At 40.3% G+C, this 1,153,433-nt stretch overlaps 1 protein-coding gene across 1 annotated transcript; it reads right to left on the minus strand.

Moving 5' to 3' along the window:
* Positions 1 to 233,327: 233,327 nt before the first annotated feature.
* Positions 233,328 to 849,585, minus strand: LOC122563724 (CUB and sushi domain-containing protein 2). Its single transcript, XM_087976898.1, has 66 exons — positions 849,478 to 849,585; positions 799,897 to 799,971; positions 792,366 to 792,453; positions 768,576 to 768,700; positions 764,389 to 764,510; positions 712,892 to 712,995; positions 710,629 to 710,741; positions 679,685 to 679,867; positions 676,427 to 676,753; positions 658,008 to 658,202; positions 650,006 to 650,144; positions 638,386 to 638,573; positions 631,069 to 631,257; positions 629,585 to 629,701; positions 621,533 to 621,748; positions 620,639 to 620,827; positions 600,135 to 600,304; positions 593,064 to 593,220; positions 588,984 to 589,175; positions 584,503 to 584,629; positions 552,775 to 552,977; positions 540,975 to 541,166; positions 519,436 to 519,574; positions 514,842 to 515,029; positions 507,308 to 507,502; positions 504,384 to 504,500; positions 503,724 to 503,837; positions 492,208 to 492,303; positions 475,505 to 475,708; positions 465,034 to 465,158; positions 457,759 to 457,855; positions 453,597 to 453,701; positions 447,407 to 447,525; positions 441,703 to 441,772; positions 426,279 to 426,395; positions 412,273 to 412,482; positions 399,002 to 399,190; positions 396,898 to 397,075; positions 395,067 to 395,212; positions 385,868 to 385,948; positions 384,245 to 384,358; positions 371,024 to 371,212; positions 368,530 to 368,676; positions 356,373 to 356,561; positions 353,939 to 354,124; positions 351,065 to 351,259; positions 345,555 to 345,728; positions 344,812 to 344,985; positions 341,635 to 341,808; positions 341,354 to 341,542; positions 337,781 to 337,954; positions 325,380 to 325,562; positions 298,290 to 298,466; positions 294,323 to 294,502; positions 291,945 to 292,118; positions 285,249 to 285,422; positions 284,147 to 284,220; positions 279,491 to 279,602; positions 277,236 to 277,415; positions 271,912 to 271,977; positions 271,649 to 271,810; positions 269,060 to 269,172; positions 264,088 to 264,175; positions 257,038 to 257,176; positions 249,339 to 249,522; positions 233,328 to 245,242 (listed from the first exon to the last, which is right to left on the minus strand). Exons 1-65 carry the CDS (start codon positions 849,578 to 849,580, stop codon positions 249,363 to 249,365), a joined length of 9,891 nt encoding a protein of 3,296 aa, XP_087833024.1. The 5' UTR covers positions 849,581 to 849,585; the 3' UTR covers positions 233,328 to 245,242; positions 249,339 to 249,362.
* Between the last annotated feature and the right edge of the window lie 303,848 nt (positions 849,586 to 1,153,433).

The raw sequence follows: 1,153,433 nt of genomic DNA on the forward strand, positions 1-1,153,433 counted from the left end.
AATGTGGTTGGGTTTATCACAGGTTTACTGTGGTTTAAGTGAAAGACCATTGGAAAAATGCCAGTGACTGTGATGGTAACTGTGATGATAAATTATTATTGGTCTGATTCCTTCCAGGATGGGGCTGGAGATATTTGTAACATCTCAGTCTGCCAGAAGATGTTGCCCAAGAGATCGCACTGAAGCCAGTTATGTTTCAACTTCTCTTATCAGAAAGAAGTACCTTGAGTTGCCATTCAACTTCACAAGGACTGCAGGCTTCCTTGTGGTGCTGAGCACCATGGATTGTACATACATTGTATTGTAGAGCATCCAACCACTGCATGACTGTGCAGCAAACCATTGCCTGATGTTCTGGGTACAGTTTTGATGTGACAGCCTGTCTGTTTATTGGATGAGAAGGCTGATGACACGACTGATGATCCTGGTATACAGCCCAAGTACATGTGACCAGCAAATATACAATGGACATCAGGGTGGCATGGTGGCTCAGTGGCTCAGTGGTTAGCACTGCTGCCTCACAGCGCCAGGCACCAGGTTCGATTCTAGCCTTGGGAACTGTGTGGAGTTTGCACTTACTTCCTGTGTGTGCGTGGGTTTCCTCCCATAATCCAAAGATGTGCAGGTTTGGTGAATTGGCCATGTTAAATTGTCTGTAGCGTTCAGGGATGTGTAAGTTAGGTGCATTAGTTAACGGTGAATATAGGATAATAGGGTCGGGGAATGGGTCTGGGTGGGTTACTCTTCGAAGGATCAGTGTGGACTTATTGGGCCGAAGGGCCTGTTTCCACATTGTAGGGATTCTATGATTCTAGGAAAGCAAGCTACCAAATGAAAAGCAATTGAGTAGACACTGATGAACTGCGAAGTGGCTTCCACTTCTGAGCCCTGGTAGCTATTTAAGGTCTACTCCATTTAAAATTCCAGGCAGCCACTGGATCTCTTGGATACATTGTAAAAACTCTGGGGAAGACAATAGATAAACAATAAACCTGGTGAATATCTCATACTGGTTTGACTTGTCTTGTATAATACAAAATGGAGACCCAATTTGACTTTTATTTTAATTTTCAAGTATTACATTTTTTTCTCCTTTTTTTCTTCCTTCCGGGTTTTTACTTCTTTGCAATGAGCAGGAGGTATCCACTCAGGTAAAAACTTAGGATCTCAGAGCATTGCTGGGCTGCAGCTCAACTGTTTCAGGCAAGGCCTTCCAGGTACAGAATTACCTAAACCAAAGACAACAATTGCTGGAGAAACCCAGCACGTTTCCGTGGAGTGAAACCAGAGTTAATGTTTCGAGTCTTGTGACCCTTCTTCAGAATTGTCAGATGCTGCCAGATCTGCTGAGTTTCTCCAGCCATTTATTTTAATCGTTTCAGATCTTCAGAGTGCTCAGTTCTTTGTTTTATGACAGAATGAGCTATACCTGCAGCTCTAAAAGGAGTCATCATACCAGTTTGAGAAGCCCTCTCCAAGATGAAATGCTGATTTTCGCCTGCATTTCAGAATGCATTTCTGTCCCTATTAGATATCAGCTCTATTGGGAGAAAAAATGCAATGGTTTTGCTTCTGAGACTCTGGACCTCTCCCACCACCACCCCCCACCCCGACTCCTCGTCGTCCCACTCAGCTATGCAACCATTACGTTGAGGGAAATATGTGCAAATGCTACTGAGGCTTATTCATTGCTTTGACTTAAACATTGTACGTGAGCAAAACAAAATATCCAACACAATCAGTTTGTCCCTTTAGGTGGTGCTGTGTCGCTGTTTTCTCTTCATATGTTGTGAGGACATCAATGCTTTTTCTCTCTGTGTTGATTTCTAACATAGAATGTTTTTTGCATCCTAAATGGAAACACGGAGGAGAAAGACTATTACTGGGATCTTCCACTGATACATTATTCAAACAAGCCACAGTTCAGACTGAGGGCTTTGAATGGTCAACTGTGAGATTTATTGCTAGATTTAAAATCCATGCAATATATATATTTGAAGTGTAGTAAAAAAGTTTAATTTCGTTACAATTCTAAACACAGTGCAAATAACCAAACAACATAAAAAAATTCGAAATGGAAATTTTTCAGAATTTGAGCTAAAAATAGGCATTAAATTAAAACAGAAATTTACTTCGCAGCTGATGTATGCTTTGCAATTGCCTTCCTCCTAAAATTATACTTGTAACGATTATTTCTCATCCCTATCTAACTTTGAGGGGGTGACACTGAGCTCTTTTTGAATTGCTGCAGTCCTTGAGGTATAGAGATACCCACTGTGTGGTTGAGGAAGGGAGTTCGAGAATTTTGACCCAGCAACACTGAAGGAACAGCTGTACATATTTGCAAGTCGGGATTATGCATAGCTTGGGAAGGAACTTGCAGGTGGAGGTGTTCCCATATATCTGCTGCCCATGTCTTTCTAAGTGGTAGAGGTCACATGTTCGGAAGGTGCTGTCAAAGGGGCCATGATGAGATTTGATATGAAGTCCTTCGACACAAATGCATTGAGATTAACATCCTCTGGATTTATTTGAGTACTGAAGCAGCCTAATTGCAAAAATCAGTTGAAAAACTGTGAAAATTAAAACTCCTAGGATGTGGGGTCTCAGTGGCAAAGGGCAATGATTGGAGGATGAGCACTGCATCAGCTTATCTGCAGTGTGCAGTCTGTTTTCACATAGTTTGAAGTTACACGGTTATTGTTCTTCTGATGTGAGCGGAAGGTTCCTAATTTGTTTACCGTTATCCTGCAATGTGCCTGATGTCCTACTCTCTGGGATCACAGCTGCAGGTAGTATTGGTTTGCAGATTGAGAGATATCATAGTCATGTTGATGGTAATTAACCAGAACAAAACTCTGATGTAAGATAAATAATGAACATGTTTCCTGGTGAAATGAAGGATATCCCTGGAATTAGCTGCGCAGTTGTCTAGTGGACTTTCTTTCGTAGTGGCAAGGGGCACATGGCCATGACGTTCCTCATGGAGAGAGCCTTAAGCAATCAGTCCCACTGCCACTCCCACTCTTGGAGAGATAGTATCATCTGAATCCACCTTACACTCACCTATTCAGTACTCACACTAGTAGCATGGTATAAATTATTGTTGCAGCAGACTATACAGACCCAATCAGCTCTTACTAGTCTTGTGACATTGTCCATCAGAAAGTATATGTCAGTGCCCTGGGTTCATTCCACCCTTGCTTTACCTACTGGTTTCTACATTGTGTCACTGAGGATATGGTCCGTTGTTTATCTCCAAATAATGGCCTGCATGATCATCATTAGAGACAAAAAAATCTGCAGATGCTGGAATCCAAAGTAGACAGGCAGGAGGCTGAAAGAACACAGCAAACCAGGCAGCATCAGGAGGTGGAGAGTCCTGAAGAACAGTTACACCGAAATGTTGACTTCTCCACCTCCTGATGCTGCCTGGATTGCTGTGTACTTCCAGCGTCCTTGCTGTCTGCATGATCATCATGTCACAGGAATGTGATATGGTCCACACCAGCACCATGTACAGCAACAACACTGCCTCATAACTAAATACCCTGTTCATGGCCACAATGGAGACGGAGTGACCCTTCCACATTTTTACCATGACTACACACTCCTTCCAGTGTTTAGTGCATGTTCCAGACCCTTCCCCTTATGTCGTCAGCAGCTTCAGGTCGTCTGACCTGACAACGGAGAGGACATAGAGTTAGTCCACACCATTTCAAAGGGCATGGCCTTGCTTTCACCATGAATTACAATGGCTCATGAGTTGCAGTTGCAAATGCTCATCAATCTGAACAGTTTATGTGCAATTACATCAAGTAATTGGTACACAAATGTCAGATTTGACAATACGTAAAGTTCCTACATATGCCTGGTATTATAATGGATGGATCTGGTGACACTACCTTTGGAACATTCTATTCAGTGGGACCCAGACATCTCTCATGGAAAAGTTAATGTGGATAAATGCCTTCAACAATGGTTGTCCCCAGCAGGATAATTCTCCTGATGAAGCCACATTAATGTTTTCTTCCATAACATAGGAAACTGGGCATGAATAGTGTAGTGTGGAAGAATGCAACAAATATATATCACAACGAACTAAGAATTATAAACTTTACATTCCTCAGGCAAGTAACTGCTTGAACTTGTATCACTCTATCAGGTTACAAAAACAGCTTGCATCTCACAGAATATCATACTTCAAGTGAACCAACGTAAAACAGAGAATGTGATCTTTATACCTTCAGATCACTTGCGGTGAGACCGTGATGGTTTCATGAATATTTCTTTTCAAGACATACTGACATACTGACTATAAGACATAACACAATACCCCCTTTATCAAATATTTAAAAAAAACTATTTCAAACCGATATATAGGCTACAACATAAGCATTATTAATTTAATCATTATATCCAAACAGATTTAACTGAGAGTAATATTACAAATGTTTATGTAACAGTTTGGAGGTTTGAGTTGTCTGAAGAGGTAAACATAATATTCAGTTGCATTTATTTAATAACTTGGTCATCTTGCTGCTGGTTGCCATCACCCAATGTCATTATACTATCATGGTCATTCGACTTTTCTTCCTCAATCTATTGAAGTGCTGTACATTGTTCTGAGTTGAACTCTGTTCCTTTGCAATGCAGCATCATGATCATAGAAACATAACAAAATAGGAGCAAGAGTAGGTTCTTCAATCCTTCAAGTCTTCTCCACCATTCAGTATGTTTGTGGTTGATCATTCCAATGAGTACCCTGTTCCCGCTTTCTCTCCGTACCCTTTGACCCTTTTGCTTTGAGAATGATATCTAACTTCTTCTTGTAAACAGACTTTGCAAAGACTTTGTGTGACTGAACTGATTGCATATTCTAGAAACCTTTGCTTGTATTCAAACATTTGTATTTCTTATTCACATGCTTTAACCAATATATTTTTGTGGTAGTTCCCAACTTACTCTTTCAATATGCATGTGTTTCATTTTCTTCTGTCTTTAAAAAAAAAAGTCCTGATTCTTGGAATGACTAAATACATTTTGCTGGTCATAGTTGCTTCCTAAGCATCAGTTGTGCTGGGAATGGTAATTCCTTCTCTATTAGTGTTGCATTAAAATGCAATAGTGCAATGTAAAATGTTGCTTTGTTGCTTGATAATTGGTTTAATAGATATACTCTATGTTTGTTAGACTATTTGAGTATGGATAGTAGGATGATGATGTGATATGATGTGATAGAATTCTCTGTTTCCAATGTTGCTGTCCAGTTGGTCTTCAATTATGTTTCCAAATATCTGTCACCAAAATATTGAATCATTTTATAGATGACCACCACTTCTACCATGGTGTGCATTTATCTCCAACATTGTGTTTTACTGATCTGACTCTACTTACGTTATCACCTCTAACATAAGACAAGCGTATCTTAGTCATGTCTGGTCTAGGAGGAAATAAGTATTTTACCCTATAGTGGTGCTATGACTTGGAACTCTGTGAAGGTGAACAATGACTTATGAGTATTTATTTTGCTCCACTCACTGATAATTTCTCCTGCTAGAATGGAGACCCAATACGTTGATTCAAACCTTGGACTTGGGACTCAGATTCCATTCAGAGGCCATATAACCCACAGGAAGTTTAATTAGTGCATCAGACCTGGGTGAAACTTTTGTCTGCTACGGCACAGGAGCTGTGTGGGACCTGAATGTACTGGTGAACCCAACTAGGACCTGGGATGTATCAGTGAACTTCGAGTGGGATCAGAAGTTCAAAAACCCAAGCAAATTCAGGAAGCTTGGTTTCACAAATACACAAAGTTTGAAGAGTCTTTAAGGGAAGGATGGGCAGTTTAAGAAAAAAAAATGCAGACAAAAAAGATACATTTTTGTTTCAAATTGGCAGTGCTGTTCAACTACTCTAATTATTTCACCATACGTTGAATGTTAAAGTGAGTTACTTGCTAATGGTCAGCTGGATGAAGATTTATCTAAACCGACAACAAAATAATTTGCAAGAAAATAAAAACTGTTAAAACAGAACACAAGTGCCCCAGCCAGGGATACATCTTGTGTGACAATCACAACAAGTAATTTAATCGCTGTAAGGAGTGATATCTCATGGATGAACCAAATTTCTGTTTTAACTCAACTTACAGCATAATAAAAGACACAATGTTGGGAAGTTAGAATTTTAACTGTAGCATAAAGTCTAAGATTGTCAATATGTTGCCAATCTTGTCAGCTTCATTAAAGGAATACAGTATGCTCAAGGACTGATAGCAAACTTTGTATTAGAATTGATTTAATTGACTTTAAACAATTTGTAGAAATTAACATTTTTTCTGGTCTTCTGTGTTAAGATATATAAAGAACATAAACTGCACAGAGGAATCAAACCAGAGAAAGACAAACTGTTAATGAAAAAAATGTCTGATTTGATTGGAACTTCACCAATTATACTAAGATTGAGACATGAATTCTAAACATCAATCACTGAGGTCAGATTACACTGATAACCTTTCTCCCTTTAACAAAGGAGCAAAGAATATTTACCTGAACCAAGTCACAATAACAAACTTAATGAAGAAGATGGATCTGTTGATAATTGACAACTTAAGGAGTTCTGCTCCTCGGATGCTGCCTGGCCTGCTGTGTTTTTCCAGCACCACATTTTTCAACTCTGGTCTCCAGCATCTGCAGTCCTCACTTTCTCCAACTTAAGGAATCAGTCAAGAGACAGTGGGAGGTGATTGCATCCAATGTCTATCACCCACAAGTCACGTTTAGCTTAGGTCAATCACAATGTAATTATGCAATTGGTCAGGTTGTGGGTTATGGCTTGGAAAGAATGAATAAACAATGGGTTTCAGTGATTAAGATGCACCTAGTGAGAAATGTTAATGTCATATCACTGGAGAACCCTCAATGTATTACACTGTAATTGGCCTAGCCATGCATTTACCAAGGACCAACAGGGGAAAGAAGACAGTGAAGGTTTACTGGTAAAAAACAAAGTAGTGTTGGCAGTTTCTAACAATTATTAATATGATTAGATAATATAATCATGTGTATTTAAATGTTAATGGATAATATTGTCATGTATATCAATGAGATATGTGCATTATGCAAAAATGACTGGGCAAAGATAGGAGTGAGAAAAGTGTAACATTTTGATTGGAAAGTATTATTTGTAGGATAAGTTGTTTGCAACTTGCTGTCTGTAAACTTGATATAACAAGATATAACTTGACATAACTTTTGTTCTTGTGATAGAAAAATGAGCTTTATTGCCATTTTTGGATATGTACACCTCCCATGCACGCACAAGTAAATGTTTAAATACCTGTAAATACTTTTGAAAAACAACCAATTGGAGTATTGTTGGATTTTCCTCAGGAAATTTGCCATTCTGTCCCACAGCATTACATTTGGTAGCCCCCTCCATCTTCCTCACCCTCACAATACCTTTTGGTGGCATCATCTGACATCAGGTAAGTCACATATCTCATACCCCTGAAAGTACCCAGCTCTACACTTCCACGGTCATTCTAGGTTCCTCTACCACCTCTGTTAACAGATTATTTGTCTGATATTCAGTCCTGGGTGATCTGCATTAGAAGCAGTTAAATACTGAGAAGACAAAAGCTAGCATTCTTGGTGTCACCATGAACTCGATATGTTTGCACTCACTACATCCCCATTCACAACCATAGTCTAAGATTGAAGGAAACAGTTCAAAATCTCAATGTTTTATTGAAAGCTCAGCTGGGTGCCAAATTCAATATATTCTTCACAACATTTCCGCCTCTGCCCTAACTTAGCCAACCTGTCTTCAGAAGCCCCATGCTTTTGTCACCTTAAAGTTTGAAATTTCCAATTTTTATATGGTCTTTTATCATCCTCTCTCCTAAATTATCAGCTCATCCAAAAATCTGCAAATACTCTGCTAATTGCTCAATAGCTTAGTAGCTCACTGACATAAATAAAAACAGAGAATGGTGGAAATACTCAGCAAGTCAGGCAGGATCTTTCAAAGAGCTTTCACTTTCTTCTCTTACTCCCTGACTTCAATATTATTATAGTTTTTCTATTTGGTCACTGGCTTAGATTGTGCCCGAAAACTTCAGATTCATAATTCTTATCTTTGTGTTCAAATTTATTGTTGATCTTGCACTTTCTCATGTAACCTTTGCCGACTTTCCCAATCTCAAGGACTCTGTGTGGCTCAAACTCTGATGTTTTGTATAATCTGACAATTCCTGACCTTGTGATTTAGGGTTTGGGCCACTCCTGATGGCAGCCTTTCAAATTAACCATTTTCCTAGACTCCTTCCCTCAGACCACGCTTTGGTTATCCATCTTTTGGGGAGGGAGGACATTTGGTCCTAATGGCAGTACCCACCAAATGCTACTTAAATTTCATCCTGCAGAAATAAGCTTTTCTTGTCTCTCCATAGTTATCAAAACCTCTTGTGGTCTGACAAATAGAAGCTGAGCCCGGGAAAATATAAATTACTTAAAACCAAAGTGCCGAAACACTTAAGTGACTCAAGCACAGGCTGCAACCTTTACTGAAAATGTGACGAAGCATATAATCTGGGTAAGAAGAAAACCCTTAAAAAATGTGTAAAGTTGCAATTATTGAGTTAACGGACCTCAGTAACATGGATCAGGACAGAAAATGTGCTTCAGCTTTCAATTGGCATTCATGTAACAGAATAATTCACTTGTCAAGTAGCCACTGAAGTGGAACTGAACTGTGATATGAATGTGTGAAGTTGCTGTCGCTCTGATCAACTTGAAGTGCCTGCACTCAGTCACAACAAAATTTTATTAAATGGACATGAATGCTGTCACCTCCAGTTCTCATTCAGGCACTTCTTACTTCTCATCATTCACAAGTTCCTCTCAACAATTATCAAGTTACTTATTTTAAATTTCAAACATGATTTTAAGAAGAGATTACTCATGTTCCCTATTATTTCAGGCTTCATGATTCCTGCATTTACATTTGAGTCTAAACACTTCCGAAAACAATATTTGAAAATATATCTGCCATCAGATAAATTTTGATTTTTACCTGTACTTTCTGTTGAGTCAGAGTGTGCTACAAAGATAAAGCAAAATCAACGGAGTTATGACATTATAAACCATTTTAGGTTTGTAAGACTTCAACAGGACCAGCAACAGCAAGAGCAAGACTGGCAACAGTAGAGATTGCCTTCACCTCACCAACAATCCTTTCATACAGCAGAAGGATGGACAGAGAGATCTGGATTGAAGGAGGCAAGACCCATCCCCAGTTATGGCATTAGAGCAACTCCCACTACTCTGTTAATACCAGTGTTTCCAAGGCTCAGGTTTTCAAAGCAAGTGACATCTGCAGCTCTCTGGACAAAATCTCTTTCCCAATGGACTGGGGAGCACACATTCCTATTGACTGTCAAATGTGTCATTTTCCCTGAAGCATTTTCCCTTTTCTGTCCAGATCTCTGGCTCTTCTTGAGGTTATATGCTCTCTTCCACAAGGAGAGAAAGCAGAGAGTGGTGAATCTTAGAAATAACTTCTGTGGATAGATATGTAAGGTAATAAACTTAGCGTGAGCGTCAGTATTGTTGAGTCAGATATGGTGGCTGGAGAGAGAAGAATGAATAGAGTTGTAAGGCATGTTATTGTAAGGAGTGCTGTGCTCAAGAGTGCTGGGAACATCAGTGTGTGGAACTTGCCATTCACTATGTCATTCACTCTTACCGAAGCCCTGAAACTGTTGATGCCCCATCTCCATGCTGGAACAACCACATTTCTGCTGCCAACTTCCGAGGTCATTTCCATTTATAGTTGCCTGTTTGAAGAGGTGGTATGTTCCTCTGGTCCTAATACATACTCATTTCACTATCATCCCTTAAACCTAGCAGCAGGAACTCCAGATAAAAGGTCTGGGAAGTAGCTTTCTCAGGTCTTCTTCCTGTGGATGCTGCAGACTCAAAGGTTGTTGAAGCTTTGATTAAGAATCTTTCTTAGGACAGATTAAACACGCCATCCCACCTGCCCTCTCTGATTAGCTAGTGTACTACAGAAACCATTAAAGACCCGATGTTCTGGTTATGTTTTCTCAAATGGACCATGAACTAAGTATTTGTAAAACCTTGGTGTTAGCCCACTCATAATTATCATATGTTTCAATATAGCCAGCACTAAAACCCGAAGGTAAAAAATGTACATGTGGTTCAAAATAAGAATAAAAATTTTCATCCAAAAGAGATGAAAATTAAATCAGTCAATTGTATTTGAATTCCTTGTATTGATCTTCCTGTCACTAGTTCAACAGATGAGTTTTCTTACCTTTGGCGGGTTCAGTGTAAGGTCCTGGAATCCTGGACTTATTTAATGACCTTTGATGATTGATTCCTGAAACAACACAGTGTGATTTTCTACATATTGGCTGCAGTTTGATTCCACAGGGAAAGTCATGTGTCTTTCTGAAGTTACTTGGACAGGGAGCCATTTAAGACACCTTAGGTAGAAACTTCTGGTCCCGAAGATGTTATGAAACTTGAAAGGGTTCAGAAAAGATTTACAAGGATGTTGCCAGGGTTGGAGGATCTGAGCTACAGGGAGAGGCCGAACTGGCTGGGGCTGTTTTCCCTGGAGCTTCGGAGGCTGAGGGTGACCTTATAGAGGTTTACAAAATTATGAGGGGCATGGATAGGATAAATAGACAAAGTCTTTTCCCTGGGGTCGGGGAGTCCTGAACTAGAGGGCATAGGTATAGGGTGAGAGGGGAAAAGATATAAAAAAGACCTAAGGGGCAACTTTTTCATGCAGAGGGTGGTACGTGTATGGAATGAGCTGCCAGAGGATGTGGTGGAGGCTGGTACAATTGCAACATTTAAGAGGCATTTGGATGGGTATATGAATAGGAAGGGTTTGGAGGGATATGGGCCGGGTGTTGGCAGGTGTGACTAGATTGGGTTGGGATATCTGGTCGGCATGGACGGGTTGGACTGAAGGGTCTGTTTCCATGCTGTACATCTCTATGACTCTATGACTCAATATCAGATCTAGAGGTAGTAAGGCAACCTAATGGAGAAGGGTTGTGGTGTGCCAGAAACACACCTTCACCGGCAAAACTAAAATGGTTTATATTATCTTTCTGCCCTGTTGGAACTTGGGACCATTAAAGAACAAAGAACAGTTTGGCACAGCAGCAGGCCCTTCAGTCCACATTTTGCCTCTACATGGTCTGTATCCCTCTATTCCCTGCCTATTCATATATCTGTCAAGATGTTTCTTAAACGATGCTATTGTCACTGCCTCCCTTACTTCTTCTGGCAGTGCATTCTATACACTTACCACTGTCTGTCTAAAAAACATGCCTCTCGCATTTTCTTTAAAATTAACCCTTTTTTCCTTAAATCCATGTGACTGACATTTCTACCCTGGGAAAAAGACTCTGACTATTAATTTTACCATGCCTCTCATAATTTTGTAAACTTCTACTAGCTGCCCCTCATCCTTCGACATTCAAGTGAAAACAGACCAGGTTTGTCCAATCTCTCCTCATAGCTTACACCCTCCAAACCAGACAACATTCTGGTAAACTGTTTCTGTACCCTCTCCAAAGCCTCCACATTCTTCTTGTAGTGTGACTATCTGAAGTGTACTCAATTTTCCAAATGTGGCCTAACTAGAGTTATATACAGCTGAAAAATAACCTGTCAGTTTTATATTCTATTCACCAATTGATGAAGGCAAGCATGCCATATGCCTTCTTTATCACCATATTACTTGTGATTGCCACTTTCAGGGAAGTGTGTACCTGCACACCTGGATTTCTCTGTCTGTTTATGCTACTAAGGGTTCTGCCATTTACTGTGTACTTCCTGCCTGTTATCGACCTTCCAAACTGCAGCATGTCACATTTGTCTGGGTTAAATTCAATCCACCATTTCTCTGCCCAAGTCTCCAATCTATCTTTGTCTTGCTGTTTCCTCTGACAATCTTCCTCACTATCTTGAGCTGTCCCATTCTTTGTGTCACCTGCAAGTTTACTAATCAGGCCATCTATATTCTCCTCCTAATCATTCATATATATATATATATCACAAACAACAGGGGTCGCAGCACTGATCCCTATGGAGCAACACTGGGTCACAGATCGCCAGTTGATAAAACGCCCTTCCACCATTACTCACTATTTTCCATGACTAAGCCAGTTCTGTATCCATCTTACTAGTTCACTATGGATCCCATGCATCGGCCTGCCACGAGGGATCTTGTCAAAGGCCTGGCTAAAGTCCACATCAATGTGCCGCCCTATCCTCATCAATTAGTTACATTTTGAGAAATTTGTGAGATCCTTGACAAAAACTGAAGATTCTACACTTTGTTTCAATTTTAAAGACAGGACTAGCTTTCTTAACAAGATATATAATATCGTAAGTAAACAATCTTGACAGCAATGGCCAAGTGCACTCCTTCAAAATGTCTTTACCCATCCCACAGCCAGTCATTTTGGCAGGATCTAAATGTTTTCAATCGTACCCTATAATACTCATGCAAGAACTGATCTCATTGCTCAACCATGCAGGCAGCCAACACTGAGATATTCTGGGCATCTTTAATTGGTCTTTAAGGAGAAGAAATCTATGAAAATCTCTGCGCTAGATGAATGAACAGACACTGCCGGCCACAAAACAAAACAATAAATAAATCATTACACTTCACAAAATTCCTTTCTCAAAGTTGCAATTAAGTATGTTTTTAATTATATGGAACTTGTTTTGGAGCAAGCACTCAAAAAACCAGCAACGTTTACTTTCAGAAGCCACACGTTTTTCTCCAAAATGTCTTTCTTCACCTCCATATGGAAATACTAAAAGAAGTTAATATCTGGTTGATTGATTCAGGTCACCTACAGTTGATTTGTTAACCTTGATAACCTGAACTCCCCATATGAGTTGACTCATCAGTGGCAGAGAACACATGAATTGAAACACTGACTGCAGTCTTAATACCCTGACAATAAGTATCTGTTTTGATTCAGGATATAGTTTTGTGAACGATCATCTTGTATTTGAACTTAATTTAGTGAGTTATCTAATTTCATAAAGAGACTATCTACCAACTTGTATACTCTTATGAAGGAATTGATTAGGGTATGAAAATTAGGATCTTGTCTCTGTAGTCTTGCTCTATTACAGTATGTGCCCAACATTTCTACTCTACTATGTTTGGTGTTGGAAAGATCTAATATGTTATTTTCCATTTTGTCATAAAATTAGTAGAAACCAGTAACCACTTTTTAAAATAGACATATGAAATCTGATTTTTTTCACAAAAATAATGAAGACACAATGCTGTATAATGTAAAACAGAAATAGTTTCAATGTACAAGAGTCAACAAAAAAAATACAGAATACTATCTATCCTGTACTCTAACATTCAGAATTAATAAGATTAATAAGATTAATTAAACTTTAATTAATAGGCAAATTGTAGTCAGATATCAATTGCAAATTGCACACTGAATGCCAGGTAGTGCTAATGTCAATCCTACAAATTGGTTGAGTAGTTTGCTTACATTTTGTCAATTACAGTCAGTCATAACATCTTTCAAAACTATGGTTTCCTCAGAAGGAATTTCAACTCCTTTCTTCTCAGAGATAATTGATGTCCAGTCAACAGCAGCATCCCAAGTACCATAGCAGAGGCTTCACTATAAATGTCACACATCTGCAGAACCTGCTCAACTCAGTCTGGAATTAGCAAAGCCCCCATTGTTACTGCCAAGTAACAAAAACATTTGCAGCAACCAATTCTCAGTTTTTAGTTTTATCCTCTGTCCCATCACCATTGAGTGTATCAACTTCTACTGTCCATCTTGGACTGACAGAAACATCGGAACAGGAGGAGGCCTTTCAGGCCCTCAAACTTTTTCCATCATTCAATGAGATCATGGCTGACCTGCAGCATTTGGTGCATTCCCCTTAATACTTCTGCTTAATAAAACAAACTATCTCAGGTTTAAAATGACCAACTGATCCAGCATTCATAGCCATTTATGGAAGAAATTTAAATATATCTACAACCCTTTGTGCACATTTCATTCTTGTAATCTGTGTTTTTAAAATATCATTTAACATAGATCCTTTTACTGAATGTTTTAGATTAAATTGAATTGAATTGAATTTATTGTCACGTGTGCCAGGCACAGTGAAAAGCTTTGTCTTGTGGGCAATACAGGCAGATCACAGAGTAAGTGGCATCGATAGTAAATAATAGGTAAACAGCGGCAAAAACAAAAACACAGGCACAGGCGAATGTTAAGAGTTTGTGAGTCCATTCAGTATTCCAAAACCTGTTCGTTCTTGTTTCCTCATAAGCTGGGTGAGTCAGTTTCTTTTCTACATTTACTTACACTGTTTCAATTTCTGTCCCCTGTTCTGTTCAGTTTCTGTTTTATTTGAGGTCTACTTCATAGAATGCAAACCAACCTTAAAGACCCAGATTCTCACTGAGTAAATAGTGCTAATAAATATCTGCTGCCTTCAGTCAGACATACAAAAATGTTTTCATGCATTCAAATTTAATTATGATAGAGAATTTTGCCTCCGGAATGAAATACTTTCAGTATTACATCAAAAGTAATACCAAAGTAAATCTTTAATCAAAGTGCAGCTTTCAATGCTTCTACAATACTACTTTTAAAATCATGTCCGCTTCCTTCCAGTGACACATATCAAAATCTTAAGATGTTGTACAGAATGGATTGTGCATCTCATAACTATTTATACTTAGGTCTTATTGGTAGAGATTCATTAATTTGTACTCTTTTCTGCAAATAGTTCAAAGACAATCACTGTTCTGCACGAGATGCTGCTGGAAATTCTTGGCTTCCTCCTACAACACTGAAAGAACTTATAGTTGCAATAAAATAGCTCAAGTATCAAGACTAATTTTCTTTCTTTATTATTAGCTGATAGGTGATAAAGACTATACCAGAAAAATAATTATATTTCAAATAAGTAGACATTAAAATTCTCATCTTTTTAACCCCCTCCTCCATTTACGAGTTAATCTAACTTTCCAATAAATGTGTTTTTAAAATAACTCAGAGAAAATCTTTAAATTTACTTTACAGTGTGGAGCTTTCCATGGCTATTTCCTTTTGATGTGAATCCAGTGACTGCCTGAAGGAAACTGCCTGAATATCTTTAATAGGCAGGGAACAGCTTGTAAACTTGGAAATGTGGGCCATCTGAAAGGGCCATAGCAGAGCTCAAGTTGGAAGGAGACAGGGGAAGTTGCGGGTCGGGGAAGAAGGATAGGTAATTTTGACATGAGGCTGCAGAAACATTGACATCAAGCCCCATTATCCCAAAATATCAGCTGCACACCGATTCACCAATTTGTTTCGGAGTGTCAAATAGTGTTACAAATTATTGGTTATGTTGCTTAAAACCAAGAACCAATTGCTGCAGCATGTCTTGTGTATACTTTTGAGTTGTACTACAAAATTACTCTGCAGGCACATTAATACAGTCGGACCTTGGTTTTTGCGGAAATAGAGCTGCTAATCCATTTCCATGGACTTTTACGCTATTCAATTCAAGGCCATAGTTAAACGACACTGGCCCAGATACCAAGAGAAACAATGCAGCTAACACCACTCTGCCATTTTGATCATGTTATAATTTTCTATCTCCACTGTAGAGGAGATGAAAATCTGCCAGAATAATCCCCAGTACCCATTTTGAAGAGGTGATTCCAAACATCCCAATCACAATGGAAATTGTGGAGTAGGTGGACTGTCAATCACACCTGATGATCATAAAGCAATGTCAATATTTACTTTGAAATTCATTTGCAGTAAGAATGGATTTCCCATGTCAAACTGGGATAAGCTAAAACCATTTGCAACAAGATGGATGATCCAAAGGTGCAAATAGATGTAAATAGTTATGAACTAATTGTCTTTACAAAAGCATGTCTAGAGAGTAGCCAGAACTGAGAACTGAATATTTAACTCAATATTTAAAAAGGAAAAACAAGAAGAAAAAGGAGGTCGAGTTGTGTTGATAATACAAGATGGAATCAGACATTAGTGAGAGAGATCTCAGATTAGAATTGCAATGTGCAGAATTTGTGGGGATGGAACGAAGAGAAAGCGAGAGGCAGCAAACATTGCTTGGAGATATTTATGGCAAGCAAATAGTAATGAGAGTGTGAGACATGGTATTTATCTGGAGATGAGAAAAGTTTGTAGTGTTTGCAACACAGTTAATCATCGGTGATGTCAATCGATATATAGACTAGGTCAACCAATTGTGCACTAAAGCTGTGGAATAAAATGATTGGACATAGTCAGAATGGATTCGTGAAAACAAAAGCATTTTTGATAAGCTTGCTTTAATTTTTTGAGGGTATTACAAACAAAATTGGTAAAAGGTATACATGTGGCATTATTGGATTTTCAGAAAGCTTTTAATAAAGGTCCCACGGGAAGTTGGTTAGCAAAATTGAAGAAGCTGGTAAAGGAGTTAATATACTGGGATGGATTAAGGATTGGCTATCAGACTGAAAACAGAGGAGGAATAAATGGGTCATTCTCATATTAGCAGATTGTGATGAGTGGATTACCACAAGGGCGCAACTGTTTACAATATATATCAATGTTATGGACTAAGTATAATATTTCCGACACTGCACATTATACAAAACTTAGCAGGAATGTGCATTTTGAAGAAGATATAAAACATTTTCAGGACGGTTTAATGATTGGACGAGAACATAATAGATGAAATATAATGTGGAAAAATAAGTGATTGTCTATTTTAGTACAAATAGTAAATGCGCTGAGCATTTCTTAAATTGTGAGAGATTGAAATGTATAGAAAAGCAAAGGGACCCAGGTGTCCTTGTCAATAAGTTATTGAAGGCTAACAGGCAGGTACAGAAAGACATTGGAAAGCTTACTAGAATATTAACTTTTATTGCAAGAGGATCTGAGTAGAGGAGAAATGAAGCCTTGCTTCAATTATATAGGAGCTTGGTTAGACTGCACCTGGAATACTATGTGCACTTCTGGTCTCCAGAAAATATAGTGTTGCCAGAGATGGAGTGCAATGATGATTTACCAGAATTGCTCCCGGGATGGCAGGACTAGGCTAGTTTGGCCTGAATTCTCTAGAGTTTGAAGAATGAGAGGCGATCTCATTGAAACCTACAAATTACTTAAATGGACAGACAACATAAATGCAGGAAAGTCGAGAACCAGTGAGCACTATTTAAAAATAGGCAGGATGCCATTTGAGACTGAGATGAGGGAAATTGTTTTACACAGAGGGTGGCGAATCTGTGGAAGCCCAGTTTTTGAATGTATTTAGAAAGCGATACATTTTGATAATCAATTATACACAGGGTTTTAGAGATTATGTGGGTAGGGGTGGCATTGATGTGTTTGCTCAGCTATGATTTTATTAAATGGTGAAGCAAGGTTGACAAGCTGACAGCCTGTTCCTGTTCCTATGTTCCTAGAAATGTACTCATCAGTGGGTCTCAGAACCAGAGACATTCCCCAGTCGGTAATGGTAGCAAGTAAATAATACTTGTCATTCATAATTGCTTAAATAAGCGCACTCACTTATGGTGCACACTTATTGCTCAAAGACTATATTCCAGACAAATTAATGAAGTACATTAAATTGCACAGTGACTGTATTTTTCTAAATTGCACAATATAAAAACCTGCTGTTGCCACTAGGGATTGTTTTACAATTAATCTGTTACAAAGAATTATTATTCATTCTTTTATTACTCAACTATTCTTTGATTAAACTGCAACATGAGTTATTCAGTCTATATGCTCAGCAGAACAAATGGAAATGCCATGGGGTATGGACAGAATAGCTGTAAGCAACAGATAGTTTGACAGACAGCGGTGTAGGTAAAGAGGACTAACATACTGGGCAGCGAGATACCTGAAACACACCAGAAAGAATTGAGCTGATTCTTCTTCAGAAGAAGAATTTGCAAAACCAGTGAGGTCAATTCTTGAAGCATGCTTTCACAAAATAAAGATGGCTGTAATTGCACTGAGGTTTTCCATTAGGCATGAGTAGATCTTTGTTTATCACTTTGTGTGCACTCAAGTTAGAGCAAGACTCGGAACACAACAGCATATCAGTGAGAGAAAGTTCCACATCCCTTTGAAGATAGCAGAGATGCACAGCAAAGTATGGAAGCTGTAGATTAGCTGTTGGCATTGTGGATAATTTAATGGTCCTCAATCGTATCATTTTACATCAGTAAAACAACGTTACATTCCTGTGACAGCGGTGCTTGGATGTCTGTTGATCCAGAGTTGGTCAAATGCTTAGCATATCATACAGAACAAGTAGCACAGAGGATGCAATCTAATTATTCTTTGATTCAGAGTTTCCAAATTCACATACCACGAAAGATATTTCATGGTGTAGGATTTCATACTGAATCAAAAAGAATTTAATTCGTAGGAAGCATTCAGCTTTCTGGTTTTCTGTACAATGCCAATGACAGGCTATTATCAGTCACATTTGTTGCCATTATGCACAGTTACATCTGAATAATTTGAATGAAACAACAGTAAATTGCAAATTTCACCACATGCTACAGCAACTCATCCAAATCTTACAGCACAGAGGCAGCTATTTGTGTGCTTGTGCCAGATCTTTGCAAGAGCTATTTAATTTGTCTCACTCCCATACCTCTTCCCTACAGTACTAATTTTGCTTTTCATAATTTAATTGCTATGGTTCTGTTCACCGAGTTGGGAATTTGTGTTGCAGACATTTCGTCCCCTGTCTAGGTGACATTCTCAGTGCTTGGGAGCCTCCTGTGAAGCGCTTCTGTGAACTTTCCTCTGGCATTTATAGTCGTTTGAATCTGCCGCTTCCGGTTGTCAGTTCCAGCTGTCCGCTGCAGTGGTCGGTATATTGGGTCCAGGTCGATGTGCTTATTGATTGAATCTGTGGATGAGTGCCATGGCTCTAGGAATTCCCTGGCTGTTCTCTGCTTGGCTTGTAGTGTTGTCCCAGTCAAACTCATGTTGTTTGTCATCTGCGTGTGTGAAAAAACAGCACTAAAAGAAAAAATGGCCAAACTAACACACAACAGAGAGGACACCACAACACACACCTGGGTTAGAAACTTCTCCCACAGACAGCTCAAACACACATGCAGATGACAAGCAACATGAGTTCGACTGGGACAACAATACTATTATAGGACAAGCCAAACAGAGAACAGCCAGGGAATTCCTAGAGCCATGGCACTCATCCACAGATCCAATCAATAAGCACATCGACCTGGACCCAATATACTGACCACTGCAATGGACAGCTGGAACTGACAACCGGAAGCGGCAGATTCAAACCACTACAAATGCCGGAGGAAAGATCACAGAAGCGCTTCACAGGAGGCTCCCAAGCACTGAGGATGTCACCTAGACAGGGGACGAAACGTCTGCAACACAAATTCCCAACTCGGCGACCAGAACCACAACAACGAGCACCCAAGCTACAAATCTTCTCACAAACTTTGAATAATTTAATTGCCTTTGAAAGTTACTATTGAATGCTAGTCCACTACCCTTTCCGACGATGCATTCTGGATGTTAACAAATAACTGTGCAAAATGCTTAATCTCATCTCCTTTCCTGACCTTTTGCCAATTGTCTTATGTCTGTCCCTCTAGATAATGACCATCGTCTCAGTGGAATCAATTCCTGTTGTCAAATATTTCAGTACTAATTGGACATTTGATATTTGTTTAGAGTCAGAACATTAGTCTGAATTTTAAAAGAAATTGGCTATCTGTCAATTTCAGGGGTTTTCATGGCGAGTTTCTCTCCATGGGCTCTAGCATATTTGTTCACACTACTCTCCACTGCCCACTCATTGGCTATGGACTGTGACAACTTAGCCCCTGGATTGCACTACCTTATACTTTAGTGAGACCTCTTCTGGAGTTCTGTGTCTGGTTCTGGTTGCCTTATCATTGAAAGGATATTGTTAAGCTGGAGATGAATCAGAAGAGATTGACCAGGATGTTGCCAGTTGTGGAAGGTTTGAGTTATAAAGGAAAGCTGGATAGGCTGGGACTTTTTTCACTGGACCATAGGAGGTTGAGAGGTAACCTTACAGAGAATTATGAAATCATGAGGGGTATAGACAGGGTTAATGATAGGTGTCTTTCCCCTAGGATGGAGATCTCAAGACTTGGGGGCCTATTTTTAAGGTGAGAGGAGAGAGATTTTAAAAAAGACATGAAGGCAATTTCTTTTTACTCAGAGGGGGTTTGCATGTGGAATGAATTTCCTGAGGAATTGGTGGAGGTGTGCTCAGTCACACATGTAAAAGACATTTGCATAAGTACTTGAGTAGGAAATGTTTTGAGGGATAAGGGCCAGGAGCAGGCAGATGGGACTAGTTTAGTTTGGGATTATGTTTGACATGGACTGTTTGGACCAAAGGGTCTGTTTCTGTGCTGTATGACTCTATGACTCTTTAAATACTTGCCACTGCTCCTTGAATTCCTGATGGCAGCATCATTTTAAAATGTAGCTGTGCACCAAATCAAGTTTTATCAGTACAGAGCTGCTGTTCATGGTTCCCATAATTGAAGGATTGCCCTAGAAATGGTTCAGGAAGGCAGTTAGCATCGCACTTTGCCAACAGGGGGCCTGGAGGTCCTAGTGATGCAGACAAGAGCTATTCTCTTTCATCAGGATTGTCACACTACTGACCCATGCCAGCCTGATTCAAAGTTACCAAAAGGGTGGGTGTGGTGTCTATGGTCTAGAGAAACACTCAGCAATATCATTGGGGATAAATGCCATCATTTTTTCTCTGCCACCTCATGCCTCACTCTAACTCTGTGACTGCATCCACCTCCCACTAAGATTCCTGGTGTATCACTCTCATTACTTAGTGCAACATCTCTCTTAACTTGATCTGACCCATCCTAATGCCCCTAGACTACCCACCCAATACGCCCTGTGCTCACTTACTCATTCACTAGGGGGAGCATCAGCACTTTTCCCCTGCATGGGCCAGCGCCAACAGCTGTGAAAGCCACTTTCATCTCCCTCAATCTTTTGCTTTGTCTCATGCCAGGAGAAAATGGCCCAAGATGGCTCATGAACTTCTCACTATCTGACTTCTTAACCCCTACGAGGTGAGGATCCTTGCTCTAACAGGTGACGATAGAGAATTCTCGTGTACTGATGTTGAAATATCCATGTCCTAGCAACCCAATAAAAGTCATTGTCAAGTGCTGTGCTGCAGTCCCATTACTGTCACTGTGAAGGTATTGTCAACATAGCTCCAATTTAGAAACTCATTCTCTTTTTAGTCTTCCTCAGATACCAGTGGCAACTGAATAATCTCTGCCTGAAAAAGAGCAGCATTACAAGACATGACTTCAATCCCCGCCTCTGAGGAAAACACCATAGATCCTTCAGCGGCCAAACTGCACCCGCCACCAATTCAGATCCTGACACTTAGTGGGCATGCCAGTCAGACTGAAGTCAAGAACAGATTTTGGTGACCAACCACTGTCATTGTCCTGAAGAAGGGTTATACCCGAAACGTTGTCTTCTCACTTCCTGGTGCTGCCTGGCTTACTGTGTTCTTCTAGCCTCCTGCTTGTCTACTTTGGATTCCAACATCTGCAGTTCTTTTGTCTATATCTCCATAGCTGGCTGAGGTGGAAATGCCCCAGGCCACTGGCACTCAGAGGACAACTGGAGATTGGCCACTCTCTCAGCCCCAAGTAGGAGAGGATCCACTGTGAGTAGGTGGCATTGCAGAAAGGAGATATCCTCTAGAAGGACAAGGGAAGCAAGTGGAATCCTGAAGTTTTCTCCCGAAGGGCATTGTCGGTCAATTCAAGCAAGTGGATTGCAGCAGTTCAGCAAGGCAACTCACCACCACCTTCTCCAAGGCAGTTAGGGATGGGCAATGAGTGCTGGCCCAGCCAACATTGTACATCCCACAAATAAATAAATAATGGCATGCCTGTTTTATGGTCTAAGGTGTGAACTCAGCAACTCCTGCACCTGCTGTAACTATATGATCTCGGAAGATGAAATAACTGCATAGAGGCTTGTATCCGTTACCAGGTCCTTACAATACTTGGACTCTGATCAGTTAGCATAGTGCCAGTCCCTGAAGTAAGGAGACTCTCTGACATTCCTGTTTATATCTGCCAGCCAGGGCTCCCTGGTTGGCTCAGGCTAACAACCCCAATCAGGAATCTCATACGCAACAAGATCCATTTGGCCAACCCCTTTTCAATCACTACAGAAGGTGATTGCTACTTTGACAATGAGGGTCAACCTTTCCAGCTGCAAGACATTGCTTGTGCCTCACAGCCACTAGTAGGATGGTTACTGGGATAGCAATGATGTGTGATGTAGTCAAGAGTGCTTGCAGCCAGGATTTTTAGCTGAAGAAACAGGTCACGCTATCTGAGGTCCACACATAGCATTTTGTGATGACTGATGTCTTTCACCCACATTATATCGGATTCTGTTTAATGCTACTGTTCTTTTATACCTCACGTCACACAAAAGTGTTCCCTTGGAGAATGAAACATTAACTCCACTGACTCCAAGGTGTGATGGCAGCTATTTTCAATTTCATTGTGCAAATATTTTGCTCAATGTCAAAATTTCATGTCTTTCAATCTTGTCATATTTTCCCAATTGACTCACTCATGAGCTGGGAAGATTTCACACATTGGATAAATTTTGTGTTTCAGGCATATATTAGGTAGGCAGTAAGCCAGATGAATGCTTGTTGTCAAGTCTCATTCATCAGGATTAAACATGCTTCTTGTAGATAGACCTTAATTTTTTACAACTTAGTAATGGGATGGGCAATTCTGGCATAATAAGTACTTATTATCCATCCCTAGTTGTTGCTCTTGAGAAGGTGTTGACTTGTTATTCAATACATGTGCCACATAAAACACTATTGCTGAGATAAAACCCACTTCTCTGCACCTGTGTGTCTGTATGTGTTCTGAAGTTGGCAGTTGTGCCGAGGATATTAGCTGGAGAATTGCGACATTCAGGGAGGGTGTTCCAATATTAGTTGCATTGGATTCTGCCTCGTAATTAGGGCAGGACTCCGGGATCATCTTCAAAGGCTACTAAAAACAGTTCAAGAGTCGGTGAAGAGGAGAATTCAGGGAGCAGTCAGTTTTAGTCAGGAGCAGGGAAAGAGATTTCATGCAGATAATGTGGTGCTGTTAACTGACTCCATGTTAATGGGTAGCTGGTTTTTTGGAAGCTCTGGGGTATTTATTAGTTCATGGAACTGAAAGGAAGCTGGCTCAGGGAAAAGATAGCAGCTCAGCACAGCTGAGAGTCAGGGTGGGGGGGGGGGGGGGAGGGGGGGAGGCAAACAAAAATCACAAGCTATATCTGATTGGTGCAGCTGAGAAAGACAGGAGATTCAAGAAACCTGAGGATAGTGCCAGCCTAGATAAGCTGTTTATTTTTGTCTGCTCTGTGTAACTGGGGTGTATCCTGGTGAATCCAGTGGAACACAGTCTCAGGATTGGTGGTGTGCAATCTCTGAAGTTTTTGAAGTTTGTGTCCTGTTGTCAGGCAACTACTTGCAGGTAGAAAGAAGCAGGAAGGCCCTCAGGCTGAAGTAGAAATGATACTGAGGTATTTCTAAGACTAGATCTTTACCAGTTAAGAATTGGAAACTTTTGTGAAACAGGCAGTGTCGCTAACATCTGGATTGGTTGCTGTGGCAACTGTAGGATTTGTCTCTACTGTATTTACCATTTGATATTCGACCACACTTTGTCTGTTAATCCACATTTACCTCATGTTACTTATTGATGTTAGAGTAAATATATGAGTAATTGTTTTCATTTTCCAAATGCCAAAGTGAAATTTAATTTACTTGTTTAAAATCTGTGGAATCTTGTGGCTCTATTAATAAATACTCAGGATTTCAAACTTTGTGCACTTTAAACAAGAATTGTTATTGGTCTTTTACTGGATATAAATGTATAATTTAGGGCAAGACTAAGCCCTTTGAGCCTGTTCTACCATTCAATAAGATCATGTCTGACCTGATTTTAGGCTCAATTTACTAATTCCTAAATACTTGCTGCAGCTGCATACTAAAGTTTTAAAATTTGTGCATTTGGACAGGCAGATTCATCTACATCTCAAAACTCTATAATCTCAACCATTTAGATAACAGGTTTCATTTTTATTCTTGCTGCTTAAATGGCCAATTTACCATTTTTCTCATATCGTACTTCATTTGTTGAATCTTTGCCTACCCATCTAACCTATCTATATCATTTTATTGACTCCTTAAGTCCTCTTCACGACTTATTTTCCTATCAGATCATAACAAAAATTCATCTGCCACAGCAAATTGCAACACAACACAAGGTAAGATCTCATGCTGTTGGAATCATATATCAGCATGGAGATAGAATTGGTGGCTAACAAACAGGAAATAGAAAGTTGGGAATAAATGGATCACCTTCAAGTTGGTAAATTGTAACTAGTGACATGTCACAGGGATCAGTACTATGACTTTATCAATTTTATGATCTTTGTAATGGCTTGGCTGGAGGGACTAATTGTACTGTTAATGCATTTGGTAGTGATAAAAATGTACATAGCAAAGTAAGTTGTGAGGAAGTCAATGCGTTAACAAAGGGGCCAGTTAGATTAAATGAGTGGGCAAATAGTTGGCAGCTGGAGATGATATGGAACAATTTGTGGTTCTTCACTTTGACAGGAAGATTGGAAAATAGTGAGAGACTACAGAAATCTTGTTACAATTATACAGGACAATGGTGAGATCACACTTAATTCATCTGCTGTCCTTATTTAAGGATGGGATTATTTGCATTGGAAGCAATTCTGCAAAACAAAATCATCAGTTTTATTCCTGGGATGAAGGTTCATTTTCTGAAGAAAACCAGCATAGCTTGGGCCATACTCATCAGAGTTGAGCAGAACGAGAAGTGATGTCATTGAAACGTAAGATTCTGGGAGTACTTGACAGGATAGATGCTTAGGACTGCTTCATTATGTGGTGGAATGTAAAAGTAGATGGCACAGTTTAAAAATGCACAGTCATCCATTTAAGTTAGACGTGGGAGGATTTTTTACATCTCCAAGTCCTTAGAATTTGGAGTTCTTTTCACTGGAAGAGCAGTTGAGGCTGAGTTACTAACTATATTCAAGGGTATGTCAGACATATTCTTGATCAACAAGAACGTCAAAGGGTATAAAGGTCTGGTAACAACATGGATTTCGACCACATTATGATCAACCATGATTTTATTAAAGGCTTGATAGGCAATTCAGCCTATATCTTACGTGATGAAATTCTTGAGCTCATATAGAATAGGTGCAACCACATTTTTGTTAGGAATGGAGTTACAGGACTTTGAACTAGTAATGGTAAGAGAATTCTGCTAAGTTTCCAAATCACAATGGTTTGTGACTTGGAAGGAAACTGGAAAGTAACACTGTTCCCATGCACATCCTCTCTTTGTCCTGCCAGATGTAGAGATTGGAGATTTGGGAGATTCCATGGAAGAAAACTCGGTTAATTGATGCAATATATTTTATAAATGATATATACATGACAGTCATTGTGTCCTGGTGGTGAATACTTAATGATGTGGTATGTAATGCTGATAAAGAGGTTTGCATTGTCCTGGATGATATGGAGTTTCAAAAGTATTGTGTGATCCAGTGAAGTGGACAGCATTCTATCACACTCCTGACTTGTGCCTTTTAGACAATGGAAGGGCTTTGAAGATTCAATGAGTTACTCACCACAGAATTTCCAGCCTCTTGCATGCTCATTTAGCCATAGTATGTCTAAGGCTGTTTCAGGTATTTTTTTTCAGTCAAAAGTAACCCATTGGTTATTCATGAAGGGGATTCGGGAGTGGTCAGCTTCTCTTATATTTGGGCGGCATGGTGGCTCAGTGGTTAGCACTGCTGCCTCACAGCGCCAGGGTCCCAGGTTCGATTCCAGCCTTGGGCGACTGTCTGTGTGGAGTTTGCACATTCTCCCCATGTCTGTGTGGGTTTCATCTGGGTGCTCCGGTTTCCTCCCACATTCCAAAGATGTGCAGGTCAGGCTATGTTAAATTGTCCATAGTTGTTAGGTGTATAGTCGGGGGAGGGGGGATGGGTTGCTCTTCGGAGGGTTGGTGTGGACTTGTTGGGCCGAAGGGCCTGTTTCCACACTGTAGGGAATCTAATCTAAAAGTAACTATTGTGTGGTGCATATGTAATGAGTCAGTTACCAGCCCCAGCTTAACAGTTGCTGAGGCCTTTTTGGCATGCATAAATGGACAACTTCAGAATTTTAGGAGTCATATCATACTAACCATTCTGCAGTTATCAGCAACCTACTTCTAACCTAATAATGCATGGGAGGTTATTTACAAAGCAGGTGGAGGTAAGTCTAACAAATTTCCATGAGGAATGCCTGTTATAATGTTCTGGGGATAAGATAACTCGCCTCTAATAACCAGAACCATCTTCTTTTGTACTCAGTATGACTCTGACAAGTGGAGACCTCTCCCTTCTCCTTACCATAGACTTCAAGTTTTGCAAGGATGAAATCTGGTTTGAATATACAGGCTATCACTCTCACCTCACCTTTGGAATTCAGTTCTTTTCAGTTTGGCTCAAGGTTATAACAAGGTCAGGAGCCTAATGGTTAGCAGTACTCAACATAAACATTAATCAGTAGATTATTGGCAAGTGAGTACTGCTTGATAGAACTGTCAAAAACTTCTTCCATCACTTTGCTAAATGATTAAAAATAAACTGTTGGGACAGGAATTGGTCAGATTGGATTTGATGTGCTTTTTGTGAGTAAAATAGCCATGGATAATTTTCTACTTCATCAGGAAGATATCAGCACCATCATTGTAGTGGGGCAGCTTGGCTTGAGGTGCAATTAGTTTCGGAGCACCAATTGTTAATACTATAGCCAGGAGTTTGTCAATGGGCCATATTGGTTGTTCTTTGCAGTGCTCTGAGCTGTTTCTTCCGATCACCTGGAGTAGGTAAAATTGACTGAAGGCTATGATGGGGGTGAGTACCTTAGGAGCAGGCCAAAGTTGGCATCCACTTGACAATTCTAACTGAAAATGGTTACAAATTCTTTGAAAGCCTTAACTTATGCGTTCATGCTGGCTTTCCTTGTCATTGAAGATGATAATATTCATGAATTCTTCTCCGCCCATTGATTGTTAGTCCACTACTCGTCATGATGGGGCATGGCAAGACTATAGAGCTTTGAACAGATGCTTTGATTATGGGATTCTTTAGAGTATAGTGTTTGGGAATAATATATGTATCCTATCCATGAATTTGGAAGCCAGACAAAAACAATTAAAAAAATCATTCTCTGATCAGTATCTCTGACAGACAGCCTACCTGCTCCTCTACCAGTTATCCTAAACTAATGTTGTAATTATAGGTGTGTTCTGTCAGTGAATAATGCTTAGTGCTTGGAGTCAGCCATTAGAATACAATCTCTTCAGTAACATGTTTTTGTTGACACATAAACCTACCACACATGGTCTACGCACAGACGCCAATTCAAATGATCAACACTTAGGAAGCCATTGCACATGTTACATTGCGTGAGATTTATACACCAAGAGCCATCATGTTTTCTCCACAGGTAAACACGTAATATATCCATAGGCACCTAAATGAACATCTATATGCCCACTGGCACTATACATATTCTATACTGGTTATCATACATAATCTATACATAGATAGCAAATGTTTATGTTATTTTATAGATGCTCAGCACACATTTTACGGTGCATTTTCCCAACATGCATTATCTATAAATATACCCATCCTTTACATGTTGCTTTCAATTCATTTATTCTGTACACACAGATTCACAAAAGACTCATTTCTGTTGGATCTGGATGGCTTCAAACTGATTGCTTATTATTTGAAAATTAGTTGGGTATTTTATCTTCAGTGATATTCATGCAACATCCATCTGTCATTGCTGGCACTCAATTTTAGTTAGATCTTCTCACTGCATGCTTCCATATTACTGTGGGTCCACCCTTATCACAATCATGCAGCATGAGGGAATAAAATTTTCAATATCTCTCAGTATTCTAATGAATCCTAAACACAATTTTATTATCCTTTACCTTGGATGTTGTAATTTGTGCATGGTGGTGATAAGCAAGAACTGGGCTTTTGTTAAATCTGAAGGTCACCATTATCACACAACTACATTGTTTCTTCACTTCCATTAATTTCTCCTATGATTACAATTTTCTGGGTTTTGGGCAGATATAATAACCAATGTGCATGAATATGAATCAAAGATAAGAAGAAACAGTTTCCCAGTATTGTTACCACTTACAGGTGTTGGATTGAATGCCACTTCATAATATTAAAAAAGAGACTTCCAATTGAATTCCTTTTAAATAAGGTTTTGCAGTCAGACTTTTACATTCAGAATCCCTTTTAAGAATAAGTCCTCCTGATCAATGTCAACTTAGGCAAATGGCTTAGTATTGGGATGAAAATAGCAGAGAAATGATGTATGAAACAATCAAGTATTTAGCTAAAACCACTGACAGCAATTTGTTGGTTAAACATTTCGAAAACTGTTTAAGTATTTTTGTTAGAAGTAAGCTGTATGGAATTGTTTTGAGTAGTAAATATTTATTTGAATAACTTTTAGCATTTAATGTCCCTCTTCCTTCACACAGTGATTGTTGCTGAAAGGCACACAGTTTACTCAAATTGAATTACCTTGTTCATATCCATTGAGAGATATTCATAACTTGTCATATAGTTTGACCTTCTCAAACTGATGGGGAATCTCCTCCAGCTTTTGCTGCCATCTTCACCAAATGAGAGAAAACAATCTTATTTTTATCAGAAAAAAACCCACATGATTATTGTTACAATTAAGGATTCTTCATTCAGTTTGTGTCTTCAGGAGTGGTTCATAAGAATGACTGCACAGAATGTTGTGCTAAGGATTTCGTTTTGTGGCAGCATTGTTTGCAATTCCTCTTTGAACTGTATTTGAGAGTGTCAAGTTTATGTATTATTTAAAGGGTCCTGTCAGCAGATTTCAGAGTTTGAACATTGTTTGGATGCTGAATTTAACAGGACATGTTTCTCTTAGCATGAGTCAGCCTGCTTTTCATTTGAGTAAATAAAAACCAATAAGGCTACAGAAAAGCCCTTGAAATGTGATTATTTTAACAAATCCTTCTGGATTAACAGAGAAATTAAACTGGAACGAATCCAGAGGAAAGCACTTTGCTTTCCCTCGAAAACATACAGCTCTTGTAAGTGGTGAATTAGATTTACAAATCCACCAGATGGTGCTGATTTAATTCAGACTGCTGTGGTTGTCTCTCCATTACATCTCTGCTGGCAATATTCTAAACCTTTCCAGCATGATCATTGCCTCTCACGCAACATAAGTATGCTTGGAATTGCTACATTTTGGTTTATCCTCTTTCCTTTTCCTGTTTATGTTCCCTAATGTCTCACATTCCACCACCTCCAAGTTATTCAGACCAAGTTTAGCATTCCCAGGTTTAAAATGTATTAAATTTTTAGAGGGTTTAATGGCATTGTTGGCAAGAAATTGTTGCTATGACTGAATGAATGAACCAGAACAAGGAGTCATATTCTCAGCAGAAGGAGTTGAATATTTAAGACCAAGATGAGAAGAAGCTTCAAAGGCTTGTGAAACTGATTAATGAAACATGAATGGACATACTCTTGTATAGTTATGGGTAAATAATGATTGGAAAATGCTGATTTCGATGGGAATCAATATCTATTGACTTTGATAGACACATCAGGGACACCACTAACTCTTTCCTTCTTAACTGGACATTTCTAAATTTAAATCGAAAAGTGTGGTGCTGCAAATGCACGGCAGGTCAAGCAGCATTCGAGAAACAGGAGAATCGATGTTTTGGGCATATGCCCTTCATCAGGAATGTAGGGGTGAAGGGAGCTGGGAGATAAATAGGAAGGTGGACGTGGGGCTGGGCGGAAGGTAGCTGGGAAGGTGATAGGTGGATGGAACTGGGGAATGATGGTGATAGATCAGAGGGGAGAGTGGAGCAGATAGGTTGGAAGAAAGATGGACAGGTGGGACAGTTCAAGAGGGCAGTACCAATTTGGATCTGGGATGAGGTGGGGGGAGGGGAAATAAGGAAACTGGTGAAACCAATGTTAATGCTATATGGTTAGAGAGTCTCAAGGTGGAAGTCCCACCCGTCCATCTTCTTTCTTTTCTATCCACTCCACCCTCCTCTCCAACCTATCACTATCACCACCCCCACCTCCATCTCCCTATCACCTTCCCAGCTACCTTCTCCCCAACCCCACCCCTACCCTTCTATTTATCTGTCAGCCCCCTTCCGTCCCACTTTCCTGATGAAGGGTTTATGCCTGAAACGTCGACTCTCCTGCTCCTTGGATGCTGCCTGACCTGCTGTGCTTTTCCAGTGCCACAGTTTTCAACTCTGATTTCCAACGTCGGCAGTCCTCACTTTCTCTGACTTATAATCTTAGACCTAATGAGGTTTGATTGGTGAAGTTAAGCTGCACAAAAAACTGATCTCTTTGTCCCTACAAAATTCAACAGAGGATAGCCACTTGCTCTTTTTACAGTAGCCTAACTGTTTAGAAGAGGTAGGTTACAACAAGATGAGGCACAAAAGCAGCAGATATATAGAATAAAGAACTGAAGTTGTTAAAAAAAAAACGAAAGCACTGCAGATGCTGGAAATCTGAAGCAAACACAGATATTGCTGAAAAATCTCAGCAGGTCTGGCAGCATTTGCGGAGAGAAGTTAGAGTTAATATTTTGGGTTCAGTGGTCTTTCTCCAGAATTGAAGTTGTAAGTTTTACAGAGGTGTTAGGTTAAATCAATGGAAAAATCTTGCAATAATATCGGGCCTTTAAAGCTCTCAAAACATCTCAAGGCACTTTAATGTTCTGGCCTCATGGTATTATCACTGGGTTGTTAATCCAGTGTCCCAGGTAATGTTCTGTGGACCCGGGTTTAAATCCCTTCAAGATTAGAATTCAACAAAAATCTGGAATTAAAAGGCTAGATGAGAGCCATAAATCCATTGTCAATTGTCAGAAAACCTATTTGGTTCACTAATGTCTTTTAGGGAAGGAAACTGCTATCCTTACCTGATCTGGCCCAAGTTTGACTGCAAACACACTGTAATATACTTGACTCTTAACTGTCCTCTGCGTGGTAACGGTTGGGCAATAAATGCTGGGGTAGCTCATGACCATGAATGGACAACAGAAGACATAAATATACTTTTGAGATAAGGTAAGAAACACAATGGCTGATTTACACAGAGCAATATTCCACAAATGGCAAAATTAATACTTGTAAGTACTTGCAAGTGGTGCAAGAACTCAAACAATTGAAACATCCAGTGGTAAATGTACAATTGCTGTCATACATCGAGACCAGGTGGAGCTGTTGCAGCTTTGGTTGGAATGAAATAATGCATTAGTGTCTGCTGGTGATAAATAATTTAAATACTCTGTCAGTTTTATAATGGCTACTTAAATTCTTAATATCGTTAACTGTGTAAAAGTAAGTGCAATGTAATTCTGACAATAAACTCGCTGCTAATCAAGTAGCCATCTTAAAATTAACATTTAATGAAATGCTGACTATAATGGAAGCTCTAACGAAATGTCACCTTTAGGTCAATGCTTTATTATTTGAATTTGTTAAAAAGTGTCAATGTAGATGTGAATTCAAAATAGAATGTGAATAACTCTGACTCGACATTTTTAGCTGTGACCATATACAATTGATTAATTTTTCTTGTTCTGTACTGTGATTTTTCTTGAATTGGATAGCTAATGAGCCAAATTTCACTGAAATTGGGTATCTGATGGCATGTGGTACTGGCTAAACTTTATTCCATATCCCACAATGCAAAGCAATTTTAGGAGCAAACTTTGTTGGATCTGTGAGCTGGTATTGTCATTGTGAGATCAACTGGGAATTGAGGTTTTTTAGTGAATAGTAGGATCTGCGGTGTGTGATTTTTTTTTGGACGAGAGGGTGGAGAAAGGCAAGAAATGGGTACTGTCCCAATGAGACATGTCTGTGCTTGAAACTCATTTTTTTTAAAGTGCACAATTTTGGTCCTATTTGCAAATTTATTCGTCCATAGAATATGGCATCACTGGATGGGCCAAAAATTATTTCCCAAAATTAGTTGCTCCTGAGAAAATGGTGATGAGCTGCCTTCTTGATTCATTGCAGTTCATTTGGTATAGGTACACTTACATTACTGTTAGGGAGGGAATTCCAGGATTTTAACCCAGTGACACTGAAGGAATAGCAACACAATTCCAAGTCAGGGTGGTAATTTGCTTGAAGAGTTACTTGCAAATGGTGTTCGCATAGAGTCATAGAGATGTACAACATGAAAACAAACCCTTTGGTGCACCTTGTCCATGCCAGCCAGATATCCTAAATTAATCTAGTCCCATTTGCCAGTATTTGGCCCATATCCGTCTAAATCCTTTGTGTTCATGTATCCATCCAGATGTCTTATAAATGTTGCAATCGTACCAGCACTTGTATCTGCTGCCTTTGTTTTTCTAGATGGGAGTATTTATGGGTTTGGAAGGTGATGTCTAAGGATCCTTGCAGGATATATGCAGTGCATCTTTTAATGGTACACACCCTTGCCATTGTGCAATCAGCGGTAGAGGGAGTGAATGGTTGTGGATGTGGTGTCAACAAAGTGGGCTGTTTTGTCCTGGGTGGTGTCGAGGTGCCTGAGAGTTGTTGGAGTTGTCCCCATCCAGGCAAGTGGGCAAAATTCCATCACACTCCTGACTTGTGCCTTAAAGATGGCTGACAAGAGTTTGCGAGTCACGAAGTGAACTACCTGATGCATAATTCTTTGCCTTTGAGCAGAAGATTTGAATGGAGCTGTTTTTGTAAGGTGTGTTCAGGAGGGTTTCCTAACTCAGTATGTTGACAGGCCGACGAGGGGAGAGGCCATTCTAGACTTGGTGCTCGGAAACGAGCTGGGGCATGTATCAGGTCTTGTGGTGGGAGAGCATTATGGTGATAGTGACCACAACTGCCTCACATTCTACATAGCTATGGAGGAGGAAAGAAGCAGGCACAATGAGAGGATATTTAATTGGGGAAGAGGAAACTATGATGCGATTAGACATGAGTTAGGAAGCATGGATTGGGAGCAATTGTTCCATGGTAAAGGCACTATAGACATTTGGAGACTGTTTAAGGAACAGTTGTTGCAAGTGATGAATAAATATGTCCCTCTGAGACAGGCAACAAGTGGTAAGATAAAGGAATCTTGGATGACGAAAGCGGTGGATCTTATCATCAAAAAGAAAAAGCTAGCTTACATAAGGTGGAGGAAGCTAGGGTCAAGCTCAGCTCAAGAGGATTACAGGCAGGCGAGGAAGGAGCTCAAAAATGGTCTGAGGAGAGCCAGGAGGGGGCACGTGAAAGGCTTGGCAGAACTGATTAGGGAGAACACAAAGGCACTTTACACTTATGTGAGGAATAAGAGAATGATCAAAGAAAGAGTAGGCCCGATCAGGGATAGCATAGGGAATTTGTGTGTGGAGCTGGAGGAGGTAGGGGAAGCCCTAAATGAGTTTTTTGCTTCTGTCTTTACAAAAAAAATGAACTTTGTAGTGAATGAAACCTTTGAAGAGCAGGTGTGCATGCTGGAATGGATAGAGATAGAGGAAGCTGATGTGCTGAAAATTTTGTCAAACATTAAGATTGACATGTCGCCAGGCCCGGACCAGATTTGTCCTCGGCTGCTTTGGGAAACGAGAAATGCGATTGCTTCACCACTTGTGAAGATCTTTGCATCCTCGCTCTCCACTGGAGTCGTACCTGAGGACTGGAGAGAGGCAAATGTAATTCCTCTCTTCAAAAAAGGAAATAGGGAAACCCCTGGCAATTACAGACCAGTAAGTCTCACGTCTGTCGTCTGCAAGGTGTGAGAAAGGATTCTGAGGGATAGGATGTATGACCATCTGGAAGAGCATGGCTTGATTAAATGCAGTCAACACGGCTTTCTGAGGGGCAGGTTATGCCTCACAAACCTTATCGAGTTCTTTGAGGATGTGACTAGAAAAGTTGATGAGGGTCGAGCTGTGGATGTGGTGTATATGGACTTCAGCAAGGCATTTGATAAGGTTCCCCATGGTAGGCTCATTCAGAAGGTCAGGAGGGATGGGATACAGGGAACTTAGCTGTCTGGATATAGAATTGGCTGGCCAACAGAAGACAGCGAGTGGTAGTAGAAGGAAAATATTCTGCCTGGAAGTCTGTGGTGAGTGGTGTTCCACAGGGCTCTGTCCTTGGGCCTCTGCTGTTTGTAATGTTTATTAATGACTTGGATGAGGGGATTGAAGGATAGGTCAGCAAGTTTGCAGACGACACAAAGGTTGGAGGTGTCATTGACAGTATAGAGGGCTGTTGTAGGCTGCAGCGGGACATTGACAGGATGCAGAGATGGGCTGAGAGGTGGCAGATGGAATTCAACCTGGATAAATGCGAGGTGGTGCTTTTTGGAAGGTCGAATTTGAAAGCTGAGTACAGGATTAAGGATAGGATTCTTGGCAGTGTGGAGGAACAGAGGGATCTTGGTATGCAGGTACATAGATCCCTTAAAATGGCCACCCAAGTGGACAGGGTTGTTAAGAAAGCATATGGTGTTTTGGCTTTCATTAACAGGGGGACTGAGTTTAAGAGTCGTGAGATCTTGTTGCAGCTCTATAAAACTTTGGTTAGACCACACTTGGAATACTGCATCCAGTTCTGGTTGCCCTATTATAGGAAAGATGTGACTGCTTTGGAGAGGGTTCAGAGGAGGTTTACCAGGATGCTGCCTGGACTGGAGGGCTTATCTTATGAAGAGAGGTTGACTGGGCTCGGACGTTTTTCATTGGAGAAAAGGAGGAGGAGAGGGGACCTAATTGAGTTATACAAGATAATGACAGGCATAGATAGAGTCGATAGTCAGAAACTATTCCCAGGGCAGAAATGACTAACACGAGGGGTCATAGTTTTAAGCTAGTTGGAGGAAAGTATAGAGGGGATGTCAGAGGTGGGTTCTTTACACAGAGAGTTGTGAGAGCATGGAATGCGTTGCCAGCAGCAGTTGTGGATGCAAGGTCATTGGGGACATTTAAGAGTCTACTAGACATGCATATGGTCACAGAAATTTGAGGGTGCATACATGAGGATCAGTGGTCGGCACAACATTGTGGGCTGAAGGGCCTGTTCTGTGCTGTACTGTTCTATGTTCTATGTTCTGTGATCTGCTATTCTAGCCATTGTATTTACACGCCGAATATAGTTCAGTTTATGGTAAATAGGAATCCCCAGGATGTTGATAGTCGGGGAATTAAACAATGGCAATGCTATCAAATGTCAAAATCCTCCCTTGTTAGACATGTTCATTACCGGGCACAAATGTCACTTGTCACTTGTCAGCTTGGATATTTCCAGGTCTTGCTGTGTTTGGACATGAATGACTTCAGTATCTAAAGTCATAAATGGCACTGAACATTGGAAATTCATCAGCAAACATTGCCATTTTGACCATATGATGGTGGGAAGGCCACTGATGTAACAGTTGAAGACAGTTGTCCTAGGACACTACAATTAAGAACTCTTACAGTGATGCCATGGAGCTGAGTTGACTGATATCTAACAACAACCAACTTCTTTTGATCTAGGTATGACTTCAGTCAATGGGGAGAACTGCCTCATTTCTCTCCCCCACCCCTCCAATTCTGACTGATTGTAGTTTTTTCAGACCTCCTTGAGGCTACATTTGGTAAAGTGTGGCCTTGGTATTATGGGCAGTCAATCTCACCTCACCTTTGGGGTTCAGCTCTTTTGTCCATGGTTGAATCAAAGAAATGATTGTTATAATTTGAATTTGCCTGGAGATGCTGAAACAGACACCTCAATCACATACGTGCAGCTTTTGTTAAGCAGTATATGTGAGTTCACTCATCCACTTCCAATGAAGATGTGATATGCTCTGACTGACACATAGTGACAGGTTTCACAGCGATATTGTTTTTGATCATTTGATACTGACACTCACTACCATTGCCAAATTTTGGATAGTTTCCTCACTAATAGGGAATGTGAGGCTGGGATTAGATCATTTTGAGACAAATCAGTTTTACCCTACAGATAATTGCGTTGTTGCAATGATAACCTTCTCAGTACCAAATAAAAATCATAGATTCAGACATTTGATCTACTTCAAAGTTTGTGAGAAGATTTGTAGCTCGGGTGCTTGTTGCTGTGGTTCTGTTCGCTGAGCTGGAAGTTTTTGTTGCAAACGTTTCGTCCCCTGTCTAGGTGACATCCTCAGTGCTTGGGAGCCTCCTGTGAAGCGCTTCTGTGGTGTTTCCTCCGGCATTTATAGTGGCCTGTCCCTGCCGCTTCCGGTTGTCAGTTTCAGCTGTCCGCTGTAGTGGCCGGTATATTGGGTCCAGGTCGATGTGTTTGTTGATGGAGTTTGTGGATGAGTGCCATGCTTCTAGGAATTCCCTGGCTGTTCTTTGTTGGCTTGCCCTATAATGGTAGTGTTGTCCCAGTCAAATTCATGTTGCTTGTCGTCTGCGTGTGTGGCTACTAGGGATAGCTGGTCGTGATAGCAGACACAACAGACAACTGGACATTGAACCGATCAACAAAGACGGCATACTTAAACTACTGGACTTGTGCCTCACAACACACTTCACATTCAACAACCAGATATACGAACAAATCAACGGAACACCCATGGGCTCACCGATCTCTGGACTCATAGCAGAAGCAGTAATGCAAAGGTTAGAACAAACAGTCTTACCACAAATTCAACCCAAACTCTGGGTCAGATACGTTGATGACACCTTTGTAATCATTAAAAACACGGAAATAGAGAAAACACACCGGATCATCAACTCCACACTCACAGGAATCCGATTCACGAGAGAGGAAGAAAAGGATAACCAACTCCCATTCCTAGACATGATGGTACAGAGAACACCAAACGGAGAATTCACCACAAAGGTATACAGGAAAGCCATACACACAGACCAAGTCCTGAACTATGAAAGCAACCACCCCAATACACACAAACGAAGTTGCATCAAGACACTATTCAAAAGGGCCACAACACACTGCAGCACACCAGAACTGCAAAAAGAGGAAGAGGAACACCTATACAAGGCATTCGCCAAAAACGAATATCCTTGCAATTTCATCAACAGATACCTAAGGGAAAGACAACGGAACGAGGACATGCCACAACCCAAAGGACTAGCCACACTACCATACATCAAGAACATCTCTGAAATGACAGCCAGACTACTGCAACCACTAGGACTTATAACTGCACACAAACCAACAGCCACACTCAGACAACAACTCACCAGAACGAAGGACCCGATACCCAGCATGAGCAAAACTAATGTAGTGTACAAAATCCCATGCAAGGACTGCACAAAACACTATATAGGACAAACAGGAAGACAGCTAACAATCCGCATCCACGAACATCAACTAGCCACGAAATGACACGACCAGCTATCCCTAGTAGCCACACATGCAGACGACAAGCAACATGAATTCGACTGGGACAACACTACCATTATAGGGCAAGCCAAACAAAGAACAGCCAGGGAATTCCTAGAAGCATGGCACTCATCCACAAACTCCATCAACAAACACATCGACCTGGACCCAATATACCGGCCACTACAGCGGACAGCTGAAACTGACAACCGGAAGCGGCAGGGACAGGCCACTATAAATGCCGGAGGAAACACCACAGAAGCGCTTCACAGGAGGCTCCCAAGCACTGAGGATGTCACCTAGACAGGGGACGAAACGTTTGCAACAAAAACTTCCAGCTCGGCGAACAGAACCACAGCATTTGATCTACTTGCTTGGCTGTGAGGCGAGAAATGCAAAGATTCCATCAGTGGATTATGACTGAACACCTCAAAAGCAGAATCCCAAAACTCTCAGACTTGCAGTTTATATCACCATAATAAATGAAATGTCTTTCTCCATCCTTAAGTAAGACATATTCGAAGAGAACACTAAAGAAGTCAAAATCAGAAAGAGGGGGAAGAAAGATAAAGAAAATTTTTGTAAGAGAAACAAAGAGATAGAAAGCAAGAATAGAAGAAATATAAAAATATTCAAGCTGACAAATTTAAAATGTCAAACAACCATTGAATTCTTGCAGGAATTAGATTGAACCATTTCAACTGTTCCCTTTTCGGCCTTTCAGAGGTGAATTATCATTACATTCTGTTGTTAAAATGGCACTTACACTGTTACTTATCATACAACTTTGTGACATGGTTAATGGACAGTCATTGTGTAAATTCAGCAAGTACTGACACTAAATGAGTAATCCAGAAGCCCTGCAAACTGATGTTCAGGGAAATAGGTTCAAATCCCAGCATTACAGATGATGAAATTTGAATGAGATGAGATGCTCAGTTCCAGTGAAATTAGGAATGGGCAATAAATGCCAACTTAACCATTGATGTCCACATCCTATGAATAAATACAAACAAGTGCTGTTGTTTAGATTACTTACAGTGTGGAAACAGGCCCTTCGGCCCAATAAGTCCACACCGACCCGCTGAAGCGCAACCCACCCAGACCCATTCCCCTACACCTAACACTACGGGCAATTTAGCATGGCCAATTCACCTAACCTGCACATTTTTGGATTGGGGGAGGAAACCCACGCAGACACGGGGAGAATGTGCAAGCTCCACACAGAGAATCGCACTGAGGCGGGAATTGAACCTGGGTCTCTGGCACTGTGAGGCAACAGTGCTAACCACTGTGCCACCGTGTCACCGTGCTTACCCCCTGTACACATCATATCTCCTCTGCAAAGGCAGCCAAGTACAAAAGAATCTCCAACAATCATAAGTTGCTACTCAAAAGCCCAGAAAAAGTCTATGGGAAGATTTATGTCTAATGAATGGTGAACATTACTCCTTTATTGCTGACTACAAATTCTGAAATATATATATGGGATGCATTCTACTGTTGAAGTACATATTCCTACTATGTAGCATATCATTTTATGTGGAAGTTGCTACTTGATAATTTCTCACAGAATCATGCATAGAGTAAGAAGAAAAATACATCACATTGTGCATATAACGAAACTCTTCACATCCAATGCTATAATGCAAGAAAACACAACTGACACTTTAAGCATATCAAGTCATTCACAGACAGCAATGAGATTATTGATAATATATACTTCTAGAGGGATGTTGACTGAGGGATTAATGTTGATAATGTCACCATAATTACTTTCAGACACACTCAGGCAGAAAAAATATGAAGATGCAGACATTGGTATGCCCTCCTTGAGGTGGCAGGAAAGGAAAAGGATTATGGGAATTGGTCCTGGAGAGATACCTCTCACCACCTCAATAATTAAGTGTTGGGTAAGAAGGTCCATGGGCGATTTCTCAATGCCACCAATTCAGGGAGAGAGAGGTGATTTCTGAAGGTTGTTTGAATCACAGGATTAAAACTTCACTTAAAATAAAACAACTAAAATGTTTTAACAGGCAAGCATTAGATTAAAATTTTGAAAGAATTAAATTAAAATCAATTCAATTATTGAACTTATTCAGTGATCTTGAGCCCATAAACTTGAAGAATGTCTACGCAACTCAATGGCTAAGAGTGAGGTGGAATTTCAGCTTTGCAGCATCATCTGAACCTAGGAACAATATGAAGTAATGGATAAGTCAGAAAGTTTTTAACCCTTCAGGGAGTTATGGACCCCAGCCATTGACACCTAATGAATGGATCAACACAAGCTGCAATGGTGACTTCTTGCATGTGCAGAGGGACTTTCAGAACAATCGCACCCCATAAGTGTTAGAATTTAATGAGTAGACCCATTGTTACAGAATTGCAAATTCCTCAGCAAATTTTACTGATGTCAAAGTGTGAACAATTAGTTTAGAGTGTGAATACATTCAGTTTGAAATGCCTGTCTTTTCAGCAATTCAAGAATTTCATATTTTCATTTTTTATCCTAGATCTCAATCTATTGAGTCCCATTAGGCTGCAGCACTGACAGTTTTCTGAGTTCCTTCTCACTCTCTTCCATATATCAATCATATTGAGATAGTTACAGCCTTTTCCTCAGAGGACCTATGAAGGGTTTGATTGTGTGAGGGCAGGTAAGTGACATTGAAGCTGTAGCAAGCCAATAGACTAGTTTCATAAAATACTCCTTCCTCAGTGAAGCAGAACCCTGTAAAATATCAGCTGTAGAATAGCAGCATGGTTAGTAAGTATGTGGACGACACCAAAATAGGTGGTATAGTGGACAGTGGAGAAGATTATCTAAGGTTATAAGAGATCTTGATCAATTGGCTGAGGATATGGTATTTAAATGAATAAATGCACGGTATTACATTTTGGTAAAAAAAATAAGGGCAGGACTAATGTAATTAATGGTCGGGCCCTGGGTTGTGTCACAGTTTGACAGGGTGGCTAAGAAGGCATTTAGCATGCTTGCCTCCATTGCTCAGACTTTTAGGTATGGGAATTGGGACATCATGTTGAGATTTTACAGGACATTGATGAGGCCTCTTCTGGAGTACTGTGTACAGTTCTTGATGCCCCGTTAAAGGAAGAAGATTTTTTAATTGGAAAAGATTAACTAGGATGTTAATGGGAATGGATGCTTTGAGACATTAAAATAGGCTGGATAGGCTGGGACTTCTTTCACTGGCGCATAGGAGGTTGAGGGGTGACTTTATAGAGGTTTATAAAATCATGAGAGGCATTGATAAGGTGAATAGCAAAGATCTTTTCCATGGGGTAGGAGAGTTCAAAAATAGAGGGTATATTTTTAAGGTGAGAGGAGAAAGTTTTAAAAATGACATGAGGGTTAACATTTTTACACAGGGAGTGGTTCATCTGTGGAATGAACTGCCAGAGGAAGTGGTGGATGCAGGTACAGTTACAACATTGAAAAGACACTTGGAGAAATGCATGAACAGGAATAGTTTAGAGAGATATGGGCCAAATGCAGGTAAGTGGAACTAGAGTCATAGAGATGTACAGCATGGAAACAGACCCTTCGGTCCAACCTGTCCATGCCGACCAGATATCCCAACCCAATCTAGTCCCACCTGCCAGCACCTGGACCATATCCCTCCAAACCCTTCCTCTTCATATACCCATCCAAATGCCTCTTAAATGTTGCAATTGTACCAGCCTGCACCACATCCTCTGGCAGCTCATTCCATACATGTATCACCCTCTGCGTGAAAAAGTTGCCTCTTAGGTCTCTTTTATATCTTTCCCCTCTCACCCTAAACCTATGCCCTCTAGTTCTGGACTCCCCGATCCCAGGGAGAAGACTTTGTCTATTTATCCTACCCATGCCCCTCATAATTTTGTAAACCTCTATAAGGTCACCCCTCAGCCTCCGACGCTCCAGGGAAAAGAGCCCCAGCCTGTTCAGCCTCTCCCTGTAGCTCAGATCCTCCAACCCTGGCAACATCCTTGTAAATCTTTTCTAAACCCTTTCAAGTTTCACAATGTCTTTCCGATAGGAAGGAGACCAGAATTGCATGCAATATTCCAACAGTGGCCAAACCAATGTCCTGTACAGCTGCAACATGACCTCCCAACTCCTGTACTCAATACTCTGACCAATAAAGGAAAGCATACCAAACGCCTTCTTCACTATCCTATTGTTTTAAAAAATTCTCAAGGCTCGCAGGAAAGTAGTCTGACACAGAACAAACAGCCAAGAGGCGAGTCTGCTAGAATATAAGTGTTTTATTCCCCGCAGTGTCACCACAACCAGTCTCGTACTTACAACGGGTCTGGCTTATACTCACTCTACATGTTACCAAAACTGGGAGCCGTCAGTTCTCGTAGAGCGGTTGCCAACAACCCACGCTCGGCGGTTAAACGTAACCCCGGAGCAGACTCACCGAACTGGAGACTTTTCCAGCTGATATACTCCCTTCCAGATATAAACATTCATGTGAACAGCAGAGCAAGGCTAAAAAACACATTCCATTCTGGTTACATACAGATAAGAAGATTCACACGGGACTAAGCAACACCTCCATTCCGGTTAGATTCACACATGTATTGGGACATAATTTTTAACCGTTTCACCACATTCCACTGCTTGGAATTTTACACCACACCTATCGACCTGCGACTCCACTTTCAAGGAGCTATGAACCTGCACTCCAAGGTCTCTTTGTTCAGCAACATTCCCTAGGACCTTACCATTAAATGTATATGTCCTGCTAAGATTTGCTTTCCCAAAATGTAGTACCTCGCATTTATCTGAATTAAACTTCATCTGCCACTTCCCAGCCCATTGGCCCATCTGGTCAAGATCCTGTGTAATCTGAGGTAACCCTCTTCACTGTCTACTACACCTCCAATTTTGGTGTCATCTGCAAACTTACTAACTGTACCTCTTATGCTCGCATCCAAATCATTTATGTAAATGACAAAAAGTAGAGGACCCAGCATCGATCCTTGTAGCACTCCACTGGTCACAGGCCTCCAGTCTGAAAAACAACCCTCCACCACCATCCTCTGTCTTCTACCTTTGAACCAGTTCTGTATCCAAATGGCTAGTTCTCCCTGTATTCCATGAGATCTAACCTTGCCAGTCAGTCTCCTATGGGAAACCTTGTTGAATGCCTTACTGATGTCCATATAGATCATGTCTACTGCTCTTCCCTCATCAATCTTCTTTGTTACTTCAAAAAACTCAATCAAGTTTGTGAGACATGATTTCCCACGCACAAAGCCATGTTGACTATTCCTAATCAGTCCTTGCCTTTCCAAATACTTGTACATCCTGTCACTCAGGATTCCCTCCAACAACTTGCCCACCACTGAGGTCAGGCTCACCGATCTATAGTTCCCTGGCTTGTCTTTACCGCCCTTCTTAAACAGTGGCACCACGTTTGCCAACCTCCAGTCTTCCGGCACCTCACCTGTGACTATCGATGATACAAATATCTCAGCAACAGGCCCAACAATCACTCCTCTAGCTTCCCACAGAGTTCTCGGGTACACCTGATCAGGTCCTGGGGATTTATCCACCTTTAACCATTTCAAGACATCCGGCACTTTCTCCTCAGTAATCTGAATATTTTGCAAGATGTCATCATCTATTTCCCAGAGTCTATATCTTCCATATCCTTTTCCGTAGTAAATGCTAATGCAAAATATTCATTTAGTATCTCCCCATTTTCTGTGGCTCCCAACAAAGGCCGCCTTGATGATCTTTGAGGGGCCCTATTGTTTCCACGCTGCATGACTCTATGACTTTATGACTCTTTAGAGCTTTAGAGAAAACAAAAGTATGCTGCAAATCTCAAAGTTATATAACCAATCAATTGAACATCCTAGCCTTTGGAATGAGATACTTACTTGAGAGTTTGATGTCCCACAGACTGGTTGTATTTTTCCTACTCTGACACTCATTGGTGCTTTAGCTCTCAATATTTCCTGCTTCTGAGCAATAGTCATAGACAAGACCTTTCTAGACCTTCTATTGTTTAACTGTGGATGGGGGTGGTTAGTTGGATAACTGGCTTGCAATGCAGAGTAACACCAACAGCATGGGTTCATTTCCCATACCAGCTGAATTTTAGAATCCCTACAGTGTGGAAACAGGCCCTTCTGCCCAACAAGTCCACACCAACCCTCCTGAGAGTCACCCACCCAGACCCATTCCCTTGCCCTATTATTCCACATTTACCCCTGACTAATGCACCTAACCAACACATCCCAAAACACCATGGGCAATTTCGCATGGCCAATTCACCTAACTTGCACATTTTTGGACAGTGGGAGAAAACCCATGCAGACATAGGGAAAATGTGCAAGCTTCACACAGTCACCCAAGGCTGGAATAAAACCTGGGTCCCTGGCACTGTGAGGCAGCAATGCTAACCACTGAGGTCACTATGAAGGTCCCAACTTCACAACCTTGCTTATTGTCTCAGGTATGCTGGCCCTTGGGTAAATTTCATCGCCAGTTGTCTTTCTCCAGTGACCTGCTAGGACTAAGACAACTTTATTCATCCAATGATTATGATCTAAATATCAAAGGGAAAGGAAGCTACATTAAAGAAAAGGCAAAACACAAACCCCAGCTGATCATTATCAGTGCCTTGTGCCTCTGTCAAATGTGAGACATTGATGAAAGGCCATTGATGTGAGGAGTCAAAGAGTGTGGTGCTAGAAACGCCTGGCCAGTCAGGCAGCATCCGAGGAACAGGAGAGTCAACGTTTCCAGCATAAGCTGTTCATGAAGACCTGATGCTTGAAACATCAACTCTCCTGCTCCTCGGGTGTGCCTGACTGGTTGTACTTTTCCAGCACCATACTCTTTGACTCTGATCTCCAGCATCTGCAGTCGTCACTTTCACTGACGGGAGAAGTTAATGCTCTTTGTTGATGCTGCCTGACCCCTTCCAGCTTTTATGGTTTTTACTTTAAAAATCCAGCATTTGCAGTATTTTGCTTTGGATGAAAAATCATTGGGTCTTCAAAAAAAGCTTCTTTTGAACACTGTTCATTTATCTATTATTGAAAAAATTGCAGCGGTGAAAACAACTTGTTAATAATTCTGACAAAGGGTCACATGACTATAAACACCAACTGAAATAAAACAAAGCACCATAGTTGCTGGAAATTTGAAACAAGAACATAAATTCCTGGAGAAATGCAGCAGGTCTGACAGCATCTGTGAACAGAAAACAGTTAACATTGAGTCCAGGGACCCTTCTTCGGGCAAGTTATATGAATCACCTCCTCTGTGCAATATTCATAGACAAGACCTTACTCATAAAATTCCATATTTATGATTTCAGGTGGGGTTCCATGCCATTCCAAGTGCCAGAGTTGGCACTTAAGCCCTTGGGTGGGACACTGCTGGAGGTGAAGATCACAAGATATTGGACAATGACATAAAAAAAGTTACAGTTTCATCACAATTTTGTCCATCATGAACAGAGCAGCAGGATTACTTCATATGCTAAAATAATTGTGAAGTTACTTTAGGAGCATGTCTCTTTAAAATGAATCTCCTATGCAAACCTTAGCATACTGATTCAAAAGTCACCTGCTACCTGATGGGCAGACCAGCTAAAAGTACAGTGATGGTATAAGACCAGATGAATTGCCATCCTCTTATACCTGAACCAACTGATGGGATGGATTGAGATAGGTATTGAACTTGTGAAGAGAGAGCTTTGTTCTGCATTCAGCATTTGTTATTCCTAATCTGAGAGCATTTGATTTGTGGGTGGCACGGTGGCACAGTGATTAGCACTGCTGCCTCACAGCACCAGAGACCTGGGTTCAATTCCCACCTTGGGTGACTGTCTGTGTGGAGTTTGTACATTCTACCTGTGGGTTTCCTCCCACAGTCCAAAAGATGTGCAGGTTAGGTGAATTGGCCATGCTAAATTGATTTGTGGGCGGCACGGTGGCACAGTGGTTAGCACTGCTGCCTCACAGCGCCTGAGACCCGGGTTCAATTCCCGCCTCAGGCGACTGACTGTGTGGAGTTTGCACATTCTCCCCGTGTCTGCGTGGGTTTCCTCCGGGTGCTCCGGTTTCCTCCCACAGTCCAAAAGATGTGCAGGGTCAGGTGAATTGGCCATGCTAAATTGCCCGTAGTGTTAGGTAAGGGGTAAATGTAGGGGTATGGGTGGGTTTCGCTTCGGCGGGTCGGTGTGGACTTGTTGGGCCGAAGGGCCTGTTTCCACACTGTAATGTAATCTAATCTAATGTAATCTAATCTAAATTGCCCATAGTGTTAGGTGTAGGGGAATGGGTCTGGGTGGGTTGCTCTTTGGAGGGTCGGTGTGGACTTGTTGGGCTGAAGGGCCTGTTCCCACACTGTAAGTAATCGAATCTAACAGTGAATACTTTCCTTGAAAAAAAAAGTCCATTCTTGGCATTTGAAATTTTTCACTTTAATGAGTACAAAATAATTAATCCAAAATTGCATGATTTAAAGTCTGTCAGTTGACTTGAGCAAGTAGATTATTTGTTTGGGCCTATGGTGTGCTGTTAAATTATTAAGAGCCATGTTACTCATTAAACTCTATGTAAACATTCTGTACTCATTCCTGTTAACTGAACAATTTTAGCTATTTGCTACTGTTTAGTGAATACTTTTCACTCAGATTAAATGGTGCTGTGTTCAGAGCCCCAGGTTATACACAGGCACTTTTTACATGAATCTGCCAAGTGGTGACAAGTAGCATGTAATAATTTCAGGAAACATTTCAGATTTAGGATAATCTTTTCATGCAATTAAAAGCAGTAACAAAATAATTTTGAGGAGTACAACTGGATAATCCTTTGTCGATAATAAAAGAAAAGAAGCAACAGCAGCAGAATTGTATTCCAACTGAGTTTGTGACCTTGTGACTCAGCATATTAATATTCTAGCATGACCTTCAAGCCAGGGCAGCAATGCAGGTTCAGTGAGGCATATAGAAAAGCATGCTGGGAGTAGCATGAAATGTACCTTGAAGTGATGAGCTAACCTGATGAAACTACAAACACAGGACTCTGTGCATGCTAAACTATCCCACAACCAATGGCTCACAAAGCTCGACAGTTCATGATGCATCTAGTTGTGAACAACTGAACAATTAACAGGAGAGCAAGCATATCCATAAACATAATCATTCTTCAAGATTATGGGGTCCAGCAATAAGCGCCAAAGAGAAAGAAATATTTTCAACCATCTTCAGCCTGGACTGTACAGTAGATAATCCAGTTTGGCCTCCTTCATGACACAAAGTAGTCTTAGCCATTTTTCAGATCATGTGGAGTGAATCAGATTGGTTTTCTGGCATCATAAATCACAAAGGTGACAACCTCAGGCAATATTTCAGCTGGAGCTGACCATGTACGCTCCTGAAGCAGCTGCTATGCCTTCAGTCAAACTGTATGATTACAGTACTGGTACTACTCAACAAGATGAAAGAGAAAACAGGAACAGTCCAGCTGATCAGTTACTAAACGACAGTCTATTCTCAATCATCAAATCAGCGGAAGGTGTCATTAGTAATCAAGCTGCACTTGTGTAGCAATAACTGTCTTGTTGAAACTCAGTTTGACTTCTACCGAGGCTAATCAGGGCCAAACATGATTACATCCTAGGTTCAAACATGGACAGAAGAACTGAATCCTACATGTGATTGATCTTGACATCAAGAAACATTTAGCCAAGCGCTACTACATCATCAACCCAAATAACACTCAAGTCAAAGGCATCTCCACATTTGTTGGAGTGATATCCAATACAAAGGAAGATGGTTTTGGTTGGTAGAAGTCAATCATCTCAATTACAGGACACTACTAAAGGAGTTCCTCAGCGTAAATATTTTCTTATGAACCTATTCAGTGATTACAGTTATTATGTAGGTAGGGACACCATCACTGTATCACGAGGGTTATCAGGATAAAGATATTTTCTAATCAACCTGTTCAGAGATTTTATTACACAGCTCCGGACCAGATGGGTCCTGAATCTGGTCCTCCTAGTCCAGGGGTACGGACACTACCACTGCACACAAGAGGTGGCTTATCTCAGGATAAAGTCCTCGGCCAAACTATCTCCTCCTGCTTCAGTGTTATTCCTTTCATTTATCAGAAATCCATGTGTTTACCAATGATTGCATAGGTCCATTCAAAATTCCTTTATTAACAAAGCTCCTTTGGAGAGTATTCTGGAAAAATGGCCAGGCTGGCATTGGTAGGTATCAAGTAACTATAGAACATAGAACATTACAGTGCAGTACAGATCCTTCAGCCCTTGATGTTGTGCCGCCCTATGAAACCAATCTGAAGCTGATCTAACCTACACTGTTCCATTCTCATCCATATGCCTATCCAATGAGCATTTAAATGCTTGTAAAGTTGGTGAGTCTACAACTGTTGCAGGCAGTGCGTTCCATAGCCCTACTACTCTCTGAGTAAAGAAACTGCTTTTAATAAATATCCTATATCTATCATGCCTCACTTTGAAGCTATGCCCCCTCGTGCTAGCATTCTCATAACTCAAGTGCTAGATTTTGACTGCTCCAATAAAAGACAGTGAAACACCTCCTCTTGACTACAGCAGCAATACCATTTAGGAATGCCTACTCCATTGGCAACTTGGAGATCACCTTTGACAACAGACTTCACTGAAACAGACACATAAATACAGTCGCTACCAGAGAGAGCAAGTGAGGGACAGTTTATCAAGTTGTGTCACTCAGGTGACTCCTCAGGGCCTTACCACTAACTACAGGGCTCAAATTAAGAATCTGATGGAATACTCTCTACTTGTCCAGATGAATGCCTCTGCAGGAACACTCGAGAAGCTTTAACCACATCCATGACAAAGCAGTTTTCTAGATTGGCACCATATTCACCGTCTTTAACCTTCACTCCCTCAACCTTCAGCACATCACCTAATTGGTGGTAGGTGGGAATGTGAAATTTGAAACACAAACAGATCAACTGTGATCTCATTGACTGGCAGAGCAGACTCAAGAGACCAAATGGCTTCCTCTTGTTCATATGTAACTCACCAGAAACATACAGATAATGAAAGCCACGTCTAATACAAATTAAAAAATGTTAATGATCTCAACTAAAAGACAATGAATTGGATCTGTACCTGAGGCCTAGGCCAGCCCAACACCTAATATTGCAGCATGGTATAACAATTTTTGTTCATCAACCTTTTTAAGTTTTAATTTAGATGAGAAAGGCTGTGAGCAATTATTTTGTGCAAATGACCTCAGCAATAATATTGAAGCACTCCAGAAAGAGGGTTCTCAGACAAAGGGAACATTAGGAGAAAGGCTTACAGATTTCAACTGCTGTTAAGCCAAACAAGTCCAGGCAATCTGCAAGTATCCAAACCACAGAAATAACAAGGAACAGGAAACCTCTGTCTCTGTCTCTATTTCCCAAATTCTGCTTATCTACTGAGTCCACCTCTAAAATCAAATACCAATTATTCAACCACCGAAGTTGCTAAATTGGAGCTCAAGTTCACCCCCACTTCACTTCAGAACAAGCAACATGTCTGCAATGATCTTAGGTACTGATCTTACTTTCATCTTCTCTTAATGAAAAAGATTTTTATTTTCTACAAAATTATACAAGTACAATTTAGTGGCCCGGGGGCCCCAGGGAGAGGAAGCCTGAATAAATGAATAAATAAATATGGGTATATTAGTTGATGCTCTAGTTGGCGGGAGCCTCAGTAGGGGAGCGTCGAGTGATGCCAACTAAATTAAGTTAAATTATTCTCATCTTTAGGAGTATATTTTATCCTTACCTACTTTTAATGTTTGTTATGCATCTTTTGGTAACAACATAGCTTTTACCAGGGTAACTACAGAAACAGTTTTGCAACAAAAATAATCTTTATCTTGTTTAAAATTAAAGCTTTGTTGGTGGTTCTTTTTCTAAAAAAAATCAATCCCTTAACTTCAGAGACGGCTACAAACAAGTTAGATGCATGGACCAATTTGAGGACATGCCTGGTTTTGACAATGCATCTACAGGTAGCTTAATATCACCTTCTCAATAGCAACTAAGGGTGGCAATAAATCCTGATCATGCCAGTGACATTCATGCTATGATTAAATAAAATCAAAAATGCATCTGTTCAATGCAATTGCCATGTATTGACATTCACAGGAAGGAGACAGTAAATAATTGCTCACTGCTTTCCATTCTTAAAAGTGGAACAACCAAACAAAATTGAACTTAACATCTCCACTTCTCTCAAGATACACTTGGCAGTTTGAATAGATCCACGCTTGGCCATGATAATACAGTGTACACACTTTTGCATCATTATCCAAGTGTGGGTCAGAGGCGACAATTCTGCAGCTAGTAAATTACCTCCTGACTCCTCAAAGCCTATCAATCATTTCCAAGGCAGAAGTCAAGAATGTAATGGAATATTCTTCACTTTCCTGGATGTATTCAGCTCCACCAACATCATGTATGATAAAGAAGATTGTTTAATTGGCACCCCCATCTGACACTAGCAATGTACATTCACTTTAATTCAAATGCACTGTAGCAGCAACGTGTACCATTAACAAGAACACTGCAACAACTCATCAAAGCTCATTACACAGTGTCTTCCAAACCCACAACCTTTACGAGCAAGAAGTTCAAGAATAACAGATACATGGGAACATCCCCACATGAAAGTTACCCCCCATATCCTACAGCATACCAATTTGGAACAATATTAACTACCACTGTGTCAAAATCTATTAATATTTGCCTAAATACAACATGGACTGCAATAGTTCAAAAAAAGGGCAGCTTCGTCACTGACTTCTAAAGGGCAAATAGAATGGGAATAAGTTATGGTCTAACCAGCGATACCTGATTCCTATGAATGAACAAAAAAAATACAAAATGTTCCATGGAACTTTGCAATGAGAGACTGATAAACAATGATAGTATGTAGGTGGATTAGAGAGGTGGCCAAAGGCAGAGAGAAGTCAGCTTTAAGGAGGCTTTTGTGGGTGGATAGAGATGTTATGAGGTAACTGGATTTAGAAATACAATTCCAGAGTGCTGGTGACTAATGATGCAGTACAGAAAAGGGGACTGAATCAAAATCATGAAGGAATTTCAAAGAATTTTAATATTGATGTACTGGGGAATAAGAAGCCAATGAGTATTGCTGAGAGAGGATTTTGGAGGTGGACTAAAAATATTTCAACATTTCAGCCTGGCTGATCATTTTAGAAGAGTTAAACTTTGGTTTGCTTGCAGAAAATAACCCAAATTGGCTGAAAATGTATCAAGGAAGGGCCAATTTGGTATATCGATTCCAGCCTCGGGCGACTGTCTGTGTGGAGTTAGCACATTCTCCCCATGTCTGCGTGGGTTTCCTCCGGGTGCTCCGGTTTCCCCCCACAGTCCAAAGATGTGCAGGTCAGGTGAATTGGCCATGCTAAATTGCCCATAGGTTAGGTGCGTTAGTCAGAGGGAAATGGGTCTGAGTGGGTTACCCGTCGGAGGGTCAGTGTGGACTTGATGGGCCGAAGGGCCTGTTTCCACACTGTAGGGAATCTAATCTAATAAAAATCATTTAGGATGATCTTAATATGCAAATGCTAACTGTGTCATGTTTTTGCAACATGTTGGCTCTCCTTGGGTTAGTCAAAGTGTGTTAGAATAGATGTTTTTCTGATGTTTTATTTTAACATTTTTATTTCAATTTGCAGCTACAATTGAATGAGAGTTTTTAAATACAAAAATAGCATTGTTTCAATATTGTCTCGGAAGGATTTAAAGTATTTTTTGAACAACTAAGACTCTCTGTCAACCAAAAAGCTGCATCTGCTGAAGACTGAAAATTTAAAACTGAAGATCGATAGATCTTTTTTAAGCAAGGATATTAAAGTGCTACCAAAGGAAACAAGGTGGATAGATGGAGTGAAGATATTTGTCATGAATGATCAAATTAAATGGTAGATCAGGCTTGAGGATGTTAATGGCACTTTCCTGTTCCATTGAAGAAATTATTTACTAGTAAGCAATAGATTCCATGATGGATCTTCAGTCAACTGCATGCAAAGTATCTTGTTTAAAAGGTTCAGTGTTAGAGTGTGAAAAATTATTCTGTTACATTAATTAATGTAATCTAGTCTTCAGCTATACTGTTATTCATTAATCTCAAGACTGTTAAGTAATTCTAACAGTTTATAGTGCAAACTGTAACCTGACAGATGCCTGTAATTTCTTCCAGTCTTACATGTAATGTGTTACAAAATGCTAACGAGAATAAGAAAAAGGCCTTTTCCATATGGTTTCCAGTAGTTATCAGCAGAAGCATGCTGCTAACCAGAAAACCTCAGAAAAACATTCCACTGCACTGTGTTCATTCATTCACTTTTGCTGAGGAAATTACATCACAGAAAGTGAAGTGGAATTACATTGTATGACTCCTGAAGTCACTAAGTGTTGGACAAGTAATGGCACAATCATAGCGAGTTAATGCTCACTTAAAGGATTAATATCGAACATCTAATGGGTTTTATGTAATAAAGCCAGATCAGTTCTAGGATGCTGAACTAGATGTCTAAAGGGTAAAGCTCAAAATTCTAATAGAGCAAGGAATACGTAGTTCTGAATGAGTTAATATTTGTCTATGTTAGTAACCTGACAACTTGGTTGGTGAAATGAAACCATGGTTGTGGTCTTTTTGCTGTTGAATAGAAGGTAGTTCTGAGATGTCCAGTCTTGATGTCAGATAGGCAATTGTAGTATTGTGAGAGCAAACACACAAGCCAAATGATCATTGGAATAAAATAGATGCTGACACCATGTTTGCAGGTGACATTGGCAAGAGCTCCCCAATACTGAACAATGGCCCTCTAAGACAGTACTTCAGTATTGATTAAGTCCAACTTCAATGCAGTAATATATATTGACTTGCATTCGTATTACAAAAGGTGTGAAGTGCATGGGCTTTTCCACAGTCGCACATTGCAGGATGACTTTGGGATGAAAGGAGAGTGCACGCAGCTTTTCAAATATTGGAGCTCCTGGGAGAGGAGATCCAGAGGTGGAAGGATAGTTTGTGTATGCAAGTGCGAAAGGGCTTCAGTACTCTGCAGAAATCCAACAATAAGTCCATGGATCAGCTTCCCACTGAAATCAATACTACAGTGTGGGTTGATTTGGTTGTATGGAAAGCAGATAGGTTAAAGATAGGAGATCATTAGAGTTTGAAGAACAATCGCACCAATGTATATCTCAGATGACCACATATGGCTATATATGGTTGACATGCAATAAATAGAGTTCTACAAAAGCCTAAGCTTGAAGACAATTCTTGACCTTGCCTTGTCTTTGCCTGATTTCATTTCAAACTCTCAAGTGTGGCCCAAACTTCACACAAGAGAGACAGCACTTTGCCTTCCTCCCTCTTTTGACCCTTTCTTTTGCCATAACTGGTGTTGCTCTAGTTGGCCTCATGTCTTTCTCCCATCTATCAGCTAACAAAAAAGAACTCCGAGAATTCATCATCATACATTGCCTTCTGCAAGACTCTTGATTTTGTCGAAAAGTTATGGCTCAATTATCGGTAGCACACACCATTGGATAACATTCCAATAACTATGGCAGATCATCACTACATTAAGCACTAATACATATCCACAATGACATCAGTTACTTAGAAATCCCATGACTTATGGTCCACCTCAGGCAGCTAGCTCATCAATAAATCTCTAAGTGTGTCTTTGGAGTGGGTGAATACGTTTTCTTCACAGCGACAACAAGTTTGTTTCAAAGTCTTTCTTCCTACCTCTTTATTACTATGACTCTGCTATATATATATATATATAAATTTTTGGCCCACATACTTGTCTTTTTTATATTATAAATCGCTATGCTGTTTAAAGTTGAATTCTCTCTTGGCTGGAAGCACAAGATTGCACTTGAACAAGCACAGGCAGCTGTCTGGGGATATTATTTCTAACACCCTTATTTTTCAATGCTGGAATGGAGGAGGAATTTGTATGGTCACCCACAATGAGCCTCTTTTCTCTCCAAGCTTCAGCACAGTTTAAAAATCAATTTGTGGAATCTAGCTGTACTTTGCAAGGCTGAGTCCTGACCAAATTTTCATAGCCCTGTTCGATCAACCAGGATAGATGATACAGCAGTATTTCTGTCATATTTTTCCAATTGTTCCACAATGCTTATCAGGTAGACTCTTACAATTTGGTCTCCTTTTAGCTCAGGGTCCTGCTTGATAGCGACAAAAGTCATTTGGCTTCCTCTGAAGGGGATTACTTCAAGAGAAACAAAATCCAAATTATTCGTGAATGCTGTACCCGTGATAAATATTGTGGCTGTGTTGTTGGCTAAATTTCCTTTCTTCCTTGATTTAATTCAATTTTCTCAAGACTTGTAATACAGTTTCCAGCCCATCAACCCCTCTGTGGCCCAACGCTTTGTCCAGTATTTCTCCCATCACTCAAATTTCCTACACTACCTTCCTTGTCTCAAACCAACAATGGAGTTCTGCAGTCATGGTACCATTTTTCCTTCAGTGTTCCATTCCACCATCATAAGATAAACAGAACACATGACTCTTACACAACCAACTTACATTAATTAATATGAAACAAAGAAATAATTACATGATTCAAAGTGATCAATACAATACAAAGGTAGATAATGCATTGGATGACAGCATTCAAGTGTATGATTCCAATAAGAGTTCTGTAGAACACACACACAGACACACACAGACACACACAGAGACACACACACACAGACACACTTGCTTGCCTTATTCTGTTCAACAGCAGGACTTGTCTACAAATTACCTCTGCTAACTGATCATTTCCCTGCCACAAACGTTTTGACTACCCAACTATAGTATGTTCTGCCATATCTTTGTCTTTGAGATCTTCTGGTAACTTACACTTTCTTCTGACCATTCCTGCTAGGTGTTCAATAAGGAAGCATAATCATGAAGCTGAAAGGTAAACCAAATGGGTTCTTAGGTAAAATATTGACTTTGACCGTGTGTGGTGCAAGACATCATCTTGATAAAGGGGTTGGAGACACCACAAGGAATAGTTGCGTGGAGGCTTATTAAGTACCTAAGCACCTTGTACACTACCTATTCAATATCTAATTACTATTTATATTGCCTGTTAGCACTCATCAAAAAACTGCACAGCACAAGGCAATGATGTCAATTTCAATGGTTAAAGTGACAGTCATCATTTCATGGTAATATTACTGTTGGCTTTGCAATGAGAATTGTGAAGTTGTATGCTAGCACTGCCAAAATACTGCAAATGTTAGTGTCTATCAGAACCATTTGAATATAGGTTTGCTCACTGAGCTGGAAGGTTTGTTTTCCGATGTTTCGTCACCATACTAGGTAACATCTTCAGTGAGCCTTCGAATGAAGCACTGGTGGTGCAACCCACTTTCTATTTTTATGTTTGAGTTTCCTTGGGTTAGTGATGTCTTTTCATGTGGTGACATCATTTCCTATGGCAATGTCATTTCCTGTTCTTTTTCTCAGTGGGTGGTAAATGGAATCCAAGTCAATGAGTTTGTTGATAGAGTTCCAGTTGGAATGCCATGCTTCTAGGAATTCTCATGGGTATCTCTGTTTGGTTTGTCCTAAGATGGATGTGTTGTCCCAGTCGAACTGGTGTCCTTCCTCATCCATATGTGAGGATACTAGTGAGAGTGGGTCATGTTGTTTTGGCTAGTTGATGTCCATGTATCCTGGTGGCCTGTTTGTTCAATGTAGTGTTTGTTACAGTTCTTGCAAGGTATTTTGTAAATGACATTAGTTTTGCTTGTTGTTTGTATAGGATCTTTCAAGTTCATTAGCTGCTGTTTTAGTATGTTGGTGGGTTTTTGTGGTAGCCCACAGATTCTGGAAGTTCTCTGTTACCAAACAAGAGCGCAAGGTCCCAGTAGCAGTTAATTAAGAGAAAGGGCTCTGGCAAGATTGTTCAGGTTTTGATAAGGTAGCACATATAACGCTAGTAAGAGCCCATGGTGCTGCAGGCTTTTAAAAAAGCAAAGTCACCATAATCCTACCAGAAGGCTGCTGTCTTATTAGAGATAGATGACTGGTGTAGGTCTAATATGAGGGCCACCACACCTTAGGTGTGAGGAAGAGGTTGAGAAAGCATGTCCTCCATGATATCCTCAGCCAGTGGAAGTACTGTGCCCATGCTGTTTATGTCACTCTGCAGTGCAAAGCACCAATTGAACAGATAGTATGTTAGCATAAATAGAATTTTAGCTAATAGACAATAGACAGTGGGGGCTCTTGTGATGCAATGGTAGTTTCTCTACCTTTGATCCAGGAGTCCATCTTCAAGGTCCACCTGCTCTAGAGGTGTGTTGTGAACAGGTTGATGTAGAAAATATCCAAAAGACAGTGTTGGGATGAGGGGACCATTTTGAGATGTCAACCTGGTGTACCACATGGATCAGTTCTGGAGCCACGATTACTTACAACATTTTTTAATGACTTTGAAGAGGAAAGTGATGTACTGTAGCAAAATTTGAAGATGACACAAAAATAGATGGGAAAGTAAGTGGTGAGAGATGGCAAACATTGCAGGGTGGGGGGGCAGACAATTAAGTATGTGGGCAAAACATAGCAGATGGAATATAATCTGAGGTTTTGCACTTTGGCAGGAAGAATAGAGGAGTTGAATATTATTTAGGAGGAGAAAGTCTGAAGGAGGATTCAGGATAAAAGGATTTGAGAATCCTGGTCCATGATTTACAAAAAGCTGGCATCCAAGTTAAGAAGGTAGTAGAGAAGGCAAATGGACTATTGGCCTTTACTTCAAAGAGAATGGAATATAAAAATGGGGAGGTTTTGCTGATATTATACAATAAAACTACTTAGTTGGATCACAGTGAGATTTGGCAGGTCTGTCTAATGAGGAGTAGTTGAGTGGATTGGGCCTGTATTCATTGGAATATAGAAGAATGAGAAGCTGCCTTATTGACAGGGTAGATGGGGAACGATTATTTCCACTTGTGGGAGTATTTAAGACCAGAAAGCATATTCTCAGAATAAGGGATCACACATTTAAGACATAGACAATTAGAAATTTCTTCTCTGAGAGTTATGAGTCTGTGGAATTGTTTAGCACAGAGAGTTTTAAGACTGCAGCATTAAATGTATTCAAGGCAGAGTAGATCAATGTTTAATCAGTAAGGGAATTGAGGGTATTGAAATTGAAGATTATCAGATCAACCATGGTGTAATTGAATGTTGGAGCAGACTCGATAGGATGAATATCCTACTCCTGCTGCCATGTCTTAGGTGGGTGGACCTGAATAACCACTGGAGTCAAAACCAAGAAATTATGCCAATTGCTGATGGAAAAATAAAGGCAGTGTAATTCCACCCAGTACCTCTGTAATTACCTGACAAATCACACATGGAGCTGAAAGTTTATGCCCAAACCTTTGCAGCAATTCACTAACATTCCATCTTGTTTATTAAGAGGCAGGTCAGTTACATGGGAAGCTATTAACTGGCCAGATGCAAATTATGCTGTTATTTCTAATGGCCAAACATTTTGCAGTGTAAACAAATACAGATTGTATTTGCAAGGTGTGTTTAACACAGTGAAATGCCCCAAGGTATTTCACAGGAGCATTAACAAGCAAAAATTGACATTTTAAATCAAAAGTTAACATTAAAATAAAATTAAAAAGAAAATAAATGAAATTTTCTGCAGAGGTTTGAAAATAATTAGATTGTGTTCCTATATGTATTTGGAATTTATTAGAAACAATTATTTTTTGAGTCAGTGTTCGGATGTAGTTCATTATTTCAGAGTGCTTTTTGATGCAAAATAAACTGCATTGATCTATCATTTAAAACATAAATTAATGAACAATACAGTAAATATGACGTTAGTTTTGTTAAAAGTTTATTATGTAGTAATTTTTCAAATGCCTTTTGAAGCTGAATATTTTGAAGATTAATTGCACAGTCTTCATCAATAGTCTTCATTGTTTCAATGACTGTCAATTTCTAACCCATATTATTCCAAGTGATAATTGTATCTCTTGCGCCAAGACATTCATTACAGTATCTGAAAAACTTGGAGCCCCCTTCCTCTCATTTTATGCCAGCTGTTTCCAGATAAGAGTCATTAATCCAGCACTCATTCCAGATGTGATGCACCCCCTCTGTAAGGCTCGTTTTAACTGGTGTTGTACCTTCAAACTACGGTGGTATGTAAAGGAGCAGATTATACAAAGTTGTCATGCTGTTTGCTTTAAAGTCAATTGGCATGTGTATTAATCTTGCCCTGTAATCACAAAGTCACAGAAATATACGGCACAGAAACAGACCCTTTGGCCCAACTTTTCTATGCCGACCAGATATCCTAAACTGACGTAGTCTCATTTGTCAGCATTTGGCCTATATCCCTTTAAACCTGTCCTATTCATGTACCAACCCAGATGGCCTTTAAACCACCTCCACCATCTCCTCTGGCAGCTTATTCCATACATGCACCACTTTCTGTGTGAAAACATTGCCCCGCTCAGCTTAAACCTGTGCCCACTAGTTTTCAACTCCCCTACCCTGGGAAAAAGATCTTAGCTCTTCACCCTATCCATATCCCTCATGATTTTGTAAATCTCTATAAGGTCACCTCTCAGCCTCTCCCGATAGCTCAAACACTCCAATTCCAGCAACATCCTTGCAAATCTTTTCTGAACCCTTTCAAGTCTAATAATATCTTTTCTATAGCAGGGAGACTAGAATTGAATGCAATATTTCAAAGTGGCCTTACCAATGTCCCATACAGCCACAACATGATCTCCCAATTCCTGTACTCACTGCAATGACCACTGAAGGCAAGCATACCAAATGTCTTCTTCACCACACTGTCGGCCTGCAATTCCACTTTCAAGGAACTATGTACCTGCACCCCTTTGTCTCTTTGTTCAGCATCACTCTCCAGGATCCAACTTTAACTGTATAAGTCCTGCCTGAATTTGCCTTACCAAAATGATACACCTCACATTTATCTAACTTAAACTCCATCTGCCATTCCTCAGCCCATTGGCCTATCTGATCAAAGTCCCTTCTTCGCTGTCCATTAGACCATTAATTTGGTGTCATTTGTAAAGTTACTAATCATGTCTCCTATATCCACATTGATATAAATGACTAAAAACGGTGGACTTAGAACCGATCCTTGTGACAAACCACTGGTTACAAGTCTCCAGTCTGAAAAACAATCCTCCACCACCATCCTCTGTCTCCTATCTTCAAGCCAATTTTGTATCTAATTGACTAGCTCTCCTGTATTACACATAATCTAACATTGATAACCAGTCAACCATGCAGAACCTTGTCAAATGCCTTGCTAAAGGCCATAACAATAACATCTACTGCTCCGTCTTCATCAATTTTCTTTGTCGCTTCTTCAAAAAATTCAATCAACTCAAACAAAAATGCATCTATTTTTGGGAGCTACTGAAGTTAGCTCGCTTTGATTTCTACAACAAGGCAATTTAATTTTATTCACCTTCTATAAAATCCACAGTTAAAAATTTACAGCAAGAAGCAAGAAAAATTTACATTCAGGATTGAGACTCGGCATTTTAGGACTCTAGAACAATAAAGTGAAACCTAACTGGATCAAACATGGTTGATTTTAACTGTGTTGTAGTTGACCACCGCAGATAGTTCATCTTGAGAAGATGGTTGCCCACTCTCCTAGGTTGTCCCCCTGTAAGTAACCAGGACCAAAGTTCAAAACAACCAGAACATTTAAAGAAAAAGGTCAAACCCCCCCATTTTCAATTAACAGAACTTGCTTATTTGTCATGAAATATTGGTAATGAGGAAAGAAAGAATTGTTTGACTGGGTGGAATAGTTGTGTATGGGCAGACATATGTAACACAGTCAATAAGCCTTACCAAACTTGGGTACCATATGTGGGGTTATTTTGAGATCATTGCTTCATACGTATGGAATAACAATCAGCCTGCTGCAACAAGTTGGATTTATATCGATTCAATATTGGGCAGCTTCCTAACTAGGACTGCAGGCAGAGTAAAAATTCTGCAGAATTTCAAATAAATGTTGAAATTTAGAATTATCTCTGCATTAGTATGAGATATACAGTCATTCAATCACTGCAAAACACCTTAGAAAGTGATAAAGTCCTGATAAAGGGTCCTGGCTTAAAATATCAACTTTCCTGCCCCTCCGATGCTGCCTGACCTGCTATGCCTTTCCAGCTCCACTTTTTATCGACTCTGACGTCCAGCATCTCCAGTCCTTACTATTCCCTTTATATTTCAAGAAAGGTTGTTGCATTGCATTCAGCTGAATTACCTTACATGAGTTGAACTATTAAAGCAAAATATGAACACATATTTATTTCTCAACATTCAAGCTAAACAATATCATTTCAGCATGTGTTTACTTTATTTTCTCTTTGAACTGATTTCAAAAGTGAATTCAACGGTCCCAAGGAGGGGATGCTGCATACAACAGGGACACTGAGCAAATACACAATGTCCCATTTCATTAGCTGTCCCAAATAGATTTTATAGTGTAAATTAAGTTAGAAAGATTTTTTGAAAATGGTAGTGAAACACTGCAAAGCAACAAACACAGCAAAATTTCTCCCCTGATAACCTTTTTGTATGTTACTGAGAGCATAAAATGTGCAATTGTAGCTCATCAAAGACGGTGCTGAGAGTTAGGTGCTGTATTGCAATTTCTATAATTGTAATGTTTTCTGTATTTTGAAAGCAATCTCTGTAGACAAAAGCTGGCCCCATTCAAAAAGTGCATAAACACAGTCATTACAAAAACTAGCAGCAGCTTTATGTATTCATTTGTAAACTGGACAAGGATTGCATTGAGCTGGTTACAAATGCTGTTGCTGTTTGGCCAATTGGGCTGTTACATTTAAACTGGTCTGACTGATTTCTGAGAATTACTAAGAGCTGGTATTAGGTTTTCATCTTGAACGTCTATCAGTGGTTTTTCAAGGGGATTGAATTCCAACAGTGTCCTTGAGGTCGAGAATTGGTGGTTTCAAGAGGAAAGTGTTTTTAGCCTCTCAATCCAGGAAACTGCCTGATGAACCTCCATAATTGGGAACAAGACAATAGCCTTCTGCATCCATATCAAACCATTAGGTCCCACCTGCAGCTTGATGGAATCCTCACTGCACACCAATCACCATAAATAACCAGACCAACTCTTGGCTGAAACATCCACTCCCCACCTTCCCTAGATCCACATAACCCAAGCCTCCAATTCCCACTGTCTGGACCAGCGATTCCAACCACGATAAGGACACCCACCTCTCTCTATTCAGTAAGTTTCCTGATCTTCTCCCAAGAACAACAGGCAAACCTGATCTGATCCATATATCCATCTCTGAACCAATATCCCTCTTTCCAACCATCTCCTCCTCTTTGATCAACCCTGACCCCCTTCCCATCTTCCCTATCAAAAACTTTAATACCTGGATCAGGCTGTTGAGGATGTACAAAAATTGTAACCGAATACTATACATTTTCAATGTTCATTATTCACTCAGAAATTTAAATCAATCAGTTAATCTTTAATAAAAAAAATTATGTTAAACAGAAACTATTAATTTCCCAAATGTGACCTCATTGTGCTTCTTAGCAGGAGAGACTGAACAGTCAAAAAAAAACTAAGAACTTGCTTAGTGGAAATTTTAGGCATGGTTAGAGGTGATTATTTTAGTTTCCTAACCCACTCTGAGAAGCAGTCTGTCATAAAATCATTGGAAACCTCATGCCATTGAGTCTAAACCATTTATGGCTTGCTAGTGACCTTGCTTTGCATGAGTGGGAATATGGTGATGATACCTTTGACATGTAGACATGTTTGCCTGATTGAAAAACCCAATAGTGGGAAGAGAACAACCATTGACAACCCTCCTGTCCTCAACTCTGATGTCCTTTCCAACTTCCTGCCATCCCCTCCATCACATTGTGATCCCTATCCCTTCCCTCCCTTATCTTTGGACTGGAGTTGACAGCATTGAGGAGTTGCTGGGTTCTAATCGGCTAGCAGTTCTCAGGAGGGACAACCACCACTGCTGGAACCCTTAATTCCATAGACTTCTGTTGCATCTTAATGTCATCAGGCCTTCCATATGATATCCCTCAGTATTTCTCTGTTTGGTGGATGAGACTCAGTCAGAGTAACAAAATTAAGCTCAGCTTTGGTGCTTGGTTCCCCACTTGGACACCAATCTGAAAGACAGGCTGCAATTGCAGGTACGTCCAAGATCAACCAACCCTCTGATCCACACCCACTGTGATCAACATCTCCTGAAATCCCAAAAAAGAAGTGGCCTTGACGTATGGATGCGTGAAACCCTAGCTACTCTCCCCTACATCAAAGACATCTCGGAAATGACTACCAGACTATGCAGACCTCTTGACATCATGGTAGCCCACAAACCCACCAACACACTAAAAAGCAGCTGATGAACTTAAAAGATCCTATATAGACAACAAGCAAAACTAATGTCATCTACTGGGACCTTACACTCTTTTTTGGTAACAGAGAACTTCCAGAATCTGTGGGCTACCACAAAAACCCACCAATACACTAAAACAGCAGCTAATGAACTTTAAAGATCCTATACAGACAACAAGCAAAACTAATGTCATTTACAAAATACCTTGCAAGAACTGTAACAAACAATACATTGGACAAACAGGCAGAAATCTAGCCACCAGGATACATGAACATCAACTAGCCACAAAACAACATGACCCACTCTCACTAGTATCCTTACATATGGATGAGGAAGGACAGCACTTTGACTGGGACAACACATCCATCCTAGGACAAACCAAACAGAGACACGCATGAGAATTTCTAGAAGCATGGCATTCCAACTGGAACTCTATCAACAAACACATTGACTTGGATCCCATTTACCACCCACTGAGAAAAAGAACAGGAAATGATATCACCATGGAAAATGACGTCACCAACCCAAGCAAACATAAACATATAAATAGAAAGTGGGCCAAAACACCAGTGCTTCATCCAGAGGCTCACTGATAATGTTACCAAGTATGGTGTTGAAACGTCTGTAAATGAACTTTCCAGCTCAGCAAGCAAACCTACATTCAGAACGTTTCAAAGTTGTTTTGAGTGGCTGAATGCTGACCGCTGCTGTGGTTCAGTTGGTGTCTGTTAATCATCCAATTTTTCTTGTTCTTATTACTACCTTAGAATGTTATGGGTGCAACTCTCACTCCAGAGACATGGAGGCAAATGTCTAGTCCAGCGGAGTTGCTGCTGAGTTGGACAGACTGACTTTATTAAACTGAAATCTAGTGTGGTTCCTCAAGTGGATATAAAAGTTTCCACAACACGATTTGGAAGAGGATCAAGAAAATTAATCAAATGCCCTGAATGTCATTTATCCTTCGAGTAGTTTCACAGAAAGAGCTTTTTGGAGCTTATTAGACTACTATTGAATTACTCATTGTGAGTTGACTATGTTGTTCTGTATGCTAATACTTTAAAGAGAAACACATTGCTGAAACTTTACAGTCTGCATTCATCAGACTAAATATAAGAATGCCAAATTTCAAAAGACCAGAACAATTTGTGTTATAGAAGGAAAGTGTGCTGTTTGGTTGTTCAATTATCTGAGGAGTTATAGAGTCATAGAGATGTACAGCATGGAAACAGACCCTTCGGTCCAACTCATCCATGCCAACCAGATATCCCAACCCAATCTAGTCCCACCTACCAGCACCTAGCCCATATCCTATTCATATACCCATCCAGATGCCTATTAAATGTTGCAGTTGTACTTGCCTCCATCACTTCCTCTGACAGCTTATTCCATACACGTACCACCCTCTGCGTGAAAAAGTTGCCCCTTAGGTCTCTTTTATATCTTTCCCCTCTCACACTAAACCTATGCCCTCTAGTGCTGGACTGTCCCATCCAGGGAAGAGACTTTGTCTATTTACCCTATCCATGCCTCTCAAAATTTTATAAACCTTTATAAGGTCATCCCTCAGCCTCCGACTCTCCAGGGAAAACAGCCCTAGCCTAATCAACTTCTCCCTGTAGCTCAAATCCTCCAACCCTGGCAACATCCTTGTGAGTCTTTTCTGAACCCTTTCAAGTTTCACAACATCCTTCCCATAGGAATGAGACCAGAATTGCATGCAATATTCCAAACGTGGCCTAACCAATGTCCTGTACAGCTGCAATATGACCTCCCAACTCCAGTACTGAATGCTCTGACCAATAAAGAATACATGTGAAATGCCTTCTTCACTATCCTACCTTCATGCGATGCTGCTTTCAAGGAGCTATGAACCTGCACTCCAAGGTCTCTCTGTTTAGCAACACTTCCTGGGACCTTACCATTAAGTGTATAAGTCCCGCTAAGATTTGTTTTTCCAAAATGCAGCACCTCACATTTATCTAATCGCCGCAGAAAAAGCAATGAAGAAGATTCCTCAAGCTTCTGGTCATTCAAAAAAGGCATAAATCTTGAACATGTTCCTTTTATTTGCAGAGAACAAGTCCCTCGATATGGATCTATGTTGCCTCTAGTAAACATAAATAAAATGTTATAAGTGTGACTGATAATGTTAAATTGGTTCTTAGTGTATCTATTAACACACTCATTGTTATTCAGTAAATAGTGCCCAATCCCAGAATCAGATCCAACAGTAGATGTTTTCTTTCAATTTTTGGATTATTTGGGCTTATTCCAAAAACAGTTTCTACTCTGAATTAAACAGCATACTTCTTCATGAGAGGCAATCAACAAATCAATGCAATTTGTAGCCATTGTATCTGGCTTCATTCCAGCACTGAAATTCACATAAAATGTTGCATCATTATGTGTCAAACTAATCAGCGTTGGCTTATAAACAATCAGCAATGTTTTCTCCTGTTGTATAAACTATTGTGGTCATTTGAAAATTTCTATTTATCTTGCTGGGTGCCCAATAAATCACAGATAATATGTCTCTCTTTTTTTCAACAATAAGTAAGTTCTGTTGTACAAAGTGATTGCTGCCTACATTCCAACAGTGGCTATGTTTCAAAAGTACTGCCTCGGCTGGAAAGTGCTTTGGAACATCCTGTGGTCATGAAATCATTATGTCTTCCTTTATGATTTTCTTATTATGTGTGTCCAAGATTGTTTAGTTCTGCTTGGTGAATTCTAACAAAAGAGAAGAATTCATTGGTGGCGCCAACATGTTCAATCACTTGATAGCATCAGTCTGCTTTCAGCCTGCTATAAGCAACTTAAGCTTCTTCAGAATCCAGTCTCAGATATGAGTTAATAATGAGCATACATATACAGTAGAGTATAAAATTACTGGCAGCGTCAGATAATGCTCTACATGCTGTATGTAGGATTTACAAATAATGTTTCTGCTTTATTTCCTGTAATGAAGACCAGTATTGACTCAACAAAGTCGAACAACACCTTCAGAAACGTAAAATACTTCGGGATAGATTTTTAGCCTTGGGTGCAATTAGCAATTCTAGTACAAATTGCATCCCAAATTGTGCCCGTTTTGAAAAATATTTTTCCCCTTCTTGCTGAAATCCATTTATCTATCAACGAATATAGAATCTATAATGTGTACCCGACAGTGGCCTGGCAATGTCTTAAAACATAAATTTATTTTAAGAAATGGTAATTTGCTTAAAAAATACTCTGACATATGTAAGAGTAGTAATATGGTAAAGTTTTTTTAACATGACTAAAATTATATTAATTATTAAATAAGCATTTTGAATCTCACTGTCTACCATCTTTGAGTAATGCCATTTTATGTTATTTAAAATAAGTTTTAAAAGAAAGATATATGTAAGAAAATAATTTTCGCGCCAAATAGAGCTACAACAGTCAGTTAGAACAGAATATAATTTATTGTCACATGCACTGAAATGAGTGCAGTGATAAGTTTGCAATAGCACCTCTCAGTGCCTTCTTAAGGACAGAGTACCCAGAGACTAAGTGTTGTCACAGAGTGACAAAAAAGGTTATCATGGGAACATAGTTTAAGAAGTCCAGAATAATAATAGAAAGTGACCATAAAGTAGAATCTCTTTTAACACAGACCCCTCAGTTGGTGTGTTGTCAAAGGATCCAGATTAATTTTCAAAGCCTTGTGAATGGCCTCCGAATGAGCACAATTAGTGCCAACTCTCAGTTGTGATTTACCCTGGGTGCAGGCCCAATTTTGTGGACAAGGCCAGCTTCTTGTGTAACACTTTAAAAGCATTGCAGATGAACGAACAAACTTGAGTTGCACTGAATGCAATTAGTACTTAAAAGTCTGCAACTAGTCCAGGGGGTAATGCTGATATTCAGTGAATTATACCAAAGAAACCAATGCAATCAAGTCGAAACTTCTGGCTTTGTCTCTGTCCAGATTAATAGTTGAAACCAATCTCCTGCACAGCTAGACATTTCAAGAAATAATAGTCTTCTTACTTCCTGAGAAATGGCATTAAACCTCCCCAGTGGCCATAGGTAGAGACATATTTTACCTTTACAGTTTCCCTTTCATTCAGCAGTCTTTTAACTGCAGTTTAAATGCAACCCCCTTTTTTCCAAAGGTGAAATATGAAGCTATGTGAATTAGCAATAGAAAACCACATACTGTCTGGAATTTCATATTCCTTTAGTATTTCATTGGAGCTCTCAGCACACGTTGGAAATGTAAAACAAAAACCAAGCCTTTTAAAAAACTATATTTCATAACAGATTCCTAGAAACTCGCATGGAACTAAATGCGAGCTGGAATTTGTGATAATTTGCTGCATTGCATTGTTACATTTACCAGATAGGCAATTATTCTAGTGCAGAAACAGGAGGAAATTTGGAATGTGTTACTTATGGCATTACTTCACCATTATTTCCTGCAACTGAATGTCCTGCTTCACAGCATATCTTGTTGAAACAAGTTGAACTGCTAATTAGCATCTCCACTCCCTCAATTATATCAATGGTCAGGTGGAGTTCGCTGAATTAATGCCACTGTGATCTCCACAGTCACTTAGACCATTAGAGAATGGTTCTGGAGGGCTCAAAATCAATCAAGCTACTTTCCAGGATGCCTGAGGGGAACATTTTTATTGACTTGTCCCTCGGAACTTAATTGAAATCTTAAAGCTCAATCAAATAATGACACAGATGTTTTGACAACCAGCCGAGTACTGATTTTGACCTGACTAATATTATTTTTATATCAATGTTTATTGATCTTGTGCACAAACTATGAACTGCAGCCAGTAATGAAATATGCTCAGGGATTTCATGTGGTTCAGGAAAGAACCGTGTGCATATATATTATTTATATACTAATTTAATGATTTTGCAACAACCTCATCAATCAAATTAAACACTCTACCCATATAGACTGCAACTCATCGTCATTTTATTGGTTTGGAAGCACTGCTGCTAAATGTGCTATTGTAGAACAATCTGTTGTTCTATCCTGTAAGCGACCTCATTGCACACAGACTCATCAACAGCAAGAGAAAAGTCGCTCAGCCCAATGTGTTCGTACTGGTCAACAATGATCTAACTACACTAATCCCATTTTGCATGTCTTTGACCATAGTCCGGGAGCATATAACAACACAGGTAAATATCTAAAGTCTGCTTAAATGTTACAAGAGATTCTGACTCAACCACCCTTTCAAGCCATAATTTTCAGATTTCTACCAGACTCTGAGTGAAATACAATTCTCTTTAACTGTCCTTTTAGCTTCCTATGTCCTACCATAAATTAATGTCCCTTGTTAGTGACCCCTCAACTAATTGGAAAAGAGTCTTCCTATTCCCCTATCTATCCCCCACATAATTTTGTACAGCTCTTTTAAGTTGCCTCTCAACCTTTTCTGCTCCAGGAAAGCAAATCATCCTGCCCAAGCTTTCTTCAAGTCCTTTAACCGAGGCAACATCTTCTGCCTTGTGAATCTCCTCTGCACCTTCTCTCACACAATCACATCCCACTTTTAACTGCACACAGTACTCTAGACATGGCTGAACCAGTATTTTATACACTTCCAGCATAATTTCTGAGTTCTTGTATTCTACGTCTCAGCCAAATGTTCTTAACCACTTTAACTAGCTTCTCTTCAAGAATCTGTGGATATGCACACCAAGGTCCTAACGGTGTACCAGGCTGAATTCCATTTGCCACTGTTCTGTCCCATCTTTCCAATCTGTTGATAGCCTCCTGTAGTTTATGGCTAGCCACCTTCTTATTTGACAACCTATAAATTTTCATGTTATCTGTGAACTTCTTGGTTACATGTTATGCATTGCAATATACATCTTTAATATACACCACAAACAGCACTGAGCCCTGCAGAAAACAGGTTTATGGTCACAGAATCATTTCCATTACACTCTGCTTTCTGTCACTTGGTAAATTTGAATCCAATGTATCGGTTTGCGGTAGATCCCCTGGCTGTTACTTTCTTGACCAATCTGACTTAAGGAATCTGATTTTAAAAGAAGTGTTGTTTACATCGATACGGATCACATCAAATGCATCACCCTTGTTAAGATTCCTGATTACCTCCTAAAAAAAGTTAATAAAATTTGCCAAACATGACCTTCCCTGAATAAATCTATGCTGACTATCCCTAAATAATCTGTGTCTCTCCAAGTGCTAATATATTCTGTCCCCCAGAATTATTTCTAATAATTTCCTTGCCATGAGGTCAGACTGGCTAGCCTGCAATTTTCTAGTCTAACCCTTCTTCACTCTTTTAATAATGGGACCATGTTAGCAATCCTCCAGTCTATCTTAGGTGGATAACAGGAATCGGGCACATTCCTCTCTTGAATGCTCACTATGGTTTATTCTCATTGCCCTATCAATAACCTGTGGCTCAAATTTGCCATTCAAGGTTTAAGGAACACAATGGCCTAACATTTTGATCTTCAATATCAATATTGGCATTGTAGTGAATTCTGAGCCAATTATACGTGTTATGGGTATTTCATTTAACAGGATACAGTTCCTTAATTCCGTAAAATTTTTCTGAAGTTGACCTGTGATCACATTGTGCAAACTGACTGTCAGAAAATTTGAGGAAATATAGCTTCAAAGTCTTATTGGCTCCATGATCCAGTCCTGAATATGCAGAATATATGACTGCTGGAGATAAATGTTTATTGAAGGGAAGGATATCAAGGTTTATAAAGGATCTTCTTGCAAATCTTTTCATAAAAGCTTTGGCTGTATTTGTGCAAGGTAAAGTTATAGCTGGGGCATGGAAACGCCTCATTTTCACACAAAGAATTTAGCCGTAATCATAGACATGGAGTTTGAGGAACATCATTCCACATGAAGTGTGAGGCAAAATAACATGTCATACCTTCATTAACTACCATAACCAAATGACCCCATGCCATGATATTAATCTGCACCACATTCATGTCAAGTACCCAAGTGAACTATCATTGCCATTACCACCTCCTCTTGACCATCATCACCACCGGCACGATATAAAGCTCTTGGGGCAGGTTTGAAAAGAGGCTAACATCTCTCTTTCTTTCCTTAAGCACTATGCCTGAAGCTGAACTCACATGAGCGTCTTCAACTGAGCCTATGCTTAAATCCCATGTCTGACATTAATAAGACTCATAACTTCTCCGTGCGAGACTGACATCTTCTTTTATTTCAAATATATATATTTTATCCATAGAAATCAACTGTAAGTCCAGTCAAAGGTCCTAAATCAGTTTTGTACATTATTTGCAGAGAAAAGAGAAACAAAGTATTGGAATTCTGACTTCTCTCAGAGCTTCTCTACAGTTGTAAAAAATAAAAGCATTTTCTACTTACGCAGGTACCGTATATACTCGTGTGAAAATGAAATTTTTTTAGACTACATTTTAATGGTAAATTTATAGGGTTGACTGTTACATGATACTACTTTTGAGGGGCTGAAATTCATGCTACAGTCCAAAATATCATTAGCGTTATTAGCAAAAGCCCAATTGATCTCTAAACGAATAAAGAAAAGAAAAACACAGTGAATTACAGTAATATGACAGTATTCCACAAGCACTACAGGGAACTGAGCTCAGCTGAGTTGCACACGAAGGGAGGTTGTCACCTGACTCTGACCTGATGCAGCTTAAACTTTCGCACTACAGTGGTGTGTATCGGACATCAAACACATAAAAGCATGAAAAGAAAACTCATTTCCTCACCAGGATAATACCTTGACTCAAAAATGTTGATTGGTTATCTGTGAAGAATTAGCGTTGACGTTTACATGAGATATGTGGAAAATTCCAGATTTTTTGACCAAAAATATGGGTCGACTTTTACATGAGATCGACTTTTACTCAAGTATATACAGAAAGTATTTATATTCATTTTGAAGCACCAAAAGGGTCTGACAACTGAATGGATCCTTACTATACTTTGGCAGAATGTCCCAAGATACTGATCTTTCTCCACTACCTTCATGGTAACGGTATCCCTCAGTACATGTCATTCTGGACTTTGTAACGTGATAGTCTACAGCACTGATATCAAATGCTGACTTTAAGAATAATCGTAGAATCCCTACAGTGTGGAAACAGGCCACTCTGACCACTGAGTCTATACCAAACCTCTGAAAAGTATCCCAGCCAGTCACATAATCCCACATTGACTATTACCACTCGACCGAAACTGCACATCTTTGGACTGTGATGTGGAGGTGTCAGTGTTGGACTGGGGTGGACAAATTCAGAAGTCATGTGACACCAGGTTATGGTCCAACAGGTTTATTTGAAAATACAAGCTTTCAGAGCGCTGCTTCTTCATCAAGTAGCTTGTCGGGCAGGGTACATAAGAGCACAGAACTTATAAGAAAAAGACCAACTGCGGGAGGAAATGGGAGTTCCCGGTGAAAACCCACACAAACATGGGGAGACCATGCAAACTCCATATAGACAGTTACCAAAGGTTGTGGATTGAACCTGGGTCCCTAGTGCTGTGAGGCAGCAGCGCTAACCACTGTGCCATTGCACAGTAAGTTGATGTTTACCCCATAAATTTATACTTAACGTGAACCAGAGTTTCCAGTCCAGTCTCAGTGGTAAAGTACATCTTTTTAATTAGTCATGTCACTTTGTTGCTCAAAATCTTCTATTCTTATAAACCAAATAAGAAACAACAGAGCTGTGATAATACAAATAACTAGATATGTCCACTTAAAGACATCAAACAAATTTTAAGCTGCAGACATTGATGTTGCCATGGGAATTGTTCAGGACATAAAGAATACATGATCAATTACAAAGTAGTTTTATTACTTAGTGGCAAAGTTTGGAATAAGTTAGCCACAGGCGTATGTTTTAAAGGGCACTTGCTATTTAGGTTAGAGGCAGATACTTCATCCCATTAGCATCAAGTGTCTGCGAGGCAAGAAAACATTTCACCAGAGAGCTCATGTTAAAAAGTGAGAAATATTTCCATTTTGGTAGAGAATATTGATCATCAGCAGAGTACAGAAGAGCTGCAACAGGTCATAAAAAAAATCCGACATGGCTAAGCAATAAAAAAAAGTGATGTGTGTCGCATACAAATGTAAATACAAGCACTCACATTTTGTTTTACACTGTCCAAAAATGCCCAGTAAAATTGCAATGTCTTCAAAATTCCACTTATGCTGAACAAGGAGTTTGAGCCGGTTCATAGTTCATTTGCAACATAGTTGCAATTATGATATTTATAAGATTGTTATTCTTTGGAACTTTATCTTTAATTTATGTAAATAAAGAGAGTTATATTCTAAAGTCTGCCTAATAGCAAACCTTGTTTAGAGACAAAAACCTGCAGATGCTGGAATAAAAGTAGACAGGCAGGAGGGTGGAAGAATATAGCAAGGCAGGCAGCATCAGGAGGTAGAGATGTCAACGTTTCAGGTGAAACATTTTTCAGAACTGGGGGTGGGTCTAGTGGGAGTTGCAGATAAAGGAGGTGATGGGGGCAGGGTGGGAAAGTGGGAATAGGTGAAAACAAATAGAGGGTATGATCTGGTTGGTCAATGGGAGGAATGAATCCGGCTGGTGGCAGGGAGGAGTTGAAAGGAGACAGAGGAGCTGGGAAGGGAGTTGGGAAGTGGAAAGGGAGGTTATTTGAAATTGGAGAACTCAATGTTGAGCCCTCCGGGCTGCAGGCTGCCCAGGTGGAAGATGAGTTGTTGTTCCTCCAGTTTACGGTTTGGCTCGTTGGGACAATGGAGGAGGCCAAGGATGGTCATGTCAGAAAGGGAGCGGGAAGGGGAATTTAAATGGGTGGTGACTGGGAGGTCCAGTTGGCCCCTGCAGGCCCAGCTGAGATGCTTAGTGAACTGTTCTCTAAGTTTACGCTTGGTCTCCCCAGTGTAGAGAAGACCACATTGCGAACACTAGATGCAGTAAACTGGGTTGGAAGGACTGTTTGGGGCCCTGGGTGGAGGTGAGGGGGGTGTTGGGGTACTGGTAAGTTTTGCATCTTTTCCAGTTGCAGGGTAAGGTACCTGGGCATTCGGGGTAGGGGGTTGGTGGGGAGAGTGGTGCAAACCAAGGACTGTCAAAGGGAATAGTCCTTGCGGAAGGGAAAGAGAGGTAGGGAGGGGAAGATGTTCTTTGTGGTGGGTCTAGTTGGAGTTGGCGGAAGTGTTTAAGGATGATGCAGAGATTGGTGGGATGGTAGGTGAGGACAAGGGGAACTCTGTCTTTATTGTGTTTGGATGGGGGGGCGGGGTTTAGAGCAGTTGAACAGGGAATGGAGGGATGTTTAAATTAGGTGGACATCTGGGTGCTTGAGAGTGGAATGTCTCCTTATCCGAGCAGATGCGGCAAAGGTGGAGGAATTGGGAGAACAGGATGGAGGTCATGCAGGGTACTGGATGGGAGGAGGTGGAGTCCAGGTACTTATGGGAATCTGTGGATTTGCAGTAAACATCTATCTGGACACTATTGCCCTGGTGGTCTGTCAGATTAAAGGGAAAGCAGATTATTTTACTGGAAGAGGATGCAAGATGTTAGCTGTTGAAACTATGATAACATCCTGTGAAAGAGAGGATGGTTGCCAAAGCCTCTGAGAAGGAATGAGCCTATTGTGTTTTAAGGTATCTATTTACTCCCAAGATAAAAGAAGTTGAGGACTCAAGTATAAGTAAACAGTATTTCTACTTGGATGTGAGGCCTATGTGATTCATGTTGCCATGGTGATGAGATTTGAATTGGGAAGTGTACAGATGACACCATTGTGATGTTTAGGCTTTCCCAAGATATCTCTGAAATTCATAGACAACTTAGTTGGTTTGGGAGACAGAGCAACTGGAGGTCATATGCTTCCACAGTTCACCACACAGGTGGGGACCAATGCTTAGTTTGGAAAAGTCCTATTTGTAAAGAGTTGAAATGAGGCTGGAAGATCTGGTTAGCTTTAGGTAGAGGGAAACATCTCCATGAAAACCCACTGCATCTAAAACAGTTCAGAAGTTAAACATTTGCAGGCTGACAGAGGAAGCCCTTGGGAGCTAAGAATTATTCTGGAATGCTTCTGGTAGAATTAAATATTTACTTAGAGGACAGTTTAATGCACATCTAATATAAATGGATCACACTTGGACTCACTTATCATTTTGCACTCATCAGACTTTGGAATGTCACCAATTCAAGGGGCAACCAACAGACTGGTGTTGTTTTCCTTCGAGCAGAAGAGATTAATGTGTTGGGGGGGGAGCGGGTCATGATTGAGATATATAAAATCATAATAGGTGCGATAGGGTAGACAGGAAGAAACTCTTCCTCTGATGAAGGCTTCAATGGCCACGTAAGGGGCACCTCTTCTGTGGCCAGAGAAACATTGACAATTTTTACAGGTTCCCCAAATATTTCCTCAGTAGGTTTGGCAGCATCTGCGGAGAGAAATCAGAGTTAATGTTTCGGGATTAGTGATCCTTCCTCAGAACTCACAGATCCTCATGGCTTGAGGTCTCCCATGTCCTTACCACAACCCCCACAACCAGTCCTTGTTATCACGTAGGAGAAAGTGAGCACTGCAGATACTGGAGATCGGAGTCAAAGAGTGTGGTGCTGGAAAAGCACAGCCAGTCAGGCAGCAGCCAGGGAGCAGGAGAATCAACGCTTCAAGCATAAGCCCTTCATCAGGAATCTCATAATCTGCTATCACACACCAACCATTGTTAGCCACTAACAGTCCCCATTATTAGCTATTCATCCTCCAAGCCAGATCATTATCCACTTCTTTGTCTGTCCATCTGCTCTTCTCTCTCTTTGGCTCTATCCCCATGTATTGTTTACTCCTTACTCCCTTCCTCCACCCTATATTCTGTACATAAACCAACATTTTCCTAGCTACCAGTTCTAAGGAAGGGTCACTCAATCTGAAACACCAACTCTGACTTTTCTCCACAGATGCTGCCAGACCTGCTGAGCTTTTCCAGCAATTTCTGTTTGTGCTTTTGATTTACATCATCCACAGTTTTTTTGGTTTTTAGTTATTTTTTCCTCTCTTGCCTCACTCAACAATGTGGGATCCATTTCATCCAGCCTTGGATTTATCTACTTTTAAGCCTGTCAGACCACTCAGAACCTCCTTTCTATCTATGCTGATTTATTTAATTGAATCATAGTCTTTCTCCCTAATTTTTATACCCACAGCATCCCTCTCACTAATGAATGTTGACATAAAGTATTAATTTAGAACCCTACCTGCATCCTCTAGACCTTAATGTGGTCCTTAATGGTCTTTCCCTTGTTATCCTTTTACCCTTAATGTACCTGTAAGGAAACTTAGGATTGTCCTTTATTATACTTCATAATTCCATTTAGCTCTCCTATTTTCTCTTTTAAAGTTGACTCTTGCACATTTTATTATTCTCGAGGGTTTCTGCAGTTTTGGTATCTGCAAGCAGTTTCCAATCTTTCTCAAAGCCTTTGTACAAAATTATTTACCATTTTGCTTTTGATAAAGATTCAACTTCTGCCTGAACTATTTTAAATTATTAACACTTACGTTATTGTGTTATTTTAGCACTTCATATTCTGCAATAATTGGATTAATTCCTTAACAGCCTCCATGAACATCTGAGCATTTCCACCAGAGCTTGAACACCATTAAAACAAACACAGCATTATCAAACAACTAGGTCAATGCTTTCAGCAAAAGGAGAAAGGGAATGTTAATTGGCAGAAAAAAGCTTACAGTTTAATCTTGTCATGAAGTCTTGCCACATCCTACACATTCATTTTCCAAGATAATATAGCCCACAATGTTATACATTTACATAAGAACAAAAAAAAAGTGAATGAATAGATTATTTTCCCCTTCAATAAACTCGGAGCTGGTTTTCAACCTCAATTCTCCATTCCTGTATTTTCTCCATAACTCTTGATTCTCCTAGTGCACATAAATTTAACAATTTTGTGTCTTCCGTATACTCAATAACTAAACATCCGCAGCCCTCTAGGTTAGAGAATTACAAAGATTCATAACCATGAAGAATTTTCTTTTCATCTTAATCCCAAATGGCCAGTTCTTTATTCTGTGAATTCAGCCTCAATTTATTCACCCCAGGCAGGGAAAACTCACTCTTTGCATCAATCCTGTCAAAGTCCTTCCAGTTTGATACAGTTCCAATGAGGTTCATCTCAAATCTTCCTAACATCTAGAGGAAATATTCCTCTACTCTCCTCAATCTCTCTTCATAGGACATTTCTCTCATCAGCCATTAGGGATCAGTCTCGTGAATATTTGTTGTATTTCCTTTATGACAAAGACATCCTTCTTTAGGTAAAGGGTTAACACCAGACACAGAGCTCCAGATCTTGATTCCGCAATGCCCCATTTTTTACAGAAAAACATCTTTAATCTTTTGGACCATGATTAAGCCTTGGCTGCTGCCAATCTGGACAAACATAGCTGCCTACAAGAATGTTTCTTGTGCAGTATGAAACTTAAGAAAGTACCCCTTCAGGAAAGCCATGTGTTGCATATCTTCAATGTTGAGACCTTACCAATCAGTTAATCTACTAGGGTTTTATAAGATGTGCAAGTAGAAATTAGGTGATTTGCTGTCAGGTCTGTTTCGAAACTTACGATGTGTTTTATTGATTTAAGTGATTTAACCGATGGAGTCAACAAGAAATTGATTATTAGTGCATTATCATTAACGTGACATAGGTAATAGTATTGTAAAAGATCATACCGATGAGGCCTGCCATATTTGAAGAGTCAGGAAACAGATAGAACATATCATTAACAGTATTAAATCTTGCTGAAGTATATGAGACAACCTTTTGTATCATTACTGTGTTTTACAATGCTGAGAAAAAACTTTCTGGCAAACAGACAAATCCTTATCAAGAGGCCAGTTAGCATGGTTTGTTCTAAATCAATAGCAAGCAAAGAAGTTCAAAAGCACATTTTCTGAACATCTGCTAAATCCCCTACTTCAAATTGGGGCACAGCAGACTTCTTAACAAGATTCAAAATGTTTATACGGCATTCAGAGTTAATCAATCACTGACAAGTATTTCATTATTAGACTATTTTCTTTAAGATAGCAGTAGGAAAACAAACTTTTGAAGTATCTTCAAATAAACCTGTTGGACTATGACCTGGTGTCGTTTACCTTCTGACTTTATCCACCTTATCCCAACACTGGCATCTCCATATCACTTCTTCAATATGGTAATGAGTTCTTACACTGTCAGAAACTACATACCAAAAGACTACATGGCAAGAATGATCATTTCTGAACAGGGAACAATTCTAAACAGGATTGGATGTATTAACATGAAATGTGCCATAAATTCCACAAGTTTCAAACAGTAAAAAATTGCAAATAAATATACTTTGCTTTATTAAATCCTGTTCTTAAGTGCTTTCATAATTGCTTTCAACAGTGTGATTTAATCTGTTCTGATCACCTTTAATTCACTGAGATGAATAAAATTGCTTTGATTGCAGCAAGTGTCAGGTCACCTCCACAACAACCATTAGTGTGTGAGAACATTTCATGTTTAGGTGCATTTATTGTTTACTATATAGTTAGTTTAAAATATAGTTTAGACACAGCTTGATTCTGGCCAGTGTTAGTCAGTAGTTCATGAAGATCTACTGGAGAGTACAGCTATGCTTGAAGAAGTCTTTGTTTGGACATTTGTATTTTTTCAGATTTGAATTTTAAGAATATTTCTTGGATTGCAGTAAATCTTGATGAAGCATGCAACTACTTCTTTGACTGATATTTTAAAATTACACAGCTTTTTTCCTGAATGGCAAAAATGGACAAACTTGTTACAGCTTTACAACATATTTTATGTCAAATCTCAATAATGTGTACTCTTTACTTAAATATTTAAAAATTATTTGGATTCTACTCCTGAAAACAATCACTCTTCTCTCACATAATGAATAAAAATAAGTGATGTGCGAACTTGCCCCTTGTGTTGAAATTTCCCATAGATTCACATCACCCTCCATCCAATTCCTGTAACCAAGTTCCACATCCCTGTGAAATTTGTGCACTCCTGATTTCCTTTGTTCCATCACTTATGGTGAATTTTTTTCAGTTCGGGTCCAAGCTCTCAAAGACCCTTCCCAAACCATTTTGTCTTTCAACCACCTCTTAAAACGTGTTGCCTGGGATCCAAGATGGCAGCACCCTGGTAGGATTGCATTTGCTGGGCTCCACGACCCAACGGAGGCAGATCCCATCCAAAACACTTTACTGTGTATAAAATCACAGTAAAGGAGCTGGAAACCTGAAAAATCTCAGTTACCTTTGTTTTTGCAGCTGGAGAATGCCGAAGAAAGGAGGAAGCTCACATGTGGCCAGAGCCACGGCCCAGCCCTCTGAAGCATTGGGCTTGCTTACTCACTAGACCCTGGTTGAGGAGCTGGTCAAATCTCATGAGGTCCTGGGGAGGAAAATCCAGGAAAAAATTGAAGAGAATCTGACTCTTGTATCTGCTATGCTGCAAGACCTGGGAAAAAGGACCGATGAACTTGAGCGCCAGGCTGCAGGGTAGAGGCAGAGTCAAACTCCTCCAAGAGGCAGATTGAAGCCCTGGAAACACAGGTCTGTGGTCTGTTGGATCTGGTGGATGATCTCAAAAATAGGGGTAGAAGAAAGAGCCTGCATGTTGTTGGCATACCAGAGGGGCCAGAAGGTGAGCAACCGGTGGCGTTTTTCGAGAAGTGGTTCCCATAATTTTTTGGTTTAGAGGCTGAGAAGGGAAGGATAACAGTTGAGAGAGCCCACTGGATCACAGCACGAAAGCTAGGTTACCCATGCCCTGTTCTAGTAAGGTTCCATCATTACAAGGACAAGTAGAGGGTCATGGAAGTCTCTAGAACCCAGGGGAGGGACCCGAAGGTGTTGGTATGTGGCGACTCCGGGGTCATGTTTTTTTCAAGACTTCTCAGCAGCAGTGGTCCGGAAAAGGAAGTCCTACAATGGCGTCAAGAGAAGATTAAGAGAGCTTGGGATCCAGTTTTGTTGAAGATGTTCACCGGTGCTTTAGATCAATCATAATGGATCTATACATTTGTACGATTCATCAGAGAAAGCAAAGAACTTTGTGGACACGCTGACTTATGGCGAACGGCCAAATAGACGTAAAGGACAGAACTGTTCAGGTTTGTTCTTCCTTAAAAAGGATTTGGTGGATTATCCTTTCTGGTAATAAGTTGCGTGAAATGATGTCCGGGATGGATAGAGTATTTATTTCTCATCTCTAAGTTATGTTAAGAGATGGGTGACATATTTATTTTTAGTTTACTTGTCAAATTGCTCTTGGGGTTTCTTTTCCCCTACCGGGTGGTTGGTGTATGTGGCGTGACCCGAGTTGGTAGGCATTGAGAAGGCAGTTGGGATGGTTAGTATGGTTGTTTGAATGGGGGGGGGGTAAATTCCTCCAATCAGTGCAATTGACGATTTTTTGTTTTTCTGTTTTTGCTGTGTATAGTTTTTTTTATAAGTTTTGTAGATCTGTTTGATGTATTTATTTTAGTTTGTGCAATTTTTGGGTTTTGTGGATTCTTTTGCATTAAAGTTCAGCGATCTGTAGTTTGGGTTCCTCGTCTCTGGAGTCTAGATGCCGCTGTGGAAGATTATGGTGAAGGATGTGTTAAAGTGGTGCACCTGGAATATTAAGTGGGGGTTAGTCATCTTCAAAAGGAAGAAGATACTTTCTAGTCTTAAAAGGGAGAAGGTGGATGTTGCCTTATTACAAGAAACACACTTGGCTGATGCAGAGCATTTGAATCTGCAACAGAATGGCTATGACCGGGTTTATTTTTCATCTTTCAATACAAGGAGTAGAGGGGTGGTCATTTTAGTTAGAAAGAATCTCCCATTTAAGTTATTAGTGCATTAAAGACATGCACGGGAGATTTGTAATCTTTCAAGCTTTGATACTGGGGAAGAATACAGGATCTTAAATGTTTACTGTTCCCTGGCCCACCCCCTTAAATTCTTGACAGGTGCACTTTCTGGAGTGGTTAACCTTGCATCACCACATATTATCATAGGAGGGGATTTCAATTGTCTAATAGACCCTATGGTAGACAGATTGCTGAAAGGCCTACCGAAATCTTTGTGATCTAAACAATTAAGGGGATTTGTATGCTGATTTGGGGTCGGTAGATGTTTGGAGACACCTTCACCCTACCGGCAGGGACTTCACGTCCTTCTCGAAACCTCATAAATGCCATACCAGGATTGATCTTCTTCTGATCCCCACAGCACATCTGGGCTCAGTGGTGTCATGTACAATTGGCATAATCACTATTTCCGATCATGCCCCAATGTATTTAATGGTTCAGAGTAACGGTACAGTGATAGGCTCGAGGCACTGGCAACTGGACCCCTTCATCCTCAAGGATAGCAAGTTTATTGAATCCTTTTCTACTCAGTTCAGGGCTTTTTTAGATATTAGTTCAGGCTTGGCCAGTAGTCCACCCATTCTTTTGGAAACAGCTAAAGCCTGTCCCGTGGGTTGATTATTTCCTATTCAGCCAATAGGAAGCGACAGATGGATGAGCAGCAACACTTGCTCGAGATGCATCTGAAAGTAGCTGAAAAGGCTAACTTTGACAGGCCCTCGCTGGTTAGACCGCAGTGGATCACAGCGCTCCAGTCTACTCTGAACTCCATGCTCACACGGGCAGCCAAAAGGGAGCTTACACTTGCAAGTCAAAGGTTGTTTGAACATGGGGATAAACCGGGCAAGTACCTAGCATACCTGGTCAGGAAAAGGAGGGTTCCCCAAGCCATCATCTCGATCAGCGAGGACACTGGAACTTACGATTCTAAAAGGATTAATGCAGCATTCCAGAAATCTTACTCTGAACCATACCAATCTGAAAACTATGACGGTGGGCGGGTTAGGATGGAGTCCTTTTTTAAGAATTTGGGCCTTCCAGCAGTGACCCCTGAACAAGAGTCTTTCCTCAATACCCTGTTATCAGCGCAGGAGGCTGTGAGGCCGCTCCAGAATGGGAAGGCGCCAGATCCTGTCAGACTTCCCAGTGAGTTTAAAAGGAATTTGTAAGTATATTGACAGGTCTGATGTTTAGTATGTTAAATGACTCACATAGTGGTGGGGTCCTCCCACCAGCTCTAAGAGCGGTGAACATCTCTCTCATTCTTATAAAAGGGAAGGTCCCAGAGGACTCTGCTTCCTATAGGCCCACTTCACTCCTGATTGTCAACTTCAAAATTCTATCCAAGACTTTGGCAGTAAGGCTAGAAACTGTACTGCCCTCCATCATTAAGGACAACCAGACGGGGTTCATAAAAGATCATAGATCGATGGATAATGTCAGGAGATTACTTAACATGATCCAAGTATGTCAACAGCCACCGGTACAGGGATTAATTCCTTAGATGTGGAAAATGCATTTGACAGGGTCGAGTGACCATATCTTTTTCATACTTTGAAGCAGTTTGGCCTGGGAAAGACCTTCATCAGGTGGTGGAGGTTTTGGAAAGAGATCCTCTTGCTGCAGTCCTCACCAATGGCGTACAATCAAACAATTTCAAAATCTATAGGGGCAGTTGACGGGGCTATCCCTTGTCACCATCACTTTTCACACTGGTGATCGAACTGCTGGTGGAGACAATATGCAGGGATCCCAATATAACCGCACCTGAGGGGATCATGTTACATGAGATCGCACTGTATGCGGATAACATTCTAGTCTTCTTATCAAACCTAACAGTGTTGGGGCCACGCCTGATGCAATGCATCAATCTGTTTGGGGGCTTCTCGGGTTATAAGATCAACTTTACAAAATCAGAGACCATGTCCATGGGTTGTCTTCCGGGAGTGCCTGATCCTGAGGGCGGATCTTAGTTCCCCTTTAGATGGTCGCGGGAGAGTTTCTCTATTTAGTTATATATGTTACTCCCATTTTTGATTGGCTATTTGAAGCCAATTTTGACCATTTATTCAACAGAATCAAGCAGGACCATCTTAAATGGTAGGCACTTCCCATCTCCAAGGAGCAGGAGAATCGACGTTTTGGGCATGAGCCCTTCTTCAGGAAATCTTCCCACCTCTTGGTTATTTCAGATAGCCCTCATTAAAATGAACATTCTACCACATCTGTTCTATCCTATGTGAGTACTTCCTCTGCTTTTTACTGAGCAAATATTTGGAAGACTGAACAGCTGGGTTAGTTCTTTTGTCTAGCATTACAAGTGGCCCATAATTAAATTGACTAAATTGCAGTTACCTTACAGACTGGGACAAGTGGGCCTCCCAGACATCAAAGACTATCAGTTAAGCTTGTTGCTATCTTACATGAATGATTGGGCCCAGGGAGACCCTCACTTACTTTGGTTGGACATCGATGCATCTCAGGCAAGATGCCCCCTTATTAGCCTACTGTTTTTAGAAAACTTTAGAACAGTTAAGGAATATTGCTATAGCCCAATTGTCAACAATATTGTCAAGGTGGGAAGGCAATGCGTCAGAGTGAGGGCAATATTGCCAAAACATCATTTTGGACACCCATAATTGGTATGCCGGGCTTTCAGCCAGGGATAATGGACTCGGGGTTAAACTATGGGCAGCTAAGGGTGTGTCTTGTCTGGGTGATTTATTCGGAGGGCACATACTGATGTCTTTTGATCAGTTGGCTCGGAAATATGAATTGCCCGGTAGGGACCTCTTTTGTTTCTTTCAAAGTAGAAGCTTCATACAAAAAGAGACCATACTTCTAACTGATTATTATAGGTCCGACATGGAGAAGAGGGTGTTGAGTGCTGAGGGTACATTATCTGTTAGCAATACTTATCATCTATTGGGAGAGTGTCACTCAGACATGGCCGAATGCCTTTATAGGATATGGGAGAGGGAGTTGGATGCTGAGATCTCTTCTGAGGTATGGGAGGATATCTGGGAAAATGCAAGAAGGATCTCGATTTGCAACAGGACTCACCCCTGCAATTAAAGATTCCCCACAGGGTCCATCTGGCCCCAGACCGCATCGATAAATTAAAGCAGAAGCATCTCCAATGTGTCCTAAATGTAAAGTGAGTGTGGGTACGCTTACTCATTGTCTTTGGTCCTGCCACAGACAGCGGGCACACTGGAGCGCTGTGGTAGGTGAAATACAGAAGGCCTTGGGGACGGAGGTGGAGATGGACCCGGTATCTCTTCTTCTTGGCTTTGTTAATTCACGTTCATTGTATGCACACAAAAAAGCCTTTTCAGTACCCTCATTTTTTGTGCCAGAAAGAACATTTTATTAGGGTGGATGTCAGACAATCCCAGGGCTGGGAGGCTGATGTAAGCTAGTTATGGAGCACATCCCCTTGGACCTTCTCACGAGTATGGTGCACCAATAAACTGAGAATTTCTATAAGATGTGGCAGCCCTTTTTGGACTCCCTGAGTACAGATTTGTCCACCATATTAATAACAGCCTTTATATAGCCACAGGTGTTCTAGGTAATGGGTTTGCTATCCAGAGGGGAGGAACTATGAACATATGAATATGCATAAACTTTTGCGCTCAAGGATCAAGGGTTCTTGCTTTGTTTTGCTGAGCTGTGTTACAGTTATTATTATTGTTAAAATTTTCGTTTTATAGCTTAGTAATTAGTTAGCACTTATTTAAGTGTAATTAGCGGTTTTGTTTTTTTAATATTGTTTTGAAGTGCTTGGTTTTGTATTTGTTGTAATGTTCAAAAGAAAAAAAAAATTCTTTTTAATAAAAATATACTTAAAAAAACTTGTTGTCTTAATCAATTTGCCACAATGTGTCTAATGTGCCTCAATGTTAATTTTTTTTCTGGTATTGATATTTGAAGTACTTTGGGGCAGTTAAGAAAAGTATCTTCAGGTCTTTTGGTTCTTTCTTCCATTCACTTAACTCTCCTAATTACCAGCCTGATGTCAACAAAGAGGACAACATTTGGCCTTTGCATTTTAATTGGCTGCAACAAACAATTATGAATCTATTCTGAGCATAACATAAAATCCCTGGAACCTAACACTTGCTGAAGACCAGAACATTGATATTTATGCATGATCTCCATGAGTATTATTTGTTTTTTAGAAACTTTTGATGGATTTAAATTGAGTAAATTTTAAAGGGCTGAATCCTTTCTCAGTGATCCATGCAGGTCCACTCTTGAAAAGGAGTAAAGAGTATCTGGCTTTGGAAGACGTCAGTGGAGTCAGTGGTTGAGAGAAACTCCTCAGGGTTACTCCATGCCAAGATTCTTCGTTAGTTTGAGATGTCACGAAGACTGAGCTACCAAGACAAAACAAGAAAGAAATAAGTAGCTGTTCTTGTACGTAAGCCATTGTGCTTGATACTTGCCACTTGTCACACTTGTATGTGTGTTATATTCCATCTTAAACTAGGATTCAACTCAACACACCCACCAAAAACTTGGTAAAAGGAATTTAATGTAGGAAAGATTGAGGTAGGAAAATCAAAAGGCAGACTATTACTTGACTGCAAAGAAAATCAAAAAAGGTGCCACAGAGTGGGATACAGGTATTCCTGTGCATGAAATGTAAAACATTGGTTTGCAAGTGCAGCAAGTAATTAAGACAGCACGTGCAGGCTTGGCTTTTGGTGCAAAGAGGTTAGAGTTTAAAAATAGGGAAGTCTTGTTACAACTGTATCTGGTATTGGTGAGCTCTCACCTGGAGACCACTGGGTACAGTTTTGGGTTGCATATTTAAGTAATGTTGCACTGGCTTTGGAGGCAGATCAAAGAGACTTATCAGGCTGATTCCCAAAATGAAGGCTAAACAGGTTAGGTCTTTATTTATTAGAGTTTAGAAGAATGAAGAATATTGAAACATTCAAGATACTGAGGGGCTTTGCCAGATTAGGTATTGAGAAGGTGTGTTCATTAATAGGGGATACTCGATCATTGCCATGACTACAAGTGCAGGTCAGGCTGGGATTCCTGCAGCAAGTAACTCAACTCCTGACTCCACAAAAATCTGTCCACTATCTACAAGACCCAAGTCAGGAGTGTGATAGAATGCTCCCCCCTTTGTCTGGAGGAATACAGCTCAACATCAGAAGCTCGACAGCATCCACAACAAGGCAGTCCACTTGAATGGTCTCACTTCCATAAATATTCACTCCCTCCACCACCGATACAATGTAGCAGTATGTACCATCTGCAAGATGCACTGCAGAAGTTCTCCAAGCACCATCTAGAAGGACAAGGGCAGTAAATACATGGGAACAGCACCACCTGCTATTTCTTCTTCAAGCCACTCACAAACCTAACTTGGAAATACATCAGTGTTCCTTCAGTTTTGTTGGGTTAAAATCCTGAATTCTTCAGTGTATCTTGCAGATGGTACACACTGTTACGTTGTATTGATGAGGGAAGAAGTGAATGTTTATGGGATTGGGACCATTCAAGTGGACTGCCTTGTTGTGGATGCTGTCAAGCTTCTGATGTTGAGCTTCATTCCTCCAGACAAGTGGGGAATATTCTATCACACTCCTGACTTGTGTCTTGTAGATAGTTGACAGGCTTTTGTGCAGTCAGGAGTTGGGTTAGCTGTTGCAGGATTCCCAGCCTGTGATCCTGAACTTGTAGTCATGGCATTAATGTTCAGTATCTGATCAATGGTAGCCCCCAGGTTATTGAAAATGGCTGGTTCAGCCATGATAATGCCATTGAATGTCAGGGACAGATGGTTAGATTCTTTTTTTGTTGGAGATGGTCATTGTTTAGCACTTGCGTGGCATTAATGTTGCTTACCACTTGTCAGTCCAATCCTGAATGTTGCCCAATTTTGTTCTTTTGAATGTGACTGCTTCAGTGTTAGAGATGTCACAATGGTACTGAACATTGTGCAATCATCTGTGAACATCTCGACATGGAGGTTCGGTCACTAATATAGCAGCAGAAAATGATTTGTCTCGGACACTACTCTGAGAAACTCTTGCAGAAATATCCTGAAGCTGACATGACAAACTTCCAACAAGTATGACCACCTTGACCATGTATGATTCCAACCAGTGGAGCTTCTCCAGATTCCCATTGACTCTAGTTTTGCTTGGGCTCCTTGATGCCACACACAGTCCAATATGGGTTTGATGTCAAAGGTATTCACTGTTACCTCACCCCTGGCATTCAACTCTTTTGTCCTTTTTGAACCAAGGATCTGATAGAGACAGGACCTGAGTGGCCTTGGAGGATCTTAAACTGAGCATAAGGAGCAGGTTACTGTTAGGCAAGGGCTGCTTGACAAAACCATTGATGACACCTACAGATGGGGTGGCACGGTGGCACAGTGGCACAGTGGTTAGCACTGCTGCCTCACAGCACCAGAGACCTGGGTTCAATTCCAGCCTCAAGCAACTGCCTGTGTGGAGGTTGCACATTCCCCCCGTGTCTGTGTGGGTTTCCTCCGGGTGCTCCGGTTTCCTCCCACTGTCCAAACATGTGCAGGTCAGGTGAATTGGCCATGCTAAATTGCCCATAGTGTTAGGTGAAGGGGTAAATGTAGGGGAATAGGTCTGAGTGGGTCGCTCTTCAGAGGGTTGGTGTGGACTTGTTGGGACGAAGGGTTTGTTTCCACACTGTAAGGAATCTAATCTAATCTAAAAAAATGATCGAGTGTAGACTGATGGGATGATAATTGGCTGACTTGGATTTGTCCTGCTTCTTGTGTACAGGATAGATCTGGGTAATGTTTCACATTGCCAAGTGGATGCTAGTATTGTAGTTCTACTGGAACACTTAGCTAGTAGTGTGTGAAAACTTCTAGAACACAAATCTTAGTGTTATTTGCCAGAATGTTGTCTTTGCCCTATCCAGTGCCTTCAGCTGCTTCTCGATACCAGGTGGCATGAGTCTAATTGGCAACTGTGATGCTGGGGACCACCAGATAAGGTGGAGATGGATTGGACACTTGACTCTTCTTGCCGAAGATTCTCATAAATGTTTTAGTGTTATCTTTTGCACTGGTGTATTGGGCTCCCCTATCCTTGAGGATGGTGGCATTTGCAAAACCTCCTCCTTCAGTGAGTTGTTCAATTGTCCATCATCATTCACAATTGGATGTGGCAGAACTTTAGAGTTTAGATCTGATCTGAATCACTTGCAGCATATGCATTTTTGCATGCAAGTTGCCCTGTGTTGTCATTTCAACCCGATTATCACCTCATTTTTCAGTACACCAGGTGCTGCCCCTGATAGATGATCCAGCTTTCTTCATTGAGGGTAAGAGGCACAGTAGAGATCAGAGCTGAAAATGTGTTGCTGGAAAAGCGCAGCAGGTCAGGCAGCATCCAAGGAGCAGGAGAATCGACGTTTTGGGCATGAGCCCTTCTTCAGGAATCAAGAAAAATATTCAGAAAAAAAAACATTTTCAGCTCTGATCTCCAGCATCTGCAGTCCTCACTTTCTCCACAGTACAGATCAGCATCAATCAGAAATGCTCAATTTTCTCGAGATAAATGTGGTGTGTTTCCTATCTTACTTTTAAATACTATTGCTCTGTCAATCCATTTCATTGCCTGAGTATAGACACTTTAAACAAAGCAAATTATTATCTTACTCATGAATAAAAATTTGAGAATTTAGATTAAGAGAGATATATTTGCTATTTAATTTGAAAAAGGTACATGTTATGGTTTTATTTAAGCATTGTATTCAGTGTTATCCAATTTTAAAGATCATGAGGTGTCATACCAAATACAGGTAATATTTGGGATATTCTAGATTACACAAATCATAACAATTAATGTTTAAGTAAAAAAAAACATTAAAATAGGTTAAAAAAAAGAAATAATTTGTGTTCAGTGCCAGTCACTCAGAAGAACCAGACACTACCAAGATAAAGAAAAGGCCAGGCAGTCACAAGGTACACAGGAGTTAAAAGAATGAATGAACTGAGAGATCAAGAGGACCTTTAGACAGGACAGACAGAACAAAGGTTATCAGAGAAGAGAAAGTTGCCAGGTAAAAAAAAATTGTCAACTAAAGACCGAATGCCCTGGATTCCCCAAGAATTTTGTCAAATGCTGCTGTGTGAATCAATAGCAATGGATATCATTCTGAAGGGAGTTTGAGATTTTTGTCAGTTCTTTTTTCCCACTGACTGACAACTGATGGAAGCAGCCAAACTATTGTAAACGAGTTATAATGGTGAGAAGCAACTTTGGCATGACCTTCTGTCTAACACTTGAATTTTCATGTACTTCAAGACTATAGGCCACAATATCTTCTACACCAGATGTTTCCGAAACAATAACTGAAATGAAAGCAGTTTGATAAGAAGTCAATGTTGGGTCAATCAAGCTAATCTCCAAGGAAGGTGAGAGCTTCTATTTTAATACATTTTCAGTCTGTCATTGATAAATCACTTGGCAATGGAATACTTAAACAACATTTGACAAACATTAAATATGTGTCACATAAAGTATAAAAACCAGATGGCATGATATCACCGATTGGTAAAATGTGGATTAGATACATTTCAGGTGTAGATTTGGTCAGACATTTAATGGAGAGTTCTCGTGAATCCTAATTTTTAAAAATAAAACTAAATATTAGCAAGGATAGGAAAGAACCAGTTGTCAAAATAAATTGAACATCTGGTGAACTAAATGACGGAATTTATCAGAAGTGAAAAATTAAAACCTGAAAACACCTCACCACCAAATAGCCATGAGTGAGTGCCTTGGGTAGGAATTTATAGACTATAAAAATGAAGCAGGGCAATGTATCTCCCTTCACTGGTTATGTGCAAGAACCTGTGAAAAGTATTATTATAATCTCTGACTTCTGCTCTACTAAATACAAGAGAAAAAAAATTGCCCTCAATTTTAAGAGGTCATTTTTGTGACAACCACCTTGCAAAACAGCTTTCAGCCTTTTCAAGGTCAGAGCATGTCTGAACAATTTTGATCATCTGGCTGCCACTAGACTGCCTTCTTTCTAAAGATAGATTGGCAGAAATGGGAACAAGAGGGTGTCAGATCTGACAGTGCGAGAGTTTCACAGTGATGTGGTTGACTTCCCATTTCTGACAGGGCTAACAGATATCATACTCATCAGTTGTGAAGACGTGACTGTTATTTTTAAAGAAGATTATGGTAAATCTGTCATTGGGAAAATTATTTTCTGATGTATCAAGTGATGAAAAAGCTCAATTGGGAATGAAGAAAAATTCTCTCCCAGAAACCAAAGCCAGAATCGCTTTTTGATAATCAACTGATTTTTAAAAAGTATTTTCAATAAACAACTTCTTTAGAATGCAGAATGTTCCAAAACCAACAGATAAAGTCTTAGACCATTTATGAAAGAGATGTGGGAAATATTCTTCACTCGAATAAGAACATAAGAACTAAGAGCAGGAGTAGGCCGTCTGGCCCTTCAAGGCTGCTCTCCATTCAATAAGGTCATGGCTGATATTTTCGTGGCCTCAGCTCCACTAATCTGCCCTTTCACTATAACCCTTAATTCCTTTACTGTTTAAACATTATCTACCTTAGCTTTCAAAACATTTACTGAGAAAGCCTCAACCACTTCACTGGGCAGGGAATTGCACAGATTCACAACCCTCCGGTGAAGAAGTTCCTTGTCAATTCAGTCCTAAATCTGCTCCCCCTAAGTTTGAGGCTATGCCCTCTTGTCCTAGTTTCATGCACCAGTGGAAACATCCTCTCTACTTTTCTCTTCTATTCCTATCATAATTTTATATGTTTCAATGAGATCCCTCCCCCCACCCCCCAATCTTCTAAATTCCAATGAATATAATCCCAGTCTATCAGTCTCTCCTCATAAGCCAACCCCCTCAACTCCAGAATCAACCTAGTGAACCTCCCTGGTGTCAGTGCATCCTTTCTCAAATAAGAAGACAAAATCTGCACACAGTACTCCAAGTGTGGCCTCACCAGCACCCAATACAGCTGCTACATTACCTCTCTGCTTTTAAATTTAATCCCTTTAGGAATAAAGGACACAATTCCATTTGTCTTCCTGTTGCGCCTGCAGACTGACCTTCTGTGATTCATGTACAAGGACACCCAGGTCCCTCTGCACAGCAGCATGCTATAATTTCTTATCATTCAAGTAATAGTCCTTTTTACTGTTATTCCTACCAAAATGAATGACTTCACATTTATTAATATTGTACTCCGTCTGCCAGACCTTTGCCCACTCAGTTAAACTATCTATGTCCCTTTGCAGTTTCACTGTCCTCTGTACACTTTGCATTTCCACTCATCTTAGTGTCATCCCCAAACCTTGACACACTACATGTAGTCCCCAAATCATCGATGTTAATTATGAATCCCGACACTGATCCCTGAGGCACACCACTTGTCACTGATTGCCAACCAGAAAAGCACTCATTTATCCCACTCTATGTTTCTTGTTGGTTAACCAATCCTCTATTCATGCTAAAGTATTGCCCGTAACACCATGCATCCTTATGTTATGCAACAGCCTTTTGTGTGGCATCTTGTCAAATGCCTTTTGGAAATCTAGATATACCACGTTTACTGGGTCCCTGTTGTCCACAGTGTTTGGAATGTCTTTATAGAGTTCCAAAAGATTAGTTCAGCATGACGTGCCCCTCATGAACCCAGGGTGCATGTGCCCAACCGGACAATTTCTAGCCAGATGTCTTGTTATTTCTTCCTTGATAATAGACTCAAGCATTTTCCCCACTACAGAAATTAAGCTAACCAGTCTATAATTCCCCATCTTTTGTCTACCTCCCTTTGAATCAGTGGCATCACATTTGCTGTTTTCCAATCTGCTGGAACTGCTCCAGAGTCCAGTGAATTTTGGAAAATTACCATAAGTGTATTTGTTTTTTCCTCCCTTCATCTCTTTTAGTACCCTGGGATGCATTTCATCATGACTAGGAGACTTGTCTACCCTTAGCTCCATTAGCTTGCCCAACACTACCTCTTTCTTTATAATGATTGTTTCCAGGTCATCACCTACCTTCGTCTCCTTTTTTAGATTAGATTAGATTACATTACATTACACTGTGGAAACAGGCCCTTCGGTCCAACAAGTCCACACCGACCCGCTGAAGTGCAACCCACCCATACCCCTACCCCTACATTTTAGCTGATTTTTTTCCCTTGCTTCAGAAAAGAGAAATGAGTAGCAATTAGTGGGAAGGGAATGGAGAGATTTCTAAGTGAATTTCTCTTTAACCGTTAGTTAGTGGAGGGTATAGGTCAGTGGGATAACAGAAAATATTGAAGAAGGTGGTGAAGTTGGTGTTATGTGGATTACCATCCTGGATTGCAATCCAGGATGTAGAATTGAGTTCTTTTTCAATAATTCAGAATTTCGATTTGATCAAACAAGTGAGGAATTAAAATATATTCTGTTTAATCACAGTTAGTTGTTAAAGTGTTTCCGTTAGAAGAAAGTTATTTGACAGGTCAAAAATAAGATTCATTGCTTTATGGTTCAGGCTAATGTAAACTTTGGGTTTCAAAGTTTATATTCAAAGATGAAGCTTACATTTCAAAATGATTGAGTTTATAACAAGGCTTGTAACAGGCCTGTATGTGTGCATTAACCATTGCAATTAGTGTCCTCAGTGAGTCTTGAACTTGTTTTGATCATTTTAGATGTATCACTTGGAACGATGGTTAATCAGTGGAAGATGATACTACATACTATAAGCCACAAACCATTGCTGTTCTGGTGCCATCTCATTTTATTAGAAATCTATTAAATAGGTAAACTAGAGGAATGAGTTGTCATAAAATAAAGTTGATCTTACAAACATATGAATGGATGAATCAAGAGATGATAAGAAGTGATGTCAGTAAATGAACTTTGCTTTTAAAGAAACAAATCAGAAATTGAGCATAGACTAATCAGCTCATCCAGATTTGACCATGAAGTGTTCACATGCTGTGCCTTCATTATCAAGTCAATCTTGCAGCACCTCGACCTATCAGAATGCGCAGAGCTAAGAACATGGCAATTTTATTCATGCAAGGAGTCAAAGCAACCTGCTAGAAGCTCTTGTGTCATGTGATCTTTGTAATGTAGACTGCTTTACTGATCCCATATATACAATAGTCCATCCAGGGTATTGGGTAGGTGTCATGTCTGATCACTGCATTCTCTTCTGTAGTCAACTTGAGCATAAGAGGCTTGGTCATGAGCACAACTGGGAAGCTCCAGCTCCTACTGCTGGTCTCTATTAGTTAGTGCATCAGCATGTAGTTGTTAATCTGCTCCTGATCTTGTGTGAGCTTTTCTGGGCCCAGTGATGGGGATGTTGCTTTAATGGAGGCCTTTCTCTCACATCTGTTTCATGAAGAGTTAGGCTGGTGCAGCCTGGTTTGTCTCTGCATAAACCCTTAAGTACAGTTTTGATAGCTCAATGCCTCATTGAGTCTCCTCACTATCTTGCAACTCGGTGGGTGAATAATGAGTCTTGTTTGAAATATTTCTGCATCGGTTAGCTGGTTAGTAGAGGATTCAATATGGGCCTCATCCATGTCTCCTTCTGCTTTATTCCCATTGCTGTCATCATCCACTATCTCCTCCTCAGTGGTGGTACTGCTTTACTATGTTGGCATGGCACAGCCTTTTGGGGGAATAAAAAACAAGCAGATTTCTCAATTGGTTTCAACAGAGTTTCTCAGATTATTCAGCTCCTCAAACCTTTTGGCTATACTGTACAGGCCACTGCACCATATGTTTTATATGGTTCACGCACTCTTGTTCGGAGCACTACTACATTTTCTCCTGGCTGAAAGATTCAGTAATTAGCACGTTTGCTAGCTTTATCACCACTGCCCGCAAGGTTAAGACGAATCATTCAATTGGAGTTTGCATCTTTAACACAACGATCCAAAAATCACCCAAATTGCCAAGAAATCAGACCTAACTTGCAAATGCCCTGTTGAGGACTTAAAGAAACTGGTTGAAATTGAAACTATAATACTGGCTGTGGCTAGAATAGTAAATGCGTGGGTGAGTGTTTTTCTTGTTTTATATCCATTGTAATGAAATAAGAATGGCTCTCATTTCATTGGGCTGTGTAGTGGAAGTGTCATGATGATGAATGACCTACGTGCATATTGACCTTTTAATTACAACATACACTTCTAAAGGATGACAGGCCTTACAGTATTCACATATCCTTCAAGGTTCTGTTCCAAGGCGTGAATGTACATGCCAGATTGGGAACAACATGATTTGTTTCTTGTGCCTCTGTTGCTAGAATGAGTCAGTCAAAGGCTGGATGTTTTGTCTTTACTGATGTACAGTTTTGGAACTACGAGATACTAAACTAATATTCTGCTCAGGCCAGATCATCATAAGATATAGGAGCAGAATTAGACCATTCAGCCCATCAAGTCTCTCTGAAATTTGATATGGCTGATACATTTCTCAACCCCATTCTCCTGCCATCTCCCTGTAACCCTTGATCCCTTTACTAATCAAGAGCCCACCTATCTCTGTCTTAAATTCACTCAGTGACTTAGCCTCCACAGGCCTCTACGGAAAGATTCACCACCCTCCGGCTAAAGAACTTCCTCCTCATCTCATTTCTAAAGGGTCGCACCTTCACTCTGAGGCTTTTCCCTTGGTCTTAGTCTCTCCTGCTAGTAGAAACATCTTCTCCATGTCCACTCTATCCAGGCCGCTCAGTATTCTCTAAGTTTCAGTGAGATTTCTCCTCATCCTTCTAAACTCCATTGAGTACAGACCCAGAGTCCTCAACTGCTTCTCATATGACAAACCCTTCATCACCAGGATCATTCTTGTAAAGCTCCTATCAATGCCCTTCAATGCTTTAATACATTCTTCCTTAGATACAGGGTCCAAAACTGCTCACAATATTCTAAACGTGGCCTGACCAGAGGCTTAAACAACCTCTGCGATACATCTCTGCTCCTGTATTCTAGCCCTCTTGAAATGAATGCTAACATTACATTTGAATTCCTAACTGCCAAATGAGTCTAATGTTAACTTTAAGTGAATCCTGAAATAGAATCCCAAAGTCCCTTTATGCTTCAGATTTCCGAAACCTTTCTCAATTTAGAAAATAATCTTTGACTCTATTCTCCCTACCAAAGTCCACCACCTCACATTTGTCCATATTGTATTCCATCTGCCACTTCTCTGCCCACTCTCCTAGACTGTCCAAGTCTTTCTGCAGCCTTGCAACTTTCTCAAAACTACTTGTCTCTCTATCTAACTTTGTGTCATCTGCAAACTTGGCAACAATGCCCCCAATTCCTTCAAAGTTGAAACTTTATTGCTGGAACAGCACAGCAGGTCAGGCAGCATCCAGGGAACAGGAGATTCGACGTTTCGGGCACAGGCCCTTCTTCAGGAAGAAGGGCCTGTGCCCGAAACGTCGAATCTTCTGTTCCCTGGATGCTGCCTGACCTGCTGTGCTGTTCCAGCAATAAAGTTTCAACTTTGATCTCCAGCATCTGCAGACCTCACTTTCTCCCCAATTCCTTCATCCCCCCATTATCATATGACATGAGTAGTTGTGGCCCGAACACTGCGGACCTCCGTTAATCACCAGTTGGCATCTTCAAAAAGACCCATTTATCCCTACTCGCTGCCTTCTGCCAGTTAGCCACTCCTCTATCCTTGTACTTTGCCCCTAACACCATAGGCTCTTAGCTTATTTAGTTGCCTCCTGTTCACACCTTGTCAGAGATCTTCTGGAAATCCGAATACAGAGGAACCTCGATTATCCAAATGACACGGGTGGGGAGTATTTTGTTCAGGTAATCGAATGTTCAGATAATTGAATGCCGGAAAACACAGTTTAGCCAAGTATCAGGACCTTGCGATCTTGTTGAGATAATCCAAAATTCAGGTAAATCAAATGCCGGATAATCGAGGTTTCTCTGCAGATCGTGCCCACTGGTTATCTTTTGTCAAGTTTGCTTGTTACCTCCTCAAAGAATCCTGGCAGATTTGTTAGACATGGCCTCCCCTTGACGAAGCTGTGGTAACTCAACTCTTTTTCCACGCACTTTTAAATACCCTGTTATCTCATCCTTAATAATCGACTCTAAACTCTTACTAATGATTAAGGTCGGGTTTACTGGCCTGTAGTTTCCCTCCCTTCTTAAACAGGAGTGTTACATTAGCCATTTTTTAGTCCTCTGGGACCCTCCTTGACTCCAGGGATTCTTGATAAATCATCACCAATGCCTCCACCATCTCCTCAATTGTCTCCTTCAAAACTTTGAGGTGTAGTCTATTTGCTCTGACTGATTTATCCACCTTCAGACCTTTTAGCTACCCCAGCACCGTCTCCTTAGTAATGGCTACTACATTCACCTTTATCTCCTGACTCTCTTGAAATTCTGTTGTGCTGCTGATACCTTCCACTGGTAAGACTAATGCATGTTCCCCTGCCATTTCTTTGTTCCCCAGTACGCCTTGCCCAACCTCATTTTCCTGCAGTCCAGTATCCATTCTTGCCTCTCTCTAATCTTTCATTTATCAACAATAAATGCTTTCAGTCTTTTATATTACTGGCTAGCTTACTCATATTTGTTCTTCTCCACTCATATCGCTTTTTCAGTTACCCCCTGCTAGTTTTTAAAGGCTTCCCAATCCTCTGGCTTCCATATTTTATGCTTTTTCAGCACCATATTTTATGTTTTTTCTTTTGCTTTAATGTTGTCAGCCCTGGTTATCTCATTCTTCCCCATATGTATTTCTTCTTCCTTGGGATGAATTTTTGCTGTGTCTCCCAAATTAAACTCCTGCCATTGTTGCTCCACCGTCTTTCCTGCTTGGATCCCCTTCCAATCAACTCTGGCCATCTCCTCCCTCATGTCTTCATAGTTACCTTTACTCAATTCTAATACCATCACATCTGGCTCCAGCTTCTCCCACTCAAACTGCAGGCTGAATTCTGTCATACTATTCTGTTACCGAGAGCTTCTTTCACCTTTCACTCCTTAATCAAGTCTGCCACATTAGACATCACTGAATCCAGACTTGCTTGTTTAGATTAGATTAGATTAGATTAGATTAGATTAGCTTAGATTAGATTAGATTAGATTACTTACAGTGTGGAAACAGGCCCTTCGGCCCAACAAGTCCACACCGCCCCGCCGAAGCGCAACCCACCCATACCCCTACATGTACCCCTACCTAACACTACGGGCAATTTAGCATGGCCAATTCACCTGACCTGCACATCTTTGGATTGTGGGAGGAAACCGGAGCACCCGGAGGAAACCCACGCAGACACGGGGAGAACGTGCAAACTCCACACAGTCAGTCTGTGGCGGGAATTGAACCCGGGTCTCTGGCGCTGTGAGACAGCAGTGCTAACCACTGTGCCACCGTGCCGCCCACACTCCACACAGTCAGTCGCCTGAGGCGGGAATTGAACCCGGGTCTCTGGCGCTGTGAGGCATCTTCATGGCATCTATCACAAACTGATCCAAAAAGAAATCTTATGGGCATCCCACAAATTTTTTTCTGTGGGATCCGCTACCAATCTGATTTTTCAAGTCCATCTGCGCATTAAAGTCCCCTGGGATTTTTTTAAGAGTGCCTTTCTGAAATGCCTTTTGTATTCATAGAGCCATAGAGTCATAGAGATGTACAGCATGGAAATAGACACTTTGGTCCAACTCGTCCATGCCTACCAGATATCCAAACCTAATCTAATCCCATTTGCCAAAGGGCCATATCCCTTTGAACCCTTCCTATTCATATACCCAATTCAGATGCTTTTTAAATGTTGTAATTGCACCAGCCTCTATCATTTCCTCTGGCAGCTCATTCCATACAGGCACCACCCTCTGTGTGAAAAAAGTACCAAAGAGGATTGATGAGGTCAGAGCGGTAGACGAGATCAAAACGGCTTTCAGTAAGATGTTCAACAATACTCCTCATGGGAGACTGGTTAGCAAGGTTAGATCTCATGGAATACAGGGAGAACTCATCATTTGGATGCAGAGGGTGCATCAAAGGTAGAAGACAGAGGGTGGTGGTAGTGGGTTGCTTTTCAGACTGGAGACCTGTGACCAGTGGTGTGCCACAAGGATCGGTGCTGGGTCTACTGCTTTTCATCATTTATATAAATGATTTAGATGTGAACTTAGGAGGTATAGTTAGTAAGTTTACAAATGATACCAAAATTGGAAGTGTAGTGGACAGTGAAGAAGGTTACCTCAGAGTACAATGGGATCTTGATCAGATGGGCCAATGGACTGAGAAGTGGTAGATGGAATTTACTTTAGATAAATGCGAGGTGCTGAATTTTGGAAAAGCAAATCTTAACTGGACTTACTTACTTATTGGTAAGGTCCTAGGGAGTGCTGCTGAACAAAGAGACTTTGGAGTGCAGGTTCATAGTTCCTTGAAAGTAGAGTCTAGGTAGATAGTATACTGAAGAAGGCGTTTGGTATGCTTTCCTTTATTCATCAGGGAATTTGAGTACAGGAGTCAGGAGGTCATGTTGCAGCTGTACAGGACATTGTTTAGATCACTTTTGGAATATTGTGTGCAATTCTGGTCTCCTTCCTATCAGAAGAATGTTGTGAAACCTGAAAAGGTTCAGTAAAGATTTACAAGGATGTTGCCAGAGTTGGAGCTTTTAGGAGAGATTGAGGCCCAACAAGTCCACACCGACCCTCTGAAGAGCAACCCACCCAGACCCGTTTCTCTACATTTACCCTTTCACCTAACACTACGGGCAATTTAGTATGGCCAATTCACCTAACCTGCACTGTGGGAGGAAACCGGAGCACCCGGAGGAAACCCACGCAGACATTGGGAGAATGTGCAAACTCCACACAGATAGTTACCAGAGGCGGGAATTGAACCCAGGTCTCTGGCGCTGTGAGGCAGCAGTGCTAACCACTGTGCCACCATGACGCTAGGAGGCCTGAACCTGGCTCCCATCAGGGATTTCATTCTTTTGTCGTTCCTCACCTCTACCCACACAGATTATATGCTTTCCAACTCTATATCTCTTTTTGCCATCAATTTGATTTCATTTCTCACTAACAAGGTAACCACATCTTCACTGCCCATCTGCCTGTCCTATCCATAGGACTGTCTCCTTGGATATTTAGTTCCCATCCCTGATTCCCTTGCAGTCATGTCTCTGTAATACCCACAACTTCATACCCTCTAATTTCAACCAATGCTACAAGCTCATTTACCTCTTCTCGTATACTGGATGCATATAAGAACCAGTCCTGTGTCGACTGTCTCCCTTCTCATGTTTGTCCCATTATCTGCTCTGACTGAAATGGGATTCCTGAGCATACTCTCTGTCTTATCCTTGTTCTGGAAACTTTAATAACCTCTGCTGAGGCCTCGCCCTTTACCTTTTGTCACAATTTTCCATGCAACTGAACCCACCCCGTTAGGATTTTGTGTCGATATTGTCACATCTATCTCTTGTTCAGATGTGTGGGCTATCTTCTGTTTGATATGTGCCTTTTGAAATGTGTAACCTAATGTGCTTTTGATGTTGTACAGAATATGCTGACTTCTTCTACATTTAATTTGATATCCAGTTCAGAGGCTGTTTGAAAGTAGATAAATTGTGTTTTTCACATCTTAACTAAAGATCTACCAAATGGACCTGAAAACTTAAACTCTTGTGATGGAAAGATTGAATTAAGTGAATCATGTTACATTGCTTGCTTGTTGATAAACATTGGTGATTATTTTCTTGATGTAGAAGAATATTGTTAGGATTTCTAAATCCTTGGGTGATAGTCATTATGTTTTCTTGTGGCATTCTTAATTGTTTGAAGTTGTTGCTGCATCTTTGTTGTTATGAAGATTGTGGTTCTAAACCTGAAAGGACAAGACAAGCTAAAAGCTTCAACTTCAAATTTATTCTACTGTACATAGTCTAAATACTGGTGTACATGGTAAACATATGCACAACTGGTTCTGATCTTATTGTTAGGTAAGGGTTAAACTATATTTGTAATCACAGCTCTGTGTTATCATCGTGACTTTCTTATCAGTGAGTTTCAAGATGGTGGCAGAGAAACAGGGCTGCATGTGGGCTCACGCCTGGGTTCATTCGGTCTTACATGCTTTTTTTCATTTTTTCCTTCCTTTTTACTTCTGTTCTCTTTCTTTCCATTTCTTTCTTTCGGTTTTCTTTTCTTTGGAGCCTTTTGTGGTGGGTTTGGCTGCGTGACAGCTACAATGGGCCCTGTGGGCAATGGCAGCTCCTCACAGCGATTGGAGGTGGTGTCAGAGGCAGTGGCAGCAGCGGGGATGTCCTCCCGGCATTCAGCGGGGATGGCAGCAGCGGCAAAGCTCTTCCTGCCAGAAAAAACTGGGCCAAATGAAATTAAACAGCAGCTATCAACAACAGAGGACTGTGAAAACCAAAATCAAAGAGGTTATAAGGGGAACCAGTGACAACCTATCTGAGGGAGACATGTCGGTCAGACTTTCTGGCATCTTGACTGCCTGAGTATGTGCACTTTACACCTCCGAGCATGGCAACAGTGAAGGGTGTTGGCATCAACCCATTGGATAATTTAAACCCAACTCATGACCTCATTGGTCAAAGTCCACAGAATATTTTGAAAGGTCTGGGGTGGGATTTGGAGACAAAAAAAAACACACAGCTGCTAGCCACCCATCAGTGAAGACTCAAGGAAGACTCGCAGTGAAGACTCACACCAACAGTCACAGTAGAAAACCGTGCGGCAACCCAAATAGACCCAGGAGAAATCTGCCCTGACCCACAAGATCCAGCTTTGTAGAAGAGATCCAGGCAGATGTCAGAGAGGAAAGAGGTTCCAACAGCCCATGTCAAACACATGGATCATTTCACAAATGGGTAGAGCTAGATAGAGGGTAAATATTCTGGGAATTAGAGAAATGCTCACATGATGTTTGAATAAGGAATATTTTCCGAATAAGAAGGAGTTGAATTGTGTGTGCCTTTATCTGCCTCACTGACAAGAGCTAGGAGAAAGTGAGGACTGCAAATGCTGGGGAGTCAGAGTCGAAAAGTGTGGCGCTGGCAAAGGCACAGCAGGTGAGGCAGCATCCAAGGAGCAGAAAAGCACAGTCATACAATATTTCCCTCCCCATCCCTATTTGTGTTCCCTCCATTACTCCCTTGTTAGGCCCACAACCATCACCAACCCACCTTCCACACCCTGCACATTCCCTTACCGCCGCAAGAGGTATAAAACCTGTAACCACGTCTTCCCCCTCACCTCCATTCACGAGCCCACAGGATTTTTTCACATCTGGCAAAGATTTTCCTCACATTTACTGACCTCTTCTACTGTGTCTGTTGCTCTTGATGTGGTCTCCTCTATATTGGGGAGACAGCTTGCCAACTCATGGAACATTTCAGGAAACATCTCTGGGACACATGCACCAAATAACCCCATCCCCCTATGGCCGACCACTTCAACGCCCCTCCCACTCCCCAAGGACTTGCAAGTCCTGAGCCTCCTCCACTGCCAAATCCAAGCCATTTGATACCTGGAAGAAGAACATCTGCTGCCTTGGGACCCTTCAACCACATGGCATCAACATCGACTTCACCAGTTTCCAAATCGCCCCTTCCCCCACCTAATCTCAGATCCAACTCACCAACTTGACCTGTCCTACCTGTTCATCTTCCTTTCCACCTATTCGCTTTACCCTCCCCAATGACCTAACACTACAACCCACAACCAGCATCCACCTATTGCCTTCCCAGTAACCTTCTCCCCCCAGCCCCACCCCCACCCTCCTATTTATCTCTCAGCCTCCTTCCCCCTTCACATTCCTGATGAAGGGCTAATGCCCAAAATGTCAACTCTTCTGCTCCTTGGGTACTGCCTGACCTGCTGTGCTTTTCCAGCGCCACAATTTTCGTCACTGGCTAGAGCACTTGCATAAAGGGTTTTAATCATAAATTGGTCAAATTGTCCAAAGTATGAATAATAAGAACAACAGTGGCAGTCAGTAAACTGAGGAAAGTTATCAGTACAGTGGTAGATTTAATGCATTAAGTACATTTTGGTGGCAACAATGTCACAATTATAAATAAATTATAAAGAAGATATAGAGAAGATTATAAATCCTAAAGAAGATTCATACCACATTTGAAATGTTACCTCTGTTTCTCTCTTCATAGATGCTGCCAGACCTGCTGAGTTTCTCCAGTATTCTCTGTGTTTATTGGAAATAATCTTGCACTTTTATAAATATATCTTCAGTTGTACTTTTAGAATTTCTGCTCTTGTATCAGTTTTGTTGTTGGACCTGGTTAAATTGCACTCATGAAAGATGAGCAGATTCTTCAGTCATCCCAAGTGATAAAAGAATTTGTATTCACCAAGCATTGCTCATCTCTCACAAGCAAACAACCGCTTGATTGCAGATAGCTTCAGGCATCAAGGATCCTTAACCGTGGCATTGATGACTGCCAAGATGCCAAGATGTTGCACTTTAATGTGGACAACAATGAGGCTAAAGATAGTGTAGAGGGATTATGCTTGGATCTGGGCTGGCCTGAATATAACATTTATGCTTCCACCCACCTTGTGAGTGAGAGCACGCTCTCAGTGATGATTCCACGTGTCTCTGCAGGGGAAGGTTCATTCAAGTGAGCTTTTCAAGGGAGCCAACTACCATTCAAGACTGGGAGACCTATAATGGGTAATCCTAATGCCCGCTCCACTTTGTATTGCAGAGGTCTGCCAAAAACAACTGAACCCTCTTGCAGGTTCAATTCCAACTTATAGGATGTTTCAGCATTTCAGGGCAACTTAGCAGTCCATGCCCAGTTTGAAAAATTGCAGAGTTACTGATGCTGGAAAGGTCATAAAGAGATTCTCACTCTGTTGACGATCATAAGAAAGTCACATTACAACATTTGAATATGACATCTTAATAGCAGCCTTAAGCACTACCTAAACTTAGAATCATGTGATAATAGTTCCTCCTCTCACTGAAAGCTGTTTTTTCTTTAATGGTCAGTAAGACATGTAGCGTACTTTAAAATGGAATCACCCCAAGATTTCAAGCATACAATCAGATGGATAACTGGACATTTATTCAGCAATAGAAATGCCAAATAACTGCAAAAATAATGGGAGCCACATGTCCTTTGTGCTCAACAGGGTCTCTTTGTCACATTATCTATTGAATCACAAACAATTAAAGGAAGTCCAAATGCAGCTCATTATCCTGAAAGAATGTTTCAATGAGGTTCTCACCAACTTTGTAATCATTGATGCATTATATTTCTCTGTTATTATGCCTTGAATGGATCTCCTCCTAAATGTCCTGATTCTTTATACTCCAAAGAGTATCGTCGAAGCCACGTTTCCTCTTTGTCCAGAATTTTCTCCTTTCACAGCTCCAGTTGTGAATTTTCCAGTGTGTAAAAGTCACAGAATCTGCTTTTATTGGATCATGCTCCAAAATTTGGCACTGCCAGTCACATATAATTTTGGACATTGACAGATTGGAAGCCTTTTCTGTTGATGAACTCTGCAGTTGGTAATAGAGCAAACGATGCACCCTATACCTGGGGGAAGCCAGCGATGGTGGAGAATCCCATTGTGTGATTGTTGCTTATCAGAGGGGGTTGAGAGGTGTGGATCAGTGCGATCAGCTGTGAGCTGGAAAAAATGAAATTAGTGCATTTATGGGTGGAAGAGGATTGGAAAATGCCACACAAGTCCTCATTGCTGTTTTAATGTGGCATGAAAACTCAGGACATCTTTGACCCTGGTAGGGTCTAGGATTATATAGGCTTCCAAACATAAGCCTTGGTGACTATGTCAGAGTTTGGAGTAGGTGGAGTGGGATCTCCTTAGTCTTTACCTGCACAGTTTTTCTGAGGATTGAAAAAAATAATAGTGAGGCCTGTACCTGTGGGGACTCATCATTCTCATCCACCTCCTTGGTGGATTGTCAGCTGCTGTTTCTTCTGGATGCTGTTTTGCAGTTGCTGGAGTTTGCTGTTCTCACTGCGTTTGTGGACAATGTCATCATTTCTGTCTCCTGCAGTGCTCTCTTTGGATTTGAACCAAGACCTCAATGACTCTAGTTACTGTGATGTTTGTGTGCGCTAATAATCTGTTAGAAAGAATTATGGAATCCCTATAGTATGGAAGCAGGTCATTCAGCCATTCATGGGCACACCAACCCTCTAAAGAGCATCCCATCCAGATCCATCCCCTCCCCTATCCCTGTAACCTTGTATTTCCTATGGCTAATCCACTTAGATACTATGGGCAATTTAGCATGGCCAATCCACCTCACCTGCAGAAGGAAACCAAAGCACCTGAAGGAAACCCACGCAGACATGGGGAGAATGTGCAAACTGCACATGGACAGTCACCCACGGGTGGAATTGAACCCAGCTCCCCGATGCTATGAGGCAGCAGCACTAACCACTGAGCCACCATGCTACCCAGAAGAAGATCAGAAAGATACCAGAATTTTATTGAACGAAATCCTCAGCCTTCATATCCATCACAATGAAGTCTCATATTATGTCTGGCATTTAGTCTTCTGAAGGAAGTCATTGTCATATCTCCTTAAATACATCAAATTATTGAAATGTACATTACACAACAAAAGTTTCATTTTATATTAGGGAGTAGAGTTCTGCATTCTAGGCTATCTTTGCTCATCTGAATTCTTCAGTCTATATGTAGGCTAAAATATTCGATGTTTATACCCATGCCTTTTTGAATAACTCCTGTCATTTCTTCCTTTACCATCCTACCATGTGATTACCATTAGGGACACTGCACATGATTCGCAAAAGTAACTTCTTACATTTATAATTTCTCATCTCTATCCAAACCATTTATACATCTGGTTTCTTGAGCTTAGGTCATCTCTCTGTCTTGTACTGGGATCATCAGAAACTGACAAAGCCATTCCTGCACCTTTCCCTGTCTCCTTCTTAAATATTCAGTTGCGTGATATTTCAGAAGGCAGTCAATGCTAACCTGCAGCCATGTCTCTGTAAAGCCATCATACTGTACTTAGTTATTTCTGTTTGTGTTCTCAGTTTATCTGTTTTGTTTTGAATGCTGCATGCATTCAGATGCAAAATCTTTATTTTTGTATTTTTATTCATTTTGTAATATCTGGTCACATCTGTTGATTTACTCCTAAATTTTTACACTCAATCTCTTCCTGCAATGCTCTGTTTATTATCTTACTGTATTAATTCCTTTCAGTTTTTCCATGCTTCTATTCTTTCATTCATGACTCCTTCCAAATTTGATCTCTTGCCGTCACTATTTACTTTTAAATCCTCTCTACTTTCCTAGTTGTACTGCACTCAAGAATATTGGTCCAAATATGGTTCAGTTGGAGACTGCCCCATTGGTACAGATCCCATTTTCCCCATACCGGTGGCAGTGTTCCACAAACTGGAAGCCACTTCTCCCACACAAGTCTGTAAACCACATATCCCTACCTTGAATTGGACTTACCCTCTGCCAATTTGTACACGTCTTAGGTAATAATCTAGAGATTGCAACCTGTTTCTGAATTTGATGTGTAGCTCCTCATACTAAGTCTGGAGAACCTCCTTTTTTGCCTTTGTGACTTGGCTGAGGGGTGGCCTTATAGAGCTTTATAAAATCACGAGGAGCAGGAATACGGTAAATAGACAAGGTCTTTTCCCTGGGTGGAGGGGGAGTTGGCAGGGGGGAGAGTCCATAACTAGAGGGCAGAGGTTTAGGGTGAGAGGGGAAAAATGTAAAAGGGACCTAAAGGGCAACTTTTTCACACAGAGTGTGGTGTGCATTTGGAATGAACTTCCAGAGGAATTGATAGAGGCCAGTACAATTACAACATTTAAGAGGCATCTGGATGGGTGTATGAACAGGAAGGGTTGAGAGGGATATGAACTTAAGAGGGATTACAGGGATATAAGTGCTGGCAAATACATCTATATTTGGTTCGGATATCTAATCTCTTCATATATGTGGTCAGCATAAAATGAGTTGGACTGAAGGGTCTGTTTCCATGCTGTATATCTCTATGACTCTATAACTCTAGTACAACAATAAAATCCTTCTACTCCAATAGCTGGTTCCTCCAGCCCTGAGCATATATTGTTATAGAGATATACAGCATGGAAACACACTCTCAGTCTAATTCATCCATACCAAGCAGATAGCCTAAATTAATCTAATCCTATTTGCCAGTGTTTGGCCCATATTCATCTGAACCCTTCCTGTTCAAATAGTCATCCAGATGCCTTTCAAATGTTGTAATTGTACCAGCCTCCACCACCTCCCTGGCAGCCCATCCCATACATCCTCTACCCCTTAGGTCCCTTTTAAACCTTTCTGCTCTCACCTTAAAACTGTGACCTCCAGATTTGGGTTCCCCTACCCTTATACCTGGCAGATAACAAGCCATATGGATTCATGCAGCTTTCAGCAGAGCAGGGTGTTAATCCCTCTAATATCACTACATTTCTTTCTGCTTCTCCCACTTGAATAAACATTAGCATAGAGTAAGCCTAACCAGTGACTTACCAATTATGAAATAACTTGTTTCTTCTCCTTTAGCACAGTGAGAGACAATTCTTCGAGGCCAAAGAAAATAAATAAATGCAATGGACAATCTCTTTACACTTCTGTCGTGACTCCCTGAATCATAAACTTCCAGATTCTAGTGTGGATTGTGTTTATGGATATTTATAAGCAATCTGTTATGGAGCAGGGAGGACCTGATACTGGGCTTTTCCAAGAGTTGTCCTGACTTTATTAATGTGTTCCTTATTTCTAATCAACCTGTTCAAAGATGATATTACACTCCTCTCCAATGCATGAGACTTGAATTCAGGCCTCTGAGCCCAGAGGTAGGGACTCGCTTACATGTTCCTCAGAGCAGCCAGTTTCAGCAGCATCCTTCATTAAGTAAGCCAAAGTTCTCTTCCAATGGATACCACGGTTAAGACTTGAAGATTCAGAATTTGAATTATTAATTTCACCCAAATGCTAACTAATGTTAAGTACAAAAAAAATTAAATTTCTACACAAAAATATGAAAACTGTATTATCCACGAATCTCAGTCCCAACCCTCGGACTCAGCACCGTCTTCTTGACCTGCAATCTTCTTCCCAACCTCTCCGCCCCCACCCCCTCTCCGGCCTATCACCGTCACCTTAACCTCCTTCCACCTATCGCATTCCCAATGCCCTTTCCCCAAGTCCCTCCTCCCTACCTTTTATCTTAGCCTGCTTGGCACACCTTCCTCATTCCTGAAGAAGGGCTTATGCCCGAAACGTCGATTCTCCTGCTTCTTGGATGCTGTCTGACCTGCTGTGCTTTTCCAGCAACACATTTTTCAGCTCTTATCCACGAATCTCCAGCATTCAGTCAAGGTACCTGATAAGATCAGCACAAACAAATTGAATAAAGAAACAGCTTTGAGGTGTTGTACAGTTTACTTAAATTTCAGTGATGAGTTTCTAAGGGCATTTTTGACTAAGGCATTATATAGGGTCAAGATGCAGACAATTACCATACCTATAAAGAGAAAGCCCAGATTAACTCCTTGACCTTCAGTTGTTCCACGATTGCAGAGTCTTTCAGTAGCAAGAACCCAAGGAGATATGAGCATTACCCAGGAGTTAAACTGGACCAAATACTTTTGCACTGTGGTAGGCAAAGCAAATCAAAGGCTGCATGCACTGCAATACGTGGCCCATTTCCAGACACTTGGAAACCTCTCTACCACTATCTTCTCAGGAAAGGTAGTGATTAGCAATAAATTTGCCAACTGTGATGAGAACATGAGTTCAACAGCAGAAAAGCACATTTTATTCTGAAGTTATCAAACCTGTGCAGAGCAATTTGTTGTGATAAGTGGAATAATTTTCCTTTCTTAATTTTAAAGCATGATGCAAGCAGTGTAGCCTTTAGCAACATAATGGTCTGAACAAATTATTATCCTATATAAAATTAGTTTCAAAGTACTTTTCTACTTTTTCCTGAAGTATACAAGAAAATCTCTAAGAAGGCTCAGCAAGTATTTATTAGAGTTAACTCTATGAGACCTATTTCTCTTTCCGACTGTCAAAGGTATTTTCCAATTGCAAAGGACAAATTTGGAAAGCAGCTAATTTCCTAAAACAATAAGGGCAAGCCATTATAGAGTCATGCAGTCATACAGAAATACAGGAGAGAAACAGACCCTTCAATCCAACTAGTCCACACCGATCGTATTCCCAAATCGAGCTGGTCCCACTTGCCTGTTTCTGTCCCATATCCCTCTAAATCTTTCCTATTCATGTACGTATTCAAATGTCTTTTAAAGGCTGTAAATGTACCTGCATCCATCACTTCCTCTAGCAGTTCGTTCCAGTTACGAATCAGTCTCAGTGTAAAAAGTTGCCCCTCATGTCGTTTTTTATACTTTTCTCCTCCTACCTTAAAAATAGGCCCCCTTGTTTTGAATTCCACCACCCTGGGGAAAAGACCCATCTTATTCACACAATTTATAGCAGCTCCTTCAATCATGTCAGTCTCAACAATGTACCCAGGAGTAAGAGTGAGACTTCAAGTCACAACCTTCTGACTCAGAGGCAGGGAATGTTGTATATTCTGGAACATTTAAAGAAAGGCGACTAAATACATTCAGTAAATTTATTCCCTGCAGTGACAGGGGATGGATTTTCACTGGGACTTTTCTTCAGTAGTTATATCTTTTCTTTTGATGTTCCATCAATTGTTCAGCAATTATCAACCATGATTTTAATATGGAATTAAGTCACTTTAGTAATAAAAAAGAACATAATAACAGATTATTAGCAGACAATGCAGTCTTAATAGTTAGATTTAAGAAATAGGAAAGGATTTATGCATTACCAAAAGTTAGAGGTTACCCTCCATCCCAATCATAGTCTGTAGTAGCAGTAGTTTGTTTTAAAAACTTAGAAATTAGAGAAGTGTATAACAAAGGTAGAATGGTTTTACAGCAGACCATGTAGTTTGGGGTAAACAGAAAAACAAATGTCAGGAAGGGAGCAAATATCCTGAGTGTGTCTCTGATCGTTTCTCTGACAGTAGGAAAGAGAAGTAGGTCTCATAGAGTTAACTCTAATAAATACTTACCGAGCCTTCTTAGAGATTTTCTTGTATACTTCAGGAAAAAGTAGAAAAGTACTTTGAAAATAATTTTATGTAGGATAATAATTGTTCAGACCATTATGTTGCTAAAGGCTACACTGCTTGCATCATGCTTTAAAGTTAAGGGATATGGGCCAGAAACAGGCAGAAACCTTGTACAATTATGTTCAGAAAAAAAAGTGATTACTTTTTTTGGATTACATTCCGAATGATTACTCTGTGCCAGCATCTTTTGATGAGGAAGATGTCAGCATGCACTGTCTGTCAGTGAAATAATTCCACCAGTTGGTGGTTTGTTGTTCTTGTCATTCCCTATTAGAAACTGGGCTTCCTCCGTGGTTTGAATATTCTTTGAGGTTTCATGAATCACTCATTCCTATTGAAGGAGTAAACTCGGGGTACAGATATAAACTGCTCACACCAATAATGGTGCCATCGAGGGCAAGAGTAAAGGGCCCAGGCAGGCTTTCTGTTCCTTAATCCTAATCAGAAATGACTCAGTGAAAATATGGAGCCTTGCAGTGCATTGCCAAGCATTGCTAAATATTCAGCAGCTTCTTCCAATTTTGTTTTCGTCACTTCTCTACTTTGTTTTTCTTTATTCATTAAATTGTGTGAGCCAACAGTCAAAGTTTCCATTGATTCTCCACTCCATTTTGAGCCCATGACCTTCTGTTGATTTCCTCTTTAGTTCCTAACTGGTTTAAATCTGTACTTCCAACTTTGGGTTCATACTGAATTGTAGGATATGTTTTTGTCAGATTTTCAGCTCATGAAAACTTTGCGCTCAATATAAGACGTTGCATCAGTTTGAATGATGTTTGCAGGACATTAGATCTCAGTTGCTTATATTACCAAAAAGCCAGTTTTACCAAATGCCACCAATGGATTAACAGAGAAGAAAAGAGTAAATAAAGCTGAAAATAGCAGAAATCTGAAATAAAACCACCTTTTTAATTATGAAAGCATTAAACGTTTATTAAAATTTTTGTCATGAATGTGAAATGTTAACCCCGACTGGAGATTCTCTCCCCAGATGCTGTCTGTCCTGATGAGTGCTCTGAACATTTTCGAGAGCAGCAGAATATCAAGGCAGGTTTTGTGTTTTGTGTACTTATTGCAAGCACTGTCTTTTCTCATTCGCATTTGAAGCGCATGAAAGTATTTCAGTGAAGCATCTGTGAGTAGTTATATTCAAAGAAATGACATTGCTATCAATCATCCAGATTCTCTATTTCACACTGTATTCACTGTGGAAAAAACTGACTGCATCATGTCCCAGAACAATAACATATGGGATTCATTGGATTAATTTCTGTCATCTGCTGCAAAAATAACCAGCATTTTGTCCATTCAAGATTGATTAAAGGAAAGGAATTAGGGCAAAGTCAATAATTATAGAGTTAACAAAATCCAATTTTAACAGCTAGTGAGTGTCAGGCTCGCTGTTGTGAGTCCTGGGCTATTTGATCATTTCTAGTAGTGTCTACTTCAACTCAGCTGGTGCTGAAATCCTCATGTCTGCTTTGTTTACTTCTACATATCTATTACAACAAAGTGGAGAAAGTGAGGACTGCAATTGCTGGAGATCAGAGTCGAAAAGTGTGATGCTGGAAAAGCACAGCAGGTCAGGCAGCATCTGCCAAGCAGGAGAATCGATGTTTCGGGCATGAGTCCTTCATCAGGAATGTGGGGCAGAGAGGGGGTGGTGTGGGAGAGGTGTGGGGAAGAGGGCTGGGAAAGCAATAGAGAGGTGCAGGTGATGTTGATAGGTTGAAGTGGAGGGTGGAGTGGATAGTTGGGAAGGAAGATGGACAGGTAGGACAGTTCAAAAGGGTGGTGCCAAGTTGGAGGGTTGTATCTGGGATGAGGTGGGGGAAGGGGAGTTGAGGAAACTGGTGAAATCGAAGTTGATGCCATGTGGTTGGAGGATCCCAAGGTGGAAGATGAGGCATCCTTTCTCCAGGCGTCGGGTGGCTAGGGTTTGGCAGTGGAGGAGGCCCAGGCCTTGCATGTCCGACAATGTCCTGGTCAGCCTCCCAACTTGCACTCCCTATAAACTAAAGCTCATTCATCCATCTCCTCTGTGGTAGCTTACTTACATTGGCTTTCAGTGGAGTAATGTTTGACTTAAAATTCTCATTCTTGTTTTTAAATCTTTTCATGGTTTCACCTCCACCTCCCCCACATCTCTGCAATTTCCTCAGCTTTGCAACCCTTCAAGATATCTGTGCTCCTCCAATTCCAGCCTCTGGCCCAATCCCAAATTTAACTATTGCAATATTGATGGCCATGCCTTCAGGTGAAAAGATCTTAAACTGTCAACCTCTAGAACTCCAGTCTCCAAAACTTTCCATCCTGCTTGAAGATCCTATGTTAATGGAAACCTTTAGGCAAGCCTTTGGGTGCTGCTCCAAGTACCTCCTGATGTGAGTCATGAATGCTGAAGCATTTGTGAAGTTCCTGAGGCCATTTTGCAACATTAAAGCAAATGCAATTATTGTTTTATTCCTCTGCCAAGACTCCTTAAAATGCAACAGCAGTGATTCCCATCTGAACACGCTGTCAATGACGTGAGGTCTGGTGACAGAAACAGTCTCTGGAAATATTATTCCACTTCTCCAGACCTATTAGGAAGCAAGTAAAAAATGTAACTGATCTGGCTTTATGGTCCACTGCTCATCAGTCCCAGGTTTTCTTGGTGATTCTACCATGCAATGACAACAGTGCTGCTATTTAAGCAGCCCTTGAGAAGTACATTGTCAGCTCCTTGCATTTTTTAGACTGTTTCACGGAGGATGGGTGTCACTGGGTATCACAGTTATTTGTTGCCCAATCATAATTGCCCTTGAATTGAATGGCTTGTTGAACAATTACAGAGAGCATTTAAGAGCCACAAGATCAGAGACTGGCTCTTGTTCATAGAATTATAGAATTGTACACTTCAGAAGAGCCCTTCGGTCCATCAAGTCTGTTCCCTCACAAGTCCCACTTTACTGCACTAGGTTCAGGACCTTGACTGTTATGACACTATAAAGTGACCATCCAAATACTTTTAAAAAGTTGCGAGTGTCCCATCTCTCAAACAGTGCATTCCAGATTCCCACCACACTTTGGATAAAAAAGCATTTTTCTCAAATCTCCTCTCTACCTCCTGTCTTTCACTTTAAAATTATGCCCCCTTGCAACTGACCCTTGGACTAAGGGGAACAGGTGTTTTCTATTCATCCTGTCCATGCCTCTCATAATTTTATACATCTCTATCCCCCCTAAATCTCCTCTGCTCCAAAGAAAACAACCCGTGTTTATCCAGCCTCTCCTCATTCCTGAAATGCACTATCCCAGGCAATATCTTGGTGAATTTCCTTTGAACCTGCCTCAGTGCATTTACATCCTTCTTCTCGTGTGGTGACCAGAACTGCACACAGTCCTCCATCTGTGGCCTAACCAAAGTTCTGTACAGCTCCAGCAAACTCCCATCAGGAAGGGAACATTCTTATTAAACAGATCTGTATTATACATTGCAGCTCAGTCACAACCACCAAATATGGGTATCATTTTTTGCTGTACTAGGATGTTGCCTGGCAACTAGTAAGACTACACAGAGCCAGTCTTTTCAGTCTGTTTCCACAAAGAATTGTGGCAATATGCTAAATTAAGTGGTATGGTGGCTTAGTGGTTAGCACTGCTGCCTCACAGCACCAGAGTCCCAGGTTCGAATCCAGCTCAGGTCACTGTCTGTTTGGAGTTTGCACATTCTGCCAGTGCCTTTGTGGGTTTCCTCCCACAGTCCAAAGATGTGCAGGTCAGGTGAATTGGCCATGGTAAATTGCCCATAATGTTAGCTGCATTAGTCAGAGAAGAATGGGTCTGGGTGAGTTTCTCTTTGTTGGGCCGAAGGGCCTGTTTCCACACTGTAGGGAATCTAATAGACTGCTCTTTTTTGGCTCTAAGAATTGGAAGATACACAGAGTTCTTTAATGTTTGAAATATGATTCCAGCTCCATCAGCTGGAACAAAATTTCTTCTCTGGAGTGTGAAATTAACTTGTGTATTCACAGTGAGCAAAAGCACAGAGTTAAAACCCTTCCGTAATTCACAGCATTATATATCTGGTGATGAAGTTTGCCTCATTGGATGTGGCTTAGGACTGGGAGGAATACTAATTTGCATGTCTCCCAATAAATATCCTCCATACTTCGTCATAAGTCCCATGTCAGCTAAAGAAGTGGCTTGCCTATTGTGAGGATTAAAGATGGTGAGTATCTGCAGCCAAGTAAATAAATCATTGAGGTTTGCATTCCGCCTGTCTGGCAGCACCGTAATACGATAATATTTAAGTCCGGTTGGTAGAAGGAGTACTTTAAGTTGAAGACTTTCTTCTTTTCACATGCCTTCTACTGTACCAGTTGAAAGTTACTTCTGGAAAATCAGCACAAGGTGTAACCCTGAGGTAAATGGTTATCTTTTGCCCCCAATGACTGGAAACATCATCTCCCAAGGTTCATCAAACAGTTATATTAAAAGGCATCTTCTGAAGAAAATATGAATTCACAAAAGGCTTGTTGCCTGTCTGCTCCAAAGATTAATAGCTGGAAGATAATTTTATGTCTTCAGTCACTGGGTGACTGAACTGTGAAATTGGAGCAATAGATGGAGTAAAAGAAAAGTTCAAGTCACTCAAATTATAACTTAATAAAACATTCTGCCAATGTTTCCAGTGGCTTACTCAACAGAAATGAAATGTTTTTAGTGTCTTCACTTGAGGAGAGGGGATGGTCATCATGTTGAGTCATGATAACAGATCATGACCTAGATGTAAATCAGGAAAGCTATTCATCCAACTAATCTCACCTTCCTTGGAGAGAAAACCGTCATTGAACCCTCCCCTGACATTTGTAAATGAATTTGAAGTTTTGGTTCAATTTAACTATTGAAAAATTGATTTGAAGTGTTGATTATTGTTTTCATGAAGAACAATTGTCTTTGTCAATTTGAAACAGTGTCTTTCATACGCACAGTTAGAATTTAACTGAATTAGTGAAATATATTTATCTTTTTATCTTTAATGTGCCCTCAATACTTTTTATCTTTTTCAAACCTGAAGAACTCCAAATTCTCCAATGCTTCCTCATGACTCACTCCTCCTGTCTTCTTGGAAGAGGAGAACATCACCATGAAGGAAATGGTTGTACAAAAGAATAGATAAATTAAAATAACATTTAAAGTGGAGGTACTTAAAAGGTTGACATTATTCAAAGTAAAAAAAAGTCATCAGGTTCAGATGGTTTCAATCCTGCATTGCTAAGAGAATTAAAATTTAAAATTGAAGAAGTTTCACCCGCAAGCTTCCAATGATCACAGGTAGGGGAAAGATGTCGCTTGGCTGTAGGATTGAAAACGTTAAATACTTAGTCAAGAAAGAGGAGAGGCATAACCCTCAGAATGGTAGGCAAGTCAGCCTGATTGCAATTGTTGGAAGCAATCTTGAATTAGTAATCCTGAGAAAATCTAGTTAGCATTTGGGAAATCAAGACTAATTCATTAAAGCCAGTTCTTATTTACTAATGGCTATTTTGTTAAAATGTGTAATGATTGTGTTCTATGATGAAGAAATGCAAAGGATTAAGGAGGCAAGTGGAGTTCATATTGTGGATGTGGACTTTTAAAAGGTGTTTAATAACTAAATCTCTCGCATAACCTCTACCATTGGGGAGAAGGTACAGAAGCCTGAACACATGCACCTGCCGGTTTCACAACAGTTTCTACCCTACTGTTGTTAGAATACTGAATGGACTCACAAACTCTTAACATTCACCTTTACCTGTGTTTTTGCTTTTGTCGCTGTTTACCTATTATTTACTAGCTATGCTACTTAACTGTGATCTGCCTGTATTGTTCGCATGACAAAGCTTTTCACATGACAATAAATTCAATTCGATTCAATTCAATTCAATTCACAGGAGAAATCAAGACCTCCCAAACCCCCACCCTGGCATTCAATAGCATTACCATCACTGAATCCTCCATCATAAACATCCTGGAGGGAGAGGTTGTCATTGACTAGAAATGTAGTTGAACCAGCCATATAAATGCTTTGCCTTCAAAAGCAGGGTAGAGGGGATAAATTCTACCGTGACTAACTTAGCTTCTGTGTGGCCAAATCCTGTTCACTATTTCGAAGACACAAGAATATGATCAAATACTCTGCACTTGCTGGATGAGTATAGCTTTAACAACACTCAAGAAATTTGCTACCAGTCAAAATGAAACAACTCATCATTAGTCTATTCATCACCTTAAATATTCACCTCATCTATTACCACCATAGAGTAGCTCAGTATGAACCAACTACAAGATGCATTATGCTAACTGACCATGGCTCATTTGACAGCACCTATTCCTGTAATCTTTACAATCTAAAAACACAAGGGCAGTGGATGTATGGAAATACTGTAAGTTCCACTCAAAGATAAAGAACATCTTGATTTTGTTACGAAATGGAGGCAGGCAGCTGAACCAAATCATTCTTTCTACCTTGGTATTTGAAGCAAACATTCACAAATAGACACCCCAATGGTTCCTAACCACATTTTTGAATACACAATCCCAGACTTCGCGAATAATTAATTTCCAGATACTGGTTTTATGTCTTAAACAAAAGACTTAACTATTTATTAACTACACAATAACTTTAGCAGAGAGAAAATAAACAACATGGTAAGCTGTGTTTTAGTGTCAATGCTTTAAACTTGAAACATTTGTTTTCTGTCCCCATTCACAGAAAAGACAAACAGACAAACAAACACAGCTAAGGGATAAATGAAAGAACATAGCAATGCTGACCAGATTGCTTAAATGGCTTTCATGATGTGTTATTTCACAGGTATAGATGTAGACTCCTTGGCTGTTCTTCTGAAATGTTGATCAGAATCACTTTCTCAGTTCACCCAGACAAAGGCAGCAATACTTTTGGATCAGCTTTTTGCTCTTTGTACTTCCAGAGATTAGTGCATCAGATTAGGCAGGTTGATTTCAAATCCTCATTTTATCTCTCAGATAGTTCTGGGCTGCCCTGATATAGTGATCAACTCTTCCTGAGGCTCCAATTATCATTCAACTACTGCCATCTGTTTGAACAGCAGATCAGTTCCACACTTGCCAGAACCAAATCCTAGCTACTGACATCAATACTAGCCAAATTTTGCTATCTGGTTAATTATAATGGTCTACCTAAGATTGAAGTGTCTGTTAGAACATTTTTAACTAAAGCTTAACCTATAATTACCTCGAAGCCTCACAAGCTTGTCTGTTCTTTTCCTTTTACCATCAGCTCTCCCAAATTCCGTAAGTCATTTACAGCTCACAATTAAAAATTGGGAAAAGAATAAATATAAAAATATTGAAAAATCAGCGAGTGTTCTAACAACTTGGAGATATATTGTTGTTCCTTCACTGAGTCAAATGCATAGAACTTAGCCAGAATTTTGAGTATACCTATGTACAGTAACACTTCAAGAAGGGCCAGTTTAGAATGGGATATAAATGTTAGCCTCTTCAGTGATTCTCATGTCTCATGAATAAATTAAAAAAAAACCTCATAGCAATGTTGAAGCCTGTGAGATTAAAAGGGTAGAGATAATATGGATACAATATTGACTATTGACAGGAAGAAGAGAACAGTACAGAATAGTTGTTTTATTCAAATTTTAGGGAGGCGTACAGCCCTGTATGTTGATTTTGCATTTTCATGGATAATTGAATAACCTCACAGTTCCCCATATTACTGTCAAACCTGCAATTTGAAAATGCCCCAGTTAACCTCATTCTCTGATTCTTGTTAATTAATCCTCTGTCCTTGCTAATATATCACCCAATTCCATGAGACCTGACTTTGTGTTTTCAACTTTTGTGTGGCACCTAATTGAATACCTTACATAAATCCAAGCACACTCAATCTACTTATCTTCTTTTACCATCAAAATTAGTTACATCCACAGCAATTCGAGTAAATTTATAAAATAGGTTGATTTGTCTGAAACAAACTGTATTTTTAAAGTATGCTGTCAAGACTTCCTCAGTGATAATGTTCAATACTTTCCCAATGACTAACATTAACTGATGTACGGTTTCCTGTTTTCTTCAGTAGCAATGTTACTTTGCTAATTTGAAATGTTCAACGTTTCTTTGGAAAATTATAGCCAGAAAATTCACTACCTCTGCAGACATCTCTTTCAGAACCCTTAGATGTAGACTCCAAGATGGAGGGATTTCTCATCCATTAGTCTTCTCTTGTCTCATTATCACTTCATCTGGCTTTGCAGACCAATATTTATATCATGTTAGCACCCATTTGACCTTTATTTCCAAATTTCCCCTTTTAATTCATTAAAATTAATTACCTTTATCCTTTCACATATCTGATAAAAGGCAAGAGACATGAGAAATTAATTTTATTTGTCCCTTCACAGATGGTACCTGACCTGCTCTGTATTGCCAGCATTTTGTTTTTTACTTTCAAATTCCTGTTCAGCTTCTTTATGAGACCTCCTTCATCAAAGTATTTTGAATATCTGCTACAGCCTTTCGGTGACAAAAATAGAGCAATTGCAGGCTAATTAATGATGATTTCAGTTTCCCGTTTGTTGTCCAATGTTTATGCAATGTAGCAAAGAAGCAAATATCTTTATTCCATATATTGCACTCTGCCAATATTTTTGAGAAATATAATAATAGCTCACTGAAAAAAAAGACCAGTTCCTTAAACTAGGTCAAGATTCATATTTGGATTGATGCTTTGCACATTATTTTACCACTAGGTGGAAACATTCACTTAAAAATAGAATGAGTGCCAGGTATGGACGCTAAGGGCCATGTTTTCAATTCTGGATTGGAAACCTGTTCTCCTGTCCACTTTCAAGTCCGAATACCACCTTGCACCCACATCACTGACTGTAAACAGTTTTCAATTGTGAATAACCTCATTGGCATAGTAATGAATTTGACAGCTAAGCAGTGGTGCAGAATGAGACACAAGGTGGGACACAGACACTGGCTACCCTTTGAAAAATCCACATGGCAGCAGTTACAATATTTGTTGGTAGAATGTTGCAGGCAAAGGCTTTTTCTACTGCTGGAGAAAAATATATCTCTGAATCTCGTTCTTAAATGTATTACCCCTTATTTTTAAACAGATCCCAGGAGAGGAAATGTCCTTTCCGTATCTATCAAGCTTCCTCAACATTTGGTATGTTTCAGACCTTACACACCTTTCTCTTCTAAAGTCCAGGGAATCCAAACTTAGCATGTTTATCACTTTCTCCTCAAACATCTCACATATCCAGGTGTTAGTCCAGTAGGCTTCTCTGAGCTGCTTTCAACACATTTACATCCTTTCTTAAATAAAGAAACTAATATTGTATACTGTACTCGAAGTGTGGTCTCACCAGTGTCCTACAAAAATGAAACATAACTTACCCACTTTTGTAATAATTTTGCCTTACAATAAGCAGTAAAATTCTATTAGCTTTCCTCATTAATAGCTGTGCCTGTATTGTAGCCTTTTGCAATTAATGTACTAGGACACCCTTTGCATCACAGAATTTTTCAATCTATCAGAATTCATGGAACATACTTCTCTTTTATTGTTGCTGTCAAAATGGACAATTTGCCCACATTATATTATGTTTGACAGATTTTTGCCACTCACTTAACCTACACACACACACACACAAATTGAGGCTCCAGCACAGATCCATGTGACACATTATATCTAATAGGATGGGCAGGTTGCATATGTTTCCATTGGAGTTTAGCAGAGTGAGGGGTGACTTAACTGATGCGGATTAGACCCTGAACAGTCTACACAAGATGAGCATTGAAAGGATGTTTCACTTTGCAAGTACCTTTTTTTTAAGATTAGGTTCCCTACAGTATGGAAACAGGCCCTTCGGCCCAACAAGTCCACACCGACCCTCTGAAGAGTAACCCACCTGGACTGATTCCCCTACATTACCCCTGACTCATGTACCTAACACCTAATTGGCATGGCCAATCCACCTGACCTGCACAGCTTTGGACTGCGGGAGGAAACCGGAGCACCCATAGGAAACCCGCGCAGACACAGGGAAAACCTGAAAAATCCACACAGACAGTTGCCCGAGGCTGTAATCGAACCCGGGTCCCTGGCATTGCGAGATGGCAGTGTTAACCACTGAGCCACCATGCTGATAAATCAAATCCGCTCGTGTCTCGTCCCTTCTTCCAGAGTAATCCGGGGCCTTGGCGCAGTGTCCCCCATGTCTTTCTCCATGGCAACATGTCAGTTGATCAGCATGGCGCTCCTGTGCCCATCAGCACCCCCTCTTGGCTGCTGTGTAAATTGTTGCAATCGTCTGAAGTTTGGCATTCTTGTGTGTGTGTCCTGGTGAGTGGGCGAGGGGAACAGGATGAATCTCCTTGTTCCCTGCCCACTCTAGACCTAAGGGATTTAGTTTTAGGATACAGTTGAGGAGATCTTTTCTCTCAGATAGTTGTGGAACTCTGCCTCACAATGTGGAGACAAGGTCATGAAATATATTTTTAAGGTACATCTGATACTTTCTCATTAGCAGATTATCAAAATAAGATTATCAGGGTCAACATAAGTATACAATCCAAAGCACACAGATTAGCCATGATTTGATTGATTGCAGACATGGAGGAGGCTAGAAGAACACAGCAAGCCAGGCACCAGGAGATGGAGAAGTCAACATTTTGGGTGTAACCCTTCTTCAGGACGCACCCAAAAAATTGACTTCTCTACCTCCTGATGCTGCCTGGCTTGCTGTGTTCTTCCAGCCTCCTGATGCTGCCTGGCTTGCTGTGTTGTTCTAGCCTCCTGGTACTGCCTGGCTTGCTGTGTTGTTCCAGCCTCCTAATGCTGCCTGGCTTGCTGTGTTGTTCCAGCCTCCTGATGCTGCCTGGCTTGCTGTGTTCTTCCAGCCTCCTGCTTGTCTACTTTGGATTGCTGCATCTGCAGTTTTTTTGGCTCTTACCATGATTTGATTGAATGGCAAAGAGGATAAAGACATTGAATAGTTTACTTCTGCTCTTAAATCTGTAGCTCATGTGTAGTTAACCATGGATAGTGAGTCTTCCCATTGGTATTTGTCTTCCTCATTGGACTATGCCTATACTGTGTTTTCCTTAAATTTCTGCAACTGTAAATTTATCCCTGCACCTAATTTACCATTTCACCTTAGCTAGATCTACTTTCATGCCCTTATAATTACAGTATTTAAGTTTAAATACAAATTGTAAACCCACTCCTCTCTCCCTCAATTCGAACGTGAAATCAGGGCATTGTGGCACAGTGGTTAACATTGCTGTTTCATAGAGCCAGGACTTGAGATTGATTCCACCCGAGGGTGGCAGTCTGTGTGGAGTTTGCACATGTCCCTGTGTCTGTGTGGGTGCCTGTCGATTGCTCCAACTTCCTCTCATAGTCTAAGGGTGTGCAAGTTAGGTGGATTAGCCATGCTAAATTGCCCCCCAGTGACCAGGAATGTGCAGGCTAGGTGGATAAGCTGTGTAAATGCGATCTTATCGAGATAGAGTGGGACGATCTTCAAAGAGTTGGTGAAGGCATAATGGGCCAAATGACATCTTTCTGCGCTGTAAGGATTCTATGATTCAATCTTAATGTAATGCTGTGTCCTGGACAACCCTTCACTCGGAAGGGCCTATCTCATTGTACAATACCAGATTGAAGACATTGTGCTCTCTAGTTAATCCAAACATACTGTTTGAAGAAACAATCCTGGAAACATTCTACCAATTCCTCTTCTAGGGTGTGTTTGCGTATCTGATTTTTCCTGTTTCTGTGTCAATTGAAATCCCCCAAGGTTATTGGTGTACTTTACTCATAAACTCCCATTATTTCTTCCATCCTATTCTGTGCTACTGTTACTGTTAAAGGTAACTTCTTGCCTTTATCATTTGTCAGCTTGATCCAAGTTGCTTTGCATTGGCTTCTTAAACTTAGGTCAGCTCTACTGTACTATTACCACTTTTCACTTTTTCCCAGCTTCCTGACTTTCCTAAGTGTCCTATACCCTTCAACATTCATGTCAAAATCTATGCCACCCTGTAGCTATGTCCCCAAAAATGCATCTCGTCTTGATTGTTGATCTATCCCTTGATTTTTTTCATTACTGCCCTTCCTGCCTTTGTCTGATACTCAATTCTCATATTAGTGTTAGGGTTATATTCCTCTTTATTTCATATTTACTCTTATATATCCCAAAGCTCTCCAACTTTGATTGCTTTGGCTTTTTATTATTTTTGCAATCTCTTGTTGATCTGTTGCTTTTCTCTTAGATATGTACTCTGTATCCATTCCTATCATGGTCTGATTATCATTTACTATATTAATATCTTTCTCCCTTACCTAGTCTCTACACTTTGATTTACACCATTTTTCCAAATTTCATTCCTTCTCTCCACCATTTAGGTAAAAGCCCTCTCTACTTCCCCAGTAATACACCATGCTAGAACACCAGGTCCCACCACAGTTCAGGTGTGGACCACTCCTACAATCCCACTTTTCCCAGTATTGGTGTCCAACCCAAACAAACCAGAATCTATCTTGCCCAAGCGTTCATTTGTCTAATCTTATTTGCCATATGACAATTCACTTCCGTCTTAGGTAATAAAAAAATCTTTAAGATTTTGCTTTTTAATTAGTCACTTTGGTCTTAATACTGGCCTTACGGATCACTTTCATTGTCCTGTCTATGTTGCTGGTACCTGCATACACCAGACGGAATACATGTTCTCCATCCTAATACAATTTTCCCTCATGTTTGAATTGAGGTGATTGTCTTCCAACATACACTATTATCCTTTGTCGAAGGTATAATTCTAGCCAGTATTGGAATTTCCATATAATTTTCAATGACTCTAAAGTCGGTGGAGCAATTGGAGCTGTTTGATGCAATATGTGATCAAGTGTTGCCTTGATATCAGAAATACAGCTGTTTTATTATCGTATGAACCAGGGTTTTAATAAGATCTGGAGCTCCGTGGTCCTGACAGAACCTAAACTGAGCACCAGGGAGTGAGTTGATGTGTTGTGTAAGTGCTGCTTGATACCATTTTCCAACAATCCGTCAATGTTTGAGAGTAGCTGTTGGTTGATAAGAAATCTACCTCTCCCTTAAAGGTATTTAAATATACTGCATCCATTATTTTTTGAGGAAAGGACTCAAAGACTCACAACCCTCTGTGAAAATTGTTTTCCAATCTGTTTTAAATGGATGCCTCCTTATTTTTAAACATGACACCTAGTCCTAGAGTCTCCCACAAAAGGAAACATCCTCTCAACATCCACCCAGTCAAGACCACTCATGGGTTTTCATACTCAAAGTTGGCATCAGAAAACTCCTAAACTAAATTACCACCTTTTGGTCTGAGGTTTCATTGCCAAGTGAGGGAAACATCAATGTCCACAGAGATGACTCAGGGGAAACTGCCTGGATATTTTAATTTTCATTCCAGGAGCAGTTAACAGGAGTTAGGCCTGCTTACTCCACTAATAGTCCAAGGCAGTCACAGGGGCTATCAGATATGGAGGTGGTTGTCTGAAGGCAAACCTCGGTGTTCTGAGACTTGCAAGGAAAAGAATAGAACAAAACATAGCTCTCTGAACCTCACTATTCATACCTCTTGTGTCCTATTTACGCCAGCCTCAAACTGCAAGGCAAGCTATATTGATCTATGCACCTCCATGATCCCTCATTCCTTCGATGCCAGCTTCTGTCATTGCACCCACCACCCTGATTCTCCTTGAGGAAAAATATACCCTTTTATCCATTCCACATTACCCTTTATAGCACCTATGCCACTCTATCCATCACCCATAGACTTTTCTAATCCTCGTGGAAACATGATGCTACACACTACCTTTTGCCATTGCACCATCCGTGCCAACTGATGTGATACCCATGTTGGGTCGATCTCAATACCCATGCTGAGGTGAAACAATCTGTGTTGCTGAATTCACTACCAAAAAAAGAAACACTGTCATTGATTAAAAATTAATTCAATACATTTAATTTCCTTCAACTAATTGTTCCTTTTTGAAAACAAATATTCATATTCATTATCCTACATCAAAGACTTCGTACGAGTTACCCTTGGCAAGCAGAAATTATCGGTCTGCATTCAAAGGTATGACTTCATGAACTGGGGCTCTGCCTCAGCCAGAGACTATCTGAATCATTGCAATAGTGTAGTTCCCTGACTCAAAACTAGCTGCCCTTTTTCCTGCATAATGGAATGCCAAATGCCATAGTTAAACATTTGCTGCATACAGTATATTTTTGAACTGAACACTGTGGCATAATAATTGTTGTGAGGGGTAACTAATGAGTTCATTAAAAAGCAGTGTTTACTAACAAGCATGTCACAGTTTAAGAAATGTATCCATTATTATACGTTACTGTTTGTACAATTATGAACGCATTCAGAGGAAAGAAATAGAGTCTTGTATTTCAACAGTGTTTTTTGCCAGCATCAGGATATGAGTAAGTCCATTACAGCCAATGATAGCAGTTTTTGAAATCCAGTCACTTTTGAAATGTTGGAATGATTGTGCTCTATTGCATTTGCATCTTTTCCATTTTGGGATTTGTTCTAGCAACCAAGCTAGACTGAAGTGGCATTGATGTGAGATCGGTGTTAAACATAAGTTAACAATTCAGCTGCAAAGAATCCGCAAAATAATTTTATATCTGATCTACATATGTTGAATGATGAATCTTAGAGACTTCTCCATGTCCAGTGACTCATGAGGCATACCATACATGTGCTTATATTTATTAATTTGGCTAGTCTTTCATGGGACGGGTCACCAGTCTATCACTAGAGGTTATTGCTTAAAGACAATGTCACATCAAGCATGACACATTCCTGCTGCTATCTTAGCCATTTGTCTATTGGAAGGAGTTTGTGGTTGGTAATCAACCTATTTGCCCATGTTATGAAAGCACCTTTTATTACCATCCTACCTTGCAGCATACTGAAATCCAGAGCTTAAGGCAGAAACATGACCACTGAGTTAAAAGACTGCCTGCTGAATCATGAGTAGAAAGAAGCAATTACAAATGTTTAACCAAGCAGGTTATGGATGTATGAGTGGAATGGAAAGTCAGATTTTACACTGCACTTATAAAATCATTACTCCTTTACAGACATATACTGGCAATTTTAATTTGTCTTATGGAGGTCTTGCTATACTGTCCATTTTCACCACAACCAATTAAAAGATATTTGAGGTCTGCAGTCAGTATATATACTTATGTACTGGCAACTTTAAAACAGGAATTATTTTTCTACTGGTTCCCAGGGTGATGTTGCACCTGCCCCACAGCGTGTTTGAACTCTTATATCTAGCAAAAGAACTGTGAGTTGATTCTTAACAACAGCAAAACAATATTATTTGTTTATTTGGCGCAATTAATATTAGAACAACAAATACACTATGAACTAATGATAAACACTAAAAATCTATCTTTTGCTGTAACTTAATTTTGATGATCATGTACCACCACACTAGAACTTGGCCAGGCTCCACATGGTGATATTATTTGGTCTTCTTCCCATGGTTTCAGAGATCTCTTGTCTTTTGGTGGTTACCGCTCGAGTTAACGCTCGAGTTACCACCCCTGAGGGTGATGTTACATCGAGTCTTATACTCCAAAATCTTTGCAACCTTTTGGAAGATCTTGAGTGGCCTTCAATAGATTAATCAGGCTTGATTGCCCTGATCGATCACACCTATCCAGATGTTGGCTGTTCATGGCAGAATGGTCCTTAGGCCTTCATTACTGGAGGTGCTGGGTTGATTGTAGCCTTCTCCAAATAAGGGTACGAGGTGCCTCTGTGTCTGGTACAAACGTCAATATTGCTGATTGTTCTGAGGATGACATTCCATTATCTCTATTCAAACCCAAATTTGGATGTGTATCGTAGGGTCTGCAGCTACCAGGTTTGTTTGCAAACTATCTGTCGGTAGCTGCAGTCTGTCTGGTTTCTGCAGCATATTAATTGACCCAGTTACTTTGGTCAAGGCTGGCTTCCATTTCCCAGCATGCTTGAGTCCTTGTCCACTTCATTAAACTCATTATAAATTTATCATTTTGAGCAGCCTGTCTGGCCACAGTGATGAGAAGGATTGATGATCCTCATCAATAAATGGAGCATGTATCGATTTTTGTAGATTTTTTAAAGATCTACACGTAAGGATTTTGTTTTCTTTTCACTTCTGTGCTTCATGGTAGTATGACAGCTGAAATTTAATAAATACTATGCATTGGATTTCTGCTGTTTTATCAGTAATATTCTTCATTATGGAAAAATAACAGTTTGGGATTTTGTCCAAATTAAAGTCAATGTTGGTAACATTAAACTGAGTACAATAGGGAGTTGAAGGTTTACCTCAGACATGTAAGTAAAGACTTCTACTGCATCATGCCTCACCAAAATCCCTTTTAATATCAATTATTGAGTAAGAGGGTCTTAATAGCAACAGTCAGATGGGGGTGGATGAACATGTAAATGTTTATTGCTGCCTGTCCCCAAAGTTTCCCTTTTAGACTCTGCTGCAGTTGAAACCACCACTGTTTATAATGTGGTATTAACAGTATAGTGATACTTTGCTGTAGATATGGCACTGAGCAGGCAATTTATATCAGAGCTGAAAGTTGTATTACCCTGTAGCAGTACCCTGTGTAAAATTAATAGTCTACTACTTAGTCAGGCATGGAGATTATGTCAGTACTTCACTCTGTACATCTTGTCAGCTCTCAGAAAGCCCAGTTGTGCATTGGATTTGCCAATGGCAACTCTTTCATTTTCATGTTTTGAAGAAGTGACTGACGATTATTTGAAAAAATGCCCAATTGGAGAACAATAAAATGAGGGTCACAGAAAACATCGGCTTCAAACATGTAATTAGGTTTACAGTCTGAGAATTCCTTTATTAGTTTATTGCCACTAGAATGTCAAGGAATCCTTATAGTGCAGAAAGAGGCCATTTAGCTCATTGTGTCTGTACTGACCCTCCAAAGAGCATTCTACCCAGACCCATCCCATCCTCAGAATCCTGCATGGCATTCTTTACATGGCTAACCCATACATCCCTGGACACTATGAGACAATTTTGCATGGCTAGTTCACCTAATCTGAACATCTTTGGATTGTGAGAGGAAACCAGAGCACCCAGGAGGAAACCCATTTGGACACAGGGAGAATGTGTAAACTCAACACAGACAGTTACCCAAAGCTAGAATCAAACCTGGTCCCTGGCGCTGTGAGGCGGCAGTGCTAACCACTGAGTCACTGCTGCCGATCAGAAAAATTTTTCTATGAAGAGAGGTTGAGCAGGTTGGACCAGTACTCAATTGAAGTTAGAAGGAGAGAAGATATTATGGAAACAGACAAGACCCTCAGGTATCTTGACAGGATAAATGCTGAGAGCTTGTTTCCCCTTATGGGAGAGTCTAGGGACAAAGGACATAATCTCAGTGTAAGGAGTTGCCTAATTAAAGCACAGGTGCTGAGAAGTTTTTCTCTCAGTGGGTGGTCAGTCTGTAGAATTCTTTACCACAGAGGGCTGCCAAGGCTTGTCAATAAGGACATTCAAGAGTGAGATAGAAAGATATATGAACAGTATGGGGATCAAGGGTTATGGGGTAATGGTAGGAAAGTGGAACTGAGCATTATCAGATCAGCCATAATATAACTGAAAGGGCAGACTTGATGGACTGAATGACCTTGTTCTGCTCCTGTGGCTTACAGAATGGAATAGTAATTTATTGCAATTTGTATTTTTACAAGAAATGCTGTGATAAGTGTTTAAGTTGCCATACTCTGGTGCCTATGTTAATAACAGAAATCATGCATGAAAATAATTAAACAAAGTCCACCACTGTTCAATTCACGGTTCATGGATTCCCAAGATCGAGAAAAAGACAGCAGCCACATTCTCCACTGCCACAGAAAGCCAACATTGAAACCACCGAATCTCGGGCCATTGGAGTCCTGGGCAGGAGCACCATGCTGCCAAAGATGCCGCAGAAGTTGCCTCAAGTACCTACATCATCGCTGAAGCTGCTGTAGAAGTAGACCAGCACACTGGGCCATTGGAATCCCTGACCACGGGGCACTGCAGAAGATGCCTTAAAGAATCCAGGGCCAAATGCTTCTCAATGCCAAAGATGCAAAAACATTGTGTATCATCAGTCAAATCGTAACGGTGTTGAATGTGTTTGCCACTGATTTCATCCAGGCGGTATCCAGGGATCAGCTAGTCACTGCAGCATAAAGAAGTAGGAATATTTGCTTCATTTCAGTCCATTTCCTTCTAAATTAAATCACATAAACAAGCTATCCAATACTACAGACTGGCAGATCTCCTACAGGTTAAAGGTGTAATTAAAGTTTGTGGCTCTGAAATCTCACACGTGCCAAATGCCCATCATGAGTTTAATTTGATTAACACATATTAAATGCTAAATGGGTTACCTTGCATTCCAGAAAGTTGTCACGGTACTTCTTTCATGCATCAATCCACACAAACAACCTTATGACTCAAAGTCATATAACTGGCTCATTGATTTATGATCAAGGGTGTCTCCTGGTAGCATAATTTAGCACTCCAAGAAGACTTCTGCAAACAGAGTGGGAGAACAGATATAATGAGTCCCGTGGGTGTGACAAGAATTGTTCCACAGACTGTAGGCATTTTGCATTCTCATTTTACGTGTCTGGGCAAATACAGAGTCTCCAGAATCAACATAGCTTGCAGCATTCTGCATACTATCACAATGTAGAAAGGTTTGCTGCTTCCAAACGCTGAAGGGGGTGAGAATGAAGATGCAAGAGGAGCTTTATCCTTGCTGCATGATATTGGAGAATGTAAAGAAGAGTTGTCATATGTGTGTGAAGTGGCCCAAAATGGTTGATACCATAAGTATAGGCACCATCCACCACGATGGTGTCAAGTGGATTTATGAGCAGAAGAGCTTACAGTTTTGAGAAACTTAGTCATTCAAAGGAATGGCAGGATTCCTTTTTACCATTAAAGGCTAATTATGCACCACCAATGAAATTAAGATGAACTCCATGGGGAGTTTGACATCACTAGATTCCAGGCTGTTGGGAAGAGAAGCAAAATCAGTGATCTTCAATCCAGCAAGCCATTTGTCTTCTAAATCTGCAGAAAAAGCATTCTGGGAGATTTGTGTGAATACCAGGTAGCAGTAAATACAATTCTAATGAAATGAGACATTTGGAAGAACCCTATGAGAAGGTAAATACTGAGGAGCAGCGAAACACTGTCCACTATGATGACGTCTTTTGGACATGTTATAGGAACGAGGTGGAAGCATTGGACAAGGTGCAGAGGCAATTTACCAGGATGTATGGAGGGATGGTCTTTTGATGAAAGGCTGAGTGATTAAGGCTGTTTTCATTAGACAGAAGAAGGTTAAGAGGTGGCTTCATAGAGGCATACAAGATGATCAGAGAATTAGATAGGGTGGACAGTAAGAGCCTTTTTCCTCAGAGGGTGGTGGCTTGCATGAGGGGACATAGCTTTAAATTGAGGGGTGATGGACATAGGACAGATGTCAGATGTACTTTACTCAGAATAGTAAGGGTGTGGAATGCCCTGCCTGCAACAGCAGTGGACTCATTAACATTGAGGATTTTTAAATTAATTGGTTTCACAGGTTGGCACAACATTGAGGGCCAAAGGGCCTGTACTGTGCTATGATGCTCTATGTGTGGGGAGATCAGTTCATAATCAGTAAGAATTGATAGTCTTTATAACAATGTCTGTCATATCAATATAACCTTCAACTAGTTGCTAACATGTAATTAGCTTTAACATTGTTGAAACTTTATTGCTGGAACAGCACAGCAGGTCAGGCAGCATCCAGGGAACAGGAGATTCGACGTTTCGGGCACAGGCCCTTCTTCAGGAATGGCCTGTGCCCGAAACGTCGAATCTCCTGTTCCCTGGATGCTGCCTGACCTGCTGTGCTGTTCCAGCAATAAAGTTTCAACTTTGATCTCCAGCATCTGCAGACCTCACTTTCTCCTCCCATTAGCTTTAACATGTTAACTACAAGAGACAATTCTTGTTAGTCGACAAAGTGTTTTTATTTTGTCGAGACCCCGACATTAGACCAAGCAGGCCCTGAGGTTTCCTACACTTAAGGAGGATGGTAATAGCAACCTCCAACATGAGCAGCAGCTTACAGGGAGCTAGCAAGTCCATGCACAAACATAATGTAGACAGGATGACCACTGGCCAGAGAGTGAAAGTAACAACTTACAATTCAGCACTTTCAATGTAAAGAAGTTGACATAGAGTCATAGAATCATAGTCATGCCTCACAAACCTTATCAAGTTCTTTGAGGATGTGACTAGAAAAGTTGATAAGGGTCGAGCTGTGGATGTGGTGTATATGGACTTCAGCAAGGCATTTGATAAGGTTCCCCATGGTAGGCTCATTCAGGAGGAATGGGATACAGGGGAACTTAGCTGTCTGGATACAGAATTGGCTGGCCAACAGAAGACAGCGAGTGGTAGGAGAAGGAAAATATTCTGCCTGGAAGTCTGTGGTGAGTAGTGTTCCACAGGGCTCTGTCCTTGGGCCTCTACTGTTTGTAATGTTTATTAATGACTTGGATGAGGGGATTGAAGGATAGGTCAGCAAGTTTGCAGACGACACAAAGGTTGGAGGTGTTGTTGACAGTATAGAGGGCTGTTGTAGGCTGCAGCGGGACATTGACAGGATGCAGAGATGGGCCGAGAGGTGGCAGATGGAGTTCAACCTGGATAAATGCAAGGTGATGCATTTTGGAAGGTTGAATTTGAAAGCTGAGTACAGGATTAAGGGTAGGATTCTTGGCCAGTGTGGAGGAACAGAGGGAGCTTGGTGTGCAGGTACATAGATCCCTTAAAATGGCCACCCAAGTGGACAGGGTTGTTAAGAAAGCATATGGTGTTTTGGCTTTCATTAACAGGGGGATTGAGTTTAAGAGTTGTGAGACTTTGTTGCAGCTCTATAAAACTTTGGTTAGACCGCACTTTGAATACTGCGTCCAGTTCTGGTTGCCCTATTATAGGAAAGATGTGGATGCTTTGGAGGGGGTTCAGAGGAGGTTTACCAGGATGCTGCCTGGACTGGAGGGCTTACCTTATGAAGTGAGGGTGACTGAGTTCGGACTTTTTTCATTGGAGAAAAAGAGGAGGAGAGGGGACCTAATTGAGGTATACAAGATAATGAGAAGCATAGTTAGAGTCGATAGCCAAAGACTATTTCCCAGGGCAGAAATGACTAACACGAGGGGTCATAGTTTTAAGCTGGTTGAAGGAAAGTATAGAGAGGATGTCTGAGGTGGGTTCTTTACACAGAGAGTTGTAAGAGCATGGAATGCATTGCCAGCAGCAGTTGTGGAAGCAAGGTCATTGGGGACTTTAAGTGTCTACTGGACATGCATATGGTAACAGAAATTTGAGGGTGCATACATGAGGATCAGTGGTCGGCACAACATCGTGGGCTGAAGGGCCTGTTCTGTGCTGTACTGTTCTATGTTCTATGTTCTATGTTCTAGATGTACAGCATGCAAACAGACCCTTTGGTGCAACCCGTCCATGCCGACCAGGTATCCCAACCCAATCTAGTCCCACCTGCCAGCACCTGGCCCATATCCCTCCAAACCCTTCCTATTCATATACCCATCCAAATGCCTCTTAAATGTTGCAATTATACCAGCCTCCACCACATCCTCTGGCAGCTCATTCCATACATGTATCACCCTCTGTGTGAAAAAGTTGCCCCTTAGGTCTCTTTTATATCTTTCCCTCTCACCCTAAACCTATGCCCTCTAGTTCTGGACTCCCTGAAAAGACTTTGCCTATTTATCCTATCCATGCCTCTCATAATTTTGTAAACCTCTATAAGGTCACCCTTCAGCCTCCGACGCTCCAGGGAAAATAACCCCAGCCTGTTCAGCCTCTCCCTGTAGCTCAGATCCTCCAATCCTGGCAACATCCTTGTATATCTTTTCTGAACCCTTTCAAGTTTTACAACATCTTTCCAATAGGAAGGAGACCAGAATTGCACACAATATTCCAACAGTGGCCTAACCAATGTCCTGTACAACCGCAACATGACCTCCCAACTCCTGTACTCAATACTCTGACCAATAAAGGAAAGCATACCAAATGTCTTCTTCACTATCCTATCTACCTGCGACTCCACTTTCAAGGAACTATGAACCTGCACTCGAAGGTCTCTTTGTTCAGCAACACTCCCTAGGACCTTACCATTAAGCGTATAAGTCCTGCTAAGATTTGCTTTCCCAAAATGCAGCACCTCGCATTTTTCTGAATTAAACTCCATCTGCCACTTCTCAGCCCATTGGCCCATCTGGTCAAGATCCTGTTGTAATCTGAGGTAACCCTCTTCGCTGTCCACTACACCTCCACTTTTGGTGTCACCTGCAAACTTACTAACTGTACCTCTTATGCTCACATCCACATGCCAAATAAAGAGATGTCTCACATACCTAGTACTCCCCTGACTAATTTTGAGTGATCCACTATCAAAGCTTTCTGCCCAGATCCTTCATCAAAGGGAAATGTAAATTTTCTCAGCCTTCATCCAATCCAAAAAACTTGCAGGCACATAAACAAATTTATTCTGAACTCTGGGTAATCAAGTTATGGTGACCTTTCAAGACAGCATTCACCAAATGTAGCAAAAACAGAAATTGTGGGAAAAACTCAGCAACTGACCCAATCTGAGGAAGGGTCACTCAACCCGAGAAGTTAACTTTGATTTCTCTCCACAGATGCTGCCAGACCTGCTGAGCTTTTCCAGCAAATTTAGTTTTTGTTTCTAATTTACAACAACCGCAGTTCTTTCAATTGTTATTCACCAACTGTAGCCCAAAAGATCTATATAATACTTTTAATGAGCATGTCCAACTAAATTACTTGGTTTGGCTTCTTGTCTGCTTCATCAAGGAAATGTTCCCTGAAGTTGATAGAGTTGAGTATTGAGTGACTGGGGACAGAGTTCAGCCAGAGACTGCTTTGTTCAATCAGTACTGGTTGTAGAGGTCAGGAGTCAATAGCATGGCAACAACTCTTTGGTTGGTTCCTGGGTATGTGTACAATACAAAGGCAAAGGTCTCCCGAATGCAACAGACAGTCATCCCTCTTTTTCCCCCTCTCTGGATTAACTGAGATAATACCATTAAGTCATCACCAAAAAGTTTAAAATTTTCAAAGTAGGGATGATCCTGTACTTGTGAATGGATGCAAACAATCCACCCTCAACCAATCCAGGCTGAGAATAAGAAAGAATCCTATGGCTACCCTCGAGACTGATGCCAGAAGTAATGTGTATGTACAATGCCCCTGGGGATTGATTTTAATCACGCACATCCTTTCTGAACATTTTGACAGGAATATTCTTTCACACAATGACCTTTTCTTTGCAAAAATCAAAGGACATCTGGACCACAACATGTGGCTTAGATGAGCTTTCTTTTCTTTTTAATAGTTCTCATCTTTATGAGTGGCATGTTGGTACAGTGGTTAGCACTGCTGTGTCACAGCGCCAGAGACCTGGTTCAATTCCCGCCTCTGGCGACTCTCTGTGTGGAGTTTGCATATTCTCCCCGTGTCTGCGTGGGTTTCTTCTGGATGCTCTGGTTTCCTCCCACAATCCAAAAATGTGTAGGTTAGGTGAATTGGCCATGCTAAATTGCCCATAGTGTTAGGTGAAGGGGTAAATGTAGGGGAATGGGTCTGGGTGGGTTGCACTTTGGCGGGTCGGTGTGGACTTGTTGGGCCGAAGGAGCTGTTTCCACACTGTAAGTAATCTAATCTCATAAGTTTTTTGTTTCTTCAAATGACATTTGTTCCATCCAAATTGCCTTCAGTATTTAACAGCATCATCCTCACTTTCTTTTGCAATGCTTTCTTTATATGTTATAATAAAGGTCTCATCTGTGGAAGGTGCCTGCACAGATTAACTTACTTCAGCTTTTGATCAGAAACACTGGGTGCCTGTAATGTCTAATAGTGAAACATTTCTGCAAGGTCTGTGGAACATTTTGTGAGAACAAAATATCAATAATGATTCCCTGATACTGCCAGCAATTGTAATGGATGTTTAATAACTATTCAACTTGAAAAATGCAACCATGGTAACCTCACGTTAATCCCCATTAGAAATCTGAGTAATCGCTTAATTATGGGTGTCTGATTCATTTTGACATCTTCTCAAAAATTAGCCTTATGGATGTGTGTATAATGTCAAAAATTCATGAAATAGAATAAAAAGGTAACTGTTATTGAAGTAGCATTAGCATTTAGTGAGCAGCAAACTGCCTGAAAACATTAAATCTCCAACTGAACTAAACAATCAGTCGTGTTAATTGTGAGCAAGCCTTATAATAAATCAATAAATTTCAAGAGACTGTCTCCATGCCCAATAAAGCAGTTTTTACTCATTTGTTATGTGATGCTTTTGTTTTGTAAGGCTCCACGCTGGAGTCTTCTGGAGAAATGTAGCTCCTTGAAACCTGTCTTGTCTCTCATAGACACTGCCAACATGGTGTCTATGGTGCAGACACACACACACACACACAGTGTGGGCTGAACCTGATTGATTCTTTTGAGGACTTTAGCATATTGTCAGGAATCATCCACTGGAAGTATGCAGAGTCAGTAGATTGCAGCTTTACTCAGCACGGAATGCTAAGTTGACGTCACTCAATAATCCAACTAACACCCACTTGTTCCTTGCACAGCTGAACTTGCATTCAGTAGCAGGATGGACCCCTATCAATACTATTTGAAGAGATCATTAACCACTTGCAGGTTAGCTGATGATTAATTTTCACTAGTTGTTGCTGCAATTGTCAAATATTTTGGTGCTATCTATGGTTATTCAAATGCTAATGTCTACAGAGGGAGCCGCAGCATTTGTGAATGGATTTCATGATTTTGTTCTCTTGATCCTCTACTGCTCCCTGACATGAGGCCAGTAGTATGTATGTCCTTTGGATTACAGCATAAAATGGAGAATACCAGTATCTTGTGAATAAATAAAGGAGACTATAATGGGATGAGGGATGACTTAGATAAGGTAAAGTGGGAGCAAAGAATATGTGGGGGAATAATTGAGTGGAAGACTTTCAAAGCAATTTTTCACAGTGCTTAACAAAAGTATATCCCAGTGTAGGAAACAGGATAATCATCCCAGAATAACTAAGGAAGTAAAGGAGGGTACAAAATTGAAAGCTACTGCATACAAAGTGGCAAAGATCAACACAAATCCACAAAAAAAGTGGTAAAGAAAGCTAAGATAGATTATGAGAGTAAGCTCGTTCAGAATATAAAAACAGATAGCAAACGTTTCTGCAAATATCTTAATGGAAAGAGTGGTTAAGGTCCTTTATAGGTGGTACAGTGGCTCAGTGGTTAGCACTGCTGCCTCACAGCAGCAGGGTCCTAGGTTCGATTCCAGCCTCGGGTGACTGTCTGTGTGGCGTTTGCACGTTCTCTCTTGTCTGCGTGGGTTTCTCCCACAGGTCAGGTGAATTGGCCATGCTAAATTGCCCATAGTGCTAGGTGCATTAGTCAGAGGGAAATGGATCTGGGTGGGTTACTCTTCGGAGGGTCGGTGTGGACTGGTTGGGCTGAAGAGCTTGTTTCTATACTGTATGGAATCTAATAATCTTAAAGGACAAGTGGTGTTTTATTAACGGGAAATGAGGAAATGGCTGAAGCATTGAACAGGTGTTTTGTCTTGGTCTTCACAATGGAATACACAAATAACATGCCAATAATTTATGACAAGGATGCTATGGTAGGTGAGGACTTAGAGATGATCATTATCATTAAAGAAGTAGTGTTGGCCAAGTTATTTGGGCTAGAGGTAGACAAGTCTCCTGGACCTGATGGAATGCATCCTAGGGAGCTAAATAGATAGTGGGCAAATAGCAAAGGCATTTGTGGTAATTTACCAAATTCCCTGAACTCTGGGGCAGTTCTGGCAGATTGGAAAACAGTGTGACACCACTGTTTAAAAAAGGAGGTAGACAAAAGTCGGGTAACTATCAGCCTGTTAGCTTAACTTCTGTAATGGGGAAAATGCTTGAATCTATCATCAAGGAAGAAATAGTGAGACATTTGGATAAACATTGTCCCATTGGGCAGACACAGCATGGTTTCATGAAAGGTAAGTCATGTCTAACTAATTTACTGAAATTCTTTGAGAACACTATGAGTATGGTGGACAATGCGGAACCAGAGGAAATGGTGTATTTAGATTTCCAGAAGGCATTCAACAAAGTGCTGCACAAAAAGCTGCTGAATGATAAAAATGCATGTAACTAATAAGCAAAGAGCGGGGACAAATGGGTGTTTTTCTGGTTGGTGATCGGTGGCTAGTAATGTGCCTCAGGGTTCAGTGTTGGGACCGCAATTATTTACAATTTACATTGATAATTTGGAGCGTGGTGTGTCAAAGATGACACTAAGATGAGTGGCCTGGCAAAGTGTGCAGAGAGCATTGGAAGTCAGCAGAAAAATACAGATAGATTAAATCAGTGGACAAGTGTCTTGTAGATGGAGCACAATGTTGGTAAATGTGAGGCATTTTGTTAGGAATAACAGCAAAATGGACTATAATTTGAATGGTGAAAAATTGCAGCATGCTGCTGAGCAGAGGGACCTGGGTGACCTTGGGCATGAATCACAAGAGGTTAGTTTGTAGCAGCAGGTAATTAAGAAGACAAATAGAATATTGTCCTTCGTTGCGAGAGGGATGGAGTTTAAAAACAAAGGGAGGTTATGCTGCAGCTGTATAGGGTGATGATGAGGCCACACCTGGATTACGCTGCACAGTTTTAGTTAGAGAAAGATGTTATGGCACTGGAGGGAGTGCAGAGAAGATTCAGTAGATTCAACTTGGAGTTGAGATGGCTGGCTAATGAGGAGAGATTGAGTAGACTGGGATTATATTCACTGGAATTTAGAAGAATGAGGGGGATCTTATAAAAGCAGATAATAGTATGACGGAATAGATAAGAAAGAAGCAGGGAGGTTGTTTCCACTGGTGGGTGAAATTAGAACTATGGTGCATAGCCTCAAAATAAGGGGGAGCGGGACTGAATCGAGGAGAAAATTCTTCACCCAGAAGGTTGTGACTCCATGGAATTCCCTGACCATTGAAGCAGGTGAGGCTACCTCATTGAATGTCTTTAAGGCAAAGGTAGATTTTTGAACAGAAAAGGAATTAAAGGTCATGGTGAGCAAATGGGTAAGGTGAGATGAGCCCATGAAAAGATCAGCCATGATCTTATTGAATGGTAGACCAGGCTCAATGGGCCAGATGGCCCACTCCTGCTCCTAGTTCTTATCTTCTGAATGAGCAGGCACCACTCAGCTGAATACACTGCTACATGAGGGAGGAGGGTGACAAGAACACTCATCAGGATGCCATCAATCCCAGCGCATTCAGGAAGAATTGCTGCTATCTGAACCTCAGTGAGACTTGTCAGTTATTTGCTTCATTAAGTGCATCATCGCTGAGGCTGTGCCATAACTGCAAAATCATCAACAGCAATAAAGGTGACCATGGTCAGAATCCTTCATGTGTCTGGCTCCTTCCAGGTTGGGGCAAGCAAAATTTGCAACATTTTGCACGTTACCATCCACTATTGCAAAAAGGAAGAGACCAATCCAAAGGAGGAGAGCATGTTTCTTTCTGTCTTGCTAGAGAGCAGCAGCTTGAGAAGAGAATTCCAGTCTTCCTCTGTTACAAGGGTGTCATTCTCTAACAAGAAACATGGAAGTGTATCTGTGCGTGTTGTGCAAAAGATTTCTGTCTTGTGGTTGTCATGGTTGAATACAAATCAGAATTCTGGTCCTACATTCCTGACAGCACTGTGAGAGTAGAATCACAGCACAGTTTGCAACAATTCAGGGAGATGACTCATCACCACCTTCTCAAGGGAAATTTGGCATAGGCAGTACATGCTGACATTTCCAGCAATGCTCACATCACCTGAATGAATAAAAAAAAGTTGGGGGCAAGCTGTGGGAAAAGTCATTAGAAGATACATTCAGTGTTTGATGATTCTGCTTGAGTTATTGCTTCCAGGTCCTCAGGGTTAGAGTCCTGGCTTTGAACGCCAGAGCTATCTGGTCCCACTACCTTCACAAAGTTTATCTCGAGGGCCTCCTGATCACTCTGTGTACAGATGACAACTCTCCTCTGCACATCCTGTACTTAGACCTCCAGTGAAGGGATGGATAATCTTTGTTCTTGTTTCCAGCCATATTTTGCCACGATGGAGTGATCCTCACTTCGAAATCACTTTTAGCTTGATCTCAGCACCTGTCCCAGCTAAAATGTACCACCCCTTTAAGACCTGAAGCCCAGTTTTATACAGATTATAACCACCTCAGAATCTTGTACCGCCATTTCAAGCATTATAACCACTCATAGAACCACCCTGCACTGGCTGCATATGACAAGCATTTAAGTTAGCAGACAGCACAAAGTTCACATGCTGCCTGTGTTGGAGCCAATGGATGTAATTGTCACAGCTTGTGTTCCTGAGCTCTGTGCAATTCCAAAACATTTTGGATAAACACAGCTCCCAGCTGGTCTTACCTGGCACTATTTCAAAAAAGATCATCATTTGGCCTTCACCCAATAATTGTGGTGACCAGCCCAATGTAGATCTCAATGTATTACTGCCTTAACTCAGTGAGCAGTAATAATCAGAAAGGGCTTTAGCAACAGACATGATTGTCCAGGCAGCAGTGATAAGATTCACTTCATATTTTTATTTAAAAGAATCATTCATCGGACATTGACGCTGTTGACTAGATTTAATGGCCAAATGGCAGTTAGGGGGAATCACATTGCTGTGGACTTGAGGCTACATGTAAACCAGGCAGATAAGTTTCATTCCATAAAGGGCAAGATGACTCAGTGGTTAGCATTGTTGTCTCACAGCGCCAGTGACCTGGGTTCAATTCCAGCTTGGGCAACTGTCTGTGTGGAGCTTTCTTGTTCTCACATTTTTTGCTGGGTGCTCTAGTTTCCTCCACAGTCTACAGGTGGATTGGCCATGCTAAATTGCCCATAGTGTCCAATGATATGTAGGTTAGGTGGATTAGCCACGGAATGCAGCAGGGATAGAATAGGGGGATTGAGTCTATATGGGATGCTCTTTAGTGGGTTGATGTTGATTTATTGAGCCAAATGGCCTGTTTCCACACTGTGAGGATTCTATAATAAATGAGTTGAACCAAATGGATTTTTATAATGATTGACAATGGATACATTCAGTCAGCATTTTATTACAGAATTTAATTGGAATAACATTTCAGCATCTGTTGTGGTGCCGTTTGAACGGATGTCTCCTGTACATTATCCTGTGCTTCTGGATACTAGTACAGTAACATTAACTTCAGGAATAGCATCTGTTTTTGTATATTTAAAAATTCAGGACTGAAATGAAAAATAATTGTTGACGTTCAGATTGCTGACAATCTGAGGAAGTGCACTGATGCAGCTTTCATTGGCAACAAGAAGTTGAATGACCTGTGGACTAGTGATGATTATCAATGAGAGGGACTTTCTGCTCATTAACAGTTGTGTGATTATCTTTTGGATGGCTGAGCAGCTTGAAGCTGGAAACAAGTTACAGAGACATAGGGAGAGAGGAAGAGAAAGAGAAAGGGAGAGAGGGGAGTGGGGGTAGGAGGGGTGGGGGGCACCTGATAAAGGTACGAAAGGGTAATGACAATGTGGCCATTCACTTACTCAACTTTGATGCCAGTGCTGCCATTTTAGAAATCAAATGTAGAAGACTGAGGGGTAACCTTACAGAGGTTCATAAAATCGTGAGGGTGTAGATAAGGTGAATAGCCAAGGTCTTTTCCCCAGTCCATAACGAGAGGCCGTAGGTTTGAGATGAAGAGAGAAAGGGTTAAAAAGAACCTGAGGAGCTACTTTTTAACATCAAGGGTGGTCTGTACGTGGAACAGCCAGAGGAAGTGGTAGAGGCAGCTACAATTACAATATTTAGAAGACATTTGAACAGTTTTGTGGAAAGGAAATGTTTAGAAGGATATGGGCTAGACAGTCCAATGACAAATAAGATTAGTTCAGTTTAGGAAATCTGGTCGGCATGGATGAGTTGGACCAAAGGACCAGCTTCCGTGGTGTATAATCCTATGACTCTATGACTCCAATAGCCTCTCTTAGCCCCACACAGGTGAACATCTCTACCATGTTTTGAGCAACTGAGGAGTGGTGAATCAGGTCTTTTTAAACTCCTCGGCTCACTGCAACAAAGATTTATGCTCCTTTTATCATGATCAAGATGCTAGCCATAGGATTGTTTTGAGTGAAAGACCAAACAATTTTATTTTATGATTCCTTGTGAGCTGGAGGAGTAAGACTGCAGCATTGAACCAAGAAAGCCTCAAGTCTTCCATGTACTGGGATAACCCCTTCCTAAATATTAACAAATCCTCCCTCATAACTCAACTGCTGACTTTGGGCAAGCTCTTCTCTTCATTTCTGATCTCAGCCAATAATTAACAAGGCCCTGACTGAATAGCTTTCAATTTGGTCCTGTACTGCTGTCAGATACATACACATACCCACAGCCATATAAGAATCTTTTTGTCTTTTGGGTGGGATCCATTGGAGGTTTATTGAAGCAGTGGCAGAACCCCCAGTGGACTGCAATGATTCAAAATGGCAACTCACCATCACTGTGTCAAGGGCAACTAGGAAGAGGCAATAAATGCTGGCTAGCCTGTAACATCCATGAAGTCCCAATCTTTGTTGGATGCAACACACATTCAACTGGTATCCAATGCACCCACCCAACTGTCTCATGTGAAATCCAAGATCTGTATTGCTGTGAGCTCAGATAAACACAGAAAATTCTCTCTCCTTCTCTCCAGTCATCTTCATCTTTCCAAATCATCCCGCATTCCCAAATATTGAACTGATTCTCTGGAATGACACCATAATCTCGCTGACAACATTATTTGTTTTCATTGCAGGTGTTTCCAATTCCAGCAATTTATTCCAACTGCTTTGAACATTCACAGAAAACAACTTAATTGTTATTATTTAACCTTTTTATGTTTATGTTCTTCGCCTGAATTTATTCCCTATTTTCTTATTGTTTCCTTCTCTTTGCAACTAAATCATGTCCACAAGCAATGCCTGATTCACATGCTCAATCCAAATGAAGTATAAAAGAACCATAATAATTTTTGGACATCTACAGTATGCTTCCTGAGGCAACCTCTGGCAGATTCAGATTAATAATGAATTTAGGACTATTGTGTGAATGATTAGGTTATAAATCTGACCTGCCATTCCAATTCATCAATGACAGGAGTTTACAAATCACCATCCGAAGGAGGCCTGAACACAGTGTACGTAGAACAGACTCTCTAATACCCCAGCTGGCCACAGCAGTGAGCAGCTGAGTCATAAAAAAAGACCTCAGTTTTGATCGCTGATTTGTGAATAAGTAGGTAAATTGAATCTGGGCACTAAACTTAGGTGGTCTTATTCTGTATTAAAGAGGAAAAAATGACTATTCTAGGTCAATATACGGACTTCAATTGTTTGCTGTTCACATATATGTCTAAGGAGCCTAAAGGCATGCTCCATCAGAAAAAAAAATCAGATGCTTGTATTAAATTTTTGCATTACATTAAAATTCTGCATTTTGCTTTGCTTTTCAATACTTTTTACATCATGATTGATTGAATATGGTAAAATGGATAAAGAATATAAATGATTTTTGGCTTGATCTACATTTAACATACCAACCAGGCCATTATTTGTTTTCTGTTAACAAAGCAATCTCTCTCTGTCTAAGCTACTCCATTACACTAACAAAGACTTTCCCTACTCCATCAATATCTCAGATCACAGAGACACCATACTGCCGACATGCTCTTCCTGCTGCTCCTGACTGTAGCTCCGACTGCTTCATTCATTCACAGTGGGCTGTTCTGGGAAATGATTATTATAATAAATATAGTCTGGCAAGAATAGAATTCCACTTTTGTGCAGGCCAGGAGAATGAAGAATTGTGTGTAATGTTCCCCCAATCCCACAGTTTCATACTGAGTGCAGGAATGAGTCACTTTGGAAGTTGTGAGCAGACCTTAAACACACACACACGCGCGTGCGCGCGCACACAGGTTAGAAACTCGTATTGCACATGGACAAACAGGATACAACATAGCAATTTGGACATGTATAATAAGGCTCCTCTACAGGAAAATTAGCCAGTGAGAAATATGCAAACCATGAGTATACAAATAAACATAAGAACAAGGGGCGGAAGCAGGCCATTCTGCCCTTCAAACCTGCTCTGCCATTTGATAAGATCATGGTTAATCATGTCAAATCCACATCAAACCTGTGCCTACACAACTGAACCATAACTTTCCTACTTTTCTATTCAATTCCCCTCAGAATAACATATAACATTCTATCAGCTTTCCTAATATTGGGTTGTGTCATATGCCAGCCATTTACAATTTATGCCATGGGGCACCATATCCCTCTGCATCCTAGAGTTCTCTGCAATCTCTGACCATGTAGGTAATCTATTTTTTTCTTAATATCCCTGTTAAAATGGACCAGTTCACATTTGCAATGCATTAAACTTATTTTGCAAGATCCTTGCACACTCTATTAAACTTTTGTAGCCTCCTTATGTCCTCTTCACAACTACTTTTCTATCTATCTTTGTGTTATCAGCAAATTTAACAACCATACTTTCCACCCTTCATCCAAGTCATTTATATAAATTGTAAACGGGTAAGGCACCAGCACTGAGCCTTGTGGCATACTACCCACTACATCTTGCCAACCTTATGTTTCCAGTTAGCCAGCCAATCATCTATCCATGTCATAAGTCAATCTCCACACTATGAGCTTCTATTTTCCACAAAAAAAAATCTTTGGTGTGGCACTTAATTGAATGCTTTCTCAAAACCTAACTGCAGCACATCCCTTTATCCACAGCCTGTGTAACTTTATCAATGAATTCCAATAAATTAGTTAAACATGGCTCCCCTTTCACATATTGATTCTATTTGATTACTTTGATTTATTTAAGTGCCCTTCTGTAATCTTTCTGATAACCAGCTTCAAACATTTCTCATAGATGGCTGGGTTGGCTCCGGGCCAGTTTCTAGCCCCGTGCTGAATGAAATGGTATGGTGGGCTATGATTACAGTTTGGTTCTGCATCATTTGGTTTCAAGGACAAAGGCTTCTTCACTTCCAATTTATGAATGTTACTCAATGTTCTTCGCTAGGAATACATGTGAAGTAAGAGCAAGTTCATTGATGAATTAGATGCTCGCTTTGTTGCCAAGGCGGAAGCAAGGTCTTTTGAGGTTGCTAGAAATACCAGAAAATAATTAGTGCATGCCGAAGGTATTGAAGTGAATCAAATGACCCAGAATAAAAAATGATTTAGTTTAAACTGCAGTGAAGTCTGATGAAAGACAGCTAGCTTTTTTCTAAATATGATTTATCAGGAATTGTGTTGATAAACAGGTTTTTTGTTTTATTTGTTATGAAGAGGGATCAGATTCTGCTTTTAGAAACTATTACTGAATTGCACAGATAAATGAGAGCCAACTGATTTCAATTGTGAAATATCATGGCAAAGAATATTCCAGATAACCTGAGGTAACCTGTAGTTTCACATGAAAAAAAGTATTCTGGTAAAGAAAATACATTAAAATTTGGGTTTTAGTTAAACAGAAAGAAGTCACAAAGTGCTTCTGACAACAATTATGCCAAATTGCATCTGTTGATCTTGAGGGGTTTATGGTTGCAATTACCTTAGGCAAGCAGTTGTCCATTTGTAACAATTTTTAGAAAATTTAGTCAGTTTGGTAAGAAGCAGCAGTTCATGTACTTTGACAAAGAAACTTCGCAATCGCAACAGTTACAGTTGCTTCACTGATGTCAGAGAACCAACAGGCTGTTGACACAGAGTGTGTCAGTCTTGTTAAAGTTGTGAAGGCAGCACCCTCCTCTCCAACTGAGATGGTATAGTATTTTGGGTTTCCCTTCTCCTCTGGTCTGTCTTCCATTTGGAGAAGACACTGTCTGAAAAGGGCTGCTGCCTCTAAGGCATGAGGATCACACTCTGCCCATGAGCATTTGATGATATACTTTATATCTAGGAACAGGTAACTTATGTTGTGTCAATCTTTTAGACCAGTGACGGTGGTACAGCTATATATGATGTTGGATGACCATTCCCCCTTACCATTTGAAGGTTTGAAACAAAAACAGAAATTTGCTGGAGAATCTCATCAGGTCTGGCAACATCCATGGACAGAAAGCAAAGTTAATGTTTTGAGTCAAGTGACCCTTCTTCAGAACTGGCAACAGTTAAGTCGTTAGTTTTTATTTCTTCTAAGATCAAAGTTCCTTATTTTCCAAAACACTGCATTCATAACATGGTAGTGTGGCATCTGATAAATCTTTTGTTTACATTTCTTTAATGAACTTGTTCAGACTTGCTATGCCATACTTCCAGAACAGGAGAGACTTGAACCCACTGTTTTAAAATCTTTTAGTTTAGATTTCCACAGTATGGAAACAGGCCCTTCGGCCCCTCAAGTCCATATCAACCCTCCAAAGAGTAACCTAGCCAGACACAATCCCCGATCCTATATTTATCTCTGACTAATGATTCTAACACTGTGGGCAATTTAGCATGGCCAATTCACCTGACCTGCACATCTTTTGGATTGTGGGAGGAAACCAAAGTACCTGGAGGAAACCCACACAGACACGGGGAGAATGTGCAAACTCCACACAGACAGTTGCCTAAGGTGGGAATTGAACCCAGGTCCCTGGTGCTGTGAGGCAGCAGTGCTAACCACTGAGCCACCATACCGCCCACTGAAGAGTAAACCACCTAGACCCATTCCCCTGACTAATTTACCTAATGCTATGGGCAACTTAACATGGCCAATTCACCTGATCTGCGCATCTTTGGAGTGTGGGAGGAAACTGGAGCACCCAGAGGAAACCCACGCAGACACAGCTTATGCTTTTAAAAGGTTACTTCCTACTGTAACATAATTACATAAGGTCTCATGCTATATAGAAAATACTAAATATAGAATACAAGAAGCACACAGCTTGAAAGGGGACCCCAATTTCCAAGCCATCTCTCTACAAACACTAGTGGTCCCTCGCAGAACACTTAGGCATTTCAATAGTATTTGTTAAAATCAAATAAGAAAATTTGAGGACTGCAGATGCTGGAGATCAGAGTTGAGAGTGAGGTGCTGGAAAAACACAGCAGGTCAGGCAGCATCTGAGGAGCAGGAGAATCGATGTTTCGGGTATAAGCCCTTCATCTATTGGGGCAGCCATAGTCAGGTCATAAATCCCCCTCTCGTCTGGGTCATGTCCCAGGGCCATTGCAGGCTGTTAAAGTATTTGCCTACTGCCAGGCAGGGGGCCTCGATCACAGTGGTCAGTGATCTGGTCAGTAATTTACTGGGGGGGGGGGGGGCTATCTGTTTCTCAGTGAGGGGGCGGTGCAGAGCAGACAGTCCTTGGGATCCGTACAGTGAGTGATAAGGAGGGGAAAGGGGACGTTAGGAGGGAAAGGGTGCTCTATAATGATGGGTGTTGTGGACAATCAAAGCTGTAGGGAAGCAGTAGCATATGTTGAGGTGAAGACAAGTTCAGTGATGGGGAGGATGTCAAGGTTGGGGTGGTAAGCAGGACAGAATGGGAAGGCATGAAAGTTATGGATTGGAGGGATGTGGTTTCTCTGCTTATCAGCCTAGGGGTGGGGTTGCCTCTGCCATATATTGCAGACAGACAATGCTGTATCATCCTAGCGTATTGTGCTCTGTTTGATCGGAGCAGGCAATGAGGCGATATATTGCTCGCTGAGGAACTGGGAGAACAGCAGCAGTCTTCCGAGAAGGGAATAGGGACATTGAGGATTCACAAAGCCCTCCTTGTGAATGGCAGGATCCAGCAACATCAAGCCAGAACAGAATTTGACTGACACTTCCAGTAGATGAGAGCTGGGTACAGCACATAGTTACAGACTGTAACATTGTTGCTGGTGATCAGGCCAGCATTTTTGTTTTGCACTGTGGAGGCAGACTGCAGTTACTAATTTCTGGATTAGTGGTGCTGGAAGAGCACAGCAGTTCGGCCAGCATCCGAGGAGCAGTAAAATCGATGTTTTGGGCAAAAGCCCTTCATCAGGAATAAAGGCAGAGAGCCTGAAGCGTGGAGAGATAAGCTAGAGGAGGGTGGAGGTGGGGAGAAAGTAGCATAGAGTCAGTGGGAAAGGGACTCCCTGAGATTCTTGTAGAGAGAGGAGGAAAACTTCTTCAAGGAGGGCATCCTTGCAAGAGGATTCGCAGCAGGGTTAAAATCAACTAGGTAAAAACAATGACTGCAGATGCTGGAAACCAGATTCTGGATTAGTGGTGCTGGAAGAGTACAGCAGTTCAGGCAGCATCTGAGGAGCAGCAAAATCGACGTTTCGGGCAAAAGCCCTTCATCAGTAATAAAGGCAGAGAGCCTGAAGCGTGGAGAGATAAACGAGAGTTACTAATTGTTTTGTTTGTGCTGTAAATAAAACCTCATTTTCAGAGTTGTCCCAATTATTGGTTCTGATGGTCACCCACTGGACAATGAAGAGGTGCTGCTCTGCACTGGGGTACAGATAGCAGTGATTTAGAGAGGGCGGTAGAACGGGATATGGCTAAGGATAAGTAAGCTGTGTCGCCCAGTGGTTGGACAATGACTGGAACAAGAAAATGGAGCAACATGTATGAGAAATTGTCAGCCATGTCAGTGAGGTACCACGAATAGCGTGTGCTTACGGTTGTTGTGCTGGGGAACGACAAAAGTCAAGAATGTTAGGTATTCAGCTGGTGTTTAATAATTGTGTGGGAGGCAGAAATCTGGTCCACTAAAGTGGCGTATTCTTTTGGGTACAGTAAGTGGCGTATTCTTTTGGGTACAGTGAAAGGGGCTAGAATCAGGAAGAGGGGCACCATCGTAGTGTAGTAGGCAGCTAATGAGAAAGGTTCAGGACAATACGGCATGAAATGTGATGGGCCTCAGGGAGAGAAGCCCTCCCTGAAACTTAACAAAATTGACACGTAGACAAACACGATAAAATTCAGCCCAAGTACTGTTGCTCAGTACTTTTGAAGTGCAATTCATAGAATCCCTACACGGTGGAAACAGGCCCTTCAGCCCAACAAGTCCACAGCAACTCTCCAAAGAGTATCCCACCCAGATCCATTCCCTTATATTTACCCCTGACTAATGCTGAAAATGTGTTGCTGGAAAAGCGCAGCAGGTCAGGCAGCATCCAAGGAGCAGGAGAATCGATGTTTCGGGCATGAGCCTTTCTTCAGGAAAGAAGGGCTCATGCCCGAAACGTCGATTCTCCTGCTCCTTGGATGCTGCCTGACCTGCTGCACTTTTCTAGCAACATGTTTTCAGCTCTGATCTCCAGCATCTGCAGTCCGCACTTTCTCCCTGACTAATGCGCCTAACCTACACATCCCTGAACACTATGGGCAATTTAGCCTGGCCAATTCACCCAATTGCATGTCATTGGATTGTGAGAGGCACCCCACGCAGACATGGGGAGAATGTGCAAACTCCATACAGACAGGCACCCAAAGCTAGAATTCAGGTCCCTGGTGCTGTGAAGCAGCAATGCTAACCACTGAGACACCGTGTTGCCCCAGCGTGCACTAGGAATCTCAGTAGCTAAATGCAGCGCAGTTCAACAAGGAGGAATGAGTTTAATTTCTTCTCATGCTGCTGGCTGAGGGATTAAAATGTCAGAGAGAACTGCCCTTGTCTTAGAGATAGAAGACAGTGGGGCCTCAGCTTAATATTTCATCCAAAATATGGCAGCTTATTCAGTCAGACACTGGACTGTCACTCCAGAATATGTACACAAGCCTCAAACCCACAACAATCAAACTCAGAAGTTGGGAGCACTACCTGAGTCAAGGCTGACGCTGCCAATAATATTCAATAATTAACCACGAGCTGCTTCTTGTGATCACATTGCTTGAGGAGGCAAAGTTCTTTGATCATCCCTTTCAAACTGCATTGAAATCTGCACAGAATCACATAATCATTCATTCTCCCACTGATAGAAATTTGTTTTTGGAATTCACAAGGAAGTCAGAACATGTTTTGCTCAAGAACTTTAACTTGCGATGAAAGTGAGAATGTGCGACTGAATTTGCTTTTGTAGTAAGAACATTGATTTCTATTCCAGTGACTGACAGAAAAGGAATGTTATCTCAGTTGCAGCAACTTATTGTATGTTTAGTGGCATGTTCATAAGTGACAACAGTTAGTAATGGTCATTCCTAACAGAACAGGCAAAAATTAACTATAAGATTCACTGCTTGGGTGAAGATTTTAGGTTGTTGTTGTACAGTCACAGAAAGTCTTTCACTGATGTAAAATGGTGTTAGAGGTTACTCTAAAATTAATCATAAAAGGTGATTTTTAAATGCATATTCCAGCAGGAATCTTTATTTGATCACCAGTCACGTATATTTGAAGTCAGCACACAGGTCCATTTGCCATTGATAATGGATGGAAAATCACTGTATCTGAAAAGACAGCATTATAACAAGATCAAGCAGTCATGATCAAAAATAAAATGGCCATCAAATCCAGCAATTGTGCAATTCCACACAAAGGTTTCAGATTGAAAGGGCCATGATCTAATTCAGCATATAGAAATTGAGAAATTATGGAAAATTACTGATTCTCAACAATTGGGTCTGTTTTTAATGAGGATCCTTACCAGAGTGAGTCATGGAGATTCAGTTGCAACTGATTATCCAGACTTCTGCCTTCACAAGTGCATCAGATCCATTGCATACTTAAGCAGGGTTTGCATCAAAGGAAAAATAAAAGAGGTCCCAAGGAAGTTATAGGCATAAATGTTAGATTAAGGAGCAGAGGAAGGTCATTAAGTCTGCTCTGCAATTGAATGACTGATCTGGTAAACTTCAACTCCTTATCCTATAATCCTTGATTCCCTTATACTAAAGACGAACTACTGTGGGAGCTGGAAATCTGAATCAAACACAGAGAAAGCTGAAGAAACTCAACAGGTCTAGCAGCATCTATGGAGAGAGAATTTAAGCTAACATTTCAAAACTAGCGTGATGCATTTTTAGAAATGAAAGGTGTTGGAAAACACTTTTTAAAATATATTCTTTTGAGAGAGAATAGCCCAGTGCAAAAGACAGAAGAATTAATGATGGTGAGAGAAAAAAATAGAAGGTGAATGAATGAATGAATGAATAAGAAAAGAGTAAACAAGACATAAATCCATCAATTGTGGGGTCATTGGAGGGCAGAATGCAACAAAGATGGAGAGCAGTCATCATGCACTTAGTTTCGGAAGTTATTGGATTAAGTGTTGAAACCCCAAAGCTATAAAGTGCCTAAGCAAAAATTGAGCTGTTGTTCCTAGAGCTTGCGTTGTGATTCATTGGAACATGGCTGCAGACTCAGGACAGAAATGTTAGCATGAGAGCAAGGCAGTTATTGAAATGGCAAGCATTTCCCTTCATTCCCTTACTGATTAAAAATCTGTCTATTTCAGCCATGACTATATTTAATGACCCAACTTCCACAGCTGCTATCATAAAGAATTTCACAAATTCACTAACATGTGAATTCTCCTGATCTCTGCCTTAAACAGGTGACCCCTTACTCTGAGTTGATGTCTAGACTTTCCCACAAGGGGAAGCAACCTCACTGCTTCTACCATGTGTAGTTGCCTAAGGAACTTACATGTTTCAATAAATTATCTTATTTTTCTAACTGTCAATAAATAAAAGCCTAGCCTACTCAATATTTCTGCTCACATAAGAAAATCCCTCCATACCCTGGATCAGTTGGATGCAAAGTTGTTCAACCTGTTCCAGACATGTTCACTGTGCGTCACCTTTGTGTCCAATAGCTCCGTTGTGCTGCAGCTGAGACACACCTCCTGTTCACAATCCCTGACATAGATTATACAAGTTATTAATTAAATAACTCTGGTATCCTTACGATTTATACTTTAAAGATCTTCATTCTTAAAGCTTTATTGTAATTTGTTTTGAAGCACATGCATCTTACATTTAGCAAGCTATTTTTAAGAATAAGAGAAAAATCGATTAGAAATCTGAACACAAATAAAGTCTTCACTTTTACGTAAAAGACTAGAAAAAAAATTCATTTTACTCACCCATCAGCTGCTTTGTTAAGGTAAAAGCAATTGAGCTGCATCATCTTTCCTCCACTAAACTCCTTGAGAGGTTCAACTCTGACACTTTATTGTATTAAAAATCTGGAATTCCCTCTCTAGCATCATTGTGAGTGTACCTACACAAAATGAACTGTGGCTATTCAAGGAAGCTCACCACCTTATCAAGGGCAACTGGGGATGGTGGACCAACCAGTGGTTTGATTTAATTTAATTTGATTTATTATTGTCACATGTACCTCGGAACAGTGAAAAGTGTTGTTTTACATGCAGTACAGGCAGATTATACTATACAAAGTACATAGAACAGAATGAAGAGAAAGTGCACAGATGGCAGAATCAACAGTTAAGTTAAAATTTTAGATTTCCATTCAGAAGTCTGGTAACAGCAATGAAGAAGCTGTTCTTGAATCTAATCAGATGTGTATTCAAACTTTTAATTCTTCTGCCCATCAGAAGTGGGTGGAAGAGAGTATAGCCAGAGTGGAAGGAATCTTTGATTATGTTGGTTGCTTTCCCAAGGCAGTGGGAAGTACAGATAGAGCAAATGGATGGAAGGCTGGTTTGTGTGATGGACAGGGCTGTGTTCGCTACTCTCCGTAGTTTCTTGCCGTCTTGGGAAAAGAACATTTACCAAACCACACTATGATGCATCCAGATAGAATGTTTTTTATGGTGCACCTATCAACATTGGTAAGAGTCCTTGTGGACATGCTGAATTTCCTTAGTCTCCTGAGGAAATAGAGACATTGTTGTGCTTTCTTGACCATTGCTTTGACATAGGTGGTCTAGGACAGATTGTTGGTGATCATCACTTCCAGGAACTTGACACTCTCAACCATCTCCATTGATGCAGCTAGGGCCATGCCCTCCACTCTGCTTCCTGAAGTCAGTGACTAGTCTGACATTTTGTTGACATTGATAGACAGATTGTTTTCTTTACACCATGCCGCTAAGCACTCAATCACTTTCCTATATTTTGTCACATTGTTTGAGTTCTGCCCGAGGGCTAGAGGGGTGGGTCTGGGTGGAATGCTCTTGGGTTGGTGTTGACTCAATGGGTCAAAAGGCCTTCTTCCATACTGTATAGATTCAGTTCTAAAACCAAGGTGACATCAGCAAACTGGGTGGAATTTGGCCACACTGTTGTGAGTGTATAAGTAGTATAACAGAAGGTTGAGTATACAGTCTTGCGAGCTAATGATGTTGAGGATTATTGTGGAGGAGGTGTTATAACTATTCTTACTGATTGTAATCGAAAGATCAGTAAGTCTAGGATCCAATGACAGAGGGGAGAGTTTATGGATGAGTTTGTTTGGAATTGTAGTGTTGAAAGTGGAACTGTAATCAATAAGTAGGTGCCTAATGTAGGTATCCTTGTTATCCAGATATTCCCAGGGATGAGTAGAAGGCCAAGGAGATTGGGTCTGCCGTGGATGTATTGTGATGATAGGTAAATTGCAAAGGATCAAGGCAATCTGGGAGGCTGAAGTTGATTTGAATCTTTAGAAGCAGTTCATAATTATGAAATTCAGAGCCACTGGGCAGTAGTCATTCAGGCACACTGCATGGTTTTTCTTGGCACAGGGATGATAGTGGTTTTGTGTGAAATTCTGGTCTCCTTCCTAACAGAAAGATGTTGTGAAACTTGAAATGGTTTAGAAAAGATTTACAAGGATGTTGCCAGGGTTGGAGGATTTGAGCTATAGGGAGAGGCTGAACAGGCTGGGGCTGTTTTCCCTGGAGTGTCAGAGGTTGAGGGGTGACCTAATAGAGATTTACAAAATTATGAGGGGCATGGATACGATAAATAGACAAAGTCTTTTCCCTGGGGTGGGGAAGTCCAGAACTAGAGGGCATAGGTTTAGGGTGAGAGGGGAAAGATATAAAAGGGACCTAAGGGGCAACCTTTCCACGCAGAAGGTGGTACATGTATGGAATAAGCTGCCAGAGGAAGTGGTGGAGGCTGGTACAATTGCAACATTTAAAAGGCATTTGGATGGGTATATGAATAGGAAGGGTTTGGAGGGATATGGGCCGGGTGCTGGCAGGTGGGACGAGATTGGATTGGGATATGTGGTCGGCATGGATGGGTTGGACCGAAGGGTCTGTTTCCACGCTGTACATATGATTCTATGGTCTTCTTGAAGCAGGTGAAGATTTCAGATTGCAGCATGGAGAGGTTGAAGATGTGAAGATTTACTCCTGCCTGCAGGTACGAACATGATCTGAGTACATGGCCAGTCTACATTCAGGACAGTCACTTTCCATAAGTTCATTCTCAAGAAGTCCAATCAGTGATGACCGTAAGAGGTCAAGAAGGCCATTCAGCTCATATAACCTGCTCTGGCATTCAACTCGATCATACTTTTCCTGCTCTCATTCCTGAACGAATTTTAAAAATACTACAAGTTGCCCTGTAGCAATTCTCAAAGACCACTTTGATGCCATCTTGGAACTGTTCTGTACAGTTACTGAATCAAGATTGGGGTGTCTATCCACAACTGCATGGTAAATTTACCTTCACTTCATTGGTTGCGGCATTTCAAGGCAGTAGCTCCCTACCACCTGTTCAAGGAAAATTAGAGATTATTGCCAGATACCACATCTCATGAACGATTAAGGATAATTCTCTTTGTAATAGGGATTATTCACAATGGGTCCAAGATAGAATAATTCCAAGTGGCTGAATGGTCCACATCTATTCCAATGTTCTAAAGGCTGACTAACAAGGTAAAACGTTTCAGAGACCTGTGAGCTTGGATTGCAGGAATGGGTTGATGTTGTCTTTCTGAATTGTTATTCATGAGCCCGGTTATATTCTTCTAATTAGCTTGATCGCACTTCAACAATACAAGTCATTCAGAAAACAAGACTTTCCCTGCACAATTATTATCATAAGTCTTTATTATTATTCATAGCATCATTTTATGCTTGAAATGTGTTTCTAACTTGCAACACTTAGTGCTATGATGCATTAATTTTTAATTTTGATTCAAAGGTTACTACACTTTCAGGCTTAATGTAGCAACTGTCTCTCTTCGTATTCTTAACAACATTGTAAGAACTCCTAGTACCCAGTGGTTTTGCTGCAATTACTCTGGAATTTCTGAGTTGGTAAGTTACAATTCTCATGCTGCAAACTCAGAAGTGCCAGTGACCTGTTCTAAATGCGCAATGTACCTTTGTCTGGGAATTTCTCGCTGAGCTTTCCTACGTGCTGTCCTCACAGAGTGTGAACTACACTATTACCCCAAACCAGTGACCTGCTTACTGGATTTAGCATATCCTTATTTGACATGACTAAACATATCTTAAAGTGTCTGAATTACCAGATCTACAGCTTTATAGACCAGCATATCTAATTTATTTACATATAACTAAATAATTTGATGGTCTAACACTTGGCAAATACTAAAATATTACATGCACACTTATTATCACAAATGTGAGTAATTGGTCAATTGTGCTTCTTAATATATCTATGGAAAGAATAATTGCACTCTCTTTGTTCCTTATCTCTAGCCAGCTTGGTTCTGTTCTTGAACCATGTGGGATGTTCTCTTTCTTCAGAACTGCAATGTCTCCTTTACCAATAATGCCACCTATTCTTCTTTCCTTCTTTTTCTATCTTTTCTGAACACCCGTACCAGAAATATTTAACATTGAGTCCCACCTGTTCTTGTGCCATTACACCATATTTCCACATGGCAACCTACTTCTGTAACTCCTCAATCTTATTGACTACATTCCTTGTATTCATACCCTGATTTAGACTTTACTATTTTCTCCAACTTTACCTATTGACCTACTGTTCTCAATACAAGTGCTACCCATCTCTCCAAATGATTTGTGCATTTTGGTACTTTAATATTCTCACTTGGTTACCACATCCCATTCAAGTTAATTTAAAGTCTGACCAGCAGCACCAGCAAAATGCACTGCAAGAACTTGGGGTTCTGATTTCTGGTTAGGTACTGCCCTCCAGGTGTCATATTTCTCAGAGCCTATCCCAGTGTCCTGATGACTTACGGGCCTCACTTTTGCACTATCTTTCCAACTATGGAAAAATCTGCTATATTCATCAGCTTTATTCTATTACTTCTGTACTCACTTACACATGGCACTGGGAGTAATTTGGAGATTATTACATTTGATTATTACATCCTGCTTGCTACTTTTTTTACCTAGCTCCTTAAACTCTGATTGCAGAACCATATCCCCCCATCCTACCCAAGTCATTGGTACAAATGTGGATCATGATCACTGGCTGTTACCCCAAGAAGACTGTCCTACAAACTCTCTGTCACCATTCTGGAACCAGGTCTACAAATACAGAAAGGCCTGTCTGTTCCCCTAAATAAAGAATCCTGTACAGCTGAGTCAGTCATTATGCCACTAACTTGGCTCTGACCACACTCCCTTGAGGAAACAGCTTCCCAAGCAGAAAACCAATTTGTGAGCATGACCCCAGAACAGTCACTCCTGATAACAGGTAAGGTAATGGGCATTAAGTTTCTGGATATTCAGGATTAGGTGAAGGCCAGGTCAAAACTAAGCTCCTTGTTGGTTTCAAATTTTAATTTAATTTTAAAGTACAAACTACAAGTTACATTGATATCTAAAGATAATGTGAATGCTACAAATAGGGTGAATATTTACTATTGTGCTGTAACAGAGCAGACAAACAATGTGACGGTACACTGTCGCATATTATAAACATTCCCGGCAGAATGCCAGGAATCATTGCCACAGTTGAGTAAAGACACCAGATCATGTAAGCTGATTGTTACATATAGTTCTAAACCTGAATATATTGCGATCAGAAAGTATTTTTCGAGTTAGATATTGTAGGACAAAAGAAGTACAGCTAACCAATCTGCACTGGAAAGAGGACTCGTTTTGAAAGTGGACTTACTTTGTACAGGTCAAACAAAGGCCAATATTGGTTTATTTCAGAACTTGATTTCGGAATTCTACACAAAGATAAGCAAAACTGCACAGTTCAGATTTTGCTGAGGAATGCTTCAAATTTAACGGGAAATCATGTCATGATCTTGCTCACCTTCTGTGTTATGGATAGATATTAAGCTGCAGTTAGGCATGATAAAAATTATTTTACATTGAAACCAGAATCTTACCATTGACCTCTTCTTATAGGCTGTAATCAGACATTGCCAGGTCACTACTTTGAACAGAAATGTACAAGGCTTTGGGGCAAATTTAAGAATAATATATTTAATTTCATTAAGTATGAAGACATTTGTCTATGCAATCTTAATAGAAAATGATGATTTGTCAGGATGAAAATGTAATGCATTGATACTATTTATGAAATAACAGAAGAAGCTCTTTACTTTAATACTTATGGATCATTTAAAATAAATTATCATCATGGAATCACCAAGATCCCAAAATTACTCCATTTCAAGAAGAGACTGATCATTGCCACCCGAGTACAACCAGGGATAGGGACCATGTACGGTCTCATCATTGTGATTCTTCACATGTGTAAGTGCTGGTACTGTGTAAGTGCTGGTACTGGACTGGGGTGGACAAAGACAGAAGTCACATGTCACCAGGTTATAGTCCAACAGGTTTATTTGCAATCACAAGCTTTTGGAGCACCGCTCCTTAGTCAGGTGAAGTGACTGATGAAGGACCAGCGCTTCAAAAACTTGTGATTTGAAACAATCCTGTGGACTATAACCAGGTACCGTGTTATACCTGACTTCATATCCCAAGACCAACTTAGGTAAGTATGAGAAGTATCCAATTTCCTTCTTAATAATATCAAGAAGAAAACACCTCAGATTTTGCAAGGACTCACCTTATTATAAGAATGCTTCAAGTACTTCACGTTCACTTTGTTTTTGTCTTGAAATGCCGGCTTAAGGTTTCATTCAAATATGATATCTTGAACAGTATTGTACTCCCTCAGTAATGGAGTATTACACTAGATGGTAAGAATAAACAAGTTTAGTACCATTCTGTTCTTCAGAAATCAAAACATTCTCCACAATCAATGACTTACTTTTTGAAGTGCAGCCATATTAGTTATTTAAGCTACACAGGCAGCCAAGATCAAGTGCCCACAAGTAACAAATGATAGGTCAAGCTGTTAACTGACAGTTGAGTGCTGGACGACACACTAGGAAAATACCCTGCTGTATTTTGTTCAGTGCCATTAAGTCTTCTGCATCCACTTGTAATAATCTTGTCTTAATAGTGAAGCAGGATTCTTTTTGATTTTTTGTCTGACCTATTGTGTTATATTCTATGTTTGCTTTCATTGAGGGGAGCTCTGAATTAAATGTTATTTCAATCAGGAATTGATGCCTGAGCCATGTAAGAATTGTTTTCAGGTGACATCTATTGTATGTAGGACTCTCAGAGCAGAATCTTCTGGATATTAGGAATATTTTTGCTTCCCAACCTCAATGCTGTTCAAGTCCCACCTAGTTTGACAGAACTCCATGGTAACTATACTATGGACTGTTGCAGCTATTATATGTAGATTGTGCTCCTTCCACAGGCTCAAACCTGTGTAATGTTTTCCGTACGACTCTATGGTTTCATGGTTCTCTTGGGTGTTGGATTGTTACTGCACTGCGAGAGAGTTCACGCACTGGTAAATTGCTTCTGCCCTGAATTATGTCCTTAACTTAGCGAAAATCTCTGTCAGTCAAAGTAATCCTGTGAGCTCTTTATTTACATTATGATATATATCATACAGCTCTCTGGTACAGTGTTCTACAAGAATCATGACATATTTTTATCTTTCTATTCTACCATTTTCTGCTGACATCAGAGTCACTATATCATTTATATCATCATCGATAACAGCTCTACTTCCTATTTTATTTCCTCTATTTCCTTCACCATCTTTCCTCTGGCAGCCAGCTAACAGATCAGTTCTGTGTTCAACATCCAATTGGGATAATGAATGTGTGCTGGAAGGAGAGCCAGTTGCAGTACCTGAGATATACATAATTGCCAATTATCCCTACCAGGGGAGATGGTGATAGCTTTACAAAGCATCTCAAATTGTAAAATTACATTTGGGTTTAGCTGTGAGGCCATGGTTAAGGAAAGACATAGGAAATAGATCATTTAAAAAAAGAGGTTGAAGGGCCCACTGATTTCCTACCAGTGGCACAGTGGCACAATGGCACTGCTATCTCACAGTTCTTCAGAGGGTCAATGCAGTCTCCACGACCTGCCTGAAAAGGTTTTTGAGCTCTGTTACCTCAAGATCCATTTCCACTGAAGCAGGAAGATACTAACTTCAAAGCACTATTAGGTAAAATCCGAGTTACAAAGTTTAATCCCAATTTATTCCTTTTTATATCATCATGAGGGTATTGTGTTCCCTTGAAAGGTCATGCTGTACATATAAATAAGGACTTGATTAACCTGCTTTGCACTTCCAGCATTTTTTGTCTTTAATTCAGACTGTCACTGTTCATTTCTCTTTTATGTACCTGTCATTGAATATTGTAGTATCTACAAGTGCAAAACATGTTTATCATAATGGATCCAACTATAGACACAAACTACTGGTGCCTGAGGGTGGACTATGACAGAGCACGAAAAATAGCACAGCATGAAGAACAGAGGGAAAGTTTTGCCGTGCAATCCATTTTCACATCCTTATCATGATTGTGTGTTTGTTTGTTTTTTGCCAAAAGGCAGGAAGTATTACATTCCAATTAGACTTAGTTCTTCATGAATAATCTCACCTGGGGTCACACAAACTTTTCAGTTGGGTTTACTACTTGTTTTCAAAACAAATATTTTTGATATTTGATTCACGTTTTATTGGCATTTCTCTCGTTTTGGCAGTGCTAATTAGAATGCTTCATACAGAAATTGTGTTCAGCTCTGATTTTCAGCGCACAAGACATTATTTGTTTCCATGTCACAAAACCTCTGGATTGCCATTGAACTCCATTGTCAGCACCCATCAAGCCATCAAGAAGAATAGAATCACAGCATAGTCATCACTTCAGGGTTCACTTCAGATGAGTGAAGGTGTGTGAAGAACACTCAAGCCCAGCAAAGAGCATAATTCCCTAAACTCTCCACAAAATGATGAAAAACCTTAAAGTCTTGTCACTTATATTAGTATCAGAGTGGTAAATGGAAAAAGAAGGGAAGGCATCCTGAAGCAATTATCTTCACAATCCACTTCATCTAGAAGTAAGGGAACACATCTCTCAGTCGTCCATTTTTATTTGATTCCAATGGAAAGCATTGAACCAGAAAGTATTATTGTTATGTGGACATTGCTGGATTCAGTTAAGTGTAAGTTGTAAACTGTCGAAGACTCTTTTATTTCAAAACAAGGAGATGTTCCTGTTGCATTCATTCAATGCAAGAATATTTATTAATTAACCTTTACAGTGGAGAAACATAGAAATGCTTGATGCTTTATACAAGAGAAGCACATTATCTTGTTTCTTTTTCAATGTGGATAAGGATGTATTATGTCTTATGGTCAGTATACGTTTAAGAAATAGTCTCATGATATCATCACTGCATTATAGCCTGTGACCTGAAGGTTTGTCTCATATTCCATCCTACCTCAGATCATTTGAAGCATGGCATAATACTGTATTTAGTAGTCTAGTCACCTTTTCGTCTGAGGAATGTAATGGTTGTACCTTTTGATTAGTTGTGTTGCATATAGAGTCAGACAGTCACAGAGATGTACAGCACGGAAACAGCCCCTTCAGTCCAACTTGTCTATGCTGACCAGATACCCTAAATTAATCTAGTCCCATTTGTCAGCTCTTGGCCCATATCACTCTAAACACTTCCTATTCATATACCCATCCAGATGCCTTTTAAATGTTGCAATTGTACCAGCCTCCACCACTTCCCTCTGGTAGCTCATTCCATACATGCACCACCATCTGTATGAAAAAGTTGCCCTTTTGGTCCCTTTTAAATTTTTCCCCTCTCACCCTAAACCTATGCCCTCCAGTTTTGAACTTTGCCACACCAGAAAAAAGACCTTGTCTATTTATCCTATCCATGTCCCTCATGATTTTATGAACCTCTCTAAAGTTACCCTACAGCCTCCCATGCTCCAGGCAAAACAACCCCAGTCTGCTCAGCCTCTCCCTATAGCTCATATCCTCCAACCCTGGCAATATTCTTGCAAATCTTTTCTGAACCCTTTCAAGTTTCACAACCTCTTTCCGATAGGAAGGAGGCCAGAATTGCACACAATATTCCAAAAGTGGCCTAACTAATGTCCTGTACAGCCACAACATGACCTCCCAAATCATATACTCAATACTCTGACCAATAAAGGAAAGCATACCAAATGCCTTCTTAGCTATCCTATCTATCTGAGACTCCACCTTCAAGGAACCATGAACCTGCACTCCAAGGTCTCTTTGTTCAGCAACACTCCCCAGGGCCTTACCATTAAGTGTAGAAGTCCTGCTCTGATTTGCCTTTCCAAAATGCAGCACCTCACATTTATCTATATTAAACTCCATCTGCCACTCCTCAGTCCATTGGCTCATCTGATCAAAATCTCATTGTACTCTGAGATAACCTTCTTCACTATCCACCAACCTCCAATTTTGGTGACATCTGCAAACTTACTAACACCTTCTGTGTTCACATCCAAATCATTTATATAATGATGAAAAGCAAAGATGAATTTTTCAATATCACTAAGTACGTGCCCCAGTTTCTTATGTTAAGGAGTATGATATAAGCATTACATCAAAAAACTAAATATCCTATTGCATGTAAACTCACACCATGGTCGCTGCAATGATCACGAAGGAAAGAATCCAATATCTTGATGGTAGATAGCTAGAAAACTAATTGAACTCCAATGTGACAAAATCTTTGGACAACAAACAAATCCAGTCAAAGAGGAGTTTCTCATCATTAAGTAGTATCAGTTTCTGTGAGTTAGACAGTTGCACACATCTGCAGATAGAACATTAACCATCAATCAATAAAGCTAACTTATTTTTGATTAGGATATAAGATCTTTTAAGAACAATAAAATTTCTAAGATTGCCTTAATTATGAAGGGCTTCTACAGTACAGAAACCTGCAAGTCTTGAATGCTGTCTTTCTGGTAGTCGACTATAAGTAAAACTATCTCACAGCCAAAGCTGCAAAGTTTTTGTTCTTAAAGAAGGAGCAGTTTGAATTTACACTGACTCAAAATATAATAGTGTCATCAAAAACCAGGGTTTTATGCTTAAATTAGGGAAACTATAATGGGATGAAGAAGTGAATGACTAAATTAGACAGGGAACACAAGTTACATGGTTGGAACAGATGAGGAACAGTGAAGGACTTTCAAAGAGATTTTTCAAAGTACTCAAGGAAAGTATATTTTGGTCAAAATCAAGGATAGCAAGGGTAGAAATCAAGGAAATAAAGGAATGCATCCAATTAAAAGCTCAGGTTTACAAAGTATCCAAGAATATTGAGAAACAGGAAGATTGGGAGAAAATTGAAAAGCAACAAAGAACCACAAAGCAAGCAATAAAGCAAGGAAAGATAGGTTATGAATGCAAATTAGAACAGAATATAAAAACATGTAGATGGAGTTTAATATAGATAAATGTGAGGTGCTGCATTTTATAAATATATAAAATGGAAAATTGTGGCTAAAGTGGACATAGGTCTATTGCAGAATGAGAAAAGGGAATTAAGATTCATTAATGCTGAAATGGCCGAGGCCTTGAATAACTATTTTGTGTCAGTCTTCACAATGGTGTGTCGAACTTGCCAAAGAATGATGTTAAGGATGCAATGGGAGATGAGGACCTCAATCCAATTGCTATCAATAAAAGGGTAATGTTGAGCAAACTTGAGAGCCTAAAGGTAGATAAGTCCCCTGCTCCTGATGGAATACATCCCCAGGTATTGAAAGAAATGGCGGAAGTGATAGTAGATGCATTAGTGGTAATTTACCAAAAATCACTGAACTCTGGGCAGGTCCCTGGTGGATTGGAAGACAGCAAAGGTCATGCCACTGTTTAGAAAAGGGTGTAGGCAAAGGCAGGTAACCATAGGTCAGTTAGCTTAACATCTGTAGTCGGGAAAATGCTGGAGGCTATCATTAAAGAAGAAATAATGAAATATCTGGATGGAAAGGGTTCCATCAGGTAGACGTAGCATGGATTCAGGAAGGGAAGGTAGTGTTTGACAAATTTACTGGCATTCGTTGAGGATGTAACAAGCACAGTAAATGTAGGGGAACAGGTGAATGTTGTATACATGGATTTCCAGAATGCATTCGATAAGGTACCGCATAAACTATTCATCCCCATAAGATAAGAATGCATGAAGTTGCAGGGTACGTACTAGCATGGATATCCTACACTGGATAGTGAGGACAGCTGAGCAGATCATCGGGGTCTCTCTTTCCTCCATTACAGACATTTACACCACATGCTGCATCCGAAAGGCTAAGCAGTGTGGAAGACCCCACACACTCCTCACTCAAACTGTTCTCCCTCCTGCCATCTAGCAGAAGATACCAGAGCAGTTGGTCTCTTACGGCCAGACTGTGCAACAGTTTCTTCCCCCAAGCCATCAGGCTCCTTAACATGATTGGACTCTTTCCCATCTGAAATTCTTTGCATGACTTTGACTTGATTAGATTAGATTAGATTATTTACAGGGTGGAAACAAGCCCTTCGGCTCAATTAGTCCACACCAACCCTCCGAAGAGCAACCCACCCAGACCATTCCCCTAAATTTACCCCTTCACCTAACACTGCGGGCAATTTAGCATGGCCAATTCACCTAACCTGCACATCTTTGGACTATGGGAGGAAAACAGAGCACCCGGAGGAAACCTACGCAGACACGGGGAGAATATGCAAACTCCACACAGACAGTTGCCTGAAGTGGGAATTGAACCCAGGTCCCTGGTGCTGTGAGGCAGCAGTTGCTACTGGAAAAAATGTCTATTATTTATCATTCTTCTATCACACTGTAACTTGCATGTTTTGCACTTCTTATGCACTTTATGCTGTGTATGATTGTGTAGTTTGTGCTGTCCATGCAGCACCCTCGGTCCTGGAGGAACTCGGTCTCGTTTTTAATGTATCAGTTCTATATGGTAGAAATGACAAATAACAAAAGCTTCTCAAATCCAGAGGACTGGTTAACCAATAGAAAGCAGAGAGTTGGGATAAATGGGTATTTTTCTGGTTGGAAATTGGTGGTGAGCAGCATGCCACAGGGGTTGGTGTTGGGACCGCATCTGTTCATGATATATATATATAAATGATTTGGAAGAGGAGACCGAGTGTAATGTCCCCAGGTTTGCTGATGACACTAAATTGAGTGGAATGGCAAACTATGCAAAGGATGTGCAGGGTCTCCAGAGAGGTTTAAATAGGTTAAGTGAGTGGACAAATGTCTGGCAGATGGAGTACAATGTTGGTAAATGTGAGGTTATCCAATTTGGAAGTAAAAATAGTAGGTCAGTGTATTATTTAAATGGTGGATGATCGCAGCATACTGTTGTGCAGAGGGACATAGGAGTGCTCATACATAAATTGCTAACTGGTAATCAGGAAGGCAAAGGGAACATTGGCTTTCATTGCTAGACGGATTGAATTTAAGAACAGGAAGGTTCTGCTGCAATTGATCAAGGTGTTAGAGAGACAACATCTGGAGTAATATGTGCAGTTCTGGTCTCCTTACCTGAGGAAGGATATACTGGTTTTGGAAGTAGTGCAGAGGAGGTTCATCAGGTTGATTCTGGAGATAAGAAGATGTTGAGCTGCATGGGACTGTACTCACTAGAATTTAGAAGAATGAAAGGGATCTTATAGAAAGATATACAATTTTGAAAGGGATAGATAAGATAGAGGCAGGAAAGTTGGTTCCACTGGTGGATGAGACTAGAACTAGGGGACATAGCCTCAAGATTAGGGGGTGTAGATTTAGGACAGAATGAGGAGGAACTGCTTTTCCCAGAGAGTAGTGAATCTATGAAATTCTCTGCCCAAGGAAGCAGTAGAGACAGCTTCATTAAATATATTCAAGACTCAGTTGGATGAGTTTTTGCATGGCAAGGGAATTACGGATTATAGGGATAATTCAGGTAGGAGGAACTGAGATGATGGATAGATCAGCCACGATCTTAATGAATGGAGGAGCAGGCCCAATGGGCCAAATGGCCTACTCCTGCATCTATTATGATTTCTGGGGCTCAATGGTGTCAGATGCCACAGTGTAAAGGTGATAAAATGGAATCATTGATAGTAGAAACATATTTATGGGTTAGGCATCCAATGACATACTTACTGAATTACAACTATTCAACCAACATATGTTGTTCTACTTTATAGACCTGGCAAATGATGATCCCAACAAAGAAAGCTCTAAACACCTTGCTTGATATTGGCAAGAATGGACTTCACAGAATCTGATCTTTCCATGGCAATCAACAAAATATGGAAGGTTTTGAAGACCAGCTCATGGTAGCAATTAACTTCAGGGTTAGCAGACTCCAACGAATGTCAAGCAGATAGCAATCCCAAGGATTTATTGACTAATTTATCAGAAGATGCAGCAACATGAGAGTGACATTCCTGAGAGGAATAGTCAGATCTGCTCACTGAGTTTTAGTCACCTCGTCTACAACAAATGGAGCCTTTAGGATTGATCTTTAGAAAAAGTGCCATACAATTGATTCATTACATGAGGATGAACAGAAATATGAAGCCATAATGCCAGATAACAACCATTACATGTTTTAGGTACAGGAATACTGTTGCTATGGGCAGGAGAGCACACTAAATCAACAAAATTTATAACAGATATGGTTTGGCACATGCACCTAAATACTGTTCAGCTTTTTTTGATATAGGTAAGGCATGCAGTAATAGGGAACTTTAGGCATATGTACAGGACACAGGTGAGTCAGCATGATAGTACAACACCACAATGCCAGCAGGAAGGGAAGTATTAGGAAGGTGCCAACACAGACTCATCCTTGAGGTTCAGAGTCACCAAAGCAAGAGGCAATTCTGAGGAGATGACCAAGCTTTGCATGGAAACATAGAAGAAACACAAGCAGGCCATTCAAAAATTCGATGAGTATTTGGGAAGGCAAATGGACCATTGACCTTTATTTTAAATGGAAGGGAGTACAGAAATAGGTAGATCTTGCTAAAATTATAAAAGGCATTTGGCTGACTGCACCTGGAACAATAAGAACAGGTTTGGTGCCCTTATCTAAGGAGTGATATACTGGCATTAGAGGCAAGCAAGAAAAGGCCCGCTTTGTTAATTTTGGGTATGGAGGCTGTTCTTAGAAGAAGAGGCTGAGTAGGTTGGCCTTGTACATGTTGGAATTTAGGAAAATGAGAGATCATCTTTTTGAAATAAATAAGATTCATAAGGGGTTCAAGAGGGCGAATGCAGAGAGGTTGTTTCCCCTTGTGGAAGAAGGCATGATCTCAGAGTAAGGCATTGCCCATTTAAGTTGGAGATGAGGAGGATTTTTTCCTCTCAGATAGCAGTCAATATATAGAATTCTTCACTGCAGAAGGTTGTTAAGACTGGGTTATTAGGTATTCAAGGCTGAGAGAGACAGATTTTTATGCAGTAAAGGAATGAAGAGTTTTGAGGAAAAAACAGAAAAGTGGACTTGAGGACTATCAAACCAGCCATGATCTCACTGAATGGCAGAGCAGACCCAATGGGCCAAATGACCTACTTCTGCTTCTACATCTTATGGTTCACAAAGTCTCACGGAACAGGAGTACAAAATGTAAATACTTAGAAACCAGCAAAGGTTTCTAAAATACGCAAAGAACCCTGATTACACAAAGATATTTCTGGTCATGGTGCGACATTGTGAAGGACCAGAAGCTGGCTCAGACCAATGCACAACATACCAATCGCGCATGAAGAGAGTGTGGAAAAATAGTGTAATGATGAAGATTGTGCAGTGATGCTGAATGGCAGCAACCAGCAGCAAGACAAACAATAGAGAACAATGTCTCATGCTCTACATCATTAAAAGATCAGCAAATCAGGATGAATTGTTAAATTTCCAAAGCATTAAATGAACAATCGAAATTTAAAAATCACACAACACCAGGTTATAGTCCAACAGAACTGATGAAGAAGCGGTGCTCTGAAAGCTAGTGCTTCCAATTAAACCTGTTGGACTATAATCTGGTGTTGTGTGATTTTTAACTTTGTACACCCCAGTCCAATACCGGCATCTCCAAATCATGACAACAATTGAAATGTTTGTCTTGTAAATTCTATGTTACCCATTTATATAATTATTAAATTGGCAATAGGGACAGAGGTACAACCACATTTATTTGTATGGAATATGTTTTTATCTTTGTAAAAAGGGGGATTGTGTGTTATATCTCAGTGTCACTGTGTCATTTTACCTTTAAGGCACATACTCATGATTAATGCATTGTAGGATGTTAACCACACGCATGAACTGCATTCTCCTGATTTGTGTAGCATCAATACAATAATTCTTTCATCCACTCTTTACTTTCTGGACAATGAGCTTTTGTGTCCTATTGCCACACACTCCTATTGTATTGTATGAAGACTTAATGCATGAAAATGTAATTTATTAATTTTAAGCATTCATGTCCTCTGGATGAAGTTGAGTTAATAATTTTGTCATGGGATAATCAATATCTTGATTCCATGCTCTTGCCATTTGATTCAGTGACTGCTACAAAAATAACATGATAATGTTTGCAATCTTCTCAGTTGTGTAGCTTTATGATCACATGTGATTTTGGGTTCAAGACAGATTAGTCAAGGAGAATACAAAATCAAGAACTATCTTTGAGTTTAAGCTTCTTCATGACATGCCTTAGGGCAGCACAGTGGCTCAGTGCTGCCCCACAGTGCCAGAGACCTGGGTTCAATTCCCACCTCAGGCAACTGTTTGTGTGGAGTTTGCACATTCTCCCTGCGTCTGCATGGGTTTCCTCCCAGTGCTCCAGTTTCCTCCCACAGTCCAAAGATGTGCAGGTTAGGTCATCTAAATTGCCTGTAGTGTTAGGTGGATTAGTCAGCGGTAAATGTAGGGGGGGAGGGCGGGTTGCGCTTCGGAGGGTTGTTGGGCTGAAGGGCCTGTTCCCACAGTACAGGGAATCTAATTTAAACATACAAAGACTAAATACAACACATGCATTCATATGTAATATGACAGGCTCTGACCTTACTGTCATATTATTGAAAGATTATTTCATGAACTCTACCACCTAATGTTAGTCAATCTCCTCTACAGATGTTTCTAGCATTCAAATGGCTAGATTTCAGGCTTCTACCAAGCTGTGACTTTCTCTCCTTGCTCCATCCACATTATACTATTTATGTCCAATGAGGAGCCACTGTGACAGCATTGCAAGTTAGCTTCAGGGTCATAAGGCACTTGCACAACCGTTCTAACTCATTTGTAAGGAACGAGAATCATCAAAGATCATGTTTTGCAAAAAATAACAGTTAAAATAGAAGCACTCAAAAAGAAAATTTTAAATGACACTCAGAGAGATGAGAGTACACAATTTACACTTCAGTCCTGGGACTATACAATTTTTCATGTGAAATAATATTTGGCTATAGTAATGGCTTGCTTAACAAAATTTGGGTTCAACTTTGGTACACAGGTTTATTTCAATTTCAAGTCAAATACTATGGATACGAGTAGATGTGCAAAATTATACTACTGCACCATATGATCTGGATGTGCCTACCATCCAGTTTGAAAACGGAACCTTGCTGAACGGAGGTAAGTCACACTCTTGAAAGATAGACAGAAAGCCACAAAGTGAACGTTGGCACTATTGTTTCAGTCCAGTCAGAATGAATCAGGAGCAGGGCTGACTGAAGAATTCACAGGTCTGTTTTCTTATTACACAAAGTCTATTTATTCAACACACAACCAAATATTAAAAAAATCTTTAATGCTTTCAACCAAATAGATCTCATGCCTGAAACTGCAGCAAAATCTCTCAATACAGTCATCTTTAATTTCAGTGAGTGGAGGATCATTATATCACTCAAATGCATGTACATAAAATTCAGTTCCAGACACTCACAACAACATGGTTTCCAAGAATGAGTCATGGGTGAATTGTACAATTATCTTCATTCAGGCTTGGAATAGTGGTGTTACTATTTGTAGTCAAAACAAAAATGGTTACTTCATTCATGATGCCTTTGTCTCATTCCAGCGGACAATAGTTTAGAATGTCATCAGTGAAGACTGAGTTTTGCAATGCCTGTTCTCGTTCTAGGTCCATGGGCAGACATAGGAAACCAAAAAGGGGGAAGCTGTAAGACATCTAAAGAAACAACACTTTTTTTGTTGACAAAAATAGAAATTGCTGGAAAAGCTCAGCAGGTCTGGCAGCATCTGTGGAGAGAATTGGAGTTAACATTTCCTCTGAATTTTTTTTTGTTGGATTATTTTATTAATTTCAGTTGATGATTTGCATGACCACTGTAAATCAACAGTGAAAAGAGTTTTCACTGGGGCCATACAATTTGATTATAATCAATGCTGGATGAGTTCAACCAACAGCCAAAAGAAGCAGACAGCTGTTGTGAGTGGAAATAAACACTGTTCAACCTTGTTCATTTTTTCAGTTGCATTAGGGTGATAGAAAATTAAATTTGTCAGAATATAGGGATGTTGTTGATTGTTTTTGCATTAACACTGAGGACTATGTAGGTCACATAGTCTGATGAATATGCACTATGCATTTACCAAATGAATGTGTCTCTTGAGCCTTTCAGACATTTCAGACTGAGCATCTTCTTGAAATTAATTCATGATGTTTTGTTCAGAATAGGTTCTGCAAAATAAAGTTCTTTGCATGCCAGGCAAGAGAAATTAACAACCAATCCATTCATTCTTAAGCAGGTAAACTGCAAGTGCAGTGTTAATGCAGAGAAAATAAGCTCTGTATTTCTTTCTCTTGTGTTCTGTGACATCAGGACTCCAATCAACATTCTTTTGCTTTAGATTTTTACCTAAGCAGACTGAAGATGACTTGCTGTTTGATTTTCCCTCGAGTATCGGCTATTCACTTCCACTTGGCACCACCTCACAAGAATATGGTTCTGAGATTGTCAGCTCAATGGAATGGCAAAATAAAACCAGCAAGCAAAATAGCATTCCATAATACATTAATATTGAAATGTTAATTATGGCTCAGTTGATAGCACTCTTGACTCAGTTTCAGAGGGTTGCATGCTCTAGATCCATTCCAGGGATCTTGAGCCAGCTGTCCAGTCCAACTTAACACTGAGGGCGTGATGTGCTATTAAAGGTACCATTATTCAGATGAACCATTATATTGAGAATGAGTGACCACCTGAGATAATGGCCACTCTACACTATGGTTTTGTCCCTGTTGAACTGTTTATCATCTTGCTGTATCAACATTCTGCTGGTTTGTAGCTTATTAACTGCTGAAAGTTGATTGAATCGATTTGGAGGATGTTCCTGTTTTGATTTCCATTTCATTCCCGACAGTACTCAGTATTGCTGGCTCATCGTTACAGGCAATGTACCTTTCATTACCTCAGCTGGTTTACCTTTCTTCACTTGTGATCATTAAGCAGTGGCAGATTGTTTAATCTGAGATATCAGCAAGGCACAAGGAGTATAGTTGGTGAGGGGATTGACAGAATTATCTCTTACTGTCTTGGGGGAACAATTTTGCAAGGGGGAATGCAGACTGCTCTGAATGTTAGCATTAGTTAATACATTTGTTCGGTTGCCTCTTATAATAGACATGGGAAAGGTCTCTTTGATCATTTGTCTCAGATATGCCTGAGCCAATTGCATAGAAAGAATTGGGGAAATTAAAATGTTGAGTGATAAATCACCTGAAGATAATTATTCATCTCATTATCTGAATGAAAAACAGCTCTAAATGATTTGTGGGTGAAGTAACTTTGGCTTCACTTTCAGCCAGGAAGACCAAAGTTGATGCCAGGAGATAAATAGATTAATTTTAAAATGGGGTAAGTCACTTGTGTTGAGCACATTGAGAAACCCATGCTCTTTTATGCCATAGGTACATCAACTAAAATAAATATGATCGACACATTTAAAGTCTTTTACTAAAACATAGAAGAATTATTCAAACACGTGACCCAACTGAACTTGTTCATCAGATACAGTAAGGAATGGAATAGAATTTAATGCTTCATTTACTTTGAAAATTCACTTGCATAATGGCTGCTTTAATGATGCAGACAGCTTGAAGACACTGTCATTCATCTCCAGAGATCTAAGGGCTGCATTAAAATAAAAGAGAAATATATCAAAATCAAAATTTTTATCAGAACACGCATGGATCACTGTCAGATGACACATTAAACAAACATGCATGATGGTTGTAAAAATCTGTGCATTCCATTTTGAGAATCAAACTTGTTGGTTGAAGATTTTGAGGACAAAAGACTTCGGCTTGATGGATGTTATAGGACTTAATTTGGGAACATTCCAAACTAAGTAATCACTGAACAGAGAATGTCAATGCTGAGAATATGTAAAATGGAATTGAGATGAGGTGGAGAGATTACAAAGAATGTTGCTGCTAATCATGTCATTGATGTGAGACACTGCATTTTTAATGGGCAGATTATAACAATCTTTACTTCCCATATTTGGGATATTCCTTGTTCAGTTTTTGTCAAAATTAATTTCCATAACAAAGCAAGGGAGTTCAGTTATCTTCCTGCAGAAATGTGAGAACCACAATCACAAATGCTTTGACTTTTGTGGAAGATTTCACCATCAATAAAAATTTGAAACCAGTCAGTACCTTAAGCAAGCAAATCTTGTCCTTGGATTCTTAATTGTGGGCGTGGTTTAAATTTGGGTGTTTTCAGGTAATATAATGATTCTTTGAAAGCTTTACTTGGCCAATAAAGAATGTGTCAATCACCTTTTTCAAAAGAAATTCTTTATGGGATGTGGTGTCACTAGCAAGGCGAGCAGTTTTTGTCCATCCCTAATTCCCTTGAATTGAGTTGCTTGCTAGGCCATGACAAAGGGCAAACAGTAGCTGTGGATCTGGAAACACATGTAGCTCAGAACTCAAAATATATTATATTTTATATATGTAGGAAGATTAATGGTCGAAATAACAGGGGAAAGTGAATCACAGGTCAACCAATCAAGAAAATGTTGCCAGCCCCAAAACATGGAACTGAAAAATTTTGAACATTGCTGCTTCTTCAACAAGGCTGGTACAACAAATGTCTCTCAGGTGAGGCAATAATTTGACAGCTAGAAAGGGGAGGGGAGGAAAGTAAGTGGCTGCAAAGGTAGAGAGTGGGAGAGAAACCAGTGACTGCAAAGAGGGTGGGACTGAGAAGGCCAAGGTACCTAGAAAAGTGGGAGCCAGGAAAATTTGAAGTCACAGGCAATAAATCTTTTTACAAATAAGTGTACTTTTAATCACATGTGCATCAGTTTTTGTAAAATTTACTTTTGTTGCCATCTTATACCTGTTGCCTTGTCCAAATTCAGTACTGTCATGCTTAAGAAATGTAAGCTGTCCTTCTGTGTTGCACGTTAATTATTTAGGATTTTGATGAATTCTTCTAATTCTGCTCTGAGTCCAGAAGCGCAGATATGTAAAGACATATATAGAAGATAATATTACTTTCTGACTGCACATCTTCAAATCAAAGACTTTGTGAGAAGGGAATAAGAGACCCTATAAATGAAAAAGCAGCCATCCAGAACTCTCCAAAAGAGCACGCCAAAAATATTTACTTTGACCTTTGATCTCGACCAGGCAGTAAGAATGATAGATTTTACTTGCTGAATGACATTAGTGAGCCACATGGATAGTTACAATAGACAGTGCCAGTGTCATTGTCATCATTGTTGAGACTAATTTTAATTCCATTGTATTGTCTTGACTTATCTTTATTACAAGTATTATATAGTTCATGCTTGTGATTGTGAGCAATTTGCAGTGAGCAAGTCTGTTCACACACAAATGGGACCATCCCAGTCAGAAACCACCTATTGAAAACTTCTGAATATGCCTGAGGTAAGAATGCTGCTTAACTGCAGATGATGTCTCATTCCATGAAATAATAACAGTTCACAGGTTTGTAACTGAAAATGGTGATGCTTTATTTAAAAGGAAGTTATCAATGCTAGTTTTTATCTTAATCTTCTCCACCACAAAACTGGGCTCAGCAGTATGTATCAATTGATTTCATTCCATTTGATTCTGTGTTGACACATTTCATTTTCATTTTATGTGTTTTTAAGAGAATTTATCTGCAATTCTGCAAAGTACAAGCAACCTATCAAGGTTGCAGTCTATAGAAGCTATTACTTTAAAATGCCAAACCCATTCTTGAGGAATAAAAAAGCTAAAATTCAATTGTTGGAAATCAAATCAAAACAACATACTAGAAATATTCAGTATCTGTGCAAAGAACAGATCAGTTAATAATTTCAGACTTAGACACATTTGTCAGATTTGGAAAGATTTGGAAAGATGACTCATGCACAAATAGCAACAGAACAATAGGAAAAGGATAGCAGAAAGCACCTAGAAAAATAAGAGAGAGACTGAAAACACACTGAGAAGAAAAATGGAACATTGCTGATTGGTTGAATGTTAGATGGTGGAATTGAATAATAAAGCAAAAATTAAAAATGCATTCCTGAAGGTTTGATAATGCGACAAGGGAGTTTGAGTTATCTGGGCAGCTGATGGCTGTTTGAGTGAATAAAATTTGAAATGGAGGAGCTTGATATTGTTGCTGTCACAGTACAGTTAGAGATTAAACACTCAACTTATTTCAACACATGGGAAAAACATACTCGCAATGAGTCCAAGGGATACTAGAACTGAAATGTGCTACAAAGTGACTTGCAGCCAACCTTATTCTTTAGCACAACACTGTCAGTGGCCATGATGGTCACAATTGTTCTTAGCATCTATATAAATCTAGATAATTTACCATCAGTCGCATGACAATGTAATCTTTTGCTATAAATTCTGTGTCTTATGATCCTGCTCCATAACTACCTGATGAAGGAGCAGTACTCTGAAAGTTAGTATTTCCGAATAAACCTGGAGAAAGTGAGATCTGAAGATGCTGGAGATCAGAGTCGAAGAGTGTGGTGCTGGAAAAGCACAGCCTGTCAGGCAGCATCCGAGGAGCAGGAGAATCGACATTTCGAGCAAAAGCCCTTCGTCAGGAATGAAAGGCTTATGCCCAAAATGTCAATTCTCCTGCTTCTTGCATGCTGCCTGACTGGCTGTGCTTTTCCAAATAAACCTGGTGGACTATAACCTGGTGTTGTGTGATTTTTAATTTTGCCCACTGCAGTCCAACACTGGCACCTCCTTGAAAATGGAGTTGCAGGTAGATAGGATAGTGCAGATGGCGTTTGGTATGCTTTCCTCTATTAGTTGGAGTATTGAGTACAGGAGTTGGGAGGTCATGTTGCGGCTGTTGGAATATTGCATGCAATTCTGGTCTCCTTCCTATTGGAAAGATGTTGTGAAACTTGAAAGGGTTCAGAAAAGATTTACAAGGATGTTGCCAGGGTTGGAGGATTTGAGCTATAGGGAGAGGCTGAACAAGCTGGGGTTGTTTTCCCTGGAGCGTCGGAGCCTGAGGGGTGACCTTATAGAGGTTTACAAAATTATGAGGAGCATGGATAGGATAAATATGCAAAGTATTTTCCCTGGGGTGGTGGAGTCCAGAACTAGAGGGCACAGGTTTAGGGTGAGAGGGGAAAGAAATAAAAGAGACCTCAGGGGCAACTTTTTCACGCAGAGGGTGGTACGTGTATGGAATGAGCTGCCAGAGGAAGTGGTGGAGACTGGTACAATTGCAACATTTAAAAGGCATTTGGATGGGTATATGAATAGGAAGGGTTTGGAGGGATATGGGCCGGGTGCTGGCAGGTGAGACTAGATTGGGTTGGGATATCTGGTCGGCATGGATGGGTTGGACCGAAGGGTCTGTTTCCATGCTGTACATCTCTATGACTCTATGACCTCCACATCAGTTATATAACATTAATTTCTTGGAAACTAGTGTAAGAAAGGTTTATTTTTATTTATTCATTCATGGGATGTGGGTGGCATTGGCCAAGCTAGAAAGTACTGCCCATTTCTAATTGCCATACTAGTTTGCTACCCCTACAATTTAGCCTTCATATTCATTGATAAGGAGACCCAGGTCCCTTTGCTCATATGCATTTTCCAGCCTCTCAGCATTTAAGAAATACTCCATACATCTGTCTTTGTCAACCAAGGGTTTCTCTGCCTCACGTTTTTTTCATGTTATCTTTCAACTGCCATGTTCTTGCCCAATCACTAAACCTAACCAAGTTATCCTGAAAGTGATTGACATTCTAAAAAAAACTGATTCACAAGATGTGGGCATCGCTGGCATTCATTGCTCCATCCCTAATTGTCCAGAGGGCAGTTGAGAGTTAATCACATACCTGTGGGTCTTGTGTTGCCAGAGCAGGTAAGGATGGAAGTTTCCTTCCCTAAAAGACACTACTGAACCAGATGGGTTTTTCCTGATAATCAACAATTGTCTCATGGTCATCAGCAGATGATGATCATCTAATTAATCAAAAGTCATTAGACTTTAAATTCCAGATTTTTATTAAATTCAAATTCCACCATGGCAGGATATGAACCCAGGTCTCAGTTCATAATTATCTGGGTCACCAGACAAATAGACTAACGATAATACCACTATACCATCACTTCCCTTTGAATTGTTTACACACCATACATTCTGGCTTAGGTTTGTATCACTGACAAATTTGGAAATATTACTTTTGGTTTCCTTTGTGGCATACTACTAGCCACAGCTTGTAAATTGGAGAATGAACCATTTGTTCTGACTCTCTATTGTCTTACTGTTAGCCAATCCTTAACTCATGCCAGTACATTACTTTCTATATCATGTGGTTGGGAGGGAGGGTTATTATCAAAAGCTGAGAACCTAAACAAACCACATCCATCAACTTCTATTTATTGATTTTGATTATGACATACTCATAAAAACTCCAAACGATTTGTCAAACATGACTTTCCATTTGTGAATGCATGTTGTCCATGTCAAATCAGCTAATTTTTACCAAGTATCCATTTTATCTTGTCCTCTGTGACAGATTCTAAAATTTTACCTACTATTGATGTAATGGTCTGACATTCCCTAATTTTTCTATCCTTGCTCCTTTCTTAAACAATGGCGTGATATTTGCAAGCTTTCCAACTGCAGAAATCAACCCAGAATCTATGAAATTTTGGAAAATGCTTACCAACACATTTCTACAGCCACATTCTTCAACACTCTAATATGAAGACTATCACATCCCAGGGACTTGTCAACTTACAGCCAGTATAACCTTCTTACTAATATCAAACCTTCAAATTCTCATTCTCTCTAGTTACTTGGACTTCTCATTCTGGGAGATTCCTTGTATTTTTGTCAGTGAAAGCAAACGCAATGTAATCACTAAATTTTCTGCTATTTCTCTAAGCCCCATTGGAAAATTTCTTGACAGCTTTTAAAGGACCAACACACAAGTTAATCAAATGTTTCCTTTTCACATACCCATAGAATCTTTTACAGTACATTTTTAAAGCTTTTTTTGCTAAATTGCACTCATATTCTATTCTTTTCCTTATCAGATTTTTGATTATCTTTTGCTGTTTTTTTAACAGTTCTGAATCCGATAATTTCTGGCCGCTTTATAAGCTTTCTGTTTTAATCTTGAATGATTGAACCTTGAAAGAACATTGCAAACCATGTAAATTTTGTCAAACACTATACGTTGCCAATGTGCAGTAATGTCCCAATCTCACTCAGCTAACTTGAGCTTCATGCTGTCATATGTTCCCTATTTAACACCCTTGTTCCAAATTGAACTACCTCACTTTCAAACATAATGTAAAATTTGATCATATTTTAGCCACTTTTACAGCAAGCTTATTCATTCCTAATTAATTTATCATTACATAATGCAAGATCCAACTTGGCCTGCCCTCTCGTCAGCTCTTCAACATGCTGCTCTAGAAAACCATTCCCTAAGACAAATTAGGGCTCAGATGAAGAGTCATCTAGACTCGAAATGTTGCATTGCTCTCTCTCCATGGAGAGAGAGCAATGTGACCCACTGTGATCTCTAGCATTTGTTGTTTTCAGTATAGAATCTCAGCTTTTACAGTTTCAACACTTAATTATTTTATCCAGTCTCCATGCAGGTTGAAGTTACCCATGACAATTGTATTGGAAATGTTACAAATATCTTTGAATTATATCATATCCCACACCATCATTACAATTTGGTGACCTATAACTAACTCTAAACATTGTCTATTGCCCTTTGACTTTTCTTAGTTCACCCGAACAGATTCCATACATTGTTCTTCTAATTTGAGATCCTCCCTTACTATGTTAGCTTCATCTTGCATCATCAGCCCAGCTCCACCATCTTTTCTCCTTGTCCATCCTTCCTAAATATCAAACATTCACTTCCCAGTCCTGGTCAACATACAGCCACGTTTCTGTCCTGGCAATTATACCATAACTGTTTACCTGAATTTGTGCCTTTCGGTCACCTATTTTGTTATATACATTCGGATTTAGATAACTCTATCTTTTTGACACCATTCTGAAAATGAGGCATACTCAGTGCTTAGCTTTGTTTCTGCTGTTGCATAGTCTCCCTTGCAGTTTTTTCCATTTTCTGTTACCACTTAGCTCCCTTCCAATTTGGGCTAATGGTAGGTTTCCCATCCTGCTGACAAGTTAGTTTAAACTAACCCTAACAGCACAAGCAAATCTCACTTCAAGGAATATCTGTCTCAGTCCTGTATCAGTCCTGTATGTGGATGTCATGATGTGTGTGTGTATGTCATGACGTGTATGTGTGTATATAAAAAAGCCAAGAAAATCCAATTGTCTTCCTTTGAGTCACTGGTAAAGGCTGAGAAAATGAGCCACGTCAAAACATTTCTTTCACCAAGCAACTTGAACTTCAGCTTCAAGTTTTAATGATAAAATACAGTGTCATCCTTCACAAAAAATGAAAATATCAAGCTTTCTTAAAACTGAAAATTATTTTTAATATTGGTATTAATCTGATGTAAATTGCAACCTTCAAGCTAATGAAAGCCAATATATTCACAATGTAAATGTACAAGGTTAGATTTTTGTGCTAAAATAATGGTGAGGCTAATTGCACTGTGTTATATATGAAGAAATGATGAACTAACATTAGACAATTGGTAGTTGTATAATGAAACATGATTATCCAAAATTGTTTGTTTCAGCTGTATCACTCCATCATTAGCTTCATGATCAAGACAACCTGCAATTTGATTCATCATGGCAGTGCATTGAGCAGCATAGAGTGATAGACTGAATTAAACTCCATGTAAAAAGTTAACATTTGTTATTCAAATATAAGTACTCACTTCATGTGAAAAGTGTTTGTGACAGTGTGGTATTATCACTACACTAGCAATTTAAAACTCCAGGTTAATGCTCTGAGAATTATGGCTTTGAATCCCTCCAAGTGTAAACTCAATTTGAAAAAAAGGGATGAAAATCTAGAAATTGATCATTGTCATTTAAAACCTATCACTGATGTCCTTTGGCAAAGGAAACTGTCTGCTGTCCTCAATTGGCCTAACCTCCATTTGATTCCAAACTCAGTGTTGCGGTTGAGTCTTAAGTGCGCTCTGTAATGGGCATTTAAATATTGGTCTAGCCAGTGACACTCGCATTCTGTGAATGAATATATTAAAAGACATTAATGTCTGAAAGTTAACTAAGATAATGGAGAATCTCATTCTATCTTGTACACATTGTTGCAGATTTTTTAAAAAATGTTAACATGTGCCAAAAATTTTCATTTATTTTTGCTATTTTCACTTACTGATTTTTTTCGTAATCTGATTTATTTTTCTCAATTGTTTTCATGTGCCTGATTTGAAAATGAATTAATTCACTCTCATTTGCTTGCTTTTCCCTAGATGCACTTGTAGTTTCACGACCCATCAAACTGATTGACTAAAAAAAACACATTGTAGTTCACTCTGTTCTCTTAGGTTCCAGACGTTCTGTTTATCTTGCTACCATTCTCAGCTCACATATTCAGCAAGATACCATGCAAAGAAAAATATAAATATCACTCACATTAGATTCTGTACACAGTTAAATCTGGCCCATAACTGATGTGCAATATTGACAACTTTAGTATAAGCAATGTCAACTAAGGTATACCTTTAATAAGAACACAATCGCAAACAAAACTTTGAAACAAAATTGAGCAATAAATTGCTGAGCTTCAATCATGCAAAAGAAAACCAACAGATCTGATTCTCAATTAAGTAATGATGCTGGAGCTTTAAGTTAGATGCCTTATATGGGACATCTTTTCAATAAGGGGATGCTGTCACACATCAGCAGAGACACAGTTCATGACAGAATGTCGATTCAGTTCCAGTGAAAATGGAACTTCCCTTGTGGATCTCCCTATTGTGCAGCCTTCATCTGCCATTTCAGTTATTGATATTGCATGAATATTTTCTGTCTGGTCCCTCACCTCTGACCTTACCATCATGGATAGCCTTGCGAGGAATCGAAAACTCCTCACAGCATCACTCTAAAGCTCAAGCCTCTCCTCTGAGGCAAAGTGGCAATGCACAGGAAGGATGGGAGCATTGTTCTCAGGGATTGCAATGCTGGGGCTTTACTTCCCCTCAGATGTTGATGATGAGACATTCAGCAATATTAATAGGAGGTGCTCAGACTGTCTCCTCAAAGATCGTTATTGCTTGGATCATTGTGCCTCTGGAAGTATATACAGAAAGAATTACGTTTACAGGATGCCTTGTTAGATTAAATTCTCTATAGTATGGAATTTGGCCCAACATGTCCACACTGACCCTCCAAATAGTAACCCACCCAGACCCATTCCCCGACCCTATATTTACCCCGACTCATGCACCTAATACTATGGGCAATTTAGCATGGCCAATTCACCTAAACTGTACATCCTTGAACTGTGGGAGGAAACCGGAGCACCCAGGGGAAACCCACGCAGACGTGGGGAGAATGTGCAAACTCTACACAGACAGTCGCTCAAGGCAGGAATCATATCTGGGTCCCTGGCACTGTGAGGCAGCAGTGCTAACCAGTGAGCCATGCCACCCCATTGGCTGTATGATCTCGTTTCAATTAGATCCCAGGCTCACAAGTAGTGAAAAGGCCTCAAGGAGTGAAGGTGATTAAAAGAACTCAAGTACATTTCCAGAGATCTTGTGAAAAGAAGTTGTTTTAAATAACACTCCCAGACACAGTCAACAACAAGCTTGGGATATGTTCCCATCTTTTGTTAGTCTGACATAATGAGTGCTTAACTGATATGATTTCAATGAAGGACAAACACAATTCCCTAGCTCAGTGCAAAATACAAAACATAATTGATCATAGCTTCAACCAAGCAGGGAAGAAATATATCAAAACTGCTGAAGGAGAGCAGTGGGATATCTATACAGTTGTAATTCATGAGCAGACAACTGAACTTTCATGAGAATACAGCTGAGGATTTTTTTTTCCATTTCCTATCACACCTAGATTAATACTTGGGAAATGATACAGAATAAATGTGGGAATACCATGGATATTATCATTACTGGTGATTCTTTGAGTCATCAGCTTTGCTTCACATCTAAATGAGCACTAGCGTGTAAAAGCATGATTGATGGTTATGACTTTATTATTGCCAACAGATCCCTTTATACACACCACATAAAATTGAATTTATAAACCGTTTTAAATCTGCAGTGACTAATAGGACAGTTTTACAATGTGGGTTGCTTTTCTGCAAAACAGTTTGATTTTGGAGTGATGCAAAGTGTGCATTATCACCGCAGCTAATCTCTAATTAAAATTTAAACTGGGAGAAATGAAAACAGATGAGCAAGGTGTGTTAGCTGTTGTAGTGGTTGTGTTACAATATTACTTTGTACCCAATGGGAGTGGTGCAAGCAGCATGCTAACCTTCTCCTTTTCATAATCGGGGAATGTAGCCCTTGTTACCCAAAGCGCCAAAGCATAATCCACAAAGGTCCCAGGTCTTTATGAGATCAATACCAAAGGAATAGTTTCAGTTCTTAAAGCCAGCCTGCACCTCTTCTCAGGGATGTGTGGTCTGGTTGATACAGGCACTGAAAGCAGCTGGAAAAGCCAATGTAAGCAGGAACAAACCATAGAAGCAACGAGGCCAGAGAGAAAGACTCCAGGGTTCTCTAACACAGGATTGGGCTCCATTGTGGAGAGGATAGAAACGATGAGGTAGGGTATCTTTCTTTATTGATTGGGGGGTGTCAGACAGACACACATTGTGAGGGCAGTCAGATCATATAGCTGTGAAGGTAAAATCCAGATGTCTGGCATCAGAGACTGACACAGTATCAAAAAAAGCTCAATGGTCTCTCTTGAGAGATCAAGTGAATACATTTTGAATTACTTCCTCTGAATTGAGTTATTAACCCCAGACTATCTTTAATTCAGCACACCCTCATCATTTGCCCATCACTAATCTCTAGCAATCCAGACTCAAATTCAATATCGACATTGTCCATGTCATTGTACATGCTGAAACTGTGTTGCTGGAAAAGTGCAGCAGGTCAGGCAGCATCCAAGGAGCAGGAGAATCGACGTTTCGGGCATAAGTCCTTCTTCAGGAATGAGGAAAGTGTGTCCAGCAGGCTAAGATAAAAAGTAGGGAGGAGGGATTTGGGGGATGGGCGTTGGAGATGCGATAGGTGGAAGGAGGTCAAGGTGAGGGTGATAGGCCGGAGTGGGGTGGGGGCAGAGAGGTCAGGAAGAAGATTGCAGGTTAGGAAGGCGGTGCTGAGTTTGAGGGATTTGACTGAGACAAGGTGGGGGGAGGGGAAATGAGGAAACTGGAGAAATCTGAATTCATCCCTTGTGGTTGGAGGGTTCCTAGGCAGAAGATGAGGCGCTCTTCCTCCAACCGTCGTGTTGCTATGGTCTGGCGATGGAGGAGGCCAAGGACCTGCATGTCCTTGGTGGAGTGGGAGGGGGAGTTGAAGTGTTGAGCCACCGGGTGGTTGGGTTGGTTGGTCCGGGTGTCCCAGAGGTGTTCTCTGAAATGTTCCGCAAGTAGGCGGCCGGTCTCCCCAAGATAGAGGAGGCCACATCGGGTGCAGCAGATGCAATAAATGATGTGTGTGGAGGTGCAGGTGAATTTGTGGCGGATATGGAAGTAAGGGGGGAGGTGTGGGCGCAAGTTTTGCATTTCTTGCGGTTGCAGGGGAAGGTGCCGGGATTGGAGGTTGGGTTGGTGGGGGGTGTGGACCTGACGAGGGAGTCACGGAGGGAGTGGTCTTTTCGGAACGCTGATAGGGGAGGGGAGGGAAATATATCCCTGGTGGTGAGGTCCGTTTGGAGGTGGCAGAAATGACGGCGGATGATACGCTGTATATGGAGGTTGGTGGGGTGGTAGGTGAGGACCAGTGGGGTTCTGTCCTGGTGGCGGTTGGAGGGGCGGGGCTCAAGGGCAGAGGAGCAGGAAGTGGAGGAGATGCGGTGGAGGGCATCATCGATCACGTCTGGGGGGAAATTGCGGTCTTTGAAGAAGGAGGCCATCTGGGTTGTACGGTATTGGAACTGGTCCTCCTGGGAGCAGATGCGGCGGAGACAAAGGAATTGGGAATATGGGATGGCATTTTTACAGGGGGCAGGGTGGGAGGAGGTGTAGTCTAGGTAGCTGTGGGAGTCGGTCAGTTTATAGTAAACCATGTAGCCAAGTCATTGTACATGGTTACATTGCTGGAATCTTCATATCTCCATTTCTAGCTTCCACACACATTCAACTATTACAAACACTAACGATTTTGAACACACTGACAAGTACTGGGAAGGCTGACGGAAAGATTGGCATCATTGTGAACAAAAAGGAAGTTCCAACTTCAACGCAAAGGCTAAAGCCCATCACTTTCAGCATAGAAGGGGTGGTCATCTCCATTAGAACATGTGTAGACTCAGCCTTGATGCAGCATCTAATGGCCAATGTCTCAGCTTTCATTGTGACACAGTCAGAGGCAACATAACACAAAGCCAGCCAGGTGAAAAGGATCAAAGGGTATGGGACAAAAGTATGAGCAGGGTCCTGAGTTGGATGATCAGTCATGATCACATTGTATGCAGCACAGCAGGCTCCAAGGGCTACTTGAATAGTCTATGCATGTTACTAATTTCACAGTTTCTACAAGGCACCAGATGAAGTGCATCCAAAAATATTGAGGGAAGTGAGAATGAAATTTGCCAAGATCCTGACAATTATCTTTCAATCATACCTCGATTTTAGGGGGTTCTGGTGCAGGACTGGAAAAATACAAATAGCTTGTTCAAAAAATGTTATAGAACAGGCTGGCACAGTGGCTTACTGGTTAACACTGCTGCCTCATAGTATCAGGGATCTCGGTTTGGTTCTACCCTCTGATGACTATGGGGAGTTTGCAAATTCTCCCCATGTCTGTGTTGGTTTCCCCCTACAGTCCAAAGATGTGCAGGCTAGATGAATTAGTCATGGGAAATGCAGAGTTCCAGGAATGGGTTGGGTCTGGGTGGGATGCTGCTCAGAGGGTCAGTGTGGACTCAAATGGCCAGTTTCCACACTGTAGGGATCCTATGATTCTGGGAATATAAGGGACAGCCATGTAGTTGGAAAAGTAGTGAGATTTAGTTACAGTTAATGGGATTTTTTGGACCAGAGGAAGGTTTGTAATGGAGATCCCCTTGGGGTTGGTATGGGGACCCTCAGTGTTGCTGACAGATTTAGTTGATTTAGACCTTGGTTGGACATTTAACCTTTTGGAGTCTTCAAGAAAATGAACATGACCATTAGTCTTGCACCTCTTGCATTGCCACCCTGACCTGAGGCTTCAGGTTTGAAGCAAGGAGATGACAGACTGCTGTTATCACATCATTGATGAAGGACAACTGCTGAGCACACTGCTCCTGGATGAGGTTCTGGCCAGCAAAATGCTTTTTGAAGATCTAAGGTAGACACAGCATGTACAAGGGAGCTCATGGATCTCTGCCTCCATCCTCTGCAATCATTCTTTTTGCCTCAGTTCAATTTTCAAGATTGCTGTGCCATTAGAAACCACAACCACAGTTCCCCATGACTGGAAGCACTGATCAACTCAGAGACCTTTTAAAAGTTCTTAAATTCCAGTCATGATCTGCAGAGGACCTGATGAAGGAGCACCACTCCGAAAACTAGTGCTTCCAAATAAACCTGTTGGACTATAACCTAGTTTTGTGTGATTTTTAACTATCCTTGATGATAATGGCATCCTCCCGCTAGCACACACAGTATCTTTTATATCAGCTCATTTGTATCTTCAAAAACATTACATACCTTGGTTACAAACTTACAGGCCGGGAACTCCCTTTGCATCTGATTGAAGATGGGCCATGTTGACTGATTTAAGGAGAAGTCTCGTACAAATGGCTTAAACAAATGCTGCTGGTTCAGACACTTTCAAACCAACCATTCACTACTATATTTACATAAATCTTCTTTCCTGGAAGGTTGAGCCTGATGAACAACAAAGCTCCTCCCTGTATTCTGTTATCGCCCTTACACCTTTCTCTGTAAACACTGAAACTTTAGACAGCTGCGGTAGCCCTGCTATATAGTGAGGCAAATCTACTTATTATTTCGTCCAGTAAAGTTACAGTAAAATAAAACTTCAGCAATTAAGCTGAGCGACTTACAGTATCATCTAGTAAAGCTGCAATAAAATAAAAATTCAACAATTAAGCTGCGCAAGGCAGTCATTGACCCTAACCATGGTTGAAAAGATAATTGTAAATAAGCTATTCCCTGTTGGACTCATAGCAATGTGTCATTAGATATACTGCTGGTGCAGTTTTGATCAATTACAAAATAATTTTCACAGATCGAAAGTAAGGAAAATGCTGAATAGGAAAAAAATGAGGTTAAAAATACCTCAAAGCTCCTCCAACTAAAACATTGTGGTGAGAGCTAAAGAATTTAAATTCAACAATCACCAGGGACAAACTTTGGAATTCATGCAGAAACTTTGAAGGTCAGCAGTAGAGTGATATTTAGATTGAAAATTAAACATTGATGTGGCAGTTTACTGTCATCTCCATATTGTTCACAGCTTAAAGAATTCTTCACATCAAAACCCTTTTTTAACGAGCTTGTTTTCCCATCAATTTAAACCGGCAAGGAATTGTTTGGGTCTTTTTCAGTCTTGTTCTATTTACACAGTGAGTACCAATGGAATTACTGAACTCAGCATTAACAGACAGCTAATTAACATCAGCAGAGATGCACTGAGTGGGATGCATGGATTGTGCTAATGGCATCAGCCTCAGCACTGATCGACTGGCTCCCAGAAGGTATTATCCCCACTTACTACTTAAATAAAATAATTTAAAGACCGATTAGCTGTCATTTCTTTTTATTTCAGCTCTTGAAGGCAACAGTTTGCATTGATCTCCTTGGTAGCACCTCTTTCATCACCTTGACTGGTCATTGGAGCAAGTATTACAGCCAAGGCAGTGAGTCTCAACCAGAAATTTAAAACAACAAAGTTCGATCTTGTTTTCACCTGATGATCTGTTATACCATGTGTCTCCAGTAGGTGTCAGTAAATTGGTGTCAGCTGAAGGATTTTGTTCTTTGTTTCCCTCCCCCCTCCAACCCAAAATTACAAGATTCCTTCTGGCATTGCTATGGCTACCTGATCTGACAACAATTAACACAAGCTTGGGGTTACAGCATTTACAGCTGAATCCTATGTTTTCTTGGCTGAGTGTCAGTTTTGTTGAATTTCATGAAAGTTTCTCTTTCTGAGACCTCTCGAGACTTCTCTCCACATCTTATCAAAACTACCTAATAAACTACCTCTATGGCACCCCCTCACTCGATGTAGCCCCATTTTACCACCTGACATTTCCCAAAAGCATCACAGGTACCTGTGCCATCTGTGCTGTGTACCAGAGAAACGTTAGCAATTTGGCCATCCCCCTCACTAATAATGTGGTGGCACAATAGCCACAAAGACACACTGCTCATGCCACACAACCAACATAGTTGACAATCCCTTGTGTGTACTACCCCTATCCCTCACCCAAAATGCTGTATAACCACTGGGTCATCCGCTCTAAACGCCCACCCTGTTCTCATTCTCCTTTGTAGATCTGCGTCTTTTCATGTTCAGTAGTGGAAACATCACATACAGGCAACTACATGAATAATTCCAGAGATCAGCTTTTTTTAAAAATCAGCAAAAGTGAATACAACAAAAAACAGTTGAAGCTGCACTTCACTTCCATAACACAAACCAAATGTTGGCATAATGATCAATGATTATTTTACATTCCGTGATTGTCTGCTGACCTAGCTCTCATCTACTGGAACTGGTTATCATTCAGGTTCTGTCTGACTTGCAGCACCAGATGCAGCTGAGCTTTGCCATTCACAGGGAGATATTCCGCCAGCTCAATTTCCTCATCCTTCTCTTCGGGAGACAACCTGAATTCCTCCCATTTCTCAACATCCAGTACATTGCTGCATTGTATTATAGACAGCACCGCATGTCAGGACAGTATCTGGACTATACTTGAGGGCACGTCCTCAATCTGAAGAAGGGCCTGTGCCCGAAACGTCGAATCTCCTGTTCCCTGGATGCTGCCTGACCTGCTGTGCTGTTCCAGCAATAAAGTTTCAACTTTTATCTCCAGCATCTGCAGACCTCACTTTCTCCTCTTTTGTCCCCAATCTGGTCAAAGCAGCAGAACTGTATTTTCAGCAGCCCTATTGTCTGCTCCATTACAGTCCATGTCCAGTGGACAGAAGCGGTGGCAGAAAACATTGTTTGTGGTGAACAAACCACCTGGTCATCAGGAAGCACCCCAGTCTCCATGGCCCATTGTATCATCCGTTGCCTGGACACCCCATTTTCACCCACCTCTCTATCTTGAACTTCACCTTTAGCTTTCCTCTCTTCCCCTTAAGCTTCAATATTACATCTTACTGATCCTCACTGGTCCCCAGAGAAGGTCAGGGCAGTAGTCACAGTCAAAAATACTCTAAAACTGCCAAGAAGCCTACTGTAGCCTTGGATACAGTTCTGCATACTCACCTTGTATCTTGAGTCCCACCGATTATCATCCTTATATCCAACTCACCTGCTTTCTGGATCACCCAGTCTTCTCTGCATCCCCCTCCCCACTTTTGGGTAATAGGGCACCCTTTGTCTCTTCAGTTCCCTCCTTGCATTCTCCACAATAATCATTGCACAGTCCCCTAGGACTGTATTCACCCCAGACGTCTGGTGGACAAGGAGAGGATCCTGAGTGTGACTGCCCTGAGTAGACACCTGACAACACCCAAGTCTTTGGATTGATATTGGAAGATGCCCTTGACTTACTCTAGTGAGAGCCACAAGATTTATCTCCACATCTTATCAAGACTACCGAATAAACTACCTCTATGGCACCCTCTCACCTGATGTAGCCTCATTTTGTCACCTGACATTTCCCAAAAGTATCATCTGTGCTGTGTACCAGAAAAATGTTAGCAATTTCTCCTGCAGGGTGTCTGCCTTGATTTCACTCAGGATACTCCTCTTAGACTTTGAAACATGATCATTTGTCTGAACCACTTTCTGTGTGTTGGCCATGTAAGCTGCTGGCACATGGTGCAGGTATGACATTGATGAAGGATGGTATTGCATAGCAAGATGACCACCCCCTTGACTGATCACCAGCTACCATGTCAAGCTGCCTGGCTTTGTATATGCACTGGAAGAGAAAGTGTGACATGAGTTATTGTGAGCCTGCTAGCTCTGGCTGAGAGACAAAGCACAAAAAGGCAAGAAAAGGCAGAAACATCATGATCATCCAAAAAGGCTTAAAGTGAGCGAACACTAAAAGAGCAGGTGAGGTTCCTTGACCCAATGTGTCTGATCCATAGTTTGATTGGGGATAGTCAGCATGGCTCTGTGAGGGGCAGTTCATGCCTCACAAGCCTTATTGAATTATTTGAGGATGTGACAAAACACATTGATAAAGATTGAGCAGTGGATGTGGTGTACATGGATTTTAGCAAGTCAATTGATAACGTTCCCCATCTTATGCTCATTCAGAAAGTAAGCAGGAATGGGATATGGGGAAATTTGATTGTCTGGATACAGAATTGGCTGGCCCATAGAAGACAGAGGGTGGTGGTAGATGGAAAGTATTCAGCCTGGAGCTTGCTGACCAGTCGTTCTGTTCTAGGACCTCTGGTCTTTGTGATTTTATAAGTGATTTGGATGAGGAAGTAGCAAGGAAGGTTAATTAGTTTGCCAATGACATGAAGGTTGGTGGAATGGTGGATAGTGTGGACGGCTGTTGTAGATTGCAAAGGGACATTGATAGGATACAGAATTGGGCTGATAAGTGGCAGATGGAGTTCAACCTGGAAAAGTGTGAAGTAATTCATTTTGGAAGGTCGAAATTGATAGCAGAATATAAGGTTAAAGGCAGGATTCTTGGCAGTGTGAGGAACAGAGGGATCTTGGTTTCCACGCTCATAGATCCTTCAAAGTTGCCACCCAGGTTGATAGCTGAAAAATGTGTTGCTGGAAAAGCGCAGCAGGTCAGGCAGCATCCAAGGAGCAGAAGAGTCAACGTTTTGGGCATAAAGAAGGTGCATGAAGTGTTGGTTTTCTTTAGCAGGGGAATTGAGTTTAAGAGCTGTGAGGTTATGCTGCAGTTCTATAGAGCCCTGGTTAGACTAGTTATTGTGTTCAGTTCTGGTCACCTAATTATAGGAAGCTTGTGGAAGCTTTAGAGATGGTGCAAGAGGAGATTTACCAGGATGCTGCCTGGAGTGGAGGGCATGTCTTATGAAGAAAGGTTGAAGGAGCTAAGGCTTTTCTCATTGGAGTGACTTGAAGAGTGAGAGGAGTATTGATAGAGATGTACAAGATGATGAGAGGCATAGATAGAGTGAATAATCAGAGACTTTTTCCCAGGGCAGAATTGGCTATCACAAGGGGCATAATTTTAAGGTGATTGGAGGAAGGTTTAGGGGAGATGTCAGAGGTGGTGGGTGCGTGGAATGCACTGTCAGTGGTGGTAGTAGAGTTAGATACGTTTAGGTATCTTGGATTTAAGTGACTCTTGGATAGGCACGTGGATGATAGTAAAATGAAGGGTATGTAGGTTAGTTTGATCTTAGAGTAGGATAAATGGTTGGTATAATATTGAGGGCCGAAGGGCCTATACTGTTCTATATTCTATGTTCCATGTTTTATGTCTGATGCCAGTCTCTGAGAGCAAAGTGTTCTGGCAGCTGCATTAGAATGAAAGGTGCCAGTGTGCTGTAAAATGTATTGTTAAAGTGTAGAACTTACCATAAGCTTACTGGAAATGTGCCATGAGCATGTGATAAAGTTGGTACATGTCTGATGCCAATCTCTGAAGATGGGTGGGGGATGCATGCGGCCAATGGCCATTAAGTGTGGCCTGAGATGTTGGTTCTTGGGGTCTAAGATGGAAGTCAGGAGCAATCTATGAGTTGGACCATTCTGACTTTTAGATTGGCAATTCTGCACATCTAGTTTCTATCTAACTAGTGGAAGAATGGGAAACTACATATCAATATTAAGCAATAATAAGGGTGCTAATGAGTACCATTCCATGCAAGTAGGCATCTTGCTGCTCACTAGTAAGAACCTCTTCTTCTCTGACAATTCTTGGTTGGAAAATGGGAATTTTATTCTGTCGACATTATCAAGGTCCTTGCTGAACATCTCACCCAGTTGTCTCGACTTTCTCATCATAGCCCATATTGTTCAGACTCCACAACTAGCCCATCTGCATAAGACAAAAGTTTGCTATTCGGATATTAAACAGTGGCTGTCAGATTCAATTCAACTCCCAATTACAGAACATGGAGGGGCAGCTAGCAGACCCATGTACGGGTTCACTCTGGCAATGATAAAGAACATTATGACAACTCTATACTGGTTTCAAGTCTCCTTCACCTCTTAAAAAAATGCGACTTATTTTGACATAGTCTCATCTGTAAAATGAATGAATAATCATGTTTTTTACTCAGGCTTTGCTCATAAATCTCCCTCCTGTCATCTCTCTCATTCTGATTGCTATGCTACAGCCCTCATGTAAACAAAACCATTGAACTCAGATTTGTATTCCTATTGATGAGATGTGGTAAGACACTGCTGACTGATTTCCATAGCTAACTGAATCTGCCTCATATTTAAACAAAATTGTCTCTGTATTACACAAATTTTATAAGTATCATTTGAGTTTCTTTTAAAATAGGTGAAGTGATAAAGCGTTTTATTACAATTTTTTAAATTAAATATGTGCAGATTGCTTGACTTTTCAATTCCGAAGTGTGTCTCAGAGGACAATGTCAATTAATATGTAAGTCCCATTAAGTATCATCACTGGACCTAACCACTATACCACTTGATGAAGAGTCACTGGACATGAAACATTAACTGTGCTTTTGCCCCACGGATACTGCCAGACTTGCAGATTTTTGCAAGCAGTTTCTGTTTTTGTTTCACTATAATACCATACCTGCGTGCCAATAACATTTGTAGTCTCAAAAGGTTTGGAAGAATCTGTCAAGCAGAGAGCATCATGGTGGCTCAATGGTTAGCACTGCTGTTTCACAGCACCAGGGACCTGGGTTCAACCCCAGCTTTCTGTGTGAAGTTTGCATATTGTCTATGTGGGTTTCCTTCAGATGATCTGGCTTCCTCCCACAGTCCAAAGATGTGCAGGTTAGTGGATTGGCCGTGCTAAATTGACCAATGTGTCCAAGATGTGCAGGTTAGGTGAGTTAGCCATGGCGAATGGAGGGATGGGTGGGTCTGGGTGGGATGCTTTTGAGAGGGTCAGTATGGATTTGGTGGCCTGCTTCCACACTGCAGGATTCTATGTCTCTATAAAAGAGTTAATGCATCCAGTTCAAGCAGACTGATAAGTTATTCATTTGAAATTCTAACTCTGTTTCACTTCCCAAATGCTGCCTGGTCTGCTGAGAGTTTGCAGGATTTTCTGTTTTTATTTCAGATTTGCAGCATCTGCACTAGTCCCCCATTGCCTTTGGGGAGCTTGCTACTCAAATATCTGATCTCATCAGATTTGCTTCTTCCTTAATTCACTAAGTGATTGCTGGACAGAGTTGGATAAACAAACAGAAGCCTGCTGAGTGACAGGAAGGCAGAGTATCAATCAATACCAAGCAGTTACTTGCCACGCTGAAATGAAATTAGACACTCAACGATTAGATCGGTTACTGCAGGTTGTCATCGAGTAAATCCAACTATGAATTCCATCAAAGCAAGGCGACTTCAATCTCATCTTTCATTACTGCTCTAATAGCTACACATTTGACCAAAGGTATGACAGTAAAGACATACTGGGCAAAAGTGAATGACCTGCAGGCTGGTGATCAGTGTATCCAGTGCCTATTTTATGCCACGCTATTCCTCCACAAGCTATTCCATGATAAGGCTGAAATATCTTGTACTACATTTTACCCTGGTCTTAAAGCGCATTATGCAAGCTGATAAGAAAGGTTTTCCGTCTGAGTGAATTGTAAGTGGTTCAGGAATCATCCAATCTGCATTTCCTTCAAAATTGATCAGCTCCTTACCTGTAAGGGTCATGCAATCAACACATACAGTGGCTGCAAGATTCTGCACCTCAATGAGAACACTTGAATAGTCAATGTAAAAAGATAAATATCATCATGATTGTTTATGAGGGGCTTTTTGAAAAAAAAAATGGGCAGAAACACAATAACGTTTGGAGTTCTGAGCGTAATACATTTGATCAGTCAGGTGCAAATCACTTTAGACCATAGATCTGTTAATGAAGCAGCTAACGCAATTTTATCTGACTCCATCTGTGCCTGAAAGGTTAAACTCCGTCAGCTCCAGTAGGTAAAGGGCAATTTGATGCACGCAGGAGGAACCAGAACAACAAGAAATCTGGGTCACTATAATTGAAAATATAAATGTATGTTAAAATGGAAGATGGGTGCATTGGACCAGAGGCAGTTTTGAATGTTAATAAAGCTGCTTCTCCTTCTGATCTTCTTGCTGAAGAAAAGATATCATTCATTATTTAATATTTTGATCCATCTGCTACAGGGAAGAACAGAGTATCTCAGACTCTCAGGCTACAAAAAAAAATCTCTGGGCACCTTCTCTGTGAAACATCTCTCTTCCATATTTATACTGGTACTGAAGAAATTGCAGAACCTTTTATATTGCTATATGTTTTTAAAACTATTTCAAAATGTATTGTTTTAAGCAGTTGCATTGCTGAAAGGCACTAGCCAAGAATTATTGGCATTGCTATTAACTGATGAAACCGATGACCATTCTAGTTTAAATTTTAATAGATACATCCCTACCCTGTTCATCAAAATTAGTATTAGTGACAATAAACCTAACTCTAATTGAGTTAATATTATGTTCAAGTAATGGATAAAGGAATGCCTCGTGAAAATGCTAATTCTTTGCACACTAGAATCTAGTTTGAACTTTGCAGGCCCATCATGCAACAGCACCAAGTCCTTATGTTGATTACCACAGCCAGTTTATTGAAGATGTTGGTGAAAATGGAGGAAAAGAAGGAATCTTTTCATTTTATGTTGGATTTCAAGTTTCTTCAGATCTTTGTATTGAGACCATGGTTGATCATTAACAATTGAGAGGAAAACTGAAGCGGAAACATGTTTCAATTCACAGCTGACACAAAAATGCGTGTGGTCAACAATCAATAAATTGCAAGTAATTTGAGTCAAAAATCACACAACACCAGGTTATAGTCCAACTTGTTTATTTGGAAGAACTAGTTTTCTGAGCACTGCTCCTTCATCAGGTGGTTGCCTGATGAAGGAGCAGTGCTCTGAAAGTTAGTGCCTCCAAATAAACCAGTTGGACTTTAACTTGGCTTTGCTTGATTTTTAACTTTGTACACCCCAGTTCAACACCAGTGTCTCCAAATCATGACTACCATCGACACCACAAATTACTGAAGTTAATTGAGATAATCTGGGGTACTACCATGTCATGTATAATGTGCTGAGGTATCAGTTGATGTTAGCAGATCAAGCACTGTAAAGTATAAAGTATAAGGAACTACTTTTAACCTTATAAGTGTGCATATATTCATACATAAGGTATTAAAAAAACCTGTGAAAAAATATGATCAGATTTATTAGAAATTTTAGAGCACTCTTGTGAGAGAGGGCTTCAACAATTAGGAATAGTTGCTTTGGAAAGATTCAAGGTGACCATACATATAGTTACCAGTTCAACCAGATACATTATTTAAAATGGTTAGTGATGCTAGAAATGAAGGCACACACAAAAGGCAGAGTAAGGTTAGATACCAGGAAATAACTTGTTCAAGAAAAATTATGCCATTGGAGCGAACTGCTAAAACGCATTGCAGACAATTGAAAGAGATCAGAATAAATACTTGAGAAAGAAGGACATTAAGTGGACCTAATAAATGATAATTTAAGATGGTGTGATAAGAGAAAATAAGGGGTAAAATAAAAGTAATATAGCACAGCTGCTGGAAATCTGAGACAAACACAAAAGATACTGGCGAAACACAGCAAGTCTGGCAGCACCTGCGATGAGAGAAACCAAGTTAACGTTTTGAGTCCGATTGGATTGAGATCGATCTGCTTCTCTCTCCATAGATGCTACCAGATATGTTGAGTTTCTCCAGCATTCTCTGTGCTTGTAGGGAGCAAAATGCTCTGGATCCAAATTGATTGAAACCACAGATACTGAAAGAGACCTGCAATAGCAAAGGCACCAGTATCAATCCATGGAAACACACAAGGAAAAGGAATTGTGCCAAAAGACTGGTGATTAGTAAATAAAATCCTTATCTTCAAAAAGTATGAACGAATTAATTCAGGTACCTGCAGACCAGTTAGCTTAATGCCAATGGTTACAGAGATGCCAGAGGTTTTGCATAAGGATGAGATAACAAAAGATCTGGAGATGAAGAATGTAAAACAATAATCATTGATTTCTAAAAGAGATGTAATGGGTTGAATTTCCCTGCATTTTAATGATGTTATTTTCAGAGATTTTCATACGGGGCTTCCTCACACGGCATTCTCATCTTCCTTTAGCCAAAGTGTGTTTTCTTTCAAAAAATCCAGTCTTTGCAGAAAAGTTTGTTTCTTTCTCTGCGTGTGGGTGTGATTAATAGATTCTTTTACTATTTAAAGCATGATATAGATAGGATATCTATTTGACCATTTTGGCAACTGCAGAAATGTTTTCAATTCATGTCATGACCTCAGCTGGATCAGAACCTCAGTAACAAGCAGCAAGGACTTGGCTTCCATGTATTTGCATCTCATTATAAGCAAATCTCACTGATTTATATGCATTGCATGATTCTCCCAGGCATTGTTGAGAAACTAGGCCACATTAATTTCCGACTTGGAAGTCAGAGCAGTTAGCTGGAGGATACAGTTCACTGGTTGCTTCTCCCGTTCATCTGCATTCACCAACATCACATGGCACACTCTGTGGGCAGTATCCACCTCCAACATTCATCCAGGAGGACAGCATCATCAGTACAACATCAGTCTCACCACCTCATTATGTTCAATCTTGGTCTCACTCATAAGACCCCTTTGCATTTAACAACTGTCCTCTGCAATGCCATTGCAATGCCCCTAACCAGGTTGTTCTGTGCACAGGCACATGCACCCTTCTTATTCATTTGCATAAGAAGCAAGTATGGGTTCATAACTTGTTTCCTTAGTGCTCATTGACTTTGCGCTTTCTTAGACAGTCAAAGCATCTCTGCTTTGCCTTAAAGTGCTTTGCTGCTTCATGCAGAACTGACAGGATGTGAAGCCCATCAATGGGCTACTTTAATCCTGGATGGTGACAAGCTTCTTCAGTAGTGTTGGAGCTGAGCTAATTTAATCTAGCAAGGAGCATTCTGTAGATAACAAGTAGGGTTTGGGGAGCCAAGAGATGAGTCACTCCCTGAAAGATACTCTGCTTCAGACATGCTCTTGTAGTCACTGTATTTACATGATCAATCCAGTTCAGTTTCTGGCTAATAGTAATCTTCAGGATGTTGAGAGAGAAAGATTCAGTGGTGATAACGGTATTGAATATCAAGGGCAAAAGTGAGATTCTGTCATTGCTTGGCACTTGTGTATTGTGAATATTAATTGCCATTTGTCAACATTAACTTGGATACTGTCCAGAGCTTGTTGCATTTGGACATAGGGTGCATCAGTGCCTGTGGTGTCATGCATAATATAGAAAATTGTCTAATAATGAGCAGACTGACCTTATAACAGAATGGAGGAGAAAGTGAGGTCTGCAGATGCTGGAGATCAGAGCTGAAAATGTGTTGCTGGAAAAGCGCAGCAGGTCAGGCAGCATTCCTGAAGAAGGGCTTATGCCCGAAACGTCGATTCTCCTGTTCCCTGGATGCTGCCTGACCTGCTGCGCTTTTCCAGCAACACATTTTCAGCTTATAACAGAATGGAGGTCATTGATGAAACAGTTGAAGATAATTGGGCTGAAGACAGTAATCTGAGGAGCTCTTGCAGAGATAGCCTGGAGGTAGTCTTGATATCATCTCTGGAATTCAGTGCTTTTGTCCATGTTTGAACTAAGGCTGTAATAAAGGGGTATCACCTGTCCTTTGTAGAGAAATTTGTGAACAAAAACACCTTTGACCACATGTCCATCAGGAGATGGTCAGCATGCACCATCCTTGAGACCCTCTGAGAAAAGGAGAGGGTGGACCCTGTCACGTGGTTCCCTGAGCAGACTGTCAAAGTCATTTGGCAGAATGCCTCATCACCAGAACTTTCCAACAAGTACCAAGACATTGCTTGGTTGGTGATGAGAAGGGCACTACTTGTCAGATCCTCTATGTATGCCCCGTCAGTCTGTGCCACTGCATGCCACCCTCGAAGCAGCTGCAAGGAGGGTTAGAGACTGTCACACACCTCCTGATGGAATGTGTCTTTGCAAAGGAAGTCTGGAGAAAGCTGCAGTGGTTTTTGTTGAAGTTCTGCCCTATCAGCCCCATGAAGTGGTCTGTGCTCTAAGGTCTGTTGCCTGGGATGTACACCAAAACAAATATCAACTGGGACCATCAATTCAATGAGACACGCTTTAGTCTGCCTAAAACTTGTTGGCTTTCCAGAACAAGGAGTTGACCCTGACCGAGTGTAGTAGACTGGCACATTCGAAGGTCCAAGACTACGTGCTGTGGGACGCACTAAAGATCAGGGCAGCTGCAGCCAAGGCACAGTGGGGAAAAACCACTGTCTGAGATCTTCGTGCTGAAGGTATATGGGGTTTCGTTTAGTTATCGGACCTTCCCAATGTCTCAAATATGTGTAAAAGTTAGTATTTCTTGTATAAAAGAGATCTTTGAGGAGAAAGTGAGGTCTGCAGATGCTGGAGATCAGAGCTGAAAATGTGTTGCTGGAAAAGCGCAGCAGGTCAGGCAGCATCCAGGGAACAGGAGAAGGGCTTATGCCCGAAACGTCGATTCTCCTGTTCCCTGGATGCTGCCTGACCTGCTGCGCTTTTCCAGCAACACATTTTCAGCTCTGTATAAAAGAGATCTTTGGTTTTGTGGATAGAGTAAAAGTCCAAAACTTTTTGTTTGTTAACTTGATATACAAATGTACAGAACCAAACTACATGTATGATAATGTACATATACAAGGAGACGTTTTATGAAAAGCGTATATTTTTGAAACAAAAAAAAGCAAGATTTGAGTGACCCGGTCAGAACTCAAACTGGGCAACAGTGAGCAGGTTATTACTGCATGAGTGCACTTTGATGACCCATTCCATTCTTTTACTGATGATCAAGACTTATATTGATGGGGTTGTAATTGGCTGGGTTGGATCTGGCCTGCATTTTGTGTATACCTGGGTAATTTTCCACATTATTAGGTAGATGTCAGCGCTCTAATTGTACTGGAACAACTTGGTGAGGGAGTGCAGCAAATTCTGAGCGCAAATCTCCCAGTATAATTGCTAGAATGTTGTCAGGTCTTGCAGCATCCAGGTCTTCAATCATTTCTTGAAATCTAGTGGAGTTAATCAAGTTGACTGAATTGTATGGCATCTGAGATGCTGGGGACCTTGGGAGGATACTGAGTTAGATCACCCACTCAGCACTTCTAGCGAAAAGTTGGCCTGATTGCTTCAACCTAATTGCTCACTGGTGTGCTGGGCTCATTAAGAATGGAAATATTTGTGGAGCTTCCTCCTCCAGTGAGTTGTATAATTTTCCACCACTACTTATGACTGGATGTAACAGAACTGTAAAGTTTAGATCTGATTAGTTTGTTGTAGAACTGCTTAGTTCTTTCACTTGCTGTTTGACATACAATTCTTCTGTTTTGCTGCTTCACCAGGTTGACACCTCACTTTTTTTAGTTATACCTAGCGTTGCTCCTGGCATGCCCTCCTGAACTCTTCTTTGAACCAGGGTTAATTCTATGGCTTGAAGATAAAGGTAGAGTGCGAATATGACATGCCATGAGATTGTGCAGATTGTGTTGGTGTACAATTCCCCTACTGCTGATGATCCACAAAACCTCGTAGATACACAGGTTTGAGATGCTGGATTTGTTTGAAGTCAATGCCATTCAGCACAGTAATAAGGCCACACAACATGATGGAAGGTATTCTCAATGTGAAGATTGGATTTCATCTCCAGAAGAACTGTACTGTGGTTACTCTAGCCAATAACATTGTGGGCAATTGCATCTGTGGCAGATGGGTTGGTGACAATGCTTTTCGACCTTCTTGGTTTCATCATCACCTCTTGCAGACTTAATCCAGAAGCTATATCCTATAGGACTCAGTAGTCTTGGTCAGTAGTGATGCTGCTGAGCTATTCAGTGCTGGACACTTAAGCCCTTCATCCAGAGTATGTTTTGCACTCATGCCATGCTCAGTTGTTTCTCCTCATTTTGTTCAACAACATGTTGAGATAGCTGAGAAAGTTGAGATAGGAAGCATGAGAAGACTTAGTTCATGATCGTCAATTATGCACGTAAATGATTTGAACTCTGAAAAGAGAAGTTTGAGTTTTAAAGTTTACAAGTTTGCCCAATTTATGCTATTGCTAATAATGCAGGAGACTATCCCAAAAAGCAATAAGCTTTTTTCAAGATTTTCAGAGTAGGTGAATAAATGACAAACAATATTTCATATAACAAATAAAAGATGGTTCATTTTGGTTGGAGAGATAAGAAGATCACTTTAAATCAAATTAAATGGACTCAAGGAGATTTGAGAACAAAATACACAAATAGCTAAAAGTAGCAAGGAGCTGATAAGGCCATAAAGTGTACAAACTGTTGAGTTTCATGACCAGAGGAATAGAATATAAAAGCAGGGAAGTAATGTGAAATTTATGGTTAGGCAATAATTGAAGTACAGCATGCAATTCTGATCTTCAGACTACAAAAGGATATTAAAGGGAGTTCAGAAGAGATTTATAAAGGTATTACTGGAATTGAGAGGCTGCAACTTTCAGAAATGTTTGCATGGATTAGGACACTTTTCTCCAAGAAAAAATAGGGGGCAGAGTTGAAAACATTGATTACTTGAACATGGTGATTGTGGAAATATTGTTTCTACTGGTTGGTGATTTCAGAGCACCAGGGTGGGGTGAGGGGAGGTGGGCTTGAGGGATTGGAATGGGAGATGTGTGGGGTTGGGGCGGGGGGAGTTTAAAATAAAGGTGGGAATGGATTAGAATTTTTTTTTTTGCACAGAGCATGATGAGAAGTGAACCCCATAGACCCATGGAATGGCTGAAGCAGATATTATTAATCTATTTAAGGAGAAGGTTGCTCTAAACATCAGAATAAAGGGAATAAAGAAGTACACATTGGATTGGGAAGAGGTAACTGGAAAAGAGAGCTTAAACACTGGCATGGATCATTAAGAATGGGCTTACGTAGGACATTAGGGCTGATGTTTCCCTTATTTTGGCTGTATCAATCTCATCAAAAGTTTCACACCATGAATCTCGGCAGCTTTGCTCACACAATTTTCCACTGCTTAAGTATGAATCATGCCTCCATAGTACCAGTCCCATCAAATCCTGCATTCAACAGCAGCAGAGGTACTTGTCAATGTCAGGGTCTGATGAAGTTCATGGCGTGGGCACCATATTTAAACCATGGGTACAATGGCACTGTGGTTAGCACTGCTGCCTCACAGAGCCAGGAACACAGGTTCACTTCCACCCTCAGGCTAAGTGAAAGTTTGCATATTCTCTCCATGTCTGTGTGGGTTTGCTCCAGGTGCTCTGGTTTCCTCCCATAGTACAAAGAATGTGCAGATTAGGTGGACTGGTCATATTAAATTGCTCACAGTGTTCAGGAATGTGTAGACTAGGTGAGTTAGCAGGGATAGGCTATGGGGGTTGGGTTCTGGGTGGGATGCTGTATGAGGGTCAGTGTGGTCTTGATGGGCCAAATGGCCTGCTTCCACACTGTAGAGATTCTATGGAATATTGTACTCTCAGTATCAAGAAAAATATTTCACTTTTTGGCTTGTGATTTAAAAAGTGACTTCAAAATTTCACTGTTGAGCAGTGACACTCTTATCACCATGCATTTATAGCTTATTATTAGCACAAGGTCTCCCTCCTGCCAATTCAATTTTTCCTGTCTTCCCCAAGAAACAAGATAGCACAAAATCTTGACTTGTGGCTGCAACTCAGCTCTGCCTTTATTCAACCCTCTCCTCCCCACAATGTCCCTGCCTGCTCCTTGGACATCATTCCCTTCCACTTTTCATCCACACAAGTTGGCATGCACAAGCCTCCTGACTCATTGCCTGCTGTCAGTCCAACTCTTACACCACTTCAATTCTTCAAGACTTGATTTAGGAGCTTGGGAACACCACAACTTGCATTCTTCTGCCAGATCACTTTGTGTGTAAGGACATGCATCTACACCAAATGCATCTGTACTCTCACTTGGCACTTACTTGGAGGCTACCAGCCTTTGGCTTAATTTCTTTTTAATGAAGAGCATGAGGCAGACAGCTTGTCATGATTGGGAGTATTGGACTGTCAATGGGGTAAACATGGGCTGTATCAAAGTCCTTGTGTGAAGGTCAAAAAAGAAAGTCCTTAATGGGATCAAGGGGAACTACAGTCAGTCAGGAGATACTACCAGTCAAGGAGCTCACCCAATTCCAATCGATGGGATGGGCAATGGTCAGTCAGGTGCTTGGTCCTAACAGAGTCTGGGATTCTATGCCCTTACAGTCTAGTGATGGGACAATGATCAATCCTCTAGGTCAAGTGCAACCAGTACAGCCAGCTGGGTACTGTGGAGATATCAATCAAGAGAATCAGGCAATTTTTCTGTAAAGGGGATAGATTGAATATGATTGAATACGATAGAAGTGGCTGGAAGAACAGCTCCTGGTGATGCAGGAGTAGGAGAGGTGGTGAGGTACATCCAGTGAATGAATAGGAATGGCAGAGGCCAGGAAGGGTTCATAGTTTGGGAGGTTGAGGTAGGTGAGAAACAGTGAGTGGACATGACACATGCAATAATGAGATTTGTAGTCTTTGAGCTTTAGTGAAATTCATGGCAGAGTAATTGGAAGTGGTGGCTGTATCAGTGTGAGGTAGCTGAGAGAAGGTGGTTGCACAGCCGCCATTAGACTAATTCCAGATTTCCTTATAATTAGAGGGCACTTGGGATCAATGGAATCACACATCAGCATAAATCATTAACTTCAGCATAAATCATTAACTTCAGAATTTGAAGGAAGATGCTTGCCTTTTACTTATTCATAAGCTATTTTCGTCCCGCAACAATATCAAAATGATGCTAATAGCAATTTGACGTGGTGTCAAAATTACACTGAACTAAAGACATTGAGAAGCTACAGGGGTTTCAAAACAGCAGAAGATAACCCTGTCATATAATTCCCAAGAGGTCATAATAAAGGAATTACCCACCAGAATGGGACACTTGGTGTCTCATCTACTTAAATGACTTACATGGGTTCAAATATTGATTCGATCTGTCTTTTCAATCATCCCAAGTCCTTGTGGACTGTCATCAATCATCTTCTCCTCCACCATTCGTTACTTCAGTTGTCTCCTGGCAATTGAAGCAGGCGATTCCAACAAAATGACTTTTTTTAAAAAACTGTCAATCAAACTGTCTTTACTTAGCAAGTCATTTTCTGAGTAACAGCAAGTTATCCTCTGCAGCTTTCGATCTTCTCTACATCATAGCATCAGGAAGGTGGTAGGGAATGATAAGCGGACACTAATGGAATTTCCCAAATGTCTGGTTAATAATCAAACACTTATGTACCAGAATAAAAATGAATCTATACCAAAGAGACAACTTTGTTCTATATTAATGTCAATTTTGTTTTTTGAAAAGTAGATGACAGTGCTGCCATTTTGCATGTTTCTCTCAATTATGTGTTTTTACAACAATGTTGATTAAATTTGTGTCTACAGAGCCAATCTAGTGTTTACTAAATTAAATTTGGTGCGCTCAACTGGTGGAGCAAATTATAGATATGGAACATAGAGAATATAACAGTACAACACAGGAACGCACCCTTTGGCTCACCATGTCTATGCTGACCATGATGCCATTCTAAACTAATCTAGGAGCCTGCAGTTCTTCTATTCAATTCATTTCACCTTTTTTCTTCTTTCTATGCTTTTTTTTAATGTTTCCATTAATTCTGGTCTCTTATCTTCTTTTAATAACTTCGTCAAATAGTGTTGTCGCCCGGCCCAGACTGTATGACAAGGTGTTTTCCAACAGCCCGGATTGGTGGTATAGGCCTCCTGCCTGGTGGGCAGTCTCCCAGGTTGGGGCCTCCCAGTGTGGGGGTCTCCCAGCGTGGGGGTCTCCCAGTGGGGCAGTCTCCCAGCGTGGAGGTCTCCCAGCGTGGGGGTCTCCCAGGACCTACCATCCTCTGTGTAAAAAAACTCACCTTGCCCATCTCCTTTATACTTTTCCCCTCTCGCCTTATACTTATGCTCCCTAGTCGTTGAGAGATTTCCACTTTGGGGAAAAGACACCAACAATTCACCCTATCCATGCTTCTCATAGTCTTATATATTTTTATCAGATGCTCCTCAGCCTCCAACACTGCAGCGAAAGCAATCCAAATTTGTCCAATCTCATTTTATAGCTAATACACTCCAATCCAGGAAACATCCTTGTAAACCTCTTTTGCACCCTATCCAAAACCTCCACATCCTTCCTATAGTGTGGTGACCCGAACTGCACACAATACTCCAAATGTGGTCTAATACAGATGCAACACAGGTTTTATGCTTCTTTTCCCACCTTATCCATTTATGTTGTTACATTCAATCCCTCTGTATATCAGTGCTCCAAAGGGTCCTGCCCATTTACTGTATACTTTCCTCTTGCATTTGACCTCTCAAAATACATCACCTCACACTTATCCAGATTAAACTCCATTTGCTATTTCACCACCAACTTTCCAATTATATCCTGCTGTATCCTTTGATAACTTTTCACATTATCCATAACTCCACCAATTTTTATGTCATCCACCAATTTAACAATCAGTCCACCTACTTTTTAACCAAATCATTTACATATGTATATATATCTATATATTGAAAATAACAGAAGTCCCAGCACTGATCTTTGTGGAACACCATTGGCCCCAGACCTCCAGTCAGAAAAACATCCCCCCAAAATTACCCAATGACCAAACCAATTTTGTATCCAACATACCAACTCACTGTGGATCCCATGTGACTGAATCATTTGGACAAGCCTAATATGAAGGATCTTATCAAATGCTTTAGTAAAGTCCATGTAGACGACATCCACCGACCCATCCTTATCAATCAACTTCATCACTTTCTCAAAAAAATTCAATCAGATTTGTAAGATAAGATCACCTCTACACAAATCCATGCTGACTATCCTTAATAAGGCCATTTACTTCCAAATGTAAGTTCTGTCCCTAAATATCTTCGCTAATATTTCCTTACCACTAATGTAAAGCTCACTGGCCTATAGTTTCCTAGATTATCCCTGTTCCTCTAGTTAAACAAAAGAACAAATCAAGCAATTTTCCAGTCTTCTGGGACTTTGTCTGTGTCTAAAGACAATATGATGATCTCTGTCACAACCCCTACAATATCCTCCCTTGCTTCCCTCAGAATTCTGGTATAGGTCTTATCAGGTACTGGGGACTTATCAACCTTAATATTTTTTCAAACACCCAACATCTCTTTCTTAATATCGACATGCCCTAGAATATCCACATCCCCCTCCTTAATTTTACTTTCATCCATGACCTTCTCCTTGGTGAATGGCAATATGAACTGTTTATTAAATACCTCATTGGTTCCACACATAAGTTTATCATTTGTTCTTGTGTAGACCTACCCTTCTCCTAGCAGCTCTGCTGCTTCTAATAAACATATGATATGTCAAGGGATTCTCCTTCATCCTACCTGCCAAGGACTTTTCATGGCCACTTTTAGCCCTCCTAATTCCTTGATTATGTTCTTTCCTGCTTCCTTTATTTTCTTCAAGAGTCATGTCTGATTTCAGTTTTCTAAATGTTATATATACTTTATTTTTCTTCTCAACAAAACTTTCAATGTTTCTTGTCAACTCAGACTGCTGAATCTTGCCGTGCTTATCTTTGATTCTTGCAGGAACTTCTTGGGCCTGAACTCTGATCAACTGGCCTTTAAAAGACTCCCACATGGCAAATGTGGATTTACCCTCAAACAGTCACTCATAAGCTGATTTTTTCAGTTTCTGCCTAATACTGTCATAATTAGCCTTCCATCAATTTAGCATTTTCACCTGAGGACCAGTCTTATCCTTATCTACACCAGTTTAAAAACTTATGGAATTATGATCACTATTTTCAAAATGCTCCCTACTGAAACGTCAATCACTTGGCCAGGCTCAATCCGCAATAAGCCCTTCCTGAAGAAGGGCTTATGCCCGAAACGTCGATTCTTCTGTTCCCTGGATGCTGCCTGACCTGCTGCGCTTCTCCAGCAACACATTTTCAGCTCTGATCTCCAGCATCTGCAGACCTCACTTTCTCCTCAATCCACAATACCAGGTCCAGTAATCCCCTTTCCTATTTGAATTATCTACATGTTATTTCAAGAAACCCTCCTGGATGTACCTAACAAATTTTGTCCCATCTAAGCCCCGGCACGAAGCAATTCCCAGTCAATATCGGGGAAGTAAAATACACCCACTACAAAACTCTGTTATTGTTACATCTTACCATGATCTGCCTACATTTCTGTTCCTCTACTTCCCACTGATTGTTAAGAGGCCTACCATATAACCTCATCATAGTGATTGCACCTTTCTTATTCTTGAGTTCTACCCAAATAGCCTCGCTGGATAGTGCCACAGGAGATTACCTCTACCTATCCGATAGCCTCTGCGCTTGTTGTGGGAGTGCCCGGCCCAATTCAAAAAGTTTCCAAACACAGTGATCGGAAAAGTTCAATGTCCAGGGCACCTTCTCCTGGATTAAACTTAAGGTGTCAAAAAAAGACTCTGTGCTTGCAGAGTAAGGATGTTATGCTGCAGTTATAGGGAGCATTGGTGCAACCACATCTTGAAAACTGCATGCAGTTTTGCTCTTCTTACTTAGGGAAATTTGTAAAACTTTGGAAGCAGTTCAGAGGAGGGTTAATTGATTGAAAACTGGAATGAGTGAATTGACTTATAAGGAGAGATGGGGTAGGCTTGGCGTATTTCTACCGAAGTTCAGAAGAGTGAGGGCTGACTTGATTTAAGATCCTGAATGGTCTGAATAAGGTGAAAATGGAAAGATTGCTTCCTGTTGTGGGATTGTGCAGAACTAGGGGGCACAGTGTTAGCATTAGAACAGAGATGAGGAAAACTTACTTTCTCTCAGAGGACAGTTCGACTTTGTTACACATTGCTTCAAAAGACAGCTATTAAATATTTTCCCTGTCAGAGAGAAGTAAATTCCTGTAGACAAGAGAACCAAAGTTTATTCGGAGTGGTTGGGAAATGTAAAATATAGAACATAAACAGATTAATCATAACCTGATTGAATGGAAAAAAGGCTTGAAGGGTTGAGTAGTCTACTTTTGCTCCAGTTTTGGAGTATGTGACATGAGAGCAGAAATTCAGCTCTGTGTCTATCTGATCTTCACTTTCACATTCCCAAACACCAACCTCTCTCCAAATTCATGGAGATCCTTTAGCTAATTTTAATTGTTGATGTGAAGAATAGATTGAGATATGGTTTTAAATAAAGAAAATACTCAACAGGTTAAAAAAAAAGCCTTTTCCACATCAATGCAAAAAGGCCACCCTCTTTATCACATTCTATTTTGACGTTGTCAAGTTGAAACAAGAGATGGTGGACTTTCATAATCCATCACAACTGATTCCACTTTCCTTCAGTAAATGACTAAAATACAAACTACAATAGAAACTAGCAAATATTTCTTCATCTATGGGTCATGCAGTGGCTATGATATTGAACCTCAATCCTTGAAGTCCTGAGTTGAAATGCTACAATGGTAAATTTAAAATTTAATTCAAGATAAATGTGGTCATTTGTGGATAAGCAAGTCAATGGTAGAGGGTGGTTTTTGTTCTTTGACCATATGTATGGTCATGTTGTAAAACTCATATATTATGTTCTTTTATGTAAAGACACTCTTGTTTCCACCCAGGGCACGCATCTGTGCATTGTGTACATCTCGATGCATTAAATGAAATCGATTCTGCACATGGATGGAAAATATAGTAGGAACATTAATCAAGAAAGCACAGGTTAGAATTGTCATCATCCTGTGTTATACTCTTGTGGCTCAGTGTCTTGTCTCTGAACACAAAGCTATGGGTTCATGTTCCAGGCCAGGACTTGGTGACCCAAGAAAGTTACGTTTATAACCTGGTCAAGCAAGTTCGGTATCAACCTGTAAATCTTTCCAATATATTCCACTGGCAGGCAGTAAGATCAGGCGTAGCCTGATACGATGGAATGAATATTGGATCCTCTTTGGCCCATTAGTATTTCTGTATCATCATTACCTCTGGGACTACAACATGCATGTAAAAGTGCATGTTGCCATAGCAACTTGGACTCTATGGGAGTTGATCAGTTTATTTAGCTGGATGGCTGGTATGAATCAAATCAGTGCCAATGGCATAAGTTATGGTACCCATTCTGGCTGAGGTGGATCCAGATCCCCTTCCTCATCCTACCTGATGCTGTGGTTGCAGTGCTATCGATTAGATCTGCCTCTAGGCAGAGATCTGAAGAATCACTATAGCATCCATTCACCTCAGGTTAAGTACACGTATTTAGAATTTGTTTTCTCTCAACATCATTGAAGTCTCTAGTGAGAGATTTCATTTTGATTAATTATTTTAATTTATTTTGTCCCTTCAGCTATTACCAAGACTTTGCACATTCCATTGCCTAGAAACTGGGCTAGCAAACCCATTTATCAATGGGTGAATATTTAGCACTGCAATTTTAGGACTGGTATGCTTTACTTCAACTTCTATATTCACAATAGTTTTAGGAGAATAGATAATATTCCACATTGTATTACTTTCAAAAGATACAACATACCATGGATGGGAGACAGCACAGGAGAGAATAAATGTTTGTGATGTACAACTGGTCAGCATGAATGAGGGACAGAAAAAACATGCACTCAATTATATAACAAATTCAGACTCAACAGTGATTATTTGGAATTGTTACTGAATAGTCACGTGATAGGTTTTGAAACAGGATACAAGATAGGTTCTGCAATTATTCTGCTTGTTTCCCTTAACAAGTACTCAAAATTTATAACATGCATTTGATCAAAAATATGTTAAATCGTGAGTTGATGTGCTCAGCATCTGTGTTTCTATTTTTGCACTAATTGCCATCATTGAGCATTCAGAGAAACTCAAGGCAAAATTCAACATGCTTGGCAGATTTTTAAATGCTAAATGCACAAGTTCATTGAGAATAAGACAACTTTTATTATTTTTAAAAGTAAACATGGGTTCTGGGAATTCTGCTAGGTATGAATGCCTGAGTGCAACCTCTGGAAGGCGATGGTGGTAGAAGAAATCTGACACCTCCAGTGGTTCAGTGGAAAAGTACAGATTGCGATCAGGTACCACTCTACAACAGACCAGCTGAGTTCAGGTTCATGAATATGGTATTCACGAAAGCTGCACAGATTCACAGATGCAGAGATCTTCAATGCAGAGCCGAGCTGTTTGATGTTTTCTTTTAGATCTGTTGAGTACTTCAGCAGTCTCTCCTCCCTTCTGTTTATGTGATCAGCAGATGGGTCCAATTCAAAGTGGGGCTTTATGTCCATAATGTAATTACTATCTATTTTTGCCTAAATATATACTCAGCAATATACATGAATCATATTTCTGTCTTTTGAAAATCCAAAAATGAAAATAAGAAGATCAGAAGTGGCAGATGCTGTTATACACGATCAGTGTTTGAAGTCATTTGAAACAGCTTATATTGAAGAAAGAACTAATTCATTTATTGGAGCTTGGTAATAATAAAGAATCTTCAAAGATTTAACAATTCCTCAATTTGACGTCAGGAGAGAATATGGCATTAAATTCAATTGCGAAATGACTAAAATATTCCAAGCACTCCGAAAATTAACGAAATTTCAACCATAAGTAACGACATGATTAGAAAGGAAGGAAATGTTAGAGCAAAAGAAAAAGCTAGTGAGTACTGTAGAAACAGATAGTATGAGTTTCTATAGATATTTAAAAGGAAGACAGTCTGTTCTGAAGAAGTGTCACTGCAACTGAAACATTAACTCTCCTTTCTCTCCACAGATGCTGCTAGACCTGCTGAGTTTCTCCAGGAATATCTGATTTTGTGTCAGATTTTCAACAGTTCTTTGTTTTGGTTTAGTGTTGAACTCACTGCTTCATCTCTTTAACGTATGCCCATCCTAAAGAAGTTCTGTTCCTCTCTCTAACAGGATTTCCATTCTAATCTTTCTCCTTGTGCACTGTCCGTTTTAACAAAGGGTCACTGGACCCTAACCGTTAACTCAGATTCTCTCCACAGATGCTGCTAGACCTTCTGAGATTTCAAGCAATTTTTGATTTTGCTTTATATCAATGAAGTGAACATTGGTTTTACAGAAAGTTTGTCTGTAGACATAGTGATGAAAAATAAGATGAACCAAATGGGTATTTTGCATTGATCTTTACTGTGGACAAAACAAACATCATCCTAGAAATTGATGCAATTCAAGAATTGGATAGGAGGAAGGAACTAAAAACAATTACAGCCACCAGGGAAGTGGTACTGAACAAATAGGAGTTAAGGCAGCTGAGTACCCGGGACCTGATGGACTGAATCCCAGGATCTTAGATGAAGTGGCTCGTGAGATAATTGATGAGTGGATCTAATTTTTGGAAATGTCCTTGATCTAGTGAAGGCTTCATTTAATTTAAATGTAGTGAAGGTAATTCTATTTTTCAAAAATAAAGGGAGAAAGAAAAATAGGAAATGAACGGTCAGTTAGTTTAACATCTGTCATAGGGAAAATGTTAAAAGCTCTTATTAAATAACTTATATCAGAGCACTTAGAAAAGTTCAAGTTAATCAGGAATGGCCAATATGATTTTGCAAAGCAATTTCTTGGAGTTCTTTGAAGAAGTATCATGTGCTGTGGCTAATGGGTAATATATTTCATTGAATAAAAGATTGGCCTGATAGTAGAAAACATAGAACAGACATAAATACATCTTAATAAAAACTGAAATAACTGTGGATGCTGTAAATCAGGAATGAAAACAGAAATTGCTGGAAAAATGCAACAGGTCTGGCATCATCTTGGAGAGAAATCAGAGTTAGCGTTTTGCTAACGCTACTTCTGATTTCTCTTCACAGATGTTGCCAGACCTGCTGCACCATTCCAGAAATTTGTTCCTGCTTCACAGATCGATCCTTTCTGGTTGGCAAGATGTAACAAGTAGTGTGTGACAAGAATTGGTGCTGGGGCCTCAACTTTTCAAAATTTACACAAGTGACTTGTGTGAAGTTACTGAAGGATAAGTTGCTAGATCTGGTGATATCAAAAAGATAGTTAGGAAAATAAGTTATAAAGAGGTAAACCTGAGCTAAATGAGTGGGCAAAGATCTGGCAAATGGAGCATGATGTGAGAAATATAAAACCTCCATTTTGTCAGGAAGAATAAAATGAAGCATGCTATCTACATGGTGACAGATTACAGAACTCTGGGATGCATGAGATGCATGAGTGCATGAATTTAAAAAACTATTAGGAAGGTACATCCAGTAATTAGGAAAGCTAATAGAATGATGTCATCTATTGTGAGGAATTGAATTGAATACTAAAGTAGGGAATCATGCAGGCCATTGTTGAGACCACAACTGGTTTACTGTGTGCAGTATTAGACTCTTCATTTTAAAAAAAAGATGTGAATGCATTAGTTCAGAGACAGCTTACCACACTAATTCCTGAAATGAGCATGTTATATAATAAGGAAAAATTGGAAAGACTCAGCTTGCACCTGCTGGAAAATAATATGTGTCTTATGATCCTTCTCCACAGCTACCTGATGAGGAGTAGAGCTGTGAAAAGTAGTGCTTCCAAATAAACCTGTTGGACTATAACCCCTGATGTTGTGTGATTTTTAACTCTGTCCACTCCAGTCCAACACTGGCACCTCCACATAATTGTTGGAGTATAGAAGAGGAAGAGGCAACTTGACTGATTAGATTAGATTACTTACAGTGTGGAAACAGGCCCTTTGGCCCAACAAATCCATCCGACCCTCCGAAGAGCAACCCACACAAACCCATTTCCCTACATTTACCCCTTCACCTAACACTACGGGCAATTTAGCATGGCCAATTCACATAACCTGCACATCTTTGGACTGTGGGAGGAAACCGGAGCACCTGGAGGAAGCCGACGCAGACACAGGGAGAATGTCCACACAGACAGTTGCCCGAGGCAGGAATTGAACCTGGATCTCTGGCGCTGTGAGGCAGCAGTGCCAACCACTGTGCTACCCAAACTTGACTGAAATATAAAAGATCCCTTGATCAAGCTTGACAAGATGGACGTGGAAAGGATGTTTCCCTCTTCTCGAACTAAGTGTCACAATTTAAAAAATAAGGGATAACCCATCTTAGACAGAGTTTAAGAGCATTTCTTTTCCCTCTGATGGGACTTTGAGCCTTTGGAAATCACTTTCTCAAAAGGCAGTGAAAGCAATGTCTTTGAATATTTTGAATTGGATGGATTCTTGGTAAGCAAAGAGGGAAGGGTTTTGGGGAAAAGTGGCAATGTGGTGCTTAGGCTGGTGAGACATGAGCAGGCTTGACATGACATATCACGTGGCCAACCCCTGCTCCCAACTTGTACTTTCAGGTACATGTTCATGCAAACATCAATAATAAGCTGGACAAAACACTAGGGTTTATTAATCATATGAAGATGTGACCAAGTTAAGGTTCAAATTCATGAGAGACAGAGAGGGAGAGGATGATAGAGATTCAGCTAGAAATCCAGGATGGTAATGAAGAATGACTGTTGGTAAAGAAGATGCTGAGTACAGACACTTCATTCAAGAGGAGGGAATATTCAAATGCATCTCAATCCTCATTCTGTACAATATGTTTGTGAAGTAATGTACAGGGAATTGTGAACACAGCCCAAACCATCACGCAAGCTATCCATTGTTCCCGCTGCCTTGGGAAAGCATCCAACATAATCAAAGACCCCTCCCTCCCCGATTCCAATCTCTTCCACCCTCTTCTATTAGGCAGAAGATATAAAAGTTTGCATACATGTATAAATAGATCCAAGAACAGCTGTTATTATTCTGAATGGACGTCTCAAATTTTAAATTTAATGACGATCTCACTCTCTGCAGCCATAACATTGTATTCCCTGCTCAGTTCCATTACTCCAATCCACTCTGTATGGTGTGAGAAAGAGATTTGTGCATTTGCAAAATGGCATGAATTCCCTTCAACTGTAAGTGCCTAAAGACTGGCCTATCCAGTGACGTCCACTTCCCACTTACATCTATTATAAAAATCCTTCATACGCGGGACTACCTAACTCAGTTCAATGATGCCCTCAATGACAATAGGACAAAAATAAATCAAATCAAATCAGGAAAGGTATAATTTTCACATATCTCCAACATAAACTTCTGTACTAGCACAGCCCTGAAGCCTGATAGAAGACAGACATTCAATCTCCTGAAGTAGGGCAAGAAAAAGCTGGAAAGAAATTGTAAGAAATTTCAACCTCAGTGAAAGAAGTGTTGGGTGATAGAATAGGATTTAAAAAGGTTAAAAAATAACTCAAGTCATGGTGTTTCTCGATAAAAAAATATTAGCTTGAACTCATGTCAAGAGACTTAACAAGATGGAACTTGGATGATTGATCACAGAAATGATCAGTGAGATCTGATCTACCATGTGCCAAGACCACAGAACCTGTTTTATTTTTGAGTGTGAAGACTTCAGATGAAGTGAAGGATTGGAAATAAATGAGTGCTGTCCAGTGGGATTTAAAGGCTCTTTTCACCTGTCATTTATTTCTGTTTCTTTGACCAGCATAACAACTCTTGAATTGTGATCATTCTTGATGTCACGAGATGCGCTGTAAGTAATTGTGGTTGAGGTGTTGTCGGTGTCTCAAGCTCAGATTTCACAGAAACATGTTGAAAAATAGTTTAGTGGGCAGAATAATGGGGGATGATGTTTCACTTGGATAAATATTCCACAAAGGAATGAAAAAGGACACAAACACATGAAACACGTAAATGGATGAAACAGATGCAGACAAAAATATCCAAGGAAAGAAAGTTGAAATAAACTTTAAAAATAATTGCAAAGTGAATTTTCAAGTAAGTAAGATTAAAGTGCTCTAAAATATGAGATGATTCACAAAGAGACACAGAGGTCACAGGAGCAGTTATTGATTTGGCTGAGCTCATTGTTTTGGATGTGGCAGCACATAATCTTCATTCTCATTCAAATTATTGTTGCATGGCCAGTTCTATGGACACTACTGAATGGCAGCACATCTGAGCAGAGCATGTATAATCTTAGCAGACAGCAGGAGTTCACAGAGCTGTCCAAGTCTGATAGCTGCTAGACTCGATCTGAGGTGATAGTGAGACAATCAACAAAAGAGAAAAATCCATTTGACCTCATCCTCAACTCTGCCAGATGCATCTAGTCTTAACAGCATTGGTGGGAGTGATCACCACACAGTTACTGCATAGGCAGAGTCCTCCCTTCAATTGAGGAGACCTTCATTCTGTTGTGTGATAGCACCATCATGCTGAATGGGGCAGATATTGAACAGAGTTCGGGAGTCAAACCTAGGCAGAGTTGAAGCCTGTGGGCCAACAGCAGCAGCAGAATATGTTCAATGACAATCTGTAACCTCATGGCCTGGCAAATTTTGCACTGTACCAGCAGGCTGGAAGATCAGTAATGATTCAATGAAGGTTGTAAGTGAGCATGGCAGAAGCAGTGCCAGGCATACCTAAAAATGAAGTGTCAGCCTGGTGAAGTGACAACACTTACTCTCAAAACAGCATAACCATCATGCAATAGACAGAACTGAGCAATCCTTGGGAATTTGTAAGAATGAGAAAAATTTTAAATAGTTGTAAGAAAAATAACTAAAAAGCAATAAGGGGATAGAAGATGAAACGAGAGTAAGGTAGTTAGCAATATAAAAAAAGAAGATTGCAAGGTTATTTTTAGATATCTGAAAGGTAAAATAGCGGTAAAGTGGACATTAGGCCATTGGAAAATGAATCTGTTAATTAGAGGCTTGATATACGAGGAGTGGTCAAGGACTCTATGTCAGTACTTGATGGAGTTTAGAAGGATGACGGGGGATTTGATTGAAACTTACAGAATACTGAGAGGCCTGGACAGAGTGGATGTGGAAAATATGGTTCCACTAGCAGGAAAGTCTGGACCTGAGAACACACCCTCAGAGTGAAGACACAACTGTTTAGAACTTAGATGAGGAAGAATTTCTTTAACCAGAGGGTGGTTAATCTGTGGAAATCATTGCCCCAAAAAGCTGTGAAGGCCAAATTATTGAGTGCACTTAAGACTGAGATAGATAGTCTTAATTGGTATGGGGAGCAAGAGATACAGGGACAAGGCAGGCGATTGGAGTTATCCAATATTAGTCATGATTGAATGGTGAAGCAGACACAATGGGTCAAATGGCCGAATTCTACTCCTACGTCTTATGGTCTTATGGTTGCCATTGTGCAATATTTCAAACAGTGAGCACAGTGGGTTAATGAGCTATTCACAAAATACATATATTCACGATTTAGATGATGGAACTACATATAATATTTCCAAGTTTGCAATGACACAAAGCTGGGATAGGAGGGTTTACTGTGCAGAGGATGCAGAGATGCTTCAGTGTGATTTGGGCCAGTTGAGTGTGTGGGCAAATGATGGCAGACAAAGTATAATGTGGATAAGTGGGAGTTTCTGTAGTTTGGTTGTAAAAAGTAAATGGTGGATTATTATTGGAATAGCAATAAACTGGGAAAGAGGGAGGTGCATCAATTCCTGGGTATCCTGGTAATCAGTCACTGAAATTAAGCATGCAGGTGGAATAGGTAGTGAAGAAGCTAAGTGGTATATTGATCTTTGCAGTGAAAGGAATTGAGCGTAGGAGCAGAGCTATCTTGCAGTATTTGCACACTGCCTTGACAAGACTTCATCTGGATGATTGTGAGCAGTTTTGGTTTACTTATTATCCAAGGAAGATGTTTTGGTGATGGAGGGAGTGCAACAGAGGTTAAGTACTGATTCCTGAGATGGCAGGATGAAGAAAGATTCAATCAGTGTAGACTATAATCATTGGAGTTTAGAAAAATGAGAGGGGATCTCATAGAAACCTTCAAATTCTAACAGGACTAACAGGATAAAGGCAGGAAGGATAATCTGATGATGGGGGAGTCCAGAACCAGGGGTCACAGTCTAAGGATGCACGTGGGCAATTTAGGACTGAGATGAGGAGAAATTTCTTCACCCAGAGAGTGGGTGAGCCTGTGTAATTCTCTGTCACTGTAACTGGTTGAGGCCAAAGCATTGAATGCTTTCAAGATAGATGTAGTTCTTAGGGCTAAAGAAATCAAAGGGTATGGGGTGAAAGTGGGAATGGGGTGCTAAATTGGATGATCAACCATGATTAAAATGAAAGGTGAAGCAGAGGCAAATGGCCTTCTCCTGCTCCTATTGTCTATGTTTCTGTATTTCTAGTGTAGAATGTCATTGGCTAGACTATCTAAGTTGTCCATCACTGTCATAGCATTGCTCCATTGGAATCTATTCCCTGTTTTCTTTCATATTGTTGATTCATTATTCAACTGAAAACGTTGTCCTTGCTTCTGAGCTTCTATTTTAGTTATAAGTCTTCAGTGAAATGCTTATATTATGAAAATATCATTGCCCTTCTGATGTTTTCTTTCTGTTATACTTACTGAATTTCACAGACACAATCCCTGAAAAAAATCATGCTTTCCAATACACTTCGGTACTAGAAACTATCGGAGGGAATCACTCTGGCTATTGATATGACATTATTATATATTGGAGCTGAATCTCTCCAAGTATAGACTGAAATGTTAGATTGCTGCAAAATCAATATTGAGGCTGTGATATGCTGTCACGGCATTGTAAAAGCCCTGCTGGAGTCAGGCAGAACCTCATTTTCATTTTGATAATTCTCTATGCATTAAAAATTTGTTGGTGATCTTGATGTGACTGTCATTACCAATTCTGAGAGAGAGAAAAGAAGAGAGAAGGCTCCATCTTAAACTGCTTTGATTTTAAAGAGGTACTGACTTCAAAGAAAAAAGTGCTTGATGAAACTTCCTTATATCGTAGAATCGTAGAATCCCTACAGTGTGGAAAGAGAACATTCAGCCTGTTGAATATGTCTATACCAGAACAGATTCATTCTTTGTGGTGATGTAAAAATGAAAAGAACTGCAGGTGTTGTAAATCAGAAACAAAACCAGAAATTGCTGGAAAAGCTCAGCAGGTCTAGCAGCATCTGTTGAGACAAATCAGAGTTTTGCGTCGAGTGACACTTTCTCAGAATGTGATAATGTGTTGCTTACAAGTGATACATGTCTCCTCTATCTTAGTACATCAAACAAACATATTTCAAAAGAGGTAGTTATGTAAGCCAAATCTATTCAAATATTAGTTACAGATTGACTAATAAAGACTGAATAATCATCACGTTACAAACGCATGCACCGATCAGGGACAGCATTTAATAGGTAGTGAGGACTTGAAGAAATAACAATGAATAATGCTGAAAATATTCAGGTCAGGCAGGATCTGTGTGGAGAAATAATGTTTTAGGTTGAGATGGAAATTGAATTGAAGAAAGGTGGAGACGTAACAGGTCTGAGAGAGGATGGAAGGCAGGAGAGATTAAATAATAAAAAAATTCCTGGTGCTCAAGAGGATGGTAAAGAAACAGAAGAATCTAAATGAAGCATGAATTGCAATATAGCAATCACCACAATGCAACATGGAGGGGTAATGAAAGAGCTAGATTGAACAAGCCAAACAAATCATATAAACTCAGGTAGAGGCTGAATTATGATCTCAATTGTTGAGCAAGTGCATTATGACTCGGTTTTAATATCTGATGTATTAATCTGTCCAGTGCAAACACTTTTTACATTTTTGACCAATGAAAACACACGTTCAACAAAGAGTACAATAAAGTCAGAACTCACACGACACCAGGTTATAGTCTAACAGGTTTATTTGAAATTACAAGCTTTTGGAGCACTGATTCTTCATCGCCTGATGAGTATGATGCTTTATATCAAAGCAGTCATTATGTTTCTGCAAACAAGAGAGAGCTTGTAACATCTCTATACATGTTAAGTATCCAAACTTGCAACTAACGAAATTAGTTAAGAGTGATTCTCAAACGTTATAGAACATTTCCATGCAAATTTTACTTCCAGTTGGTTGGTCCACATTAAGGAAGGATGTTCTTACTATGCAGGGAGTGCAGCAAAGTTTTACAAGACCGATTTCTGGCATGACAGGATTGACATATGAGAAGAGGTTGAATCAGTTAGCATTATATTCACTGGAGGTCAGAAGAATGGGGTTGCGGGTGGATGACAGTGGGATCTCATAGAAACCGATAAAATGCTAACAGTGCTAGTCCGGGATGATGCAGGAATGATGCTCCCAAGCGGGGGAGTCCAGAGCCAGGGATTACAGTCACAGATCACCAGAGGAAAATCATTTAGGAATGAAACAGGGAGAAATTTCTTCACCCCTACAGTGGAATTCACAACCAGAAAAAGTAGTTGATGACAAAACATTGTATGATTTCAAGAACAAGTTGGAGAGAGAACTTGGGGCTAAAGGCATCTAAGGATAGTGGGGAAAAGTGGGAACAGGTGGATGATCAGCCATGACCATAAGGAATGGGCGTACAGGCTGGAAGTGCTGAATGACCTACTCCTGCTCTCATGCGGTATGTTTTTATGATTCTAATTCGTGTTCATTAAACAGTGACAAATCACTGCGAAACAATTGGACAGAATATTGGTCAAATAAGGAAGAACTGGTGGAAAATGACGAATGATGTGAGGAAGCAATTAATCATGAATGAGTAGTCAGCAAAATGTACAAGTAAAATGAAACAGTAAAATGACTCAAAATACCTTTCAAAATAAAGTTAAAATTCACACAACACCAGGTTATAGTCCAACAGATATATTTGAAAGTACAACTTTCGGAGCACTGCCCCTTCATCAGGTAGCTAGTGGAGTAGGTCACAGAACTCAGAATTTATAGTAAAAGATCAGAGTTAACAATTTTGATCTTTTTCCTTTGGAATGATTAAAATATACAATTACAATGTCAAATGTTATATAAGGAAAAATAAAAATATGATGTAAAAGCAATTTTAACTTCATTAAAGACTTGCCCAATTTCTGTTAAAAATGTTTATTAGATTTTGTCTAAAAGGATTTGGGCTTGAGTAATATGGCTGTCTATGTAACACTGCTACCAATTTCTACATCTCTGTGATGCCGAACAACAACTTGAAAGCCAACTATTATTTCATAAATAAGAATCAGTGTTTATCATGGATAAAGATATGGAAGCTCGAGAATTGGGGAAATAAATAGTGATGTCTTGAAAAATGTCATATTACTCAGGAGCAAATGCTGGTCGTTTTAAAATACATAAAAGTGGATAAATCCTCAGGACCTGATCAGGTGTATCCTAGAACTCTGTGAGAATCTAGGGAGGTGATTGCTGGACCCCTTGCTGAGATATTTGTATCATCAGTAGTCACAGGTGAGGTGCTGGAAGACTGGAGGTTAGCTAACGTGGTGCCATTATTTAAGAAAAGTATTAAGCAAAAGCCAAGGAACAATAGGCCAGTGAGCCTGATTTCAGTGGTGGTAAATTGTTGGAGGGAATTCAGAAGGATGGGATTTATGTGTATTTGGAAAGGCAAGGACTGATTAAGAGTAGCTAACATGACCTTGTGCATTCAAAATCATGTCTCACTAACTTGACTGTGTTTCTTAAAGAAGTGGCAAAGAGGATTGATGAAGATGGAGTGGTGGACGTTGTCAACATGGACTTCAATAAGATGTTCGACAAGGTTCCGCATAGCAGATTGGTTAGCAAGGTTAGATCACATGCAATACAGGGAGAACTACCTATTGGCTCGACAGTCGGAGACAGAGGGTGGTGGTAAAGGGTTGCTTTTCAGACTTGAGGCCTGTGACCAGTGGTGTGCCACAAGGGTCAGTGCTGAGTTCACATCTTTGTGTTATTTATATAAATAATTTGGATGTGAATATAGGAGATATAGTTCATAAGTTTGTAGATGACACTGAAATAGCTGGTCTGTAGACAGCTAAAAGGTTACTTCAGAGTACAACAGGATCTTGATCAGATGGGCAAATGAGCTGTAGAGTTAAATTGTGTGAAATGTGAGTGCTGCGCTTTGGGAGGGCAAATCAGGCAGGAATTATAGATTTAATGGTAAGGTCCTGGGGAGTATTGCTGAATAAAAATACATTGGGGTGGAGGCGGCGTCAAAGGAACTCTTGGTCTTTATTGGGCAGTGCATTGAGTATAGGGGTTGGGAGGTCATGTTGCAGCTCTACAGACATTGGTTGGGCCACTTTTGGAATATTGTGTGCAATTCTCGTCTCCCTGCTATCGGAAAAATGTTGTGAAACTTGAAACAGATCAGAAAAGATTTACAAGGGTATTGCCGAGGTTAGGTTAGAGGGAGAGAGTGAATAGGTTAAGCCTAAGGGGTGACCTTATAAAAGTTTATAAGATTATGAGGGGCATACATGGGTAAAATAGACAAGGTGTTTTTGCCAGGATAGGGGGGTACAAAACTAGATGGCATAAGTTAAGGGTGAGAGGGGAGAGATTTTAAAGAGACCTAAAGGACAATGTTTACATGCAGAGGGTGTTGCCTGTATGGAATGAGCTGCTGGAGGAAGTGGTGGAGGCTGGTACAATTACAGCATCTGGATGAATGTATGAATAGAAAGGGTTTAGAGGATATGGGCTGAGTGCTGGCAAATGAGACTAGATTAATTTAGGATATCTGATTGGCACAAGTGAGTTGGACCAAAGGGTTTGTTTCTATGCTGTACATTGCTATGACTCTATGACTCTTAATACCTTATTGCCTTCCTCCCTCCCAACACTATCCACAGTGGTTCTTGGATGTATAAAGTCATGCTTCTAAAAGAGTTAATGGTAGATAATGCATAAAAATCCTTGAGTTTCCCCCAAATCTGGTGGTGACGGCTTCAGAAGGGGATGGGTCTAGAGTATAAGTGATTTGGGGGAGTTTAATCGGGTTTGTATGAGTGAAGTATGGAATCAGATGAATAATTGTTCAAGGATTAGTCTTTTCCTGACTTACTATTTATTTAACTTCAGCAGAACAATCTGCATTTTTCCCGTTAAATGGAGACTTTTGGAGGGTCCAGGGTAGAGGAACTTCCCAGCTGAATCTTCAATTTCCTAGAGCAATTTCTTCAGAATCTGATATGATGCAAATTCTGCAAGGTCCACAACTCCATCCCGACTGGAATAACAACAGTCTAATCATCGGAAATTCCAGACCAATGGATTTTTATTTGTTCAAATTACCATTATTTGACCTTTATAGGTAACATTGAGCTTGTGAAGCCTTATTTTTAAGGATAATCAAAATTAATTTAATTCTCTTATTTTAAGCGGTAAATCTTAAAGTTTGATCCTGCGTGTTGCTCACAGTTTCATCACGTGAAAGAGCCTTCTGATTCCAGATTACAACTGAAGAGGATTACGTTCAACAGCCCCAAGATTATTCAAACCACTTTCGTTTAGTGCATCTACTTGACGTTTCTAATTAGGCCAGTGCTGCTTCAAGTGGATGTTCTCCTTTGCCTGTTAATCATAAAAAGCTTTTAACATCTTATTTTGTCAAGATAGTTGTCACTGGCAGAGCCTGCTTTCCATTGTGCAGTTCTCAGCTGGTTTATTCACCCAGTTATTAACCGGAGGGTGAGCCAGTAAAGTTTCTAATGAACATAATGTGGTAAGAGGTACTAAAAGACAAAGTAACATGATTTGACAGTGTGATTATGCTGCAGTATACTTATAATGTTCAGCTATTAAAAGTTTTTAATAGGTGCACTGCCATTCCTTTTCTTCTTGGTACTTTTAAACTGTTTTCCACTTCAGACGTATTGCAATTTAATAACAAAATACAAAACTAATGGATTAGGGCATTGCTGAGGATAATTCAGATGATACACATTGGACTTGAAGTGTACAAAGTGAACTCGAATATATCAGGAAATTATTTCAGACTCACCTGACTCAAATGTGAGTTAAGGACCGAACAACTATTGAAGGCAAACCCACACGGTGTTAAACGGTTTGTTTTCATTTTGGATCAAGCAAGCTGAGCCATTTAGTCAAGACATTGCCCTCAACAATTAATGAGACAACCAGGAAAAAAAGTTGGCACCTAACAGTCGCTCATCATTAACTAGTGCATTTTCAATGGCAGCACCTCAACCAAAATCCACTTACCAACCAATCAGCACTCTCCTCTCATACAGTACAACTGATTTTTCCTTTATTTCAATCAATCTTGCCAATTGTCCTGATGACTGCAACACAAAAATCTTCAACAAAACTTCCTTCTTCAGACACAGAAATGGATCTGCTTTTTTTTTGGATTGGGGTGGGTAATACATTACTTCTAAGACCAATAGATAACCGATTTGTGCTCAAGAAATTATACACAATTACTAAATTCATTCTTTTAGATGTTACAATTCTTAAGTCAATTTCAAAACCTCAATTGCTGTAGTCTTAAAGTTGATCAGCTCATTAATAATGTTATCAGGAATACAAAGATAGAATCACCATTGATGAATCCAGTCTGGATTTAGGTTTCTGTTTGGCTAAGATTCCTTCACCCATATCCTCCACTGATATATTTATCTCATTATTTTTATCAAGTTCTTGTTCTGATAAGTTCTGTTCATGCAAAAGATTTAACTTGCATTGACATAGCTCCCAATTTCTCAAGCTTATATTGTCTGTGTGTCACTCAGTCGCAATATATGTTGTGCAAAACTTGTATTTTTTCTTGAAGACCTCTCTTTGCATCAGAGCCCTCTTTTCACAGTGTCATGAACCCATCTGAACTGACTGCATCACTTGGTTTAAATAGCTGTCCAAACTGCGTGCATTATCTGAACTGATTGCATTACTCAGCTTTACCTTCTTTATAGGGAATGAGATTAATATAACACAACTTAGCAAAGTAAAAACAATGACTGCAGATGCTGGAAACCAGATTCTGGATTAGTGGTGCTGGAAGAGCGCAGCAGTTCAGGCAGCATCCAAGGAGCAGCGAAATCGACGTTTCGGGCGAGAGAGGAGGAAAACTTCTTCAAGGCAGGCAGAGAGAGGAACTTAGCAGCTGAGTGAATTTTTCCAGAAAATATTTCCATCATCAACGTTGGATTCTTCTTGAAAAATGTTTTTGAAAAACAATTGGCTATATTGAGCAACTTTGAAATCTTTGAAAGCCTGTCAGTCTGGCAAAGTATTTTAATTTCCCCAAGTGTTGATGTTAATATATATCTTCCTGTGGTATCCTCCAGAAACATTAAGTCCCACTTGTATGATGACATCCAAATTCTACCACACTGCCACCTCTCCCAAATCTCCACTGTTGATTTGTCACATTGCCAATCTAACAGCAAATGACAAAATGACATGTTCAGCTAGTACAATATTAGGACTAAGTCATTTGTTTTGGTCCCAACCCCAATCACTGTTCCCTCGCCGTCAATTCTATCCCATTCCGTGAACAATTTGTGAAGCTGAAGCATGCAACCTTAACATATACTTGGATCCTGATAAGGTTTACTGAACCATATCACTACTTTTATAAAACTCATTTATGCAATGTGGGCTGGGTCTCCATTTAATACCCATTCCTAATTGCCCTTGAGAAGGTGGTGAGTTGCCATCTTAAACCAAATCTTAAGTCATAAGAGCAGAATAGGCTCTTCAGCCCATCTGCTCACCTTTCAGTAGGAAGATCGAGGCTGATCTGACAATCCTCAACTCCACTTCCTACCTTCTCACCATAACCATTTGATTTCCTTTCTGAAGAAAAATCTCTACATCTCAGCTTTGAATAAACCAAGCTGCCCAGACTTGATAGCCTTCTGTGGTAGAGAATTCCATCGATACATTCTCATCTGAAATAAGAAATTCCTTCTTGTCTCGACCTAACTCCATCCTCTAAAATTGTGACACCTGTCCTAGAGACTCCAAGGAGGGGAAACAGCTTCTTTGAATCTTAAATGTTTCAATAAGATTGCTTCTAATTCTTCGAAACTTCAATGAATACAAACCCAACCTACGTAACCTCTCATTATAAGAAAACCCCTCCATACCTGGGATCACCCTAATGAACCTTTGCTGGACTCCCTCCAATGCCAGTATATCTCTGCTTAGATAAGAGGACCAACTAATATGTTCATTCATACAACTCACTTAGTCCCTGCAATTAAATGTGAATTAATATCCTCAGGTATAATGTCCTACTTGTCAGTGAAACTTTCAAACTCATTGTGAACATAATTAATACTTGGTTTCCTAAGGCCCTTTACTTCTCTGCTGCCACTCTGAAAGTCTGTTCAGAGTTTATTTCTCAGCAATTGTCCAGTTGTTAATTGGGAACTTTGGAATATACTCTTTATTTTGATGTCATGTTTATGGTGAGCTAGGCACGAAAGATGCCAGAGTTACTGGAATTGTTCCACTTTGGCACTGTTTTTTCTCTGCATACAGTGTTCCTGCTGCTGCACAGAAACATTGCACATGTCGACTCAGCATCCCCATTGTCTACTGACAGTTAGGATGTCGCTTACACATGCTCTCTGCCTCCCAAGATCTCACTGCTTCCATTCGCCACCTCTGCCCAACCATTTGCCAGCCTAATTGCTGCCCCACTCTCTCCTGATCCCCATGACAGTCCTGCTTGCCATCCTTCTATTGACTCTTGTTACTCTGCCTGATTTGCATTAAATTTAGCTACCAATGCTGAGGCTCTCAGCAGTTTCCAACCAAAAGGTGAGATCCCCATGGCCTCAATTAAACTCTGTCCGAGGAATGGGCAAACTTAAAATGTCTTATTTCCTGCTGGAACCTAACATACCGAGTTTTATGGAAGGGGGAAGGGTTGGGAGCGGAGATGAAAATGTTTTCCATTACTTCATTAGCTTTCAAGATTCTAATGAAAGGATAAATTTAATGTAATGCCAAAAATAAGGAAAGTGGTGAAATCAAATAATTATTCGTGGAAAGCACAGAGTTAGAATCCTGTGCTAGACACTGTTATAGAGTCATAGATGTCACAGAAGTCCACAGCATGGAAACAGACCCTTTAGCCCAACCTGCCCGTGCCGCCCAGTTTTCACAATTAAACTGGTCTCACTTGCCTGGGTTTAGTCTGTATTTCTCCATAGCTCTCCCATACATGCCACTGCCTCATGTTTCTTCAATGACGAAATTGTATTGCTTCTACCATTACTTCTGGCAGCCCGTTCCAGACACTCATCAAATTGCTCCTCTGAACTATTTTGCGTCTCTCCTCTCTTAACTGCGGTGGAGACAAAATCCATGAATGATTTTAAAAGTGAATTTCATATGGATAAAGAAAAATGTTAAAGCAATGAGAAACAGGCAAGTAAAATAGTCAATGGAATTCACCTCATTAGCTCATTTGGAGGAGAACACTCACATAAATACATTGATTGATCACCCTGATCTGTGCTGTAACCTTTGTTGATTCAAGTCTTCAGACTGCTTACAGGTTATATTTTCTAAGGTTATTCTTATTTTGTTCTGCGTTTGTGTCAAGAGAAAGTAGGAAACATACAACAACCAAGCAAAGAAATGGAAGATGAACATCAGAATTGAATTTTGATTAAAAAAACATTTTAGGTGTTTCAAGTGTAATTTTTGCAATAACACTGTAATACTTATTTATTGAGAAACATTCACTGTGCTATGTGTTAACATTCAAATGTCTATTCTTCTATTTTGTAGGGAAAAAAACAGTTAGTTAGCTCTGACTGATAATAAGTGCAATCAAATTAACAACAACAATAGAGTGCATTAAATGCAGCCTGTTACTATACATAGTAATTAAATTGGAGGTTCAGTTGGAGTCACAATCTCAATGTGAATTTATCTCAGTAACCCAGCCAGGCTGACAATCCCATAGGATCAAAGAAAGGCAGAAGAACAAGCGAGGATGTAATCTGCCTGTACCTTTGAGTAATTCATAGACTGACGAGTCCCATTTTTCCAACTCATGTCTGTCCAACCTATCACATATCATAGAAAAGAGAAAAGCATTTTCCCTCTCCTCTTCGAGTAAAGGAATCATTCATCTCTGTTGAGAAGTAATGGTACAGAAGTCAAGCTGTTTGTTAACACTATTTCTTACTTGATAAATTGCTCTTGGAACAAGACCCAGCAAGGATTCTGATAAAAAAAAGTACACTCTGCCTTCCCAATGGTGATATTTTTCCTAAAGGTTGTACCTTTATAGACAGCTCAATTCAAAAGAGCATCTCCAAAGTTGTTTCTGCTAAACAGAATCATAGCGATATACAGCATGGAAACAGACCCTTCAGCCCAATGTGCCTATACTGACCAGAAATTCTATGTAATTCTGGTCCCATTTGCTAGCGTTTGGCCCATATCCCTCTAAACCCCTCCTATTTATGTACCCATCCAGATGTCTTTTGGATGTTGTAATTGGACCAGCCCTCACCACTTCCTCTGGCAGCTCACTCCACACAGGCACTACCCGCTGCATGAAAAAGTTGCCCCTTAGGTCCTTTTTAAATTTTTCTCCTCTCACCCTAAACCTGTGCCCTCTAGTTTTGGACTCTCTCAACCCTGGGCAAAGATCTTGTCTATTTACCCTATCCATGCCTCTCATGATTTTGTAAACTTCTATAAGATCACCCCTCAGCCTCTGATGCTCAAGGAATTATGAACCTGCACTCCAAGGTCTCTTTGTTCAGTAACATACCTCAGGTCCTTATTATTAAGTATATAAATCCTGCCCTGGTTTGGCTTTCCAAAATGCAGCACCTCACATTTATCTAAATTAAACTCCATCTGCCACTCCTCAGCCCATTGGCGAATCTGGTCGAGATCCCATTGTACACTGAGGTAACCTTCTTCGCTGTCCACTACACCTTTAATTTTGGTATCATCTGCAAAATTACTAACTATATCTCCTATGTTTACATCCAAATCATTTATATAAATGATGAAAAGCAGTGGACCCAGCACCGATCCTTGCGGCACACCACTGGTCACAAGCCTGCAGTCTGAAAAGCAACCCTCCACCACTATCCTCTGTCTTCTACTTTTGAGCCAGTTCTGTATCGAAATGGCTAGTTTTCCCTCTATTCCATGTGACCTAACCTTGCTAACCAGTCTACCATGTCGAATACCTTATTGAAGAGCATATAGATCACGTCCACTGCTCTGCCCTCATCAATCCTTTTCATGACTTCTTCAAAAAACTCAACCAAGTTTGTGAGACATGATTTCCCTTGCGATGTTGACTATCCCTAATCAGTCCTTACCTATCCAAATACATGAAAATCCTATCCCTCTGGATTCCCTCCAACAACTTACCCACCACCGATGTCAGGTTCACCAGTCTATGGTTCCCTGGCTTTTCCTTACCACCTTTCTTAAATAGTGACACCACTTTAGCCAGCTTCCAGTCTTCCAGCACCTCACCTGTGACTATCAATGATACAAATATTTCAGCAAGGGGCTCAGAAATCACTTTCCTCGCTTCCCATGGAGTTCTAGGGTACGCCTGATCAGGTCCTGGGCACTTATCCACGCTTAAGCATTTTAAAATACCTGCACCTCCTCCTCTGTAATATGAACATTTTAAAAGATGCTGGCATCTATTTCCCCACATTCTGTATTTTCCATGCCTTTCTCCACATTTATCTAAATTAAACTCTATCTCCTTGGCCTGTTGGCCCATTTGAGGTACTCTGAGGTAATCTTCTTCACTGTCTACCACACCTCCAATTTTGGTGTCATTTGCAAACTTGCTAAACATATATCTTATGTTCACATCCAGACCATTTACGCAAATGACAAAAAAGCAGTGGACCCAGCACTAATCCTTATGGCACACTGCTGGTCAAAGGCCTCCAATCTGACAAGAACCCTCTGCCACCACCATCTGTTTTCTACCCTCGAGCGAGTTCTGTATCCAAATGGCTAGGTCTTCCTGTATCTCATGTGATCTAACTTTGCCAACCAGTCTACCATGAGGAACCATATTGAATGCCTTACTGAAGTCCATATAGATCACGTCCATCCTTCTGCCATCATTAATCCTCTTTGTCACTTCTTCAAAAAACTCAGTCAAGTTCATGAGACATGATATCCCATGTTGACTATCCCTAATCAGTCCTTGCCTTTCCAAATACATGTAAATCCTGTCCCTCAGGATTTCCTCCAACAACTTACCCACCACAGATGTCAGGCTCACCAGTCTATAGTTCCCTGGTTTTTCTGTACCACCTTTCTTAAATAGTGGAACCACATGGGCCAACCTCTAATCTTGAAGCACCTCACCTGTGCTTATTGATGATACAGATATCTCAGCAAAGGGTCCAACAATCACTTCCCTAGCTTTCCATGGAGTTCTAGGATACACCTGATCAGGTCCCATGGATGTATCCACTTTTATGCATTTTAAGAGATCCAGTACCTTCTCCTCTGTGATATGGACATTTTCAAGATGTCAGCATTTATTTCCACATATTCAATATCGTCCATGTCCTTCTCCACAGTAAACACTGATGCAAAATACTCATTTAGTGTCACCCCTATCTCCTGTGGTTCCATACAGAGGTAGCCTTGCTGATCTTTAAGGGGGCCTATTCTCTCTCTTGTTACCCATGTGTCCTTAATATATTTGTAGAATCCTTTTGGATTTTCCTTTGCCCCATTTGTCAAGCTATCACATGTCCCCTTTTTTCCCTCCTGATTTCCTTCTTAAGTATACTTCGATGGGTCTTTATGCTCTTTTAGGGATTCACTTGATCCCTGCTGTCTATACCTGGCAATATGCTTCTATCTTATTCTTGATCAACTTCTCTAATCACCCAGCATTCCCTAAACCTACCAGTTTTGCCCTTTGCTCTAACAGGAACATACCTGTTACCTGCTTCAGAATGTTAGTTGTCACAATGCAAATGAACTCTTTGGGGATTTGATTTAACAAACTGACAGGATGAATTAGCAAACATTTTGTGAAAGTCTGATCAAGGATTAATGCATAGTATTTAATCAATGACTAGGTAAAAACAATGACTGCAGATGCTGGAAACCAGATTTTGGATTAGTGGTGCTGGAAGAGCACAGCAGTCCAGACAGCATCCGAGGAGCAGCAAAATCGATGTTTCGGGCAAAAGGGCTTTTGCCTGAAACATCGATTTTGCTGCTCCTCGGATGGTGCCTGAACTGCTGTGCTTTTCCAGCACCACTAATCCAAAAGTTAATCAATGACTGTTATACTTTGATGAGTAAGGAACTTGATGATGCCACTCATTTAACAAGGTTACGTTGTCCTTGGTTTTTTATTGAAGGGCTCGTAAATGCATAGATTCCAGAGTGTCTGGGTTTATGTACTTGAAGAAGCTTTTCAGTTTTTAAACAAACCCTTGTACAATGAAAAGGGAGTGGCCAGTTCTCCCAGCTCAGCTTTTCTCTGATTTGGTTTTAGCAAGCAGCCTGTCTATTTTTTGAGGCTGCTGGTCAAAGAAACAACTACAGGGAAGAAGGTATTTCATACTGAATCTCTCTGTGACACCTCTCCTGTAAGACCCTGTGTTTGATCTTACCTTTTATTTGTCAAGTGGTGTTTGTGGGGAGTGTAGCAGGAACTTGGGATAGTCTGTTCAGTTTCGGATAGATTATGTTATTTGATATTCTGTTCTCTTTTGTTTGTGCTACATCCTGTACTATGTAAATAAATTCTATTTTTTTTTTAAATGGGGAAGTTTTGATTAGATTTTCCTACAGTGTGGAAACAGGCCTTTTGGCCCAACATGTCCACACCGACCCTCTGAAGAGTAACCCACCCACACTCATTTCCTTCTGACCAGTGCACCTAACACTGTGGGCAATTTAACCTGACCTGCAAATCTTTGGACTGTGGGAGCACCAGGAGGAAACCCACGTAGACACGAGGAGAATGTGCAAACTCCACACAGACAGTCGCCCAAGGCTGGAATTGAACCTGGGTCCCTGGTGCTGTGAGGCAGCAGTGCTAACCACTGAGCCACCGTGCCACCCGACTGTATCACTCCTGGAATATCCACTATGTACCTGCTCAAAACATCTAGAAAAGTTAGGGTCTGGGCTACTTTCTGGAAATGTTTTGCAGATCTCTGGCCTGGTTCATAACAGGAATCAGTTGCCAAAGTCAAGATCAAAAACTACAGTGCAATGTTATAAATCATTATTTCTATATAGGACCAATTTAAAATATTTTTAAAATTGTGTTTTCAGCTCTTATTAATGTTGCATGAATCCGATGCAAAGCCAGCTAGTGCTCTTCAATGCCTAACCAAACTGTCCATTATTCATGCATGCGGTTCGATAGAGCAGTTAGGATGGCAACGATGGCAGAATAGTAGCATTCTGGCTTCTGCATGTCCGCTAATTTCTTTTGTTCATTTCTCTTTTTATTCACTTTCCTTGTTTTCTTTATTTTCTTTACAGTTCTCTCTTAACTTTTGCCCTTGGAGAGCTCACCTATAGCATTGGCGATGGCAGTGAGTGTGCACCCAGCGGTGAGAGGTGACATCAGAGCATGGCGACTTTAACATTGGTGAGCTCAGCACAGGACTTGGGGCAGCAGCATTGATGGTGGCTCTGATGTCAGCGTTGGTTCAAAGGGTTAAACTCCTGTATTTGTTCAGGAAAATTGTGGAATTTGATACTTGAACTGATTCCAAGATGGCGCCAGAGCTTGGCAACTTTGACGTTGGTGAGTCTGGCACTGACGGCAGTGAGATGCAGGATTCAAGGCAGTGGGATCAGCAGCAGCACTGCGGCATTAGAGAGTCCAGTGCAAACAGTGTTGGTGAACTTGGCTTAAGACCCATGGCAGCGGCAGTGACGAGGGTGGTTTGGACATTTTCTTTTCATTTTGTTTCTGTTACTTTAACTTTCTCACTTGCTTTTAATTCGAACTATTGAATTCATGGGTGGCATTGGAGAGTGACAACTCTGTGGTTTCACTGTATTCTTGTGCTTGGGCACACAAGACCATAAAATCTGAATGAATGAAAGGGAAAAGGACTTGCAGCTCTTAGCAAGCTTTCATGACTATTGGATGTCCCAATGTGCTTTACAGCCAATCAAGCATTTTTGAAGTCTCATCACTCTTGTAATGTCAGAAATCACAGAATCTCCACAGTGTGGAAACAGGCCCTTCAGCCCAAGTCCACACCGACCCTGCAAAGAGTATCCCACCCAGAACCATCCCCCTACTCTTTCCCTGTAATCCTGCATTGCCCATGGCTAACCCACTTAACCTGCATCTCTTTGGAATGTGGCGGGAAACCAGAGCACTCAGAGGAAACCTACACAGACACGTTGAGAATGTGCGAACTCCACATAAACATTCACACAAGGGTGGAATCAAATCTGGGTCCCTGGTGCTGTGAGGCAGCAGTGCGAACTACTGAGCCACTGTGCTATCCAATTTCCAAAAAAGTAACAAGGTGATAATGTTCTGATTAGTGGCAAACTTCAACACTGCTGTGACTCACATCAAGAATCAAAATCTAGGGTGAACTCTCTTCAAACCTCATTATGCTTTGTAATCAGGGAACAAAAGATGAGGTCTGCAAACTTTGCTACCAGAAAGTGAAATAGAGTGTGATCTACATTCTGTTCAGACAATGATCTTACAAATGTCAGGGAACAAGCTGTTCCATTTTCAGACAGCAAGATAAAATGATTTAATTGTATGCATTAGCTTCAACTTATTATGAATTTCCATTAACTTCTGTCATTCCATTGCCTGGTTAAAATTTATGTTTTGTTGGTTGTTTTTCATATTTAGTCAAAGTCGATGCACCATAATTAAACCAGTCCATCTGTTATGAACAAATATCTGAAGTATTGCTTCTTTCATTAATGTTCACAGCAGAGCAGTTTCAATGTAATTTGAAATTAGGATATTCAGACTAATGAATGAAGAATACTCTTGTCCCCTTTAGATCTCAGGGTATCAGCAATGGAAATGCACAAATGATGCCGTTTCCTGAAAGTTCAGCTCAACACATGCTGGATTTTCCTAACTCCATGGAGATGAGGTTATGGGAATCATTGGGAAGAAAATAAGCTAAACTTACACAACTCCCCAGTACATCACTGTTGCTGGGGAAAATTCCTAGTATGCAGTCATTAAAGGATCATTGTCTGCCCCACAGAAGCTGATTGCAATTAGGATAGTTATTACCTCTGTTACAGGCAAATTTACAGCCACGTTGGACATATCCCACTGACAGAGAAGTCCCTCTGCTGTATACAGAGACCATCAGCTCAGAAGTCCCTCTGCTGTATACAGAGACCATCGCAGACTGAGAGCCTATCACAATCAATACTTCTATGCCCCAAGGACAGTATTGTGTGAATGAAAGGTAGCAAACTATGGCCACAGTCACTCCTGTAGAGGGCATTCTCTTCCAGCCCAAACAAAAGATTAGAACCAAACAGACCATTTGACAGCCAAAACAACAATGCAAACTCAGTCCTGTCATCCTGACAAACCAACTTTGTATCCTTACCAACTTCGTAGGTGCTGACTGGCTGATTGATTCAGCACATCCATCTTCCTCAATAGGATGGTGGGATTAAAACAGCACCTCATGGAAGTTTGTGCCACAGGTCTTGCTACTAGCAGGTGTAGGCTTGGAATATCCATTTGGTCCTGATGTCAGGGTCTTGAAGATCACAGGGAAATCCATCAAAAGTGACAGATTACTTCTTAGAGACATAGAGTCATAGAGATGTATAGCATGGAAACAGACCCTTCAGTTCAACTCATCCATGCTGACTAGATATCCTAAATTAATCTAGTCCCATTTGCCAGCACTTGGCCCATATCCCTCTAAACCCTTCCTATTCATGTACCCATCCAGCTGCCTTTTAAATACTACATTTGAACCAGACTCCACCACTTCCTCTGGCCGCTCATTCCATACATGCACCACCAGCTGCATGGAAAAGTTGCCCCATATGTCCCTTATAAATCTTTCCCCTCTCTACTTAAACCTATGACCTCTAGTTCTGGACTCCTTCAACCTAAGGAAAAGACGTCATCTATTTATTTTATCCATACCTCATGATTTTATAAACCTCTATAAGGTCACCCCTCAGCCTCTGATGTTCCAGGGAAAACAGCCCTAGCCTATTCAGCCTCTCTCTATAAATCAAACCCTTCAACTGTGGCAACATCCTTGTAAATCCTTTTTGAACCCTTTCAAGTTTCACAACATCCTTCCTGTAGGAGGGAGACCAGAATTGCGCAAAATATACCAAAAATGGCTGGACCAATGTCCAGTACAGCTGCAACATGACCCCCCAACTCCTATACTCAGTGCTCTGATCAATAAAGAAAAACAAACTAAACACTTTCCTCACTATCTTATCTACCTGCGACTCCACTTTCAAGGAGCTATGAACCTGCACTCCAAAGTCTCTTTGTTCAGCAACACTCCCTAAGACCTTACCATTAAGTGTATAAGTCCTGCCCTGATCTGCCTTTCCAAAAATGCAGCACCTCATGTTTATCTAAATTAAACCTGATCTGCCACTCCTTAGCTCATTGGCCCATCTGATCAAGATTCTGTTGTACTCTGAGGTAACCTTCTTCGCTGTCCACAGCACTAATTTTGGTGTCATCTGCAAACCCGTACTAACTATACCTCTTATGCTCACATCCAAATCATTCATATAAATGGTGAAAAGTTGTGAACTCAGCACCGATCCTTGAGGCACACCACTGGTCACAGGCCTCAAATCTGAAAAGCAAGCCTCCACCACCACACTCTGTCTTCAACCTTCGAGCCAGTTCTGTATCCAAATGGCTAGTTCTCCTTTTATTCTATGTGATCTAACCTTGCTAACCAGTCTACCATGAGAAATCTTGTTGAACGCATTACTGAAGTCCATGTAGATCATGTCCACCGCTCTGCCCTCATCAATCCTTTTCGTTACTTCTTCAAAAAACTCAATCAAGTTTGTGACACATGATTTCCCATCCACAAAGCCATGTTGACTATCCCTAATTAGTCCTTACCTATCCAAATACATTTAAATCCTATGCCTCAGGATTTTCCTCCAACAACTTGCCCACCACCGATGTCAGGCTCATCAGTCTATAATTCCCTGGCTTTTCCTTACTACCTTTCTTAAATCGTGGCACCACGTTTGCCAACCTCCAGTTTTCCAGCAACTCACCTGTGACTATCAATGTTACAAATATCTCAGCAAAGGACCCAGCAATCACTTCCCTAACTTCCCACAGAGTTCTAGTATATACCTGACCAGGTCCTGGGGATTTATCTATCTTTATACATTTTAAAACATCCAGCACCTCCTCCTCTGTAATATGAACATTTTTAAAGATGTCGGCATCTATTTTCCCACATTCTATATCTTCCATATCCTTTTCCACAGTAAACACTGATACAAAATATTTCTTTAGTATCTCCCCCTTCTCCTGCAATTCCATGTATAGGCTGCCTTGTTGATCTTTGAGGGGCCCTATTCTTTGTCCTTAATGAATTATAAAATTCCCTTGGATTCTCCTTACCTCTATTTACCAAAGCTATTTCATGCCTCCTTTTTGATTTTCCTCTTAAGTGTATGCCTACTGCCTTTATACTCTTCTGAGGATTCACTCAATGTCTGCTGTCTACATCTGACCTATGCTTCCGCTTTCCTCTTGACCAAAATCTCAATTTCTTTAGTCATCCAGTGTTCCCTACACCTACCAGCCTTGCCTTTCAGCCTAACAGGAGCATACTGTCTCTGGACTCCCGTTATCTCATTTTTGAAGGCTTCCCATTTTCTAGCCCTTCCTTTACCTGAGAACATCTGCCCCCAATCAACTTTTGAAAGTCCTTTCTTAATACTGTCAAAATTGGCCTTCCTCCAATTTAGAACATTAACTTTTAGATCCTGCCTATTCTTTTCAATCACTATTTTAAAACTAACAGAATTTTGGTCACTAGCCCTAAAGTGCTCCCCCACTGATCACTCAGTCACTCGCCCTGCCGTATTTCCCAAAAGGAGGTCATGTTTTGCACCTTGTCCAGTAGGTACATCCACATCCTGAATCAGAAAAATTTCTTGTACACACTTAACAAATTCTTCTCCATATAAACCCTTAACACTGGCAGTCCCAGTCCATGTTTGGAAAGTTAAAATTCCCGACCATTACCACCCTATTATTTTTACAGATAACTGAGATCTCATTATAAGTTTATTTCTCAATTTCCCACTGACTATTTGGGGGTCTGCTGTACAATCCTAAAAAGGTAATCATCCCTTTCTTATTTCTCAGTTCCACTCAAATAATGTATTCCTTGGAATATCCTCCTTAAGTACAGCTGTAATGCTATTACCTATCAAAAGCGCCGCTCCCCCTCCTCTCTTGCCTCCCTTTCTATCCTTCTTGTAGCATTTGTATCCTGGAACATTAAACTGCCAGTCCTGTCCATCTCTGAGCCATGTCTATATAATTGCTACGATATCCCAGCCTCATGTTTCTAATCATGCCCTGAGCTCATCTGCCTTCCCTATTTGGCCTCTTGCATTGAAATAAATGCAGTTTTAATTTACCCCGTTTTCTGCTTTGTTTCTCTCTGCCCTGACTGGTTGACTCGCTTCTTTTCCCAACTGTACCAGTCTCAAGCAGATGTCTTGCTTCACTATCTCCCTGGGTCCGAGCCTCCCACCTCACTAGCTTAAATCCTCCCAAGCAGCTCTAGGAAATCTCCCTGCCAGTATATGAGTCCACTTCCAATTCAGGTGCAATCGGTCCTTCTTATATAAGTCACTGCTGTCTCACAACAGATTCCAAAGATCCCAAAATGTGAACCCTTCTCCACTGCATAATTTCCTCAGCCATGCATTCATCGACTCTACCCTCCTACCCTCACTAGCTCGTAGCACTGTGGGTAATCCAAATATTACTACTGTCAGCGACCTTCTTGTCACCTGAAAAATGAATACTGAAGAGAATCTCTTTTGCAACTCATTAACCTCACTTACCTTGTGTTTATATATTATAGGATTTCCCCTACAACAATGCAAAGAACTGCAAATGCCAGAGATTTGAAGTAAAAATAGAAACTGCTGGTGAAACTCAGCCAGCAGAGCCCGGAGAAAGAGAGAGAAAGTGATAGAGATTTGAAAGGAGTAGATGAACAAGGAGATTATGGAAAGTAGGCCGAGACAAAAGAAAAGGTGAGTGAATGATAAGAAAAACTGAGATTAGAAGAGAATGGGTGATCTGCAATGAAAGGGACCCATATAAAATGATATAGGCCTGGGATTAGGTGAGAATGGATGACTATGCGAAAAATCAAGCCATGTCATAACATGACCCGACATGAGCTGGGTAAAAACCATACAAGTTATTGAACTCGATGTTGAGTTCTAGAGATGTGGGAACATGGTTGTGTATTGAAGTAGCAGACAACTGGAAGCTTGAGGTCACTTTTATGACCAGAATGTGTATTCTGCAAAGCAGTCACCTAGTCTGCATTTTGTCTCCCCAACGCAGAGTAGACCACATTGTGAACAGCGAGTATATGAGGATATGCTTTTCTTCTGCTCTGGCCTGTTATCCATAAACTACTTGTTTACTTACCCCTTTAATATCGCTGTCTCTGGGGTCCATCTCGTCCCTTCTCCTGCCTTCCCCAACTACATCTCCAAAATAAATTCTACTTTTTTTTAGCTACTAACAATTCTGATGAAGAGTCACAGGATTCGAAATGTTAACTCTGCTTTCTTCCTGCAGATTGTGCCAGGCTTGCTGGTTTCACCATTACATTACATTACATTACACGGTGGCACAGTGGCACAGTGGTTAGCACTGCTGCCTCACAGCGCCTGAGACCCAGGTTCAATTCCCGCCTCAGGCGACTAACTGTGTGGAGTCTGCACGTTCTCCCCGTGTCTGCGTGGGTTTCCTCCGGGTGCTCTGGTTTCCTCCCACAGTCCAAAGATGTGCAGGTCAGGTGAATTGGCCATGCTAAATTGCCCATAGTGTTAGGTAAGGGGTAAATGTAAGGGTATGGGTGGGTTGCGCTTCGGCGGTTCGGTGTGGACTTGTTGGGCCGAAGGGCCTGTTTCCACACTGTAATGTAATCTAATCTAATCACCAGCAATTTCTGTTTTTGTTTCGGAGTTCCCCTATAATAGCTTAATTACTGTTTCATCAGCTGTTGGTGAGAGTTTTTTTTAATGATAAATGTGAATTTGAAATCTTGTCAGAGCAAGAATGAATAAATAAAACAAAATTGGAATTTATCTTAAGTCTTGTTGAATACTCGACCACATGTTCACTGATGCATCTGGCATCAATTAAGGATGCATTGTCATGGTTGCACTTAATTTAAATATATAGCTAATGCCAAAACAACAAGCAAGGTCAAGGTAACGGTTCAATTTGAATGCATTTAATACTAATTCTGACCTGTTTTTCCCAAATACTATTATGAAACTAAGCATGCACAGTGACATTCCCAAATTGTAATATTCCAAGTTCCACTTAACAGTTCTGAATAAGAGAATTTTATAAAATAACGTGATCTCCTTGCATAACGGGTAAGGAGTTTCCCAATAATTGCAACATGAAACCTGTAGTAAGTTTTCCTGTGAAAATCACAAACTTTTACCATCTGTCTGACTATTTGAAGTCTTTATTTAATCATTTTACATAATAATAGTCACACTCAGGAAATCCTTCAATGAATCTTGTCACAAATTCTTGCAGGCAATACCTACATGTTTTTAACGAGAAAAATTATGTGTTCCAAGCAATAAATCTCAACACTGTTTATTAATTTAAGGCAGTTCAGAAATCCTTTGCACCACTACTTAATTTGCTATGGAACAGTTTGTAAAAGCATTCATTCAAAGTTTTCAACTTCTTTGGGAAGTCCAGAAAACTAATTTTCCCAATTACGTATCTGAAACGTACAGACAAATCTCATGCAGCCTCTAATAATTCATATTTGTGCTGTGTTTCAGAGTTCTGATACCTACTTGCTACTGAGATGTGACAGTTTAATGAAGAACATTGTGGTTTTAATTGACATCTCACTGAGCATTAGTCAAGTCTGCAATAGTCCAAGTGGTTCAACTGCATCCAGTGTAATTAATTGCTGGATTGATCTATGTAGTGTCTGATTTGGTGATTGACACCCATGGCATGGAAATACAAAAATTGCATTTTCTTCCCCAGTATTAGCTAACAATTTCTCTAAATCATTTCAGGCATGGTTTGGAGAGGCCGGTGTTGGACTGGGGTGTACAAAGTTAAAAATCACACAACACCAGGTTATAGTCCAACAGGTTTAATTGGAAGCTAGTGTGCTTCCAATTAAACCTGTTGGACTATAACCTGGTGTTGTGTGATTTTTAATTTCAGGCATGAATAGAGATAACCTGTCTATGTTATGCTGCTAGCCATGTTTTAAGAGTTCATTGGAACGTAACTGGATATTGATGTTTAGGAAAATATGACCAGCAAAAATGCCAATAAAAACGAGATATCAGTTGTATCCTTTGTAGAGAAGTGGATGAAAAAGATCCTGCAGCATTTTCCTTCCACAATCCAAAGATGTGCAGATTGGGTGGATTGGCCATGTTAAATTTCCTGTCATGTCTAGGGGTGTGTAGGCTAGGTAGATTAGCCAGAGTAAATGTTGGGTCATGGAAAGAAGGTGGCAGGCTTGGTCTGATAGGGATGCTTTTTGGAGGGTTGGTGCGGACTCCAAGAGCCGCATGTCCTCTTTCCACACAATTGGGATTCTATATTTCTAAGAGTAATGGGATCATCTTCAGTGCCCTGGCCAATATCTATCCTTTAATTAGTATCACAGAAACTGCTTATCTTGGCATGATCACAATGCTGCTTGTGGGAGCTTCCTGTATTCAAATTGGCTGTCATGTTTCCTGTAACAGCAAGCACAATTCAAAAAAAAATTCCTTTGTTACAAATGTTTCAAGATGCCTTGTGATCAGGAAAGACATTAAATAAATTTCAGTCTTTAGTTATTTTCCTTTTTGACGGCTGTTAACAGATTGGCCAAATTTCACTCATAATTAAGCATAAAACAAACATTATGATGTTATTTGTAACTGACTTCGAACTGGTGTTGATGAAGTTTTCTATTCAATAAAGATACACAGGAGCAGGCACAGAAGTTCATTGTCAAAACTTTTATTCAAAAAGTTAAAATAGTTTTCAAATTCAGGAAAGTATACTAAGATGAAACACAATGCAAAGCATCATATACAGACAGATAAAGTACATATATATAATATTTATATAGCAGAGTGGTCATAAAGACAAGTTGACACAGTGGTATAATACATATTTACACATCTCTACAGAAACAGTATATCTTACAATTTTTATACTACTTTTTTTTATAAAAGCCAATTTCAACACTCATTCACTACAATAATGAAAAACATTTAGATCTTGTCCTTGATTTTTCTGTACAAATTTTTTTTTGCATAAAAATATATCTCTGTACAAAAAAAAAGGTTCGTTCCACGCAATGCAAATTTGATGCATGTGATTCAGTGGAAGAAAGGGTTTCTTGCAGAAGAAATCTGATATAAATAAATATCCTGTGTTGAAGCAAGTCAAAGTATACCTATGTATATTTTTGAGGAGAAGCTACTGTAAACTGCTCAATAAATGAAAGGTCATCATCAGTCATTTGTCTCGTTAGCAGCATGTCTAGACTGTCTGAGATCTGGTGCCATTTTACACGATGATGCTATTTTTACAAGAAAGTAATTTTTGAATGGTTTCAAGTTGTCTCTATGAAAGCTATTGTGAAAAAGCCGCTTCATTTATTTTTGAAAAGAAAATGGTGGTAGACTCACATTGTAGCCACGGTTCTAGGTTCTCCATAGTTACCTATATTTCCCTTCTTGTAGTTAATTGTTAGACTGCTGTTAATAAACTGAGTTGAGCGAAGATGTTCAGCTAATTGAAGCCTGGCACTGACTCAGAGGTTGAGTCACTCCCCTAATACATCCCATAAAACGCTAAACTTTCTTCAACCAACCAAATGTAAGAGATTGTGGAAGTTCATAGTACCCCAGTTCATTAAGTCTCATCTCACACTGCATTGCACAAACACTGAAAATCTCACGATGATAATGTTGACAGCTTTCCATTTGGCAACACACCGAAAAGAGGGAAAGATAATTTAAAAATCAAAGATTTTGCCAAACTTACACTCAATGATACATGTTTAAACTGCCACCTATGACAATTGTTAAATGTTCCGAAACATATTTTGATTGCACAAGTCCAGTAGCCTACCTGGTCAGAACTAATCACAACAACTCAATCCGGAACTGAAAAATGTTTAACACTTTATGATTTAAAGTGGAGTGGCAGGTAGCAGTCATGTTTACTCACAGTGTTTCGACTTACTCCATGACAATTTAAGCTTACCCTACTACCATGCTTGCTGCAAACTGCCTTCCAGAGGGGGAAGGAAAGCTTTTTATTCCACAACACAGAGTATATGCACTTTAAAATTATGACGTCTACTAGATTGTATGGAATCCTTTTAATTTGCTCCCAGCTCTTTATCCCTCTAGTTTGGAAATGTTACCTGCGGAACTGTGATGTGACAAACTTTGGTGAAATTGATGATCCTAATGCCTGTTGGCTGGATTACTTTCTCAGGTGTTGAACTGACAAGAAGTCAATTCCAACATAGAGTCATAGAGATGTACAGCACGGATACAGACCCTTCGGTCCAACCTGTCCATGCTAACCAGATATCCCAACCCAATCTAGTCCCACCTGCCAGCACCCGGCCCATATCCCTCCAAACCCTTCCTATTCATATACTCATCCAAATGCCTCTTAAATGTTGCAATTGTACCAGCCTCCACCACTTCCTCTGGCAGCTCGTTCCATACACCTACCACCCGCTGTGTGAAAAAGTTGTCCCATAGGTCTCTTTTATATCTTTCCCCTCTCACCCTAAACCTATGACCTCTAGTTCTGGACTCCCCGATCCCAGGGGAAAGACTTTGCCTATTTACCCTATCCATGCCCCTCATAATTTTGTAAACCTCTATAAGGTCACCCCTCAGCCTCCGACGCTCCAGGGAAAACTGCCCCAGCCTGTTCAGCCTCTCCCTATAGCTCAAATCCTCCAACTCTGGCAACATGCTCGTAAATCTTTTCTGAACCCTTTCAAGTTTCTCAACATCTCACACTACACAATGCAATACAGTCTCTGGGACACCTAAGTATATTGAAAGGAAACAGTCTGAAACAATGTTAACTATTAGCACTGACTCTCATCAGTTGACTAAATTTAAATATGCATAATTAATTGCATGACCACTGTAAATTGAAACATACATAGATCTGCCACATTTCCAAACTGTACTTTTGTTGCAGATCTTCGAAACAATAATGTATCTCAAATTCTGAAATTAGTTCTGTTTGCATGTCCTTAAACTTTTGTCCTGGAATTTGCCCCATGACTTCTACATGTTTTGGTTGAAGACAGGCTGTTGTTCGATTAAATTAACTGTTACAAACCTACTTTTTGCTTACATTGTAAAATTATTAAGTAGCACAAAATCTATTTTAACAAATGATCAAGTGAGATGATTGACTGTGAGTGTAATGAGCTGTGATAAACAGCCTCCATTTCTTCACTTGGCTTTTCCCATGTGATGAATCAAACATGGCCATGGGATCAGGTGACATGGCCCCTAGATTCTACGATGTCTTTTCTGAACAGGTTGCTGGGATTTACAAGATGGCTTTACCACTTCCTTTCCCTCATCCTCTTGTGGAGGTATGATCTCATAGTCAACACCTTCCCAGCACTATAATTGTTATTAGAAACTCAAAGGGATTTGGTCATGGTCATTGAACTTCAGCATCTTAAGCAATGAACAGCCAACTTCAATACTTTCTTTGCATAAAGAGAAATATTTTAGGTGAATTTCTTTCTGAAACTGGTTTAATTTTATGTGAAAATGTCTTATAAAATCCAAATCACAAGTATGTTATGTCTGTCCAGAACTATGCATCTTAATCATCATATTACTTTGATTTAACTTTGGATGATATTTCCCCATGAAATAAGACATTTATTGTTCTACCTTTGTAACTGAATAAAATACAATATCATTTGATGCAAACATAGAAAATGCTGGAAAATCTCAACAGGTCTAGCAGCATTTGTGGAGAGACAAAGAGTTAACATTTTGAGTCTGAGATAGATTTATTTTTGTTAAGCAAAGGTATTAAGGAGGTATAAGCAGGTACACAAAGTGAGGCCACGGAGGAGCTGAATGGCCTACTTTATGTTCAAATGTAAACTGAAGCAGAGTCATACTGGACTCAAAATATTAACTCTGTTTCATTCTCCACATACGCTGCCAGACCTATTTTTGTTTCAGATTTCCAGCATCTGCAGTACTTTGCCTTTATTTGAATATTGTTTGATGTTTTTCAAACATGCAGATAAAATGTTTCTGCTGTGCTTTTCTCCTTTTCTAAAATTATCAGTAATGTGGAAGATATTGATTTTCTCTTTTCTAAAATCATCCACCTGTCCATTTTTCTCTAACCTGGAAGCATCACAGAAATCTGCATTGCACAATGTTCCATGCCTTAACGTGTCATCTACAAATGCAACTTCTGCAATCTACACAAGAGAAAAAGGAAAAGACAGCATCAGAGAGAATAGAGAAAGAGTCATAGAAATAAAATTTCAACCAAAGTGTGGCACAAACCTACAAAATTGTGGAAATGATCTATAGATTTTTGCTAGATCCATGGATGTAGATGTATAGGAAAAATAAAGGACTAGAACAGAGATTAGAGTTATTTTTACACTTGACCACAATATTTAAAAGACACTTGACCACAAGGTTTAAATAATGCAGTAACATTTCTGAATTAATTTATGTCTCAGGTTTTCTGTATCTGTTCTTGTTGGTTCTCCAATCCTTCTCAGTAAAGTAAATGGCGGAGGAACTGTGACTGACAAACTCAGTAGCAGAAATCTGGTACTGCGTCTCATCAATTAAATGTATGGAGACTGTAGAAAGAACAGAAGAATATCGTTCTCCAATCAATGTCCTTCAGAGAAGGAAATCTGTTGTCTTTACCTGGTCTGACCTACATGTGACTACAGACCTGCAGCAATATGGCTGACTCCTAATTGTCCTCTGGGCTATTGGAGATGGGCCATTAATACTGGCCAAGCCAGCAATGTCCACTTGCTGTGAATGAATTTTTTAAAAACTCCTTCGCACTTTTCACCAATATTCACAGCTCGCTACTCAACTGATCATAAATTAATTAAATCTTATTTTGTAGGGTCATAGAGTCATGCAGCACAGAAACAGACCCTTCAGTCCAACCAGTCCATGTAGAACATAATCTCAAACTGAACTAGTCCCACCTGCCTGCTCCTGGCCCATATCCCTCCTATTCACATGCTTACCTAAGTGTCTTTTAAATATTGTAACTGCACCCACAGCCACAGGATTTCATTCCACACATGAACCACTCTATGTAGAAAACATTTGCCATTCATATCTTTTTAAATCTCTCTCCTCTCACCTTAAAAATATGCCCCCAGTCATGAAATGAACCATCCGAGGGAAAAGATGCCTATCATTAATCCTATATATACCCCTCATGACTTTATAAGATCACCTCACAATCTCCTATGCTCCAGTGGAAAAACATCCTAGCCTATTGAGCCTTTCTTTATAACTCAAACCTTCATAGCTGGCTTCATCCTGGTAAATCTCTTCTGAACTCTCTCCAACTTAATAATATCCTTCCAATAATAGGGCGACCAGAACCGGACATAGTATTCCAGAGGATGCTTTACCAATGTCCTGTACAACCTCAATGTAACTTCCCAACACTTACGCTCAAAGGACTAAGCAATGAAGGCAAGTATGCTAAATGTCTTCTTAATCACTCTGTCAAACTTCAAAGAATTATACATCTGATGAAGTTAAGAACCTGAAAGATTCCTACAACAAAGTGAACTGAAAAAAGTCTATAAGAAATAAACTTTGATAACTGCCATGTTATTAATACAAAATATTTCAGGATCAGTGCTGCTGTGATCAGCATTGAAATGTTTTGAAATTTTTTGATAAAAAGGAATATAAACAGATTTTTGAAGATAAAAATTTTTCATGAAAAGGGGAGTCAAGTAAATTACAAGGGCTTTGCAACAAAGCACGACTAATACAAATTGAATTGTAGATTATTTAAATTACATTTAATGGGTCAAAGAGCAAATCACTGATCCTTGATGAATGACAATAAAGGAAGAAATATTTCAAAATAAGAGAACATTACCAGAATCCATCCTGTCTTCATGAACTGAACCGACAAAATGTTGCATTTGCCTCTTTCAGTGTAGATTTTAAGTTTTGATACACTGGAGGAAATGGAAACTAGCTCTGCTAGTTTTGAGTTCTAAAATGGTGACGGGGCTCTTTCTCTAATCAAAGCTGAGTGGCTTTATATTAATTTAAAATGTTGGGGCTTATCTGTTTCATCTGGTCAAGCTGCCAGCAGCTTCAAAAGCACCTCACATGCCCACAGCATGAACTGAAGGTAGCACGGCAGCAGCCAGGTACGTGTTAATAGATCAAGATACAATTATAACCACAGTAGTTCTATAGGGTCACTTGTGCTGCTATTTTGCTGGCATCCACATGAGACATGTGGGTTTGGTGACTGTTCCATTCAGGAAAACTTCCAAAAGATATCCTACTTTGTGCATTAGATCACACGCAAAGGATCTAAGACCTGTTTTACATGGTTGGTCTAGATGCCGGTAAAATGAACTGACCAAATATAGGGGCTCATATATTTCTAGCACACAGGCTTGATCCATAACCTGACTCCAATACGCGTGTTTTACACTCATAAAGCTATATCACGAATTCCAGTTTCTAAGCTACTGAGATTAGGTCAATTAAAATGTTTTTCAATGAAGAAGTCAACATAAATTTTGTTTGTTACAGCTTATGATCCCATTATTGGAAGTATTTTGTGAAGTAATTTTCTGATGACATTTTTTTCAGTTTTCAGTTTTCCTTCATGTTAAGAAGTCTCCATACCACCGACTCTCAGATCTTTTCCACGGACTAAAAATGTTATAGCAAGAGAAAACCCTGACCTTGCTTTGAGAATTATTAGATTTACATAATTCTTAAAAGATTCTTCACATCATCTCTGTGTATCCTCTACTACACTAGAAGTATATGGTAATTAAGGGAGATTTGAGTAAACATTTTGGAATTGGTTTCTACTTCCCAACACAGAATATAAATACAAATGCTGTAGATCAATGTGACTCTTTCCTCAGTGGCATAGTCCAGTGAAATCTACTTTTAGCAAAATGAATTGACCAAGCAAATAAAACCTTGCCTATAATCATACCACAACAGGGATATCAGTTAGCTCGTCTCTCTCTGTATAGACATTGCATGTCATAGTCTTCCATGATGATAAGTAATAAGGCCCATATCCATTTTTTCATATAAACTAAATACATTTAAATAAAAAATGAGACAACATATTGTCACTTTGTGATATGAATGAGAAATGCAGAAAGATGTCGAATAATAAACTACTGAATCTGTTAGTCCTCAAAAACGAGCTTTTCCTTCCAATTGTCTGTATAGCAACTGCCAGCACATTTGTCCATTTGTATACAGATTATGCCATCAATAGATTTTCGGGATTGCTAAATTTTTCACAGAATTATCTGGCTCCTGTCTTGCTTGTGCATTCTAGTTTCTCACATGCTCTTAGTCAATAGCAAAGCTTTTAGAAAGTTAACTGTGACATGATTCTACAATGGTGCAATCACAATGCCATCAAGGCAGTTCAATATTTATGAGCTGAACCAGACAAGATGTAGAACAAAATTACCTACTTTTGAAAAAGTGCATCTTGAATCTCTAGTATTACAATTATCAGGAATGACAATAACTGACACATTGTTGATGAATGAAACCGTATTCTTTTAGCTGCCTCAACAACCTGGTAGATTTGTAACAGAAAAACATCTTTGATCGTGCACAGAGATTTATGATCCACTAACATGTTATGCAGGGGAGACTACATTTAAGTTCAATAATGTTTTCAAATACTTTAAAATTGTAGCACCCAAGGGTACTTTTTCTTGGTTTCTCCAACACATTCATTAGAAATGGGAGCTCAATTTTCCAATATTTATAGGTATTGTGAAATAATGACATCCTTTACTTACAGATTGCAATCAATAATAGACTGTGAAATAAGTTCTCTAGTACCAGGGGCAAACTCTCCTACATATCACTGACTTGAGGTCTCAGATTTGGTTCAGTTGTATCCATTTTGTCTCTGACTCAGAAGGTTGTAGGTTTAAGCTCCAATTCAATGGGATTTGAGCATGTAATATTGACTGACTCTCAAATATGATGTATTTTAGATTAGATTTATGTCTCTGCCTCAAACTGACCTTCCAGGTGGAGATGAAATATCCCATCACATTATTTTTGAAGAAGGATTGACACATTCTCCTGGACAATGTTCATTTTTCAGGAACACCTGAAGCAGATTATCTGGTCATTGCTTTTCAGTATGTAGTTTGATTACAGCATTTTTAAAATATATACAACAGTGATAATGCTTCAAAAGGTGCCACGTGTCCATAGAGATTTTGTTTCCTGACACCGCTGCAAGGTTCACATCATGCCTGTGGGAAATTCTGCGCATACACACTTTTGGAAGTCTCAGCCAGTAAAAATATACATCGTGGTGCCCAAATAAGCACAATTAATAGAAGTGAATGTGATAGAATGACATCACTGGAAATGCTGGCAGGGGCACTGCGAATACAGTGTGGAGACAATGATCTAGTGGTTTCGTTGGACCGTTAATCCAGCAACTAGGTAAGGTTCCTGGGTCCCAAGTTTGAATCCTACCACGGAAGATGGTGGAATTTGAATTCAATAAAGAAAAATCAGGAAATAAAAGTCTGATGATGACCATTGTTGGAAAAAAACCATCTGGTTCACCAGTGCCCCTACCTGGTCTGGAGTCTGCATGTGACTCCAGACGTGTAGCAATGTGGTTGACTCTTAACTACTGTCTGGGTAATTACGGATGGCAATAAATGCTGGCCTAGACAGCAAATAATAAAAAAAAGCCTTTTGCACATGCGTTCAAGAGCTTTTTGAAGTTGTCTTCAGACATTATCTTCTATAAACAGGATGTTATGAATTCTGCCAGAAAAATAAAGTTCCTGCTTGAATTTCATGTATGTATCCTGTTCTGTATTGTGTTACACACTGCTAAAGGGAAGTAGGGAACATAAGTATATCTTATTATCCCTTCTAGTACATTCACAGTGGATAATTTTTCTAAGAAAAACAGCAGTCACATTGCTTACACCTTCTTACTGTTATAGCTGGGGTAGCGATCTGGCTAGGTAAATATTCACTGAAAAGGGTTGTGAAATTTCACAAGGAAGTCATATCATGTACCAATCAAGTTTCCACAATCTTTGACTCCAGTTGGAAAAAAAATCAAATGTTAATCCAGACTTAACCATGTTAATTACCATTCATTTCTGTTTCTGCCTCTTCAAGGAAACACTTGAGAAAGTAATGGCTTTTTTTTGGATTCATGGACAGTTGCAGCTACATTATCAAAGTTCTAAGTATTTTAAAACATTGAACTTATGAAAGAACTGACTGGTATACGCCAATGAAACTGGCATAAGCTTGGGTACTTTTTAAAAAGTGGCTTTTACTTAAAATTGCGTCTTTGACAGTGGGTGCACCAGACATTGCTTAAAATGCTTACTTTTGTTATAAACCCATTTTCCAATGTAATAATAAAACCGCACCTCTCTGGTTACAAGTTGTACTTAACCACTGAATACTTTTAATGCAAGGGTGGAAGAGAAAAAACATTTTAAAAAACGGTAGATTGCATTGGTTCATAAAAGGTATTTCTGTGTTATGGAAATAAATTTCAATGTAAACTTGAACCATAACTTCACTTCAGAAAACTAGCACAGTTTTCAGGACATACTGTGGCCAAATTGTCAATTGCTCCCTCAGCAAAGACCCCACCATACTCTCTTCTGTCAGTTTTATTTTCTGCCTCCTGATTTATTTCCTTCTAACTGTTTTGATTTTTCATTTATTTATGTGCTTGCAGCCTCACTTTGTCCAATTTCAGATTGGCTTGACACCATGCGGTGATGCTGTAACAACTATCAAATCACATCTCCAGATGGACCAGACATCTGAGTAATGAAGGGACTTCCACATTGACAGAAACACTGAAATACCAGAAGGCAATATTGGCAGGATGACCGCACAATTAAAAACTGACCTTTGCTGTAAAATACAACTGAATTATTTCAGAAAACTCATAAAAATGACATGCAAGTATACATCCCACATTCTTTATATTCTGAGTCTATGAGACAGCCATGGTTATCCACAGAGTAACTTTTTGTTAATGCATCTTAGACATAGACTCAGTCAATGCAAATGAAAAAAAGACAGTGCTGGAGAAACTCAGACAGTATCTGTCTGACAGAAACAGAGTTAACGTTTCAAGTCTGGTATGAATCTACTTCAGAGCAGACTTCCTGCTACATCTGCCATAAGCACTTTGCATTTTTATTTCAGCTTTCCAATATCTGCAGTGTATATTATTTTTCTGTAATAAACTACATTCCGTACAAAGTATGATATGATTTAAATGTTCTTAACTAGCACCAGGGGCAGAATTTACCACCCTACCGTGCAGTGAGTTGGTGTTGAGAGGGCATTTGTTTGTGAGAGAGGCTGGAAAGTGGGGGTGACCCTTTTGACTACTGATCTCCGTTGCTGATTAAGTCCATGGTGAAAGGCTTGTGGACAGCCTTCATCCCCAATGGTCAGTTGAAGCTCTTAAGTGGACAATTCAGGATCTTATCCCTCTGTCACTAACTTAGAGGGTGACTCACCATTTGGGGACCATGACAAGCAAATCGGTGGAAGGTTGCTTGTAGGCTCCTCTGTCCTTGTTCAAAAGTGTTTAGGGATCTAGCATCAGGAATGAGGGGACCTGTTGAGAGCTAGTTCTCTGGTCTTTCTGCCTAGTTTTCTCACCCCACCCATTTGTCCACCGTCCCCATAAACCTCCACTCACTATCACTCACCTATGACATGGAATCTAGACATGATCATCAGCCTCAGGTGGAGGTCATCCAGGCAGCAGCCTGTTGGTTGGCAGATCTTGGCAGGCAGGACTTCTGTCCCAGAGTTGCTGATCCCAGGGAAGGAAAACTATTGTTTAGATCATTGTCTAAGTACTTCATTAGTCAGTGGGATTTTCCTCAATTAGACGGGATTTAGCCTGCTCTCCAGTCAGTGGGTAGCAGCCTGTTGTCTCCTATAAAGTACACTAATATTGTACCAAGATAACAGGGTCTGAAATATTCATTAACTTCAAAAAGGACCCTATCTGAAGCTTCATACAACTTTAAATACTTTGAGATCTTAACACTCGCCAATTCTGGCACCTAGCACATCTCTAGGTTTAATTGCTGCACCTTTAATTTTTCGGTTGACAGCTGATCACAGCTTGAACTTCCCTGTCTAAACTACTCTGCCTCTCCATCTTCTTCTTGTAAGATGTTCTTTGAAACCTACAGTGCTGACTAACCTTTTCTTCACTCGACTTATCTCCCCTTTCAGCATCAATCACTGCTTGATAATTATCCTTCGGGTGCCTTGGAGTGTTTTAAAAATCACACCTTTTCAGAAATCTTTACTATGTTAAAAGTGCTAGATTGATGAACTTTGTTACTGTTGATATCTGCCATATCTATCTGCTCCAACAATGATCCCGGTCATTTCTGAATTTTTCATCAACATGAACTCCAATACGTTCTCACCGGAATGGACCCTTAATGTACTGCATTCCCATGGGAATGGGATTCCCTACATCTTTCATGATAGATTTATCTTACAGAAGCTACTGTACTCTGTTTTGACACCTTAACAGCTTTGCTCTTGGGGTATAACTGCCACTGAATTCTGGGCTGTTAGGTGTCAATAATAAGGCTACTATTTTACTTTGCTGTCTACTACAGGAAAATTAAAGTGCTCTTTGGAGAGAGGAATGTCAGAGATTCCATAACAAGAATTGAACTTATAACCAATCTGCTAGAACCGGGTTCAAATTTAAGCCATCTACTACCATTGCAATATTGTCATGAGTGTCCAAACATGAGTAAATAATTGATAAAGTGTCACAATATGATGCATAACAGTAATCAAAGTTATGTTAAATGTGCAAAACCACAGAATTAAGGCTGTAATGAACATGCCTTGAAACTTTAAAATCATGCATACCTTTAGTACAATTTTCTGGAGATTGTAATGAATCCTGTAGAGTTTAAAGTATGACAACTGAAGATTAAAAGGATCGCTAAATTTAGATACTGATGTCTCTATTCACATTCGTGAATATAACTCAACAATGTGAAGTCACTGAAGGAAAGGTAATTGGCTCATGGCCTGGTGAAGACCAGAAATAGCAACAAGGGACAACCAATGGTACATTTTACCCCTTTCAGAACCAACAATTCACTTAAAAGCTTACAACCACATGTTTTTTTTCTTGTTGGTTATTGTGTATGATTATGCCTTGTTATTTAAATAGATTCTTGTGAGAATCAAGTCAAAAATGTAGATCCTTGCTAGAGGGTGGGCTTTATTGTTTGACTTGTCCTTTGCCAAAACATCATCCAGAATGGAGATATTTATTTGGAGTCATTGGATTTTGAGGGCTAGAACTCAATAATGTGTTTCGTTCATTATCCCCAATGTACAGTGTGGACTACAACAGTAAGAAAATGGTTTCTAACTGGTGATTTCTGACAAAGTATTTTGGCATCCCCGACTAGCTGACTCTTCATAATAGAAGTAATGTAAAGGGCAGCATTCTTAGTAGCTTCTCCACAGTCACTACATCTTTGAAGAAAAGCAGTCAAGTAGAATCTGATGAAGTGATTCTGGACTTCAGCATTCTGTAAAGAGAGAGAAAAAACACAGATATTTGGGCAGATGTAAATCAATCAAAGAAACTTTTAACAGTTGTCATTCAATTCTGGATGATTGAGAATTGGAAATAAGGCTCGCATTTATTAATGGTGCCAGATCTGCCGAAATAAAGTCAGGTGATTCATGGAACAAATACAGAGAATGCAGAAGAAGTTGAGCAGGCTCTTTAGAAGAAGTCATACTCGACTCAAAACATTAACTCTGTTTCTCTCTGCAGCTGCTGGCCAGACTTGCTGAGTTTCTTTAGTGCTTTCTGTGTTTATTTCAGATTTCAAACAACCACAGTACTTTGATTTTAATTTTTTTTTTATTTTATGGAAGTCAGTTGAACTCCTTGTACCCAGATTAAACTAATCCCAAACTTCTATATTCTTCAGGAAGGCAAACATGAAAGTGTTGACATCAGCCAAAAAAAAATAGTAAAACGGTTTTCATAAACTTTCTTTCATGCGCACATTACACATTATGATCTAATATGTCTAAATATTTTAGTCTTTTTTACACCATAATGAAACTTTCCAAATTCTTCGGGAGTATAACTCACCGATTTTACCAGTGAGTGTTATTCAAAACCCAAATTTCACAGATTTCCTTGCTCTAAGTTGCATACAGAGGAATTATAAAGTAATGGAGCAGGTGATGATTAATTGTGAAATGCTCTAAATGTGGGGGTGACTGATCTTCAAGGCATGCTTCTTTGGCTGTGAGTCAATACAAGTATTCACCATGTTTTGCATGCTTTAAAATCAATTTGTTGAAAATGATATTGAAATAAGAAATAAAAAGTTTCCTTAGAATGTTCCAATCCCTATTCAGACTTAATTTCCAGGAGGGGATTTGCAGCAGAAACTTTGGGAGATTGTCAAGTGTAGGGTTTCCCTGACTGAACCATGAGCAACAGTGCCTTCTGCCACGAAAACCATCACATTTGGATCAAATGGAAAGAGTTTATTTCAGAGTCTGGTCTAATAAACTAAAGAAGTCCAATCCTCAAACATCTTTTCATCAGAGGTTTTATTCGATAACTATGGTTTGACCATAGTTTGTTCCAATTTTAATTACCAATGGATAGCTGTTGTTGAAAATACCTGCTCTTACAGCAGATATGACACAGTTATAAAATGTTTATTTCCAACTCCCAATCGTGTAGATTTCATATTTGCTTTACTTAAGATTATAGTTATCTTAAAATTAAACATTAAAATTTGATCAAAAGTGATTCATGCCATCATTATAATTCTTGTTATTCTGTAATACCCGAGAATGCTGCATTCTATATTATTGGTTATTTTGTTTTCCGGATTTGTTAAACTCTATGCAAAGATAAAAATCGTGCAACATTGGGATGCATTTTTGCTGTACTGAGAAAGCACAATGTGTTGAATTTGAATGACTCAGAGATAAGACAGGAAACCCAATTTACTTGACAAGTGATTCATAACAAAAAAAAATGCATAAAGCGGCAATAAAAATTAACGAGTTGTAGAAAATAATTTAAAAATTCTGAAAGCACTGCTTATTCTTTAAACTCTAGCATTTTACTGGGGTGCCAAGCAATTTGGTAAGTTGGCATGAGGTAAACTAAATTTTAATAGAGGATTCTCTTTTGGATTTCACACAAAAGTATTGTCAATTTGTTTCATTGTTTTCTCAAAAGAAAGTTGCAATTTGTGAATGTTAAGGTAAAGCTTATTAGTGTTGGAGTGTGCAACAGAATGCTTTTCTGTTTTTGTTAATTGTTAATCAATTACGCATAGGCCACATTCAAATGTAGATAATAATCTTGTATTCAACACTTTATCATTGTCAATCACTTATTAGTGAGTATGTTATTGGTATGTCATGGGTTCTGTGTCTAGAGTTGGATACACTTGTCATTGCTTTGATAATAAAGACATCCTTTCGGCTTCAGGATCATTTGCTGAGCAGAAGAGTCCCATTGGGGTTGCAATTCCTGACTCCTTCCTTTCCAATGGTTCCTTTTCAGAATTGAGCATCCTTTCCAATCCTGGCATTGAAGTGCCCAAGGAGGATAACTTTATCTTCCTTAGAGATGTGGATGTGTATGGCTGAGGTTCAGGGTGGAGTAGAAGCCTTCTTTGGACTCAGCGTTAAGGAATAGGCATTCATGACCATTGCCTGCCGGTTTGTGGCAAGTTGTAGACGGACAATCATGACGTGATTATTGATGCCAAGAGGGAGCTCAGAGAGTCGGACGACAAATTCACTCTTGGTAGTGAATTCCAGTTCCACGTGTTCTCAGGTTTTCCTCCAGACAGAAGTGTAAACATCCTTTCTTCTCTCAGTTGTCCTTTGCCTGCCGTTTCTGTGGGTTGTTGTGGCAGAGGTGCTGGGGTGCTCCATTAATCCGAACAGTGATGCTGTAAGGAGTTCTCCACACCTGACAGGGCCACGCTGATGGTCAGGTCAGAGGGGAAGAACCAGACAAAGCACCATCTAAAACAAGATTCAAAGCCAATCCAGGCATAAGATACTTACATGAATCAATGCTGCAACCTCGCTCTTTGCGCACCTTCTTCTCAGCCAGAACATTGTATTCTTCGCTCTGACTTATTACCCTAATGTACTTTGTATGGTATGATCTGCCTGTACTGCATGCAAAACAATATTCTTCACTGTACCTAGGTAATTGTGACAATAATAACTCAAATCAAAAAACTCAATGTTCAAGGTTCCCTTGCAACTTCTGTCAAAGATCCCCATGTATTTGCTGATGCACAATAGCATTCCTATGTTAAAAGATGTCCTGCACAAAGCATCTACCCCGAGGAATTCAACCTTCCACACACATTACAAGCCCTATGGTGATTGACGGTTGGCATAGGGACAGGGTTATAACATTTGGAGGTCCCTGGCTTCAGACTGTCACATAAATGGATGGAGTTTGACTCTGCTGTTTCATTTTTGGAATTGGAACAGCTTTGGCAGCTTTCTTCATGACTGAGCAGCTGTCTTTGGGATCCACCTTTCTCACCCCACGCAGAGAAGGGGCTAGAAAAGCTGCCCTAAAAATAGTCTGTCCAAACAGCACCCTGCTTAGAAAACTACATCCAGTGGCTTAGCTACTTGCATCTGAAAACCCATTGGAACCCTTATGAGTAATCAGCAAAACAATCATCCAGAATAAATACCTGCCCTTGAAACCCTGAACTCATTCAATTAAATGATTTATCTAAACTTACGTCTCAGATGGTCACTTTTTCATTTTATTATAATGAATTCTACATGCTGTGTCGAGGCTGTTATCATGAAAACTATTTGAGAAAGCTTGTTTGTACCCAAGAACAAATAGAGGGTGAGACTTTGAACTTGCTTGGATCTGAATACTGGTTTCAAAGGCGTCATTTTGTTTTAATAAGCGAACTTCAAAACAAAACTTGCATATTTCTTTCTCTTTGCCTGGGTCAGTCCTGACAACTATACCCAAGCCTACTTTTCACTTGATTACTTTAAGTTATATTAGATTACATTACATTACAGTGTGGAAACAGGCCCTTCGGCCCAACAAGTCCACACCGACCCGCCGAAGCATAACCCACCCATACTCCTACATTTACCCCTTACCAATTCACCTCACCTGCACATCTTTGGACTGTGGGAGGAAACGGAGCACACCGGAGCACCCGGAGGAAACCCACGCAGACACAGGGAGAACGTGCAAACTCCACACAGTCAGTCGCCTGAGGCGGGAATTGAACCCGGTTCTCTGGCGCTGTGAGGCAGCAGTGCTAACCACTGTGTCACCATGCCACCCACAAAGCTAACCTAAAATCAAGAACTCATCATCTGAGTAATTGTGGACACAAGTCTCCCACATTCTGGTACCCTGAAACCCAATCAGTTGCAACAGTGCAATCTGCATAGCTGAAATACTTGTGAATGGGAAATCCTTTGGCTCACTATGTTGCATAACTCTCAACAGATAGGTCTCTATAAAGACAGTGGAGAACACCTACCAGAAATCAGTGAAATTACAAAAGGCAGGGAATTCATTATTTTAAAACAATTTAACAGTGTATCATATTCACCTCCACTACTTACCAATGGTTTGTTCAAAAGTAAGTGCTATACTGCCGTGCATACAGTGCTCACTGTCACTTCAATCTCATTGGCCACAATGTCAGAGGATTGAACATTTCGATCGTACATGGGATTTTCAAAAGTTGCTCGACCATTTGTATTTTCATGGCCTGCAAAACCGTTGAATGGTACTTTTGGCCTTTTCCTGAAAGAAATACAGAACACAGTCAATCCCAATCCTTTTACAGGATCGAAGCCAACTCCTCAGCTTTGTACCAAGAATTCTAGCTACAAACACTTCTGATATACAAAACTCCAACAGATACAGAAAGCATCGCATCCGTGGACTGAGCAGGAATTTACCTGAAGATGGGCTTATGCCCGAAACGTCGATTCTCCTGTTCCCTGGATGCTGCCTGACCTGCTGCGCTGTTCCAGCAATACATTTTCAGCTCTGATCTCCAGCATCTGCAGACCTCACTTTCTCCTCGAAGATTATAGCCTCATATTAGCAGATGTATCAGACCAGGTAAGGTTAGCAGACAGCCTTCCGCAAACAACTTATGTGAACCGGATGGGGTTTTATAACAAGTGACAATGGTTTTGTCAAACTTTTCATTTCAGATTAATTAATCAAATTTATATTAAATGTAATGTTAATTAAATTTAAATTCTATTAAGGCCATTCTGGTGAGATGTGGACCTGTATCTCCAGAGCCTCTGGTTTATTAGTCCACTTACACGACCAATCTACCCTCACCTGCCCTAAACCTACCAGTTTGATCCTGTTTGACAGTGCCAAAATCCTGCTATTTCTCACACAAAAATATAAAGGCAGAAGTGGATAAGGTGGTCAAGAAGGCATATGGCATGTTTGCCTTCACCTCTTGGGGCACAATTTATGAAAATTAGCAAGTCATGCTGCAGCTGAATGGAATTTTAATTTGGCCATGTTTGGAGTACTGTGTACAGTTCAAGTTCCACACTACCAGAATGACGTGGAGGTTTTGAAGAGGGTACAGAAATGGTTTACCAGAATGTTGCCTGGTTTGGAAGGTATTAGCGATTGGAGAAAGAATTGGACAAATTTGGTTTGTTTTCACTTGAACATAAAAGGATGAGGGCCAACCTATAGAAATTTACAAAATTATGAGAGTCGTGGATAAGATGGATAGTCAGACTCTTTCTTCTCAGGTATAAGTGTAAATTATTTGGGTATATATGTTGAAGGCAGACAGGGCTAAATTGAAAGTATATTGAGAGGCAAGTTTTTTACACAAAGGGTATAACATGCCCAGAATACTTTGCCAGAGTGGGCGGTGGAGATAGATACCATAGGAATGTTTAAAAGGCATCTTGACAGATTATGAATAGGCAGGGAATAAAGGGTTATGGACCACATAGAGACAAAAGATTTTAGTTTACAAAGGCATAGTGTATCAGCATGGTGGGTCAAAGGGGCTGTTCCCATACTGTAATATTCTCTGATCACAAGCGAAAAAACACATTTCAGAAAAGCTTACCAAATCTGTCAGGACGTTCGAAGAAGAATACAATGTTTGAAAACGTGTGATGTTAACTACAAAGCACCTACCAGAGGTAGATTTGGCTGTCAATTTCTTTCATGTCTACTCACATCTAAAATGATCTTGAATAAGAAAATGAATCATAGGGTTAACTGGTTCGGTGGGCCAAAGCTGGCAGATAAACTAATTGTGCATTGAAATGCAGCCATTTTACGCAGCATAGCTCATGCAGATGTTAAATTTTGTGCATGCTGTTATAATTGCTACCAGAAGTGAAGAGCATTACCTCATTTCAATGTACAAACAGCATGTGATAGCGCTTCTGTCTGTAAATGACCATTGGAAGGGTAGCTCCAACATTCAACTAAAAATACCTGCTCAGACTGATATTGCAGCAGCGAAAGGAACAGGAAAGCACCTGAACACAACCAACATTTGGGACAGTAGGGAGTGTAATATGCAAACTAAATAAAATCCAATGCTGTCTTGGTGGGAAAGTACCCTTCATGCTGGGAGCATCTCTAGTGGGTGATCAGTGCTGCATTGCCATGGCTATGTCATTTTTTAAAATTTGTGGTGCTATTTTTAGCAACTGCCAACTTCAAATCTCAGCCTTGCCCAGGAAAACACACAGGAACACAGAATTTAAGAGTAGGAGGCCATTTGGCCCATTGAGCCTGTTCTGCAATTCAATAAAACCATGCCTAATCCAAGTGTAGCCCCTACACCTGGTCCCATAACTCCTGTCTCCCTTATCTATCAATAAATTCACTCTCAGAGCCATGAATAAAATCAATGACCCAGCTCCTGTGCTTTCTGGGGAAAGAGAGATCTCCATCTTAAAAGGGAGACCTTTTATGTTGACATTGTGTCTCCTAGTTCCCCCGCAAGAGAAAACATTTACCCAGTATCCGTCACACCAAGTCACCTCAAGGTTTTCTATAGTCCAATAAGGTCAGCTCTCATTCTTCTGAAATAGATCTAAGTTCAATCTGTTCAACCTTGTACCATAAAATAAATCTAATAAATACAATAGACCAGGGGCAAGGAAATTTCCAGAGTCAACAGAGCATAGGAGATGGAGGGGGAATCCTAAAGAAGAGTATAAGATCAAGAGAAGTGTGGATAGGGTAAGTGCGCTCAGTCTTTTTCCCAGGGTTGGAGAATCAAGGACTAGAGGGCATCAGTTGAAGTTAAAGAGGAAAGAATAAAAGAGAACCTGAAGGGCAACTTTGTGTACCTAGAGGGTGATATGCATATGGAATGAGCTGCCAGTGGCAGTGGTCGAGGTGGGTACATTTAAACATTTAAAAGGCATTTGGACAAATACCTGGATAGGTAAGGTTTAGAAGGATATGGGTCAAGTGCAGGGAAATGGGGTTATTGTGGATGGACATTTTGGTCAGCACAGACCAGTTTGGGCCAAAGGGCCCATCTCTGTGCTATAGGACGCTGTAACTCTATAACAGAGAGTATGACAAGGTGTTAGAAAAAGTAGAGAAGGAGGAGGGGACAAAGAGCTCTCAACAGGAAGTCGTATCCATCTGGGGGGTTCAGGGAGCAATTCTCCCACCTGAACCTCAGTGATTGACAAAGTGTCTGAGTTCTGTGCTTCAGTAATGAGGATCGCAATGAAATCTGTCACTTGTAGCAGCTATAAATTAGGTGGATTGGCCATGCTAAATTGCTCATAGTGTCCAGGGATGTGCAGGAATTTCAGAGTTACAGAGAAAAGGTAGGGGAGTAGATCTGGGAGAGAAGCTCTTTGGAGAGTAGGTGTGGACTTGATGGGCCAAATGGCCTGCTTCCACAGTGTAGGGATTCTATGATTCTATAATACGAGCCAATCCTCGCAATAAAGCAAGGATGGCATTGCCTGTGGCTTTGAGCATGATTATTGTGATGAACCTGCAGGATGGAGTTGGAGATATTTGCACCATCTCACACCCTATTGTCAACTTAGGCTCTCAATTCAAAGACAGCTAACCAAACAACGAACAATACAGCAGGGAATCAGGCCTTTTGGCCAACCAAGCCTGCACCAACACATGATGCTTATTGAAATTTAAAAGCCTTTTGCCTCGACACAGTTTGTATCCCTCGTTCTCTGCCCACTCATGTATCTGTCTGGATGCTCCTTAAATGTTCCAACTTGTATAGCAATCAGCCGCCCCTTGTGTGACAAAACCTGAGCTTCCACACTGTAGACACTGTCATTAAGATACTTCAGCTTGTGCTGTAATGGAAACTGAGATAATGGTTGTCAGATGTCACGTCATAGCCAAGTGGATAATGTTGGTAATGGGGTGGCCACCAGTCTATGCAAGAAAAGATGGGCTCCAAGCTCTATACAAATGTCAGTGTAAGGTTGGTGCAGGATTCCTCTATGCTGAGAAGACGATCCAGCAAACACCTGAAGAATTTTTATTGTAAGTCTCCACTAGCCTTCTGTTATAGCCTGTTTTATTGAAGTTCTTGGAGTCCTCTAAAGCAGAATGCAAACACATAGCCTTGCCTGGCTCTGCACTGGCACCCATACTGCTGTTGTTCCCTGGCCTGTCTGCAGATCACTAATACCTAGTGTATCACTCTATGATCTCTAACTTCCAAATTGTCATCAAATTATACACTGTATGACAAGCTGAGCTGGTGGCTGCAAGATTTTGAGTGACTTTACTCTCGCACTTCCATCACAGTCTTACCAGGTTGCTCCTCTTGGCTATTGTTACTATTAAAGTGAAAGCTGTCAAATTCAACTTTCATCATTTAATTTTAATGCCCAAAACATTCATCAACTCGAAAAGGCTTTAAAAATGATATGATTGACCGAAATGGCAGCAGTGATCAGTTGACAAGCCCAAGTTGTGGCACACCATGCCTGTTTGACAGTGTAATTGTGTCAGAGAGTTATGCAGCACGGAAACAGACCATATATTCCAACTCATTTGCACTAACCAGACATCCCAATCCCATCCTGTTTGCCAGCATTTGGCTCATATCCCTCTAAATCCTTCCTATTTGTATACACATCCAGATGCCTTTTAAATGTTGTAATTGCACCAGCCTCCACCACTTCCTGTGGTAACCTGTTCTATACATGCACCACACTCTTTGTGAAAAAGTAACCCTCAGGTCCTTTTTAAATCTTTCCCCTCTCACCTGAAACTGTGTCCTCTAATTTTTTTCCATGGACCTACAAATAACTTGCCTCGCACATCTTTAAACTTTCCACCTTTCACCTTAAACCTATACCCCCTAATATTTGGCATTTCCACCACGGGAAAAATACCTTGATTATCCATATCTCTCATAATTTTATATACTCATGGCACAAACATTTTGGGTGATGTGGCTGTCATGATTGAACAGCTATTAATATGGGCAAACTGCAAACTGTAAAGTGTGAAGCTTGTAGCAACGCTCAGCATGTATAGCTAAGGAAAAGATATTATTCTTTAGTATGAGTCCTGATACACAGAGACTGTTGGTGAGTGAGTGATAGGGATACGGTGCATTGAGCATCATGTTCAGTTGTTGGTCTAACTGGTGGGATGTAGCATTTGATGTTGTGTTTGCTGACCTCGATCATTTGTAGGAGATCACTGAACTATTTGTGTCACTGTATTCAGTGAAATCAGGGCTTCAGAGCTTAACTCCAGACACTGGTCCTATGCATTCTGAAACTTTGTCTGGGTTAAGGGGTAGGGGAAAGGGTAGATTTGTCTCTCTACAGATAGGACATGTCTCCTCTTACTCACAGCTCTCCAGCGTCAGAAGGTGTTGGAGTCAGCTCTCCACCATTGTGCTGGACATTCTGAGAAATGGCAATCACATGCCTTTTCACTTTTTTATTGTAATGATAGAGCACTGCATTCGAGACCAGAGATTTCAATTCGGGCTCTTTCAGAAATGCATGACACAATGTTATTGTGACAGCTCCTTTACATTGCAGAACAGTCAGGAGAATGGAAACACGCTCTTTCTCACACAGTCAGTTCCTATATTCTGTGACGTGAAGGTCCAGCATTACAGAAAGCCACTTTGACAGATTCTGTGAAAGGATAAGTACTTAAGGAGTCTGTTGAAGTCTGCGTGCTGGGATGGAAGGGTGCCAGGCCACAAATTGGAAAAAGAATAAGGGAAGTGACAAAGTATTTAGGGTAGGTCCAAGCAGGCGAGGGTGGCTGTCGAGAACTGGGGGAAGGGTGGGTTGGGAGCTGCAGAGTTGGTGGTGAGGGAGGGTCAAGTTTGCCACGAGGGGATGGAAGATCAGGTCTTAGTGGGAGAGGGGAAAGGGGAATGTCAGGCCAGGGAGGGACGGGTCAGTGTGTATGTGCGTGTGTGTATGCATGTGCATTGTCTTGTGTTGTATTGTGTGTGCTAAGTTGGGATGTCAATTCAATAGTTACTCAGGAGTTAAACTAGTTATTTAATATTCTAACTTTTCCTGAGTAATTTGTAATTGTTGCAAAACCTTCAGAATTCTCTGAAATGAATGGCTGTTTTCAGAGGGTTCTGGGAATAACACAGCGGAATCTTCAATTTCCCAGGCAATTCCCTCAGAGTTGCCATTTTGCAATTTACATAGGGCCCCCATGCACAGCTCCCATCAACGCTACAGAAATGATTAGCCAGCTATCGGAAAATCCCGGCGAGTCAGAATCAATGGCAGATTGACTTCCAGCTCCTGTTCCAGCCACAATGCACCTTCCGTTTAAGAGGTGTCTGACGGTTTCAAAGAGGGGAGGCTATCTACCACTGCTGCAAGACTTGCATGATTTTGAAGTTGCTTTGAAACTGTCGCCAGTCGACAGTGCAATCAGCATGCTCAGTGGCACACAGAAGGAATCTGATGTGCTGTGTGCATTGGGAATAAGATGCACAAATTAGCCAGCTCTGTGACCTCTCCCCATCCCCTCCGCTTCCTGGGAGGGAGTGGGAGGCGCGGTGGGGACATGCTATTAAATGTCACCCCTGCTATGCAATTCTTTAAATAAAATAGATGACCTGACATTTCAAATGCTTTTGCTGATGAGAACTGGTGCTGAAATAAACATCTGTCAACATCCTTTTTGCAAGTTAGCTCGGGTCAAATCCAGCATGTTCACATCCATACTCTAGCACCTTGTTCTCCTCAACCTCAGATTACATTTTAAAAATTCTTTCAGGGGCTGCAAGATCAAAACACGTGTGGCCTATCATTCACTGCAACAGTGTCGCACTGTTTCCTACATCTGTCACCCTCATTTCCCCAAACAGGATAATGTCAGAAACAGTGACAACTTGCAGTTCTTTTCCTGAGACATTGGAACTCCAGGCATTTGAAACAGGTACCACAAAATCAAAGAGTTCCTTCTGTGTGGAAGTAGGCCATTTGACCCATCGAGTCCACACAGCTCTTCCATTTCCCTGGCTAATCCACCCTGGACACTATGGGCAATTTAGCATGGACAATCCACCTAACCTGCACATCTTTGGATTGTGGGAGGAAACTGGAGCACCTGGAGGAAACCCACACAGACAAGGGGAGAATGTGCAAACTCCACACAGACAGTTGCCTGAGGCTGGAATCAAACCCAGGCGTTCTGAGGCAGCAGTGCTAACCACTGAGCCACCGTGCCACGTAAGCTGTTGGTCTCTATTTTACAAGAAAAGCTGGTGGCAATTTCTCTTCAAGGCTGAGTGCATTTGCCCATGAAAGAAACATCTGATGTGGAAAGAATTTGTTAACTGACTTATAATAACAACTTATAATAATGGCACTCATAATAACAATAGTACTGGGAGACACTCAGGATATCATCTATGTATATCTCAAAGAAACCTGTATGAAGAGACCTGAAGAAGGGCAAAAATATATTTAAGTGGCATTAGCAAGGTCAAAAAATGAAGAAAGTGATACGTATTATCATTCTGTAGAATATAAAGTCGAATAACTGGGCTGAACACACTTTAAGGATTACAGTAGAGATCAGCAGTTCTTCAATACTGCCTCAGGGATTCAGTGCTGAGGAAACAACTCCATTAATGCTTCACAGTAAAATATCACGTGACAGGAAACACAAACAGGCATCGATATTATAGCTCCCCCAAGTTAACAAGTCTAAAAGCTTACATGGTTAGAACGAAAATCAGGGCAAACTTGGTCAAACTGGAGCGCTTGGCTGACTTGCCCCTGCCAGTGCAGGACTCACCTGTGTTTGTAGAGATACAATATAAATCCTGCTGTTATCAGGGCAAAGAAAGGCACGAGGATGGCAACAGCCACTGAGCTGCTGCTAGTGCTAAAGTGGTGCCCTATTGAGTCAGTGCCAGCTTCCAGCATGTGCAGATCTGAATGAGATAGAAAACAATTGACATATTCAAGAATGGAGCTTAAAATACAACTGCAGAAAGAAACCATGAACTCGATGAGGGCACTTTCACTCAGCAAACCCAGGCTTGTATGAACAGCAACTTAACTTTGCTTACTGATCTCTACTGATATTTTTTGAAGCTTACTGGAGTAATATAATAATAATATAATGATAAACTCCCCATAAATACAACAGAACTGCATAATTGACAAATCCCCTTATTACTGCTTAAACGCATATTCCATAATAACCTGATAAATCTCCAGACCTCAAACACAAAGTAACAGCTTCCTGCGGAGCCTCAAAAGGTCAGGTCACAAGCTGCTTACTTTCCTCTCTATTTCTGACAAGTGCAGTGGTATTCATTCAGCCCTGTTTGCTACCATCATGCATATTGTAGGAGAAGATTTTGTGATCAGCAACTGCTGATCAAAATTGCTGAAAGCTGCAAAGTAAAAATTGTAGACAATTTGTTGCAGTACATTTTCTGCATTTTTCACTTGACTTTTAAAAACATGGCAAAGCAAATGGCACTCTGTTTTTTTCTGTGCAAACTGTAGAATTTCAGGCAAATGACAAGGTGCTGTCATGTGTGAATATCTATAAATTGCTCACTGGGTTGTCTTGTTCCATATCTCATTCTCAGCCTCTCTGTTTTTAAAGGAACTTGATGCATTTCCACATTAAATTCACCACGGAAAGTTAAGGCATGCCATTAGAAGTCTCAGCATTCATTTTAGTCTTGTAATAAGAGTTAATGGTGTAAATCAATCTTGTGAGCACAGAACATGATTCATTAGAAATGTAGAGTCCCAATTCTTAAGATTTTATTTCTTGTTGGGAGATTTCCAAAGCGAGAAAATAAATTTTTCTTCTCCTTTTTGTCTCAAAGTCCGATCACCCATTTCCTCTTTTTAAATAGGATTTAATGTTAACTAACTACATCATGGTAATGACACAGACATAAACTACTCAGTCCAACCCCATCTGTCCCCTTTCTCTCTGATATACTTTTCGAGCTTCCCTTTAAATGCGTTGGTACTACTGGTTTAAACTACTGATATGAGAGCGAGTTCTGAACTCTCTCAGGGTAACAAAGTTTCTTCTGAACACCCTCTCCCATTTCTTGGTTACACTGATGGCCTCTGCCTCTTTCCTGTAAAAGGAAGGATTGGGGTGGGAAAGGTCGGGTCAAACCCATGGACATTGACACCAGTACTGGGGAAGAAGGGAGGTGTTCCAATGGGATGCTTTCTACTTGCATCATGCTCGGACCACAGTCCTGATGAATCACATAACTAGGGCTGTAGACAGGGCTTTAAAAAGACATTAGACAAGAACCCTGCGAAGACTAAAGCCCAGCTCAGATTTGGAGACAGATTTGGCAGACAATAGGTGCCATCTTTAACTCCTTCCCTTAAGAAGTGGTTGGGATTAGAGGTCAACAGTGTGGTCACAGGCCATCCTATTTTCCTTTTTTAATGATGGTCAAACCGTTTATCCCTGTTTTTAAATTGCCAAATTACATTGGGGAGAGAATGGTCCATGTGGGAGACTGGTTAAGAAAGGATTTAAGGCAATTTAACAATTTGGATCCAAAATTGGCTTAGTGGCAAGAGGTGATGGTCAAAGATTGTTTTTCTGACTGGAAGGCTGTGTCCAGGAGTGTACCACAAAGATTAGTGCTGTGTCCCTTGCTGTATGTTGTGCTAATTAATAATCCAGGTATGAATATAGGAGGTTTATTCAATAAGTTCAAGAATGACACAAAAATTATTGGAGTAAACATAGTGAGGACGAAAGCTTTAGACTACACGATGATACCAACAGGTTGGTCAGTGGGATAGGCCAATAGCAAATTGAATTTAACGTTGAAATAAGTGAGGATTTTCAGAGACAAGGGAGTACACATTGCATGGTAGGGCCTTCGGAAGTAGAAAGGAGATTCAATTTGGTTTTAAAAATATTTGACATTGTGAGGATTAATTTTGTTAAAGGGGAAAGACATGGCAGGCGTGCTCCAATTCTTAGATTGCTCCTCTGGTTCAATGTGGCACCATGATTGTGTGTGTTGCAGTTGGAGGGACAAATCGGCATAGACGTGCTGTAGTTAAAGGGGATTCAATTGGAAGGGGAATACACAGGCATTTTTGTGGCGGCAAACAATAGTCCAGGATGGTGTGCTGCCTCCCTGTGCTAGGGTCCAGGCTGTCTTGGAGCAGTTGTAGGACATTCGGATAGGGAGGGTGAACAGCCAGTGTTTGAAGTATATATTGGTCCTAATGAGATCGGGAAAAAAAGAAGATGCCGTCCCAAAAGCAGATTGTAGAGAATTAAAAAGAAAGTTGAAATGTAGGATTACTATCAGTGCCATGAGGTAGTCAGAGTAGAAACAGCAAGATATGTAGGATAACCATGTGGCGGAAAAGATGGTGTGAGGGGGAGGGTTTCAGACTCGTGGGGCATTGGGAACTGTTCTGGGAAAGGTGGGACTCATACAAGCTGGACGAGTTATACCTGGGCAGGATCAGGACTGATGTCCTTGGGGGAGTAATTGGTAGAGTTGTTAGGGAGGATTTAAATGAGTGAGGCAGGGGAGATGGGAACCAGAGGAGTAGGGCAGTAGATACAGAAACTAAGGGAGAAGTAGAAATCAAGGCAAATGCTACTAAGAACAAGAACAGGCTGGGAAATGTTGCCAAGAAGAACAAAGAGGATGTCTGAAATGCAGTTGCTTCAATGCAAGGTAATGGGCAAGGTAGATGAATTTAGAGCTTTGCTTAGTACTTGGAAAGGTGATATTATTGCGATTCCAGAGACTTGGCTGAAAGAGGCACAGGACTGGCAGCTGAATGTGCAAGGATTTTGATGTTTCAGGTGTGAAAGAAGGGGATGTAAAAGGGGTGGGGGGGGGGTTTGCATTACTGATAATGGAGTACCTCATACCTGTACTGAGGGAGGCTACATCAGAGGACTTGTGCAGTGGGACAATATGGGCAGAACTCAGGAATAGAAAAGGTGAAATCACAATGCTGAGGATCTACACCAGGCCTCCCAACAGTCAGCAGGAAATGGAGGAGAGAATATGTTGACAGCTTTTGGAAAGATGCAAAAACAGCAGGGTTGTTACGGTAGGTGATTTTAATTTCCCCTATATTGACTGGGACTCACTTTATGCTCGAGGTTTGGATGGGGCAGAATCTATACCGACCATTTGGGAAGGTTTCTTGACACAGTATGTAAACAGTTCAACCAGGGAAAGGGTGAAACTGGACCTGGTTTTGGGAAAAGACTCCAGCCAGGTGAACGAAGTTTCAGTGGGCAGCATTTTGGGAGTATTGACCATAATACTGAGAGTTTTAAGATACTCATGAGGGTAAATCTACATCAGACATGTGGGGGTTTTTCAAACGGCAGTTGATAAGAGTTCAAGAATAGCACATTCCTGTGAGAATGAAGGATAGCTTGGGTGAATTCAACGTCAAAACAGCTCAGGAAGAGAAAGAAAGGAAACAAATTGAAACTAAAAGGATAGAAAAGTGAGGCAGAAGGTAAGTAAGAACAAAAAGGACAATTTGTAATGTCAGTGAAAAGCAAGGAATGAGAGTCCATGTTTTTAACTTCACTTTTGGGGACCCAAGTGGTTGACAGGCAGTCATAAGCATTGCTAAAAAGATTACGTGTGGGATATTTAGTTCAAATCTACTGCAGAAATATAACAATTTCATGCGATTTGGTGCATTTGAGTAATGATGCAAATGGTGAAATGCCATTTTTCATAGGTTATGGTGGATCAATTCAACTCAGACAGGAGTTGATAGTTACAGAAAAGGATGTATCTGATCTCCTTTCAAGTTGTGGTATAGTTTATGCATAAGAGACAATGAGGGGCCATTCATTAAACCATTATATTCACAGCAAATTCTGGTCTAATATTATCAGGTGCAATGTTTAAGCGTGAGAATGCTAAATGTTAAATAGAAATTAGTCGCAAGAATTTTCCAAATAGAAAAGGCAGATTTGTCAGGGAGCACTTTTAAGAGGGAATAAAGGTGTCTTGGAGGCTAGTGCAAAACAGGTGATAGAGATTTAACAGTCTGCTTGCACTGCCCTGAAACAGTCATAGAGTCATAGAGATGTACAGCACAGAATCAGACCCTTTGGTCCAACTCATCCATGCTGACCAGATATCCTAGCGCAAACTAATCCCATTTGCCAGCACTTGGCCCATATCCCTCTAAACCCTTCCTATTCATATAACCATCCAGATGCCTTTTAAATCCTCTGCCATTCCATATATGCACCACCCTCTGTGTGAAAACGTTGCTCCTTCGGTCCCTTTTATATCTCTCCCCTCTCACTCTAATCCTATGTCCTCGAGTTCTGGACTCCCCAGCCCAGGGAAAAGACTTTGCCTATTTATCATATCCATGCTCCTCATGATTTTATCAAGTAAATTGAGCAGAATGCAAAAATAAAACAAAGAACTGCAGACACTAGAGGTTGGAAACAAACAAAACAAAATTGCTGGAGAAACTCAGCAGGTCTGGCAGCATCAGTGGACAGAATACAGAGTTAAATATTCCAGTGACCTTTCTTCAGAACAAGCATTGTGTAAAACTGGCCACTCATCCATTGCCACAAATGTAAAATCTGCATCATATTTTGTAAAAAGGTCATCAACATGAAATATTCACTCTTTAATTGTCCACAAATGTTGCCTGATTGCTGCGATTTTCCAGTATTTTATTATTTCAGATTGACAGCCTTCTGTTTCATGTGAATAAAGACAATTCTTTTATACCCCAAAGCTTATATTTCCAATATGGAAAATATTTGCTGTGTATTTCTCTGGGGTTGTGATATATTATATAATCTTCACAGAGGAAAATGAAAATCACCCATTTCTAGTCTCGCTCCATGATGGATTTTCAAGGTTACATCTTACATTGAAAAAACTTTGAATTAGGACCTTTTATGACAACTGGCTATTCCAAAGTACTTTTTGGACGATGATACACATTTCAAGTGTTGTCACTGTTGTAATGTGGCAACTAATGTCTGCCTAGTAAACTCCCATAGACAGCAATGTGATAAGGAAAAACTACACCGCTTTATTGTTGCTCATGTAAGACCAACACGTATTGGCCAAGACACCAGGGATAATACCCTTAATCTTCTCCAAATAATGCCATGCCAGCTTTGACATTCAGCTGGGATGTCAGAAGAAAGTCTTGGTGAACATCTCATCTAAAAAGTGACATGACTGACAGTGCAGCATTTAACTGTCAGGCCTCAATTTCTATGAAGATGAAGGGAGCCTTCAGCTTCTGGAATTAGTTTTGCTGAGATAGAGATGATGTGCATATTGCTTCCAGAAGAGTGTCTTTACCTGATGTGGCAGTTCCTTGCAATACAAGAGACTCAGAAGTAGGCAAAGTGCTCCTTAAAGATCCAATCCATATTTATTTCAGCTCAGTAATATATATAAAAATTACATTTACAGGCACATCTTTGTCTGGGCCAATATCAAGCTGTTACGTACAAAGAGTAGCTTGCTTCCATCGATATGTCAGCCCGAGCTAAGATGAAGTCTGATATCTTTATACCCTCAGGTCACATGCTATAATAGTGATGAAAATGACTTTTAATGTATCCTGACATACTAACTGTTAGCCAATCCTGAACAGGAGACAGCTTCTGTCTTAGATAAAATGGTGTTGATGATCTGAATCTACAAGTACTGCCCCTGTTCTTGGTCCTGTCATTTTTGAAGGCAAGTGGATGACTCCCATTACACCCCATTCTTGAGTCATAGGTTGGAATACCCAGGGCACTTTTCTTGGATCAGGTTTGAGGAGCTGGGATCAAAGGTTCAGGCCTCAGTTTAGATTGATGCTTAAAGAAATTGGACTTAAACTAACAATCTTGACTTAGGTGATAGTGCTACCAATTGAACTGTGGCTGACACAAATGAAGCCAATTTACTCCATAAAATCCTGCATGTAGAAGGTGATGAAAAAAAACAGTCAGCTTAACTTGCTGTGGCTAATTTTATTGCCAAGAATCCTTCAGCACTCTCATCTCCAGGGATCTCTTAGACCACTCTTTTGTGAAACATTCTTGAGTGTCAGATTTCCTCACTAGGCTTCCTTAACTTGAAAATGGATTTCTTTTGATTATGTTTAAAGATGGTTATTCGCAAAAATACAAGTTAATCCTATCGGTTTTGAAATGGGTATTGTGGATTACAGCAGCATATTGTGGGACACTATCTGTTTCAAAGTCGACAGAAGCAGTTGACAGGACAGATCACACAACCTCCAAATTCCCATTGAAGAGATGTATTATTATGGTTGTCAGTTCTTCTGCTCATAGCTATCTATCAAGTCCCATTTAAGTAAACACTATTAAGGCACTGTTTTTTCCTACTTTGAGTTCTTGGCTGGGAGCAGTGCTTTTTGAGAGCATGGATCAAGGGTTTGGGCATACATTGCGAGTGACTTTTCTAACCATTTAAAACTAATGGTTGGAGCATCATTTGTGCATGTCTCGTATTTCTGACAAACTCCTGGTGATCAAGGATCCCTGTCAGAATGAGAAGCCAGAATATAACCCATTCCAGCCTCAAATCCCCAGATACTCTTGTGATTTGCTGTTGTGCCTTTAGTATGGCACATGGAACAGCATTCAGGACTGAAACAGACAGTGAGACAGTTCCTCCTGCTGAATTTAAGCTGGAAGAATTGAAACTACTATTAAGTTTAAGATCCAATGAAATCACGTCCAGGAGAAAAAATAATCTTCATGACAGCTGGCATTGGTAAGTCCTTTAGCAGAATGATCCAGAATGATGAAATCTATTAGTTGAGAAGAAAGAAGCTTTACCTATTCTTTGGAGACCAAACTGTCCGAAGTCTTTGCCTTGTACAAATCCTTGGTACACGAATGTGCTGCCTGAAGCCTCTGCTGAAACCTGTGTGATAATTAATGAGGTCAGCAATCTTGCAAATATCTATTACACGCAGGATAATTAGGGAAGGTGGCCATGAATTTATTTTCTGTAATTAGTCCTCACTGTAACAGGATTTCCATTTGTCCATCATTTGCACCCTGAATCCAGGCCTACTTCCCACGGTTGCAAACATTTACCTATGTCACAGATGTTGCTGTGTTGACCTGTGGCCAATGATAAATAGACCAACGGTGTCACTCAACGAATCAAAATTAATTCTTTCATGCATGTCAATTGAAGTGAGAATTTATATTCTTGAAGATTATGAATTTCACATGTACAGTTTGATTTTTTAAAATTTGTTCTTGGGATGTGGGTGTGACTAGTTGGGTCAGCACTTATTGCCTATCCATAATTGCCATTTGATCTGAGTGACTTACTGGATCAGTTTTCAGAAGGCAGTTATGAATCATCCATATTGCTGTAAGTCTGCAATCAGTATTAATGGTTGAACCTAAAATACCCTGTTCATTCCTGGACCACATGTACAGACAGAATAAGTATTCTTTGGAGCACTTGGGATTAATTAGGAATGGCTGATAAATGCTGGTCTTCCTTGCAATGATCACATACCAGGGACAGTAATATAAAAAAACCCTCAAACTGTTAATAAGTCTTGACTGGTGGAAGCATTAAACTGAGAACACTCTGTGTCCCATGAAAAGGTAACTATATTTCTAGTCCTGACTGTTTCTCTATGATTCCATTAGGTTGTGCTGTTTATCTGAGACCAACCAAACTAGTACAAAAAAATTACTCATTTGAAGTACACAAATCAAAATTTTGTTGTGTTGATTTAAAAGGCATCACGTTGGAATCTATAGTATTCCTAGTATTGTTGTTATGCTAATATGGAGCATCTATAGAGTCCACTGAGGTAACTTTGTTGGAAAACACCTTCGTACTGGGGGTTACATCTTCTCATCGAGTTGAATGAGGACTGATATCATGTGACATCACGTCACTTCCTGTAATGATGTGTACAGTCTGATTAACCCCTTATACTATAAAGGCTGAACAGCATTCTTTAGATCAATCAGCATGGTATGTTTTGCTAATTGTTGTCCCTTTACTAGTATCTAAGAGCTTATTTTTGTTGTAAACATATGTACACTAATAGGCACATTTACATTTTGTAGAATGTAATTTTCATAAATCGCAGAAGCGTTACAGTGCAGGAGGACATCATTCAGCCTATTGTACCTTCACTAGCTCTTCAAATGGGCATCATCACCTAGTGTCAATCTCCTGCTTTCTCCCCTATACCTTTGCACAATATTTCTATCCATATAATCTTCCAATGATCTCTTTAATGCTTCAATTAAACCTGTTTCCACCACAGCACATTCCATACCCTAACTACTCACTATGTGAAAAGATGTTTTTCTCACATCATCCCTTTTTTTTCACTCATCATTTTACATCTATGCCTTCTGGTTCTTGTTCCCTTCTGAGTGAAAACAACTTTGCCTCTCTACTCTATTGAGCCTGCTCATGATTTTAAAAAGCCTCTCTCAAATCTCATCTGAGCCTCCTTCTCTCCAAGGTGCACAGTACCAACTTGTCAAATCTATCATCATAACTGAAGTTTCTCATTCCTGGAACCATGCTTCTCAATCGTTTCTGCACTCACTCCAGTGCATTCACATCTTTCCTATAATGTGGGCACCTAAAACTGCATACATTACTCCAGCTGTGGTCTAACAATTGTCTTACATAATTTCAGCATCACCTCCTAAATCTTGTATTCTATGCAGCAATTGAAAACGCTGAGGGCACTGTATGTTTTATTTAGTACTCTCTACTTGTCCTGGCATTTTCAATGAACTGTGTGCCTTTATACCCATGTCTCTCTGCTCCTGCACCCCCTTTAGAATAGTACGCCTTTTTTTTAATATTGTCTTTCATGTTCTTCCTTCCAAAGTACATCACCTCTTACTTCTCTGCATTGAAACTCATCTGCCACTTGTCTGCGCACTCCACCAACTTGTCTATATCTTTCTAGAGTTCTACACTGACTTTCTCACAGTTTAGAATTCTTCTAAGTTTCAGTGTCATCCACAAAATTTGCAATTGTCCCTAGCTCCAGATACTTAATATAAATCATGAAAAGCAATAGCTCTAGTACAGACACCTGGGAGCCCTACTGCAAAACTTCCTCCAGCACAAAAAATAGCCATTGGCCATTACACTGTTTTCTTTCACTTAGACAATCTTGCATCTACATTGCTCCTGTGCCTTTTACACCATGATCAGTAACTTTTGACACAGTTTGTTGAGTGGAACTGTATCAAACACCTTCTGTAAATCCATGCAAAGCAAATCAACATGGTTACCCTTAGAGCCTTTCTGTTACCTTTTCAAAAAAAAACTCTAGCAAGTCTTTTAGAGACAAATACCCTTTTAGAAATCCATATTGACTTCACCTAAATGTACCAATCTACAGAATCACAGGTGAGTGGCACAAAGCGTACAGTAAACCCTAGTGACAGGACAGTGTTACAAGGAAACCATGAGACCAGCCCAGCAATCCAGAAGAGGGGAAATATCTTAAGAGAAGCTCAGTTGTGACAAGGAGCAGTAAGTGACAGACTTCAAGTCCTACCTAGACACCAAACAGAAGGGAAAGCCTGCAAGAAAGCTCAAAAAAGGTGTGAGGATATACACGATTTGGGAAGTGGCACAAACCAAAAAACAATCAGTCGGCTACAGTGAGTAAACCATTCCAGTAAATTAAAGTATTTATGGAAGTAGGGAAGAAGTGGGCACTCAAAAACTTCATCAGTAGAAAATGTGTAAAATAATTGAGAGCAGTTGATGCTGTTAAGGAACCCCGCTGGTAGCTTCTCAGTAGGGGATTATAAGTGCAAAGACAGAGATCATGTTACAGCTGTCAGCAGCTGCACAGAAAATTAAACATAGACATAGCAAACTGTAGGTGTCCTAGCAACAGGAGTCATGGAGGGGCAGGAAATCCTCTTCCTGGGGAATGCAGCATACCCATGGCAGCACTTCAACTCATTTGATTGCCAGACATGCAAGATGAATTCTGATATGTGGATATTGCAGTCAATGATAAGAACATCGATTTTAAATTGGATAAAGGGAAGTGTGCACTGATATTTGTGGAGGTACATGATACGGTTAAGGAAACAAAAACTTAGATCATCCTCCATTCAGCTTTGGGATTGAATTAAAGGGAAGATGCAAGCTACACTTCACTGCCATGGAGGAAATCACAGAAGCTCAGTATGTTATTCCTAAGCAGAACACTTATTTGGTAGGCAGAGTTGTGTGTGGCTCTTTACATATTGCTGCATTAGTAGATGTCATTGTGATGCCAAACCACATTAACAGAGCCTGCTTCTCTAAGTATTCCACAGAATCTCCTATATTTAATAAAACATATGAACATTTTCTCTTGAGTGTAGAATTCATGTAACTACATAGAAAGGACACCGGTTTAAAATCTCACCAGAAAGATGGGACACCAACAATGCAAACACTGCCTCAGCACTATATTGGATTGAGAGCTCTGGACTGGGACTTGAAACTAAAACCTCCGGACCAAGAGGTGAATGCTATCCACTGAGCTCCTGCTGACAGTGGGATTAAAGGGTTCTGCCATGTTTTTTTTAAAGTAAGTCACAATTGAGACAGAGAATAAATTATTATTTGAAAGTGACAAATAAACATTTGCAAAGGGAAAAAATAAAAGACTCCCATAAGGACATAGAGATAAGTTGGGAAACTGGATTAAAGTACAAAGTTAAAAATCACACAACACCAGGACTATAACCTGGTGTTGTGTGATTTTTAACTTTGCACACCCCAGTCCAACATCGGCATCTCCGAATCATGGATTAAAGTAGATAGCTCTAGTTGAAATTGGAGTATTTGCCCAGATATGATGGAATATAGGATTATAAATTCTAGGATCCAATGCATATAACTTTTTTTAAGATGTTGAACGTTTGCTTCCCAGGAGTAGCATAGCAAGAAAAAGCCATATTCTTTCACATATGCCAACTGAAAAGATCATTTTTATTTTTGAAGGATGTGACTTTCACCAGATGTTCAGTTTGAGTCTCCTTTTTTGATTCATGTAATGCAGGCATCGCAGGCTGGATCAGCATTTATTGCCCCCATCTTTAACTGTCCATTGATCTGAGTGTCTTCTTAAGAGTCAACCACAGTGCTTTTTATCTGGGATCTGGTGTCAGTGCAGAAAACTCTGTTCTTTACTGTAACATATGCAGATAGAATATAAGTATGGTATATATTCTAAACCATAATTAAAACCATGGGGATTTGGAGAACTATGGCCCTCATGATTTTATACAGCATGTATTCCTTTGGAACCCATTGTATCATTCCAATAATTGCTGATATTCTCTTAAACATGTGGATCAATTTGACACTAAGCTGCAACACTAAAGCTGTCTGAAATATCTCAAGAGAATTTTGTCCAAAGTATTTTCTAATCATATCATCATGAAGTGGCAGAAGCACAGATTTACCTGATTGATATTATCAGTATAAACACACTGTAATGTTCTTTATTGATACATTGGATGTCCTACTGAATGGCTCGATAAGAACTTCTACTAAGGTACCAAGTAGATAAAAATGCATTTACATTTTGGGCCTTAATTATGTATAGTAACACTGTTATATTCTATGTGTTCAATTCCTCTAGACCATAAGTGTTCCATGGTGCTGACACATAGCACCATTAATTTTCTAAGTGAATGACACTTTGCTATTTTCTGTCCAACATGTCTCAAGTACTTAGCTGTAATATTTAACTGTGACATTTGGAGACTGACACCCATCACTACTTACATAGCCATCCAGAGCCAGGTTGTCATTCTTAAACTTGTGCACAAACATTTCAACAGGACCATGGATTGTATATAGTTCAAGAAGAAGGTGATGTTCTTCCTTTTTGTAGAAACCTGACAGATATAAACACATCTGCAATTAGATGAGAGTCATTTAATAATTCACTTTATTTTTATTAGGTTTCCATCAAGTAAACATGCAGTGGGATTAGTCACACATGCTGGATTTTATACTTAAAAAATAAAGGAAAATGTCTTGGCCCACTGTGCAAGATGGGACTAGGCTTGGAAACAGACGGGGGTTCTTTGTGAAGCAAATGATGAAGTAGTTCAAATTCAGAATGCAAAGCCCCAAGATTATAGAATTGAAACGCTAAGGCTGTAACGTACTTCTACAATTTTGCGAGTGTGAGAAAAATTCAGCTGAAGTTGAAGTAAGAATGATTGTACAGAAGATTTTGGACTTTCTGAATCAATGTATATTTTGTGATTCACTTCTCTCTGTTGGAAGTGGTGGTGGTGGCCATATATCTCATGTTGTCAGCCACTGGATTACCAGGGATTAATCTCAATGAATGAAACTTCATTTCCAGGCTTGCTTTTCAGGTGGATAGTGAAGCGAAATGGTTCTTTGTTGGCAACAAAACACAGGCATAGCCAATTTTCTACATTAATTGACATGTAGTCTATATGGCTATTAGTATTTTTTAGGCATTAATTGAATCAATGCGCATATTCAATCACATTCACATTGTATCTGTCAACAAAGAAAAGCTAAAGTTGCAAATGGATACATTTGACACATTTACCCTGAGGATAGGTTATGAAAAAAAAACAGTAAACAGCATTATATTTTTCGCTACATCTCCTGAACTTAACATTTTATTGTACTAATTTTTTATGCATTGAAGGGAAACATTTCATCATTGAGATTGTAAACATCAACCCACTCACTCACATGTTTCTGCTCGAGCTAAGTACTGGGGAATAGACAAGGCCATCTCTGGTGCATAACTGACGTAGATCACCATTCCTTCTACGGATTACCATTTAGATATGGAGTCTATAAATATTAGTTCAACTTAGTGAAAATACGTTGTAAAAAAATTGTACCTGAGTATGAACATCAATTCTGAACAAATTAAAAACTGCCATTATTCACTTTGAAATTAAAGGTTTTTTTCAACTTGTACCGGAAATGATTGAGATTTCATGAGAAAGAAAGCTCAGGTAGTTATGATGAGTTACGCTGGGAGGGATAATGGGTTTTGGTTTGGGACCTTAACATCAATATCATATGGTGGAAGGTGGGGGTGGTCAGAATCTCAAACTGGGTGGGAACCAATCACCTTGTGGGTGGCACGGTGGCACTGTGGTTAGCACTGCGCCAGAGACCTAGGTTCAATTCCTGCCTCAGACAACTCTCTGTGTGGAGTTTGCACATTCTCCCCGTGACTGCGTGGGTTTCCTCTGGGTGCTCCAGTTTCCTCCCACAGTTCAAAAATGTGCAGATTAGGTGAATTGGCCATGCTAAATTGCCCCTAGTGTTAGGTGAAGGGGTAAATGTAGGGGAATGGGTCTGGGTGGGTTGTGCTTCGGCGGGTTGGTGTGGACTTGTTGGGCCGAAGGGCTTGTTTCCACACTGTAAGTAATCTAATCTAATCTAAAACCTGATAGTGATTATCCTCAAAGTGGGCAAGTAGTAGCTAAAAGGCTGGATCTCTGTCCAATTAAAGGACACTGATTGGTCATTGACTGCTTAATTCCAGAGATAAGATGAAGCCTTTGAGCCATCCTTGATTTGGTTAATCAATTCAATGCTCTCCAGCTCAGGAAAAGCTGCAACTTACTATTATGGATGTGAGAGAGAGCAAACAAGAGATAGAGAAGAGAGTGCCTTATGATGGAAGCACCATGTCTCAAATGTTTCAATCACTAAATAAGAAATTGACTCAGCCAGTGGCCACCATAACAGCCACTTCCCAAGGTAGCTGCAGCTGAAACAAAAACAGGAATTGCTGGAAAAACTCAACAGGTCTGGCAGCATCTGCAGAGAGAAAACTGTTAAAATTTCAAGTTCAGACCTGCTGCATTTTCTCAGCAATTTGTTTTTGCTTCAGATTTCCAGCAGTTTATTTATTTTATTTTAACTGTAGCTGAAGCCATAAAACAGGGAAAGGTCTCAATGCAGTCTGTGTGCTCCCCTGGTCTGACACTTCCAGGCAACTGGCTGCTTCCTTTGCACTGCAAGGGCATGCAGGCTGACGGAAAAATTCCAGTGGGTCTCTGATAATGATCCTGGGATGGGATTAACAACCTGTAATTTGGCTATCCATCACTTATGGGTGGGAAGCTCCGCCACAAAATCCTGTCTCGGGGAAATGATGTGCTGCAGAATGGCACTGGGAAAGTTATCAAGGGCTAAAAACCCTGTACATTATTTGTTGCATTAAAGATGCCTTGTGATGTTACCTGTGCTTATAAAGAACGGACACACAACTTTGTTACACAAACAAGTCGGCTTGTAAACATTATTTACTACAACATAAAAACTTTGCTGGACAACTCTCAGCAGTTTTACATTACTTACCCTTCAATCTAAGCTCTACTCCACTCTGGTCGAGAAGAGTTGCCTTAACTTGACTGGTTGATAGATTAAAACTATTAATTGTTAACATCACTGGCTGCCTCTTCCCAAGATACTCATAAGAGCCTTTCCAGAGGGAATTCTGAGCAAAGACATTAGGTGGAACTGAAACAACGATAAAAATAGGATTAGAAGCAGTCTTTCACTAAAGAACAAGGTCTTTGAAGGCTTTAACATTCTAGTTTGTATTCCTGTTGTGAACCCACCTGAAAGTTTGGTACTTGGAATTTCCTTGACTGTTCCAATTGGTCTCCCACTTGGCCTGGTATCTGCTAAACAAATCCAAGAGAACAAGTTATGTTTGTTAACAACAAAATAACCTAGGTGAAAGTAAAATAAGTCAGCCCCCGATGAGTCTACCAATGAATAATTCAGTGCAAAGCTTATATCATAAACTTCAAGGCCCTTATTGCTCCACAGAAAGAATTTTGACAGAAAATTGCCGCAGGCTGCTCTCTGGTGTACTGCTGATGGCATCAAAAAGATAGTATTGGAGATTAAAGAGGATGATATCACAAAGATGCAGTTGTTTAAGCCACATGTAAGATCAAAAACTTTACCACCTTAATATCCAAGAACAAATCACTTGGACCTTTATTAATGAAGGCAATTTAGTATCCACTGGCATTTAACCATGGACAGTGATGTGCTCATCAAAAATCACTGACAAGCTACATTAGACTGAAAAATAATCGTGTGCTTGTGAAGGAGTTGACAAAAATACAAAGATGAGATGCCGACCCAGTTGCACATTGTAATGCCTTACCTACAACGAGCAGAAGATAATAGTTTCCAAAAAAAACCCCCAGATATGAAGAACATTCGATCACGAGGGCTTCATTAAAATGAGTTTATTGGCACTGATTTGCAATTGGTCAATTGTTCCATGCAGTGTGCAGCACTTTAAAATGTGGTTGGACCACAGGTTGCAGTCAAGCTGCTCGATTTACTCATAGCCTGTAACCTTGCAACTATATTATTAATGTTACACATTATCAGGTCACAGAGAACAATGACCATTTCTAACATTAAAATTAGACTCTTCCATGGGTGGTGTGATTTGTTGTCCATCCCTAAATGCTCTTGAGCAGAAAGCAGTGGCTGACCCTTTGAATGACTGTCATTCATGTGGTATAAGTACAACTGCAGTGCTATTAGGAAGAGAAATCATGGATTTTCATGCAACATGGAGAAGTAACAGCAATTTACCTCGAAGGCTGGATCATGTGCAGTTTGCACTAGATAGCTAGAACTAAGTGTCAGACATCACAACTTATGATTAGATTAGATTAGATTACTTACAATGTGGAAACAGGCCCTTCGGCTCAACAAGTCCACACCGACCCGCCACCCACCCAGACCCATTCCCCTACTTTACCCCTTCACCTAACACAATGGTCAATTTAGCCTGGCCAATTCACCTAACCTGCACATTTTTGGATTGTGGGAGGAAACCCACGCAGACACGGGGAGAATGTGCAAACTCCACACAGAGAGGCGGGAATTGAACCTGGGTCTCTGGCGCTGTGAGGCAGCAGTGCTAACCACTGTGCCACCGTGCCACCCACAACTTATAGCACTTCAGGTTAAAAAAGAAATTCACAGCCTTGTGTTAGGGGGATGGGGCACAGCTCCTTGACCCCATCCTGTCATGCAGATGTTTCCAAAGATAGGTCAGAAATTCAGATCAACTGCCTACTCAACAAAGTGGACAGAAATGAAATTACACAGGCCCCAGTTAAGGGCAACTCTGTGCCATATACAGCAGCTACCATCTAAAGAGAGATGCCCTCTCTTTGGTATTATGAGACAATCCAAACAAGAGGGTCCACCCATCAAAGAGGAGAGACTGCACCAACAAAGGCCACATCTGTTGGCCAACACTGGACTGATCACACAATGTTTGCTGGGCCGCTTTGAAATTTCATTTCTATCTGAGTAAACTAGCCCCCTTGCACATCACTGATGATAGAACCTTCATTTTGAGTTTTCCCCCAGCTGTCTTTGCAGCTTTTATTCCAGCTGCCAAGGTTCTACAGCCTCTGATTCTGTGTTTGGGCTGACAGCGAGGTTGGATGCCACCAGAAGGAGGCCTATGAGAAAATATATCCCTTGGTTTGGCTCTCAGGAGGTATGGATTCAGGATTCCCAGTGGGTTCTTGATATTGAGACTTTGAGATACATAAGAAAATCCTGTCCCTTCTATCAATTGGTGACATTGTTACATATATGGAGAAAGTGGATTTCTGCCTGCGCTCATCAAGATCAGGATAGGACACTTGGTTGTCAAAAGCAAATATTTATATAACACAATTTGTTTCAGTAAGGGGCCAGGCTAACCTAGACTGGAAGGTAAAACAATTGGGAAATTCATGGATGCTTAGAACCTATCAGATTATAGAGCAATTGCAATAATATTTTATGTCAAGTTGGAAAGCATAAAATCTCAGTCAGCTCTCTGTATTTGCCCGTCAGCAAACTGTGACTTTATTTTCTCCTGCCAAAGCCAGATTGCTGATTCTACAACTGACAAGGTATCAATGTCTTCAAATCACAAACTCTCCAGGAGTAACACAGGGGAAAATATAAATAAAAATGACATGCCACAGTTGGTTCACATTTTTTAAGCAAGGATTGATATGAGCCAGCACACCTACATATTATGCCAATATTAACTCTTCACCTGTTGGTCCTCCCAAACATAATACTAGACACCATGGGTTATGAATGGATGTCAATTCTTCATTTATGTTAACCACACATTTCTATATTAATCTCTGATGCAAAAATCTAAGGACATTAACTGTATAGGTCCTGCCCTTGTTGCATGTGTGAAATGAACTGCCAGAGTAAATGGTCGAGGTGAGTAAAATTACAACATTTAAAAGACATCTGGATGGGAATATGAATAGGAAGGGTTTAGAGGGATATGGGTCAAGTACTGGCAAATGGGACTAGGTCAGATTTGGATGTCTGGTCTTTGCGGATGAATTGGATCAAAGGGTCTGATACCGTGCTGTGTGATTTTATGATTTTATGACATTACAGCCCCAATTTTATGTAGATCATCTCTTTGAATAACCTCAATTAAATATTAAAATTAAATTGGTTCCAATGATAAGTATTCCATCTTTGAAGGACTTAGAGATGCCATTGTTCGACTGTGGTGGACAAAGATAAAAATCACACAACACCAGTTTGTAGTCCAACAGGTTTAGTTGGAAGCACTATCTTTCAGAACACTGCTCCTTCATCAGATGGTTCTCCACAACCACCTAATGAAGGAGCAGCGCTCTGAAAGCTGGTGCTTCCAAATAAACCTGCTGGACTATAACCTGGTGTTGTGAGATTTTTATCTTTGAGTGAGATTCAGTCAATTTACTGGCCTTGGTGTCACATTTTATTCCATGTCAATTAGTTTAATTGGGTAGTTGCCCATTTTGTATTTTCGCAGTCTTATGACTGGGTATTCCTTTACTGGTTATGAACACACTAAACAATTAAGACAAGAAAAGTTAATTTCAGGGGACTGGGGAGACAAATGCATGTGCAATGTATTATGTGACCTTCTGTTGCCATATACCTTTGCACAGCCATGTCCCATGTCCTTACATTGAGAAAAATGATTACCACCATCACTTTACAAAATAAGCTTAGTGTTGTAAAGGTGAGGACTTCTTTGTTTGGTTTAATGGTTGCACTTTTGCTTTTGAAGCAGGTGAATGTAGATTTGAGTCCCACTGCGGAGGCATTATTACTGTGTGCCACTGTAATAGTACAGTGCCAGAGTGCTACATAATTAGACATAGCAAACAATGAGTGGAATGCAAAACTGAGTCCTGTAAGAACTTTCAAATGGAAAGAATACTACCTGTGGCACTGCATTCATCCTTCAAAGAAGGATCACCAGACCCAATACATTAACTCTGATCTCTCTTCACAGATGCTGCCAGAACTGATAATCTTTTCCAGCAACTTCTGTTTCTGTTTCCAATTTACAGCATCTGCAGTTCTTTTGGTTTTTATTCAATAACCCATATATCTGGTCATTTATTTCACTGCCATATTTGAAGACTTGCTCTGCACAAATCAATCGCTCAGTTTGCCGACATTATTTCAATAACTAAACTTTGGGATGACTACATTGACTGCAAAGGATTTTGCTCTTGAGATAATTAAATATATAAATATGCGTTACTTCTTTTACCACAATATTAAGCTTTCAATCCACCTTATTCAGATATATTTGCAGTTTGTCAATAAGTTCCAATATTTTCCTGTTGATAGAATGCGCAGATTACACCAAGTCACAGTGTGTCTAGGTGACAATGTCACAATTGAAGCCCTGAGAATTGGAAATTGAAGTTCCAATTTTCATCCTGTGGCAACAAAAGATTTGAGGGAATTTTTGTTTTTAAATGAGGGGTTGAAGACAGCGATCTAGAGGAGCAAATGCAGTCACCTTTGGAGGGGCAAGTGTTAACGTCGCTATTTTGATCTAGGCAGTTGAATACATGGAAGTTGGCCAGAATATAATTTGGAGAGGAGGCGATAGGTCTTAGAAATGTAGAGAGGGACTTCGGAATATTCTGTGGTGTAAGGCTGAGGAGTAAGAGGCAGTGGAATTGGGTAGAAGTGAAGAAGTAAACCCCAGTCTTGAGGAATAAATCTATCCAGTAGAGTTTCTCCTTGCTTTGCAGAAGTAATACAAAGAGGAAAATTGAACAGACATTATAAATACACAGCACAGATTCTGCAGATCATTCACTGAACTTTCTTAAAATAAAGATCAAGTTTTAATGATATCCTTGATGATTTTTGTGGTTAATAGTTAGTAGTTAATCTCATTAAGCTATAAATAAAGGGGGCATCTTTTCTTCAATACTATTCAATAAAAAACAAATATTTATTTAAAAATATTAAAAATGTCTTCTTTCCTTTCAATATATTTGTTTCAGTAACAAACACAGATCATGCTATTCAGACAAACTGATTTTGTGGAATGAATTATCTTTTGAAGGAGACAACAATGAACATAGCAGTGCAAAATGTATTCAGGAGCCTATCTGGCTAGAGTAAAGTGGAACAAGATGCTCCCTCTCCCAGTAAGAGAGTTAGGTCCTCTGTGTGGATTTAGGCTACTGTTACAAAATTCTGGTAGCATCAAGACAAAAGCAAACTACTTTGAGCTAACACCTGTTTCAGTGTAAGTGCACCTGAGACGTCAGACGGAATGGAATTAACATACAATACTGCAACAGAATGCATCGCTAAATCTCAGCAGTTAACTTTTCACCAACCTCTGATTATCATATCAATACTTCAGACAAAACACTCTCCCTACTGAAATTAATATTCATGTAAAGGAAATATTTAAAAATGGAAATAAATGCCAATGTATGGCAATCATAATTCTTCACTCGATGAAGTGAAACAGCCAATAGTGAGGTTACTTCTTTGACATACTGTACTCTGCCTATATTCATGTGCAAGCTATAGATAGAGCAAACAGGCCTTGCAAAGGGTTTACCATAACAGAGAGGCTGTTTTCCTGTCCAGCTTCCATCAGGCCTGCAGGTTCGATGCTCCGACCCTCCAGTAAGGTAGAAGCCAGGCTGACATGTGTAAATCATAGTGTATCCCAGTGAAGGCAGGTCGATCGATTCCACATTAACATGAGGAGGAGTCTCAGGCTGTCTGCAGTGGTGTGCTGAAAAACAAACATAGGTAATTGATGATTCTTAAAGTCCACGATAGAAAATAATAGCACATGAATTGGACATTATTAGATTCAGTTTCAGTTAGTAACTTAATCAAAACTTCAGAATTTTATAACACATTCCAATAAGTTGTTGAAGCTGCCTGTACATCAACGATCAAGCAGAGTACAAAACAGTCACAGCCTCCTGGAATTGTCTACAGGCACAAGATTTCATCAGTAATGATACACCAAACACATTTAACTTGTTGATCATTGGTAGATCTCAGCATCTCTGAAAATACAGGACAACAAAATCTGACTTCTGTTAAGAAGAAATTGGGTATTATTCACAATGATTTTTGTTATGTATTCTAGTTGGTGTATGTTATGTTGGGAAAGTGTCCCTTTAGAAGGTAAATCACATAAATCACACTGGTGAGTCATCAGCCAGGTTCAAAGGCTTGTTCAAACTGATATTGAACTTGTATTGAAAGCACAGTTACAAAATAAACTTTCCTGTTGGGTTGCTGCTGAAGTCAAGTTTTTTGTTCTTTAGTTCTGACTGGAGTCCAGTAAATGTCTAGTACAGAATCATTTTCATCTGGCTATTAGACACATAAACATGAATTGTATTCCTGAAAATGACCTGTACCTATGTTTCTAGGTTCAGAACTTTTAAATATCTCAGTCAAACTTCAATGTAAGCTAACCTCACCCCAATTTGAATCCAGAGATTGGAAGTAGGGGAGGAAATTCATCTGCTCCACTTCAGGAATGGGCATGGATTTTTTTTTGTCCTGTCCAATAATAGCATCACAATGAGTTGAACAAAAAACATGGTGTCTGGCAAATGGAAGAAAATATGAATCGTTTGGTTCCATTCCCCCTTTCTGCAGCTTGTTCCTTCTGAAACTCTTTCAGCAGAACCATGTTCAACAGAACTATCCTTGGCTTTAGATTGATTGAAATTGTCAGAGGAAAATACGCATTAGATCACTTTTGTGTTAATTTCACTAGATGGGCTCCCTTGCTAAAGAAAAATGCTCCACGTGCACCTGAGAAAAAATATCTCAGCCAAAAACATAAAAGAACATCATCTTGAACTCTCACTTATTCATTCGCTCACGTGCACAGCATGGGCGTTGGCGAAGGTGAATCGGGCCAGAGGTCAATAATGGCACCTGAGGATTGGCAACTTTGATATTAATTGGGTATGGTGAGGTAGTGGTTTTTCTGAGCTGGCTCAGAACTTGTATGTAGATGTACTTCTCCTTAAACTATAATTTTTTATTTACTCTTATTCTTAAATTATCAAAACGGCACTGGATGATGGCAACAAAGGAGCGCTTTTCACTGCATTTTATTGCATTTCACTGCAAAATAAACATGATGATAAATCATTCATTCATTCATTCTTACATTTACAGTGTGTCACTCTTTTAAGAGAAGATGTCAGAACTTCTGGTGGAGAACTTTTCCCGTACCATCATACCAAACTGGCAGGAAAGTACGTGCCCAAGCCCAGCAGCAGCACAAGAGAAAAGCATAGGCACATTATATAAAAGCAAATTACTGCGGATGCTGGTTTTGGTTTAAGCATAGGCACATTCCTTGGTGGAGGCTGTGGAGCACGTTCGGTCATGAGAAAGCTCACACTTGGAAATGTCAACCTATTTTCTTCATGTCATACTGTGCACCAGCAACCACAGAGGTTAATTTCACAAGACACATGCATACATTACTATTGTTTACAGCTAGAAATGAGGTGCTTTCTTACAGTGAGAGGATTATCAAAATGCGGTCCCTTTTCACTGCCACTCAAGAAAAAAAATGGGTGGACTCCTGAATTCTTGGGCTGATAATTTGGCTGCAATCACAAATGTTATCTGCTAAGTGGAAGGAACTGTTCATGTTTTCAGACACTCCAGCATCAGCTGATGATACCCTGCATGTACAAGTAGTATGCATCAACTAATTGATCTCTCATTCACTGACAGTAAATTATTACTTCAAGTGGGTGTGAACTTAGAACAAGTCCACTGAATGCTGAGACTTAACCAGGACCCCGCAAAAAATAGACTTACAAATGCATTCTGGCTGAGTACCACTCCAGGTAAGATTGGTAAGACACGTGCGTGTGGTCGATCCAAGAAGAAGATAACCTTTCTGGCACTTGAACCCCACTGTACCTCCAACCTGTCTCAGAATGAACAAATTTATGTTAATAAACTAGATGACGCATGGATGTTTCAAAATTCTGTCTGATTTAGAAATGTACATTTTTAATGGCATAATTGAACATTTTGCATCCTTATTATTTCAATCTCCAGGAATAGTGAAAGCCTTCAAATACCAAGGCTCTATTGCATCCTAAACCAATGGAATACTTTGAGTTCTTTAATCCTAAATTTTTGCTTACAATTAAACTGTTCTTAAAGGGCATCATCACTGTAGGGAAGTTATTAGCATTTCTTTCCATGCCTGTTACACTTAGATTTGGTGTAACCACGATAAAACTATTGCAAAGATCAACTCCCAAGAAAGTACAAGTAAGTTTCCTTAATAAAGATCACATGCACAGGAAGTCTTCCATCCCTGGTGAGCACCTTAACATGATTTAAATGTGCTGCTTTCATGCAGCTCTAATTGCCATCTGTTCGGAGTACAAGATATGGTAAAATCACTTCCACTAGCCTTTTGCAAAACATGTCAACAGATATGTGGAATAAAAATAAAATTCATTTTCACTTAGTGATGCGAGTGGCAGATATGTCGTAAAATCATGGGATGTCACGAATCTTACATCTGGGCTAGGAATGGTGTACCAGTTCACTTGCACTGATGTTGCATAATTTATGGAATATAATGTTCAAAATTACTGCACACCAGGAAGTGGTGGACATCAAACAGGAGAATATAAAATTTGCCAGCACTGTGGGCAAGTGGTTAGCATTGTTGCCTCACGGCGCCAGGTGCCCAAGTTTGATTCCACCCTCGACTGACTGTGTGGAGTTTGCACCTTCTCCCTGTATCTATGTGGTTTTCCTCTGGGTGCTCTGGTTTCCCTCCACAGTCCAAGAATGTGCAGGTTATGTGGATTAGCCATGCTAAATTCCCTGTATTGTTCGGGAATGGACAGGCTAGGTGGATTAGCAATGGGAAATGCAGCTTTACAGGAATAGGGTAAGGGGGTGGGTCTGCTCTTCAAGGGTTGGTGTGGAATTAATGGATCGAATGACCTGCTTCCACTATTAAGAGATTTTGAGATCCTATGAAAATATATATGTGATATCAGTATGGGGTAGGGGTGAAAGCACATCACAAATCCTGGATAGGTACTCAGGATGAATTTGAAAACAGAAAGACAGGGAATGTTTCTTGTTGCACTGTGGCAGAGTTCCTATTTCTGAGGTAGAAGCCCAGGGTTCAAATCCTACCTACCTCAGATGTGCGCCTTAGGATATCTGAACAGGTGAACGAAAGTGACTAAAAGCAGGAAGGGAGATACTGGGGCAAAATTATGTAGAGTAAGGATTTCTGCGGGCATGACCATAATGACAGGACAATTTGCTACCATTGGTGAGGCTGAGGAGTTAGGGAACAGTATTCTAAGTGGGAGGACAGCAGGATTGGCAAAGAGGTATAATTGCAGATGATTACTCAAATAGCATCCAGTGAAGGCCTGAGCTGGTGTGAAGTGTAAGTCAGCACTGTGACCTTGTGGAACCTAGCCAGTAGCTTTGTATCACATTGTGGTTTGAGACCATCACTGGCAAGGTCAGAATAGTTACCAATTCCTAAGTGCTCAAGAAGGTGATGGTGATCTGACATTTCTGACCCCATATAGAACATCATAGTAGATCTACAGTGCTGTTAGGAGAAAGTGTCAGGTTTCAGTCCCAGCAAAGGCAAAGGGATGGCAATATTGTTCCAAGCCAGGATGATATGTGGCTTGGAAGGGAGCCTGCAGATGGTGATATGCCCCATGCATCTGCTACTCTTGCTCTTGAAGATGGCAGAGGTCATAGATTTGGAAGATGCTGTCAAAGGTGTCTTGGTAACTTGCTGCATCTTGTGTGTAGCACTCACTGCTGCCACTGTGAGCTGGTGGTGGACAAAGTAAATGTTGAAGCTTGTTGGTGGGGTCCTAATCAAGTGGGCTGCTTTACTTGCATTGTTGATGCTGCAAATATCCAGTGGTGAACAGGTATGAAATAGGTTAGTTCAACAATCATAGCAACTGATGGAACTGAAGTTTGAAAGATGTAGGTGAAAATAAAGTATGCAGTTGATGGGGTTTGGAAGAAACTTGGAAGAAGTGAAAGAGAGGAGTTTCGATTTCAGTCTTAGGTTTGGCTATGGGGAGGCACTGGAGACTTTGAAAAGATTTTATAAAACTGTTAAGAGGAGATTTTTTTCAGAGACAGAGTGAGTGAGGATTGGGAAAATTGAAGGAATTAGGAATAATTATTCATCAGTATTTCATGTGATGAGAATCTATCAGCCAAACAGGCAGGGCTGGACCATGTTCCAGAACACTAGGTTAATGAGCAAAAAAATGAAAATTTACATCCAACAGCTTGAGAATTTCAATTTGGTCGAAAAAAATTTGGATGCTAAAAAGCTGGCAGTTACTATGGAAACACTGAATGGTTAAAAAAAACACAATTGATTCACTCATGTACTTTATGAATGGTAGCACACCATTGGTAGCCGGTTAAAGCTTGTTAGCCAAGGCAATATTTACTTTCATCTTATATTGACAATTTCAAATCATGAAATTGTTCTTTTCTTTCATATCAATAAATGTCAGCTAGGAAGCTTTTTTTTCATGGTGGTGGCATGGAACATGAAAGGTGAAACTCTAGCCTGATTGAAGAATCATAGGTTTGAGAACAGGAAGGCTGGCTGGGAAATTCATTCAAAACACAGATTTATTAAAGTCTGCAAAATGATCTTAAATAGTTTGGAGTTCAGAGAGAACTGTGCCTCCATTATTTGGATGACCATAAAGATGCCTCCTTTATTCAGCATCAAAGATAGATGAGGGTGTTTGAGACAAGAAGCTCAGATTATTCAGGTATGACCTTGAAATTGGGGCCTGGAGTTTACAACTTTGAATAGGACAGAGATATAATGAAATGGGTCAAAAAAACATCTATTTTATATGACACATAGACACAACAAGAAAGAGACGTAAAAAAAGATATCAGAAACAAATTGCTACAATAGCTACAACAGTTTGCAGTTTGCTCTTGTGCTTAGACAGCTCTAGCTGGATTGGTCACCTAAGATAGACTCTAACTTGCAGGACTTCCAAGCATTGTTGGTGCATTCTGTTGTTTGATAGTTTAATAAATGTGTACAATATTAAGTGGAATATCATCCAGATTGTTGTGTGCCATTGCTATTTGGGCTAGACCTGGTTTGACTCCAGCAGTCCAGTGCTGGAATCACAACCCCTCCAGTAAGGGGTTGTGACTCCAGCACTAATTCAACTTGGTAGACTTGAAATTGCCTTCTGAAGTGAAACAGTATTAAACCACTACAAAGAAAGCAGCTTCACCACATGCACTGCAGTAGCTAAAGAAGGTGGTTCTACCATTATCATCTCAAGGACAACTAGGGGAGGCAATTAAATACTACTTTTGTGGATCATGCACAGAGAAAGAATAAGAAATGTAATGTCCTAGCATAGTACTAGACAGTGAAATAAAAACTGAATATTCTAGCAATCCATAGCAGTCTTGTCTGCAAATAAAGGACAAAATAACTGACGCTTTAGCTGTAAAATATTCATCATTTTAAAACCCTGTTTGATTAAATACCTCACAGACTACCTTAAGAAAATAGGGGGAAAAAAATTGTTCTTGAAGTGCCTCCCTCCAAGTGATGTTATTTGACTACCTCAATTTTGTGTGGGCAGACAGAGCCATGCAATGCTGACCTTGTGTGATGTGCAGAGCATTCTTCAATGATATCAATGAGCAAAGCCTTAATGCTATTGGTTACTGTTTGCCATGATGAGGTATGTGTGTCTGCTCAACACCACTGAAGCAGTGCTCTGCAAACAACATCTTCCCATCACTCCCTCAATCACCAACACACAATCCATGACCTCTTCCACCTTATATCTAATATGACTATGGGAGCACCATCACTTGCAAGTCAATTGCCATCCTGTCTTGGAATTATACTGCCATTTCTTGACTGTCACGAGGTCAAAATCCTGGCCCAAAGAACTTTATGCATGCCCAAACTACTCAGATTGCAGTGGTTGAAGGAACATCGCCTTCTCAAAGGCAATCAGGGGTTGACATGGATACTCAGATTCCACTAATGAACAAAAACAAAATCCTTGGTATATTTATGTTAAAGATGAAATAAAAACACATTGTGCTGTTCTGCATCGTACCAAGTACTCTTTATCATTTTAACTCTTTATCACAAATTCAAACAGCATAACACCAACAATGCAGGCCAGCCAATATATGGAGTCCCAAATTAAGTCTATCAGTGAATAGAAAGTTTGCAGAGAAACACTTAGTATCAATTATTTGTACAGGTTGATTCTACTCCAGACTTTATGTTATTCTCTTTCTGAATAGCACAACCATAATTCTCCATCTTTGTACGCTGTCACCAAACCAGGAAGTAATAGTGAAGTCAACCATCTAAGCTGGCATTGGTAAATACTGGATGACATTCGTTTGGTGTAAGTGTAACACAGTACCACACACCTGGTAACCTTCAGAATTGTTCTGTATTCCAAAAGTGGGCACCCCTGGGTCAACGCAAGTGGTATGTGTTGAATCTTGAGAGAAACAGACATTGTGATTAATATGCGATTTGAAGTTTAAATAAATAAGCAATATAAAAACAAAACACAATAGTTTTTCATTATTATGCTAGAAGCTGATAAATTTGGAATTTGCAAGGAAATTGAAGTGAATTACAACTGTAAAGTCTCAGCAGAGCAGTGGGTTAAGGGATCACTGTCTTACAACATTGTCTCTTGGAATAGTGGTCATTGGTATATACCTCATATAATTAGCATTGGTATATTGAGGGTAGCAGGGTGAATGGAGCAGGGCAGGAGTGAGGAACCTGAAGAATCAAACAACATGTCTCCTTGTACTGTTCCTGCCTATTGAATCAATGACCATCAGACATGATTGAGAGAAGACAATGAGGCTTGAGATGGATTACTTACAGTGTGGAAACAGGCCCTTCGGCCCAACAAGTCCACACCGCCCCGCTGAAGCGCAACCCTTCCATACCCCTACATTTACCCCTTACCTAACACTACGGGCAATTTAGCATGGTCAATTCACCTGACCTGCACATCTTTGGACTGTGGGAGGAAACCGGAGCACCCGGAGGAAACCCATGCAGACACAGGGAGAACGTGCAAACTCCACACAGTCAGTCGCCTGAGGCGGGAATTGAACCCGGGTCCCTAGCGCTGTGAGGCAGCAGTGCTAACCACTGCACCACCGTGCCGCCCAGTGGAATTGGGGAGTGGGCAAGCAAGTCGTAAAAGATGATCACATGAGCAAGGTTGCTTCAGGAACTCAACATTAGAAAACACAGGTACTTGTTTCCTAAACACCTTTTTGGCAATAACGGACTTACAGGTAAGAGGCACTAAAAAAGCAAATGAATAGGATTCATATCAACATCCAATGTTTAATTATTATAGAATATTATTGGTGATTGCATTGGACAATCTGTCCCTGCAGATTCCATAGTTTTAACAACATAGTCCAGGCAATGTTTGGTCTCCCAGATGAGTCTTTGACTGAAATGAATGTGGACAGACATATACTTTTTGTCATTTACCCAAACAGGTTGGTTGTGTTCCACTCCAGGTGCCATCAGATTGGCAAAACCTCCTAGACGATCCCACAAGTATCAGTGGTGGGTTGCAAGTGAAGAAAACAGCAGATTTGTATGTAAACCCTCGATCTTCTCGCCTTCCTTGTGCTGGGATTCCTGGGTCTCCACAAAACACAGCTGGAACAGTCAAATGACAGATGAAGACAAAAATCAATACTCAAAATATCCATGTTGATCTTTAAAATTATACACAAGAATACTATTAGGCGATAGCTGGGAAAGAAATATGTTGTTCCATCAGTCTTAAACGTGCATGTTGAGCTCAATAAAGGGAGCAGACAATCAAGCAGTAGGTGACATGTATTTAAGAGGGGACTAATCCTAACATGGAACTTTTGCTGGAGTGCACATTTGCAATTTAAACTAATTGTTTTGTAAGGAACTAATAATCTGTGATCACATGCTTCATTGCCTCACATCAAGGCCATAATAGGCATCCTTAATAATGTTAAGGGTTGCACTGTGGCATTATTAGATTGCAAGCTCGAAGCAGATAGGAACTTAACATACTACGGCTCCCCCATTCTGAAAACCTTCAGCTTTCCTTCAGGCAACCAAATGGTTTTAAATTGTTTATACATTATTGATTTACTGCATTAATCAGGGGCCCATTCTGTCAGCTGATCACTATGTGTGTGAAGTTCCTGGTTAAAATTCAAAGTTTGATTCTGCCAGTTTGAGATGATCCTATTTAATCTAACATTTTAGCTTAACATAACTAAGTTTTCTGATTTATCTTCTACTCATGCCAGTGAGATCTCCTTGGGTCACTTTTTCATACATTAATTCATATACTTTGGCTTTCACAAGTTATGTTGCTTCCACACGTGTCTTAGCTCCCAATGGTCTCCTAAATATTCATTAGCTAAGATCTAAACATCTTTCAGAATGTGAGCCTAGGATAATAAAGCAAGGACTTCCTTGCATGTTTCTTTGGCTACCATGTGTTACCCTTGAAGATAAATTCTGTCTTTGGCTTAAAAGCACAGTACACATCAACAACCAAATAAATGAAAGTACAGGTCAATAGGTGCAACAATAATATGATATACATATATACTTACAATAATTTATACTAATCATATTCTGACAATAAAACAATAAACACAACCATTGAGCTATGGTAAGGACACAGTTATTATTTTCCTCTATGTTGGAACAATGGAGGCTAACTGGTGTGGGTCATCTCCTTGAAAACTGTCAATTCAGTTCTTGAATTGGATAGTTTGACCTGTACAAATAGGTGTCATATGACTTATTGAAGCTTGTTACATTCAAACGATTGCCAGCTCAGTTCAGCTGGAACATATAACTCATTGCACAGCATGTTTAGATTTCAAATATGTGCCTACATCCCTCTCTTGAGCAAATTTACTCAGGGACAATTGAACAAAAAAGAAAATTACAATAATTTTTAGGATAAATTGAACAACATTAATTTAATTATGGTTTTGATTGTAGCTGTAAGTTTTTAAGTATGGGGATAAATGGGTTACACCAAATCAAAGCAAATAAAATGTTTTCATTTTGTCACACTTCTAACTCGGTCATCTTCTCCCAAGGCTCAATGACCCTCCAGGGAAATCGGTTTTCTACTCATCAGAATCCTACCATGAAGGCTTTCTGCATTATCTTTTCAAACTGATGACTGTCTTAAAACATTCTGTAAATCCACTCCATTGCTCCATTCATGAACCACTCATTTATTGGTCCCGATCTCATTCCGATGCTTGGAATTAGTTCCATATGATGTTAATTCGAGGTCCAAATCTGGGGATGGCAGTTGAGTGGGGGAAACTGCATGTTGAAAAATGGGGCTGTTGGTTTAGCAAAATAAACAAAGCTCTTTTGTAAAAATGACCAGGTGGAAACACTGGAATTATTATTGGCTATCTGCACTCTTCCTTCGAAAACATTTGTGGCTTTGTGTCTCTTATGTTTCTAAAATCCTTCATGCAGGTAACATTACTACAGGGGAGCTAGATTCATGTGGAAGAATTTTGCTCCTGAACTTAATTAACATGAAATGAAATCAATAAGCAACACTTAACCAACAAAACTAAATTGCTGTAGGCAACCTTTAACCTTTAGATCAGTAAATGCGAGACACCTATGACTGATTTCTGCCCAGTATTTTTTAAGGTATGTTTCATGTTGTCATCTAACATTCCCATGTACACAGGCTAGCAGATATGTACTTGATCCAAAAGTAATTCTCTTTCACTCACCAGCATTGGTACCTGCTTTGAGAATCCACAATAACATTGAAACTGCATCTGGAGTATTGCGCACAATTTTGGTCCCCTTACTTGAGAAGAGTTGCAGTTTCATTGGAAGCAATTCAGAGGAAGTTCAAAGAATTGATTCCAGAGATGAGGGTTTTGTCTTATAAAGAGAGATTGTGCAGTCTGGGCCTATACTCTCAGGAGTTTGAAAGAATAAGTGGAGATGTAATTGAGGTATATAAAGGGGATTGGTAAAATATCCGTAGAAAGGATGTTTCCTATTGTGGGGCAACCTGGAATGAGAGGTCACAGTCGTAGGACAAGGGGTAGCAGATTTAAAACTGAGAGGAGGAGAAATCACTTCTCTCAAACAGTTGTGAATCTGTGGAATTCATGACCCCAGAAAATTGTGGATACTGAGATGATAAGTAAATTTAAGGAGGAGATAGAAAGACTTTTAATTAATAATGGCTTGAAGGATTGTGAAGACTGGGCAGGGAAGTGGAGTTGAGGCTGAGTCGGGCTTTTGCCCGAAACATTGACTCTCCTGCTCTTTGGACGCTGCCTGACCTGCTGTGCTTTTCCAGTGCCATACTTTTCGACTCTGATCTCCAGCATCTGCAGTCCTCACTTACTCCGAGTTTCTGAGTTGAGATCAGCCATGATCATATCAAATGGTGGAGCAGGTTCAAGGGGTGGAATTGCCTGCTCAAGCTCCTAGTTCTTAAGCTATGTTCTACATCTTGGTGGTGGCACAGGGGATGGGGAGGAGGTGGATGGCTCAGTGTCATTCCCACCAAGAAAGGTGGCAACATGAGATTAAGTGTTGTCAGCTGGTTCACGTTCACACACACACACACACACACACACACACACACACCTCAATTGGACCAAGAACCTCCAGTAGACATTCAAAAGTTAGGAATGCTGTCTTGCTGGCACTCCTTTTTCTCATTGCACCTTTTACTGCAATGAGAAAAACTACACAAATATCCCAAATAGTCAGAAATGAATGAGGGCCAAAAGGAAAGCAATAAGCTTCGGTGACTGGACCATTTCTCTTTTGGGCCTTGGCTTACTTAATCATCAACTATCCTGAGTAAGTTGTGGCCACAGTGAAGTGTACAGATATTTTGGCACATGCTCCTAAAAATCACTTAGTTTTATTTGACTACAATATTTCTCTATATTGTAGTTGTTCCTGATCGTGACATGAATCGGTTATTTTGGGGTGCAGCTATGCGAATGTTACTCTCGGGATATGTTAAAAATCACACAACACTAGGTTATAGTCGAACAGGTTTATTTGGAAGCACTAGCTTTTGAGGCGCTGCCTCTTCGTCAGTTGGTTGTGGAGAAGGACCAGAAGACAGAATTGATAGGAAAAAAGTTACAGTGTCATGGAGTTATAATGATATATTAAACAAACCTAGACTAAATTTTGCATCTTTTAGGGTGGGATATGCTGGTTTCGGTTCTTTAATATGTAAATTTGAGAACTCCTTTTAAGTTACCTTCTCAAGGTGGTTTCAGTTTATCTAAAAATAGGTGTTAGCTCAGACAATGTATTAAAGGTGTGAACGTCTGTCCCAATGTTGAGTCAGTTTTATTTCTAAAGTGGAACTTTCAGAATCCTGCATGGATTTAGGCAGTTTTTGAGCAAAGGAATACGTGGCAAAAGTTGAACCCTTAAAATAAAGAGGTGATAGCCTGTCTCATGTCCTTTCCCAATCTGGCCAGCTTTTAACCTTGGTAAGTATAAGAAGGGTAAATGTTATTTGGGGTGTAAATTTTTGAAGAATCATGTGACATTGTATATAACTACTCAAGTGCAGTTAACATACAGCAGCAGTCTTGGAATCTGCTTCGGCCCTGAGCTTGTTATCATGCAAGGTAACAATTGCCTTCATGGGCAAAATAAGAACACACTGAATAGGTTGGCACAGAGTGAACAATGAAAGGTTTTACAGCTGCAAAGCAAAGCTGGTGCAATTACATAATTTAGTCAGATGCTGTTCCCAGAAGATAGCAGAGAACAAAAGGTCATCATTACAAGGAGCAATTCCTTCTCTGAAAAGATTGTGCATCCGTGAAATTCACTACTCGAGAGTGTGGAGGATGCTGGGAAACTGAGTAAATTTAAGGAGGAGCTGTACAGATTTTCAGTTGTTCGTGAGTTGAGGGGTTGTAGAGGGTGGGCAGGACAAACATGACAAACCTAAATTTATATGGTGGTCTTTCATGACCTCTGGGCATCTCAAAGCAGGTTAAAGGCAATAGCATACTTTTGAAGTAGGGTAACTGCTGTTATGTAGGAAACAAGGCAGTAAGTTGTACACAGGCAGCTCCCTTATAAACTATAGGAATCTTGCCTGATTCACACAATGTCATTTTGGTACAATATTATCTCAGTGAAACCTATCCTTTCAAACGTCCTCTTCCAATCTGGCCAGCTTTTAACCTTGGTTAGTACAAAAAGGGTACATGTTATGTAAACATTAACTGTATGGTTGAATCATAGAAAATTACAAATTTTCGGTACTAAAATTAACAATCAGGTATGCAAAGCCCAAAAACCAAATTCATCATCTTTCAGTGCATTCCCCTTGAAATCTGGCAGGAGGACTGAAAATTAAACAGAGGTTAGACATCCGGCCCTATTTCAGGAAGCAGCCTCCATCAATCCCGAACATGGTTTGGTCAGAGGTGGATGGTCAGCAGTAGGGGAGGGCAGGAGTGAAAAGTTCACATCAGAAGTCTGGGAAATCACTCACTAAATTTGCATTACAGCTCATGGCAAAGAAACTAAAAGGAGTCAGGCAGGTAGAAGTTTAAAGGGTTGAGCTCAGGATTGACGTACTTCAGACTTGAGTCTCTGTGATAGATGGTGGAGAAAGTGAGGACTGCAGATGCTGGAGATCAGAGCTGAAAATGTGTTGCTGGAAAAGCGCAGCAGGTCAGGCAGCATCCAGGGAACAGGAGAATCGACGTTCCGGGCATAAGCCCTTCTTCAGGAACTTTCCTCATTCCTGAAGAAGGGCTTATGCCCGAAACGTCGATTCTCCTGTTCCCTGGATGTTTCTGTGATAGATGGTGTCAGCTAACAAGTGGAAACTTAGCTGTGCTTTAAAATCATTTTAATTTTCTTCTATATATAGAAAGCCTTTTTGTAAATTAATCTTGTGAAACAAACTTCTGTTCTGTTGTTAAATAAAACCTGCAGCCTCATGAATATATTTCAGTGACTAACCGCTACATTAATTATTTACAAACATACATATCTCCCAAAACTGCCTTCTTTTTGGAATCTGACTTGTCCAGTTGTGCAATCAGCTGGTACTATATCAAAGCTAAGACTGTGGATGAACAATGGGGCAAGTAGAAAATATTTGCAGTTTCTACCCAATTCTTAATGGTTCCGGTTCATTGCTCAGTTTTGCATCAATTAGAATGAATTTGAAGTTTTGTTTAGAAAGTCACATGTAAGTTGAAATGTTGCAGTGCTGTAGTAAGGATTGATATCTTGAGGCTGTGATTAATGTATATTATTCATTTGGCATAAAGCAAACTTTTTTTGCTTTAACTCATGCACTATGTGGCTCAGTGGTAATACTGAGTTGAATGTTCAACAGTCATGACACATATCAATCAAGGTCGATACAAAGCAGTACTAAGACCCCACTACTCTGTTGGATATGTCACCCTTTTAATGACAATTTAAACCAAGGCTGGGTGTCCTCAACTTAATATTCCACGTCATTATTCACAAAAAAAAGTGGGGTGATCTGCTGGCCAATAATCCATCTGTCAATCTCACAAAAGTACATCTTTTGGTCATTTGACTAAATTATTGTTAATAGGACGTAACTATGTTCATGTTGGCCACTGTGTTTCTGACAGTGACTATATTTCCAAAGCATTTCATTCATTGTAAACTGCTTTGGAACATTCTGATATCGTGAAAGATTTTTCTATAAGAGCAAGTTCTTTATTTTCAGACTTGACTTTGGTTTAAAAAAAGAGGATTAAACACAGTTGTCTGATTTCTTTTAAAAAAAAAAGAAAAATTGTATCGGACTCAAAATTTTAAGTCTATTTCTATCTCCACCCATGCTGCCAGACCTGCTAAACTTCTTCAGCACTCATTCCTTTTTATTTCAGATCAACAGCACCCACAGTACTTTGCTTTCCTTGTCTGTGTGAGACTGAAGATGGTGTCAGGTGATAGACACTCTGGCAGCCAAACCTGCTAGGAACTCACACACTGGTTTACATGAAGGCACATCACAATTAGTTGCAATTATAACATCTGTAACATTTTCTTTATCAGGTTCTGCCATATATTTACATATCCAAGTTTAATACATTGTCTGATATTGCTGGGAAGTGCAGCTCTGTCATGTGATACACTTACGAAAGCACTGTGGGATCTCCCCAGTCCAAGTCCCATTTCCTTCGCAGGTAAGTACAGCAGGTAATGACAGCTGGTATCCCTCAGTACATGTGTAGCTGATGCTGGCCCCCCAACTGAAGTCTGTTCCCACTACAATTCCATTGAGGATTCTCGGAGGAGGTTGGCAAGTGATTGCTGCAAAAGAGCAGTGATCATGAGAGACTCCAACTGCTTCAGTTAGGTAACATTTGTACTCCATATCATTCAGCCATTAGTAACACAATATCATTTAAAGTGACAGTCACTGAGGGAACACTGTCCCTTTGGATAAGATTCTACCCCACCACTGAAGGTGAAGCTCATGCCCTTAAAACAAAATTTAGGGAGAATTAGACAAGGACTTTCAAAATCAAACCTATCGTAGGATATGAGAAAAGGCAGCAAAAAAAGGGTTTAGAATAGATAGCTTGGGTTTATAAGTTAGCATAAGCCAAACAACCTTCTTCAATATTAAAATTCCTTCCATTCAATGATCCTAATTACAACCTCTAAATCCCGGAATCATCTCAGCCAATCATCACGAAATCCTCTTTAATGTATCAATTTCCTTTTGAAGATAACTTTATTGAAACTGCACATAATCAAGCCTTATTTACAGAACATTAGCTAACTTGACTTATAGCCATATGCATTTGTGAGCTATCATTGGCATTGTGCCGAATAACTTCAGATTAACTGAATGTTTACCACAAAGCTCACCACTTACATCCAACTGTTTTACTTTTTGAATTCTGCAATCTAAGATATACAAAAATGAAACTCTCACTATTTGTTTATTTCATTCAGGTCATGTTTAACATTCTCAATCACTCTCTAATTATATTACCAAGCCTATCAGCATTTCATTGGATTCATTTGCAAATTTTTAAATCTTCCTGCTAATATAATTGCATTGTAAACAGTATAGGGGACCGTGAACAAATCTCAGCAGAAGCTCATCAGCAAACACAGATTCCTTTGCACAAATAATCAGAGAATAAAGAAAATTTACTCTTGGAAATGCCTATGTACTGTAGTCACTAAATAGGGGTACCTGGACAGTTTTTTTCCAGTGAAACTGCTTCATAAACACTGCAAATGGGCAGAGGCTCTGCAAGGAGCACAACAGATGCTGATCATAAAACTGCCAAAGGCAAAATTATTTGATGCAGCATTCCCTGATGAAATGAATATACAAAAATGCAAATTTCATCTGTCTCCAGCACAGACTCCACAATAATTTAAAAAATGCAAAATACTTCATTGCAATTTGGAAAGTCAAAAAAAAACAATTTTGGAAGTTATTAATTACCCGTTTCCAGTTCATGTTGATAGTCTTCAACAATATGACATAGTGCTATTAATGTCGCAAAAAGTTCCAATATGCTCTTCACAGCATTGTCAAATAAAATTTGGCATCAAGCCACACAAAGAGATAGCCAAAAACTGGGTCAACAACGTAGGTTTTAAGAAACATGTTAAAAAGAGGAGACAGAGGTCACAAGGTTTAGGGAGGATATTCCAAAGGCTCGGGCTTGACAGCTAAAGGAAGTACAAGGCAGGACTGGAAAACCGAGCAAAACGACCCATGAGAGAAAACCCACATATTTTAGGAGTGGACAACCAGACAATCACTAACAAAGTCATTTAAAATGATAAGCGTTGGGCAATTCTATTTTTTCTCTGAAAGCATGGAAAATAAAGTGGGAATTATAGTGAAGCTCTGAAGCATCAGATAACCTCCATTATAGCTATAAAGTGTGAGAAAACCTCCATTACAATCATAAATTATACAAAAAGCCATGCAATACTGCAGCAAGGTGTCGATAGACTAATATCTCAGAATGAAAATCTTTAAGGATGCTAAAATATCTGACCAGATTAGGAACATACATCTTCAGAAATAGTAGAGTGAGGAAGATTTAATTTGAAAAATAGAACATATATAGAAAACAAAACTGGCCATCCTAAAAAAGATCATTCTTGAGGTATAGAGTTATTTCTAAATTGTATAACGATACAGATGCTGAACAAATAAATACCCTGTATTCTTTTGTATACAACCGAAAACCGATGATGTTTTTACTAGCCAAGGGTAAAATAAACATCAGACAAATTTGAAAAGATACTGTAGCCTCTGACAATTATTTTGACCACAGAACTAAGACAATTCTTTCAACAACAAGTTTTAACAAAGTGCCAGATCCAGGTTAAATCAATAATCATTTCCTTGTTTTATTAAAAATAAGAATGTTAGATCTGGAAGCAAAAGTGTGATCTTATTAAAATATGGAATTAAAATCACAAGTCAATTGACATTCCTGTCTAGTTTGTCCATCATCATAAATTGATTGACTTACATCTGCAGGTTGGCCTGGTTCCATTCCAAGTTCTGTCCCTGGTGCAGATGAGAGAAGAATATCTCAAAGGATCCATTGTGTAGCCTGGCATGCACTGGAAAACTACTGTCTTGTTATAGGTGAAGTCAGAGCCCAGTCTGATTCCATTTGCTGGTAATCCAGGGTCACCACAATTTATCACTGTAAGAAACAAGACAGCTGAGTACCAAAAATACAATGCACTTTCATTTTACCTATATCCAGGTTGAGATATAGTGCACTATAACTGCATTGCTTTTGTGACATAACCTTCCAGAATATTTCTTGGCTAGTACAAAGTAAATTTCAAAAGCCAGTCATGCTGTCCTAGAAAGACACACCTTTATGTGTATTTGTGCTCTCGATAGTCAGTTCATACTCAGTCACTGGAAGAAAAGGGGAGCATGCGAGTGCATACTCTCAGCTTAGATTTCCTGGAAAACCAGAGGAAGCTTAAGGAGCATGGAAAATATTTTTAAAATTTATTTCAATGCTCCTCTTCTATCCTATATGATCTAAAAGAGTATAAATTAAATGTGAATTCTGGAATTATGAGGCACTGGAACTAAGTTAGAAAGAAGAACCTCGAAGCTAACAATCTCTGGGCTAGTATCTGAGCTACAGATAAATAGGCACAGGATAAGTCAGATTAAAGAGCTGAATACATGTCTCCAATATTGGTTTGGAAGAAATGGGATTGAATAAATGGATAACTGGCACTTGTTCGGGGCAAAGTGGAAGTTGTGCCATTGGGACGGGTTTCATCTGAACCACGCTAGGACCTACATTCATATGAATTGTACTACTAGGGTGATAAATAGGGCATTAAACTAAATACGAGGGAAGGGATCATGTGAGAGGAGATGTGCTAAATCAAAGTGCAGCACATTAATTTGGTTAATGATAACTGGAGTGTGGCAGGTGGGAACAGTAGGTACAAATGTAAGAATGAACCACCAGTCAAAAAGGGTCAAAACACAGACTTTGAAGTTATGCATCTGAATGCAGGTAGCATTCATAACAAAATGGACAAATTGTTAACAAAGATAGGAATAAATATGTGATGTAATGGCCATTCCTAAAGGTCCTACCTTCAGTAACATCAAGGCAACTTCACAAAATATCAACTCATAGATTAAGGGGGAACATATTTGCATGGCTAAGCAAACAGTCAGTTAACGAGAAGCAGAGAATTGGGATAAATCTTCTTCAGGTTCATCAGATGTAAGGAGTGGAGCGCCACAAGGGTCAATGTTGGGACCTCAAATAATTACAATCTATACCAATATCTCAGTTATGGGGACTGGATGTATGGTATTTGCTAATGATACCAAGACAGATAATCCAGTAAGTTGTTAAGGAAAAAAAAAGCCAGTAAGTTGTTAGACCAAGTAGAAAGTCCGCAAAAGGATAAAGAATAACTAAGTCAGTGGGCAAAAAAAATTGGCACATGGAGTTTAATGCAAGAAAAAATATGGAATTGGCAACTTTGACAGGAAGATAGAAATGTAATACCCTAACTTAAATAGAGAAAGAGAGAAAGACACTGCAGAATGCTGGATTAGAAAGAGATCCTAGAGTCCTGGTTTTCACAAAAGAAGCTAGTTTGCAGGTGCAACACATAATTAGGAAGGTAATTTAAATGTTGATGTTTATTGCAAGGAAAATGTAAAATCAAAGTCTGAAAACTTTACTCCAGCTGTTTAGGGTCTTTATAAGACAACATCTGGAGGACATTGTGAAAAAAAGGCCTTCTTATTTAATAAAATAGTATAGCATTGCATTTGGACCAGTTCACAGAACATTCAGCTCACTCCAATAAAGAAACATTGAAGGGTTGGATCTTTTATCCATTGGAAATTTAATAAACTGATGGGTGATCTTGTTGAAAAATATAAGATCCTAAAGAGACTGGATAGGGTGGATCCTGAGATGACACTTCCCCTTGTAGGAGGTACCAGTACTAGGGCACACAGTTTAGGAATAAAAGTCCTCACTTTTAAGAGAAGTTTTCTTTCTTTCAAAAAGATTTCTTCACCATAAAACAGTAGAGGCAAGAACACTGACCTGACTGAAGACCAAGAGAAGATTTACAAGGCTGCTGCCAGGGCTGGAGGATTTGAGCTATACAGAGAGACTGAATAGGCTGGGGCTGTTTTCACTCAGAGGCTGAGGGGTGATCTTATAGATGTTAATAAAATCATGATTCAAAAACCACATACATTCATGTAGAACTCTGAGCTCAAAAACAGCATGAATTTATGTAAAACTCTGTTATCTCACTTTTTAGATTGGAATCAATCTAAACATCAGGTCATAGACAGAGAACACAGGGGGCTAACTCCTTCAACATATTGTCTCGCTATCACCATTGTTAACAGCTAACCCGAGAATGCAACTTTTAAAAAAAGGGTTTTGTGATTTACACATGAAAGAAGTGAAACTATCAATGTATTCTAACAGATGAAAGGCTTAACAGACAATCAATTCTTCAATGTATAATTTCAGTTACACATTGCAAATGTTTTGCTATAAATTCTGTGTTACGATCGAGCCCTCCACAATCACCTGACGAAGGAGCGTCGCTCCGAAAGCTAGTGTGCTTCCAATTAAACCTGTTGGACTATAACCTGGTGTTGTGTGATTTTTAACTTAATAAAATCATGAGTGGCTTGGATAGGGCGAATAGGCAAGGTCTTTTCCCTGGGGTGGAGGAGTCCTGAACAAGAGGGCATAAGTCTAGGGTGACAGGGGTAAGATTTAAAAGGGACCAAGGGATAACTTTTTCATTCAAAGGGTGGTGTGTGAATGGTATAAGCTACCAGAGAAAGTGGAAGAAGCTGGTACAATTACAGCATTTAAAAGGCATCTGGATGGGTAGATGAATAGGAAGGGTTTAGAGTGATATGGGCCAAGTGTTGGCAAATGGGACTAGATTAAGTTGGGATATCTGAGCTGAAAATGTGTTGCTGGAAAAGCGCAGCAGGTCAGGCAGCATCCAAGGAGCAGGAGAATCGATGTTTTGGGCATGAATCTGAAGAAGGGCTCATGCCCGAAACGTCGATTCTCCTACTTCTTGGATGCTGTCTGACCTGTTGCGCTTTTCCAGCAACACATTTTCAGCTCTGATCTCCAGCATCTGCAGTCCTCACTTTCTCCTAGGTTGGGATATCTGGTTGGCATGGATGAGTTGGACCGAAGGGTCCGTTTCTGTGCTGTATATCTCTATGACTCTATGACTGTAAGTCAGATACATTGTTTTAAAACAAGAGAGACAAGTGTTGTGGGGGCAGACAAGAAGTGGAGTTGAGACCCCCAACTAGATGAGCTATGATATTATTGAATGGCACAGCAACCTTGAAGGGTCAGATGAACTCATCCTGCTCCTAAACCGTATGTCCCTCTCTTCTTTTAGGGAAATTAAGAACAAGAGAAGTTTTCAAGGCCTACACAAAGTAGATAAGGTTTGTTGGAATAAATTGGACTGAAAGTTGTGATGGGCTTGATTGCAAAACTCAATGAAAACTGTAGCAAAGGACAAAAATCAGTTTACAAATAACAATTTACCATCCTGTGCACATAATTTGAAACAAGTATTTTTGATCCAATATTTCATTTTCCTCCCTCCTCAGTGTCACTTTCACAGCATATTATTGGGGTAATCCAATTAGTGCTACATCATTTATGAATCATACTAATTTCCTTTCCCAATACACAATAAGAATTTTTGGTTCAGATCGCCAAGGTTTTGCCTGCAGGAAAACATATTGCAATTGTTGGATATGATTCCCAGGCTTTGTTCTCCCTTTTTACTTGAAGAAAAGAGGGTCTAAAACGTACCATGTTACACATGTAAAATGAAATGGCTCTATGTGTTTGCAGCTTGACAATATTAGGTTCAACTTTGATATGTGCCACACAAAAGAGATAATGGAAATACAAAACTGACCTGTGCATTGCGGAGGAACACTGGTCCACGTTCCATTCACAGTACAGTGTCTAGTTAGCAAGCCAGTTGAATAGTAGCCTTCCCTACATGCGTAGGTAATGGAACTTGAGAAGACCAGTTTGTTGCTGTACACTATCCTCGCATTACGTGGTGTTCCAGGATTTCCACAGGACACAGCTGTCAATCATGAAAGAAAATAGTATTACATTAAATAACAGTATTACGGTAGAGAAAGGACATTTGAGGACTCGTCCACTGAAGTAGTATGGGTTGGGGTTAGAAACAGGAAAGGAGAGGTTACCCTGTTGGGAGTTTTCTACAGGCTTTCGAATGGTTCCAGAGATGTAGACAGGGTAGTTGTTATGGAGGACTTTAACTTTCCAAATATTGACTGGGAATACTATAGATTGAGTACTTTAGATAGGTCAGATTTTGTTCAATGTGTGCAGGATGGCTTCCTAACACAGTATGTAACAAGCCAACAATGGGTGAGGCCACATTGGATTTGTTACTAGGTAATGAACCTGGGCAGTTGTTAGATTTGGAGGTAGGTGAGCATGATGGTGATAGTCACCACAATTTGGTTACGTTTACTTTAGCGATGGGAAGGGATAGGTATATAACGCAGGGCAAAGGTTATTGCTGGGGGAAAGTAATTATGATACAATTAGGCAAGATTTAGGATGCATAGGATGGGGAAGGAAACTGCAGGGGTTGGGCACAATGAAATGTGGAGCTCATTCAAGGAACAGCTATTGCATGTACTTGATAATTATGCGCTGGAAATGTGTTGCTGGAAAAGCGCAGCAGGTCAGGCAGCATCCAGGGAACAGGAGAATCGACGTTTCGGGCATAAGCCCTTCTTCAGGAATGGGGAAAGTTTGTCCAGCAGGCTAAGATAAAAGGTAGGGAGGAGGGACTAGGGGGAGGTGCGTCAGAAATGTGATAGGTGGAAAGAGGTCAAGGTGAGGGTGATAGGTCAGACTGGGGTGGGGGCGGAGAGGTCGGGAAGAAGATTGCAGGTTAGGAAGGCGGTGCTGAATTCGATGGATTTGACTGAGACAGGGTGGGGGGAGGGGAAATGAGGAAACTGGTGAAATCCGAGTTCATCCCTTGTGGTTGGAGGGTTCCTAGGCGGAAGATGAGGCGTTCTTCCTCCAACCGTCGTTTTGTTGTGGTCTGACGATGGAGGAGTCCAAAGACCTGCATATCCTTGGTGGAGTGGGAGGGGGAATTGAAATGTTGAGCTACAGGGTGGTTGGGTTGGTTGGTCCGGGTGTCCCAGAGGTGTTCTCTGAAACGCTCCGCAAGTAGCCGGCCTGTCTCCCCAATATAGAGGAGGCCACATCAGGTGCAGAGGATGCAATAGATGATGTGTGAGGAGGTGCAGGTGAATCTGTGGTGGATATGGAAGTTTCCTTTGGGGCCTTGGAGGGAGGTGAGGGGGGAGGTGTGGGCGCAAGTCTTGCACCTCCTGCGGTTGCAGGGGAAGGTGCCGGGAGTGGAGGTTGGGTTGGTGGGGGGTGTGGATCTGACGACGGAGTCACGGAGGGAGTGGTCTTTATGGAATGCTGATAGGGGAGGGGAGGGAAATATATCCTTGGTGGTGGGGTCCGTTTGGAGGTAGCGGAAATGACGGCGGATGATGCGCTGTACGTGGAGATTGGTCGGGTGGTAGGTGAGGACCAGTGGGGTTCTGTCCTGGCGGCGGTTGGAGGGGCGGGGCTGAAGGGCGGAGGAGCGGGAAGTGGAAGAGATGCGGTGGAGGGCATCGTCGACCACGTTGGGGGGGAAATTGCGGTCCTTGAAGAAGGAGGCCATCTGGGTTGTGCATTTTTGGAACTGGTCCTTCTGGGAGCAGATGCGGCGGAGTCGAAGGAATTGGGAGAATGGAATGGCGTTTTTACAGGGGGCAGGATGGGAGGAGGTGTAGTCCAGGTAGCTGTGGGAGTCGGTCGATTTGTCGTAGATGTCCGTGTTGATTCGGTCGCCTGAGATAGAAATAGAAAGGTCGAGGAAGGGGAGGGAGGAATCTGAGACTGTCCAGGTGAATTTGAGGTCAGGGTGGAAGGTGTTGGTGAAGTGGATGAACTGTTTAACCTCCTCGTGGGAGCACGAGGCGGCGCCGATACAGTCATCGATGTAGCGGAGGAAAAGGTGGGGGGTGGGGCCAGTGTAGTTGCGGAAGATGGATTGTTCCACATATTCTACGAAGAGGCAGGCATAGCTGGGGCCCATGCGGGTGCCCATGGCTACTCCTTTCGTTTGGAGGAAGTGGGAGGATTGGAAAGAGAAGTTGTTCAGGGTGAGGACCAGTTCAGTCAGTCGAAGGAGGGTGTCAGTGGAAGGGTACTGGTCAGTACGGCGGGAAAGAAAGAAGTGGAGGGCTTTGAGTCCTTCGTGATGGGGGATGGAGGTGTACAGGGACTGGATGTCCATGGTGAAGATAAGGCGTTGGGGACCGGGGAAGCGAAAATCATGGAGCAGGTGGAGGGCATGGGTGGTGTCCCGAACGTAGGTGGGGAGTTCTTGATAATTATGTACCTGTCAGGCAGGGAGGAAGTGATCTCGCAAGGGAGCTATGGTTTACTAAAGAAGTTGAATCTCTTGTCAAGAGGAAGAAGAAGGCTTATGTTAGGATGAGATGTGAAGGCTCAGTTAGGGCATTTGAGAGTTACAAGTTAGTCAGGAAAGACCTAAAGAGAGAGCTAAGAAGAGCCAGGAGGGGACATGAAAAGTCGTTGGCAGGTAGGAAACCCTAAAGCTTTCTATTGGTATATCAGGAATAAACTAATGACTAGAAAAAGATTATTACCAATCAACGATAGTAGAGGGAAGTTGTACGTGGAGTCTAAGGAGATAGGGGAAGTGCTAAATGAATATTCTTTGTCAGTATTCACAATGGAAAAAGACAATATTGTCAAGGAGAATAATGAGATACAGGCTACTAGACTAGATGGGATTGAGGTTCACAAGGAAGAGGTGTTAGCAACTCTGGAGAGTGTGAAAATAGATGTCTCCTGGGCCAGATGGGATTTATCCTAGGATTCTCTGGGAAGCCAGGGAGGAGATTGCAGAGCCTTTGGCTTTGATCTTTATATCATCATTGTCTACAAGAATAGTGTCAGAAGACTGGAGGATAGCAAATGTTGTCCCCTGCACTGTCGCACTATCTGCATCAGTAGTAAACTTGCCCACTTTAAGGGCATTTAAATGATCATTGGATAAACATATAAATTAAAATTGAATAGTGTAGGATAGATATGCTTCATATTGGTTCCACAGTTTGGCGCAACATCAAGGGTCGAAAAACCTGTACTGTCCTGTAATGTTCTATGTTTTAAATGACAAAAATGGATTCATACTTCAATGTCAGAAATAGACCTCTGGAAGTCACTTTTAATTCTCTATTCTGAATCTCAAGCCAACTGCCAGACATGATTGAATTGGTCTCCTAGATTCTGAAGGATCAGCCAAAGAGATCTTTGGAAAGTAATAAGAAGGCAATAATTACACTTTAAATAAAAGGGCACACTGACATTAAGCAAGGCTGGCAAGGTGGCACAGTGGTTAGCACTGCTGCCTCACATGGACCCGGGTTCAATTCCAGCCTCGGGTGACTGTCTGTGTGGAGTCATTTTCCCCCTGTGTCTGTGTGGGTTTCTGCCGGTTGCTCCGGTTTCCTCCCACAGTCCAAAGATGTGCAGGATAGATCGATTGGCTGTGCTACATTGTCCCGTAACATCTAGGTACATGCAAACTAGGTGGATTAGCTATGATTAAAAACTCCACACGGGGTGGGAATGTCTTTAGAGAGTTGGTGAGATTGATGGGCCAAATGGCCTCTTCCTGCACTGCATAGATTCTGGTTGACCGTGTATTTTTATCCAGTGCCATTTACAATTATAACATGCCTCAGCCTGTCTTGACCAATTATTTTCTTGTTAGGAAAAGAGATTTGTCCACTGATTTATTTCAGTCACAGAAAGGAATTAGATGAAGTCTTTCCAATTCTCATGCTCAGAGTCTCTCACTCAAGATCAGATTGCTTCATTTGTGTTAAATTTATAGAATGTTCATTAATCTTGTCTCAAACCATTGACAAAGCAATTTTGTCAACATTAAATAAGAGCAGTGCCCAGTCCTCGATTAGTATTTTTCTGTAAATGCGTGAAAATGTACCAAATGTTGCATCAATAAAACAGATCCAAATTATAATGCCAACCCTGACAAATTTAACCTTTCATCAGATATCCTTTCTCTTTCAGTTAGAGTATCTGGGGTCAGAAGCTTGGTTGTTATTGTTGCTCTACACTTGAAACCTTTCCTCCCTCAACTCTTTGTCACATTTAAATGGTGCTGTCACCAGAAAGAGTGATTTATTTGTGGTCTTATGTATTCTAATCTTTCTCTATGCTATTGGAATGCCACATTCCTGAATCTCTCTCTGTCTATGTGTCTTTCTCTCTCACACACATACATACACATGAAGCCTATAAACAGCAAACAGCCACTGTCTGACAGATTTCAATGAATTATTTTGCTCACATTTCTGAAGTACCCTTGTGAACGAAGATGAAATCTCTTTTGATAAATGGAACTGACACATTTACCTATTGCATCTTCTAATTACTTTTATAATCTCCAGCCCCAGGCTTCTTTGAAAAACAATTGTGAATGAATTAACTCTCTGCCTGCTTCCTCAGAAAAAAAGAGATTAAGTTGTTTATTCTTCTTGATTGAGTCCCTCACTCTGCTACACATGCACCAAATGCTACATTACAAAAATATCATGTAATTATGACTGCTCAATATTATTGCAGGCAATTTTCCTTACTGTAGCTGTCACTGCCTCCCAGCTATCTTTGCTGACTCAACTACTTTAGCAGTACAGAAACTAAAAAGTGCAAAGAACAAATCTGCTGCCTCTGAGGATTATTAGTCTATGATGATTATAATATTTGGGGAAATATTGCTCCAAACAAATTAATTGTGCACGTGCAATGACTGGCTTACTATAAAACATCATTTTGCTGACAGAGGAGTAGACTAGAAACTTTTATTTGTAAATCAGTCCGTAAAGATGGTAAGAGACCCAATAGTTTTCTTTTTGGGACTCGAAAGTGATGTTCATATCACACAACCTTAACTAAAAAATAAGAATTTTTCCAACTTGAGTTTAAAAAAGTGTGTTGTGTATTTGAGCTGTGACTTAAATGGAAGCAAAAAAGGGGTGGGGGAAAATCAAGACTGAGCACCATCAAGAACCTTTTGATTTCTGCACATTCTGCCCAGCAACAGCTCTCTGATTGGTCGAGCTGCAGCATGTTAAAAAGCTCGAAGTGGCAAGACAAGGAGAGAGTGGAAACATCTCGGCTGTAGACACCATTCTTTCTCACTTACCATATGGTAAAAAAAAGAAAATCCCAGATAGTTTTAAAGAAAATATTCATACTAAGAAGGCTGATCAACAAACAACCATCAAATCATATGACGAATGCCATGTTTGCAAAAATCAAAAGGCCAGGGAGAGAAAAATGAACTTTCCACCTTGTCATCTGGAAGTTTGGACTTCAAAATTTTATTTCCCCTGTTTGTATACTTTTTCCATCCATTTGCCCATCGCCCATCTCCCATCTAATCATGTGTGTGTTTCAAGGCATATAGCTTAAGTTGCATAAACTAGAAATCCTTCCTCTCACTGCAGTTTTTGAAGTTAAGTGTGCTATAATATAAATTAAGTTGAAAATCACACAACACTGATGAAGAAGCAGTGCTTTGAAAGCTAGTACTTCTAAATAAACTTTTCGACCATAACCTGGTATTGTGTGATGTTAACTTTGTCCACCCCAGTCCAACGCCTGCTCCTCCACATCATAATAAATTGAGTAATTTTTACAGTTGAAATAAATCTGGAATGGATTGCTTTTGTCCTGGGTAGCAGTCAGTCAGTCAGTTGTGTTTTGATGGTCTGACTGGGATTATGTGGACATTTATGTCGCAACAACTCATGGAACAGTCAGATTATTGGAGCAATTTTACAATTTAAATCAAGGCAAGAGGTTGATCCTCAGCACAACTGTGAAAAAACATTGAGGAGGAGTTGGAAGAATAAACTAATTTTTAAAAACCTAAACTCTCATTTTGAAGTGAACCACAACATGACTTATCTTGGGAATCACTGATTTCAAAATGCCCATTTAAATTGGCAGTAAGTGAAAAGGGAGACACTATATGGAATGAACTTCTCGACTGAAAAACATAGAGGGGGCGAAAACTTGGAGGCCAAGGAGAAAAGAGAAAACCATTGTGAGGGACAAGGTCTGTGAAGGATAAACATAGTGAGGTCTAAGGACAGCAAAGGAAAAGGTCTGCATAGACTACAATAGGTAAGTACTGGGGAACAATTCATCTGTACTTGTCTGCTTGTTAATAAATGTGATACAAGGTAGCTCTTGCATCAAGCCTAAGAGAATTCATTGGGTAGCTCACAATCATTCAGACATTTAGTAGTTAGACAGTAGTGAGTCTTAGCTGGGAGTTGATGTGAATTTGCCTCCAGCAGAAGATTTGGCATTGCAATGCTTATGTTATCCCTTGTAACATAAGAAACTCGGTATGGTATTGGTAACATTGAAGAATCCAACACATGTCCATTGCAGCTAACTATTAGACACAAACATTAGAATATAACTGAGTAGCATGCTTCCATTCGAGTGTCATGCTTCAACTAATGTGGAATATAAGAATGTTATACTCTCAGGTCACATGCTCTGGTACAGCAATGATATCAGGAGTATGTTCCTTAAAAGGTATCCAAATATTTAATTGAGAGAGATAATACAACATGAATTCGGGAGCACTGAAATCATGACTGGAGTTCAAGAGCTGTAGCTCCTGATTGAGAGTTCAGGAGCAGTGGATCTTAGCTGGGAGTTTGGGAGCAGTAAGTCCTGTCCAGGGGTTTGAGAGCAGAGAGACTTGTCTGTGAATTTGTGGAACACTAGAATCCTGTCAGGGAGTCTGGGAGCAGAGGGACCTGTCTGGGAGTTTGGGAGTACAGACTCCTGACTAAAACTGTCACATGGTCAGACAGCATCCAGGGAACAGGGGAATCGACGTTTCGGGCATAAGCCCTTCTTCTGAAGAAGGGCTTATGCCCGAAACGTTGATTCCCCTGTTCCCTGGATGCTGTCTGACCTGCTGCGTTTTTCCAGCAACACATTTCCAGCTCTGATCTCCAGCATCTGCAGACCTCACTTTCTCCTAAAACTGTCACATCATGAGTGAGATGAAATTAACCTAGTTAATGATTTTCAATTCTGGCTTCACATTAGTACAAAGGATTTAAGACCCTTTGTGATGAAGCTGCAAGCAATAGTTTTTAATCACAAGCATGTTTATCGCTTCCCTGATAATTTCCCCTTTGATTTTGAATAATTAATTCAGATTTAACTTGCTGTGTGCTATAGTTTGAAAACCATTGGTTTAAATTAACATAACCCTGTGCATAGCAGCAGAGTAAAGAATATGCAACAAAGAAGATGTCCTGCAATAGTTAACATCTGATACAAACGAAGGAATTGGTTTCTTTTCTCTTTTGGTGTTTCTTCCATGCTACTGAAGATGAGGGATGTCACCATTACTGATAAAACACTTTGCAATTTGGAAGCAAGCATCAAGGACTCTTGAACAGCTATAGGCAACAATAATATGAAGCAGAGTGAAATTTCTTCTGCTCTGGTCCAAGTAAAAGCCCTCTCCAGCAGCGTTGTGACACTCCAGCTTCACACACCTGTCAGCCTTGCAGTTTGTCTGGCTGAGATTGCCAGAACAATGCTAATTAGTGCAGAATAAATGGCCAGTTTTGGAATGTTGACTTGTGCACACTAGGAACCTGACTTCTTGTGCCAAACTGATTTTGTTTAGCACCTTATAACCAACAGAGAGAAGCAAGTGCGGCTCAGTTGCTGAAATTGACCAGAAAAGGGATTTAATTAACACCGTCAATCCTAAAGCAACAATTCATGTTTCCTTTCAAATTTAGCTGAATGGAAGGAAAACTGTTGGTGGCAGCAACAACATAAAACAAGACTCTAATATACAAGGCTACTTGTTTAATTCAAGCTGGCCACATAGAAAGCTCTAGCATTGGGCATACATTCAAGAAACCAAAGATATTGAGTTTGACGCCTTATTAACTCCTGCTGCCTTCTCTTGTAGACGTGCCAAATATTCACTGGAAGAACATCTTTGGTGTTAGTGGCTAAACCTGACCATGTACTTAAGTGATTGCCAGCTGTCAGACGGGAGAGAAGAGGTGCAAATTTAGAGAAAAATTAAGATTGTTGTCATTAGTACCAATGTCATAGAACCACTTGTGCCAGGATTCAAAGTGAAATCTATTCCATGCCAGCTTTCACACATACTTAATATCTTACTCCACAGCTACCAACTGAAGTAAATGGGTTTTCATGGATCAGTTGGTTCTCTAATCTTTCTACGTGCTGCAAACAGCTTTTGACAAATTTCCTCAATCCTTGTTTCACATAAGTCTTCACAAATTTCTCAATGGTACCCACGTATCTGTAAATTCCTGCTGTCGAAAAAGATTTCAAATATTCACCTCCCCAGCACACAGCTAATGAGTTTACATGATAGATACTGGTTGATTGTTCAGTTAAGCAGAACCCCTGAGGTTGAATAGCAAGCCGCATATGGTTTAAGGGATGTACTTACAACTGCAATGGAGCAGATAATCAATCTTCTGTGGGGATCTTTTAAGATGAAAGTTAAATTTGTTATTGATTTCTTCGTACAGAATGGGCTCATTGGCTTCCAGTTTTCTGAAGGATGACAAATGCTTGGCATCACAAGGTGCTGATGTTCAACACCCTGGCTTGATGGGGAGATGCAGGCATCTCTTTACCGCTTTACCAGAGCAAGTCATTTCCCGTATGCCAAAGATATATTTAGAAGAACCCTCGAAAATCTTTGAACAATACCACAGGTGCAGAGGTGAAAAGAGAAAATTGATGGATAATAATGATGGCCCCATAATTCGGATTATAGCGGAATATATTCGGTATTAGGCCTACAGTTGTACAAGATGTACATGTGGAGGGTAGTGGCAAATAGCAATGGACAATGAATACTGGCTTGTCAAAACACATGAATAGATTAATAAATGCTACAGTCCTGCACATTGATTAAACAGACATGAAGCAATGGTCCTATTGGAATGATTGCACCCTCAAAGCTTAATCATAGCTCCATTGGGTGCAGTTAGGCAAATACATTCTGTGCTTAGGCTGTTTAGCATAAATATGAGGAGCACAGTAGTACAAGGGTTACATGGAATCTCATTGGACATATAGTGTATTATTTTGTCCGCACTTCACCGAATTAACACATTTTATTCTGTGTAAGTTGAAAATAAATGCTATTGAGGTGATTTCTGGCCTTCATGCTTTAAGTTTTAGGGTCCTCACACTTTGGAGCGAATTGCAGGAAGATTATTAGGTTTCAGAGGCAAATGCCTCATGAGAAAACACATCAGCTGGGTGCTTAGTAGAAGACAGTGGGGGGGTCAGAATTTTTATGAATATCTCATTGTAAAATCTTTCCATACTAAGTTGGAACATATTTTATTCAAACCTCTCTGGGCCAAAACAAGACCAGTGAACTACCTGAGAGAATAAAACAGTTTCACCTGAATGTGAGATGATTGCTGCAAAAGATTGCATACATGAATGGCCTGTGCCCGAAACGTCGAATCTCCTGTTCCCTGGATGCTGCCTGACCTGCTGTGCTGTTCCAGCAATAAAGTTTCAACTTTGATCTCCAGCATCTGCAGACCTCACTTTCTCCTCCTACATGAATGGAAAATCAACTCTTTGCACATAGATTGTCACAAGTTCAGTGTATTCCAGAACAGATCAAAGATTTCAGACAGAGGGAAACGTCGGGACAGGTGAAATCTTTCAAAGTATTTCAGCTACAACAAAATAATCCACAGCACAGGTTGATCAAATACCATTTCAAAAAGACATGGGCTGTATGCAGAGATGGCCAGAAGAATCAAAGCTTACTAAATTAATCCACAAAAGAAAAAAAATAATGTTTTAGGATTAAATTCTTTTCAAGGTGACTCATTTAGAGATTTATATAGCAATAAATTTTGAGATGCTGAAGAGGAGAGTGGGAGAATCAGGAAATATGGAAAACCAATTTTGCTAAGTGTTTGGTAACCAGGCTTAAATAAGCAGCTTGAACAAAATAGTCCAAATACAGAGAAAACAAACTTAACTCACTGCAAGATGAATTCTGGAATGTCACTAGAGTCTGTGGCAGATGGTTTGATTTGTCATCTTCAAACTGAAACATATTGACTCATGGAGGACAATGTCACCTTTTTAAGTGAAATATTCATTTTTGGGATGAGTGCCATTGGTAAGGACAACACTTATTATCATTCTCAAGTTTTCCTTGAAAGTGTTGGTTAGCCTTTTCCTTTTCCTACAGTCCACGTGGTGAAAGCACAGATGCCAACATAGCCCAGTGAGTGTTTGTGTGATTGAAATTTTCCTACTGTGTAATACATAAACAGGCTGGCTTAAAAAAAATGGACAACAGGATGCATTATACCAATTAAAAAAAAAACTGGATTAATGCTGTTGAAAACATGACACCTTTTGAGGGAAAGTGACTGACCTGTTTGAAAAAAGCTTTGTAAAACCTTCAGTCACAGAGTACAGTTGTGGGATCCAACTTTAGTCCATTACCTGGATCTCTGATTCAAGGTGAAATGGGAACATAACCCACAGCTAATTCAGCCAAAGAAATGTGTCCATCTGCCAGTATAACCAAGTGAGCTTGTGCTGCAAATAGAATCAGTTGCTGCTGCTGCTGACTCTGGCAATGAGGCAGACAGGCCATGAAGCAAGACCCAGAGGATTGTTAACACAAGGCTTGCTGAGTATTATAGATGAAGTGACACCAGCTGCAAATCTCCTTTCAATTCCAACAGTTTCTGGAAATTCCCAGTAACTGAGTATCTTGCATAATTCCTAAATAGATAACTGAGAACATTTTAGATCACGTCTGCAATGTATGAACCTGAAAGTCAGAATGGCTGCTTCTATGAGAAGTAAACAGCAAAGTTAAGGTCCTATAACGAGCATCTTCAGAAACTGATACAAACACACATAGCTAATGGTTATTACATATCAGCCACTATAAATTACGCCTATTTAGGTGTTGATGTTTTGAGTAACAAAATGAAAGAACTACGGACTACTGGCCCCGAAATGGTAACTCTGACTTCTCTCCACAGGTGCTGCCAGACCTGCTGATTCCAGAAATTTCTGTTTTTGATGCTTGTCTGTTGGGTGTTATACTGCCAGAATACCATTAAGTAGCAAGTTCTGGGATTTTGACCTGGCAATGATGAAGGAATAGCAGTTAGTTCCAAATTAGGACGGTGTGAGACTTGAAAGTCAACTCTGAGGGTGATACCCTGAAACTTTGTCTTCTCCATCTCCTGATGCTGCCTGTGTTCTTCTAGCCTCCTGTTCATCTACTTTGGCTTCCAACATCTGCAATTGTTTTTGTCTCTGGAGGTGATTATGTTCCCTTGTTCCTACTGCACTTCCCTTTTAACATCATGTTGGTTGTGGGTTTGGGTAATGTCAAAGTTTGGCATAATTAATTGACTATAGTTAAATAATACAAAGTTGCGCCCTACGTTTATGAATCGATTAACTTAATGAATGCAGAGTTAAAGATCACACAACACCAGGTTATAGTCCAACAGTTTTATTTGGAAGCACTAGCTTTTGGGAGCGCTGCCCCTTCATCGCAACCACCTGATGAAGGAGCAGCGCTCCAAAAGCTTGTGCTTCCGAATAAACCTGTTGGACTATAACCTGGTGTTGTGTGATTTTTAACTTTGTACACCCCAGTCCAACACCGGCTGCTCCAAATCTTAATGAATGCATTTAAGTAAATTATCAACTGAGAAAATGTAATACATTTTACAGCAGGTTGTTCATGACAGTTAATGTACTCTTTAGTTATTCTTTCACAGGATGTGAGTATCACCGATAACACTTATTGCCCATCTCTTATTGCCCTCTTCTTAATCACCTTACAACTACTGTCATCGCTGTCATGCAGGTTTAGTCACAGTGTTGTTAAAAAGTGAGTTCCATAATTTTGGCCCAGCAATAGTGAAAGAACATTAATAAAGTTCCAAATCAGGACAACATGCGGCTTTGGGGGGAGGTTGCAGGTATTAGTGTTCCCTTACATATGTTGCACCTCTCCTTCTAAGTGATCGAAGTCATGGGTTTGGAAGGCTCATTAGAGAGAAGGTTGAGAGGTGACTTAATTGAGAATAAGATAATCAAAGTGTTACATAGGCTGCACAGTGAGAGCCGTTTTCCTTGGATGAGGGAACATAACTTTAAATTGAGGGTGATAGATATTGGACAGACGTCAGAGGTAGTTTCTTTACTCAGAGAGTAGGAGGGGCATGAAACACACTGCCTGCAACCAACGTTAAGGCATTTAAATGGTCATTGGATAAGCATATGGACGAGAATGAAATAGTGTAGATTAGATGGACTTCAAATTGATTTCACAGGTCAGCGCAACATCGGGGACCGAAGGGCCTGTACTGCGTTGTAATGTTCTATGTTCTAAGGGACACCTAGTGGTGCCTTGATGGGACGCAGCAGTGCATCTCGCAGATGGTACATAGTGAGGTTCCTGTGTTCTGCTGGGGAAAAGAGTAAGTGCTGAAGGGAGCAGATAGGGCAATGGACTAAATAATAATTTACTTTATGTGTTCACATGTTCAGTTCTATATTGGCCAATGCTTTTTTTTTCCATCAACATTGTATAAAACGTAGAACAATTTATGGATCGCTATTTGATTTCACATATTTGGATGGCAGATGAAAATACTACAAAAAATTGAATGGTTTCAAGGTCATTGTATATTTCAGCAAGAGGATGGATAACTAACCTTTAACTTACACCGCGCTATATTTTCGTTTGTGACTTATGTTGGTGCCATGCAGTGTGGCTAGATGCATGGTGCCAACTTCTGGGCAGATTTGTGCTGAAGATTCACTAAAATTAGTTTGAGACTAGAGAATTAGCATTGCCAAGTGGGAACTTAAAGTCATTCAAATGGTTGGGGTTCAATCTTGGTGTCAGAGGTGAAAAGACTGCTCTTATTGTTCTTCAGTAATGAAAACTGAAAATGATGAAGCAGCAGCAGGTTAGACAGAATTTCTGGGGAATGAAGCAGGGTTAATAGGCTGAATTCCCACAGTTCTGTGGGGACAGATTTGGAGACTAGACCAGGAGCAAAGTGGGAACCACACAGCCTCCATATAGAAGGCCGGGGATCTACGGACATTGTCTTTTTATCTCCTGCATTGAACCACAGGGATCAGCTATCTTATAGCTGTGGCTACAAACCATCCTGTACAGAGGAACCTCATTCACCCTGATGACTTGGCAGCTATTCACTCATTTAGTCTTCACAACTTCATAATTCTTCTGGGGACTCCTTGATCTTAAGGCAATCTCACGTCCCTTTCCACAGCTCAACTTGTCCACTTCTCCCAGTGGGGTTGCAAGCTGGTCAGTGGGGTATGGACCCTCTACTGTGTCTCTTGGTCCTTCCAGCTCCTTAACTGGATGGAGTCCTGGAAGTGGCTTCTTCAGTGGCTGCCTCCAAGAAAATCAGGGCTGCTGAGCTACTTGTCGCTAAATTCAGTCCAATGTTTCAGATGATGACCCTCATTCAGAAATGCAGCAAGTACAGAGGCAAAAAAAAGGGGGGAGGTGAGGAAAGAAAAGAAGGGAGATTCTGGGGTAAGTGAAAGCCATGTCAGATTAAATGACCAAAGGTGGAATGGTGCAAGGCAAAGTGCATTATCGTGACACAATTTTATTTTTATTCATTCTTATCAGTGTCTCTGCTAGGCCAGCATTTATTATCCATCCTTAATAGGACAATTAAGAGTTAGTCACATCATCATGCATCTGAAGTCCCTTGTCAGGCAGACCAGATAAGCTTGGCAGAGTTCCTTCCCTATTAGTGAACCAAATACATTTTTAAAACAATGAGGAATGCATGAAAAGGAGGGTGATAGAGGGATACAGATCCTGTAAGTGAAGACAGTTTTTGTATGGAAGGGCAAAATGTGTCAGCACAGACATGTAGGGCTGAAGGGCCTGTTCCTGTGATGTACTGTTCTTGGATAAATGGTGACATGATTTCCAACCATCCACGTTTTCATTCCACACTTCAATTTAATTTCATGAACTATGATGGTGGGATTCACTCAGAGTCTGACCTGTAAACGTGCAGTTTTAGTCTATTCCGTTGTTTATCTAATGCTTCCAAACAGGACAAAGAAATATTAAGGGGAAGACTGCTATGGCCCATGTCCAATATTTGAACAATGTAAACCAATGGGGCTTGAGAAAAGTAAATCACGATGATAGAATTCACCTCCTGTGATGCCACATTGGAAAGCCAGGGGAATGTTCTGAATGTTTGAGAGGTGCAGATTCAGAGGCCTCCCTACAATGAATTAAATTGAATTGAATTGGCTTTATTGTCACATGTATTCAGTCGCCTCATTACAGCACCATCTTAGGTACAAAGGTATTGAGGTACAGATACATAAGATCAAATTCTTAGGAAACAAAAAAAAATAGAAAAGTAAAGAAATAAATAGTCCAGCATAATAGGAATAAATTAGGAAAATAAAGAGGTAAAAAGTTCAGAATATCAGTCTTTCTGACCCCGCCCATGCCACCTGTCCTCAAGGGAGACCCCCACTACCTTAACCAGACCCACCCAATATAGGCATTACCCAACGTCAGGTGCTATCTCTTCACTGATGCCACCGAACCCACACGCGCCCTGCAACCGAGAGCCTATGGCTCCGCTGCCAGGCCACGAATCCTGCTTCGGCTGCTGATGTCCTCTTGCCGGCACCACCATCTTGATGAGTCCGTTGCTGTCGGTGCTGCCGTGCACGATCACTGGAGGAGCTATGCTGCTACTGCTGCCAACCCTAAACGCCATGAGAACAACCTTGCTACTGCTGCCGTCAGCCTCGAGCGATGGGAGAATACACTCGCTGCCACTACCACAGACACCGAACAGTGAGAGGACACCCTTGCAGCCACCACTCCCCCCCTCCCGAACACCAGGACAATGTCCTCACTGTCACTGCCCCCCCGATCACAGGGAGAATATCCTCACCGTCACCCACCCCCCTCCCCCCGATGACGGGGAGAATATCCTCACCGTCACCATTCCCCCCCACCCCCCGATCACAGGGAGAATATCCTCACCGTCACCACCCCCCGATCACAGGGAGAATATCCTCACCGTCACCCCCACCCCCGATCACAGGGAGAATATCCTCGCCGTCACCATTCCCCCCCACCCCCCGATCACAGGGAGAATATCCTCACCGTCACCATTCCCCCCCCCCCCCCCCCCCCCCCGATCACAGGGAGAATATCCTCACCATCACCGCCCCCCGATCACAGGGAGAATATCCTCACCATCACCATTCCCCCCCACCCCCCGATCACAGGGAGAATATCCTCACTGTCACCGCGCCCCGATCACAGGGAGAATATCCTCACCAGCACCACCCCCGATCACTGGGAGAATATCCTCACGGTCACCGCTGCCAATCACCAGGACAATGTCCTCACCGTTACCGTGCCCCTGTCAGAGGGAGAATGTCCTCACGGTCATCGCCCCATAATCACCAAGAGAATATCCTCAACACCACCATTCCCGAACACCAGGACAATGTCCTCATGGTCATTGCCCCCAGTCACTGGGAGAACATCCTCACCGTCACCACCCCTAATCACTGGGAGAATATCCTCACCATCACCGCACCCCGAACACCAGGGGAACATCCTCACTGTCACCGCCCCCCGATCACCAGGGGAACATCCACACCGTCACCGCCCCCTGATCACCAGGAGAATATCAATAGACAATAGACAACAGACAATAGGTGCAGGAGTAGGCCATTCAACCCTTCGAGCCTGCACCGCCATTCAATATAATCATGGCTGATCATCCTTAATCAGTATCCTGTTCCTGCCTTATCTCCATAACCCTTGATTCCACTATCTTTGAGAGCTCTATCCAACTCTTTCTTAAATGAATCCAGAGACTGGGCCTCCACTACCCTCTGGGTCAGAGCATTCCACACAGCCACCACTCTCAGGGTGAAGACGTTTCTCCTCATCTCTGTCCTAAATGGTCTACCCCGTATTTTTAAGCTGTGTCCTCTAGTTCGGCACTCACCCATCAGCGGAAACATGTTTCCTGCTGCCAGAGTATCCAATCCTTTAATAATCTTATATGTCTCAATCAGATCCCCTCTCAGTCTTCGAAACTCAAGGGTATACAAGCCCAGTCGCTTCAGTCTTTCAGTGTAAGGTAATCCCGCCATTCCAGGAATTGACCTCGTGAACCTACGCTGCACTCCCTCAATAGCCAGAATGTCTTTCCTCAAATTTGGAGACCAGAACTGCACACAGTACTCCAGGTGTGGTCTCACCAGGGCCCTGTACAGCTGCAGAAGAACCTCTTTGCTTCTATACTCAATTCCTCTTGTTATGAAGGCCAGCATGCTATTAGCCTTCTTCACTACCTGCTGTACCTGCATGCTTGCCTTCATTGACTGGTATACAAGAACACCCATTCTCTCTGTACTGCCCCTTTACCTAAATTGATTCCATTGAGGTAGTAATCTGCCTTCCTGTTCTTGCCACCAAAGTGGATAACCATACATTTATCCACATTAAACTGCATCTGCCATGCATCTGCCCACTCACCAAACTTGTCCAGGTCACCCTGTAATCTCCTAACATCCTCATCACATTTCACCCTGCCACCCAGCTTTGTATCATCAGCAAATTTGCTAATGTTATTGCTGATACCATCTTCTATATCATTAACATATATTGTAAAAAGCTGCGGTCTCAGCACGGATCCCTGCGGTACCAAACTGGTCACTGCCTGCCATTCTGAAATAGAGCCGTTTATCACTACCCTTTGTTTCCTATCAACCAACCAATTTTCAATCCAATCTAGTACTTTGTCCCCAATACCATGCGCCCTAATTCTACTCACTAACCCCCTGTGTGGGACTTTATCAAAAGCTTTCTGAAAGTCCAGGTGCACTACATCTACTGGATCTCCCTCGTCCATCTTCAGAGTTACATCCTCAAAAAATTCAAGACGATTAGTCAAGCATGATTTCCCCTTCATAAATCCATGCTGACTCTGTCCTATCCTGTTACTACTATCCAGATGTGCCGTAATTTCATCCTTTATAATAGACTCCAGCATCTTTCCCACCACTGAGGTCAGACTAACTGGTCTATAATTTCCTGCTTTCTCTCTCCCACCTTTCTGAAAAAGTGGTATAACATTAGCCACCCTCCAATCCTCAGGAACCGACCCCGAATCTATCGAACTCTGGAAAATGATTACCAATGCATCTACGATTTCCTGAGCCACCTCCTTCTGTACCCTGGGATATAGACCATCAGGCCCCGGGGACATATCAACCTTCAGACCTAACAGTCTCTCCAACATCAAATCCTGGCAAATATAAATTCCCTTAAGTTCAGGTCCTTCAGCCACTGTTACCTCAGGGAGATTGCTTGTGTCTTCCCCAGTGAACACAGATCTGAAGTACCCATTTAATTCTTCTGCCATTTCTTTGTTTCCCATAATATATTCCCCTGTTTCTGTCTTCAAGGGCCCAATTTTAGTCCTAACCATTTTTTTGCCTTGCACATACTTAAAAAAGCTTTTACTATCCTCCTTTATATTATTGGCCAGTTTGCCTTCGTACCTCATTTTTCCTCTGCGTATTTCCTTCTTAGTAATCCTCTGTTTCTCTTTAAAAACTTCCCAGTCCTCAGTTTTCCCACTTATCTTTGCTATGTTATACTTTTTCTCTTTTAACTTTATATGTTTCTTAACTTCCCTCGTCGGCCACGGCCACCCATGCCTCCTCCTGGGATCTTTCTTCCTTTTAGGAATGAACTGATCCTGCAACTTCTGCATTATACACAGAAATATCCGCCATTGTTCCTCCACGGTCATCCCTGCTAAGGTATTGCACCATTGAACTTTGGCCAGCTCCTCCCTCATAGCTCCATAGTTCCCTTTATTCAACAGAAGTACTGTCATTTCCGACTGTACCCTCTCCCTCTCAAATTGCAGATTGAAGCTTAATGTATTATGGTCACTACTTCCCAATGGCTTCTTCACTTCGAGGTCTCTGACCAATTCTGGTTCGTTACACAATACCAGATCCAGAATTGCCTTCTCCCTGGTCGGCTCCAGCACCAGCTGCTCTGAGAATCCATCTATAAGGCACTCCACAAAGTCTCTTTCTTGAGGCCCAATACCATCCTGATTCTCCCAGTCTACCTGCATGTTAAAATCCCCATAACAACTGTAGTGACATCCTTGCGACAGGCCAATTTCAGCTCCTGATTCAACTTACATCCGACATCCAGACTACTGTTTGGGGACCTGTAGATGACTCCCAAGAGGATCTTTTTACCCTTAGTATTTCGAAGCTCTATCCACACTGACTCTACATCCCTTGACTCTAGGTCCCCCCGCGCAAGGGACTGAATATCGTCCCTTACCAACAAGGCCACCCCACCCCCTCTGCCCGTCAGTCTGTCCTTACGATAGCACGTGAAGCCTTGAATATTCATTTCCTAGGCCCTGTCCACTTGAAGCCACGTCTCAGTTATCCCACAATATCATATCTGCCAATTTCCAAAAGAGCCTCAAGCTCATCCATCTTATGTCTAATGCTTCGTGCATTCATGTATAGTATTTTTAATTTGTTACTGCTCTCACCCTTCCCATCAACCCCTATTTCACTCAACCTTACAGCATGATCTCTTTCCGAGTTTTCTGCCTCATTGATACAGTTATCTTTCTTGACTTCTCTTGTTCTAACTTTCCCTTCAATTTCCTTTTTAAACATCCAGTTTGTCCCCTCCCCCCCCGCTACCTAGTTTAAATGTAGCGGTGTTGCAGTAGAAAACCTGCCTGCCAGAATGCTGGTCCCTAACCTATTTAGGTGCAAACCGTCTCTCTTGTAGAATTTATCCTCACCATCACCGCGCCCCGAACACCAGGAGAGCATCCTCACCGTCACCGCCCCCGATCATTGGGAGAGCATCCTCACCGTCACCGCCCCCTGATCACCAGGAGAATATCCTCACCGTCACCGCCCCCAATCACCAGGAGAATGTCCTCACCATCACCGCCCTCCGATCACAGGGAGAATATCCTCACTGTCACTGCCCCCAATCACCAGGAGAATGTCCTCACCATCATTGCTCCCGATCATGGGGAGAATGTCCTCACCATTACCTCCCCCTCATCACAGGGAGAATATCCTCAATGTTACCATCTCCAATTACTGGGAAAGTGTCCTCACCGTCACCGCACCCCTGATCACCAGGAGAATGTCCTCACTGCTCCCCATCAACGGGAGAATGTCCTCTCCTCACTGTCACTACCACCGATCACAGGGAGAATGTCCTCACGGTCACCAACCCCAATGACCGGGAGAATGTCCTCACCATCCCCGATCACCGGGAGTATGTCCTCATTGTCCCCGATCACCGTGAGAATGTCCTCACCATCACCAATCACCGGGAGAATGTCTTCACCATCACCAATCACCGGGAGAATGTCCTCATCGTCCCCGATCACCAGGAGAATGTCCTCACCATCACCAATCACCAGGAGAATGTCTTCAGCATCCCCAATTACTGGGAGAATGTCTTCACCATCTCCGATCATCGGGAGAATGTCCTCACCGTCCCTAATCACCGGGAAAATGTCCTCAGCATCCCCAATCACCGGGAGAATGTCCTTTGCATCCCCAATCACCGGGAGAATGTCCTCACTGTCCCCGATCACTGGGCGAATGTCCTCAGTGTCACCACAACCCCCCCCACCCCGATCACCGGGAGAATGTCCTCACTGTCACCACAACACCCCACGATCACCGGGAGAATGTCCTCACTGTCACCATAACACCCCACGATCACCGGGAGAATGTCCTCAATGTCACCACAACCCCCCTGACCACCGGGAGAATGTCCTCACTGCCACCACAACACCCCACGATCACCGGAAGAATGTCCTCACTGTCACCACAACCCCCCCGATCACCGGGAGGATGTCCTCACTGTCACCACAACCCCCGCCCCGATCACCGGTGAAATGTCCTCACTGTCACCCCTCCCTGATCACCAGGAGAATATCTACACTGTAACCTCCCCCTGATCACCGGGTGAAACCACATCGGTTGATGTGTATGCAGCCCACTCTCACTGCCGTCGCGGTGCTGGTGACCAACCCGCCTCAGAGAAGAAGATGGTAAAGGATGGCAAAAGAAAGGAGCAGAAGCAAAAGTAAAACAAAGAAGGAATGCAGACAGGAGTGGATGGGCTCCGGGCAGGAGCCGGCTCACTGTCCTGTAACTCTGCTGCCTGCTTGCACCGGTGGCCAATGGCAGAGTGATGCCATGAGCTACTAGATACAGCAATAATGATGAAAGATGAATCGAGAGCACACAGAAAGAATGAAGAAGGGCTTATGCCCGAAACGTCGATTCTCCTTCTCCTTTGATGCTGCCTGACCTGCTGCGCTTTTCCAGCAACACATTTTTAAGCTCACAGAAAGAAACCCCAGTGTACAACTTCAACGTGGAGTGGGAGAATGAGTTTCTGTTCACAACTGTAAAATTGAAACTGTTTCACTTATATATCACCAAAATATACGAATTGTTAAAAAGAGGAATTAGGAACAATTCGATGCACAGCAAACTGAAGGACACTCTTATCTTGAACAGCACGCTTCCTAAAAAGAAATGGAGATTAAAAGTCATTTTAATCTCGACCAGCAACAAACCTTAACAGCTGTATTGCATTTTCCACCTTGTAGCAAATCACAAGATATCTTTCACAGATGGTGAAAAATTAAAGAAGCAGTGAACTGAGGCCACTAAGTCTGTTCAAAGACTTTAAGAATAAAGAAGACACAACAATGGCAATCCAGAACATGTCACATGATGCTTCTATGGTAGCAAGATAAGTGGAATCTTTGTCCAACGACATCTTTCAGAAGCTACGACAGACCCTGAAGGACTGAAAGCTTCTCAATATAATCCACTAGAATCCACTGACATAATCAGCACAGCCCAGTTGATTGTTTTTGTGTACATGGCTTTTAAGGATAAAATGACTGAACTCACCCTTTGCCCCCTAAAGAGAGAATATGGGGTAAGATATCATAGAAAATTCAAAAGGTGCTTGACAGCAACATTCTAGTCAAGAAACTGGTTTCTGTCACATCTGATGGTACACCAGCGAGGCTTGGCACAATGCAGGCTTCATTGCAGTTTGGAAAAATGACCCTGATTTCCTGACTTTTGTAAATTAGCACCAGCAAGCATCCGCGAGCAAAATTACAGACATCACTCATGTAGTGTAAATTGTTTGGATTATAAACTTGATTAGAGAAAAAGCCCTTCAGCACCGCTTTGTAAAATTCTAACTTGACAAACTCAACGCTGCCGACGGCTGAACTAATCCTTCATGCAGATACAAGGGGGTTAGTTGAGAGCAGGTCCTGCAAGTATTTTCAGATCTGATGCCTGAAATTGTCACTTTTCTAAAATCAAGGAATGAAGTGTGCAGTAAGCTGTCAGACAATGCATGGTTGATTGACTTCAGACTTCCTTACAGACACAAAGCCTGAATTAAACAAGCTGAACTATGAACTGCAGGGTAAGGACAGACACTTAGCACATGTGACCAACGCTGTGAATGCATTAAGATCGAAACTTGGTCTGCGATCCTCCCAATTAAAAAAACAAAATGCAGCAATGCTTCCTGAGTTTGGAGAAAACACTATTTAAAATGGTTCCACCCAGAAAACACCTGGGGACACCTGACGAGCTTAGAAGAGGAATTCAATAGATGCATTCCAGAAGTTGATGTGTTGTCTCAAATCCATTTCTTTGGACAGACACTGGTGGGTTGGCTGCCAAATTCTATCAGGTGTTTTATTTACAAAGCAGGAATATGCATATGATAGGGAGATAATTACTGTGCAAAATGATATTGAGCTGAGAATCAAATCAAGGAAAAGTGATTTTTGGGGACAGAAAATAAAAGCATGAACAGAAAAAGAAACACTCCTATCATCCTGTACTTTTAAAATGAAAGCTTAATTTGACTTACATTTTCCTGTGAGACAGTACTCTTGCAAATGAAGATAATCAAGTCCAAGTATTGTACTGGCATCTCTTTTGATGAACTGTATATTCTTAGCAGTTTCAAACTACAACAGACTTCAAGGTAGTGGCAGTCACATGTCTCAGTGAGACTAGGTGAGTACCAGACAAAAGTAATATTTACACTTTCCTGATTTTAGATTTATATAGCACTAAAAATAAACTAATTATTTGATATGTTCTACAGGATAGATTATGGGTTGCACTTAAGTTCAAAAAATGACCTTGTGTTTAAAAAATTATTCTTTTGAAAGAGTGTTCGAAAGAACAGCTCAATATTTTATTCATTATGGATGCAGCTACTAGACTTCAGAGACAATTCTGCAGGATTATTGGCTTGACTTCACATGCAAGTACATCAGAGTACTCCCCTAACTTTGGTCCAAATGATGTATTAACACAACACCTTACCATATACTTCAAAAAGAGAATAAGAAGGTCATGGATTCACTTCCTTTTTAACATTTTCTTAAACCGAATTTTGAGAAGATTTGTAGCTCAGGTTGAGGTTCTGGATGACGGTTTGCTCACTGAGCCGGAAAGTTCGTTTTCAGATGTTTCATCACCATACGAGGCAACTTCATCAGTGAGCCTCTGGGTGAAGCACTGGTGGTATGGCCCACTTTTTCTTTACGTCTTTAAGCAGAAAACTAGCCACCAGGATACATGAACATCAACTAGCCACAAAAAGACATGACCCACTCTCACTAGTGTGTTTCGACACAGATGAGGAAGGACACCACTTTGACTGGGACAACACATCCATCCTAGGACAAGCCAAACAGAGATACGCACAAGAATTGCTAGACGCATGGCATTCCAACTGGAACTCTATCAACAACCACACTGAATTCGAACCTATTTGCCACCACCTGAGAAAAAGAACAGGAAATGACATCACCACAGGAAATGATGTCATCAATCCAAGGAAACCTAAACACAAATAAAAAGTGAGCCATACCAGCATTGCTTTACCTGGAGGCTCACTGATGATGTTTGTCAAAATGTCTGGAAATGAACCTTCCAGCTCAGCGAGCAAACCTACGTCCATTTTCTTAAACTCATTAAATACACAGTGTTCTCATGAAGTTGTTGATCTGATATCTTTGGAGGGAATGGGTATTTTCTTGGATCTTGTCTTGTAACAGCAGCTTCCTATCACTCAAGTTTCATTCATCCCAGATTTATTTATAGAACACTCCTGTCTGTTTTGGTGAGGCATATCTTTCTGTGCAGATGCATCTTTTTCCTGTGGTTTAGGAATGAATAAGGTTCTTGTTTCTTTGTACAGAATAATTTGTTCTGAATACACCACATCATTTAGACAATGAGGCTTTATCATGATTTTATCATTTTACCTTTCAAACTTTCACCCACTTGCAGATTTTGAAGAATTCTATATATCTTTAATTAAAATTCACCACTTACTAAAGGCACTCCACTTTCCAGTAGTTGTATAAATATGGTCACTGAGGTGCAAGGATTGTTGTCAATATTAGCAACATTGTTCTTGGTCATCCTTAATGATACCATCGGAATAAAGTCATTTTTCAAACTCAAATTCCAAGTACGGGTCTTTCAATTCTATTTATTGTTTCACTGCTTTCTGCTTCATCATTATTCTGCTGGTATTTACAGACAGTTGCATAGTGATTGCATACACATTTCAGAGGAACTTCCCATTTTATTTTGCAAACTACTGTGGTCAATTTGTTTGTTTAATTTCATGAAAGGTACCACTGCTTTGTGTAGTGATTGTATGTCAAATGGAAAGGCAGCTGATTTTGGTATAGATTTTGATTATAACAAAGGATCTTATGCTGCAGCGGTAGTGTTACTACCTCGGAATGCCAGCATGGAAGTCCCACCAGCCCTGGATTTGAGCTATAATGCATTTAAAGTTGATTTAAATGGTCACAAATCTCCCATCACTCATATCCTTGATCAGAAAATCGACTCGATGAGGCAGAAGAACTAGTTAGAGAAACAGGTCATGCTTTTGAACGCTCTTGTCAGGGTAAAAATGGATTCAGAAGCCTGTACTTACTTAAAAATGATCATTCATTGTAATTTTCCCTGGGGCAGATAATTAAGGATCATGGGATGACCTCTTAAGCTGGAAGGCCAATCAGAAATGATCAGCTTGAAAACAGCAACTGGTTTTGACAACAAGTAAATGATGGAGGGGTAAGACTTCCTCTCTGTAACTTAGAACAAGAAAGAATAAACATGGCATTTTACTGGAAAGGCTAGTGGTAGAGGTACCCTCCACAGACATTTTGCAGCTGCTGCATGACACAAAGAGGCAGGTTGGCCCTCCAGGAAGCCAATTGGTCTCAGAGTAGGAATCTGTTGGTTGACTAGAAAATCATTGCGAGATCCAATTTGACAATCACTCCAAGACTTCTTTGGCAACAGCTCCAAAACCTATGACCTTTAACACCTAAGACAATATGTACAGCATGTGCTTGGACACACTGCTGCCTCAAAGGTTCCCCTGTAAGTTACCCACCATTTCTGACTTGCTGACATATGTTATCTTATGTCAAAACCCTATATAACAGAAACACCATCACTCGTGGATTGCAGTGGTCTTAGAAGACTACTTACCATCGCCTTCTCAGAACAATGAGTGACAGAAAATGACAACTCGCAGAGACTATTTCCTTTTCCCTCATGCTATGAGAATGAGCATTGCACAAATTGTTTTGCACGTTGGTTTTCTTTAAAATGATAAATCTGGCTTATATTGAACCATAACAAGACTCATCAGTTTTAATCTTAGTAATTCCCTCTACAGGTAATATAATTAACTCCCATCAGCCAGAAGGCTTTCATTAGGTGCCATAATGTACTACAAAGTATTTACACCACATAAAAAGCCCAAATGAGCCATGCCAATGTTTATGTTTTAAATTAGCTCCTCCCATGTCACCCTGTCAGTATATTCCCTCTACTCCATTTTCACTTGTGTGTATTCAGTGCTTCTTTGAACATTTCAACTACTCTCTGAGCTACAAAGTCTGTATTTTTGATCTGCTCATCAATTGAGTTAAATTCAATTTCACCTGATGAGTGCAGCTCATTTTATTAAAGTACACATTTAATATCTATGTCTTTTACTATATTTGGTCTGTTTCCTATTGGGAGACTATTTTGCCGATTGCTTTCCCATTTCTCCTCTTGAATTGGAGACTATATTTTACTCTCCTAATTTCCCGATTGCCAAATGCTAGACCATGTGGTCTCCTAAACCTGTGTGACACCATATTCCATGCCAATACTTAGCTTGTATATGAACCGATCAATATCACAGCAGCATTCACAACGCTTCTACAATAATAGAGATGGTACACTTCTGATAACAACAAAAAAAAAGCCTAGTGCACAAACCAGTGTACTTTTATTGTGATACTAACACATTTGCATATGCCTCAGACAATTTGTTATATGGACTATTTAAAACAATCTCAGAAAGGTTAATACAAAGTCCTTCTGAGTTGCCTGAAGATGTATTCATAATATCCAGAGTGAGAGTGAAACAGGCAATTCTCACCCTTCCTTTGCATGCAAATGCTGGTGGCAAAGACAGATCGGATGAAGTGTGAAATATGAAACCCTTATTCAACACCACAATCTCTGAAGAGATCCATCTGAGTTCAGGTAATTTCCATTGTCCATTATTTTCACACTTGAGCTGAAATGAAATTTAGCATCAAATCTGCAGCAGGCAATCTTTCAGTTTATCTTCTCTATTGAGACCAGTAATGTGTCAAACAATAAATAACCAGATTACAGGGCTGGGTTTCACATTAATTCATTAGACTGAGATCATCCCCTTAATCAGTAACTCTGCAACCAACCTTTTAATGAGCCATTTTTGGTCATCATCCCTCTCTAATTATGCTTTAATCAGTCTCCCCTCAGCCATATTTTTAATCAACTTTTCTTTATAGATTTGTTAAAGAGGGATTGATTAAAAAAACAATTTAATCAATCCTTTTAGCTAAATCTTTAATTAATTCCATTTAAACATTATCGCTGATCAAACTCTCTTAAGTTGTCCTTTTATAAATTCCTTGACAATAATAGTGCAAATAATCTCACCATAAAATATCGACCAAAAGGTAAATCCTAGCTTGCAGAAGTTTGGATTTTTTGAAAACATTTATTTTAATAATGGATTACCTAAAAAAGAACAGATATACAGAACCCTGATGTTGATGAAATGTAGTCTTTTAGGAATATAAAACAGTGATGCTATCTGGATAAAAATCAGTGAAAGGGAAACTTCAGTTTATTATATTTCATTGATTAATGTTCATAAATACTGAACCCCATATTCAATGCAAGTTAATATAAATTCAGAAAATAAATCATATCTACAGCCTTAATCTCTTGTAACAGATGCACTGGTTAGCTTTTGATTAGTGATAGCAAGAGGTGGTATACAATTTATTGGTTAACTCAACTAACTATCAAGACAATTGGCAGGGCAACTAATAACTTTGTGAAGCACACAATGCTAAAAAAACTTGGCTAATTATTAAATAGCTAAATAAAAACTTGTCAAGCATGCACTACTTGCTCAAACACTGAAAATACCTCTTTTGCATGAGGTTCTATGCCAGCTCCTTAGCTGTTTTGTTCGAGAACCCAATGAATCATGTACCTTCACATTCTGGCTGGATCCCAGTCCAGGTTCCATCTGATTGGCAGATACGTTCCGAAGATCCTTTAAGAACATAACCAGCTTCACATGTGAATCGAAGTATGTTCTTCACTCGGAAATCCTTGCCCAAACGAATGCCATGTGCTGGGAGTCCTGGGTCACCACAGTATCCAAGATTATTATCTGCAATGCAATGCAAAGAACATCAAACATAAGTAAGAATTTGTTTTCAACTATAAGAGAGTGTTCAATCACACCTGGATAACCAATGAAAAAGACAACCAGAATTGCAGCTTACGGAATGTAAAGATGAAATGTAATATCAATGATGAGATGAGATCATGAATTTGAAATCATTCTTTATAGTTATAATTATAATGTTATTCATCGTTCTCTCGTGGTGCTGTTTAAAGATGCCTGGAGATCTTCGTCAGAGAGTCAACCTGTTGGCTGGGGAATTAAATTCCGCCCAGAGTGGGAAGCAATTAGCTGGAACTGGAATGAGGGACAATGCATAAATTCAAGGAGTAATCTGGCGAAAGGAGTATCTTGATGTGATGATCAGAATTCGAGTTTGTGTCAATGAGTGGAATCTTCCAGTCCTGTAGTGGTAGGCTTGGAGATGGGAAAGGCTCTTCATCAGCAGAATGCTGTCATCTCAAAATCCTGCTGTCTTCCTGCCTCCACTTGAATTAAGATCTGCGGGGGAAGGTCCAAGCTTCACAATCCTGCCCTACCACCAGTTACTGACTACTTCAGGCACTGTTCTGGCATGGGCTGCTATTATCTCACCTTCAAATTTAATAACAGAAAGAGTGGGCCCACCAAGTAAACTCATGAATGCACAAATGAGAGAATGCATGTATGCGACACCTTGGTCCTCTTGGTCTTGGTCGATCTTCTGGCAGTAGTCAATTAATATTGCTGACCTCAGCAAGAACTGCTGACCTCTGATGCACCAATTCTAATTGAATAGGACTTCTGACCTGGAGTCTAGTGTTGGGGAAAGGCCTGTTGCCACTCTGTAAACTGCCTGATTTGAGCAAGAATTGGCAGGTTTTGAATTGAATGGCCCCAGTTTCAGCAAGCCAGAGAGATAGCCAACTCTACAATGAACATATTTTTTGGCCAGTGACATAACTGTAGAGCCAACTTGAATGGCTGTGTTTGTTGTGAATGCCACCACCACATAGAGCAAGAAGCGCACACGTGTTGGAACGACGTTATCAGCTCCATCTGAATATGTGCGAGTGAGCAGTGGATGGAAAACAGATGCAGCAGGAGTCCTGGGCCTCAGACATAGCCTCCTTGCTCAATGAAAGGCCCATCGCCAGGGAGCATGGAACTTCTTGAGAGTTGGGTGGCGGAGAGATCACAGAAAGGGGATGATGGCTGAGGAGACCAATCTGCAGACAGTGCTGGAGAGGGATAGGTAAAAACAATGACTGCAGATGCTGGAAACCAGAGTCTAGATTAGAGTGGTGCTGGAAAAGCACAGCAGTTTAGGCAGCATCTGAGGAGCAGTAAAATCTATGTTTTGGGCAAAAGCCCTTCGTCAGGAGAGAGATAGGGACAGTCTAGTTCATCAGCATCAAACAACTCATCTGCCTTCCCCTCTTCCCCAGTCTGGTGCTGTCAGCAAAGCATATGCTTACAGATCTTTCTGTGTCTATCATTGCCAGCCGATGTCCTGGGCCATGCTATTGATGATCTGCCCTAATACCTCATGACCTGGGTTAAATTTCTTTTGACAACATTTTTCTGAGGGTCCTTGAGATGTTTAATGATCGGAAGGATGCAATATAAATATTGTTTTATTTAGGGAGGTAGTGTCAGTTGTCTGGTTGCATTAAGCCAAATGTAGGCCTGATAAAAGGTATATAATTTATATACACACACATAAATATCATTTTTAGGACTTTGGATTTTAAACTATTGGCAAACAAGTGTTGGTCTAATTTTCTGAAAAGGTTTAAAAATTAACTATGTTAGTTTTTCTAGAACCATGACATTAAGGCAATGTCAGCCTCTTGGAGTGTAAATGGCATTTGGAGTATATTGTGGGGTTTATGACAAGAGAGACAAAAAAACATCAATGGATTAACAGAAGCCAGGGTGAGCTGTTTTTTCAAGGTTTGGTAAGGATCTTGTTTGATTCACCAAGCCAGACTTATCTGTCTTGTTCAGTGATAACACTGAGGAATTAGAGATGCACATTACATAGCTAATACAATAAAAATAGGTGACATCGGGAGGGTTGTTAAATGCCTGGATTGTGTACTGGTTGTGTTTCTGTAGCAGTAAACTGAGAAGCCAAATATGGAATAGGCTATTTTGCATTTGGTGTTGTATAATGAGAAAGGTCTAATTAATAGTCACATTTTGCATCAAGTTTGACTGATTTTGAAACTAAGATAAAAATCTGAAGAAAGGAAATTATCAAGGTAAGAGGATAAGTTAACTATGGGGTGGTCTAGTACACAAAAAGGTTTGATAATAGACTGGTAATAGCTAGAATTTGAAGAAATACTACGCAGTCTACAATAGATTTACATTCCTTTCAGACACAATGCCAAAAGGGTAAGGTAAATCAAACATGCTCACCAATCAAAGGTAAAGATTGCATCCGATCATAGGAAGTCATTTATAAGGATGCCATAAAAAGTGGGAAGCTTGATGACTGGGAATAATTTAGAAGCCAACAAAGGAGGAGCAATAAGTTAGACAATAAAGGGAAAAAAAAGAAAGTGAACTACTGAGGTACACAAAGGTGTCCTGTGAACATTAGATTACAGAAAACAAGAAAAGATTATTTAAGACAAATACAGTCCCATTTCAGATGGGGACAGAATAATTGATAGTTGAGAAATGCTAATGATAGGTACAATTATTTTTGCAACAGTTTTCACAGAAGATAATATGGAAAATCTCACAGGAATACTAATTGACCAAGGGACTTACAAAATAGAGAATCCAAGATAAATTAGTATTGCAAAGATCTCTTACTTGAAATGTTAATTGGATTGAAGGTTGAGAATTTCCCTGAACCAGATGACTTTCATTCCAGAGTGTTGGAAAACGTGGCTACAGAGTTACTGGATTCATTGGTGATTACCTTTCAAAATTCTAGAAACTTTTCTACACAGTGGAAAGCAATTGTAACTGCACTAGGAAAGAAAGGATGAAGAGGGAGAATGGAAAACTATAGACAATTTAGTTTGACATACATAATATTGAAAATGTTACAATTTATTATCAAGAATATAACGGGATGGTTAGAAAAGAATGGTAACATTGGGCAGGGTCAATGTGAATTAACAAAAGAAAAGTCATGTTTGACAAACTTGCAGCTTCTGAGGATATTACTTGTAGCACTGATAAAGCAGAGCCACTGCTTTTGGTTTATTTGGATTTTCAAAAGGCATTTGATAAGATCCCAAACGGGAGGTCAGTAAACACAAATACAGCACGTGGGATTAGGGAAAATAATATGAGTACAGATTGAGAACCACTTAACAGACAGAAAGCAGAGAGCTGGATTAAATGTATCATTCTCCGGATGATATGCTGTTACTGGTTGGATACTGCAAGGATTTATAGAGTTTGCTATACCCCAGTTGAAAAATGTGGTGCTGGAAAAACAGAGCAGGCCAGGCAGCATCCGAGGAGCAGGAGAATCGATGTTTCGGGCATCAGCCCTTCTTCATTCCTGAAGAAGGGCTGATGCCCAAAACATCGATTCTCCTGCTCCTCGGATGCTGCTGGGCCTGCTGTGTTTTTCCAGCACCACATTTTTCAACTCTGGTCTCCAGCATCTGCAGTCCTCACTTTCTCCTCCTTTGCTATACCCTAGAAGGCTGTGGAAGCTCAATCATTCAGTCTGTCCAAGACAGAAGTCTATATATTTCTGGAGATTAATGATACAAAGGCGTATGGCAACGGCACAGGAAAATGGCACTGAGGGAGGTGATCACCTCTGATTTAATTGAATGGTGAAACAGGCATAATAGGCTGAATGGCCTACTCCTGATCTTTTATTCTGTATAAATATCTAACAAAATGGGACAACAGGTCATAGGTACTGAGTGGAAACCTATCGCATTTCCAACGCCCCTCCCCCAAGTCCCTCCTTTTATCTTAGCCTGCTTGGCACACTTTCCTCATTCCTGAAGAAGGGCTCATGCCCGAAACGTCGATTCTCCTGCTCCTTGGATGCTGCCTGACCTGCTGCGCTTTTCCAGCAACACATTTTCAGCTCTGATCTCCAGCATCTGCAGTCCTCACTTTCTCCTCATAGGTACTGAGTGGCCTGCTCCTGTTACTATGTACAATGCTATGTTTTGAACAACAACTTTATTGACATGATATTTAAGGAGATCAAGCATAAGCACAGCATATACTTTGGGATTTGTGACAAGATATGACATGTTGAAGTCTTAGAGATGTGTTAGAACTGAAGAATTTTAGAATAATTGGGTGGAAAATATGGCATTATTCAGTGTTGCTGACAGAAGGTCATATTGGGATGGAAAATTCAGCAGACGAATAGAGGTACAGGTGAAGAAAACAGTTACCAGTAAGGTCACAACCATACCCTAAAGACTGAGCTCCTGTATCTTTCCATAATCTATCCCCTTTTGCATCCTATGGTATACCTCACACCACTTTCCTCATGGTCAGCAAGCTCCTAACTTTGGTTGTGCTTTTAATTATAAAAATTATTTATTTTTCAATTAACGGACCAAAAATCACAAGTTGTGATCATGCAATTTCCTAACATTCCTAGTATTTCCAGTATGTGTCAAGATTGGAGAAGCAGAGGATTTAATGCATTACTAGTGCTTGCTGACTTACAGTGTTTATGAAATGTAAATTTCCACTAACATAAAATTACCTCTCAGAACATAGAAAAATCCATTGTTTGCACAGTATTTTGATAGCAACAAAGATATTTGGAAAGAATAGCAAAGAGATAGGTGCAATTCAATACGTACTGCATTTCACATTCTTTCTCTTAGAAAAGCACAACTGTCAGCTATTTACATAAATTTATAATTTGCCAAAAGCAAAACCGTTGAAAATAAATCTGCAACTTCATTCAAAACCTTTTGAAAACAACAAGAAAATCCTCTATCTCCACACAGTGCAACCTTCTATTTTCTCCTGCCTGTTGACATACAACTCTATGCAAGGAAATGCTATAAATCAGAATTAGGGTAAGACTAATGCTGACAGACATGAAGTGACAAATATCCAGATGAAGTCATGGTGTTTAAAGCTGCTGAGGCCTTAAAGTAAAAATGCCATTGCTGGTGCTAAATGATAATCCAAAGATTAAATGTAATCTTATTATTGTGGATTTAAAATGATAATCAAGTTTTTTTTAATTTGGGCATGAGAAATTTCAATTACTGACAACAACCATTTGTCAAGATTTGTTGGGAAAGATAACTGAGCATTACGTATTGGTGTGACACTTTTTTTATTTAATATTGGAATTGCTGTCAGATGTCACTTTGTAGCATGACAGCTAACAGCTAGGTGTTATGTAACTGGGAGGTATTAGCATGTTAAATTGCAATTTTCTTGGAAATATTTACATAAAATTTTCAAGAGAATTATATTGTATCCTAGATTGCACACAGAATAATGATCTGAAATATAATCAATAAACGTTACTTGAGAGTCAATACAATATATATATCTCATAGTCAACTAAGATGTTGACTAGCATAGAACCCAGAGAAGAGGAGACAAGCTTATTGCAGCCATTCTAAGCCACAATTTGATTTATTACTAATTGGGCACTTACCTGCAAGAACTGCTGTAGAATGTCAGACTGGCAGTACTGACAGGAGCAGTGGCCAGTGTTAACACTGAAGGAGCTGCTGGCTGCAAGGTATACTTACATGAGGCAGGAAAGCCACGGCAAGTTGGAGAGGCCCCAGCAAAAGTAAAGGAAGAAGTTAGCTTTTAGCAAGTGGGTATCTTCAATTGTGAGCAACTCATGTCTTCAGCAGTTCTGTTTGTTTGTCATGGGCAAAATTGGAGGAAATCCCCACCAGGTCACAGGCTTGCTCACCAGACAAGGTTAAATACCACCAGAGTTGAAAAATGTGATGCTGGAAAAACACCACCAGATCCTCAGGTAAGCCTTAAATAGTCATAGGACTCTTATGGTGCAGTGGTACTGTTGCCGAGCTCTGAGCTAGGGAGCTAGGTTCAAGTCCCATCTTGGTGTTTTATAGCCAGACTTAATTTAGAGGAGTTAGGAAGCTGGCAGAACCTTCATTACATGCATTCCCAACTCAGTGGGACACTCAACCATTCTCCAAGAGTTAAACTCCATCGTATATGTACACTCTGAAATATTAGTGACTGTGAAATATTTCCTATAAGGCACAATTTTTCCCTCCCTGGAGGTGGTGAAGACGGGCTGAGGTTCTCTCCAAGACCTTTCTTTTGCAATAAAAGATGAGTGACATGGTCCATCGGTAACTTTTTCAGCACACCAGCAATTAAGGATTGTAAGTTGATCAATTTAAGGCCACTCAAGGTTCTCAACTTACTCAATGTCCAGAGTCGGGAGAAAAAGGGTTCTCACTCCTAGAAACTGAATTATTTTCAGACATACCATTGTGTGCAATGGAAGCACAGCAAACGGGAATAGACACCCATAAGAGAGACAACAGCAAAAGATTCTGAAGAATCACTGTACATCATGCAACAAGTTGGTTAATCAAGCTGATAGGTGAGACACGTTTGTGACTGTTGGAATGAGAACATCAGATGAACATAAGATGACAGACAAACCCCAGTGCAACATGCAACGTCATGTCTTGTACAAACCTGTGCAAACTGGCTCAGCATGGTGATCTAGAAATAAAGCCTTTGAAAATAAAGCCTGTTTAATGGCACCCGACTCATGAGGAGAGAATAGATTACTCTGCAATCTGATTGCAATAGCATGATCGGAGATTTGGAGTTCCAGATCACAGATGGAAACATGCCAATGTCACAACTTTATTTATGCAAGGCAGGAGATTAAAAAAAACAGGTAACGACAGGCCATCTAGCTTAATATTTGTTTTTGAAAAAAATATTCGAATTCGTTCTAAAATATATAACAGCAGAACATTTAGAAATACATAACATGATCAAACAGAGTCAACATGACTTCGTGAAGGAGGAATAATGCCGAACAAATTTACTAGAATTCTTTGAGGAAGTAACAAGCAGGGTATATAAAAAGCAGGCCATGGGTGTAAGTCACTTGGATTTTTAAAAGACATTTGTTAAGGTATCACACATCAGGCTATTCAATAAGAGCCCATGGTGTTGGATGTAATATACAAGCATGGGCAGAGGACTGATCAACTCATGGAAGTTGGCATAAAGAGTGGCAATCTGTAATTCACAGGGACCAGTGCTGAGGCCACAATTATTCAGAATATATGCCAATGACTTGGATGGAGAAAGTGAATGTACCACAGTTTGCAGATGGCACAAAAAGAGGTGGAAAGGCAAGTGGGGAGGATGATACACAGAGTCTATAGGTTGAATGAATTGGCAAAAAAATTGGCAGTGGAATATAATGTGGGAAAATGTGAGGTTATGCACTTTGGGAAGACAAATAGAGGAGCTATTATTTAAATGGAAAAAAAAACTACAGAAAGCCACCGAACAGGATTTGGGGAAACTGAGCATCTAAATTCAGTGGGTTATATAGGGAAGACAAATGGAATGTTGGCCTTTGTTTCAAAGGGAATGGAACATAAAAATAGGGAGGTTTCACTAAAACTATACAATGCATTAGTCAGACCACAGCTGGAATACTGTGAATTGGATTGGATCCTTATCTAAGAAAAAAATATTCTGGCATTGAAAGCAGTCCAGAGAAGATTCACTCAGCTGATAGTAGGTATGGAAGGACTGACTTATGAGGAGAGTTTGAGTACCTTGGGCCTGTACTCACTGGAATATAGAAGAATGGGGAGTGACTTCATTGAAACATACAAAATTCTTAGGTGAATAGACAGGATTGATGCAGAAAGGCTATTTTCTCTTGCAGGAGAGTATGGGACCACAAGAGAATAATCTCAGAACAAGATTTAAAAAAGGAACATAGGAAACTCAGTAGGCTATTTGGCCCCTCGAGCTTCCCATTCAATGAGATTGTGGTTAATCTATGACCTAACTTCATATATCCATACTTGGTCCAAATCCCTAAATACCATTGCTTGACAAAAATGGACTTATCGCAGATTTAATGTTAACAACTTATCTGGCATTCACTTTCAGTTATGGAAGAAAGTTCCAACATACACTATTCTTTGAGTGTAGAAGTATTTCCTAACATCCCTCCTGAACAGTTTGGCCCTAACTTATAGACTCCCTTGTTCTCGAATTCCCAACCCAGTGGAAACAATTTATCTTTATAGACCCTATTATTTTTCCCTTTTAATGCCTTGAAAACTTCAAACAGATCACCCCTTACATTTCTAAATTTTAGAGAAAACAGGCCTAATTTATATAATAAACAAGGACTGTGGATGTTGGAAAACAGAAACAAAGGACTGTGGATGTTGGAAATCAGAAACATTGTTAGATAAATGCAACAGGTCTGGTAGCATCTGAGAGAGAAAGCACAATTAATGTTTTGGGTCCAATGACCGTAAGAAGGGTCACCAGACCTGAAATATTAACTCTGCTTTCTTTCTACATATATGCTGCCTAATTTGTATAATCTTTCTTCATAACTTAATCCCTGAAGTCTAGGTATCAATCTTGTAGACCAATATTGTACTCCCTCCAGTGCCAATATGACCTTCCGAAGGTGTGGTGCCCAGATTTGCTCAGAGTTTTCCAAGTGAAGTCTAATCAGGGTTTTGCATAACTGTATAACTTCATACCATCTGGAAATTCCCTGATCTATCCCTTTTCAGTTTGAAACAGATAACCTCATATTTACTCAGTTTGAACTCCATTTACCACAGTTTTCTCCATTTACCTCATCGATCACTGTCCCTTTGTAGTTTTATACTGTCATATACACTGTCTACAGTGCCAACTAACTTTGTGTCATCATCAAATTTAGATATAAAACAGAGGATCAGAAGTTAGGGCATTCAGTCCATCGAGTTTGCTCCACCATTCAATCCTGGCTGGTAATTATCTCAATCCCATTCTCCTGCTTTCTCTCCGTAAGCCTTGATACTCAAGAACCTATCTATCTCAGTCTTAAATATACTCAATGACTTGGCCTCCACAGCCTGTGTGGCAATGAAATGCATAGATTCACCTGGCTGAAGACGTTTCTCCTTATCTCTGTTCGAAAAGGTCTTCACTTTTTGTCTTTGTGATTGTCTTTGCCATTATCCAAGTTATTAATAAATGAAGTGAATAATTGAGACCCTAAAGCAGAGCCTATGGGACACCACAGTTCAGATCCTGCCAATGTGAGTACCTATTCTGTCCCACTGTTAGCACCCATGTTCCTTCTTTTCTATCAATCCCAGTTGAGATCATCTGCACTGACCTTCCACATGTCACCATGTACTTTCTGGAGGGACACCCTCATCCCCCAGAATTATCCCCTGAGCCAAGCCCTCCAACTTCTGCCTCATGCTACTGTCACCCTCCTCGTGTCATGTAAGCTCAAAAGATTGAAAAAAATCATTTCCGTTTATCCTAATAGTTTACACCAGCTTAAATTTGCAATCTGCTCACTTGTCCTGCAATGGCAATGTACAAGTTTCTGTCAAAGGCAAAGAAGAAATGGAAAACTGGGAGACATGGAAACTCTCAAAGCAAAACAAAATGTCAAATTATTGAGACAAAACTGTTAAGATGCTGTACTTCTTGCAACATGGAATTTTTGTTTACAACAAAGGAAAACTCAGGGCTTTGGGAGAAGTAGAAAATAAAATCAGAACGTTGTGGTTAACATTCACAATTATTTAGCAATCTGTTCCTTTATGAGCAGGCTTGCCTCAGATCTTGCTTTAAGATTTTCACAAGTTAAAGCTATTGATCAACAAATGCAAATGAAATAAAATCAGTATGCACAATATGCTGGCAGTTATTCCCTCACTCGTAATTATTCCAAACGACTCTGCGGAGAATACAATCTCAACAAACAAAAGCATGTGTTTTCCACCAGCCCTAATCACAGAAACATTACAATTTAGCAGCCTGATTTTGTTCATAAATATTCCATTATGAACAAATAATTGAAATTTTGAAAGAAACATAATTTTGTACTAGTTACCTCACATAACACATGCTTGTTTTACTGAGAAATTCAGCAATGGTCTGAATTTAATAGAGGTATTGGAGATCGCAGCTGGCAATTGAAAAGCCAGTGGGAGGCCACAGCTGTCCCTTTTTGGTAGGACCCACTGAATTAAATACTACTCAGGCATCTGACAGGCCGAAGGTACTATGCTGGATATGAGGACACAACATCAAGATTGCAGAGTTTTAAATTTGTTCGAAATGGACAAAGTACAAGCCATACTTTTTTTGACATTACTCTTTCATGGAAAGTAGCTGATGTTGACCAGGCCAATATTTGCTGCCCATCCCTATTTGCCTTTGAGCTGATTGGTTCTCTGGGAAAGGACATTTACGAGTCAACCACATTACTGAGTGTCTGGAGTCACATGTCAGGCAGACCAAGGAAGGACAGCATTAGGGTGTTTATGACAATTGACAATGGTCATATAGTCACTAGAAGGATAACTACGTAAAATCTAGATTTTATTGAATCCAGATTTCATCATCTACCCTGGTGGAATTTGAACCCCGGTAATAAGGTTACTGGGCAGCAGATTAGTCAGATAGGACCAAAATCCAGCTGTGTTAGTTCCCTTTCTATAGCCTTACTCCCATTTGGTACTATAGCCATAGTTCAGATGTAATAAGCTTGTTATTACTGACATCAGTTCATTTGGACTGGGCTGTACATCAACCATAATAAATATTACCTCAAGGGAGATGCTGGTGTAATGGTAATATCACTGCAAATAGGGGAAATTAAAATGCAGTTAATAAAATCTAGAATTTAAATAATTGTCTTGGTCACACTGACTATGAAACATACGTGTTTCTTTGATTCTGGCTTCTTGTGCATTTTAAATTTCTTTCATTGTTCCTTTAGCTTCATTGCCTCAACTCTGCACCATCATGTTTCCTCCCTTCACTAATCCATGTTTTATTAACTTTCTTTGGAGAAGACTTGAGGGCAGAGGGTGTCTATATCAAAGTCTATCTCAAAAGCACAAAATCACAGAATGCATCATTGGGATTTACAAACTAAAATGCACAAATGGTGCTTCCTGCGGTCACAGTCACTTTCAGTGGAATAGCAATAACTAATACCAGCAGCTCATTGTTAATTTCCATGCCATTGAAATATCTGCACTCTTATATTTATACCGCTGTTCAACAACCAAGGTAACCATGTGGATCGAACTTTTGCAGTTGCATCTAGTTCTCTTTTCAGATCAACAAAAGTTACCTCTCTCTTTGGCAGAACACTTTCTTTCTGAAACTATTTCATTCTGTCTAAATAGGTATGAGACCTTACCTGATCTTACTTCCAGTAACCTACTCCATCTCTTATCTTTTCTCTCATGATAATTGAAAAACTCATTTTCCTTCACTTCTCTTGCCATATTAAGTACAACATTTTTCTTTTGTCATTTGATGCCCTCTTTACACTCCAGGCACTAGCTGGATAACTAGAAATGAAGCACATTATACATTACACAGCATAGCCTTGATACGTAATTCTAGAAACCAGAGCATCCATTCATCAGAGATTATATCTCAGGGATTCATAATACAACTCATTAACCATTTCATCATGGCCTGCTTCAGTTTGTATGTGGAGTAATTTTTCCTCTTCTTTATGTCCTTACCCCATGTCCAACTGTTTGAGCTTCAATCAAATCTTCCTATATCCGATTTTCTCGATCATAACCTGCTCCAGGCCAAGACAATTCTTTAATTCTGGCCTCTGGTGCATCTCCAAATTCTTTCATTGTTCCTTTGTTCATTGTCTCAACTCTATGCCCTGGTATGTCCTCTCTCCACAATTCCGCTTTTGAATCAATACTCCCTGCCACTAAGTATCACTTTGATGAAAGATTTGATTACTTTTCTAATCCCTTCATGTCACTTGGTGTCAAATTTTGTCTGATAACACCACTATAAAAGTGCCTTGGGATTATTCACTATGTTGATGGTACTATGTCAGTGCAATAATTGTTGTTAAGACATCAAAGACATTAAATATATCAGTCCCTCCATTTAACATTAAATACATCCAAGCAAAAATCACAGCTTGTTTTACCTGGTATGTTTTGAACCCGATATAATGACAGAAGAACGTTTACCTGAGCAATGTGGTAATGATCCACTCCAATGCCCATCCATCTGGCAGATACGAGTGGTATTTCCAATCAAGCGGCGATTTCTTTCACAGTAATACCGCACAGTGGAGCCAACTGTAAACTGGTCACCGTACAGTTCTGCACCAGGTGGAATTCCGGGATGACCACATGTTACCACTAACAGAGAAAGTAGTGAGGGAGAAAACAAGCATTTCATTTGCATTCTGAAAATATCCTTAAAATCAAACAATACAAAGCTAACATGAAACACAAGATGGAGCATGCTATATCTATAATAATGCAGACAGTGGAGTGTATTCTATTATAGTTGCACCCAACAGATGCAAGGATAGCAAATGTAGCCCCAATAGGCATGAAGGATTACAATCTCCTCAACTTCCAAATTAGGAAGAAATAATTGAGGGCACTTTACAACTTGCAACAAGACCTTTTTATTCACTCGTGGGACAAGGGCATTGCTGGCCGGGTCAGCATCTATTGCTCGTCCCCACTTGCCCCAAGAAGGTGGTGGAGTGCTGTCTTCGTGGTCAAGCTCCTTGATGCCACACCTGGTTAAATGCAGTTTGGAGATCAGTATCCACCAGAAAAAGCTTTTGTACTTGTCAAAATAAAACGTAATGACTTATAGGCAAACTAGATTTACTACAGATGATTAAATGTACAATGGTCTGCGTTCAGCCTAGGACCATTATAGGTGAACCTTGATTGTAATTATTTTCATGGTGTGAATGCTCCTTGTTATGTCCACAAAACACTTCAAATATCTCAGAGTTCAAAAGACTTCTGTAAACAGCAAGAGAAAATCGTGACCCATTGATTATTGTGATGTAAATTTTCAACTCTACAAGATCATAAGAAATAGAAACAGGAGAAGGCTATTCAGCCCCTTTAACCTGCTCCATCATTGATTAGGATCATGTTTGATACAATATTCCTGTAGTCCAGTCCACTTTCCTGCAATTTACCCATAAACCTTTATTGCATAATGATCAAGAATCTCTCTATCAGCCTTAAATATACACAAGGACTCTATCCCCACTGCCCTCTGTGGCAAAGAGTTCCAAAGATTCAGAACTCTCCGAGAGAAGAGATTCCTCCTCACCTCAGTCTTAAATCGGTGTTCCTTTGTCATGAAACTATGCCCTCTGGTCCCAGACTCTTCCATGAGGGGAAACATGTTCTCAGCCCCTTAATGATCCTATATGTTTCAATGAGATCACCTCTCATTCTTCTAAACTTAAGTAAGCACAGTCTCAACCTGTTTAGCCTTTGTTCACAAGACAAAACCTCTGTCACAGCTTCCTTGTGAACCTTCTCTGAACTGCCACCAAGGAAATAATATCCTTCCTTAAGTAAAAGGGACCATAACATCTCCAAGAACTCAAGATGTGGTCTCACCAGCACCTGCACAGTAAGGCTTCCCTACTCTAATACTCCAACCCCCTTGAAATAGGGGCCGGTATTCAATTTGCCTTTCTAATGACTTGCTGCACCAGTGTACTAGTTTTCTGTGTCTAGGTGTGTTGCATATTTTGGCAATTTTTCTTCATTTAAATCATATTCTGTTCTTTTATTCTCACTTCCAAAATAAACAACTCCACATTTTCCCACATTATGTTCCAATTGCCAACGTTTTGCTCACTCACTATCAATATCTCTCTGCAAATTGTTTGTATCTCTCTCACAACCTGACTTTCCCACTATTTTTGTGTCAAATGCAAATTTGGCTAGAGTACATACACTTCTTTCCTCCAAGCCATTAATATATATTGTAAACAGATGCTGTCCCAGCACTGATCCCTGAGGAACCCCACTGGTCAGGGTCGCCAACCTGAAAAAGAACTCCTTGTTCCCACTCATTGTTTCTTGCCCACTAGCCAATTGTATATCCACATCAATATGTTACCTCCAACACCATGGGCTCTTCTGACTTAACCTTTTGTGAGGCACCTTGTTGAATACCTTCTGAAAGTCCAAATACAACATATCTATTGCATCCCCTCTAACCTCTCTGATTGGCACTTTAGTGAAAAGCTCTCATAAATCAGTCAGACACAATTTCCTTTTCAGGAAGCCAGGCTGACTCTACTTGTTTAGATTATGATTTTCCAAATGTGCTGCTATTACTACCTTAATAATTGATTTCAAAACTTTTCCAACAATAGATGTTGAGCTAATCAGTCTATAGTTACCCAGGAGGTTACCAGTCTGGCATTGCTTATATTATATAGAGCGATGTTCATCAAAGGGCAGTCTTGCTCCAGTTACTGGTCTTATTTTGGCCTGAAAGTTGCAGTGGACTAGACTTGTGCCATGACTGGCTTTAAACAAAGACAGGGTTTGTGCTATGAACAGATAATTTCCAAGATCAAGTTGTGGAATTTAATTCAAAAGTTTTATTGTGCCACATGACTCTATGAAGTCTGTGGGTAAACATAGGCTAAACAAAATAAACTATCCAACGCATCTGTATTACACTGCATGGTCAGCAATCATCATAAAATCTATGGGATAGAGGGGTTACTACACGTATGTGACATAATACTCCAACTGCAAGTCATTGCAAACGAATCACAGGGGACTGAATAATTCCAGAGGCTATTCCCATCACAGTTTGCACCCAAGCACTCCATATTAGCTTTTGTGGCATTTGAACGACAACCAGAGCATGCCCAGCACACCAAAAACATTGAAGGACCTTCAGATTGGCTGTCAGGGGTCTGAAACATCCTAAAATAAAACAAAGGACTGCTGATGCTGGAGATCTGAAACAAAAACAGAAATTGCAGGTGAAACCCAGCAGTCCGGCAACAACTGTGGGAAGAAAATGGAGTTCATGTTTTGAGTCCAGTGACTCTTCATCAGGTTCTGATGAAGGTTTGCCAGCAATTTCTGTCACTGTTCCTGAAACAGCCTTCTTGTCAACATAGTAACCATGACACAACTTCATTCTCTTCCACTCATCACTATACTGGCCAGGATTCAAGCTCCATTCCTCAAAAAGGGTACACTTTTTAAACAATTTTTTTTTAGTGAAGAGATAGAAAATTGCGACATAAACTAACTACCATACAGGAATTTCTTCAACAATTTTTTTTTTCAAAGGAAATCACAGGCAAGTTTTTTTTGGGTTAATTGCAGCTTTTCTTTACAGAATTTTATGAGTTCCTTCACTCATGAAGTAACACTGTATTCAATACTTTTTTGTTCTCGTGGATGACCAGCGCATTGATACTACCTTTGAATTTTATAAGTTGAAAAAGTGCACATGACATTGTCTCCCCTTTTCCTTAGCTGACCAAGATTTGTACTGGATCAAAGTTCTCCAAATGACTCGGTTATATATATTTTTGACTGTGGTGGTTTGTGATTGCAAACAAAAAAAAACATGGAAAATGCAAAGTATTGATGATTATTTGATATTTGAAATATATTGAAATAACTTACCAATTTCTGTTAGAAAAGATTTTGTGTCTGGCATTGATAACTTGATTAAAAATTTGATAATAAATAGACTCTTCATTTCTGAATGTTTATTGCACTGTAATCACTTACACAAACACTTTGGGAGAGATCGATCCCAGGAACCATCTCCTTGACACGTCAAAACATCTGATCCCAACAGGTAGTATCTGGGATTACATTCATATGACACGGTACTACCGTAACTGAATCTTTGTGCGACGTTTATTTGCACCCGACGAATACCATTTTCAATATGTGCGGGATCTGAACAATTGACCACTGTAGGAAAGTAAGAAAATGTGAAGGTCCTTTCTACCCTGTTTGACATCACTGAAGAAGTGTTAAAACTGCACAAAAGTCATACTTCATACCTTGACAAGTCGGAAGTGAGTTGCTCCATTGTCCATTAGATTGACATTGGGAACTAACAGTCCCATGAAGTGTATATCCTGGGTTACAGGTGAACCGAACAATGTCATTCAGGTTAAACTGTGTTCCATGTGTTACGCCGTTACCTGGATTACCAGGGTGTCCACATGTAATAGCTGTGAGAAAAAAACAAAACAACAATTATTTGGTAATATATAATCGATCAGTAATATACTCCAGTGAAGCTCTAAGATTCTGAATACCCTTTCTCCATGGATAAATTCAAAACATTTTATAATTCTTTGTCTGAAATTAAAATCAGGTAAGTACACAGATATAAGAGGTGGGCACCAATATATACAACAGAAAATCTAACTGAAGAATATTGAATATCTAAGAGTGTCACTGACTTTCTTGAAATATATATCACACGGCAAAATTTCTTGATGGGAACATGCTCTTGGAAAATCATAGATTCATAGTGTCAAACCCATATAAACTTGCTGTATTTAAAACTAAGATGTGGCACAAATTAATACTCAATGATAGTTGTTGTACAAGTTATACAATTTTCAGAAAATATGTCAAGTGTTAAATAGAGGTGAATGAAAGATCCATCTCTAACCAAAATAATAATGAACACCCATGGCCACTGAAGCTATTACCTCGGATGCCAGGGAATAGTTTACTTGTTGCTGTTGTGAGGTAATTTAAGGAGCTGTATTCCCATGTGGGGCTACAATTAGCTGGAATACTTTTGGGGAATTTGGGAACAGTCATTTTTTTTTGTCTGTGCGGAATTAATTCGGAAACCCTTCTGCTTGAAATTGAGTGCACAAAGCCATACTCAAAGCACACAGTTCCCTATATAAACAAACTCAGTACATGATTCATATAAACTCAACAAGAGTTAACATTAGAACAACAGATTGGTTCACATTGACTGGAAGTGAAATGTCACCACTTCTTCAGTATAACTGTGCAGTACCAACTATTAGTCAATTAGTTGTTCATTCCCAGTGCATTGAATTTGACTGGTAACAGTAAGTTGGTTCTATACTTGCACAATGCAGAACGATTCATAACTCAAAAGCTCTACTAGTGTGAGTTATGACTGTCTTTAGCAAGAATGAAAGAACTCTTAAAAACTCACCAGCACCAGTGAGACACTTTCTATTTATTGCAAAGGATTGAGCTATTGTTTAAAATGAGCACGGCTGTTAACCAAATGTTAGAACCAAATGTGCATGTGAACTTGTCAACTGCGAAAAGATTATTCAATTTATGTGTGTTGCTTTCTGCTTTTCCATGTTATAAATTAGCATGCCATTGGACATCAATGTAAAATCCATCCTAAAGAATCAAGGCAGTTAAAACCCATCAAGCCCCTAACATACTACAGCGCTATTTACTGTCTACAAACTGCACTGCATCAACTCATGAAGGCTCCTTCAACAGCAACTTCCAAATCTGTGACATTTATTATTTAGAAGCACAAGAGTAGAAGATGCATGGGCACACCACCATTTGTAAGTTCCCCTCCAAGCCACATACCTTCTCAACTTAGAGCTATATCACTGTCTCCTCACTACCACTGAGTTAAAATCCTGGAACTGCCTTAAAGCAGCACTATGGGCACATCTAGCCCCCATGGATTGCAACAGCTCAAGAAGGCAGCTCATCACAGCCTTCTCAAAGGTAATTAGGGATAGGCAGTAAATCATGGTCCAGTCAGTAATGGTGACAACCCTAAAAGAATATTTAAAACAAAAAATGACATGGAACCTGTATTAAAACACTGGTGGAGGATGAGAAGCCAGACACCTGAATGGATGCCTTTATTCCACAATTACAGATATTGACATCTCTGATTATGCCAATGATCCTTTTGCCATTGCCTCGCATTCATGTGGGAATACATCATGCTAATAATTACTCTGGTCTGGATATTCCAGTCTACCCATACTTTTGACCTCTGTACCCTCAAAGATACATATTGAAAGTTGCAGTTGGGTTGTTATTTTAACTCTTTAGCTTGAGCTAAATTTGGCACAAGAAAATTCCATAGGTGGAGATCTTTCAGTCTCCCAGGTAAGCCAAAGGTATGTACAGACAGCCCTTGGACATCCTCAGGGACTGACTGTGGGAATTGCTCAGGATGTTTAAACTCCCAATGGGCAATTCTCTAGCTGTGTTGAATCTTGTGCAAATACCTGAACCCTGAGTTGGAGTCAAAGACTTAGGAGAAGTCCTGAGACCTGTACCATTACCAAGGAAATGTTGGATAGTTGCAACTATGTCTAAAGCCCCATGTCACTCGATAACTCATCCCTTACACCTATACCTCTGACCTTTCAAATCCTAATTCCTCTCCAAACCTCTGATGCCCCCTGACATTTTGATCCCTCCTAGTCTGATCTCATGACTCAACCCCTCAGCTATAACAAAGGGGTGTGGCTCTGCTTCCCCTCATGATCCTGCACTACAAAGCAGGAATCATTGAGTCATAAATTCACACAGTACAGAAGAGGCTCTTTGGCCCATCAGGTCTATACCACCAAAAGAAAACTACGTGAAATCTTTATTAGTTCCACTTTCCAGCCTTGGCCTATTTCAGGTACACTATGCATTTCTAAAAAGATCAGTTTCAGAAAATACCAGCCAGAAATGTGCAGCTGGATATGGTACATGGTGTAAATGAGAATAGCACGAGCAGTAGTGCAACAATGAGTGCCCTGCAAGAAGATTCACCCTGGATTGTCTGGTACCCCCAATCAGTGGTCCTAATCCTACTTCCTAGGCAACATACCTTTCTGAGAATTAACTCCTTGCAAATTGAATGTAACTTATAATGGTGCAATAGCAACAATTTACTGAATGCAAAGCATAGCATTGCTCCAGTATCCTGATCCCTCAACACCTTTCTTCTGCAAGCCCCTATCAAACTGTCTTTATTTGTATTATTACGATTGACTCAACATCAATAATCAAGCTCTGCATAGCTTATGCAAAAGAAAAGTCTCAGTTACCCAAGTGAGCTAAGTAATTGAATGCAGGAAAGTAAGACAGTTTTGAAGATACATTGGCGCATTGTAAAGAAAGAGAAACAAAACAGCTTCACCTGAGGCACTTGGCTTCCCTTCATTGATTATTAAATTACATTCCGAAGCAATACTTACGCACACATACAGGTGATCTGCCTGACCACTGATGGTCCTGCTGACAAATTCGGACTGAAGTTCCAATCAAGCGAAAACCTGGGCTGCACTGGTACACCACTGTCCCACGATAATTGAAATTTTCTCCAATTATTTGACCATTGACAATGGGCTTAGGCATCCCACAGTGACCAGCTGAAGCAAAGAAAATGCTGCAATCAGTAACATTTATGACTTGATCGATTCCAACTCCAGGACAGAATACAAAAACGACAATATAATAAGCAGCCTTTAAGTTATTTATATGGAGAGACTTTGTGTTGGGCACACTGATGGGTTTTAGTATTTTCAAGTCTAATGTGATAACTCAGGAAGGCTAATTTGGGCACTTGTCTATAAAATTAAAACAGCTGGTTTCGTGGGCAGCTGGTTTAAAAAGGATTAATCCCAAATACTGTATCTGAATGATCACATTGCATGAATACAATGACAAATCAGAAAGGAAACTTTCAAAACTACAGACGGGAACCTTCTCAACTTGATCTTCTTGAAATTCATTACCAGTACATCTTTGTTTAATGTTCACACTTAATTGCAAACTTTCAGAAACAATGAATAAGCAATGATTCACTGGTATTTCTTGAAAATTCTCTGCGACTAAAATTGTTACAAGTAAAGACAAGCAAAATAAAATAAGCAAAACTTCACAGTTGACAAGGCAAAGAGGTTTCTACACTGGTATGTTAATACAATCAAATACAAACCAAGGCATTTCACTTCCATTCCGCTCCACAGCCCGTTGGCCTGACATTCCCGTACCCGGGATCCTACCATTGTGTATCCGGTATTGCAGGAAAAGATGGCAGTCGCTCCATATACTGTTAGTGTTCCAATTTTATTGCCATTTGGAGGAAATGGCAGTTCACCACATGAGATGACTGAAGAATTACAAAAAAAGAATGACCAATTAATTTTAACAATTCAGCCTTTTTGAAAGACTTGCTTTCCGACAACCACTTTCTGGTCAGTTAGAATTTAGACCCAGTCATGTTTAAAGGTTTGCAAATCAAACATTGCTTAGAATTTCTGTTCGTCCAGATGAAAGTTTCCCAAAAAGAACGCTGCTTTAAGTCTAGAACTTTTCAGAGGAGAGAGGCAGAAACAAGGTTTATGGATCAGTAAACCTGTTGATATCTCACAACATGCTCTTTGCCTCCTGAGTGCGAGAACACTTTCTTTGCTTTATCCAATTATTATCATTCTATCTGTTAGGGAATTGGCTGTCAGAGCTATTAAAAGATGACTAACACAAAACCTGGCTTCCATTGAGAGAATCTGTCGGAGTGGACCTATCCATTATTGTGTTCTGAAGTGCTGTGCACTTGCCTTGTTCGGTTGAATACTGAAACAAACAAGATTCTTGAATAGCCAGAAGCAGACAAGTTATCAGAGAGTCTCGGACTGGAGTTATAATCTCAGGTTTTTAAGAGGTCCCCAGTTAGGACAGGTATAAGGAGGAATCACTTCTCTCAGAGGGTAGTGCATCTGTGGAATTCTTTACCGCAGAGGGCTATAAAGGTTGGATGATGAAGTGTATTCAAGGATGCAATTGAAAATCTGTCTATCTGTGAGGAAATCAAGGCAGACGATAAGGCAGGAAAGTAGAGTTAAAGTCATTAGGTCAGCCATTAGCTCACGGAATGGCACAGCAGACTCAATGGACCGAATGGCCCATTTCTGCTCCTAAGTGCTATGATCTCATAAAATTTTCCACTAATAATTAACTTTACTTCAAAATTCCATTGTAAGACATGCTTCCTTGGAGGCCCTTCAGTTCCCAAAAAGCCCCTGTTTTACCTGCTATCTGCATTGTTAATGTGTTGCTCTATGCAAGACATTTTCAATTAATACAGATTTTGTCATGTCGCTGCAGTTGTTCTTGTGTTTCCAACATAAATATGAAGACAAGGAAATAATAGTAACTGTTTCAATAATGAACACAGTGGCTGAAAATTGAGAGGAAGGGAATGAATGGCTTTCCCTTTGGAAGGGAAATCAGCTGGAAGCTGACTCACCTACAGGAAGCCCACTTCACAGTCATAACAAGTTGCTGGGAAGGGCAAGTGCGATCTTTAGTAGGGAGACTCTTATATTGAAAAGCACACCCTTGAAGATGGCTTCTCCCCTTTCTCTTACCATTTCATAAACTTGATCCAAAATGATCCAAATAATAAAAAGTGTTTAAAGACAGACTACGTTAAATGAAGAAACTCGGAAAGTTACCACAGCTAAGAGAAAACCCCAGCATTGGGAAGATTTGAGAGATCAGCAGAGGCTAAGAAGAAAATAAGATGAGCTAACTTCGAAAAGATGAAATTATGAATGAAAGAAGCTTCTACAGTTATCAAAAAGGAAGGGATCAGCAAAAATAAACACAGGTCCCTATAAACATGAGAGTAGGTAAATTATAACAATGAATAAGAAATTGACATAGGGAAACAAAATATTTTCTGTTGACTTCATGATACAAAACACCAGAAGTAGTTTGGAAACAGAGGACGAGTGAGAATGAGGAACTAAAATAAATTAGTATGAGTAAGGAAATAGCATTTGAGAATCGTTTGTGTCTATAGGCTGCCCATTGTCCTGCATGATGGCCTGAACCCTAGGATTTTACAACATGTAGCTAAAGTGATGATCGAAACAAAATAGACCCTATGGTTTGGAAGGAAACAAATATAACCCCATATACTGTTTTATACCAAGTTAGTAGGGAAAGTAAACAGTCAAGCAACACAAGGAGACTGCAAAAGGATGTAAAGAGGTTACATGTGTGGAGAAGAGACAGCAGATGGAATATGGAATACAATACAAATTTGAAGTTATTTATTTAGTACAAAAATAGAAAAGCAACATGGTTTAACTGGTGAGAAATCCTGATAGTTAGAAAAGCAAACGATATGGTAGGCCTTTTGACAGAAGCATTAGACTATCAGAGTAAAGAAGCAGGCAGGAATGTGTAGAGCATCTATGGTCGAAATAACTGAATACAATGCTTCAACAAATTGAGTAATTGCAGTTTGGTGTGCAGAAAGGACAATGTCAGAGGAACACAGAGATTCCTTGGGGTTATAGGACATGTTGAGGTTAAGTTGAAAGTGTTTATAAGGATAAGAGCTTTTACACTGAGGCACTGCCAGTTGATCTACTCTGCCAGATTGCTGCCAGGATGTTGAATGGGTGGGTGATTTAATTTGAATACTTGCTTAAGAGATGCTTAAATGGTCATGACCCTAATGGCATTTTGCAAACTTAAGGGCAAAAAGACATCCAAATCAGGTAAATGACAGCTCTGACACATACAAGGTGAATTGTTTCAATAATAACAAACTGGGTTAGTAGATTTTCTCCTCATGCTGTTTAACACATCCTTTAGCTTGATAATTGTGAGTGAATTAACAAATCCATAAAAATGGAACAGAAAATTTCAAAACAAGATACAATCTTGCATTATCGTGCATTTATTGGAGTCATCTACACACTCATAATTTCAGCCCGACGATAACCTTTCATTCTGATATGGAATGGAGAAGTGGATAATAAATGGATATGCAAGAGTGAATTGCACAACTACGAAGAGTTAGAACTAATTTTAATATCCTGTTTTTATCTTTGTGGATTTATTTCCAATGCATTTGAAAGGGTATACTGATGACATGAAGATGAAACTAGATGAGAAAATTGTCTGAATCTGGCCTTGCAAAAGTCAAAATCAATAGAAGTCTGGTCAATAAGCTAAGGTACTCCATCTGTAAATAATTTCCTTTGAATCAGTTTGACATTTCAAAGTAAACGAATCATATTCATCTGTCGTTAAAGTAAAACAGCATTTGTCAGCTTTGCTATCTCGATTTACTGAGATTTTCAATCATGATTGAACAAAAAGCTACAGAAGCTACAAATCCAAAATAACCTTTTTCCCCATCCTCACTGATGTAACCCAGAGTTCATTCCCTCCATTGACCCACCAATATCCAATTTTTACCAGTTTCCTGGGATTGTCTCCAGTCTCTGAATCTGGCTGGTTCCCAGCTGGTAAAGAAACAAAACAAAGATGCAAATGAAATCCTGGCACTAAATTTGACAGGACCTCTGTCCTCTTTGAATTTCCTGAATTCTAGCCTGCAGACACCTACCCCCATTTTCCTGCATTCCCTGCTTCCTTGCAAATATTAAGGCCATTGTCCTCGCCCTATTCAGCCTATTAGTTGCAGGGTAGTGAAGAAGGCATTTGGTACACTTACTTTTATTGGTCAATGCATTGGGTAGAGGAGTCAGGAGATCATGTGGGACAGGACATTAGTTAGGCAAATTTTGGAATAGTGCATTCAATTTTGGTCATCCTGATTTAGGAAAGGTGTTGTGAAACTGGAAAGATGTAAAACTTGAAAAAGTTCAGACTAGATATATAAGGATATTGCCAGGATTTGAGCTATAGGAAAAGGCTGATTAGGTTGGGAATATTTTCCCTGGAGCATCGAAGGCTGAGGGGTGACCTTATGGATGGTTATAAAACCTCCAGGGTACGGGAGTCCAAAACTAGAGGGCATAGGATTAGGGTGAGAGGGAAAAGATATAAAAGGGACTCAACGGACAACTATTATTGCCAAGGGTAGTAAGTGCATGGAATGAGCTGCCAGAGGAAGTAATGGAGGTTGGTACAGTTATAACATTTAAAAGGCATCTGGATGGGTATATGAATAGGAAGGGTTTAGAGGGATATGGGCCAGGTGCTGGCAAATAGGACTAGATTAATTCAGGATTTCTAGTCGGCATGGATGAGTTGAACTGAAGGATTTGTTTCCATGCTGTGTAGCTCTATGACTCTTGTCTGTGGAGGCAATCAACACACACATACAGGAAGGCAAGTGAGCAATGAAATTTGGCTATCTTTTCCCTTCATTGAACTTTTCAACTGATCTACAGCCTGATATATCCTTTGATAAACGTTTTCATGATCCAGTATTCCACCAATTATCACACTGTCTGCAAACCTACTAGGCAGTCCACCTATATTTTCATCTAGATCATTTCTGTATATAAATTAAAAGCACAGAGGTCCCAGCATAGATCTTTGCAGAATACCAATTTTCACATGCCTCCAGTCAGAAAAATATATTCCACAACTAGCCTCTGCCTTTTATGACAAGTCAATCTTGTTTCCAACTTGCCAACTCACCATGGATCCCATGTGACTGAATCTTCTGGAACAAGCTACCATAAGGGACCTTGTCAAATACTTTAGTAGAGTCCAGGGAGACAGCATCTACTACCTTACCCTCATCAATCATCTTTGTTAGTTCTACAGAAAGCTCAATCAAATTTGTCAGACAAGATCTCACTGCATAAAACCACGCTGACTATGAGTAATATGTCCATTCTTCCCTAAATGTGAATAAATCCTGCCACCAAGAATCTTCTCCAATAATTTCCCCTCTACTAATGCAAGAATTCATGGCCTATAATTTCCTAGATTATACCTGTTGCTCTTCTTAAACAGAAGAACAACATCGGCTATTCGCCAGCCTTCTGAGACCTTGCCTGTGGCTAAAGTGAATACAAAGATCTCTGTCAAAGTTCCAGCAATCTCCTCCCTTGCCGTCTTCAGTATCCGAGGATAGACCCCATCAGGTCTTAGTGACTTGTCTACCATTTGTTTTTAAGAAACTCAACAGCTCCTCCTTCTTAATATCGGCATGACCCAGAATGCTAACATACCCCTCCCTCGTCTCACTATTACTCATGTCTCTCCCCTGATGAATATAGATGCAAAGTACTCATCAAGAATCTCATCCACTTCCTCTGGCTATATGCATAAATTGCATCTTTTGTCCTTGAGTAAACCTACCCTTTCCCTAGCTACCTTCTTGCTCTAATGTACATAGAAAATTCCTTCAGATTCTCATTAATGCTACTTGCCAAGAACATTTAGGGCCCCTTCTAGCCTCCTGATTTCTTGTTTAAGTTGTTCTCTGCTTTATACGCCTTAAGGGCTTTTTTAATTTCAATATTTAGCACTGATATGCCTAAAACAATTAATGGTTCAGTCATAAATATCAACAAAGAAACAATTTCAATTGTGTTCTGCCTGTAAACAGACCCATGAGCAACTGAGAGGAAACAGCTCTCCTTCTGGCAAGAATATTTGATAATCAGCTCATGTCTAATATTTTACAATATTAACCTGTGTGTAAGTACAGGATGACATACTTACTTTTACAGCTGGGCTTCGGCTCTCCTCCACTCCAAGTACCATTAGCCTGACAATTGATGACCCTATGTCCTTCCAGGTAATACCCTGGATCACAAATGATAATGACTTGAGCTCCATATTGATTTGGGTTTCCATATAATAGCTTCCAGTCCCCATGCTCTACACGGACACTATTAACATCAGGACATGTCACAGCTGTAAGGACAGGTAATAAACAATGATCAATAGCAGTTTATTACATCATTGCCTACTGAGTTGAAATTTTCTGATCAGTTATCATTTTGACCAATCACGGATAAGAACTAACTTTCTCTTACTCATTTCAAGAGTTATTGACAAGACTCTGAAATGATTTGTAATAAATTAGGGTGATCTTGCAATCTATTGATTTTACTTGTATTTTCTTTTAATTCGACCTATGCTGCCCACACATAAATACACACCACATGTGCTTGCATGAACGATTCCCCTTAGCTTTCATCAATGTGGGAACCATGTTACCTCAGTTCCTAAGGAGAAGGAATAGCAACATATATCTCTTACAATTATAACCATTGACTATGTTTTGGAGGGATTGTGAAATTGTGGTGTGGAACGTGGGAATTGCAAATAAGAATGCTGAATTCTGTTATCATCAACCCATGTGGAAGCAGAAGAGCAGACAGAGTTCTTTTGATGCCTGCTTCCCCTGACCTAGATGCTGAGTGCTGACACTTTTTATTTTGATAAAATTGTTGGCTGTGGAGTTTTCTGACTTAAAAATATTGACTATAATCCATTTCCTATGAAACACTTTGGGGCGTTACAGGACATGAAAAGCACATACAGAATTAGAAACGTGTTCATTCTTTCTGTCATGATTTTGCCTGAAAAATATCAGACAAACTCTTAACAAGACATTCTTAAACTAGCCCACTTAACAAATGATAGTTTGCTCACAAACTATGAATCAATAAAAAAAAATACTTAAAATTCCTTAAAACATTAATTCTGAACTCATGGCAGCAATGCAGAAATGTTTTTCATTTATTCAACAATTATTTTCTTGGGTTTGTCAATGCTCTCAGTAAAAGCAGCTCTATGTTTACCAATTCAAAATGTGTTGATTCACAATAAATTCACTTTTGCGACCTATGTAGGACAGACTCTATTATTTCAAGATAGACTAGCAGCCTAACTGAGTGGGAGTGGATCCTGCATTTGTTAAAGTGTGTGGCAAGAAATGTTGATATATAAGAGGTGACTTCTGGAATAAGTGTGTATTGAAAAAACTGCTGTCCCCACAATTAAATGAAGAACAAAACCAAAGGGAGATTTGATAAATATATCTAAAATTATGACTGGGGAGCGTAGCTGGGGATAAACCGTTTCAACTCATAGTAACAAAAGGATAGAAATTTAAAATAATGGCAAAAGCCCAGGGGAAAAAGAAATGAAAATAATCATTATTTTCTACATTAAACGTTTTTGAGAATGGAATGCACTGCTGAAAAAGGTGGTAGAAGTAGATTCAGTAGTAGCTTTCATTCTAAATATGTCCTTATAAAAGAAAGAAATTGCAGGATTACAGACAAAGATCAGGCCAGTGAGAATAATTGGATAGCTCTTTCAAAGACCTGACGGATACAGAATGGATTGAAATGTGCCCATCTGTGCTGAATAATTCTGAGTCTTTCTTTTCCATTGAGGAAGTAAAATGGTAATGAAAGGTTACAAATTTCAGAGAACCACAAAAAAAATTAAATGCAAGGTTAAGGAAAAAAATCTTTAAATAGATTAGCTGTAATGTGAAATTTTCAGCTATAAAACCTTTGTTGAAGCATAACCCATACATTATTTTAATCAAAAATCAGATAGTTGGGTTAGAAAAGTGCTCACAAAGAGAATGGGGAATGAGCAGGAAAGCACAGAAACAGGAGTAGCTGATTCTGCCTCTTCAGTGTGTTCCATTATTTAAATGGATTGTGCCTAATCTGTATTACACCTTCATCTATTTGCCATAGTATCCCTAATACACTGACCTAACAAAACCTTTCCGATCTCAGTTTTGAAGTGTTAAATAGTTCGATTCTAAACAAATATTATTTGGGGTGGGGCAGAGGCAGGGGCAGGATGGCAATGTGGGAGTGCAGATAGATTCGGACAAAGAAGTGATTTCTCTAATCTGAGGTGCTTGGTTCAGATCTCAGCAGAGCCAAAATCCCTCTTAGCCTTGTTGATTTTTAAAATCATCTTAAACATGTCAATGAGAATACCTGTTAACCTTCAGTAGAAGGAAATCTATTGGAATTTCTTCATGGGAATTTCTTCATTATTTATTACTCTTAAGCCTGGTCTCATTTTATTGAAATCGCATTCTCTCTCTTTGAGGCCAATATAGCATTTCCACTCAAAATGAATTTTGGATGCAAAATGGGTCTTACCATGAAATGCATGTAAATGTTGCATTACATGCAAGCTTTTGAATTCTAGCAACCTTGAAATAAAAGCCAACATTAAAGGAACAGTTTTAATTGCAATTTTTTTTTGTGGCTGACCACTGCCTTTTCATGATTCTGCACTTGGAACCTTACACTCCTGTGTTTCCACAGTTCCCAATTTTACAGTGTTTAGAAACGTTCAGATATCTACCTTAGGTCCACAGGTCTAAAAGGCAGAATATTATGAAAGCCTCATCTGACCAACACCATAGGAGTAACCAGAGAGAAACAGAGACATAGAGACAAGCAACCCATGGGACAGTATCACCATCTGTTGAAAGTCTAACCAGTTGGACCACTGGGAACCTCTAGAAGCAGGTCAATCTGTATTCCTTCACTCATGTAATGATTTCTTTTCAGAGCCATGAAACAAAACTCCTAATGGCACACTTACGCACACACAGTGGAGGGTAATCATTGTTGCTCCATTTTCCATTTTCCTGGCAGACAGCAGTTGATAGTTCACCAGATTGCAACCTATATCCTTCATTACACTGATATATGGCCCTTGTTCCAAGAGTGTACTCTCTCCCAAAGACTGTCCCATTCTCTGGGGCTTTTGGAACACCACAAGAAATGGCTGAAAAAGAACAAGTGACAGCTTTGTTTGATAGATTCACCAATATAAACATTGCTGCTTTAACATGAAAGGAGACAGCAACAGTTACACTATTGTGCATCACAGCACATTGCCACACCCTGTGGTAAAATACAGCTGAGCAACTTACCATTTTTGTACAAGTTGAGGTCTAAGTTTCATTTATGGAAGTAGACATAGCAATAAGGCTATGCACTTTGAGAGAGACAAACACCTTTGTGTGATAACTCATCCACTCCAAAGTGGCACTTGAAAAAGCTTGTGGCTGTAAACAACACTTGACATGAGGGGACTAAAAAGCTCGAGGCATGGAAAGCATTAAAGTGGAAAATGCAGGAATAAATTGAACAAACAAATAAAAATAACCAAACTCCAATGCATTTCAATTCATATCTGTATGCAGCACACCACATCATGAGTAAAACAGTGACAAAAAAGCAATTTGAAGAAAAACATAGCCCTTCAATTCTCTGTTAAAATCGGACTTCAATAAAGTTTTATTTGAAACACCATAAAGCTATTTATAAATGATTGGCCTGGAGTTTTGACATCAGTTCCACTCAAGTAACTGTTTAATCTGCATGAAATCAAATCAAATATAGAGGAGGACCACAGAATCTTAAGCACAAGTGAAAACCCAAAGTTTATGCTTCAAGTCATCTATTGCATTTTATCTAGCTTGCCTGAATGCCCATTAAACTGGCTGTATCACCACTCGGCACATTTCAATCATTTGCATTAATTTTGAGAGGCTGATCACATTGTACCCATGACATTGGGTACACTAGTACTTATGAACACCTATGTTTATCACCTGACCAGCAGTCCATTATAGCAAATGATCAAATTTGCTTTACTTTTCGAATCTCTTCTGATTTGTCTCAAACACATTTATATTTAATATGTAAAGTTTTGAACGATTTGAAGGACAGAGAAAGAAGTATGTGCAACATCATAGTCTCCAACTTCACTTGGATATATTTCTATGCTTTTCCTATGACTGAATCACATTACTTGAGACTCCATTGGGCTTATTCCAGTTATAGAGTTATACTACACAGGAGTAGGCCCTTCGGTCTAATTTCTCCATCCTGATCAGATATCCCAAACTGATTTAGTCCCATTTGCCTGCATTTGGCCCATATCACTCTAAACCCTCCTTAATCACATATCCATCCAAATGCCATTTAAATGTTGTAATTGAACCAACCTCCACCACTTCCTCTGGCAGCTCATTCCATACACACACCACCCTCAGCATGAAAATGTAGCCCCTCAAGTCCCTTTGTAATTTTTCCTCTCTCACCTTAAACTTACACCTTCTAGTTTTGGACTCCTCTATCCCAGGAAAAAGATCTTGTCTATTCACCCTATCCATGTCCCTCATGATTTTATAAATCTTAAGGTCACCCCTTAAGCCTCTGATGCTCCAGGGGAAAACGCTCCAACCTATTCAGCCTCTCCCTTTTGCACAAACTCTCCCATCTCAGTAATATCCATGTAAATCTTTTCTGAACGCTTTCAAGTTTCACAACATCTTTCCGACAGCAGGGAGACCAGAATTGAACGCAATATTCCTAAATGGCCTCACCAATGTCCTGTACAGTTCACAAATAAATTACATTTGAGTATCGCCATTTATTTGGGCAGACCAGTGGGAAATTTTATTTTTGGGCCTATCTTAAAGAGACCTCTGCGTTACTTGAACATGGCATCACTTTAGCAAGACCAGCACTCCATCCGATATGTCCAAGTCACCCCAGAACATCCATAAAGGCAACACAAAGCTGTTGTGTGTTGTGTTTTTGGTTTTGCACTGAACAGAGAAAACAGAATTCTTTGAAGGCCTCTCTGATATATTCTTCTCTGGCAGTGGATTGAAATCCCCACAAAAACTAGGATCAGATCATGATAGATTTCCTTGCTTTTATTTCCTATCTCCTTTCAACTATTGATTTCCAAAAGTCCAAAGGTATGCAGGTTAAGTGAATTGGCCATGCTCATTTGCCCATAGTGTTCAGGGAAGTATAGGTTAGGTGCATTAGTCAGGGGTAAATGTATAGTAATGGGGTAGGGGAATGGGTCAGGGTGGATTACTCTTCGGAGGGTTGGTGTTGACGTGTTGGGCCAAATGGCCTGTTTCCACACTGTAGGGATTCAATGATTCAATAAAAAGTGAAGGTAGTGTTCAAGACACATGCAGAGCTCTTAAATGGGATAATTTTCTTACCTTGACAAAGAGGAGGAATAGTATTCCAGTTATACCAGCCTTGTGGGGATCGAGAGCATGTTGCAACAACCTGTCCAATCAGCCGATAACCTGGATCACAGCTGAATTGCACCTTGCTGCCAGGTAGGCCTCCAGTTTGAGTGTGAACCATGCCATGCCTTGGCGGACTTGGTGGGCTACAGTAAGGGGCTGGTGACAAAGAAAGAACATATTTGCAAACACATTCAATGACCCAGTACCAAAACCCCCAAAGGTGCCATGGTGGCATTTGTCATAGAGTCATAGAGATGTACAGCATGGAAACAGACCCTTTCAGACAGATACATTTCGTGTGTCAACTGGCATGAGAAAATAAATTTGCTAAATCACTAATCAAATCCCAATATGTGAATCATTACGTTTTCACTAAAATAGGGATACAAATATAATCTGCAGCACCCAGATACCATCAGCAAAATGATGCTATTGCACCAAATACTTTACCATAGCAACATCATGCCATATTACTCACCATGGCAACGCTGCCCCTTTCTGAAGAAGTGCAAAGTCTGACAACTTGCTCATCAATTTTCAACCATATTCAAAAATCAATAACCAGTTACCTTTTTTTTGTGTCTGAGTGTCTTTTTTCTTTTGACGGTAATCAGCATCACTGAACTACAATAATGTAATTAAATCAAACTGAGAATTCTGAGGTAATTACATTTAATCAGTCTAAAGGTAAATCAGGTTCAAGCTTATTGCATCCCAGAAAAAGGCATCAAGTTTAAATCAAAATAGATTCTTATCCAATTAAAAATTCAGTTACTACAGTGAGAGTATATACATTCACATTTTGACATACCATTGTTTACTTAAAAACTATGTTCATCATTACAACTCATTTCAAAATGACTGAATTAATTTATGATGCGTTTTTTTATTTTTGTCAACTCCATCATTTTCATAGTAACTTATTAATGTATTAAATGTCTTAAGAGCACTTCAATTACAATTTATGTGTTTTGTGTTGCTGTTGTCTTTTGAACAAAATGTGGCTCCCATCATGCACACAGGCAAAATTTCATACATAGCAAGTGATACACGACCTGTTAATCTCCTGTAAGTACAGTTAGTTGAGGAAGACACTTTTGGACAAATTTCTAATACAGGCAATCAGGAACATCAAGCAAACATACGCAGTCACATGTATTATTCAGGCTAAGTGGTGCTGTGTATTTTTAAATACCGGAAAAATTATATTTAAGCATTTTAAGGTGATGGTGGAAGATGTTAAGTTGAACACCCTTCCAAGAGCTCAAGTGATATGTCAATCTTTCCTTCAAGCCCATTTTCAAAATTCATGTCAGTTAAAAGATTCATCACTCCCACAGCATGAGAATGATGGCAGCCCACCTTTGACCTCCCTTGAATCGCTAGATAGCTGATTGTCTGGTGCGTGATACTGATGTCAACTAAGATCCTTTTGCTACAGTTATGAAAAAGCACACCAGCATCTAACTAATGTGAATCAGGAACCATGCTGAGTTCTATGATACTCCATACCCATGTGTTCACATAAGATTGGTTACTTTATTTGCTTTTTAAACAAAGTTTGTTGCTGTTGAATGAAGTGTAATGTTTTTGCTGCAAATAAGCTGCATCGAAATCTTGTGTAGAGTTTTCCTCCCCCACATTGCTACTATATTGCTCAAACTTTCAGCTTGTTTTGAAGAACATTCTCAGGCATGAGGAAATCACTGCTGCAGGACAAACTCCACGGTGAGGGGGGTGGGGGGGGGCGGGGTTTGGGGGTAGTCCCACTGGCAAAAGTGCCAAAAAATTATGGGACACAGATTGAAGGTGATCAATAAAATACCAAGAGACCGACAGCAGGAATTGCTTTTCATGCAAGGTCTGTTTAGAATCGGAACTGTGCTGGCTGTGAAGAAGGCAGACTTCATTGTGGCATTGAAAAATAGGATCGAATAAAAGGAATAAAATGCAGCATTATGGAAAAGGATGGGATAGAAAGATTGACGAAGGGCTGATGTCCGAAATGTCGATTCTCCTGCTCCTCGGATGCTGCCTGACCAGCTGTGCTTTTCAAACACCACACTCTCGTCTCTGATTCTCCAACATCCACACTCCTCACTTTCTCCTAGGAAGAATGAGTCAGTTGATTTGCAGAGAGTTAGTTGAGACTCAAAAGCCTAATTGGCATCTATCTATGTGCTGTGATCTTAAAGAATCTCTTTGTGTCCCTGAGAAAGCGAGGTCAGGAAGATCAATCCTAGACAAAGAATCCTGCAAAGACAGTTGAGGAAGCTGCTTACACTGCAAAGTAACTAAGTTCACACATTTCACTGCACAATTTAATGCTTTTGGAAATGGCAATCCAGAGGAATGAATATAGCAGTGATCTCGAGCTTTCAGCTTGGAACAGGAATTTGAGAAGCAAACAAGCTTCAACATGAGCTGCAAGTTGGGATCTTTATCCACACTCCCAATGCACATTACAGACTACCCCTTTCCCGTGTCATCAACAACATTTTAAGTGCTCTCGACCCTCTCCATGTTCTGAGTTGTAGCTAATCAGATCACAAGAGTGGGTCCCCATTTATTTTTCCAAGCGCATATTCCCCATTCAAATATGGACTTGTTTACATTGGAAAATGCATTTAACAGTATCTGGTAATCATTGCCATCACAGAATCCCCCACAACATTATCCTGAGGTTTAATATTGACCAGAAACTGAGCTGGACTAGCCATATGACCAGTGGCTGTAAGAGCAGACCAGAGGCTAGGAATCCTGCAGTAACTCACCTCCTGATTCTCCACAGTCTGTGGACCACAAAGGCCCAAGGCAGGAATGTGATGGAACATTCCTCACTAGCCTGCATGAGTGCAGCTTCAACTCAAGAGGCTTGACAGCTCCAAGTCTGTTTGATTGGCATCACATCTAAAAACTTTCACTCCCTCCACCACTGACACTCAATAACAAGGAGTGTACTATTGATAAGATCGCAGTTCAGAAATTCAGCCAAGATCCTTAGGCAGCACCTCCTAAACTCATGATAATTACCATCTCGAAGGACATGTGCAGCAGATACATGGGAACTCATACCAGTTTCAAAGTTCCCCTCCAAGCCAGACACATTCCAGATTTCAAAATATATCACAATTCCTTCAGTGTCAGTGGGTCAACATCCTGGAATTCCCTCCTTAAAGCATTGTGGGCCTACCTACAGCACATGGACTGCAATAGTTCAAGAAGGGAGCTCACCAGTACTTTCTCAAGAGCAATTGGGACAGGCAATTTGTACTGACCCAGCAGCGATGCTCACATTCCATATTAAGTGGAAAAACATCCAGAAAGACACTGACTCAGTGAGCAGAAATTGCTCCATGGGTATATAATAAAGAAAAGTGAAATTGCATGCCATGCTCAACAATAAATCAGTTTCTTACTTTCGGCATTTAATCTGATGTTCCCACTGACCTGCATGTAGCCTAAAGGAGATGCAAGTTGAAGTAAGATAGTGACACCACACGGGTGTAAGTTGGCAACATGCCTTCTTGCAACAGATGGCGCAATTTACCTTGCTTTCTACAGAAAATAGCCCGTGCAAGCACTTCCCCTCAGGTGCTGCCATGTAGTCAGCTTGCAATCACTTTAGCACTTCATACAAACAACTTGCTTCTGGGAATAAAAGCAAATTACTGAGAGTGCTGGGAATCTGAGATAAAAGCAGAAAATGCACGAGGAACTCAGCAGGTTTGGCAGCAGAGTTAGTGTTTCGAGTCTGATAAGCCTCTTGAATTCTTAAGAAGTTGTAATGGACTCAAAACGCTAACCACAGACAATGCCGGACTTGCTGCGCTTCTCCAGCATTTTCTGTTTCTGCTTCAGCTCAGTTCAACCTAGTGGTCTCCCTGATATGAAGTCTTGTGCTATGGGGCTTGGAATTCTTTATCTACAGTCTGTAATCTTATTATGGACAGAAAACACAATAAAATATTCTTCCCAACTTACATGTATGTCGAAAAGACACAAAATTCTAGAAGGTGAAAAACAAAAAACAGACAGCCACACCATAATGCCCTTTTTCAATAACATTTCAAAGTCTCAATAGCTAACAAAGCAGGTCAGAAAGCAGATACAGAGAATATTGTTGAATCTGAATCATTGGATTTTCACTGCACTGGCTTGGTCATTAGTCAAAATCAGAAGTCTAAAAGATATTAATCCCATCTAAGTATTTAAATGAGAAACAAAGTGTGCATAAGCTGCTCTTTTATAAGTTAGTTGAACTGCCTGTTGGGATTGTTGTCATGATGATGCCTGAAAAGACCACTGTTGTGGTAGAGTTTGATAGTTGCTACTTAATCTTCTATTCATCCAAAATGAATATCTGCTCAAATTGACTTCATCTATTCCTCTGAGTCAGTATTAAAGGATCACTACTGCATTGATGATTAAACTGACACTTTCTTCTTGCTCTTCCTCTGACACAGGTATTCAGTTTTGATGGCTTGGACCCTCACGTCAATGCAGGGTAGACATCTCAGACGTTGAACATTGACTGCAAGGCAGTGTGGACCTAAACCTGACCTAAACCAGCATTATACCTGAGGCAAAACAGATATTGCTGGAGAAACTCAGCAGGTCTGGCAGCATCTGTGGGGAGAAAGCAGAGTCAATGTTTTGGGTCTAGTGATCTTCTGACACTGAAAAACAGAGAACATGCAAAAAGCTCAAAGGAACTCCAGCTGGACTTTGTTTCTATATCCTTGACGAAAAAAATTCCACCATGCCTAAGTGCTGTGTTCAGCAGTCTCTCACTCCAGTGTTGGTTTCAGAACCTTGCTGAGATTCAGCCTAACCTTACATTGTGGAAATCCCTCCCTATCCTCCTTTTGCCTTGCCACTTTACAGCTAATTTTAAAAGCCTTCTTTAAATACTTTATCTCAATGATATGTTCAGTCACTTCCCTTCCACACGTGCATAATCTATTCCTCACCCATGAAACACCACATAATATTTTCTCAATAAAAGGCAAAACCTAAATACAAGTTGCTATTTTGATAGTCTGAACACATCTATGATGTCCTGCAATTGCATGTTTCTGAAATGGCTTTTAGTGAACTCCAATACACACAAGCCTTTGATGCTATTCATATTCTGTTTTGTTGCTATTGCCTAAAGCATCAGTGAATGTCAAAAAAGTATTGCACTGTATTTAAGGAGCTTGTTATATTAGCCGTGACATTGTAATACAGAATTATTACAATTACTATTGACCAGAAGTAGCCTGTCTCAGACCCTCACCCAACAATGCTTCATACACTAATATACTGGATTAATGGCTTTGTTCTTGTGCTTATGACAGTTTTAGATTTTAGCACAGAATAATTACACTGGTATCTAAAACACAGATATCAGTGAAACAAATTCACGTGGTGAGCAACGGGTTTGGAAGAGGAAAGATATATTAATTTATTCACATCTGATTCAACTCGATGATGGAATAGTGAATGAAATTTACTGTACGGAGACATTAATAGAGAAAATGCTGGAGAAACTCTGTAGGTCTGGCAGCATTTTTGGAGAGAGAAAAAAAAACAGTAAACATTTCGATTCCAATTTGACTCTTCTTCAGAAATGCTTCTCCAGGATTTTATTTCAAATTTTCAGCATCTACAGTTTTTTTTTTAATTTCACTGTACTCAGCAACTCACTTACAGGCAGTTGTGACTCATCAATGTCATCTAGGCCAATGGGAAGCGTTACGCTGTTCAGTTATAACTCAAGACAATTTTCTGATTCAGTATGTGGATGTACCTACTAGAGAAGGTGCAAAATTTGACCTACTCTTGGGAAATAAGACAGGGCAGGTGACTGAGGTGTCAGTGGGGGAGCACTTTGGGGCCAGTGACCGTAATGCTATTCATTTTAAAATAGTGATGGAAAAGGATAGACCAAATCTAAAAGTTGAAGTTCTAAATTGGAGAAAGGCCAATTTTGACGATATTAGGCAAGAACTTTCGAAAGCTGATTGGAGGCAGATGTTCGCAGGTAAAGGGATGGCTGGAAAGTGGGAAGCCTTCAGAAATGAGATAATGAGAGCCCAAAGAAAGTATATTCCTGTCAGGGTGAAAGAGAAGGCTGGTAGGTATAGGGAATGCTGGATGACTAAAGAAATTGAGGGTTTGGTTAAGAAAAAGAAGGAAGCATATATCAGGTATAGACAGGATAGATCAAGTGAATCCTTAGAAGAGTATAAAGGCAGTAGGAGTATACTTAAGAGGGAAATCAGGAGGGCAAAACAGGGACATGAGATAGCTTTGGCAAATAGAATTAAGGAAAATCCAAAGGGTTTTTACAAATACATTAAGGACAAAAGGGTAACTAGGGAGAGAATAGGGCCCCTCAAAGATCAGCAAGGCGGCCTTTGTGTGGAGCCACAGAAAATGGGGGAGATACTAAATGAATAGTTTGCATCAGTATTTACTGTGGAAAAGGATATGGAAGATACAGACTGTGGGGAAATAGATGGTGACATCTTGCAAAATGTCCAGATTACAGAGGAGGAAGTGCTGGATGTCTTGAAACGGTTAAAGGTGGATAAATCCCCAGGACCTGATCAGGTGTACCCGAAAACTCTTTGAGAAGCTAGAGAAATGATTGCTGAGCCTTTTGCTGAGATATTTGTATCATCGGTAGTCACAGCTGAGGTGCCGGAAGACTGGAGGTTGGCAAACGTGGTGCCACTGTTTAAGAAGGGCAGTAAAGACAAGCCAGGGAACTATAAACTGGTGAGTCTGACCTCGGTGGTGGGCAAGTTGTTGGAGGGAATCCTGAGGGACAGGTTGTACATGTATTTGGAAAGGCAAGGACTGATTAGGATAGTCAACATGGCTTTGTGCGTGGGAAATCATGTCTCACAAATATGATTGAGTTTTTTGAAGAAGTAACAAAGAAGATTGATGAGGGCAGAGCAGTAGATGTGATCTATATGGACTTCAGTAAGGCGCTCGACAAGATTCCCCGTGGGAGACTGGTTAGAAAGGTTAGATCTCATGGAATACAGGGAGAACTAGCCATTTGGATACAGAACTGGCTCAAAGGTAGAAGACAGAGGGTGGTGGTAGAGGGTTGTTTTTCAGACTGGAAGCCTATGACTAGTGGAGTACCACAAGGATCGGTGCTGGGCCCTCTACTTTTTTCCATTTATATAAATGATTTGGATGTGAGCATAAGAGGTACAGTTAGTAAGTTTGCAGATGACACCAAAATTGGAGGTATAGTAGACAGTGAAGATGGTTACCTCAGATTACAACAGGATCTGCACCAGATGGGCCAATGGGCTGAGAAGTGGCAGATGGAGTTAATTCAGATAAATGCGAGGTGCTGCATTTTGGGAAAGCAAATCTTAGCAGGACTTATACACCTAATGGTAAGGTCCTAGGGAGTGTTGCTGAACAAAGAGGCCTTGGAGTGCAGGTTCATAGCTCCTTCAAAGTGGAGTCGCATGTAGATAGAATAGTGAAGAAGGCGTTTGGTATGTTTTCTTTTATTGGTCAGAGTATTGAGTACCGGAGTTGGAAGATCATGTTGCGGCTGTATAGGACATTGTTTAGGCCACTGTTGGAATATTGCGTGCAATTCTGGTCTCCCTCCTATCGGAAAAATGTTGTGGAACTTGAAAGGGTTCAAAAAAGATTTACAAGGATGTTGCCAGGGTTGGAGGATCTGAGCTACAGGGAGAGGCTGAACAGGCTGGGGCTATTTTTCCTGGAACGTCGGAGGCTGAGGGGTGACCTTATAGAGGTTTATAAAATTATGAAGGGCATGGATAGGATAAATAGACAAAGTCTTCTCCCTGGAGTCAGGGAGTCCAGAACTACAGGGCATAGGTGTAGGGTGAGAGGGGAAAGATATAAAAGAGACCTCAGGGGCAGCTTTTTCACGCAGAGGGTGGTACATGTATGGAATGAGCTGCCAGAGGAAGTGGTGGAGGCTGGTACAATTGCAACATTTAAGAGGCATCTGGATGGGTATATGAATAGGAAGGGTTTGGAGGGACATGGGCTGGGTGCTGGCAGGTGGGACTAGATTGGGTTGGGATATCTGGTCGGGTTGGACGGGTTGGACCAAAGGGTCTGTTTCCATGCTGTACATCTCTATGACTCTAAGCTCAATCACTCTACAACCAAGTTATTCAACTAGCTAATTTTACTATTAAAGTAAATGAAAGCATAAATTTTTCACTAAGGCATATTAAGTGTGTTTTTCATTTGGTTTCCTTCTCCATTTAGTAATCATTTCTCCATCTTTCTTTTTCGTCACAACTATTGAAACTGGAATCCCCTCTTGGCCAATTTAGGATTCACAAATTACCAACACCAATGTCGTATTTCTTCTATTATCGTGGAATTGCATTTCTCTTCAACAAGTTGGGTCAATGGGCATGTTTCTGTACTGTAGGACTCTATTATTCCATGAATGGACTTATTAGCGGGGGTCAGTTAGCTCAATTGATTGGATGGCAGAGTGATGCCAACAGCCTCGGTTTAATTCCAATACTGTCAGAGATTGCCATGAAGCACTCTCCTTCTCAATATTTCCCTTTACCTGAAACATGATGACCCTTCAGTTAAACCACCACCAATCAGCAACCCTCCAGTTTCATAACACTATGGCAACTTTAGCTTATTAGCAGATTGCTCACATTATTGTCTATTAATAAGCATTCTCTTTCCTTGCACAGTTAACACTGCCTTCTTGATTAGAGAGTATTTGTTGTAGGTTCCCCATGCAGCAAGATTGACAGAAAAATTGCCTTACGTCCCTTTGACCTGGTTAGGTGAGAAGTTTAAACTTCCCATCTGGAGTATGCCAAGACACTCACTATTGAGACATTAGGCTGTATGCAGAAGCCATGTCAGTTAACTTGTCAAATTATCACTCGAAGACTGCAGATTTCACCAGGTTGTTAATAGGATTGGGAAATATCATGCATTGTCACTTCACTTGTCACTGATATGCACTAATATGCTGATCGATTGATTTTGCAATCTATTTCTCAGCTTTTCCCAATCTATCTGGTTTTCTATTGCATATCATTGCCTTTTTGCAGTTTCTCCATGTGCCTCCTAAATGCCAAGGCAAAATACTTTTTGACAAGAAAGACTGATGAAAACACACCATTTTCTTACTGTTTGCACTGCTGGAAACCTCAGCCACAGCCTGGATCTTCACCTTTAAGCTGAAACATCGAAACCTGTTACAAATCTAAAAGCTTGTTAAAATAAGGAAACTGGAGCAAGAATGACTGAAAAGTGGCATCACAATGGCAAGAACCTGACAATTTAGCGAGGTAAGTTGGCACTCCTACCATTGACATGAAGTGATCTCTGTTTCAAATGGAGTAGCCATACTGCTCTGTATGCCTGCTTGCAAATTGATGGATGGGGGAGGAAGAATTGGGAATGTCAAGGGACACATCTTATTCTCATCATAGTTTGTGAATGGCATTATAAAGAGCCTGGAGGGAGCATTCCCAACAAGCAACTTATATACAGCATGGATAGACCTTTGACAATGTGCCTTTAAACATGAGGAAAAACAAGCTAACCTCAATGCAAGGTTCGTTATCTCCTCACAGTTGCTGCCAATGGTGATTCAGTCAATGCACTTTTATTGGATTACTGGTCAGGTTTGCAGATCTCGTACACTTTTTGAATGGAGGCTTTTCAACTTATTTAATTACAAGCCAGGTAATTTGTTGCAGAATGAAGCAATCAACAGAAAATGTCCATGCTACCTCTTTTGCTCAGAATTTGATTATTAGCAACTGAAAAGGCAGCAAATTAAGACACGTTAATTAGGAGGCAGCAGCCAAGTCACACGCCAATTCGAGTCAGTTGATTACACCCACTTGGATTTTATCTGGATTTGCTCAGCCACAAGGAATTTACATCTTGAGCAAAATACCTGTTCCAGATCAGCAAAGAATAAAATGGGGAAATCAAAGACTGGAACAGTCTGTTCTGTAATTTAGACTTTTCCTCTGGCAGGGATGCATACCAGAAATGCTGTGTGCTAATGAAGGTAAAATAACTCAGAACTGAGAGAATTTATATTTGCTTATTTTTAACAAAAAGAACATTCCTAATGGATGTAAGGTCCAGAAAAAAAGCTCCTCTGTTCTCTCCAGACAAAATACCTCGATGACAAGTGTTCCAGTGTTGTCTTTTGCTTCCTTGTGACAGCCACTGTTACAGTCTGATACTATTAATTATCCATCAGACAGTGTTGATTGGGAGGTCTTGTGGCCCTGGGATTGAGTCCCATGCCTGAACGCATTGGCTGTGAAAGGTGCATCCATCATGCAGCCAAATAGATTGATTGTCAGCTGTGAATCTTCCAATATGCCTCAAGACAGCTTGTTAAAGTGGAAGAGTTTCCTGGTCAGGCATTCTGCAAAAAGCAAATGTCTGCAGTACATTGGCCCCAAATGTGGATCCCAATTTCAATGGAAGTCCAACGTTGGAAATTAGGAGGAGATAAAATATACAGACAACCAGTGTTTTCTAACATCCAATTTTCTCCTGTAGATTGAAGCTTGTTAGAGTGTGGATGTTGAGTGTTGTCAAAGTATTTAACATAAACAGCAAGGGATTTTGAAAAATTCCACCAACTCGGTGGCTTTGGTGGTAGAGTTGGTTAGCTCAGTTAGCTGCACAGCTGGATACATAGTGATGCCAGCAGCACCAGATTCAATTGCTGTACCAGCTGAGATCACCATGAAGGTTCCAACTTCTCAACTTCACCCTTGCCTGAGGCATGATGACTCTGAAGTTAAACCTCTAAATTGTGTCTCTCTGATGAGAGTGCAGCCCCATGGTCCTCTGGGGCTATGGCAGCTTTATCTTACCACCACTAAACTTGATGATGACAACTGATGGTATTGAAATTCAATTCATAAAACCTGGAATTAATACCTGGACCATGACATTGAGCATTCTTTGTTGTAAGACCCACCTAGTTCACTGATGCCCTTTAGGAAATGAAATTTGCCATTCTTACCTGAATTGGCCTACACATGACTCCATATCCACAGCAATGTGGTTGACTCTTAACTGCAATCTGAACTGGCCTAGCAAATCACAAGGTCAACAGCAATTTGGGATGGGCAACAAATGCTGTGAGTGCCAGTGATGCCTATATCCCAAAGAATTTTAAGAAAATGAACCAGATTCGAGCTGTTATTGCAGTTTAAAGCATTATTCCAAGGCTTGACCACAAGATCGGCTTTTCAGAACAGGACTAGAAAAGTGTTGCCTTTGAGATTAAATGTCAAACTTTGGACTCTTTGCCTTGTTTGGGTGGGTTCTGAATGTCTGCTAGCATTAAAAGAAGGAGAACAGGGAGTAATTCCTTCCATTCTCGATTTTAACCATTATCACCAAAAACAGATTAAATGAACTTAAATGTCATTTGAGGCACCTATTACTTCTTAGACTGCAATTGAGAAAGTTAGTAAAAATAATGTGTTAGAAGAACTTGCTGCTAAACATTAGATTAGATTAGATTACATTACAGTGTGGAAACAGGCCCTTCGGCCCAACATGTCCACACCGACCCGCCGAAGTGCAACCCACCCAGACCCCTACATTTACCCCTTACCTAACACTATGGGCAATTTAGCATGGCCAATTCACCTGACTTGCACATCTTTGGACTGTGGGAGGAAACCGGAGCACCCGGAGGAAACCCACGCAGACACGGGGAGAATGTGCAAACTCCACACAGTCAGTCGCCTGAGGCGGGAATTGAACCCGGGTCTCAGGCGCTGTGAGGCAGCAGTGCTAACCACTGTGCCACCGTGCCGCCCACTTTCTGGGCTTCCTATCACTGTGTCACTACAACTTCATCAGAAATTCAGTGAAAACCATGACTTTGACTATAAATGGCAGTGAAGAAATGGCAGTCCAGCAACACAAAGTCAGAGAAAATACAGGACCTTTAAGAATATATGTTGCTCTTTAACTATGAGACATTCCTTTCATTGAATCTCTGACCTCCAATTCATGGCTCAAGTAAAACCCAAGGGAGACATTTGAGTAAATGGTAAGTCTAGTGGAGGACCTTCACAGGTTTACTAACCTGAATAATGGATCTTAAAGCCTTTCCGACTGGTGGCATGGTCAGTTGACCAGCGGAGGTATACCTTATTGCCCGAGCTGACAACAGTTATTGGAGATGTGTAGTTGCCACTAAGAGAGATCAGCAGTGGATTTTGACTTGAGGCCCCTGAAGATAACAAAACATTAATAAATATTTGAGTAAGGGTGCGCAAGGCACGTGGCTTTTAATATCATGGAGCAACTTTAGATGGTCAATTAACTTTGCACCATACCATGTCAAGTACAATTAAGTAAATACAATACAACTCAAGCTGCTGTAAATGGGAGGGCTAAAACAGGCCTCAAACTGGTTACATGTTAATAAAGGAAGCTTTGAAAAATATACACCAGCCAAAACTTGCCACTACACTCTCTGTTTTTTACAGAAATTTCACTGAGTTCGAAATTTTTGACTTTGACTTCTGAACTAGATGTCTTTCAAAAGCAATGAGTAGTAGATAATTGAAACTCCCTACCAGGGGCCTGTGGAAGCTCAGCCATTGTTCATGTTTAAGACTCAGCTTGATAGATTTGCATCTAGAAATGACATCAAAGGATACGGGGATAGTGTAGGAGTATTGTGCTGGACGACCAGTCATGATCTAGCAAGTTAGAGCAGACTTAAGGGGTTAACAACCCATTCCTACTCCCTTGTTCCTAGAAAGGCAAAGTGTACCCATTTTCATAGTGCAAGTTAGTGAGGGGAAACCACACCACCATTTTGTGTCACAAGCTGCAGTATTTTGTTAAGTTCATTAAAAGACTGAATAGCTCTCTGATAGAATGAATGTGGATAAGAAACATGGGTAGGTTGTTTGGCTAACTGTTGGCAAGTTTGTGTCAGGGATAGTTGGAGCTTCGTCTGAGAGGCAGGTGGAAGGATCAGTGTACAGCTACCCAGGGTTGGTTTTTTTGCCTGCCTAACATTTCCTGGGTAAACATGTAGGTAACTGTGTCAGAACTGTATGAAACCTCCAACTCTAACTCACAGCTAGACACTTTTCCCAGAGATTCTGGATGCAAGTGAAAGTTTAAGCTTCCCAGGCAATTCCTTCCCAATCACTGCATTGGAACTTCCAATAATTCCCAACACACATCTTCAGGACTATGCCTGATCACCTACTATGTATTGACCAACACATTTTTGTTTTCTTGTTGCAAATATATTACATCAAATCTGCATGGTTCAAGAAAAACTCCCTTCAATTTTCAGTAATGTTGAAATCTTTTATGTTAAACTATTCCATCACCTAAAACAAAACCTACAAGACCCAGGGCGGTACAGTGGCTCAGTGTTTAGCACTGCTGCCTCACAGCACCAGGGAGCCAGGTTTGACTCCACCCTCGGGCAACTGTCTGTATGGAGTTTGCACATTCTCCCCGTGTCTGTGTGGGTTTGCTCCGGTTTCCTCCCACAGTCCAAACTTCTGCAGGTGAGCTGGATTGGCCGTACTAAATTGTCCATAATGTCCAGGGATGTGCAGGCTATGTGGGGTGGCACGGTGGCCCAGTGGTTAATATTAGTGTTAGTGATATTCCTATCTGTGTGATCTAAAATGAGAGAGTTATGTTGAGATCCATTTCAGTTAGGATGATCAACAGTCAGTCAATCTGATCTGAATTGAAACCAAAAACCCACATGAAAAGGTTTCATGATCAATACTGCATCTAGGTCAGTGGATAACTGATTGAGCATAATCCACTGCTCAAACGTTGACTTGCATAGGATAAATACTGAGTTTGTGTTAGGAGCATTTTCAATTACAAAAAAAATACTTTTTACCACATTACCTGCCATCAGCTGCCTGGATAAAAGGAGGAAGTATGCTCCTTCAGGAATATACTCAACCAAATCAACCCAAGCAACACCAACATAAGGACACATAGTAAAGAAAATATAAGTTTGGATTCAAATCCTCATACAATATTTGTTCGTATAGTACTTTCAACCAATCAACCTCTGTTGGAGGGCTGAGAGGAAATAAATTACAGAAAAAGACAAGAGTTCATAATGACGAGAAAACCTCAAGATTGATATCTGATCCATATGATTAGCAATCATGGTCTAGAAGACTTGAGGGGCTGAATGGTCTACTCCTGCTGCTATGTCCCTCTACTGAGTTTGTTAAGACTAAGCAAGGTGGTGCAGAAGGATAACAATTAGTCTCTTCCTGGGCAGGAAGAAGAAAAGAATGACTAGGGTCCCTCGCATTTCTGAATGCATGGGTACGAACATGAATAAGATGAGGATGAAATATCACGAGCACATCTCCTATTAGTTGAACAGTTGAGCAGTGTTACTTATCAAGGTTCAGGCATTTAAATGGAGTGACAGAGTGTCAAAAGAGGACATACAACTACATTTCAAACTGGAGTTTGTCCCGAACATGCTACTGTTATAAAAGCATACATATATACTACATCTAGAGCGAGTCAACATAAATATTAATATTTCATAAATAATTTAAATGTACCATCAAATATTTCCAGTTCATCAAACTGTTTTTCACTCTGGAAGAAATCAATTAGAAGTGTGATGTTGAAGCCTGGATCCACCTTAATAATCCATGAACAGGTCTGAAAATGTGGATAATTTCCTGGGAAGCCTTGACTCAAGATGACTCCTGAGGAATCTGTGTGCATTTCATTCATTGGGCAATGTGCTGAAAGTTACAGAACCAAAACGTCAGTTACAGACATAATTTCATCACATCGTCATTGGACCTCAAATCTGAGAAAGAGAACATTGCTGAAGAAACATTTTCAAATGGTATTTTTCACATGAGTGTAACTAAACATTCCTTAGAACTTGATGTCCTTGCACTGAGGAACAGACATACCTCTAATTTACTGCAACAATTGTACATAAAGCCAACACTGGATGTCATTGTGGTAAAATCATTGTGGTAAAGTACAATACTGATTGAACACTCCACTAAATGTGCAGAGACAGCAATCAGACTGTTTAAGGACATTCCTTGGAATCACACAGAAAATGCTCCAGACCTCACGTCATTTTTTTTATTGTAAATGATGTGAGACTTTTACACATAAAGTTCTGTCAGAACATTATAGTTTCTGATATAAAAATTAATGTCAATACTTAATAATTATCCATTGATGGACTATCAGTGCTCTATAAATGGTGAAAAGTTATATTAGCGTTTGATAACTTAAACACCTCATATTGTCTATCAGGTGGGAATTTTTAAAAGCTTTTCATTCATTATGTATGGATAGAGGAGTCCATAAATCAAGGAAAACAATGCTATGGAAATCCGTGCTCATTGCTTAAATCCTACATTTGGTTTTCACTTCCAATTAATGCTTTGGACTCAACTCCAAGTGATTCTGACACACTTTAGTCACACTGCTGAGTCACTATTCACTATGATCAAAGCTGATCACCCAACTCAGTAAAAAAAATCTCGAAGTTCCTATTTCTCCCAATACCTTTTGATCCCTTTAATCCTAACAACTATATCGAGCTCCTCTTGAAAACATTCAATATTTAGGTCTGAACTTCTTTCTGTGGCAGAGAATTCCACAGGCTCATCACTCTCTCGGTGAAAACAATTCTCCTCATCTCAGTTCTGAATGAGCTATGCTGTATACTTAAACTGTGACCTCCTGCCTCTGGACTCCTCAGTCATTGGGAACATCCTTCCTATATTTGTCCTGTGTAGTCCTGTGAGAATTTGATAGGTTTCTATTAGGTCTTCCCCTCATTTTTCTATGTTTCAATGAATGCACTTGATCCAGTTTCACTTAATACATCAGTTAGATTAGATTAGATTAGATTAGATTACATTACAGTGTGGAAACAGGCCCTTCGGCCCAACAAGTCCACACCGACCCGCCGAAGCGCAACCCACCCATACCCCTACATTTACTCCTTACCTAACACTATGGGCAATTTAGCATGGCCAATTCACCTGACCAGTTCTGTCATCCCAGAATTTATCTGGTAAACCCCTTAGTTTCACTCTGCCTACAGCTAGAATATCCTTTCTTAGATAAGATGCCCAAAACTGCATGCAACACCACAGGGTGTGGTCTCACCAAGAAACTGTGAGTAACCACTGTAGCAAATCATCCCTGCTCCTGTTCCTTTCTCTCGCATGAATGGGCTATTGAATTGGATGATTATTCATGGTAATAACAAATGGCTCAGCAGGTTTGAAGGGCCAAATGGCCTACTCCTTCTCCTGTTTTCTATGATTCTATGTATTCAAATCTCTCTCTTGATGAATGCTAAAATACCATCTGAGTTCTTCACTGCCTGCTACATCTGCACGCTTCCTTTCAGTGATTGGTGTACCAGAACACCCAGGTCTTGTTGTACCTCTTCCATTCCCAAATTATCACCTGTTAGCTGACAATCTGCCTTCCTGTCTTAGCAACCAAAGTGGATAACCTCACATTTATCCACATTATATTTCATATGTCATGCAGAAGATATATCTCCAGCGCCAGACTAAAGATATCCCAGGTTGTTGAGTAAGGAAAAGGAGGAAATAGTGGGGGTGCTTTTAGTTTCTTTTTGGCCACAGGAAAGATGCCTGTGGAGCCAATGTGGTACCGTTGTTCAAGATAGGAGCAAGAGACAAAACAGAAAATTACAAGCCAGTCAGTATAACCTCAGTGGTGGGGAAACTATTGGGAGCAATTCTGAAGGACAGAACTAATCTGCACTAGGAGTGGCAAGGATTAAGCAAGAACAGTCAGCATGATTTTGTTCATGGGTGGTCATGTCTGACCACTTGAGGGCAATGTTTTTGATGCAGTCTACTTGGACTTCAGCAAGGGTTTTGATAAAGTCCTGCATGGTGGACTAAAAGCAAAGATAAGAGTTCATGGGATCCAAGGAAAGTAGGAAAATTGGCTCCACAATTGGTTGAGGGGTGTTTTTCCAACTAGAAGTCTGTGTGCAGGGGGACCTTAAAGGGCCCTTGCTGTTTGTAGTTTATATAAATGATTTAGTCTTGAATATAGATGGGTTATTAAGACCATACAAAAAATTGTTGAGGTAATAAATAGTGAGGAGATAAACTTAGACTACAAGAGGATAGAGATGGGCTGGTCACATGGGCTAATCAGTGGTAAATGGAATTCGATCCTGATAATTCTGAGGTGTTATACTTGGGCAGGACAAACAATGTCCTGATGAACAGTAAGACCTTGGGGAGCACTGAGGATCACAGGGACCTTGGTATGCATGTACACCTGGTACTCTTAAGTACCAGGACAGGGGGATAAAATGGTTAAGAAGGCATAAAATATACTGCTCTCTATCAGCTGGAGCATAGAGTTTAAGAGCAGGGAGGTTACACTGGAATTGCGTTATTAGGTTACAGCTAGAGTATTGTGCACAGTTCTAGAATCCACGTTATAGGAAAAATGTGACAGGATGCAAAGGAAATTTACCAGGCAGGTTAACTGGGCTGGAGCATTTCAGTTATCAAGAGAGATTGGCCAGATTTGTTGTTTTCCTTCGAGGAGAAGAGATTGAGAGGGGATATGATTGAGATGTATAAAGTCACAAGGGACATAGAGTAGACAGGAAGAAGCTTTTCCCAATAACCAAGGGGCATAGATATAAGGTAAGTGGCAGAAGGTTTAGAGATGATGTGAGAAACAATTGATTTCCCCCAGAGTGTGGTAGGAATCTGGAACTCACTGCTTATCAAGGTGGTAGAGGTAGAAACCCTCATAACATTTAAGAAGTTTTTAGATGTGCACTTGTGACCGCAAGGCATACACGCCTATGGCCAAGTGCTGGGAAATAGGATTAGAATAGTTAATTGGGGGTTTGTTTTTGACTGGTGTGAACATAATGAACCGAAGGGCATTTTTTTGTCCTGTAGATTCAATGACTCATTTTCCCACTTATTCAACTCATCCAAATCACAGTAAAGTTCACCACCCCACCCAGCTTTGTGTCATCTGTAACTTAGAGATATTATATTTAGTACACTCATCGATATCATCAACATATATTATGAGCAGCTGGGTGTAAGCACTGAACCCTGTGGAAAAAGAACCGTTCATTCCTACACTATTTTTTCCTTCTGCCAAGCAGCTGTCTAAACACACATTATCCCCAGTGCTATGTGCTTTAATTTTACATGCTAATCTCTAATGTGGGGCCTTTCCAAAAGCCTTATGAAAGTCCAAACAATGACTCCTCCTTATCAATGCTACTAATTGCATTCTCAAAAGATTTCAGTCGATTTGTCAAACATAATCTCCCTTTGGTAAATCTATGTTGGTCTTTCCAATCCTAAAACTGCCTTCCAAATGCTCTGCTATTAAATCTTTTATGATGGACTTCATGCTTTTACTGTATTTTCTAGCTTACAACAGTAAATACACTTCAGAAAAAAAGAGTAATTGCTTATAAAGTAATTTGAGATGTCCCAAGGTCATGAATGAGGCATGATAAATGCAAATTTTTGTTTAAACTTTAAGTTATTTGTTGCAGGGTTAGTGAAGGATTGGTAGCTAATTGGCAGGAAAAAGTGGAGCAAGAAATAAAAACAAAATAAGACGTGTGCAACAATCACACAGTAATCCAGAAAATATAATTCTATGTTGTGGAGCAGTAAAGTGCTGATGTGAATATAACATAAGTATACCATCACACTTTATTTCTGCTTTATGTATATCAGTTGTCAGTCTATTTTCAAATCAAGGGCAATCATTTCTGACAATTTCAGATACCTGTGCTACTATAGTGCTAATCACATCCAAACAGCCTTTTCAATTTATAAACTTCAAGTGAGCTCAAGTTCACTCTGCACCACAGATCAGCCACATTAATGTCATCTTGTATGTGCTTTATTCTGAGGCTGCTACAAATACTGCACAGTCAGCAGCAACTATACAAAATACATACTGCAGCACAAATAAATATGCTGCCTTCAACTAAATTGTGGCATTGACAGTTTGTTACTGGGCAAATGGACTGTGTGTTTAGTGGAGTGTGCGAGCACCAATGCTTTATTTATAATGATACATTTCAAATTGCTCACTAACTATTTGTTCAACGCTGCCTGACCTCACACCAAATGTGTCTCAGGGCACTTTTACATCATATGAAGTGTTCCCACAGAGAAGCTGTAAAATGGAGACCTGTGACCTTCATGAATCACTTTACTCATTTTATACATTTTTTTCTTGTCACTATTCTAAATAGAGATTGAAGACCTATTTTTCATGGGTTCATAGTATTTTGCAGCACTGAGGAAGGTTATCTCATGCTAGTTCTTGAAAAGGTTTACCCAGTTAGCACCTCTCCTCTGTCCTTTTCCCAGACCTCATCTCATTTTTCTTCTTCAATTATTTACAAAGTTCAATTCTCAAAGCTATCGTGGATTCTGCTCCAACTTCTACATTCCATATTCTAAAAACCCTCTGCATTGAAATAAAGAGCACAAATCATCTTTGGAATGTATTTTTCAGTTCTTCTCAGGACCCTTTTTTTTGGTCTTGATCAAAGTAATTTTCTCATCCCTGCAACTTCTTCTTGACCCTGACAGCTCTTTTAGTCCGTTCATTTCTTTCCTTTCTGTACATTCTCACACTCAAGCTCTTTCTTAAAGAGATGAGGCAAAGATACTTAGTTTAAACTGTGCCTTCAGTGGACTGTTGAGAAAAAGAATATAGGCCTAGTTTGTGGATGTGGTGATGGCTGATCCTCGATTGCTCAGCTGGCAGAAATCCCTGGTGTAAACCTCAGGCTCCATTCTCTAAGGAAAGGTCACAAGTTAGGATTGTGAGGGTCAGACATCTTTTATGCTTTTCACAAGCAGTGTGGCAAGATTTACTCTAGGTAGTGGCAAGATACCATTTCATGAGGATTAATGCTCATCAAATGCCTCATTAATGCCACAACTTGTCTCATGAATATTCATCCACCCATTGTGCTCAGCTCACCCAACAAGCTAGTCATCAGAAGAACTTGACAAGGAAACCAGATTGTGTGTTTGGAGGACTCAGTTTGACATCTGTTTCAAATGTTGGCTGCCATCAAGCCACAGCCCACGGCATGATTAATGGGCACCAGCTGCACTCACTCCTCCTCAAGTGATATTGGCATCTAGCATCTGCAAGCCCATCATGATGATCTTGACAGTGCACCATGACAGGGCAGACTTGAATTGCAGGTACACCAGCAACTAGCATTGATAGACTGTCACTCGAAAGGGACGCTCACTCACTTAACACCTACCTGCATGCCCACGGCATCTCTGCCTTGCCCTGTCATGACAATTACCACAGTCTTAACAACAGACAGCTTGCCTTGTTCTAAACAGTCCTCAGGCCCAGGGGGTGCATATCTCATAGAAAAGCAGTGTGCTATACTAATCTCACACCTGTACCACCTTATGTGGCCTGTGCAGCAAGCATTCTTCGGTGAGTAGTTCTCACTGAGGTCCATGGAGGTACCCATGACTAAGGGGGCAGTCTACCACACCAATCCAAATTGACCCTCTTTGGCTTGAACTTCCAAGGGCAAAGGGGACAGACAGGGTGAAGGTGCATGGCCCAGCTGCCATGCTGGTGTGTCTGGTGGAAAGGTGGTGAGGTGAACTGAAGGAATGAGGAGGTTGCACAGGGGGCAGGAAAGGTTAGTGATAGGGGAGATTGGAGCAATGGATACAGCAAATGAGAGAAGGTGTTACATGCATTGGTGAGAGTGGCAAACCATTAGCCTTGGGGAGAGATGTGTGCAGTGGCAGATAGAGTGAGCTTGAGGTGACACAGAGAAATGAATGGTAGCTACCCTGCTGGAGTGGAGAAGTTATTGACCTTTTTCCTGTTTTGCTGGCCTATCTTTCACATCCCAGAGAAGGCATCACCCTGCTAGGATCTGGTGATGTGGCGCCCTCTGCTGTCCCTCCAGGAGATGGATGCCTTTCCTTTAGACCTTCCAGGTCGTTGTCAGAAAATCACGGTACTATCTTTCTGTTCTCCTACATTTCCAGACACCAGCCATAATTAGCAAGGCAGCTTCAGAAAGTCAAGTGAACAATGGGCTTTTAAAGATGGTATGGGTGTGGGTGCCAACGTTTTAGCGGAGATGCAGTGGGTGTCAAGTAATTAGGTGGGGTGCAAATCAGATATGAGACACATTATGTGTGGACGGTGGGTAGTTAAAGAGGCAAGTTTGCTAAGGAGGAGGAGAAAACATGCTCAGCTTCCTGGTGAAAAATCCCTTCAAAACACTTGATGCAATTTGGACTTAGCAAATAACCTAAGATCAAACCGTTTGCATTCCCTTTAGCCCTTGTCCTTCCCACCAATTTTTGTGTCACCCGCAAGTATGACAAGCATTCACACCCCTCATCCAAGTCATTCATATTTATTATAAATAATTGTGGCCCCAGCACTGATCCCTGTGGCACTCCACTAGTTACAGAATATTATCTAGGACATGTCCTTTATCCTGACTCTATGTTCTGTTAGTTAGCTAATCGCCTATCCATGCTAATACACCACCTCTGACATCTTGGACAGTTAACTCATTATATAGCCTTCTGTGCAGTACCTTAGTTGAAAAATGTGGTGCTGGAAAAACACAGCAGGCCAGGCAGCATCCGAGGAGCAAGAGAATCGACGTTTCGGGCATAAGCCCTTCTTCAGGAACGAGGCTGGTGTGCCAAGCGGGCTGAGGTAAAATGTAGGGGGGAGGGAATTTGGGGAAGGGGTGCTGGGAATATGATTGGTGGAAGGATGTGAGGGTGAGGGTGAGGGTGATAGGCCGGAGAGGGGGTGGGGGCGGAGAGGTCGGAAAGAAGATTGCAGTTCAAGAGGGCTGTGCTGAATCCAGGGGTTGGGACTGAGATAAGGTGGGGGGAGATGAAATGAGGAAGCTGGAGAAATCTACATTCATCCCGTGTGGTTGGAGGGTTCCTAGGCGGAAGATGAGGCGCTCTTCCTCCAGGCATCGTGTGGTCAGGGTCTGGCGATGGAGGAGGCCAAGGACCTACATGTCCTTGGCAGAGTGGAGGGGGAGTTAAAGTGTTCAGCCACGGGCAGTTGGCTTGGTTGGTGCAGGTGTCCCAGAGGTGTTCCCTGAAATGTTCTGCAAGTAGGCGGCCTGTCTCCCCAATGTAGAGGAGACCACATCGGGTGCAGCGAATACAGTAAATCATGTGTGTGGAGGTGCAGGTGAATTTGCGATGGATATGGAAGGATCCACTGGGGCCTTGGAGGGAGGTGAGGGGGGAGGTGTGGGCGCAAGTTTTGCACTTCTTGCAGTTGCAGGGGAAGGTGCCGGGAGTGGAGGTTGGGTTGGTGGGGGGTGTGGACCTGACAAGGGAGTCGCGGAGGGAGTGGTCTCTCCGGAACGCTGACAGGGGAGGGGAGGGAAATATATCCCTGGTGGTGGGGTCCATTTGGAGGTAGTGGAAATGTCGACGGATGATACGCTGTATATGGAGGTTGGTGGGGTGGTAGGTGAGGACCAGTGGGGTACTGTCCTGGTGGCGATTGGAGGGGCGGGGCTCAAGGGCGAAGGGCGGAGGAGCGGGAAGTGGAGGAGATGCGGTGGAGGGCATCGTCGACTGCGTCGGAGGGAAAATTGCGGTCTTTGAAGAAGGAGGCCATTTGGGTAGTTCGGTATTGGAATTGGTCCTCTTGGGAGCAGATGCGGCAGAGGCGAAGGAACTGGGAATATGGGATGGCATTTTTACAGGGGGCAGGGTGGGAGGAGGTGTAATCTAGGTAGCTGCGGGAGTCGGTCGGTTTATAGTAAATGTCTGTGTTGAGTCGGTCACCCGAGATAGAAATGGAGAGGTCTAGGAAGGGGAGGGAGGAGTCTGAGATGGTCCAGGTAAATTTGAGGTTGGGTGAAGATAAGGCGTTGGGGGCTGGGGAAGCGAAAATCATGAAGGAGGTGGAGGGCGTGGGCGGTGTCCCGAATGTAGGTGGGGAGTTCTTAGATTAAGGGGGACAGGACAGTGTCGAGGTATGCAGAGGTATGCAGTACCTTACTTGAGTGTCTTTTGCACAGAGAAATTGAGGAGCAACAGGTTAGCCAGCAAGCCAGGGACTAGCAGCAACCTCCAGTAGATTCCGAGCATCCTTCACATGAAGTTGCAGCTGAGGGACCCCACAACTGGGAGGGTGGGGAGGAGCTTAAAAATGTGTTGCTGGAAAAGCGCAGCAGGTCAGGCAGCATCAAAGGAACAGGAGAATCGATGTTTTGGGCATAAACCCTTCTTCAGGGGCTTATGCTCGAAACGTCGATTCTCCTGCTCCTTTGATGCTGCCTGACCTGCTGCTCTTTTCCAGCAACACATTTTAAGCTCTGACCTCCAGCATCTGCAGTCCTCACTTTTTCCCGGGTGGGGAGGAGGCACAAAATCCATCGGATGCCATTTCCTCCAGATGAGTAAGTCACAATGTCGCCACAGGCAGAGGATGTCCTGGAACATTGTCACAGAAATGGGCGGCACAGTGGTTCAGTGGTTAGCACTGCTGCCTCACTGTGCCAGAGACCCGGGTTCAATTCCCACCTTGGCAGCTGTCTGTGTGGAGTTTGCACATTCTCCGTGTCTGCGTGGGTTTCCTCTGGGTGCTCCGCTTTCCTCCTACAGTCCAAAGTTGTGCAGGTTAGGTGAATTGGCCATGCTAAATTGCCTGTAGTGTTAGATGAAGTTAAATGTAGGGAATGGGTGTGGGTGGGTTGCTCTTCGGAGGGTCGGTGTGGACCTGTTGGGCCAAAGGGCCTGTTTCCACATTGTAAGTAATCTAATCTAATCTAATCAAATAAAATATGGCAACTGTTGAAGCTGGACCTAAACCTGAAGGTGTTGGTTTCCATTCCTAACCGTGTCGTGTCAAGATGACAGCTGTGCTGAAGTCTTATGCATCTGGTTGGTTCTAAGGCATATTGGGGTCTTAAAATATCATGGAAGCTAACATGATGCTTATATCCTTGAGGACTCTCAAGTTTCTGCTTTATTTCAACTGCCATACGCCTTACATGAATGGTTACTGAAAGATAAACGCTACCCTCTGTACCATGGTTGATCACTTTGTTGCATAACCACTTGACTGAGCCTGAGTGTCGATAATAATGAAGCTGATTTTTCCACCAGGGTCATTGGGGCCAGATAATAAATCAGTTAAAAGTGAGGTTCTAATTCTTGGATCAGTCTGAGAATGTGTCTTGCAGCCCAGACCAGACAGTGTGGGCTGAATTATCCTACCATGCTTACCTCTACTTTAATCGATATAGTCAACAAATACATGTCTAAATTATAGTCAGACATCCACTCTTTTTCAATCAAGTACTTTTATCCTTCATTACATCAATGTAAATTACCCCATTTCCAATTGCATTCTGTCTTGCCATACTGAACTGTTATTTTTAGCACTGAGCAAAGGAACTTCTTGAAATTCAGCCTTTAAGGAACCAAACCGGGATGGCTCTGATTAATTTTATTCTGAATTCTTACTGCCAATGGGTCTCAATTGTGTTTCATAAGTTAATGTACTGTACGCTATCCCTATATCCTCTAGGATGCAACATTAAAAGTAGCTCCTTATTTGTTATTGATTGTATTTTTCAATAATTTTGGTGAAGTTAAAAAAAAATTGCTAATAAATATATTTACAAAAAAAAATAGTTGCTGTCCGTCTCTTCATTTTTAAATGGATATCTGGCTGCATTTATGCTCCTTTTATTTCCATCCAGGTTTGTGCATCTCATTTCCTTCTTTTGACTGCCTTAATGAAGAGAATGGAGAGAAATAAAGAGACCTTGTCAAATCTTCCTTGACAGAGGTTTCTCATTTCTGTTCAGCTTAAGATATTTTTCCTCAATGCATTTCTACTTTCCTGGCAATAGGTGACGATGTTGTGCAGTGAATCATTGATTTCTCTTCAAGGCATCCACCAGGCACACCACAATCCCTGTGGACTGTTGGCTTTGGTTGTGTCAAAGGGGAGGGACACTTTTGGTTCTTTTGTTCATCCCTATGCATGTACCTGTGACTTTAAAGTAAGAAAGTAGCTCTTCACAATGGCGTTTTGAAACTTTGGAGAGATAACTTGCATAAAAGCAGTAGGCTGAAAGTGGTTTTACAGCTTGAATAACTAAACAAAAAATCAATTTGCAGGTGAATAAAGCTCAGTGTGATGTTAAACAAGATGAAACACCCTTTCAAAGCTGTCTTTTTCATATATACGAAATCTAAATCACAAATAATCTACAATCATATTCACACATGAATAATCCCAATATGCAACCAACTTGTATATTTAGAAACAGAAATGGATGACTAATGCCTACAGTTTACCACATCCAGTCCCTTTACACCTCCATCTCCCATCATCCAGTCCCTGTACACCTCCACCCCCATCATCCAGTCCCTGTACACCTCCACCCCCATCATCCAGTCCCTGTACACCTCCAACCCCCATCACGAAGGACTCAAAGCCCTCCGCTTCTTCCTTTCCCACCATACCAACCAGTACCCTTCCACTGACACCCTCCTTCGACTGACTGAACTGGTCCTCACCCTGAACAACTTCTCTTTCCAATCCTCCCACTTCCTCCAAACCAAAGAGGAGCCATGGGCACCCGCATGGGCCCCAGCTATGTCTGCCTCTTCGTAGGATATGTGGAACAGTCCATCTTCTGCAGCTACATCGATGATTGTATCGGCGCTGCCTCGTGCTCCCACAAGGAGGTTGAACAGTTCATCCACTTTACCAACACCTTCCACCCCGACCTCAAATTCACCTGGACCGTCTCAGACTCCTCCCTCCCCTTCCTAGACCTTTCCATTTCTTTCTCAGGCGACGGAATCAACACGGACATTTACTCTTAACCGACCGACTCCCACAGCTACCTAGACTACACCTCCTCCCACCCTGCCCCCTATAAAAACGCCATCCCATATTCCCAATTTCTTCGTCTCCACCGCATCTGCTCCCAGGAGGATCAGTTCCAATACCCCACAACCCAGATGGCCTCCTTCTTCAAAGACCGCAATTTCCCCCCAGACGTGATCGACGATGCCCTCCACCGCATCTCCTCCACTTCCCGCTCCTCTGCCCTTGAGCCCCGCCCCTCTAATCGCCACCAGGACAGTACCCCACTGGTCCTCACCTACCACCCCACCAACCTCCATATACATCGTATCAGCCGTCATCATTTCCACCACCTCCAAACGGACCCCACCACCAGGGATATATTTCCCTCCCCTCCGAAAAGACCACTCCCTCCATGACTCCCTCGTCAGGTCCACACCCCCCACCAACCCAACCTCCACTCCCGGCACCTTCCCCTGCAACTGCAAGAAATGCAAGACGTGCGCCCACACTTCCCCCCTTACTTCCCTCCAAGGCCCCAAGGGATCCTTCCATATCCGCCACAAATTCACCTGCACCTCCACACACATCATTTACTGCATCCGCTGCACCTGATGTGACCTCCTCTATATTGGGGAGACAGGCCGCCTACTTGCGGAACGTTTCAGAGAACACCTCTGGGACACCCGGACCAACCAACCCAACCACCCCATGGCTCAACACTTCAACTCCCCCTCCCACTCCACCAAGGACATGCAGGTCCTTGGCCTCCTCCATCGCCAGACCATAGCAACACGATGGTTGGAGGAAGAGCACCTCATCTTCTGCCTAGGAATCCTCCAACCACAAGGGATGAACTCGGATTTCTCCAGTTTCCTCATTTCCCCTCCCCCCACCTTGTCTCAGTCAAATCCCTCGAACTCAGCACCGCCTTCCTAACCTGCAATCTTCTTCCTGACCTCTCCGCCCCCACCCCCACTCCGGCCTATCACCCTCACCTTGACCTCCTTCCACCTATCGCATTTCCAACACCCCTCCCCCAAGCCCCTCCTCCCTACCTTTTATCTTAGCCTGCTGGACACACTTTCCTCATTCCTGAAGAAGGGCTCATGCCCGAAATGTCGATTCTCCTGCTCTTTGGATGCTGCCTGACCTGCTGCGCTTTTCCAGCAACACATTTTCAGCTACACTTTACCACAACAAACTTAAAAGGCCTGAGATACATGCCCCTGTTAGTTCAGCTTGAGACAGACCTTATACATCCCCCGCATAATCATGCTCTGTAGCTTTCTGGATACAATTATCTTTAATCCTGCTATATAGCGCTATATACTGGCCAGTATATGCTGTTATGTGTGAAGATTGGCATTACAATATACGTACTTAGTTATTCTTTTCACAATTAGCAATTATATCACTATTCCTGCTATGCATTCACCCAGATACATTTGTTCATGCTGTCAGTAATGGTGCTTTCAGTCTTATTACAGAGTCTATTTTGACCTGTACATGATTTCACACGATTTGACTGGCATTCCAGTTCCTTTCTCATTATAAATTAATGACACACATTTAGATCATTGGATGAAACAGCCTATGGTGAGAGTGCATGTAAAACCACGGGGATGCTGTGCAAGAGCCTCAGGTGTGAGTTACTGAGTTATTCAATTGTGGCTGCTCCCACAGACAAAACAAACAACTAAAATTGATAAATTAAAAGCACAATTTACAAAAAAGAAGGAATGAGAATCAAAGTATCACTTCCTCTGATGAAACATCACAGTTGATGTATAATTGATCTGCACCTACAATTAGCTCCTGCTGCAGTATTTACTGTTATTTAATTATATCTTTTCTGAAAGTACCTTCACATGATGGAGGAGGTCCTTCAAACTGCAGGTGTGTTCCTAAACGACACGTTAATATTTCATTTCCAATCAGAGTAAACCCAGGGAGGCACTGGTACTTGATAATGTCACCTTGATGTATACAAGAGCAGAGTTAAGGACAAGCACATAAACAAAGCAAATATAGTTGAGAATACCTCAGAAATTCTTGTCGATTTTTCTGAATGCTAACATTTCTCGATTTTTTTCAACAGACCCAAATGTCAGCTGTCTTCAACCTCCCAGACTATCACCCAGGTAATGTTGGGGACGGCATCGTTTGCATATGGTAGGTTGTGGACTCGCAAATCAAATTCCTCTCAGTCTCATTTTTGGGAGTTCTCATCCCAGTATTGCCAATAAGCAAAGCGAGGGTTAAGTAAAGCAGGGGCTGGTCTGAAGAGATGGGAGTAATTGTGGGGTATCCTGTTACAAACAGAAACATGAGGACCTGTCCTTCAGCAAATAGCTAAATCAGAAAGGGGAGGTTGTGGTGGGAGCAACCAGAAAGGGAAGACCGGGCATGGAAGATGGAGCTCAATCAGGGAGGGGAGGCTGTGAGGAGATAGAAAATCAAACATGAGAAATCAAGGGTCACACAACAGAGGCTGGGATGAATCAGATAATAGGGGGCTGAAGGGGGGGAGAGGAGGAGGGGGAGCTGGGGGTACAGGATGTTAATAGGGTCAAGCAGTCTGGACAAAGCTAGCAGGAACTAGACACTGAAGGCTGTAGGCCACAAGACAGAGGAGACCATGCTGGAAAAATGGACATGGGAAGCCAGGGGCTTGGACAAAAGCAATCAGATCTGTTGCAGCTTTAATAAAGGTGACAGGACCAAGCAACCTGGCAACCAGGAGTTGCAAGCCTCGTATAATCAAGGTATGCAAAGCAGCAGAGGGAACTCAGATCTCGAGGGAAACCAAAGTACATTTTACAATTTCTGATGCCACCTTTGGAAGTGTACGGACAATGGAATCATTACATTCCAAAGGCAAGGTAGACTGAGTCTAAGGCTGGGAGTTTCTGTTCTGAGACACGGAAATGAGACATTGAGATTTATTAGGGACCAAACCTAAATCTCACCTGTGGAATCCTGTCTTGAACCCTGGAAACCATTATTAAATTTTCTGTGGCATTTTTGTGCCCCTGCAAAGGGCTGATAGGGACACTGCCAAAATTCCTGAGGAAACCTCAACATTTCTCCTCAGAGTAGATATCCTCTGATGGGCTTCATCACCTTGTTCTTCAGGCTTTTATACAGAGATTGAAAGTCTATAGGTCCTTGGGACCACAATCTCCAGAAACAAGCAACTAAATGAAGAAACATTAAGCACTGCAACCTAAAATTCTTGTGTGGGATGTGGATATCATTGGCAAGGCAGGCATTGCTTGCTCATCCCTAATTGCTATTGAGAGGCTAGTTAGGCTATTTCAGAAGCCATTTAAGAATCAAACACATTGCCGTGAATCTGGTGTCACACACAGGCCAGACAAGGTAAGGATGGCAGATTTTCTTGCTTAAAGGGAATTGATGAACCAGATGGGTCTTTACTACAATCCCTCCTGATAATTGACATTAAAAATAGATCACAGAATTACCAATTTCAAACTCTTCATCTTCAGTGAATATTTCAGCATTTGGTACAGAGACAGGAGGGCGACATTTCCTCAGCTGATACGCTGCAATGAAAACGACAACATTTGACGTTACAGTTACAATTACCACATCTCATCCACTCAAAGTTTAAGCTGTTCTTTAGCATAGAAATGGACAAAATATTTTGGAATTACTTCATTTTAGAATTAGTTAAGTGCTTTAAAAAGAAACATACCCACAATTTTTGAGTACCATGCGATTTGCTTTACATTAAATTTGCATTTGATTTTTAAAAAGTCCAAATGATTACCATTCAACATGCTCCCTTCTTTTCTCTTCAATATCATACACTTGTCCTTTTACTCAATTTGCCTTTGACATTATCAACTGGATTTTTGCAGCTGCAGTAAGAGAGAAAGTTTCTTGGGACATGATGCCCCCTCAGTCTTTACTGAAATGTCAAATCAATTTATTGCCTACATAGTGAGAATAAGGTGCAAGGGAGTCTTGGATAGTTCTAAGTGGACTGTGGCAGCATCAATAACCATTAACAAAGACACATCAGTTGTCAGAAAGACAAGGGAGTCAAGTTGGAGGAAAATATCAAGCAAATAAGTTAAGGAATAGTGGGACAAATATAAAGGAAATGCAAAGAGAAGTGTGATCTGAAGTCTGAGCAATATACAAGTGTTCTCTGAGCTCTTTAAATAGAGCAGCACACAATAGGATTCAAATGAGTGGTCTAGGAAGGCAATATGACTCACTTCAAGTTAGAGTTATCATCATCAAAACCCACTTATTTTCTTACAATCAATTATTCCACCTAAATAAAACAGCAATCATACATAAAACACTGATATGCAGTTCAAAAGTTCAAAGATGTTTTACAGACGTGCAATATACAAAGAGTGGGCACGAGGCTGAAGGAGATATTAGAACAGCTCACTAAAGGCTTTCTCAAAATAGCTTCATTTTTAAATAGCATCTTAATAGAGGGGAGTGAGAAGGAGAGCTTTTGGGAGGGAACTCACAACCTTCTTCAAAGGAAAATGAAGAATCAGATGCGATGTAAAACAGTCAAATGCCTCATCCTTGCCAATTTTGTGTGACTGCTAAAGTTAAATTTGACTCAGATCATGTGAAATGAATGAGGGTTTTTGACTTCTCTTTCAGTGTCTCTGAGATTTTAGCCTTAGCTGGAGAGTTTGTGTTGCAGGCTCATGACATCCTCAAATCTGAGGCAATCAGTTTCCTATCCAAACAAACCATGGAGTGCAACCTCTTAATGAGTTCCATATTCAGAAAATGAAACAAAGAACTATTTGGAACATCTAGTTGTAGTGATTCAGAGATATGCAAGTGAATCACTACAACAGTAAGGTCAAGGTACAATTTACAATGAGGAAACCTATTGTGTGTAAGATTATTATGCTGAATAGACTTTACTGCGGTGGAAACTTAGCAAGCGACTAGTTTGAGCAACATGAGGGAAAATGCTAAAGAAAGCCTACTTCTGACTGTCCCCCATCCTGTCAAGAGTGAAGCTGACTTCTCTGGCTTTGATTCCATGTTTGATGAAGTGTAATCATTTGGATGACAACTGAACATGATTAAAATGATCTAATTTTTTCCTTTCTGTGTTATAATCATGGTTTTCATACTTAGTCAAGCTGTTTGAAGCACTTCAAGATAATTCTTATATTGCTGAATATATATTGATGGTTCAAAATCAGTGCAAGTAAACTAGGGTCTCTAGGGTGTGTTTGTTATGATATTGCTTTGTAGAGAATGCAGGTTAACATTCTGATTAACATACTGCTTAAAACAGAAATGGTTTGTTATTCACCATCACGGAAAGTGACGAAAGCTAGCACTTATTATAGTCGAAGGGGACGCATTGGTCAGCAATGTTCAGATATGCTTATACGTAATGTTAAATTTTAATATTTATTGGCTGGAATCAGGAGTTGAATTCTTAGAAAGGCAGATTTTTGAAGCAGTCTCAAGTAATTTCAACCTCTATCAGATGACTAACACTGATTGACATCATGGTATATATTCTAACCCCATGGAGGAGGGATGGCAGGTCTACACAACTTATCAAGCTCCCAAGTACCTCACCCCGCTACCTTAGTCCCCAACAATGAAAGACATCCCTTCAGTCCGTATCGATAATATGTTTATGGAAGCCACACAGAGCATTTAATGGTTGGAGACGCACCATTTAATTGTTAGGACAAAAATATCTTCATTTTAAAGATAATTCAACTAGAAAACCTGGACAACTATCTTGAAAGATGCAATGATGCTTGAATTACTGATGAGAAATCACATGACGGTACTCAGTGCGGTTGTAAGTGAATTTTTCAGAAAAACAGACTTAGCAGTGAAGTTAAGAGACTTTCACTGTCCATCATGCTTGGACCCCATCTAATACTTTGACGTCTCCATTTGGCACGGGTTCTCAATGGGCATGGTGAATTCTCACATTCATGTCAGACAGAGGGAAATTGGCACCACGCTTTATCAACAGGGGCTTGGAGATCATGGTGAACAGGGGCTGCGAGAGGTCACTACCAATGAAAAACACCCAGAGATGCAGGTGTCCGGTGTCCAAACTGGAGGCCCAGACTAGCAAGCAGTGAGCTAGGCTGATGTCGTCAGGTTATTGCTCTGACTTTCATGTCAGGAGTTATCATCATCTCGTTCCTACAATTTTAAAATTAATCTTAAACAATTTTGATTGTGGTGGTGCACTGTAACAAGAACAAAAATTAAACAGTCGATGGAAACTTATCAAAATTAATTCAAAACATCATTAGTAGAGGTGTTGTCTAGTTTCCATATGGCAGGTGGGAGAATGGGAAACTGCAGATCAATAAGACGAGATTGCATAACAATAAGGATGCTAATACATGCTAATTTACACAAATAGTCCCCTTGCTGCTCATTAGTGAAAATCTCATCTTGCTGTTCAATACTTAGTTGGAATTTGGGACTTCTATTCCTTATTTTTCCTGAAGAGGAGAAATATACAACATTCCTCCAACCCTGTCAAGCCCCATCACACACTTCCTTAGCTTCACTACACCAGGAAACACCCTTTACCCAATCTCCTCAGTTTGTCTTCTTCGACACCAACTTAGTGTCTCCTATCGTACACCCTTTCCCCCTCACCTACTATAAGAAAGTGAGGACTGCAGATGCTGGAGATCAGAGCTGAAAATGTGTTGCTGGAAAAGCGCAACAGGTCAGGCAGCATCCAAGAAGCAGGAGAATCGACGTTTTAAGGGCTCATGCCTGACCTGCTGCGCTTTTCCAGCAACACATTTTCAGCCCCTCACCTACTATGCCAACTTGAGTACCACAAGTACATGCACATAGAAGAAAAAAAAGTTCTTTTCCTTAAATTTCTATATTGCAGAACACACTCTACTGAGAAAAAAGCATTTTCGTTCATAAATGGACATTTTGACACTTCACCAGATCAAGATCTGTTGATACTTCTTGATAGATCTTGACAAGTTTCACTATTCTAAGAGTTTACACACCTTATAGTCAAAATCCTCGCCATAGTTAACAGCTTCGACAGGCACCTGAACTGTTCCTCCCCACCTCCCTCTCGGATCTCTGACATCTCCATCCAGAGGATATCTGTCCTCTAATTCCCAAAGGACCCCTGACACCCTATCCCCAAGGAGTCTTGGGACTTTATGTCTGCAGGCACAACTCAGCTGTCTAAAAGGGGATCCTGGCTATCCAACTGAAATGTATTGAGAACAGATTTGCTCTTAGCTGGTCCAAACTTCACATGCCAGGTTTTTGACATGAGAAATTCCAAAATCTGATTCTAGTGGAGGCAGCTGATCTTGTAAATTATCAATTGCCTCTGGGACCTGCAAACTACAGTGCATGTCACAAAAGTGAGAAATGCCAAGATTAGGGGACTTGGGATTCCTGATGTCTTCCTACATTTTCTGGCTGTCTGCCCTGACAAAAATCAGAATTTTGATAAGATTACAAAATGTAAATTTCGCAGAATGTTTGGTACTTTTGTGTTTAAGAATTTGTAACATAACCATGTCTGAATAGGATCTTACCAACATTTTGCCAAAGCTATTCTCATTGCTTTTACCGATATTTAATTCTCAGAAGATCAATAAAGTATGCCAAGGAAGACATGGGAAAAAACCAAAAGCATCACAAATAATAATAACTTTTAAATTATTTGACATGAAACAAACAGCACTATTAGCATTTCAAATGTGCATATCTTTGCTCTAACATAAAATGGAGCAACAGCAGAAATGCCAATAGCTGGTTATTATATGTGTGAACACTGGCAAAGATTCATTGTATCATCTGAAGTACTTATTTATTTTGAAGCCTTGCTATAATTTCATTTGCATTCTGAAATAAAGAACGACCAGTTCCAAGAATAATCCTTTAGTCTTGGGACTCAAATGCAGCAAAAAAAAAGTGATGTTTGATCAGCCACAGAAGTAGTTAAAATTATCATTAAACTTACGTTTAAAATTTTCCCAATTCTACATTTCAAGCAAATCTTGGAAAGCACCCCTTGCTGCACTAGTGTGATCTTTACACTTTCTGCACCAGCCATCCTCATGCCCTGTCTGAATGAGGCAGCCAATTTATTGCCAGTTAGTAGCTAATTACCAGCAGTTTGAGCTCAAGATTCATACCCTCCAGGAACTAAGTTGACTCTGCCTGAATTCATTTTGTTTGGGTATGTTACACACATCAGAAAGAGGGGGCTTTTAACCTGTCAGACAGACTCCATTTCATATTTAAGTCCCAAAGATGAAAGAATTATATTCAAACCCAGAGCAGCACTCAGTCATTTCCAATGTACCATCATCATATTAAGTAACTGCAGCAAAAAACCCAATCAAATGGATGTGTTAGTCCATCAGCTTTATGTATTCTGTTTTAACTGATGAATTATTTCAATTTTACTATCTTTTATTCCAAATTATCATTTCAGCTTGAACAAAATTCACTGAGTCAGGTGATTAAACCAACAGCAGGCAAAATGAATGCCATCAGCAATGTATAATGGTGAGGCCTAAACAACACAGTTGTAGGTGTTAAAAGATGAAGACAAATGAAGCTCATTACTATGGGTGAGCTATGACCCCACTTTTTAGTTGGGAGAATAATAGCAGCCATCTCATCCTAACTAAGCTCTTGTCTACCATCTATAATGAGTTGTATGCTTGTCATTAAGTGGCTAATTTCCATGCTGCATAGGTGAGTTCAGAGATGGCACACAGTTTGGAAACTGAATTCATTATGGGAGCACGATGTGGAGTGTATTACAGTCACATTATTACTCTCAATGTTCAAAGCAGCTTTTAAGATTCTCGCTTTTCTCCCAGTGGAGATGCTGAATTAAATTAACAGTCATACTTCAAATGCTATACTGCTTAGGCAAAGCTACTCTTTTTAGGTATTTGACATATCCAACACAATTATATTTTAACAGAGCCCAGGGAAATTACAGGACAGCGTCAGTGAGAAAACAGTTTGTTACTGAGGCTCATCCTTGCAGTCTTCAGACCCAGAAAGTAAAAATTGATGGAAGATTGCTGTTTCAACTTCAGACAAAAGATGAATGAAAGGTATATTTTATTTAAAGAAAATTTACAGATAAAAGTGTAATTCATTAGTTTGATGAATTCATAAGGGAAAGAAGAACAGAGTTGATTAACATCAATATGGTCATTTCACTTTCTTATTTTACTGACTCGATTAATCTGCTCAGTGATACAAAAACGTAGGCAGTTGAGAGAATGGAAGTTTCTAGCTAGGCCCTGGAACCAGGTGACAGTCCAAAGAAATGGTAACACTTTAGGGTTAAAATGGCAGTACCAAGGGAATTTTATATTCATGCTCAACTAATGCAATTCATTCAAACTGACAGATCATGATGCTCAGATCGTGAGTATAACAATGAGATAATCATGTTAAAATATCCTTGATCTTGTTGAGGGAAATGACATGCCAAATGGACAGTAAAGGGCCAAACGCTTGTTGCATACAGACCTCAACACAGTATTTGACAAAGTGTAATATACGTAGTTCCCAGTCTGTGCATCTGTGCCACACTGGCGAGCCTGACAGACAATCCTAAACTGGTTCCTCATTCCTGAGGAGGGGCTTTTGCCCAAAATGTTGATTTTCCTGCTCCTCAGATGCTGCCTGACCTGCTGTGCTTTTTCCAGCACCACACTCTTGACTCTAATCTCCAGCATCTGCAGTACTCACTTTCCCCTAATCCTAAATTGGTTGTCAGCATAATTCTTTGGACACACAGTACAAAGTGCCCAGTTGTGGAATTACAGCTAATATTGGCCACTGTGTTGAGAATTTTACAAATACAAGCTGCTTGAACATGGTTTGACCTCTCAGCTCTCTGAACATGTTCAGTAGCATGCTTATTGTGAACAGCCAAAGTGATATGCTATTTGATACAGTTAGACACCAATCTCTGGGCTGTGCAACAGATCTAGCAGCACACTGGCATTGAAATTCATATAGTACATGAACAAATTTGCGTGTTTAACAGACAGCATGCTGTTAAGTGACCAACACCACCTGTGTTGCTACTGTAGGATAGCAGCACGAGACAGTGAACTTGCATCACAAATCTTGCAAAAAAGTGAACTTCACCTTGTGCTTGATCATTTCAGATTCTTTCCCATTCTAGAGTAATCTAAGGAAGCTTTTCAGACCAAAACTGACAGCATTAAACCCATTTATGAGTTTGAGCTATATTCAATAAATGATCTCTTCAGGGTAGCCAATTTCGCAGGACTTTTTAAATGCACTCTTTTTTTTAGCATTCAGCCTGCAAGTGAAGAAATCCTCCAATCCTATTTACCATCATAGGAATCTCAATACAGATACTGAACAAAGTGGACTTGCATGGGTCGTATTAGAGAACCATTGGCTGATGTTTTGACAAAGAAATCAAGGAAAAGGGGCTCAACTGATTGTTCCATTTTAAAGATAGATTTGAGTGCAGGGTGGAGTCCATAAAGACATGCAAGGACATTTTTACATGCAGCACTGAAATCAAATTTGGCAAACACTTACATATATGAAATGTGTAAGAAAATATGCAAATCAAAAAAAAAGTTCTGCTCATCATCAAAATGAAATATGTGAACATTAGTGCTGGTGGGATGCTACGAATATCAGTTTTGTGACACAAAGACTTGCAGTCTATGTCAAACAGTATATCCTGCCAGCTGGTTGCAGCAAGCACGGACTGACCATATCCACCCATATGCTCACCCATATATGCAAATGTTCACAGGATTCAAAAGTGTCCAGGATGTGATTTCATGACTGGCTAACATGTGCGAAATAGTCTGAGGGTGAAAGAATTATGCGGGCAACAAATTTAGTGTCGTCAGTCAGGTTCATGGTGTGATATTCTTGCACAGATTCTTGGGTTTAAAGCAATTTGGCATGTCCTAAGAGGAGCGAGATACACCTGTTGCACTTGCCTTTTTCTCACTTTTTCAAACAAAGTAGGCATCATTGAGAATTCCCAATCTAATGAGTTTGGCAGGGTTAAATGCAGTTTCCAGTAGTAATGTGCAAATCTGGTCATAGTTCTATGCTAACCTGGCAGCTTGGGTAACGTACAAGTGGAGTGATAAATGGAGATGTGCTCCTGAAGAAGGGCTTATGCCCGAAACGTCGATTCTCCTGTTCCCTGGATGCTGCCTGACCTGCTGCGCTTTTCTAGCAACACATTTTCAGCTCTGATCTCCAGCATCTGCAGACCTCACTTTCTCCTGATAAATGGAGATGTAATGTTGATTCAATGGATACTCACTAAGGTTTGAGAGCAATGGGAATTAGGGCCATACTCTTGTCACTCACCCAATCAGAATGGAATTCAGATGGCAAGTTAAATAAAACTATTGAGTTAATACACTTTTCTTTTCTCATCCAAAAGATTTGCATTTCTCAAAGATAACATGATTAGAAAAAGTGATGGATAATGTCTTGCTGAGGCTTACTACTGACTGAAGAGCTAATATCTCTCAGCTGGTATCATGCTTTTTTCAAATTACCCAGCTTTACAGAATATTCACAGTTAAAGTTTTATAGATCCTCCGAGAAGAAAGAGTGCTTTATCTATACCAATTTTTTTTTTAATTGCTAAAAGGAGAATTCAATTATTTTAGAACTCAAATGTCCAATTTTACCCATGAATGCAAGAAATGTCAGCAAATGTGTAGTAAAGCCCAGAGTTCATAATGTAGGCATTTAATGTAATATAAGAAAATCAAAGACATGCAATGCAAACATTGCTACCTGGAGCTGTATCTCAGTGGAACTGTACAATCAAAATGCTCTCTCATACTATTATTGATGGAATGTGACAGTGATACCAGCTTTATAGATACAAACAAAAAGACATCAAAAACATTTCTCTAAATGATTGGACAACATCTCAAACTAAAACCATTTTCTCAAACATCATTTTGAAGTTGAATTCTTCTACACAGCATTTTTAAAGAGGGAGTGGCACCTTCAACAGTTTAAGAATCATCATTATCAAAGGAGAGTTATTTTGTCCAGCAGTGCTCCTTCACCACTTAAATGTTGAATAGTAGGGTTTTGTTACCCTTATTATAAACTGCAATTTTCACATGCAGTTTATCAGGAGCAAAGATAAAAATGAAAAACCTTTGCGAGTGTTATAGGAATGAGCAAAGTGTAGGTACAGCTGAATACTTGGAAGCACAAGTCTCTAATCATTACATTACAACATAGCATGGATCTGTAGTACTGAGAACAAAATCATTAAATCATAGAATTCCTACAGAGTGAAGCAGGCCATTCCACCCATCGAGTCTACACTGACCCTCCAAAGTGCATTCCACCTGAACTCATCCCACTACCTTATTCTTGTAATCCTACATTTCTGATGGCTAATCCACCTCGCCTGCACATGTTCAGACTGTGGGAGGAAACTGGAGAATCTGGAGGAAACCCACACAGACACGGGGAGAATGTGCAAACTCCACACAGACAGTTACCCAAGGCTAGAACTGAACCCAGGTCCCTGGTGCTGTGAGACAGCAGTGCTAACCACTGAGCCACCGTGCTTCCCTTAACGGGGTAAAAAAAAGGAAAAAAATACATAGACCCACTCACCATAAAAGTTTAAAACAAAGAGACCTCCATTTGCCATATCACTGCGGAACTTGCAAAGAATCTGGTTTGAAGAACTGTATGTGGATTCTTTAGTTGAGCTTCCACTGAACACCCCCAGCTGAGGTGCACTTTGCTGAGCTCCATCCCTGAAAGTAGATAGTGAAACTTTAGATGAATTATGAGAAATAGTGTGCACAGAAATAAATAAAAAATAAAGGAGGCTGGCATTTCTTCTATGAAGTGTTATCAAGTCATAGCAGTACAAGATGAATTTTTGTGTTTTAATTCAGTTCCAACTGTCTGATGAGGAGGGAATTCATTCACATGATTTTTCTCAGGTATAGGATTTGGGTCTAAATTCACCCATTGCTTTTGATAAATTGAACCTATTGTTCCAATTTCTTCTAATATGCCTCAATTCTTCTCCTTTAGAATTGAAGTTATTTATAAACCAAACTAAGCTGTCTGCCTATTTCACTATTCAGCTGTCATCTGACTTACCACAACAATAGTTTGTATATACATAGCACCTTTAATGCTGCAAAAATGAATTAACTTCACAGTAGCATTGTCAAAGAAAATTTGACAGCCAGTCTTTTCTCTAACACCTCTGTGTCTTCAGGGAGGTGATTTAGAAACAGAGAGGTTTTAGAGAGAAACTTCTGAAGCTTGGGCCTTGGCAATTGAAGGCAATTTTGAAACAGAAAGAAAAATTAGAAGATTTATCTCATCCTACTCCAATGCATATTTTGTGTCTTCCTGAAGATCATTATGACTTTCAATATTGAGTAAAGGACTTGGGCATTGATGTGATCCTGATACAGTTAACCAAAAAAAGATGCAAGTGAAACAGCTCCTAGATCAATGCACTGGATTTTATGATATTTATGCTTCATGACAATGTCTGCTCTTTTACTCCCTCCCAATGAACATTTCCAATGGTTAAATGAGGTGAGAAAATTCTTGTGAAATCTATGAAGTTGTCTTTTGTTCAAAGCATAATGAATAAATGATGCCCTTGCTCCAAGTTCAACACAGGTGGACACCTTCCATTGAGGTCAAGTGGGTGATACAAAATTCAAGGACCTGATTAGCACACACTCACTTGATCTTCAATTTAAATCTACCCTACACCAACCTTCTGCTTTGTAGCCTTGTGCCAGTGTGAGAAACAGACAGCTTTGGAAGAAAGCTGAGCAGGACAAGCAACATCAGTTAGGACAGGAAGGTTGAGTGCATGTTTCAAGTTGATTGCCTTTCATCTGAGTCAGGAATGTAACAAACAAACCAGCTGTTAAAGAGGAGCAGGGCCAGGGACAAAGAGGAAAAATGGAGGGACAATGGTGATTAAATGACAGAAAAGAATGAACTATCATGTAAGCATAACAAACTCTCATGAAAAGAAGTTTTAAATCAGTGAGTCAGAGGTTGTATAAATAGTTCTTATAGATTGACAGTGGTGTGGGGAGGGCGCTGTAAAATTGAGAAAAGTGGAATCAATCTCAAGTAGATGGATGTACTTGGAATAGGATGAGGTTTGGGCTGGTGCTTTGAGCACCGAATTCTCTATTGGTCCATAGTCAGTGAGATTACCTGCAATTTTGGCATCATCTACTTCTTTGATTCCCAAAATATTCGTGGTCAGTGGAGCATTATCTGCCTCAAATAATTTTCATTTTTGTTTCCAGCAAAGTAATGTCAACATTCAATTTGACTAACTAATATGCTGTGTTGCTGGGTGGCCATCCCAACCAGTGAGGATTTGCAGTGTACTGGGCAGCAAATGATCATTGTAGATGGCGAAATGTGCAAATGGAACAGAAATTCATACCATATAGTAATGAAGTCATTGCCAGGTTCAGTTTGCAGCACAGTTAAGTTGACGTAAATCCCATAGCCCACAGGCACTGTCACAAGCCATGTGCAATCCTGAGAGTTTGGATATTCATTTGGATAGCCAGGAGAGTAGATTGTGCCATTGTAAGTGGTGATGTTGCCTCCACAGGGAACTGAAATTAGGAAGACAAGTCTCTTTAGGATGACAACATGAGCATCAAATCTGGTTAGCATAAATAACTGTTTTAAATAACAGTTTTAATTGTTTTAGAAAGGAAACGCAGGGATTTTTAAATGCATTAGTGATAGCCACTTTGAATTTTTTGCACGCAGCACTAACTTATCACAATGTTAAGGTGGCAATATGAGAATCAATTAATCATTACATGTCGTACAAATTGATCTACAGCCATGAGTAACTTAGCATTGTAAGTCTCTAAAATAAAAGAAATAATGCATTAATATGGGAGACAATAAATAATTTCTGATGAAAGAATGTTTTTTTTCCATTTTATTTCATCATCTCAGTTTGTAAAGTATACTTTATAAATTCACAGCATTAAAATTAATGGTATTTAAAAATGGCAGAAATTTAGACTGTGTTTTTGTATTTTTCATGTTTTTTTAAATCGTGGACCAAAATGAGAAAGAAATGATGAAAGGATTTTTGAAAGTTATGAAAAGCAAGTAATCTAGCACTCATGGCAAGTATCGTGTAAATAGCTGTTTGAACAAGTAGTAATTAAGTAGTTGCAGATGGATTCAAGCTGAGGGGTTCTGTATACACACAGATGCTGCTGGGTGACAACGAGAAGTTGATTGGTCCATGAACAATTGGCCGCTTTTTGATGACAAATGTGTTTTGTCTGCCAACAATTATGTCATTGGTTCTCAATTAACTGAAAAACTTAGGACTGAGAGAAAAAATAGTGAGAGAAATGCTTTTATCTCCATCAGCACAGGGGCTGTCTCTCCATTCTCCACAATAAAAAAAAATGAAGAAAACCAAATCATCTTTCCTTCAACAGTTGTTGCAAGCTGTAACTTTTAACTGATAATTCAGAGATATTTAATTCATTAAACATGTACCTGTATCTCTTGCAAACCAGTGGAGGCACCATGAGAAAAAGTTGACCGAAAAGCAACATTCCAACTGGTATAAGAGTCATGATGGTTACCTTAGTAACTCATGAATAGGAACCAATGAAATGCCTTTCAACTTTCCTTCACTCATTGTGTGTCTGTGCAAGTGTGAGTAAGTGACCGTGTGTGCGCCATGTGTGTATGTGTCTAAGGCGATGAATGTTTTAATTTGTAGAGTCACACGCTGATGGTTCATAATTGTTTACCTGTAGCCAAAGGATACTTACTTGTAATAAATAGCAATTCGTGTTCATTACAGCATTCTCACCCATGCTTTCTATCAATTTGTGTCTGACAATCAGATGAGTTGGGGAATTTTATATATTTATTTTAAACTTGTTAACTTTTATGACAACTCCCGGAATAGTAGGACTTCCAACATGCTACTCCGGTGAGTCATATCAATGTTGAATATGTGGAAAAGGTGGTAGGTTGACATTAAATCATAATGCTCATTTGGAGAGCCAACGTAAACATAATGGGCTAAATTGCCTCCTTTTACATGACTTTGTGACGAGCCTTGCATATAGTATGTACACTATAGTGTTCCCAATCTTTCATAAAAAAAGTACATACATTCTATTCCATGAAAGGAAAGTATTAATTATCCAAAATACCTGATACTGATACTAACACAGAGTATACCAGGTGATGTTACACAGCCTTCATCATGGCTTTAATGTTAGAATGACTACACCAAGTTCACCAGCTTAAGACAAAAATAGTAACAATTGAGGAAAAATGCATTATTATGCAATATTAAGAACAAAGATCTGACTGTAAAATATTCTAACATATGCTCAAATATCTTGAAAAATAAATTGAGTGAACTCCATGGCTCTCTGCATCAAATGTAAAATAACAGCTATTACTTATTCTATATCCAGCTGCTAACAAATGGCATAAAAAGCAATTTATAAAACATCATTGATATCAATAAAAGGGGTGAATCATACCTTCACATCTTGGTATAGGGTGATCCCAGTTTCTGTCAATTCCATGCTGACAGATCAGAACAGTGTGGCCGATAAGTTCATAACCTGGTAAACACTCAAATGAAATGGATTGTCCAACATTGTAACCAGATTCTGTGACAATGCCATTGGAAAACGGTCGAGGATCAGGACATTCATGCAACTCATAAGCTGAAAGGAAATTGGTGAAAGTTATAGTATACTTCCATCAGCTTCTATTATTTAAATATATTTTTCATGAGGTCTAATGGTTGAGCATAATGAAGAAAAATTACTGAAATGAATTGAAGGTAACAATTAGGCAGTTTCAATTTTCAAAAGAATATACAAAGATTAGTTTAAATGCAACAATACAAATTGTAAATCACAAAAGACTGGAAATTATTCATTGGCTACAAATAGTGATGTATGTCTTTCATTACATGTTTTAAATTAGACATAGACTGCAGCGGTTCAAGAAGACAGCTCACCACTATTTTCTCAAGGGAAACTAGGAATGGGCAATAAATGCTGGCCAGCCAGTGATACCCACATTCCATGAGTGAATAAAGCAAAAAAAAACTTGATTACACTTCATGGTCCAACACTAGGCAGAAACCTGTGCCCTTTCTAATGGTAAGAGGCATTTATTAAATAAGCTTGTGAGATGGATATTTCACCACTTCCCTGCCTCCCACTCAATAAAGTTTGTGATGGGAATACCATGGATAGTTTTCCTGCTCCACTGCCAATTGAAGCCCTTATGTAGATATAGGGGGAAAGAAATACAGGTCATTTTGCTATAACTTCAGTCCTGAAGATGGGTTATGCCCGAAATGTCAATCTCTTGCTCCTCAGATGCTGCCTGACCTGCTGTGCGTTCTCCAGCCCCTCACTTGTTCAGTTCTCCTGCAACACACATTTTGTCAGTGCAAATTGGCTATAATGCAATTGACAAATTGAGGACATTGTTTGGATGATGTGAACTTTCTGCTGAACGGGAATAATGATTTTCTATTCACGACCTTCTATCACGTGATTTTCTATAGCAGCTTTAAATAGCATGATTTTCGATAGCACAAGGCTGCTATCGCTTTAAAGCAGAATGATCTGTGATATGTTATTTGTGTTTATTAAGAGAGTCCCAGAACATAACAAACCCAGCTCCCTGGTGCTGTGAGACAGCAGTGCTAACCACTAAGCCTCTGTACTGCTCTTAATGGGGGGAAAAAATTGGAAAAGCATACATATACCCACTCACCATAAAAGACCTCCATTTGCCATATCACTGCGGAACTTGCAAAGAATCTGGTTCGAAGAACTGTTTGTGGATTCTTTAGTTGAACTTCCACTGAACACCCCCAGCTGGGAAAGTGTGAGGTTACTCACTTTGTTTGGAGGAATGGAAGCACAGACTATTTTCTAAATGGGGAAAGGTTAAGAAATCGAAGCACGGAGAACTTCAGTATCATAACTCAGGAAGCTCTCAAAGCGAACATGCAGGTTCAGATGGTAATTAAGAAGGCAAATGCAATTTAGGATCTCAAGAAGGCTAGAATACAAGAGCAAAGATGTATTGCTAAGACTGTAAAAAGCTCTGGTCAGGCTGCATTTGGAATATTATGAACAGTTTTGGGCCTTGAATCTAAGGAAAGATGCGTCAGCATTGGAGGGCGTCAAAGGGATGTTGACAAGAGTAATCCTGAGGATGAATGGCTTGGCATATGAGGAGTGGTTGAGTTCTCTGGGTCTGTACTTGATGGAGTTTAGAAGGATGAAGAGGAGGATGAAGGTTGAAACTAAAAGGCCTTACAAGAGTGGACATGGAAAACATGATTGTACTAGCAGGAGAGACTGGGATCGAAGGACACAGTCTCAGAGTGAAGGCACGACACTTTAGAACAGGGAGAGGCTGGATAGGCTGGAGCTGTTTTCCCTGGAGTGTCAGAGGCTGAGGGGTGACCTTCTAGAGGTTTAGAAAATTATGAGGGGCACGGATAGGGTGAATAGACAAGATCTTTTCCTCCTGGGGTGGGGGGAATCCAGAACTAGAGATTTATAAAATCATAAGGGGGCATGGATAGGTGAATAAACAATGTTTTTTCCCCAGGGATGGAAGTCCAGAACTAGGGGGACATACATTTAAGGTGAGAGGGGGAAAGGGACCTGACGGGGAACTTTTTCATGCAGAGAGGTGAGCTACCCAGAGGAAGTGGTGGAGGCTGATATAGTGACAACATTTAAAAGTCAAGTGGACGGGTGACATGGATAGGAAGGGTTTAGAGGGAAATGGGCTGGCAAATGGGACTGATTAGTTTAGGATATCTGGGTCGGCACAGACGAGTTCGATCGAAGGTTCTGTTTCTGTGCTGTATGTCTAAATAATTCTATGACTCTATAACTTCAGTAAGGCAATTGATAAGGTTCCCCATGGTAGGCTCGTTCAGAAGGTCAGGAGGAATGGGATACAGGGAAATCTAGCTGTCTGGATACAGAATTGGCTGGTCGACAGAAGACAGTGAGTGGTAGTGGAAGGAAAATATTCTGCCTGGAAGTCAGAATGGTGAGTGGTGTTCCACAGGGCTCTGTTCTTGGGCATCTACTCTTTGTAATTTTTATTAATGACTAGGATGAGGAGATTGAAGGATGGGTTAGCAAGTTTGCAGATGACACAAAGGTTGCAGGTGTCTTTGACAGTATAGAGGACTGTTATAGGCTGCAGCGGGACATTGACAGGATGCAGAGATGGGCTGAGAGGTGGCAGATGGAGCTCAACCTGGATAAATGTGAAGTGATGCGTTTTGGAAGGTCGAACTTGAAAGTTGAGTACAGGATTAAAGACAGGATTCTTGGCAGTGTGGAGGAACAGAGGGATCTTGGTGTGCAGGTACATAGATCCCTTAAAATTGCCACCCAGGTGGACAGGGTTGTTAAGAAAGCATATGGTGTTTTGGCTTTCATAAACAGGGGGATTGAGTTTAAGAGCCATGAGATCTTGTTGCAGCTGTATAAAACTTTGGTTAGACCACACTTGGAATACTGTGTCCAGTTCTGGTCGCCCTAGTATAGGAAAGATGTGGATGCTTTGGAGAGGGTTCTGAATTAATGTGCTGGTATTCCAGCTTTCTGCTCTGCTTCAACTATTTTACTACTGACTTAAGGCATGTATTAGACAAATGTGATGTCAAATTAGCAATTGTAAGGAAGGGGTCCAGTCAAAGGGTTCATATAAAATATGACTCATATTTGCTACTTGAATTTGATTGTACAGGTATATCAATTCATGCATATATTGTTGCTTTTATGCAGTATTTGTTTTGAATTCCAATACTTTATAGCACTTTTGCATCTGGCTTTCACTCTGGGAGCAGAAATGCTTGTGGATTGATCACAGCAATTTTACTGAGAGAGTATTTACTGTTACTTATTGTGTGATCTTTCATCCAGGATCTATTCCATCGCTAGGAAATATTTCTCATGACTTAGGCCCAGGATGCTGCCTGGAATGGAGGGCTTATCTTATGAAGAGAGGTTGACTGAGCTCGTACTATTTTCATTGGAAAAAAGAAGGAAGAGAGGGGACCTAATTGAGGTGCACAAGATAATGAGAGGCATAGATAGAGTTGATAGCCAGGAACTTTTTCCGAGGGCAGACATTGTTAACATGAGGGGTCATAGTTTTAAGCTGTTTGGCGGAAAGTATAGAGGGTATATCAGAGGCGGGTTCTGTACGCAGAGAGTTGTGAGAGTATGGAATGCGTTGCCAGCAGCAGTTGTGGAAGCGAGGTAATTGGGGATATTTAAGAGACTGCTGGACATGCACATGGTCACAGAAATTTGAGGGTTCGTACATTAGGTTTACCTCACATGAGGATCAATGGTCGGCACAACATCATGGGCTGAAGGGCCTGTTCTGTGTGTGTACTGTTCTATGTTCTATATAACTGAGATGAGGAGGAATTTCTTCATCCAGAGGGTAGTGAATCTGTGGAACTCATTGACGCAGAAGACTGAGGAGAGCAAATCATTGAGCGCATTTAAGTCAGAGGTAAGTAGGTTCTTGTTTAGTAAGGGGGCCAATGGTTTTTTGGGGGAAAGGCAGGGGAATGGGTTTGAGAAACATATCAGCTATGATCAAATGGTGAAGCAGATTCAATGGGCTGAATGGCCTAATTCTGCTCCTATATTTTATGGTCTTATCCCACCACCACCATGATCCTGAATGTGATATCTGGGTTTGGGAAAACAAGGGGAGACACCCTTCAAAGTTTGTTGCCAATTACCTCATCCCTCCCTTTCCTAACGCCCAACCCTGTGATCACCTCACAGCATCACTGACACTTGGCCTGAGTATCTAACAATAGTTCAAAGCCTCAGGTGTATGATGTATTAACAGTAGCTTCCATCTCCCTTGAGTGTTGCCACCCAGTAGAGCAACCAGTCTCTAAGGCGGAACAGAAATTTTGTCTGTTGAGTCCTTAATCCCAGTGGCAGATGATCCAGTCAGCTTTACAAAAGAAGGTAATTCAGGATCTTTGCTGGCTGGCAAACTGGCAGCTAAGGGCCCTGATGCCTTCACAGTGTTTGTGCTCACTGACACTGAATGTGGGTTCTGCCAAGGGCATTCAGCTCCCGACTGTGTTAGTCTTGGTCCAACCATAGACAAATGAGCTGAAAGCAACGGTTGACATGAGGGTGAATGCCTCTGAAATTACGGCAGCATTTGACTGTGAGTGGTGTCAAGTAGCACCCTCAAAGTTCGACTCAATTAGAACCCTGGGGAAAATACTTCTGCTAAGAGTCAAACCTTGCAAAATGTTGTGGTTGTTTGGACATCAATGATCTCAGATCCAGGGCATCACTGCTGTAGTTTCTCAGGGTGGTGTTCTGATGAACCTCTTCGGCTGCTTCATGAATGACCTCTCCTTCATCATAAAGATGGAGATGGGAATGTTCACTGATGATTACGCATTCATAATTCATCAGATACTGACAGAACCTGTGTCCATATGCAACAAAACCTGGACAACATCCAGGCTTTGGCTGAGATGCCAAGCAACATCCACATCACTCAAGTGCTGGACAACAACCATCTCCAGCAAAGGATAATCTAATTATGTCCTCTGACATTCAATTGCACTTAAAAATCACTGAAACATCCATTGCCCAGAAATTGAACATGACCCAGCAATATCAATACTGTGGCTACATGAGAAGGGAATTACATGGTGAGTAACTTGTCACATGCCTGTCCAATAATTATCTGCCACCTGAAAGATCCAAGTCTGATGGCATAGTCTCCAGTTGTCCGGATGGGAATGCTGGAGACTGACACTGGGTGAGATGGTCATTCAGACTGCTGGTGAAAACATGAAGGGTTAAATGGCTTCCTCCTGTGCTGTAACAGTATTATACATCTATGATTGGGTGAACTACCAACAACACTCAAGAAGCTTAATTCCTTTTAGATGATCTCGCGTAAACCGAGATTATGGTAATTGTTTGGGTTTTTCTTACTTTTTGTGGACAAAAATTGAGGGCGGATTTTCATATCAGCAGGTAGATCCCAGTGTTGTTGCTGCACTAGTAGAGCTTGGCTAGGAACACATCTCTTTCTGGAGCATAAGTCTTCAGTACCATTGCATGAATATTGTCAGGACTCATAGCATTTTCTGAATTAAACTGGATCAAAGACAACTTGCTACCCCGATGATTCTTTGGTACATTGATATAAAACATACTATTTTGAATGCATCCCAAGAGCTTGTCCTCTACACTATGACAATTAAGTCACCTCTAACTCTTCTAAACAATGTCTGAAGTGACCAGGCACGCTCTATCCATAATGGCCCAATGCACCTCCTCCTGAGCACAGGGGCCTCTCCATCAGCAAAGCTGGGTGTTAATTTCCCTCTGTTTGACATGTTTCAGGTAATTGACAGGATCAATGCTGGGCATCTGCAGAGCTGGTATTTGACTGGATGCATGGCTAGACTTCACGGAAGGCAATTGTGTCAGGAATCTCAGGTGATGCCACTGGCGGCCAGTACTTCTGGCTGTGGCAACTCTGACAATACAGGGAGCCATGGGGAGACAATACTGGAGAGATAATGCTGCAAGCAAGGTAAGGTAGTGAAAGAAAACTCACTAGTGCTGACAGATAAAACCCTTCATGGGAACTCTTCAAAAATGACACTGAGCTGATAAAATTCAGCCCACAGAGTCAATACCATCGAGAAGATGCACTGAGACACTTCACTAAGCATCTTTCACAGCACTCTCCAAGTACACAATATCCATCACTTAGAAGCGTGAGGCAGCAGATGCATGAGAATGACACCAATGGCAAGTTCCCTGAAATACAACACTGCTACATTTTCACAGGTGCACTTTCATGGAGTCAAGATACTGAAACTCCCCTCCTAAAAGCACTCTGAGTGCACCTACATCCAGGGACTGCAGTGCTTCACGAAAGCAGCTCACCATCTTCTTGAGGGTATTTAGGATGGGTCATAAATGCTGGCTGTGTTAACAACACTCATAACCAATGAATGAAGGGAAAGGAAAACAATGGATTAATTGATAACCTTGCAGTAGAAGAATGACTGAGTGTGACAGATTTTATTTGGAAGCAAAAAAAACTTCATAGTATAATCAAAAATCTCTCCTTGCCATGTTGGCACTCGGATTTAAAGTTATGATAACCCTGGCTGTGAACAAACATCTCTTACTTTGGAAGCCTTTAATAAACATCCAAGCTTCGGATCCTCTCTATTGATTGGTTGTCAAGATGCTGTGAAGTGTGGAAGACATAATATGTTCTTGTAATTCTAAACTTTAGAGTTGTGAAGATAATGTTTTGATAGTTGTGAATGCTTGGCTGAGTTCCAAAATAAAAAAAACTGTCACTTGTTGACCCAGAAGAATGATGACATCGTTTCTGAATTTGATGTGGTTTCAGAATACATGACTGTTTCTTTAAGCATTTCAATGGGAATTAAAATATGAATTGTTTTTCAATTGAGACATCTTTGCAGTATCTCTGGCAATGTGATTGCATGAGTATTTTATAAGAGTGTCACAGGATTTTTCAGTGACAGTTAAATCAATTTTCACTGCTTTATATGGCATCCCCACCGCATTCTTGCTGTACTCCACAGTGGTTCTCAAAATGCAGTGTGGAGCTGAAAAAACACAAACTCCAGGCAAAGTCACATGGAGTTCAAGTCAGAACATGGAAAAATATACAGGTCAGGTTTTCCTGGGTTCACAGAAAGATCTAGGCCCCAGTCTCAGATTAAATGGTTTGCCATTTAAGATTAAAAAAAGAGACAATCACAGGATTACAAATCATTGGAATTCTCTCTTCCAGAGAGTCACAAATACACAATCAGTGAGCATATAAGAAAACCCGTTCACATATTTTCAGATGTTAAGATTATTGAAAGAAATGGGAACAGCATACAAAAATGAAATTGAGGTCAAAGACCATCAATACTTAATCGTGGGGCATTTACAAATAGCCAAGCAACACATTCTTTCTGCTATTTCTTATGTTTTCATGAACTTAGAGCAGCTGGAAAGTTGTCTTGGCACTGTGACAAAATGGTGCAAGTGTGCACACTATTCATCCATTACGAGTTGACAATCTATCATTGTACAGAGAAAAGAAGCAAAAAATTATGTTGAAGCACATAGCTCTTACGAAGCTTGTTAAAGAGGATCATACATATTTATATAATTCAGAATCTACTCATAGCAGGAAGAGTTCTTCACCGAAAAAATATAAATTGCAGACCAGCTCAGTTAAAGCACACAAAATTGTCTACCACTTCTCCCAAGAGTAACTGTGATTTCTCGCTCTGTCTGAAAAAGAAATCTGGCTTGTCTTTCTATCCCAAGAATTAAATCCATATTCAAACTTGCCCATTTAAAATTTTGCATGAAATAACTGAAGGTTAAATCTGGATGGCTGACTTTCTGCAAACATAAAAGGAAGATAACACAGCTCCAGGATTCTAGGAAGACCATCTGAGTTCATGAACAAGGAAACCCCATCAATAGGCTCCTCAGTTTACGGTCTACATTCAGTATAGTTCTGCTCTCCAGTATCATTACACCGTACAACATCAGCACCGCCAGCTCCTGTAGCTTCCCATTTCATCTCAAAAGGATGGCAATAAAATCCAATTATTTGATGCAAGAACAAATATAAAATTCTTCACAGCCTCATAATGATTCCTGTTTAAAGTGATTCACTTTAGAAAAAAATCAAGTTGTTTCTAATGAGTCCACATTGCATTCTCCTCCTCTGTATTTCTTTTTACCATTTTAACTTCTGAGACAGTAAGAGAAGAACTGAACAAATATCTCACCCACTCCATATAGAGACGATTCTCTTTCTCTCTGTGACCCCCGTCTCATAGCTTCCTTTCCAAATCTCTCAACATTCCAGTGAAGTATTTGCTTTATTATCATGGAGGTTAAATATTTCCGCTTAATGTTGTGTTGGGATTTTTTAAATAGTTGAATAAGACTGCGTTCATTTTAATTTTCTCCTGGGGTCCCAATGTCAATGACTCAAGTTGGGATATGGTTCCATAAGTGTCAGTGATAATTAAGCATTTTGTTCTTCGTGATGGTATAATGAGTGCTGATAAATTATTAGACTGTAGATTGAGCCAGAACATGGCCCATTCCCAACTGTAAATGATGTCCCATGGGTAATTCTCTCATTCCTTGGCTATATTTTTGCTGAATGACTCAGTGCTGTAACCTGAGTACTTAAATAGTTGCTAAGTCTTACTTTTAAAGACTGTTCCTCTCCCAAACGCGTCTCATTAGTGAACCAGAAATCTAGTACATTCAAACAGCAATGATGGAGATGTACGAAAAAACTATGTTTCCATTCTCTCAACTTGCCATTTGATTCAACTTCCATAAGACCATAAGAAACAGTAACAGGGGTAGGCTATTCAGCTCAGAGAGCCTGTTCCACCATTCAATAGTGTCATGATTGATCCGATATTTGTCACTGTCACCTTCCTACCCTTGCCCCATATCCCTTGATTCCCCTCCTGATCAAGGATCTATCCTTGTGCCTTAAATATACACAAGGTCTCTTCCCCAGTAGCTCTTGTGGCAAGGAGTTCCAAAGTCTGACAACTGTCTGAGAGATGACATCCTTTTCATCTCAGTCTTAAATTGGTGCCCCTTCATTCTGAGACTATGCCCTCTGGTCCTCGACTCTCCTATGCAGGAAATAATCCTCTCAAGCCCATTAAGAATCCTGTATGTTTCTTGGAGATCACCTCTAGACCCTTTGCTCATAAGGCAAACCTTCCACATGGGGATCATCCTAATGAACCTTCCATGACTGTCTCCAATACACTAACATCTTTCCTTAAATAAGGGATCCAAAACTGTTCACAGTACTCCATATATTGTCTCATCAGCACCTTGTACAGTTGCAGTAAGATATTCTTACTCTTATAATCCAAATTTCTTGAAATAATCCCATTTCATTCACCTTCCTGATTACCAGCTGCACCTGTGAACTAGCTTTTTGTGTTTCATGCACAAGTTCCTCCCCCCCAGGTCTCTTGAACTTGGGTCTCCAGAACGTTACTTGGGACTCTGGATCATCAATCCAGCAATAATGCCATGAGGCCATAAAATAAAATGTAAAATAAAAATGGCCAATGTGCATGTGCAGATACAGCCTGTGATATCAACTAGCTGTGACAAGGCAGGTTGCAGGACATGTCTGTACATGCATCAACATCATCACATTCCATGCGCAGTGATATCAACATTAGGACCAGCAGCATTGACAAGGGGGGCTGGAGAGGCTGGGGATAATGAAGCAAAGTTACCCCTCCCTCATGAGAGCAAGGACAAAGGCTGGTGGCAGGAATGGGTGCGGGGATCCAGGAAACTCTGGCACTAGGAGCGAGAGACACCCTCTGTTTGTTTACTTTGTACTTTAGTTTTAACACAAAAATCTGAAGAAGTTTTCGAGAATGCACAGTCCTTGCCATGGCAACTTTGAGGCGAGCTGCTGTATATCAATGATGCTGAGTTCTCTTTCTACCCATGCACTCTTTGCGTCACAGCATTTTAACAGAGTGCATGACCTCTCCATCAACAGCGAGAATGCCTCTTCCATTAAAAATTTAGTTACCTCCTATGATAAGCTCTTCAAACCTTTCAGGAGGAAAAATTCAACTGTTGTTTTGTTTTCAGAGAACACAATCTTGTGATAGACAGGAGATTTTATGACTTAAAATTATTTTTCTACTAAACTGCATAAATACATTTGTAATGCCATATGATTGCCAGCTAATCTATTTCCCCCTTGGAAAAAAGGCCTTTGTCAGGCAATGCATGGAGAATCTAGTCAGCTACTAAGCAGTAAAAGGGTTAAGATGCCGACAACCCAAGGTCAATCCTCAGACATTTTAACAGATATAAAACAGCCCCTGTGAGGTTTAAGCTTGTACTGTAGTTTATTATCTAACAATAAAAACAATACAAACACACATATATACCTTTCCCAAACTCCCCATCCAGTGAAGTTCATAAAACAGTCTGCAGTGCATCTACGACATTAGAATTCAGCTCACAAGCAAAAGAAAATTGTATTGGAAAACTTGCGTGTCACTTCATATGACACAAACTCCCCATTTTTACTATGTGTTGGATATCCCATTTGTGCCCAAAGTGACTTACTATGAAGGCTAATCCATGAAGTCTTGGCTGAGTTAAATTAACTGATCTTTCTGAGATACTTTGATTTCTATCACTTCGATAGAATACCAACATTGTACCCTCTTACTCTGGATGTCCTGTTTGCTTTCAGTACAGAAACTGCATTGGGCCTAAGTCATGAGAAATATTCCCTAGCGATGGAATAGATCCTGGATGAAAGATCACACAATAAGTAATAGTAAATACTCTCTCAGTAAAATTGCTGTGATCAATCCACAAGCATTTCTGCTCCCAGAGTGAAAGCCAGATGCAAAAGTGCTATAAAGTATTGGAATTCAAAACAAATACTGCATAAAAGCAACAATATATGCATGAATTGATATACCTGTACAATCAAATTCAAGTAGCAAATATGAGTCATATTTTATATGAACCCTTTGACTGGACCCCTTCCTTACAATTGCTAATTTGACATCACATTTGTCTAATACATGCCTTAAGTCAGTAGTAAAATAGTTGAAGCAGAGCAGAAAGCTGGAATACCAGCACATTAATTCAGAACATGCAATGGATTTGTAAATTCCCATTGAAGCAATTCCCAAATCACAGCATGGATTCTTTGTATTGCATTCACTCACAGCTAATTGCCATTGATAAGAGACAAATTCAGATATTTGCGATATTAGCTGCAAAAGAAAATTAAATCATCTTAACATATATCCAAATTAAGAGCAGGAAGAAGCTATAGACCACTTCAGTTTACCCTGCCATTTAGTGAGAGCATGCCTCATCTGCTTATGGCCTCAACTCTATTTTCCTGTCTATCTCCAATACACTTCCACTCCCCTGCCAAATCAGAATCTATCAAACTCTGCCTTAAAAAAAAATCAATGACCTGGCATGTACTTGATTCTGAGGAAGAGAATTCCACAGATGAATTAATCTCTCAAAGAACAATTTCTCCCCATTGCTGTCTTTAAGTGAGAGACTCCATCTTTTAAAACTCTGACTTCTAGTTTTATTCACCTCCACTCAGGGAAGATACTTTCCAGATCTATCTTGTCAACTTCCCCCATGCGTTTGGATAAGGTTACCTCCTATTTATTAAATACAAATGGGTGCACGTTCAAACTGTCCAACCCTTTCTCACAAGGTAACTCACTTATTCCTGGAATCAGTCAAATGAACCTTCTCAGAACTATTTCTCATGGAGTTTGATCCTTCCTTAAGTAAGGAGACCAAAACCATAGATAATATTCCTGATGTGGTATCACCAACACCCTCGGCAACTTTTGCAAAGCTCCCCTACTTTTATTTCCTTTGCAATAAATGGCAACATTCAATGTGTCTTCCAATCATTTGCAACATCTACATTCTAATGCTTTTATGACTCACATCAGGCCATACAGATCCCTGTATACCTGAGAATTTTGCAATTTCTCTCCTTTTAAACAATACACAGATATTTTATTCTTCATGTCAATGTACACAAGTTCACATTTTCACACATAATACTCCATCTGCAAAATGTTTGCCCGCCTGCAATGCCTATCTGTATCCTTTGCATAACAGCTTGTCTTTTGACCAAATTCAAATTCCACATAATTTTTGGATTGAGTTGCTGTTTACCTTACAAAATCTTGGAGCAGTGCAGAGATAACTCTAGTTCTGAATCTGAAGAGTAGATTTGCGGAAGTTTAAGCATCCTTGAACTTATGAACATTTCACACATAGGTGTCTTTACAGAACATACTATCTGTGGAGTCAACCACTTGACTCTTCTAACTCCACTTAAAGACTTAAGCAATCCAATGTAAATATAAAGATTAGTGAATAGGTCAACACAATCAAATGCAGATCATAGGTCAATAACCATGAAACACTACACCTTCCTACTTGTTTTTGTGTCATAGCAATTTTAGCAAGCATACTTATCGTCCCTTTATCCAAGTCATTGTTAGGAAGTTTATTTGGTCCCAGATATAAAAAAAACTGAACGTGATTGTTATCATGATATATGGATTTTAAAAAAATTCATGATTTTAAAATTGATGCCTTAAAAATTCATAAAACTTTCATTTTCAGGGTTTGTCATTGCAGTCACTCAATAATGTGGTTTGGAAATTCTTCTTATTAAATGCTTGTCTCTGTTTATGTCTTGAAAGTATGTTCAGGAAATGTTCATAAAATGTACAAGTAATGTAGTTTTCTATGATTATAAGAAGGGACACAAACATAACCATGTCCCACAATCTGATGTGATGCTGCTTTTCCTTACAATCTTCCTCATCTAAAGTAACAAAACATTGGGCTTTGCCAGGAGTGAAATTTGATTCAACTCTGGCTTGGAATATACTGTCATCAAAGATAGTCCTTGACCAACTGATTTTCATTAAACATAAAAGGGTGCCAATCTTCCTGAGACAACACATCCAGACACCTGTTAGAAACTTGGATTAGGAATAAAAAGTGCAGTGACTCTTGCCCAGTTCTTGTCTTATCTGATGTGGCATTGCAATATTTCAATTATACACTTAACCTTCTGTTATCTTCAGAATCCTTACCTTGGTACATAAGCTCAAAGCCTTGTTTGTTTTCCGAATGGTCACTGTGGAAGTATATGGTTGTCTCATGAGAGGTTGACATCAGAAAAGGTGGCAGCTTAGCTCCACTGAATCTGCCGATCACTGTACTTGTATCATGTGGTCCATTCCGAATTTCGACAAAATCGTGGTTAGGTTCAGTAGAAAAGTTCCGAAATTCAATATATGCTCCTAAAAATAATACAAGAAGTTAAAACTGTCAGGATCTGTCTCAGAACTAAGGACAGTTCTATTTTAAATAAATGCTGTGTGTGTTGATATACATTAATAATATACATTGCTTTCATCAAGTGAAAGTGGAAAATGGAATGTTTTCAAATTTGTTTGCACAAAGTCAATTCCAATGATTTCAAGATCAAAGACAAAAACAGAGTAGATCCTCAATAATGAGTGGCAACCCTATTCTCAGAAAAGCAACATATTGCTTCCCCATAACAAGTACTTAATTATCTGAAACTCACACAAAGTTCATACAGATGCCTCACTTGGGCATTAGCAAAACAAACTGCCTTCCTTTCAGTAGTTCTATGAAACGCCTGCTTCAAAGATGACTTGTAAATCAGTCTCATTTTATCTTTCAGAACGAAACAGTTGATTCATGAAGTGATCATGAAGCAAGCACAGGCTATTTAAACCACAGTGGTCAGTGATTGCACAACAACATAATAAAACCTGTAAATGACACTCACTATTGTGATTATATGTCAAGGTCTGACATTAAAGCCCTTGATTCTGTTCCCAGCCAGATGTGCAGTGGCAGCAGATTTCCTGGTTCTGTGGACCTGACCTTTAGAAATGGTTGTTTGCACTTTTCCCATCTTTGTTTCCCTGGAGGGGCAGCAGGGAGATGCAGCCTGGATTAGAGGTCGGACCAGGGGAGCCAAGAAGAGTGGAGGATGCTGCTGGGTTCAAAGCAGGTTGGACTGAAAGCCTACCTCAGTGCTCTAGCACTGTGTGCAAAACTTAAGCACTGAACAACAAAACAAAAACCATTTCTCCAGCCCCCACACCTCACCCTCTCATTCCCATGCCACATACATTGAATCGCTAGAGTGCAGATAGAGGCCATTCGGCCTATCAAGTCTGCATCGACCCTCCAAACAGCATCCCACTCAGACCCAGCGCCCCATTCTATCTCCAGAACTGTGCATTTACCATGGCTAATCCACCGAGATCGCACATCCCTGGACACAATGGGCAATTTAGCATGAATCAGCAGGTCTTTGGACCAAGCAGAAAACCAGAGCACCTAGCAGAAACTCATGCAGACAAAGAGACCGTGCAAACACCACACAGTTGCCCAAGGTTGGAACCAAAGCTGGGTTTCTAGAGCCATACAGCCATACATCATGGAAACAGACTGTTTGGCCCAACTTATCCATGGTTTCCTCAACTAAACTAGTCGCATTTGCTTGCATTTGGCCCAGGTCCCTTGCACTGTGAGGCAGCAGTGCTACCCACTATTCTACTATGCTGGCCATTCCTGAAAATCCATACCAGCTAATGATTCCACCCATCTCCTACAGCCCTTCCTTCCTCATACACTATCCTACGCTCCTTTTCCCATCACAATGGCCCCTCAACTCCTGTGCTGCTCTATAACCCTCCACCCATTCCTCGTCATAGCCCCTCATAACAAGTTAGTGCTAGCTTCCACTGACCACCTTTTTCCCCTTGAACTACAACTTGAACTCAACTGGTATCCACAAATTCCAATTCACACAACAGAAAAGTAGTTCTGATGCTTAAAGTTCTACATTTCAAACAACACTCTTTGGAGAGGAGTATCCACATTCATAAAAATATATTCAAAGTTTCAAAACTTCAATGGGTCTTGATACTTAACAACAGGTCACACCAGTTCATGACAGAAGTCTGACACTTCTTTCCACAATCACTGGATTATTACAGCATAGGAGGAGGCTATTCAGTCTATCATGAGGGGTTTGTCTTACAAAGAGAGATTGAGCAGTTCAGGCCTCTTCTGTCCAGAGTTCAGAACAATGAAAGGAAATCTACATGAAGCATAAAGCATGCTAAAGGGGATTAATAAAGTCGACCTAGAAATGATGTCTCCGCATGTGCAGCAATCTAGAACAAGAGATAATAGTTTTAGGATGAGGGCTTGCAGATTTAGAATGAGATGAGGAGAAAGTGCTTCTCCCAAAGGGTTGTCGAATCTGTGGAGTTCACTATCCCAGACAGTGGAGGATGCCGGAGCATTGAACAAATTTTAGGCGGAGACAGGTTTTTAATAATGGTTGAAGGGTTATGGAGAGCAGGGAGGTGGAGATACGATTGAGATGAGATCGGTCACGATTGTATCAAAAGGTGGAGCAGAATTGAGGAGCTGAATTACCTACTCCTGCTCTAGGCATCTGTCCACATGAGCCTTACACCTAGTGCTATTCTCTTGTTGTCTCTCTTGTAACCCTGTTCATTCTTGCTCTTCAAATAAACCATGTCATTTTCTTTTGACTATCTTATTTGAACTTTTCCTAATATCGCTTTAGATGCTTTGTGACTGGTCTGGACACCTCCTCCCTCACCTCTGTCCAAGGCCCCAAAGGAGCCTTCCACATCCATCAAAGTTTCATCTGCACTTCCACACATCATTTATTGTATCCATTGCTCCCGATGCGGTCTCCTCTACACTGGGGAGACTGGAAGCCTTCTCGCAGAATGCTTTAGAGAACATCTCTGGGAAACCCGCACCAATCAACCTCACCACTCCATGGCCGAACATTTCAACTCCCCCTCTGCTGAGGATATGCGGGTCGTGGGCCTCCTCCATCGCCACACCCTCACCACCAAACACCTGGAGGAAGAACGCCTTATCTTCCGCCTTGGAACAGTTCAACCCCAGGGCATCAATGTGAACTTCACCAGTTTCCTCATTTCCCCTCCCCCCACCTTACCCCAGTTCCAACCTTCCAGCTCAGTACCGCCCTCATGACCTGTCCCACCTGTCAATCTTCCTGCCCACCTATCCGCTCCACCCTCCTTTCCGACCTATCACCTTTATCCTCACCTCCATCCACCTATTGCATTCTCAGCTACCTCCTCCCCAATCCCATCCCCCTCCCATTTATCTCTCCACCACCCCGAGGCTTCTGGCCTCATTCCTGATGAAGGGCTCTGGCCCGAAATGTCGATTTTCCTGCTCCTCGGATGCTACCTGATCTGCTGTGCCTTTCCAGCAACTCACTCTCAACTTAGAGGGGATGTGTGCCAAGTGCTGGCAAATGGGACTTGATTAATTTAGGATATCTGATCGGCATACACGAGTTGGATTGAAGGATCTGTTTCCATGCTGTACATCTTGATGACTCTGTAACTAAAATTACAACATTTGATTAAAATATCAATCTTAACAGCCTACTTGAAATGCATCTCTCTTGATACTGAGTAGATCCAGAATATTTTAACCTCTGTTCCTTTCTGAAGCAGAATGCTATAGCTATCCCAAATCACGTGTGAATAATAGCCATGAAGGTTTTAGTTCATGTGGTAGACAGCCGACAGCATAAAGAGGAAAGCTGGAAGGATTTACTCTTAAGGCCACTTTTGTTTTATTTTACCGTCTCCCTAGCAGCACTAATTAGTTTTCGTTTGTTGAAACAGATCAATAACTGTATCAGAGCAGGGGGTATAAGTGAACAAATAAAGCATTGTAAACATTACTTTGTAGGCAGACAATTCTCAAAAACACTCTGCAAGCTTTTGAGAATATGTTAAAATTCAGTAAAGTAATTCACATACAAGAACCTCTCTGATGAGGCATCAGTCTGTGAAAAATTGTTTGTTAAATCTTCCTTTGTTAATCAAAAACAGGGAACTGAATGGCGTCAATTATATCAAAACACATCACCAAGCTTGCCTACTTGTGATGTTTCAATGAACACAACGCATAGCACTTTTTCTTTCCCAACAAAAAAAATGTCACATACACTTTTAATGTGCTATTGTTGCTGCTTCTTGCTCTTTTCAGTTGCTGCTCTTACATCACCTCCAGCAATTGTCATCGGTAAGTCAGTATGACAGCTGAAATTTTAGGTTTAAATATGTGGAAGTATTTTGCAAAATGTCAATTGATACTTTGCTAAAACAGATTACAGATAAGAGAAGCAAACAACAAAAGAAACTTGAGAAAGCGAGAAATGCCAGATGCAACCCAACCCAAAGGCAAGTTTAGATTTTTGTTGGAATCTAAGTTGAACAGTGAGATGCTGGGGGTCGGTATTTCAGACATTAACAACCTAAGAGATAGGAGAAGATTATTCAGCCCACAGGCAAGCTCCATCACTGATTTGGATCATGGCTGATATGCATCTCATTTCTATTATCCTGCTCTCACTCTTTATTCCTTGAGAAGGAACACAAATCTATGATTGAATGTTCTCAATGACCTGGCAGTCTTTCATCTTTTGAGGGGACAAGAAAAAAGTTCCAAACTAGTAAACTTTGTTAGAAAGGAACCTCTTCCTTGTATCTGTAAATGATCTGTCCTTTGAACAGAAACAGCCATTTTCTCAAGGCTGGACATTCCACAGACAAATCCCTACAGTGTAGGAACAGGCCATTCAGCCCAACAAGTCCTCACCAACCCCCTCGAACAGCATTCTTAAGACCAGAAGAGATAGGAGCAGAAATTATGCCATTCAGCCCATCAAGTCTGCTCTGCCATTCACTCATGGCTGTTAAGTTTCTCAATCCCATTCCTCCGTTTTCTTCCTGTAACCCTTGATCCCCTTGATACTTAAGAAGCTATCTCTCTCATTGAGTTAAATATACTCAATGACCTGGCCTCCACAATCTTCTGTGGTGATGAATTCCATTGAATCACTATTCTCTGGCTGAAGACGTTTATCCTTATCTCTGTCCTAAAAGGTCTTCCGTTTACTCTAAGGCTATGCCCTTGGGTCCTTCCAATGGAGACCTCTTGCCAACATCTAATCCGTCCAGGTCAATCAATATTCTATACGTTTCAATTCAATCTCCCCTCATCCTTCCAAACTCCATTGAGTATAAACCTAGAGATCTCAAACATTCTTCATATGTTAAGCTTTTCATTCCTGGGGCTATTCTTGTGAACCTACTCTGAATCTGCTCCAGGGCCAGTACATCGTTCCTGAGGTATGGGGCCCAAAACTGTGCACAATACTCCAAATCCGGTCTGACCAGAGCCTTATAGAGCCTCAGATGTGCATCCCTGCCAACATTGCATTTGCCTTCCTAACTACTGACTCAACCTGCAAATTTACCTTGAGAGAATCTTGGATGAGAACTCCTAAGTCTCTTTGCACTTCAGACTTCTGAATTTTCTCCCCATTTAGAAAATAGTCCATGCTTCCATTTTTCCAACCGAAGTGCATGACCTCACACTTTCCCACATTGTATTCCATCTGCCACTTCTTTGCCCACTCTCCTAACCTGTCCAACTCCTTCTGCAGCCTCCTGCCTCCTCAATGCTACCTGTCCCTCTACCTATCTTTGTATCATCTGCAAATCTAGCCACAATGCCCTCAGTTCCTTCATCTAGATCGTTAATGTAGAAAGTGAAAAGCTATGGTCCCAACAGTGAGCCTTGCAGAACACCACTTGTCACCGGCTGCCATCCTGAGAAGAACCCTTTTATCCCCACCCCTGCTTTCTGCCAGACAGCCAAACTTCTATCTAGAACCTATGCTAGCACCTTGCCTGTGACAGCATAACCCCTTATCTTACTCAGTGACCTCCTATGCAGTATCTTGTCAAAGGCCTTTTTGACATCCAGGTAGATAACATCCATTGGCTCTCCTTGGTTTAATATGCTCATTACCTCCTCAAAGAAATTCTGGTAGATGCCACTCAGACTCAAACCCCCTGCAACCCCATTCCTGTAACCCTGCACTCACCATCGCTAAACGACCAAACCTACACATCCCTGGACACTATGGGCAATTTAGCATAGCCAATCCACCTAGCCTGCAAACCTTTGTACTGGGGGAGGAAACTGAAGCACCCGGAGGAAACCCACGCAGACAGGGGGAGAATATGCAAGCTCCGTACAGTCGCCCAAGGCTGGAATTGAACCTGGGTCCCTAACATTGAGAGGTAACAATGCTAATTACTGTGCCACCCAATGTTTTTTTGCTTTGCTTCGTACATCCCCTTATTTAATAACTCTCTATCTTCCACATTCTCAAGTGTGGCAATTAAATTACTTGAATAGATCCACTATTTTATCCCTCTGGTTCATTTAAATCACTGAAACCAAGCAGAATTGCAAACATGACAGGTTTTTTTTACAGAGTTGATTGTCTCCCACACCTCGTGCAGACCTTATAATCTCAGGTGCTGTATATCTGTATATTACAGTCTGTATACCAATCCGTTTTGGGTTCCAGGAATTTATCATTAAAATAGCTCTTAAGCTGTTTTAGCTTTGCCGTTCACTTCACTACATGTCCGTTTGGTCACTTTCTGATGTGTTTACGCAGGAATGTCAAAGGTTTTCTTATTTACCTTTCCATACAGTGTCACATGACTGCAACAATGAATCCATCCACACAACAGAAAATTAATTCTAATTCTAATTTGCACCGCTAGTTCGATTTGGGGCAGAGAATTCTGTAGTCAAATCAATCACTTCAATCAGGATGCCAAAATGTGAAGTATTTTACTAAATTATACATTTTCAACTTCTCATTTAACACAGACCAGGTGTTGTTCTTTCAATCTGTCAATGTGTGATATTTTGTTTCGAGCTCAGCAGATATGATGAGTAGAAAATTCAAATATAAACCACAGCAGGAAGTTGCTTTTCTGTTCAGATCTGATAACTTGGATTTGAATAACAAACTTGTTATTAATTCTGATGTACAATTATATTGTCTATCAATTTATCATGATGGAACATATACAAGCACAATATATATAATGGGGTTCAGTTAGCTCAGTTACCAAGTCAGTCTGGTCAGACAAATAGCTAGCCACTCATATGGAAAACAGCTGGGATAGACATGTTGGCATACCATACATACTTGAGTAATAGTCAAACTTTCTGACTACTTTTTAAGGTTAAATTTATGGAGTCGACTATTACATGGATACTACTTTTGAAATGTTGAAATTTAAGCCCAAATTATGCCAAAATTAGCAGAAGCCCAATTGATATCTAAATGATTAAAAAAAGACAAATTATGGTAATTCTGAAAACCTGGAGCATAGTACAAAAGCCAGCGGACTCGAAAACTGGGAGCAGAGTGGAATACGGGCAAACTGGAAAGCTGGAGCAGAACGTGACGGCTGGCATACTGACTCATCAATGTTGATCTGTTATCTGTGAAGAACTAGGATTGACGTTTTCCACAAGATATGTAGAAAATTCCAGATTATTTGGCCAAAAATAGAGGATTGACTTTTATATGAGATCGACTATTACTCGAGTATATACGGTATTTGTGTCACAGGTGAAACTGTCAATCTATCCACTGAAAAATTCCCTTGAAAGTCAAACTTGAGTCTGCCTTGAGATTTCGAGATCGTGTTAACTGAACAAATGTGTACATTTTAGATCAAAACCTTTCTACTGGAGCACATACTCCACAGATCTGAACAAAAGAGTATTTTTCCAGTAGTATGGAAAGGACATCTTGTCCTCAGACCGTCCAAAAGATTCAATGACTTACTTAAATATAGTTACTGTTGTTTGATGAGTGAATACAACAGTCACATTCAAAGCAACATTTTACAAAGAATAAAGTTGGAAACAACCAACTAGTTTGTTTTTCCAATGTTGGTTGAGGACTGAATGTTGATCAACAAACTAGGGAAAATCTGTTTCTCTTCAAATGGTGCCAATAGGTCTTTTATGTCCACCCTAGAGTTAGACCTTGGTGCAAAATTCTTCTGACAGTGTGGTGCTTTCTTCATTTTGCACTGATGTTTCAGCCTGGCTAATGTGCTCAAGTTCTAGAATGGGACATGGTTATACAAGCTGTGCAGATGATTGCTACCACTGGTGAGAAATACAAACCATATCTAAATCATGGTGCTAATATGACAGAATGATACTTTTAACATATCAAGCATTTGTCAGATCATAACCAATGAAGATCAATTCCTATGTTCAGACAACAATTGAAATTTAACATTTGAACAAAACAGAAGATCTGAGACATAGATTATTTTGCGGTGTCCAGATTACTGTTGAACACAGAAATTTTGAACAAGTCACAATGTGACCATTTCTGTCCTTGTTAGTAATATATTGCCAACAGATAGATCTCAAGTTCTCATTTGGGTTCGACCTATCTAATAGGAATTTCTGTGAGGCAGAACTTACGTGATGAAATAAAGTAGCAAGCATGCAACACTCTAACAGCTGACATTAACACAACAAAATTAATGCAAGGCACATTTAAGATGATGACTTGGTTCTGAATGGGAAATGAAGAGAAATCAGCTAGAAGCATTTCACAGAATTAATTTTCAATATCTTGGGATATAATCATTTGTGCATGATATTTAAATCTGTTTGGAATGATTAAACTAGACTAAATCAATAGGTTGCAAATCAAATTAGACAGATTAGATAGCAGAGCTGCTTAGAATTAGGGTGTTCAGCTCTGTTTAAAATTGTGGCAGGTCCAGATTGGGAATGTTAGCTCAGGAGCAAGTGTTGAGTCTGCTCCAGGGTTTTAGTGAAGCTCAACACAAGCTGGAGGAAGACAAGTCATTTTGGTACTTTCCAGCCTCTGGGGCTCAGCGTTGAGCTTAGCAACTTCAGAGTGTGTCTTCCGTTATAACACTGCCTCCCCTTCACCCATCCTCCCTACCTCACCTTTTGCTATGTTTTGTTTTTGTCTTTTTGACTTTGTTTTTCAGGAAAACACGCCTATTTTCACTTGCTCACACCTATTAATTTCACCTATTTTACATTTCTATCACTCCATTACCATCATTAACACTCCTTTATGTTTTGCTTCAGGCACACTCACTCATCTGTTCCACTCACTTCTCTTACTTGTCTGTCCACAGCATAAAACTTCTTAACTGCTTTCACTTTTGAAGAATGATCATACCGGGACTCGAAATATTAACTATTTCTCTCTCCACAGATACTGCCAGACAGGCTGATTTTATCCAGCACTTTTTGTTTTTTAGATGGCACTTGAGCTTCTTCTCAAATCAGTGTCACTAGTCATGCAGAGTCATGCACTCATCGCATAATCCATCACAAATATGCCTGAAATAGAGCTTTGAGCTTCAGGTGGAGCTGAAGGGCCGATGTTCTCAGTCAGTTTAATCAGCAAAGTGCATTCATCCTGTCCGATCTATATTTGCATCACCAACAAACTCTAGGGAGGGTCAAGTATAATTGTCAGCTCCATGGAACATCAAACCATGGATTGGATTTTACAATGCCATCAGTGTCATTTCTAATAGAAGGACGCCACTGGAAATGAAGGTTTTTTTTGAGAAAAAGTCTTCCCTGAACCCTTTGAAAGAATTAATTACAAATTCGCAAACTCATCAACTTAAATGATGATATTTAGCAGAAGTCTCACAATCCTGTATTCTTAGAAAATACTCGACCATTTGATTCGATCACCCATGTCTAAACTGTTCTATGGGCCTTGGCTTCATTTTTGTTCAGTTATCTATCCAACTCCATCAATAGTGTAAACTTGTGTGTGGTGAAAGGATTCCAGCATTGAATGTTTCTGATACTTTCTGATACATATTATGATTGTTGAATAATCATTAATTTGTCCAAACTATATGCAACATGAAGATGTTACTATATAAATATATTCCAGCACAATAAAGAGTGAAACTTTCTTTCACCTGTGTTGACATGGGAATTATTGGGTGCATTGACAATTTGTCATCTGATCATGACTCATGTTTCATTTTTTGGCATTGAACTTATCAAGTGCATTAAGATAAATTAACAAAAAAAAAATCAGCAATGCCTCCACTACCCAACTGAAACTTAAAGAGACACACAGCACAATGACAACATAAAATTTTGTTCAGTCTATCGGGGGAGACTCAATAGACAGGGATTATTTTTCCTGAAGAATCAAAGGCTGAAAGGTGACCTCGTAGAGGTTCATAAAATCATGAGGGGCATGGATAGGGTAAATAGACAAGGTCTTTTCCCCAGGGTGGGGGAGTCCATAACTAGAGGACATAAATTTAAGATGAAATGGGAAAGATTTATAAGGGATCTAAAGGGCAACTTTTCATGCAGAGGGCGTTGTATGGATGGAATGAACTGCCAGGGGAAGTGGGGAAGGCTAGTACAATTACAACATTTAAAAGGCATCTGGATGGATATATGAATAGGAAGGGTTTAGGGGGATATGGGCCAAATGCTAGCAAATGGGACTACATTTATTTATAACTTGAAGGTGCATTGGGGTGGACAAATTTAAAAATCATACAACACCAGGTTATAGTCCAACAGGTTTATTTGGAAGGACTAGCATTCAGAGCACTGTTCCTTCATCAGGTGGTTGTGGAGGTTAAGATCATATTCACAGAGTTTATAGCCAAAGGAGTCCAATGTCATAGAGATATGACACAGTAAACAATCTTAGATTTTTTTAAAAAATCATCTTTTATAATTGGATATGCTGGTTTCTGTTCTTTGATATGTCAATGCCAGAATTTGGTTCAAATTACATTCTCAAGTTAGCTCAGGCTTTAAAATAAAAACAGGTGTGAAGTCTGTCTGTGTCCCTATGCTATGTCAGACTGACAAACCCTCTGTATGGTTTTAAAGAGTTTTACGTGGATTCAAGCAGTTTTTGAGCCAAATAAAATGTGATTCTGCAAAAACAAATTCACCCCATAAGCTTTTATGTGTGTGCATGTAGGAATGACAGATTGAGTGTGTGCGTGTGGGTGAGGGTACATGCGATAGAGTGTGCATGTATATATGTGCGTGTGTAAGCTTGGTAAAGTGTGAGTCCGTCTATGAGAGACAGAGAGAGAGAGAGAAAGAGAGAGAGTGTGTGTGTGTGTTTGTGTGTGTGTGTGTGAGAGAGAGAGAGTGTATAGTGCAGTGGGGTCACCTGTAGTGTGGCATAAACCCAATGTCCCAGTTGAGGCCATCCTCTTGGGTACCAAACTTTGCTATCAGCTTCTGCCCAGACATTCTGTGTTGTTGTTTGTCCCAAAGTCCGCTTTGGAGGATGGTCACCCGAAGGTCCAAGGCTAAATGCCATAAAGTCATAGAGATGTACAGCACGAAAACAGGCCCTTCAGTCCAACTGATCCACGCTGACCCGATATCCCAACCCAATCTAGTCCCAACTGCCTGCACCCGGCCCATATCTCTCCAAACCCTTCCCAATTCATATACCCAACCACATACCTTTTAAATGTTGCAATTATACTAGCCTCCACTACTCTCTCTGGCAGCTCATTCTACAAACGCACCACCCTCTGCATGAAAAAGCTGCCCCTTAGGTCTCTTTTATATATTTTCCCTCTCACCCTAAACCTATGCCCTCTAGTTCTGGACTCCCCCACCCCAGGGAAAATAACTTGTCTATTTATCTATCCATGCCCCTCATAATTTTATAAACCGCTATAAGATCACCCCTCAGCCTCCAATGCTCCAGGGAAAATAGCCCCAACCAGTTCAACCTCTCCTTATAGCTCAAATCCTCCAATCCTGGCAACATGTTTGCAAATCTTTTCTGAACCCTTTCAAATTTCACAACATCTTTCTGATAGGAAGGAGACCTAGGACCTTACCATTAAGTGTGTAAGTCCTGCTAAGATTTGCTTTCCCAAAATGCCGCACCTCACATTTATCTAAATTACACTCCATCTGCTACTTCTTAGCCCATTGGCCCATCTGATTAAGATCCCGTTGTAATATGAGGTAACTTCTTTACTGTCCACTACACCTCCAATTTTGTGTCACCTGCAACTTACTAACTATACCTCTTAAGCTCACATCCAAATCATTTATATGAATGATGAAAAGTGGTGGACCTAGCACTGATCCTTGTGGCACTCCACTGGTCACAGGTCTCCAGTCTGAAAAACAACCCTCCACCACCAACCTCTGTCTTCTACCTTTGAGCCAGTTCTGTATCCAAATGGCTAGTTCTCCCTGTATTCCGTGAGATCTAACCTTGCTAACTAGTCTCCCATGGGGAACCTTGTCGAATGCCTTACTGAAGTCCATATAGATCACAGCTACCGCTCTGCCCTCATCAATCCTCTTTGTTACTTCTTCAAAAAACTCAATCAAGTTTGTGCCCGGACCACTGAAGTGTTCCCCAACTGAGAAGGAACACTCCTGCCTGGTGATTGTTGAGCAGTGTCCATTCATCCGTTGCCGTACCATCTGCTTGGTCTCATTAATGTACCATGCCTCAGGGCATCTTTGCCTGCAGTGTATGAAACAGACCAAGATGGCCGAATCACATGAGTACTCACAGCGTGCATAGTGAGAGGTGTCCCAAAACTCTGACATGTCTTGCAGCTGCTGCTGTTATAGGGTTGTATGGTGTTGTTGTCCTGAAAGCTGGGCAGTTTGCAATGAACAATGATCTGTTTGAAGTTTGGTGGTTGTTTAAAGGTGAGAAGTGGAGGCATAGGGAAAGTCTTGGCGAGGTGACCATCTTCATCGATAATGTGTTGCAGGCTGCAAAGAACATGGTGTCGTCATTCTGCTCCTGGAATTACTGGACAATGAAGGGTACCCAGTCGGTTGCAGCATGTGTCTATCTCCTGAGGAGATCATTATGGTTTCTCGCTGGGGCAAGACAGAACTGGCAGTCAATGAGTTGAGCATCGCACCTCAGGGTGCTACACTTCTCTAGCTTCCACCAAAACATATTAAAACAGCCATCCCCTATGGACAACCCGTACGCATACACAGGATCTGTTTGGATGAGCAGGAATGTGACGGACACCTCAAGGTGCTCAAGGATGCCCTCATGAGAACAGGGTATGATGCTCAGCTCAGCCATCACCAGTTCTGACATGCCACATCAAGATATCGTAATGACCCCCTCAGGAGACAGGCACAGGCTGCAATCGACAGAGGATCCTTTGTTGTCCAGTACTTCCTGGGAATGGCAGAGCATAAGCTGATCACAAAGTCTGGTATCATGGGATTGGCCTCAACAAGACCTTGGGTTCATGCCATACTACAGGTGACCCCACTGCAAGATACACTCTGTTTCTGTCTCTCTCTCTCTCTCTCTCTCACACACACGCTCTCTCTGTCATATGCACACATATACACCCCCCCCACTCAAACCAATACACGCACCCTCTCATACATACCCCACCACACACACACACTTTACCAAGTTTACACACGCACATATATACATGCACAATCCATTACGTGCACACACACCCACACGCACACACTCAATCTGTCGCTCTGGGGTGAAAGTTTATGGGGTGAATTTGTTTTTGCAGAATCACATTTTATTTGGCTCAAAAACTGCATGAATCCAAGTAAAACTCTGTAAAACTATACAGAGGGCTTATCAGTCTGACATAGCATTGGGACAGAGACAGACTTCACACCTGTTTTTCTAAAAACCTGAGCTAACTGGAGATATATCTCATTATAAAATTGAAAGTTTTAATCTAAGATTGTTTACTGGATCACATTTCCATGACACTGGATTCCCTTGGCTATAAATTCTGTGAGCATGATCTTCACCTCCACAACCATCTGATGAAGGAACGGTGCTCTGAAAGCTAGTGCTTCCAAATAAACCTATTGGACCATAACCTGGTGTTGTATGATTCTTTACTAATTTTATTTCATATATCTTGCATAGGTGAGTTGGACTGAAGGGTCTGTTTCTCTGCTGTATATCTCTATGCCCCGATGTTGAAATTCAGGAGACACATCACTATGTCCAAAAGCAACACTACTCAATGACGGCAAATTAGATGTAGCTTTCCTTTTGGTTCACCATGCAACTTACCATATCCAACCTCTAACGAAATTCTCCAAACGCAATCCATGTAACTGGGATAATTTCCTGGAAAACCTGGACTCAGGATCACATCACTGGTATCCATGGAAGTCCCTCCGCATTGTGCTGGAATAAAATTCAAAACGTGATTAAAAATCAAATATTATTAAGTGAAACCACTTGTCTACTGTACAGAACAAAGGAAAGAAGAGGCTGTTACTTTGTATTTTACTGACTTATAATGGGCATAAGGGCAAACTCCCAAATCAGTAAAACGCTTAAGTTTGGATTGGACCTAGCCACAGAGTGCTCCAGAAATCATCTCCAGGACACCCACCCAGCCAACCCCACCACCCCATGGGCAAACACTTCAAATCCCCCTCCCACTCCACCAATTACAGGTCCTGGGCCTCCTCGATCGCCACTCCTTAAGCACCTGATGCCTGGAGGAACAACGCCTCATCTTCTGCCTCGGGACCCTCCAACCCATGGAATCAATGTGGATTTTACCAATTTCCCCTCCCCTCCCCTTATCCCAGATCCAACCCTCCAACTCGGCACCGCCCTTATGATCTCTCCTACCTGTCCATTTTCCTTCCCACCTATCTGCTCCAGCCTCCTCCCTGACCTATCACCATTACCCCCATCTCCATCTGCCTATCGCACTCTCAGCCACCTTACCCTCAGCAGCCCCCCCTCCTCCCCCACACCACCCCTCCCATTAATTCACCACCCCTTTGGCTCACAGTCTCATTCCTGATAAAGGGCTTTTGCCTCAAACATCAATTCTCCTGCTCGTCAGATGCTGCCTGACCTGCGGTGCTTTTCCAGTACTACACTCTCGACTCTAATCTCCAGCATCTGCAGTCCTCACTTTTGCCTAACATACAACATTACGCTGGTGACTACATAAAACAGGCATTAAGCCTCTTGAATGTGTTCAGGAGGGACCAGATGTCTCGTTTTAACCCCCCGTGTGAGATTGGATATTGAAGCTATTGAGACAGCCTGCTCTGTGCATAAGGCATCAGCATTAACAAGAGGTAAACTTTAAAAAAATAATGCTGAAATATAATTGTGAAACCAAAAGAAATGTGAATGATCCTCTGGCTTCGTGTAATCCAGATCAATGGTCTCTTACCACCCTCAGCCCTTGGAACCACTACAGCACCACAGGCTTCGTCAGCTTTATTTTTCACCTTCAAATCAAAGGAACAGGGAAAACCTTCAAATGAGTTATTAAGGCCTAAATTCAAAGACAGCCTTGGGCCTTAAATTCATAGATTATAAAACTGCATCAGATTGTGACACCAATCGAGTTCTACCCTGAGAATCATTATATTTACGCTCAGAAGTAGAATGGAGGGGGCAAAAAAATTCTCACCTTCCCAATGTTAATAAAAAAGTGTTAGCGTATGTTTCAGTGGTGAACAAGTTTCTAACGAGCACTTTCTTTTCACTAGAATTAGTAATCACAAGACCTTCATCCCATTTGAATTTACTGAGATTTTAAAGTTACTGTTCATTCATTGGATCTTAATTGATTATTTAAGAATCAACAATGATGTCTCAAGTTATATGTAGGTCAGACCAGGGAAAGTTGGCAGATTAGGGAACCTGGTGAGCTTTTATGACAAGCAACAGTGGTCACATGGTCATTAATATGGCATCTTTTAATTTTAGAGTTTATTAAGTCCAAAATTCACCATCTGTCACAGTGGGATTGACAGACAGAGATCTTAGCTGATGTTAACATTGGACAAGCCAGAGGAACAAAATCCCTCAGTGTGGAAGCAGGCCATTCAGCCCATTAAGTCCACATCAATATTCCGAAGAGCATCCCACCTCGACCCAGTCCCAACCCTATCCCTGTAACCCCGAATACCCCATGGCTAATCCACCAAACCAATAGACCCTTGATGCACATTATTAGACTGTGGGAGTAAACTCATGCAGTCCCACACCCCTGGCGCTGTGAGGCAGCAATGCTAACCACTGAGCTGTCCTGACTGATTGCACACTGATATCTGGCTTAATAGATTGTTTTTCATTTAACAGGGTGATCGTTCAATAAATCACAAACATTTATTACTGCTGATTTGGTTTAACAAAAAAAAACAGAAGTATATCTGTAACATAAATAAGATAAAAGAAAATGAATTAAATTATTTTCATCTAATATAATTTTAATGATTTTGAAACACAGTAAAATCCCAACACCATTATTTTAGCATATTCAACTACCAGATGGAGTTCATTTATCTATCATATCTATAGGTTTCTCTTGATTCCTGACCTTGGGAGATGGATAAGACAGTTCCTTGGTTAGTCATAACACTGAGCTCAGACTCTTTCAATTTCCAGCACCCCTTGAAGCTTCTAACTAAAAACTTTGGTGTGGAATTTTCAAACTAAACTCCTCCGACTGGTTTAAAGTCACACAACACCAGGTTAGAGTCCAACAGGTTTATTTGGAAGCATTTGCTTCTCATCAGTTGGTTTTGGAGCCTGATGAAGGAGCAGAGCTCCGAAAGCTAGTGCTTCCAAATAAACATGTTAGACTATAACCTGGCGTTGTGTGATTTTTAACTTTGTACACAACAGTCCAACACCAGCACTTCCAAACCTGAGTCTGATGGTAACCTAGTTTTCTGAACTGGCTACTTTATTGAGCTCTACTCATACATCCAACTTCATCCAAGACTTTTGTAAACTGACAAACAAACACGTCCAAGCTATGGGTTTTCCCATAATTAAAAAAAATCCTGATCCTTCTAAACAGAAAGCAAGCAGCTAATGTTTCTCAATATTCACTTTGCCCATTGTAATAGTCTCACATTGCAAACAAATCCTCATTTTCACCCCTGAGACTCTCTTTCATACTACTTCTTTTTGTTAAATCACAGCTCCAGAAATACTGTTAAATCTCTCCTACAAACAAAGCAAAATTCAGATGCCACTACTTCAAAATCCAAACTCCAAAATAAAAGATACCATATATCGGCAAATAATAGTTGAATGTTGTTGACTACTTTTTAAGGTTAAATTTAAGTGGTTGACTATTACATGGATACTACTTTTGAGTGGCTGAAATTCATGCCCATCAAAATTCATACTGTATCATTAGCAGAAGCCCAATTGATTTTTAAACAAATAAAGAAAAAATACAACAAATTGTAGTAATTCTGAAAACACACAGCAGTGCGCGACAGCCGGCAGACCGGAAGACCTGGAGTAGAGCAGGATGACTGGCAGACTGGAAACTGGATCAGAGTGCGATGGCTGCTATACTGACTCATAAATATTGATCTGTTATCTGTGAAGAGCTAGGGTTAACTTTTACATGAGATATATGGAAAATTCCAGATTTTTTGGCCAAATATTGATGGTTGAGTTTTACGAGATTGACTATTACTTGAGTATACATGGTATTAGAATATATATAAACCATAAAACTTACATCATTACAGGTTGACAAATCCTTAGGCTAAGTTATTGCGGAGCAACCTTAAAATTGATCTGAAAGTTGTCACAAACATAAAATACAACCTGCAGAATCGAACAGGTGCTGCAGAGTTTGAACAAGCACACCAAAATGCTGCATGTACAAAACAGATGAGGAAAGAACAGTTTCTGCTATTTCTGCTGTATGCCACCAATGGATGGTACATTCACCTGGATCCTGCATCACACTGAGGACCCAAAACTGAGGAGCAGCCTTGCAGCTGAGAGAGCATCCTCCCTCCATCCTGTCATCATACATTCCCCTCCACAAAGAAGTTGGTAAACTCCACTATTCATCCATTTGGGACAGCGAGGGATAATCTCAATTTTAATTGATTCAAAAAAGTCTTACGCACAATTTTTGCTTATTATGAATCTGTTCACTAACTCTAGTTCAGGGTGTAAACAGGATTTAAATTCCAAAGGAAATTTTAAACTTGAGTTAATACACAATTATTCATTTAAAAAAGAACGCACAAGTCCTTTAGCATGCAAGATTATTACTCCATTTCTGGTGGTTTTGCTTGGTCAGAGGATGAGACATAATTGTCTCTTATAGCCCATCAGATATGTAATGGTTTTATAAAGCTATATGCATTTAATCCAATTCTGAATCATGTCAGTGGTAATGTGTCTTTGAAGGTAGAAGCACTAACCTAAAAGCTACCCGGTGCCTGCATTTGTCTTTTTTTGTTTAGACAAATATGTCACCCCTTCTCCCACTGCCTTGAATATCTGAATTAGTGGGCATGATTTCAGCACTACTCATTGAAAAACATTCATTGTGCTGATGTTTTTGTACTCAGCTACACATCCATCCTTGAAAAAAAATTAATTCAATTTTATTCTTTCTTTATATTTATCTCATGTCACCATTTGTAAATGATGTGATTCGATAACAGGACTTTGCTATCCATCACTGTTCAATAAGACAGCCCACCATCAATAACGGAAAATTGAAATACAAAAAGTAATCTCTTTACTCATACAGATTGCAATATATTAAACCATCACAGGGTACACTGCTATTAGGAGGAAATGCAGGAGGTTTCCAAGGACCAAGGGGAGGAGACCAAGCAAATTCTCCCCAGTGTCAATGGGTGAGCAGTGAGGAGGAACCACATCATTCACAAGCCAACTTTGGTTTTCTATCTGCCCTCCTGTTATTGATGCTTTATTCTTGAGTAATTCTTTATTCAGCATTTTGCATTGAAACCCCAGCAAATAGGCACACAGGCGGTAAAGACGTCTATCGCATCTCCCAGTTTTCATGTCACTGGTGCCACAAGCCAAGTCCATCTCCAACAGTGCTTCAGATGCTACAAGCCAGGAACTACCCCTCATACCATGGTTATCGAAACTCGACACGTGGCCGAGAGGAAAGGGAGACTTGCTCCTGTTTCGCAGGGAACTGGAGGTGTTGGTAGACTCAATGGATGAAAGGTGGCTTTTTTTCTCAAGCCCCATGTGGTGAATGAAATGTCATGCTCAGTAATGTAGAAAGTTATCAATGATCCTCGGTTCCATCTTCTCTGTGACCTCACACACACCAGGCTATTACTTGTTCAAACACTGTTACTGGACATGTCTCTCACCAAGACTCTCAGACTACAGCCCTTATTATTACAGACATCATGTCCATTCAACAGCTCTTGCCACCAACGGTCTTTTTGCAGCAGAGAGCGGCGGGAGCTGGGCAGAAGTGAAGTCGGAGCGCAGAGCCGGTCGGGAAGGTAAGTGATTGTTATTTGAGTGGAGAAGGAACCCGAGACACTACACGTGTAGTGTCTCCCATAGTCCCTCCTCCTCTAACCTAAAAAAAAGGTAAGCTCATTAGTGTTCTTGTTTTGGAGACTAAGTGTAGAGTTATGGCAGCGCAGGCAGTGGAATGTTCCTCCTGCAGGATATTTGAGGCAGGGGTGACCACCGATGCTCCTGCTGACTTCATCTGCAGGAAGTGCAGCCAGCTCCAGCTCCTCACAGACTGTGTTAGGGAACTGGGGCTGGAGTTGGATGAACTGAGAATTATTCGAGAGGCTGAGAGGGTGATAGATAGAAGCTACAGGGACATAGTTATGCCAGAGAACAGAGATAGCTGGGTAACAGTTAGAGGTGGGAAGGGGAGGAAGCAGGCAGTGCAGGGATCCCCTGTGGTCGTTCCCCTCAACATTAAGTATACCGCTTTGAATACTGTTGGGGGGGACGGCCTAGCAGGGGTAAGCTGCAGTGATCAGGTCTCTGGCACGAGGTCCAGCTCTGAGGCTCAGAAGGGAAAGGGGGAGAGGAGGAGAGTGCTAGTTATAGGAGACTCTAAAGTTAGAGGGACAGACAGGCGATTCTGTGGACATGGGCGAGACTCTCGGTTGGTTTGTTGCCTCCCGGGTGCCAGGATCCGAAACGTCTCGGACCGTGTCTTCAGAGTCCTTAAGGGGGAGGGTGTGCAGCCAGAAGTCGTGGTGCACATTGGCACCAATGACATAGGTAGGAAGAGGGGTGGGGAGGTCATTCAGGAGCTCAGGGAGTTAGGCTGGAAGCTAAAACCTAGGACAGACAGAGTCGTCGTCTCTGGGTTGTTGCCGGTGCCACGTGACAGTGAGGCAAGGAATAGGGAGAGAGTGCAGTTGAACACGTGGCTGCAAGGATGGTGTAGGAGGGAGGGCTTCAGGTACTTGGACAATTGGACTGCATTTTGGGGAAGGTGGGACCTGTACAAGCAGGACAGGTTGCACCTGAACCAGAAGGGCACCAATATCCTGGGAGGTAGGTTTGCTAGCACTCTTCGGGGGGGTTCAAACTAATTTGGCAGGGGGATGGGATCCGGACTTGTAGTCCAGCAAGTAGGTTAGCTGTTTTTCAGGATGTCCAAGAAATTAGGGAGGCTGTGGAGAAGGTAGCACTGACAGGGATGGGTTCAAGTGTGTATACTTCAACGCAAGGAGTATCAGAAATAAGGTGGGTGAACTTAAGGCGTGGATTGGTACTTGGGACTACGATGTTGTGGCCATCACAGAAACGTGGATAGAAGAGGGACAGGAATGATTGTTGGAGGTTCCTGGTTACAGATGTTTCAGTAAGATGAGGGAAGGTGGTAAAAAAGGAGGGGGGGTGGTGTTGCTAATTAGAAATGGTATAACGGCTGCAGAAAGGCAGTTCGAGGGGGATCTGCCTATGGAGGTAGTATGGGCTGAAGTCAGAAATAGGTAAGGAGCAGTCACCTTATTGGGTGTTTACTATAGACCCCCCAATAGCAGCAGAGATGTGGAGAAACAGATTGGGAAACAGATTTTGGAAAGGTGCAGAAGCCACAGGGTAGTAGTTATGGGCGATTTCAACTTCCCAAATATTGATTGGAAGCTCTTTAGATCAAGTAGATTGGACGGGGCAGTGTTTGTACAGTGTGTCCAGGAAACCTTTCTAACTCAGTATGTAGATTGTCCGTCCAGAGAGGATGCCATATTGGATTTGGTACTCGGTAACGAACCAGGACAAGTGATGGGCTTGTTAGTGGGTGAACATTTTGGTGATGGTGACCACAATTCTGTGACTTTCACCTTGGTTATGGAGAGACATAGGTGCATGCAACAGGGTAGGTTTTACAATTGGGGGAAAGATAAATACAATGCTGCAAGTCAGGTTCTGAGGAGCATAAGTTGGGAGCATAGGCTGTCAGGGAAGGATGTCATTGAAATGTGGAACTTTTTCAAGGAACAGATACGACTTGTCCTTGATATCTATGTACCTGTCAGGCAGGAAAGAGATGGTCGTGTGAGGGAACCTTGGTTGACGAGGGAGCTTGAATATCTAGTAAAGAGGAAGAAGGAGGCTTACATAAGGCTGAGGAAACAAGGTTCAGGCAGAGCGTTGGAGGGATACAGGATAGCCAGGAGGGAGCTGAAGAAAGGGATTAGGAGAGCTAAGAGAGGGCATGAAAAATCTTTGGCGGGTAGGATCAAGGATAACCCCAAGGCCTTTTATGCGTATGTGAGAAACATGAGAATGACGAGAACGAGGGTAGGTCCGATCAAGGACAGTAGTGGGAGACTGTGTATTGAGTGGGAAGAGATAGGAGAGGTCTTGAATGAGTTCTTTTCTTCAGTATTTACAAATGAGAGGGACCGTATTGTTGAAGAGGAGAGTACGAAACGGACTGGTAAGCTAGAGGAGATACTTGTTAGGAAGGAAGATGTGTTGGGCATTTTGAAAAACGTGAGGATAGACAAGTCCCCCGGGCCTGACAGGATATATCCTAGGATTATGTGGGAAGCAAGAGAGGAAGTTGCAGAGCTGTTGGTAATGATCTTTTCATCTTCACTGTCAACAGGGATGGTAGCAGGGGATTGGAGAGTGGCAAATGTTGTGCCCCTGTTCAAAAAAAGGGAATAGGGATAACCCCGGGAATTACAGGCCAGTTAGTCTTACTTCGGTGTTAGGCAAATGGAAAGTGTACTGAGGGATAGGATTTATGAGTATCTGGAAAGACACTGCTCGATTAGGGACAGCCAGCACGGATTTGTGAGGGGTAGGTCTTGCCTTACAAGTCTTATTGAATTCTTTGAGGAGGTGACCAAGCATGTGGATGAGGGTAGAGCAGTGGATGTAGTGTACATGGATTTTAGTAAGGCATTTGATAAGGTTCCCCATGGTAGGCTTATGTGGAAAGTCAGGATGTATGGGATAGTGGGAAATTTGGCCAGTTGGATAGAGAACTGGCTAACCGGTCGAAGTCAGAGAGTGGTGGTAGATGGTAAATATTCAGCCTGGAGCCCAGTTACAAGTGGAGTTTCGCAGGGATCAGTTCTGGGTCCTCTGCTGTTTGTAATGTTTATTAATGACTTGGAAGAGGGAGTCGAAGGGTGGGTCAGTAAATTTGCAGACGATACGAAGATTGGTGGAGTTGTGGATAGTGAGGAGGGCTGTTGTTGGCTGCAAAGGGACTTAGATATGATGCAGAGCTGGGCTGAGGAGTTGCAGATGGAGTTCAACCCTGTCAACTGTGAGGTTGTCCATTTTGGAAGGACAAATAAGAATGCGGAATACAGGGTTAACGGTAGGGTTCTTAGTAAGGTGGAGGAGCAGAGGGATCTTGGGGTCTATGTTCATAGCTCTTTGAAAGTTGCCACTCAGGTGGATAGAGCTTGTAAGAAGGCCTATGGTGTATTAGCGCTCATTAGCAGAGGGATTGAATTCAAGAGTCGTGAGGTGATGTTGCAGCTGTACAGGACCTTGGTAAGGCCACATTTGGAGTACTGTGTGGAGTTCTGGTCACCTCACTTAAGGAAAGATGTGGAAGCTTTGGAGAGGGTGCAGAGGAGATTTACCAGGATGTTGCCTGGAATGGAGTATAGGTCGTACGAGGATAGGTTGAGAGTGCTAGGCCTTTTCTCGTTGGAATGGCGAAGGATGAGGGGTGACTTAATAGAGGTTTATAAGATGATCAGGGGAATAGATAGAGTAGACAGTCAGAGACTTTTTCCCCAGGTACAACAGAGTGTTACAAGGGGACATAAATTTAAGGTGAAGGGTGGAAGGTATAGAGGGGATGTCAGGGGTAGGTTCTTTATCCAGAGAGTGGTGGGGGCATGGAATGCACTGCCTGTGCGAGTGGCAGAGTCAGAATCATTGGTGACCTTTAAGCGGCAATTGGATAGGTGCTTAAGCTAGGACAAATGTTCGGCACAACATCGTGGGCTGAAGGGCCTGTTCTGTGCTGTATCGTTCTATGTTCTATGTTCTATGTTCTACCTCATCCACTCAATCCACAAACATTCCCTGTCCTCTGCACTTCCTGCTCACTCACTGGGAATACCTCATCATCTCTCCAGTGTCTCCACTAACTGCTTTTGCATCCACTTCAATCATATTCATTACCTCTTTTTGCCTCAATGCAGGAAAAACTTGAGACTGATGTCTCAATAGCACCCTAAATGGTGCACTTGTAATCCCAGATTGATTAAACTTGACCTGCAAAACTGACCACAGCCCAATCCCTGAAGTGGAAACAGACTCTGATAATTTCATTTTTCACACAGTGAATAGTTTGGGTATGGAATGCAGTGCCTGGAAATATGATGGGGACACGTTCAATTGAGGCATTCAGATTGAAATGGCGTAGAAGGATGTGGATAAAGGCACGAGGTTGACATGAGGAAATGCTACTACAGCAGGCATAATGGGCCTCCATCAGTGCCATAACAATTCTGTGATTCTCTGAAGGCTGGTAACCGTCACTTAAGGACCACAACTTGCCACTGCTGTGATTTAACTGGTACGACAAACCCATGCCAAGCAACCAGTCTGGCTGGTCTCCCTGTGAGATTAGTATCAGGCAGAGTGGGACATCCTTCCCTATGCCCACCGGAAGGAACCTGAAGGTCTTAACCTCCCTTAGGTTAGCATTTCCACCACTGGTCTTTCAAACATCTTCCTACCCATGTCCTTGCCACAGGATGTCAGCAGGGCACCTAGTGAGAGTCCTGTATACCTGGCCAAAGTCTGACTCAATGCTGCTTGCCTTTGCTAAATGGCAGGCAGGGAAGTATGTGTTTCCCCTGTTGGGCTCTCTGTCATTTTAGCTGGGAAAGGGGAGGCGACCAGAGAATACATTGCTTTGTAAAACCCAACAAATAATCGCTGGCAGAAACCATTACTATTTATGTATATTAAAATGAGGGAGGTAAATCTTGCCTTTAGCTTCAGCATATATAAATAAATGCATCACTATAACTTGTAAGAACTGTTAGTTGTTTTATTTGCACCAGCAGCAACACTGTTTAGCCCTGAGGGGAAGCTAGCTTTTCACTTTGGCTGCTGTATTTGCTTTAAAGGCAGTTCATTTATGTACAGAATCAGGGCTCCTAGTGATATCTATGAACAAGAAGTTGAATTGGTGGAGGGGGAGGTGGTAGGTGTTGAAGCTTAGGTGAATGGGCAAAGGAACTGATGAAGGTACAGGGATAAGTTGGTTGCCATGGATTGGAGCAATACATTAAATGTGGTCATGCAATGGTTAATATTTAAAGAATTAATAAATTAACAAATACTCAAAAGGAAAAATAAATCAATTGGGGTTAACAAAGGGAGTTAAAATTTGCATTGGAGCAAAGGGGGAGACTTATGAAGTTGCCAAAATAAATAGCAAACCTGAGGATTGGAGGCAATTTAGAAGGACCAAGAAACTGATAAAGTAAATGCAAACCAGCAAGAAACAGAAAACAAACTGTTAAAGCTTCATCGATATTCATAGAGGAAAAGGTTAGCAAGGATAAATGTAGGTCCATTACAAGCACAGGAAAATTTACAAGGAAACCAGAGAAGAGACAAAAAAGTTAAACAATTATTTTCTGCCTGTTTTCATTGAGGAAGATACACAAAATCTCCCAAAAATAATAGGGAACCAAGCAACTAGTCAGAACGCAGAACTGAAGGAAAATAGTCTTATTAAAAATGCAACATTAGATAAATTGATGACAGTGAAAGCTGTCCCATGAGTAAATTACCTATATTGCAGAGTGTTGGAAAAGTTGACTATAGAGATAGCTGATGCATTGGTGGTTATCCTTCAACATTCTACAGATCCTGAAAAAGTGCCTGCAGATGAAAACCTTGCATGTGTAGCTCCACTATTTAAGAAAGTAGGGTAGATTTACAGAAAGAAAACAGACTTGGAACAAATACTTCATTTTCTGTTAAGAGACCAGTGGGGTGTCACCAGGACTACTGCTTGAATCCCAGCTGTTTGTTATCTGTACAATGAATTGAATGTGGGGGCCAAATGTAATATTTCAAAGTTTGTGAATGACACAAAAGTATGTGGAATGTGTCTTGTGAGGATGACGCAAAAAGGCCTCACCATGGGAGATAACACAAGCTGTATGAGTGAGGAAGAACAATGTAGGTGGTATATTATATGGATAAATGTGAGATAATCCACTTTAGTGGGCGGAATACACATGCATAGTATTTCTTAAATAAGAGATTGTAAATTGTTGCTTGTGAAAGGGGTCTGGGTTTCCTTGTTCAGAATTCACTAAAAGCTAGCACATAGGTTCAGCAAGCAATCTGGAAGACAAATAGTACTTGGGCTTTTATTGCAAAAGAATTTGATTATAGGAGTAAAGATCTCGTGCTTCTGTGACAAAGCAACTTTGGCGAGACTGCCTTGGAGTACAGTATGTAGTTTTGGTGCCTTACAAAGGAAAGGATATAATTAGATAATAGATCATAGAGATGTACAGAACGGAAACAGATTCTTCGGTCCAACTTGTCCATGTCAACCAAATATCCCAACCTAATCTAGTCTCACTTGCCAGCACCTGGCCTATATCCCTCTAAACCCTTCCTATTCATGCGCTCATCCAGATGCCTTTTAAATATTGCAATTGTACCAGCCTCCACCACTTCCCTCTGGCAGCTCATTCCATACAAGCACCATCCCTTGCGTGAAAAAGTTGCCCTTTAGGTCTCTTTTATATCTTGTCCTCTCGTTCTGGACACTCCCACCCCAGAGAAAAGACCTTGTCTATTTACCCTATCCATGTCCTTCATGATTTTAAAACCTCTATAAGTCACCACTCAGCCTCCAACACTCCAGAGAAAACAGCCCCAGCCTATTCAACCTCTCCCTATCGCTCAAATCCTCCAACCCTGGCAACATCCTTGTAAATCTTTTCTGAACCCTTTCAAGTTTCACAACATCCTTCCAATAGGAAGGAGGTCAGAATTGCACGCAACATTCTAAAAGTAGTCTAAACAACGTCCTGTATATTCACAACATGACCTCCCAACTTCTATACTTAATGCTCTGACCAATAAAGGAAAGCACACCAAACGCCTTCTTCACTATCCAATCTACCTGCGACTCTACTTTCAAGAAGTTATGAACCTGCACTCCAAGATCTCTTTGTTCAGCAACATTCCCTCGGACCTTACCATAAAGTGTATAGATCTTGCTAAAATTTGTTTTACCAAAATACAACACCTCGCATTTATCTAAATTAAGTTCCATCTGTCACTCCTCAGCCCATTGGCCCATTTGATCAAGATCCTGTTATAATCTGAGGTAACCCTCTTCGCTGTCCACTACACCTCTAATTTTGGTGTCATCTGCAAGTTTACTAACGATACCTCCTATGTTCATATCCAGATCATTTATATAAATGACGAAAAGTACTGGACACAGCACCGATCCTTGTGGCACTCCACTGGTCACAGGCCTGCAGTCTGACAAACAACCCTCCACTATCACCCTCTGTCTTCTCCCTTTGAACCAGTTCTGTATCCTAATGGCTAACTCTCCCTGTATTCTGTGAGTTCTAACCTTGCTAACCAAACTCCTATGGGGATCATTGTCGAACGCCTTACTGAAGTCCATATAGATCACGTCTATCACTCTGCCCTTATCAATCCTCTTTGTTACTTCTTCAAAAACTCAATCAAGTTTGTGAGACATGATTTCACACTCACAAAGCCATGTTGACTATCCCTAATTAGTCCTTGCCTTTCCAAATACATGTAAATCTTGTCCCTCAGGATTCCCTCCGACAATTTGTCCACCACCAATGTCAAGTTCACAGGTCTATAGTTCCCTGACCAGTCCTTACCACCCTTCTGAGATAGTGATACTATGTTAGCCAATTTCTAGTCTTAAGGCACCTCACTTGTCACTATTGATGACACAATTATCTCAGCAAGGGGCCCAGCAATCACTCCCTAGCTTCCTATAGAGTTCTAGGCTATATCTGATCAGCTCCTGGGAATTTATCCAACTTTATGCATTTTAAGACATCCAGCACTTCCTTTTCTGTAATATGGGCATTTTTCAAGATGTTACTATCTATTTCCCTACATTCTATATCTTCCATGTCCTTCTTCACAGTAAACACTGATGCACTGATGCATTGGTCACAGGTCTCCATTTTGAGAAGCTCCCTTCCACTACTCCTCTCTGTCTCCTGTTGCCTAACCAGTTCTCTATCCATCTAGCTAGCATACTCTGGATCCCATGTGACTTCACCTTCTTCATCACCTTAGCATGGGGAACCTTATCAAACACCTTACTAAAGTATATGAAAATGACATCTGCACCCTTCCCTCATCAATCTCAATTGAGAATCAGAGAGCTCCAGTTGGATTTTGCATAACCAATTAAGACGGAAAACCAATCACCACGCAGAGCAAAGATCCATAGTGCCACTCCCATTTGTGATTCTGGCTATTTTCAGTAGGGGACAAATTATGGGGTTTGGGAGGGGAGGGGGTGCGAGACTGGGGTTGGCACGTACACATGTTGTGGTTTTGAGGTTGCTCACAGCATTATAGAAATTGTTATTTCAAAGTTTTAGCTATTTCCAGTGAAGTGGCCACACTATGGAGGCTCCCAAGCACTGAGGATGTCACCTAGACAGGGTACGAAACGTCTGCAACACAAATTCCCAGCTCGGCGAACAGAACTACAACAACGAGCACCCGTGCTACAAATCTTCTCACAAACTTTGAGCACCTGTTCAATTCCATCCTCGGCCAACCATCTATGTGGAATTTGCACATTCGCCCCGTGTCTGCGTGGGTTTCCTCCAGGTAATCCGATTTCCCCCCAGAGTCCAAAGAAGTGCAGGTTAAGTGGACTGGCCATGCTAAATTAACAGTAATGTCCAGGGATGTGCAGGCTAGGTGGATTAACCATGGGAAATGCAGGGTTACAGGGATAGGGTAGTGGAGGTGAGTCAGGGTGGGATGCACTTCAGAGGGTTGATGGTAAATGGCCTGCTTCCACACTATAAGGATTCAATGATTCAAAGAATTGTCCTTCTTCAGCACTAAATCACCCCAATATTGTGAGCAAAGTATTTGCTGGAGAGATTGGAATTAAATGTGCAGCCATGATCACAGAACTGCTACAGCGCAGAAGGCAATTCATATCTGCACTTGTATTCCAAATGAGAATCATGACTTTATACCACCCTTCTGATATACAATAATAATCACAACCAAACAAAAAGTACAATGTAAAGGAAACAAGAAACAACAAAATCAGAAGACTCAATGTTAAAAGAGTCATAGAGATGTCCATGCCGATCAGATATCCCAACCCAATCTAATGTCCCCTGCCAGCACCCGACCCATATTCCCCCCAAACCCTTCCTGTTCATATACCCATCCTGATGCCTCAATTAGATGCTCTGTTTTTATTCAGAAATCAAATAAGATTGAACAAATAAGATTGTACTGCGCAGAGCCATTGACTGCATTGTACCCATTCAAACTTGGCTGGGGGGTGGGGTGGGGGGGGGAGCGGGGGTGCTGGAGGAGGAGGCAGAAGGATGGTTACACTTTTGTTCAAGTATTGCCACCAATTCAATAACAAGAAAGGCCCACAGAACCAAGAATGAGCTAACTGATCGGGTAAAACAAAGGGAGAAGCATTAAACATTAAGTGTTGGTCTTTCTTAGGCAATGCTATGGGATTATTTATATGAAATGTCCTGAAAATCATTTTTCACCTAAAAAGCACATAACCTTTCAGACTGCAATACTGAAATGCCAGTTTGATGAAAGTACTTGAACCCACAACCAACTGACTTGAAGGCAAGAGTGCTACTAATTAAGTTAGGATTCAAATTTCTAGTGATATATGACACTCCTTGTGTAACTAGATTTTAAAACTAGAGTCAAAAAATGTGGTGCTGGAAAAGCACAACTGGTAAGGCAGCATTTGAGGAGCATGAGCATTGACGTTTTGAGCATCTGCTCCTCAGATGCTGCCTGATCAGCTGTGCTTTTCCAGCACCACTCTTTTTGACTCTGATCCCCAGCACCTGCAGTCCTCACTTTATCTTCCTTTAAAACCAGAGGCAAGGTGCAAATAATAAATTCAATCATGCATACTACGTACATCATTGAAACCATTGTGTAACTATTAGTGGATACATACCAATGCACAGTGGTGGTGGATAGTTCCATCGGCGGACTGTTCCAGGCATACAGGAAATATGTGAGTGCCCCTATAAGAATAAACAGAACAATTGATCTTTGTTAACTACAATTCATGTGAAATATGCAAGGGTTCACTCTGTATTACATACTGGAGGTTAAATGCTTTTAGACAAATTCCAGACATACACTTAAATACAATTAATTATTTCACGTTTGTTTTCCATGCTTCCTTAAACTCCTAAGTATTTAGCATTCAATTATCAAACTTAGATCCTAACAAATTTCTCTCCTTTTCTAACAAGAAAACAATTCATAATAAAATGTACAAAATGATTTTATAATGCATGTGGCATGATGTAAGCTTTAATTTCATATTCCAACCATGTTGAAAATTTTCAATCAGATTTTGGTTCAAGGACATCCAACAATTTCTTTCAAAGCAAGTATTTCCTTTTGCAAAACAAACTAATTTCTGATTACTTGCATCAACCCTTTTGTTTGTGAAACTTGCTTTATTTCCAATATATGTTTTACACTAACAAGATCAATCCTTTAAAATATTCTCTGTGACACCTTCCAGCAAATGAACATTGTTGCTGGTGACTAATTACCAATATTGCATACTAAAGGCATATTTTTCCCCAATCGACCCTTATGTTGTAACTTTTTCAAAATACTAAATAAACACATAGCTATATTTGTTGCTTCGCCAGAACAATTAGTTCTACAACTAAGATGCTTTTAATTACTCTTTTTAGTCTATTTTTCAAATCCCAGGTTCAAAGACATTTGTCATGATCTTCTGACAAAAAAATATAATAAATTCTGCTGCATTTATAGAACATTATAACAATTATCATGTGAGGCATCACTGAAACAGTCTGATTTCACTTCGAGGACACCCTCAGCTGAAATCTAAGTGTGAATGCTTTAAGCTTAACTTCTTCAATGTCTTATTTGCCTTCAGCACTTCTCCAACAGTAGTGTATTTCAACATGATGCTTAATTCTACTATATCTTAGCATGCATTTGGTCTAGCTATGTGCTTGATCAGTTTAATTGCCCAATTAAATTTTTCAACTGCTCTGCTTCTTCCTTAGCTGTACAGCTCTCCTTTTGAGAAGATCAAGTCCAATTTGTTGGGATCCTATGAACATTATTTAGGTAAAGTTTCTCCCAATGTTGTCAATTATCTAATCCTATATAATTAAAAGCTCCAGAAGACTGATTTCCAATTTCAAATTCTGCCTTAAGCCAATTCATGGCAATACTTTTAAATTCTCTATTGCTATCCCACTAAAAAAAAAACTATCTACATAAAATGACTGAAGGTTTCTCCCAACAGTACCAGTAAAACATGGCAGGGTCTGCTTTTGCCTGGACATAACCCGATTTTAAGATGACAGAGCTTACTAAGCAAAACCAAACTCAAGGGGCATAATTTAGGCTAGAAACATATTTCTTTAACCCCATCATGACCTCACTGCTCTTGCTGCCTCTTTTTGAGGATGAAAAATATCTTTGCTTAGGAGCAGTTTTACTATTAACTGATTTACATCCCCATGTTTTTCACACTCACAAAGTCAAGAAAGTCTTCAAAAGTGCTTTTCCTGCTGTGCATGATTCTGATGACATCTTGGTCTCCCAGTTTTTCTTCAATTCTATGTTAAATTCGGAAGTGCCTTTTCTATGCTCTATGTTAGGCCCAGCTGTCCCTGATTTGAAACCTTTGTGTACACTCCAAAATTCTCTTCAGTTTTGCAATTCTTGCTGTTTGTCTCATTTTATTAATTTGTCTTCTAATTTGTCCATAGCCTTCAAGACTTCACAATTGCTTTGGCTTCTGGTCCTGGTGGTATTCTTTATCTGTACTATTTTTCTTAACCTCATTGGAACCTTCGAGATCTTTCTGGACAGTTACAATTTAACCGCCCCTTCTATTAAAAATATTCTTTTCCACAGTTTGAGACTTTTTCTTGGTGCATTCACTCCAAGACCCATTATTTGAGCTCACAGCTCATTTTCCTGCCTTCTATCTTTTGACTTCACGTCACCAATCCATGGACTGAACCTCCTGCCCCTGATCCTGTGCAATCAGCCAGTTTTTATTTTTCCCAATGACCTTCCCTCTTCTGTTTATAATTGATTTGGAAGAGTCGGTGTTGGACTAGCGTACACAAAGTTAAAAATCATACAATACCAGGTTATAGTCCAACAGGTTTATTTGGAAGCACTAGCTTTCAGAGCACTGCCCCTTCATCAGGTAGTCAGCAAGTAACTTTGCTATTGCTCCAAGTCTGATTCCCATTTACTGTTACATTATCGTACCTAATGTTTCCTCATCTTTGCTCTGCATTACTGTTGACTGGAAAAATCTGTTTGACAAGTATACAAAATTAAATTTATTTTTCTTGAATCCACATCTTTAAATGCATAGTCATTACCTCATTGAAATCTCTTTCTGATAACAGACTTGCTTAAGGATGTGATAGTGTCCTTTGGTATTTACTGCAAGTTTTACATCTGTCTCTGATCTCTTTTATAAGCTAATTACACTCCATCTCTCAGTGTTTCATTCTTCACAAAATGGTTTAGCATTTTAAAGTAATGTACCAATGTACCAATTGGCAAACTGTAAGTTCACAGAACTTCTAAATAGAACAATGTAATTGTTTTCAATTGCATCTGTGTTTTTTTTCATCAGTGACTTATTTAAGACCAATGGTTCACTGGATACTATATATAGAGTCATAGAGATTTACAGCACAGAAACAGACCCTTTGGTCTAACTCGTCCATGCTGACCAGATATCCCAACCCAATCTAGTCCCATCTGCCAGCACCCGGCCCATATCCCTCCAAACCCTCCCTATTCATATACCATCCAGATGCCTTTTAAATGGTGCAATTGTACCAGCCTCCACCACTTCCTCTGGCAGCTCATTCCATACACGCACCACCCTTTGTGTGAAAAAGTTGCCCCTTAGGTCTCTTCTATATCTTTCCCCTTTCATCCTAAACCTATGTCCTCTAGTTCTGGACTCCCCCACCCCAGGGAAAAGACTTTATCTATTTATCCTATCCATTTCCCTCATGATTTTATAAACGTCTATAAGGTCACCCCTCAGCCTCTGACGCTTCAGGGAAAACAGCCCCAGTTTCCCTATAGGTCCAATCCTCTAACCCTGGCAACATCCTTGTAAATGGGGGAGATACTAAACAAATATTGTGCCTCAGTATTTACTGTGGAAAAGGACATGGAAGATATAGAATGTAGGGAAATAGATGGTGACACCTTGAAAAATGTGAATATTACAGAGGAGGCAGTGCTGGATGTCTTGAAATGCATAAAAGTGGATAAATCCCCAGGATGTGATCAGGTGTCCCCTAGAACTCTGTGGGAAGGTAGGGAAGTGATTGCTGGGCCTCTTACTGTGATATTTGTATCATCGATAGTCACAGGTTAGGTGCCAGAAGACTGGAGGTTGGCTAACATGGTGCCACTGTTTAAGAAAGGTGGTAAGGACAAGCCAGGGAACTTTAGACCAGTGAGCCTGATGTCGGTGGTGGGCAAGTTATTGGAAGGAATCCTGAGGGACAGGATGTACATGTATTTGGAAAGACAAGGATCGATTAGCTGTATGCTTGGGAAATCATGTCTCACAAACTCGATTGAGTTTTTTTGAAGAAGTAATAAAGAAGATTGATGAGGGCAGAGTGGTAGATGTGAGGCATTCGACAAGGTTCCCCATGGGACACTGGTTAGCAAGGTTAGATCTCATGGAATACGGGGAGAGCTAACCATTTGGATACAGAACTGGCTCAAAGGTAGAAGACAGAGGGTGGTGGTGGAGGGTTGTTTTTCAGATGGGAGGCCTGTGACCAGTGGAGTGCCACAAGGATCGGTGCTAGGTCCACTACTTTTCATCATTTATATAAATGATTTGGATGTGAGCATAAGATGTGTTAACATAATTAATTATTTGACTTATTTTAGTCTTTTACAAAGAATGACTACTTTTTTTTAGACAATTGGACTGTGCTGTCATTCCCAAATCTGAAGCCAGCGTAACTCTCAAATTCCTTCACTTCATTTTGAACATAAATACTGAGAGAGTAACAGGTAGCACTTTAGCCAGTGTAACTCATACACTGGAAATGTGCATCTAATGTCAAATGCTACACAACTGAAAAACTCTGCAACCAATACATTCATCACTCAGCTGAAACTTCTTGTGACTGATTCAATGCCCTCTCTTTGATCCATATGTCTATCTTCTGTTTCACGTTTAGTTTCTAAAGCTCTACAATATGATTTTGAATATTTTAAGGAGTGATGGTTGCACCTGAAACATCAATTGACTACACCCTGGGCATTTTTGGGGGTCATGCTTCTGAAAATTATTAAAATTAATTCTATCTTCATTTATTTTAGTTCCAGTTCTAATTTTGAACTGGTGCTTCTGAACTGTATCTGTATGACTTCATCAGTCTGTTCATACTGAAACTTCCATTTTCTGCCCCATCACTCATCATTCTTTTGCCTACAAATACTGTTGGAAAGGAATATTTCCAAGGAGTTATCTTTAAAAGTGTTTTTGACATTTCTTCCAGCAGTCTGTTGATCTGCAAATTTAATGCCCATCAAAACTAATAGTTTGGCCATATTTAATATTTTGTCACTGTGCAATAACTTAAACGCCAGCACAAATTGGGAATTTTCAAATGACAGCTTCATAGTCTTGTGTACAATCTATTGAATAAAAAACTGAAAGAACTGCAGATGCTGTAAATCAGAAAGGGTCACTCGATTCAAAACGTAACTCTGATTTCTCTCGACAGATGCTACCAGATCTGCTGAGCTTTTCCAGCAATATCTGTTTTCATTACAATCTATTGAATTCCATTATTTCTCTTCCATGTTTCCAAATTTGTCAAAATCTGACCAGTTCTCATAAGCAGTTAGCAAATCATCTTCTTGATAAATTTTATCCATGAAAATTAATATGTCTGACACCTTTTGTATTTTCTAAATCTTCAGGTTTTAATTGCTTCTGTATGGTTGCAAAATGGCAAAGGCAATACAGTCGGTTTTGCGAAAACACATGTTTCTTCAATGCAAATTGGCTCAACATGATGAAAGAATTTAGACGTTATTTGTAGAATGCAAACTTTCTTTACCTGTATTGGCTATAAAGTGATTCTGGCCCCATTAGTTTAAAAGGTGCACCAACTACACAATTTTCTTATAACGTGAAATCAAACAAGAACAGAACTACCGTGATATACCAGAACCGACTGTACATTATTTTCCACTTGGTAAAGAAGTAACCCAGATCCACATGGCGACCTCCTTTGTCCATCGGTAATAAAGTTTTATGAGGTATTCAGAAAACAGGGATGGGGATCACACCCAAAATTCTTCATTTTGATTCAACCATCCTCTGTTAATAATTTCATAGACAAGTTAAATACTTTGTAGGCAACATGCAGCCGTACACTTGCTTGTTAAGTTTTTTATTTCAACCAATTGGACTTCATATATCCAAGCATCTTGCTGGCTGACTGTCCATTTATATTTAAATACAATCAATTGGTTTGCCTTGTCACCTTGAATGCCTGGGTATTTAGCATCTTGTTAACTGCATTAGGTATTAATGTCTGCCCCATAATCCTCTCTGCATTATCACATTGAGTAATTACCTGCAATTGATAACCTGGTTCACATCGAAAGGACACAACATCATTAATTAGATATCTCTCACCAGTCTTCACACTATTAGCAGGGACCAATGGTTCTGGGCAACTGGTCAATCCTACAGCTGCAAAAAAGAACAAGAGAACAATTATTGAAGGAGATGTCTGTTCCAAAAATGCCAACTATTTATGAAATGTTCGCACAGCTACCACAGTTTTAGTCCCTGTTTGATGCAGTAATTCCATGTCATATTGGTCAATCTAGGTTCCAGCATATTATGGCAGCATAACCAGTATCATGAAATGATTCCTCATTTTAACCTCAACTGTCCCTGGTATGGCGAGCATTCGTTGTTCATCCCTAACTGAACCAAATGGTTTCCTCGGGAATTTCAAAGGACAATTAAAAGTCAGCCACATTGCTGTGGATCTGGAGGTAAGGACAGCAAATTTATTTCTCTAAAGAACACTGATTTTTACAACAACCAATGATAGCATAACCATCACCATTACCGATCACTAGTGTTCAATTCCAGATTTTATGAACCATCACCTTTACTGATCATTAGTGTTCAATTCCAGATTTTATTCAGCAAATTTTAATTGCACCAGTTTACATGGAATGATTTGTACCTCAGCCACCAGAGCATTCACCTGGGTCCCTACATTATAATCTGGTGACAATACCATCTACATAAAGCACTCTTACTTCAACATTTACTATTATATTCATGACCATCAACTCTGGCATGTTTCATTCAGTGGGAAGAGGCTTGAACAATCGGTTTTATTATCTTCGTTCATGGATAAATGGAAGATACCAAGAATTGCGATTGTGTGATATAATAAAAAGGAAAGTCGATTGAACAGTGAGGGTTAAATGGTACAATGAACATGGCAGTTTTGACATGACTACAGGCATTGCACAAATACTTTGCTTGATTATCATGTGTTCTACATCAGAATTTCTGCTAAATTCTTTTCAACCACTTCCTATTAATTTTCTTCAACTCTCTTCTCACATAATAACTATTGGGAAATTAAGTATCAAACTAACATTAATGTTGAGATGCAAAGACTTCGGAAGTATTTGTGATTTTGGAGGAAACTGTATGTATGGCGTTGATAAGTGTAATATTGCACAAATGAAAAAATGGAGTTCTCATTGCCATTGTGGGATTAGTAGCCACAATGTACTGGATGAAGGCAATGTAATGCTGTTTCCCATGTGAAATGCTGCCAGCTGTCTCTCTCTCTCTCTCTGCATGACAACATATGTTGCAGATACTTGGCAGAGAATTTTATTCACATTGCTCCTCTGTGTATAAAAGATAAAGTGAAATTCGATTCAGTAAAACATTTACAGTGTCAGTAAAGGAGAGAGTACGGCAGGACAATGAACAAAGTCTCAATGGTCCAGTCACAGCAACAGAAAAGTTTATCAGTATTATGTGATTGAGTAGTGAATCAACTATTCATGATTTTAGAACTCAAGCTATTATAAATACTTAATCAAAGATCAGGTTTTAAATTTTTTTGAAACAAATATGCATTTACTCAAAAAAAAGATAGGAATTGAAAGAAAAATAATTTGCTTTTCACCTGCTGATTTTCAGGTTGTTTCTCCTTTAATTCTACAGAGCACAAAACAACTGTTGGGGCATCAAGAATTTGGATGCAGTAGATGGCATGCAAGTACCATACAGATACCAAGCACAGCTGTGTCCTTCTGACAGGTACGTTTATTAGGAAGTGTGGGAAGAAAGAGATTTCAGGTTACTTTTGATTGATGTTCCATATTCACAGACAAAGTTAAATGGAATGGAATGGAGTTAAGAACTATCCAACCTTCATGACGTGTCCCACTCAAGGTTTGAGTCACTAAAATATTCAACTTCTTATTAGAAGTAGAATTAGATTTTATTGTCATGTGTACTCGAGTATAGAAGTACACGAGTACAGTGAAAAGTGTACAATGTCACTAATTCCAGCAACATCTCAGGTACAAAGGTAACTTGGTACAAAATATTAGGGGCTGGAGGAGATAACAGTGATGGAAAGGTGTGTTGTGGCTGGAGGAGGTTACAGAGATAGGGAGGGGTTTAAAGGCTGGAGGAAGTGACAGAGACAGGGAGGGATGTTAAGGTTGGAGGAGGTTACAGAGACAGGGAGGTGTGTAAGGGCTGGAGGAGGTGACAGATACATGGAGGGGTGTAAGGGTTGGAGGTGGTGATGGAGGCAGGGAGAGGTGTAAGGGCTGGGGGAGGTGACAGAAGCTGGGAGAGGTTTAAGGACTGGGGGAGGTGACAGTGCAGGGAGGGATGTAAGGACTGGAGGAGGTGACAGATACAGGGAGGGTGTAAGGGCTGACCCTTTTTGATTCACTTTTAACTGGCTCAGAAACAGGGAGATGGTAGGGGTCCCCATCCAAAATCTTCCTAATTGATTAAACCTCTCCAGTGTGCCCATACCTGAATTAAGGGAGGGATTAAATTCTGCCCAACATGTGAGGCAAAGTCACATATTTTCTTGTGCCTTCAGAGATGGCCCACACTCCTTCAATGGAAGGACGTAATTGAAAATCCCAAAGAAAGGCCTGTCCTTACTACTTTGAATGCTGCATTGGTGATAACTGTAAGAAATGGATTTAGAAAGTTGATGACTCTATACCATGAGAGACCAGAAACCCCCCCCAGAGTAGTTTTGTACTTATTCTGCAACAAAATCTAGTGGCAGGGGTTGAGATTATTCCATCAGCGTGACATCATGCCATTTAAGCAAAAATTACTTTCAAGTACCTGAAGTTGACATACTATATAATAATGATACGCATGTGACCAACCTGTTCCCTAACTTTGGATTCAGCCAGCATATTGCAGCTAGATTGTGTTACAGTGGATGTGGTGTGATGCTCTTGGTAAATGCAAGGGCCACAAGACTTTTGATTGTACCTTACATTTGAGTGTGTGCCTTACTGTGGTGTGGTTATGCATATGATGCTATGAGAGAGCTGTAAGTATATGAGAAAATTGGCAACAGTAAGCTGTAAATGTGGAACAGATGGACAAACAACACAATGTAGCACACAGCTTTTGGCTATCTATCCAACACATGGTATTTTGTCAGTTAGTCGTACAGTGACAAACTCTTTAAAGTGTATCATACTATCCTGCATCTGTTCCCAGATTTTCAAGGTAGCATACACATTAATAAGGATGGTCACCACCTGGTGCTAGGCATGGTGCCATTTTCACCGTCTCACACCAAGCCCTTTGCCCAGTCACTTTGCCAACCATCCAATGGGTGGCTAAGATCAACCTACTATTTCATGTCCTTTTTTTAAAAAAAAATCACACTCTTTCCCATTCACTAATCCTGGTAGAGGGTAGAAATGCTACTTTAATCATGAAACTTAATAACAGCAGAAACAAAATCTGCCCTACATACAGTTACTAACTTTTAAAACTACAGATCCTTTAATTCAGGGTTGTTAGTCGGATTTTACCAAGCCCATTTTAGTCTTGCTGTCAAATAAAAGACGAGAGCTACAGGGTGCTAATTATTAGCTAATTATTTAAAGAAGCACAAAAGGGATTGAGTTACTTTTGTGAGCTGCATTCTACCATTTGTCAGACACCCCCCAATAAATCTCAGCAAGGTTTGCTGGTTTTGCAAGTTGAAATTCAGTTATCATCCCTACCCCTGAATAATATTGATAATTGAGAACAAATTAGTATTTAATTGAAGGGAAAAAAATAAACCTTTAGAAGCTGGTCTTTGGACAAGGAGTTGAATTGAAATTAAATTATGATTTTCTGGTCTTAAGTCTATCACAGCAAGATGCTGTTGGATTTTTTTTAATCCCTTTTTAGCCTGACCCTTGGTGAAGTGGGCTGTGGATTGATCCCTAAACCCTTTCTTTTCTCATTTCAATTTTAGAAGCAAAATCCTTCAAGAAGAAATCCAAGGCAGAGTTTATGCAAAAAAAAACATTCAAAATGTGGTACAAACACAGAGAATGCTGGAGAAAATGAGCAGGTTTGGCAGCATCTGTGGAGAGAGAGTTAATGTTTCAAGTCCATTACGACTCCTCTTCAGAGCTATACAGAGTCATACTGGAGTCAAAACACGTGTTTGTTTCAGACTTCCAGCACCTGCAATCTTCTGGCTTTTTTCAAAAGTGATGGTAGTTTTTTGAAACAGGAAAGACAGTGGCACTGGGGAGACAGAGGAATTACTCATCTTATGAGTTAAAGATAGTTACCAGAGTCAGAAGTTAAAATTATATGTTTAAACAAATCAACAAGCTCAGGACCCAATCCTGCAGGAGGATGGGTTTTGCTAAGCCATGAGAGGAAGAAGGACTTTAATCACCTTCATCAAAATGACTATTGTGAGATGAAGAGATGCTGACTGGCCATCTCATTGGCTAATTTGGGATCAAACAATAATAATTTGTAATTCCTTTGTGTCATGGTTTTCTCAGGAAACTGGATATCTTGAGACAGCTTATCATTACAATAGTTGTGAGTTAAAGGTCAGGTGAATTGACCATGCTAAATTGCCCATAGTGTTAGGTGCATTAGTCAGGGGTAAATGTAGGGGAATGGGTCAGGATGGGTTGGTCTTCGGAGGGTCGGTGTGGACTTCTTGGGACTTGTTTCCATACTGTTGGGAATCGAATCTTAAAGAGTTTAAAGTGGTGCTAGTGGACAAGTTGACTTTAACTTGCAGAATGTTCCTTAACTGTGTTAATAGGAGCCAACTCAAAAGTCCAGCATTGTTAACCATTTGTTTTCAATGATGATTAAAACAGGAAATTGAGAGAATATAGTTTTACTAAATTATTTTTCTTCATGGACTCTGGCTAAAACATTTTGATTTTGTATCCTGGGCCTCCATAGACACTCACCAACTCCCTGAGATTGATCGTCTGGTTGGGCCTTCAGTAATGAGGCTCCTCACTGAATTGATAAGAAACTTGCCAGATCACATTTAAGTACTTGATTTATGCTTGGTGTATGGGGTCTTTCATTGCTGGGAGCACACAGGGAGTCGCCCCTGAAATTGCCTGCCCATCACTTATGTTTTTTTCTATTACCACATGTACAACTGAGAGATTGGATATACTGATAAAAATTCACTGTATCTTTCAATTAATCCAAATTTACTAATCTGAGAATCAAAAATTGGACTTCCAAATTTGAACAAAAATTCTGAATAAGATTTCACTTGATGAGCTGAAATCTGTAGTCTCTACCCTCACTCACTTTTATTTGTAAACCAGAAATTGTAAACAAACTGAGGCATAGTCATCACATCTAAGTCTGTTTTTTTTCTCACTTGTCAATCTGCTTGTTCAATAGCTCGTGCCATCTAAAATTTCTACACTTCCACAGCCATTCTTTTCTCATTAATTTTAGAACTTAATAAAATAGTCATGAATTTATTCAACACACACAGCTTGATTAATGAGGAGAGCTCGATTCTGAAAGCTGCTTTGCTCAAAATATGGATGGCAGTGCCCCCCCAGGAATACATTTGCTCAGAGATGCAGCTTATGTAAAATACTCAGCAGTAATTCTTGAATGTTTATTTAAAGGTCACTTAAACCCAGGGTGACCACATTGTTCATGAATGAGGAGAGGAATCTGCCACAGTGTCATTCATTTTATATTGTGTGCGCGATCAATGTCACTGCGAGAAGCTGTCTGGTTAAATTGCATAAGTTTTAATGGGAAATGAAAAGGAGTAAACCATTTCCATTTTTGGACAGGGAAAGTAATACCATAAACCTGGTTGGCATCATTTAATAACAAGGAAGATTAAGAGTAAGGAAATCCAGGAACTCTTTGATAAAAATAGCAGCAAGCTGGTAAACCCTCAAAACAAATAATATGTTTGAAATCCACTGTTTTGCCTATGATCCAGGCTTTGCTTTCTGATTCTTTATCTACAATAAAACATGGAGCAAGCCAATAATAAAGGATAGCACTAAGTTATGTGGGATGCCACCAGTACCAAGAAGACAAACTACTGAAAGATGCTGGCACCAAGTGATGCTGTAAAGAGCCCATGACATCCATCAAGAGACTCAAGAGACATCAGGTTTAGAAATTATGCTTATGGGGATCTGGTGTTTGCCTATTGTATTTTTGATTTGTTTAAGCTGTTAGTGTCTGCTGATAATGCTTACTTTTGTATTCCAGATGGAACCCAGCTGCAGACACACTGATGTCAGAATAGAAATGCAAATAAAGTTGATTGGAGCTGCTGTTCAACAAAGCGGGGACTGTGGTGCCTGTAAGATATGAGTCAGAGAAAATAATCAGAAGAGATCACCTTTAGCAGATTGCTTCAGAATGGCCAACATAACCTGCACTGAAAGTCAATTTAACAAAGTGCATTACAGCAAACTTTGTACATTGGTCCCGAAAGGCTGCATCTGAAAAGCTAAGAGCATTGCGGAAGACCCCACACACCCCTCACTCAAACTCGTCTCCCTCCTGCCATCCGGCAGAAGATACTGGAGCATACGGTCTCACTCGGCCAGACTGTGCAACAGCTTCTTCCCCCAAGCCATCAGTCTCCTTAACACAGTAAAATCGGTTCTTTCCCATCTGAAATTGTTTTGTATTGCTGCTCTAAGAATGTCTATTATCTATCTTTCTTCTGTTACACTGTAACTTACGTGTCTTGCACTTCTTATGCACTTTATGCAGTGTACGACTGTGTAGTTTGTGCCGTCCATGTAGCACTTTCAGTCCGAGAGGAACTCGGTCTCGGTTTTACTGTATCAGTTGTACATGGTAGAAATGACAAATAAAAGCTACTCGACTCTAAAAACAATATGGAGCTCATTTGTTTCTACATTTGAGATTTGGTAACATCCATTCAAGACTTTACACCAATTCAAAATCCTTTTTAGAGCTGCATCAGAAATTGAATGGAGCTCATTAGCCACGTAAAACAGACTTGCACACCTTAGGTAACCGACTTTGCTAGTTCGGATATTCAAGTCTATTGAAGTTCACTCTAAAGTGCATGAATTAATATCACTCTAAATAAACAGAATAATTCTGTAGGGTAAAGCTATAACATGCCAATGCAACATGGCAAAAGGTTGCAACAATAACCCCCTAGCAATCAGCCTCAGGTTCTGCATTAGGATGGAGCTTCAGTACAGGAGTTTGCCCAGGTAGGAAGGAAGGCAGGAAGAGGGGATTAAGATACTGACTCAGTTTGAATTCTTTCAGCAAGACAGCAGCAGACCCAGCAGGAAAAAACAGTAAAACCTGTGATCAAACTCATCACGTACACTTCACAATGCAGCTCCAATACAATTGATCAGTTCACTGGTAATTATTATTGTTTCTTCCTTCTGGGTAAATGAGAGCAGATTGTAATGTCCACCTCCATGGTGAGTTGGATGATGGAGCGAATACATCAGGTAGGAAGGTGGTGGGCAGGGTCTCTGCACTTCCTCGCTTCCGCTCTATTTAATTTCATGACAGAAAGCCCGGAGCATTGGGTAAGGAACGGGCAATGACAGAGATGATGGTGTTTACCAAGTGGAGAGTGCAATAACCAAACCCACGGAAGGAAGTGAATGGACTCACTGGGGATGGAATGCCCCTCAGTTCAAGAGGATCCAACATCAAGAAGTCGGGATCAGGGGAAAGTGTGGAGTTGATAAGAGTCACCCACTCCCTCTGGGGGTGGCAAACATCTTTCCACCCTCCACCTTGACCCACACCCCACAATAGCACATTGTTAAAATTCACCTACGGCCTGGAATCCAACAGTGGTCCTGGGTGGCAAATGACTGTCACGTTTGCAGACACCGCCATCTCCCTGTTGGCACTGCTGCTCAACACAACTGCTGGCCTCTGATTGGTTGGCAGCTCTTGGCATATGGGATGTCCTTCCTTGGGATCATTGATCCCAGAGAAGGGCCCAATACTTAAAAATGTGTTGCTGGAAAAGCGCAGCAAGCCAGGCAGCATCAACGGAACAGGAGAATCGACGTTTCGGGTATAAGCCCTTCTTCAGGAATGAGGAGAGTGTGCCAAGCAGGCTAAGATAAAGGGTAGGGAGGAGGGACTTGGGGGAAAGTGCCCGAAGAATGCAATGAGATCTTCCCTAAAAATGGTAATGTGTGGTTTTTGCTGGCTCTTCATCTGAGAGGGAAACTGCTGTCACCTGAATACTGCCCACGGGTAAATTCTTGAGAATAAATCATCTTCAGGATTAAACCAATGCAAAAAGGTTAATGGTACAAACAGATTGTAGTTTTATATCATTACAGGACAGAATCTGATAAAACAGGCACAGTGTCAGAGACTGAGGCATGAGCTTATAGAAGTTTATAAAATCATGAGAGGCAAGGATAGAGCAAATATAGAAGGTCTTTTCCCTGGGGTGGCTGAGTCCAGAACTAAAGGGAATAGGTTTCGGGTGAGAGGGGAAAAATTTAAACGGGGCAACTTTTTCATGCAGAGTGGTACTTTATGGAATGAGCTGCCAGAGGAAGTGGTGGAGGCTGGTACAATTGCAACATTCAATTAGGTATATGAATAGGAAGGGTTTAAAGGGATATGGGGCAAGTGCTGCCAAATGGGACTAGATTAGGTTAGGATATCTGGTCAGCATGGACGAGTTGAACCGAAGGGTCTCCTTCCGTGCTGTACATCTCTACGACACTTGACTCTAAATAAATTAAAGTCATGCAAATAATCAAGATTGTGCATATTTGTTAGTCAATTTTCAGAAAAATCTTTACTTTAAAAATGCATAAAATTAAACAAGCATCTAACTTAGGTATTTTTTCACTTCTTAATCCCTCCTCATGATATTTCTCATTTTTTCATTGTCTATGAAGTATTCGTCTGAGAGTCAGGAGGTATCACAATTGTGGACTCTTGTAAATACATCCTTGACACACAGCTACTAAGAGCACCTTGCACAGGTGGTTCTGCAGTCAACTGCTTCTCCCTCCTTCCCTTTTTCTGAAGCAGACTGTGAAGCCTATACTCAAATGTTTCTCTTCTGACAGCACTTGCTAAGATAATGAATGTGGACATAAACCCTCACCACAGGACCCTGGATTCACTGATTCAGAAAATAGCCAAACATTTCATTTTACAAGTCACCTTCTGTTAACCTACAAAACGGGAATTTTACTTCAATGTTACAATATTGAGACTCCATTAGCTGCAAAGCCTTTTCTCAGTGTAACATTACCAGTCTAAAGAATGTTGAAATTCTGTGCAGTTATAATGTAAACAATTTTTATCACCAAATATCTGCAAAAGTCATCTTCAAAGTTATCGTAGATTTCAACAGAGCTTCAGATTATCCTCCAGGGCTGAAATTAAATATTTTACACTACATTTCATTTCAGTGCCAAAACGAAAACATATTCATCAAATGATTAATAATTTATAGGTAGTCATCAACAATTATTTCATGTGAGCCTGGAATAAAACCAATACATCAAATGTAATAAAATGATATTTGCAGCTATTTGGAATGTTTTGGATACTTAAAGCACTCAATGTCACAAACTACCAGAGGCATTTTATAATCTTAACTGTTAATGCCCTTCACAACAGCTTTGTGGATATGTTGCTGTACTGGAATAGATAATGTAGGATGCACAGATGAAATGTGACCTCCACCATTATCTGCAGAACAATCACTGTTAGCAGAGGAACATCATATATGTGACAGCAAGACTGAAGGTGTCATATTTTAGACCTGAAACCTTTGAACACTAATATTTAGCTGATGTTTAAAGGCAAGAATCTTTATTATCCTTACCATCAAAAGTTACTTAGTTAATTGAATTTAACGCTTTCACAAAGTACTTCAACATAACTTAACATGCTACCTCATGTTTCAAGTCGAAGGGAAATTGTTCTTAAGCAGTCTTTGATCCCTAAAAGATTATTCATCCATACCTGTCCTGACAATATCTGCTTTGACCCACCCTCACTTCTTCTCTACATCTTTCTGAATATTTGATATCCATTCTTAAAAACTTGAATTTCATTTTCAATTACAGATCTATTCACTTTCTTTCACATTAAAATCACAGCTTTGATTAGCTTTGTGCATTTTGATGGATATTTTTTAAAACTATTTCAAGAAGTCCAGGAAATTTACCTTCAGGTATTGGAGCCAAGAGGACAGAAGATGTGCCATAAATGTAAAGTGTGTGAGCAAAATGTATGTCGATGCTTTCTGCCAGATCTTTTGAGAATATTAATGAACAGCATGGGCTATGTGCTAAATCCACTTCAAAAAAGAACATGATTATCGCCAATATTGGAACCTCAATGATAAGACAAAATTACCTGAGAAACTGCCAAGCATTGTTGCTGTAATATCACCACCATCAAAAACCTCCAGTGAATCCCAGTTATGCTCAGTAGCAAAGCTGACAACTTGAATCTGAAATAGCAATTAAATATGATATTAATTTTAATTTAGCTAGTCATATATTAGTATATGCATCTCAGTTAAATCAGTATATCAGATAAGATTTACAAAGTAGAATCAAGTTTTTATAGAGGGAATTTGAATATCCTCTGCTCAAGTTCTAAGCAGCATAAGACTGATTGATATTCAGTCATGTTCATGGCATTAAATTGTTTCTTTCATTCAAAAGAGCCATGTGGATGACTACCACAAGAAAAGGAAACATCGGACCAGTTGAGTTGACTGAAACTTTGCTTATTACAGATTATTAGAGCACACAAAAGGAAGTTCACATTTGGAACAGACCAACCTCTTCTGCCATGCAGAAACATTTTATGAAGATGTATTTTCGAAAACCTGAAGGAATGGGGTCAAGTCGGTAGGGAGGACCACATGCAGCTTCCAAAAATAACCTGATAGCACTCTCCTGCTAATTAAATCAATGTCCAACATGAAATCCTTCCCACCAGGTTCTCTTTATCATATTTCACCTGGACAATGCTCAATGGCCTGCCAGCATAGATTAGCATTGACCTTGGTTCTCAGCCATTGACAGCTTTTCTCAAGGAGCAGAGTATGCAGCCACAAAATAAACAAGAAAATGCATTGTGAGTAATGCCATCAGTATTCCCGCTACACATGGTAGTTGGTGTAAACAGGAAATTAACAATGCATCCTCTGATCAAAGAGCTGGTGATACAGTATCTGTAACTGTGCTGGAATAGATTACCTTCTGTTTCACGCTGTGAGGATGTGAAAAGAATCATCCAGAGTCCAAGATATCTGGTCCATCTGTCACCCTTTAAATTTTCAATAAAATGCCCCATTCCACTGAGGCTTGGAATATTAATTCATGTTGAGATCAACATCATATTTTAAGACTGCAATCATGCTTGAGGTTTGGTAAGCTGTTTCACAAGTTACATCTTACAGAGTTTATTAGGAAACACATTGTATAATTGTAACTAAGTATGGAAATTGTTTAATAAATTGTATTGTGCTTACTCTGCCTATTGATTTTGTCTGCTTGGCAATCCATTACATTTGACACCCCCAAACATTTTCTATACAATCATATGCCTGGCTAAAATGATTTACATTGTCATCTGGCAGATTACTTGCAATCACTGTGTCTATGTTAATGGTTCATTTTAATAAATTGTTCTCAAGGCAAAAATGGCTCCTTTAGCTGAATATTCAAACAGCAACTAAATTTAAAAGGATCAGTTTTAAAAAATAACACCCAATCTTTAAAGTTCTGCACTGTGTGTTTTTTGGTTTCTACTGTAGACTTAATGGACAGATTCGTTATGTACGTTTCAATGTAATTTGTAGAAAGCAGATCTATGACATTTACACTCAATTAATCTCAACAATCATACACTGTTACATAATAAATGACTATTAGGAACTGAATGAATAGAAATCCTGTTCAGTTATTATTACTTAACCAGAGTTCAATGGACACCCACATGGAGAAATCTAATTACAGAACAGACATCAATCCTGTGAATCTTCACAAGTGAAACTCATAATATAACCAATACTGCTCATTTCCTGCAGTCTGTGCCTCATCTTTAAGCCAATACCTCTGCACTGTCTCTTCTAAATCCATTCCTTACTACATCCCCGTTTCACAAAGCTTCCTAGAAACCCCTCAACTTAAAATTGTGTTTGCTCATCTCTCATCCCAGTCTGTCTCACATTTCCTCCTGTATGAGATGCAATTGATTTCTCCTGTGTGTCATGCACTCTGACATCTTAGAGCACGGTTCATAAATAAGGGTTGACACCGTTCTGACACATGAACTCATACTTTGAAATCAAAGCTACAGGTTTCAACAACAATATCCATATCTACCACAGGCACCACCCTATAAAAGCCCCAACATTTATGGCTGAATATCCAGAGGCAAATGTGGGATTGAATCAAAAATAGAAATTGCTGGTGAAACTCAGCAGGTCTGGCAGCATCACTGGGAAGAAAGCAGAGTTAACATTTTGAGTCCGGTGGCTCCTCATTAGATTAAATGCTGCCTCCAGGTGAGTTTGGAGGCAGGAGTGAAGAATTTGATGAGGCCGGAGGTTACTCTGCTGGAGACCCTGCTACCCTCCCACCCCTGCACCAACTAGATTTGGTGTGAGAAAGTTCTCAGACAACCCTCTTGCCCTGATGTCTGTTGAAACTCTTAAATCAGCAATTAACGATCACTAATTAGCCTCATCAACTGAAGTGTGTGGGGAATTTTCCAGGCAGAATGCCTGACATTCAAACTCTGGCTTATGGTTGCCAGATGGTTGCCCCTTTGTAGGAATAATAAATGAGTCAAAAAGAAAGATAAACGTTTAAAAAAAGATATTCTCGCCAGTTTCTGTGTTGTTGTGAAGAATAGATATTGGAATGTTGACATTAAGCAGTTGATGCTGGGATCCTTGGTTCATGGAAATTCTTGGATCCTGTTTCCTTTGGCTTGGTGGCTCATTGACTCATTGGTCAGAGACGGCCTTCACCTTTTCTTTCCTTACATGTGTGTCAAGGATGTTCATTTGTCATTCTCAGAGCTGTGAACATCAGAGCTCCTGAGTCCACACGCTAGGATATCAGATCACTAATACAGATTGGAGCATGGTTGAACAATGTCCATATGTATTCTTGAAAGGGGAAAACACAAGCATATCTCTGCCCAGACTACTTCTTTTTTTAAAAATCATGTTCATGCTCTGAGACAGCGCCCAGGATAATAGCGTTCTGTTTGTACTCCACTTACTCACTTTGAAACTCCTGCCATTGAACCTTTCCAAAGTGTGACATTCCAAGGTCTCTCACTCGTGAAAGCCACAGAATTTACATTTACAGCCACTTTGACTATATTAACAAAAAGTAGCGATTAAAGTTTGAAGTTCCCTTAGGTACTCAGGGGTTAAAAACTGTGGTCATGACAGAGGCTGCAGGTCAATTGACTTAACTCAAAAACTCAATCTCCAATAATGTCCACATGGGTAATATTCATGGCAATGTGTAATTTTGTTAGGTTTTCATTGAACTGCCGTGCAGAATGAGAAGTTTTAAGTCCAATCTCCTGTATAGAGCTGAGTTCTGCGCTCTCATGCTCTGAAAACTGAAAGACTACAAAACATAACCTCACCAGCTGCAAGCTGAGATGGACATATGCTAGACCGATGGGGGGAGAGTAGGATGGTGCTGCAGGACATCATCAAAATTTGTACCTTCACTGCAAATGAATAACATCTGCTAGAAAGAATTGATGTCAGGAAAGGACAACACTGGACTGACATGTGATGCCTTGGATGTTAAATGCCACTGCAGTACTTGCTGTTAGACCTCAGTCATGCTTAGTAGCCACATGGTAAAGTATTGGAGGGTCAGCAATTCCAATGGAATTCTACCAGGAGTTGCTGCTTTCAGGAGGCTGTTGCAAAGAAGAAGAAACATGATTGAAACACATTCCTTCACATCAGTGAACAGCAAACCTGAGAACGCGTCTTGGAAGCATTCACGGCATTATAAGACTTCGATATGGAGATACTACTGGACATCTTAGGATTTCAAGGAAGTGTTATCCAAGATCTCAATAAAGTCTTATTAATCAAGTCTATCTTACTCTTGTAACCTTGACTCAGACTGCTATCACACAATGAACCTCACTGGTTCAAGACAGGAGTTTCTTCTTATTAATCTACCCAGTGGTATGCCTCATTAATTTAGACAAAATATATTTAGTAGACCCATGAAGTACGGGAGGATAGAGGTAGCCAACTACCCAGCCACATATTGGCATCAAATGCTCACACAAAATCATCCAATTCCTTCTCATAATGCACACTGCATTTTTTTTGCATTATTACGTTTCAGCAATCTTTATTTCATGTTGCCTTGCATTTTGTACCACTAAGTAATATAATGGCCATTAAAAATAAATTATTTTTTGTTTATTTTAAACTGGACTTTACAGATTACATTTTTAAGGTGCACAGGTATTAAGCTGTTGACTTTATTTGCTGGGGGTTTGGGGAGGGATGGGGTGCTAGAGGCAGTTGTGTTTGTCAATGTCAACAAGGTAGTCAATGTGTAGATATCACTGCGCAGGGAGTGCTCTCATGGAATGGTGAAGAACTGTGCATTTACTTTTGATCTTGTGAATTAAAGGACCTTCATTTATGATTCAAAATATAGACAAATAAATGCTTCTGCCACCTGCATTGTTGCATGCAATATTTGGAATTATCTATGAAATTTTACAGCATTGGTACAGATATTCCTGAATTATAAAGAATGATTTCAAGCTGGGCAATCTGAAATCACGAAATAAAAACAAAATGAATGAATAGCAGATGCTGGAAATCAGAAACAAAAATAGAAGTTGCTGGAAAAACTCAACAGTCCAACAGCATTTGTAGAGAGACATCAGTTAACATTTCTGTTCGGAAAAACACAGCAGGTCTGGCAGCACCAGTGACCCTCCTTCCGAACAGAAATGTTAACTGATGTCTCTCTACAAATGCTGTTGGACTGTTGAGTTTTTCCAGCAATTTCTGTTTTTTTGTTTCTGAAAACACCAATGATCAGAAATGGCCTTATATTTTAAGGGAAGCAGTTTGATATTGAATTTGGGACAACAACAGCTATAGACCAAAATTTGTCACATTTACCTTCCAGAATCTATTGAGTCATTTATTATAGCCTGAGCTAGCCTTAGTCAACATTGAACTCCTGATACATTACAAGTCCCCTCTGTGATAACAATATGGTGAAGATATAGGCTTTAAAAAGCTATAGAGACTACATATATTGAGAATAATGCCAATACTGGTTGGCACAGTGGCTCAGTGGTTAGCACTGCTGCCTCACTACACCAGGAACATGGGTTCAATTCCAGCCTCAGGCGACTGTCTATGTGGAGTTTGCACATTCTTCCCTTGTCTGCGTGGGTTTCTTCTGGGTGCTCCGGTTTCCTCCCACAATCCAAAGATGTGCAGGTCAGGTGAATTGGCTGTGCTCAATTGCTCATAATTTTCAGGGACGTGTAGGTTCGCTGCATTAGTCAGGGGTAAATAGTGTTGTACTCGATAAGAATTCTTAATTGGGATCACTGCTTTTCACCATTTATGTAAACATTCTGGATTCAGTAATCAGAAGTACAATTTTAAAATTCAGAAATGCCATCAAACTGGTATTAGCAGAAGGAAAACTCTGACATGAGTGAGCAAGTCTCCACAACTGGGTGGGCATTTAGTTGACAAAAATAGTTGAATATGAACATTTAAACATTTTTATAGGAGGAATAAGACCACATACGTCTTGAAAATTAAATATCTAATTGGGGTAGAGGAACAGAAATTCAGGGGTATAGGTACAACTCACAAGAAAGGAACAATGGAAATTAATAAAGTCAGTTAAAAAAAAACTAGCCACTGGGGATAAGTTTGAGATGGGGCAGGACAGAAAAACAGATAATTAATGTTAAACTTGTATAGAAACTTCATAGCATATTTTGAGTGATATGAACAATTCAAGATTTCTGAGAAACTAGAGCAAGAGTGGAAGAATCCAATGACTACAGAACTGAGATTATTCCTATCAAAAAAGATTGAACAAGCTGGGGCTCCATTCTCCGAAGAAACAAACACTGAGCAATGATGTGATAAAGGTGTTTCATATTATGAAAGGATCTGAGAGTTATTTTCATTAATAGCTGAAATCAAAACAAGGGGCCATAAGGCTAACACAATAGCAAAATATTAAAAATAGTGGAAATCTGAAATAAAAGCAGCAAGTACTGGACATATTGGGGATTTAGCGAATTGTATTCAATATCATACATACAGAAATGAAGACAGAGTTTGAGGTAGGAAAGGGAAGGGTTTGAAATGGACAACATGAAAGTGAGGGCTAGATGGAAATAGGAAGAAAAGTTAATGATATACAGAGGGACTGCGATTTAAACATTTCCAACTTACAAAAGCTTGTACTTATGAATGCAATGTTATAGGAATGATATTTTAAGGACCTGACACATGAACATTTCCTGTACTTAGGAACAGCTGCTTCATATTGATCTGCATTGTATTCCAACTTATGTACAAATTCACTAATAAACAGACTCCATCACAGAACCTATTTACTACCTAGGGATGCCTGTATTCAAGTTTGTGACAACAGCAAGAAATATCCCTGGCTTCCACCCTACCACAGAGCTTCCCTTTCCCTCTCACCTCCATTCCCTTGTCTCTCTACATGCTTAAAAACTGTTGCACTTTTAACGTCTTCAGGTTTTGACAAAAACTGTTGACCTAAAATGCTAGCTTTATTTCTCCCTCCACAGATGCTGTCTGAATAATTCCAGAAATTTCTCTTCAGAGGCTATAAACATAGAATAATCACCAATAAATTTCACAGAGCATCCAAGATAAAAAAGGGCAGCACGGTGGCTCAGTGGTTAGCACTGCTGCCTCACAATGCAAGGGACCTGGGTTTGATTCCAGCCTTGGGCGACTATCTGTGTGGAGTTTGCACATTCTCCCCATTTCTGTTTCCTCTGGGTGCTCCAGTTTCCTCCCACAATCCAAAGATGTGCAGGTTAGGTGAATTAGCCATGGAAAATTGCCCACAGTATTTAGGGATGTGTCAGCTAGGAGCATTAGCCAGGGGAAGTATAGAGCAAGAGGGTATGGGATTGGGTCTGGGTGGGATACTCTTTGGAGGGTCGGTGTGGACTTGTTCGGCCAAATGGCCTGTTTCCACACTGCAGGAATTCTATGATTCTATACCCTGAGACGGGTTGGAATGTGAGAATTGCTACCACAGAGATTAATTGAATCAAATAAAATAGATGCATTCTCGGGCGAGCAAAAACAAAAGAATAGAAAAGAGAGATAAACAACAAGGAATATTGATAGGGTTTCGGTGAAGAAAGGTATGTCATATGGACCCTAAACACAGACATCAACTTGGTATGCTGAATGGTATATCTCTATATTATAGGTACTTCATAATATTCAGTGAACACTTAACAGGATATTCCACATCAGTCCTCTAATGGTGATAACTTGTATGTTTTTACACAGTGGGCAGATTCTCGATGGTACATTTGAAATCAATTGTCATTTGCCTTTTGTACAAATATGAATACCTGTATGCCAGCTCCTTCAGGGACTGTGATTTTCCATAAACAGTTCAGGCTGTTCTGATAAGGATCGGGAAAGCCCGGTGAAAGAATTGTGCCCTTTCGTTCAGTGAGATTTCCTCCACAAGGTACTGAAAAGAAAATGATAAACTGGCTTCATTAAGACTGAATGAGAACAATGCATGAACTTTGTTGAAAGAGACATAATGTCTTTGTACACAGGTAGACTTTGTGTGATTTGTCATAAATTCCTGAACAAGCAGATATTCTAAGAAAAACTTTACAGCTCAAAGAATCAGAGAACCAAAATGTCTCATAATAGAATACAATTTGTCCAAATGAAGAAAATAAAGTCAATATGTATCCTTTCACCTCACTGATTTGACATGGATGACCTTCAGAAATGTATTTCATGCAATGGATTCTGACACTTCCTATGAAATCAAATATTTCATTTTATTTGGATGTAAACAATGCAATCAAGGCCACATTTTTTTTGTCAGCTCCAAATGCCTTCGACAATGTGACAGTGAACCATCTTCCTTGAATTGTGGCAGTCCACAGATTCCTTCTACCACAGTAGAAATGGCAGAAGTGCGTATATTTAGATATATAAGATAAACTATAGCAACCCAGCATAGCTGACAATACCTCCTCCACCATAATCCTCAAAACCAGTGCCCCACTTGGCTGCAAACTCAGCCCTCTACTCCATCATGACTATATGGCCAAATTCCACCCATTTGCAAATTTGCTGACATCACCATTGTAGGTCGAATATCAAACAAGGATGAGGTAGAACACAGGAAAGATTGAGTGCTTAGTAGCATGGTGCAAAGACAATAATCTCTCCATCAGTGTCAGAAAAACAAAAGGACTGATCATGGACTTCAGGCAGCAAAGTCTAGGGCACATCCCTGTCTGCATCATTGGTTCTGAGGTGGAGATGGTTGAGAGCATCAAATTCCTGGAAGTGATGATCCTGAACAATCTGTCCTGGTCCATTCACATCACCACGACATTCAAGCAAGTAAACCACCATCACTATTTCCTCAGGAGGTGAAGGAAATTCGACATGATCACAAGGACTCTCTTTCATCCTCTTCCATCAGACAGAAGATATAAAAGTTTGAACACATGTACGAATCGACTCAAGAACAGATTCTTCCTGGCTGTTATCAGGTGTTTGAATGGACCTCTCCAATGTTAATGTTGATCGCTTTCTCCGCACCTTCTCTGTGGCTGTAACACTGTATACTGCACTCTGTTCTGCCACCCTGATGCACTTAGACTGGTGCCATCTGCCTGTATAGCACACTAAACAAAACTTCTCACTGTATCTTGGGGCATGTAATAACAATAAATCAAACTCAACACTCCTTCAATACCACCTGCCAGACCTCTGATTGCAAAGAATTGGAAGGTCAAGGGCAACTCATGGAGGGAAAAATTCCCCATCGAGCCACACTATCTCAGACATGGAACTATATCCTTCATGATGCTGGATTAAGTCCTGGAACTCCATTCATTACGGATAGCCCAATAATCCAAAGATTGCAGTGGCTCAAAAAGTCAACTTACCAACAAAAAAAACTTTTAAAAATATATACATAATTTAGATGTGATATAGGTTAGCACAGTAGCACCTCATAGCATCAGGGAACCAGGTTCGATTCCAGCTTTGGGTGACACTCTGTGTGGAGCTTGCACATTCTCCGTGCATCAGTGAGAGTTTCCTCCAGGTGCTTTGGTTTCCTCCCACAGTCCAATAATGTGCAAGTTTGGTGGATTGGCCATGCTAAATTGCCCACAGTGTCCAGAGATATGTAGGCTAGATGGGTTAGGCATGGAAAATGCAGGGTCACAGGGATGGGGTGGTTATGGGAGAGTTGGTATGGACTCAATGGGCTGAATGGCCTGCTTCCACACTGTTGGGATTCTATGATATTCCCGCATTCTCTCTTCTCAATTTATTTGCAACTGTAATATAACACAATGATCTTCTTTCTATTTGCAGAATTGATTTGAGGTAATTTCTGAGTTTTTATGCTGGCAGGCAAAGCCTCCTACAGTAATTGTGATTTTTATTTGTAAGTACATAGTAATTTGAAGCCAAGAAATTTAAAACGGTATTTTTGAGGAGATACTGAATCACTGTCTCAGTGGAGGTCAATCAGTTTCAATCATTTGCAACTTGCTGAGCTCTGGTTTCTGCCCTTTGGTGCATTTTCTGACCAGGTTGAAGTTCATGAGCTGGAGACGGTGCACAAATTACATGTTCCTGAAATTGATCTTTCTACTTAACCCAAACATCACAGGGAAGTACTTGTTGTTTAAAACAAAAACGCCTCTTCAGTTGCAATGTATACATGAGAAAACAAAAAAAAAATTAAACTGTCTGATTTTTGGTAAAAATACCACCTGTTCAATACAGCACATATATTAAGCTATTTCATTCAACTTCTCTGATCATCTGGGAATCTCAGCCTGTAAAAAAGGTCAACATTCAAGGTAGATATTTTCTGCTGAAATATTCTTAAAATGTGTAAAGTTCAAACTTTAGAGGGTTGTAAAGCAAAATTCTCTCTGATCTTCAGATATCACTGCTTGAAACTATGCCGATTATACAATGAGAACAGAAAGAAATTTGACTGCAAGGGTTCTGCAAGGTTTCTCCTTGCACTACCACGATTGAAGGAAGAATAGAACAAGACACCCCAATTGAAAGGAAAGTAGTAAGACTAGCTTCATGTTGCTTTTAGTGAATGCCAGACTCCTGGAGATTTCATACAGAATAGAGAAATAAAGAATTAAGATACCATGCTAAGAATAGGGAGGGCAAAGGATTAAAGTGGTTAATAGGTAATTCTAAAACTGGAGTTCTGACAGCTGTTTTCATTCTCTATGGACCACGCTGAACCTCTAAGTATGCGTAATACCGGCACATTATTCAAATTGGTGCAGTTTGCGATCACACTTAAGCTAATTATTCTTAATTAGGAAGTCAATATGCTTACCACAGATGGAGTAAGTACAACTTCAAGTTGAGAAAAGTGTAATTAATACAGGCCTTAGGTTAGACAGAGAAGTGGCCTACTAGGATTGAAATCATAATCTTGGTCTTCTCAGTGGACACAGAAAGCTATTCATAGAATTGGCCACTTGCTCATCCATACCTGCCCCTTGAAAAGTTTTCCAATTATCCATATGCAACTTTTCCCAGAATGTAGTTCTTTTTCCCTTTTTAGTGTATTTGTGGATAGTCTTCTTGCAGCACACTTTCAGATCACAGCAATTATGTTGAAAAAAATCTCTTCTGCAACCTACTAGCTTGGATGGCAAAACATGAACACTAATTATAAGTAAAAATAAAATTTCTAAATGTCATGATGTTATCGAATCAGAAAATCACTTCAGCAATGAACAAAATAGTTCAGTGTAACTCAAAGAGCTTAGCACTGGCCATCCATTCCCAGTCAGAATAGAGGAAGTATGATGACAATGAATATAATTTCTCAGTGAAATTGACACTATGCCCCAAAGAAAGCGAAGTCAACCAGGCAAGAATGAATGAGCACACAAAAATATATAACTTCACAGGCACAACATGGGTTTGTTGATTAATTCTCACTGTTCCTTCTTGATATTTCTCTTGGGTTCTTTATATTTTCTAGCTTCTCTGTTCTGTAAATTTCACTCAAGTTGCTTGTATCAAATGTCAACAGCAGTAATGTTTTAAGGTAACTTACTTCAACCTTTTTATTGTTTTTAGCCTTCTCATGAAAATCATCAGTTATTGTACTTAAGTTATGAATAAAACCATTTTCTGAAAGAGGCTATGCTATTTATGTGCGAATAGACGGGAAGAAGGTAATCCAGGTTCCTTTAAATGGAAACAGAATTATATTTCTGGGGAGCCTAGCACTGACTGACAAATCACAAAATAAATATTTTGGGATTTTCCCAACATCTGGCAGAAACACTTTGGAAGATAGAAATTCTAACAATTAATAGATGCTAAAGATGAAATATCACAATTGATTTGTTGTCAACTCTCCGAATAATCAATATGACCAGCCCTGTCGCAAAAAGTGTCAGAGTTAGAGTGGGAATGTGCTTTGAGAGTCTGTTGCATATTGTTATGAAGATGTGGGTGCCCTATACCTTTAAGAGAGTTAAAAGCTAGCAGTGACAGCACCAAGTGTTCTCAATAAGACAAAGTATAACATGTGCTCCAGCTACTGGGGTAGCTAGTTGCCTGGAAATGACAAAACAGATTTGAATTAGGCCAATCAGTTTAAATTATACCCCCAAAAATACCAAATTCCAATCATGTTTGAATTGAGTAAATTGACAATCTTAAAAGCCAATGACACAATCCATTGCTTTGGGGGTATAATACCCGGGAAAATTGAACAGTTGGGAGGAGAACTGCCATCAGACCAACAGCTGTAGACTCCAAGTCAGAACTCTCTGAGAGGTATCTATCTAGAGAAGGAATTTGCACAGAAAAAAACCCTCAACACTGACCTGGAGAGCCAATCTACTGAGGAAGATAAAGAAAAGATTTGAATGCTGGCTGGTTTTAAAATTTGGATTTTTTCTATAAAACCTAATTGGGCATTTTATCAGACTAGTATTATAGAAGGGAAGGTAAAAGATAGGTTTAAGGAAGGAATTGTAAATAATTGTTAGTTAATTATTCACTGTTATACTTTAAGAAATAAAGTTGTTAATTTTTATTTTACATAGTTCTTGGCCACTTGAATTTTTACAGATTACTGCACGGGATAAATCTTTCCTGTGTTGCTGGTTTAAATTAAGCAGGAGGATTTACCCAGTGTCATAATAATATGGAGGAAAGAAAGGGAGAACAGGAAGCTCATGCACACTTCCAACGAAACATCAGCTGAAGGCAGAAGTACCTGCAACCCGCCTCAAACTAGAATAACTGGCACGTGCTAGGAAATTCAACCAGAAATAATTTTGCACCTGATTTTATCAGCCAACCTCTTTTGCGACTGGTTATGATTTATTGGGAGCAGTAAACTGGGGATTTTGTTTGTATATTCATTTGTGGAATATGGGTGTCACTGGCTGGCTAGCTAGCTAATTTCCCCCTTGAAAATGTGCTGATGAGTTGCCTTCTTGAACCACTGCTGTCCACATGCTGTAGGCAGGCCCACAATGCCATTAGGGAAGGAATTTCAAAGTATTGACCCAATAACAGTGAACAAACAGTGATATACTCTTCAGTCAGGGTGGTGAGTTGCTTGGAGGGGAACTTGCAGTTGGTGGTGCGCCCATTTTTTATGCTGCCCTTGTCCTTCCAGATGGAAGTGGTTGGAAGATGCTGACTGAGGATCTTTGGTAAATTTCTACAGTGCATCTTGTAGATGGTACAGACTGCTGTAGTGGTGGAGTGAGTGGATGCTCGTGGATATGATGCCAATCAAGCAGGCTGCTTTGTCCTAAAGCACCTAACGCCATGGGCAATTTTGCATGGCCAATTCACTTGATCTGCACATCTTTGGATTGGAAACCAGAGCACCTGGAGAAAACCCACACAGACACTGGAAGAATGTGCAAACTCCACACAGACAGTGGTCCGAGGGTGGAATCGAAACTGGGTCCCTGGTGCTGTGAGGCAGCAGCGCTAACCTCTGAGCCACCAGGTCAATGATGTTAAGCTTCTTAAGTGTTGTTGAAGTTGCACACATCCAAGCAACAGGGGAGTGTCCAATCACACTCCTGACTTGTGCCTTGTAGATGGTGGACATGTTTGGGAGTCAGGAAGTGAGTTACTTGCTGCAGTATTCCAAGCTTCTGATCTGCTCTTGGAGCCATTTTTATTCACATGGTGAATCTAGTTGAGTTTCTGATCAATGGTAACCCCCAGTGATCGTAACACCACTGCGTGTCAAGAGGTGGGGGTTAGATTGTTTCTCATTGCAGACAGTCATAGCCTGAAATTTGTATCATGCAAATATTACACATGACTTCTCAGACCAAGTCTGAATATTGTTAAGGTCTTGTTCCACTTGAACATGGACTGCTTCAGTAACTGAAGACTCGTAGATGGTATTGAACAGTGTGCAATCATCAGTGAACATCCTCACTTCTGACTTGGTGAAGGGAATCATTGATGAAGCAGGTAAGGATGGTTGGGCCTCGGACACTGCCCTGAGGAACTCCTGAACAGATGTACTGGAGTTGAGATGACAGACCTCTAACAACTGCAACCATCTTCCTATGTGCCAGGTATGACTCCAATCATTGGAGAGTTTGCTCTGATTCCCATTGATTCCAGTTTTCTTAGGGCTCCTTGATGACAGGGCTATCACTCTCACCTCACCTTTGGGATTCAGCTATTTTGTCCATGTTTGAACCATGACTGTAATGAGGCCAGGAATTGAAAGGCCCTGGCAGAACTCAACCTGGGCATCACTGAGCAGGTTATTACTGAGCAAGTGCAGTTGGATGGTACTGTTAATGACACCTTCCATTCTTTTACTGATGATCAAGAGTAGACTGATTGGGCAGTAATTGGCTGGGTTGCATTTGTCCTGCTTTTTGTGTACAGGACATACCTGAGCAATTTTCCACATTGTTGGGTAGATACTAGTGTTGTAACTGTACTGGAAGTGCTTAGCTAGGGGAGCGGCAAGTTCTGGTGCACTGGTCTCCAGTACTATCGCCGGAATTTTGTCAGAATGCACAACCTTTGGACTATCCAATGCCTCCAACTTTTTTTTAGTGTCATCTGGAGTTATTTGAATTGGCTTACGATTGGCATCTGTGATGATGGGCACCACTGGAGGAGGCTGAGATGGATCATCCATTTTGCTCTTCCATTGTAGAGGATGGGGATAATTGGGGAGCTACCTCCAAAAGTGAGTTATTTAATTGCCCACCACCATTCACAACTAGATGAAGCAGGACTGCAGAGCTTAGATAGGATCCGTTCATTCTGGGATCGCTTAGCTCTGTCTATCATAGAGTCCGAAAGTCATACGGCATAGAAACAGACCTTCTGGTCCAACCAATCCATGCCGAACATTATCCCAAACTAAACTGGTCCCATCTGCTCCTGGCCCATGTTTCTAATTCATGTAGCTATCCAAATGTCTTTTTAAATGTTGTAATTGTACACATATCCACCACTTTCTCAGGAAATTCATTCCACACACAAACCACCTTTAGTGTAAAAAAAATTGCCTCATGTTCTTTTAAATCTCTCTCCTTAAAAATGAGCCCTGTGGTCTTGAAATTCCCCAGCCTAGGGAAAAGACTACTACCTTTAACTCTGTCCATACCTCTCATTATTTTATAAACTTCTATCAGATTGCCTCTCAACTTCCTATGCTCCAGCAAAAAGAAAGTCCCAGCCTATTCAGACTTTCTTTATAACTCAAACCTTCCATACCCGGCAACATCCTGGGAAATCTCTTCTGAACTCTTTCCAGCTTTAATAATATCCTTCCAATAATATCCTTCCAATAATTGGGCCACCAGAACTGGACACAGTATTCCAGAAGAAGCCTCACCGATGTCCTGTACAACCTCAATTTTACCTCCCAACTCCTATACTCAAAAAAATGAAAAATGAAGGCAGATCTTCCAGCTCAGCAAGCAAACTTACATCCAGAAACTCAACCCGAGCTACAAATCTTTTCAAAACCCGTGAAAGCAAGCCTTCGTTTTTTTTTTAAACCACTCTGTCTTTCTGTGATTCAAACTTTAAAGAATTATGTACCCGCACTCCTTTGTCCCTCCGTTCTACAACATCACCAAGGCTCTACCATTAATTGTGTAAGCCCTACCCTTGTTTGTTGTATCACAATGTAATACCTTGCATTTATCCAGATTGAACTCCATCTGCCATTTTTCCGTCTATTGACTCATTTGATCAAGATCCATCTGTGATCTTAGAAAACCTTTTTCGCTGTCTATTATGTCACCTTTTTTGGTGTCGTCCCCAAAACTTACAAACCATGCCTTCAATATTCTCATCCAAATCACTTATATAAACGACAAACAAAAGAGGACCCAGCATGCAAGTAATCCTGCTTGGTAGCATCACCAGGTTGACACCTCATTTTCACATTTGCTCAGCGCTGCTCCTGGCACACCTTCCTGTACTCTCCATTCAACTTGGGTTGATCACCTGGCTTGATGGTAATGGTTAAGTGGAGGGGTAAGCCTGACTATGAGGTTGCAGATTGCTGTCGATCGCCCACAGTGCCTTATAGCTGAAGCAGGCCATCACAACATTCCTGCATTGTGTGAGTGTTCTGCTTTGTTTTTGTAACTGGTGTTGAATATCAATTAATTTTTCTATAATAAGGCCCATGACAATCTTGTTACTGCATAATCTGCAACTTTTCAGGGACATACATCATGGCTAGGAACTATCCACTTCAAAAAATGTAAATCCATTCAAAGTTTACCCATCCTCATTGTTCAAATGTTCACTTACATTATTTGCACAAAACAAAAATACACGGGCAACATGTCACATGTGTAACATGTTTCACACAAGAAAAGCGGAGGAGGATGGCAGACAACATGGTCAGCTGGAGTACTAACATCAATGTACATGTGGTGGATGATGCCTTCGCTGCTGATCAGCCCCTCAGCCCTGCAGGGTAGAAGCAGGAATTCCGGCTGACATTCAGGATAACAGTGGTGGCTGGAGTGGTTGGGACAGCCAGATGAATGTTGGGTCTGGCAAGATACTAAGGGAAAACCCGTGGAGCAGGACCTGTCCGAGATCCATTGGAAGGTGAATGAGTGCCTTAGGCCCAGTGATCACTGCACTGGCTGAGTTGTAATGATGAGGACTTCGAGGGCAGTGTTTCAGGTTAGCACTACTGCCTCACAGTGCCAAGGACCGGAGTTCGATTCCACTCTTAGGCAACTGTCTGTGTGAAGTTTGTGCACTCTCCACCTGTCTATGTGGGCTTCCTCTGAGTGCTTTGGTTTCCTCCCACAGTCCAAAGACGTGCAGGTTCAGTGGATTGGCCATGCTAAATTGCCACAGTGTCCAGAAAAATTCAGGATTGTGGGGTCGGTCTGGGTGAGATGCTCTTTGGAGTGTAGACTCAATGAGTTGAACAGCCTGTTTGGATGGTGTAGGGATACAATGATTTTTGGTTCAGTTACTGACGGCCGCTGGTGAGATGGCGTCAACTACAGAGATCTCCCTGAACCTAGGTTCAACAATCTAGGAAGTGCAGAGACTTTGCTTCCGACTTACCTCAGTCAGTGAAGCTGGGAGCTAACTGACCTGTGTGAATGGCACACAGCAACAGGGCCAGCTTCAAACTCAAGCCTGCAAACAGCCAAGCTTATAGATGCCATGATATATCCCTACTTCTGAGCCAAGGGGCCTTGCTTGGAGTCCCACTTGTGCTGATGCGGTGTCAAAACATACCTGAACAGTTTCTAAATATTTTAAATTTCTGCAGGTACATTTACTATTACCTTAAGGAGCTGGTATGGGCATGTTAAGAAGCTTATTTTGATTATCTCATCTTTGTTGTGCAGAAATTTGAGAAGATATGTAGAGTGAGGGGTTGTTGAAAGAAGTTAATCTAGGTGAAAGGTATACTTCAGATTTATTGATTTGCTAAGGTTGAGCTGCAATTTTGAAACGTACAAAAACAGCAATTCCTGGACAAACTCAGCAGGTCCGGTAGCATCTGTGAAGAGAAAATAGAATTAATATTAACAGTGCCCCTTCATCAGAACTGACAGCAGTTCGAGAAGTGTGGTATTTATGCTGATGACAGGGTTGGTGGTGGCGGTGGGGGCGGGGATGTGTGAAAAGGTGCAAGTGGATTGGTGGAGCCCACATTGTGGAGGTGGTTGGGAGGTGGTTGGGAGAGAGAGAGAGAAAGAGAGAGACTTGGTAGACAAAGGGGCTGTAGCAGCAATGTTGCTAATGTGGCTGGGCTCGACTAATTTAGTAGGGGCAGCAGGCCCTTCCCAATCTGCACAGCTTATTTTCTCAGTGAATACCCTCACTGTGCTACTGGTGGAGTGTTACTCTTGAAAAGACAGTAGATGCAGACATTATTCAAATTGGAGAATTCACTGCATCCTCAAGGTTAGTTTCATGGATTACTCCAAGGTGTAACTGTAACAGAAACTCTATCTATTTTAAACCAAAGCCAAAGATTCTACTACAGAGACAGGCAGCACAGGGTCACTTGTTTTCTTTTTCGAACAGACACATAACCCCTGTAACGGCAATTCAGCAGTGTTCACCTACCAATCCAGGCATTCTAGCTTCACTATCCTTAGAAATGTTTGGGCCTTTAGTTACTGGAATAAAATTCACAATTAATAGTTTCTGATCGTCAGTTTATGATAACTTTGTACAAATCAGTGAAAATTCCACTGGTTGTCCTGCGCCACTCTGTCAAGTTTAGTCACTGAAGAGAGGCTTGAGGAGTTGGTTTGGTTCACTTACCTGAACAAGTTGGTGCGGAGTCATTCCACTGTGCCAAGGCATCAGGTACAGCTAGGCATTCTATGTTCTGGGAACCTAGGAGAGCGTAACCTGGATTGCATTCGAAGCGGATAACGGCGCCCACAGCAAAGTCATTTCCTATTCTTCTGCCATACCTTGGCTCAGGTATCGAGCTACATTGTGTGGCACTTGTCCGGGGTACCGCTGTAGGTTAACAAATGGAATAATTCAAATTCAATTTTCAGGTTAATCACTGAACAGGCACAAAGTGAGGAATCGAGGCTCAAAAAAGAAAACACAAGGAAGAAATGTTTCAAAGGAGATGACAGGCTATTTACACTCAATTGAGACACCTGAAAACTGAACTTAATTAAAGTGGCATGCCTGTACATATACAGTGAAAAAGCAGAATACAGGAGAGGAAATGTAGCCAACATGTAATTAAATTAATATTGTTTTCTATTTGCTTTTCCTCCTTCTTGGAGCTTAGACTCAAGCCCATTCCTGGTTACAGTTTAGTTCTTGTACCAGCTTTAAGGATTTCGTATGAAGTGAGCTTTAGTCAGGCTCGACCTAGTTTCCTGATGAGTGTTAGTAATCTCTAGCAGAAAACAGCATACAGTCCAGTATAAATTAGCACAAACTGTCAACCACAATCTGTGAGCAAACTGTCAGTGAGGTTGATCAAACGGGAAGTGGGGACAGCAGGAGGTGATGTTCAGAAGTTTAGAATCTGGAAATACTGATGGGACATAATGACGTTTTTCTCTGTTTGATTACATTTTTATACCTGCCAACAAGTTCTTCAAAATTCTCGATTCTGAACTTTCAGATTGCGCATTTTGAAGCAAACAAGAATAGGAGTGATAAAGCTTTTCAGAATTCCAGACAACCAAATCTCCAAATAAAAATCTCGTTAACACCAAAATGGTAAATTTTGAGGCCTCCTGGCCAAAAGCAGTACTTGAAAATGGAAGAGAATTATTGACCATCCTATTCTTGCTGTTGAGGCAATGACAGTGTCACACAGACCTATCACTATGGCTGAAGTGTCCCCAACACAGACGGTATTTATAAATCAAATTGAGATACTAAGAGAGGGGAATAGGGCGACATGGTGGCTAGGTGGTTAGCACTGCTGCCTCACAGCGCCAGGGACCCAGTTTCAATTCCAGCCTCCAGCAGCTGCCTGTGAGGAGTTTGCACATTCTCCCTGTGTGTTTGTGGGTTTCCTCCGGGTTCTCTGATTTCCTCCGATAATCCAAAGAATTGGCCAGTCTAAATAGCCTCATAGTGTTCAGGGATGTGTGGGTTTTGTGCATTAGTCAAAGTAATAGATTAAGGGAATGGGTCTGAGCGGACTCTTCGGAGGGTTATTTTGGACTTGTTGGGCCTAATGGCCTGTTTCACACTGTAGGGATTCTATGTGATACTGAGGTGTTTATCTGATTTCATCAGTATTATGCAAAATAAAAACAACGGTCACAGCATCCTTCTTGTGCACATAGAAAAAACAACAAATTCAGCATGGAAATACAAAAAAAAATACTGCAGATTACCCCTAGTTAATGCTTATCATTTACCTCAGCCTCAATATAGTCTCACAGTTCACCAACATGTCTGTGGTCCCAAATGAATGAGCTGCCTTTGTTGTTTAAGTTATTGATTCTGAAGGGGTTCATGCTTATATTATATTGACTTCACTCATTCTACTTATGTAATGCACAATCTGTGGGTGTAGACAAGGGTTCTACTCTAGCTTTCAGAGTTAGATGTTCTGTACCAGCTCTCTGAGGTTATAGTAATTATACCTGACCAACTGCTTATTGCTATCATAATTAAACCTCCTTTATGTATGTACAGCAATTCTGTACATAGTCTATAGTAGTGTATCCTTTATCACTGGTCACAAAGGAGGACTGGCAGCTGCCAACCACCTCAAATAACTCTTACCCTGTGCCACATAGTGGGAGAGATGACAAATACCATTGGGCACCAGCAACAGTTATCTAGAAAATATACCAATGGTTTAATGTGACCAGCTGGAGTTCCATAAATAAAAAAGCCTTCTTTTCAACCTCAGATGGAGCATAAAGGGTTAACTCGTGTGGGAGTACATGTTTATAGGAAGAAGCTACATCATTGGTGATGCTATGATCACATGCAGATCACACTCTCGAGAAGAAGTAACAGTTTAGATCTTATGCTGAGTTGGAATGTGTATAGTTAGCATGATGTAAACAAACTCTAAGAACCAAGAATCTGGTCATCGCTCTACCTTAAAATAGCACACCACCAACATTATCTAAAACTCCACGTGTCAACAGAGGATTGCAGCACTTTTGACTGCTGTACAGAGTAGCTGACTGATGCACTCACACACCAACAAGTCAAAATCTACCCTGCAATTTATACCACTGCTCCATCTTTCCTTTCCTTCTGTTCTCTCTCCTTTTTATTTTAACTTTTATTGATTTCAACTTTGACCTTGTCTTATTTTTGCATAATAAATTCCATTCTACCTATTCAAAGTATTTTTTCCCACATTCTTCATCCATTCATCAATGCCTCTCATGTGCTGGCAAGGCTCACGTTGTTAAAACAAAAGCAGGCTCTGATTAATTAAAACACTTCCAGAAGGCAAATCTTCCAACTAACTGAGGCCACATTGCACATACAACCAGACGAACCTCATAGCCAATGTGCTCCAGTCAAATGGTACTCCTGTTAGTATGTCATTTTGCCCCTTGTTAAGCCAGTAATGAATGGATGAGAACACATCCATGCACATTAACAGCTTTTGGTAGGTCAGTTTTGATGCTATCCTCAACCATGTCTGAGCAATGGTAATGCTCACACAAACACCAAAGCAGAACACAGCGAATGCTGATAATCTGGAATAAAAGCAGCAGTTCTGGTCACATTCATTGTGAGAAATACTTCAAGTGTTTCAAGGTGATGACCTTTTGTCAGAAATAGAAAATGTCAGAAGTATAATGGCTTTTATGCAAGTAATATTGACAGGGAACAAATAGAGGGGGAAAGGACAAATGGAAAGTTCTGTTGTAAGGTGGAAGGCGAGAGAGATTAATGATAACAGTGACAATGGAACAAGGTGAAAGGAGATAGGATTTGTAAAGAAATAACAGGGCTGAAGGATGGTTTGAATTGGAATTAGAATCATTACTAAAAACTGCTGCCTGAAGAAAAGGTCAGAGGTTAAGATCTGAAGATGTTGAACCGTTTGAGTATAGAAGCTGTGAAATTTCAAATCGATGGATGATGAGGTCTTCCTTGAGATTGTACTGAGCTTCACTAAACAACACAAAAGGTCAAGGATCGAGGTCAGAGTGGGAGTGAGGTGGAGAATTAAAATGGTAATCGAAGTTCGAGGTTATGGTTGCAAATTGAACAATGGCCCTCTGCAGAAACCCATTTTACAATCGACCCACACTGTGTACAAGGCAACACTTAACTGTGTCAATTCCATTTACTGACACTATTCATGCCACTTCTCTGCCAAAATCATGATGGGGCTCTCATTTCCACCTCCATGACCTTGACATTCATCTGCCAACTTCAAAACTACATACAGCTTGACCTCTGCTTTCAGCATTCCAAAGAGACCAGAGGAATGGAGGATACAGGAGCAGGAGTAGGCCATTTGGCCCTTGGATTCTACTCCACCCTTCAATACGATCATGACTAAACCTGTTTGTAGTCCCACATTCAGTTTCCTGTCCCCATAACTCTTTACTCTCTGGTATCTCAAAACATCTGTCTAAGCCAACCTTAAATAAATTTAAATATCCAAGCCTCACTACTTTTTGGGAAAGAGAATGCCACATACTGCTGGCCTTTGAGTGAAAAAATCCTTTTCTGTTTTAATAAAGAGATTGCTCATTCTCTAAAGTCTGTCCTTTTTGTTTAATCTGTCTCTCAAGAGGAAACATCCTGCTAGTCCCCTCGAGATCTTGTGTGTCTGAACAAGATCACCTCTCATGTTCCTAAACTCTGAGGCCACGTGTGTTTCACATTTCTTTCTAAGATAAGCACTTCATCCCAGGGATAATTTGAAGGAAATTCTCCAAATTGCTACTGAAACAAGTTTATCTTTGTTCAAATAAGGAGATCAAAATTGTCCATAATACTGCAGACATTGTCCTGCACAGCTACAGTAAAGCTTCCCAACTTTTATATTCCATTCCCCATGCAATAAATGACAACATTCCTATTGCTTGTCAAATCACTTGTACATGTATACAGAGGAACATCGATTTTCCGAATACCAATTATCCGAAAATCCGATTAACCGAAGGAGATCTCGAGGTTCCGATGGAAACATTACATCAAAGACGTGTTTCCAACAGTGATTGTGTCTTTTGTTTACAGTGATTACACAAGCACCGACTCCAAATGACTGACTTCCTGCCCTCTTTCTCTCCCCGGAGTTCTACACAGGGGTGTACCCTAAACCCCCATTCCCCACATAATCTCTCCAACATTGTCCTGTCCTCTCCAACATAGAACCTGTCAAAAAGTTGCAGTCAAAAGTTAAGTGTGTGCTGTGGCTGCATGTGTGTGCTATTTGGAGAATTACCCCACAAAGGCAGCTGCAGCAATCTTGTTGTTGGTGTTCAGTGCAGCTGCACCGGAGAGGGGGTCGGGTGTGTATGGGGTTGGGGGTGGGTGGGAGGGTGTGTTGGATGGGGTTTGGGGCGGGGGTGTGTTGGATGGGGTTTGGGGCAGGATTGGGGGGCGGGGTTGAGTGTGAGGGGTGTGTTGCACGAGGGTGGGGGCGGGACTCGGTGGGGGAGATGTTGCACAGGGTTGGGGGTGGGATGGCGGGATTGATGGCGAGGCGGTCGTTGCACGGGGATGGGGCTGGGGGGGTTGAGGGTAAGGGGGTCGTTGCACGGGGATGGGGGCGGGGGAGCGGGGTTGGGGCAGGCGAGGTATTACACGAGGTTGGGTGCGGGAGGGTGGGGTTGCACGGGGTTGGGGGTGTGGGGAGGTGTTGCACGGGATTGGGGCGGGGTTGTGGGGTTGAGCGCGAGGCGGGTGTTACACGGGGTTGGGGGCATGTGGGTGGTGTTGCGCGGGATGGGACGGGGGCTGGGGTTGAGTGCAAGGGGGGTGTTGCACGGGGATGGGGGCGGGGGTGTGGAGTTGAGGGCAAGGAGGGTGTTGCATGGGGTTGGGGGCAGAGTTAAGGGCATTGGGGGTGTTGCACGGGGTTGGGTGCGGGTGGGCAGTGTTGCAAGGGGATGGGGGCGGAGGGGTGGGGTTGAGTGCGAGGGGGATGTTGCATGGGGATGGGGGCTGGGGTGTACGGTTGAGCACGAGGAGGGGTTTGCACGGGGTTGGGGTTGGGTGTTGGGGTTGCATGGGGATGGGGGTGGGGGCTGGGGTTGAACGCAAGGGGGATGTTGCATGGGGATGGGGTGTAGGGTTAAGCACAAGGGGGCTGTTGCATGGGGTTGAGGGTGGGGGTGTGGGGTTGAGTGCGAGGGGGGTGCTGCACAGGGTTGGGGGCATGGGGCGGTGTTGCACAGGGTTGAAGGTGGGGGGAAGTGTTGGGGATGGGGGAGGTGTTGCATGGGTTTGGGGGTGGGGCGGTGTTTGGTGCAGGGTTGGGGGCGGGGTCTTACATGCTGTGTGCTGCTGCAATCTCCTGAATTGGGAGCAGACTTTAAAAACTCTGAGCCCCAGAGGAAAGGCATTTAATCGATGAACCAAATAATTGATTATCCGAACAAAATAGTGCCCGCCCATCACGTTCGGATAATCGAGGTTCCACTTTTTATGATTCATGAGCCAAGATCTCCAGATCCTTTTGCACTACCAAATCTTGCAATCTCATTCTATCTAAATAATATACTTTTTTTTTCTGTTCTTCCTGTAAAAATATACAAGTTCATATCTACCCACTTTATACTCTATCTGCCAAATTCCCCCCCACTGACTTCCCCATTCTTTATGCTTTTGCAGATTCTCTACTTCCACTTAAACATCTTACTTTTTCACCTGACCTGGTATCAACAGCAAATTCAATTACCATACATTCAATGGACCATTAAAATCATTGAGATAGATTACGTGTAGTTGAGACCTGAACGCTGATCTTTGTGGCACTTTACTTTTTACAGCTTGCTAACCTGAAAAAGACCCAATTATCCCTCCCCTTTGCTCGCTGTTAACTACCTTTATCATTATACTATGATCAGCATCTTACACAACAATCTTTGATGTGGTACTTGATCAATAACTTTTGTAAATCAAAACACACCACATGTTCCCATTCCACTCGAGGAACCATCAATATTACTTGATCAAAAGACTCTATTAGATAAGTTAAACATTATTTTATTTTCGTGAACCTAAGTTGGCTCTGCCTGATCTCATTGTCTCCTGCCACAAGCTCCTTAGAAATGGATTCTATCATCTTCCCTATGACAGATGTCAGGCCAACTGGCTCACAGTTTCCTGCTTTCTGCATCTCTCCCTTCTTGGATAAATGTATGACATTGACTATTTTACAATTTGCTGAGACCATTCCAAATCTCAAGAAGTGTGGGCCCACCTATGATCTATGTTCCTATTTCTTTTCAAACATAAAGATGCAGCCCATCTGGGAATTTGAGCTTTAAGGTCTAAGAATTTTCTGAGGACCTTGACTCTGATGGTGGTGGTTCATTTAAGTTCCTGCCCCCACTTCACCTCTTGATTTGCAATTATGACAGGGAAGCTTTCTGTGATAACAGACCCAGTCTCCTTTACCATGATCAATTTCTCAAATTGACACTCTAGAGGACGCACACTAAGTTCATTTACTCTTTTCCTTTTCAAATGCTTGTTGAAACTCTTATTATTTGCTTTTCTCATACTCTGCTTTCTGCATCTTTATTCATTTCTGAGTCATTCTTTTCTGGTTCCAAACCCTGAAACCAAAACATAACCTTTGCAGATTTGTACTGTGTCTCTTTCCATTTAAAATTATTCACATTTCGGCATAGATGATACCTCCTTCTCAAACAACCTCCCTTTCTCACTGGGATATAGCTTTGCTGAGAGTTATTACATATCTACTGAAAAATCTGTCAGCACAATTTGACTGACCTACCTTTTAAACTGCTTTCCCAGTACACAGTAGCAAGATCTGCCTTCTTACTCTCAATTACCTTTATTTAAAGGGAAAACATTAGCCAGGGTCCCATGCTTCTCCCATTCTAACTGGATATGAAATCCTATCACGTGATGATCACTGTCACCTCCAGAGTTCTTTACCATGAGGTTATTGTTTGATCCTGTCTCATTGTACATGACCAAGTTGAGGAGAGTCTGCTGCTTATTTGGCTTGAGATCATTCTGCTGGAGGAAAATTGCCCCACAGACATATATGAATTCATTTTTCAGGATCCTTTTGTCAATCTGATCCTCCCAATCTACATATAGATGAAAGTCACTCATGATTATCGTGAGACATCTTTTCAATGTCCCATTTATCACTCACTGTACATCTTGTCCTACAGTGTAGCAACATTAGGGCACCTATAAAACTATTCCAGATCACTAATCTTAAACCTAGACTGCAGAAAGTATGTAAAAAGGGGAGGTGGAGAGATCTTTGATTGATGAAATAGTCAAAACAACGGCACTTTTAAAAGGGAGAAGGATAGACAAAGGTAGCACATGGTCGGGTCAGTGCAGGAGAGAGAGAGAGAGAGAGAGAGAGAGAGAAAGAAACCCACATTGCTAACTGACACAGCAGTGAACCTGCGCAGTTACTGCCTTTGCTGTTTGAATTCATGTATCGCTGGACATCGGAGTGCATCTTGGAAAATTAACAAACAGTGAAATTCACAACTGATCTTGGAGGAACCTGTTTGGGATAGGTCACAGCACAGCAACAGATAAGGGTAGTCTTGCTGTAAATCTATAATAGTGAATAGAATGGGTTCTTTCTTGATTATATGTTTCATTTGAATAAATGTCTCTTGATGAAACTGTTTTTAAAAAGCCATAAGTATTTAGTTAGCCTGCAGCCTTGTTTTGCAGAGGAATAAGATAGTATTTTTTCTGGGACTGTAGATTGGAAGAAGCAAAAATGGCCCTTAGAAGAGTATTTTGCTCTTCTTGTTGGATGTGAGAGTTTAGGGAGGGTTTATGTTTTACTGAAAATTATGTCTGCAATAAATGTCATTGGCTGCAAATCCTATCATATTGAATAGATCAGTTGGAGCAACAGTTAGAGGCAATGACAAATTTGCAAGAGCAAGGGGTCTGATAGATGGCAGTTATAGGAAGGGAGAAAAGTCACAGATACAGTCACATAGATGGGTTAACTCCAGGAAAGGTAAGAAAAGTAGGCAGGTAGTGCAGGAGTCTTCTGTGGCTATCCCCATTTCAAACAAGTATACTGTTTTGGAAAATGTAGGGTGTGATGGATTCTGAGGGGAATGTAGCAAGAACAGCCAAGTTTCTGGGATTGCGACTGGCTCTAATGAGGAATACGTCGGGTTCCAAGAGATCGACTATGTTAGGGGTCTCTCTAGTGCAAGATATAGATAGACTTTTCTGTGGCCAGCAGGGAAAAATCAGAATGGTGTGTTACTTCCCTGGTGCCGGGATCAAGGATGTCTCAGAGAGGGTGCAGAATGTTCTCAAAGGGAAGAGGGCCCAGGGGAGATCATTGTACGCTTTGGAACCAACAACATAGGAAGGGAAAAGGATGAGATTCTGAAGGGATAATACAGAGAGTTAGGCAGAGGCCCTCAAGAGTAGTATTATCTGGATTTCCTCCTGGTACTATGAGCAAGTGAGGGCAGGAATAGGAGGATAGAGCAGATGAATACATGGCTGAGGAGCTTGTGTATGGGAGAAGGATTCACATTTTTGGATCATTGAAATTTCTTCTGGGGTAGATGTGACCTGTACAAGGAGGATAGATTGCACCTGAACTGGAAGGGGACTAATATACTGGCAGGGAGATTTGCTAGAGCTGCTTGGGAGGATTAAAACGACTAGGGTGAGGGTTGGGTGGGGGGGGGGGGGGGGGGGGGGGGGGAATGGTGGGTGTAAGACCCAGGGAGATAGTAAGAAAAGAGATCAATCTGAGACTGGTACAGTTGAGAAAAGAAGCAAATCAGTCAGGGAAGGCAGGGACAAAGCAGATAACAAGGTGGGACTAATAAATTAAACTCCATTTATTTCAATGCAAGAGGCCTAACAGGGAAGGCAGATGAACTTGGGCCATGGTCAGGAACATGGGACTTGGATATCTTAGCAATTACAGAAACGTGGCTCAGGGATGGTTTGGACTAATAACTTATAAGCAATATAGAAAAGACAGAAAGGGAGGCAAGAGAGGAGGGGGACTGGTGTTTTTGATAAGGGATAGCATTGCAGCTGTACAGAGGGAGGATATTCCTCGAAATACATCCAGGAAAGTTATTTGGGTGGAACTGAGAAATAAGAAAGGAATGATCACATTATTGGGATTGTATTACAGACCCCCTAATAGTCAGAGGGAAATTGAGAAACAAACTTGGAAGGAGATCTCAGTTATCTGTAAGAAAAACAGGGTGGTTTTGGTAGGGGATTTTAACTTTCCAAACATAGACAGGGACTGTCATAGTGTTAAGGATTTAGATGGAGAGGAATTTGTTCATAGTGTACAAGAAAATTATCTGATTCAGCATGTGGGTGTACCTACTAGAGAAGGTGCAAAACTTGACCTACTCTTGGGAAATAAGGCAGGGCAGGTGACTCAGGTGTCAGTGGGAGAGAACTTTGGGGCCAGCGACCATAATTCTATTAGTTTTAAAGTAGTGATGGAAAAACATAGGCCAGATCTAAAAGTTGAAATTCTAAATTGGAGAAAGGCAAGAACTTGCAAAAGCAGATTTGGGGCAGATGTTCGCAGGTAAAGGGACGGCTGGAAAATTGGAAGCCTTCAGAAATGAGATAATGAGAGTCCTCAGACAGTATATTCCAGTTAGGGTGAAAGGAAAGACTGGTAAGTATAGAGAATGCTGGATGACTAAAGAAATTCAGGGTTTGGTGAAGAAAAAGAAGGTATATGTCAGGTATAGACAGGATAGTTCGAGTGAACCCTTAGAGTATAAAGGCAGTCGGAGCATACTTATGAGGGAAATCAGGACAAAAAGGGGACATGAGACAGTTTTGGCAAATAGAGTTAAGCAGAATCCAAAGGGATTTTATAAATACATTAAGGACAAAAGGGTAACTAGGGAGACAATAGGGCCCTCAAAGATCAGCAAGGCGGCCTTTGTGTGGAGCCGCAGGAGATGGGGAGATACTAAACAAGTATTTTACATCAGTGTTTACTGTGGAAAAGGACATGGAAGACATAGAATGTCAGGAAATAGATGATGATGTCTTGAAAAATGTCCATATTTCAGAGAAGGAAGTGCTGGATGTCTTGAAATGCATAAAAATGGATAAATCCCCAGGACCTGATCAGGTGTACCCTAGAACTCTGTAGGATGCTAGGGAAGTGATTGCTGGGCCCCTTGCTGAGATATTTCTATCATCATTTGTTAGATGAAGTGCCAAAAGTTTGGAGGTTGGCTAATGTGGTGTCACTAGTTAAGAAAGGCGGTAAGGACAAGCCAGGGAACTATAGACCAGTGAGCCTGATGTCGGTGGGCAAGTTTTTGGAGGGAATCCTGAGGGACAGGATGTACATGTATTTGGAAAAGCAAGGACTGATTAGGATAGTCAACATGACTTTGTGCGTGGGAAATCTTGTCTCACAAAATTGATTGAGTTTTTTTGAAAAAGTAACAAAGAGGATTGATGAGGGCAGAGTAATAGATATGATCTATATCGCCTTCAGTAAGAAATTTGATAAGGTTCCCCATGGGAGGCTGGTTAGCAAGGTTAGATCTCATGGAATACAGGGAGAACTAGCCATGTGGATACAGAACTAGCTCAAAGGTAGAAGACAGAGAATGGTGGTGGAGGGTTGTTTGTCAGACTGGAGACCTGTGACCAGTGGAGTGCCACAAGGATCGGTGCTGGTTCCACTACTTTTCATCATTTATATAAATGATTTGGATGTGAATATAGGAGGTATACTTAGTAAGCTTGCAGATGACACCAAAATTGGAGGTGTAATGGGCAGCGAAGAAGGATACCTCAGATTACAGATCAGATGGGCCAATGGACTGAAGAGTGGCATATGGAGTTTAATTTAGATAAATGCGAGGTGCTGCATTTTGGGAAAGCACACCTTAGCAGGACTTACACACTTAATGGTAAGGCCTAGGGAGTGTTGCTGAACAAAGAGACCTTGGAGTGCAGGTTCATAGCTCCTTGAAAGTAGAGTCGCAGGTAGATAGGATAGTGAAGAAGGCATTTGGTATGTTTTCCTTTATTGGTCAGAGTATTGAGTACAGGAGTTGGGAGGTCATGTTGCGGCTGTACAGGACATTGGTTAGGCCACTTCTGCAATATTGTGTGCAATTCTGGTCTTCTTCCCATCGGAAAGATGTTGTGAAACTTGAAAGGGTTCAAAAAAGATTTACAAGGATGTTGCCAGGGTTGGAGAATTTGAGGTATCAGGAGACGTTAAATAGGCTGGGGCTGTTTTCCCTGGAGCATCGGAAGCTGAGCAGCGATCTTATAGATGTTTATAAAATCATGAGGGGCATGGATCGGATAAATAGGTGAAGTCTTTTCCCTTGGGTCGGGGAGTCCAGAGCTAGAAGGCATAGGTTTAGGGTGAGAGGGGAAAGATATAAAAAGGACCTAAGTGGCAACTTTTTCGCACAGAAGGTGGTACATGTATGGAATCAGCTGCCAGAGGAAGTGGTGGAGGCTGGTAAAATTGAAACATTTAAAAGATATCTGGATGAGTATATGAATAGGAAGGGTTTGGAGGGATATGGGCCAGATGCTGGCAGGTGGGACTAGATTGGGTTGGGATATCTGGTCAGCATGAACCTGTTGGATCAAAGAGTTTGTTTCCGTGCTGTACATCTCTATGACTCTGTGATAGCGAAGTTGACGGTAATGTTAAGCTGGCACAAAAAGAGGAATTGAGGCCTGGAGCAGGTCAGCCATGATCTTCTTGAGTATGAAGTCAGGCTTCAGGGGTCAAAAGGCCTACTCTTGCTCTTATTTCTTCTATTCTCATATATCCCACAGAAGGCATCTTATCTTGACTATTACTTATCTCAATTCAGACTGATTCTGCATTTTGATCTTTCACAACAGAATTTACCCCATCCTAATTTAACAGAGCTACCCCTTCTCTTTTCTGTGGCAGTGATACCATATGGCAAATACCTTTCAGCACTCAGGTTTCAGTACTGTCAACTTTCAACTTTGACCCTGTAATGCCCATCAGAACATTTATATTATCTTTATCTTTGATGACAATCCATCCCTTTTGTTATAATTCAGATACAGGTCCTCAAAACTTTCCTTTGAACCAATTTTACAATCTCTGGCCATCAATCTGCAATTTCCAGCTTCATAACTCAATCAGCCTCGATTGCCTTCTTCTTCCCAGCCTGTCTTTGTCATTTCTTTCTATCTTGCATAAGCACACCAATCACATAAGTGCTTGGTAATTCAAGTTAGCCAGGAATTTTATTTGAAGTGATGTAAGTAACCATAACATTATCTGAAAACTGAATTAATATGTCTGGTCTTGTAGGCTGTTCTTAGCATGTGCCTGATGACTGTCTGAGTATAGAGGTTACATTCTGTCTGGTGATACATATTGGTTTAAGATTCATCCCTTAAAGGTATCCTACAACAAGGTTCTCGATATATTTTCTGTTTATTTGTTTCATCCCAATCCCTTCTTGCCTTTTGCCATCAAGTATCTGCTCCTAGCTTCCACCCTATCACATAACTCCCCATTTTTCTTCAACTCTTTTCCCTTTTCCTGCCTCTGCACTTGCTTAAAAGCCATCACATCTTGAATTGTTCCCCATTCTGGTGCAAGTTGTGGTTTTTTTAATTTTGTTTCTCTCTCTGTAGATGCCATTGGACCTGTTGAGTTCTTCCGATATTTTCTTACCAATTTAGTTACCAGCATCATTAGTTGAAATGGCAACAGAATAACTTAACAATAATAGGCAAATGGTCATCCCATATCAAGCTTCACGTTGCAAATGAATGTCTGTATTCTTCCATTGAAATACTATCCTGGACTTTACTGGGAAATTACCAATGTTCCCAACTTCCATCTGATTAGCATCCAGATCCAGTGCAGCACATTTGGATATGATTTTCAGGTCACGAAACTGTACATAAAAGGTAAAGTCACCACAATCTTACTGGACCATCGAGCTGCTTTTGCAATGGTAAAGGTTGACAAGGGGAGTCCTTCAATGTAGCCTCAGCCAGTGAAAGAATTAACTGACGCTGTTGGTATTTTTCTGCATCAGCTGAGTGAGCTCACCGAGCTCCCTTCTTAACTATCAATTTGTCTCACGTGAACGTGTCATGGCCAGGTGAGCAAGGCTCCCCTTCTTTTAAGGTGGTAAAAACAATGACTGCAGATGCTGGAAACCAGATTCTGGATTAGTGGTGCTGGAAGAGCACAGCAGTTCTGGCAGCATCCAAGGAGCAGCGAAATCGACGTTGAGGGCAAAAGCCCTTATTCCTGACGAAGGGCTTTTGCCCGAAACGTCGATTTCGCAGCTACTTGGATGCTGCCTGAACTGCTGTGCTCTTCCAGCACCACTAATCCAGAATCCCCTTCTTTTAAGGCCCCACCTTGATCAGTCACAGTAATGTTTTTCTTTTCTCCTTTTATCAAATGTAGCAATCAAACTTAAAGTCAGACAACCAGATCAGAAAAAAAAAGCTAATTCAAGGTTTTTTTAGGTGAAGGAAAGTGGAGTTGTATTACCAAGGTACACCAAAACTGATAAAACATGACATCAAATACACACACATATAGACAATGAGCCCATAAAAGGTTTGGGGAGAGGGGGTGTGTCGATTGCAGCCTCCGCCAGTGGTCCCTAGCATTACAGATACCAGTCTTCAGCCAATTCAATTCACTCCATGTCATCTCAAGAAACATTTGGAGGCACTGGAGACTGCAAAGGTTTTGGGCCTTGACAACATTCTAGCAATTGTACTGAAGACTCGTGCTCCAGAACTTGCCGCTCACCTAGCCAAACTGTTCCAGTACAGTTATAACTCTGGCATCTACCCAATGATGTGGAAAGGTACCCAGGTATGCCCTATACCTAAAAAAAAGGACAAATCCAAAGTAGCTATCAGTTTATCTTGATCATCAATAGAGTGATAGAAGGTGTCATTAGTAGAGCTATCAAGCAGCTCACTGATTTCCCATTTGGGTTTTGGCAGGACCACTCAGTTCCTGACCTCATCATGGCCTTGGTTCAAACATAGATAAAAAGGCTAAATTCCAGAGGTAAGGTGAGAGTAACAGCCCTTGACATCAAGGCTGCATTTGATCGAGTGCGGCATCAAGGAACCATGGTGAAACTGGAATCAATGGGCATCAGGGAAAATTCTCCACTGGTTAGAGACATAGCTGGCACATAGGATGATGGTTGGGTTGTTGGAGGTCAGTCATCTCAGCTCCAGAACATCTCTGCAGGATATCCTCAGGTTAGCATCCTAGGATCAAGCATATTTACCTGCTTTTCCAATGATCTTCCCTCCATCATATGGTCATAAGTTGGGATGTTTGCTGATGATTGTATAATGCTCAGAACCATTCATGACTCATCAAAAACGGAAGCAATCCATGTTCAAATGCAACAAGCTCTGGGCAATATTCAGGCTTGGATTGACAAACGACAAGTAACATTCATGCAACACAAATTCCAGGCTATGACTATCACCAATAAGAGACAGTCTAACCACCATCCCTTGACATTCAATGGTGTTACCATCGCTGAATCCCCCACTATCAACATCATTGTGGTTATCATTAACCAGAAACGCAACTGGACCCACCACCCAAACACAGGACTACAAGAGCAAGTCAGAGACTAGGAATACCACAACAAATAATTCACCTCCTGACTCCCCAAAGCCTGTCCAGAATCTATTAAGCACAGGTCAGAAGAGTGATGGAATATTCCCCACTGGCCTGGATGACTGCAGCTCCAAGGAGCTTGACACCATCCAGGACAAAGCAGCCCGCTTAATAGGCACTACATCCACAAGAATCCATTCCCTCCACCACTGACACTTAGTAGCAGCAATATGTACTATCTACAAGATGCACTGTAGAAATTTACCAAATAACCTGGGGCAACACCATCCAAACCCATGACTATTTCAGCTCAAAGAAGAGCAGCAGATACATGGGAACACCACCACCTACAAGTTTCCATTCAAGTCACTCACCATCCTGGAAACAGATGACTGTCGCTGGGTCAAAATTCTAGAATTCTCTCCCTAAGGGCATGGTAGGCCAACCCACAGCAGATGGGCCACAGCAAGCATAGATGTCAGGCTGTAATAAGACCTGAGCTGACTGAGAAAGTCTTCATATTCTTTATGTGTGTCAGCTGTCAAAGTTTAGCTGTGTATCATGGAGACATCTCACATGTGAAAATCACCGAGAAGAATAATGTGACAATTCCACTGAAGAATGTGGACACCAAGCATGATACAGTCAATCATTTGATTGGTTGCATCTTCACTGAACTCAGTATCCACTCTCTCCACTACAAAGAAGCTGTGGATGTGAGATGTTTCAGCATCTCACAAAACTGACTTCCGCTGCACTAACAGCGCCATGACCTCAAATACTCTAGGGGAAAATAGCAAAATTATAGGGATATTATACCCTTCAGAGTCAAGTTATAACCTATTCTGATATGCACTGGTACTGTCATTAGTCCATTGTTGTTGGGTCAAGATCCTGAAATTGTGAATTGAACACAATTGTCGGAATACCATTCCCACCTGAACTGCAGTAGATTAATGTAGAGGGTCACTGCTGCTTTCTCAGGAGAATTAAATGAATACATGATGTCCTCCTCTCATCTCTGTACGTACATACACATACACACACACACTTTAGATTTACTGATAAGTTCATGGTGGAGAACATGTTGCTTGATCCATGAAATACTTCAAAAGAAATATATGAATCCTTATGGTCAACAATTGGAAAGATTCTCAGATACTTAAAAAGAGGAGAAAGATTTTAAATCATTTATGACGGGCAAATGTTTAAACAGAGGGTGGTTCCCATGTGGAATGAACGTCCTGAGGAAGTGATGGATGTGGGTACAATTCCAACATTTAAAATTTATTTGGATAATTACATGGATAAGAAAGATTTGGAAGGACATGAGTCAGGAGCAGTCAGGTGGGACTAGTTTAGTTTGGGTTTATGTTCGGCATGGACTGGTTGGACCAAGGGGGCTGTTTCTGCCCTGTATGACGCTATGACTCTATAATTATGAATCAGAGATGGAATAGAAACTTAATACCAAAATCAAAACAGTCTATAAAACATTGGATAATATTAAATCTAATTTTAAAAGGTATTAGGTAATAAGGCCATCACTTTCAATAAATTCACAGACTAATAATCTTTCCAGAACTGCTGGCCCTTTTGTAGGCATGTTTTTCACAAAGAAAAGTTTTCGTATCACAGTAACTACCCTTTAAATAAAAAAAAATTGAACAAGATGCTTCTGCAATGGGATCAGAAAACTTACCTTGATAGACAAAGTGAAAGCCTTTGGCTGTTGCGTGACTCTTGGCACTGAACTTCATTAAAACTTGATTGGAGGTGGCCAGTGGCAAAGATTCCCCTGCAACAAAGGAGGAAAGAATTTGAAAGAGTACAAAGATCAACACAGTAGGAAACATAAGTGAGTGACTCAAACCAGCAAGTAGCAAGCAATGAACTGAAAAACCTTCCAGTTCCCTGCAGTTTTTATCCTTTTTTTGTGAACATTAGCTTGGGGAGTCGGTAAAGGCCAATTGGAAAAATAGACCCCAATTCTCAATGGGTCTGGAATTTTATTTCACGTTTTCAAATCAGCAATGTTTTGTACAGAAAAAAGCCAATAAAGCACAGTCATAATTCTATTTTCAATTTCCAAACTACAGATTCACTTGTTCATCCAAACAAATCAAGCAACACAGATGAAAACCATCAGAAAAATGCAACCTACATTTCCAACTGAACATGTTTTCTGTTTCCTACCATAAGTTTTGAGCATACACCATTCAATGAGGGATTAGGATCATTTGGTGTTTGTGAAATTATATCTGTCAGCTGCTAGTTAGGATTGTATCACAGAAATTGAGTTTGATATTCAGGAGATATTGAATCTATTCTTCTCCCAGCACCACTGGAACAGACAATAGAAATCCTGAGAATGAGATTCTGAAGCTTGGATTGGTCTGAAGGGTCCTTGTAGTACAGTTCAGGCACTCTGTGCCACATAATATCAGCAGAGGAAGCATTAGTGGTGATCTTTCAGGAAACACCGGAGTCATAAACTCATAGAGTCATAGAGATGTACAGCACGGAAACAGACCCTTTGGTCCAACCTGCCCATGCCGACCAGATATCCCAACCCAATCTAGTCCCACCTGCCAGCACCCAGCCCATATCCCTCCAAACCCTTCTTATTCATATACCCATCCAAATACCTCTTAAATGTTGCAATTGTACCAGCCTCCACCACTTCCTCTGGCAGCTCATTCCATACACGTACCACCTTCTGTGCAAAAAAGTTGCCCCTTAGGTTTCTTTTATATCTTTCCTCTCTCACCCTAAACCTATGCCCTCTAGTTCTGGACTCCCTGACCCAAAGGAAAAGACTTTGTCTATTTCCAAAGGAAATGGCTAAAAGAACATCCCTGTTTAAAAAGGGATAGAGGCAGAAAGCAGAAACTGTAGGCCCATTAGCGTGAGCTTGGTCATTGTGGTGGACGTGGGTACAATTACAATATTTAAATGACATTTGGATAAGTACATGAATAGGAAAGATTTCGAGTGATATGGGCCAGGAGCAGTAGATGGGAATAGTTTAGTTTGGGATTGTGTTCAGCATGGACCGGTTGGACTGAAAAGTCTGTTTGCATGCTGTATGACTGCATGACTCTATGAGATTACAGAGTATTTGGAAGTGCATGATAAAATAGGGCTGAGTCTGCACAGCTTTGTCAAGGGAAGGTCATGCCTCACAAATTCGTTAGAATTCTTTGAGGAGGTAATAAGCAAGTGAGACAAAGGAAAGTCATTGGTCATGATCTATTTGAATTTCCAGAAGGTCCTTGACAAAGTGCCACACAGGATGGTGCTAAATAACATAAGAACTCATGATGGTAGGGGATGGATAGAGGATTGACTGACGGACAGATGGCAGAGAGTAGGGATAAGGGGGCCTTTTTCAGGATGGCAGCTGGTGATAAGGGAAGTTCTGCAGGGGTCCATGTTGGGACCATAGCTGTCCACTTTATACATTAATAATCTGGACAAATGAACTGAGGGCATTGTTGCTAAGCTTGCAGACAATGCAAAGATAGGCAAAGGGTCAGGTACTGTTGAGGAACCAGGGAGGCTGCAGAAGGACTTGCAATGCTAGGAGAGTGGGCACATGGAGTACAATGTGGCAAAATGTGAGGTTTTGCACTTCAGTAGGAATAACAGAAGCATAGACAATTTTCTAAATGGGGCAGGCTTTAGAAATATGAAACACAAAGGATTTTAGGAGTCCTAGTTCAGGATTTTCTTAAAATCAGTTCAGATGGCAGTTAGGAAGACAAATGCAATGCCAACTTTCCCTGGAGGCCTGGAATATAAGAACAGAGATGAACTGCCAAGACTGCATAAGGCTCTGTTCAAACCACATTTGGAATATTGTGAGCAGTTTTAGGTCCTGTTTCTAAGGAAGGATGTGTTGGTTTGAAGGGGGTCCAGAGCAGGTACACAGGAAAGATCCTGGGAATGAAAGGTTTGTAATAGGAGAGATGAGGACCTGAGGGCACTGCCTCAGAGTGAAGGGACTCCAACTGTTTAGAGATGATGAAGAATTTCTTCAGCTTGAGGATGTTTACTGTAATCTGTAGAACTCGTTGCTACAGGGTACTGTAGAGGATATGTCATTGAGTGTATTTAAGACAGAGATGGATTGGTTATTGATTGGTAAGTGGTTTAAGGCGTAAGGGGAGAAGGCAGAAAATGGGGTTAAGAAATACATCAGCTATGAATGAACGATGGAGCAGATTCAATGGGCTGAATGGCCTAATTCTGTTCCTATATCTGATGGTCTTATGGTAGTATGCTGTGCTTTGCAGAACTGGAGAAGGCTAAGTGGGGATGTGATTGACGAAGAGCTGGCTAAGCAGCAGCAATCTTAGAAGGAGGAAATGGAGACAACAGGAGGAACATTACCTTCACCACGATAGAGTGGAATAGCTTCGAGCACAAGCTAGACAGGACATCACTGACACCTGCTTTCACTGACACCAGATTGAGTTGGGTAAAGTCATCATTCATTGAATGTAAATCTGCTGTTGCTCGAAAGATAAGCAACCCCTATTTAGTTCCAGAACCACATGCGGCTTTTTCATTTGTTCATTCTTTACTTTTCCTGCTGTTCAGTAGACATTTACTTTAACAATTGTTTGAGGACTTCATAACCCTTGAGTTTCCCACCATCAACAATGCCAAGATGTTATGCTATGATGGACATTAGGGAAACAGTAACAGGGTTAGGGAGAGATAGTGTCTGTGGCTTCATTCTTACAGTTGTAGCTACAATTACAGTTGATTAGAGAGATGAGGATTTAAAGTTCTGAGATATTTACAAATGCAATATTTTATTTCCAAAGATGTGTCACCTGTGCATCCTCAGAAGCTTTCCTTTTTAATTTCCCTCTAATGACGTCCACTATGAACAGCTATTCATAGTTGGCAGTGTGCATCTTGGGCTTTCAAAATGGTGCTGGAAAGACCAGTGGTGGTGAACACTTCTGTTACTGGTGAGCCTAAGTTAGCACAGGAGTGGTGTCGTAGAGGCATACTGCATTCTTAAATGAGGTGAGCACTGGATAATTGTGTGAGATAACTCATTAGAGCTCACAGAGACATATACTCCACAAAATTCTCTGAAATTGACATTTTAGCGATTTATGGGCAGTTTCATCCCCATGAAACAGTCCTCCCAGTAATCCTGCAGGGTGCAACATTTCTGCAATGATAACACTTTATTCATGATGTGTTATTATTGACTACATCTTGGCATTATGCCTCTGGTAGTCTGAAGGCAATTAAGATCATAAAATGAAAAAAGTCAACTCTGGTTTCTGATGTGTATCATTTCAATCATTTTTTTTCCCAAATCTTTCACTCATTTTGTTTCTCCCACTCACTGTCAATAACTTGCCTGATGCAGGCAATTTCCTTGTGAAAGCAATATTGGCAGCTGGGAAATCCAATCTATTCTCATTTTCTGTCACTCACTTGACTCAGATTGCTTGATTCACAAACAAGTTACAAGTATAACTAATCTTTGACTCTCTAAGAGACAGAGAATATGCTGGGGACAGCAAAGTAAAACTAGTAGACTTGACTGGTGAACTGCTACTGCGAAATCAGACCTGGTGTGAAAAGGATCACTGATTCTTTCACCTCTTAGTTTTTGGCACTGCAATGGAAATGACCTTTGAGGCTAATGGAATGATTTGTTTATTTCTTTCATCCATTTGAAGGACAAGTCTGTTTTTGCAAATGCATTTGGAGTTATTAATGTATGATGGGAGTTATCAATTTGACAGAGCTAAACATTTTCCACATTTTATGCTAAGTACACCATCTAATACGCCAAGCCCATCGACTTGCACACCTAATTGTTCTCTAAAATGTCAATAATGCTTCAAAACAGGTAATCAAACTGCTCTGTGAAGCTGAGGTAGGATAATGGAAAATAAATTACAGGCCTTTGGCACCTATATTCTTATTCAGATATTTTTGAATCATCACTGCTGCAAACAGTAATTCTGTATAGCAAAATAGAAAGTGAGTGAAAAGCATCTGCGGCTTAGCTTCTGGCAAGTAGGTACCCTGCTAAACCTTCTCCAACTCCTTATCTTCACATGGCATAGATTGATATTCAGAGTTTTTTTAAGCTGTTGGCTTTTTGGGATCGCATCAGCCTTCGAGAAATTGTTGGACTGGAATTGCTTTATTTCGAGGTTAGCATTTATGTGGAGAAGAACAGATGTATTCAGTTGAGCTAGCCTGCATTACATTGATGTCTGTAGAACGGAACTTGTTTGAAACTGCTTATTTATTTGCACTGTTGAATTTGGGTCCAATATTTGAATAACCGGGCCATGAACTTGCCTGCTACAGCTTAATACATTGATATTTAATCTTGGATCATGGCTTGAACTAAAGATCAGAAATCGTGAGGTTCATGGCTGTCTATCAGGACTCAACAATTTGCCATAAAATCAACAGTCTGATTTTCAGCCTGGTGGAAAGTGTCTCCTCCATACCAAAATGCAGGAAGACATTGGGATGCCTAAGTCCCACCCCCAAACCCAGAATGTCCCATTTTCGTGGGGACAGGACTGAGGACGGTCCATAGTTCATACATACACAGCTTCCAAAGACAACAAATTGATCAGTTGCTTCAACTGAAATCAACCTTTGGAGTCCCTCATGCATGGACCCTAAAGAGTGGGAATTAGATCAGCTAACAGCAGGTCTATTTCCAATGCATTTCTTTTGGATGGCCAGGGTCTTTGAAGAGCTGAGGTAGCTCTGTGGATGTGACCCCAGAACATTTTGAGAGCAGTAGTCAGTGATCATTTAGGGGAAGGGAGGGGTGAGGTCACATATCAATTGGACAAAGACACAGGTTCTCCCCAAAGAGAAGATTGTGTATAAAGTGTACATATAATCCTTGAAACCACCCACCTTGTCAAAACCTGTCAACATATGTTGACCTATCTAAATGTGTCAACAAGTATCAAGATGTGCATTCATGAATGAGAGTACTTTTCTTAATACAGTGCAGTGTGTAATATAGAAATGTTAAGTGATGGTACTTGATTTATTTTTCCATTGTGCTTCCAAGGTACATGGGGACTTGTGAATCCTAAATGACTTGGCATGGTAGTTGAAGGGGGAAAGAGATTTATGCCAAAACAGGTAAGAAGTTGGTAATGAGGTCAGAAGAATTATGGGTGGGGCATGGTGAGTGTGAGAGGATGAAGGTGAGGATTAATGGTGAGAGCTGAAGGGATATTTTATATTTCTGCAATTTAGAGTGGCAAGATAACTCTTTGGTTCTGGTCCACTTGATGAAAGTAAGGCACCGTTTGGGTGAGATGAGAATGTGGTGCTAGAAAAGCACAGCAGGCCAGGCAGCATCTGAGGAGCAGCAAAATCAACATTTCAGGCAAGAACCCTTAATCAGGAATGAGGCTTGTGAGCTGAGGGAGTGGACAGATAAATGGCAGGGGGAAGGGCTGGGGGTGAAGGTAGCTGTGAGTGCGATAGGTAGATGGATATGGGGGTAAAGGTGATAGGTCAGAGAGGAGGGTGGAGTGGTTAAGTGGGAAGGAAGATGGACAGGTAGGACAGGTCATGAGGGTGGTTCTGAGTTGAAAGGTTGGGAGAGGTCAGATATTCTTTGATGCAGGGTGCCATAACCTTTGTGATTGTGAAAAAACATGCTTGTACTAACAAATTCATAAACCAATTGGGATTAAGTTGTCAAGAAATTGGACAAAAATCATGTGGAGTCAAAAGAGTGCCTGATCATGCAGATTACATTGTGATTTATAGTGTTATATGACTGACATCCCAAGCTATCAGTTTCACAGGTGGAGGCCATTGATGAAACAGCTCCAACAGCTTCATGAATGAAAATGTTTGTTGATATATTAAGCATTTGAATGAAATGGCTATTTACATAAGAGATGACTTGAGGCAATTTCAATGTTTTAGATATTTGCTTTGTATCAATGATGTCACTTTATTTTCCAATCATGGTCCCACCAAGTGCCTGGTAATTTAATTATCTACCAGGATGCTTCCTGATTCATGCCCATGGCAAATAATAACTGAATTGGAACGAAGAGGGAAGCCAAAGGGTGGCAGATGGATGATATAAGTTGGCACTGAGTTTGGCATCGGGGCTTTAAAGAGCCTTATGGTGATTGGGAGCATATGAGATGCGTAGGCAAGGGGAATGAAATAAATTCAACTTAGCTGGCATAGCTGTTATGACAAGGCCATGAGGTGTAGGTATATACACAAATATCAACAAAAGGCAGCTGGGTGGGCCTTATAAAACATGGTCAACACAGCCAACTGGAGGAAAAATATGAATAAGGGAATATCAGGATTAAACATCCCAGCACTTCTTAGTGACAGGATTACACAGTACATTAAACATATTGTCACATTTTTTCTTGAATAATTTTGATTCAGGGATGGATATAGCATATTAAAAATTGTGCTACTATATATACATGTACCAGCAGAGGGAGTTCGCTTAAAAATGGAATAACTCATAAAGAAAGATTTGTGATTAAACATTTTGCAGCTATAATGCAAAATGTATCTGGCTGAATATGTAACTATTTCTATTCTAGGTGATGCATGACCTCCAGGATTTTTACAGAAATTCAGATACTTTGTTCACGAGCATAAATCAAAATAACTCAAAATGTGGAAGGCAGATTTGAACCGAGCCAGAGGTGAAACAGAGGTGAAACAGATAGTTTTCATGTCTCCAGGTCTTGGACGATCAACCTCCCATCAAACCAGACAAGCCTGGAATTGCCTGGCCATGTGCAAATGGCCACAGTGTTTCAGAATGAACCATTGTCTCTAACTCCAGTGAACCTGCTTTGTTAGGAGAATGTTACACAGATGCGTGGCACCCAGCTCAGTGGGAGGCCAGAGGCACAATGTGACAAGGACAGCACTTGACAGTTGAAGGTTAAAAACCATGTTCTGCGACCTCCAAACAGGTAAAGCTGACACCTCATTAGATCTCCTTGCCCCAGCCTGATGCCAGTATTGGACACAGGCCACAGAAGCTTTGAGAAGGATGAATTGAAGGGGATAAAAGGGGAAATCTGGAACCCCAGCTCTCTCTGCTTTTGAACTTTCTTCAACAGCGTCTCCAGGGAGCACCTCTGACCAGCAGCTGAGCTGCATAGCATCTCCAGCTCCTTGTACATCATGATGAACATCATCAGGATGACCAGACTCAGACACCACTGCGGTGAGACAAGCTGAAGACCACAACCAGCCCTCGATGAGAGGGGAAGTCCAAATCGACACCTGTAGATCCTGAAACATCAGCCAACCCTCAGAGACCATGGAAAAGCCTTTCCCAACCTTAATGAACAGATATTAACCAGTCCTTTCAGACAAACAGTTCAAATACATTGCTAGACACCTATGGATAGGGTATATCCTCAGAAGCATGTGTCAGAGGTAGGTCGCTTGAGTAGGTGAGACAATGTTTACTTCAAGACTTACTGAATAGATTAATAGAGTTTAATAGGCTTTCATTAGAGCACATCAGTAGACACTGATAAATATTGTTTTTCCTTGATAAAGTGTTCAATAAATTTGTGTTTAATCTTCCCCTAGCTCGTCCCCTTTGTTTATCTCACTATATAATGCACCTGAGTTGTAAAAGGTGACTGCAAACTGGTCAAGGTTAATCATGGCACATTTATACAAACCTTCCCTTTTCAACACAAGAACTTCACATAGACTGTTTGAATCAAAGTTTTAGAGTCATTGCATTATACAGCGCAGAAACAGATTCTTCGGTCCAACTCGTCCATGCCAACCAGATATCCTAAACTGATCTAGTCACATTTGCTAGCATTTGGTCATATCCCTCTAAACTCTTGCTATTCATGTACTCATCCAGATGCCTTTTAAATGTGGTGATTGCACCAGCCTCCTCCACTTCTTCTAGTAGCTCATTCCATTCACACACCACCCTACATGTGAAAATGTTGCCCCTCAGATCCTTTTAAATCTTTTCCCCTCACATTAAACCTATGCCCTCTGATATTGGACTTTGCTACCCTGGAGAAAAAAAACTTGGCTATCCACATTATATAGGCCCTTCATAATTTTATAAACCTATATAAGATTTCTTTTCTTTTAACAGCCACAATTAATCTACATGAGGTGAGCTTTGGTATTCTTACACCTGTTCCAATGAATATGGGTTGGACATATTCAAAAAGTAATCCATTAGTCAATACAAATTGACAACATAACTAATGAGGCTATTTTGAACGAGTTATACTCAGATTGTTTTAGTAATGGTGTGATACTGACGCTTGGTTACAGTACCTTATGCCATCATTCAAACATGCTTTATTCTGAGCCACCTCATTTATATCTGAGCCAAAATTGCTTCAAGTTTCAATCAACAAAGAGGAAGCATTCCATTTACCAGAACTGAACTGAATGAATGAATTAACTTTATTGTCACATGTACTCAAATGAGAACAGTGAATTACAACGCTAACTTTGGTACAAAGGTACCAACTTGCAAACAATAATTTGTATCAATGCCATGGAAGATGGTTGGAAATTAAGCAATATAACTTTTCAAATTCCATCACCTGATTTTAATACCAGAGACATTCAATACAAAGAATAAGAGACAGCATGGGCTGAAAAAGTAAGGTAGGACGCCAAGTAATTAAAGGATGTCCTGACAGCTGTGGAATGAAATCGTCTGAACTGAAACTAGCCCTTTCATCAAAGGAGACTGGAACCAGTCATTGTGAAGATGTGAAGTAATATTTCCTGTTTTTAATTTATACTTGTTTAAATTTCACATATTGGAAATGAAGGACTTGCTTACAATTATCCCACATTGAAACAATTCCCAGATATGAGAATATACAAATTTGTCCAATTATTGGTAAGTGCTTTGTCAGAGTACTGCAGATAGATTTGTAACTGCAGATCTGATGTGTTCCTTCCTTGTTCCTGCTCCAGAGGACAAAGTAACTCCTGATAATACGATTGGAGAAACATAAATCACATCTGCAATACTCACAGCCAATACCAACCTTGATCACTACTAACTAACTCAGGTACCTTATACCAGATACCTTATACCTCCAAGATACCACATATTCCTTTCTCATCCATGTTGTCCTGAAGAAGACCATCTTTTAAAGCTTTGTACTTTTATTGTGCATGTGCTTGAATGGATTTTTGAAGGCTTTGAGCAATATGAGCTGTGTTGAGATGTGTAGCAGCACTAGGACAGGAGTCCAGCAGGGCACATCTTGAGGTAAAGTTTATCTTACTCTAATTGTTATGCTTTTCACATACTATTTGGCAAGCTTCACGCGAATTAGCAGTTAAATGCCAATTGATGGGGAGTAGCGCTTGTTAAATGCTTTGTTAACATCACAACTCCTTATTAATATTCAGCCTTCCACCTTACTGACTTGCCAATCAAGCTAGCTGCTGGAAAAACTTGACAAGAAAACTAGAATGAATATCTCGCAGATTGCTCCAAACAACTTGCATGAGTTCTGTGATTAAACAGCAGCTAGGAGAATGTCAAAGGGGCACCATCTGTACGCACTCCTCCTCCAGTGACAGTGACATCCAGCATGCTCCAACCCATCATAACCATTCTGGCACTTCTACTGTTCACTGGCAGGATAATCTGGAAGCACAGACTTACACTGCAGGATATGCCAGTAACTGGCACTGAAAAGCTGCAGCTTTGCACACAGCTTGCAGACTGGACCAGATAGACAGTCCTCTCAGCTGGTCTCAGCAAAGTCCAATTGCAGTGAGACTTCGGATTGTTGTAATCCAATCTTCTTACAATGATAGTCAACTAGTTGCCTTCTTAATTATTTGCTACTCCTGCATGCTAATATTTTATGTCCTTTGGGCGAGTACATCTAGGTCTGTCAGAACTTCCAACTGGTAGAAGTTTCATGCTGTTTAAAAGATATTCTGTTTTTCTATTCTTCTCATTGATGTGATTAGCTCATACTTCCTGATATCAGATTCTATTGGTCCTCCTGTGCTGCCTGACTTAATTTGTCTGTATCTCTTTGCACTCTCTTCACAGCTTACATTCCTCTTTAGCTTTGCGTTATCACATGACAATTTTGGTACAGACTTTATTAAGAACTTGACCTGTGTTCAGGTTGAGTATGCAGCTATGCATGACTCTGAAAGTTCACCATCGGCAGGAACCTTTCCTTGAAAAAGACTTTAAAAGATTGGTTTACTTAAATTCTGTAGGCGGATGGTATCAAAACCAATCCAGAAAACTGTCTCACATAACACGCATTGCTGCTGCCAGTAACTGCACATATAGTACTGGCCCTCAATCAACCACCCATACCATCACTTTGGACTCTAACAGTATGTCTTCAATTCAATCACAGGCAATTTCCTCTAATGACAGCAATCTTCCTTATTGGACACAATGATGATTAAGATAATGTCCTTTTGGAGGATGGCACACTGATACACAGATTGTTCTCAACTTTCAGTTGTGCTGCGGTCTGTCACAAAGTAACAGGTCTGAAAATGCTCACCAGCAAGCTTAGCAGAGGAGTTCCAGCATTCAGATAACTGTATCCATGAAGTTTTGTGGTTTTATAGATCAGATTTCACACACTTTATACTGTCTCCTACTACAGAAACTTAAACTGTATCAGCAAACACAAAAAAGTGTGTTAACTAGACACTCAATTTACCTCTGACTTTTACTAATTTATATTGTCATGAAAATGCTAATTATGGATCAATTATAAATCAATTAATTTACTGTTTGTCATAAAGAAGCAAGTGATGAAAACTAATGGAGTTTTTCTCCAACTTTGCCACCAAGAAACATCATTCATGCAGCAGTGAGATTATACCCATGTTATTAACATTGCACTGATCTGCTATTACAACATTTGATTTGTAATCACTCCCACTGCACTGATATTGTAACAATCACTCTCACTGCACTGATATTGCACAGGTCACTCACACTGTGCTGATATGACATTTCTCATTCACATTGCACCACGTTATTGAAACTGCAAGGGTACAATATTTTGCACAGGGCTTGTTAGAACTCTGCAATAGTTGCTATCTTTTGCCACTTTACACATTTCACTTAATGAAATATAGTATACTGTGGTTCTACCAGAGTTACTTTGTTTGCGTGCAATGTGGGGATACCTGTGTGGGAGCCAGAGAGTGAGCTGAGGAGTCGCGAATGTTGGGTTGGGCCATCGTGCACTTCCACCACATCATTCAGTGCTGTTTGGAAGTATGTAAACTGGCCAAATACCACTGAAGAGGAAAAAGAAAAACACGCTAATTAATCAAAGTGAGGTTACAAGATTATAAAGCAAATATTAATTAGCACAGTTCTATTTCATAACCTGAGACATTTGCAAACCTCTCAGTATTAGTTTACAATCAGACTAATTTAGAACAAGGCATGCCAACAAATGCAAAACCAAAAGTCTAGACTAATTTTATTAACAATCCTCAACAATTTTCTAATAACTTCTGTGTCTGTACAAAGACTAAGGAAAGGAGAAAGTGGTTAGTTCAAAGGACGCAAATAATACAGGTTAAAGCATGACTCACACCACTGATGAGTTTTTTATGAACCCAAAGCTAATTTAACAGTTAAATGAGAAGATAAGAGAAAATGTAAATGGTCGCTTAATAACAGACAAGAACAGAAACACTGTAGTGAAAATGCATCCTGTCAGCAGGCCAACTTTGTAGAATATGGAACAGGAACCATGCAATGGAAATGTACTTTTACATAGTTAATGAGGAATCAATTAGCTCAGGCAAGGTTATTTCAATGAGAATGGTCCATACCATAGTTCTTAGGCACAATGATTGAATATAAACATGTCTGTCCACCAGTGTAGTTCTTTGGGTAGTTTGGAGACAAAATGACACCTTCTGATACAGAGTATTGACCTCCACATGGTGCTGGAAAATAAAGAGGAAAACCAATTACAAAAATAACATGAAATGCAACAATTATACTATCCAACATGGGGCAATGGATTGTCTCTTTGACTGACAGACATTATGAATTCATAACTCATAATTCGTAATTCTAATATTCATAACTACAATTGATCCAAAATGTGGTAGTCTGTGGGAATTCATTATGTCAACTTGTAATGGATCTAAAAAGCAATATAGTTGCCGAGAGCTCCTGCTTCAAAGGCATGTGATGTTCCCCAGGCTGCCCTATTTCCAGGGAACTCCTGCTGTTTTGCAGCTCAAGAACCAATGCCACCGATTTTTCTGAGAATGATAACTTCCTGATATTGTCACACAACTTTTTTCATCACTTGACATATATTCCTCCTCGAGTTTCAGCAAAACATCGCAATGCTTGAAGAGTTGATGAATGGTTTCAATGCACACACATTGATTAAGATAAAAAGAAGTATTAATTTGAGCTCAAGTTTTTTTAAATGAAACGCGCTGGCTAAAACTCAACTACTAATTGACAGTTTTCACTCATCCCTGCATGCTTTCCCTGATAGCTTGGCAAATAATTGACATTTCTCGCATATGTCGCAGCATGACACATGTCTAATCACTCTAAAGCTTTTAAATGAAGAGTTTCATAGAAATTGGTAATTGATGCAAACTAGATCCATGGTTAATTTTAAACGTAAGGTTCCTATATTAAGGGACACGAGGCCATGTATGTATATAAAATTAGATCAGAGATTAGCTATGATCTCAATGAATAGGTTGGAGAGATTAACTGACCTTGTTCCTATGGATTAGTCTGCTTACTTTGAAATGAATCAGCACAAAGCAGAGACAGAACAGTGGCATATGTAAGCTTTAAAACATTTATCTATTATCATAATTATTTCTAGCTTCAAATACTCACTAAGTGCCAAAATTAATTCTAAATTAATCCAGATCATCATACTATTTGTTAAGAAACCAGGGTTAAAAGAACAATGATATTTCTTAATAAATATAATAACAACATCCGATCTTATCTTTCAAACATCATATTCAGGCAGAATGGGCAGATTAAAATTTAGATCATGAAGCCACTTCAATTATGTTGGCGCCTAATAAACAAGTTGACGTAAGAAATCAGTGTAAAATGACAGGTTAAAATTAATGGAAAGTGATATTCATTTTTATTTTCATGCTATTTATATTCACAACTCAGAAACCTCTCACTATAATAGCCTGCTCTTCTGTGGTGTTTCATGGAGTGTGCCAGAGGATATTCTTCTCTAATTACTGGAGCATCTTGCAGCATCTTACAAAATCCAAGCTAAATATGTTGTATTAACAAATGCCCTATTCCTCGTGACAGGGTAACTCAACTTATATGAAATAAAAATTGAGAAAAAACACTGTATAAATGTTAGATGCTTCAGCCAATAACAGAGCAAAACTAAATGCCAGATCATTCAAATCAGTTACATAAAAATGCAAAATGAGAAATCTCTGGAAAGTATGCATGTTGATTTGCCTCTTTATTAGGCGATGGGGCTAGCAGAGATGGTGGGGGATAATAGAGTTTCCCAATAATCCCAGTTTCCAAAGTGGAATTTGAGGAAGCATTTCAATTCTAGCCTTAAAACCCTGACAGGAGTAACCTGTAGGAATGTGACAGGCTTTTGGATATGAGTTCATCCATTATGCGATATGTAAATTGTCATCATTAAAAAGCTCAGAAAATACTGTAGCCATTGATAACAGTGTAATAAATAGATGCCATAAGTGATGTAACTGATTGGTTTTCTGGTAGGTACTGTTTGAACTTTCATAATTATTTTTTATGTAAGACAGTGATAATAGATGCATTGCACAATCTTTGTTCATTGCTCATGGGTTTCTTTCTCAAGCTTGCAAGGGGCTTCCAGCTAATTAACATTGTTCACCAATTGCTCTTTTTAAATAATTTTTGAATGCATCATACACTTCTGAATCAAGAGGCACGATTGCTGAACATTACCAACCTGTTCTCTTCTGTAGTAACAACCTGTGAAACAATGCACACAAAATAAAACCAACAATTCTTTGCATTCACATCAGTGGAAATCTGGCATAGTGGATTACCTGTCCATTTTAGAACATATCTTGTTTTATTAACACAGAATGGAAACTTGGATAACAAGTGCAAAAGATATATTCCATAAGATTACTGATTCTTGATTATTGTGGAGATTTGGCAACAGCTAAAGTAGATCAAGCAGCACGCAGAACTGTGTGAACAAACAATACTGGTCTTTTCTTAATCAATTACGCCATGCTTTTTTGTCTTTTTCCTACAGCTCCATCTATTAATGTTATGTTGAATGGTAGCTATAAAAGAACAATATAGGCAAATTGCATCTCAAAAATATAACAACACTACAACTACCATCCATGTGGTGAAAATCATCCAAGATCTCTCTTGTGATTGAAATCTCGTTACCAAACAAGCCATTTAGAGAGTTGATAAGGATATATTAATTGTGAGAAAAAAATAGAAATTGAAGGAAACAGTGCTGCTTTGATGTACCTTCAAAAGATCCATTCAAAGCAAAATTCATAAACAGTAGAGCTGCTGAGGTACCTTGGTATTGAATGGTATATGCCATTTTGGCCTTTGCAAAATCAGAAAGAAAATATATTTTGAAATGGAATGGACAGGATGAAACAAGACGCCAATAAAAAAAACATTTCTGTATAGTAAGGAAATGGCAGTTTGTAGATGTACAACTTGAACTGGCTTGAACTTTACCACATGTTGGTGCAGTTACCTGAACAGGATGGAACAGGTTTGTTCCAGGAAGGTTTTCCATCTGTTCCCATGATGCAAGTCAGAGTTGAATAACCGACGATTTCATAGCCACTGTCACAGTAAAATGTCACTGTGGATCCAAGCTTTAGGTGTGTTCCCACCCTTGTCCCATTCTTGATGGTTCCAGGATCGAAGCAAGATTCTCTGGGGTTCTCTTTAACAACAAAAGGTGCATTAAAATTGTTAATTAATGTGCTCTTTACTTGCCAACAAAAGTTAATTGCATTACGTTTTGTTGATGACAAACTCAGCAAAGACCACATTGACTTTAGCTGTAAGTGAGATGACAGCATTAAGAACTAAAACTAAACAAGTCCACCTAACAATACATTTTTGAATTGCAAAGCAGTGGTTCGCATTCAAACACCTGACAAAAACACAATTTCTTTGTATGTTTCTCAGTCTGAGGGTGGCAGCCAGGTGGTTTGGAGAGATGGCAGAAAATTCAGAGCAAATAACACAAAGGCACATACTTCCATAGCACTTCCACAATTTCAGGATGCACAAAAGCACTTAATGGGCAAGAAAATATTCTTTAGAATTGTACCTACATCTATAAATACATTCACACACAGATAAGCCTCATAGCCAACTGATCAAATTCAAATATTGTCCGCAATTACAAAGCTTTTCATGGTCTCACCTCCTTCGGTGGTCTCCAGTATCTCTAACCTCAAGTTCTGCCATCAGCCTCCTTCACTGAGTGTTTGAGTATTCCCCTTTAGTGTGCCACCAATCTGGATAATGTCTAACAGTTTAAGACCTACTATCTGGAAGACCTTATTATAGCCCGCCTTCCATATAATAACTTAAACAGTGGGATATTTTTCAAAGATCTGTGCTGTCAATGGCGCATTCTAATAATCTACTTGTGTCTTCCAGAGCAACAGTCAGAGAAAGTAAGCACCATGAGCTGTCATATCATTTTTACTTGCGGTTGGGTGGCAGACAGTAACCAGAGTTGGAGAAAGTGAGGACTGCAGATGCTGGAGATCAGAGTCAAAATGTGTGGCGCTGGAAAAGCACAGCAGGTCAGACAGCATCCAAGGAGCAGGAGAATCGACATTTCGGGAATAAGCTCTCCATCAGGAATAGAGTAACTGGAGTTGGCCAATCATCCCAGTGAAGTGGATGCCGAAGAGAAAGGCTGATCAGGGATCCAGGGCTTTATTGCCTAATCAAAGCACTCGGCCAATTTATTTGTAATCTGAACGCCTGTACAATCAGGTAAAGGCCCAGGCCTGTTAAATTGCTTAGTGGGCACCCATTTTGTATCTGGAAAATGGAAGCATCAATATCGAACTCCAAACTCTAGGGGTAAGGAATACAAATGACTAGGTGCTGAGATGCAAGAGACAACGAGCATTTACCTTCAGGACAGAGTCATTTTCTTCATATCTATAAACAAAATTGAATGGTTAAGCTGTGAAAAACGTTTAATGAAATCTTATCATTGTGTTTAATGATTCCTTCAGTCCAAATTGTATTGTGAAACAATATTAACAGTGCATTTCCATGATTAGTGAAGTGCAGCAAACGCACAAACGTACTTGACCTGAAGGAAGGGTTTTACTTTTTCATGTGTGCGAAAGTGCTTTCCAGTAAAGTCATTTCCACGTTTGTTAATTGCAAGTAAGTATTCAAGCAAAATCGTTTACAGATGCTGATATAAGAACAGTTCAGGTTATACTCAGACATAAATAAACATTGTCTGTTTACTTATGGAAATAACTATGGTCTCTGAAGCTGACACACATTTATCTTCAAACTGTTCCACAGGAAGCCTACAATGACTATCAAAGGGTTCTGCTACAACGTTAAGTTAATGCTGGATATCAAGGCAGTGCCGCACTTGGGGTTGAAGCATCCTGGACTGAATCAGCCATTTTTGAAGGAGCAAAGAATAATTGACCAACTTGAAGGTGGCAGTGTCAAGGGTTCAGCACAAGACTCCTTAACCACTGTCTCAGCCCAACCACTTTGTGATATTCAGAAATAAGAGCAAAAAGGAAACAAAAAGTGAATAGAAAAGGAAACTATAGCTGTTTCAAGAGTTCTATCGAAGGGTTCTTGATTAAGTGTAGGCTTTGCATCTAGCTGGATATTTGTACCTGATGAGACAATGCTTGTGTTAATTTGTGGAACTTAAGGACACCAGATAGGTCACATCATTCAGAAAGATTTAAAAGAATATATATAAGTACAGGCACTTCAATGTCCAGACTAATACTAAGGTATTCAGCCATAAACAGAAAGCTGCTACCATGAGCGTATCATACTTCAAGTAAATCCAGTCAAGATGGAGTCTGAGAGCTTTATGACCTCAGGTCACATACGATGGGCAGTGATGACATCACAAACACATCTCTCAAAGGTATACTGCATAGTAACTGTCAGACAGAACATAGCTTTGAAATGTTGCACAGAATTCTATGGCTTCTTGTGAAGTGAGTTCAGAGGTAAAGGGATATTTTATCTGATGAAGGAGCAGTGCTCCAAAAGCTTGTACTTCCAAATAAACCTGTTGGACTATAAACTGGTGTTGTGTAAATTCTAACTTTGTCCAATCCAGTCAAACACTGACACCTCCACATCAAGTCTAGAAGAGGAATGTTTGTGGACAGCCTTGCTACTTTCACTGCCCTCCTTTAGGAGGCTGGCAGCTCTTGGTGGGTATGGCCTCCAGGTGGAAAACAGTTAAAAATAAACTTGAAAATAAAAGCACTGGTGATACTGGAGCCCCATTTTGAAGGATGAGTCTAATTAGTGTGCCTCATTCACCGGTTTCATTGTTTTTTCCTTCGGGATTTTCTGTCGCTGGTCTTTGATCCAAGGGAAAGTCCTGAGCTGGCTGCATGAATGCCTGAGGGGAACAATACAGGGGTCCTTCTAAAAGAAAGGGAGGCAATGGCCTAGTGGTATTATCACTAGACTACTAATCCAGAGATGGTAACATTCTGTGGAAATGGATTCAAATCCTCCACGGCAAATAATACAATTTCAATTCAATAAATATCTGGAATTCGGAGTCCAATGATGACCTTGAAACCATTGTTCATTGTCAGGAAAAACCTGTCTGGTTCGCTAATGTCCTTTAGGGAAGAAAACTGCCATCCTTACCTGGTGTGCATGTGACTCCAGACCCACAGCAAAGTGGTTAACTCTTAACCGCCCCCTGGGCAATTAGGTCTGGGCAATAAATGCTGGCGTGGCCAGCAACACCTAATCTCATGAATGAATTTAAAAAAAAGAAGCAACACAGGATTCACTTGGTGGGCAGGAACTATTACATCTGCTTCTCTACACAGATGCTATCTGACATGCTGAGTAGATTCAGCGATTTCTGTTATTTCAAGTTTTCAGCATCTGTATTATTTTCCTTTTGAATTGCAGCTTCTTAACTTAATCTTAAACCAGCTGGACAATAAATACCAGGTTAAGGCTCAGTTGACTCTGTACTGTTCAACATGCCATTTACTTACCTCCCAAGGGAGAGTTATGATACAGGGGTAATTTTCTCAGCATGTGCTATGGATAGACCTGTCACATGTCTATCTTTGGCCTTGTATTGAGATGGTCATACAAATATGTCTGGGAGCAGTGTCATGGTATGAAGGGATTTAAACAGGATTGGACACCAAACAGTTCTGCATCAAGATTTCACTTCTTTAAAAAATTGCTACCATATAGTTGTCTCATCGACTGTGGAAAATACACTCTATATGAGAGGATGGTTATTGCACAAAAGAAGGGTATTTGACACAGGCAGCATGATGGCTCAGTGGTTAGCACATTTCCCTCACAGCACCAGGGACACGGGTTTGATTCCAGCCTCAGACGATTGCCCGTCTGGAGTTTGCACATTCTTGTTGTCTGCGTGGGTTTCCTTCAGGTGCTCCAGTTTCCTTCCACAGTCCAAAAAGTGTGCAGGCTAGGCGGATTTGCCAGGCTACATTGCCCTGTAGTGTCCAGGGGTGTGCAGGCTGGGTGGATTAGCCATTTTAAATGTGGGGTTATTGGGGTGGGGGCAGTGGTTGAGTCTGGGGGGTAGCTCTTCAGAGATCCATTCAGGGATTCTAAGACACATCAAATTGACGTATTTTCCTAATCAATCTGCATGGGTATGTTATTACACACACATGGAGAAAGTGGGACTTGAACCCAGGTCTCCTGGCTCAGAGATAGGGACACTACTCTGACAGCTCCCAACACATCAAGTGACTCTCTGAAGGAATAATTTACCCAGGGCAATGTGCTGGCCTGCTCCCTACAGCCATCCATATTTTCCTTTTCAGATAGTAACCCAATCCCCTCTTAAATGACTCAATTGGATTTGCTTCCACCAAACTCTCAGGAAGTACATTCAAACCCTAACCTAAAAAAAATTGTTTTAATCAAATTTCTCAACCTTCTTTTCACGACAGAACCCCTCAATCTAACATAGCAGAAGTTCCTCATGCCAGAAAGTATGGGGGTGAGAGGTACGACAGGTGACTTTGGAGTTTTTATGAATCATTTCTGTGTTGTCCATAAGAGCTTCACATGTTTCCTCAATTGTGGCTCCCAGAACTGGATGCAATACTCTCAAAGTTTAACATAACTGCTTTGTTCATGAACTCTATTAATAAAGAGCTATTAATAACGTCTAGGATAATATATGTTTCCTCAGCTGCTCTCTCTACTTGTTCTCCCACCTTCATTGAGCTATGCATGTTTACACCCAGGTCCCTCTTGTCCCTTGTACACCCTTTAGAATTGTCTGGAGAATTCTCTGCAGACAGAAATAGGGCTAACAACCTGTGCACTGACATTTTGTCATTCTGATGAAAGATTATTGACTTGAATTGATAAATTTGTTCCTTTATCCACATCTGCTGAGTATTTCCAGTATTTCCCAGTTTGAGTTCAGATTTCCAGCATCTGCAGCATTTTAGTTTTGTGTAAGGATAAGCATCAAACCTTGCAAAGTCCAGGGTCGCCCGCAGTTTTGGCTGGATGTTTGCATTAAGACTGTGATTATAAGGAATGTAAGAACTCCAAAGTCACCTGTTGTACCTCTCACCCCCATACTTCCCCTTGTTGTTCTCCCCATTCACCAGCTCCCCTCTTTGTACTCTCTTTCCGTTTTGTCTTTACCCACAGTCTTCAAACTGGTGATTCCCTAAATTAATAAATTACTCCAGCTTATCTGAAGATACATTTTGTTTGTGCTTCTTTAGCAATGAATATTATGACTTTACCCATTAAACTGTGTTTAATTCTTTTTTGTTAAAATTAAAATCTAACACTGAATGTAAATACAGTCTTACACACTGCAACAAAGTCCTCAACCCAATTTCCTGACAATCCCTAGATCATCATTACACTGGCATTCGTTTGTAAGACAGTTAGTCAGAGAATGGTTTCAAGCATTTTTGGAATCTCATCCATAGTTTAATTTCCCTCAGTAGTTTCCTCACAGTAACAAGCCCATGTTTATTTAATGCAATGTTTTATGCAATTGAGTCACTTAAATTCAACAAATTATGAGTTGTGTTCTGTTATTATAGTAAAAAAAGAGAAAAGAAAGATTTGCATTTCCAAAGCCTCTTTTATCTTCACAAGAAATCCCGAAGCACTTTTTAGTTAAGGTTGGACTGTTGAAATGGAGGAAATGTAGCTATGTGATAACGACCAAGTCCTTTGGTCTATTTTATGTTGAGGGATAGATATTGACCAGGAATCTCCGTAACTTCTTCACAATATTGCCATGGGAGATTTTATATTGACCAATAGGGAGCAGACAAGGTTAACAAATCCATTGAAAGACCCAAGATCCTGACGTGGTAAAGCATCAGTTTAGATCCTTGTACTCAAGTCTCTAAACTGGGACCTGAAATTGCATCTTTCTGACTTGGGGGGGAAACGTACACATAAACCTGCAAATTAGGGGAAGGATTAGGCAATATCCAGCAATTGAGCTAAATCCAGCACTTTATTTTACTATTGGATTTTATTTAGTATTTTTTGAGGGGTTTTAGGATCTCAGTACCAAAAATATCCGGAGCAGTCCAAGTGTGAAGTGAATGATTCCTCTCATGGACTAGGGGTCTCTGTTTAAATCAAGCATCGCCCATTCGAAACAGAAATGAGGTGAGTTTTATTCTCTCAGAGTTATGAGTCTTTGGAATTCTCAATTCCTGAAAAGGAGATGGAAGCAGAATTTTTGTTTTTTTTTTCTGGCAGAGCTGGATAGATTCTTTGGTAAGCAAACTGCCTTAGCAGCAGGAGGGAGAGGTGCCAATTAAAAGCTACTTTTGAGATTTGAAGCTTTTATCCAGTGGCATACTGCATGGTTTGGTGCTGGGCCTCCTAGACAGGAATAGGGGATCAGTGAGTTCATAGATCATAGAGTCATAGAGCTGTACAGCGGGGCAACAGACTTTTTGTTCCGACTCAATGCTATGGAAATTGGTGGTGTAGTAAATAATGAGGTGGAAAGCCTTAGATTGCAGGATGACATAGCTGGACTGGTCAGGTGGACAGAACAATGGTAAATTAAAGTGAATCATGAAAATCATGAAGTGATTCATTTTGGGAGCTCTAACAAAACAAGGGAGTGTGTGATGAATGGTTAGACCCTGGGAGGTACAGAGGATCAGATGAATATGAGGGTATATGCCCACAGATCCCTGAAGACAAGAAGACAGGTGGATAAGATGGTTAAGAAGGCATGTGAAACGTTTGTATTTGTTAGTAGATGCTTTGAATATAAGGGCAAAGAGCTTATGACGGATCTCTATACAACATTAGATAGGTCATAGCTGGATTCCTGTGTGCAGTTCTGATTTCCACTTCAGGAAGGATGTGATAGCACAAGAGAGGAGATTCACACATCATGTCTTGATGCTTCACAAATGGCCAGTGTTAACAGTGACACAGCTCAGACTGTTGATTTGTTGGGCTTTCTAATTGGACTGGCAGTGAAATGGGCTGGAGGGCCTTGGTCTATTCAGCTGAGTAGACAATGGCCCTGGTGGCATAAACTCTGTCCTCTCAGTAAAGTTCGCCATTGGGTGAGAGAGGCAGCAGACCAACCCCCATCACACCATGTGGGTTACTTACTTTCTGAGTTTTGTTTGTTCCTTTCCTCTCTATATACCAGGTCATAGCACAGCCAAGCCCGTTCCCCACTCCAGCCAACCATTAATACACTTGTCAAGCAGCTTCCCTTATAAGCATCATGATCCACCCCCACACAGTTTTGATGAGAACCAGCCAATCAGCTCTTCATAGCCTAGAATATTGCAGTATCATCAGAACAACAGATGGCAACAGAACAAATCAAATTTTAAATAAGAATCTCAGGTTTTTTCTGTTCCAGTAAAAGGATACATGCATGGTTGAACACATCAGAACTATATATGAAAGGTGTGTCCCTGAGGCTTTGGTGAGCAACACTTTCTTGTTAATTAATGCCCACAGAATGATCTGCTCAGAGGAAGATGAGTTACCGGTATACTGAAGAGCAAATCCTGTCATGCTGACTGAGGCGTCACTGCGAAAGGCCAGGAAAAGGTTGTTGCTGCTGCTCTCGATTTTGTCAGGCACCTGTGAGCCCTGAAAGCTGCCAATCAGAGAACTGAGAGAATCTGGTCCGTCATAGATATGAAGGAAATCATAGCCGGGCTCCACACTGAAGCTGCAAGCACAGAAGAGGAACACGATTCAATATAACTTTCCAAAGTTATTCAAGCAAAACACTTTCAACTCTGCTTTATGGCCCAAGAGCATAGAATTTTTTTCCTCTGTGATAGAATAACACAGGGATCTTGTTTCAATACTACAATATAAGAAAGCTGTTTCTCCTGTCACCACCTGTCTTACTTAATGCTCCGCTTTACTATTGTATAAAGAATTTGACTTTGTTGGGTCATATATTTTACTTATTTTTCAAAGTAATTCCACATTCTTCTCAGGTTTTCTCTCACTCTGTCTAAAGTAACGAATCTCAAGCCTCTGTCATTGCTATTCTAACTGAAATTGCCTCTTGAAGTTGGACTGATTGATTTGTCATATGTACTGACGCACAGTGAAAAGCTTTGTTGATGAGGAGTGCAGGCAGATCATAGTAAGAATGGTGGAGTAAAGGGAATTAGACATTGTCTGATAGTGTCCTTGCTGAAGAATACACTAACTGTAAGGAAATAAAAATCAATGGTGTAATCCCACAAAGATCCAAAGTTCTACATGGTCCATTGTGATGGTGATCCTATGATATTGACATTCAATGCTAACATCTGTGAAATTTCCTAAGTGGGAAATGAGGCACAAGTGAACGTTGCAGAGCCCAGTTGGCTGGGGTAAAAGTCGCACAGTGAAATGCATGAGCTACCTCAAGGAAGAAGAAAGAGAAGCACAGAAAATGAAACAAATTTATTAATGGGAGAAAAAAAGGGAAAATATAGGAGGATAGATGAGGCAAAGTGACAAGAAAGGGCAGTAAGACAGAGTCATAAAAAGTCACTAGGACGTCTATCTTTAGAGATAGGGATGTCAGGGCGGCATGGCGGTTAAGTGATTAGTATTGCTGCCTCACAGCACCAAGAATCCAGGTTTGAATCCATTCTTGGGTGACTGTCTGTATGGAGTTTGCACATTTTCTCTGTGTCTGTGTGGGTTTGTGCTGATTTCCTCCCACAGTCCAAAAATGTACAGGTTTGGTGGATTAAACATGCTAAATTGCTCATAGTGTCCAGTGATGCGCAGGCTAGATGGATTAGCAATGGGAAATGCAGGGTTACAGGGAAAGGGTAGGGAGGTGGGTCTGGGTAGCGTGCTCTTCAGAGGGTCAGTGTGGGCTGAATGGCCTGCTTCAACACTGTAGGGATTCTATGATTCTTTGATGTGCAAAGCTAACAGAACCTTTTGAATACTGTTGTAAAAAAGAAAAACTGCAGAATTTTGTTTACCTGTCAATTGTCACCAAGGAGTGGTTATGAAAGAATTCTGTTCTGGGAAAATTACATGTGTCAAACACAATCATTTTCAGTAACAGTCGTGATGCCAATATTGTTGGTAATATATAACATTGCTGTTGTTCCTTCACATCCAGTGCTGCATGAGGCAGACAGAGCACGTACTTATGTCTGTTGCTGTGGATTGTTTTTGTTCCTGCAACAGGACACCAGACTATTACCTGAGGCTACAGCTTGAGAGGTGCCAGTCCACATCAAGCATGGCTGATCAGGAGACCTTCTGCACTTATTGCCTGCCTCTGGTTTATTGAAGGGATTTACAGATCAACCTTTCTGAGGACATGGTGAACATAGCTTCCGTGGATATCACATGTTGGAGTGGGACTTGAACCCAGAGCTTCTGGCTCAGAGGCATAAATGCTACCCACTGTGTCACAAGACCTCCATGTAATAAATAATTACAGAAGACATTGATATTTGACATGGCAAAATGAATTTTCAAGAAGTCCCTCTCTAACAGCACTATTAGTTATCAAGTGAATCCCATTTACCATTTCCTGAGAAAAAGTAGAGAAAATGATATCACCACAGGAAATTACATGACCGAGCCAAGGAAACGTAAACACTTAAATAGAAAGCGGGCCATGCCACCAGTGCCTCATCTGGAGACTCACTGATGATGTTACGAAGTATGGTGATGAAACATCTGAAAATGAACCTTCCAGCTCAGTGAGCAAACCTACATCAAGTACTAGTGGTGTTCCTACGCCCCTTGGATTGTGGTAGTTCAAGGCATCAATTCACCTTCATCTTCCCCAGGGCATTTAGGGATGGACAGTAACTGCTAGCCCAGTAAGTGACACTTACATTGCATAATAAAAACAGATATATTGATTACAAATTTACAAGCAAAATCTTCTCTGGATAAGTTCACTTACTTTTTTACTACACATTTCATTTCATGCAAAATCCTGCTTCAGTCCTCAAAGTATTACAAGATGTGAAGCATATTAATGAGCAAAAAAAATTCTTAAGACCTGTTGTTTATCTCCCACTGATTTGCACAGAAAATGGTAAAATATTGATATTAGTGTCTAATATATTCCATACTGCTCAGAGCTCATGGGGCTGCAATAATTGCTGTCTTGTCACACTGCTCAAATCAACACAGCACAGTTCTTTTAGCAAAGTTTCAGCAGGAGATAATGTCCGTAGCATCTCCATCAGACCCAGGATGTGAATCCCCATTGATGAAAGGTCACAATGCCACCCTCCAGCTGCCACACAGCTTCTACTCTTCCGATTCCTAATTAGCCTGTTGCAAGACCAGCGTGAAACAGCTTTAATGATTAAAGATATTTTTAAAAAACTGTTCTGTATGCCTGAGCATTAGTCGAACATGTGCAAGTGAACATCATTCTTTTATATTTGCTGAGCCACATTAGATTTAACACTGTTGGTAATACAGGGATTTCCTGTGACATTTAGCTGTTCATGGAGCTGGTAACTTTTCTCCTCAGAACTGATTGCACACACAATTTTCATCTATTATTAACTTGATTTTATCCACACAAACATTCCATTTGGAAAGATGAAAACATAAACCCTTTTCATTTGATCTTTACAGAGAGTAATGAATTAGATAGCTCCTGCAGAGACAGTACAAGACTGAATGGGCTTCTTCAGGGCTGTAAGATTCTATTTTGAAGGCACATGCAAATGAAAATTAGAGTTGCACAAATAAGGGCCCTGGGGATCTGGCTGGATGTCACTTCCATCTTCTGATCTTTGAATGTGAACATTAAGCATAAACATTTGACTGGCTTGAATCTTCACACTCCCTCTTTAGCACAGCACACAGGTCCCCAGACATCAGAAATTATTTCCTCTAGAACACATGCCTTTTCTTCGCCCATTGTGTCGGGTATTGTACCATGTTCAAGACAATCATTTTAGAAGGATAGAAACCCGACAGTGTGTAAGCAACCATGTGGCCCATCGAGTCCATGCGAGCTCTTTGAAGAACATCCCATCCAGACCAAACTCCCACTCCCAATTATATCCCTGTGGGCGGCACGGTGGTTAGCACTGCTGCCTCATAGTGCCAGAGATCCGGGTTTAATTCGTGCCTCAGGCAGCTGTCTGTGTGGAGTTTGCACATTCTCCCCATGTCTGCGTGGGTTTCCTCTGGGTGCTCCGGTTACCTCCCACAGTCCAAAAATGTGCAGATTAGGTGAATTAGCCATGCTAAATTGCCCATAGTGTTAGGTGAAGGGGTAAATGTAGGGGAATGGGTCTGGGTGGGTTGCTCTTCGGAGGGTCGGTGTGGACTTGTTGGGCCGAAGGGCCTGTATCCACACTGTAAGTAATCTAACCTAATCCTGCATTTCCCATGGCTAATCCACCTCGCTTGCACATCCTTGGACACTATGGGACAATTTAGCACTCCACCCAACCTGCTCACCTTTGGACAGTGGAAGGAAACTGAAGCATCCAGAGGAAACTTACGCAGACACAAGGAGAATACGCAAACTCCACACAGACAGCCACACAAGACTGGAATCGAACACAGGTCACTTGCACTATGAGACAGCATGCTGACCGCTGAGCCAATGTGCCGCTGGATGTTATAGTGATGTTGAAATATCAAACTCAATGATTTCAAACATATCCTTCTGAGTCTATGGTCCATTGAATTCAAATTGTGCCCCAATGCCCAACAGTGTATAGTATATAATGCTGGGGAGGAGATTGCTTCGACACACAAATCTCCAAATTTTCCCACTCTCAATCCAAATTATGTCAGGGACTTTTCACACTGAATTGTCCTGCATTTCAATCTGTTTTGAATGTACTCAGTGACAATTATAAACTGGCAGAGAACAATGAATTGCACTTAATTTGTAGCATTTTATTCTCAAGGTTTATTACACTGAAATTGTAATGTTCTACAGATAATGTAATCAGACCAATGGAAAAATATGTAACAAGGCCATTTAACCCCTGTTGCATTTAGACTGATGCTTGCAAAGAGCAGTTGTGCTTATTCTTACGTAGTTTGTCAATAATCTTGTTCCTCCAAGTAGCTGTACAATTCCCTTCAATAACTTCATTTTCATGCCGAGCTTACCTTAGGAACGTCAGAGAAATGACATAGTCGGGTGACACAGTTACTTTCCAGTCACATTCCTTGCCATGAGGATAAGGCTCAGGGTAAAAGGGAGAAAGGATGATTCCTGTTGGCCCAGTCAGGTTTCCTCCACAAGGAGCTGGGAAAATGAGAGAAAATTGTGAATTAGATTGTGCTGAATTGAAGAAATAACATTTTCTTTTCATTCTGTTGGGTTAAAAATAAAACATTTAAAGAAATGATTCATACTATTCTGCTTTGGACTAAATCTAACAAAGGTAGAGAGGTCCAAGAACAGCTGACAACCTATTTGTTCTAAGATTATTTCTCCACTTTTCTTAAACACTAGCCATCTTTCACTTCCACAATTTTGAAAGACAATGACTCTTCACTGGTACACAGTTAATTCCAATAGCTTCAATTGCCTTCTGAACCTTGGAGATTTTATTGACATATATGCTTGGGTCACCCATTAAAATATTAGGGTTCTCTGCAGTCACCCAGGACTCCTCCGTAAAACAGACACTGGGTCTTTGTAGAGACAAATTGAGCGGCTCATACCTAATGAAGTTGGCTTCACAAATTTGCTTAGTGTCTGAGGACATACAGCCTAGTGATCTCCCCCTTCATCCATATTGTCGGCTGTCCATTAATCTGTTGATGATAAATCTTTGGGTGTCAGGGACATTTCTTTGGTCTGGACCTGACTTCACCTGAAGGCCAACTTGCCCATCTGAAGGCCAGAAAACCTTAACATGTCTACTGTTTCAGATTCATGAGGCACACCAAGTCCTAACGGAGCCAGGCCAATTGGAATTTCCCTAAAAAAAAAGTATGCACCTCAAGGGAACATAATTGGATTGTGGCACTTGCAACTTTTAAAATGACAACAAACAATGTGACAGGATCCCAACACTTTTCTAATGCATTTCAGCAGAGCTAGTGACAATTCAGTGAAAATTGCCATGCAATTTTGGGGTCTTATTCTATTCTATTATTTTCTTGGATTTCTTTACCAGTTACTAATGACTATCCAGAAAGACTATCACACTATTGGTAAACATTCTACAGTTAGCATGCCAGGAATTAACAGATCTATACAATAATATTTTCGGTACAGTTCTGCCATCACACTAAAATGTCAACATCACAATTGCCCATCTGTCGCTTGTATTTATTTTATCTGAAGTCTCCTTTCAAGATTAGAAACCCAGGATAAAATATTAGTCATCACAAAAAAGGAGAGATCTATGGGCCTTTCTGCTGCCTTTAGATTTTATCATTTGTGTGCTTTTGTCAATAATGTTCCAAACAGAAATATGGCTCTGACAAAATGTGTCAAATTTGTTTCTGAAACTCTTGTAAAGCTGTGATTGAGGAAACTTCTTGTTAAAAGTGACCTCTCTATTTCATTTCTCTTTGAAATATTTTTAAGACGTCTGTCATTAAAACTGTCAATATTAAGCAAGGGAAAGACAGAAGGTATTAAAATTTGTGTACATCTATGTGTGTGTTTGCGAGTGTGTGCGTGTAATTGTGTGCATATGTGAGACAGCAGTGCACATTTACTCGTTGGACTTCAAAAGAATGAGTGGTGTTAAGTGAACATCAAAGATTCTGAGGGGAACACTGAAATAAAGCAAAGAACTGCAGATGCTGAAAATTTAAAAACAAAAACAGAAATTGATGGAAAAACTCTGTAGATAAAAACAAGGATTGCAGATGTTGGAAAACAGATTCTAGATTAGAGTGGTGCTGGAAAAGCACAGCAGTTCAGGCAGCATCCGAGGGGCAGGAAAATCAACATTTCGGGCAAAAGCCCTTAATCAGGAATAGAGGCAGAGTGCCTGCAGGGTGGAGAGATAAATGAGAGGAAGGTGGGGGTGGGGAGAAAGGAGCATAGATTACAACAGGTGAATGGAGGTGGGAGTGGAGGTGATAGGTCAGGGAGGAGGGTGGGGGAAGGTAGCAAAGAGTACAATGGGTGAATGGGGGTGGGGATGAAGGTGATAGGTCAGAGATGAGGGTGGAGTGGATAGGTGGGAAGGAAGATAGGCAGGTAGGCCAAGTCATGGGGACAGTACTGAGCTGGAAGTTTGGAGCTGGAGTGAGGTGGGGGAAGGGGAAATGAGGAAACTGCTGAAGTCCACATTGATGCCCTGGGGTTGAAGTGTTCCGAGGTGGAAGATGAGGCATTCTTCCTCCAGGCGTTGGGTGGTGAGGGAGTGACGGTGAAGGAGGCCCAGGACCTCCATGTCCTCGGCAGAGTGGGAGGGGGAGTTGAAATGTTGGGCCACAGGGCGGTGTGGTTGATTGGTGCGGGTGTCCCAGACATTTTACCTAAAGCGCTCTGCTAGGAGGCGTCCAGTCTCCCCAATGTAGAGGAGATGGCATCGGGAACAAAAGATACAATAAATGATATTGGTGGATGTGCAGGTAAAACATTGATGGATGTGAAAGGCTCATTTGTGGCCTTGGATGGAGGTGAGAGAGGTGGTGTGGGCACACATTTTGCAATTTCTGCAGGGGAAGGTGCCAGGACAAGAGGGTGGGTTGTTGGGGGGCGTGGACCTGACCAGGTAGTCACGGAGGGAATGGTCTTTGCGGAAAGCAGATAGGGGCAGGATGGGAAATATATTCCTGGTGGTGGCGGAAATGTCGTCGGATGATGTGGTTTATGCGAAGGTTGGTAGGGTGGAAGGTGAGTACCAGGGTGGTTCTGTCCTTGTTACAGTTGGAAGGGTGGGGTTTGAGGGCGGAGGTGTGGGATGTGGACAAGATGTGTTGGAACGCATCTTTAACCACGTGGGAAGGGAAATTGCGGTCTCTAAAGAAGGAGGCCATCTGGTGTGTTCTGTGGTGGAACTGGTCCTCCTGGGAGCAGATATGGTGGAGGCGGAGGAATTGGGAATATGGGATGGCATTTTTGCAGGAGGTAGGGTGGGAAGAGGTGTAATTCAGGTAGCTGTGGGAATCGGTGGGTTTGTAAAAAATGTCGGTGTCAAGTCGGTCGTCATTAGTGGTGATGGAGAGGTCGAGGAAGTGGAACGAGGTGTCAGAGATGGTCCAGGTAAATTTAAGGTCAGGGTAGAATGTGTTGGTGAAGTTGATGAATTGCTTAACCTCCTCGCGGGAGCAAACTCTGTAGGTTTGCCAGTCTCTGTCAAGAGAAATTAAACTTAGCGTTTCAAGTCCCGTCTCCCTTTTTTGGATTTTGAAGGCACTTTACAGGATAGAAACTGAGAAGATATTTTGTTATTTTGGGGAATTTAGAAAGGAGGGGTGTTCAACTGACTAAAATATATACGTTGAATTAGGCAGAAAATGATTTTGAGATTTACAAGAGTTTTAACGTAATTCAACTTAACACAAACACCTTTTCCTGCCCAAAAGTCACCAACCACCAGACAAGATCCCTCTTTATTTTCATTTTTGGAAACCCAACAATTTTAGCAAATCATCCAATTATGAAATTTTCAAACAACAAATCCTGCCTACCAGCAGCAGAAGAATTCTTATTTTGAATTTGAAACACCTACCACCACTATATCTCATCACCCAATAAACCAAATTTCAATGAACAAACACTCGCCACCAAAAGCAAGCTTCTAATGAGTAGAGAAAAAAAATTTATTCTCACGCACCCTGAAATCATGCAATGCTTCACTGACTTATTCATTCGCCTCACATACACACAATTACACTTTCTCAAAAGCTTAGACACAGCTGAGGATACTGTACTGTTACACCTTATAGCTCACAATCTCTTTCATAGCAATTTCTTAGATGAAATGCATATCTTACAGTTGAAGTGAGACTTTTTAGAACAAAGAATTCTTAGCAGGCTTAAACTTCTTATTGTTGAAGTCTAGGAGGTTGATTCTCAGGTGAACTCGCAATAGAAACTGGTTGGGAAAATCCTTTAATCTATTGCGACCTTTAAATTTCAAGCTATGCTGTGAATTATCTTGTTTACTTGATGGCTTGACACTAATTCAACAACTTTTTGTTCACCTTCAAGCTATACTTCCTCTTGATTTGAAATTATATCACTATTCCTTCATTGTTGCTGGGCAAAATTCCTGAAACTGAGGTACAGACAGACGTTTCTGTGGCCAGCAGCAAAAAAACAGAATGGTATGTTGCTTCTCTGGTGCCAGGATCAAAGATGTCTGAGAGAGAGTGCAGAATGTTTTCAAAGAGGAGAGGGGCCAGCAAGAGGTCATTGACCACATTGGAACCAATGACATAGGAAGGGAAAAGGTTGAGATTCTGAAGGGAGATTACAGAGAGTTAGGCAAGAATTTAAAAAGGACGTCTGCAAGAGTAGTAATAACTGGATTACTCCTGGTGCTACGAGCTAGTGAGGGTAAGAATAGGAGGATAGAGCAGATGAATGTATGGCTGAGGAGCTGGTGTATTCGAGAAGGATTCACATTTTTGGATCTTTGGAATCTCTTTGGGGGTAGAAGTGGATTGCACCTAAATTGGAAGGGGACTAATATACTGGCAGGGAGATTTGCTAGAGCTGCTCAGAAAGATTTAAACTAGTAAGGTGGGGTGGTGGGATCGAGGGAGATAGCGAGGAAAGAGATCAATCTGAGACTGGTACTGTTGAGAACAGAAGCGAGTCAAACGGTCAGGGCAGGCAGGGACAAAGCAGAGAATAAGGTAGGACTGATAAATTAAACTGCATTTATTTCAATGCAAGAGGCCCAGCAAGGAAGGCAGATGAACTCAGGGCATGGTTAGGGAACATGGGACTGGGATATCATAGCAATTGCAGAAACATGGGTCAGGGTTGGGCAGGACTGGCAGCTTAATGTTCCAGGATAGGAAGGGACGCAAGAGAGAAGGGGGAGTAACGTTTTTGATAAGGGATAGCATTACTGCTGTACTGAGGGAGGATATTCCTGGAAATACATCCAGGGAAGTTATTTGGGTGGAACTGAGAAATAAGAAAGAAATGATCACATTACTGGGATTGTATTATAGATCCCCTAATAGTCAGAGGGAAATTGAGAAACAAATTTGTAAGGAGATCTCAGTTATTTGTAAGAATGGTGGTTATGGAAGGGGATTTTAACTTTCCAAACATAGACTTGGACTGCCATAGTGTTAAGGGTTTAGATGGAGAAGAATTTGTTCAGTGTGTACAAGAAAATTATCTGATTCACTATGTGGATGTACCAACTAGAGAAGGTGCAAGACTTTATCTACTCTTGGGAAATAAGGCAGGGTAGGTGACAGTGGGGGTGCACTTTGGGGCCAGTGACCATAATTCTATTAGTTTTAAAATAGTGATGGAAAAGGATAGACCAGATCTAAAAGTTGAAGTTCTAAATTGGAGAAAGGCCAATTTTGATGGTATTCGGCTAAAGCTTTCAAAAGCTGACTGGGGACAGATGTTCACAGGTAAAGGGACGACTGGAAAATGGGAAGCCTTCAGAAATGAGATAACGAGAGTCCAGAGAAAGTATATTCCTATTAGTGTGAAAGGAAAGGCTGGTAGGTATAGGGAATGCTGGATGACTAAAGAAATTGAGGGTTTGGTTAAGAAAAAGATGGATGCATATGTCAGATACAGACAGGATAGATCGAGCGAATCCTTAAAAGAATTTAAAGGCAGCAGGCGTATACTTAAGAGAGAAATCAGGAGGACAAAAAGGGGACGTGAGATAAATTTGGCAGGCAAACAGAGTTAAGATAATCCAAAGCCTTTTTTTACAAATATATTAAGGACAAAAGTGTAACTAGAGAGAGAATAGGGCCCCTCAAAGATCAGCAAGGCAGCCTTTGTATGGAGCCACAGTAAATGGGGGAGATACTAAATGAGTATTTTGCATCAGTATCAACTGTGGAAAAGGAAATGGAAGGTATAGATAGTGACATCTTGAAAAATGTCCATATTACACAGGAGGAAGTGCTGAATGTCTTGAAACGTATAAAAGTGGATAAATCCACAGGACCTAATCAGGTGTACCCTAGAATTCTGTTGGAAGCTAGGAAAGTGATTGCTGGGCCTCTTATTGAGATATTTGTATCATCAATAGTCACAGGTGAGGTGCTGGAAGACTGGAGGTTGGCCAACGTGGTGCCACTGTTTAAGAAAGTTGGTAAGGACAAGCCAGGGAACTATAGACCAGTGAGCCTGACATCGGTGGTGGGCAAGTTGTTGGAGGGAATCCTGAGGGACAGGCTTTACATGTATTTGGAAAAGCAAGGACTGATTAGGGATAGTCAACATGGTTTTGTGTGTGGGATATCATGTCTCACAAGCTAGATTGAGTTTTTTGAAGAAGTACCAAAGAGGATTACTGAGGGCACAACAGTAGATGTGATCTATATGGACTTCAGTAAGGCGTTCAACAAGGTTCCCCTTAGGAGACTCTTCAGCAAGTTAGATCTCATGGAATACAGGGAGAACTAGCCAACTGGATACAGAACTGGCTCAAAGATAAAAGACAGGGGGTAGTGGTAGAGGGTTGTTTTTCAGACTGGAGGCCTGTGACCAGTGGAGTGCCACAAGGATTGGTGCTGGGTCCATTACCTTTAATCATTTATAGAAATGTTTTGAATGTGAGCATAAGAGGTACAGTTAGTAAGTTTGCAGATGATACCAAAATTGGAGTGGTAGTGAACAGCAAAGAAGTTTACCTCAGATTACAACAGGATCTTGACCAGATGGGTCAATGGGCTGAGAAATGGCAGATGGAGTTTAATTCAGATAAATGCGAGGTGCTGCACTTTGGGAAAGCAAATCTTAGCAGGACTTATACACTTAATGGTAAGGTCATAGGGAGTGATGCTGAACAAAGAGACCTTGGAGTGCAGGTTCATAGCTCCTTGAAAGTGGAGTCACAGGTAGATAGAGTAGTGAAGAAGGCATTTGGAATGCTTTCCTTTATTGGTCAGAGTATTGTGTACAGGAGTTGGGAGGTCATGTTGCAGCTGTACAGGATATTGGTTAGGCCACTTGTTGGAATATTGCATGCGGTTCTGATCTCCTTCCTATCAGAAATATGTTGTGAAACTTGAAAGGGTTCAGAAAAGATTTACAAGGATGTTGCCAAGGTTGGAGGATTTGAGCTATAGGGAGCAGCTGAACAGGCTGAGGTTATTTTCCCTGGAGTGTCAGAGGCTGAGGGGTGACCTTATAGAGGTTTACAAAATTATGAGGGGCATGGGTAGGGTAAATAGACAAAGTCTTTTCCCTGAGGTGGGGGAGTCCAAAACTAGAGGGCATAGCTTTAGGGAGGGAGGGGAAAGATATAAAAGGGACTTAAGGGGCAACTTTTTCACGGAGAGGGTGGTAAGTGTATGGAATGAGCTGCCAGAAGAAGTGGTGGAGGCTGGTACAATTGCAACATTTAAGAGATATCTGGATGGTTAGATGAATAGAAATGGTTTGGAGGGATATGGGCCGGGTGCTGGCAGATGGGACTAGATTGGGTTGGGATATCTGGTCGGCATGGACAAGTTGGACTGAAGGTTCTGTTTCAGTGCTGTATATCTGTATGACTCTATGACTCTATAACACCCTTTCAAACAGCCTTGTGAGTGTCCCTAGATCCCAAGAAATACACTGGCTCAAGAAGACAGCTTCCATAACCTATATTATATATTCATTTATGGGTTGTGGGAAATATCGGCCTGGCCAGCATTTATTGCTCATCCCTAATTGCCCATGGGGCAGTTAAGAGTCAACCACATTGCTTTCGCTCTGGAGTCACATGTAGACCAGAGCAGGTAAGGATGGCAGTTTCCTTCCAAAAAGGATATTAGTGATCCAGTTGTGTTTTTTTTTCCTGACAATAGATTCATGGTCATCATTAGTCTCTTAATCCTAAATTTCTTTTTCTATTGATTTCAAATTCCATTATCTGCTATGGCAGGATTCAAACCAAGGTCCCCAGAACATTACCAGGGTCTCTGGAGTAACAGTCCAGCAATAATATCACTAGGTCATCGCCCCCCCAACCCGCTTCACCAAGGCAATTAAAAGTGGACAATAAATGCTGACCCAGCCAATGATACCTACACAACACAAACAAATAAAACAAATCTCTTTTCTGGCAGCAGGTGACAAACTGGTTCCCCCACCATATCATTTTCAAACTTCAATATCCTTTTTCCCAAGGAGTGGTCTGTCAGTTTTGGTTCCATTGATTAAGAGTCAATGGACTCAAAACATTAGCTGTGCTTTCTTTCCACAGATGTATCCAGACCTGAGTTTTGCCAGTTGGGTCCATTTACATCCATCTTTTACCCACTGAGTTTTAATGTTTGTTTTTTCCCAGGGTGATAGAAAGAGAGATACGCCAGCTGGAAATGATATAGTCTTTCCTGTGTTCACCTATCCTCAAGCAAAGGAATGCCTTAATTTGCCAGATGGTTGCGAATGCCCATATGTAATTGAGCATTTTCTTGATATTTAGGACGGACTAAAGCTCAAATATCAGAGATCACATGATATGAAGTGGCTATTTTAATAGTCTGTCCTCCCAATTTTTAAAAACTAATTGTTTGAAAGTTCATAATATACTACAGCATGATGATACATATTTAGATTGATAAATAGTCATTCGATAGTATAGAACTTGGGTTTCCTGAAAAAAGACACGTTATGTCAATGTTTTTCATGTTTTATTCATCAAAACATTTAACAAAAACACCAATATTGAGCAATATCAACAGTCAGACCGTCGGAGAGGGCAGTGCTGATTGGTTGGTAAGTGGGCTCATTGGTGAAGATGTTGTCATGGAGAATGCTTAAGTTAATGACAATTGACAGTCAATAACTAAACTTTCTTTAAGTTGTTTAAGGCAGTTTGACTCTGATTGGTCAAAGTATTGGAAAGTAAACCAGCAAATGGCTGTCATCTACTTTGTGGAGTACGCATATTAATTTCTCATTGCCACCATTCGTACCTTCTTGCTTCCTTGTGTTATTTTACAATCAGACCTGGTGGTGACCTGAATTACTGTCTGAGTGCCAGAAAAGTAAGGTATGGTTAAATCACTGTGGTATCATGAGTCTTTTGAGATCAATGCAAGGATTGTTCTCGGGTTTCTGGAGGGCAGACATAATCCTTCTCTCCTGACAGCAAAACTTTACTTGTCTGGACAATTCCAGCAAAAACTTTGTTAATAATTATTTGAAAACACATAGTTTAGTCCCTTTATGTATAGAAAGAAGGAACTTACTTATATATAGCTACTTCCAGACTTTGTCATGATTCCAACATAGTTCAAAGCTGAAGAATTGCTTTTTAAGTGGATTCAGTCATGCGGGTTAGTTAGCTGGACAGCTGGTTTGCAATTTACAGTAATTCCAACAGTGTGGAGTCAATTTCTGCATCAGCTGAGGTTACCATGAAGGACTGTCCTGCTCAACTTCTCCCCTGACCTAATGCGTGGTGACCTTCAGTTTAAACCACCACTAATTGCCTCAGAGAAAACAGCCCTATGGTCTTGTAGCCTGGGGGAAACATAATTTGAAGTGAAGGGCACTCCAACCAGGATTTTTCAACATACACTTTTCTTCCATGTCACCAGTTATCTCCCCACCTGTCCTGTGCTGAAGTCACGAGTTCTTTACCATACAATTATCCTGCCAATGACTGGCACCTCCTTTGCTTCAGTAGTATTCTTATCAGGACTTTGTGCTTGTGTGGATAGAGGAGTCACAGGTGGTGGGGTTAGTCACTGAGACTGACTGGAACATTTGTTCTGCTGTCATTCCTACAATCAGATAATTCAGCACAGGCCGGGAATCAATACAGACAGCTCTGTGACTTATTTCTTCAATATGTTGAACCACAAAGAAACACTAGATCTGGTTAATCTTTATTCCAATCTATATATTTAATTACCATCAGTGGTTGGGATTTGCATGATCTGACCAATCCCAAAGCCAAATTCTATTGAAACATTAATTTAAAAAAGGATACATTCACATTTCTGAACATTTTACATTTTGTTTACCCCAGGCCAGGAGTAGTAGGCTAAATGCGAGTATAAAGTCCTTTGACTACTCTTTACAGCTTCTTTACTGCAGTATTTAATATATATCTTTTTGACACATCAGACATCATGAAGTCTCAGACTGAGGCATCCAATTTTGTGTCAAATTATGGTTATATTATATATTGCTAATTCAGTAAAGTCTATGAGTTGAATTTGATCAATGATCCAGACAGTTCGTGGACAAGAAACATAATTCTATCAATTTGGTTGAAAATAAGTGAACAAAAATAACACCTTGCCACTTAGTAAAGGGTGTTTACTTTTATAGAATAATGATGCAGTGACAAGATATATTAATTTAGATAGATTGAGACACATTTGAGTGACAGTTGAGTGAGGCAAGGGTTAAGTCATTTTGGAATAAAAACAAAACATACTTCTTCAAAAAATTAAATTGTCTCAAATTCTGGCAAAGATATCAAAATCAATTAGAGGTTATCTGAGTCCATTTTGGATATGCCATTCCTCTGTTCACATGGAGGGAGCAGAAATCCATTCAATCATGATCTCAATTGCTTATCTTGAAAGCATTTCAATGATATCCCTATATTGCATTCATTGGAATATGTAAAGGAATCTATAAAACATTTTTCCACTCCTCAAAATAACATATCTCCCAATGATAATTTTACTTGCCAAAAAACTCAGCTAGCTCATTTCTTACATATGAGGGTAAGAAATCATTATTCAAATTCAATCAACATGAGCAAATTAATGACATTCAACAATTTAATCTGACACATCCGTGCAAGCAAGTTGACAAGCAATTCCCATTTGCTACCGATTGCAGATTCAAACAGACAGTTAGAGACACTGTCTGCTTGCCTCCGATCGCTGACTTCATTCTCACCCAAGGGTTATTGGATGAAAAGCTTGGACGGCTACAGATGTTAACTAAAATGAACCCAAGCAATCCCAATCCATTTCCTCTGTGCCCCACGGCATAAATCCACTCTCACTTTTGCATTAAGTGCTACTAAATTGTCAGTCTCACTCACAAGACTGGGAGGGATGAGAAAATGTTGCACTGGTGCTGTCATGGCACTTTTCATGTTCAGGTCAATACAGCCTGCTGTGGGCGTCAGTGAATAAAGTATTATAAGTGACCAAATCTGAAATATTCCTGACTGACCTATGCCTGACTATTGGTGCAATTAGATAAATTGCTGCATGAAAACAGTTGAAAGCCAATTTACATATTGACTCTTGGAATGGTGCCATATGGTATATAGGCTAAATGTCGTCATAACTGCACGCAGCAGTAACACTGAGCAGTGTCTGAGGCAGCCAGTTATCTGAAAGTAGTCTTGTTCTTAGGCACAGAATCAACCCTCCCCTTGACGATATAAATAAAGATGCTGCAGCACATCGGATAAAGGAGTGAACAAAACAAACTGCAGGTCACAGGGACTGAGCTGAACTAAAGATAACAAATTACTTTGAAGCTGAAAACTGTGACTGATGGTGCTTCTGCTGAAAGCACTGAAACATGCCAAGTTTTTTTTTTAAACTATTAAATATCACGGACATTCAGGTGTAGTAAAAAATACATTTTTATGATCAACATAATAGCAAATATCTATTGATCCACCCTACGATGAAGTCCTAAGCAAAGGAGATTCAAGATTTGCAAGCAATTAATATCACAAATATTAATATTAAAATTTTACAACTATTAATCAACGTTAAAATGATTAGAATTTTACATAAAATGTGCAAAATGACAAGGATCATAATTATGTTTTATTCTGTATTGCACCTAACACAGCAGGAGACAAAGGTCACCCCCTCTAAAGGGGAATCCCAGCAGCTGTGATCCGAATGCAAAAACCACTTCGAGTTTAAAGACTGAAGAGGTTGAAGAATCTCCATTTTAAAGTACTCTCTCCATTATTTAACTGTCATGGCATCCTGCTGCTGATTTCAAGTTGAAAAAATATTGATTATCCCTCCAACTGTGGGAGCCTGCCTGTTTGCCATCTTTGAATGGACAGCAAGACTGCTTGGCGGCCATTAATTGGCCACTCAGAGGAAATTCTCATTGTATAGCTGTTCCTCACGCAAAGTTCAGCTTCTAAAGCCCACTGGAGTCTAATGCTGAGATTCAGAGGCCCTTGAGTACAATTCTGCTCAGAGCTTTAATAACTTGAAGCAGAAATTATTCAGCAAAACAGGGTTAGATTTAGCAGTTGCAACAAAGTTCTGAAAAGGTAGAGAGCCCTGCAACTCTCTAAGAAATGCACTCAGACCAGACAAAACTCAAGACATAGTTTATATGCAACCGCAGAGATGTGCCCATCCAAAAGGCAGTGCTTCAGAAGAAACCAACAGGTCTGCTTTTTAAACTACATGCATCTAGAGAATTGTCCTTCTTTCTCTGCTCTATGCCTCTGTACTAGCTTCACGCCAAGAAGCTCAACCACTTTCAGTTGATCCACCTTCAGAAACTCAGATGGCAGGGGTGAATATTAGGCATGGAGGTGTTTACCTGAGCTGGCCTGCCAAACATCCTCATCACATTGTAACAGTCACAGCTGAGTTGGTCTGGTGGCCAGATGGAATTGATGGTAACAGATGGAATTGAGTCTGGGTTGCCTTCACATGGTGATCAAAGGAAGCACTACAAGGATGGCTTCACTTAGGAGTTTGGATGCTGCCTTTGACAGGGGAATGTTCACACAGCACCACTGCACTTGCACAATAACATAGAAGTTTGCCCTCCTTCAAAAGCATGTGCATATCCGATGCAGAGATAAAGCACAAGGAAAGGAAATCCTGAATCAACAACTTATTCAACATTCAGTCATTTGCAGAAGGCTCTCTGAATAGAGGCTGATCTATGTAGTCACCTATGTACCCACCAGAACCACAGCATACACCCAGGATGATGAATATGGACACCTTTGGCTTGAAGGACAATGAAGAGTGCATGTGCCAGTAGCGTTGATAATAATCAGTTTAAAGCACCAGCTACTTTTTTTTGCCATCATCTGCCTGTTAATTCAAACATTACTTACAGCAAAAGTTTTAAGGTAGTGACTGAACAGTCATTTTGGAGTAGAAACTTTGGGTTTACTGTATTTTACTGAGTGTCAATTTCATTGAGTTTCATGAGACAGTTTCTGTCAGGCCTCGTGACACTTTCCACCATATTCTCCAAAACTCACCTCATTAACTATCTACCAGTGACCCTATCACCGGGTGCTAGCACAATTCTATAATCTTGCTGCATCTGGAAAAACTTGTAACTCATTGGGTATGCGAGAAGAGACTGGCATTCATGCTGACTGTATCATCTTAAAAGGACATAGTGCATCTCCTGATACAGAGTCAGAACTGTCCTGCATGGTACTTGACTTTTGCCCTGGACATGACAGATAAGGGATCTTGGCTCTCTACTTTGCAGACAGGCACTTGGTGACCTGGTGGATGGAGTGATACTGAACAGGGATACTCTCTAACCCCAGCACCCCACACGATAAGACCCTACCAGCCTGGTTTGTGGATGCCACCGAAGTCAATATGGATTCAGCCATCTGTGAGAATGCTCAGCAGAGAAGGCAGGGTAGACGCCACATCCTTCTCCCTGCTACCTTACATACACTTCCCCTCTGTTACTGCACCAACCTCTCAATCAAGCTCATGCTCTAGCACTCTCACTATTACATGTAACATCTTCCCTCATGTGCACTCACCTCCTCCATCTATCCCTGCATGGCTTCTGTATTGCCTATTCCCTCACTTGGGACACCTCACTAGTTTTCACCCAGCAGCATTCACACTAACAGCAGCTTTGTCCCCCTTTCTCCTCCCTCAGTGCTTCCTTTCAGTCTGAGAAAAAAAACAACCCATAACAGGGCAGAAAAAAGCCAGTTGCGTGGAGTGCTACCCAATATTCAGTTCCTCACCCCCATGAGAGGAACCTGCCCTGACCATCCTAAGTGGCCAATTGACCAAGTCCATACCTCTGGAGTGGTTTTGGAGGCCCTTGACTTAGTGTGCTTAGATCCCCTGACTGAAGGCTATCTCCCTTGACCTGACTGAGGACTAATAACAATCATGGTAAGTCTCCTGCCTCTGACTGTTGTGCTAAATGTCAAGTCAAGCCAGATATAGTGTGAGCCAGTGGCTCTGACCGGGAGGCAAAATGACAAGGCATGGATGCTGTGAAAATCCAGTTCGGCTCAGGATGAGGGGGCACTAATAAAGCAAGCAAACAGCCTTTATAAGCAGCCTGGTCCAGAGTGCGAGCTGGGTGCCTGTACCACGTGCTAGCATTTTAATGCAGGTTTCCAAACTGTAGTAGCATCCTGCATGTTTGTACCATAGGGTACCATGAGGGTTTTGAGAAGCTGGCATTTTTTTGTGGATAGGTGGATTGAAGATGGCAGTTGCCCTGAGACATTGTTGCCATGTGCCCACGTTTGCAGCCTGGAGAAGCAAGCTGCGAGCTGAATTCCTCTAACACCAATTTCATGGCAGAAATTGATGGTGTCGAGGGGCTGCTAACAAGCAATAATCCCTATTCGTTCGGCACTCGCTGCTCACAAGCGAGATCCTCGTGAGTTCTGAAACTCTGAAAATGTGACAAGTTGCTCTCAATACACTGTGCAGAAAAGCCTCTCCCAACTTCTCATGTTATTATCCTAGATTTCCCATCGTGGCCCATGTTGTTCAGGACCCTTTGAGATTCTGCCCACTGTCTCTGTTTCTTGTTCCACAGGATTGACCAGACCTGCTGAGTTTTTCAGCACTTTGTTATTATTGCACAGCTAGTGAAGGTTGGGCTCATAAGACTTCACCAAATTAACTTGTGGTCGGCCAGTGACTGTAAATATAGATGATGAGTTGTTAGAAATTATTTGAAGAAGAAAGAAACCATTTCATCACAATCCAAGAAAAGCTAAAAACGAGGTTCACAAGAGTTCAGCTATCTGCTATTTATCTGCCAGGAAAATGGATGCAACTTGCCGCTAACACAAAGAGAATGTATTTGTTTTTTAGCGTGAAGGACAAGCTGCAGTTGAAAATCAGTGACAGTCAAGATGATCGAAAACCTACTGACTGTCAAACACTGGATGTGGGATATTAAGCCACATAATGCAAGAAATGAAAGGCTTCAAATTCTGAAGACCTTATCTTGAATGATTGACCATCCAGCAAACAGCAGTAGCAAGCTTTGTGATTCCATTCTTCTATTTAATAAATGATCTTAATATCCAGCATGACACCCTGTTTCAGGGAAGACGAGTAGTTACTCTGTATGCAATGAGAACGGACATGATGCAGCACACCTATTCTTCCCAACTTGGTTCATTGTGTAAGTCATGCATTTCTCTTAACAACTATGTCTTGTGTATAACTTCGATCACATCTCTAATGAAACAAAACCTTGTGTGTTCTCTGAGTGGAACAATAGGACAAAGGATGAGAACTGTCCCTCCAGTTCTTGTATATGATGCTCCAGTGATCACGAGTTGGGTACTATTTTCTCAGAAGATAGTAAATAGGATACAGTCAAGCCAAAGTGGTTTGATGCCTTCTTTTTATTTATTCATTTTGTGGGATGTGGGCATCACTGGCTGGGCCAGCATTTATTGCCCATCTTTAGTTGCCCTTCAGAAGGTGGTGGTGGTGAGCTACTTTGTCGAACTGCTGCAGTCCACCTGCTGTGGGTTGACTCACATTGCCATTCGGGAGGGAATTCCAGGATTTTGACCCAGCAACAGTGAAGGAACGGTAATAAATTTCCAAGTCAGGGTGGTGAGTGGCTTGGAGAGAAACTTGAAGATGGTGGTGTTTCCATGTATTTGATGCTCTTGTCCTCTGGATAGATGTAGTTGTGGGTTTGGAAGATATTGTCTAAGGATCTTGTACATAGTACACACTGCTGCTACTTAGTGTCGGTGGTGGAGGGAGTGGATACAATGGCAATCAAGTGGGTTGCCTTGTCCTGGACATGCCCACCAAACAACCCCACTGTCCTGTGGCTGACGACTTCAACTCCCTGCTCCCCTTCTCCATCAAGGAAATGCAAGTCCTGGGTCTCCTCCACTGCCAAATCAAAGCCACGAACCAACTGGAGGAAGAATGCCTCATTTTCCACTTTGGGACATGGCATCAATATCGACTTTCCAAATCTCCCTTTCTCTCACCTCATCACAGATCCAACCCTCCAACTCGGCACTGCCCTTTTGACCTGTCCTATCTGTCCATCTTCCTTCCCACCTATCTGGTTCACTTTCCCCACCGACCTATCACAATTAACCCCCATCTGCATCCACCTATCACTTTCCCACTTACCTTCAATCCCAGCCCCACCCCACTATTTATCTCTCATTCTCCTTCCCCTCCACATTCCTGATGAAGGGTTTATGCTCAAAACATTGACTCTCTTGCTCCTTAGATGCTGCCTGGCCTACTGTGCTTTTCCAGCACCACCCTTTTCGACTCGGATTCTCCAGCATCTGTATTCCTCACTTTCTCCACGGGGTCAAATGTCTTGAATGTCATTGGGTCTGTACTCATCCAGACAAGTGGGGAGTATTCCATTACATTCCTGATTTGTTCTTTATACATGGTGGACAGGCTTTTAGGAGTCGGCGGTGAGTTACCCGCCACTATATTCCTAGCCTCTGACCTGTCCTTGTCGCCACTGTGTTTAAGTATACAAAGGGAACCTCAATTATCCGAAGGATGTGGGCATGGAGTATTTTGTTTGCTAAAACAAATTTTGGATAATTGAATGTCAGTTAACATAGTTTAGCTGAGCATTAGGATCTTGCAATCTTGTTGGATAATCTGATATTCAGATAATCAAATGCTGGATAATCGAGGTTCCTCTGTATAGTGGGGATTCAGTGATAGTAACACCGTTGAATATCAAGGGGTGGTGGTAAGATTGTCTCTTGTTGATGAAGGTCATAGCCTGGCATTTGTGTGGCGTGGATGTTACTTGCCACTTGTCAGCCCATGCCTGGATATTGTCCAGATCTTGTTGCATTTAGACACGGACTGCTTCAGTGCCTGTGGAGTTTCAAATGGTGCTGAACACTGAGCAATCATCAGTAAACATCCCCACTTCTGACTTTATGATGGAGGAAAGGTCATCGATGATGCAGCTGAAGATGGTTGGGCGTAGGATACCAAACTGACGAACTGCGGCAGAGATGTTCTGGAGCTGAGATGACTGATTTCGAACAACCAATTTGCAAGATAATGCATCACATCAGTAAGAAACATTTGACAACTCATTGTGCAACAATGGTATGGGTGATAATATCTTATTTATGGCTTCCTTCTGTGCTGTCTTCATTCTGATAATCCCTATTGTTTGCACAATAATTTGTGAAGCATTTGGACAGGGATATATTGTAAATATGGACTGGATTTTGGAGGAGTAGTAATCTCTTGCAGGTTGCCACTCCAGCCTTTCTTTCTGAAACTGCACTCTCAGAAATGTGGAGCCATTTTTCTATTCTGACAGTTCTCTCATAGTCTGGAAGAGCCAGGCGAACACTGTATTCTGAAATTTAAAGGTACCGACAGCCACTTTTATCAGTTGCTGTCAAATGATAAGTACGTATGGTAAGAGAGGCTAGGGTGCCAGTGAGGTAGCTTGTTAGATAAGCTGGATAGGTGCCAGTGTGCCAGGTTAGTAGGGTGGTGGGTGGGTAGGAGGTAGAATTCTAGCGTGCAAAACTAGGTAAGTGATGCAGTGATTACAGGATGGGTGGCAAAGAAAGGGCGGTCTGAAGGAATTTACTTGCTAATCTGTTCCTTTTCACCTTTTTCACATGCTGACTGCATTGGGCATATAATTGCACAGTTTTTGTTCCTTAAATTATGTCAAATTGATTTTGTTGTATAAGATAACGGTGAAAAATGGGTTATTGTTCATTTATATTGGCTCCAACCATTGTACTAATGTCATACACAGTCGAAGAGTGGGGTCAAGGCCTTCTACTCTAGCTTTTGAGGGAACAGATGTCTCTGCACCAGCACCCAAAGACTCTTTGTAGCAAAGTGGGATTAGCACACCTGGGAATCCCAAACTGATGAGGTTTTACACTGGTATGGCTCAGTATGGAAGTAATATGCTGCAGCTGCAGAATTGTTGGGTCTTTAGCTTTGTAGTCTATTGATGTCTTTTTTTCCAACAGAACCACAAGTATAGTTTCAGGTACTATTTACTTGGTTAACTAAGAAATGGAAAATACAAGTAAAAATGTGATAATGAGCATTTTTTTTGTATGATGATTGAAGGATAAAAATTATCCAGGGCACTAGAGATAATTCCTCTGCTCTTCATCAAACAGTGCCATGGGATTCTTCCTATCTTGCAGGGCAACCATTGTGTGAGGTCTTAAAGATTGCACCTCCAACAGTGAAGCCTGCATTGGGTATCAGTCTTGATATTTGTGCTAAGTTTTGGATTGGAATTTGAATCTACTACTATCTATTTAGGAGCTGACAGTGTTATCAACTGAATGACAGCTGACACTGATAGATTAAGAATTTGAACATCAGAGGGAACATTTTCAGTTCGACGCTTTGAACAACATTGAAAAACAAAATGAACTAGAAAAGAATTTGGCTAAGTAGGAGGGTGTGAGATAGAGCAATGAAAGCAGAGCCCTGCCTAAACTGCAATGTTAGTGTGTATGAATGGGAGTACCACCAGGAAAATGTTGGAATATGCAAGTTTGGAGGTCAAAAAGGGATTGTTGAGAGTTTCATTAGGGGTTAAGATAATCAAAACGTTAGAGACAGAAATAGGTATTCGTTATGACATGCGGGAAATAGCTTTTGCGGTTCAGTTCAGGTCCGTGTAGCACACAAGGTTACAAACACATTGGTTTAGCATGAGACATTTGCTGGAGTAAAGAATGGAAGTCAGTAGTGAAACTATACTCTTTTCAATGGGAGCTGTAGAGGAGAGATCCAGTTCTCCCAATCTTTATTTGTAAGAAACTGTAGCTCTTACACGATTTGAAATGAGCCAAGTGTGACCATGCAAGAATAGTCAAGAAAGGTGCAGTGAAATAGACCATAGTGGCATTGAGATGTATGTGGAAACGAATAAAGCTGCCAAAGAACAGCATATAAATTAGGCTTGAGCTGGTGACTGAAGAAAGATGATTGGGATGCTCCCAGGTTGACAGTGTGGAGTGAAAACAGAAATTACGGGAGATGTTATGCACAAAGGAGTATGCAAGGAATATCAGAATCAAGATGTTTGCATTTTATGATGTCTTGGTGGAGTAGTCTGTTCACACTGCTTCAAGCAGAAAGTGAGCAAAGAATGTTCAACATGATTTGTGGCCTGATCAAATGGAAGTAATGCAAGGATATCATTTCATTAAAATTAGCCAATGGATTTATGTAATTAAATTCTTAAATGACATTTAAAGCAAATTTATTCATAACAATTTTGCCTTTTAACTGGCAAATAGGTGGGTCTGGGTAATCCAAGATGGAGGACGGGAAAAATTTCTGGCTGTGACAGCTGCTCCTTTTTTTGAGGTATTTTAGATGCTGGAGGTGATTTCCTCGAATTCCAGGAGCAGCAATTACTGTTCTATATGCTGTTGCATTGTTTTGAAACTTTGGAAAAAAAGTCAAAACAAGAGCAGTTTTAAAAGAGAGAAGAACAGACAAAGGAAGCACATGGTGAGGTCAGTGCAGGACAGAGAGAGAGAAAGAAACTGACACTGCCTTTGCTGTTTGAATTCATATCGCTGGACATCAGAGTGTGTCTGGGAAAATTAACAAACAGTGAAATTCATAAGCGATCTTGGAGAAACTCTTTTGGTGAAGTTCACAGCACAGTATCAGATAAATTACTTGTTTTAAGTGGCCTATAGAAAGTCTGCAGTAGTAACTAGAGTGGGTTCTTCCTTGATTATATGTTTTTTGAGATATGTCTCTTGATTAAACTTAAAATATAAGCCATAACTACTAATTTAACCTGGGGCAGTATTTTATAGAGGCATAAGATGGTGTTATTTTCTGGGTCTGTAGATTGTGAAGGAGTAAAATGGCCTTTAGTAGAGCAATATGTGCTTCTTGTCAGATGTGGGAGTTTAAAGAGAGTTTAAGGGTTACTGCAGATCATATCTGCAATAAATGCTGTTGGTTGCGAATCTTATCAGATCGAATGGATCAGTTGGAGAGACAGTTAGAAGCAATGACGAATTTGCAACAGCAACAGTATGTGATGGATGGCAGTCATAAAAAGTTGGGCGGGGGGGGGAGGAGTCTCAGATACAGTCACATAGATGGATTAACTCCAGGAAAGGTAAAAGAGATAGGCACCTAGTGCAGGTGTGTTCTGTGGCTATACCCATTTCAAACAGATATGCTATTTTGAAAAATGTAGGGAGTGATGGGTTCTCAGGTGAACGTAGCACGAACAACCAAGTTTCAGGTTTTGAGACTGGCTCTAATGCAATGAAGGGTACGTCGGGTTCCAAGAGATCAGTTGTGTTCGGGGATTCACTAGTGCGAGGTACAGACAGACATTTCTGTGGTCAACAGCAAAAAATCAGAATGGTGTGTTGCTTCCTTGGTGTCAGGATCAAAGATGTCTCAGAGAGAGTGCTGAATGTTCTCAAGGGGGAGAGGGGCCAGCAAGAGGTCATTGTCCACAATGGAATCAACGAAATAGGAAGGGAAAATGTTGAGATTCTGAAGGGAGATTACAGAGAGTTAGGCAGGAATTCAAAAAGGAAATCCTCGAGAGTAGTAATATTTGGATTACTCCAGTAGCTACTGAATGGTCTGTCTTTGCGAATCTCGAAGTTTCTTAACTTCCTAATTTTACAACTAAGTACACAAGCTAATGAATAAATTAACCATGCTAACAAGATCAAAGCTAATCCAATCTTTAAAGTGAAGCAAATGAAGATTGGCAAATCACTCCCTGGGGTGAAGAAACTATTGACTCCTCGCTGACAGGCAAACAGCAAGGTGCGAATTCCCATTAGCAGTATCAATATTAACATGGAGGTTGGTGAGAAGTATAATCCACAACAGTGGGAGGACTGGACAGATGACAGGTAGCAATTAGAGAAAGAGAAGGATAGGTTATTTCCTAAATCAATCGCAATTTGATACCTGAAATTTACCAAGGATGTTATTAACAAGAAAGCTCACTAAAAGAGATCAAACATACGATTTGATCATTACCATTGAACAGTTTGCTTGATAAGAACAATCAGTTAATAGATGCAGCTTCCTTAGCAGAATAGTATCCCTTTTAATATTTGTGTTGATTTTTCCAAGATCATTTCAAGTTATTGGCTTTATTATTAGATAAGTTTCTTCAAACAAGAAACAGCTTGATGAAATACAGTGTTAGTTTAAAAATAGAACTGCTGTTTAGTTACCTTATGGAGCCTTTTCAGTAATCAATTTCAAGTACTGTGTTAAAAATAGTCTTTAAAAAATGTTCCAAACAGTCTGAAAAGCACAGCGTCTACTTAGCTAAGAGACAGGAAAATCAATACCTATGCATGTGGGCGGATCAGGCTGCCAGAAGAATCTATTGTCAATCTGGACACACGTGATGGTAGCTGTTCCTTGTAGGGCATATCCAGGGTCACATTGAAACACAATTGAATCTTGTGGCTCTCTGCTGTCTCCACTTCGAGTGCCATTCTGAGGAACCCCAGGGTCATTGCACGAAGTAGCTCTGGAAACTGTAACGGTACACAATAGTTAAAAATCATAGTCAACTAAGTTGCGGATCCTCTTTAATGCACACTACTGCAAGTTCCAAGAAGCATGCTTACCATACATGTCTGTCTTCATTTTTCAACCATTGAGTTTGATAACTGCTTTTACTATGTTTTAATATGTGTGAGTGCACAGGGCTAGTACATTGAGATACCTTGAGGTGCTTAACATACCTGTGCTTCATAATGGGGTAGAACACATTTTTTAATTGCAATTTGGTATGAAACAAAAATATATCTTGCAGGTATGCAAGTGTGACAAAAGCAGTTGACTGAGATGGTTGTGACAAGACTACAGGAGTTTGCATGAGATTATTTAAAGTTTAAAATATTTTTCCGGTTTATTCCTGGCTTATGGGCATCAGTAAGGCCAGTCTTCTCACCCAACTCTAATCACTCTCAAAAAGGAAGTGGCAAGCTGCTTTCTTGAACTAGTGCAGTCCCTGTGCCGAAATTATTCCACAATGTCAGAAAGTAGAAAGTTGCAAGATTATGACATGGTAAAATAATTCAAGTTGGCACACTGTATGCATTAGAGAGGAATTTGGAAATTATCGTGTTTCCTGACCTGATCATTATATCTTTCTTCTGTTAGAAATGGTGGGTTTTAGAAGAATTGCCAAATGACTGTCTTTCAACCCTGGAAGTACTGAATACATTCACACATATATAAATATTTCAAGTCTTCCTGTATATGGCTTTCCGTGGAAACTTTATGGCAGATCCAGATAACAAAAAGGCAGGTGTTATAGTGGAAGGAATAAGATATCTACTTGTTACCTACTTAGATTTCATCAAGACCTTTGACAAGGTGCCGGACAGGAGGGTCCTGAGCAAGATAGAGGCAAGGTTTTAGAGGCAAGGTGCTAGCATGGATCAAAGCTTGGCTCTCTGGCAGTGGGGATAAAAGGGTCTTTCTCAGGATGGCAGCTGGTGACAAGTAGCATTCTACAAGGGTCAGTGTTAGGACCACAACGTTTCACTTTATACATTAATGATCTGGATGAAGGAACTGAGGGCATTCTGGCTAAGTTTACAGATGATGCAAAGATAGATAGAGGGACATTGAGGAGGTGGGAAGGCTGCAGAAAGATTTGGACAGGTTAGGAGAGTGGGCAAAGAAGTGGCAGATGGTGTACAACATGAGAAAGTGTGAGGTCATAAGCTTTGGTAGGAAGAACAGAGGCATGAACTATTTTCTAAATAGGGAGAAAATTCAGAAGGTTGAAATGCAAAGAATCTTGGAAGTTCTAGTCCAGGACTTTTTCAATGTAACCTTGCAGGTTGAGTCAGAAATTAGGAAGGCAAATATAATGTTGGCATTTATTTTGAGAGGACTTGTAAATAAATGCAGGAATGTACTTCTGAGGTGCTATAATGCACTGGTCAGTCCACATTTGCAGTATTGTGCATAGTTTTGGGCCTTATTGATCAGAAAGGATGTACAGGCGCTGGAGGAGGTTCAGAGGAGGTTCACGAGAATGGTCCCAGGAATGAAAGGCTGAAAATATAAGGAACTTTTGTGGACTCTGGGTCTCTACCCGATGGAGTGTAGAAGGTTGAGGGGGAATCTAATTGAAACACAATACTGAATGGTCTGAACAGAGTAGATGTTGGGAAGATGTTTCCCTTGGTAGGAGAGACTAGGACCTGAGGGCACAGCCTTAGGAAGATCCTTCAGCACAGAGATAAGGAGAAACTTCTTCAGCCAGAGAGTGGTGAATCTATGGAATTCATTGCCACAGAAGGCTGTGGAGGCCAGGTCACTGAGTATATTTAAACTGAGATAGATGGGCTTTTGGTTGTCAAGGGGATGAAGGATTATGGGGAAAAAGTGGGAGAATGGGTTTGAGAAACTTTTCAGCCATGATTGAATGACTCAATGGGCTGAATGGCCTAATTTCTGCTTCTATGTCTTTTGATCTTATGGTCATATGTCAGCTCTGAAACAGGAGAATTTCAATTTTAAGACATGGGATTCTGCTCAGTTAAAATGCCTTCCATGTCTCACTCTGTGCCCATGAGAACTGTATTATATATACACAATGTCATGTTGTGGCTTGTTCTTCCCAAGTCTTTACGTTGTCAGAGTGACTCATGGATTTTTAAAGCCGCTATTCAGTTCTTGCCCCATTGGCTAAATTTCACAGATATGTAAATACGAGTGCTAGACATGGTCCATCTTTGAATTCAAACACAGCTGGCATACCTAATGCAAGCGCAGCATTGTCAGGAACACAATAAAAATGATTATGTATACTTTTTTTTTGGTAAGGGGCTGTCTCACTTATCACACAACTGTGAATTTAATGATTGCTTTGGTTTGCTTCCTCTGTGCTTCAGGCGTGACTTAGCTTGTAGCGATGCAACAATTTGACAAGAAATTCACAAAGCAGACCTGTCATTTGGACTGGAAACTATCCAAAATGCTCCAGTTCTTTTATTTATTGAACATTCACTGAAACAGGATGTACTTACTTTAGTTTATCAACACAGCTGCTTCAAAACACCTTTTTTTTCATTTTAAAGGGGTATAGTTTTCACAAAAATGGGTTTGCCATTTGGTTGATGAGTAACCAATTATGAGAATATCATCAACAAGTACTTACTGAATCATATCACCCCAGTTAACTAATTCACCTCCTACACAATCTGGATGAGCAACTCCCCAAAATTACTCTCCTGATGATTTAAATGCAAAGAAATTTTGATGTTCAAATGTATTCTTAAAGGGGTCTTTTTCCTCCCCTCCTACACCATTGAGCTTTACTTGATTGTTCCACTCGTGTTGTCTATGATTGCCTTCCTCTTACAGGAGTGGAATGATCTTTTTCTGGTTTTTGCTGATATCAGGAGGTGGAGGAGAGAATTTCTTCATCTGTCTGGAAGCTACTACTAACAACATCTAAAAATGTGGGCACCACCGTGGCCATTAAATCATGTTCTGTCCCTCACCGGAGGGATGTATGGGCACAGGAGCCCATTAGATTGTCAAAGGTAAACAATTTCAGGCAATATAATTCTTAATTATCCATCCTGTCTGAGTGCATTATAAATCTGGCTTTAAATATGATATCTATTCAACAGAAGCAGGTACACTTGCTATGGTGGAAACACTACTGAACACCATTGAAAGGTGAACATTGACTCGTAAGCTCCTGAGACCACATTCAAGAGAGAACATTAGTCGATGACAGGCAGCAAAAGATTTCTCTCACTATTCATCATTTCCAACACTAAGAAAGTCGTAAAAAAAATGGCAGATTATTATCAACAGTGTTGTAATACTAGGTATCTGAACACAAACATAGTCTTGTTGTTAAATGTGATCAATAACATTTTATAGTCATCATATTTTGAAATGAATAAATGTCCCACCATTGGTGCAATTGCAGTGCAATTTCAAAAGGTCTTGTTTCTAGTGGGGAACACAGGCTTTTGAGGAGCACAACCTGGTGTTAGTGATTCTTCAGACTCATTCTCCCTTAAATGCTTTCTGTTGTTCTATTTCCTATTCATCATTTCCTCTTGCACTGCAAATGTACAATTTTAAATACTGCTAAAAGATTTAACTTGCTCACACAGAACCAAAACTTTTTAACAATTTTTATCGCACTGCATGTAGCTACTTTCAAATAATCAAGGTTCACAATGTCTTACACTACTGAAAGCAATCAGTTCACTTCCTTTCATCTTGCCTCCAATTAGAGTTCACCACATCCTAAGTGTCAGATAATGGGTAAGTCCCATTAGGCTAATGAATGGCATACACCATCAATGTTGCCTACTGACAAGAGGGACTCTTGGAATCAGTGTGGAGCCTGCAGACTTCCAGGAATTCTGTACCCTACTCTCTTTTGTGTAAACCGTAAATGGCAAATAAAGGTTGTTTCTCAAAAGTAAGAGGACAGAGGTGGACATGGGTACAAATGCAACGTTTAAAAGACATCTGGATAAGCACACGTATATAAAAGATTTGGAGGGTGTAGCAGGTAGGACGAGTTTAGTTAGGATTATGTTTGGCATGGACTGGTTGGACCAAAGGCTCTGTTTCCTAGCTGTATGACTCTATGATTATGATTCTTTCTTTATCCTTGGAATGACCTTATTACAATAAGTTGCATGAAAAACTAGCCAGATGGGATCCTTCCGCAATCCATTAAACTGGCCTGTATTCAATATTGGGTCCCTAGTATGACAGATGACATGGGAACAAAGGAACAGGAGTAGGCCATTTAGCCCATCAAAACTGCCCCACCAGACATACTATCCCATTGTTACAGGTAGTTTGAAATAAAATGTTACTTGTGAGGTGCTTATTTTTTCAGTGGTAGAATTATTGTTCCGCCTTTGAAAACAATGCCAACTTTTGCAGCATTCATAGAATCACAGAATCCCTATTGTGTGGAAACAGGCCCTTCGGCGCAACAAGTCTACACCGACCCTCTGAAGAGCACCTCACCCAAATCCACTCCTCATTACTCTACATTTATTTCTGACTAATTCACCTAACCTACACATCCCTGAACATTATGGGCAATTTAACATGGCCAATTCACCTAACCTGCACATCTTTGGATTGTGGGAAGGAACCGGAGCACCCAGAGGAAACCCACACAGACACGGGGAGAATGTACAAACTCCACACAGACACTTGCCCGAGGCTGGAATCAAACCCGGATGCCTAGAGCTGTGAGGCAGCAGTGCTAACCACCATGCGACCCCTTTCTTCCTTGAAGACGTGGACATTAGTTTTTAAAAGAAGTTTCATTAAACATCTTTACTTGGAAATGAGAATGTCAAAGGGCAGAACTAAATGGATTGTTTTTTTTAAGATTAAAGGTTTAATCTGTTTGTGATGCAGTACTATGAAGCTGTCTACACAAAAGGCTAAGAAATCACTCACCTGTTCTATTATTTTCTAATGTGAGTTACATCTTGGTAAAAATGTATTGTCAGCATTTGGCTATCTTGCTATTGGGGATGCAGCAAATTCAACATTAGCTGTGGAACCTTTCAAACTGCAAGCAGGGTTTTGAGCTCCTTGTTGCCTTTCATTTACAATCTCATCCTCTGCCAATTTGTTATCTCTGTCCTTGGCCTCACATACTGTTCCAAAGAACCTGAACTTCAGTTCAAGAGTCAGCATCTCATTCCTCAATTAAGCATTTGACAATCTTCCAGATTCTACACAGAGTTTAACAGTTTCACAGTTACAATCAGTGCATCAACATTTTTTTAAGATAGCACCTATTGAGTCATGCCATTACTCGATTCACTTCTTCTATGCCCATCTTTCTCTATCTTTACTTATCCCCTTTTGCCTTGCAACACCATCCTGTTTGTTATTGAATCTCTACTGCCTGACGTGTTATTCCCAGACTTCCTTTTTTGTTCTATACTCACCTCCACCCTATTCTGTAATTGTTGAAAATCTATTACATCTCCAATCTTTTCCAATTCTGATGAAAGATCATCAAATAGAAATTGTGGGTGATACTTAATGGAGGAAAATGGGGTCTTTCCCACTGGGTGGAAAACTAGTGAGAGCCCAGAATCATCTCCTTTGGGGAGGCCTGTTGAATTATGTGCCAAAAAAGGCACTTTACTGGGCAGGAATGGGGTCTCCATGGGATTGGGAACTCTGACTGAAGGTGTGCCCTCAAAGAGATGGTGGGCATGAGTTGAAACGTACCTCCAGGGAAGCGGGGGTTGTTGCCTGTACTTCACTCAACTAAGGCCCAAGATGGCGGAGGAGCTGGTCTGGGTAAATGATGGATGGGGGGATTTGCTGGGACATGGAGAGGGAGGTGTGGGGATAGGCAGGGGAGCTGTAGGATGGAGTTGGCAACAAGAGTATGGGTGTGATCTCAGTGCCCCCTTCTAGACATCACATCCCTCAGTCAGACACTAAGTCCCTTTGGACAGGGGATCCTGTGGAGGCCCACATGCAATCACAGCAGGGTTTATTTTTCAGACTTTCCACATGGCAGGTCCCCTGCTCCTGGGATGAAATCCTTAAATGGTTATTAATTTCCCACTTAAAGACTTTAATTAGTGATAAGCCAGGAAGGGCAAGCCTGACCCTTCCAACCAATGACTTCATTGGAGTAGTGGTGAGAAGTTGGAAGTGTCCTCACCCACCATCAAACCCGCCACATGGGAGACCATTACTTGTTGTTCAGTGACTTTGTTTTTCCAAAGATGTTGCCTGACCTGCTGAACACTTACAGAACTTTCTATGTTCATTTCTGACTTCCAGAAACTAGCAGTATTGTTTTGCTGCGATAGTCTTACCAGACCATAGGGGCTGCTCTTATTAGAGAGGAACAATTGGTGGTGATTTAACCTGAGGGCCACCAGACCTCAGGTGAGGGAATAGATTAGATTAGATTCCCTACAGGGTGGAAACAAGCCCTCCGGCCCAACAAGTCCACACCCACCCTCCGAAGAGTAACCCACCCAGACCCATTTCCCTCTGATTAATGCACCTAACACTATGGGCTAATTAGCATGGCCAGTTCACCTAACTTCCACATCTTTGGATTGTGGAAGGAAACCGAAGCACCCAGAGGAAACCGATGCAGACATGGGGAGAATGTGCAAACTCCACACAGACAATCACTCGAGGCTGGAATGGAGCCTGGGTTCCTGGCGCTGTGAGGCAGCAGTGCTAACCACTGAGCCACCGTGCCACCCCAATAGGTTGAGAAGGAGAAGAAACCGGTGATGGGAATTGAACCCACACTGTTGGCATCACACTGCTCTGTAAACCAATGATCCAGTCAACTTACCAAAACTGATTCTCTGCCGGCAGTATTATAAGTAGGAAGGTGCATTTGTGCATGGTGGAACAGGGCTCCTCTTGAAATGAGAATTTGTATGATTATGTGTAGAGGCAATAACTAATGGTTCATCCAGAATGTTAAAACTTGTTCCTTCAGGAAAAACATGCTGCAATTCATATTGAACTACATTGCTTTTCACACACTTCAATTTTAAGCTTACTCATTCATATTTCCTTTGAGACTGGCTCAGGCAAATTCAGGTTCAACTGAACTGGATCAATTATTCTGAATGAAATCTGCAAAGATGTGGGTGAGGAAAATTGTAATCTTCTCACATGTTCTCTATTCTTGCTTTCATTGTCCCTTCCCATGCTCAGACAAAGACTATAGCTTTTTCTTAAACTAAGTATGTGGCTTCATGATGATTGATTTATTGTACAAATTGTGAAAAGCTTCCCTGAAAAGTGCAATCATGAGCTTACCATGTTCGTAATTGTGTCACCTGGAATAATTCTGACAGACACTAGTGTTTGATAAAACATTTCAACTAATTACATCCTAATCTTGTGCACCAAATAGGTTAATATTCCTTTTTGAATTTTAAAACTAAATTATTGCTACTCCCAGATTCAGATTCTGCAAAATTAGCTTATCCTCCACGAGCACCAGGTTATTACCATAATTATCAGCTCTTCAGTGAGGGCTTGCAAAACACTGAATAAAATAATAATTATATACAAATTGAAACTGCTTCAGAAACACCACAATGAAAAGAGAAGAACTTCACAGCTTTTGACTTGAATTCAAACCATTCACTCAGTTGTTGAACATTAAGGGCCCACTTATGTTTGTGCCGTACAGCAGGCACTATAAACCAAAACCTGTCTTTAAAGTATGGAGAAGGCAGAGCATCTGCAACAGGCAGAAGATGTGCAGACCAAACTGCAATACACAAAAGCTCAGCTCTGACAGCAGTACACACTGTCTGTTGAAAATCTTACTGGAGTAATAATTTGTCCTAGAGCTTAATATTACCTTGGGCCTGTCAGCAAGAATTCACCGAGACAGTATTTAGCTAATCACAGAATCAGTGAAATTTAAACGATGTGATTGAAGCTATTCAGCCCATTGCACCCACGGCTGCTGAAAAATAATAATGTCGTTTTCCACCCCAATTTCTTCTGTTCTGTAGCCTTGTATATGTTTAAATTACATATTCAAGTACTTCTAAATGCAATACGTTTTCTGCCTCTCTCATTTTTACAAACAGTTTTCCAGACTCTCAACGTTCTTCAGGTGAAAAGCACTTCTCCTCAACTCCATGTAATCCTTTATCATTTACACTAAATCCATATCTGCTGGTTATTGAGCTTTCTGCTCAGGAATATGGGTCCTCCTATGGCACTATTTAAGTCATTCTTAATGCTAAACGCCTCAAATAAATCTCCCCTCACTCTCTTTTGCTTTAAAGAATGTCAGTCTGTAACATAGTCCCTCACAGCTAAAATTCTCCACTCTTAGCAATATTCTCATCAAGTTCCTCTCTCGACTTCGTGCAAACTTGTTATAGAACTATACACAACCATCTATGGCCCAATCAATGTTTTACACTTCTAGTACAATTCAGTACTTATATTCCATGTAGAAAATGTGAAAGAGAAATATTCCAGTATGTTATTTCAGCTATCTTATCCACTTATTCCATTAATCCAGGGATCTGTGAATATGCATTCTAATGTCATTACGTTGCTCCACTTTTCCTAGAGACCTCCCCTAGACTGTGTCTTCCCTTCCCTAACTCTATTGCTTGTCCTTTCAGATGCATTACGTCCTGCTTCTCTGGATCAAATTCTGTTTGCGATTTTTCCATCTAATTGACCAGTCCATTGATAGCTTCCTGCAGTCTAGATCATTCATTCTCACTATCAATCATATGGTCAGTTTTTGGATCATTTTCTTAATTCTGTCCCCTACATTTAAGACTGAGTCATTGAGGACTACCACAAGAAAAAGTAAGGGACCATGCAGCACTCCAGCCTTCCAGCCAACATTCCAAGATTTAAACATTTCCTTTCGGTTCCCCTTTTGGGAAACTGAGAGGTCATGAACTTTGGTATGAAGAATGGAGGCTTTGATGATTTTCTAAAGGGGGAGAAACTGCAGAAGTCTGAAATGCAAAGGAACTTGAGAGTTCGAGTCCAGGTTTTTCTTAAGATAAATGTGCAGATTGAGTCAGTAGTTAGGAAGGCAAATACAATGTTGTCATTCATCTCAAGAGTTCTGGAATTTAAAAACAGGGATGTATTTCTGAGGCTCTATAAGGCTCTGGTCAGACCACATTACAATATTGCGAGCAATTTTAGGACCATACCTTAGGAAAGATGTATTGGCCCTGGAGTGGGTCCAGAGGAGGTTCATGAGAATGATCCCAGGAATGAAAAGCTTATCAATATGAGGAATGTTTAGGGACTCTGGGACTAGACACGATAGAGTTTAGAAGGATGAGGGGGGATTTGATTGAAACTTTCAGAATGCTGAATAGGCTGAACAGAGTGGACGTTGGGAAGATGTTGGGCAGGAGAGATGAGTACTTGAGGATACAGCCTTAGAGTAAAGGGAAGACCTTTCAGAACAGAGATAAGGGGAACCTTCTTCAGCCAGAGAGTAGTGAATCTGTGAAATTCATTGCCACAGAAGGCTGCGGAGGCCAAGTCATTGAGTATATTTAAAACAGAGACAGATAAGTTCTTAATTGCTGTGATGATGCTGTTAGTTTGACAAGGTTATGTTGTCCTTTTCTTTCAGAGGGGTTGTAAAGGCAGATATTCTGATATGTCTGGAAATATTTACTTGAGAATGCATTTAAGTCTTTCACTTAAAATATTTGCACAATGAAAGGGGAGTGGCCAGTTCTCCAGTTCAGGGTTTGGTTTTGTTTGGTTTGAGCAAGCAGTTTTGAGGCTGCTCCACGCTGATCCTCTCTCTCTCTCTGACATCTCTCCTGTCAGAACTTGTGTTTGATTTTACCTTTTTTGTCAAGGGTGTGTTTATGGGAATGTTGCAGATATTTGGAACAGCATCATTAGGTTGCAATAGAGTCAATCAGGTTTTTAGATGGGTTAAGTTATTCTAGATTCAGTTATCTTTTGTTCATGTTTCATTCAGTAGCCTGTAAATAAATTCTCATTTGCTTAAAACTGAGTGGCTGGGCCAGCTGCATCACTCCTGGAATATCCACTTTACACCTGCTTAAAACAACAAGAAAAGTTAATGTCTGGGCTACCTTCTTGAAATGTTTTGAGGGAGTCTGGCCTGTCCATAACATTGTCAAGAAGATCAAAAGCTACAGGGAGAAAGTGGGAAAATGGTTTGAAAAACTTATCAGCCATGATTGAGTGGCGGGGCAGACTTGATGGGTCAAATGGCCTAATTTCTGCTCCTATGTATTATGGCCTTGCTGTGGAGATAATTTTAAATCCAAATTGTCATTTCCCTAGCATCCCATGGGTGTTTACATTTCTAGCCAATCTGCCATGTTTATCAAAGGTCTTGCTAAAAATTGATGTGGAATGCACTATCCAATCAGTACTCATTATTATCTCCTCAAACACCTAAAGCTAGCCATATATGTATTCCCTTAGTTGATCTTACATGCCCTCCTTTAACAAATATGGGCTGACTGCCCAATGGAAACATGCATCTTTCCAAATGATAATCAATACTGTCACAAAGAATTTCTTGGAATCCTTACAGTGGCGAAAGAAGTCATTTGGCCCATTGCGTCTGCTCTGACCCTCTGAAGCGTATCCTGCTCAGACCCACACCCCCACCCCATTCTTGTAATGCCACATGAAGATTTTTTTTTCACCCATGTCTAACTCAAATAATCTACACAGCACAGGCAGTTTCTAGCATGACCAATCCACCTAACCTGCACACGACAGGGCAATTTCTAGCATGGCCAATCCACCTAACCTGCAAATCTTTGGACTGTGAGAGGAGATATGTGATGTGGACCTATCACCAACTTTCACTTAATGTTGGTTCCCAAAATGGGAAGCACGCGCCCACTTGGAAGGATGTGTTTCAATGGGCCAAATGGCCATCACGTTCCTACATTTATAAATACCAATGAAAACTAGAAAGCAAATGTTAATGGCTATTCAAAGTATCAGCAACAAACTTTTACACGTCTAAATAATCTGAAGTTACATAAAACATACACTATAAACCACTAAATAAAATATGAGTTGTGCAATTGCAAATCAATGCTGCTTAAAGAGTCAGCAGAGCTTTTCATTAAAGGCTGCAAAAGTAGATTTCTTGCTTCTCATAAAATGAGGAAATGAAAGCAGTTAATCTGAATCAACCTGGTTATTATGATTATTGAATCAAACAGAAAACATAAACCCTTTCAGGTATAATTTGCAGCATTTTAAAGAGATACATTTAAAATTCAAGTTTCTAATTCAAATATCAACTGGCTTTTATTTTCAATTAACGAATACTGTCCTTAAAACTAATTTAAAACAAAGAAATATTTAGAACAAAAAGCAGGCTGTGTTGAAAATAACCACATAATAAGAATCTATAAAATATTAACATGAAAGAGCTCTGAACCCTGTTCCTTCAGAGTCCATTTACAATTTGCCTGACCACAAAAATAAATTTAATGTGCAGGTGAAAGTTTTGCACAACATTCCAGGCAATATTTCAACTATCCCGAGCAGGAGTGCCTCTGGGTTCAGTGATGGTCCTGATAAGCTCAATAAATTGGCACCTACTTGTGAAATGAATGGCGAAGCCCTGCTTGCTTGTGAAGAAGTCTGTGTCAAACTGCAGTGTGATGGAGTTAAACGTGCTCTGGGTATCAGGAGGCAGTGTGGAGCCACTCATCTCCCTCAGCAGAATGCCACTCTCCAGCGGCCCATCCCAAACCTTCAGAACATCATGAACAGCCTCCGTGTGAAAGACTAGAAAATGGATGCTAAACAATGAAATAAGAAGTGAAATGAGATATTAGTTCAGTGGATTTACTGATCTACTATGCAGTACACAAACAATGCAGTACACAATGTGGTCACAGATTGCTTCCCTAGCTTTTGCAACTCAGCAGTCTTCAATTGCATATTTCTTCAGGTCAGCAGTATATAGTCACTCCAGGAATGAAATACAACTGACACTTTTAAACTCCAAACCGGACATTTCAATTTACTGCCGATGATTTAATCACAATTTTTAAGAGAAACACCACATGTCGCTTACTCTTTGCCACACATAAAAATGCCAAAATATACAAAGGATATTTCTGGTGTAGTCAGTGGGTATTACCATCAGCAGAGCTAGAAAAAAGAATTGCTAATTATACCAGTTAAGCTTCCCATAAATTCAATGTAATTTTACATATCCAACCATTTGCATCAGGTGGTTCATGGGAGGTAGTTTTAATTGTGGGACCTGTTTGGAAAATGATATAAAACAATATCCTGATGAATCACCTTCCAAGGGATCTACTCTCAAATTCACATTAGACAGAACTTAGAGATGGCGACGCAGCCCTATGTAACCCAATTAGCCTAGAAGTGCGCTCTTTGGCTCAATGTAAATACAGTAGAGCAGCAAATTTGTCTTTATTCAGTTTGTTCACACCTGTGTGGCCTGACTTTGTAAAATACATTCAAAAATGTTGGGAGTTGACTCTGTCTCAAAAACAGTTGGGTTGTACTCCTGCTTAATATCAACAGCTTTGATAAGTAGAAGAATCAGCTGCTGTTAAAACTTTCTCAGTTTCCTAAGTCACCGATCTTTTCGCTGAAACTTGACCATGATGCTGAGAAGCAAGGACAATAGCTTGATGCTCTGGAGGCCAATTCTCTGTAATGATGATTATCTTCCCCTTCTTTTGTTTCTATATGTTTGGTCCAATTTCCTGATGCATGCCTAAAGATGCTGGGGGTCATGCAGGTGGTTTTGTTAGCATGGTACTGCACTGGTACTGTCTTGACATCCACAAAACAATGTGGTTTCCTGGACTTTCCTCTCACAAGAAATAGCTACTTCCCACTACCATTGATGTTGGTGTCGATCATATCTGGGACACATCCTTTGTTCTGGTTCCAATGTTACATATTGCACACTTAAACATCAAAGAATAATCTCACAAAAGACGGTAAATCAGTCCTATTTCGGCCACATGAAAAATGTCTCTTGGTGCATACCTGCTCAGGTCTTGGGAAAGACAATACATTTTGGAGATAATAATCTGTTAATGTTTCTGTAACTGCTGAACCATCACTGCCCCTTGCCCTGAATCAGTCTGTCCCTTGTCATATTCTACCAAGTTACTTGCTTTGTGTTTTAGAGTGGTTGAGGAATTTGGAATCTCTCACTTCTTTGCAATTTCCACTTCACATCATAGTTTTTCACTTGCGGTGTCAACTTTACCTTCTGTCTGATTGACAACACTTCTAACCTTCTCACAGGTTAAGTCATACTCATAGGATTTGCACATCCTTTCACAGGGAGATTGCACTGCCAAATGTTGGCTTGCCCTGTACTCCATCATTTTGTGCTCTTGTGGGGTCTAACTGATTACTCAGCACAGCAACATGACAAGCTTACAAATGTGTCACTAAATCTGAGCTACCACTGCTGAAAATTGTCTTACTGTGACATCATGCTTTGGGATTAGCTCCTCTGTCAGTGGGGACATCTGATGACTTTGACTCAACCGGAGTTGTGTTTCATTCGATTTTGCATTATCAAAATTTCACTGCATTTTTGCAGCAAAGAGGAAGCCTCATCATCAATCACAATAAATTCTATTCCGCTTCCAAAAAATAATAGTCGAGACAGAATAATGATATTCAATTAGAAAACCAGGATGCTTAAATATGAAAGTAAAATTATTTCAAAGCAAGAATAGTTTGATAAATAGCATAAACAAATGGAACTAAATGATCTATTAATGTGACCATGTAAGAAAGCATGTTTCATTCGGAAGGATTTGTCAAAGTTAAATCTGCTTTACATCAAAAGATCTTTGAAATGTATGGACAGAAACACTGCAGCAAATATTGTAATTCACCTGACAGCCCATTTTTTTCCTAGTTTCTTAGTGTTTCATTTTTAGGGATTATTTGGAAACCTCTGGCCTTTTCTGAATAATGAGTAAGAATTTATAGGTATTGTTAGCATGTATCTTGAAGAATTTGACGACCGAGTGCGCTGTCTTCAAGAATGCTTTTCTTTTAAAGTCAGTCCTTATTCAACAACTATTTTTCTTTTGAGTTCATAATGAAAAGTCTCACAATCGCACAGCATTACCCAAACAAATTCTGACAGATTGTTCAGTTCTACTTTCATCATATTAGCAGCAAAAGTGGAAAGAAGCAGTTGTTTTTCTATCTCGGAGGTACAGATCACTCTAATTACACCATCCCAGTTTGTCCCAGGGAGCCATCTATATCATACAAATAGTGTAAACCGCCTTCCATTACCTTTAGGATCAATTCAAGACCAAAGTTATATAATAGCTGCTACTGCTCAGATGTTTTCCCATTGAAATGTACACACTTGTCCTAATTCAATCCTCTGCGCTAGATCTAGCTAATCTTCCTTCCTCATTGGGCTAGAAATATACAAATTAAGAAAGTTTCCTGATTCATATTTTAGAAATTCTTCACCTTCCATGCCCTTCCTTCTCGATACACCATCCTCAACAGTCCATATTGGAGCAAGGAAGGTGTCTGTAATTCTGCTCTATTTTTACATTTTTCTGAAATTTTCCTCAAAATTTGTCTGCTTCTTCTTTCTTAACATTTGGGGGTCTATAACAAACATTCAATAATGTGACACATCCTTTCCTGGTTGCTGAACTCAAGATAAATAGATTCAGTCCTAGAGCCTTTACCATATCATACCTCTGAAGAACAGAACTCTTGGGCTGGGTTATGGCAGTCCCTCATGATAGGATTCATGGTGCCTGTGCACACTTAATCGCAAGAGATGCTTGCGACACTTCCCAGGTAATTGTGCAGAGCAGTGGGGTTCCTGTCAGTTAATGGTGTGATGGCGATTAGGCTCATTAATGGGCCAATTCACAATCACTATCTCTGAGCCCACCACAATCGAGTTTCCTTGCAGGGTCCCAGTGGAGGTCCCATATAATCAAGCACTCTGTTCCACCCGGCATCAAGAAAAGCATCACTCTACCCTTACCTCAAACATGTCTACCCATACTCTATGATCTGGATGATCTTAGGTTTCTGGTGGGTGCACTGTCACAAGTTACCGCTATTCTTGCTGGTGCTGGCAACATGAGAAGTTGCTGCTGGGAACTGCAAGGAAGATCTTATGATGACCATTTCAGTGCCTGAAAGGTCCTTGATTCTGTTGGATCACTAGGAAAAAGCTAGGACTGCAGATACTGGAGAGTCAGTTGAAAAGTGTGGTGCTGGAAAAAGCACAGCTGGTCAGGCAGCATCTGAGGAGCAGGAGAGCCGATGTTTCAGGCATTATGCCTGAAATGTTGACTCTTCTGCTCCTCAGAAGCTGCCTGACCAGCTGTGCTTTTTCCAGCGCCACACCTTTCGACTCTGTTGGATCACTGACCACCTCCACTCCCCACTGAATCTGACATATTTTTCCAGTGATTCTCCAACTGTCCTAGTTTCCAACAGTCTCTTGACAGAATCCCAGCCATTGTTCTTAAACAATATTGCTGCCATGACATCTGTTCTTTTCTCCCTGAATACTTAGTCGTCAGGGACATTTGACTCCTGCCATGTTTTTCCTAGTGTCCATTTTAACTACCATATTAAAATCTGTCAGTCTTATTCTTAATGCTCTTTACATTTCTGCTCAGCCTTTCAAAAACTTGCAAGCCGGTTTTGCTTGACTGCCTGCAATTAATTCCTGCTATGTCTCTATTCCTGTGCACTTTGTCTCTCTCTCTTTCTCTCTCCGCTACCAGTGTAACCGTGGTGTCTTTAGAGGATTATGAAAAGGAGGAAAAGAAAAATCAAGTGTGAAAATATCCAAAAGAAACAGTATTAATTTTAGTAGACACATCTTTTCCTCTGAAGTGGATGATGAATTGGAATTAAAATAGTTGTTAAAAGAATTAAATTATGAATTTTATTCTCTCCTCCAATCCCCCCTCATAATTTTTAATTTTATGTAAAGGCCGCTGGAGCAACATTGCGATGAAGTCACAGAGCTACACCTCACTGAGCATAAATAGCACAGTATGGGAAGAGTTAGAAGAAATTCTACTAGACCAGCTTAAACTATATTACACTGGACTGGAACTTTATAATGTCTTAAGACCATATGGACATAAATATAAAAAGAAGATAATTTAGCCCTTTTCTTATGTACCCTAAATCAAAGACTGGTGCATCACTGATTATTACGTATAGCAGCATTTGGTATTAATGTATAATAAATAGTGCTCCTTTGAAGTCTAAAACATTAGACAGTTCTTGACATTGGCTTCTCCTCACAGTCTGCCCAAACTGAAACACTCAGCATGGCATCAAAATTGATGATAGCAGAGATAAGAGCTGGAACATATACTTGATCTGGTGTTGCAATCAGACTTTGAACTAAGCTTGAATGGACAATTGAATAGGTAATTGAAGAGCATTAACTTGCAGGGATATGGGGAAAAGGTTCAAGCTTGTGGTTGAATTGGATAGGTATTTCATCATCAACATATATGCTAAATGTTTTTTAAATCTGTGCTGTAATAGTGAACAGCACCTTTAGTACAACACAACTATTTCAAGCAATTAAAGCAGCTGTTCTCTTCTCATTACACATCACACATTCTCTTCTCTGTTTTACAATAAGGTTGAATACAAACATTAAGTATATATCCGAACATGCCTAACTTGTGAAAATGTTAACTTTTGACATTCCAAGTTCAGTATCAAAAGATGTAATTCCCTTCATATTATGGCATAACTCTACTAGAAACTACACAATGAGAATTATATTACAAAATAAAACAAGAAATATCTTTTTCATGACAAAGGCCCAAACAAATGTGGAATGCACTAATATGTAAGTCCATTAATGCAAAGTCAATTGAAATGTTTAAACAAAGGTGAATACAGTGAGAAAATAAGTGAATTATAGAATGTAGAGAATAGGTTTCAAATTGAGCAGGAAAGGTAATAGGTGTTGTGGCTGACAATGTGACAATGTGGAGAAGTCTTGATTGTTCAGATGGTCTAATCCTGTTGCTACTATATACCAGTGCAGTTAATTATTAAATCGCATGACCCATTTTAAAGAATACATTGAAGTTAAGGGAATTTACAAACCTAAGATAGTAAAAGATAGTTTCAACATCAGAATCTCTTAAATTCAGAGAGCTATAATGGATCATAGAATCCCTTCATTGTGGAAAAGGGACAATGTGGCCGATTGAGTCTGCACTGACCCTCTGAAGAGTCTGCATTTACCTTGGCAAACCCACATGACCTATGCACCCCTAAACACTATGGACAATTTAACATGGCCAATCCACCTAACCTGTGCATCTTTTGACAGCATCATACAAGGAAAAGTGTTTTCTAACGAGGCACCATTTCCTAAGTTTGTATCCCCATTGCTTGTAATGTCCTTTTTTTACTTTAGACACCAGGAGACTTGTTTATAAAGCCAGTATATGTGGTGGTACATTAGTACCACAGTCATTACCTGGCAACTTCTCAACCTGTGCAGCAGAGAAACTCCTACACTGCAAATAATTTTACATCACTGCTTCCCAACCTGATGTATATTTTGCTGTCTAACTAGAAATAATAGTAGAAAATCAAAATAGTAAAGAAATAAAGACAGCATACATGACTTTAAAGTTACAACTGAATCAACTTGGCAGAAGCTTATCATTTATCACCCGATTACAATTTCACCGAAAGAGTTGTAGTTGGTCACCAATGGATACCCAAGCATCTATTAGAGCATTGAACCATCTGTGCAATGGGAAATCTTTGTTTGATTGACAGCTCTGGCTCATTGTGAAATGGACAGAATAGATCAATGTTTACTTATACAAGAAAAGAGTCTTCAAATACTTACAGTTTCTACTATTAATAATTGATGATAGGTCTGGATGATGGACAATTTTATTGTTCTGTAGTGAATGCAACTTTTATGACTGAAGATCTGTTTGTTTAAAAATCTTTGTCAACACATCCTAGCTAATTCACTGTATATTGACAGAGTGTATCGTGTCCTTGTATGTACGTGACTGATGTTGTGTTTATTTTATATTTAATAGACAACATAACTCTATTCTCTTTCATTCTTTCACAAGAGAATTGGCAGGCCTTCAGTTTTTATTTGGTTAATCAAGTTTGATTAAGTAGGATGGCTATGCAATAAAATAGATTTTAAAATATTAGTGACAACGGCCTTAGAAGGGGGTTAAAAAGAAAAGGGTCATTCACTCTTCAGATGATTGTAACAACATGCATTGAAAAACAGTGAGTAGTCATTTCAATTGTCATTATGCTTTCTGCACAATATTGGAAGGTGAAGATATTAATATTGTGACATACAGTGCTCTGTGCTGCTTCTGTTGCAGACAGATGTTGCCAGTGGTGCCAGAATGTCTGCATCAGAAGCAGTGGTAAACTACACGGACCCAAGGTTTTACTTCCAGTTGATGTTGGGTTTTGAGGCTGATAGATACAGCTCTCTCTTGCTGCTGCAGCAAAAAGTTTGAGTTCTCTCTCTGCTGCTTGATTGCTTCTTTCATTGTTCTTTTCTCCTGGACTGGAGGAGATAGCAAGTGAGGGAAATCAGTTTTGCTGAATCTGCCTTTGCCTAGGGTGTGTTTATGGGACGCTGCTATATTGGAACAGTTGATGATTAGTAGTTAAATAATATATTATTTTACTATGTATGTTAAAAGATTTAAAGTTATGTCAATTTTTCTGTTTTTGACTGTCATTGGGATACACAGCATGAAAACAGACCTTTCAGTTCAACTCATCCATGCCAACCAGATATTCTTTACATATTTTGTTTGTATTTTAACTGTATTGTAAGAAGAAAGTGTGTTTAACTTAAAGCCTAGTAGCAGATCAATCAAAGCACATCAGGAACACTGAGCCTTACGTTTGCCTTTAAATAAGATAAAAAGTTAGATAAAGTTATTCTTCTTGATTTATTTTGATGAGGCTTGGCCTGGTTCATAAAGATTCTCCATGCCCATCCACAGTGGTTTGGTAACTTTTTTGAGATTTTAAAGGAAGCATCACAGGTGAATGGCATTGTGTTAGCATTGAAATATTCAATAATGTCAACAATTCCACCAAGATATCAGGAACATAATCATGAAAATGTGTTTTCTGCAACCCTGTGACAAGGAAATATTGTTGCTTGCACCAATAAATAAATAATATTCACAGTATCTGAACTGTTCATCAAAGTGGGAATGAAAAAAACAGATTAATTTAAATTGTACATGCTGATAATTCTCCTTCAACATTCATTTGAAGAGCCTATTTCAATTGCACTTCGAAAGGTTCATCAAGCATTCTTTAACTCTTATCAATTAAACATAAGTACACCAAGCAGAAATTTTGCAATGGATATCTTATATACTATTGAGCACATGGTACAGGACTGAGAAGTCTCCTACTCTTATCTCTTTGTACAAGGACATATTAGTTGATTGTACTTGCATGGTCCACCATGAATTGTTGGTTATTGATTTGTTGTGACGAAGATCCCACAAGATGTGCCCATTGAGGTGAAGCTATCAAACTCAAGGAAAATAGGCAAAATCCCAAGAAATTAAAGAGTGTTACAAATGGCTAAATCAATAGGAAATTTAGAATTGAGAATGACTACAATAAAACAAAAAGCCAATCTTTCAAATATAATAACAGAATTAGTATTCATGGCAAACATTCTGGAACATGGAGTATAGGGCAGTACCATTGATAAACATGCTGAAGACATGGCACAGATTCTGCAGCACATCTACTATATAAATCTTTCTTTCTCAAGTAAGGAACTGCAGCTTGTGAGATGTTGACTAGCAGATGAGGCAGACAGAACAAATAATTCGGCATTTTACTCATTGATAATAAATTTTGTTCCTTAGAATAAATATCTTCGCTAGAATCATATTCCACTCTAGTCTCTTCCCGTCATTCCTCATCTAATGTTAAGAGCAATATTTTTGAATCTCTTCTCTCAAATATGCGCACTGAGCTTCACTTTAAGTGTATCAATACTATTTGCCTCAATGACTGCCTACGATCGGGACGTCCAGCTTCTTATTATTCTCTGGGACAAGCAGAATCTTCTAAATTCTCTATTTTGATTGTTTGGTGACTATGTTATATCAATGACCCCAGTTTTTAACTTGTCAATGAACTCTGCATCCACTTCGACAAAATTGAACATAATTTTGAAGGCTTCAATTTGGTCATCCCATAGCTTTCTCTTTTCAAGAGAATATACATACAGATCTATTTTGACACTACCCTTATATAGAACAGAAGAAGCAAATACAGATTACCAAATAAATAAGTGAGAAGGATTATGGAATAATACCAATAGGGGCTCTCTTTAATGTCTCCTTGATGCTAAAGTTTCTCTACAGTGCTTAACATTGGGCCTCGAGTTGAAATGCTGGTTTATCCTGCTTTTTGTGTGAGTTTTCCACTCCAAGCCATTCGCCATCCTGACTTGGAAATATGTCACTGTTCCTTCACTATCACTGGGTCAACATCCTGAAATTCCCCCCCTGATGGCATTGTGGGCCAACCCAAAGCAGATGGACTGCAGTGGCTAAAGAAGGCAGCTTACCACCATATTCTCAAGAGCAGATAGTACAGGCAATAAATGTTGCCCAGCCAGCAATGCTCATATCCCATGAATGATTAAAAAAAAGTTCAGAAAATAGCCAGAAAGTGCACCAAAGATTTGATGCTATGTAAATTGCTAATCGTCAAAAAGAGGCTAGATGGCTTTTTAGTGGATAATGCTTGATATGTTACCTTGTCCAAACACATGCAGGTGATTGAGAGTAAACAAAGGGTATTAATTACCACATAAAGGTACACCACCTTGTATCACTCATTCACTGATGGATGACTGAAAACAGTAATGAAATACATCCAAAGACTTCCTGTGTCTACAATCATTACAAGAGGTAAACTCAAGCAGGGAAGATGAAAATGAATGCCCTTGACATCAAGGCAGCATCTGACCGACTGTCTATCAAGAAATCCTGGCAAAAAAAATTAGTGGGAATATGGAGGGAAGCTCCACTGGATGGAGTTACAGATCGGATGTTTCTTAGATTTGCTTTGCTCCAGATGTTGCCTTCCGAGACAGAGAGAGAGAGAGAGAAAGCACAAGCCTTCTAGTTCTACAGTTTTTCAAATTCATCATCCTTCTCTGCCCAAAAGAAGCAGCCAAAAATAAAATTCTTTGTGTATTCCCATCTGGTGTCATTGTTCTACTGCAGCTGGTAAATCTGTATGTAACTTCATCCCAGTAGTGGTTGGCACGGTGGCTCAGTGGTCAGCACTGCTACCTCACAATACGAGAGACCCAGTTTCAATTCCACCCTCGGGTGACTGGCTGTGTGGAATTTTCACATTGTCCCTGTGTCTGCTTGGGTTTCTGATAGGTGCTCCAGTTTCCTCCCACAGCCCAAAGATGTGCAGGTTAGGTGGTTTAGCCATGGAAAATGCAAGATTATAAGTTAGGGGTTGGATCTAGGCAAAAGTGAGGACTGCAGATGCTGGAAACGAGAGTTTAGATCAGAGTGGTGCTAGAAAAGCACAGCAGGTCAGGCAGCATCCGAGGAGCAGGAAAATTGAGGTTTCGGGCAAAAGCCCTTCATAGGAATGGAGGCAGGGAGCCTCCAGGGTTGGATTTGGGTGAGTTAGCCATAGAAAATGTAGGTTTCTAGGTTAGGGGGCTGGAGCTAGGTGGATTAGCCATGGACAATGTAAGATTATAGGTTAGAGGACTGGATCTGGGTGGGTTAGCCATGGACAATGCAGGATTATAGGTTAGGGGGCTGGATCTGTGTGGGTTAGCCATGGACAATGCAGGATTATAGGTTAGGAGACTGGATCTGGGTGGGGTGCTCTTTCGAGGGTCTGTGTGCACTCATTGGGCTGAATGGCCTGTTTCCACACTGTAGGGATTCCAGAAACATGCAGATCCAACAGGGGATATAGATCTGAGGGATTGGTTTCAGTCATTCTAACGATGTGGTAAATTGTAGTTCTTGTTTACCAATAGTGTTATGTGCTGGTTCACCCTGTGGTCAGGTGATTTCTGGGTCATCTTAAGTCAGTGTCTTTCTTTGTTTTCAATTCATTTTAATCCATGAAAGGCTCAGGCATTAAAACCACATGATGGAAGCCAAAATGTTAAATTCATGCACTTCATGTATTTCCAAGCCTCTTGCTGAGGTACCAGTATAATAAAGTTTGTAGAAACGCATTGCAAATCACTCAGCATCTTCCTGATTTTCACATTTAATAGTGCACTTGTGGACACCAGATGTTGTTGATGAGTTTACACTTTAATAATGATAAGCCCAGAGAGTCTCACCTGATAATTCTTATTGCAAACTTGGTATTGCACCAGCTGGCAAAATGGTTGAGAAACGACAGGTCTGAAAGCAACAATTACATGCTATTCCAGCTGAGTGCAGGAAATGGTGTTTAAAAAGAGTCAGTATTTGACTAGTGTAATCTTTGCTTGGTCATCTTTGCTTTGGGTCTTTGAGGGAAAGCTGATGGCCTAGTAGTATTGACATTAGACTTTTTATTCAACCCAAGTATTGCTCTGGGGACCCAGGTTCAAATCCTGCCATTGTAGATGATGGAATTTGAATTCAATTTCAAAAAAATCTCAAATGAAGGATCTACTGATGATTATGGAACCATTGCTGATTTTTGGAAAAAAAAATCTGACTCACTAACTTTAGGGAAGGAAACTGTCATGCTTCCCTGGTCTGGCTTGCATGTGACTCCAGATATATGACAATACAGTTGATTCTTAACAGCTCTCTGGATAATAAATACTGGCCCAATCAGTGATCCCCACATGCCACAATTGAACAAAGAAAAAATATGTTAATAGGTTTGGAGAAGACACTCTAATGATTTACCCCCAGAAGTTTCCAACACAGACAATTTCAGATACCCTTGGAAGTGGGTGGCACGGTGGTTAGCACTGCTGTCTCACAGTGCCAGAGACCCGGGATCAATTCCCACCTCAGGCAACTGTCTGTGTGGAGTTTGCACATTCTCCCCGTGTCTGCGTGGGTTTCCTCCCACAGTCCAAAAATGTGCAGGTTAGGTGAATTGGTCATGCTAAATTGCCTGCAGTGTTAGGTGAAAGGGTAAATGTAGAGGAATGCGTATGGGTGGGTTGCTTTTTGGAGGATCGGTGTAGACTTGTTGGGCCGAAGGGCCTATTTCCATACTTTAAGTAATCTAATCTATGTACAATTCTGTATTGAACATTAAATGAAAAATATTATGCAGCAAGAATCAATGAATTTAATTCTCAAACAGTATTGCCTTTACTTTACAAATCTGTTAAAAGGGGAAAGGAATGAATTGTCTGAAGTGAAAAAAAATCCAGTACTTGAGTCTGTGCTATCAGATGTCAGCCATTTTACAATAATGTAAAACAAAGACAAAAAAAATACTGGAGAAACTCTGCAAATCTGGCAGCATTTATGGAAAGAAAGCAGAGTTAATGTTTCAAGTGTAGTGACTCAACAATAATATTTGTAATTATCTTTCATCTTTTAACTTTGTGTTTCATTCAACAAAATATAATTATTTCTTAAGCTTCAAATCTCAGAAAAATCATTAGTCCCCAATCTTGAGGGGTGGGGCTATACTCCAGTTTAATTCTGTAGTCAGCAACCTCAGAGTCTTAGTCGAGAGTGTGGTGCAGGAAAAGCACAGCAGGTCAGGTAGTATCCGAGAAGCAGGAGAATCGACGTTTCATCAGGAATTGATGAAGGGCTTAGCCCCGAATCGTTGACTCTCCTGTTCCTTGGATGCTGTCGGACCTGTAATGATTTTCCAGCACCACATTCTCGACTCTGATCTCCAGTATTTGCAGTCCTCACTTTCTCCTAACCTCAAGTCATTGTCAAACACTTAAGGACACTGATGCAAATTTTCATATATTCCTCCCTCACTACAAAGAGTAAATCATAAAGGTGGCAATTTCTTCTTCCTAACTCAGAGTTGGTTCCTGAGTAAAGATACTTAAAGCTAAAATCTGTGGAAGACAAGCTCGTGCCTATTCTGTTCTTACAGGAAGATCACCCTCCAAGAGTTTTAGTCCTGTTTGCCTAGCTCTGGCCTCAGCTGATTCCCTGGCAGTGGATCAAAGGTGAACAGCAGGGGGTGCCTTATCATGGTGCTCAGCAATGCTGTATTATGGGCCTGGGAGGAGCATTTCAGCTTCTCTTGGTTCATTAAAAGTTACATTAATTTTTTCATGTTAATTTACTGCCTCATCACATCACACATAAGATGCCTTATAACATATTCCTAGCAATCACCCCCAGTGTAGAATCAGCAACATATGTTTTCCACGAAGCAGGATAGTCAGTCAGCCTGTGATATAACCGTTAATTGGACGTTGCTGTATACAAAGTTGTTTTTGGCTGTAATGTATTCTCGAGGAGAAAGTGAGGACTGCAGACGCTGGAGATCAGAGCTGAAAATGTGTTGCTGGAAAAGCGCAGCAGGTCAGGCAGCATCCAAGGAACAGGAGAAACTTTCCTCATTCCTGAAGAAGGGCTTGTGCCTGAAACGTCGATTCTCCTGTTCCTTGGATGCTGCCTGACCTGCTGCGCTTTTCCAGCAACACATTTTCAGCTATAATGTATTCTCGCCTGTCATTCAATGTCGGATAATTAAGAGCCCACACAATATGCACACAACCAGGAAAAGGCAACAGGAAAAAGAGCATCATGGATTTGGAGCAACAGGAGTGCGAAAGGATTGAAAATATAAGCGTGAGCTGAATCCAAGCACAACAACAGAGCCATTTATAACAGCAATCTGGGGAGGTGGCGATAATAATTTTGCTGTCAACTGCAGAGAGCGATAATGAGGAAATTTACAGCGCCACTGCAGTATTCTATCAATTAAATTTGTGCCCATTGGTACTTTTTGCTGTTCTGAAAATAGTGGTTGTTTATGATTCATCAGTTTCAGAATCTGCCTGAAAATCATGGACACTGTCATAGCTGACAGTAAAATCCAGACTTCAGTAATAATTTATTACAGCAACTTTTTACTTTTCTGTGCTTTAAACTAGAATGGCTGAAAAAAAAAGAGCAATGAAGGAAATAAGGGATTAGAACGTGAGTAAAAATGAAACCAGAGTTGGTTCAGGTCGATGAACAACTGTCAGATTAACATTAAAAGGAAACAAGTGTAAATTAAAGTTAGTGATTCCAACATTGAATCAGATAGATAAATAAATGTAAAAAGAATGAAAGGTCATATTAAAAGAGGGAGACAAAGGCAGAAAGGAAAAGCAGATACAAAAAGAAAAATGAAGAAATGAGAACCTGCACTTCTAATTGGAAACTGTTTTAATGTGAAAAAGATCTAACAGCATTAACTAACACCACATCCTTAGAAGGGCTGTAACAGTTCAAAGGATTTACTAAACTTTCTCAATTAAAATAAGTGAGTATTAATGAAGTGTTAATTACTTTATCAGCGCTAAAGATACACATGCAAAAACATTGAGTAACTTGAGCACTTAGAAAGGAATACTATTAGGATATGGGATGTTGGTGAGGAAGGAAGGCGGGCATGTGTAATCCTGTAAATAAATCTAACACTGAAGCTCATGAATGCAGAAATCTGAAAATCGGTGCTGGAGATGCATCAATCTACCATTAGCTTCATTTTGCTACCTGGTTTCCCACTCAAAAACTTAATGTGTGCAAGATTCCCATACTTACAGAGTAGACTTGGACTAAATTCAGCATAGAAAGTAAGGACTTATCTATTTCAGCACATATTTTAAAGAAATGAAAAAAAAATGTATTTTTTCTGACCCTGAAAATTAACTTATACTTTTATGGAGTCTCCTTTCTTCAGATTTTCATTGGTGTTGGAGATATTACAAAGAAAGTTTACATTTATCTTTTCTATTTGAGATGGGCAATAAATGCTGGCCGAGCCAGCGATGTCTTTTGAATAACAAAAAAAGTCTTTCTTTCTCTGTATTCTAAATTTGCTTTCCCTTTACATTTCCCTTTTTTGATGGGTTATTCTTTACTCTAATTTACACATTCTACTTCAGACTCTACAGTCATCATTAACTATATTTCAAATTAATTATTTGATGATATACATTGTTGCTTGTCCAGTGTGAATTTGTCCCCATGCAGTAATGTGTATCTTCCATAATATAAACTGGATATAGATATTGTAGTGTTGAAGGTTCTAACAGACATTTATTACAAATGACTATCATGTAAAAACATTACATTCCTTAGGCAAATGAGTGTCTGGGTTAGTCCTAGACTATAGGTTACAACAGAGGAAAATACTTCCAGTAGACTGCTACGCTTTAAGTAGTTGAGGTGAGATGGAGTATGTCACCTTTATGCTCTCAGTTTACATGCTACATTACAGGGATGGTATCATGAGCATGTCTCTTAAGGCTATACATACACAATGACCCTAAGACACAATATAACAGCCCCATTCTATATGGCCTCAAATGCTCATAGAGCTCGATTCCATAAGAAAAATAATTTTCAGCAATCTTCAGTACAAAAGGTCACAAAAATTAACTGGTGAAGAAAGTTTATCAAATGGCAACGTCCATTCAAGGACTTCAGCAAATTTTGATGCTCTAAGGTGAGTTCAATTCAAATCCATAAGAAAATCAGACCATTGGATCGATTTCAATAGTGAGGCTGACAAGAAGATGTTGCTTTTGGAAAGCTAAGCAGAAATTGTACAACTTTGGACAGCATCTTTTGAACATTCTTATTTCACATACATTGCCTCACTTGATGTTGCTATACCTGATACGCATAAACAAGAGATCAATTAGTCTCACCTCCTGCCTTCAGAGCAAAATTTGGCTGAGGACTTTTCAACTAAAGGAAAAATATTTTAATATTCAAGAGCCCATGAACAAATTGCTTCTAGGAGGCTCAGAAGAGGGAGCAACATTCACTCACTCTCAGCATTTTACCCCCTCCTTCACTGCAGAGAAGCTCACTTCCCCTTACATCATTGTTCATCACTCCTCATCTTCTCTGCAGTCACTACTACCCAACAGTTCAGCTGAAGCTGGGAATTTGTACGAAGTGGACCGTACAGAGTCAACTAGGAGAAAGTGAGGACTGCAGATGATGGGAAAGTCAGTCAAAAAGTGTGGCGCTGGAAAAGCACAGCAGGTCAGGCACTAGGACAAAGTGAGGACTGCAGATCCTGGAGAGTCAGAGTCGCTGTTATTTTCCAGTGCCACACTTTTCGACTCAGACTCTCCAGCATCTGTAGTCACCACTTTCTCCTAAATGACTCTGCATGGTCCTGACCTGCTGTGCTTTTCCAGCGCCACACATTTTGAATCAGGTGGAGTCAATGTTCAATATCACTTTGCACCAGCTATGCTGCACTGTATAACAATACATAACCACAAATGAATGTGTTCACATGACTAAACATGCACCAATTTTACTCCATAGCTCAGTTAGAATATAAGTTTATGTCCATTTTGTAATTCATAATTCTACCTTCAGATTCTTTCTCCTCCTCCTTCCTTGCCAAAAATATTTTTAACACAACCATAGAGAGGAGACCTATTAATTAGATGAATTTGACAGAGATGAGAAGTTATCATTCATCAATTCAATCCTATTGAGCATAATCCCATAGGACAGACTTAGATTTGTTGAGAATTAACTATACTAAGTCTCTGATTGAAGATGCACAGATGCATGCCTATACACGTTCTGAATTTTGCAGTAAGAGTGCAGGTATGCTGCCACTTCCATTGTGTGAAATGCAGTTCCAGTTCACTGAAGTGACGGTCCAGCTTCAGAGTCAATTTACTGATTGAACTGCTGAGGGCGCTAAAGTATGAGGTGTGTGTGATCGCTTCAGTTGAGACACTTGCATTACTGCACCTCCCATCAAGTACACACAGCATCCCTCCAACATGACTCAGAGTGCCCTTCCTCAAATCTTTCTAGTTTCTTGTTTTAAACTTGTTAAAATAAATCCAAAGCTCTCCAAAGTGTAAATTAACTGTTCAGGTGCAGAACTCTGGTCTCTGTCCATTTGTGTATGTACTTCTCCTGATCATTCCTTTCAATTCTGGCACAGCTGGATCTATGGTCAATGTGTGCTAGCTCAGCTGCTATATTATTACAGGTGATGCAAATTCAAACAGCATCCCTGGAACATCCTTGATCTGTCAAAATTTATATTATAAAAGCAAAATACTGTAGTTGCTGGAGATCAGAAAATAATACAAAGTGCTGGAGAAAGTCAGCAAGTTTGATAAGACTTGTGGAGAGAAACAGAGTTAACATTTTGAGTCCAATTGAATGTGCTCTTTGTGAAATCTATGCCCATTTCTACAATAATCTTACCGACATTACCTTGCACTCAAAATTTCTGCAAAAACCATCTGCTGATGTCAGGACATAAAAATGAACATAAAACAAATATTTTCTGTAGGGGTAAAAATGTGAATGTCAAAAGATGGGTTGTTATGGCGCCACACTTTCAGATCCTCTTGATTCTCATCATTATGATGCAAAACATTAGTATATCCAATGTAAAGGTAAAAGCAGAAACTGAGGGTGGAATTTTATAGGGTTCTGTGTGAGATGTGTGGAAGACTTGAGTAATGTGTGCAGTGAGGCCCATCTCAACACTGACACCATCTCACTCCACCTTTCCCGCTCTTCACTAGCTGCACATCAAGATTCTCAATCGGTAATGGGGAAATGCTAATTGACAAGGATTAATACATATTAAACTTTCTGTTACCCTCAACTCGACTCATTGATACTCTGACATCCATCTTATAAAACTCACCAACCATTTTCACATCAGAAAAATTTGATAATAAAACTTAATTCATTGCCACAGGAGGCTGTGGAGGCCAGGTTATTGAGTATGTTTAAGACTGAGATAGAAAGTTTCCTCAGTATCAAGGGGATCAAGGGTTATGGGGAGGAAGTGGGAGAATTGGGTTGAGAAACTTATCAGCCATGATTGAATGGCAGAGAAGACTGAATGGGCTGATAGGCCTAATTTCTGCTCCTATGTCTTATGGTCTTAAAATCAGAAAAAAAATTGTGAAGAAAATCAGGAAATATGGCCAGCATATTCAGCATACCACTTGAGCCAAGCAACCTCATGTTGGACACTGGACTACAGCATCTCAGGGCCTGATCAACCTGGACCAGCCAAGCACTCCCTCTGTCAAGGATACAGACTTCTCGAATCTGCAAAATCCTTGCAACCACCTTCACATCTCTTTGATACACTAACAGACTGCTCACGAGGCACAGAACATGCACTGTAGGGCACAGTGGCAACCATTATTGTGAAGGCTGTTGTAATGACACTTTGTGTCCATGGACAGGGATCCAGCTCATGAAGGAGACCAGGCTGGGTCTCAGGGCAGCTCACATGGCTCTCAACAACTTTCATACTCACCCCAGCCATGCCTTGCCTTGCTATGCCAAGCTGTTCATGCATTGAATGTCAGCCAGATGTAAAAGCTGTCACTAGTGGCATTTGAGGGTGCTCTTTAGTGTGGATAGGGAGAAGGGCTGCTTGGAAATATTTAATTGTCTTGAACAAGAGGACCATTTTGGTGACTGCACTATAAGAGGGCAATATAAGACTAGAGCATGTGCCAGCTGCCTCTGGCACAAATACTGCACATTCATTCAACCAAATGACCATAGCACAAATTGGGTAGGACTTGGCCCTCCGTCCAGTCAAGGGGGGAGCACTCATCTATCAGGGAGTTCTGGGACCATCAGGCATGGGCACAGTTTGCACATAGTCCAGAGGCTTTGTCAGAGTCAGTCATCCACTTGCTTACCTCACAGGCAGGGGAATCGACCCAGTATGGTCCGAGGAGATTTTGCGGTCAGTCCTGTCCGAGCAATTAGGGGAACCACTGCCATTGTTAGTGAGGGAGTTACAAATACATCAGATTTCAGTCATATCGAGGGACTGTTAATCAAAATTGATCAGGTTGAGTGAGTGCAGAGCCCAAAGGTCCAGTCCACAAGTTAAATGCATGCCCCTGAGCACAGTTTAGGAGAAAGTGAGGACTGCAGATCCTGGAGATCAGAGTCGAGAGCGAGGCCTCATTCCTGACGAAGGGCTTTTGTCCGAAATCACAATCCTCCTGCTCCTCAGATGCTGCCTGACCTACTGTGCTTTTCCAGCACCACGCTCTCGACCCTGAGCACAGAATCCTTGCCAAAATATTGTAATAATAGTAGTTTGTACATCCCAAGGTGAATCAGTGAAGTACAGAATTGTTCTGTAAGTGGATCAGAGATAGGCCATAAGTGTTCATAGAGAGTGTCACATGTTGAATGCTAATTTCTGTGGATATGGGGTGTCTGTTCCCTTGGAGCATGCCAGAAAAATGTCAGACATGGAGGTCATTTGGAACAAGTGGCAGTTGAACCCATCAAGAAGCCCCATTCTCGAGTTTTTCTGACAGCTGTATGGCCAGCTAAATAAGATCACAACTCATTTAACTAGTAATAAAGAGCATCAATTGGGGACTTGCCGCTCCTGGAGTGAACCTTGCCATGTAGTTTGAGCAGCACAGGAGGCTGTGACGACATGACCATCACTCAGGGCCTGAGAAGATTCAGCTCCAGTTTCTTATGGGGGGGGGGGGGGGGGGAGGGTGGTGTGAATAACTTATTCATTTGTCCCACAATAAAATGGAAGCTGGATTTACTGTATGATGTAGAAACTTTGAAAATATATGAAATTCTATCAATATCAACCAGATATTTGCAGTTCTGGAGTGTTAAATTGGTGCAGGGAAAGGACATATCAAGTATGAAGTCAGGAAAATATACTGATACTTTTTTATTCCTTACAACAACATTCTCGTCATTAATGTCCTTGATAACAGGATTGGGAACTACCTGATTAAGAAAAGAACTGATGGCTGGCTCTGAGAGGGAGTAAAGGCATGGATAATCGACTCTGGTTTATGATGGTTGCATTCCTGTTGGGACTATGGGAATATCATCTGAAATGCAACCAGTCACAAGTGAATAACAGGGACTTTGATATGAAATTAATATCCTGACTGTGACTTGATTACCTTTGGAGTTCTGGGAGGAATTTTCAGAGAGATCATCTTGCTGGATATGTTACTTTTTGATTTATTTTCTTCTGGAGATTAAACAGGCTGGGGATTGTGTGTGACAGCACAAATATGGTATATTGGTAGAAATCAGCTCAGTGGGTTTTTTTTAAGCCTCCATAAGCTCTTATGAGATGTTGGAGGACAAAGCACAAGAGTAAAGGTGATCACAAAGAAAAGCAGGATCTAACAGCTATCTTGAGGGTGAACATAAACACAAAGAATTTTCAATGCTGAGTCTACAGAATGAAATTGCCAAGCACTTGCTGCAACATTGACCCTTGAGTAAATTTACATTTATAAGCACAGCAAGACAATTTTAAAGCTACTTGCATTGCTACCTCACAGGTATGAGACTTACAAGTGTTAAATGCAAGTTGCAGCTATGATTATGTTCTTCTTCATATGCATGAACATATTTGGGAGCAGATTAATTAAACTGGTCAAGGTGTGGAAACATCGTCTGGGGTGACCTTGATTGCAGACAACATGCATAAGGACATAAAAATTTTATAGCTCATTATAAAAACAAAAAGCTTTTTTCTCCTGAAGTTGCCACCCAAATACCCAATCTTCACGTATGAACCAATTGAGTGGCAGGTGCAAGTTACGATCAGATTATCCTATGTTTTGTGGGTGATCCCACGCACTTCTAAAAAGTGGCCAATGGATGAAAATCCAATGGGCCAGACCTTTGGGAATCGAAATCCCTGTAGTAAAAGCATTTTATTCCAATCCAATCTTTCTGATTTCACCACTGATAATGTTAGATGCAAACACATTCATATACTGTCTACATTTGATATAACAAGCCATTTTCTCATGAATTGTGGAAACAGTTTGCAAAGATGGCTAATGCAGCAGAACATGGGTGACAGTAGAACAATAGAGCTCTGTAGACGCTAGGTTACTGAACTGAGATAAAATATGCAGCTACAGCTATTTACGCATAAGACATATATAAGAACATTTCACACTACTCAGTGCTCTTGAATTACTCAATCAATCTGTTACAACACTAAGATTCTTCAGTTTTTTTTAGTTAAGATTCTTCAGGTAATCATAGACTTAGATTCTGAAGTAGTTATAGATTCACCTAGCACTAAAGGCATTAAGGGAAATGTTTCAAATAAAATTATGAGAGCAAACCATTCTCAGACAGCAAAAGTAGCCCCCATATCATTACAAGGAAAAAAGAGAATCTGGTAACATCATGAAACCATGGAGACCTAGGAAGTGGACCACAAGGCTGTCCATCTCTTTGTTGTTCAATGACATGACTAACGTCTTTGAAAATACTTTGAAATTGCTGAGTGCAGCATTACTTCCTTCGGGTTAGCGACTATCAACAGTTAAAACTGTGTACATGACAGCAAGTAAATTGCTGAGGCAAGCCTGAAGTGCAGAAGATGCTGTATCAGAGATCCACTTACGACAGGATAATTCAGCACTGCTGACCAATAGTAAACAAAGGGGGGTGCGGGGGAGATGGGATTCCGCGATAAGTTTAAACGGTATAAGTTAAGATATTCTGAAGCTTTTTCTGTGCCTTATTACTCTGGAGTAACAAAGCTGTACCCAAAATAAAGCTGCAATAAAGGCCACCTGAAACCATCCCGTGACTCAGATTCTCATTGGAAAATATAAGATCTACCAGAAATCGAGCTTTGGATTCTCTAAGTATTTTCAAACATGAATTTTTGTGAGGCATGGGATCAAAGGTACTGTGAAAGACAAATTACTACCAAAATTGTTTAGAGCGGCGAGTTGGATAAATAAAATCGTAATACTCAAACAAAAATACATTCTCTCCCATTGGATTAAGCACAATTTGAAAAACAAAACAACCTTTCTTATGAAACTATTGTCTGCTCTCTTATTCATTTTCCATTTAGCTCTGTTTCAAAGTCTCACCTGTAAGTGGTTTATTATTACAAATGAATTCACCACTGAATACAAACCTGTCTTGTTATGATTGATGTAAAGACTATTTGCAATATAAATTAACCATGAGATATAAAGTTCTTCACAAATCTGAATAAACATGATCGATCACATTGTTTTAATTCATCTTATCTACTGCATTTGACACTTTCCATGCACCAAGTGGAGAGACTGGTTTTGGACAGTGATGCTCCATAGAGAAGAGAGAGAGAGAGAGAGAGACTTGAGACGAACTGATTGCTTTATTTCCTCCTGTGGTTTCCGCTGGCAATTCTTCTGTACTGCAACATCTGAGGCACAACAGTGTGCAGAATTGCTGGCCTGCAGGCCATGCAGCCCTGCATGGGTCAGCATTCTACCACATCATGGCATCACCAGCTAACAATCAGGATTCTTTCTTGATTTGATGAGTGTACTGTGGTTGCCTCCCATCTCACTGTCAGGCAGTTGAAGATTTTAACAAACCCCTGAGCTATCAATCAAACTGATTGCGATATTCAAATGTTACAATCCAGCAATGGAATTTGAAATGCCCCTCAGGCTTGCAACCTAAAAATAGGTGTTTAGATCAGAGTGGTGCTGGAAAAGCACAGCAGGTCAGGCAGCATCCGAGGAGCAGGAAAATCAATACTTTCGGGCAAAAGCCCTTCATCAGGAATATTCTGGAATATTCAGGACTATTCCTTACGAAGGGCTTTTGCCCAAAACGTCGATTTTCCTGCACCTCAGATGCTGCCTGACCTGCTGTGCTTTTCCAGCACCACTCTGATCTAAACTCTGGTTTCCAGCATCTGCAGTCCTCACTTTTGCCTACCTAAAACTAAGTGACCAAGCATATTCAAAAGACAACATTTGCTGAGGATAAATTTGATAATCTATCGATTCCCCATGGGTGACTGGTGAGCAAGGCTAGATCTCATGGAATACAGGGAGAACTAACCATTTAGATACAGAATTGGCTGAAAGGTAGAAGACAGAGGGTGGTAGCCGAAGGTTGTTTTTCAGACTGGAGGCCTGTGACCAGTGGAGTGCCACAAGGATCGGTGCTGGGTCCACTACTTTTCATCATTTATATAAGTGATTTGGATGTGAGCATAAGAGGTATCGTTAGTAAGTTTGCAGCTGACTCCAAAATTGGAGGTGTAGTGGACAGCAAAGAAGGTTACCTCAGATTACAATGGGATCTTGTTCAAATGGGCCAATTGGCTGAGGATTAGCAGGTGGAGTTTGATTCGGATAAATGGGAGGTGTTGCATTTTGGGAATGCAAATCTTAGCAGGACTTACACACATAATGGGAAGGTCCGAGGGAGTGTTGCTGAACAGCCACCTTGGAGTGCAGGTTCATACCTCCTCGAAAGTGGAGTTGCAGGTAGCTAGGATAGTGAAGGCGGCATTTGGTATGCTTTCCTTTATTGGTCAGAGTATTGAGTACAACAGTTTGAAGGTCATGTTGTGGCTGTACAGGACGTTGGTAAGGTCACTTGTCTGAATATTGCGTGCAATTCTGGTATCCTTCCTATTGGAAGTATGTTGTGAAACTTGAAAGGGTTCAGAGAAGATTTACAAGGATATTGCCAGGGTTGGAGGATTTGAGCTCTCGGGAGAGGTTGAACAGGTTGGGGCTGTTTTCCCTGGAACGTCGGAGGCTGACCTTATAAAGGTTTATAAAACTATGAGGATAAACAGACAAAGTGTTTTCCCTTGGGTGGGAGAGTCCAGAACTAGAGGGCATAGGTTTAGGGTGGGAGGGGAAAGATATAAAAAGGACCTAAGGGGCAACATCTTAACGCAGAGGGCGGTACGTGTATGGAATAAGCTGACAAAGGAAGTGGTGGCGGCTGGTGCAATTGCAACATTTATAAGGCATCTGGATGGGTATATGAATAAAAAGGGTTGGAGAGATATGGGCCAAGTGCTAGCAGGTGGAACTAGATTGGGTTGGGATATCTGGTCGGCATGGACGAGTTGGACCAAAGGGTCTGTTTCCATGCTGTACGTCTCTGTGACTCTAAGTGTGGTACATTTTTAGATCAATTACTGAAATGTGGAGAATGATAGAGTTAACACGGATGAGGGATTAAAGTGTTGTATTGCACAACTTCAAGATGTTTTGGTCTGTTTCAAATACTCCTGAACATTCCCAGTCCTTTTGTTTGCTTGTGACAAAAAAATTCCAGTAGATAATGGGGCAAGATAGGTTAGTCAGCTGATTGACAATGACCTGGCATTAGCTCTGTGCTACAAGAGCTAAGTCATGCACTAGAAAGGGAATTCAGAAATTATTGGACCTTTAATTTTCCCAGCACTACCATCTATCTCAGAATCTACTTTGTGATTTGGTCAAGAACAATGCTCTCTGATGAGTTGAGTATATTCATTATTGCCCTTTTCAAGCCAAGTGCATTTTTATGTTATGGAGCTCCATATCTAAATGGAGATATGGAGTTAAAAATTGTTTCATAGCTTCATGCTCTTCCCATAACCATTTCAATGATGAACTCCCCACCTGGTAACAAGGGACTCATGCACAGCTTAGAGTAGAGAGGAAGAATATAAATTACCTACAAACTTGGAAAGCAACAATTAATTGCATATTAATGGTCTGCATAATTATCTCAGCCCCAATTGTGTTGAAGAGTCAGAGAGTCAACAAATCCTCCTCTTATTCTTTCGAAGAGTGCTCTTGTCTAAAAGAGTTTAAACCATGTTTTCACCAGCATACTTAAATTGCTTCTTTGCATGTCTATTGACTCAGTTGTATGTATCTCATTAATTTTTTAATGAATTTTCATTGCACTAAGCCTGGAGAGATTCTTAATACACATGCATGGTGAAACAAATGCTTTAATTAATCCCATTCAGAAGACCAATCTCAGTATTGCAGGCACCACAGTGGCTCAGTGGTTAGTGCTGTTGCCTCACAATGCCAGGGATTCAGGTTCAATCCCACCCTCAGGTGACTGTCTGTGTAGAGTTTGCACATTCTTCCCATGTCTGAGTGAGTTTCCTTTGGATGCTCCTGTTTCCTCCTATAGTCCAAAAGATGTGCAGGTCAGGTGGATTGGCCATGCCAATGGCCCATAGTGTGCAGGCGAAATGGATCAGCTATGGGAAATGCTGGGACAGGGTGGGATGCTCTTTGGAGGGTCTGTGTGGACTCTATGGGCCGAATGGCCGGATCCTATGATGATCACCCTCCACTGAATTATTTGGATGCACATCACGATCATCCTGTTAGTTGTAAGTGACACTAATAATCTTTCTGGATTGCAACAAAGATCATTATCAGAGAAAAAAATCAAAGGTTTTCATACATGCTTAATGTGAAGAGAGGTTAGTCACTACAAGATATTCAGAAAAATGAATCGATAATATCAGGTGTGTATGATGACCATCTTGATTTTTGCCAAAGCTGAGGTGACCAAGTTGAAAGTTCAGCCTTTTTAAAGACTTTTCTGATCTGTTAACTTCTATTCTTCTCTCACCCATCTGCTCAGTGTTGGACATGTAATCCGAGATGGAGGATGAGAAAAATTTCTGGCTGTAACAGTTGCTCCTTTTTTGAGGTATTTTAGGTGCTAGAGGTGATTTCCTCAAATTCCAGGAGCAGCAATTACTGTGTTATATGCTGTTGCATTATTTTGGAACTTTGGAGAAAAAAGTCAAAACAGCACTTTTAAAAGGTAGAAGAACAGACAAAGGAAGCACATGGTGGAGAAAGAGAAAGAGAGAGAGAGAGAAAGAAAGAAACCCATATTGTAAACTGACAGGGTTAGCAGTTACTGCCTTTGCTGTTTGAATTCATCCATCGCTGGACATTGGAGTGCATCAGGGAAAATTAAAAAAACAGTGACATTCACAACTGATCTTGGAGGAACCTGCTGGGAGAGGTCACAGCACAGCAACAGATAAGTGGATATTTTAAGCGTGGCCTCAAAATAAGTCTGCAGTCGTGTGTAGAGTAGGTTCTTTCTTGATTATGTTTTATTGAGCTATGTCTCTTGATTAAATTTAAAATATAAGCCATAAGTATTAATTTAAACTAGAGCAGTGTTTTGCAGAAGAATAAGACAGTGCAATTTTCTGGTACTGTAGGTTGAAAGAAGCCCTTCATAGAGTGATATGCTCTTCTTGTCGGATGTGGGAGTTTAGGGAGAGTTTACAGAATACTGATGATTAGATCTGCAATAAATGCCGTTAGTTGCGAATCCGATCAGATCGAATGGATCGGTTGGAGAGGCAGCTAGAGGCAATAATGAATTTACAAGGGCAAGGGGATGTGACGGATGGATTAGGAAGGGGGGAAGTCTCAGATACAGTCACAAAGAGGGGTTAACTCCAGGAAAGGTAAGAGAGGTAGACAGCTAGTGCAGGAGCCTTCTGTGGCTATCCCCATTTCAAACAAGTATGCTGTTTTGGAAAATGTAGGGGGTGACAGATTCTCAGGGGAACGTAGCATGAACAGCCAAGTTTCTGGTATTGAGACTTGCTCTAATGTAATGAGAGGTACGTCGGATTCCATGTGATCGACTGTCTTAGGGGATTCTCTAGTCCGAGATACAGACAGACATTTCTGTGGCCAGCAACCAAAAATCAGAATGGTGTGTTGCTTCCCTGGAGCCAGGATCAAGGATATCTCAGAGAGGGTGTAGAATGATCTCAAGGAGGAGAGAGACCAGCAGGAGGTCATTGTACACATTGAAACCAACGACATAGGAAGGGAAAAGGTTGAGATTCTAAAGGGAGATTACAGAGAGTTAGGCAGGAATTTAAAAAGGAGGTCCTCAAGAGTAGTAATATCTGGATTACTCCCAGTGCTACGAGCTAGTGAGGGCAGGAATAGGAGGGTAGAGCAGATGAATGCATGGCTGAGGAGCTGGTGTATGGGAGAAGGATTCACACTTTGGATCACTGCAAGCTGTTTTGGGGTAGAAGTGACCTGTACAAGAAGGACGGATTGCACCTGAATTGGAAGAGGACTAATATACTGGCAGGGAGATTTGCTAGAGCTGCTCAGAAGGATTTAAACTAGTAAGTTGGCGGGGTGGGATGGAGGGAGATAGTGAGGAAAGAGATCAATCTGAGACTATTACAGTTGAGAACAAAGGCAAGTCAAACAGTCAGGGCAGGCAGGGATAAAGCACAGAACAAGGTAGTACTGATAAATTAAACTGCATTTATTTCAAAGCAAGAGGCCTAACAGGGAAGGCAGATGAACTCAGGGCACGGTTAGAAACATGGGACTAGGATATCATAGCAATTGCAGAAACATGGCTCAGGGATGGACAGGACTGGCAGCTTAATGTTCCAGGACACAAATGCTGCAAGAAGGATAGAAACGGAGACAAGAGAGAAGGGGGAGTGGTGTTTTTGATAAGGGATAACATTACAGCTATACTGAGGAAGGGTATTCCTGGAAATACATCTAGGGAAGTTATTTGGGTGGAACTGAGAGATAAGAAAGTGATAATCACCATATTGGGATTGTATATACACCCCCTAATAGTCAGAGGAAAATTGAGAAATAAATTTGTAAGGAGATCTCAGCTATCTGTAAGAATAATAGGGTGATTAAGGAAGTGGATTTTAACTTTCCAAATCATAGACTGGGACTGCCATCATGCTAAGGGTTTAGATGGAGAAGAATTTGTTAAGTGTGCACAAGAAAGCATGTGGATGTACCTACTAGAGAAGGTGCAAAAATAAGGCAGGACAGGTGACTGAGGTGTCAGTGGGGGAGCACTTTGGGGCCAGCGACCATAATTCTATTAGTTTTAAAATAGTGATGGAAAAGGATAGACCAGATCTAAAAGTTGAATTTCTAAATTGGAGGAAGGCCAACTTGATGGTATTAGGCAACAACTTTCAAAGGCTGATTGGGTGCAGATGTAAAGGGATGGCTGGAAAATGGGAAGCCTTCAAAAATGAGAGGACAGTCCAGAGAAAGTATATTCCTGTCAGTGTGAAAGGGAAGGCTGGTAGGTGTAGAGAATGCTAGATGACTAAAGAAATTCAGGGTTTGGTGAAGAAAAAGAAGGAGGCATATGTCAGATGTAGACAGGATAGATCGAGTGAATCCTTAGAAGAGTATAAAGGCAGTAGGAGTATACTTAAGAGAGAAATCAGGACGGCAAAAAGGGCAAATAGAGTTAAGAAGAATCGAAAGCATTTTTACAAATACATTAAGGACAAAAGAGTAACTAGGCAGAGACTAGGGCCCCTCAAAGATCAGCAAGGTACCCTTTGTGTGGAGCCGCAAAAGATGGGGGAGATACTAAATGAGTATTTTGCATCAATGTGTACTGTGGAAAAGGACACAGAAGATATAGAATGTAGGGAAATAGATGGTGACATCTTGAAAAATGTCCATATTACAGAGGAAGAAGTGCTGGATGTCTTGAAACGCATAAAAGTGGATAAATCCCCAGGACCTGATCAGGTGTACCCGAGAACTCTGTTAGAGGCTAGGGAAGTGATTGTTGCACCTCTTACTGAGATATTTGTATCATTGATAGTCACAGGTGTGGTGCCGGAAGACTGGAGGTTGGCTAACGTGGTGCCACTGTTTAAGAAAGGTGGTAAGGACAAGCCAGGGAACTATAGATCGGTGAGCCTGATGTCAGTGGTGGGCAAGTTGTTGGAGGGAATCCTGAGGGACAGGATGTTACATGTATTTGGAAAGGCATGGACTGATTAGGGATAGTCAACATGGCTTTGTGTTTGGGAAATCTTGTCTCACAAACTTGATTGAGTTTTTTGAAGAAGAAACAAAGAGGAATGATGAGGGCAGAGCAGTAGATGTGATCTATATGGACTTCAGTAAGGCGTTTGACAAGGTTCCCCATGGGAGACTGGTTAGCATGGTTAGATCTCACGGAATACAGAGAGAACTAGCCATTTGGATACAGAACTGGCTGAAAGGTAGAAGACAGAGGGTAGTGATGGAGGGCTGTTTATCAGACTTGAGGCCTGTGACCAGTGGAGAGCCACAAGGATTGGTGCTGGGTCCACTACTTCTCATCATTTATATAAATGTTTTGGATGTGAGCATAAGAAGTATAGTTAGTATGTGTGCAGATGACACCAAATTTGGAGTGTAGTGGACAGAGAAGAAGATTACCTCAGATTACAATGTGATCTTGATCAGATGAGCCAATGGGCTGAGAAGTGGCAGATGGAGTTTAATTTAGATAAACGTAAGCTGCTGCATTTTGGGAAAGCACAGGACTTATACACTTAATTGTAAGGTCCTTGGGAGCGTTGCTGAACGAAAAGACCTTGGAGTGCAGGTTCATAGCTCTTTGAAAGTGGAGTTGCAGGTAGCTAGGATAATGAAGAAGGCATTTGGTATGCTTTCATTTATTGGTCAGAGTATTGAGTAAAGGAATTGGGAGGCCATGTTGTGGTGGTACAAGACATTGGTTAGGCCACTGTTGGAATATTGCGTGCAATTCTGGTCTCTTTCCTATTGGAAAGCTGTTGTGAAATTTGAAAGGGTTCAGAAAAGATTTACAAGGATGTTACCAGGGTTGGAGGATTTGAGCCATAGGGAGAGGTTGAATAGGCTAGGGCTGTTTTCCCTGGAGAGTCGTAGGCTGAGAGGTGACCTTATTGAAGTTTACAAAATCATGAGGGGCATGGATTGGATAAATAGATAAAGTCTTTTCCCTGAGGTGGGGCATAGTTTTAGGGAGAGAGGGGAAAGATACAAAATAGACCTAAGGGGCAACTTTTTCACGCAGAGGGTGGTACGTATATGGAATGAGCTGCCAGAGGAAGTGGTGGAGGCTGGTACAATTGCAAAATTTCAAAGACATCTGAATGGATAGATAAATAGGAAGTGTTTGGAGGGATATGGGCCAGGTGCTGGCAGCTGGGACTAGATTGGGTTGGGATATCTGGTCGGTATGGACGAGTTGGACCGAAGAGTCTGTTTTCATGCTGTCCATCTCTATGACTGTATGACTCTATAATATGAAAATGGAGGTTGTCACTTAAAGGAAGTGGAATACCCTCTGGTGCTGTCTTTTAAATAGGATGCTATACTGAGGTACAGCCTGCATTCACAGGTATACGTAAAATATGTCATGCTACTGTTTCGAAGAAGAGCAGAGGAGATGTCCAATTTCCAAATCAGTGCTTATTCCACGTGACTTGAATGAATTACCCTGTCTTTATCACATTGTGACAGCTTGCTTTACACAAATTGGCTGCTACACTTCCTAATTGGCAATAGTGACCACACTTCAAAACACATTTGCTTCATTTGTTCATGGGGTTCTGATGCCATTAGCTAGGTCAGCATTTATTGCACACCCTTGATTGCCTTTGAACGCTGGGGGACACTCGGCCATTTCAGAATCAATCAAATGCTGCGGGTCTGGAGTCACATGTAGACAAAACCATATGAGGATGGGACATTTCCTTCCTCAAAGGAAACTCAGATGTTTTTTAAAAAAAATGTCAATCAACTCTGGTTACATTCTAGATTATTACTTAATTAAAATTTCACCTTCTGTCATGTGCCCATAATATTACTCTGGGTCTCTATAAGATTAGTCCCATGATATTACAACTACAATGCTGCCTCCCCATATGTTTAGAACAACAGCTTGTGATGCTATGGTCAATAAATGGCACTACAGAAATGCTAATCTTTCCCAGTACAGGCAGACGTTTTCCAAAATCCGGAAATACAAAAAGCTCCAAAATCCAAAGGTTTCTTCATGAAATTTCTATCTCATTAACAAGGTTGTTTGGCTTGCAAACAGTTAACCCAACTCCACACCCACTCGATGTGTGCCACTCAGATATGACATGGGTGGGCGTGGCCCAGCATTGGTAGGCCTCAATTCTGTCTCAGGGCCCACATTACTCATAGTGAGTTTCTGCTTGGTAAAATTTTATTAAATTCCACCGTCAAACTACCACTTGTTCCAAAATTTGAAAAATTCCAAATTTCGAAAATCAGCTGGTCCTGAATGTTTTGGATAACAGATTGTGTACTTGTACTGCGTCTATAGATAGATAATGAAAATTTACTTCGCAGGCAGATAAGCTTTCCCTTATCAGTAAAACTTTGTACCTCTCTAACTCAAAAGGCAGTAAATGCAGTGACAATCGAAGCTTACAAGAAATAAGATCAATCATATGTTGAGATAAGGATATTTAGAGCAAAGGCAATAAAGTGGAACTTATGTGCAACGCAGAAATGTTCTTCGTGAAAACAAAGACAAGCTTAAGGAGCTGAATGACATACTTTTCCTCATCTCCCTCATGAATGTATGAAATAATTAAGTTAGATGTATTACAAAACATTAATGTCCCATTATGGTGCATTTACTCTCTATTTTCTTCTTCAAGCTCGCAAGTATTCATTTAGCCAATTCTTTTTGCAATAGCATTTTCATGGGTCAAGTCTGCAATTATACCCAATTGTACAGTTGTAAATAAAACAATGTATTGCAGATGGAAGCAGAAGTTTATATCGTTCATCGATTAATTAAAAATGAATTCCAATGGTGGAATTTATCAAGTTATCAATACAAACAAGCCCAACTAACAAAACAAAATTATAATTCACTTCAGTCTTCTCTAACTCTTTCCATCATACATCACGCTCAAAATTGATCTTCCCAAAGGAGGAATTTCTCCCACACTCGGTGTAAGAAACTGCCATCCTAATTTGTACCTCATCTTTCTCCACTGTATCTCTGCCCCTCACCACTCGGTCGCTCAGATTGGAAAGGGTCTTCAGTGCAAACTTGTGTATCATTTTCAGAGTGGTTAATACAATTTGACAGCAAATGCAGCCCAAATGTATATCTAAACAATACTTAAGGGATGGTTGGATGTGGTGCTTTTGTTTTCTGGGAATTGCCGGTTGAACGTCTTTCAACTGAAAGTTATTCATTTAATCACAACTTCAAGGGATAATGTACATCTGCTTCATTTAACAATTTACATGCAAATCACATTTAATGTTACCATAAATGAGGGCTAATATTTATACCTAACTGCAGCTTTCAAAGCCGAAACAACCTAGAAAATGTATAAAAGCTTTTTAATTATATGCCCACGGAGTAATTTTTAACTAAGATTTCTTTGTCGTTAACTGAATGGTTTTCTTACCCGATTGTACTGCCAGGATCTGCTTCCACAGACCAGGTGCAGTGAAGATTGTGGTCATATGGTGCTGGGTACCCAGGTGAAAAGATTCTTCCGGAAGTTTCTCCGATGATGTGACCTCCACATTCAGCTGGCAATATTTATAGAGTGAGAAAACAATGTTTGAATGATTCATGCAAAAAAGTGAAGACTGATATTAGAAGTTACAATAGGGAAGAGCTGCAGAAAGCATGAGTGAAATATGGAGCTGCTAAATTATAATTATAAATCTTGCATGTATAATTCCTGTTCTATCAGAGAAACAATTAATTTCATTTTCTTCAGCAGTCATTCTGAGTTGCCCTTCAAAACTGTCAAATATTTGTTCTATTTTCCAAAAATAAAAACTGACATTTACTTGCATTCTATCAAAGGAAGATGGTCTGCACCAACACAACCTCAATTTTCATAATTTCTTTGAGTTCATTTCATGGCTTCAGAAAAGGAGGAATATGCTCTCCTTGCATGAATATCCAACATGGAATGATGTAGCTCAGCATGATCAGAGGGACCAGTGAAATAATGAGCTAAAGTTAAATTAGTAACTTGTTTTAGATTAACACATCTCCAATGAAGTAAATTAGTTACTTATTACGAAAGCTACGATGCAATATTGTAGCCTCTGACCATGGTCTGGCCTCTCAGCCTTCAGTCTGTTGTCTACTGCACACAAGAGGACCACAAGATATTGGAGTAGAATTAGGCCCATTGGCCCATCAAGTCTGCTCCACTATTCGATCATGGCTAATATGTGTCTAAACCCCATCCTCCTGCCTCCTCCCAGTAACCTTCAATCCCCTTCCTAATCAAGAAATTATCTATTTCTGTCTTAAATACACTCAGTGATTTGGCTTCCACAGCCTTGGGTAGCAATGATTTCCACAGATTCAACTGGACCTGTTGATTCATCACTTTGCAAGAAAAGGAACAACAGCACAGAAATCACAGATCATCTTTTGGTTTTAAAAACAAGATTACCCTTGGGTGAGACAGCAATAAGAAAAGGTAAGCAAGTGAGAGGTTTGAGACCCTTTCATTTTACCTGTTCCTTGCTCATTCTGAATTTTCACAATATGCAATGGTAATGAAGGCTGCCTTGGAAGCATAGAAGTAACATGAGAGTAATATCTAGAAACACAGTGAAGACTCATCAGTGAATTAGAAGACCTCTGAATTCAGAAATAAGGATATTAAAGAAGAAAGGTTAAATACAACCTTGGGGAGACTGGATGTCTTCTCCGGGACACCCGCACCAATCAACCTCACTGCCCCATGGCTGAACATTTCAACTCCCCCTCCCATTCTGCCAAGGACATGCAGGTCCTGGGCCACCTCCATCGCCACTCCCTCACCACCTGATGCCTGGAGGAAGAATGCCTCATCTTCCCCCTTGGAACACTTCAACCATAGGGCATCAATGTGGACTTCACCAGTTTCCTCATTTCCCCTCCTTCCACCTTACCCCAGTTCCAACCTTCCAGCTCAGCACCATCCTCATGACCTGTCCTACCTGCCAATCTTCCTTCCCACCTATCCGTTCCACCCTCCTCTCCGACCTATCAACTTTATCCCCACCTCCATCCACCTATTGCACTCTAAGCTACCTTCTCCCCAGCCCCACACCCTTCCATTTATCTATCCACCCCAGAGGCTCCCAGCCTTCTTCCTGATGAAGGGCTCCTGCCCGAAATGTTGATTTTCCTGCTTCTCGGATGTTGCCTGACCTGCTGTGCTTTTCCAGCACCACTCTAATATTAAAGAAGAAAGTCAGCTACAATTGACAGAAGACAGCAATCTCAACTCCCACATTTTTTCCCAGATAGTAAGAAAATCCAGATGCAACTGTTATATGAAGCTGTTAGTTAATATTTGACAGTTTTATTATAATTCTGAAACTTCAGTCAGGGTGGATGCTAAGATGGTGTTTCCCCTGTCTGAAGACTCCAGAATTGAGGAACTTAGACTCGGAATAAAGGCTTGACTAAAGATATAGCTTTCTCAGAGGGTTATGAATTCTCAACTCCAGATGTTCATGTTCAGTCATTGAGCATTTTCAAGACTGTGATAAATGGAGTCTTAGACTTTAAGAGAATGAAAGGATATTTTAATTGGACAAGAAGGTGAAGCTGAGGTCAAAGGTCAGCCTTGGTCTTACTGGACAGCACAGCAGGCTTGAGTGCCCATAGACCTTCTCGTACTCTTGCTTCTTTTGCTGTCAGGTAACAAGGTAATTATTTTTGAAAGAGTCTTACCAGGTTGGCACTGACTAATAATTCAACAAGATTAAATGAGAAATTAAAACAATGATGCAGATTTAAACATGTTTTTAAAGTCTAATGGGATTCTACTGGATGAATTAAGGGCGGCACGGTGGCTCAGTGGTTAGCTGGTTAGCACTGCTGCCTCACAGCACCAGGGTCCCAGGTTCAATTCCGGCCTCGGGTCTGCATGGGTTTTCTCCGGGTGCTCCAGACTGGAGCACGCAGACATGAGGAGAATGTGCAAACTCCACACAGACAGTCACCTGAGGTTGGAATCAAACCTGGGACCTTGGTGCTATGAGGCAGCAGTGCTAACCACTGAGCCACCGGGCAATGAATCAGATGTTTATATATACTAGAGCTGGTTCCTGTGAAGTGACTCCCTTGCTCCCCTCATTCCATTGATCTGTAACAGTAGTGAGGGAGAGCTGCACTGTCAAACATGTCATCTTTCAGAAAACCCTTAAAAGTAATGTCTAGTCTACCCCCTCAGATGGGTGCATCTTAGGTAGTTGAAAATGTCATCAATTAACACCTACTACCTTGACTCAATTTTTTTCTTCCAAACTGTAGATCTTCATACTTCTGTAATCATTCTGCAATCATCCAGAATCTAAATTATAATTTGTTACACTTCTCACTTAAGATTACTATTGAAGAAAAAAAATAGGCCTCTTGTGGTCTGGTGGCAGTGTTCCTACCTCTGGATGAGAAAGACTCAGCTGTTCCAGATGTGTATTATATTTGAACAGGTTGGTTAAAAATCTCAGAGGGGGAGATGTCAATACACAAAAGCAAAGTGTGAAAAATCCAACAGTTCTGAACATTTTTAAGTGTTATTTTCAATAGCCAGTATAAAAATGAGGCAGGATAAACACTCCCCCTCACATGACATTGGAAAAATGAGAATTTTACAATTGCACTTTTAATTTATTTTCTACTAAACAGAAATATATATCCAGAAACACTTTTAATAGTATAATGTCTTAGTGTTGGTTGTGCTACTGCACTTTTCCTGTATAAATTTGGGAAGTGTATGTTTTCCACCACTTTCCACAAAAGATCAAAGATTAAATAGACTCTTTTCAGACAAGGATTTTAAAAATCCAATAGGGTTCCTGATATCCAAGGATGTGGAGCCAACATTACAGCTAGGCAAATTAAATAGGAAGATGATACCTACTATCAATGTATAAAGTTACAGCCACAAAATGTATCAGTGGACAGAATCCTCCAGTTTCTGAGGCAATGAGGTGGGAAGGCACATTAATGAGATGGATGGTGTTGCATTAGAACCCTGCCACCACCTCGCCTTCACCTGAATTAAGTTCTGGATGGGAAAACCCATGCTTGATTTTCCACCCTGCCAATTGAGGTTCTTAAGTGACCAATTCAATAAGGGACTTCAAGGGACAACTCTCATATGGGCTGCTTTAATTTCAGCTCAAGGTGAGACAAATGTCAGGCAGCCATCAGTGATGGTGGTAAACCAGGGCAGGTAGCCTATCAGTGGCAGGTATTGGGGAATTCCTGAACTGTACATAGGATTAGGGAAGGTGAGTGCTGAGAGCTATCTGCCCTGGCCTTGTTTCCAATCTCCTCATGACCCAGACACTCTTCACCACAAAACACTTACCTGACAACCTTGTTCTAGCAGCAGTCACGGTGCTCTACGTGGTGATGCTGAATGCTAAAACCGCCAGCCTCTGATTGGCTGGCAGGTCTCATTGAGTGGGTCCTCTGCAACTGGGGACTTGATTTCTGAGGAGTGCCCACTACTGTCCTCAATACTGCCTGACTTGAAGTGATGGCAGGCATTTGTCTGGAGAGTCAGCAAGGGTGCCTTGGCAAGCATGTGAACAAGATGTGAAAAGAAAATGGAAGATTCCATCCTGCGTATTTAGTTCATGGGTGTTATTTCCAAAGCATGACCACATTCAGCTCTTAAAGGTTAGAGACAGACAGTCTCTGTAGATTTGGTCAGTGAGAATGCAGATACAAGGAAACAGTGCTTTAGAGTTTATACAGTCTAACTCCTTTCACCAAAAGACTTTGCCATTTTCTTAAGCATAAAATTGTAGCTTGGGGAAGGGAAAAGAATGTAAAATCAGAACAGTAAAACAATTATGCAGCCAAAATGTGACCTACTTTTAGAGAATAGTTTGCGAAAATGTGGTTTCATACCTACACAGGAAGGCAGCATATTGTCCCAGGCCCTGCGATCTCCAGTTAAGCAGGTGAGTACAGAGTTCCCATGTAAAGTATACCCTGGATTACAATCAAAAACAACAGTGGTTCCAGCAAAGTGTCCCTCATCCTGGATCTTAAAGCCGAACTGTGGGGTCCCTGGATCTTCACACCTGATCAATTCAAAACCTATTAAAAAAATTGGAAATTATTTTGTGTTAAAAATGTAACATCTGAAGGGAAAATAATTTTAGCTTTTGGCTTGTGTAAATTAACTGTGACAAATACAATGTTCCTTTTGCTGGTCTAACTACCATGACATTATCTCTCCAAGTTGATCCAGTAATGATCTACAGTTAATAACCACAAAGATAACACTGTCAGTATACATTATAAGTCCAATTTTACAAAATATTCCCAAGTTCTAAGAAGTGAATCAGTTGACTCAAAGAGTTGCTACCATAATTGGAATTTGTTCACGTGGAACAGGAGGGATAATGGATTAAACACCACTTGCCACTACTAACTGCTGCATTTAACTATAAATACCTGGCTTCTTGTACATGATGAATACTGAAGCTGAACGCTTGAAAGCTGCTCAAAAGTCAATTAAGAACCAATTTTAAAAATGCGAAGTTTACAATGGCACTACCCATGATTCCAATATAATCAGCATATCCTCAAAATGGAAATCAGCAAGTAGGAATTTACTATTCGTATACACATCCAGATGCCTTTTGAAATGTTGGAATCGTACCAGCTTCCACCACTTCCTCTGGCAGCTTGTTCCATATAAGCACCACCCTCTACATGAAAAGGTTACCCTTTAGGTCTCTTTCAAATCTTTCCACTCTCACCTGAAACCTATGCTCTCTAGTTTTTGATTCCCCTACCCTGAGGAAAAGACCATTGCCCTTCACACTATCCATGCCCCTCATGATTTTATCAACTACAATAGGTTTTCTTAGCCTCCGATGCTCTAGGGAAAATATTATTGGGACAAATGTCTTTTTCCAAATTATTTTTGGTTCTGAATGTTTTCCTGATTGGTGTACCAAGGGTGAGATGTGCTTTACTGCTTTTCCATAATAATGAGGCCTAGATTCCACTTCAAGTTAGGAGAGCATTCTCACCTTCTTTTTAGCTTTCAGAAATTCTTTACGCCTGTTTAATTTAAAGAATTATCACTTTAAATAATAATGAAAGAATTTCCTCTTAAAGAATTAGGGAGGCTGCAGGGTGGGATTTTTATACTTTTTAATAGAGTCATAGAGATGTACAGCATGGAAACAGACCCTTTGGTCCAACTCATCCATGCCGACTAGATATACCAACCCAATCTAGTCCCACCTGCCAGCACTGGGCCCATATTCCTCTAGTCCCTTCCTATTCATATACCCATCTAGATGCCTTTGAAATGCAGCAATTGCACTAGCCTCCACCACTTCCTCTGGCAGCTCATTCCATACATGTACCACCCTCTGAGTAAAAAAGTTGCCCCTTAGGTCTTTTTCATATCTTTTTCCTCTCACCCTAAATCTATGCCCTCTCGTTCTGGATGCCCTCACCCCAGGGAAAAGACTTTGTCTATTTATTCTATCCATGCCCCTTATGATTTTGTGAATCTCTATAAGGTCACTGCTCAGCCTCCGACGCTCCAGGGAAAACAGCCCTAGTGTATTCAACCTCTCCCTATAGCTCAAATCCTCCAACTGTGGCAACATCATTGTAAATCTTTTCTGAACCCTTTCAAGTTTCACAACATCTTTCTGATGTCCTGTACAGCTCCCAATTCTTGTACTCAATACTCTGACCAATAAAGGAAAGCATACCAAATGCCTTCTTACTATCCTATCAACCAGCGACTCCACTTTCAAGTAGCTAACAACCTGCACTCCAAGGTCTCTTTGTTCAGCAACATTCCCTAGGACTTACCATTAAGTGTATAAGTCCTGCTAAGGTTTGTTTTCCCAAAATGCAGCACCTCACATTTATCTAAATTAAACTCCATCTGCCACTTCTCAGCCCATTGGTTCATCTGATTAAGATCCCATTGTAGTCTGAGGTAACCTTCTTCGCTGTCCACTACACCTCTGATTTTGGTGTAATCAGCAAACTTACTAACTATACCTCTTATGCTCACATCCAAATCATTTATATAAATGATGAAAAGTAGTGGACCCAGCACCGATCCTTGTGACACTCCATTGGTCACAGGCCTTCAGTCTGAAAAACAACCCTCCACCACCACCCTCTGTCTTCTACCTTTGAGCCAGTTCTGTATCCAAGTGGTGAATTATCCCTGTATTCCATGAGATCTAACCGTGCTCATCAGTCTCCCATGGGTAACCTTGTTGAATGCCTTACTGAAGTCCATATAGATCACATCTACCACTCTGCCCTCATCAATCCTCTTTGTTACTTCTTCAAAAAATGCAATCAAGTTTGTGAGACATAATTTCCCACACATAAATCCATGTTGACTATCCTTAATCAGTCAATGGTCTCATTAGAGGAAAACTGAGATTAATTAAACTCATTGGTATTATGACTCAATCTCCCCACAAAATATTTCATATTTTCCTTTTAACTTTATCTACTGTTTGTAACTTATATGGCAATTATAGATAAATATACTGAGAGTTTCATCCAGGTTTTCAGTCTTGTCTGTCTGTGGCAGTGAACACAAGAAATCAGAAGATGCAATTTCTAAAAGTAGCAGCGGATTTATCCTTGGATCCTGACCAAGTTTGTGGGAATTTGCACTGCACAAATTGTCTGTCACATTTCCTACATTACAACTTTTATTTAAGCACTTTGAGATATCCGGTGGTTGTGCAAGGAATAATGTAATGTAGGATAAATAACGGGTTGTAAACCCTGTACAGGACAAGGATACTTAGATGATCATGCAGGTCTTGTGACAGACCCACCTCAATTGCCCATTGACTCCAAAGTTAGTTTTGGATGGACTGAAATCCACTCCCTCCTGCCCGTTGCAAACCACAGGTACAGAAGACTGTCCTAATCGAAAGATTAACATAACCTCACCATCCAATCTAAGATCTCCAACAAGAATAAAACAAAACCAACTCTGAATCTTCTCTATTTTCAACTTGTTTCTCTTTTTTTCAGCATCACCTTATACAACCCTGTTGATGAAGGGTTTCAGGAGGGCTTTCTGGTTAAGTCCATTTTACTTCACAATGGAAAACCCAGCTTTCGAACAGTGGAACAGAAAATTTAAACTTGATGTTAAAGATCACAAGCAAGCAGGAAATTCCACCTTTCACCTCTCTGGAGGTGAAACCACAAGGGTTTGAAATCCTTCATCAGATATATTCAATGTTTTAACATTTTGATTAAAAATTCTGGAAAACAACATTTTCAGTGATTATGGGTGTAAATTCATCTTGGGCACGAGTGCAAAATGGACAATATCCCAGCTGCTGTTCATTATCAATGCCATCTGATCGTCAGTCCAATCAAATTGAGTTGAATATCTGCTGGCCATATGACAGGTAACTAACACACTGCAGCTTATTAAAATAAACAAAAATAACTGTAGATGCTGGGAATTTGAAGCAAAAACAGAAATTGCTGAAGAACCAAATCTGAAAGTATCTGTAGTCAGAAAGCAGAGTTAACATTTCAGGTCCAGCGAAGCTTCTTCTGAACATTTTCTTCACCATATCTGATACATTTCTGATCTTCTGTCTCATGTTGGACCCAAATATTCAGACATGAAAAAGTGAAGCATAATGCTGAAGCATAACAGAATGAGTTGCTATTTGACATGTCCCTGCATTGCTTGACTGGAGAGTACATAATAACATTGAGAGCTAAAAATGAAAAGTTCAATTTCCCAGTGTTGACATCTTTCACCTCAATATTCATCCAAAGATAGAAAAACCGCTGTGTTAAGAGCTGTAGATTCATTGCTTCACAGGATCAATAACATTCACTATCTGAAACTAACACATTATCACAACGACATAAGAATTATCTTTACAATCACTTGAACCTGCACAACCCAATTTAACACAGTTCCTTGACCATCCTTAATCTGACACTTACTGGAGAAAAGGAGCTCAAATCCTTTGCTGGTGTTCTCTGCATTTGTGATGAACTCAAGCCACATGCTGTTTGACGTACTGTTCAAAACGATATTGAGCATCTGTGATCCAGTGAAGGTACCAAGTAACCGAGAGGAGCTGTCCTTCCCATCAAAAATCTAGTAATCCAAGAAAAGCAACATGATTGAAAAATGCAAGAAAGCATTTCACAGGACACAATTTACTTCTAAGGCCAACATCTAAATTGAGCAAATCAGTTTACAGCATCATTGCACAAAATGTATGGAAAAAATCTTCCCCTCACATCACAAAGGTGACAATCAGAGGACAATTGGTTAAACTGGATTGAAGCTTTAGTTGCAATCCAAATAATGCCTACTATGGCCCAGATGATATCTCCTGAATCACATATCTGGCACAATGACCAATGTTGACGATGTTACAATTAGATTTATGACAGAAGCTCTTCCAGGAATTGAATCTGCCAAATGCAGGTAGACAAGATAGTAAAGAAGGCTTTTGGTATGTTTGCTTTTATCATTCAGTGAATTGAATATCGGAGTTGAGAGGTCAGGTTGCGGCTGTTGACGGCTATGATTGGACCACTTTTCGATACTGTGGGATACTCCTTGCTGTAGGAAAGATGTTGTTAAACTTGATAGGGTTCAGAAAAGATTTACAAGGATGTTGCCAGGTTCGAAGGTTTAAATTATAGGGAGGGGCTAGTATTTCTGGAGGGTCAGAAGCTGAGAGTAACCTTATACAGTTTATAAAATCATGGTTGGGGCGTGGGGGGTGGGCTGCATGGATAGAGTGAATAGTCAAGGTCTTTTCCCCAGGATAGGGGAATCCAAAACTAGAGTGCATAGGTTTCAGTTGAGAGGAGAAAGATTTAAAAGGAGCCTAGGGACCAACTTCTTCACACAGAGAGTGCTGTGTACATGGGATGAACTGCCAAAGGAAGTGGTGGAGGCTGGTATAATTACAACATTTAAAAGGCATCTGGATGGGTATATAAACAGGAAGGTTTGAAAGGGATATGGGCCAAGTGCTGGCAAATGGGGCTAGATTAATTTAGGATATCTGATCCACATGGATAAGTTGGACCAAAGGGCCTGTTTCAGTGCTGTACATCTCTATGACTCTATGACTCATTCATACAACACCTCTGCTCTTGCAAAGTAATTGGAAACCAACATTGTGCATAGTTTCAGAGTTATACATGAGATTTTGTTACTGAAGTAATACATCTTAATCCAATTTTGAAAAGTGGTTTGCCTTACGATAGTACCACTGCAGTTTAAAATCATACTCAGCGAAATCTGACTTAGAAAGTTTTGATGTGATCTTGGGACTGGACTATTCCAATGCACTGCTGCCTTTTCTCCCACATTCTAACCTTCAGAAACTTGTGGTCACTCAAAACTTTGCTGCCCATGATTTGGCTCACATCAAGTCCAATTTCCCCATCAGCTCCTTGCCACTGACCTACAGTGGCTTCCATTCACGTAACATCTTGATTTTAAAATTCTCATGCTTGTTTTCAAATCATTCCATTACTTTGTTCCTCCACATCTCTGCAATCTCCTCCTACCCAGCAATCTTTAAAGGTCCCTTTCTTCCTCCAATTCTAGTTTCTTGTGTAGCCCTTACATTAAATCACTCCACCACAGATGGCTATGTATAAAGTCCCAATTCTGGACCTGCACACCTCTACAGCTAGCTCACTACCTCAATTTCCTCCTTTATAACATTCCTTCGAACTTCCCACTTTGATCAAGCATTTTGTCATATGATCTAATGTTATCCTCTGGCCCTTGGTGTGTACACTTTTTTCATAAATACTCTTTATTCTTTAAAAATAAATCTTTATGTACATACATAGTTACTGAAGAAATTTGGATCGATACACTTTTTGCACACAGAGAAGAAAACAAAGATTGAGATTTGACTTTCTTGATAGTTACAATTAATTTAAAGGCATTTCTTAATTATGCTAGGTACTAGCAATTGTTTATATGTATCTGAGTCATTGGGACAGTCCAGTAACTGAACAGACCCTGACTGTACTTTGACAGAAAAACCTTAGATAGAGGCCTTACCCCACTTAACCTTGGTGGCAGCTGCCCCAAATTTAATGTGTCCCTCAGCATGTAGTCCTGGACTTTGCAATGTGTTTGGGTAGCATAGTGGTATTGTCACTAAATTAATAATCCCAAGATCCAGATTAATACTCTGGAGAATCACACCCTGCTAGATGGTGACCATTCAATTAATAAATCTGGAATTATCAAAGTTAGTGTTGATAATGACTAGGAAACTCTTGCCAGTTACCATAAAAACCCATCTTTAGAGAAGGTAAATCAGCCATATCATTGGTCTATGATTCACATGATTCTAGATGCACAAGAGGGTATGATTCTTAATTGCCACCTGAAATTAAATTAGGAACTCATTCAATTTGAGGATAATTAGGGATGGGCAATAAATGCTGGCCTTCCTGGCCGGTTCACATTCATTAAATAATTAGTTAGATACATCTGAAATGTCTTGCATTCTTTATTACATTAGAAGTGCTACCATATATGTTGCTGTGTTCTATTGTCTATTTTGGAATTGTGTTCATCTCTGCAGATCCAACATCTTTTAACTTTTGGCACCAGAATGGATAAAAATAATTACCATATATTTTTAATTTCCATCATCTCTGATTTTAATGCCTAGAACTTTCATGGAGTGAAAGTCATGATTTTAGATAGGAAAATTATAAACAGACTCAATATGAATACATTAATTAGTTAATCACATTGGAAAGCTCAGCTTAATAAAAGCAAAAAGGAAAAAACAAAATTGTTGGAAACAAAATTATCATTTTTAACAAAAGACACTGAGTCATGCAATCAGTTGTGAAGAAACGCATCTCCTATTTTTGCCTTGCACCTGTTTTATTAGTTTTTAGTGTAAGCGACAGAATTATATCACCTGCAATTATCAAGCTTGGAAACAAGGAATCCAGACACTGGAATACACAGATCAGCTTCTAGTTCAGGGAACAGCTTTTGGCAGAGAAGGAAGATGGGGTTGTGACTAGATAATTGAAAGAAAGTTCTCTTTTTATCTGCCTGTCAAGGGACAATACAAATTGAAAAGAGCATGTATCCACAATATTCGTGGCAAGACCACTAACCAACCATGGTTTCAAAACTTTACATTTCAAGGACAACCAATGAAGCTTTGAACCATATGTTCTTTCATCTTACTTTTTGTACAGTATCCTTTTCCCTTTTAAATTTGCATGCATTTGCGTGGGCCTGACATTGCGAGATTATTATTTTTCCCTGGGTTAGCAGGGAAAAAAAAATATTTTGTTTTTGCTCAAGAAAACATTGCAAATGACTCCTTTTTGTTTCTGGTGAACTTGATGTCTACATTTTAACTGGACTGTAGTGTACCCTTGTGCGAGAAGGTATCCCCACTCTCATACCTGGCCATTTCTGCCATTCTCCAGAATAAGACTGCTATCACTGCTCTGCACTGGGCCACTGGCACCACACTCCCCACTGGACCGTTGGTGCCATGCTCCCCACTAGGCTACTGGCATCCCCACTTTGGGCTGGTCACCGGCGTCCCTGCTTCAGAAACTGGGACCAGGTGTCCGAGACTGAAAGAAGGGAGAGAAGACAGGAAAGAGAGAGAAACAAAAGAAAAAAAGAGAAAAAAGAACAGGCAGAGTGGAGGACCTCTGGCTGGAGCATTCTACTCCACTGCCATCTCATGTCATTCACAATCTTTTATCTAGAGTGCAGTTGAGTCCATGATTCAATATCTCAAATGAAAGAAAAGTTTGTTTTGAACTTTGGCAGGCAGAAGAATTAATCTAGATTATAAACTCAGATGAATGGTTCAGGGCATGAAACTACAATCTTCTGACAGGTTGCCAGGAATGAGTGAGCTAGTCGCAACACCTTAACTCTTAGTAATGTGCCTGCTTTATAATCAATGGGAGTAAAATGGAATAGTTACATACCAGTTTTCATCTTTTAGTGATATGTTGTAAGATATTATATGCTGTGGAACATGTCAACCTAGAAGTGGATTGAATCAATCTCAGCCCATTTCAGTTGTTTTTATAATCAGAAGTCAGAGAGATTTGCCAGTCAGGGGTTAATTCAAACCCCTAATATCAGGATAGAGAATAACTTGTTCTAATTTATGATACAACTCAATCCACAATGACAGCACTTTCATTAAATTATGTATTTCCTTGTATATACATTGCTTGTAAATTATTAATCTGTTTATAGGTAGTCAGTATAATGGATTAATTGATTGATTAATTTAAAGATGTCACATGTACGAAGACACAGTGGAAAGTGTTGTTTTGCATGTTCTACAGGTAGCTCGTACCATACAAAGTGCATCAAGGTGGCAGAACAGAGCGCAGAATACAGTGTTACAGCCACAGGAAAGGTGCAGAGAGAGAGAGATCAACATGAACATTTGAAAGGCCAATTCAAAAGTCTAATAACAGTGGGGAAGAAGCTGTTCATGAATCTAATTTTAGGTGTATTCAAACTTTTTTTATCTTCTGCCTAGTGCAAGAGGGTGGAACAGAGTATAACCAGAGTGGGAGGGGCCTTTGATAATATTAGTTGCTTTCCCGAGGCAACAGGAAGTGTAGATGGAGTCAATGGATGGAAGGCTGATTTGTGGATGGACTGGGCTGTGTTCACAACTTGCTGTAGTTTTTTTGCGATCTTGGAAACAGCAGTTTTTATACCACACTGTGATGCATTCACATAAGATGCTTTCCATGATACATCTATAAAAATTGGTAAGAGTCCTTGCGGACATCCAAAATTCCTGAGCCTCCTGAGGAAATAGAGATATTGTTGTGCTCTCCTGACCATTACATCGACATGGGTGGATCAGGACAGATTGTTGGCTATCATCACTTCCGGAACTCCCAGCAGCCAGAAGGTGTTCTGAGCAGTTTCAGTAGAATAGGCCATTGAATAAATCCAAGTACTATTGTGTGTGAAGTCTGATGTAAACATAACATTATAATATTTATTCAGTGTCCTGTTCTACTGAAACTGTTCAAAATACTTCACTACATCACATATGCTGAATTTTTTTTTTGGCATGGATTGTCCTGCAAACTATGTCATATAAAAAGAAATGAAATTATTAGTTAAAATTCTGCAGTGAAAAATAGAAATTGGTACATTTGTCAAAGTTGTTTTAGCCAAATCTATTACCCATGGTGAAGGTTGCCCCATGCTATTCATGTTTTGAGTCTGAGGCTTTAGTTACTATGTATTATGTATATTCCCACACTAAAAATACTGTGAGACATGTACAATGGAGGGTGCAGGAAGTATCTACTCTTCATACTTGGCAACTATTAGAAAGCACACAGTTTTTGATCAAAGGGAAAAACAAATCTTGTGGATTTTCAGACAAACAACTGAACGTTTTCATGCAATTTTTGTTGGTATTGAAAATATTCTTCACACATGTCCCTGGTGGGGGCTTGCTAAATCAAATGCCAGTTGCAGTTTGTTGAAAAAGACGAGATCATTTCAGTTGAGGGTGAGTTCTTCACATAAAATGAATAATGAAATAGCTGTGTGAATGCAACATCATATCTGATGCAAGATTTAGCATGAAACTTTACTTCTCCTGCTACCAGAAATTTTTTAGGTATCATTAATTTTGAAACATTGTTTTAGCTGACTGTATAAACACGTCCTTGATCCAGGTGGACTCAACTGAAATGGCCACTGTCATTGATATGGACCAGAATAACGGTTTTGGAAGCAAGCAAACACAAAGTCCTTCTACATCTAAAGGAGCACCTCAGAACTTCTCCATTTTCATTATTCTTAATATCATACATTCAGTATAAAGATGAAAATTTGCATGCTTTTACCTCAAGCAACATACTGCCCTAGACTACTGCATTGGGTGGTTTTATGGTTGGCTGTGTGGACCCCCCCACCTTTGAGACAGAAACTCTCACACAAATCTCAGACAAATCACATTCCCGGACAGTTGGCTCTAGAAGCGTTGATAAAAGACTTGATTGGCTGTAAAGTGCTTTGGGACATCCTCAGATTCTGAAAGATGTTTTATCAATTCAAATTCCTTCTTTTAAGGTTGGGTTGCACTGCATTGCTATAACACAGGAGGAAGAATTCTCCTTTGCATCCAGCCTGCCCGATTCACCTGAAGTTAACACTTCCCATTAGCAATGGTTGCAAAAGACTGAAGAAGTTCAATTTTTCACCAATGCAATAACTTCACTACATAATTGACATATTCGAGTACTTCATAGACCTTAGCTGAATTCAATAGACTTACAACTTCATTGTTTTGTGTTATATTCTTTGTGATGACACAAATTATCCTCAATATTTCACCAGCATGAAAAATTCAGGCTGTTCCTTTTGCACATGAAAGTGATGATTGTAACATGGTAGCTATTAAGACATAATAGCTGCCCTAGTTTCTACCAAGATATCTTCAGACATCACGAGCAAGTATCTTTTGTGTATTGTTCCTGTTAACTCCCAAGTCTCTTGTAGCTCTTCCACAGCTGAGTGCAATGATGTGAATGTCTCTGTAGCTTGTTGCCCAGCTGCTTCTGCGTGACCGATTGCCTAGATCCATTGCCTAATTCCCACTTCTTTGAGATTTTTGTGCATTCAGCTTCTCTAGTTTCAGCTCCCTGGTATTTCTCTTCAACTTGTAGTCTGATAGGATTTTGTTATCTTAACACTTCTGGCTTTTTATGCTGTCGGAGATCATTGGTATAAAGCAATCAAATCATCCTTAAATAGAGATTCCTTTAAGCTGACTTCACTTGACTGTATCTTTTACAAAAGGGTCCATTCTCTACCTAATTACATCAAATTGCAAAGCAGCAATCACTTAATTAGCAGTTTTTGAAAGCATCAGTTTTCACTGTACACAAGCAAGACATTGAAATGTCACACTGTGCAGAGAGCAAAGTTTCAAAAGATTTTTGTGCTCCTTAACCTGTCACATTGCACAGTGCTGTTCTTACCTTCAGAATATCTCCTTCCTGGAGTCTGAACGTTCTTGATTTCAAATGTATTCCTTTGCCTGGCTGTGTTTGAATGGAATAGATGCATTCATGGTTGTTGCTGTAATCAGCTGGGTAATTGGGTGAAAGAAGAATGCCTTCATTTCCAGTTACAGATGCCCCGCATTCAGCTAAAATAGAGAACCAAAGGAAACATTTGGTACTTAAGTTCGAAGCAATCTAAGATTCTAGTTTTTAGAAAAAATTTCTTTACAGAAATAGAAATGTGAGAAATAAACAAGTTCTGTATATCATGGGGTATATGACAATATCTGAATCTTCAAAAACTTCTTTCAAAACCAAGGGTCAACTTTTACACCAAGCTTAACCTGTGAACCCTACATGTTGGTGCCAGTGGACCCATTCCTGTGCATCAGTCACCATGCGTGGTCTGCTCTATGTGGGTATGTCTTAAACTCCCACATATCTTTCTGGCAAAATGACCTGCATTGTCTGCTCGATACCATGTGTTGATTGGAGGCAAGTATAACTCTAAACGTATACTTCTGATCTGAAAAACTGAAGACAACTGTTGATGCAAATACAGATCTAAGCATGCAATCATTAGCTGAACAATGGGGCTGAGATCTGAACAGATAGGCCAAGTACAGACTTAAACATGTAATCTGGCACCATGTACATGGGGTTAATTTATATCCTGAAATTGACAATGTCTGGTTGATCACTATTTGTAACAAATGGACTTTCCAAATCTTAAATGACTATGCTGCATTTTTGTAATTGAATTCATGAGATACCTTAGCATGATTCTCTATCTGTTGAAGTGCAGCATGGATCAAATGTGGCTGGATGAAAATCTTCATAACTTAGCATCAATCAAAATGAACTAAATGTAGATTGGGCTTTATGAGTCGGGCTTTCTTTCTTGCAAGAAAATGGCATAAACCACATGCAACAAACTCAGCTGCATCTACCAGGACTCACAAAGTACCTTTCAAATAACAATACAGATGCGATAATTATCCCATAGTTACAGGGATTAGTTGCTGGTTGCTCATCCACATGAACTCAAACCTGTAGGGAAATGTGTTCTCTGAAAGTGAATTAATTAAAGGGCATCATAATAGAAATCTGTGAAAATAGACACAACTTAGTCATGCAGCAAACTAAAGTATAGTACAAGTTTGACCCAATATCTTTCTGGCTGTTCGAGATCTGTTAACTGGAAACCTTGCATTGCTTCACTTTGAAAGTCATGATTGAATGTCAGGCATAAAACAGAACACCAGATAGAAGCATTACAATGAAACAAGTGTAATGATCAACTTTATTATTAAGCGTGGAGTGTCTATAATTATGGAGTAGTCTAGAAGCTGCTTGATTTTATTTAGAGTTTAGCTTTCAACTGTGAGGTGAGTCTATGATGACTGGGAATTTTTGTTGTGTGAACATTATTCTGATTTCGAGAGCCAATTTCTTGCTTGACAATGCTTTAAAAAGATTGGCTTACTTTTCATCAATCCGTTAGTGAGGAAAGAGATAACTTGGCATATTGGGAACAATGTCTGCACCAAATGGAAGGGTATGAGATTCACTCCAATAACATCAAGTTGATCAGCAATGTCCCTTCAGTATTGGATGCATATTCTATTCCTTGGTATCATTGTTTGCAGAATAGTTTTTTTGACAGAGGTGCAAAATTCAGAGAAATACTTAACATGTGTCAAAAACAATTACGTAATGTCCAACAGTATGCAAGTTGGTTACATTTCTCTTGTGATTTGTCGTGGGCTCTAGCATTCTGTCAGTGTTAAGTTTCTGGATTGATTGCCCATATATATGTGTTCTGGCTAAACAGAGTAACTGCAAGTTTATACTGGCTGTTATACAGATGGAAGAGCAGGTGGATGGTATCGGGAACTGGCTGTCTCAATGATGGAAGAGATGATAATTGAGAATGGGGAAAGACAATTGTGAATGATGGAGGGAAAGCCACTTGACAAGATGACAGACTGACAGAATATATTTGACAACAGATCAGTTTGCTATGGAAAGAAAGGAAGAAGTCTGACTATGGAGCATTTTGTCTTTGTGATGAAGGAGGTGAAATGTGATAATGGAGAAGTGGTTTTGGAAGTGGAGGAGGTCTAGTTCCACATAATAAGTGCCTTCAGCTAGATATAGATTACATTTAACATTGAGATACGTTGCACGAGTGATAATGGAGATAGCAGAACTGACATCAACATGGACAGCAGAGTCAAAAATTGCTAAGTAAACTCACAAATTTCTTGCAGCCATTTAACTGAGACATGCTTCCTACATTAGATCATCACATTTATCATGGATTGTTAGGATCCCAGCTGATGTTATTGTGGGACACCTCAGATTCCAGACTGATATCTGGCTTGATAGATCATACTTTGTTTATTTTAATTTGATGTAGTGGTCTTTCACTGAAATACTGAAATTCTGCAGAATTGATTTTAACAATAAAACAGAAGTTGAGAACACAAAAGAAGATAATTAAGAGAACAAACTATGCTATTCGCATATAACAATGAGAGATTTTTGAACACACAGTGAAAATACAATCCCATCTATCCCAATACCACCACTTTAGAGTACTCAAATATTACTTTAGAGTTCTCAAGTATGAGAGAGAGTTTGCTTCTTTATCACATCATTAGGTTTAACTTAACTGTTTCCTTCCATTCCCAGTTTTGAGAATTTAGTAGTCTCTTCCTTGATTAGTCATGCAACTGAATGTAAACTTTCTCAACCTTGAATAATCCTTTCAGGGCTGTAATCAGACACTTGCAAGTCTGTAGTTTTCAAATTAAATTCATTACAATGCAGTAACCATTTTCTTTGCAGTTCTAAACCAATACTTTCTTCAAGAGAAACTGTTTCCTAAACCTAACATGCATCGGAATTTCTGCAAACAGAAAAACAGAAGCTTCCCAAGTCATGGTTTTTTTCCTTAAAGCAAACAAAACAGTGTTGAGCCCTCTAAGGGGAAAACAAGCCAATATTCTTCCAAATTTATTCTGCTCACTCATAAAACTCCCCTAATGCAAAAAAAAACCCTTCCTATTATCACCCCAGTGCTTCTTTTTCTCATACCATTTAAGAAAAATAAAACATGGCTCCAGAAACACTGACAAGTTAAACATACACATACACAGAAACAAGTACCTACATGCCATTAATTCTATACATTTATATCATACACCTTGCATCACAAGATGTATTGTTAAGAATTGCATAATATTTTCCCAAGATAGTTTCTTTGCATTATTAAAATATTTAGTAATATATTTCCACTGATGTTCCCCTTTTAACTATCCTATTACCCATTAAACACCAGAGGTTAAATTTATTTAGTCAGAGTCCAGGCATTTGGTTTTGTGGTTAGAGTTTTATTTCAAGTCTCATAATTCAAAACCACCGATTACGCGTTCTCCGCATACAGGCAGATGCTTATCGAGGTCTGACTGAAGGAGTTCAGGTGTGTTGTAGATATGGACTGGTAAAATGTGTGGCATAGTAGTTAAACATAGACGAACGTGAGAGAATGGGGAAGGACTGTCAGCCATACCAATTATGTGCAATGAGCAGTGTAGGTTCGGAGTATGATGTTGACAGGCTGTGGCAAGGACAGATTGCCAACCCTGGTCCAAGTGTACATCAGCCTTTCAAAGATGGGGGCTGTGCAAAGGCTGTCTATCTTTAGGCTGATATCTATGAAGTGGATAGGGCAAGAAAATTCAAGAGGGCCTTGTGGCAAAACACCCAATCCAACTTAGACAGAAACAAAACAACATAAGGTTCAGCTCAGACACTCAGTGAAGTTCTCACACAATTAGCCTCATTGACAGATGACCATCATCTGTTGCCTCATTCCAGTTGGCCTGAGGCGTCCTTGCCAGATGCTAATAAAGAGTAACATTGCCTCCTCATACAATTCACTGAAATCCTAACTGATTGATAGATCAGAACCCACTAGTTTTGGAAATCTTGAGGAAGTTGACTGATTTAGTTTAAGTTAACCCTGAATTTATATGTGCTGATTATCAAGGTTAGGATCTTACAGGCTAAATGGGAGGAAGGAAGAAAATCATTCATTTTTGGAAATGGAATTGTTTGAGTTTAACTGATGACTTTATTCACTGTTTATATATTGTCACAAGAAAAGCAATGCAGCATCTGCTGCACCCATTTCAGCATCACTGCTAATTAAATCTCCAAATCGGCCTCTTTCTCAGTGAACACTACAAGTGATCCCCATTTCCAATAAAGCATTGAATTCAACAATGATAGCCTCAGAACAGAAATTATTGGTGAAATTCTGAAACAACAGCTAGAAGGTCTCTTCCTGCACTGCTACTGTGGGCATATTTCAACAAGTGTGAGTGGATGGAATTGTGAGTAAATCAGGAGTTAAATGGGCAAAAATTCTGAGTGCTACCTCCAACTCATCAACTTTTAGATTTTACAAGGAGAGAATAGGGTGGGGGGACATTCAGCCTGTTGTTAGTGAGCAGGATGGTGACTTGAATATATCAATGAAGTTGGAAGCCACAGTTTAACTTGTTGTGCCAGTTTAAATCTACCCATGGTAAACCTGGCAGCCACAGGAAGGCAAGGTCAGTGTTGAGGAGGAGGGGGGAGGGGACCGCCAGTGAGCTAAGAGAAGCAGGAAGGCTCTTAACTCACTCAAATTGTGCCCCCTTCATCAGAGCTCTCACCACTACAACCATGGCCATCGGCAGGATGGAGCTGTCAGGGGATTAAAGATCAGATTCACTTCAGGATTAGATCCAGGACTCACCATTCACCAACTTCACTCTCCCACCTTTCCACCATGTCTGGGAAGTGTACATCACCTCCCACTGCTTCAGCCATTGAATCTAGCTTGCTCTGTACCCTCATCTGCTTTGGTCCTGCCAAATTGTCAATGAGGCTGGACTCTGCGCTGCTAAGTATGCTCTTTGAAATGCTATGCGAAAGGTAGCCCCCATTTTTCAGAGGTACAGGAGGTGAAAAGGTTGTGCAGCTTGTATTCACATGTATCTATGCATTCTGCAAAATCAAAAACAATAGCTGGAAAAATTGGACTCTGTCTGAAAACAGGCATGGGATTTGCAATGCATAATTAACAAGCTCTCATCACTGCCACTACGAGCATTGCACAGATCTCAGGCTGCTGGCTGATATGTATGACATATGTGTATGTCCAGGAGCAAACATATTAATGTGACTGTGTACCTCAGCACAGGCAATTCGGATGAAGCCCCATTTAAAGTTCGGCCTGCATTTTTTAAAGTAGCGGTACGTTCTGACTGGAGCACATGTTGCAACTGCTTGTAAAGTATTGTGAGAACAAGGGAAGCACTGAATTATGGCACACTGGAAGACAGAACACACTACCAATGCTCTGTGAACTGATATAGGTATCTTGTTGGAGGTGGTGGATAGGAAGAGAGACAGGTCCATCTGTTTATAGGGAGCCAAAGAAATTGCCAAAGAGAATGGCAGCAACTTGCTATTGTGTATGATGCCAGGAACCGAGCTCTGAAGACCTGAATTATGTAGAAAAAAGCTTAAAACCTGACATGTTTGGTCAAGTGAATTCATCTTCAAATGTCACATTCCATCACTTGCACATCAATCCTCATTGAGTGCTTTATGCATTACTTCCCATAACTCTCTTACCAAAATCTCTACTGAGTACAATTCATACACAATATTTAAATCTTCACCTCATGTTCACACCCTCAGTACTGTAAAGTCTTATTTCTAACTCTTCAGGTACACTGCTCCCTCCTTAATCAGGGTCAGAAGTCAAGCGTCACCAGGTGAGATGGTTCAACAAGTTTATTTGAAATCATAAGTTTTCGGAGTAACTGACTTCATTTGATGAAGGAGCAGTGCTCTGAAAGCTTGTGATTTTGACTAAACCTGTTGGACCATGACCTGGTGTTGTGTGATTTCTGACCTTGTACACCCCCCCACCCTGTCCAACACTGGCACCTCCACATCAAGGCCTCCATAATCATTGCAGCCACATCATGCCATTGACACAGGTTTTCCTTCTTACGAGATGGCACATAACTGGAGGCAGCAGGAGCTAGCGGGAGTGAGATGGACATAACTGCCAACTTAACCTTCATAGAAGAGAGTCATTGCAGTGACCATTGCTAAAGTTTTAGCCAACAGCAGGGCTAGTATCATGAGATTAATTTTTTCTTTCACATCCTACTGTCCCATAATCTCATAATCTATTCACATTTACAACCTGAAAATGATATAAACCTGCACCTCTTGTATCATATTCATATATTGTCACTCTGATGTCCTTATCATTTCAGATACCAATCTGACCAGGCTGTGGCATTAGCACAAAACCTGAAAAAGCAGGTGACATTATGACTAACTCTCCCATTCAAACTATTTCATCAGAACCTGACATCAAGCATACTTTAAAGGATACTTTCCAAGCAGGATCTGCATGTAATGCAACCTGCAAATGGTGAAATACAGGGCATGAATGGCTTCCAGCCAAAACATGTGGAGGAAGGTGGCACAGGTGACAACTTATCAGAGGTTAACTACATACTGGTTCTGCAAAGGACTTGAGTGAGGATTTGTTGGAATGATCTAGAGTAAAAGATGTATAGCTTTGCATGTTGAAATAATTGATGCATTGACAGGATTGCCAGAAACTACAGAAAGATTCAGCAGCAACTTAACACAATATGTTGTATGGAGTTAGGAGCCCAGTTCTCCTCGTGTGGAAGTTGTGACTAATACAAAAATATTCGAGGGTCCTCCGGGTACTCCACTTTGGTTTCCTCCCACAATCCAAAGATGTGCAGGTCAGGTGAATTGGCTGTGCTAAATTGCCCATAAAATTATGTGGAGAAAGTGAGGTCTGCAGATGCTGGAGATCAAAGTTGAAACTTTATTGCTGGAACAGCACAGCAGGTCAGGCAGCATCCAGGGAACAGGAGATTCGACGTTTCGGGCACAGGCCCTTCTTCAGGATTCCTGAAGAAGGGCCTGTGCCCGAAACGTCGAATCTCCTGTTCCCTGGATGCTGCCTGACCTGCTGTGCTGTTCCAGCAATAAAGTTTCAACATAAAATTATGTGGATTAGTCAGGCGTAAATATAGGGTAGGGGAATGGATGTGGGTGGGTTCCTCTTCGGAGGGTCGGTGTGGACTTGTTGCACCAAATGGACTGTTTCCACACTTTAGGAAATCTAATCTAATCTAAAGTAGGATAAGTAGCCTAAGAATTAGAGTCCGAATTTTAAGAGTGGAGATACAAACGGTCTATTTCTCTGTCTCATTGTTAACAGTTATATGTCATGGCATGTCTATTTGAACACACTATGATTCTGGGGTGGTTTGCATTGAATGTATTGTTTGAAGTTAGAATGAGTACAAGAATTGCAAGCATGCCCTATATTATGAAAATGTGAAATGCGACCTACTGGATTGTGATGTGAGATAGCACATGAAACCTGATTCTGCATTGTTTTAACTGTGGGTGCCTGAACTTGAATGGTTCAACAATGTATTTTCTTTCCTAACTCTTGTCACATCTGGAAGCTAATGATAATCTAGGTCTCTTATTTTAAAAAGAGCAAGAAAAATAACCTAATAAAGATCATTAAAATGGTGAAAGATATCCTAAATGTTTCCCCTTTTGGCTAAAGCAGAACTAAAGGTCACCAGTATCAAACAGTCCCCAAGAAATCCAGTAAAAAAATTCAAAAGAATTAACTTCTTTGACCAAACAGAGGTGAGAATGTTGAACTTGCTCCCACAGAGATGCTGATGCACTCAAGGAGAAACAAAATAACTTTTTGAGGGAGAGATGGTTACAACGGCAGATTTGGATAGTGATACAGCATGGAAACAGACTCTTCCAATTTAGCTGCACTGATCAGACCTAGTCTGGCCTAATCCCATTTGTCACCATTTGGCCCATATCCCTCCAAACCCTTCCTATTCATATATGTATCCAAATGCCTTTTAAATGTTGTAATTGTACCCACCTCCAACACATCCTTTGCCAGCTCATTATATACGTGCATCACCATGAAAAGGTTACCCCTCAGGTCCCTTTTGAATCTTTCCCCATCACCTTAAATCTATGTCCTCTAGTTTTGGACTCCATAAGACCATAAGACAAAGGAGCAGAAATTAGGCCATTCAACCCATCAAGTCTGCTTCACCATTCAATAATGGCTGATAGGTTTCTCAACCCCATTCTCCCACTTTCTCCCCATAACCTGTGATCTCTTTGACAATCAAGAACTTATTTATCTCGGTCTCAAATATACTCAATGACCTGGCCTCCACAGCCTTCTGTGGCAGTGAATTCCATCTAGTTACCACTGAGCTTCTTTATGTCCATTCTAAAAGAAAGAAGCTTCCTACCAGAGGAAAAAGGCCTTGGTTTTTAATCCATGTTTTTATAAAGCTCTATAAGGTCACCGTCGCTAGAGGGAAACAAGCTCCAGTCTATTCAGCCTCTCCCTATAGCTCAAATTCTCCAGTCCTGGTAACATCCTTGAAAGTCTTTTCTGCACCCTCACAAGTTTAATGACACCCTTCTGATAGAAGGGCAACCAGAATGGTATGCAGTATTCCAAAAATAGCCTCACCAATGTCCTGTATAGACACAGCATGACATCCTAACCCCTATACTATGATGAAAACATGGGAGGAGATTCAATTGAAGCATAAACAGAAGCATGGATAGGTTGGACCGAATGGCATGTCCTGCGACATATATCCAATGTGATAGAACATTACAGTGCAGTACAGGCCCTTCGGCCCTCAATCCTGTGTGAAAGCTTTCATTCTGAGATGCTTCAAATTCTGTTGATCAAATTATTAATCAATATGTGATATTGGGGAACATATAGAGCTGGACCATAATTTCATGGAATGGTTGCACATGTTTTAGTGGCTGAATGGCCTACTCCTGTTATTTACCTCTAATACCTGAGAAAGATCACAAGGACAAAACAGATGAAAAGATTCTAACCCTAGGCAAAAGAAATGAAGTCCTTCCCCCAAAACGTGTTTTTTTAATGCTGAAGCAAGTGAATGAAACTGCTTTTTCTTCCAGCCTAAGCTAGATCCAGCTGCCTTTGAAGACTTGCACCTATTTAAAAATAAAACTAACTACACATGTCTTTGTCTCTACTGTTTATCTCCTTCTATTGACAACCTGACTGTAAAACAGATACCGGACAAAGCATATTAAGTACCTGGGGGCTAGGAAGCTGCCAAGACGATAGATGGGTGTCTTCAAGCATGGCTGAGATGAGCTAATGAGCTGCATATTATTTATACTCCAGGGAAAATGATCATTTTAACTACTTTTTATCTGAGTGTCTTACTTTAAATAAATCTTTTGCAAATATATTTTGCTTCAAAACAGAATCCTCAAATGCAACTCTTCCCAACTCCTTTGTTATATCAAAATAATCCTTTATTGGAACACAATCCAATAAACTGCTGTGTTCTCTTTCAAGAGGAATCAGCATTTTGCTTACAATGTTCAGGCAACAGTACCACCGCATTCAACTACTTCGGGAGAGTTTGAGTGAAAATTGGGGAGTAGCAGAAAGATTTTTGGATTTACAGTGAGGATTGTAATTTTGTGTTGACCATCCCACACTGTTTAAAAAAAAGACACAAGGTGAAATGATGAACTTGCATAAGTTGGTACTTACAGTCAGGACTGCAATTATGTTGTCAGTATCCTTTCATCTGCACAGAATGCTGGACATACAGCCAATCCTATTTGTTAGCTATACACTGGCTTCATTTTTGCTAATGGTAAAGAGATCAGTCTGAGTGATGGAGTGTGTGGAATCTAAAGTAGTCAGCAGGTGTCCTTCTTTCAGTATTGGCATTGTTATCAAGCATCTATAAATGTTTGTTGTCAAGGTGATGCATACTGGCCCTTTACTGATGTTGCCAAGGATTGCACTTGAAAACAAAATGGTAGCCAATATGTGCTCTTTTTATTTTAGTGCAAAACAATTATTGAATACAGAGTTAATGGAACTATGCTGCACCTGATCAAGCATGGTTCTTACATACATAAAAGCAAAGATGGGGAAAACATTTCATTCTCATGTTGAGGATCATCACTCAACAGGTCTATGGAGCAGCATATAAATGGGTCTCCCGTTTAATGGTTTGACGATGCTGCTCCTTTACCAAGGTTAAGTTGTCCTTGTTTTTTTTTGTCAGAGATATTGCAAAAGACGCAGACTCAGAAAAGTCTACGTTGAAGGGTTTTAGGGTCAGTTTGATTATAGCTAACAGATACTGTCTCAGGTAACAGGCTTTCAAGGTTTGAAACATAACACTTGTACAATGAAAGGGGAGTGGCCAGTTCTCTCAGGTCAGCTTTTCTCTAGTTTGGTTTGGTTTTTAGCAATAGTATTGAAAAAGCTGTTGGATCCAAAGAAGCAGGTCCAGCCTGATCCTCCTCTCTCTCCTCTTTTCTCGTGTAAGACCCCGTGTTTGTTTTTACTTTTGTGCTAAGGGATGTTTATGGGGATTGTTGCAAGTATTTGGAATGGCGTCATTAAGTTGGTATAGTCTGATGGGTTTTTAGAGAGGTCAAGTTATTCTGTATCCTGTTCTCTTTTGTTCGTGTTTCATTCAGTGATCTTATAAATAAATTCTGTTTTGTTTCGAACTAAGTGGTTTGACCAGCTGCATCCCTCACGGAATATCCACATACACCTGCTTAAAACAACGAGCAAAGTTAGGGTTCGGGCTACTTCCTCGAAATGTTTTGAGAGGGTCTGGCCTGGTCCATGAAAATTGAGATTCAGAGGGTCATGAATCTTTGAAATTCTTTTCAACAGAGAGTGGTAGATGTGGGGACATTGAATATTGAATACCAAGCCAGAGGGAGAAAGATCCTTGTTGAACAAAGGAGTCAATGATTATCATGATGGTCTGGAATGTGGAATTGAAGCCACAATCAGATCAGTCATGATTTTAATTTAAAAGAGAAGCAGACAAGAGGGTCCAAATTGCCAAAACCTGCTCCTAATTCTTACGTGTGTATGTAGGTAAAAGTAATATGCCACCTTACAACCTTAAAAGTAAATTCTATTTACAATACACTTATACCCCTTTCTTTCAAGTTTGTATTTCATTGAATGCCATCCTCATATGGTCATTGAATTATACAGCATGGCAACAAACCCTTTGGTCTAACTTGTCCATGCTGATCAGATATTCTAGACTGATCTAATCCCATATGCCAGCATTTGGCCCACATCCTTGTAAACTCTTCCTACTCATGAACCCATCCAGAAGCCTTTTAAATGTCATAGTTTTTCCCGTTCCAGCACTTCCTTTGACAGTTCATTCCATACAAGTACCACCTTTTCTATGTGAAAAAGTTATCCCTCAGGTCCCTTTTAAATCTTGCCCATTTCACCTTAAACTTCTGCCTTGTAGTTTTAGACTGAAGTACTCTGAGATAAAAGACCTTAGCTATTTGCCTGATCCATGCTCCTTTTGGTTTTATGAAACCCTATAATGTCTCTTCTCAGCCTCTGACACTCCAGGGAAAAAAGCCACAGCTTATTCACCCTCTCCCCATAGATCAAACCCAGATGGAGGTGGGATCAAACTTTCCAATCCCAGCAACACCCTTGCAAATCTTTTCTGAACTTTCTCAAGTTCAACATCTTTCCTATAGCAGGGAGATCAGAAATATATGCAGTTTTCTAAAGGTGGCCTCACTAATACTCAATGCACTCAGTGAAGGCAAGCATGCCAAACACCTTCTTCACCATCCTGTCTACCTGTGACTCTACTTTCAAGGAACTATGCATCTGCAACTCTAAGTGTCTTTTTTTTTTAGCAACACTTCCCAACATCCTACCATTAAATGTATAAGTCCTGCCTGGATTTATCTTATGAAAATGCAATACCTCACATTAATCTAAATTAAGCTCTATCTTCCACTCTTTGGCCCACTGTCCCAAAATTCCATTGCACTCTGAGTAAATGTCTTCACTGTCCACTATGCCACCAACTTTGGTGTCATCTGCAAACTTACTAATTATACCTCCTATATTAATGTCCAAATCATTTGTATAAATGATGAAAAGCAATGGACCCAGCATCAATCCTTGTGGCACATCATTGGCCACAGGCCTCCAGTCCAAAAACAAACAATCCTCTACCACCACCCACATCTCCTATCTTGAAGCCAATTTTGTATGCAATTGGCTAGCTTTCTCTGGATTCCATTTGATCTAACCAGTCTACCATGAGGAACCTTGTCGAGCGCCTTGCTGAAGTCCATATTGACAGTATCTACCGCTCTGACTTCATCAACCTTCTTTGTCACTTCTTCAAAAAACTCAATCAAGTTAGTGAGACATGTTTTCCCACCCTCAAAGCCATGTTGACTATTCCTAATCTGTCCTTGTCTTTCCAAAAACATAGAAATCCTGTCCTTCAGAATCCCATCCAACAAATTATTCATCAATGATGTCAGGTTCACTGGTCTGTAGTTCCCTTTTCCTTACCACCTTTCTTAAATAATGGCACCAAATTAGCCACCCTCCAGTCTTTCAACACTTGACCTGTGGCTATCAATGATACAAATATATCCTGCTGAGGTTCAGTTTCAACCAGCAGAGATCATTATTGGGAACAGAAGAAACCATCACGTTTTCCCCATTTTGAAACCTCTTCACAACAACCTGCAAAAGGAAATTTTGAAACACTTTTGTTTAGCAGACAGTCTCTTCAGAAAAAGGAACCAGGAACCAAGGCAAAAAAAATCTAAAAATTGAACACAAAATACTCAGCATATCAGGGAGTGGCCATGAAAAGAGAGAGAAGCAAGAAGTAATATTTCAGCTTGATGAGCTTCCATTAGAAGGTTTTCCATTGAAATGCTCCAATACTGTAAATACATAAAAGGCTATTTGTTCAGTTAATTTGTACCAAACATACAGTTAAGCATATAACAATAAACTGTGCTGCAGTGTGTGCTCTACTGTATAACTGATGGCTTCTTTCAGTTGCAAAATGTTCCAGTTAATTATAGACTGTGTTCCGCTAGTCCCAATAAATAATTAAGGGCTTGAGTATAATTAATAAATGGCGGTCAATTAACAATTTCTTGTGCTTAATTCTATTAGCTCTTACTGAAGCATTTCTGATGCAACTGAAACATTCAGTCATCATCCCAGAACAGTACATCTTACAATCTAAGATAAATGTAGTAAAGAAAATCAGGTTTATACCCAAGGCTAAGAATACAAGACATGTTCTTCAAAGGCAGATGAATAGAGCTATAATGATTAAAAGTGAGGTGTTCTATGACTTGGTTGCTTCCATACAATGAGATGATACTAATTTTCTGAGCTGCAAAGGAATGGTACGTTCAGAAGACAGGCTCCTCAAATTGAGGAAAAGAAGCTTTATCTCTCCTGAGATCAGCCGACTTGAGGAATAATTTGTTATCAGGTGTAATTACTATTGATTAGTACAAAATGATAAAGATTTGTTGTTTAAGCTTCAGTCTAAACTGTAATGGATGTAATTTTAAGTTAGGAAAGAGGAACTCATTGGGTAAAGGTGTATAGATTGTCTGGACTGACATTCTGCTGAAAGACTAAGAATGAATCTTCTCATTCCACATATCTATTTTCCTGAAAGTGGCAGCAACACCTGAAATGATAAACTTCTGTAATGAAAAAAGTTAACACTTTTTGACTTAGTCCAACTGAAATAATCACTTCTTTTTCTTTGGAATTTTAACATTATTGTCATTTCATCATCATTATTTTTGGTCTTTTACAAATATGCTGGTTTATTAAGTTGTAGTAACCCATGGTAAAAGGTACTAATTATATTAAAAGATTCATAAATACCATATGGTTCTACAAACATTTCCTTTTTCCTGACTTGTTTCAAATAAAGTTAAAAATCACACAACATCAGGTTATAGTCCAACAGGTTTATTTGGAAGCATGAGCTTTCGGAGCACTGCTCCTTCATCAGGTGTGAAGAAGCAGTGCTCCGAAAGCTAGTGTTTCCAAATAAACCTGTTGGACTATAAAATGCTATTGTGTGATTTTTTAACTTTGTCCACCCCAGTCCAAAACCGGCATCTCGAAGTCATGTTCCAAACAAGAGTAAGGTAAAGATGGGAAGCTACAGCATTATAAAAACACTCAGAACCAGCCTCAAATAAGAGACACACAAAAAATAAATTTCTCTCAAACCCTGCCATTCACATTATATAATAAATGGACAAAATAGTGGAGCAGAGAAAATTAGAAGGGATACATTCAATCTTTACAATTTCATAGCTGTCTTATATTGTTCTTTCAGTAAACAGCAATAATTTCAAAAATTTGGTAAGAAGAAAAACACAGTTGCTTGAAATGAAGTAATTTCTTTACAGTCATGGTCAAAAAGCTGGGAATAAAACAGATATACTATGATACCACCGAGCAAGAACTGTGTCAAGTTTATATTGGCTTTTTCCACTAAAAAGATGCACATATAACTTTTTTCTTAACTTTTCCTTTTTCTTTAAATACTTATTTTAAAAAGTCTTTATTTTAGTATAATTTAAATAAGTTATGCAAACGTAAAATTAGTTTTCCATGGCAAGTGATGACTTTGTCAGCCATTGTAACCTTGTTATGCTGTCCAGAACCTGGTTAGACTTGTTGCAACAAGGTGTAATTTTCAGGTGAGCTTATGTGAAACTAATAGAAAATAGCAAGCTCTCATCTATTCAGTATGCAATCAAGGAAAACTTCAATTGTGCACCATATGGGAAAGCATTGGATCACTGATAGCCACTTTTGGTTTCCTGTATTTAACTGTACATACGTGGGCTTCAGACTTAGCAGTCAATTTCAGAGGATCCAGGACATGACATAGCAACAGTCTGAACAATGGAAAAATCTGTGCCATAATAGTGATTTCTTTAATGCACTTGATACAGTTTAACAAGGGTGGTGTGATGGCTCGGTGGTTAGCACTGCTGCCTCACAGTGCCAAGGACCCGGGTTCAATCCCAGCCTCGGGTGACTGTCTGTGCGGAGTTTGCACATTCTCCCTGTGTCTGTGCGGGCTTCCTCTGGGTGCTCCGGTTTCCTCCCACAATCCAAAGATGTTCAGGTTAGGTGAATTGGCCATGCTAAATTGCTTGTAGTGTATAGGGATGTGTAGATTAGGTGCATTAGTTAGTAAGAATATAGGATAGGGGAATGGGTCTGGGTGTATTTCTCTTTAGAGAGTGGGTATGGACTTGTTGGGCTAAATGGCCTGTTTCCACACTGTAGGGGTCCTATCATTCAAATCAACTCTATGAATCAAACAGTCAATGTAATACAGGATAGACAGGCTGGAAGACATATTTTGCTTTTATTTGTTCAATCATGGGATGTGGGTTTCACTGGCTGGCCAACATTCACTGCCCATCCCGAGCTGCCTTGAGAAGGTAATGGTGAGCTGCTACCTTGAACCACTGCAGTCCACATGGACGGTGAGTAAATAAAAACAAAAAATGGTCTCTAACCAATGTAATACAGGATAATAGTCTTATTAATGGGTGTTAGCAGAAATGCATTATATGCTTCAGTGAGTGGCAAGACACCTAAGTCATTAGTGAATGCTTTTTCCCCCTCTTGTATGTGTTAGCTTAATGAGGAAATTGTTGCCATTTTGTCACTTTCTGTAAGTTACACTGCAGAGTAAAAACCAAGTACAGCCAGGGTTTCTCCTGAGTCAGAGTTCTAACACTAACTATTTATAAGGCTATATCACAGACTTACACCATCTGGATTTTATTCTTCTTGATGTCACTGTACACACAAGCACATAGAGATAACTGACTACATTGACTCCATTACATTGAAACAATCTTCATCACTGAAGATGACTCAAGTACCTTTATACTAGGACATCGCATGTCGTGATGTAATGTAGCTATCTTAAACATACAGGTCTATCTCAGTTTAAATCAGTGCCACAATACAATAGTAAATAATCATTCATTTATCCCTGCAAATTTTGGTAACACTTTCCTGTTTGCTTTCAGTACTGGAATCTAATTGGTGTAGTGGTGACATCAAAACAGTGAAGATGCCTGCCTGAAATAAAGCTATCACTCATTGTCCATGTGGACTGCATTGGTTCAAGGTAGGAGCTCATCATTACCTTTCTCAAGGCAGCTAGGGATGGGCAATAAATGTTAGCCAGACAGTGATATCCACGCCCCATGACTGAATAAGTAAAAACTAAATATGTTGTGGGAAATTTGTATTTGCTTTTCACCATCGGGAAGCTGTTGCTCTTAAACAACACTGTCATGTTTTGCCAAGAAAACAGAGAGAAAGACAGAATGGAATTAACATCTGCTTAGCCAGGCTGTTTCATTGAGTTTAGTGTGAATTTCTGCTCTTAAACTTGCAGCATTGACAACCTCTATAAGAATGACTAGAAAGAATTCTACTTTCTTAAGTGAAGAGTTTTGTGTTTTTATGGTGGCAATAACTTTGGATTAGAAAACAGGGGATAGAGATGAACCTCCTTTTCAACCAGATTACAGTAAAGACAATGATTTTTTGGCATTAAACAAGCATAACCCTGATTTCTGCTCCAATTAAAAGATGTGTTTTAGTGCTGGGTTAACATCTTGAGTTGTATATTCCACTTAGCGAGTTTCACACAAAATACTCAAATTGCTCATTAATGCAGCAGTTTGTTCTGGTGTTTATCCCATTATGGAAGTAGAAGAACAGATCAATCTGAATAGTATTAAATACAGTAAAATGCATTTTGTGAGATTGAGTTGAAGTAGTATTTCCCAGACACTTGTCAGTTAATCTCAACAACTGGAATCCCAAAGAAATCACATCACACAATGACATGTTCACACCAGGTCCATTCAGTTGAATGGACCTGAAAAATTGAATCAAGAAAACTAATTAATGGATATAGAACACAAAAGTTGCAGGAAAATTGCCTTCGCATGTTAAAAAAAGATCAAATTTCATTTCACAGAAGCAGAAAATCATTTTTGAAGTAGAGCATGCAGTAAACATTTCAACACTTAGAAGTGTAATTGTTTTGTTTTCATTTTGTGTATTTGAAGCTTTTCCAATCACCTCTCTTCCCTCCTTGATTTCAAGTTTAAATAGCTATCAGTAGGAATATACTAAACATCCTAATTTGGTCTGAAGTATATAACCCGTTTGTCCAGGTGTGCTGAATATGTTTCATACAAAACCCAACCTATTTCATTCATATGGACACTGCAAAATTCACCATGACAGGCTAATGTCAAAACTGTGTCAGCATAAATCCCGACAATTTGCTTTGCTAGCATAGTCATAAAACTTAAGATATTGGTTTCAATCCACTAAGGAGAGACTTAAACTTAACTGAGAGAAGTGAAGTTAACATTTCAAGCATTGCTTTTCATCAGGATCAAATATGTCTTTGACTGAGTGACTACTTTTTTTTGTTTTCCTGCAATAATTTGACTTTTATCACAGGTTAATAATCAGCTTCCCTTGCTCAAATATCACTACTGGTGACTGTTTTGAAAAGTAGTTCTGAAAACAGTCTTTTGTTACCTTCCTCCAGCCAGTCAGCTTGCACTTCTTAATTCAATCCTTTAAAAGATCTTCAAAGTTAATTAACAAGGACTGAGCAAGTATCCTTTAAAAGATCTTCAAAGTTAATTAACAAGGACTGAGCAAGTATTTATTTTTCATGTTTGCCCATTTCAGGGTCTGAGTAAAACTGGCACTTGTGGTTATAAATATTGTTCATACAGCTTTCTGATAATTTTCATTGTATCCTTTTTTGTTATTATCATGAACATTCAGAACAACATATATCCTTTAGTAAGGAACGTGCAAAGAATAAAACAATAGCATTTTTTTCTCAATATTAAAATAACATTTTCTCATTGATTCATTACGTTGCCTGTATCATGCTGCCCCCAGTTGAGATGGGAGAGGATACGCAGTCTTTAACTGGTGCTTGACCAGATTCAAAACATCATTCAATGTAGCAGTTCATCCTCTCTATCTGTTGAGTTATTTCTGACAACTTTCCAGTCATTACCTTTACTATTCCTTTCACAACCAAGCATCTACAAAAACACTGGATAGCGCAAGTTGAGCCTGACGTGAGAAATTCAACAATGCAATGCTGCATTCTAGCACCCACAGGCAAGTGCAACAACACATTGTTCCTAACCAGAGATAGTTTCAAACACCAGCAGCAGGGGTGAGAGTGTGAGTACTGGTACTGATAGTGTGTTGCAGGAAAAGCGCAGCAGGTCAGGCAGCATCCAGGGAACAGGAGAATCAACGTTTCGGGCATAAGCCCTTCTTCAGGAATGGCTAAGGGCTTATGCCCGAAACGTCGATTCTCCTGTTCCCTGGATGCTGCCTGACCTGCTGCGCTTTTCCAGCAACACATTTTCAGCTCTGATCTCCAGCATCTGCAGACCTCACTTTCTCCTGGTATTGATAGTGACAAGTAGTAGTCTAGGCTGATGGCCAAATATAAATCTGCGTTCAAATCCCACCATGACAGCTGGTGGATACTAGTTCAGTTAACAATGTCTAGAATTGAGAGTTAGTTTCAGTATGGTGGCCATGAAACAATAATTGATTATTGGAAAAAACCTATTGGTTCAATGATGCAAAGACAATTTTCCATTCCAACCTTATGTGGCTGATGTGAGAATCTAGGTCCACAATCATGTGGTTGATTCTTAACTGCTCTCTGAAATTCACATAGTTCAAGGCGATGTGGAGATAGGCAAGACACATGAGCTCGTAACGCTCACACTGCATGGAAAAGTAAAAATAAAAGTAAGGCTAGATGATAACTTATCTATCCCTGGGACGGCCCAGTGGCTCAATGGTTAGCACTCACAGCGCCAGGGACCCTTGTTCGATTCCGGCCTCGGGCGACTGTCTGTGTAGAGTTTGCACATTCTCCTGTGTCTGCATGAGTTTCCTCCAGGTGTGCTGGTTTCCTCTCACATTCCAAAAGATGTGCAGGTTAGGTGAATTGGCCATGCTAAACTGCCAAAAGTGTTAGGTGTGTTAGTCAAGGGTAAATGCCAGAAAATGAGAGTCTGGATGGGTTACTCTTCGGAGGGTTGGTGTGGACTGAAGGGCATCTTTCCAAGCTGTAGGGAATCTAATCTATAATCCACCTGTCAATGACTTTACACATCACTTTCTGGTGTGATTAAACAGATGAAAAGCTCTTGAACATCAATTGCCTCCATGCCCAAAGCAAACTGACTACCATTGACAAATATGATCTGGGTTAACAAGTGACTGCAATGCCATTCCCTGTTCTTCACCAGGTTTGCAAGCCACTCTCAATCTCTTCAATTTGTATACAGGAAACTCAGATTGTCCAGAAATTTAGACAAAATATATTTCCTATTAGTCAGCCAGATATTCCACTTTCCAAATATATTGCAGATTAGACTTTAGAATATATGAAGTATTTACAATACCTTGCCAACCAGCTCTATAGAAAATCCATCATTGTCAAGGAGCTCAAGTATTATATTTGCTGAGCTAACAGCTGTAAGCTTTGGATGAGATCTTTAGCAACAATGACGTTTGCATATCAAGAGAAGTTCAAATGCGCAGAGCAACAGTCATCAGTACACTCCTGTACTGTTGTGAGGCCTGAACTCAGTATTAGTGGCATACAAAAGAGCTGGCAAAAATAAACTCATTCGCAATTGTCCTCTGGGTATATCCTCTGGATTCAATGGGATGTTTGATAAACACTAGTGTCACTCTTGAAGCCTGTTCCACCAGCATTTGGGCAAAACTCCTGCAAAATCTTCTTCAATGTATTTGAGGCTGTGTCCAAATGGCAAAAAACCATGGATCCTTCCAACTGTTTCTGTCATCTCTCAAATTTCTAAATGTCCAGGGAAGAACAAAGTATTAGACTCCAAAATCATCCTGAAGCATTCCTTAAAACTTGGTAAAAATTGGCATTAATAACTGAGAGAAGTTTGCTCCCAGTCATTCAAAATGGAGACAACTTGTCCATCAAATTACATCGTTCGTGGAATCACTGTGTCTTAATAATGAGGCAGTACAGAAGCAGAAAAGAAAGAAAATCCTACATTCATATCTTCTTCCAAGAATTGCCGTGTTCTAATACATGAAGCGCCATAGCAGAAACTCTTGGCTTTGAAAAGATTTCACCCTTTAGTCAGAGGATAAGCAAAGCGAGGGACAATTGTGGCCACTCTCTGGTCTTACTGTTGTATCTTTTATTAATCATTATAGCAATTCAAAACATGCTGTTTGTACACTAAATGCATCGGTTTAGGTCTTTGCACAGCTCCAAACTAGTGTTGAAATTTCAACCCAAGTGAAATGAAAGCTCACGACCACCTACCAACACACCTTGGAAGAGGCGAACTCCACACACGCCGTCTACCTCCAAGGCAAGTTATCCGGAACGCACCTTCCAGTCTATACCCCGGAAAACATGAAAACGTAAGGGAGTCTCCAACTCCAAATCGACGCCCAGTTCTGCTGCTGAATGGTGGGATACCCGGATTATCACAAGGCTCCAAGTCATATTCTAGATAAAAGAACAAAGTGGGTCACCATTTATGGAAAGAAGATGATTGTTAGGTTGAAACCAGTTTGAGCAGAATGAGTGAATTGGAGTAACATTACTGCAGGTGGCAGGTACATAATAAGAAAATTGAAGATTTATGTCGTAATAGGAATGTGGCTATCAAACTGTTCAAACCAAAAGGACTCCAGAAAAGAAACTTTAACTCAAATAATTCAATATGTTTAGAAAAGGTAACTAACTATTTAATTTCTTTGAGGAACTTACTGTTACAGCTTGCTCTCTGTGTTCAGGTGTAGGCAACTGTTGAATGCCTATTTTCTTCCTGAAAGAGTTCTACATGAAATTAACTAAATGGCCTTCAGCAGTCCTGAGTGGATAAAGGCTCACAGTACTGTGCTACACAATTCATTTCAAATTTGCAATCCCACTCATAAGAATGATTGTTATAGAAATTATAGAAGGGACATGGTAAGACTGATGTAATAAAGGATGCTGTTCTGAGCTTGAGTCACCAAAATATTTATTAGGCAGAAGAGAGACAGAACTTTCCTTTGCTGGTGAATGGTATGATACACAATTTGGACATGCTTGGGAAATATTCCCAGGTCTATGCACTCCGATCGGCACTTTGCCACATTTACTTTCAAATTGGTCAACTGAGAAACACTAATATATCTACAGGAAGAAACATCAAGTGTGTTATACCTGTGAAGGTTATGTTGAAACCCTCATATGACATGGAAAAGTCTGAGATGAATCGGATCTGTGTTGTATAATTCCCAAAGAGTCCAGCACTGACTGAAGGTGGCAGGTTAGATCCTGTGAGTCTTTTCAAAGGATGAGCAAAGCTTCCATTTTCAGTGATCAGCAAATAGTCATGGGGACTCTCCAAGTGAAAAGTATGAAAGGTGAACTGAATTCCTGAAATCATAGTTGCCAATAAATAAAACAGAATGTCAGGAGGTCTGAAGCATACAAGATACTGAACAAAGAGAGTGTTGAAGACCAAGCGACTGTTTCTGACAGCCAAATGTAAGATCAGAATACAATATAATAACATTTGTTTTCTGCAACGTCTAAGTTTAGCTTGCAAAAGTTTATCAATTAAACTGAGCAACAGTCCTGCAATCAGGTGAGATCATATGTCTCGAGGTCAACTAGTTTAATGCGTTGATTTGCTACAACTTATATTACAGTCTAATCTTAATGAAGTAAAGGAATACAAATAATTACAACCAGCCTGGCGACAATCAGTGCTGAACCTCAGACATCAAAACTGATACAAGGTGGCATAATCACATAGACGGGATCAGAACACTTGAAATGTCACAAGGAAATCACACCAATATCTCAACTACTTACAACACATAGAGAATATATCTAGTCTATCTTTGGTCAGTCTTTTTTTTGTCATAACCATTGTGGCAGACATCAGCCACTGACTCCCACGATTGACAAATAAATATCTTTATGTTTGACAGTTAATGGGAATTTATACTAACAAATGTAATTTTGAAAATTCCACAATCAAAACTGAATTAGAAGATATTTAGATGAAACGCCCTACATTATGGAAACAGGCCCTTCGACCCAACAAGTCCACATCAACCCTCCAGAGAGTAACCCGCCCAGACCCATCCCCCTACCCTATATTTACCCCTAACTAATGCAGCTAACACGACGGGCAATTTAGTATGGCCAAGTCACCTAACCTGCACACCTTTGGATTGTGGGAGGAAATCCACATAGACATGGAGAGAATGTGTGAATGCTACACAGACAATTGCCCAAGGTGGGAATCGAACCCAGGTCCCTGGTGCTGTGAGGCAGCAGTGCTAACCACTGAGCCACTGTGCCAACTGTGGTAGTGCCCCACCTCTGAGCCAGAAGGTGAAGATTCAAATCTCATCTGCGCCATAGGTGTATCATGATGTGTCTAAATAGATTGAATAAAAATATTTAGCAGCCAAATGCGAAGAAGAGTTTGCTATCGATGTTATTATAGTTTAACTTTACTGAAAGAACCAGCCACGTATGTTTCATACTAGCCATCAGTCAAGATCAGAAAAATAGCAAATTAATGGCGAAAACAAACATCAAAACAGTGGCAACTGGTCGTACCGATACAATATTCAGGAAAGGATCCATTCCCTTTCCTGGTTGATTTACACAACTTAAATTCTCAAGCAATTGCCAATCATTTTTGAAATGCTTTTTTTAAAATTCAAATGTTTCATTTAGTGACAGAAGAAATTGTTCAGAATACATTATTCTTGCTGTGCACTGCTCATTAACCTGAAATGAAAATGGTTTGGACACTTATGCTGGACTCTTCTTTCTCTTCATTATCTAACATCAACTTCAGATTTTTCCTTGCAAAATGCCGAGGAACATCTAATTAGAGCACAACTGGCAAATTATTTAAACAATGTCATTGTGCTGTGCATTAAATCACTTCTCCAAATGACAAGAACATGGGGTAAGCCACAGAGGCATTTCATAATGTCAAACTAAAACATATTTGAAAGAAAAATGTGATTATATATATTGACATGGAAAGGATTTCCAACATATTTATGAATTGAAATGAGCATCTGACAGTTGAAGAACCATTAGGATCCTTGATGGGCCATTATCCCATCCAGAAACGTAGATTGTACTTCTTGATAATTGCTCATTTTAATCCAATTTCTACTGTAATTTATACATCTGTGGAGAATCTTGCAACTCAAACAAATTAAGCTATGTTTAAAATTATTTGTTTCATTTTGTCCTGCAGTTTGATTGTCATTTTCTTTTCAGTACAATAATTATGTCAGGTCTCAATGATGTTATTTTCAGAAAACTAATATTCAGATAACCCTAAAGTGCCAAATTACTAGAAATGAATTAAGTTTATTTATGAATAGTTAAATTGTATTGTATACAATGCAGATTAGAATAATACAGACATGCCTTTTGAGATCTAGAATTCTTGCATTTTTAAACAGTTAACCCTAAATTTTGTATTTTTGTTTAGAAAGCTGATGCTTTAGTTTATTTAATCCTTGGATTTATTTAATTATTAATAATTGTGGCATTTAACAGCTCTGCTGATAGTTTAGAGAAAAAATATACAATTTTGAATTGGCAGAGAATTATTGCTCCATATACTGGGACTTCATTTACATCTTTAGATTAGATTACTTACAGCGTGGAAACAGGCCCTTCTGCCAGACAAGTTCACACCAACCCGCCGAAGCTCACCCACCCAGACCCATTCCCCTATGTTTACCCCTGCACCTAACACTACGGGCAATTAAGCATGGCCAATTCACCTGACTTGCACATTTTTGGATTTAGTGATCACAGAACTAGGAGGCTGTTGAAGCAAATTGTTCACATCAGTACAATATTTTCAATTTTAATACACTTCTCAGAAGACATAGAAATGACGATCTGTTTCACTTGTGGAGTCAGTAATACACATTACATTATCTTTGACTTCTTTGTGACCCATACTGTGCAGTGTCAATCAGAAAGGAAGCCATGTTTCAGTCAGGCATTTCTGAATGGTAGTAGCTCTCCTTGACCTGACTTTTCTGGCTCACGTGTCAGAAAAATGAGTATAATCCCTGTTCGATCTTTGAACATTTCATGAATAATTCACAACTGATGTGCTTCAATACTACAATGCTTTGAATTTGTATTCATTTTTATACACAGACTAAATAAAGTGGAAATGAAAATGAGTTTTCGCTACTATTGCTAAAGGTGACACAAACAATTTGTGAAAAACAAATTCACTTTTCTTTAATTGAAAAATGTTGTTGCAAAATTCTATGTGCAACACTGCAGCTTTTTCAAGACAATGTAAATTATGCAATGTCAAATGTCCAGAAAGTTATTGCCATGAAAATTTATTGGGCCAGTTTATTGGTAAATCCATTGGAGTAGTGATTCATGACAAATGAGAGCAAAGTTAAAAATTGTATACTGTTCAGAGTCTTCTCAATTCGGAATGGGCAATGAATGTTGGCTTTGCCACTTACACCCTTGAATGAATAAAAATAGACTGCAAGATTTACGAAGCCAATTTTGACCAAAGTGGTGCAAACATTAACAGAATTGGAAGCTAAACGACTCTCAATCCAGAAACAAAAAAAATTATTGAATATGAAATGAATAGACAAGAAAGCTAAGTTTTGTGGCAATGAACTCATTTTACTCCAAGACTCATTTGCACAATTATTTACAGCAACTTTTTCACTCAATGCAATGGACTGGATACATTCAGAGTTGATTCCTTCCATCCTTTTCTGTCTCCAAAGGATTCTGTATCTTTCAGAACCTACCGAGTTGAGGTACGATACACTGACTAAATTAGGGAATAGGTTTGACACACTGAGTGGTCTCCTCCTGCTTCTATGTTGCTGTAGAGTTCTGCTGAATTGTTAACATAGTGTAGACTTTTAGTGAATGGTATTACTTTCATTTCCAGCTAATTATCGTTCTCATTGCAATTAGGATTTATGACTGGTGCAGTGATGTCACTAGTTTTGTGCTTGGAATGATTTTTCACATTGAATTCAATGCTCCTGGAAGACGTTTTTACTTCATTCTGAAACATTTCTAGCTCCATTCAATTTGAACCATACCATCTCAGGCAGTACAATAAACTTCCAACATACTCATTAACTGAAAAATAAAACTTGCTGAATGTTGGTTGTTCTTCCCAAAGAACTAGTAAAAGATGATAATACCTGTTACTCAGTTCTAGTGCTCTCTTAGGAAACAGGCAAATTTGCAGAAGTTCCTCTAAAATAGGTCTGGAAGAGGGTACATGGAATGTTCTTGATGTATGAAGGGAATCGTTGGCTATTTTGATAGAACATTTATTCAAAGTTTGTGAGAAGATTTGTAGCTCGGGTGCTCGTTGTTGTGGTTCTGTTTGCCGAGCTGGGAATTTGTGTTGCAGACGTTTCGTCCCCTGTCTGGGTGACATCCTCAGTGCTTGGGAGCCTCCTGTGAAGCGCTTCTGTGATCTTTCCTCTGGCATTTACAGTGGTTTGAATCTGCCGCTTCTGGTTGTCAACTGGAAGCGGCAGATACAAATCACTATAAATGTCGGAGGAAACATCACAGAAGCGCTTCACAGGAGGCTCCCAAGCACTGAGGATGTCACCCAGACAGGGGACGAAACGTCTGCAACACAAATTCCCAGCTCGGCGAACAGAACCACAACATAGAACATTTATGTTCTCTCTTAAATGTTGTCGCAAAGAAAGAGACCACTGGTCTCTCCCAAAATGTCAATCAATACAAGTTGTCTAGTTGCTTCATTAGTCAAGCACTACATTCATACTTGAAAGGCTGAACTTTGAATCCCACTTGAGGACATCTTAATAACATGACCATGATCTGCCAGTTGAGAATAGGATTACAAGGTGCAATTATGAAGATTTAGGTTATAATTGACTAGACATATTTATCTGTGATATAATTAATTGGATGTATATACTATATATATAGAATGTATTTTTTTAGCAAAGAACACTTTGCAAATAAAAAAAAAATCTACACTGGCAACACTGTTGCATTTGCAAGAATCAACTGTTTGGATGAAAGTGAAGAGTCTGCTATAGTAAAGAGAGATCATATAACCTACTTATTGGTTTAAAAAAAGAGATACCAGACTTGGACACAGAATCTGAGGTAATTTGTCTCAGGAGTAAAAGCTGTTGCCCTCTCTCCTTCATTGTAACTTCTCTCAAAATTTGAGAATTGCAAATCCCTCAGATGACCCTATCATCACAAGTTGAGAGTTTCTAAGCAAGACTTGAAATCTCTACCCCTGGCTTCAGAAAAGTGAATTCACCCAGTCATAACTGATCCAAGAAGACACCCCAGTGCCAAAAGCTCATATCTAAAATGATTTGGTATCTACAGCATTTGGGCCAATCTGTGATTGATTATTTCTTTCAGATTTTGCTTGACCAAAGTAATATTAAGATGATTGGTAGATATTTTTGACCCCAAGAGTTAGAGATGGGTGTGTAGTGTGCAAATGTACATTTGCATGAGCCTGTTACTTTTTTCAAGAAGGATAGTTGCTTTTACTTACACAGTTGAAAAACTTTTTGTCAATTATATTTACATTGTTCAAGTAAGTTTTGCTTGCAATAAATGCATTCTTTGTAATGAATTGGTCTGATCTATTTTCTGATACTGAGCTCTGTGCAGCCACGTATATGTATAACTGGCAATCTTACTTTTTCTAAATTTAAACTTTGTTGTGACCAGTCGAAGAGTGAGATAAGGAAGGGAATAGGTTCACTCTCTGGATTAGAGTGGTGCTGGAAAAGCACAGCAGTTCAGGCAGCATCCGAGGAGCAGGAAAATCGATGTTTCGGGCAAAAGCCCTTCATCAGGAATAGAGGCAGAGTGCCTGCAGGGTGGAGAGATACAATCACTCTGCCAATTGGATCATAACAGCTGATATGAAATTACATGGAAACTCATGCTTTTGGTGCATAGCATTTGTACAATCCATAAGAACATAATGATAAGGAACAGGATTTTGTTGAGATATCATGGGTCTCATCAGCAACATGGAGAGCCAGTGATGGACCCATACTGCCTCTTCCAGGGAAGATGCATACAATCTAATGCCAATCAGATATTGGTGAGGCCTTCACTTGGAATTAAAACTGAATGTTCCATCCAGTGACAGCTGCTGGCAAATCAGAGATTAGTGATTCATAGACTTGGCAGCACATGTAGAATGCTGTAGCTGTTCTAGAAGAGCAATCACTGGTTTACCAACAGAATGACTGGTGATTTATGGAAGTGGAGAGATGGCTTCCTGGGGTTTGGAGAGGGTCAGAGTGATGAGAAATGGGGGTTTCCTCTGAAGAAGATTCATGCCAGAGTTGAAATATTAACTTTATTTCTTTACGTAGATGCTACCAGAGCAACTGAGTTTCTCCAGTGTTCTCTATGTTAGTTTCAGATTTTCAGCTTCAACAGCATTTTGCTTTAATACCTGAGTTACCTGCACTGCCTGGACCGCTCTTCACATGGGCTTCTTCAATGCCAGCAGCTTCTCTGCTGCCAGGATTGATGGGCCTCCAGCTATCAGATTGACCAAAAACATTTGGAGATAGAATCCTTATTCTCAAGGCCTTGAGAATCCTGACGACAGTCAGGCAAGCACCTGACTGCAATTTAATTCCGAAATGGGTTCCTGAAAATTGCCACAGCAGATTTGCCAGCATCTGGTTGGCCAGGGGATGAGGCTCCTTCCCCAGCTCAATATTTCAATTAAGAGAATATAAGTATTAAAAAAGGAATGTTGTTAGTATAACCATTTATACCCTTTCTCTCAATTAAAAAAATTCAATAAGGCACCATCTCTCCTCTGCTATTAGTGATTACTGGGATGGGGGTCACTGGCCAGCATTTATTGCCCATCCCTAATTGCCCAGAAGGCAGTTAAGAGTCAATCACATTGCTTTGGATCTGGAGTCATATGTTGATTAGACCAGGTAAGGATGACAGACTTCCTTCTCTGAAGGACATTAGTGAACCCAGATGGGGTTTTTGAACAATCAACAGTTGTCACATGATCGCTATTGAGATGGTTTTGTTTTTAATTGAATTAAAATTTTATCAACAGCAATGGTGGGATACTAATCCAGGTCATCGTGTCCAAACAGTCCATGCCAAACATAATCCAAACTGAACTAGACCCACTTGCCTGTCCCTGGCTTATATCTCTCCAAATCTTTTCTTTTCATATATCTAACCAAATGTCTTTTGAACATTGTAATTTTACCCAGATATACCACTTCCTCAGGAAGTTCATTCCACACATGAACCGCCCTCTGTATAAAAAAATTGACTCTCATGTCTTTTTTAAATCTCTCTCCTCATGTCTTAAAAATGTACCCCATCGGGTTGAAAACGCACCATCCTTGTCAATACCTCTCATTATTTTATAAACTTCTATAAGGATATTATCCAGCTGGAATAGGTTCAGAAGAAATTTACTAGGATGTTGCTGGGTGCGGAGATTTGAGTTATAAAGAAAGGCTTTGATAGGCTGGGACTTTTTTCACTGGAGTATAGGAGATTGAGAATTCCTCAGAATGTCATAGAGTCCAGTGACATTTCTATCATGACACTACATCCCTTATCTTCCTGATGCTGCTCAAATAAAAACTGGAAAATGTATATCCCATGGTTTAAAAGGGAAGAAATACAGTTTCCCACTTTGAAGTTTGAAACAGAGACCTGGTGGAAATCTGGGATCAACTGTGCATTCAGGTCACTCAGACCGAGTCATTTATTCATTGAGAAAACTGCTTTCTACTTCATGAAGTACAATTCACAGTAGAAGGTAATGCATCAATGTAAAAATGTTTTTATAAACTACGTTTGGTTGGAGATCACAGCAGGCAAAAAAAATCACTGAATGCTCCTTTAATAGAGTTGTGGGCAATGTACTTTCTGATAAAATAGATGACTAATTACTACTGGTAATATAAGCAGCCCAACAGCGAACAAATCTAATGCCCATTATTTGGAAGGAGGCATGAAACTGTCCAAAATTAAAAGAAAAATCAATTGTATCAAGCTAAACATTCAATTATTTGTGCCTCCCAGTCATTTCTTGCCTCAGTACCCTGCAGGGTGGTTGGTTTATACAATAACAGGAGATTTTAAAAAAAGATTTACTCGTATCTTCCGTAAGAAGCTCTGATACTTGACTCTTACCTTTGCCATGTGATGTTTCCACAGTCCAGGTACAATTCAATGAGTTTCGGTAAAAATCAGGAAACCCAGGAGAGAGGATGGTTCCACTTGATCCACGGATGTAACCTCCACACAAAGCTAATAATCAAAGAAGTGAGAGTCACAGCATTCAATAATTACTAACCTCAAAGCTTTAGTAATGTTCTGCATTGCCGACAATGTCAAAATAGTGAGTATACAGTTTATTGCTGTATTTAAACAATAGCCTCACATGTGCCAAGCCAAGATTTTAGTAAAACCTCACTTATATGCAAGTTTACACTTCCTGTGAAAGGGTTTCCGACAAAGGCTAAGCATATTTTGAAGATAATTTATTGCCATTTTGATACAAATTAGTAATGGTAGCAAAATTACAAAGTAATTCAACCCAAATTCACACTGTACATTTCACTAAAATCTTCATATTTTGATATCACAAGCACATTAATATCCACTCTTTATTTCTGAACCTTTATGTAAGACATAAAAGAAGGTCTTCAAAAATATTTTATTTGTTAATGATAAAGCTATCAAAATACTCAACATATTAATCAATTTATGGATAGCTAATGTCATCTGAATTGAACCAAATTTCAGATAGTAATTTTCACTGCATCTCCTGCCACTGCACTGACATAGGATGTCAGAGGTATTGATGTCAATGGGAAGCCTACTAGGCTTTCAAAGTAAGATCACCCAAGATTCAAAGCTCTGTAGAAACATTTTAAATTTTAAAAAAATTGCCGCTTTGTAAAATATGTTTGCATTGCTCAATATTTTGGAAACTACTCACTGCATCATTGACAGTGACACCCCAGGCACGGCAATTGCATATGTATTGAGTGTGCCCTTTACTATTATGGTGTCAGCGAACATATTTTACCACAATGCGGAAATCAACCTCACGAAGTTCCTTCCTGTCCATAACAGCAACAGTCTCATCAAAAGTAGAATGGGATGCAGTGCTATGCCCCTACAAATGTCAGTGCTATAAACAACTGCTCAAAGCAATGTTCAAGAATAATGGAAAATATCCACAAACTTTGCTTCCCATCAGTAGAAATGTTCACATTTCTGCTCAGTAAGTTAAAGACTGTGAACTCATATAACATCATTGTACCCCTATTTCTTATCTTTCAACAGTATTTTGACAAAATTCAAATTTCCTGGCAGCCACATTGCCCAGATTTTCTTCTTTAGTCCCAATACCAGCTAATGAGGTGCTTTATAAAATGAGTGACAGAAGAAAAGAGTCCCATCTACACCTAACTGTAATTAAGGCATCAATATCACCATTCAATCAAATTTGCAGGTGATGAAATTAGGTGGCAAGTAACCACCTTCTCATTTAATTTGCTTTCCCTCCTTCTCTAAAAACCAGAAGTAGCTGATACAGCGGTTCATTGAAGTGGTCTCTCAGATTTTGATCCACTCCAGCAGGATATCTATGACAATTGGAGAAATACCTTCACAGCTAGGCAAAGCACGGCTCCATTGGTAATTGGGTTCACAGACAAGAGCTTCATCATCACTTAGGGTGTAGCCTGGATCACAACTAAAAGAGACAGAAGATCCAACATACAAGAGATTTCCATTGCGTTGACCATTTACAGGAATTCCAGGATCCAAGCAAGAATCAGATTGCAGTTTCACAGCTGAAAATATAATCAATGAACCAGAATTAAAAGCAAATTAGCAAGGAGTGACCATTATTTAATTATTTGAACTTACCAGTAATTAAAACTATTCAGGTACTCGCATAATTTGTGTCAGACACAATCCTAGTTGTGAACAAAATGCTAGCATTTCATTACAGTCCAAGTTGATAAGGACCAAAACAAGGTCTTAGAGTCATAGAGTCATAGAGATGTACAGCATGGAAACAGACCCTTCGGTCCAACCCGTCCATGCAGACCAGATATCCCAACCCAATCTAGTCCCACCTGCTAGCACCCGGCCCATATCCCTCCAAACCCTTCCAATTCATATACCCATCCAAATGCCTCTTAAATGTTGCAATTGTACCAGCCTCCACCACATCCTCTGGCAGCTCATTCCATTCACGTACCACCCTCTGCGTGAAAATGTTGCCCCTTAGGTCTCTTTTATATCTTTCCCCTCTCACCCTAAACCTATGCCCTCTAGTTCTGGACTCCCCCACCCCAGGGAAAAGACTTTGTCTATTTATCCTATCCATGCCCCTCATAATTTTGTAACCCTCTATAAGGTCACCCCTCAGCCTCCAACGCTCCAGGGAAAACTGCCCCAGCCTGTTCAGCCTCTCCCTGTAGCTCAGATCCTCCAACCCTGGCAACATCCTTGTAAATCTTTTCTGAACCCTTTCAAGTTTCACAACATCTTTCCGAGAGGAAGGAGACCAGAATTGCACGCAATATTCCAATAGTGGCCTAACCAATGTCCTGTACAACCGCAGTATGACCTCCCAACTCCTGTACTCAATACTCTGACCAATAAAGTAAAGCATACCAAATGCCTTCTTCATTATCCTATCTACCTGCAACTCCACTTTCAAGGAACTATGAACCTGCACTCCAAGGTCTCTTTGTTCAGCAACACTCCTAGAACCTTACCATTAAGTGTATAAGTCCTGCTAAGATTTGCTTTCCCAAAATGTAGCACCTCGCATTTATCTGAATTAAACTCCATCTGCCACTTCTCAGCCCATTGGCCCATCTGGTCCAGATCCTGTTGTAATCTGAAGTAACCCTCTTCGCTGTCTACTACACCTCCAATTTTGGTGTCATCTCCAAACTTACTAACTGTACCTCTTATGCTCGCATCCAAATCATTTATGTAAATGACAAAAAGTAGAGGGCCCAGCACCGATCCTTGTGGCACTCCACTGGTCACAGGCCTCCAGTCTGAAAAACAACCCTCCACCACCACCCTCTTCTTCTACCTTTGAGCTAGTTCTGTATCCAAATGGCTAGTTCTCCCTGTATTCCATGAGATTTAACCTTGCTAATCAGTCTCCCATGGGAAACTTTGTTCAACACCTTACTGAAGTCCATATAGATCACATCTACTGCTCTGCCCTCATCAATCCTTGTTGTTACTTCTTCGAAAAACTCAATCAAGTTTGTGAGACATGATTTCCCATGCACAAAACCATGTTGACTATCCCGAATCAGTCCTTGCCTTTCCAAATACATGTACAACCTGTTACTCAGGATTCCCTCCAACAACTTGCCCACCACCGAGGTCAACCCCTAGGAGTTTTACCCACCATCTTTGCTTGAAAATAATTCAACACCTACAGAATATCATAAATTAATACATTAGATTTTTTAATGTTGACCAGATGGATATCATCAGCTTGCAGAACTATCTTTTGTTCTATTCACACTCATGAAAATTATAATCCTCTTCCATTATATTTGAATTTAATAAAAATGTCATGTGACCAAATTTAAAGTACACACAGTCATAGGGTTTGAAATAGATACCATGCAATCTGGCTTTTAAATGTGATTCAATTAAGAAGATGGCATAAAGTGTGAATATGTAATAAACAGCAGTGACATAATCAACATTCATAGTATATCAACATGTAACAGTGATTATTTTTTGTTGCAGCATTTTAAGCTATGCAGGGCTGTCCTTCAGCAAGATAATATATAATTGCAGAGCAATGTTAGGAGAGATTACATTATTGTTGTATACTAAAACAGTACTATTTCTTTGAAATGCAGTGCGGGTTTATAAAACTAATAGTGAAAACTGAGATTTCATTATATTAAAATATCTGTACAGCTATAGGGAATGATTCACTAATTTGACTATGAATTAGAAAGTTGACAATGAAATTTGCTAGTTTGGAGTTTGTTCCATAAACTTTTGCATTCAAGAAAGAATATAATATTCCAGTTTATCAAAATCCTTATTGGATCGAAGAATTTTTTAAAAAGTGGAAACAAATCATTCTCTTACTTCACTCCAGGCAATATTGTGTAGTTGTTGCCTATTTCATACATTTTAATTTTATTTTTTAATTAAGTAGTGTTGCTCATTTTAACCTTCATAATTTTGACATTCATGAGAGGTGAATAGACTGATATGGCTAGTGACACTATGATGTTAGGGGATTATGAAACCTGGCACTGCACATTATTATTATTTTTGCGAGGCAGTTCATCTAAAGGACAAATACAAGTTACTCAGCACTGGCCAAACACATGCCCCTTGTCACACACGGTACAAGATGACAACCGACATCAAGTATTCAAGGTGATAGCTGCAGAGAGAACAAGTCAGGCAAGTTTCTGCATGTTTCATATAGCGCTTGAACTGTGAAGACTGGCAGACACTGCACAGGTCGGATGACTGGAATCACAGATTTATGAAATGATTTTAAGACAGAATGAGAACATTCTGTACACTGTGCTCCCCCAACACATCTCTACAAGAGCAACACTGCAAATCCAACTCACCGACTCCATTCAACATAGCCCACTGAGTTTCTTTCTCTCTCAGGTGCATTTCCAATTCCCTTCTGAAAACTCCACTTGAAGCTGTCTCCACCATACTCAAGCATTGCTTTACAGGTCCTTCTCACTCAATGTGTATAAAAGGTTTCCTCACTTTACCTTGTTTTTCCTGTTACTTTAAATTGGTGACCTTTGGTTCTCAAGCTTGTTACCAAGGTGGGTGACAGGGGATTCCCCAGATTACCCAGCCCAGATCCTTCATGATTTGTAACACCTTTACCAGATCTTCCCTCAACCTCATCTTCTCCAATCTATCCTCTTAATTATACTGCTTCATCCCTGTCATAAATAATTTCTGTACCGTCGTTAAAATATTCACATTATAAGAAAAACATCAACAGAATGATGATATATTCACAGCAAAGTTCATATGCAGAAATGGAGGGTCTGGATAGTTGCTAACTGATGTGATGGTTGTTAATCACAGAATAGAATAGGACAATTTACTTTGAAACAGCAGGACAGAAAATAAAAGCTTATAAGTCCAGCCAACAAAAGATAACTTCAGGATATTTTAACCAACTAAAAGCTAATCATGTACCTAACGGACCATCTCAAATCTAGAAGGGAATTTTGCATTAGCTCTGTCAAACATTGTATTCTGGATGTTAACCCCTGAAAATATCCCACTCAGAAAGGATGATTAAGATATGAATTCTCACTTCTTCATTCTCATTTAGATGCAGGACACATGCAATTTTGCATCATATGAAAATTTTTGACCCATACGCCAAAGTCTAAATTATTAATATAGATCAGTGAAAACAGTGGCCCTAGTACCAGCCCCTGGGGAAATGAAGGTGCATCTTTCTCCAACCAGAAAAACAACTATCTGCTGCTACTTTCTGCTTGCTGTTACTTCATATCCTTGCTGTCACTGTCCCTTTTATTCCATGGGATTCAACTTTATTAGTTTGAATGCATTTGACATTGTTTTCTAAAACCTTGCACAAGCACTTTGTAATCACATGGGACCTGGCTGTATACAACAATGTGATGCAGTAAATAACAGTAACAATGTGATCCTTCAGTAAATATGAATACTTTTGTATTACGATTCTCTTATGATTTTAGACACGGTAGTAGTGATTTTAAAACTGTCTTTAGACAATTATACAAATCTCTCTCTTTCAAAAGCAAAACTTTCTGGAAATTCTCAGCAGGTCTGGCAGCATCTGTGCAGAGAAATCAGAGTTAACAGTTCAGGTTCAGGGATGCTTCTTCAGAACCGATGCTGCCAGACCTGCTGAGTTTTTCCAGCAATCTTTGTTTTCGTTTCTGATTTCCAGCATTTGCAGTTCTTTTGTTTTTGTTTTAAAAGAAGTATTTCTTTGCCCAAACAGTAATCAAGAAGTGAAATTGATTTATCTATGCTTCCAGTGACTTGGTTAACTCATTTTGATTGGGTTGTGACCTATGGACATAAGCCAATTAGCCATGAAGCAAACTATGACCTATGGTAGCTCTCTTTAAAGTCTACAAAAAGAGAGAACAGCTACATGTACAACTATATGGCTCACCTTGCTTACAAAATAAAACAAAATGGTTATTGTTTTACATGAACATTTTCAGCAAGAACAGTTTCATTTGGAGAAAGTCACTGGTGAAGTTGAGTTCTATGACCCGGTAATCTGGTACAGATCATATTCCATATGATATTAGAGTAGTAATCTCGAGGTCATCAGTCTTAAATATCTCTAATCTGGAGACTGGAAAATTACATATTTTATGAGGGTAACTTGACCAAAGCATTGTAGATCTGTGGTCCCAAATGTTGCTCAATTGACGTGAAAAACTAATTGGCTCACCAATGTCCTTCAGGCAATAGAGTCCACCATCCCTACTGAGATGGGTGAGACTGCATGCAATGCCAAAATTATATTGACCCATGTCGTCATCTAATAACAATAGCAAGCAGAAACTAATATCACCTTCACAGGGTATCAGTGTTTCCCTCATCATTAGCTCAAATAGCAAAAGAAAATTGCTTCTAGACATATAATTACATTTAAAAGCCTGGGGAACCCTTGTTTTGCCCCCACAGTCAACATTTCATTGCCTGTCCGCCTATACACTCCCATCCATATTTTTCCAAGGGTTGTGCCATTGACTTCCACTATATTGGTTCTATCTTAAGAGCAAAGTATCGTAATAGATCAGCATTGTCTTTTGCAAGGTCATCAATCAAGAAACTCTCCCAAATGTAATATAATAAAGCAAGAACTGTCAATGCTGGAATTCTGAAACAAATAGAAGTAGAAATTCCTGGAAATATTCAGCAGGTCTGGCAGCATCTGTGATGAGTGAACAGAGTTTTCACTCCAATGACCCTTCTTCAGAACTGTTCTGGACTTGAAATGTTAATACTCTTTTCTCCTCATAGGTGCTGCCAGACCTACTGGAGTTTCTCCAAGAAAACTCTCCCATTCAAATCGTAGTAAGTAGTGATTTGGAGATGCTGGTGTTGGACTGGAGTGTACAAAGTTAAAAATCACATAACATTAGGTTATCGTCCAACAGGTTTAATTGGAAGCACTAGCTTTCGGAGTGCTGCTCCTTCATCAGGTGGCTGTGGAGACTCTTTCTGAGAAAGAGGTAAAAAGTAAAACATTCAAGGGTATCAAATAAGTAAATAATAGAAATAAAGAGAAATCATGAGTGGAGACTGGAAGTTAACATAAAAGTAAACACAGAAGTCTTCTATATATATAGACATAGTTAAAAATAAACTGTTCAGATTAAGAATGGGCCAGTAAGAGATTAAAAGGAGAATTTACTGATGGGGGCAAGAGTATGACTCAAGTATTAAGTGAATAGTGCATCTTTCTTTACAAAATAGAAGATGCTGTCCAGATCCTGGTGACAGAGGAAGAAATTCAGGCTTTAAAATTGATACGGTCATGTTATTGGATAGGCTGAAAAATGTGTTGCTGGAAAAGCAACACATAAGCCCGAAACGTCGATTCTCCTGCTCCTTTGATGCTGCCTGATCTGCTGCGCTTTTTTCAGCTCTGATCTCCAGCATCTGCAGTCCTCACTTTCTCCTTATTGGATAGGCTGTCTGTACTAGAGTTAATAAGACACCACAACCAAATCAGTTGCATCCAAGGATACTGAAGGAAGAGAGAGTGCTTAGACTTAAGACTCAGAGCTGGTGCCAGAGGACTGGGAAATTGCAAACACTATCCCATTCTTCAAAAATGGGTATAGCAATAAGCTGCCAACAACAGGCGATCAATTTAACGAGAGTGATAGGGAAGCTAATTCTAGACAAAAATAATCACTATTAAAAATATGGGTTAATTAAGGAATGTTGGCATGGATTTATTAAGTGCACATTGTGTGACATTGAAAAGGGAGCAGAACAAATGAGTAAGAAATACACCATATGGCATCATTGGCTTTATAAATAGGGGCACAGAGTTCAAAAGCAAAAATGTTATGTTAAATCTGCATAAAATCCTGGGTTTCCACAACACTTCAGAAGAATATGAAGACATTAAAGAAAAAATAAGAATATATGAACTAGGAGCAGGAAGAGGCCATCTGGCCCCTCAAGCCTGTTCCGCCATTCAGTAGGATCATGGCTGATCTTTCCATGGCCTTAGCTACACTTACCCACCCATTCACCATAACCCTTACTTCCTTTACTGTTCAAAAATCTATCTATCTTTGCCTTACAAACATTCAAAGAGGTAACCTGGGCAGGGAATTCCAAGAATCAAAACCTTTTGGGTAAAGAGGTTCCTCCTCAACTCAGTCCAAATTTGCTTGCCCTTATTTTGAGGCTATGTCCCCCAGTTCTAGTTTCACCCGCCAGTAGAAACAACCTCCCTGCTTCTATCTTATAGAGTCATAGAGATGTACAGTATGGAAACAGACCCTTCGGTCCAACCCGTCCATGCCGATCAGATATCCCAACCCACGCCTCATTCTGCAGAGACAATTCATAAGAGATAATTCATAAGGAAACATGGCAAGTCCTTGGAGAGAAAAGGGGGAGACTGGGGCAGATGAGTCACTCCTTCAGCATGCCAGCATAAGCATGATGGGCCGAATGACCTCTTCTGATGTTGTAACCATTCTATAATTCCATTCCATGATTAAGGCAGTGTTCACACAGTAAATGCAAAGTGTTGATTGATCATTTAGGTCTGTAAAGACTACTCATTTGATGAGCAATCGTTACTGAAGAAAATTGAAGAGAGTTTGCAAGGCATAATGACATCACCAGTTAGGATTTGAAGTCGTGTGCCAAAATTCTAAGCAACTTACTTTCAAACCGAATTTGGAACCCAACATCTGAGTGGCTTTTGTCAGTAGAGAACAGGAGGTAAAGATAGTTGCTGGTACTGATCAGAAACTGAGGCACTTGAGTACCATGATAGAGACCTAACAGTGGTGAGGAGTAGGATTTTCCATCTCGGACTTCCAAGGTATCGTAATTTACTTCAGTTTTAAACCTGAGAAGAGGAGAGATAGCAATTATTATTCATAGGTTAGTACTAGAACATGGTACACACAAAACTGCCAATGTTCTAATAACAATGTTTCTTTCAGAACTTGTACTATTTTTCTCCAGAGTGAGTACATAAACAAAACTAATGATTTTAAAAACATTTCATAGCTGTATGACGTTATGTTTGACGACACTTCCACAGTTATAAAAATAAAGTCACCAAAGTCTTACCAGACCATAGGGCTGCTCTTGTGGTTTAGCCTGAGGGTCACTACTCCTCAGGTGGGGGAAGAGGTTGAGAATGCAAGTTCTTCATGATGACCTCAGCCAATATGGGAATTGAACCCACACTGTTAGTGCCACATCACAAACTAGCCATCCATGGGTTAATTAACTGAGCTAACCAATCAGGTAAACAGTAAGTTTAATGTTCAATAGATAGTTATTATCTTTATCTCCTAATGTCTTTCATTTAATCAGCGACCTTGAAGTTGTTTTAGATTCTTCATAAAATGTAGAATCATTGTTTGCCTTTCCTTGGCTAAAACTGAAGAGGTCTAGTTGAGGAGCTTTTTTCAATATTTAAAGTTCTAGAGACTCCCTATTAGCTGGTGGATAAGGTTGCTCCTGGCAGTGAATAATCATCTTTACAGGGTCAGGAAGTGCTTTTTTTTAAACCCATCTATGGTCAGAAACTCAAGTGAGGTAGCAATCTTTTCCTAATAACCTTTCATAGCTGTGCTAGCACAGAACACTGATATATTCCTCAAATTTCATTTTATTGTCTAATCAGTGTGCATCAAGAAATAACAGAACTTGGCCATTGAGGTCAAGGACATATTCACTGTATAGTGAGTGCATGGTCAATCAAATGGTGTTCTCAACCTCACTTTCATCCTTATTGAGCACACTCTACTAGCAAGAATGATAATATAATACACTGCATGAAAGCAGAGCGAAGAGCATTAAGATCATGGATGTTTTTGTTTCCCAGAACATCTGACAACTCTCTCTTGGCCACATACCTTCAGTCCCAATGAAGGACCTTTGCCCGAAACATCGATTTTCCTGCTCCGCGGATGCTGCCTGCCTGTTGTGCTTTTCTAGCACCACTTTAATGTAGACTTCCAACACATACTGTCATGTGCTGGTGAGGAGTGTGCTCTTCCAGTCAAACAAAATTTTATAATGTCATATTACGTGGATTGCATATAGAATGTAAACTTACATTTATATGGATGTTTAATATAAATTAGCTTCAGTAAAGTAAAAGCATTTTTGCTGTTTAACATCTTAGTGAACTGTTGGTTGTGGGAATAGAAGATAGGGAACTTCTGTAATTTATTATAAGCTTAAGACATACTGCTTTTTCAAGAAAAGAAAAGTCTTGTTTCTACTGATTTATATTTGTTTTAATTCTGACAAGTGTTGGACAGTAATTACTTTGTGAAGTGTGTGCATTTCCCTGTTCGAAAGAGTTGATGATACATAGCAGAGAGCTGAAGCTTCACATTTGAAATTGCACATGAGCAATAATCCACGAAAATAAAAACAGCTGGCCAGACATAACAGCAGATGGCAACAAAAAAAAAAGTTGGAGAGGATGGGACAGCTGATCAAGTTAATATGTATTGCAAGCCAGGAAAGGAAAGATAGGGCTTGCATTAAAGCAAGGGGTCTGTATGTTATCGATAAAAGAAAGATAGAAACCAAGTAATTTTAAACTAATAAATGTTGATTGGCTATGTACACTATTTACAAGCTGTTACACCTCCCCCATACCCTGCTAACCCCACTGCCAACTCCTTAATAGATAAGTTTGAACTTTAAACATTGTGCAACCTGAGGTATTTTCCCTGTTTTTCACTTTAGACTGAGGCTGAGGAGACATTTCCTGTAATGAGGTCTGATTTTGAGCCATACAACTTAGAAACAAACCCTTTGGGCCAACTCATTCATATTGAACTGGTTTCCTGAACTGAACTAGTGCCATTTGTCTGCATTTGGCCCTTCTCCCTCTAAATATTTCCCATCCATGTACCTGTCCAAATGTTGTAATTGTACTCACCTCTATTACTTGGTCTGGCAGCTTGTTCCACATATGTATCACCCTCTGTATGAAAACATTGCCACTCAGGTCCCTTTGAAATCTTTCCCTTCTTACCTTAAATCTATGCCCTTTAGTTTTAGGCTCCCTCACCCTGGGAAAAATGACCATGGCTATTTACTTTATCTATGGCCTTATCCAGCCTCTCCTTATAACTCAAACTCTCCAGTCTTGGTAGCATCTTTGTAAATCATTTCTGCACCCTTTCCAGCTTAATAACACATACCTTTAGCAGGGCAATTAAAATTGTACACAGTACTTCAAATGTGGCCTTCCTAATGCCTTGGACTGTTGTGATATGATGTCTCAACTCCTGTACTCACTGCTCTAACCAATAAAGGCACCATGCCAAATTCCTTTTTTTCACCATCCTACCTGTGACACCACTTTCAAGGAACTATATACTTGCACCCGAAGGTCTCTCTGTTTGACAAAACTTCCCAGGACGCTACTATTAACTATATAAGTCCTGCCGTGATTTGCCTTACCAAAATGCAGCACTTCACATTTATCTAAATTAAACTCCATTAGCCACTCTCAGCTCATTGACCCAACTGATCAAAGACCTCCTCGTAATTTTAGATAACCTTCTTCACTGTCCACTATACCACCAATTTTGATGTCATCTGCAAACTTACTGACTGTGCCTCCATATCATCATTCAAATCATTCATATAAATGACAAACAAAAGTGAACCCACTACAGCTCCATGTGGAACACTGCTGGTCAGAGGCCTCCAGTCCAGAAAACCCTCCATCACCACCCTTTGTCTCTGTCAGTCAAGCCAATTTTGTATCCAATTCATTCTAAATCCTATGTGATCTAACTTTACTAATTAGTCTACCATGCGGAAACATCTTAAACAACATCTACCTTTCTGCCTTCATCAGTTTTTTTCGGATACTTCCTCAAAAACCTCAATAATGTTTGTGAGACACGATTTCCCTCCCACAAAACTATGCTGACTATCTCTAATCAGTTCTTACCTCTCCGAATGCATGTAAATCTTAACTTTTAGAATCACCTCGAACAACGTACACACCACCGATGTCTGGCTGACAGGTCTATAGTTCCCACGCTTGTCCTTGCAGTCTTTCACAAATAAAGACATGACATTAGCCATCCTCTAGTCCTCTGGCATCTCACCTGTGGTTTCAGATGTTAAAAGTATTTCTGCTAGAGGCCTCACAGTTTCTTCCTTAACTTCCCACAATGTCCTGTTGAATAACTGTTCTCTATTGTACCCCAATTTATTCGACTAATTTTGTTCTTCCCAAAAATTCTGATTCTTGATCCATTCAAGGTAAAAGGCCATTTGTTAGTACAAGCTCAACCTTTCCACTATGAAACATCTTGACGTAATATGTGTGAAGACAATGATTTTTTTTTACAACTCTCCCTAGCAGTTTATTCAAGCATTCATGATGTATTTTACACCTAATCTTGTGGTTTAGGCTTCTTTTCTGTCATCCTACCCCTATCAGTTCTTACTGCCTGGATTGTTATACATTGACTGACTTTGCTAAATGTACTTCCAGCAATGAAAACCTCACTGTAGGCTGTTTTCTAAGAAACAATTCAGCTGCCGGTAATGGCATGGTGTGTGTTACGACAAATAAACAAAACAGTTGACAGTTTGTGATTCAACGACACCTGACAATTCTTTCAGTTTGTATCAGGCATTTGTTCAATCATTGTACTCTTCACAAATAGTAATGTGCAGCCTGATTCTCCATTCAAAGTAGATGATAGATTGGAACTCTAAAATGTCTTTAGCATTCATGGTCATTAAATTTGAAAATTCTTCGGAATAAAACTGAGGATCTTCTTCAACGATTCATTCAATGGATACAATATAGTTACCAAATTTGGTATTAATATACTATAATAATATTAATCTGAAATCAGAAATATTCTGAGGCTATGGGTGCATTTCTTATTGCTCAAATCGGACACTGGGATAGTATGTAACCAATGTTTGTTGATTCCGTGGCCCAAATATTCCACAGTATTTTAAAACATTTCACAATTGACAGTCTTTGCTCAAACTCCATGTTGTTGCAAACTTTGGAGCACGTTCTTCAGGCTGTTATCATGGATCTGCCTTGTTAGATTAGTTGATTAGATTCCCTACAGTGTGGAAACAGGCCCTTCGGCCCAACAAGTCCACACTGACCCTCTGAAGAGTAACCCATCCAGACCCATTCCCCTCTGACTAATGCATCTAACACTACGGGCAACTTAACATGGCCAATTCACCTGACCTGCACATCTTTGGACTGTGGGAGGAAACTGGAGCACCCAGATGAAACCCATGCAGACACGGGGAGAATGTGCAAACTCCACACAGACAGTCGCCCAAGGCTGGAAATGAACCTGGGACCCTGGTGCTGTAAGGCAGCAGTGCTAACTACTTGACCAATGTGCCACCCTGCTGGAGCTGAAATAAGTCTGCCATCCAAGTAACAAGCTACTTCCTGAATTCCTTGCAAACTTCAGTTCATTACACCTTGAAAACAATCACTCAGTTGAGGAAACACTAAATGGTAGTCCATGAAACTGAAATAATAGGATTAATAGTCAAATATAGATTTGACACATAATCCAATTTAAATTCCAGATATTCACTTGTCAGATCTAATTTTGAAAAAGATCTGACCTTCTCACAACAGCAAAGAGATGCTCAACATTTGGAAAAATTTGAAATATGTACTAATACTTAATTTACTGTTACTTCTTTAATCCCACATCATGCTATACTATCATTTATCTTTGGTACTTTTGAGGCCACACCGGAGAAGTGTGTACAGTTTTGGTCTCCTTACTTGCGAAAGGATGTACTGGCAGTGAAACAGGTGTAGAGGAGGTTCACTAGGATGATTCCGGAGTTGTGGGGGTTGGCTTCTGAGGAGAGACTGAGTAGATTGGGATTATATTCATTGGAATTCAGAAGATTGAGGGAGAATCTTATAGAAACATATAAAATTATGAAGGGAATAGGTAAAATAGAAATAGAAAGGATGTTTCCACTGGCAGGTAAAACTAGGACAAGAGGGCATCGCCTCAAGGTTAGAGGGAGCAGATATAGGACCGAATTGAGGAGGTACTTCACCACCCAGAGTGTTGTTAATCCCTGGAAGTAGCTGACGCTACTTCAGTAAACATTTTTAAAGCTTACGTCTTTTTTTTTTAAAGAGTAAAGGAATTAAGGGATACGGTGAGATCCCGGGTAAGTGGATCTGAGTCCACAAAAAGATCAGCCATGATCTTATGGAATGGCAGAGCAGACTCGAAGGCCTACTCCTGCTCCTCGTTCTTGTGTTCTTATGTACTACCACTATGGGTACACACCAATTAACCTATTCAGTTTTTTTGCCATAATGACCTCCTTCAGTTTTGTCAGCTTTTGCTCTATTTTCTCCCTTAGAGCATAAATCTCTGGAACCAGTCTGCAGAAAACTGATCTGGCATTCCTTTGATTATATATTGGTCTTACATCCTTGCTGTGGGTGGCCACTTTCATTAAGCACACAAAGGAATTTGGTGATCACACCACCTTGCAGTGAATATTGCTTCTAAGCAGAATTTAAAGCTTCATTGGAAGATTACCATACAGCATTGCTGCACAATGATTTTTCTGAACTTGCTTCATTCACTCTGCTCACGAATAGATAGACTGCAGTTGAAAGTGCCACAGATCAATTTGTGTAAGCTGGGAACATCACCACCTGCAGTTCCCTTCCAAACCACTTACTATCCTCACTTGGAAATGTATCACTGTTCCTTCATTGTCAAGAGGTCAAAATCCTGAAACTCCCTTCCTAACAGCATCGTGTGCCTAGCTACAGAAAATGGACTCCAGTAGTTTGAATATGCAGCTCATCACGACCTTCTCAACAGTAACGAGGACATAGAATTCACAGAATCACAGCATCCAGTAGAGTAGTGGGCATTTGGAACAAGGCCATTTGGCCTATCAAGTCTGTACTGACCCTGCAAAAGCATCCCACTCAAACCTAGCCACCCACCACCCAACCCAAATCCTCATAACCTCGCATTTACCATGGTTCATCGATCTGGCCTGAATATCCCCGGACAGTATGGGTAATTTAGCATGGCTATTCCACCTAATCTGTGTATCCTTGGAGTGTGGGAGGAAGCCATAGCACCTATCAGAAACCCACACAGTCACAGGGAGGACATGCAAATTCCAGACAGACTGTCACTCAGTCCCTGTCCCTGAGAGGCAGCAGTGCGAACCACTGAGCCACTGTGCCACTCCAAGTAATTGCTGGAAATTTTCACAAGCAGCTAACTTGCCCACTCTCTGTTTGATAGCAGCCATTTTCGATCCACAAGTCCAGTTTTAAAGCAAGCTGAATTTTAACAAGATATATTTTGTTACTAAAATAATCTCTCTGTTCATGACTTCTGGGCATGGTACTTGGATTATGCTGGCCTGTGAATTTTAACTGGACATCCATGATCTTCTTATTGTATGGATCTCAACTGGCCATTCATCAATCTAATGCCATTCGACAACTATTTGCAGTGATTGTTATTTCCCTCAAACATTATTAGCTCCATGTAGCTTCTTTGCAATTATTGAAAAGGGGGTGTTCTCAGACATGTGGGCATGGAAGAGGTTTTCAGATTGCATTCTTGGCCTCAAAAGTCTCACAAAAACAGATGAAAAACTGTTGGTCGCCCTATTAGAAAGGTCCTTAAAAGCCCTTCAGCATCGAAAGGTGGATAGGTGGCAGCAAGCTAAGTCTCCCAGTTGATAACCAGACAAAGAGCCAAAGATAACCAGATAATAAGACAAAAAGCATGCAATGCCTGACATGACTTGTCTCTTTGTTCAAGAGAGGCAACTGAATACTTGAATATCGCATACATTTATGGGCCAGCATTTGGTCAGGAATATTTTCCTTTTCCTTTCACCCACTGATTGATTAACAGCCAGATTATCAGGATATTATGAGCATGACCTTATATTAGCACATGTGCACCAAATGTCTCTTCCAGTCACCCAGTAATAACTGTTGATGCACCTATATTTTAAAGGTCAATCCATCCACATGCACAAACAGCCTTTCTTGGACGATTGAATTTTAAAAACTATTTCTCAGCACAAAAAAAACTCACTCCTCGACTGGCTTTACAGCAAACTTGTGCAAAACAAGATTAGGAGAAAGTGAGGACTGCAGATGCTGGAGCTCAGAGTCCAGAGTGTAGTGTTGGAAAAGCTCAGCAGGTCAGGCAGCATCTGAGGAGCGGGAGAATCGACGTTTCGGGCATAAGCCCTTCCTAATGAAGGGCTTCCGCCTGAAATGTCGATTCTACTGCTCCTCAGATGCTGCCTGACCTGCTGTGCTTTTCCAGCACTGCACTCAAGCCAATATTAGTTTGGCTAGCCACATCTATATTCCTACCCCGTCATCAAATGTGATATCCTTACAAGGACTGACTAAAGCACCATGCAACATATGGAGAATCACCCCAAATTAAACTGGTTTATTCTGGTACATATGTATATAGTAATAGACACAAGAGGGTGCTATTACAACAAGGCTCATTGTTAAGGAATTATACCCAAACCACCCCTGTCACATTCGAGGTACACGATCTCTGACACTACTTTATGTGCTTTAAAAAATAGGATAATAATTGTTAACCCCCTGTATTACAGATTTCAGAGGAAATAAAGAGAAACTGACAGTGAAGATGAATGAAGAGGGCATGGGACTTTCTATCATAAAAAAGGTTTTGTCGCCTTTCTATTAACTTCAAAGTTTAACTTTAAAATGCTCAAATTAAGATGAATATAACAATGCTCCTTCATCTTAATGCTCAAAAACTTGGCTGAGATTTGCCAAGCAGCTCGTGTTTTTCTCCCTATCCCTCCAAATCTCCCACCCACATGCATTTCTGTCCAAAAAATACTTTGAAATTTGTCCTCTTACCTTGCTTCTGTTAAATTTGAGAAACAAATATTTTGGAAGTTAATAAAAATATTCAAATAATTCAGTTCATGGAAAGCTGCTAATACAGCTTTAAAAGGTGACAAGTTATCAGACGACTCAAGCTGTGCTCAGTTAACAGAAATACAAAGTGAACAGGATTGTAACTCTCAAGCCCAGTATGTGTAAGAACTTTAAATTCAAACAAATGAAATAACTGGAACACACTAACTATAAATCAATGGACAAAAGTAAGCATAATTTTATGAAATCTGATAGCTGCCAATTTAATCTTATTTAAAACATTAGATTTGACAGTGAAAATTTCTGTTACAGAGGAAATGTATTTTTTTTTGTCTCAGGAAGCATTTTGTGTGATTGTGGAGAGAAAGATAATGCAATATCACTGACTTACATGACGGATAATCAATCATTAAAGTCCTGATGTCTAACATTGCAGCTTCACAATGTACATTTGTAGATGATTGTAATGGGCAATTGTGGTTGCTAACATTGACACTTCCATAAGAAATGCTTGCAAAATAGGCTTCAATAAACTCCTTGACCTATACAAGAATTTTATCTTGTAGATTTTCGGTAAATACTTGCAAGAGTCTGTATTAATGTAAATTGATGAGAACATAGTGGTGTTGAAACCGTTTGTGAAGATGTACTATTGAGTCAGAATGAGAGGTCATAAAGAGCAGAGCAGTTTTCAACAAGAAAATGTTGAGATAATTGGCTGCTATAATGTTAAAATTCAAGCGACAGCTTGTCTGGGGTACATATTAAAAGTGATGAAGCTTTTATTTAATAGCTATTTAAAAACTGCTTTTAGTGGGGAAAAAAATACATTTTCTTCTCATGGAGTTGGTAATGTATTCACAAGTCGAACCACTTAAAATTCCATGCATTAATTTTCAGGCGTTCACATACGTTATGCAATTGAATAATGACGCTTGTACTGATAGATGTTTGATTTTAAAGGATGGTGTTGCCATGGTAGTATGTTTCAAGATTTTCTGATTTAATTATTTGTACAAATGACAGGACGAGTGGAGCACTACTAATGAAATATTTCCATTATAAATATAGGGAAGGTAAATCAACCTCATCTCTCAGATACATACAAACATACAAGAAGCAATTGGCTGTTCAGCCCTTTGAGCCTACACCACCGTTCAATGAGGTCATGGCAGACCTAACTGTAAACCACATTTCTGTCTACAACCGATAAACTTCCATCTTGTCAGTAATCGAGAAACTATCTCCTTCTTTTCACCTACCAATTAACCAGGAAACAAGGAAAGGGTTAAAGATAGGAAAAGCTGTTATAAAAGTATGAACTGGATTTTAGTGGCAGAGGTAAATCTCTGACATCAGGGCATACACTAGGCAGCACAGCACCGATGATATTTTTGAGGTTATTCAAATTGGCAGCCAGCAATTAGAGCCAGCCAGTTAGTTGACGTGAGCAAAGGTGCAGAAAACGTATTGGATTGGGCTAGGCTGACAATATTGCTCAAAAGCAGACAATAACAGTTCTAAAGCCAGAACTCCTGGAGGAAACTAACAGAAACTCCTTGCAACTGAGGAGATCAGGAAATGGAGGAGGCAGTACAAGAGTTGTTCCAGGATTTTCTGTTGCCTCCATGGAAATGTTCCTCCTGGCAGTTAGGGTTCAGAGGGAAAGTCTTTTTCCTTCAAGTTTGAAATAGGAGGCTGGCTTGTGAGATGCAAATGGCATGATGCAATAAAGCAGAGGACCTGAATATCTGTGGCATGGCCCTAATATATATACATATGGCTGCAGTGTCAACATTAGATCAACGACCTGATATGTTCCTGCAAGGAGACTGTAACACATAATATTAAGATAGGACACAGAAGGAGGCTATTTGGCCCTTCATGCCTACACTGGCTGTTATCTTGTGCCAATCTTCTGCCTTTACCCAATTTTCCTGCAAACTAGTATTGTCCAGATAATCATCCAATCACCTCTTGAATGCCTCAATGTTGGTATTCGTGATTCTCAAATTTCCCTGATGCACATCTCACTGTAACATTGTCTTGATGTCTTCACCACAGTCCACCAAGTCAGCCAATCCATGCAAACTTTTATCTTTAGATGTGACTTTGTCCTTTCTGTTTAAAGCTTCTCCCATTTGTAACATCAAATTTTTCAAAATGCAGAACATCATCTTGATACATAAGACCTTTGCTGAGGTATATTGGAGGACTCCACCTATGTATCTTCAGTAGTCCTATCTGGTCAATTGTCACTTGAGTTGCCATATGGCTGCTGCTGTATTACCCCCTCTGCATCCAGGCTGGAGTTCTGTATGGACAAATCTTCAGTGGATAACCCACTGGCAATACATAATTTATCCTTGATGGCAAATCAGGAAATCGGGAACTGCTTTAGTATGAAGGTATTTTTAACACGTTTTTGGGAACCTTGCACAGACCTGAAGGTGCAATTTGCAGTAGAACAGGTGTACATCACCTTGATAAAGACTGTGGCATGATCTATGGAAGTGTTAATGGTCACTGCTAGTTTGAGGCTGGATGGGTACAGGGCACATGATGATATGAGTCAGCATTAATGGAACATGGCAAGTATAGGGGGTATCAAGTGGTGTAAACAAAGATGATTAGTGGTTTCTTTGGGTTAATTGCATTTTCTGTTATTAAATGTCATTATACCGACAACGCACCAAGACAAGCCGTCTATCCAGCCTGCCTCTGGAGCCAGTGGCCTCCACACCTAGAGAGAATCTATTCTGTGAGGAACTAACCATATCAAAATAAAAATCTCAACTTCCGGTTCACTTCCCGTTAGGTTTGGTTGCAGTTCTGTGAAGTGTCCTGAATCTGCAAATCCAGGCCTGTATCATAACTTTATGGATGTTATTCTGATTACAAAAGCAGTGTCAATTTAAGTAAAGATTGAAGATTTTAAATTTCAAAAAGTGATTTTCAGGATGTGAACATAGATGGCAAGGTTGGCAGTTATTGTTCAATCTTCATTGGCCACAGAGATTGTGTTGACTTGTTTGGCCACTACAGTTAAGAGTCAATCAAACTGGATTGCACATTGTTCGCACTGCATGTAAATATAACAATTTTTCCCCTCAAAGGTCATTAGCCACCTATTTGGATGTTTATAACATTTGCATAACTTCACCACTACGTTTTCTTAGTATCATCTGCTTACATTCCAGATCTTTGAAACTAAATTAAAAATCTACATTTTGATATTGAGTTGAAATCACATTACTTGGATTATTAACTACCATTCTACCATAACCCATACTATACTGAATGCATTCAAACATGGTTACATGCAAAATGTTCAAAAATACCTGTCAAATGTTATTTTTATGGGATATCCTGGTTGAGCTTCAATCACCCACACACAGTTCAGGGAATCCTTGTAAAATCCTGGCCATCCTGGAGATAATATCATGCCAGTTGGAGCAGTAAGGTGACCTCCACAAGGTGCTGTGAGGAAACAAATACAGAATGGCATTCAGTTTGGGAACTCACATTCAGGTGGTTCACTTAGAATTCTAGATTCTATCACTTATTTTTGAGATGCAGCTTGAATTTTAACACACAGTAAGCTGTATCTAGAGCACAGAAACTGGAGTAAGCTGTTGTCTGCATTTATTCTAAGCTGGTATAATCTAAATCAGCGATTATGCAGGTGGGACCCAGGTTCGATTCCAGCTTCAGGCACCTGTCCGTGTGTAGCTTGCACATTCTCCCTGTGTCTGTGTGGGTTTCCTCTGGGTGCTCTGGTTTCCTCTCATAGTCCAAAGATGTGCAGGTTAGGTGAATTGGCCAAGGGCTAATTTGTCCATAGTGTTCAGCAATGTGTAGGTTGGTGCATTAGTTAGGAGTAAATATAAGATAATAGGGTAGGGGAATGATCTGTGAGATAAAGTGAGGGCTGCAGATGCTGGAGATCAGAGCTGAAAATGTGTTGCTGGAAAAGCGCAGCAGGTCAGGCAGCATCCAAGGAACAGGAGAATCGACGTTTCAGGCATAAGCCCTTCTTCAGGAATGAGGAAAGTGTGTCCAGCAGGCTAAGATAAAAGGTAGGGAGGAGGGACTTGGGGGAGGGGCTTTGGAAATGCGATAGGTGGAGGGAGGTCAAGGTGAGGGTGATAGGCCGGAGTGGGGTGGGGGCAGAGAGGTCAGGAAGAAGATTGCAGGTTAGGAAGGCGGTGCTGAGTTCGAGGGATTTGACTGAGACAAGGTGGGGGGAGGGGAAATGAGGAAACTGGAGAAATCTGAGTTCATCCCTTGTGGTTGGAGGGTTCCCAGGCAGAAGATGAGGTGCTCTTCCTCCAACCGTCGTGTTGCCATGGTCTGGCGATGGAGGAGTCCAAGGACCTGCATGTCCTTGGTGGAGTGGGAGGGGGAGTTAAAGTGTTGGGCTACGGGGTGGTTGGGTGGGTTGGTTGGTCCGGGTGTCCTAGAGGTGTCCTCTCACTTTCTCCAAACCAAAGGAGTAGCCATGGGCACCTGCATGGGGCCCAGCTATGCCTGCCTCTTGGTAGGATATGTGGAACAGTCCATCTTCCGCAGCTACACTGGCACCACCCCCCACCTTTTCCTCCGCTACATCGATGACTGTATCGGCGCTGCCTCGTGCTCCCACGAGGAGGTTGAACAGTTCATCCACTTTACCAACACCTTCCACCCCCAACCTTAAATTCACCTGGACCGTCTCAGACTCCTCCCTCCCCTTCCTAAACCTTTCCATTTCTATCTCGGGTGACCGAATCGACACAGACATCTACTATAAACCGACCGACTCCCACAGCTACCTAGACTATACCTCCTCCCACCCTGCCCCCTGTAAAAACGCCATCCCATATTCCCAATTCCTTCGTCTCCGCCGCATCTGCTCCCAGGAGGACCAGTTCCAAAACCGTATAACCCAGATGGCCTCCTTCTTCAAGGACTGCAATTTCCCGTCAGACGTAGTTGACGATGCCCTCCACCGCATCTCTTCCACTTCCTGCTCCTCCGCCCTTGAGCCCCGCCCCTCCAACCACCACCAGGACAGAACCCCACTGGTCCTCACCCACCACCCCACCAACCTCCATGTACAACGTATCATCCACCGTCATTTCCGCCACCTCCAAACGGGCCCCACCACCAGTGAGATGTTTCCCTCCCCTCCCCTATCAGCGTTCCGAAAAGACCACTCCCTCCGTGACTCCCTCGTCAGGTCCACACCCCCCCACCAACCCAACCTCCCGGCACCTTCCCCTGCAACCGCAAGAAATGCAAAACTTGCGCCCACACCTCCCCCCTTACTTCCCTCCAAGGCCCCAAGGGATCCTTCCATATCTGCCACAAATTCACCTGCACCTCCACACACATCATCTATTGCATCCGCTGCACCTGATGTGGCCTCCTCTATATTAGGGAGACAGGCCGCCTACTTGCGGAACGTTTCAGAGAACACCTCTGGGACACCAGGACCAACCAACCCAACCACCCCGTAGCCCAACACTTTAACTCCCCCTCCCACTCCACCAAGGACATGCAGGTTCTTGGACTCCTCCATCGCCAGACCATGGCAACACGACGGTTGGAGGAAGAGCGCCTCATCTTCTGCCTGGGAACCCTCCAACCACAAGGGATGAACGCAGATTTCTCCAGTTTCCTCATTTCCCCTCCCCCCACCTTGTCTCAGTCAAATCCCTCGAACTCAGCACCGCCTTCCTAACCTGCAATCTTCTTCCTGACCTCTCTGCCCCCACCCCACTCCGGCCTATCACCCTCACCTTGACCTCCCTCCACCTATCGCATTTCCAAAGCCCCTCCCCCAAGTCCCTCCTCCCTACCTTTTATCTTAGCCTGCTGGACACACTTTCCTCATTCCTGAAGAAGGGCTTATGCCTGAAACGTCGATTCTCCTGTTCCTTGGATGCTGCCTGACCTGCTGCGCTTTTCCAGCAACACATTTTCAGTAGGGGAATGATCTGGGTGGATTACTCTTTGGAAGGTCAGTGTGGACTAGTTGGGCTGAAGGGCCTGTTTCCACACTATAGGGATTCCATGATTCTTTGAATATAAGTATTCTTCATTTACTTTTATGCTTGAGTGTGCAGGTAAATTTGGGTTGCTCTTTGACAGTGTAGCTATCAGGGAGCACTGTATAAAATAATTCTTAGTATCAGCAGAATCCAGTCTACCATTGATTACTACCTGTTAGTTTACAACCTTTCAACTTCATTCATGCAATTACTAAGAATGGTTGCAGTACTTTTGTATGATATGAGTGGGAAGACATAGAAGCAACTGATAACAAAGAACAATAGAAATGTATTAATGGATGATAATGTATAATTGTATTTTTTCATATAAAATATACAAGTCTGGTGTTCACAAGCTTCACAAGATATGTATTATATCGAAATGTTCGAACCTGAACTCTCACTGCAAATGACCTCACTTCAGCCAATTAGGATTGTAGACAAATATATGTATTTGACCAAACTCAAATCATTTTAAAATCCCTAATCAAAATAAGCTCATACATTCTGCATTTTTTTATCTACATGCTCAGAAATGTTATTGCACAGCTCTGGAGCATTTAACACTTGAACCCAGGCATCCTGGCTCTGAAGGAGGAACACTACCACTGCACCATGAGAACTCTCCCAGTGCATATAATCTCACAGCGAGCATTAGAAGTATTTTATAATCAACTTGCTTGAACATGTGATGACATACCTCTGGGTAGGTAGGACTTTGAATCTGGACCTCCTGGTCCAGAGAAAGGGACACTGCCATTGTGCCACAATAACCCACCACCAGTACTAATTGCCACCAGACAATGATGTCCAATGCTTGCAGTACAAGAAATCACATTTAGACTACTTGATTAGTCAAGAACTTCATAGCTACACATTCCTGGTTGTCCAATTATGTTGCCCATTCACTTTTGTTTCATGAAACTCATTTAACCATCAAATACAAGATTCGCCATACTGTGAAACCATTCCGAAGGAATATTGTTGAGTTCTAGATCCTCATCTAAATTATATCTACCATTGGACTACCAGTCAAATGCTGATGGTTTAACATTTAACATTTAACATGCATAAATACTCTTGACCCATTTCTGGTGAAGGCCTTAAGCCCAAAACATCGATTCTCCTGCTCCTCGGATGCTGCTTGGCCTTCAGTGCTTTACCAGCACCACACTTTTTGACTCTGATCTCCAGCATCTGCAGTCCTCACTTTCTCCAAGTAAGCTAACAGTGTGCTGCCAGAAGATAAGTCGTCTAATACCTAAGTCCTGGTAGCTCAGTTGAATACATCAATGTTGCTCAACATGTGAAGCAGTACAGTCTGATCAGCTTTGTATTTCTGAAGTGTAATGTGCTTCATAGTCAGTCCTTTTTAGGATGCCTGAAAATGTACACAATCCTTCAAACTACTGGCCACTTTGCTGATATTAACATCATAGCTGTTCATGAATTCAACTGGAGTCATTTTAAAACCAACTGCTTTCGTGCGAGTCAATGCTGCAATTTATTCCATGAATTGCAATTATTTCTTGGTAAGAATTCAATAGAGACCACTTACAATGACTTTGAATCAACAAAACTTCCATTATCTCAATCTTACAATGTTTGTGAATGGATAAATCATCTCTTATCACTTCCTACCTGGAGTGAAAATTTCAGTTCTAATTTTCTGTTGTTTAACTCAAAAGAACAGTAGGAGCATTGCTGAGAAATGCATATAGCTCATTTGTTTAATATTATTCGTATACCAATTTAAATGATGCAAAAATCCATTCCAGTTAATTTGCAGCAAACTACAGTCACCAGATTGTAGTTTTATTTTTACCTTTTGAAAATTCATTCCTGGGGCATTGATTTCACTGGCAAAATGCATATTTATTATCTATGTTTAAATGCTCTGAATTGGCAGTGGTCACACTCGCAATACTGATAGGGAAGGAGTTGCAAGATTTTGTCACAAGTATATTTTGTGCAGGTCATGTCTTTTAATTTTTCTATATTTTTGATCGTGGACTGAAATGGGAACAAGAACAGTTTTAAAATCGAAGGATTATTGAAGGATTAATTCAATTTTAAAAGCAATTTACCTGCTACTTATTATAAGTCCTACTTATACAGCTGTTAGTTCAAGCAGTGGAGAAAATCTACTTACAGACAAGCTGGAACTCAGGTTGCTGTATGAATGGAATTTTGGCCAACAACATGTAGCTGATTGGTCTGTGAAATGCTAACTAGTTATAAATAACAAGCTGTCTGACTTGCCAACAATTTTATGATTGGATCAAGGGAGGTATTGCTTGGGGGTATGAATGTTCAGGTTAGAAGCTGTCAGACCTCTGGAAGGGAAGAAGTTGTTTTTGTTCTTTAGTTAAAAGGCATCTCAGGCCTGAAGGCAGCCAGTTTATTTATCCTCATCACTTACTGTAAGCTGTGAGTTGTAATTAATACGTTGAGATCTTTATAAGTGTGAACCTGTCATCTTGTGCCTCCAGCAAAGGACCTAAAGAAATGTTCTGATCAATTAAAAGATCATCTCAGCAAACCCCGTGGACAGAGACCACTGAACTGCCTTCTCAATCTATCTCTCTGCTCATAACACCCATGTAGCTTTTCTGTCAGTGAGTGAGTTAGAGAGAGAGAAAGAGAGAGAATGTGTGTGTGTTTGTGTGTGTGTGAGAGAGAGAGAGTGTATGTGTATTTGCATGTGAGAGAGAGAGACTGAGCGAGAGAGAGAGAGAGTGTATATGTATGTGTCTTTGCATGTGACAGAGAGAGTGTGTGTGCGAGAGTGAGGATGTATGTGAGAGAGAATGTGTGTGTGTGTGAGAGAATGTGTGTATATGTGAAAGAGAGTGAGAGTGTGTGTGTATGTGAGAGAGAGAGTAAGTGTGGATATGTGAGAGGTTGTGTGTGTATGTATGAGAATGTGTGTGTGTATGAGAGTATGTGTGTGTGAGAGTGGAAGTGTGTGAGAGAGAGTGTATGTGTGAGAGAGTGAGTGTGTGCATGTGAGCGTGCAGGCACATGTGGGTGGATGGGGATTTTTATAATTTGTTTCGAGATTTGTCAACAGTTTGTATTTTTTATCCGCAGCTATGATTCTTTTTAAATATGTGCTTTCTGTCAGCTTATGTCTTAAATTGGGTAAACTGGAGAATTCTAGATACCAAGACAGAATTGTGAGGCTTGGTTTCCAAAGCACTACCCAGTGAGGCACAGTTTCCTGGAAAATGCATGATTTGGATTTGGGGGTGTCAGCATCTCCACTCCTTCAGAGCATAACATTAGGAAGATGTTGGTGAAGAAGCTTTAGTGATTTTTTAAAAATTCATTCATGGGATGATGGTGTCACAAACTAGGCAGCATTCATTGCCCATTCCTAATAACTTAGAGGGCTGTTAAAAGTCAACCCCATTGCTGTGGGTCTGGAGTAGGTAAGGATGACCATGTAAAAATAACAGTCTCCTTCCCTCAAGGACATTCGAATCATAGAGATGCACAGAATGGAAACAGATCCTTTGGTCCAAATTGTCCAGGTATCCTAAATTAATCTAGTCCCATTTGCCAGCTGAACCAGATGGCTTTTTTTGACAATCATCTGTAAACTCTTAATTCCAGATTAATTTTGAAATTGAATTTTTCTTTTTAATCCTGCCATTTGCCATGATGGGATTTAACCCAGAATTATCTGGGTTTCTGAATTAACAGTCCAGCAATAACACCACTGGGCCATCACCTCTTCTCATCTTTTGCTGCAGTGCATCTTGTAATCCTACATACTGCAATCACATGGCAACAGCAATACAAAGGGTTAATGCATGGATTGGGTGGTGGATGGGGTGCGTTGTCCAATATTGAATTGAATTTGATTGCTGTAGAAACTGCTCTTATTCAAATAATTGGAGGAGAAGCAACCAGCTTCAGAGCCTGTTGTTGTGGATGAAGCAAAGGCTGTGGTAATTCAGGATGCGAATAAGTTAACACAGATTGCTCAGCTTCTAATCTGCTCTTTCAGCCATTATATTTACGTGGCTGGCCAGTGAATTTTCTGGTCAATAATGACACCAGGATAGGATGGTGCAGTTTTGACAGTGGTAATGCTATTGTGTGCCAAAGGAAAATGGATTACTTCTCTCCTCTTTACCTGACGTTTGGGTGATACAAATGTTACTTGCTATTTATCAGCATTCCCTTGCTGCATACATTCATGGTCTGCTTTATTATATGGAGAATTGTGATAGGTGTTGTGCACTGTGCAGGCATCAGTGAACATCCACACTCCTGACCTTATCATAAAGCAGCTGAGGATAGTTGACCGAGGGCAGAAACATGTGGAATATATGTTGTAGTATAATGTATGCATGCATTGTCAAGTTGCCTTCACAATACTGATTAAATAACATCACATTTCAGCAACCTGATTAAATAACATGAATTTTCAGCACATTGAGAAAACTATTCTGTGATCGCAATCTCTTTTTATCAAAACATGAGCACCAGCATAGTTAATTTAAATATCACTATATCCTCCACTTGATCAAATGCTCAGTTAGTAATGGTCCATTAGCCAGCTCCTCCTGCTTCACTGACAGATTTGCTGTTGTAAAAATATATTTCACTGCAGAGTTTCATTGTATACACATTATTGTTTCTTTCTCATCACATATGTTAGAAATAATCAATGGTGAATCAAGTTGAACTCAACTCTACAGTTGTGGAGATCATTTGTAATAACTAGTAGGTACCATGTTGTAGGTACAAAAATACAATGCACATGTGACTTTGGAGGAGTACACAGATGTCGTTATGGTTCCCATATTAGAAAGTTATTTTCTGAGGAATTTATCATTTTGCATTTTGCACAAAGATGCTGATATTTTGGTTTTTTTATAAAAATAACAGTGAACAGTGACAAATCTGAATCTCCTGTAAATTTCCTGGCTTCCAGTCTTGAACTTTTTCAGTGAGTTTTTAATTAACTGATTCAAGGCTAAAATTTCACAAAAGTAAAATGACAAAAGTATACCTCATCCATTAAAAGCTGTTATTAATGCTTTCTTCAGATAAGGTGAGCATGTAATGAGAGACATTTTCCAATCAAACTGTTCAAAGATGTTATTACACACATTCGGTAGCAGGTGGGCTTGAACCTTGGCCTTCTGATTAAAAGTACGGGCACTACCACTGCACTCATTTCAGAAAGGTGCTAGTTGGACATTTATAATAATCACAAACTCAAACTGGGGTCCATGAATATTATTGCTCTGTAAACTTTCACTGGGCTCAGCAACAGCTTTAAAATAGTCACCTTCACATCTTGGCACAGCATTATTCCAGACCACATTTCCATCTTTCAGGATACAGGAGATTGTTTCTGATCCATGTGTCTTCAGAAATCCTTCCTCACACAGAAAGGATACAGTACTTCCCAGCTGCAGACTTTCTCCAAAGCGTCTCCCATTCACTGGCACTCCAGGATCAGGACATTCGTTGTGTCGGAATGCTAATGAAATACAAACAATGGTCAACATTTAATACAGTTTAGGAGCATAAGGTGATGTTTTTGAGCTTCAAAACAGCTAAAAATATCAACAATGCAAGTAAATGTTGCTAAGAAAGCAACAACTTTCTTAAGAAACTTAAAAATTGTGTGACATTTCTATGAAATCTGGAAATCATTTCTGAACAATCCACAATAGTGGGAAACCCAACCTCAATGGACTCTTACTGAACATGGAAGAAGAGAGTGACACAAGATGAACTGATTCTGGGCTGGTCAACAGGAGTGAAGCAGGAACAGTGGCTACGGACAAGAAAAAAATAGAGTGCCTTGTCTACCTCATGCATCTCTGGACTTGGAAACTAATCAAGTCTGAGTAAACATGTCCTCAGTAATAGGCAGAAGATAAATGGTTGTGTGTGGAGATAGAAATGGTAATTTATTTTATCAAGCCTAATTCATTCCAATAGATCATCCACCTAAATTCTTTCAAAAATATGTAATTTCTTGTGAAACATACCAGGAGTAAAAAGTTGCTGAAAGTAAAGTGAAGCTTTATCAAACATCTTCATTCCATTGAGTAAACTAACATCCAATATCTCAGCTATGCAACACAGAACTCCTAATACTCTAATTCTAAACAATTAAGATCATCGGAAGATGATCTCCATACATTAAGGCAATTACTATTATAATTTTAAGTGGGCACATTTTCCTTAGATGTAAATGGACCTATCACACACAATGAACTGGTCAAGTAAGAAATAAAGCAAAGTACCAGTGATTCTGTTACAACTCACATTTTGTTAACACAAATTTGCTGTAATACGATTGACAAATTGGGGACATTGATTCTACAACATGAACTTTTAATGTTGGCTATAACGCGATGACAGCACCAACACTTTAAGTGCAGTTCCTAAAGCATGATTTTTCTATAAAGTGGGGTTGCACAAGAACTCTTTCTCTCCACAGATGCTGCCAGACCTGCTGAGTTTCTCCAGCAATTTCTGTTTTTTGTTGGTGATACAATGATGTGGGTTCTTTAATCGAACATAAAACTGTTTACAGATATGTTTACTGGGAAATAAAGTATACAATTGGCTTCCGGCACAATATACTTCACAAATATGCACCAGTCCCATCAACGCCATTCTGAAACTCTAAGAACACTCATAGCATTTCCTAAGTATGCATTAATGAGCCCAGTTTCGAGTCTAGCATACTCATTCAATTCTCCATAATCATTACTAGATCTTTTCCATATATTGATCAAATGAGTACGCATTTCATATTTTCATGTGCTTTGATCCAAGTCTGTGGTATTACTGGACATGTCAAATGAAGGGTGAGATCTGGCTTGACAGACAACAAGAGTTTCTTTTCCATAATTTGGACACCATGTGACTAGTCATTTAACATAGTTATAAGTGCTTGCCAAATATACATTTAGAAAAAAAATACAGTTTATTATCCAGAAGAAACAAAGAAATAAAACAAATCCAATTTTGAAAAACCAAATCGTAGACAGCAAAAAAAAACAGCCTTTTTGCTCAACAATATCCTTTATAGACACTCAACTGCAGTGAAGTATCATTTCCATCTTCACGTTAAAATTTTGTACTCAACTGATAAGGTTCCCTTTTGGCAATTTTTTGCACATTTATCAGATACAATTCTGTCCATCACTGTCAGAAACATACAGACATTGACAATACACCTATCTTTCTTACTCAATCTTAAGGAAAGCTCAGGACTTCTTCCACCCCAGTCAATCAGACTGTTAAAACAAGTAAAAACCTCTTTCCTATTCTGATCGACTGGAAACTGCAAAATATAATATGATGTATGCATCTATTCTCTTCTGAATTGAACTTACTTATGTCTGCAACCTGTCTTTCAATGTCATAGAGCCTCAACTTTGTAAACACTTCAGTAATTATCTGGTGAGGTAACTTATATAGTCATTTAACTTAAGTTACATGCTTTTTTGGAAATGGTGTACTGAGCTCACTGTTCAAAATGACTTGTTGTTTTCAAAGAACGCCTTCATTGGACTAAAACCATTTTGCTCTACTTTCAAATCCAACTTCCCAAATAATAATATTATGGCTATTCATCACGCATGCTTTACTTATAGTGACCTGAATTAACTTCATGTGCAGTTCCTTTGTTTATCTTTTTGACTTGTTTCTTTGAATATTATCAATCTTGCTTACACTTACCAAGTGGTCACACAGCTTCATTTAAATCATAAATTACAAAGTAGCTCCCACATTATCCTTGATCACAGATTGATGCAAACAGAAAGAGATTTGAATAGGCAGTTCCAGCACTCCATTTGTCACTTTCTTCTGGGGAGTCTCTCCAATTATCATTCAGAGCTTTCTACAGCCTGCTCAGGTTTCACTTCTGTTCAGTGACTGCTTAATCTATATCTTTGTCTGAAGCATCGATAATGTTATGAGAATGTAAATTATATCTGTTGCACAGACCTTAGTAAAGTCATTAGCTTCTCAATGATTCCAGTGACTTGGTTGAAAGTATGCAATTGCTTCTCAAAATCATAGTGATTAGTCCTTGGAGCGTCTCTTTAGATCAAAATTGATTATGTCCTATAAAGTATTGCTGCGCATTTGTTTGAATCTCTCATTAGAATAATGTACCAATAATTTCTTGCTGCATAAGTCATTCTTTTTTTCAACACCAGACTTGCATTAGCTATCTTGTGCCATCAATCCCTGTATTTAAGGAGGTCCTAAACATATCAAATAGGGAATCATCTGTATCATTCCAGATTCCTTCCCAGCTGATCGCGATATTCTTAGTAATTTCACTGGTAACTCCAATATTGTATTGTCCCATTTGACTGAATTGGAATCTGATATGACAAATGGAATTGGTTGTTAACATCTAAATTTCAATAATCAGTGTTATACACTGAACGATAGCTGTATTTAAATAGAGTCCACGCTATTAATGAGAAGTCTATTTCAGTCAACCTTCTCCATAAAATGCACAGCCCACTGATTACGAGCTCCAAATATTTATACAGCCAATACAGACAAAATTAACCTTTAATTAATATACCCATTACTTGTTCCCTTTCTTCATTAGGTCTCAGGCATCCACTCCGACCTTATTACATGAAAACAGATTCCTGTTTTCTTTTAATTTTTAAAATATACACAAAATATACAAAATTACATACTATATTCTGATTTTTCTTCTTCCTTAAATTTCTAAGTGTAATTTTTCCAGTATGACTAACAGTGTCCTCAAGCATACTTTTTTTTGTAGAACAGTTGGATAGATGGCTGTTGCTGCCATCTGCCTATTTAAAATTAGAGATTTGTCCATTTTCTAGCACTGGTTTTAAAATCTCAGATTTTCCACAGTGCAGAAGGAGGCTGGTTGACCCATTGGATCTGCAGAACTCTCTGAACAGCATCCCACCCAGACCCACAACCCTGCACTTTACATGGCTAACCCACCTAACATGCACATCATACGCTGCAGGCAAGGTTGCCCCAAGGCATGGTACATTGGTGAGACCAAGCAGATGCTATGATAACGGATGAATGGACACCGCGCAACAATTCCCAGGCAGGGGTGATGGGGAACACTTCAGTGTCAGGGACATTCAGCCTCAGATCTTCGGGTGACCATCCTCCAAGGCAGCCTTTGGAATGAGCAACAACTCAGAGTGGCTTAGCAGAGGCTGATAGCCAAGTTTAGTACCACTGAGGATGTCCTCAAGTGGGATCTTGGATTCATGTCACACTATAGGTGACCCCACTACCCTATACACATTTTTTTCTCTCTCTCTCACACACACACACACACACACACACTCCACATCCAGGGTTAAACCCCATCACACTCTCACACACTTTACCAAGCATGCACACACGGAAACACACACTCTCTCACATGCACTCACACTCACATGCACACACTCAAGTCTGTGGGGTGAATTTGCATTTGCAGAATTATATTTGCAAATGCATTCTATTTTGCTCAAAAAGCACACTACCTGCAGGCAGTCAATCCATGTAATATTTTATAAATTCCACTTTGGAAATAGAACCAGCCTGACATTGGGACAGAGACAGACTTTAACCTCAGACCTTTAATGCACTGTCTGAGCTGAGATGTCACTTTTTTTTTATACAACCTTAAGTTACCTCGAGAATATGACTTATAAGAAGTTCTGGGATTTACATATTCATGAACTGAGAACTGCAACACATTCTAAAAGATGAAAAACTTAACAGCAATCTAGATCTGTTCAATATACCACTTCAGTTGCGTGACACTGTAATCTTTTGCTATACATTCTATGCCTTATGCTCCTGCTCCACAGCCACCTAATGAAGGAGCAGCGCCATAAACTAATGCTTCCAAATAAACCTGTTAGACAATAATCTGGTGTTGTGTGATTTTTAACTTTGTCCACCTCAGTCCAACACTGGTCCTCCACATCATGCACACCTTTAAACTGTGGGAGGAAACTGGAGCACCGGGCAGAAACTCATGCAGACACGGTGACAATGTGCAAACTTCACACAGACAGTCACCCTAGGCTGGCATCAAACTCAGGTTCCTACGAGGCATCTGTGCGAACCACTCTGCCAGCCACGGTGCCACTCTTTATAACGGAGCACTTTTGGACCTGAACCCAGGCTTCCTGGCTCAAAATGGCAAAAGAAATCTTCAGTCTTTTCTCATTCACACATTTTATGGAATATACATTGTCAGGTAGTGACTTATCAATGCAGCACCCAATGTGTAATGTTGCTGAATCTTTTGTTAGAATTTCTTCAACAGTTTTGCTCAGAAAAAAAAAATCCTATCTCCTCCTTCACTGAGAGTGAGCCGTTCTGATGTTAGGGATACATCTTAGTACACTTCTGATCTTTTTTTTGCTTCCCATGATAAATGTCAATATTTACCTCCCACTACTACAAGAATAATTAAAATCTGTCAACTACTTGAGAATGGTCACAGAGATTTACATAAAAAGCATCAATCAAAACTTTTGTGTTCTTGACGTCTCTCAATTATGGAGATTTCAAAACACAGTTCACCATTTTTAATTGTTTCAGTATTTTGTTCACCAGAGTAATGTTTTTTGCATTGGGATTTTTCATAACTGAACACAACTCTGATAGTTCAAAACTGCTATCTAGCCTGGTTTAGGTGCCCAGTAAATTGAGCTGTTCAATCCCTTTACTTCTACTTTAGTTTGCAAAGTCGCTGCATCTTTTTGTGAGGCTCTACTTTGATTACAGCAAATGGTCCTGGAAAGGAATGCTTTACAAGGATTTTTATTTTATTTTAAGTGCTTCCAACATTATGCTCACAGTGTACTTTTATCCACAAATTCATGAAAATTGACTCTCCAATCCTTATTCCATGTCCAAGTCATCAGGCTCCATTTCTGAAAAATCTTTGCCCTCTACACTGCTTCTGTATGGGGACATTGATTCTAAGGCAATACCTTGTTTCCTCTTTGTGAAAGAAGTCACCCAGGTCTACATTTTAACTTCATTCTTTCACTGGTGATTACACTAATATTCAGAAAACAGAAGTAGGTAGTTATACCCTGAAACAGATTTTGACAGATCATTCCCTGTTACCATTGTTGTTCACTAGGAGATAGCTGTATGTAAACAGAGTCTATGCCCACAATGTTTATTGAAAGCTTTGCTTGAGTTAACCACACACCATAAAACCCTCACCCCACTGATTACTAACTCCAAATATTTATATAAGCATTCATAACCTCTTTTATTTTAACATAAATTTCCTCTGGAGCAGGTGGGACTTGAATCCAGGTCTCTTAGTCCAGGGATAGGGACAATACCACTGCACCACAAGAGTCCATTCTGAACCTGTTGACCTTTATTTAACATATCCCTTGTTTTATTAGGTCTCTGACATCTGTTTAGACATTAATAACTGTCAGAAGTGAATATTCGATGATTTGTACTGCTGGCAGACAAACTTCTAAGTGGCCCTTGAAAGCTTAAGTTAGGTTGCATTCAATTGATTGGCAGAACTCTAAGTTTCACAACATTCAAATGTGCTATTACTTTTAAAGTATTTATCTTTAACTTGCTGATAAAAGAAGACAATGTCAGCTACGCAAATGCTCCAGGGACATGCTCAAGTGGAGAATGAACTGGTGCGGCATCAAGGCTAAGGAGCTGGAAAAATCAACAGAAGGAGGAATTCACTTGTCACTTTTCAAAAGGATTGATGTCAACATCTGATTGCTGTCTGTGAACATTGTTGTAGGGCAGCATGTCCACGCCACAACATGGAAGTTCCAATTTCCTAAATGTTTCCAATTCTGTGTATCTAGCCTGGAGCTAGGTAACTATCTCTGCATTTGTCATCAATGAAGACAAGGCTGAGAGGTGACCTTGCAGAGTTTTATAAAATCCTGAGGGATATAGATACGGTGAATGGCAGGTGTCTTTTCCCTAGGTTGAGGGATTTCAAGACAATTTTTAAGGTGATTTGTGTGTGGAATGAATTTCCAGAGGAACTGGTGGATGTGGGTACAGTTACAATGTTTAAAATACATTTAGATAAGTACATGAATAAGAAATGTTTGGAGGGATATGGGCCAAGGGCAGGCAGGTTTAGTTTAGGATTATGGTTGGCGTGGACTGGTTAGCCCAGAGGGTCTGTTTCCGTGCTGCATATCTCTATATCTATTATCTACTTCAAACTCAAAGGGTAACCATCATGTGTTGATGCACTCATTTTATGCTTAAAAATTTTAATGGAATTCAAATTGCCAAACTTGGTAATGCATTTTTGATTCATGTTTAATTTTATATTCTTACATCTCTGGGGAACTGCTAAAACTGTATTCACTCAACTACTTTCTATTTTCTATGTCACTAATTCGTTGTTTTCTTCATTATAACATTCTTTGAATCTTATTTAAATTTTATGGCCCTTCAGTACAAAACATTTCATTCCCATTAATAAGTACTTCACTTGCCAATCGGTGTATAAATTAATAGCTCTGAAGGGGCTAATGTCCAAGTTACATTGGCATCACTCACTCTCCTCATGTCACTCTCAGTCTGTTTTCAGAGATAAGGTGTTTGACTCCAGCTTTCAGTGGGAGCAGATGTAACTGTGTCAGCTCTCCAAGGTTAGGGTAATTATGCCTAGCCAAATGCAGTTATATTTATTGCGATCATGTAATAAATCTTTCTGTTATCTAAGGACAGTTTCTTTTCTGTCGATGCTATACCACTGCTCACCAGATATGCCCAAGAAAAAGGAGGATTTGTGGTAGTTAATAACCACAAACAATACTGAAGATGACATATCAGTAGAAATAGAAAATACTTCAAGGTATCAGGAGAGATCATCTTAGAAACTACTACAAGATCCATATGAATAATGGTGGTCTGACCCAAAGTGCTGAAAGAAGAGTCTCTTCCATTAATATTTCAGCAGTGGACAGCACTCATTTTCTTCTTCACTGAATCATTTCATTATCAGTCCACAAAGGCTTAGAGATCATGTTTGAAGAGAAAACTCAAATTAGCACAAATAGTCAAGACCAACTGTAATGAAGAAGGGCAATTAGTGAGTTTTGAGAAGATTTGTAGCTCAGGTTGAGGATCTGGATGTAGGTATGCTCAACGAGCAAACCTACCTCTAGAAGAAGGACAATGTGATGGAAAGATAATTGGATGAGCATATGGGAGAGGACAGGGAAAGGCAAAAGAGAGAAGGAAAAGGGAGGGGGGAGAAAGAGTGCTGATGTGTGGTAGATTTCTGCTTTTAGTTTACTTAACTTTGAAGTAAAGTTTATTTTGACTCACCAGAAACAAAATCGTAAATAGCTCACAGTTCTTGTGTCATAGAGATGATTCCTTTTGCAGCTTTATATGAACTCTTTTGAGAGTGGCACTGCCACCAAATTACAGAAAAAAAATAGATATTTTTAACAGATTCATCAGAAGAACACTTGAGAAAACCATTCTCAGCATAAAGTTATAATTTCCTTTCGAACATATTTTTACAGGAAGCTCAATTAGACTATTTTGGTGTCTTTGGCAACCAGAATTCCTGATTATTTTTCTTTATTTTCCTCTTATTTTTCTACTTTATTTGTAGCTTGACATCTTCCTTCAGTCATTGATTTCACCATCTGTTACAACTCATTTTAACTACCAGCATAAATGAGCAAGCCACTTAATATTTTCTTGCTTTCAGTGACTGGATAGCAATTGCACAGAGAGAATCAAATTAATTGTGAGATTCATGTGTGCTCAGGGCCATAGGCTACATTAGCCGTGACAGCAGTCTGTTATGAACCAGGCCAGACCCCCTCAATACATTTCAAGAAAGTGACCCCGATCCTAAGATTGCTAGTTCATTTAAGCACGTGTAATGTGGATATTCCAAGAGTGATGCAGCTGGTCAACCCACTTAGTTTTAAACAAAATAGAATTTATTTACAAGTTTACTGAATGAAACACAAACAAAAGAGAGCAGAGTTAAAAATCACACAACACCAGGTTATAGTTCCAACAGGTTTATTTGGATGCACTAGCTTTCGGAGTGCTGCTCCTTCATCAGGTGGTTGTAGAGAATAAAATTGTAAGACACAGAACTTATAGCAATCTCACAATCTTATTCTCCATGACCACCTGATGAAGGAGCAGCGCTCTGAAAGATAGTGTTTCCAAATAAACCTGTTGGACAATAACCTGGTGTTGTGTGATTTTTAACTTTGTATTCCCCAGGCATCCACAGGCATCTCCGAATCAAAAGAAAACAGAATACTGAATTATTTAACCTCTCCGAAAACCCAACAAATTATACCAATTTAATGATGCTGTTACAAATACTTGCAATAATCCCCATAAACACCCCTTGGCACAAATGGTAAAATCAAACACAGGGTCTTTCTGGGGACGGTGGGACCTCTATAAACAGGATGGTCTACACCTGAACCTGAGGGGCACCAGTATCCTTGGGGGGAGGTTTGCTAGTGCTCTTGGGGGGGGTTTAAACTAACTCTGCAGGGGCATGGGAACCCAGATTGTAGCTTCAGGGTGCAGGGCCTGGAGTGTAGGGAGGTTAGGAACATGGCATCAATTTCCAAGGAGGGTGCCTGTAAACAGGAAAGTGGCTTGAAGTGTGTATACTTCAATGCAAGAAGTATACAAAATAAGGTAGGTGAACTTGCAGCGTGGGTTGGTACCTGGGACTTCGATGTTGTGGCTATTACGGAGACATGGCTAGAACAGGGACAGGATTGGCTGTTGCAGGTTCCAGGATTTAAATGTTTTAGTAGAGTCAGAGGTGGGGGTAAAAGAGGGGGAGGTGTGGCATTGCTTGTCAAAGATAGTATTACAGTGGTGGAAAGGACGATGGATGAGGACTTGCCATCTGAGGTAGTTTGGGCTGAGGTTAGGAATAGGAAAGGTGAGGTCACCCTGTTAGGAGTCTTTTACAGGCCTCCTAATAGTCCTAGAATCATTGAAGAAAGGATAGGGAAGGTGATTCAGGAGATGAGTGACAGTAATAGGGTGGTTGTTATGGGGGACTTTAACTTTCCTGATATTGATTGGGAAAGCTATAGCTCAAGTTCGTTAGATGGGTCAGTGTTTGTTCAATGTGTGCAGGAGAGTTTCCTGACACAATATGTAGACAGGCCAACAAGAGGTGAGGCCATACTGGATTTGGTTCTGGGTAACAAACCAGGCCAGGTGTTAGAATTAGAGGTAGGTGAGCACTTTGGGGATAGTGACCATAATTCGGTGATTTTTACTCTCGTGATGGAGAGGGATAAGTGTGTACTACAGGGCAAGAGTTATAGCTGGGGTCAGGGAAATTATGATGCGGTGAGGCATGACTTAGGATGTGTGGCTTGGAAAAGTAGACTCCAAGGCAAGAGTGTAAATGATATGTGGAGCTTGTTCAAGGAGCAACTATTGAGTGTCCTTGATAATTATGTACCTGTCAGGCAGGGAGGAAAGGGTCGTGCGAGGGAGCCGTGGTTTAATAAGGAATTGGAATCCCTTGTTAAATGGAAGAGGGCGGCCTATCTCAAGATGAGACGTGAAGGTTCAATTGGGGCGATTGAGAGTTATAGGGTAGCCAGGAAGGACCTGAAGAGAGAGCTAAGAGCAGCAAGGAGGGGACATGAAAGGTCCTTAGTCGGTAGGATTAAGGAAAACCCGAAGGCTTTCTATAGGTATGTTAGGAATAAAAGAATGACTAGGGTAGGAATAGGTCCAGTCAAGGATAGTAGTGGAAGGTTGCGTGTGGAGGCGGAAGAGATTGGGGAGACACTGAATGAATACTTTTCTTCAGTATTTACTCAGGAACAGGGCATTGTCGTCGATGCGAATACTGAGTCACAAATAAGTAGAATGGATGGCTTTGAGGTATGTAGAGAAGAGGTGTTGGAAATCCTGGAAAAGGTGAAAATAGATAAGTCCCCTGGGCCTGATGGCATTTATCCTAGGATTCTCTGGGAAGCAAGGGAGGAGATTGCAGAGCCATTGGCCTTGATTTTTATGTCCTCTTTGTCTACAGGAGTAGTGCCAGAAGACTGGAGGATAGCAAATGTGGTTCCCTTGTTCAAAAAGGGGAGTAGGGATAACCCTAGTAACTATAGGCTGGTGAGTCTCACTTCTGTTGTGGGCAAAGTCTTAGAGAGAATTGTAAGGGATAGGATTTATGCACATCTGGATAGGAATAATGTGATCAAGGATAGTCAGCATGGTTTTGTGAAGGGCAGGTCGTGCCTCACAAACCTTATTGAATTCTTTGAAAAGGTGACGAAGGAGGTTGATGAGGGGAAAGCGGTAGATGTGGTATATATGGATTTTAGTAAGGCGTTTGATAAGGTTCCCCATGGTAGGCTACTGCAGAAAATACGGAGATATGGCATTGAGGGTGAGTTGGAGGTTTGGATTAGGAATTGGCTGGATGGAAGAAGACAGAGGGTAGTAGTTGATGGCAAAGTTTCTTCATGGAGTGCCGTCACTAGCGGTGTTCCGCAAGGATCTGTTTTGGGACCATTGCTGTTTGTCATTTTTATAAATGACCTGGAAGAGGGGTTAGAAGGTTGGGTGAGCAAGTTTGCGGATGATATGAAAGTCGGAGGAGTTGTTGACAGTGAGGAAGGATGTGGCAGGTTACAGCAGGATATAGAGAAGCTGCAGAGCTGGGCAGAAAGGTGGCAAATGGAATTCAATGTAGCTAAGTGTGAGGTGATTCACTTTGGGAAGAATAACAAAAAGATGGGGTACTGGGCTAATGGTCGGATACTTGGTAGTGTGGATGAGCAGAGGGATCTTGGTGTCCATGTACACAGATCTCTGAAAGTTGCCACCCAGGTAAATAGTGCGGTGAGGAAGGCATATGGCGTACTGGCTTTTATTGGTAGAGGAATTGAGTTCCGGAGTCCTGAGGTCATGATGCAGTTGTATAAGACTCTGGTGCGGCCGCATCTGGAATATTGTGTGCAGTTTTGGTCGCCATACTATAGGAAGGACGTGGAGGCACTGGAACGGGTGCAGAGGAGGTTTACCAGGATGTTGCCTGGTATGGAAGGAAGATCGTATGAGGAAAGACTGAGACACTTGGGGCTGTTTTCATTAGAGAAAAGACGGTTTAGGGGTGACTTGATTGAGGTGTACAAGATGATTAGGGGGTTAGATAGGGTTGACAGTGTGAACCTTTTCCCGCGTATGGAGTCGGGTATTACAAGAGGGCATAGCTTTAAATTAAGGGGGGGTAGATATAGGACTGAAGTTAGGGGTAGGTTCTTCACTCAGCGAGTCGTAAGTTCATGGAATGCCCTGCCAGTAGCAGTGGTGGACTCTCCCTCTTTATGGGCATTTAAGCGGGCATTGGATAGGTATATGGAGGATAGTGGGTTAGTATAGGTTAGGTGGGCTTGGATCGGCGCAACATTGAGGGCCAAAGGGCCTGTACTGCGCTGTATTCTTCTATGTTCTATGAAGTCAGAGAGAGAGGAGGATCAGCCTAGTCCTGCTTCCTTGGGTCCAGTAGCTTTGACAACACTATTGTGCTACAACCAAAACAAACTGGAGAAAAGCTGAGCTGGGAGAACAGGCCACCTTCCTTTCATTGTTCAAGTTTTTTTTTAAACTTGAAAGCCTTTTGCCTAAGACAGTGTCTGTTAGTTATAATCAAACTGGCCCTAAAACCCATCCAAACTTTTCAAATGTTGTGTCTTTTACAACCTCTCTGAAAAAAAAAGCCAAGGACAACATCACCTTGATAAAGGAACAGCATCATCACAAGTCCTACACAGGTCTAGACCTTACAATAGGACGGTAATTCTTGTCAAAATGTAAACTAGAGTTGTAGGTCAGGACCATGTGGAAAGCCTGACACAGCTGACTCCACAGGAATGACCAAGGAAGTCAACATTTCTGATGATCAGTTGCCCAATATCTGCAGCATTCTGAAAAGGTCCCCAGCTCTGAATTAGATTTGGTAACATCATAAACTGAATTAAGGCAAAACAAATGAAACTTTGAGAGTTTTTAGTTCTTTCTGTAATGAAAAACGCTCAACCTGTTTTGGCATTAGCTTGCGGTCTAACTGAAACCACAAGGAAAACGCCCCAGCCCCCAGTCAGTGATCTACACTGTCTATGTATTAAGTCATCTCAGGAATGTGGCTTGAAAGAAGTTCCGGGATTTGCATATTAATGAATTGAAACCTGCAAGCCATTCTAAAAGATGAAAGACTCAAAAACAATTCAGGTTTGTTCAATATATCGCACCAGTGTATGATGCTCGGATGTTTTGCTATAAATGCTGCGTCCTATGATCCTACTCCACTAGTTAACTGAAGAAGGAGCAGAACTCCAAAAGCTAGTACTTGCAAATAAACCTGTTGGACTAAAACCTGGTGTTTTATAATTTTAACCATGTATTTCAAATTTAATGAGTTACATCAACAAGTCAATAGTTGTCTCAATGGGAAGAGTAAACAAGCAAGTCGTTGTGCCTGTGTTGATCGCCAACCTGGATAAATGGGGAGGTTTCACATCATCCAGGTGGAAAACCTCGCCAAACCGAAATGTGACTTTGAAATCTAAAGGTAATCACCCCAGCCTTGCAGGAACCCCATGAGAAAAACAGTTGGAAATCCACACAGCTCTGGCATCTGATGGCCTACTTTCTGGATTCTAAAATGAAATGTTTTGAGAGATTGTAGATGCACTGGCTATGGTTTTCCAGAATTCTATGGATTCGAGAACAAAGTTGAAGTTCACAAGTGTTGCACCAGCATTCAACAAAGAAAGGAGAGGGTAAAAAAGACAAATCCACAGATGTTTCAATCTGACATCAGGCATCTGGAAGCATGGAACCTGCTGTTAAAGAAATCCTAACAAGGCATTTCAAAAGTCAAAATGGTTTTATGAAAGGGAAATCCTACACGATAAATTTATTGGCATTTTTGAAATGTAACTTGTAAAGGTGGATAAAGATTAACCAAAAGATGTAGTTGGATTCCAACAACCATTTGATAAAGTGCAACACACTGTGTTAAATATCAAAGATAAAGATTCGAGGTGGTGGGGAAGAATGGTTGGAGGACTGGAAATATCAAATGAAGGATGGAATGTATGATTTTAAAATGGGAACAGAGTTACATCTGCACGTTTTGGTCTAACTGTTTCTGTCCCTGAACCTTCTTTTGCCAGAAGATAACATATTCCTAATAGAGTCAGTTAGCATAAATTCCTGATCACTCATTACTGTCGGAAAAATTCCATGTCACACAATCTGATCTATTTCTTCTATTTTAATCAGTCTGCAGATTCAAACTATTGAAGCATTCTCTCTATTATTTTGCTTATACTTCTATTAATTAACACACTTGAAAAATACCAATATAACACATTGATGAAAGATCATCAACCTGAAACATTAACTGCATTTCTCTGTCCACAAATTCTGTCAAAGCTGCTAAGTATTTTGAGAATTTATTTTTCTCTGCTTCGCTTTGGGTCTGTTTTGCAGGTTTTTCACTCCTCCTTTCACAGGTTTCACCACCTCTCTGAAAGTCTGAGGTATTTTGATGAGGGTTGGCCCTGGGTTCCCAGCAATTCGCCAGTAATTTTGTTATTTTTACTTGACAGCTTGCAGAGATGAGAGTTGGCAGCTAACTTAAGCCTGGAAAGCATCACAGCTGATTTCAATCCTGCACCCACTTCAATTTCTAGCAATTAGGTGTGAAACTATGGTTAATATTCCCTTTCCTTGTACGGGCCTGTCGTAAACTGAGATCAGTTACCCGAGCACAAATCTCAACCTACATGGATTCTTTGGCTCTGCACAATATCACATGCTATATTTACACACTAAGACCCAGCAGACGCTTCACTGGCATAAAGCTTCACCACTCCTGGATTGTTGTGGATCGATTTACCTTTTTGAAAGCTCACATGGGATCTGTACCAACAGCAAGTAAGTGAAAAAGTATATCAAGCCCTCTGGCTTAATCACAGCTCAATTAAGAAGTGCCCACCACATTCTCTGACTGCAGCTTTGAGTAACTGTCAAGATGAATTTTCCTCATTGGGAACATGGCAATCTGCCACAATGTCTAATGTAACACATACGAATGAGGAATTGAAGAATTACAAAGCTTTTCAACTTTCACATATGGAAATTAAATAACTTTAATGTATGCTCTGATCACAACATGATATATAAAATATTATAGATTTGGCATTGTCATATACCTCTTTAGTGATAGGCTCTCTTCATGACATTCAAAATCTCATTTATTACCTAATGCAAATATTATTCTTTCTTGTAAATGACAAATTTTCTTATAAAATCCATGGTATTTGCATGCTCAAATCCATGAGCTTGCTTCTTTCAGGTCTTCGTGGAGGAGTACATGTCACTTTCACACGAATACAAGTCGCACACTCTGCTCAAGGGTCCCTTTCAATATTGACCACTGAGCAAGACTGGCTCTTCGATAGTCTGCCATAGCAGCCTGTGGACTTTTTCTACTTGAGTTTGATCACCTGCATTTCCCATGCTAACATTAGATTATACAAAAAGGTGTATTCACATCACAATTATTACTATCGCTGTATATCTCAAAGCACTTTGGAGACAGTGAAGGTCTTTGGACATACAGTCACTGCTGGGTTTGTGCAAGCAACCTCTCAGAAACAGCAAATGAAAATGACCAGGTGATCTGCTTGTGTGATATTAAATCAGGAATAAACATCAGCCAGAAAATCAGGAATAGCATGCATGCACTTCTTTTGATTGCCAGTGAATTACCACTTCACTGACATCAGTTTGAAGAGAGTGGAAACTCAGTGGGATCTTTTGGCTAGATAAAACATGAATGATCAGATTTTTAAATCCATCATCTGATTTTAACATGTGGGACCTCAAGGGACTAAGAAAGCTTTTATGGAAACAAAAACAGGAGCAGCAGTAGGCCATTCAGCCCTTCAGGCCTACTATGTCCATCCATTATGATCACAGCTGATCATCCAAGGCAATAGGCGAAAGTGAGGACTGCAGATGCTGGAGATCAGAGACAAGATTAGAGTGGTGCTGGAAAAGCGCAGCAGGTCAGGCAGCATTTTCCTACTCCTCAGATGCTGCCTGATCTCCTGTGCTTTTCCAGCACCACTCTACTCTTAACATCTAAGGCAATAGCCTGTTTCTGTTTTTATCCCATAATCTCTGATTCTTTTAGTTGCTTCCAACACCTTCTTGAAATCATTCAATGTTTTGGCCCTGATTTAAAATGGCCATAACTATCAGGTAGCTACATGGAACAAATGGATTAATGTGAACCAAAACAAACATTCTTTACCACAAAAACAGGAACTAGTCTACCTAGTCAGGCATAAGGAAAGCTTCATCTCCGATACTTGTATGATAAATTTCAGCTTTTGGAGATGAAAATCATCAATTACAATCATCTAGCTTGGAAACAAGAAACTCAAACATCAGAAAATGCATTTCAAAGGGCTGCTTTTGGCAGACTGGAGGAGATGGCTTTGTGACTGGAATGAATTAAAGAGACTTTGCTCGAAAAGTCTCTTGAAGGCAAAAGCACCTGTTGATAACACAGAAAGACTGAAACATAGACAATAGGAGCAGAAGTAGGACACTTGACCATTTGAGCCTGCTCTGCCATTCATTATGATCATGGCTGATCATCGAGCTCAATACCTTAATGTCACCCTCTTCCCATATCCCTTAAATCCATCAGCCACAAGAGCTACACCTATCTCCTTCTTGAAAACACAGAATGTTTTGGTCTCTGCCACTTTCTGTGTTAATGAATTCCAAAGGCACAGCACTATCTTAGCGAAGCAACTTCTCCTCATCTCAGTCCCAAAAGACTGACCCCCGATCCTTAAACTATTACCCCTGGTTCTGGACTCCCCCACCATCCAGAATATCCTTCCTCCATCTAACCTGTTAGAAGAATTTTGTATATTGCTATGAGATCCCCCTTCAATCTTTTAAGCTCCAGTGAGTACAATCCTAACCGACTCAATCTCTCCTCCCAGTAAAACTTTCACTGCACTCCCGCTCTCTTCTTCAGTGAAGGAGACCAAAACTGTACAAAGTATTTCAGGTATGGTCTTACCAATGTCCTGTATTACTGCAGCAAGACATCCTTGTTCTTGTACACAGATCTCTTGCTATGAAGGCCAACATATAGTTTACCTTCTTTATTGCTTGCTGCACCTATACAGGTACTTTCAGTGAATGGGGCCACCAAGTCTCATTGAACATTCCTCTCTCTCAATTTATAACCATTCAAATAATAATCTGCCTTCCTATTTTTGACACCAAAGTGGATAACCTCACGGTTATCCACATTATATTGTATTTTCCATGTATTTGCTCACTCACTCAGCCTGTCCAAATCGCACTGCAATATCTGTTCATCCTCCTCACAGCTCATGTTTCCACACAGCTTTGAGTCATCTGTAAATTTGGAGAGGGTACATTTAATTCCTTCGTGTTATTCATTAACATATAATGTGAACCACCGGGCTCCTAGTACCAAATCCTGCGGTACCCCACTAATTGCTGCATTTAGAGACCCATTTACTCCTACACTTTATTTTCTGCCTGCTAACCAATTTCCTATCCATCTCAATACACTACCCCTGAACGCCCTACAACACAACTGAAAAGAAACATTAGAACACTATAAGCATAAAGGACAATGGAAGTATTTGTGACTGTTGAGGATACATGACCTATTTGTAAATGACCATGGTCTCACATTGAAAGCTTTTTATCTTAAGGGCTCCCTAAAGACTTTCAAGTGTACATTCCTTTTAAATTCCTTTCATGCCAGAAACTATTCACTTTAATGTTGTATCTGTATGGATACATGCTTGATATTATATTTTCATTATTTTTCCTCAGAATTAGTAGATAATACAATTGCTCTTCCTTTCATTCAAAGAAAAAACTCAAAAAATTGCTTCCGGTGTACTAGTTAACTACATTTTCACTGGAAAGTGGTATAGCCCAGTGCTAAAAGTAACACAAATCCTTGTTGTGGCCAGCTGAGGAGATTGCAGAGGGAGGAACTGATTCACCCCCTCCTTACACAATCTTAACACAATATGAGCAACAACGAAGCCAGCAAGGCAGGTAATCAGTCAATCGCACGGAAATATTCTCTTTGGTCGCAGACCAGACAGAAAATGCACCGATTAGCTTTCAATCTCCAAAATCGCTTTGCAGACATTTAAATAAAGAACGAGGCATAGACATCTATATACCCACTCATAGGAGGCAGCCTGCTGATGAGTCCAGTTGTCAGCGAGAAACTAAATTACACACTGATGAATCTTTCCTTTAAATAAATTAAAACTTTATTGTCTCAGCCTTGTTAGATTCTTTGACTATTTCTGACTGCCCTGGCTCCCTTGCCACCTCCCCATTGATGTTAAGACTTTATTTGCAACATTAACATGTTCTGCATGCTTGCGTGTTAAACCATCCAATGACTTCTCTCCACAATATCTGAAGGGCAAAGGTATTGATTGCTTTGTTTTGATGAACGTTGATATTCTCATATACCTGTTGTGATAGATTACTCAAATAGATTTTCATGTTACGTGCTCAAACGCGGTGCCTGAAGGATAAGAGAAAAGATGGATCACTCTGACTTACTTGTGAAAGTGATGTTAAATCCTCGAGCAGCTGTGGAGTGGTCTGTAAGGAATTCTAAACGTGATACATGGCCACTGCTGGTCAAAGGAGAAGGGATTTTGTTTCCAGAAAAAGTTCCCAAGACAGGCGATTCAGGATTTAACCCGTCTTTCACAGATACGTAGTCAAACTGCGGCTCAACATCAAAATCGTTGAAGGCCAGATGAATCCTGCTTTCTGGCTTTGCAATAATCAGCCATACACAATGCATATGGTTGCCATAATCCTCTGGGTAATTGGGGGATAGCAGAATGCCAGATGGAGTTGTAAAATTGAAGAAACATGAGACTGGAAAATAAAATAAAATATTACAGTAATTTAGCACTGAACTACAAAGGGCACTTAAATGAATGCATAATGAGACTTTGGAGAATACGTGTGCATTTTCATACAACAATTGAGGATCTGAGCTGCCATTTTACTAAATAGCAAACTACTAAGCCAAGGATTGATTGGATTAAAATTGTTATTGTCATGTACACTGAAATGTTCAGTCAGCTGAAGTGAGATGACAGTAGCAGCCAGTGACTTTGAACAGGAAGAAACCACACTAAAAGTAAATATGTTGTGGTAATTTTCTATTTCATATGAAGTGCTTACATTCCAGAGTCTGCTGTTCAGGGTAAGTTGCTTTATAGATCATCAGTTCATAGAATTCGTACAATGTGGAAGCCGGCCTACAAAGAGCATTCCACCCAGACCTGCTCCCCCCACCCCCGTCCTATCACTGTAACCTTGCAATTCCCATGACTAATCCACCTACATCCCTGGACACTTTGGGAAATTTAGTGCGGCTAACCCACCTAGCCTGCACATCTTTGGACTGTGGGAGGAAACTGGAGCACCTGGAAGAAACTCACACAGACTTGGGAGGAATGTGCAAAAGTTCACACAGACAGTCACCCATGAATGGAATTGAACCTGCATCCCTGGCATTGTGAGGCAGCAATGCTAATCCAACACAACTGTTGTTCACCCTTTAATTCCAAGACCACTTGGAGTTAAACAACATCGTAGCATCTCCCAGGTCACAACTGCTAACAGTCCTAACTCCAAACATTTCTTCATCTGTTCTACAAATACATCCCACTGATCACATCTAGACATTCATCTTCTTTCCGTTCAGAGAAAGAAAACCACCCCAGCCCCGAACAGCACTCCTGCTCCTTCACTAGTACCCAGTGACCCAGAATTCCTTTCCTAGTCAGTCACAAACTGCTAATGCAAAGGATTAATTTGCTCAATTACCTCTAGTCAACAACCTTAAATGTCTTTCTCTTGGTGAATCCATCTTAATGATTTCACTTACTACGACAGCATTAGTTCCATATACCTCAATCTAGATAGACATGATGAATACCATTGCTATGCTTCTTGGTTATCATGAGCATCCTCCAAAATCATGGAGTTAGCTGTTTCTTGTATATTCAAGGCATTCAGTTCCATATCTCTGCCATTGATTCTGTGTGTTGCATTATCTATCTGCCTGTCTAATACCAATTTCCAGATGACATAGTGTTCCTTATTGATCACTATTACCAACACTGCAGCCATTTTCTGAGTTCATTCCGAAGTCTTTCTGGCTCCAACCCCATTAGCCTTAATGCCTCTGAAAACCAATTGAATTACATAGCAACTCATATCCTTTTAAAACTCCACCAAAATGGAAAACTGGTGCTTTTAAGCACATCACATAGAATGTAACGAGTAATTCATATGAAAGTATTTCAACTGACAGGTGTAAAAAATGCAAGACTGTGTGCAGGAACTGAGTGATATGCAACAGTGGAAACTACCCCAATTTTCCAAATACAGTATAACTTCAAATGTAACACCTGTCAAGACTTGTATCAACACAAAGTCAAAGTTGTCTTTTCACCCCATATAAGATGCACCTAGACTTTTGTAATGCTGAAGCCAATGAGTAATTATCTTTGAGGACAAGTTGAGCAAGTTGTAAGTGATTATTGCTAGTTGTGGCAGGTTGAGAGGTTTGTGACCATCTCTTTCCTTGAGGATTCTTGCACAGTCTTAATCTTACACTCTGTTGTATATTGCATACTCCGAGAGCAGGAACATCAATTTAGGAATCAGGGAAAAGGTTTGCATCATGTCCTTCTGTTTATGATGTCATAGAGTCACAAAGACACAATAGAAAACCATTCCGACCATGACATTCGCAGTGAATTTCCTTCTAGAAATCCAGTCAGCCTCATTCCCTGGCTCTTATTCTATCCCTAAGGCCTGCAAATTTAATTCCAAGTGCCTGTATGATCTCCTCTTAAAACCTATTGTCATCTTCTCTTCCATCACATTTGTAGGAAATGACTTCCAGATCATGAACACTCACTGCAGATAAATGTTCATCCTCACACTTCCCATGCATCTCTTGCACAAAACCACAAATCTGTGTCTCCTTGTCCTTGTATGGTCAATTAATAGACATAACTTTTCTTTGACTTCTTGCCTTAATCTCTTTTGACCATATTCACCTCTATCAAATCGCTCCTCAAATTCCTTTTTCTTATAGTTCTCCACATTAAGATTGTAGTTAAACTTGCTTATCCCTGGAACTATACTGATAGGTTCCTCCTATATCGTCCTTGAGGATCTCATAGTCTTGCTAAGGTGTGAAGACCAAAGCTGAATGTAATCCTCTAGCCCTAGTCAGAGCTTTATAAGCATAACATCCATGCTACTGTACTCATAATCTCAACTGTCTTTTCGTGAATCAATGCCTCATAATTCTCTGATGGCTTTCTTCAGTGCAGAACTGCCTCCAGTTTGATCTTGAAATAAATGCTACAGAATCAGTGTTTTGCAAGTAGTCATTTTCTTTTGCAACCTCTTTATTTTCTTTATGAGAAAAAGATAGTCAACTTTACGGAAGATTGAATACACTCCTCATGAAGCTCACTTGCCAACTGCAAAAAAACACTCCGACATGTTATCATGCACCCTAACTTGCAGATCAAAAATGTCCATAAAATTAAATTAAATTTATATCTGGTCAGTTGCTCATTGACTTGACCATTCCTTAATAGCACAGCACAAATTCCCCTCTCCTTTCTGACAATCCAACAAAGGCTGGTGAATGAACCTTTTATTGGAAGGCAGGACACAAGCTGACATTCTAAACTCCAAGACACCCCAGTGAGGTCATGCATAAATATTTTAAGAACTAGAACACACAAAGAATGACAATTTCAGACTACTTACACACACAGCTGGGTTTCTTCGCTGACCATTGGTTATTCTTCTGGCAGGTGATAGTCTTTTGGCCAACAAGTTCAAAAGCAGGCAAGCATTCAAATCTCAAAATGTCACCATGAAGGAAACTTGTACCCTCCCGCTTTCCATAAGCTGGCGTCCCAGGATCACTGCAGGTTCCCTGTTCTATTTCTGAAAATAGGATATTAAAAAGGAGGAAATGTATTTTACATTGAAGAACACACAACTGTGACTAATTTAGCATGATTTAAAATTTGCACCTTCATTTGTTAGACCCAATCTAAAGATGGATATACGTCAGTAAAATTATTCTCTTTCTTTACCCACAATATCCAAAGTTGAGCACTTTTTCGATATGTGTCACTAGCGCACACTCATCATCTATTAAGATATGGTCTCTCTCTCCTTCTCTCCCCTTCAAACAGAAAATCTCAGTGGGTTAGAAACAGTTGGTGATAACATCAGGATAAGACTTTCAAATTGCTAGCTGTTCTCGTTATAGCAAGACATCTGGCCTTCTGAATATATTACAACTTCATTCACAAAGAATTGGCTTGATTTCAGTTCATGAATATAAGTGACGTGCAAAATATTGCCAATTGCAACAAGGAATTTAACTTTAACTTTATGCGTGACTATATGAAGCCAAACCAGGTCTATTCATAAAAAGAATAAGAGAAACCTGACATTGCATCTTGAATCTCTGGCATTCAGAATAAATGGCTCGTATTTAAAAATGGAGAAGGCAACCTTTCTCAATTACTTGAAAATACTGAGATCCAATAATGTCTGGCTGGTTCTCATAACCAGCAGGACCTGCTTATCCTAATTGATCCCAGGAGATAGTAAGAATCTCACAAAAAAAAACTGATTCAGGGAAAACCTTGCTATCCTATGATTAGAACTTCAGGTGTGTCAGGTTTTAAATCTACTTGGACAAACCTGAGGCGTGTCATAGAATCATGTTACATTATATGAAGCAATCAGGCCATGATCTCATCAAATCTGCACTGGTCCTAATTTTTCCTAAAACCGCTGGATTGAATCATCCTGTCTTGCTGGTGAACTGTCTTCATTAAACCTGCTCTTTTACACAATTATCCAAATCTCCCACCTTACAGAAACAGTCATCGCTGCTCCTGCTTAATCCCTTCTGACAACTAGTGGATCAAACAGAACATTGGAATGTAAGAACAAATCCACTGATTGCAGGGAATCAAAACTAACTTAGTAAAAGACAGAAGTTCGTGAAAGATTCAAACATAGGCAATATGACAGCTTCAGACTTTGGATGGTTCAGCTGAGAAAACAGACGTTAAACTCAAGATCTGGTCTCACTAATAAAACAAAAAAAATGCACTCAGGAATGAAATACGGCCGACATTTTACCATAACAAAGAAATTCAACAAGGTGGAAGTGAGGACACATTTTGGCTAGTCAGAGCCACATAAAAGTAAGAGCACTTGCTGAGAAAAGCATGATAACTGTAAATTATTTCTAGTTAGTGGTATTGATGTAAGGAATAAGTTAAAACAATAAATGCTGACCTCATAAATGCATTGTAAAACCTGTATTTTTAATTAGTCAAGGCATAGATAAATTTGAACGGCAGGATAGAGTTGAAAATAAGTATTCAAAGTCATTGAAGAGACGTAGGTATTTGGGAAAGGTTGATAGTCTCAATGTTTTTTTTTCATTTCCTACATCCATGAGTGCTGCTGAGGCTTTGATAATACAAACAGATATGTGAGCAAATAGGCACATACAAGCTAACTCCCTCGGATGCACTGACAAGATCTTTCTGTAGAAGTAAAAAAAAAGTGCTGGAGATCTGGATTCGCAAGGAGCTAAGGGGCAATTTTTTCACGCAGAAGGTGATGCATGTATGGAATGAGCTGTCAGAGGAATTGGTGGAGACTCGTACAATTACAACCTTTTAAAGTCATCTGGAAGGGTATATGAATAGGAAGGGTTTAGAGGGATATGGGCCAAATGCTAGCAAATGGGACGGGATTAATTTAGGAAATCTAGTTGGCATGGACAAGTTGGACCAAAGGGTTTATTTCTATGCTGTACAGCTCCAAGAATTTATGAAACCCTTACATTTCTGCATCCTGTTCTAACACTTAATATTCACAATAGCGTGAAGATCCCCATGGACACTTAAAACTCTCTTTCTTGTCTGTTTTAATCATGCACATGTATGAGTTGGGGAAGAGATTTGGAAGATACAGCTTAAAGGTGCATAAATTAGAATCCTTTCTTTTCACTGCTCTTGTTTAAATTAACTCTATTATAATAAATAGTTATTTTTACTGCCAGTGAAGAAACCTGCTGTGGTTTGCTTTTGTCCTGGGTGGCAGTCAACGAGACAATTCAATCATTTTGGTGGTGACCTTAGGTTTCTTATTCATTTACACATTTTGTGATGATTTGTAGAGCAGTGGGGAATGATTATTTAAGTTGAGAGACTAGAAAGTTACTCTTTTACCACAAACTGCCTTTTCTTTTTTCTTAAGTTTGGAAACTCACAGATGGATAGCATGGTGGCTCAGTGGTCAGCACTACTGCCTCACAGCACCAGGGAGCCAGGTTTGATTCCAGCCTCAGGCGACTGTCTGTGTGGAGTTTACACATTCTCCCCGTGTCTGCATGGGTTTCCTCCAGATGCTCTGGTTTTCTCCCATAGTCCAATGATGTGCAGGTCAGGTGAATTGGCCGAGTTAAATTGCTCCGTAGTGTCTGGGGATGTGTCCATGAGGTGCATTAGTCTGGGGGAAAATGTAGAGTAGTAGGGGAGTGGGTCTGGGTGGGTTACTCTTTGGAGGTTGGTATGGATTTGTTGGACCGAAGGGCCTGTTTCCACACTGTAGGGATTCTATGACTCATAACCTTCTCTCTATTAACCACACCAGCAGCAATCTTTTGTATCAGTGAGACTTTTCTCTCTCGCATTCTGTCTAAAAATGCTGAGACAGAATATCTGTCCACAATTAGTCCAATTACTCCTTGTTTTCAGGTGTGCAGATTTTTTGCTTGCTATCAGTATATCTCAAGTTGGGCCCCCTGTTCCCACAGTAACTATGCAGCCTTTTGTTGAGAAGATGATGGCAGGTCTATGGCTATCCTCACTACTCCATTTTTCCTCGAATTGAAAGTCGAAAACATGATAATTTAATAAAACTTTTCAGTCATAAATACAAAAATGGATTTAATAAAAGTACGTCCTTTTTTTTGCTTAGAAAATGGAAGAAGTGATATCCATTAATTCTTCATGGGAAGAATATTGACTTTGAGATTGCGGGATATTTACAAATAATTCCATTGCTTAGTCAATCCCTTTTAGTAATGATTGAAGAATCAGTCACTGCTGCATTCATTTCTTTAGATTAATAATGACATAATTGCTATGTGTTTGTGGTTAATATCAATGTTTACCTATTATACTATTTGGCCTAATAGTCTTTTTTTTAAATCAGAAATAGTAAGATATGCTGGTACAGGCATGATGGGCCAAGTGTCCTCCTCCTTTGCTTTAAATTCTAAATCTTACTCTCGATGTAATTGCAGAAGCTGTAAATATTAATTTATGTGTTATATTTGCTGGCATTGCCTTCATAATCTGTTTATTCTCCACGGAATTACTGAAATCTTCAGGAGGATCATCTCGGCTTTTTTTATTAGATAGTTCAACAATTTTGTGAACTCTTATTTTTTTCATTTCACAAATCAATCATTGTGCCTTTAAATCAGTGCCTGACTTAAAACTAATCACCACCCTCAGCAGAAACCAATGCAACATTATATGACTGGTAAAAGGCATAATCCTGTTATTGCAGTTTAGTCGATTGTATCGAGCACTGCCAAAGATATTAGAAGATGCACAACAGTACAATTCCACAGCTGTAATTTTATTAATGAGAATCAACTTTGTTTAAATAGCAAGCAATTCTGATGGAACTTAAGAGCTGATAGTGCATTAAATAATTTGGATACAGAGTGGGACATGAACTTGCTACCTTCTGACACAAAGGCCTATGTGATACCTGAACAAGAGCTGGACATTTGGATTGTTACTTGAGTTACTCTTACCATTTTAGCTGAGTCATTCATAAAGGACAAGTTTGCTTTTTCAGTGTACTGTTGTAAAATGCCCCAAGTCACTTCACAAGAGCTGCCACTTCTGGGTTTCCAAGAATACTGTAAAGATTCAAAGCACTGAGTTCCTCCCTCAATTAATACTACAGAAACAGAAACTAACTGGCCAGTTATCTCTGCTCTTTGAGATATAGACTATGTGATAACTTCCTTTCTGCAACACTGTGGGTGTATGTACATTACAGTGGCTCACAGTGGCCACCTCTTAAGGGCAGTGACGGATGGGTATTACATGCTGGTAATGCCCATTAACCTTTAAGGAATCCAAAAAAGACCTGAATTTTGCAAAGAAAGTAAATCATATCAAAAAGTCTCAGAATCTGGCTGAGTTACTTTGAAAACCTTTCATTTTCAGAAAATAAACAGGACTTTCATGCAACAGTTGTGTGTTTAAAACAACAGAAAGCTTCAATTTTGTATCATTAGATGGAAGTGGATATCAAGACAAAAACTGATTAGCTGAGGTGTCCACATACTTGGTCAAAGAATTAGCTTTGAAGAACAGTGCTAAAGGAATAGGAAGAGATACAGAGGTCTCAGTGACAGATGGCACAGCCGCTATTGGTTTTGTGGGAGGTGGGAGCAAACAATGTGGAAAAGGCCAGAATGGGAGAAAGAGAACCAGGTAACATGGGGGAAACAACAGGATGAAATAACAGAAATACAGAGGGGAAAGTCTGCATTCAGCCTTCAGCTAGATTAATGCAGGAGAGAAGCCAGGAGATTTCAGAGGCAGTGAAGGAGACAAGCACTTTTACAGAGATAAAGCCTGGTTTCAACAATGGACCTATTGAAGCTGATCCCATTATTTATATTTGAAGGGGAAACTATACAGAAAATTCTTTGGTCTAATGGCTTCTGCAATCTGGGCCACTGCTGTCGGCGAAGAAAATAATTCTTTCATGTTTGGCAAAGCAACAGTTGCAAAGGTCCCTTGCAACCCATGTGTCCAATCACTATCAGTCTTATGTATCTTTCCCATGACAATCTTGAGAAGAGTGAACACAATGTGATTCAGGTCAGCGTTCATTGTGCTGAAAGCTTGAACATATGTCATCTTGCACAAGCATTTTATCCCAAGAGTAAATGGCCTGGATTTTGTGTTTCATATCATGAGGTTTTGTTAAGTGCAGGATTTAAGTGTAAATTTAAGTGCATTCAGTGTAAATTTCTGTGATCTTCTCCACAACCCATCTATAAAAGAGATCGCATCTCCTGAGCTGATTAATCATCAGTGGATGTTTCCACTACTTGTACCAATTTGTCGGATTTTGAGGAAGTTCCAGCATTAACTTGTACCTTTTGGGCACAAAGACACAATAGACATAATTGAATGGTCTTGATTTAATTAAATTTTTAAAAGAATTTACTGATATATACCAAATACATTCAGAAATTAAGTTTCATATTTTCCAAAAGTCATTTACAGGCTGTGACTAGCGGGTAGCACAAGGATCAGTGGTTAGGCCCCAGTTGTCCCCAACCTATATCATGACATGGAAATGAGGAGCCACTTTTAATATTTATAGGTTTGCTGATGACACAAAATTAGGTGGACATGGGTGTTGTGAGATCGATGTAAAATGCTCGAAGGATATATTTAAACAGGCTTAATGAGAGGGCAGAAATATAGGAGATGTAATATAATGCAGAAAATGTGAAAGTACCCACATCGTAAGGACAAAAAGTGCAAAGTATTTTGTAAATTAGAAAGTTTTGATGTCCAAAGGGATCTGTGTTTCCTTGTTCATCAGTCACTGAAAGTGAAAATACAGGTAAAGCAAGCAATTAAAAAGGCAAATGGAGATATTTTTAAATAACCTGTTCGATGTGTTATGACACACCACTTGAGCAAGTGAGAGTTGAATAATACCATATACCACAAGAGCTCTCAAAAAAAGCAAGAAGTATATTTATCTTTAGATAATGAGGATTTCTGGAAAGAACCTTGGTGAGACTTCACCTGGAGTACTGGACAGCTCTGAGCTCCTGATCTAAGGAAAGACATATATGCCAGAGAATGACCATATCAAAAACTCACCAGAGTGGTTCCTGGGATGGTGGGTTTAATTATAAAGAAACATTGAAGCAAATGGGCATGTGTTCTCTAGAGTATAGAGGTATGAGAGGTGGTCACATTGATAGTTCAGGGTGGATGTTGGAAAGATTATTTTCCTGCATATGGGGGAACTGGTTGGAAGGGCAAAATCTTGATGGACAAGAAGGCTGCATTAACCTGAGTGCTTTATCAGGGCTGCATTAACCTGAGTGCTCTCACAAAATTGGAGTCAATGGGTATCACAGGCAAACTCTCCACTGGTTGGAATCATATCTTGCAGACAGGAAGATGGTTGTGGCTACTGGATGTCGGTTATCTCAGGTCCAGAACAGCTCTGCAGGAGTTGCACAGGGTAGGCTCAACCATCTTCAGATATATCATCAATGACCTACCCTCGATCATAAGGACAGAATCGGGATGTTTGCCAATGGTTCCACAATGTTGTTATGGACCAGCCCAAACCTCCTCAAAATATGTTGAGAAAATAATTTCAACATTGATATTTTCTTATTTTAAATGTAAGTGTTGCTGTTACAATTGGGTTAGTCAAACGACCAGGTTTGAAACAAAACTCACTTTCATCATATACTATAATTAAAATACAAAGGAAATAAAAATAAAAGAAAATAGCTTAATTGTAACTCAAGCAAAATGCTAAACAAAATAATATACATATATAACTACAACTAATTTAATGTTCCAATATAGTAACATCTCGTAACACACTCATGGCAAAGGTAAATTTAGTAAAATAGATTGCCTCACATCCAATTCTCACAGCAGGCAGAGAACCCCAGTTTTTAGCTGTAACAGTAGGAGGAATAAGAACATCCAAACCCAGCTTCAAGACCTCAGCAACAGCTATTAAAGGTTAAAACTAAAAATCCTGCTTCCATGGGAACTTGACCCCACCCATTCAGGCTGCTTCTATTAGAACAAAGAACAAAAAAAAACAGTACAAGAAGAAGAACAAGAACAAGAACAAGAAGAGGCCCTTCAGCTCTCTAAGCCTGCACCATTCATGTATCTGTCTAGATACATCTTAAAAGACACTATCGTGTCTGCCTCTACCACCTCCGCTGGCAACGCATTCCAGGTACCTACCACCGTCTGCATAAAGAACCTTCCATGCACGTTTCTCTTAAACTTTTGTAAGAGAAGCATAACGCATCTGGGATCTCCTGCCATTTTTTTACTTTTTTTACTGTCATATTCTAGTCCAACTAGAATATCAAGTAATAGATAAATGAAAAACCTTTTTTTTATTAGTCACACTACTTACCAGCATACGACAAAAGGAAAAGAAAATCGTTACCTTATCAAACTTTTAAAGCAACTCAAGGCCTCACAAGCTATTTACTTTATTGGTTTTGAGCAGACTTCTCTGTAGCTCTTCCTCAATCTTATTTCATTAAAAAAAAAGTGACAAAATACACCTCTTAAAGCCATAGTATCATCACAATGCTCTCTTCAGATACTGAAGTTTCTGTTTATGCTGTTGAGCGTACAAGTACAGTGTTTCCACTTTTGGCACAATCTGTGATTCTCACACAATTTAGTTTCAAAATGAATTGCTTTAAACATTATTCTTGACTAGAGTGAAGATTGGTAATTTGTGGAATTGGATTTTGTTTATCATAAACAAAAAGTTGAAATTATGATGTTTTGGGAATGTTCAATGCAACAAAATATGAACAAAATCAAGTCTTGGGATTACAAATGTCAAGTAACATTCATATCAGACAAATGCAAAGCAATGGCCATCTCCAACAAGAGACAATCTAACCATCACACCTTGACATTCAATAGTGTTACCAACACTCAGCCCACAATCAACATCCTGAGGGTTACCATTAACCAGGAACTGAACTTGACTCACCACATTACAGATTACACGGGGGCACAGTGGCACAGTGGCACAGTGGTTAGCACTGCTGCCTCACAGCGCCAGAGACCCAGATTCAATTCCCGCCTCAGGCAACTGTCTGTGTAGAATTTGCACATTCTCCCCATATCTGCATGGGTTTCTTCCTGGTGCTCCGGTTTTCTCCCACATTCCAAAGATGTGCAGTTTAGGTAAATTGGCCTTGCTAAATTGCCCGTAGTGTTAGGTGCAGGGGTAAATGTAGGGGAATGGGTCTGGGTGGGTTGCTCTTCGGAGGGTCGGTATGGACTTATTGGGCCAAAGGGCCTGTTTCCATACTGTAAGTAATCTAATCAATAACCACAAGAACACTGCAGCCAGTAATTCACCTCCCAAAGCCTGCCCACCACTTACAAGGTACATGTCAGGAGTGTAATGGAATACTCCCCACTTGCCTTGGATGGGTCCAGCTCCAACAAAATGCTCTTGAGATTTTGACACACTCAACTAAGAAGCTTGACACCATCCAGGATATATCAGCCCACTTGATTGGCACCATATTGACAAGCATCCATTCCCTGCCTAAATTCCAAACCCACAACCACATTCAACTAGAAGGACAAGGACAGCAAATAAATGGGAACATCACCACCTGTAAGTGCCCCTCCAAGGCACTCATCATCCTGACTTGGAAATATATTGTTGTTCCCTCACTGAGTCAAAATCCTGAATCCCCCAGATTATGGGTCCATTTATAACATGTGGACTACAGTGTTTCAAGAAGACAGTTCATCACCACCTTCTCAAGGGCAACCGGTGACAAGCAATAAATGCTGGCCAGACAGTGATGCCTACCTCACAATAAAGGGCAGGCTATTTAAGCCTGAGAATAAAGAGGATTTTTTTTCAAACAGCATGTTATGAATCTTTATAATTCATTACCCCAGAGAACTGTGAAAGACCAATCATTGGATAGATTGAAGAGAGAGATCAACAGATTTCTAGCTATTAAAGGAATTGAGGGAAATGGAATAACATGGGAAAATGGCTTTGAGTTGAAAATTAATTGATTGGTGATTAGTATTCAATGATAGAGAAGAAATAATGGGCGAAATGACCTACGCCTGCTCCTGTTTCTCATGTTCCTATATCCCTATGTTTTCAGTTGTACAGTCATAAAGTCATAGGAGCTGTACAGCATAGAAATAGACCCTTGAGTCTGACTTGTCCATGCCGACCAGGTATCCTAAATTAATCGAGTCCCATTTGCCATTACTTGGTGAATATCCTTCTAAATCCTGCCTACTCGTGTACACATCCAGATGGTTTTTAAATAATGCAATTGTACCAACCTCCACCACTTCCTCTGGTAGTTCATTCCATACATGCACCACTCTTTGCATGAAAAAGTTGCCCCTTAGGTCCCTACTTAAATCTTTCCCCTCTCACCCTAAACCTATGCTCTCCAGTTCTGGACTCCCCCAACCCAGGGAAAAGACCTTGTCTATTTACCCTATCCATGCCCCTCATGATTTTATAAACCTCTATAAGGTCACCTCTCAACCTCTGACCCTTCAGGGAAAACAGCCCCAGCATATTCAGCCTCTCCCTATAGCTCAAACCCTCCAACCCTGGCAACATCCTTGAAAATATTTTCTGAACTCTTTCAAGTTTCACATCATCCTTCCTACAGGAGGGAGACCAGAATTGCACACAGTATTCCAACAGTGGCCTAACCAATGTCCTGTACAGTGCAACGTGACCTCCTAGCACCTATACTCAATGCTCTGACCAAGAAAGGAAAGAATACCAAACACTTTCTTTGCTTAGTGGTGTATCAGCCTTTTGATGTCTCTAGAAAATGGTGCAACTTCGTAACAAGAGCTTGGGGTTGGTGGGTGGATTGAGGAGCCAGGAGAGTGGGTAGCTAAGGGGCAGTGCATCAGTCTGCAAACTGCCCACCTCCAATTAATTGGCCATTGCACTCATTGATGAGCTCACTAGTGGCCTGGAGTGGGACAGGTTAGATTGGGAAACGTAAACAGTGTGGATTGCATCAGTGCATATCGGCCATGAGCACAGCAGTAGGTAGTTGTTGCTAAACTGAGGTGCTCCTGTGATGGTACTCAATTGCTAACTCTTGAGCAGAGTAGAAATATCCTGGTTTTACACAGCAATATGCCCACCCATTCAATGTTTCTCACTGTGACAAGCTCCATGCCTCGCTCTCTGTGGTATAAAGCAATGCAGGCTACAAAGGCTGGCAGTCTCCAAGTATATGCAATGTCAGTGAGTGCTTAGAAAGTAAACTAAGAACCAAATCAGGCATCCTGTCTCAATACATGAGATGCATGTTCCTGCTTGCAAAGTAATCTGGCAGACTCATGCATGTTGTGGGTATCCCTAAGCTTCCAAGCAAAGTGTTGGAGGGCTGAATTTGTGGCAAAGTTTGTCCAAGAGCATTATGATTTGTTCAAGCTTGCTTTACAAAGTACTTGGGAAGGGGTGGTAATTGATGAGCACCACTACTCTTGGGGTTGCCACAAACACAACGATATAATCAGAGTATGCAAAGTATCCAATTTACCTATCTGATGAAATCTTATTGACATAAACACTAACCGGGTCCCTGTATTTCAAATTAATTCCTGTTTATTGCAAATAAATACATTTTAGTTCATAGTTTTTCTGACCTAAGGTTGCCTTTTGAAACCTTATACAGACATACAGACAAAAAAATACTGGAAACACAGTTCAAGAACATCAGTCCACAGAGTTCAATAAGATAACCTAATCAGTGTCACAGTGATCTGCAGCACAGAAAAATGCTCTTCAACCCTTCAGTCTATTGTAGGAAGGATGTTGTGAAGCTCGAAAGGGTTCAGAAAAGATTTATAAGGATGTTGCCAGGGTTGGAGAGTGTGAGCTGTCGGGAGAGGCTGGGGATGTTTTCCCTGGAATGTTGGAGGCTGAGGGGTGACGTTATAGAGGTTTATAGAATCATGAGGGGCATGATTAGGGTAAATAGACAAGGTCTTTTCCGTGGGTAAGGGGAGTCCAGAACTAGAGGACATACATTTCGGATGAGAAGGGAAAGTTTTAAAAGAGACTTAAGGGGTAACGTTTTCATGCAGAGGGAAGTCCGTTTATGAAATGAACTGCCAGAGAAGTGGTGGAGGATGGTACAATTACAGCATTTAAAAGGCATCTGGATAGGAAGGGTTTAGAGGGATATGGGCCAAGTGCTGCCAAATAGGATCAGATTAATTTAGGATATCTGGTTGGCTTTTGATGAGTTGGACCTAAGAGTCTGTTTCCGCGCTGTACGCCTCTATGACTCTAACCGTCTAACTATTCTAATCCCATTTACCAGCACTTGGCCCACAGTCTTGTATGCCAAGCACACATTTAAATACTTAAGTGAGGGGTTCCATCTCTACCACCTTACAAGCACTGAGTTTCAGAATCCCAACGTCTCCCTCGATATTTTGACTGCAGAGAGATAGAAACATAGAGCTTTCTTTTCCATCAGCTACAATGCTTCTCCCACTGCATTCTCCACACCCACAAACTGTTCAGCAGCCCAGGGACCAGAGAATTGTCATTAGAGTGATGTCCTTTGGCATCTACACTAGGCCACAAGTGCACAAAGCAATCAGATACCTGCTGCCAGCCAATTTTCTCTCTATGCACACGTCCCAGTGGTGTGCTCTATTATCGTTCCTCCACAATGGAATGTGGAAAAGTATAGTTTGGGCTCAGAAAATTCAGTGCAGCTAATTTCAAGTGGGGAGATCAAGCTGCAGGCTTCCTGTCCCACTCCGCTATAGGTTTTATAGAAGTCCCCATTTCCAACTTCTGTCAATATTTTCAATGAGGAAACCCAAACTTTAGAAAATCAAGTGATAGCAGTCAAACTGCCTGGCTCTCATTTTGATTTTGTTTTAACTAAAAGGTGCAAAGACAATTTTTACTCATGATCAAAAACAAAATGGAACATTATTATCATAGGTCCATAAAAATATTATGTGTCAAATATATCAAAGTTGAATAAAGTTCGAAGTAGTTTTTAACTTCAAGTAGTTAAACAAATCATTTTGCTGTCAGCAAACGTATTAACCTCAAACAGAAGCAAAATTTTGCAGATACTGGAAATCTAAAAGAAACACAGAAAATACTCAAAATATTCATCAGGTCTGGCAGCATCTGTGGAGGGAAAAAGTGAATTCATGTTTTGAGACCAGAGGTTCTTTACTGAAGCACAAGAGGTTGAGAGGTGACCTTATAAATGTTTATAAAATCATGAGGGGTATAGCTAGGGTGAATGGTAGGTACCTTTTCCCTCAGATGGAGGATTTTAAGACTAGGGGGCATATTTTAAGGTGAGAAGACAGATTTAAAAAAGGCATATGGGACAATTTATTTTTACACAGAGGGTGGCTCATGTTTGAAATGAACTTGTTGAGGAAGTGGTGGATATGGGTATAATTACAACATTTAAAAGATATTTGGATAAGTACATGAATAGGAAAGGTTTGGAGGGATACAGGCCAGGAGCAGGCAGATGGGACTAGTTTAGTTTGGGTTTACATTCTGTATGGACTGGCTGGACTGAAGGTCTGTTTCCATGCTGTATGACTCTATGCCTCTATATTGCATTTAGTAGAATATATTTATAGCCAATGGTGAATTAATCTTTTAACTTTGACTTGTTCTACTTTGAGGGACAGGAGAAATTATGTTTTATTCAAGTTTTATCTATAATATCATTCTCTGAAGTGCTTAAATGAAATAAAACCATGAATATACAGTTCTCAAGTATGATTCATGACACAAGACATCCCAGAGTACATTAGACCCAATGAAATATGTTTAAAGTCTAGACAATAGCATTACATAAGCAAATGTGGAAAATGATTTAAGCAGTGCAAGTACCCATGAACAGTAAATGGCAGAAATCTCCAGTAAATCTGCTTGGGTGAGGTTGTTTGAGGGAGAGGCATCAGCTAAGACATCAGGTAAGCAATTTTCTGAATCAAATATTGGGAGGAAATTGGAATTGGGAAAGAGGATTGCATCAGTATTTAAGGTCTCTCAACTTATTTAAAGACATCATAACTTTAGTTCTTCTCTAAAAATAAATAATCAAACGAGAAAATTTGAATTTGCTTTTGAAAATCAAATTATGGGTTTTTGTAGAAGCAATTTTGGGGATGCATGGCTCAACATACTGAAATTCCCGTTCAATACCGAGTGACCATTTGTCTCGTTATAATTTCCATGATTCACTGTCTGTCTCAGCTAGTCAAGTACAGGTCATGGTAGATATACAGTGCACAAACACATTTCATATTCTAAAAGCATGTCAGTCAATAATTCTGTTATATCTTGCCCATTGACATTTCACTTACTCTTCTCAACATGCGTGCGTAAGCTGCACAAATTCAAAGAGGGAGGTCTACCACAGAAGTTTTATGTTACCTATATCTTGTTCATTTGATCCTCTGTGTTAAGTAATTTCAAGGTCAGTAATTGAGCTAAACATCAAGTATTCATACATTCTTCGTAATCAATATAAACTATTTTGGGGGAAATCACCAAAATAAGAGGACAAAACTGGTTTCCTGGTTCTGTACCTCAACAATAACATTGAAAGCACAACAAGGTGTATATAATTAATAGGGTTCTTGTAGTACAGTGGTTGTGTCTGTATCTCTGAGCCAGGAGGCTTAGGCTTAAGTCCCACCTGCCCCAAAAGATGTGTAATAACATCACTGAACAGACTCATTAGAAAATAGTTAAGTAATTAATTGGAGGTTGGTAACTTGAAGAAAAAAGGAAGACATAGGTTGCCATCAATAATTTCTTTTGGACATGGGCGGCACGTGGCTCAGTGGTTAGCACTGCTGCCTCACAGCGCCAGGGACCCGGGTTCAATTCCCGCCTCGGGCAACTGTCTGTGTGGAATTTGCACATTCTCCCCGTGGGTGCTCCGGTTTCCTCCCACAGTCTAAAGATGTGCAGGTGAGGTGAATTGGCCCTGCTAAATTGCCTGTAGTGTTAGGTGCATTAGTCAGGGGTAAATGTAGGGGAATGGGTCTGGGTGGGCTGCTCTTCGGAGGGTCGGTGTGAACTTGTTGGGCCGAAGGGCCTGTTTCCACACTGTAGGAAATCTAATCTAATCTAAAAAAAAGACCAGCCCCAGAGTCTGCATCATGACTACTTAATGGCAGTCAATGCCTGGGCAAAATGATGTTATTGGTTGCATGGTTGCAATGCAGAATTTCAGTGACTGTTTATGTTAAAATCTGTTTGTTCGGGGAAACATTTGCTTTTTTTTTCTGGGACCTGCAAAGAATATTTGTTCTCAGCACCTTTAAGAGAACACTACTCCTGGCTAACTCCTTTCAGAATAACATACTTATCAGGCTCTGCAAGTTAGAGCCCCATGAGTTTGACTTTGGCAGTCAGGAAGTTATTGAAAAGTACTTGATGGAATATGATATATGATATATGATCACCGAGACAGTTTGCTGATTATTACAGAGACCGGCATGATTTTAGTAAACAGAATGCTATCTCACTATTGTGTGAAACACCCTCAAATTGAAAGTACAGTCAAGAAAGCTGTTTACATTGGCTCCTTACACCCACACACCGAGATCTCACTCGGATTTTATTCACTTGGCTCCTCATTTTCTATCACCACACTCTAAATGTTCCAACTCTGTAATGATCGAATCTATTATGTTTGGCTAACTCCAGAATGTTGCTATTGCTGAAAGGGCCCACAACCTATCATTGGTCTTCTTGTTAACTGCTCCACTCTTCTCAGCTTCCTCTCAGACTGCCTCAAGTATCTCCACTCTGATTCCATGCTCTCTCAGACTTGCCTGAATGCTCTAGCTATGGTCTGCTCCATTCCCTTTCACCCACAAAGATCATTCCTCAATGATCCTACTGAACTCAGCTCTCAACAGTTTGGGAATTCACATCTGCAATTCAGCAAGCATAAATTGATTTGCTTTTAATTTTCCTCCTCCGCAATATTCCCCAAACCACCACCTACACTATTAAACTAGAACAGCAGTTAAATAATGCTGAAGATTGAGAGCACCAGTCGATCAACAGTGTCACCTAAATTCAGGACCAGCCGATCATCAATGCATTCAGTTCTGACAATCGATAGATTATGTTCCAGTTAATTCAAGCATTGTTTTACTCTTTCTATCAATGCCTTCTCATGACATCAGAATAGTAATAACATAGTTCAGTGCTGTATTACATGTAACAAAACAAAACATGTTCTTCAACTTAAATTATGATTTGCAGAACAATAACCACAGTTTTCTCATATTGCCAGTCAGCCCTGTCCCTGCTGTGATAAGTGGCACTTCTCATGCGATTTCATTAAACTCCTTAGATTAGAAGATGGAATGAGTATAAATTTGGGAGCAGAACAATGTCCAATTAAGGAGTGTATGTAGAAAGCACATTCATTAATTAGGTAAAGATAATCGTTCTTTGTAAAATAAATTTCAGGATACGTTCGTTTTCAAATATAAAAACAAATATGGCTCCACCTTGAATTGACCAATTTCTACTCAGTTTTTAATGCATTTATAGCATAGATTTAAAAATAATTCCCTCGTTATGTATTTGTGTCTTTAATGTAATGCCTTTTATTTTGCAATGATGTCTTTACAAACCCCTCCCTTTCCTGAGTTGATGCATTTTTTGCAATAAGACTTGTACAATAAATACAGAAGAGCAACAGCATGAGATCCTATTTGAATTGATGAATTCAAAGCCTTTTCAGAAACCACTGACATTTTAATCTTATGAATTAAGAAGAAACTAAATGTCTGAATTACATTATAGCCTTAAATCCCTAGATTTTGTTTCTTAATTCAGTCTGGCTAAACTTTTAAAAGTGTCTGCTATTCATCTGAAATGTTTATCTCTGATTATCGCCACAGATGCTGTCACAGGTTTTGAATATTTGCTGTCTTAATTTTATACTCCGTCCATTAGAAGATTTTTGATTTCACTTTGCTGCTAAAATCATATTCTTGTAAAACTGGACCTCAATTTTAATTAATTACGGAATTTGACATTTGAGTTCATTTAATACCTTTAAAATAATATATAGCTATAATGGATATTTCCAAGGAGAGCAAACTCCTGTCATATTTCTCCATGTCTTAAAGATAGTCTAACATCATCAGTTTATTGAGATCTTTCTGAACTCCTGCACTCTGACCTGCAGACTATTAAATATGGATATATTCTGATCAACCTGTTCAGGGATGTAGTTACACATGTCTGGAGCAGGGACTTGAACCTGGACCACCTGGCTCAGAGGTAGGCACACTATCACTGCATAACAAGAGCCCAAACTGCTATGTATTAGCATGTTTAAAGACATATGGGTGGAGGGCATTTACTGGAGCTTCAATTGCATAAATGGAATTTTATGAAGCAATGGTGGTGTCCCTATCTCTGACCCAGAAGATTCAGGTTCAAGATCCACCTGCCTGGAGGTGCGTCATAATATACCTGAGCAGGTCAAATTGAAAGTGAATTTTTAAAAAATGCATCAAGTGCAAACATTGTGAGTTTTATCAGTAAGAGACCTTGGTGAGCAGGCTGGGTTTATATTTTAACCTTTTACCTTCTCTACGTTGGTCCGCATCCAGGAGACCAGAACTTGAAAAGCTGCATGACAACTCTCAGTTTGAAGGGAAAAAAAAATCAATGAGTGAAATCTCAAGAAAACTGGATGTTCATCACAGAGTCACAGAGATATACAGCACAGAAACAGAACCTGCATTGCAACTCATCCAGAAATCCTAATCTAATCACGTCCCATTTGCCAGTACTTAGCCCATATCCCTCTAAACTCTCCCTATTCATATACCCATCCAAATGCCTTTTAACTGTTGCAATTGTACCAGCCTCCACCACTTCCTCTGGCAACTCATTCCATACACACATCATCCTCTATGTGAAAAAGTTGTCCCTTAGGTGTTTTTTAAATTTTTCTCCTTACACCCTAAATCGATGCCTTCTATTTCTGGATTTCCTCACCCCAAGAAAAAGACCTTGTCTATTTACCCTATCCACCTGATGAAGGAGCGGCACTCCGAAAACTAGTGTTTCCAAATAAACCTGTTAGACTATAACCTGGTGTTGTGTGATTTTTAACTTTGTACACCCCAGTCCAACACCGTCATTCCCTGTCCTTCATGATTTTATAAACCTCTATAAGGTCACCCCTTAGCCTTGGACACTCCAGGGAAAACAGCCCTAGCGTATTCAACCTCTCCCGATAGTTCAAATCCTCCAATCCTGGCAACATCCTTGTAAATCTTTTCTGAACCCTTTCAATTTCACAACATCCTTCTGATTGGAGGGAGACCAGAATTGCACACAATATTCCAAAATTGGCCTAACCAATGTGCTGTACAGCCGCAACGTGACCTCCCAACTCCTATACTCAATGCTCTGTCCAATAAAGGAAAGCATACCAAAATATTTAATCTTTATTTTATAATTAATTATATATAAATAAACTTCAGTTGTGTGAAATTTTGATATTATAGTAATGACAGAGGTCTGGCAGAAGGAAGGAAAGGATGAGGTATTAAATATTTCTGGTTATAAGATATTCAGGAAAAATGGCCTTGGAAGAAAACGAGGAGGCTAAGCAGAATTACTCAGGGACAGCATTGCAGCTTGAAGAAAGAGGATGTCTGTGAAGGTTTGAGGGCAGAATCAATTTAGCTAGACCTATGGACCAGGAAGGGTACAATAGCATTGGTTGTTATGATTTGGAGATGCTGATGTCGGACTGTAGTGGACAAAGTTAAAAATCACACAATACCAGGTTATAGTCCAACAGGTTTATTTGGAAGCATTAGCTTTCAGATTGCTGCTCCTTCACTAGGTGGATGTGGAGTATAAGATCATAAGACACAGAATTTATAGCAAATGTTTACAGTGTGATGGAACTGAAATTATATGTTGAGAAAGATCTGGATTGTTTGTTAACTCTCTCATCTTTTAGAATGAACACATTGGTTTCAGTAGTCTACAAAGCACCAATTAGTGGGATAGAGGTCGAGGAATAAATCTGTTGGGAAATTACATTGTACAGCAGTTATATTGGAAGTTGTCAATTACCCACTAACAGATTGGGATACTGGTAGTCTTAAGGGCAGGTTAGATTGTGTTCAGCCAAACTTTCTCCAACAGCGTGTGTCCAGTCAAACAAGAAAAGGGGCACAGGTAGGTATGGTTGTTGGGAATGATGTGGAACAAATAGGTCAAGTGTCAGTGGGGTAACATACAGAGGATAATGGTTATAATACCATAAGGTTTAGGATATTGGTAGGTAATGATAATCTAGACTAGGAATATAACTAGTGGAGAACTAATTTCAAAGAGGCAGGAAAGAAGCTGAGCCAAATAGACTGGAGCCACCGGTTGGTCAGAAAGATTGTCAGCTATGGGCGGCACGGTGGCCCAGTGGTTAGCACTGCTGCCTCACAGCGCCAGAGATCCGGGTTCATTTCCCGCCTCAGGCGACTGACTGTGTGGAGTTTGCACATTCTCCCCGTGTCTGCGTGGGTTTCCTCCGGGTGCTCCGGTTTCCTCCCACAGTCCAAAGATGTGCAGGTCAGGTGAATTGGCCATGCTAAATTGCCCGTAGTGTTAGGTAAGGGTAGGTGAATGTAGGGGTATGGGTGGGTTGCGCTTCGGTGGGTCGGTGTGGACTTGTTGGGCTGAAGGGCCTGTTTCCACACTGTAATGTAATCTAATCTAATGTAATCTAATCTAAACAATGGGCTGTCTTTGAAAAGCAAATGGTTCAGGGAAGTTCAAGGTATATTCCCTCCAATGAGAAAGATGGAACAAATAAATCCTGAGTTTCTGTGGTGACAAAGGAGATAGAGGTTAAGATAAAGAAGAAAAAGTGTGCTGAAGACAGGTATCAGATGGGAAGAACAAGAACAAGCAGCATTCAAAACGTTCAGAGGGCAAGCAAAAAGACAAACAAGTGAAGCACAGAGGGAATATATTAAAAGACTGGCAACCAATATAAAGGGAGGGGAAACCTTCTTTTGGCACATTAATAATGTATGGAGAGGCCCAACTAAGGACCAAAGGTTAGAAATATACATGGGGCCAGGGCATGGCTGAAATATTAAATGAAGGCCATCCTCTGCCGCTACCAAGGAAGATGTAATCATGATTAAGATGAGGCAACTCAATCACTGGAAGGTTTCAAAATTGATAAGGAGGACAATCAGATAAGCTAGGCAAAGTGAGGACTGCAGATGCTGGAGATTAGAGTCGAGAGTGTGGTGCTGGCAAAACACAACAGGTCAGGCAGCATCTGAGGAACAGGAAAATCAATGTTTTGGGCAAAAAGCCCTTCCGATGAAGGGCTTTTGCTCGAAACATCGATCTTCCTGTTCCTCGGATGCTGCCTGACCTGCTGTGCTATCAGATAATCTGCTGACCCTGAGAGTTGGAAAGATACCTGGAACAGCTAGGATGCATCCAAGGATATTGAAGAAAGTGACAGTGGAATTGTAGAGACCCTGGCAATAATCTTTCTCACTACCCTAGGATCGGAAGATGTGCCAAAGAACTGGGGAATTGTAAACATTCTGCCATGTTCAAAGTAGGTTCTGAATAAAAGCCCAGCAATTGCAATCTTTAGCAGTGAGGATACTTAAAAAAAACAACTTTTCAGGATGGAATTAAAATTAAAAGGAAAATTTGGGTTGATTCAGAATGAATTTGTTATGTGCAGATCATGCCTGCCTAATGCATGATAGTTCTGAAGAGGTATCTGAGAAAATTGATGAGGGGAAGCTTGATGATGTGGTGTACATGGATTTCTAAAGTGCATTTGATACAGTGCTGCACAACTAGGTTTTGTGAGAAAAATTATCACTTATGGAATAACATGGGCAGTGGTAGTGGTACAACATTAGCTGAGTTATTGGAACAGAGAATGATGGATACTAGAAGATACTTTTCAGATTAGAGGAAGGTTTGTAGTGGAGTTCCTCAGGAATTGATATTGGGACCTATGTTTTTCCTAAAATACGTTCATGATTGGGATCTTGGAGTGCATGGAACAATTTTCAAGTTTGTAGATAATTCAAAACTTAGAAACATTGCATGCTTTCAGGAAGATGGTGCATAATAATGTTTCCCAAACGTATTCTCCTCAGATCCCGTTCAGGTGCTTGAACAGTACTGAGAGCTCAGACTGGTGAGAGCAGTGAGAGGAGTGGGGTTGGTGCCAAAAATTGTAAGGGGCTGCTTCTTCCATGTGTCGAACTTTGAAATGACTTTGACAAGTTGATCAAGTGGGTGGATATTTGGCAGATGAAGTTCAATGCAGAGAAGTGTGAAAATGTTTTGGCAAAATGAACAGTGATGGACAATACAAATTAAGGGGACTGTCTCAAATAGATATACTGGAGCAAAGTGACCTCACAATGTATGTGCATAGGTCATTAAAAGTGTTGAAACAGTTGGATAGAGTGATTAATGAAGGAGAGCATTCTAGATTATATTAATGGGGGACATAACGGTAATGCTGGACTTGTGTAAGACACTATCTAGACCTCAGCTGCAGTGCTGTTCACATATCTGGGCACTATATGTTTGGAAAATTTTAAAGCATTGGAGAGAGTGCAGAAGAAATTTATATGATTGGTTGCACACAGGAAACCTCAATTACAAAGATAAATAGGTAAAGCTGTGACTGTTTTCCATTGAGAAGAGAAGGCTAAGAGGAGATTTAAAAACCATGAGAAATTGGACAGAGCAGACAGGGAGAAACTGTTCTCATTCATAAATTGATTAAAAATGAGAATGTACTGATCTGAAGTAATTTATAAAAGAAGCAAATGTGCTGTGAGAGAAAACTTTACATGCAGCAAGTAGTTCAGTTCAACAATGCCCTGCCTGGAAGCGTGGTGGAGGCAGGATCAATCACAGCATTCAAGAAGGCCTTAAATGATTATTTACACAAGATTATGGAGAATGGCAGAGAGAATAGCACTGAGTCATGATGTTAATTCAAAATCCACAGACACTATAAATGCTTTCATCTCCACTGTAACAATTCTAAGGCTCAGACAAAAAGTGACAGTGTCTCTTCACTCCAAGCCTGAAGGTCCAGATTCACATCCCACTTGCCCCAGAGGTGTGTCTCAACATATCTATCCAAGCTGTTTAAAAAGTGGCACACATACTGAAACAGGGATCTGGTTGATTGAGGTGTATGCTTATAACGCATTACTCTGTAGAGCTGCATAAAGATTAGCACCAGTATTATCCTTTACTACTAGCTTTCTGGGACAACCAAAGACTGAGTATTAGGATCATTTTGCTGTAGCCTTCGTTATAATCTGTGCTCCTTGGCAGTTGGGTTTCCCCCTGAGCATGTGCAGCTATATAATTACCTGCATTAATTAACATTACAATCAACAGCACAGAAATAGATGTGGTTTAAAGCAAACAAACCACTGGGTGGCATGTTGCCTGCAGCTTGAGAGTGTGCTATCTAGTTACATCACTCTACAATCCACTTCTATCCTGTTCCAATAACCTTCATATTACACAGTTTGGTACATTCGTTTGAAAATTTATATGTATCGATTTAGGTTGAAATTTGATAGATAGTGTCCTAGGTTACGAGGAGGGGGATTTGATATGCAAAACAGTGATGGTCACCGGAATTCAGAGCATTGCGTCTTCTTTTGATTTCATCCACCTAGCATATTTAACCAAAGAAAGTAACCCACCAACATAAGACTTTGGCGTGGTATTTGATCTGTTTTGTGGTTGGATGAAATTTCCCACCAATAGAATGATACCTATCTGCAATTTACTGTCTCTCTACCCTCCATCCCCATTGTAAAGATGACCATTCCATATATCACAACATCTTTGCAAACAAGCACAATAACATTTGTGTACAGAATTTCTATTCAAATCTACACTTGAGCTTGTACCTTTTATATTTTATATAAATAAGCTGTACTCTTCCTATCCTTGTATACATGGTTTAATCGACATCATTTTCAACTGTGCTGAAGGTCTGCTCTTTGGAAATTGAATATTGTACATACAAAATCCACTTCTATGCAAATCGCTATTACAAGTCTGATTTGCTTCTCTTTATTAATATTGGTTCTGGTCTGTTTTGTTGTTATTAGACACCGAAGCAAGGCAACAGAGAAAATCAGTTTTTAATTAAGGACTGTTAGCTCATTAGGTGCAACAGATACTTTGTCAAATAATGTCAATCAAACCTAAATAGCCATATGATGCCCTCCAGCGAAGATATTTAAAAATTGCTTCACCATTCATCAGGAGCAGAAGACAAACAAAAATAACCAAACCTTGTACATTGCACCATTGAAAACATAGGGATCACCCTTTCAAGACAGGGATGAGGAGAATTTTGTTTTCTCTCTGAAGGTTGAGCTTTGAATATCTGCCTTAAAAGGTGCTAGAAGCAAAATGATAAATTACTTTTCAGAAAGGTCTGATGGGAGAATCTGAGTTATTGAAGATAGATGGGAATGTGGAATTCAAAGCTCAAAATGATCAACTCATGATCTGACTGAATAGTTAAAGCAGACTGGAGGATCCTACCTACCCGATGCCTGGAGGAAGAACACCTCATCTTCTGCCTTGGGACCCTCCAAACACAAGGCATCAACTTCAATTTCACCAGCTTCCACATCTCCCTTCCCGCCACCTCATCCCAAATCCAACCCTCCAACTCGGCACCGCCCTCTTGAACTGTCCTACCTGTCCATCTTCCTTCCCACCTATCCACTCCACTCCCTTCTCCGACCTATCAATGTCACCCCCCCCCAAACTGCATCTGCCAATTGCCTTTCCAGCTACCTTTCCCCCAGCCCCACACTCCTTCTTATTTATCTTTTAGCTCCCTTCCCACCCTACCCCCTCACACCCTGCCTCCCTTCCCACCTCCCCCCGACCCTCACATTTCTGATGAAGGGCTTATGCCTGAACCGTCAACTCTCCTACACCTCAGATGCTGCCTGACCTGCTGTGCTTTTCCAGCACCACACTTTTTGGTTCTGATGTCCAGCATCTGCAGTCCTCATTTTCTCCAGATGATTCACTTTTACTTCTGTTTCATTTGAATCCCTGATTTATTCTTGTGATTATGTGCTTTAACATTTTAGCATGAAAACTTCCAGGCAAATGGAGGGAGTTTTCAAACTAATGAATAGAAATGAAAGCACCATCAGTGAAGGGTTCTCTGGAAGTCAAACTTCCAAAGTTGAGCAGGAGTGAATTGACAAGACGCTAGAGTGCTGCTACAATCCTCAAACACAACAAATATCCTGACACTTGCCGATATTCGCCAGCTTGTCATCTTTCCTGCTCTTGATTCAAGCCTTAGAGGCTGATGTGTACAAGGCTGTAGGTTTATAATGTTGTCTTAAAGCTAGTCCTTACAGTGGGGAGCATTGAAACATGGTCAGCGTGCAGGAAATAAATCTGATCTGGGAAACACTGACTCAATATGGGACAGACCTGACTGGAATGAGGCCTGGATGGAGGATCTGGAAAGGAAAAGAAACTACCTGTATCTACAAGCATCTGGATACAGGTACAACTAGAACTTCAATAATCCCACACAAGTAATCAGGGTCAATGAGTTCATATTAAAATGCTACAGTCGACCAATGTCAAATTAACCCTAAACACTGCTCAATTCACTTAAAGTATTGCTTGCCCACCAGCAATCCATATGGAAGAATTCCTGTCTCCAGCTAAAGATTGGTGTGACTTCATGCAATTGGGGAGGGCTAATGCAATATCAATGTTGGCTCGTTTAGAACAGTGAGCTTGTACAACACTCACCTCAAGCTTCTCAGCACAATTAGATATGGTCAATCTGTGTGTCAGCAACACACACATTGCAAGAGCAAATTTTTAAAAACAGAAGTCACTGCATTTCTCATTTGACTTCAAAACCATCAAAGAAAAAGAAAGCCTAATAATGTTTAAATGTTTAATGGTCATTGGATTTTTTTCTGGAAAGCATGCTTAGCAACAAGGCTTCCCTTCCCCAATGGAACACTAAAAACGACATCTGTTACGTGATTTGTGAATATTACAATGAAAACACTATTTCCCCCAGAAACAATGTATGAAGAAAGGGTAGTACTGGATAATGCAATGTGCATTATTAATAGGCACAATGGGAAAACATCCAGTGGAGTTTTGCAACATTACTTTGGTTCAATTTCTCATTTATGAGCTTGACTAAGTTGAAGGTATTTCTCTGACTACGCTGTTGCATCACTGGAACTAAATAAATCATCGATATCAGTTTCCACTAATGGCACGACATTTGGATCAAACTACCTGTTCTGCTGTCAAATAGGTTATTATTAATGAAATAACCCTTTCATTTGAAACTTTCTTCCCTTTATAACGTAATTTTAAAAAATGAATTTGATTCTAAAGCCAAGACATTCTGTTATTATTTTGAAGAAAGAAAAAAAAAAGAGATTGAAATGAGGACCATAGATGGGAACCCTTCCTTTTTGGAAAGGTTTATATAAAACAAACAGATTATCTCCAGATGTTGGAGGCTAACGCAGCAGAATGGTAGTGTTCCTACCTCGAGATCAGAATCAGTAACGGGGCGAAGGTTCAAATCTCACCTGCTCTCAAAGTGCTTTATAACATTTCTGGATAGGTTGATCAGAAAATCAACAATGTTTCAGTGATAACAACAGACTAATTGAGCCAATGGCCAAAATTAACTAAGTGCTTAATTTCTGCTTGGTTTTCAAAGGATTATCCATGTCTGGCTAAAATATCTGGTGACTGATTAAAATTAACGCTGCTGTTTTTGTATTTCTTAGACATTTATCTTGTGTTTGCAGTCAGCATTTGTAAAGAAACGACACACATTCAAGAAAACATGAGCACCAAATGTCAGTCTCAGAATTCTTTCATTCATACACCAGCAAGGTTCAAACTTCTTAAAAACATGCAAGGACTTATTTTTGTGTCATCACACAAAGTAAGGTCCCAGGCAAAGCCAGGACATAATGTGTTCTCTGCTCATTTGATGAAAGGAAGCTCTAGGCCAGGAAACAAAGTAAAAGCTACATGCTCTCACTTTCAACAGTAGCAAGACAACTTGAAAATTCACCTGAACAGAAATCTTAATTTAAGAATGGAGATAAAGAGAAAAAAACAAGAGATTATTGACCATGCAGCCTAATACCTGATGTCACAAAAATGGTGCTGAAAATGTGTTGCTGGAAAAGCGCAGCAGGTCAGGCAGCATCCAGGGAACAGGAGAATCGACGTTTCGGGCATAAGCCCTTCTTCAGGCATAAGCCCTTCTTATGCCCGAAATGTCGATTCTCCTGTTCCCTGGATGCTGCCTGATCTGCTGCGCTTTTCCAGCAACACATTTTCAGCTCTGATCTCCAGCATCTGCAGACCTCACTTTCTCCGTCACAAAAATGGTGGCATGGTTGCTTAGTAGTTAGCACTGCAGCCTCACAGTGCTCGGGACCTGAGTTCGATTCCAACCTCAGACAACTGTCTGTGTGGAGTTTGCACATTCTCCATGTCTGCGTGAGTTTTCTCCGGCTTCCTCCCACAATCCAAAGATGTGCAGGTCAGGTGGATTGGCCATGGTAAATTGCCCGTAGTGTTAGCTGCATCATCCAGAGGGAAACGGGTCTGTGTGGGTTACTTGTGAGAGGGTCGGTATGTACTTGTTGGGCTAAATGGCCTCTTTCCACACTGTAGGGAAGCTAATCTTAAAAAGAATTGTATAGGCAATGAGAGTATGGTGCTGGAAAAGCGCAGCAGCCGAGGAGCAGGAGAATCAATGTTTCTGGCATAAGTCCTTTATCAGGTTCTTGATGAAGGGCTTATACCCAAAACATCGACTCTCCTGTTCCCCAGATGCTACCTGACCTGCTGTGCTTTTCCAGTACCACACTCTCGTCTCTAATCTTCAGCATCTGCAGTCCTCACTTTCTCCCAAGAAAAATCTAAAATATTTGCAAGCTGATCAGAGAGATCCAGTTTTGTTGGATTTGTAAAGATTAGATTATGCAGGCTGAGTCTGCTTGAATCCTATGAGGAAATGATTGAAGTAGTGAATAGGGAAATGTCTCTGAATACTATTTATCTAGACTTCCATAAGATTCTTGATAATCTTCATAAATGACTGTCAACTGCAGTTTAACTCATGGAATTGAAAGCATATTATTGACTGGAAGCATTCATGCTTTGGTTATACAAAGCCCTGTTTTAACCATGTCTTGAATACTGAAAGTGATTCTCGGAATGATTCCTTAGGAAGGCTACATTGGCCTTTTGGAGGATTGCAGCATTAATCACAATGAATTCCAAAGACCAAATTATGAAAACAGAGTACAAAAAGTAGGATTGTATTCAATGTAATTTAGAAGATCATGTGGTGACTTGACGTTTTCAATATATAAAGGGACAAAGACTGGAAGGATGGAGAAAACGATTCTGTTAGTTGGGGTGGGGCCTTGGGGACATCGTCTAAAAATTAGAGTCAGATGTGTTAAGAGTGCAAGTAAGTAACATGTAAAGTGTTGCAGAACTGGGGACTGTCTTCTGCAAACTGCAGTTAATACTAGATCAAACAGAGACTGATCGGGTCCTTCTGAACCAAACTTATCCAAGAGCCATGTGGCGTTAGGATGAAGATGTGCCGTATCTCACTGAGAGGGGAACAAGGTCATAGAGTTGAATGGCATTTTTCAACTTCCTCAATCCTTAAAGTTAGCCTTTTGAAATCACTGTATGAGTACTTGGTGTTCAGTATTTTTTGAATTCCAGGTTACAGAAAGTGTGAGCATTCTGCGGTGGCCATTATTCAAAGATGTCACATTTCCATTTTTTTTGCGATGTTACCTGGGTTACTCATTGTCTCCAAGTTATTATGCAAGGCCTTTGATGTTTCCATGATGCAGTAAGTCACATAGGAGACATACATTCATGCATTACATTTATTAACTCAAGACTCCAAAGCATCTATTTATATTTGGTTGATTGAAGACTCCATTAAAATAACCTTTGTGCTTTTATCTGTTCATGCAGAGAACCATCATGCTTATCATAAACTGGTGATGTGTAGCACACTTCAAATGTTAAGTTTGTCCTTTACATATTACAAATATCCAACAAATGTAACTCCTGTATAACTCTCCTGACACAGAAATTACATCCTTCATCTCCCAAGTATCCCTGACATATGAAGCTACAAAATCTATTTATTTCTCTTCTTCTCATCTGAACAATCTATCACTCTACAGAAGCAAATCACTGCAGATGCTGAAATCTGTACTGAAAACAACAAATGCTGGAGATCACTGTGAGTCAGATGGCATCCATGGAGAGACAGCAAGCTAACATTTCGAGTCGAGATGACTTTTCATCGGAGCTGAAGTGAAATGTGGAGAAGACAGCATTTATGCTATAGTTGGTGGGTGGAAGGGGTGCAGGATAGTGGGTGTTGGGGGCTTGTGGGGAAAATATGTTGATAGTTCAAATTAAGTGATTGGAATGTGAAAATGGCAGAACAATGGTGTATTTTGTGCCAGAATTAAAAAGACAGACACTCTCTCTGGGATGGGGGAAAGGGAGAGAGGATATGATAACAAGCTATTAGTAAGGGAAGGAATGGTTCACAATTTGAAGGTAAGGGAAAGTGAGGACTGCAGATGCTGGAGATCAGAGTCAAGTTAAGACTGGTGCTGGAAAAGCACAGCAGGTCAGGCAGTATCTGAAGAGCAGGAAAATCGACATTTCGGGCAGGAGCCTTTCATCAGGAGGGGTTCCTGATGAAGGGGTCCTGCCCGAAACGTCAATTTTCCTGCTCCTTGGATGCTGTCTGAGCTGCTGTGCTTTTCCAGCACCACTCTAATCTCACAATTTGAAGATGTTGAGCTCAGCATTAAGTCCAGAAAGCTGTAAAGTGCCTCGTCTGAAGATGAGGTGTTGTTCCTTTACTTTGTGCCGTGATTCACTGGAACACTGCAGAATGCCAAGGACAGACAAGTGGGCATGCGAGCAGGACACTGTGTTAAAATCACTGGTTATGGGAAGATCAGGGTCTGGCTTGTGTACAGACTGGAGGTGTTCCGCAAAGCAGTCACCTAGTCTGCATTTAGTTTCTCCAATGTAGAGTAGGCCAAATTGGGTGCAGTGAATACAATACACAAGATTGGAGGAGGTACAGGTGAAATACTGCTTCACTTGAAAAGATTATTTAGGTCCTTGAATAGTGAGCAGGGAGGGGTGAAGGGGCAGGTTTTGCACCTTCTGCAGTTACACAAGAAGGTGCTGTGGGTCGGGGGAGGTGGTGTCGGTGGTTGTGGAGTGGACTGGGGTGTCCCGGTGGGACAATCCCTGTAATGCAGACAGTGGGAGTGAGGGAAAGATGTGTTTTGATGGTGGCATTCTGCTGGAGTTGTCTGAAATGGCAGGGAATGATCCTTTGAATGCGAAGGCTGGTGAGATGAAAAGTGAGGACAAGGGGAATCCGATCACTCTGTTGCGAGCGATGGGAAGGGACACGAATGGAAGTACGGGTGATAGGTTGGATGTGTTTCAGGGCCCTATCAACCACAGTGGGTGAGAAACCACGGTTATTGAAAAAGCAAGCCATGTCAGCAGCACTGTTTTGGAATGTGGCATCATCCGAACAGGTGTGACATAGTTGAAGGAACTGGGAGAATGGGATGGAGTCCTTGCCGAATATGAGTTGTGAAGAGCTGTAGTGAAGGTAGCTAGGAGAGTCAATGGCTTTGTAGAGGATAGCAGTCGATGGTTTATTCTTCGAAATGGAGAACAGAGAGGTTAAGGAATGGACGGGAAGTGTCAGAAATGGATGATGTGATGGGGTGCAAATTGGAGGCAAAATGAATTAAGTTGTCAAGGTCCTGGCAGAAGCATAAAGCGGTACTGAAGCAGTCATTGATGTACTAAGAAAAGAAGTATGGGAGGGGGCCAACATAAGACTGGAATAAGGATTGTCTCACACATGTCACACAGAGGTAGGCATAACTGGGACCCATGCAGGTGCCCATAGCCACTCCTTTGACTTGGCAGAAGTCAGAGGGATTAAAGGAGAAATTGTTCAGTGAAAGAACAAGTTCAGCCAAGTGGAGGAGAGTGGTGATGGATATGGAGTGTTCAGGCCTCTGGTCGTGAAAGAAGCCAAGAGCTCTCAAATCATCCTGGTGGGAAATGGAGGTATAGAGGGATTTGGCATCCATGGTGAACAGGAGGTAGTGAGGGCCAGGGAACTGGAAGTTGTCAATATGGCGGAGGGCATCAGAAGAATCACAGATGTAGGTGGGCAGGGTCTGGACAAGTGGAGAGAGGGTGGAATCAAGGTAGGAGGAAGTGAGCTCAGTGGAGCAGGAACAGGCTGATACACTGGGTCTACTGAGGTATTTTCCTTTGTGAATTTTGGGAAGGAAGTAGAAGTGGGCTGTCCAGGGATGAGAAATGATATGGTTCGAGGCAGTGGGTGGATGATCTCTGGAAGTAATGAGGTTGGTGACAGTCCTGGCAACAATGGCTTGTTGTTCAGATGTAGGGTCATGGTCCGGGGGGTGAACTAGTGTTGAGCCTCCGCAAGGTAAAGATCAATGCGCCAGGCTACAACAGCACCATATTTGTCATCCGCTTTGATAACAAAGTTAGGGTTGGACCTAAGACAGCAAACTGCAGCAATTTCAAAACGGGGGCAGGTTAGAGTGGGTGAGAGGAGCAAAGAAATTGAGATGGCCAACGACACGTCAGCAGTTTTCAATGAAGAGATCGAGGGGAGGTAAGAAACTATGGCTCTGAATCGTTTATCCATCGGGTCAGGTGGCTCTCCAGTATTCCCATTACATAGTACTCCATATGTTACAACAATATCCATCTTCCTAATGCTTAAAGCATCCATGTATTTTCACCCTGTTGGAGATTTTCTCATTGGTATTTTGTTACTGTTTGTCTCTAAGCTGCAATATATCTGTAAGTTCTACTCCACTCTAAGTTATGTCTGGAATTTGTTTTTCTTCCAACTTAGCTGGTTCAAATTATTCTGAATAGCAAATATTTTTTGCAAATGACAAATATTTAAATCTCTTTAACATATAGCCTGTAAATCATGTTTCAGTTCCTTTCTTTCCTGCAGTTATTCTTTGTAAGGGCAATGGTTTTTCATTAGACTTCAGGCTGACATGTTTACACTTTCAATCAGTGCACACCCCTCCTTTATCAAAGACTGGAAATTCTCCACAGAAAATGATTTTGCAACCACTATCCACATTGCAGACAACGACAAACCTTTTGTTGGTAAATGCCAACCCCCAACCAGTTCTTCCTCATATCTTTGATCCCTGCAGGCTGTCACAAATGGAGAACTAAAATATTGTCAAAAGGCAGCCAATGTGTTCTGAAACACTTGCTCTATGTCTCCTTTCACTGAATTTCCATTCCTCCTCATCATTACATTTTCTTTTGCTTCGCGTCTACGCCTTGTCCATGGGACTTTAATTTGCCCGAAAACATGGCTCTGCTTATGGTTAAGACAGATGTTGCAAGGGAGGTGCTCCTAAAGGATGAGTTTGAAAAACTACATTAATCCAGATTCTTTTCAGAACCATAGGATTCTGTTTAGTTAATGATACACAGTTTGAGGCAGCATTTGCTACCCTTTGAATGGTATTCTTTTCTTAATTTTTCATTAATGTACACAATACCTGAAAATACAGCCTTGAAACCCAGCAAACTGTTGGTTTCATCGGTCTGGAACTGTAGCCACATCTGATTGCTCACACTCACAATTAGGTCAGGAATATTCGTCCCTGTCAAACTGCCAGGGAGAAAATCAGAAAAAAAAAACTGATTAGAACAATCTCACTTCATTCTAAATGTCAGAAAAGTAAACCAAATTCAGGTACTGATGGCATCTTAAATGTCATAAAGTGAAGTGTAATTGAAAAGTGAAGTTGAAGATGATGTGATGAACTCATTAAGCCATTATCCAAAAGTGAATAAATCAGCAGCCACCTTTTGTATTCTCTCAATATTTGTCATGATTTGGAGGAGCCGGTGTTGGACTGGGGTGGACAAAGTTAAAAATCACACAACACCAGGTTACAGTCCAGCAGGTTTATTTGGAAGCATCAGCTTTCTGAGCGCTGCTCCTTCCAGATTAGTTAGCTCATTCCAGCCAACCACCTGATGAAGAAGCAGCACTGAAAAGCTAGTGCTTCCAAATAAACCTGTTGGACTATAACTCAACATTTGTGCTTCCCAAGATCTCAACTGAATTCTTAGTGATACAGATTGTAGTCATTAAACAGTAGCTTTACATTGGATGTTCACATGTTTCTCTTCTCAAAGATTAGGGTGACATTAGCTTGCTGTCCTCAGCATAGTAAATAAGTCACCTGGACATCATTCTCAAAACTCTGTGCCAAGATAAATCATCCCCTTCAGGTAAAAAAAATCACAGAAAAGGAAATTGGATACTGGCAGAAAACAGGAGTTGAAATGAAAACCATGGTGTTACCCTTCTTGCCTCCCTTAACAGCAAGCATAAAGTCAGGCAACTGGTGCTGCTAGAGGTTCAGTTGGGAACCTCATGCTCTTGCACTTATTATTGTCTTTGAAGCCATGTTTACAATCCACTGAGTGCAACACCGATTGTGGACACGCCATTGCTCTCAGAACAGGAGTGACGATGTGGCAAGTTGAATCAAAGACAAAGAATCCAAAACAGACCTGCTGAGCTTTACCAGCAACTTATGTCTTTGTTTCTGAATTACAGCATCTGCAGTTCTTTTGATTTAAAAAAAATCTATATATTTTGGTGGCTGGAATGAGCAGAATACTCACAAAAAATGTTTTAGGCCACCACTACCCATGCTTTCTCCATTCCATGTTTCCAAAACTCTCGTAGACCCCCTCCTGCACAGAAGCCATGGAATGCACTGCTGGCTCAAATACTGAGCTGTTTCCAAATGGGCACCCATTTGGAGCAAGTAAGCAATTCACACAATCCACCTTAAAGGTCAGGCAGTAAAACAAACTGGTCTCCTGGTGAAACATCCCTTTCCCAACTTGTTCAATCTCCCTTTGTTCCACAGAATGATTATCCAGAAGGTAACATGGCTCCTAGAGATGCTGAGATTGTTTTGGAGACTTCCTGATTCATGCCAAGACCTCCCATTCTTGGATAAAAACATTCTTCTCAAGTTATATTTTCTGTTAGGAGAGCACTAGGATCCAAAATTAATTATTATTAGCTGCTTGTCACATGAAAGTGTTTCACGAAGAACAAGTCTACATATTAAGATCAAACATTTTTGCTTTGGACACAATCAGTGCAAATTGCCCAGGTTTCTCTCACAATCCTTTCATCTTGCTTGATTTGACAAATCTAAAACTCACCATGAACCGGTGCAGTTAGGCTATATTTTGGAGTGTAGTTCTTTGAAGGGAATACTAACATGAAGGAATATTATTTGTTACACTTGAGTGGTAACCTGATAGTTTTATTAGTACTACTGAACATTGGTTTATCACAAAAATAAAGTTCCAGGCTAATGCTTGTGAACATTTCAGTCCATTCAGTGTCATTGTGTCAAATCCCTGGAACTCTCTCCATCACAATACCATGAGTCAGCTGACAGCATGTGGACTACAGTGGTCCTACCATCTTCCCAACTCAGGAATGGGCGATAAATGCTGGCACAGGCAGCGATGCCCACATCCCATCAAAGAACTGAAAAAAAAAACTGACTTTAAACAACTGAAAATGACAGTAAAACAAAACTATGTGGAACCATTTACTAATATATTGGCGTATTGCCATCAGTTTCTTAGTAAATTGAAAACTTTTATAGGCCCTCCACCGATAAAAAAGAATTATCGGATCTCTTCAAAGTCTGGCAAACAAGAATATTGAGTGGAAGCTTTACATCTTCTTATCCTGTATTCATCAAAGACATTACTTACACATGAAGTACTGTTTTCTGTTCTCCAGGCTGCCCACCATCCCCAACTGTTAAAGTGTCGTAGCCTCTTTCCAATTCAAATGCATCAAAAGTCAGCTTAATCACCTGTCAGGACAATAGTTGACATGTTAATAAAGTAATTGACAGCAGCGTGAAAAATAGTCAGAGTAGATTCAGTCTTATTAACTGCCAAGGGTTGCTAAGATGCTCTCCTCACCAGGGGATTAGACACAAAAGGCAATATGTTATGAAAGTGATGGGTGTCCTGTCCACTAGCTGCAGTGCTAGCGAGAGTCCTATCTCACTTTTTTCAGGGGAAGCCCACGTATCGAGTATCATCTGAGACATTTAATTGGACACTGGTGTGCCAACCCTGGGATCAAGGACCCCTTGTAGAAATCCCATATGCCAAGAGTAGCCTGCCAGTCAAAGGTCAGCAACTCTATTGCATGACAATGCCACTGAGGAGGCAGTAGCTGGAACTTGTACAACACTGCCCTAGGACTAGCTTTGTCACTGGAGCCCTGGCCAGCAGCAAGTGATGATGGAAATGGGGTGGTGAAGTTCAGCAACAAGGGCAATGAAGTGTCCTGCATGCCCCCAATTCTTGAAGCAGGGTCTTTTCATCATGCACTGATTAACTTTAGATGAGAGACCATTCCAGTCACAAGGTTGACCGCTCATGAATTCCACATTGTTAGTTTCTGGCAAGACATTAGGATGAGGCCCCTACATGGGCAATCATTGCCTAATTAAACCCTCAATTGGTGGTAGGCTAGAAAGGCCTGGCATAGGCTTTCACAAGGGAAGAGGACTGGATGCCCATTCAGCACTCTCCTGCTTGGTTAAATATCAACCCAGGACATTGAATTCTATTTTCTTTGAATTAAGTTTGGATATTCAATATCGATCAATTTGGATAATGCCAGAAGTGGTGGACATTGTAAACTTAGTTCTAAATGACACCAATTCCACAATCCCTTTTCATTTTTCTCTATCCTCATCGATGCCACCATTAGGTATGAAGATAGCTCATACAAGGATAAGACAAAATTACGATTTTTCCATTAGCCTGATTTCTAGATGAGTGTGTGAGAGCAGGTTCCATTTGGTGAAACATTATTCAATTAAACATTCATTTCCTTTTCATTCACAAGGACCAAGGTATTTTGCATCAAGCACATTTTGACAAATAATTAAATTATTCTGCTCCAAATTCATTTTGGTCTGTGCCCTTAAGGTCAGAGGTAACACAGTGGTAATATCTCTGCACTAGTAACACCCAGGCTAATATTCTGGGGATCTGGTTTCAAATCCTATTGTGATGAAATTTGAAATAACTTAGTCAGTCTCTGTAATACAAGTAAGAGTGTGCTTAGCCAATAACCAAAAGGTTGATGATTCAATACTATCGAGCAACAGAGCTCTAAAGAAATGGCTGTTGTGGCATTGTAGTCATGTCTCACATATTTTTCAGAACATATGTGAAGAGATTTTAAAATATACTAAGAGAGATTGTTGACTTATCTGTGAAGACTGGGCTCAAAACCCATTCCTTCAATCTACTAAAACTGCTTACTGCATTATTGACTTTCTGATTACAAATTGAGCCAAAATTGCATTCGCTTTGCAAAGGATTTTTCACTCTCAAGGTTGCACTCAACTCATTTGCACTTTGCCTAACATGAAACCTGCGATGAACCAGTGCAGTTCAGGATATCTTAAAAGGATCTTGATTTCAAAAAATATTCATTGTTGCAGTGAAGACTGGTAAATTGGTGCAGTTTGATCATGCAGCTCAGAATGAGTTTAACCAAAACAAAATCACTTTAATCAAAGCATCTGGTATGCAACATATGAGCAATCCAATTTTAATTAACTGCAAATGACTTTAAGGAACAGAACCATTTGCAAATTATTTCAGTGTTACTTGATAAATTGAAAAAAAGTCAGACTTTTATGAAATTCCTATTACTGTCTTGAAACCTCGAAGACATTAATTCAATCTGAGGATGTATCTGGTGTTGTGTGGAGGGCTAGCTTTTAACATAATAACCTGGAATTTGCAAGCAGTGATGAAGGAAACACAGATCTGAAGAAAGCCTCACTGAGAAGTCTCATGATCTCTCTGGCAAGAACTCCCCTTGTGTAGGGTAGGTTCAGCATTCTTTAATGGGGCTCCCCCTCACAGAGGTGCACTAATGTCATCAAGTTGGTCAAACCACTGAACACATTAATTAGTTCTCACAGACAGCCAACCTGGAAATGAAAAGCACTAAAATCAAAATACTGTTTAATAAATTTAACATTCAGCAAACGAATATTGCAAAATACAGGTTGGGTAGAGCCAGAAGCTGGAAATTTCAAGAAAAGCTGTAAAATTTAGTTTAAAATAATCTAGTAACTAAACTTGATGATTTGTTTCATAGTTTGATGGGGTGTGGCCATCATGGGTAAGGTTGCCAAACCATAATTAATCTTGCAGTAAGTGGCTTGCTGCGCAGTTTTTGAAGGCAGCTTGATGTGTCTCTGGAGTCACAATTCTGCCAAATGAGGGAAAGAGGACAAATTTCCTTCCCTTAAAAAAAATGCTATTGAAGCAGATAGATTTTTACACAAAACAATAATCATTCAGCATTACAGAGAACAGCTTATATTCCAGGTTGATTGATTGAAGTGAATTGAAGTTCAACCAGCCGCCAAACTGGGATTTGAACTCAAATTCCCAGATTATTTGTGTAGGCCGCTGGATTGTTCATCCAGTGACATCACCACTGTGCTGCCATCGCCCCAGTTGATGTTTAATTTAAACACTGCACAAGTGTAAAATTGCTATTCGAGGTTCAGATCTGTTATCCTGTATCTGTTATCTGTTAACTGCGAAAGCCCCAATATACCTCTTGAAAAAATTAGAACCTTTTGTGGCATTCTGGAGAAGGAGGGTTCGGAGCACGGAAAAGCAGTAGGTGACAAACTGCAACTTGTCTGTTAATCTGTCTTGGGCTCAGTTGAGGCCAGTTTCAAGAATTAAGCAAGGAAATCAGGAGCAGTTTGTCATCAGAAACTCTGGCAAAATATGAACCCAATAGCACATAAAGGTTGCAAAAGCTCCACTTGTACTGAGCAAAACTTAAAATTCCGTGACTTTCCAATGGTTTAAATAATTTCTGAAAAAGTGGGGTGAAGAAAGAGCATATACTGGTGGAAACTTCATGACTTTGGGTTAATGAGATGCTCCTGAGACTTTGTAATGATACTAGGCAGTAACTTCCAGGACTCCTGGCCTGGACAGGAGCAGAGTACTAGGATCACAGATTCTTCAGGAAAATAAGTTGTGATGTAAACTCCACATTATTGATATCTATACATATTGCCAGTGAATAAAGAAACTCTTGTGACGCCACGAAAGACATTGGTTGAGAAATAATTTGCAGCTGATTACTAATAAAATCGACAGATAGTTGCATTTTTAATGACTTAATTGATGAAGACAAATATTTCATAACAATATAAAAGAACAATTAAGTGGTACTAAGTGGATTGCACTTTGAGGTAGCTGGAACAGGCATATAGGCTGAATACTGCAAACCTTCAATGACTCTCAGCAAACAGATATTAAAACCTGCCATCTATAAGCCAGCAATCCTCATGACGGCGTGCACTGATCCAGGGTTTCAGCCCCTCTATTGATCTCAGAAGCAATCCATGCACATCTCAATGGGAGGCTGTCTCTCCCTGGCCTTTTGCCAAAATGTCAGCAGATAGCTGTTTCCCAGAATATTAATTAAAGTTCCTTCACTTGCAATTCCATTTATCCTAGAATTAAGCCAGTGTCCTCTGACCACAAAGCCTTCAATATAGTCGATTTAATTAGTTCATGACTAAATTAAATCTGGTGAGATTTATTTTATTATTAATACCCTTCTATGTAGAACACAATTATGAATAACAAGTCTGCAGCTCAGTAAAGTTATGAGGAAAATATTTTTACCCTATTTTTAAAACAACAGTTTTATTTTATATGACATTCTCAGTTAGCTGTAGACATTGATATTTATTGTTTCACCCCTCGATGCAATGCTCAAATTACGTCATTAAATGGCAATTACACAGTAATGTTTCAAAGGTTTGTGAAATGTGGATTTGTACAGAGCTTAGGTTCCTTCAAAAAAATCAAACATAGACTCACAGTACACACCAACTCTCTGATAAATAACCTACATTTCTTATCTTCAATTCACTTAAGCATCCAAAAGATGTTCTGGCTCTTAAGACCAAAGTCATCAAATACACAAACCAGCAAGCAAAAAAGCCAACAAGATGTCACTCAATATTGATCAATTTTATCAGAAACTCACTATAAATATTAAATCAAAATTAAGTTTGCGGCAGGGAACTGCACTGAGGAGATTTGATTTTGTTTAAAAAAGCAATCTGTAGAAGTAAGAAAATAAAGCAATACAGCAGACATTATGAATCGGAGTTTAAATATTAACTTCCAGGATATTTCTGTAAATAATTTTCCTCCCAATTCGCCCTGCACATTCTCACCACTTTGAAAGGATACTCCATCATTTTACAGTTGATGGCTTTCCTATTTTTCCCAGTATTAAAATGACAGAAAAATCAATCCTGAGTCTGAGTGGATTTGATCAATTTTAAAGGGTATGGGACAAAGTGGACAGCTCTTTCAGCGAATAGGCACGAAAACAATGGGTCACATAGCTCCCATCTGTGCTGTAAAATTCCACAGAGTCTTTACTGCCTGAATAATACTTTGATCATGTGGATTGTCCGATCTTTATTGGACCCATTCAGTTTCTGTTCTATTAAGTCTTTAAAGGGAACAGGATTATCACAAGGTTTTTCACGACTCATGAAGAAGAAATGCTACTAATTTCCTATCCGAGTTCAGTATAAAAACTGGGGCTTGTGAGGTTATGATGAGGAATGCAATTATTTTTTCAACAGAGTAAACCCCATGCCTAAGATTGCCTTCAAAGATAAGGATCTGCTTCAGAATCATTCACAACAAATTGAACAAAGAAACACCTGGGCAATTTCATGTAAACTAATTTGATTTTAAGGTGAACATCTGTGTTTAACAGATTATTAGAAACCTTTCTTGAAAGTGCAAAAACTGACCAGGGGAAGAGGTGACTGGTTAGCTTCTTGGAGTGGTGCCTTGCAGCCATTTTCAACAAGGTTAATTGCAATGCCATGTCTAAGTTTAACCTATTTTTAAAAATGTTCTTAATCTACATTATTGCTCTTGGTGAACAGTAAACCTCAACATGAATTGAATGGCTGGCACAGTGCATACAAATGAGAGTCTGGTACTGCTGCAGGGAAAAAAAATGTAATTATATTATATAATTATATATGGTGCATCTGTTGTTATTCCAGGGGACGTGGCCATCATTGGCAAGGACGATATTTGTTGCCTCTCCATAGTTGTTCTTGAGATGGTGGTAGTGAGCCACCTTCTTGAACCACAGCAGTCCATTTGCTTTGACATTTTTGAAATAGTTTGGTCCAGTTGAATTGTTGTCAGCTCATTTCTGGAGGCAGTCAAAAGTCAAGCACAATGCTGACAGTCTGAAGTCACACGTGGGCCAGACCAGATAAAGGCAACAGCATTCCTTCCCTAACAGAGGGAGCAGGATGGGTTTTTATGATGCTTAATGGGAGTTTATAGCTCACCATTATTAAAATTAGCCTTTAATTCTAGATCCCTTCATTACATTTATTAATTTACTGACTTTACAATCCATCAAATACCATGAAAGGATTTGAACCTCTGCCATTACCTGTACATAACCTGCACATTACCAACAAACTATCAGCCCCCTAATCGGTATGAAAGGGAGTATTTAGTATTGAGTTGAATATTGAGGAAAAACTGTTCATGAATGGTTGACATCAAATAACAATTGAATCCTCAAAGAAAAAGCAACCACAGGAAACCGAGATGGAGATTACACTCGAGGTTCCAAACCATATGCCTCCCTCCCTACACCACCCTGTTTGTGGTAACAGTCACGCATGGAGACTGTTGGTGGGCCGAGGAGATACTCTTTATTGATCTTGGACAGGTCTGCTGTCTATTAAGAATAGAAGTTGGGCTCTCAAAATTGGAGCCAAATCAGAGAGCTGCTGACTTGAAAGGAGCAGCAGCTTACGTTGTGGGCAAAAAAAAGAGGTTACTTCAAAACAGGGGAGCAGACAAAGTGGGGTAGCTCTAGTTTGTGTCCTGTGATACCATTTATGCCAGATGGACAGGAAGGGCATCTAGACGTGCCTTGCAACACTGTCCTCTCTACCTCTCCTCTGGGCCTGCTACACTGAAGTCACCTCCAGAAATAGAACATTAAGCTAGTGAGAACTTGGAGAATGACTGGAATTTTACAGTTGTGGGTAATTTTGGGGTGATTGGAATTGGTTTTACTTTATTTTATTCTTACATAGGTACATAAGCTGAAGAATGTTTGATCTGAATATTAATGCATGGAAATAAAACAATTATTAGCAATACTTAAACCGTGACTGAGTTCTTGACTTCAGTATGCATTGTGCATGTAGCTTTATTAACATTGATTTAAGAGGATCAGTTTCTGCAACTCAATGCAGTTCAAAATTCTTATCATTGTGTCAGTGCAAAGGAACATTCACTGAAATGAAATAGAGACAGAAAATTCTGAAGAAACTCAGCAGGTCAGTCAGGATCTGTGAAGAGGGAAACAGAGTTAACGTTTCAGGTTCAATGCCTCTTCTTCAGAACTGGTAACTAGAATGACTAGGTTTTGTGCACTAACTGACAGGTGTTCCATCACTTCAAGTTCCAATTAAAACAAGCCAGTAAACAACTGGTGTCAAAAGCTTATGACCAACCATCAGATCAAACACCAGGTAGCCTGACAGTCAGAAAGGATTAAAAGTCAGGGTCCACAATGTTTCAGTGTGCAGAAACTAAAAGTTCTGTTGTTGTGAATCATAGACTCGGTAAACAGAGAAACTACACCACATTGTGTGATAGGATGAAGAACATTTCAGTACATAAGATTCATAAAGACATTTTAACTGCGCCCGATGCTCAGACGGATGCTCAGTTTGGATTCTGCCAAGGTCACTTGGCTCCACACCTTGCAGACTTGGTCTTTTTCTGGACAAAAGTACTGAGGTCAAAGCGACTGCCTTGACATCAAGGCAGCATCTGACCGAGCGATGCATCCAGTACCCATCGTATAATTGAGGTACTGTAATTGGGAATCAAGGGAAAAGCTCTCCTCTGGTTGGAATCACACAGCACAAAGACATTGTCTGCAGCTGTTAGAGGCCTATAATCTCAGTCCATGGAACTCTGCAGGGTAACAAAACAAAACATATTGCTCACTTCACTTCAACAGGCAGAATATAAAATTTGCTGTTTCTGAAGAGGGCACAATTCAAAATGAACAAAAATCATTGATGACTCACTCATTAGTAAATTGAGAAATGTTCTTCTAAAAAAGCACTTTTAATTCAGTAATTAACTTGCTTTTTTCAAAATTGTAGTTAGATTTTAATGTACTAGGGACCTGGAAAAAGGTTGCTTAGCAACCAGCTGCAAACATTAAAATCTGTTGCGGTATCATATTATGACTGTTGTCTAATCATTAGTTTCTACATGCCAGAAGCCAACAAAAGTATGTTTTTAAAAAGTTCCTTTCATGTGTCTTCCTGTAAATTCAGTCTCTGTGCACAGAAAGTGAAAACACATCAGATATGAAAACAATTAATGTTGATATTTTGCCATGTTGGATAAATAACCTGCCACAACTCACTTAGCCATATGTGCCATTTACCACAATAGGCTGTAAAAGTGAAAAATTAGTAGATTATTAGGAAAACTTTGTTATCCAATCAGTTTTGTTCAATGGACCGTTGTACCCATTTAAAAATCATCCTTTTTTTCCTAATCTTGCAGTCTTGCCTCACTTTATTGATCTGATATTGTGCAAGTATCACATTATCTTTGCAAATACATCAGGTGTAACCAGGAGACCATCAGTGTTCAGTAACTTAGGCACAACGCTGACAGGCACAAAGCGATTGGGGAATAAATACTGCATATCTATCCAGATGAAAGTGAAAACAGACTGCAAGATGTTATACATTTTGGCCATGCAGTCAGGGCGACAGAAGTTGTATAATCCACAGCACAAGAATGGTGGAAGGGTTCACTCAGCAAGGTACAATGATTAAACTGGAATGCTTCAGTGATTGTATCAATTTAGACTGCATGCAGAATTCACAATTCCTTATTCAGCAATGGACTAACAGGCCAATGTCTAACACTGCAGAAGTAATGGGTTTTGAAGAGTTAAAATTTCACTGAGTACCTCTGCAACAGGGAAAAAGAAACATTGTCGAGAACTAACTGTGCTAAGGTCATAAGATGAGAAAATGATGGGAGACCTTCAGGAAGCTCAACCTTCCCAACCTTATAGTGGTGGTGGGGAGGCATAGTTGGCATAGTAGTAATAGTCATGGACTAGCCATCCAGACCTAATGTTTTGCACTCTTGTGGCGCAATGGTGATGATTCACCTCTGGGCAGAAGGATTAAGTTCAAGTCTCACCTCATCCAGAGATTTGTAATAGCATATGTGAGCAGATTCATTCAAAATATGTTCACCACAAAGACAAAACTGTTTGGCCAATACTTTCTTTATTCCTTTTTATTCATTCACCAGATGAAGATGTCGCTGGCTAGGCAGCAATTATTTCCTATCCACATTGCTGTGGGGTCTGGAGTCACAGGTTGGCCAAACCAGGTAAGGGTATTAGTGATCGAGATGGGTTTTTCTTGATAATTGGCAATGGATTTATGGTCATCATTCGACTCTTAATTCCATATTTTAAAAATCGCATTCAAATTCCACCATCTGCAAGAGCGGGATCCAAACCTAGGGCCCCAGAACATTATCTGGGTCTCTGGATTAACAATCAGTGATAATACCACTAGGCTATCGTCTCTCCCAGTTGCTGAACTGATCCTAAGGGACTAATGGTGCAGTGCTAGGATCCCATCCTCTAGGCCATAAAGTCCAGGGTTACAATCCATCTGCTTTGAAGATTGATTTAAAAATAGTTTCCATTCTTATAGTCAGGATAACAAGCTCAAATGAAAATGTACCTTATATAACAGCAGGGAACATAGGCAAAACAAAAGTCAAGAGCAAACAAAGCTTGGTATAAGCAGAAAATATATTTCATTACTTTCTAAAGTGGGAGAGGAAGTACGCCCCCTTCACAAACACTCATTTGGTTTTCAATTATTCACAGATGGACCTAACATGTGACATCACCAAGGCTCATGGTGAGGACAATCAGCCATTGGTAACAATAGTTTACAAGAACTAAACTGGAAACACTTGAGATTTCAGAAAATGAACTACGAACAAGGTAGAACAAAGTCATAGGGTCACAGAGATGTACAGCTCGGAAACAGACACTTCAGTCCAACTCATCCATGCCCACCGGATATCCTAAATTAATTCAGTCCCATTTGCCAGCACTTTGCCCATATCCATCTAAACCCATCCAGATGCCTTTTAAATGTTGTAATTGTACCAGCCTCCATCACTTCCTCTGGCAGCTCATTCTAAACATGCACCACACTTTGCATGAAAGAATTACCCCTTGAATACCTTTTAAATCTTTCCCCTCTCATCCTAAACCTCTCGTTCTGGACTCCCTCACCCCTGGGAAAAGTATATTTAGCCTATCCATGCCCACATGATTTTATAAATCTCAATAAGGTCACCTCTAAGCCTCCAATGTTTCAGGGAAAACAGTCCCAGCCTATTCAGCATCTCCCTGTAGCTCAAACCCTCCAAGCCTGACAATATCCTTGTAAATCTTTTCTGAATTCAAGTCAGGAGGGATGAGAAATTCATCCTGCCTGCTTTTGGGATTGTACAAGCTAATCAGGCATCAGCGAGGCCACAAGCACTTTCCCTTAGATTCAAGTCCCCTAGGGCAGGGATCCTGCTAACAGAGGGCTGCCGAGCAATCAGGGGCTTGTAGATCCTGTGCTCAGCAACACCACTGAAGAAGCTTTGGCTGCATCTGAAAGGACAGGCACTGGAGTCCGTGGATCCCAGAATGGCCCAGGTTGCAGGTCAGGAATGTGGCAAGTGCAGGGTTTCACAGGGTTAGGAGTGTAGGGGAAGGTGTTGGTGGCAAAGGAAAGGAGGATGACTCTCAATGGGCACTCCCCGTTCTAGATGTCCAAACCATCGAGCAGGCAAAGTATCTTTGATTGAGTGACTCCAGCCTTCCTGAGAGAGCAAGCTGCCTTGCATGACACATGGGCAGCAAGAACACCTAGTCCACTTCAGCTGTATGAATATCACTTACATTGAGATGTAGCCCTTAATTGTTCACTTAATTGTCCCATTTTTTGATGAAATATGGGGACCACCATGTTAGCTTGTGAGCAAATCATTCCAACAATGGAATTAATAGGCATATTATTGGTGACTCCATAGTAACTGGTAGGAGAAAGTGAGAACTGCAATTGCTGGAGGAGTAACTGGTAGTCAAGTTTGCGAATTAGGTAAACCATTTACAGTTAAAAGATTAGGGATGAGGTGGTGGTGGTGGGGGGGTGAGATACAGGAGTGATGTCTCCCCTGGCTGAGAGCTCTGGAACCAAGGGGCACAGCCTCAGAACATGGGCAAGTCATTTACAATGGAGATGAGGAGGAATATCTTCATTCAAAGTCATGATTCTTGGAATTATCTGCACTCCTCCACAAAGCTTGTATGCTCAAATGGTAGATTTCTTTATAAATGACATCAAAACAATAGAATTGAGACAGATGAGCGAGAATGGTGAATCAAGCTTGAAGGGCTGAATGTGCCACCCTTGCTCCTTGTTTCTGTGTTGCTAATCTGCATCACAATTGCTACTCCTTGTGGCTATTTTTACAACCTCAGCAGAATAAATAATCTGGACAGAGACCACAAGACAAGAAGCAACTATTCAAAAAGTTGCACTCATTGTACAATTCCGTAAGTTTCTACAGCTTCAATCCAGAATCTGTTTGGCAACAGTGGAGAAAATGAAGTCTGACTTGCTCTCCTACCACATATTTTCACCAACTGATACACAGTCCAATCTCTCTTGCATCTTTGCCGTATCTCTCACCAGCCATCGCTGCTAACTGTTAGGAACCAGCAGTCCAATGATTTTGTTATCTGGTTGGCAATAATTCCGTGTTCAGTTTCCATCTCTTTGGACACCACTGTTTTCATGAAGTGAATGAATGGGACACTTACTGTGCCAAGTTGCAAGTGAAAGTAGCCTTGATTCTTGAGTGGTTTCAAGGTCAGAGTCTGCAATTACCTAAAATAATTTTTAAATAATTCAGTTGCCAAGTTGAGAGACCAACAGGACTGCTCCATTTTTGGAGAAGTTCCTTGTGTCCTGAGGTGCCTGCTGCTGATGGCCTTTGACCCATATTTTTGAAACTTAGAAACTATATTCCTCAACTTGATGAGCTTTGACTTTTGTGCATTTGCATATTAATAACACATGGGCAAGATTACTCTCCTGTTATTTTGTTTTCACAATCTCTGAATCACTCCTTCAGACTCAAAATCTCTGCAATTCCCGCACCTTCTCAGAATGCAAAGGTCCAGCAATTTGTACAAGTCCCCAAACAGGTTTGTGAGCAAGTTCATTACAGCAATAGCAATGGATACCTATGTGGGTCATTGGCAATGTCACAGCAATCAACAGTCAAGGTCCTTTCCAGAACTATATAGGGAATAAAAAGCCTTCGGGATAAAAGGCTAGTCTCTACATTTTATTGGTAAAGCAGGTTGGAACACAGCAAATAAAGAAAGATCACTGGGATATAATCCAGCAGTCAGTAGATTACATCACACTCTATAAAATACTCTTTCTATTAAAAATATATGAAATTTAGAAATATTCAATCACCTTTTAAAATAAAATCTCGAGATGTTAGTCATTGTACTTGATTTTAATACATGAACAAAAAGGAGTGCGTAAAGGATAACTCTTCCAGTCAGATTTTGCATTCAATTATCAGGTCATACAAATTGATGCTGCCAGCAGAAAGGATGCTGTCAAAGAAGGTTATGTCGATCTCCTAAAATTAGAGCAAATTGATGAGCACTGCATTAATTTCTATTCCATAACACTCAGCTCTCATCACTTTTATTTAATATTTGTTGCTAATTTCTAATGTACATACTTGAGATGTTGAGAAACATCCAATTGAACACATTCAAAGATAGGCAGATATATAAAAACACTCTTGATTTCTGAAATAGGAGCTATATATCTACAATTTGTATACGATAAAACTACAGATCCTTGAGAAAACTATTGCCATCTAGGGAGTACCCACTTGAATCTTTAATTATCACACATCTGGTGTGTGCCACATGTCTGTAAACAGCAACAAAGAATAAAACTTAATTAAAGAAAAATGCATTTAATACCATGTAGCCCTGTACAATTATTTGACTACTTCAAGGTTAACTATAACTAGTTTGCAAATGCAGTTAATGGTTTTATTGATGAACTTTGTTCCATGATTAATGGGTGTATTAAAATCCATTTCTTGCTTAGAGACCAGAGCAGTATTCGGGACAATGAGGGCTAAGTCTTACAAATGTTCCCTGCACTGTGCCTATTAAGCCAAACTCAGCCTGAAAAATGAGAATGAGTCTCAGCACATTAGTGTTACAGTGACAGGGAAGGACCAGCTAAACTTTCATTCAGTTTCCAGTAGACTGACTCGACATGGACCATGTATGGGAAACAGCTCAAATCTCTGGAGTTAAAACCAGTAATGCCGTCACAAAATCCTGCAAATCCACTTGCTGGATAGGTGCACCAATATGACCGTCCTGTGCCTGATCAGTATTGAAACGCTGCTATAGTCCACAAACTCTACACAAGACTCCCGAAACAAGTGTTCTACTCTGAGCTCCATATTGGTAAGTGATCACTTGGAGGGTATTTTGCTCCAACGACACCCTGAAAGCCTCCCTAAACAAATGCAACATCTCCATTGACATGTGAGCACCGCCTGCCCTAGAACATAAAAAGTGGAAAGGAAGCATCTGCGAAAGTGCCAACCACTTTAAGCATCACTAAGTCACATGGAGGGCAAGTACAAGCAGAGGAAAGAGTGCATAGAATCGAGAGCATCTCATCCAGCCATCCACCTCCTCAAACACCACCTGCTCCACGTGTGGGAGAGTCTGTGGCTCCAAGACTGGACTATTCAACCATTGCACAAGCAACCCTCCCAGAGTGGAAGCAATCCATCTTCCAACCTGAGGGACTACCAAAAAGAGAAGATTTTGTGAGCATATGTATGAGAGCTGTGTGAACACATGTAAGGTGTGAATACAGATGTATCTTTCTTACATGACGACAGAGTAAAAGTTGGATATGATAATCTTGATGTTTAAGTTATCTGTCAGCACTCACTACTTGGCCTCAATTTGAAGAGTCCCCTCTGCACTTGTCATACAACCTTAATTTTATGTCCTAGTCTTCATTTCTACATGATCACTGTGCTATTTAATTAAGGTTGTGGCGAAGTATTTGATATTTTTCAATCATCTAGAAAATCTGAGGTACTGTTGTGGAAAATCAGGTCAATTTCTGTTTCAGAAGGACAAGTGCAACTTACCCTATAATGTGCAGGATACTGTTCTTCTGAATTGCATATGAGTATTAAAATACTGTATATCACATTAAGGCCACAAAGGGATATTACTTGCCCTGATCAGGTCAATTAGATGCTGACTGTTCTTAGTTAAAAGTTATGAAAGCTAAAGGTCAGACTTTGTTCATTTAAAATTATGAAATAATTTGCAAGGATGCCCTGAAATATGGCATGTGCGCTGTGATAATAAATGGACTCATGGCATTGCTTGAGATGGATCAAATGAATTCTGTTTGAAATGTGATCTCACGAAGGAGTAGTTGAGGCAAACAGCATTGATGCATTCCAAGCAAAGCTAGATTTTTTTTTTAAAAAGCTGAAGGAAAGTGAATAGAAGGTTATATGATCATAAGTTTAAGTGAAAAAGGGAGGGAAGCAGTGGTCATGTGAATCACAAATGGACTGGCACAGACTAGATGAAATGAATATTCAGTTTCTGTGTTGTGCATTATCCAATTCCACTGAGGCAACTGGAATGTACAATGCAATTTTTTTTGTTCCTAACTCTCAATATATGGGCATAGGGTTGACTCTTATGGGTCTTTGAGCAACGTGGGCTCGGATGAGGTTTGTAGCAACATGAGATGAGAAGTCCATCAAGGTCTAATTTATGCTGTGCCAGCATTTTTTGCCCATCCTGAATTGCCCTCGAGAAGGCAGTGATGAGCTGCCTTCTTGAACAAAAGCAACCTATGGGTGGTAGAAACATCCACAGTACTGTTAGGAAGGAACAGATGAAGGAACAGCAATATTGTTCCAAATCAAGATGGTGTGTAGCTTGGAGAGGAAGGTGCAAGAAGCAGTGTTCCTATATATCTGCTGCTTTTATTCTTTTAAGTGGTCAAATTCACGGGCTTGGAAGGTGTCATCGAACAAGCCTTGGTGAGTTGCTACAGTGCATCTTGTAGATGGTCCAACTGCTGCCACTGTCCATTGTTAGTGGAGGGAGTGAACATTATATATGGGGAATCAGATGCCAATCAAGTGTCTGCATTGTCCAGGATTGTGTCAGCTGCTTGTCACTGATGTCAAGGAGAAATAGTTAGATTCTCTTCTGTTGGAAATAGTCATTGCTTGCCACTTGTAAAGTACCAACTACTTGCCAAATGCAGATATTGTCCAGCTTTTGCAGCATGTTGTCATCAATATTTCAGTATTAGAAGAGTCACAAATGGTAGTGATAACTGCGCAATTGTCAGAAAACCTCCCCACTTCTGACCTTAAGCTGGAAGGAAGGTCATTGATGAAGTAACTGAAGATGGATGGTCCTCGGAAACCACCCTGAGGAACTCTTGCAGTGATGGTTTGGGACTGAGATGACTGACCTCCAACATCCACATCCACATCCACCCTCCCTTCTTCCAAGCTACAAATAAAGAAGCTCGGCTACATGGAAGAAACCTCTTGAGGAATATTTCAAACTGCAATTTTTAATGTAATTTCTTTCACTAGAAATATCTAACTCTGTACTCTCACCCAAGTGCAGAAATTGAATAATTTACATGGTCAATTTTATGATGTTAATTAGCTTGAACATTGGAGTATTAGTTCATCTTCTCAGTGACACCTCATTTGCTGTTTAAACTTGTGTGATCAACAGTGAAGTTTACTAACCTGACAGGAAAATATTTATTTCAGTCAATCATTAAGCTTTGCCTACAGTTGAGTAATATTTTGAGCTGAACTCACATACCAGTGAGGGCTAGATTTAACCTTTAATATATTTAAGTGCAGTCTACATGGCTGAGTCATGGTAAATGCAGGGTTACAGGGATAGGGTAGGGGGCATGCTCTTTGAAGGTTGGTGCAGCCTCAGTGGACAGAGTGGCCTCTATGTACACTATAGGAGGTCTAGAATTCTAAAAGAAGCAAAGTTATCAACCAGGCTGTTGCTCAGTGTAAGACTCAGATCGGTTGCCTCAACTGCCCATGATTGAAAAGCGTGCAGATTATAATGGGTTCCAGTCCCACATCATGTTTTGAAAACTCTTCTTGGATTTGTGTAGGTTGAACGTTGAGGTATTAGTTCATCTTCTCAGTGACACTTCATTCACTATTTATACTTGTGTGTTCAACAGTGAAGTTTACTAACCTGACAGGAAAATATTTGTTCATCGGGTAAGTTTAACTCATTTATATTAAGAGATGGAGTGTCACACTTGGGCAAGAATATGGAAATGGTGACCAACACTTGTGGAACTGCATTCCAGTATTGGTTCAATTCCTTCAGGAGTATATGAACAAGGGAAAAACTGGGACTGACATGCCTTCTCACCTGAAATCAAGAAAGCTAATGCATAAAGGTGAGATTGCTTTTGCAGGAAAGCCAACAGAGTGTATTTGTTAAAATCTGTTACGAGAAATGCATGCAGGACAGATTCAAGCAGAAAACAAAACAAATATGATTGTAGAACATTAGGTTATAAACGTAAATATTGAAATCTCAAGAATTTTCGCTCTGCTAGGAATACAACACCTGACAGTTTGTTTTTCTTTGACAAAAAATGCATCTATTTACTTGTTTTTAACTACAGCACAGCCCTTGAATTTTCAGTCACAGTGCAGACTATCTCAGACAAAAAAAGAGAAGCCTCTCAATAACAGGGCAGAGCTGGACAGTATCTAACAGAAATGTGCCCTGATCTTTCAAACTGAAGTCTTGTGTTGCAGATTTACAGCAAATCAGTAAGTAATAGCAAGCTGAATCTATTTGCTGTGACAGTAGTTCAACATAAAGAACTCCCACATTTTGATCTCAAAGATGACTTGCACTATCTCTACATTGGTAGATTGATAAATGGCTGTTTAGTGTCAACAACCTGTCATTTTGTACTGAGAGGTCTCAGTACATAGGTTTTTTAAACTTCAGAGTCCTATGTCTTAGCTGGCACTGTGCTATTTCTACTCCAAGTGCTGTTCTGATCATGTCACTGTTTTGTATTCTTCAAATTTGTCTTTAGCAAAGGTTACCAAACCATCCTTTTCCTTGATAATGCCTGCCGCAGTTCATTCATAACTTGATGAACCAAGGTATACTTGTACATTATTCACAAAGCACTAATTAAATGTACAAATTGGTGTTCCCTTTTAGTTGATGCCACATGGAAAAATACTGATAAAATTAAGACTCATGATATTTCCAACTTGGGCGACAAAATATTTAGGGGACAGACCACAGTGAAAAGTTTGTTCAGAGTAATTTTATAAATCACCCAATTTCATAAATATCACTATCAAAGTGAACAGATAATAAAAAAGCAAATTATCAGAGAGTCTGTAGTAAGAATATTGTATTTCCTTTGGCTGTGTTGCTTTGGGAAAATTGAGGCTATGAACAGATGCAGAAAATATATACTAAGGAGTTTACATATCATTTGGATGAGAAATTGCTAGTCAGGCCATATAGCCCATCCCTAAGTGCCCTTGGCTTATCGCCTTCTTGAACCACGGCATTCCATGTGACGTAGGAACTTCCTCCATACTGGCCAAAAGTGATTTCAGGATTCTGACAATTCCATGTTAGGATGGTGTATGATCTGGAATGGAACTGGAAGGGTTGGTATTCCCTTATGGACATTACACTCATCCTTCTATCTGGTGAAATTTTCTGGTTTGGAAGAGGGTGTCAAAAGAGTCTTGAGTTGCTGCAGTCCATTTTGCAGATGGCAAAAATTGCTGTCACTGTGTGCAAGAGATGTATGGAATTAATGTATAAAGCGATATATGAGATGCTGACTGAATGGGTTGGCTTATCCTCAATGGTGTCAAGCTTGAATTTCTTCAGAGCTGCATTCATCTGGACAAATAGAGAATATTCCTGACATTTTTTTAATGCTAGATAGGCTTTGGGTAGTAAGGATGTGAGTTACTCACCTTTGAGTTTTCAAACTCTGATCTGCTCTTGTAGCCATAGTATTTGTACAACTAGTCCAACTAATGTCTGGCCAGTGGTAAGCCCCAGAATATTAACGGTGGGGTATTGGTTGATGGGAATGCAATTGATTATCTTGTTGGTGACACCGTTATTTGTGGCATGACACAGGCATGACACATTTGTGGCACTATTATTACTTGCTATTTATCATTTGAAACTTGCAATTGTTCAGATATGGTCACTTGTGGATATGCCTGCTTCAGTATCTGAAGGGTTACAAAACAATACAAATTACTGAATCATCAGCAAATGTCCACACTTCCAATTCTATATTGGAAGGAAAATTGTTTATGAACTTGTTGAAGACATTAGACTAGGACTCTACCCTGACTATCTCTTGTAGCTTAGAATTAAGTTGATTGGTTTCCAACAGCCACAACCATCTTCAATTGTGTGAGATATCTATAATCAATAGACAGTCTTTTTAACTCATTTTGGACTCCGTTATGCCACAATCAAGTCCAATGTTACCTTGATATCAATGGCATGGAACCCTCACCTCACCTCTTGAATTCAGTTTATTCTCCACATTTGGACCAAATGAGTTCGGAAGCAGAGTGGCTCTGAAATATGCCGGATTTGAGTTTTGAGGAGAGACCTTCTAGATTTTAGGACAAAGAACATTCAAAGAGCTCGAGTGCTTTTCAAAATGTTTGACAGGTTTTGGTGAAGCAAATCAGAAAACAATTCATTCTTAATTGTCAATGAATGGTCACTAGAGGCTATAGCTTTCAGATTGTCCTAAAAAGAATGAAACTTGCTATTATATTATTATTTTTGGAGAGATTTATTCAGACATGACCACCTGCCAGAATTAGTTTTGGAAACAGAAACTAAAGGAATGGATAAATATTTGAAAAATAAATGTTTTTAAAAACCCATAAACAGAGTAAAGAGATCTTTCACAGCAGTTGCAAGACTGAAACATCTCTATCTATAACAATGGTATTACATTATGCAATTCTTCACACATTCACATTCTGAACATGTGCTCACTCTACCAATGTAATCTGGATGAAACCAGATTGAAGACTGCTGGATTAAACTCAAACAATAATTACAAGTTTTTAATAGCGTGATTTCAGAGAAAAAAAAATGGAATTTAATAATCTCTCACTCGAAGTGGGTTTGTTTGCAGAAGTGGAGTGGGGCATTTAATTGGGCTGCCTTCCTGATACTGCTCTGTTTAAGCAGAGAAGACCCATGGCCCCATCACCAATTGATGCCTCAACCATTGATAGTTAGGGAACTTGCCATGTGGAAACCCAGAAAGCAAACTGTCAGGGTTGTTGATGGCTTCCACCACCATTCCCACCACTTTCTCTATGAACCCTCTATCCAACAACACAAATCCTGCCATCGCTTGTATGTCACCTGGGTTCTTTCAGGATTCTAAGCCTTGGATTGATGCATTACTGGCTGCAGGCTCTGCCTCAGTGGTGGCCCTGCATGTAATGACAGCTGCAAGTAAAAGGGAGGAGTTTAGTGGGAGTTCCATCATTGATCCCAGAGAAGATCTGCTGTTGCCCAGTTACATGCCCAAAAGGTACAACTTGGTGCCAAAATGTGGAAATGTAGGTCTCTTGCCAGCCCTCCCACATCGTGTGTATTAGACTCTGCCTAATGCTTTCTTCCTGAAGAGGTCCACAATATTAAATACATGCAATATTGCAGAAAAATCTATCACAAACCTTTAACTCTCAAGAATAATGAGACCTTTTTTCAGGTTGAGGTCAGCAAACATAGAATTAAACATTAGAAGAGGGATATGAGGCTTTGGAGAGGGTGAAAAAGACGTTTACCAGAATGTTGCCTGGATTAGAGTGCATTAGATATAAGAGAGGTTGAACAAACTTGGATTGCTTTCATGATGCCATCTGAGGTTGAGGGGCAACCTGATAGAAGTATATAAAATAACGGATAAAATGGATAGGAAGAGTTTTTTTCTCTCTGGATGGAAGTATCAATTACTAGGGTACATAGGTTTTAAGGTGAGAGGGGGTAGGTTTAAAGGAGAGCTGCGAGGTACGTGTTTTTTGCACAGAGAGTGGTAGGTACCTGGAATGCACTGCCAAGGCAGGTGGTAGAAGCAGATACAACAGTAGCATTTAAACAGAGACATGAAGAATCTGGCAAAGGAGGGATATAGTTTATGTGCAGGCAGATGGGATTAGATTATAATGGCATCATGGTTGGAACAGACATCATTGGCTGAAGGCCCTATTTCAGTACTGTACTATTAACTATGACGAATTTCCCAGTTGCTAACCTATGATAAAATACAATGAACAGTAGGATCGCAAAGGAGTTTGTGGTATGTCAAATCACAACATATCAATCACTACAATTCCTACAATAATCGCCTCATGTGCCATATTTTCTTTGTCTGTAGCTGAATAAATTGTTTCAAGTTAGCTGCCACATGAAAATTGTTTGGAGCCTCCCCTTAGCATCAACTCCAAATATTCCCCCAAAATTTAAACTCGAAATGTGAGCCAAGCACTAATCTGCAGTCTACCACTGGGTGGCACAGTGTGTTAATACTCCAATGCTCTATGCTTTTCGTGCCAGATTCATTGTGAACCCTGCACTTAATCTTCCCTTTCATGAAAGCAAAAAGGTAAACCGTGTCTGATAGGACCAATCAAAATTTTCTGAATGGGTTTTAGGAAGTGAGGCTTTTAATTAAATCTGCATTTTGAACTCCAAATTCTCAAGGTGAGATTCTGGACATTTTATCACCACCAGCTATTGGACAGAAACTGGGTTAGCCTTTTGGATCAAAATACAACTGAAAAATCCTGACCTCCATTGTTCTGTCCAACACTGCCGGCAGCATAAAACAGGCAATATAAATATAAATGGAAAGAAAAGTATAGCCAGTAGCCAGTCTGTATATGTGATGGCCTGTTTTACAGTGCCACTGAAATTAATAACTTCAGTGCAAGATGAATTTGCACACCTCATATTGTCAATTTGTGCAGCGTGCAAAGTTGGCATCAGAATGTCACTTTTACCAATGTAAAAATCTGGATTGTGTAAGTTTACTTTATAATCTTTAATATCCTTACCAGATTATTTTCTTATTAGCTGTAAAATTCCTCAGAGCTGTCCCAGTTACTCTGGTGATCCATGTATGAATAGACTTCCTCCCACTCCTTAAATAAAATAATACTAGCAGAGTAGAAGCAGCCGAATACAATTTTCCAGCTTTTCCTTTGCTGCATTAGTGATTCCACTTGAAAAATGCCTCCTCTTGTGATGCCTCACTTTCAGCGCCTCATGCCTGTGTTGCTCCTTTCCTTGCCCATGATTAATAAGAACATTGGTACAAGCATTGGGAAGGTTATGATTTCAGCTTCATAACTTTGAATAGAAGTAGAGGGGTTGCTGGATTCCAAAACTTTTCAGGTGCTCTAAGATAGGCAGCACTTAATTATGGTTCAGGTTCCAATAAAGAAAACTGTAATTAAAAAAAAACTTCAAGAATCTGCAGAAATATTTGGAAACTTCAGGCACCTAAATTTAAGGCTTGGAATGTGGAGATGCACTGCTGCTTTCAGGAAACTTGTTCAAGTTGGTTGTTTAAACTGATGGTCAAGCTATGCAATTCAGCAACATAGTTCTCCAGAGTTGCAGAAACCATTGAGAAAATGTTCATGCATCAAAGTTTCAGTATTAAACTGACTTAGAATTAGATGTGCCTACATTTTTTATGGTGACAACAATGCGATGCTGGTCTTATGTCATAACTGCCATGGCATTTATCTGAATACAACAAAATCTAAATGTAAAAACTACCAAAGTTGTTTTCAAGTTGAGATTTATTTGACAGAGAAAGAAAACAGTGTGTATAAACTGGAATCGATTAGGAAATGGGCTAAATTCTAGCATGGAAGACCAAAATGTCACCAGGCGAAGCTCAAATATCAATCAGTTGAATTCTTCATCATTTCAATTGTATTATAGCATTGAACAGCAGGTTTTTGTGTATTGCCAGACACAGTTCAAATTAATATTCAGAGAAATTGGATTTACTTCAAGCATGGCAGGAAATACCAAAGACAATACAATCTTAAAAAGAACAAACACTGGGGGCAAATTGTCATTTTAAAATGCAATCAGCAGCTCGAGCACAAATTATGTAATTTTGTCCCTGTCTATATTCTGTCAGTGGCATGATGAAATTTAAAATGACAGAACCAGAAGTCAGTGACACTTCTGTTCTCTTCATTTATGACTTGTTTCTAGGGCAAGGTTTTCAAAACTCACTCAAAAGATTGCAGGAACTTGAAATATTCTGAGTGCAATATGCACTTAAAATTCTGGAATATTTTACACTGGAATTACTGACATTGGGCAAATTGTGCCAGAAAAAAAACATAAACGTACTCTAAAAGAAATTCCATGTCTGGGCCTTTTTTAAAATTATGATTTTTTTTCTGGGTTTACAATGCAATATATAAGTATGGAGGGAATTTACACGAAAACAATTAGGAAGCAAACAACTATACAGATACTCAAATATGTTTTCATCTGCATCATTCTGAACAATGTTAATCCAATTCCACTAAATATTTAACCTTGCTAAATAGGCAATACGGTGAATAGTTATGCTGTAAATGAACTGGAGTTAAAGCATGCAAGGTTTATTGCTTTCATTTGCATATTTCATAAGATGCCAAGTTATGAATTTAGAATTGAATGTCAGTTGTAATTTAACATTTCACTGCATAACTGTAAGTTTTGATGCTTAGTAAGTGTATTCTACTACATAGGCTTAGCATTTATCTGGATATCCGTAACATCAAAATCTATTAATTTAATCTTATTGCATCCAAATAAGGCTGTTTCATGATAGTGGGAGGAAAACACAGAATGTTTCAAAATTAGGCAAATCCAGTGTCATGAAAATAAATAGAACAATTGATGGAAGGACATGGACATCCAATTGCTTTCTGAGTTTCTTCTATCGACTGGATTAGAGCTGCAACAATTTAAATCCATATTGCTTCTAAACCTCAACAACATTTAAAACCTCCTTGACCTATATTCATACTTTAGTTCCTGACAAGATGCATTGAAAGAAAGATTGGGCTTCTGCTTGGAGAGGTAATGCTGTGAAAGTATAATGCATCAGTCTGTATTTAGAGCATTTTGTTCAAATCCATCAACTGAATTTGTAGATTTAACAGGAGATTTCGGGAAGACTGTTAGGTCATGACTACGATTGATTCTGAAACTCAATTCAAAAAAGCTGTGAAGAAATTTTAAAAGAACTTGAAAATATATCTTAATTTCCAAACATGATAAGATTCACAAAACAATCATCAAATATCTAGCAGCAATCAATTATTTTTAAAATTATACAAAGGCAAGTCTTGATTCAGGGGAAGGAAATATTTACTACTCTGAAGAAATTGATGCCAAACTCTTATCATGAGCTGATGATGTTTGGCATTGTCAGCTTAAATAATAAATTAATTTGAAAAAATATTTTTAAAAATTCTCCCAATAAATTAGGACTTATTTGAAGACAAAATTGTTTGCTTTTGTTGATTAAGATAGATTTCCTACATTCTAACTTTGATTTGAATTGAATTATTATTGTCACATATACAGAGATACAGTGAAAAGTATTGCTTTGTGTGCTAGTCAGACAATTCATACGGATATAAGTACATCAGGTTAGGAGGAGAGAATGCAGAATACAGTGTTACAGCTACAGAGAAGCAACAGAGAAAGATCAACTCTAATATATGAGAGCACCATTCATAAGTCTGATAACAGTGGGGAAGAAGCTATTCTTAAATCTGTTGGCATGGGTTTTGTATGTTCTGCCCACTGGAAGAGAGTATAACCAGGGTGGGAGGATCTTAGGTTATCTTGGCTGCTCTCCCGAGACAGCGGGAATTGTAGATGGAATCAATGGAAGGAAGGCTGATTTTCAGCCGAAAGTAGGACATTTTTTTTGGTTGGTTCATAGGATGTGAGCATTGCTGATAGGACTAGCATTTGTTACCAACCCCTAATTGCCCTTTCCTGGGTGGTTTGCCAGGCTATTTCAGGGGGAAGGAAAGAGTCACCCACATTGCAGTGGTCAGGAGGAACAGATAGGCCAGGCTGGGTAAGGATAGCAGATTGTCTGCCCTAAAGGGCATCAGTGAATAAAATGGGTTTTGACAACAAACCATGATACCTTAACAGAAACTATTATCAAGATTACTTTTTAATTCCAGATTTTATTAGTTTATTTTAAAGTTCACAAGCTGTCATCGCAGAATTTGAACCCATATCCTCAGAGTTGAGTAAGTTCAATAGGAAAAGTTTAAAGGGATATGGGTCAAATGCAGGCAAGTGGGACCCTTTGGGAAAAGGGTCAGCATGGACTAGAAAAAAGACTAGAATGTAGATTAGGTTCATGAAAAATATTCTTGCAAACAGCAATCATTAGGCAGAATTTGTGGGCAGCACAGTGGCACAGTGGTTAGCACTGCTGCCTCACAGTGCCAGAGACCCGGGTTCAATACCCGCCTCAGGTGACTGACTGTGTGGAGTTTGCACGTTCTCCCCGTGTCTGCGTGGGTTTCCTCCAGGTGCTCCGGTTTCCTCCCACAGTCCAAAGATGTACAGGTCAGGTGAATTGGCCATGCTAAATTGCCCATAGTGTTAGGTAAAGGGTAAATGTAGGGGTATGGGTGGGTTGCACTTCGGCGGGGCGGTGTGGACTTGTTGGGCCGAAGGGTCTGTTTCCACACTGTAAGTAATCTAATCTAAGTAATCTAATCTAATCTAATTCAATGTAGACCATGGGAGCAGAGAGGATTCCAGAAGTACTGAAGATTCTGGCAGGAATACTTGCATTGGGTGTCAGCATCAGCAGGAATGCTCAAATTAACCTAAGATAGGAATAGTTAGATGTGGGAATCTCACCTGCCAGCAATGGAATGCCAACTAGACTCATAATTGAGCTGGAAAATCTCAGCAGGTCTGGCTGCATCTGTGGAGAGAAATCAGAGTTAATATTTTGGGTCCAGTGACCATTCTTTGGAACAGGTCATTGAACCTGAAATGTTAACTCTGATTTCTCTCCACAGATGCTGTCAGACCTGCAGATTTTCTCGCAATTCCAGTTTCTGTTTCTGATTTCTAGCATTCACAGTTCTTTCAGTTTCTCATTAATGACCTAAACAGCAGCAATGATCCTTGGACCCAATGAATGTGACAACTTTGCCTGTGGCCGATTGAAGGTGGTAGCTCATTATTAGGTACTCAGTATCCAATTCAAGGTGTCCAGCATCGGAGAGGGGCTTCTGGGGGCAGGTCCGCTGAAAGCCAACCTTCTGCCCTTCCCTTCCATTACTAGCCTCTCATCCCTGTGACTCCCATCCGACCCTACTCAGATGTATCCAGTGGGAATCCTTCAGTAGGCCTTGGAGCATTATCTGCAGCAGCACCCACTCAGAACCCTGAGCTATCAGCAATGGAGAGTAAAGTGTTTTGGGGCCCTTAACTGATATTTGGCCTCCCTCCCGATGTGATGCAGTGGTCCCACTAGTGGGAGAAACCTTCATTGCTAACACCAAATCCCACCTTTTACAAATTAGAGTTTCAAATCAGTTAAATAAATGCACAGTATTCAAGCCAAAGAGTGGTTGTAGGTTTAGTTGGCAGTTTGGCTTAGCACAGAGAATTGGATAGGGAGATGATCAATTGATTTTCTTCCTGTGCAGATGACCAGAGACAGAAGTACACAGATCTGGAAGTAACATCCCACCTTCTCTGGAGATGTGTCAGATCTGGAGATCTCTTAGCAGGTTAATTAGGAAAATATCTAAAACGGTGAGTAAACGATTCCTGACTTGAATTAATATCAACCAATTTCAAAACAATTACAGTACAAAATTGTATTTAGCCTATCAAATGGAATAGTTTCTTTGCAAAAAGTATTACAATATAAATTCAAATTCTCATTAAACATTATATTTGCTCACATTTATCAAGTAAATTTGGCAGTTGGATCACAATTGGCCTTGTTTCACTGAAGTATTTAATGATTTCCTCTCTGAAACACAGCAGTAATGGGAAAACATTGAATGTTACAGTAATGAGTTCAGATAACTAAGGATTTTCATAATTACTCGAGTTACTTAGTGCAATACCTCTACTCACAAAACAAGAAAAGGTGAACAAGAATTATCACAGGTCGGATTGAAGTGTTACAGAATTATGCATCAATGTGAACAAGAGAAGAAAATCAGCCAAAGTATGAAAACAAAGCATCTTTCACTTTTTCAGGGACCCCAGAAGTGTGTTAAAACCAGAAGTCACATGATATCAGAATGCTCCACCTGATGAAGGAGCAACGCTTAAAAGTTTGTGATTTCAAATAAACTGTTGGACTATAACCTGTTGTCATGTGAGTTCCGATTTTTTCCATCCCAGTCCAACACCAGCACCTCCACATTATGCTTTCAAGTTAATCAAGTATCTTGTGGAAGTGAAGTCACTTGTAAATTTGTCAATGAGAAAATGGAACAATTGGTGCACAGTGAAGTTCTGAACTAAATCCTGAAATAATCTGTTTCATGATTTTAGTTGAGGGAAAACTGTTGGTCAGGATAGCAGGACATTTCTTATGTTTTCTAAGTGCCATGGGTATATTTTACATTCACCTCATAGAGTAGACGAACTTGTGTTAACTTCACAGTTAAACATGATACCGCTGGCAGTGCTGCACTCCCTCAGTACTGCAGTGTAGTAAAAACAATGACTGCAGATGCTGGAAACCAGATTCTGGATCAGTGGTGCTGGAAGAGCACAGCAATTCAGGCAGCATTTTGCCTGTCCTCGGATGCTGACTGCACTGTAGTGTCAACCTGGATTATATATTCATGTCTGTAAAGTTGGACCTGACCTCTCTGATACAGAAGTGAAGCACTACCCACTGAACCAACACAGAAACTGAAATTATCATTGATTCTACTTGTCAGTGTTTTGCAATTTAGATGTCTGGGATTTGTTAATTTGTAATGACCATGCGACAATGCTTGGGACCAGAAAAGGTCATGACATTTATCCTCGTGTCTTTTAACTCCCACTGTCTTTCCCTCTCTTGTTTTATCTTTTATTGTGTCCTATTAGATGATGTTATCCAGTTTCCTTGGATCCATTAGTCATGCATAGGGGGGACAGACTTACCAGCATAAAAGACAAGAGCTGACTTGTTGAATAAAACCATGGCAATACAGAGCCAGTGGAATATGCTTAGAGGTTGAAGAAAGAAGGAAAAGTTTTGTGGGACAGAGTTTTGTGGGACTGATAAAGGAAGCAGGCAATCCTGCACAGCAGAATTGAAGGCAAAACCAACTGTACGTGAGACTTCAAATTACATCTCAGTAATGTAGGAAAAGTAAGAGAGAAAGCTGAGGGGAGAAATGGAAAAGTGACCCCATTTAGGATAGAAAAAGTGATGGAAATGTAAGATGTTCAGAGCTGACTATCAACTGCACTGGCAAGAAATGCTCTAGGAGAAAAACAAAAGAAGAGGGTCTGGCTTTGGTTGCTCCTGGGCTGGTTTCAGTTGCCCAAAGAGGTCAAAGAGAAATTTTTCAGAGTGTTTCTTCCCTCACTGACCCTGATTGTTGGTCTCACCTACTCTTGTGAGGAGCAGGTGCTTAGCCATCGTGCTCTGGCTTTCCTCTCTGTACAGGGTAGAGTTGACAGAAGAGCATGGTCTATTCCTACTCATTAATTTTCAATATTTGTAAGAATAAACAGGTTCACCAAAGGGAAGCTAAATTAATTAAGTAACTGGAAATGAATCAGAGGAATAAACAGGAAGAAAACTTCGCTGAAAGGGGAACCAATGTGATTGCTCAAAGGGCTTGGAATAAAACTGCAGACTGGCTGAGAGCCAGGAACCTCACTGTTTGATTTGCTTTCAGAAAATTTGCATGAGTAATTTTACAATGTGTTCCATGAATATTACGCAGTCTGAAACTTTTAACGTACAAGTGGATAGATGAATCATAAACGCATAACATAAGAGTGCTAGGAAAGGGAACTGTTTGCTGTTTCTGGCCTCTGCTGTTGGCATTCAGCTTTGCCAACTTTGACAGCATGAACAGATTCCCCTTTCACTGCCCAGACATTAACAAAATCACAGAAGCGTATCTGTGCACCACCAGAATACATCATTGTCTGACCCCACTGCAGGAATCCTCACATTTTTCTCAGCCAGACTAGCAATTAAATGCCAATTTGTTCCAAGTTGTGACTAGATTTTTTTCTTTTGCCAAGGACCTGGGCTGAGTCAATAGAATGAGATTCTCCAAGCTGATCCTGCTCTGAGGTGGCAAAGAAAGGGAATTTTCAGTTCATCCACACAGGTGACACTCTTGAGAGTCAAAGACAACTTCTGCAGGCTTTAAAACAGTCTGCCCACAAGAAAAAATACGTAAACTTGAAACCTACATATTACACCTTCAGGTTATAAAATTGTATCGGCAGTTTTGAGTTCTGCTAAATTGTGAATACTCTCCTTTCCAGCTCTCTAAGCAACCATTAAAGTAAAGCTCCTTGCTGTAAACCATTTATAAAATTATCACTAACAGAACTTCAACTGTGGAATGAATGGGCACAATCTTCACAGTTTGTGAATAATGTAGGCTATGGCAAAGGAACAAAAAGAAATTGAAATTCAGAATGGTAGAAAAAAAAAGTCTAATTTTACCACCCAAAGTTTTAACAGCAACGTGAGAATCTTATTAGTGAGTAAAGGAAATAAGAGTATACTTAACAGGGAAATCAGGAGGGCAAAACGGGGACATGAGATAGCTTTGACAAATAGAATTAAGGAGAATCCAAAGGGGTTTTACAAATATATTAAGGACAAAAGGGTAACTAGGGAGAGAATAGGGCCCCTCAAAGATCAGTAAAGCGGCCTTTGTGTGGAGCCACAGAAAATGGAGGAGATACTAAAAGAATATTTTGCATCAGTATTTACTGTAGAAAAGGATATGGAAGATATAGACTGTAGGGAAATAGATGGTGACATCTAGCAAAATGTCCAGATTACAGAGGAGGAAGTGCTGGATGTCTTGAAACGGTTAAAGGTGGATAAATCCCCAGGACCTGATCAGGTGTACCAGAGAACTCTGTGGGAAGCTAGAGAAGTGATTGCTGGGCCTCTTGCTGAGATATTGGTATCATCTATAGTGACAGGTGAGGTGCCGGAAGACTGGAGGTTGGCTAACGTGGTGCCACTGTTTAAGAAGGATGGTAAGGACAAGCCAGGGAACTATAGACCAGTGAGCCTGACCTCAGTGGTGGGCAAGTTGTTGGAGGGAATCCTGAGGGACAGGATGTACATGTATTTGGAAAGGCAAGGACTGAATCGGGATAGTCAACATGGCTTTGTGCGTGGGAAATCATGTCTCACAAACTTGATCGAGTTTTTTGATGGAGTAACAAAGAAGATTGATGAGTGCAGAGCAGTAGATGTGATCTATATGGACTTCAGTAAGGTGTTCGACAAGGTTCCCCATGGGAGACTGATTAGCAAGGTTAGATCTCATGGAATAAAAGGAGAACTAGCCATTTGGATACAGAACTGGCTCACAGGTAGTGGTGGTGGTGGAGAGTTGTTTTTCAGACTGGAGGCCTCTGACCAGTGGAGTGCCACAAGGATCGGTGCTGGGCCCTTTACTTTTTGTCATTTACATAAATGATTTGGATGCGAGCATAAGAGGTACAGTTAGTAAGTTTGCAGATGACACCAAAATTGGAGGTGTAGTGACAGCGAAGAGGGTTACCTCAGATTACAACAGGATCTGGACCAGATGGGCCAATGGGCTGAGAATTGGCAGATGGAGTTTAATTCAGATAAATGCGAGGTGCTGCATTTTGGGAAGGCAAATCTTAGCAGGACTTATACACTTAATGGTAAGGTCCTAGGGAGTGTTGCTAAACAAAGAGACCTTGGAATGCAGGTTCATAGCTCCTTGAAAGTGGGGTTGCAGGTAGATAGGATAGTGAAGAAGGCGTTTGGTATGCTTTCCTTTATTGGTCAGAGTATTGAGTAGGAGAATCGACGTTTTGGGCATGAGCCCTTCTTTAGCCCGAAACATCGATTCTCCTGCTCCTTGGATGCTGCCTGACCTGCTGCGCTTTTCGAGCTCTGGTCTCCAGCATCTGCAGTCCTCACTTTCTCCTCGAAGAGTATTGAGTACAGGAGTTAGGAGGTCATGTTGCGGCTGTACAGGACATTGGTTAGGCCCCTATTAGAATATTGCATTCAATTCTGGTCTCCTTCCTATTGGAAAGATGTTGTGTAACTTGAAAGGGTTCAGAAAAGATTTACAAGGATGTTGCCAGGGTTGGAGGATCTGAGCTACAGGGAGAGGCTGAACGGGCTGGGGCTGTTTTCCCTGGACCGTCGGAGGCTGAGGGGTGACCTTATAGAGGTTTACAAAATTATGAGGGGCATGGATAGGATAAATAGACAAAGTCTTTTCCCTGGGGTTGGGGAGTCCAGAACTAGAGGGCATAGTTTTAGGGTGAGAGGGGAAAGATATAAAAGAGACCTAAGGGGCAACTTTTTCACACAGAGGGTGGTATGTGTATGGAATGAGCTGCCAGAGGATGTGGTGTAGGCTGGTACAATTACAACATTTAAGAGGCATTTGGATGGGTATATGAATAGGAAGGGTTTGGAGGGATATGGGCCAGGTACTGGCAGGTGGGACTAGATTGGGTTGGGATATCTGGTCGGCATGGACGGGTTGGACCGAAGGGTCTGTTTCCATGCTGTACATCTCTATAACTCTATGACTCTAGCCTATTTGCAAGCAATCACATTCGTTACCTAATCACACCTCATTCACATGAAATTTGTGATTTTACCACATAGTGGAACAGAAATTCACCAACGATCTTTAGACACCAGCTTTCAAATTCACAACCACTTCCATCACAGCAGATCTATGGGAACACCACCCCATGCAAGTTCCCCTCCGAGCCACTCACCATCCTGATTTGGAAATATATCACCATGCCTTGTGTCACTGCGTCAATATCGAAGAACTCCCTTCCTAAAGGCATTGTGGTATTACCTATAATACGCGAAAGCAGTGTTTCAAGAAGGCAGCTCATCACCACTTTCTCCATGACACTGTAGCATGGGCAATAAATGCTGGCCCAGTCAGAGATACTCACATCCCATGAATTCATTAAAGATAAACAAAACAGCATCAACTCCCAACTTGGAAGTCTGAGCAGATATTTGGCAACTCCAGCTCACTGATTGCTCTCCTGGACAACCAACATTCCCCAACATCTCATGCACACTACATGGGCAATGACTGCCTGCACTCTTTGTCAGCAGAAACTGGCTTCAGACACGCACCAGGCTCACCACATCATCAGCACATACCTCACTTCACTTTGGAGTGCACTGAAACCTTGTATTGTAATGCAACTTGCCAGCACTTTGCACACAAAGAAATTATGTGCATTGAAACAGGGTGCAAGTCGGGGCTCTTAGCTTGCTCTTTTAGCACTCACTCATTCACTTTGTATTTACTTGGATACTTACTGTATTGCGACTTGTTCTTGGTTTTTTCATACTGCGACCTCATTCAGAATTTAAAACCTCACTGCACTACTGTCTTGCCTTGCTTTTTAGCAAAGTTGCTTTTTCTCAGCAATGATTCATTGAACGGATGGATACCTTACTATGATAAAGTGTTTCCTGCGAACCACTATTCACAGAGACAATCCAAAATCCTACAGTCTGCAAAAGGCCATAGAACTGATTCCCTCTCACCTTGAAACGTAAGTATTATCAATAAATTCTTTATGCTCTGCTGCTATTGTTGGGTGACATGGGGAGATGGCGATGGAGGGGCCAAAGTTTCAGGGATCCTACTGCACTTACAACCCCCTACTGTATTTGTGTGGAATGGTTTGTGTTGCACATGCATTAGTACAAGGTCCACTCTGCCCAAGTTCTGTGTACAGGCATTCCATGGCCATCCTTCATGGAAACCATTGTGTCCCATTGTATCTGTAATAAACTGTCATTTGTGTGTGATGCAAATGTTGACATACTAAGTAGCTATTCTGTTTCTAATACTCCCACAGTGGTTCATTGGAACCATGACCAAAGGATTCAGCCACAACAGGAGTGTTCACCTCTGAAGCCACAGCGCAAAGAAGAGGTAAAAAAAATTAAGGGGGAATAATTGGTCCAGCACACCAAGGACCTGCATCAATCTCCATGTCGGTTGAACAATCTCCACTTGAAGAAATTGAAGTTGAAAGTTCTTTTAGGATATGCAGGAAGTTCAAGAAGTTCAGAGTCTATTGTCCTCAATGCCATTTCCTCGAAATGAACATGGCACATTATTGCCACAGAAGAATGATGTCCAGGTCATTATCAGAGAGCTGTGTCAACTGTTAGAGCAGAATGCGTGAGAATAAGAGGATGGGGTCTTGACCATCCTATCCTAGCGGCTGTTAAAGTGAAAACTGCATGTTCATGCAACTGACTTCTCCAAGGATCCACTAGGGACATGTATGAGACTTCTCAATCTTCAACACACAAATGGGTCATGGCTGTTTTCAATGCAATCTTTTTCAGATCACATAGCTTCATCTCATTTTCTTGTGATGAAACCTGCTGTAGCCCAGGCAGTGAATTGTGCCAACTGGCTTCTGAATAGCTGGGTTCTCCCAAGGTGCAGGGTGCTCCAGACTGCATACACGTCGTGTTGAGTGTGTCATCTCATAAAGCAATTGATTTCACCAACAGAAAAGGGTTCTATTCAGCCAATGTACAAGTCATCTGTGATATCAATACCAGGTTTTAGAAGGTCTGCACCAGATATCCTAGAAGATGCCATGATGCCTGTTTGGCTGAGAAGTCTCTGGTTCATGCTTCACCTCAAAGGCTGGATGCCTTACACTCTGATGGTTTCTGGGAGACAAGGATTAATGATCTGTTATAGAAAGCCCTGATTGAGACAGAGTGTGGTGGATCCTGAAGAGCTGGGAGAGCAGCAGCAAGTCTTCTAAGGAGGAAAATGAAGACATTGAACAGGAAGAACAGCATGTTTAGCATGATAAAATGGTGCAGAATCAAGCACAAGAAGCCAAATTCCAATTGATATTACCTGGGTAAGATTATCATTCATACATTGTAAAATTGTTGTTGCTCGAAAGGCATGCAGCCCTGTTTATTCCGAGATGCAATCGCAGGTTTTTTGTTTATTTCCTATTGTTCAATAAAAGTTAACATTTTCAACTGTTTGAAGGCTTTACAACATGTAATGCTCCTACACTGAGAAATGAAAAGACATTATACGGTGCTGGGAGGTGGGGAGAGAGCAGCGTTCCTTCAAAGAGGATTCTAAAATGAGACAATTCCAAGGAGGAGAGGTCTCTATATAGGCTTCATTCTTGCAGCCATGTACTATGACAGTCAATCAGAAAGGTGAGAATGTAAAAGCAAAATTTAAAGATGGAGAGATTCGATTTGTAATGAAATGTCACTTATGTCAATTATGTGCCTGCCAAAACATTTCTTGTCCATTTCCTTTGGACTGCACCTTCTGTAAAGGGCTATTCTTGGCTGGCAGTATTCGAACTGGTACACAGCTGGGCTTTAAATATGGAATCGAAGGCATATATCCCAAAGGTCCCAGCTGGCTGAGTCTTGTCAATGCTGTTGAGAGCACAGTACTGTAGGGGAATGATACATATATAATGAGAATTAAGAAAGTTAACTGTTTGCGAAACTCCCTTAAATTGAGACTTAGCTGATTATTAGTAAAATTCAGTCCAAAGTTTTTTTTCCTTACATAGATTTGATTTGAATTATTATTGTCACATGTACCTAGGTACAGTGAAAAGTTTTGTTTTGCACTTGGTACAGATAGATCATATCACACAAAATGAATTAGAGTAATAGAACAGGGCAAATAATAGTTTTATGGTTGCACAGAAGGTGCACGAAGAGCAAGATCAACTTTAAATTTAAAACTTGAGAGGTCCAGTCAGAAGTCCAATAAAAACAGGGAAGATGCTGTTATTGAAGATGTAACATACGCTTTCTTGCTTTGCAATGAACTTGGGGTGGGGGATAGCATTAAGACGGTTTGTAAAGTAATTTAACTTGTCACTGCCTCAATAGAGGATTAAAAAAAGTAACAGTATTGAAGCCCAATAAACTTTTATTTTTTACAGTTCCCAAATGCAAGGCTGATTGCTTTAATGGAACACTGTAATTTAACAACTGTCTGCAGAAAACAAATCAATAGTGGGAGTTTTTCTTCGAAATTCCTGAGCTGCAATAAACAAAAAACACAGACTGCAAGACCAGCAATAGTAGCAGCAACTGGGGAGTTCACTCTCTTTTCTGAAGGAATAATAACAGGCAATATTATTACAAATGGATGGCAGCTAAAAGTGAAAAGAGAAATAATAACTAACGCTTCAGCTTTCAAACAAAAAAGTTGAAAAATCATGAAGCACAGGAAAGCAATTAGATGCTTTGCCCAAGTGACACCAGAACTACATTGAACTCAATGAAAGTGAAGCATTGGGGTATCATTCTGTGCAAAGCAAACAGTAATTGTTTGACTGTAAAAATGAGCCATGACAAAGGAATAGGTATTTGGTCCATCAAGCCTGCTGTGCTTTTTTGCTTGGCATTCGATGAAATTATCCACTTGTTCTTGGTAATATTCTATTTTCCAAGTATCGATTTATCTCCCTTTAAGTGCCCTTCAAACACAAAGACATTGGATTCCATGGTGTATTTCTTCCATTACTGGTTAATCTTTTCAATCTATTTGTTCCTGGTAGGAGTGTACTGTTCTCTAATAGTATAAAGTCAATCTGACAGCATGATAAAAATAACAGATTAAAAATATTTAATGTAAAAATATTCTAACTTGCAGCAATGTGTTTCAACACATTTTATCACTTTACTGATTGATTAAGAATTTAATCAACTAATTACTCTTAAGGCACTGAAAATAACATATGAAATACATAACAGCTACTGTAATTATTTGTTTCATTACTAAGTCTATTCAAATCAAGAAACTGCATTCTGAAGCCCTGTTGCTCCCTCTGCATTTTACAACTGCTTGCTAGATATCAATAGCCCAATGCTAATCCAGTTTAAAGATGGGTAGATACTCTGAATTTTCAATGGTAGCCAGAAGCAAAAGTAATTTTTTAAAAAATTATCATCAATGTTAAACATGGCCCATGAGTTTCCTGGTACTTGGTTTTAGTGCCAAATGTTAGTATAGTAACAGCACCAGTTTCTCTGAAGCAGTTCACCTAAGAACTAAAAGACCATCTTACATTTGCTACACCACAATGTCTAATAAGGATAAAGTTAATATAGTGAGTATTTAACATATTCTGGCATTCAGGTTGGAATCAAGTTGGACCTGGTCAGATAAAAGTTTTGACTTCTAAAAGTTTGAAAGATCACAAAGCGAAATGTGCCTGGGCCAACTTCTACGGGAAATATTTGGATCTTAAACGTAATGTTTTGGATCACTCTCTCCCTGCCTTGAGTTCCAAAAAAAAGTTTAACTTTGTTTCTGTCTTCAGAGAATTCTTAGCACTTCCTGTTTTTATTAAAAGCAATGGTGCTGGAATCTGTGCACTGCAAGCTAGAGTGGGCTGCAATGCTCTTGGTTAGTCCCAGGGTAGTCATATGCTGAAGATGGCTAATGGCCGAGTGTATGGTGCTGCACAAGAGGCTTCCTGACTGTCCACTTGGGCTGACCTGTCACTCATATTCCAAATTTGAACTGTGAGGTCCACCAAACTCATTTGCTTAGCACCTCAAGTGAAACATGCATTCAACTGCAAGAGAGATCTTCCTCAAAGGAACAGCCATATCTAATATTCAGATGTGAAGTTATCTCAAGTTTCCTTTATTCATCAGAATATTGAGTACAGAGGTTGGGAGGTCATGTGTGGCTGTACAGGACATTGGTTAGGCCACTTCTGGAATATTGTGTGCAATTCTGGACTCCTTCCTATCAAAAAGATGTTGTGAAACTTGAAAGGGTTCAGAATAGATTTACAAGTATGTTGCCTGGGTTGGAGGATTTCAGCTATTGGGAGAGGCTGAACAGGCTGGGGCTGTTTTCCCTGGAGTGTCAGAGGCTGAGGTTTATAAAATCATGTGAGGCATGGATAGGATGAACAGACAAAGTTTTTTCCCTGGTGTGGGGGAGTCCAGAACTAGAGGGCATAGGTTTAGGGTGAGAGGGGAAACAAATCTAAGGGGCAACTTTTTCACACAGAGGGTGGTACGTGTATGGAATGAGCTGCCAGAGAAAGTGGTGGAGGCTGGTACAATTGCAACATTTAAAAAGGCATTTGGATGTTTATATGAATAGGAAGGGTTTGGAGGGATATGGGCCGGGTGCTGGCAGGTGGGACTAAATTGAGTTGGAATATCTGGTCAGCATGGACAGGTTGGACTGAAGAGTTTGTTTCCATGCTGTACATCTCTATGACTCTATAAGTGACCTCCGCAATTGAAAGCTTTGTGGAAGGATTTTAAGCAGGGTTTTTGGAGGTGTTGCATTGAGTTGCTGGGTTTGGCAATGAGTGTTGCTTCATTCTCATGTGGAGAGTAGAGATTTTGGTAACCTGTCTATAGTAAGGTGTGTGGATTGCAGTTTGAGAGCTTGTGTGTTTGCAACTCAATGGGGAAAATGAACAAAGGGACTGAAAAGAGGAACTCTTCTTAAGGGGAGAGGGTGTACAAGAAACAGCATCCAAGAAATCTTTCCTGTGTGATGCTCTAATCAGATTTTGATTCCCTTAAGATATGCCTGCTGCTCCAGGTTTTCCTTTTCATCTGTGAGAACCCATCACTGCAAACACTTGTTCAGAATCCTATAATTTAAAAAAAACCTCCAAAACATATTCAATGAAACCAAGGAAAATGAACAATTCATCTTTGTGATCAAGTGGAAGTTAAAAATCACAGTCCCAGAGGTCATCACAAGATTTCATCCCTCTGGGAAAGATTTAATTTCCAAAAGGGCTGGCAGAGAGAACTTTATAGGGAATCTACCCATCACCAGTCAGGTCACATTAAGCTGCTGTGCAAGGGTTCTGCAACAAAAGGAAATAGCTCTTTATGTGTGGTCTAATGAATTCTTTTGTTGTTTTAAACACCTCAATTACATCCTCCTTCAATCTTCCAATCTCAGGGTTGGAAGTTTATATAAACTCCCCTCATAACTCTGTAAATGTTTGTAACATTTTGATGAGTTAGATTGGTACCCCTGCATCTCGCGCAACCTCCTACCCATGCCTATATATAAATATATGGTTACGTAACATAGCATCAGTATGTCCCTGTGTATTGTGTCCAAAACAGTGTGAAAAAGAAGTTAACATTCCATGAAATGCTTTGATTCCATTTTGTACCTGGTATTAGGTTTTGGCGACTGGGCACTTCGACACCTCAAATCTATGCAAACGCCTGGTCCTCTGTTATACGCACCTATCTTTTCATCATTAAGAAAATATTCTTTGTTTCATCCAAAGTCAATCACATCAGTCTTTCGCGGACTGAATTCCGCCCACGATAGCTTTACCAACTCAATTAGTGCAGCTGTGCCCCTTTACAATAGTCAGCTTCCATCCATGTAATGCACTAATGACATGACTATATATGATGCTTAATTCAGTTATCCATTGATTTATTCCGTGAACAGCTGGCAGATTGCTAGAGAAAGTGGCTTTCTGTATGCTGTCATGCAGCATATTCACTTTATCACAGCTGCCTTGTTCACTAAGATTGGCTGTGTGGTGAACTCAAACGGCACACTGTTGCAAAGATACCTGAGGATAGGGTTAATAAATTTCAGTGGAACATGAGAGGATGGTTTACTCAAATCAGTTAGATGCTATATCGTGCTTGCTATTAAAATTGATACTATCAGCCAAAAGTGAAAGTGCTTAAGGTTTTTCGGTACTCATAATCAAGAAAATTCACCAAAACATTTGAAATAGAATGTATTTATATTTATATAGCATTTTTCATAACCACTGAATGTCTCAAAACACTTCACTGGCCAAGGAAGTACTTTTACTTTTGAAGTATAAATACAATTATGATGCAAGAAATTGAGCAGCCATGTTACACACAGCAAAACTCCACAAACTGCAATGCAAAAATGAGAAGTTGTTTTTGTGATCTTGATTGAGGGGTAGGTATTAGTCTGGACACCATGCACAGCTAACTCCCATACATCTACCTGTGGAAGTAAGGGAGCCTTGGTTTCACATCTCTTCTGACAGGTGGCACCTCTGACACTGCAATATTCCTTCAACATTAGGGAATGTTAACCTTGATATTTCTGCTCAAGTACGGGAGTGGGACTTGAACAATGCTAAAAGCTCAGGTGTGAGAGTGGAATATTTTCATAAAAGAACACTCTCTCCATCCCTCCTCATATTATTCCATATTTAAGGAATATATTCACAAATACTTTGTCAAGCTTGATTTTCAACTAGTCATAATTTGTTCATTGGAAATGAAAATCAAGCATCTTCTAAACTGTGTATTTTATCGGCAATGCTAACTTATACCCGGTGAAGCAACTTGAAAATCTCCACTGGTATTCCTTCTTAATAGACCAGTAGGATATTTTCTGAGAGCTTTCCAAATCTCCGGTGATGGTGACTGACCATTTGAGACTTGATTTTGTGGATCAGTTGAAGATTTGAGACCCTAATCATGTCAATGCCTTGTAAACCACTGTGAGCTATGCATTAACTCGCATGACATACTGAGTGTAAAATACAAGATCCCCTTCAATACCTGCTACCGTAATGAAGGGTTCAGACTGCAGGGAGAATGTTGTTGTGCTTTAACAGTAATTTAACAGATGTTTCCTCTAAAGGCACCAGACAACTCTTCAATTGTGAAATTTTAAAGGCAACAAACTTGTCAGGGAGCAACCAAGTAACAAACATTGGAAGAGTATGATCTTGTCTCTCTCCAGTTTTCCTTGAGGGAAGACTGCATTACTGCTGGAGCATGTACTAACTGCTAATGAATTTCAGCCTTCAGCCTCCACTGACAGACAGTATAATGAGAGCCTGATTCAACAGTGTTTACTGATCTTTACAAATTATTTTTTTCCCTGACTTGTTTTGAAATTTTGACTTCAGTTTGTTGAAACAAATCAGAATCTAATGAGGTATCAGTCAAATGAAAGCTCTGATGTTACATTATAATCTGCTTAATCACTTTCTAACAAAGATTATTTGTCTTTTTTGCAGTTCAGTGTTACCCTTCATTAAGCAGCTGAGGTCCAGAGGCAAAGGCCAATCAAGTAAAGAACAAATGATACTGAACTACTCTCTAAGAATAATTCTCAGAGACCAATGTTTTTGATTTAATCTGTTGTGGTCAGGAGTTTCTGCTTTGGGCACATAAGTAGCAATCCAAGCACAGACTATGAATAAAATTGTGCTTACTTTCTAAAGTGATTTTTTTTGTCCAGTTTCTGTTCCAACTCCCTTGCTTATTAGTAAAGAACGAGCCCTGCCTTAACTAGTGCAACTGCAAAGTACTTTAGAATGTACCTTTTTTTAACATAAACACATAATCCTCAGTATATTGAAGTCTTATGTAACTCTACTGGTGGAGCTTAAAATATGATTTGCATAAATAAAGAAAAACACATTTTTACTCATTGCTGAATTCAAATTTTTTGAGTAATTTGATTTCAAATAACTGAAAATTACTTTTAAAAACATCTGTACAGACAATTTACCAGTTTAATTTGCAAATGGCATCAGTTCCTTAGATAAATGGAAATATATTTTAAACGTTAAAAGCCTTTACAATGTACCCATTAATGTCTTTCAAATCATAAAAAATAAGAGCCTCCAGTAAAGTGCCATAATGGACAGAAATTTGTAACAACAATTAATTTGATCATGGTCATTCCTAGTTGTATTGGTCGGGCTGGCCTCAAGTGCAATGTATTTCATGCAAGGACAAAAGATTGCAGAAAGTTCATTTGCCGTAGAAATAATTTGAACCTGAAATTGTCTTGAATTGGCCAATTTTGGGTGAATAGGCATGAAAAACATGTACAATGTACTGAAAATATATGGCTTATGTGTATACCTTTAAATCATGCATATCTTTTAAACACTGAGATTACTGAAATCTACAAGTGGAAAGATGTAGTATGGTTATGTTGTGCAGTGATCATTATAGATGTTATAAAATCTGATGAAACATGACAACAATTCAGCAATCCCAGGGCTTGCAAAATTTAGAAGATTTCTTAAGTAGCTACTACAATTTAATCGTGTTCACATTTACTACATTGGGAGTCTCACAGTAACTTTAAATGTTTAACATTAAGTTGCAGCAATATGGAATTTTTACTGTATAGATTGATTTTAGAACATATTCAGCAAAAACCGTGAGAAAACAAATTGATCATGTGCAATGCTAATAACTGAGCCACTGATAGATTCAAACTGATATATAGGCATCCCAACTTATCATCAATAAGACACAGCATTACATTTCAACATCAGCTCCATGATTGAAGATCAATCACAACTGATTGCAGTCCCTGACTATTTGAGGAGACATAAACCTAGATGTCACAATGGCCATGTAATCATTTCTGAAGCATCAATGTGAGTTGCACAATGGGACTCTGTGAAATCTCCATCATTGCAGACTCCAGCAGAAATACCCAGGAAATTGAAGATTCTGCTCAGTAATTTCCCAAGCCTGGGCTCCTCCAAAATTCACAGTTTAGACTGGAGAACTTTGAGGGTTCCACTGCAATAAAGTAAATAGTTACTCAAGAAACAGACTATTAAAAAACTTAGTCTAATTCCTGGGTGACTATCAAACTGACCCCAAACGTATCTCGCATATGCCTAGGTACACTGCCCCAGACCTCTTGCAGTCCTCAGGCCCTGAGCTGAATATCTATCAACCACCCTCTCCACCCAGATCTCATCACCTTCCTGACAGACCCCACCTGTTACAAGAGCTGACCCCCACATCCCCGACTGCCAAATCTGACACCACCACTTCCACCCAACCACTGCCCCTGACTTGTCATTCTCAGCCAGCCTATCCTATTCATTCCATCTCTCTTTGGCCCCATTACCACCTTGCACTTATCCACCCATCTAACAACCTAGGCACACTATGCCCTACCAACCTGATGCCTTATTAAGTTGGCACTCTCTCCCTTACCCACCTGGCATCATACTGTCACATCTAATATATTGTATCTTTTCACAGCGGCTGTCAAATTGGCTGTCTGTGATACTGGACCTTTAAATCACAAAATTTGGCAAGTGACTGCTTTGAAGAGAGGGCATGAATTGTCTTCCCCCATCTATCCTGCACTTACAAGGGACCTAACAGATTTAAAATATGGCTCTGCATTTCTGAAGGAGTCCTGATCTGCTTCTCCTGTAAAAACTCTTCTTTTGTGAAAAATGTGATCGCCACTGCTCAGAAAATCCATCCCCGGGCTGGGTGAATATTTAACAGTGTCACTTCTCTTGAAGAAACTAAAGGCCGTGCATATTATTAATGGAAAGTACATGCCCTTTTTATCAATGCACAAACAATCGCTTTCTCTTAAATTCCATTCTGTAGACAGTGGAGTTAAATATTTAAAAAAAAACTTATCACAGAAAAATATCAAAGCAATCTCAGTGATGTCATTCAGAAAGAACAGGTTACTCTTAAGGAATTCCATTCTGTCATATGAATATAATGGATATCAACCTGTCAGTGTTTACCATTATGAGGCCATTGAAGCTAACAGCAATTCTGAGAGCCACATGTGCACAGAGTAATGTGGAAAACCAGGAGTTATTGTCAGTACTTCCATGCAACTCCAGAAGACACACTGATGAGGTGCCCCCAGACAGAAATCTCAAAGTAAGCAAGGCAATTGAGATAATCTTACACTTTTACAGTTAGTCTCAGTGTAAAAACACCTGTAAAAAAATTACACTTTGTTGAAAGAGATGTAACTGGATTTTCATTGGTCCACTAACTTAATATCTTACCCTCACTGCACTTGAAAAGCTAATTTTATATTTGTGGAAAGTTATGTGTCTCCATTGTAATAAAAAGAAATCGATGTAATTGTATGAACGTTCATTGTAGTTGGTTGCTTCATTTTTGTTTCTTTCTTATTACAATCACAACTTATTTTTCTGTTTATAAATTTAAAATGAAAAAAATGGAAGCTTTCAGGATTTCTAACCTGCGATTTGTTGTGTTGGAAAATATTTGAATAAGATTGATTTGTTAACTTGTTGCTGAATGCCTGGGAATTCCCCTGATTTGGTGCAAAATTCAAACTGAAAGCAAGAAAGGAAAAATCCACACCAAAGAGTTTGTTTGCTTCAAGATTAGCAGTGTTTCACCACCAAAGTCCCTCAAAATGTATTAAGAAAGTGTAATAGACTCTATTTTTTTCTGATCTAAAAGGTAAACGTGAGGTGCTGTGTCCCATTTCAATTCAATTGGTCAAATTACTTGAAGTTAAGCAAAACACAATTTATTCGAACACTATAGTTAAAATACAACAAAAGAATGAGAAACTTGGAATAACTTACTCTGTTGGAAAACTTAACAGAATAATAGGAACATTACAATTACTAATTAACTGTCCTAATATTGCAAAATTATGGGAAGATAAACAACTTGTGAAGCCTTTAGTATTTTATTTAAAAGTTAGAACAATAGAAGCAGCCTGAATGGGTGTGGTCAAGTCCCCACCTATAGAACCAGAATCTTTACCCAATGTACTCAAGTAATAGTCAATCTCATGTAAAAGTCAACTCCCTATTTTTGGTCAAATAACCTGGAATATTCCATGTATCTTGTGCAAACGTTGACCCTAGTATTTGACAGATAACAGATCAATGTTTGAGGGGTGGCACAGTGGTTCAGTGGTTAGCACTGCTGCCTCACAGCACCAGGGTCCCAGGTTCACTTCCAGCCTCGGGCGACTGTCTGTGTGGAGTTTGCACATTCTCCCTGTGTCTGCATGGGTTTCCTCCAGGTGTTCCGATTTCCTCCCAAAGTTCAAAGATGTAGATTGGTCATTCTAAATTGCCCAAAGTGTTAGGTACATTGGTCAGATGGAAATGGGTCTGGGTGGGTTGCTCTTTGGAGGGTTGGTGTGGACTTGTTCGGCCGAAGGGCCTGTTTCCATACTGTAGGGAATCTAATCTAACCTAATCTAATCTAACCAGTGTGCCGGTTGTCATATTCCATTCCAGCTTTTCAGCCTGCCGATTATTCTGGAGGTAAAAACAATGACTGCAGATGCTGGAAACCAGATTTCTGGATCAGTGGTGCTGGAAGAGCACAGCAGTTCAGGCAGCACCCGAGGAGCCTGATGAAGGGCTTTTGCCCAAAACGTCGATTTTGAAGCTCCTCGGATGCTGCCTGAACTGCTGTGCTCTTCCAGCACCACTGATCCAGAAATGCCGATTGTTCTGCTCCACTCCCAGTCTTCCTGTTCACTGGTTGTTGTGCTCCATTCCGGGTTTTCAGAATTACCATAATTTTTTTTATTCCGTTGAGATTTGTTGGGCTTCTGCTAATGAGACTTCATGAATTTTGACAGGCATGAATTTCAGCCCCTCAAAACTAGTATCCATGTAATAGTCGACCCCATAAATTTAACCTTAAAAAGTAGTCAAAAAGATTTAACTACTACTCGAGTATATACGGTAGTTTCTTCAGTTTTCAGTAGCATTTGTCGCTGAGTAGGTTGAAAGGCACTGAATCTTTCACAGCTGTTAGACTCTCTCCCTGAGCTTCTTCTGGATGTTTTTCCTCCTGAATTGCTATGCAAGTTGCATGTGAGACAATTCTGTTTTCTGAATTTGCCTTTTGCCAAGGATGTGTTTATGGGATTTTACAATATTAGGACAGTTAATTAGTAATCGTAATGTACCTATTATTCTGTTAAGTTTTCCAACAGAGTAAGTTATTCCAAGTTTCTCATTCTTTTGTTGTATTTTAACTATAGTGTTCGAATAAATTGTGTTTTGCTTAACTTCAAGTAATTTGACCAATTGAATTGAAATGGGACACAGCACCTCACTTTTACCTTTTAGATCAGAAAAATAGATCAGAGTCTATTACACTTTCTTAATACATTTTGAGGGACTCTGGTCTGATCCAGAACTTAAGTAAAAAGATTTACATTTGTCATACACTGACACTTCATTGTAAGGAATAACATTCAACAACACTCATAAAAATGCAAACTTCATATGACACCTTTCCTGTAGTCAGGATATTTCAAATAGTGTCATGGCCAATGTAGTCATGATTATTTAGGCAAATAGAGCACATATTTTGCACACACCAAGGTGCTGAAATGGAAATGAGATAAATGAGCCAGTGGTTTGACGTGGAAGTGCTGACTGAAAGATAGCAACACAGGGTCTTTTATTCTCCTTGAACAGATTAATGTTGCCTCGTAAGACAGCAGGACCATCAACTTCCTCCATATTGCATTCGTGTCAACCATTGATTAAGTGCAGAAGCATTGACTCTTATACAAATCCATAACTTTCCAACTCAAAAGCAAGAATGTTCCAACAGAGCTGAAGTGATTGGTTCCCTTCTTTCAGAAAGAGCATTCAAAGGCATTTAGATTACTAATTTTTTTCTTATATCCCTTGGTCCTTAACCCCCAGACAATTATATGTCAAAGTTTTCACTGTCCCTTTAGTAACATGAGTTTCCATTATCTGAATAAGTCTATCAGGAGGTACTTTACCAAATGCTTTTCAAAACTCATGTAAACATCATCCAATCCACTACCTTCATTATTCTTCTTTGTTACTTCATTAAGGAGTTCCGTTAGTCAGGATATGATTACCATTAATGAGTTTGTGCTCACTGTCCCAGCATTTTTTGCTTCTAAGTGAGAATCAATGTTGTCCTTTACAAGTGTCTGAGTGACATTAGACCCATTGCTCTATAGTTGCTAAGCTTATCCCTCTCCTATTTTTGAGCAGGGATGTAAACATTTGCAGACCTCCAGTACTTCTGGCATAATATCCATATTCAAGGGTAATCGAAAAATTGTTGCCAGAGCTTACCTCAGCAACTGAAGGTGGATTCTATCTGTACTGAATGATTAGTTAGATTTAAATGATGTCAGCCTATGCAGCATCACGTTTCTAAATAATTCTTTTTGTCTGATTCAAAATCTCAATCTTCCAACCTCCACACTAACATTATCCACATTTATTTCTTTGGCAAAGACAGTCGTAAGATAATCATTCAGTAACTCAGTTAGGTACTCCACTTTAACAAGAGTAGACTTTACCCAAATCAATTGCCATTCCTTTAGCCAGCTTTATAATTTTCCAGCATTCATAAAAGATTTCAGGATTTCTCCTCTTTTTGTCATTGACTCAGATTTTCACATGCTCTTTATTAGTCCTTTTTAAAATGCTTTTCCATGTTCCCCTTCACTCTTTGCATTCTGTCTGGTTTCACATTGAACTTTGGATCTGGCATTTGCCATATGCCCTTTTTCATTACTTAAACTTCTGTTCCTCTTGCCATCAATGGAACTTCAGCTTTTGATGCCAAACCTTTCCTCTTTATGAGCTATAAGCTCCAGAACTGGCCTCAGTGTTTCAGGAATCTGCAGCCCTCCCTCCCCATTAACATATTAAGCAACAAAAAATTAAAAATAAAACATGAGACAAATAGAAAACTGAGAACGTTTTACAATACTAACCAGAAAATGCTAAATCTTGTTATCAAACTATAACCTAAGCAAAATAACACACATTTTGGAAATCTGAAATAAATCTTAATGAGATCTCATGAATTTATAATGTATTAAAAAGTGTTATAGTACACATACTAATCATAAAACAGGAAATCATTGTGTTTCCAGTAATGATGAATATTGCCAAGTTGAGATATTGGCTCCCTGGTGTAACTAAAGTAACAAGGTGAATTCAAATAGTTTCTGTCAAAATTGGTAATGACAGGATGTGAAACATTTTTTAAAAATGCACAAATAACTCTGCAGTGTTGTGTAATGTGCAATTAATTGGTATATGTAGGTCACTCATATCATAGAGATGATAGAAAGCTTAGAAAACTGACTGTAACCATGGGATTGCCAGTAAATCACTTTTGCAAGTACACATCCTTGATTAATGGATATTAATGAACATTTCAAAAAGAGGCAGACAACGTTCGAGTGACAACTGAAGTTTGTAGCCAGTGAAAAACAACCTGCCAGATGTGGGAGATCAAGAAAAATTTGAATATTCCTGGAGACTATGTCTACAGGAAGTGTGTTTGGTTGTAAACTCTATTGGATCAGTTGGAGCAGCCGTTAAAGCCAGTGACAAAGGAACAGTTTATTTTGTTCAATGAAAGTGACAACAAAATACTTTCACAGTAATTTATCAAAGTGATTCAAATGCTACATTAAAGTCAAAACCCTACAAAGCTACCAGTTTAGTTGAACAAAATAAAAATATTTAAAAATGCCCCACAGACTGTCAATATAGTGTATGCCTATTTCATTTTTGATTGTTTACAGCTCAATTTCATCCAGATCATTTCAGATAATTCAGTACTGTATCTAACGTAAGATGTGAAGAAGTGATTTAAATAGCTTCACTATCGAAAGGATATACAAAACAAACAAGAGGGAGTGTGTGAGAGTGTGTGTTGAGAGAGAGGGACGATGGGTGAGAAGGGAGTGAATGGGTAATGTTTAGGTGCAAACATTGGCCAAGACCAGAATAAGTGTCAAAAAGTGTGATGTTGGAAATGCACAGCAGGTCAGACTGTGGTGCTTTTCCAGCACCACACTCTCGACCACATAAACATTGTCAACTATCATTAAAAGAAAACCTTCTTTACTATTTCCTTTTGGGAATAAAATCTGCCATCCCTACATGGTCTGGCCTACTTGTACTTCCCGACTCTCAGCAATAACATTGGCTCATGGCTGCTCTCTGAGCAGTTAGAGATGGATAATAAATGCTGGACTAGCCAGTGATGCCCACATCCCATGAAAAATAAAAATCAGCTAAGTTTTTGATTTTTAAGACTTAGAAAACTTCTAAATGTTAATGTCTTTTTAATGGAAATCTATAACAGTAAGGTGAGGGGTTTTTTTCTTATGTTTATACTGTCTCTTGACTGTCTTTTAATTTTAAGGATTGGTAGTACGTTATCCCAGAGCAGTGTTTTTGAGTAGTAAGACTGTGCTAATGCTGCATTTTGTGTTTGTTTTTCAATAACTCTTGAGGCTGTTAATTGTTAAAGGGGTAGAAATGGATTTTAGTCAGGTGATGTGCTCTTCCTGCCAGATGTGGGAGATCAGGAAGAATTTGTTTGTTCCGAAAGACCATGTCTGCAGGAAGTATGTTTGGTTGCAAACTCTATCGGACTGCATGGATCAGTTGGAGCAGCAGTTAAAGGCAGTGAGGAGTTAACAAGAGCACAAGGGTGTGATGGATGGCAGTTTCAGTAAATATAAAATTGATGATACACTCAGGTAGATGGTTGACTGTTATGAATGGTAGGACAGGTAACCAGGTGGTGGAGGAATCTCCTGTGGGTATCCCCAACTCAAACAACTATGCAGTTTTGGATATTGTACAGTGAGGGGGAAGTGGGGGTGGGGGGGAAAGTGGGGGTGGGGGGGGGGGGGGGGGGGGCGGGCAAGTGTGAGCTCTCAGGGAGTATAGTGCTGACAGCCAGGTTTCTGGTATTGTGACTGGCTCCACTGTAATAAGTGGTATGTCAGGTTCCAAGCAAATGATTATAATTGGGGACTCTCCAGACAGATGTTTCTGCAGCTATCTGTGAGACATAAGGATGGTGTGTTGCCACTCTGATACCAGGGTCAAGAATGTCTTAGAGAGGTGCAGAATATTCTGAAATGAAGTGTGACCAGCAGGGGTCACCAACAACATACCTGAGAAAGGGATGAGGCCCTGCAAAGAGAATATAGGAAACTAAGCTGGAGGTTGAAAAGTAGGGCCTCAAGGGTGGTCATTTCTGGATTACTACTGGTGTCATATGCTAGTGACAGTAGGAATAAGAGGATAGAGCAGATGAATGCATGGCTGAAGAGCTGGTGCAGGAGGCAATGATTCACATTTTTGGATCTTTGGGATCTCTTTAGGGGTAGAAATAGCCTGTACAAGGGAGACAGGTTCCACGTGAATTGGAAGGGGATCAATATTCTTGCTGAGAGATTTGCTAGCGCTACGTGGGAGGCTGTAAAATGGGAGAGGGTGTGGGGGGATCAGAGTGGGGAGTCAAAGTGATACTGAGCAAACCAAAAGACTGAGGTGAGTACACTAGATAAGGGAAGCAAGTCAAATAGTCAGGCAGACAAAGGCTTGGTAGAGAACGATGTTAGATAATGACTGTTGGTTAACTGCCATGCTTTGTTAAATTTGAATCAGACAAGTTAACTTTGGTTAGGTAAGGCAGTGCCTTAAGTAATGAACCAGAGAGTGGCCGAACCCTATTCTTTAAGATGAAATAGACACAATGTGTGTAAATATTTTTTCTGTCTGCACAAAACGGGGCACTATGCATGAATACATGTGGTTTCCAATATGCACGAGTGCACTACACTGTAATTGCTTAACAGTAAAATCTGTAGCACATTTGGGATTATTTAGCAAATATTGTCTGAATTCAGAATCACACCTCATATCGGACACTGTGTTTTCAGTTTGCAGGTATTGACTGACTTGTTAACTATTACAAACAGCCAAATCGGTAGTGTCTTTCACAGCATATTCAAGATTTTTCTGTAAATGTTGTTTAATCATAGCATTACACTGAATGTTGGACATTGTTTTGAATTTTGCGAGCAAAGGCAAGTTAGGTACAGTCAATATCTACTCTGCTGCAAATACAAAAAGTGCCATGCCGTTTGGTACCAAATGATGTATTGTCTATGTACTGAGTATAACACTGGCAATGAAAATCAGGTACTAAATTAATAATTTCATTGATAGGTAGAGGTCTTTTTTGGATCGACGGCAGCATCCAGTTAGCAGTAAACACAATCGGTGCTGATTTTGCAAAGTAGCAGCATGCAACAACTGTACTTTTTCAGCAATATTCAAGCTCTGTACCATTAGCAACTAACTGTCACTTAACAGATTTTTGAACAAATTGTATAGTCATAAAACAATTTCGCACTCGCAGTCAATATACTTACAAACTGAGAAAAAGAGCTTGAACAATGGCAAAACATAGAGGCTGTGGTAAAAAATAGCATAATGTCTCGAAGATATAATTTACAATCATGATGTCTGAATCGTATTTGGAATTTATAGATGAATATGCACTTTAGGAAAATGTATAATCTTGGCTGTCACTTCAGTCCTGTACTGATGGTACATTGCACTGTTGGAGGTGCTGTTTCTTCAAATGTGTCAAACAAGGTCTTATCTGCCCTCTCAGGTGAACATAAAATGTTGCACAGGTAACAGGTTCTCTCTATTGTCCTGGCAAATATGTTTCCCTCACCCAATACCACTGAAATCGATTAGCTGGCTATGAATACAGTAGGAGAAAGTGAGGACTGCAGATGCTGGAGATCAGAGCTGAAAATGTGTTGCTGGAAAAGCGCAGCAGGTCAGGCAGCATCCAAGGAACAGGAGAATCGATGTTTCGGGCATAAGCCCTTCCTCAGGAATGAGGAAAGTGTGTCCAGCAGGCTAAGATAAAAGGTAGGGAGGAGGAACTTGGGAGAGGGGTGTTGGAAATGCGATAGGTGGTAGGAGGTCAAGGTGAGGGTGATAGACCGGAGTGGGGTGGGGGCGGAGAGGTCAGGAAGAAGATTGCAGGTTAGGAAGGTGGTGCTGAGTTCGAGGGATTTGACAGAGACAAGGTGGGGGGAGGGGAAATGTGGAAACTGGAGAAATCTGAGTTCATCCCTTGTGGTTGGAGGGTTCCTAGGCGGAAGATGAGGCGCTCTTCCTCCAACCGTTGTGTTGCTATGGTCTGGCGATGGAGGAGTCCAAGGACCTGCATGTCCTTGGTGGAGTGGGAGGGGGAGTTGAAGTGTTGAGCCACGAGGTGGTTGGGTTGGTTGGTCCGGGTGTTCCAGAGGTGTTCTCTGAAACGTTCCACAAGTAGGCGGCCTGTCTCCCCAATATAGAGGAAGCCACATCGGGTGCAGCGGATGCAATAGATGATGTGTGTGGAGGTACAGGTGAATTTGTGGTGGATATGGAAGGATCTCTTGGGGCCTTGGAGGGAAGTAAGGGGGGAGGTGTGGGCGCAAGTTTTGCATTTCTTGCGGTTGCAGGGGAAGGTGCCGGGAGTGTAGGTTGGGTTGGTGGGGGTGTGGACCTGACGAGGGAGTCACGGAGGGAGTGGTCTTTTCGGAACGCTGATAGGAGAGGGGAGAGAAATACATCCCTGGTGGTGGGGTCCGTTTGGAAGTGGCGGAAATGACGGCGGATGATACGCTGTACATGGAGGTTGGTGGGGTGGTAGGTGAGGACCAGTGGGGTTCTATCCTGGTGGCGGTTGGAGGGACGGGGCTTAAGGGCGGAGGAGCGGGAAGTGGAAGAGATGCGGTGGAGGGCATCGTCGACCACGTCAGGGGGGAAATTGCGGTCCTTGACGAAGGAGGCCATCTGGGTTGTACGGATTTGGAACTGGTCGTCCTGGGAGCAGATGCGGTGGAGACGAAGGAATTGGGAATATGGGATGGCGTTTTTACAGGGGCAGGGTGGGAGGAGGTGTAGTCTAGGTAGCTGTGGGAGTCGGTCAGTTTATAGTAAATATAGTGTAAATATAGTGAATACAGTAGCCTATTAATATGGATGGTCAGATACTGATGCAGCAATGTAGACTGGCTTTGCACATTGGGACCATGCAGAAAGTTGGCTTCACATTAAGTAACCAGGAAACTGAAATTTCTTCAGAGCAATTACCCTGCATTTGGTTTCTGGAAGTCTTTGAAAAAGTCCTCGACAGTCAGAGATTCTAGTCTGCATTTGGTTCAGAGTTACTCAGAAAATGCTTGAGGATTAAAAACCTGCTTGAACACCTGGGTAACTGTTGATCAGATCCTCTGAAGAACACTGATTACTTCCTCCATATCTACAGACACACCCTCCCGTCCCCTGACACCACCCCCCATCCACCAGATTTGACATCCCCCACTGCTGAACCTACCCCTGCCAATCCAACACTGTCTTGGGTCATTGCTCCCAGTGGAAAGCTAGTGGGTGGAATTGACTGCTGCATTTCCAATATTCCAGCAGTGAGTGAACTTATCAAAAAGTACATAATTGGTTGTAAAACACTTTAGAACATTCTGAGCTCATGAAAGGTCCATAAAAATGCAAGTCATTGTTCTCAACAGTAATGGATCGAGAAAGCAGGGTCTTTGGGGAAGGAAATCATTTTTGCATTTCTTTATATTCCAAGAACAAAAAACTAAATGGAATTCTGAATTAACTTTGTCACTACCGACTATAAGCTGTTTACATCTTTTTCAACTTTTTAAACTGTCACTAAATTTTAAGGAAACATAATCCCTTCTGGCAAAACGTATCCTGAATATCAGCCTGTCATTAAGCAGCTTCTCATGTGAATTGTTAATGGATTGTGCACAAGGACGATGCAATTAAGATTTGTGAGTTATGGTAAACTTGATTGCAAGGAAAGGAAGTAGTTTACCTTGTCTGGATCAGAGGCAGTGATCACCCACACACAGTGTGCATCACTATCATATTGCACAGGGAAATTAGGGGATGAAATAACTCCAGTGGGACCACTCAGGTGGGCACCGCATACTCGAGCTGCAACAAAAGAGGGAAAAACAGTTGAGAATAATAGAATTTGTGCTAAAAATACATGAAAAACAATTGATGCTGGTAGGAGGCCTTGATGCCATTAAAAATATCATGGAATTCTTACAACAGTGTGGAAACAGGTCATTTGGCCCATCAAGTCCACACCGACCTTCCGAAGAGTGGCCCATCCAGACGCACTCCCCTGACCCTATACCTGTAACCCTGCATTCCCCCTGGCTAACCCACCTAGTCTGTACATTCCTGGACATCATGGGCAATTTAGCACAGCCAATCCACTTAACCTGCACATTTTTGGACTGTGGGAAGAAACCGGAGCACCCAGAGGAAACCGACGGAGACCGAGGGAGAATGTGCAAAATCCACACAAATATGGTCACCCAAGGGTGGAATTGAACCCAGGTCCCGGCACTAGGAGATAGTAGTGCTAACCACTGAACCACCATGCCACTGTACTGTAGGGTATCATTAAAGTCAGATATACTCAATTGTGGTAAATTTCATCTCTGTTGAAAAACAATAAGTACATTCCACGTGCAACTAAACCAGGTGGCAACTTGGCAAAAAAACCCAGAATTGATACATTTTCCAAAGCAATAGCAATGGTGTCAACTTCTACAATAAAAGATGACATCAATCTCATTAAATCTTTGTCCTCTTAGCAATTACTACATCTGCAGCCTTGTATTAGGGCAAATAATACCAAAAATATGAACTAATTTAAAGGAATTTGATGGGAGTTCTTTTTCTGATCCAGTGAGTACATTAGTATAATTATAACTTGTGATAATTTCTTACAAGAAAGTCAGTGATAATGATAGAGTCAATCAGATTTTCAAGATTGAAAAGAGGAGGCAAATTAAACTGACACTTGAACTTAGATCCTAACTACACATAGAATTATTTTTAAAGTTGGAAAAGTTTATGCTGGAGCACAGGTACATCAGCAGAAACCAAATCAGAGTTTGTTAGCTCCAAGATATAGATAAACTGCATGCCCAAATGTTTTGACATAAAATTCTGAAAATCTTAGAATCATAGAATCCATACTGTGTGGAAACAGGCCATTCAATTCTGGGAAAATGAGTAGTTTAATTCATCTACTTCACATAGGGATTAGGATCTATGCAACACAGACTGTCTAAAGGTTAGAGCTTGGAGGTTAAAGCTTGAACTGGACAGTTAGCTTATTTGGAGAAGTGTGCATAAAGATCATAGAAGAGTATGAACAGGTGATTCTGCAATGCTGTGCAGAAAACAGATCCAGGGAAATCACTGGTACGCAGCCTATGAATTCCCATCCAGTAAAACAAATCTCATACTCTACATTGAGTACTGAACACATCAGTAGTTGTTCTCAAAGGAAGGATATGATTTTACCCTTGGGAACTGACAAGATGGATTTTTTTTCTAGTTTTGTATAGTTTAATTACAATATTATAATATTATACACTCAGTGCTGAATAAAAATGGTTATGATAATTGAATTCTCCCAAAAATCACTCCACAGAATGACCACCAATGCTTCATGTTCTATATAGTTCATCCATAAGGCTCAATAAAATGAAAGACAAAGAGGAGGCTTCAGTCTGTGTGCAAAAGAGTGGCTTTTATAACAGTGGTGCTGAAAAGCATAGACATGTACCAAAAAAGAAACAAGCAACATTTGCATTCTCATCTCACTGACAAGCAATTTCCCCATTTTCATTTTTCCAATTCAACTTAATGTTCCTGTTGGCTTGTGAATTTTACAACTTGTCGCTGCATTTCATCCTGCCAAAAATGAGGCCATCTGTGATTATCCCTCCAGGTACTCTACATGAGCTGAATCAGCGCCTGTGGTGTGAATAAAACAAATCTCTCCTGGTCTATTCACAGACTTCAAGTATCACTTACAGAAAAAAAATGGAAATTCATTGTGGGCAGTAAAAGAAAATTAAAGTCTGTTACTATTTCTTCTCTGTCAGTAGCTTTGATGAGGGGCTTTGGTAAAGAGAAACTGAACACGTTCCAATTTTGCTGGTTTCCCTTCACGTATTCCTGCTATCCAGATTTTAATATATTGAATCAGAGCAAACAAAGTGGCTATTGCAATAGGCAGAACCAAATCTATTAATAAAAATAGTAGACAAGCAGGAGGCTGGAAGAACACAGCAAGCCAGGCAGCACCAGGAGGCTGGAAGAACACAGCAAGCCAGGCAGCATCAGGAGGTGGAGAAGTTGACATTTTGGGTGTAACCCTTCTTCTTCCTGCTGTCAGGCAGCATTCAAGGAGCAGGAAAATCTATATTTTGGGCCAGAGTCTTTCATCAAGAATGAGACTGGGAGCCTCGGGTATGGAGAGATAAATGGGAAGGGGGTGGAGCTGGGGAGAAGAGAGCTGAGCATGCTTTCTAATTGTTGTTGAAGGTTTCAGATTTGTAATGTGCACTGGGTATCCTGTTCAGGTCCAAACTGGGTTGGTCTGAATGTGGTCCAGAATTCATGTGGAATCATGTGGTTCCTGAGGAAGGACATGTGCCTGTGGTGGCGAGTCTGCTTGAGGACATGGTTGAAGAGCTTCAGGGCAGAAGAGAGGACTTGGAGAGTACAGTGAGAGAGGGACTCAATGAGATCTTTGTAGAGATAGGAGGAGAACTTCTTCAAGGTGGGCATCCTTGGAAGAGGCTTCACAGTAAGGTTGAAATCAACTAGGAGAAAGTGAGATGAGCAGATGCTGGCGATCAGAGTTGAGAGTGTGTTGCTGGAAAAGCACAGCAGGTCAGGCAGTATCCGAGGTGCAGGAAAATCGACGTTTCAGATAAATGGGAGGGTGGTGGGTCTGGGGAGAAGGTAGCTGAGAGTGTAATAGGTGGACGAAGGTGAGATAAAGGTGATAGGTTGGAGAAGACGGTGGAGTGGATAGGTGGGAAGGAAGATTGACAGGTGGAGCAAGTCATGAGGATGGTGCTGAGCTGGAAGGTTCTCCCCAGTCCCACCTCCCTCCCATTTATTTCTCCATTCCCGAGGCTCCCAGCCTCATTCCTGATGAAGGGGTCCGGCCCAAAACATTGATTTTCCTGATCCTCGGATTTTGCGTGACCTGCTGTGCTTTTCCAGCAACACACTCTCAACAAATGCCATCCTTACCTGTTCTTCACTATGTGTGACTCCAGATCCACAACAATGTATTTGATTCTTAACTACCCTTTGAGATGGACAATAAATGTTGGCCTAGCCAGTGACAGCTTCATCCCGTGAATGAATAAATTTCTTTTAATATCATTCATGTGAAAATTGGATGAATCAAGGTCTTGTTTTTCCACAGGGAGAAAGTTACTGTTTTGTTGTAAAAATATGGCATAGATTCAGTTGCTGCATATACATACATGCATATATGTTACATACTCACACATACACATAGCAAACAATCAACAATTGTGTATCCTGCTGTCCTTTTTACTTCAATGTCACTTAATCCAAGGTGGCAACTTAATCTATTTTTGAGCACTATAATTCCACTTTAATGCAAAATTCAAATTATTGGATAATTCTAAGGTTCATGAAAGAGACACCACCCCCATCTATTGCTCAAAATGCAGTGTCTGAACAAGACCTTGGATATTTCAAAATGTTATTTGCGTGTGTTACAGTTGTGGCTGTTATACTATTCTGTCAAAGCTAAAATGAAACATATCATTGTTTTTTGTATTAGCATCTTGTTGCTTGGGTGTACAATTAACAAAAGTATCTAGACAAACATCAAAACATAACGCAAATTGTCATAACATTTAAGTACAGTTAATTAGAAGCTATTCACAAACATACTTGCTCAAATGCTATTTTTTGACAACTTTGGAAGTAAAATCGCTTCTGCAGTTATTTTCCTATGGCCACCTATCTACTCAAAATGATTAGTTTTTCACTCAGTCCCCACTCCTTCAATCATGTGTTGACATGAAGGACACATCAAGTCACAGAATGAAGCAAAGAAGAAGAATAATGGTGCTGAACAACTGTGAAGGTGAAAGCTAGTCATCTGTTGCAGCATAGTAACTGTCAGTAATTTCTCACCTCGGCAGAATGGTCTGTGATCACTCCAAGCTGCGAATAAGTCAGACATTCTCATACAGGTGATGCTTTTAGACCCTTGCAATTCATAGCCATCATCACATGAGAACTGCACACTGGATCCCAGTCTAAAGAGGAGAGAAAGAAGCTGTCAATTCTTCACAACATAAGAGATAACAGAATCACTGATATGCAATTTCACCTTTGTTACCATGTTATACTGCTATGTCATCTGCTGGAAGGATTCAATTGTTTATAACTTACGGACAGACCTTTTTAAAAAAAAAATACTTTTCTCAGTATTCTCATTGTGACAGCTGGCACGACCAAAGCATGAAACATTCTCCATTGCGCCAAGCAACCGAACTGAGACATTTCAGTCAAGGTTTAGATCATTTCCTCAACACTGGCAGAACTGTGTACCTCAAAGTCTTCTTGCTATCTAGAATTTGTGAATATTCAATGACAGATTGTCTATCAATGTCAGATTCATAGCAGCTTAATTTAAATGGGACCCTTGCCTCCTCTGGGATGAGAATCAGGTTGTCAAAGGCCACACACATGTGCAGCAGCCTGACATTAGCCTGGTTTGCGTAAACCACAGGCCAACAGCTCTTAGCTTCGAAGCCTAAGAAAGAAGATCAGCAATATTCAGTTCAACCCACAGGATGCAGATACACAAGTTGAGCAACTTCCCCCTGAAACAGAGAATCCAGCTCTCTAACTCTTTGATTTCACTCTCTTTTTCTAAATGTGGATACATGTGTCTGATACAACAAACTTCAAAAAGTAAGTTAATCCTTTCAATTCAACATTTTCAGAGATGAACTTTTGTGAGGTGAGCTAATTATTATGGCCCCACCACTTACCACTTGTCCACCCATCTGTTTTTGTTTCTCTACAGGACTGCTGAAGTAATTTATGGACCATGGGTAAACTGCTGTCTTGCAATTCTTCTGCAATCTTGCAAGTATGCTAGGAAGCAAACATTCTGTGTGGAATCTGTCATATTTGGACAAACTTTGACAAAAGGAAATATTGTTCCCTTGTTGTTTTAAACTTCAATATACACACACCTGATTGGAAATTTTCACTCATCAATTTACCAGCATTAAGTTATTTCCCTGCTCGATGGTGGGTTTCCAAAAACTCATTTTCTGCTCAATAGGTTGCTTCCACTTCTAGTCAGTACAGATATGATTGTGAATTTTGTAGTTAGGCAGTTCAGACAAAGTTTCAATGAGCTGTAGTCCCTGACTCAAACTCCAATTAGATGGATGTTCAAATGTTTTGCTCCAAGCCCAATGGCATCAAGTATTGTTATAATTAGGTACATGAGTTTTCCTGCTCCTTCTCAATACTCTATTGTGCACAGTAATCAGCATTACTTTAGGCCACTGGCATCTTTTCAGGTTTCCACCTTGTCCCGCTATGTCAACATGAGCCAACATATTACTATAGCTTCCTTATTACTTTTGCAAATTTACCTCCTCTATCAGATTCAAATCCACAAGTTGTCTTGCAGTGCAGTCTACCCAGTCTGTCAATTTCATTGTATTGTGTATTGCAATTGAAATTGCTTCTCATAGAGTGCAGCATCTGTGTTTTAGTAAAGCTCTGCGTCAGTTTAACATGTGTTGAGCTCAATTTGGATTCAAGCAGGGTTCAGAGCTGCTTTTAAATGTGTAAGTACGTGTTTACATGAACTTTCTGTTACTTTTTCCATTGAAAATCACATTTTAAATTTTGCACATTACTTTCTCGATCTCAGCCCCTGTGTACCTTCAGGGTGCCCATTTTCAAAATCCTGACAATGAAAATCAATGGAATGAACACCAGCTGCCTAGTAATGGGTGTGACTTAATTTCAGCTCCATGACTTTCCATTCTGACAGGGATAGAACATGGAACAGTACAGCACAGCCCACGACATTGTGCTGAGCATAAAATTCAATGACCTGATGCTATTTGAAATTAATATTGAGGTAAAATACTGCAATTACTTGAAATTTGAAACACAAACAGAAAATGCTGGAAATATTCAGCAGCACAGGAATCATTTGATGGAAACAAATAGAGGTATATGTTTCAGACCTTTCATCAGACTGGAAAGTTAAAATGTTAAATATTTTGACTAAGCAGTGAGGCAGGGCAAGGTGCAACTATTGTTGTAACTAGATTACATTTAAAATAAACCACTCTGAATGGGAATCCTCCTAAAGCATAAAGACGTAGTTAAAAATGTTATGATTACCTTGTTTTTGAATACAATGAGGAAAGATAATACCTCTTCCTCACTATATTACTCTCACTTGAAACTTACTTCAACACTTCAGTTGGAAAAAATAGCATAATGTACTCCATTTATAAATAGAACATGCATTGTGCATCTGTGTATGCACTTTGCTGTGATAAAATGGTGAGATACTAGCCCCTACTCCCTCATGATGCAGGTTCCATAATCAACAGTTTCCACCAAAAAAACACTATTTAGTTCTGATAAAGAACATCTCCCCTTATGGAAGACAAGTGTAGTCTATATCCATCACTGAAGTCCAACAATTGCACATAATAGCACATAGTGGAGAGTTGAAATTAACTTTATGAATATAAATGAACAGCCTTTACCTTTAATATTACAACTGGAATGCACAAGCTTCTCAGTTAAAAAATGAGGATGTTGCCAGGGTTGGAGGGTTTGAGGTATCAGGAAAGACTGAATAGAGTGGGGCTATTTTCCCGGAGCATCAGAGACGAAGGGGTGACCTTACAGAGATTTATAAAATCATTTAGACATGGATACAGTAAATAGACAAGGTCCTTTCCCTCGGGTGGGGGAGTCAAAAACTGGAGGGCATAGGTTTAAGGTGCGATGGGAAAAGTTTAAAAGGCATCTAAGGGGCAACCTTTTCACACAGAGGGTGGTGTGTGTAGGGAATGAGCTGCCAGAGGAAGTGGTGGAGGCTGGTACAATTACAGCATTTAAAAGGCATCTGGATGGTTATATGAATGGAAGGGTTTAGCGGGATATGGGCCAAATGCTGGCAAATGGGACTAGATTTATTTAGGATATCTGGTCAGCATGGACAAATTGAACCAAAAGGTCTGTTTCTGTGCTGTATATCTCTATGACTCTATTAACCTGGCCCATTTAAAAAGCTAGAATTACATGTATGTTCATCTTTAACTGGGTAACATTTTAACAGTTAACCAAACTTTACTTTGCTGGCTGAGTGAATGGGAGAAGGAGGAAAGGAAGAATATTGCTAACTAAGTCCTGACCATTCAATGTTTGCTTTTAGCCTTTGTTCATGTTCTCCCATAGTGTACCAGGCAGGGTTATCATAAAATTATCACTGACAAAGTAACGCCATTTTCAAAGTCCCACAGCACTGCTGAATGAGTTGCATGTGTGCAGTCATCACGCTTCCAATCAATAAACAGACTTTTTTTAAACAATTTTCCTTATCTTGAAATTTGCTTTGGCTTTCTGTGTTCTATTCATAATCTTGCACTAGGTGGTGCAACATTATTTCATTTAGTCTGATATTTTTTACTCACAGATCAATGCCTTTCCCCTCCACTCCCCTTAGCGTGTGCCCAATCTTCAGGAGTGAAAGGTGTATCATAATTGTAGAGCAGAAATGATTTAAGTCTGTATTGGTAACCATCACTAAAACTACTTATTATTCTGCACATTGAAATCAATGGTAATCACTCAATTATATCTTCACTAATTCTCTGAATGTTTGTTCTCCTGATCAAGCATTGACTTTCCCTATTAATTCCTATTCTGCACATACAAGGAACAAATAGTATGTTGCAAATCATATCCAACTTCTAATGGTCTTCATAAAAAAAACAAAAAACAATTTTTAAAAATGACTTCGTAGTTTCTTAGTCGACTGTCGAAGGAATAATTCCAATTTGTTACTTGAGAATAACTTAAGGGACAAGTTAACCATTTCAATCAAACATTTTTAGAGCAATGAACTTTTTGGTGGCTTGATACCTATTACAGTCCTATCATTGACCAATTGTCCACCCATCTGTTTTTGTTTCTCTAAAGCCAGGCTGACTGCTTTAGTCATTTATGGACGATGGCAAACTACTGTCCTGCAATTTTTCTGCCATTTTGTAAGTGCATTAGGAAATAAACATTCTGTGTGGACCCATTAATGTTAGGAGATGAGCAATCTTTTAACCTTGTGTCAAAGAAAATTCTGGAAGACAATTATCTTAGAAGCAAGGATCTTGGCCATTGTCTACCATGCTAAAACTTGCATTTTGACAATACAACTTGGAAATGTTGGAACATTCCTCAATGTTCCCAGGCCATGCATAATGTAACAACAGTGTCATTGGAGGAAAACTTTCTGTGTGTGCAATGAACAGTAGAGTGTTCACAGGAATGAATTTTCCTATCCTATTGGAAACAGGTTCAAATACAAGACTTCAGACTGAGGTAAGCAAGCAGCCTTCATAGCTTGCTCCACTGTTCATCGAAGATCATGGCTGATCTGGTTGTGGTTTCAGCTCTGCTTTCCTGATAACACTTGATTCTTTTGCCTATCAAAATTTGATCTAATCAGTCTTTAATAAATCCAAAGGCCCAGGTTTCACTGCACTCCACACACAACCAATCCTCTGAGAGACAGTAAATATGTCCTTCATCTCCAATTCTTTCTTAAAACAAACTCTAGCTCTGTCATCCCCTCATCAAGTCTCCTCCAGATTTATAAATTTCAATAAGATCATCTCTTACTCTTCTAAACTCCAATGGATTTCGGCCCAACTTGCTCAATATTTTAATTTCTTTCTCCTCGTCATGAATTAAATGAGAGGCAATGGTTTGGTAATATGATGGGTGAAAGTGCCAGAGTTGTTATGGTGGAAGTGCCCAATTAAGGATCACTGACTGCTCCCACTGGCATTTTGTCCATGTCTGGAGGTCGAGACTTGAATGTAAACACCACTAGACAAATGTAGGACGGCTTCCCTTTGGGTTCTGAGGTGGATGCCATCCTTAGCGAGCCCTGAATGGCAGGTGGAGGGGATCTCCTTGTCACAGTGGTTATCCCTGCAATGATTGCACCATCAGTGGACCATGACCTCCCCATCCTACCCCACATCGCTGATCCCTGGGCCCTGTTGGCAGGTTCTTTTATTGAGTAAAACTCTCTTGGGACAGGCCAGTCTCCACAGTTGTACTCTGATAGCTTCTCAATTAGACATCAGTGTCAATATGCTGCCCTGGGGTTGGGGTTCACTCCCAGGAAAACAGAAAATTTCAGCCCACAAACTCAGAGACGTGTACATCTCATGTTGTTCAATAAAACACCAGTCCAAATAGACACCTTCTGATTATTTGAGAAGATGAATTATCAACTTTGCTTCCAGCTTTAAAATCACTGATTTTAAAATAGAAGCTGCAATTGTTGACTTAATGCCCTCTTCACATGTTTCATCCAGGATTTTTAGTTTTCCTTGAAAAGACAGGAATATGTCCCATTCCTTCGATCATCAGCAGATAAGATGCAAGTTTAATCAATAAAAGGAGAAGGATACAATTGATACTCAAGGACGTAGATCAATAAACTTCACCAATCTCTTTCCTGGAAATGAATAGGGACTTGGCAGATTTCAAACAACTGATTTTTTTTTGAGCAGAGCAGTTCCACAGTGTGTATCATCTGGTCTCACTGGAGTTTAAAAAGTCCATCTGTCGGCTTCGTGTTTGAATATATTTCTGGCAGCAGAATGTTTTTTCGGTAAACAAACAGTCTGAGACTTTATAGTCCATGAATTCTCTGGATTGGCTTTGTGAGATTGAACTAAATGCCTTCCTTGCCATCACTTGTCTCTGCTAACAGCTCAAACATTCTTTCAGAAGGTTGTCTCCATTAATTCTATTCATAAAGCTGTTCAGTAGCTGTTTCATCCAGAACACAATCCGTCCCACTTTCCTTCCGGGTATGTGGCAAACTAACTAATCTCATTTAGGTAACTGTTGCAGTATTAGAATTGGCCTCAGTGTGCCTGGAATAGATACAGCAAAATCATGCTCTTTTCTGGTATGTAGGTGGACATCAGGTTAAGACTGGTTTGGGCTCAGCTGTGATGTACCTATTGCCATATAGCCTGTTGCTACTCTGACCCTAAACTTAATAGGGAGGCAACAATTAAAGCGGAAAAGCTGCAAAGGCCTGAACCTTTTAAGCCTTGCCAATCCTCATGGCAGGGTTTCATGCAAAAAAAAACACAAGCTACAGCCTCCTGTCTCATAGCTGTCAGTTCTGGGAGGCTGACATTCAGGCTGATAGTTGGAAGATGAGCACCATTTCAATAGGTTGAAGAAGTGGCAGCAAATGAGACAGGAGCTCTTCAGAATGGTGAAAGGGAGTGGGGGTTGTGACTGAGTGGGAGTAGCATTTGAGGCAGCACTATTAGACAAAAAGTCCACGGCTTTGATCTGGAGTGAAAGAGTATAGCCTGGGCATCGTGTTACAGGAATGCATTGGAGTGAAAATGAGAATGGTTCCAGGGAGGTGACACTAGTAACAAGCAAAAACCGAACAAGCTATGACTGCTTTCATTGGCAAGGAGAAGGGTAAGAGGAGATTTAATACAAGTTTCCAAAATGGTGAAGAGTCTGGTCTGAGTGGACAGTGAGAAACTGTTCCCATATGTAAATCGATTGCTGGGCATCTTGCTGAGATATTTGTATCATCGATAGTCACAGGTGAGTTGCTGAAAGACTGGAGGTTGGCAAACGCGGTGCCACTGTTTAAGAAGGGCGGTAAAGACAAGCCAGGGAACTAAAGACCGGTGAGCCTGACCTCGGTGGTGGGCAAGTTGTTGGAGGGAATCCTGAGGGACAGGTTGTACATGTATTTGGAAAGGCAAGGACTGATTCGGGATAGTCAACATGGCTTTGTGCATGGGAGATCATGTCTCACAAACTTGATTGAGTTTTTTGAAGAAGTAACAAAGAAGATTGATGAGGGCAGGGCAGTAGATGTGATCTATATGGATTTCAGTAAGGCGTTCGACAAGGTTCCCCATGGGAGACTGATTAGCAAGGTTAGATCTCATGGAATACAGGGAGAACTAGCCATTTGGATACAGAACTGGCTCAAAAGTAGAAGACAGAGGGTGGTGGTGGAGGGTTGTTTTTCAGACTGGAGGCCTGTGACCAGTGGAGTGCCACAAGGATCGGTGCTGGTTCTGCTACTTTTTGTCATTTACATAAATGATTTGGATGCGAACATAAAAGTACAGTTAGTAAGTTTGGAGATGACACCAAAATTGGAGGTGTAGTGGACAGCGAAGAGGGTTACCTCAGATTACAACAGGATCTGGACCAGATGGGCCAATGGGCTGAGAAGTGGCAGGTGGATTTTAATTCAGATAAATGCAAGGTGCTGCATTTTGGGAAAACAAATCTTAGCAGGACTTATACACTTAATGGTAAGGTCCTAGGGAGTGTTGCTGAACAAAGAGACCTTGGAGTGCAGTTTCATAGCTCCTTGAAAGTAGAGTTGCAGGGAGATATGATAGTGAAGAAGGCATTTTGTATGCTTTCCTTTATTGGTCAGAGTATTGAGTACAGGAGTTGGGAGGTCATGTTGTGGCTGTACGGGACATTGGTTAGGCCACTATTGGAATATTGCGTGCAATTCTGGTCTCCTTCCTATCGGAAAGATGTTGCGAAACTTGAAAGGGTTCAGAAAAGATTTACAAGGACGTTGCCAGGGTTGGAGGATCTGAGCTACAGGGAGAGGCTGAACAGGCTGGGGTTGTTTTCCCTGGAGCATCGGAGGCTGAGGGGTGACCTTATAGAGGTTTACAAAATTATGAGGTGTATGGATAGGATAAATAGACAAAGTATTTTCCCTGGGGTGGTGGAGTCCAGAACTAGAGGGCATAGGTTTAGGTTGAGAGGGGAAAGATATAAAAGAGACCTAAAAGGCAACTTTTTCATGCAGAGCGTGGTACGTGTATGAAATGAGCTGCCAGAGGATGTGGTGGAAGCTGGTACAATTGCAACATCTAAGAGGCATTTGGATGGGTATATGAATAGGAAGGGTTTGGAGGGATATGGGCCAGGTGCTGGCAGGTGGGACTAGATTGGGTTGGGATATCTGGTCAGCATGGACGGGTTGGACTGAAGGGTCTGTTTCCACGTTGTACATCTCTACGACTCTATGACTCTATGATTGAGAACCAGAGGGCACAACACCCACATCTGTTGAAAGGAAGCAAATGTAAGGTTCAGAAAGATTTTGTAAACATTGAGTAGTGATCATTTGGAATGGAAGCATGGAGGAGACACAGGGGTTCAGTGGTTAGCACTGCTGCCTCACAGCACATGGGACCCAGGTTCGATTCCATCCTCAGGCAATTGTCTGTGTGGAGTTTGCACATTCTCCCCATGTGTGTGTGGGTTTCCTCCAGGTGCTCTGATTTCCTCCCACAGTCCAAAGATTTGCAGGTTAGATGGATAGGCCATGCTAAATTGCCCATAATGACCTGGGATATATAGGTTAGATGGATTAGCTCTGGGAAAAGTGGGATTACAGCGATTGGGGAGGGGGATGCATCTCAGTGAGCTGCATTTCAGAGGGTCATTATGGACTCAATGGCCTGCTCCCACACAGTATGAATTCAATTATTTCCATGATGTCCAACTGAGGCACTGAAGAGGACATTTATTCTATTTTAAAAATCACCCATTGCACAGGGTTATGGGGGGAAAGACAGAAGACTAGCATCAAGTTAAAGTGCTCAAAGAGTCAGTGCAGACAAAATGGACAGAATTACCTCCTGCACCATAACAACTCTGAAATTCTGGTACAAGGGAGGACAATACCTTCCTCCAGAAGCCAAGATGAGCCAACCCATCACTGAAGGGAACCTAAAAAATACATCTTAAACATTTATTTGTTTCACTTCAATCTCATAGAATTAGCACAGCTGCATGCTTGCAACCACAAGCCCCTTGGCAGTGCTGATTGATTTTTAACCAGGACAAGTACATCATCCATACTTATCACAGGGTACTCAGTGATCCACATCCCTCTCCCTTGCAGGACAAGTAAGACATTACAATGAGCAGTAGCAAGAAAAAATGCAAAGAGGAGAAACATTCCTTCATGTTTTAACATCCAGGGAGGATAAAATGTTGGCCATCATGGAAAAAGGGTATCACTGAAGTTGTAGTTAGTGGTAGCACTCCCTCAACTGATTTTCATACCCAATGGAAAGCTATACCACCTACAACTATTTTTACCTAGCGTCATCCATGTCAGTTGTCCAAGTATGAACAGAGCATAGAATTCATCATAAGATTGAATAAGTTGTAAAGTGTCAATTAATGAATTTATTATTAAAAATATACCACAATTAACTTCCTTTGATCACTTATAAAAATAAGTATTTGTATTCATAATCCCTCTTTAGTGACTCGATAAGCATTTACAGTTGTCAGTCAAAATGTAAATAGACAGACACCCCAATGTGATAATGACAGATTGCAAAATCAATTTGACAGCACTAATCATGTCAATAAAAAGTGAGAAAGCAGGTTTTAAGCACTGCAGACTATTTTTCATATATTTAATAGCTACCTTTCATAGCTCTCTTGACAGCTTACTTGGCCATTTTCTTGATCGCTCCCTTTGACAGCTCCCTTAGCAGCTGCAGTGAGCTTGAAAGTTCCATTGAATTTATTTACCTTTGACTCACTTTCATGTCTACTTTCACCTATCCCAAACTCTCCAAAAAACTCCACTAAGTTTAGACCTCTTACCTGATCTAAACTGGATCAGATGTGTTTGGACATCCAACTGACAGTTGCAGTATACATTTGTTGTTGCCTCTGTGAACTACAGACTTGCATATTAGAACCCGCCCCTCTTAACCCAGGATAAAATGGTGGTCAATGGGTTCATGGACAGAATTTTGGTACTTGTGCCTTGGTGTCATATTCATTATTCAGGCCTATGTGCCTTTTACAGGTAAGCATACTGATGTGATGTGCACATGGTGAAACATCAGATAGAAGTCTAAGTGAGCCAGGGAAATCTGAAGAAGTGATGTAATTGTAACACAACTCCCAAAGATTAGAATACAACTCGAATGCTGTGGGCAGTATCTTTAAGGAGAATATAATTGTCTCAACAGAGTGCACCATAAGTTGACCAGGAAGGTATATGGAGCCAGATTTTTCTCATTGAACTGGGGATCGTGAGTTGGGCTCACAACATGCAACATTGCAATCATGTCTCCAGCCAGGCAGTGCTCACCCTCATCATTCCCATCATGGAATGGTGGGGATTGCCTCGAGTCTCTAAGGCCAGTGCCTTTTGAAACAACTGAGTGAAAACCAAGAGCAGCCAAGTTAGAAGACTTATCTCTGTGAACATAGAAAGAGTTAAGCTACAGACTGGACCTTTTTGATTTATTAAGAAACACTGTAAATATAAAGTGGGAAAAAGGTGGTACTGGGGATGTGACTGAGTAACTAAGAAACTTTATCCACAAGGAAAAGGAGTCTTTAGTTCTATTGCAGGAACTAAGTTGGCACTAGGGAGCAGAGAATGGTTACCTAAAGGTGAAGCTTGGAAACTGAGATCTTTTCAGATGAAAGGTTGTAAATTTCAGTTACTTTTGAGAAGAATGGCTAAAATCAATTGTAAAATTTTGTGTTTTAATTCTTGGCTAATGTTTTGCGAAACCAAACTTTATGGTGAGTGGAACATTGAAGTAGAGATATGGACACTGGTTACTTACTTATTAAAGGGAAATAAAACAAGCTATGGTCTTGGCAATGTCACTTTCAATTAGACGCAGGATCAAGTGTAATGTACTATTCCAAGCATTGGATGCTGAGGAAAATTTTGTCAAACCCACTTACATTTATGGGCAGAATTTATGAAAATTACGACAGTAAATGCAATAAGGGATGATCAGACTTGATAAATTTAGCAAACAGAATTTATTAGACTTTATGCAAGATTGAAAAAATACATTTGGAGATCCCAAACTCAGTGTGACTTTGCATCATTGGACTGTGATCAAATGTCAAATGTGGATAGAATTCTTGTGTGACCTGGAGTGACATTTCAGAAAGAAGGATGTACTTGGGGAAGAGGTGTCTGAAATCTTTAGGAAAACAACCTGGGAAATATTCATTACCCATCAGTTTTCTTGGCTTAAGGGGATCATTCAGCAACACAAGATTAGAGGATTCAATGGCATTGGCAATGCCACACCACATAGAACTTGGTCAGAGATGTCTAAACAAAAGTGGGTTTCACAATTAAAAGCATTGTGGGTAGAGATACCTATGGCAATTATGATAGATAACAGGAACTTGGAAATTATTAGAGAAAAATGAATCTTAGGAATGGCCAGGGAATGGTCAACAGGTTGTTTATATGTGACTCCAAAATACCATTCAGCAATAAACTTCCTGAAATGGAACAATAAAGGTTTTGAAACTGCACGTGACATGGGAGGTTGAGAAGGAGAAGATGGTGATATTAATCTGGCAGTGGCATTGTGTAAGTAACAATGAGCTTCAGATTAGTAATGAATGTTTACTTTGCAGATCCATTGAGTTACACAGTCTTGATGCATGCAGTGAATTAGTTTTAAAAAAGTTTCCCAGAGTTTCAAAGAATCAGAATTTGTGGGCGGCACGGTGGCACAGTGGTTAGCACTGCTGCCTCACAGCGCCAGAGACCCAGGTTCAATTCCTGCCTCAGGCGACTGACTATGTGGAGTTTGCACATTCTCCCCATGTCTGCGTGGGTTTCATCCGGGTGCTCCGGTTTCCTCCCACAGTCCAAAGATGTGCAGGTCAGGTGAATAGGCCATGCTAAATTGTCCGTTGTGTTAGGTAAGGGGTAAATGTAGGGGTGTGGGTGGCTTGCGCTTCGGCGGGTTGGTGTGAACTTGTTGGGCCGAAGGGCCTGTTTCCACACTGTAAAGTAATCTAATCTAAAGTAATCTAACCTAATCTTTCCTATAATGTAGAAGCAAGCCATTCAGCCCATCAAGTCCACACCAACCTTCGAAAGAGCATCCTATCCAGACGCACCCCCGTCCTTAATAAAGCTTGCATTTCCCATGGCTAACCCAGCTAGCCTGCACATCCTTGGGCATGATGGGCAATTTGTAATTTCAATCCACCTAAACCTGCACATCTTTGGATTGTGGGAGGAAATCGGAGCACCTGGAGGAAACCCAGACAGACACTGAAAGAATGCGAAAACGCCACACAGACAGATGCGCAAAGCTGGAATCAAACCAGGCCCCTGGCGTTGTGAGGCAGCAGCAACACCAACTAGTAAATGTTAAAATCAACTTAAAGAATTTGAGCGTTTCATCTGCTTCATACAGGGGGATGACAACACATTGAAGTCACTGAAAAGAAAGTCATTTCCAGTAAAATGTTTAGAGTAAATCACCTTATCAGTACAGATAGCATGCCAAGTGGAATATTTTTAATGTTTAGCAAGCCGTCTGTGAAAAAAGCTGAAATAAAACATGATACGGAATATGACAAGGCAATTGTTTTTACAAAGTTGGTGGGTTTACAGTTGACACAACCTGGACATTATTACATTCATTAACAAGATCTAAGTTCTCTGATCAAAAAAATTAAGCAAGTGTTATTGGCATCTGGAGATAAGAGTTTAATGGGGATAAAAATCAATTCAGCTTAAAACTGCACCAGCAATTTGTCTATCAATTAATTCACAGATTAAACATCGAATAAGGTTGAAGCAGTAGGATACAATGGGTAAGTTAAATATATAGAAGAGATCAGCAATATGTGTGATATTTGTCATTAAAAAAATCAGTAGACACCACCTCAGTTCAGAGTGTAGTGCTGGGAAAGCACAGCAGGACAGGCAGTATCCGATGAGCAGGAGAATCGAATTCCCGATGAAGGGCTTATGCCCAAAACGCTGACTCTCCTGCTCGTCAGATGCTGTTTGACCTGCTGTGCTTTTCCAGCACCACACTCATGACTCTAATCTTCAGCACCTGTAGTCCTTACTTTCGCCGAGTTGATTAACACCTCAGTTCATATTAAATCTCCCATTAGCTCGAGATTTTAACCAAGTTTGGGCAATTGGCCTTGAAGTATTGGTAAAGGAAAAATATACAGTAAAGAGAAAAGAATAATTGTGGACAAGGCAATGGATAAATAGAAAGGGTATGGGCTGAGAATATAGGCTAAATTCTGAATTAGAAATTGGACAGCGGAAAATTTGCCAATGGTGAACTTGAGCAAATACTTGCAAACAGAAACATTATTGGAATGAACACACTAGTGACGTCATCCTTTTTGAAATGGAGTGTGTGAAAGTATTCACGCAGCTAAATCTGATACCTTATAAATTTACAAGTTGTAAATTAACATCTGCCCTGGCATGGACAGTCCATGTGAAGAACTCACTGAAAATGGTTGGGGTTTAGAGTCTATATCAATTTGTTTTTGGGAGAAAATTAAAAATTCCTTTGGCAATGATGATCGTACCCTGGCTTGGGAAGGGAATACAATTAACACTGCATTTTCTGACCAGTCAAATGCAGAAAAAAAGGCATTCATTCATGTTGAAATTTCTGAGGACATTTAGTGAGCCTTACAACAACAGAAATACATTTTAATTCAGGCATATGGTACATTATAACGAAAGAAAGGCAAAAAAAAGTGAAAAGTCTGGTTAAGATATTAGATCATGATGGAATTACAGTGATATTACAGCATGACAAGCAAACTGTTCCAGTACACGTCTCAAGTTTAATTCACACTGATTACACATATTAGGAATCTTTATAAGTCATAAAAAAAACTGATGAGATACCATGCATTTCATGCTTCAATCATGAGGTCCAGACAGTGACAGATGGAGTGCTGACAGAAGATGGGTAAACTGATGCAGAAACACAAGGTCAGGTTATTTGCCCCAGAGGACAACAAGAGAAAGAAAGATGCTTTTACACCCAGGGAAGCGACAGACCATTTATGAAGCCTGATTGTACACTTAGACTGGACCTTATGCTTGATGTAACATATGTCACAAAACTAGTTCCTTTTTTTCTAAAAGCTGTTCCTTGACTCAAGGAGACTCTGTTCTTGATTTTTTTCAGAGGAGCAATAAACCAGGCTGGACTCCAATCAGTCTGGTTTGATACAGAGATGAAAAGGATTTTGAGAGGCCTTTTGTTTATATGTAAACAGAAGAGACTTCAGGCCAAAGTGGTCATGCTTTAGATGTGACCTGTGTAAAGAGAGGAGGGTGGTCAGCTCTCTAGCTAGCTGAGATGATCTGAGCAGGTTTTAGTTCAGTCTGAACTGGCAAGTTCAACAGGGAGCTGTGTGGAAACTCCCTCTCTTTTCTGCCCTTCAACTGTTAGCATGTGTTCCATTGATACTGGTTTTTAAAGAGAGTTTGTCTTTTGGGACTATTGTGTGTATTCGGAATAGCATAACTAAGTCCAGCTGGATAGGTTAAGTTCTGTATGGGTTCTTTATTCTGTTCTTTGCGTTTCATTGTGTAATTTTGTGAATAAATGTATTGTCTGTTTTAAAATCTAGTAGTCAACCTAGCTATCTTACTGCAGGTGATTTTCACTGTACACTTAGCAAACCAAATTGAAAAGTTATTGGTCTGGCACTGCCTGCTAAGAATGTTTAGAGTGGTCTGGCCTAGTTCATATATTAGAGCTGACTATTATGGCAAAGCACACCACTGCTGGTGAAATCGAGAACAAATTTAGTTTTAAAGACAATAAATTTTGGAAATGCAGACTCACGTTTGAAGAAACAAAGTTAGTCCTTTTTTAGCAATGCTGCATATGCCAATTTTCTGGGTGGTTATTTGATAACAATGGTTCATCATATCTTTGGTGAGAAAGAATGATAAACGTTGTCTGCTGGCCTCAGAAGCCAATGAAAAAAAATAAGGCAGCTGATAATGCCTTAACTGCTGAAACATTGGTGTACGCAGAAATTATGGACACAGGGTTTATCCAATATAATGAAATTCTATGCAAGAGAAAATCGGACAGAATCTATTTCAAGAATTTTATGTCAATAGATCTGCTCTTTGGGACAATGTACTTTTAACAAAGGGTATTGCTGAGAAGGATTCTAAGGAAATGCTAGAAATATGAGATTTTCAAAATGAAGTGGAGAGATACAAGGCACCTTTTGTCCAACTGACTCACAGAAAGTGCAATTAGTTAAAGAAATTATCAGAAATCCTTGAAAAAGGATCGCTGATGATCTAAGGAGTCATAAAAACATGAAGCAAAACAAACACTTGTGATGAAAATTTGTAAAATTTTGTCATTTTATTGTTTGTTTCAAGAAAGGAGAGTACAGAGGGTTATATTGTAGAATAGATCTTGAATATGAAAAAATCTGTTTTTTTTCATTAGTTTAAAGAGAAGAGGGAAAGCAATCAGTACAGCTGATAACTGGGGTCAGTTGTGTAATTCAGTAAAGTTAAAAGAGAGAACAGGTCTTGCTTGGAGTGGACTGAGTTGTGTATTTGAATAATCCATAAACCTCCTGCAAGGAACAGACTGAAAACTGAATTGAAAACTCTGCTTCATGGACAATTAACCCAGATTGTAAGCCAAGTGTGAGAAGCTGATAACCTAACCCTCCCATAATTCCTTTATCTTTTATAAACCCCACTTACTTCATCATGAACTATCACTGCGTCTCTGTGCAATAATGCCACTTCAAACGCCCCATGAGTCATCCATGCCCCCCTCAACCACCTCCCATACCCATTCCCATGTACTAGGCCATATACTCTCTTTCCATCAAGCCTACTCATCCCCTATCCACACTCAACCACTTTCTACTTTGTATAGTAATCATAAGCCCTACAATAACATTAGGAAGATTGTCATGAAACAGTCAAAATTAATCGTCTTTCAAAAACCAGGTTCATAAATGGTCATCCAGGACTGATACAGTTAACGGTAAGGCTCTGGAGAGTGTTGCCGAACAAAGAGTCCCAGGAGTGCAGGTGCACAGTTCCTGCAGATAGACAGGGTGGTGAAGGCGGCATTTGGCACCTTTGCATTCACTGGCCAGTACATTGAGTAAAGGAGTTGGGATGTCATATTGTGGTTGTATGGGACACTGGTGAGGTCACTTTTATAACTGTGCATTCAATTCTGACCTCACTGCTCTAGGAGAGATGCTGCTAAACTTGAGGTGGCTCAGAAAAGATTTAGAAGGATGTCACTAGGATTGAAGGTTTTGAGCGATAGGGAGAGTCTGAATTTAAAAAGAAGGCTTGTTTTTTTTCTGGAGCGTTGGCTTTGTGGAGATTTACAAAATCAAGAGGGGCCTGAATAGGGTGAATAGCCAAGTTCTTTTTCCCAGTTAGGGAGTCCAAAACTACAAGGCACGGGGTTAAGGTGAGGGGGAAAAGATTTAATAGGGACCTGAGGGAGCAACATTTTCATGCAGGGAGTTGTATGTGTATGGAATGAGCTGCCAGAGGAGATGATGGAGGCTGGTATAATTACTGAATATAAAAGGCATCTGAATGGATATATGAATAGGAAGAGTTTAGAGGGATATGGGCCAAATGCTGGCAAATGGAACGAGATGAGATTTGGATACCTGCTCAGCGTGGATGACTTAGAAGAAAGTGCCTGTTTCGGTGCTATATAACTCTTACTCTAAATCCTTTTAAATGGTCATGGAGTAATATGATAAAAGCAAAAACCATGACAGGTGTGCCAACAATTCCTCTTGAGCTGAATCTCCTTATGGAGTTTGGAACACTGTTTTTTTTTTAGATTAGATGACAGTGTGGAAACAGGCCCTTCGGCCCAACAAGTCCACACCGACCCGCCGAAGCGCAACCCACCCAGACCCACTCGCCCACATTTACCCCTTCACCTAACACTATGGGCAATTTAGCATGGCCAATTCACCTGACCTGCATATTTTTGGATTGTGGGAGGAAACCGGAGCACCCGGAGGAAACCCACGCAGACACGGGGAGAATGTGCAAACTCCACACAGAGAGTCACCTGAGGCGGGAATTGAACCCGGGTCTCTGGTGCTGTGAGGCTGCAGTGTTAACCACTGTGCCACCATGCCACCCACTAGTTCAGCAGTTATAATTGGAGTCCACTGCACAGCTATACAAACAAAACTTTCTGAACTGAAGACCTTAAAGCTTTTGAGGTCTTTGAAAGATCTCAATCATCTGCTCAAGCTTCAAAATAGGGGGTCAGATGCCTGAGGTGCAAATTAAACAGATTAAATCACATGGGAAAACTGCAGAGTCACATCTGACTGCTAATACTTTTCAACTCAAAACAGCATCTTACTCATTGGATAATGTACTGTAACACATCTGAACATCTTTCTACTTTCACAAGGCCAGTCAATTAAATACTCACTTAACTTTACTCAACAAACCTACAGCGCTTATCATTGTATTAAAAATATATACTTAATTTGTCTTTAAATGCAGTTATTAATATCCATTAAACTTACCTGTTAAAAAGTTTTGAATTCCAGATTTTGGGTTCCTCCATAAATCACAAATCTTTTTAGATGCTATGATTCATTCTTCCTGCTGAAACAGGCCTGGCTCCATGAAAAACGACACAATGAACCTGGCAAAGGCCATGGTACAGCACGTACCCTTAAAAATGCCACATATCCAAAATGGGAATAGAGGGAGAAATTTTGAAATCGTCCACACACTATTTTTCAATTCCATCCAAGTTCATTTGAGCATAGATGGAGACATGAAAATCCAGCCACTAATCTGCAACATTTAGATGATGGGGAGAGGGGATTATGCAAGAAGATTTCATTTCCTGGATTTTCAGATAATTAGCTGATCTGAGCAATGTTACTTCAGTAAATGGAATGCCAAGGTTGGTAGAGAAAAGTTACATCCACTCATGGGGAAGAATAATTTACAGCCAGTCCTTAAGGAGTGAAAATAGAATACACTTCTCCACAAAGGGAGGGACTCTTCTTCATAACCAGCAATTAGATCACTTGATTCTTTTATATGTGACACTTTTGTTAATAAAAGATATTAAAGATATGACACAAAGGTGGATATTTGGAATTTAGAATACAGATGAGCCTATTTCTGTTCCCACGTTCCAAAGTATGTCTATACAGAGCTCAATTAATGTGTAAACACACACACACACAATGCTCTGTGCACTGTTTCAGGACACATCCACAGAGCTCTGTTTTGCAATGACATTGTCAATGATTTTCTACTACCTCATACTTACAGATCTACCACTCACTCAGATGTTTCCACTGCACAAACCTCTCACCAAAGCCTCAATGGACTACAGTTTTCACTACTGCATACAACATGACTACTCAACAACTTTGATCCTTCTCATTCTCCTAAACTCTTAATTCAGCCTGCCTTTTACCACTTCTAACTCACTCAGAGGAGACACCTTACCTACGGCTCATGAATAATGATGAACTGCTCTTCCATCCTCTTATCTCAAATCCTATCTCTCCCTTTGATCCATTGCAAGAAAAACTGACCCATCATGAATTTATGACTTCACAGCACTCCTAATGACCTAAAATCCTTGGATGGCTTGCACTTGACATGGCCCAATCTCTGGACTGCAAATATGTAGATCCCTACAATCTGGTAGGTCCAAGTGCCTGACTGTGTAGTCAGCTGAGCCTCTTGACTGACAGTGGTTGTAGCCCAAGTCCCTGTAGTGTAATCATCTGACAGTGGTTGTAGCACCTGATTGTATACTTCTTGACCCCATTAGCAATCCGCTTTTAATATTCACATATTGCTATTTGCTCAAAGGTTACACAATATGCTCATATGTAAACTGCTAATACATACTACGGTCTGGCATTGATGTAGTACCTGGCCACCTCCTTGACTGATGAGTACTCTTAAGTGAGAAACGTTACACCCCTCAACCTCTGCGCTAAAAAGCAATGCAAGCCACAGAGCACTAAAGATGTAATGCATTAAGAAATCAACATAATCAACACAGAGGTCAATAGCCTGTGGGTCAATGTGTGTGTGCAAAGAAAACAACATAAAGTAGATGCAGATTAGGCAGCCTCAAACATAAGCAGAAAGAATGTTAAGAATCATAAGATGCACCCTGTGGAGATAAAAGAGATGTGTGTGTATGTCTCGGTATGCAATGCAACCTAGCAGAAGCATGCAAGTGATTGATGTCCCTAAGTTCCAAAGTAAAGAGGTGAAGTGGTGTCAGACTTGAACTGAGTGACATGATGATATGCTGAGGCTGGTGGTCTGTGGATTATGACTTATATGGGAGATGGGTCGGAGGAGGATGGTGACCCTGGAGGGTGCATGGATGTTATAGTGAAGGAGTTGAATGGTGACCTTGACAAGCATTTAGTGAGCCACAGGCACCAGGCACTGACACTAAAGTTGGGATTTGTGCCATTGACCCTCTTCGGGAAAAGGAGACAAACTAGCATTGATGCATAAATAAGGCTTTAATGAGATGCAAATACATGGATATAAATAGTCACTGCTCATTGGCAAAATTTTGAAGTTGCCATTTAAGGCTTCACCGGATAATCGTAAAAGGTTTTCTCCACATTGAGATGATGACGCTTCATTTTCTCTATATTTTCCCACCTTTCTCATCTTGGCTCCAGTCATGGGAGGGGACAAAAGAAAGAGAGTTAGACTGGTCTCAAACCATTGGCTCTGATTCTCTGTCCATGGATACTGTCAGATTGGCTGAGCTTTTCCAGCAAATTTATATTTTTTAATTTCAGATTTCCAACATCTGCAGTATTTTACTTTTACTCAAGAAGAAGCTTCTGTTCTTAGACCTGGCTCTTATGGATCTGCCTTGTGCTAGTCAGAAGGTTGTGTGTTTCATTTCCCATTACAGCAATGTTTTTACAAATTATCCTCATAACTGCAAAACAAAACTTGGACAAAATATGCTTTTTTTTATCAGCAATGAAAAGTTATTTCATTACTTCTTTATATTTCCAGTTTTATTTTGTAATTTCATGATCACAATGTCACAAGTATTAATTGTCTTTCTTCGGTCAAAGCTGACATAAATTCTGAGGGAAAAATAAACAAGCATTGGTTGCAACGTTTGGGCTAAAGTTTTGGCACTGAGTAAACTCTGCAGGCCTACAGAAATAGAAATTCTATGGAAATGATTCCCACAAGCATGCATTTCACCCCAGGATGACACAGTGGTTGAGATGGTATGGGAAAAATCAAAGTGGCAAAAGGGCTTATGTGCAGATGAGGCATTCTTGGGTTGTTGAGAAATGAAGCCTTGCAGATCTAACAATCTGTTGAACAACTGGTTCATAAAATCATAGAAATCCTATAGTGCGGAAGCAGGCCATTTAGCCCATCCTGCCCACACTTGACTTTCCAAAGAGTGTCCCACCAGACCCACACCTCTATCCTATCCTTGTAACCCTGCACTTCCCATGGCCAATCCATCTAACCTGCACATCTTTGGACTGTGGGATGAAACCGGAACATCCAGAGGAAGCCCACACAGAGATGGAGAGAATTTGCCAACTCCACACAGACAGATGCCCAAGGGTGAAATCAAACCCGGGTCCCTGGCATTGTGAGCCACTATGCCTCTCACTGGGTTGAAGTTTTAAAGTAGCAAAGTGGGCCTTTAACCAGCCCTGACACAACATTTGTTTGCTTTCATGAAACACTTTTTGAATCAGTGGGCTAGAAGTGTGAGGAACTCTATTGAATCTACAATAACATGTCGTAAGGATTTTTTTTCAAGGCGACAAGAAATGGCTTTTCAGTCAACATATTCCATCAGAGGGTGTTTGTCATTTTACTCTAACTCACTGCTATAGCCCATTGATTGTTCTGTTTTCAAAGGCCTGGACAGTTAGGTAACTTCAAATCGTCACACATAAACAAATCTTGCCTACCCTTCACAAGTGTTTACCCATAAAATTGCCATTTCGCATTGTGTTCAAACTCTTGGAACAGCACAAATAGAGTCTCCTTGAATTTGGGACAAATTTCAATGAAATTGTTAAATTCAAATTTCCTGCCATGTAACTCATGCCCAATCACTTCCAGAAAACTTGTTTTTCGTGAAATGATGAATGGACTTCTATATCCAGATTCTGCTGACTATTGACATAGTAGACCAAACTGCATGAAAATTCAGCTCTTACATTCTCATCCCTAACTTTAAATCTGTTTGTGGCCTTTTGATTTCCTACTTCTCTTCACTCCTCTGAACCAACAACTTACTCCTCTGTCTGAATTCTAATTTCCTCTCACTTTCTCCCATATTTTTGGCAATGATTTTGGTCTCAGGTTCTCCAGGATCCCCCGGCTTAGTTTCTTGTTCTGTGATCTTGTCAGCATTTTGTAAACACCTCACTATTGTTACATACATTTTTTTTTGATGAACAGTGTATGTGCTGATAGTTTCAATGTCATTAACAATCGTCTCCTGGCTCAACTGAGCACAATGTATGCTAAGTAAACCTTTTTCTTCCAGAACACTAGAAGAACTTCCACTACTAACTAAGTTTCGTATTTCTACTTCCCACATTAGTCAACTGTATGACAGTTCTTGAGTGAGCTTGTGAACTTAAACTCGAAAGTAATTGTAGGCAATTTTGCCACAGGCTTAGCACATTTTCTTATCTTCTGTTTTAACAGATTTATTGGTCTATTTCAAAGGCCAGTTGCTGTTTGCTCTAAAATAGCATTAACAGTTGTCATATAACATAATTACATTGAACAATTGCCTCCTAATATCACCAACAGCAATTTTATATGTTGCCGTTAAAAAAGGTGCAACTGCAGGCTGATTTGTGCTTTGGGCATAACAATATTAAAAAAATCAACCAAGATCTTTGATGACAAGAAATTCAAACCGTTACTAATAACTTGTCCCTTTCTGTCACCCAAACTCAGGATTATAAAATCTCTTACACAGAACATCGATGTACATCACACTTTTTTACCCCATACCACTTGCAGTGTGAACATGTCTTTTATGCGTCTTGGAATTGCTTCATTTGGAATCCCTTAAACTCTGATTTCTGGTTCTCAATTTGTTTGTGAGAGGGGGACAGTTTCTCTCCTGCATTCTGTCTGGACCCCTCATTATGTTGAAACTTTGAATAAATGAACCCTCAGCCTTTTCCTCTCTAAGGAATGCAGTCTCAGTTTCACCAATCTTTCCTCATTACTGAAGTATCTCATCCCTGGAATCATTTTTGGGAACCACTTCTGCACCATTTCCAAAGCATTCACATCCTTCGTGAAGTGTTGCATTCAGAACTGCATACAATATTCCAGCTGAGGTCAAACAGTGTCCATCATAAGTTCAGCATAACGTTCCTGCTCTTGTACTCTATGGCTTTATTAATGAAGCCTCCTGCATATTTTAGTTTTAAAACAGTTCTTTCTGTCTTGCCTCATTTAATGACTTATGCACATACACAGCCAGGTCAGTCTGCCTTGCACACACTTCAGAATAGTACCATTTATTGTAAACGGTGTCTCTATTTTAATTGTATGGAAACATCACCACTCATTTCTCCACATTGAACTTCATCTGTCTCCTATCTGGACACTCTGCCAACTTGGAGAAATTGAGGACTGTAGGTGCTGGAGATCAGAGTCAAAAAGTGAGGTGCTGGAAAAGCACAGCCAGTCGGACAGCATCCGAGGAGCAGGAGAATCGACGTTTCGAGCATAAATTCTTCATCAGCAATGTATGATTTCCTAATGAAGAGCTTATGCTCGAAAAGTCGACTGTCTTGCTCCTCAGATGCTGTCTGACCAGCTGTGCTTTTCCAGCACCACACTTTTTCACTCTGCTAACTTTTGAATATCTTTTTGAAGTTCTACACTTTACTCTTTCTGGTTTACAATTTTTAGAAAGTTTCTGTGATCCACAAATTTTAAAACTGTACTCTGCACAGCATGCCTAGAAATTTATATATTTCAGGAAATGCAAGTGTCCGAACTCTGACCTCTGGGGAACTCCATGACAAAGCCATCCTTCAGCCTGGAAAATATCTATCAAATATTTTTCTAGAAGTTCATGTACATCACACTGACAGCCTTGCCCTTATCAACCTTTGCTGTTGCCTCTTCAAAAAAAAACTCTACAACTGACTACTAGGAAGTCTGTGATGGTGATAAGCTTTGTACACATTCTGATCTTCCCTCATGCTCTTAAAAATCACCCTTGGCTATTAATGAGAAAACATTTTCCACAACTATTTCTGTTCATACTCAGGTACAATTTGCATTGTTTAGGTACAAAACAATTGGATTTTTTTTTATTATTAATGATTCCATCTTAATTTTTAAGTATTTGGTCCTGAAAATGTCTCCAGTAGATTTTTTTAAACCTGAAACACCTATAAACTATCAACTGTACACATCTTTAAACATACAAAAATGACAGTGATGCCAAACACGAAGAGTGAGATTCTCTGTGGTATTTTTGAGTTTTTTAAATCAAATAAAAATCAAATTGTTGTGGAAATAATGCGAATCAATCATTCACAAATCCAACCTATAATCTTTCACATGTTACTTTTCTACTTGTTTTTGCATCCTTCATACCTTGACTGAAATGAAAGGAATTTGCATTTGAAGCAAACTTCAAAAAGAGTTCTAAAAGGTCACTTAGATATTTCAAATGATAAATACACGCACAAATTAAACCTGCTGATCCAAGTGCTTCTTACCTGAAATCCACACCTGTTCTTTTCCCCCATTCAGGAACTCCTGGGTCAGGACACATATTATAACCCTGTGCTGTTCCTGCTTGAGTCACTATAAAGAAAATAGATATATTTATGTGAAATCTTTACAAATACCAATTTTTTTAGTGATCTTTCCTCCAATTCCTCCAAACTACAACTATTGATTAATGAATAAGATATCACTACAAATAAACCCTATCATCAATAAAACAGCTTGGTGGTCTAATTTTAACTGGTGAACCAAATGATGATTTAGAGTGGCACAGCGGCTCAGTGGTTAGCACTGCTGCCTCATAGCACAAAGGACGTGGGTTTGATTCCTGCCTTGGGCCACTGTCTGTGTGGAGTTTGCACATTCTCCCTGTGTCTGTGTGGGTTTCCTTAGGGTGCTCCGGTTTCCTCCCACAATCCAAAGATGTGCAGGTCAGATGAATTGGCCATGCTAAATTGCCCATAGTATTAAGTGTTTAAGTGAGAGGTAAATGTACGGGGGTGGGTTGCTGTTTGGAAGGTCAGTGTGGACTTGTTGGGCCAAATGACCTGTTTCCATACTGTAGGGGATCTAATGACTCATTTCTTGTTTAATCTTGATGCATTTACTTTACTATTGATTCTCTCATTAGAATATTCTGCTTTTACTTGCTATATGAATCTCTCACGTGCAAGTAATATATGTTAATATGTAATACATTAACCAAAATTTTAATGTTAAATTTGCCCTTACAAAATCAGAAGCATTCCTTTATGGGCGCTCAAACTTGTTGGTCATACTACTGATTCAAAGTAATTTAATTTCACATGGTAGTGTAATATTCCATCGTGCACAATTTTGACAGCATTATTAATCCATGTCAAGTAGATGTGCTGACAGCAAGGTTAAAATACATTTACAATTACATTTTCCATACTCTCACTTGTACACTACCAGAGATAATTAAATCACTTGATTTCAACAATTGATTGATGTCATGAAAATAAGTAAGTCAGAGATGAAAGTGAAATACAGGGTATCATGCACACCAGTCTGCAAAACATAATCAGCTATAAACATGAACACTCTTTCACTCTCTGCAGCTGCTGCACGACCTACTGAGTCTTTCCAGCATTTGTTTTTCTTTATTTAGTATGCCATAAAAGAATTAGCTGATGGACAAAAAAAAATGCCTTTTATTAAGTTGAAAAAAAAATTAAATGGAATTAAAGCTGAATAATTTAAGAAGGGGGCGGCACAGTGGCTCAATGGTTAGCACTGCTGCCTCACAGCACCAGGGTACCAGTTCGATTCCAGCCTCGGTTGATTGTGTGGAGTTTGCACATTCTCCCTGTGTCTGTGTGGGTTTCCTCCCACAGTCACAAAGATGTGCAGGTCAGGTGAATTGGCCATGCTAAATTGCCCATAGTGCTAGGTGCATTAATCAGAGGGAAATGGGTCTGGGTGGGTTACTCTTCAGAGGGTCCGTGTGCACTGGTTGGGGCAGAGGCCCTGTTTCCACACTGTAGGGAATCTAATCTAAAACTAACTTCACAATCAATTTTTAACATTCCCCTAATTTGTACAGCTGGTTGGCTTCATGTTTAATATGTGCATGTCAACAACTGCACATTGTATAGGATGTACTAAACAAAAAACAACAGGTCTATTTTTATAACTACAACACACTCTGGTAATGTGGCTTGCAAATATGAATTATAATGCTCATACGATGGTGTCACAGCTTGGCCTGTGCCTGACAATTTTTGAACATTTAACAAAAACAAAGATGATTACTCTGTGGGTGTTCAATTCGTGTTGCAAGCCAATGTTTTGCAGAATTGTAAAGTGGGATAGTCATACAACTGAGCTTGTCCAGACAGTGAGTGATGTTGCGCTTGAATGTAGTTAAGTGTAAAATATGAACTTTAAATAACAACAATGCTACCAGCAGAAAGACACAAGGCACAGATAAGTAGAGTGTTAATAATTAAGTTAAAAAAAAACTACGTCCTTCAAAATTGCAGCTTCCAGCATTCAGTTTTCACAAACATAGTTGCAAACTACAGTTTTCAGAAAATATGTTCAGCAGTGAAAGCTTTGGACAACGTTAACTTCAGTACACCAGTTAAAAATCTGGAATGATGTAAACACAGGGAGATTATAAAAATCCCATTGGCTTTGCAAAACGTAAACCAACTCAACGTATAAAGGAAAAAATAATGAACACAATCATAACTGGAAACTGTAGAAAACAATAAAATCCAAATGCCACCTCAGCAATCTACAAGAATAACAGCTGCTGATGTATTTACACTGGAACCTGAAAATCATACAAACACATGTTGATTGTTGATAGACAAATGGTGAAGGGCATGAAAATGAGTTTTGACACATGTTGATTTAAAATTGCTATATAGCTCAAGCTCATGCATATTTACAGTGGACAAGGGGCAACAGTGTCAGTGGATAGTTATGATTTTTATGCCTCAAGTTTCGAACATTTTATCATAGAACATAGAACAATACAGTGCAGAACAGGCATTTCGGCCCTGGATGTTGCACCGACCTGTGAACTAATGCGAGCCCATCCCCCATCATCATCCATATGCTTGTCCAAGGACTGTTTAAATGCCCCTAATGTGGCTGAATTTGCAGCTATGCTCCTTCATACAAGTCGATGTCATCATCCTCGGAAAAAGACTCTCACTGTCTACCCTATCTAATCCTCTGATCATCTTGTATGTCTCTTAGCTTTCTTCTCTCCAATGAGAACAGACCCAAGTCCCTCAGCCTTTCCTCATAAGACTTTCCCTCCAAACCATGCAACATCCTCATAAATCTCCTCTTCCAGTGCTTCCACATCCTTCCTATAATGGGGTGACCAGAACTATACAAAATATTCCAAGTGAGACCGCACACATGTTTTGTACAGTTGCAGCATGACATCACGGCTCTGGGACTCAATCCCTCTACCAATAAAACCTAACACACTGTACGCCTTCTTAACAGACTGCTGGGTGGCAATCTTCAAGGATCTATGTACATGGACACCAAGATCCCTCTGCACCTCTATACTACCAAGAATCCTTCCATAAACCCAGTATTCTGCCTTCCTGTTATTTTTCTCAAAGTGAATCACCTCACATGTATCTGCAATGAACTCTATTTGCCATCTCTCAGCCCAATTCTGCAGTTTATCCAAGTCCCCCTGCAACCTGCAACACTCTTCCACACCATCCAACACTCCACCAACTTTAGTGTCATCTGCAAACTTACTAACCCATCCACCTATGCCTGCATCCAAGTCATTTATGAAAATGACAAACAGCAGTGGCCAGAAAACAGATCCTTGTGACACACCACTAGTAACTGGACTTCAGACTGAATATTTTTCATCAACCACCACTCACTGCCTTCTTACGGAAAGCCAGTTTCTAATCCAAACTGTTAAATCATCCTCAATCCCATGCCTCTGCATTTTCTCCAAAAGCCTATCATGTGGAACATTATCAAAGGCTTTAACTGAAATCCATGTACACAACATCAACTGCCCTATCCTCATCCATGTGCTTGGGCACCTTCTCAAAACTTCAATGAGGTTTGTGAGACACGACCTGCCCTTGACGAAACCATATTGACGATCTCCAGTCAAATTGTTGTTTGCTAGATGATTATAAATCCTATCTCTTATAATCCTTTCTAAAACTTTTCCTACAACAGACGGAAGGCTCACTGGTCTATAATTATCTGGGTCATCTCTACTGCCCTTCTTGAATAAGGGCACAACATTTGTAATCCTCCAGTCCTCTGGTACTAAACCTGTAGACAATGACAACTCAAAGACCAAGGCCAAAGGCTCTGTCATCTCCTTCTTAGCTTCCCAGAGAATCCTCGGATAAATCCCATCCGGCCCAGGGGACTTATCTACTTTCATACCTTCTAGAATTGATAATACCTCCTCCTTACTAACGTCAATCCTTTCTAGTCTAATAGCCCATATCTCAGTCTTCTCCTCTACAATAATCTCCTTTTCCCGAGTGAAAACAGGTGAGAAATATTCGTTTAGCACCTCTCCAGTCTCCACAGGGTCCACACACAAGCTCCCACTTCTGTCTTTGACTGGCCCTATTCCTACCCTCGTCATCCTTTTATTCCTCACATACCTATAAAAAGCCTTAAGGTTGCCTTTTATTCCACCTGCTAAAGACTGCTCATGTCATGTCCCCTCCTTGCTCTTCTTAACTCTCTCCCTAAATCCTTCTTAGCTAATGTGTAACCTCCATCGCCTCATCTGAACCATTTTATCTTGACGTCACATCAACCTCTCTCTTCCGCTTAACAAGAGATATAATTTCTTTAGTAAACCGCGGTTCCCTTACCTTATCACTTCCTTCCTGCCTGACAGGGACATACCTATTAAGAACACACAATATTTGTTCCTTAAACCAGCTCCACATTTCGATTGAGCCTGTCCCTGCATTTTTCTCCTCCATTCTATGTCTCCTAAGTCTTGCCCAATTGCATTATAATTGCCGCTCCCCCATCTGTAACTCTTACCCTGTGGCAAGTACCTATCTCTTTCCATCACTAAACTAATCATAACTAAATGATGGTCACTTTCTCCAAAGTGCTCACCTACCACTAAATCGAACACCTGGCCTTAATCCTTACTAAGTACCAGATCCATTGTGGTCTCCCCTCTTGCCGGCCCTTCGACATATTGTGTCAAGAAACCTTCCTGCACACATTGGAAAAAAACTGATCCATCTGATGTACTAGAGCTATAGCATTTCCAGTCAATGTTGGGGGAAGTGAAAGACCCCATAATGACCACCCTGTTCCTTTCACTCCTACCCAGTTGTCATTTTTGCTCCTCCACATCCCTGGAACTTTGCAGAGGCCTACAAAACACTCCCAGCAGTGTGACCTCTCCTCTCCTGTTTCTAAACTCAGCCTGTATCACCTCAGTAGATGAGTCCTCGTCAAAAGTTCTTTCAGCCCCGTTATACTGTTCTTGATTCATGAATTTGTTAGAGAATAACTGGGCAAGATCTGCAGGTGAAGCAGGATAAGAAAATCCAGCCTTGAAAAATAAATAATATTTTCTGTATAAATTTTAACAAATGTTGGCTTTAGGACTTCAAAAATATATTTTTCTTATTCTTGGAAAATTGGGTCATACACAGCAGAGGTAATTAGAGAAGGTCGTTCACATTTTGTTCCCTCACAAATGTCATGCTACCAACCAGCTGATGGGGTCACTGGTCAGGACTCTGCTGACCTTCAAAAGGAACTGAACATCATTAAAGCACATGGGATTTCTGTGACCAAGACAGGAAATATTAAGAAATCTTGAGTCAGGAAATTTCTTGACTTGACATTTCTGACTCAGTTTAAAGGGCTATATTACAACTAATCTTTCAAGTTAAAAATCACACAACACCAGGTTATAATCAGTTAGCTAGTCTGATGAAGGGGCAGCTACCTGATGATAGAGGAGTGCTCCAAAAGCCAGTGCTTCCAAATAAACCTGTTGGACTGTAACCTGGTGTTGTGTGTTTTTTAACTTTGTCCAACCCAGTCCAACACTGGCACCTCCTCATCGTAACTCATCTTTACTTCAGTAGAGGCAGTGATGGAATAGAGTTAGGCCTGTGGGCCCCTAAAGACATCCATGGCAGTCAGCATGCTGACAATGGTTCGTGGTTTGCCTGGGAGGATATGGACCACATATAATGGAAAAGTGAGGCTGATTTCATGGAGATTGCCAGGTGCTATGAAATGCCTACTCCTGTAATGGTTCCAATAAAGTCAGGAGTATTGGGTGCAGGGTTGCTACCTGCAAATGAACACCTGCACCGGCAAAAATATTCAGTGCTGAGAACAAGGGTGGGAATCTTGAACCTATCTTGCATATTTTTCAATGGTACAGGAGTCCTCTTAATTCTGCAACAATCCAGGCCTACAATGCTAATGAACAGAATCCAGCACAGGTTTATACTAAATGACAGAATGTACTTGGGGCTATTAGTATGTAAAGCAAAGGAGTAAAACAAAATCTTCCAGTGACGCAGCTGGAGGTACCAGAGATACTGGACATCTTAAGTATTATGTGAAAAGAAAAATGAAAGAGAGAAATACAGAGAAGCAAAATTACAGAAAAATCCTCAGTGAAAATGGAATGAAGATGGGAGAAGGGAAAGCAAGAGAGTGAAATCCATAGATTACAAAGATGAAATGATGACCAGACAGGCTAAGAAAATAGATAGATTACAATTGGACCTCAAGATCACGTCCTTGGAAATATTGTTGGAAACTGATGTAACCAGGTAGAGTTGCACATAAGGAAAACAATTGCTAAGGGCAACCAAGTAAATCAGCAAAGTGGTAGAATTAGGTCAGACATATACAGCAGGAAAGCAAGAAAGTTTTTTAAAGTTATTTAACAGATTACCGGAACACATTATGTTAATAGAGGATAAATAAGACAATAGAAGCAATAGACAACAGCTCTCAGGGGACTGGATTCCCATCTGTATCCTCAATAAAGACCTCAGCTAAATATGGATGAGGAAAACCATTTGGACCACATTACCTTACCTTTCAATAAAAGCATCAAATTTCCCTTGACATTATCATAGTATAGACACAGTAGAAAATCAAAATTGAAAATTTATTGAAGAGAGAAAAAAAACACATAGACTTAGGACAAAATCTTCCCCTCCAAGATCACATTCCCATCCTGCCCCAAGTTGAAACCCCTTGAGTTATCAAATAACGGCCTGAGGGGTAACTTTTTCACACAGATGGTGGTGTACGTATGGAATGAGGTGCCAGAGGAAGTGGTGGAGGCTAGTCCAATTACAACATTTAAAAGACATCTGGATGAGTATATGAATAGGAAGAGTTTAGAGGGATATGTGCCAAATGTTGGTAAATAGGACTAGAACTGTTGAGGATATCTGATCGGTGCAGATGAACTTGACTGAGGGGTATGTTTCCATGCTGCACATCTCTTTGGATTCTATGACCAGTTGAGGGGTCTTTTCGTGCCATTTTCTGGTATAAACTCCATTGAGAACACTGTTTCCAACCAGGAAGTGGAATGGCCTGCCCAATGAGTTGGATAGGGGCTTCAATGTGTCACAATTTAAAAATAATCTAGGGTTTGGATGTAGAGTAGGGTCTGGTTGCTGAAAGACAGTGACGTTGCTCCTCAACCCGATGACACACCTCTCACCACAAGCCTCGCCCTGAGAAGTTACTGGCCATCCCCACTGCCCCCAGGTTTCTACTGCACCACAGTTTCTGAAATGGCATTGTGGTTTACAATAACTGTCAGCCTCAGAAAATTATCTGGAAAAAGGCCAACTGGGTGACCACTTCAATGCCAGGATACACTGAGCTTTCTTGATCACGTTGGTGCTGCTGGTCAGTAACATCTCTCATATTTTTGCACCCACTATTACACTTTTCATAAAAAGCAAAATATTCATCCTTTAAATTAGTTTGTTGAACATAAAAAACAGAGTCACTTACAAACTGAAGGCTTCTGATTATCTTTGCTTGGGAGCAATTTTACTCCTCGAGACTTCAGTTCAATCAACTTTTTAACTACAAAAAAAAAGAACATTTGCATGAGATATTCACGAGCAAAATATACTGTTTGCACTTCATAATCATGACTTCTATTTACATGGCAACTACAATATGAAACAATATCCCTAAACCTTTTGTAGGAGTGTTATTGAACTAAATTAGACATGAATCACTTCAGGTCAAGTAAGGAGAGATGCATAACACCCTCATTGAAGTGATAGGTCTTAAGAAGAATCTTAACAGAAAAAATGAGGGAGAAAGTTGGAGAGGTGAAAGGTGGAAATCCCAGAGCTTAGATCTTCACCAGCCAAAAGCACACAGGGACTCTCACCAAAACATTCTCAAAGACAATTTTTGATGGGCAACAAATGCTGGCCTTGCAGGCAATTCGCATTACAAGAATTTTTTTTTTAAAAGATCAGAATTAGAACTAACGTGGAAGGCGTCAGACTAGGGCAGGTTACTAAAATAGGATGGGATGGGCAGTGTTGAGGCCATGATAGAATTTGGAATTAATGACAAGAATTTTGAACCCAAAGTGATGGATATTGGAGCCAAATGAAGCTGAGTGAGTGCAGGGGTGATGGGTGAATAGCGCTCGATGGGAAGTAAGGTATGAGCAACAATAGTTTGGAGCACCTCAAGTTTATGATGGGTATAGATTGGGAGACTAGTCAGGAGTGCACTGGGATAGACGAGTCTAACTGTAACAAAGGCTTAAAAGAGGACTTTAGTAGAAATTACCATGGATAAGGTGGATAGGACAATGTTCTAGAATTGGAAATAGACTTTCTCAGTAATGGTGAAGGTACATGGTCAGGAGGTTATCTCGAATCTTCAAGTTGGAAACAATCTGGTTAATCTCAGAAAGTTTCCAGGAAGAGTGAAGTTGTGGGTGGCTTCACCTTCTCGGTATTAAACTGAAGGAAGCTTCTGCAGATCCAATCCTGGATGGTGAATACGCTGTGTGGTAATTTAACAACAGCAGAAGAATCAAATGGGATGATAGTAAGGTGGAGCTGGGTGTTGTTAGTCTTTATGTGAAAACTAACAAAGTACATAATTTTTCAAGTGCGCAGACATTAGAGTGAGATAGTGAGAACATCTTCACAATCTAGATTGATAAACACTCTTTAAAATTAACACAGCAAGAGTAGAGTATGTTTACATTGTTCTGAATCTGAAGGGCAAAGTTTAATTATAAATGGAGAATCTGTTTACTTTATGCTTATTCAAAATTCTTTAATTTGAATGAAATGAGCTATTTTGTTTCTGCTGATGTCATCTGGTGTTAGTCAATTTGTAATCCAATACAATCAGGAAAGGGAATGTGACATCATATCATTAATCACATTCAGTCAAGTATTGATGAATTTTAAAAAAAGCAAAAGGTTGCTGGAACCGGTTAGCAACATTTCTGGGTGTAAATCTATCCAAAATATTTGCGCAAAATGCCTGATCATGGTAAAACTGAAAACCACAGATCCAAATTGTAGCTTTTCTTCATGCACTCGATGTGGCTTAGCTGAAGAAGATGTTAACTCTGAGATCTGTCTTCTGCTGTACCAACATTGCATATACAAAATTCAATTAATCCAAAGGCTCATGCAGAAATGTAACCAGAAATTTATTTAAAAAAACTCAAAATGAATCTCGGCATGCCGATCATTTAAAGGAGCTATTGCATTTTCAAGATCTGACCATGATTAAAAAAGCTTTAGCAAAATAATTTTGTTGTGTAGCTGGTAAGGGTAGACTGAGTAGGTAGAATCAGCAACAGTCCTATTAAACCGTTCACATTTAAGTACCATGTTATTACACTGTTTTATAATTTATGTTATATTATACTATTTTATGGCATCTGAATGGGGCATTGTTAAATAATGTGGATTATGTTTCACTGGTTTGTCAGCAATCAACATGACTTGTTAATGAACTGAGACAACAGTCACTAGACAAAATTTTAAAAAAATATTTTTATTAGAAATTGAATTTTATACATCATTTAAGCTGGTAAATAATATGCTTTATTTCTACATAAAAATAGTCACTTGTGGTAAATCTATTTGCAGTGGTAATAAGTTGACATACTATTATATCAAAAGAGTATTTTTAACGCAAAGAATTAAAGAAACATTTTGTAGTACTGTTAAAATTCATTGGCAGATTTTACATTTACAGATAAGCAAGCTAGTGACTAGAAAGTACTGCGTTCATTCATTGGATGCTTGCATCACTGACAGAGCCAGTACACACTGTCCATTCCTTGGTTTCCTTGAGGAGATATTTGCAAGCCGATCTTCTTGAACCAGTCCATACAACATAAATGTAGCCAGTATCCTTTTAGAAATGAAGTTTGAGAATTTTGACTCAGTGAGGAATATTTTCCAAGGTGATCTATTGAAAAATTACTTTTAGCAATTTATGTCCAGATTGCCAGTTGCTGAAACTTGGTAACATTATTTTTCTCTTCATTTGACTTAATTTTCTCTCACATTATTAGTTTGCAACTTCCCATTTCACTAGTGCAGTGAAGTGGTAACCGGCCAAACAATTATCTATATGATTAAACTGGAGATATTTCTGACTTTAATGCAAAGAATCATAAACCATTCAAATATAATTACATATGTCAGCACCATTAAAAATATGACGTATAGACAAATGTTTACTTCACAGCAGGGTTTCATTGAAAAACAAACTGGTCAGGTCAACCTGTGCATCCAACTTGCCGTTAAACCTCGTAATGTTTGAATATTTTCATGTTGTATAATGTTAGAAAAAACAAGTGATAGAGTGTTATGGAATAGACCAAACCCCCTTAAAATTTATGAAGAAAATAGCCAAGACTCTAACTTTTTCTTATTTTAAACTCAAGTGCCATGCTTTGCGTTTAAAATGTAATTCAACTGGTCAAATTACCAGCAGTGAAATTACCAACCTCAAATTACCACACTCAATTTGTACACTTTAGTTAAAATACAACAATAGAAGGAATTGGAATAACTTAACTCTGCTGAAAAACTTAACAGAATAATAGATTATTTAACAACTAAACGTTAACTGTTCCAATAGAGTAACATCCCATAAACACACCCTTGGCAAAGGCAAATGCAATAAAATAGATAATCTCACATGCAATTCTAGCAGCAGGAAGAGAATTTCCAATGTTTAGCTCTAACAGAGAGAGGAATAACAGCTTCCACATCCAGCTTAAAGATCCCAGCGATCAAACCTAAAAATCCAGTTTCTGTGGGAGCTTACCCCCACCCATTCAGGCTGCTTCTATTGTTCCAATTTAAAAAAAAACAAGGCTTCACAAGCTGTCTATTTCATTGGCTTGAGCAGACCAATTAGCACCTCTGTATCAAACTTTCTTAATTAAAAAAGGACACAACACATCTCTTAACACCATAGATTTGTCACAAGAGTTCTTATTTCACACCCTTGCTTTTGATTTAATTAACTAACATTAGTAAATGAAGGAAATTATGCCTTTGAGTGACTCATTCCTTTACATAGTAAAGCCCTAGTGTGAAACCAAAGATACATGTCTTTTCCACACACAGGCGGATGTGCATATGGTATTGCATTTTAAATACAAAGTGTTTGGCTTTAATCTCATTCCTGTATTCAGCGCTCTTAAGAAATTCCATTAAATATAGAAACACATTTGTGAGCAGGCTAGTATTTCTATTCCCTCTTCAAACAATGGACAGATGTCAGATTACAATTATTTTAAACAACAGGATGGTCCTGTGTTTCTTTATGAACAGTTAAATATATGTTGGGGGCGGGGGTAGAAGTTTCTGGGCTTTCTTTTATGCTGTTGCAAGTGAAGAACTATAATCTGCTGAGTTTCTGCAATGTCTTCACTGCAGTTGCCTGATTGTAGATAATAAGCTTTAAATCAAACTACTGAAGGATTTACAGATTTGGCATGTGACAGTACTGAAATCATGAATTTTTCAAAGCTCTCTCACTTTCTATAATTTATATGATTTATTTTAATTTGACAAAAATTGTATAAGTTAATTTAATGCAGCCTTTAATAGCTCATACATGAATCAAACTGAAGGAGCAGAAATGCTGCCCGAATCTTGAATAAATGATGCAGATGAAAGACCACTGAATAATTAACTTTTTATCATAGTCTATGCTTCAAAGCCAAAGTATTCATTCTGTTTTAGTTTCCACACAGAAGCTGAAAAGAATGTTTTGTTTTGGTGAGGGACAGGAGTGAGTTATTTATGCGCACAACTGATCAAAGACAATTTAGGAGATTACTTTGTGATGCATACTGCCAGTATAATATGTCAGGGTAAACAACTATCTGGCTTCTGGACTTGGACATATTGAAGGATAACTCATTTATTCTATCTTGATTACTAATTCTGTCCATGACTAAAAGAACAACTATTGTCCTTTTACCAACAATGACAACACATTAAAAGGTAATTAATTATACTCTCAGGGTAGTTTAAGTTGCTAGATGGATCTAAGCCTTCCTTAAAGTAAGCTGAAAAGAAAATATAGGTATAAGCAGTTTTCAGACATCAACCAAAACTAAGAAAAGATGAGAGGAGAAAATCAGTTAGATATGATCAGAGCAGTGCCAACAATGAAATCAAAAGCTAGACTTGAGGACATAGATGAGGACATTCCAGATGAAAGGCTTTTGTACAAAACATTGATTTTCCTGCTCCTCAGATGCTGCCTGACCTGCTGTGCTTTTCCAGCACCACTCTGATCCAAAAACTTGAGGACATAGATGAAGAGAGAGAGAAAAAGAGAGATGACCAGCAAAGATACTTAGGCAGAAAGGGCCAGAGTGTTACACAAGAAGAGATGAAAGGTCTACCACCAGAGCTAGAGTGCAGGAAGGAGGAGTAATTAACAATTGTAGTTAGATGATGATCAGTCCATTCTGAAAAAGTTAAAGGAAGTGGTGAGATATCAAAAATCAAGTGTATTGAGAGATGTATAAAGAAGAACCAATGTTCTGAATTTTTAGATTAGATTCCCTACAGTGTGGAAACAGGCCCTTCAGCCCAAAAAGTCCACACTGACCCTCCCACCCAGACCCATTTCCCTACATTTACCCCTGACTAATGCACCTAACACTACGGGTAATTTAGCATGGCCAATTCACCTAATCTGCACGTTTTGGAATGTGAGAGGAATCCAGAACACCTGGAGGAAACCCACACAGACACGGGGAGAATGTGCAAACTCCACACAGACAGTCACCCAAGGCCGGAATCAAACCCTGGTCCCTGGCTCTGTGAGACAGCAGTGCTAACCATTGGAGCCACTGTGCTATTGTGTATTGGGGATGGAAGCCTTTAAATTTCTCTTTGAAAAGGCAGTGAGAACAGGATTGAGAGGTTCCAGATTAAAGATATGTAGTTTTAGATGGGAAATAATGCATAAAAATGGAGTTTGGAGGATTGTCAAAATAAATCGATGAAGGGTGGATTTAAGGTGCTAACCCAAGGCAAACACACAATAGCAGAAGAAACGATTCCAAGAGTTTTTCTTTGTTTAAAAAACATCACAGTCTCTTCTCATCTGATGGAGTTCAATGATTCTGTCACAGCAGAATAATACGAAGTATGTTACTATATATACTGAGTTAATATCTACTAGATAGGAAACGGGGAAGGAGATGTGCAGGAAATTCACTCGTAAGATGAAGATCAAAAGAGCTTTTCACCATCACAGGTACAGGTCAGGCACTCTCAGATATCCAAAATATCTTGAGGTTTCCTCAGTCAGCTTTGAATGAATACACTGAAGCCTCTTGTCACTTGCAATTTAGAACTGGCAGATTTCTAACCATTTCAGAAATCAAGCATTTCATACTGTCAGTCTTTTGTTAAACAGGGGATGGATTTCTACAAAAACAGAACACAATACCATTCTCACTCTTCCATTCCTTTCTGTCAGTCTGTCTTCTCATTCTTATGTTTTTTCTCTCACTTTGTCTTGGGAACAGCTGGCCATTTTGAAGTCCATGTAAAGTCAATAAGTTTCATTCATTGTTTGATTCAGATTCCTCAAAACTAACTTTAGAGCCAGTCTCATAATTGGATCATTTTCACTTGTGGTGATTGACAGCAAGGATAATCAGAGATATAGAAACAGGAAATGGTATCTGACTTTCAGCTGACAGTACAAGTAGCAAGTTTGTGATGAGAACAAATCAATTATTTTTCAAACAGAAAGTACGTCACAGCCTGCTAATAGCATTGTGAAATTGCAGAATACCTCTGTTGACAGCACATTATTTGTGCTACATTTATCTACATGGTCTTTCAAGTCTGTCATTTGACGCTTTCAAGTTTCTTTCACTGTCCATATAATAATCCTGTTCTCCTGTCTCTAGGACAGCAGTGTCTAGGCGATCAGCAACGAGGCACAAGTTGAAATTGGATTTTGTTTACATAAGCTCTGCGGAAGATAATACGTAGTATTTAGTGCCAAATGATTTTTGTTGTCAGGATTATGAACCCGACTGGATATAACAAACAAAATTCAAAAGATCTACAGAGGAAGACCCAAACAGAGTTGCAGGTAGAACTTTGGGACGCAGTTGCCTAGTTGATCCCAATTCAATCTTGTCAAAGACTGTGATGGGATCCCCTGACTGACGGCTGTCTCGAAGGACTTCATATATGACTATTTCTCTAAGAGTTGGATACAAAAGAGTTGCTGAACATGTAAGAACACTGCTGAGACCTGGAGCGGGTATGAGATTAACATAGCACATTGCCATACAGCAACATGTACAACCCCTAGACAGAGGACTGCTTAGCAGCAAGATAAGCTGCCTCGTTCTGTGACTGCACTAATTGACATGGTATGACATGGGAAGACAATACAAGAACTTTGTGAGCAAGCAGGGAGCCTGCTGAGCATGCAAGCTAGTGTCCCTCAGCTACAACGTAGTCCCGTGTGTGAGCTGAGTGCTTGCCCCTGTGTGTAAAGTGGCCCTGCTGTAGCCTTTCAATGTCAGTTGCTGGTGTACATGTAATGCAAGTGGGGTCATACAGTCAGTGAATAGGAGAAGTACCAAGATGGTCATGATAGGCTGGCAGATGTTGGGAGCAAGTAGCAAATATGAAGGAGTAATGGGTTTGGCTGGGGCACATGTAATTTGCCCTGAGCTTCACTTTGATGGCAGGCAAAATGGAGGTGGCTTGCAGCAAGCTAAATCGACCAGGTATCAGCTCTGATTTCCTTGCTTGCCTGATATCAAGCCTGTTTGGTGAGATAGAACAACTGTGAGTCTGAATATTAATGAGGTGAGTTATGATGTTAACAAGTATTAATCCCTGTCAATCATCATAGCCCACATCACTCAAACCCCTGTCAGAGTCTGAGCCAATCTGTTCAAGGCCTTCACCGTTATTTCTTAATATTAATTCAGAAGATTATTTCTTTCTAGAGAATGAATTGTCATTTTATTTACTTTTTCATTTTTAAATGCCTGCAAAGTATCTTACTGCTTTTATATTTATTTGAATTTAGGTTTAAAATACTAGTTTTAGACCCACTGTTTCCTCCGTCAAACTAAATAGGAAATTCAATCATGTTCAAAGTTTGTGAGAAGATTGATAGCTCGGGTGCTTGTTGTTATGGTTCTGTTCGCCGGAATGCCGGAGGAAACAACACAGAAGCGCTTCACAGGAGGCTCCCAAGCGCTGAGGATGTCACCTAGACAGGGGACGAAACGTCTGCAACACAAATTCCCAGCTCGGCGAACAGAATCACAACATTCAATCATGTTACCCAGGGACTCTTTCACTGTGAAGTGTATGATATAAACCCTGTCTCATTGTACATTGCCAGGTCTACCAAAGATCATACTCTTGTTAGTTCTCAAACACACTGCTTTCTGAAGCATGCCTCTTAGTATTCCTTGCACATAAAATGATTTAATATCAGGAGCCTCTTCAGAGGCCCCAGAAATGGACTTTATCAATATAACCTCACAATAGTAAGGAATTGGCCTATGAGTGTGATCAGTTCTGTGGATCAGTTCTGCTTCCAGTGTAATGTTTCTGAAACTAGCACAAAAGTTTGTGGCAACTCAACTTGTATTGGATGTAACTGGTTGTCAACATTCCTTAATTTTTTCTAATACATTTGCAGATATTCAATAAATTGTCCTGCAAAAAACAACCAAATGAATCCTCTGGGCTTTGTTTGTTTTCAACAAAACTTTCAACAAAATTAACATTTGCTAAAGAACAGCAAACAATGTAACTGAAACGCGTGTTGATGAATCATTCTCCATTAAGTTCTATTATCTTTCAAAAGTATTACTAGAAACAAATTGACTAGATCAAAACAAAAGGGGACAGAGTATATATTTGAGATGCATAAATGAATAACAGTAGTATAAACAGAAGCCCATTTGTGGCCGCTTCCCAGAGGTATTCAAAATTAACATTACCATTCAATATCGGTCGAGTTGTAATGTTTAACTTTGGAAACGAGCCGATGTGAAAGCAAGCAATTAACTGTAACCTTTCTGTTTGTTTAAAACACAATGTATGTTTGTTTATCGACAGTGATTATACGGTAACCTATAAGAATAGTACTGCATTACAGCAGTAATTACTCCTTCAGCTTCCAGTTATGATTATATTGTCAGAGAATTGAGTGAATGCAGGTTTCATACATCTAAAGATTGTAAGAGACCTGAATAAACTGAGGTACTAATAGGCACCAGTTTGAGGTTTTATGCGTAGGATAACAAGCTAAGGTTGAAAATGGAAAATATCTTGCTTTTTTTTGTTTGGAGGATACTGTCTAGCTAAGCCAACATTTGTTGCCCATCCCTAATTGCCCAGAGGGCAGTTCAGAATGGACTATATTGCTATGAGTCTGGAATTATATGAAGGCCAGATCAAGTTCGGACAGGAGATTTCCTTCTCTGAAGGATTTTAATCAATCAATCAATCAGGTGGTTTTTATGACAGGGAGAACTGCAGATGCTGGAGATCAGGGTTGAATAGTGTAAACGCTGGATTGTTTTTATAACAATTGACATTGACCACCATTAGGCTAGCTTTTTAATTCCAGGTTTTTATTGAATTCACCATTTGCCATGGTGAGATTTGAACCCATGCTACCACAGCCTGGAAATCTGGAGTGACAATACCACAAGGCCACTGAGTTAGAGTTGAGATATATGTAAGTTGAGACAAGGAAGCATTGTGCCACATCCATTGGTAGTGTAACCAGCATGAGAGTACTGAATAATACTGAGCCCAAAAGTGGAAATTATTTTCTATTCCATTGAACTGACATCTCTCACCTGCTGAAGAACCCATACCTAGAGCAAAAACACACCACACCGCTTGAACAGTGCATGATCGCCTTTGCAAATGATACTTTGAGTAGACATTAGCCTGCTGTACTGTGTTACAGTTTTCATTATTGTCTCAGCTGATGCTGTTTGGTCGAGACTTTAGATTAAAAGAGCTCCTCTGAAATTATATTTATTAGCTGCTAATCTGGAGGAGAACCCAGAGAGAATTTGAATACAACATAGTAATTGTGTCTGCAGGCTTCATAACAATGAATTTCGAATGCTAATTTGACATTTATTGAAACTCAGTCCCCAATGCCATTTACATTAAGTGGCTTGAAAGAGCTATGGGTTGTTCTCAAATCTTTGAAAGATCTGCTTTAACAACTTGCAAAAGAGAATGTGATTGTATATCAGGGGAATTTTCCTGCATGGTATCACATTTGCAAAGCTGACTAATTATTTCACAACATTCAACTTTTGACTTGTTTCTGCTCTCTATTATTTCCTCATTTTGTTTTGATGTTGCCTTAAAACAAAATCAACGTATCTGTCTGCTTCGTGAATGAGACGACAGAAGTCAGCCAAGCCTCGATGAAGAATCATGTTCAAGTCACGGAAGCAGTTTTTAGGATTTGGAGACCTATTTTTGATGGGACTTATCCCTGACTGCAAAACATAAATTAATTAACAATTTTGCTTTTCAGCATTACCCACACTTGGCAAGGTTGTGATCTTCAATTGACCAAACATTGTTTCCTGACCCAAAAGACAAAATCTTGTACAGACTGACATTTAGCTAAACACCTACATAGAAGTACCTAGCATTAATGAAGGTGATTTATTCTGCCTTACCTGAGCTAGCGTTTTGAAAGATCATTTTTGTTTTTGGTGTCATATGATTACATTTTGTCCTTATCCTTGTCTGTCCCCAGTCCTTAAATATCAGTCCAAATAATTTTGGACATTACTTACTGAATTAGCTTTCTCCACATTTTCAGATCACAACTTGTCTCAGGGAAAGGTTTCCTCTTATCTTCTGTCTTGACATTTTGTCAATGGTTGAATCTGTGACCAGTTGCCTGAGAGATGTTTTTCTCCATCTAATCCATCAAATTGTCTCACTTTGGAAACCTCTGTAGTCGACTCTGAAACTTCTCTTTTCAAATGGTAATAAGCTGAAGTTTGCAACCTGTCCAGATAACTGAGGTCCACTATCTCTGCTAACACCTTGATAAACCTTCTTCATATCCTTTCCATAGCATTTACACTTTCCCTGAAATGTATTGTTTAGAATTGTTCAAAATACTTCAGCAAACCAGATGCAATGATTTATAAAGAAGTCTTGGATGCAAGATGGCACTGGATATGGTTGATTCGTTGTGAGCTCCTGCATGCAGATCTAATTTTCCTATTTCCTACCATCATTTTACACTCTTCAAACTTAATAGCATATTTTTAATAATTACTAATAACTATGTTTTATTTAAACTCACAGGTTTGAAGCTCCTCTGATAACATTCGCCTGTACCTGTGTTTTTTTGTTTGCTGCTGTTTACCTATTATTTACTTATCTATGCTACTTAACCCTGTGATCTGCCTGTACTGCTCGCAAGACAAAGCTTTCACTGTGCCTTGGTACACGTGACAATAAATTCAATTCAATTCAATTGCTAAAATTATCCCCCTGCTTTTATAAGTTGTTAAAAATTATCTATATTACTTATCAAATTGCCCTACCTCCTTGAAGATTGTGTATGTGAATTCCATGATCTCTGCACATTGAAGATTTTAGAAATCATCCCAGTTATAATATACTGTGTTTCTATGCTAGTCTTCCGAAAATTCTTCATTGGCTGCATTGATTTAAATAAATCTGTTATAAAAAGTTAATTACTGTCACAATGACTGTGAAACTTTTGGATTGTTGTAAACATTTATCTGGAATTATTAGCTCATGCTGGTACAGCTATCTGTCTGTTGTTTGTTCACACAGCTTTTGGGGTGGATTTCCAATGGGGCCTTTGGTTCATGAGATGCCCAACACTGATCATGTAAGTGCTTGACTGTTATTAAATGGCATCTGTTACCCTCAGAGAGGTGACATGAGCTTTCCACCAGCTGGCCCATATGTTAGCTGCCACTATGATGCACTTTTTGAAAGTCCTGATGTTAACCCTGGTATCTTGAACATTGAGACTGGATTCTTAATGAGAACAAGTATCAAAGTTTATTCATAGAATAACTAAATACATTTGAACTCTATCACAGGCATTGGTCTTGTTTGAGCTCAAGCTGGTTGACTGACTTTCCTGATAGATTACTAAGTGCAGTCACAACTATTCAAGATGGAGCTGAGGGCTTTATACAAGAACATTATCTGGTGAACTAATGTCCTCACTTAATGTCATAAATGTACATGCTTGGCTGATCACAGATATATGCAATAGCACAACATTTCCTGCCCCCACCCCCCATCAGCTTTTCTTTCAACAAATAGCACAGTGGTTCAGTGGTTAGCACTGCTGCCTCACACCACCAGGGTCCCAGGCTCGTTTCCAGCCTTAGGCGATTGTCTGTGTGGAGTTTGCACGTTCTCCCCGTGTCTGCGTGGGTTTCCTCCGGGTACTCAGGTTTCCTCCCACAGTCCAAAGATGTGCGGGTCAGGTGAATTGGCCATGCTAAATTGCCCATAGTGTAAGGTGCATTAGTCAGAGGGAAGTGGCTCTGGGTGGGTTACTGTCCAGAGAGTCGCTGTGGACTGGTTGGGCCGAAGGGCCTGTTTCCACACTGTAGGGGATCTAATCTAAAAAATAGGACTTCTTGCACACAAGGATCACGCACACAATAAGGAGTGAAAAATAACAGAGATGCACTCACACACATCTTTACACCTCGAGGTAATAGTTTGGCAAATGGACAATGTAACTGGATTGCATTCACCATCATGGATTACCAACAGACTATCATATGCAATTCAAACATGTCTTCTATTCCAGCTTTGTGCATAAACCTTGATCATAACACAGTTTCTCAGTAATAATTCCAAATGTTGGTGTTATTGTTTTTCTCTCATAAGTTTTGACCTGGGTGAAGCTAAGGTGATTGCTCATTAATCCTATTCCTGCATCATTCTCTCGCTTCATTCCGATAAGGAATCACATACGTCTGGTTGGGTCAGAAACATATCAAATGGAAGGAAAGCACAGACTTGTATACTGGATATAAGAGTTGCAGGTAAAGTTGTATGTCTTGGAATGGCTTGCGAATCTACTGAAAACTATTTATGACATGATCTGGTGTGCAACACCAACACACTGATGACAGCAGTAAGTGTGTCAATGACTTTGGTGTTGGATCTATCCTTGATTTGGCTGAACAATGAAACTTTAGTTGAGTAACCTTTCGCTAATATGTGTCGCCTTTGCCTTGGTCTTGAAGTAGTGTGGATCAATCTTTGACATTGATTCAGAAAGAATTTTGTGAGGCTTATCTTTTTCTGGAATTATGCTGCTAGGATTATTAAGGTTGACACATTTGCATGATTGTATCAATCAATTTATCTCTTTGTTGATGTGAAGCCAATAGACAAACCTGCATGGTGGTTTTCTGTTTTTCTCTACATCTGTGTAACTAATATGGAGATGGTCAACATCCCTTGATGCAAGATGAGATTAGATTAGATTAGATTACTTACAGTGTGGAAACAGGCCCTTCGGCCCAACAAGTCCACACCGACCCGCCGAAGCACAACCCACCCATACATTTACCCCTTTTACCTAACACTACGGGCAATTTAGCATGGCCAATTCACCTGACCTGCACCTCTTTGGACTGTGGGAGGAAACTGGAGCACCTGGAGGAAACCCACGCAGACACGGGGAGAATGTGCAAACTCCACACAGTCAGTCGCCTGAGTCGGGAATTGAACCCGGGTCTCTGGCGCTGTGAGGCAGCAGTGCTAACCACTGTGCCAAGCATGCCGCCCCTGATCTGAGTAACAACACTTGTTTATACTTGTAAATAATATTTCCCAATAGGTTTGGCCCATCTCTATATGGCCGAAAAGAACATACTTACTGAGAAATCTGTTTCATGTGTTCAAGTCATTTGTTTATGATGATTCCTTTTTCCTTCTTATAGCCAGTCCACACCAGAGGCAGGATGTTGAATTTGTTCCACTTGGTTATGACCAAAGTGGATTAGATCATTAACATTTGTCTGTGATCCTTAGTGTGACAGCAGACATAAATGCTGCTTCATGGAACATCAGGACGTGAAGATCCATGCACACTGGTATACTAAAACAGCCATTTTGACATTATAGAAAATTTCTGGCGCTCATTCAAAAGAACAAAATTAAGCTTTGAAGCTAACACATTCCTAGATTAGTTTGAGCCAAGCAGCTGCTAACATAATCACATCATAGTCTCATGTAGCAATCATTCATTGACCTGATCAGTTGCACGATAGACATTGATGTGCATACAATTTAATGCCTTGTTCATCACTTTTCATGCTTTGATCAATCTGCTTACTGTAATTTTCAACATGTTTATAATTTTGTTGCATTTTTCTGCCTTCTGATCTCCTTTTTTGCTCCTTCCTTGATCTTTTCTGTATACCCCCCCACCCCAAACTATTCCATTAATTATTTGCATTGTTTCTGGGATATATAATTTATATATTATGGCATGTTATTTTGGTGGTAAAGTGGACTATAGGTCATGTTTAGCTTATTAGCTCAGGCTATCTTTTGGGACAGAGTAACTGGAATCTGGATTATTGGAACAAGGCTTCTGATTGCCTAGTATTTTTCTGAACTTCTCTTACAAGTTACTTCAAAGACTACAGTCAGTGAAAGGAAAACTATGATGTGACAGAACGTTTTTAAATCCGAGAGTAATCTTTTGCACTTCATCTCATACTCCTGTTGTTTATACTCTCATGTGTCTCCTGGCCTTTGCATTCCAAATTGGCATGTCCAAAGTTCAACCACACCAACAGCAATGACAATAATCAATAACATTTTCAAAATGTCAGCACACACTCGTATCCAATGAACAAATCTCAAAGTGATTTCTCCCATACAGTCGGCAATGTAAGTGATTTATAGCAACTGAATCAATTGACGTTAGTGATCACTTTGGGCTTAAGTTTAGTCACTGTGTGCACACAGATCTACAGCACAGAAAAAGATCCTTGTTCCCATCACATCTGTGATGGTCAAAAACAACCAGCACATTATTCTAATCCCATTTTCCAGCATTTGGTTCATAGCTTTGTATATCTTAGTATCGCAAATGTACAACTGAATACTTCTTAAATTATATGAGGTTTTCTGCTTCTCACTCTCTTACAGGTAGTGACTTCCAGATTCACACCACTACCTGAGTGAAAATGATTCTCCTCACATCTCCATTAAACCTTCTGCTACTTGCTTTAAATCTGTGCTCCGAGCCATTGATCCCTTGTCTCCTCTATCTGTGCCCCTCATAATTTTAGACATCTCACTCATATCCCCTCTCAATCTTCTCTGCTCTCAGGACAACATGTTACACGTGAATCTTGAAACTCAGCGATCTTAAGTAGCGTTAAATGGCTGTTTAAGCTTGGATCAAAGCTATGTTTAAAATAAACATTTATAGTAAAGAAAACATAACCTAAGTTGGTAGGAAGGGAATTGAGAAACAACTCACATTTACACAACATCTTTAAAGTGGTAAAGCTTCTCAAGATGCTTCAAAGGAATTTAAAGAAAACAAATTGGTAATCAAGCCACATAAGGAGATGTATTTTTTCAGTAAAATTTTAAAATAGAAGAGCTTATATTTTATGGAGGGACCTACAGAGTTTAAGACCTTGAAAGCTGGAGGCAGTGCTGTCAATTGTGAAACCATTAACGCTGAGGTTGGTCAGGTGGAGGTTACTGAGGAAGACATTGGTGGGACCACACAAGGATTCAAAATTACAAAGAATTCTTAAGTCACATGTTGTTAAACTGAGAGTCAATGTAGACCAAAGAACACAAAGGTGATAGCTAAACAGAACTTGGTGCAAATTTGTACATATGCAACAAAGTTTTGGAGGCCTCAAGTTTAAGGAATGTAAGAAGCGCGAGATGAACCAGAACTGTGTTAGAACAAAGTTGAGGGGTAACAAGGGGATTGGATGAATGATTAAGCAGTTGATGAACTGAGGCAGGAATGGAGGTAGTTATTTTATGGAGGTGGATAATACTACCATGTTAAAACTCATACAAACATTTTGTCAAAAGCTCAGCTTGGACTCAATTATAGCAGCAAGTTTGTGAACAATCTGGTTGAGCCTCAGTTGCAATGGGAAATGCAATTTGTAGTGGAGACTGCAAATTTCATTGGGCCTATGGCAAAGAAGGAGGAATCTAAGTCAAAAATCCTAATGACTAACTGTTTCCTTTTATACATATCACAGAATCACAGTGTCAGCGAATTATGGTCATGCAGAAGGGGGTCATTCAGCTCATTACATTGATGCTAACTCTTCAAAGGAACATCCCACTTAGTGCCTTCCTCATGTCTTCTCCACAGAATAACCATCTAACTCCCCTCTGAATACTCCAGTTAAACCCACCTTCAAGACATTCCTGGGCAATGTATTCCAAACTCAACATTCACTGCTTGAAAATGATTCCTCATACCACTATTGTCTCCTTTTATAATTGTTTGAAATCTATGCTCTCTCATTCTCAATCCTTTTGTGAGTCAAAGTTACTCCCATGTGACTGTCATCAGACTTCTCATGATTTTGAATACTTCCAACAAATTTCCTCTCAATCTTTTCTTCTTTAAGATCCCAGCTTCTCCAATCCATTTCTATCACTGAAACTCCCCACCTCTGCAACTATTCTTGGGAATGATTTCTGCACTCTCAACAATGTCTTCAGAGCTGGATGCTATACTCCAGCTGAGGCTGAACTAATATCTTACATCAGCTCAATAAAACTTCTTTGCTCTTTTACTCTATATCTCTATTGATCAAACCTAGGATATTGTGCTCTTAATTAACTGCTCCCTCAGCCTGTCATGCCACCTTTAACGGTTTATTTATGAATACATTCAAGTCTCTCTGCTCCAAAACTGCCTTTAGAGCTATATCTTTTATTTAATACTATTTACCCATGTTCTTCCCATTAGGATGGATCACCACACACTACTCCAAACTGGATTTCATCTCTGACCAATCCACCTACTCCACCAAATTGTCTGCATCCTTGTGAAGTTCTGCATTATCTTCCTCATAGTTTACAATGCTTCATTATTTCATATAATATTGCCAAGTATCATATCATTTTTGAAATTGTGCTCCTTACAGCATGGATAGATTATGAGTAGGTAGTGATTGAAATGAGGTTAGCCAGTTAAACCTCATAGAATGTGTTCCCTGATTGGGGCTGTTAATTCTGGTCCAATCAGGGGGCCCTGGCTGACATAAAATGGAGTGTCAGAGATACAGGCATTTTCGTGCTTGACTCCATATGAGGCAATACTATAGTCAAGGACTGCTCATGCATAAGTAAAGGGTGACTTGATGACAGGATATTGCTTGCTTGAAGTAATTTCAAGTATACATCAGGACAACCAAAGGTCCCAATGCTGTCTCCTGGGAAACTCCACTGCAAACCTTGCCCTAGCCTGAAAGGTATCCAGTGACCATTACTCTCCAATTCTTGTCACTCTACCAATTTTGTATCAATGTTGCTATTATCCTTTTTATCCCAAGATCTCTAACTTTACACACAAGTGTGTTGTTTGATATTGTATCACATCTTCTGTAAATTCACATACACCACATCATAAGCATTGCCTGAGATAACCCTTCATGTAACTTCACCAATATAAACCCCATTAAGTAAACATAGTTTTCCCTTTAGAAATCCATGCTGACTCTTCTTAATTGACCTGCATTTGTCAACATGACTGTTAGTTTTGGTCTGAGTGTTTGGTTCTCAAACTTTCCCAGTCACTAGTCTCATTAGTTTGATTTATCCCACCAGTTGTTTGGAACAAAGGCATAACATTTGAATTCTCTAATTCTCTGGAATCACTGCTGAAAATTATTGCTAATGCCTGCACAATTTCTTTCTCACTTCCTTCATTATCCTTGAAAGCATTCCATCTGGTCCCTGCGTCTTGTTAACTTTAAGTACAGTCTATTCATCAACCAGCCCATTATCAATTTTAAACCCAATTAGCAACCAAATTCTCTCCTCTTTTACTATAACCTGGGTAACATCTTCTTCAGATGCTTTTTAAAGTGTGGCAGCCATAACTGGATGCTGTACTCCAGCTGAGACTGAACTAATGTCTTACACCAGTTTGTAGAGATGGTTGGTAAGTATTCATTTAATGTCAGTCATACTCTCTGCCTCCATTGTATAACCCATTGTTTAATCTCTAAGTGGCCCCACTCCGTTTTTACTAACCTTTCCCTATGCATATGTCGAAAAAGGACATTGGAATTTACTTTTATATCAGGTGCCAGTCTCTTTTCATACTCCTCTTTTGCTTCTCTTATTTGTTTTGTTCGTGACCTTCTTAACTTTTTATATTCAGTCTGGTTCTTAGTTGTAGTTCAGACCTGACATCTGCCATGAACACACATTTTCCCTCTCTATCATATTTTTTACCTCTTTGGTTATCCAGGGAGCTCTGGACTTACTTGCCCAACCTTTCCCTTTTGAGGGAATACTGTTAGTTCCCAAACCATCTTCTCTTTGAAGAAAGCCCCCTTTGTTCAGCTGTTGTCTTTCCTGTCAATCCTTGACTCCAGTTTATAGGACCCAGAACCATTTTTTTCTCTCTACTTTACCCCAAATATCATTCTTACTCTGGACTGTTCATTATTCTTTCCCATAGTCACCCTTAATCTTTGGATACAGCAATGACCATTCTCCGTACGTTCTCCCACTGACACATCTCAACATAGCCCATCTCATCTTTCTTGTTGGACAGAAAACATGCTGCTATGCAAAATTATATGAAAAAATCAACCAGTGACAAGCAATTTACAACAGAATAATAATACTAGCTATTTTGTGACATGAAAGATCAATCTGATTTTAACAAAATGTATTTCACCTGAATTTGGAGTTGGACTGATAAACATAGGAGAAAGTGAGGACTGCAGATGCTGGAGATTAGAGTTAAGCGTGTGGTACTGGAAAAGCACAGCATGTCAGGAACTGGAGAATTGACGTTTCGGGCAAAAGCACTTCATCAGAATGAGACTGTGAGCCGAGAGGGTGTTGAGATAAATGAGAGCAGGGCAGGGCTGGTGAGGGGGGGAAGATATCTGAGAGTGCAATAGGTGGATGGAGGTGGGAGTAATGGTGATAGTTTGGAGAGGAGGGTGGAGCTGATAGATGGGAAGAAAGATGGACAGGTAGGACAGGTCATAAGGGCGGTGCCAAGTTGGAAGGTTGGAACTGGAATAAGGTGGGGGGATGGGAAATGAGGAAACTGGTGAAATCCACATTTATGCCTTGGGGTTAGAGAGTTCCGAGGTGGAAGATAAGGTGTTCTTCCTCGAGGTACAGAGAAACATAGGTACAGATTGTTCTATTTTAACGTGAGGTCTGTCAATGCGAATTTGCTGTCATGCGAATGACGAACTGGGGACACTGTTTCCACAGCATGAACTTCTGAAATGTATGTTGGCTATAACGTGATTACAACAACAACACTTTAAGCAGTGTTTCTAAAGCGTGATTTTTCTATACCACGGGGTTGCACAAGAACGTAAGATTGTGTTGTAGAAGAACTGATGGTATAATTGCACCTCTGCCAGCAGCATATCTTAAAGTGCAGGAGACAAGATCAAATCCTCAATCAAAGTGTAGGTGTGTTTTGAAAGGGTGTTGAGTCATCGGTGTATATTGATTGGTTGTTAATGTCAGGATGTACAGTTGTGATCATTTCTTCACATGATGTGGGCAAATGCCTTTGTCTGCAAAGGCTGCTCCAGCAGTGTATCCAAATTAGTGTATATAATTAGGTCAAAGTCTATCAGGATTGACTGTGTTTACCATTTTAGTTTCCAAAATCAATCCTTTTGTTGCTAATATCAATGCAAAAAGTAATTTCAGATGAGTCAATATCGATAACAATGGAGGAGACCTTTTCGGCAAGCTTCCACTTGTCACCTTTGATATCGAAGAGAGGTAGCAAATATTCTTCAGTTCCTTATTTCACCATGCCAGTAAATGTCAATGTCCAATAGTGACTTGAATCTTATACAAAACCTTCTATTACAAATCAATATTATTTTGAAGAACTGCTGAAGCTTGAAACTTCTGGAGGAAAAAAAATGCAATGCTAAATATCTTGGCCTCTTTCACGCTCAATAATTCTTGCCTCTCTACATTGGTCAGTCTTTGTGGCTCACTGAACCTTGATACCATTGACAAATAGGAATCAGTCCAATGTTCATAATTTGTCAATATACTTTGTTCAATTTTATGATGGGGAGAACAAATTGTACAGGTTGGACCAATTCCTATGTGTGAAGATTATCAATGGCAGAAACTATTTCAAGCACATGGTGAAGGTTTGCTTCAAAATAAGGTTGATGTAGTATAATATGATGTTCCCACCTCAGGCGACTCTCTGTGTGGAGTTTCCACATTCTCCTCGTTACAGTGTGGGTTTCCTCCCATAATCCAAAAATGTGCAGGTTAGGTGGATTGGCCATGCTAAATTGCCCATAATGTTAGGTGAAGGGGTAAATGTAGGGGAATGGGTCTGGGTGGGTTGCGCTTTGGCGGGTCGGTGTGGACTTGTTGGGTCGAAACGCCTGTTTCCACACTGTAATCTAATCTTAAAGAAAAATGTGCTATATAACTTTGGCCACTTTGAACCTCCCCAGAATGGGCCATATAAAGGATTATATGTGAAGGAATAGGGACTGAAAATCTACGGGATTCTTAATATGCAGGGGGAAAAAAAACACAATTGGAAGGCTGCAAACAGATTAGGACTTAATTAAATAGGGACAAAAACAGAAACTGCTGGAAAACCTCAGCAGGTCTGGCAGCATCTGTGGAGAGAAATCAGAGTTAACGTTTTGGGTCGAATAACCCTTCCTCAGAACAAATGGCAAGGTCCCAGCTCTTCAAGCTTCTGGGAGTTTGTTTGTTGTCTATGTACACTTGGGTACTTACCTTAGTTAGACACAGTGAAAATCTTACATTTATTTATTCTTTAGTCATTTATTCAGTCACAGAATGAGGGCATCACTGGCTTGGCCCAGCATTTATTGCCCATTCCTAATTGGACAGAGGCCAGTTAAGAGTCAAACATACACTGTGGGTCTGGAGTCACATGTAGACCAGACCAGGTAAGGAGTCAGTTGATCACATTTCACATCTGAAATTGTTCACATCCTGTATCACAGTGTTACTTACTGAGAAAAATCAGTCTTATTTCCATTTGAATAAACCACCTGCCTCCATCCTTGCCCTCAGCAGCCAATTTCAAACATTGACCATACAGTTTCTGAAATGTTGTTTCTATCTTCAGAATGTTCTGTTGCTGTAGACAATGAATGAGCCTTAGTTAAAGTAAATAAGGGTGTGAAGCTGTCACCTTAAGCAAGTGGTATCACAAATTCTAAAATCATTTGCAGCATTTATGGGACAGATCTTGAATACTAGACTGGCACAGAGACTCAGAGTCAAGGCAGCTTCCTGCAAACTTGAGATTGATAAAAGCAGACAAGTTGGGGGCACACATTAAACAAGAGACATTCCAAGGAATTGCAATCACAGACAGATTACAACTCCACTGCTTCTTCCCTGTTAGTACTGATCTCCACTTGAAGCTGGCAATTCCAATCCCAACTCCTTCAGAAATGCCCTTTTGCAGTACTGTGTGTGCTGTGGGCTATGATTTAAATGTCCTCAGTAGAGCCAGCCACGCAACAACTGCTGTGAAAGGTTAAGCATATGAACTAGGAGTAGATTTAGGGTACCACATAATCCACAGAGTCATAGGGTCACACAACACGGAAATAGACCCTTCAGCCCAATTTTTCTATACTGACCTAATTTCCTAGACTGAACTCTCCCCATTTGCCTGCATTTGGCCCATATCCCTCTACTTTTCTGATCCACGTACCTGTCCAAATGTCTTTTAAACGTTGTAATTGCACCGACCTCTATTGTTTCCTCTGGCAGCTTGTTCCACATATAAACTATCTGTATGTGAAAAAGTTGCCTCTTAGGTCCCTTTTAAATCTTTCCCCTCTCACCTTAAACCAATGCCCTCTAGTTCTGGACTCCCCAACTTTGGGGAAAAGATTTTGTCTATTCACCTTATCTATGGCCTTTGTGATTGTATAAACCTCCATAAGGTCAACTTTCTGGAACATCGGAAGCTGAAGAAGTCCCAGCCTGTCCAGCATCTTCTTACAACTCAAACCCTCCAGTCTTGGTAACATTCTTTCAATACAGAGCAACCAGACTTGTATGCAAGACTCCAAATATGGCCTTACCAAGGTTTTGTACATCTCATCTCCTGTATTCAATGCTCTGTCCGATGAAGGGAAGCATGCCAAATATTGTCTTCACCATCCTGTCTACCTGTGACGCTGCTTTCGAGTAACCATGTACCTGCACTCCTAGGTTTCTCTGTTTGACATTGCTCCCTAGTGCTCTACAACTACCTGTCTAAGTTTTGCCCTGGTTTGTCTTACCAAAATGCAACACCTCGCATTTATCTGAATTAAACTTGGGGAAGTCGTGCTTGAGAGAGGTGGAGTGTCTAATCCATCACCAGGACAAGGGAGCGATAGTTGAGTTCAGAGGTTGGTGGAGTCAGGTCTATTTGAGGGGGCAGGGAGATAACGGGGGAGTCGGACTGACAGCCAAGAAACAGATCCGACAGTGGGAGGTGGGTGTCGGTGCTCCATAGAATGTAGGATTTCCTGGGGACAGACAGGTGACGTGGAACTGTCTTGGGTTGTGAGAGGTTGGGTCAAGGAGCTTGTTTTAAGAGGTCTGAAGGGTGCAATAAGTCAGGGAGGTATGATTGAGGGGAAGGGTCCAACTTAATAGCCACACAGAAGTTAGACTGGGTTTTTAAATTGCCTAATTTTTCTGAGATAACTGTTAGCTTAGCTGAAGCAGAACCTCCAAATTCTGTGCCGCTATTGGATTATTTTGGAGGTTTCCAGGTGCAGGGAATTGTCCATCAGAATCGCCAGTTTTCTGGGAAATTCTCACAGTGTGCTGCATCTGGGATGCTGCGTATTTCCAAAACACAACTCCAGTCTGCAATACTCGAATGGTTCTCTGGGCCATCAGAATATATGGGCCAATATTTACCATTTTCTCTGTCGCTGTATAGTCAAATGGCCAACTGACCACTTATATGTAGCTTTGGAAATGCAATTTTCCACTTGCCCCACTGCCACTGGCACAGAAGGTTCACTTACTGGGGCACATGCAGTTGAATAGCCTCGATGATATGTACTGGATTGTACATTGAAAGATAAATAAGGGGGGCTATCAACAGGAAAAAAAGCTAATCAGTCCAAGGTACCATGTTGCCTTTCATTCTCTCCTTAATTGTACTGTGTCCCCATCAGTATTACACCAGAAAATCAAACATAGACTTGGGCCACTCCATGCACTCATGGGCTAATTTTCAGGCTTTTAAATGCTTCGAATAGCATACCCCATACTCCACCTGGCATAACTCATTCCCAACGACTTTCCCAGATGCCTCCCAAAAAAACAGAGCTTGCCATAAAAACTAATTACAGTCTGCAGTCACACCTCGATTATCCGAACAAGATGGACAGGGAGTATTTTGTTCAGATAACTGATCATTCAAATAACTAAAAACAAGCAGTAATTTATGAGTGTTGACTATCTGAACATTTCTCAGTTATCTGGCAATGCACACCATCATGCCTTTTAACTGATAATCGAAAGCTGAGTTGCCTACTGTTGTTTTAATGGGATCTTGAGATCTTGTTTGGATAATTAGGTTCTACTGTATCAATATTTATAACAATCTTAGCAGTTTGTTACATAGTTTTTGCATTGCAGTGTGTGGACTTCCACATGCCCTCCATATCCTCTCAGATTTCCTACCTGGTGTCATCACACCCATATATTAAACATGCAGAGAGTGGGGCAACTATTTGCTTCTATAAAATTCATCCTGTTGTGCAATAAAAAAATTTCTATTTTCATCTCCTAAGTCTCCCATTCCTCCCGTGAATTATTGTGAAGCATAAAAATTCATGTACTGTGGTTACATGAAAAATACGGAAGCAGAGTTCAATTTGCAGTAGCACAGCACCCCTTTGTAAATCTTAGTAACTGTGCTCTCAAAAAGAGAAATATTTTAGTTCCATTTTGGAGCTGATAAGGAAGTCTGATTTGAGTACTTTGGCAGTGATGGCACTAAATTCAAGTTTCCCACCTGGTCTCAGGTTTAGTGCAAATTAAAGGCAGATGTTCACCCAAAATGGGAGTGCAAAGCCCTTATCTGAAATAGCTTAATGTTATCCAGTTGAGCAATAACTGGAAATCCCAACCACCCCTCATTGCTTGAATGTTTTATTTCAGCTGCAGATATAAGAGCCTTCAACAGTTAGTGATATTTCAGAAATTGGGATCTCTATTAACATCCAAGCTGGTCAGTCATAATCTCAAAATCAATGCGTCAAAGGAATCTGGGTGACTCTTCCATTCGCGGTACTGAAGGAATACTTTGGATTTTGTGACATGATGGCAGTTTTTTGAGGGGGATCATTGGAAATTGAACTGAAAATATATTCTCTCAAGCTATTAGTGCATTAATTGTAAAAATACACATATTTTTATTCTTTCATAGGATGTGGGTGTTGCTGGCTAAGCCAGCATTTATTGCTCATCTCTAATTGCCTGGAGCGCAGTTAAGAGTTCTGTCCATCTGGAGTCAAATGTAGGCCTGATCAGGTAAGAATGGCAGATTTTTCTTCCCTGAGGGACATAATTAAACATGTGGGTCTTTACAATAATGGTTACATGGTTAACATAAGGTCAGCTCTCTATTCCAGTTATGACATGGTCACTTTCAAGCCTATATCAGCAGAACGAGTCCAGCGATATCACCACTACCTTCCCATCTGGTAAAATAGGTGAACATATAACCTTGAGAATGCTCTTTCTTGTGTTTCACACTACTGTTAAGTGTCAAATACACTTTCTCGTCTATAAAGTTACTGGTAACGACTCATCAGAAATTTCATGAATAATTTGCCAACTGCACATGGATAACATATTAATTATAAAATTAATTCATATTTTTACTCTAGCAATTAATTTCATTGGGACTGACTCCTTTAATACTGAATATAATAATTATTCTGCTATGCAGTGAACTGTACTGTAAATGTCTCATTTAGCAAATAGACTGATAAATTAGTAAATGGGTACATTAGTAAGAAATGATTGATACATATGTAATAAAACAAAATCACTACTTCTTCAATGATTGGAAAAGTGTCTCAATGGTTGCAAGGGTCCAAGGTAAATTAAGTTTAGAAACCTCAAATTTTGTTATCCAACAGGAGCTTGGGATATAGTGTAAAACTGACCAGAATTCTAAATGAAGCGGAAGTCAATTAGTATCCTTGTTTTAAACATATATGACTCTTGTTGTAAACAAAAAAAAATTACACTGCTTCAGTTGACCTGAGCCCGTGGTTATATATAATGTGCTTTGCAATCAGACTGTCCAGTAATGCTATTACATACCTGTGGAGCTGGTGGGATGTGAATCCAAGCCTCCGACTCAGAGGTAAAACACCACTACTGTGCCACTGTAGCATAGTCTTTCAAATCAAATAATTGGTCTGCATGTGTACACACTTTTGGGAGTGTGTAATGCTGAGACAGGATATCAAACATGTGAAAAATAGCCAAACTCAACAATGAAGATGTTCACTCTCATGTGATCACGGTCTTCAAAAATTAAAAAAAATTAAATCACTTAAATTAAATCCAACAGCAAACTTGGGTTGGTACTGCAATCACAAAGATGTAATAACTAAAATGGCATTTAGTCATTAAAAACCAAGAATACTTAAACATTCAGGTTAGTTATGCAGGTCTCATGCTTTAAAATATGTTCATTATATTAATGGGTCTCTCAATATAGTGAGTCCTTCTCATTTGACCTACAATGATCATTACCATTATATTGAGGGGATAGGTAATACATTGACAAGTGTCTGTAGTATGACAAAAAATGGATTATAACCTCTGCAACAAATTTCGAATGGTCCATGTTATAATAGATCTGAAAGATGTTTTCAAAATTTACTGCCACAATTTGTAATGTCATTTAACACCTTTATGTCAGCTGCTATCTTCTCAATAACCTTCAGCTTTTCAGCATTTCATACATTTTACAAGGCATTGAAATATTAGTTCATGCATTTCCTTACAAAGTATCAATCATTTTAAACCCTTTGTATCTAGTTAATTTATTTGAATATTTATTACATAATTCATTTGTTGTAATAACATACTGTAATGCATTTAATGTACAATTTAATGATAAGACAAGGACATGGACATTTTGATACATTAATTAGCAGGAACTAACATAGTCAATCAAAATGAGATGCAATGTAATTACAAAGGTATTGGCATGAATTAATACTGTAATTACTACTTTATTAATGTGTAATTGCACTCTTATTCATGGGATTTCTAATCAAATGCTACCAAATTACTTCTCCAGTTTCCTCTGTTGTTTGCAATGAGAATGAAATATTGTTGCATACAAGTATCAACAATGAACGGAGTGCAAGTTTTGGGATTGGAAGAGAGAAGTAAGGTTTTAACAACTGACCTGCACCCACAGCCAAGTGGGCACTGACCCATCATCACCTTATTTTAAAAGAATTAAGCAATTTTTAATATGTTATGGCTGTGGCATTATAAATATATTTTTAAATGGTCTAAAGTACTTCTAACCAGAAACAAAAGGAGATAAGTCATTCCATAAATCTTTCCAGGTGGCAGAGCAGGTTGAGAGTGCAATCAATAAAGCATAGTGTATTCTGGGCTTTATTCACAGAGGCATGGCGTGCAAGAGCAAGGGGTTAATGTTGAATTATGTTGGACACTAGCTCAACCTCAGCTGGAGAATTTCATAGAGTTCTGGAGTCTGTACTTTAAGAAGGTTGTGAAAGCAATGAGAAGAATGATGAAGAGTTTTATGATAATGGCTCCAGAGATGAGGAATTTAATTTTGAATTCAGATCGAATTGGCCTGGGAATGTTGGCCCTGGAAAAGAAAACGTTGCAAGGAGATTTGATAGAGGTATTCAAAATCATAAAGGGTCTACAGAGTGGGGAGAAACTGCTCCCATTCTTGAAAAGCTTGAGAACAAGAGGGCACAGATTAAGCACAATTGACAAAAGAAGTAATAGCAGTCTGGGATAAAGCTTTTTCATGCATTGAGAGATCAGAGAGATAGAAATACATTGCTTCATATTGGAGTGAAGGCAGGTTCAATCAGGGCATTCAAAAGAAATTGAGACTGTTATTTGAAAAGGCTCAGTTTTTCAGGGAGAATTTAGGAGAACGTCACAAAGTGAAATCCTCATTCAGGGAGCAAGTGCTGGCACGATGGGCCAAATAGTCTCTCACTGTCTGGAAATATTTCAATGGTGCTGTTCCTCAATGACCCTGTCCTTCAATTTTTTTTTTTAGTCATGTACCCCTGTGACAATATGTACCAAGAACAAAAGCAAACCTGAGAAGCAATAGAAAGAGAATATCTCAGTGTAACACATCGAGGAGATGGGACAGCCTGGTGATTTTTGGATACATTTGTTTCCAATTAAACATCCCAACCATACCACTGGAAGTCCCTACAAAAAAGAACTGGAGATATCACTTTTCCAAAGGCCAAAGCCCAAGACTTCCGGCTCCATATGCTGCTGCCTTTCCTTAAATTTCACATTTCCCTTCAACTGAGTGAGGAGATGGATTTTAATGCAATAAAATAGAAATTCTCTCACAATATGGGGAATGCTGCTAAACCAGAACTTCCAGACTGGCATAAGATTCTTGCACGAAGTTGAAGAATAGTAACGTTATGGAGAGATCTAAATTAAAACAATTTTTGTATTTGTAGCAGGTGTTCCTTGAATTTTGAGTCCAGCCATTCTCAATTTAGAATTTGTCACAGAGTTATACAGAACAGGAATAGACCCTTCGGTCTAACCAGTCCTGCCTGCTCCTGGCCCGTACCTCTCCAAACCTTTCCTATTCATATACCTATCCAAATGTCTTTTAAACATTGTAACTGTGTGACATCCACTACTTCCTCAGGAAGTTCATTCCACATGTCAACCACCCTTTCTGTAAAACAGTTGTTCCTCACATCTTTTTCAAATCTCTCTCCTCTCACCTTAAATATATGCCCCTTAGCCTTGAAGCTCCATTTGGGAAAAGACACTATTACCGTATCTATACCTCTCATGAGTTTATAAACTTCTAAAAGGTCACCTCTCAATCTCCTACACTCCAGTGAAAAAAAGTCCCAGCCTATCTCGCCATAACTCAAACCTTCCATGTCTGGCAACACCATGGTAAATCTCCTCTGAACCCCCTTCAGCTTGAGAATATCCTTCCTATAACTGGATAGCCAGAACTGGACAAAATACTCCAGAAGAGGCCTCACCAATGTCCTGTGCAACTGCAACATGACTTCTCAACTTCACTACTCAAAGGACAGAGCACTGAAAGCAAACATGCTAAACATCTTCTTAACCACCTGTCCATATGTGAGGCAAACTTCAAAGTATTATGTACCTGAACCCCTAGATGCCACTGTTCTACAACACTACCATGGCCCTATCATTCATTGTGTAAGTCCTATCACTGTTTTGTCATATTCTTGCTGAGACTAAATTCAACAGATCAGATATTTGTCAATGGGTTTGTGCATTCTACTTGTTATTGGAATTTTTAAAGTTTGTATTTTCAAATCCTGCCATTTCCTCCAAGGATATTTGATGTTCTGATTAATTATATCAGTCTACAGCTTCAGGCACTACTTTCCACAGCCTGCCTGAGCCGCGATCTTGGGTCCTGGCATACGAGCAAAGTTGACTGCTTGCCCCTATGTCACATCAGTCAGACAACATTTCAACTATTTGGAGATGTAGCTACTCCAATAGTACCCATCATTTTAGATCACCACTGCTGAGTTGTTAGCTGTTCTTGCAGTCTTACATTCAATGGAACTGGTGGCTGAATGAAGTGGTAGTGGAATGGCAGGATTGCTAAGTTAAGGCAGGCACTTAGAGTTGTGAAGAGGAGTCATATTGAACTTCAAATGTTAACTCTGCTACTCTCTCCACAGAAGCTGCCATACCAGCTGGGTTTCTCCAACAATCTCTGTGTTTGTTTCTGATTTTCAGTATCCACAGAATTTTTGCCTTCACCTATTTTTCTAATCAACCTGTTCAAAGATGTTATTACACACCTCTGGTGCAGGGGGACTTGAATTCATGCTGGGCAGAAGTGGATACAGCAGATGCTGGAGATTAGAGTCAAGGTTAGAGCAGAGCTAAAAAACGGCACAGCAGGTCAGGCAGCATCCGAGGAGCAGGAGATTTGATGTTTTGAGCACTACTCTAATCTTGAACTCATGCCGCCTGGTGCAGGGATAGGGATGTTACCATTTACGAAGCTTTCAATTTCCACCCATTTTAAAGCAGCTGTGAGACTTAACAGACCAAACCAAAATTAGTCTCACCACTGCTTATTTAGCCCATAAATTTTCTGCAGCATTTCCATCAGCCTCACAAAATCAAGGAACTTATAAATTGCTGATAATGTTGGTAATAATCTATAATAAAACCACTCATGATACCAGTGAGCAACACCAATCAGTTAATGGGGAATATTAGTAAGTACATAATCAAATCAAAATTAAAGCAAAACAAACATTGAAACCACTTGAATCATTTCTCAATAATTTTACATTTTGATGAAATAGGAATGATCACTTTCTCAGTTCAACTACAAAATTATCTTAGATATCAAGCTATTCTTTAAATTTTCTTCTGAACAGTACCAGCTGTAGTAAATAGAATATTTTTGTCAAGGTTACAGATTTGAAGATTCATTCCTCAGCCATTCTCAGCAACAATTTCTCCTTTGAAAACTTTCAGGTTGGTCAGTTTTGAAACAATTAATTTCACATTTTCGAAACAAAAACAGAAGTTGCGGGATAAACTGGCAGAATTCAGAGTCATAGAGATGTATACAGCAAAGAAATAGACCCTTCGGTCCAACCCCTGTCCACGTCAACCAGATATCCCAACCCAAGCTCGTCTCGCCTGCCAGCACCCGGCCCATGTCCCTCCAAACCCTTCCTATTCATATACCGATCCAAATGCCTCTTAAATGTTGTAATTGGACCAGCCACCAACACTTACTCTGGCAGCTCATTCTATTCATGTACCACCCTCTGCGTGAAGAAGTTGGCCCGTAGGTCTCTTTTATATCTTTCCCCTCTTATCCTAAACCTATGCCCTCTAGATCTGGACTCCCCGACCTGAGGGAAAAGACTTTGTCTATTTACCGTATCCATGCCCCTCATAATTTTGTAAATGTCCCTGGAGCCTCCGACGCTCCAGGGAAAACACCCACAGCCTGTGAAGCCTCTCCCCATAGACAAAATCCTCCAACCCTGGCAACATCCTTTAAAATCTCCTCTGAACCCTTTCAAGCTTCACAACATCTTTCCGATAGGAAGGATTGCACGCAATATTCCAACAATAGCCTAACCAATGTCCTGTACAGCCGCACAATGACCTCCCAACTCCTGTACTCAATACACTGACCAATAAAAGAAAACATACCAAGCGCCTTCTTCACTATCCTATCTACCTGCAACTCCACTTTCAAGGAGCTATGAAACTGCACTCCAAGGTCTCTTTGTTCAGCAACACTCCCTAGGACCTTACCATTAAGTGTATAAGTCCTGCTACGATTTGCTTTCCCAAAATGCAGCACCTTGCATTTATCTGAGTTAAACTCCATCTGCCACTTCTCAGCCCATTGGCCCACCTGGTCAAGATCCCGTTGTAATCTGAGGTAACCTCCTTCGCTGTCCACTACACCTCCAATTCTGGTGTCATCTGCAAACTTACTAACTGTACATCTTATGCCTTTATCCAAATCATTTATATAGATGTCAAAAAGTAGCGGAACCAGCACCGATCCTTGTGGCACTCCACTGGCACAGGTTTCCAGTCTGAAAAACAACCCTCCACCACCACCTTCTACCTTTGAGCCAGTTCTGTATCAAAATGGCTAGTTCTCCCTGTATTCCATGAGATCTAACCTTTTTAACCAGTCTCCCATGGGGAACCTTGTCGAACGCCTTACTGAAGTTCATATAGATCACATCTGCCACTCTGCCCTCATTAATCCTCTTTGTTACTTCTTCAAAAAACTCAATCAAGTTTGTGAGACATGATTTCCCACACACAAGCCATGTTGACTATCCCTAATCAGTCCTTGCCTTTCAAAACACATGGACATCTTGTCCCTCAGGATTCCCTCCAACAACTTGCCCACCACCAACGTCAGGATCACTGGTCTATAATTCCCTGGCTTGTCCTTACCACCCTTCTTAAACAGTGGCACCACGTTAGCCAACCTTCAGTCTTCCGGCACAAATATCTCAGCACAAATATCTCATCAAGTGGCCCAGAAATCACTTCTCTAGCTTTCCACAGAGTTCTAGGGTACACCTGATCAGGTCCTGGGGATTTATCCAACTTTACCCATTTCAACACATCCAGCACTTCCTCCTCTTAATCTGGACATTTTGCAAGATGTCCCTATTACCCATAGTGTTAGTTGAAGGGGTAAATGTAGAGGAATGGGTCTGGGTGGGTTGCGCTTTGGCGGGTCGGTGTGGACTTGTTGGGCCGAAGGGCCTGTTTCCACACTGTAAGTATTCTAATCTACTTCCCTATATTCTATATCTTCAATTTCCTTTTCCACAGTAAATACAGATGCAAAATACTCATTTAGTATCTCCCCCATTTTCTGAGGCTCCACACAGAGGCTGCCTTGCTGATCTTTGAGGAGCCCTATTCTCTCCCCAGTTACCCTTTTGTCCTTAATGTATTTGTAAAAACCCTTTGAATTGTCCTTAATTCTATTTTCCAAAGCTATCTCATGTCCTCCTCATTTCCCTCTTAAGTATACTCCTATTTTCTTTATATTCTTCTAAGGATTCACTCGATCTATCCTGTCTATACCTGACATATGCTTCCTTCTTTTCCTTAACCAAACCCTCAATTTCTTTAGTCATCCAGCATTCCCTATACCTACCAGCCTTTCCTTTCACCCAAACAGGAATATACTTTCTCTGGGTTCTCATTATCTCATTTCTGAAGGCTTCCCATTTTCAAGCCGTCCCTTTACCTGCGAACATGTACCCCTAATCAGCTTTTCAAAGTTCTTGCCTAATACTATCAAAATTGGCCTTTCTCCAATTTAGAACTTCAACTGTTAGATCTGGTCTATCCTTTTCCATCACTATTTTAAATCTAATAGAATTATGGTCGCTGGCCCAAAGTGCTCCCCCACTGACACCTCAGACACCTGCCCTGCCTTATTTCCCAAGAGTTGGTCAAGTTTTGCACCTTCTCTAGTAGGTACATCCACATACTGAATCAGAACATTTCCTTGTATGCACTTAACAAATTCCTCTCTATCTAAACCCTATCCACTATGGCAGTCCCAGTCTATGTTTGGAATGTTAAAATCCCCTACCGTAACCACCATATATTCTTACAGATAGCTGAAATCTCCTTACAAGTTTGTTTCTCAATTTCCCTCTGACTATTAGGGGGTCTATAATACAATCCCAATAAGGTGATCATCCCTGTTGTATTTCTCAGTTCCACCCAAATAACTTCCCTGGATGTATTTCCAGGAATATCTTCCCTCAGCACAGCTGTAATGCTATCCCTTATCAAAAACGCCACAGTCCCTCCTCTCTTGCCTCCCTTTCTATCCTTCCTGTAGCATATGTATCCTGGAACATTAAGCTGCCAGTTCAGTTCACCCTGAGCCATGCTTCTGTAATTGCTATGAGATGTCAGTCCCATGTTACGTACCATGCCATGAGTTCATCTGCCTTCCCTGTTAGGCCCCTTGCATTGAAATAAATGCAGTTTAATTTATTAGTCCTACCTTGTCCCTGCCTGCCCTGACTGTTTAGCTAATGTTTCAGGTCCAGTGACCCTTCTCCAGCGCTGGAAAACCTTCAGAACTTTTCGGTTTTTTGTTTAAATTTTAGAGATTGACATGCGACAGCTTGAAGGCAGACCCATTCAGTAGTTAGAAATCGTGCTACTTCTTCAGTTGCACAGCTGTAAGCATTTGACAGCATTGGATATAGTGCCATATTAAAGGTTATAGCAGAAAAGAAAACAAAGAGTGAAAAAGGAGGTATTCAGTAGTGGACAGGGAATGTTGTGGATACTAATTGTTAAGTATCTACTTGATAATTTCCCAGAAAAAAGACTGTTAGATGAAGTTGAACTTCATAGAACTGAAGAAAAGGTATTGACCTTGTAAGGAAATAAGCTTTTTGTGGGTTTATGCATTTCAATGGCTGGGTCAATATTTATGTACCAGCCCTAACTGTCCTGAAGAAGGTTAGAATCTCTACACTGTGGAAACAGGCCCTTTGGCCCAACAAATCCACATCAACCCTCCAGACTCATTTCTCTACGTTTACCCCTGACCAATCTAACCTACATACTCCTGAACGCTATGGACAATTAGGCATGGCCAATTCACCTAACCTGCGCATCGTTGGACTGTGGGAGGAAACCGGAGCACCCGGAGGGAACCCAAAGAGACAGGGGAAGAATGTGCAAACTCCACACAGACAGTTGTCCGAGGCTGGGGTTGAACCTGGGTCTCTCGTGCTATGAGGCGGCAGTGCTAACCACTGAGCCACCGTGCCAGTTGTAATGAGCTGTCATCTTAAATTGCTACAGTGCTTGAGTGTAGGGACCCACAGTACTGATAGTAAGGGAGTTCCAGGATTTTAACTCAGCAACAATAAGGAACAGTGATATAGTTCCAAATCAGGACGATGTGTGACTTGGAGGGGAAGAGGCAGTTTCCCATGTATTTGATATCCTCCTTCAGGTGGTAGAGGTTACAAGTTTGGAAATGCTGTCAAAGGATCAGTGGTGAGTTACTGAAATGCATCCAGTAGATGATATACACTGCAACCACTGTGTATTTGTGGTGGAGAGAGTGAACGTTGAAGGTGGTGAATGGGGTGAAAATGAATTGGGTTGTCTTGTCTTGGATGGTGCAAGCTTCTTTTAGGAGTTGCTCTCATTCAGGAAAATCAAAAATCTTCCATCATTTGAGACTGGTGCCTGAAAGAAAGTGGAATTAGGGAGACAGGAGTTGAATCGCTGGCTGCAAAATTTCAAGACTCTGATCTGTTCTTGTAGCTACAGTGTTTGTATGGATAGTTCATCTCAGTTTCCAGTCAAAGGTAGCCCCGAGGATGTTCATTATGGGGGTTTCAGATATGGTAGTGTCTTTGAATGTCAAGGTCCAATGTTTAGATTCTGCTGCTGCTAATGGCCCATAGTGCTTCAGGGATGCCCAGCTTTGCATTTCTCGATCTCTACAAAGTATGTCCCATTTCACATGGTGGTGGTGCCACACAGTGGGGACAGTTAAGTGGACAGAGCACTATAATTGAAAGGATGTGAGAAGTATTGTCCACTCTGAAAGATTGAGGCTGCAGTCATTCAATGGATATATTAACAATATAAGTAATAGGATTGAAAGTCACATATCAAAATGTACGAATGACACAAAAAAAGGTGACATTATGAGCAATATGGATGGAAACACAAAATCACAAAGGAACATTGATAGATTACGTAAATGGCAGAACTGTGGCAACATTTTTAAAAAAAAGTTTATTCATTTGTGGGACTTGGGCGCTGCTGGCTGGCCAGCATTGATAACCCATCCCTATTTGCCCTTGAGAAGGTGGTGGGAAGCTACCTTCTTGAATCGCTGCAGTCCACTTGCTGTGGATTAACACACAATGCTGGTAGGGAGGGAATTGCAGGATTTTGACCCAATGACTGTGAAGGAACGGAGGTATATTTCCAAGGCAGGATGGTGAGTGCCTTGGAGGGGAACTTGCAGGTGGTGGTGTTTCCTTGTACCTACTGCCTTTGTCCTTCTCGCTGGAAGTGATTGTGGGTTTGGAAGGTGCTCTCTAAGGATTTTTGGTGAATTTCTGCCATGTATCTTGTAGATAGTATACACTACTGTTAGTGAACACTGGTGGTAGAGGGATTGAATGTTAGTTGATGTCGTGTCAACCAAGTGGGTAGCTTTGTCCTGGATGGTACCAAATTTCTTGAGTGTTGTTGGAGCTGCACCTATCCAGGCAAGTGTGGGGATTATTCCATCACACTCCCGACTTGTGCTTTGTTGATGGTGAATAGACTTTGGGGTGTCAGGAGAATTTTAATGTAGAGCATCCATTGTAAAGCCTAAAAAGGATAGTAAAGTATATTTTCTAAATGAGGGAAAAAGCTAGAAACAGGGAGGTCAAAAGAGCCTTGGAGGGGCAAAATCTATATGCATTAATCATTCAAATGAGACCAACAAATTTAATCAAAAACTAATTCCACAATTTCACTGTTCACAATATATGTTTCAGTTTTTGACCCATTTACCTGTATGGCTAATTATATAAGGTTTCAGTACCACCTTTAGAAAATAAAAATAAATCCATCCTCCACTTTCATTAATAAACAACAAAATTAATAATTTATGATAAAACAAGATTTACTCAACATAGAAGTAACATTGAATAATGCAATTTGAAATACGATAGCATACATATTACGTCTTTTAAATAAACAAACAAACATACATTGCACACACTGGTTAATGCAAAAGTAAAGGAAATTTCTCGGCAGAGATCAATTTAAACAACAAAATATTTTGCCAAATAATGTGATATTTCTTGAAGTGAAAAGATTAAGACATGAAATGCTCCAGATGGCTTTTGGTCTGGCATCCTGCTGCATGTAGCCTGTTTTCACTAATCACATGTTGTCACTGGGATGTTTTCAGAAGCAGTTCAGGAGATGTCAAGAGGAAATCTTTCAGAAATTTAGCAGAAGAATTGCTGCATCAGTTTTTTTTCACATTTCACTGGAGATTCACAAAGAGGTTTCTCCAAAATAGGTGGGAGAGGATGATTTGAATGACTCCTGCCTTAGTGGGTTGTACTTCAACTTCCTGAAGAAGGGCCTGTGCCCGAAACGTCGAATCTCCTGTTCCCTGGATGCTGCCTGACCTGCTGTGCTGTTCCAGCAATAAAGTTTCAACTTTGATCTCCAGCATCTGCAGACCTCACTTTCTCCTTCAACTTCCTTTGCCAAACAATAGCCAAAGGAAAATATCCAGACAGCCAGAAACCCAAATATGTGACTTACTTGTAAAGCAGTCCTATAGTCTTTAAGGGTCTGGCTGTTTATTTCGCTTAATTGATTTTCCAGTCAATGTTTTCTTAAAAAACAAATTTCAAGTTTCCTTTCAGTAACTTCATTTTAAAAAAAAAACTACGTCCAGGCATTCTTCAGTAATTCAAATCAACTAAATTTCACAATCTTTTGAATGAGTCCTCAAATGATATTAAAACTAGAATCTACTTCATCACAGCTTAACTTATGAAAAGAGATTACTTGGAGTCATAGAGTCATTGAGCACTGAAACAGACCCTTCAGTCCAACTAGTCCACGCCGAACATAATCCCAACTAAACTAGCCCCACCTGCCTGCTCCTGGCCCATATCTCTCCTGAGCTTTCTTATTTATATATTTATCCAAATGTCTTTTAAATGTTGCAACTGTGCCCACATCCATCACTTTCTCAGAAAGATCATTCCACTCATGAACCACCCTCTCTGTAAAATATTTGTCCCTCATGTCTTTTTTAAATCTCTCTGCTCTCACTCTAAAAATGTGCCCCCAATCTTAAAATCCCCGAAACCAGAGAAAAAAAAAATCTACCATCAACCGTATCTATATCTCACATCATTTTATAAACCTCTGTAAGGTCATCTCTCAACCTCCTACGCTCCAGTGAAAAATGTCCTATCCTATCCAGCTTTTCTTTATATCTCAAACCTTCGATACCCAGCGACATCCTGGTAAATTTCTTTTCGACCCTCTGTAAATTAATAATATCTTTCCAACAACTGGGTGAGCAAAACTGTACACAGCATTTCAGAGGAGGCCTCACCAATGTCTTGCACAACCTCAACAGGATATACTAGGATAAAATAAAAACTGAAAGTGCTGAATGCACACAGCAAATCAGGTGACATTTGTGGAGACAGAAATTGAGTCAATAGGATAGATTTTAAACATACAGTTGGGGACCAGACAATGACTGTGGCCACGCAGGCTATTACCCTGCATATGCAAGTGGACATAAAAGTAGTCGTTGAATAAGTCAACTGCCAAACAAAAAGGCATGTCTCTCCTCCCAATTATTAACATTTTCTCAGTCCTGCGTGTTTTTTTCTTTTTCCTTTTGTGTACTTTGTTCCTGAAGACATCAAATCTATATACCCTAATGAGTTCTTTGCAACCAGTTCCACTTTCAAACCAGTTTGGCTGAGAAATATCTCCACATACCCCTGTTCGATAATGGTTTCATCTATTTATGGAACTTTGTTCCTGATTGGGAATTGGAAGTATATTCTCTCTATTTCCATGTTTTGCCCATTCAGCGTTTTCACAATCATTATCAGTTCAGCTCGAAACAGACTCTTTAATCAAGAAAAATGTCTTAAAATGCACAATCTTTCTGAAAAACTGTCCTTGTGCAATAAAAATGGGAGAAGGCCTGAACTATTCCCTTGATTGCAAGGTCCTTGAAGAAATTTAAAAATGACTTGTGATGATCAATATCAGAAAAATGAAGATACAGAGGGAGAAATTGCAGGATGGAAGAGTTTCAAGAGGGTTATGACTGGTATTCTGTGAATGAACTTCTTCCCATCTCAATTTTACAAGTTAGCAGAAAATCCACCTTTTCCTGCAGTTCACATTTGTGTGGATTGCAATTTTTTAAACAAATGATCATGGTGTGCAATGTTCTTCATCTCCAGTAAAATAAAATAATTCTTATAGAGCAGAGTCAACACAACAATGTGGGCGGGACATTAATCTTGACAATAATAATAGGTCCATTCATAACGGATTCATATGACTTTCCCTGTCCATTATCTTAATGGAGACGTGAACACATTTCTCAAAGGGCTGACATCTCCGCTAAAATAAAGTTACACTTATTTTTATACTTCAAATATCTGTCATTCTTCGAGGTTAAATAACTGCTGAAAGTTACTCCCAAAACAATGTCCAATTGCTCGATTTTTCTTGCAGAGGTGCATATCCCCTGACAGACACTGTTTGGAAATAAATCTTGTACCTTCAGAACTCACAGCGCGTTGAATAATTTCTAAATTCACGGCTGCCGTGGAACTACACTTTTGTGTACTTTCGGTTCCCCCTTGCAATAAAAAATGATGGATTGCTTAATGTGCCTGCACCATGAATTATCACAGGTTCATGTCCTACTGTAGTTTTCATTTTAATATCTATGTTAAGCGCTGTTTTTGTCAGCTTCTTCGACCTAATTTTCAAGGCGAATACTTCTGAGTCATGATGGATGATTTTCTTTCTGGTTACAGATGGATGTGCAGTCTCTGCTCTGCTGTCCCCTGACACATTGGCAAGAGACACTTTCAATTTTGGCAGTCAGGCCTGTTTTATATGAACTGTTCACCAGAGCAAGAAGTATACCCAGCATGTTTCTATAAAGACAACAGCTACAAAACATAAGCAAAATATCGCATTTAGCTTTGGCCACCAAAACCCGGGAAGACACATCGGCAACAAATACAGCTCAGGTTCACCAGAATCTGAGAAATTAAAAGACTGATTTGTGAGGACAAACTGCCTAAAAGTGAGGCACTGAAGGATGACCACTGGAATGTTTAAAAATTTTAAATTGATTTAGTAGGGTGTATTTTAAATGCTGAAACTACAGAAGATGCTCAACTTAAACAGCACAAACAGACCACTGCTCGCTGGAGTACAATGAACAGTTATGGTCTCCTTATCTAAGGAAGGTCAAAACTCAAACAACACAAGGTTATAGTCCAACAGCTTTATCTGGAATTGCAAGCTTTCAGAGCTCTGCTCCTTCCTCAGGCATGGTATGATAAGGAAGTATAAGACACAGTATTGAGAAGCAAAAAAGTTAAAAACTTGAAAATAAGCTGCCCTTGTTGAATCCTTTAATTAATGAGGAGGCAGATTGCTAATTAAAATGCAAAATCCAGATTCCTTTCAAGTTTTTGTCCCTAGCTAGTTAAAGGTTTTATCAAAATACAAGAGGTGATATCTCAGGTTAGACAATGGCATCTCCACATCATATCTAAAGAAAGCATTGCAAGCATTGGATGCAGTTCAGAGAAGATTAACTCGGCTGATCCAATGGAGGGACTGTTGTATGAGAGAGTTTGGGTCTGTACATATTGAAGTTGGCAAGAATGAAAGGAGACCTTATTGAACACACAAGATTCTTCAGGGACTTGGAAGTTGAAAGTTAGTTTCCCCTTGTGGCAAAGTCTTGGACCAGAGGGCATAATCTCAGAGTACGGGGTCACCCATTTAAAATACAAGTGGAGAGGAATTTCTTCTCATAGAGGGTACTGAATCTGTGGAGTTGAGGGTTATCAGATCAGCTGTGATCTCATTAAACAGGCAGACTCAATAGGTTAGATTTTTTTAAAATTCATGAGAGTTAGGCATTCCTGGCCTGGCCAGCATTTATTGCCCATCTCTAATTGCCCAGACAGCAGTGAAGAGTCAACCATTTGCGAGAGGTTTGGAGTCACATGTAGGCCAGACCAGATAAGGCCGGTGGAGTCACATGTAGGCCAAACAGGTAAGGCCAGTGGAGTCACATGTAGGCCAGACCGGGTAAGGCCTGTGGAGTCACATGTAGGCCAGACCAGGTAAGGCCTGTGGAGTCACATGTAGGCCAGACCGGGTAAGGCCGGTGGAGTCACATGTAGGCCAGACCAGGTAAGGCCGGTGGAGCCACATGTAGGCCAGACAGGTAAGGCCGGTGGAGTCACATGTAGGCCAGACCAGGTAAGGCCTGTGGAGTCCCATGTAGGCCAGACCGGGTAAGGCCTGTGGAGTCACATGTAGGCCAGACAGGTAAGGCTGGTGGAGTCACATGTAGGCCAGACCAGACCAGGTAAGGCTGGTGGAGTCACATGTAGGCCAGACAGGTAAGGCCGGTGGAATCACATGTAGGCCAGACCAGGTAAGGCCGGTGGAGTCACATGTAGGCCAGACCAGGTAAGGCTGGTGGAGTCACATGTAGGCCAGACCAGACCAGGTAAGGCCGGTGGAGTCACATGTAGGCCAGACAGGTAAGGCCGGTGGAGTCACATGTAGGCCAGACCAGGTAAGGCTGGTGGAGTCACATGTAAGCCAGACCAGACCAGGTAAGGCTGGTGGAGTCACATGTAGGCCAGACAGGTAAGGCTGGTGGAGTCACATGTAGGCCAGACCAGACCAGGTAAGGCCGGTGGAGTCACTTGTAGGCCAGACCAGGTAAGGCCGGTGGAGTCACATGTAGGGCAGACCAGGTAAGGCCAGTGGAGTCACATGTAGGCCAGACCAGGTAAGGCCAGTGGAGTCACATGTAGGCCAGACCAGGTAAGGCCGGTGGAGTCACATGTAGGCCAGACCGCGTAAGGCCGGTGGAGTCACATGTAAGCCAGACCAGGTAAGGCTGGTGGAGTCACATGTAGGCCAGACCGGGTAAGGCTGGTGGAGTCACATGTAGGCCAGACCAGGTAAGGCCTGTGGAGTCACATGTAGGCCAGGCCGGGTAAGGCCGGTGGAGTCACATGTAGGCCAGACCAGGTAAGGCTGGTGGAGTCACATGTAGGCCAGACCGGGTAAGGCCTGTGGAGTCACATGTAGGCCAGACCGGGTAAGGCCTGTGGAGTCACATGTAGGCCAGACAGGTAAGGCTGGTGGAGTCACCTGTAGGCCAGACCAGACCAGGTAAGGCTGGTGGAGTCACATGTAGGCCAGACAGGTAAGGCCGGTGGAATCACATGTAGGCCAGACCAGGTAAGACCGGTGGAGTCACATGTAGGCCAGACCAGGTAAGGCTGGTGGAGTCACATGTAGGCCAGACCAGACCAGGTAAGGCCGGTGGAGTCACATGTAGGCCAGACAGGTAAGGCCGGTGGAGTCACATGTAGGCCAGACCAGGTAAGGCTGGTGGAGTCACATGTAGGCCAGACCAGACCAGGTAAGGCTGGTGGAGTCACATGTAGGCCAGACAGGTAAGGCTGGTGGAGTCACATGTAGGCCAGACCAGACCAGGTAAGGCCGGTGGAGTCACATGTAGGCCAGACCAGGTAAGGCCGGTGGAGTCACATGTAGGGCAGACCAGGTAAGGCCAGTGGAGTCACATGTAGGCCAGACCAGGTATGGCCAGTGGAGTCACATGTAGGCCAGACCAGGTAAGGCCGGTGGAGTCACATGTAGGCCAGACCGCGTAAGGCCGGTGGAGTCACATGTAAGCCAGACCAGGTAAGGCTGGTGGAGTCACATGTAGGCCAGACCGGGTAAGGCCGGTGGAGTCACATGTAGGCCAGACTGGGTAAGGCCGGTGGAGTCACATGTAGGCCAGACCGGGTAAGGCTGGTGGAGTCACATGTAGGCCAGACCAGGTAAGGCTGGTGGAGTCACATGTAGGCCAGACCAGGTAAGGCTGGTGGAGTCTCATGTAGGCCAGACCAGGTAAGGCCAGTGGAGTCACATGTAGGCCAGACCGGGTAAGGCTGTTGGAGTCACATGTAGGCCAGACCAGGTAAGGCTGGTGGAGTCACATGTAGGCCAGACCAGACCAGGTAAGGCCGGTGGAGTCATATGTAGGCCAGACCAGGTAAGGCCAGTGGAGTGACATGTAGGCCAGACCAGGTAAGGCTGGTGGAGTCACATGTAGGCCAGACCAGGTAAGGCCGGTGGAGTCACATGTAGGCCAGACCAGGTAAGGCTGGTGGAGTCACATGTAGGCCAGACCAGGTAAGGCCGGTGGAGTCACATGTAGGCCAGACCAGGTAAGGTCAGCAGAGCGTTTTCCCTAGAGGAGGTGGTTTCATGATCATCATGAGACTCTAAATTCCAAATCTTTATTGAATTCAAGTTCCACCATCTGCCACCCTTTATGGCAAATTCTTGCAACTAAATCTTATGGTGTTTTTCAGAGAAACCAAACACCAAAATCCAAAATCACAAGGGGACAATCTTAAATTGATCATTAAATGAGAGCTGGATCAGTCAACAGTAAAATTAGAGAGTGCATGCTTCATTTGAAAAGTAATGAAAATCTGGACAATTCTCAACAAAGGTTTGCAGATGCTGTATTAATTTATAAAATTAATAAATTATAAAGAACATTATTGAGACTTCATGTTGGGCAAAGAATCAAGGGATATGAAACTGCAGCAGATACATGAAGCGGATGTCCATACTACAATGATGTAATTTGTCTGAACAAGCCAGAGGCGCTGAATAACCTACTCTTGTGTACATATCATCAAACAAAATCTCAAATTGATTAAGAAATATAGAAAAGATGTCTGCCAAGCATAAAGAGCAACTTAACTTAAACTTTAAAACCAAATAAATTAAACTGCATTTATTTCAATGCAAGGGGCCTAACAGGGAAGGCAGGTGAACTCACGGCATGGTTCATAACATGGGACTGACATATCATAGCAATTACAGAAATATGGCTCAGCGGTGAACTGGACTGGCAGCTTAATGTTCCAGGATACAAATGTTACAAGAAGGATAGAAAGGGAGGCAAGAGAGGAGGGGGAGTGGCATTTTTGATAAGGGATAGCATTACAGCTTTATTGAGGGAGGATATTCCTGGAAGAACATCCAGGAAAGTTATTTGGGTGGAACTGACTAATAAGAAAGGGATGATCACCTTATTGGGTTGTATTACAGACCCCCTAATAGTCAGAGGGAAATTGACAAACAAATTTGTATGAAGATCTCAGTTTTCTGTAAGAATAATAGGGTGGTTATGGTAGTGGATTTTAACTTTGCAAACATAGACTGGGACTGCCATTGTGTTAACGGCTTAGATGGAGAGGAATTTGTTAAGCACGTACAAGAAAATTTTATGATTCAGTATGTGGATGTACCTACTAAAAAAATGTGGAAAACTTGACCTCCTCTTGGGAAATAAGGCAGAGCAGTTGACTGAGGTGTCAGTGGGGGGGCACTTTGGGGCCAGCGACCATATTTCCATTAGTTTTAGAATACTGATGGAGAAAGATAGACCAGATCTAAAAGTTGAATTTCTAAATTGGAGAAAGGCCAATTTTGATGGTATTAGGCAAGAACTTTCAAAAGCTGACTGGGGGCAGATGTTCGCAGGGAAAGGGATGGCTGGAAAATGGGAAGCCTTCAGAAATGAGATAACAAGAGTCTCGAGACAGCATACTCTTGTTAGGGTGAAAGGAAAGGCTGGTAGGTATAGGGAATGCTGGATGACTAAAGAAATTGAGGGTTTGGTTAAGAAAAAGAAGGAAGCATATGTCAGGTATAGACAAGATAGATTGAGTGAATCCTTTGAAGAGTATAAAGGCAGTAGCAGTATACTTAAGAGGGAAATGAGGAGGGCAAAAAGGGGACATGAGATAATTTTGGCAAATAGAATTAAGGAGAATCCAAAGGGTTTTTACAAATACACTAAGGACAAAAGGGTAACTGGGGAAAGAATAGGGCCCCTCAAAGATCAGCAAGGTGGGGAGATACTAAATGAGTATTTTGCATCAGTATTTACTGTGAAAAAGGATATGGAAGATCCAGACTGGATGGTGACATCTTGCAAAATGTCCATATTACAGAGGAGGAAATGCTGAATGTCTTGAAATGCTAAAGGTGGATAAATCTCCAGGACCTGATCAGGTGTACCCTAAAACTTTGTGTGAAGCTAGAGAAGTGATTGCTGCGCCTCTTGCTGAGATATTTGTATCATTGATAGTCACAGGTGAGGTGCTGGAAGACTAGAGCTTAGCTAACGTGGTGCCACTATTTAAGAAAGGTGGCAGGGACAAACCAGGGAACTATAGACCAGTGAACCTGATGTCAGTGGTGGGCAAGTTATTGGAGGAAATCTTGACGGACAGGATGTACATGCATTTGGAAAGGCAAGGACTGATTAAGCAATGTCAACATGACTTTGTGCATGGGAAATCACATCTCACAAACTTGATTGAGTTGTTTGAAGAAATAACAAAGAGGATTGTTGAGGGCAGAGTGGTGGACATGATCTATATGGACTTCAGTAAGGTTCCCCATCAGAGTCTGGTTAGCAAGGTTCGAACACATGGAATATAGGGAGAACTAGCCATTTGGATACAGAACTGGCTTGACAGTGGAAGACAGAGGGTGATGATGGAGAGTTGTTTTTCAAATTGGAGGCCTGTGACCAGTGGAGCGCCACAGGATCAGTGCTAGGTCCATTACTTTTCGTCATTTATATAAATTATTTGGATGTGAGCTTAAGAGGTATAGTTAGTAAGTTTGTGGATGACACCAAAATTGGAGGTGTAGTGGACAGTGAAGATTACAACGGGATCTTGATCAGATCCCATTGTAATCGTGGGCGGCACGGTGGCACAGTGGTTAGCACTGCTGCCTCACAGCGCCAGAGACCCGGGTTCAATTCCCGACTCAGGCGACTGACTGTGTGGAGTTTGCACATTCTCCCCGTGTCTGCGTGGGTTTCCTCCAGGTGCTCTGGTTTCCTCCCACAGTCCAAAGATGTGCACATCAGGTGAATTGGCCATGCTTAATTGCCCGTAGTGTTAGGTAAAGGGGTAAATGTACGGGAATGGGTGGGTTACGCTTCGGCGGGTCGGTGTGGGCTTGTTGGGCCGAAGGGCCTGTTTCCACACTGTAAGTAATCTAATCTAATCTAAAGATGATCCAATGGACTGAGGAGTGGCAGATGGAGTTTAATTCAGATAAATGCGAGGTGCTGCATTTTGGGAAAACAAATCTTAGCAGGACTTATACACTTAATGGTAAGGTCCTAGGGAGTGTTCCTAAACAAAGAGACCTTGGAGTGCAGGTTCATAGGTCCTTGAAAGTGGAGTCAAAGGTAGATAGGATAGTGAAGGAGGCATTTGATCTGCTTTCCTTTATTGGCCAGAGTATTGAGTACAGGAGTTGTGAGGTCATGTTGCAGGTGTAAAGGACATTGGATAGACCACGTTTTGAATATTGTTTGCAATTCTGGTCTCCTTCCTATCAGAAGGATGTTCTGAAACTTGAAAAGATTCAGAAAAGCTAGACAAGGACATTGCCAGGGTTGGAGGATTTGAGCTATAGGGAGAGGTTGAAAGGGCTAGGGCTGTTTCCCTGGAGCATCAGAGGCTGAGGGATGACCTTATAGAGGTTTATAAAATCATGAGGGGCATGGACAGGGTAAATAGACAAAGTCTTGTGTAAAGAGACAAGGTCTTTTCCCTGAGGTTGGGGAGTCCAGAAGGTTTAGGGTGAGAGGAGAAAGATATAAAGGACACCTAAGGGGCAACCTTTTCAGGCAGAGGGTGGTGCATGTGTAGAATAGGCTGCCAGAGGAAGTGGTGTAGTACAATTACAATATTTAAAAGGCATCTGGATGGGTATATGAATAAGAAGGGTTGGAGGGATATGGGCTGGGTGCTGGCAGGCTTGAGTAGATTGGGTTGAGATATCTGGTCGGCGTGGATCAGTTGGACTCTTATGAGTCTTATGAGTCTATATAAAGAGCAGCTTTGTTTCTCACATGATCCCAGAGTCCTCTCGTCCACTCTAACTTTCCACCACAAATCACAACCATAAGACTAATTTTCATTTAAAAGCCTTGTTTATTTTCATTTTCACACTGGCCACAGCAATCAATGTTTTTATCTGGAAGATGGAATTTAAATTAGCAAATGTATTCCATTCGTGTGCAGTTTGGAGACACCTTCTCCTGGTCATGTGTCATCACTCAGTGGCTAATTTCTTCCCAGCTGGTCATGGGGTTAATTTACAGGTGGTCCTGGGGAAAATTACTCCCATGACATTCTATCCATTACTCCCAGTAACCCAAAGAGCTAACCATAGAATATAAACCACTGTTCAAAGTTAAAACTCAAGAAACGCTGACATAACTTTCTGCAGGATATCTGATCCACCTTCACATGGTATTTTTGTCGTTTTACACCAGTGTAGCTTTAAGGATTCTTTGGGTTGCGTGTCTCCAATGATGTGACTCTGCTGTGAAGTTGGTTTACTGTGGGTCTGCAAACTCTGCTCACCGAAATTGGTTGGTTTGTTGTGAATTCTACTGTAAGTGATAAATTAACCCATGGAGTGATTATTATCTGGCAAAGGGCAAGCTGTGTTGAGATTTTTTTTGGAGGGATTCTTGCCAAGAATTTTTTTTTAAAAAATCACTTCTTACCAAATGTGTCTCATTTATTACCCATCCTGCCTGTCCCTGCATGCACAGTCTCTCTGCTTCAGCCTTTCAGCAATCAATGTTGGTGTGTGCTGTGATACAAGTCTTCCTAAGCACCATTAAGTAGATCAGACATGATGCCATGATAGACATGAAGGGTCAGCAAATACCTGATGCCAATGTCCCTGGACAAGGGGTGCATGTGGCTGGTCTCCATGGATCATTCCCTGAGATGCTGAGCAAGGGGGAAGCACCTCACGTCCAATGATGAGCTGAAGTCATTAGGTATCCTCTTCTGATTTCCACGTCAAGATTTGTTGATATTGAGCTTGTTTGGGTGCATTTGGTAAGATAGGAAGTTGAGTATTAATGAGCTGAGTTGTGGCATTAATAAGATATTTAACAAGCTAAAGATTCCCCTTAATTAGCAAGTTACCACCACACAGTGGCACAGTGAAAAGCTTTGTCTTGTGAGCAATACAGACAGATCACAGAGTTAAGTAGCATCGATAGTAAATAATAGGTAAACAAAACCACAGGTACAGGCGAATGTTAAGAGTTTGTGAGTCCATTCAGTATTCTAACAACAGTAGGATAAGAACTGTTTCAAAACGGGTTGGTGTGTGTGTTCAGGCTTCTGTACTTTCTCCCCAGTGGTAGAGGTTGTAGAAAAACATTGCCAGAATGGGATGGGTCTTGAAGAATGCTGGCAGCCTTTCCTTGACAGTGGGCCTTGCAGATGGATTCTGTAGATGGGAGCTTGGCCTTTGTGATTGTCCGGGCCGAGTTCATCACTCTCTGTAACTATCTCCGATCTTGAATGGTACAGTTGCCATACCAGGTAGTGATACATCCAGACCAAGGTAGGCCTCATCAGACTTCTCATCCAATTCTGCCACAAATCTCACCATAGCCTGTGTTGCCCAGATCCCAATAAAATTCTGCTCACAGAGCTCATCAGTCCCTGATGAGCAGGTGATGATTAAAGCGCTACCATGATCATGACATTTAGCGTTTACAATGTAGTTCGTGAGCCACACTTGAGTGTATAGTGAGTGTGCATGCAGAGGTCCGTTCATATATAGGCCCTTACCTTTAAAGGACAGATGAATCACTGCACTAAAAAAACATCTAGGTTACGATGCTGTATTTAATAGTAACATTTGAAGATGTGACAACAGACTCCTCTCAGGCTTTCCATTTTGTTCATGAACTTTCCAACCTAGTACATTTTTAATAAGTTTCCAAACCCCAAACCACCAGATAAAAATCAATGCACAGGTGGCAATCCAATGTTAATCCCCTTTTAAAATGAAGAACCCTTCATCAGCCAGAGTAGGTGTACATATACATTCATGATTAGCATATAAGCTAGAGTAAAATCACTCAGGATTAGTAATGTAGAGGAAAACAGGGTTTTCTCCAATAAAAGCTAATTCTGGTCTTTTGTACACTGAAGCACCGACTGCACCCAGGCAAAGAACTAGCTGATGAAGTATAAAATGTTATAATGCTCCTCTGTGATCAGCATACATGCTCTTCAAAAGTAAGAAGGCTTTTGTTATTATATCTAATTACAAATCATCAACATTGCATCAAGCTTAACATTAACACATTGAAAATTAATGTGGTTGGTTTTGGTTGTTTCTCATTAGACTTTCACAAATTCATTACCCAACTGGCAAATCCAGGCGTGTGACCTCTGTTAAAGAAGGTGCCAGTTAAATATTCACATTGAAAAAAGCTGTTAAGTCATTAAGTCAATTTGTTGGACCTATTAACCAGAGATTTTTCAATTGTTGCTTCATGTGGTAGATTCCAGGTACATCTGCATTAATAATTGCTTTTGCATTTTGACAGAGCACAATGGAAGAAACAACACCACAGAGAACATTCCAACCAGCTGGAGGAAGCCAAATTTCAAGAACATTACACTGCACAGGATATTAATACAGACCTGTTAGGCTCATTTCTTAATTTTAAGATATGCTTTCAGTACTCTTTGAACTATAATTGGCTGAAATACCAATTGAATCGAACAAGCTTGTGCCAAAGTTTGAAAACTATAATATAGTACTCTGCACCTAATTTTCATCGTGTGCAAGTGACTTCATGATATTTGTGTGAATTAACATCAATTCCTCAGTATTTCAAACTGTGAAATGCTTATTTCATCAATACCTTAAATCAGAAAACATAATCAAGTAAATATGTTATTCTCTATAGAGAACAATGTCACAATCTCATTTCCCCAACTCATTAGGTTTGCACGACTCATCTGGGAGGGATGAGAGTACCCCCGAGTGTTGTTTACATAAAGCATACTATACCAGACTCCAAAGACCTGTATTTCCATGGCATTTTTTCATCTGATTTGCATGTTGACTAATATTAGAGGAATCTAATTGAATGTTTCAGCAGATAATATATCAATAAGAAACTCTGACTGATAAATAGAAACATTTTAAGCCCCTAAAACATTTGTCTGTTTAAAGGTACACAAGCGAATACCCTCTATATAGAAATCTTATTAAAAAACTGAGGATTAAATTCAAGTAGCCAATGAAAATATAAAAATTGAATGTAGAAGAGCAGGATTATATAAGAACGTAACCAATAAGAGGAAGAGGTTTTAAGACAAATTGGGCCTCTTTAGGTTTTCAATAAGATAAAATCGACCACTGCGCCATCTCACACCTTCACTCAGTTTTTGATTTTTGGGACCACATAATAGCACAGAAGTGGTGAACTTTAGGAGTAGAGATACATTTGATAAAATTTTAAAATGTCACTGTCTGTACACTGTCATTATGTGGACATTCCTCATTTGACACTAGATGCACTGCACCTCCAGGTATTACAATGTGTAAATAAGCAGCATTAAAGTAGGCATCAATTTGCTCTTTCATGTGAAGAAGCTTGAATAAAATTTCATGCGAGTGAAACACCGCTAATTGAATTTTTTTAACTTTGCACAGTTATTTATATTTATTCTTTTATGTTTCCAATATCATTTTGTGCTCAGATCATAAACACTAGATTAGATTAGATTACTTACAGTGTGCAAACAGGCCCTTAGGCCCAACAAGTCCACACCAACCTGCCGAAGCGCAACCCACCCAGACCCATTCCCCTATATTTACAACTTCACCTAACATTATGGGCAATTTGGCATAGCCAATTCACCTAACCTGCACATTTTTGGATTGTGGGAGGAAACCAGAGCACCCGGAGGAAACCCACGCAGACACAGGGAGAATGTGCAAACTCCACACAGAGAGTTGCCTGAGGCAGGAGTTGAACCCGGGTGTCAGCTGCTGTGAGGCAGCAGTGCTAACCACTGTGCCACTGTGCTGCCCACTTTAAGAAGGGAACTTCCTGAAGGACATTAGTGATTCAAGTGTGTGTTTAATTTTATAGTTTCAAACTATGTTTAACATAAAAGAAAAGCACCATATTTGCTCACACATGAAAAGTTCTTACCTTGATAATGAGCGCTAAAGCCTTTTTGCTTGTGATTACTATCAGACGTAAAATGAAGCCGCAGCCAGTTTTTACTGCTGATGACAGGAGAAGGTAGATTCATTCCAGTAAACCTGCAAGAAAAGGTCATGACATTCAATGAAGCTCAAGGGAGATGCATGTGCCTTTGCTTCAATGGGGACAGATGCTTCTTGCAACCATCTGGCATTCAAAGGCTGGAAAATATTACATTATCTTCACATCACAAAAGAAATCTCACTACAGATGGCCACATCGAGTCAAATAAAGAAGTTTTTGAACAACTAAACTATTTTCTCCACTATTAAAGATAACACTTATAAAACACAATTTGCCTTATTTTGTTAACATTCATTGAATATGCATTGTGCAAAAGAGCTTTCATACATCATAAAGGAATCAGAGCAGTTTTTTCCCTTGCTCTCAAAAGGTGCATTCAAGATGGAAGAAAATCCTGAAAGAGAGGTGCCCAGAGAACATAAAGAACAGTTGGCAAGAATGAAATGATTAATAATGTGTGAAAAAACCTTTCTCCGTGCAGTTCTTCTCTAAACACAAGGGTTTTCATTTTAGCTGTCCTCCAAACAATTTGTCTTTGTTTTAAAAGTAATTCTTTTAGAGATATTAATAATAATTTCAAGGCTGATCAACAATTTGATCAGTTCCCAAACCATGAGTTATCCTTGCAGTTGAAAATAAGGACAGATATAAATAGGGCAAAATAATTTTTCACAGAAGGATCAGCATGGCCATTGTTAATCATTGGAGAACATAACTTTAGGATCTCCAAGGTGGTGGGGACATTTCAAAAAGAAAACAAAGACTTGCATTGGCTTTTATATCTTTACTTCATCCCAAAACAATTTAGAGCCAATTAAGTACTTGTGAATGTAATAGTTGTTCCCATGTAGAAAATACAACAGCTTTTGAATGATGTGTCATAAGCAGTAGTAAAGCAATGACAAACACATTTAATTTACACATCTTTATCGAAGGGTCAAGAAGATAGGGATACCTCTCCTTCGGTAGACAGGGACTTGCTTTAATGCTTCATCTGAAAGACAGCATCTCCAAGTGTGGACTAGAATTTTCCAGATTTGGGTGATCAACTATCTGGAGTAGGACATGCACGCTAAACCCCCTGATTCAGAGACAAAAGTGCTGCTAACTGAGGCATTGAAACATTTTTGGAGAAAGTGAGGACTGCAGATGCTGAAAATCAGGGTCCAGCGCCACACTTTTTGATACTGAAACATTTTTGATTGTCTTGTTAATCAAAAGGATGGTGTTAACTCAAGTCTTTCATAGCTATATCTCTCCTGTTAATGTCACACTTGCTTGCTGGAGTAGTTGAGGAGAAAGTGAGGTCTGCAGATGCTGGAGATCAGAGCTGAAAATGTGTTGCTGGAGAAGCGCAGCAGGTCAGGCAGCATCCAGGGAACAGGAGAATCGACGTTTCGGGCATAAGCCCTTCTTCAGGAATCACCTTACCGACTTATCCCGCAGATTCTTGAAGAAGGGCTTATGCCCGAAACGTCGATTCTCCTGTTCCCTGGATGCTGCCTGACCTGCTGCGCTTCTCCAGCAACACATTTTCACCTGCTGGAGTAGTTGCCCAATTATACTTGGTAGAAAACATTCCCTATTATGATACAACACACTCTTCGCGAAATTCCATGGAAGGTTTGCAAGAAAGACTGAAACATTTCAACCCTTATTGCCTTCACTCTGGATTACAGTTTAATTGTTCCATATTTCATGCTCATTGTGTCAAGCAAAGTATAAGACCAAGGCAAAATAATGATTAAAAAGCCAGGACAAATAACTCAGATCATCATCATTTCATCTCTGTGACTGACTTCAGACAAAATAAATAAAGATCTCTCTTTTTTGCTGGCTGTCAGACATCTGAAGTGGAATGATTTATGGCAGGCCCAATTACAATCCTCAGGGAATTGAATTTCTAACATTGAACTGCCCAGAATCACTAGTGAGTGACATCAATTTGCAATCACCCTCTGACAAACCAGGAGAATCAAAAGGTGAAGACGATTATAAGAAAGTCCCCTTTCCAAAGCCTGGAATATCTTTTTATGAGCACATCTTTGAGTCATACATTGGAATACTTGTAGCTATTACTGGGTGTATAGTTTAACTGGCTAAAGGAGAGGGAGTAGAATGCATTTAACATGCTCTACTCTCCACTCATTTCACCAAATCGAAATGGAAAAACAATTGCATAGGCAGGTTAGCTAAAGCACAGCCAACCCTGATAACTCCAAACATCTCAAAAACCCTTAGAATTCCAGTTTCAGTCCCACAGCTGGCTCAACTAATCAACAAGAAAATCAGGTTGGTAACTGTTGCCAATATTTAATCTCCAACACATGAAGATTCTGATCGTGGTGCAAATCAAATCAGAGAGATGGTTGGAAACTTCCCATGGTGTCCAACTGACTGCTTTCATTTCCCTTGGGGAAAATGTTCCTTCCAGCTCGGACTGTCTTTGATTTAATCCATGCCTCTTTTATGAAACTTGGCCAGACTGTGTGTGGCAGGTAATGCTTGTGGTTCATTTAAGGTAATATTTTGTTGCATTTTAAAGTAGCTTCTGACCATGAAGGCCACAGCTATTAAGTCAGCTGATGGATTTCACAGAATACAAGCCCATATTTTATGTCGTCAGAACACAACTGCAATGATTTGTGGTCTAGGTCTCTGTTACCACTTTAAAACCACACCCTTGATTTAACCTCACCATCTTCTGCCTACTCCTTTGCTGTCACAGCACTCAGTCACTCTGAACCTATCAGGGTACACAGAGCATCCCTGCTTTGCATTGCCTTTCCCGTTTTACACCTCAGACAGAGATACGAGGGTCACAGCACATTTAGCAGTTAGCACAGACACCAAGCCAGGAAGCTTATCATTGTTGTTAGTAGTCCTTAGTCAAGTCAAGCAAGACAGCCTTAGGTCTGGGGATTCCAGCAAAGTCCTCAGACTTGGAGGCAGTCAGCTCCTCAGAGCCAAATGTCAGGCAACCCAAATGGGGGAGCAGTTTTTCTGCAGTGTTAGAGACAGAGTGAGAGAGATAGGTATCATGGAAGAGGGAAATAAGTGGTACTGTTGCTGTAACTGTTGAAGCAAATGGGGAGTCAGTTAGTAGGTTGTGCAGAGGGCATGCAGGGTTCGTAGTATTGGCGTGTTGGGAGGGGTCAGGTGCGTGACCAAATTGTCACAAGTGTTACGGAGAGTCGTAGAGCATTAGCACTAATGGAATGTGTGCACATTAGGAGAGAAAGAGAAAGAGTGAGTGTGAGATATTGGAGAGAGGATAGTGGCACTTATGCTTGCAGATCTGAGCAGGTCATTGACCTTTTTTCTACATGGCTGTCCATTCATCCAGACAGTTGAGGCAACACTGAACTGGGTGACAACCTAAGACCTGGCTGCCAGGCTCTGGTATTGTGACTAGAACACTAACCCATCCATAAGGTCCTCCAGGACCTTACCCACGAAATGGTATTTTACATTTCTTTTGTTTGCCATGTTCAAGGCGAATGTCAGGAAATGTGCCAGGCAGCTCCTGTCTGACTGGTAATGTTCGGGTGCACAATGGACTTTTAAAAATGGCATCAACATCATGAATGCCATTAGATTCTGAGATATTTGGCAGTGGCAAATTGCTCAGGGAACAATGTGTAGTCAGATGTGGTTGGAATCAGGCCAGAATAACACCATTGGGGCAGGCTGGTTATTTAATGAGGCAATTTGGCAAGATATGGTAAGAAAACTTGCTAGGCCTCGAAGCAATAGACCCTCAAAATACTCAACACAACTTACACTCAGCCAAAAAAAAGTAAGATTCAGCCCTTGCTCTTTTATACTATAACTATCCCAATGCATATTGGGATAATTAAACACCTCCATTATCACCTTGAGTTTTTCTACCTCTGTACAGTTTTCCTGCAAATTTGCTCCTCTTTATCTTTCCTAATAATATGTGGTCTATGGAATATACCTATAATGTGGCAATGATGTAATTCCTTAACTGCTTCTTAACTCTAACTGAATAGATTCTGTCCTTAACCCTTTCTCTTCAGTATTCCCTGAGAAACCTTTCCAGGTCTCTTCATTTGCTTTGGCTCACCATCAGCCTGACACTTTATTCAAGAATGTTTAGAACTCAGCGCTGCCATTTAAGTTGTCATCTCTGGTATTGATAATCCAATGTTGCTATTTGTGCCTGCAGCACATCAACCTTTTGCTACCATCCTTCAAGCATATACATGCTTGGAATTCTGAAGCAATTAACTCAGCTCCTGACTCCCCCACCATCTACAAAGCACAAGTTAAAAGTGTGATGGAATACTCTGCACTTCCCTGGATGGGGGCAGCTCCAACAATACTCAAGAAAGTCAACTCCATTCAGGAAGAAAAAGCACCTCAAGTGATCAACCCACCATCGCACAGTAGTGTGCTGCATCCACATGATACTCTGTGGCGCTGACCAAAGCTTCTTCATCAGCACCTTCCAGATCCATAGCTTCTCACACCCAAAGGGACAAGGACAGCATCAGAATTCTACCATCTGCAGGTTTACCCCCAAATGCAGAATTGGAAAGATATTTTCCTTCTTCCGTCACTGATGCTGGATGAAAATCCAAGAATTCCTCTTCCCACGGCACTGCACATATGAATTGCAAGGCTTCAAGTGCATGAAATTATAAATCACACAACACCAGGTTATAGTCCAACAGGTTTAATTGGAATCACTAGCTTTCAGAGCACTGCTCCTTCATCATGTGGTTGTGGAGTACACAATTGTAAGACACAGAATTTATCGCAAAAGTTTACAGTGTGATGTAACTGAAATTAGATATTGAAAAACCTTGATTGTTTGTTAAGTCTCTCATCTGTTAGAATGACCATGACAGTCTCACTTCTTTCATATTTAAATCACAAAACTTGTTTTAAAAATTACATTGTCAGGTTAACTGTAACAATTGGTGTCAGCCAGATAAGATGTTGAAGGTGTTAGACCACCTGATGAAGGAGCAGCGCTCCGAAAGCTAGTGCTTCCAATTAAACCTGTTGGACTATAACCTGGTGTCGTGTGATCTTTAATTTTGTACACCTCAGTCCAACACCGACACCGTCAATTCAAATGCATGAGTTATCATCAGTTTCTCAAGGGCAGTTAAGGATGGGCAATAAATGCTGACCTTGCCAGCAAAGCCCAAATTCCCTTGAACAAATAAAAAAAAAGTGGTGGTAGGCTTGGTGAATACAGGAGCTGGTTTGAACTAATTTATATCCCATATTTTACAACTCACTGTGAGGGAGACCTGTGTGTGATATCTTCAGCAATTGTACAGAGGCAACTGTTACTCTGATAGACACTTCATGGATTTCGACAATCAGCTTTCAGGTACTGAATTAATACCAATTAAGTTGCACTGAAAAGATTTTCGCTGCAGGGGAAAATGTACATACCAATTTGCTTGCAACACAACGATCTGTTTTGTTGATAAAGGCTTGGTTCAATTGGGAGCACAATGACCTCAATGTCAGCAGCTTGACAGCCAGGTCAAAAGTTGAGTGCACAATTGTAGGTGGTATCATGCTTCAGATGGGATGTTAAATTAAGTGAAGTATTTTGGTTTAGACAGGCTTAGAGACCCTGTGGAACTGTTCAATAAAAAGGGCATTTCCCCAGGCTCCTACCAACATCACCAATACACAGCAACCTGCAATTCATCACATCACTTGCGTGAGTGACAAAATGACAGCTGTGTTTTTTATTATTTCATGCACCATCCAAATCCCTGCATTCGAACTGACTGCAGTGCCAAATGAATCTCTGTATATTTTCCCTATCCTAAACAAAATATCCAGTGCAATTTATAACTGCTGACAGCCAATTTTTCAGAGAAAAACCTCCTCACCAACATCAGAAATCACATTCTCCATAACTGTAAATAAAGACATTATCATTACCTGTTTTCTCCAAAATTTCTACATATTATCTGGTCAATCCAATCATCCTCCTCCAAACCCTCTCCTCCCATCGTCCAGTTCAGTGGAATAGGATTTGATTGCTTCTACTTTTACTGATTTAATTGGAGTTTGAGTATCATTTATTGTTTATTTATTCTTTCGTGCAAGTGGGCTTTGCCGACAAGGCCAGTCTTTGCTCCCCATTCTTGTTTTGTCCTAACACAGAGTTGTTCGGTCGGTCAATACTCTGAGCAATTTCAGAAGGCAGGAAGAGCCGACCATATTGATGTGGATCCAAAGTCACATATCAGCCAGACCAGCTAAGGTTGGCAGATTTCCTGATCTCAATAGCATTGGTGGTAATGATAGTTTTCTAAGTCAGCAATGTTGAAATGAGCTTTATATTCCAGATTTACTAACTAAATTTTAAATTCTAATAACTGTTGTGGTATGATTTAAAACAATGTACCCCAAGCATTTGCCTGGGTCTCTGGGTTATAGTCCAGTGACATTAAAATATTGTCACCATCTCCCCAATTTCCACTGGCGTCTTTTCAACCTACAACCCACATTTATCTTCAATGAGTTAATCCTCTTCCTGCTCAATATTAGGAAGACATTATCTTCAGCCATCATTAACAGCCAGTTTAACAGCCCTGTCGTATTACTGCGGATATTTATGCAGCATCCTTTATGGGAGTTGTCATGCAAAAAGCAAGAATGTAATCTCTGACTGGGCTGCTTCTGGGTGTCCAACAATACACAATTGAGGGATCCACTGCCAGGAAGTGTGGATGGGGAATGGGGAGGTTACGTAAATGCTGAGAGTCACCCAACTATCCCCTGCTGCAAGACACCTCCCTCAATGTGAACACCCATGCAGAGCCCCTGGCCCACCATCACCCATCTGCAGCCTAGGTTGCTGGCAATCCTGGCCCTCAGGTGGGTGCAATTCCAACAGCTTACAAATGGCACAGCCGAGCAATGAGGCGCTGCCCAGACTGACAGTTAAAGCAGCTTGTCTCCCTAAAAATGGGAAATGGAGGGTTCTCACCTCCTCTCCAGACAACAGGAAAGACTCCCATAGCCTGCAATAAATTCTGCCCTGTTTCCATCCCAAAATCATCCATCTCCATTTCTTCCTTAGATCTGATGTAGCTCAAACTTTAACCCATGATTTTTTTTCCACCTCCACAATCAATTGTTCGCATACAGTCCTGTCTGACCTCCCATTCACCAAACGGCACCAACTTAACATTCTCCAAAAGCTATCATGACTAACGATGTAACGTCACCTGCACAGACTTATTATTTGACACTCCACTCGCACTATTTGTATGATTTTATTTGCTCTCTCTGCCCATAAATTCTCACTCCACCTGACGAAGGGGCTACACTCTGAAAGCTTGTGATTTCAAATAAACCTGTTGGACTGTAAGCCGGCATCATGTGATTTCTGACTTTATTTGAAATTTATCCCATTTGATACGATGTTGGTACCACAAAAATCATATCTTTGAAACATACAATTCTTAAGAGGCTTGACAGGGTAAATGCTGAGAGGATGGGACAGTCGAGGACCAGATGTCTCAGAATAAGGGGCACCAATTTAAAATTGAGATAAGGAGGAATTTCTTCTTGTGAAAGAGTTGAGTGTCTTTGGAACTTCTTGCCACAGAGAGCACTAGGGGCAGAGTCATAATGTCAGACAGCACGGAGACAGACCCTTTGGACCAACCAGTCCATACTGAACATAATCCTAAACTACCTAGGCCCAGTTGGCCCAAAGCCCTCCAATTTTTTTCTATTCACGTACTTATCAAAATGTCTTTTAAACTTTGTGACTGTACCACATTCCTCAGATAATTTATTTCACATGTGAACCATCCTCTCTGTAAAAGATTTGCTCCTCATGTCTTTTCAAAAGCTTTGTCCTCTTACCATAAAAATATGCCCCGTAGTCTTGAAATCGGCTGAGATAGATAGATTCTGGATCAGTCGGAGAATCTAGGGTTATGTGGTAAAAGGCAGGAATGTCAGATCAGCCATGTTCTTATTGAATGGCAGAGGAGGCTTAAGGAGCTGAAAGGCTTACTCCTGTTCCTATTTCTTAGGTTTGTGTGCTCTCACAAAGTAGGGGGTAGCCTCAATGTGAAGATGGGCCTTTGACTTCACAAGCACTATACAGTGGTCACTCTTACTGATACTATCATGAATAGATACATCTACCACAGGCCAGACTGGTGAGGATGAGGTCAGTGATATTTTTCCTTCTCGCATGTTCCTTCACCGCATACTGCAGATCCAGTCTAGCATTTCCGTTCTATAGGTCTCGACCAGCTTGATCAGTAGTAGTGCTGCTGAACCACACTTACTGGTGGAAATTAAAGTCACTCACCCAGAATATATCGTGTGCCCTTCACTCTGTTAGTACTTCCTCCAAGTGGTTTTCAACATGGAGGAGTACTGATACTTCAAGTGGAGTGGGAGGAGAGTGGAGTCAGGGAGACAACTGGTAAGCAGCAAAAATTTCACTTGCATATATTCCATCTGATGCCATGATACTCAATGGGGTCTGGAGTCAACGTTGGGGATTCCCAGGGCAATTTCTTCTGTCTGTATCCCACCTCTGCTGAGTCTGTTGGACAGGACATACTCAGGGATAGTGTCTGATACATTGTCTGTAAGATATGATTCTATGAGTATGGCTAAGTCAGGATGTTGCTTGACACATCTGAGAAACAGCTGTTCCAATTTTGGAACTAGCCACAAGAGTTTAGTAAGGAGGAATTGACAGGTGTTATCATTTGGTGTGTTTGGTGTTATCGTTTTCATTGATTCAGTCAATGCCAGGTGGTCCAACAGCTTTCCTTCCCATTTTCCATTTTGTTTTGAGTGGTTGATATATTTGATTGGCTTCTTAGACCACTTCAGCAGACATTTAAGAGTCAACTCCAAAATTTTGGTCTGGAGTCACATGTAGGCCAGACCAGGTAAGGCAAGTGTTCCTTCCCGGAAGGTCATTAGTGAAGTAACTGGGTTCTCACAATAATCAACAGTAGTTTTATGCCCATCATTAAGTTTTAATTCCAGGTTCAAACTGAATTCAGATTCCACCATTTATTGTGGTGGGATTCAAACCCGAGCTCACATAACTTTACCTGGGTTTTCAGATTGCTAGTCCAGCAACAATGTCATTGCACCATTGCCTCAACTCTGATAATTTGCTATATTGAAGGCTCTCAAAGGACCAGCATTTTTTATTTGAAGTGAATGGATCCCATTAATTTATGTCTGACATTTCGCTGAATGATGCTTGACATAAAGGAATCATCCTGCGAGCAGCCAGAAAGTATGCACTTAAATCATCTGAGCCAACTCAGACGTCAAGTGACTGCTCAACAGGACAATGTGAGGGTAATTCTTCTGAAGTTTCATTACCTTGCAACTGCTTTGGATCTAACACCAGCAAATGCAGGAAATAACGTGAATTCCTTTGATTTAGTTATCGGTCGCCTTCCCAATCTTTTAGTTTTTGCAATCTTTCATTCTAATCCCCAATCTGCAGTATGGGTAATAAGGTTCCCCGGCTTGGTTTTTCTGCTTGTAACCTGTTCTTGACTACCACTCAGGAAAGTGTAACTGTGTATAGAGAGAAGCCAGCTTTCCCTCCTTCCATGTCCAATAATTCAAGGCTTTTGGTAGGGACTTTGTTATTTCAGCACATTTGATACATGGTAAATTGTGGAAAAGAGCAAAAAGTTCCCTTTACATTTCTGAAATACAGCCCTCTTACCGGAGTGGAATTAGCTGCCCTTGCTCGAAACATAAATAATTTTAATAATCACCAAATATTTAATCTGGGCATCGGTTCAGGACCAAACAACCATACAACAGAAGAAAACACAAATATCTGCAAACTAATGAAAAATGGTTGAAATAAGGACATATCTGTCAGAAAAGTAATATGTTATTGATTCTTGCTAATCTCTGGCAAGTCTTGCCTTGGTTGGCCATCCCTAAAGTGCTCTTGATTAGTTAAGCCAGTTCAGAGGGCAATTAAGACCCATCATGTCGCTGTAGCTATGGAGTTATATTCAGACCAGCCTGGCAGATTTCCCTTCCCAAATGAGATTAATGAATCAGATAAGGATTTATAATCATTGTTGATAGTTTCCTGGTGACTATGAAACATGGCTACAATAGGATTTTAATGTTTGATCTCCGAATTTGGAGCTCAGAATTACTTATGACGATACCATGATACCACCTTCTCCTAAAATAAGTAAAATTAATAAAGAAAGCAAGAGTGTTCTGAAAACTAAACTGTGGCTGAAAACTTAAAACCACATTACAAGCCTGAGGCAAAGACCACACAATTGCACAGTAGCACCAAATGACAAGTGTATCCATTCCATATAATTTCAAAGGCTTGCAGTCAGTAAAGTCAAGAAGGTTCACAAATCAAGTAATGCTCCTCTGCAAAGCCCTTTGAACTACATTTTCAGGGGCAAACTGGAAATTTTGACAATGAAAATATCTTTTCAGGTCTGGCCTTTTGAGCAGAGAGTTGGATATTGATTTCAAAATGCACTGAGGATTTTATCCTCAACTTTCTCATCTGCGACCAGGCCTTTTCACTAACCAACAGGCTCCTCCACTGCTTTAGATTTAAGTAGTTAAGGACTAATTCATGTTATTTTCTATGAATTATGCAAGCTATTTTCTCCATCTCTAATGACATCATTTTGAGTAAGACTCTTACTCTCTCCCAAAAATACTGCACAAGTGTATTTGGATTATTTAACTAGTTATATCACAAGGATAAGAGGCAGGAACTGTTCCCATGGTCTTTTAAACCTTGGAATATCTGGCTGAGAAATTACTGTTACATGAATTTGTAACAGTAATTCATGTTGCAGGATCCATCATCCTGGTGCAGGATCCATCATCGATCCTTAAGTTTAAGCAGATTTGAATGCATGTTACATGTTTAGACATTCTTCATCAGAATTGGTTGGGTCTTCTCAAGCACAGTTGGGCTTAAACTGTCCAGCACTTTGGGATCAACCTGGAACACAAAGCTGAAGACCAATTCCTGTTCTTGATCACCTGCCTTTTCCTTTTAGGCCTCTCCAATGAACCCCTTCTACTCTGACCTCCAGTAAGTTCACAAAACTTACACACTTTTTCCACACAAACTTAGTGCATTTGTATAGTTAACTGACACTTTTTTGATAAACATGTGTGTTTTTGGGATGTGCATAGTGCTAACAAAACTCCTCATTACCACAAAGATACAGAATCAACAGGATTTCCTGTTATGGTTACAATCAGTGAACTCAACAGAATGCAGGAATCAGCCTTTTATCTCAGACACTTCTGATGAAGATCTCATGCTTGAAATGTCGATTCTCTTGCTCCTCAGATGCTGCCTGACCGGCTGTGCTTTTCCAACACCACACTTTTTAACGTTCATCTAAAACAGCCATGTAACAGTAATTTCTCAGCCAGATATTCCAAGGTTTAAAAGATCATGGGAACAGTACCTGCCTCTTAACCTTGTGATATAACTAGTTAAATAATCCAAATACACTTGTGCAGTATTTTTGCTAAAAGTTGATTATTATCTTGGTGATCACAAGTTACCTCTTGCCTGATACAAATTGCATAATAAATGCTATTCATGACTGTGTCTTGTCTATAAACAACTAAGTAACACTGATGTACATTTCAACTCATAATGAGGGCTCTTGTGGTGCAGTGGTAGCGTCCTTATCACTGATGAAGGTAGGACTTGATAACCATGTCTGAACAAGTTCATCAGAAAATATCTTCGAGTGTTAATTCTTCAAAACTTTTTCAACATTACAGCATATAATTCATTCTGTGCTTCTTACTGCCAAATGTTAAGTGAAATTTATGATGCCTCAGTCCTGAACTCTCTTATTCAGTCAAACCAAATGAAAATTTCTGCTGCTGTAAGTACAATTAACTATTTCCATCATGCAATATATCTCCACATGCCAAGTGTACTCAGCTACATTTTTCATCATTCTGAGTAACAGTTATTACTTTTCTTATGTTTTCCCATGAGGTCTTCAGATGCCAGAAAATTTCTTTAGCCATTAAGATTGTAACCACAAGTCTGCCAATATCACTCTCTGAATGACTGCCTTGGTCACTCAACTTCCCAACTGTGAGGACCCTTTCCTCCATTTCACCAAGTCAGGTTTGGAACTCCCTGTGGATGCAATATGCCTGTAATTCTTGTTCATAATGTCCAGAAGTATTATTATATGGTTAGAACTGTGAATTTAAAACGCTTTCCCGTCGTTTTTTTTGTTGAATTGTATAACCATCTTTTCTACACATCTTTGTCGTGATCCATTCAAATTTTCTGAAAATCATTTCATGAACACAGCATAAAGGTTCAAAACACTTTATCTGAACTTGAGTTTGAAAGCAAGATTAGGTGACTAAAAAAATGTTGGTCATTTGCAAAATTGCTGTGAAGTTTTTCCAGCTCCATTCCTTATGAACACATAAGAGAAAAGACATATTTATGACTGGAGTAATAAATTGAATACCATGTTCGTGCAGTAGGATGTACTCTGTGGAGGCTGGAGTTAAAGTAAATTATTGAACCAGTGTATCCAAAGTGCAATAGATTGAGCTGGAACACTTGATATTGAAGAGAGATAGGCATTACATTTTAAAACTCTTTTCTGTGGAAGGTGAGGAAAAGGTAAAGGTCTATTTAAAAAGTATGTATTAATATGAATGAAAACAACAGTTTTCAAGTAAGCAATGAAATCATAATAAGTTGAATGACAGGGGACAGACCCATTGATGTTAGACAGAGTTGAGATAGCCAGTCCCTATGTAACCCAGTTTTGTTCCAAGTCAAAAACAAAATCCCAGATGAAAACATAGTGAAGCTGTAAATTTGTAAGGAATGTCTTTATTTTCATTTTGTTCACATTTAAAATGGCCTGACCTTATACAGTAAATGCAATGAACAATGTTGGACGTTACATCTGGAAACAACCTTTAAGTGCTTAGCAGGCTGTTTCTGGATAAGTGTAGGATCATTCACCAAGTCATCAATGCAGTTAAACATGTTTTGCATGCTTTTGGTTCTGCAGTCTGAAAACCCAGAGCATCTAAAGCTCTGCTGTTTCAACTGGTGAAACAGATTATCGAATAGTGTGGGATTGGGTGCGGGGGCACGGTGACAGCATACATTAGAATCACTGACCTTCTCTGTAGAGGAACACATTGTCTCCACAATTACCTCATTGACCAGTCATGCATAGAGTATCACTGACCTTGTCATTAGTTTCTACGGTTTCACAGAGCTTCAGGAATATGAGCTGAAGTGCCGTGGAACTCTACACTGATTGGTTGGTGTATCCACAGTTATTTGTCCAGACGTTCCTCTTCTGACAAACATAATTTCCTAATCTGCCAGTGGACATAGATGACAACATTGCCACAAGCAGAGTTTTGGGTTATCCAAATTTGCCTGATTATGATTTCATTGTAACACAATTACTTTTTTTTGAATAACATACAAGTCTCTTGGGGCTCAGGTGAACATCAATATCAAGCAAGTCTAAAAAAATCTATTACCCTTAATTTATCATTGCAAGATGCAGTCAAATTATTTGTATTGTGAAAACATCATTCTGATTATAAAAATGTCATGCCACAGACTGTATAATCTTCTGTTGGACTGTTCTAATGTCCAAATTAGGGAAGGTTTGACCTTAAAAACCATTTAACACTTGAATGCTATGAATCAAACATACACAAAGAGCATACACCGTTCACAAGTCTGCCAGGCTGAGAATGTTCATAGTCCTCAGTAAATGCTGTCTCCACACTCGCTCTTGAATAATTAATAAATGGAACAGAATTACAGGTGACCAATAATGAATAACTCCTTCAAAACTAAGTTGGCTAAATATGTGATAAGGATAGAAATTGGCTACCATGACAATAGTCAAATTGTCCAAAGTAATTTTTTCCCTCTCTTGACCATGCAATTCCTTCTAATCTATTCCAAAATCAACATTATGGATTTTTCTTCCCATGTGATGAAAGAGATTGGACATAATGGGAACCAGAAACAAAGGAAAGTAGGACAATGAAAATATTCAACTTGAAAAGGGGCACTTCATTATCATCTTACTTCCAGGTTTTGTGCCTCCAAAATTTTGCTTTTGGGTGGCACGGTAGCACTGCTGCCTCACAGCACCAAGGAGCTGGGTCAAATACACCCTTGGGTGACTGCCTGTGTGGAGTTTGCACATTCTCCCCGTGTCTGCAGGGGCTTCCTCTGGCTGTAGTGGTTTCCTCCCACAGTCCAAATTAGGTTCAGATTAGGTGGATTGGCTATGCTAAACTGCCCATAGTGTCCATGGGTATGCAGTTCAGGTGGATTAGCCATGAGACATGTGGTGTTGCAGGGCTAGGGTAGGGGTGGGTCTGGGTGAGATAGTCTTCAGAGGGTTGGTGAGAACTCGACGGGCTGAAGGGCCTGCTTCTATACTGTATGGATTCTATGACTCTAAGAAAATGAGAGCTGTGGTGTGGGCCCACGTGACATAATTTCATCTCAATTATTGTAAGAATGTGAACATACATATTTATTTACACACATATCATTGAATTAGGATTTGGCTTAATACCGTCTGACAAAAGTTTTAAGTTCCTTCTTACTTCATCAGAAGGTTAAAAGTTATTTATTCACAGGATACCTTTAGCTTCAATACGCTGGGTGCTATTTAGTTGTCATTGTGATTTAATTGCTTGCTGAAACAGCATGATATATAAGGTTCATGTTTTAGTCAAGACTGTGCAGGTAAGAAGGAATTAGTGGACAGAAAATAGAAGTTGGCCTCTGCTGTTCTGAAGGTAACAGTTTCTTCCTAAAGTCTAGTTTGCAATAACACTTGCCAAGCTATAATTAACTGTCACTGACAGTATTTGTGAGAAATAGTCACTAGAGATTCTCAAGCTTTTCTCAGCGAGTTGTAGAGTTAGTTCAGAAAGGAACATTGAAGGTAATACAGATGTACAATCAAGAAGCAGGTGAACGCAACTATATCTTACAGCATTCAACTAGATTATGGTTAATCTACTCTTAACCTCAGTCCACTTCCAGCCTCTCTCTCATAACCTTTCAAATTCTTGATTAACCGTAACTTAGCTGCTCTGTCTTAAAAATATTCAAGGGCTCTATTTCCACCATATTTCAAGAAGAGAGTTCTGAAGACTAAAAACCCTCAGAGTCTTTTTTCACCTCTTTTCTGCTTATTGAATGGGCAAGCCCTGATTTTTAAATAGTGCCCCCCCCCCAGTTCTAAGTTTTCCCATAAGAGGAAACATCATTTCCACACCTATCCTGTCACAATCCCTCAGGGTCTTATGTGATTCAGTCAAGTCACCTCTCACTCTTCTAAACTCCACCAGATACAAACCAAGACTGTCCAAAATTTATTCATAAAACAAGCTCCCATTTCCCCATTTCCAGGTATTAGTCTGTTGAAACCTCTCTGAAATACTTCCAAAGTATCTACATCTCTCCTTAAAAAAGGAAATCAGCTAGAAATTTACAGGAAATCTGCCAAGTGTCATTGTTGTTGCATTTTATGGAGAACTTCTCTCCGCAAGGCTGAGTAGGCTTTCATTCCTGATGAAGGGTTTTTGCCCGAAACATTGATTCTCCTGCTCCTCGGATGCTGTCTGACATTGTACCAACCAACCACCAAGGCTCATGAACTACCATGCTTACGATTGCACATAAACATCTTCACTCACTTGCTCTCACTCATCAAAACCCCCAGACATTAAAACCTGCATGGCTCTGCACCTCCTAATGACTCCCCTGGGACACCGCACCACCTTTGCAATGCTAACAGCTGTGCCACCCATTTTTATCTCACTTAATCCTTCCAGTTGCCTCATTCCAGGAGGACATGGCTCACAATAGGGCAGAGATTCCTGACCATGATTACCTTGAGCAGCGAACTAACCATGCCCAAGCCCCTGAACTGAAATCAGACAATACCTTCAACTGACTCTGCAGGGGCTCACTGCTTGAAGGGTACTTCCCTTCAATTGACTGAGAACTACTCCCCATAGATATTGAGATCTGGTCATTTGGTTGCAGCTCATGCAGTGTGTTTACTGCACTTGTGGATACCACATGGTGCAAGTATGAAATTGATGTAGCACAGTGATGACTGATCATAGCAAACAACCATGCCAAGCTGTCTGGCTTTACACATGCATTAAAAGGAAAGGCAAGACTGAAGGACTGTGTGCCTGTTAGCTTTGGCTAAAGGGGCAAAGCAAGGCAGGAATGGTGTCATACTGAAGTAGGCACAAAGTGAATGAGCAGTGAGAGAACAAGCGAGGATCTCGATGTAAACCCTGATCCAATGCCAGCTGAGCTGGGTACACATCCTTGAATGCAAAGCACCCTTGCAATAACATTGTAATGAGAGATGCCAATGAACTCTGAAGTACAGCAATGAAGCACTGGATTGTACCGTAAGGTGCTCAGAGAAATGCCACGAGAATATAACGCAGCTGGTATGTGTCAGATGCGAAAGTCAATGGATGGGGATTGTGCACGGTCACTGCCCATGGAGTGTACCCTGAGATGTTGGTGACCAATGGTCAAGATAGAGTTCATAAACAATAGGTCGGGAATTCCAAGTTTCTATCTGTCAGGTGAAAGAATGGGAAAGTCCACATTAATAAGGTATGATTATGCAATATTGAGGCAGTCAATAAACAGTGTTCCATGCAAATGGGTCTCACTGCTCACGAATGAAAATCTTAATTCGCCCTCTTACACATTTTGAAAATTGGGATCTTTTGCTCATGTTATGCTGTGGAATTCTTTATCACAGAGGGCTGGGTTATGAAGTACATGCAATGCCAAGATACTCAACTTTTCACTCAGTAAGGGAATCAAGGATAATGGGGAATATATAGGAAAGTGCAATTGAGAATTCTCAGATTGACCATGATCTCATTGAATGGTTGAACAGACTTGATGAGCTATAAGCCATAACTCTGCTCTTGCATCGTCTGGTCTGGTTCCTCAGAATTATCATTTGGCATTTTTAAAAGGATCTCCTTTATTGCACACTATCTAATTCTTTGGAATGGCTTCAGATAAGAAACTGCTGGGAGCTTTGGATTGCCACAGCATTAAAGCATCATGTCGGTCCAGAGGGAAGGTTTTCTGGAATTTTCACACCAGCTGAATACAGATACATTTTAATCTTGCATATTTGTGAATGATCCTGGTTTATCCGGGGTGTAGAAGTTTATGGGTTTATGAGATTAAGTTTAGGGATTAGGAATTGCAAGAGTTAAATGTCATGCAGCTTTTTATTAATGCTACTGTTTGGATAAATAAAAAAAGTAGATAGCTTTCGACTCTCTGATGACTCTGTGCAAGGGAAGTGTTTTAAATGGCCCTGATACTATAAAACCTAACGTTGAACAAAAAGGGAGGAAGAGGAAGAGAACAGCGTGTAACTTAGAGTTGTCTGCAGTGTTAGCTCTTTCTCATCTGTGCCAATGCACAAACCTTTAGTAAATGTTGAAATATCATCAAATTTACATTTTACAACACTATTTTTCAATTTTATACTTTACTGGGTTACAACTTAATATCAAGATTGCCTGTCTACAGTTTTATTACTTTGATCTTAATTGTCATGTTAAAATTCAGGGAAGTGTGTGATAAAATTTAGATTTCACTAACATGTTGTCCCTTTGTTAGTGAGCTGCATCAGCATATGAGATTCCAGAAAGAAAAACAGAGAAACAACTTTCATTGATGTTAAAGCCACCAGACAGGACATGAATAGAAGGTCCGAGTTAAGGGGCATGCCTGCTAAAAAAGGAACAATAATGGGTAATATAAACTGAATTGTGCCTTGTATACTGCTACACAAGTATTGCAGCATACCAATCTCATTTATGCATAAATAAAATTACTATTGCTAACAATTTGGAGTATTTGAACTTTGAACTATGAATCACTGGCTTTGAACAGACAGCCTGAAGGGATTTCAGGTTGGTGCAATCAACCAGACTTTAGATCTGGAAACCAGTCAGAATGAAAATCTGAGTATCCATTTATTCTGCCTATTGTCTTCGAGGTAAAGTTTACATAACCTTCAGCCATGGCACATAATCTATTCATCATCAGCCTTATGTATTTATGTGCAGTGAACCATGAGGCTTTTGATAAGTCTCCAACTAATGCTTTTGAAAATCTCTGCTTCCTTCCAGTGCGTTACTGGAGAGGGCAGCAGCAAGGTGTTTCACGAGCCACTTTGCAGCAGAGAGAAGATATTCTGGGTTGTATTTTGTTTTCTTTTCGACAATGATCCTTGAATAATGGGTATTTTGGGCTGAGACCTGACTGGATGTGGGCCAGCTAGATCTGTAAAAGACAATTAAGCCAGATGCCCATCAGATATATCAAAGTCTGCACTCCTTGAACCTTCATGGAATACCAACGGGGGTCAGGCCAGAGGCAGACTATTGGACTGAGTGATAAAAATGATTTGTAGGTGAGATGTGCATCAAAGATGGTGCTGTTGAGCGAGTGCTTGTATAAATCAATTATAATCTCCCTCCCTGAGACACATAAGTCAAAGCACTTGACTTTCTCAATCTCTCCCACTTTCTTCAAACCCTCCCCATACCAAAGACTGGAAAAAGCATTATGACAAGTTAATATTAAATTGCATATTAAAAACTGATAATAATGCACCTTGCAAACATCGCACACTAATTATATTGTCTGGAGAATGGAACTAATTACTGGGTGCATGTGAATGATGTTTCTTGGCATAATCAAAAGGATGCAGTCAGCAGAACATATAACAACCAAAACAGTTTAACACAGGAGGGATTTATCATTCTGGAGTTTTATTTCAGAGTATTTGGGAGAATTCACTGGAAAAAGTCAATCATATTAAATTAAATTTTTGACACAGGCTGTCTGCAATGTCTTAGCATATTTATTTGGTGGATTATAAAAATCAGATAGGCCAATGAAGCCTTGGCATCCATCTCTGGCTAATGCTAAATTAGCTCATAACAGCTGGGTCAGGAGCAGGAATACTCCAAACAATTTCATTTGATCAGCAAGAAGAAAGACCTTGCATTCATACAGTACATTTTAAAACTTCAGACTACCTCAAAGTGTTTCAAAATCAGTGAAGTGTAGCCATTGCACTGGTAATATACCAGCCAAATATCCACAATAAGGACATAAAGACAGCAAAGACATGTTTAGCCAGCTAATCTGCTTTGTTGTTAGCTGAGTCCCAAAAAATTGACCACGACATTAGGAGAACTCTGGTCTTTTTCAATTCGTGCCAGGGAAAATTGTATAGTCCTGGGCAGACGGGATTTCAGTTTAAGATCTCATCGCTGTTGGTTGAAAACTGTTGGTTGAAAACTCCTAGAGGCCTGGCAGTCTAACTATTGAACTCCATCAATAAACACATCGATTTAGACTCCATCTACCTTCCATTGAAAAAAAACCAGAAAAGAAATCACTCACCTTAAGAAACCAAGACCTATAAATAGAGAGGTGGGACATACCACCAGCGCTTCACCGGAGACGCTCACTGATGATGTTACCTAGACATGGTGACAAAATACCTGAAAACAAACCCTCCAGCCAGCGAGCTAACTTACATACTTATCATCAACCTGAGCTACAAATCTTCACTCTACTGCACTGAAAGTATGTGGTCACCCTTCCCAGTACTTTCACAGTGCAGTAGAGTGAAGGGATGCTGCAGTTTTCAACCAACAGAGATGAGATCTTAAACTGAAATCCCATCTGCCCAAGAACTTTCCTAGGGCTTACCAGAGCACTATGGTTGGTGAGGCAGGAGTCCCAACAGACTCCAGAGTTACCCGTGGACAGGCCACCAGTGCCAGCATGTGCCAAGTCTTCCAAACAACCCCCAACAACTCTCAGGCCTTGGAGTTTGAACAAATATATTATTTTAAAAGGAACATAGCCTGTTGACTTAAACAATGATACTGATTTCAACTCTCCTGAGGATATTTGGATCGGGTTTAATAGATAAGGAAACAAACATTTCATCTGTCTTGTTTTGTGTGGATCTTAATTAACATGAAGATGAATTATAAATTTGGAAAAAACTCACACTGATGCCAGCATGATTAATATTGGCCAGTCAGCCCAACATCACCATAAGCGTCTCCAATCATATGAAAGTGGATGAGCATCAAAATCGGCAGCCCATCTTCTGTTTCTAAGGAACAAATTAACAAGCAAATCATCCATAATTTTACAGTGCCCATGTGACTTTTCAGGTACTGGGAGTCTTTTTCACCTATCTAAACAAGTGTGGTTCAAAGGTAGGAGGCGAGGCAAGACCTGACCCCTGTGACAAAGACTTGGTTTAAAAGATGGCACTTTCTTCTTTTTCCATAAGTTCTTTCACGATTTGTTCATGGGATGTGAGTGCCGCTGGCTAGTCCACCACTTAGTACCCATTCCTAAGTGCCTGGAGGACAGGTAAGAATCAACAACACTGCTGAGAATCACATGCAGGACAAACCAGGTAAGGATCACAGATTTCCTTCTTTACCCCAAGGGCATTAATGAACCAAAAGCAATTTTACAACAGTCAACATGTTGGTGATTTTACTCAGGTTGGAAGAGCTTACGATGGCGCGACATATTAAAAAAACCTGATGAATTTGGTCCCGCTACAGACTGCAAGCCTGGAAGAGAGCAAGGGGAAGGGTGAGAGATGGAGAAACATACCATGCAAGAACTGTAAAAAATACTACATCGGATAAACAAGCAGGAAACTAGCCACCAGGATACATAAACACCAACTGGCCACCAAAAGCCATGACCCACTATCACTAGTTTCCACAAATACAGACAAAGATGGACATCACTTTGACTGGGACAACATACACACATCCTAGGATAGGCGAAACAAAAACAGGCATGAGAAATCCTAGAGGCCTGGCAGTCTAACTATTGAACTCCATCAATAAACACATCGATTTAGACTCCATCTACCTTCCATTGAAAAAAAAACCAGAAAAGAAATCACTCACCTTAAGAAACCAAGACCTATAAATAGAGAGGTGGGACATACCACCAGCGCTTCACCGGAGACGCTCACTGATGATGTTACCTAGACATGGTGACAAAATACCTGAAAACAAACCCTCCAGCCAGCGAGCTAACTTACATACTTATCATCAACCTGAGCTACAAATCTTCTCAAAAATTGCTAACATATTTCTGAACTGCCTTCCTGCCAGACAGCTACTAATTGGCTGCAACACACTCTCTCTAACATACATAGGGGATGAGGATGGGATTCAATAGATCATGCTCATCCGGGTTGATTTCTCAGTGGTGTGTGGGCAAGATTCAACATTTTCCATGGTATCTGGTTCTGGAAACGTAAGTAGCTTGTGTCCCTGTAGGTTCCGACTCATCAATAAACAAGTGGTTTGGCACACAGAAATTCAACCCTTCCAGACTGCCGATTCAGTAACACCTATCAAGTGTATTTGAGCAAGCACTTGTTAAACAGACAAAAAAATTGTTTGTATGTATAAATAATTTTATCATGCGACTTGCAAACCATGCCAACGGCAAAATGTTTTGAATTTATGAAATATTAATAAATGGTTTAAGCTTTATTGTTTAAATTTGAAAATGAAGTTGGTGGAATTAATACTCCACAAATCATTACATTATAAAATTACACATCATTTGTTACAAGGCAACGGTATTCCTTGCTTTAATCATTAAAACTTCAGGTACATGTGAAAGTTGTGTCCATTCACACTTCTGCCTCCTCTGTGTGGCAGATAGATTGATACCTGTTTGTACAACCAACCCACAAAGTCAGGAAAGTCTTGAACTACAATTGCAATATGACCTGAGAGACAGTTATGCTGAGTTATGCATTCAACATTAACTGTAATCCTCAATCAGTTTGCATTACCACTTGGTACATTTTCAGTACAATGGCTTGGACTGGCACATATATTAACTGTTGTGTTTGACTGTGAATTATTTTCGGACATTCCACTACACGAAAGCATGAATACATATAAAACTTGCTACTGTTGCAGTATGGAGGCAGTGAAGCATTTCTGAAGAAAGCGCTACACCTTCAGTGCCATAACATGGTAGAAAGTTGTGTGTCTATCTTAAGTCACACACAACAATACACACTCTGGGTCAAGAGATTTTTTTGGGAGTGAACATAGAAAAACAGAAAGAACGAGGAAAATAAATTGTGCAAATTATCCTGGCTATTTTCACATTTCTGTGGACAACCAATTACAGAGTAACATTTCACAGCCTTTGAATCTAGTCATCTGCTGTGCTCTGAAACACAAAGTATAGAGAAATGATGTGAGAAATGTGAAGCCAAAGATGTAAAAAAAAACATCATTGCACAGTATAATATGGGAGAGGAACGGGAGAATAGACAGTCATAGCTGCAGCTTCTCTGTGTACTGCACAGTGCAGGATTCACCTTAGACAGTATTTTTACTTCTGCCTGGAGATAAGTGAGTAATTAAAGCCCTGCTGTGATTCCACGATGACCCAGGAACAAATAATAAACTAATGTAATAAGCATCATTGACATCTAATTATACTCCCATTTTGTTACCGGTGTGAGAATGTGAGATATCTTAATCAAAATAAATTATTTCCAAGGCACAGCAAGCTGAGTGCTAACCGGACAGCTTAATGATCATCAAAGTCTTCTCAAGACAATGTCTCATGTTTGAGTTTTTCTATCTTTTATAGATATCACATCTAACTTCTCATGAAAATCATCATTAAACACATTTCCTCATTTTTTAATATTCTTACTCTGGCGTTGAGACCAATTGAGTTTTAGACTGGATATTGCAGACATTACGAAGGTATCAAAATCATGAGGCAGCAATAAGCAGGCAACGGATAAAGTGCACTCACTTAATTCTTGGTGCATTGAGCCCATGTGCAATTTTAAATGTAGTTTAATATTTAATATTGTTGGCAAGTCTCAAAGATGAAAATGCAATTAATGGAAGCTTACATGTTGTTAAATGAGAAGTTATACACTGTAGAAGTGCATAGGAGCACAAGCTTTTTGATTGCTTACATTTTGGAGGCTGGGAAACTGGCTTTTATACAACACAAAACAAAGCTTGCTAGAAGTGGAATACACAGAGTAATTGCTTTGATGGGGTATAAAAGATTCCCCAGGTTTCTTGATTTCTGTTTGCAGCAAGTGAAACAAAAGTTGGAAAATAGCCATAAGTGCTAGATCAAGACTACATCCAGAAATCAATGCAGGAAACAGCTTAATGGTCTTACCAAGCCAAAGAAAGTAGAATCTATCATATCCTTAACGTTAATTTAAGTCAACTGGGCATTCTTAGCACATAACAATCACCTCCCATACAAACCTGACCATGACGGCCAATAACATAGCACAGTATCATTCCTCTTCCTGGAGTAAATTTTCTCTTCAGGCAAAATGCCATCTGCTTGTTGTCCTTGCTTAAGGACAGAACCATTTTATTCACCAGACTTCTAATTCAGCTCAATGGAAATGTTGAGGTAAAATTGTAAACAAATTTCAAATGGATGGCAAGAATTTTGAAGGGCTGAGAGAAACCTTAAGCCGTATCCTGGCCCCACAAAAGTCAGTGGAACTGTATTTCTAACTGTGTTTCCTTAAGAGGCCAATAATTGTCTTTTTAAGGACTATTTATTACATCTCGCAACACCATTTATAGTAATACTTATATTATTTCATGATCTTGCACAATGTGTAACCCTAATTGTTATATAAAAAGCAGGCTCCCACAGGAAACAGGTAAACATTCTGGTATCCATGATTGCTCAATGTTTCATCAAAGATCATTACACCCAATATGGGATGCATGTCAACATTTAGAAGTCACCTTAAAGATAAGATCACTTGACATTTTTGTATTTTGGCAATCAGAGACCACACCAGCCAATAACAATAGACAAGCAGCTCCAGGGTAAATACCCATCACTTACGAGCCCCAGACTGAAATGAGAAACACACCGTTGAATTTTCCTGACAAAATGTCACAAAGCAAGTACGAACCTTGCAGGCAGCTGTTTACCAATTTCCCTTCCCTTGTGACAGATGACTTTGATAATACCCCCTTCTCAACACTTTTCCCACCAAGGAGGACAGGCCTATCCTGGACCTTCCATGTAGATGCAATAGTCAAGAAGGCACAACAATGCCTATTCTTCCTCACACGGCTTAGAAACTTTGGCATGTCCATAAGGACCCTCACCAACGTCTACAGATGCATCATTGAAAGTATACTGTACGGATGCATAACGGCCTGGTATGGCAACTGCTCTGTCCAGTACTGCAAGAAAGTACAGAAGATTGTGTGCACAGGCCAGACCATCTCGGAAAATGACCTTCCATCCATGGGGGCCATTTACACCTCTCACTGCCACGGAAAGGCTGCCTAGTCAGCAAAGACCCATCCACCCCAGTCATGCTCTTCCACAACCTCTTCTGTCAGGCAGAAGATACAGAAGCTTGAACACACACACACCAGCAGGTTCAAGAACAGCTTCTTCCTTGCCGTTATTTGACTAACTTCAAATAATGTTGATCTTGTTTATGTTGCACTTGCCTTGTGCGTGTTCTGTGCAGTGTAGCCTGTATGCTTCACTCTGTCCTGGCTTTTTTAACCCTAAGACCCATATGTCCTTGCTTACTATGATTGGCCTGTAATTCTCACAATTAAAGCTTTTCACTGTAGTCAGGTACATGGGACAATAAATCTAATCAATAGATCAAATTAATCAATCAAGGCTGCATGATCCTCCAAATAATATACAATATACCACCACTTTACCATTTACACCAGCCAAAAGCCCAAAATATAGTTTGTTGGCAATAGATCAATGTGCGACTAAAATGATTAGGATATTTTCAAATCTGAATAACAAGACCAGACAATAATCACACTCCAGCACAGAATTCAACAACTCTAAATCATCACCAAATTGATTCTTAGGCAATGATCACACCTCGATAAAATTTATTCTGTGTATATTCAAAACACCATAAAAACATGCACTCAGTTCAGGTGGGGGGGGGGGGGGCTTTAAAAAGTTTTTAAAAATCTGAAAAAGGAGCCCTTTGCAAAACTGAAAGCAGGCAAAAAGGGGACAGATTGCCAATACAGGAGCTGATTCAGTCACAAAAAAAATCCTTTTAAAGAAGGTGCATGCATGCATTTCAACAGTGACTGTATTATTCAAACTCATCTTGTCCGGGTTTCCTCATATGTCAGTCAAAAATTGTGGTGCTGGAAAAGCACAGCTGGTCAGGCAGCAACTGAGGAGCAGGAGAGTCAACATTTTAAGCATAAGTTCTTTCTCCTACTGTCTCCCTTTCCTCATATTTGGTCAATAGATGGTGGCGAGAAGGGCTGATCCACAGGATAAGTGCCTTTATTACACAGCTTGTGAGCTAGGAGGAGTGTGTATTCTTTCCAAGTCCAACAAACTTGCCTGCAATTATCTTCCCACCCTAGAAATGTGGACGTCCTCCGTCTTCCAACTGCTCTCTCCATATATTCTTCTTCTTGATCACCGTCTGCCACCATTGTCAGTCAGACCAGTCGTGATCAATCGCCCTCCACATCTTACCGTAGACTCACAGAGTCTACAGAGCATAGGAATAAACCCTTCGGTCCAACCAGTCCATGCTGAACATAATCCCACACTAAACTAGCCCCACCTGCCTACACCTAAACCCATATCCCTCTAAACCTTTCCTATTCATGTACCTATCCAAAGGTGTTTTAAACATTGTAACTGTGTGACATCCACCACTTCCTCAGGAAGTTCATTCCACACATGAACCACCCTCTGTGTAAAAAAATTGCCTCTTATGTCTTTCTTAAATCTCTCGCTCCCCTCACCATAAAAATGTGCCCCCTAGTCTTGAAACCCCCCCATCCTAGGGAAAAGACTACTCCCATTAACTTTATCTATACCTCTCGGTATTTTATAAACTTCTATCAGATCACCTCTTAACCTCCTATGCTCCAGCAAATAAAGTCCCAGCCTATCCTGCCTTTCTTTATCACTCAAGCCTTCCACACCCAACAACATTTGAGTAAATCTCTTCTGAACCCCCTCCAGCTTTTAATAATATCCTTCCTATAATTAGGCAACCAGAATTGGAACCATTTTCCAGAAGAGGTCTCACCAATGCCCTGTACAACCTCAACATGACTTCCCAACTGCTATAATCAAAGGACTGAGCACTGAAGGCAAGCCTACCAAAAGCCTTTTTAACCACCCTGTCTGTACGTGACACAAACTTCAAAGAATAAGGTACCTGCACCCCTAGCTCCTCTCTGTTCGACAACACCACCCAAGGCCCTACCATTATCTTTTCCCCTCCTACACCACACAACCATTTTTTCTTCAACCTATTTCTCTGTGTCCTCTTACAATAGGCTAATAGCATGTCAATAAGACGAAGAGTTGGGTAGAGAGCAGTCCTGGAATTTTTGGTCACCTGTCAAAAAAATCCCCATTTCATCCCCTGCACAGAACTAAACGAGTTTATAAGATAAGCACAGGCTATTGTTTGGCCAAAAAAGGCTGAATGCACTGAAGGTATAAAAAGGGTTATATTGAATCAGCTTATATTACATTCCTCTTGATTTCCTTTTCATTGGTATTAAAGTAGTTTCCCATTATTGCACAAAGTTAAGATCAATCCCATTGGCTACAGTGAGGCAATATAAAGCTTAAATGTATAAATCCAGACTACAGCAAATCAAAGATTTTTTTTATTAATTTAAGTTATTCATTTGGCTGAGATGGCTATAATTAGAAATCATAATAAAGGATTTGGAGATTTTATTCTCAAACATTTTAATCTTTTAGTTATTAGTTTAAGTGTATTTGGATTTCAAAAGGATATGTTAGAATAGTTACATATTCCAGTTTTCTCGATGTCCTTCATAACCATGACCTTAGATCAGAGAATCTATTCTCATCTTCCAGCTGATCCTTTCATTGAAATTGATTGTCGACCAAACAAAATAGCTAATTCCAGAGCAGTTGCCTGTGAAGACCACAATTTATCACAGAAGAAGAGAGAAAGGTGAAGGAAGCTGAAATTTAAGCTGATAGCAGAAGAGTACAGAACACAGTTGAGGTGCAGCCACATGTATCCTCCAGGTTTGCAAATGGTGAACTATGTAATCAATTACAGAAGCAACCCAGGTCTCCTTCAAGACATTTTTTTCAGGTAGTCCAACACCACCCACCATGCATATCCCCATTTCTCTTCCAATGTGTATACACACATAGAGTTGTCGAGTCATACAGCATGGAAACAGACCTTTTGGTCCAACCAGTCAATGCCAAACATAATCCCAAACTAAACTAGTCACACCTGCCTTCACCTGGCCCATATCCCTCCAAACCTTTCCTATACACATTTCCATCCCAATGCCTTTTAAACATTATAATTGTACCCACATCCACCACTACCTCAGGAAGTTCATTCCATACATGAATCGCACTCTCTGTAAAAAAAAGCCTCATGTCCTTTTTAAAATCTCTCCCCTCTCACCTTAAAAATGTGCCCCCTCATTTTGAAACTCCCCATCTTAGGGAAAAGACAAGCACCATCAATTGTATCTATCTACACCTCTCATTGTTTTATAAACTTCTATCAGGTCATCTCTCAACCTCCTACGTTCCAGTGAAAAAAGTCCTAGTCGATCCAGACTTTCTTTATAAGTCAAACCTTCCATATTTGGCAACATCCTGGTAAATCTCTTCTGACCCTTCTCAGCTTGATAATATCCTGCCTATAATTGGGCGACCAGAACTGGACACGGTATTCCAGAAGAGGCCTCACTAATGTCCTGTACGAACTCAACATAATGCCCCAACTCCTATACTCAAAGGACTGAGCAACGATGTCTATTGAGAAATTTTATTTTGAAGGCAGTGACTTGAGCAGAAACAAAATTCAAGATTCAGCAATGCTTTGATCCCAGGGTCATTCTGTGCATATATTTAAGAGTGATATTTGATTGACTATTCAGTCAGAGGAAGAATCATGGCCAAACTAAAACTATCTTTGCCCATTATTGACATCCATGCAAACACTTTCCAACACTAGATACTGAAGAGAAAAACAGAGAAACCTTGGCTAATTTATACAGTTTCTTGCATAGCAACTGTTATCTCAGCTGAGACCAGTTAATTACCCAGAAAGAACAACAATAAAAATATGAATGGCACATACTGATCTGACTCACCTTGTCATAATGGAGGAACAGTATGTTCTTCCAAATATTACTGCTTTTTAAACTGTTTCTTGCCTCCTGGGTTAGCAAAAGCGTGGGACCATATCTTTCATTTGTAAGCCTCAGATGCAAACTCCCTCTGTGAAAAGTGCTCGCAAGCACACTTGGGTGCATTTGAAGATGATAGCAAACATTTTTCCTCAACATTAATATGTGTGGGAATAATATTTTTGTTTATCCTGTACTGCAATGAACAATCAGTTTGCAATTTAGAATCAAAATATATTTAGCAAACAAAGGATGCTGCCATGAATGCTGCAAAGATTATTTTCCATTTCTTATATGATTCATTTACTTTTTAAAACAGGATTTCATTAATATAGTGACTCCTGAGTTCAGAACATCTCAAAGCTCTTTACAGCCAATGTACTGCCTTACAAATTTATATACTGTTGCAATGTATGATACACAGCAGCAAATTATAAAAAGCAAACTCCATTATGACCAAAGTGAAAATAGATTCTTTAATATTTAATTTGACTTTAATACGTGGGACATTCATGAACTAAAAATGGGTTTAAAAAGGACACCGTTGATCTAAAAAGCCTGTGAATACCTAACAAGACCAGGTAAGTCGTGTCAACTATATAAACTGCCTGCCTTTGAATTACTATTTCAGTGAAACTGAATGTGGGGTCAAGAAATTTACACCTCTTATTTTAATCACATTTGTGTGATAACCTCACATAGCCGAGAGAAGAATAATTACCTGTGGAGTATTCAGTTTGAAAGAGGTCATGCGTTTAGATTTGGAATATAGAAGCAAGCCATATTTTATAGCTTACTTTGAGCAACAATGAAGAGATAAAGGAACTGATAACAGCAAGTCTACTAGCGTCTCATTCTCAATCTCCTTCAAGCTCAGAAGTTAGCTGATGAAAAGTAACTTGCAACAACAAAAACGATTCTCTGAGCATTCCAAGATATCTCTGGCTTCACCACTGTGGAGAAAACAAGACAGCAACTAAACAGTATTTCTTTTTCTTTGTCACAACCCAAGTGACTTAAGATCAATAAATGCATCTTCCCTTACCTCCCTATCTTTCCCAGCTCATGATCAGTAGTTGCGCGTGTCTGATATTGCACTTCATTATTGTTTCGAAGTTGGAGTTAAACAACTCCATTTTTTAATTCCACTAAACCTTAGAGTTAGCTTGTCTTCATTTTAGATTTGGTTTCTAAAGTTTAGTTAAAGTGTTTAGCGAGATGCTAAAAACTAAATCAAAAATTGTGATGCACCCAGTCCTAATAATTCCCATAAACAGTAATATGGTAGTAACCAGGAGATGAGCATTAACTCATTGTTCTTTCAAAAATCACAACGGGATATTTTATGCTCACCTTAGAGGCAGACTAAGGACACAGGACATTATTTTATGACCATCTACATGGCAGAAACCTACATGTCATCCATACAATAAAAGACAAGCAAAATTACCAGAGGAAACCTTAAATATTTGACTGATCCCCAAATGAAGAAATCGCAACCAAGATTTCACTTCTTGTAACTTTTACTTTAACAATAATCATAGCCAATGTAAACAGAAAACTGATTAACAGGCAAATGATGCTTCAAATAAAACAAAAGATAAAATTTAAATAGCCAAAATAAAGGCTTGTCTTACACAACCACAAGCATTTCCTTTTAAAATGTGTGGCAAATATATCTCTACAGCTCCATAATATACTGTTCATGTGGGGTGTGTTGGGAATGCTATCCAGTAAACAGGCTTCACTCATCGTTTTTATGGATATGATTATCATTAGCAAGGCACATCTCATAGAATCATAGCATTCTTATAGTGTCGAAATAGACTCTTCGGCCAAACAAGTTCACACTGACTCTCCGAAGAGTATCCCACCCAGACCAATTTCCTTACCTTATTACTCTACATTTATCCTGACTAACGCACCTAACCCACACATCCCTGAACATTATGGACAATTTAGCATGGCCAATTCACCCTAACCTGCACATCTTTGGACTGTGGGAGAAAACCGGAGCACCCAGAGGAAACCCATGCAGACGCAGGGAGAATGTGCAAACTCCATACAGACTATTGCCCAAGGCTGGAATCAAAAGATGGACCCTTCTATGAACCCTCTCTCCCCCGGGTATGTCAATGCTGATGATTTAGTTCTCTCCAGAATTCCTTTTCAACTGATCAATCAAGAGCACCACTACAGCTGGGAAATACTCAGTTCCTCATCATTTCTAATGTACTTACGCAGCTTTCTCAGTTTTAGAGCATTTATGTATTCTCATACAATATATCCAAGAGCTCCTGTATTTGTGTGTTGATCTCCTTCTGCCTCCAGCTTTTCTTCGGGTTTGGCTACAAAATGGTGGTCAGAATTCATGGTCTGAAGTTATTGAACTCAATGTTGAATCTACAAGTGTGTAAAGTGCCCAAATGAAAATGAGATGCTGTTGTCCAGCTTGCACTGGGTTTCAGTTGGATAATGCAGCAGACCCAGGACAGAAACCTGAGCATGAGAGCAAGACGGTGCATCATCTAGTCTTTCTTTCATCTCTCCAATGTAGTGATGACAGCTTTGTGAGAGCAAATAAAGTAGACTAGATTGAAAGAAGAACAAGCAAGTCACTGCTTCAGCTGGAAGGAGTGTTTGGAGCCTTGCACATTGAGGAAGGAGGAAGTAAAAGAGCATGTGTTACACCTCCTATGATTTGAATGGGACACAATCATGCAAGATGGATGAGGTGCTGGAGTGATAGAGAAGTGGAATATGGTGTCACAGAGGAAACAGCTCCTTCAGAATGCTTACTGGTGTAGGGAAGCTGAAGTTTATGCTGTAGATTATAGTAATGGTGGAAAACTGATCTTTCAAGGCTGATGGAGTGGAAAATGAGGACAAGAGGAACTCTGTTGTAGTAGGGGAAAGTGTGATGGTAGAAGCATATAAAATAGTTTGGACTTAGTTGAAGCTCTGCCTACCACAGGGGAGTAAATCTTTAGTTAAGGAAAAAGGAGGGAATGTGAGAAACATTGTCAGGAGGGTAATATCAATGGAACAGTTCCAAGCAAGACACAGAAACTAGGACAATAGAGGATAGTCCTTACTGGCCATAAGGCCATAAGATATTGGAACAGAATCAGGCCATTTGGCCCAACAAGCCTGCTCCACCATTTGAAATCTGTTGATATATTTTTCAACCCCATTCTCCTGCCTTCTCCCCATAATCCTTGATCCCCTTACCACAGCCTTCTCAGGGAATGAATTTCACAGATTAACCACCCTCTAGCTGAAGAAATTCCTCCTCATCTCAGTTCTAAGGGGTTGTATTTTCACTGTGATGCTGTGCCCTCGGATCCTTATCTCTCCTGCTGGTGGAAACATTTGCTTCATGTCCACTCTATCCGGGCCTCTCAGTTTCAATCAGAAGCCCCCTCATTCTTCTAAACTCCACTGAGTACAGACCCAGAGTCTTCAATTGTGCCTCTTATGACTAGCTCTTCATTCCCAGAATCATGTTTGTAAACCTCTTCTAGATCCGCAACCCTCCACCTCCCCCGCCCACCTTCCCACCCCCGCCCCCGCCACCCCCCACCGCCCCCCCGGCTTGTCTATCCTTTGTTTAATACAGGGCCTAAAATTGTTCACAATATTACAAATGCAGTGCAGTCTCACTAGAGCCTTATACAGCACCAGCAGTGCCTCCTTGCTCTTGTATTCTAACCCTCTTGAAATCAATGTTAACATTGTATTTGCCTTTCTAATTGCCAAATGAACCTGCATATTAACCTTAAGAAAATCCTGAAGTAGCACTTCCAAGTCCCATTGTGCTTCAGATTTCTGAAGGCCTTCTCCATTCAAGAAATGGTCTACGCCTCTATTCTATCCACTAAAGTGCATAATTTCATACTTTCCCACATTGTATTCCATCTACCATTTCTTTGCCCACTCTCTTACCCTTTCAAGCCCTTCTGAAGCCTCCCCAATTCCGCAACACTACCTGACCCTTCATCTATCATTCTGTCACCGACAAACCTAGCTACTCAGTTCCTTCATCCAGATTGTTATTGCATAACATGAATAGCTGTGGTCCCTCTATGGACCCCTATGGAACTCCCCTAATCACCGACTTCCATTCTAAAAATGACTCCTTCCCCACTAGTCTCTGTCTTCTGCTCATCAGCCAACCCTTCATCCCTACCAGTACCTGCCAATAACACCATGAGCTCTTCTCTTATTTAGTGGCTCCAGTGTAGCATCTTGTCAAAGGTCTTCTGGAAATCCAAACAGATCACATCCATTGTCTCTCCTTAGTCTAAGCAGTGTATGAGGAAGTGTAGTCATGTTCAGTGACAGGAGTTGATGGGTATGCGATGAACACTAATAGAGTGCCCATCACTGAAAGTGCAAACAGAAAAGTTAAGGAAGGGAAGAATCGGCTATATTTGGAAGCCAGCCTATTCCCACAAATAATATTGAAGGAGTCTATCACTTCATTACGGTACCAATCATTGAACATTAATCTGGTGAGATGTTGTGTTAATTGGACCCATTGGGCATCATTCCCAGCAGATAGCTGTTTTCTGAGCTTTTCTTCATGAAGGCTGAAATTCACTAATGAGGGCCTCAGAGATATCATTAGGTCTAGCACAAATGAATTTCAAACATGGTTTTAACTCATTTTAGAGAAAGAAAAATGTAAACTTTGTGATCAGCTCCAAACGTTTGGCCCTCTGAGATATCTAGGAGAAAGTGAGGACTGCAGATGCTGGAGATCAGAGCTGAAAAATGAGTTGCTGGAAAAGTGCAGCAGGTCAGGCAGCATCCAAGGAGCAGGAGAATTGACATTTCGGGCATAAGCCCTTCTGCACTTCTTCAATACTAGCCTCTTGATCATCTCCAACTTTGATCCCTCCATCACTGGTGATTGTGTCTTCAGTTTAAAAATCTTTTATCTTTGTAGTTCCTTCCTTAAACCTCTTCATCGATACATCAAATCTCTGTTTCTGATGAAGTTCTTCATCCATACCATTGGACACATGTGTATAAGTAGACCACTCATTCCCTTGAGTTTGCTTCGACATTCAATGAGATCATCGCTAATCTGATAACCCTCAACATCACCTTCCTCCCTTAGCTCCATTTTCCTTTATTGCTTTCCGAATTAAATTTTTTTGTCTCAGCCTTGAATATATTTAATAGTCCAGCCTTGATAGCACTCTGGGGTAAGGAATTTTACAGATTCACTATTCTCAGAAAAAAAAAAATCATCCTCACTTTTGTCCAACAGGACAAGGCCTTAGTCTGAGATTATGCCCTCTGGTTCTACACCTGAGACTACACAGGGAAACAAGCATTTAACACCCATAGGAGCTGCATGACCAAAACTCCAAGTGAACAGTTTTCACTGCTGAGCAGGCTTCCACCACCTCAGCTGTGGACTCCAGGACTACACTGAGGAGGAAATAAAAGATGATCTCTAATGGTGCATAGATGGCATAGGTGACACTGTATTGCAAAAAAAATCATACTTGTTAATACAAGCTCACTTTTCATGATCGACTATGTAAGCAAATGTCTGTCCAGCTGCAATGGCAACACTGAGGGTATATAGCCCAGCCATCCTTGGCAATGTACAAGGTTTAATGGTCCAAGGTGTGAAATGAGTAGCTCCTGCACCATGAGCCAACTGCGAAAATTTTAAGCATGATTGCTACTTTGGAAACTCGGTTGAATCATTCCAGGCAGCAATAAATTGCTTCCAGATGTAGAATGGTGTGGCTGAGGGGGCTTGGGAAGCAGCATTTGTACTCGATGCGGCAGGTTAATGCTCTAGGTTCACATTGCATGGAGTGCTACGTCTTTTCTCACCTGAAATGTATGGGATCTGTTACTTTAAAAGCCCACACAACGCTTGAAGGTGAAATCTGTCCAGTACAGAGGAAACATTTATATTGCCCATTTGATGTGATGGCAGCCTTTTTTAGCTCCATTGTGCAACAGTTATTTCCAGAATAATAAAGGAAACGGAAACAACAGTTGGCACAACACACATACACAGTCTCAGGCTCAGTTTCAGCATCTTTCACTTCGTGAACTGTAAATGATCACATTTCCTTTTTGGTAGCCCTTCACCATCAGCTTCAACCTTCGTATCCACTCACTCAATTCATCTTTCTGAATCTTCATCTCCTCACTTTATCCACTACAGTCCCAGGCACATTGAATGAACTATATCTGATCTGGTACTCCATTGTCCACCCACCTGAGTCAGGATGCTGCTGACTGTCAATGACTCCCACTCCTGCATTACCTCTTGTCCGTCAATTGTCTCCCACTTTGCATTTGAGTTGCTGCCCATTCCAATTGTTATTCTTTGTGTACCAGCATGCTTCCTCTTGGTCGGTGACAAGGTAAGAAGGATCCCTCCCTCAGGGACCCCCACATTTTTCGGTTGAAATTACTCAATGGGTTCTTTAAAGTCTGATCAAAATTAATATAAGACGACAAATGCACCTTATTATGAAGCAAATTTATTAGTATAATCTGCCTTCTATCCATCGGAGATCCTGGTCATGGACTTTTTTTCATGGACTTTGCTTCAATTGCCATGAGCAATTCACCTTTGATGATGAACCCTTAATGGCCTGCTTTGAAGACACTACTTTAAGCTCAACCCCTTTTGCCAAGCGAAAATTAATTTCTGTTATTAGAGGAGGCAATTTAACCAAGTGTTTTTGAATTAATGAAAGTGATTTTATTAGTTAATAGCTTCAAACAAAAATAACACTGTAACATACATGAAAGAGACTCAAAGTTGGTGTGCGGCCTCCCAGGTGCCAGGGCTCGTGATGTCTCTGATCGTGTTTTCGATATCCTTGAGGGGGAGGGGGAGCAGCCCCAAGTTGTGGTCCACATAGGCACCAATGACATAGTAAGGAAGAGAGATGGGGATCTAAGGCAGTAATTCAGGGAGCTCGGGTAGAAGCTTCGAGCTTGAACGAACAGAGTTGTTATCTTTGGTTTTTTGCTCATGCCATGTGCTAGTGAGGTGAGGAATAATGAGAGAGAGGAGTTGAACATGTGGCTACAGGGATGATGCAAGAGGGAGGACTTTGGATTCCTGGATAATTGGGGGTCTTTCTGGGGTAGATGGGATCTCTACAAACTGGATAATCTTCACCTGAACCAATATCTTGGGGGGGGGGCAGGGTGAAATTTACTAATGCTCTTCAGGTGGGTTTAAATTAATTCAGCAGGAGATGGGAACCTAAGTTGTAGTTTGACCATACAGGAGGTTGAGTGTAGTGAGGTCAGAACTAAGATTTCAAGGTCACAAGGCGGCACCGGCAAGCAAGAAGTTGGTTTGAAGTGTGTCTATTTCAATGCCAGGAGCATCTGGAATAAGGTGGATGAAATTGCAGCATGGGTTGGTACCTGGGATTTTGATGTGTGGCCATTTCGGAGACATGGATAGAGCAGGGCCAGGAATAGTTATTGCAGGTTCCGGGATTTAGATGTTTCAGTAAGAACAGAGAAGGTGGTGAAAGAGGGGGAGATGTGGCATTGTTAGTCAAGAACAGTATTACTGTGGCAGAACGGACATTTGAGGACTCGTCTACTGAGGTAGTTTGGGCTGAAATTAGAAAGAGGAAAGGAGAGGTTAACCTGTTTGGAGTTTTCAATAGGCCTCTGAATAGTACCAGAGATGTAGAGGAAAGAATAGCAAAGATGATCCTCGATAGGAGCGAGAGTAACAGGGTAGTTGTTATGGGAGACTTTAACTTTCCAAATATTGACTGGAAATACGACAGTTCAAGTATTTTAGATGAGTCAGTTTTTGTTCAATATGTGCAAGATGGTTTCCTGACACAGTATATATATAGACAAGCCAACAATGGGCGAGGCCACATTGGATTTGGCATTGGGTAATGAACCCAGCCATGTGTTAGATTTGGAGGTAGGTGAGCACTTTGGTGATAGTGACCACAGTTTGGTTAAATGTACTTTGGTGATGGAAGGGGATAGATATATAACGCAGGGCAAGAGCTATAGCTGGCAGAAATGCAATTATGATGTTATTAGGCAAGATTTAGGATGCATAGGATGGGAAGGAAACTGCAGGGGATGAGCACAATTGAAATGTGGAGCTTATTCAAGGAACAGCTACTGCTTGTCCTTGATAAGTACGTACCTGTCCGGCAGGGAGGAAGTGGTCGAGCAAGGTTTACTAAGGAATTTGAATCTCTTGTCAAGAAGAAAGAGAAGGCGTTTGTTAGGATGAGATGTGAAGGCTCAGTTAGGGCACTTGAAAGTTACAAGTTAGCCAGGAAGGACGTAAAAGAGAGAGCTAAAAAGAGCCAAGAGGGAACATGAAAAGTCGTTGGCGGATAGGGTCAAGGAAAACCCTAAGGGCTTTCTATAGGTATAAGAGTACTAAAAGAATGATGAGAGTAAGATTAGGGCCAATCGAGGATAGCAGTGAGAAGTTGTGCATGGAGTCAGAGCAGATAGGGAAGCGCAAGATGAATACTTTTCATTATTATTCACACTCGAAAAAGACAATGTTGTAGAGGAGAATACTGAGGTACAGGCTACCAGACTAGATGGAATTGAAGTTCACAAGGAGGAGGTGTTAGTAATTTTAAAATAGATGATTCTCCTGGGCTGGATAGGATTTATCCTAGGTATCTCTTGGAAGCCAGGGATGAAATTGCTGAGACTACGGCTTTGATCATTATGTCATCATTGTCTGCAGGAATACTTCCAGAAGACTGGAGGATAGCAAATATTGTCCCTTGTTCAAGAAGGGGAGTAGAGACAACCCTGGTAATTATAGACCTGTGAGCCTTACTCCAGTTGTGGGTAAAGTGTTGGAAAAGGTTATAAGAGTTAGGATTTATAATCATCTTGAAAGGAATAAGCTGATTAGTAATAGTCAACACGGTTTTGTGAAGGGTAGGTCATGCCTCACAAACCTTATTGAGTTCTTTGAGATGGTGACCAAACAAGTGGATGAGGGTAAAGTGGTTGATGTGGTGGATATGGATTTCAGTAAGGTGTTTGATAAGGTTCCCCACTGTAAGCTATTGCAAAAAATATAGATGCGTTGAGGGTGATTTAGCGGTTTGGATCGGAAATTGGCTAGCTGAAAGAAGACAGAAGGTGGTGGTTGATGGGAAATATTCATCTTGGAGTTCAGTTAGTAGTGGTGTACCACAAGGATCTGTTTTGGGTCCACTGCTGTTTGTCATTTTTATAAATGACCTGGATGAGGGCATAGAATGATGGGTTAGTAAATTTGTGGATGACACTAAGATCGGTAGAATTGTGGATAGTGACAAAAGATGTTGTAGGTTACAGAGGGACATAGATTAGCTGCAGAGCTGGGCTGAGAGGTGGCAAATGGAGTTTAATACCGAAAAGTGTGAGGTGATTCACTTTGGAAGGAGTAACAGGAATGCAGAGAACTGGGCAAATGGTAAGATTCTTGGTTGTGTAGATGAGCAGAGAGATCTTGGTGCCCAGGTATACAGATCCTTGAAAGTTGCCACCCAGGTTGATAGGATTATTAAGAAGGCATATGGTGTGTCAGTTTTTATTGGTAGAGGGATTGGGTTTCAGAATCATGAGGTCATGCTATAGCTGCACAAAACTCTGGCACAGCCGCACTTGGAGTATTGTGTACAGTTCTGATCACTGCACTATAGGAAGGACGTGGAAGCTTTGAAAAGGGTTCAGAGGAGATTTACTCAGATATTGCCTGATATGGAAAGAAGGTTTTACAAGGAAAGGCTGAGAGACATGAGGCTGTTTTTGCTGGAGAGAACAAGGTTGAGAGGTGATTCAATTGAGATATACAAGATAATTAGAGGGTTAGATTGGGTGGACATTGAGAGCATTTTTCCTCAGATGGTGATGGCGAGCACAAGGGGACAAATTGAGGGGTGATAGATGTAGGACAGATGTCAGAGGTAGCTTCTTTACTCAGAGAGTAGTAGGGACGTGGAATGCACTGTCTGCATAAGTAGTAGACTCGCCAACTTTAAGTGCATTTAAATAGTCATTGGATAAACATATGGATGAAAATGGAATAATGTAAGATAGATGGGCTTCAGATTGGTATCACAGGTTGGTGCAACATCAAGGGCAGTAGGGCATGTACTGCACTATAATGTTTCATGTTCTATCTTCTATTCACAGAAATTAGGAATAAAAATGAGTCCAAAAAAGATACAAGTTAAACCACCTATGGATCAGACTCTCTGTGTTGTTTAAGAAGAGCAGTTAGTAGAACAATTAATTTAACAGTTGATATTTGGATTATAGCTTTGCAGAAAGTTGAAATTCTTTTGTCCTTTTTGTTTGTGGTTGGTGAGCAGCACTGAGAAAGACAGAAAGTCATTCCTGTCTAGTTTCATTCTGACTAGCTCATTGGCTGATTAACTTCTAGCATTAGAGCAACAGATTCCTTCGACTTGTTACACAGGGATGACTAGTTGGTGGCTCTTTCACTATGACCATTACAGCATGCTAGTACTCAAACTCAGATTGGTACGAGTACATTAGTTCACTTGCACACTTTCTTCTACCAGTACACCTTCTCTACTAGCACACAAAGATAGGGACTGCAAGTGTGTTTTTTTTAAAACCCCATTTTACATATTTCCTGGATGGAAAAAACCAAAAGTAATTGTAGGGGGAGGTCTTCTGCTGAGAGGTGAGAGATGGTCAGCTCCCTCATTATATGTTGCTGTTATGTTTCCCTGTCTGTTTGAACTTTCCATGACACTCAATAGTTGCAATATTGCAGTCCCACTCAAACAGTCCAACCTAAATTAAAATTCTGCCTCACTACTGATAATATGTCCCACTCTTCCTCTACTCTATTTACAAGTGTTTTCTGGGGGGAAAAAAAAGTAGCATTCTTCATCCTGAGATATACACAATTCGTGAAGTTAGATTGAACCCATTTGTTGATTACAGGCCCATTGTGAAGTCTTGTTCACATTTTTTTGTGTTGTCACAGTCCTTGCCATATTAAACCTAAGCTTTGACCAGCCTATCACATCCACTCCACCTCTCTCCCCACCCAAAACCCTCCCTCCCTTCCCCTTTATCTGCAGCTCCCCTCACCCCCAGCCCCAGTCCTGAACCCGAAACATCGACTTGTCCACCTCCTGATGCTGCCAGGCTTGCTGTGTTCTTCCAGCCTCCTGGTTGTCTACCTCGTCTGCCCTCTCCGACAGACATATTAAAAAAAATCCCATGATAGTATTTCAAAAGCACAGAAGCTCATCTAATGCTCTCATTGTTATTTATCCCTCAACCACCAACAAAAAAAAAGTTGTCATTTATTCTGTTGTTATTTTTGTGACCGTTCTCTGTACAATGGGTCACTATTTTTCCAATATGACATCACAATCATTTTTATGTCACTCATCCTTATTAGAAATGATGCTGCCTCTCAATTTAAATCATTTTAGACTCCCATTAGTTTGATCAAATCAAAAATAGCTCAAATTATTTTTCTCAATGAAAAGTTGCACAAACCAATAGCTCTATTTTACTCCAAGTCCCGGTTGTTGGGATAGCACTGCAAGAGGAAATATGCTCGTAAGCAAGTGACCAAATACTGAACATGTGACCAGAGATTGCACAATCGTGCTTGAAGTGCGTAGTGAAAGAGCATTTTGGTTATGTTTTCCTGTAATAGCAGCTGCTGAATCTTTACAGTGAATCGACCTGAAGAGCAATCCTGTAATATGTCTTTATAAACAGAACCTATGTACAGTTGACTGATCCTGCTGTGCAATTGGTATATTTGTGTTAAGCAAACATAGACCCACAATACTTGAGCTTCATGTTCACAATACAACTGCTCTGAGAAGCTCCCCTGAAGTCTTATTGAAGCACCTTTTGGTCAGTCATGAGGAAGCATGTCGCTTTGATACTGAAGATACTGTGCAGGTGGCAGTGTTGGACTGGGGTGGACAAAGTTAAAAATCACACAACACCTGGTTATAGTCCAATAGTTTTATTTGGAAGTACAAGCTTTCGGAGCGCTGCTCCTTCATCAGGTAGTAATTAACTGACGAAAGAGCAGCACTCTGAACGCTTGTACTCCCAAACAAACCTATTGGACTATAACCTGGTGTTGTGTGATTTTTAACTTTGATAGTGAAGATGACTCCCCATGTGATTTGACTCTGTTCCATTCTGCAGGCAGCTGCAATAAAGTACTCAGAAGATTAGATTACTTACAGTGTGAAAACAGGCCCTTCAGTCCAACAAGTCTACACTGACGCTCTGAAGAGCACCTACCCAGACCCATTCCCCTACATTTACCCCTTCAGCTAACACTATGGGCAATTTAGCATAGCCAATTCACCTAACCTGCACATCTTTGGACTGTGGGAGGAAACCGGAGCACCTGGAGGAAACCTACGCAGACACGGGGAGAATGTGCAAACTCCACACAGACAATTGCCCGAGGCGGGAATTGAACCCAGGTTCCTGACGCTGTGAGGCACCGTGCCGCCCCAGGAGTCAGGAAATCAAATTGTTGATGCAACTCCAACAAGTTTAAATTCCATTATTATTTCACAAAGTATGTGCGTATTACAGGAAAATCACAGAAGACTAAGCAATGCATTATACTTATTGTGCAGAAAGGAGGTATAAACTAAAGGGGAAATGCCACATGATCTCTACTGAAATTGTCACTCCACCATCTCCAATTAATTAAAATCAGAGGGGAAAAAATAACTGCACCAGAAAGTGATGACTAAATCTCTCATCTCTAAAATGATTAAAACTCATAATGTATCATCTTGGTTAATGCCATTCTAACATGGTTACTATTTATAAATGGAAACTAAATTATACAAGGCTGGCTCATTTGCTTTGTACTTAATTTCCAATACTGCTCATGTTGATAATTAATTTGTTAATTTTCAGACCAGAATGACCTTTACGTAGTGCAGAGGAGAGGCGCCCTGAGCATGGGTACAAATAATAGGAGGTACACAAGGTTGTTTTCGGTTCAGGAATCCCACAGACTGATTTGTGCTCCCCACACTTCTATTTACCAGGGCAGCCCACTTAACATTTTGCCTCCAGGCTCCGAGACCATTCAGGGAGAGTGAGCAGAGTGTCACACCCATTCCATAAAAGAAAGATTTCCGATCAAAAGACCTTCTACATTCAGACTTTTGAGGCTGCAGCAATCATGGGAATTAAGAAGAAACCTGGAAAGGGGGCTCACTTATATCAACACGTCCTTTTTGTTTTTTGTTCATGGGATATCAGCACTGTTGCCTAGGCCAGCATTTATTTTCCATCCCTAATTGCCCATCAATCTGAGTGCTTTGAAGGTGTTTAAGAGTTACCACATTGCTGAGGATCTGGAGTCACGTGTTGGCCAATCAAGGAAAGATCAGCAGATTTCCTTCCCTTCATGGTCACAAGTGAACCAGATGTTTTTTTTACAACAAGCAATAATGGTTCCGTGGTCATCATTTGGCGAACTTTTGATTCCAAATCTTTACTGAATTCAAATTCCATCATCTGCCATGGTGGGATTTATACAGTCATACAGCATGGAAACAGACCAACTTCTCGGTCCAACTGATCAAGTTTCCCAAATTAAATTAGTCCTATTTACCTACATTTAGTCCGTATTGCTCAAAACCCATCCTATTAATATACCTGTCCAAATGTCTTTTAAATGTTGTAGCTATACCTGCGAGACCAGGGATTTTGGATTACTAGCCCTGTGACATTACCATCATATCAATGCTACCCCTCTCGAGGTGGTACACTGAGGTGAGCTGTCTTAATAAGGAGAGGAAGAGGACAACCCCTCTAACCAAGTAGATGAGTAGATGTAAGTAGCTGACAAGGACAGTAGAAACATTGTTTTTCCTTCAATCTGGTCATTTGGGAAAACTCCTGCATAATATTGACCAGGACAGTAATCCTTGATGATTATCTCATTCTTCGCTCTGCAGACACTTCATATCCCAATCTCAACAGAGAACAACTGACACTCGTATTTGGAGTAAGATCAAATCTACACTCAGGTGAATGAACAGGAGCAGGTTTTATTAAACACAACTATATACAAGGAGTGTTGAGAGAGGACATCTTCTGGAAACTGATAGACTCTGGCTCCCTGTAATCTAAAGTCACTATGACATAGAATCCCTACAGTGTGGAAGCAGGCCACTTGGCCCAATGAATCCACACCACTTTTGCAAAGACCATACCACCCAGATCCAATCCCTGTAACCCAGTGTTTGCCACGGGCTAACCCATATCGTCTGCACATCCCTGGACACATTCTGGGTAATTTAGCATGATCAATCCACCTAACCTGCATATCTTTGGACTGTGGAGGAAACCGGAGCAACCACAGGAAACCCACATAGAAATGGGGAGAATGTGCAAATTCCACACAGACAGTCGACTGAGGGTGGAATCAAACCTGGGTCCCTGGCACTGTGAGGGAGCAGTGCTAATCACTGAGCCACATACTGAGGCAATGGCCAAGTGGTAGTATCAGTAACTATTAATCCAGAGACCCAGCAGATGGTGGAAATTGAGTTGAGGATTTCAATAAAGATCTTGAATTAAGGGTCTAATGATGACTAAAAAATACTTGACAAGAAGGAAAAAAAAAATCCATGTGGTTCGTTAGTGTCCTTTTGGGAAGAAAATCTGCTGCCATCCTAACCTGGACTGGCCTGTATGTGACTCCAGACTCACAATCTTAACTTTATTAATGGACTATAAAAAGACAGCAATGCCCACATCCCATAAAAGAATACAATAAAGATCAGTTGCTGTTCTTAGAAAAACACTATAATTGACAACACTCATCCTCACACCATTGTACTCTTACACCTCGACCTTACTGTCAAACCTAGTCCACAACTGGCAGCTCCACATTTCACTTACCCTCAGCAAATGATGTTCTTCTCTCCTCTCCATACAAATCTCTTGGCTTTTTCTCATTGTAAGAAGTGAGTACACTATACAGTGAGAAGCTGGTAGTACAGTAGTGAAGGATGGCCCTCTTGTCTGCCTTTGTTATACATTCAGAATAATTCCTCTGGGAAGGCAGTCTCCTTCCAGGAAGCTGTGGCTATGAGCATTGAGCTGCAGTGAGAACCTGAGCCTCCTTAAGCTCAAGTAATGTCAAGAGATTACTTTGCTTTTAGAACCTGTGTTATTCATTTAGACTCCTTCCAGCTGGGTCTCAGTGTCCCTTCCTTCTGAGCTGTGGAACGCAATATGCTTTAAAGAAAACAACTGGCATTGCTGCTAGTGTGGGTCCTACTGCTGGAGTTGTTGATGATGATATGATTTCTGTTCCTGACTCCCAGCTATCTGGGTGGAACTACACAAACTGTTCCTCAGGCAGACTAAAGACCAGCTGCTGCTGAATGAGTATCATTTGTTAAGCTGTGAAAACATTCTTTCAGAGAAATGCTTTGAAATCAGTCTCTCAATGGCTATGATCAAAGTTCTTCAGTTAATTGATCAAAGTCTTCCTGGCTGATTAGTTTCAATGCAGTTCTTCCACTGTATATTCACCTTGGTGACCCTAGCAAGGCGCTAACACAACGTAGAAACACCAGTGGGCATTGCTATCTTTTTATTGCCCATTAAGATTGTGGATCTGGAGGCTAGCCCAGGTAAGGATGCCAGCAGATTTTCCTCTCAAGAAAGAAAACAAGAAAGATTTAAATGCTCTTATTTGTCTTATACTGATCTCAATTACTTTCTCTCCAAACACAGAGGGATTTCAACTGAATGTCATTTTACACTATCTGCTCAGAACATACCTCAAATGGAGGTAACAAAATTCCGTCCAATGCCTCACCAATAAAATAGAACAATCCTGAAGTTGATAATCCAATTGTATCATAAATTGACACTTGGAAACAATTACAGTGCTATGATCTGATCAAGTTGTCTTGCAAGTCTACACTTCGAGAAGCTTGACACCATCAAGAACAGAGCAACCTCTTTGATTGACACCCCGTCTACCACCACTAACATTCACTCTCTGCACTGTGATGCAGTGTGAACCATCTGTCAGTTGCACAGCAACAACCCATCAAGATTCTACCAACATCATCTTCCAAACCTGTGACCTATGCCATCGTGACAAGCAAAGGCACCAGATGTATGGGACAGCACCTGTAAGGTCCCCTCCAAACCACACAGCTCTGGACTTGAAAGTATATCATTGTTCATTCAGTGTTGCTGGGTCAAAATCCTGGAACTCCATCTCAAATTCCACTATAGGTGTCCTGACACCCGAAGAACTATTGTGGTTCAAAAAAGCAGCGCACCACCACCTTGTTGAGGTGATTAGGAATGAGCAATAAATGCTGGCGGAGCCAGTAATGCTCACACCTCAGGAATGAATAATAAAAAATGAAACAGATCCCTTTAACCCTCAGTTGCCTTTGGTCTGGCTGGGCCTTGTCTGCAAGTCGCCTACCATCTATTGGGCTCTAAAGAACAAATAGAAGCAACTATGAGCCAAGTGAAGTCAGAGCTTGTCGTATTCCCAAAGTAAGCTTCATCAGTAAACTGGGATAATCTGCAATATTGTGGGATTGAGGACCTGGCAGATGGGAAGTTGTGGGGGATAGAGGGGTGCTTGTATATCAGGGGGTCAGGGATGCATGTCGCTATATTCTCTCCAAACAGCTGAGCACTCCCTTAGTTCCTGCCATTCAACATTTGCATTTTAAACAAGCTGACCTTTAAAGCAAATAAGAACCCCTGGGGAAATGTGTCAGGGCAGTGCTGGGTTCCCTCTTTCTGGCATGCATAAAGGATGGGCTGACAGGCATAAGGCAGAGAGTAGGATATGAGTGCATTATTTGTGGATGGCACAAAGCTAAGTGGAGAGACAGTTGGTGTTAAAGAAGTAGGGAGGCTGCTAAGGAAGACTTGAGGAAGTGAAGGCCATAGGCAGACTAGGAGAGTGAACAAAGAAGCAGCAGATGGAATACAATGTGGTGAAATGTGAGATTATGCACTTTGGCAAGATTAGAAGCACAGGATATTTTCTAAATGGGGAAAAGCACCAGAAATCTGAAGCTCAAAGGGGTTTGAGAGTCCTAGTTCAGGATTCTCTTAAGGTTAACACGCATGCACAGTTGGCACTTAGGAAGGCAAATGCAATGTTGCATTCCTTTCAAGAGGACTTGAATACAAGAGCAAGGAGGTACTGCTGAGCCTATACAAGACTCTAGTCAGGCTGCATTTGGAATACTGAGAGCAGCTTTGGTCCCCCATCGAAGGAAGGATGTGCTGGCCTTGGAGAAGGTCCAGATGAATTATCCCCGGTATGGAGAGCTTGTCATACGAGGAGCAGTTGAGGACGCTAGGTCTATACTTGACGAATTTTAGAAGGGTGACACAATACTGAGAAGCCTGGGTAGAATGGAAGTACAGAAGATGTTTTCAATAGTGGAAAAGAAGCGGACCTGAGGGCACAGCTTCAGAATGAAGGGATGACCCTTTAGAACTGAGATGAGGAGGAATTTCTTCAGCCAGAACATGGTGAATCTGTGGAACTCATTGCCAACTAGACTCAATGGACCAAATGGTCTAATTCTGCTCCTATGACTTATGGTCTTCTTATTCTTGCTGACCATATTAAATTCCTAATAATTTTCAAGACCTCTACTATGTCCTCTCAGCATTTCCTGTGGTGTCAGTACAGTTTTCCCTGATAATTGCCATTTCTGCATTGATAGGACATTCGGTGCAGATGACAATCACTGGTATACCCCAAGTTATTCAAATGCAACTAGGTTTACAGAAAAGGATCAGGGTACTATAGATTCAATGAGGAATGGGCTTCTATTGATTGCAAAGACATTAAATGTGTAATACCAAGTATCTGTTTCCCAAACCACTGTTGTGCAGCCTATACATTCCTGCACATTTCTATGCATTTGGAATGAGTCCACTGCTTTAAAGAGGAAAGTAAATCAGGTGTATTCTTATACATGTTTAGATGGATGTCATGAGTCAAACTGATCTGCACAAAGATTATCAAGCACAAGATTATACTGGGTAGAGAAATTAACTTCACAGTGATTGATTCGTTCTCCTTATTTCTAATCCCTGCTCTTCCCAGGAGCACTTTCAATTTTAACAAAAGCCATCACATTTATTTGATCATAAATACCTTGTAGTATTAATGTTCTTTCTAGAAAAAAGATGGGCATCTTTCTGTGGCACAACTAAATATACAGCAATTAAATGTAACTGTGGTCATTTTATTTCAAAATAGCTAAGAAATGCAGTTTGGAGGAGCTGATGTTTCCAAATAAGCCTGTTGGACTATAACCTGTTGTTGTGTGATTTTTAACTAAGAAATATGGTGCATACATTCTTGAACTTGTGCAAAGAAAGTTTTGAAATGATAAATAATTGAGTATTGATTAACATGCTTTTTCCCTGTTAACTTAGAGAATGCAAAGTTTCTTCATCTGGATTTCTTCAGGTCCTGCCACAAAGCCAATTAATAGCACTTGCCCAAACACTTAGGCCAGTTTCAAAGTATCATTGGACATATATGACGGTCAGTTGACATTGCTCTTTCTAATGTTTGCTTCTTGTTGAGAGAAGAAACAACAAAAATCCACATTTGACATCTCTCCACATCGGCACAACTCAGGTCATTTGCTCAGTCTCAGGTGGATTAAAAAGTGTGTTCTATCATTTACTCTACTAATGCTTTTACACTTTAACTGAACATAATGTGGACCTGATCGCAGAAATAGTTTTTAAGAATGAAAGTCAACTACCCAGGAGCACTCAAAATCAGATGGAAGCCCAAGTAGTTTTTACTATCCGTGCCTCTTACATGGGAAGAACAATTGTTGGTGGATACTGTTTGTGTTTAAGTAATGTGTACAAAATCTGTGTGTTCAGGAGTTCACTGTAGTAAACTGACTCACAACAGACCCAAGGCTTACCCGTGACATACTCAGTGGAAGTATTATCTTTACTTAAATTTTTGCAGGGAGTTTTTGCTGAGCTTTGGATCTGCAGCTACGCTGACAATGACTGCCATTGCTAATTTTAGAAATGACTGCATTCCACGTCCATGATGGATGACAAATCAATATTTTTGGCAGAATTGCTGGACATTTATGGAAGACAAATTGAACTAAATATTGTGCAGTCGGGGATGAGGGGACATCTTTCAGGTGAAGGAAAATTTGAAAGGCTTCAGAGAATGGTCAAGGGTGGTGATGTGGATAGTAATAAACAGAGTGTCACTGAAAGCAAAAGATCATATAAAACTAGTTCATGAACAAATAGAGCCAGAGTAGTGAAGAGAGTTTTTAAAAAAAACTTATCTGGCTGCTCACAGGACAGGATATTTGCACTAAAAGGGTACGGTATGATCACTATTCCAGGAAGCTAGTTGCAAGGTAACCAAGGCTGGAAGATGAATATTCAAGGATATTTGACATTTTGAAATGAAAGGAGACAGAATAACTATGCTAATGTAGGATGAGATCACAGTTGGTTCAGAAAATTTAGAAATAGAATAACTAAGGGCAAAGATGGAAATACAGAGGAACCTCAATTATCTGAAAATAAATTATCCGAATTTCGGATTATCCAAAGAAGATTTTAATGTCCTGCAAAAACGTTACATCAAAGAGGCAAGTGTTCAGTATTTGATTTCCCTATACGTGTAAAAGAATGTGTGAAAACGCTAGCAAAATCAAAGAAACACGAGCAGCTCAAGCATCAGTGATCGGATTTTTTTTGGTAAGGGTTGCTTACACAGCCCTTTGCAAAAGTAAGTGTTTTCCAGTACAGAATAATTCATGAAGAAAAATGGCAGAAAACGTAAACGGACGTGCAAGGCAGTGCTTCTGTCTTTCTATTGTGACACTGAGCTCGCGGAAACTGACAAATGCTCTTGCGATTGTAGAAGCTGTTCGGAACCTTGTTTAATGCTGGGATTTCATATATAATATTTTTGTGATGGTAAGTCCTTCTCAGTTTAACTTGTAATTTGCAGAATGCAAAGATTCGTTTGTTTAAATAGCAAAGTCATTAATATTATAGATTTGAACAAATTCTCCAGTAGAGCACAGCGTTCGATCTGTATGGATTCACTTGTTTAAGATAAAATCGATTATTCAAGTAATCAATTATCTGAATGAAATAGTGCCTGCCCATCTCATTCAGCTAATCGAGGTTCCTCTGTATCAACTGGGAAAAGTCACTGGGAGGAGCACTGTACAAGTCTCCTATCAATAGCTGCACTGCAGCAAAGAGTACAAATCAAGAGATAATTGGGTTGTTAGAAAGGTAGTGCAATAATTGTGAATGGTTTAAACCTTCAGATAGATTAAACAAATCAAATTGACAAAGTACTTCTATCCGTAATAGTTCATAACATGTAGTTCATAGCATTTCATAGAACAATACATTGTGTAACTAGCCAGAGAACAGTTTTAGACCAGATAAGGCGTAAAAGGCTTGGATTAATTAATGATCCATAATAAAAGGATCTCTCGGGAGGAGTTATCACAACATAAAGGACTTCACATTTACTTTGTGGATTAGAAATCAGGGTGTGAAATTTGTCTTAAAACATATATAAAGGCAATTTCAAAGGTACAATACAGACTTCACTGAAGTGGACTAGAGTAATATGTTGCAGGATAATGTGGTAGATTGGGCAGCACAGTGGCTCAGTGGTTAGCACTGCTGTTTTGTAGCGTCAAGGACCCAGGTTCGAATCCAGCCTCAGGTGACTGTCTGTGTGGAGTTTGAACAATCTCCCCGTGTCTGTGTGGGTTTTCTCCAGGTGCTCTGGTTTCCTCCCAAAGTCCAAAGATGTGCAGGCCAGGTGAATTAGCTATGCTAAATTGCCCATAGTGTCAGGGAAATGGGTCACGGGCAGGTTACTCTTCAGAGGGTCAGTGTGGACTTGTTGGGCTGAAGGGCCTGTCCCCACACTGTGGGGAACCTAATCTAAAAGATCTATAAGCTTTAGCAGATACTTTAGAAGAGATTTCATAAGCTCAACAAGGTATATTCCATTGAGAAGAAATTACTTTATGAAACAGATGAACCCTTCATGGCTACGGAAGTTTAGAATATTACTAAATTAAAAGGAAAAAAGTCAGTACAATCAGGGGTAAGTTCTATGCAGCGAAGGGTACAAATCCAGAAGACTGTGTGGCCTGCTATTTGGCAAGGTCCAGGACATCTGTTCTGGATCTTACAATGGGAGGGAGAGGTTCCAGTTTTCATGGTTGACACAGGTAGGACGAGGAAAGAATTTCTGCTCAGGAAGTTTCAGAATTAACCTCAAAAGTAATAATCTCTGGATTATTATCTGGGTCATGAGCAAAATAGTAAACAGTATAAGAGAAAAATATGTGTTTGAAAACCCAGTGTGGGAGCGATGATTTTGATTCACAAAGCACTCCCACTCTTGCTGGCGAAAGTGGAAGCTGTACCAATGGAATAAGCTTAACCTGAAACACGTTGGAACCAATGGCCTGCTGAATCATTTGACAAAGGAATTAGAAATGGTTTAAAACTAAATAGCAATGGGGGACAACCATGAGAGAGAAAATATGGTTAAATCCAAATGAAACAATAAGATAATAGACATTTGGGAAATGATAACTAGTCTGTGGAAGGAAGCGACAATGAGTACAAACTTAACTATGCACCAGCTCATTATGTCAGAGAATCAAAAAAGAATGAAAGACAGAATTAAAAGCTTTGATTTGAAAGAGCAACATTCACAACAAAATGAATGTGTTGCAAATACAGAAAGAAATGAACCATTACAGAGGCAAGGTTGCAAGGTGAGCAAGAATGGAAGTTGAATATTGAAGAGTATTAGACTTTTTAAAAAATGGTTGCAATTGTGGCTGCAACTGCAGGGTGCAAACTCACTGCACTTGCAATCACAGTGCCTGTCAGGTCACTGCCACAACACTGCAGGGAGCTTCCTGCATCACCTGTCCATCTTTACTGCCAACTTCATGCTACCTCACTTAGCACCACATTTACCTTCCACTTGCTCTATCCTCTTTTTGAACTTCTCGCTGCCTCATCTCCCATGTTCAAACATTCTCTCACTGTGCCACCTGCTGCCTCAGTCCTTTACAGGAGGAACAAGCAGAGGGAAAACTGTGAGATGAGGGTAGCAGTAAGTGGGTCCAGGGCAACGAGTGAAGTGGAGAACAGGTTGACCAGCAGTGAGCGAATTGCAGGCAGTAACAATGATATCACTGGCACCAACTCCTGGTCTAGTGTGGTGCATGTGCAAAATGATAATGATTCCAACTTGTTTACAAGCCACCTGAAGTTGTTTGACTGTGGGACAGAGCATACAGGAAGAAACGTGTGTGGGGCATGTAGAAAAAGTACAGCAATAACCACGAGCAACTTTAATTTACCTTAACCTAAGTAATGAACTTGACTGGCAAAAGTAGCCTATAAAGTGTGTTCATAGAGTGTATTCGGTACAATTTTATAGAGTAGTAGATTTTAAAGCCAACTCACCCCAGGGATGAGTCCATGTTGATCCAGTAATGAAATGAGAGGGGAAAATCAATAACCTCATTGCAAAGAAGCCTCTAGATGACATTGGTCAGAACATGATATTATTTCATATTCAGTTCAAAAGGGAGAAGTGTGGATTCGAGAGCTAACTAACCAGGACACTGCATTATTAAGTAGCGTAGGTTCAATTTACTTCACAGGCAAACTTATACCGCATAGTTACAGAGCAGGGGAGGTGATGGCCTAACGGTATTATCATTGGACTGTTAATCTAGAAATGCAGATAACATTCTGGGAATGTAGATTCAAATCTCACCAAAGCAGATGGTGGAATTTGAATCCAATAAAAGTCTGGAATTAACAGTCTAATGATGATCATGAATCCATTGTTGATTGTTGAGAAAAAAACTCAACAGGTTCACTGATGTCCTTTAGGAAGGAAATTGCCATTCTTACCTGGTCTGGCCTATATGTGCCTCCAGACCCAGAGCAATATGGTTGACTCTTATCTGCCTTTTGGGCAATTAGAGGTAGGCAATAAATGCTGGTCTAGCCCTCATTCTGTGAAGGAATTTTTTTAAAAATTGCGCACATATCCCTCACCTGGCATTCTGCTGCTTGGACTCACCATGGCTGCTTCGCAGTTGTGCCATCCTGTTCTTTGGCTTCTATTCTTAAAACAAGTACACAACCAGCAATCTTTAAGGAAGTTATCAATTAACATGAACTTTCAGCATAGATGGGTCAATTCAAGACTGGACTATAGTTCAGAGACAAAATTTGCAGGTCTGCAACTTCTGATTCTCTAACATTATGGTTGATAAGCAAGAGACCTTGTTTACATTGTCGCATTGTTGCATAATTCCAACCATGCACAACATAAAGTGGAACTGATTTCCATTCAGACATGATTTAGTAGCTTCTATGACAAGAGTCTCATAACACAGGACTAACAACAAGAGCACAAGTTTAAACCTTCAAAAACTCGTTTATGCAGCTATTTTTATTATTGCTTCTATTTGCCCTCAGATTCGTAAAAGCATCAGTAAGTTCGAGAGAGATGGATAAAGTGAGATAGAAGGTCAAGGAGTCAGCAAGGAATTTCATTAGCTGCCTCCACTTAATATACTGTGAACAAACTAGCCTTTCTGCTCTGACACCTGAGATTTGAATCAAAACCAGAATAGCGAGTTAGCCCTTGACTGTGTGTTTCCAACAGCAATAATGAACCAGCTAAATATTTATGTCCTTTCACATGTGCATCTGTGATGACAAGAGTTAACAAAACTGTCCCAGCCAAGGCATCACTTCAGACCGTTTAAATAAAAGGTTAACTTGCTAAAAATAAAAGTAATTAAGTATTTTTAAGATCAGCTCATGGGATGTGGGAGTTGCTGGCTGGCTTGAGGAGGTAAGAAGTGAGCTACTTGCTATGGAATACTCTATCTTTAATAGCTCTTGTGGTTATTAAACCTATGTGGCTCATCTAGTTAAGTTTCTAGTAATAGTGATTCCTAAGGTTTGACTGCGGAAGATTCAGCAATAAAACCCCAGTGAGTGTCAAGAGAGGGTGATTCGACTTTCCTGTCTGACTGTCTTATAGCTGTGTGACACGAACATTTACTCATCAATCTGAGTCTAAACATATGGTCACACAAGCTGAGTCATTAACTGAGGAACAGCCTTTGGAACAGAACTTGACTCCATTAACAGATAACAGTTTCACAACAAAAGGTAGGTCATTAAGAAATGGCTGACAATGGAGTCAGACATTGTCCTGAAGATCTCCAGAACAGACATGGGAAAACACTACCATCTGAAATTTGCCCACTCTCCATCCTGACTTGGAAATATATTGGCTCCTTCAGCATCACTGGGTCAAGATCCCTGGAACTCTCTCCTGCACAGTATAGTGGGTCTACCTATTCCAAATGGACTGGAGCAATACCAGACAGAAGCTCACCACTATCTTTTCTAGAGTAACTAGGGATGGGTAATAAATGCTGGCCCAATCAGCGAAGTCCACATCCTATAGAAAAATTCTGCAGGATGTTGATTTGACCAATTAAGTGGTGTGTGATTGATCTTGACCAGCTGTTAGTACCCTGTTCCAGATAGAAACTGGATTGGTGACATTTAAATAAAGTCCACTGGTTAAACCATCAAAGAGATGATGTAGTTGGGAACAAAATGATGATAGTTGGCTGATTTCCAACCTTTAACTTAAAATCTCCCCAATGAAACCTCACCCAGTGTGATTACAATGGGGAATCTAAATTGAGAATACTATTTAATGGTATAATGATAACAGACTTTCAAGTATGAGCTTCACACACAGACTTTGAGGGATTCAAAGTAACAGTCACATAAAACAGCATTTCTGCTTGACATGTATCAGTCACTATGTTACATACAATCTTTCAATAAGTAAAACAAGGCCATTAATCCTATTGTTACAAAGGCAGTTCATATTTGATATTGTTTGAAGGACTTAAGTTTTGAAAATTTAAGGAAAATAGATACATTTCAAGTTTCGTGGAATTACCTGGAGTGGTTTATTAAAGAAAAAGAATCATGGAAACTTCACTGTGGAAATTAAAGACTTTTCACCCCATAAATCATCTAATTGCGTACTTTGGTGTCAAACTGGCCTGATAAAGTGTTATCTGATTCAGTTGGTGAGAAGTCTACAATGTACAAGCTGAATTGATGGAAAGCTTTCTAAGAACAAGCTGCCCAGCTCATTTCTGTCATTTCTGAAAAGAAATCTCTGGGCTGCCTTGCACATACACCTTGTTCAGGAAACACAATTTTGAGATGTCTCTACAATCACACTTTCAAAATAACAATTGTATTCAATTTAGGATGAAACCCTGTATTTTCTTTTCATAAATGAGAGACATCAGCTGGGCAGCTTTTTGTCAGAAAGCTTTCCACTAACTCAGCTTGTTCCTTGCCGACTTTGCTCAAACTGAACCACTTAAAGATTCAAGTCAGCTTGACTGACTGTGTACTTTAATAAAGTGAAACTCCCTCAAGGCCAACAGCAATTAAGAGTAATGCATCTCCCAGTACAAAGTTCCTGCTCTCCATTGTAAATGCATGAAAACTTATGTTTTGCAAATTACCATAATATAGATACTCTCTCAAGTCCAGCAACCAATAAGCAGCATTGTCCTAAAAGCAGTTTGTTGATTGAACTTTTCTCATTTTGAACAAAGTTGTGCTGATACAGAAAAATGTGAGACAGAGTGAGAGAAAGAAAGAGAGAATGACAGTGAAATGAGACAGAGTTATTAAATCCAGTTGATGAGAAATGAATTAATATCTGAGTCAATATAGCCATCAAGCCATGGTGCTTTGTAACCAGAAACAAAAACTAAAATTGCTGGAAAAGCTCAGAACCCTTCTTTAGAAGTGGTCACTTGACTTGAAACATTAGATTAGATTAGATTAGATTACTTGCAGTGTGGAAACAGGTCCTTCAGCACAACAAGTCCACACCGACCCGCCGAAGCACTACCCAACATTCCCCTACATTTACCCCTTTTACCTAACACTACGGGCAATTTAGCATGGCCAATTCACCTGACCTGCACATCTTTGGACTGTGGGAGGAAACCGGAGCACCCAGAGGAAATCCACGCAGACACAGGGAGAATGTGCAAACTCCACACAGTCAGTCGCCTGAGTTGGGAATTGAACCCGGGTCTCTGGCGCTGTGAGGCGGCAGTGCTAACCACTGTGCCATCGTGCCACCCATTAGCTCTGATTTCTCTTTACAGATGCTGCCAGACTTGCTCAGTTTTCCCTGCAATTTCTATTTTTGTTTCTGATTTACAGCATCTATAGTTCTTTCAGTTTTATTTTGTGCTTTGCAATCATGTCAGTTGGTTTTCCTTGGCTTCCTACTCCATGGATTAAAGCATTTCAATTTTAAATTATAGCAAACCATTTTTTTCCCCTGAAAACTGGAGAGTTACACAATCCAGCATGGTCTCCGCCCCAAGGTTATCAGAGAAGACAATGTGCCGATAATGTCGAGTACATAATATTATATCTATTGCAGTCATTTTCTTATTGTAAATGTCAAATACTTCATACTCCCTCATTCCAGCATTATTTTGTTCCCAAATGTAGTTTGAAGCCAGCCAGGCACACCACCCAATTTCCCTCCTCATCAAGTTGACTCATTAAATGATGGCAAATCCATAGAAGATGTTCCAATTTTTGGATTCTTCATCGGCGCTTTCAGCTCATAGCTCATAAACAGACCATCTGCTGGCTAAATTGGAAATGTGTGATTCATTTGCAACTATCAAACTTTCAGTAGAGGTATACTGCATCATAAATGTGCTGTGTGCCTCCACAATCAATAAAGTCTCAAATGACAAAAAAGTGTAAAGGTACTCTCAGCACAGTTGAGTGTATGCTGAATGGACCACTCAAATCCCATTGATTTTATGATGAAGAAATAGCCAAGTGTACTATAAAATAATATGATAACCTTTCCGAAACGGTCCATGTCCAGTCCAGACCACATACTTTGGAAAGCACAATATTGCATGCTCTCTGTTTCTCCAGCACTCTGGCATAGAATGATCAGAAACCCGCTCAGCACTGAAAACAGGATGCTGCCTAACCTGTTGTGATTTCCAGCACTTTTTGTTTTCAGTCCAGATTCCAGCATCTGCAGTGATTTGCTCCCAGTTCATGCCCCTTTCTCTCCACACTGCAAGAATCTCGAGAACAGTGGATTATAATTTGTTCATGCAGAGAAAATTGTAATTATAGATATTGCCTTTGATTGTCTGCTTCATAAAATCAAAACAGCAGCTAGCAAATAAGGCTTAGCAAGTCAACTACCTCAAATGCATCATTAAACCAAACGTTCATGGAGTCTTATAGGTCAGCTGTTGCTCAGAAATTTTCAATTATTGTTCAAAGGCATTTAATACCCCACCTTGGTTGCTAAGTTATCAGTCCTATCATCCTAACTTGTAACCAACCTAGCCCAGTGCCTTCTGACATATTTCTCTCTTCAAAGCTGTGCTTCATTATTTTTAAACATATTCAAAATATTTAAAGGCTTAAATATTTACACTACACAAAATGTCACCTTCCTTGAAGTATGCTTTTTCTTTCCAAGAATGGTTTCTGGTGCACCAGTTGAAGCGTCTGCATTTTCAAAGGGGTATTTTTGGAGCAAGGCCCATTTCTGTCAAGTCTCTGATTTTTAATGGCCACCATCCAATCCACATTCTCCATTCACACTTCCTTGTGATCTGTCTGCTCATTCTCCGCTGAGGTTATTTAAACACATTCAAATGAGAGTTTTGGAAATTATGCTGGTCATGAAATGGGAATAACTTGGAATTATTTATGTGAGGAAAGCTTGTTTCCAAGAATAGCTGAGACTGGCAGACATAATAGAGCTTGGACAAACCTTGAATGCTGAATAGCTGCAGCCCTCACAATGGGGACCCTGATGTCATACGTGTTGTGTGGCCTACGTAAAAATACTGTGCAGTTTGGATACCACAGGAGGAGTTGCTTTAACAACAAAGACTAAACAAATTCAGCATTTCACACCCTTTTGGAAGACAAAAAATTTATCTCTGGGATGCAATATTGTATAAATTACAAAGAAGAAAAGTTAGGAAGAACTAATGAAAACAGATGAGTGACATTGATGTACTGAACATTAACAAAGTGATATTGCAGAAGGTTAATGCTAAGCTATAGATCTGCATTATTTCAGAGTCATGGAAACCCCTCAAAACGTGATGGGACCCAGATCCACAAGTTGATCACTCATTTCCAATGGATTCAATTTGCTCCAGTTGGGTGAAAGGGGCAGCATGTGATTCACATAAAGGAAAACACAAACTCAACAAGGTGATTTGAACCGAGTACTGAGTGCGAAAGAGCATATTTCCACTGTGGCAAGAGCCTTAATCCTCCATGTGGCATTGACAGTTTATTCTAAGAGTTGTCATAGATGCTCTTGAAGAGCAGTAAAGTCTGAAGAATTGTCAAACTATGACGTAATTTAAACTTCCAGCCCTTTAAAAAATAAAGAGAATGCCTGCCTGTATCATTGAGAGGGAAATTCAAGCTGTAAAGTTATTTAAATCCTCAGCCTGTTATTGAGATTTGGAAAAAAAAACGGTCCAACAAATGCAATGGCTATTTTTGACATTACAAAGTGAACCATCTGTATGTTATTATTAAGGCTTTCCATGACCAGAGTGAGGTGGATGGGGGATGTGAGAGGGCATGAGAGAAAAGGACATGAGGATTAATCTTTAATAAAACAGCTTAGACAGTGTCATAGCGAACCCACGTAGCCCTTTAAACCAACCCAACTTGACACCCAGCTGGCCCTATGATTACCTTTGATTTGTACACAGGAGCAGCTGTGCTTCTAGAACAATGATTTACATCAATTTCTCCCATGGCATGACCAAACAGCATTGAAATTTCAACTCGTATAATCTGATTTGGGTGAAAATCCAGGCTAGAAAGTCAGCACTCAGAAGAGACTAACATTGAAGAAAGTTAGAAATTATTCATTACTGATCAGCTTGGACATTGTGTTTATGGGTGCATCTCTGAAACATGACATCTTGAAGCAATATAATTTTCCAATTATACTTATGTTTCATGTCTGATAATACATCACCTCAAAAGTTCAAATTTGTTATTAAAACACAATTTAAAAGCAAAGATAAATCAACCGAGTTATTTTTTACATTATCACTTCACTTAATCATCACTTGACACTTAGGCCCATGTTTCTTCAACATGATTAGACCTTAGGGAGACTCTTGTCATCAATAAAACTGAGATTTTGAACAGCAAAGAGACGCTAAATAATGGGATGGTGATCAACAATGGTGTACTCAATTAAAGTCAGGTCTCAGATAAAATCAGTCCATTGAAATATAAATTCCTTCACAATAAATTACTTTTCTTCCCTAGCACCATAAGTTTCCATCCAATCTCTCAGTGAAAGTCCAGAAACATTGAAAGTCAGTCAAGAGAAACAAATCACAAGGACTGAATGCATTTGTGGCACCTTTGTATCCTCAAAATTATGTACTTTATATATATTGTTGGCATCCAACAACCTTGCTCACTCATTTGCACTTGTTTGTCAAAGGTGAGGATAAGTTTTGAAACATAGGGACATTTGCTTAAAGCTCTACTAGTATAAGTGAAATTTAAGTAAACAGGAAAATGATCAGCTATGTTGATAGATCTTGGCTATAGGATTGTGTTGTCTATGTTTTCTTGCATCTTTGTCCCACAACTTTTGGGGGGTACAATTTTCAACACAAGAAGATAATTAAAACTCTGAGTTTTTAAATGAGATGCATCATTAACAGATCTAAATCCACCAGAGTGGTATAAGAATGCTTCAATGTTTATGATGTTCAAAGAAAAATTTCTCAGATATAAATACCAGCTACAGAAATTTTCTGTACCAATATATTTATTTTCAACATATTACAAATGAGAAATGACTGACTTTTCTGCAAAGATTCAAATGAAAGCTGTTACGGCATACATACAAAAAGGAGGGTTCAAAATCAAATGTAGTTTTCTGAAGGAAAGAATGATAAAAAAACTAAGGAAAAATATATACTTGGTCACTTAGGAAACAAGATGGCAATGCATATGAAGTACAAGGGAAGAACAACTATGAGACATTTTGGATCTATCATGAAGGAACAGCACTTACACACTAAGTGCATAGTTTTCCATGGACTTCTGAGCAACAATTTACAGTTTCTAGAAATCCACATTATTTAATTAACGAATACAAGAACAGACCAGAGGCTCGGAATACTATAGGAGTAACTCACTGCTTGACTTGCCAAAGCATGCTCACCTCTACAAGGTTCAAGATATGAATGTGATGGAATATTCCCTATTTGCCTGGATGACTGCAACTCCAAAAAAACTCAAGAAGCTTGACAACATCCCAAATAAAGTAGTCTGCTCAATTGTTACCATGTACACATGTATCCATACACTCCACTACCAATGCTAAGTAGTGTACTATCTAAAAGATGCACTGCAGAAATTCACCAAAGATTCTTAGGCAGCACCTTCAAAACCCATGAACACATCCATTTAGAAGGACAAGGGCAGCAGATCCATGGAAACACCACCCTTCAAGTTCCCCTCCAAACCATTCACCATCCTGACTTGGAGGAATATCATTATTCCTTCACAGTCACATGGTCAGAGTTCTCTCCATCAGGGCATTCTGGGTCAACCTGAGGCATGTGAACTGCAGCAGTTCAGGAAGGAGGCTGATCACCATCTTCTCAAGGGCAACTAGGGATGGGCAATTAATGCTGATGAACCAGAGATACCCATGTCCCACAACTGAATTTTTAAAAAAGGTCAGATTTTCACAGAGTTGAGAGTGTAGTGTATCAGGGCATCATAAGCCCTTCTAGGAGAAAGTGAGGACTGCAGATGCTGGAGATCAGAGCTGAAAATGCGTTGCTGGAAAAGCGCAGCAGGTCAGGCAGCATCCAAGGAGCAGGAGAATCGACGTTTCGGGCATGAGCCCTTCTTCCGGAAGAAGGGCTCATGCCCGAAACGTCAATTCTCCAGCTCCTTGGATGCTGCCTGATCTGCTGCACTTTTCCAGCAACACATTTTCAGCATCATAAGCCCTTCATCAGGTCTTATGCCCAACACGTTGATTCTCCTGCTCCTTGGATGCTGCCTGACCTGCTGTGCTTTTCCAGCACCACCCTCTCGACTCTGATCTCCAGCATTTACAGTCCTCACTTTCTCTCAGATTTTCACAGAGCCAGGAAGATTTTATGACCTTTAGAAATGGCAGGCCGGACCAGAATGTCAAAACTCCACCTCCATTTCCGACTGATCCAATTTTTTTCCGACGTTTGGCTGTGGGAGGGAGGGTGGAGTGGGAAGAAGCAATCGGGATGGATAAGCCAAACTCAGCTGGGCTTGAACTTTAATGCTGAGTTCAAGCAAATCCCATTTTGGCAGTGTTAAGAATCTAAATTTACTATGTCAGAGCTATGAGCAGTAGATGGAAATGCTGTTGAAGTGTGGATAAGGTTTTAATGTCATGATCTGATGTATTTTTAAAATCCCTTACCCTTTAAACATGGAAACAAAGGCAAAAGCTGTCAGTGAGAGTCAGAAGAAAAACATACTCTGCTCGACTGTTTTAACTGACCAGCTATTTGGTCTATGTTAGATAAAAATAATCAACATCTGCTCCTGCAGTTTTGATATTTCTCCTTTGCTCAACTGAATTTCAAAATGACAATTACGTCAGCAGAGAATTCAGAGTTCATAGCCTCTTTCAACTGTCAATAAAACATTTCATGGATTTTTCTTTAATATGGAATCTCAGCTAAAGTTTGTTCATTTTTTAAGAGAGAAAAACCACTCAATCGAAAAACTGTGTGTTTCTTGAGTGGGAGTTTTTGCTTGCACCATCAAATGTATATGAGTGAGAGCTGTATTAGATTTTTGGATCCTGATCAATGACTTAGGGAGGTTGCAGGGGAGATTTCGGTTGTGGGAGAGATTTGGCACAATGGTTCCTTAGTGACAGAATGTGGTATCAGTTAGCATGGGGCTATGAAGGACGATGGGACATTAATGAGTGTCACAGGTTAGGGCCAGAGGAAATTACAGATTCTAAAGCAAAGCTATCTCATTATTTATCCACCTATGTGGCCACTTGAGATCTGTCTCTGGGGTCAGTGAGGCAACTCAATGATAAATTATACCTAACAGGTCATTTTAATCTGAGGAGGATCTTGTGAGCTGAAATATCTTCCAGCTCAAACTAGCATCATTGGAGTTACCTTCCTTAGTATTGAATATGTGGCCCCAAGAGTCCACATGTAAAGTATCAGGGCCTGAGAGGTCGGTTTTCAGAATTAACACACATTACTCTGTTTAAAAAAATTCACCAGGGCAGCACGGTAGCTCAGTGGAAAGCACTGCTGCCTCACAGCGCCAGGGACCTGGGTTTGATTCCCACCTTAGGCGACTGTCTGTGTGGAGTTTGCACATTCTCCCCATGTCTGCGTGGGTTTCATCTGGATGCTCCGGTTTCCTCCCACAATCCAAAGATGTGCAGGCCAGGTGAGCTGGTCATGCTAAATTGCCCATAGTGGTAGGTGCATTAGTCAGGGGTAAATAGAGGGTAGGGGAATGGGTTTGGGTAGGTTACTCTTCGGAGGGTCGGTATGGACTTGTTGGGCCGAAGGGCCTATTTCCATACTGTAGGGAATCTAATTTAATCTAATCTTAATGAGCTAACTCTAAACCTTATGGTGAACTTAACATTTAACCGCTATTATGGACTAGACCAAACCCCATCAAAATATTCAGAAGATAGTCTAGACCCTTTTTTTTCTTATTTTAATGATAAGTGCCAGGCATTGTGTTCCAGCTACAATTCAATTGGTCAAAAAATTCAATGTTAAGCAAAACAAACTTTATTCATATACCATTGTTTTAAAAAAAAGAATTTGGAATACGTTTTTCTGTAAGGTTAAGTTAACAGAATGATAGATTATTTAACTACAAAACAGGAATTGTTTCAATATAGTAACATGCCACAAACATACCCTTGACAAAGGCAAATTGAGAAAAACAGATTGTCTCCCTCCAGCAATAGAAGGAGAACCCCTAGCTTTTAGCTGTAACCAAGAGAGGAAAAGGCATCAAGAGAAAACTGAGCGAGACTGTTGCAGGGAGAAATGTACTGCAGCTTCCAAATATTTCTGAGACCCCCAGCAACTGAAAACTAAAAACTATAAACCCAGATTCTGTAAGAGCTTGACCACACCCATTCAGGCTGCTTCTATTGTTCCAAGTTTAAAAAAAACTCCAAGGCCTCACAAACTGTTTACTCTAGTGGCTCTGCATAAACTGCTCATCATTTCTGCCTTAAAACTTCTCTTCAAAAAAAAAATTGGACAAAATACACATCTTGAAGCCATAGTTTTGTCATACTGCTGACACGGCATCACACATTATGTTTGTTGCGTGTTTTATTGCCATGTTTATCAGAGAGGTAATGGTGTAAAAAAGCTCATGGGGACCCAAGTGAAAGGGCAGAATCTCTAAAATTTATTTAACTGCCCTTGTGAGATAACAACAGTCATTTTTTTCGGTTTACTTCATATTAATATAGTTGATAGCCTCACTATTTCTATATTCTGTTCCTAAACTCCAGATCATTACTTTGGTATAGCATTGTTAAAGTACTATCAAATGATCACTCAGACTAATCATAGAAGAGCATCTAAAAGCTTGTTTATTTGCTATTTGATTCCTTTTCACATAATCTATTGCAAAAATCTTTAAAATTAGAATGCACATCCTTTAAGCTCTATTAGTTGCATTGAAGCACAAACTTTAATTTTGTCATGGACGTTAATCATTCGAGCTTAGAATATAATGTCAATGCAAGAATGTTATCAAGCTAAGTATAACTAGGTTGCAAAGATTGCAAAGCACAGCCGACCATACAGAATTAATATTCACCTCACTGCAATAGATCACATCTATAACAAATGCAATGGATCAGTGGCAGTCAAAAAACTTTGGGTCATTGTAGTATGTATCAGATTGTGACTTATTGGGTTCCATGGGGCAAAACATGAAACTGCAATTTATATACTCTGCACATCATAATCTTACCTAACACCTAGAAGGCTAGTTGCAGTTCCTGGAGATATTTACTCATCATTGCACAACACTCACGCCATCCACAGTTTCTCAGCTACTGAAATAGTCTATACTACCTGCAACAAGACCTGGATACATTCAGACTTAGCTGATAAGTGGTAAGAAACATTTAATGCCACACAAGTCTAAGACAATGATTAACTCCAAGAGGTGGAGATGTCGCTGTTGGACTGGTGTGAACAAAGTTAAAAATCACACTACACCAGGTTATAGTTCAACAGTTTTATTTGGAAGGACTGAAGGAGGGTTATCCCTGAAACGTTGACTTCTCCACCTCCTGATGCTGCCTGGCTTGTTATAATCTTCCAGCCTCCTGTTTGTCTCCCTTAATATGGCCAAAAGCACTTAATAACCAATGAATTTCCTTTAAATGAATCTCTTGCAAGCAACAATGAATTGCGCAAGCACAGTATTTGTTTAAAACTTGATCAAAGGCCATATGTTGGTCAAGAGACTGAGTGAAATCCTACTTCTATTAAATAGTGCCATAACGTAGTTGACAATGATAATAGGTCAGACTGGACTTTGAATTAACATTTTGTCTCAATGAAGGCACCCTGGACAATGCAGCATTACAACACTGGAATGTCAGCCTGAGATTAGATTTTGCTATCAATTTAATGATCAGATACATGTATAAGTGGTGCAGTGAGGGTCAGGTCTGTAATTAAATATCCAAACAACTTTCTGTTTGAGGTTCAGCAATTTAGCGTTCCCTTTGTGAGTGTGACATTTTGCTGGCTGTCCCACCATTTACATGGTTTGAGCACCATGAAGCTGTTGTATCTGCAGGATAGAATGAAGTAAACATTTAGCAGACATTCAGGGTCAGTAATTACGAGTTGAAATACTTTGTTAATATTGTAGTACTTGTTCAGAACTGCCAATTTATTACTCTGGACTGAAAATCAAATTGTCAGAAGAGTGGAACCATTTTTCTCAAATTGTGATGGCTAGCAGGAGATTTTAAAAATGCAAATTTTAAGCATTCATTTCTTTCTTATTTTTCTTTTTGCAAATCTCCCTTAATCCAAACTTTCTTTCCCTTTTCTATTTGTCTTGCAGTATTTAATTTGACAGATAAGTTTCCAAAACCATAAGGTTATACCATACAGGAAAATTACATCAGATTTTTAAATCCAGAATGGAAGCATTTGTGAATGACTGACAGAGGTCTTTGAGCTTAAGAAAAGGTTTGATATGGGAGATGTAAAAAGGTTGCCCCTCGATGACCTTGCAAAAATATAATTAATGGCTTGATGATCAGTACAAGTGGTGTTCGTTCATTTGAGTGAAAGAACCAGTTTTTAAAAATGGAATGAGATATTTGTTGGTACACTGACATTATTGTGTCCACTGCAGTATTTTGTGGAACTCAATATCTTCAATCTTATATTACATTTGTGCTTTAAGTACAAGGTTTATCTGATCAGCTTTAAGATAAGTGCAAATCCCAGTATAAGCAGCCAGCAACTTGCACTGAAAATCTTTTTATTTCCCCAATAATCTTACATGAGATGGTAGGTCTCTGAGGTCTGCTTAGAATGCATCCTGTTAGACATGCACAATTGCAATTCAGAACATTTGAATCAATTCCCAAGCCAGGCTAAGTAACTGCAAGGTGTCAAGAGTGGGACACAGAACCATCTGGATCAGCTGCCACAGAGATACCATCCAGCTGTAGCAGATAATGATAAACTTTCCTCCTGTAATTCTGAAGGTTGCAGTGTGTCTAACAAGTTTCACAAGAAGGCATTCTGAAAAAACAAAACAAAATCCAAATGCACAACATTTGCTCTTCTTCATCTGATCAAATTGATGATCAATTTGGTCATGAAACATACTTCAAATCCAGCACTTCAGTCAATTTGCACTTGAGAAGAGTTAAGAGGAAGGACTTTCATTTTCTGTGAATGCCAAATAATTGAGACCATCTTTCAAAAAGAATGCACCTTGTGACAACTACCTACTTGTTTTAATGCACAAAATATCATATTTGTCTACTTTAATACACAAATTGCCTGAATACATTGAATTATTCCACTATTAAGTAGAGATTTAATTTCAAACAATTAAAAAAATACATTTTCAGAAAGTGTTCCATATATTTTATATTTAACAGCCTGTATTAACATTGTGAGAGATTGCTACCCATAAAACTGTTAATTTTTAAATTTAGTACATATTAATTTAAGTACGCTTAGATTATGATTTCTCTCAAGATGTCAGATTAAATACAATGAAATGCTTTCAACATTTATTTGTGAGTTGTTTCCCGCTGAAGAGAGCAGAGGTTTACATTTTATGTTATTCTTTAATTTGATTTTATAAACATCACAAACTTTTTCTCATAAAATTAACATACTGTCCAGGGTTGAGAATCAAACAAAATAAATGCTCCTGATTTCTTAGTTACAAGAAACTGTGCAAATTAAATTGATTGAACCCAGTGTAAAATGTGGAAGACTTGGAAATACATATTTTTAAAAAGTTTGAGTGGATATAATATTTGTTTTTGTAGATGTGCAGATAGCAATCATTCCAAGTTTTGGCTCCGCAGAAAGACTGTTTAGCAATCACTGAACTGGATTTTTTAAATGGAGAAAGTGAGGTCTGCAGATGCTGGAGATCAGAGCTGGAAATGTGTTGCTGGAAAAGCGCAGCAGGTCAGGCCAGTCTGACCTATCACCCTCACCTTGACCTCTTTCCACCTATCACATTTCCGACGCCCGTCCCCCAAGTCCTTCCTCCCTACCTTTTATCTTAGCCTGCTGGACAAACTTTCCCCATTCCTGAAGAAGGGCTTATGCCCGAAACGTCGATTCTCCTGTTCCCTGGATTTTTTAAATCCCTAATTGAACAAATGTAAACACTGATTTGCTAATAACAACTAAAAAGGTAATTGATTCGTGCACTGTGTGTCTTTCACTGTGTCTCACACCTGCACACACAAAAAAAAGAAAAACAGGGGTGGTGGTGGAATTGAATAAAGATTCGTAAAAAAAAAGATAAAAAAACAAACAAAAAGTATAAACAGGAGTTGCTTGTCACTGGCCACCCGGGTGTTTTTCTATCTTCCTGGTGGTGGAAATTGAATAAAGATTCGTGCACTTTGTGTCTTTCAAAAAAGCAAAAAATAAATAAAAAAAAGGTAATTGAGCATAATTCCAATCAATGAAGTTGTTGGTTGGGTGTGGCCCTTCTGCTGTCTTAAATTGGGCAGAATCACATGGAGGCAACAGGATTCTCTCCTGTTGAATGGAGAGCCAGTGAGAGATCTGCTGCATCTTTTCAGCAAGATGGACCAAACTATAAATCAAACTGGCAACGGTGAGGCCATTGTTAGGATTTGCACTGGAATCAAGACCGTGAGGTGCAAGTCTCACTAATCTCGAACTGGGCTAACCAATCAGATGGTGGAAGCTCTTCTGCTCAACAGCAGAACTGTGCAGGTTATGGCTGCTGCTGGAAGGACAGGCAAAAAGTAAATTATGTGTATGGGAGGGTTTGCACAGTAGGTGCCAAGGAGAGATGGGTTGTGGGGTCAGCAGAAAGATGGCTTACAGCCACACACCACCAGCACCCCCAACACTAGGCTCTTCCTCATGTTGGTCTAAACTTAATTTGGACAGCAACAGAAAGTCAATGGCATCCAAGTAAACCCACTTCCTTTACATCCTTTCTGCTGTCAGGCTCACCACCAGAGAGAGAGGATTCCACCCCACCTGTTCTGCAAAAATTTCTAATGGTTTTATTGGGATAGTTATGGAGCAGGTGAGTAAAAGTGAGATTAGCATGCAAAATAGTAATATTTAGATCTTTCTACCATTATTTTCATTGCAGGAAAGTCGTAACCAGTTATCTCTGCTGACTCAATGGAAGATTTTATTCTATTTTTGATACCTTTTTCTTTGCAAGCTCTCAAACCCTCCAGTCCCTGCAACGTCCTCACATCTTTTCTGTGCCCTCACATATTTAGCAATATCTTTCTGAAAGAAAGGGGACCAGAATTATAGGCAGTATTCTAAAAGTGGCCTCACCAATGTCCTGTACAGCCACAAGATGACTTTCCAACTCCTATGCTCAAAGCACTAACCAATGCACACAAATATGCCAAATACCTTCTTCACTATCCTGTCTATTTGCAATTCCACTTCATGGGAACTATGCACTTGCATCTCAAGGTCTCTTCGTTTGGCAACGCTTCCCAGGGCCCTACTATTAATTATGTAAGTCCTGCCCTGTGTTATGAAGATGTGGGTGTACTGCACCTTTAAGAGAGTTAAAAGTTAGCAGTGACAGCACCAATTGTTATCAATAAGATACAATGTAACATGTAGTCCAGCTACTAGGTTAGGTAGGGTAGCTGGTTACCTGAAGACAAAAACAGATTCGAATTAAGCCAATCAGTTTAAATTATACTCCCAACCACCCCCCCCCCCCTTTCTCACACACAAACACACACACACACACACACACACACACACACACACACACACACACACAAACACACTTCAATCAAGTTTGAATTTAGTACATTGACAACCTTAAAAGCCAATGACACAATCTGCTGCTTTGGGGGTATAAGACTGGGAAAAATTAAACGGTTGGGAGGAGAACTGCCAAGCCAATGACATATCCAAACTTCACAGAGAATAGTTTTCTTAAAGGTACCTTTATCGATAAGTAACCTATGAATCAGAATCCCCCAAAAGAAGAAAAGACTGAATACTGAGAAGAAGCGAAAGCTGCCTGGTTTTGAGATAAGAAGTTTTGTTTTGTAAATCTTAATTAAGGCTTTTATTGGACTAGTGTTACAGAAGAAGGTAAAAGATAGGTTAAAGGAAGGAGTTATAAATAGTTGTTAGATTATTTCTTAAAGTATAACAGAAAAAGGGGTTAATTTTTACTTTAAATACTTCTTCGCCTCTTACATTTTCACAGATTACTGTACGGGATAATCTTTTTTGTGTTGCTGGCTTAAATTAAGCAGGAGAGTTAACCCTGTGTTGTAACATGTGATTTGCCTTCCCAAAATACAACATCACACATTTATCCAAACTAAACACTATTTGTTACTCCTTGGCCCATTGGCCCATATTTTCAAGGTCCCATTGTACTCTGAGGTAACGTTCTTCAGTGTCCATTATACCAACTATTTTGGTGTCATCTGCAAACTTACTGACCACCCCTTCTACATTTGAGTTCAAATCTTTTATATAAATGATGAAAAGCAATGGATCGAGCACTCATCCTTGTGGCACACCGTTGATCACAAGCCTCCAGTCCAAAAAGCAACCCGCTATGCCAGCCTCTGTCTCCTACCTTCAAGCCAACTTTTTATCCTATTGGCTAGCTCCTCCTGGATCCCACATGATCTAACCTGACGAACGAGTCTACCATGCAGATCATTTTTGATTGTCTCTATGGATTTCAGCAAAACAATGTACACATCTCTGCCTTTAATCTTCTTTGTCACTCCTTCAAAAATCTCAATCGAGTCAGTGAGTCACAATTTCCCATGCACAAAGCCATGTTGATTATCCCTATCAATTTTTGCCTTTCCAAATGCATGTAAATCCTATTCATCAGAATTCTTTCTAATAACTTACCCCCACTGGTGTCAGGTTCACCTTTCTATAGTTCCCTTGCTTTCCCTCAATTATTAAAATAATGGCACACTTTAGTCAACCACCAGTCTTCCAGAACCTCACTAGTGACTGTTGATGACATAAATATTTCAGTTGGGGGCTCAGCAATGTATTCTCTAGCTTTGCACAAAGTTCTGTGAAACACTTGATCAGGTCCCAGGGATTTATCTATCTTTTTGTATTTGAAGACCTTCACCACCAGCTCTTCAGTAGTACAAAATCTTTTCAAGACATTACTTATTTCCACAAGTTCCCTAGCTTCTATATTCTTCTCCACAGTAAATACTGATGTGAAACATTAATTTAGTATCTCACCCATCTCCTGTGGTACCTCACAAAGATGGCCACATTGATCTTTGAGGAGCCCTATTCTTTCTGTAGTTACTCTTTCACCCTTAAGGTACTGATAGAACTTATTTTGGATTCTCTTAAATCTATTTGCTAAAGCTAGCTCATGTCCCTTTTTTGCCCTCCTGCCCTCTCATAAGTACATTCTACTACCCTTAAGTTCCTCCAGGGATTCACTTATCCCAACTGTCTATACCTTGCATGTGAGGTAAAAACAATGACTGCAGATGCTGGAAACCAGATTCTGGATCAGTGGTGCTGGAAGAGCACAGCAATTCAGGCAGCATCCGAGGACAGGTAAAATCGACGTTTCGGGCAAAAGCCCTTCATCAGGAATAAAGGCAGAGAGCCTGAAGCATGGAGAGATAAGCTAGAGGAGGGTTAAGGGTGGGGATAGAGTAGCCTTCCACATCCATCAAAGTTTTACCTGTATATCCACCAATATCATTTATTGTATCCGTTGCTCCCGATGCGGTCTCCTCTACATTGGGGAGACTGGACGCCTCCTAGCAGAGCGCTTTAGGGAACATCTCCGAGACACCCGCACCAATCAACCAAACAGCCCCGTGGCTCAACATTTCAACTCCCCCTCCCACTCTGCCGAGGATATGGAGGTGTTGGGCCTCCTCCACCGCCGCTCCCTCACCACCAGACGCATGGAAGAAGAACGCCTCATCTTCCGCCTCGGAACACTTCAACCCCAGGGCATCAATGTGGACTTCAACAGCTTCCTCATTTCCCCTTCCCCCACCTCATCCTAATTTCTAACCTCCAGCAACACGATCCCCTTGACTTGTCCGGACTTGTCCGACCTGCCCAGCTCCTTTTCCACCTATCCACTCCACCCTCTCCTCCCTGACCTATCACCTTCATCTCCTCCCCCACTGACCTATTGTACTCTATGCTACTCTATCCCCACCCCCACCCTCCTCTAGCTTATCTCTCCACGCTTCAGGCTCTCTGCCTTTATTCCTGATGAAGGGCTTTTGCCCGAAACGTCGATTTTGCCTGTCCTCGGATGCTGCCTGAATTGCTGTGCTCTTCCAGCACCACTGATCCAGAATATACCTTGCATGTGCCTGCTTCTTTTTCTTGACCATAACCTCAATCTCCAGTCATCCAACATTCCCTATACCTACCAGGCTTGCTCCTCGCATAATCATGAATGTACTGTCTCTGAACTCTTGTTATCTCATTTTTAAAGGCCTCCTCTTTTCCAACCATTTCTTTACCTGCGAAATGCCTCCACCAATCAACTTGTGAAAGTTCCTGTCCAAAACTGTCAAAATTGGTCTTGCTCAAACTTTAACCTTTTTATCAGTTCTATCCTTTTCCATAACTATTTAAAAACTAATAGAATTATTGTCTCTTGGTCCAAAGAACTCCTCCCCTCACACCTCAGTCATTTGCCCTGCTTATTTCCCAAGAGAAGGTCAAGTATTTTTCCTTCTCTAGTAGTTACAACACATATTGAATAATGTACACACTTAAATTCCTTCCCATCCGAGCCCTTAACCCTATGACAGTTCTAGTCTCCTTTTGGAAAATTAAAATCCCCTATCACTACGACTCTACATGGTGATTGTCAGTTTCTTATTAGGGCGTCATGGTGGCACAGTGGTCAGCACTGCTGCCTCACAGCGCCAGAGACCCGGGTTCAATTCCCGCCTCAAACAACTGTCTGTGTGGAGTTTGCATATTTTCCCCGTGTCTGCGTGGGTTTCCTCCAGGTGCTCCGGTTTCCTCCCACAGTCCAAAAATGTGCAGGTTAGGTGAATTGGCCATGCTAAATGGCCCGTAGTGATAGGTGAAGGGGTAAATGTAGGTCTGGGTGGGTTGCTCTTCGGAGGGTCGGTGTGGACTTGTTGGGCTAAAGGGCCTGTTTCCACATTGTAAGTAATCTAATCTAATCTAGTTCAGCATTGAACCAAGGAACAATCATGTCATGACAATAATTTGGCTTCTTCCCTCCACATCTTTTATTTAATTAAATTGAATTGAATTGATTTTATTTTCACATCTATCGAGGCACAGTGAAAAGCTTTGTCTTGTGAACAATATAGGCAAATCAGAGTTAAGTAGCATAGATACCTAAATAATAGGTTAACAGCGGCAAAAACAAAAACACAGGTACAGGTGAATGTTAAGAGTTTGAGTCCATTCAGTATTCTAACAACAGTAGGGTAGAAACTGTTTTGAAACCGGCTGATGCATGCTTTGAGGCTTCTGTACCTTCTCCCCAATGGTAGAGGTTGTAGAAAAACATTGCCGGGGTGAGATGGATCTTTGAGAATGCTGGTGGCCTTTCCTTGATAGCGGGCCTGGAAGATGGATTCTACAGATGGGAGGGTAGTCTTTGTGATTATCTGGGCTAAGTTCATCACTCTCTGTAACAGTCTCCGACCTTGAACGGTTCAGTTGCCATACCATGTAGTGATATCTCCAGACAGATTGCTCTCGATGGCGCACCTATAAAAATTGGCAAGGGTATTCGCCGTCTGCTAAATTTCCTCAGCTGCCTGAGGAAGCAGAGACATTATTGGGCCTTTGTAACCAGTGCGTTCACAAGAAGAGTCTAAGAAAACTTGTTGTGGATGACCACTCCCAGCAGCTTGATACTCTCCACTCGTTCCACCTTTGTGTTGTTAATGGGTAGGGGGCATGAGTATCATCCTGGCGAAAGTCAGTAACAAGTTCCTTGATTTCGCTGGCATTGAGAATTAGGTTGTTCTCAGTGCACCATTTTTCCAGGTCTTCCGCCTCCCATCTGTAGGGGAGAAAGTGAGGACTGTAGATGCTGGAGATCAGAGCTGAAAATGTGTGGTTGGAAAGGCGCAGCAGGTCAGGCAGCATCCAAGGAGCAGGAGAATCGACGTTTCGGGCATGAGCCCTTCCTGAAGAAGGGCTCATGCCCGAAACGTCAATTCTCCTGCTCCTTGGATGCTGCCTGACCTGCTGCGCTTTTCCAGCAACACATTTTTGCCTCCCATCTGTAGTCTGTTTCGTCACTATTTGAGATTCGATTGACTATGGTGGGTGTCATCAGTGAACTTGCATTAGTCTAGTATTTGGTGACATTGTCATGGGTATACAGTAAGTACAGTAGTGGATGAGTACACACCCCTGGGGGCTCCAGGATTGGGTGTTAGTGAGGATGAAATTTTGTCCTCAACCTTCACCAATTGTGGCCTGTGGTTCAAGAAACTGAGGATCCAGTTGCACAGAGTGGGGCTTCGTCTGAAATCACAAAGTTTAGTAATCTGTCTCGAAGGAATGTTAGTATTTGACTACGGTTCAGCCTTCAATGAGTAGGATTCTTACGTAGCTGTTCTTGGTGTCAAGATGTTCTAGGGAGGAGTGAAGGGCAAGTGATATGGCAACTGACATGGATCTGTTGGTCCGATAGGCAAATTGGAGTGGGTCAAGAGTAGTGGGAAGGCTGAAGTTGATTAATGTCATGACCAGCCTTTCAAAGCACTTCATGACCACCGAAGTTAGGGCCACTGGATGGTAGTCATTGAGACATACTGCATGAGCCTTCTTAGGAACAGGGATGATGTTGACTCTCTTGAAACAGGGATGGCCTGCTGCTGGGAGAGGTTGTTAAAAACTCTTATCAGCAGAGGAGATTTTTACATATCGATCTGATGATTTAATAAAGTAAGGTAGATTGAGTGAGTCGAATTGTCCTGGCATAATTAGAACTCATAATCAATGAGAGGAATACACTCAGTTCTCAATTTGTGAGGAAGCCTGATGATTTCCTCAGAGTTTTGTTTCTTTCATGAAGATAGTACAACATTAAGTTGAAATGGTAAATGGGCTTACGTCCGGTATCTGTCTTTCAAATTTATCAGGGAGAAGAAAGTGAGAACTGCAGATACTGGAGATCAGTCGAGAGTGTGGTGCTGGAAAAGCACAGCCAGTCAGGCAGCATTCCAGCACCACACTCAGAACTTTCAAATTCATCAGTTTGAGATCAGAGTTAAAACATTAACCTCAACAGATTTGATTCTTCCTTCTCCTATTATGATGTAGAGATAATTTTTTTGACAAATGGAATAAATTTACACTCCTCAGGGGCATTCAACATGAAGTGAATCTTGCATTCTTCAATAGAATTTTGAATGGTTTTGATTCTTTCCAGTATCTTAATGAGCATCGGTACAACAATGACATACATTTATAAATAACATTCACATACTGCAAGGAGAATTGACAAACAAAATTTACCAGCATTTAGTGATAAAGTATTGGAACAATTGATCGTAACAACTACATTTAAATCAATAAAGGAATTCAGCATTCCAGTTTGTATTGTCAGGTACAGGCCCTGACAAAATTCAAGCTATTTCACTAAAAATTTAGGATCTGTATCTTGTTCAATTCGAGCCAAACTGCTCCAGGACACCTTCACCACCAGCATAATGTGGAAAACTGGCCAAGTATATCCTTCCACAAAGTGCAATACAACTCCAACCAAACCAATTACTGCCTCAATTTACTCTTAATCATCAGCAAGGTGATGGAAGATGCTGTTGACAAAGCTATCACTCACTCAACAATAACTTGCTCATTGATGCTCAGTTTGGGTTCCACCACAGTCACTCATCTCTTAACCTCCTTACAGTCTCTCCTCAAACATAGTGAAAGGAGCTGAAGTGAAAGCCGCTGTCCTTAACAACAAGGCAGCATTTAACTAAGTGTGACATGAAGAGGCCCCAGCAAAACTGGAGTTAATGGGCATCAACTCTCTGCTGGCTGGAGTCATACCTGGCACGCTGGAAGATCGTTTTGGTTACTGGATGTCAGTCATGTCAGCTCCAGACATTTCTGCAGGAGTTCCTTAGGGTTGTGTCCTAGCCCAACCATCTTCAGCTGCTTCATTGATGGCGTTGAGTCCATCATAAAGTCAGAAGTGGAGTTGTTTGCTAATGACTACACAATATTCAGCATGATTCATGACTACTTAGATACTTAGGCACTTTTACAAGCAACCAACCATTCCAGTATGGAACCCATTACATTTCTTGAGTTTTGACCTCAAGTTTTTTAGTCCCTTCATCTCAGAGAAATTGTCAAGCAAAACAGACCTGAAATGATAATATTTTCACGACTATCTTTTATGAATATCTAATTTGAAAGCTTACACTGATATTTTAAGCCAATAATGTTAGCACTCGCGCTCGCACTCTCTCTCTCGGGTCCTACTCCTTCTTTCTCACCCCACCCCATCTTTGTCACACATACCAATTTTTGTTCCAGCTATAATTAGTTCGGAAGAAGGGTCACTCAACCCAAAAGGTTCTGTTTTCTCTCCACAGATACCAGAAAGTTTTTTTTTTGCTCGCAATTTCTGATTTGTTGCAGCAGATTGTCATGACCATACCAGGTCTATCAAGACAGGTCATTCAATCCAACAGGTCTATGCTCCATAAGACCCTCTCCTCATTGTGTGTTATCTCACTCTATCAACATACAAATGGAGGGAGATGATGGATCATGTGTTCTTTACATGCATTTACTTGAGAAATGTATTTGCTTCAATTCTGACTTTGTGGATTTCAGGCTGTTCCTTGCCAGTTTATTTATTAATAGCCTACACTTCAGGAGTTATTAAATTGTTATACAACTTACATTCAATAATCATTTCCACACAGCTAATATAATTTCCCTTTTAAAAATTAATTGTCTGCCATTCACTGGATGGAGACAAACTGAGTGCTTGGAGCAATGATTCAAGGTTTTAGTTTTAATCATTAAACCATCTTTCGTAGTAAATGATTTCGACGCATTTTCCTGTACCTAACATTGTAGCAAATAATTGAGAGTTGTGCTACTTATTAGAGGGGCAATGACACATTTCACAGTCAACAATTTTCAATTACAATTTGATGAACTGAAACATAATTTCACTTGATGACAGAATGGCATTCCTTAAAAAGTTGAATTTTAGCACATTTAATCAGAAAGCAGATTGGTACTTCAGCAAATTAAATTATTTTTTTTTTCTTTCCCACACATTTGTGGGATGTGGGTGTCACTGGCTAACCTGCATTTATTTCTCATTCCTAGCTTCCCTTGAGAAGGTGGTGGTAAGCTGCCTTCTTGAACCGCTACAGTCCACCTGCTGTTGGTTGACCCACAATGCCGTTTGGGAGGGAATTGCAGGATTTTGGAACAGCCATATATTTCCAAGTCAACATGGTGAGTAGCTTGGAGAGGAACTTGAAGATGGTGGTGTTCCCATATATCTCCAGCCCTTGTCAGGTTCAAGTGATTGTAGGTTTGAAAGGTGCTGTATATGTGAATCTCGATATCACTAATGCAGTTGCAGATGTTAGGTGTCAAATGAATGACTGGGGAACTAACAATACTAAATGTTAAGAACTATAAGAAACTAGTCATGCCTCAATGCTGTTTTGGACTTCACACAAGTAGCACAGGTACTCAGCTGGGAACAAACCCAGTTCTCGGGAGGGGAGATTGTCGTTGTTTCAACAGGGCATAATGCATTCATTGCTCACAATGTAGTCTCCTCCACCATATGAGACCACACTTTGCTGAATATCTCTATTCAGGCTGCAACCGAGTTTCTGACTGCTTGTTGCTTTAATTCTGTAACCTATATCCATTCAGGTCTCTTCAGCCTCCAAGGTTCTTCCAATAAAATTCAACGAACAGTTGGTGCTGATCTTTCCATGACATTTTTTTTAACCACCATTCTCGCCATTCTCAGAAACTCGCCATTCTCAGAAAACTGGGAGACAGTGAGGTCTGCAGATGCTGGAGATCAGAGTTGAGAGTGTGTTGCTGGAAAAACACAGCAGGTCAGGCAGCATCTGAGGAGCAGGAATATGAAGGGCTCCGGCCCGAAACATCGATTTTCCTGCTCCTCGGATGCTGCCTGACCTGCTATGCTTTTCCAGCAACACACTCTCAACTCCATTTTCAGAAAACAGGCAATATTCATGGTTCTGCTTTAGCCCTGTACAGCTTCTCCAGATGCATAGTTTGATTCTTTGCTTCTCAATTACCATTCCATTTTGCCTTTCATCATGCTGTGTTTTGCAATGTAATAATGCCACCCAAACCTACCTTTTTGTCTTTACTCTCCTCTTTTCCAAAGTAAGCTCTTCTAAGAGCTTGTCTTTTCAAGAAAGGTTGAACACGCTTGCCTAATATGCAATCGATTTCAGGGGAATGAAACTTATAAGATCTTGAGGGAACTGGATAGGGTGGATACCTGGAGGATGTATCCACTTGTGAGGGAAACTAAAATGACAGAACACACTTCAATAATAAGTGGTCTCCCTTTTCAGACGGAGATGGACAGCACCTTTCTTTTACTCAGAAGGTTCCGACGAGAGGAAGTCTATTTCCCAGAAAACATGAAGGCTGTGACCTTAAAATCGTTCAAGGTTGAATGAGACTTTTTAATATAGGCAAGGAAGTACAGCTTATAGGGTGCAGACAGAAAAAGTGAAACTGAGACCACAATCAGATCAGTCACAATCTGATTGAATAGTGAAGCAGGTTCAAGGGGCAAAATGGCTCAGTTCTGCTCCTATTTTGCTTTCTTCTTGCCTCTGCACTGGGTTTTAAAAAAAAACTTACATTTTTACTTTCTTACAGTTCTGATAAAAAGGTCAGTAATGTGAACCCCTCTCCCCGAGACAGTGTGACTTCTCATGTATTTTTCTTGTTCGTATTTCTGGTTACATCAGGTATCTACAGCACGTCACAAAAGACATCCTTTTCATCCACAAACATTCTAAGTCTTTTAAAAAAACACAGGTACCTGTTAATCTGTTCAAGAAAATAATACATTCTTACAATAGAAAAAAAACAAAATATTGTGAATGTTGGCAATTTGCAATAAAAACAACAAAATGCTGGAGAATGCAGCAGGTCTGGCACGATATATGGAAAGAGAAAAACAGAGTTAATGTTTCCAAGCCTGATATGATTGGGGCTCAGTGGTTAGCACAGCTGCCTCACAGCAGCAGGGACCTGGTTTGATTCCAGCCTCAGGTGACTGTCTGTGTGGAGTTGCACATTCTCCCCGTGTCTGAGTGGGTTTCCTCCGGGTGCTCCAGTTTCCCCCCACAGTCCAAAGATGTGCAGGTAGGTGAATTGGCCGTGCTAAATCGCCCATATTGTTCAGGGATGTGTCAGTTAGGTGCATTATCCATGGGAAATGCAGAGTTATAGAGTAGAGAGATGAGACACTCTTCGGAGGGTCAGTATGGACTTGTTGGGCCAAATGACCCATTTCTAAACTGTGGGGATTCTTTTTTTTAGAATTCATGTTCCACTGCCCTGTAATGTTGACATTGAGCTATTGTTCAGAAACAGGAAAACAAAGGAGAAAGTGAGGTCTGCAGATGCTGGAGATCAGAGCTGAAAATGTGTTGCTGGAAAAGCGCAGCAGGTCAGGCAGCATCCAGGGAACAGGAGAATCGACGTTTCGGGCATAAGCCCTTCTTCAGGATTCCTGAAGAAGGGCTTATGCCCGAAACGTCGATTCTCCTGTTCCCTGGATGCTGCCTGACCTGCTGCGCTTTTCCAGCAACACATTTTCAGAACAGAAAACAAAGCCTGGTCCGTTACTCTAAGTATTCCAAGTTGCAAAGGCACCGGTCAAGTGTCTGATTCTACTGTTCTATTGTACATTACATGACTCTATTGCTGACCACAGTATGTCAATTCATCACACTCCAGGGATAATGCTGGTCTATTCTGTATGATTTAACAATTCATTTTATAATCTCACCAAGGCAAGCCCGCTTTGGAGTCAATGGTTGATTTATTTTTAAGCAATGAGATGATCCCTTCTCTTTTCTATTTATCTTGCTGCAGTCCACCAATCTTTTTTTTAACCAATGTACAACATTAGACAAAGGGCATGCTCCCACCTTCAGACAGACACATATATCTCAGAGACTGTTTAAAATGTAAATTATATGGAAATGATATAGATGTTGCAAAGGCCTGTGTCATTGTCATCCCAGTCAAGGTTGCATATTTGAATTTGCAAAGCACAGATTTTGCACAATGAATATTCAAGTCAGAAATATTCGGACCTCCTGTCCTTGTAAGGTTTTCTACCTCTGGTTCTCAGAGGCCATAGCCATTGCTATTAGAGATGTTGAGCACAGTCCAGTTTGTTAGCAACCAGAATTTATGGGAACAGATTGAGGGACAGCTGATCAAGGATATGAGTAGTGAGGAATAGTGTGGAATTATAAGAGTCAAACCTGCATGGATATTGTCAGAAAGTGCTGACAAACTTGGCTCTAAATCAGCAAGAAACACCAGCAGTTAGCATAGGTTTACACAGCGAGATCTGAACCTTGCTAATGCGCAGTGACTATTTTATTTCCATGTATTTGCATCCCCTTATTAGCTAATCTCATCTCATTTCTATGCAGCTTCCAATTTTCCTCTGTTAAACTAGACAGCACCAATTGCTGATGTGGAAGTCACATTGGATACCTGGCAACAGCAGTTTGTCCTTTGCTTATTTGGGCCTTCTTACAATTCCACTGTCACTGTTATTTATCTGTGGGCTCCATTGTCACAGTCATCTTTCACCCTTTGTCCAAACAAGTGGAGATTATAAAACCCAACACATCACTATGGCAGTATAGAACCAAAAATGATAACCATTTTAGACTTTCAGAACTTTACATGGAAGCACATCTTAAGGCTCTTATCTTACTTTCATAGTGCTCACGTTGTTTGTCCTGAGGTGGAAGATACCAGCCTTTTGGTCTCGCATTGCTTTTTGGCACTTAGACTCTTTAGGTGTATCTTATAGGCTGCCAGCATCTCTGATTTGCATTGGCATTTAGTGCATAGGTTTTTCAATCCTATCTTAAATAATGTCAATTTCTGTGGGTTGTATTGCCTTTTTGTGCACAGGGAGAGGAAGGTAGCTTTTCGCAACAACATTGAACTGTCAAGGGATTGCAAGCAAATGGGCATGGTTGAAAGTCAAAGAGAATAACTGCTTACTGGAGTGAAGGGCGTTCATAAGTTTGGGTGCTGCCATAATCAGTTAAGGGGTGAATCACAGTCCAAAGGGGCTGGCAATGGTCAGTTATGCAGTTGGTCCTATCAGAGACAAAGTATCATTGTCCATATAATCTGAGGATTGAATAGTAAGTTCTTCAGGTCATTGCAACCAGTCTGGAGATTGGAAGTTGGCGGTCATGGTGCTGTGGAAATACCTATTCACAGACTGGGGCCATTCTCAGTCAGAGCTAATATATTAGTTCATATGGAGGCCAGGCCCTGGTCAATCCTAACGTTTTGGCCATTAAAACCAAAGGGGAGTTATTAGGTGGCATTCTGGGGCAGTTGTAAAGGGGCAATTGAAGATTTAAGGGTGAGATTTCAGAGTGGAGGAGGACAAGGAAAGCCGTGGGAGTTTTCTCGAGTCACAATCACGTTGACCTCAACATAAGGAGAGAGTGTGGCTAACAAGTGTCTGGCAATTCTCAAAGCTATGGGATCAGAGAACCAATTGGGAAAATTAACAGTGTTAAAAAGGGGCTGGACAGAAACCGGAGGAGCTGGAAGTTCAGAGGAAATGCATGAACAGCAAAACTACAGGAACATTAAGGATGCGGATCTTTATGCCTCATCTAAGGTTCAAGTCACTCATAAGGACACAAACTTGAAACTGTGCTATCTTCACACAAAACCCAACTTCAGAACAATGATAGAAAATGACAATCACTGCACGTGGGCACAGCAAGTTACTAGTTTCCCCATCGGGGATGGAGTATAACTTTTATCATGTGAGGCCTTGCTAGGGGAAATTGTATTAATTATGCAGTTTCCACCACCCACTGGTATCAAACTAGATTTCACTCAAAGCCATTTTTTCACTAATTCAGGTTAAGAATTATGAACTCAACCATACCATTTCAGACTTGGCACCAACTGGTCCCCTGACATATCAGATCAGCAAATCCATGCAGATATGAACTGAAAAGCCTCACCTGGATTTTCCATTTCTAAATTACATTTTATTCCTGATAATGACAGACAATGATTTGGAGCTGCTGCACTTACACATGTAACTGTAAGTGTGCAGTAACATGGTCTGCCTGTTCAAGGTTTTTTTTTGAGAGAAAGTGAAATCACAGTGATAAGTGTGTGAAGCTCACTCCCCGAATGTAGCAAATGCACTATGCTTCTGCAACATACCTTGTGACAAGGTTACTTAACTCAAGCCTCCTTATGGAGCACGATACTGATCTCATGCAAAAGCTCCATAACATACTAGGTAAAGGTATAACATTTCACTTCAGAGTCATTGATCATGGGCTCAGGTGTACCATTACTGAAATGCTGTCATCTGTTTTCACTCAATCATTCATTCATAGGATCTGGGTGTCACTGGCTGAGCCAGCATTTATTACCTGACCCTAGTTGCCCTTGAGAAAGTGGTGGTAAACTGCCTTCTTGAACCATTACAGTCCATGTGGCGGTTGGTACACCAACAATGCTGTTAGCGAAGAAGTTCTAGGATTTTGACAGTGAAGGAACAACAATATATATAAGACAGGATGCTGAGTGGCTTAGAGGTGGGAGAAGCTTAAAGGTGGTTGTGCTCCCATGTATCTCCTGCCTTTGTCCTTCTAGATTATGCTGGTTGTGGGTTTGGAATGTGTCTTGGTGAAAATTTTAGCAGTGCATCAGTCGATAGCACTTTCTCCTACTACTGAACCTCAGGTGAAGGGATTGGTTGCTTCAGGATGTGGTGCCAATCAAGTGAGCCGCTTTGTCCTGGATGGTGTCAAGCTTCAGCATGGTTGGAGATGCACTGATTCAAACAAGTCAGGAACATTCCTGAATGAATTCCAACACTGAGCTGATAATCTGTGGACACACATCTGACATGGAGCCCACACTCCAATGCCCATTTAGGGACCATTATGGCACCTCCCCAATCTTTGACCCATTAATCCATCCAGATGTAACTGCTCGCATTTTCTCCCCAGCAAAGCTCAATTATATCCTTCCCCCATGATGAATCTCAAACAGCTTGGGCAGTAGAATCCTCCAGCATTGCGAGCTTCCTCTATCTGCAGGTTGCTATAGATTGCACCCATTTTACTTTCAGAGCAACCTATCACTAAACTGTGGAGCTTATTGACAGAAAAAAAACTTCCTTTCAGTGTTTGGCTTAAATCTTCAATATTATCTCTGCCAGATTTTAGAAATCTATGACAGATGACCTGGCTGCTGCTGTAACTCTAGCTTACTCGAAAATTCCCAGATCATTGTGTTCTTCCAATATCCTCAAGCAATACAGGGATGACTGCTTGGAGACAAGAGCTACTCCCTCTAAAAGCAGCTCATAACACCTCAGACAGGCACACAATGAGGTACAGTGCAGCCATGCTTTTATAAAGATCATATTAGAACAGACACTGGGTCACCTTGAGATGAGGCTTTGATGCCTGATTTGCTCTGGTGGGGCCATTGTGAAATGGTGTGCCCTGGAACTGAAAGAGGGGGAACATCTTGGATACAGGGGAAATGGGGGATCAACAGCAACCATCTGAGGATGAGCATATGGACCAGGAGAAGGATCTAGGAGACCACAATAGAGCGATGCACTATGGAGCATGAAAGGACAGACGGTGCTCATTAAAAGCCATTTCCAAGATGGAGGAGCTAAGTTTAAAGTTCCTTTCTTTGTGTCACTTCCTGTCAGTTATATACAATCAGCCCCTCATCAGTCTACGATGTGTGCAAAACTGTTATTTCTGTGCTTGTTGAAGTTATTTGTTGCTGAATAAATGTTTTCTGAGCCATATGAATATATATGTGACATTTTCAGGTGATGCTACCTTCCAGAATCTGCACTTTACATGTCCTACTCAATGTTGGTGAGAGACCAGCGCTGATACAGGAACAGTATTATTGCATGGCGCTGAGATGAGGTGACATTTAAGACTTCAGTCAGCATATGGTGAGTGTTAGCTATTAAGCCCCTGATGAATAGGCAGACGGTTGGGGAAATGCTGAGGAACTCTATTTGAACTATTCCATCCACCAGCATCTCCATGTCTCTATCCGTAAAGTGAGGGGTAAACTTGCCGGTCTGTGCTAGCTCCTTAGTGACAACAATTGAGCAGCACACCATGAAGAGCAGTCCCTGGCTGCAGTGTCCGAAGTGTTGTGGAGTTGGCATTCAAATATCAGTGGCAAGAACCTTGTGAAGTCCTCGAAGTGGTGAGCACTCATGCAATTCAATGAGCTGGGTACCAAAGAGACAGTTGGAAGATTAATGACTTGGAGTGGTCCATTGCACGAGAAAAGTCGACACGGGCCACAAAGGGACATCCAACACAAATTTCACCCAAAAAGCACTTGGCTAAAAAGATAGCAAAATTCAGCCTGAAGTCTTTGTGAATAAGGTCTATTTTAACATCCAACTCCATTTCCTTGTGGAAATCTGCCAAGTTAAGCTTCTCGATGCTGTTTTTCTTGTAGCTTTATTCTTCCACTAATTATGAACGGAGATCTGATAGGTCTTTATCCCTGTACTGAAGCATGGGGAGGAAATCAAATCCACTGATAGAATGAGGAAATCCTCTGAACCCAGGGCTTTGTCCAAGTTGTATTTGTACTTGCTTTTTGTGTTTGATTAGCAGTGTAAAGTAAAGCTCCCTGATACTGCCAACATCCAATCAATGTCCCATTAATTAGTTTAGTACCTGCATACATTTCACACTACTCTGTTACTATCGAGTCCTAAGAGATGCATGGACTGTTAAGATATAAACACAGTTTCACAAATTAACAGAAACCATTAGCAGTTGAGTGAAGACGGCAAAAACATTTCAGAGACAAACCTGAGAAGTTTTTTTTTAAAAAGCCTGTTGTTTGGGAAACATATTGTAAATGCTATGACTATTTACTTAGTTTGTATACATTTATTGATCAACTGTTGTGATGAAAGGTGTAAAATTCATCTAATTTTTGGAATTTCCGTTTCAAAATAGATGCAGATAGATGCTAATTACTTTTGCGACGGATTTTCTTTTAAAAACAAATAAAGGCACTGTCCTTCCAGAGCAGTAACTAAATTCAGAATTTTTGTCAGAAAGCAGGTGACTACAAACCCTTGTCATGTTAATGGGAACCATGATGGGTAGGTGCCGGTTTTGGACTAGAGTGAACAAAGTTAGAAGTCAGACGACACCAGGTTACAGTCCAACATGTTTATTTGAAGTCTGTTGTGCATGAACCTTAAAACATGAGAAGACAACCAGCATCTACAGACGTGTCTGTCAGAAAGAATCTATCACTGTAGGGAAGTAGGAGATTGTTGAAATAACCTGAACTAGAAGTGCCCTATCGCTTAATATGCCTCGTCCCACTTCCAAGCCCCTTCTTCAAGTGAAATGGGAAGATATTTCTTCTATCAGTTTTATGACAGGTGAGTAAACAGGTAAGGCCATTAGTTTCATTTTCAGTTCAGAAGGATACAGGGTGAGGAAGCTTTTTAAAAAATCAATTTAGGAGACACCAGGTTTAGGTTTAAAAGCAACATCTACACTTCTCGATGTCTCCGAAATGCAACCGACATCAATATCTCTTCCACCCGGGTTATAATCTCTTCCAACCTTTTCCATCAGGCAAAAGATACAAACACTTACAGACATATACCAATAGATTTGAGAACAGCTTCTTACCCGCTGTTATTAGACTACTGAATGGGCTGCACAAATTTCAAACCTAATGTTGATCTTGGTAATTTGTGCATCTTCTTTGCAGTCATAACTTTGTATTCCTTGCTTTGTTCAATCACCGTATGACCTTTGTATGGTATAATCTGCTTGTACTGCAAGTAAAACAAAACTTTTCACTGTAGTTAGGAACATGTGACAATAATAAATCAAATCAAATTAAAAAAAACGTATCTTATTGGAGGAGGACACAAGGTGGTTCAGGGAATAAGATATCTCAATAGAAGGGTTCAGTTTTGAAACTTTCAAGCCAGGGCGTTTGGTTAGAAACCTACAGGCTATCACAACTGAGAAATTGCAGGCACTCAAATTTGTGGAAATTTCATGTCAAAGACATGTGCCGCCGACTCCTCCAAGCAAAGTATCCTGGGATAAAATCTACTCTCTTCCAGCATAAATAGTGGAACTGTCCAAAGTGTCAAGACACGTCCAAGCAGTCCGGAAATGTCAGAGTGTATTTTTTATAATACAGAATGCTTTCAAAATGCAATTTAGCTTACATCATCTTTAAGATATGGAACTTCTTCTTTCTCATGTGTGCAAGGGTCTATATGAATCCTTGATATGAGTGAATTGACATGTTAGATGAAGAGGGAGAGGGTGGTGAGTGGAAGTAGGCGTTAATTTGGCATAGGTAAAAACAATGATTGCAGATGCTGGAAACCAGATTCTGGATCAGTGGTGCTGGAAGAGCACAGCAATTCAGGCAGCATCCGAAAAGCTTCGAAATCAACGTTTCGGGCAAAAGCCCTTCATCAGGAATAAAGGCAGAGAGCCTGAAGCGTGGAGAGATAAGCTAGAGGAGGGTGGGGGTGGGGAGAGAGTAGCATAGAGTACAATAGGTCAGTGGGGGAGGAGATGAAGGTGATAGGTCAGGGAGGAGAGGGTGAAGTGGATAAGTGAAAAAGGAGCTGGGCAGGTCAGACAAGTCCGGACAAGTCAAGGGGATCATGTTGCTGGAGGTTAGAAACTAGGATGAGGTGGGGGAAGGGGAAATGAGGAAGCTGTTGAAGTCCACATTGATGCCCTGGGGTTGAAGTGTTCCGAGGCGGAAGATGAGGCGTTCTTCTTCCATGCGTCTGGTGGTGAGGGAGCGGCGGTGAAGGAGGCCCAGCACCTCCATATCCTCGGCAGAGTGGGAGGGGGAGTTGAAATGTTGAGCCACGGGGCGGTTTGGTTGATTGGTGCGGGTGTCTCGGAGATGTTCCCTAAAGCGCTCTGCCAGGAGGCGTCCAGTCTCCCCAATGTAGAGGAGACCGCATCGGGAGCAACGGATACAATAAATGATATGAGTGGATGTGCAGGTAAAACTTTGATGGATGTGGAAGGCTCCTTTAGGGCCTTGGATGGAGGTGAGGGAGGAGGTGTGGGCACAGGTTTTACAGTTCCTGCGGTGGCAGGGGAAAGTGCCAGGAAGGGAGGGTGGGTCGTAGGGGGGCGTGGACCTGACCAGGTAGTCACGGAGGGAACGGTCTTTGCGGAAGGTGGAGAGGGGTGGGGAGGGAAATATATCCCTGGTGGTGGGGTCTGTTTGGAGGTGGCAGAAATGTCGGCCAATGATTTGGTTTATGCGAAGGTTGGTAGGGTGGAAGGTGAGCACCAGGGGCATTCTGTCCTTGTTGCGGTTGGAGGGGTTGGGTCTGAGGGCGGAGGTGCGGGATGTGGACGAGATGCGTTGGAGGGCATCTTTAACCACGTGGGAAGGGAAATTGCAGTCTCTAAAGAAGGAGGCCATCTGGTGTGTTCTGTGGTGGAACTGCTCCTCCTGAGAGCAGATACGGCGGAGGCGGAGGAATTGGGAATACGGGATGGCATTTTTGCAAGAGGTAGTTGCTGGAGGTTAGAAACTAGGATGAGGTGGGGGAAGGGGAAACTAACATGATCCCCTTGACTTGTTCGGACTTGTCCGACCTGCCCAGCTCCTTTTCCACCTATCCACTCCACCCTCTCCTCCCTGACCTATCACCTTCATCTCCTCCCCCACTGACCTATTGTACTCTATGCTACTCTATCCCCACCCGGCACCCTCCTCTAGCTTATCTCTCCGCGCTTCAGGCTCTCTGCCTTTATTCCTGATGAAGGGCTTTTGCCCGAAACGTTGATTTCGAAGCTTTTCAGATGCTGCCTGAATTGCTGTGCTCTTCCAGCACCACTGATCCAGAGTTAATTTGGCATTAGCAGCCATGGTGAATGGATAGAGGGGTTTTAGATACAGGGATGGGGTGTGAACAGTATTACTTCATTATGCTTTGTGGTTAGAACCGAAGCACAGAAGGTCCTAGTTGCATATTTTTCGAGTTTATGATAACATTATTTTATTCAGAACAGTTTCCTTATAACAACTGGAAGTGGGGCGATGAATATTAAATGATAGGATGTTACTGGTTCAGGTTATTTCAACAACTTTCTATTTCTTTAAGGTGATAAAGTCTTTCCGATGGACTGGTCTGCAGATGCTAGTTGTCCTCTTATGTTTTAAGATTCACGCACAAGGCATTATATCGCAGCTTTTTACAAAATGACTGCAGCTTTTTACAATATATGTTAATGATATAGAAGATGGTATCAGCAATAACATTAGCAAATTTACTGATGATACTAAGCTGGGTGGCAGGGTGAAATGTGATGAGGATGTTAGGAGATTACAGGGTGACCTGGACAAGTTAAGTGAGTGGGCAGATGCATGGCAGATGCAGTTTAATGTGGATAAATGTATGGTTATCCACTTTGGTGGCAAGAACAGGAAGGCAGATTACTACCTAAATGGAATCAATTTAGGTAAAGGGGCAGTACAGAGAGATCTGGGTGTTCTTGTACACCAGTCAATGAAGGCAAGCATGCAGGTACAGCAGGTAGTGAAGAAGGCTAATTAGCATGCTGGCCTTCATAACAAGAGGGATTGAGTATAGAAGCAAAGAGGTGCTTCTGCAACTGTACAGGGCCCTGGTGAGACCACACCTGGAGTACTGTGTGCAGTTCTGGTCTTCAAATTTGTGGAAAGACATTCTGGCTATTGAGGGAGTGCAGCGTAGGTTCACGAGGTCAATTCCTGGAATGGCTTGATTACCTTACACTGAAAGACTGAAGCAACTGGGCTTGTCTACCCTTGAGTTTAGAAGACTGAGAGGGGATCTGATTGAGACATATAAGATTATGAAAGGATTGGACACTCTGGCAGCAGGAAACATGTTTCCGCTGATGGGTGAGTGCCAAACCAGAGGACACAGCTTAAAAATACGGGGTAGACCATTTAGGACAGAGATGAGGAGTAACTTCTTCACCCAGAGAGTGGTGGCTGTGTGGAATGCTCTGCCCCAGAGTATAGTGGAGGCCCAGTCTCTGGATTCATTTAAGAAAGAGTTGGATAGAGCTCTCAAAGATAGCGGAATCCAGGGTTATGGAGTTAAGGCAGGAAGAGGACACGGATTAGGTATGATCAGCCATGATCATATTGAATGGCGGTGCAGGCTCGAAGGGCTGAATGGCCTACTCCTGCACCTATTGTCTATTGTCTATATCAAGAACTGCTAGGCTGTTCAATGGAAGGTTTGTTTTAAGAACAGTAGCCAAGCTTCATTGACTGGTTAGAAGTTGAAGTCAATTGCCTGAACACACCGGGGGGTATCAGCACAGAAGTAATGTCAGTGCATCAGTGACAGTGACCACATCCCATAAAATAATTGTTAAAAACGAACAAACACAACCCCAACAGTAGTTCATCAGATCGATATTGATTTGCAGTGTCAACTGGGACAGTCCTGACCTACATGACATGGATAACAGATAAATTTGTTGATCATTAAGTAACATTCTCAAGAACATAAAATCCAGTACGAAAAAAAAATTGGGATTCAGTCACAAAGTTTCCTATTTTCTCTTTTTGAAATATATCCCAGTATTGACACATTTAATTTAAAAGCACAAATCTTGGATGGGAGATCTTGGAAATGTTAGAGATCATCAAAGAGTTAAAAATTGGGCATTTCAATGCACAAAATCAAATTTCCTTCCCATTGCTCTGACTGGGCAAAAGTATCTGCAAGATGTCAAGAGCAACTTGGCTTGAAATGCCAATTTAGGATGGGATTTTCATGGTGACTGCAAAAATAGTGCAGGGCCTGAAATCCAGCACCCTCTATTTTTTATGAATTAGAGATTTCTATCAAAATAAAGCCTGCATTAGACACTTTGGAAGCTAATTTTATTTGATCTCAACATGGCTCCTGAGTACTTCCCATGCCAATACTCTGAAGGGTGTAAGTGCAAGGAATGATGCCTGGCGGACAAGGCTTGGCCTGAGTTGGTATTAAGATGGGAAAGAGCCATGAAGCTTGGGTGAAGAGGTAAAGGTTGGCAGAGAGAGTATGAAAAGTAATGGATATATAGGTAGTGCATGAGGTAACATGAGTTGGCGTATCTAAGGCATGGGCAACATGTGGACATGAGGGGGTCTTCTCACTCTGTGCCTCATCAAACCCCATAGGTCTGAGGCTGACCACGAGCAACCTTTGTGTTTTGGTTCAAGCCACAAAGCATAATGAGTGAGCACTTCATATGTACTGAATACCGTACTACCCATTCACCATGGCATGACATATGTCAACTTAGTCCCTACCTCCAACCAACCTTGGTGAGGTTGGTTGACATTAACACACTCCCCCTAACCTCATCTCCCCCAGCAACCATCCCTACACCCATCCCTGAAGAAGGGCTCAGGCCCGAAACGTCGATTCTCCTGCTCCTTGGATGCTGCCTGACCTGCTGCGCTTTTCCAGCAACACATTTTCAGCTCTACATCCATCCCCACCAACATCCCGGAAATGAAAATGAGACTATCCAGAACGGTTTCTCTGGAATAAGATTTGCGAAGTCAGGAACACTCCTGACTGCATTCCTGTCTCAAGGGAAAGAGATCAGACAATTGCTGCTGAAAATGATCATCAAAAATAGCAAGGATACTGAACTATTCGTTAGATTCCTTTTGTAGATTTGTATATATTAAAAGCAATAGAAATGCTAACACCACATTCCTTTCCTCTATACCATACAACATCACAAGTTTACTAATGGAGGCATGAAGCATTCTGTAACCTTTCACTGACCTAAACATTTAGTTGTTACAAAATACCAATTTAGAATTAGGATAGAATTAAACAAAGGTAGCTTATTTATTCATTTATCTACAGGAAGTTGAAAGCAGAATGCTTTCAATAAATTACAAAAAGAACTTAAATTTTAACAGTGATCTAAGTTAAATGGTTATAAAAAACAGCAGACACATAAAGTAAGCATAGATCCTCATCAGAAAGGACAATATTAATGTCAGCATTCTACAATCTGAAGCCCATATTTCAGAATTTCAAATGAGAACTCTGTTTCCATAGTGATATGTATGATTGCATGATGGAATCATAGAGCCGATATCATTTGAAGTTTTTTGTTATTCCAAAATAAATAAGTGTTTTAATAAATCCCATTTTAAAATTCACCCTGAGACATTTACTCAGGTGACACCCAGTAAACCTGCTTCATTGTTCTTGTTTCATGGAAACAGAAATATTTACCAGCTTAACATATTTGACTCCGACGAAAAAGAACAAATATTGCTGGTATACTCAATCATCAGATGAGAAGTACTTAAAGCAGGATAGGCTTGAGCTATCATTTGAAACAGAGGACAATTGAACGTCTGCCAATCAACCAGAATGTACATTTGTATAAAGAGAACAATCGAGATGTTAACCATTCAAAATCAGAGTAACATCAGCAAAAGTGCGAGATATTTTGGGGGAAATGGGTGTCGGTGGGGACGAAGCAGTTATTTTGTTTTTGTCTCCATGAGTGGAGAAATAGGCCAGGCAGCCAACCACTATCTCTTCAACAATGTTGCCTTTTATTAGATTCCAAACAGATATTCCTGTTGGAAATATTACAGTAAATGACTAAAACAGGACAACAGAGATGCATCCCATCATTGGTTACTGAGCCTTTACACAGCAAGAGGTCAACTTACCAACTAACATGCATCATTATCAATTTTGTAGCAGCAGCTAATTGTGATCAGAATAGGATTCAGCTTTCATTGCATTAAATTTGCGATCAAACTTTGGACTAAGCAAGTGTCCATCGTTGTTTAAAGTGTGAAAAATACCCACATTCCAAAGGGCTGAACAGCTAGAAGTTAGAGATTTAACATCTGGTGAGGTAACAAGGAGAAATGTTTTCACTTAGAATTAATGGGATCAGAAACATCACATCTCAAAAGATGGTGTAGGATAGCATCAGAAATAACTTTATAAGGGAGTTGACAATGAACAGCTCAGACAAAATGAGGCATGTATGCCGAACCAAATCAGCATTGCAAACATCCAATATGTGAATGACAGGTCAACTAGCTTCCTTCTGTGCTATTTCTAGTGCTACAAAATAAGCTTTAACCAAGCATTCATGTTCCAAAGTCCCTCCAGAGATTTATTTTCTAATGTATCAATTTGCTCATTTCATAATTTTAATGACTTGAAACTTAATGAACACTACACCTTCCAGGCAGTTATGTATTACTTAACACTAAATGAAGATGGTAGGGAAGGTGATGTACTCCAATTTGCATAGTATGGGTGGTCTAGGACATCAACGTAATCTAGGGTTAACACAACTACAATTATCATCAAGAGTGACAGGAACTTTACTGATCATGGCGAAGAGCTGGGAAGTTGGTTGGTTGTCCCCTATCTAGGTACCATCCTCTGTGCTGTGGAGCCTCCTGTGAAGCACTGCTGTACTGTGTCAGTTGGAATTTATTTGGTTTTGATCTTGCTGTTTCCAGTTGTACGTTGCAGTGGTCAGTGTATTGGGCTTTGGTTAATGTGTTGTTGATGGAATCTGCCATGCCTCTAGAAATTCTCTGGCTGTCCTACGTTTGGCTTTTCCTATTATTGTTATGTTTTCCCTGTCGAATATGTTGTTCTTGTCATCTGTGTGTATAGCTGTTAGGGACAACGGGTTGTGGTGTTTAGTGGCTAGTTGATGTTCATGAATGTGGGTCACTAGTTGGCTTCCTGTTTGTCCTATATTGAGACAACTAGCAATCCGCATTCATGAACATCAACTAGCCACTAAACACCATGACCAGCTGTCCCTACAGTTCTACACACAGACAACAAGGACCACAAATTCGACTGGGACAACACAACAATAATAGGACAAGCCAAACAGAGGACAGCCAGATACATGGCATTCATTCATGGACTCCATCAACAACGCATTGACCTCGATCCAATATGCTGACCAATGCCAAGAACAACCGGAACCAGCATCTGGAAACTGTGGGAACAAAACCAAATAAATTCCAAATGACATAGTACAGCAGCGCCTCACAGGAGGTTCCACAGTACTGAGGACGTCACCGAGAAAGGGACAAAAAGTCTGCAAACCAACTTCCCAGTTCGGCGAACATACCCACAACAATGCAACTGGCATCTGAGCTCCAAATCTTTACACAAACGTTAATCATGTCACAGAGTTCACAATGGCTGTGGAAACTCCACTGGATAGGTTGCTGCTGTTCCATTCATGAAGATAGGGTCTCACACAATGTACAACATGATCCACTTTGACAACAAGAAAGTGATGCCAGGGAAGCAGCGCTGTAATTCAAGCAAATAGCAGGATTTAAAGGAACATTCAAAATGAAAAGGGCATAAAGTTTAAGAAATTGCTGGACAGTTTCAGTTTTCTGTACAGATCATGGTACGTGTTTGCTTCATTGTCTGACTTATTGCAAATCCATTCTTCATGATTAAATGCAAAGACTTTTCCAGGAATTGTCTGTTGCGTGATTGCAGTCACTCACAGTCAAAGAGTCATAGAGATGTACAGCATGGAAACAGACCTTTTGGTCCAACCTGTCCATGCTGACCAGATATCCCAACTCAATTTAGTCCCACCTGCCAGCACCCGGACCATATCCCTCCAAACCCTTCCTATTCATATACCCATCCAAATGCCTTTTCATGTTGCAATTGTACCAGCCTCCACCACTTCCTCCGGCAGCTCATTCCATACACATACCACCCTCTGTGTGAAAAAAGTTACCCCTTAGGTCTCTCAAATCTTACTCCAGAGGTGTGCAATAACAGCTCTGAATTTGTTTTAACCAACATGCTCAGTGTTGACAGAACGATTAATGTTGCAAAGGGAATCAAGTGACATCTGTTAATTGCTGACTGGATCTATAAACAAGTATCTAGGAACAGCTGGGACTGTGGAAGAGAGTTGAAACAAACAAGAGGCTGGAGAAACTCAGCAGGTCTAGCAGCACCTCTGCAATGAGAAACAAAGTCAACACTTCGAGACAGGTGACTCTTCAACAGACCAGAGAACTATTGGACTCATAAATAAAGTATCTCTCTCTTGGCTTCAATTTGAGCAGCCTCAGTTAGAATTTACTAAAGTCCAAATGTGACCCATCAGTTTGTCTACCTGGACCAGAACCTGCACCTCGAACATAAAATGTAGAAAAGTACAACAGAGAACAGGCCCTTTGGCCCATGATGTTGTGCCGAGGGTTAATCCTAACATAAAATAAAATAACTTAACCTATGCACCCCTCAACTCATTGCTCTCCATGTGTATGTCCAGCAGTCGATTAAATGTCTCTAATGACTCTGCTTCCACCACCACCGCTGGCAACGCATTCCATGTATTCACAACTCTCTACGTAAAGAACCTTACTCTGACACCCCTTCTATACCTTTCTCCCTATCTTAAAATTATGACCCCTCGTACCAGTCAATCCTGCCTTGGGGAAAAGTCTCTGGCTATTGACTCCATCCATTCTTCTCATTATCTTGTATACCTCGATCAGGTCTCCTCTCTTCCTCCTTCTCTCCAGAGAGAAAAGTCCAAGTTTACTCAACCTCTCTTCATAAGGCAAGCCCTCTGACTGACTGAACTGGTCCTCACCCTGAACAACTTCTCTTTCCAATCCTCCCACTTCCTCCAAACCAAAGGAGTAGCCATGGGCACCCACATGGGCCCCAGCTATGCCTGCCTCTTCGTAGGATATGTGGAACAGTCCATCTTCCGCAGCTACACTGGCACCACCCCCCACCTTTTCCTCCACTACATCGATGACTGTATCGGCGCCGCCTCGTGGTCTCACGAGGAGGTTGAACAGTTCATCCACTTTACCAACACCTTCCACCCTGACCTCAAATTCACCTGGACCGTCTCAGACTCCTCCCTCCCCTTCCTAGACCTTTCCACTTCTATCCCGGGCGACCGAATCAACACGGACATTTACTATAAACCGACCGACTCCCACAGCTACCTAGACTACACCTCCTCCCACCCTGCCCCCTGTAAAAATGCCATCCCATATTCCCAATTCTTTCGTCTCTGCCGCATGTGCTCCCAGGAGGACCAGTTCCAAAACCGAACAACCCAGATGGCCTCCTTCTTCAAGGACCGCAATTTCCCCCCAAACGTGGTCGACGATGCCCTCCACCGCATCTCTTCAACTTCCCGCTCCTCCGCCCTTGAGCCCCGCCCCTCCAACCGCCACCAGGATAGAACCCCACTGGTCCTCACCTACCACCCCACCAACCTCCATGTACAGCGTATCATCTGCTGTCATTTCCGCCACCTCCAAACGGACCCCACCACCAGGGATATATTTCCCTCCCCTCCCCTATCAGCGTTCCGTGACTCCCTCATCAGGTCCACACCCCCCACCAACCCAACCTCCACTCCCGGCACCTTCCCCTGCAACCGCAAGAAATGCAAAACTTGCGCCCACACCTCCCCCCTTACTTCCCTCCAAGGCCCCAAAGGGATACTTCCATATCCGCCACAAATTCACCTGCACCTCCACACACATCATCTATTGCATCCGCTGCACCCAATGTGGCCTCCACTATATTGGGGAGACAGGCTGCCTACTTGCGGAACGTTTCAGAGAACACCTCTGGGACACCCGGACCAACCAACCCAACCACTCCGTGGCTCAACACTTCAACTCCCCCTCCCACTCCACCAAGGACATGCAGGTCCTTGGACTCCTCCATCACCAGACCATAGCAACACGACGGTTGGAGGAAGAGCGCCTCATCTTCCGCCTAGGAACCCTCCAACCACAAGGGATGAACTCAGATTTCTCCAGTTTCCTCATTTCCCCTCCCCCCACCTTGTCTCAGTCAAATCCCTCAAACTCAGCACCGCCTTCCTAACCTGCAATCTTCTTCCTGACCTCTCTGCCCCCACCCCACTCCGGCCTATCACCCTCACCTTGACCTCCTTCCACCTATCGCATTTCCAACGCCCCTCCCCCAAGTCCTTTCTCCCTACCTTTTATCTTAGCCTGCTGGACACACTTTCCTCATTCCTGAAGAAGGGCTTATGCCCGAAACGTCGATTCTCCTGTTCCTTGGATATTGCCTGACCTGTTGCGCTTTTCCAGCAACACATTTTAAGCCCTCCAGTCCAGGCAGCATCCTGGTAAACCTTCTTTGCACCCTCCCATAGTAGGGCGACCAGAACTGGACGCAAACTTCTTTTCAATAACTATCAGGTTTTTTTTTAAATGAAGTTATCTTTATTTTGGATTGTTGGTTATGTTCAACTCAATAGATATATGTATGTGTGTGGAACAACCACCTCTTTTCATTTGTTATAAACAAGGATGTAACGTTGGAAATTCAGGACTTTCAAGAACAGCCTTATGTTCAGAGGCCCTCTTCCAAGATCTGTAGTCAATGAATGCTTTTGAACATTGACCATTGTTAGTAAATAAAATCACAGGTGAATAATTTGTTCATCTCTGGACAGTCTGCAGTTATTCTCTTCATTATAAGATATGCATACATTTTGGTTTATGTAAAATATTAGCCAGGATATTCTTTTAGGAACATAACAAGTAGCAGGAGGAGTAGGCCATTTGGCCACTTGAGCTGACTCTGCAATTTAATTGACCAAAATGACCTATCTTCCATCTGAACTCCATTTCTTCACACTACCTCAATATCCCGAAGTATTTTGAATGTCTAGAATACTATTGAAACCGGTCATGAATTTCCTCAATGACTGAGCATCTACAGCCTTCTGGGGAAGAAGATTTCAAAGATTCACCATCCTTTGCATGAAGATATTTCTCCTCAGCTCAGTCCTAAATAGCCTACCTTTTCTCATGAGGCCATGTCTCTGGTTCCAGACATCATGGCCAAGAGAAACATCTTTCTTACATAACTCTGTTGAGCACTGGAAGAATTTAGTACATCTCAATGAGATTACCCCTCATTCTTCTAAACTCTACTGAACATAACCCCAGTCTCATCTTCCCTGCCATTCCAGAAATCAGCATTTATTGCATTCCTTCTATGGCAAGTATGTCCATTGCCAGGCAAAGAGACCCAGGTAAATAACACACCAATACTCAGATGCAGTCTCGGGAAGGCTTGATACAATTGCAGTAAGATATCTTTTACTTCTGCACTCAAATGCTCGCAATAAAAATCATACATATTTTGTCTTTCTAAGCCTTCTGTAAATCCAAATATACAATATCCACAGGGTTCCCCTAATCTATACTGATAGTTACATGCTAAAACCAAACTCTGGATTTTACCTTGATGTTTGTTTGGTGAGCATGCAAAATGATGCTTTTCACTGTGTCTCAGGACTTGTGTCAATAATAAATCAAATCAAATCCAACAGGTTTGTCATACATATTGTCCCATTCAGAAATTCACGTTGACTCTGTGCAATCCTACCATCAGCTTCTGAATGTCCAGTTAGGAGATCAGCTATGGTGGATTACAGCATTTCCACTACTTCTGATGTTAAATTTAACAAGATCATAGTTAACCATTTTCTCCCTTGTTTACTTTGAGATTGCAGCTCACACTACTCTGTTGTTGGCTAACTAGATTTAAGTGAGTTCACTGAACAGCATTAAGACAACACAAAGGAAGTGCTATATAAATACAAGCAGCTATTTATTGTTGAACAGCACTGCTGCCACTCTCAAGGTATTGTGCCTTGATAAATTGAAGAGTTCGACTGAGATTTGTTTTTCAACTGAAGACCTTTACGTTCAGTTCTATTTCACAGTATAAACACAGGACATTATGCAAAGTTAAGTACATTCCAAAATCACTTCCACATCGTTCAACAAACTGTATTCCTGACGGGATATCAGATGAATAAATTTTGTTCCTTCGGCACACCATGTGACAAATGTATAACCTTAGTGTCAGCTCAGTCCAACATTTGCAATGCAAACTGTGAAAGTCATGTCCTTGTTGCATAAAGGCCAAATGTAATCAAAACAAAAAAAAATCATTTCAACAGAAGGTACACCAAGTTTGCAACAGCAGTATGTTGTGCTCATGCAATCTCATGCAATTTATTTTCCCTGCGGTGAAGATATTTGTTCTAAAAAAATCTATCAATTATTTTGAAGTTCCAATGTTTCCTTTTTACCAGTCTGTTGAAAATTTGGATTGACACCTTTTTTTTGGTGAAAATGATCCAATAAAATGTTTTTGTGTTGTATTTATGAGGCAAATGCAGGAAATAAAACAGATCAGTAATTCGACAAATAGGACAAATGGGTCCGCTAACTCACACAAATTTAACACACAACAGGACTACTAAATGGATATAGGTTCTATGATTAACAAAAACTGTTACAGGATAATTCTTGTGACAGAATTGCTTCAGTTATTTCAGTTCCAGGACATTATAGCGAGAGACAGCTATTATCGAGATGTGGTTGTGACCAAGACAGGATATCCCTCAATATTCAAGGGTATTTGACATTCTGGAAGAATATTGTTATGGACCAGACGATACCCCTCAAAATATTTTAAGAAGGTAGCCTACACCCAAACTTGTTCTTATTTTGAAGACAAATGTAAAGTGTCTGTCCCTGATGCAATGCGACTGGTCAAGCTACTCAACATTAAGCAAAACACAATTTATGTAAACACCGTAGTTAAAATCCAGCCAAAGAAAGAGAAATCTAGAATGAACAACTCTATTGGAAACTTAACAGACTATTACTAATTAACTGTTCCAATATAGTAACATCTCATAAACACACCCCTTCGCAAAAAGGAAAATTCAGACACAGATTATCACATGCAGTTCTCCAATCCAGGAGGGAAAAAACATCAAGAGAAAATTCAGACAGAGTAGCAGTCAGGAGACATTCACTGAAGCTTTCAATTCTATTTAGATCACAATAGCTTCTGATGCTGATTATTAAAGGATTGGACACTCTGGAGGCAGGAAACATGTTTCCGCTGATGGGTGAGTCCTGAACCAGAGGACACAGCTTAAAAATACAGGGTAAACCATTTAGGACAGAGATGAGGAGAACCCAGAGAGTGGTGGCTGTGTGGAATGCTCTGCCCCAGAGGGCAGTGAAGGCCCAGTCTCTGGATTCATTTAAGAAAGAGTTGGATAGAGCTTTCAAGGATAGTGGAATCAAGGGTTATGGAGATAAGGCAGGAACAGGATACTGATTAAGGATGATCAGCCATGATCATATTGAATGGTGGTGCAGGCTCGAAGGGCAGAATGGCCTACTCCTGCACCTATTGTCTATTGTCTATTCAGAAATCCTGATCTGAGAGAGCTAGCCACATCTATCCAGGCTGCATTAAAAACAACCCCCAGGGCTTCCAGGCTGTTTGCTCAAATGGTACTTAATATACAGCTTGACAATCTATCTCTTCAAATAAATAAGGGCAAAATAACTCCTTAAAGCTACAGCATTGTCACAATATGCAGGAGGAAGAGGAAGTGGATAGTTCTTTTCAAAATAAAGGAAGGTATCACTGCAGCGGTGTTAGTGATATAGATGCTAAGGTAGAATCAGCTTACCTGGAAATAAGAAGGAACAACAGAAATAAATCATGAGTGGGAGTTGTCTTTGGCCCCAAAGAGTATCCTCATTGTAGGACAATGGACAAATCAGGCAATAATGGAGTCCTGCAAGAAGGCACTACAATCTACATGGGTGATAGTAATCTGCAGGTTGACTGGATAAATCAGATGAGCAAGAATAACATGTAAGTTGAATATGTAGAATGCAATGAGAGTTGTTTCTTCGGGTAGTACATTGCAGAACCTATCTAGGAACAAGCTGTTTTAGATCTAGTAACATATAATGAGGTAAAATTATAAAGAAATCCTTTAGTTAAGGATCCTCTCATGATAACAAATGCAGTATGGTAGAATCCAAACTTAGTTTGGGGAAGATAGACTCGGTTCTCAAATTAGTGTTCTCAATTTAAACACAGGCAATGATAGAGGTACAAAGATAGGAACATTTTTGAACAAAGGCGTAGAGGCAGAGAGTAAGAGAACACTCATTTAAAACTGAGCTATAAAGGAATTTATTCTGTCAAAGGTTCATGGATATTTGTAATTGTTGACTACAGAGAGTTGTGCAACTTACATCATTGAAAGGATTTAAAGAGAAAGTAATCAGATTGTTGAAATATCAGGGAGTCAAAGACTTTGAGGAGCTGGCACAAAAGAGGAGTGAAGACCTGCGGCAGACCAGCCATGATCCTGTTGAATGATGGGGCAGGCTTGAGGAACTGAATAGCCAATTCCTGCTTTGTTTTATGTTCTGATCATTGCAGGAGTTCCTTAGGGGAATTTCTAGTTCTAACCATTTCCAGCTGCTTTAGCAATACCTTCCCTCTATCGTAAGCTCAGAAGTGGGGATGTCCTCAACAATGTTGAGGATCATCTGCAACTCCTCAAATCTCCAACAGCAGAGAACCTATCCATTACCCCTTCACATTCAAGATGTTATTATTGCTGAATTCCTCAATTATCAGAACTTTTCTGGTTCCCATTGAGAAGAAAGTGAACTGGACCATCCTTATAAATACTCTGTCAAAATGTGCGGTGCTGGAAAAGCACAGCTGGTCAGGCAGCATCCTAGGAGCAGGAGAGTCAACAATTCCAGCATAAGCTCTTCACCAGGAATGAGGAGGTGGCCCAACGGGGCTAAGAAAAAAATAGAAGGGTCTGGGGTGAAGGTAGCTGGGAATGCGATAGGTAGATGAAGGTGGAGGGATGATGATGGTGATAGGTCAGAGGGGAGGGTGCAGCAGATAGGTGGGAAAGAAGATGGACAGGTATGACAGGTCATGAGGGCAGTGTCGAGTTGGAAGGTTGGATCTGGGACAAGGTGGGGAAAGGGGAAATGTGGAAACTGGTGGAATAGACATTGATTCCTAGTGGTTGGAGGGTCCCTAGGCTGAGGATGAGGCATTCTTCCTCCAGGCAACGGGTGGCTAGAGTTTGGTAGTGGAGGTAGTCCAGGACTTGCGTGTCGTTGGCAGAGTAGGAGGGGGAGTTGAAGTGGTCAGCCACAGGGTGGTGGGGTTATTTGGTGCATGTGACCCAGAGATGTTCCCTGAAACGTTCCGCGAGCTGGTGTCCTGTTTCCCAAATGTAGAGGAGACCACATCAAGAGCAATGGACACAGTAGATGACATGTGTGGAAGTACAGGTAAATCTCTGTTGGATGGGAAAGGATCTTTTGGGGCCTTGGATGGAGGTGAGGGGGAAGGTATGGGCACAGGTTTTGCACTTCTTCTGGTGGCAGGGGAAGGTTCCAGGTGTGTAGGGTGACTGGTGGGAGGGCTTGTGGACCTAACAAGGGAGTTGCAGAAGGAATGGTTTCTGTGGAACGCAGATAGAGGTGGGAGGGAAATATATACCTGTTTATAAGTGGCAGAAATGTCAGAGAATGATGCAGTGTATCTTGAGGTTGGTGGAGTGGAAGGTGAGGACCAAGGGGATTCTATCCTTGTTGTGATTGGAGGGTGGAGTTCAAGGGCAGAGGTGCAGGAAGTGGAAGAGATGTGCTGGAGGGCATAGTTGACCATGTGGGAATGGAAATTGCGGTCCTTGAAGAAAGAGGCCCTCTGGGATGTTTTATACTGGAATTGGTCTTCCTGGGAGCAGATGCAGCAGAGGCAGAGGAATTGGGAATAAGGGATAGCATTTTTACAGGAGACAGGGTGGGAGGAGGTGTAATCCAGGTAGCTGTGGGAGTTAGTGGGTTTGAAGTTGAGTTGGTCACCAGAAATAGAGATGGAGAGGTCCAGGAAGGGGAGGGAGGTGTCCAAGATGGTCCAACCGAACTTGAGGTCAGGACGGAATGTCTTGGTGAAGTTAATGAACTGTTCAACCTCCTTGTGAGAGCATGAGGTGGTGCTGATGCAGTCATCTATGTAGTGGAGGAAAAAGTGGGGAATAGTGCCTGTGTAGCTGCAGAAGATGGACTGTTCCACGTAACTGAAGAAGGGCATGTGCCCGAAACGTCGAATCTTCTGTTCCCTAGATGCTGCCTGACCTGCTGTGCTGTTCCAACAATAAAGTTTCAGCTGTTCCACGTAACTGGCAGAGAGACAAGCATAGCTGGGACCCATGAGGGTGGCCATGGCTACCCCTTTTGTCTGGAGGAAGTGGGAAGATTGGAAGGAGAAATTGTTGAGGGTGAGGACCAGTTCCACCAATCAATTGAGTGTGTTGGTGGAGGGGTACTGGTTAGGCTGGCAGGAGAGGAAGAAAAGGAGGACTTGGAGGCCTTCATCATGGCGGATGGATGTGTACAAGGACTGGATGTCCATGTGAAGATGAGGTGTTGCGGGCCAGGGAAATGAAAGTTATGGAGGAGGTAGAGGCCATGAGTGGTGTCCTGAAAGTATGTGGGGAGATCCTGGATCAAGGGGGACAGGATGGTGTCAACGCATGCAGAGATAAGTTTGTGGGGCAGGAGCAGGCGGAGATGCTGTGTCAACCAGGGCAGTTAAGTTTGTGGATTTTGGCTAGGAGGTAGAACCTGGCAGTGTCTTGAGGCTGTTGGTGGGAGATCCCTGAGATGATGAGGTTGTGGAGGGCCTGGGCAATGTTGATTTGGTGATGGGAGGTGAAGTCGTGGTCGAGGGGGTAGTAAAAGGAGGTGTCTGCAAGTTGGCATCTGGCTTCAGCAGTGTAGAGGTTGGTGTGCCAAACTACCATAGCACCCCCCCTTGTCTGCTGGTTTGATGGTGAGGTTGGGGTTGGAGCGAAGGGAGTGGAGTGTACGCGTTGCGAGGGTGAGAGGTTGGAGTGGGTGAGAGGGATAAACAGTGGGTGATAGTCAATATCATGGCAGCAGTTGAAGATGAGGAGATCAAGGGCAGGTAACAGACCAGCATGGGGTGTCCATGTAGATAGGGTGTGTTGGAGGTCCTTCGAGGGTGGGCAGGAGTCCTGATGGAAAAAGTAAGCAAGGAGGCGGAGGCAGCAGAAGAAATGTTCTCTGTCACAATGGATGTTGAATTTGTTGATCCAGGACCGTGGGGGGGGGGGGGGGGGGGGGGGGGGGCAGGGCTGAAGAGTTTCAGGGCAGAGATGACGACCTGGGAGATGCAGTGAGAGATAGTTACTGAGATCCTTGTACAGAGAGGAGGAGAACTTCTTCAAGGTAGGCATCCTTGAAACAGGCTTCACAGTAAGGTTACATGGGTCACTTTCTCCCATATAAATGCTCTGATCACAGAATATGAATATTATGGCAAGTAACTCATCTCCTGAATCTTCAAAGCTTGTCCACCAATGACAAGGTTTAAATCTTTTGTATAAAGAAATACAGTCCATTTGCCTGGATGAGTCAAGCTCCAGCAATAAGTTTCACAGCATGCAGGACAAAGAAGCCCTCTTGATGGTCACTGCATCTATAAACATTCATTCCTTCCACCATTGTAGCAGATATGTGAACTATCCACAAGGTGGACAACAGAAATTCACTAAGGCTTCTGAGATGGTGCTTTCCAAGATCATGACCACTACCACCTAGAAAGACTAAATTAAAAATCACATGAAACCAGGTTATAGTCCAACATGTTTAATTGCAAGTACTAGCTTTCGGAGCACTGCTCTTTCATCAGGTGGTTGTCTTGGTGACCACCTGATGATGGAGCGGCATTCCGAAAGCTAGTGCTCCCAATTAAACCTGTTGGACTATAACCTGGTGTTGTGTGATTTTTAACTTTGTACACCTCAGTCCAACACCGGCATCTCCAAATCATGACCTAGAAAGACAAGGACTATATCGCAACATTATGACCTGCAAGTTTTTCTTCCAAGTATGTCTGGTGTGCAATGGCAGTCCCACATTAAAACATGTTCCACACAAGGCATCTATGACAATGATGATGATCGTAAATGGACTGCAGCTATTCAAGAAGACAGTTCCTTACCACCCTCGACAAGGGATTTGGGATGGACAGTAAATTATGGCCCCGGTAATGTCCACATCTACAAAATGAATTAACAAAATTGCTTTGTAGATTGATGATTTTTCCATGTTATACAAATGGCTTAATTTATTTTGCTGACAGCAACCATCAGGAAAAAAACAAAAATGATATTACACCCACATCATGTGAACTGGATTAGGATCTGATTTTATACAATAGCAGTAAAACATACCCAATCTAGACATTACATTTCTACAGATAGGTACTGAAATATATGCAAGGTCCTAGTCCAAATGGTACATGAACTGGAATTCAGTCTTATTAATGTGAACAGATTTTTGCATTACTGCTTTATTCTCATTATTTACAGCTGGTTTTTCATCAAATATCTATTTTAATATAGAAGGTACTTGTGCATTTTTTCCCATAATAAAGCTGACAATGTGTAATTACAACAGCAAACAATTAACTTATATCTGTGGTTATTAAAGATCTTTCTTTTAATTCATTCATGAGTTGGACCAGCATTTATTGCCCATCCCTGTTGCTCTTGAGAAGGTGGTGGTGAGCTGCTTCTTGAACCACTGTAGTCCAAGTGCTGTAGGTAGACCGACAGTACTGTTAGGGAGGGAGTTCCAGGTTTTGACCCAGTGATAGTGAAGGGACAACAATATATTTCCTTGAGAGAATGGTGAGTGGCTTGGAGAGGAACTTGGTGGTGTTCACGTGCATCTGCTGCCCTTATCCTTCTAAATGGTCTTGGAAGGTGCTCATGAGCGAGTCTTCATTTCTGACATGCACAAATGTGTGATTCTAATTTTTTGGAGCTTTAAGGATTTTAATTGATACATGGGGTGGAATCTTCCATTGGTTGCGTTGTTCTCACATGCCAACTGGAGACCCAGTGAGATACCCTTACTGTCTTTTTTAAGGTAGGTTTACCATTTCATTCGAGAATCAAGCAGATCCATGAAGACCAACGTGACATCCAATGGAATTCTGTTCACAGTGGGTGCAAGTCCATCCACTGCACCGAGCAGTGCTATTTGGTGGCTATGATTAATGTCAGGAGAGTAAACCCAGGGAAGAACTTGGAGCAAGCAACATATGTGGGGCAGTTGTGTCAGAAGCAAGTTCAGGACGGTGACATTCAGTACCCATACTTTAGTGTCAAACCCTTCCTACATTGCGGTGGAGGGTCGAGGTATTAATTGGGCCATTAATATGGGGTGGATTGATCAACAATGGATTTTCCATCCCATGATTAATTCCAGTGGAGGAAGGTAGGCAGTGGAGATTGGTAGCCATTATGCTACCTAATTAAGTGCCTTTCCCACCTTCTGCCTGGAACCTCCAGCAAGGTAAAATTTCACTCAACATCTTACAAAGTCCCACAACAACTCAAAGTGCTTGACAGCCAACTGAATGCCTTTGAAGTGAAGTCACGGTTGAGATGTCAGTGAACATTGCAAGCAATCTGGGTCCTAAAAATAACCCGGAGAACCATGACCTCAGATCATCTATATTCAACGACATTAGCTGAATGATAATTTATTGTCAGAACACTAAGTAGAACTTTGTTGCTCTTGTTTGTGTGGTGTTATGGAATATTGTGTATCCAGCTGAAAGAGTAAATGGACCTCAGTTTAATGCCCATCCAAATGACAGCACCCTCGACAGTGCTGCATTCTTCCAACATTGATCTTACGTAGCAACTTGAATTATGTAATCAATTCTCTGGACTGAGACCTGTGCCTAGGATCTTCAGTTTCAGGATTAAGATAAGCAGCACTTAGCCACGATTGATATCCAGGCATTAAGGCATAGAATAATTGTACCATGGAAATTCAATACTGCAAACATAATTAGAATAAGCCTCTCTCTAGGGCCTGTTGTGGCACACTCAGTAGTGCAGCAAAAGCCTAGATTAGATAAATGCTGTATAACAAAGGTCAGTGCTCCATGAGTTTGTAATAAATGGTTTGACTTTAACACTGCATTGCTTTGTGCCAAGCCACAATGCTTTGAACTATGGTTTTACTTCATACATTTTCTCATGCTGTGGCAGAATGATATTGTTAAAATTGTCAGACAAAGCTCATCACATGTTTGACAAGACGTGGTGAACAATTCTAATAATATAGTCTTAAAATAAAGAAAAGCATGAATCACAGAAAAGAGAAAATGTGGAGCAGCATAATAAGGAGAGAATGTGCCTCAGCCAGGAAAACAGATGTGAGCAAAATTCTTCTGTCAAGTTAGATAATTCACACAGGACTTTTCCAACAAACATTTGTTGATTCATCATTAAACCATTTCTAAACTATGTTTTGTTCAAGGCATCTATATTTGATTGTGATCAATACATCAGCATGGACTAGTTGGACCAAAGGATCTGTTTCTGTGCTGTATGACTACAAAAATATCTCACGAGATAACTGGCTTCCCCTGTAGCTTGCCATGTGCAGTAAAATCAAAATTAACATTGGTCATTCAGAAAGATATTTATATTTATGATATTTATGAATGAGACTGTGGGTTGCATCAATAATAATATGTGCTACTGCGTGATACTACCTCCTGCTATTTTAGTAAGCAAATGCTATAACTGTAAAACCTGCTGGGCTTCTAACACTTGGTTATAATCTGCAATCTAAAAGATGCTGCTTGGCAAGTTTTCAAGAGTCTTTGGTGACAACAACTTGTATTAAAGATCCAGAATAACCAAATAATATGCTCAAGTCCTTCTCAGAAACATTAGAAGATATAATGCAACATCACACCACAAAGTAAGATTCTTGGTCAGATGGTCAAAAGCTTGATTAAATTGATAAGTCTTAAAGAACACATTAAAATAGGAAACAGAGCCAAAGATGCACAAAGGTTCAGAGAGGGAAATCCAGAGTTTAAGGCAGTGGCAGCAAAAGGCAAAGCAGCAAAAGATGGAGCGATGCACAAACCAAGGTGCACAGGAGTTCAAAAATACAGAAAGACAGGTATCTGAGGCTGGGGGAGTTTATACAGATAAGCAAGGGGGGTGTCATGAATTTTAAAACAAAGAAGATAAAAATTTTAAAATCGAGGCTCTGCTTAATTGGGGCCAATGTTGGTCAGAGGACAATAGGGTAAATGGGTGAGGATGCAGGCAGCAAAGCAAACCAGACATCCGAGAAAACTAATAAAAGCTGACTCACAAAAATACTGACTCAGAGGAATCATGTTGCAAGTCCGGTGAGGTGTTAATTTGTAATCTAAGCTGGAGTGGAACAGTTCCCAAAGTGTGGGTGACAGAAACAGCAGTTGGGATCACAAGCTCCCCCTGCACTCAGACAGCAATGGCAACTGTGGAAGGGAGACTCTGATAGGAGAGTCCTGGACCCAGTGGATCAGAGCTGCCAGTCAACAAAGGAGCAGATTGTGAGCCCAAAGTGCCTTTAACTTTGGGGATACTTATTGCAGCAAGCTTTGTGAGAGTCTGGGATGCTTCAGCACCCATTGCAGACTGGAAAAAAAAATCCGGGCAAAGACGAGTCCTGACCATGCGTTAAAAAAGAATGAATTCATTTCGCTGCAATGGGAAGATGAATAGCGGCTTCAAACTTTACTGCATTTCTGATCCTGTCAAACTGTTACATAGACTGTGAGCTGGAGATTCTGTTTGGAAAAACATTGTCAATCAGGTCAAAATAGGGAAACAGTGGCAGTCAGGCTGGAAGAGGGGCTGGCATGTATGTGTGCACATCGCAGATGGGACAGGATGTCTGGGTGAGGGGAGGGTGTGGGTGACTGGTGTATGTGAAAGGCAGTGATAAAAGGAGCTGAAAACAGACTTCTAGAAACAAAAGCATCCCTCAGTCAATTTTGGTTCTATCATGCCTCCTTGCCTTGGATTACATGGGTTCTTACTTCCTTGACCAGTCTGCCATGAGGGATCATATCAAAAGCCTTAATAAAGTCTATGTCGACCACAGCAAGTGCCGACCTTGATCAACACTCTGAGGTACCTCCTCAAAATGTTTGACAAATTTATCAAACTCGACTTTCCCAAAACAAATTCATGTGGACCTTTCCATGATTAATCAGTCTCTCCAAGTGCACATTCATTCTGTCCCTCAGCATTCTTTCTGATTATGTCCTACTATCAAAGCTAAGCTGATCATCCTGTCATACTCTGGTTGAAATCTTCCTCCATTTTCTTTTCAAGTAATGGAACAATTTTAGCAGATCTCACATCCTCTGCACTTCAATTACATCCAGAGAAGATTTGAAAATTACTGTCAGGTAGTCCTCCTTTGCCTCCATCAAGAGCATGGAAACATCTCATTTAGGCCTGTGGATTTATTCACTTTTAAAGCTGGTAAATCCTCTACTACCTCTTCTCTTTCTCTGTTAGATTCATTGAATACTTCACAGTCCTCCATCTTGATATCAATACTGGTGTTGACCTTTTCCATTGTGAAGACCAACACAAAGTGTTCTTTGAAGACTGCGTCCATGTCTTCTGGATCCACACACAGATTACAGTTTGGTCCTGAATGGGCCCTCAATTCACTAGTAATCTTCTTGTTCTTTAAATATGCTTTGTAATTGAAAAAAAAAACTCTGTTTTTTTCTTTTAGTCAACCTGCCAATAGTTGCTTGTACGCTCCTTATTTTCCTAATTTCCTTCTCAAGTTCCTTGCACGTGTTATAATCTGCAGGGTCTCTGTAGTATTAAGCCCTCAGTATCTGCCATAAACTTCCTTTTGTTTTCTTATTCATAGCCTTTTTCTCATTGACATCCAGGGCTCTCCAATGCAGGATATCGATGCATCAGGCCAGATAGAGAGGGAGGTAAAAAGGGTAGAGGAATAGTATTACTAGTCAGACAGGATACTAGAGCTGTGCTGAAGAAGGGCACGATGGAAGACTTGAGCAGTGAGGCAATATGGGCAGAGCTCAGAAATAGGAAGTGTGCGGTAACAATGTTGGGCTGTACTACAGGCCTCCCAACAGCAAGCGTGAGATAGAGGTAAAATATGTAAACAGATGATGGAAAGATGTAGGAACAACAGGGTCGCGGTGATGGGAGATTTTAATTTTCCCAACATTGACTGGGAGTCACTCAGTGTTAGAGGTTTAAATGAAGCAGAATTTGTAAGGAGTACTCAGGAAGGTTTTCTAGAGCAGTATGTAAATAGTCCAACTCAGGAAGGGGCCATACTAGACCTGGTGTTGGGGAATGAACTTGGCGAGGTGGTTGAAGATTCAGTAGGGGATTACTTTGGGAATAGTGCTCACAATTCCGTAAGTTTTAGAATACTCACGGACAAAGACGAGAGCGCTCCTAAACGAAGAGTGACAAATTGGGTGAAGGCGAACTGTAGCAAAATTTGGCAGGAGCTGGGGAATGTGAATTGGGAGCAACTGTTTAAGGGCAAGTCCACATTTGATATGTAGGAGGCTTTTAAAGAGAGGTTGATCAAGAGTGCAGGATAGATGTGTCCCTATGAAAATGAGGGATAGAAATGGCAAGATTAGGGAACCATGGATAACAGGTGAAATTGTGGGACTAGCAAAAAGGAAAAAGGAAGCATGCATAAGGTCTAGGTGACTGAAAACAGATGAAGCTTTAGAAGAATATCAGGAAAGTAGGACCAATCTGAAATGAGGAATTAAGAGGGCTGAAATATCTTTAGCAAACAGGTTTAAGGAAAATCCCAAAGCCTTTTATTCATAGATAAGGATCAAGAGGGTAACGAGAGAAAGGGTTGGCCCATCCAAGAACAAGGGAGGAAAGTTATGCATGGAGTCAGAGACAATGGGTGAGATTCTTAAAGAGTCCTTTGCATTGGTATTCACTGAGAAGAGGGACATGATGCATGTTGATGGTAGGGATAGATGTCTGATTATTCTAGGTCAAGTTGGCATAAGGAAGGAGGAAGTGTTGGGTATTCTAAAAGGCATTAAGTTGGACAAGTGCCTAGGTTTGGAAGGGATCTATCCCAGGTTACTGAGGGAAGCGAGAGAGGAAATAGCTGGGGCCTGAACAGATAACTTTGCTGCATCCTTGAAGCCATTTCCAGAGGTTCCAGAGGACTGGAGAATTGCTAATGTTGTTCCCTTTTTAAGAAGGGAAGCAAGGAAAATCTAGATAATTGTAGACTGGTGAGCCTGACATCAGTGGTAGAGAAGCTGCTGGAGAAGATACTGAGGAATAGGATCTATTTACATTCAGAAGAAAATGACTTTTCAGTGATAGGCAGTGTGGTTTTATGCAGGGAAGATACTGTCTTACCAACTTCATAGAATTCTTTGAGGAAATGACAGAGTTGATTGATGAGGGAAGGGCTGTAGATGTCATAAACATGGACTTCAGTAAGGTGTTTAATAAGGTTCCCCATGGTAGGCTGATGGAGAAAGTGAAGTCGCATGGGGTTCTGGGTGTACTAGCTAGATGGATAAAAAAAATCTGGCTAGGCAATAGGAGACAGAAAGCAGTAGTGGAAGGGAGTTTCCCAAAGTGGAGAACCTTGACCAGTGGTGATCCACAGGGATCCGTACTTGGATCACTGTTGTTTGTGATATACATAAATGATTTGGAGGAAAATACAGGTGGTCTGATCAACAAGTTTGCAGAAGACACTAAGATTGGTGGAGTAGCAGATAGTAAAGGGGACAGTCAGAGGATACAGCAGAATATAGATAGATTGGAGAGTTGGGCGGAGAAATGGCAGATGGAGTTCAATGCAGTCAAATGCGAGGTGATGCATTTTGGAAGATTCAATTCTGGAGCGAACTACATGGTAAATGGTAAAGCCCTGGGGAGAACTGGTGTACAGAGAGATCTGGGTTTTGAGGTCCATTTTGCCCTAAAGATGGTAACACAGGTCAACAAAGTGGTCAAGAAGGCATACGGCATGCTTTCCTTCATCGGACGGGGTATTGACTACAAGAGTTGGCAGGTCATGTTACAGTTGTATCGGACTTTAGTTCAGCCACATTTGGAATACTGTGTACAGTTCTGGTTACCAAAAGAATGTGGATGCCTTGGAGAGGGTGCAGAGGAGGTTCACCAGGATGTTGCCTGGTATGGAAGGCACTAGCTATGAAGAGAGGTTGAGAAGGTTAGGATTATTTCATGAGAAAAATGGAGATTGGGGGGGACCGGATTGAGGTCTACAAAATCATGAGAGGTAGAGACAGGGTGGATAACAAGAAACATTTTCCAGAGTGGGGGACTCAATTACTAGGGGGCACGAGTTCACGATGAGAGGGAAACAATTTAAGGAAAATGTGGGTGGAAAGTTCTTTACGCAGAGGGTGGTGGGTACCTGGAACGCTTTGCCAGCAGAGGTGGTAGAGGCGGGAACGATAGCGTCATTTAAAATATCTCGAGACAGATACATGAATGGACAGGGAGCAGAGGGATACGGATCATTGGAAAATAGGCGAGAGGTAAGACAGAGGATCTGAAATGGTGCAGGCTTGGAGGGCCGAAGGGCATGTTCCTGTGCTGTAATTTTCTTTGTTCTCTGTTCTTTGGTCCACTCTTTGCCTTGAAGAACAAAAGTGGCCTGTGCTCCCACCATTTCCTCCTTCAATGTTTCCCATTTTTATGACAGTTTTATTTACAATTAGCTGCTTCCAGTCCATTACTGCCAAATTGTATCTTATCACAGTAAAATTAGCCTTTTATTCCCAGTCCATCCTTAAACTTTTCCAAAGCTAGCCTGAATCTAACCGACTTAGAACATTTTTTTTAGATTAGATTAGATTACTTACAGTGTGGAAACAGGCCCTTCGGCCCAACAAGTCCACACCGCCCCGCCGAAGCGCAACCCACCCATACCCCTACATGTACCCCTTACCTAACACTACGGGCAATTTAGCATGGCCAATTCACCTGACCTGCACATCTTTGGACTGTGGGAGGAAACCGGAGCACCCGGAGGAAACCCATGCAGACACGGGGAGAACGTGCAAACTCCACACAGTCAGTCGCCTGAGGCGGGAATTGAACCCGGGTCTCTGGCGCTGTGAGGCAGCAGTGCTAACCACTGTGCCACCGTGCCGCCCATCATAGAACTGCACAGCATAGTACAGACCCTTCGGCCCTTGATGTTGCGCTGACCTTTTATCCTACTCTAAAATGAAACTAACTTACATATCCTTCATTTTACTATCATCCATGTGCCTATCCAAGAGATGCTTAAATGACTTAAGTAACTTATGTTCCACTATCTCCATTATTTTTCATCATTCTGTGCTAATTTTCAAATATTAAGTCTAGTACTGCCCACTCCCTTATTGAGTTTTCTGCACACTGGCTCAAAGCGTACTGTCAGGAGTTACAATCACATCCTTCAGGTGCAGGAGGTGCTCTCTTGCTGCTTCTAGATCCACATTTAGGTAAAGGACTTAACCTTTGGTTTTACTGGCAGTCTATCAGCTTGATTTCTGAGTGTCCTGGCAAAGGATTTTGGCCTGAAATATTGACTCTCCTGCTCCTCAGATGTTGACTGACCTGCTGTGCTTTTCCAGCTTCATATCTATTGATTTCTGAGTATCATTCACAAATGCTAGTGACTCAGTTAAACCCGAACTTGGAGTGACGACTGTATGCTTCAGGCCTAGGTACAACATATCATTTAATTATTCTCAGCCAACATACTGTATGGCAGATTTCCCATTAGATGTGTATGCATGTGTTTCCTGCCTACAATACTGGGATGGTAGTAATTCCATTGCACCCAGAATCATTCAGAAGAAAACACTGTGTTATTCAGGCTGTGCATTGAGCAAAGCGCTATGAAGAAGATTAATTCATCAATCAACACAAGAAGAATGAAGCTATCCAGGCACATCAGATGACCACCACCAATGGCATGAGGCTTACCATGATTAATACAACTGTTTGAGCTATGTATTTGAATGATTGAGATAATCCCTGTTCTTGTCTTTGAGTGTGAATGCTCAAGAGTGTGCTAAACTTGTTGCTCAATTGAAGTGATCCAGTCAATGGTCCATTGCTTTATTAGTTCTAATTTATCATTTGATTAGTTCATCCTGCAGAAACTTCAAACTTAATCAGCAAGCTTCATCAAAATCCTAAGAGCAGTCAAGCATGAGGTCATCAAAAATTACACTACTTATGCCCTTCAAAATGTTCAATTACTTAAGGATACAATCAAATTTAAGTGCATGGATGAGATGAAATGTATGGTTTCCATGCTTTTATTTTCCATTTCCTAATACGTTGTTGGATCCTAAGAGCACAACTGACATGACAACATAATATCTGTGCCAATTTATTTTTCTCATCCCATCACATTTGTGAATGGTCCATGACTTGAGTTTGTTGAACAGCTGGGGGAGTGATCATCGTAGAATATCATATAATCCCTACGGTGAGGAAACAGGCCCACACTGACCCTCTGAAAAGTATCCCTCCCAGACTGATTCCCTTACCGTATTACTTGACATTTCCCCTGACTAATCACCTAGCCTACATATCCCTGAACACTGGGCAATTCATTACGGCCAATTCACCTAACCTACACATCTTTGGACTGTGGGAGGAATGTCCCATGCATACACGGGGGGAATGTGCAAATTCAACACAGACAGTTGCCTGAGACTGGAATCGAACCTGGGTTCCTGGTGCTGTGAGGCAGCAATGCTAACCACTGAGCCACTGTGACACTTTTCATCAACATTGAAGAAACAACTGGAACTCTTAGTCCAAGGGAAACAGTTTGCTCCCGGATGAGCATGATCACATTTATAAATTCCAACCTAATCAACTCTAAGATAAGCTGATAAAGAAAAAACCTTCGATTGCCAAAGAATGACACTGATAAGCTGGTGAAATCCAAAGGCAAATCGTAAGCCTTTACACTGCAATTATGAATCTGTTCGCAAATAAGCCATGAGCAACTAAGTTAAATTGGATTACTCTGCAAGGTCACTCTAATATCCTTTCAGTAAATTGAAATCCTCAATGGATCCATAAAAAGGAACTATAAAAAGATTCAGCTAATCGACACTACATCAGGACAGAGAAATTGTCTTACAGTCTCCCGTGATTTCAATACAATTTTCCCTTTTAAGTCAGGTTTTCAAGAACACGAGCGCACATCCATTATGGTATTCTCACAGAAGTGACACATTCTGACTCAATGCTATGAATCTATGTGGTTATGAGGCATGCCTTCCTTAAGTGCTTATAGTCATGTTTGCAAACCTGTGTGACTCTTCAGAAATGTTCACTTGTTCAGGACAAGGGATTCAATATTAAGACTGTCTTGCGGGTTTCAGAGGTAGAGATTTCACAGAGGCAACTCGGCCTTTCTGAAATCAAACTAGGCACTGTGGAATAGGTGGAAAGACAATTCAATTGAGATTACTGTTTTTCATAATTGTATGCATTTATTTTATTTTAAACAGAGCTCAGAAGAAGCAAAGGCTCAGATATTGTGATGGTCAGATAGTCTAACATCAGGGTCTGGAGGAAGGTGAGGTGGTGCTGTCACGTTTTGTGGGAGATGGCTAGGTGCATTAGTCAGGGGAAATGCAGAGTATTAGGGTAAGGGTATGGGTCTGGGTAGGATACTCTTCGGAAGGTCAGTGTGGGAGATGGGAATTGCCCATTTATAAATAGAACCCTAACCTCGACACTGATTTGTACCACATCACCTCCCAGTCCCCTTATAACTAACCTCCAACCATACCCAAAAACCAATAAGATTAAATCCCCCTCGCTGGGATCCTGAAAACCCTCTGGCCAGCCTGAATGCCTGGGAACTGACTCTCAACTCCTCCACAGAGCTGACAAACCTCCTCTCACTAGACATGACAAACCTTCCCTTTGCTGAACTCGATGCACATTCACCAAAACAAAAAGTACCCACTGCCCACAGAATGGCAAATGTCCTCATCCATCACAAAACTTGACACTTCATCTTCCCCCGTAGACTCAATATCACTCCCTCCACCAGACCTGACATCAAACCCTGGGACTCCCACCCATCCTAAAACTCCATCACTTCCCTGACACCTTAACTAATTGCCACCTTACTCCCACACATACCTATGTACTTACCCATTCACAGATGCTGACAAAGTGGCTGGCTGTGGCCTGCTAGACATTTATTTCACAGAATGCAGCATTTACTGACATGAAAAAACAAGTGTGTTTTGTCTCCATGCATCCTGACATCCTGTTCAGTTCCACACATTGCTTCTGAAGGAGCTTGGATCAGAATTTCTGGACAGAAAAGCAGAGCTCAGCTCAAAGCAACAATGAGGAAGCAGACTGTCACTCTGACTGTGATTGCCACTCTCCAGAACTTACAAGCTACAGTGGCTCTGGTATTGCTTCATCGTTAAACAAACCTTTTGGGCTCAATTGTATTATCTTTAATGTTAATTGTCAGTTTTCTCAAGTTTCATACAGCATTTCCCTTTGTGAAGTGTCTTACCACACTTAACCAAGCTCCTTAAATAGTTCCCTATGGCACCCATACAACCGATTCTTGGTCCCATTCTGTTTCTACCCACACCTGGAACAACTCACCACTCACTGGATATCCTGGAATGGACTGGCATCCCTGGTCATCGAGTCATAGAGTCATAGAGATGTATAACATGTAAACAGCCCCTTCGGTCCAACCCATCCATGCTGACCAGCTATCCCAACCCAATCTAGTCCTACCTGCCAGTGCCCGGCCCAGATCCTTACAAACCCTTCCTATTCACATACCCATCCAAATGCCTCTTAAATGTTGCAATTGTATCAGCCTCCACCACATCCTCTGGCAGCTCATTCCATACTGGGCTGCGCCATCTTTAAAAGGCTGTCGTGGACCCAGAAAAGTATGGACACGTCTGTATACTTGGTCCGCACATGACAGAGGGGGAGAATTGGCAGCCTACCTTTTTGGGCAGGGAAATGGAGGAGCTGGTGTATGGGCGGTGCAAAGGCAGGACATCCCTGAACACCAGGACTGGCCATGAAGGGAACAACACCCTACCATACCAGCCTGGTGTGTGAGGTTTGCTACCCAGGTAATAGTAGTTTCAGCCCACTGGAGGAATGCACAGCAGTCTGGGTGGAACATCAATGTCCTTCTCCACCCCACCAGGGTAAGGGCCACCATCTTCTCTCCAATACCTCACACTCACACTCTGGGACTATACCCACTTCTTACCAAGGCTTAAGCTCCACCACCTTCACTATTGCCTGGAAAACCTTTCCTCACTTGTTGTTATCCAAACCGGCACCGCTCTGCCCCCACACTCCTCCTTGCCCCCAAATATCACTCACCCTGCGTGCCCTCTGTGCTGCCTGCTCACTTGCTTGAGACAGTACCAGAAGTAACAGCTGTGCCACCCACTTTCATCTCCCTTTTCATTCGAGGAGGAAAACAGCCCACAATAGGACAGCAATAGTCACGACAAGTGACATGCTAACAAAGAGTCACTGGACTTGAAACAGTGATTGGTTTTCTCTGCACAGATGCTGCCAGACTCATTGGAGGTTATTCAGCACTTTCTGTTTTTGTCTAAGACAGACAGTGAGCTGTTCCTCATCCTTTATATAGAAAGGATCCTGACTCTGCCCATCCCGAGTGACTGACAGGCTGTCTCCTAGCCCGTAGGCTGGCATTGAAGGTTTCCCTTGATTTACTGTGCCAGGATACCCTATCCAAAGGCCCTCTCCTTTAACTTGACTGATGACTGTTGACACAATGACTTACTGGCTTTGAATCTGCACTAAAGGGAAAGGCAATACAGCACTGTGAGCCTGGTAATCTCTAGCTAAGGGAGCAAGCCACAACAATGCAAGTCAGTGATGCTGTAAGCATCCAGATTAGGGTCAATGTCAATGAGCTCTAAGACAGCGAGTGAACAAGTCAGACACGCAGCCTCGTCCAGTACATTAGCTGGATGCAGAGTCTCCTTGCTGCAACATAACAAACTATTTGCCATTGCTCCGTAAGGTGTCAGACTGAAGTACAGAAGCAAACTGTAAGATGATTGGAGATGTGACATGAGGTTGGCACATGTCATATTCAAATACTCATGGATGTGGGGGTGTGTGTGGCTGGTGCCCTTGGAGTATGCCCTGAAATTTGTATGCCTGGTGTGAGATAGTATGTGCCTTTAAGAGGGATTTCTTCTGTGCTATTTCTCTTGCAGAGAGGTCTTGTCAGTGGTGCTGAAATATCTGCTTCAGAAGCAGTGGACAAACAGTTTGAGCTCCCTGAGTGTTTTTTTTAAACTTAGACAAAAGAAGCATAAGTGGATAGAGTCAGGCTCACACAGACCTGGGGTTTTAGTTTTCCTCTCAGTTGAAGTTGGGGTTTGAAGCTGATAGATACAGCTCTCTCTCTCTGTTGCAGCTCTTTCTGCTGCTAAATTGTTTCTCTTGGTGTTCTTTTCTCCTGAACTCCAGGAGATAACAAGTGAGGGAAATCTGTTTTGCTGAATTTGCCTTTCCCAAGGATATGTGTATGGGATGCTGCTATATTGGAACAGTTGATTATTGATATAGTTGATATAGCTAAATAATATATTCTTTTGTTAAGTAGTTTAATAGTTTTAAAGTTATGCAAAATCTTCAGGTTTTTGTTTGCATTTCAAAAGTGAAGTAAGAATAAAGTGAGTTTTGCCTAAAGTCGAGTAGTTTGGGTGATGAAATCACATCTTATACTTGTCTTTAAATAAAAGTTAGAGTCTACGCTATCTTCTTGATCTGTTTTGAGGCGGTTTGGTCTGAGGCATAACAGATGTCCAATGTGGGTGTCACTTGGAGCAAGCAATCAACTGGAGTTATGAAGTACTCATTTTGATCTCCATATTGAGAATTCTTGGCAACTAATTTGCACACAGCATGTGGTTGGGTAAAAAGCTGTTTATTAATGAGGTAGGCTGAGCAATAAAGGTCATTCACAAGCAACAGTTCTCCTTAATATATAACTTGCTTTTGTCTACTGAGATTCTCACCTCAATGCCTGGAAATTAGTTAACAGATAGTTAGATTTTCCTGATATTGAGATAGGCCTCACTGGGCTTCTCCAGTGCTGCTGCCACATCTCTTGTCACAGCCCACATTGTTAAGTCTCCTCGACAATTCTGCCCGTCTCTTATTTTTGTCAGGAGGAAGAAAAAGACATCACACAAGTGCTTGCATACCATCAAGCATAGACCCAAAGCATAGTTATTGAAGGGGCTAGTAACAGTTATCCATTCCAATTTCTGCAACAATAAGACACTTACCCATACCAACCATAATATTACATCATGAATCATTCACAGATTTGATAGAACAGAGAATTCATTGGTAATTTAAGGTAGCAATATGCTCAGCCCTTGTGATTGTTTTAGCAAACAGCTAAGATAATTTAGAAAATAGGGAGTAAAGGAGGTAGATGGCACAAATTTTATTTCATGTTTACAAAGCAACAATGGGCTTTGCTGTGCTGTGCCTCGCAGTGAGTATGCAGTACACTGTTAACAGACATGCTCATGCTCATGATTTCATCACCATATCGTAGCACATGATCGAAGGTTATAAAGATCTAGCCTCATGTGTACTGCGGCCACTTGAAATATGACACAAAGATGAAATTGTACAGCTGTTAGTATTAGGAGGAAGTGAGGACTGCAGATGCTGGAGATCAGACCTGAAAAATGTGTTGCTGGAAAAGCCCAGCAGGTCAGGCAGCATCCAAAGAGCAGGAGAATCGACGTTTCAGGCATAAGCCCTTCTTCAGGAATGGCTTTCTGAATGGATTCCTGAAGAAGGGCTTATGCCCAAAATGTCGATTCTTCTGCTCCTTGGATGCTGCCTGACCTGCTGTACTGTTAGTATTAGCCCAGACACAGAAGGGGCTATAACTGTAATTTATGTATTCTGTATGTTGTTGCCTGTAGTATATTCTATACAGACACTTTCACCAGTTTATTACACATAAAATGAATCTACCTCAGTGCTCTTACTGTATGAGACAGACAATTGTGGTTCAATCTTTATTTTATCAAAATACTCACAAATTAAACAAACAACTCTCACAAACATATTAAATTATGTTTTCTCCAAACTAGGCTGACTGCTTGAAAAACATGTACTACACACTCTGGTGAGTTTGATTGAGCTGCCGGATTCAATTCACTGAGCTCCATCTCAGGTGTAGTCAGGGTCTTGTCTGTGTGATGGCGAGTCTTGCATGGAGTCTTTACCGGCCGAGTATTTGCTGAGGGACTGGCTGATAGGTAACCCTTCTTAACCCCCTCTTTTGGAATGCTTCTGCAATGTTTTCTGACTTCAGCCAGTGGGATAACTGGGCAGAGTGCCCAATGAAGTTAGGCCAGGTCATCCTACATGTACCCATTCCCTTTCCAAGATATAAATTACTCCATTGTGCCAAGAGATCTGGCTGAAACAGGGGAATACACAAACAATGCCTCTCTCTATTGGTCTGGCTGAGTGCCTCTTAATGAGTTTCAAGCATTGCTGTTCAATATGCAAGGCAGAACTGGGTTGGTTCTTGTTTGACCTGTAGTAACCTTGCCTCTTTGCATTCCGTGAGGCCTTGCTTGCAGAAATTGTTTTCCCAATTTTATGTTGGGCCTGGTTTTAGGCTGCTGGCCATATAATATATCAGAGTCAAAACGTGTTGTGCTGGAAAAGCACAGCAGGTCAGGCAGCATCCAAGGAGCAGAAGAGTTGATATTACCAGGAGCAGTAATAAACATCTTTCGAAACTTTCAGTACTAGATGGTAACCACTTCGAGTTCTTTGGTTATGGGAACTAACAAAGGCATTGCCTCATCGGGTACAAATACCCTGCTGAAGGCAACAGCCCATAGTATGGCAGCGGATCAATAGGAAGGGTGGGTAAAGCCTTAAAGACATCATCAAGATATGTTCACCAGACAACTCGGTTAACACATTTAGCAAGACTTCGTTTTGAAAAGGTTGCATTTATTGGGTCCAATCAGTTGTTCCTGTTCTTATTTCGAAAATATATCATTAAATTCCTTGCATTTAGCACATCATAAATTTTATCAGGCTGCAGCAAAAAACCTGTACTCATTGTTTCAAATAAACATAATGGTGTGTTGAGATATGAATCAATACAAATCCAAGTGAAACCAATAGGAAAGGCTTAAAAGGCTGCAATTTCAAACAAAGCAGGATTGAGCAGCTACTTTTGCTCTTGATACAACTAAATAGAAATGACCTTTAGCAGATAATACACACACAATACAAATCATTCTCTGGAAGACGATGATCCTTTTAGCATTGCACATTCTGGCATGAGCGCTTTTGCTCAAAGTATGTGGTAGGGAATTGGCTTTTTTGTCCATACAACAGTCATTGGCACCTCAGAATTTAAAGACCAATCAAGGGTATTGATATTGTATCATTCCCCCTTGAAGGGATAATTCAGGAAAGCATTTAAGATGCATGTCATGTGACAACAGGAAGAACAAAACTGTGTCAGTGAGTACACTGCTCCTACTGGGAACTGCATGCCAATGCAGCCCTGATTATTATTATGTTGCTTTGGAACCACAGTGGTCTGTGTTCATCGTAATAAACACCATCACTTGACAACAATAGAAAATGTTAAACCTACTATCATGTAGATGATGCAGGCTTTTTAAATAGTGCTCAGTGAGCTAAAAATATCATTTGGGATTAGTTTCTCTCACCAAGCAACACAGTGTTTGCATGAGCATCAGGAGGCAATGTTGATGAGTATGTATTAGATCCAATTTACATCACTGTGACACATCTGTATCAGTGCAAGCACGATGCCAGATACTGAAAATCACTGTTGTCCTTAATGTTTAAACAATAAACTGCCCCAGTCACAGTTCACTGAGTTGGTGAATAGCTCAACAGCCTGCCTGAACTACTCATCTCGAACCAAGGACACAAATCGAAGAACAACTATGTTCATAATTCTGCCCAACCCTGACCTGCGACGCCAATGCAAAATTGCAAGTCCAAGCAAAGTGGAAGACCTGTTGTGTATACTTGTTGTACTACAAATCCACAACTTGCTAGGCAGGTACACTCCAGGTGTGACAAAGCTTTATTTAGTGTCATAGAGTTGTTCAGCATGGAAACAGACTCTTTGGTCCAACTCATCCATGCCAACCAGATATCCTAAATTAATGTAATCCCATTTACTGGCATTTGGTCCATATCCCTCTAAAGATTTTCTTATTTCCATCCAGATACCTTTTAATTGTTATAATTGTACCAGACTCCACCACTTCCTCTGCAGATTATTCTATACATGCACCACCCTCTGTGTAAAAAGTTACCCCCGAGGTCCTTTTTAAATCTCTCCCCTGTCACCTTAAACCTATACCTTCTCGTGTTCAATTCCGACTTGCCTGAGAAAAAGACTTGAGTTATTTATCCTATCCATGCCCCTTATGATTTTATAAACCTCTATAACAGCACCCCTCAACTTCTGACGCTCCAGGGAAAACAGACCCAGCCTATTCAGCCTCTCCCTGCAGCTCAAATTCTCCAACCCAGGCAACATCCATGTAAATCTTTTTTGCACCCTTTTAAGTTTCACAACATCTTTCCTACAGACTAGATTTGAATGCAGTATTCCAAAAGTGCCTATCCAATGTTCTGTACAGCTGCAACATGACGTCCCAACTCTTGTACTCAATGCACTTTCCTTCCTTTTGACTTGGAGCACATTTATTAAAACGGACCAGTAACAAGTTCTCAGCTTGCTTGACTTTCACAAACATTTGAAATTTCCCAACCCAAGGACCCATTCTCTGCTATATTTTTATCTTTTCAACTCCCTGTCACTGAATTCCTTTGATTTTACAGCAGTAATTTGAAAAGCCAATAAAATGGATCACTCAGAGTTATGATAGAAAATGTTCCCTAGAAAATTCCAATCACTCAAAAATAGTGTTTCAAAAGATTTTCAATAGTTCAACCATTAGATATCTTTGAATCATAAGTCACATGTAATATTCTTAGTGTGATATGCATTTAAATATTATAGAAAAAGTGCAGAAATATTGTTGAGGATTTGTTTAAACCTGGATGACTAAATTGCTATTAAGTGACAAAAACATAACATAGCTCTCACACTTTTTTCCCAAATCTAAGATGTAAAGTTATTGAGAGATAGAAAATGGAGGTGTTTTTTTCAGATAGTCTGTTACAATAGTGTCCAATTAAAAGTTGTACATTCTTGAGTTAGTGTAAATGTGAAAACAGAATCATAGAATCCCGACAATGTGGATACAGGCCCTTCGAAAAGTATCACACCCAAACCCACTCCCCTACCCTAATACTGTACATTTTACCTCTAACTAACCCATCCCTGAACACTATGGGCAATTTAGCATGGCCAATTCACCTAACGGCACATCTTTGGATTGTGGATGGAAACCGGAGCAACCAGAGGAAACCCAGGCAGACACGGGGAGAATGTGCAAACTCCACACAGGCAATCACATGAGGCTGGAATTGTTCCTGGGCCCTGGCACTGTGAGGCAGCAGTGCTAACCACTGAACCACCATGCCACCCTGTATTAACAATCTAGACTGCCATCACTGATCATTACTAGAAAAATGGTGGCTGTTGGGTGAATACAAAATTTAGTTTGGACAGGATTCATCCCATTCTTAAGTAGCCTGTCAGAAATCATATCTTTATTCACACATGAAGACTGGGCATTTGGTCAAGATCACATGGATTTCAAACTTCAGCCTGAGACAACAAGGCAAATGAAAAACTGCAGGAAAAGATAACTTGAAAAGAAATTTGCAGAAAATTATTGCTTATGTGTTCTCGATAGAGCATCTTTGGTTCTGAAATATTGAGGAATGGGAAATGTACGTCTCCAATTCTTCAACACATTAGGGGGACAAATCACATATAACTGCATTCTCCACCTTCATGAAGTAAAAGTCAACAGATCCTTCTTTTTCGCCTTGTCCCTGTTCCTAGCACTGTTGCTAGGTGAGAATGTATTGCAATAGAATCATTTTGCAGCAAGATGTCATGGGCAAAAATGAAACAGCTATTTTACAAGCAATTTATAAGAAGGAGACAAATATTTCTCATCATTGTGCTCTCACCTCCCAATGAAATGCCACATCTTTGAATTTCAAGATTGCTGGTCAAGTGAATTCACTTTCCTCAGCTAATGACTTCCATAAGTTTTTAAATTAGGGCACTGAAGACAGTGCTTCTTGGATGGGAAGTGTCCCATTGTTGAAGGCAAGTTTGATCGTGAATAGGGTGCTCAGGACTGATTATTACTTGAACTTACCAGGTTAGACTTAATCATAGCTCTGAGCAGAAAGGTTTCTGCAGCACGAGAACAAGGATGAGATTGTGGCCTTTGGTGGCAGAGAAGAATGATGTGATTCGTCACCGATTGTTGCTTTTTGGTTAATGATGATGAAAGGTGGGGGTGGGGCGGGAAGTAGTGAAGAACAGTCACAAGGAATCAGTGGGGGAAAATATTAAATTGCAGAATAGCAGCGTTGAATTTTGACAAAATTAAATTACTTGTAGAATTGATTGCATAATCCACCCCTTTTGTCAAATTTCAGAGAAAAGAAGCACTGGTGAAGCACTGAAATGAAATACATACTGGAGAAACAAAGGAGAATACAGGATGCTACTGTTGTTGTTGTTGTTGTTGCACTTTTCATTCATGTGCAGGAAACAAGTGACAAGTTCAGAGATTCAATTTCCCTTGGCTGCCTCTTTGCTGACTTGCCCGAGGATACCACAAATTAATTTTTTAGTTCAGTGAATACTTAGAATTGCTTAATAGAAATAATTTATCAGTTTCTCTTCTCCCAGCTTCATGTACAGGATAGAAGTTTTTCTTTTTTTTTCGCAAATGTGATTCTTTTTTAAACAAAGGTAACGAAATATGTTGTTCCTTGGCTGAGCAGTGGCACTGAAGAAGTGGCTGGGCACCCAGATCAAGTCTCTGGTGGGCTGTGGCGCATCAGCTGGTGAGACGGCCAAGGTGGGTGAGAGATCAAGTCCAGGGTGGGGGAGAGATCGAGCCCGGTGTCGTGGAGAGATTTAGCCCAGTGTTGTGGAGAGATCGAGCCCAGTGTCATGAAGAGATCGAGCCCAGTGTGGGTGAGAGAGAGAGAGATCGAGCCTAGAGTAGGAGAGAGGGGGCCGGGGGAGAGATCGAGCCAAGGGTGAGAGAGACATTGACCCTAGGGTTCAGGAGAGATCAGGCCCAGGTGGGAGAGAGATCGAGCCCAGGGCGGGTGGAAGAGATCGAGCCCAGTGTAGGGGAGCGATCAAGTGTTGGGAGAGAGATCAAGTGCAGGGGATGAGACAGATTGAGCCCAATGTTGGGGAGACATCAAGCCCAGTGCAGGAGAGAGATTGGGCCCAGTGTTGGGAGAGAGATCGAGCCCAGGGTGGGGGGAAGAGATTGAGCCCAGGGTGGGGGAGAGATCCAGCTCAGTGTGAGAGAGAGATCGAGCCCAGTGCAGCGGAGAGATCGAGCCCAGTGTTGGGGAGAGATCCAGCTCAGTGTGAAAGAAAGATCGAGCCCAGTGCAGGGGAGAGATTGAGCCCAGGGTGGGGGAGAGATCCAGCTCAGTGTGAGAGAGAGATCGAGCCCAGTGCAGCGGAGAGATCGAGCCCAGTGTTGGGGAGAGATCCAGCTCAGTGTGAAAGAAAGATCGAGCCCAGTGCAGGGGAGAGATTGAGCCCAGGGTGGGGGAGAGATCCAGCTCAGTGTGAGAGAGAGATCGAGCCCAGTGCAGCGGAGAGATCGAGCCCAGTGTTGGGAGAGATCCAGCTCAGTGTGAGAGAAAGATCGAGCCCAGTGCAGGGGAGAGATTGAGCCCAGGGTGGGGGAATGATCGAGCCAGTGCGGGAGAGAGATCAAGCCCAGGGTGGGGGAGAGAGAGATTGAGCCCATTGCGGAGGAGAGATCGAGCCCAGTGTGGGAGAGAGAGAGATCGAGCCCAGTGCGGGAGAGAGATCGAGCCCAGTGCGGGAGAGAGATCGAGCCAAGGGTGAGAGAGACATTGACCCTAGGGTTCAGGAGAGATCAGGCCCAGGTGGGAGAGAGATCGAGCCCAGGGCGGGTGGAAGAGATCGAGCCCAGTGTAGGGGAGCGATCAAGTGTTGGGAGAGAGATCAAGTGCAGGGGATGAGACAGATTGAGCCCAATGTTGGGGAGACATCAAGCCCAGTGCAGGAGAGAGATTGGGCCCAGTGTTGGGAGAGAGATCGAGCCCAGGGTGGGGGGAAGAGATTGAGCCCAGGGTGGGGGAGAGATCCAGCTCAGTGTGAGAGAGAGATCGAGCCCAGTGCAGCGGAGAGATCGAGCCCAGTGTTGGGGAGAGATCCAGCTCAGTGTGAAAGAAAGATCGAGCCCAGTGCAGGGGAGAGATTGAGCCCAGGGTGGGGGAGAGATCCAGCTCAGTGTGAGAGAGAGATCGAGCCCAGTGCAGCGGAGAGATCGAGCCCAGTGTTGGGGAGAGATCCAGCTCAGTGTGAAAGAAAGATCGAGCCCAGTGCAGGGGAGAGATTGAGCCCAGGGTGGGGGAGAGATCCAGCTCAGTGTGAGAGAGAGATCGAGCCCAGTGCAGCGGAGAGATCGAGCCCAGTGTTGGGAGAGATCCAGCTCAGTGTGAGAGAAAGATCGAGCCCAGTGCAGGGGAGAGATTGAGCCCAGGGTGGGGGAATGATCGAGCCAGTGCGGGAGAGAGATCAAGCCCAGGGTGGGGGAGAGAGAGATTGAGCCCATTGCGGAGGAGAGATCGAGCCCAGTGTGGGAGAGAGAGAGATCGAGCCCAGTGCGGGAGAGAGATCGAGCCCAGTGCGGGAGAGAGATCGAGCCCAGGGTGGGGAGAGATCGAGCCCAGGGTGGGGGAGAGATCAGGCCCAGTGTAGGGAAGAGATCAGGCCCAGTGTAGGGAAGAGATCAGGCCCAATGTGGGAGATAGATCGAGCCCAGGGTGGGGGAGAGAGAGATCGAGCCCAGTGCGGGGTAGAGATCAAGCCCAGGGTGGGGGAGTGATCGAGCCCAGGGTGGGGGAGAGAGAGAGATCGAGCCCAGTGCGGGGTAGAGATCAAGCCCAGGGTGGACGATGATCGAGCTCAGTGCGGGAGCGGGAGATCGAGCCCAATGCGGGGTAGAGATCAAGCCCAGGATGGGGGAGTGATCGAGCCCAGTGCGGGAGAGAGATCGAGCCTCATGCGGGGGAGTGACCAAGTCCAGTGCAGGGGTAGAGATCGAGCCCAGTGCGGGAGAGAGATTGAGCCCTCATGGGGAAAGCCCAGTGTTAAGTGACTTCAGGTCTTTGGCTGAAGGAGGACTGTAATGCTGAACTTCTAACTGTATTTCTTATTTACTACTTTATACTGACAAGAACTGTAATGCTGAATGTTTAACTTAATTCTTTATTTTTTCCTGCTATTTACCGTAAGATTTTATACCAAGGCAGCTAGATGGTGCTGTGAGTGGTGAATTATAAACATTTCACTGTACTCCAATATCCCTGTACTTCAGGACATATGACAATAAAACCTCCTCCTAATTATATTCCCAATCTTGCACTGCACCTAAATTATAGCATGAAGCTAGTGAATTCATTCAAAAATTCAAACGAAAGCATTGTCCATCTGGCAGATGAAACCTTGCTAACGCTCAGCCTTGCTAGCACTTGGTGCGAGGAGTGAACTATTCAAGTGACAAAGAGAAAATTGGCAATATGGGATTCACACCCAAATGCTCTTAGAAAAGCTGCCTGCTGTGTTATTGTTGGAGACGCTAACCTTTTTATGCATAGTACTCTTCTCTCCCTCCCCCTCTCTCTCACACACTTTGGTAACCACAGGGTGAAATGTTGGAAGAGACATTTCTATGTAAAGTAAATGAGGGAATATACAAATGATGCAAATATTAATATTTCACTTTAGATCAAAATAATACCTATTAATACATAATTTGGAGATGCCGGAGTTGGACTGGGGTGTACAAAGTTAAAAATCACACAACACCAGGTTATAGTCCAACAGGTTTAATTGGAAGCACACTAGCTTTCGGAGCGACGCTCCTTCATCAGGTGATAGTGGAGGGCTCAATCGTAACACAGAATTTATAGCAAAAATTTACAATGTGATGTAACTGAAATTATACATTGAAAAATTGATTGTTAAGCCTTTCATCTGTTAGAATACAGTGATAGTTTCACTACTTTCATGTGTAAATCACAAAACCTTTTTTTTAAAAAGTGGCATTCTCGCGTTAGTTGTTAACAATGGTGATAGTTAGACAATATGTTGAAGGTGTTGGCCCGCTGTGTTCTCTGTCTATGCAATGATGTTTAGATTGATTCTAATCTAAAAAGTGACATAATAGAGTTTTACATACATTCATGCAATTTTTGAGCTCAGAGTTCGACATGAATGCATGCAGTTTTTGAGTAAAGTACAATGTAACTCTGCAAGTACAAATTCACCCCACAAAATATATGTGTGCATGTGGGTCTTTGTCTGTGTGTGTGTCTGTCTGGGGTGGGGGTTGTGAGTGTGAGAAAGTGTGTGTGTGTGTAGTGAGTGCAGAGTGTCTTAAGTCTCTGAGGGGGTGCATGTGTGAGTGTGGGAGTATGTGTGGGTGTCTGTGTGCGCGTCTGTGTGTACCTGTGTCCGTGTGTATGTGTGTGTGTGCGTGTGTGTAGAAATATCTGTGTGTGTGTGTAGTGCAATGGTGATCACCTGTAATGTGACATGAACCCAAGGTCCTGGTTGAGGCCCTCCCTATGGGTACCGAACTTAGCTATCAGCCTCTACCTGGCCGCTTTTCTCTGCTGCCTGTCCCGAAGTCCAACTTAGAGGATCGTCACCCGAAGGTCGGAGGCTGAATGTCCTGGACCACTGAAGTGTTCCCCAACTGGGAGGGAACCCTCCTGTCTGTTGATTGTTGTGCGGTGCCCATTCATCCATTGTCGTTGCCTTTGCTCGGTTTCCCCAATGTACCATGCCTCCGGGCATCCTTGCCTGCAACGTATAAGATAGACAACGTTGGCCGAGTCACATGAGTTGAAAATGTGTTGCTGGAAAAGCGCAGCAGGTTAGGCAGCATCCAAGGAGCAGGAGAATCAGGAAGAAGGGCTCATGCCCAAAACGTCGATTCTCCTGCTCCTTGGATGCTGCCTGACCTTCTGCGCTTTTCCAGCAACACATTTTCAGCTCTGATCTCCAGCATCTGCAGTCCTCACTTTCTCCGAGTCACATGAGTACCTGCCATGTACAAGGTGGGAGGTGTTCCCATGCGTAATAGTGGTATCTATGTCCACAATCTGACACGTCTTGCAGCGTCCACCGTGACAGGGTTGTATGGAGTTGTCCTGAGAGCCAGGCAGTTTGCTACGAACAATGATCTGTTTGAGGTTTGGCAATTGTTTAAAGGCAAGTAGTGGAGATGTGGGGAAGGTCTTGATGAAGTGCTCATCCTCATTGATAATGTATTGCAGGTCACGAAGAACATGGCGTAATTTTTCAGCTCCTGGGAAGTACTGAACAACGAAGGATATCCCGTCAGTTGCAGCACATGTCTGTTTCCTGAGGAGGTCATTACAGTTCCTTGCTGTGGCACGTCGGAACTGGCGGTCGATGAGTTGAGCATCGTACCCCATTCTTGTGAGGGCATCCTTGAGTACTTCCAGGTGTCCATCACGTTCCTCCCCATCTGAGCAGATCCGGTGTATGCGTAGGGCTTGTCCATAGAGAATGGCTGTTTTAATATATTTTGGGTGGAAAGTGGAGAAGTGTAGCATTGTGAGGTTGTCTGCGGGTTTGCGGTAGAGTGTGGTGCTGAGGTGTCTGTCCTTGATGGAGACGCATGTGTCCAAGAATGAGACAGATAGTCGAGAGTAGTCCATGGTGAGTTTGATGGTGGGATGAAACTTGTTGATGTCACTGTGTAGTTTTATCAGTGACTCCTCGCCATGGGTCCAGAGGAAGAAAATGTCATCAATGTACCTGGTGTACAATGTCGGTTGGAGATCCTGCATAGAGAAGAAGTCTTGTTTGAACCTGTGCATAAAAATGTTGGCATATTGGGGTGCAAATTTGGTCCACATAGCTGTTCCGTGTGTCTGGATGAAGAATTGGTTGTCAAAGGTGAAGACGTTGTGATCGTGGATAAAGCAGATGAGTTGTCGGATGTTGTTTGCAGATTGGCAGTTGTTGGTGTTGAGTACTGAGGCTGTTGCCGCGATGCCATCCTTGTGTGGGATGCTGGTGGAGAGTGCAGAAACATCCATTGTGACGAGGAATGTTCCCGGTTCGACTGGTCCGTGGGTGCTGAGTTTCTGTAAGAAATCCGTAGAGTCGCGACAGAAGCTGGAGATCCTCTGTACAATAGGTTTCTAGAATCAATCTAAACATCAGGTCATAGACAGAGAACACAGGGGGCTAACACCTTCAACATATTGTCTAGCTATCACCATTGTTAACAGTTAACCCGAGGATGCAACTTTAACAAAAAGGTTTTGTGATTTACTCATGAAAGAAGTGAAACTATCACTGTATTCTAACAGATGAAAGGCTTAATAGACAATCAATTTTTCAATGTATAATTTCAGTTACATCACACTGCAAATTTTTGCTATAAATTCTGTGTTACGATCGAGCCCTCCACTATCACCTGATGAAGGAGCGTTGCTCCGAAAGCTAGTGTGCTTCCAATTAAACCTGTTGGACTATAACCTGATGTTGTGTGATTACTAATACATAGAACACCTGAGGAAAATAATATTTGAAATAATTGTTCGCAACAAGCTAATTCGTCTACATCCACTAAATGCCTGCATCCACAAAAATGTTCTGGAAAGTCAATGACTCACTAGCCTCCAGAATATTTATCATTTCCACATTCAATTGACTATTGAATTTTTGTCTTCTACTTCCTCACAATACTTTCTCCTCACAACTTATTTTCTAATATCAACCATAGATTTGGTGATATTCTCCAGGGCCTGGGAGAAGAATGAACTCTTATTTTCTGGCGGCTGTATTATTTCATATTCTGTGGTTAGTGCAGGTGTGATTAAGCTTTCATTCAAAGCATTATCAGAAACTGAGGAAATCCTGAACTTTCTTTAAAATGTCTTATAAGAGCGATAATCTGGGTTTTTCTCAAGCCAAGCCCTGACAAACGTACAGTGCTCATTCTACAAAGTTAGCGCTCAGTTAATACAGACTGCAATCACAGCCTTTATCTCTTTCTCATCATAGTACATTCAGGTTATAGATGATAAAGGACAAAATAAATAGTTCATGTCTGGTTTAGAGTCAGAAGGAATCATGGAGCTTTGTGGCTCTACAAATGAAATGCCTCAATACTAATTTGTGGTGTGGCCTTGCAACCTTATATTTTGTTCATATATTGGTCAGAAAAGGACAACTGGATCTCTATGAATTTTCTATGACTCCACACGTCGTGTCTGTTTATTTTAACCACAACGTTGGAATATAAACTAGACAATTCATTTATATTGGATACAAAAGAATATTGCACAGCTATCTAAGAAGTTTGGCTTGGAATGAAAAGGATAGCAGTTTAAAGATCTGTCACAGGTGTGGTGAGCCAAAAGGCCAATTCTGTGCTGCACAATTCCATTTGTTGTTGAAGAAAACCAGAAATACAAAGATACAATTTTATTAAATGTACTATGGGTGGAGACCTGAATAGAAACTTTGCATGCAGCCGTTCTTGTCTGTCAATATGTCATGTTCATTACTATCTGATAGAGTGGCAAGATAGTAGGAGGAGCTGAGTTGATTTGTGGTGCACTGTGCCAAAATGGCAAACAGAGGGATGACAGAAAGGAGCCTTAAATCTTCAAAGAAGGCCAGAAATTTCACACCATCAACAATAGCACCTCTCATCATGAGACAAGGAGGGTGAAAAATATTTATGTCAGCATAAATTTCATGCAAAACAGATTTAGAGGTAATTTAGCCATTGGTTTGGAAAATACGGTCAATATTCATTTTCAAACCCAGCAGAAGTGACAGCGAAGTGAGAAAATAAGTTTGAACTGTTGCGTGGTCAGTGCAACAAAGTTCAGGCACGTTGAGATGTTGCCAATTTCCTCCAACCCATTTCATAGATCACGTTCACCTTGTTAACCTTCCTGATTGATAAAAGAAAAAGTTGATTCAGTTTTAGTTCATTTCAAAATCAAGTGGAAGTAACTTCAACTTTACAATTTTTCTCAGACTTGAATGAACGGCACCGGTGAAACAACTGCCTTGGGGGGAAAAAAAAACTGAGTTATCTATCATACCTAGAACAAAGCAAAGCCACCCATCATGAGACTATTTACTACCATTATAGAATGACCTGTCGTGACAACAAAAATGAATGAACACCAATACGTGTCATAAAGCCTGTCTCATTCATTCCTCCTCATCCGTTCCAAAATTAACTTGCATACAAATAAAGAAAATTGACGTGATATATAACTTTGAGAGTGTGCTTGTGGATGGATATTAATCCATCTGCTTTCCTTTCCTACCACTTATGTTCCCCTTAACAATAATGAATTGTTCCTTGTAAAACATTCATGCTCTGGACTAACTTATTTGCTTTTGTTATTATGAGTAAATGCAACATTGTGTCAATTTCTTTTTCCACTATTGAGTTTGTAAATCACAATATAGAAAACAAAGTTTAATTTATACTGGTCCGATCTAACCCATAGTTTGGAATGATTAACTCAATCTATTTACGTAAAGCTAGATGCTGAAATGGAACTTGAACTCTCAAATGGAATGAAATAATTCTTAGTTGAGATTAACATTTGGTTCTTAGATATCTAAAATAGTTGAAAGACACTAAAAACAAAATTGTCAAATACATTAGGTCCAGACTTCTGCTCGTTTGAACCACAATTTGCACCTCGGTTTAACTTTTCTTCCAGTTGACATGCTAAAAAAGAATTGAAGGATGTAGAAACCTGAGCATGTCAACAAAGCAAGAACATTGGGTATAGATTGGGAGCAAAGTTAGATAATTGTGGAGGTTTACAGGGTCACCTGAATTGAGAGTCACTTGTGAATCTCACAGTCTTTTTGAAATTTAGTGTCCTGAGTCCAACATCAGTCTACTTGTTTGGCGTTCACCATTGCAGTCAGTCAATCTGGCAGCATGTGCATGTTATTGTTTTCAGTTTGTTACTTCAAGAAATTTCTACTGCTTCATATTTCATGATTTGAAGCCTTACCTTGTGCCATCTTATGAAATAGTTTATGTCTGTTTGACAGCTTAAATAGGCAGTATGATCGTTCAGTGATTAGCATTGCTGCCTCACAGAACCAGGTCCCAGGTGTGATTCCACCCTTGGGGACCTGCTACTCTTGTCCTTCTGGTCGTGGTGAAGAGAGCACGTTGCTGTGAAAGGTATTTGTGTTTGTTGAAGGATTTTAATTATTGAACAAATCTTCTCTCAATCTTCTCTTCTAGGAGGACATATTTTTCTGAACTCATTGATTTCGCATCCAATACAGCTCCAAATATCATTTGATAAGCACTTGTACCAAAACCACAGCAATACCACCAATGCAGTTTGATGCACTTTGAGTATTGCATTGCAGGATATTGTAGCTGACAGCAGCTCCCCAACCCAGGACAGATTATCTATCTAAACTAAATAAAAGTCATCACCACATTGTCCACTGCCACTTGAATAAAACTGGGTTGTTTTTAACCTTCGTAATTTCACATAAGGTGTATTTCAAGTGATCTTTATGATGTACAAAGTTCTTATGCTTCCTCTCTTGAATAGTCTTTTCAGTAGCTTTAGCTTATTCTCCATTTCTCATGTTCCTGTCTATTTTCATTACCATGAAGTGGCTTTAGCTTGCCTTATACCTTGTAGCTCACCATTTAAATTATTCTTAAAAAGTGCATGTTATTTTCAATAGTGTTGAATTCCACATGAAAATTAAGTTAGTCATGTCATTGTCACTACTGCTCCAAGCTAACAGCCATGTATGATAGCAAAATATATTATATATCGCTTTATTTGGTACAGGAATTAGGTTGCATTGACACAGTATTTTGTACCTCTTGACAATTTTTTTTTGACAGAGACAACTTTTAGTTTTGTTTGCTTTGGAATTATGTGAAAATTTCTCTCTCTTTGCCCAATGAAAAGACTCTCACCTGTGCCTATACCAACATAATCAAGTCCAGCATTCAAAGCCAACCATTCTTCCTAAAAATGAATTCTAAATCCTTTCTGTGAAAATCCAACTGACTGAGATCATTTAAAAACATTTCAAGTTTAAAGCAGTTACAAAATTAGACTCCTGCAATCTATTTAAACTTCATTTTTAATCAATTCAATGTTAGCTAACGTGGGTTTTATGTTTATGAAACATAATCAGCATTTGGATCGCAGGGTTAGAGTTCATAACCAAGCAAGCCACTATGATCCCTGTCGAATGAATAATATATCGCAAAAAGAACAGTTCAGGTTGCATACCCCTCACAGACATATAATCAGCTGAAGAATGACACCAAATAAACTATTCAATACTGCACTGAATGACAGTACAGATTAATAGCCCAAATCTTAGTATCAAGTTAAAGACATAAATTCCTGATTTAATGGGGAAAATACTACTCAAGGATTCAAATGCAAGAAAGCCTTCTGTGTCCACATCTGGGAAAAGAAAAACTATCTCCCGCCTCACTTACAGCTGCTCTTTTGAACTCTCAATTTCTGCAGCTGTCAATCTACAATCTCTACATACTCAGATTACAGCAGAACTGGAGAAATTCTTTCCAAGTGCATTTTAGGAAGACTGGCCCTCATCTCAACTCCATTCCCGAGCCACTGATTCCATCTCTCTCACTGGAATCTGTCAGAGGTCAATCAGACTGTGAGTATCTTTGACATCATATTTGACCCCAAAATGAACTTTCAATCATTTGTTTACAAAACTGCATTTTCACAGATGACCAACCTGTATCATATAACATTTGCTCCTTGACAAGTAGATGGTACTCAGCAATAGTTTTTTGAGGGAGTTCATTGCCACAATCCTGCTTTGCCTTTCCTTTTCTTGGGCCTACCTCACAATTCATGGTACAGGATGCACTGCTGTGGAGCATCTACAGCAGAAGGTCTGTTCTGGCATAAGAACACATTTGATCAGGCATGATGATTCAGACCTTAGAGATCTGGTACAGAGACATATGCTCCCCCCTAAAGCTGAAATAGAACTCCTTGTTTCTATGCACAGACAGTTTGTGACATCAGTAGAATGAGGACAGCAATGAAAATTCACCTCTTCATAACTATATCTTATGTAACACACATTAGGATATGATCCCACTTCCCAATAACTTACATTACCCCTGTCTTGAATCATCAGCTGCTGTAACCCTCATCTATGTCCTCATTATCTTCAGAATTGGCTGCTTAAATCCCCTTCTGACTGGCCTCACACAGTTATTACCTAAACTGAAGATGATCCAAAACTCGATTGCCTGAGTCCCAGAGCACATTAGTCTAGTCCAGACCAATCCAGCCATCAACAGGGCTCACTAACCTCGATCTGATCTACAAAGGAACAGGAGATTGGGTAAGCGGGAAACAATGGTGGATTGTGTAAGGTGGGGCAAACATTCCCATCAGACACCCTGAATTAAAACCCTCTGAACTTGGGACATGAGTTTGTGAAAGTTACATTTAAACTCAGAGTCACTGAACTCTCTCTCTGAGACAGACCAGGCAATGTGCAAGTAGAGGGGCAGCTGTCTGGAACAGGAGTTCAGCTTATTAGGCTAAAGGAAGACCCCCTTAAATGCCTTAGCTAAAAGACAATGAACAGCAGCCTGCAGAGCAAACAAATGAGACATTCCGGAGCCTACAAAACTTCAAAACCATTCATCTTTTAATTATTTGCTCAGACGCAGAAATACTGAACATTCTACGCCATTGTACGACATGCAAACCTGTTTGCCTTTGAATGAAAAGGCCATCACACTATCAGCAATACCTTAACCTCAACCCATCTAAGAGAAATAATGGACATTCAAAACTATCGGTAACCCACTTACCTTGAGACAGCATGGTGGCTCAGTGGCTAGCGCTGCTGTCTCACAGCTCTTGGGACCTGGGTTCAATTCTCGCCTCAGGCAACTGTCTGAGTGGAGTTTGCACATTCTCCCCGTGTCTGCGTGGGTTTTCTCCAGGTGCTCTGGTTTCCTCCCACAGTCCAAAGATGTGCAGGTCAGGTGAATTGGCCATGCTAAATTGCCAAGTCAGGGGTAAACATAGGATCAGGGAATGGGTCTGGGTGGGTTACTCTTTGGAGGGTCGGTGTGGACTTGTTGGGTCGAAGAGCCTGTTTCCATCTTGTGGGGAATTTAAACTAACTTAATCTAAATTAGACAACCATTCACATCTCATTTAATACTCAGGAAGCTCATTCAGCCCCAAGAGGAGAAACAACAGCTCAGTGATCAAATCCAGATTTGATGAGAGATAAGGGAAACCGACAGTCAGTATAACTGGAGAACCCTGATCTTTGGTGTTTGTTCAACGAGAGGTACAGCTAGCATCATGAGAATCAGCCACAGCTAGTCACAGACTCAGGAAAAGAAGGAGAGCGAGCAATCTTCTCATCCATGAACCTCCACGTACTGACGAGAATTGGCTGGACAGCTGAGACACCGACCCAGGGAAGCACCAGAGACATCCACCACTGTTCAAGCCAACAGAAGCCACTTCGGGGGTGAGCATGATGTCATCAAGACCCACTGTCCCACCTCAGTGAGATAGGGTAGGAAAGGTGGGCTTCAGGGCCGACGGTGCAGGGCACTCCCCAGGGAAGGGGATAGGATTCTGGCATTCGTGTTTACACTCTTTCTCTTTTCCCCTGTCTCCCAGTAATATAACCGTTCTCTGTAATTCGTAGCCGTCACAACAAGTCTCAATTCACTTGATGCAGAGCATTGTATTTATTACTAAACATTCGTTTTCTTGGTAGGGATTGTGTATATTCTCAATTTTGCTTGTTTTAATAAAATCAGAATTTCCTTTGCCTCTGAAGCATTGCCTTGTGTTTTTCACCACACCACATCTCACGACATAAGCTCACTGTCAGAACCAGGAAGATGTTGTATAATAAACTGACCCCTACAATTATTTAATGATGGAAGGGAGAGAGTGGGAACAGAGGCATCTAATTAGGTAGTGTGGATGATGGACAATGAAGGTGAAGAGTCATCGAGACTCAAGATGTTAGCTTGCTTTCTCTCCACGGATGCTGCCCAACCCACTGTAATCTCCAACATTTTTTTTTCACAGTTTAATAATGTTTTTATGTGTATGGTTCCATTGTTATTAATTTTGAGTCTAAGGGATGCACAAACTAGTGTTTGCCATCTGTCAGCAGATCTTCCTGGAAAACATCAAACACTATTGGACCTCACTCTCCACATCCAAAACCATGTTTGTCCATCAAGAACATTCCAGAGAGCAAACACAATGAAACCTCGAGTTTCTTCCCTCTACAACCCTGCTCTATAATTTTCACTCTCTCTTAGGCTGACCAAAAGTCATGGATTTCTTTATCAATCAGATTGACATAAATCATGGAGCTAGGAGAAAGTGAGGACTGCAGGTGATTGGGATCAGAGTTAAAATGTGTGGCACTGGAAAAGCACAGCAGTCAGGCAGCATCCAAGGAGCAGGAGAGTTGATGTTTCAAGCATAAGCTCTTCATCGGGAATGAGATTCCTGATGAAGGGCTTATGCTCGAAACGTTGACTCTCCTGCTCCTCAGATGCTGCCTGACCAGCTGTGCTTTTCCAGTGCCAAAATGTTTGACATAAATCATCGAGCTGGCTCTTGTTATTTCTCCTGCTTACCCACCCTATCAGCCCAAACCTATGGAAGGCTCCACCTATCCATACTACAAATAGAGCAAACCCTTCCTCACTTCAACTCCACATCCCACTCCACCAAGGACATGCAGATCCTGGGCCTCCTCCATCGCCAACCCCTAACCAGCCAACGGCTGGAGGAAAAGCACCTCATCTTGTGCCTTGGGACCCTGCAACCACATGGGATCAATGTGGATTTCACCAGTTTCCTCAGTTCCCCTCCCTCCACCTTATCCCAGTCCCAAGCCTCCAACTCGGCACTGTCCTCTGGACTTGTCCATCTTCTTTCCCATCTACCTGCTCCACCGTCCTATCACCCCCACTTTCATCTACCTATTGCATTCCACCCAGCCTCACCCTATTTATTTCTCAGCACTCCCGACCCACAAGCCTCATTCTTGATGAAGGGCTTATGCCCGAAACGTTGATTCTCCTGCTCCTTGAACGCTGCCTGACCTGCTCTGCTTTTCCAGCACCCCACTCTCAACTCTGACCTCCAGTATCTGCAGTGCTCACTTTCTCCTATATATTGAATGTGTTATCATGAGCTACTTGAAAGACTTCAGAATAAAAGTCATTTTGTGCGGACATAATGTGATGCTTGAAATATTGCATATTTTTCCAGAAAACGTACTGTTTGTATGCTTCACTGGGGCTGGCAGAATAAATACTGCTTCACAAAGTGGAGAACTGGCACCAGTCAACATTCTTCCTTGAAAATTGATTTTGAATTTGGGTTGAATCTAAGTCTGTTAATTGAAAAGATATCCTGATCATAAATTTGCTTTGATGTAATTACCTCAATCTTGCAAAGCATTAAAGAATCTCTATCAAATTTAATGTACCTTTTTTAATAACTGCATATTAAAAGACACGCACCAATTGAGAAAGGGCAGATGTCTTAAAGATTTGAAATCATTTTAGGAGATTTTTTTCATTATGATTTTCATCTCCAGCATGTCTCCGTTTAGTTTTGGTAAAAGGGTCATAGCTAGATGGCCTTTTTTCCCCAAATTTATTAGCTCACAGAATGTAGGTGGCACTGCCTATGCCAGCATTTAATGCTCATCCCTAATTGCCCTTGACAAGTTGGTGCTGAGTTGTCTTCTTGAACTGCTGCAGTCTTTGTGGATTAAATCGATGTGGGATATGGTTTCACCCACAGTGCTATGAGGGAGGGAGTTCCAGGATCTTGACCGAATGATGCTCCCATGCATCTGTTGCCATTGTCACTTGAAGTGTTTGACATCACTGGCTGCGAAGGAGGACCCTTGGCGAGTTACTGCCATGCATCTTGAAGATGGCATACGCTGCGGTCACTGTACATCTGTGATCTTGAGTATGAATGTTGAAGGTGGTGGAGAGAGTATCAATCAAACATGCTATTTTGTTCTGGTTAGTGCTGAGCTTCTTGAGTGTTGCAGATATCCAGGTAAGAGGGGAGTATTCCATCCCACTCCTGACTTACGCCTTGCAGATGGTGAACAGGCTTCGGGAGGGGATTTACTTGTCCAGCCTCTGAACTCCTCTATGACATTCAAGTCTCAAAATGAAAGGTGAGTGCAGTCCAGTTCTAGTCAATGATCATGTCCAGAATGTTGATGCCATGTCATTGAAAGTCAAGGGAATTGGTTGTTCTCCCTCTATAGGAGATGCACATTGACTTGTACTTCTGTGGCCTAACAAAATTTGTTACTCAGTAGCCCAAGCCTGTATTTTGACCAGGTCTTGCTTTATATGTAAATGGTCTGCATCAGCAACTGAGGAGTCACAGATGGTGCTGAACATGTACAATCACCACAAACATCACCACTTCTGGTTTTGTGACAGAAAGGATATCTCAAAATGGTTGGACCAAGGACATTAACCTGTGGAACGCTGCATCAATGTCCTGGGACTTAGAAGGTTAAACCCCCAAAACAGCAGCCATTTTCCTTTGTACTCATTAACCAGAGTTTTCGCTCCAATTCCCATTTATTTCAATTGCTCACTGGTGCCATACACAGTCAAATACTACCTGGGTTGTCAAGGTCAGTCACTCTCACCTGACTACTTGAAATCAGCTCTTTTGTCTATATATGGACCAGGGTTGTAATGAGATCAAGGGTTGATTAATACTGGCAGAACACAAATTGAGCAGGAACCACCAAAAGTGGCTGATGGCAAAATATTATGTGTTTTCAAGAAGAAGATAGATAGAGCTCTTGTGGCTCAAGGGATCCAGGGATATGGGTGAAGGGTGTAATAAAAGTATTGAACTCGATGAGCAGCTATGATTATATTGAATGGCAGAGCAGGCTTGTGTGGTTGAATGCCCTACTCCTGAAATAATCTTCTAAGTTTCTATATTACTGTGTAGGTGCTACTTGGAAACATTGTCAATGACACCTTCTATAACTTTGCTGACGATCAAGAAAAACCTTACAGGATGGCAATTTACCTGTTTGGATTTGTCCTGCTTTTTGTGGACAGAACATACTTGGACATTTTCCACAATATCAGCTTGTAATTACTGGAACAGCCTGAAATGTAGCAGTACTAGAGCAGCTTGGCTAGGCGCACAATGAACTTTGGAGTGCAGGCCTTCAGTACTATTGCTAGAACGCTGTCAGGGACAGTAGTTTTTGAGGCACCTGGTGTCAACAGCCATTTATTGTTGATAGCACATGAAATAAATCCAAGTGATTTAAGACTAGCACCTTTGATACTGTAGAATTCAGAGGGAAGCCAAGACAGCCAAGTCAATCTGGCAATTTTGGCTGACAGTGTTTGCAAATTCTTCATCTCCATCTTTTGGACTGAGATTCTAGACTTCCCCGTCATTGACGATGAGGACATTTGTGGAGTAATCACATCCTGTTAGATGTTGAATTGTCCAACACCACTCATAACTGAATGTAACAAGACAACAGAGCTTAGAATCTATCTGCTGGTTGTGAAATCACATGGTCCTGTTTAGGGCATGCTGCTTTCACTTTACAAGTGGTGCTCTATTGTCGCTTTACCAGGTTAATGCTCCTTTTTAGGTACACATTGTGCTGCTCCTGCCATAAGCTCCTGCACTCTTGTTTGAACCAGTGTTGATCTCCTGGCTTGATGGTAATGGTTGAATGTAGGGTGTGCTGATCCCTGAGGTTACAGAATTTTGTCCCCAGAATGTTGATAAGAGTAATGTTGTGTTCCATCCATTTCACAGAAGCACTTTTCAAAATAGACATTTTAATGATACAGATATTTATTTTCCTAACATTTGCAGACGCATACTCTTCAATACTTAAGTATAGCAAATAAAGTTGTGTGCCTTTAACTGCAAGAGTTGATTGTAGTTCATCACTTCTGAAATCCACCGATACATCCAACAGTGAAATAGATGGACATTGGCAATAGCATAGTGAGGACAAGCTCTGTTTAACAATGGTGAATGGTTAAATACTATATTTGGTTATCGTTGTACCATGACTCACACTTTAGAATTTGAGAAGATGCACCTTATGAAGTGGTAACAATCTCTCCCTCAATGTAAGCTCAACAAAAGCACTGATCATGGACTTCGGGAAGAGAGGAGGAAGGCTCCTCTACATCAACAGAGCTGAGGTGGACAGGGTTGAGAGTGCCAAGTTCCTAGGAGTGACAATAACTGATAATCTGACCTGAACTTCCCATGTAGATGCGATAATCAAGAAGGCACAACAATACCTCTTCTTCCTCAGGTGGCTTAGGAAATTCGGCATGTCCATAAGGACCCTAACCAACTTTTACACCACAGAAAACATTCTATCCAGGAGCATAACAGCTTGGTATGGTAACTGCTCTTTCCCAGGACCGTAGAAAACTACAGAAAGTTGTGTGCACAGCCGAGAACATCACAAAAGCCAACCTTCCATCCACAGAGTCTATCTACACTCTGTACTGCTGCAGAAAGGCTTCCAACATCATCAAAGACTCCTCACACCCCGGTAATACTCTCTTCCAACCTCTTCCATCAGGCAGAAGATACAGAAACTTGAACATACACAACAGATTCAAGAACAGCGTCTTCTCTGTTAATATAAGACTGCTGAATGGACCTAATTTCAAATCTAATATTGGTCTTCTTTTTGTGCAGCTCCTGTGCAGTCGTAGCCTTGTATGCCTTGCTCTGTCTAAGCACCCACTGATGTGTATAGCCTTGTTTGCTATGATTTGCCTGTACTGCTCGCAAAACAAACTTTTCACTGTCCTTAGGCAGTGAAAAGAGAGCTAAGGGCAGCAAGGAGGGGACATGAAAGGTCCTTGGTTGGTAGGATTAGGGAAAACCCTAAGGCTTTCTATAGGTATGTCAGGAATAAAAGAATGACTAGGGTAGGAATAGGTCCAGTCAAGGATAGTAGTGGGAAGTTGTGTGTGGAGGCTGAAGAGATTGGGGAGACACTGAATGAATACTTTTCGTCAGTATTCACTCAGGAACAGGATATTGTTGTCGATGTGAGTACCGAGTCACAATTAAGTAGAATGGATGGCTTTGAGGTATGTAGAGAAGAGGTGTTGGAAATCCTGGAAAGGGTGAAAATAGATAAGTCCCCTGGGCCTGATGGCATTTATCCTAGGATTCTCTGGGAAGCAAGGGAGGAGATTGCAGAGCCATTGGCCTTAATTTTTATGTCCTCGTTGTCTACAGGAGTAGTGCCAGAAGATTGGAGGCTAGCAAATGTGGTTCCCTTGTTAAAGAAGGGGAGTAGGGATAACCCTAGTAACTATAGGCCGGTGAGTCTCACTTCTGTTGTGGGTAAAATCTTAGAGAGAATTGTAAGGGATAGGATTTATGAACATCTGGATAGGAATAATGTGATCAAGGATAGTCAGCATGGTTTTGTGAAGGGCAGGTCGTGCCTCACAAACCTTATTGAATTCTTTGAGAAGGTGACTAAGGAGGTGGACGAGGGGAAAGCAGTAGATGTGGTGTATATGGATTTTAGTAAGGCGTTTGATAAGGTTCCCCATGGTAGACTACTGCAAAAAATACGGAGGTATGGCATTGAGGGTGAGTTGGAGGTTTGGATTAGGAGTTGGCTGGCTGGAAGAAGACAGAGGGTAGTAGTTGATGGCAAAGGTTCATCTTGGAGTGCTGTCACTAGCGGTGTTCCGCAAGGATCTGTTTTGGGACCATTGCTGTTTGTCATTTTTATAAATGACCTGGAGGAGGGGTTAGAAGGTTGGGTGAGCAAGTTTGCGGATGATACGAAAGTCGGAGGAGTGGTAGACAGTGAGGAAGGATGTGGCAGGTTACAGCGGGATATTGATAAGCTGCAGAACTGGGCAGAAAGGTGGCAAATGGAGTTCAATGTAGCTAAGTGTGAGGTGATTCATTTTGGTAAGAGTAATAAAAAGATGGGGTACTGGGCTAACGGTCGGATACTTGGTAGTGTGGATGAGCAGAAAGATCTTGGTGTCCATGTACACAAATCTTTGAAAGTTGCCACCCAGGTAAATAGTGTGGTGAAGAAGGCATATGGCGTACTGGCTTTTATTGGTAGAGGAATTGAGTTCCGGAGTACTGAGGTAATGTTGCAGTTGTATAAGACTCTGGTGCGGCCACATCTGGAGTATTGTGTGCAGTTTTGGTCGCCATACTATAGGAAGGATGTGGAGGCACTGGAACGGGTGCAGAGGAGGTTTACCAGGATGTTGCCTGGTATGGTAGGAAGATCGTATGAGGAAAGGCTGAGGCACTTGGGGCTGTTTTCATTGGAGAAAAGAAGGTTTAGGGGTGACTTGATAGAGGTGTACAAGATGATTAGGGGTTTAGATAGGGTCGACAGTGAGAATCTTTTTCCACGTATGGAGTCAGCTATTACAAGGGGGCATAGCTTTAAATTAAGGGGGGGTAGGTATAGGACAGATGTTAGGGGTAAATTCTTTACTCAGCGAGTCGTGAGTTCATGGAATGCCCTGCCAGTAGCAGTGGTGGACTCTCCTTCATTATGGGCATTTAAACGTGCATTGGATAGGCATATGGAGGATAGTGGGCTAGTGTAGGTTAGGTGGGCTTGGATCGGCGCAACATCGAGGGCCAAAGGGCCTGTACTGCGCTGTATTCTTCTATGTTCTATGTGACAACAATAAGTCAAACCAAACCACATCAATGTATGTGAGCACTTTTAATTCGGGATCCATATCCAGAAGGAAACAGATTTAGGCTGTCCGAATGTGTTTCACATAACAAACTGAAAACTATTTTTCAGCCCAATTACCCAGGTTGCATTCAAACAGATGGGAAAGAGGAAATAAAAGGACATTGTTCTCAAACTGCCAGACGTCACTGTATCAATATTATGCATCATACAAAGTGAAATCAGATACAACTTGAAGTAATATCCCTATTTTTATGATATTTCAGGTTTGTATCTGGTGATATCCATCTGAAACTTAGGGTGAAGTAGTAAGTTTCTGTTAATGCGCAAGAAGACAGCATCACAGCATCAGAGAGTTCTGGAACAGTAGCTATTGCTGATAAAGTTTGCTCTGGATTATCAGTTCATGCATAGTTGGAGATACTTTCTGCTTCTGCATAATCAACACAAATTCTCATCTTCCTAATTAGAAACTTTGAAGAAGAAACTGTGATCTCTAACATGATTGTGTTAAAACATCAACAAGTTGCATGCTGGGTCTCTGAAATATGATCTAAAAGTCCAGGGGCCCTTTAAATGATTTCTTCAAATGTCACAGAACTCATTATAGTCAAAGGGATGCTAAGTGACAAGAGTAAAACTGTTTAATGATTCAATTTTGGGGTAATGGACATAGTCTGATGGTCAATTACTTAAGTCTTTCAGAAAATGTCAGTCTTTTCAAAAGGACTATTTTTTGTTTGTTTAATCCAGCCACAACTATGCAATTAACATTGCATATGAAATTGATTGCACTAATCAATACTGACAAATGTTTTTTTATTAATTGTGGCATCGCTATTGGATTGCTGTCCATGTTAAATTACTTTATCAATGAAATAGGTACCGTATTATGCAATCATCTGATGGTATCACTGGACAAGTCAGATACCAGAGTGAAACCTGGCTTATTTATTTTGTTCAGTTACTTAACATGGTCCTTAGTCACTGATACAATCACACAAGGCTGCAGATATTTTTTATTACACAAAGGAAGAAATGAAAACAAATAAGCTATTTACATGAAGAAGAAAGAATTCTCTTAAATCATGCAGCAAAACAAAGTTTCAAAGTATTCCCAACATGATCTATTAAAGCGACTCCAAGTCCAGAGAAATTACATTTGTAATTCAACTCTAAGATTCTACTTAGCTGACTCCTTAAAGATTCTGTGTAGTGGACTGTGGAGAAAAGTCTACTCAAGGTCGACCAATATGAACCTCTCACAAAAATGAGAACTTAAACTTTCTCAGTTCTAATGACCTCCAAATTCCTAATGAAGTTCTCCTGGTTTAGAAACTTTGCCAACTAGACCCTTTTGCTTGTGTGACTAATCTTCTGAACTGCCCTTCAAGGAGAGAAAATGAACTTGCTTCTGAACTCGACTTTTTTATTTTCTGAACTAATTTCTTTGAAAATCTTGCTCAGTCCCAGATTCATCTGAATCAGAATATAGCTAATGAGTGAAAATGTTTTCATTACGTATTAAAAACCGAACAATATAAACATCTTTCCACTAACACATCTGATGCCACCTGCTCTCTGACAAATGCTCAATTGAGTCGCTGTACAGAAGGATTCTCTGACCTGTTGTTTTAAATAAAACCCTTAGAGCAATTAACAGCCACTTCTATTTTGAAATAGAATTTGAGAAAAGTGACATTAATACAGAGTCATAGAGATATACAGCACGGAATTAGACCCTTCGGTCAAACTCACCCATTCCGACCAGATATCCCAACCCAATCTAGTCCCACCTGTCAGCATCCAGCCCATATCTCTCCAAACCCTTCCAATTCACATACCAATCTAAGTGCCTTTTAAATGTTGCAGTTGTACTAGCCTCCACCACTTCCTATGGTAGCCCATTCCATAAAAGTACCACACTCTGTGTGAAAATGTTGCCCCTTAGGTCTCGTCTATATCTTTCTCCTCTCACCCTAAACCTATGCCCTCTAGTTCTGGACTCCCCCATCCCAGGGAAGAGACTATAGCTATTTATCCTATCCATGCCCCTCATGATTTTATAAACCTCTATAAGGTCACCCCTCAGTCTCTGACTCTCCAGGGCAAACAGCCCCAGCTGACTCAGCCTCTCCCTATAGCTCAAATCCTCCAACCCGAGCAACATCCTTGTAAATCTTTTCTGAACTCTTGCACAAGTTTCACAATATCCTTCTGATAGGAGGGAGACCAGAATTGCACGCAATATTCCAACAGTGGCTGAACCAATGTCCTGTACAGCTGCAACATGACCTCCAACTGCTGTACACAATACTCTGACCAATAAAGGAAAACATACCAAGCGCCTTCTTCACTATCCTATCTACCTGCGACTCCACTTTCAAGGAGCTATGAACCTGCACTCCAAGGTCTCTGTTCAGCAACACTCTCTAGGACCTTACTATTAAATATATAAGTCCTGCTAAGATTTGCTTTCCCAAAGTGCAGCTCCTCACATTTATCTAAGTTAAATTCCATCTGCCACTCCTCAGCCCATTGGCCCATCTGATCAAGATCCCATTGTAATCTGAGGTATCTTTCTTCACTGTCCACTGCACCTCCAACTTTGGCGTCATCTGCAAATTTACTAACCACACCTCTTAAGCTCACATCCAAATCATTTATATAAATGATGAAAAGTAGTGGACCCATCAGTGATTCTTGTGGGACTCCACTGGTCACAGGCCTTCAGTCTGAAAAACAACCCTCCACCAAAACCCTCTGTCTTCTACCTTTGAGCCAGTTCTGTGTCCAAATAGCTAGTTCCCCCTGTATTCCATGAGATCTAAACTTGCTAACCAGTCTCCCATGGGGCACCTTGTCGAAAGCCTTACTGAAGTCCATATAGATCACGTCCACTGCTCTGCCCTCATCAATCCTCTATGTAACTTCTTCAAAAAACTCAATCAAGTTTGTGAGACATGATTTCCCACACACAAAGCCATGTTGACTATCCCTTGCCTTTCCAAATACATGTACATCCTGTCCCACAGGATTCCCTCCAACAACTTGCCCACCACTGAGGTCAGGCTCACTGGTCTATAGTTCCCTGGCTTGTCCTTACCACCTTTCTTAAACAGTGACACAACGTTAGCCAACCTCCAGTCTTCCAGCACCTCACTTGTGACTATCGATGATACAAATGTCTCAGCAAGGGGTCCAGCAATCACTTCCCTAGCTTCCCACAGAGTTCTAGGGTACACCTAATCAGGTCTTGGGAATTTGTCCACCTTTATGTGTGTCAAGATATCCAGCACTCCCTCCTTTGTCATCCGGACATTTTTCAAAATGTTACCATCTATTTCCTGACATTCTATATCTTCCATGTCCTTTTCCACAGTAAACCTGATGCAAAATACTCGTTTAGTATCTCCCCCATCTCCTGTAGCTTCACACAAAGGCTGCCTTGTTGATCTTTGTGGGGCCCTATTCTCTCCCTAGTTACCCTTTTGTCCTTAATGCATTTGTAAAAACACTTTGGATTCTCCTTAATTCTATTTGCTAAAGCTATCTCATGTCCCCTTTTTGCCCTCCTGATATCCCTCTTATGTATACTCCAACTGCCTTTATACTCTTCTAAAGATTCACTTGATCCATCCTGTCTATACCTGACATATGCTTCCTTCTTTTTCTTAACCAAACCCTGAATTCCTTTAGACATTCAGCATTTTCTGTGCCTGCTAGCCTTTCCTTCAACCATAATAGGAATATACTGTCTCTGGATTCTCGTTATCTAATTTCTGAAGGCTTCCCATTTTCCAGCCGTCCCTTTACCTGTGAATATCTGCCCCAATCAGCTTTTGAAAGTTCTTGTCTAATACCATTAAAATTGGCCTTTCTCCAATTTAGAACTTCAACTTTTAGATCTGGCCTATCTTTTTCCATCACTATTTTAAATCTAATAGAATTATGGTCGCTGGCCCCTAAGTGGTCCCCCACTTACACCTCAGTCACCTGCCCTGCTTTATTTCCCAAGAGGAGGTCAAGTTTTGCACCTTCTCTAGTAGGTACATCCAAAGACTAAATCAGAAAAGTTTCTTGTACATGCTAAACAAATTCCTCTCCATCTAAACCCTTAACGCAATGGCAGTCCCAGTCTATGTTTGCAAAGTTAATATTCTCAACCTTAACCACCTTATTATTCTTATAGATAACTGAGATCTCCTTACAAATTTGTTTCTCAATTTCCCATTGACTATTAGGGTGTCTAAAATACAATCCCAATAAGATGATCATCCCTTTCTTATTTCACGGTTCAACCCAAATAACTTCCCTGGATGTATTTCTGGTAATATCCTCCCTCAGTACAGCTGTAATGCTATCCCTTATCAAATACGCCACTCCCCCTCCTCATTTGCCTCACTTGCTATCCTTCCTGTAGCATTTATATCCTGGAACATTAAGCTGCCAGTCCTGTCCATCCCTGAGCCACATTTCTGTAATTGCTACGATATCCCAGTCCCATGTTCCTAACCATGCCCTGAGTTCATCTGCCTTCCCTGTTGGGCCCCTTGCATTGAAATAAATGTGGTTTAATTTATCAGTCCTACCTTGATCTCTGCTTTGTTCCAACCTGCCCTGACTGTTTGACTTGCTTCTTTTTTCAACTGTACCTGTCTCAGATTGATCTCTTTCCTCACTATGTGGCTGGGTCCCAACCCTGCACCACTCCCACCCCACCCCCACCACCTTAGAAATTTAAATCTTCCCAAGCAGCTCTAGTAAATCTTCCTGCCAGTATATTTGGCCCCTTCCAATTCAGGTCACTTTTACCCAAGAGATTGCAATGATCCAAAATCCTTCTCCCATACACCTCAGCCATGCATTCATCTGCTCCATCCTTCTATTCCTATCCTCACAAGCTCGCAGCATCAGGAATAATCCAGATATAACTACTCTCAAGGATCTCCTTTTTAAATTCCTGCCTAATTCTCTATTTTTTCTCTTCAGAATCTCATTCCTTTTTCCTTCCTATGTCATTCGTTCCAATGTGGATAATGACCTCTTGCTGGCCTCTCTCCCCTGTGAGAACATTCTGCACCCTCTCAGAGACATCCTCGATCCTGGCACCAGAGAAACAACACACCATTCTGATGTTTCGCTGCTGGCCACAGAAACATTTCTCCAGAGAGTCCCTGAACACAATCGATCTCTTGGAATCTGACGTACCCCTTATTGTATTAGAGTCAGTCTCTATTGTATTAGAGCTTGGCTGTTTTTTACTACATTCCCCTGAAAATCCATCACCCCCTATATTTTCCAAAACAAATACTTGTTTGAAATGGGTATAGCCAGAGAAGACTCCTGGACTACCTGCCTTCTTCTCTTACCTTTCCTGGAGTTAACCCATCTATGTGACTGTATCTGTGACTTTTCTCCCTTCCTATAACTGCTTTCCGTCACATCCCCTTCCTCTTGTAAATTCCTCATTGCCTCCAACTGTCTTTCGAAATATCCATAAATAATACACTTTTTATCATAACCAAGAATTGTTTTGCCAACTTGTTTCCAGTGTTTCCATTCATCTTTAGAAGCACAATGCTTTTCTAAGGGGCATGGTGTGGAAGTGCCGGTGTTGGACTGGGCTGAACGAAGTTAAAAATCACGAAACCCCAGATACTTGATGAAGGAGTAGTGCTCTGAAAGCTTGTACTTCCAAATAAACTTGCTGGACTATAACCTGGTGGCGTGTGATTTTAATCTATAAGGGGCAGCTAACTTTGATCATGAACCTCACACATCTACATGTTTCTCACTCCCAATTAATGCATTTGTAATCTATTCAAAAGGAATTTTTTTCTTTCTTTCCTGACTTATATTGCATTTCTGTTCAAAATAGGCACTTTTCAGTGTCTTTACTAAATCTGAATATTAATGGACAGCAGGTCATTTGGGCACTTACCTCCTCGAATACAACCAGAACTTAACCTCCATCTGTCTGTTCTCTGTACAGTTCTGGTAACTGTGCTTGAGCAAGGCTGTTATTAACTTGGAAAGGGTTCATTAAATTGTTTTAAGATGTTACCAGGACTGGAGGATTTGAGTTATAGGGAGAGGCAGGGACCTTTTTAACTGGAGGGTCAGTGGCTGAGAGATGACCTTATGTAGGTTTATAGCATCATGAGAGGCATAAATAGGGTGAATATCAAAGGTCTTTTCCCAAGGGTGGAGGTGTAAAAAATTAGGTGGTATATTTTTAAGCTGGGAGGAGAAAAAAAAAATTGTCTGAAGGGACAACCTTTTTCACACAGAAGGTGGTTCATATATGGAATGAACTGCCAGAGGAAGTGATTGATGCCGGTACATTTATAACATTTGAAAGACTTTTGAACAGGTACGTGAATAGGAAAGGGGTAAGGGACAAATGCAGGCAAGGGGCATTAGTTTACTTTGGGAAACTTGGTCAGCATGGACAAGTTGGACTGAAGGGTCTGTTTCCATGCTGTTTGACTCCATGGCGTGCATTGTTCAACAGGTGGAGAAGCTGAAGGGCCTGTTCTGCGCTGTATTGTTCTATATTTCTATTTCTAAGTAGGAATCTTTGCACTTGCTTTTGCCTTCTCAAGGAATTCTGATGAAGCGTTCATTAGATTTCTGGATTTCATTGATCTCAGAGTAATTTAATTGCAGTTCTAAAACTGTGTTTACAATATGTTCAAACATCTCAGAATTTATAAGATTTCAACATGTGTTCACCAGCTCAAAGCCCATTTTCCTTCTGGAATCTTCTCAGATTATTTTAACTCTCTAGCTCCACCCACAGGTGTAAATCATCAAGCAAGTTGAGAGTCAGACCTACCAATAAAATCCAGAACAATTAAAGCACTGAACACTGGAATGTTCCCTTCCCTTTTGTGTTAGCTCAACGCTGGCCTTTAAGTCTGTTGTAAACAACATACTAATTCTTGCTTCGAAAAAAATTATCAGATTGAGAACGCACATGGGCGATTGAGTATTTTCAGAGTTTCTTGACAACAAAACAAGGAAAAGGGAGGCAGAAAATTTTATGAAATAAATTCTGAAGCATTGGCAAAAAAGCCAGATTAGTGACATAAAGGATTGGAAAATGTAATGAAAAGCAGTTGTACTCAGTGCTAGATATCATATTGAAAATATAAAGATGTAAAATGGCTTTGCTTGATGTAAAATCCCTGCTTTAAACCTCTTTAGTAAGAGGAAATGATAAAGTTTGGACTGAAAGATTTGTCTCTTTATTGTTTTTTGTTTCTAAGGTAGTGGAATTCGCAAATTAAAAATAACTTGCTAAAACTATACACGGCATTCATCAGACCACAGTTTGAATACTGTAAATAGTTCTGGGCTCCTTGTCTAAGGAATGGTGTGTCGGCATTGGAGGCAGGTCAGAGAAGGCTCACTCGGCTGATCCCTGGCATGGACAAAGTTGAGAAGTTTGGGCTTCATTCACTGGAGTTGAGAAGAATGAGTGACACCTTATTGAAACATACAGGATTCTTAGGGGACTTACAAATTGCCCATTGGTTAACTGAAAGAAGACAGAGGGTGGTGGTTGGCAAATGTTCATCCTGGAGCTCAGTTACTAGGGTGTGCCATTAGGATCTGCTTTGGGGCCACTGTTGTTTGTCATTTTTATAATGACTTGGATGATGGTGGACATGGATGGGTTAGTAAATTTGTGGACGACACTAAGGTCAGTTGAGTTGTGGACAGTGCTGAAGGGTGTTGTAGGTTGCAGAGTGACATAGGTAAGCTGCAGAGTTTGGCTGAGCAGTGGCAAGTGGAGTTTAATGTGAGGTGATTCACTTTGGAAGTTGTAACAGGAATACAGAGCACTGGGCTAATGGTAAGATTCCAGCTTGTGTAGATGAGCAGAGAAATCTCGATGTTCATGTGCATAGATCCCTGAAAGTTGCCACCCAGGTTGATAGAGTTGTTAAGGAAGCATACGGTGTGTTAGCTTTTATTGATAGAGGGATTGAGTTTCAGAGCCATGAGGTCATGTTGCTGCTGTATGAAACTCTGGTGCGGCCGGACTTGGAGTATTGCGCATAGTTCTGTCACTGCATTATAAGAATGATGTGGAAACACTGGAAAGGTTGCAGAGGAGATTTACCAGGACGTTGTGTGGTATGGAGGGAAAGTCTTATGAGGAAAGGCTGAGGGACTTGAGGCAGTTTTCATTAGAGAGAAGAAGGTTGCGAGGTGACTTAATTAAGACATACAAGATGATCAGAGGTTAGATTGGGGGGACAGTGCCAGCCTTTTTCCTTGGATGGTGATGGTTTGCATGAGGGGACATAGCTTTAAATTGAGGGGTAATAGATATAGGACAGATGTCAGAGGTAGTTTCTTTACTCAGAGATTAGATTAGATTAGATTAGATTAGATTAGATTAGATTAGATTAGATTACTTATAGTGTGGAAACAGGCCCTTCGGCCCAATAAGTCCATACCGACCCTCCGAAAAGCAACACACCCAGACCCATTCCCCTACATTTACCCCTTCATCTAACACTACAGGCAATTTAGCATGGCCAATTCACCTAACCTGCACATTTTTGAACTGCGGGAGGAAACTGGAGCACCCAGAGGAAATCCACAGAATTACGGGGAGAATGTACAAACTCCACACAGACAGTTGCCTTAAGGCAGGAATTGAACCCGGGTCTCTGGCGCTGTGAGGCAACAGTACTAACCACTGTGCCACCGTGCCGCCCTACTTGATGTTCTTGGCAGTTCTCCCCCTAATTGTCCAAAATGTCCGATTTTATACTCAAAACATTGGGTCATTTTATTGGTTTGATGTCACCCCAAACAGTAAAATTCGAATTCAATTAGATTTTAGTATCTGGGACATAATTAAAACTGATTGGCCGAATTTGATTTTTTGTACCATGGCAACACAGCACCAGCTATTTGCGTAATCCAAATGTTACATTTTTAAATTGTTCAGCACATCCTGTGATTTCAGTCCTTGTCAGCTTCCGCTCTCTCAAAAGTACAGTACATACCTACACCTTCATAATACCTCCCACCTTAAGGAAAAAAATGAACTATTATAAATAAAACATTGAATGGATGTCAATCTCATCTATACTTTATCAGTTAAATCCACGAGAACACATCAGCGATAACATTCTTATGACCTGCAACATGTACGATCTGTAAATTAAAAGTCGGTATCATAAGACTCCAACAAAATAGTCTCATTCCTGCCTTTAAAGTGTTCAAGAAGGTAAGAGGATTGTGATCAGTGTAGATTAGATTAGATTAGATTAGATTAGATTGCTTACAGTGTGGAAACAGGCCCTTCGGCCCAACAAGTCCACACCGCCCCGCCGAAGCGTAACCCACCCATACCCCTACATTTACCCCTTACCTAACACTACGGGCAATTTAGCATGGCCAATTCACCTGACCCTGCACATCTTTGGACTGTGGGAGGAAACCGGAGCACCCGGAGGAAACCCACGCAGACACGGGGAGAACGTGCAAACTCCACACAGTCAGTCGCCTGAGGTGGGAATTGAACCCGGGTCTCTGGCGCTGTGAGGCAGCAGTGCTAACCACTGTGCCACCATGCCGCCCACAACTAGTAAGGGCGTGGAATCCCCATCTGCAACATTAAGGGAACTTAAATAGTCATTGGATAAACATAAGGATGAAAATGGAATCGTGTAGATTAGATGGGCTTCAGATTGATTTTGCAGGTTGATGCAACATCGAGGGCCGAATGGTTTGTACTGTACTGTAATGTTCTATGTTCTTGACTGGGCAGGTGCAGAAAAGATGTTTCCCCTTGTGAGAGAGTCTAGGACCAGAAGGCATAATGTTAGAATAAGGGGTCACCTGTTTAAGACACAGATGAAGACCATTTTTTTTTCTCGAAGATGATAGTGAACGTGTGGAATTTTTTTACTTTAGAGGGCTGTTGAGGCTGGATTGTTATGTAGATTCAAGGCTGAGACAGGCAGAATTTTAATTAATTAGGGCATCAAGATTAAGGGCAGAAGCCAGGAAAGTGGATTTAAGGATTAACAGATCAGCCATGATCTCAACCAATGTCAGACCAGACACGATCAGTTAAATGACCTACTTTTTATGGTCTGATAGATCCATCATATGATCCACAGATACAAAAGGGAGACCCATTCCCAATCATCTAACCCTTTCTGGCCAGTAAAATGTAGTTAAAACTTGAAGGTGAAAAAGATTTTCTTTACGGATTATGCAAGTGATTAGACATTGAAAGCAAATGATTTTGCAACTTAACCTGAGTCTTCCTCATACCGTGGTGACCTCCTATTGGTAATTCATGTGCTACCCATAACACCTTCTGTCTGTATGGTACTGGCAACACAGTCTGGTGCACTTCCGCCCATTTCTCCTCTCTACTAAACTGCCTTAGTCTCCATTTTCGTCTTAGGATTTTATCTTTAAGATAATAACCCTCAGGAATATATGCCGATTTCTTTTCTGAGTATGATTCCTTTTCTGAATGTGCATATATCTTTTATTGTCCCATCTTTCTGTTGTAAGTCCATTAGCCTTTCAGGACTAAGCACTTCTGCCTGGTCAGGTTTTTACATAGTGACTCCCTGGTTAGCACTGCAGCCTCACAGCGCCAAGGATCTGGGATTGATTCCAGCCTTGGGCTACTGTCTGTGTGGAGTTTGCACATTCTCCCCAGTGTCTGTATGGGTTTCCCCTGGGTGTTCCAGTTTCCTCTCACAGTCCAAAGATGTGCAGGTTAGGTGAATTGGCTATGCTAAATTGCCAATAGTGTTCAGGGATATGTAGGCTAGGTGCATCAGTCAGGGGAAATATAAAGTATTAAGTTGGGGAATGGGTCTGGGTGGGATACTCTTCAGAGGGTCGGTGAGGACTTGTTGAGTCAAATGGTCTATTTCCACACTGTAGGGATTCTGTGATTGCACTAATTGAAAGAAGTATGAACAGAATGGGGAGTTTGCAATTCTGTTATAGTGAGATCCTCCAACAGGCTTGTGTCTCAGTCCTCATCATCTCATGCTGCCATGTACTTCCTCTCAGTCATTGCTGAGGTAGGCAAATGAAGTTCCGACAAAAACTTAAACATCAGTCAACTACTCAGAATTTATAGAAGATATTGCTGCAGATAAGGGACAGAGTTAACATAACCCTGCATATATGCTGAAGTAACATTAGCCTGATACCATTTACAATCAATGTTATGTCACAGAATCGGAGAACAGCACAAGAAAGAGCAATCCAGTTTGCCTCAATTCTCCCGCTGTTCCCCGTTTCCTTGCATTTTCTTTCACTGCTTTACATCTCAATTCATTTTCTTTTGTCGGCGACTATTGAAACTGAATGCATCATCTGATCAGACAGTGCATTCCAAATGACGCATTGCTTGGGCCCTGCAGGACAAATGCTGCCCTAGGTTTGTGTTTGAGGCGAATCGACTGCAAACAACAGGTCAAAATATGGACAAGCACAGTCTTTGCATTTTAATAAATGTATTACCATTTTGAAAACAAATCAATTACTGAAACTATTCTTCAAACAGTCATTATACAATTAAAAGGTTTGAGTTACAGACTTAATTTGTGAGAGAAACATGTATTTTCAAGTAATTACCATATCCACTTGATTCTTTTTGATAAAAATCAGAAGTTGCCCTGCAGCTCATATCAAGATTGGGCACTGTCTCATGTTACTATCTGAATTTGTTTTTCTACCACTTTCAAAACAGCAAAAAGGAACTTTAAAAAGACAGCTGAATCAGCAAATTGATCTAAAGGAAGAAACAACAAAAAGGAAGTTGAAGATCTAACACAAGAATATTCATCTTGAAGCTAAGTTCCATCAAGTGTGTGCACCAGTACATTTTATCTTTATCCTAGAATCCCTGCAGTTTAAGAGCAGGCCATTCAGCCCATTGAATCCACACCGATTCTCCAAAGAGCATCCCACCCAAACCCATCCCTGTAACCCTGCATTTCCCATGACCAATCTACCCAGCATGCACATCCCCAGACACTATAGGCAATTTAGCATGGCCAATCCACCTAACCTGCACATCTTTGGATTGTGGGAGGAAAACGGAACACCTGGAGGAGACCCACACAGATATGGGGAAAATGTACAAACTCCACACAAACAGTCACCTGAGGATGGAATCGAACCCAAGTCCCTGGTGCTGTGAGACAGCAGTGCTAACCACTGAGCCAAGGTGCTGCCCCTGTTTTATTCTTCAAAAAGACAAAAATATGATGTTGTCCACTTACAGTATTCTCCCTCAGGAAATGATCTTCAATTTGAAGTTAAGGTTTGTTTTTAACTTAGATGTAGTATGACACAATATTTCAGATTTTGATTCATTCAAGATATTCGAGTTAAGAACCTATGATCTAGTTATTAATATAGGAATGATATTGGGAAAAAGGCCTGAAAACCAAACAAACTAATTAAAAGTTTGCACCAACAATTAGGTTCTCTTTCTTTATTCATCAGCATATAGTCTATATGGTAACCATCCAAAGTAGATAGTAAAGGAAGCAATTATTATTTAAACATGTATGTTAATCCATCTTTAAATATCAAACAGGAAAAAAAAGTGATTGAGAAACTCAATTTTAAACTAACCTTTGCATTGTCATGTTAATAGCTGCTATATTGAAAAATATGTCTATCAAGGACAACCTATGCTGTTTGTAATTGTATATTTGAACTTTTGCAGGGAGAGATGAGTCTGATTCCATGCAGCAAAAATGATCGAACAACAAATATCTTCTGTGGGCATTGAAATGTGCAAGATTTTTTAAGGCTGTAAAATGAAAAGTGAAAAACCTTTATACATCTTGTCTCAACTCTGAGCTTTTTTTGCCTCAATTGGTGAAATACAAGAGAAACGATGGTTTGATTTCAAAGCAAAAAAATTTGCTTTTCTAAGTTGAATACTCATCATCATTGCGTAACACACTTTTTTCTTGCTGAAGTATCACAAATTAAGGATAATTTTTAATCACTTCATCCATAATGAAAGTTGCTAAAGCCTATATTGTGATTGATTTGTAATTTTATCAAAGTTGACAGGGACCATTATTATTAGAGCATTAGAACTGGCATTTTGTCAAACTTTCTGTTTAACAATGCTCCTGCCTACCTCCGAGGATGCAACAGGAAATTGTTACTTTGTGATAACCTAACTCTAGCTCCAACCAATCAGCCTAATTAACATTTAAACACATTCTGATGCCAGCAACAATGATAGGAGAGGATGTACAAGTACCAATGGGACAGCTGTGTCATTAGAATAAAGCTTTAGGATGTAGCCTTTATTGAGAGTAAGCACTCATTTACAAATCTAATCAATTAACTCTGTCAAAAATCAGTGTTATCAATCTAAATAAGAATCCAAGTTTCCAATTATGTTCTTGCAATGCAGCTCTTGAAACATTTGCAATCTTTTGCACTACATCTCAAAGTCTCATCTTGTCTTTCTCTCTTTCCTTGGTGTTTGCTGCAATCCCAGCATCCCCATATACAATATTCCCACCCATATTCATGGACACTCAAATGTGATATAGCTCACTGATCATGTCAATCACATCAAGCTATTTCTGACCATTTCTTTGCATTCCTCTTCCACCTCTAACCTTACTTCTTTCTGTATCTGCTCTTTGACGGTATGTCACCAAATTAGTTCACAGCTGTACTGTCAATATCCTAATTGCTTACTCTATTTGTTATCGGCTTGCTGTAATCATCATACTGCTCAGTTACTCTCCCATAATCTATGCCCTGGCTCCCATTAAAACCAATATTTTCTCTCATATTGATTGCTCCCTTTTAAGTCCCTCATCTTCAATCCCTTAACTCCAAGGGATATAGACTCAAACGGATGTGTTCAGCTATTCACTGTTAGAGCTTGTTGGATCATTTCAATATGGGTCTTGCTCTCATCTGCCAATTCTTTTGATTATTACAAGACCATTTTAGAAAACAATGATAATTTCTCGCTTGTTTCTTCAACTAGAAACCATCTTTCCCTGGGCTCTGTATCCTCACTTCCAAGACATTGAGGAGTTTCAAACTTCTTTGTCCCTAAGAATACTGCTCAGCCCACACAGTCACTTCCATGTCTTTCTCCAGATCAATGGACAAGCATCCTCTGATGTTTCTACCTACTCTACCCTGGCTTCATGCAGTTATCTTTCTACCTCACATCTTCTCAGAGTTCACATACTCCATGAAATTCATGTTATGCTCCCACAAGCCCACTGAACCACTGACAACTCAATGTACCCTCTTGGACACCATTTTAATTACTCTCTGTCAGAAACCTTACCCTTTCCTTCCAGTATATTGTCTTTTCCCTTCTCAAAAGCATGCCATTCTTGAAAATGAACACCTTATCTCTTGCTTCCCTTTCCTTTCTAAAGTTGTTAGCCATGTTCTCACCACCCAGGATTGTACTCATTCTTCAGGAACACCACACAGGGATTTCAAACCCTGCTAAAAGAACCAAAACAGCAGCACCTTCCAAATCACTTCCTTCTAGAAGGTCCAAGAGCAGCAGAAACATGGGATCACCACGTTGCCCTCCAAGGCACTCACCATCCTTACTTGAAATTATATTGCCATTCCTTCACTATTGCAGGCCCAAATCTTGGAATTCCTTCCCTGGCAACATTATGAGTCTACCTACAGGACATGGGCTGCAGCAGTTCAAGAAGGCAGCATGCCATCACTTACTCAAGGGCACCTAGGGATGGACAATAAATGCTGGCCCAGCCACTAACCATGTCCCATGAGTGAAATTTTTAAAAAGTTACAAATGCCATTCTCCATGAAAAATTCTCTATCCTCAAGATTCTTGGCCTGTCTGCGTACTTTGATACAATTCACTGCTTCTATCATTTTTTCAATGTCTCCAGCCAACTGGAACTGACATAATTGATTCTCATGTAATTGCAGTAGAATCAACTGCAATAGCTTTTCTTCCAACTCTTGCACTGTTAACTCTGGTGATTTCCAGGGATGATTGCTTGGCCCACTTCTATTTCTCATCTACGTATTGACCCTTGGTAACATCATATGAAAATAGTATACGTTTCAATATTTACATTGAGTGCACCCAGTTCTAATTAAACAGCACCTTTCTTGGCTGACTGTAAATTGTCAAAATGTTTGTCTGGCATCCAATTCTGGATAAGCAGAAATATCCTGAATTAAACAAGGAGTTTGGTTCCTGCTGAAGTCTTTTTCCCAACTCCATCCCTTTCTTCAGAGACAGTTTGAGACATGAGGCCAACTGTAAATATCCTTGGTGTCATCTTTGAGCCAGAGATGAACTTTGGACAACATAAATAAAGTTATCAATAAGATCCCTATCGCCATAACACCTGCTCTACATCAGCTCATCTAGGCCTGAAATATTCATCGCTGAATCTATTTCCTCAAGATTTAGGGTTTTTAAAATTCATTCACAAGATAAGAGAAGTCATTGGCTAGGCCAGCATTTATTGCCCATCCCTAATTGCCAAGGGCAGTGAAGAGTCAACCACATTGCTATGGGTCTGGAGTCACATGTAATCCAGATCAGGTAAGGATGGCCATTTGCTTCTCTGAAGGACCAGGTGAGTTTTTCCAACAATCAACAATGGTTTCATGGTCATCATTAGATTCATAACTCCAGATTTTTGTTGAATTCAAATTTCACCATCTGCTGTGGCGGCATTTGAACCCGGGTCCCCAGAACATTAGCTGGGTCTCTCCATTAACAGTCCAGTGATAATAACATTAAGGTGTTGCCTTCCCAAATATTTCAAAGCATTCTTGCCTCCAACATTCTTATCTCTACAGACATGAGGCCATACAAAACATATTGTTGTTTACTAAATCACGAGCAATCCCTTGAATAGAATGCCATTAAACATCTATTTATAGGTTACTAAAAAAGGTAGAATATTTTTCAAGGGATTTTATCGAAAGATTAATTCTGTAAAAGATAAATTCTCATCAGTTCAGTGACTTTGGCCTGGTCACTGTTTGGAGATGACCTCAACAGTGCACTTCATGGGGAAATCACTCTCAGTAACATCTGGCTTTCCCTGTTTTGCTGAGCATTGCTCCATTGCTGTCAGTTTAAAAGCAGGAATGCAAGCAAATGCAATTTCACAGTCAACGGAAACATCAGGCCACTACTTTTTGTCATCACAATATTCTAGCTTTGTAGTTAAGAAAAAAATCCCATCACAAATATATTTCAAAGTGACCTCACAGGTGCTCAATTTCTCTCTCTTGTGTGTGTACTGCTATATACATAGGTGACAGTGCATTATGGTGGCTGCAGTGCAGTGGTAACATACTGCAGGTAAAATGGAGCTGTGTTTAATGAGTTGCATCCCCGAAAGGCCCCTACCATTCAAGTACTCCCTCTGGAAAGTGATCTCACTTGGCAAACTCAGTGAAGCTCATCTGGTTAGAATCAACATGATAATTAAATGGTCAAGCTTACTTTCTGCCTCCAGGCTGTGAGAATGGACTGATATTCTGATTTTTATAAACAAAAATTTGCATCTATTGTCTGAAACTTGAAACATTTCTATGCAGGGTGAAATAATTAAACTGACAATGTAGCAAATCATTTGCACTATTTGTAACTGTGAATTGTCAGGTATTTTTACCACTGGTGAGAAATGTTGCTGGGGTCAGAAGTCATTGACATCTTCAATGAAAAAGTGTGGAAAGAACATTCAAAAAGCTCTGTGTAGTGATATGGGCAAAATAACATGTAAAACGGATGGATGGAAAATGAAGCATACTCAGCAGATAATATTAGTTTTAATTCTCAGGATCTGTGAATCATTAATAAAGTCAGCAATTAATCTCCACTTGTAATTCCCCTGGAAAGAGAGAGAGAAAAAAAATCTCTGATTTGATGCAACTGGATGGCTTGTTGGGCCACTTCAAAAGACAGTTTAGAGTCAAATCATGTTTGTGTGTAACAGGAGTCATAAACAGGCCACATAGGTAATGACAAATTTCTTTCCCTGAAGGGTATCTGTTAAAATGTGATGCTGTCTGACAAAGAAACAGCCTTATCTTCACTTTCCTGATTGATAATGATTACTTTTCAAAAACTAAATTCAAACAATTATACTGGGCTTGGAAATCCTCCCAGCCCCTACCCATGTAAACTTGCCAAAGATTGATCAACGTCTTCTTCCCCACTACCACACCCCTCATATACCAAGCCCCATGTAATCTCCTTAAAGAAGCAAACAAAAGAAAGTACAACCAATTCTACAAAACTTTCTCCCAGCTGAAGGTCAAGGGTAGCAGATGCATGGGAACACCAGCACATTGGAAGTTCTCTTCCAATCCACATACCATCTTGATTGGAATATATCACTGTTCCTTTAATGTCAGTGGGCCCAAATCCTCGAATTTCCATCCTAATCGCACTGTCGGTGCCCATAAACTCCAAGGATTGCAATCATTTAAGAAACTCTCAGTGTCTTCAATTCTTTCATATAGATTTTTAGTCTAGATAATGAACAGCAATAGTCTGATCATGAAACTCTATTGGTCTCCAGTGATTTCAATCTGCCATAAGATCTTAAGGCCAGTCGAAATAGGAATAGGAGTACATCATTTGGCATCTCCAGCCTGCTCTGCCAATCCACAAGATCTTGGCTGATCTGACATTCCTCATTTCCCCTTTTCTGCATTTCTCCTGTGGCCCTTGAATTCCCCGATCAAGAATCTTTCTCTCTCGGCATTAAATATACAAAGTTCCCACACAGAATCCCTACCATGAGTAACAGCCTTCAAGCTATAAAATGCAACAAACTTCCTGTCTGACCCAAAATCTTTCGGATTTCGGTAATTCAGAGTTATAAAGTGGCTAACTGTGTACATTGTGATTCAGAAGACACTATGCATTGTCAATTGGGATACCTTCTACCAAACTGCTCAAATAATTTAACCTGCCTGGGAAGCCACATTGAGAATCTCCAATGATTCTTCCTGCCCACAAAGTCATATGGAGATAATTATTCCTTTCAGGAACTTTCCTTCAAATGAAATCAAAGTAATAGATCCATTAGTTTCTTGTATTAACTTGCAGTTGGATCAAACAGTGGCACAAGAGACTCTCGAGAGATATTAAATAGATAAGGAAGGGATCCACTGAGCAGAACGTAATTTGTTTTGAGATGTCAATATTCCTTCCACTTTAACATCAAAATTTAAGAGTCAATTCTATATTTCATTAATGATACTTGTGAACGGTCTACTGAGTTGAAGACTAATATTTTGCAGTCATTGAAACTTGTAAAATATCCTGCAGTCCTGGAGGGGAATTTTAGGCATGAAGTATCCTGACTTCCCACAGATCATGCCTGTCTGTCATTTCTGGCTTTTTCTGTTTTGATTTATGGGGAGACAGTGATGAAGTGGGAATATCACAAGACTCGTATTCCAGTGATCCAGGCCAATGCACTGAGGACGAGTTCAAATTCCACCCTGGGCAGCTGGTGAAATTTAAATTAAATCAATAAAAATAAACTGTCATCAAAAATGACTCTCAGTAAATGGGACCACAAAACTATCAATTGTCCTTGAAAATGTCCTTAATGCCCACTTTAATGAAGGAAATCCTCACTTAGTCTACCATTAACGTTTTTCCAGACTCTCAGAAATATGGTTGTTCCTCAATTCTCCTCTGCACAATGGTCCAGGTGGCCATTTAGTTCAAACATAATTACATATGGGACAATAAATACTGGTCTTGCCAGTGATGCTCAGTTATCTCACGACCTTTACCTATCCCTAGATGCAAAATTTAATTCTTTGTTTTATTTCTCCACCCTTCCTTAGAATCTTTTCATTGACGGTAGTAGTTCCATAAGGGGATGGTTCTGAAGTACTTAATGTTCACTTTACATAGCATCTACATTTTATTGATGTATACACAGTTCATACTGGGTGGAGAAAGTGAGGTCTGCAGATGCTGGAGATCAAAGTTGAAACTTTATTGCTGGAACAGCACAGCAGGTCAGGCAGCATCCAGGGAACAGGAGATTCGACGTTTCGGGCACAGGCCCTTCTTCAGGAAGGGTGGACACAAGAAGCTCCAGACTTGCTTTTGAAGGGAGACATATCTGTACAAGTTGCTGAAGGTCCTAGTAATTATAAGTAAAATCAAAGTACTTGAAAAACTCAGCATGTCTGGCAGCATTGTGCAGTCATATCAGACTGGAAGTGCAAGCTCTGTTTCTCTTCACAGATGCTGCCAGACCTGCTGGGCTTATCTGGCACTTCCTGTTTTTGTTTCAGATCTTCAGCAGCAGCAGCAGTTTTGTTTTGTTTTTAATTGTCCTAGTAATTTTTCCTGACCAAATACAGTTACGCTTATTGCTATAATGAAAATAACCTTCTTGTTATCTCAGAATTGTGCCTTTTCAGTGGGTACTTCATGGTGGTGTATCTTCTACCACTAATTCTGAAATAGGCCCAAGACAAAGACAAAGGAGGATTGGTGGGAGTGAACTACCTCAAAAAGCCCTATCCTGGTACTACATACTGGTCGAGCGGTCATTTCACTTGCAATTTTGGTTAACAAACTAAATATTAGTAAAAGCAATGCCACTCAGTATGTGGTCTCAATTCTCCTGATGTTTGCAAGCAGACTTCAGCATTTAGTGTGCATTTACAGGTTGTTCTGCTATAATGTGTTCCTCTGCAGCCTCATGCTGTAGAAAATTGTGTTACGGAAAACTGCTGCAGAAAATCACGTTGTAGAAGATTGCTAAAAGAAAATTGTTGTACCCATTCAGTACAAAATTTTATTCTCCAAACAAAATCCACAATTCATCAATTGCATTATAGCCAACCCGTGCTGAAACATGCATTACGGCAGAACAACCTATGTTGTTAAAATGGGAAAACAATAGCGGAGTTGGGGGAGTGAGGTTTGAATAGTCTCTGCACTTTATTTCTTTGGCTACTGCTTATCAGTTACTATGTTGAAAATATGCAAAAAATAAAAGAAAGTATTAGACTTTGTAATCAATTAAGGACTAGCAACATTTCATGGAGAGGGGAGGTCTTATTGTGGTTAGCCTAACTGATCAGGACAACCACCTTGCATCAAACGGTCACTTTAGCAAGCCTCATCATGAATAAAGTAAGGCAGCATCAAATGGTGCTCTGGATATACAGCTAACAAATGGCAGGTTTGATTCAATGAATCAACTTCCACAACAATCATTCTGATAGTCAAAGAAGTTCGCAACTGTTGTTCAAAAATCTGGTAGATGTATTAAGTCTGATGAGTTCATACCAGAATACTAATCTTCAACTGCAAATATATCCAAAGAATGGTGCTTGGCATTAAGTTGACGAAGATTTCACTGTATTTCACTGTATAAGGTGTTTTGTACCATATTGCTTAGTGCACAGCTAAACCACTATTATTGTTGTCATTTTCATAGTTAATGATCAAATTTAACTGGGCAACACAGAATTGAGGATTTCTGCATTTTCCCTTGACATGCTATATCTGCCTACATTTGTCCAAAACAAAACACAATAGGCAATGACATCTCTGTGACAGATTTTATCCTTTATTACATTCTCTTTGCAACCCCAGTGAGGGAAAGAACAAAATGATAAGCTGAGAAATGGCGTCTCATCTCATTGTTTCTATACAGCTCAAGGAGCTGGCTTTGGACACTGCTAATGACTTACCTTAAGGTAATATTGGTACACAGAGCTCAGGGTGTGCTTTAGGGAACCCCACAACCAGCTCCTGGTTGTTTTCCTTATATTAGTAGGGTTTAACAGGAGCACTAGATCAGGCAGGAAGCATAAATGCTACCAAGGGATGCACCTGGTGAAGAACAAACAGATCGCAAAGACAAGAAAATGGATGTGGGTGCAAGAAATTTGGAGTTAATAATTCTCCAAAGTTGCAAGATACAAGGAGACATTATTGTTTTTGTGATATTAGTTAATGGATATATATTGCCACTACATGAGGAAAAATAACAATACGTAATGCCAATTGATAATTCCATCCATTCTGAGAGGCTAATGGGGCCTTTGTTCATTGCACTGGAGTATAAGATTGAAATTGTGTGCTGGAGTGTAATTTGAATTAATTACCTGCTGTTTGATTGTCTGAGCCAATTCAGGTATTTTTGTTGATGCTTTTAATTTGCATACACTGTGATGAAAGTTTACAATATATTATTGTTTTAGAACTTGATTCTAAAGCAGAGGTAAATGAGTTTTTGCTTTTCGATGCTGTAAAGATTTTTTTAAAAAGTAAAGAGCAAACTAAATGACTGTGAAAGTAATTGCTGCTTATTGTTGACTTGTGTTTTTATGAACCAGAGAATGAAAGATGCACATAGAGGCCAGGGACCACAAACAAAGCTGAGTTCAGATGAAAAGATGCATTCCAGAAAAAGACAATGTTTCTTTTTCGATTTGTAGAAGTCTTCATGAGCATCAGAGTTTGAAGAAAGACATAACCTGTTTTAGCCATCCAAGTAGACAGGACTGAAAAAAAGCCTGTGTTTTTCCTTAGCGTTCAGTGAAGGGAAGTTAATGAATTAGCTTGTTGTGTGTCTTAGAGAGAGATAGTAAAGGACAGAATCATATTTAGTGGGAGTGTTAGTCACCAAAAGGAAACGCTTGCAACCTTGTCAGCTGCAAAAGAAAATTGAAAGCGAACAAAGAAGTGACATTTCAGTGGGGTTGAGTGCCTGTAAAGGATATTGTTAGAGGAGAAAAGTTGAATCTTTCCTGTTTATGATAAGATCCTTCCACTTTGTCAAAATGTAGCTTTGTTGTTTTTCTCTCATTTTGTGAAATAAACATATCCCTAGTCTGAATATGTTAAGGGACTTCCAACTGTGATAACCTAATTGCAAAACTAAAACTTATAGTCTATCTGGCAGGGATTCAACCTGAGATTTGACTTCTTCAGTAATATTAGAGTGTAATTTGAATTAATTACCTGTTGTTTGATTGTCTGAGCCAATTGAGGTATTTTAGTTGATGCTTTTAATTGCATATGCTGTGATGAAAGTTCACAATATATTATCATTTGGGAATTGATTCAAAAGCAAAGGTGATATCAGCTGATAACTGACTCATATCATAACATTAATAAATTCATCTTGAGGCTGAAACTTGAGCTGAATGAAGTTTGATGCAATGCGAGGTTTCCCCTTAAGGAAACAATGTGAAATGACGTAGTCTAAACTTAAGAAATGGTATGCGTGGGAATTTGAATATATAAGTGATTCAGTGAAAATGCTCCTCGAAGTTTAAGTTTGAGATATTTTGTTGGGGCAAGTACAAGCCAGATTATAGTCCAACAGATTTATTTGGAAGTACAAGCTTTCAGACCACTGCTTCTTCATCAGGTAGCTACCTGATGAAGGAGCCGCGCTCCGAAAGCTTGTACTTCTAAGTAAACCTGCTGGATTATAACCTGGTGTTGTGTAATTTTTAACAATGTAAGAATCGTGACCATAAAAGGCTTTAAAGAGTTCAATTAGCCTTGATTATATGAAATGATGAAAGAGGCTTGACAGGCTGAGTAACTGACTCCTTTTCCTATGTTGGTGCCTTGGATGGCTAAAACAGGTTATGTCTTCCTTCAAACTCTGATGCTCATGAAGACTTCTACAAACTGAAAAAGAAACATTGTCTTTTTCTGGAATGCATCTTTTCATCTGAACTCAGCTTTGTTTGTGGTCCCTGGCCTCTATGTGCATCTTTCATTCTCTGGTTCGTAAAAACACAAGTCAACAATAAGCAGCAATTACTTTCACAGTCATTTAGTTTGCCCTTTACTTTAAAACATTGGCAATGTGGCTGCTCTATTCTCAATTGATTGGACAATGCCAGAGGAAAGAAAATGCTTCACTTTCGACATGAACATTCCTTCAATGAGTTTAAGACCACCTTGACAAAGAAGAGAACTGTGCAACCCGAAAAAAAAGCAGAGAATAATAAAAGCTTATTTAAGCTTTAAGTTTGTAATATGGTGGTTTTGGTATAAGTGATTTCCAAGTTTTCCCACATTAATTCTATGAAACCTAGGGAATCTGATTATTCGAAGGAAATGGATGGATTGCAATTCAAAGAGGGAAGATAAGAGCTGGATGGGTTTAGATAGTTCCCATTAAACCATATTCACATCATTGCTCATTATGATTATAATGAATCTTTGAAAAATGATATCTAATCTTGTCACTTTTTTTAGATAAGTGCAAAATAATGAGACGCTCTGGGAATATGCCATTCCACTGTTGATTGGAGCAAGCTTTGGAGCTCATATTGTTGTAATTACATTGGAGGAATCCAGGCAATGGAGGAGAAAAGTCAGAACTGAGTGGAATGCTAAATGCAGAAATAAATCGCAAAAAAATAAGGAACACAATGCCAAAACCTACCAAAAATACAGGACTGTGACAAAGATAGCAGATTAATGTGTTAGTAGTGATAATATACTTCGTCATATGTCTTAAGTGTAAATTAATAGTGATACACTAAACAGAAGAACTTGAATCGTCTTTACTGCACATTTTCACACACAGTATATTCATTGTTGTAGCTTGCAAACTGCAGTTCAGTATATTACTTCACCAGTCTCACCTGAAAGAAAACTATCTCAAACCATCATTGCTTGCTACAGATCAATTGTTTTCTTTATCTTAGAATCGAAAAGGAGATTGACCACAAGATCCAATCTGTAAATTTCAGCAAAGGATCCTCAAGAAAACAACTATGATTTAAAGAAAAATGAAATTAATCTGCTATCAATGTATAGGTTTAAATCAATGTTCAACCTGCTGTACTACTCCTCAGGTGAGGATATGAAGACATGGTCAGTTGGCTTAACAAGCCACAATAGCTCCCAGCATATAATGAATGCTTTGAAAATAATGTCATTGTTCTATCAAAAAACCTAATAGATCAAAAGCAACATGAAAATATCACAAGGAAAACAGTTTTGGAAATCTCATCCAGCAAACAGTTTGCCATTTGTCACAAGTGTGTACCGCATTGTAATCATTCTAGATTGTTCTGGAACCAATTAAGTTTGCTCAAGCAAGTTTTTTTTTTGGCAGAAGGTGAATAGCAAATGTTTTTTGCCGAGAGTAGGGGATTTCAAAACAAGAGGGCATATTTTTAAGGTGAGAGGAGAAAGATTTAAAAGGGGCAACTTTCTCACGCAGAAGGTGGTTTTTATGTGGAATGGACTGCCAGAGGAAGTGGTAGATGCAGGTACAATTACAACATTTAAAAGACATTTGGAATTGGACATGAATAAGAAAGGGATATGGGCCAAATGCGGACAAACAAGTTTAGTTTGGAGAAACATGGTCGGTATGGACAAGTCAGACTGAAAGGTCTGTTTCCATGATTCTATGACTTCCAGTAACCCAACGCCAACACCAATCAACAACTCTCCCAATCCAAATGTGACAGTCATATTGTTATTACAACTAATTTTATAAAATGTAACTAAATTAAAATTTCAGATCCTTCAGCACCATGATTGTTTAACACATTAAAAAGGCCGCTGCAGTAAATTCGACTTCCCCATCAAAGGCACCAACATAGGAAAAGGAGTCAGTTACTCAGCCTGTCAAGCCTCTTTCATCATTTCATATAATCAAGGCTAATTGAACTCTTTAAAGCCTTTTATGGTCACGATTCTTACATTGTTAAAAATCACACAACATCAGGTTATAATCTAGCAGGTTTACTTAGAAGTACAAGCTTTCGGAGCGCTGCTCCTTCATCAGGTAGCTACCTGATGAAGAAGCAGTGGTCTGAAAGCTTGTACTTCCAAATAAATCTGTTGGACTATAATCTGGTGTTGTGTGATTTTTAACTTCATCCATCCCAGTCCAACACCGACACCTCCATATCCTGGCTATCCCTATATTACATTTCAAGCTATTAATAAGCGAAAATCTTTCAATCTCTTCTTTAAACATACTCACAGACTGAGCTTCCACAGTGTTCTGGATTCACTCATGGAATATGGGTATCATTGGCAGGCTGATGTCCCTTGCCCATCCCTCGAGAAGGTGATGGTGAGCTGTTCCCCCTGTACTGCTGCAGTCCATGAGTTGCAGGCAAACCCACAATGCCTTAAGGGAGCTGAAAATTCCAGAGTCTTCACTCTTTGAGTAATAAAAAGCTCATCTCAGACCCTCAATGCCATCCTCCTTATTTGAAACTGTACCTCTGACCTAGATTCCCCAACCATTGGAAACACCTCACCTGATTCAACCCTGCCTATATCATTAGTATCTTGTAGGTTTTATTGAATTCTTCAAACTGCAGAGAAAACAGGCCCAATTTGTTCAATGTTAAAAATCACACAACACCAGGTTATAGTCCAATAGGTTTAATTGGAAGCACACTAGCTTTCGGAGCGATGCTCCTTCATCAGGTGATAGTGGAGGGCTCGATCGTAACACAGAATTTATAGCAATAATTTGCAGTGTGATGTAACTGAAATTATACATTGAATAATTGATTGTCTGTTAAGCCTTTCATCTGTTAGAATACAGTGATAGTTTCACTTCTTTCATGTGTAAATCACAAAACCTTTTTTTTAAAGTTGCATTCTCGGGTTAACTGTTGACAATGGTGACAGCTAGACAATATGGTGAAGGTGTTAGCCCCTTGTGAGGATGGCATTGAAGGTGAATAAATTACCTTTAAAACTCTAGTCCTTTTTTTAAATCACCATTCGGAAGTTTAATCTTCCTTTCCTGTGAAGCAGCACTGCTATAGAAACAAAGCCCTCAGTTTACAGCAGGTGAATATCTCTAACTTCACTGAGAGATGAGACAGGTAGATAGGAAAGAAAGGGATGACAGAAAGGAAGGCTGAATGGTAGAAAGGAAAGCATGGCTTTACAAAAAAACAACTCATACCAAGCCTTTTTAATTCTATCAATTGTCTTAATTGGTTTCTTAGGAGTGTCAGAAAACACATACAAATATTCACATTCAGAGATCTGTATTAGATCACATGACTAGGAGCTTGATCAAAAAGTAGTTTTTTTATGTTGAAAACAACCATAGAGGGAATTTTCCTGGAGGGTCCCTTTGTGTTCGCTATCCATTAAGGACAGTGGGTAAGCCCAATCAGAAGGTTAACAGTTTGGAAGGAGAGCAGCCCAACCAGCAGAGGTTGGCATGGCTGCTGCAGGAGGGTACCTCAAGGGGTACTCCGTCATTTGGTGCCTCTAGAGAGATAATTCCTCCAATAAATTCATGGGGACCTCAAAGTCAGCCCTGAGAAGCTAAGTCTCATTGATGTGATAGACTGCACCTGCTGCCTACTGATAGATGCAGCCCTAGTGTGGCTCTGGAGGGTGAAGACAAGATGCCTTGAGGGCTCCTCAGGCAAATTGTGGTACTTCACTTCCAGACACCTGCTGTACTTGGCACTTGGTGAGGAATCTGACAACTGATCCCTCAATCTGCTTAAAAGTAGTCCTTTAATTATGATAGCAATAGTCAGCAGTCAAAATATTAACTCAATTTTTCCTCAAGGGAAGCTCTGTTATGTGGTGCCTCCTAGAGCGATAATTCCTCCAAAAAATTCATGTGGACTACAACAGTCCGAAACATTAACTCCACTTTTCTCTCTCCAAATATGCTGTCACACCTGTTGAGTATCGGCAGCGTTTGTTTTTTTTTATTTCATGGTGCAAAGTTGATCCCCTGTCATCGCTGAGCGAGCAGCCCCCATTGCTATTGATTCAGCTCTGGAAATGTCACCCCCAATGCAGAGATGTATCCCGTCTCTGACCCAAAACTATGATGCACTGACCTGTTTCACAATCCTGCCTTTTACCCAACCTCCAATCCCTGGAGCGAAACTGGAATCCAAACCTTATAAGAACAAAAGAACTAGGAGCAGGAGTAGGCAATTCAGCCCCTCGATTCTGCTACATGGCTGATCTCACCTGGGTCTCAACTCACATTTCCTGCCTGCTCCTGATAACCCTTTAACCAGACATGAATTAAAATTTTATCCAGTTATTTCCTTTTCAAATTTACTTGGTGTCTTGTCGATCACCACATTCAGGGATTATGAATTCCAGAGTTTCACAATCCTTTGAAAAGTAATTCCTCTTCACCTGTGTTAAATCCGCCACCTCTTAGCCTAAAGCTATGATCTCTCGTTCTGGATTGGCTGACAAGGGAAAACAATTTTGACACAGACAACAGTGCAAACAATTGAGTCACAGCTACATTCATAGAATATTATATCTGTATAAATTGCTGGAAAAGCTCAGCAGGTCTGGCAACATCAGTGAAGAGAAATCAGAGTTAACATTTTGAGTCTGGTGATCTTTCTTCAGAACAATTCTGAGAAAGGGTCACCGGACCTGAAACGTTAATTCTGATTTCTCTTCACAGATGCTGCCAGAGCTGCTGAGTTTTTACAGCAATTTCTGTTTTTGTTTCTGATTTACAGCATCTACATTTCTTTCGGATTTTATTATATCTGCATAAATGGCTGCCGCAAAGTAATTATTTTTAAAAAGCTGGAAAATACAGACTGTGTGTCAGAAAATAACAAACCTCATCATACTTAGGAATAGTCTAAGTGAGAAATGGAATGCTGCGTGATGATACCAAGTGGTAAATTTCTGTTTTGATTGCTGCTGCTATGCAGCATAAAATGCGAACTGGGTCTATTGAACAGCTTTCAAACTAACCACAGTATACTGTTAACCCTTTGCTTTTTACTTTCATCAATATTTTGCCATCAAAATATTTTTTGCCTCCTTGAACCGGTGGCAAATTACGTGATCAGAAATGCATCTTGGGTCAAAACTTGTGGCAGAATTGTAAACAGATTGGTTTAGATTCAAAATGTCAGAGAGAGTGACGGAGTCGAGATCTAGGAAATGGCATTTAAGTGGATATCAGAAACAATATTTCTGTTTTGCCACAGTTTTCAGTTTTGTCTTAATGATAGATTTAAATAAAAGTGAGGTACCGCCACTCAATGAAACTAAACGAAAGGTTGGCCTTAGGAAAAGTAAACCTTGCCTGCATTGAATCTGAACATGCATTTTTCATACAACTCTTCCCACTATCCACCCACTCCACCTCCGCCATTATTTATGTCATGTATCAGTATTCAGGTTGCAATGCTGTAAAATTGAATGTTCAGAAGAATCTCAAGAGAAGCTCATTGTAACTTGCTGATCTTCCCACTGGGAAATATGCTGTCTCTATTTGACGACAAACCCAGGTGGTTTAGATAAACTGAGTGACGGTTAAACCCAAAGTTTAACTTGTCTATCATATTGTATACTGCCTCAATCCAGTTGCTGGGCATGGTTTTCTAATTCCCACTGCAACTTTCTCACTAGGTCTTTCATCTTTCTCTAGTAATTGATTCAATATTCCTTCTTTTTTATTGCACATCCTTTTTTTTCTGCCTTACTAACTTGGTGAACAATGCGCTTTAATTTCAAAATGGAGATTGAATTTTTAAACTTGCAATGCCAACTATAAAAAGCAAACAATAAGTGGATTGTGTTTTTCAATTGACATCACCATTTTTCATGATCTTTAAAAATTGAATACTTGCGGCTACTTTGCCTCCCATGTGCAAAGTATCTGTCTCTGGGCTGATCCCATTTCCTGGTCACGTACTGGACTGAGGCTGTTGTACAGCTTGCATGTTGATCACGATGTCTGAGCTGGAACTGGTATACAAGGCTCTAGAAACCTTTATCTGTAAATCTTATCATTGCAGGCAAAATCCCAAACTAACTTGGACAATCATCTTGTGTGCTATAACCATCACAAGCAACAATAACCATCAGTGCCATCTTCTGTTCAATCAATCTAAATTTCCACTAGAGACTGCATTTGAACTTATCAGTGATTAAAGGCAACAGACTGGGGGGATAAAAGTAGCATTCATTTAATTTGAATACTTTTTTTGGTTCTTGCTTTGTGTGAGAGTAGAAGAACTATAATAAAAACAAAATCTTGAAATCATAAGACTAAGTTGCAAGTATGCATCTGTTGTCGTGACCTATGAATGTACTGAACTTTGAATTGCAACTGGTGTGTTTTTTTTTTAAAAACAGATGCAGCTTTAAAAAGACTGCGGATATAATTTCAGCGGCTGTCAGGAAAGGATTTCTAGAATGTCACACTTGAAGGCTCAAAAGAAGAAGCACACCCCAAACTGACTGTAATCTCTGGTGAGTATCTCAGATTTTGAACAGGGTGGAAGAAAAGGCAGGAGTCTGGGCAAGAGACATATTTGCATTTTCTACTTCAAAAATAAATGAGCTTCAACACTGTTCGAGTGTGTTGGTGGGCTGAGACGCTTCTGTATTGTAGTCTGAGTTCAAGTGCTGGTGCGCTGTGGAAGTCAGAGCCAAAGAACCATCCACTTGTCATTACTGTGTTGCAGGTAAAGGATTATATCATTCCAAATGCCAGGTCGCCAGTTCAGAAAGGACCCAAACCAAATGATTATGGCTAGCCTGCAAGGCTAATAATCTTGAGATCAACTGCTCGACTCTCAGTGTTCCACTATGTACTCATAGTGAAGACTACAGAAAGACAGATTCATGTTTCCTTTAATTTTTTTTTGAATGACTTCTCATTTCTGTGTATTTGTGTGTTGCATTATTATTTCTTCTCATGCTTGCTAATTAATAAACTCATTTTCTCATTTATTCATGAAAGCAGAGTTCAGTTGGTTTCTTCCAAAACATAAATTTCTTGGCTCTGGGAGAAACATATCTATAAGGGAAAGATGCCTTTTTTAAAAGAATGCTGTTGCAAAAACACAGAGACTGGGTGAATACTGAAGGGAGGCGTTTCAACCCTTCTCACCCAGTAACTTACCAATTGAGGACTATCCCATCTTGAGCCTTAATCTAAAACCTTGCTCAGCAACTCAAGTTCTCCCTAAGCTCTCCGGTTGTACAGCTTCTCCAAGAGCTTAACGAGTATGCCAACATATTTACTTCCAATTTCTCCAGCCATAGCCACTCTCGATATCAGACAATCTATTCAGAAGCAGGAGAAATTGCAGAGACTGATCTTCAAATACTCTTGGGAATCTCAGCTCTGCATTTAACATGTCGAGTTTTCTCATTAGACACGAAGTCTGGTGCGGCCCATGCCAACATTTGGAGCATGTCATTCTATTTTTTTACGTTTTTAAAAAGTGAGATGGCAAGTTTCTCATTAAACTACAATGCATTCCTAATTAAAGGGCATTATTGCTCATGAAATGCTTTGTTAACAGCCCAGTGCGTCACATTCATATTTGATTCTATCTTGCCAAACTCTGCAAACAAGCTCGACAATTAAGAACAATTCTGTCACACATTTTGCCACAGCCCTCATCACTCAGACTTTGAAAAATTATTTCCAGTGATTTATTAATACATATAAGTTACAGTTAATTATAATCCAACACTGAACCTTTTTTGTGGTTCCTGAATTAATATTTACTGAATGAAGGCACAATGTCACGTGCAATGACCCAATGACAACAGCAGGGTCACAACTCACAGATAAATCTTTCTCAGTCATTTGACGTCAATGGGATTGCTTTTAAATGTTGACCTGAAGTAGATTCAACAGATTGGAGAGCACGGAAGTTCAAATCAACACCATTCACTCTCTGCATTTCATGACATAGCAACAATTAAATCTTTAGTGTGGTTCAAATCCTTGGCACTACATGCAAACAACAAGCTCTGTCCTTTTCATCATCTACCATGTTATGATTGTGGAAAGACTGAGCCTACAGAAGCACAGAACTAACCAACCACTTTATACCATGGATGAACGTTGATAACAAATGAGATCTGAATCACAGGCTGTCCTCACAGTGATATTGCTGTAAGTTGAAGGACTGGTTCTTTGCAATGAAAATATAGATACTGGCGAAAAGCAAACTGGGAATTAGTGGAAATCCTATTGTGATCATAAGAACCATCCAGCAATCACAGTCAAGCCTCATTCACGAATAACAGCAAACCTAATGGGACACTGAAGCTGTTTGGCATCCTTAGAGCAATACTTCAGAAATGAAGACAAAATTGGAAAAATCAGAACACTTTAATCAAAGAACATAGTGGCAGGAGGCCGATTTGAACAAATTATTCTCAAACAAAGTAATATCTGGCAATTCCTGGATTGATATGTGTTTCCAGGGAGATGTGTGATATTATTTGTTGATAAGTCAAGTGATAAAATGCAATAGGAATATTCTCCTTGGCTCAACTTGTTTAAGGTTCAAGTGAGTCATTTGCTGAAGTGTATCATTCCTATTGGAGAAGAAAGCAGAATCCTAAAGTTTAAAAGGTACAATTCAGTCCATATTTTATAATCTATCAGGGAGCATTGTCCTTGTCAATTCCCATTTGTTGCTTTGTTGCATTGAAATATCATTTGAAAGAAGGAAGTTGAAGTATAGACTTATGACAATAGCGTTCATAATTAACAGCAACAAAAACAAGTTATATCTGTATGGCACGATTAATGTATTAAAAAATATCAAGTAGCTTCACAGGAGCATTTTAAACCAAAACATGACATCCCGCCATATGTAAGGTATTAGGTTCGAGGATCTCATCATAGAACTAGGTTTTAATGAGGGCCTTCAAGGAAAGAAAAGGTGACACAAAGGGCCAGGGCAGTTTGGGGAAGGGCTTTCAGACCTTTCATCCTTGGCAGCTGAAGTTCCAGACACCAATGATGGAGTCATTAAAATTAAGGGTGCTCAAAAGTCCAAATACTTTGCAGAGGTAGGAAACAGATAAGCACAAAGGGTTGTGGGGCTGGACGAGACTACAGAGATAGGGAAGGACAAGGTCAAGGCTTTGCGAAGTTTAAAATCGAAGCCAGAGTTGAAGTCAGAGATCATAGGAGTAAGAAGTAAATGGGACTCAGTATGAGATAAGACAGCAACAAAAGCATTTTTGATCACCACAAGTTTACAGAGAGTAGAAAGTGGGAGAGTAGTATGGGGTGCATTGGAATTTTGAAGTATAGAGGTATCAAAGACATGAATGAGGATCTCAGCACTAACTGTGCTGAAACGAGAGCAAAGTTAGACAATGGTATAGAGGTAGACATAAATGATTTTTGCAATGGCTTTAAAATGTGGTCAGAAATGCATCTTGGGTCAAAAATTGCAGCAGAATTGTAAACAGATTAGTTTAGACTCAAAATGTCAGAGAGACCGATAGAGTCGAGACCTAGGAAATGGCATTTAAGTGGATACAAGAAACAATATTTCAGGTTTGCCAATATTAAATTGAAGGAAAGTTCTGCTCAACCAGTACTGAATGATGAATAAGACTATAAGACTGAATGATGAATAGGCAGTCTGATCAATTCTCAACTTGGAGGAATGGAAGAGATGGCAATCAGGAAGAGCTGTGTGTCATCAGCAAATATAAGAAGACTAATGATGTGCTTTCAAATTATGTTACTGAGGGGGAGCATATAGATAAGGTAGGAATGGGCCAAGGATAGATTTTGGTGAGACACTGGAGGTAACGATACAGTGTTGAAAATTGAATCCATTGATACTTTGGCTACACTTAGATAGATAAGAATGGAATTGGATGAGAGCAGTCCCACTGAGCTAGACAGCAATGGAGAGGCATTGGAGGAGAATGGTGTGACTATAAGACTGAACAGAGCTTGAGACCTTTTATGTATTGATAGTTTACCCATGCCGCTGTCATAGAGGATGATATCTATGATTTTAGTAAGAGGGCTTGTGTATTGTGGCAAGCAATCTGATGGGAGGGGTTTTACAAGAAGTTCTGGGAAAGATAAGCAGTGGGTTGGGAGGAGATAACAGGTTCAAAAACTTCAAACAAGAAATAGGTTGGATATGGATCGATGGTTTGCAAGTACATTGATCAAAGAACTGTTGTATTTTTGAGATGAGTTATGATGATTTACAGGAGAGAGGGACAACCCTTAAAGAGAGAGGACCAGAGCAATGTTAGTTAACATGGGAACACAAATAGAAATCGGGTGGTCAGTAATTTGGGGTCATGAAAGCAGGAGGTGGGTCCCAAGGACAAGAAGTGAGAAAGTGAGCTTATCGAGAAACCATCAATATAAAGATGTATTATCGAAAGTATTAATTTTAATATTGTCGCTGGATATTTCTTGAACTTTCTGGATTAAAAATCATTTTCCAAAGTAAAGGATGCAGGCTGGAGCAGCAATAATGTTGCATTTGCAAAGAACAAGCTGCTTGAATGAAGAGAGAGTATGCAATACCTTCAGAGCGAATTCACTTAACTCAGTTTGTGCTTGAGAATAAAGGTTTTGAACACAGAGCCAGAGGGAACTCGTCACAAGGTAAATTGTGATTTCCATCCGTCTCTTTCTCTGAAATCCCGCTCATAAAAGTTGAAAATCCACCAGAAGAATTCATCACCACAAATGGAGTTCTGACAGAAGTCGTCTGAATTTTCCACTGTCTCCAGGAAAAGAGGTGTCAACCAGCCCCACGAGACCCAGGAAGATGTCCCAGTGCTAACAACCAGTGAGCAAAGTGAATTTGGCTGCAAAACACTTAGGTAATGAATAAGTCTTCTTCCTAAATTTAACTGTAATTTGGTCAAGAAACTTCCAAGAGAACACTTTCTAGAGTCTTTTTAATTTTATTTTTGCAGGTTTACAGAAGGTGGTGTGTGTGTGTGATATTTCAAGGGTAGTTAGATATACTTGCACATTTTAAAACTTTTGTGGATAGTCTTTTTTTATCTTTGCTCAAGCAAGCTTTTTGCAATAAATCAATTTTTTTGCTGATTTCAGGGACCTAGGTGACTTGTTAATGATACTGAGCTGTATAAAATATAATCAGCAAATACATAATTGGTACCATCACCTGATTTTTAAAATTGAGACTTCATTGTGTGAAGGTGAGAAGTGGGATAGGAAAAGGATCAGTTCACCCTTCCTCACTGGGTCATAGTCACAGACTCAGAGTCATAAAGCATGGAAACAGACCCTTCGGTCCAACCAGTCCGTGCTGAACTTAATCCCAAACTAAACTAGGCACACTTGCCTGCTCCTGGCACATCTCCCTCCAAACCTTTCCTCTCCATGTACTTATCTAAGTGTCTTTTAAATGTTGTGACTGCACTCACATTCCTCAGGAAGTTCATTCCTCACAAATAACACCCTGTGTAAAAGAATTTGCCCCATGTCTTTTTAAAATCTCTCTCCCTTCACCTTAAAAATATGCCCCCTAGTCTTGAAATCCCTCATCCTAGGGCAGAGGTGGGAAACCTTTTCATGTTGGAAGGCCGCATTATGTTAGTTGTAATCTAATAAGGCTGCATCCAAGAAACTTCAATTATATATTATTCAAAATTCACATTATTTTGTAAAAATCTTACTAGAGTTGCATTATAACTAAATCATGAGCATAGCAGGTGTTGAAATAGCCCTTATGACTTACCAATTTTTTAAATTGTGGCGGTCAGTCTGTGAGGATTATTTCATTGAATTTTCTTTTACTCTCTGGTGTTTTAAATACTTTCATTTTAAGATTAAAATAAAAATAATAAAGGACAAAAAAAAAATAAAAGATGTGTTCTGCAAAATTTGGATTCATTCAAAAGGCCACACACAATGGCCTAGAAGGCTGCATGCGGCCTTAAGGCCGCAGGTTCCCCACCCCTGTCCTAGGGAAAAGATAACTGTCATTAACCCTATCTATACCCCTCTGTTCACCTCAGTGAGGGGAAGGTCTGAGGGGATGGTGAAAACTTGGGAGCTAGGACGTGGTGCAGTTGTGGAGCTGGGAGTGGGGGAGGAGCCTGTAACTGGAGTGGGTGTGGTGGTGGGGGTAATGGGGGTGGAGTCATGAGAGGGGTGGTGTTCCCCTCAGGGGGCAGGGATGGTGACAGTGGGATCTGTGGGGGACCGTGTCGGCAGAAGGCAGGTGAGTTGGTGGGGGTGGAAGTGGTGGTGAACACGGCAGTAGAGGGGGTGGAAGTCGCTGAAAGGGTGACGTCAGCAATGATGCAGGGGGCGGAAAGGATGTCACATGTGGTGCATGAGGAATCATGAGGGCCGGAAGTGGCCGTGGAAGTGGCCATGATGGTGGCGGAAGAGATTTCATCGATCATCGTGGGGATGGTAGCTGTGCCAGCCACATGGCTAATGGCATCCGAGCAGTTCCAGAGGTCGGGGAATCTTCTGGAATGTTTGAGGAGCGCTGGTTTTGGAGGTGGGTGTGTAAACGTTTGTTGTACTTACAGTTTTTGATGTTTAAGGTGGTGTTGAATACTGTTTGTTGAGAGTATGAATTCTTTATATAGTATAGAGTGGGTCCTTTGCAGTTCTGAGAGAATGTGGCCCTCAGCTGAGGCAGGGCTGACTGTAGAGAGGTTAGGTGCCGGCCCATTGCTGCGAGTGTGGAGCGGAGGATCCGGAAGGAGAACTGTTTCTGGTGGTTTTGAATCTGTAGTCTGTACTGTTTGTCCTGTTCAGTTCCGAACTGTGCTGGGTTGAATGTAGTCCAAAATCCAAGTGGGATCAGTTGGTTACGGAGGCAGGCACTGAGGAAGCAAATGTGGCTCTGGTAGCGAGTCTGTTTCAGTACATGGTTGAAGAGCTTCAGGGCAGAGGAGATGACCTGGGGTTTGCAGTGAGAGAGAGACTCACTGAGATTATTGTGGAGAGAGGAGGAGAACTTCTTCAAGGTAGGAATCCTTGCAAGAGGATTCACAGTAAGGTTATAATCAACGAGGCAAAAGTGAGGATTGCAGATGCTGGAAATCAGAGTTTCGATCAGAATGGTGTTGGAAAAGCACAGCAGGTCAGGCAGCATCTGAGGAGCAAGAAGCTCTTCGGAGGAAGGGCTTTTGCCCGAAACGTCGATTTTCCTGCTCCTTGGATGCTGCCTGACCTGCTATGCTTTCCCAGCACCACTTTGATCGAAACTCTGGATGAAATTGAAAGTCCCATGACCCCAAGTTATAGTCCATGCAGAGCACTGCTCCTTTGTCAGATAGCGAGTTGGACAGAATCATTGGACACAAAGGTATCCTAACCCACTAGCTATCAGATGAAGGAGCAGCACTCTAAAAGCTTGTTCTTTCAAATAAATCTGTTGGACTATAACCTGGTGTCGTGGGAGTTTTGACTTGGCTGAGCTAAATAGCGTGTTTATGTGTTATTCTGCATCTTTTTAATTCTACTTCTATAACCCCATGTAGTTAGATTGGACTTGCAAGAAGGGAGATGGAATTTCTGATCAAGACCTCTAGTAGAGTTTTCTAACAAGTATTTTATCTTTCAAAAGAGAGATTGGTAAATAAATAAATGCCATAACCTCTTATTATATGCATAACACTATATTTGAGCACTCTGGGATGTGCATGACATTGTTTAGAAAATGGTCATACAATGTCACATCAATCATATTGTATTTGCAGGGTGTGTTTCCTTGGCACTTTGACTATGTGACAGGATTATTGCCAAACCTTGACCCAAAAACTAGAAAAGGGGATTTCTTCATTCCTGAACATCAATTGCTCCTCTCCTCAACATCAGTTGATTGTTGGCTCAGTATATTTGCATGGTCGCCAGGTGTATTTGCATTGGCCAGCAATCAAATATCGATGGTCCAACTACAAACTCAACAAAATCACAGAGCTCTCAGAGAGCTACAACTTTCCACTCATACTGACACAATTTGTACTTCCTTATCTGCTGCCATATTTCATCTCTTTAAGCAGATCCGAAGAAGTATGACTGGCGCCAGACTCTGCAATGTGTACCCGGTTGACCTGGTGCCCAGCAAGCCAAGAGCCAACTTTATAAAATGTAAAGCAATCAGACCCTTTCTCTCAAGAAAACAATATATATTTGTGTTCTCAGATAATTTGACTGGCTGAAACTGAAAAAGAAATAGTGCAATTTCTGAACAACTCAACATTGAGCAGGAATGGACCACTTTGCAAACTGCTGGGCAATATGCCATTGAATTACCATGCACATATATTTTGATGCAAATAGCATTTCTGTACGGGCTAATATCACTTCTTAACATTCAGGAGATCCATTATGCGAACTCCAAACTAGATCTCCAAATGTGGGTTATATTTACACAAAGACAGAGCATCATTGAGAAAGTATAGTTTGCTGTGATAAAACACGTGGGGCTTTGTTCATTTGTGAATTAGAAATTTTTGCCTTTGTTAGCTGAGTTTCACAGAGGGAGACAAAGAAAAAATAATTCAAAATAAAACTGTGTACTGTATTTGAACTAATTTTAGTACTCTATGGATATCTTTCAGCCAGCAGAGCTACCCATCGTCTGACACAGAGCAAGAAATTAAGTCATTCATCTTTTGCTGGTGAGTTCAGTGCAACCATTGGAGAGAACCTGTCTTCGAAGAAATCATGAAAAGCTGAAAGAAAATATACCTTGAAAAAACAAAAGGGAACACACAAAGTAGAAGATGGTTTATCATATTTGTGTCAGCAATTGCTCTTTGTTCATATAACATGGGTGCCCGTGGCTCACATCGCCAGGGACCCAGGTTTGATTCCACTGTCAGGTGACTGTCCATGCGGAGTTAGCACATTCTCTCCTTGACTGCGTGGGTCACCTGCAAGTGATCCAGTTTCCTTTCACAGTCCATAGATATGCAGGTTAGGTGGATTGGCCATTCTAAAGTGCCCATAGTGCTCAGAGATGTACAGGTTAGGTAGATTAGTCATGGGAAATGCAGGATTACAGAGAATAAGGTTGGGGGGGGGGGATCTGGGCAGGATGCTCTTTGGCAGGTTAGTGCAAACTCAATGGGCTGAATGCCCTGATTCTGCATTGTAGGGATTCCATGATTCTATGAATATCGCACTCTTACATGTGCAGCCAAGCACCAGGCTTACATGCTATATATCACTGAATGGTGGTCCAGTTTATCAGAAGAAAACATGCTGCAAAACACTGATGTGGATATAGACTCTGAAGTAGACATAGAAAGGAACTGAAAGAACTGCAGATGCTTTAAATCCAAAACAATAACAGCAGGCTTGGCAGCATCTGTGAAGAGAAATCAAAGTTAACATTTTGGGTCCAGCGATCCTTCCTCAGACCCGAAATGTCAACTTTGATTTCTCTTCATGGATGCTGCCAGAGCTGCTGAGCTTTTCCAGCAACTTCTGTTTTTTGTTTCAGACAGAGAGAGGATGTTTCCCATGCGAGGCAATCTGGAATGAGAGGTTATAGGTTTAGGGTAAGGGGTAGCAGATTTAACATAGGGATGAGGATAAATTATTTCCCTAAGGTTGTGAATCTGTGGAACTCACCACCCCAAAGTGCGGTGGATGCAGGGATATTGAGTCAGTTTAAGGAGGAGACAGACAGATGTTTAATTAGCAATGGAATGAAGAGTTATAAGGAATGGCAAGTTTTTGGAGTTGAGGCTGTAATGAAATCAGCCATCATCATTTGAAATGGTGGAGGGCTGAATTTTCTATGCCACTCCTAGTTCTTATATTCTTACATCTAATTTACAAATAGCAACAGAATTTTTTCAAAATAGAAAGTGACTTGAGTACTTCTCAAGGGAACCAATGATACAGACAGAAAGCAAACAATATGATTCTGGGAAAATGTGCTCACAAAGGTAGGAGAATAATTTTTCAAACCGTATTCTAAAGTTAATCCTGTCCTTTTCATTACTCCTATTCATCGATTCCTTTCCCCCACCTAAAGCAGAACTAAAAATTGCAATGCAAGTCGAGGGTCAGTTGTTTATTTATAGCCCGTGAATCGGTAACACTGAATAGGCAGATGTCTGATTTAGTAAAAGCCAGCAAGACTGTTGATACTTTACAGTGGAGACAAGAATGGAACTGAAATGTTTTCAAACAGCCTTGACTCAGACCTTGCTGCATTAGTCTCTCTTATCTCGGTACCTTGTGGAGATATGTCCTTCACTCCATGGAGCTGGCTTTGTGTTTTATTTGCACAGGGTAGTGTACTGGATAATGTATTGTAAGGTTAAAAATAAACGGTGAAAGATTGTGCATGCTGCTCACCACATACAGAATAAAAAAAAGATTATCATCCAAGGTCAGTGTGTAATGGGATTTTGAAGGGCAAGGTCAGAAGAAGGGGAGTGTCAGATTAAACTAAACCAAGTAAAGGGGGGTAACTGAAAACTTTCATTAAACAATTTCCATCTACATTCTGAAGGAGTTCAATTACCACAAATTCTAACTTTTAAAAGTTGGAACATTCCCAGAAGATGCGATAACCCCTAACCTCAATGATGCGATAACCCCTAACCCCAATGATGCTGGTCCTATGTAACAATAGAGTTTCAAGCAAATTGATTTTGACTTCAGCATCAATTCCTTTGTTAAAGGATTTTGTGCTTGCTCAACAAACTCTTATGGTCGCAATCAGTAATTACGAAGACAAAAATCTACTGAGTTGAGATGATGCTGCTCCTTAAACAAGGTTATGGTTCTCCTTGATTTTTTTTTTCAGGAGGTCACAAAGAGACAGGCTCTGAAATGTCTGAGTTGATCTATTTGGGGAACTTAAAAAAAAAACCTTCTACAATGAAAGAGGAGTGGCCAGTTCTCCTAGCTCAGTTTTTCTCTAGTTTGGTTTGAGCAGGCTGGCTGTGCAGAGAAAGCAGTCAGTCAGTTTTGAGGCAGCGCATCAAAGAAACAGCTCCATGGAAGAAGGTGTTCCATGCTGAATCTCTCTGACATCTCTCCTGTAAGACCCTGTGTTTCATTTTCTCCTTTTTTGCCCAAGCGTGTTCATGGAGAATGTTGCAAATAGTTGAAACAGCATCATTAAGTAGGAATAACCTGTTAGGTTTTCAGATAGGTTAAGTTATTCTGTATTTTGTTCTCTTTTGCTCATTTTTCATTCAATAAGCTTGCAAATAAATTGTTTTATTGAAAACTAAATGGTTGGACCAATTGCATCACTCCTGGAATATCTACTGTACACCAGGCTACTTTCTTGAAAAGTTCTGAGGGGGTCTGGCCTGGTCTACAACATGGGCTTTCAAATATTTAGCAACTTGAGTACTGCTGAGAAAAAAACACATCTTGATGAAGCTTTTCATCTTGGACTGATCAGGACATTTTGCACGAATGCAAATGCAAGGGGAAACCAACATTTATACTACCAGGAGTATGCTAATTGGTTGGAAAGTGAACTCTAATTTTTACAGACATTGCCATGGAGAATGCAGCCATTATTGAAGATTAGCAGTTAATATGCTTTGTTTAAATTTTAAACCAGATAAATTGCCACTGATTTGGCAGGATATCACAATGAGAAATGAACCAGCAAATGGGCGTCACCTTTTTTGTTGAGTTCAGTGCAATAATGGTCACATATTTCCATGGGAATATCCCAGCCAGAGTCCATTTGCCAACCAATCAGCAGCCTCTTCTCATACAGTATAAACATTGGTTTTAGCTTTGAATTGCTATTCTAGCAAAATGCACTGATGAGTGTAAGCCAAAAAACTTCCCGAAAATGTGATTTTTTTTTTCCATCACAACACTCATACCCTGCAATGATTTCCCTTCTATAGAAGGGATGAATTATTTTCCCTTTAATTTTCATGCAAGTAGTTTAATATCAGCTATTTTCAGTAGGACTGGCAAATATGCGTATCCTTTGCAATATCAGCTGTAGCGTGCAGAACATTTCATTGCGAGCTTCATTTAATCTAAATCTACACTCGCTTTGGCATGCATCAACATCAAATAAACTCAACTGACATTTCCTTTGTTTTGGTACAAAACAAAAGATCATTGAGGTGTCAAATACACACTTGGTTAAATAAGGTGCTATGGGAGAATAACCTGGCAGCCTGAGCAAATCAAACATTGAAGGTGACCATATTGAACAGCGACAGTTGCCAAAGCAAACAGGTTCTTCCAGTCTAGCACTGGAATCCAAGGTGACACTAATGTTCAGAAGAACTAATATGAATATATTTGGAGCATTTGGTACAGTTTCTAATTATATTATCATGAATGGACAGAAAATTCTGTTTTAAAATGTTCCAAGTAACAAATATGAGATTGGCAGCAAAGTGTTGCGAGAGGACATATTCTGCAAATAAGGAATGAAAGTTTTGGGCTGAATTTTACAAATCGCAAATGGAGGACCAGGAGGCCATGGACATGTGGTGAAGGGGCTGGTAAACGTGGAGGACTGATTTGGGATGGTCCCATCATGTAAGTGCTGCTGCCACAGAATCTCTCAGCAGTCACGAGGGCAGCAGCTCAGTTATCTGTTGAACACAGATGGGCATCAAATGTGAATGAATGCGCAATGTTCCTGGGCCATGATCACTTAGACAGGAGCAGGGCACTTTGAGTGGTGGACCACAAGTAGGTAGGGGTGTGCATGTCTGCTGGTGGGTGTGCATTTGTCAGTATGTGCGCATCCATGTGCATATGCATGTCTGTGTGAAAAGCCCCACATTTTTCATGACAGCAAACCATACTTTGCCATGATGCTCTGTCTTTAGTGTGAATATAGATTAGATTAGATTACTTACAGTGTGGAAACAGGCCCTTCAGCCCAACAAGTTCACACCAACCCTCCGAAGAGCAACCCACCAAGACCCATTCCCCTACATTTACCCCTTCACCTAACACTACGGACAATTTAGCATGGCCAATTTACCTAACCTGCACATTTTTGGACTGTGGGAGGAAACTGGAGCACCCAGAGGAAACCCACGCAGAAATGGGGAGAATGTGCAAACTCCACACAGACAGTTGCCTGAGGCGGGAATTGAACCCGGGTCTCTGGCGCTGTGAGGTAGCAGTGCTAACCACTGTGCCCCCCCTAAATATATGAGGAGAAAGTGAGGTCTGCAGATGCTGGAGATCAGAGCTGAAAATGTGTTGCTGGAAAAGCGCAGCAGGTCAGGCAGCATCCAGGGAACAGGAGAATCGACGTTTCGGGCATAAGCCCTGAAGAAGAGCTTATGCCCGAAACGTCGATTCTCCTGTTCCCTGGATGCTGCCTGACCTGCTGCGCTTTTCCAGCAACACATTTTCACCCCTAAATATAGCCCACTTTGGAGAAATTGTGTGGAGTTCGCACAATGGATCGTCTGAGTGTTAAAACGTGATATCAGCCCATGCATAAATGCTCTTTGCTCTTTCAAAGTCTATGTGTATGGTAATTCAATAGCATATTGCCCAGCCAATTGGAAAGTGCATTGTTTTGCTTCATTCCTGCTCAACATTGAATTGTTCACAAGTTGCCTCTACATCCACTTTTCACCGTAGTTCATGTTCTATCACTCTGACTATTGTATGCAACATCTTCTCTCAGTCTCTGTCACCAAACCACATCTCTTACCCACACACACACACACACGGCTACCATACATCATATGCCGAGGTCCATAGACATAGAGTTCGTGTAGCTGCTGCCCTGGACGATAAGCTGAGATATTTGCGCTGAGTGTCCAACATAGAGTTTTGGCAGCAAATTTTATCACAGATACCTTCGCTGGCCTTCCTGGTAGGATTTCTCTGCAACTACTTTCTAATTGGTGCATGAAGAAAGTGCAAATTACTGAAGCAAGACTGGGTGTTAATTTGGATGGTATATAAGCAATAATCCTCATTATAAGGCACCTTGTAATTCCTAAAGCAAGAACCTTGTCTCATTTTCAGGAATTCCGTTGGTAAATGTGACTTGTGACTCCTAACATTGAGAAAGGCCAAAGGAGACTTCTCACACAACCTTTTTCAATCTCTTGCCAAAGCCAACATTGCTCAGAGTCCTACAAGTTTTTCCTACAATGTGTCACCGTCAGTATTTTCTGCTTTACTATAGAAGAGAGAAAAGGTCATTTCTGTGAATCATACATAAAACAGGTAGAGGAAGGTGAGCCAAATTGCCTTTATGCAATGACACAAGGTTGCCATCTATTAAAACTAAAGGAAAGATCATTTGTTTCCAAGGCAGCATATCAGCAATATTTCTTCTCAAGGTCAATCACAATGGACCAAGGTGCCAAGGAAATATTTACAGCTCCACCACTTAAAATCTTCAAATTAATTCCAAATGGTTTCCTTGTCAGGATTACCATTCCAGCAAGCTATGTCTGGTTTAGCTAGCATTGGCCATGGAATTTTAACGGAATAAAGATATTTGTCTATGATGCCAACGCAATTAAAGCAGAAACAGTTTTTTTTAACTCTCATATTCTATTGTTTTAATTAATTAGCTAACATATTATTATGAGAGGTAATCAATCCACACATTGAAAATTAAATTCAACAGAGCTGGCATTAACATGACAACATCAAGACATGTTTTGGAGATGCCAGTGTTGGACTGGGGTATACAAAGTTAAAAATCACACAACACCAGGTTATAGTCCAACAGGTTTAATTGGAAGCATAGCTTTCAGAACACTGCTCCTTTATCAGGTGGTTGTCGAGTATAAGATTGTAAGACTCAGATAAAGTTTGCTTTTAATTCTGTGTCTTACAATCTTATACTCCATAACCACCTGATGAAGGAGCAGCACTCCGAAAGCGAGTACTTCCAAGTAAACCTGTTGGCCTATAACTTGGTGTTTGTGTGATTTTTATCTGAGCATCAAGCCAGTATGCCCTGGTAATGGTGTAACCATTGCAATGAAATCCAGCTGATAAACATGTCTGTAACAAGGTCAACATGCAACCAAACAAGCTGATTCATTTTTAAAAAAAACATTCATGGTTTGTGCTCATCTCTGGCTATGCCAGCATTTATTGCCCATACCTAATTGCCTAGACAGCAGTTACAAATTAACCATATTGCTGTGGGGCTGGAGTCACATGGAGGCCAGACAAGGGAAGGATAGCAGTTTCCTTCCCTAAAGGATAGCAGTCAACCAGGTGGGTTTTTCTGACAATGAACTCATGGTCATTATCAGAGTCTTAATTCTAAATTTTTATCGAATTAAAATTCCACTGTCCTCAACATTTCCTGGGTCTCTAGATTAATAGTCCAGCAATAATATTATTTGACCATCAAATCCTTTATTCTTAAGATTAGCCTATCCGTTTTGTTACATAGGATTTCAAAGGAATAATTCATAGCTTATTTATTGACAAACCACTTTGCAAATAATTCAACTTTTCCCTGATCAGATGAAAACTCATTGCTCAAAGGACATTTGCTTTTGACTGAACTACTAACTTGAATTCACTGCAAGTAATATTGAACAGAAATAATAAAGATAAGGCTGCAACAATCTTAGATGAACATAAGTATATCAACAATTTTGTTTTAAAAGGTCTGCAACAAATTGCAACTAGATTTTCCTGAACAATCATTCAGTTAAACTGATAGACAACACTGGACACATACATATCACAGAGTTTTTCATGATCAGCATGATCTGTAACTCGGTGGTTAAATTTGTGAACTTCTGACGTGGCTATAGGCAGTTATCTCTGTCAGAGGGCCCAAGAGTATTGAATTATCAAAGCAAACATCACAGAAACATTGAAGCGTCTCTTTCAGGTCTTACATACTCAATACATCTCTTTGTAATCTAGGCCTGGAGTACAACTTGCAGAACAAGCATTTTATAGCTCCAACATGCGAAATTCATTTTAAAGCATAAAAAACAAAAAAAAATCTTCATTTAACAAGCTGGAAAATCTCCTTTGAAAATATCAATATTTTTTCTACTCTATTATTTTACTCACCCTCAAGGTACTGACGTCTTGTGGTCTTATTTGTGTTAAACTATTCACTACCCAATGTCACTTCCAGTCTCTCTCACTATTTGACATAATTGCTATATCACAAGAGGTTCTATCCCTCTCCATATTACATTTTTTATCACTCCTTTCCTCAAAGGAAAAAAAACTTTACCACTCCACCTTTGCAAACAGCTGCTCCAGCAAGGCCTTCAACATTGCCTGTCGCCTCTCTAAGCTATGAAGTTTGAGCCCAGAATCTCACAGTTAAATCCCTTCAGCCAGGTTCTCTTCCTGCCAGAGTATTGAAATGGTTCTTATCAAAACCACAAATGACAGTTCAACATGTCTGAGACACAGGCAAACTCTTCCACCATATTTTTCTTGTGCTCTTTGTAGTCATTGATAGTACTGGTTCCAACATTCTCCTCCAACAGTTCTCCACTGTGTCCAGGTGAGTGCAACTGCACCTATCTGGGTTGTTCATCTATATTCAACTGCAGCAAGAGAATTGCCAACAATAGGTTCTCTTTCCATTCTCACACAGTTGTCTTTGGTATCATCCCAAAGATCTATGCTTAGCACCATCTTGATGCTGATTGATATGCTACATTTTCTAAGAGACAACAGTTTCAATATGTAGATTGATGGAACCTTACACAGGTACACAATCCTGTATCCAAAACACTTGGGACCTGCTGGGTTTTGGAATTCTGAGTTTTTTGAATTTCGGAATAAGTGACAGTTCAACAGTGATTTTTTTAAAAAAAATCTTTCCGAACAGCAGACTCACTGGGTAATGGGCCCTGAGACAGAATTGAGGCCTGCCAGTGCTGGGCCACACCCATCCAGGTGGCATCTGAGTGACACACGTCGAGTGGATGTGGAGTTGGGTTAACTGTTTGCATGACAAACAACCTTGTTAATGAGATAAAAACTTCACAAAAAAACCCTTCGGTTTTTGGGGCTTTCTGGATTTCTGGATTTCGGATAGAGGGTTGTCTATCTCTTCTAGCTTACTTTTGCCTGATTCCACATCCTCACCGCCTATAAATTAACAGATTGCATACCTGCTATCAAGTACTGGAGGGAGCAGGAATATATGTACAGGAGGTATTGAGAGCACAAAAGCTACTTCCTTCAGTTTCTGTCATAAATTCTGCTCCTTTGTCAAGAGTTCCAAAAGTCTCTGTATTAACTATCCCCAAGTCTGAATCAGGTTGTTCATAATATCAGTGTCATAACTTATCCCAAGATGAGCGTATCGACAGCATCACTAAGATCTCCAATTTCTACTGCATAACATTACTATCCCTAATCCAGCCACAGCTCACATGCGACTAAAAGCTTTATCTGTGCTTTTGTTACATCCAAAACACTGACTGTTTTGATACACCTCTGACAATGTCCAAATGGACACCAAGTGCCATTAACCTCTCAGCCCAAGATGAACTTGCTCTGGCTCAGTTTGAACATTCTCAAATTTGTTTTCAAATCCCTCCATTGCCTTGCCCTTCTCCATCTCTGTTATCATCTCCAAACCCATACCACTCCAAGATACCTGCACTCCTCTAATGCTGGCCTCTTCAGCCACCCTGATAGTGAACTGCAACTGTGACCTTAGACAGCTAAAGTTTAATTTCTGGATTTCCCTCAGTAAACCTTACAAACTCCATTCACCTTCTTTCCCTAAAATGTTCCTTAAAACTGATCACATTGACCAACATTTTTGTTAGAAATTGACATAATAGACAGGATTTTCCAATCTTCCACTAGTTTGTTTCAAGGTGCTGGTGTATGTAAAATCCATCAGGTGGTCGTCTCGCTGCCTATCATCCCTAACGTCCCTATTTGGAATTTTATTGTGATTTGGACAACATCACCCTGCCCCTACACTCAATCTTTTTGAGGTCTTTAAGTGTGCAAGCTGGTGTTGGGCAAAGAGAGTATGTGAACTCTATGTGGGAACTCACTAGGTCCATCGCCAATTGAAATTAAAGGGAGGTGGTGGCTTATTGTCAGTGTTAATGGATAAGTAATCCAAAAAACAGGTTAATTCTTTGGAATACTTGTCTATTAACACTGCCAACATGCCACCACCTCCTCTTGGTTTCAATTCTGGAGAAATTTCTTGAATCCCATCATGGCAGATGATGAAATTTGATTTCAGTAAAAAAATCTGGAATACAAACCTCATCACATGTAGGCAACTATGTAGGCACTACCAATCAGCTGGTTCACTAATGTCCTTTAGTGAGAGAAATTTGCCATCCTTACGTGGTCTGGCCAACACGTGACTCCACAGAAATATAGTTTACTCTTAATTATCCTCTCGGCAATTGGAGATGGGCAATACATTCTTATTTGGCCAGTTGTGCCTTTCCTGATGAAGGGCTTATGCACAAAATGTCAATTCTCCCACTCCTCGGATGCTGCCTGACCTACTGTGCTTTCCCAGCACCATACTCTCGACTCTTTTTATTGGTCAGAGTATTGAGTACAGGAGTTGGGAGGTCATGTTACGGCTGTACAGGACATTGGTTCGGCCACTTTTGGAATATTGCATGCAATTCTGGTCTCCTTCCTATCGGAAGGATGTTGTGAAACTTGAAAAGGTTCAGAAAAGATTTACAAAAATGTTGACAGGGCTCAAAGATTTGAGCTCTAGGGAGAGGTTGAATGGGCTGGGGCTGTTTTCCCTGGAGCGTCAGAGGCTGAGGGGTGACTTTATAGAGGTTTATAAAATCATGAGAGGCATGGAGAGGATAAATAGACAAAGTTTTTTCCCTGGGGTGTGGGAGTCCAGAACTAGAGGGCATAGGTTTAGGGTGAGATATAAAAGAGACCTAAGGGGGAACTTTTTCATGCAGAGGGTGGTATGTGAATGGAATGAGTTGCCAGAGGAAGTGGTGGAGGCTAATACAATTGCAACATTTAAGAGGCATCTGGATGGGTATATGAATAGGAAGGGTTTGGAGGGATATGGGTTGGGTGCTGGAAGGTGGGACTAGATTGGGGTGGGATATCTGGTAGGCATGGACGAGTTGGACCGAAGGGTCTGTTTCCGTGCTATACATCTCTTTGACTCTATAACTCTGATCTCCAGCATCTGCAGTCCTCACTTTCTCCCAGCTATGCTATCCCATGAAGGAATACATTAAACAAGCATGTTGACAGGATTATTTTGTTAAAGGCACTCCAAATGTTAAGGAAGTGGGCATGTTAAAGAAGAATTTAATGTGTTAGAGTTATTGTTTCACATTTTGGAAGTAACTATAATAAAAACAAAGACATAATTTGAATCCCTGCAAAGGGCAAAGTTGTAAAAAGGTTTACAGAAAGTACGTGATACAACTAACAATGTAGCTGGAAAAACACATAGTTGGGAAATATAGACAGAGAATATATGATTTGACCAGCACAATTCTCGTCAATAAGCAAAGCAGAATGTTTCATAAAACTGCTGTTTCTTCAAAATAACTCAGAATTTTACTTAAAACTAACTTGAAATTATCATAGTTTTGCAGGCCAACCATCTTTCATAAGCACAGCATTGGGTTCTCTCAAAAAACCTTCAAATTAAAGGCTGAGTAAAGACCAAAAAAAACGAGACTTCTGCTTGGGTTAGAAGTATATCAGTTTGATTATTTGCTTGTATGGCCTGTTTATTTCTAGAGGACCAATGCTTCAGATAAAATTGTGCACAATGCTTTTTGATATGATTTTCAATATGTCAGTAAATAAACTGAAAATAGAGAGGCAAGTGCTAATAAGTATTTCCTCCTGTAACGTCTCCATGGAAGTAACCCTGCAGTCACTGTAGAAGGTCACACACTGGTTGAGGGCAGCACCTGGTGTTAGTAGAAACATCACTCACAGCACTTCACAGGAAGTGATCAGAAATGAACTGGGCCAAAGGCCAGATAGGATGGAAATACAAAGATTGAATGGAATTACTTCTAAGATGTACTGACAGGAGAATAGGAAGAAAAGGCCATGACAATATCCATAGTTTCTTATGCAGAAGGAGCAATGAACAGCAAGTTGATGGTATAAGCTGCATCAAAGGAAAATGTAAGCACATCACTTGGTATTGTGATGTGGCAGGTTATTGTTCCTGTGTATTAACTGGAGTTAAGTAGTGTGTGTTGAACAAAATAACATCATGTCAAGAGTATGCAAGTAATCCTAGAGAAATTGTTAGTCAGTGGAGCTTTTTTATGACTCTTACCTGCTCTTCCTAAGGCTCATGTGAACAAATGATACAACATGATTACAATTCTCATTAATCTAATGAGTCTGATCTGAGAGTTGGATAAAAGGCCGGCACAACGTCGAAGGCTAAAGGGCCTGTACTATTCTGTACTGTTCTATGTTCATTGTTCAATATATATAGACATTACTTTCATTGTCAGTCTCACAGAAGGCCCATTGATGTAATCTATGATTTGATCTATAAAATCATGACTCACAAATTTACATCAATTACTATTGTTTAAACCAAACATGGGAAAATATTTTTTTTAGAAGACTGAGCCACTAACACATCTCCTGATATTTAATCCTGAAAAGGGTCTCTGCCTATATTTTTGTTTTCCATTTCTCCAGGACTTTGATGAAAGTGTTGCAGTGTAAATGTGGCAATGCTACTGTCATCAGGATGGAAAGCCATGGAGGATTGATGGAAAGCCATGGAATAAAACTTTAATTTGCAACTTTGAAACAACTGTACATGCACATTTGGAAGTTGACAGTTGCTGGTTTTATAGTATAATTAATGCAATTTAAAATAGATTTCTACAACATCAATGTGTTCCAATCATGCTAAGTGTATACGTTTGGTTTTTAATCTTCATCAACTGATTGTTGTACGCTCTCATGGACTAAAAATGGTTGCAGTGGTCACCTCTGCATTAGCTTTAAATTAACCCTCATGTGATGCATGTGGAAAAAAATAAAGTTGTTTGCATTAAAATTATCACTTTTATCTGAAGGCATCAAAACCAGGCAAGTGAGTCAATGCCAAGAAATTCATGTCTCCTGTTTAATTCACCTATTTATGATTATTTCATTTACTGGAGGTGAAAGATTCACTTGCTAATTAGCCAGCCTTGGAAAGACAATGGAACTGGACTCAAGAGTACATACTGAACTACATTTCAGCATTTGCTTTTGTGCAGTAGGACAGAGAAAAAGAAAAAGAAAATTGTGAAAAGAACTATAACTTTCTTTCCCTGCCTATTTCTCTCGTCACATCAGAAAACAGTGCCTTGTCATAAAAAAAGGAAATTGATGAATTAATCCTTCATCAAAGACTCAAAATCACAACACATTCTTTTACAGATGAAGGCCAACAATTATTTAATTAAACACGGCCTCAGGTTTAAAATCTAATACCTCAAAAGACTCTTAAGATTCAAAATTTGTAGACTTCTCTCTCTGTCAGTACAACTTTGACTTTGAAACAAAAAACACCTGTGTTTAGTGTTACAGTGTTATTATCTCCATTACTGATGAGGATGCAAGTCAACTATTAAACAGCTATGGTCTCAGGTTAACAATGTAGCACCTCAATGAGTCTAAGGACAGTTACATTATGTAGCCCCTATTTTTCCAGTCTGTCTGAGATATTCTTCCAGTTTTTTTGAAGGGGAAGAGAATGGTAGCAGGAAAGTCTATCTTTCTTTCATTCAGGAAGATCCTAAAACTTGACTTTATCATTGAGTTCTAGTTAATTGCATTTTTGTTCAAATGCAAAATAGATGCATTGAAAAGAAATAAAAATAATTTTGTGCCTAACCACGAGAGTTAAAGAGAGGGGAGGTAATTCCTCCCATTCTCACCTGGTCATAACAAGTCTCAGCATTTTACAAATCCTGATGAGGGTGGTGCTAAGATTATGAAAGGGTCACTAGGAAGTCAGCAGAAGCAAGTCTTATGACAAGTAGTAAATTAATTAGTGCCAAAATGCTTTTAACTAATAAACATGTTTAATGGCTATGAATAAGAAAAACATTTTGGTTAAAATTATTGTTAATCTGTAGGTTAAATGATGAGAAATTAGAGGCAGGAATTGGCCATTGGAAAAATATGGTAAAATTATTTATGATATTGAATTATATTTCAACAGCCCAACCATTAGTTGTTGGAGTAATTTGTCCTTTAGCTGTACACTTTGTATTACACTAAAATAATAAGTTGAAATCAAATATTTAGCAAACTTATTTATACAGCTGATATTTAAACAACATCCCATCGTAAAAAGCATCTGTAAGACAATGTATTATCCTGTCGTCCTTTTTATGAAAAGGCCGTTAATATATCCTAAACTTTTCTTTTGGGTTGTGATTAAAGTAATAATTATTAAAGAATAATGGTTCACTTTGAAAGGGATCTCCAATCAAGTTGTTCAAACTGCTCAAATCTTCCTGCACAGCGGAGATGGAATTAATTGGATCTTAATGGGATCTTTATGAATGCTCCAGCCCCTACCTGTCTGTTTTCAAAAGCCAGGATCCAGAATTTGAAAAGTTAGTTCACAGCTTAATGCGAACAGCTCCATGTTTGTCCTGACTGTGTAGGTTCAAGTCCCACTCCAGAGACTTAAAATTATTATCTATGCTGTTACTCCAGTACAGTACTGAGGAGTGCTGTTCTGTCAGTCAGGCCATCTTTCTGGGGAGACAAATCACTGAACCTTCCCAGATTTTGGTGGTGTCAATTTTTGTGAACTTCATGGAAGATTGTCCTCCATAGACCCTGGGGCCTTTTCTCAGACAATCCTATGTATCTTACATTATTCATTATGCATTTAGCTTCCATTACAGCCTCCTTATGTGATCATGTGGTCATTAGAGGCAGGGACACTCAGTAGTACCTGAAAGTTACAGGGAAAGTTACCTGGTGCCTGTGCCACATTCAAATAGCTGCTGCGTACCTATACTTGTAGCAGTGGCATTCTGAAGCTGCCCTGTCCATTGCTGACCAGTATCTGAACACACTGCAGAAGGGGAACATATCACACTGATTCTCCAGCAGAGGTTGCTCTTCCTGGAGGTCCAGCAGAGTAGGCCATGCTGCCACACCCTGGTAAGCTTGATCTAAGATTGCTACCTAGGTCAGTGTGGTCTCTAAGGTACTGAGGAACAGTCAGTCATGTGTCAAAAGGTCAATGACCTTCACCACTCTGCCAAGGTGAACATGGAACTCTTTGCTCAGCTACCTCACGTTTAGTCTATTCCAGTCACTGCAACCACCTCCCACCACAGCTCATGGTCTACCATTCTCACTACTGCCTGAACATCTTCCCTCAACCTCTGCAACCTTCCACATCATTATTTCTGCATGGCCCCTGCAATGGCTATTCAGTCCCTCTGAACAACTGTTGATCTGTTGCTGCAGTACTAACAGCCATTAGCAACACATTAAACTCCTCAGTTCCAAAAGGATCCTCGCAAGAGAAAACCAAGACTACTCTTTCAAGGATGATGAGACATTCATTCTCCACCAACTGAGCAACATAAACTCTTCAATTACACTGTAACCCCATTGTCAGTGCCATTTATTGCACACCATTTCTAACCACTGGCTGTAACACCTTCTCTTTCTTATGTCTTGCAGGTACCGACTGGATATCCACCACTTGCAGTTCCACCACAAGTCACATCCTTGATCTCTGACAATAAGTGCACAGAAGTATCAGAGGAAGCATCTGCAAGGCTCCCTCCCGCACTCTCTTCCGGCTCAGATACTGACACCTCATCAGGAATCTTAGGATGAGGAGGTTTGGGAGCACAAGCTGGGACAATACCTGACTGCAACAGCTCAGTAGTAGCAGACTTAGGAAGAAACACCTTAGAGTACTGGCACTCAGAGGAACATTGGAAACCAGGCATCGTCTCAGCCCCAGGAAAGAGAGGAGCAGTGGAGTCAGCAATCTAAGACTTCATCCTCAATACCAGGGAGGAACAAAAGTAGCAACAAGTATGGAGGATGCAAAGGCCTTCATTGCTCAGAGGTTGCCCCAGTGCAGCAACTCATGCAACCATCTGCCTCCTCCATGGACAAGTGAGTAGTTGCCATGGAGACCCAGGTCCAGCCCCTTCAGGATCTGCTGGAGAGGAGAACAAACCTGCGCACCAGCACCCCAGCCACTGATCCTTAGGACAGAGGATGATATGAGGGGCACAGGGAACCTGATCATACTCCAGGGGTCCCTTCGTCACAAGGAGACAGGGCATTGCCCGGAGGCACCCAGTCAGATGAGGAACCATGCACAGGCCTCTCTAAAGTCCCTTCACAGGATACTCCAGACTCCTTTACTTCTACCTGCCACCATCACGCTGAAGTTCAAGCTGAAGATGTTTCACTTGTCTCCTCAGCACACCTGGACCAACCAGGGATTTGCTGTTCCCTTTAAAGGTCCTCATACCAGTATGTCCTGCAGCTATGTCCCCCACAGTTTTGGAGATATCCCTGCCCACTACAAGGGTGCAGCCATTTTCTTTCCCATTGCTTAGTTTTCATTTCCAGTAAAATGAAAGGTTTCCAGCCTCTGCATTTCAGTGAGGCCCTCCACATCCAAATCCTCTTTCCTGATAGTCCTTCCAATGAAGCCCATAAGCACTGCCAGATCCCCATCAAACCTGACTCCATAGGAGAGCTGCCGGCTTGAGTGAGCTGGAGGCACAAGGTGCGGGTGAGGTCAGAGACTGACGTAGCCTTTTTGCCACAAAGCATGATGTTTGCTTCCTTAACTGAGGACAGCTGACCAGCAAGGCTAACCACCTGGTTGTGCGATGGTGCAAATTGGTGAGGCAAGGCATGAATGCTTTGAGAATCCAGGTGAGCAAATGCTAGAAAAGCAAGCATGCAACTGTGAGATGCAGTCTGGTCCAATCCATGAATTGAGTGCCTGTCCCTGAATACAAAGTGTTCTTGCAGCAGCCTTTGAATGCTAGTTGCCAGTGCGTCCTGTGATGCAAGTCTGTGCTTCCTATGCACCCTGCTGGTGTATCAAAGAGGTGTCTTGATGGCCATGAGGGAGTTGGCAAATGTCAGATGCCAATGTCTGTGGGCGAGGGGTGCAAGCGGCTGGTGCCCATGCCTTGAGCCCCAAGATCCTATTTTGTGCTGAGCAACATGGAAGAGAGCTGAAGTAATCAGGGAAACATGTTGACTTCCACGTCGAGAATTCTTGATGTCCAGCTTGGTGGGTTTAATAAGATAGGATGTTGAATATTAATAAGGTGAGATATGGTATTAGTGAGGTGTTTATCAAGCTAGAATCCCTCTTAACTGGCGACTTGCCAATGCTCAGTTATTCTAATTACTCCAAGAAACTGATGTTCAGTATTTTATGAAATTTTCTCTGCACTGGCATAAAGGCAATTACATACTCCCTGAAGTCTGCTGTCCAGAATTGGCTGCAGCAGCCCAGTTAAAGGCAAATCAATGCCTATAAAGGTTTAGTACAACTTATATGCCCCCATATATAAAGTCAAGAATCTTTTACACATTCTAACAGCCTTCTCTACTTCTCCTGCTACTTTCAGAGACTTGCATACATCAACTCTCTTCTTTCCTTCCTTTTAAAATTGAACCATTCTGTTTATATTAACTGTCCTCAATTTTCCTACATTCCACTATCTCCAACTCCCATGTTCAAAGCTTTCTGCAGACAAGAGAGAAGATGCAAGGAAAGGTTGGATCAGGCTGAAGTTCTGGCGGTTAGAAGTGTACACATCTCTTGATAGGGACAATGGAACGGTATTCAGGCTCAGTCCTAACATGAATGCACCTCGACAAAAAAAATGACTGGTAGCTTTTGCAAGTAATTATTCTGCCAATACTCGCACTTTTGTACATTTTGTCCATGAACAGTTCTTTGGCCAAATGAATTAGGATTGTACTTCCGAGACGGTTCTGTTTTAAGATGAAACAACCTTCAAATACTTCATAAAACAACACTGGGCAATAGGATATTCTGCTGTTACATATCAGACCTTTGGGTTTAAAGATCGGCATCATAATTATCTGCTTTGTTTATGCAAATCTATCTGTTTGGTCACTCAGCTGGGTTCCTTACTATGGTGGTACACCTCCAGCTATGCACCTAATTATCTTTGTTCTGTTTTTGAGTTTCTGTTCACAGAATGGAACAGCACCAAGTGTTGGAAAGAATTCCAGTCAATGGAACAAGCAAAGAAGTGCAAACTGCTTAACCTTTCTGATCGCTCAAGGGCATTTCCTTCCTTGCAAAATGTCACAAATGACACTGTGAGGAAGTGCGGTGTAAAAATCTCAGAAATGTAAACACAGGAAAGTGCTTCAACAGATGGTAACATGGAAAGAAAGAAACATACATTGCACAAAGGAAATGGAAAACAGCCAAAACGTTTTAATTAGTACAACAAGTGAAACATGGTACCATTAATATCCTCAAAATCTTCACACATTTTTGTTTGGATCACTTGGATTATTTTTATATTCATCTATTTTATGACCATATTAAAAATAAATCAACACCCAATTTAACTAAACTGCTGTATTTATCATTGAATCAATTATTTGCCCACTTCAGAGGTGACCACCATGACTTCTACCGATTTTCTTCAGCACTGGAGGGCTCATCTGGTATCCACAAAACTTTGTGGGTCTACCGACAGCATTGGGACTGCAGCATTTCAAGAAGGGCTCACTACCACTTTCTCAAGGATGACATTCCTCCAGGAGATGTGCCATTGATTCAACACAATATAGGAGCAAATTACTGAAGCTGCTTGAACATGTACTGAAAACAAAAAAAAAATGGTGGAAATCACAGCAAGGCAGGTGTGATTGAGTCCCCTTGTCCTCACTTTTCATCCAACCAGTCTCTGCATTCAAAGGATCATCATCCAACATTTCAGACAGAGTGCCACAAACTCACACCTTTTCCCCTCACTCCACTGCATGCATTTCACAGGGACCATTCCCTCCAGGACACCTCTATTCCTCAACTACCCCACCACCTCCACTATAGCATGAATGCTGCCCCGTCCACACTTCACGTCAGCTCTGATGAAGAGACATCTAGTCTCAAAACATTAACTTGCTCTCTCTCCATGAATGCTGCCTGACCCGCTGTGATTTCCAGCACTTTTTTTCTCACCACCTTCTTAAGGGTAACTAGGAGCAATCAATAAATGCTGGCCAGCCAATGACATCCATGTCCTATGAGTAAATATAAATAAAAATCAGAATAAATTAAAGTTGTAAACTTACAAGCAAGAGTTATCAATATTTATCTGAGAATTTTTATTCTGGACATGCACAGCATATTCAGGAGCTCTTTGAGCAGAGACTCACAAGAACAGGGATGGAAACAGTTTCTTTATTCCCGGCACTTAGCCCGAGGAGGTTACAGGCAATGTATTACTTTAATGAAGCAACAGTTACAGATTAAAACTCAATCCAAATAATTCAAAGCAACTACTTACTCAGCTGAGATAAAAAAGAGAAAGTGCTGGAGAAATTCAGCAGGTCTGGTAGCAAGAGAAACAGAGTTAAATTTCGAGTGTGAGAAAGGGCTATACCGAACTCAAAATGTTCACTCAGTTCCTTTTCCCACAGAAGCTACCAGACCTGTTGAGATTCTCCAGCACTTCAGGTTTTTGTTTTCTAGCATTCACTGTACTTCGCTGGCTAGCTGGAGTAAATTCTTGAATTGCTTTAGCCAGGAATAAACCAGTCATATTTCTAGTACTGATAAACATGAAAGCAAAATTCCAATGCTAATGTTCCTCAGCACTCAGTAACCCATCATATTTACATAAATTTATAATTTTTTGATATAAAGCAACACAGCTAGATCTTGTGATTTATCTGGCTGAAACACATGCCCTAGGATGTCAGTTAAATAACATCTAATCAAATTAGATAGGATGGCACCTTGCAATAGAGGTTGATTGTGGTGCCCTTTTTTCAAGTCTCTCCTTAAATACTCAGATTATTAATTGTTTTACAATTCGATTACAGTGAAAGTGTTTGAAATATATTTGTCTGCACAACAGGCTTAAAATACAAACTCGAGGAAACACCAAAAAATGTTTTTATTTTTATTTTGTGGGTAGCAAAGCTCAATTGTACTAACCTTGTAAAACAGATTTGGAAATTGATTATTTTTTTGTTTAGCAATCACATTTTATTTAAGAACTCAGATCATATTTTGATAAACTATGTTACCACTTAAGATTCCACAAAAACTCTTTTTTTTCCCCAAAACTAACACGCAAACAGCATTGGGAAACCATGGAACATATACAGACAGAATTTTGTTGGCCTTGGCAAGCAATAGGATTTGAGTTAGTGATCATACTTTGCAAACTCACAGTATAGTTATTCCTCTTGATACCAAAGTCACTGTGGACTAAAGGGTTAACTGTGCCATTACTCTAATAGGAGATAAGGAATCATCAGATCAAATGAGATTGGAACCTACATCTTGATGATTCCAGAAAGCATGTTTGCTTACTAACCCGTGTAACTAGTTATATTGAATAATTTGGAGATGCCGGTGTTGGACTGGGGTGTACAAAGTTAAAAATCACACAACACCAGATTATAGCCCAACAGGTTTAATTGAAATCACTAGCTTTCGGAGCGACACTCCTTCATTAGGTAGGCAACAACCTGATGAAGGAGCAGCACTCCAAAAGTTAGTGCTTCCAATTAAACCTGTTGGGCTATAATCTGGTGTTGTGTGATTTTTTTACTCTATTCAATAAAGCCTATTAATGTGGTCACCTGAGCGTAGACATGATCTTACTCCAGTATGACCATAAACTGTCAAGTCTAAAATAGCATTGCTACTAATTCAAGTCCAGAATAACACTTGCTGCTCAACCAAGCAAATTTCCCTTCCAAGTCAATGCTTGTAGCTTTTGAGTCTGATTAAAAACTATGGACAAGGAGATGAGAAGGGCAGCAACAGGTTATTGCAAGTAGCAGAAAATAAATTATTGTTCCATCTGGGCAAAAATCAGGTCCCAGAGATGAAGGGGCATAATTTTGACCACTCACTCGCCTTGTGATTCCCCAACACCACACCAACTCCCCTGTACCACTGAATTGCTGCTACTGTTTTAGGGTTTTAAACCTTACAATTTATTTTTGTTACATCCAGGAGATGAGGGATCAATCAGCACTCTCTGCTCTGGTTGGCTGGACCAAAGATTAATGATCTTTTTGGCATGAAGCTTTCCTTCCTTCAAATTGAAATGGAGTTAATTATTTTCTACTCTAGTAGTAATGAACCACCTTGATTTTCTTGAGTTCAAGAAACAGCAATTTTATATTTTGACACCAATGAGAAAAAATAATTTGAATAGGAAGCTAAACATACACCATTGATCAGTTTCATAAACAAACATGGATGCAGATGCCAAGGGAATAGTGATTAGTATTAAAAATTGACATATTTAATGTGTTTTGGATGTTTTGAAACTTAAGGTTTTACCTGAGATCATGGTTGTTTAGTCAGTGCCTTAGACCATCAGCCATAGCAAATACTGCAGTGTCTTTTGAGCTTTTGATGTTTACTTTAAAACCTTATCGTCACTAGTCTTTTTTTTTTCTTTTTTGATAGACCAAGAAAGGGGTCTGTAACCTTACAGTTCTGCAGTCAAAAGTGCATCTTCTCCCCTGCCACAAGCAACGGATTCAAATTGTGTATTTCCATGTTAAGTTAATTGTCTGCAAGCTTGATAAGTACAGATGATGTGACTATTTCAATATGTTAGCAATTTCAAAGATGCAAATAAAAACAGGCAAATAGGAGATGAAGACCTTTTCACGTATCCATCAGTGGAAGCAGGACAGAACCTGCTGGATGATTTCAGTGCATTTGGACAAAATGCTAACTTTAGCTTAGTTATTTGTTTTTCATCTTGAAATTTAGTCACTAATAATGTCTGTGACGGTAGTGGGTGTTTTTAGTTCTCTTTTTAAAAATTTAGTCCATTAAATCATTGGTATCAAATAGGATGATGGAATTCATAACTCAATCATCCACACTTAATATCATTCTGCCAATTTGTATTATATGAAGCAATTTAACTTAATACCAGTTGCAACATTCAGCTTACAAAGTACTGGTGATCTGATCATGACATTGCAAATATTTCTCATCTTTTCATCATACGTTTATAGCTGAAAATGTGTTGCTGGAAAAGTGCAGCAGGTCAGACAGCATCCAAGGAGCAGGAGAATCGACGTTTCGGCATGAGCCCTTCTTCAGGATTCCTGACCTGCTGCGCTTTTCCAGCAACACATTTTCAGCTCTGATCTCCAGCATCTGCAGTCCTCACTTTCTCCATCATATTTTTATAGACTGAAACTTATTATAGTGCTGCCAGTTCCAAACAAGCAACCCCATAATTAATTGCAAATATTCTTTAGAGACATCAAGCAGTTATAAGATGGATCTGCTGAGTGGGTCAGTTTAAAACTGTAGAGGATTATAACCATGGGAATCAAGACCAGGAATTTATTAACTTATGATGATTTGCTTAATTCCAGTTAATATATCACCAAATTACTGCAGCTTCAAATTTAAATAAGTTGAATTCTCTCAGGAATTCTTTTTTCTGAAAACATCACCATGGGTAAAGTGAAGGTTAAATGTTGGTGAAGTAGGAGTTTCATATCAAATTGGGCTGATTTAATTCAAAATCTCTTAATTATGTATCAATTCAAATTTTTGTCACATGCTTAAAGGTTCTGTGATGCTGCATTTAAGTTGTTGAATTCAACACTTTGAGTCACTTCATCTATTTTAAGCAATAAAACAACTTCACATTTTTGAGGATCTTTCCAGAGTGACTTCCAACAAAGGTCCATAATCTACAACAATAAACAGCACTTCAGCCATTAGGTCAAATAGACAGACATAAAGAAGGAACCATGATTCAAAACCTTGGTCAACATTTTAAGGAGGGGTCATAAAGGAGAAGGTGGTGGTGAAGATGTCAGAAGGTTTCGGGGGGAAATTCTCTAGCCCGTATTCCAACTCCTGAAGACATCACCTGGTTTGTAAAATAGGCTGGCGGAAGATAGCATAAAATGCAAAGGATGCAAAGCCCACTACTTAACTGCTTGATCAACTTCTGCTATTTAACACATCCCAATACTGCCAGTGGTGAGGAGCTATCAGGTAGCCTGCCTACCTGTGGCCTGATAAAGATCCTTAAGTGCCCATTTCAAGTTATCATCTCTCCACTGTTGAGATTTAATGGGCAGTAGGAGGCCGGCCATCCCTGGATCTGCGTGGCAGCTTTTACACAATGGAATGGTAGCAGACAAGTGAGAGGAGGGAAGGCGTGCTCACTATAGACTTTCCCTCCCTCTCCCACAGCCAAATCTCTTTCTTGCCTATTCAAAGCACTTGCCCATTGTGGTCTCAGCCCCTTACAATGACTGTCAATCTGAACCCAGTTAGACCCCCAACAAAAGTCTGGTCATGGAAGTCCCATTTCAGGTCTATTGATAACCAGATGAGCTCATCAAATGGAGGCAAACCCTTCAGAAATTACATACTCAAGTGAGTCCACAGCCCCAAATGTGAAATTCTGCCATATCCACAAGTTGTTCTGAGAATCCTGGGTTAAATAATGTTCAGGGAAGGAGTAATAAAGCAATAAAAACTTCAAGTTAGAAGAGAAGGGGACCATTGCATGAGGGGTTGGTTTAAACAGAAGGATTTCATGGTTGATCTGTCAATCTCAATTTTAAGAATAAACAAAATTTAAAAAGCTCCCTAAAATATGACTTGATGCTCACAAAGTGGAAGCAGTTTTATAGCATCTATGCACAGTAGTGAGTAGCACAACAGACAAGAGGGAAGATGCAGAAACAAAGACAGAAATTGCTGGAGAAACCCAGCACGTCTAACAGCATCTGCGGAGAGAAAGCAGATTTAACGTTTTGAGACCAGAGACCTAACTTCCGAACATGTGACGTCATCCACTTTGGTCGCAAAAACAATAAGGCAGATTATTATCTGAACGGCAATTGATTCGGAAAGGGTATGATGCAGCAATATCTGACCATCCTTGTGCACCAGTCACGGAAAGGAAGCATACAGGTGCAGGAGGTGATGAAAATGACAAATGGTATTTTGGTTTACAAAGTGAGAGGATTTGAGCTTAGGAACAGGAATGTCTTGCTACAATTGTACAGGGTCTTTGTGAGATCACAATTGGAGTATTGTGTGCGGTTTTCGTTTCCTGATCTAATAAAGAATGTTCCGATTATGAAGAGAATGCAATAAAAAATTATCAGACTGATTTACTAGAAGAAGGAAGAGATGCTGGATCAATTAGGGCTATATTCACTGGTGCTTAGAAGAATGAGGGATCGCATAAAAATCTATGACACTCTGACTGGATGAGACAGGGAGAACACAGGAAGTGTTTTGACTGGGAAGTCCAGAATCAGGGGTCTAGGATATGAGGTAGTCAATGAGGAGAAATATCTTCACCAAAAGAGTGGTGAACCTGTCGAATTCTCTGCCACAGAAAATAGTTGATGCCTGGATATGAAATGTTTTCAAGAAGGAATTAGACATTTAGCTCTTAAGGATAAAGGGATCAAACGGTATGGGGAGAAAGTAGGATCTGGAGACTTTGTTGGATGACCAGCCATGATCATATTGAATAGTTGAGCAGGCTCGAAGAAGCTGATTAGCCCACTCCAGTTTCTATTTCTCTGTTTGCTATGTTTCAGCAGAAGACACTGCAAAAAGCCCATTTTCATTACAGTCAGTGCATCTGTATTAAAATAGAAAGAACTTTGGCAAAGGAAGAGCAGAAAATACTTTTGTACTGCACAAGGGCAAAGAGGCCATGTTACCTGGAAATATTTAAATCTGTTAGACAACATCAGAAATGGAAGTCCATTCAATTGAAGTAAACAGTAAAACGGATTGCTTGAATTATTGAACCTGGCAACAAATCAGCAAGCCTTTTAGGTTGGAGTAGGTGAACAATGACACACTGCTGAGTGTTCCACTTTCCAGGAAAAGTACTTTTACTCTAAACTCGTGGTGCTAATGCATGTTGCCTGGCAGAACAGTCATGTCCGAGTAACCTCCACTTAATGTACCAAACTGTAGTAGATTGCAAAGGAAAGGGCAGATTGTTTGTTAATGGAGTACTATGGTCCAGTTGGAGTTCAATCAAGGCTAAAGATAATTTGATCCGATGGGCACTAAGAAATGGACTCACTGACAAAGAACTCCTATCATACATCACCCAAAACCTCTACTCTAAGTGAGTCTAACAAAAGACTGACTGAATAATAACTGCACATGCAGAAAAAAATTGGGAAAGCATGCTTAAAGCTAGAGATATTTGTAACAGTTGAAAAAACCTCAACATAGGTTTTAATTTAGTTCCTGACAGACAGTCCAACTTTTTTTGTTATGCTGTACTTATGTTACAAATAGGAGAATTTAAAAGAATAACTATTTTAAGAAAGATAACAGTGTGAAAGAAAAGCTGCTCAAAAACATTTGTGTTCCTGGAAGTCCTTGAAAATCTTTGTTTATTTTTGTCTGAATTATCTGATATTTGTAAAGGCATCCCATAGTTACTTCACTTCCAAAGTATTTCACTCGCTATCTGATGATATCGTAAGGTTGTGAATATCACTGTACAAATCCAAGACTTTAATTACATTTTGAACAAACCAAGAGATTTTGCGGTCAGGATCGGGATTCCCGGAAGGTTTGTTGCCTCCCTGGTGCCAAGGTTCAGGACGTCTCTGATTGGGTGTATAAGATTCTGAAAGGGGAGGGCGAACAGCCAGAAATCGTGTTACACACTGGCACCAATGATATAGCCAGGTAAAGGATCGAGGATATAAAAAGTGATTTCAGGGAGTTAGGGTGGAAGCTGCAGAGCAGGACGAACAGAATAGTGTTCTTGGGTTTACTACCAGTGCCACAAAATAGTGAGGTGAGGAACAGGGAGCGGGCACAGCTTAACACATGGCTGCGCAGCTGGTGTAAGAGGGAGGTTATGTAGATAATTGGGATGCCTTCTGGGGAAGGTGGGACCTGTACATGAAGGACGGGTTGCACCTGAACTGGAAAGAGACCAATGTCCTGGGTGGAAGGTTTGCTCGAGTGGTTCAGGAGGGTTTAAACTAGTATGGCAGGGGGGTGGGAACCTGAGCTATATACCGGTGGTTAGAGTTGATGGAGATGAGGCAATAGCAAGAGGTAGCGCAGCCAGTGGGAAGGAATTTTCTGGGAAAGAACCAAGGGATCGGTTAAAGTGTGTTTCTTTTAATGCAAGGAGTATCAGGAATAAAAGTGGAGGAAGCAAGGGTCTTGCTCAGCTCTAGAGGATTACAGGCAGGTGAGGAAGGAGCTCAAAAATGGTCTGAGGAGAGCCAGGAGGGGGCACAAAAAAGGCTTGGCAGGAAGGATTAGGAAGAATCCAAAGGCATTTTACACAAAATAATAAGAGAATGATCAAAGAAAGAGTAGGGCCATTCAGGGATAGCATAGAGAACTTGTGTATAGAGTCTGAGGAGGTTGGGGAAGCCCAAAATGAGTTTTTTGCTTCTGTCTTTACTAAAGAAAAGGACCTTGTAGTGAATGAAACCATTGAGGAGCAGGTAAGCATGCTGGAACAGATAGAGATTGAGGAAGCTGATGTGTTGAAAATTTTGACAAACGTTAAGATTGACAAGTTGCCAGGGCCAGACCAGATTTGTCCTCGGCTGCTTTGGGAAGCGAGAAATGTGACTGCTTCGCCGCTTGCAAAGATCTTTGCATCCTCGCTTTCCACCGGAGTCATACCTGAGGACTGGAGGGAGGCAAATGTAATTCCTCTCTTCAAGAAAGGAAATAGGGAAATCCTTGGCAATTACAGACCAGTCAGTCTCACGTCTGTCATCTGCAAGGTATTAGAAAGAATTCTGAGGGATAGGATTTATGACCATCTGGAAGAGCATGGCTTGATTAAAGGCAGTCAGCACGGCTTTGTGAGGGGCAGGTCATGCCTCACAAATCTCATTGAGTTCTTTGAGGATGTTACTAGACAAGTTGATGAGGGTCGAGCGGTGGATGTGGTGTATATGGACTTCAGTAAGACATTTGATAAGGTTCCCCATGGTGGACTCGTTCAGAAGGTCAGGAGGAATGGGATACAGGGAAATTTAGCTGTCTGGATACAGAATTGGCTGGTCGATAGACGACAGCGAGTGGTAGTGGAAGGAAAGTATTCTACCTGGAAGTCAGTGGTGAGTGGTGTTCCACAGGGCTCTGTTCTTGGGCCTCTACTCTTTGTAATTTTTATTAATGACTTGGATGAGGAGATTAAAGAATGGGTTAGCAAGTTTGCAGACGACACAAAGGTTGGAGATGTCGTTGACAGTATAGAGGGCTGTTGTAGGCTGCAGCGTGACATTGACAGGATGCAGAGATGGGCTGAGAGGTGTCAGATGGAGTTCAACCTGGATAAATGCAAAGTGTTGCATTTTGGAAGGTCGAACTTGAAAGTTGAGTACAGGATTAAAGACAGGATTCTTGGCAGTGTGGAGGAACAGCGGGATCTTGGTGTGCAGTACATAGATCCCTTAACATTGCCACCCAGGTGGACAGGGTTGTTAAGAAAGCATATGGTGTTTTGGCTTTCATTAACAGGGGATTGAGTTTAAGAGCCGTGAGATCTTGTTGCAGCTCTATAAAACTTTGGTTAGACTGCACTTTGAATACTGTGTCCAGTTCTGGTCACCCTATTACAGGAAAGATGTGGATGCCTTGGAGATGGTTCAGAGGAGGTTTACCAGGATGTTGCCTGGAATGGAGGGCTAATCTTACGAAGAGAGGTTGACTGAGCTCGGACTTTTTTCATTGGGAAAAAAAGGAAGAGAGGGGACCTAATTGAGGTATACAAGATAATGAGAGACATAGATAGAGTTGATAGCCAGAAACTTTTTCCCAGGGCAGAAATTGTTAACATGAGTGGTCATAGTTTTAAGCTATTTGGCGGAAAGTATAGAGGGGATGTCAAAGGCGGGTTCTTTACGCAGAGAATTGAGAGAGCATGGAATGCGTTGCCAGCAGCAGTTGTGGAAACGAGGTCATTGGGGATATTTAAGAGACTGCTGGACATGCATATGGTCACAGAAATTTGAGGGTTCATACATTAGGTTTACCTCACATGAGGATCAATGGTCGGCACAACATCGTGGGGTGAAGGGCCTGTTCTGTGCTGTACTGTTCTATGTTCAAGTGAACTAACTCCCCATTATTCATAGTGCTGAATTTAATATCACAAATTTAGTAGACTACAAACAGTTTCATTTATGTAGCATCCTTCCGAATTGAAGGCATTGCAAATACATTTTATAGCCAAAAAAGTACTTTCTGAATTGCAGTCACTTTTGTAATGTTGGATATAAAGCAATTAATTTGCACATAGCAAGCTCTTCAAACATCAAATGATGAGAATGAGATTATTTATTTTAGTGATGTGGTGATTCTAAAAGACAGGATTTCCGTGCATTTGGAGAGGCAAGGAGCGATTAGGAATAGTCAGCATGGTCCTTATATCTCACAAAGTTGATTGAGTTTTTTTTGAGGAAGCAACAAAAAGATTGATGAGGACAGAGCAGTAGACATTGTTTATATGGACTTTAGGAAGGCCTTTGACAAAGTTCTGTATAACAGACTAGTTAGTAAAGTTAATTATATGGGTTTCAGGGATAGCATGCCAATTGAATACAGAATTGGTAGAAGATACAGGCTGGTGGTGGAGGGTTGTTTTTTGGACTGAAGGCCTGTGACTAGCAGTATTCCGCAGTGATCAGTATTGGGTTCACTTTTGTTTGTTATTTTCGTAAACAATTTGGATGAGAATATAGGAGGCATGGGTTAGCAAGTTTGTGGGTGACACTAAAATTGGTGGTATAGTTGACAGTGAAGAAGGTTATCCAAGATTACAAAGATCTTGATCAATTGATCAATGAGCTAGGGAGTGGCAGATGAAGTTTAATTTAGATAAATATGAGGTATAGCATTTTGTTAAAACAAACAAATGCAGCACTTTTACAATTAATAACAGGACTCTCGGTAGTGTTATAGAATAGAGAGAACTAGGGATTGAAGTATATAATTGTTTAAAATTTGTGTCACAGGTAGACAGAGTGGTTAAGGAAATATTTACCACGCTTGCCTTCATTTACCATTCTTGTCACATTGAGACTGTACAAGATGTTGGTGAAGCCTCTTCTGGACTACTGTGTACAGTTCTGGTTGTTCTGCTATAGAAATGAAATTATTAAACTGGAGAGGGTTTGGGAAAGATTTACTAGGATGTTGCCAGGAATGGAGGGGTTAAATTACAAAAATCGGCTGGATAGGCTGGGACATTTTTTACTGGACTGTAGAACGTTGAGGTCTGACCTTACAGAGGTTTATAAAATCATGAGGGGCAAAGGTAAAGTTGAATAGCAAGGGTGTTTTTTTTATCCTCAAAGTGGGGAGTTCAAAACTAGGGGGCATAGTTTTTTTTAAGTGGGAGGAGCAAGTTTTACACAGGACATGAGGGGCATTTTGTTTTCCCCCCCCCACAGAGTGGCTCATGTGTGGAATGAACAGCCAGAGGAAGTGGTGAGTATAGGTACAGTTACAGCATTTAGAACACATTTGGATAAGTACATGAATAGGAAAGGTTTGGAGGAATATGGGCTAAACACAGGCAAATGGGACTCATTTACTTTTGGAACATGGTTGGCCTGGACTAGTTGGACTGAAGGGTCTGTTTCCATACTGCGTGACTCTATGGTTCAGGAATAAACATTGGCCAATACATCTGGGAAAGCTCCCCTGATGTATTTGCTGAAATGTAGCCAAGCAATACACCTGAGAGAGATCTGATGATAGAACAATGGAACATTGGTCCATACTATTTGCATATAAAACAAATTTAATGGTTTTAAATATGAGAAAGCAATCCATTAATCCCAGCAGCAGTCCTTTACAATACTCAAATACTAGAGAGAATTCCCTTCTTGATGACACAACAGGTTTGACTTCGCTGTGACTCCATTTCCTGGATTGAAGAATCTGAAAGTCTCTTACGTGATTCTTCAGACAGCTGAACTTAGATTTCTGAACCTCAGACAAACCTTTCTGGGTTTCAATCAGACTCTTCTGGCCTGAATCTTTCAAACGAAATCTTACACTGAGGTAATTTCTATCTTACCACCTCCCTCTTTATGGGAGATATCTTACACACTTAACTTCAACCAAGACTTCCGAAAAACTGCCAAACTGAAATTATAAACCAAAATCAATTTTGAGAAAGTGAGAATGAAACCTAATGGAAAGCTATTTACTTTGCTTCCTCACAAAATCTTTCGCAGTGAAATCAGAATCCCATTATGCTGCAGGAAGTCTCTCTCTCTCTTGCTCTGTTTTTGAAAAGAAACCATCAACGCTAGAGAAGTAGTTGTCAGGTCATCGTGAAGCCTCTTCATAGACACAGACCTAATCCATATGCAACTGGATCAAAAGCAGCACTCTAATGAATGATCACACACCTTACCTCACAATTATCACTCAAATCTAAATCTGACCTGTCAGTCTGCTGCTGCATTCAATCAACAGAGTCACAGAGTGATGCATCCTTGATGGTTAGCAGTGTGCTCTGTTTCCTGATCAACACCTCCTGGTGCTCAGATATGGTGACCCTGGCAAGTTACTCCTCCCGAGACCTAGAACATCTTTCAGTGAAGTGCCACCCCTACTATGTGCCGTACAAGTTCACCTCCATTCCCCTGACAGTGGTCTACATCTCACCACGTGCAGAAGTGAAGAGCACACATGCAGAATACAATGTTACAAACAGTCTTGAGATAGAATACCCCAAAGCCTTGTTCATCGTAGCCAGTGACTTCAATCACACTACCGAAATACCATCAACACATCTCCTGTTATAGCAGAGGTCAGACCATCCCTGACCATTGCTATTTAACCAAATAAAAACTAAAAGAACTGAGGGCATTGTAAATTAGAAATAAAAACACAAATTGCTGTAAAAGCTCAGCAGGTCTGACAGTATTTGTGTAGAGAAATCAGAGTTCGCATATCGGTTGAGTGACCCTTCTTCAGCTATAAAACTACAGATGCCTATTGCTCCACCCCACCTCCTGCATTTTGGTAATCAGATCACAACACTGTGCTGCTCCTCCTTTTGGTTTACAAGCAAAAACTGAAGCTTGAAGACCCAGTACAGAAAGTAGTGCAGGGTTGGTCTGAGGCAACAGAAGGGCTTCCTGGGACTGCTTCGATTCAGTGGACTGAGTATATCACTACCACGACACACTTCATTATGTGTGCTGAAGTTAATTTGAATGTTCCCCAACTGGAAACCATGGGTGAAACAGGAGATCCACACCCTCATGGAGTCCAAGTCTGAGTGCCAAAATCATCCATGCTTAACTCCCCTGGATCACTCCAACGGTGCATTTCTGTCCTTTCGAAGTCAATGTTCTCAAGTAACCATGGACATTTTCTTCTTAGGCAGTCACTGAAGATCAAAAATGTGTTTCTTCCCCTCTTAGGTTCTGAGATTGCTATTGTCCAATATTGGATCTTCACAGCTTGTCACAGATAGGACATGTACTGATGGAAGAACTGAGGGTTGTTCAGGGTTTCACACGATCCCACTATGTTTGACCTCCACCCTGGATGGTAAGAGATGCTTGAAATCTTCATGGATCATTCTTCTCCAGTTTGAGTGGTCATAGGCAAGAGCCTTGCAAGAATTAGTGCAGATATCCAGGGAGGTTTTGAGGATGTCCTTGAAGCACATTATCTGCCCTCCCACTTGCTGTGATGGAGCTTGCTGTCGAGAACTTGCTTTGGAAGTTTCCTATTGGCATACAGATAATGTGGTCCACACACACCATACCACCCACTCCCCCACCTCCCACCCCCCAAAACCTAACTACAACTGTTTAACTGTAATGTTATCCTGAGGATGTTGGCCTGAAAGAAGACAGTTAGAGACAAAAAAAATTGCAGATGCTGGAATCCAAAGTAGACAAGCAGGAGACTGGAGGACAGTGACATTGGTATGTTTACCCTGTTATTGGATTGGCAGGATTTTGATGATATTTCTTTCGGGATTTGAGATGTCAACTACACACACTTTCCATGTCTCCAACATATACAGAAGTTAACATCTTCTGTCCTGTGGACCACGAGCTTGGAGCCAGGCTTTAGATTTGTGTCATCAAACTCTGTTCCTCAGATGGCCAAAGGCTGCACTGTTACACTAGAGGCAAGTTGCTATGGTATTGAACAAGCAACGCACAGATTCTGAGTTTAACTGCTGCTGCAGTAATTTGGGAAATTGGTCATGACCATAAAATTGAAATGGACCATAAAAGCTAATAGAATCTTGGTAAAATACAACTGGCTCAGCAAGATCCTTCAGGGAAGGAAAACTGCAACCTCATAACTTCACTCTCATTCTAACTGTTGTCTCTTATCCTCAAGGCAACTAAACAATAAAGACTGGCCTTCCCTATGTTGCTTCTAACTAAAGGTTGAAGGTTAACTGGAAGAGAGAATCATTCCAGTACAATTGTCTAGACCTTTTATTTTATTTAATACCTAGATCAACCTCTGAACATCAAACTCATTAAAGCTTATTTAATTTTTTGAGTATGTTCATAAACTTTAACCACTGTCGTCAAAGGAGCAAACTGGACCAATCTCTCTTGTGCTGGATCTTATTATGTGCAGTGCAATTATTGAAGTTTCACTTTTGTGCTCCCTCTAGCATTGGCATATTCAGTGTTGATATATTTAGTGAACTCCTGCAGCAAACATCATCATAAATTTAATATCTGTTGGTGTGAAAAAGCTAAATGATTTGCTGATTGATCAGCTTGCTACACCGATGCCAACTGAAGACTGTTCAGGTTTAACCCCAGAGCAATCCCCTCCATTTCACATTTACTGCCAGGAAATTTCAACCAATGCTTTTGTGTGTGTAAACAGAAAAAGGAAATAGATAATCCAAAAATATTAATGTTGCCAATTTTTCAGTGTAAGCAGTGACAGCGGAAGGTGTGCAGTGAGATTAAAGCTAAAAAGATTTTAAAGCTCCAATCATCCTTTTTAATGTTTTTTGGATAGAGTGGAATTTTCAGCATGATCTCTCATTTCCATCTCCTTGATGTAATTAGTCTTTGCTATTAACGCTAGCTCTTATCTAGGAGCTTGGATGAAACACTGGTGAATTACATTGTGCAGTAACATCCATGGGCACGAGAGGCAATCAGCATCTCCTTCTCATTTGGTTGGAGAGCTGAATTAAAAATTCAGAAAATGCGGCTAATTGAGCAAAGCAGTGCAATTGACTCCCTGTTATTGCTAATCAACGCTGCATGACCAAAGGTGGTTCAGAAGCCAAATCAAATGTAATTCTGTCAGTGAATCTCAGCTGCATTCGGACAATTTTAAAAATTCAAATAAAATGCTTGAAATAGTAGAACAGATTGGAATGATTACAAAAAAAACTACTAGACTATTAATGAGGCATTAATCGTGATGACTTTGAGATAAGATTTTAATGCGTTATATTGGTGACTAATATGAACTATCCAATTTTGATTTCCATTATCTAATTGTTATATGTGAAAGATTTCATAGATGAAAATTGTTTCTTTGTTTTTCAAAAACTAAGACCAAAAATGGAGGCGATGGTTACCTGAACACAGACTGAGGCAAAAGTCGAAGAGTGTGGTGCTGGAAAAGCACAGCCAAGGAGCAGGAGAATCGACATTTCAGGCATAAGCCTACATCAGATGCTGCCTGACTGGCTGTGCTTTTACAGCACCACACTCTTCATCTCTGATCCCCAGCATCTGCAGGCCTCACTTTCCCCTTCGACTGAGGCGAGCTTTGTGCAACACACATGAAATAAATTAAGATACTGGCAATGAAATTAACATTTTATCTGAAGATGTGAAAACCAGGCAACTAAATCAGTGTCCAGAAACCAGCACCTTGTGTTTAATTAACACATGTATGATAATTTTGCATACTAGAGATGAAAGGCTCATCTTGCAGGTAGCTAGCTTGGAAAGATAGATTCTGGAATAAACACTGAACTATATTTCAGCAGTCACTTTTGAGCAGTGGTGCAGAGAAAAGGGGGGAAAAAAAGAGTTTGTGAAAAGAGCTGGAAGTGTTATTTCTCCCTGCCTAATTCTCTCATCCTCTCACAAACAGTACTTTGTGAAAAATCAAATTGGGGAAACAAGCATTTTCTAAGATCTTGAAATATCTACAGATTCTGCTGCAGGTACAAGGTAACAATTAATCAAGAATGTCCTTAGATTAAAAATCTAACAACCCAAGGACTGAATAAGCTAGATTATCTTATTTCTCTTTATCTCCATCAATGTTCGTTAAATGCATTATTGGTGTATGTTTGTTTGATGATGCACATCTATTATTTTTTCTTGGTGTTTGTAGATAATAAAGTTTCCTTTCTTTCATTCAGGAAAGACTTGGTAATTGCCTCCTTGATTTTATAGCAACCTACATTTTGTGATGGTTCGTGTGGGAAATAAATATTTGCTGCATCTGTCCAAAAAAGAGCTTAAAAGAGGGGAGTCAATTTCTGTTCTGAGTTCATTGTAACAAATTATATGATTTAGGGATCTCTGTTGTCCAGTAGTACAATTTGGAATCTTAACAAAGCTGTTGACTGGGATTTGAATTCATTGAGTTGAAGAAGGATCTATGTGTCTTTGAACGAAACAATTATGTGGAGCTTCTGAAAGTAAAGCAGAAGCATTCTGGTGAACTTTATTTTATAGATTGGATTTTTGAAATGTCTGAGTGCTGCTCAGAGTTTAATGGAAGCAGAAGATAGATCAGTGGTTTGTTTGAAATCATCGAATCATGGTTAACTGAGAGGGTTCACAGATCCTTTGAGGTAGAAATAAAAGGAGGATTTCATTAGGATGAGCCAACACTTAATTGCAGGTTTCTCTCCTTCTGATTCTGAGATGTCACAGCTAGAAGTAGCTAAGATTTAGTTGGAAATTAAAAAGTATGATTTGGAAGAAGAAGAGAAAGAGAAATGAAAGGTAAGAGACAGAAAAACAAAACTGACAAGAATGAACGGCAAAGTTCAATGGAAAGAGGAGACAGAAGGAAAGGAAATGAAACTTAAAAAGCTGTAAGGAAATCAGACAACATGACTTGCAAAAATCTGACAGGAAAGAAAGACAAGCTCGCAGGTCACAGGATGACTTTCAATCCACTGAGGGATTGATTAAATTGAAAATCTCTGCTTCGTGCCAAAAATTACCAAAATCAGAGGGAAAAAATTTGAAGAAAATGATTTGAAGTTTTACCCGGATAGACGGTGTAACATAAGTTGGACTGGAGGGTTTGAATTAGAGGGAGAGGCTGAATAGGTTGAGGCTTTTCTCTCTGAACTGTTGGAAGCTGAGGGGTGACCTGACAGAAGTTTATTAAATCATGAGGGGCATGGATAGGGTGGATAGCCAAGGTCTTTTTCCTAGGGTGGGGGAGTATAAAACTAGAGGTTATCGGTTTAATTAAGAGAGAAAAAAATAATAAAGGGCCTGAAGGATAACTTGTTCATGCAAGGGTGGTGCATGTATGGAATGATCTGCCAGAGGAAGTGGTGGAGGTGGGTACAATTATAACATTTAAAAGGCATCTGGATGGGTATACGAACGAAAGGAGTTTAGAGGGATATGGGCCAAATGTTGGCAAATGCCAGTCAGATTGAGTTGTCTGGTCGATGTGGATGATTTGGACTATAGTGTCTGTTTCCATGTTGTATGACTCTATGCTTTAACACACGAGACTATTCGCACCTTGGGCATGATTATTACGACTGACTCTTGGTCAAGTTCCAATTATTGTCATCCATTTTAGCATTAAGCCAGTAACAAAATTTAAATCTTTCATTACCACTGAATAATGGTCTGAACACAAGTACATAGTAATACCTTGCTTAACACTGATCTATCCAGTGTTTCGTGTTTATAACATCACCAATGCAATAATGAATGTAATTTTAAAAGTGCCATTATATCACTTCTGCCATTATCAGTAACCATTTCACAGTTGTACTTGCAGCTCAGACTCCATGCTTTTGCCATACTTACTCCTACGCTGGCAACCTCATTACCTTTCCTCTCTCACACCCTACTTGCTGCTTCTCTATTTCCAGGTCTGATAACTGTAACTGGAGGGGGTGGGGAGTGGGGGGGAGAGGAGTCTGTCGCTAGAAATTGGGGAGGATTGTGGAAAGACAGTCACTGGTATCTGAGTGGGAAGAGAGTTTCTGGGCACCAGGGGAAAGAGAAATTACTGTTATTATACAATGCATTTTTACGATGAGGCTGCAAAAATACAGGGACTGCTATGTTTTGAATACATTGATATAATTTTAGCAACAAAGCAATAAGCAAAGTATAAAATTCTAGGGTTCTACAGCACAACATTCCTGTTGATGCAGTTTCACACTACAGCTTATCGAAATAAAAAAAAATCTGCAGCTGGGTAGAGCAGGAGATTGGGGTAAGGATTGAGAAATTAAGTCCTATTACAGGAACAATTTTAAAATTCAGCTCAAATTAAAATCAGCTTTAAACTTTAACATGTTTTTTCATCTAATGAAAGTAGCTTTTGATTTCAACATAAAATTAATTTTAATTGTAATTACAGTATTGGAGAATTTAGCAAAAATATACAAAAAAATAACTACTATTGATCAATAACATGTTGTATTTTATCACATGGGCAATGAAGGTGAAGCAATTTCTTATTAATTTCTTTCCCAGAGGACAAATAATATTAAGAATTGACTGACAAAATTCAATTGCGTGTAAAATGATGCATTTTGCTGAATTTTGATGAAGCTAATTGTTTGTGACAGAGAGTAATACGATACCTCAAGATCCTAGAGAGGAAAACTCAGAATACAGTCATTCAATTAGAAAGGACATACTTGAAATGAAACTTGGTGCTTTCCTAATCCCGCAAATACTCTGCTGACAAAGATCGTGATATTCCTAAATAATGGTGCTCCCAAGACAAATCATGACTGATCTATAATTGATTGATTTAAAGAAGATACTTAGGAGAAGTCTTTTCAAAACAAAAACAACTGGTGTTCAAAAACAGTCCATGGAATAAGAAAACAGAATCCCCCAGGAGAGTTTACTTTCAATTGAATGGCAAAGATAAGTTAACAAATGAGCTCACATGTTTCAGTACAGACTTTGTGCTTGGAAAATCAAAATGTAGTTAATGTTCTCAGATAATCAACAAATTTTGTGCTAAGTATCGATGGACAAAACATTAACTGTAATTTTGTTGCTTGTTAAAATGCTTTTATAAGCTTTCATAGTCACTACCCCTAGTAATTCTATTCCATTCTATTTTAACCCTTTGTCATCCTTGCTAATTTTGACTTCAACAGTCCTGTCAATTATCTTCTCCACTCTAAGAATATTCTGGGCAGAATCATGTGCTGGTATCTTGTAGCAAGTTTAATTGCAAAAAGGAATTTAATCACATTGACAGGGCTTTGTATAGTAGGCAACAGCTTCCTGCTTTGACCCTATTGGGCCCACAGAAAGAAGATCCATAGATCGGTTTCACCCCAATCTCAATCCAAGTCTTTAAGCTGGCAAGGAATGTCCTCTCAATCCCTCATATTACTGCTGCAGGTATTAATCCAAAGATTTTGGGCTATTTTATACCAGCTTGCAAATTGCCTCCAACAATTTCTGCTTCCCTTTGAACAAATTAAACATCAATCTCATGCAAGAACTATCTTTGTTCCTCTTCATGTCTCTATCTGCTTTATCGTGTTCTGCAGATCACCTGTGCACCTAGCCATAGAATGTCCATAACTTAACTTCCCTCCCTTTCATTGATATTGTTTATGGATCAAGGATGGAAGGTCATACAAATAACATTTTCTTTTAATATCCAGGAAAGGTACAATTTATTCCATTACAATTGAAGCAACCTCTAAAAATATCCTTTCAAATACCCTTAAGGAATGATTACAAATTCTACACACATCTTAAGGAAAACATACATGATCCCAAACATATTATTTCTGAGTCAAAGGTCTTCACAAGCCAATTAACATATAAAGGGGGGAAGGTGCTGCGAGAATAGTATAATTTAATGGTTCAACCACAGCTGGAGTTCTAAGTACATGACGCTGACACTGTACCTTAGAAAGAATATATTGGGCCTTGGAAGAAGTGCAGCACAGGTTTAGTAGATGTCAATTTGTGGGTGATCATCTTTGAATTGCTAGATTTGTCCTCCATATATTCATTTTAGCACAATTATAGGAGCTTTACTCATTCAAGTTTAGAAGAATCAGGGTAAACTTAGTGAAAAGTACAAGGTTCTAAGGGGGCTTGACACGGTATGTGTTGACAAAACATTTTCACTGGTGTGGAAATTTTGAATTGAAGGACATACTTACAGAATAAGGGCGCACCTAATCAAAATGGAGTTCTGAAGGTATGTCTTCTCTCAGAGGGTATTGAAAAAAATTGAATTCCCTGCCTCAGAGTTTTATAGGCTAGATCACTAGAAGTAATTAAAATAAGGCAGTTGGTTTTTGAAATATTAAGGACTTGACAGCAATGATGAACTGGCACAAAACATGAGTGGAGGCCTTTGGTAGATCAGTCATAACTTTACGAATGATAGCAAACCAGGCTTGAGGGGCTGAATGGCCCATAACTGCTCCAATTCCTTATGCTCTTACAACTAGATTAACCACGTGTCAGAGAGTTAAGTTGCATTATTTGAGTTTTACAAGAGTTGGGTTCACCGCAGATGTCAGTAGAATCCCTACAAAAGTAATTTTCAATTTGAAATACCTGCCCTTGGGCTGTATGCCTGACATGGAATGTATATTGTAAATATGAAGAGTATTACAATCATATTGAGTGGAACATGATGTCTGCAGACAAGTTGAATTTAGTTGCACATTGTACAATTATCAAGTGGAATTGTTTCATGATGTAACTTCAGAGATTGGATGAATAAAATATGTTTTTTTAGGAACATCGACAAGGGAAAGGTCACTATCTAAAGCATTTCAGTCACTGTACTTGAGGGCTTGGAAACTGTAGAAGCCCTCGGGCTGACAAATGTATGAAGGCACCTCAGAATTGAACATCCTGTTTATTTCTATTGCACATTTTGTAATTTTCCATGAAATGATTTATCTGACATTGAATGTATGTTGTTCCTATTAAGAGTATACCAACTGTATGGACACACCTTAGAGGGAAACGTGCTCTATGGAAACAAGTTTGCAGTTTATGGCTTCTTTTGAATTTTCAAGTAAAAGTGTTTTGCAAAGTACTTTTAGAAATTTTACAAATAGATTATGTTTTTGGAAAGAAAAGAGGCAAAATACAAAAGAACAAGCAACTAGAATGTTAATGAACTGTATAACTACTTCTTCATCCACTGATTGGGGTCGCATCCAACATCCTACACAACATCTCCCATTGGCAGTATAGATTTTTTGTGGTGTTTTTGCTTTCATAGAACATACAGAACATCGGACAGTACAGCACAGGAACGGCCCTTTGGCCCACAATGGTGTGCTGAACATGACACCAAGTTAAACTAGTTCCTTCTGCCTACCTATGATCCATATCTCCCCATTCTTGCTTTGCCATATGCTTAGCTAAAAGCCCCTCAAATACCCCTACTGTATCTGCCTCTACTACCCCTGGCAGTGCATTGCAGGCATCTACCACTGTGTAAAAACGTTGCCCCTAACATCTCCTTGGGACGTTTCCACTCTCACTTTCGGAATGCAGACCCCTCGTATTAGACATTTCAACTCTGGAAAAAAGATTCAAACCGTCAATCCTATCTACATCTCTCTCTCAATTTTTTTTAACTTTCATCAGGTCTCCCCTCAGTTTCTGTTGCTCCAGAGAAAATAACCTTGGTTTGTCTAGCCTCTCCTTACAGCTTATACCCTTTAATCCAGATAGCATCCTGATAAACCTCTACTTCATGCTCTCCAAAGCCTCCACCCAATTCCTGGAGTGTGACGACCAGTACTGAATGCAAAATGCGAAGTGTAACCTAATCAAACATCGATAAAGCTGCAGCATCACTTCCTGACTCTTATACTTAATGCCCCAACCATTGATCATCTTCTTTATTACCCAACACAAAATAATGTATAGTCACTTCTCGGTTGAATACTCTCATGGATTAACTGTTATTGGCAGATAAGATATTGAAAGTAAAATGTTTTATCCATCTTGATCAATAATATGGAAGTAAGAACAGACTGTTATTGAATCTGGCTGATTTTAAATTTCTTTAATAATGGTGGGCAATACCTGGATGTAGAAGTCTGCCGTTATTTTTTCTGAAAGGTGGATGGGGTGGGGTAGGGCAAGAACCACACAGGTACAAAACGTAAATTCAGCAGAGAATTCTGAGGAAGGGTCACTCGCCCTGAAGCGTTAACTCTGATTTGTCTCCACAGATGCTGCCAGACCTGCTGAGCTTTTCCAGCAATTTCTGTTTTTGAATTTAGCAGGGCCAGTTGAAATTCGTGCTCAGTTCATATAGTTAGTAATTTCATTGTTTTAAGCGATTAAACCACATTACAGAACTCGAAATTTATGGACATGATGTAAATGCTCTTGAAAGCTCAATTATGTTTCTTTAAGTATCATGCTACAAAGTTATTTATATCCTCAGCCCTTAAAAATGGGGAAAAAAGCAAATTCAAACTGTTACAGTTAATAAAAAGCTTTGCTGGACTGCTTTGATTGCTAGGTTCAGGTGTGAAACAAAACCTTATCATTCAAACCTACAGTCTGAGTAGAATTAATTTGTGACATTCCCCAAGGGTTATATGAGCTGGTAATTATAAAGGTTTACGCAAGTTTCAAAGAATCTATGAAAATACATGTCAAATATCCAACATCACTTTAGAGCAGCTACTTTAGCAGAGAGAGAGAGAGAGAGAGAGAGAGAATTCTCTTCCTATCACATTCATAGTTTAAACTGTTTCTTTTATCTCTAGTCTTGACAGCTTGATAGCTTTATACTTTATAACTTTTTACTTGATTCTTTATGCAAGTGAGCTTAAATCTTGTCAGCTTCAAGTAACCCCTTCAGGATTCTCATCAAACACTTCTGGTCTGGAATGTTCACACTCAAACCCTTACATTGAGTTAATATAATTTTAAATTTTCTGACTAACTACTTTGTCCAGCAGAAATGATTCTTACATCTGACTCCAACCAGGTCGCAAACTGGCCACAAGCTTTCCAATCTAGGGATATTTCTATAGAAGAAAAACAAATCAATTTGTGATCCTTCTGAGAATGATTTTTTTCTAAGATTGCAGGATAGAATCATAAGCAAAGTAATGCCATTCTATGCCTGTTATCTCCAATTATAAAACTTCTACAATACAAATATTATCACTCCAGGAGGGCCCCAGTCACATATTGCTTTTGAATCGTGGCTCTAGAATCATTGTCAAGTTAAGTATTAAACTCCCTTATACTCAGAGTAAAACACAATCATCACAAGTTCAAAATACAAACTCTAAAATAACCTACATTAGTATATATAAATCAGGCACCTTACATCACCTTAAAGGGGATGATTGGTATGAGGGCTCGAGGGAAAATTCATTTCTAAAACAGCTGGGACAAAGTTCCAAAGAAATGAGGGAAGACCTTCAAACCAGTCAGCTTGGCTTGTCTACCATGTGGCCATGTAACATCTGCTCATGTATCCCGTCCCTGTCTTCCCAAAGTGAAAACTGAAAGCGATGGTGACCTTTAACTGAGGTGGATCTCCTGAGTTAGGAAATTTCTCAATTTGAGTTACCTCGATTGGTAGCTAAAGTTCAGTCCAATTACATTTCTGCCTCCGCCTTTTCTAATCCATTTACCAAATAAAAGGATCAACTCCAGATCCAGAATACATATAGGTTTGCCATGACCAGTTTTGCAATTGAATTTGGAACATCGTACTTTTAAATTAAATTTAACAATGAATGGTTCAGAGTAAGCTACACATTGTGAATTCAAATTTTAGCCACATTGTAAGAGGAGGCCGACTAAATGATTGAACTATGAATGAGGACAATAAAAATAAAGACAAACAGATGAGTTATCAATGTGTTCCACTGTGTTCTGAACTGTGTCTCTTCATGAGCAAACTGCTGGCTGACCTTTCAAACTGGAACTGACATCTAATACAGAGGGAAGAAAATAAATGTACTTTTTTCTGCTGTTTTTACCTAATTTCTACTTGAGTTGAGGCAAGACTTTCCCTAAATTGCATACACATATTCAGACAATTCACACAACACCATTAAAGATATTGAACGGCACTCCAGGGGAAACCGAAAAACACAGTAAGTTGCTTTCAAGCTATTATATTTCCATTTGATTGCATGTGTATATTTACATGCAACAGACAGAAGGAGCAGTGATAACATGGCAGAAATAACACTGAAGACAAGCAATAACTCCATCACAAATATCTGTCAGTTTCTGCTTCAAACTATGTAATGATGAACGGCTTTTGCCCGAAATGTCAATTTTCCTGCCCTTCGGATGCTGCCTGACCTGCTGTGCTTTTCCAGCAGCACTCTAATCTTGACTCTAATCGCTAGCATCTGCAGTATCCACTTCAGCCTATGTAATGAGCTGCCTAGTGGAACCTGAAGTTGGGTGCAGAAAAAAATCTGAGAAACTCTAGTCTGATCAAACCATAGCCACGCAGGGACAACTCCATACAGGGTCTGCACAACACTGCATATTGTTGAGAAAAAAAAAGCAGGAGCTGATCTGAAACAAATTGCCAGCATACATGCTCTGTAAAACTGCGATGATAACCACAAAGCAGGGCTTAAGCAGCAGCTCACACTGTAACTGTGATTGTAATACTGCAGTCCCAACAGGGCTGCAACAAAAGTGCATTGGGACCTTTAGCCAAGAAATACTGCAGTGTGGACACTGAATCTGTAAAAGCTCCCGATAGATTTTCATTTCAGCTTTAGGCTGTTAGCAGAAATTACAATGTGACCTACTGCTTATATCTTTAACTTGTACTTACCACTTCAATATCAGGGAGAAAAGTAACTAGTCAGGTGTCCTAGTTCAGGCCTACTTATGTTGTGTCATTGAAATTACAATAGACATCTCAGGAATTTTACACCTAAATAATAGTGATCAGTCAACAGTCTCACACACAAAAAATGAATTTCATTGGGTGATGGGCATTTTTCATGAGGGCCAATCATTAGAACCAGGATTGCCCAATGAGCCCCGATTCAGAGAGACAACCAAACATTCATTTCCATTGATGTCAGTAATTTCACCATGGGTAACCAATACACTAAGCTGTTTTATGCCAAAGTATTACATTAAAAATCTGTTATGTTAGTTGAAGGAAACCGAAGAGGAAAGGATGAGAAAACAACTTGTTACAAAGAGATCCTACAAATTATTTTCACTCCAAATACAGTTGAATGTCTCAGCTGCAGGAGTAAATATTAAGAACATAAGAACCAGGAGCAGGAGTAGACCATTTACCCCTTTGAGCCCGCTCCACCATTCAATAAGATCATGGCTAATCTTTTTGAGGCCTCAGTTCCACTTACCTGCCTTCTCATCATAACCCTTAATTCCTTTGCTGTTCAAAAAAATCGATCTTAGCTTTAAAACCGTTAAATGAGAAAGCCTCAACTACTTCACTCAGCATGGAATTCCACAGATTCACAACCCTCTGGGTGAAAAAGTTCCTTCTCAATTCAGCCCTAAATCTTCACCTCCTAATCTTGAGGCTATGCCCTCTTGTCCTAGATTCACCCGCCAGTGGAAACATCCTCTCTACTTCTATCTTATCTGTTCCCTTCATAATTGTATATGTTTCAATAAGATCCCCCCCCCCCCCCCATTCTTCTAAATTCCAATGAATATAATCCTAGTCTACTGGTTTCTCCTCATACGCCAACCCCCTCATCTCCAGAATCAACCTCGTCAACCCCTGCTGCACCCCACTCCCTTCTAGTGCCAGTACATCCTTTCGCAAGTGAGGAGATCAAAACTGCACGCAGTACTCCAGCTGTGGCCTCACCAGCACCCTATACGGCTGTAACACAACCTCCCTGCTTTTAAACTCAATCCCTTTAGGAATGAAGGACAAAATTCCATTTGCCTTCCGAATTACCTGTTGTATCTGCAGACCAGCCTTCTGTGATTCATACACAAGGACACCTAGGTCCCTCTGCACAGCAGCATTTCCAATTTGTTACCATTCAAGTAATAGTCCTTTTTACTGTTATTCCTACCAAAATGGATAACTTCACATATATTAACATTATTCGTCAAGAGTCAAGACATCACACTCTTGTAATTTATTCACTGATGTGCTTAATGGTTTTCTATAAGAGGTACTCCATCTGCCAGATCTTTTCAATGTCAGGGAAAGGAGTTGGCAAGAACAATGGGATACCCACAAGTCCTTTAGACTAAAATATGAAATGAGACCTTTCAAAATACCCATTTTAGGCATCCCTGAGTCTGCTACAAAATGGGGTGGAAATGCACACAAAAATACTTTGACAAGTGCCACTCAAAAATAAACCTTACAAACCACAGGTGTAGCTAACTTGCTGATAAAGTAGAAGGGGATGATGATCGACTGTTTAAATTAGCGTCTTGCTCACAATTCAACCTGTATACTTCATGTAACATATTAAAAACAAAGCAAAGGCATGTTTCATTTATAATTTAACAATCATGTCCAAGATATGGAAATGACACATGGAAATCAGATTCTGAATCATGTTTGCATCAATAAACAAATCATAGTCCACTGCTTTAATAATAATATAGTTTAGTCATGTTAAGTGTAAAAAATATTTGCGCAGATGCTCCATTATATTGATTAAATGTGCAAAAGCTTTGATTACTAGAGTAACTTATAATTTGACTATGAATGCAAAAGCAGATAATTTAAAAAATGTAATTATGACGCAAACTGTCAACTATCTCCTTAATTCACAAAGTAATTAGAGCTTGAACAGGTGCAAATTATCAAGCATCATTTAAAATAATTTTTTCCACTGCATTCATATTTCAAAATGCAACTGATAAGGTGGCCCAGAGTTGTGCAGGCGAGGTTGATTTGCCATGGGATATGCAGAGGGACAGGGATATGGTGGGGGAGTGGGGTCTGGGAGGAATGCTCTTCGGAGGAGTGATGTGGAGTCAATGGGATATATGGCCTGTTTGCACACTATAGGGATTCAGTGATATATTAACAACAGTTAGTGTGAAATCTGCTCACTATAGAATGGGGACTTGGTGAAGAGATGTTCTCGAGTCATAAAAATGTCCAGCACAGAAACAGACCCTTCAATCCAACTCGTCCATGTTGACCAGATATCCTAAACTAATCTAGTCCCATTTTCCAGAACTTGGTCCGTATCCTTCTCAACCCTTCCTATTCATTTACCCACCCTGATGCCTTTCAAATGCTGTAATTGTATCAGCCTCCACCACTTCCTCTGGCAGCTCATTCCATATATGCACCACCCTCTGTGTGCAAACATTGCCCATAACGTCCCTTTTATATCTTTCCCCTCACATTCTAAACCTATGCTGTCTAGTTATGGACTCCCCCACCCCAGGGAAAAGACCTTGTCTATTCATCCTATCCATGCTCCGCATGATTTTATAAACCTCTATAAATTAGAATGTGATCTGAAGTGGTATTGGTATCAGTCTGTGTATCTATATTATTAAATTCATCAAGAATTAAGACTTCACACCCTTGTAATTTATTAATTGATGTGCTTTATGGTTTTCTGTAAGTTAGTCCACATAACCTACACCATAGAGTCAAGTTCTGTTGAAACAGGTACCTTGAAGATTTGTAACAACATAAGTCTGTAATCGTGTAACCCAGTTTATGTTTATATTCTATGGCTCCGGCCCGAAAAGTTGACTTTCTTGCTCCTTGGATGCTGCCTGACCTGCTGTGCTTTTCCAGCAACACATTCTCGACTCTGATCTCCAGCATCTGCAGGCCTCACGGTCTCCACATATAATCTGTACTTTGTGCTGAATGATATGACTGTACATGACACACACATGTAACTGGATGACTGAAAATATAATACTGATGCCATTATTGAAGGCAAAGGTGAACTTTAATACTGCAATGTCTCATATCATGCAATTGTCTTAAAGGTACCATGGCTATATTGTCTAGAATTTGTACCAGAATACAACATTACCCCTTTCTCATTTAAAGAATGGTAACCCATGCCAGGAAACAAGCATATTGATATATTGAGCTGAATTTTCCCATTTTTTTAGTTACCTCATTTCGGGGGAAGAGGATCCCCCATGTATAACGGCACCAGTTCTCATACAATTCACTGCTGCAAACCTCATGTGTCATGCATTCAGGCTTCTTGTTGAATCGTGTAGGGGCAGAGACAGAAGTGCCTGTAGATGCCAGGGCAGTTCTGCTGTGATACTGCAGGCATCATTTTAAGTCCTAGTTGAACACCACTTCAGCAGGAAATACCACTGCAAGTCTATTGTTTGACTACTACTCTCCAGGATATGGCAAAGGAAGGACGCTGTGACCCTCAGTGCACAGGCAGGGACCTGGAAGTCCTAAAAAGGAGGGAATCCTTTTTCCTCAAGACCAACAAAGAAGACTACAGCACCAAATGCGGGCCGTGTGGAACAAGTTACCCACCGGAATCAGTGCAGTGTCCACAGGGAGGAGGAACCTTGGAGAATCACACAAATGAGGTAAGATTAGCTAAGTATGACCATAAGACCATAAAACCATAGAAATAGGAGTGGAAGTAAGGCCAATTGGCCCAACAGGTCCACTCTGTCATTCAATCATAGCTGATGGGCATTTCAACGCCACTTATCTGCACTCCCCCGTATCCCTTAATTCCTTGCAAGATTAAGAATTTATCAATCTCTGCCTTGAAGACATTTAACATCCCTGCTTCCACTGTGCAGTGAATTCCACAGTCCCACCACTCTCTGGCTGAAGAAATGTCTCCTTATTGCCATTCTAAATTGACCCACTCTAATTCTAAGGCTGTGCCCACGAGTCCTAGTCTCCCCGTCTAACGGAAACAACTTTCCAGCATCTACCCTTTCTAAGCCATGCATTGTCTTGTACATGTCTATTAGATCTCCCCTCAATCTTCTGAACTCTAACAAATACAATCACAGGATCCTCAGCCACTCATCGTTTGTTAGGCCTACCATTCCAGGGATCATCCATGTGAATCTTCGCTGGACACACTCCAGTGCCAATATGTCCTTCCTGTGGTGTGGGGTCCAAAACTGGACACAGTATTCTAAATGGGGTCTAACCAGAGCTTTATAAAGTCTAAGTGGCACCTCACTGCTTTTACATTCCAACCCTCTTGAAATAAATGACAGCATTACATTTGCTTTCTTAACCATGGACTCAACCTGCAAGTCCTGCAGATTGCAACAGAATCTTGTGCTAGCACTCCCAGATCCCTTTGTACTTTGGCTTTATGAATTTTCTCACCGTTTATAAAATAGTCCATGCCTGTGTTTTTTTTTCCCAAAGTGCAAGACCTCACATTTGCTCACATTGAATATCATCAGCCATTTCTTGGACCATTCTCCTAAAGTGTCTAAATCATGAGATGCCAATTTGTGGAAATTTGGACCCTATTGCTTCCTCAAGAAGTTCTTATCTAGCTGTTAAAATCTTCAGGGGAAAATTGGACTAATTTGTTGACACTGCAAATTTAATTTTGCATTCTTGCCATATTCCCTCAAATTTTTCACCACTTCTACTCGAGGGCTGGAAAAAATCCACCCATTGTCTCCTTCCATTTGGATAATGCCTTGATGAATGTAGGATTCAAGGAGATACAATTATACAATTGCCATGTCTTGGTGGTGTTACCTTATGCTGTAGTGTGCTGTCACATAGATGGATGTGTATCATTGATCATTAATGAATGGCCATTTTCTGATATGACCACTATCTCAGTCATCACTCCAGTATCTGAGTCATCGTCCTGTATGAATGATTGAGGATATGCAGTCCTAAAATGTTATCTATTTCTTTGCAGATCTTGACATTGTTCACTGCCATATCATATGACCTTGGCTGGACTCAATAATATAGTATCTTGCTATGAACCCTTGTGTTTGTGTTTCTTGCATTTTGCTTGGAAGAGTGTAATAGTGAAATGCATAAAGGTGTCGGATACAATTTGTTGTGAACCGAAAATGGTGATCAATGCATCAACAATCATTACACAACTACATCTTTCATCTCACAAAAGGAAATTTGGTAAAATAGGCAGACACCAGAACGTAACTGTCTCCTTTATATTAGAAATGGAAAGTGTGCTGCATTATCCAAGTAGATTATAAGATTAAAGAGAGTGACTAGTGTTAAAGGTGCATTAAGACAACAGTGCTGTTGGGCAAAATCTCTGTCTTATTTCCTTTAGGAAAAACAACACATTGGAGGAGTACATTTATTAGGTCTTTAGAGAATGCTGACCAAGGAGTAGAAATGCTGTGTGATGCTATCATATGAAAGATTAACAACATACCAAATTGCTCTGTCCATCATTTTGACAACATTAAAACAAACAGGTCAGCAAGTAGAGAAAGGGAAACTTGGGTATGAGTACATCAAGGGGATTACATTGGTCTAAACCAGCAACCCAAATTTGGCCTACAGGAAATCAGTAGCCAACCTTTCACCTTTTCATGTCCAATCTTCTTTCCAATAAGTTCACAGAATGAAGACTAATTTCAGAGTATTATTGTTACTTTTACTTACTATCATGATAAAAATGTGTTAATGGAAAATAAATACTCATCTGTGAAAGGTTGGCTGCAGTTCACAATGACCATGTCTTGCATTGTTGGGGTGGACAAGTTACACCCAAGAGGATGCAAAATATTATCGACTGTGCTTTCTACCCTCAAATTCCAAAGCAACACATTGCTCTACTTCAAGAGGTGCAGATGTTCATCTCACACGCACACATACAAACATTTTCAGATGACACAAGGGACAAAATTTTATGAGCTTTCCTGCTAAACTGGTACTAAAAGCAATTGTCTGAATCAGAGCACAAAAAAATCACTCCATTTAGTGATGCATTAGCGCTAGACCAACATCTCAACATTTAAATTCTGATTAACATTCATTTCCCGTTCACTGAAGAAGCACTGCCAGAATTTTTACTACACATCAGAGAAGAATGTTTCCTTCTCCTTCTCCGTGTGTTGTATAAGACAATAAAAACAGCCACATGGGTTAAAATCATGGTGGGAACATAAACAGCAAAGTCATCCTCTTTTGGGTCAAGTGACATGAACATTGTGTCTTACTACGTGTTGTCAAAGTTATCTTTTTGTCACTGAAGTCAAGCTCAGGCAGAAATTATTCTTAAATGAATTTTGATCATTTGTATTTGGCCTGAAAGGAAGCAAAGAGCATTGGGACACAACTGTTGGACATGACTCCTGAAACAAGAGTGAATCTATTCATTTCCCTGTGACATTGAAAGGGATTATCATCACTGAATCCCCATCATCAGCATTCTGAGGGTGTCACCATTCACCAGAACTGGATCAAGAAACTAAATACAGTGGGAAACCTGGTCAGTGGCTAGAATTCAGTAATAAGCAACTCATCTCCTGTCTCCCTAAAGTCTGTCTGTAGGTAGAAATTGGGAATGTGATAGAATACTTCCTACCTGCCGAGATGAGTTAGCTCCAACATACTCAAGGGGTTCAACACCATCTCGGTCAAAGCAGCCATGCTTCAACTTCCACTCCCTTCACCCTGACTCACAGTGCAGCAAGTATAGATGCATTGCAGAAACTTACCAAGACACCTCCTCCAAGATCATGACCTCCACCATCTCAAAATACACGTGCAGTTAGTGCATGGGATCATGACTATCTCCAAGTGCTTGTCCAAATCACATGCCAAGCAGACTTGGAACTATATTGACCCTCCTACATTATTGTGAGATCTAATTCCTGAAAATCCTTCGGCAACAGGACTATCCAGGGTATTTACATCACATGGAGTACAGTGTTGAAGAAGGCAACTTGCCTTAACCTTCTCAAGAGCAAATATAAATGAGTAGTAAACACTGGCTTTGCCAGGGATGCACTCACAACATAACTGGATCAATGAAGGGTCTCTTCCCTAAACTTAGAAGAGATGTGTTGGCTACATTTCACCATTTGTTTGACATTGCTACAGAATGAACAGAATTTATTGCAATGTCTGTGATGGATTTAAATTCCTGTATTATTGACAGGGATTAACTCATTAATATTTTTCTGTGAGCATATTAATCCACCCAACTGATATTCTGTGTGCCTCTGAATTAATTCCCATTGCATTCCTTGTGCATCATTTGATCCAGCTGACCTGCTTTTGACCTTTGTGTTTCCAAAGGTTCTGTTATTCCTATCTTCTGTCTGTTAGTACGACTTTTAATTATGCATTGTCCCCTTCCCAGCTTAACACTCTGACATCAATGCTTTTTAACCTATTGGGTGCCAAGCCTTCAAGTTTTGCATTACAATTCAAGGTTAGAATTGTGAATATCCTAACAATTCACTCAAGTCAATTCAAGATCAAAGCAATGATAAGTTGATGTAACGTCAATCGATAATGGAATCATGTTCAGCTATGAGAAAAAAAATGTTTCTATAGAAACATTCCCTGGTAATGAATTTATTTGAAATCATTGCCAGATTTATCACCTTTATTGTATAAACTGTGGGTAGTTTTATTATCATTGTGCTGGAGTGAGATAAAAGAACATCATTCCTTCAATAATGGAAATTATTTTAATCTCAACTTTATCACTAATAATCAAATTAATGTATTCCTTAGAAGAGCTAGCTATGCTCTGCATAGAACTGAATCTAAGATGACATGACAGCAAGTGCGATGTATTATATTACCAATGTTAGTTGTGACTAGTGGCGCAGTGTACTTTGTTCATGACCATTGTTGCTTACCTTACTGTAAAACCCGCCATTAATGGGCATCAAAAGCAACAACTGGATTTTACATTTGTATTCCAGATGTGTTTTTGGTAGACTCAGTCTGTCACATAGCTAGCTCAAAACCCTCCCAGCCATCCTGCACTTACACTCACAATAAAGTGTGGACAGATGCCAATTTTGGCAGCCCACCCACCATAAGTAAATCATTAACAGATAATTAGTTTGTTTGAAGTATTACACTGCCCAAGGCCAGGAGGCCCTGGTTCAAGTCCCACCTGAAACAGAGGTGTCTCAAACCTGTCAATTGAAAATATCTGAAACGAATGAATGGCCTATGCTTTCGCATGATTTAAAAAGTGACAGGCACCCAAACTGCATTCAAGAAATTTGCTTTACACTGTCCAAGCTAAAATGTAGTTGAGGTTCCTTCTTTTCTTCAATAACAAAGTTCAAATTGGCAGGAGGAAAGGGGTAAAGTTTAAGTCAATTATAAGTTAGCAATTCATATTTCCTAACTGCCATTGGTTAAGGACTGTGTGTTCATAATGAACTGTTTTTTTTTTGTTAAGTTCAAAAACCTCAAGAGTGCTTTCTTTTAACCTGAGTTAACCTGTCAGTCAGGTACACTGGGGACTTTGAATAATTTGTCGAAATTTTTTCCCACTTGTGATGACTTCAGGAGCACTAGTGCTTGACTGCTGAGGCACTACCTCAGTGTGACATGACACAAGGTATAATTAAAATATCGTCAAATGACTTGAGTTGCTCCATTTCATTGTATATTCTTAAATGTTGTGTCCTTTTTGTATTTTGAAATAAACCTAGAATATATAAAATGTATAAACATTGAAGAAATACACATTTTTGTTTGACGTATTGGCAGTGGCTTGAAATTTAATGATGCTGCAGATGAAAATCATCAAGACACACAAGAAGCTTCATTATTATCTTGACTTTGCACCTAATAGGTTGAAAATGTAAACAAGAAAGCAGAAGAAGAAACTGATTAAACATACAGCAAACATTCACTGAAAGATCTCCTCAAAAGCAGTGTGATTTATTCTTTCAGTTTCTGAAAGCAAGGACACCTGTGTGCAGTCAGGAATTTTTTTTCTCTTATTCCCGTGGCATGAATAAAATGAGTCAAAGATCATTCTATGCAAATTAACAAATCTTATGGAAGATTAAAAGAAATGCTAATTTAATTATAATGACAATATCTGGGTGTCACTGGCATCAATAATGTAAAGTACATGAATTGTACCATGACTTCTGAATTTTTTATGTGATCACCCACAGGTCAGCTTTCTAATATTGCCTCTGGTTGGAGATTGTTCATCATTAGCACAAGTGCTGGTGTAAATCAACTCATAATCACACCAGAAAAATACCGCTCAGAATCTATAGACCATCAATCTAAAGCTGTAGTTCACTTGAGATCATGAGGGCAGATTAGCATCTGTTGGCTGAGAGAATGATCAGGCAGGAGTTATTCTGTTGACCTAATTAGTCAAGTTGACACCAAAATCTCATGACGCTGGATCCCTGCAAGGGGTTCTTTGTATAAATCCAATTATCTTTCCTTGTTCAGAGTGAACAGACTGGAAAGTTTGCTTTCTTCCATCATTCCACACCAAGTTGTTTCAAGTGCCAAAGAACTTATTAGATCACCTATATACATGAAATGTAACTTCAGGAGGACTACAGAGTTGATACAAATTTGAGACAGCATTTGAAAAGATGGGATTGAGGGGGTGTAATTGGGTGTTCCAGAAAGAACCCAATATAATTTGACTTGTGTACCAATTTGGATATGGCTTCTCAATTCTTCTGTCATTTTCACAGCCACAGTTTTGATATCATCACTTTAAATCCAAATCAAGTTTTACAATATTATATATTTCGTCTGTTTGTGCTGCCAGGTTTATACATCACATTCGCTTTATTTGCAGATTGAATCTGACAGCATGAATTACGCCTGATCCCCACTCCTCACAACTGATCACAATTGTCAAATGTTGACTGCTAGATTTTCCTGCACATGGACAACATGATATAAGCACAAGTTAAACAAATATCTGGTTTTTGGGCAACTCCTGTTCTGCTTTGGTACATGGTAATGGCAATTCACAATAATTTGTTCATTTTTCATGTATATAAAGGGTTCTTTGCAGAAAGCTGGGCAAGGGTGGACACTAAATGGTAATAGCGCATAAATGGTTGTGATGTCTATGAAAGCACAGTTGTCGAGAAGAGTTATTAGGAGGCTACTTAAAGGTATGGTAAGGTCAATTAGCTCAGGCGATTGAATAGCTGGTTTGGGATGCACAGTAACGTCAACAATTTGGGTTGAATTCCCAAACCAGCTGAGGTCTCTGTGAAGGTCCAATCTTCTCAACTTGTCCCTTGCTTGTGATATGGTGATCCTGAAGTTAAACTCATCACCAGTCATGTCTCTCTAATGAGCCAGCAGTCCTATGGTCTTCTGGGACAATGGCAACTTTACCTTTAAAAGTGTGATTCCCAGTGATGCTGATTAAAATAACACTTGACAATGGTGGAGAAGAGCAATGTGATACATGGAGTCAGGAAAAAAAGCAGATGTTGTGTTGGCTAATATTTAACTAAGATGATTGGTGAGGTCATAGGGACATTTGATGGCCCAAGCAAGATTAAAAGTTGCAATCGAAAATACAATATGCCAGCTGTGACTTTTTACCAGCCCAGTGTTATTGTGGTGTACCTGTGGCATGGTAAAGAGAATTTCATACAACAAAGCGTTGCTTTTTGTGCAGGAACCTGTCTGAATGCACAATCTCTCACCTTCAAGATCTCAAACAAGGTAGGGCAAATTTAAATATTTGGTGTAATCCCCACTTTTAAATTTATAACACTTTGATAAATGCCAATATTGTCCAACTGCTCTTATCCCAACACACAGAGTCCTGTACAATTTCTCCAAACACAATATACCCTCATAGAAACCATCTTTTTCAAATGTTTAAACCAACAATGATTCAATCGATTACATTTAGCAAAGAAACTGGCATGAAAATAAAATGGGGAAGTTACATCTCCATGTTATAAGAATAAGGGAACTGCACCTCTCTATCTTAAATTTTACTTCTCTGTGAAATCACTCTCATTATTTTCAATTTCTGCTAATTGCCTGAGCTGAGCCAAACCTCCATTTGAGAACAACCAAGCACAAGAGATGCAAGGCTCCAGGAAGAGATACAAAACTCACACATCAGAAGTATTGGTTGAAATAAAGCTCATTAAAGTAGGATTCTGAAGTTATCATCTTGTAATTTCTTGCAATGAAATCATTTGTCACATACCATACTTATAGCTTTATTGTTGGAAAGTGTGTTTCTGGAGCCAAAATACACAGAGCAGTCAGTTCAATATGAAATTGCAGCATTCTAAACATGACATCCAATGACACTTTTTTTTTTGCTGCATGTTGTTTCACATAACACAGAATCATAAAATTGTTATGGTGCAGAAGGAGGCCATTCAGAAGTGTGCACAATAGTCAAGCTAAGGTTTAACTAGTGTCATATATAAGTTCATCATAAACTCCCTGGTTTTGTACTCTGCCTCCATTTATGACGCATCCAATGCTGAATGCTTAATTCATCGCTTCCTCTACCTGTCCTGTTAACTTTAATGACTTATATACATATACATCCAGGTGTGAGAACAGAAGAATGCAAATGAGCTGTTGCTTGTCTGGAACCATCTGTATTGTTTCAATAGCTGACAGACATTACTTGCTGATGCTAATACATGAAGACACAACTCAGTGAAATGTTCAAGTGTCCTTCAAGGCGCTGGAAAGGGAAAGTTGAGAAACAAGGAAGGAGCTTTCAAGCCCAGGTGCAGCAACAACCTGTGCCATCACAAGGTGTTCTCTACTACGTTAAAATATTCTCTGAATTGTAAGTACATGTCTGGGAGCTAGCAGAAATCATAAGCTATTCATAGGCACAGCTGAGTGCAAATTAATGATGCAACACAGAATAGTTAAGCATGCTTCAAATGACACAACACCAGGTTATAGTCTAACTGGTTTATTTGGAAGCATTAGCTTTCTTCATCAACCACCTGATGAAGAAGCAGTGCTTCAAAAGCTAGTGATTCCAAATAAACCTGTCGGACTACAACCTGGTGTTGTGTGATTTTTTAAACTTTGTCCACCCTAGTCCTACACCTGCTCCTCCAAATCATGTTTCAAATGGCTACAGGTTTAAATTTGTATCTTTCTGTTCTGACCTTACACTGCATGAGTGCCTATCCATTGATAGCAGAGATACCAATTAACTTCACTTGCCCATAAACATTTGTTCAAAAGAATCATGTTTCAAGGAACAAAGAACAGTACAGCACAGGAATAGGCCCTTTAGTCCACCAAGCTTGTACGGACACATAATGCCTTTCTAAAACATTTTTGCCTCAACATGGTCCATATTTCTCTATTCCCTGCCTATTCATATATTGTCAAGATGTGTCTCAAATGTTGCTCTTGTATCTGCTTCTACCACCACCCACCTCAGGCACTCACTACTCTCTGTGTAAAATAATTGCCTCCAGCACCTTCTTTCAATTTTCCCTCTTTTACCTTATACCAATGGACCCTGGTAATTGATATTTCTATCCTGAGGAAAAAAAACTCTGACTATCCATTGTATCCATGCCTCTCAAAATTTTATGTACTTTTCTAAGTTTGCCCCCTCAACCTGTAACATTCAAGTGAAAACAAACCAAGTTTGTCTAACCTTTCCTCATAACTTTGTATACCAGACAACATCCTGGTACACTGTTTCTGTCCCATCTCCAAATGGTTCACATCCTCTGGTCATATGGTGACCGGAACTATACACTGTATGCCATATATGGCCTAACTAAAGTTCCATACAGTTGCCAACATGGCTTGCCAATTTTTATACAAAATGCTCCGACTGATGAAGGCAAGCATGCCTTCTTGACCACCTTATCCACTTGTGATGCTACTTTCAGAGAACTGTAAATTTGTGTACCTAGATCTCTCTCTATGCCAATGCTTCTGAGAAATCTGCCACTTACTTCATATTTCCCTCCTACATTAGATCTTCCAAACGTATCACCTCACGTATGTCCTGTTTAAATTCCATCTGCCATTTCCTTACACAATTCTCAGGCCTGTATCCTCTGGCAACCCTCTTCGCTATCTACAGCTCCGCCAATCTTTGAATCACCCAGCAACATGCTAATCAGATGTTATCTGTAAATTTATTTTCACCAAAAGTTTTTTTCTATGTGGATTTTAGTAAAGCCTTTGATAATGTTCTGCATGGGAGGATAATTAGTAAAGTTACATTACATGGGATTGAAGGAGAGCATGCCAATTGAATACAAAACTGGCTTGAATGTTAGAGACAGAGGGTGGTGGTGGAGGGCTGTGTTTTGTTTTGGACCACAGGCCTATGACTAGCAGTGTTCCACAGGAATCAGTGCTGGACCCACTGTTGTTTGACATTTATGTAAATGATTTGTGTGAGAATTTAGAAGACGTTGTTAGTATGTTTGTGGATGACATGAATATTGCGGGTACAGTGGATATTTAAAAAAAGTTATCTAACATTACAAAGGGATCTTGATCAATTGGGCCAATGGGCCGAGGAGTAGCAGATGAAGTTTACATTAGATAAATGTGAGGTGTTGCATTTTGCTAAGATGAACAAGGGTAGGATTTATATAGTAGAAAGTGAGGACTGCAGAAGTTGGAGATTAGAGTCGAGAGTATGGTGCTGGAAAAGCACAGCCAGTCACACAGCGTCCGAGGAGCAGGAGTATCAATGTTTTGGGCATGAGCCCTTCATCAGGAATCAAATTTGAATTGTCCACCAGAATTCCTGATGAAGGGCTTATGCCCGAATCGTCGATTCTCCTGCTCCTCCAATGCTGCCTGACCTGCTGTGCTTTTCCAACACTACACTCTCGACTGGATACTTATACAGTTAACGGTAGGGCACTTGGTAGTGTTATAGAACAGAGAGACCTTGAGGTTCAGGTATGTAGTTCTTTGGAAGTTATGTCACAGGTAGACAGGGGATTAAGAAGGCATTCAGCACACTTGCCTTCATTACTCAGACAACTTGTTGGAGGATTTGAAGTACCTTGTTACGGTTAAACAGGATGTTAGTGAGGCCACTTTTTGAGTATTGTGTACAGTTCTAGTCACTTTATTAAAGGAATAATACGTTTAAATTGGAGAGGGTGAAGAAAAAGATTCACAAGGATATTACTGGAATGGGAAGGATTGAGGCTATAAAGAGAGGCTGGATAGACTGAAACTTTTTCACTGGAGCATAGGAGGTTGAGGGGTGTCCTTATAGAGGTTTATAAAATCACGAGGGGCATAGATAAGGTGAATAGCAAAGATCTTTTCCTGTAGGGTAAGGGATTTCAAAACTAGAGGGCATCTTTTTTAAGATAAAAGGAGAAAGATTGAAAAGAGACCTGGGGGTAACTTTTTCACACAGAGTGTGGTTCATATGGGGAATGAACTGTCACAGGAAGTGATGGATGCAGGTCGTTACAACATTTAAATATCCATTTGAATAGGAAAGGTTTAGAAGGATATGGGCCAAATGGGACTAGTTTAGGTTGGGAAAATTGATTAGCATGGACGGGTTGGACTGAAGGGACTGTTTCTGTGCTGCATAACTCTATTAATAAAATACGTTTGCGATATTGCCCAAAAAAGGGCGTTGGGACAAACTCAACAGTGTACCTGATTGAGATTGTAATTAGTTATGAGAATGTGAATTACAACAACAAATTGCATTTCTATAATGTATTTAAAGGAGCAGCCTAAAGTGTATCAGAGGAATGATATCAAACGAAATTCAGCACAAAGCCAAGTAAGGAGATATTTAGTTAGTTGACCAAAAGTTCGGTCATAAAGGCAGGTCGAGGAGAAGAAACAGCTGCAGAGATTCCAAAATTTTGGGACCACTAGACATCTGAAAGCATGGCTGTTGATTGTTGGACAATTAAAACATGGGATAATGAAGTCAGGGTCTAATCGGTTCATACTTCAATTGCATGACTTCTTCAAAGGTATCTGGCAGTCAGCTACATTCACATCCAGGTGTCTCCTTGTATAATTTTCTTACTCTCGGTCTTCACTACGAGGGCGGCACGGTGGCACAGTGATTAGCACTGCTGCCTACAGTGCCAGAGACCCGGGTTCAATTCCCGCCTCGGGCAACTGTCTGTGTGGAGTTTGCACATTCTCCCCGTGTCTGCGTGGGTTGGCTCCGGTTTCCTCCCACAGTCCAAAGATGTGCAGGTTAGGTGAATTGGCCACGCTAAATTGCCCATAGTGTTAGGTGAAGGAGTAAAAGTAGGGGAATGGGTTTGGGCGGGTTGCTCTTCGGCAGGTCGGTGTGGACTTGTTGGGCCAAAGGGCCTGTTTCCACACTGTAAGTAATCTAATCTAAATATCTCATGCTGAGCAATATCTGTCTGGGCTTCCTGAAGTGATGCTTAATCAGGCAGAAGTAATTAGTGTCTTGTTTCATCCAAGTTCCTTCCCTACCAATTCAGCTCTGCTGGTTCTAGCTTTTGCTTATCATCTATTCCCATATTCTAAGACATTTCAAACTCACGGGTTTGCTTTCACCAAAATATCTGACACAATAAGAACAAGAAGAAGAAACAGCAATTACATAGAAAATCCCAGAAAATATGACTGCAATGGTTTGTACATGTATCATGAAAATAGAAGTTAGAATCCATTTCATGGACTTGCAAACATAAGTCCATATAATAAAAGTCTGAGACATATCAGGGAAGTTGAGCATTGCTGAAAAGAGACATACTTTGTCAAAACTTTACACCTTGCCTGCATTAGGACAGTTTGCAAGATATACTAAAGTAAGAGAAAGTGACATCTATATTGTATGTGGGAGGTAGTGGCCGTCACTAATTTGGATGGAGTTGACATGGAAGTGGCTGACCTTTGGCTCTGATTGAGCTGCATCAACATTTTGGGAAGGCTTTTCTTGCCACAAGGGCTAGTAAGTTCTCACCAAATCACATCCTTTCAAATTCAGTGCATTAACTACCTCCCCTACGTCATGGTGTCCTACACATGTCATTCTGTCCCTGACTTACCACAAGCTGTCAAAGCTTTTCACTGTACTTTGGTACACCTGACAATATGTCAACCAATGAAACTTACTATTCAGCAGATGCCCCAGAATTTGTTAGCATCCTTTGTGTACCACTATCTTTCAAAGCCTGTTGTGCACCCAACAAAAAACACTGTCGACCTGGAGCTGCCCTGTTTCTTGACATTTGTCCCAAACCTAGCAGATAGGGGAAAGATGGAGAGATCTGCTGATACAAAAAAAAAACTCTTGGGATATAAACTGATCCACCCTTGATTGTGACCCCTTCTTCAATGGACAGGAACTTGCAATTCCACCTTACTCACCAGGGGCTCCAGTAAAAATCCTTTGTCAGGCTCCACTGAAGTACTGGCAGTAGCCCTCTGATTAGCCAGCAGTTCTTAGATGCAATTTCCACCCTGCACCATGATACCTCACAGAAAATAAGACTCAGTGAAGGTGGGAACCCTGACCGTAATGAGCATGCTCCCTATTCAGGCCTTATTCCTAAAGGAATTCCCAGAAGTACTGTGGCCGTGTTGGTATTAGCTGCCTAGCCAGTCATGGTTGTACCACTACAGCTTGTACGTTTCTCCTTTGACTTGTATCCCCCAAAATGGAGATCAGACACTCAGTAGGTAGAAGATTAATTTTTTTTAATTGCATTTTCCGTGCTGTACATCTCTATGACTCTCTGACTCTATATCACTTTAGTAACCTTGAACACTAATCAGACTTACTATTAAATACTACATTCCTCTTTATTTTTAAAGACAAAGTTTAATTGTATTTTTGAATTCTCATCCGAGTACCTTTATACTCATCCTTGAGCACACTGTTAACAGATGCATAAATGATGGTGCTGGACTAATTAGGCAAGTGGGCACCACTTGCTGTACATGTTGTCGTCAGCCATGTTCAAACTGATTACTCCCTAAAAGGAAACCTCTTTACAGCACAGAAATGACATCCCATTATATTGCCTCACATGAGAGAACAGGAGTACAGCAATCAGCATGACCTAGCATGAAGGTGGCAGATTGCAATACAACTGCGTGGTGGCCATTGGTGTAATTCTAGAGAAAATTGGACACCAGTCAAATATTAGTCAGCAATGCTGCTGAATTTACCAATTATCCAAAATAATATAGTACTTGATGTGACGTCAGACCGTATTAATCATCCAAACTATACCAAGTTTAGATAAATCAAGAGCTCCCTCTATGTCATACTTCAAGATTGTTCACATAAATTAAGAGCCAATTAAAACTAAATTGATAAATCTTGATGAACGTATATCTGTTCTGCTATTTAAAAACTTGCAGTTAGGATCAAACTAATACCCCGATAAGATTTTGCCCACTGAATGGGAGGTATCTAAGTTTAATCAGGCACTAAAAATTCAAAACAAATATATATTGTTTTGTTCTGTTGGGAATCAATGCTTCGTTCTGAATTGTTTTTGGACCAGTTACAACTTTTATTGAAAATTGATTGTGGTATTTGGATCCTAAATCAACCTGTACTGTGGAACTTGTACAAAGATATATAATGAAACAACCTTGTGTGAAATCTTTCATTTACTAATGTACAAAAACATAAGTATAAGCAGACTTGAAGCCAGTTCAGCTATGAATCCCTCAATAGCAATGCTGCAGGTTTAAAAACATTAAACATGGAAAATGGTTGACAGAGAGAAGGAAAAAAAGTTGAAATTTATTGCACCTTTCATGACCAGAAGATATTCCAAAGCAACCAATAAAGTAGTTTAGTCACTGTTGCAAAATAGGAAACAGTTTGGGAATGGAATGTTCCCACAAACAGAAATACAAAAAAAAAGTCAAACAATCAGTTTTGGTGATGTGGATTTAGAAATAAATATTGGCAAGGAAAATTACTTCTTTATTTTTATAAAATAGTATTACAATATCTTGTGTCTACCTGAGAGATAGCACCTCTGATAGTGTAGCACTCCCTTCGTACTGCTTTTGAGTCATGATGTGGAGATGCTGGTGTTGGACTGGGGTGGACAAAGACAGAAGTCACACGACACCAGGTTATGGTCCAAGAGGTTTATTTGAAATCACAAGCTTTCAGAACGTAGCTCCTTCCTCAGATGACAAAGGGGCTTCGCTCCGTAGGTTTATGATTTCAAATAAACCAGTTGGACTATAAACTGGTGTCATGTGACTCCTGACTCTGGTTTTGAGTGGCAGCACAAAATGTTCTCGCAACTTCTGGAATGGGACTTGACCTGGTTCAGAGGTGTGAGTGCTGCCAACTGAGCTATAGCTGACACCACTGGAAATATATTCATCAAATTATTGGTGAAAAGATAATATGCATTCTTGGTAATTTACGAATCCCATTTACAGATACACTGGACTTAAAGTGTATCTATATTAAACTTGGGTATTATCAGTTAAGATACCAAGAAGACCAGAACAATCAAACAAAAAGCAATGACAAAAAGTTGCATCAGATTGAGCACAAGCTGATCAGACAGCGGCATTGTTTTGATACGAAGTCCATCTTGATTGCCCCCCCCCAGAAAATGCTTGACTTTTATCCTATATTTGTGATCAGGTTTGAGTTTGGGTGAAGGAGCAAAAGACCTGCGGTAGGCTATTGAGGGCCTTGCAATCCAATGAGTTGCATCAGTATAATGTTCCCAAGACATTTAGCAAATGTTTGGCAGATAACATCAAAAAACAGAGGGTATGATGATATATACATTCTGGGAACTTTATATCAGGCGGCTTTCATGTAAAATCATAAATTCCTCAGTCATGTCTTATCAAATAAATCTAAATTAATTTTATCGTTCATTTGCATACTCAGCAACCTTTCTCATGACTAAAACACTTACGCTTGCACTGTCTTTTTAAATTAGCTTATTACTCTCAGCAGCTGCATAGCCTGCTAAAAGCAAGCTGAAATTTAATTTAAATGTCATTATCGTGTCACTGTATTATCCCATCTACAGTTTGTCAGGCCCAAAAAAAAAACAATTTTATTAGCTCAAGGAATCTATATCAATCTGTAATCCAAAAGGCCAATTAAACTTTTATTCCTGCCTGCATGAAATTTATTAAAGAGCTTTGTGATTTCTTCCTGAGATTTCATCTACATCATCAAATCAGAAGTGACTACATTCATTTCAGCTCAAGATTGCTTGGATGAATGTGATCTTTCAAGGTACAGATGGTGGCTGCAACACACTTCATCATGAAATAGTGAATTGCTGATCTGATATGCGAGAGGACCTATCTTGGGGATTAGACACTTGTACCAGCCTGCTGCCAAGTTCTGCCATTGCCACAAGCTTTACACATTCATCTTATCGATGTAAATAATTCCATGCTGCACATGCCAGACTTACTGAAGTCTATCATCTTTGAACTCATGAAGATGAAGTGTGTGTTAAATTAGGATCTAAACTATGTGCAAAGATACAAAATAAAAAGCATTGCATGTATGACTTCATTATTGGATGCATGATTTTTTGAGTCCGACTCGCTCTTCTGGCCAATTAATACGCAAATTCTACAATTGCTATTTGTATACATCTAAATCTGCAAAATAATTGCCAATAGGAGGTTCACTTCTTTAGCAACTTGTTAGAAGGTTCTCTAGACAAAATCTTCATTGTTTGGAAGGGTTAGTCTGAAAGCTTATATCACTCTCTTTCAGCCAACCCAATCATTTTTATTCCATTCTAACCAGACCATCAAGACAAAAGTTCACCCGACTAGATAGTTACCCAAATGGGACTGAGATGATAGGTGGACAGATGTGGCCCACACTTGTCAATTTGTTTATACAACAGCTTAATGCAACTCAACAATGGGCTTCAAATAGATTGGATATATCCGAACGGGTTGGTTGAATCTCAATCGTACAATTAATCAATTGAGGTTTTGATACACCATAACAATGTAAGTGAAGTTTTTAACATATTGTTTTTTTTCTAATTCTATTCAACTCTTTAATGACTGAACCAGGCAAGAGAAATAGCATATAATGAGATACAATATGGTTTACATCAAATTTTAGTTTCTGGCTCAATATGTACATCTATGGAAGGGTAATTCTAATCAAAGGGGCACACATTTCATACACCTTCTGTTACGTTCTTTTAGGGTATAAGTTTAATTGATTGCAGTACATTTCAGTGTGTTATGTTTCCACTACAAGCTGCTAACCATGATAATATAGAACTCATCAAACATCCCATCACCATTTAAATGTGCAGCTGAAATGAAGACGATAAATTAATTCAATGATGGCACACTGTCTTTTACACTGTCTGCATGATTTTGACCAGCTAATCATTGCTAGTAGCCAACAGGGAAAATAAGGCATTCTTCAACTATGACTAGAATTTAAAGACTTTTACTCCACTGGATGTTAGCCCATCATCCTGTCAAAGAAATATATTGATTTCAAGGTGGTGTTTATTCGATAATATTTTATTTGAGTTATCATAAGCCCAAGCATTGTAGAATTTTCCCTAAATGCACCAGTCATAAGTAATACAATAATGCTGTTGGATAAGACTTAAGGTATGTGCTCACAAAGAAAAAACAGTAAGCACAACTTCTGGTCATAGCATCAGTGAACCATCTCTTTCAAAATTATAAAACTTTACATGAGGATCAGAACCATCAATGGGATTACTTCAAGTGAAAGTGTATTATCACCTCTCTGATGGACCTCAGGGATAAATTATAAAATTATACAAGACACAGTGGGACACATGGAAGGAGATAATAGTTTTTCAAATCAGATAATCATCAGGTTCAGTTTTGACATATTGGTCCTGTTCGCATTTAGTTTGATCACATCTTGTTATTACAGCTTCCAATATGCACAAATAAAATCATTCTGTGTGAAATATATATGATTTAATGGCTGCTGCTTCCTTATGTGCTGATGAATTCATTGACTGAGCAGCTGAATCTTGTAGATCTGGGAAGTCTTCATTCAGTCTTTTCTCAGTTCATGGGGTTCAACCAGAAGAGCATCAGTGAGAATGAGAACTGAAGCCAGACACTCTGATGAGGGGTGGGAAAATGATCTGTGAAAATTGCTAACAATAATCCCTGTTGGAAACACATGAGGAAATCGAATGAAGAGAGAATCAAACACTGATCATCCACACTACTTAAAATGGCTGGCGATACTATAATGAGGCCAATTCATGGATATTTGTCAATTGGGCATCATATTAGAATGTGGCATTTACAAAACTGTGGCCCAGATCAATGAGTCTGTGCAGGAGTCAATCAGAGAAATAAATGAATGTTGGATGACCATTTGTTTTAACTCAACTGATAAAATTAGAAGATGAAAGCAAGAAGAATTGATCAGGAACAGATCCCCCACATAACTCTCAAATGTTGCAAAAGAGGTAAGGTCAGTACTCTGACACTCAATCAATAATATATAAATTATTTTAAAAACACAGCTAACTGGAAGAAAATCAGGAGATGTAGAAGCAGCTGGGGACAACAAGCAGCAAACGTATGGAATATGCTGAGTGAACAATGAGTAAGAACACTCTTTTCAGTTCTGACACCAATGTTGAACCCAATCCAAAGTGAAATAATTCTCTATGGTTGGTGCACTTGCCATTTAAACTCTCCCCAGCTGGAGAGAAGAGGGTTTCGAAAGAAGGGTGGGAAGGAGCTTGGGGGCAGAATTGCAGACAAATTAATGTCAGTCAGTTAAAACACCTCTCCTCATTCTGTTGCCTTATCACCATCTCCAAACATTAACCAGCTTCTTTAAGAAAGCTAATGGAACACCTGCAGGGAAGAAATGTGGTCTAAATTTCTGTGACAATGCAAAGACTTATTATTCACAAATTGGCTTTGATGTAGCCAATTCCTGTTGGGGAGGAGATTTACCATAGACATCTCTGATCCTTTCTCTTTGAATTTCCGCACACAAATCCAGCAAGTATTGTTGGTTTGCAATTCTTTTTTGTCTTCTCCCCATTCTCACTGAGGCCTTTGGAAATGATAATTTGTTCACAAACATCGACTCAAAAAGAAAGGGACTGAATTTGATTTTGAACTTTACACAAGGATCAGAACCATCAATGGGATTACTCCAAGCGCAAGTGCGTTATCACCTCACCGATGGAGCTCAGGGATAGTCTCTGAATAGCATTTCCGAAGTAAGTGCCATTTCTGAAGTAGTCATCAAGCAAATGGGAGGAGCCATAAGCAGAAAGATCCCATATTTCATGACATGTGCCTTGCAAACAAATGCTGCCAATGGGAGCAATGGTGGACAGAGATAAGCAATAAGAAGAACGTAGGGACAGAGGGAGACAATCACTGACTTAGAGTCATAGAGATGTACAGCATGGAAACAGACCCTTCGGTCCAACCCGTCCATGCCGACCAGATATCCCAACCCAATCTAGTCCCAAATGCCAGCACCTGGCCCATATCCCTCCAAACCCTTCCTATTCATATACCATCCAAATACCTTTTATATGTTGCAATTGTACCAGCGTCCACCACTTCCTCTGGCAATCATTCCATAGACATACCACCATCTGTGTGAAAATGTTGCCCCTTAGGTCTCTTTTATATCTTTCCCCTCTCACCCTAAACCTATGCCCTCCAGTTATGGACTTTCCGACTCCAGGGAAAAGACTTTGTCTATTTATCCTATCCATGCCCCATATAATTGTGTAAAGCTCGATAAGGTCACCCCTCAACCTCCGACGCTCCAGGGAAAACAGCCCCAGCCTATTCAGCCTCTCCCTATAGCTCAATACTCCAAAGCTGGCAACATCCTTTTAAATCTTTTCTGAACCCTTTCAAGTTTCACAACATCTTTCCGAAAGGAAGGAGACCAGAGTTGCATGCAATATTCCAACAGTGGCCTAATCAATGTCCTGTACAGCTGCAGCATGACCTCCCAACTCCTGTACTCAATACTCTGACCAATAAAGGAAAGCATACCAAACGCCTTCTTCACTGTCCTATCTACCTGCGACTCCACTTTCAAGGAGGTATGAACTTGCACTCCAAGGTCTCTTTGTCCAGCAACACTCCCTAAGACCTTACCATTAAGTGTATAAGTCCTGCTAAGATTTGCTTTCCCAAAATGCAGCACCTCGCATTTATTTGAGTTAAACTCCATCTGCCACTTCTCAGCCCATTGGCCCATCTGGTCAAGATCCTGTTGTAATCTGAGGTAACCTTCTTCGCTGTCCACTACACCTCCAATTTCTGCAAACTTATTAACTGTACCTCTTATGCTCGCATCCAAGTCATTTATGTAAATGACACAAATAGATGACCCAGCACCGATGCTTCTGGCACTCTCCACTGGTCACAGGCCTGCAGTCTGAACTTTCATTGGTATTCACCAAGGAAAAGGATATGGAAGATAGTGAAATTAGTGTAGGGTATGCTGATATGCTAGGGCATTTTCAGTTCATGAAAGAAGTGGTGTTGGGTCTCTTGAAGAGCATTAAGGTAAGTAACTCCCCAGAGCCTAATGGGATCTACGTCAGGTTATTGAGAGAGGAAAGACAGGAGATTACCAATGCTTTGACCAAGATCTTTGTATCCTCTCCAGCCACTGGAGAGATCTTTTAGAACTGGTGAGTAGCTAACATAGCTCCTCTGTTTAGGAAAGGCAACAGGGATATTCCAGGAAATTATAATGTGGAGTTGCCAGTATTGCCGGAGTGGATAAAGTTAAAAATCACACAACACCAGGTAATAGTCCAATAGCTTATTTGGAAGTACAAACTTTCAAAGCACTGCTCCTTCGTCAGGTAGCTAGTCAGGAAGGAAATTACAGACAGGTGAGTCTCACATCGCTGATTGGGAAGCTATTGGAGACGATTCTTAAGGACAGGACTTACGTACATTTGGAAAAGCATATCTGAATTAGGGACAGTAAGCATGGTTTTGTGCAGGGCACATCATTGATCTTTTTTAAGAATGTGACGAGGGTGATGGTTGAGGGTAGATGATTTTATTTACATGGATTTAGTAAGGCTTTTGACAAGGTCCCTCATGGTAGGCTTATTGAAAAGATTAAGATACATGCGATCCATGGCAACTTGACCATTTGGATTCAGAATTGGCTTGCCCAAAGAAGTTAGAGTGTAGTGGTAGAAGGATGTTTTTCTGGCTGGAGGTCCATGACTAGTGGTGTTCCATCAGGAATCTATACTGGGGCATCTGTTGTTTGTGATTTGTACAAATGGCTTGAATGAAAATGGAGATGGGTGGATTAGTAAGTTTGCAGAAGAAACAAAGATGGCGGGGAATTGTGGATAGTGTAGAAGGTTGTCAAAGCATACAGCGGGATTAATTGCAGATAATGGGCAGATGGAGTTTACTCCGCATAAGTGTGAGGTGTTGCACTTAGGTAGATCAAATGGTAAGGGAAAATAGGACCCTGTTATACTGGTTAGCAAGGTTAGATCACACTGAATAGAGGGAGAACTAACTATTTGGATACTGAACTGGCTCAAAAATAGAAGACAGAGGGTGGTGTTGGACAGTTGCTTTTCAGACCGGAGGCTGTGACCAGTGGTGTGCCACAAGGATTGAACTGGGTCCACTGCATTTCATCATTTATATAAATGATTTGGATTTGAACAGAGAGATATGGTTAGTAGGTTTGGAGCTGACACCAAAATTGGAGGTGTAGTGGACAGAGAAGAAAGTTACCTCGGAGTACAGTGGGATCTTGACCAAATGGGCCAATGGGCCAAGGAGTAGCAGATGGAGTTTAATCCAGATAAATATGAAGTGCTGCATTTTGGAAAGGCAAATCAGGTCAAGGCTTATACACTTAATGGTGAGGTCCTGGGGAGTGTTGCTAAACAAAGAGACTTTAGAGTGCAGGCTCATTGTTCCTTGAAAGTGGAGTCACACGTTGCCAGGATAATGAAGGTATTTGTATGTTTGCCTTTATTGATCAGTGCATTGAGTATGGGAGTGAGGAGGTCATGTTGAGGACAGGATATTAGTTAGGCCACTATTGGATTATTGCATGCAGTTTGTCTCCCTGCTATAGGAAGGATGTTGTGGAACTTGAAAGGGTTCAGAAAAGATTTACAAGGATGTTGTCAGGGTAGAAGGGTTTGAGGTATTGGTACAGAATAGACTGAGGTTATTTTCCTTGGAGCTTTGGAGGCTGAGAGGTGACTTTATAGAGGTTTATAAAATCATGAGGGGCATGAATAGGGTAAGTAGACAAAGCCATTACCCCGGATGGGGGAGTCCAAAATTAGAGGGCACAGGTTTAAGGTGAGAGGGGAAAGATTTAAAAGGAACCTAATAGGCCATCTTTTAGGCAGAGGGTGGTGTGTGTATGGAATGAGCTGCCAGAGGAAGGGATGGAGGCTAGTACAATTACAACATTTAAAAGGCATCTGGATGGGTAAATGAATAGAAAGAATTTACAGAGATTATGGGCCAAATTGTGGAAAATGGACTAGATTTATTTTTGATATCTGGTCGGCATGGACGAATTAGGCTGAAGGATCTGTTTCTGTGCTGTATATCTCTATGACTCGAAGACCCTTAACAGCATTGATGCACAGAGGGATCTTGGGATTCAAGTCTGTAGTTCCCTGAATGTGGCCATAGGGTGGCAAAGGCAACAATGTGGCATTCTTGCCTTTATTGGTTGGGGAATTGAGTGCAAGAGTCAGAATGTCATGTTGCAGCTTTATAAGATTTTGCTTGGGCTACACTTAAGAGTATTGCATTCAATTCTGCTTGCCAAATTACAGGAAGGATGTGGAAGCTTTGGAGAGGGTGCAGAGAGGTTAACCAGGATGCTGCCTAGATGAGAGGTATGAGCTTTAAGGAGAGGCTGAACAAATTAGGGTTGTTTTCTTTGGGAGACCTGACAGACGTTTATAAGGTTATGAGAGGTAAAAGAAAAGGGTCAACCAGTCAGAATATTTTTCTCAGAGTTGAAGTGTCTAATACTAGAAGTCATGCATTTAAGGTAGGATGAGGGGGAAAGTTCACACGAAATGTGAGAGGCAAGTTTTTTTTAAACAAGAGAGTGGTAGATGCCTGGAACACGTTGCCAGGGGCAGTGGTGGAGGCGGATACAACAGGGACTTTTATATAGGCACATGAATAGGCAGGGGAGATGGATCATGGGCTGACAGAAGGATTATTTTAATCTGGTGTTACGTTCAGCACAATATTGTGGACCAAAGAAGCTGTACCTATGCTACACTGTTCTATGTCAGCAATTGGCTTCCCATTGTTCTCAAAAACTCTCCTTGTAATTTGATCCTTGGAGCACAGGTATCACTCTGATGGATTCCAGCTCCACTGCCTCCAAGGCCAAGATAGCCTTCCCAAGGTGTGATGCCCAGGAATGCTCACAACACTCAAACTTAAAAATCACACAACACCAGGTTATAGTCCAACAGGTTTAATTGGATGCCAACACCGGCATCTCCAAATCAACACTCAAGCTGTGGGCTTACTCTGATTTTGTCATTATGCGATCTCTAACCCCTTGAATTTTAGTCATCCAGAAATAAAGACCACTGTATGACTCTATTTCATGCTCTATCAGCCTCTTTGATCATTGTGTGTGCATCGTCATGACATTTTAATGATCTTTGTATTTTGATCCCTTAGTATCTTTGACTCATCACTATTTTTGCTGTTATGTTATTTCGAAAATAAATAGTGTAGAGATAGGGGACACAGGACAGTGGCTTGTAGACATATGCTAATTGTAGAAAATAAACAGAAACCCATACAATTAAAACAAACACTGAGAATGCTGGAGAATGTCATTACTGTTCTGAAGAAGAGTCCTACCAAATTTGAAACGCTAACTCGGTTTCTCTCTCCACAGATATGGCCAAACCATCTCCAGCATTCTCAGTGCTTGTTACAGATTTCCAGCCTCTGCAGTATTCTGGTTTTAATTCATATGGTTATATTGTTTGCAATTTATGGAGCTTTTGCGGATTCTCGATGTTATCACAAATCCTTAAACAACAAAGATTTTAATTTCAGTTCATTGGGACCGAAGGTATAGCTCGGTCTTTTGTGAAGCTGTCACAATCAAAGGCTCAAGCTAGCTGTGACATGAATAACTCCCTGGAGGTGACTGGCATGCTTTTCTAAACTTTGTCCATCACTGGTCTGAATTCATGAAGGTTAAGTTGCAAATAATGTCCTAAGCATTAAATTTTAACATTGCTGCAATGACTCAAAACTTCAAGTTCAAAAAAATTGCTCTGACTTGCTGGAAGGGAGGATCACAGTGAGAGGAACACACATTGCTGTTGAAGGAATCTCTACAGCTGAAAGAAGCCCAGAAAGCAAGCTGTGGAAGTGAATTATATTACTCACAGCAAAGACAACCCATCAAAGCAAAATTATGACCTCCCCAGTAAAATGACATCCTGTGGTATATCATTATATCACACTCATCTTTGAAGTAAAAATGCATTCTATGTTTAAATTAAATCAAAGTCTCATCAGCACTATGGCTGACAGCTTGGCACTCCTGTGCCACATTAATCACATCATTGATTATGAGACTTTATTAATACCATATATCCAGCAGAAAGGATGTTGGTGATGCGACATGAAATTCTCATGTCCCTCTATTGTTCATTAAATGTTTATTACTGTTCAAATACATGCATCCAAATCCTACAGTTATGAAATATTACGACAAATATCTTATGCATGAAATTCACATTCTATTTTGTTCGTTTTCTGTATTATTACACATGCAATCAACACAATGACTGCTTCGAGTGTGAGAGAGATGTAGCCACTCTTATACTTCATCAACTACCTAAAGAAATGTTCAAAATCAACTCAAGGTTATAGCTAAGCACATTGTGAAATAAGGAGAAAGTGAGGACTGCAGATGCTGGACAGAGTCAACAAATGTGGTGCTGGAAAAGCACAGCCGATCAGGCAGCATCCGAGAAGCAGGGAGTAGATTCTCCTGCTCCTCAGATGCTGCCTGACCGGCTGTGCTTTTCCAGCATCACACTTTTCGACATTGTGTAATAAACCTCAGGTTGATTTGTCATATATATCAAAGCCAAGTTTCTATTTTACTTAATGTGGTAATTATTCTGACATATACAACCCATTTACATCCTTTCATTGCATCACAACAGGCAGTGAATGCTTAATTAAAGGGAATCTTGGTCTTGCCCCTTCTTAGACAATTTCCTATGTAACTAATTTAAAAACATTTCTTTCTCCAGAGTTATGCTTTAATGACCATAGAATTTAACATCTTTTATTCAAAATTGCAACGTTGTTTTATCTGTGTCTGAATTTCATGTTAATCAAGGTGAGAACTACAGAAGAATGAAATTTATTTTGTATGAAAGCAAAGTATCATGGATCTTGGAAATCCTTCAGGCAAGAAAATCTGATGACCTTGCCTGGTCTGGCCTACAAGTGACTCCAGACCAATCGCAACATGAGCAACTCTCTTGCCAATTAAGGATGGGTAATAAATCCTGGCCTAACCAGTGATGCCCACATCCCATGAACAAATATGAAAATGAAATTTGAAATAAATACAGAAATGCTGGAAATGCTCAGGTCTACAGAAAAAGAGTGCACATTTCAGTTTTGTGACCTTCGATATGTTTTTTTTACTTCTTGCTGCACATGTCACCAAGTTCTAACTCGTTCAATGGGCTCACAGAACAATTACAAATACAGAAAGACATTGGGCTCACACAGGCACAAATCAATAGTTCCTGAAATGTTTTCATTTTATTCATCTTCAGACTCTATTATAAGCCAATTCCTGTTGGTACTGGTTACTATTTGCACAGAGAACTTACGATATCAATTCTAATATCAGATCTGTGGGTTCATTCATGACGATGCTACCTTGACTCTTAATGATTCCAATGCTGTTCTGGCTACTCTCCCACATTCTGCCAATCTCAAACTTGATGTCATTCAAAACTTGCTCCCCACATCTGAATTCAAGGCAGATCCCATTCCTCTATTACCCGTATTTGCGGACCACATTGGTTCTTCATGAAGCAACAGTTCAGAATTATGTCACCGCTGGTCAATCAGTTGCAGAAAGATGGGAGAGTTATCCATTCAGGTGACAAGAGTCCCAGAAGCACTGGTGGCATATTCAAAGGATGGAGTATTCATCATTTGCCAGATGGAATTATCCACGTGATATTTACAGTGAGAGCTGATGCATAAGGCAATCATCAGTATAGCAGAAGGATAAATCTAAGTGGCTCCATGGTTTATGGATGTCTCACGGCAGTCTCTCCTTCAGGCTGCCCAGGCAAGGTCAGAGGTCATCTTTTCCGAGGATGAAAGTAAGACACTGTCCATCTCACCATGAGAGTGATTGGCAGCTACAGAGTTACAGAGACACGTTGTAAGATTGTTCCTTTACACTGGCTTCAGTGTTACAAAGGATTGATGGCATCATGTGATCAGTCAAAGTGAGTGAATTACACACTGCTTAACTTATAACTTAACATTTGATTAGGCATGGATGGGGCACATTGGTAGATAGGGCACAGCTCCATGGTCATCCAACATGGCCAGGTAAGAGACCGCCAGGTGTGTCAGCCTCCCTATGAAACATCTTGTCTGTTGCTGTTGGCTCCTGCACTGCAAGTACTGTTTAGTCAAATGTCAGGGGCACTCCTGGAGCACCATCACAGCCTGTCTGGTTATCCAGCATTGGAATGGTGAGAGTTTTTGATCAGTGGCTAGCAATGAACATTTTTGTGTTCGCAGAAGATGGTGCAACATATAAACGAAAAAGATGAAATGGCAGAAGCATCATTTGCTTATTAACACTGACACTGATGGAGGAGGCAGCTCTTGAGCTAGATGTCAACACATGAGCCAGTCCATGGCTAATGTTAAAGAAGGATTACAAACCAGAGAGAAAGAGAGGTCAGTGGTTATATGCAGTTCCAGGGAGGAGTATGGCAAAGAACATGATAGAAGAGCTAGAACAGGGTAATATGCCAATTCCATCTGACAAGAACAGCCCAAAACGATCAGGGAACAACCACCCAGTATTGAGGAGGAAACGGGAACTGAGACAGTGTGCCATCACATTATGCCTTCGCACCTTCTACCACTGCAAGTACTCCCATGTGGTAGATGTCTCTGCACATGCAGATTCAGGATCACAAGGTGGATGAGAACGCACAGACCCAGTTGAGAAACTGATGGAGACTATGACAACCTTCACATCTTCCGAAGGTGAAGTGCTCGGTAACCGTCACATTGTCGCTGGTCAATCCCTGTCACTGCAGATCTTTCTGTCTGAGTATGTCTAAGTGTCCCATCAGGATGGCACTCAAGACACATCAGCTCCTTCACAGCCTGCTGTTTTGCTGCAAGTTTAATGCTCCTCTAGCTGCAACTTCCACTTTTCACTTAGTTCCATCCTTCCTGCCAAGTCACACCACCAATTACAACTGCTGCCATCCAGAACCAGTACTCAACTACTTTACATTGCCTTCTTATACATGGTGACATTCAGAAGTCCCATCCTTCTCTTGAACTCAATGTAAAATTAAAACTCACTTAAAATGGGCTTTATCACCTGTTTAACAGACTTCATTAATTTCATTTATATTTGAGTGCAAGGTCCTCCCACACCCTTAGAGAAAGTGATGACTGCAGATGCTGGAGATCAGAGCTGAAAATGTGTTGCTGGAAAAGTGCAGCAGGTCAGGCAGCATCCAATGAGCAGGAGAATCGACGTTTCGGGCATGAGCCCTTCTTCAGGGGCTGAAGAAGGGCTCATGCCTGAAACGTAGATTCCCCTGCTCCTTGGATGCTGCCTGACCTGCTGCGCTTTTCCAGCAACACATTTTCACCTCCCACACCCTTGCTGAGCTTCATAATAAACTATTGCAAGATAAAGACATCTCACTGCCCTCCTGACAGCTTCTCTAACCAGACCATCAAGAGAAGCAAGGTTAGTCTGGCCCTCCCTCTCACAATTTGATTCTTATTAGCGTCTCAAAAAAAAGAAAATCCTTTCTTTCCCACTATCCCCTCCCCTACATCAGTCATTAACCTGAAAAGGTGCTTTAACTTGCAAGAATAAAATGAACTCTGAAAGGTAGCATCCAGAAAAGAAAATGTCAATATTTCATCCGTTTGGTCACAGCTGAAAAACACAGACCTTTTCAAGCAGGGGACAACGGAGGCTTCAGGAAAACAAGAGTGGTTGACCTAATCATCGTTGGATGATGGACATGACACAATGGAGGTAGATGAATGACAGTGGATGTATGAAGATGACACATGACAGATGAGTGTGACACACCATGACAAAAGATCCTTTGGCAGAACTAGCTAAAAGCTGGGCAGAAGGATCTATGTTGATAAATTGATTCTAAAAAGAGAATGGCCTGAGGTAATTTGTGAGATGCGCTGTTAATTAAGTATTTATTTGCAGACCTCAAAATAATGATGCAGGAATGTAATCAAAGAACATTTCACACATTCATGGCCCACTATGTTAGCAGAGGAGAAATTATTTGTTTGAAATAGATTAATCCTTTTGCCAGAAGAGCTGATACAAGAACTTCAAACAAACATATTACAAATCCCCACACAATCAAGCAAGCATTATTTCAAAGCCTTAATGCTGATTACAAATTTAAATGCAATGTTCAGATTTGAATAAGAAGTAAAGATGCACATTATCAGGAGTAAGACATTGACTGTGTTAAAATGGCCACAAAATGCACTTCAGAACATTACTTGATTCGAGCAAGTTATGAAACAAACATATTGGTGCTCCAATTTGCTTAGAAGTGTGAAGAAAATTGGTGATTGTAGAATATTATTATCCGTTCTGATTCAGCAGACAGCCTGTATATTGCAAGACTTAATGACCCTGGTCACTTATTCTACTGTAATTTTCTATTCTCTATAGTACATTAATCCAGGATAATTCAGAAACATGCAGGTGAGTATATAATACCTACAACCAGAAGAAAAGTGCCACTTCCATGAATGGACAAGCTCATTTCCATGGCAGATTAATTAAATCTATGTGCAACTAACCATAGTAAAATGAATGTCACTATTGACTGCGAGGTTTAAAAAAAAATGCGACACGACACAATCCTGCTGATTTTGTTAATGTAGGTCTCATCTCTTCTGAAGGGAATGAGGAACAATCCAATTTATAATTTAATTGCTACCTTGCTAAGGGCAAATCGCATTTTGAAAGACAGGTTACCATTAGCATCGAATAAATTCATTCAACTACTACAATGGTTCTAACTGAGTCTCAAGAGAATGGCTGCACAAGTGACACAGAGCGAGTTCAATGGATTCACTACAAGTGATAGAACCTTTTGCAAAAGGCCTTTGAATATGATATGCAGCAGCCAAACAAATATTGCAAATTCATGCATCAGGCAGCAAGATTCCAATCATTCACATTTCCAGTTTAGTACAATTCTGCATAAATAAGTGCAAGGACTTTTTCACTAAAATAAATCTCATATCATTTTTCAGTCTTCTCATTATTGTTAATTATATCAGATATTTGACAGATTGAAGATTATAGAATAGCTATGAAAAAGAAAGACTGAGGATGAAGAAGTGAGACATTTTTTTTCACTGTTATCTCAGTTCTCTCCAATCACTACACAAGATGGTAGCCTCCCAGCCTTCAGTGCTTTGATCTCCTAAGTACCTGGAAGACGACATAACACAAATTAAACTGCCTTTGGCACCACTGTCAGCATGAGCTCGAGACTGGATGGGACATTATTTTATACTGATTCACAGGATGTCAATGTCATTGACGAGTCAGTGTCCATTGCCTATCCCTATTACTCAGGAAGGTAAGGCCAGTAAAACTTAGAAGTGATTGGTACTTGTCTGAACTGGTTTTATGGATCTCCAATTCAGAGCAGTACCAGTCACTTCCAATTTTTTTCATGGTTCTTTCTTTTGTCTGAGCTATTTAAGACAATAGTAAATAGTCAAATATTGATCTGGTGTCATGTGAAGTCAAGGTCTCTGCGTAAGGAAGAAAAACATCCTTCCCTGAAGAACAGTGAATCAGAGTGGGCTTGATGGGAATCAATCATTATATGGTCAGTATTCACTACAGTAATGAGCCTCTTATCTCCAACAAGAAGCAGAACTCATGACTGAAACTGCAACAATATCTCCTATCAAGGTGAGTTGTCAGCAAAACTCAGTGAGAAGGGATAGTGATATACAAATGATGTGTGAATAATAAATCCCTGTCACTGACAACAATCATGAATGGGAAATAACCCAGCATCTCCATTCTGGTTGAGAATTTCAGTGTCATACTTTGCAGGTGAAATCAAATGTATTTCATTCAATCAAAAAAAAACACCAAGGAGAATATCAGGTTAATTTCAGTCACCTAATTCAATTGAAACAGGAATTGGGAATAATGGCTCCCATTCTCATTCTTTCTCAATGATGGAACCAACGTCCTTCATGCCACCTACCCAGAGAAGGTATCTAAGCTACACAGCAAGACAAATACACTTTGTATTGTAACGACGCTAATTAATTACAATAATTGTACTTGTGCAACGTGATGCTTTTAACATAATGAAGTTTGTGTAATGATGGGATGGTTTATGTGACAAAAAGAGCAACATTTGTACTTTAACTAACAGACACACAGGGGGTTGAACTTTCAATCCAGGGTCACAGATTTGATACCCTGATCATGTCAGTATCCTGACCCCAAGCTCTGTTCATATCACCAATGCAATGTTATATTAATATTCCTGAAATGAGTTGGAGTTGAGCTTAGTGAAAAATTAGTCATGTGTGACACTGTCTAGAGGCATACACTGGTTCTGGACTGTAATGCCCAAGTGGAGTCAAGTGTGGGCTTGGCAGGACCTAAAACAGAGCTGGAAAGAGGTCATAGGGCCAATACATCCACAGTGCAAACATGTGACCAAACATCAATCACAAGGTACCTGACCCAGACTGCTCCAGCATCGGTAACGTTACATCATGGCATTAACATTTCAGTTTGAATAACGTTTTGACACAAAAAAGGTTTAATTCAGCAGTAACATCACATTTTAGTTTCCACAGTGCCCCCAAAAGGTGTGCACCAGACAACTTGTACTTGCTGCTTGTCACTTGAATTTCCTTCTGGCCCACTTCAATCCATTAGCAAGCTCTTCATAGAGCTTGGCAGGCAGCTGGTCAGAGACAAACAACTTGCCAGCTCTCTTCAACCTACCTGCACTCTGCAAATTGAAGTGGATTCCAAAGGCACTGGAAGACTGACAGGCCCTGCAGGCGCTCTGAGTGTGCCTACTCCCAACCTTGCTTTGACAGGTGTCTGAAAATACAGTCCAGTGAGGGGATAAATTCATGAGCAAATAAAACAAGTAACTATTAAAGGATCCTATTCACACCTGACTAGCAAGAGGATAAAACAGAACACTTTCAAAGAAGAGTGACTGCAAAATTGAAATCCTTATGCTCATGTTTCCAGATATGCATAAATCATGAAATTCTTAAATATATATAATAAATTTGAAGGCCTTTTTCAAGGTATTTACATGGGGTAATTAGTGAGTTGATTCATTTTCAACTTGATTTTCAATTCCCAAATGGACTTCTCTCTATTTCATAAATAAGCCATCTTAGGCCTGATGCAGTACTTTTATACTTTTTGAGTTAGAGATATAAAATAACATGATGAGCAAAAATGCCCATTATAGTTCCATGCAAAAATTTTCCTCAGGTGATTGAAGATAGAAACCCTACAAATAAAACATCAGTTCGATATGTTGCTTTTAGTGAATATTATATTAAGCACCAACAAGTTCAAGCTGGGGAAAAAGCAATTTAACTAATTTGCATCCTTGTTTCTGTATCAAATATCTTCTGCACCATTACTTAAGTTTGGTATCCGATATTGTGATAATTTTGATTCCGACAATCTACGTTTATATTGTACTCTCAACATCTAGACACCCTCGGTGCTTCAAACAAGATTTCCATGGTTTTGAGTTGTAACATCTTCCCACGTACTGAAAGGGCATAATCACCAAGTAAATTCAAGTATGCTCCATGGTCAACAGTTCTATCATCATTTTTTGAAATAAATCTTTGTGGATAGCCCATTCTTTACAAGAACACAATCATGAAAATTATCAACCCTGAGGAGATGGACTCATGGGAAGGTTGAAATTTTGAGTTGATACACTTATTATTGTCACGAGGTACAGTGAAAAGTTTTGCTTTGTGTGCAACACAAGCAGATCATAGCATACAAAGTTCATAGGGTGATAGAACTTGGCCAGGAATACAATGTTACGGCTGCAGATAAGGTGCAAAGAAAGAAAGATCGCCATTAGGCTTGAAATTTGAGATGTCCATTCAGAACTCTGATGGCAGTGGCGAAGAAGTTGGACGCGTGTTTTAGCCGTTGTATCGTTTGCGTGATGGAAGATATCATAACCAAAGTAAGAGGGGTCTTTGATGATGTTGACTGCCTTTCCAAGAAAGTGCAAAGTGTCGATGGAGTCAATTGATGAAAGGTTGGTTTGTGTAATGGACTGGGCTGTGCGAAAGCCAGTATGGAAAATTGTAGCAAAGTGTGTTGACTGTACTCTGTGAGAGGTTTCCACCTTTGAGAGATTGTCCCAAAGGTGGATGCACTGTCGCAGCTGCTCCTTGTCTGCTGCAATGGATAACCAAGCTAAGAACAATTAAAGCCTACTGGTTTTCAGCAAGAGAATCTTCAGAGGGCAATGCTTGGTCCTTCTGTTGAAATGCCATTTTGTTGAATGATCAACATTGCTACCAATTATGAGGTTGGTAGGTCCAGATGTACTTCATGAGATAAAAGTTGCTTCCTTACTAAGAGAAACTTTGGCCCATAATGTTGGCATTGCAAAGCACCACTTGAGTGAAAAGTACTCCAAAGTACAATGCAAATAATTAAGCAAGTTTAATTGATTTAGTGGGAAATCTTTTGCTTTAATATTGACTGTTTGTCAACAAGAAAACATTAAATTTGACTCAGGCCTGACCTTATTTCCAAAGATATGGAAAACAATCCATGCAAAGTACAAGAAACAAAATTCAAACACAAGATTGAAATTTCAGGACAGATTAGAAGCTGAAACAAAGGCTCCAGTTTGTTGTTTTAAAAAAGAGAATACAATGATCCAAATTAAGAGTCAATCTTTTTCAATGCCCTTCATGTGAAGATTTATCAGAGAAGGAAAGAAGAGAGAGAGAGCAAAATGAAAAAAAAACATGCATATTGCTGAACATTTTCACAGCCTCAGATACCAGCAAGTATTACACAGGCAATTAAGTATTTTGATGTGTCCTTGCCATTGCATTGTGGGAAACACAGGAAGAGTCCACAAACAAAATGTGATAGTCATCTGGATTTATTTTTAGATGCTGGTTGAAAGGAAGAAATTGGCTAGGATAACTACCTTGCTTTTTCTCGAAATATGTCAACCTTAGAAAACAATGGCACCTTAGTTCAGCACATTATCTGAAAGATGGCATCTTTAATAGTACAGCATCCCCTCAGTACTACATCAATATGGCTCTGCCTTGCAATCTTTGGCTTCAAAATTAGGAGTACTAGCTCTAAGCCCTGGCATAAACTCAGGAACCCAGACACTTGCATACAAGGAGAATTGCTTATAAATCTGAAACAATGAATCTCTCATCATCACTTCAGGGAATAAAAAAAATGCAGCCATGAATCAACTTTAACATTTCATTATTTTTTTTAAAGCAGAAGAGGTTGTGAATAGAATTAATTTGTGCTTCAGTTAGTTGAGTTGGCACTCTAACTTGAAATCCCATGTGCCCTCAAGAAGTTTCATTTTGGTACTGCTACTTGTAGAAGATTATTGCAACATTTTACAAGGTTCTTTGCTTGGAGCAAGCAAAACAGTCACTAATTGCTGCCCGTCCACTTTTATATTTCCTCCCTAACCTGACAAATGGAGCAAATGAATGATTTATCCCAACTTCTGTTATTGCTGAACAGGAAGATTCTACTGCGAACAATTTGAAATAACATACCTTCCTCAGCCAGCCATTAACTTGCAAATGTTGTCTCTGCTTGCTCCTGCCATTATGTATTCCTGGCTGCTTTTAATGTTTAGCAGTGGTACTCAGTTCTACCAATGCAAATAATACCTACTGGAGTTTCACTGCGTTTGGGGTAATAAAAGCTTAGAGCAAGACAGCAGTTTAGTTTACTAATTTTTTTTGAAAACAAATCAATGAGAGCAATTTAGTAGTGTTGTGTGTATTGGCAGGAGGACAATTCACCAATCAAGAGAGTAGCACGGTGGTTAGCACTATTGCCTCACAACTCCAAGGACCTTGGTTCAATTCCACCCCTGGGCAACTATCTGTGTGGAATTTGCACATTCTCCGTGTTTGCACGGGTTTCCTCCAGGTACTCCGGTTACCTCCTACAGTTCAAAAATGCGCAGGTTAGGTGAATTGGCCATGCTAAATTGCCCATAGCATCCAGGGATGTGCATACTAGGTGTATTAAACCATGGAAAATGCAAGGATAGGGTAGAGGGGCTGAGTCTGGCTGGGATGCTTTTTGGAAGGTCAGTGTGAATTCAATGGGTTGAATGGCCTACTTCAACACTTGAGGAATTCTATGATTTTACAAAGGTGGCAGTTGGAGACCTCTCACCTCTGTCATGATTAAGTCAATGGTGGAAAGGCTCCCTATCAGTCTCCCTTCTCCACTGCCAATTGAAGCCCTCAAGTGCCCAACCTCATTAAGTCAGTGAAAGGCAGGAGGCTGCTATGTGAGCTTGCCCATTTGTTTTTGGGGCTTAGGGTTTTAGAGGGATTGAGGAAAAGATGATGGATCTGGGGCCCTTCAATCAAAACAATGCAATAACAAATCAATGGAACTCGCATCAGGGAGTACTGCCTTCGTCGCCAAATCCCCCTCCCCACATCCCCCTCTCCCCACCCCCAACTACAAATCACAATATCTCCCTTCCTCCCTTGATTCATCCTGGGCTTGTGCCCCCAGACTGTGTTGTATTGTGGGATATATTCCAGAACAGACCAAATCTTCACAGAACACAGAACCCAGACTGTGTACGCAAGTTTGTAATGCTATATATAGTATGATACAATGTTAGTGTAATATACACACTTCGAAACATCTACCTCAACAAGCACCCAATCATTATATAAGACAGAAAATGAAATGGGTAGCATTATGGCAACTAAATTCAGACAGCATAATTCCTTCTGATTGACAATTGAGGCACTCAAAAGTGCACTGATTATATGGATATACATCTGTTCAGGCATTTGAGGATAAAGCAAAAGCTTGACATGAGGGAATAGAACCAGTGCAGGCACAATGGGCCAAATGGCCTCCTTCTGCACTGTAACAATTCTATGATTGCTCAGCTGGTGAAAGTTTATTCTGATTCCTATCACTCAGATAAAAATAAGCCAGGTTTAGCTTCTGGGCCTGGGTGAGTTAGGGCACTAGCCAGCTTAGAGAACGTGAGGACTCCAGATGCTAGAGATCAGAGTCGAGAGTGGGCTGCTGGAAAAGCCCAGCGGGTCAGGCAGCAACCGAGGAACAGGAGATGAAGGAATTCCTGATGAAGGACTCCTGCCGACATGTTGATTCTCCTGCTCCTTCAATGCTACCTGACCTGCTGTACTTTTCCAGCTCCACGCTCTCAACGCCAGCCAGCTTAGCTGTACATGTGCCACTGCTAGGTAAATGGTCCCTCAGTTAAAGACTGGAAAATCAGGCTTGGCTGCCCAATGTGTCTGCTGTCCAATGAGCCTCGTTAGGATGTTCCTGGCTGTGAACAATGCATGGAGGCCAATGGATCAGTGTTGATAGTACCCACATTGAATAATCTGGCATTCTCACTCTTGGCTTGGTTAAGGCACCAGAGAACAACCAGCAATCAAGGAACTGTGGTACTGGAAGAAACTCAAAAAGCACACTGATGATAAGCTTTCCTTGTCTCTACAAAATGATCAATATTTAACTACTCTGTCAGGAAAACAAACCAAACTTTTTTCACCCTTCCAAGCTAAAATCAGAATAATTTGTGCTTTGCTTTAAGAAGCTAGAAAGGTTAGGAACATGTCAATATAAATGTCCTAAGGCCTTTTTATAGTAACCTGAAATGTTGCAAAATAAACATGTTGAGTGAGGTGATTATGCACCTCTCAAAGCCCTCATCTAGTTCTGTAACATGATCAGATTAAGCAGATCTTCCGTAACTGAATTTACAGGGCTGTAGAAAGCAAGAAAAGGAGTAGATTTTATTAATCCAGTCTCTGGTCATCATACATTTTCTTTACATTGACTCCATGAACAAGGAGTGAAGTTGACCAAAAACATGAGCTGCAACTATTAAGCTAGAATCCTATGTTCATGTGAGCATCGCGATGATAAGTACCAATTAAAAATGAAACATCATAATGGTTTTATGAACTTCTCCATTGTTAATAGCTTTCTTTAATTACCATTATCAATTGGACATTTTGTATTCAGAAAAGCAATAAGCAAGTCATTGAAGATATTTCAGAAAGAAAAAAATATATTTCTCGTCATTACCTGAATAGTTGTTTTTTAATTTACACACTTATTAGAACCTTTTTGGATTAAGAATATCACTGGTTAGAGGCAAGTAAAACACCTTCTGCTCTACCAAGCAATTTACTTCAAAACTAGTAACTCCAATTTCTCAACACACTGTACGTCTCCCAGAAATGTACTACTTCCCACCACATCACCTTCCTTTGTCACACTAGACATCCGTCATTCTCTCTGAAGCTGACAATTTAGTAACAATAAGTTTTGAATTTTAAGTGATTTTTGAGCTGTGGTCTAATGCTGACTAGTAACTGGAGCAAGACTATCCAAACACTTACAACCCTCAGGTTTGTAGAGAGATTTACTCAACCCATGTAACTGGCTACTTTCAAATCTAGGTTCTAGAGGAGGAGTGTTTCAATTTCATGGAATAACAAGATGGAGTTGACCAACTGCTAGGCTATGATTGTTGCCTGATAATAATCCAACATAAATTTGCCTTGAGATTTCAGTGTTCGGGAGCTACCACAATCAACTCTGAGACTTTGTGCTGACTGATAAAGTTCATTTCATTGTGTATGGTTTAGCACCTTTACTTAGAGGATCATGTATTTTACTTCTCACAGCTTTAAAATCCATATAACAGACAACCTGTCAGTGACCACCCAGATAACTTTTATTTAAAAATATTATAAATCATACTGTCTTCCACAACTCCTGTGCAAGCACACATTCAAACCAAACATGCAAAATGACTGATTGCCGAATCGAGGAGTCTTGAGTTAAAGTTCAATTTTCAAGCAATATAAATAAGAATTAATTGGTTGTAAATGTAATTATCTGATCTGGCTGTATATTTGGTGTTCAGCTGGCAGTTTAAAGTTGTAGCTGATATTGTCTCGTTCTTCTGGAAACATTGATGTGGACATTGTAGTCTTCCCTTAAATGTTCTCATTATGCTTGCACGAATGTAAACATAATCAAACCCCACAAACATGATGATGTCCAAAGAAATGCAGATTAAATGGATTGGCCATGCTAAATTGCCCAGGGATGTGCAGGCTAGGTGGGTTAGCAATGGGAAATGCAGGGTTATAGGAATAGGGTAGTGGGGTGAGTGAGTCTGGGTGCGAGGCTCTTTGGAAGGGTGGTATGGACTTGATGGACCAAATGGCCTGTTTCCACACTGTAGTGAATCTAAGATTTCTATGGTGCTATCTTAGAGAGAGAGAGAGAGAGAGAGAAAAAAACAGAGTGAGGTTAGCCAATTGTGTTTTTGAGCTAAAACATGTCCTTGATAAAACACACACAAATTTGTTTGGTCAAATTATTTCTTCCTGTCATCAAAAGTTCAAAAATTCATTGTACTTTCTAAAAGGTAGCTTTGGTTAACTGACATCTACTTAACCATTTTAAGAAAATCAAGGTATTCTGTACAAGCAAACCATTTCTGAATAGTTCCTATTGCAAAGTTGAATGCTGCGAACATCTCTATTCTCAATGGGATGAAGGAGTAAAGACCTGGAGACATATGAGCACAACTGCTCCAGGTGGTGTGTGGGTTGAGAAATGTGTTAGCGTGACATACAAGATCCTAGGCTTTACAAGTTAAGATATAGAGTGCAAAAGCAACAAAGTTATGATAAACCTTTATAAAACATTGATTCAGCATCCATTGGAGTATTGTATCTATTTCTGTGCATCACTGTTGAAGCAGGACATGAAGGCAATGGAGATGGTTTAGGAAAGATTTTGAATAGTTCTGGATCTCAGGGACTGATTTTCATAAATAGATTGAAAAAGCCAGGATTGCTCTCTTTAAAGACAAGGAGGTCAAGAGGAGGGTTAGGGGAGGTCTTCAAAATCATGATGGGTCTGGAACAGAATAGAATAGAGAGAAACTTTCCATCACTGGACAGGTTGGAAGCTGGAGGACACTTAACTCAGGTGACTGGGAAAAGAATCAGAGGCAACATTAGGAAAACCAATTTCTTTTATGTGAGCAAACACAAACACAAAGGACCAATTGTTTTTTCTCTGTGCTGCAACTATTCTTTGACTATAAAATCTTATGGATGGAATTTATGTGGCCTGTGTAATTTCTCCTTCTGTAAAATAGTCATACTTTTTTTTAGACTCTAGGGTTGATTATGCATAGTTTATTTACTGTAGAAGGAAATGTGCATTTAAAATTTGGTTATAGAAATTGAAGGAGCATTTAAATGCTTTATATATCTCTCTTCAAAATAGAAAGCCCCAAACCTACCTGTCAAATCATTGCATGGCTAACGTTGAAACAACCTGCTTCATGGAAAATTGGACAGCTGTTATCCTACTTGGCAAAAGCCAAAACAAAATATTAATTAACAGAAATTTAATGCTCTAGAAATACCGAAAAAAAGGACATTAAACCCAAGTTTTTTTTATACTGGAAAGCCAAAGATGACAAGACCTGCAGTGCTATGTGTACTTCATTCATAATGAAACATCCTGTGAATACACTGCTGCTCAATGTGATTAGTGTAGTCAATCACAACTTGGGCATTTGTCCAGAGGGAATAAAGCCTGATCAAGAAGGCTGAAGAACACTAAACGTGACTAATTATGAGCTAGTAAATCATTGCAACGGATGAGGTTTGGAAAGGGAAAGTGCCAAAAGTGAATTGACTGCTAACATAACAGTCAGACTTTCATTTGAATGCTTCACCAATCATTCTGTCCCTTCAGTCTCAGTAACTCAAAATTAATGGGCAATGACAAATTCAAGGGCTTTTGGCATTGGAATGTATCCTTTGTTCCTAACTGTGAAAGTGATTTAAGTTTGTACAAGTTGGCAGTCTAATATGCTGTAACACGGAACAGCTCACCAAAGCCTGAGAAATTATGGTTCTTAGTTTGAGGTGGAAGAGATGTAAACTGAAGCTCAGTTATGTTTCTAGTCAGGGAATAATATTTGCATAGCTACCTTAAGAAAATCAAGGTATTTATTTGGATGGCAGCCAGCACTAAGATCCACTAAGATCCACTGATTTGATTGAACTTGAGCAAACGTTTACTCTTGATTGAGTAATAGGACAAAGTTTGTGAGAAGATTTGTAGCTCGGGTGCTCGTTGTTGTGGTTCTGTTCGCTGAGCTGGGAATTTGTGTTGCAGACGTTTCGTCCCCTGTCTAGGTGACATCCTCAGTGCTTGGGAGCCTCCTGAAACGTCTGCAACACAAATTCCCAGCTCAGCGAACAGAACCACAACAATGAGTAATAGGACTTCATTAGATTTTTTGGCAAGACAAGTTCGGGGTGCAGGCAGGGGTGATTGAGTATAATTAACGCATTAAATGGAGAAGCATATTATTTATACCTTAAAATGTTCAAAAGACAATATTTTATGTACATATATATCTAAAAACAGCTTCTCATTTTTATCTCAGTTCTTAATTATCCTAAAACAGGGTCTCATTTAATTTGCAAAACAATACTTGCATCAAAGCGAGATTGACACTCGCTGTTTTGTGATGTGAAGATATATGTGCAAAAATACTTAAAGCTTTATAAAAGCTTTTAATAATGTGATGGCTCTTGTTGATGAATGCTCTTTCTATAACGTTGGTCATTTACCACAGAATCAGGCCAATCACACCAACTGCTCCATGTTGTCATTTATTCACCATTTGAGCTTCTACTCACCTATTCTCCTTGAACTTCCAAAAACTCATGCTTCCACTCCTCTCTCCATGGTATGCTTGCCCAGTGTTCCCCAAAATACATCTTTGCTATTTTGTCTCAACTTCTCCTTGTGGTTAGGGAGTTCCACACATTTTGCAAAAAATCTCTCTTGAATTCCTATTGGATTCATTAGTGTCATGGTGTCAGAGTTATACAGCATGAAAACATTCCCTTTGGTCCAAATCATCCATGTCAACTAGATATAATTTATTAATGTAGTTCTATTGGCAAGCATTTGGCCCATATCCCTCTAAACCCTTCCTATTCATGTACCCATGCCTTTTAAATGCTAGCCATGATGTGGAAGTTCCAGTGTTGGACGAGGGTCGACAAAGTTAAAAATCACACAACACCAGATTATAGTCCAATAGGTTTATTTGGAAGTAAAAGCTTTCGAATGCTACTCCTTCATTAACACAGGATAACAAAGGAGCAGCGCTCTGAAAGCTTGCACAGCCAAATAAACCTGTTGGACTATAATCTGGTGTTGTGCAATTTTTAACCTTTAAATGCTGTAATTGTACCAGCCTTCACCACCTACTCTGGCAGCTCATTCCATACACATACTGCATTCTGCATGAAAAAGTTGCCCTTAGGTCTCTGTTATATCTTTCCCCTCTCACCTTAAACCTATGCCCTCTAGCTTTAGACTCACCTACCCTCGAAAAAAGATCAAGTCCATTCCCCCTATCCATGGCTCTCATGATTTTATGAACCTCCATAAGGTCACCCATCAGCCTCCAACACTTCAGAGAAAAAAGCCCCAACCTATTCAGCCTCTCCCAATAGCTCAAACCCTCCAATACTGGCAACATATTTGTACTTATTTCCTGAATCCTTTTAAGTTTAATAACATCTTTTCCATATCAGGGAGACCAGAAGTGAATGTAGTATTTCAAAAGTGGTCTCACTAATGTCCTGTACAACTGCAACTTAATGTTCCAACTCCTAAACTCAGTGTACTGATCAATGAAGGCAGTGTGCCAAGCACCTTTTTCACCAGCCTGCCTACCTGGGACTTCACTTTTAAGGAACTATGAACTGATTATCTTACCTTTACAACCTCTGGTTTCAGACTCTTCATAAGTGGAAACATTTTCATTGAGTCTATTCTTGTGAAGTATTTATCTTAGGACACCAAGCAGGTCACTCTCCAGTCTCTACCTTCTACAAAATTAAGCCATATCCTGATAGTTACGTCCTATTGCAAGCCCTATATTTCTAGCCTCTTCACTTATCAATCAATGTCATTCATTCTAAAATCAACCTTGCGAATTGTTTTTGCACCTTCTCCAATGTGTATGTATAAAGAAATGCGCACTGTGCAACAAGCTTTGATGCAATTTTACCATGAATCATCTGCTTTTTAATGTTATTTCTCTGGAGATGAGCCACTGTGCTTGGTTTACTTTTTAAAATGGCTTTATTAGTCTTCTAGAACATTACTTTTCACATTGTGCGATGGTGTGCTCCAGTCCAATCAAAAGAATAGCAAAAAGGTAAATAGACACTGGGAATGAAATATCCAAGATCTTATTTTATGCACCTGATAGTTTCAGTCAGTATTTGAACATTCTAACCTTAGATTAAGTAAACATTTTTCTCTTCCCATTCCCCTTTCAAATTACACACATGTACCATATTTCTTAATAGCTCCATCATTGGAATAAAAATGTTGTGAAACAGTATTAGGTCTGACTTGGAATTGCCTGATTCCAGACAGTCCAATTCACTAATATGCATTGTGATATCCAGTTGACAATGTTTCTTTCAGCTGAATAGTTAAGTAGCCATGGACGGCTTATCAAGCAAAGTGCAAAGTGCCAGCTGCCAACAAGGTCAATGCACTTAACCATCAGGGTTGTAACATATTCAACCTCTTCATGTTCCAGCTTTTATTTTAATTGAGGTTCAATGCTGACCAGCCTCCCTGAGGTTCACCAGTTTTTCCCAAGGTAGTCCTCAGAGAACGGTAAAAGGGACAACCTCATTTTCACCCCACACAGCCAACTACTGCCAACTGAACCGCAAAGGTCTGCAGTTTAGGGAGTGGCACTGAAAACCGTATCTTCATGGCGAAACAAGAATTTCAACATTGCAGTAGACAGCTGAGGGAAATGAGAGGCGAGGGCATGTGTGTAGTGAGCAACTTGTGTTACCTTTTTACAGTGAACACAACTCCTGATTCTTGAAACCAAATTGCTTAGACACTTCTGAGACTTAGGTTAGACAAGATCCCTTCGTGCAGCAGTGAAAAATATTAGTCTTCAGAGAGGACTTCAGCTTAGGTGCACATAAATTGAACATTTCTGCTGAGTTACAGTTTTTTCCTGATTATTTCTTCATATGCATAACATAATTTGGTTGTAATAGGACATCAATAAGTGACAGGAATTTTTATTGTTCCCTTAAGTCGTGTTTCAAGCTAGAAATGAAATATTATAATTTTCATTACAGTTAGCTCTCAACCTTCTCTCATTCTCTGATCATATCACAATTTACATTTAAAATGAATGGCCATTGGCTCACTTAAAATCACATTGTTTTGAAAAGGGATATTTATAATAAACACTAAATACATTTAATATAATTATCATTTTTCATCATTTAAAGATTTGCCAAAGTGTTTACTGTCAAAACTGATTTTAATGTTGTGTAAATATCATCCTTTAACTCTGTGGACCTTAGCAAATCCAAGCAAAAAAAAAAGCATTAAAAGATCTTCTAGAAAGACTGATCTTAAATAAATCTAACAGCACTTTTCCTTTTCCAAAGGAATTAACTGTAGAGATTAAGGGTTTTAATAAAAAAAACCTCTTTATTGTTACAGGAATTATAGCTGCCAATCTGCTCATAGAAAGGTCCTCCAAGCAACAATGTGACAAGAACTAGATAATGTTTCCAGGAATATTGGTTGAAGACGAAATATTGGCAGAACATCAGGGAGAATTCAATTTAAGTACAAAGCAGGACAGTGGAACCTTTTCCATTCAGGATAGATGGCAGACAAGGCCTCAGTTTTGTCTCATCTAACACCCTGAAAATGCAGCACTCCCTCAGTATTGTACTGCCATGTCAACTAAGATTTTCTTAAAGACTCTGAGAGGCTCAGCTCCTCACTCTGAAAACTTATTGGATGCTTTTTCCTCTGGGTGTGCTGAGAGTATGGAATGTTCAGCCACACTATTCTCATTGCACTGCATGTAATGACAGCAAGTGGATAGGATTTCAGTCGACAATCTCCTCACATTCTTGCTGCACAAGTACCAAGCAATGACCATGTAAAAACAGGATCAAACAATCTTCTGTTAACATGGCATTTCCATTGATGAATGAAATATTATCAATGCCTCGGAGATTACCATCGACTAGAGACAGAACTGGACGAGCCATGTAAATACTGTGGCAGGAAGAGCGGATCAGAGATTAGGAAGTCTGAAGCAAGTAACTCACCTCTGTTTCCCAATACCTGTCCACCATCTAGTCAGGAATGCAGTGGAATATGCTCTACTTGCCTGGATGAGTACTGCTCCCTGCACTCAAGAAGCTTGATACCATCCAGGTAAAAACAATGACTGCAGATGCTAAAAAACAGAGACTAGATTAGAGTGGTGCTGGAAAAGCACTGCATTTAAGGCAGCATCCGAGCAGCAGTAAAATCGGGCAAAAGCCCTTCATCAGGAATACAGGTTGATACCATCCAGGACAAGGCAGCCTATTGATTGGTATCATATCCACAATCTTCAATATTCACTCCCTTTCTATTGATGCACAGTGGCAGCAGTGTGCACTATCTGCAAGTTGCAGTCTGGCAACTCAACAAGGCTTCTTCAAGCGCACCTTCTAAACTCTCAAGTTTACAATCAAGAAAGACAAGGACAATTGATGGATAGGAGCACGCCACATGCCCATTCCCCTCCAAGACACACACCATCCTGACTTGGAAATATATCACCTTTATTCATTGTTATTAGGTCAAAATCCTCAAACTCCCTTCCTCTTAGCACTTGAAATGCTGAAGTCCTGAGAGTAAAAGGAGCACACTAAGTGGCAGTGCACTTCCACCACCCCAAGGACAATTCGGGAGAGACGATAAACATTGGTCTACCCACCGATGTCCACAGCTCATGAACTCATTTAAAAAAAAATTAAAGTTCAGTTCTAGGAAGGAAACCTCATTGAACTAGAGGGATGAGATAAAGAGTCAGCCATACTCAATATTTTGATTTATAAAATAAAAAATCGATTATGAACTTTAATTTTAAAGGAAGTCCTTAAATATGTTAAAATCACAAGTATTTTCAAAGTAGATTTAATATTTTATTGAGGTTTTAGATATCTTAATCAACCTATTCAAAGATTTTATTATACACTTATGAGACAGCAGGTGGGACTTGCACTTTGGCCCGTTGGCTCAGTGGACCACAACAGTCTGCTTGTAAGTGACCAAATACACCTTTAGATCTTACCTAACACTTACCCAACTGAGCTATTTCACCTGGCATTTACTGACTGGAGGTTGCAAACACATATGCTTCCCATGTTTCCCTTGCCACCGCTCTTAGGCTTCCACTTGTTTATCTACCTTGTCACAAGACAATCTGAAGGGCTGCTGTGCAGAACGTCAGACTGTATAGACGACGTAGGCAGTTTCTGACCACTGACTGCAACTACCAAACCTTTCTGCCGACAAATACAAGTGTTCTAATTCATTGAGGCCCAATGCAATGTTGGAGAAAATCATGCTTCCTTCAAGAATCAGTAACAAAGTTGTGGGAAGAATTTGCAAGAAATTATGACTTATTATTAATTAAGGTGGCTGTACTGGGAATTCCAGGAGGTCCCAGCAGTAATGAGTACTTCCATGAGAATTCCATGAAAACCTATTAACTGTCACAGAGAGAAATCCTCCATGAAACTCCTCAAAATTGACACTTTAATAATTTTTGATAAAATTGACAGTGTTCCAAAAGAAGACGTAAGCTTCTTTTGGGCGGCACGGTGGCACAGTGGTTAGCACTGCTGCCTCACAGCGCCAGAGACCCGGGTTCAATTCCCACCTCAGGTGACTGACTGTGTGGAGTTTGCACGTTCTCCCCGTGTCGGCGTGGGTTTCCTCCGGGTGCTCCGGTTTCCTCCCACAGTCCAAAGATGTGCAAGTCAGGTGAATTGGCCACACTAAATTGCCCGTAGTGTTAGGTAAGGGGTAAATGTATGGGTGGGTTGCGCTTCGGCGGGGCGGTGTGGACTTGTTGGGCCAAAGGGCCTGTTTCCACACTGTAATCTAATCTAATCTCAGTTCCCAATTTCCTGCTATATTTCACACATTCCCACCTTATTTGTACATAGTCATCATCTGCGCTGGCTTTCCTGATCAGGTGTGAGATGGACAGCAGTTTTTAGCATAGCACTGGTGCTCACACAACTGACACGTTGTGGCTTACCAACCACCTGGATGTTACCAACATGTCATCAATTATTCAATACAAGTGCTCATGGAAGGAATATTTGGAAGACCAACAATAGCTACTGTAAGTGCAACCCATCGTTGAAAAGTGAGTAATTATTGACTTGGTTAACTAGCAACCAAAAGGGCACATGATCCCTAATTCCGAGGTGAGTGCTGAAGTTATTAATATGCCGTGCACACATTAAATCAGCGAGGTTAAAACAGGTATTAGACTGATTGCCCATGCAAGTGTGCAGCCTAATTCCAGATTAAGGCCCTTTCCACAACATTGATGCTGACAGCATCAAAAAAAGGGAATCAGCTTAGCTCGGTTGGCTGGATTGTTGCAGAGCAGTATGATGCCAACAGTGTGGGGTCAATTCCCATCACTGGTTTGAGGTTACCATGAAGGACTCTTCTTCTTAACCTCTTCCCTCGCCTGAGGTACCCTTTCTAATAACAGAGCAGCCCCTTTTGTCTGGCAAGACTATGATGACACAACACAATGCTGTCATCAATTCTCTTTGGATCTCAATGGCCAATGCAGAGTATTTAAAGCATGTGAATGATAAGATGTGTATTTGTGACTGCTGCTGCCTTCCTGCCTGAAAGTCAGGCAGAATCAGTTTTAGGGGTTTTCACAAAGGCAAGAGACAGATAATAGACAAAATGTCCTTTTCTTCCTGATCCTTCACGTTACACTGAGAATTGTATGAGAGAATGAATGCCTGTGATGGGAGTTTCTATTGGCTTAGTCCATGGGGTTGTTAAATCTCCTCTCTCTAATCTAGAGAATGTGAGGTCCCCAGCATGAAGGTTAATTTTAAGAGCCAGCAGTACATGTCATTCACATAGCGATGGGATTTATTATCTACAATTTCTAGCTTGCTGTGGATTAATCTTTAACTTAGACCCACCACATCATGCAGTGATATCAAGAATGTCACAAGCAAGGAACAAACATATGAAGCGGGACTCTCAAATATCATTCTTACTTTAAAAAATGTCACAAAGGAATAGTCTGAAGTAGAAAATAATCGCCCAGAGCAATACAGTACAATGAATAACAAAACTGCTATCATACAAAGTATTTATTGCTCTGTAAAGTAATTCAATAATCTGTTGAGGAAACTAAATTCCTTTCAAATGAAACTCTCTAAATCATAGGATTGTCATTATCCAGAAGATAATCATGGTCAAAGTAAGACAACTGAACTATGCTGAAATACTCAGTCTTCAGGAAGAGATAACTTACATTTATGAAGTGACTTCCACAACCTTGGGTGATCCCAAAGAGCTTCACAACGAAGTTCTTTGGAAATGGAAAATAGGCAATTAATTTACACACTGCAAGATCCCACAGACAGTAATAAGGTAAATTAAATAGATAATCCAATTTAGTTATGTTGGCGAGGGGACAGTACTGGCCAATACAACAGGAGAATGTACTTGCTTTTTAACCAGTGAGATCTTTCTCCTTCCCCCAGCAAAAGATCTAATCAGCAGCTTAAAGACTGAGGAAATTTATTTTCTGGAAGAATTCCTGGATTCATCAGCAAGTTTCAAAGATCAATTAGTTACTGGCATAAGAGTGCAAATGAGAAATAACTTGAAGAGTCAACACAAATGAGTTGATGATCACAGCATGTTATTTTCGTGCGTATTCTTATTTGAAGTTAATAATTTCAATCGATGCAGTTTTGCTGAGATTCACCAGAGTGCATTTACATCTTTGGCTGTAGAATGAATGCAATACACAACATACATGCTAAATATAAAGCACATCAAAATATCTTCCATACAGAATCCAGGTTTAAGACTCAAATACAGAACTAAGAAAAAGATTCTCTATACGATGAGCTGTTCTTCAGATGACAGATAAAACTAAGTCTCGTCTGCCTGTTTGTGTAAGCAATGAAAAAGACTCCCATATGGTTATCTGAAGAGAAGTAGAGTTCTTCTTGTGCTGGGCCAATGGGCTGAGAAGTGGCAGATAGACTTTAATTAAGATAAATGTGAGGTGCTGTATTTTGGGAAAGCAAATCTTAGCAGGACTTATACACTTAATGGTAAGGTCCTCAGGAGTGTTGCTGAACAAAAAGACTTTGGAGTGCAGGTAGATAGGAGAGTGAAGAAGGCGTTTGGTATGCTTTCCCTTATTGGTCAGAGTATTGAGTACAGGAGTCGGGAGGTCATGTTGCAGCTGTTGGTTAGGCCACTGTTGGAATATTGCGTGCAATTCTGGTCTCCTTCCTATCGGAAAGCTGTTGTGAAACTTGTCAAAGGGCTCAGAAAAGCCATATATAAGACACATGTCAGGAACCACGTAGGGCAGCTCTGAACTGACTGTGCTTGGCAAGTGCACAATTGGCTTTTAAATTTGGTGCCTGTACAGAGATGAGAGTCAGTCCTAGGATATCTAAATCTTAAACCTTTTGCATAAAATACACTTTAGATTTCCAAGGTCAGATGTGAATTCAACTAAAGGTAAAGTCATCATGCTCCTACCAGACCAGAGGACTACTGTCTCGTTAAATAGAGATTTTCAAGATATTATTCATTATGGTTTTAAACACAGAGTTGACAATTCATATTCAAATTATAACAAACAATGATTTTGAATTGTTGTTGGTATGGAGTAAAATGTTGCTCATAGAATCATAGTCATAGAATCATAGAGATGTACAGCATGGAAACAGACCCTTCGGTCCAACCCGTCCATGCTGACCAGATATCACAATCCAATCTAGTCCCACCTACCAGCACCCGGCCCATATCACTCCAAACCCTTCCTATTCATATGCCATCCAGATGCCTTTTAAATGTTGCCTCCACCACTTCCTCTGGCAGCTCATGCCACACATGTACCACCCTATGTGTGAAAAAGTTGCCCCTTAGGTCTCTTTTATATCTTTCCCCTCTCACCCTACACCTATGTCCTCTAGTTCTGGACTCCCCCACCCCAGGGAAAAGACTTTGTCTATTTATCCTATCCATGACCCTCATGATTTTATAAACCTCTATAAGGTCACTCCTCAGCCTCGTTCGCTCCAGCGAAAACAGCCCCAGCCTGTTCAGCCTCTCCTTATAGCTCAAATCCTCCATATGCCTATCCAATTCCCGTTTAAATGCCCATAAAGAGGGAGAGTCCACCACTGCTACTGGCAGGGCATTCCATGAACTCACGACTCAGAGCTGCCCTACGTGGTTCCTGACATGTGTCTCAAATATGGCTGACAGGGAGAAGGTGCTTCTAGATAGGGTCCTGGAGCTCCTGCCAGACAATGTAGTTAAGGTTTGGAACATCCCTTCCCCCAGAAATTGTAGTGGAGGTTGTGACACCAGACCATACCAGCTTCGCCTGTTGTTGCCAGCAGAGGTTTGCCAATATTCAACAACTCATACACAGCAAATAAAAATACATTTTGTGGTTCCACATATTCCTCTCAACAACAATTCTTGATATTAAATGCTTTGGACATGATTTCATACAGCACATCTATTTTTCAGCAGTAATGATCCATGCAGAGAGAAAGAAGAATAAGTTGAAAACATTGGTCTTCACTGTTGGAAAGATTAAATACTCCCTTCACGATAAAGATAATAGCTAAAGAAAAGGTAGAAATTCACAAAGTAATAGACTGGAGATCTGGTGGGAGGAGGAAGTTATTAAGAGGTCAAAACTTTTCCACAGCTTGAGCAGTGGTTGTTTCGATCTTCTCTACCTTGCGATAAAATGGAACCTCAAAATAACCTCTATTTCTAAGTCGTCCTTTTTCATTTGAGTCTTCCACTGAAAGAAAACAAACTGAACGTGTTTGGAAAAGCCAGAGATTTAAGCATTACACGGCATTACACATGTATTGGGTTGCTGTCAACAAAAGCATGTCATTGAATGAGCTAGTTTTCTTTTCAGAGCTAAAAACAGCCAGGCTCCACATTGTGTTAAATGTGCCAATTCAACTATTTCTGAAAGGTTTAAAATGTACCAGAATGGTGCAAACAATATTAATCATGGAAAGGTCTACAGTCTGGAATTCTCTCATTCAATCTCTTGGCTTTCAACTCTTTTAAACCACTTCTTAAAAATCTACCTATTTGAGCAAAAGATTGCTCACCTATCCTAATATCTCCTTTTCTAGCTTGGTGTTATTTTCCTTTCTGAAATCACATCCCGGCAAAGTTCCATCTTTTATTAAACCTGCTGCGGGCATTAGCCATTCCTGAAGAAGGGCTAATGCCCGAAACGTCGATTCTCCTGTTCCCTAGATGCTGCCTGACCTGCTGCGCTTCTCCAGCAACACATTTCCATCTTTTATTAAACCAGGTCAAGGATGTTATATAAATGAAAGTGGCTGCTGCTTCAGAAATCTTCCACATATTATTATGGCAGAAGAGAAGACAGGCTTGCAGAACATCCCCACAATGCTCCATTATTCATCTGAAAGAGGAGAGGAAGGAATAAGGCAGAGGAAGTAGCTGTTCGGCAGTGTATATGAATCCTTCACCCAGAAAACAAGAAAATCAATTGTGATATTAGCGTGAATTGAATTTATTATGCATTAAAAAGTTGCATTAATGTAAAGCAAAAACAAATCAGCAAAGCTATTACTGGCAGCAGTTTATTAGATTGCCGATTGACATTTTCATCCCATGCCTAACCACTGACTCTCAAAAAAAAAATCAAACAGCATGTCCCTTCCATGTTCAAAATGAGATTACAATAAACAAGTACTCAGCCATGTGACATGTTTATGAGTCCCAACTAAAATTGGAAGCCTCATCAGCAGCTGGCCAATGGGCCAGCAGTAAAAGTGTCAATGCCAAAATCGACTGACACACTGGCACATGATTACAAGCACAGCTGTCCATTTAATTTTGATGTGAAGCAATGCTGTATTCAGGCCCAATTAATCTGAAGTAAAATTGAATTCCTTTCCACCATCTCTTCTATGAAGTGGCATAAATCACAAGACTCAACGAACAGCCCAGATGATAAGCTCAAACTCCTGCTTCAAGCCCTCGCTTAAGCCATACATAAATCTGGTCCACTGCATTCTGTACATACCAAGCTTAAGCTTCTCTTTTATCTTCATACCAAGCAGAAATAATAAACTCTGAAAAAAACTTTAAATCAGGGAAGATTAATACAATCTCCAGATTAAACATCCTGCGTCCACACAGAATGGGAAAGTTAAAGATCCAAAACTGTGTGCATAATTCTACAACATAAGTGAAATACTGTGGATGCCAGAAATCTCAAATAAAAACTAAAAATGCTGGAAATGCTTATTTGATCTCGGAGTCTTTGTGGAGGAAGAAAATGAGCAAATGGCCCTTTAAAACTGATGGGACAGATCCAGTTCTGAGCTTCTTGCCCTTAGTCTAGCAATTTCTGCCAGTACAAGATTAGGGTGCAGGCAGCCACCCAGTATACGGCACTCCAACTCCATAACAGGAATATGCCATTTAAACAGCAACACCCTCAACTCCCTAACCTCTGCTCACCAACACCCCAGCCTACATAATTTTACTGGAGTCGATACTAGATAGCTGTTAAACATGTTTCACAGTCTTTCTGAGGAGGCATGATCCATGCAAGAACTCTCGGCTTTCGTGATGAACAGTGAATAAATAAAGATATTCAAAATAAAAATATTCATTGGGTATTGCATTCGAGAAAACAAAACGGGTCCTGGAATGTTTATCTTGTATATCTTAAAAGCACTTTTAAAAAGTGTTTTGCTATTTCAACAAGCTGTATTATCTGTGAGCTGAAATAGTTTGTTATGGCAACTGTGAACTTTATGAATGCTTGGCTTACTTACTTAATAGGATCCTGAATCAATATTTTTTGTTATTGACAGTTTTAAAAGGTTGTTAAAGGACTGGTGAAAATTGCTTTTATGATAGACGAATGACTTGAAGGGATTTTGTTTCACTTAGTCTTCTTTTAGAAAGAAAGTTTTTTTTTAAAATAATATGACATAATTGATTGAAATTAAATTGTGAAAAAGTGGACTTTTTTTATTGCTCATTTTAAATATACCCTGAGGTCAAGCCATAGTGCATAGTGGGTCAGCAGCTATAAAGGAAACACTATGAGTTTGAAGGGGGTAACGGGAGAATAAGTGGATATAAAGAGAATATGGAACAAAGTGGGTGTAAGGGCTATGGTTGTCGATGGAGGATATGAGAGAACTTGGGTTTATGAAGAGAAATAGATTGAGTATATGAAAGGCGTGAAGGATATGAAGGAACATAGAGATTTTGCATGATCATGATGGCGATATAAAATGAGGGTCAAAAGTGTGTTGCTGGAAAAGCACAGCAGGTCAGGCAGCATCCAAGGAGCAGGAGAATCGACTTTTCTGGCAAGAGACCTTCATCAGGAATGAATTCCAGGCCTCATTCCTGATGAAGGGCTCTGGCCCAAAACGTCGATTCTCCTGCTTCTTGGATGCTGCCTGACCAGCTGTGCTCTTCCAGCAATATACTCTTCACTCTGATCTCCAGCATCTGCAGACCTCACTTTCTCCCATATAAGGTCAAGAGAGCATGGAGAAATGAAGAAACATGAACATATAAAGGGGAATATTTAGTCTTATGGAGTAGGCACAGGGAATGCAGGAGTAGAGAGTGGACATGCGAAATATGGGTGGATGGTGATGTGAAAAGTCATGGATTATATTAAGAGACTTGGGGGTCATGACATGTGGGTGGGACATAAGGAACTTGATGAAGATATTTTTAGGGCTTCACATTTATTGTTATAAATGAATCACATTCCCAGTAAATGGAGGATGGTATTCTGACCAGACCAGACCATCCACTCACCTTTGCTGCCACCTTGGTCTAGCCTCCAGAGGCAATAGGTGGACTCCACCTATCCTCCTCCCTGGAGCAAGAATATGAATGGTAAGAAGCCCTTCTAGAAGAGAGACTGGTCTGTCAGGTTAGGAAGTTCCCCAACTAAGCAATGTCTCCTTGTTCACCAAATTCTGTTTCAGTTTTTCAGTTCCATGATTCTTCATCAGAACTGAAAATAAAGCTGTAAGATGGGATCAGCTGTATGCAAACAAATGGGATTAAGATAGAAAAAAAATCATAAAGCAAATCATGAAGTATAGCAATTACATGATAAGAAGATTGATGGTGCAAGAGAATGCAAAGGGGTAAGTAGAACAGTAAGTTCTTCTTCTTGGATGTGTTAATGGCTGAAAATTCCCAAAGGAAGTAAGAAAGAAGAGCAAACAAAAAGCCAAAACCAGCAAATCCCAAACAAAAAGGGCAAGGCTTATAATCCAAAATTGTTAAGGTTGAGCCTTGATGGGTGTAAAGTGCCGAACCATTCTTGCCCAAGATTACATTGAGTTTCAAAAAAAAAATGAGGGTGACTGAAAGTGAACTGTTCACAGAGAAAGAAAGAAGCATAAATGAAAACATAATGCTCAGCAGAGCTGGAGAAAACATGTGAAGAAACCATCTAAATGTTTAATCTATCAGCCATCCAAGAGTAAATGCCTGAACAGTGACAGTATGGACAGCAAACCAAATTTGTTTTTTAAAAAATGGCCCAACAATATCGGGGAGGGGGAAAACAATCGAACACAATAAACATAGAAGCATATTGTACTCAATTCTATTAATAAACTAATAAAACCAAAGGTTTACTGGATTGTTTATTCATCTGCTGTCAGAATTATTTGTTACTTCCTTGGGAATTTAATACAGTGTAACCTTCTAATATATACAAATCTAATGCACGCAAAACTGTTTCAATGATTTTAGTATTGTTGCTGGTGACAAACATACCTTTTCCAAATAAAATTACATTTTCTTTAAATATATTTTGAGCCCATTTCCTTGAATGCTGAATGACAGGCCTGTGTTGGACCCTACACTCAACCTGGAGAATAGACTTACTTATAGCCTCATAGCACACAGACAGGAACTCTCAAGAGTCATGGATTCATTACTTATCTGAAGAGAACATTAAAAAGGAAAGAAATTCTAGTTGACATATTCTCAGGTAGTTTTGGCAAATTTACTTGGCATCTCATCTTTATGACCACTTAAGCATAAAAATGCATCTTGATGTATCAGTGTTCGCAATGAGTAATTCCAGATTATGTAGGCATTAGTTGTCAAATAAAACTTCTGTTTCTGTCAAGCTTCACAAAAATGTCCTCAACAGAGAGCAAAAATCTGTTACACTTCCAAGAAATATAAATATAAAATAAATTACTTCTATAACTTTTCTAAATAACACTGGCAATTGAACGTACATCAGATATTTGCACGAATGCTCTACTCATCTGATGGTTTGATAACAAAAATAGTGCACAGAAGATCTATCAGCAGTTCACGAATGAAAACTGACATTACCGCCAAATGTGAGGGTAGAGTTCAGTGTAACATGTAATAATATTAGATCTTATTTAAGACCCAATGTGTATTAGAAACAGCAAATAGCTGCAGCAACAACCAATCTTGCAGTCCATATGCAAATCAGTATGTGAATAAAACACCTCACACGTAACACACTATTCTGATGAGTCGTGACATTGCTGACACTTCAAATGAGAAACATTGAGAAAACACCCTGCCAGCTCTTTGCTAAATGGACATGACTGCAGTCTTTTCTGCTGCACTGTAGGGAAGATATGGTGCATTGAAGCTCATGTTTTCACATGGGACTCCCTCAATTATTACTTGTTTGCAGTTGTAAAAATATTTAGTTGGTTACTTATATGTTAAAGCCATTGTTACCTTGATTCACCATAATGAGCAGAAATCTGAAAGAACTCCAGATAATTCTTGTTGCACTTTTTTTTGGTTAAGTAAACAGAGAATTCGCTTAACCTTTTTGGACTATCTTAATATAACCAATTATAATGGTGGAACCTGAATATAAATATTAACTTTATATTACAGATAATAACATTCATACAATTTATAAAAGGCATGCTTTCAGGTGTTCCTAATGGCCAGCTAAGCATTTCCACCTTAGGGTAAGGTAAGGGTCATTTGAGGTAATTCACTGTCATTAATCTCCCTGTGTCTTTGCTTTGTGTTAGTTCTATTTAGTGAGCAGAGATAAAGGATTTCTTTTTTAAAAATCGTCCATGGGATATGAGTGCCACTGGCTGGGCCATCATTTACTGCCCATCCTGGTTACCCTTGAGAAGTTGAGGGTGGGATCCCTTCTGGAACTGCTGCAGTTCCTTTGGTGTAGGTACATCCACAATACAACTAAGGATGGAGGGAGTTTCAGGATTTTGACCCAGCAACACTGGAAGAACAGTGGTATATTTCCAAGTCACAAAGGTGTGGTGGCTTGGAAGAGAACTTGCAGATGGTGGCATTCCCATGTAATTACTCCCTTCACCTTCCTAGATGATAGTGGTCATGGAGTTTGGAAAGTGTTACCTAAGGACCTTTGGTGAATTTCTACAGCACATCTTCGAGGTGGTACACACTGCTGCTACTGTGTGTTTGTAGTGGAGGGAGTGAACATTTATGAATGTAGTGACAATCAAGCAGGTTGCTTGGTCCTGGATGGTGCCAAAATAAATTAGAGTTTCTCTAGAAGAGGCACTTAATTAACGATAAGGTTTAGCGTGTGAGCACAAGAAGTACAAATACATTTGGTCAGGTACAATTAGTAGGATCTTATGGAACTGGTAGAGAAGGTCTTCTTTGATCATACCATCAATATAAACTTTCAGTAAGAGTGCATGGCTGCATGGAAGACCCAGAAATTATCTGTTCTATGAATGCTCAAGGGGTTCTATCCCCAAACCTGAAACAGCTAACACATTTATGTTTATAATACATAAATAGAATCTTCCTTTATGGACCTCCCAGAATCCATGCTGAATTAATTGATTTATTGTACGCTAGTCCTAAAGTTTGATCATTTAGAAAACAATGGTACATAATCAACTCCTAAAAAACAAAATGCTAAGTTGTAACCTGTTAATTAATACATCAAAAATGGTACAGAGAGCAGCAATTTTAACCTATCAGTTGATCTTTCAAAGAGCTAATCAGTATCAACTGCAGGTAGTATTACCCCCGACATCTTTCTGACAATACTGGCCTTAGTCTGACATGAGAAACTGTTACGAAATTACAGGGTGGACATTATAAGCAGATTCCCATGTGCTTCTTTATCCTCAGTTAGCATTTATCTCCCACCATGTAGCTTTCTCTACTAGCATCCAGTATTTAACACAAAGGCGTACATGTTACTAGAGGAATTTGAGCTGTTATAGTGGGAAGGCATTTGTATTTCTTCTATAATACATCCTCCAATCAATAAATGTGATTCACAGATTCATTGTAAATAGCTTTGAATGTACAAAATCACACTTTCATTCTAAAAATACCAGAAATGTGCATGACATTTAAATATTATAGTTTTTTGCCAAGCAATTTAGTGATTTTCAGGCAATGGCCATTCAACTTTACAAAGGAAAAATTGTGGATTCATTTACTTTGGTGGTTTTGGAGCACAAGTCTTTAGCATTTTTGCCAGAATGTCATTAGGGCCCATAGCCTTTGCAGTATCTAGTGCGACTAACCATACCTTGACATCACATGAAGTGAACTGAATTGGCTGAAGGCTGGTATCTGTAATGCTGGAGACGTCTGAAGGAGGCTGAGATGGATCATCCTCTTGGAACTTCTAACTGAAGTTTTCTATGACTGCCTAAGCCTCATAGTTTGCACTGATGTTAAGGGTTGTTTATTCAGTTGTTTAATTGTCCACCACCATTCAAGACTGGTCTGCAGAGATTTAGATATTAACATTAGTTGTGAGAGTGCTTAGCTCTGTCTATCACTTGTTAGTTATGCTGTTTGCCATGCAACTAGTCCTGTTTGGTAGCTTCAGTAGGTTGACATCTCATTTTTAAGTATGCCTGATGCTGCTCCTTACATGCCCTCCAGCACTCTCCATTGAATCATGGTTGATCCCCTGACTTGATGATAATGGTTGTGTGGTGAATATGCCAGGTCATGAGGTGCAGAGAGTGCAGGAGTATGATTCTGCTGCTGTTGATGGTCCACAGTGCCTCGTGGATGCCTAATCTTGAGCTGCTAGGTTGGTTCAAAGTCTGTCCCTTTTAGCACAGTGATCGTACCACACAACATGATGGAGGTTATTCTCAATATGAAGGACGGTACGGTGGTCACTCATACCAATACTGTTATGGACAGATGCATCCTTAGCTGGCAGATTGATAAGAATGAGGTCAAGTATGTTTCCCACTCCTGCTCATTCCCTCACCTTTTGCCGCAGACCCAGTCGAGCAGCTATGTTCTTTAGGATCCGATCAGGTCAACCAGTAGTACGACTGTCTAGTCACTTTTGGTGGTGACATGAAATCCTCCATACAGAGTACATTTTGCAGCCTTGCCACCCTCAGTGTTTCCTCCAAATGTTGTTCAACATGGAGAAGTACTGATTCATCACCTGAGGGAGGACAGTACGCATTAATCAGCAGGTTTCCTTATCCATGCTTCACTTAGAGCCATGAGAGTTCATGGGGTTGAGGACTCTGACAGCAATGCGCTCCCAATGATACACCATTGTGCAGCCACCTCTGCTGGGTCTGTCCTGTCGATGGGACAAGACATATTCAGAGGTGGTGACTGGAACATAGGCACAGAATCATACCTTACAGACAATGTCATGCTATTGGTTGACTAGTCTGTCAGACACTATCCTCCAGATGTTAGTTAGGAGGATTTTGCAGAGTTGACAGGGCTTCTTCCATCATTGTCTGTTGATAGTGCTGAGGTTGATGAAGGTGGTCTGTCTGGTTTCATTTCTTTGTTCAGGCTTTGTAGTGATTGCTACAACTGAGTGAATTGCTAGGCCATTTCAGAGGGCAATTGACATTTTCAACCACATTACTGTAGCTTTGGAGTCACTTGAAGGATGGACTAGGTGAAAATGGGAAATTTCCTTTCCTGAAGGACATTAGTGAGTAAGATGGATTTTTTCAACAATCAACAATGATTTCAGCATTATCAGAAGATTCTTAATTTCATTTTTTTTAAAAATTGACTTCAAATTCCACATCTGCATCTCCAGAACATTAACTGAGCTCCTGGATTAATATCCTCATGATAATATCTAGATGCCATTGCCTTCTGTGTCTACTCTTAAAGAACAAATAAATTTGTTTCTCCTTAACCAATCAGACTGGGTATTTTTAATGAATAGCATAGTGTCTGATCAAGTACAGGTAGACAACCCTTTATCCGAAATCCCAAAATCCGAAAAGGTCCAAAATCTGAAGGTTTCTTTTTGTGAAGTTTTTATCTCATTAACAAGGTTGTTTGGCGTGCAAACAGTCAACCCAATTCCCCACGCATTTGATGAGTGTCACTCACATGTGACATGGGGGTGCATGGCCCAGCACTGGCAGGTTTCAATTCTGTCTCAGGGCCTGTAGTACTCACCGTGAGTCTGCTGTTCGGTAAGATTTTTTTAAAAAATGTCACCATCAAACTGTCACTTGTTCCAAAGTCAAAAAATTCCGAATTCCAAAAACCAGCTGGTCCTGAGTGTTTCGGATAAAGGATTGTGTATCTGTTCATGGACAAATCAAGTGAAGAAAGCAAAACCAAGAGAGGCATATAAGACATGGATAAAGAAAGAGGACAAGAGTCAATTTAAAAACAATCTCCAATAACAATTGAAATGTAGTGAAATGGAACTTTGTACAAGGAGTCTCATAGGTCCAGACGGTCAGTCTGTGTAAAACTGCAAGTGAACTTTGATACCTGCACACTTATAGTTAAATGGGGAAATCACTACAGGGTAATACCCTGCTTCTCCACAGGACATAATGCTGCAGTCTTTATGGTTAGAGTTGTATGGGCAATCACCGGTTTGTTGTTAACTTCATTGGAAGGATTTTCTACTCTGGGTCAGTCGGTCAGCCATTACTTCAGGGCTCTAACCTGTTTCAGAGATGCCCACTGGGATTATGAATGAAGCCAATTAATGGTAAGGAGTAGGTTTGTTGTCCCATCTGGGATAGCACGTCAGCAGGTTCCTGAGACTGGAGGACCAATGGGAATTCTTCAAAAACTGACATCAGTAACTCTGTAGATTAGTTATGGAGAGATAAAGGATACTTAACATTGTAACATTTGCTGAAGAGAGCATCAGTTGTTTTGTTTTTAACGTACAACAGTTATAGCTGCCTCGCCAAGATCCACAATGGGAAAGCCCTCAATGGGACAGCTTCACACTTTCTTACGGCCAGAAGCCCACCACACAAATCTGGATGCAATGTGATGCAACTTGCCTTCAATTGCTTGTCCACCAGAAGATGGTGGGCAGCTAAGCAGGCCCCAAACTGTCTTTATCAAAATCGCTCAAAGTGAGTGACATGGCAAACAGGTATGGAGGCCAGCAATGCGAAACTACCTGTTGGGCAATTCCAGGTCTCAGCCATGACACTTTTGAAAATCTAACCAAAATAATTAACACACCATCCCTTTTTTTAAACCACCAATGATAAAACAAGCCTAAGCCTTATTCACTAGGGCTAACTGAGGTTTTAATGTAACACAAAGTCACAACTGCTTTGAAACAATCGCTGTCCATGGAAGAGAAAAAATAATTTACAAGTCTGGAGACTCATTTTGTCAGAGAAATGTAAACATTTTGCAGTTTTAACAAAATCACTTTTGTTTTATTATTGCTGTTGCATACACATACATCTCTTAACCCTCAATCAGGGTGCAAATCTTCATCTCCTGAACAATTACATAAATATGATATTACCACTTGCTTTGCTGTCTGAGAATTTTTTAATCTGGCTGGCTGATCAGAATGTGTATTGCTCACACTGATGTCATGGACCCAGATAGAAACCATCAAATACAAAGTTGATACTTGAAAAGGAGAAATTGAGTCCATAAAATATTCATAGTTTTTTTTTGTCAGCTCTGAGTCCCAGTTCTTTGCTGCTTACTGCAAAATGTCAAGTGAGGGACATCAACTGTTGATTCAGAATACTGACTAACTCTATGAACTTGTTCTCATACTTCTAATATATTCTTGTATAATTAAAGTACTTGCTGAGAGTTTGAAAATTATGGATCAGATTCCACATATTACATGCAATTAACAAGATGCATCATTTTGTCTTTCAACAGATTTGTTTTCAAAATACTTTGTCTTATATTTAAGTATAGTAACCAGTTGTAGGTTGATTACTGTATCTGTGGGATTATTGTGAAAAGCAATATTCTTTTGATCATAGTATTAATCCACCATCCATCTGAATAACTTGATTTTAAATGATTGAACTTCATTGAAAAGAAAATGTTCAACTAGCTTCTCGTCATATTAGGTAAAAACAGTCAGTTTCTCAGTAAATTGAAACAAAAAGCTTTTAAAAGTTACTGATTTAATTTGTGTTGTGTCAAAAAGAACCAGCAATAATGTTTTTTTGGAATGTCCTCTGAGGTCTGCAAATGATTGTAATTAGCAGAACCTCCCAATGGCAATTAATTCATTCTGGGGGTGTGGCCTGCTTCCAGCATAATGATTCCCCATCTCTTGCATCATTTGATTAACCACTTACTCCAATTTGACTTTCCCAGCCTTCTGTTGAATTCATCACAATAGATCTTTCCCATTTTTTCACACAAATGGAATAAGCTAAGCTACCTCACTTCAACTTTTCTGTTTTGACTCTGCCCTGTATGTAAGACTTTGGTTGCTGTGATTATGCAGATTCTGTCAATAATGCATTGAAAATCTCACAACTGAGTAAAAACTCTCAACCTATTTGAATAAACAAATAGTTTTGAATGATGTCTGATGTAATATCCAATCTATATCTTTGTGACTGTAATAACAATCTGAAAGGACACTCAGTACCGAAGTAAACTGAAATCACAATGAATTATTCTGCTCTCTCTCCCCCCCACCTATTTTGGTTTGAAAAATAGAATCCTTCCTTGAGGCCTTCTGCAACACACACAATGCTCTGAACAATAAGAGCAGGTGGACAAATCCCTACGATAACTTTGCCCACCTCAAAATCAACAGTAATGACTACCCACAGGGATATCAGGGAACACTATTTCCAGCTCACCCCAGATGCTGAATGAACATCTAATCTTGAAGCATAACAAAAATGAAAAATTCATTAGTTTCGGAAGGACAGCATGTAATTTTTTTTTGTTTTAATGGGAGAAAAAGGAAGAAGCACAAATTGCAAAAAGAGATCTTGGCTGCTGCATCATTTCCTATCAAACTGCTTACACATGTTCTCAGCTGTCTGCTGATGTCACCCTGAAAATAATGTACTCATCCCTTTAAGCTTTTCCCATTCATTTACCCTAATGGAATTACCTCACCCTACCTCTCTTAAAGTTCCATCCAAGTGGTTGATGTGATCTTGTATTGACATTACCTCATTTGTAACTACTTTTGTTGCATGTTACCTTGGCAGAAACTCATGTGTCTAATCCCATGTGTCGATGTACATTATGCTGTCTTCATTCCAAGAACAAAGTTCGCAGCTTCCTTTAGAAATAACCCCTCTCAAGAGGCATGAAATAAATAACAGTGCAACTTTGAAGATCTTTGCTGCAGGGACATTGCAGCATATTGAACAGTTATGGCTGGCAAACACTCATGGCTTTGGCAATCTTCAGTTAATAAAATCCACATAATGATTTACAATGCAATGCAATTTGCTCCAAAAAAAGGGAGATCCTGTCTATGAACAAGTTGGAAATGAAGGTAAACCATTAAACTACTAGTTCAGAATATCACAGAGAATTATGTACAGGGAAAAGGCCACTGAGATAATTTTTATTTTAAAGTTTAAGACTAAACAGAGTAGGATGAATATTGAGAAAATTCAGTTGTTAGCTCAGAAATGATTCAGAGCAATAGGGAATTGTGCAAACTTCAATTTCAAAAGCAATGGGGATTATAAAGCGGGATAAACAGGGACTGATGAAAAACTGTAATGAAGGAAGAGTAATCTCCCATGAGATGACAAGTACTCTTTGCTAGCTTGCATATGAATGCTACTCTTCCCAGATATGAGTGTTACTTAAAATTTGATCATAATTAATTTTTCACAGAATTGAGGCACTTGAGGAGAAAACACATGTTTAATTAAAATGTATGTATTTCTGAAAATAACTGTAACAATAGATGGAAGAAAGCTTGCAAATGCTGAAAGGATATAGAACAAACAGAAAATGCTGGAGAGGCTCAGAAAGCATCTGTCAAGAACACATAACCCAAATGTTGTTTCAGATATAAATTATTTTGTATCCCCGGAAAATGTTCAAGATTCTTCATATTCCAGATGAAAAAATTGAGAAAGAGAATGCACATAAACACATGCACACAGGAAAATACATCGGGTGACATGTGAAGTACTGAGGGGTACATCGAGAAATGATTAAAGGCAATTGGGATACACAAACAAAATAAACTGAGCAATATTTATGAGTTAAATAAATTAAATTTGCTAGCAAGGCAAAGAGAACAAAGATGGCTAAGTACAAAGGGAAGTGGAACAAAGTGGATGAGAGGAGCAGACTTCAGCAGTGTAGAATTCTGATGGAAATTTCAATTAATTTGACAGCCATTCAAAATTCTCCATTGGCACAGTATTCCAACAAGGGAGAATACAGCCCTCATTATTAGCACCTAATTGCTTGTGTCTCCAATCCCCTGAATGTTGAGAGATCCATCTCACAAAGCCAGGTCCTACTACCAGACAGAAGATGGAAACTCTAGTCAAAACTGCAATGGAGGCAACCAAGTCAAATTGTGCTTGAAGCAAGGAATGCGACCAAAGAATGTTATTAGTTCAAAAACCTGAGACAGTGGAATTGAGAGGTCCAAGCTGTTCCACGCAACTCCCCGAGATGTTATGAAAGAGAGTCAGGACAATTTTCAGCCTTCATCTGTACCAGGAAGGCAATGGTGTTCCTCTGCATTAGATTAGATTAGATTAGATTAGATTACTTTACAGTGTGGAAACAGGCCCTTCGGCCCAACAAGTCCACACCGACCCGCCGAAGCGCAAACCACCCATACCCCTACATTTACCCCTTACCTAACACTACGGACAATTTAGCATGGCCAATTCACCTGACCTGCACATCTTTGGAACTGTGGGAGGAAACCGGAGCACCCGGAGGAAACCCACGCAGACACGGGGAGAATGTGCAAACTCCACACAGTCAGTCGCCTGAGGCGGGAACTGAACCCGGGTCTCTGGCGCTGTGAGGCAGCAGTGCTAACCACTGTGCCACCGTGCCACCCAAATTGTTGGGAAGATGACTGCTGCTCTCTGATCTTGGGTATCGGAAACCTGTCAGCTCCACAGCATGGCTACATCAGCAGAAAAGCTAAAAAGGTAGAAGGAATTCTGACAGAAAGGTCACCATGTCCTACAAAACTATGAAAAAGGATATCAGTGATTGTGTTGTGACTCTCCAGCATGGGTTCCAGTGACCCTTTATGGTTCACTCAATAGCAAATATCAAAGGAAGGATAATGCCTATTGACTGAGCAAACAAAGTCCTATAATTGATGCTCCATATAGATTTGCACATTTAAGTAAGCGTTTGCTTTTGTTTTAAGTTGGAGGTCTGTTCCTGCTGCAGAGAATAGCATTAGGTGGACCTCAGGAATCTAAAGGCAGGTATTCTCTGAAAAAAAAAGCTGTCAGGCAGCTCACTTCCACTTGCTAGCCGGAAACTGTGGGAACGCTTGAGGAATTTTGGGGTCAATATTCCTGCCAGTGTAAGTACAAGGGGGCTGGGCTGGAGGGCAAGCTTGTTTGGGAAGATTTGACCATGGTGAAAAGAAACTTAAAAGCTTCAGAATTCCACTTGTTTTCAAAGCTTAAAGATTCATGGTTCAATCACAGTCTCTTTCCAAAAGCAACTTACCCCTCCTTCAACTTGTTCTCACTTCTTATCTGACTAAGATTCAATCCTCTTGAGACCCTTCACAAAATGCCAACCAAAGCTTCAAAGCTTTGCTGTGGAGCTTAGCTAACTCTCTGAAGTTTAAAAAAAAACTCAACTCTGGGGTATTACATAATAGAAATATATGCATCATATACGAAAGGCAGAAACTGCTGGAAATATTTAGACTTTTGTTTTCTGTTTGGTAACTTACCTGCTAGCATTTTCATTGCAACTCATCAGTAATTGTCACTTCTGATGACAGACTGAACCCACAGCAATAATCTCTTCCAGATGCCAAATAACCTGCTACACTTCCAGTGAAAACGAAATGCAAGGGGAACACATGAAGGGGTAAGTCATTTCAGACTCAAGCTTATTCCACTGTTCAATTAATCAGCCTTCATCTAATAGTGGCAGATTTAGGCATCATTTTAACCAAATCATGCAGATACAAAATCCAGACATATGGAAACACCATCATCAATCACAAGTTCCCTAAATCTCTCACTAGGACTCTCTCAATCTCTGATCATGACTTGGAAATAAATCACCATTCCTTCATCATCACTGAATTAACATCCTGGAGCTCCTTTTTAATTGCACTATGGTGGTTGTAATTCACCAATAACTTCTCAACAATAAGATTGAGCAATAAAGGTTAATCCTTGCAGCAATGTCCACAGTCCAAGAATGAACTTAGAAATTCCCACTGCTCTTTTATTTCTTTTTCTGAGTTCCAGGCCAGTAATTAAATGTGAATCTGTGTTTAATCATGTCATATTGCTACAAATGTTACGAAAGAGACGTTCAAAGTCAGTTACTGATTAATTATAGCCTTTTTAAAAAAAAAATCTTCTGATCTTGTACGAAATTCATTTTTAAAAACTATTGATATTTTTCCTCTATCCTTTTTAATCCACATACAACGGTGACAATGGCATATAATGTGCTGACCATCTCAACTGGCAGGATGTCAATGTACATTCATCTTCAACTCAAACATATGGTACATAATTGTGAACTGTTCTGTAATCCAATAGAGAGAGTAATCCAAATATTACTGTCAGGGAAAAAAATGCACCCGTTTCACATTTTCTTGCGCCAAATAGTAATTATATTTCATCAATAGTTGCAGATGTCCTTCTGTACATGAAATACAAAGACACCTGTAAGATGTGAGAGCCAATAGCTGTACTGCAATAAGGAGATTTACAAAATACAAAATTGCATAAATTCAAGCAAAATGAGCAAAATGAACAGCAGTTTCACAGTGAAGCATAGAGGTGCAAAATCCATTCTGCTGATGAGTGGTAATGAAGAGACCAACTGATGAGCAAAAATGTGCTCAGTTCCACAACTTCCATCTGCCATTAATTGAATTCTTCTTAATATCCAGAAATGTCAAATAACAATTCTTACATCATTGCCTTGAGGGAGCTCAGAGAGATGGCAACCATTGAACACAGCATAGGCAGGAGATTCATTTTCAGATGCAACAGGAGAGGCATTGGGTGGGTTGTCGGCATATGCTAGCTGAAACTCTTAACTGGCCAATTAGTGTCTAATTAAAGGGCCATTACTTGAAAAAACATTGAAGTTCACCTTCACAGAATATCAAATTACAGAGGTAGCAATCAGCCACCAAGATAAAAATACATTTGGATAGCTGTAGAGAGGCTTTGCAGGACAATCTCTGCCTCTGACCCAGGAGCTGGGCTCAAGTCCCACTTGCTCTAAAGATGTGGCATAACATAAATTAACAGGTTTGTTTCAGAAAATATCCATTTGGAAAGTGGTTAAGTATTGGCATCATCAAGCTGTACACCTCGGAAACAGACCCTTTGGGTCCAACTTGACCATGCCGACCAGTTATCTTAAATTAATCTAGTCCCATTTGCTCCACATCCTCTAAACTCTTCATATTCACATATCCATCCAGATACTTTTTATATATTGTGATTGTACTAGCCTCTATCACCTCCTCTGGCAACTTATTCCATACACACACCACCATCTGCATGAAAAAGCTGTCCGATAGGTCGCTTTTAAATCTTTTCTCTTCTCACCTTGCGTCAACCCACGACATGTGGACTGCGGCCAATCAAAGAGGCAGGTTCTCAAGGGCAACTAGGGATGAGTAATAAATGCTGGCCAGCCAGCAATGCCCACATCCTACAAGTGAACAAAACAAATTCGAACCGAATGACAGAGCTGGCTCAAAAGAATTGAATGGCTGACACCTGCTCTTACTACTTGTGTCCTTAAATCTACATTATAAATATAGATTTAGATTATTTTGTCATGTGTACTCAAGTACAGAAATTTGCAGATATAGTAATAGTCCATACACCATCCATGTATTACTTTTTAATATTTTTGTAAGTAAAATTAGTTAATAGCTGACTGAAAGCATGGTAATTGCAAACACTATCCTTGATTTTCTACAAGTTACAGAAAAGGATTCATAAACTCAAGGTTATGCACTATTGAGAATTATTGAAGCGATTGTAATGGACGCATTTAATGGAAGGCTAGTGTAGCATATGAGAGTGAAAGTAATGAAATGTTATTCTGACAAGAGTTCGATAAAGAAAGGCAGGAGACTCAAAGGGAGCATGCATGTTGGCATGGACCTGATGGGTCAAATGGGCTGTTTCTCTGCTACATATCCTGTACAATGCATTATATGTAATACAAAGTTGAATATATCAAGGATTTGAAGACAGCGTTGTTCAGAAGTGTATCAGTTGGCATGATTAAAGTTGTGATTTCACTCATTGACTGAATTCCATAGTCAAAGCAAAAGAAAATAATAATTCATTATATGGATTAATTTATATAAACTTCTGCACAATGCCTTTATGGAATTCATTTAATACAAAATTTATAGGAGAAGACAATATCTTGTATCGTGTGCATTAGATATGAGCACATTTGAGAAATTCACTAAAATTTTGATTTCCTTTTGACACCAATGTCATTATTAGAAATCCCATAAAATATTATAGCACAAAAGTATAAAGGAGTAAATACTCTAATACTTTTGTCATCTGGAAATGGAATTAATCACATCAATGCAGATTGATGAGACTACACACAATAGTATGATATAAAATATAGCTAAGTATTTTAGTGCATGAAATCTATCAGCTGGGTCAGAAGAATTTTTATTGTAATTAACAGTGAGAGATGGTTATGAATAATGAGGCCTTTATAAATTAGGAAAAATTACATACAAGTATACATCAAAAGGAATGAGCATCTTCGTCACAGCTATCATGTATGTCAAGTGACAAAGTTGCTACAGCCTACTAACTCTTGACTGTCAATTTTCAATCTTGGCTAGTTTCCAATTCACAGAACATGCTTGAAATGCACTTAGAAAGACTTTAGGCCTGAGATACTGTAGTCTTAAAGATAATGGATATTTTTTCTAAGTTAACACCAGTGCAGCCTCAGGGGTCTGCAAAAGGTGGGAATGCATCTTTTGGAGAGAAGTTGAAAACTGATCTGCCTCAAATTTTCAAAGAAAAATTGGGAGGGATTAATGCAAATTCCCAGATTCCTGAAAATTTCCCTGCCAGTGCTACTGGAAAATTGTAGGTCAAGAAGTAAAGTCCTCTAACCCAGGAGGGAAGAGGATTACAAAAGGTACAGACAGGTCGTGCACCAAATTTGGAGATTACACACTGCAGCCATGAAACTGCCATGACCTGGATCCAAGGTCTCAGGGACAACAGTTTTGCGTCTTTATTCTATATCTTTCAGGAACACAAGAAGGAAGTCCTTTAATATAGAATTTGAGAAGTAACGAAGGAACCAAAAAGAAAGGTTAAATGCGGAAGAGCTTTGTCTAACTGTTCAATATAGAGCGCAGTCACATCTCCAGCGAAGGGACCCTTGGCATTTTCTAATAACTCAACTCCTCGAAGTCGTGGCCAGTGAGGGCGCTGTTCCTGTATCTGCTCCTCCATTGAAGAAAATGCCAGTAATAAGAGCTAAATCTGGTCAAAATAACAAAGACTCTCCAAATTCAGAAATCCCTGGTCATTGAAATGTACATATTTGCGATTACAGTTATATTTTTCTTGCCATGATTGTCCTCAAGCATGTCCAGAAATGAGTACCACACTAACATGCCCATAAACACAAATGAATAGCTCTAATTACTTGTACAAGTTTTTTTTTAGATTAGATTAGATTATTTACAGTGTGGAAACAGGCCCTTCGGCCCAACAAGTCCACACTGCCCCGCCGAAGCGTAACCCACCAATTCCCCTACGTTTACCCCTTTACCTAACACTACGGGGAATTTAGCATGGCCAATTCACCTGACCTGCACATCTTTGGACTGTGGGAGGAAACCGGAGCACCCGGAGGAAACTCACGCAGACACGGGGAGAATGTGCAAACTCCACACAGGGGATTGAACTCAGGTCTCTGGCGCTGTGAGGCAGCAGTGCTAACCACTGTGCCACCGTGCCGCCGTGTCTTTGGCAAAGACACCTTCAGAAAGCAAATGAACAGCAATGAAACTTAAAAAAAATTCAGCAAGGAGCATGTAACCATAGGCTACATAAAGCATGCAAAATATTACCTTCTGGCAACCTTCATGAATACACAAAAATAAAAAATAAATGAGTGAAAGGCTAATAATTGTACAACTGATTTCAAAAGAAAACTCACAGTTTGCTGATGTCTTCAATAATGTATGTTATGAAATGGAAGTTATCCACTTAGGATTATTAATTAATTTTCAGAGATGTTCACAATCATCCAATCTAAAAAAGTGTTGAAGCTTTATTTGGTCAAAACATTAAAAAGAAGTTAATATATTCATTTTAGTAACTGTCTCAAAGCCTGCTAGTTGGAGGCTTTTAGCCACAATAGCTGAACAGCTAGTTGCTATATCAGCTAAGAGTCCATGGTGTTAGGAGGAAGGTACTGGAATAAATAGAGGATTGACTGACTGGCAGAAGGCAGAGTGTAGAAAAAGGGATCTTTTTCAAGATGGCGGCCAGTGACGAGTGGAGTGTTGCAGGGGTCAGTGTTGAAACAGCAACTATTTGCATTCTACATTAACAATCTGGATGAAGGAACTGGGGGCATTGTTGCTACTTTTGCAGATGACACAAAGATAGGTGAAGGGACAGGTCGTGTTGAGGAGGCGGGGGGGCTGCTGAAGGATTTGGGCATGCTAAGTGAGAAGGCAAAGAAATTGCAAATAGAATACAATATGGAAATGTGTGAGGTTATGCATTTTAATAGGAAGAACAGAGGCATAGACTATTTTCTGAATGGTGAAAGGTTTTGGAACTCTGAAGCACTTGGGAGCCCTAGTTCAGGATTTTCATCGTGTTAAAATGCAGGTTCAGTTGGCAAGTGCAATGTTAGCATTCATTTCAAGAGGGCTAGAATAGAAGAGTTGGTGTGGCTATATAAGGCTCTGGTCAGACACTATTTGGAATATTGTGAACAGCTTTGGCCCCTGTATCTAAGGAAGGATGTGCTGGCACTGGAGAGGATCCAGAGATGTCTACAAGAATGGTCCCGGGCATGAAGGGTTTCTCATATGAGGAGTGGTCGGGAACTCTGGGTTTGCACCTGATGGAGTTTAGAAGAACAAGGGAGGGATCTGATTGAAAATTACAGAATACTGAGAGACCTAGATAGAGTGAAAGTGGAGAAGATGTTTCAACCGGTAGGAGAGACTAGGACTTGAGGGCACAGCCTCAGAATGAAGGAATGACCCTTTAGAATGGAGGTAAGGAGAAATTTCTTCTGTCAGAGGGTAGTTAATCTGTGGACCTCATTTCCACAGAGAGCTGTGGAGGCCAAATCTTTGTGACAGAGATGGATAGGTTCTTGATAGTGAAGCAAATTAAAGATTATGGGGAGATTGCAAGAAATGGAGTTGAGAAACATATCAGCCATTTGATCATGGTGGAGCAGACTCAATTGACCAAATGGCCTAATTCTGCTCCTAAATGTTATGGTCTATGAAATGTGAGATTAGAATGAGTAGATAGCTTTTTTCCACTTTTCGGCCAGCAAAGGAACAATAAGCTCAATGGCCTCTTTCTGAGCTATCACTTTGCTCTGGTTCTCTATCACTAGTAGCCAGATTATAATGCAGTTGGAGTAACGGAAAGAAAAAAAAACACATTCAAACATTTTGTGTACATTACCGCAAAATTACCAATGTTATACGTAAAAATAAATAAACCAGCTTTGTTTTAAATTTGCTTACTTAAATGAGGACACACTGTTGAAAAGTATCATCAGGGGTAGCACTTCTTTGCTGAAAGGCAGGGAAAGAATAGATTGCCATAATTGTCCATATAATTAAGCAATAAATTCATTTAAAAGCAGAATGGGTGTGAAGAGCTCTTAAAATCGCATTGATAAGTTCACTGCCTTCTTTATAGTATTCGTCTGATTTGCTGCAATACATCTACCGAGTTTTATGAATAAATATCACTTATTTGAGCCCACTGAACTTTTTAATCTGTATCTAATAGCTCCACTTAACTGAATGACTAAAGGTGAAAGATACACATTCATATAATGCTTAAACACATCTGTCAGAAGTACCTCAAATACTTTACAGACAATGAATTAATTTTATGATTTGGACAAAATTCAATGCATGATAAATACTACTTAAATTCTAACATTCAATTTTCTAAAAATTAGCATGTTCCTTAACATCCATTTCTAGTCACTGTGCAGACAAAACAGCAAAACAAAGATAACATTTACAGATCAGAAGGAATGAAGTCTACGGAGAGAAACTCTTGCTTAGCCAATAAATAATAAGGTTGTGCACACAAGACTCAAAACTGTAGCGTAATCATATTTACATCTAATCTTCTCAGTCCTGATGGTATACAATGCTCTAGGCCTTAGGCCTTTGTTTGAGGTTCACAGCATAAGTATATAGAAAGTCTGCAGTGAGAAAAGACCAAATCCTCTCCAGCTATTTTCAATACAATATTAGTCCATCAAAGCATTCCAGCTCAACTAACTATAGATTTCAGTAAACATAAATTTCTGCCCCAACTTCAACCAAGGCATATTGCTAAATATTTTCATGACTTTCAGTCCTGTTCCTCAACAGATGTTGACCTTGATCCTTTATGAACATTCCAAGTTATCTTCGTATTAAGCCAGTTATCAATTATATGCAGGGAGATTTTTTTTCACTCATAATCTCACACAGGATTTCTGAGTTTTATACTTCACTGGAGTAAGGCTTGAGCCTGTGAAGGCTGTGCTGTCCAGTTCTCTTTCCTTATCCAACACTGGTGGTTTACTTTTACCACAGCTACATCTGCATTATGTAAGCTCTGCAAAGTAATGCAGCTACTTTTTATTCCACTTTTGTATCTAAGATTTGTTCCTAGGTACTTGTACCGAAGGTGGCACCAGAGAGGAAGACATTGTAAAAGCTTTTCACTGTACTCCTTTCATGGAGTACACATGACAATTAAGGATATTCTTTCTATATTTTCCTGACAGAGCATTTTCCATTTATCACCATTTTTTGTCTTCTCCCGCTAATTCCATTCTTGGTTTCCTCCATTGATATTAAGATTACACACCAGTCCCACAGTGACCTTTATCAAACAGCTGTTGAATATCAATGTGAATGATGTTTACTGGATTAACTTTATTGTAGATTATCATTCCTTTTAAGAACTGCAGTAAGTGAGTAAGTCATGACTCTATGCTTTCTGAAATTAGTCTTCTCCTTCTAATGCATGTGCTCATTAAATGTTCATTACTAATATCCTGCAGAAGGCCTTGAAACATTTTCCTACCTGGTATTAGGCTAGCTGGTCTGCATCTGAACACAACAGCCACCTTCCTTCAATCTTTACCATAAACAAACTCCTCGATCTGAAATGCTGAAGAGACAATATTACAAATGGCACCATTACTGCCACAACTTCCCCCTCCTACCTGCAGCAAGACATCCTGGAGGAGGATTTAGGGCAAGATGTGTTGGTAATGGGTTATATGAACCAACTAAGAGATATTAAAGGTAAATTATGTACTGGGCACTTTAACACTAACACTACTTTAATATGAACCATATTTTTCTTTGATGCATTAAGAAAATGAAGAAAATCATATGTGAAAGAACCTGTTTTGCTTTCCAGCCAGCAAATAAATGTGGAAGATGCGAGTCTTTAACCTTGCTTTAATAGCTAAACTTTCACAAGTCTCAATATTACTTGCTCCAGCATGTCTCAGTCATAACCACTTAATGCACACTGGAAAACTTGAGAAAGATTAACATCAGAAGTTGTTAAAAAAACCTTTGAAGACCCACCACTGAATAAGGAGGGTCACAGAGGTCATTGAATATAGCACCACTCGGAGGGAAAGAAAGACAAAAAGGAAAAGAAAGAGAGAGAATAGAGAGAGAGAGGGAATAGAGAGGCTATAACAGAAGTGACATATAATTACTGAGAGACAAAACTCTTACAGTAGAAATACACTCAAACACCGAGGATATGATTGTCTGTAATAGGATTTGTAGAGGAAAGGAAAATAACGTAAGAAATAAGAGCAGGAGCTGGCAATTCAGCCGTCAAGCCTGCTTTGCCCTTTGATACAATCAATATTGATCTCATCTCAGCCTTAACTCCATTTTCCTGCTGCTCCATAAATCTTCAACTCAGTACTTATTAAAAATCTCCTTCCTCCTTAAATTTATTAATTGTTCCAGCATCAACCTCACTCCAGGGAAGTGCGCAACAGTGGTTAGCCAGGGACCTGGGCTCAATTTCCACCTTGGGCAATTGGCTGTGTGGAGTTTGCACATTCTCCCCATGTCTGCAAGGGTTTCCACTGGGCGCTCCATTTTTCTTCCACAGTCCAAGATGTGCAGGTTAGGTGGATTGGCCATGCCCAAAGTGTCCAGGAATACACAGATTAGGTGGATTAGCCATGGCAAATGCAGGATTACAGGGAAGGGGTGATGGTGGGTGGCTATGGGTAGGATGCTCTTCAGAGGGTCAGTGTGGACTCAATGGATTTGATGGCCTGCTTCCATACTGTACGGATTCTATGATTCTATGATAATGATTAATGAATTGCACAGATTCACAACCCTTTGAGAGAAGTAGTTTCTCCTCATCTCTTTTAAATCTGCTATCCTTCATCCTAAAACTTTGAATGCTCATTCAAGATTGCCCCACATGAGGAAATATCCTTTCCACATCTGTTATGTTCATCCCTTCAACAATTCCTCATGCACCACACGTGACATCACTTCTGTCCCTCACATCATCGCTGATGTCACACGCTCAGTGACTTCCGCCCCCCACTACTGCCGTGTTTGCCACCACTTCAACCCCCACCAACGCCACTCACCTGCATCCTGATTTTCCTGCTCCTCGGATGCTGCCTGAACAGCTGTGCTTTTCCAGCACCACTCTAATCTAGAATCATTCCTTCAACATCCTATACACTTCAAATAGATCGACTCTTCATCTAAACACCAGACACTGCAGGCCTAAATTTTTCAATCTCTCTTCATAAGACAAGCCCCTCATCTCTGGATCAATCTCGTGAACAAAAGGATAAACTATGGTCAGAAATCAAACGGAAACCATCAGCAATAACGTACTTTCACACAGATTGGAAACGACTAAATATTCTTTCATTTAAATACTTAATTACTATAATTAAAGCTCGGCATTGCATATTCTAATTCCTCATTCCTGATTAAGGGGTTAGGCACAAACTGTCGATTCTCCTGCACCTCGGATGCTGCCTGACCTGCTGTGTTTTTCCAGCACCACACTCCCAAATCTGATCGCCAGCATCTGCAGTCCTCACTTTCTCCTACTATTCTGATTATCTACTGAAGCATTTAAATGCCCCAAAAATTCAAATGGAGAGTCATGGCGTCATTTATTGAGACATGAAATTAGATTTCTTCCATGGATATTTGATTGCCTCGGGTGGCACACTGGGGAGACTGTGGTGGTGTTAATTGGCTTTGGAAGCAGACGGAGAAAAAATATTAATCAGTAACTTAAAAATAAAGTACAAATATGCATCTATTACCAATACCAAACAATTTGTTTTACTCAACAAACTGGATGCTGTTCAAACCACTTGAGCTGATATCAACAATCGAAAATAATTTCAAAGTTAGAAACCATTAGTCTTTATCATTTATATATTTTGTCATGTGGGACAATCCAGAATGAGTGATCATAGTTTCAGGATAAAGCATAGTAGATTTAAAAGCGATGAGGAGAAATTGTGCAATTCACTAATCATCATCATTGAATCAAAGAATCCGAGAGTGTGGAAAATTAAGAGTAAAGAAAATTCTGCCCTTGCAATACTTTTTCATTTTTATTCCCTTAGCAGTATACTTAATTATCCAGAATTCATTTAAGTGGGATCAATTAATCAATTACAGCTTGGAATCAACACATCACAGCAACGTTTTTATGGACATGTACAAAGATATAAAATGATTAGTTCATTAATCTTGCATTTGAGTTAATTATTTTTGTATCTCTATTATATAACTTCAGAATGTGAATCAATTGATTATTTTTGTCCTAAACCTGACTCAGCGAGGTGCATAATTTATAGTTCTTGCTGGAATTTTCTATAACACATACACTTTGCTTGACACAGAAATCATTTTAGATCATTAATGCTTGTCCATTCATTATTCTTCATCATCGAACAAATGATATAATCAATTGTTTACAGAATTCAATTTCAAATGATTGGAGATGTAATGTTGATTAATTTTGTCAATGCTAGCTTCTTGGTATTTTGTTACAGGTCTACTGCTATAACACGTGATTCATCAGCACAAATTGGCTATAATACAATTGATGAATTGTGACAGACTGGATAAAGTGAAATTTTGAATGAACAAGTATAGCAATTTTCTGTTAGTGATCTTCTATCATGGTTTTCCATAACACGATTTTCTGTAGCACAGGGTTGCAGAGGAACACAATTGAAGTGTTATAGCAGAATGACCTATATTGTAGAGTTCTCAAAATATGTTCTAAAGAACAAGAACCAAGAGTTTGAAATTACTATCGTCTGAATATTCATATTTATTGTTGCACGGAGAAATATTCACCCAAAATGCCTGGAGCCCAAGTTGCAACATTCACAGTCCTTTGGGGATCATGTATATTTCCACCCTACTGTACTTCAAACAATTAATTACTTAAATATCCACATCCATCGCTTCCTTCATAGCATAATCAGAAGTTTAAGAATATAGAATTTTCCATAGATTGTAATTCAAAATAATACCCAACATGTAAAATATAAAAATATATCACAAGACATCTAACCCAGAATTCAGTCCAAACGGAGCATTTGCGGGCTAGTTTGTAACCATGTTTCAATTTACTAACAGTGCATAGTGGAACTTCAAATCACATCTGATCATTTTGTGCATTACCATGTCACACTTTCTTTATATAGAAATACAGCAAACTTTAAATTCATTTCAAACCTTTTCCTCTATCAATGTTCTTAACTCTTGCCCCCACCTCCCAAGTGGGGATGAAGTCTTTCATTTATTTAAGTATATCTTCACTCGCAGGCAGATTATTCCACATCTTGTTTCGAATATGTCTATATTTGCAATTTTCTTGGGCTTTATTAATCAGTTCTAAACTTCAAGTGATGAATGCTATACTCCTATATTTGAGAATTTCTTCCATATGAGAGACATAACAGAGCAGAGGGCATAAGTGTAAGATAAGAAGGAAGTGATTTGAGAATATTTTTAAACCAAAGGGTGGTAAATATATGGAACATGCTGCCTGAGGGGGTGGTGGAGGCAGGCAACATCTATAAAACATTTGGATGAGTACTTAAAATGTCAGGGCAGAATAGGTAATGGACCGAGTGGAAGTAAATGGGATGAGTGCAATTGGTGTTTGTTGGTCAACAGAGACACAGTGGGTCAAAGGGCCTGTTTTTATGCTTTATCACTCTATGTTGCTACATTGCTTTTTCATCATTTGTATAAATGATTTGGATGTAAACATAGGAGGAATAGTTAGTAAGTTTGCAGATGATTCAATATGGTGGATAGCGAAAGGTTACCTCAGGATACAACAGGATCTTGATCAAATGGTCCAATGGGCTGAAGCGTGGCAGATGGAGTTTAATTTAGATAAGTGTGAAGTGCTGCATTTGGGAAGGCAGATCAGGGCAGAATTTAAACATTTAACGGTAAGGTCCTGGGGAGTGTTGCTGAACCAAGAGATCTTGGAGTACATGATCATATTTCCTTGCAAGTAGAGTCCCAAGTAAACAGCATATGAAGAAGGCATTTGGTATGCTTAACTTTATTGGTCAGAGCAATGAGTTTAGAAGTTGTGAGGTCATCTTGTGGCTGTACAGGACAGTGGTTAGGCCACTTTGGAATACTGTGTGCAATTCTGATCTCCTTGCCATAGGAAGGAAGTTGTGAAAGTTAGAAAGTTTCAGAAAAGATTTACAAGAAAGTTGTCAGGATTGGAGGATTGTAGCCATAGGGAGAGGCTGAATAGGCTGGAGCTATTTTCCCTGGAGCATCGGAGGCTGAGGGGGTGACCTTAAAGAGGTTTATAAAATCATGAGGGGCATGGATAGAATAAACAAAATCTTTTCCCTGGAGAGGGGGAGTCTAAAACAAGAGGGAATAGGTTTAAGGTGAGTGAGGAGAAGATTTAAAGGGACCTAAGGTGCAACCTTTCCATGCAAAGGGTGGTGCATGTTTGGAATAAACTGCCAGAGGAAGTGATAGAAGCTGATGAAATTACAACATTGAAAAGGCATCTGGATAGGTAGATGAATAAGAAGGGTTTAGAGTGATATGGGCCAAATGGGACTAGATTTATTTAGGATATCCTGGACGAGTTGGACAAAAGGATCTGGTTCCATGCTGTACAGCTCTATGACTCTATAATGCACAGACAGTGGTGATTTTTGGACATCATAAAAGGTTCAATTTTAACAGAATTTCTATTTTAATAAGTTGAGGCAATTAAACAAGTTATACGAGACTGTAAATGTTGAGACATAAGTCTATGTATCTGAATATATAATTTTAGGTGGATTCACATAATGTATATAAATTTAAGGTAGAATACTTACGTTAAAGCTATGATAATGGATAATGAACATTGTGTCATATGCTATTAAAAAAATATAATTATCTTCCAATCAATATTTATAATTACAAGGTCTCATACTTAAATCCTTACAAAATCTATGTTTTTTATTTGGGTTTACACTTCAAATAACATAATATAGCTATTAATATCTGCAAACTTTACTGCAATTGTTAAAATATTCAACATCATTTTAGTACAGGAAGGTGAGTGAAAATTAATTATGTTTCTTAAAATGACCAGGTAAACTTCAGGACGGCCATAATCTTTCAGCAAAATCATAATAGCACCTAACACAGCATACTGCAACTAAATGGTCCTATTTGATAATTTCTCAAGCAAAATTGGCAGAAAAGGAAAACACCTCCAGCCTTCATGAATCCACAAACATCTGAATCCAATCACATTGCTGTCAGCTTTCATCTTTAATCAATCTGGCCATTTGTTTCAGAATTATTGCATTACAAGGTGTCCAGGCAAATAAGTCATCTGTTATAAATAATGTTGGCATCCACTGGCAAGGAATGCCAAGCTATCTGCACAGCAGCAATACCTGTGGCATATCTTGATCACATTCTCAGATCATTGGCAAACTCATGTTTTGCTTTTGATTACTGTCAGATATTAGTTGTACTCCCTGCTCATTATTACAACATTCAGATCACACCTTTCCTTTGCCTCCTGTAGTTCCTTTTCCTTTGAAGGGCAACAGCTGCCAAGCATCATTCATCAACTTGCTCAACAGCAATTGCTTTTGGCAGACATTATTCAATTGCAGAGCTACAGGTGCTGGAGGGTCAGTGTATTTATTCTCTAGCTCATTTTAGAAATTCCATGCTGGAGTATATCTATATTGCCAAAGGTGTTGCACATGAAAACACTGTCCATCCACATCACTCACCTCATTTTTTTTTGTCAACACTTACAGTGTAAATGTCCACAAATAACAGAAAACAATGCAGAACAGTGCATTAAAAAGTAGTCCCAGATCTCTTGCAATCAGGTAACACCAGGGGTAGAATTTTCCTCATTATTTGGCAAAATGTGGGATGAGCATGGTAGTTGGGGAATGACAGGTCAATGTTTACCATAGCATTCATTATTAAGAGCTGCCAGGTGGTCTAAGAATGGTAAGAACATCACACCCTTGCATCATCAACAGGAAGACCAACTTGATTGTGTCTTTATCAGGAATTTAGATGGTCACCCAGCAGCAATGTCCTCCCTGCCTGATGCAGCCAGACAATCAGGAGTGGGCAGATACTAGGAAGTGCAGCACTGCACCAGAGGTGACAGCTGTGAGTTCATATGAACATGTGTGTACATGAACCCACATGTCTAGGACCAGTGGGACAAGGATGTACCTCTAGTATGTGAGGTGGAGATTATGGTGTAGGGAAAATGGAGAGAGAGGGTCAGGGAAGACGGGCACAAGCCCATGTCCATCTCCATCTCTTCCCCATCCCCACACATGCCCTAAGTCCAGGATCCAATCATCCGTAGATTAGTGCAGATCAAAAAATCCTCCACAATCCATTAGGCAGGCAATTCCATTTCACTTGTCGGGGACAGCATTCACACTTGCCAGGAATAGAGTTAATGGTAGTAGTATCATGAAAAGGCTCTTGAGCAGTCAATTACTGAAGCCCTAACGAAACTCAGTCTGTGACAGATGTGACAGGCCATTCTGCCCATTCCTTTGGTGACACAATGGCAATGGGGATCTCCCCGGTAGCAACCCACCAGACTAGCTTTCCCTTCTGTTGCTTTACTGGACAGGATAATTCAGCTATTTTGCTCAACTTACTACTTCTCTGGCTTCAGGAGTCTTCTCATTTTCGTTGCCAGCTACCTTGCAGGGAGAATTGTAGAGTGGGGACTTATCGACATTGGAACGTAAAAAATAAAGGCAGAAGGTCTGGCTCCAAAACAGAGACTGATTTCTATTGCATACACATGCAATCATTTGCTGCATTTTATTTGCCTTGATTTCACTCCCCCCTTGTAACACCCTTGGAGAACTAATGCACATGCACACTTCTGATCAATGTTTATGATGAAAACTGGCTTTGGAGAATCATCAGTATCCGATTACACCCATTCAAACCACCCAAACGCACCCCTCCACCAATGGAGACTATATGACAAAATGGCATCATTACCACATGCAAGTCTCCGTGACAAACTTACATGTAAGGAATTTATAATTAAATAATGAAAATGAGGACACAATAACTGCTTTTAAACATTAACCAAATTACATTTGTCAAAGTTGAAGGATGCTACATCCTTCAACTAAAAGATTTGTCTCCAAGAGCAAAAGAAGAGAGTGCAGGTAAATTAATAAACAAAGAGCAATAGATTGTGATAAATACTTATACATATAACTTTAAGACAGACAGGAAAGAGAATTCAAAATCACTTTAAAGACTGTCAAAACCACAGGAATAGTTTTTATGAGTTGGTGACTTGGCTGAGACAGTTGCTGACAAAGATGAGAGCTTTCTTAGACGATGCTCAATCTGAATTTGTAGAAACACGGGTATTATTTTTAAGATGAAGTTCATCATAAGCTTGAAAAACAGCACTTCAGTTTTCGATTTGAGATTTTACAGCTGACTGAACTCAACACAGAATGCAGCAATTTCTGACCATAACCATTCCTAACAATTACTTGGAAATGGCGGTGCTGATACTGCTGCCATCAAATACTTTTGTTCTAGGTTCATTCTTATTTCTTTATTTGCCCTATTATCATTGCATATTGCCTTGTACCATCACTTATGTTATCACCAATCTCTCCTACCTTCCATCCTTTCACATTTGTTCTTTCATCCCATCTTGAAAATACCTAAAATCCCTTAT

This window comes from Chiloscyllium plagiosum, unplaced genomic scaffold, assembly GCF_037043375.1.
Source record: "Chiloscyllium plagiosum isolate Xiang-an unplaced genomic scaffold, Cpla_swu_hap1 HiC_scaffold_30, whole genome shotgun sequence".
NCBI lineage: Eukaryota > Metazoa > Chordata > Chondrichthyes > Orectolobiformes > Hemiscylliidae > Chiloscyllium > Chiloscyllium plagiosum.

Excerpts from the sequence above, each read along its gene's own strand:
- LOC122563724 (XM_087976898.1), bottom strand. The coding sequence starts at position 849,580 with ATGAATCTACCTTCTCCTGTCATCAGCAGTAAAAACTGGCTGCGGCTT. Across the intron at positions 541,167-552,774 it reads CTTCGCCATTCATTTCACAA|TTTCCAGAGCTACTTCGTGC; the intron begins GTAGGTGCCAAT and ends GTACCGTTACAG. Across the intron at positions 271,811-271,911 it reads TCCAAGTACCAAACTTTCAG|TTCCACCTAATGTCTTTGCT; the intron begins GTGGGTTCACAA and ends TCGTTGTTTCAG.